Genomic DNA, 1,092,444 nt, shown 5'->3' with positions numbered 1-1,092,444 from the left:
TAAAAAATAAACATGGCTTTTGCGGTGTGAAAGCCCTCCCCCAGTATATGGATTTCAGGGCTTCCCTGGTGGAGAAACCAGATACATTTTATATAGTACGTAGCCTGTCGCTCAGCTTTGCTATTTTGCTCATAATGGAGGCCAACTGATGGTTATTCAAAGTGGCTCTGCAATATACTCTTTAATCTGTGAGGACCTATCCTATATGGAAACTGCCCTCCTTCCATTGAGTAACTAGGTCACTTATCAGAGGGGTAGCCGTGTTAGTCTGGATCTGTAAAAAGCAACAAAAAGTCCTGTGACACCTTATAGACTAACAGACGTATTGGAGCATAAGCTTCATCAGACGCATGTGGTGGAAATTTCCAGAGGCAGGTATAAATATGCAGGCCAGAATCAGTCTGGAGATAACGAGGTCAGTTCAATCAGGGAGGATGAGGCCCTCTTCTAGCAGTTGAGGTGTGAAAACCAAGGGAGGAGAAACTGCTTCTGTAGTTGGCTAGCCATTCACAGTCTTTGTTTAATCCTGAGCTAATGGTGTCAAATTTGCAAATGAACTGGAGCTCAGCAGTTTCTCTTTGGAGTCTGGTCCTGAAGTTTTTTTGCTGCAAGATGGCTACCTTTAAATCTGCTATCGCGTGCCCAGGGAGGTTGAAGTGTTCTCCTACAGGTTTTTGTATATTGCCATTCCTAATGTCTGACTTGTGTCCATTAATCCTTTTACGTAGGGATTGTCCGTTTGGCCAATGTACATAGCAGAGGGGCATTGTTGGCACATGATGGCGTATATTACATTGGTGGACGTGCAGGTGAATGAACCAGTGATGTTGTGGGTGATCTGGTTAGGTCCTGTGATGGTGTCGCTGGTGTAAATATGTGGGCAGAGTTGGCATCGAAGTTTGTTGCATGGATTGGTTCCTGAGTTAGTTACTATGGTGCGGTGTGTGGTTGCGGGTGAGAATATGCTTAAGGTTGGCGAGTTGTCTGTGGGCAAGAACTTGCCTGCATCCCAAGGCCTGTGGAAGCGACAGGTCGTTGTCCAGGATGGGTTGTAGATCACTGATGATGCGTTGGAGAGGTTTTAGCTGAGGACTGTAGGTGATGGTCAGTGGAGTTCTGTTGGTTTCTTTCTTGGGCTTGTCTTGCAGCAGGAGGCTTCTGGGTACATGTCTGGCTCTGTTAATTTGTTTCCTTATTTCCTCGTGCGGGTATTGTAGTTTTGAGAATGCTTGGTGAAGATCTTGTAGGTGTTGGTCTCTGTCTGAGGGGTTGGAGCAAATGCGGTTATACCTCAGCGCTTGGCTGTAGACAATGGATCATCTAGTGTGTCCGGGATGGAAGCTGGAGGCATGAAGGTAGGCATAGCGGTCGGTGGTGTTAACATGACCGTCACTTATTCGTACTGTGGTGTCTAGGAAGTGGACCTCCAGTATAGATTGGTCCAGGCTGAGGTTGATGGTGGGGTGGAAGCTGTTGAAATCATGGTGGAATTCTTCAAGCGTCTCCTTCCCATGGGTCCAGATGATAAAGCTGTCATCAATGTAGCGTAGGTAGAGAAGGGGCGTGAATGGATGAGAGCTGAGGAAGCGTTGTTCCAGGTCAGCCATAAAAATGTTGCATATTGTGGGGCCATGTGGGTGCCCATAGCAGTGCCACTGGTCTGGAGGTATATATTGTCACCAAATTTGAAATAATTGTGCGTGAGAATAAAGTCACAGAGCTCAGCAACCAGTTGTGCTGTGGCATCATCAGGGATACTGTTCCTGACAGCTTGGATTCCATCTGTGTGTGGGATGTTTGTGTAGAGAGCCTCCACATCCATGGTGGCTAGGATCGTGTTTTCTGGAAGATCACCAATGCATTGTAGTTTTCTCAGGAAATCAGTGGTGTCACGGAGATAGCTGGGAGTGCTGGTGGCGTAGGGTCTGAGTAGAGAGTCCACATATCCGGACAGTCCTTCAGTGAGAGTGCCAATTCCAGAGATGATGGGGCATCCAAGGTTTCCAGGTTTGTGGATCTTGGGTAGTAGATAGAATAACCCTGGTTGGGGCTCTAAGGATATGTTGATTTGTTCCTGTGTTAGTGTAGGGAGTGTCCTGAGTAGACAGTGCAGTTTCTTAGTATAATCCTCAGTGGGATCTAAGGAAAGTGGCCTGTAGAATTTGTTATTGGAGAGTTGTCTGGCAGCCTCCTTTTGGTAGTCAGACCTGTTCATGATGACAACAGCACCTCCTTTATCAGCCTCTTTGATTATAATGTCAGGGTTGTTTCTGAGGCTGTGGATGGCATTGCGTTCTGCACGACTGAGGTTATGAGGCAAGCGATGTTGCTTTTCCACAATTTCTGCCTGTGCACGTCGGCAGAAGCATTCTATGTATAGGTCCAGACTGTAATTTCGACCCTCAAGAGGAGTCCATGTGGAGTTCTTCTTCTTGTGTTGTTGGTGGGAAGGTATCTGTGTACCAGTGCACTGTTCAGTGTTATCTTGAAAGTATTCTTTGAGTCAGAGACAGCCAAAGTAGGCTTCCAGATCACCGCAGAACTGTATCATGTTTGTGGGGTTGGTGGGGGAAAAAAAAAAAAAAAAGAGTCCCCGAGATTTTTCACCTTCAGTCCATTTGGTATGATGGACATCCATTTGCATTTGGAGAGGAAGATGATATCTATCTGTACTTGTGCAAGTTTCTTCATAAGGTTGATGGATTTCCACTCCATACGGCTAAATGCAGTGCCTTGCATAGTGTCAAGTATCAGAGGGGTAGCCGTGTTAGTCTAGATCTGTAAAAAGCGACAAAGAGTCCTGTGGCACCTTATAGACTAACAGACATATTGGAGCATAAGCTTTTGTGGGTGAATACCCACTTGCGTCTGACGCATGTGGTGGAAATTTCCAGAGGCAGGTATAAATATGCAGGCTAGGATCAGCCTGGAGATAACGAGGTCAGTTCAATCAGGGAGGATGAGGCCCTCTTCTAGCAGTTGAGGTGTGAAAACTGAGGGAGGAGGAACTTCTTTTGTAGTTGGCTAGCCATTCACAGTCTTTGTTTAATCCTGAGCTGATGGTGTCAAATTTGCAAATGAACTGAAGTTCAGCAAAAAGAAGAACAGGAGTACTTGTGGCACCTTAGAGACTAACAAATTTATTAGAGCATAAGCTTTCGTGGACTACAGCCCACTTCTTCGGATGCATATAGAATGGAACATATAATGAGGAGATATATATACACACATACAGAGAGCATAAACAGGTGGGAGTTGTCTTACTAACTCTGAGAGGCCAATTAATTAAGAGAAAAAGAAAAAAAACTTTTGAAGTGATAATCAAGCTAGCCGAGTACAGACAGTGTGATAAGAAGTGTGAGAGTACTTACAAGGGGAGATAGTCAACGTTTGTAATGGCTCAGCCATTCCCAGTCCTTATCTGGGTTGACTATCTCCCCTTGTAAGTACTCTCACACTTCTTATCACACTGTCTGTACTCGGCTAGCTTGATTATCACTTCAAAAGTTTTTTTTCTTTTTCTCTTAATTAATTGGCCTCTCAGAGTTAGTAAGACAACTCCCACCTGTTTATGCTCTCTGTATGTGTGTATATATATCTCCTCATTATATGTTCCATTCTATATGCATCCGAAGAAGTGGGCTGTAGTCCACGAAAGCTTATGCTCTAATAAATTTGTTAGTCTCTAAGGTGCCACAAGTACTCCTGTTCTTCTTTTTGCGGATACAGACTAACACGGCTGTTACTCTGAAACTTGAAGTTCAGCAGTTTCTCTTTGGAGTCTGGTCCTGAAGTTTTTTTGCTGCAAGATGGCTACCTTTAAATCTGCTATTGTGTGTCCAGGGAGGTTGAAGTGTTCTCCTACAGGTTTTTGTATATTGCCATTAAGTCACTTATGACCTTGGAAGTTACACTTTAGTGCTTAATCCACCCAGAATGGCTATGAGACCCTGGGAAACTGGACACTGCTTACAAAAAGCTTCACTTCAAAAGCAGCGGTCCTCAACCTGACAGAGCTAGGAGCTGCTTCATCAGGGAACTAGACTCCCAGAAAGACAGTCTCACATGTTGATGCAACACCAACACCCCAATAGTGTATTGCTTGTTTTAAGGTGCTGATGATCCATTTGAGCGGATACAAACCACATTCTCTCCCCGAAGGAATGAGAGGGCGGATGTTTCTCCTCTCTTCTCAGCTACTTGGACAAATGAGAGCTGCAAGCCAGCATTACACTACATGGCAGCCACATTTGCTGCCTACAAGAGCCACTATTAATTATTTTTAGTTTATTTCTATTGCAGTAGAACCCAGAGGCCCCAGATGAGATTGGGGCTTTCTGCACCATGCACAGTACACACATGCGTTCAGACAGAGTCCTTGCCTCCAGTGACCTGAGGCTGCTGACAGCGGTTGCTTGCGCATGCTATCGAGATAATGAATTTCCCCTCCAGCACTCCTGTGAGATAGGGAAGCGTTAGCTCCATTTTACAGATGGAAAAACTGAAGAAGGAAGTTTTCAGAGTTTGAGTACCGAAGCTCAGAATGATTGCAGCTGAAACTCTGAGTATTTATCCCTTCTTAAGCATTCAATCCTTAAGTGGATTTGTGCCAGATCACCGTAGATGATGGAGGCAAGGCTAGGAACTGAACCCTGGTTTCCTATATTCCATTCTAGGGCCTTAACCACAAGACCATCCTTCTTCTGAGGAAGAGATTGATATGAATAAGTGGTAATAATTTGCGCATGCAAACCCACCACTCAACCTCACAAGTCTGAAAAATTGCTTGGTAGCAGATCTAAAGTGATAGCACAAGAATCAGTAATGCAGCCGCAGGATTGCTGGAGCTGTAGTGATAAAGGCTTCTTGCTTGACATGATATACCATCCTTTCATAGAGGGTCAACTAAATGCCAGCTTACATTATAGACCTCACAAAGCATTTCAACTCCGCTAGGAGCAACCACTCCCCACCTACTAAAGGGTTAAAGGTCACAGTATTAAAGTGAACAAGGTCAGTGTTAATTACCAATTTAACTAATCACAGGGTAAGCGCTTCCAGCCTCATTGCTGGAAGCGCTTACCCTGTGATTAGTTAAATTGGTAATTAACCATCTTAATTGCCCAAAGATACAGCTCACAGTTATTGTTACAGTAATTTACAATTATATACATGGGAACTAAAGGTTAAACTTCCAGAAAAGCCAAAGTTTTCACAAGTGGCGGCTGGTTTTGGGTGCCTCAGTTTAACTGGATTGAAACAGGCTTGGGTCTGGTTTTTACTAGAGAGGAGCCTCTGCATCTCTGATTGACTGCAGCTGCAGTTTCAGTGTGTGGCCCCTGTGAAAGTCTGGCTCAAGCGGGGCACCCAGAAATCAGTGACCGCCTGTGAAAGTGTTTGGCGCACAGTGTTAGGAATATGGTCTACCCATAATGCCCATTCTTATCCTTCCAGCGTTCTGACACACAGCTGGCAGGACCAGCACAGATCTAGGAGTTGTAGAAGCTTGTTGGGCTAAAAACCCAAGGAGAATCCACAACCTGGGGGCGAGGAGGGGGGCAAGAGAAGAGATCTTCAACCTCCAAACAGCAAGTAGCTCCTTTGATCTCTGTATCTCCTGCTTGTGATCTGACAAGTATTAAAAATGCCAGCTCACCCCCCCCCCCCCCCAATCAGTGATTAATGTGCTATGGTCTTTCTGAAAGCTTAGAGAGCTCTCCCTCCAGGCCACAACATTTGATAAAGAAATGAATCTTTGCGATTAATAATTCCCTGGGCTGAGTTTTTGTTTAATAACTATTCTGTCAGTGATCGATCTGAAGGGCTAGGATGTGTGTATGCATGTACATATGGGGGAAGGGGGGGAGAAAAGAGTAATTTGATTGTGGCCAGGAGATTTGGCAGGCTGGCATTACAAAGCAGCTCTTTAGCAATGGCTGGAAAACCAGCGTGACAAATCGCTCCCTTCTTTACTTCCCGCATCCCCTCTTCACAACTGAACTATCTGATTAGGCTCAAACCAGCCAATCAGAGAATATGATTTGGGAAATATTTCCTCCTTGACATTCAAGAGAACAATTCCTTACCCGGGGAAAATTACATTTAAAAATAAATGGAAAAGCATCAATCAGCTAGGAAAATATATTCAGGTTTTTGGATCTCTTGAGGCAAAGTGATTTTTTTTATTATTTTTATTTAAATAAGATTGAAGGCTGTGGTTTGATTTTTTTTTCCCTGAGATACTCAAAAGATAGCACTGTAACATTTGCATATAAACCATTACCTTTCCTCTCTATAGATACAGTATTTTTCATTAAAGCCAAACCTTGAATATTTACAGACACATTGAGATGCACTGGCAGATATCTGTTAGTGGAGACAGATACACCACATAGTAACAGAAATTACAAGAATTACAAGGTCTATTCTGGGGTAATGTGTATTTATATATATATATATATATGTCAGTTTAATTTCCAGTTGAGATTTTTTGTAAAGCTGTGAAGCTTCCTCAAATGTTAAGAAAGTTACACATTTAAAAAAAGATAGTTTAAAGTTCTCTCTCTTGCACTGCATCATATTCACTCCCCTGCTTGCTTGGTCCAGATTTAGAAGGAGAATTAGCAGCCATAGGGTAATTTTCTCCCACAAGATAGTTGTAAACATGCCCGTATGCAGAGGTGGTGCTAGCCCATTGATGACCCTTAACAGGGATATTTTTGCTCCCCTTTGGTACCCCTCACCCACTCCCTAAAATACTTGCATTATTTCCACAAACCAAAACATATACCAACACAACACATATTTATACCCGTGTTAAAAAGCCCATGTTAAATATGGTTAACAGTAGTTGGGAGGCAATACTAAAATGGGCCCCCTGAGTAGGGTGACCTGATGTCCCGTTTTTAAAGGGACAGTCCCATTTTTTGGGACTTTCTTATATAGGCGCCTATTACCCCCCACCCCCCGTCCTGTTTTTTCACAGTTACTATCTGGTAACTCTACCCCTGAGCCTCTTGGGGCCATAAGCAATTGCTTTGTCTGCTCATGCCTAGCACCATCAGACCTATAGGACTTGCCCTGTTTGCAAACTACTGAACAACATGCAGAGAGATAAGGAAGTGACCCCATTAGAAGCAGTTGTGTTACTGTAGCATCTACAGGCCACCATTAAGATCAGGACCCCATTTTGCTGGGTTCTGTACATCTATAGTAAGAGACAATCCCTACCCCAAAGCACTTAAACAAGGGTGGGGGAAAAAAGACTTGCTCAAACTCACACAGCAGAACCAGGAATAGACCCAGGTTTTCTGACTCCTAGTCCTGCACCCTGTCCACTACATCACACTGCCTTTGCAGATCTGAAATACTGGGACAAAGACACATTCAGCAAACCATTTAAATGAGATCCCAGAAATGGATTTCAAAGATGCTTTCATATTCTTCAGCAGACCATGAATCTAAAGCAGGGGTAAATAACCTACTGAATGAAATGTGCCATTTCTAGATTATCACAGAATTCCTTATAGCACTTTTTCCTAATGGGACATCATATCCCCTAGTATTTTATTTCTGCACAAAGCCTGCTGCAGTCCTACAAGCTCTACCCTGCCCCATAATTCACTGCAGAGTGCTGGAATACAGGCTTTGCCATATCATTATATGAAGACAAAGTACAGGAGCTGCTCTGAATTACATTTCCTTTTACTGATTTTTTTTTTAAGTATTTACTTCCCATACAGAAATTATTGCTATTGTATAAAGATTCACTAAGGCACCTCGCTGACAATTTTCCCTTTTCCCCCCATTTCTCTGAATTAATAACAAAATGCAAATCAGCCACAGTGTTTTTTCCTCCACTTAACACAATACTTAACTAGCAGAACAGTTAAAGATATGCAGTACATATTAATGGAACTTAAGCGCCCTTTTGAGCAAATAGGTTTTTGCTTTCCTGCTACCCACACCCTAGATAGGCCTTTTCCTGCATTGTTCCCACATGACCCACCTCACACTTTAAAGGCGGCCATCTGATCACAATATTTTCCTAGGGTTACCATATTTCAACAAGCAAAAGAGAGGACGGGAGGAGCCCCGCCCTAGCCCCGCCCCTGCCCCTCCCACTTCCCGCCCCCCCAGAACCCCCAACCCTCCCCCCGTTCCTTGTCCCCTGACTGCCCCCTCCTGGGACCCCTGCCCCTAACTGCCCCCCGGGACTCCACTCCCTATCTAAGCCTCCTTGCCTCTTGTCCCCTGACTGCCCCAACCCTTATCCACACCCCCACCCCCAGACAGACCCCTGGGACTCCCACACCCCATCCAACCACTCCCCACCCCCTGACAGCCCCCCCCAGAACTCCCAACCCATCTAAACCCCTCTGCTCCCTGTCCCCTGACTGCTCCGATCCCTCTCCACACCCCTGCCCCCTGACAGCCCCCCCAGAACTCCCAACCCATCTAAACCCCTCTGCTCCCTGTCCCCTGACTGCTCCGATCCCTCTCCCCACTCCTGCCCCCTGACAGCTCCCCCCCAGAACTCCCAGCCCCCTACCCCCCGCTCCTTGTCCCCTGACTGCCCCCTCCTGGGACCCCTGCTCCTAACTGCCCTCCAGAACCCCACCCCCTACCTAAGACTCCCTGTTCCTTGTCCCCTAACTGCCCCCTCCTAAGACCCCCCCCAACTGCCCCCCAGGACCCTACCCCCTACCTGTACCCTGACTGCCCAAAACTTTCTCCACTCCCCTCCAAAAGCCCCCACCCGTTTCTTGACTGCCCCATCCAGAACCTCCCTGTCCCTTCTCCTGCCCCCCCTTACCCTGCTGCTCAGAACAGGGTGTTGGGCTCTGTGCCAGCCGGACACATGGCTGAGCTCCCCAGCACAACACAAAACCCGGTCCCTGGCCCTGCACAGGGTTGCCGGAGCGGGCTGCAGGAGGAGGAGCTGCCGGCCGGCTCAGAATGCAGGGAGGGGGGGGTGGGAGGAGGAAGCTGCTCCAGAGTCCAGCCCGGGACTTTCCTGCAGCCCTCCCAGCCGCTCGCTCTGCTCTGCCAGGGGAGGGGGAAATCCGGACACTGTGAGTGCTTTACAAATTCCCCCCGGACGCTATTTTTAGCACACAAAAGGAGGACATGTCCGGGTAAATCCGGACGAATGGTAACCCTATATTTTCCCCCTCTTCCCTTTGTCTTTGGCAGGCAACAACAAAACCTGTTCCACAGCATGAAGAAAAAATGACCAGCCATCTCTTTCCTTATCACTTGTTAAAGATCCACAACTCAATGTATCTGATTGCCTAGATAAATCCAGGTGCTATTGTCAAGGCTGAATGTCAAGCCTCTCAGTAACAAAGGCTATGGGTCTATTAAATTCTCCAGCCAACAAGACACCAGCTTTAGCCCATATGTAGTTGCTACCAACTAGTGACCATTGCTTATTATTTAGTCAGGACTAAATGTGATTTTCAAGAGCATGCTAATTTTTCCTAGTTTGCCTAATTAAAAACAATCTACAACTGGATTTCTTGTTTGTCTGTTGAACTACTCAATTAGCCCTTTTTCTCTTTGGTTAAATGACAGTTAAGTTGTGTTTAAAAAAAGCCAAAGTTCTCTTTGGCACTTTTAATCTTGCTGCAGGGAGGGTGGTTTTTTGGAAAAGGAAGCTCTGGGGTCCTGGGAAGAAAAGTATTATGTGAGCCACTGAAACGTTCCTGCTGCTCCCAGGGATATCTGAAACCTACAGGCGCACTACTCCAAAAGTTGCTTTCCCCAAGCAAAATGCTCCTACTTGCCCCTCACCTTTTGGATCCAAGCATATTTGTGATAACTGGTAGCTACAAGGGGCGGGGTGGTGGTGGTGGAGAAGAGCTCTGAAATCTCTCCATTGATATCTTCCTGCCCCTGGGGAAGACTGATGTTTTCTCCCAAACATGTTGTTGGAGGTTTATCATCATCATCTCTGGCTGGCCTCAGAAGCATCTCTCACTGTAGGACATTCAGATCCTCTAGTTCTTTCGTTTGAGAACTGTGGTCAAATTTCAGCAGCACTTTGTGACTGTCCTTGATTTGGCTCCATTGCAAAGTTCCTCCAGCTGAGAGACTGGGGAAAGTCTGATGGTTGCTGGAGTGTCCCAGCAAGACCAGACAAGTAGTCATAGCTTTCCTTGCTCGCTCGGGATATGCAAAAACTAGAAGCCAGTGTAGAAGCTTCAGGACTGACTACTCAATAGCTGGTTTCCTGTTGAGTCCAAAGTGCCCAGCAAGAAAGAAATAGCAACAGAGCAAGACATTCTTCCCCAATACACCCCATTTTAAAACATGTTTACTTTAGGCAGGGTCTGAATCCTTTTTCCAGTAATTAGGGAAGGAATACGGCAACAAGCTCCAGGAAATTCAGCCTTGCCAAGTAGTAGCTGCCAAGATACATCATACTAGCACCTGCGAGTGCCAAAAGCCAACACTGGGTGGCAGGCGAGTACAGTTCAAGAAGTGGCTTGCATCCCCGGCTCCTAACTTGCTCCTACCTCCTCTCACAACTGTCCATTTACTAGCAAGCGAACACCATGGAAACTTTAGGCTTTCCCCTCACATTTGGTGGGGCAGAAGAGCAAGCTCAAAGATCCCATTGGGTGTCACCTTGCAGCCTCAAGGGAAAATTTAAAAAAAAAAAAAGAAAAAAACACAAACACACACACCATGCATGGTCTGGTCAAGTCTCTGTGGCAGCACACAGGAGAGATGCCTGGTCACTTTAAATTTTGGGGGGTTTAAAACTAAAGTAAAAACAAAAACCCCTTGAAGAGAGTCTGAATGGACTATTTCCAGGCAGCTAATCTTGTGTGTAATTTTAGAGCACAGCAGACTGTTATGCACACACATTGGCAGGCACATCTTGCACAGTGTCTCCCTACTGCAACATGAAAACAACCGGGGAGTTAGGAGTCCTTCTACCCTTGAAAAACAACAGCAAAGCTCCCATCAGGGATCAGCCCACAGCCTTAAGTGGGGAGCACCCCCCAGCCCTCCATCCGCAATGAAAAAATTAGCCTTTCCATCCTATGTGTATGTGTTTGTGACACAAAGGAGGCTGATGGGGAAGGGGCTGTCCCTCTCCTCTGATTCTGCCAATATTCCCGCGCAGCAGAGCAGGGCTGCCCTTCTGTGCCCAGATGCAGTGCCGCGGTCTGGTCACCTCATTCCCTTCCCAGCCCACAGTGATTCAGAGCAAGTGCCGGCAGACCATTCAAACGCCTGTCTGAATGCATGAAATCCTAATCTCATTAGATTTCTCATTTGCAGGGTAATACTGTCACAGGGCTATGCACCACTGCCACAGATTAGCAGGTTTGCCAGAACGCTGCTCCACTAATGAGTTAATCCAAATAACGCTCAAATCCCAAATCAGATTTAAAGCAATCCAGACAGAGGACCCACCGAGGATGGGGGCAGAGGGGACTAGGACTGTTCTGACTAAAGTAGCTCTCAATTAAGTGTGGGGGCTGGGGTATTAAGAAGGCTCAAGCATTCATTTCCTTTGTTTCTCAACAAGACAGGCTCAGTTGAACTCTGAGTTTTTCCTGTTTCCATGTGTGGCCCATCTCTCTCATGGCACATTTGGGAATAATATGCAACAACATATACATCTGTTTATAGCGTCAGCCTTTGCCTTATGAGAAAACCATTTCTGTAGCTATAATCAGCAGCTATTACTGCTTCTGTCTTCATCATTTAATCTTCAGTACTCAGAGGGTCTCAGCACTTTGGAGTTCTGATGTGGATTCCACTGAGGAAGCTGGAGATGATAGGATGATTGTGGTTTGTTTGTTTGCCACCAATCCAACATGCTAAAAAGAGGCGTGAACGCTTGGTATACTGGGGCAAGGGGGCAGGAGAGCCAAGGGTTTAATGATTAGGACTACAGAGCCAGCATCCCAGAAGAGTGAGCTGTATTTTATTCCACCTCATGCATAGTCAACAAATTTGCCAGTCAGCTAAGTTTAAATTCCTAAATATTTCCTCTTGCTGTTGATGGATGCAGCAGAAAGAACAGTTTGATTTTCAGATACTGGATTCAGCTAAGCAGCACTGCTGCCAAAATCTGATTGCAACTTGCACACACAGCCAATCTGATACAGAAGTCATCATGGGGGAAAACGTCTATGGAGTAAGAAGGGTCCTGTTTACAGAAGCATTTCTGATACTCTGTCTTGGCTTCTCACTCACTCCTTGGCCTTCCAACTGCGACCAAGTGTGGTATCGGCTGAATATCTGATCCTGTAGGTCTGTCAGGGGACTAAAGGCCTGAGCCAAAGCTGAGCAAAAAGTCACTGGGGTGGTCTTTCCATAGATTTGAATCAGGCCCTAAATACCGTCCCTGCACAGAGATGGATTAGGTCTTTCTCCAGCTCTACGGTCCAAAGCAAACCTCTTAACTAACCGTAATAAGCAAAATGCAGAACATCAGAAGCTTCACATTTGTTTACTGCATATTTGACTCCGTTAACTTGTCTTGCTGCAATTTTTCTTTAAAGGAAATGAATATGCTGTCACTTTTTGCACACTGAATAATCCTATCAGTACACTCACTCTTTTCTACAGATAACAAATGGATCCCAACCTAGGGAGAGCAAAACATTAAACTTCCCTCCCTTACCAACTTTCTAAACCGGCGTTTGCCAGCCAGCCTGCAATGTGTTTTTGTACAACCTCCCACCCTCTCTCGGAGACCGCCACCAACAGTACTCTCCCTCCTCTGTGCTAATAAGGCACTAATCACAATAGTAATCGCAGACTGCCTGCTCAGCCCACTCCAGGAGCATGGCGGCAAAGGGATGATCATTTCTCATTGTGAATTACGACAGAGGCCCATCACCTCACCCCTGGAATAAAGCAGCACCTGCCAATCCTGCTAAAATGGCAAGAAGAGAAATGAAAGCCGTGCCGTAGCTGATCCAATTCCCTGCTGACTCTAATTACCCAGACAGGGAATTTTACAATTGCTCCCCCCACCAACTCCTGTCTAAGGACCACTCCTGCAGGCTGCAGACTTTGGCTGGTTCTTTCTTTGTGTGCCTACTACCACTGAGTGGATTGACTTCCTAATGAGTCCTGACACTAATGGTACAGTGAGACCGTGCAATTACATATCCCCTCCCATTGAGAACAAACCTGGCAGGAAGTGACCCCAGACCTCACACTCTTCCACCCCAAAGAATTCAGTTATAGTGCTGCACCAGCAGGGCCAGCTGGTGCACGCTTCCCCCTCCCACCCCCTCTTCACTTCCCCTTCCCATTGCACAGGTGGCTGGAAATAAAGCTTTCTGGCCTGACCCATGACTGGTTGGTTGAGGATATTCCCGTTCCTCTTGAATCCAGAGAAGCCCAGGCATGCCACGCAGGTTTGGAAATGTGCACTGGCACCCATCAAAAAAGACATTTTAATTCCTGCGTTTGAGGGTTCTAACGCACAGTTGTTTTCTATTAGGTGCTTAACAATGTGTGTAACAAGCTGCTTTCAGGGGGGAGAAGCATGCGCTTCTGTAATTTCCACATTGATTGTAGTACAGGTGTAAGATACCAGAGCTACCTATTGAACTGTGAGCTAATTGTCGTAAGAAACAGATGTAGCCTGTTAATGAGGAGGCAACATCTATGAGAAACAGTTAGTGAGGAGTAATTGGGCTCTTTATTTCCTGAGATAGATGGCTTACAAAAGATGTGCTCGCAGCCAGGACCCCCACTGCTGCAGCATCTGAGCATTCGTCAGTTTGCCTTTACAAGAGCCCTGTGAAATAAAGAAGATTAGCCCCATTTTATAGATGGGAAATTGAGGCACAGGCAGATGAAGTGGCCTGCCCAAGGGAATTGGTAGCAGAGCTGGGAAATTGACCTAGATCCCCTGATGGCCAATCCAGGGCCTCAACCACAAGGCTATTCTTCAGCCCATGCTGGTGGCTCAAAATCCAGCCTCTCACATATCAATTAATCTCTCACTCCTTTACTATAGCACAACAGGTAGAATCTCCTGGTTCTATTAACCTTAACTGTTCCTTCTGTTTCCCTGCAGGAGTCTTTGAGTCTCCTACCTCACAGCTGTTTGTCATCAGGCCAGCAGTTTCCTCCCCAACCCTTCCCTCTCTCCAGAAAAGAAGACATGCCTGTTGCTCTCAGCCATTTATCAGGTGGAGTACCCCCTGCCTTCTGCCCACATTCTGCGATTCTCTCCAGGACAGGATTGTCCGTGTGCTACTCTGGGGGTGCCGGGTGCATGAGTGAGCTCTCTAATTGGAATGTTTATGAATTATAAAGTTAAGGGCTGTTCACACTTAAGAAGAAAAAAAAAGGCAAGTTTCTCTCAGGTGTCACCCCCTGGTGTGAGTAGTGGAGTTACAATAAAGGTCATTTCAGTCCATTGTGTCCTATTTTCTTGCGAAATATGGTTAAAAAACCCATAAAGGGTTTAAACTGAAAACAAGCGTTTTTTAAAATGAAATTAATCATTCTTTTACTTGTTTACTAAAGAGCTCAGATGCACATTACACATCTCCTGGCATTTTTAGAGACAAAGAAGCATCATAACAAAATAAACAGGTGTTCCCATTCTATGCCCAACAGCACAAAATGTACAATTCTGGCAAAAAAAAAATAGTAATTTAAAGTGGCTCAGGGCACTTTTAGCTGGTGTTCTAGCCATTTTTTCCCCAAGCTTATAAAGTATTATTTACTGTGGCATTCAATTAAGAACAAGAGCTTGCTATAGCAACCGTAGCAATAAGAGGTACCATTCACACACTGCTTCTGAGATGCAGGCTTTTAAGCACCTGTTCAAAAACACTTGTTGATAAGCCTGTGGCACGTGAGCATTTTATCTGGATTATAAAGGAGGAAGTTGTGCACAAAATGAATTGCCTATCACTTGATTGCTTGGTATCTTTTCCCTGGCTTTAATTTTTCAAAATGAGCACATTTTTATTGGAAAGCACAAAAACCAAGGCAATTTCTTTGGCTAAGGACTGCAAGGGAGAACATAAAATTTGCAAGTTCTCTTCTCTGCCACCATGTGGCAGCAAAAGTTCCTCTCCTCACTGCATCAATGTCTTCATAGAAATTCCAGCTGTGATTTGGTAATTAGTCATTCTGGGGACCCTCTCTCATTCCACATCTGCCAGCTGTCAATAAGGGACTCGAGGGAGAATTACAGATGATTTCTGTAAAATTACAAGGGGCAGCAGAAGGGAGGATTTGATTTGTTTCTTTTCCTTTTTCTAGAGGAGTTATGGGTGCCTACTCTTTGCCTGCTCCCCAACTCTTCTTTCTCCAATCTCCTTTGGTCTCCCAAACATCATTAGTCCCCTTGTCTTCATAAAAAGAACAGGAGTACTTGTGGCACCTTAGGCCTTGTCTACACTACGAGAGTAGTTCGATTTTACTTAAATCGAATTTTTGGAATCGATATTGCAAAGTCGAACGTGTGTGTCCACACTAAGGACAGTAATTCGACTTTGTGAGTCCACACTAACGGGGAAAGCGTCGACATTGGAAGTGGTGCACTGTGGTCAGCTATCCCACAGTTCCCGGAGTCCCCGCTGCCCATTGGAATTCTGGGTGGAGCCGCAAATGCCTTCTGGGTAAAAAAAATGTGTCCAGGGTGCTTTTGGGTAACTGTCGTCATCCGTCCATCACTCCCGCCCTCCCTCCCTGAAAGCGCCGGCGGGAAATCAGTTCGCGCACTTTTCTAGTCAGTGACAGCGCGGACGCCACAGCACTGCGAGCATGGAGCCTGCTGCAACCATCACTGCAGTTGTGGCCGCTCTCAACGCCTCGCAACTTATCATACACCTTTCCCTGAGGCAGATGCAGATAAGTCAGGCGAGGAGGCTACGTCAACGCGGTGATGGCCTGAAGTCTGAGAGTAGCACAGACCTCTCAGAAAGCAGGGGACCCAGCGCCGAGAACATCACGGTGGCAATGGGTCATGTTGATGCCGTGGAACGGCGATTCTGGGCACGGGAAACAAGCACTGAGTGGTGGGACCGCATAGTGCTGCAGGTCTGGGATGAATCCCAGTGGCTGCGAAACTTTCGCATGCGGAAGGGAACTTTCCTGGAACTTTGTGAGTTGCTGTCCCCTGCCCTGAAGCGCAATGACACCCGGATGCGAGCAGCCCTGACTGTCCAGAAGCGAGTGGCCATAGCCCTGTGGAAGCTTGCAACGCCAGACAGCTACCGGTCAGTCGCGAACCAGTTTGGGGTGGGCAAATCTACCGTGGGGGTTGTTGTGATGCAAGTAGCCAAGGCAATCGTTGATGTACTGCTGCCAAAGGTAGTGACCCTGGGAAACGTGGAGGCGATCATAGATGGCTTCGCAGCGATGGGATTCCCAAACTGCGGTGGGGCCATAGATGGAACTCACATCCTTATCCTGGCACCGGAACACCAGGCCAGCCAGTACATTAACAGAAAGGGCTACTTTTCCATGGTGCTGCAAGCACTGGTGGACCACAGGGGACGTTTTACCAACATCTACGTGGGATGGCCGGGCAAGGTTCATGACGCTCGTGTTTTCAGGAACTCTGGTCTGTTTAGACGGCTGCAGCAAGGTATTTACTTCCCGGACCACAAAATAACTCTTGGGGATGTGGAGATGCCTATAGTCATCCTCGGGGACCCAGCCTACCCGCTAATGCCCTGGCTCATGAAGCCCTATACTGGCGCCCTGGACACTGAAAAAGAACTCTTCAACTACCGGCTGAGCAAGTGCAGAATGGTGGTGGAGTGTGCTTTTGGCCGTCTCAAGGGGAGATGGAGAAGCTTACTGACTCGCTGTGATCTCAGCGAAACCAATATCCCCATTGTTATTGCAGCTTGCTGTGTGCTCCACAATCTCTGTGAGAGCAAGGGGGAGACCTTTATGGCAGGGTGGGAGGTTGAGGAAAATAGCCTGGCTGCTGATTACTCACAGCCAGACAGCCGGGCGATTAGAAGAGACCAGCGGGAAGCGCTGTGCATCCGGAAGGCTTTGAAAGCAAAGTTCCTGAGTGAGCAGGGTAACCTGTGACTTTAAAGTTTGTGTATTGAGAAGCTAAACCTGCCCCCGTTTCTTTGCCCAGTTAATGTTGACTATCCTATCCAGTTACATACCCCCTTCACCCCACTTCCAACACACGTTTCAAAATAAAAATAGTTCTACTTTGTTAAAGCACACCGTTTTCTTTAATACTGTATTCGCGGGAATTTTTTAAAACTGGGACGCAGACTGTGGTGCGGAGCGGGTGTACTGTAGTGGCGCGAATGCAGCTTCTAAACTCAAGGATTGACAGGCTCCGCTGCGGTGGGATGGTTGTTTCAACGGAGCCTGTCACCCCTCCTGATAGGGACTGTGTGTATGGGGGGGTCTATGTGACTTTGTGGCAGGGGGAGGACGGTTACAGATCCCCTGCTGTGTGGCTCTGTGATCCTGCCTAAGGACCGCCGCTTAAGATCTGTAACTGCCCTCCCCTGCCACAAAGTCACAGAGCAACCCACCCCCCACCACATAACATGAAAACAACCTCCCAGACTAACCAGGGTAACTAGTCACTGCATCACTGCACTATGTATGTGCCCTGCTGCTGTGCCTGCCCCCGACTATATACCCTGCCAAAGGTGACTGTCCTGTCGAATTACCAACCCCCTATCCCCCCCTCCTCCAAAAGAACATGATGGAAACAGTAGTTAACAGAAACGTATTTTTTATTATCAACCAAACATGGAACTGGGAAAGTGAAACTTGGACGGGGGCTTGTGTCAGGCGGGAAGGAAAGAACTTGTCAAATTTTGGGGAATGAGAGCCTTCTGCTGCTCGAGCTCTCTGCAGGGGTGGAGTGAGAGTTAGCAGGGACTCTGCCGCCTCTCCTTCTGTGCACTTTGGGTGAGGGGAGTATGGGACTTGGTGGCGGGGGAGGGCGGTTAGAGATGGACTGCAGCGGGGCTCTGTCCTCCTGCCTCCGTTCCTGCAGAACATCCACAAGGCGCCGGAGCGTGTCCGTTTGCTCCCTCATTAGTCCAAGCAGGGTTTGAGTCGCCTGCTGGTCTTCCTGACGCCACCTCTCCTCCCGATCCATGTTGGCTTGGTGCATTCGGGTCAAGTTCTCCCGCCACTGGGTCTGCTGTGCTGCCTGGGCTCTGGAGCAGGCTATAAGCTCCGAGAACATGTCCTCCCGTGTCCTCTTCTTCTTATGCCTAATCCGCGCTAGCCTCTGGGAGTGTGATGACAGGCTAGGTTGTGAGACAGTCGCAGATGGGGCTGTGGGAATGGGAAAAAGGGAGTGAATTCCTCAGAAAGATAAATGTAGTTGTGAACAAAGAACATAGTCTTTCTCTGTTAACAAGACCATGCACAGCACCTATCACATGCGCACTCAGCACAAGGTCGAATTCTCGGCCTTCGCATTCAGTGCCTGGGGTCTTCTACAGCACATTTGAGAAGCCTCTCAGGAGAACGGAATTTCTGTTGCAGGCAGACATGGTAAGCCGTAGACTTGTGGCAGCTTAAAACTTTAATATTAGCAATGGCCTCATTTCACATTGAAATCAATGTCGGTCCCTGCTGCCAGCAATTCGGCAAGCAGGAAGTCTGCTCCTGTCCCACACCCTCGCGGCTGTCCCCGGGAACGATCCCTTTCGGCTGCCCCTCTCCCGCCTCCACCGCGTGGCTGCAAACCAGCGGTTACAGTTCTGTAAAGGAACGGCAAAGCAGTCCCAACACTAACATTCCCCTACCTCATTCAAAGCAAGTCATCATGAGCGACATCACCCTCATGAGGATCTCTGACAGCGAGAAAGAGCGAATGCTCCGGGAAAGCCTGCAAAGACCAGGGCCGTATGCCGCCATGCTGTGCAGAGCAATGATTCCAGAGTACTTGCTTGTCTCGTGGCGTGGCAACGTGTCCTACTACGGAGGACCCAATAAGGCCGCTCTCCCCAAGAACCTAATGCAGCGGATTTCCAATTACCTCCAGGAGAGCTTCCTCGAGATGTCACAGGAGGATTTCTGCTCCATCCCCGGACATATAGACCGCATTTTACTGTAGCTGCTGTAGCAGTGACTAACCAGTAGAGCGGCTTGGGCAGGACAATCATGCAAAACCGGACATTGCTAGATTTTTTTTCAATAGTTGCACTGCCCATGACTGAACCGTTAAGCTAATCAAACTAATCATGAGAAACCCATTTTTTAAATTGTTAATATTCCTGTTCTGTTACAAATAAATGTTTAGATTTTTACAACACTTACTGGCTGATCCTTCCCCAGATTCTGTGTCCGGGGTAACGGCTGGGGAGGGTTGGTAGGGGATCTCTGTAAGGGTGATGAAGAGATCCTGGCTGTCGGGGAAATCAGCGTTGTGAGCGCTGTCGACTGCCTCGTCCTCCTCATCTCCTTCCTCATCTTCCCCGTCCGCTAACATGTCCGAGGATCCAGCCGTGGACACTATCCCATCCTCAGAGTCCACGGTCACTGGTGGGGTAGTGGTGGCGGCCGCACCGAGGATGGAATGCAGTGCCTCGTAGAAACGGGATGTCTGGGGATGGGATCCGGAGCGTCCGTTTGCCTCTTTGGTCTTCTGGTAGCCTTGTCTCAGCTCCTTGATTTTCACGCGGCACTGCGTTACATCCCGGCTGTATCCTCTCTCTGCCATGTCTTTAGAGATCTTCTCGTAGATCTTTGCATTCCGTCTTTTGGATCGCAGCTCGGAAAGCACGGACTCATCGCCCCACACAGTGATGAGATCCAAGACTTCCCGATCAGTCCATGCTGGGGCCCTCTTTCTATTCTGAGATTGCACGGCCATCACTGCTGGAGAGCTCTGCATCGTTGCCAGTGCTGCTGAGCTCGCCACGATGTCCAGACAGGAAATAAGATTCAAACTGGCCAGACAGGAAAAGGAATTCAAATTCAAATTTTCCCGGGGCTTTTCCTGTGTGGCAGTTCAGAGCATCCGAGCTCGTACTGCTGTCCAGAGCGTCAACAGAGTGGTGCACTGTGGGATAGCTCCCGGAGCTATTAGCGTCGATTTCCATCCACACCTAGCCTAATTCGACATGGCCATGTCGAATTTAGCGCTACTCCCCTCGTCGGGGAGGAGTACAGAAGTCGAATTAAAGAGACCTCTATGTCGAACTAAATACCTTCGCGGTGTGGACGGGTGCAGGGTTAATTCGATGTAACGGCGCTAACTTCGACATAAACGCCTAGTGTAGACCAGGCCTTAGAGACTAACAATTTTGAGCATAAGCTTTCGTGGGCTAAAACCCACTTCATCGGATGTATTTTCCACTGCATGCATCCGATGAAGTGGGTTTTAGCCCACGAAAGCTTATGCTCAAATAAATTTGTTAGTTTCTAAGGTGCCACAAGTACTCCTTTTCTTTTTGTGGATACAGACTAACACGACTGCTACTCTGAAACTTGTCTTCATACTTAACTCTTTCACTCCCTTCCCTCTCTCCTGCACCCCGCATCATAGCTACCGAACAATGTCATTTTTCAGAAGGAAAAATTTTTCTTCTTGTTGTTGCTCCAGAACCAGAACTCTTGAGCCTGTTTCACAGACATGGGCAAGAGGAGAAAGGTAAAGAAAATCTTTTCCATCTTGAGGCAGACGGGTGTCATCGGACCCCATGTGGGAGAGTCTCCTGCATCTTTTTGATACAGGCCAACAGTTTTCCTCCACACATTCCAACTTCTCTTCCCCATGCAACTTCCACAGCTATGTTACAATAATCTCATGGTGGACAGAATCTTCTAGGACTGTGCTGCTCTGAATGGATGTTTCCAAACTAGGAAAACCCTGGAACTAGCAGCTAGGATTAACCACAATCAGTTAACAGATTTAAGCTAGTGCTGTCAAGCCATTAAAAAAGTTAATCGTGATTAATCGCACAGTTAAGCAATAATAGAATCCCATTTAAATATTTTTGGCTGATTTCTACATTTTCAAATATATTGATTTCAATTACAACACAGAATACAAAGTGTACAGTGCTCACTTTATATTATTTTTATTACAAATATTTGCACTGTAAAATGATAAACAGAAATAGTATTTTTCAATTCACCTAACACAAGTACTGTAGTGCAATCTCTTTATCATTAAAGTTGAACTTATTTTCTACTTTAATGGAGAATTATGTAAAAAAAAAACTGCATTCAAAAATAAAAATGTAAAACTTTAGCGCCTACACATCCACTCAGTCCTACTTCAGCCAATCACTCAAACAAGTTTGGTTACAATTTGCAGGAGATAATGCTGCCTGCTTCTTATTTACAATGTCACCTGAAAGTGAGAACAGACATTTGCATGGCATTGTTGTAGCCAACATTGCAAGGTATTTATGTGCTAGATATGTTAAACATTGGTATGCCCCTTCATGCTTCAACCACCATTAGAACATGCATCCATGCTGATGACAGGTTCTGCTCGATAACGATCCAAAGCAGAGCGGACCAAGACATGTTCATTTTCATAATCTGAGTCACATACCACCAGCAGAAGAAGGTTGATTTTATTTTTTGGTGGTTCGGGTTCTGTAGTTTCCCCATCGGAGTGTTGCTCTTTTAAGACTTCTGAAAGCATGCTCCATACTTTCATCAACATGGAAGCATGTCCTCTGGAATGGCTGACGCATGAAGGGGCATAAGAATGTTTAACATATCTGGCACATAAATACCTTGCAATGAATGCCTGTTCTCACTTTCAGGTGACGTAAATAAGAAGCAGGCAGCAGTATCGCCTGTAAATACAAACAAACTTGTTTGTCTGAGTGATTGACTGAACAAGAAGTAGGACTGAGTGGACTTGTAGGCTCTAAAGTTTTACAGTGTTCCGTTTTTGAGTTCAGTTATACAACAACAAAAATCTACACATGTAAGTTACACTTTCATGATAAAGCGATTGCACTACAGTACTTGTATGAGGTGAATTGAAAAATACCATTTGTTTATCATTTTACAGTGCAAATATTTGTAATCAAAAATATAAAGTGAGTACAGTACACTTTGTATTCTGTATTGTAATAGAAATTAATATGTTTGAAAATGTATAAAAACATCCAAAAATATTTAATAAACAATAGAATACCAATTGAAATTTAACAGTGTGATTAATGTTTGAGTTAATAGTGTGAGTTAACTGTGATTAATCGACAGCCCTAATTTAAACATTCTTGTCTTTGGTTAGACTAGAGGCTAAATGGTGCTAAAACTTGTATTAAAACATTTTACCTAACATTTTCAAATGCTCATTTTAGACAAACCCACTATAAGGTTTATGAGTGGTCATTTCCCCACCTACTTCCCCTATTGGTTGAGTGCATCGCCTCAATGTACATTTGGCCCCTGCTAATCCAATATTCAAGTTCCTCAGTCTTTCATCTACTGTGTAGTCACTGAATTCAGGTTGGCAGAGTTCAAAGAAGGATTAGAAATGGTGGTTATTGCATCCTAATTACTTATATCCTTCACTTGCAATGTTCTTCACTTCCTGGGTCAAATTGTGTTGCTGTCAGAAAACTGCAGCATTGCACTGCAAAGGGGTCTTCCAACCCTAATCTTCTATGATTGAAATGTAGAGAAGCCCAGGAGGTCATCTAGTCCAACCCCCTGCTCAAAGCAGGACCAACCCCAACTAAATCATCCCAGCCAGGGCTTTGTCAAGACAGGCCTTAAAAACCTCTAAGGATGGAGATTCCACCACCTCCCTGGTAACCCATTCCAATGCTGGGTGTCCTTTGTATAGGCAGTTTGTATAGCAGCATTAATTCCAAAGCAATTTACAAGCCTATGACATCATTGTTGTCTCCTTAAGGCTGCCAGAAGACAAACTAAATTCCACGTAAGTTTAGTAAGGTGGACTCAAAGCAATGCTTTAGTTTTAGATCTGTGCAAGATATGCTTTTTGCTAGGAGATCTAGTTCTTATCAACACCTTCTGCAGTCATGGCCCATGTTATCTTTAACAACAAGAGAGTTTGTTCTGTTGGGGTGTTGTCATTTTGAGCTATTGTTTAGGAAACACCAGCACACCTACCCACCGCCTTCTCTAAATGAGATACAATAGACTGGCCAGTCTCACCCCTGTCCAGTCATTGACTTCAGCAACCAGTAGTTATACCCACAAAAAGCAAATTTCAGGCCCTCATCCCCACTTAGTGCTCCCACTAACCCCAGACCTCTCTCATTGTGCCTGGAGAGCTCAAACAACAGTCCTGATTGGACTGATTTCAATCTTCTTTAAAAAGCCCTGGATGACTAAGTGAAATGATGTGGCACCAATTGTTTTAATTAAAAGAACCCCATTTTCTCCTCAAATAGAATTACACCCCAGGTAGCCACAACACCAGCTCTCAATGCTGACAAGTAAACCAACAGGTAGCCTGTTTGCCAATTACTTGAGTATTACATCCAGCTTCTTCAGCACATTTTCAGCTGGAGTCTGTTGCATTCACCCAGGCATTTATAGCCCAATTTATTAATGATTCTCCTAATGCAACAGCTACAAATGTCAATGTATCACTTCAAAAGATGTGAAGCTTATACATTTTGGCAGAACAACACTCTTCCCCTCCCTCCCCCACCCCCCACCCCAAAATGTAGCATAGGGCTCATCAATTAGAAGGAAAAGCGGTTTCGCTCAGCTCCAAGATGTGCATTGGTTTCCTATGAGGGTGACTCCTGCAGCTTTGCACTGCATATTTTAAAGCTTACGTTTTAAAAAAATCCCACATTGCTACATATTTTAAATACTTTGTCCCTATATGGTCTGATTATTGTTAAGTATGGAGTTGTTGCCAATAAAGTTTCTACACACCGTATTTCATAAAGATCTGGAGGATGAACAGAGGAAAAGCCTCCTGCTGTTCCAACTCACAGCTAAGAAACCACAAAGCCGCAAGCATAGCCCAGTGTCAGCATAGGTGCTGGAACTAGGGGGGCGGGGGGGCTGCAGCACCCTCTGGCTTGAAGTGGTTTCCATTATATCCGGGGTTTACAGTTTGGGTCAATGCCTGTCAGCATCCCCACTATACAAATTGTTCCAGGGCCCCCCGAGTGTCAGTGCACTAAGCTTCCTTCTAGTCATCTATCTAAAAGGGCCCTATTCAGCAGAGATTTAGGGCCTTATTTCTGAGCAGGAGAACCTGCAGCTCCCATTCACTTCAATGACTAGTGAATTCTCAGTCCCTGTGAAAGATAGGCCCTGAATTTCTGCAGGAGCTGGCTATTAAAGTTTGCAGGATTCTCCAAGTTAGGAACCAATGGTGAGAAACACTAATTCCCTTTTGTTCCTCAATCAGATCTTTTTTTCTGTACCGTGAAGTGCTATGGCATATGAAGGCACCTCCCACGCACATGCTCAAGCCTGGAAGGTAGTTTTAGTAGGGGGTGGGCTAATATCTGGGCTGCGTATTCCTGGATATATGTATACTCTCAAAAGTGACTGACAACTGCCCATCCTGACTCCTCTGCCTATCAGTTCTCAGCTGTCTGAGAACTGAGAACAAAAAATCCCAGGCTCCTTTTAATATTCTAACACTGACTGAGCTGAGACACAAACATGCCCTGGGCAGGTATTTGAACTTTCCTCATCTCCAATATCTATTCCCACCCTTACCTACCCACTAACACTGCTCAGATCGGCTCTCTAGGGCTGAGAGCAAGGTAGGGGGAAGCCCTATAAAAACAACAGGGCCAAGAGAGATGTGACACTGAAGGCTACCTATAAGGAAAATGAAATCGAGTGGCCTCTCTGGACACCAAAATGAGTGGGGAAGACCACAATCTTTTGAGTCCTGAGCACTTTTGCTCAATATTTTAACCTTTATCAGAAGCCCATAGCAGACTCCACAGCAAGCCAAGCGTGAATGAAACGAAGTTCACGACTGATTTTGGAGGCTAGCTGTATAAATCTCAGAGATGGACACTATCTAGCCAGAGGCAGCAGCAAGCAGAGCCGAGTGCCCCCCCTTTAAAGCACGTGAGCTCAGACCAGAGCAGGCCCACCAGAGGCAGTAACTATTGGCTGGCTGGAGGAAACTTAAGGTACACAAGCTGCTCCCTCAAAGAAGTTCTGTTTGAAATTTTCTACCAGGCTCAGCCTGGGTTTGTTAGAGGCAGCAGGTCTCACCCAGTGATCCTCTGGCTTTGGGAAGACATTTTTGTGGTAAAGTGTCTGGATAAGAGGCAAGATATCAATGTCACCAGTTTAACTTTGCCCATCTCTAACTATGATAGCGTCACAAGCATTCGTTTTTGGGGTGCAAAGATCAGTCCAGTAATTCTGATGCTTATCCCCCCCATGGCAGTGGTGTTTTGTGCCATAGCTTCTCCTCTTGGAAGTCTTCCTGCGGAAAGCCAGCTCTAATGCTGGGTTTAGAGACAATGCTACGCCTCTCTGGATTGTCATGTTCTGCAGCAAACTTTGCCTTCAAACAGCCACAACAAAACAACAAATCCACCCCTTAATTTTCTACTCTCTATTTTCCTAATTAGGTGGGTGGGAGAACAAATGTCCACATGCAGAAAGTAGGTGGGCACATGCTAGATAAATCCTATACTCCCAATACTTGGCATGGAAACATGCAGCCATTATGCCTTCTAAATGTCAGGGAACTAGCTCCAACTCTGAGAGGTGCCAGACACCTGCTCCCATTACTCCCAGCTTTGCCTTCTGCTGTTGTATCTTTCACTCACAGGCCTTGCTGTAATTCCACTCTGCACAATCTGAGCCTTAAAATTAGGGTTCTGAGTGGTGTTCAGAACCCTACCCCCTATCTTCTGTGCATTATGAAATGCAAACGCAAACCTGGAATGGCAGAACCCAAAATAGGAATCACACCGCTGGTATGCTTGTGCCATCCTGGGCACTAACACCCCTCAGTACTGGCTCTGCATACCAGCAAGCAGCATGGTTTAAATTCTGGAGGCATTTGAAAAGCCTTAGCATTAGCTCACAGAGTAAGCAACTAACGCTTAAATGGAAGTATGACACTGGTAAACCAAGTGCCAGCTCTGGCCAAGGTGTAAGGTATTAGCTAAGAACTGACAAACTCGTAGCGTAAACCAAACCAGCTCACCTAAATATTACCTATTTTGAACAAAGCTATCAGTCTTGTAAGAAAGTATGTCGTGTTTAGACTCTATGGAATGCTTGTAAGTTGATGGATGCATTAATCTTGCTTGTAATGTCTGTAGTCTGTGCTACAGATCTCCTTATAAGTTTTGCTTTATAACTTTGAAAATGTTTGCTCTGAACTTGTGAACCCAGACACAGGAATGGTTTCCCCCTGCCCATCCAGGAGGACTATCAAAAATGAAGTGTGCCATCATAAGGCAAAAGCTTTATTAATTGCCCCATCCACCCACGGAGAAGTACGTGCAGAAGGCCTCATCCCATTGGTTTGAATTCTAGAGAGGGAAATAAAAATAGTGGACATGAATATTTATTCTCTCTTTGCTGTTTAAATTCTCCCAGGGCAAGAAATACTAAACTAAAGTAGAGATCCTCAGGGTCGACTTGGTTTGCTCTGAAAGACATTTTGAATGGACAGATCATGACAACTCTATCACTCTTAAGATTTAGATTGTAACTCATTTGTATGTACATGCTTGCTTGAACTTATAAATAACTCATTTCTTTTCTCTAGCCAATCCTATAATCAACTATTAAGTTGCTTTAACTACAGGCACTCTCTTTGGTGTAAGATCTAGGGTACCAATTGACCTGGGGTAAGTGACAGATCTCTTGGAAGGAAGCAACCTGAATATTGTGTGATTTTTGGTGTAAGTGACCATTTATCAAAGTCCAGCTTGCCTAGGTGCCAAGATAGACTGGAGAGTCTATGTGGGCTGTGTAGGACTCCATGGTAAGACTGTTCTAATGATTCAGGAGTTCACATTTGTTACTGAGTTGGTGAAATCTAATTATAGAACATACCACCAGTTTGGGGTGTCCGCCTTGTTATTGGCTCTAGTTTTCAAGATATGCTATTGGGTGAGTATATACGACCCTTGACTTGGGAATGGCGGAGGATAAGTGAGTTATAAAGGGAAGGGATCTCAATTTAAACCAGAAATGACTAAAATACATCTTTGACTGGATCCATGAATAAATCTATGACCGGGTTTGGACAGTACTTGCTTTTTAGGCAAAACAATGAATGATGCAATCTGAAGCCGGTATTGCGTCATACATTATATGAATTGCATCATGTTATTCCTAGAAGTCATGGATGATGCAATCATAATGAAGCTTACATCACTCTGCTGAACAAATTGCCCTATGTCAGCTCTAGAAATCATACAGTGTCGTGCTCTCTTATTTGTCAGTGTTTGATTTTGCAAAGGGACACATTTCTGTTTAGCCAAAGTGAGCAGAGATGCCTCGTACTTGTGTGAACAGTGCAGATAACTTCTGCTATGTTTGTGGTGAAGTGACTTTTGCATCACAAAAGCGCAGTATAACCACTATGGTTAAGAAAGCCTATCACCTTTATTTTGGCTGCAAAATTGGAGCTCAGGAAAAGAGGTGGGCCCCACACATATGCTGCAACACTTGTGCAACAAATCTTCGCCAGTGGTTGAACAGGAAATCTATGCCTTTTGCAGTGCCAATGATTTGGAGAGAGCCAACAGTTCATACCAGCAATTGTTACTTCTGCATGGTGCCTCCAGTTGGGAAAGGTGTGTCAAAGAAGAAAAAGTGGGCTGTGCATTATCCAAACATTCCATCAGCTATACGCCCAGTACCCCACGGAGAAGGACTGCCGGTTCCTGATGCACCAGAATCATTCTCACTTGAGTCAGACGAGGAAGAGGAAAAGGATGAAACTTCTGGTCCTGAACCATCAATGTCACAGGACCCACATTTTCTCCCATCCTCCTCCTCTGAACCACACTTCATAACACAAGGTGAACGGAATGACCTTGTCAGGGATTTGGAACTACCCAAGAGTAAGGCAGAGCTGTTGGGCTCCAGACTACAGCAGTGGAATCTCCTAGCAGGTGATGTTAGGGTTTCCATGTTCCGTGACCGTCAAAAGGATCTTGTCCCATTCTTCTTCATGGAAGGTGATCTTGTAGCCTGCAACAACATAGATGGTGTGATGGCAGCCCTCAACATTGTTCACAATCCAGATGAGTGGAGACTGTTCATTGATTCATCAAAGACGAGTCTTAAAGCTGTTTTACTGCATAATGGCAATGTTTTGCCATCAATTCCAGTTGGTCATGCAGTCCATATGAAGGAAACCTGTGACAACATGAAACAACTTTTGAGGTGCATAACCTATGACCAACATCAGTGGCAGCTTTGTGGCGATTTGAAGGTTGTTGCTCTCTTGCTTGGTCTGCAGACTGGATACACAAAGTACTGCTGTTTTCTCTGCGAATGGGATAGTCGTGCAAGAGATTCCCACTACATCAAGAAAGATTGGCCACTCCGACAGTCATTGGAGCCTGGGAGGAAAAGTGTTCAGCATCCACCACTTGTTGAATCAAGGAAGATTTTGTTACCACCCTTACACATCAAGCTGGGTCTGATGAAGAACTTTGTCAAGGCCATTGACAAAACACAAGCAGCTTTCAAGTACCTCCGTGGAAAATTTCCAAGGTTAAGTGAAGCTAAGATAAAGGAAGGTGTCTTTGTTGGTCCTCAGATTCGTGAACTTCTTCGAGATGATGCATTTGACCATGTACTGCGTGGCAAGGAAAAGACGGCATGGAAAGCCTTCCAGTTAGTGGCAATACATTTTCTCGGATACAACAAGGCAGACAACTACAGGTTGTTGGTGGAAAACCTCCTCAAGGCATACAAAAGCCTTGGTTGCAGCATGTCACTAAAGATACATTTTTTTGCACTCTCATCTAGATTTTTTTCCACCGAACTGCGGAGCAGTGAGCGACGAGCACGGCGAGCGATTTCACCAGGACATTGCAACAATGGAGAAACACTATCAGAGCAAATGGAGCCCATCAATGCTTGCAGACTATTGCTGGACAGTGACAAGAGATGCTCCATTTAATGAATACAAGAGACAAGCCAAGAAGCGCCGAGTAGACACTGAATAGGACTAAACTATGTACATAATAGTTTTTTGCCTTTTGTTTCATAATAAATTTTATTTATATAACCCTTTTGCTGATTTTTAAAGTGTTACATAAACAGGACAAGTGAAATATTATCATGTAAAGCAACCATAAACACATGAAAAGACCTAGGTTTACAATTTATGATTAAAACTTTACTATCTACACAATATACATAGACATAAAATGTAAAAACTTAACTATCTTAGAAACAGTAGCCAATCAGTTGTTTTAATTGTCATATTTGAATTCAGCACATCAAAATACATAATAAATAGCACATTTTATCTCTGAAGCAGACGACTTCTCAAAAATTGTAGACCAGTGTTATCTGGTGCACTGATTATCTTGGGCACTGGTGCACCTTGGTCCCTGCTATCCTCTGCCCGTGGCACATAACAGTCTAGTCTCCTATGGGCTGTACCACCTTGGTCTCATTTCATATACTGGGTTTAGCGTGCGGGTGCTGGGTGGCGTTGAAGGGCTGTGATATACAGGAAGTCAGACTACATGATCTGGTGGTCCCTTCTGACTTTAAATTCCATGGCTCCATGCTTTGCCTTCACGCTGAAAACTCACATTACTTCTTCCAGGCTGCCTGTAAGTTTCAGGTCCCTTAGCAACCTCAGCTGGTCACTTTTCTGTGGGCTGATCTCTCGAACATCTGATTCTGTCACTTACTTTTAAGCTGTTATATAGGAACTTAGTTTCCTTCTGGGAACCACAAAAATTGATCAAACCACCCATTGTTCCATTATTTTTTTATCTCTATCACATATAGAGCACCCAGGGTGCTAGGGACTGTACAAACATAGCAAAGACGTGATCCCTGCCCTCTTGGATTTATAAGACGAGAGACAACAGGTGGATATGCATCCGAAGAAGTGGGCTGTAGTCCACGAAAGCTTATGCTCTAATAAATTTGTTAGTCTCTAAGGTGCCACAAGTACTCCTGTTCTTTTTGCGGATACAGACTAACACGGCTGCTACTCTGAAACAGGTGGATAGCGTCAGACAGACAAGGGGGCAAAAGGACACAGTGAGACAACACCAGTCTTATTGAGAACCATGCTAGGTTGACATTAATAAATAGTCATTTTATATAAAAAGATGTGAGATTATTATCAGCTTCAGAGCACATCCCAGCCACATCTCTTTCTAGCTGACTTGCCTAGTACAACCCTTTAGTACATGCTGCAGCTGCTATGGGGTAGTATCACTGAAAGACAAACTCTTTCATACATTCACTTCCAAGTACATTATGATTTTTATTCAGTATCTAGAAACACAAAAATATTAAGTAATAATAGATGGAAAAGAGGAGAGAAAGAGAGAGAGAGACCTTAGTAGTCAGATCGGTATAGGCCAGACTTAATCTCTGCTACCAGTATAAGTCAGGAATAAATTGCTGACACGTCTACAAACACCAAATGGTTTTCAGAATCTTTTAGTCTGGCTGCTAGGACGCTCAGACCTTTGTATTCTCAGGAGCCATGTGGATTTCCACTTCTGGAGTATTAGCTTCTTTTCAACCAGTGCAATCCACAGGATCTGTTTGTCTTGGAATCAGAAAAAGCTGGCTGTCTATTTCACCCAGTGTGAATAAGGGCAGATTTATATTTTCAAACAGAACTGTAAAGAATAGCTGTTGCCTGATGCCAGAAACAACCTGCCTCCCCTTGATATCGCCAGGCAGTCTACAGATTTACTTTTTTTTTTTTTTTTTTTTGAAGATACCGGCAGTCTAAAACTTGAGGGCCCTTTAGAGATCAACTGTCACAAAGGAAGCAAAAGGGATTCTGGTAGGGACTTGCAAAAAGATTCAAGATTATGACTGCATAACGTATGGTCTTGGAGAGCTGCCCAATCTCAGCTTATACAGGAAACATTAGCACAGCCAATTGTGCTATAAGCAACAGAAACAAAACAGGATCCTTCCTGAGTATGTTGAACAATATCTAGTTTCAGGGGGAGGGGAAGAAAAGGGAAGTCAGGATAATGGAGAAGGAAGGGGCCAATCCAGTGAGTAATAATGGAAGGAAAGGAGATGAGTGTTTGGGATTCCAGGGATGATGTAAAACTGAAATGAGAGCATCTAGATTCCACTAATCTTATCTATTTCCTCTTCCCACAGCTGCAGCCAGTCCAGCACCCTGAAATTCATGTGACTAGCAGGTCCATCTCATGTGGAGTGTAAGCATAAAAGCAACACCTGCTTTTGTTATAGTAAAAGAAAACAAATATATGATGGCAGGGGAGGAAGAATGCCGCATATTTAGATGGCTTTACCCTGTGCCTGAATGCAATCCAAAGCTTCAAGAGACTGGCAGCATAGGTTCATCTAAAATACAGACAGGCCAACAGTATAGGCACAAACCCCAACCCCTTTAAATGTCACGAAGGGAGAAAAGATTGGTGGGGGGAAAATGTGTTTGGATTTGAGTCCCTGGATATGAATACAACTTTGGATCTGGGTTGGATACACAACTGGAAAGGATCTAGTTTTCTGGTCCCAACAGAGAGAGCCAGAATCTTTTAACAGACTTTCATGGGAGATTTCAGATAAAGATTTCCACCATTCAGAATGGCAGAAGGGTCATGAAATTAGCAGATCATGACATTGCCATGAAATCTTCATGTGACTTTGGTGCTGTCAGATGCAAACCCAAACCACAGCCCTGATTTGACTTTGAACCCACACCCCAGAAAATATGGATCCACACCCAAATACAAATGCTACTTCCTTGTCTCACTCTATGGATGGGCCACTGATGAGTCCCTGTAGATGATGAGACTCCATGTTTTCAATCCCAGTTTTCAAAGGATTGAAACTAGTCTATCAGGTCACACAATTTTTTCCCCACTCCCTTTGATACATGTGTAGCATTTCTGTAATATTAATTTCACTGTCAAAGATGCTGTCTCTCTTCATTATCAGACTTTTATAGAATAGCTTCTCTTCTCTCTAACTTCTGTATCTTAATACTTTACTCAACCAGCACGTACTCACTCATTTTCCTTTCAACCTGCAGCGCAGCCATGCAAGTGTAATTCACCAGATGAGACATCTATGAAAAACAGCTTAATTGTGAATTTAGGTGATCCAACAGAAGTTTTCCTCTACTTTGTCTGTAGTATGTTGTGCACAGCATTTACTCTGTACTCTTTTGGCAGTATTTTCTCATAGGAGAGCGAGCTGAAATCATTCACGTTTCAAAACTGCAGCAAAATTTAAAGTTTACAAAATAAATGGGAAAAATCTTGACAAAGTTTTCATGAATTTTCAAGATGCCATACATGTGAGTTACACCTCTGGAGGGGACGGGGGCGGGGGGGGAAACTGGTTATATTTTATTGGGATATTTTAGAAAACATGTAATCTATGTGGTTATCATAAGGCAGGTCTCTGGCAGATAACTTGTCTCTCACATGAGACACCTCACCCTACTTCACATTGCTAATTAAAGAGTTCCTAAAGTGAGTACAGAAAGGTAACCCTTTCATATGGCAGCACCATCCCTTCCTCATCCTATACTACAAAAAACAACACATGTATTCTGAGAGAGAACAAACAAGTTCATTGAATTCCAATGCTGGAAAGACAGGTGCAATCAGAGGGCCCCAGAGCCTATCCAGCAGCCTGGGGAAAAAACAGTCAGCCATGCCTAATTCCATTTGAGCCTTCTACACAGGCTCTTGTAGTCTTCTGCCACATAAACAGCAAAACATATGGAAAAGTAACAAAAGTGATAGTCCTGACCTGATACTCCAGGGTCCTCTATCCCACCACTTCCTCAGTGGTCATAGCGCACACTTGCTCGCTCGCTTTCCCCACCCCCTCAGTGGGGACTACAGGGCCAGCCAGTGCTGAGGCAAGCATTTATCTTTACACAGCTACTATCTCACAGAGCTGGGGCCACTTATATCTTCCAGCTGTGGTTCAGAGCCAGTCATTAGCGGCTGCTTAGTTGAATCAGCGGGCTCCCAATGCCTCCTTGGGCTGAGACTTGTTCCTCCCTGGCGCCACAGGCCCTTAAAAGGGCAGACTGCCCTGCTACAGGCCCAATTCTGTCCCCATGCAAGTCTATTGGAGCCATGTTATGCTGAAGTCATTGGAGTTATATCTACTTACGCCAAGACTAAATTTGGCTCCATAGGTATATTTTAGCTCCTGAGCCTTCATCTAAACTAGTGGACATCATCATGTGCATAAGAAAGGTCCCTGACTGCTATATTGCCTGGAATGACACTGCAGTGGTGGACAATGTTGGTAATTCCAGGAAGACCAAATCATAGAGATGACATATGTTCAGGAACAATATAACCATGGCGATTTGGAGGGCAGGGGTCTGTACTTGGAGGACAACCAATATTCACCTGAGACGGGGATGCAAGATTGTGAAATGAGGGAGAAGAACTTCAAAAGCAAGGAGAGACATGATTGTGGGGATATTCTGCATGGACCTAACTTTTCCTTTTCCTTTTCCTTGGCAGCATGGAAGAAGATTGAAAAAGAGACAGACTAAAACCATGCCATAGACATGACACACAAAGTTCTGAAGCATTGAAGGGGAGCCTCTCAGCTCAGGTACCCTGCATTAGAAGGGCTTATTTGCAGTGTTGGTGAAGCTGTGTTGGTCCCAGGATATCAGAGAGACCAGAGAGGTGAGAGAGTATCTTTTATTAGACCAGCTTCTGTTGGTGAAAAGGACAAGCCTTCAAGCTACACAGAGGTCCTCTTCAGGTCCCAGAAAGGTACTGAGAGAATCTCAGCTAAATACAAGGGTGAACAGAAAACAATTTGATCCCCCTTATATTTAGCTGAGACAATTTGAGTCCCTTTCCCAGACCTGAAGAAGAGCTCTGTGTAGCTTGAAAACTTGTCTCTCTCCCCATCAGAAGTTGGTCCAATAAAAGATATTCCCTCACCCAATTTGTCTCATTAGAAGAGTGATTTCTCCCCTTAAATCCTTTTACTTGACATGTATAACGCTTTAGGCACGCCAATCTCTAGTAAGAGAGCATGTGGTCCAATCTGGCACTTTGTCCACCAGCAGGAGGCTCTGCTGCCGGCTATTCTCAATCCAATTTAGGTTGGCATCTATGCCGGGTTGCAACTGACATACTGTGCCACATTATGAGTGGGAACATTACCACACTAACAGATTAGCAGGAAAGCTGGTATGCCGGAATACCAATATCTGGATAAAGTTTAAGTGTTAAGATTGGGATCCCTGTCCAAAAATGTTGAAATGACAGCCTGGCTCCAGCTTGCCCATCTACAGAAATTACGTCATACATGTGCCAGCTGGGCTTTGTAAACCCCGAAGTCACTTCCAGAGCCATATGGAAGTGGAGTTTTGCTCCAGTGAATCAGGTTCCACAAAGAATAGGAGAAGTATAAGCAGATCTCCATGGGAAACCCTCATGAACCTCAGCTAATTGGGTTTGTGTCTCTGCTGTTTTTCTTGATGAATGCCTTGTTTAGCTGGGAAGCCAAATCTGAGCTCTTTTGTGGCTTCTATGCCACAGAAAATGTTGACTGCTTACTGTATATCAATTTTGTAATGGAAAAAGATTAGGATCCAATTGTGACTGACCCTGTGCAGAGGCACAAAGGGATGGGAGAAGAGGCCCCACCCCTAGTCCACATCAGCTACTGGAGTTGGCCTGGCTTGGGAGGATAATGCACGGCACAGTGCACACTGCATTGTGTTAAAGGGTGTGCCAGCCACCCCACACAGACACTAGTGCTGGATCGCCAGAATGCATTCATGGATTCCACAGGCTGCAGAGCTCCTCTGCTCACACATCCTCAACAAAGGCTGCAACTTGACCACCGCAGTATAGACCAGACCATCCTGAAGACCATGTGTCTAGTCCTGAGAGGTGCTGAGTGCCCTCCGCTCTCACAGAATAGGGCTCTCTGGTTCCAGTGAGAATCAACAGAAGCTCCTGCATCGTTTGCACGATGCTCATTGCACACAATAAAGCGCTAATATTTGTCATGCAGCAGGGGTCACACTTTGTGATCAGTGCCAGAGCAATTTGATTGGCATCCCATTTAGATCTAATTCTCACTAAATTAGGCTTTTCTCCTTAATTGAAAGATATACCTGACATCTGGCTTGTGCAGATGACTTGTGATAAAGGAGTATATTTTTAGCATCCTTTCAAATACTGTTAGTATCCCTAATGAATTAATACTGTTTTTTTGGGAGGGTGGGGGCAAGGTTTAGTCTAAATTTGCAGAGTCCATCTGAAGTGTTTTGAGAAATTCTTCAAAGGTACATGTTACACTTTAAAACTTGGAAATATTTTCAAGACAAGATAATATCTCAAGGAAATGTTTAATGGGCCTTTGAAAAAATGTAAATTAAAACTGCAAAAAGTGTGTCAGTCATTTTCGTTACAGTTAACGTATTTGATCCGAAAGAGAAAGCAAGCACAGATCTGCAAGAGTTTGTATTTCTGTAGTTTAGGTTAGTTTCTATGTGTATATTTATATTATATATTTATAGTGTTTGGGGGATGACAGATGCAACTTGCTGAATTCCAAGTGTCCTTCAGTAGCTGGAACATTGCACTCTAATGCATTCTGATTAGTCAGATTACTTATTTGTCACATATGTTGGTAATGCAAGGAAATGTATTCAGTCCAAAATTAATCCAGGCAGCCAGCCATGGACAGATGAATGAAAGTGACCAAAAGCAGATTGGAACAGAAAGCAATGGGTGGGAAGGACCTTTAAGGCGGTTTAGGCTCCAAATATATCAGATAAAAGGCTTAAGGGGGCAAACATTAACATTTCCCAATAAAGAATGCAGAAATCCTTCTCCTTCTGGTCTTGTGCAGCGATCCTGGCTTGAGAGACCACTGCATAAGTTCTCTTTCTCTAGGTTTGTATGTTTCACTTCCGTGACCCATCCATCCACCACTGATCCAAGGATGGAGGAGAAAAAGCAGCTGGAGTGCTGGGAAGCTGTTCACCAGAGATTTGGAGAGTATATGGACTCTCTGGCATGGCCTGTTGAGGATGCTTGTTTTGGGAGGAACAGGAAGGCTGAAAGCATTGCCAACCTTGTGCTGAGCTGCTGGTCTCTGGAGCTCAGCAAGGTTGTGAATGCAGAGAACTACACCTGGGCCACTAGCCACCAGCCCCGCCCCTTCCCGCCGAGGCCCCACCCCTTCCATGCCCCTCCCACCCTGCTGCAGCCCAGAGCCCTCCCTCCACTGCGGCCACCAGCACCTGCCCCAGGCTAGCAGCCCCAGACCCGCCCCAGACCCGGAGTGCCAGGCAGGCAGGTGGCACAGCCCAGCCCCGGAGCGCCAGGAGGGCAGGCGGCATGCACGGCCCCAGTGAGCCGGGGCTACTGCATGGGGGAACTGGGAAGAGTGGGCCAAAATGGGAAGTAGGAGGGGGCCTGGCTGTTTGGAAAGGCGCAGCCTTCCCCAGCCTATGATACCTATCGTCCATGTCCAACACTGTCTGGACCAATGTGCGAAGTGAAAGGAGGGGGAGCAGTACTTGTTCCATTGTCTAGTGGTGGTGGGTGGTTGCAGTAAACTGCTTGGAAGGGGGTGGTTCTTCAGTTTGATAGGGGAGGGTTCAGAGCTGTCAATCAGATGGCATTTTTAGCATAGGCAGCTCATTCAGACTGTCCCCATCCAGAGAAGACATTCACCTGCTGGGACATCAGGGAAGCTGCAGAATCCCCGGCACTGCTCCAGTAGAAGCGAGTAAGCGGGACTGGGTCTTTAAATATTTTCTGGAATACATGTGTCCTTAGGAGCAAACTTTTCCCAAGCCATCCCCATCCTGGCTGGGTGTGGATATCTCACTGTAACCTGGGAGATGCCTTCAGGCCACACAACTGACTCAGACTCTCCCTTTTCTGGGATTTAGCCAGGGAGGTGAGGCCTCACCATGTTGGGATAACCATGTTGGACTCTGCATTAAGTTTCATTGTTTTGCCTCAAGGAAATGGTGTATTCCCCCTCAGAATCAACGTAGCCATCCCTAGCTGTGCAACACAGCCACAGCTGAGGCCTAGACTGGCTCTTGTAAGGTATATTTGGGGCCATTACTATAGAACAGGGCGGGCAAACTTTTTGGCCGGAAGGCCACATCGGGTTTCCAAAATTGTATGGAGGGCTAGCCCCACCCCCATCTGACCCCCCCTGCTTCTCGCCCCCTGACGCCCCCCCCAGGTCCCCTTCCCCATCCAACCCCACCTGTTCCCTGACCCCTGACCACCCCCGGATCCCCTGCCACCCCATCCAACCCCTCCTCTCATTCCTGACTGCCCCCCCAGGATCCCTGCCCCATCCAACCATCCCTTCTCCCTGACTGCCCCCCACCCCCGGGATCCCTGCCCCTGACTGCCCCCTGCTGCCCCATTCAACCCCCCTGTTCCCCACCCTCTGACAGCCCCAACCCCTATCCACACCACCGCTCCCTGACCACCACCCGGAACTCCCCAGCCCTCTATCCAACCCCCCCTGCTCCCTGCCCCCTTACCGCACTGCCTGGAGCACCAGTGGCTGGTGGTGCTACAGCTGCGCTGCCCTGAGCACCAGGACAGGCAGCTGTGCCGCCCGGCTGGAACCAGCCACGCCACCGCGCAGCACAGAGCACGGGGTCAGGCCGCGTCTCTGCAGCAGCGCTGCCCGGCAAGAGCTCACAGCCTCACTGCCCAGAGCATTGCGCTGGTGGCGCAGTGAGCTGAGGCTGCGGGGGAGGGGGAAGATCAGGGGAGGGGCCGGGGGCAAGCCTCCCCGGCCGGGAGCTCAGGGGCCAGGCAGGAGGGTCCCGCGGGCCAGATGTCTGTAGACCCCCAAACCACCTATACCCGCAGGCCGTAGTTTGCCCACTCCTCTGCTATAGAGTGTGGTGGTGTTTTTTAAATAAGGGAAATCAAATATTTCATTATTTGATCACTTTTGCTGATTTTATTTCTTTCCTCTGAGAAAGGAAGCTGAAATCCTTGAGGCCAGGAAGGCGTCAAAGGAATTTCAAATCCTAGACTAATACATTTTGGTCTTACTTGTACCGTAGTAAATCCAAAATAACTCCATTGACTTCATTGGATTTACTCTTACGTTTGCACTGGTGTTTCAGAGCTCAGAATTGGAACATAATATTGTCTGAGACATCCAGCTGTTCCTGTAGAAAGGGTTTTACGTAACGCAGTCTTTCCTCTCTCTCCCCTTATGGCCTCACATACACTTTGAATAGGAAGGGTAACAGAATAGAACCCCATACGAGAGGCCCCTCACAATCCCAAGAGATTTAATTGTCCCAGCTTGCTTTCCAACTCTTCTTTACAAAACTTGAGTAAAAAATTATATATCCCTCTCCCCCATTTGTGGTTTGAGCATTGGTCCCCTGAACCTAGGGTTGTGAGTTCAGTCCTTAAGAGGGCCATTTAGAGAACTGGGGTAAAAAAAATCTGTCTGGGGATTGGCCCTGCTTTGAGCAGGGGGTTGGACTAGATGACCTCCTGAGGTTCCTTCCAACCCTGATATTCTATGATTCTATGATTCCTTGCTACAGAAATACTGTCAGCTCATAAGACAGAGGTGGGCAAACTATGGCCCACGGGCCACATCCAGCCGCGGGACCCTCCTGCCCAGCCCCTGAGCTCCTGGCCCGGGAGGCTATGCCCCTCCCCCGCAGCCTCAGCTCACTGCGCCGCTGGCGCAATGCTCTGGGCGGCAGGGCTGCGAGGTCTTGCTGGGCAGCACCCCTGCAGAGCTGCGGCCTGACCCAGTGCTCTGTGCTGCACGGTGGTGTGGCTGGCTCCCTAACCGGCCCGCCATACAATTTTGGAAACCCAATGTGGCCTTCAGGCCAAAAAGTTTGCCCTGTCATAAGAGTTCTCTGGGCTGAAATATTGTAAGTTTAACTTACGGACTCTAGTAAAACTCATTTGTATTAATTTAAGTGACTCCTAGACAATGCTGCTGTTCACTTCCCAGGGCTTTAAAAAGGCAGCATGATGATTCCCCACTTTAAACTTACTCCATCAAAGCCTTTCATCACATCCACGACCTTTTCAGAGGACTGGATAGAACCCATTTCAGAGTATATCAATCACCTTCCTTGATTGCCCAGATGGGATTGTTCTGACCATGTGTGTCACTCTACTGATTGCCTTGTCTCCACAGCTCTCCCAGACCCTCCTGACCCAGGGACCATAATCCATATCCAGAATCACAACCTCCTTTCACACAGACCCGTGCACACCACTATTGCAACCCCGCCAGCGTGCACACTGAAGTTCTTACTTACTTGTACGAGTGACCATTTGTCTGTAGACCCCCAAACCACCTATACCCCAGAAAATCGGTTTGTATAAATTCAGTATACAGGCTTATCTCCCCGATCTCTGTGTTGTCATAGCAACCTGTTTCACAGGCAGTCACATTGGACCTTTCTCCACCTACCATTCTATAGAGTTACAAACGGCAGACACAAAGCTGGGAAAGGGTTAGTCAAACTAGCTTTGTCTTAGGTTTGACATAAAACTCCAGGCTAAGCATGCAGAAGAAACCTAGGGATTTTACACAATCAAACACATTTTAAAGAGACAGGCAGTTACTTTAGAAATAACTTTCATAACAATCTCCGGTCAATCCTTCCTGATACCTATTCCGCTTCTCGACGGTAGCCGCTCCCTGAGGCACACTGCACCCAGGAGACAGCCTCTGGAAAGCTGTGTGCACTTTAGAGGGTTTCCATCTTGTGGTCTCTTAGGTCTTCTGACGCTGGAGCGGATCAGCCAAGTACTCCAACCTTGGATTAAGCTGTTTAGGAACCTTCAAATTTTGTCTCCTCTTACCAGCCACCACACAAATGGGCCAATTTCGCTCTTGGCCTAAGCAGGCTCAGCGGTACTGTCTTCAGTGGATTTGCAACCACTCCTGCCAGCAGAGACTGTGGTTCAATATGTCTTAGCAACCACAACCCTTTCAATGTGACTCCCAACTCTAGACTTCCAACTAATTACCCACTTTTCCTTTGTGGTTTCCAGCTCCAGAATTCTCTCCAAGCCATTCAGCTCCAAACAAAGAGGCCTACCACATGCATTCCTAGGGTGCCTTAGAGATAGACAGCCAAAGTCAGCTCTGACTGCAGCCGCCAACTCCCTAGCAAGTCAACGGAAATTATTTCTGCTTAAACCAGAGCTGAGTTTGGTTCCCCAGGATAGAGATCTCTTCCCGTTTCAGTGCTACTAGCAGAACATTCTTACATTCCAGCCTCATTCTGCCCATTTATTTCATAGTTCAAAAACTAATATTCCCCATTTGTAAGCATTTCACAATGAGTTATTTGTTTAGTGGCAAAGGAAAGTGATTAAAATACATAACACAGCTAAAATCATATTCTCCTCTTCAGCACTTCTATATAATTCACCATGAAGAACAATGAGATTACAGTTCTGGGACTGTATCCAGAGTAAGTTACATTTGTCCTCTTTCCCATTCTTGTTATGCTCTTAGTCAAGACAGTTGAATGATATGTCCCATTTGCACCCCCTCTCACAACATTTGTCAGGTTGGTGCATTAATAGAATTGCCTGACACCATATACATGATATGAATTATTTTTTAATGTTAGGGAAGGTTGTTTGCATAGAAAGCATTCTGTTTGACTAATTCAGCCCTTCCCATTAAAGCTGTAAGCAGGTACAGGTCACCATTATTCCTTTTTACTGCTGTTAAGATCACATTTTCTGTTCAGAGTCTTTTCTTTAGCGGGGCAAGGGGTGGAATGACAGATGCAGTGTATCATTTTGCTAATTGCAAAGAGAGATGCAGGTGTTAATGAAAACCAGAAAGACTAATATAATATCAGCAGCCCTGAAGGACAAATAATTACAGCACATAAACAGCACCGTGTTCAATAAACTTGCCATTAAAACAGCCGCCTATCCCCAAGCAAACAGCTTTGAGAAAACTTATCTTCTTATGCAAGCACTTGTGTAGGATTGATAGTCATCAACTAACAGCATTTATTTAAGCTTACTTCAAAAGTGGATAAGCTCTGGTAGCTCCTGAGTAAATGCAAATAGGGAAAGCAATGGAAATAAATGAAAAATGCTGGTGAGGCTTCAAAATATATTGTAGAGTGGTGGGGGGGAGTAGTTATTTACCTACCTTGCTCTCACCAAGAGGAATGTCTCACATGAATACTAAGATGGACCAGTTTAGCTGGCCATACCACCGGTTTCCGATTTCTTATGAGTCTTCTTTTGAGAATGTCCTTATTGCCATGTCATCGTAGCTTCTCACCTTTTCCCATTGAGATCTTCCCCGTGACACAGGCTATCACCATGATCAACAGCCACAGACTTAGGGCTAACATTGGTGCAGTCTAACTTTCACTTCAAAGGGACTTGTTCCAAAACATGTTCAGATCACTGCTGTAGGTGATTTCCGTAGGGCAGTACCATAGCTATTAAATCCTCAGACACTTATTTCCATAGCGGTTATGTTTGTGAAAAACAAAAAAAGAAAGAACCTCAAGAACCAGGGGGGTTCCCAATGTACCGCACCTTGCTTCAGGAAAGCAAGCAGATGGTATAATTATTCCAGCATGACATATGTGTGCATAAAATTAGGCCGCTCTAAATACCGGCAGTCAATAAAAGAGCTTTTCAGAACACATTCAATTTTACCTATTGGGATGATGTCAAATAACTTGGGAAAGGAGGAAAGACTTTAATGCCACATTCAGACATGATCTTTAAGTACTGGCAAATGCTGAGCAGTTACTGGCAGTGCAAAATCTGAACACGTATGTTTTCCTTTGTACACCATTTTAGCTTTTTATGCAAATCAAGAAGCCTTTTTTAAAATGTCCATTATCACATCTCTTGGTGACTGGGAGGAAATTTTAGACCACTACGGAGTCCTAACCTTCACTCCTGCCCTCAGCACCATGCAGCATTTGTTCCTTCAGCGGGGACCAGAGACATCAGCTCCCTGCCCCCCGATGTCACATACACAAGCATTCAAGTTACTCAAAAAATAAGTCACCCATCACCATGCCTCATGGTAAGAAAATTTCAGTGACTAATTTCAGAAACTTGCCAAAACTCTCTCCTCCGCACCCACCTGCTAGCAGGGTGTGCTCTCATCAGAGCAGCTCTCACTGAAATACCTCTTGCCATCTCTTTGGGAAGAGGAGAGAGCTGCTCTGCAGCTCATGTGTGTCTGGCAGGGGCAGAGCAGGAAGAAGGTTGTTTGCCAGGGTCTCTTCGCCTCTCTCCTCTCCCAAGTCTTTTGGTCATATAAATTCTGAATAATAAGAGGGGAGATGCAAGAGCTGCCAGTCACCCAGTCCGCAGGATCCTGGCAAGAGGGAAGTAGGACTGCAGCAGCTCCAGGGTAAGGAAACTCTCCCCTGCTGCTCACCCAGCAACCCTGGCTCACTGCCAGCCCTGATGACAGGAGGAGAGGACCCAAGAAGGGAGCCAAACCTGTTGGGGGTAATGTGTGAGAAGGGAGTGGAAACTTGAAGCAGTGGAAGTTATTGATGAGGGTTAACCAATGTAATCATGAGTGGACCTTCAGAGCTTCCATTTTGAGAGGCAGTACATGGGGGAGAGAGCTTCCCTCTGAACGAGTAGAAACTGTCAAAGAGGAGGAAACCTTTTAACTGTGCTCTTTGTATAAAGAGATACCAAACAGAGAAAGTACTGCAGGCACGTAGGTAACCTGATCTAAGGCAAAAACTAGAAGATTTTTAAAAGTGCAACCACTGTGTTATGTGGGAGGACATATATGGGCATGAGGGACGTTTAAAATGTTCCATAGCCTTAAAAAATAAAACTGTCATACCATTCAATCTAAAGAGAAGTCGTAGAAATCATAGACTCATAGAAATGAAAGGGATCTTGAGAGGTCATCTAGTCCAGTCCCCTGCACTCAAGGAAGGACTAAGTATTATCTAGGCCATCCCTGACAGGTGTTTGTCCAACCTGCTCTTAAAAATCCCCAGTGATGGAGATTCCGCCACCTCCCTAGGCAATTTATTCCAGTGCTTAACCACTCTGACAGTTAGGAAGTTTTTCCTAATGTCCAACCTAAACTGCCCTTGCTGCAATTTAAGCCCACTGCTTCTTGTCCTATCCTCAGAGGTTAAGAAGAATAATTTTTCTCCCTCCTCCTTGTAACAACCTTTTATGTTCTTGAAAACTGTTATCATGTCCCCTCTCAGTCTTCTCTTTTCCAGACTAAACAAAGCCAATTTTTTCAATCTTCCCTCATAGGTCATGTTTTCTAGACCTTTAATAATTTTTGTTGCTCTTCTCTGGACTTTCTCCAATTTGTCCACATCTTTCCTGAAATGTGATGCCCAGAACAGGACACAATACTCCAGCTGAGGGCTAATCAGCGCGGAGTAGAGCGGAAAAATTACTTCTTGTGTCTTGCTTATAATACTACTGCTAATACATCCCAGAATAATGTTTGCTTTTTTTGCAACAGCGTTATACTGTTGACTCATATTTAGCTTGTGATCCACTATGACCCCCAGATCCCTTTCCGCAGCACTCCTTCCTAGGCAGTCATTTCCCATTTTGTATGTGTGCAACTGATTGTTCCTTCCTAAGTAGAGTACTTTGCATTTGTCCTTACTGAATATCATCCTATTTACTTCAGACCATTTCTCTAGTTTGTCCAGATCATTTTGAATTTTAATCCTATCCTCCAAAGCACTTGCAACCCCTGCCAGGTTGGTATCGTCGGCAAACTTTATAAGTGTACTTTCTATGCCATTATCTAAATCATTGATGAAGATATTAAACAGAACCTGACCCAGAACTGACCCCTGCGGGACCACACTCATTATGCCCTTGCAGCATGCCTGTGAACCACTGATAACTACTCTCGGGGAACACTTTTCCAACCAGTTATGCACCCACCTTATAGTAGCTCCATCTAGTTTGTATTTCACTAGTTTGTTTATGAGAAGGTCATGTGAGACAGTATCAAAAGCCTTACTAAAGTCAAGATAAACCACATCTACCACTTCCCTCCATCCACAAAGCTTGTTATCCTGTCAAAGAAAGCTATCAGCTTGGTTTGACATGATTTGTTCTTGATATATGCATGCTGACTGCTACTTATCACCTTATTATCTTCTAAGTGTTTGCAAATTGATTGCTTAATTATTTGCTCCAGTATCTTTCCGGGTACAGATGTTAAACTGATTGGTCTGTAATTCCCCGCATTGTCCTTATTTCCCTTTTTATAGATGGGCACTCTATTTGCCCTTTTCCAGTCTTCTGGAATGTCTCCCATCTTCCGTGACTTTTCAGAGATAATTGCTAAGTGGGGCCTAATGCAATGTTGTATGTATTAAAAAAGTTGCCTTCACATAAATCATTGATTTGGTTAGTGAAATAAGATACTGTTACTTTCCTCTGTGTAACTTGTGCAGTCAGCAGTTCGGGCTTCTTATACCTGGGAAGCTGTTGTGGCCTTTGACCTGAACTCTATGGCCTCTTGAGAAATGTAGTTTAATAACTGTGTGGCCATTTTGTTTTGTGAAAACGGGTCATTGTTATTTATATTTCAATGATCTGATTTTGCTATTGGTTCTTTGTTATTGGAGTGTGTGGTGATGAGTTAGCTGGTCTGTTCACATATGTGTGATTTAACTGGAAGGTTTGGGTTGTTGTTTTTTTAAAGCAACAGGAAGATTTTAATGAATTGAGTGATGGAACCATAAGCAATTTACTGGTAGCAGGGTAGCAGTATTTGCCTGAAAACCTCACCTTGTTAGCAGATTATAAGTAATCTTGAAAGCATTACATAGGTTTTGCTGAATCACTGGCCTAGCTGGCTCATTACTCTACCCGGCTATATGGGAAGGGGAAGCAGTGTTCACCCAGAGAGTGAGTGTGGATTTAGAGAGCCCCACTTCTGAGAGATGATAAAATTCAGCCAAGTTTAGGCTGAGATACAGTAACTCTAGAGACAGACTAGCCTGGGGAAGCTCAGGCTGGGTTTTCACATGTTGTTGTTTTAGAAGTGCCTTTTCATTAATAAATCATAACCCAGACAGAATGACTCTAGAAGGGTATAGTTCTGTTCGGAGGAGGATGTTTACACTGACAGGCCCCGATAAGAGGCTGTGTGGTCAGTAGACACGTGGTTGGGAATTGGAACATTTTGGTTCAGTTCCCAGCTCTCTACTGCTCATTTACAATGTGGCGTTGGACAAATTACTTCACCTCTTATTGCCTCCTTTTCCCCTATCTGTAAAATGGGCAGAAAGATACCCCACCCACCTTTGTGAAGTGCTGCGAGAGCTGGGAATCAGACATGTTTATACAACATACTGTGAGGGGAAGCTTCTCTTAGTAGAGATTTAGGATCTGCTAGAGGCAACATGGGAAGAGGCAGAAACGGGATGGGGGGGACAGGTGTTGAGTTAAAATGTTTCTCTGCACTGCTAATTATCAAACTTGGGCAATAACAGTGTTTGTATATGGGCTGTCTTTTACTTTTTAAAACAAAAGAAACTTTCATGTAATCCCTCCTGATTCTTCCATGAAATTTCCCTGCCTCGCACAGTCAAAAGAGATGCATCAAAACTTGAGCTATAGGCTGAATTTCGGGGGGGGAAGGAAAGTCCATTTTAACCCTCAGATTGATACCTGCCCCCATGTGTTTTGGTTCCAGGTTAACTCTAAAACCAGAAGGGGCTTATTTTATGTTTGTGAATTTGAATGGGGCTTAAATCTCCTGGGACCAACTGTTCTCTTGGCCCAAGAGAATGAAAATATCAGAGCAACAGCTAAGCTGGTGAGGTTTCCGTCTTCATAACGTTGATTTTCAGAGAGGAATCTTGTGGCAATAGGGAGTGGGAAGCTGAATCCCCACTGTACCCTTAACAGAGCAAAATGGATCCTGACTTAGGACCTGCTCTAGTTCAAGTCACTGGGAGCTGGAGCAGGATCTCAGTATCCAAAACTCAGCTCCATCTTGAGGGATGGTTTTGTTGATGATGCAGAATCAATAACACAGCATGAACCTCCGCCTTAGCTTCCTGGCTGAGCTTGGGTGATTTGAGGCTCTCTCCAGTCCATGTCTGTCCTAATTTTCTCTGGCCCAAAGAAACAATCCCATTCCCTTTATTTACATCCTGATTGGAACTAAGGATCCAACAGCAATTTCTCTAAATCTTAATGGAGGATTTTCGCACCTAAAAAACGAAGTAGTCTCAGGAGAAGAACTAGAATGCAGCATTCTTTGGCCATGTCCCATCACCTGTGCAGAGTATTAAGAGTCTGCCACCCTGGGGCAAACAATGTGAGATTTCAATACCATCAAAAATGCACCCAAACTTTAGCCCTGATCAGCCTTGAACCTAAACCCCAAATCTGGGATTAACCTAATCCATATAAAACACTGCCTCCTTGGCCTAAATCTAGTCCTATTTTGAAAGAGAGGCTCTTTTTCTATTGATGATAGTTGTGTGTGAGAAATAAAAATTCAAGGAGAAGTCTAATGGCCCATCCCTGCCCTCAGTCTCTGTGACCAATAGTCATTAGTGGTGAAAAGATTTTTCATGGACATTACAAGCTGGATCCTCTCGTTTAGCCAAGCTACACTGTGGCTCAGGACTAGGGATGAGGCAAAGACAAGAAGAAGCTCTGTCACATTTGTGGGTCCCCAAACCTGAGTCAATTCAGCACCTGGTGCAAATCATAGCAGCCAAGGGGGTTGTTGCAGCACTGGGGACACACTGGACTGCAGCATTCTTTGGTCATGTCCCATTTCCCTGGTGAAGCCCCTTACACCAAGGCTCTCTGGTATCCTACATAGAATCATAGAATATCAGGATTGGAAGGGACCTCAGGGGGTCATCTAGTCCAACCCCCTGCTCAAAGCAGGACCAATCCCCAACTAAATCCCCAAATGGCCCCCTCAAGGATTGAACTCACAACCCTGGGTTTAGCAGGCCACTGCTCAAACCACTGAGCTATCCCTCCCCCCCATGGTGGGGGGGGGAGGGAGGGTCTTCAGGTAGCCAGTCAAAATGAGGCTCTAGCCCTAGGGGTGAATCAGCTTTCATGAAAAGTTCAGTCAGTGTCACCATTCGCCCGCATCATCTCTTCAGCCCTGCTGCAGGAAACCAGTAGACATTAGGGCTGAGATTTTTCAGAGCCCTGAGGGAGTCAAGCCAGTGGGAACTGAGTAGCTAATGCCCTTAGGCAGCTTTGAAAATCCCCACCTAGATCATTTTAGTAGCACACTTTTCAGCGGTGCGTATGTACGCTGTAAGTTCCCTTTTTGAAGCTCATCCTTGTGTCATCTAAACAGTGAAGAATTAAAAAGTAAGAGGATCCTTTTCTTACCCATTGGCAATATTTCTTCCTCTGCTTGGGCTAGGAAGGAAGTGTCTTTGAATCAGCTGGATTTCAATGCGCTGACTCGCCAAAGCTGAATGCATCAGTGATCACTGACCTGGGCCGGAGAGGGTTCTTGATCCTCTGGTCTCTGTTTTCAAGCATAAATTGTTAGCGCTTTGAGGCATGGTCTGTCTCTTCTCTCTGTTTCTACCATGCTTAGTACAGTGGTCTGTGGGCACCACAACAATATCAATAATAAATCAGTTAAGATGATTGTTGTGATTGCCTTCATAAGAAGTACAACTTCCACTTGGACATTCATGTTGGCAGCTAAATACATACAACGGCATGTACTATGTGGGTACATACATGATCTGAGCACCCAAACAGAGCGTTTGGATCTCCTGGTAAGAGGCCTAGGTTGAAAATTCAGCCCCTACTAGCATCTAGCTGGAGAGGTTCAGCATCTGATGAATGTGGATTTTAGGTCCTAAAGCATGGAGCACTCGCACACCAATGGCAGGGACTGACAGCTTTTGACTAGGAATGGCCTAAAAAAAAGGGCACAACCAGAACCTGCAATTTTTCAGTGATGTTCCTACAGCAAACAGACAACTGACTTGCTGAGCTGCTGTCATATGGCAATTGTAAAATTAGGGTGGAAGAGGGAGAACGACTCAACCATGCACGGTTTTTATCATCAGGAGAACTGGATTTGAGGAAAGGATGTGCAGGTCACTGTTCATTGAACTTAATCTGATGTGGGCTTGGTGAATGGAAGGGAGAGAATGGAAAGACCCCATTGTGTACTGTAACTGGAATATCCTCTGTGACATTCTACACCCTGGAGGAGCTCCCTGTAACCCCCATAGTCATCATTTGTATATAGTTGTGATAGTTCATATAAAGCAGGCCATGTGAGGTATCATGGGAAAGGCTATGATCTGCTGAAACCCACTGTTCCATCTAAATATGTATATCATTACTGCATATGAAGTTATGAGATTGTGTTGTATGGTTGTCACTAAAATATGCTGTTAGTTAGGGAACAGACCAGATATTAGATCCCCAGAGACAAGTGTAACTCCGACAGACCCCGGTCGTTGGCAGGCGGGATCAAACCTGAGACCTCTGGAGCTAAATGCATGAGCCTCTACTGCATGAGCTATAAGCCCCATGCCTCTTAGCTAAAGCTATAGCAGACTCATTCATCTCTAAGTGGTCTCGGTGCCACTACATGGGACAGAGCACCACACCCAGGAGGTGTGTGGGTTACACAAGGACAAGTGAGCTAACCAATGCCAGGGCAGATGTCAAACAACAATCAACAGCCATTATCCAGCAAGGGAGTTACAATTCAATGACTCACTTGCACAAGGCCACACCAGGGGAATTGTTCAATCTTGCCTGGTGACTCAACAATGCCTACAAGATGTGCCTGGACTTACGTTCTCCAACCATGTGGATTACAGGTATAAAACAGAACACCGTGGCCCCATACTTTGCCTTTTCTCCTCCCCCACCTATGCTGCAAGCAACAAAAAGATGCTCAGAAGACTGATGACTCCAACAGAAGAGACTGGCCCAGGTTTCAAGGGTGAAACCTGTGTTTTATGAACTGCAACATCCAGTGGGCTGAGAAAACTCCTTGATGTAAATAGTGCCTAGTATCTTACAGATTTAAGATTTAGATTGTGCGCTTATTTTGTTTTCTTTGATAACTGTCTCTGACCTTTTGCCAATCACTTAAAACTATCTTTTATAATCAATAAACTTGTTTTAACTGTTTATCTTTACCAGTGAGTTTGCCTGAAGTGTTTGGTAAATCTGCTCAGGTTTACAAAGGCTGGTGTATATCCACTTTCCATTGACAAAGAAAGGGTCTTGAGCAGTGCAAGATGGTATATTCCTAGGGTACAAGGCTGGGAGCTGTAGGGGATTTGGCTGGTGCCTCTCTCTGTGATTCATGAGAGGCTCTGGGAGCATTCATGCAATCCAGCTGGGTGTGGGGCTCCACATACAGTTGTACAGAGTGGTAACAGCACCGGAGGGGTGTGCTGCTTGCCACCGGTAAGGCATTGTGAGAGACAACCCAGAATAGTGAGTAAAAGGGGCACAGTCCCAGGCTGCACCTGCGGAGCCTGTCACACCCTCTTTGTTCTATAATGAGGCTGAAGAGTGCCTTAGACTAGGCATGATTCATGTTTACAGTGTTAGACAACTGGGAGGTTTCATGATAGAATTATTTGCATTTCTACTGTAAATCTTAGGCTGAGTTGTTGTTGTTTTATTTCTCATTAGCACAAGAGCTGGGCAAATCCACCAGACAGCCCTCTGAAGAACAGCTTTCTTCATTTTCTCCTCCCTAAAATGAAACAAACTAACTAAATACCAAATCCCTCAATGTTTTGCATTACCCCTCACCCAAGGCCCACTTTCTCCTGTAATCATCTCAGTGGTAGTGCCCAACCGATGAATATTATCACCCTGACTACTTAAATGTTTCTAAGCACTCAAACTTGTGCCACAGCATTAAATTAAAAAAAGCCAAACCAACAAGCAAGGAAACTACAGGCGGTCTTTGTTCTATCACCGCATCATGGCGTTAGTCCAGAGTCAATTATGTAAAACAACAGCACCTCAACACCATTACCAACAGTCTCGTCAAGGGAAGAGTTGCACCTATTCAGAGCTGGAAACATCTTGAAGAAATTGAATTATTTTTTTTAGTTTATTGCTTTGAGCGTTCTTCTTCCCTTATTTCACTGTAAAGTGACTGCGGGGATTATTCAGGTAGAACATATGGAGTGCTATATAAATCCAAGTTGTTGCTGATTTTACTTAAAAGTCAGTTTTTATTTTCTGTTTTACTCCTGCCTGTTTACGCTTCCTTGAAACATCTTTTGCATTGCCACAGATGTCGTCTTCTCAGAGTGCTTTATCTTTTGAACACATTAATCTTGCTTCCTCAGTATATGTGACTCTGCCTTGCATCGTGATGGAAAGAAATGCAATGCCAAAAACTAATTTTCAAAGAAAATGGCAAAATGATTTAAGTTCATTTCTTTTAATTCAGTATCAATTAAGTTTAACGGTCAAAATTCCTTCATCGATTTATGGAACTAGGCAGATCATGATTTTTAAAGGAAGGACAGGTTTCAGAGTAACAGCCGTGTTAGTCTGTATCCGCAAAAAGAAGAACAGGAGTACTTGTGGCACCTTAGAGACTAACAAATAAATAAATATTTATTGTCCTGTTCTTCTTTTTAAAGGAAGGAGTAACTCCAGGACGGCTCTTTTTAATTGAGAAAAGCTTTTTTTAACAGCCTAATGTCTTAACTTTATTATACTAGGGAGATAATTTGTAGCCTTTTGTTCTTGTGTGGGGTTTTCAATGATCCTGGTCCAGGATTCCAAGTAGACACCAGGTTTCTACCGGTTCCTATAGCAGCTGTAGACAAAGTATTTTCCCTGTACAGCAGTTGGTTATAAGAGAGACCAGTTTGAGAAAGATTTACTCTCAGACCCTCCAGTGATGGACACTGTAGAATATCTGAAGATAGCTAGTCATTTGCTTTATGTCCTGGGGACATAGCAAGTCACCAAATAATGACCAAAGCTGTAGCGCTCTTCTGTACTGAGACTACAGTGGTTCCTGATTTCTTACCTGGCACCCGCACAGCAGGAATATCTTGCAGATTGTGGCCATCTCTGGAAGAAGGTCCTGTGATCACCTCTTGGTGTGGTCTTTCTGGGGTCTCAGCTTCTCCTGATTGCAAACAAATGGAGGAGGGCCAGTTAGATCAGATCATAGCTCCGCACTTTAAATTGAGTCTGTCAGCCCTTCAACTGTAGGGCTTGCAGTCCCCTTCAGTCTCTTGGTTGCTTTCTCAGATGCAGCCTAGTATGGGGCTGTAGCCCCTTTACTATCTCTGGCCTTTCTATCTCCCTCTCCCCCTCAGTTCTCTCCCCTCTATAGAGGTTTCTGTTTTCTCTGTTGGTCACAGCTGTGGGCAGCTGTATCCATGGGCACATCCATGGGCACATCTACATTGGAATAAACAGGGTCAGCAGGTTTGTATCATTTGTGGTGGTGCCCAGAATGGGTCCAAGTCCCGCCCCCGCCCTCCTCACCTGCCGAAGGCTCTGGGATGGAGTTTCGGTGCTGGGTGCGGGCTCTGGGCTGGGACAGGGGGTTGGGGTGCAGGAGGGAGTGCGGGAGGGGGTTTGGGGAGCTCGGTGCAGGAGTGGGTTTGGGGAGCTGGGTGTGGGCTCTGGGAGGGGACAGAGGGTTGGGCTGGGGCTGGGCCAGGGATGAGGAGTTTGGGGTGCAGCAGGCAGGCTGCCTCAGGGCTGGGGCAGAGGGCCAGAGAAGAGGACTCCCCCAAGCCCTCTCCCCACCGGCAGCAGCGACCTCCAGGGCAGGAGGCCTTCCTGGCCCCCCCTGGCACGACACTCACCCAAGTCCCCCCAGGCTGCTGCTCAGGAGGTCCAGCCAGGATAACCCCCCTCCCTGGGAGTCGACTCGGAGTCGCCTGGTGGGGGAGGGTGGACTGCTATGCTTCTCCTCCCCTCCTCAGGCGCAGCAGCTGCCTCAGCCTGCCCCCAGTGCCGCTCCCTTGTAGGAGGCGTGCGGGGGCGGCAGGCAGGGCCTGGGGACACTCCTGGAGAGGCGCGCGGGATGGCAGATGGGGTCAGGAGAGAAACCCGGCCCCGAACATTGGTGGAGCTGGGCCGGCCCCGAACATTGGTGGAGCTGGGCCCTCCCCGGGCCCTGAATTTGCTGGAGCCCAGGCACCACGGGCCCATACAGCTCACTGCCCCTGGGAATAAAACCCCGCAGCTGGCCTGGGTCAGCTGACTGGGGCTCAGGCTCTGGGGCTGAAAAGTTGCTGTGTAGACATTCGGGCTCGGGCTCCAGCTCCAGCCTGAACCCAAATGTCTACATAACAATTTTTAGCCCCACAAGCCCCTTGCAGCTGACCCCGGCCAGCTGTGGCCGTGCTGCAGGCGTTTAGCTCCATGTAGACATACCCCATGATTGGAAGTTCTAGCAGCTGTGTGGGGGTGTGATCAAGCAGTTTGCCTTTAAGCAGGAGTGGCTTTCCTCTCCCTTCTGCCTGTGCTCAGTAAGGGGTTTGTAAGCCCCACTTTGAGGCCCTTTTGTGGTTATAGTCTTGACTGACTGTCATAACTATAAAGGGAAGGGTAACAGCTGTCCTGTGTACAGTACTATAAAATCCCTCCTGGCCAGAGACTCCAAAATCCTTTTCCCTGTAAAGGGTTAAGAAGCTCAGGTAACCTGGCTGGCATCTGACCCAAAGGACCAATAAGGGGACAAGATATTTTCAAATCTTGGTGGGGGGGGAGGCTTTTGTTTGTGTTCTTTGTTTGTGAGTGTGTTCGCTCTCGGGACTGAGAGGGACCAGACATCAATCCAGGTTCTCCACATCTTTCTAAACAAGTCTCTCCTATTTCAAACTTGTAAGTAAATAGCCAGGCAAGGCGTGTTAGTTTTCCTGTTTTCTCAACTTTAACTTTTACTAGAGTGTTTATCTTTGTTTGCTGTACTTTGAACCTAAGACTAGAGGGGAGTCCTCTGAGCTCTTTAAGTTTGATTACCTGTAAGGTTAATTTCCATACTGATTTTACAGAGATGATTTTTACTTTTTTTCTTCAATTAAAAGCCTTCTTTTTAAGAACCTGATTGATTTTTCCTTGTTTTAAGATCCAAGGGGTTTGGATCTTGATTCACCAGGAGTTGGTGGGAGGAAGGAGGGGGGATGGTTAATTTCTCCTTGTTTTAGATCCCAGGGGGGTTGGAACTGTATTCACCAGGAGTTGGTGGGAGGAAGGAGGGGGAATGGTTAATTTCTCCTTGTTTTAAGATCCAAGGGGTTTGGATCTGTATTCACCAGGGAATTGGTGAAGGTTTTTCAAGGCTTCCCAGGGAGGGAATCCATTGAAATGGTGGCAGCGGAACCAGAGCTAAGCTGGTAGTTAAGCTTAGAAGTTTTCATGCAGGCCCCTACATTTGTACCCTAAAGTTCAAAGTGGGGATACAGCCTTGACACTGACAGAGGGTCATCTCTGTTTATCACTGCATAATAGTTCACTGCCCAAAAAAAGCAACACATTTCTTTGTGTAACCATTAGCGTTGCATTTTTGATGAATATGTGGCTTGCTTATACTTCCTAAATAAACAGTTCTGAAAAAGGAAAGGGCCGGATAATTGTATCTCCATTGTAAAAGGGTAATCCAGTGTTAAGGGTCTTCACAGCCCCTGCTTCGTGGTATGAAATGACTACATGCCAGGGGGAGGGGAAATATTTTTCCTTCATGTACAGCACTACACGACTGGCTAGGTTGATGCATTACCAGCCTCTTTTCCACCTGGTTCTCAATTGTCTTGGATATTGGGCATTCCTGGAAGCAGGATACCAAGCTGTTTGGTGTTGATCCAACATGCAAATCTTATTACTTTAGCTTTTTAAGACAGTGGCTACAGGTCATCTTATTCCAACTAACATTATTTTATGCACAGCCCTTCTCTGATATGAACTGGTATCCTGGATCCTGAGAATAAAAGCCCCCATTTGAATACATTCTGGATATGCTTAGTTACTCATGCGACCATATAGCCATAAAACCTGTGTCATTTCAAATGTCCGTGGCCTGCGTAGGGGAAACTAGATTGCATGCTCAGGGAACCTGAAAGTTGAGGTAGTACATACTCGCAATTAATATACAGTACCAGCCGACAGCCAGGGTATCTCTTAGTATTGTAGACGAGGAAGAAGTAATAAAAGTATGAAAAATTGGAAGGAGGAAATGTGGATTCCATACTTAGATAAACACATTTCTGGTAACGTTATCAAACTTTTTTAGGGGGGGGGGGTAAATGGGAGGGGTCTTATATGGCAGACTTTCATCTTGGTCCTCACTGGAAGACTCCACCCTCAGCCAGCTATGGTGGCCCTGCATCTCTGAAACCTTCCTCGGTCATTAAAGGCATTCTTCTGCTTCCACTTAAGTCAATGGGAATATTGACTTAATTTCTTACACAATCAGGCCATAGAAAGCCTATTTGCACTGGGCCGGATCCTCAGCTGGCCTCAGTCTGCATAGACATCAATAGAGCCCTGCTGATTCATACCGACTGAGGATGAGGCCCATGGTCTGTAGGTCAGGCACAGGGATTGCTGCAAGGGATTTTTAGCCCTTGTTAGCCTGGGGAACAAGAGATTGGGCCTGGGAACTGATGGGTTTCTCACACAGTGGCACGTTAACAATAGCACCACAGCCTTTTGCCATTTCACTTTCGGTAACGAAGAAGTGTGCTGTGACTCTGGCAGGAACCACTGCAGGCTCTCTCACTACATTATTAAATCCACTGTTCCTAGGTACTGCAGCTGATATATTGTTCCTTCCCCGTCCCCACTTCGAGATCTACTGTTCACATTGTTATAAGGGTGCCCCTGAGAGCTCCATCAAAGGAAGGAGTTGTTTAACTGCTCGGTGAATGGGTTTCCTGAAGCCAGTGAATTGCACTAACAGACATTAAGAAAGCTGTGTTGGTTCTGCACAACTGTAGAAGCATTTCACTGGGATCACTGGTAGGGTTACCATTCGTCCGGATTTACCCGGACATGTCCTCCTTTTGTGTGCTAAAAATAGCGTCCGGGGGGAATTTGTAAAACACTCAAAATGTCCGGGATTCCCCCCCTCCCCCGGCAGAGCAGAGCGAGCAGCTGGGAGGGCTGCAGGAAAGTCCCGGGCTGGACTTTGGAGCAGCTGGAGAGGAGCCGGATCCGCCCTGCATTCTGAGCCGGCAGCTCTCCCCTGCAGCCCGGTCCAGCAGCACTGTGCAGGGCAAGGGACCGGGTTTTGTTGTGCAGGGCCAGGGACCGGGTTTTGTTGTGCTGGGGAGCGCAGCCATGTGTCCGGCTCGGCTCGCACAGAGCCCAACACCCTGTTCTGAGCAGCAGGGTAAGGGGGCCAGGGAGGTTCTGGAGGGGGCAGTCAAGAAACGGGGGGGGGGCTTTTTGGGGGGAGTGGAAAAAGTTTTGGGCAGTCAGGGTACAGGTAGGGGGTAGGGTCCTGGGGGGCAGTTGGGGGGGGTCTTAGGAGGGGGCAGTTAGGGGACAAGGAACAGGGAGTCTTAGGTAGGGGGTGGGGTTCTGGAGGGCAGTTAGGAGCAGGGGTCCCAGGAGGGGGCAGTCAGGGGACAAGGAGCGGGGGGGGTGGGGAGCTGGGAGTTCTGGGGGGGGGCTGTCAGGGGGCAGGAGTGGGGAGAGGGATCGGAGCAGTCAGGGGACAGGGAGCAGAGGGGTTTAGATGGGTTGGGAGTTCTGGCGGGGGCTGTCAGGGGGCAGGAGTGCGGAGAGGGATCGGAGCAGTCAGGGGACAGGGAGCAGAGGGGTTTAGATGGGTTGGGAGTTCTGGGGGGGGGCTGTCAGGGGGTGGGGAGTGGTTGGATGGGCGTGGGAGTCCCAGGGGTCTGTCTGGGGGTGGGGGTGTGGATAAGGGTTGGGGCAGTCAGGGGACAAGAGGCAGGGAGGCTTAGATAGGGAGTGGAGTCCTGGGGGGCAGTTAGGGGCAGGGGTCCCAGGAGGGGGCAGTCAGGGGACAAGGAACGGGGGGAGGGTTGGGGGTTCTGGGGGGGCGGGAAGTGGGAGAGGCAGGGGCGGGGCTAGGGCGGGGCTCCTCCCGTCCTCTTTTTTGCTTGCTGAAATATGGTAACCCTAATCACTGGAGTTCAGCAAATACAAACTGGAGACTACCGAAGGATTTGCTTTCCAAACAGCTAGGGGAGGCATTGCTTTCACTAAAGTAAACAAACATCAGCCTGCTTCCAGTAGTAACAGTTTGTTGGACACCCTAAGTCAGATTGTGCCACTGATTGAGCTACTGCCTGCATTTGCGGCAGTTCAGAGCAGCACCACCCAAGGGGGAACTGCGGGAGGCACAGTGTCTCCAGGTGATCCCCTGCATGCAGCATGCTCTCCACTGACAATCTGGCCTGCGCACACAGCATCTTCTCCCCACACTCATTTGGGTGATGTTTGCACCACAGGGGATGCTAGCAGAGAGTAGTACCTGCACGTAGGAGAATGAAGGGACTGCACAAAGGGAGAGGGAAGCGCACAGGAAGGGAAAGTTTCTTGTACTCTCCTTCCAACGCCATCTTGAACACATACCCCCAGAGGGGCCAGCCGCCGGGTAAGCTATAGTGATGTTACTCTCCTGTTTGTCCACTGACAAATCCAATATGTTCTGTCTGATGTTTAAAATGGTCTGAATTTAGATGCCTAGTTCCAAACTACTAATTCAGGACTCCTGAATACAGGGATTATAATCCTCGGCACTAACAGACATCCAGAAGGCAGTCCAGCATTAGGACCCAATCCAGCTCCATCTAACATCAGTGGAACGATTCCCATTGACTTAATCTGGGGGGAAATCCTGGCCCCACTGAAGTCCATGGGAAAACTCCCATTGATTTCAATGGGGCCAGGATTTCACGGGCTTGTATTCTGGAAAAGTCCATTGGGCACTACAGAGCTAGAGCCTGCATTTTGCATAATCTAGAGCTTTCATTTAAAAAAAAAGGGGGGGGGGAGGGTCTAACATCTGAAAGTGAAGCCAGCATTGAAAACCCAAACCACCGCATGCCTCTCTTGTTAAGTCTCCAGCCAGGCAAGACTGAAGCAACAGTGTCAAGAACATTATAAACTTCCCCGTTCACTTTAAAGCAGTGGTGGGCAACCTGCGGCCGGTCAGGGTAATCTGCTGGCGGGCCGTGAGACAGTTTGTTTACATTGTCCGTCCGCAGGCACAGCCTCCCGCAGCTCCCAGTGCCTACAGACGGTCAATGTAAATAAACTGTCTTGCAGCCCGCCAGAGGATTACCCTGATGGGCTGCGTGCGGCCCATGGGCCGCAGGTTGCCCACCACTGCTTTAAAGGAAAGGGCAGTATAGCGTGCTGTGATGCACCACTACGATAAGTGGGGTGCAGAACCCATACAGACCTCAATGAGTCTTGCACAATTTGCGTAAAGTCAGGCACCTGCTTAAGCACTTTGCTTAATCGTGGCATAAGTGACTTGCCCACCTTCACATAAGTCTGTAGCAGAGTCAAGAATTGACTACAGCTCTCATGGCCCTGTCCGGTCCATTAACCACAAAACCTACATTTTGTCCTCAATGGCAACAGTCTAATGTAGTCGTCGTGAGAGAAGCCTGCAGAAAAGGAAGGGAACTGGACAGCATCAAGCAAGAGCCATTGTCTACTGTTAAATTAACCAACCTGCCCCCCCCCCAATCTTTTATTAAAAGATAACATATAATAGAACTTACCTAACAATAACTTAGAAAATCTGATTTCCCATCCTTTCCACTAGCGAGAGCCATTTCCTTTGTCTCAATCTACTTCTCAGCAGGAGAGCCATGCTGATGAAGTATCATCAAATTGTCAGCTCCCACTGAGACAGTCCCAAGCACTGCTCACTGATTGGAGAGATGGAAGCAGTGACAGGTGTTGCTAAAAACTGTTGGGTTTTAAAATTAAAAAACAACTTTTTTTCCTCTCTCCAAGGATATTTCAGAAATAGAAAAGGTCCCCCAGAAGGGCAAAGAAAATGATATCAGAAGAGATTAAAGCAAAAATAGGACTATTTAGCAAAGCAAGGAGCTGAATTACAAGGGACACGATAGAAGTATAGGGGAATAACAATTGCTATAGAAAAAGTCCATCAGGTGCTGCTAGTCATTATGCTACTGATAATGCTGGAACAAGAGGGTCACACAATAAAATTTAGAGGTTTCAGATTTAAACCGGGTGTTTCTGGGGCAAGCCGAGCTTTGCACTGTGTCAGGGTTGGGTGCAGCCTCACCACTGAGTCCGTGTCCCAGGTGGGAGCTGCAGAGTGATCTCCCACCTCTGTGCAGCCAGTGGCCTGTGCTACCCAATGCCATGCTGGAGTCTTCACATTTATCTGACAAATTTTTCAGAATTTTGCAGAATCTTAAAATATTGTGTGCAGAATTTTAAATTTTTTGGTGCAGAATGCCCTCAGGAGTATTGTTAAGTAAGCACCATGTAATGGTGCATATCCTGGCCACTCTCCTGTTCCACCTCTGTCTTTGCCCCCTGCCAACCCTCTTCTGATAGGCCTACCCCTCCCCCCACTCACTTACACCCCTGTATGATGGAGCTGCAGTGGTCTCACTATACTCTGGGTTCTCAGAAAAGGGGACTGCAGTTGGGGCTAAATTCAGGTCAGAAATTATTTTCCCTCTTTAATGTGATTTTTTTCCTCCCCCCTTTTTTCTTCTCATATCCAGCCCCTTCTTATCGGGAAAGTCTCATAGAATTTAATAGGGATGAAATTGGTAGGGTTCTATACAAAGTAACCGAGTTCTATAGAAATCACATTAGAATTTAAATAGAGAATAGTATCCTTTCTCTTGTCTTTTTGAACCATCCCACAGGATTCTGTTCTACAGCAGAGATTTTAATTCTCTCATTTCTATAGGCTGGTTCAAAAATGTATAGACAGGTTATTATTTCCTATTAAATCCTATGGAGCTTTATAATAGGAGACAACATCACAGAACATGTAAAGCGGGCTCCACATGAAGTATGTCATCGTCTCTTTTGTTAGATGTTTTTTATTTTTGTATGAATTATTTTTTAATCATTAATACCGTTATATACACGGGGGGCGGGATGGTGGTGGTAGTAAATTGTGCTCATGAATGTGACCAATAGGTGATAGAGGCCATGCGGTGATAATTACTGGAGTTTATGAAAACAACAAAGAGTCTGGTGGCACCTTAAAGACTAACAGATTTATTTGGGCATAAGCTTTCGTGAGTAAAAACCTCACTTCTTCGGATGCATAGAGTGAAAGCTACAGATGCAGGCATTATATACAGACACATGGAGAGCAGGGAGTTACTTCACAAGTGGCGAACCAGTGTTGACAAGGCCAATTCAATCAGGGTGGATGTAGTCCACTCCCAATAATAGATGAGGAGGTGTCAATTCCAGGAGAGGAAAAGCTGCTTCTGTAGTGAGCCAGCCACTCCCAATCCCTATTCAAGCCCAGATTAATGGTGTTGAATTTGCAAATGAATTTTAGTTCTGCTGTTTCTCTTTGAAGTCTGTTTCTGAAGTTTTTTTGTTCAATGACAGTGACTTTTAAATCTGTGATAGAATGACCAGGGAGATTGAAGTGTTCACTTACTGGCTTGTGTATGTTACCATTCCTGATGTCCGATTTGTGTCCATTTATTCTTTTGCGGAGGGACTGTCCGGTTTGGCCAATGTACATGGCAGAGGGGCATTGCTGGCACATGATGGCATATATGACATTAGTGGATGTGCAGGTGAATGAGCCCCTGATGGTGTTGGGCCTGTTGGGCCAACAAGGACAATAACAGAACACCACTGGCCATCACATACAGCCCCCAGCTAAAACCTCTCCAGCGCATTATCCACGACCTACAACCTATCCTGGAAAATGATCCCTCACTCTCACAGACCTTGGGAGGCAGGCCAGTCCTTGCTTACAGACAACCCCCCAACCTGAAGCAAATACTCACCAGCAACTACACACCACACCACAGAAACACCAACCCAGGAACCTATCCCTGTAGCAAACCTCGTTGCCTACTCTGTCCCCATATCTACTCTGGCAACAGCATCAGAGGACCCAACCACATCAGCCACACCATCAGGGGCTCATTCACCTGCACATCCACTAATGTCATATATGCCATCATGTGCCAGCAATGCCCCTCTGCCATGTACATTGGCCAAACCGGACAGTCCCTCCGCAAAAGAATAAATGGACACAAATCGGACATCAGGAATGGTAACATACACAAGCCAGTAAGTGAACACTTCAATCTCCCTGGTCATTCTATCACAGATTTAAAAGTCACTGTCATTGAACAAAAAAACTTCAGAAACAGACTTCAAAGAGAAACAGCAGAACTAAAATTCATTTGCAAATTCAACACCATTAATCTGGGCTTGAATAGGGATTGGGAGTGGCTGGCTCACTACAGAAGCAGCTTTTCCTCTCCTGGAATTGACACCTCCTCATCTATTATTGGGAGTGGACTACATCCACCCTGATTGAATTGGCCTTGTCAACACTGGTTCGCCACTTGTGAAGTAACTCCCTGCTCTCCATGTGTCTGTATATAATGCCTGCATCTGTAGCTTTCACTCTATGCATCCGAAGAAGTGAGGTTTTTACTCACGAAAGCTTATGCCCAAATAAATCTGTTAGTCTTTAAGGTGCCACCAGACTCTTTGTTGTTTTTGTAGATACAGACTAACACGGCTACCCCCTGATACTTGGAGTTTATGAGCTCTCTCAAGCCTATACAGGTTAAAGAAACATACCTTTGTCAATAGGCGAGGGGAAAACATAAGATTGTCTGGAATATTTAATATTTAATTTTGTAAGATGCTCAGATACCGTGGTGATGAGTGCAATATAAATACCTAGATAGACGGATGTCGTCCATTTATTCACCTGTAATTCTCATCCCATACACTCGTCACAGTGAAAGACAATACTAAAACACAGTACCAATAACATCCTGCCCTTATATAGAAGTTCCCAGCCCCCCCGCACCACCACCACCACTGAGCTTAGAGCACTTTACAAAGGTGGGAAAATAGAATCATCCCTTTTTACAAATGGGGAAACTGAGGCACAGAGAGCAGTGACGTGACAAGCTAATAGCCACTCAGTAAATCTGCTACAGAGTCAGGAACAGAGCTCAACCATGAACAGAACACTTTGCTGCTTCCATCATTCTTATGTTATACAGAGCCACATATTCGCTTCTGTTGTTACGGTCTACACAGTGCTGCTAGTCATCTGTTTTAATATGTCTAAGCCACTACTAAAATACCTCTGATATAACTGATCCGGAGGCCACCTTGGAATGAACACATTAGGGATACAGTACAATCATTACACCCGTCCCCTCATAATTGCATTTTGACCTTCTCAGGCAAGTTACCCCTGTGGCTGATCACCAATGCATTTAGCTGTAGACTCTCCTGCTCAAACACAGCCTTGTGCCTTGGTTCCCCTTATGAAAGCTACTTACATTTTTGGCCCACTCTCTGCATGGCTGTTAGATAATTAGTTGCTAAAATAAGTACTTAATATAAATGCAGGAGCAAAACAACACAGCTCTACAAAATAGGTGCGTTTTATGGAGCTGTCATTTAGGGCAGTATTTGGCTGATGATTTGAGCGATGCTTGCATACAGATGTTATTGGGGCGGGAGGGGTTCCATAGTCGAAGAGCAAATGTACTCTCTGCCTAGGTGGCTTGTTTTAGATTAAATGAAACAGAGAAATTTAACTAAAAAAAGGCTTTAATCCTACAATCAGATCTCACCAGGTGCACATGCATGGAGAGTCCCACTGACTTTATTGGGGCTACGTGCAGGGGTCCTCGCATGTGGATTGTGTTGTCTGTTTGGGGATAGCAAGATTTGTCAATGGAAATATACCAATGTAAAACTGGAGTAATGTGTATGACTTGCTCTGTGACAGCAGCTACCTTGGGACTCACAGGGAGCACCCCCTGTAGACAGACTACAGGGTCGCCTCAGCCTTAAAGGTACAGTTCAGAGAAAATAACCTTACAGTCACTTAGCTGCATACGCCACAAGAAGCTATTTTCTTGTGCCAGTAAACATGGCTACCATCCTTTTAGAAGAGGGGGACTAATTGGGCATTAAACCTCCAAAGAAATTATAGTCAAACGGTACCAAGATCTTGCTCCTCAAACCCCACCCATGTTCAGCCTCAAGCCCACTGAGGGTTGACCGATCTCCTTGATTTATTTTTAACTTCTTATTTTATTTAATGTGTAAGCACATTATCAGATTTGATTATGCAACCTCAGCAAAAAAAAAATTAACAGAAAAAAATCAAGTACAATAAATTCTCTGAACCACTAGTAAAAACTCCAACCTCTTTGAGGTTTAAAAAAATCTGGTTGATATTTTTCATTTCCGGACTCCTTTCACAGTCCAGCCAGCATTCACAGATGCATAGAGTCTAAGGCCAGAAGGGATCATTGTAATCTAGTCTGACATCCTGCATAGCAGTGGCCACAAACCTTCCCCAAAATAATTCCTAGAGCAAATCTTTTAGAAAAACATCCAATCTTGATTCAAGATTTGCCAGTGATGGAGAATCTACCAGGACTCTGGTAAATTGTTCCAATAGTTAATTACTATCACCATTAAAAATGTATGCTTCATTGCCAGTCTGTATTTGTCTCACTTCATCTTCCAGCCATTGAATTGCGTTGTACCTTTCTCTGCTAGATTGAAGAGCCCATTATTAAATATTTATTCCCCAGATAGGGACTTATAGACTGTAATCAACGTACCCCTTAACCTTCTCTTTGTTAAGCTAATTAGATGAGCTTCTGGAGTCGATCACTGTAAGGCAGGTTTTCTAATCCTTTAATTATTCTCAGGGCTCTTCTCTGAACCCTCTCCAATTTATCCGCATCCTTCTTGAATTGTGGATCCCAGAACTGGACACAGTATTCCTGCAGCAGTTTCACCAGAGCCAAATACAAAGATGCAATAATTTATTTCTACTTGAGAGTCCCCTGTTTATACCTCCTAAGATCACATTAGCCATTTTGGCCACAGCATTGCAATGAGAGCTCATGTTCAAATGATTTTCCAAGTCTTTTTCAGAGTCACTGGTTCCCCATATAGAGTCCCCCATCCGGTAAGTATGGCCTGTGTTCTTTGTTCCCCCAAAAAACAGAAGTGTACTTTATACCATTTTTGTTGCCCATAAGCCAGTAAAGCATCCCTATTCAGGAAACTGCTAAAACATGTGCTTAACTTCAAGCATGTACGTATGTTGCAATGGGACTTTAATTTAAGCATGTTTGTAAGTCTGTGCTTAAGTATTTTAGGCACGTGCTTAAGTATTTTCCTGAACAGGAATGGACTCAAATGCCTGTTCTTAAGTGCTTTCCTGAATTGTGTCCTTGGTATTTTAGGCCAACTGGAAGCAGGAAACATAGGAAGTCTCATAAGAAAGCTTACTTTTATATCAGCTGCAATCTAATTCTTCAGCCGTAAGAAGACTGAAACATTTTTTTGAGAGCTTAGCTCAACCCAAACTACAAACATCACCAGCATTACCAGCCCCAAACATTCAAAAATCGTTAGTCAGGCAACAACAAATAATGAGATTTGCTTAAAAATAAAAAATGTATTAAAAGATAAAAATTTACGGTTCCTTTTATTTTCCTTCTGGGTTTCTTGAGCCTTTTGGGTTCAGGTTTTCAAGCTTTTCTCCACAATCTCTAGGGCCAGAATTTTTTGTTTTGTTTTGTTTTGTTAAATGAAAAGCTGAGATTCTCACAGCTCCAGGAGCTGGGGATTTAAGAAAATAATTCACCAAATATAACAAGACCCATGATAAAATCATGATTAGGCAACCTGCAATCAATACGATCATCTCCTCTTGTCACAGCTTTCCCCACGGGCTTGGGCTTCGTATCAAACAAAGAACACACAGCACGTTCTCACCTACTGGAGTGTGACTCCATGCCTTACAGTCTGGCTTTATTTTCAAAGGTTTAACACTCACAGCTCCGCTGATGTCATTGGGAGATGCAGGTGCTCAGCCCCTCTGAAAATCAGACACTGTGTTCAAATCTTATTTCATTCCATTCTTACTGCTGACCGGACAGTTTGCCCGTTTCTGATGGACACGTTCTATGAGCTTGTCTGTGCGATGAGCAGAAGAGTGGCTAAGCGGTGAGGGTGCTGGCCGGGGTGGGCATGAATTCAACTCCCTCCTCTGCCACAGACTTCCTGTGGGATCTTGGGCAAGTCACTTAGTCTCTCTATGCCTCCATTTCTCAGCTGTAAAATGAGGATAATAGCCCTGCCTCACAGGGGCATTGTGACTATAAAGCCCTTAAAGACTGAAATGTTCAAATGCTAGATAATAGGGGGCCTATAAATACAGGCACCGACTTTTCAAACTGCCGGGGGGTGTGCTCGACCCCCAGCTCTGCCCCAGGCCCCACCCCGACTCCATCCTTCCCCCAAGGCCCTACCTCCTGTTCGCGGCGGGAGGGAGGTGCTGGGAGGGAGAGGGAGAGGCTGATCCGTGGGGCCGCCAGCGGGCGGGAGGCATGGGGGGGGCAGAAGCTGATAGGGGGGTTGCTGGTGGGTGCAGAGCACCCACCGTTTTTTCCCCATGGATGCTCCATCCCCGGAACACCCACAGAGTCAGCGCCTATGCATATAAATACCCTAAATAGATGTCAGAGCAATATATCACCTAATCAGTGTGTTAGTAAAGGAATTTTTACTTCCAAATTACTCTTATTCCACTCGGGATGTTTTGTTTTGTTTTGTTTTGTTTTCAATATGCCATTCCCTTTCCCCTAAAGATCCTGTTGATAATAGAACTGTTTGGTTTGGTGATAGGCAAAGACAGAGGCCAACAACTACAGTAAGTGAATACGTACCGAGCAGGTGTTTGAATTGCACCCCCTCTAGAATTTGCAAATGCTTCAATTCTTATATCCTGCCTCTTCTCTTGATCTCAAATGTCCAGCCTAGCTTGGCTTCTTGACAGAAGTTTATTGGCTGCAATGAAGCCAACAGGAGCTGAGTTTGGCCAACATTGAGCGCTGGTGACCCTTCCACCCTATGTAACCTGGCCAGGGTCCTAAAGTGACTTGGTGAAAAGTGAGAGACCAGAGGTCAAGAGCCTTGTTTGCTGCTCTCTTGCCATAATTGCCTGACCACCCCACCTGACATGGACATAAATATTTCCAATGAAAATAAGAAAACAGTAATAAAGAGAGTGGAAACCCAGAAATCATTCTTGAGGATAACACAGCTACTCCCCCATGTGTGATGAGTGAAAAGCAGCCTTCAACCATTAGATATGATGCCACCTTACCTAACCTGGCAAACATCTACATTTGAGTGGTAAAAGACACATCCTAATAAATACAGACTTGAAAAACAAAGTGGCTGGAATGTATCACAAGTATCAAAGCAATAGAAACTTCACAGTACTGCAAGAGCGGTGTGCCTTTACAGTGGCTACCTCGCACAAGCACAGAGTCAGGCGAACAAAACCTGTCTCTTTTCAAAAGCCGCCCTCCTAATATGTATTCAGTACTTTCCTAAGTTGCAAACACCTGGGAACTAGCACAAGCTGGAGGGAAACATGGATTTCTCTCCCTGCTGGTTCCGCGTTGATTACAATTAAAAAAAGAGGAATTGAAAGGAAAGCGTATTTGAGTGCCTATCCCCCAACCAAGATGAGCTCTCGTTATTTGACTCTTTTCGGTATTTTTTCTCTGTTCGTTAAAAGTGCGAATTCTATAACTTTGCACAATGATGTGAGAGCACCGTTCACACATGGTAACAAATGTTACAATTCATTGGGATGCACAGCTTTTAATTTCAAGTTAATACAGTATAGAGGTTTTTATGTCCAACATTTCAAATGCCACAACATGTTGATGAAAAGAAATTACATTGATGAAACAGTCTGGCAGTGATTAATATCATCCATAACTCCTAGTGATGTAACAGCTTCACTATTCTCTCTTCCACAAAGTGATGTCCAATTACTTGCTATTGATCAGATATTGCATTGCACCAAATGGAATGCCAGCATCAATTCATTCCAATCATATCAATGGATAGTTGGCACATGTTTCCCTGGAACATTTGTCTGCCATCAGGGAGTTGATTAACAGGTTGGCAGTTTTTGTTTGTGAAAGGGGTGAGGGGAAGAAAAGAAATGTGCAAATTCTGTTTGTGAATTTGTTCTTATAACTGTCACTGAGATAATGGGAATGTTTTTCCCCGCGTCTAAATTTGTTTTATGCAAGCAGCTGCGTGCGCCTTGCAGACATGTTAACATTCTAGGCCGCTCTTCACTTATTTTTTATTGATAATCAGGTGAAAAATTAAAGTCCAATAGCTACCTGAAAACCACACAAATCATCTTCTGTATCCAGTCATATGCTCAGTCATAACTCACATTCGAAATGAAGCCCCAGAAATCCATGATTCATACCAGCGTGTATCGCTTCCTCATGCAAAGCTCATCAGAGCAAGCTTGTGTGCCAGCCAAAGCTCATTCCCACGAAAGGAAATGGAGACGAAGTGCATGGGTTGTCTTAGGACACCAGTTTTGACTTCCCACCGCATAGAATGGTGCTTTGGGCTTTACATCTCTTCAGCTCAGCTGTCAATGTGTTACGTGGCCAGCTGATGTGTCATTAACTCTGATGTTCCCCTCCCTTCATTTTTATGGATTGATTTATTTTTTCATCCTGCTGTTATTGGTATACTTGTAGCATTATTTTCATACTCACTTGACAAAAAAAAAAATCCTCACAAGTAGTGTCCGTGCCCATTAACCTCTCTTGGGAATGTCATCAGCCATGTGACTGACACGGGGGGGATTACTAGACAAAATGTAACAACATCTGCCATGCATGCTACAACTTCCCTTAGATTCCTCACACCTTATTTTCACTTTCAGCTCTGAACAGGAGTGAGATTTGTTCTGCTGTCTCTCGGCTGCCAGGCTGCTGGTAGTATGCCAATCTCCTACAGCGAATTGAGAAGATTAAGAAAACAGCCTCGTTAAAACTGGGCATTAAAATAAGGGTTGTCATGAGCTGTCCACAATGCTTTGCTGCTGATCTCTGAGGGCCTATGCTTGGCACATGTTGCCCAAGAGCATGCTTGCACTTCCTTGAATAATAAATATTGCAGCTGAGAAATTACAAATTTAGGAGTTGCAGTCCTGCAAATACGTACACCCGCTTAACTTTGTGCACTTGAGTCATCCCATACGAGTAGTCAGGGGTGCAAAATTAAAGACATGTGCAAGTCTTTGTGGGATCAGGCCCTATGCCTTAGAGACCAGATGGTATGTCTTGGAAAGCTTTGCAAAATATTTTGTATAGAAACAATTCTGCTTATTATTCTATTTGTGCATTTATTTAGTGATCAACGACGGTGTCCTTGGCACAATGCACACGCTGAGAAACAGTCCCTTCCCCGAGGAGCTTGCAATGTAACTAAGTATAATCACATGGATAAAGGGCCGGCTCTGGGCACCACCGTTCCGAGCATGTGCTTGGGGCAGCCCTTTTTTTTGTTTGTTTGTTTGTTTTTTGCTTTGGCTGTGGCACTCCGGCTTTTATTTATTTATTTTTTGCTTGGGACGGCAAAAAACCTGGAGCCAGCTCTACATGGATAGAAGGTGACTAGTTACCTGATCTTTGTTTCTTAAGAGTTCATCTGCCTCCAGCTGAAACCATAATTTTCTGTTTGTGACAGCCCAACCGTTTCTACAATAGCCAACTGCAACGTCAGTGGTTCTTTAAATGGTAAAAAAACAACAACAACGAGAAAGGCAGAGAAATATTCACACTTTGTATATTGTAGTATATATATTAACCTCATCCTGAGTTTGCTAACCTTCGGCTCAGATCATGCCCCCTCCAGCCTCACACATGGCTTTCCTCCACTCTGTGCAGAAGGAAGGGAACAGTTCTGTCTCACACACCCCTCCAGGCCCTGCAGAGGACTCTCTGTGGGCCTCAGTGCCCAGTCAGGAGGAAGGGGTGGAGATTGTGTAGATCCAGAGAACCCATCACAGTATTAGCAACCCCAAGCCTTTAAAAGTCATGAGTCAGGTCCCAGAAAAAAATCACGTGGCTAAAATAAATAAGATTTTCAAAGAAAATAATAATTTGGGGTTTTTTTTTAATGTTTAGGGTCTGTGCCATTCATATTTTCAAGCTTTTGTCTGCAGCCGTGAGGCCTAGATAGATATGTACTCTCATTCCCCCCAGTCTTTTTAAGTGAGCTGAGATCTCGTCGTCTCCAAGGGCTGGGGATTTAAGAAAAAACAGAAATATCACAAGACTTGTGATAACATCATGAGCATTGTCACCGCTGACATGGTCTTAGGTTGCATTACATCTTCCATGGAGACCTCACTGAGATTTCTGGGGAAGCTGCATCCCAAATACCTTGGGGCCTAGCATTTCTCCTTCCCAATCTGTACTCCAAGCTCTCCATCATACCAGAGGAAATCCAGAGTCACTTCCTTGGATGTTCTGGTACTTAACTCCATTGCAGTTACTCTAGATTTACACTGGAGGATCTGAGAAGAGATTCTGGTCTTAAATTGTAAGTATGAGCGGCAGGGCGGGGTGGGGGCGGGGGTGGGGGGGGCGACTTCTCATTCCCACTGAGATCATACACATTCTGCAAAATTAGGGTTCGGATACAGTATTATTGCAGTATTCAGGTGAATAAAGAGAGGTGGTGTGGGGGAGAGAATTGAGGAGACAACATGATTTAGCCAACACTCCATCCATGGCAAGAAGCTTCACAATTCTAGAAAGCCCTCAAATATTTAATAAAAAATACAGTAATAGGCTTAAGTGAAGAAAGCAGTGGGATAGGCATCATCTGATGCCCATGATAAGAGAGCCCTGTAATTGAGCTGGAATGAAGGAGCAGTCCCATCCCTCCCCCCACATACAGTGATATTACATTTTTTCCACTTGGATGCCCTCTCCAAGCCCACTAATCTATAGGTCTCAGAAAGGATAATCCACTGACATCCAATTTTCTGGGAAGGTTTTTTTTTCCCCCTTGAATGAAGCAATTTGTTCACTGAGTGGTGAAAGTGTTAACTCTTTCCCAGCTAAATGGTCTTCACAAAGCAAAGATTAGCATGTTCACAGGAGATTGGCAAACCAGTGCATCCAGTTGCCTCTCTGATGTCCTGAATGTGATGGGCAGCCACATCTTTGGTCTGAAAGTACATCCAAAGGGAAAACTCTGGATCACCCCTCTGCGAGTAAAATACAGGCAAAGCCACCAGCCCAATTTCAGGATCTCAAAAATTACAGACACCTAGATTAAGAGATGGGTTCAAACGGCACAGTTTTGGATCCATGCTCAGATTTAGATCACTCCATAGTTTTCTGGTGGTTGGATATGAGTCAAGCCCATTTCTAAGGCCTGGTCTACACTGGGGGGGCGGGGTCAATGTAAGATACGCAACTTCAGCTACGGGAATAGCGTAGCTGAAGTCGACATATCTTATTTCAACTTACCTCCCGTCCTCACGACACGGGATCGACAGCCGCAGCTCCCCCGTCGACTCCACTTCCGCCGCTCACCCTGGTGGAGTTCCGGAGTCGACGGGAGCGCATTCAGGGATCGATATATCGTGTCTAGATGAGATGCGATATATCGATCCCCGATAGATCAATCGCTACCCACCGATCCAGCGGGTAGTCTGGACATACCCTAAGATTGATATTCCTCTTTATTACAGCACTAATGTGTTTCTTTTCCCAATCATGAAGGCTTTGAAGATGGGATAAAGACGCTATTGAATCAGGATAGCACTTGATCCTTCTCCTGTTGAGGAAACTCCCCTTGACTTCACTGGAAGAATGATAAGAAGGAACCAGTATAGAGCACTTCCAGACCAGGGTGTGATGATCAGATACTAGCCAAACACTATGAAAGTGCTTTGGATCAAGACACTGCCCTGGGATATAACTGGGACATCATACACAGCAACTGGGAAACTGAAAAGATATCCACAATTAATATACTTTGATCATATTATAGCTAAAGGAGGATGAATGTGGTTAATGCATCCGTACACACACTGTGCCCAGAGGAAAACACTCTGGGACTCTTTCCTTTGAGGTAAAAATACTGCTAGAAGACCTCACAATCTATTTATTGGAGGGCTCGCACACGCAGGCACAATCCATAATGTCAAATGAGAGCCTGGTGTTCTCTTTGATGAGAGGTCACTGGATGCAAATAACCTGTCCTCCAGCCAAAAGATCTGTGCTGTTCATAGGCGCAGCTAGGGGTATAAGTCAGGAAGCATCCCCACTGCTCTGCCCAGTTTGAGGAACGATTTCTCTGACTCAAAATGCGGAAGCCTGGGGTGTTTCACATGACATCAGTCTCCTTACCTCCATCGGATGACTCAAATCCTGGCTGCAAGGAAGTGCAAGTGTGTGTGTGTGACATTGGGGAGGTGGGAGGGGGAGACAGTTCCTAATGCTATAAATTAATCCCTTCACAGGAAGAAAGCAAGTAAAAATAAAAAAAGGCAGAGGAAGCGAAAAAAAGGACCTGTCAGAGACTTTCACTACCAATACAGAGGGCGTCGTTCTGGAAAAAGTTGGCCTGCAGTGCTCCAGCCTCAGGAAATCCTGAGCAAAACTGCAGTCTGCTCCCTGCACGGTATAAATTCCTTCCTCAGTGGGGCAGGACTCTTGTGGGGATGATCTCTAGGCTGACCTCGGTGGCTCTCAAGGGTTAATTGAGAGAAGAGCTACAATCTCCCACAACCTATTGCTAATTAAAATCTTATCTAATAAGTGGGCTCCCTAAGGGATAAGTAGCATTTTACAACTAAGTCTCCTTGTTTCTTTTACAAACACACACACCCCCACAGGCCCCTCATGTTTCATTAACTTCTCCCACGGCCTGTTACCCCTGTACCCTGACACTGGCCAGTAGCTGGAAGATTAGATGGCCAGGACTTCTCGGCACCTAGCTGTTCCCTGGCTGCTAATTCAGCACACCCTCCTCAAGTTGCACTGTACTCTCCTCAGCCAGAGCTGGGGATCTGGGCCAATGTTATTTAGTAGCCACTAAGCTGTTAGAACCTATCTTTCACTCTATGATTTGCTGGTGTGATTGCTTTCCTAGCAGAGAGATCTCCCATTTTCCTTCAGACTACTTCCACCCATTGGCTTCACCCTATGCCACCTTCTGGCATGAGGAGCTTGCGGCACTGCTCCTGAATTGGCAAGAGGGAGGCTGCAGTGGGAGCAGCCCCCTCCTTCCCCTCTGTCTACACTTACTCCCAGAGCAGAGCTGGGCAGATAGTGCAGAAACATTTCCATGCATATTAATTCACATTTTTACATTATACACAGAAATTATTTGGCCAATAATTTGGAATGACTAATAGAGAGTCAAGAGAACTGGGGCTGGAAAAGAGCAAAAAAAATAGTTGAATAATGTAATCACTGCAAATTATGGACTCAGATCCTCTTATTCTACAGCACTCCCAGTCTCTGTTGGCATGAGAGCAAAAGGCCAAGACAGGATCTCAGAGTCTATCATATGACTTAATGTTACACTAGTTCTAGATGGATGAGCAGCTCACAATTCTTTTGAATCCAGGCGCTCCTCTGTGCTCCTACCTCTTCTCTCTTTAAATGAAATGTCTCAGTTCCAGAGGTGTTTACATGACGGCTTTGCCTCTCATACAGCTTCCTGCTCGTTCCCCACTTGGAAATGCGCACGTTGGTTTGTTTAATGTAAAGCCTTAGCCAGGGAAATTGTCAGATAAGACAGACTGGATGTGAGAAAGTTTTTTCTAGTCCTCGATTACTCGCTCCCTCTGTCTGCCTGTTACTGCTTCTAGCTGGTGAGGTCTGAGACAGCTGGCTGATGAAAAGAATGAGATGGGGGTGGGGGCTTATATTCCATCAGGGCATGAGACAGAGTCTAGCTTGACATGAGCTCACCTCCCTTGGGGTGGCTGAGGCCTGGCTGGGCTGTCATTGTCTTACGGTCTGCGAGGATGCCCATGGTTTTGCAGAGGCAGAGTCCCCAGTGAGTAGCAAAGCAGAGTAGTAATGGGCTAGTTGGATGTTATAGCAGTTGATGAAGTAATAGCGTTAGCCTGCTGTTTCCTCTCTCATCATTTCCATACTCGTTTGTTACAGGGGATGGCCACATGTCAATTCGACTCAAGTCGACATGGGAGTTCTTGTATTCCAACTGTGGTGATGTCCAGCGGCACCTGGAAGTCTGTTGCAGTTATAGCTGTGATTCTTAAAGCTTTACGTGACAGCATTTTCAGGAAACAAACCTAAGGCAAGATTCTCACAACTGTAAACATGGACTACCTCTATTGAAATCAGTAGTGTTACCCCATATTTACACTGGTATATCTGAGATCAGAATAGTACCCTAGTACAGAATAGACCCTAGTTCTAATAAACCACCCAGATGGTCAAAATGGCATGAACCCATTGTAATCAAAGTATATATCTTAATAGCTCTGATTTTTCCAGCGGTCATGGCAGGATGTCACCTCTAAGGGGCAGTATGCGTGTGTGTTACAAGAAAGGTAGCAGAGCTAACGTTCAGTTGAGATAACTCTGCAACTTGTTTTCCTGGCTGAGAAATAAGACACAATATATAAAGTTGCTTTAAGGACAAGTATAATAAACACGTCCCATAAATAATGTAAGGCATGAGGAAAGTCCCGCATTGTTTAGAATATTTTATGAGAAATTTATTGCAGTTAATTGAAGGGGAGAGATTGATCACCGAGGAATCTAGCTCATTACTTTACAAAACCTGGATAAATGGCATGTCACTTCTCCGTCTGCTTAGCGTTCTCCTTTTAAAACCTCTCTCTTTAAAAAATGTATTCCAAACCACATCCAGCATGATGTCCCAAACCAGAGTTTCCCCTTCCCCCCGCCACTTAAATACGCAGGAAAATAAAAGGAGACAGGCAGTATCATAATTCCAGTTCATTTCCTTTTTCTCTTCCCCGACATTTTGAAATGTATTTTAATCCTAGCACAGTGTTGTAAGAGGGGAGGCCAGGAAAAATGTCCCTTCATCTTGCTCCTTCTTCCCCTCCCTCGGTGGTTCCTTCAGTTGTGCTCACACAGTGAACTGGTGATGTCGAGCGCTAACAGTAGTGGCCTGCAATGCTGCTATAAGCTTCTTTGCAGTGGAACCCTGCCAGCCATTGATCCAACAGTGGGAGTTATCTCAGCAGTGCAACTGCACTCAGGGCCGGAGTCTCGCTTGTGGAATATTTCTGATAATAAGAGTGCCTAAATGAAGCATCCTTTAAAAGGTCTTCACTGTTAATTTGGCAGGGGGGAAAAGCCAGAACATTATGCTCGATTTTTCCAACTGCTTTGGCTGTACATGCCAGCCTCTGAATAGATGTCTGTAATTAGATGGCTCAAAACAGAAATATTACCTGACGTAGAATTAGACTAGGCTAACTAGACGTGTGTAGGGATGATGATTAGACCCAATCCTCTGCTACCACCCTCCGCTGACTGCATGAGTATTATTCACTTCACAATTATAAGCCATGGGAAGGGAAATTGAAGGGTTCTAGAAAGCTTCTAGAAATTGAAGGGTTCAAGACCCTGGCTATTTCGCACTGAAGACTGAGAATCACAGAACCTTGCAGGTTGGTGAGTGAGTGGTAAGAAAGCAAGGGAACTCCAGCACAAAATGGACTGTCCCTACTTGCCTTGCCTATAACCCTGGACCATAGCAGCCAGGAGGGAGCCACCCACCTAGTGCACAAGGGGCTGAGGGCTAGAGAAGCAGCACCTGATAGAGGCTGTGGGGGTTAGCTCTGCCCATGTGGCAACATCACGGCTCTAGCCTGCAGGGATATCGGAGGGTACGCTGCCATGAGTAATCAATGACCTCTCTGATCTCCTACCCCTGACAGTAGCACAGAAAACCTCCGAGGAGCCTGTAGACCTTTAGGCAGGTACCCCAGTGGGAAGGGTCCATGGTCCACCACCTAGTAACTGTGGGGATGATCTCTGTGCAGTTCTCGGTGGTCACCGGGCCAAGTGGGTACAGTAGGAGGGATTGGGGAACCAGGGCTCATCCGCTCCACTGAGTTCCAAACCCAGGGCCCATCCAGCATCTTCCACCCGGGCACCTCAAGTAAGCCTCCCTGGGTCCCTTCTTATCCCCCCTTTCCTACAGCCTGCTGCAGTTTGTCCCTGTAAGTGCTATCTCACGGGCTGCCTACCTGGCTCTGGCCCGCAAGGACTGCTGCTCACCAACTTTCCTTCTTCCACTCTAGATCCGGCTATGTCCTCCTCCAGAACTCTCAGAGCAGGTCCTTCTCCTTGTCCTGTCCACCTGCAACTGAGCCAACGGGCTCCCTTTTAAACCCCACCTCCAATTGGAGCATGCTCAGCAAGGGCAGAGAAGTGGGGCCTCCTGAGCCCAGACTTGCTTTTTAACCCTTTGCTGTCCAGTGAGGGGTTTGAACACCCTGTCACAGGTCTAGCAATATGGCCCTTCTTTATCCTCTTACAGTTGCATACAGTGACATGAAGCAAAGACATTCCCTTCATCCACCTGGTGAACACTGAAAATGAGAGACTGATGTACATAGTGGTTTCCAGCTGGGAACTGGGAGTCAAACTGTGCTGTGTCTCATGAGCAATAGACTACACACACACTCACGTGTACTCACACACACACACAGAGTATCGCTGTCAAGGATTCATCACGGACACTATATAAAACAATAAATAGAATTGTTCTGCACTTGCTGTGAGCATGGGCGGTAACCGGGGTGCAGGTCCCTGGAGTAACAGTGCCTAGAGGGGGGGGCAAGTGGGGCAATTTGCCCCAGGCCCCCATGAGAATATAGTATTCTATAGTATTGCAACTTTTTTTTATGAATGGGGCCCCCAAAATTGCTTTGCCCCAGACCCCCTGAATCTCTGGGTGGCCCTGTAACAGTGGGACACAGACACAGACACCTGACCCCCCTCCAATCAGATGTTAGACCAAAGCACAACCTTGATCTAGGTCAGTGAATAGTCTCAGTGTACCATGAACTGTGATCCTATACTGCATGTAGTTGCTCCTTCCGTATAAATGGAGGGCCTGATTCTCCAGGACTTACTCACTATAAATAGCAGTTATAGGGGCAATTGCTGAAACCAATCTCCTATATTGCCTTGTTGTCCTGAACTGCCATTGATCAAAGGGTCCATGATGGGGACTGAAAGGAAAACACGGATGGCCACTTGTGCACATGCCCTGAAGGAAGGTCAGAGATTTGAAAAATGTTCAGATTTCTTTTTTAAAACTGCTGCCCTCTGGTCGTTACACTACTGCCACCCTCAGGGTCTTAGGCCTGGCCTAGACCTGCTACCTGGAAGTTCTTCTAGAACAATGTAGGGTGTGACTTTAAAGCAGATTAACTATTCCTGATTAACTCCATGTGTAGACAAGCACTTAGGCCTTGGCTACACTGGCGCTGTGCAGCGTTGCAACTTGCTGCACTCAGGGATGTGAAAACGCCCCCCCCCGAGCGCAGCGAGTGCAGTGCTGTAGAGCGCCAGTGTAATCAGCGCCTGCAGCACTGCACGCTCGCTCGCAGCGCTGCAAGCTACTCCCCTCAGAGAGGTGGAGTACTTACAGCGCTGCGAGAGAGCTCTCGCAGCGCTGGCGGCGCGACTACACTCGCTGTGAATTGCCAAGTGTAGCCAAGGCCTTAGGTTTTGTCTATCTACGCTATGAACCCTTTGGCAGGAGAGCTAGCCCAGCAGAGCCCCCTGGTGTAGGCGTGGTGTACACCGACACAAGGAGAAGTTCTGCCGGTGCAGGAATACCATGTCTCCTAATGACGTTAGCTATGCTAACAAAAGTGTTCTTCTGTCGCCACAGCTGCATCTATACCAGGAGTTTTGCCTGTGCCAGCCGGGGGCGGGAAGGGGGGGAGGGTAGGTTTTTTTCACAATGTGACCGACATAGCTTTGTAGTGTACACGTGGCCTTATTCTCATTGACACGAAAGCCCTTTTGCACCATTCTGGCAGTGTGAAGGAGTCTCAAAGGGTCATTTACCAGTGCAGGGTAAAGGAGAAGCTTTCCCTCAGTGCCTCAGGAGCTATTGGCTGGGAACCTGATCTTGTGGACCCTTACTCGTGCAAGTAGCCCATTGACCGTAACGGGGTTGCTTCCATCTGTGGGAGTACGTGTGTCATCGGGGCTACTTGCAGGAGTATTAATCCCAGGAGTGAGGATTTTCAGGAGCAGCTCCTGCTTTTGAGGAGCCAATCATTTTTCAAGTGGGCTGGCCCTCTCCTGCCTTTCCCTGTTATTTTTATTCTTGGGCGTTATCTGATTTGGTAGAATTATTGTGCTAAGGGTAACCAGCTCTCATGCAGCAGGCTGTAAACCAGTCATTCCCAACCATTGCTGGCCACGCTACCCTAGTGAACATTTAGCAACCCCTACACTCTGTCCTCCATGCTATGCCCTGTGTAGCCATCCATTTCCCCCCTCACCTCACCCTTTTTAGTCTCTCTGTGAAGGTACTAGGCATACAATTCCCCTGAGGTGAGAGGCCAGCCGCTAGCTGGATGGTTGATTAGCTCCACCTATAGGCACCGACTTCGTGGGTGCTCCAGGGCTCAAGCATCCAAGGAAAAAAAATAGGGGGTGCTCAGCACCCACCGGCCACAGTTGTTCGGCGGGGCTGCCAATCAGCTGTTTGGCAGCTGGCGGGAGGTGCTCGGGGGAGGGCGGAGAGCAGTGAGCGGTGAGGGGCCACAGGGAAGGGGGGTGAAGTGGGGGCAGGGCCTCGGGGGAGAGGGCGGAGCAGGGGCGGAAGAGGCAGAGTGAGGGCCGGGCCTCGGGCAAGGGGTAGAATGGGGGAGGGGCTGCAGGGCGCAGCAGGGGTGGAGCACCCACAGGGAAAAATAAAAGTCAGCGCCTGTGGCCCCACTTGCTGCACTTGGGAAAAGGACCCAACTTAATTGGCTGATCCTCGTAAAAGAAGGTAGCTGGAAATGGAGGGCAGTCCCACAATACCAGCCAGAAAGCTGAGGGGCCAATGGCTCTGTGCCTGATGGACTGCAGCTGGAGCAGCCGCAGAGGGGTACTGCTCCCAAGCAACAAATGGCCAGAAAGGTGTCTGTGGGAAGTCCTGTTATCACTAAGGCTCTGAGGTAAGAGCCAGGAAAGTCTGGGTTGATGGATTTAGGGGTGGGAGGGACAGATTGGGGACGGGACTACGTAACTCGTACAAACTCTGAGGGCAGAGTCTGTGAAATTTTTGATCTTGTTTTGTTAAGGAGGCTTGAAATAAAAGAGAACAACCCACAACGACTAATCCTGCTGGAAACTGCATTCCCTGGGTTCTGGGAGAGGGCTCCAGGCAGAATTTCCCTGGCGGGGAGGTGGCTCAGCACGAGCTAACGTGGGTCCAGCAGAAGGAGGATGCTATAAGATAGGCCCCAATCCTTTAACACTCTCCTTTACTTTCTCCCCTTGTTTCATTGCTCCTTCTCCCCTGGGGCTCTTCTTTGGAGCTGGGCAAATTCTGGCAAAAAGTGCAGTTTTGGGGCAACAAACTTTACAACTTTGGGTACAATTCGGTGAATAGTTTGGGATGAATAAAAACAAGGAGGGGGACACTGAAAAGAGTCAAAAGAGTTCATTTCCACATCAATTAAAAGTGAACTGCTTTGACATTTTGCTTCAAACGGAGCAGTTTCATTTCAAAATGCTACTTCAAAATGCCACTCAAAACATGTCAATGGACCCCACATGAAATTTTCTCAGTTGTTTCAGTAAGAAAAATAGAAAAAAATTCAGTTTGGGTTTGAAACAAACCAATTTTTTTCCTTCAGATTTTTTTGGTTTGACCACCAACCTGAAAAATCAATTATTCACTCAGCTCTCCTCTCCCTCTCCAACCCGCTGCTCACTGTAAACTTGTCTCTTGTTCTGGCTACTTCTGTGTGGGACACCTCTGCTGGCCGCTCCCTGGGGCCAGGCCGCAGGTGCTCCAGCAGCAGAGCTGACTGCAGTGGGAACAGAAACGGCTTTGCCTGAGGCTCCCTACGGGTGAGCTGCTTTCACAGCCAGGCCATCGTGAAGAAAGACAGGGAATGCGGACAAGGAGCCACCCGCTACCTCACCTGGAGCCATGGGAATGTGTTCACAGAGTGGGAATATGGGGTGATCATTGCAGGGACGCTTCCCACTTAAACCCTAATCCAACTCTCGCTGAAGTCGATGACAAGACACCTGTTGACCTGGGAGTTGGATTAGGCCCTTGCGTCTTTATTTATTCGGGCCCTGCTTTAGTGCATGCTGAATCAGGGCCTCGCCTAGTGCACTATAAGGGAGTTGCACCTTCTGAAGCATGAGCTATTGGCTCTCCTGAAGGAAACATAATGGAGTTGCTGGGACAGTGATGTGGTTTAGCATATCCTCCATCTCACGTCCTACTTGTCATTTCAAATTGTTGATGGCATCTTTTTACGAGTCTCAAATGAAATCTATATGTTAATTTACCGACCTTCTGTTCTCTCGCTATGCCCAGGAGAGGCGCAGCTGTGTTGCCTCCAGCACTCAGTGAAGTTTGGTTCCTGATGCTCAGTCAGGAACATCTGGAACGTCATGATGTTGACTCGTCATTTCAAGAGTCCTTTTCATTTCCAACGTGTACCCACTTAACCATGAACAATAATATTTATGGAGAGAGCTGTCCATTCATACATGAATATTGTTGGTCATGCTGTCTGTGACAACCGCTACCTAGGCAGCCAGCTATTTCTCTGACAATGTAGGCAATGGATTAAAGCCCACCCAAGGTAATTAATCTCCTGACTGTACTGCTAACCCTGCAACAGATGTTGCCACCCTGATTAGCACTGAGTCAGTGCTGACCGCCTATTTGAGGAGTCTCCTCAATCCGAGCAAGGATGGCAGAACCGGGAGAGCAGGAGGGAGGAGGGGAACAACAGCAAGCAAATATGAGAGTCAAGACACTATGGACTGTGTCTGATTGGGACTTGGACAAAACACTGGTGCATGGAAGTAAAAGCCCCATCACACCTCTGCATCCAGACCTTGGGTCCAGGTACATGCTGTGTGCTGGCTTACTCACCCCTTCTAGAGCACGTGGGCTGGGAAGAGTGAGGAATGATCAGAGATTAGCTCCACCATCCTCCACTCTCCAACCAATGCATCTGAACCACCGTGTGCTGGTTGTCATTTGGGGCTGGTGTAGGAGAGCAGCAAATCACAAACCAAAGCAAGGGGGAAAGAATTGTGACGCAGAGGGGTGTGTTTGTGAGTCACAAGGCCTCTCAGGGCTCCCACTGGGGAGTGACACACAGTAGGAGTTGTTCCGGCTTCTGGGCCATGCTTAGAGTTAGAATCCAGCTTCCGTTGACTGCCCAGAGAGTTTGGGGTGAATAAGCAATGCAAGGCTGGGCTCTGAAACATTTTACATGGTTAAGTTAAGATTTTAAACAAAAATTACTTTAAAATTAAACCAACTTGAAATTTTCAAATAAAAATGTTGACAAAACTAAAAAATTTCAATTAAACTTTTTCACAGGGGAAAATCACTTCCCCTCCAGATCTCATTCCTTAGAATAAAACAATACAGGGGAAAAGAAAAAACAGAGAACTTGGATTGTAAGCTCTTTGGGGACAGGAACTGTCTTTTTGTTCTGTTTGTACAGCGCCCTGCACAATAGGGTCCTGGTCCATGACTAGAGCTCCTAGGCACTCCAGTAGTACAAATAATGAATCATGATAATAAATGAAAGCAAGTGATTGTATTGGATGGTGATCTACCTTTCAGCTTATTAGTTTATAAGGCCCTCTGTCAGCTAGGTATATAGCCACTGTGTTGTGATAAGAAAATATGTAAATATCTGATATCTAATCTCGTCTTTTAAAAGGACGATTGCATGGTATTACATGAAGCCTAATTTAAATTCATCTCACCGCACTGTATTTATTGACTGTTGTACTGTTCCATGTTACTGTTTAATGGGTTGGAGACAAATGTTTTATATTAATTCTAATTTCCCTTAAATTGCCTTATTTCATGCTTTATAACAAATTAACACAAGGGCACCTTTTTTTGCTGGGTAGCTTATAGTTCATCATAAGAAATGAAAATGCTTTTTTAACTTCATGGTTCTCTCATGCATGCTTGCTGGACACACTGTGTAAGTACAGAGAGATTTTTCCTTAGGGCATCATCGACAGTAATGTTGGGATTAGAGATGGTCATAAAAATTCAGACAAAAATATTGTTTGGTCAACATTTGCTGATTTGGCAAAATTGAAGTGTTCCATGGAGACAATTCAATGTTGCTGATGTTCCGACAGAATCCAGGGTCCACAGCTTCTGGGGTCTGTGACTCTGGGGCAGAGCCAGCTCCAGGGTTTTGGCCGCCCCAAGCAGCCAAACGGAAAAAAAAAAAAAAAAAAAAAAAAAAAGCCACGATCGCCATCTGTGGTGGCAATTTGGCGGGAGGTCCTTCGCTCCCAGCAGGAGTGAGGGACCGTCCACTGAATTGCCGCCGAATAGGTGGACGTGCCGCCCCTCTCCGAAGTGGCCACCCCAAGCACCTGCTTGGTAAGCTGGTGCCTGGAGCTGGCCCTGTTCTGGGGCAACCAGCCACGTGGACTGCCCGGCAGATAGGAACCCAAGAATTCCAGCATCCGTGGCCCTGGGGTAGACCACGAGGTGGACCACCTCAGAATTGGGGAGCCCAGGGCTTCCAAAGCCGGTAGCTCCAGAACTCCATTCCCTTTTCTGGAGAGTTGAGATGTTTGGTTTTCATTCCTAATCGGAATGAAACCAAGTTTCACAATATTAAAATCCTCCATGAAACAGAATTGGCTTTCTCCACCCAGTGCTAGCTGGGCTGTCCAGAAGCGCTCATCATTGGCCTAACTGCTCCCACTGAAATTTGGAAGCTGAGTAAGGCCAGTTGTTGATAATTCCAGCCTACCTTTCTAATACCCAAAAGCTGCCTAGAATAATGTGAACTGCAAAAAAGGTTGATTCAAAGAATTATCGTTCTGTATTACAGAAGTTTCTAGAAACCAAGCCCTTTTGGTGCTATGCACTGTACAGACATACGATGTAATTCTTAGTTCCCCAGAGCTACCTCCCTTCCCAGTGTAATTTCAAATGTCTTCTCCCACCACACATGCTCAGGAGATAGGTACAATTCACACCTCATCTTGGGTGACAGACTATTGTGCCATGGAGAGTGTACACCACAAGCCTCAAGAGGAAATGTAGCGTAGCCAGGTTGTGGGAGAGCATGGCCAGTCCTCCCCCGCCTGCATTCCTGTTGAACAGCTGGCACTGGAAAAAGAGCACAAGGCTCCACTCTAAGGTTGGCATAAGGAGCATTCAGCAACACGCGTCCATGAGCGCTCCAGGGGGCAGGATATTCCAAAGCACTACCAATGAGTGCGGCAGCCGCACAGTCACTCCAGAGAGGAAGGTGGCAAGCAGTGGGCCACAGATGTCTAATATGAAAGCTATGTTTTGCTACTGGTGAGGGACGTGTCAACCTGTAGCGAATGTGTGTGCTGGGACCTAAATGGGAAGGGAGTTCTCTCTCTCAGAGACAACGTAAATTAATCCCTGACACTGCTCCTGGAGCGAAGGGCATCTTTCTAGACCTAATTTAATTTCTCACATTTTCTAACTAGTGCAGGGCTTGCTTTTGTACCATTTTAGACTCTCTGATTCTGCTCATTCAAAATTTGTTTTATTTTCTGTTGAACAAACACCCCCAGAGCTATCACATATCCACATTCACTTACTTGGAAAGAAAGACTTTCAGAGGCAGAAGATAAATAGCATGTCAAACGTGGTTTGGAGGGGCGGCAGCTGAGTAATTCCTGGCTTCCTAGGACTTTCTCCAGCTGTTGTGTCCCACTGTAATTCGGCAGCTGTGCACGGCCTCAGTATAGCTCCTATTTAGTCAGATCAGATCAATACTTCTAAGCACTTGTCTGGTGTAATAATCTCTGGTTAGTCCAGGAATTCGCACTTCTCCTCACATGGATTGGACAGACTGGCTGATAATGATCTGTCCATCCACCCATGATCAATCACTTACTAATCTGTAATTAGAAGATCCCTTAGCAAGGAAACACAGAAAAAGAAATGATATGCTGGGAAAGAAATAGGCCCCAATTCAGCAAAGCCCTTAAGCACTGAAGTCCCACACTAGATGAAAGTTTGTCAGTTCCTTATGTGTAAGATCATATGCTTCCATGGATAGTGCTCCACAGAGGGAAGAAAATATATCAGTTTACTACCAATCCAGTCTCTAAAGTTCAAGAATTCTGGTTTATGGGGATGATTTATATTATGATAGCACCTAAGGGTCTCAACCAGGCCAGGACCCCATTGTGGTAGGCATTGCACAAACACATGGTGTGCATCAGAGGGTCACTGCTCCAAGAACTCAGAGTCTAAAAGAACTGGTCAAGCTCTCCTGCCTGATATGATGATTGGTAGGGCTGGTCAAAATTTTTCCATTTAAGCTGTTTTTTTGATTAAACAATATTTTTTTGAAACGCCTCTGCTTTCCATGGCAAATTTTGATTCTTCGTCAAAAAATGAATAAAAAATCAAAATATATTTATTCTAAAATACTGTTGGGATGCCTCATAGGCGTTTGAGTCTGTGTGCTTCATACTGACATTCTCTTCTGGAGGCCAAGATTCCCAGCCAAACTACATCTTCCATGATGCACTATGGCCAGAGGACAGCCATGACATATCACCTCTCCTCTCCAAAAAAGGAGACTGTGGTGCATCAGAGGATATGTAGTCCAACCAAGGAGTCCAGGGTAGAGAGAAGAATGGGAACATGAGGCACCTGAACTGTATGTCCCATGAGGCCCTGCGGAGCATTTCAGAATTGAAATATTTTGTTTTACTTAAACACCCTGATAAAAACAGGACAGTGAATGTTGGTTTTGGCACTAGTTTCTTCAGGACAAAAACCCCATTTTACAACCAGTTTTAATGACTATATTGAATGACCAAAGCACCGAGTATGATACCCTGTAAACAAATACAGTGACTACAGACAATGGCTTGCAAGTTCTCATCAGTTGCTGTACTGTCTGCACCTCGACAGTGAAATGTGAAAACATGGCAGCAGATTTCCAAACAAATATCCTCCAACAACAGTGAGTGGGGATATGTATCTGGTACTGTGCATCTTCCCGGACTTCAGTTCCGTATGATAATGTTTTGTGGCTGTTTTCCCTTCAGTTGATACATGTTTTTCCCCACAACTCCAGTAACTAAAGATTTTGAGGTTGATCATTTTGAAGGAACAGCACAGGAGATGTGGCTATTACATAAGCTCCATGACTACAGTAAATAATAGGTTGGCAAGTAAATGTTCAGCACTGTGGGCAAAATTCTCCTCTGAGAGCCACTCAGCTGATCTCATCAAGTGAACTGTAATATTCTGCTCTCCATACAGGCAGGGAACCTCCCATTAACTTCAACTGAACATTGCACAAGTAGGGAAAGCAAAATATCAGAGCCAAGTTCTGCTTGGGAGGGGAGAGGAGAATGTTGCCAAAAGTTGGGAAATCTGTTCCTGTGGAGCAGTGAATGAAATATCGGTTTGAGTGGGAGAGCTAAAATGGACAATTACAACAAGTCAAATCGTGAAACACAAACAAGCATTTAAAGGGAAGATTTAAAAAAAAAACCATATAAACTAAAGTAAAAGCTGCTGCTCTCTGGCTGGCAACTCCGATTTAAAAAAAAACCCATAGACTGAATTAAAAGCTTAATTTGTGAAGCAGCACTTGAAGCAGCGCTTGAAGTGGAACCACTTGTGCTCAGAGAAGACTCCATTTCATTACAACACAAAAACGCTCCCTTCCACAATTGGTTTATGGCGCTAGTACAGTATATCTAGAGAGGAAAATAGATTAGTTGAGCTATATCTGTGAATGACTGTGCTTATACATTCCCACACACGCTGTATGTGCATTTGTCATTGTAATGATTGTTATTAATTTGCTTATTGTATGAACAGTGTGCTGGAAGCTTTACAGATAAGGCATCTTCCCCCCAAAACTTCCAGTCTAACTGGGCCAGGCACAAATGGGGGCTGGGGAATGGGATATATTGAAAAGCAGGATGCCTGAATGGGGCAGTTTTGCATGCCTCTTGCTAGCAAGACTTTTTTTTTTTAAACACGGATTTTCATGTGACTTAATACTTCTCGGCAGGACAAACTAGGTGCCTTAGGAAAGAAATGAATGTTTGACCTTGAGGACAAAGGAGTTGAAGCATGAACAGGGAAGGGGGCCAGGAGTAAGTGGGGGTAGTCACGGAAGAAGATTTGGAGGCAAAAGTGAAAGGAAAATCATGACTGGGTGAAGGAGGGAACATTGCTGATAAAGTTTGCAGATGACTCAAATTGATGGAGCGGTAAATAATAATGACCGATCAATTCTGCGGAGTGACCTGGATTGCTGGGTAACCTGGGTTTTTCTGAAAAACATGTGCTTTTAATACATCTACAAACCAAGAATGGTCACACTTTCCAGATAGAGGCTGAATTGTAGAAGGCAATGATTTTGAAAAGGACTTAGAGGGTCATGGTGGATAACCAACTGAACATGAGCTCTCAGCGTGATACTATGACTAACAAAGCTAATGCAATCCTTGGAAGTATAAGAGGAATATAGTAGGAATAGTGAGGGCATATTACCTCTGTATACTGTATTAGTGAGACTCTTACTGGAATACTGCATCCAGACTTCAAAGAGGATGCTGAAAACTTTGAAGGGACTCAGAAAAAATCTCGAAGAATTATTCAGGTTCTGGAAAACCTGCCTTGCAGTGAGAGACTTAAAAAGCTCAGGCCATTTGGCTTATCCAAAAGAAAGTTGAGTTGATCATTATATGTAAGTACTGATGTGGGGAGAGGATTTCTGATGATAGAGAGCTTATTAATCTAGCAAAGAAAAGCATAGTGTGATCCAATGGCTGGCGGCTGGAGCTAGACAAATTCAGAATAGAAATAAGACACAATTTTTTTAACAGTGCAGGTAATCAACCATTGGGTCAAGGTGAATTCTCTGTCACTTGACTTCTTTAAATCAGGACTGGATGTCTTTGTAAAAGAAATGTTACCACTCAAACAGAAGTTATGAGCTTGATGCAGAAATTCCTGGGGGAAATTCTATGGTCTGTATTATGCGGAGGTCAGACTAGACGATTGAAATGGTCCCTTCTGGCCTTAAGTTCTACGAATCTGTGAAAACTGAAGAGAGAACTGAGACATAAAGAGGAGCTGGATAGAGCAAGGCCTGGAAAGCAAGGACAAGATACTGAAATTAGATGCAGAAGGTGCGAGGAAGCTCTTGAAAGGGATTTGAAGAGGAGCTGGATGTACCAAGGGACATGATTTTTGTTTCAGCATGTGGGACAGATTGAAGATGATACTAAACTGCTCAAGATAGTTAAGACCAAAGCAGACTGTGAAGAACTTCAAAAAGATCTCGCAAAACTAAGTAATTGGGCAACAAAATGGCAAATGAAATTTAATGTGGATAAATGTAAAGTAATGCACATTGGAAAAAATAACCCCAACTATACATACAATATGATGGGGGCTAATTTAGCTACAACTAATCAGGAAAAAGATCTTGGAGTCATCGTGGATAGTTCTCTGAAGACGTCCACACAGTGTGCAGCGGCAGTCAAAAAAGCAAACAGGATGTTAGGAATCATTAAGAAAGGGACAGAGAATAAGACAAAGAATATCTTATTGCCCTTATATAAATCCATGGTATGCCCACATCTTGAATACTGCGTACAGATGTGGTCTCCTTATCTCAAAAAAGATATACTGGCATTAGAAAAGGTTCAGAGAAGGGCAACTAAAATGATTAGGGGTTTGGAATGGGTCCCATATGAGGAGAGATTAAAGAGGCTAGGACTTTTCAGCTTGGAAAAGAGGAGACTACGGGGGGGATATGATAGAGGTATATAAAATCATGAGTGATGTGGAGAAAGTGAATAAGGAAAAGTTACTTACTTGTTCCCATAATATAAGAACTAGGAGCCACCAAATGAAATTAATGGGCAGGAGGTTTAAAACAAATAAAAGGAAGTTCTTCACATAGCGCACAGTCAACCTGTGGAACTCCTTGCCTGAGGAGCTTGTGAAGGCTAGTACTATAACAGGGTTTAAAAGAGAACTAGATAAATTCATGGAGGTTAAGTCCATTAATGGCTATTAGCCAGGATGGGTAAGGAATGGTGTCCCTAGCCTCTGTTTGTCAGAGGGTGAAGATGGATGGCAAGAGAGAAATCACTTATGAAGAGGACAAGGTGAGAGTCTAGGAGGTCCAGAAAGAAGGAGGATGCTGTAGTTGAGGCAAAGAAATAACCAATGCCTGTACAAGCGCTCTTTGCAGTAGAAGTAGAGAGAAATGTACAGATCTTGGGAGAGACAAATACATCCCCATTATGAGGACATGTCACTACCTGTATAAGGGACAGGGAGGATAGCGGGATTGCCACTGATGACAGAGAAGGGAGGAAGAGTGGAAGTTCTTGCCATGTTAATTTTGACCTGGGGCTGGAATATCCAGGAAGAGATGGCACAGAGGGTACATCTACACTTCAAGGTGGCAGTGTGATTTCCAACTCGAGGAGATATACTCACGCTAGCCATGATCAAGCTACTACACATGGCATGGCCTGGCAGAGTAATGGTGGGAGCCATGGCAGCATGAGCTAGCTACCTGCATGTACCTGTCTGAGACCCTAGGCACATATTTGGGACAGCTAGCCCCTCCCACTGCTCAGGCAGCCATGCCTACGCTCTACTTTTAGCGTGCTACCTTGATCAGAGCTAGTACAGGTATTTCCTCTCAAGCTGGGAATCACACCCCCAGCTCAAAGTATAGGCATACCCACAGACAGAGAGATGGATCAGGCCTGCGGAGTGATCTGAGTGTAATTTGCATTGAAGCGACAGTAGAACCATAGCAACATGAGATCTGATTCTGAGCTACACGGATGTAACTAAAGTTATCTTCAGTGGTGCTACCTGTGGCTTACACTAGCGTCAGCAAGATTAGAACCGGGCCTCCAAGGTAGAAACACAACAAACTACATTTCAGCTGCTCCATGCTCAAAAATAAATCATTCCTTTCCAAAATACCAGACTGATGGCAAAATAGTTAGAACTCAGTAAGTTAGATAATATTGCACTGAATATAAATGAGAGTTATAAGATAAATGACATTTAGTGACATTAATTAACTGATTAAATTAAACCTGATATTTTAATCAGAATTTGTTTATGCAAAGCTCTGGATAAAAAATATAGTTTAACCTAGTTACTTTTAAAATTCTGGTTACCATAACAACTTCTCATGATATCAATTAAAGGTGGTCTTTTCTTTGCATTATTTTTAGAACTTTAGTTACCATAACAACAGGATGCCAGTTCATTTGCAAAGAGTTAAAATATGTTGAGAGACAATCAAAATATGATAAGTGGGGTGCCAGGAATTAATACCCCAAAATGGTTACATGAACACATTTTTCAAACTCCTCATATGTGGAATAAGAGACTTGAGAGATTTCTTGGTGGCTGAAATAAAGAAGTTGGGAAGGAATGGGGCCGTCAGACCCCAGGGGTATCATGGACTATCAGAACTACAAGGAGGAACGACGCAAATGACAAATCCTTTCATGCTAGGTCTCTTGCACTATCAAAGGGGAGAGCGTATCCCAGAAGTGAGACAATGACCGGGATTGGCCCCTCCTACAGCAGTTCCCTTCAGCAGAAGGAAAACTCTGAAAGGAGCCCCTCATGATGTTCTCCAACCCAGATCTTTCTGGTCCTTGGTCTATGAATACAGTCCTGGTAACACAGTCCTGGCAGACAGCCCTGCTGAGCAAGCAGGCCACATCAGCTGAAGCTTCCAGATACTTCTTGGAGGAAGCTAGGATGTAGGTGCATTCAAGTAACCCAATCCGAACATCACAGTGGCTTGGGTGATCAAGGCAAGATCCACAAATGAAAGAAAAACACATCGTCAGTGCACCAATCACATACAGAAAGGCTACTGCTACCACCTGGCATTTTAGGGGTAACCAGCAATGCCAAGGCCCCACCTGAATTCCATACCTGGCTCACAAAGGATGGGCAAGGTGTGTGAGCCAAAACCATCCTTGCCCCATTCTCTCGGTGTTACCTCCAGCATCACTTGCATCCTATTGGGACTGAGCCTCAGCAAGGTCATTCTCAGACAAGTCCTTATCACAGCCAGATACTAGGAATAGGGGGTCATCACATTGCCCTAGGGTGAAGAAGAGAGACACTGATCTAAACGTCCTTCACTTGCCCAGGGCACTGCAGCCAACACGACCTCACTAGATTGGAATGCCTAGAACAGCGGAGTGGATGGAGCCCATCACAGGAGAGAGTACTCTGAGTGGATGAACCATTGTCCAATGCAGGGACCTCTTAGAAAAGAAGGAATAAAGTTACATAAATGTGATCCCATTCATCTCTGTTACGGTTCACAGTAATGTCAACAAATCCTTGTGGTTGATGGTATCAAAGGCTGCTGTCAAATCTCAAAGCAAATCAGGCTGGGAGTCTGAATGTATAAACTGCTATGAGATGCATCTGTCGATCCGAAGGAAAGAACAAACAGCAGCTTTCACTCCTGCCTAGTGAATGCAGCGAAAAGAAAGATCCATATTAGATCTCTCTGTTACTGCCCTTTGACCACAGGACAGGGCCGCCCAGAGGATTTAGGAGACCTGGGGCAAAGCGGGGGAGCGGACATAAAAAAAGGCGCCACCCACTGCGGCGCTTGTACTCACCGGGCGGCACGCTGAGTCTTCGGCGGCGGGTCCTTCACTGGCTCCGGGTCTTCCGCGGCACTGAAGGACCTGCCACCGAAGTGCCACCAAAGTCCTGGAGCGAGGTGAAAGACCCCCCGCCGCCGAAGTGCCTCCAAAGACCTGGAGCGCCGCCGGGTGAGTAAAAATTAAAAAGGCGCCTCTAGCCAGGAAAGGGATTCTCGGCCAGAGCTCTCGGGGCCCCTGCGGGGCCTGCGGCAAATTGCCCCACTTGCCCCCCGCCTCTGGGCAGCCCTGCCACAGGATGAGAAGACAGTGTGCTCCAGATTGCATTACTCTGTGCTGTCCTTGGTCCATACAAAGAAAGGCAGGCAACTGCCTGAAAGAAGGAGGGCCAACCCTGCATTCTTGGTTTAATGCGGATCCCTTTTCTTAATGAGGAAGAGAAGGCGGTGGCTGTGGGGGGTTTGTGTGTGCTCGAGTGGCTGGGGGTTATTTAATTAAAAAACAATAAAAATGTCAGCTGCTGCCAGTTAACAGGCTGCATTCCTCCTCCCTTCTTGGTTCTTCCTCAAAAGCAAACAAATAAAAGTGAGGGGAGGGGCAGGGAGGGAGCTGTTGTAAAATGCCAGTTTGTATAGCTTCCTCCTGTGCTTTCTGGTAGATCTCTTACGCCAAACACCCCCTTTCCCCACCAGAAAGTCAGTGCTGGTTGTTCTGTTGCAGCAAATGTCACTAAAAGACAGGATCGGATGTGTCAAACATTCCCCTCTCCCTGACAGCCTTATTCTCCTCCCAGGGAGAAACAAATAGGCTGCCTTGTATCTGATCTAGGAATTAGTGATGATGAAATAATAATATTCTCCTTCCCCAGCCCCAAGAGGAGACCTTTGAGTCTTTTTCAGATTCCTGGAGATTTCCCCTACTTTAACCCCTCACCTCTGGGCTTTGGCACTCATTGTCACCACCTACAATTTTAATTTCGTAGGAGAAACTTTAAAAATCTCACATGGCCTTTTATAACAGCTGAGTGGCTGTAGCTCTCTGCATCCGCTGGGTGTGCCAGCATTGTGGGTGCTGCTATCAGCTACCTTGGGGCAGAACAGATTTACCAGGGACAAGTGGGCAGGCCAGCGGATAGAGTTTGTCAGTGTTCCAGATTCTTAACTACAAGCCTTCCCTCATGCTGAGATGAGACTCCTTTTGAGACCAAGCAACATCTCTGTTTCACCACTTTTCTGTTAAGTTCTGCAGGAGCTTCCGAATGCAGCAGCCTTTGTCTGAAGTGCCCCCCTCCCCAGCAACGCCAGTGCACACGTGTGGTGGCAATTTGAATACGCTTTGCCTATGTGTTGGATAGGTGTGGCTGGCTGGGGCACTCCTTGATTAATCAGTCAAGGAGGGTCAATACTGAGCAACACCAGGCATTCTCTCCTAAGCACTTGGCCTGCAGCTTCAGCAATGCTCCCATGCAGTGGATACACGGGGCCTGATTTTCAAATATGCAGAGCACCCACAACGCTGGGTCAAGTCAGTGGGATTTTCAAAGGCTCAACGCCTCTGAAAAATCAGACCCTAAATGTACTCAGTGAATGCTAAATATCTAATTATTTATCATAACCGCTGGAAGAAAGCTACAGTACTGATGAGGTTATAGATGTCCCATGAGTTTTATGGCCAGTCACTGGGGTAGCCACTTCTTTGGAAGGTAGGGTGGTTTTACTATTAAAAAAAGGAGGAGAGAGAGAAAAATGTATTGACAAGTGAGAAGAATCAGTGTTCTGCATCCTCCATCCTATAGATGTGTCTGACGTACCAAATTATGATGTAACTGGAGGAGTGATGGCTGCAGCTGTTGCCCCTGTAAAGTGGTCTACAATACCACATGATAATAAGTAAGACAACATGTCTAAGTCACTTTATACAATACCAGCAAACTAATCCCATGCCACACACGCACAATGCCAAGAGTGGTCATAACACAGCAGTAGGATCAGTCCTGGAATAATCACATCCTTAGGAAAAAATCCTCTGTGTAATACAGTGAAATCCCACTTAAACAAGTCAACCTTGTGAATCGATTACAGCAGCATCCCCAGAGATCTGCTACCACAGCTTCCCTTTAACACAAAACGGAACATTCATGTGTAAAAATGAATACAGGAGTAGAATATTTACTAGTGCGAAAACAGGCTTTTCGTGGGAATAACAATGAGTAAGCTGATATGATTTCCATGAAGGGGATGATGAAACTTACAAGCACGTGGCTAAAACTAGCTTAGCTTCAGCCCTGCTCTGCGCTCCTCACTTGTGAAAAATTCCCATTGCCTTCAGTCAGAGTTTTGTTTGAGTAAAGAATGCAGGATCACCCGCCTAATCGAAATAAATGGAGACTTTTGTTGAGATCTTCTATTATAAATTTGAACAGGAGCTTGGTGTCCCCGTTCCTGCAGCAGTTTTGAAAATCGAATCCTTCATACCTATAAAAGCTGAATTGATTTTTTCATTTATTTTGTTTTAGTTCCAACACCGCCTTTGCGGTGTGTGTGTGTGGGGGGGATGTGAGAACTGCTTACTTATAAGATAATGAACCCAGCCTGGCTAATTTGGCTGTGCGCTGTGGACCAACCTGATTTGCCTAACACCGGGGGGTTACCACTTAAGTTACTAACGGCTCTTTCCTTCTGTGCCCCAGAAGTGGACAGGAGCATGTGGTCCTTAAATAAGCAAGGCGATGGTTGACAGCACCTAAAGCAACAATCACTTTTATGAAGCATTAGTGATAACACTGATGAGGCCACAACCAACTATAATAGCCTCTGTCTTCATCTTATCATCACTCCTACACTAACCAAAAAGGAAAGAAGGGTCCTTAGACAGAAGCAACTGATTTGCTCACTGACTCACCTTCATCCTTTTCACCAAGCAACTCTCAAAACTATCACTACAGCTGCACGAAGGGTCTGGTGGAGCTCTCAAAGCTCTTCCTACACAAAGAAATTCTGCTCTGTATGTGATACTGCATATTCCGGGAGTTCCCCAAAATGGCTGGCCTCTCCAGACCAGAAGTCCTACAACTGTATTGTAAATATTTTGATCAGTTTCCCATGCAGCCAATAAAATTTACTCAGGATGGAACATTTTGTGGCTTAGCCATTGAAAGCAGCTTTAAATTATTTACTGAAGAAGAATGTTGTTTGGGGGTGAGAACATTGTCTGAAAAAGATCAGATAATTTTCAAAGTGTAAATAAAACAACTCTGCTCTTAAGCATTTTCTTTCCTCCTTTCTTCTTCTACCCCGTTCCCTCATTACTTATTTTCCTGTCAGTTTGGCAGGGTGTCTTGATTTACAATGGTGCTCTCTTAGAAAATTTGCTTTGGGAATGTCAGCTAATTAATTATTGTTTCAACATCATTTTTAGTCTCGACCTTTGACCGCTTGGCAGCTCTGCAAAACACTCTGATGCATTCCACATTTGCTCAGTAAATATTTCTTTCAAACCATTAATTGAGAAACCAGGGAAAGAATTCATTGTCTTGAAAGAGAGCGAGGGAGAAAAAGAGAGGGAGAGAAAACACAGACTTAGCTAACTGATCAGACACTAAACACAGATCAATGCAGATGACATTAGGTCCTGTATAAAAACGTAGTAGCTGACTGTGTACTTATTTGATGGTGGAAATGAACTTGCCAAGCACTATTACTCTTCTACAATTTTTTATAATCCACTTTCTCTCATTGTTTTGATTCCTCAGTTCCCTACATAAATACACACACTATCTCTTGAATGAACCATTTATCTTTACCCAGGCGGGTAGGTGATCATTCTTTTCAGAGACTGACACCAATACCACAATGTGAATTAGTGGCAACTGTTGTTCTCCAAGTGATCCATCTGACACTTTCCCTCTCAGACCCTATCAGTATTTATTCCACCTTCATCCCCCTCTGCCAGCCTCCAAGACCTGTCCAGAGAACATGAACTGTCTACGACTGCATTCTCTTCCTACAGGTGTAAGCCAGCAATCATTCTACGGAAGTCAGCGGACTAACACCACTGTAAAATGGGTACAAATGAGGAGATTCTGTTCCTGAGGCTTCTCTGCTCCCTCCTCTGTTACCAAATGGTACCCCACCCCCATCCCCATTTCTCTTTTAGACTCTGATCCTGCAAGGAGCTCAGCGCAGGCTGACCCTGCGTTTTAGCAAAGTCAGTGGAGTTCCATATGAGTCCAAGGATCAGTCCATGCTGAGCTCCTTGCAGGATCAAGGCCTAAGGAGGGAAATGGAATTGACAAAATGTTCAGTCTGGATCTCCGTCATGGCCAAGCCTGTACATTTATGATAGGCACCATCATTAAAACAACAGCAAATCAGTCGGATGTGGTGAGATCCACAGTTTAGCCTGGCTATTTTTTTTTTTATTATTATTTTTATTTCAAACACGTTTATTTCTAAAAATCAGTACTTTTTCAATACAGTTAAAACTAGAGATGGCCCAAAGCTGGGTCCTGATTTCAGATCAGAATTTCCCCACACTCAGGTGAGATCTGGATCTTTGCCCATTTCTGGCTGAAATAGGTACTTAGTTCAAATTAATCTGCTGAAGTGCATTCAACGCTTTTTTTTTTGATAAATTGGAGGCTCTTATTTGTTACAGGAGGAAAAAATTATCACAAAAAGGCAAAAAAGTGGTCTTTTGGTTAAAGCCCAAGACTCAGAGTTTTGTGAACTCTGCTACACACTGCCTACGTGACTTTGGGCAAGTCATTTAAGCCCAGTTAGGTGTCTGCATCCCTAATAGCGTGAAAATAATGTGCCTGATTTTCAAAGATGATGAGAACCCACAGCTCTCATAAAAATAAAAAAAGGTTTGGTATTTAAATATGGATTTAGGTGCTTAACTTTAAGGTACACAACTTGGAAAATTTTGGCATTTGGCTTTAATCTCTCTGTGTCTCAATTTTCACATCTGTATAATAGGTATAGTATTAGTTCACTACCTTGTAGGGGCATTGAGAAGGTTAATTCAGTAATGTTTGCAAAGTGTTCGGAGAGCTCAGATGGAAGGCATTATATAAATGCAAAGTATTATTTTATAAAGATCGGCTAGTAGTACTTCATCATTTCAAATGGCACCAATTATACACAACGTACATTGATATATACTCTCTATTTTCATAAAGTGCTGCTGCATTTGGTTCGGACTTATTTGCAGTCTGATAACTATACAGATATGAATAATGCCAGGAAGAAGAGCATTTTACATAGTTTATCATTCATAAAACTATCTTTCCAAGAATTATTTTGTATGCACTATGGGCCAGACCCACGTGCTCCGGCTGTTCAAACTGCTCTGGTAATGCAAAGCAGCCATAAACCTTAACTCTGTTTGTGTCACCAGAGTGGTGCGAAGTGGTTGAAAGAAATAGACTAATGAAACTCACCCTGTTTTACACACTGACTTATGGTAGGTGCAGACTTTGTGATGGCCTTTAAAATAGACTATATTTTACTCCCTAAAAAACTACTAAAAATGTTCTGTAGATACATCAAATTAAGGTCATACTTGTAATTCCAAATTCCTTTTCAACGCACAAAAGCATTACTCCTTCTCCAATGTCAAATTTGCAGGGGTCCCCTAAAAACTACTTATTTTTGGAGGTCTGTGAGCACTATCTTATCTGGGCCAGACACACAGTATTGCTTTCAAAAGTTACAACATCATACTTTGTAAGGTTTAGAAAACTGGAGAACTCATGCAAATGAAATAGTGCCCTAATCTGCATGTTCAGTACATATACATGACCTCATTAACGTAACCCAATCCTTGAATTCTTTGCTCCCTCTCCCCGTCACACTTTTTATTTCCCCCCTCAGGTTTTCCTTCTCTTTCCAACCCAGTTACTTGGCTCCCCTCCTCGAATTTCCCCTCCATTCTACCTGGCCTAGTTCTCCAAGCTGCCAGCTCTTGTGATTTTATTGAGAGTCTTGTGACATTTGGTGTTTTTCTTAAACACAAGCTCCAGGAGTGGAGCAATTAGATGAGGATCTCAGCTTTCATTATATGTGTTTCCAGCCTTCCAGCCACTATTGCGATGGAGAAAAAGCTTGAAAACATGAGACTTAAAGGCTCAAAAACCAGACCGTGAATACAAATAACCCCACATTTATTACTGTTATGTCTCATGTTTTTTAAGCCAAGATTTTTGGGGGCCTCACTCATGATTTTTGGATGGTTGGAGTTAGCAGCCCAGGGCTTCCCCACTTCTTTCTCTAGCTTTCCACATTCCTCGCTTTGATGTTTATCTTCTGGCTTCCTCCTCATGAGTGTGGCCTCCAACATACCCACAACCCTTAATAATGTTTACACTAGCACCCTATGGGACAGCCGTCTTTGCATTGCACTCAGGATCCTCCTATGGGGTTGCACTAAGGCGGTAGGGAAGGGGCGCCAGAACCCAATTCACCCACACAGGGACTGCTGCAATTCGGCACAGCATGTTCGTGCTGGTAGGGGGAGAAGCGGTAAGATTATTTTCACAGATGTATCTCCGCTGGAAGTCCTTCTCTCTGTGTTCATAAGGACACAGACAGGTAGGCCAAAGGGCAGAACAAGGCGCTTGTGTTTTGAATTTGTTGTTCACTTCAACTCTGTTTTTAAAAAGCCTTTCATTTGAATACATAACATATTAGCTCCCCAACTACTTCACATGTCATTTGAAAAAAAATCATTCAGAGCTCTGCAACCTCTCCCAGTGGTCCAGACAGTCTGGGGGTGAAAAAAATCCAGCAACTACAAAGAAATTATATTTTCAAATGAATATATTTTCATCAAGTCTTCTGACAGCTGCACTGTTAGTGAGTCTGAGCAATTTGAAGACAGCTGCATAATTTTAGTTATTGATAAAAATACCTGTAAGATAAAGATTTTGTTTTTCCCATTTTTTTTAACAATATCTTATTTCCTTTATGTCCACCCCAGCAGAGTGGGTTTAAATTATGGATGTCAAACAATTAATAAAATTAATCGCGATTAATTGCGTGATTAATCGTGTAATTAATCGCACTGTTCAACAATAATAGAATCCCATTTATTTAAATATTTTGGGATGTTTTCTACATTTTCAAATATATTGATTTCAATTACAGCACAGAATACAAAGTGTACAGTGCTCACTTTATATATATTTTTGATTACAAAATATTTGCAACTCTAAAAAAAACAAAAGAAACAGTATTTTTCAATTCACCTAATACAAGTACTGTGGTGCTCTCTTTATCATAAAAGTTGAACTTACAAATGTAGAATTATGTACAAAAAATAACTGCATTCAAAAATAAAACAATGTAAAATTTTAGAGCCTACAAGTCCACTCATTCCTATTTCTTGTTCAATCAATCGCTTAGACCAGGGCCGGCTCTAGGATTTTTGCCACCCAAAGCAAAAACAATTTTGGCCGCCCCCCCCTTATTTAATTACCCCACCCCCAGCCCCGCCTCAACTCCGCCCCTTCCCCAAATCCCCAGCCCTTCCTCCTCCCCCCAGGCTCTCAAGCCTAGGAGGGAGGGAGGGAGGGGGAGAAGCGGCGCCACGCCACGGCCACTCGGCGTCTCCCCCTCCCTCCCAGGTTTGAGAGCCTGGGAGGGAGGGGGAGACTCCGAGTGGCTGCGGCGCGGGCGCCGCTTCTCCCCCTCCTTCCCAGGCTCTCAAGCCTGGGAGGGAGGGGGAGCAGCGGCGCGCGAATCAGCTGTTTCGCGCGCCGTGGCAGCAGCAGCGGAGGTGAGCAAGGGCGGCCAGGGCACATTTTTAGGGGCGGTATTCTGGTGCCGGCCATGCCGCCCCTAAAAATGTGCTGCCCCAAGCACCAGCTTGTTTTGCTGGTGCCTAGAGCCGGCCCTGGCTTAGACAAACAAGTTTGTTTACATTTGCAGGAGATAATGCTGCCTGCTTCTTGTTCACAACGTCACCTGAAAGGCATTCACATGGCACTGTTCTAGCCGGCATCGCAAGATATTTATGTGTCAGATGTGCTAAAGATTCAGATGTCTCTTCATGCTTCACCATTCCAGGGGACATGCATCCAGGCTGATGCCAGGTTCTGCTTGATAACAATCCAAAGCAGTGTGGACTGACGCAGGTTCATTTTCATAATCTGAGTCAGATGCCACCAGCAGAAGGTTGATTTTCTTTTTTGGTGGTTCGGGTTCTATAGTTTCCGCATCAGCATGTTGCTCTTTTAAGACTTCTGAAAGCATGCTGTACACCTCGTCCCTCTCAGATTTTGGAAGGCACTTCAGATTCTTAAACCTTGGGCTGAGTGCTGTAGCTATCTTTAGAAATCTGATATTGGAACCTTCTTTATGTTTTGTCAAATCTGCAGCAAAAGTGCTGAGTCATCATCCGAGACTGCTATAACATGAAATATATAAGGCGGTTAAAACAGAGCAGGGGACATACAATTCTCCCCTAAGGAGTTCAGTGACAAATTTAATTAATCCATTATTTTTTTAACAAGCGTCATCAGCATGGAAGCATGTCCTCTGGAATGGCGGCTGAAGCATGAAGGGGCATACAAATGTTTAGAATATCTGGCACGTAAATACCTTGCAACGTCAGCTACAAAAGTGCCATGCGAATGCCTGTTCTCACTTTCTGGTGACATTGTAAATAAGAAGCAGGCAGCATTATCTCCTGTAAATGTAAACAAACGTGTTTGTCTTAGCAATTGGCTGAACAAGAAGTAGGACTGAGTGGACTTGTAGGCTCTAAAGTTTTACATTGTTTTGTTTTTGAGTGCAGTTATGTAATAAAAAAAAATCTACATTTGTAAGTTGCATTTTCACGATAAAGAGATTGCACTACTGAAAAATATTATTTCTTTTGTTTATCATTTTTACAGTGCAAATATTTGTAATCAAAAATAATAATATAAAGTGAGCAGTGTACACTTCGTATTCTGTGTTGTAACTGAAATCAATATATTTGAAAATGTAGAAAAACATCCAAAAATATTGAATACATTTCAATTGGTATTCTATTGTTTAACAGTGTGATTAAAACTGCGATTAATAGCAATTAATTTTTTTAATCACGATTAATTTTTTGAATTAATCAAGTGAGTTAACTGCGATTAACTGACAGCCCTAGTTTAAATATTTTATGGTAAGAAAATGGTTTTGTTGAGCTTACAGGCGACATGAAGAATTTTCTGGGACTTTAGCTACAAATAAAATCTCAGTGAAGGATTCAGAGCAGAAATAACCTTCAGAATGTGGATTGCACATTCAAGCAAAAGGTTTTCACCTTAAGGCCAAAATTTTCAAACCTCAGTGCCTAAAATCAGACTCTCAAATTCATACTTGGGCACCTTAAATAGAATAGCCTGATTTTCAAAGATGCTGAGTGACTTCAGTGGATTTTGCAGATGCACAGCACTTCTGAAAATCAGACCAGGAAACACCCATGTGTGAACTATCCGGAATATTACAATAAATAAGTAGAGCTCTGTAACAAAGCTTAACTCAGTGCTTGCCTATCCTATGCCAGGGGCTCCCAAACTTTTTGCCAGCATGACCCCATTTTAAGGAAGTATTTCCTGCTGGGACCCCAGACAGCATGGAAGACACCATATTGAAGAGCAAAATGGCATCCTCCACACAGCATGACCTCGGATGCATTTTGCTCAACAAAATGGCATCCTCTGCACAATGTGTCTTGTACATATGGTGCACATATGGTGCATGCGAGGTTACGTTGTTGTGCAGAGGATGCCTTTTATAGAGCAAAATGGCATCCTTCATGCATCATGACCTCACACGCGCCGTACATATGAGGTCAGGCTGTGAGGAGCAAAATAAAGATAAAGGAGTTTGAGGCGCAAGTGATGTTCTTGTCCATCCTCCCTGTGCAAGGAAAAGGCCTGGGTAGAGACCATCGAATCATGGAAGTCAATGAATGGCTACGCAGGTGGTGTCGGAGAGAAGGTTTTGGATTCTTCGACCATGGGATGGTGTTCCAAGAAGGAGGAGTGCTAGGCAGAGACGGGCTCCACCTAACGAAGAGAGGGAAGAGCATCTTCGCCAGCAGGCTGGCTAACCTAGTGAGGAGGGCTTTAAACTAGGTTCACTGCGGGAAGGAGACCAAAGCCCTGAGGTAAGTGCGGAAATGGGATCCTGGGAGGAAACACGAGCAGGAGAGCGCAAGAGGGGAGGACTCCTGTCTCATGCTGAGAAAGAGAGATGATCAATGAGTTATTTTAAGTGCCTATACACAAATGCAAGAAGCCTGGGAAACAAGCAGGGAGAACTGGAAGTCCTGGCACAGTCGGGGAACTATGATGCGATTGGAATAACAGAGACTTGGTGGGATAACTCACATGACTGGAGTACTGTCATGGATGGATATAAACTGTTCAGGAAGGACAGGCAGGGCAGAAAAGGTGGGGGAGTTGCATTGTATGTAAGAGAGGAGTATGACAGCTCAGAGCTCCGGTATGAAACTGCAGAAAAACCTGAGAGTCTCTGGATTAAGTTTAGAAGTGTGAGCAACAAGGGTGATGTCGTGGTTGGAGTCTGCTATAGACCACCAGACCAGAGGCATGAGGTGAATGAGGCTTTCTTCTGGCAACTAGCAGAAGTTACTAGATTGCAGGCCCTGGTTCTCATGGGAGACTTTAATCACCCTGATATCTGCTGGGAGAGCAATACAGCGGTGCACAGACAATCCAGGAAGTTTTTGGAAAGTGTAGGGGACAATTTCCTGGTGCAAGTGCTGGAGGAACCAACTAGGGGCAGAGCTTTTCTTGACCTGCTGCTCACAAACAGGAAAGAATTAGTAGGGGAAGCAAAAGTGGATGGGAACCTGGGAGGCAGTGACCATGAGATGGTCGAGTTCAGGATCCTGACACAAGGAAGAAAGGAAAGCAGCAGAATACGGACCCTGGTCTTCAGAAAAGCAGACTTTGACTCCCTCAGGGAACAGATGGGCAGGATCCCCTGGGAGAATAACATGAAGGGCAAAAGGGTCCAGGAGAGCTGGCTGTATTTTAAAGAATCCTTATTGCGGTTGCAGGAACAAACCATCCCGATGTGTAGAAAGAATAGTAAATATGGCAGGCGACCAGCTTGGCTAAACAGTGAAATCCTTGCTGATCTTAAATGCAAAAAAGAAGCTTACAAGAAGTGGAAGATTGGACAAATGACCAGGGAGGAATATAAAAATATTCCTCAGGCAGGCAGGAGTGAAATCAGGAGGGCCAAATCACACTTGGAGTTGCAGCTAGCAAGAGATGTTAAGAGTAACAAGAAGGGTTTCTTCAGGTATGTTAGCAACAAGAAGAAAGTCAAGGAAAGTGTGGGCCCCTTACTGAATGAGGGAGGCAACCTAGTGACCGAGAATGTGGAAAAAGCTAATGTACTCAATGCTTTTTTTGCCTCTGTCTTCACAAACAAGGTCAGCTCCCAGACTGCTGCACTGGGCACCACAATATGGGGAGAAGGTAACCAGCCCTCTGTGGAGAAAGAAGTGGTTCGGGACTATTTAGAAAAACTGGACGTGCACAAGTCCATGGGGCCAGATGCACTGCATCCGAGGGTGCTAAAGGAGTTGGCGGATGAGATTGCAGAGCCATTAGCCATTATTTTTGAAAACTCATGGCGATCGGGGGAGGTCCCAGATGACTGGAAAAAGGCTAATGTAGTGCCCATCTTTAAAAAAGGGAAGAAGGAGGATCCGGGGAACTACAGGCCAGTCAGCCTCACCTCAGTCCCTGGAAAAATCATGGAGCAGGTCCTCAAGGAATCAATTATGAAACACTTAGAGGAGAGGAAAGTGATCAGGAACAGTCAGCATGGATTCACCAAGGGGAAGTCGTGCCTGACTAACCTAATTGCCTTCTATGATGAGATAACTGGCTCTGTGGATGAGGGGAAAGCAGTTTCAAGCGGAGTGCCCCAAGGGTCGGTCCTGGGGCCGGTTTTGTTTAATATCTTTATTAATGATCTGGAGGATGGTGTGGACTGCACTCTCAGCAAGTTTGCAGATGACACTAAACTAGGAGGCGTGGTAGATACACTAGAAGGTAGGGATCGGATACAGAGGGACCTAGACAAATTAGAGGATTGGGCCAAAAAAAACCTGATGAGGTTCAACAAGGACAAATGCAGAGTCCTGCACTTAGGATGGAAGAATGCCATGCACTGATACAGACTAGGGACCGAATGGCTAGGTAGCAGTTCTGCAGAAAAGGACCTAGGGGTCACAGTGGACAAGAAGCTGGATATGAGTCAACAGTGTGCTCTTGTTGCCAAGAAGGCTAACGGCATTTTGGGCTGTATAAGTAGGGGCATTGTCAGCAGATCGAGGAACGTGATCGTTCCCCTTTATTCGACATTGGTGAGGCCTCATCTGGAATACTGTGTCCAGTTTTGGGCCCCACACCACAAGAAGGATGTGGAAAAATTGGAAAGAGTCCAGCAGAGGGCAACAAAAATGATTAGGGGTCTGGAGCACATGACTTATGAGGAGAGGCTGAGGGAACTGGGATTGTTTAGTCTCCAGAAGAGAAGAATGATGGGGGATTTGATAGCAGCCTTCAACTACCTGAAGGGGGGTTCCAAAGAGGATGGAGCTCGACTGTTCTCAGTGGTGGCAGATGACAGAACAAGGAGCAATGGTCTCAAATTGCAGTGGGGGAGGTCCAGGTTGGATATTAGGAAACACTATTTCACTAGGAGGGTGGTGAAACACTGGAATGCGTTACCTAGGGAGGTGGTGGAGTCTCCTTCCTTGGAGGTTTTTAAGGCCCGGCTTGACAAAGCCCTGGCTGGGATGATTTAGTCGGGAATTGGTCCTGCTTTGAGCAGGGGGTTGGACTAGATGACCTCTTGAGGTCCCTTCCATCACTGATATTCTATGATTCTATGATTCTATGAAAATGGTGTCCTCCACACAAAAGAGATCACCATGACCCTATCTGCTGATGGCATGACTCCATTTGGGGGCCTGACCCACAGTTTGGAAACCACTGCCCGATGTTTTGATCAAGCCAGTGCTATTTGTCTGTCTCCCTTCTTTTAATGCAGCTATCTAATGCACTATTTGCATAGTGTTCCAAATCAAGGGAAAAGCTGGTGCTATGTTCTCTGAGGAGTTATTAGTATTACCAACATTTTAAGAAGTTGACTTATTTAGTGGGGTAGCACTCAGAAGGTTTTGTTACACAAATTTAAGGCAATAATCCCCATAGGAAATGTAACAGCCATTAGTTATAAAATCCCTCTCCCTGTTGTCATCTCAGGATTGGCCAGTATAATTAAGGAATTAATTACAACAGGAGCCGGAGTAGGTCTGGCTCAATAGATGTTGATGGATATAAGATGAAGAATGTAAATGCAGTGTTTCCCAAACCTAACCTCAGAGTGGGCAAGTATGGCAGCATACTTAAAATAACTGGGGTTGGACTATGCACAATGAGGAACACCCTAAATGGGTTGATGTACTCAATGAAGGAAATGCCAAAAGACTTATCAGATACCTAGACCAGGAAACCAGAATCATCAAATACTGACCACTGATGAAGCCAGGTTACCAGACAAGATGGGCTGGGCCGGCATGGCAAATTGTACATTCCGATGACTAGCATATGCAGCATCTTTATCAACAATACCCCCAAACTGACCAATGATCTTGACTCCTCAACTCAAACTGAAGCTCCTCCTTGCCAAACTTGATGATTGTGACAATAGAAGGCAGAGGGAACAATCTTCTTATAATATTCAAAGATATCTTAAAACCAGACCTAGCAATGGGATGAATCCTGGAACAGGCCTGGGATTTGATGGACTCAAATGAATCAGTTTATGAACATGACCAAGTATTTTAGGCTTTTACTTCTTTTGATAATCGTACCTCTTGTGGTTTCATTTTATTTGAACTCAGGTTTTGAGATGTATTTGGTTTCATTGTGTTGTGGAAAAACACTGTGAGATATTCCCGGTGTTTGGATATAAATATGGGGTTCTCACAGGTGTTTTCAGTTGAATTTTAATGGCAAAGCTGACATAGGTTCTTATATAAAGGCAAAATGTCCAGGCTAACTTTTATCCACAGTTGCACAAATCCCCTGGATTGACTAATCCTAGCCCTGTCATGCTAAATAAAAAGCTAGACAGATCTGGAATGTGGAGACAAGCCTACAGGTTGCTGTCAGTCCAGTTATGATAGCAGCAACTATCTTAACCAACACAACATGGGAAATTTGCATGGGTAATGAGCGTGGTTTGAACAATCTCCCAGAAAAGTACTTGATAAATAATGCCTTTTGAAGATAGCTAATAAAGTGCAATTTGGGTCTAGACTGTCTGAACTCTTGGATGAAATGGAGTGATCATGCTCTCTTCTCTCATATAAGAGCACAGGGACAGGCTCAATACACCAATTACTGCAGGAGATGATGCAGCAGCTATCAAATTAATGAAATTAAACAAATCCCCAGAGCCAGCTGGCATACTCTGGGATTTTGCTGCTTAATTAGTGGGCTTTGTTCTGATCCTGCTTCAGTGGTTCCATGGGATTCTGAACTCAAGAGAGGAGCTGTGCTCCATGAATCTTGTTTCTATATTTTTTAGTCCATTAGAAAGCTAAGGAGGGCCCCAAGAAGTGGCCTGGACATTAACATTTTGGCAAAGGTACTGAAGGGGTCAGGCCAAGAATTCTATGACCAAAATCCACTGCAGCTGATCAGTCAGGATACTAGACTTGATCCTGCACAGTGTTGTGTATATAAATCCAAATTATAAGGTGATGAGCAGGGCAGGGAATGCAGAGAACCGAGATCCTATGCTAGCGAAGCCACTGCTGTGCAGATGTCAAGTAACTCTTCCTTAGCAGCGGGAGGAAAGCCAAAGATGGAAATACACAGCTAAGGAACTCACTTGCATGCTGGTGTCTCTTCAGACGTGTGCATTTTTGACTCACACCCCACTACTTTATTAGCATGTGCTCCTATGTGTGAAGGAGGAGGGCGAAATTTACCCTGTGCAGAGGGCCAGCACAAGGTCTGCTTGCCACTGGAGTCCCTGAAAGCTGAAATAGGACTTCAGTGATTTTAATACACATTGTTGTGTGGGCTTCTTTAAAGGGTGCACAGGGATATGGAGACTTACTGCATGTCAGTGTTTGAAACTATGCCTATTGCGTAACAATACCTGCACCCATAGCTGGGTTCTGTTCACATTGTTGTCTCCGTATTCAGATACGTATGTAGGTCACCAACTCCAGGCAGTAGTGGAACACAACGGGGGACGGGAGGCATGAATTCCAAAGCCAAGGACTCTACCAAGAACACCCTGTCACCAGCCTCCTCCCATTTAACCTGAGAGCATAGCTCGAACACTTCCAATGACACATCAAAACCGTCACGGTAATGCATGGAGACAGAGGCATCGCTCTAATAGTCAAGAGCCAAGCCATTTAGGACTTTATAGGACAAAAAACAATCAATTTAGAGTCAATATGGTCTAGTGGATACGGCCCTGGATTAGCAGTCACCTGCTGTCAGGGCCGGCTCCAGGCACCAGCCCACCAATCATGTGCTTGGGGCGGCGCCTGGAGGGGGGCGGCGTGGTGGGGCCCCAGCCGGGCTCGCCGCCGGGGAGAGCAGAGAGCCCCGGCCAAGCTCTCTGCCCTGCTCCCAGCGCTCTGGCCACCGGGGAGAGTGGAGAGCCCCAGCTGGGCTCTCCGCCCTCCTCCCGGCGCTCTGGCCGGTCGGGGATTGCGGGCCCGAGGCCGGGCTCTGCGCCCTCCCCTGACGCGCTGGGGGGGGGGGGGGGGGCACAGTGGGTGGCTTTTTTGCCTAGGGCGGCAAAAAAGCCAGAGCCAGCCCTGCCTGCTGTGGCAAATCATTGCCACCCTTTATGCCTTTTTTCCCCTCCCACCTTTCCTTTGTATTGTCTATTTACATTGCAAGGTCCTTAGGACAAGGACGCTCTCTTACTAAGTGTGTGCATAGTGTCTAGAGCAGTGGTCACCAACCGGTCGATTGCGATCGACTGGTCGATCCTGGAGACTCTCCCCAGGGCCGGCTCCAGCTTTTTTGTCACCCCAAGAGGTGAAGAGAAAAGTCCGAGAGGGCCTGAGGGACCAGTCGCCGAATTGCCGCTGAAGACCTGGACGTGCCGCCCCCTTCCCAGGGCCACCCAGAGGATTCAGGGGGCCTGGGGTCTTCGGCGGCGGAGGTCCTTCCGCTCTGGGTCTTCGGGCACTTCGGCGGCAGGTCCTGGAGTGAGTGAAGGACCCACCACTGGATTGCCGCCGAAGACCTGGAGCAGAATAAGCCCTCACCGCCGAATTGCCACCAAAAACTCTCGTGTGGGCCCCTGCGGGGCCTGGGGCACATTGCCCCACTTGACCCACCCCTCTGGGCAGCCCTGCCCCTTCCATGGGCCGCCCAAGCACCAGCTTGCTGCGCTGGTGCCTGGAGCCGGCCGTGACTCTCCCAGGCGATCACAATCTCTGGCTGCTAAAAGTCTGGCAGTGCAGTGGGACTATTGCTAAGGCGGGCTCCCTGCCTGCCCCGGCCCCATGCCGTTCCCGGAAGCAGCCAGCACGGCCCCGCAGCCCCAGGGGAGGGGGGGGCAGGGGTCTCTGTGCGCTGCTCCTGCCTGCAAGCACCATCCCCACAGCTCCCATTGGCCGGGAATGGACCAGTGGGAGCTGCGGGGGTGGTGACAGCAGAGTGGGGCAGTGCGCGGAGCCACGTGCCACCCCGAAAGGGGCTGCAGTGCATTGGCCCCTTCTGGGAGCAGGGTGGGGCCAGGGCTGGCCTGCCTTAGCCCTGCTGTGCTGCCAAAGAGAGCCACCCAAGGTAAATGCCGCCTGGCGGGAGCCCACACCCCAACCCTCAGCCCTGAGCCCCCTCCTGGAGCCAGCACCCCAAACCCCTCCAGCACCCCAAGCCCCTGACCCAACCCTGAGCCCCCTCCCAGAGCCAGCATCCCATACCCCCTCCTGCACCCCAACCCTCTACCCCAGGCTCAGCCCAGAGCCCCCTCCCACACTCTGAACCCCTCGGCCCCAGCCCAGAGTCCGCACCCCCTCCCAAACCCCAGCACCGTGAAAATGCGTGAGGGTGGGGGACAGCGAGTGACGGAGAGAGGGGGGATGGAGTGAGCAGGGCGGGGCTTTGGGGAAGGGGTGGGACCTTGGGGAATGGGAGGGGTAGATCTTGGGTTGCACTTAAATTCAAAAAGTAATCTTGTGCGTAAAAAGGTTGGAGACCACTGGTCTAGAACAACAGGGCCCTGATCTCATTTCAGTCCTACAGGTGTTACCATAATATTAATAATAATCAATAAAATGTGAACAAGGGTGATCCAGTGGATATAGTGTACTTGGACTTTCAAAAAGCCTTTGATAAGGTCCCTCACCAAATGCTCTTAAGCAAAGTAAGCTGTCATAGGATAAGAGGAAAGGTCTTCTCATGGATCAGTAACTGGTATAAAGACAGGAAACAAAGAGTAGGAATAAATGGTCAGTTTTCACAGTGGAGAGAGGTAAATAGAGCATCCCCCAAGGATCTGTAATAGGACCAGTGATGTTCAACATATTCATAAATGATCTGGAAAGAGAGGTAAACAGTGAGGTGCCAAAATTTGCAGACAACACAAAATTTGTCAAGATAGTAAAAGCCAAAGCTGACTGCAAAGAGCTATAAAGGGATCTCACAAAACTGGGTAACTGGGTAACAAAATGACAGATGAAATTCAATGTTCATAAATGCAAAGTAATGCACATTGGGAAACATAATTAAGGCTATGTTTTAGTCACGGGTATTTTTAGTAAAAGTCATGGATAGATCACGGGCAGTCCATGACTTGTACTATATACCCCAGACTAAATCTTGGGGAAGGGGGAATGGCCCAGGGATGCCACGGGTGCTCAGGGGGGCCTGGGACTGCCTCAAGTCCTGGGGGGTCAACCTGAGACCCCTGCTGGTGCTGGGGGGAGCAGGCGGCGGCATGCAGCCTGGGACCCCTGTTGGTGCCGGGAAAAGGGGGGGTTGGGCAGGCTCCCTACCTGGCTCCGCGCCTCCCCAGAAGCAGTGACATCCCCCTCACTCAACTCCTAGGCAGAGGTATGGCCAGGCAACTCTGCACGCTGTCTCCGCCCTGAGCTATGGCTCCGCAGCTCCCATTGGCCGGGGACCATGCATGCGGTGCCTGCGGACAGAAGCAGCGCACAGAGCTGCCTGGCCATGCCTCCGCCTAGGAGCTGAAGTAGGGTGATGTCGCTGCTTCCGGGGAACCTCCCTCCCAGGTAAGTTCCGCCCACAGCCCTCACCTCCTCCTGTGCCCCAACCTCCTGCCCCCTTCCACACACAAACTCCTGCTGCTGCTGAGGGAGGGGAGCGTGGTGGCCCAAAACTGCCACAGCAGCGGCCGGTGCAACTGGCCCAGGGGCTGCTTGAGCTGCTCAGGTGGCCCCCGGGCCAGGCATACCAACTGCTGCAGAAGTCATGGAGTCACGGAAAGTCACAGAATCTGTGAATTCCATGACCTTTGTGACAAACCTTAAATATAATCCCAAGACCACATACAAAATGATGGGGTCTAAATTAGCTGTTACCTGTCAAGAAAGAGATCTTGGAGTCATTGTGGATAGTTCTCTGAAAACATCTTTTCAATGTGCAGCAGCAGTCAAAAAAATAAACCTAACAGAATGTTAGGAAACATTAGGAAATAGATAGCTAATAAGACAGAAAGTATCACTATATAAATCCATGGTACGCCCACACCTTGAATACTGCATGCAGATCTAGTTTCCCCGTTTAAAAAAAGATATATTAGAATTGTAAAAAGTACAGAGAAGGACAGCAAAAACAATTAGGGGTATGGAAGAGTTTCCATCTGAGGCAAGATTACAAAGACTGGGACTGTTCAGTTTAGAAAAGAGATGACTAAGGGGGGGACATAATAGAGGTCCATAAATTCAAGATTGGTGTGGAGAAAGTGAATAAGCCAGTGTTTATTTACTCCTTCATGTAGCACAAGAACCACAGGATCTCACAATGAAATTAATAGGTGGCAGGTTTAAAACAAACAAAAGGAAGTATTTCTTCACACACCACAGTCAACCTGTGGAACTCCTCGCCAGCGGATGTTGTGAAGGCCAAAAATATAATAGGGTTAAAAAAAGAATTAGATGAGTGCATAGAGGATAGGTCCATCAATGGCTATTAGCCAAGATGGCCAGGGACACAACCCCATGCACTGGGTTTCCCTAAACCCAGAAGCTGGGCCTGGATGACAGGGGATGGATCACTCAATAAATTGCCCTGTTCTGCTCATTCCCTCTAAAGTATCTGGGACCAGCCACTGTTGGATGACAGAATACAGAGCTAGATTGGCCATTGGTCTGACCACGTATGGCCGTTCTTGTGTTTAAAACTGGGAGCCAGTGCAGAGCACAGGTGTAACATGCTCGCTACATAAGACTTTATTTAATAAACAGGCTGCCTCATTCTGTCCTGCGTAAAGTGGTCTGAAAGCATAGCCCCGTGTAGAGTGCCTTGAAGTAATTCTCTCTGAAGGTGACAAAGACATAGACAAATGTGGTAAAAGTCTACCTTTGACAGGAAAAGACACAACCTTTTTGCCCAGCGTAAATGGTTAAAAGCATTCTTGGCTGCCGCTGCTCCCTGGGTACCCACAAGCCAGCTGGGGACCTAGCAAGATGCACAAGGTGCATAGCTTAGCTACAAATAACAGACAAGCTCCCCCAACCAGAGGCACTGCTATAATTGTCACCCGTTCTTGTTGGTTCCCGCAGTCAACAGCATTCCCATCCTAGCTGGGTAGAGTCCCACAATAGCAGGAGTGAAAGGGGTGGAAATAGTAAGACCCAGTCCTTGCCATGAAGGTATCCTGAGTCCAAGTCCAACACCTTAACCACAAGACCAGCCTTCCTCTCTGCCCGCTTCTTTCTCACATAGACCACGAGTAGGGTTACCAGATAGCAACTGTGAAACAACAGGACAGGGGGTGGGGGATAATAGGCGCCTATATAAGAAAAAGTCTCAAAAAACGGAACTGTCCCTTTAAAAACGGGACAGATGGTCACCCTAACATGAGTCATTAACACCTTACCTCCGCCACGCTGATTGAAAAGGATACCCACCCTACACTGAGTTGAATTGGGCTATCCCAAGGTGACTATTATTAACAGGCAGATACTGGTGTGTTACTCTTGCAATGGCATTCTCTCAAAAGAATGGTCAAAATTTTAACCAATAAAGCTACAGCGGGATTTAATTCACAGCCTTGGTTCCTTATTGCTCCAGACGCAGGGGGTGCTATAGGACAATGAAAATGCTCTGATGTCTACTGCAAAAACTATACATGGTTATTAGAAAATCCATCGGGTTGGCAACAAAGAGGGCACTTTGGGGTATAAGCCATGGATCTCTCAAGCCATAAAAACAGCTTGGGCTGTCTCTTTCTAAACACATTTCTGAAAGGCACTTCCATTCCTCTGTATCCTATTTCACTGGCTAGAGAAGAGTCATCTCTGTACTCATCTGCTGTCAGAAAAGATTTGTTACACTGCTGATTATTCATTGCTCAGCAAGTCATTCTAAGGAACTGGAGGAGAAATAATCCACCCAAAAGTGCTGTTGACTGTTGAAACTGGCAGAACTGAAACAAAGGCCCTTTGCTCAAATCTACTGCTTCAGGATCATGGGGAAGTCTGGGGCTTTTCAAAGACACTGCTGTTTGATGGGATGATGACCATCAGGGAGGCCGGGAATTTCGAAGGATCTTAAGGGAGTTAGGAGTCCAACACCGACTGGACTGGGAAACGGATTCCTAACTCTGTTAGACCCTTTGTAAAGCCCAGCCAGTGTCTGTGCTTATGTGATTTGTCAGAATTGAATAAATAGTTTATTTGTTGCTGCTCTTGACAGGCTTAGGTGTAGCCTGTAGACTAAATCTCCCCTCATCTAAACCCCATCCAGCCCCACTGAAGCCAATGAACACATGGATCAAGATGGGTGGAAGACAGCACACGACAATCAATAAGTAATACACGCTATGCTTCCTGCACCTGGACATCACTAGGTCAAAAATAAACGTCTTGCTTTGTGGAACTGCTCTGCTTCATTCTGCAGGTTTAATGTAAAGTATTCTGTAGGGATAACACTGCTCTACAATTTTTGAGAAGTCGTCTGCTTCAGAGATAAAATGTGCTATTTATTATGTATTTTGATGTGCTGAATTCAAATATGACAATTGAAACAACTGATTGGCTACTGTTTCTAAGATAGTTAAGTTTTTACATTTTACGTCTATGTATATTGTGTAGATAGTAGAGTTTTAATCATAAATTGTAAACCTAGGTCTTTTCATGTGTTTATGGTTGCTTTACATGATAATATTTCACCTGTCCTGTTTATGTAACACTTTAAAAATCAGCAAAAGGGTTATATAAATAAAATTTATTATGAAACAAAAGGCAAAAAACTATTATGTACATAGTTTAGTCCTATTCAGTGTCTACTCGGCGCTTCTTGGCTTGTCTCTTGTATTCATTAAATGGAGCATCTCTTGTCACTGTCCAGCAATAGTCTGCAAGCATTGATGGGCTCCATTTGCCCTGATAGCGTTTCTCCATTGTTGCAATGTCCTGGTGAAATCGCTCGCCGTGCTCGTCGCTCACTGCTCTGCAGTTCGGTGGAAAAAAATCTAGATGAGAGTGCAAAAAATGTATCTTTAGTGACATGTTGCAACCAAGGCTTTTGTATGCCTTGAGGAGGTTTTCCACCAACAACCTGTAGTTGTCTGCCTTGTTGTTTCCGAGAAAATTTATTGCCACTAACTGGAAGGCTTTCCATGCCATCTTTTCCTTGCCACGCAGTGCATGGTCCAATGCATCATCTCGAAGAAGTTCACGAATCTGAGGACCAACAAAGACACCTTCCTTTATCTTAGCTTCACTTAACCTTGGAAATTTTCCACGGAGGTACTTGAAAGCTGCTTGTGATTTGTCAATGGCCTTGACAAAGTTCTTCATCAGACCCAGCTTGATGTGTAAGGGTGGTAACAAAATCTTCCTTGATTCAACAAGTGGTGGATGCTGAACACTTTTCCTCCCAGGCTCCAATGATGGTCGGAGTGGCCAATCTTTCTTGATGTAGTGGGAATCTCTTGCACGACTATCCCATTCGCAGAGAAAACAGCAGTACTTTGTGTATCCAGTCTGCAGACCAAGCAAGAGAGCAACAACCTTCAAATCGCCACAAAGCTGCCACTGATGTTGGTCATAGTTTATGCACCTCAAAAGTTGTTTCATGTTGTCATAGGTTTCATAGAATCATAGAATATCAGGATTGGAAGGGACCTCAGGAGGTCATCTAGTCCAACCCCCTGCTCAAAGCAGGGCCAGTCCCCAGACAGATTTTTACCCCAGTTCCCTAAATGGCCCCCTCAAGGATTGAACTCACAACCCTGGGTTTAGCAGGCCAATGCTCAAACCACTGAGCTATCCCTCCCCCCCACTATTTATTTCCTTCATATGGACTGCATGACCAACTGGTAAAACAGCTTTAAGACTCGTCTTTGATGAATCAATGAACAGTCTCCACTCATCTGGATCGTGAACGATGTTGAGGCCTGCCATCACACCATTGATGTTGTTGCAGGCTACAAGATTACCTTCCATGAAGAAGAATGGGACAAGATCCTTTTGACGGTCACGGAACATGGAAACCCTAACATCACCTGCCAGGAGATTCCACTGCTGTAGTCTGGAGTCCAACAGCTCTGCCTTACTCTTGGGTAGTTCCAAATCCCTGACAAGGTCATTCAGTTCACCTTGTGTTATGAGGTTCAGAGGAGGAGGATGGGAGAAAATGTGGGTCCTGTGACATTGATGGTTCAGGACCAGAAGTTTCATCCTCTTCCTCTTCCTCGTCTGACTCAAGTGAGAATGATTCTGGTGCATCAGGAACCGGCAGTCCTTCTCCGTGGGGTACTGGGTGTATAGCTGATGGAATGTTTGGATAATGCACAGTCTACTTTTTCTTCTTTGACACACCTTTTCCAACTGGAGGCACCATGCTGAAGTAACAATTGCTGGTATGATCTTTTGGCTCTCTCTAAATCATTGGCACTGCAAAAGGCATAGATTTCCTTTTCCTGTTCAACCACTGGCGAAGATTTGTTGCACAAGTGTTGCAGCATATGTGTGGGGCCCACCTCTTGTCCTGAGCTCCAATTTTGCAGCCAAAATAAAGGTGATAGGCTTTCTTAACCATAGTGGTTATACTGCACTTTTGTGATGCAAAAGTCACTTCACCACAAACATAGCAGAAGTTATCTGCACTGTTCACACAAGTACGAGGCATCTCTGCTCACTTTGGCTAAACAGAAATGTGTCCCTTTGCAAAATCAAACACTGACAAATAAGAGAGCACGACACTGTATGATTTCTAGAGCTGATATAGGGCAATTTGTTCAGCAGAGGGATGTAAGCTTCATCCATGGCTTCTAGGAATAACATGATGCAATTCATATCATGTATGACGCAATACCGGCTTCAGATTGCATCATTCATTGTTTTGCCTAAAAAGCAAGTACTGTCCAAACCCAGTCATAGATTTATTCATAGATCCAGTCAAAGATGTATTTTAGTCATTTCTGGTTTAAATTGAGATCCCTTCCCTTTATAACTCACTTATCCTCCACCATTCCCAAGTCAAGGGTCGTATATACTGACCCAATAGCATATCTTGAAAACTAGAGCCAATCAACAATTTTAAGCATCATTTTCGTTCTCAGTGACCCAGAATTAGTAAAGTTTGACTACATTTATTTCAGAAGCATTTTGGCTGTAGAGCAGTGTAATCAGTTGAATGAAATGGGACCAGGATGACACTCTAATGGGGTGGTTGGAGGGCTCTAACAGAAATTAGCTTTCTTAGTACAGTATAGTGGTTTTATCATTTTGTTTTTAACATAAGACTTGAGAGTTCTTTCAAAGCCCATTCCAAGGAGGGCAAACACAAGGGAAATCTGAAAGGCGACAGCAAGCAGTCAGTCTCTGACCCAAAGACTGCCAAAATGGGTGGGTTTGCATTCCCAAAACACACAGCAGAAAGAACATCCAACACGATTACATGCATGGCAACTTGGAGAGCAACTAACCCCAGGCTGTGTATAATATTGAAGACTCTCGCATACGCTGTAGAGCATAAACGCCTTCTTTAAAGCTGTCCTCATTTCCTCTGGTGTAGCTATATGTGCTGAATTTGGTTGGGAAGTTAGTAGAACAGACATGGACTTTATATGTTTATTTTGGTATCATATTAATGGGGTCAATTTTTTGCACAGAGTTTGTGCTTATATATATATATGGCTTGATTTTTCAGAGGTGTTGCAAACCAAGAACTCTCACTGACTTCAAGTGGCAAGATGGGCACTCATCCTTTCTAAAATCAGGCCCATCTTGTGTGTATAATAAATTTATCTTTTTTATTTACCTCAAAACTAAAAAGAGGTTTTCATATGAAGTCTGCTTTACATCTATTTCATACAGATAACATGTAGAATATCCTCTAGGGTTTTACATTTACATCCTTTCGCAATTAACCCTACTGGGACAAATGTAGCATTTTTCCAAGCAGATATACTCAAAGCTGAAAAATACACCGTGTTTAAATAGATCTTATTAGATCAGCTACCCCAAATCTCTCCTCTTTATATACAGAGGATTAGGCTTCTTTTCACTGTCATGCAACATTAAAATAGGAAGGCATACACACGGCTGACACGGATTTGACAAAAAATTAATGATTTGTACATCACTTTAATGCTTTAAATCTGCAATTCATGTATGCTAATTAGGTCATAATGGGGCTGTCTGAGAACAGAACTGTCATCAGGCTTCTCTGTAGGTTTCTGGAAAGAGAGATACAGCGCTGCCTGCCCCTGGTTGGCTCCTGGAATCTGCGCTGTAACCTGGCAGATCTCTGATACCATTTTTTTCTTACACAATTGTTTCCTGGCTGTGGTGCTTTAATCTATCAGAGTGATGATGGCATATCTCAAATAGCTAGCTCCTGGATTCTGTGATACATCCTAGTGGAAACTGTGTACAGTCACTATATCTCAGTGATTGATTCGTGGATTTTAAGCTGTCATACTGTATCTCCGAGGGCAGCTGTCAGCTTCCTGGATGCATGAGGATGTATTTATGCAGCACGCTATGAAAAAAAAAATATAACTCTTTTATTTACAGATAAGTATGGTTGTAAAACTTAGGAAAAAAACAAAGGGGAATTCAAAGCAGGGCTGTATTTTATTCTCCTGATAAAAAGCCTTGCATATCTTTCTGTGACAGGAAAATAAAACTGCTCCCTTATTCAGAGATCTCTTCTTTAGTCTTACACCAGTGATGCAAAGACACAGGCTGTCACAGCAGAAAGAGAAAGCCACTTCACCAATCGAACAACAGGAATCAGCGTGTCTTGCTAAATGGTAACACTGCAGAATATCTTGCTCTATGATAGCACAAGGTTCTGGTTCTGTTGACTCTTTTTTTTAAATGAGTTGTAGCAAAACTCAAGTTTCTTGACAGCCTGCATGAGGGCATAAAGCAATAGAGAAGGAAGTTTTGCTTTCCTAGGGGACTGCTGCCCGGGAATAATCCCATACAGCTATCACAGACCTCCCTGATCCAAAGCCCATTGAAGTCAGTGAGATTCTTCAATGGCCCTTTGATTAGGCCCTAAATGAGCAGTTTAGGCAGTGGACATATGATACTGCCATGTGCAGAAGGACAGGGAGAGGCTAATTAACATTACAGACAAACATGTAAGTGACGTTGGTTTTATGGCATGTGGAGATGATGTGTCTATAAAAACAAACAAAAAGCAATATGGAACCAACAAGACCACATGGTATTTGTCAAGAAGATGACTTGTCAAGACTACACGGCATATGTCAACAAGATGACCAGTTTTGTTCAACATCTTTATCAATGATCTGGATGACGGGATTAATTGGACCCTCAGCAAGTTCGCAGATGACACTAAACTGAGGGGAGAGGTACATACACTGGAGGGTAGGGATAGGGTCCAGAGAGACCTTGACAAATTGGAGGATTGGGCCAAAAGAAATCTGATGAGGTTCAACAAGGACAAATGCAGAGTCCTGCACTTAGGAAGGAAGAATCCCATGCACTGCTTCAGGCTGGGGACCGACTGGCTAAGCAGCAGTTCTGCAGAAAAGGACCTGGGGATTACAGTAGATGAGAAGCTGGATACGAGTCAGCAGTGAGCCCTCGTTGCCAAGAAGGCCAACAGCATATTGGGCTGTATTAGTAGCAGCACTGCCAGCAGATCGAGGAAGTGATTATTCCCCCCTATTCGACACTGGAGAGGCCACACCTGGAGTACTGCATCCAGTTTTGGTCCCCCCACTACAGAAGGGACGTGAACAAATTGGAGAGAGTCCAGCGGAGGGCAACGAAAATTATTAGGGGGCTGGGGCACATGACTTACAAGGAGAGGCTGAGGTAACTGGGGTTATTTAGTCTGCAGAAGAGAAGAGTGAGGGGGGATTTGATAGCAGCCTTCAACTACCTGAAGGGGGGGTTCCAAAGAGGATGGAGCTAGGCTGTTCTCAGTGGTGGCAGATGACCGAACAAGAAGCAATGGTCTCAAGTTGCAGTGGGGGAGGTCTAGTTTGGATATTAGGAAACACTATTTCACTAGGAAGGTGGTGAAGCACTGGAATGGGTTACCTAGGGAGGTGGTGGAATCTCCATCCTTAGAGATTTTTAAGGCCCGGCTTGACAAAGCCTTGGCTGGGATGATTTAGTTGGGGATTGGTCCTGCTTTGAGCAGGGGGTTGGACTAGACGACCTCCTGAGGTCTCTTCCAACCCCAATATTCTATGACTTTAGTTGTTGAATCTCTTCCCCATTAGCTTCTCTTTTAGGACAGTGAGCTGTTTAGCACAGGGACTATATAAGGCCAGAACTTGAGGACTGTAAATCATTGTGAAATCCAGTGATGTCAATGGTGCTAGGCCCACTTACACCAGAGGAGGATCTGGCCCTCGATCTTCCTATGTGTCTGTACATCACCTGGCACATTTTGGGCATTGTCACAGTATAAATAATAATGTCCACCAGCAGGCATTTATGAGGGTGTAATCATCACAGGTCATTTTTTTCCCCTCATGCCATGGTTATTCCTACAAAAGTGAGCCTTCTTATAATTCCACATGTTCACTGTGCAATGCAGATATATTCAAGGACTGAGCAAAGTGATCTCTCATGTATCCTTTTGGACATAGCCCCATGAAAAGTGGCATTGTAGTCCACATAAGCGATCACTATTAATTGTATTACAGGAGTGCCTGGAAGTCCCAGCTGAGAGCAGGGCTCCATTGTGCTAGGCACTGTACGAACACATGGTGAGAGTCAGTCCCAATCCAAAAGTTCTCACAGGCTAAGTAGCCAGGACAGACGGGCGGGGGGGGAGGGCGAAAGAAAGGGAGGGGGAGGGAAACTGAGGCACAGAGAGGTAAAGTGACTTGCCCTGAGTCACACAGCAGGTCAGCGGCAAAGCCAGGAGCATAGCCCAGGTTTCCTGAGTTCCAATATAGCATCCTTTTAACTAGGCTATACGTCAGGAGTGGACAAACTTTTTGGCCTGAGGGCCACATCGGGGTTCCAAAACAGTATGGAGGGCAAGGTAGAGAAGGCGGTCTTCTTCAGGTATAGTGAGGAGTTTGGGAATATCATACAACATCCCAAATATACTGCTGTGTTCCTTGAGCTGCATGAAACGTTCAACTGACTGTATTGCACAATCTAGCACCTGGTTAAAGAATTCAACTTTGAATTGTTGTTTGGGGTCTCTTATGGGATTATCCCATGCCTCGTAATCAAAATGTCTTCTTCTTCAGTGGCTCTTGTATTTTGAATGGGTGGGAAAATAGCTTCAGTGTGAAGTTCCTCTGCCAACTTCTGTGCACTCTTCAGAACATTTTGAAATCCCTCATCTGACTGGTAAGACTGTAGGTATGACTTTGCTTTGTCCAGTTGTTCCATTGCTCCAGATATATCAAGGTCAACACCTTGGAGTCTCTTGCTTACAACATTTATTTCAAACAGTATGTCATGCAACAACACTAAGCCACACCGAAATCTGAAGTTATGTATGTTTCTGGTGATTCCATTTCCTTCTGCCATTGTTCTCCCATGAACAGTTCCTGTCATAGCATTATCCTCCATAATGGCAACTATGGCATCATCTATCTTCCCAATTTGGTGTTTGATAGGCTTTATCGCCTCCACTCGACTTTCCCATCGTGTGGCACTCAGTGGTTTCAGTGTTAGAGAGGATGTTCCCAGATTTTGCTTCAAAAATTGCCATCGATGAGTTGATGCAGAGAAAAACACACAGATGCTTTGAATTACATTAAAAAATTCAGCAGCCTCACTAGAAGCTGATGCTGCATCACTGACCACCAAGTTCAATGAATGAGAACTGCATGGGACAAAAGCAGCTCAAGGGTTTAACTCTCAGATCCTCTGTTCTTTCCTCTCATGTTGGCACCATTATCATAGCCCTGACCTCTCATGTCAGCTATCACAATTCCCGTATCTTCCAGCTTTTTAAGAAGCACATTTGTCATACCAGCTCCTGTAGTATCATCAATGTCAATAAATTCTAGAAAATGCTCTCTGACAGTCACCATTGCAGGGACATTTTTACCAGGTTCTGTTGTTGTTACAAAGGCACCATTAAAGTCATTTGTTCCGTATGGTTGATGTCAGGTGTGCAGTCCAGAATAACAGAGTAATATCTTGCCGACTTCAGATCTGCCACAATCTTCTGTTTGTTGCCAGTAACTGTATGATCTCATTTTGAATTGTTTTTCCAAGGTAGTGGGTGGTGACTCTTCTCAGATGCTTCTGGAGTACAGCATCAAACTCAGCCATCAGCTCCACAATTTTAAGGAAGTTTCCATTGTTTGGCACATACAGCTGATCTGAAGTGCCACGCAGTGCTAGGTTTTAGGTAGCCAGCATTCTCACAATGGCAATGAGCCTTTTCAGAACATTTTGCCGGTAAAGAGAGACTGATGCAATCTTCTCTTGATGCTGATCATCTATGGTGGCCTTTAACCTTAGTCTCATCTCAAGCTCTTTCCACCTATGGAATGCTCTCTGGTGATTTGCTGCCTTCTCATGGCATGCCAGATTTATAGTCAGATTTTTCCAGTCCTTTGTTCCTGTAGAACCCAATGTGGCTGGAACAGTAGACTGGAAGAGTTTGCTACAAAAACAGTATGCAGCATTCTGGGTTTTTGAGTACATAAGCCATGGCCTCTCCACTTTGTCACCATTGGGGATTTCACACCAGTAATGTGTGGGAGGAAACTTCTATTTTCATTGTCTTTGGGGAACATGAAGTTTTTCACTTGCTGTGGCCCATGCAGTACAAGGAAGTCCCTCAGGCTACTGCTCAAGTGGGTCCACAGTCCTGGGTCATCTAGACTTAAGGAACTAAACTCAGCAGCAGCTGTTTCTTGCACCTCCACCACACTCTTCTCTGATCTACACTTTTCTTCAGGAATGTGCATGGTTACATACGTTAGAGATGGAGATGTAGACGCTGCAGTAGCTGCCAGGTCACCTGCACTCTGACTAACTGGAAGATCAGGCATCTCCTCACCACTCACATCACTGGGGCCGGAAGGCTCACCGTGAACATTTGTGTCTATGTATCTCAGGAGAGCTCCTTCCTGCTTAGATAGAAAAGTTTCCTTTGCTTTCTTTCTTTTTCTGAATGCTGCCCCAGAGGGACATTTTCTTCTTTCACTCATGACTGCTGTTCTGTCCAGCTATAGTGGCTCTCAACACTCAATTGAAGGGGACAAATAAGCAGGCTGCTAGCAGGGCCTGAGTGAGGGAAGATATCAGCGTCTTAAGGGCCTAACTGGCTCCTACTACTTCAGTTGACTGCCTGTTCTCCTCAAGTGGATTCAGAGAAGCAGCAAGAAACACGAAGCTCCCTGAGAAGCTGGTGTTAATCAGTCCAGGCTCCTGGGGGTACTAGAGACAGGGTCAGCTCCAGGAACCAGCTGAGCAAGCTGGTGCTTGGGGCAGCAGATTGTTGGAGGCAGCATTCCGCCCAATCCTAGGGCGGCACGGCCGTTTTGTTGTTGTTGTTGTTGTTCTTGTTCTTGTTCCGCTCCGGCCGCCCTGTAGGGGGTGGCAGCGCAGAGAACCAGAGTGCCCTGCAGGGCAGTCCTCTTCCTTCCCTCCCCGCCAACCGGAGCGGAGCCCTCGCAGCAGGCGGCAGGAGGCGGCGCAGCGGGAGGGGCCGCGTGGCAGCGCCCCTGCTGTAGCCCTGGCCGCCCCCTTCCCGCCCACTCCCTCCTCTTTCCCCCCCCCAGCCGGTCCCCCTGCACCCGCGCTCTGGCCACACCGCAGGTTTTGTGGTTTTGGTTTTTTGGGGTTTTTTTGCTTTGTCGTTCTGGCCGCCCCGTTTTTTGGGGTTTTTTTTTTTTTTGCTTGGGGCGGCCAAAAAGCCAGAGCCGGCCCTGGCTAGAGAGGTACATAAGAGGCTCCTCCTCCTCTCTCTCCTGCAGCTCTTGCTGCTTTCTCTTATTCCCTCTCACTTTTTCTCCTGCCTGTCTGTTATGTCTCTTGTGCCCTCCTTCCTCCAGTACAGCACTCCACCATCTCTGTGCATCTAGAGCAGAGAGAATACATATGCACCAGCAGCAGACACAATTTTGTACACTTTGGGTTCTAGTGGCACCTCCCCCCCCCAGTCTGACACCTGAGGCGGCCTCTCAGTTCGCCTCATGGTAAGGCCAGCCCTGCACACGAGTGGTCTTCATGGGTTTTGAAGGTATGCACTGCAGTATAAACAGTGTGAGCCTTTATGAATGCCCCGGCTTTGTCCCTTTGCTGTTCAGGTATTCTTGTTCCAGTATTGAGCAGGATGTGTAGACAGGTAAATAACACTGGCCTTCACACAGAAGGGGGCCTTGCTACAGAACAGATATCATTTGAAGCATTAGAGTCATCTACATTAAAAACTCAGCCTTTGCCAACAGTTGCTACATAGAGATATCCTTTTTTCCTCTAGACTCCAAGGACAGTCGAACAGCTGTAGCCCCTGTGTGTTATTGGTTGGTAAATGTTTGTCTAATGACTGCATACTTATTCATTATGCACAGGCTGTAGCTTCTGTAAGCGTAGGTAGGCTAGAGACCACATATGAGCATGAAATATGTTTGTTTAGAGCAATATTTCCAGCACCTTTGTAAGGTGTTATGCCAACGCTAATCCAGCTCTAAACTGGCTTTGGGCTGAATACAAACTGATGCTTCTGCAGCCCTGCAAGATCATACAAAGGCAGAGACAGCTATTCTTATGAACTTTCCACCCTCTGGGTATGTCTACACTACGGGATTAATCCGAATTTAGATAATTCGGATTTGAGAAACAGGTTGTATAAAGTCGAAATGAGTGCGGCCACACTAGCACAGTAATTCGGTGGTGTGCGTCCAAGTACCGGGGCTAGCGTCGATTTCTGCACCGTTGCACTGTGGGTAGCAATTCCATAGCTATCCCATAGTTCCCGCAGTCTCCCGCGCCCATTGGGATTGTGGGTTAAAATCCCAGTGCCTGATGGGACAAAAAACATCGTCGCAGGTGGTTCTGGGTACAGCCTCACTTCCTCCCTCCCTTCCTCCCTGCATGAAAGCAACGGACGGCAGACAACCATTTTCGCGCCTTTTTTCCTGGGTGGGTGAACACTGCAGACTCCATACCACGGCAAGCATGGAGCCCGCTGAGGTCAAGACAGCACTCATGAATATTGCAAACACCTCGCGCGTTCTCGTGGAGTTTATGCTCAGCCAGGACCAGAGAAACGAGGCGAGGAGGCAGCGGCGGCGGCAGCGCAGCGACAAGCATGATGAGGACATGGACATGGACACGGACACAGAATTCAGTGAAACCACAGGCCCCGGTGCTTTGGAGATCATGTTGTTAATGGGGCAGATTCTATCCATGGAACGCCGATTCTGGGCAAGGGAAACAAGCACAGACTGGTGGGACCGCATAGTGTTGCAGGTCTGGGACGATTCCCAGTGGCTGCGGAACTTTCGCATGCGTAAGGGCACTTTCATGGAACTTTGTGACTTGCTGTCTCCTGCCCTGAAACGCCAGAATACCAAGATGAGAGCAGCCCTCACAGTTGAGAAGCGCGTGGCGATAGCCCTGTGGAAGCTTGCAACGCCAGACAGCTACCGGTCAGTCGGGAATCAATTTGGAGTGGGCAAATCTACTGTGGGGGCTGCTGTGATGCAAGTAGCCAAAGCAATCACTCAGGTGCTGCTACGAAAGTTAGTGACTCTGGGAAATGTGCAGGCTATAGTGGATGGTTTTGCTGCAATGGGATTCCCTAACTGTGGTGGGGCAATAGACGGAACCCATATCCCTATCTTGGCACCGGAGCACCAAGCCACCGAGTACATAAACCGCAAGGGGTACTTTTCAATGGTGCTGCAAGCACTTGTGGATCACAAGGGACGTTTCACCAACATCAACGCGGGCTGGGCGGGAAGGGTTCATGACGCTCGCATCTTCAGGAACACTACTCTGTTTAAAGGGCTGCAGCAAGGGACTTACTTTCCGGACCAGAAAATAACCGTTGGGGATGTTGAAATGCCCATAGTTATTCTTGGGGACCCAGCCTACCCCTTAATGCCATGGCTTATGAAGCCATACACAGGCAGCCTGGACAGGAGTCAGGAGCTGTTTAACTACAGGCTAAGCAAGTGCAGAATGGTGGTAGAATGTGCATTTGGCCGTTTAAAAGGTCGCTGGAGATCATTATTGACTCGCTCTGACCTCAGCCAAAGAAATCTCCCCATTGTTATTTCTGCTTGCTGTGTGCTCCACAATCTCTGTGAAAGTAAGGGGGAGACCTTTATGGCGGGGTGGGAGGCTGAGGCAAATCGCCTGGCTGCTGATTACGCGCAGCCAGACACCAGGGCGATTAGAAGATCACACCATGAAGCGCTGTGCATCAGAGAAGCTTTGAAAACCAGTTTCATGGCTGGCCAGGCTACCGTGTGAAATATCTGTTTGTTTCTCCTTCATGAAAACCCTCCCCCTTTACTGACTGATTTTCTGTAAGGAACCCACCCTGCCCCTTCCCCCATCTTTCTTTCAAACCAAATAAAGTCACTATCATTTAAAAATCATTTATTCTTTATTAATAGATTAGAAAAAGAGGGAGGGAACCCGGGTGGTATTTGGGAGGAGGATTGCTGGGAAGGAAAAAGCCACAAAGAAAAGGTTAAAAAAATGACAGCCTTTTGCTTGGGCTGTCTACTGGGGTGGAATGGGAAGGTGTACGGAGCCTCCCCCCCCGCGTTCTTACATGTCTGGGTGAGGAGGATACGGAACATGGGGAGGGGGGAGGGTGGAACAGGGGCTGAAGCGGCAGTCTGTTTTCCAGCAGCCGTTCCTGAACCTCCACCAGACGCCGGAGCAGCCCCAGCGTTGCATCCTTCATCCTCTGGTCTTCCTGCCGCCATCTCTCATCTCGATCGTCTCTCCTCTCCTCACGTTGGTCCCTCCTCTCCTCACGTTGGTCCCTCCTCTCCTCACGTTCACTGACTTCTTTCCTATACTTTGAAACTGTTTCCTTCCACTCATTCAGATGAGCTCTGTCACTCCTGCTGGATTGCATAATTTCAGAAAACATGTCCTCCCGCGTCTTCTTCTTACGACGCCTTATCTGTGATAACCTTCGGGATGGAGGAGGGAGGCTTGAGGAATTTGCAGCTGCTGTAGGGAGGGGAAAAAAGAGAGAATTGTTTTAAAAGCTACATTTTGCAGAACAATGCTTATACTCTTTCACGGTGACCAACACTGTTCACATTACATAGCACATGTGATTTCTGTGCAAGGTCGCATTTTGCCTCTTAATGCTGAGTGCTTGTGGCTTTGCTGCTAGAGATCACAGGTCTGGGCAACAGAATTCGGCTTGCATGCGGCCATGGTAAGCCATTGTTTTACAGCTTCTGCACCCTCCTTTCCCACATACCAAGCATAGCCTGTAGAGTGCTGCAGAAGCCTGGCCAATCTCAGCCAGTTGGGGGGGGGGGCAGTGTGGGGGGGCTTGTCTGGGCCCCTTCAGGCAAGTAGAGTGCTGCGGTTTTTCTGTTAACATTCAGCAGCACCAGAAAACAAACTAACCTCCCCCCCCCCCCGCCATGAATTCTCTGGGATGATCACGGTACCCCTCCCCCCACCGCGTGGCTGGTATCAGGGAAGATCCCTGCAGGCACCAAACTCCCCCCCCCCCCCCCGCCGCCGACCCCCCCCCCTCGCCATGAATTCTCTGGGATGATCACGGTACCCTCCCCCCACCGCGTGGCTGGTAACAGGGAAGATCCCTGCTAGCCAAACGCGGAAAACTTCAGGGCCAATTTCCCATCTGCGCTTGGCTAACTGCAGGGAAGGATTTATTTTCCGCCACAGGCAAACAGCCCAGTAGGAACGGCCACCTCTGTCCCCTTAATTAAGTTCCCGTATTTCAACCAGGTTACCAGGAGTGATATCACTCTCCTGAGGATTACACAACAAGATAAAGAACGGATGTTGCTTGAATGCCAGCAAACACCGGGACCATACGCTGCCAGGCTTTGTCAGGCAATGATACCAGATTACTTGCTGCAAGCATGGCATGGTCAAGTGTCCTACCATGGAGGAGGGAATAAGGATGCACTGCCCAGAAACCTTCTGGCAAGGCTTTCGGAGTACCTCCAGGAGAGCTTCATTGAGATGTCCCTGGAGGATTTCCGCTCCATCCCCATACACGTTAACAGACTTTTCCAGTAGCTACAGACTTTTCCAGTAGCTGAACTGACCGCGAATGCAAAGTCAGGCAAAGTAATCATTAAAAACCGTTTGCTTTTAAAACAAGTTTTATATTTTAAAAGGTAAACTCACCTGAGGTCCCTTCCATGGGGTCAGAGTCTTGGGTACTGGCTTGGGAGGCTTGGGAGGGTACTTCAGTCAGGGTGATAAAAAGATCCTGGCTGTTGGGGAGAATGGAGTGCTGTGTGCTCTCCGCAAGCTCATCCTCATCCTCCTCCTCCTCTACCCCATCGGCAGAATCCTCAGGCGTCGAGACTATCCCCGACCCAGAATCCACGAACAAAGGTGGGGTAGTGGTGGCAGCCCCCCCTAGAATTGCATGCAGCTCGGCGTAGTAGCGGCATGTCCGCGGCTCTGACCCGGAGCGACCGTTTGCCTCCTTTGTTTTTTGATAGGCTTGTCTGAGCTCCTTGACCTTCACGCGGCACTGCTCAGAGTCCCTATTGTGGCCTCTCTCCATCATGCCCTTGGAAATTTTTTCAAAAGTTTTTGCATTTCGTCTTTTAGAACGAAGTTCTGCAAGCACTGAATCCTCTCCCCATACAGCGATCAGATCCAGTACCTCCCTCACGGTCCATGCTGGTGCTCTTTTTCGATTATCAGCCTGCATGGTTACCTGTGCTGATGAGGTATCTGTGGTCACCTGTGCTCTCCACGCTGGGCAAACAGGAAATGAAGTTCAAATGTTCGCGGGGCTTTTCCTGTCTACCTGGCCAGTGCATCCGAGTTCGGATTGCTGTCCAGAGCGGTCACAATGATGCACTGTGGGATAGCTCCCGGAGGCCAATACCATCGAATTGCGGCCACACTAACCCTAATTCGAATTGCTAAAATCGATTTTGGCGCTACTCCGCTCGTTGGGGTGGAGTACAGAAATCGATTTAAAGGGCCCTTTACATCGAATTAAATGGCGTCGTTGTGTGGACGGTTACAGGGTTAATTCGAATTAAAGCTGATAAATCCGAATTAAAGTCGTAGTGTAGACCAGGCCTAAGTTTGCTTTTCAGCTAAGGCCCATATACAGCAAGCCAACCCGCACTTTTGTGGCAGGGCCAAGTGAAGCAAGAGGAAGTCCAGATACAAAGCCCTTGTTATAAAAAGAGAGTCCCTATGCATTTCAAGTGTTTGGCTAATATTCAGGTGTGCGAGTGTGCATGCGTGGGAGTGAGAGAATGAATTGTTTTAGGCCCCGGTCCTACGAGTCCTTACATAGAGGTAGCCTAAGGGTATGGTGCTCTGGTTCAGAACAAAAGTGGGTGGAAGCTACCAGTAAGTTTAACCACTAGGTGTAAGTATCAGGGGGTAGCCGTGTTAGTCAGTATCTACAAAAACAACAAGGAGTCTGGTGGCACCTTAAAGACTAACCGATTTATTTGGGCATAAGCTTTCGTGGGTAAAAACCTCACTTCTTCAGATGCATCTTTGTCCTTACTCTTGCTATTACTCAGGAGGAACTTATCAGCCAAACCGCAGTGTGTTAATGCAGCACTGAATTGCACTGTACTCTGTCCAACCCACCGGTCTTCATGTTGTGATGCTTCCCAGTGGTACCCATGGTTGAGAGGCACCTCACGACCACCTGCCCTTAGCAGGCAGAAGCCTTGTCTGTGCCTGCTGTGGGTCTGCTCCCTAACTGCTCTGGCCATGGGCAACACAAACATCCCCCACGGCCTCACAGATCCCCCGTCACTCTACAAGTTAGCAATAGCCTCACCCCAACCTGCAAGCCCTATGAGAATCTCCATGGTGCTGACAGCCCCATATACACTGGACTCTTGCAGTAGTCACAGATTTGCTGCTTCCACAGAAAACAGTACATCCCAGCTTACCAATTCTACCTCAGGGCACTGCTCCACTTCACGCAGAACTGTTTATAGTGAAATTAAGTATAAATTTATTTAACAAAGCATGGGGGGTTCAAGTAGTAGCAAATAGAAGTATTGGAAACAAATGGTCACATATAAAATATCATCATAACATACATTCTAGAGCTTAGACTTTTTTCAGAAGATACTTGTGTCTTGTAGACTATTGCTCACCTAAAATCCTTGCAGTGCTTTACAGCTTCCTTTCATGACAAGTAAGCAGAGCCATCTTGCCCCTCAGGTGAAAGATTCCCCAAGATATACCAGTCCCATCCTTTGTTGTTATTCACGACCAGGACATTCCCTGCTTTTAGTTTCATCTTGTAGATTTCACCACTAGCTTAGTATGCACATTGGTGGAAGCCAGGATGAGCCTTTTATGCTTGTGGGGCAGTAGCGTAGCAGCCGCTTCCCCTGCCTTTCCAAAAGCGAGGAGGAGCAAGGTGGGGGGCGCAGGCTGGCAGCCCGCAGCGTGGCCGGCAGCTATGGGGGGTGGCGGGCGCGGCCGGAGGAGCGGGGGGGAGCAGCATGGCAGCCGGCAGCCACAGCAGGAGGAGCGAGGGGGGGGCCACGGGGGTGGCACGGCAGGGCCGGAGGAGCCATGGGGGGGAGGGGCGGTACGGCCGGAGGAGGAGCCAAGGGGGGCGCCTTTTTTATGTTTGCTCTGCCACTGTTGTGGGGTGGCTATTTGTATCAGGGCTCCGATTCATAGTAGCATAAGATTAACCCCAGGTTACAGGGCAGGCAGCGACTGAACTCCTTACTGGTTTGGATAGTCCCCAAAACATCACAGGGAGGCAGTCATTAGTCAACGGAATTCATCTTGCAGGGCAGGAAATTCCTCACAGAAAAGGAGGCGTGTTAAGGCTCTGGGACAATATCTGTACAAACACTCCTCTAAGTCACCAATATTACCCAACCCAAGACACCGAGGACCTGATTTGCCTAGGTGCCGAGTTCCCAGAACCAAATCATTGGAAGCTGTCGGTACTTAGAACCTCTGAAACTTAGGACCAAGGTATAGTCAAGTTGGATACACAACAGTTCGGCCGCCCTGAATCAGAAGCCAGCTTTACAAAACATTGACCTAAATGCCTGAAATATCTACGGGTCAGCTTTGATACCCTTATCATTGCACCTTACTGCTTGAGTGAGCCCACTGATTTTTCAAGTTCCCCTATCACTTTGCTTTCTTCTTTATTTTAGCTGCTTCCCCGTTTCTGCACCTCTGTCAGCCAGCCTCCTCCATATGCATGTTGCTCGTCATTTTACTTGGAAAATACAACTGCAAAGCATAATTAGTATTAATGATGCGAGAGATTGAGTTTCTTATTTGTATTAATTACTGATTAATGCTTTAAATATCTCTAGCACTTACAAGTATTTGGAATTAGATGTATTCCTTTCTGTAGTGTCTTCTCTGAGGGGAGGCTCTTACCGACAGGCATTGACTCAACTGGAGCGCGCAGTGAAGTTGTTTATATGCTCAGCGTCTGTTACTACAAAAACAGGGAAAACACTGAAGGAGCTTCCTTTAGGGGGAAGAATTATTTCACAGCTAGCGCTGAACAAAGATGTGTGTTGAGCTGGAGGGGCCTTACAGGGCTCATGTGAGAGCGCTCCTTGTTAGCACTGAGAAACCTGGGGCCCAGTGGGGGAGGACCTCAGCTTTCAGATAAAGAAACACACACGCACAGAAGTCTCTAGCCCTTTTCTTTGCAAAGATAGCCTGGAAAATAGATGCAAATTGATCGTTAGGGCTCAAAGGAATAGGCATAGGGCTCCATTCGTTCAGGGGAGGTCTGGGCAATCCCCTAGACACAATTTTGATGTAGTCTGAGTCAAATCCTCAGTCCGGCCCTATACATAGCAGTTCCATTACAGTGGACAGGAGTCAGTGACATGCTGGGGCAGGGCAGGGAAGGGGAAATTGCTACACAGGCTGTCTCAAAAAGGCCAGCTCCGCTTGTTAAAAGCTTTCAAGTCTTCTGAGGCCTTGTCCGTACACCCAAGTTGTGGGATGGGGAAATAAGCTACACCAGTATCAGGCACCTGTCCAGGGACATAACCGTGTTCAAGCTTGGGGTTGTACTGGTATAACTATTGCATTTAAAATAAATCATTCCCCCCAAACTGACAGTTACACTGGTTCAAATTCTGTGGGTAGAGCAGGTCTGAGGCATCCATATTAGGAGAGAGGAGAGGAAAGGAGGTTACAGTGGAAAGGCGTGATTGGAAGAAGTTAGCCTGGAGAAGGGTTGTAAATCAAGAGAATATTCTTGGGGCTCAGGATACAGTGAGTCTCCTCCTGTCCACATAGTGCCAAACACAAGAATTACTGTTTACCAAATGCATCCCAAAGAAATGGTTAGAGCCTGCAGTAGGGAGCAAATACTGTCTCTTTCCAACCTGAGCAGGTGACTGAGGCCTGGTGGGCAATGGACCCCAGTGGACGGGACGGCTGAATGTAGGGTGCCTACCAAGCGGGCTGATAAGCCAGGCACTTTGCAAGTTTCACCTTCCCCCATGAACAGAGGGGCTTACAAGGACTCAGTGGCCTTCCCCATCTCTATACAGGGGGTAACAGGCCCTACTGCAGCCCTGTGGCTGGAGTTGCTGTTGTGGAGGTGCTAAGCTCCAACCCAGAGCTCTTCCGGAGAGCTGGGGGAAGGCAGAGGAATCACTTACTGTCAGTCCATGCATAGTTTCCCTGCATAAATCCTGTTTACTCAGGTTCGGAGCAGCCAGGGGATGCATTTCACTCCAGGGATGTTCAGATGATAATCTAGTCTAATGGCAGCGTCACCTGCTTGCTGTCTAGAAGAGCTACCTACCCTCGCTGGCAGCAAGGGGCCTTGTGAGCTTTCACGTTTAAAAGACTACATTTAAAACTAAAACTCTGGAGGTAGATATTTTAAGTATGAAATGGCCATTGACCCAACACCTGGAGATGTCTCAGTCTCCATATCAGAGACATGGCTTTCAGGGAAGGTACCAAACTCTGGATTCAATTTATCCAAAGAGGAACCCATTCACTTCTGTCTGATTGATGCCGCTTATGCTCCTGGAGGCACGCTTACTACTGGAGAGGGCTGTGAAGCTGATTGCAGGGACCCACATCTGGAGAGGTCTAATTCTGGTTGGGCCACAGTGGAGTCAAAGTCACCTTTGTCCTGAACTCGTTCTTGGAATTCAGTTCGTCCCACCTCTTTGCTAGTGCTGTCTAGAATCACTTGATGGGCTACCTAGCACCAAAGTGACCTGTGTCTCCTGCAACTGTCCAGTCTGCACCCCTTTGACACATGACTGTCCTCTGGATATTTTAGAGTTACGACATTCCCACCTCCTTCTTAGTGTTGTGACTCTTAGGCAGGAAGGAAGTGACACATTTTCCAGCCCATGTAACTTTCCTGCTTGATTGAATTTTTCTACATGTGTATGAGCCTCACAAGTTCAAACATCAATATATATTTTTAATTTTTTTTAATGTTTTCTGGTCACCCTGAAGAGAGGCTGATGAACAGGCCAGAACCAGGTAATACAAATGGGCATAAAACACAGCATGGGTGTGACATTCACTACAGGATAATAGACAGGGTTCTAAAACAAAACTAAGAGCCCAGGGTTCCTTAGCTCAGGCCAAAGAGATGTGCTAGTGCATTGTGGGAAAATCTGGGCACAAGTTAAGTCTTCTCCTCCCTGATTTACAGCAATGCTGGTACAGAATAGCTACTGAATTCTGCACCAGAGATGGCTGCATTTAAGTGGTAGAAGAGTAAGGAGAGTATATAAAACACTTAAGAACTTTCAGGGTGACAAGTTTATTATATTTATATTCCATATATAAATCTATATTATGGTGTCTTCTATAAACATGCTCTAGTTTCTTTTTGCTAGCCTTGAGGTACAGAATCCTGGATACCTCTCTTCTCAATTTAAACCACTTTGTGTACTTAAACCACAGCCCTGTGTAGGAAAGTGTTAAAAAAAAAAAAAAAAGTGCCAGCCCCTCCCATCCTTTTAAGAGGGTCCAGTATGAACTGTCAGTCAAGTTGGCCAGCACCACTGGATGGGTGGGTTATGGTCTCACTTCATCCCCTTTGTTTTTGAAGAGTTTAGCAGGAGTGGGGCACTAGCCCTAAGTAGACTTCACACTTGGAGGAGTGCAAAGTCTGTAATTGTGGCCTCTCAGAAGGGGATAGGCAACTACTTCTGTGCACACCTGGCTGCCATCTCATCTTTAATCTTTGACAGCCCCATTCCATCCTTGGTTTGAAAATCCTATTTTCACTTTCATTTCTCTTCACTACTTAACTCTACTCTCTTTGCAGCCTAACTGCACTAGTCTTCGCCCTGCTTAAATTGACACTTAATTACTCAGCAGACTGGAATGTGGTCTAGTCCCCACTTCTTCCTACACCTTCTCCCATTAAGATATTATTAGAGATAATTCCAGAGTACCCAGCAGCCAGGATATGATAGGAGGTCCTCACACGCTGGTTCTGGACCCAAATATATTTGTCTAAAGGGTCCATCTATGCCCATTAGCCTGCTAGCTTTTTATTTTTTCCCAGCTAACTTTTAGTCCCTTCTCTGGCTTAGGCTGTTCCAACCTAAGGCTGGTTCAAAGAGACACTTATCTTTCTGGCCTGACTACTTTGTCTCCTCTCCCTTGCCTCTTTCTTGGTAAATGAGAGTCCAGGTTTCTCAGGCCTAGTTCTGGAGACAAGCAGGGGAAATGAGATTAAGGGCTTGTCTATAATTGGAAATTAAGCCAAATTAAGTTGTGTTAATTTAAACTCATTAAACGCCTGTGTGGAGGTTCCAGTGGAGAAGTAAACTAGCCTTAAGGTTTGTCTACACAAACAATTAGACCACACCAATGTGAGGGGTGAATCTACCCTCACTAGCCTGCCCAGGTCTAACTGTCTGCATAGACCTTGCTGACGTGTATTAAATTTGTTAGAACACTTTTGGTCTAGTTCCTTTTGAAACTGGATTAGCTCAAAGTGCAGTAACAAACTATTAACACATGTCAGCAGGGTCCACACGGACAGATAGACCAAGGCAGGCTAGTGTGTGGTAGATTCACCCCTCATCTTGCTGTGGGGTAATTGCTTATGTAGACGAGCCCTTAGTTAATGGAGTCCCTTAGTGAATTCACTAATGCTAATTAAGATAAGCAAACTGAGGCATTGAAGAGACCATCTACACAGGGATTTAATGTACTTTAGCTAATACCCTTTAAATTGTGCCTTTAGTTAACCAAGATAATTTTCCTCAGTCACCTCTCTCCCCCTACTCCTCCTCCTCCTCCCCCAGAACAAAATAAAAGTCACACATCCCCTCCCTTTCTCTTCACAGGCAGGAGAGTGCTTGAGTTGCTGCCGCTCTGGGTGGACCTTCACTGGTTGCCTGAGGAACTTTCCCTGTATGTATCTAGCTCATGTAGTTAGGTGTATGCATTGTTCTGAGATACTACTGTTGTGTTCCCCTTCCCCCACAGTAGCCATTAAAATGCCTACATTCCATGACCCAAAGAAAATCTCTGCATAAGCTCAAAAGCTTCTCGCTCTCACCAACAGAAGATGGTCCAATAAAAGATATTTCCTCACCCACCTTGGCTCTCTGGGACCAACATGGCTACAACAACACTGCATATGTTCCAGGCTGTGAGCCCTTAACAAGAGACTGTTTCATAAGGGATCAACAGCATACATCAGTTTAGATTCCCTCTAAATGCATCTCTGTACACAACCTTAGGAGGGCTAGAGGATTGTAGTGTTGTAGCAAAGGTGAGGAAGAAATTCCCATAGCTATAGTGAAGTTAGATAAATGGAGTTGGGACATGAAAGGGTTAGCAGCTGTAGTTACTGCAGCCACACCTATCCCAGCATCATTAGCAAGTGATCCTCAGGGTGTTCCCAAGCTGCCCTTGAAAGCTATTGTCATTAAGAATGGGTGCTTTTTCCCTTCCCAGATCCAGGGATTCCTAAACTGAGTTGGTTTGGGTGGTGATAGGCCACATGGTCAAGGTGATTTGAATTTTAAACACAAGGGATTATTCCTGTGCTTTCAGGAAGATTTAAAAAAAAGACTCAGTAGTATAGTCAGAGAAGTACAGACCATTGCTGGCTGCAGTCGTTCAAGCACAGCAGCTTTTGTCAAAATTCTCAAAGCAGAGCTGGGCCTGTGACAATGTGAACTGGGCTGATGCCTTTACTATCATATTCCCTGGGGAAGAGAAAGAAAACCTGTGAACAAAATACAGGCACACAGTATTGTGTGTCCACTCATCCAGTGAGTGAGTAGCCTAGGCCTGGAGCTCAATCACAGCTGCTGAGAAACCATGACAGAAGTCTTCAAGGTAAGGTGACTATTTTCCAATATCAAAAGCCAGGATGTTTTTGTGGTAACATTTTTAGGGCTGTGTGCAGTGTGGGGTGATGGGTTTTTTTTGTATTTATTATTGCAATGGTTTCAGATCTTTATGAAATCTCACCATGCAACCATGCACAATTTGCACACAAAGTCCACATGGCTCTGGCACTCTTACAGAAAAAGGAAGTGAGGGTCAAAGGCAGCAGCACCCACCCTCTCCACCACCCCACCTGAATGGCCAGATCAGTTTTGCACTGACTAGACTTGATTTTGATTGAGTTAAAAAAAAAAAAAAAAAAAAAAAAGTGAGGGGGAATGTTTCTGGCATCCCAGAAGTTCTTGAGATGCCAGGTCACTGTATAATAACTATCTAGTATATTTTGACTATACTAGGGAAACCGGGATGTTTACTTAAAGATACACTACAAGGCTTACTATAAATCAACTGTCCAGGCTCCTCAGAACGTAACCCAATGCACATAAAGGTCAGATTGTGCCTGTTAAGTACAGGTAATGTAGAACCTTGTTCCCTCACAATGAGGGGCTACCAGCAGGGGCTACACAGACCAACTAATGTGCAACACATTTGTGTCCTTTAGAAATCACGTCTCTGTACATTGCCCCACCATGTAGACCAGCCCAGCTTAGGAAGGGGAATGTAAGCGAAGTTGCTTTTAAAATTTATTTATCAAACCTGGGTCAGAGGTGGGGGAGTCGTTAAGTGTAGGCAGATATTTTTTAGCTTGAACATAGTTTGGATTTTTGGATCTTCATTTTTGCTGTTTTAGTATTTTCACCTATCGCAATTCACCTGTAGCATAGTAATGAGAGAGGTGTTAGATGGTACCCATTCTCAGGCTTCTCATACCTTGACATAAGAATTTTAATGATGCAATAAATTCTGTGAAAGATGGGAGGGACTGTACTATGGTGACCTTTTCACTATTCTGCAGTCTCTTTGGCTGCCCATTCCAGCCCTTCTAACAGGTTCAGTGTGGTGGCTGCAGGTCTGGGAGGAGTGGAAATACCAGCCAATCAAAACCTAGAATATTGAAAAGGTCAACATAGTAGAGCTGCTGCTATAATTCACAGAGACATTAAAAGTCTAATATTTAATCTGATGACAAAGATTGTAATGAGAGTCGAAAATGGCATAACGTTAATTCATCTTTTTGACAAACACTGTAATGAGAATGGAAGTGTACAAGCTTCTCATATCCTTGTTACAGATTTTAGATTGTGGTCTGTGCCCCTTCTACTGTAATGGGGACACAATCCTCTGTCGCTTCGGAAAGGTACAAAGCCCAAACCAGCCTGGACAGCCATGTTATCATATGTTCACATTCTAAAATAGACAAATGGGTAGTGACGTGGCCATTTTAAACAAAACCTGGGAGGAATGTATAATCATGACCACTGGATTGTATGCATGGCACTTTCATTTTAGCTGTGTGTGTGCATGTGGTTCTGTGATTGAGCAGTGGACAATTTGAATTAGTCTCCTATCCGTGATACTTTCACTTGGGAAGTCAGTACCAGTACCGCTTTGAGTTGGGTTGTTTTGTTTGTTTGGAGTGCAGTATGTGAGGGAAATAACTGGTTTGCAGATGTCCCAGGCATTAGCAGTAGGTGTTCAGACATGCTTTATTTTCTGGGCACATTTACTCTTAATGCAAATGATGCGTGTGTTTGTATTGGTCAGATATTGTAGATAAGGCATTTTCACCTACTTTATCATTTTCACCAACTTCTTCTAAGTTTTATCCTAATCCCCTGGCAATGCTACTCAAAGATGCATTGCAAAGTCAAATATTTCTTTTTGTAAGAGTCACTGCACGTTATAGGAGATGTGCCGTGATGCTTCTAGGAACTGGCATGTGGAAATTCTGGGATTTGTGCAATAAACAGAGAATGTAAAGTAAACAATGTTCTAAAACCTCTGCTTCTCCACTATGCATCATTGTACCTTTGGCTCCAGTCCAGCAAGGCAATCCACACAGGTGAGCCTTTAAACCTATGCGAAGTCCCACAGACATTTCTAAGATTTTCCAAAGTGACAGATGATTTGGGCATCCAAATGCTGAGGTATCCAAAAAAAAAGTGGTGTAATTTAACTTTAACATCTTATTTCAAGGATTCTCAAGCTTTGTCAGAGAATGGACCACATCTTAGTAGAGAGAGAGTCTGGTTGCTCAGCCCCCTCCTGCTTGCAATTGCAGAACATCCCTGAGGCAATGAAAGCCATTTACTTAGGAAAGTAATGTTAGGAAGTTATTTAGTGTGTATTTAACAGTGTCATAATACAATTTAGCAGCTGGAGACAAGGAGCAGAGCCTGCACCATGTGACCTGCCAGCTCTCAGTGGGCCACCCCCAAGTGCTCCATGGAGCACACTTTAAAAGCTATCGTCTTACTTCATTTCTTTTTAAAAACCCTTATATGAATAGAGTACCTTTCAAACTCCTCCCCCCTGTGACATTACAAGCTACATATACCAAAGTCAAGTCATCCAGCACCAAAGTGCAGCTCTGGGAAGGACTACAGGAGATGTTTAAGAGCACACAGTCATACTACATACCAGATTAGGCTAGGAAATGAAGAAGACTATTGTACTCCAGGGGGTTGTAACTCCAGGGGGAATTTAGGTAAATAAGAATGAGATGGGCACCTAAAGTGGAACTTGATCAGAGCACCTCTGCCAACAGACACCCTCCTACAAAAATAGTGTCACGGGATCATTAGTGAGCATGAGTGGCCCCATTATTACTGTACGTTATACTTGGCAATTTACAAACACACAAGAAGCTATGATCCCTGTCCTGCAGAGTCTATAATCTGAGGCCCCAGTGCTGCGAATACTTCATTTTTAAAGTACCAGGCGTAATCCCGTTGGCTTCAATGAGACTACCCACAGTGCACAAAGTTAAGCCTGTGTATAAGTTTTTGCAGGATCAGGGCTTAGTTTAAGAAAAGACTCAACAAATCATGTGAGACAAATAGTAGAAGAGAAGGGGTGGGAGGCAGACAAAAGTAAGTGTAGACATATATATATATATATATATATATAGGTAGTTTTTATAGGGTGACCAGATGTCCCGATTTTATAGGGACAGTCCTGATATTTGGGGCTTTTTCTTATATAGGCTCCTATTACCCCCAACCCCCTGTCCCGATTTATCACACTTGCTGTCTGGTCACCCTCTAGATTTGGTACTGTCCAACTTCATGGTTCCTAGTCATTTGAAAAGGTGTTATCCTTTTATAAATAAATGAATACATATATAGCAGCTGTCCACAACCACCAAGAATAGCTTTGATTTGATTCATTCATAACTCATTTTAAAGGCAGCACCTTCAGCGTGTTACACTGAATAGCTAATGCAGCCTGAGGTTTTCTCCTTCGAGATCCGCTAACAAAGTCCTGGACAAGCCTGGCCCTCCCCAGCTTAGCTTGTGAGATATGATGGTATTATAGGTCGATGTGATATTGTTTCAAAACACTTGGGTGGAATCCTGGCCTTATTGAAGTCAATGGCAAAACTCCAGTTGGGCCAGGATTTTCCCTCTTGATACTTCCATGAAGGGGAAAAAAAAAAGGTTAGAAATTCCATTACATTTTAACTGATTATAGCAGTGTTCTGAGCACTCCTCTCATGCTGGAATGTCACTTTAATTGGTTTTTAATCGAGCCTGTGCTTCCAATTTTCTAAGTCCAAAAAAAGTCTAAAACTGGAGAAGTCTCTGCTTTTAAAGCTTATTGGCAGAGATACGGTCTCTAAGGCTTAAATTTTCACAGAAGGAGGAAGCTGTAGTTTTTGCTAAGCTCAACTGAAGGGGGATATTTCTTGAGTTGACTTTTTTTTTTTTTTTTTTTTTCCCTCTCAAAGACAGTTCTTTAACTCTGGTTGTTTTCAGTGCATTTGATCCCAAGGGATAAGAAAACGATTGGACTGCCATGGTTACTTGAATTCTGCATACAGTATTTGGCCACCTGAATATAGTTGCGGGACTATTCCAGGGCAGAAAAAGGACCATAATATGTGAGGAATGTCCTGATGATAATCTGGACTATGGTCATGCTGATTAAGAATATTCAAGCTACTGCTGGAAGGGAAATCTTTAAACTGTAAGTCTTATTTTCTCATTTGAAATTGTTTAGTGTAAAATTATCAGGCTTACTTAAATCAAGACTGTCTTTCCTGTCTGTGGCTTCAGAACTGTAACAATCTGTAGATAGACTTGACTTCTCTTTCTGGGGAAATACTGCTAGAAATGTACAGAGTATTATGAATTTATAGAATTTGAAAGAATAAGCTCATGGCTTCTTTTGTGTCAGAAAAGAGAAAAAATTGCTTCTCATACTTCCATTTGGCATTTATTTTGTATCTTCTGCAATTAAAGTAGGGTTATAGTCTAAGTGACTCTAAAAATGACACATTTATCCTCTCTCAGTGACTTCTGTATCAAATTTGCTAAGATGATAAATCGAGAGTAGATTTTTCTACTGTCAACACTGCAAATTCATACTGGGATCTCAAACTCTAAGCTGTATTCTTTATGCTTATTACAATATCACTTGTAACAAAGATCTAGCAATAAGAACTTAATTGATGATGTATGATTCAAAATAGAATCCAGCTCACTTTTCCATAGCTTTACTGAGGGCTTATCTACGTGGAGACATTGACCGGCATAGCTGTAAGCAGAATGTCACTTTTATTCCAGAATAGGAAATCCACACTGGGGAGTTGTATTGGAATAGGTATAGTGGAATAGTTATTCCACTGTAACTATTGTCACTCAGTTTCTCTGTGTAAGAAATCCCTGACTCTTCAGTACTAAAACTCATTTCATTAGGAAAATAAGCCATAATGACCCAGACACATAGGCAGCAAATATGTTGATTTGTGTTTTAATAGAGAAAAGCTTGACCTACTAAATACAAGATCTGGAGCCAATTCCTCAGAAACTGGGTGTGTTCAGGTCCATATCCTTCATTTGGGTCTATCTCTCTAACTTTTACATACATCAAAAAGTGACTATTACTATGTTTTAAATGTCTACTGCTTATTTTTATGAATACAGTTCTTTTAGAGGAAATCCCTTTAAGCTGTCTTTAAGTCTGACAACTAGGGGGTGGTTATCCAATGTTTTTTCTGGAAATACTGTCATCACCAAGGTGAAGTTCAAACAAAGATGTTCTAAGAGACCAACAATCACCTTGCTTCAGGCTTATTTATCACCAGCCCGAGGTGTGGGAGTCCTTTGACATCAAATCCTACGTAACAATTAAGTATACTGCCACCACATCTTCAAGCTAATTACACTCATTCTCTAAGTACCTATCCCTCTTGCTAGAACAAGAATAATGCAAGGCTAGCTAGGGAACAAATACAGAAGAAGAGATTACATCAGTGTGATGCTGGGAGAGAAGAGAGATGTTAGCCTCCATACAGATGCAATAATAAAAGAAACATTTGAGAGAAGAATGTATTGGCACATTGTTCCATCTTTTAAAGAAACAGACACTCTATTCTACAGCCAGGGGGGCGTGGCTACAAAGAGGTTTTGTGAACAAACTAATATGTCAGCCTGCCATTAATGTCTATATTCTCTTTTCTGGACAGTCTGTAAAAAGAAAAAAATCACATCAATAATAGGGCATTTTTCACAATTATATGGAAATAGTCAATCTAACTGTGCTTTCTAAAGTAATAAATTGAGAAGCCTGACAGTGCAAGGTGAGAGCTGCATAACCGTCTCTTCAGCTGGCTCCTGCAGGAATTTGGGGTGGGACTGGGGGGAGAATATCTTCCTTTGCTTCTCATGAGCACAGATTCTCCCCTGGATATCATATCCCCATGGGAAATCTGACTCTCCAGTTCCATTCCTTTGGAAACTGGAGACTCCAGATTCAATCCCCGCCCCCCAGCCCCCAAATAGCTTAAAGACCATCCAAAAATAAATAGTTCTCGGGTTGTCTCTATTGTGTGGCAAGTTCTGGGCATCTTCAGAGGGGCTGGTTCATCCTTGAGCTGCCTCTTGCACCTTCCCTGATCATTTGTATTTGTACACATAATGATGTAGTGCCATAAAGGAAAGCAGAATTAGACAGCGGGCCTACCCAGAAGCGCTTACGCTCTAAGTCAGACAAAAGTAAAAAGAGGGCAGTACTTTAAATGCAGGACTAGGTGTAGAAAGGACAGCAGTCTCCTCTTTGATGTCAGAAGGCTTTATGAAACAGGCATCCTATGAAAAAGGGAGCTGAAGGGGAAAGAAGGTGCCTGTTGGAGCTGGGAGGCTGTTCCAAACATGGGTCCTAATTCAGGAAAGCATCCCTCTTAAGATTAACACTTAAGCATGTGTTTAAGACCCATGGAAGTCAATGGGACATAGTGAACCAGGGTCCTAGATTGTAGGTAGAAGCATAGAAAAAGATGTGAAGATGAATATGGGTAAAGAAGAAAAAAAGTGAGGAGAGGATTGGTAGGCATACAGGGAAAGAACAAGAGGAAAGGGACCAGACCTTAAACTTGGAGTCAGAGACGTATCCCAACAAAGTGATACAAGGATGGAGTTAAACATGGTTGGACTAAAACTCCATGAAAGGAAGATTGCTTAGTGACATTTGGAGTCCTTGCCTAGATGAGAAACAAGAAATGCTTTTCTTTACTTCTTGGTTTTATCTATTTTTTTTCTCTCTTAAATAAGGCAGGAGGGGTGTCTCGTTTAATTTCATTCGTGATTTGGATTTGACTGTTAGTCTTCAGGAGAACAACACTGACTAACTTTCCCCATAGTCCATGTTTTTCAGGGGTGAAATGGCTCACAAGATCATAAAAAGGAAGATCAGGACAGGCTCCAGTTCCTACCTATGGCAGTTCCACAGACAGCTGAACAGGGCTGTGGGCTGGTGCACAGTTAGCCTTCAGATGACAGAGGAATACAGGCTCTTGTGACACACTATTACAGAGAAGAGAGAATAACCTACAAAAGAGGAGGAATTCAGCATGGAACTTTCTCCAAAGTACCCAGCACAGCAGCTGCAGAAACAGAAGGAAAGACTTGCGGGGAGGGAGGGGAGAACCAAGACTGGGTGTTCAGGTGGAAAGAGCCGTGAGAGTAGGAGTAGGAGCAAAGGGGTCAAGGGCAGAAAAGATCATCTGATTTTCATACAGCCAGTTTCAGAAAAAGGAGTTAAGAGCAGTTTCTCTCCTTCAGTATAACAGTTCAACTGGTTTTATTGAGTCATCAACATCTGTTTTACCAGCATTAGCTATTATATTTTGACCTGTATTTTTTTTCTTATGCTTGGGGTGTTAGTGTGGGAAAACACTAGCGTGAGTTGTACACTGAATAGAAGTAAGTGCCCTGCTCAAGGGGATATAGTCTAAAAATCAAGTCTAACTCTTGGGGAAATTTTTCTTTACATAAAAACACCTTTTAAAGAATTTCTCCTGAAAAATGGAAGTTGACCCAGCAACAGTGGGAGGCAAAACACAATGCAACAAAAAGAAAAATCCAAAACGTTAGAGATGGGAGTTATCATGTCTTTGTCTGCACTCTTTGAAGCATTCAGCTTGCTACAGATAAGATGGCTATTTATTTCAGGCTGCAGCTTAGAGCTACCTTAGCTGTCAGAAGTCATACATAAAACCATCCTTTCTTCAAGAGTGCCATTCATCATTCAACCAGTAAATATTACTCACTCCATTGATTATACTGTGATTATATTTTCTCTTTAAATGGCTGTTAGAATTGGGTATAAAAGACTTATTTTATTCTAGTATAAGTAGTCTCTAAGTCTTTAAATACTTCAATGTTTGAATTAGTTAGTGCAGCTGCAATGCAAAGTGGGACATCTTTTTTGGTGAAGTCCTGGTGTTGTATCCATCAGCCTTTCTCTTCCTCCTTTTTACAGCCTATAACTGAGTTTCCACATTTGCTAAATATGCATAACTGTCTCTACTCATAGTCCTAGCACCTATTTGCCTCAAGAGTCAGCACTGCACCTCTATCATCCCCTTTGGCTGCTTCTTCTGCACTACAGTATAGTCCTACCTCCTTTATAGTCTTTCTCTTACTGAGCTCCCTCAGCCTAGTTATAAGGACCAAGCGTCTAATGGAGCATCACCTGCCTCTGCCCTGGAGGCAATTTGTCACCCCACAGGTGTGAAGCGTGTCTCTAATGGAAGTTTTTGATTTGATTTCCCCACACACACACTTCTCTAGCAGATGATGAGGAACCACATCACAACATGTTTGATATCTCCTTTTTTTTTTTATTGCCAAGATATGCTGATTGGCCTTCCAAGTGCATCAGAAGCTACCCCAAACCTCTCAAATAATAGAAAATGGTGCTGCTGAAACAACATGATCTAGCAATTTGATCAAGGGACTGAGAGCACGGAGACTTGAGTTCTAAACCCAACTCTCCGCCCTGGCTCAGTATGTGGCATTGGCCACAGCACTTCTCACTGCCTCTGTTTCCCTATCAGTAATTTGAGGATAATGATGCCCTGTGAAGTGTTTTTTTAAATCTTTAGTGAACACTGGTATAAAAGCACATTGTAGTCTCACTATATTTCACTGAGTACCCACATATATTGATGGTATATAACAGGGGTCGGCAACCTTTCAGAAGTGGTGTGCCGAGTCTTCATTTAATCATTCTAATTTAAAGTTTTGCATGCCAGTAATACATTTTAATGTTTTTAGAAGGTCTCTTTCTATAAGTCTATAATATATAACTAAACTATTGTTGTATGTAAAGTAAATAAGGTTTTTAAAATGTTTAAGAAGCTTCATTTAAACTTAAATTAAAATGCAGAGCCCCCCGGACCGGTGGCCAGGACCCGGGCAATGTGAGTGCCACTGAAAATCAGCTTGCGTGCTGCCTTTGGCATGCATACCATAGGTTGCCTATCCCATAGGTATATAATAAGAATACTTCCTGCTTTCAGAGAGTAGTGCAATATACTATATATGCCCAATGTCCAATATATATTTTTGCTACAACCAAGCATAGGTAATATGTTGCTTTTTGTTCTGTGGTCATCACTGTTCTTTCATAATTCCTTCATCCTGTTCCCTGCAGTTCACCACTGCAGCTCTCATAATCCAATACACAATCTCCATTGAGGCTACTGTCAATCTGTGAACAGGCCAGCAGGTGATTCTCTGAGTGCCACTCACCCGTCACAAGAGCTGCGTGCAATACTCACCGAACATCAAGCCCCGACATACTCGCCTTAGATTTGAGGAGTTTAAGAACCTGCAAAAGCCCAGTAAACATGGGAGGAGGTTATTCACACCACAAGAGAGCTGGAAAACCTCCCTTCCCACTGCCCAGCTTCTCTCTTCCCCTCCCCCCCCCCCCCCCCCACAACATTTCCTTCTTTCCTGAGGTCCCCAGGTAAGGTAGAGAAGGAAGTTGCGGTGTGAAAGGACAGCTATAGAGGAACTTGAACCTTAATGGGTGGGGTTGCTTCCAGCCCCTGCAGCCTCAATGGCAGGGTTCTCCCATGCTTCACCCAAGGCCACTCCAGCAATGCAACATGTTGTACCTTTGCTAACGAGCCACTCTAAACTAGTGTTTTTTAGTAGTTTTTCATTGTGGAAAATAATCTGCAACATTAAGTAAATTTAATGTGCAGTAGAGTCTGGTAGAAATGCTAAATTTTGTAGCCCTTATGAGAAAAGCAAAGCTAGCTTAACAAAAAAAATTCAAGGGTACAAGCAAGATAATCTCACTGCGGGCCATGACGTTATATCAAGATCCATCTATCCATTATCTTCAAATTAGGAACCACCTGCTCTTCATAACTGTCTGTTTGTATGAATGAGGAACTCTGAGTTTAATTAAATAGCACGTGTGGGTGGAACAGGCTTTCCAACAGCCGTGAGGTTATTAATGGACGTCTATATTGAAGTTCTTCACGTTTCTGAAAGGCTAATTACAATGTAAATTTAGTTTTAAATTATTGCTTTGCTGTGGGATGGGAGTTGTCATTTATTATTAAGTATTTTTTAGATCCCAGAGAAAACATTGGTTTGGCTGAATAAACATTCTATATTCCTTTATTTTGCTCTAATTTAAACTGCTCACTCATGGCTCAATGAATTATAAAATATGCCTACATCTTTTACCTTCATTATTTTTACAGCTCTTCCTGGACTGTTTCAGGGCAGAAACAAAACCCATGTTCTGAATGAACGGAGGCCAAGATTTTTTAAAATGGCTCTAAATGTGTGACCTGACCTTCAATAGCCACTCCCATCGACTTCCCAAGTGAGGGGGTGACCGTTATTATAAAACATTATATGTGGTGCATCATTTTAGCACTATAAGCGCAATGCACTGGATATTAAATCTTACACTGTAATATTAACCTGCAATAATCAAAATCGTCCCTCAAATCCTTTAGTCCTTGTTAGTCCACGCCGAGGTCTTGTCTATATTACCACTGGATCAATCGACAGGCAGCGATCGATCCAGCAGGGGTCAATTTATTGTGTCTAGTCTAGATGGGATAAATTGACCACCGAGCGCTCTCTCCTGTCGACTCCGGTACTCCACCAGGGCGAGAGGCGCAGGCAGTCGATGGGGGAGCATCAGCTGTCGACTTACTACCGTGAAGACCAGGGCCGGCTCCAGGGTTTTGGCCACCCCAAGCAGCCACAAAAAAAAAAAAAAAAAAAAAAGCCGCGATCGCCATCTGCGGCAGCAATTCGGCAGAAGGTCCTTTGCTCCTAGCAGGAGTGAGGGACCATCCGCCGAATTGCCGCCGAATAGCTGGACCTGCCGCCCCTGTCCGGAGTGGCCGCCCCAAGCACCAGCTTGCCAAGCTGGTGCCTGGAGCCGGCCCTGGTGAAGACACCACGGTACGTAGATCTAAGTACGTCGAGTTCAGCTACATTATTCACGTAACTGAAGTTGCGTAACTTAGATCCATTTACACACACACACACACACACACACACACCCAGTGTAGACCAGGCCCTGGTCAGGCAACACTCCCATTAAGGACTGTATGAGTATGATGGGGTGCACAAACTCCACATTGGGCCTGGAGGGGTTGAAGGACAGTACTGGACCCCGGGAGCCCCGCACCTTTAACCTTGCAGCGCATGCTCCAGTTGGAGATAGGGTTGGAAAGGGAGCAATTCAGCCCAGTCTATAATTACTTGTAAATGGGAAAGCAGTAACAATACAATGGAGGCAGGGGTAAAGTAGACATTTGTAAACAAAGGGGCAAACACTACATTCCTTTAGTTCTCACCAAAGCAAAACTCTCTGTGAAAAGTGGGGGAGGGGACATCTCAGAGAACCATGAGGGCAGAGGTTGGGTCTGCCTTATCTTGCACTAGAAAAACCCTCTCTGGCTGGCACTGAGAGTAGGGCATGTGGGGAAATGATTTTCCCATCCCATTAAATTTTTCAAGATGTCAGGCATGTTCTCATGAAACCGGAGCCTTTAGAAATTTTTTGTGGAGAGAGACCCCACCTCACCCCAGAATAGCCAATAGCCCAGTGATTAGAGCATTCACCTGTGTGGAAGCAGAGAAAAAACTGACAGGAAGGGGATGCAATGCATGACAGTTCTTTCTCTGCTTCCACACCTGTATGCTAAAGACCCAGCTTTAAGAGAGAGAGAGAGAGAGAGTGTGTGTGTATGGTGTGTGTCTCACACACACACGGAGGGGGGGAGGGATGTTTCAACACCCCTACTTCACCCCAATCCCTGCGGATTTTGAACAGACATTCCATCCTGAACCTGATTAATCTTCCTAAAAAGTTTCATTGAAACCAAACTTTTCCCATAAAAAATTTCATGAAAAAACATTTTGTTGACAATTTCTCAGGCAGCTCTAACTAAGAGCTGCGTTGCTGGGCTTTGGCAAGAGATACAATCAGCCCGCCGTGGCTGGAGGAAGGGTTGCCACAAACCATACCTCAAAGGTGAGGGAAGAGGAGTAAAGGAGACAGCTCCTGTTGTTTCCCCTCTCCCTCCAACTGAAAATCAATTGTTGATGGACTGATTAATTGATAGTTGTACATGTCATTTCATCTCCTCTCCAATGCCATCACACCTTTAATGCAGTAGAGTTTCTTTATGCTATTATTATATTCTATTTAAAAACTGGTTCCTATCATGGATTTTTTTTCTTATCCTATGTTTGAAGCATGAAGTAGAATCAATGTATCGTTCCAGAACTCAGAGGTCAGTAATAGTTGCTTTGGTGGCTTCTTTTGGCTTGTCATTTAAGTCATGGGCTGAAAAGAAAGGATAGGTCTTGGGTGGAACAGACCCGTTTAGGCATGGTGAAAAAGCAGTACTTAAATAGAATTTTGTCATCCTAGTGCAGTGTTTCCCAAACTTGGGATGCCGCTTGTGTAGGGAAAGCCCCTGGCAGGCCAGGCTGGTTTGTTTACCTGCCCCGTCTGCAGATCCAGCCGATTGTGGCTCCCACTGGCCGCAGTTCGCCGCTCCAGGCCAATGGGAGCTGCTGGAAGCGGTGCGGGCCGAGGAACATGCTGGCTGCCGCTTCCAGCAGCCCCCATTGGCCTGGAGCAGTGAACCGCGGCCAGTAGGAGCCGCGATCAGCCGAACCTGTGAACGCGGCAAGTAAACAAACCGGCGCGGCCCGCCGGGGGCTTTCCCTGAACAAGCGGCATCCCAAGTTTGGGAAACACTGTCCAAGTGTATTGAGAAATGTACTGGGACTTGGAAGACTAGGTTCTATTCCTAGTTCTGCTACTAGCCTCTTGGGTGACCTGGGGCAACTTACTTCACCTCTGTGCTTTGAGATCTACTGGTAAAAATCACTATGTTACAGCTAGGTACTGTTATCATTAATAAGCAAAATTGTGGCACCAAAAGCCCAACCATTGACACAAATATGCCTGACACCAACTTTTTTATTTTAACTAAACATGTGGATTTCACAAATTTCACAAAACTGCTGACCAGGAGAGAAGGTTCATTTCCAATTGAGGCCCTGGATTGAGAGGATGGGAGCTGCATTGTATTGCCGACCCTGCCCCAGGCTCCCTGTATGACTTTGGCCAAGTCTCCTTATCTCGCTGTGTCTCCTGAGGATAGTCACACTTCCCAATCTCACAGTGTGACCAATTAACTGTCTCTAAAGTACTTTGATTTCCTCCGATGAAAACTACTATAAAAATACAAAATATGATTTTCTGTTTCTTTACTCCTTAGTCCAGCTGCAATGGGGGGAAGAGAGAGCTCAGTGGTTTGAGCACTGGCCTACTAAACCCACGGTTGTGAGTTCAATACTTGAGGGGGCCACTTAAGGATCTGGGGCAAAAATCTGTCTGGGGATTGGTCCTGCTTTGAGTAGGGGGCTGGATTAGATACCTCCTGAGGTCCCTTCCAACCCTGATACTCTATGCAGGGCCAGCTCCAGGCACCAGCTTACCAAGCAGGTGCTTGGGGCAGCCACTTTGGAGAGGGGCGGCACATCCAACTGTTTAGTGGCAATTCAGCAGATGTCCCTCAGTCCTGCTTGGACCGAAGGACCTCCTGCTGAATTGCCATCACGATTGTGGCTTTTTGTTTGTTTGTTTGTTTTGGCTGCTTGGGGCAGCCAAAACCCTGGAGCCGGCCCTGACTCTATGATGTTAAGTGTCACAACACGGTGTTAGCTTTTCATTTTGACCATTCCCCTTTTCACCCACCTCCACCTTTAAGGATCTCCTTCTATTTTTTATGTACTATAAAGTTTCACTCCTTTCTTCGTGGCCACATCGTCATTCGTTTTAATGTTATTAACTCTAGGAAGAATGCCTCCAGGTGAAAGGAGACTAATAAGTCTGTTAGATCTTTAATTTCAGGAATGGAGCCTGATTTATGTGTTACAATTTGGGAATGATAGTAACTCAAATTTCCTTGATAAAATGCGAAAATGCATGTACATTATAGCAAAATGGCTAGGCTTTTTAAAAATCCTACTGCTTTATTTTATCTACACTCGCTTTAAAAGTGAAATGACAGTAATATTATTAAAATATCCCAACCCATAAATTAATCATTCTTTCTAAATCCTATGAGAGTGGAGTCTGTATATCTTCCTCTAATCCTACACCAGCGAGACAGTGGGTTCACTGTCCACATGCTTACATTGGTGTCCCACTGGTGTAACTAATCTGATTTTGGTGACACTGCTGCTCAGGAGCAACTCAATAGTTAAGTTTGCAAGTTCTGTTTCTAACTGTGCCAGCTACACTTACGCTTGCTCCAGTCAAGAACTATGTATGTTATGACCCTGAGGGTCCTGAACCTGGGTCCACACAGTTCCCCACTGGCACACCACCCTGCTCCCAACCAACTGAATGGAGAGACCATGAAACCTGAAGCTACATCAGGGAGGGCTTCCCTGGGTCCTGATCTGAGGAAAACCTGGAACTCTGGTCAGGGCTTTCTTTTTACACCCAACGAGAGGCACAGGAAGTAATCTGCACAACTGGGCTCTGCTTCTATGCTACTTTGGACTCTGTTTCCCTGCCTTGCTCCTGCTTTCCTGGCTGTTCCTGGTTCCTGCCTTGTTTCTGACCCTTGCCCCTGGTCTCCAACTCCAGTTCCAACCCTTGGCTCAACTCCTGACCCTGACTCCAGCTCCGTCCCTTGGCTTGACTCCTGCTCGAATCACTGCACCTGGCCATAACAATGTAACATTATTTCAGAGCTGGTACAGTAAGAGGTGTAATATCACACTTCACAACATTCTGCACACCCCTTTCATTCTTTGTATACACCATTTTCTCCAGTTATCTAATGGGGGGTGGAGGGAAATGTTTTGTAACAACTAATTAAATGAAGCATCGGTAACAGATTTTAATAGCCCTGCATATATGGATAAAAGGAACTCATTGGATTATGGGTTCAGAATTTCCCAAGGCCTGATTGTGGCTTCACATTAGTTCCAATGTTCTGGATATTGCATTTGCATCTCTGTTTGCTGAATAGCATATCGGAAAATGGCTTCCTGTTGAATATGTATCCAAAGAGGCTGTGCATGTGCATGGCTTATTCCTACAGGTCAACAATTTCAAACGTGAGTTCCTGAAGTTAGGCACTTAAATCCATATTCAGGCACCAAAATATGTGACCCAACATTTTTGAAGATGTTGTAGGTGCTCGGTGACTCTGTAGCCAAGGTGAAAATCAAGGCACGCACTTAGGTGCCTAAATTTGCACATCCTTGTTTGAAAATTTTAGCTTTTGGAGGCAGCCTGTGGATTACATTGTGCTCAGAAAATGTGCTCAACATATAATTCTTTCCTTCCATCCTGCCCATGGTTAATACATGTTGTTGTTTTTTAATCAAAACACACCCCTTTTCTCAACTATCATTTGGATTTACATACAATTATTTGTCTTCAAGCACCTTTTGGAAGATGAGCAACAACTGCAGCAACATTGTGATACTGAGGCTGCTTTTAGTAGCTCGCATCACACACACACACACACGTTGTTTCACTTTTGGACCTATATTGGAGATCAGCATCAAGCCTTAAAATACTAACATGACAATTGGCACCAGGCCATAAAGGAAGTGTAAGTGAGATGTAATAAGACAGGGAAAAACAACAAGAAGTCTGGTGGCACCTTAAAGACTAACAGATTTATTTGGGCATAAGCTTTCGTGAGTAAAAACCTCACTTCTTCGGATGCAAGGGAAGAATTAGAATCCAGTGATATCACTAATAATATAATGCACCCTTCTAAAGTTGAAGGCTGTCAGAAATAAGAGGCAGAAAATAAGAATCAGAGCAATTTAGCTGAAAGAGTAAATAGAATGCAAAATGTACAGATGTGAATTTGCATTTATCGTAAGTGACATGGTTAATAGTGGGTTTTCCTCATGTTTGTATCTGATTCTTCAGACAACCCTTTACTATGCTCTGATTGGAGAAAAGGGATATGTGGACCTGAAAACTTCATGACTGTAAGGAGTGCATAGGCATGAAAGGGGAAAACGTGCTGTCGCTCCATTATGCAGGTGTTGAGGTGCATGATAATCGTGTGACGTTCTCTGAGAATGTGACTGACGATTCTGAAGGATGCCAGCCTGCTATTGCTGAAAGTTTTAATCCAAAAGAAAACATTGAATATGTAAATTCCAAAACACCAAAAAAAATCCATAGATGCACTCACAACTTACCGACCAAAAATATGTGGCATGTACAAATACCTAATAAAGGCAAAGAAAATAAAACACACCAGTAGATTATCCTGATGTCATTTGTCCTCATTCAGAAAATTAACTATTAAATGTGGCCATAACTCTAGAAAGCACTTAAGCTTTATGTATGAGCTTAAGTCCCTTTGACGTCAGTTGGCCTTAAGCATCTGCTTAAACTTAAGCATCCTGATTAGGGATGTTTTACTGACTCTAGGTCCATTGCAGGGATGGGTTGAACTGGAGCTATTGAATAGGGCACAGAAGGCAACATTTTAAAATATAGGAGCCTACATTTAGGATGCTAAATAATGAGCCAAGATGCTCAGTGTTCTGTCCTTTTGAAAATCTAGCCAATTATTTAGGCACCTACATCCGTACTTAGGCTCCTAACTTTAGAAACATTTAAAAACAAAACCTTGAGCCAAGTATTCCACTAGGAAGCCTTCAAGGAAAGAGAAAAAGCAAAGCACAGCCCACTGTCAGAAATGTACTAGGTAATACAAGTATGGCCAGGAATGTCTTCCTCACAGAGATGGTTGCCCTCTAAAAGGTCACCTATCATATAAGTGGTCCAAACCCAGTCACTTTGTGCTGCTCTTCGTGCTGTTCATTTCACTCAGATATTTTCTCCTTGAATAAGCCGGATGAAAAAGAATGCGATGCGCTGAAGCATTTAGAAAAAAATCATCATGTAAAGAGAGCTATCATCAGTTAAACCAAGGCTCCAGAGATCAAAAGTTCAGCCACTGAAACATGTATGCTGAATACCAATGTTCTTATTATACTGGTGAATGCAGGGCCCACGCTGAACGTTAGCCACATTAAAGAAAACATGAAATCAAAGTTACAACAAACGTGGAATTTACCCAAATGATTCCACACATCACCCTTGAAAGTGCCAGGTGTCCAAGACAGTCTGACTCTTTAATAGGGAGACACGAAAAAAATGCCCTGCAACTTTCTTTGTAATTGAAGGCAATGGAGGATGCAGGCTGGGTCACTCAGCTGCTAAAACGTTGACACAGACCAACATTGGATGTGAGAAATGTAAACCTCCTACAGCAATGTTCACTCTGGCATGTGAGAGGCAATAGATAGATAGATGTTCCACAGGTGGGGGTCATTCTTTCACGCGTGCTATCCATTTATCTGACATGCCCCTTCTCCCCTTGGTTCACCCTCCTCGCTTCAAATATCACCTTGAAAGCTACCTGTTCACTTTAGCCTATGATTGATTCTAAGCATTACCTGGCATTAGAGAATTACCAAGGAGGCAATATCTGGTAAAGATTAGGTTCAGAATTTGGATACGTGGATGAAACTGCGCTAGGATTCAGGTATGAATCCGGCGCTTTCAAAATCTTATGGGCCATTCTCATGAGATTTTTATCCCACCAGTGCCACCACAGTGCTGCTTCCACAAGATTTCTTCACAGGCCAACTGCTCAAAAATCTCGAGTCAACCCATTTGGATCCTGAATTGTAACAGTCTAGAAGAATTAGGATCCAGGGATATGAAACTGTCAGGAGAAATGTGAAGGAGTTTGAAGATGAGGTTCTAGTTTGTGCCCCTGGCCCCACCCAAATTAAAAAACAACATCAACGACAACCATGGAAAGTGCTTTAACATTCCATTCCTCACTGATTGCAGCTATGCCTCTACACTCCCTGCTTCTATCCCTGTTGCTCTTACCTATCAGGTGCTTTTTGTAAGGAGTTATCCCTCTCTTCTGCCTTTTTCCGTCAAGCATTTTTCTGATCGTTCATGTGAAAGTTGCTTTGTAGAAAGGTGCTCTAGTTTGGAACCTTTAAATGTGTTAACATGTAGCCTAATCAGAGTATCCCACTGCACAGCCATGTATGTGAAATCTCATCTAAGAAAACAAGGGGACGATGAATCATGGAACTCCGAAGAATAAGGATGGCCAAAATCCTGTATTCAAGTTGTGCTCCACTTTGCATGGGTGTGGAAGAAGCTCTATGACATTCTGATGTGACAAAGTGGGGATTTTCCCTTGTTATGTTGTATGTGAGTCTTACTGTTGAGCCTATGTGAGTTTTACTGTTTTGCATGAATACTGTGTGTGCCTCAGTTTCCCTGGGTGCTGCACCAATACCTTGTGGAGGGAATAGGGGTGTGTGACTTTGGCTGAGACCTCTGGGGCAGATGAGGCTGCTCCAGCTGCCTGTACAAATGCTATGACTGGTGCCCTTCGTAACCTGAGACCCAGGAGGGGGGACGCAACCAAGTGACTCTTTGCCCAGGAAGTGAGACAAAGACAAGGAGGAGGGCAACGGGGTGTCTGAGGTCGGGTCACTGGGAGCTGGCTGGCAGTCTGCTTGGGGGCAATGGAAGAGGGAGAGTCCAGGGCATCTGGCCCAGGACTCCCCAAGATGGACTTGGCTGAAAGTCACTGATTTCTGTGCTAACAAGTTCTGGTCTATGCTGTGTTCCTGTCAAATAATAAACCTTCTGTTTTACTGGCTGTCTGAGAGTCACGCCTGACTGCGGAGCTGGGGTGCAGGGCTCTCCGGGCAGACTCGCTGCAGGAAGTGCATGGTGTGGAAGGGGATGCTGAATGCTCCGAGGTCAGATCCAGGAAGGTCAAAGCTGTGTAAGCTTCTTGCCCTGGTGACAGTATGCTCAGAGAGAGGAGGCTCCCCCAGAGTCCTGACCGGCCTCATATGGAGTAGTTCCAGAGCATCGCCCGGGGACGCCGTGACAACACTCCCTTACTCTTTTGCACCAGCTCCCTGGATCATGGGTAGCAGCACTGTGGGGAAAGCAGCCTCAGTGGAACTGCTGTGTTCCCTTCCCCCTGGGAGAGTGGGCAGGGAGCAAGCTAACATACCCTGGGCTGTGTCTACACAGCGGCACGGCTGTCCCCCTTGCAGCAAGGGGAACCTGGAGGGTAGCCTGTGACTCTCAAAATCACAATCTGCCTTCCTGTCTGCCCTACGGGAAGCACACTGCTCAGAACTCATGGCAATACCATGTCTGAGTCCTCAGTTAAAAATTCTATTGCCTGCAACAGGAGCATTAATAGGGTATCGACAAAGGACTGTAAGCTGCATCTCATTATTGTAAAGGCTGCCATTGAACCAGTGGGTAAGCTAACTGTCTCTGACAAGCCAGCTTTCTTTTTTCCTTTTTTTTAAAGTGACCCTCTGAATTTGTACCAACCTCTTATTTGAAAAAGCATTTTCTGCCTGCATTGTCTCAGACAGCACAAAAGATTAATGTGTGGAATATTCTCAGCTGTTGACAATTTTAAAAATCATATCAGGAAAGTAATTCAACATGTTCCCAACACACTTAACCACAGTGACGAAATTCTAATCTCTGGCAAAATTCAGGAAGAACATTGTCACCCTTTCAGAGCAATTTGAGTGTCTAGCAGCTTACAATAAGCAGTCAAATGGGAACCCAGTAAAGCATCACCTACATTCGGTGGCCATGTTTTCCACCCAGAAGAGGGAAACCAGGCAGTGTGCTGAGGAAGTCAGACCTTGTGGTTAAGGTGCTAGACTGTGATTTTAAGGCTGGGGTCTGTTTCTGGCTCTGCCATAGACTTCCTGTGTAACCTTGGGCAAGTCAGTTCTGTTCTCACATCTGTAAAACAGGGAAATATTGATATTTCCTTTGTAGGGCTTGGGTATTTAGTTAGTCAGAGATTGCCCTGAAGAGGTTACAATGTGTGTGTACGGTATCTAGTACAATGGGGCCCTCATCTCAGCTGGGGCCTCTAGGCACTGCTGTAAAACAAACAATAAAAATAATAATGGACTGAAAAAAGAGAATCAAGCAAACAGACAACATTACTTAAAGGACCCGTCTACACTGCTATGTGAATAGCAAGTACGCACCAAAATAGTGCGCTGTAACTCCTGGGAGTGGATAGTGTGGGTGAAAACGAGTTTGCAAACTAGTTTGTGCCTTTTAGTTTGCAAACTAGGAACCTTTTAGTTTGTGCCCCCAGCATCCACAAGGAGGAATTACAGTGCAGCACTTGGGTGCGCATTTCTGTTCATGTTCCTGTAGTCCAAAAGGCAGGACAATTTAGACATAGTCATAGTATGTTCCTTTGTAGGTGTAACCCATGCTTGCTCAGTGTGGTACTCTGTCCCCCTCTAGTGGTGGCCAGAGATTGGTGAGCCTGCTACCACTGTGGCTAAGAGGAAGGTGTTTTTAAGCTCAGGCAGTCGAGACTAACATATTAAGTTCAAGAGGTTCCTGGTTTGATCCCCGCTGACAGCAACCGGTGTCTGTTGGCATTACTTAGGGAAAGGCATGTTGCATATCAGCTTCTTCAAACCGGAAGTGCACCATGGGGAGGAAATATCGAATTTCACTGATGAGCTTCACACCAACTTCTATGTAGTGACCCCAGTTGAAGAGCCAGAAAAGAATTACCTGTATGACAAATCAGACATAACAAAGGTGCCTGCTGATCCCAAACATGGATGTAGCAAAGCCAGGTGAAAGTACATTGGTGGGATGTATACACTGGAAGCAGATCTAACAAAGTACTTTGCAGCCTAGCACCCATCTAGGCATGTAAATGATATCGCATCTGTTTATGAACCTCCATTTACAATCGTAATAGATCACCGGGCATCTCTGACAACTTTATGTACTGCCAGCCCCAAATGTTAAAAATCATGAGTCAGGCCCTCAGAGATCATGATATTTCTTAAAATTGCCTTCTGGGTTTAGAGCATTTATGCATTTGTGTCACAATTTCAAACCTTTCTCAGCAAGTCTAAGAGCCAGAAACAGCTTCTCCCCTCCCCCACCCCCCAAGCTGCAATTTTCTTGTAATCTCTTGACTCCAAGACCTGGAATTTTAAGTAAAACACCAAATACACGAGACTCTCAATAAAATTGTGAGCGCTGGCAACACTGCGCAGTGCACACTGAAATGTAGGATTTGCAATAGCTATAAGTTATGATTATAAAATTGTATGGTCCAGGGAAAGAAAATAACCCAACAGACTATATTTCAAGGTACCCATTAGTGCAATAACACTATATACGCTATTGGTAGCAGAACAATACTTCATCTTCATAGCTACCCCTGCAGTTTTATAAGCTTTAACTTTACCAGAAATGCAAGAAGTAATAAAAGAAAAGACTCTAATGCTGTAATAGACCTAATGGGAGCACAGATATGGCAGAAGATTACAGCACTGAATTCCCAGATATGGAAATTGATGTGTCAGAATGGAAATTTTCCTCAAAGTTTGAAATTAGGTTACCGTTCTTGATATTGTTTAATGCTAATAGATACTAGAATCCTGGTATGGTTCTCCTTAAGAAATAAAATATAATAATATTTTTGCATGTGTATTGCAGTGGTTTTCATCTGAGGATCTCTGAGCATTTATGCCTGATTTTCAAAAGCTTATCCAAGTGCAAGCGACGTCTTTGCATGCTTCAAATTGATCTCAGCCCATGTATTCCGAGGCAAATTCTTAGTTGCACCCATTTTCCCTGGGTGCTGAGCTCTCCAAGGGGAAAAGTTTGGAGCTTTGTTAATAGGCTCTTCCCTCTTAAAGTGTTCCAGCTGTCATATTGGGAATACTATACAAACAAGGCCAACCCAATTCACAACCTATAAATAGTTTGTTTTAATAAATATTTCAAAAGTTGGCATTATGCTCTCAAACTCACAATGGGAACGTAATAATTTGTTAACTAAGGATTGATATGTAAACAAAAATGAATCCCACTGGAAATATTTTGTAGGCATCATAATTACAGCAAGAACCTTAATGGCAAAAAAAAAAAGGGGGGGGGAATCTTCTTTTTTTCACTTTGAGCTCATTTAATATAAACAAGAAAGGGGGGGAAAAGCCCGTAGGTGTTTCATTTTCTGTAGCAAGCATTCAAATCTACAATAAATACCACAGAGGAACTTTCATCTCAGGCATTTTCCAGCTCCCAAAATGTAAAATATCACTTGTTTTTTTTTATAGCATTTCTAAATCTCTAATCACTACATTTTCCCCACTTGTGTGTTTAATCACTGCTCATCAACACTCTTCCTTATAATCTTGCTAAATATGTCTGTTTGCAATTGACCCTTCTGTTCTGTACTGTTCAGTTTCTCATGCATATCTACCTATGCAGAGTATTAATACCCTATTCAGGTAATACAGAGAACACTGTGATACATCAGCATAATTAAATAATGTCATCAGGCTCTGAAGTATACTCCCTACTGTGGCGCACTGCATGAGAAACCTCCCATTACAACACCTCGGGGTCTCTCACACAAAACTGACTTAACTGTAATGTACTCCATTAGCAGAGCTGAAGTTTAATAGAGAAATCATTGTTTTATTATACGGGGTAATGTTGCATAATGCTTCCAACCGCTGGATCTTGTTATGCCTTTTTCTGGTAAGGAACTCTCTACTTCAGAAATCTTGTCCCCATGTAGGTACTAATAGGTCATGATCAAGTCACCTCTTAACATTCTCTTGGATAAACTAAAGAGATCAGACTTCTTTAGTCTCTCACTATAAGGCATGTTTTAGGCATAATTCTTGTAGCTGGTTTCTAAACCCTTTACAATCTTTCAACATCCTTTTTGAAATCTTGACACCAGAAGTGAACACTGTGTTCCAGTAGTGATCTCCCTGAAGTTAAATTTAACCCCCCTCTGCTAGAACAGTCTGAGAAAATCTGAGCAGGGCTGCTGCCTTCTCTGCCTCCCATCTTAGCCCCTCCCGCTCTTATATTCCTGCTTTCTCTTTTTCACTGGTACTATTTACTGTCACTTTCGCTCTGCTCTGTTTTTTCAACTCCCTCCATTTCTGGCATCTTCTTTACTATCTATCTTTTTATACTATGCTCAAGACTATAGTATTGGAGCACAAAACTACTTAAAAAACTGTCTAGGCTTGGCTCGATCTGTTTGTGTTTATGTTGGTTGCCTGGTAGCAACTGCTATAATCAAAGTTGCAAAACTGTTTCTGTGAAAGCCCCTTGTTTTCAAACAGTCATAATTTTAAAAATAAAATCACCAATTGGGTTGAAGTTTTCCATATTTCAGCCCTGTCCAAAGGTAATTTTTATGTAGTTAGTTATTTAATTTATAAAGTACAAGCATCCTTTTTAAAGTTCTTCAGGGGTGAATAAAGAAAAAAAAAACACTTTTGCCCAATATAACTTCTTAAAATCTTAACATGCATCCTTAATGTTGCATTAACATGGCTGCAAAAAAAATCCCAAATAAACTTTATTTATTGTACAGCATCCTGTTGGAAGGTGGTGGGTTGACTGAATGGTGCTTCAAGTATCTATGAAAATGGCAACAGAAGCATTTCATGTTTATTGTCTCTCGGGTTTCAGAGTGGTAGCCGTGTTAGTCTGTATCAGCAAAAACAACGAGGAGTCCTTGTGGCACCTTAAGAGACTAACAAATGTATTTGGGCATAAGCTTTCATGGGCTAGAACCCACTACATCAGATGCATGAAGTGAAAAATACAGGAGCAGGTATAAATACATGAAAGGATGGGGGTTGCTTTACCAAGTGTGAGGTCAATGTAACAAGATAAATCGATTAACAGCAGGCTACCAAGGGATGAAAAATAACTTTTGAAGTGGTAAGAGAGTGGCCCATTACAGACAGTTGACAAGAAGGCCTAATCTAATGTACGTTGGCCAAACCGGACAGTCTCTACACAAAAGAACAAATGGACACAAATCTCACATCAAGAATCATAACATTCAAAAACCAGTAGGAGAACACTTCGACCTCTCTGGTCACTCAATAACAGACCTAAAAGTGGCAATTCTTCAACAAAAAAACTTCAAAAACAGACTCCAACGTGAAGCTGGAGAACTGGAATTAATTTGCAAACTGGATACCATCAGATTAGGCCTGAATAAAGACTGGGAGTGGTTGGATCATTACAAAACCTAAACTTAATTTCCCCAATACTAATTTCTCCCTACTGTTACTCACACTTTCTTGTCAACTGTCCCATGAAAGCTTATGCCCAAATAAATGTGATAGTGTCTAAGATGCCACAAGAACTCCTCGTTGTTTTTATTATTTCTCAGTGATTTACACCCTACGGTGATCAGTTTTGAAGCCACAAAGATGTTGTTTCCAGCTGCCAGCCCTGCAGACTCTGCCTAGGAGCTGACAGTCCAGCTGAGTTCTTTCCATTTCACTTATTATCACTGGGGCTGGGAGGTGGGGAAGAGGGAATGCACGCAAGAATGTAGCCACATCATCATCAAATTCTGCCTTCAGGGACACCTGTGCAATCTTAGAGCCATGAATGAGATTTGCACAGATGCACCTGATTTGACTTAGCACACACTTCTGTTGATGATAAATAAGAAGGAACAGAATCCAGCTCACTTCATCTTAGCTATGTTGGAGCTGCAAGGCTAACAGGAATAGATGGCAGCAAAAATGCATTTTGCTACAATTTCAGAAGCACTCCCACCACAAGAGAAGTTTGTAGAAAGTGTGGAGGTGCTGGGAAGAGAAGTGCAAAAAGTAGGTCAGCTTCTAATGAAAACCAACCTTGTAATCTCCTGTTGACCCTACTTTGCTTTTATTTAGGGTTAGAATAAAATAGATCTAAACACATCCACACATATTGTACAAAAACTTTAAACACCTCATGAAGGCCTGGTCCGCCTGCAGAGGACCGAGTGAACTGCACTCCCACTGATATCAGTAGGCATTGATGGTGCTCAGAACCTTGTAGAAAGCATTCCATGCCATGCAGGAATGCGCCCTTAAGTGACCATAAAATTAACTTCAGTTCAGTCTACAAATTATAGCTTCTGCACTCCATAGCACCACAATAATTTGTGTGGAAACAGATGAAAAACTAATTATTAACCTTACAATGGAAAATCCACACTATGTAAATCACGGGGAAAGAGAGAGATTTCATGGGTTAGTTATCATGAAAATGGCAAATTTCACACTTTGTCAAATTAACTGAAAAGCATCTAAAAACACCAATAAAATTACTTCATAATATTTTAAAAAATAGTTATTCAATGCTCAAAGTTATTGAATAATGAATCCAAATATAAACAAAATTAGCACGACAGAATCAAATTCTGTATTTTAAAATAAGGAACGTGACGTGAAACAACCAGCAAAACAAGTAAAAAAATGTTTTTTTCTCATGTAATCAGCGGGTGCTTTTTACTCGGGAATGCTGATGAAGAGAGAAAGGAGCATTCTAAAATCCATTTAATGCAGGTTCTGGACAGGGTGGCAATCTGTTCTCGCTGCCAACGTGAAAGCTTCCTTTTTGTGATTCGAGCAGAGGACTGAAAATGTGAACTTCTGGGTCCTGTACGTGGCTTTATTTCTGACTCGCTGTATGACTGTGGACAAACCACTTTGGACCACGTTTCCAAGAGTCTACAACAATTTGGGGTGCTTCTGTTTAGGTTAGATACCTGGAGGCTGGTTTTCAGGGGTGTTGAGCACCGAAACTTCATTTAGAGTTGCTGGGGCTCAGCATGTCTGAAAATCAGGGCCCTTAACATCTGACACTGAGCATCCAGAAATTGAGACACTTGATATTGGTGGATAACTTCTAAAAATGTTGGCTATAATCTCTGGGTGCCTTAATTTACTGATTTCTAAAATGGGAATAATACTGAGATACCACCTAGGGCTCTTGTAAGCCTAAACGTGTTAATTGCTGCAGTATGTTTTAGCATCCTGGGATAAGAGACTCTGAACTACAATTGCAAAATATTATTGTATATTGTATATTCACCATAGGATTTACTTACAAACTAAAGATTACAACCATGTGTACTTTTTGCTCTTAATAGACTGCACCAGGTACTCTTGGGACTGCTTACCATTTCTGTTTATACAGATATAGTCTTGACTTATTTTATGCAAATCCCTTTAGTTTTTCTTTCAGAGACGCATGACCTATACTCTTTTCCCCAATTCTAGATTCCACCTTCTCAGCCTGACATCAGATGTTACATCCACCTTTGCCTTGACCCTAATATTCAATAAAATAGCCAGTGGTTTTTTGGGACGATGATGGGGGAAGGGGTGTTTTTTGTTTTGTTTTTCCCAGTTGTCCCTCCTCTCAATATTGTGTAAAGGAGCCTTACATTGTCTAGTGTTCTAAGGTTATAGGTTTTAGAAGCTAAGAGAACTGATGCTAAATTGCTCTAGGAGAGACTGACAGTGAGTCAGCAATGTCTCAACGGTTTTGAGAAGAAACGGTTTTGGAAGAGTCTATGATATCCCTGTTCAACTCCTAGTGTAGTCAATGACTTCACTTGGAAAGGGTTCGGACCCCTAGTGAAGGCAAAAAGAATTGGCCATTGGAGCAGATTGAGAAGTGAGGGAAGCTGTTGTCAGAAACTCTTTGGTGTGTTCAGCGCACACGGAAGAAAGCAAGAACATGTGGGATGGGTTTTAACCAGCCCACAACTTTATTGGTCAATTTACACCCAAAGTTCCCATCAGGGGACAGCCCAGTGCAGTCACTTACACTGATACTCTGCCAATTTTGGGGTTGCTTCCCACCACAGGGGGAACCAATTATCCCAGCACCTCCGCCTGCCCTTTCAGGGATTGAGATGAGAAGGGACCAGCGTAAAGAGCATTGGTGGGATGATCTGGCCAGAGTAGCATCCTGACCCATGGTTTGCATTTGCTCCTGGGGGTTAGACGTGTTTCACCCGTCTCATAAGGAGATGCCCTCTGCATGCCCACTATTGTTATCTTTTTGGATCTGGTGCCTAAATCAGTGAGTTCATGCACTGGACATCCGCCACAAGGAGGTGCCAGCATCAGCTGCCTCGAACCCACCCCTGCTGGACTACCGAGGAGTTTGACCAACTGTGACGGGGAATACAAACCCCACACTGTGCAACAAAGGATTAAGGAGCTGCTCTGGGTTCATCCAGCCCTTCCCTGCGACACCTGCAAGAGATGCACCAACTGGAGGAGGAGTTAAAAGGGAGCAGAACAGCTCACTTGTAGCCAGGACCAGGATCTTGGAAAGGCAGGATCTCTCCCATCAACAACTGCCTGAAGGTCAATCTCTGATGGAAGGGAGGACCTGCATCTGATAGACCCTGAGTGGGAGGCATTTCCCCCACTCACATACTAACCCAGTTTATTTGTGCTGCTTCCTTGTGTTTTGTTTATGGACAACAAGGGCTGGAGGGCCAAGGCACAAGAGGAGGCAGCTGCCGCCCCAGGAAGGAGAGAGCTGCTATGCCAGGCCTGGCTGTAAAGATGAGCTGCCCCCCTTCCCGTTACAGACTGGGAACTGTGGACAATAGCGGAGTGATAGGAAGTGGCCCAGGGATGGCAGCTTTAAGGCACTCCTGAGCCTCAGACCCTTTTGTCGCCCTCACAGGACCCTGGCTGGAACCCAGAGGAGTGGGAAGGCCTGGGTTCCCCTACCAAACCCCCTCTCTGCATGTTGAAGGGCCTAAACCCCTGACCACTAGGCAATGCTCCCCACAAGTGAAAACCATCACGCCAACCCGACACCAAGCTCATTCAGGAACAAATCAGCACCTATTTCAGAGAAGTGCAAGGCTATGCGGCCATGTTGGATAACCAAGTCACCTCCATTTCAATACTTGCTGGTTGGTCTTCCTCTCAGCCCTATCCACCTTTCGTGGGTGGACTGCAGTCCACCAAAGCCTGCAGGTTAGTATCTCCAACCATATTATCCCCATGCCAGGAAATGTGCCCACTAGCAGTCCAATCAGCCTTCCAAATCAGCTGGAGTCCAGAACACGTTCCAAGGTCGTTCCCCCATAGCAGCGGCGTATTATCACCTAGGCCGACAAGGCCTAGGCCTAGGGCAGCAAATTTGCAGGGGTGGCATATTTATAATAGCAGCATTTTTGTAATCGCAGCATCAGTGATGCCGTGATTCTACCAATCATAGCGCATACGGAAACCACCAATGACGGCACGACGCCATTTAGTAAACATACTCGCAAGAATCCTAAACTGCACCAGACCCCCGCCTGAACGCGGGGTTTTGGATCCATGTGCGGTCCTGCGCTATAAGCGAAATCGCGCTATACAGACACGTGTTCAAGCGAGGGTCCACTGTACTTGTAATTTTATTTATAATAAAACTTGTAAATGTTCAATTATTTTAATGATATTTAGATTCATTTTAGTTCCAACAAATTTGTAAAAAAACTAAAACAAGTTCATATGGGGCCGGGGGCGGCAATTATTTCAGGGCCTAGGGGCGGCAAAATCATTAATCCGCCACTGCCCACTAGGTGTATAACAATGATGTTCCCCATTCCCCATACCTGCAGACAACTGGTGTGTTCTGTGACCCCCTTATTCATGTTGCCCTTGTGCTCCCCTGCAGGCCTGACCCTGAAGCCACTCAGAGCCCCACCCATCTCTCCCCCCAGAACTGCCCACCTGAGACTATGCAGCCCACTAGTGGAAGTGTGGGGTCGGCTTATGAACGGATCTACACCAAAATTTGATGATTTTAAACTCTATGGAACCATTGAATTGAATATCTAATACATTGTCATTTTGTTTACCTGGAGCATCTGCAGGCATGGAGCCCCTCAGCTCCCTGTAGCCATGGTTTGCCGTTCCCAGCCAATGGGAGCTGCGGGAAGTGGTGCGCCACTTCCCACAGCTCCCATTGGCTGGGAACGGCAAACTGCGGACAGGGGGAGCTGAGAGGCTCCGTGCCTGCAGACGCTCCAAGTAAACAAAACGTCTGACCTGCCAGCAGCTTACCCTGACGGGCTGGGAGCCAAAGTTTGCCGACCTTTGAAATGTAGGGTCGGCTTATGAAAGGGTCATACAGTTTTTGCTATTTTTACCTAACCATCTTGGGGGGTCGGCTTATAAATGAACAGGCTAATGAACGTGTATATACGGTAGCTATGCATTCTCCTCTCAGGCCTCAGTTCAGAAAAGAATATGAATATTCACATCCCTGAACGACATAAGTTTTTCCGACATAGGCTGTAGTGTAGACATAGCCTAAGAGGAGTTTGGAAAATCTTTTCCTGACATCCACATGTTCAAGCTTCGCAGGTATGAGTGCCGTTGCTGCAGTTGGCAGAGAAAACACTGATTAATGAACATGGAGAGATGCCAAAGTAGCAAGGATGTGATAAAATGACTGAGCAGACAAGGATAGCACAAAGGCTGGTTAGGTGTGACCAGAAAGCATATGTTAATGAGAAACAAGCCAAATTCTCCTCTCACTTACACCTGTGAAACCCCATTGAAGTAAAGAAAGGGAGAGCTTGAGTGACAACAATATCTGCAAAACTCTTGTAGCTTGTTAACTGTTGTCAGAAAGCTTCCAAAAGATTTCAGGGTGCGTGATGCGATACCCAGCATGAATAAATATCATCAGAGTAAAATCCTGATAGAAATACATGAAAATAAACCAAGGTGGTGAAGGGAGTAAAACTTTCTTAAAGTCTGATGTAATGTATTTTTTCACTGCAGGGAAGATGTGAAGCGTTTAGCTATTGTTAAAAAAGAACCTCCAACCCTGAGGGCTGCAATAGAAAAGACACTAAAAAAGAAAAAACTCTTGTACATTTTGATGTCTGTTGATGCAAGATGCTATTCATTCTGTTACCAAAGAGAAAAGATCTGAAAGCCTGTGCAATTACTAGCAACTCACTTGCAATAATGTGCGATTACTAACAATGCAATCACAAGGCAGTGCAATAACTAAGCAATTACACACTTATTAGTAACGCACTGCTATTGGCCACCTTTGAATGAATTAAGAGAAAAGGAGAATTAGATGTGGTGCCACAAGGTAAGAACAAAGTCAAATACCTTTTCTCACAGCCATCACAGAAATGGCAAAACAATCATTCAGCAACAAGAATCAGGGCCGGCTCTAGGCACCAACAAAGCAAACACGTGCTTGGGGCGGCACATTTTCAGGGACAGCATTCCGGCCTTTTTTTTTTTTTTGCTTCCAGCGGCAAAAGCCTAGAGCCGGCCCTGGCAGCAGCAGCACCTCATGAGCAGGGGCACCCTGGGGCCGCTGCAGTTTGCGCCGCGGGGGAGCAGCACCCGCACCTCGTGGCTGGGCCAGGCAGACTCCGAGCGGGGGACACTCGGGCTGGGGGCCGCCCTGCGGGGCACACTGAGCCACCTGCAGGTGCCGCAGGGCAGCCGCCCCCCAGCGCCGCAGCCGGGGCTGGGCGAAGCAGCAGGGCAGCCAGAAGCAGCAGCAGTGGAGCCATAGAGGGCGGGGCGCTGCCGTGCGGGGCCCACGTCCCGCTCTCTGGGGCTCTGCTCCCTCTGGGGCTGCCCTGCCCCAGCTCCTCAGCCCCCTGCCGGGGCGGTTCCCTGGCTCTGCCCTCCTGAGTCCCGGCCGGTCCTGGAGGCGGGAGCCCTGGCTTGAGGGACCCTGGGCTGAGGCACGTCCGGGAGCCTCGCTGCTTACCCCAACCCTGCCAGTGCCGGACTGGCTGGAGGCAAGGGGGGAGCGGGCAGAGTCAGCACTGGTGGGGGAGAGCCCAGGGCTGGGGCGACAAGGGGGGGGGGAACAGCCAAATTTTTTTTTTGCTTGGGGCGGCAAAAGACCTAGAGCTGGCCCTGACAAGAATTCATGTTTATGTGATCTAGACCAAATAATGGCCATAGTACGGATAATGGAAGTTTAACATTCTCTTTAATGGGATGAGGATTTTGCCTTCTAAGACTTAATTCGTCATTCAAAGCCCTGGATATCTCTGTTGGAAATGAGCTTTCCTGCATACTTGTTAAATTACGGTACTGTTTCAACTGTGTCCAGAAACAGCACTCAGAATACCAAATATCTCCATGCTATGATTTTATTTTTCACAGTGATACCAAGAGGGTTCCCACTTAGAGCGGTGGCCCTGTTGTGTTCTCTCTCGAAGACTGGTACATCATCAAGAAATTCAATCTGTACTGAAACAGTAATGCATGCCACTGCTGGTGACACTGGTGACATTTGAATTGGCAAGAGCAAATTCTACGAGTTCATTATACTAATATCCTTGTTATTGAATCTGAGCAAGATTTTCAATATGCAGTAATGACAGGTTCTGAAGTGGGGTGTGGAATATGAGTTTCATGTTGTTATGCGGAGGGTGGGGCAATCACACTACTTCACTGAAGCTGTTGGGTGTGACAGCCACCTTCCATTCATGCTGACTGAGGGGACAATTAAATGATCGAATGTTTAGTGTCCCCGAAACAATGGAAAACCACTGCCTGAGGACTAGACCTCATGCTAGCCTGAACAATGGAGGACTTGTAGTGTAACCCTGAGGAAGAAGCTCAGAGAGCGAGCTTTTTGGGTAGAGTGCTGGTTGGAAAGAGGCTTGACACTGTGAGTACAGAAACTTCCCTGTTTGGTTCCTACCATGTTCAGTGAAACAGAATATTGTGTACATTCTTTGTAAATAAACAGGATTGCATTGAAAAAAATACTTTTTTTCATCTTATCATCAGTTTCTCCTAACAACCCTAAAGACCCCAAAAATTGTCTAATCACTCTGGCAAAAAGGAGTAACAATATGGACATAAAAAGGACAAAAATGCATAGCTCATGAGAAGTCATAGATTTCACCAATACAAACTGGCTGAGAAAAAGTATTTCTGTTGGCCAGGTTCCATACTATATGAATTCGTGGATTATTCCAGAAAAATGTTCAGTGTTCGTGCGAATGACTATCTCTTCAAAGGAAAAGGGAGGAGGGATAGCTCAGTGGTTTGAGCATTGGCCTGCTAAACCCAGGGTTGTGAGTTCAATCCTTGAGGGGGCCACTTGGGAATCTGGGGCAAAATCAGTACTTGGTCCTGCTAGTGAAGGCAGGGGGTTGGACTCAATGACCTTTCAAGGTCCCTTCCAGTTCTAGGAGATGGGATATCTCCATTATTTTATTTTTTTTTATTTTATTTAAACTGTGCATCAGTTACTATAAAAGTCAGACTGATGCACCATTGGCTATCAAGGTACAGCGTACTGTACAGGTGTCAAAACTGGATTCTGATGGCAGTATATGGAAAAGAAAGAAGCTTTTGAAATGGTGTTAGGAAATACTGAGAATGTCATGGAAACAGAACAATATGTACTGTATACACTATGTCAGTGGTTTTCAACCTGTGGTTCACGGACCCCTTGGGGTCCACAGACTATGTCTAAGATTTCCAAAGGGGTCGGCACCTCCATTTGAAATTTTGTAGGGGCCCGCAAATGAAAAAAGGTTGAAAATCATTGCACTATGCCATATACACTATCAGCGGCGGATTATGATTTTGTGAGGCCTTGGACCAGAGCAAGTGGGGGTCCCTCTCCACCCCTTCCACCTGCAGTCCCCCCTTTCCAGCTTGCTCCCCCCCAGTGCTCTTGCCAGGGAGTGAGGTCTGGGCACAGGGGGTTTGTCCTACTCTCCAGCAGGAGCACTGGGTGGGCGGAGAGGGGTAAGCCCCCGCGCCCTGACCCCCCTTCCCAGCAGGAGCAGTCGGCGGGTGGGTAGAGCAGGTCAGGGTGCAGGGGCGCCCATTTTTCCAGGGCCCCCACTTGGCCCAGTGGCTAATCCGCCACTGCAAACTATTGTAATAATTTTTGTGCAAGGTATGCCTTATGAGGTATCTTTTGAAAACTCGTAACTTGCTGAATGGTAATATCATGGTAAAGTGCATATAGCAACATTATATGTAACATTACAAATATAAGCTGAAAGCATGACTGAAGTAGGAAGTAGGTTTCCCAAATAAGTCTGGGGAGTGATTAAACCAGTTTCCCAAAGACAAAGGGCAAGCTGACGCCCCAGCCAGGTATCAACAAAGCTAATAGGCCAGCACCTATCAAGTAGGGAGTCTTTGGCAAAGAAGTGGGGCAGGGACAAAGAGATCAGCATTTTAGCAAGAAACAGCATGGTCCTTCCTCCAACAGTCTGCATGTCTCCTTGTTCTCAGCTGTAAATGCTTTTTAAAGGACTAAAAAACTCTAAAAAGGAGGGGCAAACACCCCAAGACACCCTTCTCTCTCTCTTCCTGCCCATCTCAGTCTCTACACCTGAGAAGACAAAGAAAATACCCTTTGGATTCTGAGGAAGGGGTCCTGACCTGAAGAGTTTGGTCAGTAATGCTGCTGGAAGCATGTGGTGAGAAACTTTTCTTGAATCTAATATAGATTAAGTTAGGCACTGGAGAGCATTTTATCTTTATTTTTCTTGTAACCATTTCTGATTTTTATGCCTCATTATTTGTACTCACTTAAAATCTGTCTCTTTGTAGCTAACAAGCTTGTTTTATTTAATCCAGTGTGTTTAAGTTACAGTGCCTGGATAGCTCTATTTAAGGTAATAAACTGTAGTGTATATTATTCCCTTAAAGGAATAACTGACTTAATATATTTGTACTGTCCAGGAGAGGGCTGGGCAGTACAAGACATACATTTCTGGGGGGAAATCCAGGACTGGGAGTGTGTTGGGGTCTCCCTGCAGTATAATCCAGGCTGGTGAGAGCCAGCTGTGACTGGCAGGCTGCAGTTACACACAGACACATCTGGGAGCGACCTGCATGCTGGCAAGCTGTTTGTGAGAGGTCCATGTTGGGAGATACAACAATAGGCATTGCAAGGAACCCCAGGTTACATGGCAGGTCTAGATTGTTTGTCACAGGAGGCCTAGAAATTATAGCTGGAATATTTTGGATATGTACAAGAAATGGAGACCATGTGGGAAAAGGATAATGCTTGGGGGTGTACCTGGTAAAAGGATGAAGGAAAGACAGATTGTTTAGCTGGTCTGTTCCAGATGGCTTTGTTAATAGGCAGTGCTGCTCCTTAGAATGCTCTAAATCCCAATTCCATTTTTAGTGTATGTATGAATTCTGGAATGAGCTGAACTTGTGTGATGTTACAAAACTTCCCTTCCCGTGGGCTGCATTTAAACCCCCATTTAACTGTATTTTTTAAAGGTGTAGCTGATTGGGTTTGGTTTCTTAAATGGCTGGAGTTGGATTGGGCTGGATTGATCAGAGTAAGAGTTGTAGCAGATTCTGTCTTAAACTGCAAAGGACAGTGTAACATTTGTCTGAGATTCTAGGAGGAAAAAAAATGAAATTCAAGAAAACATTTTAAGGGAAGGCAAAAGAGCGCCGAGCTAGACAACCTTTGGGAATGGCTGAGCAACAGGGCAGAGCAAGTGAAATGAACAAATAATCAGGGGCCTCATGCTCTTTTCCATTGGGAGGCGTGGAGGTGAGCAAACCACTGTAAAAAAGAAGGGAGTGAAGGCAATGCAGCACGCTAACTCTTTTCCTTTCGGACCCCCCCTTAAGCCAACCCTTTATAGCCAGGATTCTGTGGGTCAGGGGTTGGGAATAGTCGCTCTATGCCACGTTGCTCCTTTTAGACACTGATGGTATTCCCACCAGAAACAGCAGGAGCAACTTTCATTTCTACTGTGCACTTTCCACTCCCTGCAGAGACTGAAGTAGTTTACATTCAGGAGATGCTGATAGATGAGGGGTGGAGCTGTGTCTTCAGTACTAGAACCTCCTCTCTCTTTAGTCCCTCCACTAACATTAGTTTTGGAGCCTATGTTCCTTCCACACTCTGTACAAATCCTTCCCCCTTGAGGAATGCAGCTGGAAGAAACTCTTGTTTTATCATCTCTAGATTTTATCATCAGATGGTATCATAGAGCCATGAGAAAAAGGGACAAAGGAAAATAAACAATTATTTACAAAGAAATAAGATTAGATAAAAACAGCCTATTCAAAAACCGCTATTTGGCAACTCTCACTTTAAAAATAAATATTATTCATTAAAACAAGTACATGGATATACACTGGCCAAGTCACAGCAAATATAAGTGTGGATGGTACCAGCCAAAAATATGTCTGTAAACTGAACAATTAATGAAACATGTAAAGTATAAAATAACAAAGAAAAACAGTGGTAGAAAACTGTAAGTAGGTAAATATAATCTGGAAATGACATGTAGCTAGTAGGCACAATACAGGGGTGGCCTCCTAAAAACTAGCACTTTCCTGTATTTAAAAGGCCAGAGTGTGCTTTTAGGCACAGCTTTGAGCAAGGGGGCGAGAGGAATGCATAAATCGCACCACCACAGCAATAGCCCCAGGTTGTAAAGAACAGAGGGTGGGTGTGACATCACAGCTGCTCACATCAGTGAAGAAATATACCATTCTATTCTGCACAAGCTGCAAGCTCTGCTGAAGAGCTCTGCTGAGAGCCCTGCTGAGGGAGAATTACATTTGTCCAGCCTCATGGTCATGAAGGCATATTACTGTTGCAAAGCTCTCGTGTGACATAGAGGCATCCCTGTGGAAATTTTGCAGCTGAAACCCTTCTCCTCCTCCATGCATGGACTTTTTAACACTACATTCAACGGATTGCTTTCAATATCAAGCACGGAGATGAGAGACACACCAAGATAGATCTTAACCTGACTCCCTACCTCTTCATTAATCTCCTCACTAAATGGGAATGGGAAAGAGCAGCACCGGCAATCCCTATTCTGCAACAAGGTTTCTGGGCTGAGAATAGGATACTTCCAACATAACCTGCTGACATTTTTGGCCAAACATTCCAACAGGGCAAAGATCGAATTTGTGCTGTTGGCAGTACAGCATATATACTGGTGTATATCTTCAGTTTACTATACACCTTACTTGGAAATAATCCCTCCTGCTGGCCTCTGTTACACTATGGCCTTGGCTACACTTGGCAATTCACAGCGCTGCCGCGGCACTGCTGTGAAGCGTGAGTGTAGTCACGCTGCCAGTGCTGCGAGAGCTCTCTCGCAGCGCTGTAAGTACTCCACCTCTCTGAGGGGAATAGCATGCAGCGCAGCGAGCGTGCAGTGCTGCAGGCGCTGATTACACTGGCGCTTTACAGAGCTGCACTCGCTGCGCTCGGGGGGGGGGCGTTTTCACACCCCTGAGTGCAGCAAGTTGCAGCACTGTACAGCACCAGTGTAGCCAAGGCCTGAACTACATGGAGATGAGAGAGATCCCTGAGGGACAGCTGGTATGAAATCCTTTGGGATGACACATAGTTGCCATTAATACAAAATGTTGGAAATTTGTATTTTATTCCTTATTGTTTGAATGTTTGTGTTGAATAAGATTAAAACACTGACAAAAATAGACAAAAAAGGGGCAAATTTTAATCTATAATCAGGGCTGAATTAAGACATAGGCCTGTGCCTAAGGGCCCAGGTTCTGAGGTCGTGATTATAATAGAATCTCAGTGTTTATTTAAGAAACAAAAACAAAACAACCCCCTCCCCAATGGCTGGGGGAGAAAAATTTTCAAATGTGACTCAGGGACTCGGCTATAGCTGATGCAGTGATATCTGCCTGAGTCTGCAGAGAGCCTGAAATAACAGCTCTGAGAAGTTTGAATTGCCTCATGCACCTCACTGAGGTGTTAACTCAAATACCCACTGCTTTGGGAGGCCCTGCCAACTCTACTCCAGCAAGTGTGGCAGGAGAAAAGCGATGTGAGCTCAGCCCACTCACCCAAGCAGCCAAACCTTGCATGCTGGCCAAAGTACTGGGGACCACCTGGCTGCCACCCTGAGGGAAAGGGGTGCTGCTCCTGATAGGTGAGGGAAGGGGCAAAAGAAGGGAACTCTGTTCCTTTGCTTTTGTCTCACTGAAGTGGGACAGGGGCTGCCTTCAACTACCATCCAAGAGGGGGAGGAAGGGCCATGGAGGAGCTCTGTGTTACATAGAGCCTGGAGGTCCTATATTACCTTAGTCTGGCTCAGACTATTCTCCCTTGGTATTGCCATTCATATAGTACTGTTTATTTCAATCACAGACATTTTTCAGGTTCTTGAACTGTTAGATATAAAAGGCCAGATTCTCTACTGTCCTAATTCCATTGACATCAGTAGAATTAGATCAGCAGAGAATTTGGTCACAACTGTTATAAGGATTGTATCACAACTATTAACTTGCTTTTTGCCAGTACATAGCAAATTATTATTTTAAAGGGACACCGTCCACTTTAAATTTGACCCAAGTTTAAATTTTGTAAAACATTAGCCTTATACAATGCAGCAACAACAGAATGTTTCCCCAATTATTTTTGAATTCCCCTGAAACACTTTTGCAAAAACAAAAAACACTGCAGAAGAATGTTTATTTGTTAAAATGCAAACATTGCGGCACTGGGAACCTGCAAGTGAAACTGACTTCATTGACTTTTATTGTCCAAGCTAAGAGAAACCATTCCAGTCTAATGATTTCCGCGTTGTCTACACTGGCAAGCTCTGCGCAGTAAAGCAGCTTTTTGCAGTGTAACTCCCAAGTTGTACACACTGCCAAGCCACTTAGTGCACAGAAACTGCGCAGTTGCAGTGCAGTAAAAAAACCACCCTGGTGAAAGGTGCACAGCTTTCTGTGCCGAGGCTACAGCACTGTGGTGGCAGTGTAGACACCCTGGTTGATTACAGCACTGCAATTGACCTCCAGGAGCTGTCCCACAATGCCTGTTCTCGCCTCTCTGGTCATCAGTTTGAACTCTACTGCCCTGCCCACAGGTGACCAACCGTGAGCCCCACTCCTTAAATTCCTTGGGAATTCTGAAAGTCCCCTTCCTGTTTGCTCGGTGACGTGTGCAGTGGTTGCAGCACATCTTTCCAGGTGACCATGCTTGCTCCACGCAGCAGGCGATCCCCCGCTTGGAGCAATGCCAAGCTGCTGGACCTCATCGGTATTTGGGGAGTGGAGGCTGTCCAGTCCCAGCTGCGCTCCAGCCGTAGGAATTGATACCTACGGACAGATTTCACGATGCATGACAGAAAGGTGCAATGACCAGGACACACTGCAGTGCAGGGTCAAAGTGAAGGAGCTGCGGAACGCCTACCACAAGGTGCGGGAGGCAAACCGCCGTTCCAGTGCTGCGCCCATGAGCTGCCGGTTCTACAAAGAGCTGGACGCAATACTCGGTGGTGACCCCACCTCCACTGCGAAGGCCACTGTGATACTTTGGTGGCTCATGTGCCAGTCGAGAGTGGACCGAGCCAGGAGGAGGAAATCTTGGATGAGGATGTGAAGGGGGACCCAGAGGCAGAGGACCCGGAGGTCAGAGTTGTATGCAGCCAGGAGCACTTCTCTACCCCGGGGGAGGCTAGCCAGCCACTGCAGTCGGAGCTTGGTGAAGCACAAACAGGAGAGGAGGCCCCTGGTAAGTTGCTTTGATTTTGGGAATCACTTTGGCAAGTTGTTGGGGGCAGGAGAGTTGCAGAAAGCAGGCTTGTGTCTGTATGGTGCGCGTACCACCACATGCCTTGTCTGAGCGGTGGAACAGGGTGTTGATTGAATCCCGCACTTCACAGGAATCTGCCTCAAAGATCTACATGCAACTCTCATGGAGATACTGGGCAATCTGCTGCTGTAGGTTCTTTGATAGAGCTGCTTTGTTTCTTGCCCCACTAAGTGGCCCCGCGCCACTCTGCTGTCACTCGGGGAACCATTGCTGCACACAGGCGAGATGCATAAGGGCCAGGGTGGAAGCCGCAGTCTTGGAGAAGATTCTCCCTTGATTCCCTGCTCACCCTCAGCAGCGAGATATCTTCCATAATGAACACAACTTGTGGAAAATATGGGGACAGGAATGATTATAAGGCCCCTCCTCAATGCTGGCTGTCCCCAAGAGCCACATGCCGAGTGTACACTAAGGTCCTGGAACACTGATTTCCCCTGCCCCTGCGATTACTCACCATTTTCGGGATCTTATGGCTCATGTGTGCTTGCCTGGGGTCAGCCAGTTAGTGACAGGTATGTGAATAGTGGCTGTTTTAAGTCAGTGGTCTGTGTGTTGCAAACAACACTGCTTCTGTAAAATGTTGCATTTTGGCTTCACAGATATGATCTTGGGAGCCCAGCTTCCCTCTTTGTTATCGCTGGCTGAACGGCTGAGCAGAATGAGAAAGCGGCCACGAAGAATGAAAGAGGACTTTCTGCGTGATGTCACGATGCACTCCCCGGCCAAAAAACAAGAATTGAAGGAGTGGCAGGACAGCGAGAAGAGGAACTGAAAAAAGAACACGGCACGCCAGAACAAAGCCACAGCGGACAGTGTGAACACACAACAGCGGTTTCCCTGCAGCACTCTCTGAGTGGTGTTGTAACTGCTGGCGATGTAACTCTGCCAGTGTAGACATACCCTAAATTAAAACTTCATCTAGTTTAGCTTTTTAAAAAACCTAAACAAACGGCAAAAGGTTAACAGTGACTCCCTGGGCCATCATTACCACCCAGGCCCCTTCTACAGATTTTTAAGCTCTGGGTGTCAAACGTGTATCTGATCCATAGGTGCTGGATGGTTTGGAATCCTTAGGTGCAGCTTGGATGAATAACTTTTTCCAGATAATCAATTTCCCCAATGAGAGGACTTTGATCATTCCTATAACAATTATCATTCCGGTAAATATTGGGCCTGATTGTTCATGCTCACACATTTACAAAGCTTGCAACATCAGTACTACTATTTTTTCAGTGGTGGTTTTAAATGATTTGTCTTTGTTTTCAAGTTCTAAAATGCCACTGTCTTGTGGCAGACACTTCCAGATTTCATAAAGAGAGTTTTGCAAAACCCCGGTAGTTTCAGTTCACAAGGAATTTGTGTGATTCTTTTGTTTGTTATATGCAGTGTTGTAGTCGTGTTGGTCCCAGGATATTAGGAATATATTTTATTGGACCAACTTCTGTTGGTGAAAAGAGACAAAAGTTGGTCCAATAAAAGATATTACCTCACCCACTTTGTCTGTCTTTTCTTTGTGTCTGTTGCCTGAGTTCATGCGGCTTTACCACCATCACCTCATACCAAAGTTTCACTTTGAGTTTCTTTGAATCTCAAAATCAAATAGTTTTGGCCTGGTTTCATTGTGATTTCCACCTGATACTGTAATTTGGTTCAGGATAGATTAAACAAATTTTGAGCAATCTGAGAACATGGATTGCATTTTGAGACTGTAATTTGAGTTGATAAGGGGTTTAATTTTGCATAGCTGTGCTTATAGTCCCTGTGTGTTGTATTGTGTGTGTTTAATGTGTATGATGCATATTTTGGTGCTGTGGTATGTACAATGTTTTATGTATTGTGGTGTTTCCTGGTATCTGTGTTATGGTTTGCTAAGCTATGTGGTGTGTTATGGTGTGCTGTAAGTAGTATGATGTTTCTGGTGTATGCTGTGGAGTTAGACTGGCAGACTTCATTTTTGCAAAAAATAATGTCAGTGGAAAATATCTGTTTATTTTTAAGCATTTATTATTTTACATTTTCACAGATATGCAACATAATGGGTTTTAAAAACAACAAGGAGTCTGGTGGCACCTTAAAGACTAACAGATTTATTTGGGCATAAGCTTTCGTGAGTAAAAACCTCACTTCTTCGGATGCATAGAGTGAAAGTTACAGATGCAGGCATTATATACTTACACATGGAGAGCAGGGAGTTACTTCACAAGTGGAGAACCAGTGTTGACAGAGCCAATTCAATCAGGGTGGATGTAGTCCACTCCCAATAATAGATGAGGAGGTGTCAATTCCAGGAGAGGAAAAGCTGCTTCTGTAGTGAGCCAGCCACTCCCAGTCCCTATTCAAGCCCAGATTAATGGTGTTGAATTTGCAAATGAATTTTAGTTCTGCTGTTTCTCTTTGAAGTCTGTTTCTGAAGTTTTTTTGTTCAATGATAGTGACTTTTAAATCTGTAATAGAATGACCAGGGAGATTGAAGTGTTCACTTACTGGCTTATGTATGTTACCATTCCTGATGTCCGATTTGTGTCCATTTATTCTTTTGCGGAGGGACTGTCCGGTTTGGCCAATGTACATGGCAGAGGGGCATTGCTGGCACATGATGGCATATATGACATTAGTGGATGTGCAGGTGAATGAGCCCCTGATGGTGTGGCTGATGTGGTTGGGTCCTGTGATGCTGTTTCCAGAGTAGATATGGGGACAGAGTAGGCAACGAGGTTTGCTACAGGGATAGGTTCCTGGGTTGATGTTTCTGTGGTGTGGTGTGTAGTTGCTGGTGAGTATTTGCTTCAGGTTGGGGGGTTGTCTGTAAGCGAGGACTGGCCTGCCTCCCAAGGTCTGTGAGAGTGACGGATCATTTTCTAGGATAGGTTGTAGATCGTGGATAATGCGCTGGAGAGGTTTTAGCTGGGGGCTGTATGTGATGGCCAGTGGTGTTCTGTTATTGTCCTTGTTGGGCCTGTCCTGCAATAGGTGATTTCTGGGTACCCGTCTTGCTCTGTCAATCTGTTTCCTCACTTCCCCAGGTGGGTATTGTAGTTTTACGAATGCTTGATAAAGATCTTGTAGGTGTTTGTCTCTGTCTGAGGGGTTGGAGCAAATTCGGTTGTATCTTAGGGCTTGGCTGTAGACAATGGATCGTGTGATGTGTCTTGGATGGAAGCTGGAGGCATGTAGGTACGTATAGCGGTCAGTAGGTTTCCGGTATAGGGTGGTGTTTATGTGACCATCAATTATTTGTATTGTAGTGTCCAGGAAGTGGATCTCTTGTGTGGACTGGTCCAGGCTGAGGTTGATGGTGGGGTGGAAATTGTTGAAGTCCAGGTGGAATTCTTCAAGGGCCTCCTTTCCGTGGGTCCATATGATGAAGATGTCATCAATATAGCGCAAGTAGAGGAGGGGCATTAGGGGACGAGAGCTGAGGAAGCGTTGTTCTAAGTCAGCCATAAAAATGTTGGCATACTGTGGGGCCATGCGAGTACCCATAGCAGTGCCACTGACTTGAAGGTATAAGTTGTCCCCAAATCTGAAGTGGTTGTGGGTGAGGACAAAGTCACAAAGCTCAGCCACCAGGCTACAATACCCACCTGGGGAAGTGAGGAAACAGATTGACAGAGCAAGACGGGTACCCAGAAATCACCTATTGCAGGACAGGCCCAACAAGGACAATAACAGAACACCACTGGCCATCACATACAGCCCCCAGCTAAAACCTCTCCAGCGCATTATCCATGATCTACAATCTATCCTAGAAAATGATCCCTCACTCTCACAGACCTTGGGAGGCAGGCCAGTCCTCGCTTACAGACAACCCCCCAACCTGAAGCAAATACTCACCAGCAACTACACACCACACCACAGAAACATCAACCCAGGAACCTATCCCTGTAGCAAACCTCGTTGCCTACTCTGTCCCCATATCTACTCTGGAAACAGCATCACAGGACCCAACCACATCAGCCACACCATCAGGGGCTCATTCACCTGCACATCCACTAATGTCATATATGCCATCATGTGCCAGCAATGCCCCTCTGCCATGTACATTGGCCAAACCGGACAGTCCCTCCGCAAAAGAATAAATGGACACAAATCGGACATCAGGAATGGTAACATACATAAGCCAGTAAGTGAACACTTCAATCTCCCTGGTCATTCTATTACAGATTTAAAAGTCACTATCATTGAACAAAAAAACTTCAGAAACAGACTTCAAAGAGAAACAGCAGAACTAAAATTCATTTGCAAATTCAACACCATTAATCTGGGCTTGAATAGGGACTGGGAGTGGCTGGCTCACTACAGAAGCAGCTTTTCCTCTCCTGGAATTGACACCTCCTCATCTATTATTGGGAGTGGACTACATCCACCCTGATTGAATTGGCCCTGTCAACACTGGTTCTCCACTTGCTAAGTAACTCCCTGCTCTCCATGTGTCAGTATATAATGCCTGCATCTGTAACTTTCACTCTATGCATCCGAAGAAGTGAGGTTTTTACTCACGAAAGCTTATGCCCAAATAAATCTGTTAGTCTTTAAGGTGCCACCAGACTCCTTGTTGTTTTTGTAGTTACAGACTAACACGGCTACCCCCTGATACTTGACATAATGGGTTTTAAATATTTTAATTTTTTTATAGAGCTAAATTTTCATAGTTATGGAAAATGATGGGGCGTGGATCATTATTTTATGACAGTAGACACTGAGATTCACAAAGTTAAATTTTATAACCATTAAAACAATAATGCCTGGTCTACACTACTGAGTCAGGTTGACATAACCTGCCTTAAGTCAACCTAACTCTGTCAGTTTCTACCCTGCAATGGTGCTCCCGCTGATGTAAGTCACCCACTATCTTGACTTAGGCTATGTCTACACTGGCAACTGAACGACAAAACTTTTGTCTTTCAGAGGTGTTAAAAAAACACCCCCCTGGAAAGACAAAAGTTTTGCCAATGACAAGTGCCAGTATGAACAGCTCTTTGTTGGTGTGAGGTGTAGCTGTGCAGGTTTGATGTGTAGCTGTGTGTGATCTGTTAGGTGGGGTGAAGCTGTGCGGGGTGTAACTGTGCAGAATGTGGGGTGTGGCTGTGTGGGGTGTGAGGTGTAGCTGTGTGTGATCTGTGCGGTAGGGAGTAGCTGTGCAGGGTTTAGCTCTGTGGCGTGTAGCTGTGTGTGATCTGTGCGGGGTGAGAAGTATAGCTGTGGGGTGTGAGGTGTAAGTGTATGTGATCTGTGCTACGGGGTGTAGCTGTGCGGGGTGTGAGGTGTAGCTGTGTGTGATCTGTGCTGCGGGGTGTAGCTGTGTCAGGTGTAGCTGTGCAGGGTGTGAGGTGTGCGGAGTGTGATCTGTGCTGCGGGGTGTAGCGGTGTGAGGTGTAGCTGTGTGAGGTGTGCGGAGTGTGATCTGTGTGGGGTGCGGGATGTAGCTGTGTGAGGTGTAGCTGTGTGAGGTGTACTGTGTGTGATCTGTGTGGGGTGCGGGATGTAGCTGTGTGAGGTGTAGCTGTGTGGGGAGGTGTACGGTGTGTGGGGTGTGAGGTGCGGGATGTAGCTGTGTGAGGTGTAGCTGTGTGGGGAGGTGTACGGTGTGTGACCCGCGCTGGGGGCTCGGTTGCCGTGGTGCCGCAGGCCCTATAGCCAGTGGCTCAGGGCGCTGCGGCCCCTTTAAGAGCCGGAGCCAGGCGAGCAGGCCAGGCCCGGCTGTGAGCGGAGGAGCCGGCACAAAGTTTTCCCCTCACGGCTCCGGGAGCAGCGGCCCGGGCGGGCGGCACCGAGCGCGGGGGGAGCCAGGGCCCGGGGGAACCGGTGGCTGCAACTAGGAGCCGCGCGGAGCCGTCCCGGCATGAGGAAGAGCCGCGGCCGCTGCATCCCCGAGCTCGGCCCGGGCTTCCCTTGAGAGCCAAGCGGGCGCCCCGCCGCAGCCGCTTCCCCTGCCCCTTCGGAGAGAGCCGCCTGGCAGGGCCCTTCCCAGCCCCCGGGGAGAGACTCGGCGCCTGGGGCCTCCGTGACTCCCTCCCCCCGGTGCGAGTGGTGCCCTTGTCCTGAGCGCCCCAGTGAAGGTCGGGGGTGGGGTTAGTGGCCCTCTCCTAGCCCTGCCCCCCCCCGAGCCTGGGACAGACACCTGCTCCTGACAGCAGGGCTCAGCCCCCCCCGCCCGCGCCCAGGGGGCTGGGTTTGTCTGGAGGTGTGTTGTGACTTCCTGCCCCACGGTTTCAGGGAAGCAGCTCCCTCCTCTGCTCCTAGGCCTGCTCTTTGTCACCCTTGTTTTAATGACTGGTTGGGGTGATTGACTGAGATGAAAGTGACTGTTTCTTTTGGGAAGACGGGGATTGTGGTTCCCTGTAAGGATGGGCGGCTCCGTGTCAGAGACTTAACCCAGCAGGCTCTTCAGAGATACCTCAAAACTAAAGAAAAGGTAAGACAAAAACACCCCACATTACCACATCCACTTCACACCAAGATCACTTAAGAACACTGCACCTTTATACCAGTCTGCTTATAGAGGAGACTGTATGTACCTGCAATATATTATTAGTTAGCCCAAGTATACGGTGGATTTTTTCATTTAAAGGTGTGCATTTTGCAATTGGTGACTTTTCAGTTGAAATAGTAGATGGCTATGAGAGGAATGCTGAATCTGCGGGTTCAGAATGAGATGCAGCAGAGACACCGAAGACCAGAACTACTCAGCTTTGAAACAGAAGTTGGGTTTCAGTAGTTACTGTAATAAATAAGGACTAGAAGTCAGAGCTTGGTGGACTAGTGTTGTGAACAACACTGTCAAATAGTTGCGTGAACAGTTGATAATAGACCAGCTAAAAATGTGTTCCATTAGTCTAAATGTGTAAAGTTTCTTGTATTTTAGATTGTATGTTGTGCCACAGACGCTGTGCCACAGAGATAACTTATTTATCTACAATAAAGTCTACGTAGTATGGTAGGACTTAGGCTCAGACCTTATGATCCTAGGGATACTGCATGAATAGAGGTGCCACTCTTCAGATGAATGTTGATCAAGGCTTCTTTTACCTGGGTCTGGTTGAGATTAAAAATAGTAGGACTGGCCAGTGAATAATTTCAGTATGGTACTGATCAATAGTTTCTGTTCAAAGACCTGATTTTGCAACACTTGTTCAGATGAATAGTTTGTGACTTCATTGAGACTGCTCCAATGAGTAAGGGCTTGCAGGATTGGGTCTTCAGAGAGTGAGGGAGATGTGAGTGCAAAAGGGCAATCAAAAACCCATGAGACTTGATTCCTTCTCTGTTGCTGACTCATTCTGTGACTTCGGGCAAATCATCTGACTTCTCTGCCTTTGTTTTTCTCATGTGTAAAACTGGGATTATAATATTTACCATCCCTTCATAAGTGTTTTGAATATTAATATATGAAAACTTCTACTGAAGTGCTAAATTTATTATTGTACAAATCTGTATTAACTGTGGTAGTTACAGTGACTTCCATGTTTGCCTACACAAGCACCTGTAGTTCTTTGGCTATCATTGGCTATCTTTGGCATATTATACAGTATCTCCCTATGTGAGATACTGTATAAAACAGGACTACTGTATTTCTTTTCTATCCATACTGGTACACCGTGTGTATCTAGATAATCACTACTGTGTATTGAATCAGCTGAGGATTAAATATTGTCATAATAGTGTTATGGAAATTAGCAAATATTATTTAGGCTTTGGGCCATCAGGATGGCTCAAACTGTACAAATATGCATGAACTTTGCATTAATGCTGAGGATTTATAAGAAGCAAAAGGACTTTTGGCCTAGGTAAACTTCTTTTAAAAAAATATTGATTTCAGCTCTCTTATGGTGGTGAAGTTTTGGACTCAAGTGCTGAGCCATCTGAACAACTAATGAGGAAAGTTTCAAGGTGACCTGAAAAATTTGGCTTGTGCTCTCTCTGCGGTGTGTGAAGAAGGACCAAAAGAAACAAGCAGGAAAAAAACGTATTCTAGATGGGCAGATCCTGCCTAGTCTAGAATTCTTTCTTTGATGGCTGGAAAATTAATGAAATTATTAACAAGTGTCCAGAATGAAGGCTGAACAATTGAGTGGATTTTTTTTAGACAGACTGTCAAACTTTTTGTTTGTTTGTTTTTTGTTAATACCTACCTAGTTAATCAAGTGAGACAAGGTGGATGAGGTGATATCTTTTATTGGACCAACTTCTGTTGGTGAGAGAGACAAGCTTTCGAGCTTATACAGAACTCTGTATCTCTCTAGTATCCTGGGACCAACCTGGTTATAACAACAGTATATATGGTTAAATAATGTTTCAAGAAAAGATTATTTTTTTTTGTTAAAGATTCAACACCTCTGCCCCCTTAAGTTAAAGTGTGAGAACTGACCCTATATACCTCTGAAACATTCAGTAGGTTCTTCGGCCAATCTTGGGGGAAAACAGATGTTGCATTCTTGATATTTCTAAGATAAAATGAAGCAAAATCCATTCTCACATTTCTCATCCCTTCTCAAACTTTTCAGGCTCTCTTTATACATCATAAGGAAACCAAAAAAGTTTATTTTAAAACTCTGGTCAGCTTTAATGTTGGTAATTTGAAACTACAATAAATGCACATAATAGGAAAAATCAAAAGAAAACAACGTAAGAGGCTCAAACAGTACTGACCAGATTTGGATTTAAATCTCTAATTCAGTGGCTGAGATTTTGGTGTGTTCCTTTTCTATTTCACCGTGAGTTGCACAGTTAAATTTCTATGCACTTCTTTGAATAGCTGGTTTCTGGCAAATCTTATTGGCTGTCTTAGACCTTAATGCAAAATATTAAGTAACTTCAGTTTATTTAGCTAAGTATCATTGGAGGTTGTACTATTAGAAGAATTCCAAAGAATTATTACTGTTGTATTTTGGGTTGTTTAATTATACACTATATAGAATTCACTAACCATTCTAGTGGGCCTGTGATTTTTTTTTCTTTTTTTTTTCATTGTCTAACATGGATGGATTAGGCCTGTTATCACTTTATTCCCAATTTTAAAAATATAATTAATACACTTACAGATGTTAATATTAGTAAAAATATGAATACAGACTTGGGACTCTGTAGCACTAGTCACTACCTGAAATCTGCTGTAAAGTATGGGCATATAATACGTGTGAATTTCTAAAAGGCTTGTTATTAAAGACATTTACTGACTTAAGTTTAAAAAATATGTATTTAGAATGTCTGGATCACTTTATTTGGATTGAAGTTAGAGTACAGAATAATAGTGATAACACTCTAAAACTGTTTCTCATATGATTATTGGAGTGTAAATAACTTAAAATGTATCAGGTTGGAAAATTGGGTTAAGAAAAGGGCCAGAAGTATGTAGCGATGGGATAGGGGAGGAGGAAAGTAGACACAGAAGGGGAATGTACCAAAGTTTGAGAATGAGAGGTTTGGGAAGGAAGAGAGTTGGAGAAGACCGATTTAGAGAAGACACTACTTTTTTTTTTTTTAATATTAAATAAAACAACTATAGCACCACATTTTACAATACTCATAATGTGTACGTAAGGTTTTAATTCTGTCTTGGGGATTCTACTGATATAAACAGACAACTTGAACTTTGCATTTATTTCTTATCTTGCCATATTCATTTGATGGAATTCCAGCCTTTGATAAAGCTGAGGGTGTGGGGGAAGTATTCTTTTTATGTATGTTGTACAAGTACTTTTACTATTATTTTTTATATTAGTCATATCATATTTGTGATAGGGACAAAAATGTACAGTAAATTAATAGCTATTCCACTTTAAAATGATTTTGCAAATAAATAACTGAAAGTCTTGGAGGCACTTTATGTGCTATTTTATTAACAAACTTGGACTGATCTCATGGCAAGATTTGACCATAAAGGCTCATTAACAATTACTGTTAATAAGTCAGAATTATTTTATTTATCAGCTGAAAAGTCATGCAATAAGACAATTTTTCATTGTTGTGCATGAAGGTCAACTATTGGGACAGAATTCCCAATAAATAGGTGCAATTTTGAATGGTCAAACCTCTTGCTCTACATCCCAATTGACTCAACAGAGATTAAAAAGAACTTTACTGGACACTTAAATTCCCCATAAAACATAGAGGTAAATTCTCCCCATGAAAATATCAGTTAAAAAAGGTTGTTATACTTAGGAATTTTATGTTCAGAAAGAAGAGAATTCCAGATATTTTTGAAAAACAACAAAGTGTGTGTGTGTGTGTGTGTGTGTGTGAGAGAGAGAGAGAGAGAGATGCGGAGAGAGAGAAATTTATAAGAATTCTAGTACTTGTTTTCTTGAGAATCAAGATGTATTGTTCTGAGAAGGCAATGTCTACTTTTGCTTCATCTCAGTCAATATTTACCTCTCAAGTAAACAAATCTTCAGTACAAGTCAATATCTACTTTTGTTGTTGTTTTTGTTTTGTAGTGTGTAAATTAAGGTTTCCTATGTCTAGTTATACCCAGTAGGACTAATAGGCAGGGCTTTGGAGTGGAGCCCGGAGCTGGAGTGCGGATCAGCTCTGGAGCAGTGTGAAGCTGCAGGTTTTTGCCTGGAGCTGGAGCGGAGCCGGAGCACAGCTCCAAAGCCCTGTAAATAGGTTCACATAATCTTTCTGAATGCCTCCATACCATCTCTTACTTAACTACTCTCTTTATTTAGATATTTCTACTATCTTAGGATATGTCTTCATTGCATAGCTAACTTGAGTTACCTCTCTTGAGTTAGTCAGGTTTCAGTGAGAGAGGCCACACTGCAAAATAACGCTTGAGTTGCTGTGTTTGCTTGTGTGCAGTGCTAAGACTTATAAGGGTAAATATCATGGGAAGTAAAAGTGAGTGAAATTCTTTTGGACTTTTTTTATTTTTTTCCATGCCAAAGTGTATATCTGCCTCTGAAACATTTTGCAAATTTGACACAAATTTGCAAAATAAGTTTTTTTTTTTTTTTTAAACTAAAACAGACAGAAAACAGCACCTTTAAAAAAAAAAAATCTAAACACTTTTAAAATACGTTTTTAATTCTGTTGCAAAGTGAATTTTTTTGCTTCAGGGTTTTCATGTTTTGGATAAAATTACTCTAACACTTAAAATGGTCAAAATCTAAATAATATGTTTAGTTTGACCCTAAATGATTATCTCTTCCCTTCCCCCCCACCTGAATTGCCAGCAAATGGAAAATCTGTTATTTGCCCAGCTCTAACAGTAAACCAAGTCACTTTCTGAATTCTTTCCCAGTGAATTGTGGGAGAATTTGTCTATCTTTTCAGGGTACGGAGGGAATTCTAGGAAGGTACCCAAGAATTCCAAATGCTTGAGTGCTATTAGCTTGTGTCTGAACTGCAGAGTGTTTGTGTTAGCAGCTGTTGCACTGTGCTCACTTGAGTTTTAGCCAGTTCCCGCTTTGGTGCCAGCCTACTTCAGTTAAAAACCCAGTGCACTTGAATTAGAGGTTTTTGCACATGGAAGGAAGGAACTGAAGTTCGGGGCAATGCTTGAATTATAACGAGTTAATTTTGCAGTGACGGCAATCCCTTAATTAAGGCTGGACATTGAAACTTTAACTATATATTGTTTTTGTCTTGTTAACTTTGTCAGACTTTCAGTGGTATTTTATTAACTTAAAAAATGAGCTTTTGTTCTCCTGGATGTTCAGTAGAAAGGAACAGCAGTGAGCCTGGAGAATGAAATATACAACATCCCTTCTTCTAGATAAAGTGACATTTACTTTATTTCCTTTTGAAACAAAATTTACAGCATTCCTGTAAACTTTCATAAAAGAACAAAGTATACAATAGGGAAGAGCCTTACATGTAGATATGATCATATTCTGTTTGAATGCACATCAGTCCTCCTAAGGTAGAAACATTTATGTTCTGTCATCAAAACAAAGATGGTCTGTGTCCATAATCCCCTTCTCAAATCTGGGATCTGTTTTTAACCATTAGATAGTTCACTTGGTGGGACCACTTCAGACGGTGACTAAATTGCTGTGCCAACTGAATGCTTGGCTTCCCCCATTTGAAAAGCCAACTAGACTACTAGAGTGTCAGTTATGGTTTTGTGATGTAGGTACCCACTGATTAGAAACTATACCGAAAACACTAATTTGTTCCACAGAGGTAGTGGTAAACTCCTTGACTACCAAACTGGATATTGGTGACATAGTGGTGAAGGCAATACAGTGGTCACACATCTCTGATTGGATAGGAAATAGTGTTTATTGACTTATTTGTGTATCGGCAGCACTGTGCTGAAAGGTATTTAGCGGGTTAATGTTATAGGCTGACTATCTCTGTCACCTTCAATTTTTTGCTAATAAAATATTTCTCTCTGTTGTAACTTCATAAACCTCTCTGTTCTCATGCCTGCCTCCTAACGTGACAATCTTAGCTTTTGGAACGGTCTCTAGCTGCTGCTAAGCAGCCAGCAGAAGGAGTACTAAATGTTCTTTTGCAGTTTCTTTAAAAACAGAAGCTTTTTTAAAAAAAAAAAAATATTTTGAACCAAAACTCAGTATCTGACTTGCAAAAACAGTCCAAGTTTCCACAGATATTGTGGAAGATGTCAAAATGTAGAAAATGAACAGTGTTTTGCCCACTCTTCTGTTTGTTCAAGGGTTGTGTTTTAATTTATGAGCAAAGTAGAAGGTGGGTAATATTAATAGAGGCAGAATATTAATACATTTGTACTGCTTGTTTCCTCTTCCAGAAGTAGGTTTTAGCTTTTGTGGGCTCTTCCATGACCAGGTAGATTGTGGCTTAAAATTGTGCATTCTTTTTATATTTTAATACCATTTGTATTTATCCACAATCTGCTTTCTACATCAGGAATAATTTACGTATTTCCAAGCTCTGCTTTTAAACACTCTTACTCAGATTTTTTTTTTTAAATTTCTCATCCCCATATCTATATTAACATTCTCTTGTCCTCTTATTAACTGCAGTTTGTTATCAAGTTTCTAATTTGTCTTTGGGGCTTTGATATATATTTTTGTATGTGAAAATCATAATTAAGCTTTCAAGTTTGCTCATTATGATAGCGCACTAATAAACTGGAGTCTAATTTGGTATATTCGATTTCCCACATTATTATGAGTGACTGCTTGAGAAGTCCTCTTCCAGATAAGTAAGGGGGGGGGGGGAACCAAATTACTCCACTAACCTCAGTATTAAACAGGAGTTCATACAGGAGTAACTTGACAATGGTATTGCTATTTCCAGTAATAGTGGGGAATATAACCTTCTATGGCCTCCTTTTTGAGTCTTTTTAACATACATGTACTATTGGCTAATTTGTGCCTCACTTCAACCTTTTGGAAGATATATCACGTTGACATTAGCTTTTTCTGTGACAATGGTTTTATTCTTCCATTTTTTTTGTTTGAGTGCTGGTAAAGATGAACCCATTGATAAGCACAATAGCTGGAACTTCTTCAATGCTTTGTATTTAAACTAGCATCATAGTTAAGATAGTAAATCTTTCTTGGCTGTTGAAAAACACTGGCTTTGGTATTTAAACAACACATTTAACATGTTTGTGTGGGAATTTCTTTAGATGATGGTTTCATGGGAACAAAGACGCTTTTTGATCTAGGGCTAACAGTATATTTTTTAATACAATTTTAAAATTGCTTCCATATCCTAGTGTATTCCTTTAATTTCCCATAATTAAATTAAATTATCTCTTTGATAAGAAGCTACCATAACTACCGGTATTCTTTCTAATTGCTTTTGGACATCATTCCAGTGCATAATTTTTTGGGGGGAGAGGTGGAGGCAGAGGAGACATTTTAGCCATTAATATCAAAGGTATTCTGTCCTCAATTTTTCATGAAGTCTTAATTTTGATTAGTCTGATAACTCTATTAGTTTGCAAAGTTATAGTTAAAACTTAAACATTTTTCTGTGCAACATAGTTTATGGAATAGCAATAATGGTTACTGATGCACTTCCATCATTCCCATTAATGCTGATATACTGTTAAGGCTTTTTTCCCATTCTTTTCCTGCCTATCATAGGTGTTTATAAATTGGCTAGCAAAACTGTCTTTGGGCTGAAAATCAAACTTGTCAAACAAGACATTGTCCTGTGGGGTTTTCTTTACTTTAACTTAAAAAATAAAATGTCATGCCACTTTTCAGGTTTGATCAGTAAAAAGAGAGAATAGGTTATTGGCTTCAGTTAATATTGAGTGCCTTGCTTAAAACACACAGGCATCAGGTAATCTATCAAATAAGTAGAAATGGATGAAATTGGTGAAAATGCAGTATGTCCATTCAGAATGACCCACGCTGGAAATACTGTAAATGTGTATGCTACATACATGATCATTCTGGGGTCTATAAATTTTAAATCTTTGATCTTGTTTATCAAGTTCAAAGTGTGAAGAGTTGTCTGAAGTGTTTGAGAGCTAGACTAGTATACTCAGATATTGAAAATGGAGTTCTAGAAGGAAGCTATTAGAGGGCTTCATAAAGTAGTACATACTGATAGGTTGCAATTCACCCTTCATTTGGGCAAACAGCAGTAGAAACCAATCTAGTCTGAATTGATTTACAGAAGATAGAGAGAGACAATTAGCAGGCAAAATTTCTATTATCCATTCACTTCTTCCAAATCAATATGCACACACTCTCCTTCCCTGATTACTTGCTTTATCATCTTCAAAAAAGCTTCTGGCAAAGGATGAAATTGAAATAAATTGATCTAAACACTTATTTCCCACAAAGGGAAAATGTTTTTGCTTGTATAGAATGTCGGTTTAACATGATTTCTAACAAGCAGTTGACAATGACAGGCAGTATGTATCCTATTGATATTGTATAAAATGCCAAACAACTCTTGAAATAGGGACTAAAGTTACTTGCCAATAATAGTTGTACTTTCTGTGAAATATACTTTCCCCCATATTTGTTCTGTATGGTGCATCAATTGAATTGCACCATGTTGTGCTGAACCTTGCATCCTGCTGTTGAACCAGCAGACTTCCTCCCACATGGAGCACAGCATTTTTCAGCCTTTCTTAATCAGTCGGATGCCATAAGAACTGCAGGTTTCACTATAAACACCTGTCTTATCTAAAATATCCTCCAGGATTAATTAAAATATCAGTCTTTTAGCCTTAAAATAATGGTGCCAAAAGGCTATAGCAATTGATACAATGCAAAAGCTGTTTTCAGTTGTGATTTGTCTTTATAAATAGGCTCAATAATATTTTCCTATTTCAAGACAGTTTTTTAAAAATAAAACAAGTATGGTTAGACTTGACCATCTGGATGATCAGAAACAAATTTTTGAATGCTAGTGAACACTCAGATCCATAAATTCACTAAAGAAAGGAAATTCCTTCAGGGAGCAAATCTTTGAAAGTCAGTGTGTACAGTACTTATTACCCAGGTATCATGTCCAAATTCTCAGTGTATCATTCTTTCCTCTTCTTGGGCATGCACACTTTTCTGGTTGCTCTCTGTGGAACCTATTTACCAGTGGTCAGTGATGCTGGAGCAGTTTTGTATGGGGTGTGTGTATGGGATATCAAGTGGAGTGCCCCAAGGGTCGGTCCTGGGGCTGGTTTTGTTCAATATCTTCATTAATGATCTGGAGGATGGCATGGACTGCACTCTCAGCAAGTTTGCAGGTGACACTAAACTGGGAGGAGTGGTAGATACGCTGGAGGGTAGGGATAGGCTACAGAGGGACCTAAATGAATTAGAGGATTGGGCCAAAAGAAACCTGATGAGTTTCAACAAGGACAAGTGCAGAGTCCTGCACTTAGGACAGAAAAATCCCATGCACTGCTACAGACTAGGAACCGAATGGCTAGGCAGCAGTTCTGCAGAAAACTACTTAGGGGTTACAGTGGACGAGAAGCTGGATGAGAGTCAGCAGTGTGCCCTTGTTGCCAAGAAGACTAATGGCATTTTGGTCTGTATAGGGGCATTGCCAGCAGATCGAGGGATGTGATCATTCCCCTCTATTTGACATTGGTGAGGCCTCATCTGGAATACTGTGTCCAGTTTTGGGCCCCACACTACAAGAAGGATGTGGAAAAATTGGAAAGAGTCCAGCAGAGGGCAACAAAAATGATTAGGGGGCTGGAGCACATGCCTTATGAGGAGAGGCTGAGGGAACTGGGATTGTTTAGTCTGCAGAAGAGAAGAATGAGGGGGGATTTGATAGCTGCTTTCAACTACCTGAAAGGGGGTTCCAAAGAGGATGGATCTAGACTGTTTTCAGTGGCACCAGATAACAGAACAAAGAGTAATGGTCTCAAGTTGCAGTGAGGGAGGTTTAGGTTGGATATTAGGAAAAACTTTTTCACTAGGAGGGTGGTGAAGCACTGGAATGGGTTACCTAGGGAGGTGGTGGAATCTCCTTCCTTAGAGGTTTTTAAGGTCAGGCTTGACAAAGCCCTGGCTGGGATGATTTAGTTGGGAATTGGTCCTGCTTTGAGCAGGGGGTTGGACTAGATGACCTCTTGACGTCCCTTCCATACTCTATAATTCTATGAACTGACCTGTAAACCCTGTATATGATAGAAATAACCTCAAGCCAGGGGGTGCAGCAGCAGCACCCCTAGTTCCAGCACCTAAGCCGGTGGTTAACTTTTCATACAGAGTTACTTTTTTAACTGTGAGGAAAGGAGAATTTACAATATTAAAATCCAGTGATTGGATTCGAAGGGACTTCTGGATCATGCTTCCTACTTTAGGCAAAAAAAAAAAAAAAAAAAAAGGCTAAGACTCTTTCTTCCCCCCCCCCCCCCTAAATGTATATAATTTTTCCTTAGATGTCTAGTGATTGTGCCATAAATACCTCCAATAGGTAAACTGCTGCAAAGTCTGATCTTATTATCAGTCTTTGCAATTATCTAAGATAAAACTATCATTTCTGCGCCATCATCAGTACTTGCATTCAGAAGTGATGTCTGTTCATGCTGTGGCACTACCTCACAAGACCCTGTGATACTCCTGTGCTTTGAAGTCTAAACCAGTTGTTCTTTGGCTTCCCAAGGATAATGGTAGCAGCTGTTGCTGAATAGAGACCTTTATTTTTAATTAATAAAGCAAAATGTCATCAAATTTTTAAGACACAAAAATGCAATCTACTTGAGTGCAAATCATATTTACAAGCAACAACAGACTGGCACCTAGGTTTCTTCTCCCTTTACCCCTTTATGAAAGGTTGTCTTTGTAGGTTACTATGATTTTAAATGGCTGACTGTGGTTGTCTGGAGGTGAGTCAGAACTTGAGTGGTGGAATTCTTGCTCCAAGTCTGTTGGGTTGCAGCCTAAAGGACTTGTTTGTATGTGTTTGTTTTTTGAGTAGCTATGCCACTGCTCTTTGGAGGGTAACAAATCATTTGTTTTTCTATATGAGGTGTTGACTAATGGAACTCTTCAGAGTGGTGGGTGTACTGACCAATTCAGAATGTTTACTCTGAAAAAGTTACTTCCAATAAAGAATTTATCTTTCGGAAACCGATCAAAATCTATATTAATGAAGATGTTTGACATCATGGCTACAGAATTGCAGGTAGGAAATGCACCACTTATTTTCATTCCCCCTCACCACCCTCAGTGATGTGGAGGATGTGCTGAGAGCTATGCCTGCCCACCTGGAGGTTGGACCCATACTTCTCGTGGCTCGCTAATTCTGTAGTAAGGCTTTGGATTTTCTATTATAGTGAAATTTAATATTTCCTTTTGGGGAAGGTAAAGATTTAGCTGCTCTTAAACTGGTGGTTAGACACATACTGAAGATATGTTGCTTGACACTCCAACTTTATTCAAGTTTTGTACCTTCTTTTGGGGGGGGTGGGGCAGGGAAAGGTGGTGGTATGGCAGCTCCAATCTCAGTGCTTTCTTGATCTCTATCAGAAAGGTCTAAAAATGAAACCTGATGAATGACATGAAGTGATGGATGCGGGAAAGATGTCCATGCTGATTTATGTTAAGTCTTTCACCAGCCTCTGATGCCATGGCTTGCTCTGAGGCAATATTGACTCATCTAGGGTAGAAGGGGTATCCCTGGGGTGGTTCTGGTGCTTACTTGTTAATCCTTTGTAAAAAGGATGATGCAGAGTAGTCCTCCTCTCAGAATTCTCATGTGTGAGTTACTGCAGTTTGTTCTTATTGTGCATGTCTCCTGTTCAGTGTGAGAGAGAGGGGGGAGATTGTGAGGTAGCTTATGGATTCCAGTGCTACTGTTGTGTAAATGACGCTCTGTTTCTCTTTGCATCAAATTTGGATTCATCTTGGTTTTGTGAGGGTGCTGTGCCCCACTTTTACTCACCCCTTTAGACCCTATAAAGATTTGGACCTGCATGGATGAGACAAAGGGTCCAGCAAGAGCAGTGGTTCTCAAACTCTGGGGCAGGCCTCCCAAGGGAGGTGCAAAATGTGTTAAGGGAGGCGCAAACTGTGTGTGTGTGTGTGTGTGTGTGAGAGAGAGAGAGAGAGAGAGAAGAGAGAGAGAGAGTGGCTCTGGCTGTCCGCCATGGTGGCTGGGGCCTTTTGCAGAAGGGCTGTATACACCCAGGAGGCAGGGATAAAAGCGACAGCCGGAACCCTGCCACCCTCGTGCTGACAGCCAGAGCCCTGCCATCCAGTCTCAGGCTCTCCTCTCAACCCCTTCCCCGATCCCTCACCAAGAGGTAGTGGGGCTCTGGCTGTCAGCCCCAGGGAGTGGGGGGCTAAGTCTGCTGTGAAAAGTGATATTCTGAATATCACTTTTCACATTGCCACCCCTACTTCTGTGCTGGTGCAGCGCTGCTTTCAGAGCTGGGCGCCCAGCAAGCAGCTGCTGCTCTCTGCTCTTCCTTCAGAACTGGGTGGAATATGTTTACACCTCCCCCAACCCCAAGTATGGAAGGGCGCGGCCAATAAATGTTTGAGAATCCCTGAACTAGAGGAATGGAAGGAGGATTGTGCCTTCATTGCTGACTGGGGTGTAGTGCTTCTCTTTTTCAAATGCCCAAAGATCTGCACTCAACACCAGCAAGGCTGTTCATTTCTGCAAATCAGGACCCCAAACAAAGCCCCAGGGTGGTGGTGGTGGGTTGTTTTTTTATTCTGCCAGTTGCAGAAGTGGTAGCTGCGAAAAGATGTTGATCCCAGGGTTTTGGCTGTTTCATCTCTGAAATGGAAAGTGATAAATTATGCCTCAGACCACATACAGTTTTGGTCAAGAAATCATCTCCGTTGTATTTGGAATTTGCTTGGGGTGTCTATGCCTGGAACTCCTGCTCTGAGGTCAGTTGCAGTAAGTTTACTTGAAGACCTGTACCTTTTTAGATATTGTTTACCTGACTGCCTAGCTGTTGTAGCTTGAATTTAGGGAGCGTCAAATCTTTCTGCAAGGTGCTGCTTTTTTTTTTATTCAGTCAGGATTTTGACTGAGGGTTTTTTGTGATTTGATAACTACTGTGTATCATGTACGTAACTTTTTGTTATATGTACTATGTCAAACAATAAATAACTCTAGTTCCAGCAAGTCAGCAGTACTCTTAAAAGTAATGTGGTGCTCTAGGGATTCTGTAGATGTGTGCTAGAACTAGGAATACTGGTTCTAAGACAGTCTAAGGCAGTGGTGGGCAAACGTTTTGCCCTGAGGGCAACATGTGGGTATGGAAATTGTATGGTGGGCCATGAATGGTCAAGAAAGTGGGGGTTGGGGTACGGAAGGGAGTGAGGGCTCCGGCTGGTGGTACAGGCTCTGGGGTGGGGCCAGAAATGAGGAGTTCAGGTGTGGGAGGAGGCTTCAGGCTGAGGCAGGGGGTTGGGGTGAGGGCTCTGGGGTGCAGGAGGGTGGGACCAAGGGGTTCGGATAGGGTGACCAGATGTCCCGATTTTATAGGGACAGTCCCGATTTTTGGGTCTTTTTCCTACATAAGCTCCTATAACTCCCCCCCCCACCCCGTCCTGATTTTTCACATTTGCTGTCTGGTCACCCTAGGTTTGGAGGGTGGGTGGGGATCAGGGCAGGGGGTTGGGGTGGGGGAGGGGGTCTGGGGTGAAGGCTCTGGGCGGCGCTTACCTCAAGCAGCTCCCTGAAGCAGCGTCATGTCCCCCTTCAGTTCCTATGCGAAGGCGCGGCCAGGCAACTCTGTGCACTGCCCTGTCCACAGGTGCCGCCCCTGCAGCTCCCATTGGCCCCATTTGCCGGCCAATGGGAGACGCAGGGGCGGTGCTTGGGGTGGGGGCAGCGTGCAGAGCCCCCCTGGCTGTCCCTACGCGTAGGAGCAGGAGGGGGATGTGCCACTCCTTCTAGGAGCCGTGCAGAGCAAGCCCCTGACCCCGTTCCCCAGCAGGGGCTCTAGGACCAGATTAAAATGTCTGAAGGGCTGGATGTGGCCCCCGGGTTGTAGTTTGTCTACCCTGGTCAAAGGGAAGCTATTGAGGTATTGCCAGGTTAAATCATGAGGATGCCACTCTGGCAGTTGCTATTCTTGGGCTTATAGAATCTAACCTCAAATATGCTAGAGTAAAGAAATCTAGCTGAATTCTATGAGGCTTGGTGGTAGGTAGTGGCTGTCTACAACTAGAGAGGGGGAGAAGCAGTGGAATGTGGGACAGAGCTTGTGTGTGCTGGGGGAACATCAAACTGCTCCTGCTTGGCTGAGACTACTATCCCCAAAGTGGTGAAAACTGAAGCAGTATAAACACCTTTGAGAGCCAGGGGGAGAAGATCCTTGATAGAGGAGTATTTGCTGTAGATTCAGAATGAAAGATGTGTGTATTCATTCATTCATTCTCTCTCTCTCTCATACTAGGGAGGGAAGGTATTTGTTAGTGTTAGCTAAGTTATCCACTCTCTCTGACTGTTTTTATCTGCATAATATGGAATAGCCACTCTACCTATAAGTGTCCTGCATTCTAGGTGTGTGCCCTAATGCCATTGGGCTATAGAGTCAGTCTCTCTCTCTCATCCAATGAATATTTAGTTAATTGATACAAAGTGAAACAGTTCCAGTAGCGTAGACTTAGAAACGGAGACAGAGACTGACTCTGTAGTCCAGTGGTTAGGGCAGTCACTTAGGATGCGGGAGACATGGACTCAAATCTCTGCTTCAAATGATGTACAGTAGGGGTTTGAACATGGGTCTCCCATATCCCAAATGAGTACCCTTCCCACCAGGCTACTAGCTATGTGGGAGTGAGTCTGTCTTCCTTAGTTTGACCAGAAACTCTATCCTGGATTTGAGAACGCTTTCCTGGTGAAAATTTGAAATTGATACATATCCACAAAAAACTTTTAGTTTCAACACACTGATGTTTTCTGACAGTTGTCAAAAAATTCCTTATCAGCTCTAATGTAAATTACAGTGTTTGCTACATTTGTAGACTGAAAATAATGACTTAATGAAGTACATGCCATTGTGACATATTTGTAAAGTTTGAGTTGACCTCAGAAGTTAGATGTTTTTCTCCCTGATTTAAAAAAAAAAAAAATGTAATTACAAACAGAATTAGGACCCTTTAACTTACTGAAATTTGGAGACTCATTGATGAAGCCAATTTTTTTATTTACTTAAATGGTTTTAATATTATAATTTTAGGTGTTCATTTCAAATTTAATTTTAATCGGTTATGACAAACATGTATTTAAAAAATGTATTTAAAGAAAATATTTTATTTTTATATATATAATTTTTTTTTTTTTTTTAAATCCACCCACCAAAGAACACTTTACATTCTGCCTTGAGGACTCATCACCTGTGGTAATATATTCCTTTTCCTTTAGGTTAGTCACCACATTTGGGTATTTTTTTGGGATAGATATAGCAATATTCTGATATCTGGTTGACCTGCTCATCAGTATATTTTTCAAAAGGCAGATACTTCATATGTCCATCTGGTATTCTAATTCTTCCCTCCCCCCCCTCCCCCCCTCCAATAATTGTCCCTTGTAAGCAAGAGGACCTTATCACTGACTATTGTAAAACATTCAGCAATGTTCTTAAACATCAGCCTAAAGAATTTTTTACCCCTGCTGTCCTACCCAAAACACAGAAAATCAGAAACCAGATAAGCTACTTTCCGGAAATGGTCCCTTTCAAAAAGGTTACTTCCCATTGCTCTCCTTGTATCTCATGTAAAGGTAGAAAGAGTGGCTGGGATTTCTTGAAGTAGCCTAAAGGAGATAGGTGTGCAACTCCCATTTAATTATGGCCTTTTGAGAAGTCCAAGTTGCTGCTAATTTAATTTTTTTTTTCTTGATCCTAATAAGTTTCTGGAGAAGTTGCTCAGAATGTGCTCAAATCTCGGATATACAAAAGGAAAATTTCCTAAGAGTTGCAGGATTTATGAAACTAGAATAGAAAAGTCGCAAGCCAGTCAATACATGTTACAGGCAGCTCACGGTTCTCAGTACAGGCTGGATTCCCTTCCCAGCCTGGGACTGAACTCCCTAGTTCAAAGTCTTTGTCTTCCAGATGATCTTCCAGGTATTGAGATGGAGGAGGAGAGAGGCCAAGTGAAGTCACTGTCCCTCTTTTATACTTTCTACCAACTGCTAGAATGATTCTTGCTGTGACATGGGGGCCTAAGCAGCCCTCATTGCATACGTGCCCTCTCCAGGGAGTCTCTGAGATATTGAATTCTTCTTGATGGGCCATCAAAGCCTGTCTGGCCAGTGATAGTTGCTCCTTTGTCACTATTGAAAGGCCAGCTGTGGGCATCTCCCAATCTCACAACATATTTTAGTAACTCGTATAGCAATACTTCATAACTTCACATACAAAGATAGTATATAGAATTCAAGAGGCTATTAAGGTTCAACCGATAAAGACTTTAAAAATGATAACTCACGAGGCATGCATTGTGCAAAGCATATCATATGACAGTGGTGAATATGGGGGTTTTAGGGTGTTACTTTGAGGTACAGAATGTTCACCTGCATCAGTGATTTTCAATCTTTTTTTCATTTGTGGACTCCTAAAAAATTGAAAAGGGCGGGGGCAGACCCCTTTAGAAATCTTAAACATAGCCTGCGGACCCCTGGGGTCTGCGAACCACAGTTTGAAAACCACTACTCTAACCGTTGTTCGAGAGAAACCAACCTTTGCATAAATATCCCAGAAATAAAATCAGTCGCGTTTTCTAAATTTTATTCCCAACTTCGATTTAAAATTGGCTTTTCTTATCAGGACTGTCCACTCTGTCCAACGTTGCCTTTGCTAAATAGGCAACAAGAGATGAGAGCAGAACCTGTGCTTGTAAGTTCTAGAAAAATTTGAACTCTGCTGGAAATATTCTATTGATAGACAGTGAAAATGATTCCATATTGGGTACACAAAGCTGGAAAAAGGATTATTTGATTGCAATCCACTTTAAAGTTGTTCTCATATGTAATTTTTGGAAAAACATCCTTCAACTTTAGGGATCTCTCATTTACTGATTTTTCTCAGTTAAAACAAGCAGGTCCCTTAGATTCTTCCACCTTCTTTGAATTCTGATAGCTTATTATCCTTTTTATTGCAGGTTTGACAATGTTTATTAATGACAATGGATTTGAAATGAGCATCTTACTAAATGCAAGTCTTGGGCCAGCCTCTGTCCCTTTGTCTTAAAGGTTTGAGAACAGATAATGTGAAAGAATACGTTTGTTTCCAGATGGCTGAATGCTTGATGCTCCTTTATGTTTAGCTGTCATTCAGATGTGAATGCTGTGGTGATTATAAGTGTCTTCCATTTTGCTGGGTTGAAATGAAACCTTTTATGCATTGTGTATTAAGAAATTAACTGTTTGGCTGATCAATAGGGAAACTAGAACAATAGGAAGCAACTAGATGTTGTTGTAGTAGAAGAATATTCTGCTAGCTGAGAGGTTGGGGTTCATGAGGAAACTTAAGAGCTCTCTTCTCAGGTTTGGGAAGTTAGCTCTATTGGCGAAATGAGATTGGTTTGTATCTTTTTATTTAAAAAAAAAACCACACTGTCTTACTGCGTCACTGCCATCCTGTAAAATTTTGCCATATTCAGTCATGGTGATGATATCTCATGCTTAACAAAAAATTATCCTAGTGCCCTGTCTGGGTGAAAATGTGATTGTTTCTAGTTAACAATAGGTGGGAAAAGAGAGTATAGGAGGTTTGATGTTAGAATGAAGCTTGGGATTCTTTTATGCATGTGTGAGAAACTTTAGGTTTATACTAAGGTGCCACAAGTACTCCTGTTCTTCTTTTTAGGTTTATACTGACTTCACTAGTGCTTTTTATGTAACCTGTTGTAAAACTAGGCATATATTTAGATGAGTTGATGTAATCCCTGGAAGACCTCTGCGTGCGACCAGGGGCACTCGTACCCTTGGATGAGAACAACTACTCTAGCAAGTGTGGTGTTCTTGGTAAAATCAGTGCAAGGAGATTCAAGCAAAGGAACATGTATAGCCATGTGAGACGGGGTGGCAGACTAAGGACTTCTCTACACTTGTTGGCCTCTGTTTCAGTTGTTAGTGTAGCTGTACCAGCGCAAACCACTAGCGTGGGCAAGAAAAGCTGCTTGTGGAGTTTACCTGTTAGGGGGAGCATGACTGGGGTCATGGGGGAAGTGATCTGCCAAGAAACTGAATTTCATCTGAGGCAGCAGTCATCTTAAAAGACAAGCTTCTTAAAACTTAATCTGTGCAAAAATGGGTGTAAAGTATTTGATAATTATGGGTGTTCATGCACATGACATTTTTTACACCACTATAAATGTCGTCACAATATTGATTGCCTCTCATCTTGTATTCTGTCTGTAGTAACAATGAGTTCTTAGTATTTTTATATGTATGTACGTTTTGGAAAGGTTAATGTGGTCGAAAACTTGTATAGGTTAAAATTGGGACAGTCATTAAGACAAGTAGATTTAAAGAAGTGAAGCAGCAACCTAGATGGAAATCTTGTTGTTCAAATATAGAAACCAACTTGAGAATTGGATTATTATTGCTGCATCTTGTACTTTTAAAAAAAATAATTAAAAACCTAGTTCTCCAAAGTAGTGTTCACTTTTTGGTTAATTTGAAATACTTGGTATCTGATGTTAATATTGTGTTTCCAAAGGTTAGTGTAATATTGCTCAACAATAACTTTACTGTTGAGAGATCCCTTCTGGCTAGGCTTTTCTGTGTACATGATTACAGGGTGATCCATGGAAAAAGCCAGTGGATGCGAATATTCCACATACCTCTCCCATAATTGCTTCTCATTATTCTTATTAAACTTTCAGGGCCAGCTCTTGACCTTCAAAACATCATCATAGCATCAGAAAGTGGAATTTTGTGTTTTGAGCATATAGCAACTTTTGTCAGAGGGTCGTCATCTTGAAATCCTGACTTCCTGTTTTTTGTTTTGTTTTTTTAAAGTACACCTCTACCCCAATATCACGCTGTCCTTGGGAGCCAAAAAAAATCTTAGCGCATTATATCGAACTTACTTTGATACGCCGGAGTGCGCAGCCCCCCCACCCCCAGAGCACTGCTTTACCGCGTTATATCCGAATTTGTGTTCTATTGGGGTAGAGGTGTACATGACAATAGCTGCATGTCTGTATTAAAAGGTCCCTAAAGTTGTCCACAGTTGATCCAGAGGTAGGAATCTTTATATCCTGCCATGCAAACATCCGTGCCGGAATACACTTCATTTTATTTCATGAACCAGTTCATACATGTTCTCTGGTTCAGTGGTGGCTTCTTCAAAACTTTTAATGTTACTAGGAGGCTGTCAGGTTTCATACAACTTTCTCCTCCATATCCCCCTACTCTCCACCCCCCACCCTTTACCCCCGCCTCCAGAGATTTAAATGCAAAAATGCAGCTCTTAGTTGACATGGATTTTTGTTCTTCTTTTTGGGAATGTAAAGCATTAAATATGAACTTATTTTCAGACTTATTTTTCTGTCAGAGACTACTTTATACAGATGAGGTGTATAAATGGCAATGCATAAGTTAAAGTTAAAATTAATGTTTTCTATTAAAATATCATATGTAAAAGACTGGAGATGATGTCTACAAATGTGAGTGGGGAAAGGTCCAGCATGGAGATAAAAGGTATTTATCTTCATTGACATGCGGGGCCGGGCCGGCGGCGCGCGGGGCCGGGCCGGCGGCGCGCGGGGCCGGGCCGGCGGCGCGGGGCCGGGGGCTCGGGGGGCCGGGCCGGCGGTGCGGGGGCCCGGGGCCGGGGGTGCTCGGCCGGGGGCCGGCACCCCAGGGCCCGAGCCGACCCAGGCTGGAGACGCCAGGGGGGCCAGACTGGGCCGTGCCTCCTCCCCCCACACCTCCCTTACCTGCTTCAGGCTTCCCGCAAATCAAATGTTCGCGGGAAGCAGGGGAGGGAGCGGAGCCTTTGGGGAAGGGGCGGAGTTGGGGCGGGGCCGGGGGCGGGGCCAGGGCCCTGTGGAGCGTCCTCCTTTTGGAGGCACAAAATATGGTAACCCTAATATAGGGGAAGACTTCCAACACCTGTTTATGGGTTTTTACTATTAAGCTCTTGTTTCTGCTCGAGTATGAGCCTGACATAATTGGTAATGTATAAGCTTTTGTGGAGGGTGCACAGTCCAAAAAAATGAATGATTTGGGAGTGATTCAGAGGATAAATTTGTGTGGGATTCAGAGTAAGGAGATGGTTATCTGGAGTGTGTCAGACATAGGGAATAAGGTGGTGTGTGTGTGTGTGTGTGTGTGTGTGTGTCCTGACTGAAATGTTGTGGACTTAATCTGTGTGGAAAAGTCCTGTTGAGTCCATTTTGATATGTTTACAGATTTGTCACCCCATTTCATTAATAAGTGTAGTAAAATAATTGCCTTTCATATGTAACATGGATAGAATACAAGGTGGATTTGATTTAAATCATGATTTTAATCACTAGTCAGGAAGACTCAATTTAATCATGGATTTCTACATAAAAGTGCATTCTTGTTGGTTGTTATAACCTTAATACATATTCTTCACAACTCAGAGATAGATGTAGGTTTCATTTTTAAAGTGATTAATCTGAAAAGTTTTCAAAATAAGTTTTACAGCTATACCAGAAAATGAATGATTGTTTGGTCATTTAATTTACCAAAGGTAACTGAAGCAGATATGTATGAAGTCATTGAGAGGTGAACTATCTCCAATTCAACAGGTTAATCATTAATATTTGGAGGATTTTTTTGCCATGCTGTATTAGGAGGAGACCATCACCAGACAGACATTTAAATTATTTTATTTAACTAAAACAACAATGTTATGTATTCTGGATTTTTTTTCTTCAACAGCAAACATACAATATTTTAACAAAACAGGTATATGAATTTCTGACTTTAGTTAAACATTCAAGTTTTTTAAAATCAGGCTTGTTTTTGTTAAAATTGTTTTAAACTAAAATAGTTAAATGAAATATTAAAACCAAAAATTAAATCGACTATGTCAGCCAGGTCTCATGTTCTTATGTAATAATGGAGGGTAGGTCTATCAATAGCTATTAGCCAGGATTGGCAGGAATGGTGTCCCTAACCTCTGTTTTGCCAGAAGCTGGGAATGAGTGACAGGGGATGGGTCACTTGATGATTACCTGTTCTGTTCATTCCCCTGGGGCACCTGGCACTGGCCACTGTCGGAAGACAGGATACTGGGCTGGATGGACCTTTGGTCTGACCCAGTGGAGCCATTCTTATGCTCTTACGTCAACATGAGAAACTTAAAATATTGGCTTCTGCAGCTAACTCAGTCGTCTTCACCTTCATTTTCCTGTTCGTTCATAATCTGGAAAAGAAAAACAAGCTTTCCTGCTTTTTCAGGTCCCAAACAATTTCTCAATTTGGAATGAATTTGTCCAAAGGAAGAAAATATTCTTTCTACGCTGGCAGAAGAAGCTACTGCTGTTAAAAGTGAGATTATCACTTCAACAGTTTCTGAATCCAAGTGCTTAAGTGACTTCCACCAGTTCACTGGTGTGACTTTCTTTAAAACATTATCAGCAAACATCTATTTCTTGAATGGTTCACCCTTAGCTCTGAAGTTTATTATAGTTGGCATTATGGAGAGATGATAGCTATGACATGGACGTCCAGCAAACTCCTCTTCTTCAGCAGTTAAGGTTTGACCCTGATACCTAGTATTGAATATTTGCAGGAAAATGAGCTGGAGATAGTGCTTGTCCCATTCGTTTTTTTTTTAATGATTGTAATTTAACTCTGTCATTGCCTATTTCTCTTTTTAAGATCTCACTCAGTTTCTTCCAAATTTGAACAGCGTCAGCAATAAAACAGCTATTTCCCTGCGTTTTGGTCAAGGCTACAGAAGCAGGCTTCAGGGTACTCAGCATGTGTTCAGCATTTCTCTTAAGCTCAGTGTTGAGAACTTTGGCTGTGACAGTGCTATCTATTTTTTCACTATTTTGTTCACAAACTGTCATCAGATTAGGCCAGTTCTTGATATAGTGCTCAAAATAGTCCACTACTGAATTCCATCACACATCTTGTGGGAGGGTTAGCTTGGTTCCTCCCACTTTTTTTTCAGAGCAGCTGCTGCAAAATGGTTGTTACGGAAGGATTTTGCAATTTCAACAACATTAGCCTTTATTTCTGGAACACTGAAGTCTTTGGCTAGGAGGTGCATCAAATGAGCACTGCAACAGTGTTATTAGCTTGGGACTCTCTTCGCTCCTAAATTTCTTCTCATTTTTGATACATTTGCAGCATTGTCCATGACCAAGCTGTGTACTAGACATTTCAATTTTTTTTTCACAGTTTGTTGTAGCTTTTACTGCTACTTCTTGTAAGTATTCTGCTGTGTGTGCATTTCTTGATATATCAGTTGTTTCTATAAGGAAGACATTCCCTTCTTTGTTGTCACAAAAGCACATACAACAGGATCATTGCCGGACCTGTGGACGTGGCAGGTAAACAAACTGGCCTGGTTCACCAGGGGCTTTCCCTACACAAGCGGCGTCCCAAGTTTGGGAAACACTAGTCTAGACCTTTTGCACACTGCTCAATTTCTCTTTCATGCACTTCACCCAGCAATTTGCCTGCGACATCTGCTCTGTTGGGTGGACTGTATCCTGGTCTTAATGACTGAACCATGTTAATGAAGTTTGGGTTCTCAATCATACGGAAAGGAGAGTTTTTTGTTGCATAAACAAACCAAGCAATTTTTTCATCAGTTACCTTTCTCTGTAATCTGCTGGTTCTTATCATGAACTTATCTATGGTTGTTTCTGGATGATGGAGGGTTTTTTTCTTTTTGCTACAGGTGATGTACTCCATTCAGTCACATGGTGTGACTGAAACACTATCATTGGCAGATAACTGTGAAACTATAGAAAATGATGGTGATATTGAAGGTGGATAGTTTCAGAATCCTGTATGTTGAGGATCGATTCTCCTAAACAAAATAAGTCAATGCAGTTATTTAATGATTATTACCATACTGCTCATTTAGTCTTGCTCATTGCATTCACTGACACTCAGTATTACTTTAAAGGTGAAATTGTAAAAGGAAGATCTGCCTATTTCAGTTATTTATTTTTTATCACAACTGCATCTAAGATGATAGTACCATCGAGTAACAACTATATTTTTTTGATCAAACATCAGAATTCAAGAATAGTCCAGAAGGAAGACAGGAAGTCCTTAAGAAAGAAGTATGAAATAAAAAAGTTTACCAACCTGAAGATCCTGCATGTTCATCCTTTCATCATCGTCTTTAGTGCAGCTTCCTCCTGAGAAGGAACACTTCTCATGATGTTGTTTCATATGGGCAACCAGGCCTTGCATTTCTTTGTTGCACTGTTTGCATTTTGCATGCATGCCTGTCTTACCCACAGGTAGAGGAACTTCATTAAAATATTCCCAAACTGGGTCTCTTTCATAGCCTGCTGCCATTATAGGTTTTCCCTTCTAGTAAGCGAATGCTATGATAGATATCAAATCAAAGAAGGCTACACTCGGAAAGACCTCAAGACTTCTGGAATATGCTGTTCAAACAGTTTCACCTTTGTTTCTACTACTTGTTCTCTCCCACCCCCCACATTTATCTCTTCTTCTCCTTGTCCAGATCAATTCCGCCCTCAACAATCTTTTATTCATTTAACTTTTTGAAACTTTGCACTTTTAGAGAGAGGTAAGAGATTGACTCTGTGTACACAAATTTGCAGAGGGACAGTAGGGTTGAGATCTGTTATTTCTCACATCTATATATTATTAATTTATTTAAAACATTTTTTTTTGCTGTTATTAAGCATGTTATCTCAAAAGCTTTAGCAAAGCTTTGGATACGGTCTCCCACAGTATTCTTGCCGGCAAGTTAAATAAGTATGGGCTGGATGAATGTACTGTAAGTTGGATAGAAAGCTGGCTAGATCGTCGGGCTCAACGGTTAGTGATCAATGGCTCTATGTTTAGTTGGCAGCCAGTTTCAAGCAGAGTGCCCCAAGGGTTGGTCCTGGAGCCGGTTTTGTTCCAGATCTTCATTAACGATCTGGAGGATGGCGTGGACTGCACTCTCAGCAAGTTTGCAGATGACACTAAACTGGGAGGAGTGGTAGATACGCTGGAAGGTAGGGATAGGATACAGAGGGACCTAGGCATATTAGAGGATTGGGCCAAAAGAAACCTGATAAGGTTCAACAAGGATAAGTGCGGAGTCCTGCACTTAGGACGGAAGAATCCCATTCACTGTTACAGACTAGGGACTGAATGGCTAGGAAGCAGTTCCGCAGAAAAGGACCTAGGGGTTACAGTGGACGAGAAGCTGAATATGAGTGAACAGTGTTCCCTTGTTGCCAAGAAGGCTAACGGCATTTTGGGCTGTATAAGTAGGGGCATTGCCAGCAGATCGAGGGATGTGATCATTCCCCTCTATTCAACATTGGTGAGGCCTCATCTGGAATACTGTGTCCAGTTTTGGGCCCCACTCTACAAGAAGGATGTGGAAAAATTGGAAAGAGTCCAGCGGAGGGCAACAAAAATGATTAGGGGTCTGGAGCACATGACTTATGAGGAGAGGCTGAGGGAACTGGGATTGTTTAGTCTGCAGAAGAGAAGAATGAGGGGGGATTTGATAGCTGCTTTCAACTACCTGAAAGGGGGTTCCAAAGAAGATGGAGCTCGGCTGTTCTCAGTGGTACCAGATGACAGAACAAGAAGTAATGGTCTCAAGTTGCAGTGGGGGAGGTTTAGGATGGATATTAGGAAAAACTTTTTCACTAGGAGGGTGGTGAAGCACTGGAATGGGTTACGTAGGGAGGTGGTGGAATCTCCTTCCTTAGAGGTTTTTAAGGACAGGCTTGACAAAGCACTGGCTGGGATGATTTAGTTGGGGATTAGGTCCTGCTTTGAGCAGGGGGTTGGAGTAGATGACCTCCTGAGGTCCCTTCCAACCCTGATATTCTATGATCTCTGGAGACACAAATCCACAGTTTGATAACTGCAAAACTAAGCATCTCTGATGGTATCTTCTAGGCTAAGAACTGAGTCCCATTGGATAGATAGAAAGATTAACCTAAATCTACGCAGAAGCCCCTGGAACCCCATATAATGGTGTCCCTAATCCAAGAACTATTGGAACTCCTTTACAAAACTTTTCTTAAACATTACATGAATATATTGTCTCATACTATAGAATTAGAATTTATAATCCCTATTCCATGATGAGATATCTTTGAGCTATAATGTATCTTAATTAAAACTATCTTTTAGATAGGCTTTTTCCTCAAGAAACATTTTATTTAAAAAATCTGTTTTTTTTTTTTAATGCATTGATTTTTAGCCACCCTGATAGAATATTAAACTTGATCTGACACAGAAGTGAAGTGTCTGAAGCGTTTAAACTTCATTTTCTTCCTTGCCACCTTCCATTTAACCTAAGTATTGGAAGGGGGTAGGTGCACAGTGGTGGTTGTGTGGAATGACTGCATCTGTAAGATCTGGAACATTCTGTATTCCAATAACTCTTCTAGTCTGCTTCTAGAACAGGCCATCTAAGAGCCATCTAGCTGAGCTTACTTAGCTTAGTTTGTCTTGTTTTAAGCCAAGTAAAGTCACTGTAGTTAAACTGAAAGGTATGATTGGCTGATTAGATTTTTTTGGGACACATAAAACAGTAGGGTGGAAAGAAAAGTCAAGTTCCAAGAAAGTCATCATGGAGAACCTAGTCCCAGATATTCCATAACCTGCATAAGCAACATCAGTACAAGTAGGATTTTTGGTATTTTGACAAAGTTTCTGCTACATATTTGTTAGAAAGAACTGAAGCAACACCGTGTTCTATTTCATCTTGTTTTAAAAATACATCCTTTTACATTACTCAGTATGAAATAGGTCAGTTTGAGGTATTAAAAAAAATTATATAAAAGATGTCTTTGTTTTGATTAACTTCTTAATCTCCATTCTCTCAAATGGTGGGCAGAAACAAACTTTCCAATTTTTGTGGACACTAGATAAATCTCACTTATCTATGTTCTGAAGATATGAACTGATTTACCTTTCTAGACAAAAAAAGTTTGATATTTGCCTGTCAAATAAAATTGTAGTGAAAATGTAATGGTTTACCAACCCAGGCAAAAACTTTCTTGTCCACACTTAGCAGAAATACCTTCGCACCAATTCTTTGCTATGCCCTATCCTCTCCTAAACACCATTTGTGTGTTTCCTTGCTCACTTCTCCTTTCCCTCCCATTCATCAATTTTTTTTCTTTACCTTTCTCTCAATTCCATAATTCTTTTTCTCACCTTCTTGCCTGCCCTCCCTCACACAGTTGCAAAGTTGTCCATTTTCCTCTCCATTACATCTCAGAAATGTCTGGTCAAAGCTGCAGTAGCTGCCTCAGCACCTTTCCCATAGTTGAGCCTGAAATCTTCTTCTTATGACTCTTTCTTCACTTGGTCCCCCCAACTTGAAACACTATGACCCTAGTTACTGCAAGAATCCATGTCCTTTCCTTGTTTTGGGGGACAAGGGAGAGATACCAAAGCTATTCTTGGACCTTACTTAGAAGGGGAATAAGGAATTGAGTAATTGCCTGTAGTGTGCCAGAGTAGGAATACTTTAGGCCTGGTCTTGGCCTGTTGGGGATTGAGAAGAGAAACAGGCCTGATCAGGGTTAGGAGAGTTTGTGGGAGCAAGAGTAACTGCTGAATACACTCACCTCAGAATCTGGAATAAATCAAAAAATTCCTGAGTCTCTGCTGTCAATCCGACTTGCAAACTGTGTCCTCACCTCCTTCTTTGACTGACTGATATTATGGATGGGCCCATCTACTGCTGCTATCAGTCACTCTGTTAGCTGAAGTGACCAGAGTTATGTACTCTGTATCTGAAGGTTCCAGTCCTGCTCATAAAGCGATGAAAAAATATTTCCATAGAGAAGAATCGAAACCTAGAGTAAGAAAAATGTTGCTTGAGAAATTATTAATTTGTTTTAATATTTGTCAATATCCTGTCAAAATGTACAATGTGTTTTAACAATTATAAAGCTTTAACTTCTTGAATCTGTGTCTACTGTTATTAAATTGTTTTCCCTTGTAACTTCCTGTAACTGTGAAAATTTAACTTGATAAAAATTAAGAAGTTTTTCAAACTATAATTTTTCACAACTCTGAATATTTATAAAGTAAAAATCCATTTTTAAATGAAAAATGCTTAAAGCATTGATATCTGTTGAAATTCTCAGATTAAAAAATCTAATTCTGTCAAACCTGATTATGGCATAGTCTTTGGGCAGATGCATTGCGATCATGTCATTAATGTGGCCAACCTTAATTCTGGACCTTCCTAAATTCTGAGTGCTTGACTTTGCAACTTTAACTTATTTTTAGGTAATGTATAAAAGAGGGTGGGGGGGAACCACAAAGGCCTAAAGAGAGCTTTGTCCAGACTGCAGATGTTTCTCTCTTTTGATTTCCCCTTGACAGCAATGGAGAATGTGGGTAGTGGTGATGTAAAATATTAATTCCAAAAGTGATGACTAAATTCTTACCGTGGTTCAGGGTTAAAATATTTTAAAAAAAAAAAAAAAAAAATTGCCCAGGACGACTTGAGGGATTCACAAGAGAATGATTTATGCTGCTCAAGAAATTACTGCTGGCATTATTGTACATCGGATAAAGAACAGAATGTTGAGAGGACTCGGTGAAGACCTGAACATGGCTTTTGTGAATCCAGTTGAGATCTAGTTCCAGAAATTGTGGAATCCAGATCAAACAATAGATCCTGTGCATGTGAATGGGAGTTCCCAATATTTTTTTTTCTTGCTGAAAGCCACATTTGTTATGTAATGAATGCAGTGCAGCCTGCTTTCTCCCCTCCTCCTCTCCTCCAAGTTTATCTGGCCAAAGTGAAGGCAATAGCTTTGAATATTATGACTAAAATGCTTTGGGACTCCTCATTCTGCTGAGAACCTGCTGGGAGACTAGAACAAATATATATTTTTTTTTTCTCCGTGAACGGAAAAATGGTCCATCATTGTTTTTGATTGTTGAGATGTTCAGAACGGGTGTAGGAAAAGATTATGACAATCTATGGCATAAAATTAAGAGCTTTAGTAGATGTATTGTACATGGGGTAGAGAACATATAGTTAGAGAGTAGAAATATGTGGAGAACCTTGACCACGTTGGGCCCTGATGGGCAACAGTGGACTGGAAAGATGTTCTCTACCCGTAATATCTGTAGTAAGGAAAATAGTGTAGCTAATATTCCATACAAGCTTTTTATCCATACATACTGAGTCACTTTTCAAATTAAGGTAAGTATCCTTATCCTAAAGAGCTTTAGATCATACCAGTTTTGATTTGTTTTTAATTAGCCTGGTGGCATCTGAATTGTATCTTAAAGGAGGATGGAATCAGCTACTGCAGTTGCATATTTAAAAGTCCAACTGTGCTGATAAGTGATTGACTGAAGGCAAATCCAAAGAGTTAACCTCAAGCTGCTTCTGAATCTAGGAGTGAAGCGTTGAGTACACGGCTTTTCTTTCTTTCAGAACTGTAAACTTGTAGCCATGTGTCCTTTTTTCTTTTTTAATATCTCAGTTGCTGTAAATCAGCATAGCTCTATTAACTTGAGTAGAGCTGTATGGATTCACTCCAGCTGAGATAATACTAGCTCTCCATTCTGATTAACTGTAGTGGGATTAGATAATCTGGGTGCATAGTATTTTTAAAATTAGCTGGTACTATACACTTGCTGATCATATTTAATCTCAACTGACTCATAAAACCTTCCCAATAAAGTAGAGTTTAGGAAGTGGTAACTTTCTTCATCACTTCACAGTATAGTAATTAAGTATTGGCAGATTTAAGGAACAGATCAAGTTTACAATCCCATATGATATTGTCATTATATTAATTTGGAATTTTGGAACTGTGTCCTAACTGTTTTTCAGTAGAACTGCCTGCTTTTAATTTTTTTTATTGTTGTAAAAACTAATAAATAAATTTTTTCCCCCACAAGGTATTTACAGATGCTTCACAAGTTGGCCAATATAGTGTTCACAGTACCATTAGTGAACATTTATTTAAAAAAACAAAACAAAAAAACCCTTGTTTGGCATACAAATCTTAAAATGCAAAAGCAACAAAATATTTGTAATGCTTTGGAAACGTGCAGAAGGAGTTTTTGTGGAGTTGTGGCTATGTTCACTTGAAAAATAAAAGTTATGTAAGACGTGCATCTTTGGAATATTTGCCTTTATATTAATGCTACCGTAATATAGTTAAACATAAATACTAGATATGTATGTTGGTCATCTGGTCTGAATTTTTTTTCTTATATACAGCAAGGTTTTTAGTTTTTTGTTAGCATCTTATGAATTTTTCTCTATAAAATGAATACCAAAAACTGGTATGCAGCTCAACCTTTTAAACCTTTTTAAAAAAGGTTCTGTTAAAAGAGAGTTTTGTGTTCCCATGGTGAGAATTGCATGCCCAAGTCTATCTGAACCTGTGTTTGAATAGCCAATCTCTCTCAAATATTTGATGATTTCTTGTAAAACCTCATGTGTTTGGAAAAAGAGCAGAAAGACTGGTTATATGATTACTTGGGGTAGGATGCTGTTTGTCAGCTACTGTCAGGAAAGTGTGTTTCTCCATTGCTTATCCTCTAGAGAGGATTACATTTTATTCCTCAATGTCAAGATATATACTTGCTTATTGTATGATTTGGTAGAGCATCTGTCTTTCTTTCAGAAGGATCTCAAAGCTGCAGACTGAATAGCAACTTGCAATCGGTTCGTATTGGATCCACAAATCCATAGTTTGGACACTTACCTCTTTTTAAAAACCTAGTGCTGGGGAGTTACCTGGCCACCTAATTCTTTTACCCCAACTAAGTGGTCAGTTCCCTGGGCAAGCAGAGTCTGGAGTGACCCACAATCTTATTACGTGGGGCTTGCCACAGGAGAACACTGCTTCTTTTCCAAAGAGCTCCCCATGTATTGAATGGAGGCATGTAAGGAAGGATTTATAGTTAGAGGTAAGGAACAGTAGAGGAGAAAGGGGAGGGAAAAAAATTGTCCTCAGCTGAAATACTGTGTAGTAGTCGTTTTTTCGTTTGTTTTTGTATTGCAGGGGTCGGCAACCTTTCAGAAGTGGTGTGCCGAATCTTCATTTAGTCATTCTAATTAAGATTTCGCGTGCCTGTAATACATTTGAATGTTTTTAGAAGGTCTCTTTCTATAAGTCTATAATATATAACTAAACTATTGTTGTATGCAAAGTAAATAAGGTTTTTAGAATGTTTAAGAAGCTTCATTTAAAATTAAATTAAAATGCAGAGCCCCCTGGACCGGTGGCCAGGACCTGGGCAGTGTGAGTGCCACTGAAAATCAGCCATAGGTTGCCTACCCCTGTTGTATTGTTTGGGTGTGGTTTTTTTTTTTTTTTTAAAGCAAAGGTATGGATATCATGCAATGGTGTGGGGAGAGGCAGGAATAATTATTAATCCCTGTTGTTTTGCCCCATTGTTCATTTCCATCTGATGCTGCTACTATTTGTCCTTCTTCTGTCTTTTGCTTTCCTTTTAAAGGTAATGGAGTTATGGCTTTTGACACTGGGCGGAAAACTTGTCCAGGTCTTCCTGACCACGTATAGATACAAAGTATGTTAAATAGTGAAGAAATCATTAGATATGAGGCCTGATTAGAATGAACCGTATTGTGCTGTGTTTATTGAAGTGCAAAGATTATCAAAGAGAACGTTGAGATGGAGTGTTCCAGGTTTGTGTCTAGGCACTTTCTTATACATTTTAGAATATCTAGCAAGCTGTTGGGTTATCCATCCTCTCTTTGCAGACATTGAGAGCAGGTCAAACCTGTTAATTGATGGTTGTTGCTTAGTCCCTTCTCTGCTGACGAACTGCCAGAATTGCCCTGCTTTCTCAAGAGGTACAATTTCCTTGATCTCTTCTGGAGCATGAGAGGATAGGACTATTCTTCCCTTTCCTTTTAAATGGGCTAAAAATTAATCATTTGAATTGGATTGACATTGTAAATGTATGAAACTTTTTCCTTTACTCTATGTGGATGAGTTACATAAATAAGAGCCTTTTTGACACCCCTTGTAAAGCACCACAGACCTAGCTCCTTTCACTGGCTGAGCCCATCTTTAATGCACCTGACAGAAGTAAGAAAATTAAGCAGTGCTCTACATAGTGTGTTACTTATTTTACTCCCCTCCTGCTGTGCATCAGTAGCCCATTCTGCCTTTCTGTCTTGGTACTTATATGCTCTTCATCATCATCATCATCATCAGTCTCTCAATCATTGAATGAATTTTTCCTCGAACATCTATTTGAGGTTGGGAAATAGTGCTATCCCCATTTTCACACATAAGAAGTCAGTGCAACTGGAGTTACAGCCCTGGTCTACACTACAGGATTACTTCAGTATAACTACGTTGCTCAGGGCATGAATAATCCATGCCCCAGAGTGACGTAGTTATACCGACAGAGTGCTATCTCGGCAAGAGAGCTTCTCCTGCCAACCTAGCTACCGCCTCTTGCAGAGGTGGAGTTATTAATCTGATGGGTTTACCTTAATTATACTACCTTAAGGGCCTGCTATAACAAATTACTGAGGTTCAATACTGCTGTTTCGGTGGGGCGGCGCTGGGGAAGGAGGGTTTGTTTCCACGGGGCAGGTGGTGCTGGAGGGGTGGGGGGTGTTTTGGCGGCGCTGGGGGGGGGGTTGTTTCTGTGGGGCGGGCGGCGCTGGGGGGGTTGTTTCGGGGGGGTTGGGTGGCGCTGGGGAGGAGGGGTTGGCGGCGCTCGGGGGGGTTTCGGCCCTCAGCTGTTTTCTTTGGCGTAATATGGCCCTCGCCGCTTTACGAGTTGGGCAGGCCTGGTTTAGAGCATCTTCACCAGAGGGGCTACAGCAGCACAGCTGCATCATTGCAAGTTTCTAGTGTAGACAAACCCTAAGACTCTGGTCCAGCAAACATTTAAGTGTGTGCTCGACTTTATTCACCTGAGTAGTCCCATTGATTTCAGAGGGAAAACCTGGTAGCTTTAGCGAAGAAATATGGTCTTGTGGTTAAGGGCCCATCTTCATTAGCAACGTTAAAGCGCTGTCGCGGCAGCGCTGCCCTTTAACGTGGCTGTGTAGTCACAGCATAGCGCTGGGAGAGAGCTGTCCCAGCACTATTTAAAAAACAAAAATCTCCCACCTCCACGAGTGGAATAGCTCCCAGCGCTGGTGCAGTGTCTACATTGGCACTTTACAGCACTACAACTTGCAACGCTCAGGGAGTGTTTTTTCACACCCCTGGGTGAGAAAGTTGCAGCTCTGTAAAGTGCCAGTGTAAACAAGCCCCAAGTCACTAAACTGGGGCTCAGGAGACGTGAGTTCAGTTAGCCATGATCTTCCAGTGTGACCTTGGGCAAACTGTAGGTTATGATTCTGCAGATATCTTTTGCTCTTTCCAATTTGACCCCTGCAGCTAACAAGCCAAAAGGGAGGTGCAGAGCTCAAGTGCTTCAGAGCCCCAGTGCGTTGGAACCGAGTTTGTCAACCCTAAATCCTAGCAAATTGAGATTAATGAGCAGGTTTTAAAAATATTATCAGAATCTTCTCTGAGGATTTAATTTAGCATCTCCAGTAGGAAGAGTGTTCTATGGTTGGAACTTTCAAGAGGACTGCTATTCTTTTTACTCCTTCATTTTGACTTCTGAGTTTGCTGACAACTGTGATGGTAAAGCCTTTTAAAAAAAACAAAAACAAATAAAATGATGTGTGACTCACTGGTATTCTTAAGAGATCAATGCGGTCAATCTTGTATGAATTCCTAGAGCGCCCATTGCTAGTTTAAGTGTTCTGTTGAGCTTGAGTATGAGTTCTGCTGCGTTAACTCAATGACTATGTTAAAGTGGCCTTGTAAAAATTCTACTCTCCCAGGCCGGCTTTATTTATTTTTGATAAATGAGGGATTTTTTTTTCTCCATTCCCTCTCCTGTGTCTTTTTTTTTTTTTTTTTTTTTTTTTTATCATGGTAAAAATCAGGTGAGTAGAATGTTTTGGGGTGATAATTTTTCATGACAATTTTGTAGTCATGGTAATACCTGTGATTGCATAAAAGTTTGGCTTCTATGAAATACATGGTGTAGAAAAACTGGTATTCAGACATATTTTGCTTGCTTCAAATGTCTCTTGAGTGTATTATGAAAACCAATCTGCTAAAATGGTAGAAAAAACCTGATGCGTGTCCTTCTATTGCATTGTACCGTTTTACTTTTGCTTCAAATCATATTTGTTTATGTAGTTTTTGTACTAGTTATTGTGGGGATTTCTATCTTCTGATTGTCATCTTGCTGAACAAATGAAGCCATTTAATTGTTTCTCTAAGAATCAATATCCATATTTTGGCAGCAAACCAAGTAGCAGACACACATTATCCTGAGAGGTCTTATTTCCCATAACTTTGCGTATTTCCTAGATTTGATTCCAGACCTTGCTTATGTATCGTAGGCATGAGCAGATCATTTCCCAATGTACTCTTTGTAGCTACAAACACCCCAGCATAAATGGCAGGGTGACCGGTGTTACAGGAGTCCCAGGGGCCACGCTGAAATTGCCCAATCAGGGCAAACTGCAAAAAATGGGGCAGATGATCCCCAAAACTGGAGGTTATTTCTAATAATTAGATTCACCAATCTAGCAACAAAACAGCTTCTACAACACATTACTGGTTACCCAGAAGCCAAAAACAGTTTCTTGAAAACAATCCAGCCTTGGGCTCCCACCCAGACAGCCAAGTCACATATGATTAGGATTACTGAAAATCTTGTTCATCATATAAAAAGGTCTACCAATCCCAAAAGATCGGACACACTACCCACCAGGTCAATGAATATTTCAGATCTTACCCAATTATACACTTAGCCAATTCTCGTTAACTAAACTTAGATTTATTAAAAGAGAATATTGGTTAAAAATCATTATACATACCGATATGAATAAAGTTCTTAGGTTAGTTTCATAGTAGAGATGGTGAGCTGTATGTCTGGGGAGGCACAAAGGGGGAGCCAGAGCACCGGTTGGCTGCAGAGCCACTTAAGCAGTGGTCGGTGTAGCTGTCCTCATGGCCGCCTCTGCACCTGGCGTCAGCCACACTGTCCACTGCAGAAGTCACAGAGGTTGCAGGAAGTCACGGAATCCGTGACCTCCGTGGAAAAAGACGAAGCCATAGTGATAATCAATGGGACACGGTAATACCAGGTTACAAACTATATAGGAATGACAGAGTCGGTTGTGCTGGTGAGGGAATGGCACTGTATGTGAAAGAAAGCATAGAGTCAAATATAATAAAAATCTTAAATGACTCAAACTTTACTATAGAATCTCTATTGATAGAAATTCCATGCTTGAATAATACGAATATAGCAGAAGGGATAACTACCAAGCACCTGATCAGGATGGTGACTGTGAAATTCTCCAGGAGATTAGAATGGCTATAAAAATAGAAAACTTAATAATAATAATAATTAATAATAACAATGGGGGATTTCAATTAGCTCAGGACGGGATGCAGAAATAAAGCTTCTAGATACCATAAATGGCTGCTTGCTTCTACAAGAGGAGAGGCAATCCTTGATTTAGTCCTAAGTGGAGCACAGTATCTGGTGCAAGAGGTGAATATAGCTGAACCACTTAGTAATAATGACCATAATATATATAAACTTTAACAGTAATAAGACACCAGGACCAGATGGTATTTACCCAAGAGTTTTGAAGGAACTCGGGTATGAAATTGTTGAACTACTAACTGGGGTATGTAAGCTATCATTTAAATCCGCTTCTGTACCAGATGACTGGAGGATAGCTAATGTGACATCAATTTTTAAAAAAGGTGCCAGAGGATATCCTGGCAATTACAGGCCGGTAAGCCTAACTTCACTATCAGGCAAACTGGTTGAAACTATAGTAAAGAACAGAATTATCAGACACCTAGATGAACACAGTTTGTTGGGGAAGAGTCAACATGGCTTTTGAGAAGGGAAATCGTGTCTCTCCAATTTACTATAATTCTTTGAGCGTGTCCACAACCATGTGGACAAAGGTGATCCAGTGGATATAGTGTATTTAGACTTTCAGAAAGCCTTTGATAAGGTCTCTGACCAAAAGCTCTTAAGGAAAGTAAGCAGTTATGGGATAAGAGGGAAGGTCCTCTTCTGGATCACTAACTGGTTAAAAGACAGAAAAGAAAGGGTAGGAATAAATGGTCAGTTTTCAGAATGTAGAGCGGTAAATAGTGGTGTCCCCTAGAAGTCTGTACTGGGACCAGTGCTGTTCAACATAGTCACAAATGATCTGGAAAAAGGGGTGAACAGTGAAGTGGCAAAAATTTGCAGATGATTCAAAATTACTGAAGATAATTAAATCCAAAGTAGACTGTGAAGAGTCGCAAAGGGATCTCACGAAACTGGGTGAGTGGGCAACAAAATGATGGATGAAATTCAATGTTGATGATAAATGCAAAGTAATTCACATTGGAAAACATAATCCCAACTATGCATACAAAATGATGGGGTCTAAATTAGCTGTTACCACTCAAGAAAGAGATCTTGGAGTTATCAAGGATAGTTTGCTGAAAACATCTGCTCAATTGCAGTGACAGTCAAAAAGCTAACAATGTTAGGAACAATTAGGACAGGGATAGATAATAAGATAGAAAATATCATAATTCCACTATATAAATTCATGGTATGCCCATATCTTGAATACTGCATGCAGTTCTGGACACCTCATCTCAAAACAGCTCTATTCTGTACTTTCTCCAATTCTAAAAGGACAACAAAAATGATTAGGGGTATGGAATAGCTTCTGTATGAGGAGAGAGTAAAAAGACTGGGACAGTTCTGCTTGGAAAAGAAACAACTAAGGGGGGGGGGGGATATGATAGAGGTCTATAAAATCATGAATGGCATGGAGAAGGTGAATAAGGAAATGTTATTTACTCCTTCATATAATGCAAGATCCAGGGCTCATGAAATTAATAGGTGGCAGGTTTAAAAGAAACACAAGGAAGTACTTCACACAATGCACGGTCAACCCATGGAACTCCTTGGTGGGGGTGTTGTGAAGGCCAAAAATATAATTGGGTTCAAAAAAGAATTTGATAAGTTGATGGAGCCAAGATGGTCAGAGATCTGGGTGTCCCTAGTCCGTTTGCCAAAAGCTTTTAGTGGATGATGGAATGGATCACTTGATAGTTGCCTGTTCTGTTCATTCCCTCTGAAGTATCTGGCATTGGCCACTATCGGAAGACAGGATATTGGGCTAGATAGACCATTGGTCTGACCCAGTATGACCTTTTTTATGTGAGGCCTGTCATGGTGCAGTTTAAATACGAGAGGTGGTTGTTAGTATTTTTATCACGACTCTTACACTACACAGCCACAATGTAATCGGGACTAACGTAAATTTATTTTATTGGTTTACGTGGCAAAGTGCAGAGGGCTCTCGGCTTATTTTTGAAAATGCACAATATCCCATCTACTTGTCACAGTTTATACTGTCTCTCCTTCATACCACTGTTGGCTATCTTGGCTTGGAGAAAAGCCTGTAGCCAAGTCCTATAGCCTGATGGAAATTGCAATGCTCATGTAACTTTTGTATGGTAAAGCTGTTAGGCATATGATTAAGTCCCATTGTCTGCAATAGACTTAAGCATGTGCTTGAGTACTTTGCTGAACTGGTGCCATAAGTAATGCCCACCTCTTATGATGGGGAAATTGAGGTTGCGAGAAGTTCTGGCTTGCCCAAGGCAGCAAGGAGAGTAAATGCAGGAACTGCAACTAGAACTTTGTTTTGATCTCCAGTCCTGTACTGAGCCATGGTGTATTTTAATAAGATTTTAAAGATTCTTGCCCATGTACACAGAGATTTAACTATAGAGAAGAAATTCCCACCCCTCAAAACCAAAACACACATACAGGAAAGGACCTTCTGTTGGAACTAAGTCCTCTAGACTAGAGGGTTGAGTGGGGAGCATTCATTAGGATTAGGAGGCACACTTCACACAGCCGTCTTCTGCCCACTGAAGTCACAGGGCCTTAATCTTTTCCATTATTTTGTTGAAGAGGCTGACACTGCATGCTTGAGTGCATTGTCACATCCTTCTGAATAGATTTTGGTATTTTTTGGTCTGATTTTAAATTCTAAGCAAGCTTTGGATTTGGGCCTGGACTTGGACCTCTGTCTAGTAAAGTTCTGATAAATGTGAAGTTACATCCACTCACTGCTAGAAGGGAGAAGCAGCTTTGTCTCCTTCTTCCTCTCTGTAGTCCAGAGCCTCCTCGCTGCTTTGAATGGAGGGGCGGAGGGAAATAATTACTCTTTATTTCTTCATGCAGTGTTGTTGTAGCCATCTAGGTCCCAGGATATTAGAGAAAGGAAAAAGTGGGTGAGGTAATGTCTTTTATTGGACTAATTTCTATTTGTGAGAGAGACAAGCTTTTGAGCTTACAAGAGCTCTTCTGCAGGTCTGGGAAACTAAGACCTTGTCTACACTGCCACTTACAGCGCTGAAACTTTCTTCACTCAGGGGTGTGAAAAAACACACCCCTTGAGCGATGCAAGTTTCAGCACTGTAAAGTGGCAGTGTAGACAGTGCTACAGCGCTGGGAGCTAGTCCCCTCGTGGAGGTGGTTTTATTACAGCGTTGGGAGAGCTCTCTCCCAGCGCTGAAGCTGCAACTACACAGCCACGTTAACATCGGCTGTGTAGACATACCCTTAGAGTGTCAACTAAATATAAGGTGGAACAGATGGTTTGTTGGTTTTAAGTTTCAAGGGCTCATTCAAGGTCGGGGGGGGGGAAGGAGAAAGGAATGGAACTGGGGAAACTAAAATGAGAGTGGGGGTATTACATTTCCCAGACCTGAAGAAGGGCTCTGGGTAAGCTTGTCTCTCACCAATTGAAGTTGGTCCAGTAAAAGATATTACTTCACCCATTGGTTTCAGAGTGGTAGCCGTGTTAGTCTGTATCAGCAAAAACAATGAGGAGTCCTTGTGGCACCTTAGAGACTGACAAATTTATTTGGGCATAAGCTTTCGTGGGCTAAAACCCACTTCATCAGATGCATGGAGTGGAAAATACAGTAGGGAGATATAAATACAGAGCATATGAAAAGATGAGAGTTGCCTTACCAAGTGCTAAGAGTGCTTACCAAGTGCTGAGATCAGTGCTAATGAGCCAATTCAATTAAGGTTGACGTGGGCTATTCTCAACAGTTGACAAGAAGGTGTGAGTATCAGCAGGAGGAAATTAGTTTTTGTAGTGACCCATCCACTCCCAGTCTTTATTTAAGCCTAATTTGATGGTGTCCAGTTGGCAAATTAATTCCAGTTCTGCAGTTTCTCATTGGAGTCTGTTTTTTGAATTTTGCTGTTGTTGAAGAATTGCCACTTTTAAGTCTGTTGTTGAGTGTCCAGGGAGATTGAAGTGCTCTCCTACTGGTTTTTGAATGTTATAATTCTTGATAACAGATTTGTGTCCATTTATTCTTTTGCGTAAAGACTGTCCGGTTTGGCCAGTGTATATGGCAGAGGGGCATTGCTGGCACACGATGGCATATCACATTGGTAGATGTGCAGGTAAACGAGCCCCTGATGGTGTGGCTGATGTGGTTAGATCCTATGATGGTGTCCCTGTGGACAGAGTTGGCACCACGGTTTGTTGCAGGGTTTGGTTCCTGGGTTAGTGTTTTTGTTGTGTGGTGTGTATTTGCTGGTGAGTATTTGCTGCAGGTTGGGGGGCTGTCTGTAAGTGAGGACTGGCCTGTCTCCCAGGGTCTGTGAGAGTGAGGGATTGTCCTTCAGGATAGTTTATAGATCCTTGATGATGCGCTGGAGAGGTTTTAGTTGGGGGCTGTAGGTGACGGCTTGTGGTGTTCTGTTATTTAATTTGTTGGGCCTGTCCTGTAGTAGGTGACTTCTGGGTACCCTTCTGGCTCTGTCAATCTGTTTCTTCATTTCACCAGGTGGGTTCTGGAGTTTTAAGAAAGCTTGATAGGAGATCCTGTAGTTGTTTGTCTGTGTCTGAGGGATTGGAGCAAATGCGGTTGTATCTTAGATCTTGGCTGTAGACAATGGATCATGTGATGTGGTCTGGATGAAAGCTGGAGGGATGTAGGTAAATATAGCGGTCAGTAGTTTTCTGATATAGGGTGGTGTTTGTGACCATCACTTATTTGCACTGTATTTTCACCCACCTTATCTTTTATGACTTCCTCAGGAGGGTGGTGAGGGCTTCTGTGTGTGACTAAGGCCTGATCTACACTAAAATGTTAAGGTCAACTGTTACCTTGCTCAAAGGTGTGAAAAATTCACACCCTTGAGCAATGTAGTTAAGCTGACCTAACCTCCGGTGTAGACAGCAGTAGATTGACAGACATAGCTATCATCTCTCTCTGGATGGGAGACTCCCTCCCTTTGGTGTAAGTAGTGTCTACACTGAAGCATTACAGTAGCACGGCTGCAGTGCCACTGTAGTAGTATTTCAAGTGTAGACATACCCCAACTCCAATACCTGTCTGCCAAAAAGCTATAAGCATAATTCTTGATGGTGGCAGCAGTGCAACTAAGGTTCTGAATGATCAGTTTTGCTGCTGCCAATCTTGTTAATTTCATGATGCTGCTGCTGCTCTGCAAAGCTATGGGGAGGAATAAAATGCTGTATCGATTTAAATTTGGTTCCAGTTTGGAAAGTATCTTCAACAATGAGAGCTAGAAACTTAGGTTTGTAATAGCTCTTTTTAAAAAATGAAAGCCTAATTTTTGCAGAAATTGAGGCTGAGCAGGGAAAAATTGCTACTGACCAATGGTTTTTCAAGTCTTAGTCTATAACCAGTCAGACTTCATAAACTGATCATGGTTTGGTTTGGTCAGCATCTGGATAAGAAACATCTGTCTTTTGTGGAATAAACTGCAGCTGCTACATCTCCTTTGCTGCAGAAAGGGGTCTCTGCAATTAGTTTCTCTTATTAAAATATATTAGAATTATATTATTTTAAAAAAGAAATATAATCAAAAATTTAATATTGAATGTCACAACAATCAGATTTAAGATTCCTACAGCAGATTCTGTACTCCCTTGGGTGCAGGCATTACAGTTTGTTCTTTGATATGTGATCACTCCACAGTGGACAATTTTAATATAGGCAGGCCAGGATTCAGGTATACTATCCTGTTATTGACCCAGAGCGGTGACGTTAGATCTGGCTGAGGGGCTCTAACAATCAGCAGAGTTGCTAAGTGATTATTTATCAGCTGCATAGTATGCAAATCCCCTGCTCTGATTGCCTGCTCATTTCAGAACTCCTTGTCCATATGCCCCTAACAAAAATCTTCTGATAGCAATGGAGTAGTCTGCTGGCATTTGTACCTTTTTTGTGTTTTCTAGATCTGCTTTAAGCTGCTTTAGGTAACATGGTGGGTTTAAAAAAAAAACGTTAAATACAAAACTCCATGCAGACGCAGCCAAAGTTGGCTGCCTGAGTTTCTCATTTCCCCCTATGCAATTACTTTTCTCAATACTGCTTCTGGGTTTTGAAGAAGGCGATCACATTCTCTTTTTCTCCAACTAAATTTATTTTTTAATGTGTCTTTATAGACTACATAGACTTCCCCTCTGTAACCTCTTCACCTTTCCCTCCAGTCTCTCACCTTTGCAGGCTGTGGTTTGTAAGTGTAATGCTTTAAAATGTTGTGTGGTCTGATAGATAAGATAGCCTGAGGATGTCATATTATCTCCTGACATATATCACATTTTTGAAAAACGTCACCACAAGAAGATTGTGACATTGATTTAGGAGAGACATGATTGAAACATTTACAAGAAGAAATCTCTTACAAGCTGCGTTAGTTTGTTTATATGAACATATTTAGTGTATGTGTGTTTAAATTGGATAAAAAAATTTAAAATGTATCTATAATGCACATAGAAAATTGAATAAATAGAATTTAATACAGGAATCTTTAACTCATGATTTTCTTTTTCACCTTTATTTATGACTGAGGACAAAAATAAATAAACTACATAAACACTTTTTTTTTGGTCTTTTTTCAAAAAGTTTCTTTTAAACCTATTAAATATCAGACATCCAAATAACCAGGTTCCAAATGCTCCCTAAGCCATAAAGCAGTAAGATACGTGTTTTTTTACATCTGTGACAAGATGACCCTGCTGGACACTTACTAACTAGGCTAATCCCAACACTGTATTTGTGTGCTATTAGTGCCCCTGTGGTCTGGGTAGGCTGTAGGAACTTCTAGGCACACTCCCTGGGCATAGACTTCGTCTGGTATCGCTTTCAGAAGTGGGACCCTGCAGTCCAGCTGCCCAATCCAAGACTCCCCAGTAGCTTAAGCACACCCTTCCCAGAGCTCCATTCTTGTGGTTACTCTGGTGTACAGTTTACCCTTTCAGGGACACTGGATGATTGAAGCAAATAATTAGGGTTACCATATTTCCACAATCAAAAAAGAGGACACTGGGGGGAGGGGAGGAAGCCCCACCCCCATCCACTCTCTCCCACTTCCCACCCCCTGACTGCCCCCCTCAGAACCCCAACCCCCCCTGCTTCTTGTCTCCTGACTGCCCCCTGCTGAGAACCCCCCCACCCTAACTGCCCCCCCCCCCCCAGGACCCTACCTGTCTCCTGACTGCCCTGACCCTTATCCACTCGCATGGGTGGCAGGGTTGTAGAAATTTTGGTGATGCCCAGAACCCCCTCCCTCTCCCCACCTGCCTAAGGCTCTGGGAGGGGGGTTGGAGGTCTGGGGTACAGGTCCTGGGCTGGGGATTAGGGTGCAGGAGGGGTGCAGGGTGCAGGCTCTGGGATAGAGTTTGGGGGTGGGAGGCAGAGCAAAGGGAGGGGGTGCAGGCTTTGGGAGGGAGTTTGAAGGCAGGAGGGGGTGTGTGGGAAGGGGGAGGGGGTTTGGGAGGGAGTTTGGGGATAGGAGGGAATGCAGGGGTGAGGGCTGTGGGTCTGTGGATGAGGGGTTCATGATGCAGGAGGGGGCTCAGGGCTGGGGCAGAGGATTAGAGTGCGGGGGGATGAGGGCTGGGGATGAGGGGTTTGGGGTGTTGGAGAGGCTTGGGACTAGGGTGGAAGGGCAGGGTAAGGGCAGCCTGTCTTCCCATTAGTGGATGGGGGACGCTAGGACCTGGGGGCAGCAGACAGCAGTTGCTGCTGGCTCTGGCAGTACAAGCAGGCAAGGGAGAAGCAGGCAGGGAAGGGGAGCCCCACGAGGGGGGGACGCGTAGAAGGGGGGTGGCAGGTAGAGGCCGGGGACCCATCCAATACTCCCCTGCTGCCGGACTCCCCTTACCATTCTGGCTCCACGTGTTTGCAAAACAGGCTGCCTGGTGGTCGGTTTGTGTGTTACACAGGGTTGCAGACAGAGGGGCGGGGGAGCAGGGTAGGGCTCTGGCTGCTGGAGGCCAATGGGAGCAGCTCAATTGGCCCAGCCGCTCAATCATTAGCCGCACTCTGCATGGAAGGGAGGGAGAGAGGCGAGGGAGGAAAAAAAACCCAGACATTTTAACCTTGTTAGCAATTCCTCCCGGACGGCTGTTTAGAGATGCAAAAGCCAGACACGTCCGGGGAAATATGGATGGATGGTAACCCTAAAATAATACATAGATTTTGCAGAAGAACCTGCTAAGTCACCCCCACTTCTGAATTTCTCAGTGTGTCTTGTCTTCTATGTATCTTCCAATGTACTGTACATTCATAAAGACAGACTGTTTATTTTTGTGTGCTGTATAGTGCAAAGCATGGCACTAAACAAATAGTAATCCCAGACTACCAAAAGAGTAAACAGCACTGTACATTGTACAAGAGGACCGGTTTCTCTCACCTATTTAACATTTAGTAAGGTTCTCCTTACTCATAATGTTAAACTTAATAGTCCTTACTACATAGCTCACTTTGGGTGATGTTATAGGTGGCAGTGTAGCCAAGTATTTAAAAAAAAAAAAAGTGATAAGCTACTTCTGTCTGAATATATTATTGGAAGAAATGAGGATCAGGGTGGTGTGGCATGATTTTTTTCCCCCTTTATTTGGTTCAAAACCGTGTCCATCAGTAGATCCCAGGCATTTCAAGCTGTAGAACTCCTACAATGAATGAGTAAACTAACCTGGTACACACAATGCAAATTTAATTAAAAAGACACACCATGTACTCTTTCGCTATGTGCAGGCTTTTGCTTTTGACCAAAATAAATAATCTTGTACTAGATTGTTACATTTTATGTGCAAATCTTTGCTATTGAAGTTGGCTGTTGCCATATAGGTATATTTTAATTTTAGCAAAAGCCTAAACGTATTGGTTGAGTGAAGCAAGGTCTTATGCTCAATCGAAGGGTATTTCTGTGCCTACTTGGCATTTGTGCATTCATGTGACCTGGCTTTAATTTAGCATTTGGTAAATATTTGCATAGTAATGCCTAAAATGCTGTCCCTCGCATAAAGGAATAGATGATAAACAGCCTTTAAATGGTTTGATGTTAAACATAAACATGACTTGCAGCCCTAAGGCAGAATGAATATTGAACAGTTGTATTAATGTGCATGTGTATTTGAGAAATGCCGAGGTGAATTAGACCAGGTAATGTCTCAACATTTTTTTCTTTAAATTTAGGATAATGCCTTGATAAAGGTATAGATAGACTGTATAACATATGTAGCGTTCCAGGGAATACACACCCCCATTCATGTAATTAGGATTTCAGGAGCTATTCAGAAGAGGCGGCTACAAATGTTTTTCTTAAATGACCCCATTAACACAAGAGTGCATTGAGTGACACAAGCATACTGTATGCATTCTTCAGCAGTTGGCTACAATTTCTCTGTAGCTATTAACGTTTTATGTTTTCAGGATACTAGTTTTCTTGCTCTACTTAAAAAGGAAACTATTTGGACTTGCAAACTTCCTGTCAGGAGGGCTTAGAAGGAATCATTCTAGCAGCAGATGCACCTTAGAAGATAGTTACCAACAAGAGCTGTGAGAAGTAAACAAAAAGAAAAAAACCCTCCACGTTTCCCCAAACATCTTTGCTTTTTATGTGTGAATGTTTTTGGGGTCTTGAGATTTTTCTGAGTAGCCTTAGCAGTGGTCAACTTTTCCTCCATTTTAACTTAGTGAAAAACGTTTATCCTTTTGTCAGTGTTACAATAGTTGAAATTTTCCAACTAGCTCTATCAACCTAGATAAATTCATAACAAATTTATAATTATTATAGTTGATTCTGTATCCAAGAAACAAATTGACCTCATTTGACTTGTTTTGATTTCAGCGAAACTCATTGAAGTGATGCTGGTATGTGCATTGAATACTGGAAATCATACCACTTAACAATTACAACCCCTATGCGATTGAAAGTATGCAGCTCTGATAAATCTTGAGTTTGGTTTTGGTGTTGTATTTTGATGATTTCCAGACTGTATTTAAGCTCCTGAAGGTGTTCCTGGCTTTATTGATTTTGTTTTGGCTCTCCTGGCTTGTTCCTTTAACCTGTGCGTAAACACTTTTCACAAGCAATCACTCTATATCTGCTCTCTGTCCTCATCCTCAAAGGAAACCTGCACAACACCTTCAAAAGATGAGCCTCAAAGCTTAAACTCATAATTTTGCTAGGCACTAAAAATCATGGACTGAACAGACACTGGATTTATGGATTATTACAACAATCAATATCCCCCTCCCCTCCCCAGGACTAATGTGAGGGGTGTTAACTGTTCACTTCACCTTGAATGGTCCATTTAAAATATATTTTAACTACTTACGCTAAACCAGAGGTGGGCAAATCACGGCAGCCTGCGGGACCGTTCTTCCTGGCCCCTGAGCTCCTGGCCTGGGAGGCTAGCCTCTGGCCCCGCCCCCACTGTCCTCCCTCCCCCGCAGCCTCAGCTCACTGCGCTGCGGGCACAATGTTCTTGGCAGCGGTGCTGCAAGGTCCTGGGGCAGCGCAGCTGCAGAGCCTGGCCTGACCCGGTGCTCTGTGCTGCATGGTGCGTGGCTGGCTCCAGCTGGGTGGCGTGGCTGCCTGTCCTGGTGCAGCCGCGCCACCAGGCAGCGCAGTAAGGGGGCAGGGAGCAGGGGAGGGAGGTTGGATAGAGGGCACAGGAATTCGGGGGTGGGCAGAGACCAGGGGGTTGAATGGGGGTGGGGCTTCCGGGGGCGGTCAGGGAGAAGGGGTGGTTGTATGGGGCAGGGGTGCTGGGAGGGGGGGAGGAGGGGTTGGATGGGGCAGTTAGGGGCAGGGAGTCTGGGGGCAGTCAGGGAGTAGAGGTGGTTGGATGGGGAAGGAGTCCCGGGGGGCAGTGGTGAGCTGGAGTCGGTTCACAAGAACTGGTTGTTACATTTAAAAGCCGGTGTAGAATCTGTTCCTAAAGGGGCGGGCGGGTGAGCAAACTCTGGTCCGCGGGCCACATCCGGCCCGCGGGACCGTCCTGCCCGGCCTGCCTGAGCTCGCAGCTGGGGAGGCTCCCCTGCCCCCCTTGTCCCCTTCTCCTCACAGAGCCCCAGCGCGCGCCGCGCTGCCGGCGCCAGCGCTCTGGGCAGCTCTACAGCTCTGCCTCTTTGAGCGGCATGGTAAGGGGGTGGGGCTGCGAGCTCCAGCGGCTGCGCGGCACCCTTACACAGCAGCATGGTAAGGGGGGCCAGTGCGGAGCTGGGAGGAGGGGTTGGATAAAGGGCAGGGAGCAGTTGGAGGGGGCAGAGGCTCTGCGGGGGCGGTCAGGGGACGGGGAACAGGGGGAGGGGTTGGGTAGGCATGGGAATTCCGGGCGTCTGTCGGGGTGGAGGTGGATGGGGTCGGGGCAGTCAGGGGACAGGGAGCGGGGCAAGTTGGCTAGGGGGTGGGGTCCTGGGAGGCAGTTAGGGTGGGGGGTCTCAAGAGGGGGTGGCCAGGAGACAAGGAGCAGGGGGCGGTTTGATGAGTTGCAGGTTCTGAGGGGGGCAGTCGGGGGCAGGATGTGGGTTGGGGTTGGATGCGGGGAGAGGGAGACAGGCACATGGGGCTTGTACTCACTGCGCGGTTCCCTACCAGGTCTTCGGCGGCACTGCGGTGGGGCGGGAGGGGAGGTCTTCACTCGCTCCGGGTGAAGTACCTGCTGCCGAAAACCTGGAGCGAGTGAAGACCACCTGCCGCTGCCGCCGAAGTGCCACCGAGGACCCGGTAAGGAACCAATTCTTAGGATTTTGGAAGCTCATCACTGCCGGGGTGCGTGTGTGTGTGTGTGTGTGTGTGTGTGTTGGATAGTGGGCGGGGGCTGGGCCACGCCTGGCTGTTTGGGGAGGCACAGTCTCCCCTAACTAGCCCTCCATACAATTTCTGAAACCTGATGCGGCCCTCAGGCCAAAAAGTTTGCCCGCCCCACCTTGTATTTCCCTGTGGCATTCTGAATAGTACATTTCCCAGACCTGAAGAAGAGTTCCGTGTAAGTTCAAAAGCTTGTCTCTCACCAACAAAAGTTGGTCCAGTAAAAGATATCTGTAAATATGGTAAAGGGACTTGATCTGGTATGGGGGTATATTATTTAGGCTGTGTTCAGGGGGAATGCATTTTCCTATGGAGAGCAGGTGGCCCTTCCACCCCGGGGGAGAAGAAGTGATAGTTGGGGAAGATGGTTGAGGGACTGAGGCAGCCAGGAAGAAGCCCAAGGCCAGGTCTACAATATAAACTTACATCAGTATAATTGCGTCACTTGGGGTGTGAAAAATCCACCCTCCTGAGTGACATAACTATACTGATCTAACCCCCAGTGTAGACAGCACTGTGTCGACAGGAGAGCTATTCTGTCAGTTTAGCTATTGCCTCTCACAGAAGTGAAGTGCTACAGCGGCGCAGCTGCACCATTTTAAGTGTAGACCTACCCTAATTTTGTGTGTGAGAGAGAGAGAGAGAGAGATGGAAAGAAACAGTCTGTGAGTAAACGGAGAGATACAGGGGGAGGGGAGAGAGCAGCCAGAGGGACGAAGGGAAACCAGGACTGAGAGAAACTGAGAGTAAGTGGAGAGACTGAGGTTGAACTGGAAAGACAAATGTGCAGCAGATGGTCCCTTTAGTTTAGGGCAGGGGTCGGCAACCTTTCAGAAGCGGTGTGCTGAGTTTTCATTTATTCACTCTAAGGTTTCGCGTGCCAGTAATACATTTTAACTTTTTTAGAAGGTCTCTTTCTATAAGTCTATAATATATAACTAAACTATTGTTGTGTGTAAGTAAATAACATTTTTAAAATGTTTAAGAAGCTTCATTTAAAATTAAATTAAAATGCAGAGCCCCCTGGACCGGTGGCCAGGACCCGGGCAGTGTGAGTGCCACTGAAAATCAGCTCGCGTCCCACCTTCAACACACGTGCCATAGGTTGCCTACCCCTGGTTTAGGGCTTGTCAAATCAGTTCATGTTTGATGGTGCGTTCCTGTTTGTTCTTGATCATTGGTTCTGGTCATCTCTTATTGATCCATGTGGTCCTGAAGATGTGGAACAGGAGAACCAAAGGTACTTTAGATCCTGTGGGTCTGGTCTAATGTCCCCCACACCAGCGAGCACCATTGGAGTCGAGTCCATGACTTCAGGAAGTCACAAGAGGCACGTAAAGCTCAAAGACTGCCTTGAGCATTTGACAGTACCTAGCAAGATATCTGGGGAAAAGGGAACCTTGAAGAGAATACAGTGATAATAATCTATAATATAATAGCCTGTGCATATAGAGGTATAGATATTTCTTTATTTAGACGGTTATATTTAGTTAAGTACCCTTCAGTAAGTTGTGTGTATTTGAATTATTCTGAATTTTTATTACATATATTCTTCGTCAATTTAATGAATCCAAGTGGAATCCAGTTCCATTGGTTCCAATTTAAATGAAATATTTGTTTGTCTTTGTGGGTTTTTTGGACACCAGTTGTATGATCTTGGCTACCATTAAATAACCTTTTATTGTGGTGTAGCCTCTGTTTTCCCGCCTCCCCCCAGCTCTCACCTGCCTGGTAAATTATATTACCACTGGGGCAGACCATTACTAAATCTTAGTGAGCGGTTTTGGAACGGGGTAACCCTCGGCTATATTTCAAATTATAACACAATAACTCTATTCTGAGAGGTCTGTTTACCTATTACCTCTTCACCTGGTCTCTCATCTCCTCAGACCAACAAACCTTTGCATCCCTAGATGAAGTTTCACTTCCACTTTTGTACCACAACTACCTCTTCTGTAGACTCCAATTCGGTACATTAAAAAATAAAGCAATTGTGCTGGACATGCAGCCAGAAATACAAGAGGCAAGGGACGTGGATTAACTAGGCCACAATTGCATTGACTCGTTTGGAATAACACAAACAATGAAAAGGTCCTCTATCATTTACTAACTTGTTCAGTCTTGTAGAAGGGCTGCTTAGCAGCCCATTGTGGTGAGGGTGAAAGGGTTGGGGAAAAGGGGACTGGGTCCTTGCTGTATCAGACATTAGGAGCCTGAACCCCATCCATCAGCTTCTTTAGGAGATGCCTTCACCTAATTCTGGTTTATCAAGGAATGGGAGCCCCACTGCCTTGTACAGCTGCCAACAGAAGGTGCCAGCAATTAGCCTGTCTGCCTGCCCTTCACCTCCAGCTCAGTTTACAAATAGTTAACTCCCTTTCTGATGTCAGCCAACATATATATCCACTCCCTAATCAAAGAAGTGTTCCCCATCTTCTCTGCAAACTTGGGCACCAAATATATAATTTTTTTTTTATTTGTAATCACCAATCCTCCCTGCTTGCATATGAATGTAGCCACCTTTCAATTCACACATACTGTGGCTTGCTCAACTTGTAAAGGCCTGCCAGGTCCCTCACATATTGTCTGCGACAGCATTTTGTGCCAGTTTACAATTACCCCTGGGAAAAGGTCTCGCATCTACACCTACCCTAAATCTCTTTGCTCTAATGATTAAGGCTGTGTCTATAGTGCTTTACAATTTGGACCATGGTGGTGTGAATAGCAGTTTGTACCAAACTGTTGTGCTGTAACCTTCCCTGTGTGGACACTAGGCACGAGTTAAAAGGTTCCTAGGTTGCATTAATGTAGTCCTGCTGGAAGAGGACTATGTTAATTGGAGTGCTGGAACAATTTGTATAGTGTGGGTGCTGAGAGCCATTGAACCAAACATGGGCATCAGGTTTGTATAATTTTTGGTGGTGCCTAGAACGGGTCCAAGCAGAGCCGTCCGGTCCTTAGGACGGAGCAGGGAAACCATCCTGGGCCCCGCGCTTTGGGGGACCCTGTGCTTCAGGGGGATGTGGGGTCCAAGACGGCCTGGGGGATTAACAGGGGGCCTGGTGCGGACTCCTGGTGTCACTCGGGGGAGGGGATGGAAACCAGAAAGAGGCAGGGCAGAGGCTTGGGGGAAGGGGTGGAATGGGGGCGAAGAGGGTGCGGAGCAGGAGCGGGCTGGGATTGGGTTGCTTGCTACGGCCAGCAGCAAGCTCCCCGCTAACCTCCCAGGCCGTCCTGGACCCCACATCCCCCCGAAGCCTGGTAAGCCCAAACATTCGTGGAACTGGGTCCACGTTCCTAAATATTGGTGGAGCACGGGCACAACGGGCCCATATAACTCACTGCTTATGGAACCAAACTGTAAACCCTGTATATAATGGAAGACAGGCGGTGCTGCAGCCCCCCACACCTCTAGTTCCAGCACCCATGATGTTAATGCAAACAAGGTATCTTTTAGTTCGTGCTTGCAGTGTTCACATGCGGGTTACAGCGCAGCAGTTTAGTACAAACCTCTTGGTCCAGACCGGAGGACAGTGTGGATGAGCCATTATTCAACCCCTTTACAAAATCCAGAACTGCTTTCACACATGTGTACAATAATTTCAGATAGCTGCTTTATGGCTGCTGAAGAGGGGCATCTGCTGGTTCCATAGCATGTGCCTCTTTTTCCATGCCAACTCAGAATGACCTTACCACTGAGACCCGGTTGTGAACCTTTGGGGAACTGGCTTTCAGCCTATAGACCCAGTGCACAAATCTGTCACCAGCTGTTGTGCCCCATTTACTTGCTCCTGAAAATAGGGTAAATAGCAAAAAGTTAACACACATTCATCTTAATATGTTGTTTTCATTAAGGATACAGTTATTGCCTTTAGAAGAAGACATGGTTACTGATTTTGGGTACAAACCTCAATTTTCTAGCATTTGAGTCTGTCAATAAATATTTTGTATATTAATTCATTCCAATCCTAAGCAAAAATGGGGAGATGTATGTACCCTGATTTTTATTTTTATATCCAAATTAAGCCAGGATGTGGCAAAATGTTAAATTATTAGTTGATAGGATATAGTTTTGTTTTTGAGTGTGGGAAGCAAGGTGCTACTTCAGCTAACAAACTTTACAAATTGTTACAGTCAACTCTTCCTTATGTATATAAACTGTTTTCCTTTGGTAAAAGTCTGTAACTTTACAACTTAAACTCTAACTTCCCTACTGCAGTCAGGGAATGGTGCCTATTAAGTCTGAATGAAAATACTCCTCTTCTAGTTGTAGTGCATCCTTAAAAAATGGTCTGTAACTCCAATGGTACTCTTTTTTTTTTTTATTTTTTTTATTTTTTTTTTTTTATTAAAGAATTATCTCATGACATCAGAAAGACCAAGACCTTTAAAGTCCAGGGAGACCCAAAGTCTTCTTGATGCTCATAATAGAGAAGATCATATGGAACCTGTCAAATCAAAAAGTTTTTAAATAAAATTAACTTTATAGATCTTATGGTTTCTATTTTCCTTTACAGAAAGTTTAGATTCTTCAGATGTTGATGATACCATCAGAGAAGTGCTGGAACTGCTTTCAGGCCTGTTCCTACTCACTTTGTACCTTAGCTGTGAATTTTTTTGTTAGTTGATTAGACTTGTAGTCCTTCTCTTTCCTTAAAATAAAGGTGGTGTTTTGGCTTTTTTAATCTTAAGGGATGGGGGAGGGGAGATAGTTGTTCTCATGGCATTTGACTTCACATCAACTGGAGGTGAATGGCTTTTGCCTAATTTGCAACTCTAGAGGTTGGAGTCAGGGAGGGTGTTATATTTATTGCAGCGATTTAGACTTTGAGTGGGAAACAGTTTTTTCCTTCTTGTGCATAAGAATGTTTGGAGTCTGCTGAGAGAGTAAAATATTCTTCAGACTTGAGATGTATGTGGAATGGATGGGTGATCTTGCAAATCTGACTATTTGTGCTTTTGGAGGTGAACAAAAATAATTTTCTGCAATTAGGCTGTCCATAACAAGTTGATATTGTTATTTTGTAAACATCAAGTATGAACAAATCTTCTCTCTTCTTATGAGATAGCTGTTTACAAGGCTTAAAAGTCATTAAAAACATCCATATGAAATTTGGTCTCTTAAAATTGAATGTTTAATGCAGTCTTCTTTGGAGGTTACGTTCATAAGTTTATGATGCTTCACCAAGTGCTGGTCTTCTACTATATAGAAATGGCCAGAAATGTTAAGCAAAGGAGGAAAGTAGCACACACACAAAAATTCTTATTTTTTCTGCTAATGTTGTTTAGTTGCTCATCTTTGTATTTTCGTGTAAATCTTAACAATTCCTTATGCTCACACATGTGAATACTGAAGAGTCTGTTAAAGTTCCTCTTGAATGTCTTGGGTTTTTTTTTTTTTTTTTTTTAATCTTATTTATGAGAATGAGAAGCTAAATTTTATATTGGCAGTGTTTGTCTTAGGATGCTTGTGAGGAAAGTTAAACTCTGCTGCTTCAGACTCATGCAGGAATTTGTTTTCTCTTACTTATGCCCACCCACACAAGCATTCTGTTGCTGGATTCTTTTTGTGGTCCCAGGTTACAGAAAAGTTAAGACTTTATTATCGCATGTGGGGGTGGCTTTTAGTTGTTGAGCTTTTTGGTCTTGTATTTTGGGCAGCATGTTGCATTCTTTAAGACCACACAGCTTTTCTTCCTAAAACATTGGCATCTTGGATTATAGAAGCTATAAAATGTCAAGTAGACACAAACAGTGGAAAACAAAAATATTTTCACCAGCTGTTTTTTCTTTAAAAGCATCTTAAAGCCTTGTACAGCAGACTTACGAAATAGCATAAAATTTATAACTTGTTTTAATATAGTTTGATATAAACACACTACCCCACAGAAATTTGTGTAATTTGCAAGTATAATATTTAAATCAAAGGTAGGGGATAAGCATCTATTGTTAATGATGCAGTTTGAGTCATATTTTATGTTTATTTTTTTTACAAGGTTTCTGCATTAAATAAATTGTTTTGTTCATGAGATCACGTTTGTCTATGATAGATACATTTCTTTGATTTTTTTTTTTTATTTTATTTTTTAAATCTCAGAATTTGGTAAGCACATTGAAAATGCTCAAAACAGTTGAATTCTTGGCTTTAAAAAGTAATGTTTTGAGGTGTAATAGTGGTCTGAAATTCAGATTAAGGTAATTAATAGACTGAATTTCATCATTATAAATACTGGTTTTGTCTTTGCATATTTTTAGTAGATTTTTGTCATTCAAGCCTTTTGATATTTAAGATGAACAATTTTGGTGGGTGGTTTCAATGCAACATTGGAGGGTGAAAACGCTGCCAAATTCCCAGAATATATAGGAGTATTTCAAATAAAGATACTTTTTTTGAATTTTATGCTTGTTAAGTCACACTGCACCTTACAAATACCGAATCAAGGAAGAACAAGACACAAAATATTGGGTATATGGCTAGTGGTCCAACATGTGGGACTCTCTGGACTGAGAGAGAGGATACCTTGACAGTAGTGCATGCGAATGTCTTGTATAATATTACCCTGCAACTGAAGATGGGAGAGTGACTGCACGATCCTGGAACTAAGATTGGGCGAAATATATGTGAAAATTATGATGTGTATAATTTAAAAACATATAGATTGAGGTGTGATGTTGCACTCCATGTGATTTTATGAAAGTATACTCATGAGTGTGAATATAATGTAATTAAAATATGCTTCATGCAAAAGGTCTCGTGTAAGGTATCATTACAAAGCTTTTAATTTACTGAGTGTGGTCATCCTATTTGTATAAATGTATAACTCTTGTATCTGAAACTAGAAATGTGAAATATAACTCTGAGGGCCTATTGTAATTATGCAAAGTGTGGGCCATTAATGGTGGTTTGGAATCTTGATGGCTCCCATCAACCAGGACAATTGACTGTGGATGGCTCTGTTTGCAGGCAGGCCTTCGTGTGAGTCAGGCTGGGAGGTCTTACAGTGACATGTGATACTGTCACCTGAACTGGAATCCATCTTTAACCTGGTGCTTTTCCATTGAGAAGGAGGAGTGGGAACCCAGAGGGACAAAGGATTCCCACCTTATGCAAAAGCTATATAAGTGGGTGGAACAGAGCAAAGGGAGTGGCCATGGGAAATCCCCTAGCTACCACCTGAGCTGGAACAAGGGCTGTACCAGGGGAAAGGATTGTGCCCAGACTAGGAAGGCGTCCAGTCTGTGAAAGAAACTTATTGAAACATCGCTGAGGGTGAGATTTTATCTGTATTCAGTTTTATTACTGTACTAGGCTTAGACTTGCATGTTTTATTTTATTTTGCTTGGTAATTCACTTTGTTCTGTCTGTCACTACGTGGAACCACTTAAATCCTACTTTCTGTATTTAATAAAATCACTTTTTACTTATTAATTAACCCAGAGTATGTATTAATACCTGTGTGGGTGGGTGGGGGGGTAAACAGCTGTGCATATCTCTCTATCAGTGTTAGAGGGTGAACAACTTATGGATAAGCTGTATACAGGGTAAAATGGATTTATTTGGGGTTTGGACACCATTGGAAGTGGAGCATCTGAGTGTTAAAGTCAGGAACACTTCTTAAGTTGCTTTCAGTTAAGTCTGCAGCTTTGGGGCACGTGGTTCAGACCCTGGGTCGGTACTGGAGCAGACTGGCGTGTCCAGCTCAACAAGACACGGTGCGGAGTCCCAAGCTGGCAGGGAAAGCAGGGGCAGAAGTAGTCTTGGCACATCAGTTGGCAGCACCAAGGGGGTTTCTGTGATCCAACCCATCACATGAGGTTTAAGCACAGGAAAAAGGTGAAATGAATTTTTGCTCATGCAATCAGATATTAATATATATGAAAATTCTCTGAGAGCTGTATCAAATATTCAATTTCAATTAAAATAGCATGTGGTAGTAAAGATGCTGTTAATTAGCTATTGAAACTATATAATGGGAAGTAAACTTGCCCTTTAAGTGCTCTTATGGAACCCCCTTTTCCTGGTTTATAAACTTCCCTTTATCAGTATAAAATTAGTTCAGTTTACAACTTGTAGGTAAAGGGAAGATAGATAAAGGTTGCTATGGAAAAATGACTTGTTTAAACATTACCTATGTCAGGGTGGAATTGGCTGGCTTCCCAGTAGATGTGTGGGTTTTATCAGAGTTTCTGTGGAGGGGTGTGTGTGTGTGTGTGTGTGTGTGTGTGTGTGACTTGCTGTGTGAGGGAACACTGACTCACTTGGAAACTTTGACAAGGTAAGGTGGTAGCATGTAATGGACTGATTCTGATTTTTTTTTTTGAGGCACTTAGCACTTCTTGGCTTTGGTACAGATGATAAGAATAGGCTTAGTCAAAATTGGTCCATAACGTGCATATATAGTCAGCCAACATGTCATTAATGTCTCTTGCTCATCTGCTGTAGGGTTTCTTCAGGTGGTCAGAATCTGCAGGTTTTTATGAAAACTCTGACAAAATATCACTTTATATAAATATGGTGAGGAACAATCTTAATTTTCAGGGGGTTATTTTGTTGCCTGTATCATAAGAGCACCCCAACCAAGATTGAGTTTTCATTGTGCTAGATATTCTACAAACCTATGCAAATGTTCCCTGCTTCAAAAAACTTAAAATCTAAATAGACATGACAGAGACAAGGGGGTGGGAGAAATAGTTACATTGCAGAAGAATCAGGATGGTGGCTGACAAACCTCTGGTTAGTTCAGTGTAGTTTTTTCCCCTCATGTAGCTTTTGTCAGTTTTGTGATTTATTTTGTGTGTGTGTGTGTGTGGGGGGGACTTTTAAAGAGTCTAGGAAATGGGATGGAGAGGGAAGGCTGGAAGGGAAGAATTAATAGGAGCAAAAGCGAAGGGGAAAATGAAAGCAGCAGAGAGGATGGGAACAATGGTGATGAGTGTGGAAGGCAAGGAGAGTCAGGCTGGGCACGTAGGTCCTGTGTGGGAGAGAGTGGGAGGAAATCGGTGATGACGTGAGTCTAGTCGGGAAGTCAGGCCATGTCTACACTACAGGAACTAAACCAGGATAGTTACAGCACCGTAGCTATGCCTGCATAACCCTGTAGTGTACATGCAGTCTACATTGACAGAAGAGGGTTTTACTGCAGTGTAGGGATACTACCTCCCTGAGCTATGGTACCCATGTCGACAGAAGCATTCTTCCATCCACCTATCTGCATCTACACTGGGAGTTAGGTTGGTATTGCTACGGCACTTGGGTGTGTTTGCCTTTCCCCCCCCAATATTTCAAAATTTTCAATGCAGATCAGGCCTCAGTCTGATATTACCAACATTCAAGAGTTTATAGAGGTACAAGGGAAGCCCTAGCTGGACTGCTTCTCTCTCAGCCTGTGACTTCGCTGTTTCTAACTTTATTGTTAGAGGGTAGCTCTCAGTGCTGGTTCCACCCTTAAAGTAGGTGCTTTTGCTTTTAACTTCCCCATGGATTTAAAATTGCTCAATCTTTTAAGGTGTGGATTTAATTATTAACTACTTTATTCAAATTCAGTGGGGTAACTTAAGGGTAGAATGGCATAATTTTTTCTAAATTTGTTTTTAATTTGTAAGGCACAATATGCTTTCTTTGAGTTCTTTTATTTAACTAAGCAGGGTGTCCTTTTTTTAGCCTGCTACAGAGAGGAGATCCAAGCCAGCACTATGTTTGCCAATATTATTGATGATTAACTCTGGTTCAGTGCTTAACCTCAGGAATGACACTTGAAATTCTCTAGTAAGCAATTCATTTAGAAACAAAACCTTTTTCCACTGAAGTTGATAATTGTGCCATTGGCTTCAGGGGAAGCATCGTGTAGCGTTCTGGTAAAGTTGGGGAGGGGGGAGTGTGCTGTCTTCAGAGGACTGAAACTTGGTTCCTGTTGTGCCGTGTCAAATTACATGAGTAAGCCTACCCGTTCACAAACATTGTCTTCTCATTTTGCCTCAGTGAATCCCATACTCAGTTGTCTCTGTTGGGGGAGCGACTTTCATAAGCAGGGACTTCTTGGTGGATGGTGTAGGTGAGATGGGGTATGGTATGAGTGTGTGATTTGCAAAACTCTATAAATTTTTCCCCAACTTGTCAGGTAGTAAATTTTCTTTAAATTACAGTGGTTTACAGTGAAATAGCATGGTTTCTTTAAATTTCTTTCTTGTAATGTGTAAAATCCATCTAACCTCATTTACATTTGGTAAAGGATTAAAATGTACAGTAAATCAATGCAGATACACATCTTAAGATCATATTGGACATTATTCCATTGGTAGTAACCGGACATAAAAATTCACACTGTTTGTATCAGTAGATGTTTCTTTGAACTCTTCAACCAGAAATAGTCTGTCTAAAATGGAATATTTTGTAAACGTCTTTAACAAAGGAGAGAGAAGTAAAAATGGAATACAAAAATCTTATTGGCTTGATAGAACTAAAAAGCTGAAGTTTGGTTTGATAAAATACCTTGTTTTTGTTGTTGTTCCGCAGGACCCTGCTTACTGGGTGAACATTCACCACCTCGAGTATACAGATGGGGGGATCCTGGACCCAGATGATGTGCTGGCAGATGTTGTGGAGGACAAAGATAAGGTAGATAAAAAGAGAGAGTTGGTGGTGGTGGTTGCAGAGTTTGAATTACAATATTGTACTTTCCTGTGTACCTTCAATAACCTTATGTACTTGATTGGTACTTGAGTACCAAGAGTGTGGTGCAGTATTCAGTACCCTTAAATCAAATACATCTGCCTAGACATGTTGCAGCTATGTTCTTCATTCAGCACTACTGCAAAAGCAAAATGTATGACCAAAACAGCTGATATATTCACATAAGATTAGTATTTGATTTAAAACTTAATTCTTTAATTCAAGACATTTAATGGTTCTCTTGTAGTTTTATGAAACGGGGGTGGTTTTTGATGAGGAGAGGATGTGGAGTTGGATGGGATATTAATTTTATCCCAGTAATATTTCTAACTTTTTTTTTTTTTTTAAATATCTCTAGAGGAAAGTTTGAGAACCACTCATGATAAGTCATGGATTAATGTGAAGAACTGCAGCAATTCTATTTTGTAATTCACATAGAATCAACGTGCTTCAGAACGGAACTGAAAGTCTGGGCAGGTCACACCCACTCCAGTACACTTGAGTGTGTGTTTTATATATATTCCCAAAGGCTATGGGTGTCCAGCTTGAGAATTCCTGACCCAAGGTATCCTATATGTACATAGAAATAGCTCACCTAAAAATACCTAGTATTGCTGCTTAATTACCCTGGCAGAATAGTGTAGTTTAAGTGAATTCATCAATAAATTACTTGCAGTATGTAGTCTGAAGAGTGTAGTTCAGCTCTGATTAACATTTCATTATTGTATTTGAATTATAATCTAATCCATAAGAGTATTCATGCCAAGAAAAATATATTAAAGCAGATGTCCAAAAAACTGGTTTCTGTTTATATATTTTTGAAAATGTGAAATTTGTTTTCCTCTCCTGCAGAAAAAGCCTTTTCAATGTATGACTCTTTGTCTCATAGAGTAATCTTTTTCCTGACATGAGTAGCACCGATAATTACAGATTGATTCATAGCTTGCTAAACTAATTTATATCCTGGAGCTGTGTGAGAGAGAGAGAAAAATGAGATTGGTGCTTATTGAAAGAAAAGTGCTTAACTGTTAGAGTTGACTTGCTGCTTGGAATAATTCCGACTTCAAAACAGTAGGTTGCTGTGTAACACTACAGAACATACTGTAATGTAGGATGACTAAAACTACATAATTTTAAAGCTCAGTGTATACAGAGTAGCAGCAGCAAGGTCTTTGAAGGATTTCATGTCACATTAGCTGTATTTCACTCAATTAACAAATGCAAGAAAAAACAGTTCCACTATGTGTAATTAAAGTTGACATTTCTAATACATTTTATAATCTAGCAGTGATCTCCCTTGAATTGTACATTGTGGTGAGGTCTCATGAGGTTACCACTGAGATCATGATGGGCCATCTTACTATGAAACCTTGTTCCAAAAAAAAAAAAAAAAAACCAACAAAAACCAATAGCTCACATTGGAAAGAGTTTCATTTAGATATAAGGGTAGGTGTTTGGATAACTCAGGAAATGGTTATGGAATTTAGACCTTTCACCTCTGTCACTTTGTTCTTTCCTAAAAAGAACAAGGAATACTTGTGGCACCTTAGAGACTAACTAACATTTATTTGGGCATAAGCTTTCGTGGGCTAAAAGCCACTGCAGTTTTAGCCCACGAAAGCTTATGCCCAAATACATTTGTTAGGCATGGTCTACACTAACTCCCCAATTCGAACTAAGGTACGCAACTTCAGCTACGTTTAGCTGAAGTCGACGTACCTTAGTTCGAACTTGCCATGGTCTAGACGCGGCAGGCAGGCTCCCCCGTCGACTCCGCGTACTCCTCTTGCCGAGCAGGATTACCCGAGTCGACGGCAAGCACTTCTGGGTTCGATTTATCGCGTCCAGACAAGACGTGATAAATCGAACCCAGAAGTTCGATTGCCTGCCGCCGAATCAGCGCGTAAGTATAGACAAGCCCTAAGTCTCTAAGGTGCCATGAGTACTCCTTGTTCTTTTTGCTGATACAGACTAACATGGCTACCGCTCTGAAACCTGTCATCTTTGTTCTTTCTGTATCTGTGGCAGAAATAAGATTCAGAACAGAAAGTGTTCCAGGACTTTTTAAAACATTTCAAAGAATGACGGGAGAATTATTGTATCTTACGCAAATGCTTGGAAACAGTTATTTGAGCATATCATACTTGTCCTGGTTTTATGCACACACAAATACAAAGAGCAATGCAGCACCTAAATCCTTCAGTTTGTCTTTCGGACTAATCATTGGTAACTTAGTTTGAAATCTGATATTGCTCAGAAGCAACCAGCAGTGCTATTGAGCCCTGCTTCACAAAATTCCCAGGAACATTTTTGTATCAAACCAGGAACAACAGCTGGATGATGGTGGCATACATAAATTGCCAAGGAAAAACACAGCAATAATCTGAAGCACAAGGCCACTGGAATCCTTTATACTTGGAGAAACAGAACCTCTCTACCACAGCTTACATGGATGCCAGGCAAAGCAAGAGTAAAGGTCAAATGGCTTAATTTTCAAATACTACCAGCAGGGAAGTGGCGAGCTAAAATACGACATGTTTGATCTTTTGTCTCTTTGTGGCTTTCTCGCTCATCTAGACTCATTTGTAACTTAAAACAGCAGGCTGGTATTTTGCTCTCAATTAATGGACTACATGAACATAAAAGATGGACATCTTCACTTTTTCCATATATGTACTGGTATATACATTCTCGGAAATAACTTGAAAAAAAAAGACTAGATAAAGTGTGTGTAATTCTAATTACAGTGTATTGGCTTCACAGACTAATATTAACTAGATTCTTAAAGATGGAAACTGCAAAACCAGGAAGCATCCAGTTTTTCAAAAGCTAGTTTTTTATCCGTACCCCCTTATTCACCTTAAACGTCATAACATTTGAGTGTTACATGGATGCTCCTGTTAACTAACATCCTATTTCAAAATCCCAGAAATTTCCTACAGTTGGAGCACACAAGGATTTGTGGGGTGGGGGTCTTAGTCACCTAGTACGTAGACTGAGGTCTGTCCAAACGTCTGTCACAGATTCAGTTTCTTATGTGAGGCCTTAAGGGATTAAACCTCAGTTCTTTGTTGAGTAACGGTTCCTTTGTATCCCACTGTGGGTTTATGCGTATGCCCAGTGCAAGAGAATTTGAAAGTAGTGTTTGTTGGTCCATGCCTTTGCCCTGGCTCTCCTCATACTTCTGGCTGAGGGGATAAAGGGTAGGGTGAATTGACCATTTCTCCAGTTACTTCTCACCACTGCATGGTCCAGGTTGGAACCGCCAATGTCAGTAGCTCTGTCTTCATCCTACAAAATAAGGTTTAGATTTTTGCTTTGTAAATAGTTTTAACAGCTTATATAGTTATTATAGTTGAGTGTTTGGATTGTCTCTTTGGCAGACACCCTCCACTCTATCTCCCTGTATCACGTTCAGGTACCCGACTATGCCCAGGACTCCAAGCTTCAAACTCTGTGTTTCTTGCTAACGATCCTTCTTGGTCAGTGATGACCATCAGTGCTGCCTGTACTGGCTTGGGGAAGCCCACATAGCGATGAGGTGCAGTATCTGCTGATCGTTCTCCAGCTGTACCTGAGAAGACTGAGAACTTTGTCTCTGGAAACACTTCATGGAGAAGGCCATGAAGTCTCAATCAGACCCTGGCCAGGGAACCCTCCCTCTACATCTGCCTGATGCAGCAAGGAGAATGCCTCCTGCTGCGAAGTCGAACTCTGGTGTGGGAGTGTCTACCCTCAGAGGCCCACCAGTAGAATTTATTTTCTCACCCTGCTCCCAACTCTACTGCTGGTCCAGGCCACTTTTGAAAGGGCTAGACTGCAACATCCCCAGTCTACTCCTATGGATAAAGAGGGCAAATTTCTGGACCTGTTTGGGAGAAAGTTTTGTCATTTAGCCTCCAGTTTAGGGTAGCCAATTAAGACTTCCTGAACTATGCCAAGTTTGCAAAGATTACTGACAGGCATCTGCAACAGGACAGAGCTCCTTTCTAAGCTTTGATAGATGAAGGCAGGGCTGGCTCTAGGATTTTTGCTGCCCTAAGCAAAAACAATTTTGGCTGCCCCCCTCCCCCCACCCCGTTTTTTCTTACCTGGCCCCGCCTCAACTCCGCCCCTTCCCCAAATCCCCACCCCTGCCTTTTCCCCCCCCAGGCTCTCAAGCCTAGGAGGGAGGGAGGGAAGGTGAGGGAGAAGCAGCGCGCACGCTGCAGCCACTCGGGATCTCCCCCTCCCTCCCAGGTTTGAGAGCCCGGGAGGGAGGGCGAGCAGTGGCACGCGAGCGGCAGCAGTGGAGGTGAGCTAGGGCGGCTGGGGCACATTTTTAGGGGAGGTATGGCTGGCGCCAGAATGCCGCCCCTAGAAATGTGCCACCCCAAGCACCAGCTTGTTTTGCTGGTGCCTAGAGCCGGCCCCTGGATGAAGGCAAAGTAATAACCAAGACCACGCTCCAATCCGCAGTTGACAACTGATACCTCCTCTAGAGCTATGGCTACTGCTGCTGTTATGTGCAGGGAATCATGGCTCCATGCATCAGGGTTCCCTAGTGAGGCCCAGAATACCGTTGAGGTCCTTCCCTTTGGTGAATTGTAGCTCTTCAACCAAAAGATGGATGAGTCCCTCCATACCCCAAATTGACACTACTTCCAAATTTTCCAGCTCTGGGTGTATAGTGCGCATGCGTGCAACACACAGAGGAATACAAATGGGGACTACACCTCTCGAAGAATGTTCAGTTGCAGATCAGTAACTTCCTCTTATCTACAGGTTCAATTTTTCTACCCTCTGGTTTATTATTCAAGAATTTTTTTGTACTCTTCCCACATCTTTTTTTTCTCTTAGCTGTTGCATAGTTGAGACTTCCAGTGGGTCTCCTGCACTTCATCCTGGTTCTGCAGATCTTCAAAACACCTCTGTGTAATCTTCAAGAGGGTGCTTTGCCATGTTTGTTTGTTTGTTCCCTTCCTTATAGAAATGATATAAGGGGAGAGTGTTGGGAGTTCTGTCTGTTAAGGAAGCCTATATTGAGCTTTCCTTAAAGTTTGGCCCAGGTTCTAACGGTACACAGCCAACATGTAGGTTTCAGAGTAGCAGCCGTGTTAGTCTGTATCCGCAAAAAGAACAGGAGTACTTGTGGCACCTTAGAGATTAACAAAGTTATTAGAGCATAAGCTTTCTTGCCCAATTCTGGGCTGTAGTCCATGAAAACTTATGCTCTAATAAATTTGTTAGTCTCTAAGGTGCCACAAGTACTCCTGTTCTTTTAGCCAACATACAGTTTCACACTTTGGATTTGGAATCAGCTTGTAATGTCTTTCTACGCTTGAGTGTAGAGAATTGGCTATCTTACTGATTGTTCATGGGGATCTTAAATGCTTAAAGGCTCAGTCTCTCTAAATGGACCAGTTCATATATATCAAGCATGTAGAATGGGTCGGCAACCTTTCAGAAGCGGTGTGCCGAGTCTTCATTTATTCACTTAAATTTAAGGTTTCAAGTGCCGGTAATACATTTTAATGTTTTTTTTTTTTTTTTTTAGAAGGTCTCTCTCTATAAGTCTATATATTATATAACTAAGCTATTGTTTTATTTGTAAAATAAACAAGGTTTTCAAAATGTTTAAGAAGCTTCATTTAAAATTAAATTAAAATGTTGAACTTACACCGCTGGCCCGCTCAGCCTGCTGCTGGTCTGGGGTTCTGTTCACCTTGGCCAGCAGTGGGCTGAGCGGGGCCTGCGGCCGGAACCCCGGCCAGCCAGGGTCTGGCAGCCAGAACCCCAGACTGGCAGCGGGCTGTGTGGGGCTGGCGGCCGGGACCCCAAACCGGCAGTGGGCTGAGCGGGTCAGCCTGCTGCCGCTCAGGGGTTCCATCCGCTGGCTCCTGCCAGCCGGGATCCCAGCTGCTGGACCCGCTCAGCCTGCTGTCGGTCTGGGGTCCTGGCCCTGCCCACATACAGTGGGTACCTACCTTCTCCCTGGTTCTGGCCCATTCTATTCCTCTCGCTCTCTGCACTGAGCTGAGGGTGGGAGTGCACTGAGCACAGGGCTGGGGGTGAAGGAGCAGGCTGGGGGTTGGGGTGTAGGGTCTGGCCAGCAGCTAGAATGAGGGAGAGGGCTCAGGGTTGGGGCAGAAGGTTTGGGTGTGGAGTGCTTACCTGGGCAGCTCCCATTTGGTGTGAGGGGTGCAGGTAGGAATGTTGGGTGGGTAGGTGTGTGTGTGTGTGTGTGTGTGTGTGTGTGTGCAGGAACTCCCATTTGGTGCTCGGGGTGGGGGGGTCCAAGAGTCAGGATGTGGGGGTGCATGAGGTGGGGGGCTGGGTATGTGGGGGGGGGTGCAAGAGTCAGGGCAGAGGGCTGGGGGCATGTGAGGTGGGTGCAGGTATCAGGGCATAGGGTGTGGAGGGCCTGGGTATGTGGGGGGTGCCAGAGTCAGGGCTGGAGTCATAGGTGGGGGTGAAGGAGTCAAGCAGAGGGCTGGGTGTGTGTGAGGGGGGTACAGGGCTCAGGGCAGAGGGGGGTGTGTGTGTGTGGCTGCAGGGCTCAGGGCATGGGCCTGTGGTGTGTGTGTGTGTGTGGGGGGGGGCTCAGGGCACGGGCCTGGAGGGTGTGGGGGGGTGCTGGGCTCAGGGCACGGGCCTGGGGTGTGTGTGTGGGGGGGGGGGGGGGAGGGTGCTGGGCTCAGGGCACGGTCCTGGGGTGTGTGTGGGGGTACAGGGCTCAGGGCAGAGGACTGGGGGTGTGGGCTAGGGTCAGGGGGTGCTCACCGCAGGGGGCTGGAGGGGATATGCCCCTATTCCACCCCACCCCCCTTCCCCAAGGCCCTGCCTCCACTTCTTCTCTGCCTCCACCGGGAGCAGCGAGCACGCTGACTCCACTCCTCTCCCACCCCCTCCCTCGCAAGGGCCATCAACTGATCGGCAGGGAGGGAGGGACGGAGAGGCAGGAACCCAGCACACTGCAGGGAGAGGCAGGGGAGCCAGCAGGACCAAGCTTCTGCCCCTTTCCCCCGCGGGAGGGGGTGGGGGCGGGGAGGGGGGCAGAGAAGAGCGGGCCGGGCCAGGCTGGGCAGGATTTTTAGTGGCACGCTGCCGCCTGCCGGGACCCTGATGTAGAACATCTAGTAAGGCTTACGGATACATCAAAGTGCATTTCAGGAGGTGCTCTTCAAAGGCTGTGAAATCTAGAGCTTCATACAAGGAGACTTGCCATTCATCTACTGGAAGTTTGCAATTACTTCACCAAATGCTACAATACTGACATTCTGTCCTTGAGTGATGCAGCAGTTGGTCATTCCATCTTCCCTCAATCTAAATTAAGGCAGGAAGGAAATTAGCATTAATTTTAATTTCCATTTTTATATCTCCTATGGGGATTTTTGGCTTAGGATGTGAAGTTTTTTTTCCCTTTCTAGGAATTGTTCGGAAGCTATTTCCTATCAGTAATATCCAGACAAATGTACAAGAGGGAGAAAACTAGTTCCCTGGACTGTACTTTCTATTTCTCAAAATGAAGGGGCAGGAAAAGGGTGAAGGAATATGGAGCAGTCTAAGTGGCATTGATTTTTGGTTGCACGAGCAAGTCTCCTCCTTGAGTAATATCTAGGGCAGGGAATGTCCTCAATGATAGAAAATAGTTTTCTCAGATAAATATTTCCTATGTAAGGAAACACATTCTGTGTGTCTGTCTCTTTCTCTCTCAATCTGAAGACAATGAAGTTCAGATATAGCCACCACCACAGAGATTTCCTAATACAAGATGCAATAACTGTACTAAAGAATGAATAATAATCAGCAGAGGGCAAACTGGTGTGAATTATGTAGAGTGTTCCTGTGTATGTATGAAGACAATGGTGTGACGTGTACAAAATATAAGGTGGCTTCTATGCTGAAAGAAAATATGGAGGGCTTGAATGGTAACTGAAGTCTTGCAAACAAACCAGGGAGAGACCAAAGGGAATAATTATCACGAGAGACAAAGCAGATTGAGACCTTCAAAAGGGAGAATACGTATGTGGGGAAAAAATGAAGGCATGTTGAATCAAGAAAACAAGCAGTGAAGGCATGTTATATGTTAGAAGAGCAGAGGAAAAATGTACGAGTGCAGCCAATTGATCTTCATATCTATAGTAGGAGTGCTGACTTTGGCAAAATTGTGGCTTGGCAGAGAGTCCAAGTGAGTTCAGTAGCCCAACCAGTGATCAAAATGTACTAAAAGGCAGCCATCAGAAAGAAAGGGAAGACAACAGTCCTAATTAGTAACTGGGAGGAATGGTAAAAGTAACATCCCTTTTGTGATAAACTTAACATAGGCCTTATCTTAGTACCAACTCACTGGTAGAGCTGCTGCCTTTGGACCCCAGGTTCCCAACCAAACTTCCTATTTGCAGTAATAGGCATGTCACACAACTTTTGGTTAGTCTAATTCAGTTTTAGTGTCTGGCAACTGCCAGTGTCAGAACTGGCTATATAATGCGTTTCTAAGAGGATAGATTGGATTTTTAATTGGATAAGAAACATAGTTCTAAAATGTTCTTGAAGTCTGTCTTGCACTATATGTATTCGTTGTTTTTTATTTGCTTACCTCGCTTCCTAAGATTCATAGGTCTTTAAGGTCAGAAGGGATCTAGTCTGACTTCCTGTATAACAGAGGCCATAAAATTTCACCCGTTTACTCCTTTACTGCGCTTGATAATTAAGTGTTTGTATAGGAGAGAAAATGTATTTTAGTTTGAAAATGAAGACCTAAATGTAGGGTATACCTCTAAATTCAGACAAATAACTTCTGTCTACAAGCAAAATCATGTATTCAATAATAATTTTATAAAAAGGAAAGTTTGCTATATTACATGGAGTAATGCCAGGGTTTTCCAGGCTGATGAGCAGAGTGATTTTAATATAGTTATTAAATGGAAAGTGGATTACAAAGTTAAAACCTCTAGAAAGGGCTTCTCTATTCCAGTGCACCAACATTGAATGTCTACACTAAAGCATATTCTGCGTACCTCTAGTAGGATCCATATGGACGTGCTTACAGACAAGGAGACTGTGCTTCGCATGGATTCATTTGCTTTCTGACACATTTCTTTACTTACTGCAGAATATTTGTAGGCTGTTAAACACATTTATAGAATCTAGGGAGATTTAGCACTGGAATCCAAAGATGAATGTTTACACGTATTAAGCATGTAGACAGATTTTTGTGAGCAAATTCTATTGTGGAATGTTAAATAATCAAAGCAAAGGAAACTATTTTTTCATAGTATCCCCTGAAAAAGGAAAATCTGTTTGTAACCAATTTAAAAGATGCATAAAAGTCCTGATACAGGAGCTCTTCAACTTACACCAATCATTTGTTTAACAAGTCTTATTTCACATTTTTTCTAACTTTAATATAAGGGAGAATTATTGTGGGTTTTAAAAAGTGTAGAATAAAAGCTTTAAAAATAACAAGCATTAAAATTAGCCCTTTTTAAAATGTGGAAATTTTTTTTCAGATACTTGTAATGTGAAAATAGAAGGTATTACTGAACTTCAAGATTCGGACAAAAAGAACGAGGAGTACTTGTGGCACCTTAGAGACTAACACATTTATTTAAGCATAAGCTTTCGTGGGCTAAACCCCATTTCATCGGATGCATGCAGTGGAAAATACAGTCGGAAGATATATATACACAGAGGACATGAAAAAATGGGTGTTGCCATACTAACTGTAACAAGAGTAATCAGTTAAGGTGGGCTATTATCAGCAGGAGAAAAAAAACTTTTGTAGTGATAATCAGGATGGCCCGTTTCCAAGTTGACAAGAAGGGGTGGGTAACAGGAGGGGAAAAAATTAGCATGAGGAAATAGGTTTTACTTTGTGTAATGACCCATCCACTCCCTGTCTTTATTCAAGCCTAATTTAATGGTGTCCAGTTTACAAATTAATTCCAATTCTGCAGTTTCTCGTTGGAGTCTGTTTTTTGAAGTTTTTTTTTGTTGGAGTATTGTATTTTTTTTTTTTTTTCTCCTGCTGATAATAGCCTCACCTTCTGGCGAGGAAGATGCTGAGACCGAGACCTTAAGAAAGGCACAGTCCAATAAAGAGGATAGAAAGACCCCAGTATTTCCTTACGTTTCCTATCTTTTAAGTCTGCACTTGTAGAGCCCTTATGGGGGGAGGGGAAGGCCTGCTTCTAACAGGATTGAGGGGATGAGCAGTGAGAATTACCAGGTGCAATTACATTCCCTCTAGAAGGTATTCTACAAGTAGACTAGGCCCCATTCTTTCTCTCTGGCCTTGTGCATGAGCGGTCAGGATGGGACCTTCCCACAAGGAAAAGGGTATTGTGGTCTCGTCTCAGTTTCTTGACTCCTATCTTCCCTCCTGTGTCCTCCAAGAGGGAAGCCTCTGCTCCCTCACCCCCGAGTGAGAGAGCAAGCCAGAGCTAGGGTTGCCAACTTTCTAATCCCACAAAACTGAACACTCTAGCCCTGTCCCTTCCCCGAGGTCCTGCTCGCTGTTCTCTATATTCCCCCTCCCTTGGTGACTCGCTCTGCCCCACCCTCACTCACTTTCACTGGGCTGGTCAGGGGACTGGAGTGTGGGAAGGGGTGAGGGCTCTAAATGGGGGGTGTGGGCTCCAGGGTGGGGCCAGAAATGAGGGGTTCAGGGTGCAGGTTGGGGCAGAGGGTTGGGGTGTGGGAGGGGGTGAGGGCTCTGGGATGTGGCCAGGGATGAGGGTTTTGGGTTCAGGTGGGAGCTCTAGGCTGGGGGGTGGGGGGAGCAGAGGGATTCAGGATGTGGGAGGGAGCTGTGGGCTGGGGCAGAGGGGACGGCTCCGTGTGGGTATGCAGGCTCTGGGTTGGGGCCCGGGGTGATGTGTTTCTGGTGCAGGAGAGGGCTCCAGGTTGGGGGAGGGGGGCTCAAGGCTGTGGCAGGGGATTGGGGCTCGGGGTTGGGGCATGGGCTTATCTCTGGTGGCTCCCGGTCAGTGGCGCAGTGGAGAGGGGCAAGGCGGGCTTCCTGTCTGTCCTGGCACTGCGCACCGCGCTGCACCCCGGAAGCAGCCAGCAAGTCCAGCTCCTAGGCAGAGGCATGGCAGGCGGCTCTGTGCACTGCTCTTGCCAGCAGGCACATCCCCTGAAGCTCCCATTGGCTGTGGTTCCTAGCCAGTGGGAGTGTGGAGCTGGTGCTTGGGATGGGGGCAGCGTGTGGAGCTCCATGGCCCCATCGCCTAGGAGTTGGACCTGCTGGCCTCTTCTGGCGCTGCACTGCACCCAGGAACGGGTAGGGACTAGCCTGCCTTAGTTCTGCAGTACTGCCAACCGGACATTTAATGGCCTGATTGGCGGTGCTGACCAGAGCTGTCAGAGTCACTTTTTGACCAGGTGTTCCTGTTGAAAACGGGACACCCTGGCATCCTAGCCAGAGCACTGGCAACTGAAGGCCTCGAATATATTTTGGAGGCAGTGTCCAAAGTTCATGATTTGTCTGAGGAAGATTCCCACAACGGAGAGTCATGATGCAGGGGTCTTTTATGACTCAGGAGTTGCACCAGACCTAATCATTTCTGGTTATAAATATGAGGAGGTGCTGGAACAAATTGCCACATTTAAAGAACAGGTGGACCACCAAAGCTTTATGGTACAAGTCTGTCTCATCTTACGCTGGGGTTACGTTCCGCGATCAGCGCATAAAGCGAAAACCACGTATAGTCAACATTACATTAAGTGTAATGGCGGGCGGAATCGCCCGCACTACAGGAACAGTATTTAAATTGTTGTTTTTCTATTTTTTTTGTTTTTGTTTTTGTTTTTTGTTTTTGCCGACCGTGTAAAGCTGAATTTGCGCATGTTAAATGCGCGTAAGATGCGACAGACCTATATTCCTTTAAGTGTTCTGAAGAATTTAAGAATGCAGTGGCTGGGGGACAGATTTTTAAATCCGTGGCAGTTAGGCATGTAAATACCTTTTAAAATCTGGCCCTTAGCGCCTAGCAAAATAATGTAGTCTCGTTAAAATCGTTACACTCCAGTCCTTTTATAGAGTATCAGAGATTGTCTTTTAGAAAAGACATTACGGTTATTCTTGGAATTACCAACCAGTAAATTTTGCTTCAGTAGCAGGTAGCCTAGTTGAAGTGATGATTTTAAAAAAATAAATGCCCCTAGATCATTGCATGATGGCAATAAATGAGCACAGCTTCTGAAAAAAGAAAATATGATCACCAACCTATTAAGTCTTGTAGTGTGTGAACAAAATAGCAAACAAGAGAATCAGCAGCTATAACTTATTTGGACTTTCAAAAATCCTTTCTCAGAGTCCTTCACAATAGATTATTAAGGAGACAAAGTACTCTTGGAGGTGAGAGGCAAAGTACTGTCATAGATCAGAAATTAGTTTAGAGACAGAAAACAAAAAGAAATTTGTTTAGAGATGGGATTAAATGGTTAATTTTCAGGATTGCAGACTGTTGACCGTAGAACTTCTAATATATATAATGGTGGTTAGTATATTTAAGAATGCTTTGAGTCAGGGCCGGCTCCAGGCACCAGCTGAGGAAGCTGGTGCTTGGGGCGGCAGATTGTTGGAGGTGGCATTCTGCCCAATCCTAGGGCGGCACGGCCGCTTTTTTTTGTTTTTGTTTTTGTTTTTGCTCCAGCCACCCTGTAGGGGGCGGCAGCGTGGAGAACCAGAGCCTCTTCCTTCCCTCCCTGCTGACCGGAGCGGAGCCCTCGCAGCAGGCGGCAGCGCAGCAGGAGGGGCCGCGTGGCAGCGCCCCTGCTGTAGCCCTGGCAGCCCCCTTCTCTCCTGCCCACTCCCCCCTCCCACCCACCCCCAGCCGGTCCTGGTGCACCTGCGCTCCGGCCGCGCCGCAATTTTTTTTTCTTTGCTTTGCCGTTCTGGCCGCCCCGTGTTTTTGTTGTTGTTGTTGTTGTTGCTTGGGGCAACCAAAAAGCCAGAGCCGGCCCTGCTTTGAGTAATGAAGTGACACAAAATTATTTAGGTTGTGTTAAGATTGTAGAATGCTATAGGGATGTTGAGGTATGTAAGAAAGCTAGCTGAATAAATGAGCAGCACAGTGGAAGATGGAAATTAATTTTTGACAACTATGAAGTTATTCACATTGGAAGAGCTATCTTTAACTACTCAGATACATTGCAAGACCCTAAATTAACCAGATGCACGAGATAAAAAACAGTGTCACTGTGGATAGCTCAGTGAAACATCTTCTCAATGAGAATTTTTCTGTTCTCAGTGTCTGTAGCGATGAATTTGATGTCAAGGCTGGAGTCAATTGTTTAAAAGCTATTGGAATCTCAAGCTAGTTTATATAGTATCTGATGGGGATTTGTTACTGTTTTAACAGTAAGGCTTTTCTGTTTTTGAATTGTACATAACTTTAATAGACCATAACAAAGGTTTTTATTTTGTCTTTGGAAATATTCTGATATCTCTTTCACATGCTAATTTTGCAAAATCTCATTTAGTTCACTGGTTTTCTCCTTTTACTTGTGGGGAAATAGCTTAAAATAACTTAGTTTCTTTATTGAGGGCCACATTCAAGGGTAGAGAATTTGTCTGCAGTTAAAATATGGTGAAAATGCATTTTTTTCATAGGGCTGTGTCTATTTTGACTCTGTAGACATTTGCATGTACTGTCCAGATTTCCATTATGTTTTTAAAAAATGTAAATCTGTGTAAATATTTAAGATACAATCCTGCTCCCATTATTTCAATTGCAAAACTCATATTAACTTAAATGGAAATAGGAATGGGTACTTAATGTCCATTATATGCCATAATTCTATTAGGAATTTTGAAGTTATGTTATTTGTTAACATTGCGGGAATAAGAAAAAGGAACACGAGCCTATCTTCATGATGTTCTATTTTGTAAATTTAGAATCTCCTAAATGCTTGCAGATTTTAAAAATGGCCCCATGCACACACTTGAATCTAGGAACAAACATTTAATTCTCCCTATGAACTGTCTCTGATTTTATAGGGTTTTTCTTTGAGGGTTATTTTTTGTTGAACACTTGAACATTTAATTATTCACTGTATTTAGAAGTCTAAAGTTCCAAGGATGGAACAAAGGGCTGCACCAGCAAAATGAGCATGAATCTGATGACTCCACAAAGTGGTCATTTCCATGAGCAACTGGCACTCAAGATGCAGTGACCAGTTTTTAAAATGCAAATGACTGTCATGCACAAATGTTGTGGTTTTTTTTTTCCCTACCAGTTGCAGTTTCCACCTTTTGAAATGTTTTTAACTTCTTGTTAAACCTGTTGCATGTTTAATCTTACGAACATTTCCCTCCCTCCTTTCCCCCCCACCAGCCTGAATGTTATTTACAGTGTTTCTGTTGTATACATGGCTTGGTTTTCCTTTGTGCAGGTAGAGTGAGTACTTTAAAATGAGAAAGTACATTAGGGTTTCCTGATGAGAAAATATAATCTCCATTTATACACTTACCAAGTGGTGATTTTAAACTGAAAATATGCATTCACTGAAAATTTGTCTACGTAAAATTGTCATCTCCTTATTCAGTAGATCTGGTTTCTGTGTTTGTTTAAAACCATGTCGTCATGCCAAAGAGAGAAGTTTTTCAGTCCTCCCAGTCACCTCCCATTTTCATTGCATTCTCATGCAATTGAGAGAGTGAGCAAAATCACTGTCTGTCTTGTTCATGAGCAGAATTGTTTTTTAAGTTTCAGGTATGACCAAATTCAGAATGGTTAGGTGTGCACAGGTGAAACGGGTAGGCAGAATTTGGGTTCTGGTTATTACTACTGATGATGCACAAGCCAGAAGAACATGGCTTGACTTGAAGCTTCCAAGGTGGGCTTGCAGGCTGGTAGTTAAAAAAAAAAAAAAAAAAAAAAATCTTGTAAACTAAGCATATTTCAATTTTAAAGTTTTAACATAATTCATATAGATTCCCTGGTACTATTTTTAGTCTGTTTCAGAGAGAATTTCACTTTGAGAAAATCTTATCGTATTAATGATTTAACATTAACAAACATTAGTGTAAATTCTTGTCAAACTGTAACAGTTGCTTTTTAAATCAATTAAATAATTTTAATCATTTTGAGCACATAAGAATATTTTTCTGTAAGGATTCTATCTATCCCTTCTTATACAGTAGTGATGTACAGTTTTGCCATCAAACTTGACCAACATTTTAAAAAAGTGCCAATATCTATAACTAACGTAGCCCCCCATTTTTCTGTCATAATGGAGCTTGTTTCTCACGCTCACTTTCTTCCTAATATGTATGGTTTTCTCTTTCCTTCATCCACCTGCCTCTTATGTACTCGTCATATCTCTGTATGTGAGAGAGGTATAATAATTTTTTTAAATTGTTTTGCATGAGCGTGAGCCAAAGCCTTCACAAAAGATTATGTACATACATACCTGTTAGCCACATGTAATACACCAACTTCTTTCTCCAGTGCAAGTAACAGCCTCCTAGTTTTTATGGAGGTGAGAAAAGGAGTATGACTACTGATTAGCACTCCAGGCAGAACTGCCATGGGCAAGCTTTCATAGTGTGGGGTGTGAAGGCGTGTATGTGAGTTTGACAAGACAGTATTCGGATTTTCACAGGATCTCCTTAGGAGGTGGCATGAAAGGTGGCAATTGGGATTTGTTTGTAGATGGGATTTGTTTGTAGATGGTAAAGGATTTTTGGTAGTTGCTAGGATGGGGCTAGGGAGAAAGCAGTTGCAGAGGAGTTGCAATCTGCCCCTGTGAATGCAAAGAAGAGTGTTGGGGAAGAAGTTAAGCATGTTGAGTTGAAATGAAAACAGTGTAAACATACACACTTGCAATATTCATGCCCATTTAATAACATTACTTGATTGTACATTCACTTTGCTGAAGCTATACCAACAGTGCAACTGCATTACGTGTAGTTCTTTAAGAAGTAGAAAGAAAAGGCTGCATGATTATAATTGTCACTATACTGATTCACAAGAACCAAGATTTTAATACTGTCTTAAATGTAAACAACAAAATAAAAAGCTTTTTAGGTTGACATTTGACATAAAATTTCAGTTTTAAGTTCTAATTTTAATAGCAACATGTTTTCAAATTGAGTCACAGAAAAGAGACAGCATACAATTATAGAGTTACCCTTAAAGAATCTCATAAGAGCAGTAGCCATTAAGATGGTTACTCTGAGTAGATCAGATGAATGCAATAAACAGGGCATGGTACAAAGGATGTCAAAACGAATGTTTTAATTGCTTTTATATTAATAATTAAATATACAAAATAGCAAAACAATGAATTGCTTCCTATTAAATTCTTCAACAACAAAAAATATTATGGATTGTCTGTTTTATGGTGTTTAGAAACATACTCTGCCATCTGGATAATGCCCAAATGCTACAGGAATCCTCAGCTGATCAATGAAACTGACTTTATGGCCCATGTGTGCCACTGTTGTAGGGCTGAGTATGTCTCAAGTTGTTGAGGGGTTTTGTTTTGCCCTTTTTTTTGGGGTAGGCTTTTAAAAGAATACTTCTGAGGGTTCACATAGAAGTGAATTGAGTTTTGATGAGGAATTTAAAGGAGGAAAGTGTGCTAGATGTGCAAATGGGCTTGGGGAGGGTGTTCCAGATCTAGATGCTATCATGGAAAATGGCACAGAGGTAGGAATGAAAGAAGGAATCAAATAAGGTGTCAAGGTTGGTGTTGCTTGCAAAACGGTAGGGGAAAGGAGTGCAGTTAGAAGGCAAGGTCAGGTGCAGACTTGGAATAAAACTGTCAGCTCCGTTCTGGACAAATACAAAACCTCTTTTAGGGTGATATAAGGTTCTTGTATTCTTAAAACAGCCTTCACTCTTAGGGCTTGTCTACATCATGGTGTTGCTCCTAACCCAGTTCCTGTCCACACTAATCTCGAGCTCACATAAGTGGTGCTCAAAATTCAAGCTAGCTGGCCCGTCAGGGGATATGGGTTGAAGCTTGAGTTTTGAACTAGTATCGCAGCTAGGGATGCAACTACTTTGGGCTGCTGATCCATTTGCTTGTGTGGGTGGAGTGCACGTTTGTTTTACGGTATGACCTCTCGAACTTGAGCTAGGCTAATGTGAGAGAAAGTAAGTTGAATATAGATAACTTGAGGCAACACTGAAGTGAAGGTTTCAGAGTAACAGCCGTGTTAGTCTGTATCCGCAAAAAGAAGAACAGGAGTACTTGTGGCACCTTAGAGACTAACAAATTTATTAGAGCATAAGCTTTCGTGAAGTGGGCTGTAGTCCACGAAAGCTTATGCTCTAATAAATTTGTTAGTCTCTAAGGTGCCACAAGTACTCCTGTTCTTCTTTTTACTGAAGTGAAGATAAGCCCTTAGAGATCTCTGTGACATAAAAACCTTAATAACCCATCTGAGGTGTTGCATTCTTATAACCTTTAAGTGTACTATGGGCTTATACCTGGAGAACACATAACTGCTGCTGTGCAGCTTATTCTCATGAGATTGCTCAGATCTCTCACAACCCAAATGAAAAAGGGTCTTTTTAAGAGGTTCCAGAGCACTATTCAGCCCAACTCAGCAATGAGAAAAGCCCACCATAAAAGCAGGGCTGGCTCCAGGGTTTTGGCTGCCCCAAGCAGTCCGTCTCCCCACCCCCCGCGCGCAAAAAAAACCCCAAAAAGTCGCGATCTGCAGCGGCAATTCGACGGGAGGTCCGTCGCTCCGAGCCAGAGTGAGGGACTGTCCGCCGGACGTGCTGCCCCCTCCGGAGTGGCCGCCTCAAGCACCTGCTTGACAAGCTGGTGCCTGGAGCCGGCCCTGCCTAAAAGACTAAGTGCATCTGATCTGATGCTGAGCCCCTGTGTCCATGTCAAATGTGCAGTTTGACAGGCAGACAAAGTTAGCAGCAGTTTTCTCTTACTGCTCACTTTGAGGGGTAAAACTATTAACCACATAGCTTCACGGGCTCCCTGACATGGAATATAAACAAAGATGTGGTTCCCTCTGAGAAACTCAGGATGATGGACCATAATCCGGGTATGGTAATCGGACTGGGGTTCTCTTTAGTCCCATCTACAAGTCCTGATGCAGAGAAGGCTGCAGTTCTGACTAGTCAGAGAACTATGAGGAGCAGGCCAATAGTAAATGAAGCGCTGTTGTCTGGTTCTTTATTTTAAAAAAGGTCTTTGCTATCCAGTATACATTGTTTTTGATTAGCCCCTCAGCCCAGCATGTCTCAGGCTGAACACTGTGTATTCTGCTTAGCTTATTAGGCCAGTGTACTGGTGACCCCTTTCACATAGCAAGCTTCTGAGTGCGCCCCCCCCCCCCATAAATTAAAAACACTTTTTGATATATTTAACACCATTATAAATGCTGGATGCAAAGCGGGGTCTGGGGTTGGGGGCTGACAGCTCACGACCCCCCAGGTAGTAACCTCACGACCCCCTGAGGGGTCCTGACCTCCAGTTTGAGAACCCTTGTGTTAGACTCTTTATTCATCACAGGGGTATTTCTCTTCAAATAGCCTTGAGGCATGCCTTTTATTTTAGCAGATGCCCTAATCTTTCCATTACTCACAGTTAGGAGTAGTTAGGAATGATTGGGAAGATGTGCTGGTATTATACAGTGGTTCTCTACAATTCTATTTGCCTTTGGGTCTTCTGAGTTGAGTACCCCTGCCATAGATAAAGGTGACAAGCACAATTGTCCATGCATTGTAGTGCATATTTATTAATATAGATTGTCTAGTATTCCCCAGTTTTTCCTCACTGTTCTTCCTTGTATTCAGTTGTGCATTTCCCCCGCCCCCATAAAATATTTCTAGAGAGGGAATGTAGCTAAAGGCTTTCTGAGGACACGGATGGCGAAGAAATAGATAACCTGCATGTTAGTGTTGGACCAATTGAAGTGTGGCAAGGATCTACTTTAATACTATCAATATAACAAGGCAAATAGAGAAGAGTAATCCGAACAATAAAATGATGTGGAAAAGGTATGATGAAACTGAGGAAACTTTTTTTCTTAATATGAAATGAAATATTAACTTTGCTATTTTAGAACAATCCTACTCAGTGATTCACTTGGGGAGACACAGACCTTTAGACTGTTCAGGCTTTCTCTCTTTCTCAAACTGAAAGTTCCGTTTAAAGAAGGTAAGTGTTTAACGACATTCACTGAACATAATGATGTTACAGTTTCTACTTGACAGAATTTTTTTTGCCTGAAATGAACCTCATGCTCATATATAATACATACAAGTATAGAAAACCTTTCTGCTTGGCTAAATGTGATTTAAAGTCTAGTTTTGTGTAGGTGGCGGGGTGTGGGTGGGTGCTGGGTTCCTTGTAAACCCTTCTAGTAACTAAAAGTCAGGTAGAAATTAGGTTTTTTTTTTTTTAAGTTATATTGTGCTAATCATATGCATTTTGAAAGTTCTGTTAAAATATTAAAGCTAGATATGTAGGGATTTTTTTTTGAGATTCTATGAATTTTTTTCAACAATGGAAGTGTAAACTGTAGACTTTCTGTTTATCCTGTTTTATGAGATTATTTTCAAGTTACCTAAATCTTTCCTTTGGAAGGTACAACATTTTTTTTTCTTTCTCTCTGAAAGGCACTGATGGTGTAAAGGACAGCGTGACACATGTCATGCTGTTGGGAGTGGCTCAAGAGCATGGGTACCAACCTTTGACCAGACTGTTAAAAAGCAGGGCACAAACCCCAAACTATTTGTGAATTCTGTATTTAGATTTCACCAGCTAAGTATCAAGTGTAAGCTCCTCTGGCACTATAACATCCTAACCATGGAGTCAGAGTCCTCTTGGGTATTCTATCTTGCCACCTCAGCAAGCTTGTCGTTGTGATAGATGGTTCCTTATACCAAAAATGAAATGATACCCAAAGAACCAGTCACCCACCCCAGGTCAATTGCACTTCAGATCTTACACCGAAGATAGTGCTTGTAGTCAGTGCTACAATAAACTAACTAAAGATTTATTAGCTGAGAAAAAGAAATGTTGTTTTACAAGATTGGGGGTCTGTTGCTTATGCTTGCTTGGAAATCATGCTCTCTCAAAGTCCAAGCAGCATAGAGGTCTTCCAGTTTCTTTCTGTCGGGGATTTTTATTCCAGTCTTCCCAGAGTTCAGGCTGATGGGATGAGTTCACACACAGGTCTCCTCTTCATGGGCGGGGGGACAAATGCAGTTAACAAAGCCTTTGTTCTTTGATGTTTCACAATGGCTCAGTTGATTTCAGTGGGCCTTCTTGGTGGGCAAAACCTACCACTTTCTGTAGGAAGCCAACAGAGGTTTACAATGCAAACATTCAATATAACTTTTGTAACATGAAGTTATAGATGTTAAAAGTGAAATTAATGCATGCAGTATCCTACAAGCATTTGATAAAGTCTAAACACATTCTTATAAATGTAACCTCTATTTTTAACTGCTAACCCATGGTTGAGCCAGACTGGTTTCCAGCTGTGTATCGGTCAGTGTTCAGTTGACACATAGGGGCCTTGGCCTGAGCTGGCATCAGGTCTGCCAGCATCACAACACAGATAAAATCATTTTTATTATTATTATTATTAATTTTTTAAAAACATTATAGTAACTGATAAAATGGGTCTAAATCCTTTACTGTGAAATGTATGTATAATAATACAGGCCATTGTATTGTAAAACAAACTCTTGACTTTAATGAAACTTACCAAACAAGACGTTTTTGGGTTTTGTTTTTTTGTCTGTTAAAGAAAATGAGTGCTTTTCCTTATAAGGTATGGAATGCTGTTCTGGACTGAATTTTTGACACACAATCTTTTATTATGACTTCCAATTAATTAATACCATAGCAAAATCATTGTTTTAACATATCTGTTTTCCCTGGCCATTAAATCTGTTGCTGCAAGCATGCATAGAAAACTGACATGTGCGTCAAACTTTTTTTAGTTTACTTTGGGCTTCTGCCAGTATCTTAGTTGTAGTCTTGAAAGTTTGAATGCCTTGTTTCAGAAAACTATTCTTCCAAGGGCAGTCAGTTCTTGTATTTTAAGTTTCTTGGTGCTAAAGAGATGATACAGGGATTGCCAGTTCTAAAGTTAGGGATTTTCAGGATGGAAAAGGGGGAATGTAGTAGATACGTAAAAAGAACCCATAAAAATCTTTCAAACCAGTTTTAAGTGTCCTCTTGAGGCAACAGTTAATATCCCTGTCAAAATATGCTTAGATATCAGCCAAAGTGACACCCTGCTACTCAGTTCTTTGGAGTTTTCACTCATATTTTGTGTTGCTTCAGTAATGATCGAATGTATGTAGGGGGAAAGTACATTCTAACATTTGTGTGGCAGAGATTGGTAACTAAAAAGGTCATTTTTGTCAGCTTTGTTTTTTATATAGACTTTCAATTTTAAAAAAGTGTTTGATTATTCCTAGTAATACAACTGTAGCTTCTAAAAGCTATCATTCAGTATTCCCATTTTTAGCTTTGCTACATTCAGGATACGGGTCTATGGTTCTCCATTCTGTATCTATATACTGTATGTCTGAGGATATACTTAATTTAACAGCAATAATATGTAAGATGACGTAACGTTGTTTGCCCTTGAGTTTAAATACTCCCTCATGTTTTGCCATTTACTTAAATTTCTTGGGATGAAAATCTTTTACCCATGTTAGGAAAATGTTGATAAATGGTATTTACGTGTTCTTAACTAATTCTCAGCAATCAAAATGTAAAAATAAAAATGTTTTTGAGAATCATTTGCATATTTTAAAAAGTAGCAGTTATATTCAAAACATCCTTCAGTAGGAATAAATATTATACAGTATATAGTTACTAATCTTGTTTTAAAGCAGAAATACATTTGCAGGAGCTGTTCTAATAGCTCTTCCCAATATTTCATAAGTGATTTTAAATTTGATCTGGAAAAAGATTCTGACTTGTTGAAAAATAGTAGAGCTGTGTGAATCTCCACACTCTTCCCTTATAGGGACTCTGAGGACCTTTTTTCTCTCATCTCGATTTGTGTTGGATTGCACATTCTGAGTTTCTCTCTAAGTGTTTGGATTTGTTTTAAAAACACAAAGCAAAACTCTGCTAAAACTAGTGATTTTTTTTCCACTGGATTTTTTTATTGAAACCATGTAAAAAGCATGTGAGTTCTGCATGATTTTGTTGTGAAAAAATCTTTAGGTCCTGGTTTGTTAATTTTTTGATGAACTAAGACAGAAGGTTGTTGTTTTTTAAAAATTAAATAATAACACCATGCCTTGTTTTGTATTTGTCCCCTCCACCAAACCACACCATTTTTAAGGGGGGAGGAGGGAAGAGGTGATGCTATTGGGTCAATTCAGCGCATTTAGAGAACAGACTGTCTAGTTTAGCCTCTCTCTGAAAGGGTTGTGCCATGGATATAACTGTATTTCAAATGTAGTTAGTCAGTTCACCTGAGATGGGATCTGACTGATGAGTGCTAGAGAGGAAAAAATCAGCAACATCGAGTGCTTACTGGACTAAATGTTGCTTAGTGGCTCATTGTTTCTTGCAGAATATAGATTATGAATCTCTGCATTTTTATGAAATTTGTTTTAATTTCTTGCTGCAGAGGTGCCATGCATTATTCAAGGTTATAAAATGATTTGGATTTCAGGAGCAGTTGGATTTGCTGATGAGGATTTCAAGCTGTGTAATTATGAAACTGTATCCACATAGGCTGGAAGTTCAGAACTCATTAGCCTAATCATTAAAATAAGTGTAGTATTACATTCCAGGCTATGCAATTATGGTATCGTATACTTACTACTTGGATACTGGAGGCACTCTTGTGTTTGACTTCATGTTTCATAACGTGCTTCATAGTGTTCATGGCCACATAACTTTACAACTGGTCATATATTACTGCTTAGCACATTAAAGAAAAATCACTTTTATAAATTTAAAGCCATATTGCAATTCCTTTTTGAGTAAATGAACCTCTTCTTCATCCATTGAAGCTTTTAAACCTGAAGAAGTTTATGCTGTAAGTTCAGGTGACATGGTATTTTGTTAAAATAGATATTCTTGGGGCATGCTGCAAAGAAGACTAGTTTATTTCAACTAAACTACTATAAGCAAATGTGATAAAAAGGACACTTACTTATGAACTCCAACATTTTAATTTTTTTCTAAAGTTAATGTAATATTTTTGTATCATAAAAGTCTTTTATCCCAAATTTTCTATGAACTGTGGGTGTGTTTTTTAAGGATCAGTTCAGACTGAGAAGGATCAAGCATGTATCTTTAATAAATAACAGCAAATATTTCAAAGCTCATAAGTAGCAATTTGTACAATTAAAAGCTTTGATTAGTAAGTATGTCTGGTAAAAATGTGACTACCATGGATCTTTGACCATCCCTAACCATCTAATATCAGCCTGCTTTATTAGTCAACATAATTGGAGTTTCATTGCCAGTTTAAATGTGAAGAATGGGATTTTACATCTAGCATTTTTTCCATTTAAAATTACACACAAGCCTTAATGGACTCTGAGAAGGTAAAAATATTTTCCTCAAGTAATGCTTTGCTAAGTTGATTTTTAAAAGAAATTAAACAAAAAAAGTACTGACAGATGACACACAGGGTTCTGGGTCTGAGTCATTTCATTCTTGGAAAGATTCTAAATGTCAAAATATTATAAAATCTTAAGCCTAAAGACAGGAACACCAAGAACTGCAGAGAGATTGAGCAAGTCTTCATGTATTAGTGTTCGTTAGCATTTCCCAGTTTTAATGTTTTTTTCAACTATTTATGTATTAAAGTGGGTGGGGAAAGGGAGGAGGAGGAGAAAAATGCATCGTGAACACAACAGTGTTGAGCACTAGTCGTGGGATCAATTGAAAAGTATTGTACCATAGAAACAGAACCTAAAATTTTGCTTGTGGGATATGCAACACTTCATTTGTAAACATTGTGCTTAAAGTCAAACGACATACACATTTGGTAGTAAGTACTTTCCAAACATTTAAATAGGGGTGTGGTTTGTGAAAATATATACATTGATTCTGAGGGAAAAGGCTTTTGAAAGATTAGATTTCAAATTCTCACTTTTAAATAAATTCAATAGTAAAACATATTTTTGCAAAGATGTAATAAATTCTTTTATATGCATTTGAGTATTTATAATGTGTACTACTACTACTACTATAGTATTTCTTTTGGTGAGTGGATTTCAGTGGTGATGTGATCTCAGTGGGAATACTTGTGTGTTAAGTTATGTCTGTGCTTAAGTGTTTGCAATGGTACTTAATATAACAAGACTAATATACTTTGGCATAGCAACTGCTGCAGTATTCTTAATTAGATATAAGGAGATATGCTATGTTTTAAGCAATTAAAACATAATTCTGTGATTTTTGGGCAGCTGTTTCACTGCCTACACTGTTTTGTATTAGTTATGACATTCATGTGGCTAAAAATGTATAGAACATTTGCTCTATTAATTTCCATGGGCCTTTTTGTAGTAAGCAAATACGGTGCTAATGAATCTTATGTGGCATTTGAAGTGGGAATACAAATCACTTTTACACCTGCAGCAGGTGTGAAGAGTTAAGGACATGTGCTTTGTGACTTTCCTCTTTTAATGGAAGTATACTACCAATGGGCTCATGCGTAAGCATTATGACAAGGCAGATGCTTCATGAGAGAAAGCAAAGAACATCAGTGCTTGAGTTCAGGCTGAGATTACTTAGACTTGAAGAATAATGGACTTAGACCGTGTCAAGTTTTGAAGTAGATTAAGGCAGCATCGCTTCTCTCTTATAACATTTACACAATCTTTTTCATAGTAACTCCCACATCTTATGTGATACTGATTCTTACAGATTGCTCCCTTCAACTTAAATTGGTGAGTACAAATGAGGGGGCAGTAGTTCCACTCTTATATAGTTGAAGATTGTCACACAGAGGCCCAGTAAAAAGCATTTGGTGCAGAGTGAGCAGTTCTCTCACCATGTACATTCCTCCTAACCTGGTGGAATTCCATTAGGAAAGTTCTATAGCCCTCTTGGGGATGGGATAGAGATAGGAAGTGGTGGAGACATGGGAAGAGACCTGATGACAGTGTGGTTCCTGCCAAGGCAGAAGGCTTGGCCACTGTGCAGAGGGGACAGCTAAGGACACTATTGCCTCTTGAGCTGTGGAAAGGCAGAGGGGTGCTAGTCATGCTTCATCATCCATTGTGAGTTCAGAAACCCTTTCTTCTGCAGGGGAAATAAATTTCTCCTCATCCTCTAACTCCAGTCTCCTGCAATAGGTTTTTTCTTGTTCCCTCTTGTAATGAACTCTTTCAATGTTAGTATTCACTAATGGTTAAGAGACCAATGTAGGTAAAGCCTGGGATATTCCTCAAAGTATCTTACTTATTTCACATAATAGTTTGAGTTGCAAATGGAAATATAAAATTAGAAATTAAATATTAAACTTAATGATTGAAGCAAAATAGTTTATTAACTAGATTACTAGTATTTTATGCTATCTGCATATTCAAAATGTACAGAGGAATGGAGGTGGTTGTCTATAGCTATGGCTCTTCCCTCCCACCATGGCTCTCTCTGATACCATTAAAGTTGTAAAATGATTGATTAACTTGCACTATGGCAAAAAAAAAAAAAAATTGGATATGAGATTGGATAGCTCTAGCCTGTTGAGACCGTAGTCTTGCATTGGTTTGCACTCTTCAAATCCTAAATTGAATTGTTATGAGCCTGGTCTGTTTGTTTGTTTGTTTTCAAAATATGCAAGACAACATAAATTGCATTGCTTTTAATGGCTGAATGTGCTGAAAATTAGTTTCTTAACAATTAATAATGGCATATTGCAGAAGATAAAGAACATTTATATCTGTGTAGCCTTAATGAAAAGAAGACTGAAGGGCCTGCCTTCACAAAAATAAGGTAATTCATAGTTAACCTATACTTTTAAATTATGTTTTTGTGTAGTATCATCTTTGTGCTAGACACTGAGTTATAGTATCCAGGAACAGTGGATGGGTCAGAAATGGGTAGAAAGCCTCAGCCTTTTTTCCTTGCTTTTCTGTTGTAAAAGACGGGGCCTTAATGTTAATGTAAATCTTTTTGCTTTGGTTGAAGTGGTTAACTTTGTGCGAATTGTGCTGCATATTAAAATAAATAAATAAATATTTTTTATTTTTTATTTTTCTTGAACTGAAACAAGTTTTAGGTGGCTAGACTGGTTTTCCTTTCAATCCTCCATTTCTAGAAAGTTGTGCTGAAGTCTTGATTTTAACTGTGTTTCACTTCACAGGTTTTCTGAAGCAGATGCTGTTTTTCTTACCGTTGCCACTGTTGAGGAACAAAAAATATTGGTATTGCCACTGTTGACAGCACTTGATCAATTAAGTAACTAAGCTTGTACCCTATAAACTTCCTTGTTGTGTAGCTTATACTTTCATCACATGACTTCTTTGCAGTATAAACACTTTATTTATTTCACATTTTAATTTGGAATATTCTGCTAAAAAGGCATTAGGAAAAAAATTAACTTGAGATGATAATTTGAAAATTCAGGTCTTTCTCCATTTTGATTCCCTTCTCCTCCTCCCCCCCCCCCCCACACTTAGTGTATAACTTCAACAGTAGCTCCACAATCTGTCTATAGTTTCCCATTAACAAACAAATGAACATAATTGCTGTTTTGAGGACCAGTGTTTAATGCTTCTTTTCTCTTGTCAAAGTTCAACTAATTAGCTATAAAAAGTGAAATAAAAATCTCTATTACATTTAAAACATTATATCTCTCTTCATACAAGTAATCTGATATCCAGGAATAAAACACTTCAGCTGCAAAACAAAATCAAAAAGGTTAAAACATTCATAACTCCATGGCATGATAATAGCATAACACATGCATTACAATTCAAGAAACCTTGATTAGGCCTGTTTCTGTCTCTTCTGTTTTGTTTCTCTGATGTAGCTCTGTACTAGGGGTGTAATCTCAATGTAATAAACATAGCCAGCACTTTCGGATTTTTTTTTTTTTTTTTAATAAAAAAGATATCCCCTTCAGACAGTTGAATTGGAATCTGGTTTATAGGAAGCTATTAGTCCCCTCTCAGACGAAATTGAGATAATCAAGATGCTATCCAAAAAGGTAGGGGTTGCAGCCAAGGCAAAATAATAGACCATGTAAACAAGATGAGTGGGACAGCTGTGATAGGAACATAGGAATGGCTGCGTCAGACCACTGGTTGATTTAGTCTGTTATCCAGTCTCTGACAATAGCCAGTCCCAGATGCTTCAGAGCAGTAGTTCTCAAACTTCTGTACTGGTGACCCCATTCACATAGCAAGCCTCTGAGTGTGACCTCCCCCGCTTATAAATTAAAAACACTTTAAAATATATTTAACACCATTATAAATGCTGGAAGCAAAGCAGGGTTTGGAGTGGAGGCTGACAGTTCGCGACCCCCAACGTAATAACCTCGCGACCCTCTGAGGGGTCCTGACCCCCAGTTTGAGAACCACAGCTTCAGAGGAAGGTGGGTTTTTTGTTCTGTTTTTGTTTTTTAATCCCATCCTTTTTTTTTTTTTTTTTTTTTTTTAACAGATATAATGTGTAACTATAGGTATTTTCATTTACTCACTGTAAGGTGGCTTCTTACTACCACACACACCTGTGTCTTTCTCTGTGGAATCTAATGTCCACACTTGTGTCTGTGTCTCTGTACGAAGTTTCACTTTCCCTGAGTGTCGGTGTATGTCAGAAAGGTTGATTCCAGGCCAGAACTCTCACCTTGACCAGCCTGGAAGCAACACTGGCAGGAGCCAAAGTACAAGCATGCTCTAGCCTCCTTCCCCATGCTCCCATTAGACCAGGGCTGAACTGCACCAGGGGCACTGCAGACCTCCCTCCATTCATATGGAGCCTCGCTTACTTGGCCAAGGACTGTTTCAAAGTGGTTCTCAATGGCTTGTGACCCTCCCAGGAATGTTTTAGAGCCCCTTTTCAGTAGGCAGCCAGAATGGGTGACACTGTGGTGTTGAGTGCTGTTATCTAAGGTGTGGGTGTGGGAGGGTTGATTCATAGGAGGGGAGGTAGAGGGTTTTCCTTGATTGGGATGGGGCCTGTGTCTGGTAAATAGGGTTTGGGGGAGCATGATTGCAGTTATTTTCTGTATCTCAAATGAAAAGATAGATAATTATAATTCTCTCAAATTTAAAAGGAGGAGTGGATGGGAGGAGGGAGACCAGAGCCTGGAGATTAAATGTTGAGACTACAGGGCCTGAGGCCACATGGGAAGAGAGGAAGGGGAAATGTTGAAGGGTCTGAGGAGGCCATGGGCTAGGTGAGGGGAAAATCCTTGGCCTGAATGGAAGGTGTGGGGGTCTGTACTAGGGACAGAAACAACCTGCCATTGTAGCTGTCTGAGTGGATTTGATGGTCAGGCCACTTTTTCCTGGTAGGAGAAGCCTTTCAATTACTTGTTTGGTTTGGGAGATGGTGGTATTGGAATGTCCATTGAAAGTAGAATTCTAAACGGAACTACTGTCTGAGTAAAGTCTGCAGGGATTGTGGATAAAGGTGAGCTGGCAGATTGCACACAAGTGCTGTGTAGTACACCGTTGCTGGAGCAGGGAAAAGACCGCTATTTCTGAGTTGCTATCCTGTTGCTGCCATCTGATTTGGAGGAGTGCTAGGCTTGGAGACTATATCCAGGTTGTTCAGTCCGAGCCTTGATCTAAACTACAAATTTATGTCGGTATAATTACATCACTCGGGTGTGAAAAATCTTCACTGTTGGGTGACCCAGTTATATCAACCCAGCTTCCTGTGTAGACAGCACTACGTCAATGGGAGGGCTTCTCCTGTCGACATAGCTATATGGTTCTCCTGTCGGCATAGGTAGCATCTTCAGTAAGGGTGGAAGACGCCTGGATGCCTTCTTCACCACCCAGACCTTTGATTTGCTGTCCCAAGGGAAAAGTTAGGGCAAAAAGTTTGAAAAGTCTCTTATAAAGCGTGTAGAAGATGGCGACACTCTAGGATGATCAGAGAGCGGAAAAGAGACTTCACTGGAGCATGCTCCATGTGTCGGACAAGAAGCATGTTTTTAAACATGTTACTGCTAAATTTGTTTCATCAAATGTATTAGCAGTTTAGCAGTGGGTAGGCTGCCTTTTCTGGTGTGTGTGGGTGTGTGTGGTGGGCCGAGGGGGACTAAAGGGAGGAAGATGCAACACGGCGTGCCAAATCAACTTCTGTTGCGGCAGTTGGGCAGCTAATGCATAACATCATTATATATATGTACATCTTTGTAACAAATGTACCATATTCAACATGAACAATTAAAGTATCTACTTGGGGAACAGAAATTTGATAGAGGGCTATTCAATCTATCAGATGAAGAGACAACAAGATACAGTGTCTAAAAGTTGAAGCTAGACAAATTCAGAATAGAAACAAGGTACAAATTTTTAACTATGAAGGTAATTAATCATTGGAACAATCTACCAAGGACTGTGGTGGATTCTCCATTACTGGAAAGTTTTTAATCAAGAGTGGATATTTTTCTAAGACATGCTAGTTCAGAGAGGTAAGGTGGGGGAGGTAATCACCTTCTGCAGGTAAGAGACACGCGCTTTTGAGCGCGTCTCTCACCTGCAGAAATTTGTCCAATAAAAGAGATTACTTCACCCAACTTGTCTTTCTAATAACCTGGGGCTGACACGGCTACAACTACACTGCACACAACATGTGCTAGTTCAAGCACAGCTTGTTGGACTTGAAGCAGAAATTAATACAGGATGGTCCTATAGCTGTGTTGAGGTCAGAAGGGACTAACTTAGTCCTAAAATCAATGAATCTATGAACGTCTTACAGTCATTCACAAGACTTTAACTTGAGAGCAGTGCAGAGTAGTTCAAGTATACAGTAAAGTCGTTGCTGTTGATAACACTTCTCTGCATTAATTTTCACTGAATTTTAAAGTTCTAATTTTACAAGTTCCTGTTATTCTAAGTTTTTTGTCAAATCTTCTAGCATTTTATTATGAGTTGTCATTTATGGGTTTTTTAGAATATAGTTTTTTTTCCCCACACAATTGGAATTTACATTTGTTTCGTATCCATGCTTAAGTCTGTATTGTAAAGATGTACATAGCAAATTGGGTTCCCTTAAACTATAAAGGTAGACACCATGTTGGTAAAACAAAGAACAGAAAAATGGTAAAGGGTAGTTTCTAAACTAAAATTACATATTTCATTTATTGTAGGGCCTAAAATCCCCAACTAGGTTTTGAAGCTTTATTTTGCAGGTGCCGTTCCTGCCCCATAGAGTTTACAATCAAACTTAAGACAAAGTAGCAAAGTTTATTTTAGTCAGAGTCAGGAGATGTGATTTGTAAATGCACAGATGGAGTCAGTTAGTTGAGAAGGAAGGTGCCATTTTCTACAGTCTCTTCTTCTCCAATAGAGTAGTGGAGTAAAGCCAGCTAACTTTCATGCGTTAGCTTTGCAAACACAAATATTTTTTCATATTGTTGCTTACTTGACTTCATGCTGCTTTGTTAGAAAATAGTTTTGTTTTTGCTTGTGTTGATAAAATAGAAGAATCATTATTATAAAATGAGATGGCCCGCATAAAAAGGGACATGAAAAAGGATATTACCTGCTGAACTAAAGCTCTTCTCTACATAAAACTATTTCCGTAGGTTACAGTGCTTATTTTTCTTTTAAAACACTAATTACTATTTTTTTCTAGTACATTATGTATACCTTGTATCACTAAATTATAACTTGCAAGTGGATAATAAAGTGCTTTCTGGTAGAACATTGGTGCAATCCAGTTGATACTCACTTTCTTGGAAGACATTTCGTTACAGAAGGTGAAGACTTGATCCTCTTTCGCAGAAGAAATTGTCCTCATTTACTACTGGTTTGAGGTCCCAGGCTTAAGAAACTGCTGGGGTTAGTTTGACCTAGGTTATTGGCAGACCTACTTTAAAGTTATGAATGCTTGGTGTCCTGGGACTACACAGAGATTAGTGACTGTCCAGGAATCAAAAAAAGGGTATTTCACAGTCCTGAGGTTTTCCGATCTCAGTGTTTTACATGTTAAAATCTATGGAGTCTTTCATTTGATGCAAGTGTATTTTGTATTAAAAACTTTTCAAAAGTGTTTTTTAGATTGGTATGTATGTTCCTTTTTGTTTTTTGAATTTAAAGATGTTTCCAGAATTTCCATTTATATCTAATGTTGTTCCATGGCAACCACTGTAAGTATGGAAAGGCTTGTATGGCCAGGAAGTCCCTGTAGCCTAATATAGCATTATGGTAATTGGATCAACAAACGATGAGGCAGAAGGGACCAGGTGTCTTAAGATATATTGCAGTGCCTTTTATGACATTTAAGTTAAACTGCTGGAATAGGTAGTATGTGAGCAGTTTTGATCACCATGTATAGGGCACTGAGTTTCAAGATAGCAGATCTATATGAAATTAAAATTGCCTTTTGATTTTACTTGTAACCCTTGTGTAAATATATGTAGTTTTGTTCTTTCAAAACTGACTACAGTCATTGTGATAATAGTGAATAGATCTAAGCAATCCCCCCCCCCCTTTTTTTTTTTAAGATGAGTGTCATGCTTCTATTTTACCTTTTCTTGTCCTAGAGAAGGTACCTTTCTCAGCTAAAGTGATCTAAGATGAAAACCTGTCTTGGTATAATTATTTTGATAAGAGTGATTATTATTTGGAGACAGTCTATAGCCTTTTTGCCTCCCTCTGCCCCAGGAACGTACTGTAGCTTTAATACTATTTTTCTCAGCTGTGTAGCATTCTGTATTTGCCAGTGGTACAAGCAAGTTGAGCTATCTTGTGACCAAGTTTTTTGTTTTATTTTTCTTTAAACCACTATTTATTAGTTGAAGAATTTATGCTATTGAAGACTTGACGAATGTTATGGGGGGTGGGGAGGGGACAACAAGGGGAGCTTTCCAGTCCAAAAATATCAAATTGTTTGGTCCTGATCTCTGCAGTATGATTTACTCAAACTAATTTTACCACCAATTGCAGCATATTGTGAGCAGTGCTAGTGACAAACTGCCATAAATCATGCAAATTATCCTGTTGGCATAGCACACTTATGCCACTGTTTTATATCAGTAAGCAGAAGAAAACATAAAACATTTACTTTTGATTTTCATGATAAGTATTTCTTTGTTACTTTTTTAAAAAATTTTGCTTGAGAGCAATTGGAATCTCTCTTCATATAGTATAGTAGATTAGCCAACGCCTTTACATATCAAATCTGAGTTGTTTGAAAAATCTTAAAACTTAAGTCTTTCCTGTAATATAAGATGATAATACTGGGCAAACTGGTTGAAACTATAGTAAAGAACAAAATTGTCAGACACCATAGATGAACATAATTTACTGGGGAAGAGTCAACATGGTTTTTGTAAAGGGAAATCCTGCTTTACCAATCTACTAGAATTCTTTGAGTGAGTCAACAAGCATGTGAACAAGGGGGATCCAGTGGATTTAGCGTACTTAGATTTTCAAAAAGCCTTTGACAAGGTCCCTCACCAAAGGCTTTTATGCAAAGTAAGCTGTGATGGGTTAAGAGGGAAGGTCCTCTCATGGACTGGTAACTGGTTAAAAGATAGGAAACAAAGGGTAGGAATAAATGTTCCGTTTTCAGAATGGAGAGTGGTTAATAGTGATGTCCCCCAGGGGTCTGTACTGGGACCAGTCCTATTCAGCATATTCATAAATGATCTGGAAAAATGGATAAACAGTGAGGTGGCAAAATTTGCAGATGATACAAAACTACTCAAGATAGTTAAGTCCCAAGCAGACTGCGAAGAGCTACAAAAGGACTCTCAAAACGGAGTGACTGGTCAAAAAAATGGCAGATGAAAATCAGTGTTGATAAATGAAAAGTAATGCATATTGGAAAACATAATCCCAACTATACATATAAAATGATGGGGTCTAAATTAACTGTTACCACTCAAGAAAGGGATCTTGGAGTCGTGGATAGTTCTCTGAAAACATCCATTCAATGTGAAGCGGCAATCAAAAAAGTGAACAGAATGTTGGGAATCCTTAAGGGATAGATAATAAGACAGAAAATATCATTGCCTCTATATAAATCCATGGTACACCCACATCTAGAATACTGTGTGCAGATGTGGTCATACCATCTCAAAAAAGATGCATTGGAATTGGAAAAGGTTCAGAAAAGGGCAACAATTATTAGGGGTATGGAACAGCTTCCATATGAGATATGATTAATAAGACTGGGGCTTTTCATCTTGGAAAAGAGACGACTAAGGAGGGATATGATAGAGGTCTATAAAATCATAACGTGGGGAGAAAGTAAATAAGGAAGTGTTATTTACTTCTCATAAACACAAGAACTAGGGGAGACCAAATGAAATTAATAGACAGCAGGATTAAAACAAACAAAATGAAGTATTTTTTCACACAACGTACAGTCAACCTATCATTGACAGAGGGTGTTGTGAAGGCCAAGACTATAACAGGATTCAAAAAAGAACTAGATAAATTCATGGAGGATAGATCCATCAATGGCTATTAGCCAGGATGGGCAGGGATGGTGTCCTGAACCTCTGTTTGCCAGAAGTTGAGAATGGGTGAGAAGGGATGGGTCACTTGATGATTATCTGTTCTGTTCATTCCCTCTGGGGCCCTTGGCATTGAGGACAGGATACTGGGTTAGATGGACCTTTGGTCTAACCCAGTGTTGCCGTTCTTATGTTCCTAAACTAATACTTTTATAATGAAGGCTTTTCTCCGTAATAGCTTCTAGTTGCCATAGTAGTATTCACAGTGGTTTCTTAGGGTTGAAGATAACACCATCAATCTCTCGGTTTCCCTAGTAGAAAGGTGAGCATTATAAAGGGATTATTTATCACTTAGACAGTGGCTTAAAATGGGTGCCTTCTCTTTCCTTTTTATTTTGTGTTCTTAAAGGGTACCGCTTGGAATATTTTTAACTTTGTGTGTTAGCTTTGTACCATGTTCCTTAACAATAGCAGGAACAGTCTCACTTTATTTCTTAATGAGTTAGCACTGAACCATGCAATTTATATACCTTTGGATAACTTCAAATACTTGACCAGTTTTTATAATGTAAGAAGGTGTCACTATTAGACGTTGGCCAAAGAATTTTTAAGCAAACGGTCCTGTTCCAAATGGGAACTTTTAGTCCCTATTCAGCAAGGAGTTTAAGTTGATTGATTGATTTTAAATGGGATTACTCATATGCCTGAAATTAGGCACATACTTGACCCTGATGTAGCAAGATATTTAGTGCCAAAAGTCTACATGAGAGTTGTTTCAATGATATCTGGCAGCCTTGATACTGTTACCAGTTAGGATATTGGGCCAGGTTCTTGGCTGGTGTAGTTCGGCCTTGCTCTGTGGACATTAGCAGAACTGTGCCAATGTATACCAGATGAGGATCTGGTTCACTATATTGCTAATAAGATACTGGCCAATAATTACAGAAGGGAAGACGTTGGTCTTCAGTTATCCACGTGCCATTTCCACTGGAATCTGAGAGTTGCTTGTGTTTAAGGACAGAATTTGGCCCTTAGATTTTTTGGTTCAGTAGCACCATGGATTATTTCTTTTGATTTCCAGATCACTTCTATCCTCTCTCTATCTAGTGAAACCTTTACTTGGGATACACTGAAATAAGACAGAAGGAGAACCCCTCCTGTTAGTGTAGGTAGTGTCTATATTGAAGCATTACAACAGCATATCAGGATCATTCTAGCTATTCTGCTGTGACATTATGTACTTCAAAGTAGCACCCAGGAACCTCCATATCCACCCTGGTTATATTATTATATGTTTCGTGCAAAGTCCATCTTGTGAGGTATCATTTTAAATCTTGTTCTGTTGAACATTAATAATCTATTGGATTGTATGTACTATCATTGTATTTGAAATTATGAAGTATTGCTATATGTGTTACTGAAATATTTTAACACCCAGAACCAGCCTTTCAGTTCCAACAAAGAAGTAGCCTTCAATGATAATGGCTCATCAACATATAGTTCACTATTCTCGAGACTTCTCGGAGGAGGCACGTGCGCCATGGGGGTGGACTAACCTACATCACAGTAAATATCTTTTCAACAAGCTGAAAAAAAATATTAGAGAGAGTGACATCATCAGCTGGCCTCTATCATCCCCCCAGTTGAACAGCTGGAAGAATGTGTGGGGGATGACTTTGAACTAGAGAATGGTGGTCCTAGGCTGGAAGGTAGTCCCAGCCTGTGTATTGAGGAACTGCAAGCTGCTTTGTTACCAGATTTGCCCGTTACTTTAGGGTACGTTCATTTATTCGGGTTACTCTCCTGGTGTGTGTGTGGGATTTCTGTAATTCTATCAATGTACTGCTTGTGTCACGTTTTGTGTTTTCATATGGAGCTCTACTCCTCCCTTATGCAAGTCCCTCCCAATGGAGCTATCCTGCAGGACCTAGGTTCCCTAGGGCTGGGTTCCTCCAGCCCCAGAACCGGATGAACGAAAACGCCCACACCCTCACACTGAGTGGACTGGGTCAATCAGCACTTTCAAGTTGACCTCTTACATGTCTCTGGACTCAATGGGCTGAATTGAGCAATACTTTCAAGCTGCCCCCCTTATGCTTCCCAGATTCAGCACGTCCCTATCCCCAATCTGACATCACAATTGTACTCGTAGTCACCTACTTGATGAGCAAACCCCACAGTATTTTGGGTGCTGCAGGGATCTTTAGCTTAGGTAAAAGAAGCGTTGCTGTAGAGTAAATGGGGGAAGCTAAAAACACAAGAGTAAAGCTCAGCGATAGAGAGAGAGAGAAGCAACCAGCTTACCCAAACAAGTTATTTATTGAATAATAGCGATAACTATACAAGGAGGGCTAAACCAACATAACCTACATTATTAAAGGTTAATACCTAAGGTAGAAAGGAAAATGGAGCGAGAATCTCACTGCTCCCTGAAGCTTGAACTCGTTGGGGTTCCCAGGTGATGGTGGTAGCTCAGGGCACTGAGGGCAGGAGACAGGCAAAGCCCCCAGCACGATCAGTCAGGAGATGGAGTCCCAGTGGAACTGATGCAGAGCTTGGGTCTATGCATCAGAACACTGACTGGAGGGTGAGTAGGGATTTGTGTAGGGAGAGCACTAGATTTGTTTATAGGTAAACTGATGACTTAAGGGTTTTCATTAGGCTAGACCAGGGGTGGCAAACTTTTTGGCCTGAGGGCCACATTGCAGTTGTAAAACGGTAGGGAAGGCTGTGCCTCCCCAAACAGCCTGCCCCCCCGCCCCCTCCCACTTCCCAACCCCCTCTGCTCCTTGTCTCCTGACTGCCCCCTCCCGGGACCACACCCCCTATCCGACCCCCCCTGCTCCCAGTCCCCTGACTCCTCTGATCCCATCCACACCCCTGTGCCTTGACAGGCCCCCCAGGACACCAACCCCTATCCAAACCTCCCCCATTCCCTGACCGGGACCCCTGCCCCCCCCCCCCCCCCGGAACTCCACCCCCCCAACCTCTTTTGGAATGTGGCCCTGCGAACATGGATAAAGGACTCAGGAGGAGCAGGGACAGCTGCGCAGCCGGAGAGAAGCGGCGGTTTCCCCTTTAAAGCGCAGCTTCTCTCCGGCCGGCTGCATGCTTGCCCGGTGCTCCCCCTGATTCCTCCGGCCGCGTTTGCCATGCTCCTGCTGCCTGCACCTCCCCTGAGGCTGTGGGTGAGCCTCCCTCCCTGCTTTCCCCTGCCCCCCTGCAGGGGGTGCGCTGGTGCTGAGCTACCTGGCAACGCAGTTAGCCGAGGCTGCAGCGGAAGGGAAAGGGAGGGGCCGGGGGTGAGCCTCCCCAGCTGGGAGCTCAGGGGCTGGGCAGGATGGTCCCGCGGGCTGGATGTGGCCCGTGGGCTATACTTTGCCCACCTCTGGGCTAGAGGTTTATAGAATTTAGTTTGTAAATTTATTTTTATTTCTTAAGTAACCAACTTTGATCTCTATGCTTGCTACTTATAATCACTTAAAATCTATCTTTCTGTGGTTAATAAACCAGTGTGTTTTGGTTGAAGTGCTTCGGAAATCTCAGCTCAGGTTAACAAGAGCTGTTGCCTGTCCACTACACTTTTGTCAGAGTGGTGAACTTGCTAATGAACTTACACTGGCCAGTATAGTTCTGGGGTGCAAGGCTCCGGAGCTGGGGGGAATTGGCTGGAGCCTCCCTATTGATGGTTCATGAATGGCTGGGAGATCATTCATGTAACAAATGGGCGTGTCTCTGCCTGTGGATGTCTGTGTAAGTGCAGTGCCTATCCGAGGCTTGTAGCCTGACATCAGTGTGGGGTCATACCCCAGGCTTGTGTATTTTGGAGGGCTCCGTGGTCCCACAGTCTAGGTTGTACCCTAGGGCCCCATCATAGCTGCTGTGGCATTTTAAGTGTAGACATTTCCTGTATTTCAAGATTAGTGCCCTCTCCTATAGTACAGCTGACAAAAGGTGTAAAAGCTTAATTTCAAATATTTTAATGTCAGTTTTCAGTAGACATACTTTATTACTGGAAAGGTGACCTGCAAAGGGGGAGTAGGGATTTGAGCTTGCGCATATTTTATGATGTATAATGGAAAAAAACAAGATTGAGTGTATTCTTCCCCCTCCCACTCTACTTTTTTTTTTTTTTTTTTTTTTAATTCTGCTCTTGAGGGAGCTTGTCTGAGACAGCATGGCTTTGCTGGTCTCATATGCCCTACTCATTGCTTTACTTAACCACTCCCCTTTCCTCCTATCCCTTAACATCTATGGATGTCTGTATTTGAACAATGACAAGGAGAGGAGATTACATTGACTAGGGGGTTAGAAACGCGACTGACTATACAGCAATATGTTGATAGAATCTGCTTTAATTTCTAAAGGAGGGGCCCTCACTTTAACCTATTATGTTCTGATTCAAAGGTCTTCTTGGAAGTGGACGTGGTATGTCTATCTCAGGTTCAGTTTAGTTGCTAAGAAGTTAGGTCCCTAACTCATTTTGCCGGTGGGACCCAAGCAAGAGTATAATGGAATCAGACAAAAATAAGTTAATGTGGCTAAATAAGGTCAGAATTCTCCTTTAGAGATTAGGGTAGATTCTATCAGGGTACTGCTGAGTAGAAATGTCCATCTCCCCGTCCTCCCTTCAGATTCCACCAACCTACTTTCTAGTCAGGTTTGTTAAGATCTGCTATGAGATTTATCTGATAAGTGAAGCAGCAATAAAAACTGGTAGCCAGCAAACCCTTCTCTACAGGGGCAATGATATTGCAAAAAAAAGTTCATGTCTCCATTGCTGGAAAAAAGGAAGTTTTATACTCTTGTCTGGTATAGCATAAAGGGACTCACTGAAAACGAATGAACCATTCCACTGCAGAGTTTAGGAAATTGAACAGTTGGCCATGTACGGAAAATTTGCGCTGAAGTCAAACCATCTAGAACCCTGGCATTCTTACTTGAAAACAACTGATGGGAGTACAAATGATTCCACAATATTACAGGGTAAAACCTATTAAAAATATGAGAGATACCTGGGGGTAGAGACTGTAGGATCTGGCTGGAAAAAAAATCAGATTCTGAAAATCATCTTGCCTGCTTAATAACTAATATCTGAGCACCTAAAAACCAAGAGGTTCCCAGACTGAGCAAAGTTCATCTGTATTTGAAAACGGTATCTTCCCCCATCCGCTCCCTTATTTGTGCAATATTATGGCCCTAGATGTCTCTTGTGATAAAGAACTCTTGAAAATTTCAAACAAAAATCCTTCTTCTGTCTATTTTCTACTCTTTCTCCCCCCGCCCCCAATGGAATTCAGTTTTTTTTTTTTAAACTGTCCCTATAAACACTTTCCACTGTTCACGGTTTACAAGCCATTTGATTAGTAACAGTGGCCGCTCTGTGGAGGATGGCTGAGAATATAAACAAACTTTACATCTCTTCTAGTTATAAAAGGTAACAATATTGAAAATATCACAAAGTATAAGAAATATTTTTTAAATTCCTAAGATTTGACTGTATTGCAAACAGTAGGTGTTACTGTGAATTATAATACTTTGAATTTTCCCCAGTGTGCTCCTTTCTCCAGATTTTTTTTATTGAACATTGACTTGATAGCATTCTCATAATACAATGTTAAAGCATTATCATAGTCACTTGGTAAACCTCTTGTACAGCACAGTTTCAAATAGTGTAAAATAACTATCCATTTTCTGGATTGTACAAATTGTTTACTACACTCTACGACAGAGAAAATGAAAATATTTATTAAAGATAATGAACTATTGATTTCTAATCTGTTTTGAATGTTCAGGAGGAGAAGGGTAAAATAAAATTATTTCACTATGGAAAACTAACAAATGTCTCTAATAGTCCTGTGCCATCTTTATTTGGGACATAGGCATCCTTCCTTGTAGTGATCCACTAGTTTTCAGAATGGCATGGTTTTTGTGTCACCCTCTTCCATGTAACCTAACCATCATTTATCATTCTTTCAAAGCCTTTTCTTTTGTGCATTAACTTAAATAAGATATTCTTGGTATGTTCCCATTTCCCCTCCCCCCCCCCCAACACTAACCATCTTCCCAAGAGAAGATCTTTCCCACACAATTATAATACTTAGCAGTTTTTATAGCTTTTTACACCTTCAGACCACTATTAACGTTATCTAATCCTTAATGTACAGATTACGATATGGATGCAGTCAGGTTTTTTGGACTTCAGTGTAGAATATTCCAAAGTATCTTTTCACTTATTAAGGATGTTAACATTAGTAGGTTCTTAATATTTTTGGCAAAATAGTCATCTGTAATTGACAAAGATATTGTTGCTTTTGAATGTGTAGATACAGATGGATAACCCTAAACATTCCCTCAGGGTGAGTGAATGCAGCACTTGAAACAAAGGGCTGGTCCACACTAACCCCCGAGTTCGAACTAAGATACGCAACTTCAGCTATGTGAATAACATAGCTGAAGTACCTTAGTTCGAACTTAAAGGTACTTACCAAAGATCCACATGCGGCAGGCAGGCTCCCCCATCGACTCCGCCTACTCCTCTCGCGGAGCAGGAGTACCAGCGTCGACGACGAGCGCTTCCGGGATCGATTTATCGCGTCTAGACAAGACGCGATAAATCGATCCCAGAAGATCGATTGGGTACGTCTATACTTGCCTCCAGGTTTGGCAGTAAGCAAAGTTACAAGATACCAGTGTGCTAATGAAGAGATTTTTAACAACTAAATAAATAAACTCAAAAATTTTTTGGTTGCCTGGTATATTGTCTTTAAAATTACATTAGTTCCCCAAATAGATCGTTTAAACAGTAATAAACTAAGTGTAATTGTGTAGATTTGTATTATGCAAAAAAAGTCATATAAGGGCTTGGTGTTTGTGGCTGCATCTGTGCTGGTTATTGTGTCTGGTGATTAAGAGTTTTGAAAAATAAAAAGGAGAAAGCGAATGTAAAAAACCCTATATCAGTGTACAGCTACAATGACTAAATTCTGTTTTAGTAATTGAAAAGAATATTTAAAACTGTATTAGCTAATCGGTGTCACTTCAATCGTAAACTCGTCATCCATTACTTTTGGCACATTAAAATATAGTGCCTATAAAATTGTCTTTTTATTTTATTTTTTTAATGGGATTCATTGTTCCCTTTTTGGTTAGTTTCCATGTTTAAAGCCAGAGATACGGACTAAATTAAGTGCCTAGCACATTGTTGGTTATACACAAATATTTAAAACATTACGCTTTTGTTTAGGAGTTCTGATAAACTAAGTCTAGTCACGTTGAGGCCTATGGGAATGTCTCAAGTTAGTGTAGTATGAGTACTCATTAATATTAATTCATTTCAATAAATGTGAAATGTGTTAATTTTAAGGTCTAACACTTGTCCGGGTTTATAATGTTTACTTTAAGGATACCATCAATCTAATAAATTTTAAGTTATCACTTAAACTAACTCTTTCATCCCCAGTTTAATTACAGTACATTGTAATTAAACTGTGTACATGTGTAATGTATTATGTCACAGCCCACATATACCAGTTTCTCCACCCTAGTCCAGGAGCACCACTTCTATGGACTCACTGAAAACAAAATACCTTTCACATCTGTTGATAAGCATGCCAATAATGATTGGTCAACAGTTAATATGAAGTTTGAGGTACATTTAACTCTTCTCCTTTATAACTTGGCAATTTGAAAGTGTAATTAGGGAAGGAGAATGTACCCGTTCATGTACTGAGACTATAACTCTTTTTGTTTTTAAGTTAACATGCTTTAAGGAGTATTTAGTGTGCAAATATATACAGGGAATTATAATCCATTTGTAAAACCTGGGAAATGTCAAGAAACAAAGACTGGAACACTTTTCAAACTGTTACACTAGTGATTATGCTGCATTTTAAAAATAGACATCAATTTGAATAACTTTTTTTTTTCTTTTAAATTTTAAGAATTACAGCATAATTTAAACATGGCAGTTTTCACGTTTGCAGTGTCGCACTGCTAATTAACTGACTAACAGCTGTTTGACATAATAGAAGTAGAAAGTATGTTTTAGGTGATTGAGGTGTGTGTGTGTGTGTGTGTGTGTGTGTGTGTGAGAGAGAGAGAAAATAAGTGAAAGACTAAATAAAGTTTTGTAAAACTCTTCAAATGTTGTTTTTCTCCCATCCTACAAAGAAACCGTCCTTTTACGGAGGGCTGTATGTCTTCATTTGCCTCAAAGATGTGAAAAACTGTCAGTGATGGCTCATGTAACTAGTAATTTGTTTATTTAGCTGGTCTTAGTGTGGAATGGTGTACATCTTTTTTTTTTTTTTGGAAGAAGGGAGAGAGAGAGAAAAAGAGGGACTGAATTACATACATGGCTTTGCCATTTTTGGATGGCCATTGTATTTTGTATTTCTGTATTAACTTTCATCAAATAATTACAAAATGCTTTACGAAGTTGTAATTGACTTCCAGCCTTTCTGTGAGGTAGCAAGTTTTATCACTCCTGATTTGCATATGGGGCGAAAAAGTGAGTCTCAACGAGGTTGACTTGTCCAACGCCATGCAACACGTGAGCATCAGACCTAGGATTAGCACCCAGGTCACTTAGTCCTATATGTAACTAACTGTGAAGAAATACATTGTTTTCATGAACAGCATTTAACATCCCTGTGCCTCTTTCTCCATCTTCAACATGTATCTATATGCACACACAATGAGTTTTTGTTTCTTTAGAAATTTGAAGATGTGTACATAAATGTTGTTTGTTGAAATATTCTGTATATATTGAGAGATCAGAGAACAGCACCGCATCCAGGATAGCAAACATCTCCTGGTTCTGCTGTCTTCAAAAGACTAGCCCCTGAGTCAGAGATGTTAGGGGCAAATTTTACTTCAGTTTTTGCCTGTCATCAGTGTGCACCCTACTTAGAGTTTGATGCATGACTGACAAGTATCACAGCGAGTTGACATGCTAAGTCCATGTATAGTGGCTTCATGTTAAACTCAGGACTTGAGAAAAATACATAATGTTATCTCAGTATTTGCTGCATATTAATGAAGCAAAATTCCTTTTGTGTTCTCTATAGTAAGTATAGGAAATTACAAGGTAGTAAATCCCAAACTATTTATCTCTGCTAAAATATAGTCCAAACTAAGAAGTGTGAGAACCTATGTTCAAAGAGATGCAATGAACAAACTACTTACCTAATGCAAAACACTGACAAATTTTTAAGGGTTACTTGTGTATCCTGGTAGTTTAGCCAGTTACTAAGGAGCCCTGGGACATCTTAAATGTCAGATATTTTGGCACTTCACGTACAACTGTGGATTTATTAAACCACATCAATTGCTGTTTATGCAGTAGACTGTATGTGGTGAATTGCAAGGAGTAGACAGTGTTTGAAAATGTCACAACTACAAGATGTGTCAAACTAGTGTAGGCAGTTGAGGATTTTAAATGGTAACTAGTAATTTGTTTATTTAGTTGGTTTTAGAGTAAGGGGAATATATTTGGAAAGTGGGTTCTTTTCTTTTTTTCCTCTCCTTTTTCCCTCTTTTCCTTATTCCATTTTTCTTCAATATCCTATGTCTTTTTCAGTGTTGCTCATGCCCTCTTTTCTCCATTTATCTATCTTGAGGTTTTTTATCATGAAATCTCTCCTCTCTTTGGATATGTCTACACTGCCTACGTTACAGCGCGGTCGCTGTAGTCGCACTTCATTCCCGGGGTAGAGCTCTCCTGGCAATAAAAAATAACCACCCCAAACGAAGGGTGGTAGCTTTATCGCTGGGATGATGTGCTTTCAACTATCTTGACCTTGAATGGCTGACTAGCAGAAATCCAAAAATGTTTTTACTAGTGCTACTGCTAATATATCTAATTTAGGAGTTTGAAACAAATGTTTCACAGTTTTGTTTTATTTAATTGGAAAATAAGTACAGTACTATGGGACCAATTTCAAAGAGCCTTCCAAGCTGTGCCTACAAACATTGTTCATGCATCTGGTTGCTTGTGAAAAATGGCTAATTGTGCAGATAAGTGCCCATAACTGTGTGCACAAATTTGGCCCCTCTGGAAAATTTGGACTTCTAAAACAGTAAGCTAATAGCCTGGAGGGTTGTACCTTTTTAAAGAGTTCATTTTTTTCAGGATTAAGAGGTCTTCTGCATTAACTCTTTTCTTGAAGAAATTTAGCTTTGTACCTGATCACAGTAAACTGCGAGGGCTTCTAGGTGCTATGGTAATACAAATAATCAGAAATAAACATGTATCTTACATTGGTTGCTGTGAGTGTCCCTTATCTACTTTGTCAGATATTTTGTAAATGTAAATTAACTGTAGATCGAGTCGGATGCTATCAAAAGATTATAGAGAGAAAAGCAGACTAAAATAAAAAGTCTGAACATTTTAACAATGTGATACTTCTTGGCCTGTTTTATGCCCTCTTGGGTTGCTGGAGTGGGAGGAGGGACCAGGCCTGTACATCTTTTTTTCATCACTTATCCCCACTCTTCACACCTGCCCTCATGCTCCTTCTGTCCCCTTCTTCCACTCCATTTCCATTCAGTTCTTTAGGCATGGAACACCCCTTCCCAAGCTTCTATCCACTCCAAGCAAGCTGTGAACTGCAGATAACTTGAAGTTTTTTCTTTTGTTGGTGGTTTTTAATGTTCTTTCCCTGTACCTTGTATCTTCTCTATTCCATTTTGAAATTTTTGTGCGGTGGGGAAACTCTTTATTTTGTATCTTATACAGTGCCCAGCACACTCTTTGGCTAAAAATAAATAAGAAACCCTTCAGGACTTAACTACGTTTGTGAAATAAAACCACATGAACTAACAACATTGAGAATCCTGTGATTTTTGTAGTTGCCTTTACAAACTAATGAAAATTGGATTAGAAGTGAACTGTTAATTTGATTTCCAGTTGATAGCTCTACACTGGACTGCTGCTGACTCTGATTTCACTTTTTTTAAACACCGTTTTACAGCCTAGTTAAAAATAATTCTCCTACACGTGGGAAATATTGAAGTAATTAAACACATTTGGGTTTTATGCATAAATTTTCTAAAATTAACTGTCTTTTTCACACTAATCTTTCTTGTCTCTAATTGGGTTGAAATGTGTGAAAGGGAAAAAACTTTGATATGGAACTATTTTTCAAAGAGTAGCTTAACTACAGTATACATACAGGTGTTATTAGATATGGTTTGAAAAACTTCTCTGTTAACAGGAGCAGTAGCTTTTGTATTAATATCTGTTGCATAAGTTTGAGTAAAAACCTGTTATTTCCAGATTGCTGTAGCTTTCATTCATGTGAAAAACTTAGACATGTCTCATTTGAGGACTGCATCATTTCAGGAATGAAGGGAAAAATTCAGGTTCTGTAATCACCATGTCAATCACAGTAGATTTTTCCTTCTCATATCTTCAGAAAGTTACATCACATTGTTAGATGGATTTATATTGGATTTTGTTAGTTTTTGCCATTTTTTGATTGCATAGCAAAGAAAAGTCTATAGCAGTATTCCCCAGCCTTTTCAGTCCTTTAACCTGTCTCTAACAAATATAACCAATGAATGCCCCAGTTGCATGATAAACCATACTGTAACACGTCTAATATTAGGAATAGAAACATTGATTATTTTGTATCACAATATTGCTGTAGTTGAGTTATTGCAATATAATGAAACCAGTGGTTAAAATCTTTAGACCAGCGGTTCTCAACTGGGGGGGCACCGAGCAGGTTTCAGGGAGTCTATCAAGCATGCCGGCCCTGGCTTTTATATACAGAAAAACAGCTGTTATGGAGTTTTTATAACATGTTGGTGGGGGGCTCAGAAAGAAAAAGGTTGAGAACCCCCGCTTTAGACTATATCATCAGTTCTTTTGATTACCAGGTTATTTAAGTGGTGCACATGTTTGTTTATGGCAGAAACCCTAAGCATTTCCCTACGTAAGGCAATAGCAACAACTTTTCTCTAGCAGTAAGAGACTTTTTTACATTTTTAAATTTTGGGTTGCACAGAGTAGGAAGCTTCCACAGTTTGCACACTTTGCCTGGTTAACTTTTGTAATATGGGCCTAATTAGAGGTGGCTTTTCTAGTCTCAAGTCTCAGAGAGAATTCCTGACCCTTGTTGGCATTTTGGCCCAAAATGTGATTATGCTGAAATGCTGACAAGCTGCTTGAAATTTACTTCCCCATCCTCTGCAGAGGAGCCAAAGGTATTTCATAAAAACCGAAAGGAGAATAAGTCAGATGATTCCCACTGTGCAAATGCTAACTGATAACATTTGATCTGCACATAACTAATTGCATCCTTCCAGCCAATTCATCTAATCTTTAGAAGTTACCCATTGAAAAGAAAAGGTCTGTGAATTACTGCTCCTAATAGAGATTTGATTTTAGCTGTAGATCTGTAATAGAGGTCAACACCACATCTTCAGATACTTTGGCTCAAACAGCTGGGTAGCTCTCTAAAGGACTTATAAAGGAGTTGGTCTTGCGTGGTGCTGTCTACCAACTATGCCTCACTATTGTTTTTATTGAACGAATTGCTGTGCTCCTCTCTCTTCCACACAAGTCTCCCAATGAGGCAAGAAGTTCTCTGGCTTACTAGACGTGGTATCCACACACATGCTTTCTGAGATGCTCATAAGTCGAAAAAAGAACTGAAACTTTAGCTTATTTAAGCATATATTGGATTATGTTATAAACAAATTAGCTTTCAACCTCAAAAGCAATTTTTGCCTAAGGATGGATAAAAGCTCTATGAGATCCTATTTCATTTTCCTTTTTTATTTTTGCCGTTTATATTGTACTATTGACACATGAATCAAATTAAAGAACCATAAGTTATAAATCACCAGTTTGTACTATGATTTACAGTTCACAGAAGCAATTTGTAAGTATTCTGTATTTACTTTTTGTGAGCTTAATAAAATCCACAACAAATATCAAATGGTGCAGGAGAGTACTGTTTTAAATAGCAAAGCAGAAAGAATTTGGAAAAATCTTGTTTTGTTGTTTTCTCATTAAGCCTTCTTCTGGCCTCAAGTCCATGTCTTAGCACTTTGTGCAAAATTACTTTGATGTTTTAGCTGTCTCTAAAGTGTCTCTTTCATGTATCTTTAGGAAAGTCCTTCTTTACATTCTCTCCCTAAAGTAGTTGGCCTATGAATTGCTCTTTGTGTGTGCCCCACCAAAATTTGTTACATGAAACTTCATACATAACTTGTGATAAATGCATCTGTCACAGTTCAGCGTAACTGTCTTGTATTCTTTCTCTATAGTCCAGCAAGGGCACTCACTCTAGGCTTCTGGCTCCCCAGCCATTGCCTATCTTTGGTGGAGACATATGTTTCTCTCCCTTCCCAGGCTGCACAGTACCCTGACTGTGATATCCTCAGCAAAAGATCGGCTGCCAATGCAGGCTTCTTTGAGACAGTACACTGTCGTCTTCTTCTGAGACAGTACACTGTGTAATTGCCACAAGTGTAAGTCACCATGCAGATCGTTCGAAGCAAGACCACTTTATTCTCAAGGAAAAAGCATTACAGAAAAAATATATTAAAAACAATAAAAGAACCTAAACACATGCTAATAAGTTTACCAGAGATTTCTCTGACTCCAACATGGACTCTGGCAGGTGAGGAGAAGTCCTTCAAAATTCATCCCAGGATTTCCTGTAGTTTCAAGTTCATAACACCCTTTACTCAGAAGAACAACACCGGTGACTGAGGACTTGTCTACACTACCAAGTTTTGTCGCCAAAACTGCCGTTTGCTGACCCAAATAATGAGTGAGTACACACTGTGAGGTGACTTTTGTTGGGGAAAATGCCCGGTTTGGGCGACAAAATACGTCCACCCTCATGAAAGATTTGTCTTTGTCGACAAAAACATAGAGGAAAAAGTGGCAAGTGCAGAAACCACACTTCATTTCGTCGCTTTAATTGGCCTCCAGGAGGTGTCCCACAATGCCCATCTTGACCACTCTGGTCAGCAGTTTGAACTCCACTGTCCTGCAGCCAACTAAACAACCATCTGCTCCTCCCCCTTAGAAGCCCTGGGAATTTTTGAAATTCCATTTCCTGTTTGCTCTGCGTGGAAAGGCCTCATTGCCTCTTTCTAGGTGACCATGGCAGGTTATTGCAGCAAACGCTCTCCTGCTTGGACCACTGCAGAGCTCCTGAATCTGCTCAGTATAGTGGCAGAGGAAGATTGTGCAGTCCCAGCTGCGCTTGAGCCATAGGAATTGGGATACCTATGGGCAGATTTCTTGAGGCTTGTGCGAAAAGGGCTATGATTGGGACACACTGCGGTGCAGAGTGAAGATTAAGGAGCTGAGGCAGGCGTACCATAAAGCGAGATGCTTCACCTAAGACCTGCCGGTTCTATAAGGAGCTGGATGTTATCCTCAGTGGTGACCCCACCTCCGTCACCAAGAGCCCTGTGGATACTTTGGAGGGCACGGAGGAAGCAGAAAGAGGACCTAACCCGGAAGATGAAGTTATTGATGAAGAGGTGGAGTTAGATGAGATGTGCAGTTCCTGGTGGGGTCGCCCAGTGGGGCAGGCAGCCAGGAACTGCTCTTCACTCCAGAGGTGTCTAGCCAGTCCCAGCAGTTGCTCTCCAGCAAGCAAGAAGCAGGAGAGGCGACTCCTGGTAAGTGGCTGTGGCTTGTATAGTGCGGAGGTGGGTTCAGGGCAAAGAAATGTGGGAGGCTGGCTGTGTTTCTATGAGCTGGACATTTCCCTGTGTAGCTAATCAATACGGCAGAACAGGGTGTTGCTGCACGCCGAGATCTCACGGGAATCCTCCAGAGAGATCTCCAGGAAAGTTTAATAACTTTTTTACAAGAATATAAGGCCCCAAATGTCACCACTGCCCCCTAGGACAACTACATGGAATGTAACATTAAAGCGACTCAGACAGAATGTATGTTACTGTTGGTCATTGTCAAAGTGCTGCCTCAAAGCCTCCCTGATTTGTATAGCTCCCCTCTGGGCTCTCTGACCACTTCACAGAGATTATGCAACGTGGAACATGCGGCTATGACCATAGGAATATTATCTCCAGTGAGGTCCAACCTGCCATAAAGGCATCGCCAGCGCACCTTTAATCTGCCAAAGGCACATTCAACTGTCATCCGGCACCTACTGAGCCTGATATTGAACTGCTCCTTACTGCTGTCCAGGTGTCCGGTGTAAGGTTTCATAAGCCACGGCTGTAAGAAGTATGCTGGGGCGAACTCCGTGCACAATTCCAGGAAGGTGGCTTTCCGGAAGTTCTGTAGCCACTGCTCGTCATCCCATACCTGCACGATGATACGATCCCACCATTCAGTGCTTGTTTCACGAGCCCAACAGCAACTGTCTACCCTATGCACCTGCTCTGTGAATGCCAAAAGCAATCTAAAGTTGCTCCTATCCATATCACGCAGAATGTCGGGCACCTGCGAGTCTCAGTTAGGAACTTCACGATTAACTGCATTGCCATCTGTGATGTCTTCATGACTGTTAACGAGCATAGAAGAGCCATGCAGGATCCATTCCTTCTCACAAAAATGCTGGGGTGCATAGCAAAGAAGGGCCATTGCAAAAATGCCACGAAAGAAAGCCGGAAGCCCATGGAGTGCTGGGACAGAAAGCAATGCATCACGGGACATTTAGCACTTTCCCAAGACGTGTCGCCATCCGCTCCGTCGTCCCACAATACCTAGCGACCCAAGGACTGTGGATAGGTACCCACAGTACATTGCTCACAATGTTGATGATGGTGCCCCCACTGTGGACGTGATCTGCTGACAGGGGGGGCAAGTGTGAACACGAAATTGTGATTTTTATTATGTAGACTTTTGGGTGTCCACATCACTTTGACACAAATTGGTAGTGTAGATGCGGTCTGAGTCATTTTTCCTATTTGGGCTGTTGAAGAGACCTTGAATAGGTAATCATCCAGACAGTGGTTTTCTGCTCAAGGGGCAGCTTCAAAAAGGTGGATTTGGAGGGGAGTCATTTGCATTCCCTCACCAAGTATTTCGTAGGAAATCCACTTCACACATTGTCCCGAAAGGTCTGCTGAAGTCCCTAATACTAATACAGAGATTGCATTAATAGTGTCTTCCACCTAAAAAATATTTGATACAATCCCACAAGAGTATATAACCATTTGTATTTTTAACATAGTGCACTCCTAACATACTTTAATTTAGTAAGGTTTCACTTAATTCCATAAGGTTTGTCCAGTTATTGCAGGATATTGTCTCATCTGTCACATCTACTTCTAAAGGGAAAAACGGAGTATGAACTTGTTCCATACCAATCCTCTTGCAGTGTTGTTAACTAGAAAGAATTTCCCTAACCAAGGTTTATAAATATTTTATTTCAATAGGTTCATTTGTTTAGTTATAGCACTATTCATAATATTGTATATGCCTTCCATCTTCTAATGGGATTGCTTCGTTGTTGGTTTAAAAATCCACTGAGCTTGCTCTGAAGCCTGGAGATATTTTCCATATTTGCACCAATTTTAGGAATTCTTAAACTAGGAAAAAGGCTTGCCTTGTAGCTAAATGTCATCAAACTCGCTGATGTATTTAGACTGACTTTATGGGCAGTCTGTGTAGTGGGCTCATTAGTGTATGTATCTACTTTATTCCCCAGTTGTACGGAAAGTGAATATAGATAGTTTCTTGCTTCAAATGTATTTTGTTGGCCAGTAATATTTCAACTTTCACTTGGAAATATTGTGCCAATGTTGTATATATAGTAGGGTTTTGGAGTACAATATCTGTACATGGGAAAAATAGGGGAGGAGGGGACATTATCTCTGCCTCCTCTAGGTTCCCCGTCACAAGTGAATCTTTTCTATCAGTGAGAAGTCAGGAGGCCATGCTGCAAGCAATCTTTTCTCTTTTCCCCCCTTCCTGGGCCCGAGCTGTTGGGCTGCAAAACACTGGTAATTTCAAAATTACAGCAATGTCAACTGATCTTTTCCTTTTTGCCTCCCATTGCTGTTGAAAATAAAAGGAACAGCCCTGAAGAAATAATGTGTGGTATTTACTTGTCCAAGAGGGAGTGGGAGGTGGAAGGAACACTGTTGGCAGTCGTCCTCGGGCAGTAAACTAATAATGGAAGATATAGCTCAGTGTCTATAAAAACCTGGTCAAGGATGAATACATCTCTGTGCCTGCACAATAGGTATGTTAGTTAGACTATGTTTCACCAGGCCATTGAAAATCTGTTGCGGTATCTGTTGAAACTAGATGTAATTTAAACAATTTAAAGATGACTGAATGGTGCTACTGTAGTTATAGCTTGTATAGGCAATAAATGATGAATTAGGAAGATGTGATTATTTGCATAACTGCGAACTTACATATCAAATACAAAAAATAGAAAAGTACATAATTTATAGAGTACTGCATTGTAGATCTACCCAGAGCTTTGTAGAACACTTAAGGATTTGACGTCTCCATTCAGAAGGAGTTTTAGTATAGCTTGTACAAATATAAAAGACCAACAGTTCAGATATAAGATTGGAGAGACAAAGATGGTGAGAATAAACATTACTGGAATCTTAGAATTTTTTCCATATTACTTTAGGTAGTAATTGTAGACTTTATTTCTTCTTCTTCTAGACTAGCAAAATAGAAATACTGTATTGAATTGCATTTGAATACTTAATATTTGCTTTATATATTTCTGTAGACCATAATAAAGGAACAGGCAGGCTTATCTACAAAATGAGCAACTTAACATTAGAAATAGAATACTATCTAGATCTGTGTAATGTGTTCTTAATATAACCAGACAATAAAATGTCGTCTTGGTGTCTAGGTTTCAGAGCCTCTGTATTTCATGTTTCATAATTTATACTTCATTGTCATTGCCTTATTTTGCTTTGCAAACTAACAAAGACTAATGATACTGATACATTTCTGTGGCCAAATTCCGGCCTTCGCAGGCTTTGAGATGCTGGTAGGTATACGTTAATGATACAAACCCAACATTAATATGGGCAAGGAGGGAGGGTAACAGCTTTCCATGAGATACACAAGTTTTCAAACCACACAGAGCTCTTCTTCAGGTCTGGGAAAGGAACTCCCAACCGCATCACAGCAAAATGCAAGGTGGAACAGAATTGTTTAGCATAAGTTGTTAGTGCATAATGTAAGTGACAGAGTGGCCCATTAACACCTCTGCCCTCAGAAGAGAAAGAGGGGGTTAGTGGATTACAGATTGTTTATAATAAACTGTAAATCCAGTATCACTACTTCAATCCATGAGTTTTGTTGTCTAGTAGATCCCATGCTCACCTTTTGAAAGTGTTGTGCAAGTTTCTTTGAGGATGAGGACAGATAGGTCAGATACAGAGTGATCGCTTTGCGAAATGGGCATGCATTTGGTTCCATGTGCAGATTATTTTTACCAGGGGCAAGAAAAAATCTGGGTGAGAGATTGGTCTTGGGTTTGAACTAAAGCTGCTCCTGGGCTGTGCCCAGAATGCACTCTGCAGCTCTAACCGCAGAAGACCAAAGAGGCAAACGGTGGGGAAACCCAGAGAGGGGATGTAACAGCTATGTCCCACTTTATGTGTACACGGAAGAGCAGCTTGTATATAAAGAAAAACTGGTGGCTAAATTTAAAATATGAATTCTCTGAAACCTAGTTTAAATTCTTTGTTTTCTGTTGGGAAGTTTGTTTTAATATCCATAAAATGTTCATGTAACTTCCAGTAAGATGCCCCAGAATTTTGGAAAATGGCAGGTAAATTTGTGTTGGCGAAGCATAGTATTGTTGGGGGGGGAAAAAAAATCTTTACAGTGCTCCTGCTGAGGTGTGTGGTTGCTTTTGTGTCTCTTTTTTATTACACGAATCTGTATGACGGTTTTGTCTCATATTAACACACTTAATCTGCTATTGAAAAGCATCAGTAATGATTTTCCACTTTTTGCACCAGGCTATTTTTAAAAACAGTTCCTTTAAAAAAAAAAAAAATCTGCTGTACAATTTTGGCAAACAGCATGAGCCCTGCATTTGATAACAAAGAAGTAGCAGATTGTAATGTTTTTGTTGGGGGAAGAAAAAAGTGCAATCAAAAAAAGAATTGAAATGATATAAATTAGCTTTATTGTTCGGCAAATTGCAAGAGTTAGGTAGGAATTGTAGATAAGAATAGCCCTTAGCCCTCTTAAGGATCACCAGAGACGTATGTGCATGCATGAGAAAACCAAGCCTTTGTTAGTGTCCTTTCTGAAATGGCTATTAAAATAATTACAGTAATTTATACATTTTTTTTCCCCCAATTTAAAATGAGTTCCATTTTCCTCATCCTTTGTCTTGATTTCCTGTTTTTGTGGTAGCAGTTGGGTAGCCTTTGAATTATCTGTACCCATTGCGAATTAGGTGTGGTATGTAAAGAACTATAATGTTTTGTGGAGATTGGAGAGGTAGTTTTGTCCGCTTTACTATCAGGAAGACTTGATAATAAGAATTTTTATGTACAATGCTGTGGCTTAATGTTTAATTATAGTTTGTCATGGGACCATTTAAAATAGCTGTTTTGATTTTAAAAGACATTTTAAGATGCCTTTTAAAAAAAATTACTGTTCACAGCTTAAAAACAGATTTTGCTATTATCCTTTGTTGCTTTTTATCATTTTAATGTTGTATGGATATCAGAGCAGTATTACTTAATGTGCAAGGCTTTTAGGTGGTCTTTCTTTCTTTCTTTCTTTCTTTCTTTTAGTATAACTTTAATATTTTTTAATATAGAAAATGCTCTTAAGGCAGGTTCTGTTAATATAATTTTTTAACTAGCATGCAAATCTGAGAACATTCTGATTTTTTTTTTTTCATTAGACAAACTCAAGCCTTTTAGATTGACATTTTGTTAAATGGACAGCTTACCAAGCATTTGGACTAGGGAGAAATACTTTTTCCAAACATAATATAAAACATCTTAAAAGAGATGATAGCATGTAGGGGTGTGTGATGGTTGGTTGATCAGCCATTTGCATTACTGATTAGTATGTTTAATGTATTGGACATAGGGTTGTTTTCTCCTAACCTTAGGGTCATATATGTTGCCTTCTAAAATTTCATGAAATATTATCGGTATTTTAACTTGCATTTTAATTTTGCAAAAGAGACAATGGCATCACTGATTTACAGTAAGCTTTTAGTTTTATACTGAGGAGATTAAGGTAAAGTAACTTCGGTTGTTGTCTTTGGATCATTGCAACCACAGTGTAAAAGGGTGGCTTGCCCTTAAGGTGGAGTGGACAAACTTTTTGGCCCGAGGGCCATATCGGGGTATGGAAATTGTATGGTGGGCCATGAATGCTCAAGAAATTGTAGGTTGGGGGTGCGGGCTTTGGGGTGCAGGAGGGTGGAAGAGAGGGGTTTGGAGGGCGGAAGGGGGATCAGGGCTGGGGCAGGGGGTTGGGGCACGGGAGGGGTCAGGGGTGCAGGCTCCAAGCGGTGCTTACCTCAAGCAGCTCCCAGAAGCAGCGCCATGTCCCCCCTCTGGCTCCAACGCGGAAACGTGGCCAGGCAGCTCTGCGCGCTGCGCTGTCCACAGGCGCCGCCCCTGCAGCTCCCATTGGCCCCATTTGCTGGCCAATGGGAGCTGCGGGGGCGGCACTTGCACAGGGGCAGTGTGCGGAGCCCCTGGGCTGTCCCTACACATAGGAGCCAGAGAGGTGATGTGCTGCTTCTTCCGGGAGCTGCGTGAAGGAAGCCCCTGACCCTGCTCCCTGGCAGGAGCTTGAGGGCTGGATGTGGCCCCCGGGTTGTAATTTGTCCACCCCTGCCTTAAGGGATGTAGGGCTGAGGCTAGCCAATCTGATTACAGAATGAGGCATACCTTCCTTGAATATGGTAATTCCCTGTACAGGGCAGCAGTGGCTGGAGTGAAGGGGAAAGCGTAGGCAGCAGTGGCAGAGTCTTCAAGGAGTGAGGAAGGGCTGCTGCAGGAAAGACCCAGAGACTAGGGTAGTTGCTCTAGGCAGGGAGACCTGGGACCAAGTAGGGGAAGGACTGCAAACATAGGTGCCACCGACTCGTGGGTGATCTGGGGCTGGAGCACCCACAGGGGAAAAAATCGTGGGTGCTGAGCACCCCCCGGCAGCGCCCCTATCAGCCCCTCTTCGTCTTGCCCGCTGGCAGGCCCTGCCAATCAGCGTTTCCCCCTCCCTCCCCATGCCTCCTGCCTGTCACAATCAGCTGTTTTGCTACATGCAGGAGGAGGATGGGCGGGGGAGCGGGGATGCAGCATGCTTGGGGGAGGGGGTGAAACGGGGCAGGAAGAGGTGGAGCGGGGGTGTGGCCTTGAGGGAAGGGGTGGAGTGGGGGCGGGGTCTGGGGCAGAGCCAGAAGCTGAGCACCCGCCAGCACAATGGAAAGTCGGCACCTGTGACTGCAAAGCTCTCCAGGCAGGGAGGCCTTGAAAAGACCTTGCTTCCTAAGGGGAGGAGGAAGAGAAAACTTGTGTGGAATTAGGAATGGACTTTGTTTTGAGATTTTGAGTTTTATTTGCAGTTTATTTTATATTAATAAACCTAGTCACAAAGGCGGGTTATTTTTGACCAGGACAATGCTTGAAGGAATAGTTTTATTTGAACAGTCCAAGAGGGGAAACTGAGGCAGGTTGCCTGTCTCATGACCCCAGGCCACAAGGAGGTGCACAAGAGACAGCTAGCCCTGTTACAGCGAGCATAGCTGGCAGGATCCTGCAGACCTCCTCCCATCAAGGAGGGAAATTGAAAGTGTGGGACTTGTCAGATGCACAGAATGGAGGAAGTTGGTCATTTGTTGGCTGACCAGCAGCAATAGACATCGGCAGTTCTTCTGGAAGATGCAGTTGGCCATGCAGCAAAAAGTACAGATGGCAGGGATATGGAAACCTGTCTACAAGAAACCTATTTCACACAATGGCACCAACAGGCATCAAATGGTAATTACAATACTTTTGGTCACTATAAACCAGGTTTGGATTTGAATTGATGGCTTAGAGGTGAAAGACTCCCTATATTGTATTGCATTACCAACCACTTGAACCATTCAGATAATCTAAAACAGTGGCTTTCAACCAGGAGTCCGGGGCTCCCTGGGGGCCCGCAAGCAGGTCTCAGGGGGTCCATCAAGCAGGGCCAGTGTTAGACTTGCTGGGGCCCAGGGCAAAAAGCTGAAGCCCCACCACATGGGGCTGAAGCCCAGGGCCCTGAGCAACATACTTTCGTTGGCCTTGTAGCAGAGGCACCAGGCAATTGCCCTGCTTGCTACCCCCTAACACCAACCCTGGCTTTTATAGACCAAAAACCAGTTATTGTGGCAGAGGTGGACCAGGGAATTTTCGTAGCGTGTTGGAGGGGGGGCTCGGAAAGAAAAAGGTTGAGGCCCCCTGATCTAGAATGCATTTTAAATACAACCCCCTATCCAATTGAAGGATTTCTACCCAGCAAAGCTTCCTCCAAATTATATTTAGTGTTTGGAGAGAGGGAACAAAAATCCAGGCTCGAGTAGGAGTTAAAGAAAACATTTCATGTAACCCCAGCCTAATCTCAAATTAAATATATTGACTACAGTATCACAATGCTGGCTACATTGCCACAAAGCAGGATAGTGAGAGTAAAGGTTGGTAATCTAGTTGACAAAAGGTACTGTAGAAGCTGTTCTGTTGCTAGTTTGGTGGATCTAAGTATTAGAATAACCACCAGCTTTGGAGATTGTCTGCCCCATTCTTCGCAGTTTTTCCTAATTGAGGAACCACAGCATCCTCGTCCTCCTCCCTCAAAACCCCGGTCACAGGGTAAGGGAATGAAAGCTTCCCCAGCTGCTCACTAATGTGCCTCACCCTGAAGCAGGACAGTGGATTGGCCTGGATGCATGTCAGTTCAACCCTTGCCTTCTCTACAAATCCTACCAAAACAAAAAAAACTTTACAAGAAAAAAATATGCCAGAGTTTCTTCCAGAGGCTGTGTGCAGTACATTTGGAGCACTTTTAGATCCCCCTGAGAAAGAGACGTCTCTTCTGTCCCTTTTGAGTCTCCACCTGGAAGTGCATTTATAGCCTCAGACCAGCTCTCTTTGCTGGTAAGAACCTCTGGCTGAACCCAGAGCCTTTGATTGTAGAGTTAGGGTAGGAAGGTTAAGAGTAATTTAAGGCATTTTGGGGGGCCCTGGGAAGGTGCAGATTGTGTGCCTACGTAATACGTGTTTGGGAAGATCGAGGCAGTCAGATATTTCTGAAATGTGTTTTACAACTCTTAAGAATTACAGCCCATTTTTTTCCCTTTTGCCAGAGCTTCATTGCTTACTTTTCACTTTGCATGTTTTTTCCCCCTCCTTGGCGAATATCTGGCACAGCTGATGTAGGAATGTAGTAATATTAATATTTTCAAGTGCTGTGCTTCCTTTTGTGAAGTTATATGCATGTTGTGCAAAATGGAGAATGTTTTGTTGAAAATATTGAATGTAGACTAGAAAAATAATAAGACACTGAATTAAATGGCATGTGGTATAAAAAGCAACATTCTTAAAGCCTCAGTAAAGAAAATAATCAATTAGGATATATTAATTTTTTTAGCACTATGTGGATAAAACACTAGTGTTTACTCCCAAAATCTTTGATTCATGTCCACATTTGGAGTATATCTGATCTTAAATTTTATATTTTCCATTAGTCAGGTGGGTTTGGTCAGAAAGTGTCATGTGTTCAGCACATTTGCTATTTTTTGTTTGGAAGTGCCATGAAGAGATGGCATGGCATGGAGACGAAAACATCCTTTTATGCTATGTTTTGAGGATGGGGGAGGAAAGGGAAAGAGGACAGGGCTGAGGTGCCTTTTCAGAACAGGATTATGGTAATTGGTTGGGCAGTGTTGTGGGGGAAAAGGATGTACTGGGGCTGCCTGATGCATACTCTAGTTGGCTTGTGCATAAGTAGAGACTTTAAATTCCCTGTGTTGCCAGAACCTAAAGATACATTTATATTTGTATTTGACTAGCTTATTTGAGGACCTGTGCTTAAAAATTTAGATCTATTTGTGTTCTCTGCCACTCCAACAAGTGTTCTGTGTATTGTGAGATTCAGTGCTTTACTGCCTGCTAAGAATTTGAGGTCTTAGCCTAATTAATCATTAAATGTTGTCAGTCTATCATGATGTGGTTAATTATGAGCGACACTGTATGCATTTCAGATAGTCATGACCCTTTCATGAGTAACTATAGAAACCTAAGCAACCATAGTTATTTGCTAAAATTATGGAATTTAAAAGCATTTCAGCCTGTCAGTGACTAAAAATTTGCGAGTCTGAAATAATGAAGAAAAGCTTTTTAAAAACTCCATAATTTTGGCTCATTTATATTTGAAACAGTGAAGTTATCAAGAGAGATGTTTTTGTTGTAGTTTATAGATTTAGCTTTATAAGGCCTCCCGGTCCTGTCTTTCTGAGGAGTTACAAAATACTTGTGTGAACTGTTGGGGAGAACCAAACAGCGCAAGCTTCAGGCTCAGCAGCAGATTCCCAGTTCCTGGAATTACCCAAATAGTAACTGAAAGCCTTTTATAAGTTCCTGAAACGTATAGGGTAGGAGGAAGAGTTTCTTTACTAGCAGGCCTGGTGGCCAACAAAAACTCTAAGGAAGATCCTAGTCTACGAAAAGTGAGGCGTAAGAAGAACGGGAGCTATAGAGTAACCCTTGTTTGCATAGCAGCATTTCATAGTCAGAGCATAAATGTTTCAGAAAATAGGTGCTTACATTATTGGTGTTCCCTCAGCAGATTGGTGGCATTGGGTTTAAGGAATTTATTTTTGCAATAATAGATTCTCTCTAGTTCTTCATAGGCCAGAAACTGTATATTTGATGTGCAACTTAAGCCAAGTATTTTCTTTAGTTTTTCTTTCCTTTTGCATGTCCACTTACATTCAGGTGAAACATGAAGTGAGGAGAAGTGGAGCATTCTTCTATGTTTTAGGTACAATAGCATAATACTAGATTATTGATGGGTGTTAGTTCTAGTCCCATGGCTTTTATTTTCAATTGATTGTAATGAAACCATAGTAATATACTTACTGTAGGGGTACGATAAAGAAAAGAGAACCGATGTAATTTTTATTTTAAGGTATTGTTATAGTCAAAATGATTGTAAATAACAATGTGGAATTGTCTGTAAATTACAGTTATTCTTTTTCAATGTTCTTGATATATAAACTTTTTGTTCAGATTATAAACAAAAACTTTATTTTTTAACTGCCAGTGCCGGGCTCTAATATTAAGCCATGTTCTTTCTGCTTCTTACATCATCACGAGTAGTAAAGATTCTGGAATCAGAATCCCACTGACAGTTCGATTGAGGCAGAATGGAAATCTGCTCCCTTTATTAAAAAATAAAAATAAAAAAATAAAAAATAGATTGTAGATCTGCAGTGTAAACATGTTGAGTACTAGGTTTCTGTATGAAGTTATTTCCTGTATGTAAATATACATTTAAAAAAAAAAGTAATTTGCTTCAGTAAGAGGAATGTCTGTGAACTTAGTTTCGCTAGTCACCATGTTAAACAAATATGCTCAACATTTTTTGTTAAACAAAAGCTTGATTTTTAGAAGTCAAAATTTATAGTGATTGTGGACATCAGAAACTGATATTTTTAGGGATATCTTAAAAGTGTTTTTGGGGGGGCTTTTTGTTACTTACATACAATAACTCTATTTTCATTACATTATACAGTAACTTGCTTTGTAATTCTTTCTTTTAATTCTTCAGTAATAAGTGATATTATTTAAGATAACTAGACGTATGGTAACTTTTTAAAAATTCACTTAAATCACAAATATTACAAATACACAGCGTTCGTGTTTAAATTGTAATATGTAGAATGTAATGTGATGCTGGAATAGTGATCAACCTAATTATCTGACAATCTTATTGTTCTGTAGCATGCTGTAGCTGTAACTCTTTCTTTGTGCCTTATTCTGAATTTCATTTACATTGTTATAAACCTAATATAACAGCATTGAGGTCAATGAAATTCCCCCTTTTAAAGTGAGTGTAGCAGTGAATTTACACATTGCTTATGAACTTGAGAACATTTTATCTGATCGCTAAATTACTTATGAGTTTAACTTCTAATTAATGGATGAACTGATGGATAATTATAAGCTTTTTTTTTTCTCAATTATCATACCTGTAATGCAGGTTATGGAGTAGCTTTAACCTAAAAATGGTTTCCTTATAGGGGGAAAGAGGGAGAAATTTCAGGATTTGGACATGGCCTATAAATATATAATTAAACTGTGGAACTTATTGCCACAGGATGTTGGTAAGGCCAAAAATTGAACAAGATTGGGGGGGGAAAAGGGGATTGGACATTAATATGGAAAACAAGTTACAATAACAGGTTTCAGAGTAACAGCCGTGTTAGTCTGTATCCGCAAAAAGAAGAACAGGAGTACGTGTGGCACCTTAGAGACTAACAAATTTATTTGGGCTGTAGTCCACGAAAGCTTATGCTCTAATAAATTTGTTAGTCTCTAAGGTGCCACACGTACTCCTGTTCTTCAAGTTACAATAATTAATGATAACCAATGTTAGAAGAAATAGTAAACATCATACTTCATGGTTTAAATGAATTTTTGGGGGATTAGGAGAAGCCTTAATGTGGGGAGAGGCGAACATTATCTCTCTGTTTCATGTGGTACTGACCACTGTTGGAGACAAGATACTGGACTAGATGTAGTCCAGTATCTTGTTCTGATACAGTTCTGATACCGTATGGTAATTCCTGAGTGTCGCTATAGCAGTTAAAAGCTTTAAACTAGGGTCATTCTAACCCAGATTTGTGTACAGTGGTGTGGGTTAGGAAATGGGAATATATTGTAACTGCTTTCTTCAGAGAACAAGAATTACACGTTATTTTCAATATTGGCTGTTATTTTAAGTAGTTTTAATCTTGTCACTATGGACATTTTGTGAGATCAGATTTATTTCCTTTATTTTTTTTAAAAAAGGTAAATTTTATTAAAAACAAAAAGGAAAAAAGATACAACTGGAATTTAGGCTTTTGCTAGATTTTAAAAGAGCAATTCCAAAAATTAAGCACCCAAAATAGCTTTCTTGGGGGTTCAGCTTAAAGGTTACATGCAAACAAAAGCATCTGGGGTTAGCACAGAGAAGATCCACAAGCCAAAATAAATAGAAGAAATCAACCTGATTGCATCTATCTAAACATTTCTAATTTACTTGCATATTTGGGGGTTTCAAATAAGTAATTCTAGGTATAATCAGATGATTTCTCATACCTGGCTTAAAGCTTTACACAGCATTCCTGCTGCGTGACGGAGAATAACCACTGACAACAAAGGGGAGTCTTGTTTTCCAGTTTTAAAAAGTTCTAGCCTTCCCATTGGCTCTTTTGGTCAGGTGCCCACTCCTTTTCTTTTACCTGTGGACTTGTTAACCCTTTACAGATAAAGCAAGAAGAGAACAGACACAAGAGGGATTTTACAGCTAACTGGCTGGGTGGGTGTCCCTAAAAGGGAGCTACCCCCACTGCATTTATCACAAACACACTTAGTACACACTATTTATTATTACATTATTATTTATCGTTATTAATTTTACTACATTATGAAAATGGCAACACTCTTCCAATATTTCACTTTTGTAGCTCATATCACTTCAATTAAGCCTCCTACATGTTTCATCAAGGAGTACCAGATGTGAAACATCATGAAGGTATTTAAGAAGCCAACTCAAATAAAGAGTTCCTCCCACAAGCATTCGGGTCTTGAGTAGTCCAGGCAAACAACGCAGGACTACGAGACAGCTTAAACTTGTTCTTCATAATAATTTTAAAAACAACACTTGCAGCCTATTTAATTTTAGAAACAGCAAAAAATATCCACGTCCCTTTCCATTTCTTGTAAGGAGTGTTGAAGTTTAAATCTCCTCAGTGTGATGGATTCACTTGCTTTGATCTGCATAGCTCTTGGAAGTCCGGAGTCAGGTCTGGTTCAGCATTGAGTCTGCTTCTGTATTTGGTTTTGGCTTTTGCTGGGGACTTCTGTGTTTGATTTTCAGATATGCGTACGAGGAAAATGCTTTCTCGCATAAGTATGTTGTTGAAAATCGTAATAAAACTATAGTAGCTTTTTCTGCTAGCAGGGGGTACTCGTTTCTTAAACTCAGCCAAAAGTTGATCAATAACTAGTCTGACCAGATAGTAAGTGTCAAAAATCAGGACAGGAGGTGGGGGAATAATAGGTGCCCATGTGAACTAAGCATCAAAAATTGTGACTGTCCCTATAAAATTGGGACATCTGATCACCCTATCAATGACAGACTTCTGAAACTCCTTTTCCGTTCGTAATCACAGGTGATCTCAATCAATTTCTCTTTTTCCTCAGTGCTCAATATCTGCGTTGAGAAAATGGTATCATCAAAGGGGTTGCGAAGCCAGTCATTATCACCTGACGTAGCTGGAAACTATTGTCTGAACGTTGTGCAAAGACCTTTTAGGTGTGCAGTTATATTGGTTTTAGTGCACTGATCCAACTGAAGTTTATGTTCTGCCAGGAAGTCATGGTCACGGGGCAGAGGCTGCCGGCCCCCGCGTGCAGAGTCCCTAGGGACTGCTCTGTCCGCCATTACAGATTTTTTTTCTGAGAACCCCCTGATAGATTTCGCAAACCCCCAAGGGTTCATGAACCCCATTTTGGGAACCACAGCTGTACAGAGACAAAATACAGCACAATCCAGTTTCCCTATCTATATATTGTGGCTAATTACTCCTGAGGGAATTATGCAGCCAACTGGCTGCATTGAGGTGGGAGATCATCCTGAAGCCCCCACCTCCCCCAGTACAGGGACTCGGCAGTGAGGATGCACCTGACCCTGACACAGTGCAAAGGCTGGACCTGCCCCAGAAACACCCCAGGGCCCTGACCCTCTGTGCCAGGTGTGGGTAGGCAGGCTCAGCCAAGCAGGATCCAAGTGTGGAGGTGCTTAGTGTGGGGGGATCCACGTGTGGGGTGAAAGGTTTCTGTGTGGGGCGAGAGGTTTCTGTGTGGGGCAATCTGGTTGTGGGCATCTCAGTGGGAGATCTAGATGCACAGGGGCTCGTTGGGGGGTTCTGGGTACAGGGGCAATGAGACTCTGCAGGGGAGCCAGGTGATCGTGGTTGGGCTCAGCGAGGGGGTCTGGGTGTGGGGAGATGGGGCTTAATGGGGGAGTTTGGAGGGTCCAGGGGTAGGGCTTGTCAGAGTGAGGGTTCGATGCCCCTCTCCCTCCTGATGGTGATCACGCAGGCATGCACATCCGGCCCCCTTCTCTGAGGTTGTTCCAGGCATGCTGGAACAAGCGCGCTGCCTGGGCTGCTGGGGTAAAAGCATGTGTCCCCCAGTAGATTTTTTTTGTATGCATTTTTCTGCGCAGGGAGCACAGAAAAATGCGGGCCATATGAATTCTGTTTCCCCGCCTCGGCACAGAATCCTCCCAGGAGTAGATAATGATAGTTGACCTCCTTTGTAAAGCATTTTGCGATCTACTGATGAAAAATGCTGTGTAAGAACTAGATGTTGTTTATTGATGTGTCTCAGTAGATGACTTTTTGCAATAATAAATGGGAATCTGATTTAACAGAAGCCATTATTCTGAAGGGAAATCCTGTTACAGGACAGACTTGTGGAGTTGAGAGAGAACATTATCTGCAGTGGGATAGGACCGAATTGGCTGCCTACAGAGTCTGAGGGGTAGCTGCAAGGTGCCTAGCATGAATGAATGGCATGGAAGGAACAAGCTAGCAGACAGGAGTGCAACGTTTCATAGGCAGTCAGCATCTATCACTGCAATGGGGAATATGGAGATTAAAAGATGCTGTTAGAGGAGCAGATTCATAGAACCAGCATTTGTTTGAGATGCATCTAAATATTTAAGTTCCAATAAAATTGCTTATATCTTATTCTAGTTAATTATCACTCCCAGCCCCATAGTCTTTTGACTGTCAGTTAGGGCCAGATTGTGACCCCTTCAGCCACACTGGAGACCTGTTACACATGTAGGTCCATTGAAGTCAGTGGTGCTACTTGTGTGAGTAAGGGTTCTCAGTCTGGCCCTGAGTAGCATTGATTAAGTAGATCGTGAGTAGTAGTGCACTATACTGCATTACATGCTCATCAGAGAGAAACAGTTGTCCATACTATTGTGCCGGGGAGAGCTGGTTTTCTTTTGTTTTTTGTTTTGTTTGTTTCTATTTCTCCTAACAATGTAGTTTATTATTATAACATGGGTTGTTCAATGCACAGGGAATGGATCACTTGATGATTACCTTCTCTGCCCCTTCCCTCTGGGGCACCTGGCATTGGCTGCTTTCAGAAGACAGGATACTGGGCTAGATGGACCTTTGATCTGACCCAGTATGGCAGTTCTTATGTTAACAGGAGCTTTTCTGGCAGAATGCCATTGGTTCACAGGGGAGGAGCTGCCCTCTAACATAAAAAATTAAATCTCTCTAGGTGAAAAAGTCTCTCTGAATAACATACAGTACTTCTCTAGAGTAGGAACAGTTCACAACTAACTCCTAGTTTAATAATTACTGTTTTGCCCTCTGTCACTAGTGGTGAGAGAATCTAACTTCATTCTTGTGTGTCCAATCAAAAATAGTGTATGTATGCATGTAATATAATTATGTATTTAAAAATACATAACCTGTCTGTGTGCATCCTCTGTATTTGCAGGTGTTATCCGGGTGGGTGGTGAATGCATTTCTGATGCACTTTTGAATGCTTCACTTGTCTTCCCCAGAAAATCTATCCACCTTCTTCCCTGGAACTTATTTCAGCATTCCAAGAAACTGAGAATTGTCAAATAGCCACCAGCTTTTTATAAACAACGTTTCAGAGAAACATGTCTGTCTTTTCCCCTCATAAATATACCTGCCTGGTCCAAGTCAATTACAATTCAAGGTCTGATATTTTGTGACCCTTAAGTTGCATTTTATGCCTTTGGAATGTAGTAGATCTTCCCTTTTTTTTAAAATGAAAACAAGCCCCTGCCTTTAGCACCACTGTCTTTTGATTTTTAGGTTTGAAAATGAAACAAGATTTTTATATACGTAAAAGCCATATTAGGTCATTCTTAAGAGGATTTTATGGCTATCCCTATGCAGTTGGCTTTATAGGTTGAGGTATACGGATTATAAAATTTCTTTGCAACATGTGCCATATTCAAAAATATATTATTAGCATGATGTTAATCACTTACGGCTTTGCTGCTTGTGATGAACGAGACCATGCCAAGTGCATGCAGATAAAACCTTTATATACAGCGTATATTTAGCACGCGTGCTTACACACACACACACACACACACACACACACACACACACACACACACACACACACACACACAATTTAAGATTCTCTGAGTGTATATGTTTCTGTGATTTAGCTTGGAAGGATTCGATTTTTATCAGTAAATCTAGATAAACAATTTCACCGTACACACACAAACCGACAAAAAAAACAAAAACAAAAAAAAAACCTAAACTTTTCATTGATCAAAATGTTCAGATAGGCCCAACAACAAAAACCCACATCGTTTTGAGAACTTATTAGAATTTGGTGTAAGGATGTTTACTTTATGTATTTTGATGTGATGACAATTTTGTGATTATAAAGATTGAACTTTTTTTAATCTCAATGTCCAGTCATTACATAATTGTATGACCCTTCATAATTTCCTGCAACTGTGAAAATTTAAATTGAGGGTGTGTGTGTGTGTGTGTGTGTGTGTGGAAATCAATATTATCCATCAAAATTAGAAAAAATTAATTTGACCAAGTCTATATATTGCATAGACTCAAATGTCTTGTATAGAAACATATTTTCTAAGATGTGGGCAATTTAACACTTATTAAAATTGCACAGTTTTTCTAAAGCTGAGACCCAGCCTGAGCACCCAGAATAAAATAAATGGACTTGGCAGAATTCAATTTTTATTTTATTTTTATTTTGATGGATAATATGGATGTTTATTTTTAAGCATTTTTTTTTTCATTTTGTATCTATTTAAATTTCCATAGTTATGAGAAATGGGATTGTGGTGGTGGGGAAATCAGACAATTATTTAATGACCGTAGTCGTTCACATTCAAAAAACTAAAGCTTTATAGTGTTAAAACACAAGTTGTCAACATCACATGTCAAAATACACAAAGTAAATATCCTTAAATCAAACTCTTAAGTGCTCAAGCAGCATTTTTTTTTTAAATTTAGCTTTTGTGTAAATTTTGATTATTCTCAATGGAAATATTTTTTTCACCGGTTTGTGCATATACCAATAAAAAAAATCGAATCCTGTCAAGTCTTAAAAGAATAAACCAGCCAGCAATCAAATAATGGTATGTAGAAATACTAAAAATCTATAACCGGTAACTTCTTAGTCTACTCATGCTATATTTTGCAGACCCTTTCATATGTTTGGACAGTGTTCTAGGAGGGTTTTTGGGGGGAGGGGTCTTATTGGAAACATTCCTGATGATTTCTTCCCGTTCAGGTAGAGTTGTGGGAGATGGATCCTATTTCTCATTTATACTCAGAACTACTTCGTTGTTTTTTTACAAATGATTCCTTTTGGTAATTTGGCAGAAAATGTTCAGTTCCTTTAGATTTTCCAGCTTGTATTTTGCAGAGTCTAATAATTTATTGTTGTTACTATTCCCTTTAGCATTTCTGGGGCTGAAGGTTGCACTGGAGTTCACGGTGGTATTTGTTTTCCTGACTCTTCGTATATGTTAAATTTGGTCATTGCTCTAACCCTAGTGTCTAATTTTCTGTAGCGCTCTTTACGTAATTTTATAAATTGAGCAATTTTGACTGTCCAATCACCTGTTTTTCAGTGACACTATACGGTAAAGCTTGCTTCATTTCACATTCACAAGTTAGTTTTTCTTTGAAGTTATTCCATACAATATGTTTTTATTGTATGACCAGATACAGTGATATTTGAGCCTAGGAAGCCATCTAGTTTACTGATATGAAGTGGTAATGTCCTTGCTCTTGCTAACAGAATTGAAACAAAGGTATATTTAATGTAGAACATGGAATTACAAATAGATTTTTCCCTCAATCAAAATAGAAACAAAAGGAGTAAAAATATAAGGCAGATTCCACTGATTAACGTGTTTAAAGTATCTTGGAGAGCCAAATTTAAGTGCAAAAAACAAAACAAACAAACAAAAAATTGGGGGGTTCTGTAACTTTTGTGTGGCTGCAATACAGAAATGGGAGGTAGTTGTGTAGTTGAGGTGGGCTCATGTTTCTGGTTACTGCTAATATTTGAAATTTTATCATTGATTAGGTCTTGGCAGTGATGGCAGAATTTATCTCTAAAAGGTAAAGGAGGGTGATGCTTTTTTTAAAAAAAAAAATTAATTTTATTTTTAAGTAAAAAGGTAGAAAATGGTGGGGGTGTCTAAGTTCAATATAAATCAGTCTCTTGAGATTTGTTTTTATGTACTATTTAAAGGGAAGTTTGAGAGTAATTACTGTATTATGTGATATTCTTGAAAATAATTTCACCAGTGCATATGTTAATCCTGTTTAAAATACAGTGCTGAGGGGAAAAAATGAGAATATTACTAAAGAATAATTAGCAGAATGACATTGAGTTAATAGGTGCGACATCCAATTATTTTCTGCCCTGGAGATAAATATCAAGTGAAGGTTGAATATTACAACCTTAGTTTGGCACCCCTGCTTGTTCAAAGTCAGACTGAAAGGATAGTAGCCATATTGTGTAAGGAAAGAGATTCACTGTCTACCATTACTGCTATTGTGTGATTTAGACAGCTGCTGCTATCAGGAGTTCCTGCTCTTATTTGTTTTGAAGCTGGCATCATGGCAAGTTAATTTAAGTGTGTTTCTATGCTATGCAAGAAAACTATTCCAGGGACAATACTTCTACAAAAGGGTTGAAAATCTTCCTTATCTGGGTAACAGTTTAGTACATTTACACAGCAGATGTGCTTTTGACAGAACTGGTGAATCCCCATGCATCATCTGTCGCAACTGAGGTTGTATCCCTGCATTACTGATGTACGCAGTCCATAATTCCTACCATTATTATTAGGAGTGCTGGCTTTTGGCAATTGGTAAATACAATTGCATTGCATTGTGTAGTGGAGGATTGGACTGAGCCAGTGCACCTTCAATACTTTGGCTTCCTGATCCATATTGAGGGGGAAAACACCATAGCTTGAACCAGGTTAGGCAGAACTAAGTTATAGGCCTCTCCTTCATCGCAACCAAATTGTACAACCATTGCTTGTAAACTACCGTAGATAGCTGTGTGAAATTTATTTCAAGTTTCTCTGAAATATTAAATAGACCTTAACTCTCTGAAGTAAGATGCATTGAATTTTATACATTTTGCGTTTGCTGTTGGTGTGTTTGTATATTTTCGTCCGTTTTCTGGCATTGTGACTAGATCCAAGAGTTAGTGTATGTGTTCCCTAATATAGCTCTATCAGTGGACCTCAGTTCTGACTTCTGATACACTGCTAATGCAGTCTTCCACCTCCTCCTCATAGACCAGTGGTTCTCAAACTTTTGTATTGATGACCCCTTTCAGACAGGAAGCCTCTGAGTGTGACCCCCTTATAAATTGAAAACATTTTTTTTTATATTTAACACTACTATAAATGCTGGAGGCAGAGGCTAACAGCTCGCGACCCCCCACATAATAACCTCGTGACCATTTGAGGGGTCACGACCCCCAGTTTGAGAACCCCTGGACTGTCAGATGTCAGACTGCCATGTTTTATGGATGTTTTGTAATGCAGACAAGTGTCTACTGGGGACTAGATTTGAGAACGTCATACTCATTTTACTTGATTTGAGTATAACACAGGCATTCAGATGTGAAGAATAAGTTTATGAACTTCTAACACCATACAATTTAAACTCTTATGTAAAAGGAAGATGCACTGAGACATTAGTAAGGAGACTGACATCCATCACTCAAATGAAAAAAAAAGTTGCAGGAATAATGGAAAGAATAACCTTGCCTTTCAAGTGCTACCTGGAAAATATGTAAATACTTTTGTAAAAATTAACAGAATTAATTTCATTTTCACTTTGCTTGGATGAAACTTCAATTCCCATACCTTTCAGTTTTTCGTGTTGTATTTGTGTGGATCATTAACTTTTCTAGTAACTGGCAATAAGTGTTTGTTTGTTTCCTAGGAATAAACACAAGCTAAAAAAATCAGCGGTACTTTGTATACAAATTTGAATAAAGCAATGATCCATACTCACTGTTGTTGAAATATTATTGTGTGTAGAACTAATGTAAGCAATCCAACATTAGCTGTGTCTTGCTGCATTTTTTTCAGATTTTGTCACATTGATGGAATAGGCAGAAAACCCCAGAGTGTTCTAGGGGAATTTACTAAATGTATCCTCTGTTGCACAGGAAACCATAATGGTAGTGAAGACCTGTTCATTTGTGGTAATGAAATTCCAATTCCAGTGCTTTCAAAATCAGTTCAGAAATGTATATAGAGTTCCATATAGAATATAAAAGCTGGAGAGAATTGACTATTGAGTTGTAATTTTTGGGAAACAAACCATCCCCTACGTTATAGGGTTGCCAGGTGTCCAGTTTTCGACTGGAACGCCTGGTCGAAAAGGGACCCTGGCAACTCCAGTCAGCAGTGCTGACCGGGCCATTAAAAGTCTGGTTGGTGTGGCTGGCAGGCTCCCTATCTAGCTCCACGTAGCTCCCCAGAAGCAGCAACATGTCCCTTGGCTCCTAGGCCGCGTGCTGCCCCCACCCTAAGTGCTGTTTCCGCAGCTCCCATTGGCTGGGAACCGCAGCCAATGGGAGCTGCAGGGGCGGAGCCTGCAGGCAGAGGCAGCGTGCACAGCACAGAGCCGCCTGGCTGCGCCTCTGTCTAGGAACATGTTGCCGCTTCTGGGGAGCCCCTCGAGGTAAGTGCCATTCGGAGTCCACACCCCTTACCCCCTGCCCCACCCCGCACCCCTTCCTGCACCCAAACTCCCTCCCAGAGCCTGCACCCCCCCTGAGCCCCTCCAGAGCCCCCTCCCGCACCCAAACACTCTGAGGAGCCCACTCCTGCACCCTGAATGTCTCTTTTCTGGCCCCACCTGACAGCCCGTACCCCCAGTCCAGAACCGTTACTCCCTCCCACACCCCAACCCCCTGCCTCAGCCCGGAACCCCCTCCCACACTCTGTACCTCTTGGCTCCATCCCCCCCAGCCTCGAGCCCCCTCCTGCACCCAAAGCCCTCATCCCTGGCCCCACCCCAGAGCCTGCACCCTGCCCAGTAGCCTAGCCTGGAGCTCCCCCCTCCCCCTGCACCCTAAACCCCTGTGAGAATGCATGAGTGAGGGTGGGGGAGAGTGAGCAACAGAGGAAGGGGGGATGGAGTGGGAGGGGCAGAGCCTCGGAGAAGGGCCAGAGAAGGGGGCAGGGCAAGGGTGTTCAGTTTTGTGCGATTAGAAAGTTGGCAACCCTACCTACGTAATGTGAAGCTTTACAACTAGTGTTTCTCTTGTGAAGTCCATATGTATCCCTGAGCTCTTCGTAATAGCAGTTACATACTGTAATGGTAGACACCTTAATTATACAGTCATACCGCTCAGAAACTGAAGAACGAAACACAAAGACTCAGCAGAATAGAGGGGGAGTAAATATAAAACTCAAAAACAAATTGAAATCTATTTTGAACAAATTTGAGTTTTATTCAGTAAGTAGTGAACTATGGACTTGTTTTCTTGGATTTTTTGGTAATTGTTAATACACCATTGATTTGAGAATGTACAGCTTCCCCCCTTTTAAAAAAAAAAAAATCTTTGAGATTATTGCTGTAAGATTCAGAAATAAGGCCTGGTGCTTCAATTCAAATTATAAAATGAGTTTGAAAGCCAAATTCTGCTCTCCGTTATAACAGTGAATCTGGAGTATTTACATTTGCTGCCAACATGCAGGATACTAGAATGGCTGTTTCATTGATCATTTTAGCCTCAGCAGCTGAGAAACTCTTGGCTGTTTCAGCTACAAGGACAATTGATCAGATTGTTGCAGGTGATCATCTTCAGCGTAAACTCCCTCACTATGTGAATGTACTGACCCTGGAGGGTGTTAATATGAATATTGTTCTGCTTTGAGATATCAAATACACTGATGACATTTCCTGGTTTGGTGAAACACTGCAGCTGATTGCTGATCTGTTTGGACAAGAAACAGCACATATTGGTCCAATGATGAATCCAGATAAAACTAAGTCCCTGGCCATTACCATCAAGCAGCCTCCAGATTGCAACCAGCTCAGTGTTAACCTGTCTGGTTGGGACATAAAGCTGGTGACAACTGTCAAATACTTGGGCAGCATCATAGACAGCATTGGAGGCATCTTGAAAGATTTGGATGTTTGTATAGCAGAGCTGCTGTCACATTTCAGTCCTTTTAGTGGTCTCTTTGGCGATGTCGTGATTTGAAGCTTGCTAGGAAGTGGATGATCTATAGAACCAGGGTTTTACCAACTTTATTGTATAGTAGTGAAACGAGGGCACTAAGGAAGTCTGAAGAGCAGCAGATTAATAGTTTGTTATCATTGTCTTTGTCAGCTCTCCATATTAAGGACAAGATCAGAAATGAGGATATTCATAGTGGATACCAGCAGTTGCCTCTGTCAGCACTGGTTTGGTTTCAGCGGCTTTCTTGGTACAGACATATGATTAGGACTGAAGATCAATGAATTATGAAACATGTTTATCAAGGAATGCTGCTACATGGCTGGTGATCATATGGTCGCCAAAAGCTTTGATGGTTCAATAAAATGGCCAGTGATGACATATAAACTGAATAAGGTGGGCTGGATATACAAGAACCTATCTAGAGATCAGTCCAGGTTGCATTCTGTCTCCAAGGATGCTATGTCCCTTTGGTATTTTTGGTGATGTAGATGAAGAAGAATAGACTGGAGTATTCTGGATTAACTCTAGTGTATGTGAACAGGATTTGGTCCTGACTGTTAATGCAATGTTCTAATTGCCTGGCTTGATCTTTATAGTTGTGTTGCAACTGTTTACTGAATCTCACTTAATATACCACTGAGACTTCATTCCTTACAACACTTGTAAGTCTATTCATCCATTATCTAAAGGCAGTGGTAAGAAAAAAGAAATGTTGACATTCTTCCCTACTGCACTTCAATGAAGAGAAGGGAGTTACCTTACAAATGGAGAACCAGTGTTGACAGGATTTTCCTTGTTGGGCCTGTCCTGTTGTAGGTGACTTCTGGGTACCTGTCTCGCTTTGTCAATCTGTTTCCTTACTTCCCCAGGTGGGTATTTTAGTTTTAGGAATGCGTGATAAAGATCTTGTAAATGGACACAAATCAGACATCAGGAATGGTAACATACAAAAGCCAGTGGGAGAACACTTAAATCTTCCTGGACATTCTATAGCCGATTTAAAAGTAGCCATACTTGAACAAAAAAACTTCAGAAACAGACTTCAAAGAGAAACTGCAGAACTAAAATTCATTTGCAAAATTTAACACCATTAATTTAGGCTTGAATAGGAACTGGGAGTGGCTGGCTCACTACAAAAGCAGCTTTGCCTCTCCTGGAATTGACACCTCCTCATCTATTATTGGGAGTGGACTACATCCACCCTGATTGAACTGGCCCTGTCAACACTGGTTCTCCACTTATGAGGTAACTCCTTTCTCTTCATTTGTCAGTATATAATGCCTGCATCTGTAATTTTCAGTCCATGCATCTCAAGAAGTGTCTTTTTAACCCACGAAAGCTTATGCCCAAATAAATCTGTTAGTCTTTAAGGTGCCACCGCACTCCTTAAAATCCCTAAAAACATTGTAACGACTGAAGAGCTAAGTCCGTAATCATTCGTGTAATGAATCATCCAATATTGTATTATTAAGGTATCAGAAACAGAGCTTTGATAAGAACTTGTCAGTTTAATTACAATACATTTAACTGTTCAGTTAATAGGACTATTTAGAATTTTGTTCTGAATATTGTTTTTAAAGTATTTTTTGTACAGAGATATGAAAGGAGAGATTGAAAACTAGCATCCTGAGTCTAGTTTTGACTATTTTTTTTGTCAATCAACTTTACTAGGAGTGGATGAAGACTCAGGTTGTTGCGTCACCCTTTCTATTGAAGTTGCCAATTACTCTGTATAATGTGTTCATATATAATTTTAAATATTTACAAGGAGATAGGTGGATGTCATCAAGATCTAGAGAACCTTTGCTAAACAAAAGGGACTTCTTTCTTAGTTTTGAGTTGATTCTGAGATCTGGGAATGTTAACATTTTTTTTAAACCACAAAACAACTTGTCACTTTGTAAAACTAACCCTAATTAACAAGCGTTCAGCATAAGAGAAAAAGAAAATTGTATGTTTCTTATAAGATTTGTTGGAACCTTCTAATTTGAATCCCATCGTTAATGATTTCTCAGGTTCTTCCTTGGCAGCCATTTCCATGTGCTGTAACACTTCGCTTATAGGGGGAAAGCATGTCTTCCTAAAGGGGAGGAACTTCCTTTTTTATGAAAAGTTTTATAAAACTTAATTGCTAAATGTTCCATGGTGATCCTCATCACTATATTTTGAAAACTTGGGATTTCCAGTAAAGTCTTTTTTTTTCAAAATTTCCTTTTTAATCAAATGCTTACATTGTCAGTGTGTCTCAGCCATTTTTAAGAAGGTTCCAAAAAAATTGTTTGTGGGGACATCACAAGGTTCTGATGCTGGCAAATTCAAAGGCAACTAATTACCCCGTCTGCTTTCTCCACTTTGCCATCTTGCTCCCCCCCCCGTAGCAGTGCAGGAAAAATCTGTTAAAGCCAATGTTTCTTTTTGAGAGGAAGGAAGTAAAATACCACTCTACTAAAAAAGAGCTAAAAACACAATTTAGAGGAGTTGAGCAACACATTTGTTCAGTTATTTATTGATGTTTTAAAAGTGTATTAATTCTTGCTTTGCTTGTATTTACTAAATTCACATCTGAAGTTTTTAATGGGGTACTTCAAGCAGGCAGAGATTAAGACAAATATGTATATATTTTTAATTCTTGAAGCAGTATCGCTTCACATCAGTATGTTAATATACACCATACATCACATATAGTTATATATGTCATTGAAAACATTCTCATTTGCCTTTTTTAATTAACTTGGAGCAATAATAAAATCCACATAAATATTTTATAAGTGCATTACGTTTGCGATAATGAAATGATAACCGGTTTACAACTTAACTGGAAAATCCAAAATGGTATAGGATTGCAAGAAGAAGAATACTTGAAGCTCCTGTTAATCAGAGATTTGTTTGTTAAATTATGTTTTCACTCATCTTTAGAGGGGAAGTTTAAAGAACTGTGTTGATTGCCAATTTGTACTTAAGTCTACATTACCTTGGCTTCTCACTACACTGGATTCATTATTATAACATGCACAGCTATTAAGATTGATCTGAGAGATATCTTGTCTTTTGCGGATGAAGGGACCCTGCTGTTCCCTGGGGAATTAGTATATCAACTCACTTTTTAAAAATCTTTTGTTTGTAGCTCTCTTTTGAAAAGATTTTCTTTTGTGTGTTATCAGTCACCAGGCTCACCTTGCTCGTGTTGAAAATGCTATAGGCTCTCGAATGCAGGCCTGCTTGATAATAGGCTCAGTCTGTAGCAGGGTTTACAGACACCGTTTATAGTGTGTTAGTTTACAGATACGGTTCGTTCTTGTGCAGCTTTATCTTTTTTTACTGAGGTCACCATTAAGAAAGCAAGTTGCCATACATCTGAAAAAAGTTATTTCCAATACTTAGTTTCTCAGATACAAAGGTGTGGTAACTATTCATTACAGCAGTAGTTCTCAAACTTTTGTATTAGTGACCCCTTTCACATAGCAAGCCTCTGAATGCGACCCCCCCCCATACATTAAAAACACTTTTTTATATATTTAACACCATTATAAATGCTGGATGCAAAGCAGGGTTTGGGGAGGAGACTGACAGCTCACGACCCCCCCAGGTAATAAACTCACAACTCCCTGAGGGGTCCCGACTCCCAGTTTGAGAACCCCTGCATTACAGCTTTCATGAACATAAACAGTCCTTCTGGAAAAGTCCTACAGAACTTTTCAAATTACTTTTCAGTAAGGTATTTTTACCATTTCTTTAATGTAATAATTAACATTTGCTATTAAATTGTATTGCTTTAAACTCTCTGGGCAGGGACCATCTTCTATGCAGTGCCTACCATGACCCTAATCCTTGTATGAGCTGTCTAGGCTATCACATAATACAAACAATAATAGTTTGTAGAGTCATTTCCATGGATTTTCTGACTTTATCCCTGTTAAATTCTATAATATTTTTACATATGCGTACAATTACAGTTCCAGCTAGTCAGCGCAAATTTGCATTCACCTTGAGACTGGAGGATTTGGTATCTTCACTGAGTAACGCTGTGTAGCTGCAAATGTAACTGATTGTATGTGAAAGGACACTGTAAGATGGTACTTTTTTGGCAGCTGGGAGCATCACTAAGATTTGTACCAGCTTGAGAAGAGTCCTAAAACTTCTCATCAACCTGCATCTTCCATAGGACAGTGCATAACACTGCCACTTAAGGACAATCTAACCACTCTAAAGTGGAGGAGAGTGCAAGGAGCCCTGTTATGTGGTGCTTGCACACCCAGAACTGTGAGCCATTGTGTTACCACTCTGGCTTAGCAAGAATGAGAGCTTTGCTGCTGCCAAGTTGTCAGTTCCCTGATATACCAGTCTACTGCCTTGCCAGCTAAATTGTTCAAGGCTCTGCCAGTCTAAATCTTCCCTTGCAGGTAACAATCAGTTCCTGAGTTCCCCAGAGGAATCTACGTGCAGTGTCTAGGCCCTATTGTTGGACACTCAGAAATTAAGTTCGCTACTCCAAAGAGACAGAGCACATGTCAGCCTGTTTGGTTAGCTGAAAATTCACCTTTCTTTTTAATACACAGCACTGAGATGGCTTTGTAATAAAACAAGAATCAGTTTAACAACAAAGACTAAAGATTTGTGATGCTAAGCAGGAATAAAAGAGGTGGGTATGAATACAAGCAAAACAAAATATGCCCTCTAATGACTAAAACTTTTATTTCAGCAACTTATAATCTGTATCTAAGTAGGTCTCGCGCTTACATCAAGTTTCCAGAAGCACTTGGCTTTCAGACCTAGAGGTAGGTTCCAGCTTTCGTAGGCGCAAAGAGTGCTGTACCCTATTGTCCCCTCAGTGATTGATAACTCTGTCTTTTTGCTCCCCTTACATTACCCAAAATTCATTTTCTCTGCCTCAACAGCCAGGAAGGATTTCTGGGGTGCAGACTCTGTCCCTTGGTGTGCTCACAAAGCTGCCATTCGTTAGCTTGATTGTTTTGTTTGTTATATGTAAATATACTTTCATTGCAGACTTGTGACAATCAGGGTGCAGACACTCTCTGAACTCCTCACGCAGGGGCCACCTGGAGGAAAGAACTGCATGGGACTAGACCTACTGTTGGCAGTAATGATCCTAATGGGGTATCACTGCCCATTCGGCCTTTGACTAGTGAACAGATTTGCCCATTTATCCATGATTCCCCTCTGCACCTGGAAACTCGAGGAGACAAACCTCCCGGAAACACAGTGACTTACAGGCATAAGAGTTCTCAACCACTTGACCCTGGAATGTTTTCCTATTTGGTATTAAAAATAGAATGTAGTCAGTTCAGAGTCGATTGACCGCTCCTGTGATTTATGCAGTTGATGGCTACTTAACAATATTAGATTTATATATAGCTGTGTGTTGAGAATATGCTACAGAACTAAATTGTTCATTATTTTAATCGTAATATATCACAGTCACAGCTATATGCATCACCTGTACAGCCATAACATTTGCTGTGCTAGCATTGTTGTAAATAGGACACAAACGAAGAAATCACAAATTCAGGTATCAATGGGTTGATGACACTTTTAAAATTAATTTTAAACTTAAATAAATATTTCAATTTTTTTTTTATTTTTATTTCAAAATTCATAATGTTTGAAGCAACTGGATTTGCCCTATTTCCAACTACTGTTGCTTTATTTATGTTTTTGGAAGAGCAAAACGTCAAAGATCCTTACTTGTTGATGTCACATGGATATTTATGATTTAGCAAGAGTATGAGCTCTTTTATTTAGCCAAGATTTGCCAGAACAATAGCTGGAAAATGCATCTAGCAACCTGTCCACGTGCTTCCAAATAGATTATCATTTTTAGCTTATTCGCTGTTAAGCATTGTATTTTTTCTTTCCTAAAACTGACAAGTAATTAAAAGAAGGTTAACAAGAAATATTTGATTAATAATGATACTTTATATTTATGAATGTTTTGTCTCCTGATCTTTAATGTCATGTGTGTCTGGTAGCATCCATAGTAAACTAACACTTTCCACTAACAACTTCCCCAAACTTGAGGACCAGATAGTGAGTTATCTATTGCCAACAGCATGGCTCAGCAGTCAAAGCTCATTCTTTTCTAATGTCAGAGGACAGTATCTGTGAACACAGTTGCTAGATTTTCTGTGTCTGACAAATTTATTCAATAAATGCAGAATTAGTGTGTTTTTAAAAGGCTCCTCTCTAGAAATCTTACAACTAATTTTTTTCTTCAAGAATTCCAGATAGCATATTTTATATTTGATTTTAACTCGGTGCAGCATTAAAATGATCCTGGATATTAATTGTTGAGTACAGTTTCTCTACTGTACATATTTTGTATATTGTCATCTCAGATGAAGTTCCATGTGATGACATTGACTCAAAAATTGGTTTTAGAAGATTAACTGAAAAATGAATCTGACAAGGCAAAAAATTGTAAAGTAACAGTCAATTTGGTATTGAAGGAAGCCATGCAGTCCAACTAGATCTGTCTCAAACCTGTCTGGTTTGTAGTGTTCATGGTGTGTGTGTGTGTGTGTGTGTGTAACTGCATGTTGATGAAAACACCTTTGCAGAATATTAACTAAACATTCTCTAGTACTGTTAACAAATGGCTTCTCTATGTATTATTTTTAATAATAAATAATTTTGACATTTCACCACTGATACGATTTCTTTTTTCCTTTTAGATCAGAGTTAGCACTTGCATTGAATTAACTGCCTCAGTGCAAAAGCATGAGTCTAAGACTCAATCAGTGATGAAATTGATTTAGAAAGCAGTACAGTGGTGCTGCAGATAACTAAGGCAATTGGATTGGAGTGCTGGGGGGTAAGTCCTTTAGTGTTACGTGAAGGGAGTAAATAAAATGTAATCACAGACAAACTGGTTTGATTCTTGCTTTAGGTCTGTGCTGTGCCCATCAGCTGAACAGAGTACTGGGTTTCCTTGCAATATAAAAAAGAACAGATGATTGTATTTGGTATCATTTGGTTAGAACTCATTTCATATCGGTTAAGTTTGGGGGGGGGGGGGGGAAGAGAGGGAGAGAAAACCAGACTGAAAAAGTAGTGATCGGTTATTAACCAAGAATTACAAAGGGCAGAAAGCCATTTCTCTCAATCAATACGAGTTTTCTGATGGTAGGAGCCTTTCAGAATGTGTCTTGAGTACTGCAGCCTGCTCCTCAGTCTTGAGTGCAGCAATATTGTTCATTTTTAATTCAGAATGCTGCAGCTACAGATGGCATGCTTGATAAAAAAGAACAGGAGTACTTGTGGCACCTTAGAGACTAATAAATTTATTAGAGCATAAGCTTTCGTGGACTACAGCCCACTTCTTTGGATGCAGAAGTGGGCTGTAGTCCCCGAAAGCTTATGCTCTAATAAATTTGTTAGTCTCTAAGGTGCCACAAGTACTCCTGTTCTTCTTTTTGCGGATACAGACTAACACGGCTGTTACTCTGAAACTTGATAAAAAAGATAGAGCAAAGCTAAATTGTGAAGGTCTTTAAAGGTAAGAGCAAGAAACCTCTATTGACTATAACTACATTAGCAACTCCAGACACTTCATTCTTAAGGCCTGAATCAGGAAAGCACTTGCATAATAACTAAGCATGTGAATAGCCACACTGACTTCATTGAGACTTCTGAGGACAAAATTCTAATTGCTCTTTAATTTATAAACTTGTTCCAACATTTCCTCCTTTGATACCTCAGTCTTTGACAATGCTCCCCCCTTCATTACTTGGAAAAAGTAGTATTAGAGAAGAAAATAAATATTTTTAGTATTGGTAACTCTGAAAGTTGGTGTGTCTACTATTTTCTAGAAAATGAAGCAGATTATATTTTGCTATACCCCTCATGGTAGTACAATATTTAGAAGTAGCATCATGGTTCAACTGCACATGTACCTGAACACTCAACCATAGTATCAGCACTGAGTTTTGGTAACGCAGAGCCATAGTCCTGTAGATACCAATATTATAGCTCAGATCCTGCATCAAGGCACCCCATATGTCCAACTAACTTTGTGCACAAGGATAGTGAATTTCCTGCTCTTCCTCTAATCACAGGAGGCCAACTGTGGACAACAGGGGAAAGGAGTGTGTGTGGATGTATGTGTACACACCCACTAATACCAATATTCACATGTATGGAATTCTTGCAGGGCATTTAAGGTTGCTGTTCAGAGATACTGAGCCCTCACAATGTTAGGCGGATATCTATGAGATCTGCAAGTGTTTTGCACCTCAGAAAACCAGGCCCTTAATTGTTGGACAGACAAAGTGGCTGGGATACTAGTGTAACCTACACACCTCCTGGGTGCGGTGCTCTGTCACCGTCTAGTGGCACTGAGACCACTTAGAGATTAATGAATCTGCTTCAGCTAAGAGCCACATGGCTTTTAGTTCATACAGTAGAGGCTCATGCATTAAGCTTCATACGTCTCAGGTTCGATTCCACCTGCTGACGACCGGGTTCTGTCGGTGTTACACTAGCACTACTGTTAGTGTCTATAGAGGGGGTTCTCAAACTTCATTGCACCGTGACTCCCTTCTGACAACAAAAATTACTACATGACCCCAAGAGTGGGGACTGAAGCTTGAGCCCACCAGAGCCTTTCCACCTGGGAAGGGGGAAGAGGCACTAATCAAAGCCTAAGGGCTTTAGCCCCAAGTAGGGGGCCTGTAACTTGAGCCCTGCTGCCCAGGCACCGGACGATGGTTCTCAGGTTTCAGCTTCGGCCTGAGGCCCCAGCAAGTCTAACGCCAGCCCTGGCGACCCCATTAAAATGGGGTTGCAACCTAAGTTCCTTCTAAGATGTGTGGCCATGCAGCTGCGCAGCTCCCATTAAGTCCCGCACAGGAGCTCAGGGCTGCAGTGGGGAGAGATGCCTCTCCCCCAGCACGAACCTGCCGCAGCGACCGGGAGATGCGCCCCTCCCTGCCGGCCCCAGCACGGACCTGCCATGGCGGCCAGGAGAGGCACCTATCCCCACCGGCCCCAGCGCGGACCTGCCGCAGCAGCTGGGAGAGGTGCCCCTCCCCAGCGCAGACCTGCCGGGGCGGCAGGGAGGGGTGCTTCTCTCTGCCGTCCCCAGCGAGGACCTGCCACGGCAGCCGGCAGAGGCACCCTCCCCACCGGCCCCAGAGCCCGCATCCCCTGCACCTCAACCCTCTGTCCCAGCCCTGAGCCTTCTCCCGCACCCCAATCTTCTCATCTCTGACCCCACCCCAGGGCCTTCACCCCTAGCCAGAGCCCTCACCCGCTGCACCCAACCCTCTGCCTCGGCTTTGAGCCCCCTCCCACACCCCGAGTCCCTCAGCCCCACCACATGGCACATAACAAAATTCATTCTGCATGTGGATCTAAAAAAATAGAGGGAACACCGGTTGTGACCCACTTTGGGGGCCCGACCCATAGATTGAAAACTGCTGCTTTGGAGAATCATCCCTGACTGCTGTATTGCAGTCATGCAGAAATGTTACCTGCTCTCACTTCTCCGGCTCAGGCCCAGTAGCACTCGGATACTGATTGTTACTTTCAAGTAGTTACCAGGACCAAACTTAGTGTGACCCTATAAATGTGACTCTGTAAATACTGAGTTGGGATGTTGCAGAAAGAAACTTCTTTTCACTTAAATGTGTTTGGTTTCAGTGGAGAACTGTTAATAATACAATTAGGTAATCTTAGAAATTAATTTCCTAACATTGTCAAAGGTTGTAGGAATAATGTATGAAGCATAGTGGTGTATGTGGAATTCAGATAAGTGAGGTAATAAAACTTAAGTTGGTATTTTTCCAGTGGTCATGTTAACGTCATAGAAAATTTACTATCAGAATAATTTATTGTTGAAGACTGAAAATAACTTGAAATATTATGTTTTCATGGTTTCTAAGGGATTCTTTGGGATCATGAAAATAATTCAGAAATGTAAATATTGCATTTTATTTTTCTCATGTTCTTTTTAATCAAGCCAATCTCTGGTGTCATAAAGTAGGCAGTATAGAACACCCAGGCAGCTACTAAATTTTACATATGTTAGTAATGTCAGAAGAGAAAGAAGACGACTGAAGGATCGTATTGGGTTTATGTGCTATGGAATTAAAAGTAGACCAGGTTGTTTGCTTGTTTTTAAAAAAGAAAGTAAATCTTCTCTCAAATGTACAGAATGAAATAATAGATGTGAGTAGTTTACTCACATTTTGTGTGGAGAGTTGTAAATCATACTATGGATTAACAATAGAGGAAAATTAAAAACAAACCCAAAACCCAGCGAACAAAAAACACCCAAAGAAGTTTTGGAAAATAAATACTTGTGATGAGTAAGGGAGTGGAATATGTTAAATTGTCTTCTGTTCATCAAGTTCCTAAATCGTTATTTTCTGTATTAACAGTTTTTATTCTTGTGTATTGAATGATGATGTGAACATATGTTGGTGGAATTTACAAAGGCTTCTTATGAGTATAATGAATGAATTGCGCTTGGTTTAGTATTGAATTTAGTAGGTGTGTCCTGCAATTTTAGAATTATAAAAAGAATATAAGGTACTAAAAGTAGCCTAAGTAGTTCTGGAGTTAGGCAAAAACACATCCTGACAACCATAATGTCAGAAAATAAAATAATTAAAACACAGAAACCCTTTCATCTGAAGCTTTCAAAGCACTTTACAGGGGTGAATAAATATTATTCCTCTTATTTTACAGGTGGGGAAAATGAGGCAGGGAGGTTGAATGATGTGCCTAAGGCCAAACAATGGAGACAGTGGGTGAAGTGCAGTTAGAACCCATTCGTTCCTGGCTTCCATTGCTGTATTTAGACTGCTAGACAATGCTGTCTTTCTAGTTTGGCTTACATTTTAGAACCGTATAAATATACTGATGCCTTCTTATTGTAAATGTGAAGAAATGCATACATTTGATACATGTGAAACTCATACTTCAAATTAAATTTATGATCAAATGAAGCCTGGTTATCTAGAAGACTTTTTATAACAGATCGTAGACCAATATCATTGATGCTCTCTCTCATACCCAGGAGGATAAGTCCGTGTTAACGTACCTAATTTGACAGACAAATCTCAAAGGCAACACGTAGGAATAACCTGCTTCTGAATGGAATTTTAAAATCAAGTTAGTATCTGATTAGTATTTTAAGATTTTACTGGTCTCCTTAAACTTGTATTTATTTATATATTATACAAATATAAACATAAATAATTTGGAATACAAGGAGATTCTTGTATTCCTAGGCACTTTCTGAAACTGTATCTGTTAAATATTAATTATAGAGGTGGGCAGAGAAAGGTATCCTGTTTCATGGAGAAACTTTGTCATAATTGAACTACCTCAGTGAACCTTTGATTTTGAGAAATCAGCAATTTTTAACGAAGAAATGTTTTGTCCAAATTTTTCCTATCAGCTTTAAGTACGTTTAGTCTTTTAGACATGATATATTCACCATGCAGGACCTAAAATATGTTTTTAACATGAGGTAAATTAACATCTATGTAGCTACAAAATAGGAAAGAAAGCTTCAATTTGAAAACATTTGTCAATTTTTTGTTAAAATATTTTAAAGCAGTTATTAAAAGCCCTTTATTTTAAGATTCACAGTGTTCCTTTTAATTTGTTCAAAATTCTTTTAATTACAAAAGGAAAGGCTGTGGCCAAATCGCCCCCTCAAATATATTAACTAGTAAATTTTAGCCTATATATTTATCTTAACATATAAGGTACATGTCTGCTGTTTCAACGCAAAAGTTTCTTCTGCCAGTTAAAACCATCTATTACCTTGAGGATGGAAAAACCTTATTTATGGAAAAGCTTCAGGTCATGAAGGAAAAATCTCCACATAGTTACTAATACCAGTTAAGGTCAATCACTGATCAAATACAAGTTGTTCCTATAAACAGCACAATTACCCAATAAGTCATTTGAAGCCATGGTGTTTCTAAAAACCAAACAGTAAAATGCATAATTTAATTAAAGCACAATTTGAATCAATTAATCTTGAACTCAATATTTATGAAATGTGTTAGTAATTTCAGTTCACTTGCACTTATACAAATATTTACATTTTGGAGAGTCCAGGCAGAGAGACATGGAGCCTGAATTATTTTTCCTTAACCTGAGATGTGGTCCTTTTGCTGTCCATTCATGGGGCACTCTGCTTATGAAGTTAACATACCTAATGGTAAATAAGGCCAGAGAGTAGAAAATAGCAAAATTCTTACAGATTTTTGAATTTAATTGTTCTATTGAAATAGCTTTTTTTCTCTTATGGCATCTTTCAGTTGATATCATTGCAGCTAAAGTTTTGTATCTACAGTTGCTGTTCTTAAATTTCACTAAAATTGGGTGAATAATTTTATTATTTGGATTTTGGATCCCAGCAGTTCACCTACTATATCATGGAAAGTACTACTAACCATTTTTAATATAAAATTGCTGGTACCGTAACAAATTGCTGTAGTACTTGCTTCATGTTCATTTTTTTGGTGTGTGTGTGTGTGTGTGTGTGTGTGTGTGTGTGTGTGTGTGTGTGTGTAAATATGAGAGAATTAGCTTGTCATTCCCTCCTTCACCCTGATGCCTTAATACAAGGATTATGTATGTGCAGGTGTAGTTAAACAAAACAAATACTTTTCAAGCATAAGAGATTCAAGTACAATGGCAGTTGACTTGACCTCAGCAGAGAATTTCTGTGGATTATTGTATTTCCCAAGAGACTAAGTAAATTTGCCTTTGGCTTGTGCCTTAATGTACCAGACTAGACAAGTAGTAAATCTGCAGAAATGTAGTGCCCTAGAGTGCCTTATGTCTTAATTGTATAAGAGTTCTAATTATTCTCCTCTAAGTGCTGACTTATTTGAAGTTCTGCATATAACTTAGTTGGAATGTGAACCAGGTGAATCAAATGAGGCTCTCAAAAGATGATTCTAGAAAATGGACTTAAAGATATTTTAGAAAGTATTAGTGATGAAAGGAGCCATCATTGATTGGATTAAGGATATTATTTAGAGAATCTAAGACTTTTAAATTATCTAAATCTGTACCACTTGTTTCTATGATGGCACCAACTCTCCCTGCTTAAGCAGTCGGACCAAACTTCTATTTAGATTGGAAAATTGCAAGGAACTGCTAGATCTAGATGCATGCATCAGGAAGCAGTTATGTTGATTCATTAAGTATGCAGCATAGCTGTATCTCTGATAGGGTGACCAGACATTCCGATTTTATCGGGACTGTCCCGATTTTTGCTGCTTTGTCCCGCGTCCCGACCGATGTTTGGTCTCGACACTGGACAAAAAAGAAATGTTGCGCTCCTCCTTCCCCCATTGGCTCCCGCCCCAAATCCCCGCCCTGGCCCCGCCTCTTCCCCAACCACGCAGCATTCCTCCTCCTCCCTCCCAGGCTTGCAGCATGGCGGCGCAAGCCTGGGAGGGAGGGGGTGGCGGCGGTGCCTGGATCCTGGAGCTGGTGAGTCAAAGGGGGGCTGGCAAGGGAGGGAGACGGGGGGCTCAGCTTTAAGACCCCCGCCCCGACAGAGGGCTCCTGCCCAGGCCGCTGCACCCGGGAGCGGAGCCTGGAGCCTGCTTCAGCCCTGCAGCCCGCGGGGTAGCGCGGTGGGTCCGGGCGGGGGCAGCGTGGAGCGGGCAGGGGCCGGTTGGGCGGTGTGGGCCGAATCCCTGCTGCTGCCAGGGAGCCCTGCGCCTCTCCCTCCTGCTCGCGGCTGCGGCTCCTTCCCGGCGGGACGCGCCCCCCGGCCTGCCCCGGCCACATGCGTCCAGCTGCTCCTTCCCGGCGGGAGGGAGAGTAGGCACGGGGGACACATGCCGCATGTGGCCGGGGCGGCGGGAGGCGCGTCCCGCCGGGAAGGAGCCGCAGCCGCGAGCGGGTGGGAGAGGCGCGGGGCTCCCTGGCAGCAGCGGGGATTCGGCACCTGCCGCCTGCCCGCTCCGCGTTGCCCCCGCCCGGATCCACCGCGTGTCGCATATGCCCGTGGCGGGTCGGGGGGTGGGAGGCTCCGCGGGGAGGGCAGCGCGCGGGGCTGGGCCTGCTAATGCCCCCGGCCCCTTTTAAACGCCTCTTTTTTTTTTTTTTTTTTTTTTTTCCCCTCCATCCCTCCACCGTCTCGATATTTTGGACTGCTGATCTGGTCACCCTACTGATAGTCCCAGGAGAGACAAGGAAGCTTCTTGGCTCTCTATGAGCTGAGGGGTGAAAACATTATCTAGAGGAGGGAGAGAGATGCTTTTGAGCCACACAGAGCTCTTCTTCAGGTCTGGGAAGGATTCCAGGGTTACAGCAAAATGCAAGGTGGAACAGATTGTTTAGCATAAGTAGTTAGCATGTATTGTAAGGGACCATTCAAGGTAGAGTGGCCTGTTAACACCTCTCCAGTCATAGGACTAAAAGAGGGAGGCTAGGGTTACAGTGTGTGGACCTTTTCCTTTGAAAACAATGCTCGAGTATGGTGTTTGGAGACATTACACTGCTGGAGTTGACATCCTTTAGATGAAACCTATAATCATTTTTACTGATTGTGATTTGAAGAGTCAAAGGCCTGTTTTTTGTAACAGGGTTGCTACTTTGACGTCCAATTTCAGTAGCTTCTCCTTGCAGTGTTAGGTGGGTACATGTTATCTTCATTTCTTCTTCTGTAGTGTTGCTCTGTGCTGTTAAAGCTACTTTATGTTCTATTCTAGTGGTGGCTGTGTTTATGGTGGCCGGTGAAGTGAACCTGATTATGCCGCTAACAGGTTGCCAGAAAATTACATAGGGTCCAGGACTCACTTTTAAATGACAGGTCAGATGGTGAGATTTATTATGTCAAATCCAAGAGATAGAAGAGGAGTTGGAGCTTCTCTGAGGTAGAGGGAAACTAGGGGCACAGACAGGGAGGGATCCCATAAGGAAAACCCTTGGAACAGCCAACCTGAGGAGAAAACCTCCGCCTAGGACTGGTGGTGGTTGTTTAAGTTAACAATAAATTCAAATCCCAGAAAGAACGTGCGCACTAAAAATGTGCGGAACTCTTTGTATGAATTCCACTTAATTACAGTGCTTTACCTACTGAACCTCAGAAAGGATGGCAGGTTACTTAAATGTTAGTTAACTGTAAAACAGTTTGAAATCCTCCAATAAAAGGCGCCATTTATAAGATACTTTATATTATTTTATTGCTAAGTTTTATAAGAAATAGGCCACTGTTTCTGATCATCTTGTGGTATTTTGTTTACTCCACCTACCCTTAACTAATTCAATGAACAGAAAGGTAATTAAAAATAATAATGGCAGAGATTTTGGGCCTTCGTGTTCTATGGCTTGAGGGTGCAGTTCCATGGGGGGAAAAAAGAAATGTTTGGTAGAGAGAATAATAATAATTTATTTATTAAGCTTTGTTGTTGCTATGCAAATTAATTGTTTCTTCAATGCTGGTCTAGGAATTCTCACTTGGAAAGTATTCATTGTTTTACATTCTTCGAAACCGTGTCCTGAGATTGTGTAATGCAGCAAGGCAGTGTGCGCATTCATGGGAGAGCTCTCAGCGGAATTCTTTAAGATAGTCATTTCAAGTCCACAATTTTTGGTTCCCTAACCATTTAAATCACAGAACTAGCTTTCCTTACCTCTATGGAATGCTTTCTTGATTATAAGAAAGACAGTATAAGTCCATATTCTTGTCTGCTCACTTTCTCAGTGCCTCTAACTCTGTCTGGGGCTAATGATTGTAAGTTTTCAGAAATCAAAATATCTCTGAACCACAGGCACCGGCTTTCCAAAGTGCTGGGGTTGCTCAAACCTGGCTCTGTCCCAGGCCCCACTCCCGCTCCACCCCCACCCTGCCTCTTCCCATCCAGTTCCGACCCCTCCCCCCTTTCGTGCCGCATCCTTGCTCCTCCCTCCTGCCTGCACCCCGCGAAACAGCTGATTGGGGGAGGCGCTGATCCATGGGGCCTCCCGGCGGGTGGAAGGTGCTGGGGAGGTGGGGAGAGCTGATAGGAGGCAGCTGGTGAACACTCAGGACCCACCATTTTTTCTCCTTGGGTGCTCCAGCCCTGGAGCACCCAGGGAGTCGGCGCCTGTGCTCTGCATTCTTACTTAAACCGACTAATGGAAAGGATGGGTGGGTGGATAGATAGATTCCAAAATCATCTCCCAGCAGCAGAAGAGACAGTAGCAGGGTCTGCATCAGCCTATCTGCAGCTCCTGGAAAATAGTCAACTAATTAGATGACTAAACTTAAGATACTGAAAATGAAAAGTGTTGACTCAATATACTGCTCCTGGGTCTGCCTGAATGGTTGGATCAGGGTTTTCCACTAAGCTTTTTCGGAATGGGTCCCAGAACGCTTAGATTCACAGGCAGAAGTGGTGTAAGTTTTTTTTTTTTTTTTTTTAAGTGCCAAGTATAGCTATGAGCTGTAGCCCCAAACTGTAATTATTCTCCTATATTAATTTAGAGAAGACTCATCCATGAAAAAGAGATCTTGCTCAAAAAGGAGAGAACCACTTTTATAGAGTTGGGGAATTGTGTTCAATCCAACAAGAAAACTACAGATTGGTTCCTGGATGGATTATTTCATACCCAATAGCACCGAAGAGTCTTAAAAGAACATAAACCATTCTCATTAATACCTTGGTGAAACTCTGAAATATGCAAAGACTCAAGAGCAGAAACTTAACAAGAATCTTAAGGCACTTTTTTGTTTTAATGCTGGTGTGATATTAAATTGGCAGCAATATTTGTTATATGAAAGATATTTAAATTTTTTTTATTAGTTATAAGTATGCACTTAGCTTCAGTGATTTATAGGGGACATTTCCTGTAATAATTTTTATGACAGTCTATACTTTTGATGGTTTGGAATGAGCATAGTCTTTGCATTCCATATACTATATTCAGTGTATAATTAATTATATTGGTTCTGTGTTAACTTTAATAACTTGGGCCCTACCAAATTCACAACCATGAAAAACGTGTCATGGATTGTGAAATCTGCTCTCCCTCATGAAATCTGGTCTCCCCCGTGAAATCTGGCTTGTGTGTGTGTGTGGTGGGAGGGAGCGTGGTATTGCCACCCTTACTTCCAGGGCCACCCAGAGTATTCAGGGAGCCTGGGGCAAAGCAATTTCAGGGGAGCGGACATAAAAAAAGGTACCACATGCTGCGGCGCTTGCACTCATCAGGCGGAGCTCCGAGTCTTCGGTGGCGGGTCCATCACTCACTCTGGGTCTTCCGTGGCACTGAAGGACCCGCCGCCAAAGACACAGAGCGAGTGAAGAACCTGCCGCCGAAGACCTGGAGCGCCGCCGGGTGAGTAAAAATTAAAAAGACGCCTCTAGCCAGGAAACGGATTCTCGGCCAGGGCTCACGGGGCCCCTGTGGGGCCTGGGGCAAATTGCCCCACTTGGCCGCCCCCCCTCCTCTGGGCGGCCCTGCTTACTTCTGCGCTGCTTTCAGAGCTGGGTGGCTGGATAGTGGTGGCTGCTGGCAAGGCACCCAACCCCCCTACAATAGCCTTGTGACCCCTCCATCCCTGTGACCCTCTTTTGGTTTGGGGCCTCCATGGTTACAGCATTGTGAAATTTAAGATTTAACTATCTGAAACCGTTAAATTCAAGATTTTTTTTTTAAAATGCTATGACTGTGAAATGTACTAAAATAAACCATGAATTTGGTAGGGCTATGTTCTATATTAAATCATGGCCATTTGTAAAGACTTTTTGTTTACAAACTGATATTTCATTGTGTATTCATGAAATAAAATACTATAAAAACCCAATAATATAACAATAAAAATATAAAACTAATGTATACAGAGTCTAAATGGAAACAAAACTAGATCCAATGTAAGTTTTTTAGAAGTATTATTTTATGGGAAACAGAAATTTCAACATTTTTCTGAGATTCAGAATGAATTTTTTTAACATGTCGGCATTTCCCATGGAACGGAAATGCCAACTTTCAACCACCTTGAGTATTGAGTCTGTTTGTTTATTTTGCCCTCAGCAGGGTAATCTATGTAGTTTTAGTTTCAGAGTAGCAGCCGTGTTAGTCTTTATCCGCAAAAAGAACAGGAGGACTTGTGGCACATTAGAGACTAACAAATTTATTAGAGCATATGCATATGCATCCAAAGAAGTGGGCTGTAGTCCACGAAAGCTTATGCTCTAATAAATTTGTTAGTCTCTAAGGTGCCACAAGTACTCCTGTTCTTTATGTAGTTTGAGTGTGTAAGAATATTTTAAAATTTTGAAGGTTTTTTTGGTGTAATTATTCAGTTTTCATCAGACTGAGACCCAATAGTTTCCCTGTGAGAGGGTGTTTCTGGAAGGCAAAATTACATTGAGAACTGCCTGTTTAGACCAAAATTGCTTGGACAGACATTAAGAAATGCAGCCTCCCACGACTTGTGTCCCTGCCAGCAGGTATATGGGATCTTGGGGAGCAATTACCACACAGGTGGGGTGCCAATTAATTTCTTTATTAAAGGAAAAAGGAAGTGGTGGGAATTTAACAATGAAATACGATGGGATGGGGTGTATAGGATGTTTACAATAGACAATGATGGGGGGGGTTCTTCTAGTAAATGGGATGGGGATTTCAATAGTGGGGTACAATACAGTGGGGTACAATACAGTTGGTAACCAATTAACACTGAAGTATAAATGTAACGGGTAGCTAACAATTTCTATGTAAAGAGTGTGTCACAGCAGCAGATAACCAACTAACAGTATGGGTAAAATGGGTTAAATAACCAACAACTTTAGGTAAAAATGTGTCACAGTGGTGTAAATGTAAAATGTGAGGTGTGTTAGAGAGAAAAGGGGTAACCAATGGGGTTTTATGCTAGAAAGAGAGCAGACAGGCTGTAAGTTTAAACAGCAGAGAGGAAGAGAGAGAGAGAGAGAGAGGTAGAGAAGTGAGGTTGGGGGATGGGAGAAGAGGAGCACGGGGTGGAGGGAGATTTAAACTCAGGGAGACACAGAACAGACAGGCTGCAAGTTTAAACAGCAGAGAGACAATTATACAAAACACAGCAAAATCTTATCTATGATTTAACTTAACCAAAACTACACAAATTGGCAAGTAACAAAACACAATGCAACAATTCTTTAAGCCTAACTTACAGGGTACAATGCAAGCAATTTTCTAAACCTAACTTAACTACAGCTATGCAAAATGAAATTACAACTTATCTAGACTAAAGGACAAAATCTAACTAATGGGTGCACCTTATACTAGGGGTAGTTCCAGAGGGCAGAGTGATGTGTGCCCAGGATACTGCTCCAAGGGGGGAGGGGGATTTAACTAGTGGTGGCTGCAAGCGAGGGGGGGCGGGGGGGGCTGCAAGCTGGCAGCCCAGGATACAGTCCAGGGAGGCACAGGCTTATTTCTAGCAGCAAAGGTGCTGCAAAGCAAGAAACAGATTATAGATACAGACCAAGGAGTTTGAGAGGTTTTAAGACACAGACCAAGGTTTAGCTTGAGTCTGTGTGCTGGGGAAACAGAGCCAGCAGCTAAAGTAATAAAAGTATAGAAAGTTTCACAGAGGGATTCTTACCAGTCCCCAAGACAGCAGCAAAGGCAGAAGCAGCAACAACATCAGAAGAAGCAAGGAGGGCTCGGTACGGTCTTGATAATCAGGAGGTCTCTCAGGCAGCAATTCGTTCTTCGTGGGGGGGGTTTAAAAACGGGGGTACGCTCAAAAATAAAACGACAGCGGAGAAAGGACCCCCCAGAACCCCTGGCTGATCAGACCAGGTAGCAATGCAGGAACCTTTCTGATGTTTGTTTCAAAAATACCTGTTCTTAAAGGCAATCTCAGGCAGTTTCCCCACCTGTCCCTGATAGGCTCCTTCTGTCACAGGGGAGGAGATACAGGGGAAAACTGCAGGTGAGCATAGAGACGTGCCTGGGCAGAGTCCTGGACCATAGGCGTGAGTTCACACCTCAGGACTCAAAAGCACATGAGGTCTATGTGCCTCCTAGATCATGCCTAGGATCTCAAAAACACATTAGGTCTTGCAGCTCTGGACATTGCCTACTCTACACCGAGCCTAGGTTTAATAAGGTGATAACAGGACCAACCCTTTGAACAGGGCAGTGGTCCCACTTAGCATGCAGCACAAGTGGCCATCCATCCCTTTGAGAAGGGCAGTGGCCCTGGTAAACAACTTAACAGCCAGGGAGGGGCGGCCACAGGAAGAGAACAAAAACAAAATGGAGTAAGGGGACAGCTGTAAGAAACAAAATGGAATGGGGGAAAGCTGTAACAGACAACTTGTACTTCATTATTTAGAGTTCTGTACATAGACGATTAAGGAAGTAATCACCCAATAAAATGTCAGGAAGTCCTCTTCTTTCATAAGAAATAAATCTGAATATTGCCTAATTCAGGAAACACCTCTAAATTATTGAATATAACAAATTAGGTGGGACAAGTAGTAGCTGCATTCCGTGCTACCTAGGAAGGAAAGAAACTATATTAATACAAAAGAACGTAAGTTTTGTATTACTTTGTAATTCCTGCAGATGAGAGAGGATGTTATCTCTTGTTTTCTAGCATACTGGCAATAATGTCTGCTGAGGGTATAGATCTCCTGATAAATCTGATAGAAAACTGAGAGATTTATGTACCAGTTATTCCTGTCTAACAAATGAGTTCTTATTGGGAAAGACTTTAGTGCTGTGAAAACACAAATTCTATACTAGCTCCCTCCCCTCCAATTTTTAGATAAACAGAAAATCAAACCCTCAGTTCTGTCTTTGTGGAACAAGATGTATTGAATATCTGAAGGCGGCTAAACCCAAGTGGTAAAGATTTCATTTTTTTATGCCGAAGTATGTGATTCCTCAACTAGAATACAATTTTTCAGTAAAAGTGAAAAAGCTTTAAAATACTTAGTTTCTATGATAAGTGTGGTACCTGTTTCAGATCATGCACCAGTATATGCAGTGATAGATTCACAATTATTTTAAAATAAATGATCTATCTTGGGGGTTTATACTGCTGCCCATTATCACTGTATCTGAGCACCTGCCATATAAAATTAATAACAATAGTGAAGTCCTTTTGGGATTTTATGGAGTCTCTGGCCCCTCTCCATTTTCAGGTTAGAGTTTATTTATACATTTTATTTGATTGTTTTTTCATTGATTTCTCCCCCCCCTTGGTAGAATGGAGTGTCAGCATTGTCATAGAATCATAGACTCTCAGGGTTGGAAGGGACCTCAGGAGAACATCTAGTCCAACCCCCTGCTTAAAGCAGGACCAATCCCCAGATCGATTTTTGCCCCAGATCCCTAAATGGTCCCCTCAAGGATTGAACTCACAACCCTGGGTTTAGCAGGCCAATGCTCAAACCACTGAGCTATCCTTCCCCCTGATATGACTGTCATTATGTTGAAAAGGCCTGTTCAGAGAGGAAGGTTTGGCACCTGATGTTCTCATGCTAGTCTAGAGCATGGAAGACATGAGCGGCTGCTTCCTGTAGCAGCTGGAGCCTGTGCATTATTTTCACATTAAGGGCTAGTCTCCACTATCAGGGGGATCGACGCTGCTGCAATCAGTGCAGTGGGGATCATTTTAGTGGGTCTAGTGAAGACCCACTAAATCGACAGCAGAGCGCTCTCTGGGTATGTCTATACTTACGCGCTGGTTCGGCGGCAGGCAATAGAATTTCTGGGTTCGCCATGGACTCCGGAAATCCTGCTCGGTGAGAGGAGAACGCGGAGTCGACGGGGGAGCCTGCCTGCTGTGTCTGGACTGCGGTAAGTTTGAACTAAGGTACGTCGACTTCAGCTACGTTATTCACGTAGCTGAAGTTGCGTACCTTAGTTCGAATTGGGGGGTTAGTGTAGACCAGGCCTCTGATCGACGCTGGTATTCCAGCTCTCAGAGAAGAGTAAGGTGTGTTTTTTTTTTTTTTTTTTTTTTTTTTAAATTAAACTTTTTTTAAGTGCCAAGTATAGCTATGAGTCGACCAGAGAGCATCCCCTGTTGTTGCAGTGCAATGAAGACACCGGGATAAGTCTACCAAAGCTGTGTCGACTCCAGCTGGAGTAACGTGACTTAGATTGACTTACCCCAGTAGTGAAGGCAAGCCCTAAGCTTCAGATACAGTGAATTACAGCAATCCAGCCTAGAGATCACAGATTCGGGGATCACCGTGGCCAAGTTCTCATCTGGGAGGAAGGGACAAAGTTTCCTAGTGAGCTAGAGATGAAAGGCAGAATTTTTAGAAATGGATGCTATCTTTTATCCAAGCTTTGCGAGGAGTCAGCAGCTTCTCAACACTTTGAATGGAGGCTACATGCCTTCATTGGAAGGTAGAGACACTGTCTCTGCTAGCTATCCAAAATATTTGCATTTACCTATGAGCATCACTTTGTTCCTGCCCAGGTTGATTTTGAGCCAGCTGCTCTTCATCCAGTACCTGATTTCTTGTGGATTTTTTGACATCTTTGTTTGCAGTGTTGTTGTGGCCATGTTGTCCCAGAGTATTAGAGAGACAGGGTGGGTGAGGGTAATATATTTTGTTGGACCAACTTCTGTTGATGAAAAATACAAGCTTTCAAGCTAGACAGAGCTCTTCTTCTGGTCTGGGAGAGGTACTCAGAGGGTCACAGCTAAATACAAGGTGGAACAGATTGTTTAGCATAAGTAGTTAAGTAATATAAGTAGTTAAAACATATCCTAAGGGACAAACACACTATGAAACCAATGATATACCTGAGATACATCAATGATACTTTTATCCTCTGAAGAGAGGGTTAAACTCCTTCACAGATTTCGGCCACAACTTCAACAACCACCACCTGTCCATTAAACTCTCTGGAACATTCCTGCACTATCATCAACTTCATGAGCACCAGAATCAGTTTCACCAATAGAACCCTAGAGACAACTATATACAGGAAACCCATGGATCACCACAGCTACCTTCATCGATCCAGTAACCACCCCAAACACACCAGGAAATCTGGTATCTACAGCCAGGCACTCAGATACCACAGAATATGCTCGGAGTAAAAAGTACAGGATACACTCGTTAACACACTTGAAACCACCTTCACCAAACAAGGACACTCCAACAGATAAGTAGATCACATCATGGAATGGGCCACCCAAATACTGTGAGAGAACCTGCTTCAATTTAGAAATAATAAAACCCCTGCTACTGCACACTCCTAGTTGTTATCTACCACTCCACCCTGGAACCCATATGGGGTATCATTAAACAAATACATCCCATATTTGATGGAGACCCCATTCTGAAATCTTTCCTGAACCCCCTCTTCTGGCCTTCAGTCAAAAATTGGAACTACTGTATACTGGGCTATTTACTAAATTGCAGTCATTCTGTAGGTTTTGTGGAAAGATTTAAGGAAATACCTTATAGGAATAACCATTATTATATACATGGTGCAAACCATAAGACCCCCTTTTAGCAGAGCAGTTGAACTTGGAAAGGAAATTGTAACAACATTGCTGCTTCCTAAGAAAAACTCAAGCCAAATAAATTCAGTTACAATTTTAAAACTGTCACAGACAATTCTCTTGCATGGCCCATAAGAGACTGGAAATACTGTATTGTTTAAAATTGTTAATAACCCAAATGTCTAACTCTCAGTTGTAATGGAAGAAAACAAAAAATGATTTAAAAAAATAAAGCACTACAAAATTTTTCATTAATTCTTGGAACCTCTTACTGCAACACCAACATGGGTGTGCGTTGTCTGTATATTTGGGTGCGGTGTGTGTGTGGAGAGTTGAACCTAAAAATCCGACAGGTTACCAAATAACAAAATACTACTAATTACTGAAAAACGAAAAGTACAATTTTGAAACAGATGTAGTAGATGTAGAGGAAGTTCACAATTCTTCTCAGGACCTTCCAAAAAGTTAATGTGTAGGGGCCATAGGTCTTTAGCAGCAAGGTTTATAAATCCTTACAGAAATTCTAATACGTCAAACACTTCAAAGATTTTATCACTCCTTTTGAACAAGGAAAATTGCCCCAAATCCTGTTTAGAGTGCCAGTGTAACTGTACTTCTGAAAAAGGCTGAAAATTCCTTTAAAAAAAGACACATCAGATTAATCCATATAATTAATTTAGACAATAAAATTTAGCAGAAGTCTTAATAAATGTGCTGTCACTTGCCCTACCATTATAATTCACACAGACCCATCTTGTTTTATTCCATGGGAAGCCACAAATCCTAATATTCAACAAGCAGTGAATCGTTCATCACATTAAATGAGTAGATTAAAACTGTCTTTTGCCATCATTAGATGCAGAGAAAACATTCAATAGGGGTTTTCTTAGGACTATCATTTTGTAGTAGAGAAGAAATTTAACTTTAAACATCGATTTATGTCCGTCATACTGTTCTAGAATTTTTCATGTCCATTCTTTAATTTGAGCTGGTTCCAGACAGACTTTCTCCTTGGAGAGCAGCACCAGGCAAGGGCATCCTTTATCACCATTCCTCTTTTGCTCCATAAGTTGAAACACTTGCAATAGCTATCAAAGTGCCCACTACAATGTCTCCACAATCCAGTGCTGGCTGAAATGACACCTTAAACAAAGATTTGTAGCTATTTGTCTTATTTTCAAGCGGCACAGACATTTCTCAAGTTATTCCTAACATCGCCAGTAACTCTAATGGAAGATATAATTTTCCATGGTGACCTTCTACAGTAAGTTTCAGAAGTTCAAAATGTGACCTCTAACAATTCAACGAAATCTACTTAACCTTTATAAAAATAGCCCAGTGGACTAATGTGTGAAACAAATTTGATTCTAGATCAAGTCACTTTGGATTTATGCTTTTATAATTTTTTTTCTAAAAAACAAGCTTTTTTTGCAAGGTCGAGTCCCTTGTTTTTTTGATTAACCTCAAACTTTAAAGAGCTTTGACCCTATAAAAGAAATTTTGGGAAATAAGGAAAGAAAGTTCAGTGATTATGGATACAAAGGGAAAGGCTGTGTTTAAAAAACAAACAATAAAATCCCACAAAGCCTCCTTTTGCCCCCTTTCCCACAGTTGGGAAACTGAGTCATAACTGTGGATCCATTGTGATAGACTATAGCTTGTTTTAAAGGCTTCAGTTCTGCTTCTAAATACAGTATCTGAAACTTAGATATAGAACTGCATCGTTTCTCACAAATGAGCCGGATAATCAGTTGAAACTTTATTTTTGTGACAGGGAGAGCAAACTTTGCAGTTTTCCAGATTTTACTGTTGCTGTGTTATTCTGGGACATCTGATGAGCATCTCAGAAAACAATCCCTGAAAGGAGGTTAGCCACTGATATAGACATTAGATAAACTCATTGTAGTAACAGACCTAGAAAGAAATACCCTGGAGTATAATCCACAGCAAAACCTAAACGCTCTTGCTTTAAGGAATTTCCTAGTAGCCCGAGGGAGGATATTAATGGAACTCCTAAGGTTTAACCTTGTTTTAAGACTATTATGCAGCCCTTGCTTTAAAGTGAGGAATTTTAACTAGATTAACATGACGAACAACATGGTACAGCATAAGGCTAGCATGACACTGTTGTTACTGTCCAACTGACTTATTCATTATAAGCATACTTGCTCCTTTAAAATCATGCAGATCAGTTCCTGGAGTTTTATTCTTTTTGGTTTAAGGGAAATATTTGACCTTCATTTAAAGGAATATTTTTCTTAATCTAAAAGAAAGATAAAACAATATGTATTTATGATAAATTGTTTGGCATTTTTACTTTAATGATTTTAAGAATGAAAGAGGGAGATCAAAATATATGTAACTTAAAGCATAATGTATTTGATTCTAATAGTAAATTAATAATTTACAGAGAACATTTCAAAGCACTGTTTAAAGTTTACCAGAAAGTGCATCAAACATTTCTTTGATACCTACGAATGGGGCAGCTAATTTCTTGGGGATACTATGTTAAAACCATTAAACATACAAGTGGGATAGTTCACAAGCACTCTGACTTTTGCTGGGATTTTCAAAGGAGTCCAGGGGAGTTAGGTGTTCAGTACCATTACAGGTCAATGGAAGTTGGGTGCCTAACTCCTTAAGGCTTCTTTGAAAATCCCAATCCAAATCCAGAAATGCATATTTTATTTGTATTGGTGAAATAAAGGATAAGGAAAAATACTAGTACCAGTAAATCATGCTATTGTGGTTTAAATCTTTCCACACATCATTAGTTCTTGGTTTTGTTAGCCATGTAGTCATAACAAGTTACTTAAAAATTTGCTTCTAACCCTTGTTGTTCTTCTAAACCCTTAATCTTTTTCAGTAAGGAGTGTACTTGCATATACTTTACATCACATCCTTTTTTACTTACTGAAAGTATATGGTGACTTTTTCAGTAAGTACTAATTTATGGGTAATTGTGATGTCTACACATCTGTATGAGTATTCAAATTCAAAACTGTTTTGTATCAACTGAATGCTTTGCTGGGTGGGCCTAATTTAACTAAAGGAACTGGCGGAAAGTCGTTTTTATGCCTATCGTTTGATCTATTCTGTACTTCTAGTATATAAAGCAAGACCAGATAGAAGGTGTGTTGAAACAAAACAGGAAGAATTACAGCACAATTTCACTACTCAAACACGAAGAGCATTGAGGTCAAGCAAGAAGAACTGGAAGTGAAGTGATACTAAATGATGGAGGATCTAGAGAACATAATAGAAATTTGGTTGGGAGGATTCTCATAACAAGTATGTCACTATAGAGTAAGTAATATGAGCTATAAAGAAGAGATTAAATGAAGAAGAGGGAAAAGGGAGGATGTCAAAATTATGTACAATGCTATTGAGCTACAATCTGCCAATGACTAAATTCTTTCAGGAAAATTTAAAGAATGAAAATAAAGAAGTGACTGAGCATCTGCTACAGACTATCAGGACAGAAAGAAAAAAGGGACGAATTCTCAGACCTACAGTCAATGTACTCTAAGGTACAGAGCACCATTTTATTTTCGGATTTCAACAATTGGACATGTGGTAGACAACAAACAGTCTAACAGTTTTCATCAAAGAAGTTTCTAAGTTACAAAGAAGGGAAGTTTGAGTTGGAAAAGTAAAGATTCCAACCAGTATCCTCTACTTACTGATAGGGGAATTTAGGAATCAGTGACCATGAGTTTCTTGAATTCAGCACATTAAGGAATGCGTTCATAGTACACTGCGGCCTGGTCTACACTACGGGGTTAGAACGAATTTAGCCCCTTTTGGTCGATTTAAAAATGAATGTGTCCACACAACCAACCCCGTTCAGTCGACCTAAAGGGCTCTTAAAATCGACTTCTGTACTCCTCCCCGGCAAGGGGAGTAGCGCTAAAATCGACCTTGCTGGGTTGAATTTGGGGTAGTGTGGACGCAAATCGACGGTATTGGCCTCTGGGAGCTATTCCAGAATGCTCCATTGTGACCGCTCTGGACAGCACTTTGAACTCCGATGCACTAGCCAGGTACACAGGAAAAGCCCCGGGAACTTTTGAATTTCATTTCCTGTTTGGTCAGCATGGCAAACTCAGCAGCACAGGTGACTATGCAGTCCTCCCAGAATTGTAGCGCGTAGAATGTTTCTATTCTCCCCCTATCATCTCCGTCCCTGAGGTTATCACAGATTAGAAGGTGAAAAAACTGCACTCGCGATGACATGATTTCCGAGCTCATGCAGTCCTCCCGCACTGATAGGGCACAGCTTAATGCATGGAGGCATTCAGTGGCAGAGGCCAGGAAAGAATTAAGTGAGCATGAAGAGCGGAGGCAGGACGCGATGCTGAGGCTAGTGGGGGAGCAAACGGACATGATGAAGCGTCTGTTGGAGCTGCAGGAAAGCCAAAAAGAGCACAGACCCCTGCTGCATCCACTGTATAACCGCCTCCCCTCCTCCCAATGTTCCATAGCCTCCTCTCCCAGATGGCCAAGAACGCGGGGGAGACGGGGCTCCGGGCACCCAGCCACTCCAGAGGATGGCCCAAGCAACAGAAGGCTGTCATTCAAACAGTTTGATTTTTAGTGTGGCTACAATAAGCAATGTAGCCTTGTCCTTCCCCCCACCCGCTCCCCCATCCCACCCGGGCTACTTTGTCCGTTTTCATTTTTTTTTTTAAATTAATAAAGAAGGAATGCATTGTTTCAAAACAATAGTTACTTTATCTCGAAGCGGGGAGGGTGGTTGGCTTACAGGGAATTAAAATAAAAAAAGGGGGCGGGTTTGAATCAAGGAGAAAAACACACAACTGTCACACCGAAGCCTGGCCAGTCATGAAACTGGTTTTCAAAGCCTCTCTGACGCGCATCGTGCCTTGCAGTGCTCTTCTAATCACCTTGGTGTCTGGCTGCTCAAAATCGAACGCCAGGTGATTTGCTTCAACCTCCCACCCTGCCATAAAGGTCTCCCCCTTACTCTCACAGATATTATGGAGCACACAGCAAACAGCAATAACAATGGGAATGTTGGTTGTGTTGAGGTCTGACCAACAGTGCCAGCGAGCTTTTAAACTCCAAAGGCACATTCTGCCACCATTCTGCACTTGCTCAGCCTATAGTTGAATTGCTTCTTACTACTGTCCAGGCTTCATGAACGAATCCCCTGAGCTTGTCGCTGGGGAGCAGGAGAGCAGAGTTGCAAGGGAAGTGATGGAGCCATACACCATGCCCTGGAGGTTGCTAGGAGCTGGGCAAGGAAGACGTTCCCAGAATCCCCAGCCAAGCTACATGGCTGATGAGGATGGTTACCAGTCCTACTGCACCGTCTGCTGCCAGCAGCACCCAGGGGGACCAGTACGGATCCCCCGAGCTCGTTGCTGGGAAGCAGGAGAGCAGAGTTGCAGTGGAAGTGATGGATGATGACGGTTAGCAGACCTACTGTACCGTCTGCTGTGAAGGTAAGGAGTTGCTTCTGTTTAGCAATGCCAGCCGCTGCAGGTGCTTCTGTGTCGAATGCTTGGAGGTCCGGGTAGGGCAAGGTACCTCGTCCAAGGCAAAAGAGCAAGAGCCCTGGAGCTGTTACATGTATCAACCACAGAAGTGCAATGGGGTGTTACAGCGCCGACCGGACTGGAATGTACGGCTGCAAGACTTTTTCACTAGCGACAAAGGACAGGAATACGATGCACCTAAAATCTAAAAAGGCCCGCACATTTCCCAGAGTCACTACCCTTGATAACAGAACGTCAATGATTGCATTGGCTACTTGTATCACAGCAGCCCCCACAGTAGACTTGCCCACAACAGCAGCGGTGACAGCGAGCTGCGCTTAATATGGACATACGCAATAGCCTGTATAAAATCTATTTCTAAAAATCAACTTCTATAAAATCGACCTCATTTCGTAGTGTAGACATACCCTACTATTATAGTTCAAGGAAACAAATTCTGAGGAATTAAGAAAGCTATTGAATAAGGTGTGTTGTCAGATGCTACCAGTGTGGTGCTCTGCTTTCTCCTATGTTGATATCACTCGTCTGCGTGCGTGTATTCCCTCTGTGTGCTGTTCCAACTCTGCAGATAGCTGACACAGCAAACCCGACGAGAACCCCCAATAACCACAGAGTCTAGTAAGATGCAAAATCACGTCATAGAATCATAGAATCATAGAATATCAGAGTTGGAAGGGACCTCAAGAGGTCATCTAGTCCAACCCCCTGCTCAAAGCAGGACCAATTCCCAGCTAAATCATCCCAGCCAGGGCTTTGTCAAGCCGGGCCTTAAAAACCTCCAAGGAAGGAGACTCCACCACCTCCCTAGGTAACGCATTCCAGTGTTTCACCACCCTCCTAGCGAAATAGTTTTTCCTGATATCCAACCTGGACCTCCCCCACTGCAACTTGAGACCATTGGTCCTTGTTCTGTCGTCTGCCACCACTGAGAACAGCCGAGCTCCATCCTCTTTGGAACCCCCCTTCAGGTAGTTGAAGGCTGCTATCAAATCCCCCCTCATTCTTCTCTTCTGGAGACTAAACAATCCCAGTTCCCTCAGCCTCTCCTCATAAGTCATGTGCTCCAGACCCCTAATCATTTTTGTTGCCCTCCGCTGGACTCTTTCCAATTTTTCCACATCCTTCTTGTAGTGTGGGGCCCAAAACTGGACACAGTATTCCAGATGAGGCCTCACCAATGTCGAATAAAGGGGAACGATCACGTCCCTCGATCTGCTGGCAATGCCCCTACTTATACAGCCCAAAATGCTGTTAGCCTTCTTGGCAACAAGAGCACACTGTTGACTCATATCCAGCTTCTCGTCCACTGTGACCCCTAGGTCCTTTTCTGCAGAACTGCTACCTAGCCATTCGGTCCCTAGTCTGTAGCAGTGCATGGGATTCTTCCGTCCTAAGTGCAGGACTCTGCACTTGTCCTTGTTGAACCTCATCAGGTTTTTTTCGGCCCAATCTTCTAATTTGTCTAGGTCCCTCTGTATCCGATCCCTACCCTCTAGTGTATCTACCACGCCTCCTAGTTTAGTGTCATCTGCAAACTTGCTGAGAGTGCAGTCCACACCATCCTCCAGATCATTAATAAAGATATTAAACAAAACCGGCCCCAGGACCGACCCTTGGGGCACTCCACTTGAAACCGGCTGCCAACTAGACATGGAGCCATTGATCACTACCCGTTGAGCCCGATGATCTAGCCAGCTTTCTATCCACCTTACAGTCCATTCATCCAGCCCATACTTCTTTAACTTGGCGGCAAGAATACTGTGGGAGACCGTATCAAAAGCTTTGCTAAAGTCAAGGAATAACATATCCACTGCTTTCCCCTCATCCACAGAGCCAGTTATCTCATCATAGAAGGCAATTAGGTTAGTCAGGCACGACTTCCCCTTCGTGAATCCATGCTGACTGTTCCTGATCACTTTCCTCTCCTCTAAATGTTTCATAATTGATTCCTTGAGGACCTGCTCCATGATTTTTCCAGGGACTGAGGTGAGGCTGACTGGCCTGTAGTTCCCCGGATCCTCCTTCTTCCCTTTTTTAAAGATGGGCACTACATTAGCCTTTTTCCAGTCATCTGGGACCTCCCCCAATCGCCATGAGTTTTCAAAAATAATGGCTAATGGCTCTGCAATCTAACCCGCCAACTCCTTTAGCACCCTCGGATGCAGCGCATCCGGCCCCATGGACTTGTGCACGTCCAGTTTTTCTAAATAGTCCCGAACCACTTCTTTCTCCACAGAGGGTTGGTCACCTTCTCCCCATGCTGTACTGCCCAGTGCAGCAGTCTGGGAGCTGACCTTGTTCGTGAAGACAGAGGCAAAAAAATCATTGAGTACATTAGCTTTTTCCACATCCTCGGTCACTAGGTTGCCTCCCTCATTCAGTAAGGGGCCCACACTTTCCTTGATTTTCTTCTTGTTGCTAACATACCTGAAGAAACCCTTCTTGTTACTCTTAACATCTCTTGCTAGCTGCAACTCCAACTGTGATTTGGCCTTCCTGATTTCACTCCTGCACGCCTGAGCAATATTTTTATACTCCTCCCTGGTCATTTGTCCAATCTTCCACTTCTTGTAAGCTTCTTTTTTGCGTTTAAGATCAGCAAGGATTTCGCTGTTTAGCCAAGCTGGTCGCCTGCCATATTTACTATTCTTTCTACACATCGGGATGGTTTGTTCCTGCAACCTCAATAAGGATTCTTTAAAATACAGCCAGCTCTCCTGGACCCCTTTGCCCTTCATGTTATTCTCCCAGGGGATCCTGCCCATCTGTTCCCTGAGGGAGTCAAAGTCTGCTTTTCTGAAGTCCAGGGTCCGTATTCTGCTGCTCTCCTTTCTTCCTTGTGTCAGGATCCTGAACTCGACCATCTCATGGTCACTGCCTCCCAGATTCCCATCCACTTTTGCTTCCCCTACTAGTTCTTCTCTGTTTGTGAGTAGCAGGTCAAGAAAAGCTTTGCCCCTAGTTGGTTCCTCCAGCACTTGCACCAGGAAATTGTCCCCTACACTATCCAAAAATTTCCTGGATTGCCTGTGCACCGCTATATTGCTCTCCCAGCAGATATCAGGGTGATTAAAGTCTCCCATGAGAACCAGGGCCTGCGATCTAGCAACTTCTGCTAGTTGCCAGAAGAAAGCCTCGTCCACCTCATCCCCCTCGTCTGGTGGTCTATAGCAGACTCCAACCACGACATCACCCTTGTTGCTCACACTTCTCAACTTTATCCAGAGACTCTCAGGTTTTTCTGCAGTTTCATACCGGAGCTCTGAGCAGTCATACTCCTCTCTTACATACAACGCAACTCCCCCACCTTTTCTGCCCTGCCTGTCCTTCCTGAACAGTTTATATCCATCCATGACAGTACTCCAGTCATGTGAGTTATCCCACCAAGTCTCTGTTATTCCAATCACATCATAGTTCCCTGACTGTGCCAGGACTTCCAGTTCTCCCTGCTTGTTTCCCAGGCTTCTTGCATTTGTGTATAGGCACTTTAGATAACTCCTCGATCGTCCCTCTTTCTCAGCATGAGACAGGAGTCTTCCCCTCTTGCACTCTCCTGCTTGTGCTTCCTCCCAGGATCCCATTTCCCCACTTACCTCAGGGCTTTGGTCTCCTTCCCCCGGTGAACCTAGTTTAAAGCCCTCCTCACTAGGTTGGCCAGCCTGCTGGCGAAGATGCTCTTCCCTCTCTTCGTTAGGTGGAGCCCGTCTCTGCCTAGCACTCCTTCTTCTTGGAACACCATCCCATGGTCGAAGAATCCAAAGCCTTCTCTCCGACACCACCTGCGTAGCCATTCGTTGACTTCCACGATTCGACGGTCTCTACCCCGGCCTTTTCCTTGCACAGGGAGGATGGACGAGAACACCACTTGCGCCTCAAACTCCTTTATCCTTCTTCCAAGAGCCACGTAGTCTACAGTGATCCGCTCAAGGTCATTCTTGGCAGTATCATTGGTGCCCACGTGGAGAAGCAGGAAGGGGTAGCGATCCGAGGGCTTGATGAGTCTCGGCAGTCTCTCAGTCACATCGTGTATCCTAGCTCCTGGCAAGCAGCAGACCTCTCGGTTTTCCCGGTCGGGGCGGCAGATAGATGACTCAGTCCCCCTGAGGAGGGAGTCCCCGACCACCACCACCCTCCTCCTCCTCTTGGGAGTGGTGGTCATGGAACCCCCATCCTTAGGACAGTGCATCTTTTGCCTTCCAATCGGTGGAGTCTCCTTCTGCTCCCTTCCCTCAGATGGGTCATCTAGTCCATTCTCCGCATTAGTACCTGTAGAGAGAACATGGAAACGATTGCTCACCTGTATTTCCATTGCTGGTACATGGACGCTCCTCTTTCTCCTTCTGAAGGTCACATGCTGCCAAACCTCCTCACAATCCTTCTGTCCCTGCTGCGCCTGCTCTGAATCTTCAGAACATTGTGGCCGTAGAAGCATCTCCTGACGTCTGTCCGGGAAATCTTCATTTTCCCTTATGCAACTCAGAGTCGATACTCGTTTCTCCAGCCCTCGAACCTTCTCTTCCAATATGGCGACCAGTTTGCACTTTGTACAGACAAAGTCGCTTCTGTCCTGTGGCAGAAAGACAAACATAGCACAACCTGTGCAGGTTACAACAGCTGATCGCTCACCTTCCATATCACCGTCCTCTTAAGAGCTTCCTCAACTGTTGCAGAAACTACTCAGAGAAACCTGGAGATGAAAGCCTCAGTGCGCTCTCCCCACGCGAACTCCCGCTGTTAGCCTCTGCTGTTCGCCGCCGTCGAACTAGGTTTATTGCATTCTCGGACACAATTGCAGTTCCCTGTAGATTACTTAGTCTACCGGGCATACTACTAATAGATGCCTCTTGGCAATGGACCTGGCTCAGTCAGTGGCAGGACTTTTCACTGCCCCCTCGGCTGGACAAAGACACCACCCCAGGGATACATTCTTATACACAGGTACAAACCAGTTACACATCACTCCTGACGTGTTGAGGTGCAACCCCTCTACGTAGCAAGGTACAACCCCTGTACATAGTAAGGTGCCGCCTCTCACCTTGTACATGTTGGTTCGATCAAAACAACTCTATCCATCATTTTACCCTTTTGCCCCTGTCATTAGGATGGGTCGGCCTGTTCCATGTTATCTGTGGAATGTTCCAGTATAGTGTATGTTCTGATATCTGGTGTCCAGTACCTTTTAGGTATGTCTCTCTTTGCAGCATCAGCCCTTTCCTTGCCAGCTTCTGGGAGCAGGGCCTGCCTCTGGCTCACAGCTTAACTTTGCTTTTTGTTAGCAAAGTCTTGACCATTACTTTAGTTCAGGCCTTAGGCCTCATACCAGGCCTCTGATACCAAGGTTTATCTCTCAGGGCCTCCTCTTACTACATTCCCCCACTTTTTGTCTTTTTACGGGGAGGATGTTTACCTATCGTCCCAGAAAAGCATAATGCATGGACTAAAGATAATCCAGTGGGCTAAACACTGTTATGTGGTTATCTTATTTTACCATTCATACACCCATGCCCCATCTGTCTTTTTAGTTTGCACATTCCCACATACGACTGATAGGCAGATTTTATTATCCAATTATTTTTTAATCCCATATGGTGGGCCTGGGAATGTTAGGCCCGGGACCATGACTGAGGAATGTAGTATTATGATTGAGCCTTAGAGGCACTCCCAAATAATTAATATATATGAATTATATGGATATGGCATATATATTTGTAGTGTGTATGGGCATATATATATAGTATGTATGTGTACATATGACACCACCTTATATCCAAGTATAACCCATCTTTTTCCAGTCTGGTGGTGTACTCTGGTCCTTTTACTTTGGTAACACAGATAGAAACACATTCCTATTAGGGCAATTCCAGTTATCACCTGTCTCATTATTAGTAGTAGGCTGAGTGTTTTGAAATACTGGGATAGGGATTGTGATGGTGTTTTCCAGAGTGCTATGTATATGAGAAGAAAAACAGAAATTTGGAGTAGTGACACTACCACTGAGGCCTTTATATATAAATATATTGTAATTAGTTACTACACAGTACTGTCCATTCATGTTATAGGTTACCCTTACTGCTAGTTGTCACCCTCTGGTTAGCTTTCTTGCGCAGGAAATAGAAGTGGCTAGCTTCTCTGTTCCACTGGATGGGCGGCTCTGCGATACACCAGTAGTTGTCATAGATCCAGTTGGTTCTTATGGATGCTGTCTTCCAGATAACCCACTGAATGGACAGTAACCAATTTATTAAATATTGCTGTGTCAGGATTTAGTATTGGTACCCAGACACTGAACAAGATTGTTTTGAATAACGTGTGCCTTAGTTAGGATGCAGTGTCACTGACCCAAATTATGACTGGTACTAACAGGCAATTTGTTTACCCAATTTGTAGTTACTATGTAACTTTTTGTTTGTTGTACAGCAATAAGACAGTACAGCAATAAGACAACAGTACAACAATACAGTGGTACAGCAATAATACAGTTGTTTTTACATAGTAACCAAGTTGAAATTAAATGATGGCTTATTCTGGTCCAGCTAGTGTTTTTTAGCTGATTGTTCACTTAATTGTTTATATATGGTAGATAGAGGTGTATTTAGTTTCTTATTTATAAAGCACTTTATTTTTCTTTTCTTGATGCTTGGGTTTTTTTTCACTGTATACTGATATTATTTGGTATTTTTGTGGCGTGATGTCTTTTGGTGCTTTTAGTTTGTGGAATGCAACTTAAACAACTTTTGTTAGTTAACAGAGTAAAGTTTGTTTTTTGTTTTAGTAACCCAAACTTAATACACAGTTTAACTTAGTTTGTTTACAATGTAATAAGAACAAGGTAATAGGGACCGAGCCTTTTATAACACAAGCTATAATTTTGCAATTGTTGTATAGACATTCTTTTTCATTTGAAGTGCATTACTAATATTTTTATACGAAATGTAATGCTTAACGGCTAAAATAAATGCTTACAATCTTCCATGAGAAGGTGTATTGCTTTCCCTTGCTGAACAATTTGTTTCAGCAAAGGAGTTAACAGAATTTTTACCAAGCTTTTTAGTTAATTTGCTTGTGATACCAATTTCAGTCTTGTCAACTGTTTAGAAGCACAGCTTTAACAACCACTGCTTCCCATTAACATAACATAACAAAAGAAAAGCATAAAAAATTAAACCAACTATAAAATTAAACCAAAATAAATTTTAAATACTTACGTTTTGTTGGTGGATTTTCATAATTAGATCATAATATAGTTGGAGGGTGGCAGTCTGAAAGTGTTCAAATAGGAATTAAAGGATTTAAACCAAAGATTAGAGTCTCTTTTTATCCAATAAATGCATAGACAAGATCAGTGGGACAGGTATGGTATCTACTACCTGGCCTGAGTGATCCATAGTACTAAAAGCATATTCCATATAGACAACCCATACCATTCCTGATAGGGATTGGTAAATTCCACTTGGAATAAGTCACTCTTGACTTTCTAGATCCCCTGCAACTGACTATAGGAATTTCCACTGGAGTGAGTATGGAGATTTTTATGTATTTACTTAATTTTTTGTCATGCTGAAGAAAACTTTATATAAACTGCAGTGGATTTGGTTTTCTTTTGGCATTTCTATTGTTAAATACATATACCACAGAGCCTCCCAAATTTTCACTTTGCTCATCTCTAAATAACCACAGTAATTATCACAAAGAGCATCGTTTCTACCCTCTAACTGGTGCAGTCAGAACTTGTTACTAAAACTTTCACTTATGAAAAATACGCAGCGCATGCTATGATTTAAAAATACTGTAGACTACAAGTGTCAAAAATAATGTGGTAAATTTTGTACTACAGTGCAAAACCCTAAGGTTTTTAATATTGTTTGTTCGCTTATTGGGCAGTTTGCAAAAGTCTGTAACCCACAAAGCGTCTCCTAGTCGTACATACAAATCGATGAAATACTACTCTGTTGTTCATAGTGAGCTCATCCTGTCTCACTATTTTATCTGAAATTATATCAGGAATCTGAATTTATAACAGTTCAATCATTTCCGTTGCAAGAAAATGATGTAAAAACACAGGATTTTGCTTAACTGAAGAATCTATCAGACAAAACTCTCTATCAGTCCAGCTTAAAGTTCTAATTAAATGAGTATTGTCACAAATTGAAATTGAGGAAAATACAGATAAGAACATTTTTTAAATGTTCTCTTTAACTGCTTAAGTTTTGCATACATTTTTACTGACCCTTCCACTTTCAGATACAACATAGAAGTAGTGGATGGTTAAGCCAGTAAGATAGATGTTTCATTTTAAAAGTTAGTAACTAATGACAGAGTCTGTATCTTAGCTGGTGATGTTTAACCCTTACGATAAACTTGCATGCTAAATGTATCCTTAAAATAACATGTTCAACTGGAAACTAACTCATGTGTTTAGGAGAACTAGAAGTCTGCTCATAGTGTTTTGCAGGCTGTGTATTTCTCTGAGGCCTCTATTGACCTGTTGAGCAGTACTCATCCTGTAGCTCAGTGCATCTAATGCGCCTGCTAGGTCAATGAACGTTAACTTTGGAAAGGGTTTGATCCTTTGTCTTCTTGAATTAGAGAATAGGTACGATGCATGTGAAACTAAGTGAGGTACGGCCGAGCATTTATAGGTTAAAAGCAGGAGAGTCCTAATTCCCCTCCCTTTGTTTTGGCAAATGAAGGATGAATTTTTATACAATAAGACTGCTACCTAAATGGAAAAAGATCAGAATGGAGAATAATCATATACATAAAAGAAATGGTTAGAACCAATTGTTTCATTTAAAAAAAAGTAATTTCACACCTATGCCAGTTATACAGTCAGTTTTTATATTACATTATTGTGTGCAAATCATGCTGAAATTTCCTGCTTCTGTATTTAGTTATTGCATAGAGTTCTGTTGTACAGAGCTAGATGGAGCTATAAGATCTTTTGTGGATAGATACAAGGCGAGGGACTTTTCTTCAAGTTCATTTGTAGCACCTACCAAATTTCCCATTTTAAGAGGTTTCGTACCACCTTTCTCCTAAAAAGGGTGTCAGAAAGTGATTCCTGAGAGTTGCAGGTGCATAGTTCAAGTAGAAATATGATTCTGAATTTTATTATGGATTATTTGTCTGTGAGAAGCTTCTGAAAAGTAAAAACGTGCTAGCCCATAAATGTTCTCTAACTGAAGAGACATTGTCTAACTCACATTTTTTTAATCTGAAAAATGTGCTCCATTGATGAATGCAGACATTATTGAAACTGACAGGAGAGTGAATGTGATGGTAGCATATATAGGACCTGTCTGAAAAGTATGAGAGTCGAGGAGGCTGGAAGTGCAGACAACTTGGAGAAGCTGATAAACAGCTTTTTCTTTTCTAAAAGCATTTGGCTGGTATAGATAATTAACTACTCCATTCTTCATAAGTGTAGGGGCATGAGGAGTAGTAGCAGAATATCATTTGTCAGAACTGTTACAGTAAACAAGTGCTTTCAGGCTCATCCTCTTCCCTACATTGAGAGAGCCATAATTTTGCCTTGTGCCTCAGAAAGCACCTGAGGCATATGAGCATTTAGCATGATGCACTGACTTTGTCTTATTACTTAAATAGGATTCCTGTGTATTTGTTAAGATGGTAGTTTATTAAAGGTCACCTTCTTCCTCTGATAAATTAATTGTAACAAATTACTGTGTTGGATGCTATAACTGGATTAGTTATGTCTTTACACTGTTTATGTATTTGGATAGTCATGCTAGTGAGTTACTGCCATTTGTTAATTTTTCAAGCCCTATTGGAATAAATTATCTCTCTTACTCTGTGCTTTAGCTCTCTAAATGTTGGTACATTTCTTATCTTGAATCTTCCTTTTTATCTGTCAACTTGCCTTCAGCCTGGTGAATACCACTAGGCTATAGATCAGGGGTGGGCAAACAAAGGCCCTCAGGCCACATCTGGCCTGCCAGCTGTTTTAATCTGCCCTCGAGCTCCCGCAGGGGTCTGGAGCTTGCCTTGCTCCGGCGCTCCAGTTGGGGAGCAGGGTTGGGGGTCGCTCCATGTGGCTCCCGGAAGCAGCAGCATGTCCCCTCCCTCCGGCTCCTACGCCATGGGGCAGCCAGGGGGCTTAGCTGCCCCCGCCCCAAGCGCCACCCCCGCAGCTCCCATTGGTCGGGAACCATGGCCGATGGGCGTTGCAGGGGTGGTGCCTGCGGACAGGGCGGTGCGCAGCAGAGCTGCCTGGCCATGTAGGAGCCAGTGGGGGGACATGGGATAGCTCAGTGGTTTGAGCATTGGCCTGCTAAACCCAGGGTTATGAGTTTAATCCTTGAGGGGGCATTCAGGGATTTAGTTGGGGATTGGTCCTGCTTTGAGCAGGGTGTTGGACTTGATGACCTCCTGAGGTCCCTTCCAACCCTGATGATCTATGATGCTTCCAGGAGCTGCTTGAGGTAAGCACTGCCTGGAGCTTGCACCTTGACCTTCTCCTGCACCCCTGCCCCAGCCCTGTTTGAGCATTCATGGCCTGCCATATAATTTCTATACCCAGATGTGGCCCTTGGGCCAAAAAGTTTGTCCACCCCACTATAGATTCTGTGCAAGGTAACAGGGAAAAGGCCATAGAATTTTTACAGAAATATTATTGTGATGGTTTGGATGTTGTAATGAACGTATTTAATTCTGACTCTGCTATGCTGACAGTCATGGTGACAAAAGTCCTCTATGTACAGAACATACAGTGACTGTGCGAAGTTCCCTAGTTAAAAGATATGCTGTTGTGCCTCAACCCTGGAAGGGCAACTTCCAAGACTATGTGTGTAGTCCAGTCTCCAATCCTCTGCTGGATTGCCAACAAGCGTTTCAGTATTGGTGTTTGTTTTCTGATGTGCATGCATGTCCACTGGGTATTCGACTGAGGCTTCTCTTTATGTAGGAACATAATTGCCACTGTGGATCAGATCCTTTTTGTTTTTGTATTTTTAATTTGTTTATAGGGTTTTTGATGGCACTTACAATCTTAGCATGTGATTACCATATGTGTTTCAGTGAATTTGTTCCCATAAGTCTCCCGAGGAGCTAGGGAAGTATTATTCATATTTTACAGATGGGGTACTTGGGTACGTACAGACTTTGTGTGTAACATTAAGCAACAGACCTTGGAACAAAACATAAACTTTCCTGAATTCCATCCTTAACCATAAGAGCATTCTCCTTTTTCAGCAATGGATCAGTGGTCCAGCTAGTCTGATAGCCGGTCTCTGACTATGGCTACTATGAAAGGTATAAAATCCACGTAGTAACAAATATGAAATAGCTTGCCCATGGTTGAAATTTCTTTCTAATCCCCTGCAGTTAGTGATTGGCTTCTGCCTTGAAGTATATGGGTTTATATCTTTATCCATTTTCATCCTTTCTAATGTTACTGTGGATGTTCTCATTATCCATATAGACAGCTAATCCTTTTTTAAAATTCTATTAAGCGCTTGGTTTCGGTATTTTAGGCTAGTGAATTTCATAGGGTCATTATGTATTGTGTTTTTAAAAATGTTTTCTTTGATCATTTTTATTTTAACAGTTTAATTTCATTGAATGTCCTTTTTTTGCTTTCTGGTCCTAAATGACCCTTTCTGTGCTACCCATAATTTTTCATAACATAGACCATCAGTTGACCATTAGATGGTGACAGGTTCTGGTCACTCTGATCTTGGGCTGTATTTGAACTGATAACCTAGAAAAAGATTTCAAATCCCATTACCAATCTCCTGATCCATCTAATTCCCTTGTTTGCGTAACTCTTATCCAAATATTACTGTATTACATAATAACATTCTGAGCACTGAACTGTTCCTATACTGTCGCTGCCCTTTGTTTTAATTGCTGTAGAATACTGCAGTATTTTAAGTGGTGGTGTAGCCCTCTTGGTTCTTGGATATGAGACTAGGGTGACCAGATGTCCCGATTTTTGGGTCTCTTTCTTGTATAGACTCCTATTACCCCTCACCCCCCGTCCTGATTTTTCACATTTGCTGTCTGGTTACTGTATGAGACAGACAAGGTGGGTGAGGTAATACCTTCTATTGGACCAATATCTGTTGGTGAAAGAGACAAGCTTTCGAGCTACACAATGCTCTTCTTCAGATCTATGAAGCTTTTGAGCCACATAGATGTGAAGAAGAGAATTGTGTAGCTCGAAAGCTTGTTTCTTTCACCAACAGAAATTGGTCCAATAAAAGAGATTACCTCATCCATCTTGTTTCTCACAGTATTGTAAGGCAGTAATCCTTTAATGTATTCATAAACTTAAGTCTCTTCTTGGTTGTTAGCTCATAACTACTTGTTACTGGACCACCACCCAACTACAATTTAATGAATGTAATTTAATACACTAAATTTTGCAACAAACACATGTAAAACCCTTTTTAGATTTTTGATAGTGTGTTAATATATGATAACAAAGGCTGTTTAGCTGTAAAATATTGGAATGTGACACAGTGTGTTTGTTTTGGAATATCCTATTTATGTGATAACTGAATATGCAGACATAGCTAAAATTGTCTGAAGCTTCTCCATTTAAGTATTTGTCATATTTCTGTTGCTGGACAAAATTACTGTAATGCCTACCTTGAACTGATTCCATTTTCTCTTATTTATAGACTATACGTTTATCAGAATACGTTTACAATGGTTCTCACAGGAACAAAAGATTGAACAAACATTTTAGCAGGAATGTTGTACTGTACTGTTGTACAGGGGTACTGTGTCCTGTTCTGGCTGCCACATTTCAGGAAAGATATGGACAAATTGGAGAAGTCTAGAGAAGAATAACAATGATTAAAGGTCTAGAAAACATGACCTATGAGGATTTTTTTTTTTTTTTTAAATTGGGTTTGTTTGGTCTGGAGAAGAGAAGACTGAGAGGGAACATAATAACAGCCTTCAATTACATACAAGGTTGTTACAAGAAGAAGGGAGAAAAATTGTTCTCCTTAATCTCTGAGGATAGGACAAGATGCAATGGGCTTAAATTGCAGCAAGGGCGGTTTAGGTTGGACATTAGGAAAAACTTCCCAACTGTCAGAGTGGTTAAGCACTGGAATAAATTGCCTACGGAGGTTGTGGAATCTCCATCATTGGAGATTTTTAAGAGCAGGTTGGTCAAACACCTGTCAGGGATGGTCTAGATAATTCTTCATCCTGCCATGAATGCAGGGGACTGGACTAGATGACCTCTTGAGGTCCATTATAGTCCTATGATTCTATGATTTATCAGGGAAATTCTGGTTTTGTTACCCCGTTTTATTTATAACTGAAAGCATGTTAATATCTAGCTCCTGTATAGTTTAGCTCACAGTTTTAAATGTTTTTTGGTTTTGAAGTACTCAGAAAAATGGCTCTACTTTACAAAAGTAGATATTTTGCCAAAACTTTCAAACCTGGTTCCCTAGAATTGGGCACCTGAATCTATATTTAAGCACCTAAATAAGTAGCCTGACTTTTCAAAGATGAGCACCCACAAATCTCATCTTCAGGCATCTCTATCCCGTGTGATCAACCAGGTCTCTCACATAGGTGTCTACATGCACACTTAAGTAGCTACCTTTAGCCACTCAGGTTTGAAAATGTTGACAATAGGCCTTAAATAGGACAGATGATTGATAGTTTGCCTCGTGTTTTCTTTCTTCTTGGGTGGAGTCATGTAACACGATGTAATGGTGCTCTGTTTGTAGGATTGCGGGGGGGGGGGGGCGGAAACTTGACAAACTGAACTAATCACAATCTTTAGCTTTTTTTTAAAAAAAGTGAAAATTATAGCAATACCAATAATACACGCACAGTACATCTGCAGTACTTGTTTAGGTTTACAAGAATAACTTTTAAAAAAAGAAGATTCTGCATTCTAAACTAACCTGGAGGTTGTAATTGTTGGGTGCTGTAGTTGCCCTCTGTTATTTGTGCCTCATCTACATCAGCCTACAAGAGTGCTGCTATAAATGTTCTACTACTATAATTTTCATTGCTGCAGAACATTTCATTTTCAGTTAGTTGCCAGGAAAGGAGGTAAGCAAATGGTATATGGTAGCCTAATAAAATGATGGCCTTTCAATTTCAAAAACTGCAAAACTTAGCACATTTCTATATGACTTGATCATTAGGTTATTAAAAGAAATTAAGATGTAGTACAGATATTTTCAGTTTTAGAGTTTTTCATTAGAGTTGGCAGCAATGAAATTACTGTGTAGAAGTTGTGACAAGCTTATTGCTCAATAGGGGTAATGGGTGTCTGTCTGTGGGTCTTTTACATTTTTTTCTTAGAATCACAATCTTTTTATTGTTTTAAAGGCTTTTATATAAAGGGCAGGGGAAGAAAAAGGGCAAATTGATAAAATTGATGCAATTTGCCATTTCCCCCCCGGGCCTCTTTCTCTCTCCTCGTCCCCCCTCTCTTTAGTTCCTGTGCTGAGCAGGAACCAGGACCCACAAGACTCCATTCATGGAGGATAGGACCTTTAGTGGCAGTCAAGGACGCAACCCCATGCTCTGTGTCCCCCTAAACTTCCAACTGCCAGAAGCACCTGACACTGGCCACTGTCAGAGACAGGATACTGGGCTAGATGGACCATTGATCTGACCCACTATGGCCATTCTTAGGTTCTGAAATTCAAATTGCTGTTCCAACTCAGGCAGAAGGGAGATTTGAACCCCAGTCTCATGCTCTAATCTCTGGGTGTGGGTTTAGGTGTGCGCTCAGCATGCCTATGGATCAGACCCCAAAGACATTATAGGCAGGGAAATGCCTAGTTTGTGAGTCCTGCTGGAGTGTAGATGTGTTAAGTGCAGAGCTGCTGGGCTGCTACTTAAGCAGCTGTGTGCATGTCCTGCCCCTGCAATTTAGGCACCTCAGGGACTGTAAGTGTGGAAACGTAAGTGTGTAGGGACTTTAGGCACCTGCAGGGATAGTGGCGGCTGAGGAGAGCATTTTGTGAATGCTAGCGGCACCAAAATGTTGAACTTTGGCAACTAAGTCCCTCTTGTGAACCTTACTTTTTTCATCACCTCATATGTCTCTAGCATAGACGCGGACTCCGTGGGTGCTCCGGGGCTGGAGTACCCACGGGGGAAAAAATAATGGGTGCTAAGCACCCACTGACAGCCCCCCATCACTGCCTCCCACCCCCGCCAGCACCTTCCTCCTATCGGCGGGCCCTGTGGATCAGAACCTCCCCCTCTCTCCCTGCACCTCGCGCTCGCCTCAACCAGCTGTTTCGTGGTGTGCAGGCAGAAGGCTTGGGGGACAGGGAGGAGGAGTGAGGATGCGGTGCGCACGGGGGAGGGGGTGGAACTGGGGAGGAAGAGGCGGGGTACGGGTGGAACAGGGATGGGAAGAGGTGGGGCAGGGGTGGGGCCTTGGGGGAAAGGGTGGAGTGGGGGCGGGACCTGGGGCAGAGCCAGGGGTCGAGCACCCTCCCTCCCCAGCACTTTGAAAAGTCGGCGCCTGTGGCCTCGAGTAAGAAATATATCATGAGATTTGTGTTAAAATGTTGAGAGTTGTCAAAATGAACTGCATCTTGGGCTGTTTTGTGTGTGTGTGTGTGTGTGTGTGTGTGTGCGCGCACACTAGAAGAATTCCATCTTTGGTGGCAACAGCTTTCAGTATCCTGTGGCTTCTTTTGCTCTACCCTTCCATAGTCTTCTGAATCCAGTGAGTCTTTTAGGTATCTATGCTTTGACACCACATGATAATAGATTCGTGGTTATTCCCTAAATTGGCATGGGACTAAACTTTGTCCACCTCAATCCGTCATAACCTGCTTATCAAATTACAAATCAAAAAATAAAATAATAAATTCAGCTTCCTTAGGTGTGTTCTTACTTTTAATTTCTGTTAATCCCTGTGTGGTGTTAACGCATGGTTTTATACCAGGTCTCACAATATTTGGTGTTTTTCTTACAGTTCTGGGTACTGGAATCAGATGATTATGTGAAACTCTCAGCATACTTTTTTTTTTTTTTTTAAATGAGTTTCTATCGTTTATGGTTGTGTAATTAAGATTTAAAATGTAGCCTCCAAAGGCCAAAAAAAAATAAAATAAAATAAAATAAAAAGTACCCAGAATTTATTTTTGTTTAAATCTCATGACTTTTAAAATCAGATTAGGATTTTTGAATGCTTGACAATACCAGATCCCTTTTTAATGGCACTGAATTATTTGAACATTTAACTATTGTCTCTAGCTTTTAGATGTACTTAAATATATTTTAATTGTTACTGGGGAGGTATCTCTTCCAGCATCTTGCCAGAAAACGCCTTCTGCTTGAGTGGTGAAGTGGGTTGTCCTCCAGGAGAACTTGTCAGAGAATGCAGATGGATGGAAGGAAGGGCGGAGAAAGATGGGGGCGGGGGTGAAAGGTGGGAGGGAAGAGTATTCTGGGTCTGTGAACGGGAAGGAGAAAATCTGTGTGGGGAATGCGAATGCCAGTGCTGTGTTGGTGGCAAATTTATTTAAGGTTTAGGTAGTGTGACAAAGTTCCTCCTCTATCTTGGTGGGTCCTGCGCTTATTGGTGGATGTTCTTGCCTGAGAGATTCACCATGTGGGTTAGGGAACAGCCCAGAGACCTTCCCCTTTGGAAGAACCCACAGTCCAGGTCAATTGGGAGGTTTGGGGGGAACCCGGGCCCGCCCTCTACTCTGGGTTCCAGCCCAGGGCCCTGTGGACTGCAGCTGTCTATAGTCCTTCCTGTAACAACTGCATGACAGCTACAACTCCCTGGGCTACTTCCCCATGGCCTCCTCCAAACACCTTCCTTATTCTCACCACAGGACCTTCCTCCTGGTGTCTGATAACACTTGTGCTCCTCAGTCCTCCCAGCAGCACACCCTCTCCCTCTCCCTCTCCCTCTCAGCTCCTCTCACACTCACCACAAACTGAAGTGAGCTCCTTTTAAAACCCAGGTGCCCTGATTAGCCTGCCTTAATTGATTCTAGCAGCTTCTTCTTAATTGGCTCCAGGTGTCCTAATTAGCCTGCCTGCCTTAACTGGTTCTAGCAGGTTCCTGATTACTCTAGTGCAGCCCCTTCTCTGGTCACTCAGGGAACAGAAAACTACTCATCCAGTGTACTGTACCCCACTGGTCTGGGTCTGTCACAGTAGACTTCACATGTTTAAACCTTTGTATGACTAGGAAGTTCCGAGCAATCTGAGGTTTGACCATTACAATTTTTAAAAGACTAAAGAATAGAAATTTGTATCTGGTGATTCTGCCAGTAGAGTGCTATGCATGTTGTGATTTTGGAACTCACACTGCTGATCATCTTGCTGGAACTCTTGTTGCTAGTACCAGATTAATTTTGGATGGGAGTTTGCCAACAATATCCAGGGGCCAGGTGCTATAGAGTCTTAACTGGACATGTACTGATGTCTTTCAGGAATGTTAGTTTGGAGAAGAGAGACATCGTGCCTATGTGTTTGAAATAATTGGTGAGATTGTGGAATGTTTTCTTAGGCTTAAAAGGAAAAAATATTGTGATCGTATGGCTGTTGGATGAGTTCCATTTCTTATGTGCAATAGAAATTCCCAGCTGGAGATAAATTGTATTCCCTGGGAAGAGAGAGGGTGTGGACCATTACCTTTCTTTACCAAACCACTAGCTGCTAACTGGCTTTTTCTGCTCTGAATCACTCATTTCTAGACAAGAGTTTGCCTGGTTTTAATATCATTTCTTGCTATTTTAATACAGGGTATGGGAGACTGAAAGCAAGTAAATGAAGGCTGGTGGTGACATCCTGAGGGAAAGAGTCTAGAAGAGGAGCTAAAGATTTAATGTAACTGTAGGCCTTCAAAGTCATCAGCTCCTCTATATCTCCATCTCCTTTGGCTAGTTGCCTGAATGTTCCACACAGCATTTTGAAAATACTGGGGAGTGTGTAAAAAGCCTCGTTATCTCACAGAAACTTACAGCTGATGTGTAGCTGCACACAAATTACTTTCCCATGGACAGGATAACTAGTTCTTCTTTTTTTTTTTTAATTTGCATAACCCTATAGGGAACAGGGGCTAACTAATGTAATAATTACTTAGGAGCAGAGCCAGCATCCTGCAATTATTTTAGAGAAAATATGCTGCAGTGTTTCTGTTTATTGATGTACTTCCCCTGACTTCTTGAATCAATGTTTTATAATCTTTCATAAGGAAAATACCTAGTGATAGAGACTTGGGAGTGAAGTGAGCAGTTCCCTTATGTAGCAAGAATGGGAAATGATTCTTTGAGCCAAATCTGAGATGTCTTCGCACAAAATAAATTTTACTCCATTATATCATTTAGGACACTTGATACATACATTTGTGTGCTGAGCTGAGACCAAACAGGTTCTATCAGGTCTGTGAATGAGGGCAGAATAGAATTGGATGGACATTTTGGTTAGAATTTTGATGGGTTACACCCCCACTCTGGCGTGCCCCCTGATGTACTGGGGTACGATTGAGCCGACCTATTCCACTAGCCTCGGCTCCCTTACAGTGTCAGGCTGAGCCAGGCCCTTCAAGTCTCCTCCAGCCTGCACACAGGTAAGGTAGGGACACACCCAGCTGCAGAAAGACAGACACTGAAATCAGCTCTGCCTGGGAAGACTCAGCTAGGGAATTGCCCAGGACTCAAGTGCACACCCCCGGATTCTGGGGAGTTCCAAGTTGGCGTAGAGCCAGCACTTCCAGCTTCTCTTGCAGCCGCAATGCTGGGGGTGGCGTATGACTGGAATACTACTGGTCCAACTATTTTTAGGTGGTATACTGGCCCTTCAGGTCCATAGCTAGAGGGCACGGCTAGTGTCAGTGTAGAAATGACCTCAGGAGCCACAGCCAGCTCCTTCACATGCAAAAACCTTCCGGTGCCTGTACTCAGCAGGGAATCTAGATCGATCGATCTAATCTATCTATCTTTATATGAGACGTACTGAGAGGTATATACAACTACAGATAACCCATGGTGATGTTGCTTGTTAGGTCATGGTATGTGTGTCTAGACCTAGTAAGTGTTCGTTATTTGTTTAGTACTTAGAAGTTTTTTGACTTGTTAGACAAAGAGGAGTCTATAATGAGAGTATGCTGACAACTTCAGTACTGTGTAGTAGTAGTAATTAATATTTAGTGTGGTATATGGTAATTTTCAGCTTCAGTGCACTTCACAAACATTAATTAATAGTCACAACACCCCTGTGCAGTAGGTAAATGCCTCTTTTTCTGCCATTTTATACAGCTGGCTGGCAGCCCTAAGATTTACAGATTTGCTGGGTTTGACTTATTGAGCTGCCTTTTTTTTTTTAAGAAAAATTCTTCTGTTAAATTAGGATAATTTGTTATTGATGCTGGGTAAAATCAGTGATGATTGTATTATCATAGCATCAGATTCTGTAGTGTTGTCTTTCTGTGTTAGAGCCCACAGATTACCAAAAGAAGGCAAAATACAGCTTTAAAGACCATGATTGTTTTGTTTGCATTTAGATGTCTTGTGGATGCTGAGTAACCCCCTTCTGAGCTTTTCTTTGTTTATTTGAAAAATATTGAGTGAACACTGCTGAAACTGATATCTTTATTATGATTTTCAGTGGCATTTATACCCTGGCGTGTTGGTATCCCAAAAGTATTCCTCATCTCTTTTAAGAACATAAAAACGGCTATACCAGGTCAGACTAATGGTCCATCTAGCCCAGTATTCTGCCTTCCGACAGTGGCCAATGCCAGGTACCCCAGAGGGAATGAACAGAATAGGCAATCAAGTGATGCATCCCCTGTCGTCCACTGCCAGCTTCTGGCAAACGGAGGGTAGGATGGTGCTGCATCCCTGTCCATCCTGGCTAATAGCCATTGATGGACCTACCCTCCAGGAGGTTATCTACTTCTTTTTTTAACCTTGCTATAGTTTTGGCCTTCACAAAATCCCCTGGCAAGGAGTTCCACATGTTGACTGTGCATTGTGTGAGTATGCAAGTACGTCTTTTGTTTCGTTTAAACCTGTTGCCTATTAATTTCATTGGGTGACCCCTACTTCTTCTGTTCTGTGAAGGAATCAATAACATTTCCTTATTCATTTTCTCTGCATCAGTCAAGATTTTATAGACTTCTATCATATTCCCCCCCCTTAGTCGTCTCTTTTCCAAAAGTCCTGGACTTTTTAATCTCATATGGAAGCTGTTCCATACTGCTCATCATTTTTGTTGCCCTTCTTTGTACCTTTTCCAGTTCAGGGGGTGGGGAGTGGTTGGATGGGACGTGGGAGTCCCAAGGGTCTGTCTGGGGGTGTGGATAAGGGTTGGGGCAGTCAAGGGACAGGTAGGGGGTAGGGTCCTAGGGGGCCAGTTAGGATGGGGGGAGGGTCTCAGGAGGGGGCAGTCAGGGGACAAGAGGCAGGGAGGCTTAGGGAGGGGGTGGAGTCCTTGGGGGCAGTTAGGGGCAGGGGTCTCAGGAGGGGTCAGTCAGGGGACAAGGAGCAGAGGGAGGGTTGGAAGTGGGAGGGGCAGGGGCGGGGCTAGGGCAGGACGGGGGCAGGGCTAGGGCGGGGCTCCTCCTGTTCTCTTTTTTGCTTGCTGAAATATGGTAACCCTAATGAAGTCCTTTGTACATATGTGTCTGGCTATTGTCTGCGGTCTTCTGTTTGCTCACTTCTGTATAAATCTCAAGCATAACAGCTCTGACTGAAGACTTCCTGCTACTGTATTGCTTCACTCTAGAATCCAATTCTAATTAGAGCTGCTGACACCTCATGAAAGCATTTGAAAAACATTTTGCTTACAGGAACAATTCTACTGACATTTTCTTTCCTATCTTTTTATTACAAGTAGCATTTGCATGAAAACAGGGTCTCTGTTTATTGAGAATTCACAATCCTCAGTTTGACAACATAATCAGATCAGTGTTCAACTTTCATAATGGAAGTAGATGAAACTCCCCTGATTTTTCTCACTAACCTGAAACTCAGGCCCAATTTAATGAGTTAGAAGCAAGATTGGCTCAAGTCATAGTTCTGAGTGGAAACCAGGCAAGATTAAGAATGAAGCTTGAGGGGTTCACAGGAGAACCCCCTGCTATAATTCCATCTCTGATCAGTGTGATCCATCTCCACAGCAACTAATTGTGATGTCTTTGTAGGCTAGGATTTTAGGTGAGGAATAAGCAGCAGAAGCAGATGAACTCCTGAGCAGCAAATATCCTGTTATCCAGATATGACTCGTATAGTTTGTTTTTTTTTTTTTTTTTAAAAAAAAGGCTGGCTGTGAGGAGTCAGGGAAGGATTTACACGAAATCTGATCCATGTAAACAAAATTGTCTCTAAATAGAATTTTCATGTAAAAAGTGGCTCTTTAGCAGTGAACAAAACAGCTGCCCTGACCGTGCCTAAATCTGTTGCCTCTGCCTCCTCTTAACACAGAAATCCCTAGTTGTTTATGCAGAACACAGATACGTAGATGTGCAGGGTTCTGTATTTTATGGTGAATGTTTTTTAGGAATTGTCTAATCCACCCATGACACAGATATTTGATAGTGTGCAAATGTTTCTTCATTTGCTCTTTACTAAAATAATGTGTTTATTAATTCACTCATGCATATTTTCCTCTCCTTCCCCTTTTCTAAACTGTATCTGGTGTTAATACTTTCTGAGGTTTGGAGTGTTCAGTGCAGATTTTTGCACTGCTCCGGTTCAAATGAATACCAGCTGGGTTCTACTGCTTCAACAGTTTGGAGTATTTTTTTATTTTTATGTTGTTTGTTTGGAGTACCATCTGTTTTTTCTTGCAGGTAACTTTTTAAAAGAAACATAGATTAGTTACTGAGTTTCGCAATCTTTTTCCATGATTATTTTTAAGGTGTACAGTAGCAGAAAATAGAAAAGTTTTTTTTTTTTTTTTTTTTTTATGGTGCTCTGTTTAGAGAGCTTTCTGGAAAGTAGATTTTGGATGGGGGATAAGTTAAGTATTCTGAAGGAGACAGTAATAGTATTGGAATGGCAGTAATATATTATTTTAGAAGTGTATGTTCTTCCATTGTTTCAGATTGCAAAACAATTTCAATACTTATAACTTCCTATGTCTATTTTTGAAATTGTAGAGTGGTATCATATTTTTTGCTGTGTTCTAGAATATTCTACCCAGTGTGCTTCCATTTTTTTCTATGTTTTTTCATTTCAAGAAACAGCTATCAGAATGTAAACACATCTGCTGCCTTGTTACATAGCTTTGCAGTAGATTGTCTGCAGTCAAGCTATGGTCTTGATCCTATAGACTCTTACTCATGTGAGTAATGGTTTTCAGAATTGGACCCTACGACAGTAGCAAAAATGTAAACTCTAACCCTTTATCATCTTTTATCTTAATGAAGTGTAAATTTCTTCTAAATGTAATTGACACTACATAAATGCTAATTTTAATAAATATTAACATTTTCTAGCTTTTTGCCTTTCTTTTAAAAAAATAAACAGGGAGAACGATGTGCAAAGAGCAGCTCTTTTGGCCATTAAAAGGTTTCATGTAGTATTTTGTGAAGTACTTTGCGATGTTGAGATGAAATGTGCCGTATAAAAGTAAAGTGTTACTATAAATTCATCCTATAATTAACATAAAATCTTTTTTCACAAATGTACCACTTGATTTTTCATGAAAGGAAGAAAAATCTAAATTAATTGTCTAAAAGTAGTTTTAAAACAATTTTATCTGTTAATTTTTATATTTTCCAGTGTTGTAATAGTCCATTTTGGAACTATTGAAAATAAATTGCCCTAACAGTTTTGTTATCTTGTATTAAGACAAGATACATTTTTTGCTTATTTTCTATTATTTTTTTAAATAATGGCACTATAAATGCATGGGAATGATTTTAAAAGCTTTATTTTATATACATACACTAAAATGTTTTGTTATTTTCATTATATACCAGCAGAAATGAGATTGAGAGTCCTGAAATGGTTTAGTTGCTGCTACAGACCAGAGGAAAGTCGAAGATAGTGACTACTTAATGTTAAATTTCTTAACAATGGAGTGGTACAATAGATAATTATTAGTGGGGGGGGGGAACCCTAGTCTATAAAAATTTGAATATTCAGTGTTCACATAAAACTTTGCAATTATAAATGTTGTTTATCCTTTTGATGCATAGTTTAAAAAATAATGGGTCAGTGTCTGAAGTATTATCCAGGGTCATGACATTCCCCTGTAATTATGTTGGGATATTCTGAAGTACTATATATTCTGACTGCCTCTTGCAAGTGAAGCAGAATGAATAACCGTATTTCCTTTTCATGTCTGTCTTATCACACCAAATTGGATTATATTCCTACTTGGTGGCTGCTGACAAAATTGCTGCAGGACCACTTGTAATATCCATGACTCGCTGGCAGCTCTGTTAATTCCTATGACACAGCTGCACAGTGGCTTTTCTTTTCTTTCTTTTTTTTTTTTTTTTTTTTTTTTTGTTTATTTTTTGGAAGCAGTATGCTATTAAATACCTATATATCCAATTCATCTTCCTGCAGCTCCATTTGTTTGATTAGTATTACGATGGCATGACAAGGCAATATATCAGTAGTAATCGATCTGATTAGTATGGAGACGATATAAACACAGATTGTATTGATGTTTAATAGCACAGGCACCCAGGTGCTGTAAATATTATAGATGTTTTATATGCTGCACGAAAGGTCTCTATAATGAAGAAGCAACCACAGCAGATTTTTGAGCCAGACTTTTTTCTGCCAAATTCCACAGTAGGTCTTGGATAGAATATGACTCAGCTATGTTGGATATGGTGGTCAGATGAGCTTGCACTAAATGTTTTTAATTGGTTCTCAAAATATGCACACATTTTCACAAAGCAGATATTAATCTTTACTACTTAAATTTATTTACATTATTAACAGTTTATCGCAGCACCGTATTCAATATTGCACTGCAGATTTACATGAAAACAAATGCCCTTTTTCATTATTTGTTATCTTCATGTTATATTTCCATTTCCTATTTTCACTTCTAAATCTTGATCTGTAGAACAAGATTTTTCATATGGGGGAAACATTCTCTCTCCCCTCTCTTCTTCTGTTCCTCTTCCTGCCCCCACCCCAGGAAAAAAAAAGACTGGTAAGAAAATAAGATAAGATGTAGATAAATAGGGTGAAGTCCATTAATAGTACAAAATATATATGGTAGCCTATTTTATTCAGTGAATAAATAGAAATTAACAAGAGGTGTGGAAATAGAACTATATGGTAAAATTATGGAATGAAGCAGATATAATTATTTACTTTGAAGAGGAGGAGGATTAATTCAATATTCTATTTAGTTCCGAGTACTTCATTGGAATAATTATTTTAAAAGAGAAAATGGAGATACAATTTAAGTAATGTAGAGTAGTCCGAATGCATTACAGAAACAGCATCCTTAACTATTGTGTACTGGCATCCGCTAATAGCACATTATAATTCTTATGGTTCAAAGTGAGGGGGGAAAAATCAGTGGTACTTTTTCAAGCTCCTCTCTCTCACCAGTCTCTACCCATCTGAGACACAGTCTAAGATGCCTCGCTCAGTGCAGATGAAAAGATTATGTTAATATGTGTCCTGCTGAGCTCCTCAAAGTTTGCACCCTTTAGGAGGGCTCATATGCCCAGTTGGGCCACTCAGGCTTCATTCTGGCTTGGTGGGGAATCACTCAGATGCTATCCCTGGACTTGCCTCAGTGGAGGTGCCCTGCTGGTCTCTGTTGGGATGCTTGATCTTGGCTCTGCTTTGGTGGGCTCAGATGCCCTTCTGTGCTGTGTCAATCCCTTCTGGCTTGTCTCCTTCATGAGTCAGAGGGGGGAAAGTGTGTGTGGGTTAGGTTTCTTTGTAACCATTAGGGCTAGAGAGACTTGCATTCTCGTTTAAATGAAAGATGAAATTCTGAAGCTCAGAGTGGCAGCCTTTTAAAAAAAAAAAAATTCCACAGAGCTGCCACAAGCTGGCTCAATTTGAGCCCTGATTATGCTGCAACTGACAGACTCCAAAAAGCCATCTTCCTGTAGTAGTTCAGCCCTCCCTCCTTCCTCCCCTCCCCCCACTACCTGACTGAAAGACATAATATATCCATGCTGCCATTTGTATTCTCTGCACTTGAAATATTTTCTCATTTCTTCCTATCAAGCTGGATCCTTGAGAGGAATTGGAAGGGGTGATTTTCCCCTTAGTTCTGACAGTGCCTTGGCATGGTTCCTGAAAACCCCAAACAAGAAAATCCAGATGAAAATATTACTCTTAAAATGTTAGTGCAGTTCAGATCTTCCGGCTAGGAGGGGAGAAAGGAGCAGGCCCCAAGCTGCAGACTCCAGAAACAGGATTGGTTTGTAAAATGGAAAGTTGTGTGGGAGATGGAAGTGGAAATGAAAACAACACTTCAGGTCTGACTTTTATTAAGGTCTACATCTATGTAAAATTGTTCAAAGTTCAATATTTTTTCCTACTAATACAATGTTCCTTTTACATTCAGGGGACATAGCCAGTGCTGCCTAGTAGTTACTTTAACACCTGTAAAATCTCTTATTTTTAATAAACAAAGAATGTGCAAACAGTGGAAGAAAAAACACTTACATTTCAAAGGTATTGCTTTCAGATCCTATATTACCTTGTGTAGCTTGACCATTTTAAATGGAAAGCCTTTTTCTTACCTGTTTATTTTTATAGCTATTTCTTATTTATGTAACTTAACCATTCTCTTTCTAACTTCGCTTTTAAAAAAAAAAAGTGAAATGTTTTGGATCAGATGATACCTAATTTGAACCAGCCGTCTGGTTAAAAATTCAGTTGGGGGGAAAAGAAGGTTGATTTACCCAACTGCCTTAATATCATTGAATATATGTCCTAATCTGTATTCAGCTACAAAATTGTTTGGAAACAGCTGCAGATCACTGTATGTTTTCTATTTGTATAATTACAAACAAAAATAGTGACTGAGGTTTGTAGACATTGATAGGAACAGACAATTCTTTGGGTAGAGCTTTGGTGAATTCCTTAGCTAAAGGAATTTAAGGATAGATGGAATACAAATACTAGTGTGGGAAAGAAGTGCGTAAATCCATGTTTATTAATGAAAAGTTTTGGTTTATAAAATGTAGGAGAGACTTGTTTGGGAAAACGATTCTTTTAAATAGCTGTTTTCCAGTGGCTTTTTTCCTAGATGAAAGGAATAATATAATCCAAGATATTTTGGGGTCTGAATGGTCACATTTTTTAAAATTTATTGGATACAGTTCCTAATACTGGATTCAGCTTCCAATATTGTACCTTTGCCATTTAAGGAAGATAAACATATCACTGTATGTGAGGGGAAAAGAGTACTCTTCAGGTTCTTATAGCCATCCTTGGCATGACATTTTTTGGGTCCCTTCTTCAACTTCTAGAAAACTGTGCACAGTAAAGCTTTAAAATATTCATTTTGGTGGAGGGGTAGCAATGCTATAGTTAAGGACATGGCAGTGTTCATTTGGCAGTGTTCATTTTAATGGCACAGTTTAAGCCTTCATTTTTAAGTGTTTTTGTAAAGGTGTTTTATTTTGTGATAAATAAAACAAATTAGAATGTACATTATATTTGAATTTTCTGTTTTGCTTTCGTGTGGTTCAGGTTCATACACAAAGAACAACAAGACTTCAAAAATTGTCACTTTACAAATTTTTTAGTGGGGTGCCTCACCATTTTTGTATCCTTCCTGCAAAACATCTGTGGGACTCACTTTTACATTATACTCTCTGTTTATGTAGAATATTGAGAGAGAGAGAACACAAGTGCTAGCTAGAACAAGAACAATTAGAAGTAATGTTTTTTATTTATTTTTTCAATTTTAAAAATTACTGTTGTTAAATATCTTGATATCCCCTTATTAGAGTGGTGATAATATTTTCAGCAGGTACTACAACAAAGTGTTTTCAGCATAGATTTTAAGTCAACATTAGATGATACAATGGCAGTCATTTACTTAAAATTTACATATTGGAGATGATTTCTCTCCACCACCTGATTTCAAGGATTTCAGTTATTAGCATCCCTTAATGGGGGTAGGGATGCATCAAGGAACCCCTCTGCTCCCCTATTCTGAAAAATAAGGAATGTTGGAAACTCACTGTGACTCAGGTGCTTACTTGGCTGTTGGTCTTATGCACAGGAGTCCCTCATCCATGTGCATCTGTAGCCTACTGACCCTCAAACCCTGATTTTTTGACTCCTTTCTCCATGATCCTTGCTGCGCTGACAGATTGACCAGCCTTATTTAGGCTGAAGCTGAAATGTTGTCTTCAGTGTGTGCGTGCGTGTGTTTGTGCGCGCTTGCATGTGTTTTAAGTCTCAAGGATAAATGCTGCTTAATCCACAAACAATTGTGCGGGAAAATGTTTGAATACACACGTTTTGGTCCCTTCTCACACACCTAGGATGCTAGTCATGTACTGGCAGATTTGAAAGCTTGAGAGATACATTTCACACTGGTACAGATGGTGGACCCAGAAGGAGAGGAAGTAGAATATGCAGAGCTGCTGCTGGAGTGCCTGTCTGTACACTCTGGGGCTGCAGTCACTCTTGTCCAATTTCCAGATATGCATGAGAGTCAGCAGCATGTTCTGGGAAGTGAGTGAGGATGCAGATTCCTTTGCAGAGGTTCTCTTTCCTGCTAAGTATGGTGGGTTGCTCCTGGTGTACATACTTTCAATAACTTTTAAGTAGTTATTTTAAACAAGGATAAAATGTTATAGATACAAAGACCTTCCTGATGCACATTGCAGCCTTTCATGTCCTTCAGAAGGATCAACATATTCAGGAGCAACTTCAGAAGTACAGTTTATCCCTCTGATTCCCAGGCAGGTGCAACTTCCTTACCACTTTCACCTCCCGGTGTCTGGAGGGAGAGCCACTGAAGCACACCAGCCTCGTGTGTGTATTATATTAATCTGTCCATTCATCTACGTGCCAAGGAAATTAACACAAACCACTAAGATTGCATCTGGGCACACCCCACGCATCCAAAATCTTATAAGATATTGAAGGGAAAGTCTCTGACATTCATTGCCACCATCATGTTGTCCATGAAGCTATCACTAGTGAATTCCATAAGCCATTCATTTTCATCTCAAATGGATACCAAAAAGCAATGTGTACCCCCCAAAAGCTTAACAGAGACTTCATCAATATTAAGGCAGAATAACTTTTCAATGTATGGATTGTGTGACAGTCAGATGTGTCGATCTGGTGGTACAGTAGCAGATGAGGTGGCTGTTCATGTTTTGTGAGAGAGCATAAGTATGTCCTGACTCAACCTTAACTGTCTCTCTAAACAAGGGTGGTGTGGTTGAGCGAGAGAGAGAATGAATGAATTCTCAGCAGGCATCCTTCCTGAGAAATTGTTTAGAATTAATGACAGGTTTCAGAGTAGCAGCCGTGTTAGTCTGTATCCGCAAAAAGAACAGGAGTACTTGTGGCACCTTAGAGACTAACATTTATTTGAGCATAAGCTTTCGTGGGCTACAGCCCACTTCATCGGATGCATGTAGTGGAAAATACAGTAGGAAGATATAGATAGATAGATATACACACAGAGAACATGAAACAATGGGTGTTACCATACACACTTTAAGGAGAGTGATCAGTTAAGGTGAACTTTTATCAGCAGGAGAGAAAAAGAACTGTTTGTAGTGGTAATGAAAATGGCCCATTTCCAGCAATTGACAAGGAGATATGAGGAACTGGGGGGGGGGGGGGGGAGAGAATAAATGGACACAAATCAGACGTCAAGAATTATAACATTCAAAAACCAATTGGAGAACACTTCAATCTCCCTGGCCACTCGATTACAGACCTAAAAGTCGCAATATTACAACAAAAAAAACTTCAAAAACAGACTCCAGCGAGAGACCGCTGAATTGGAATTAATTTGCAAATTGGACACCACTAAATTAGGCTTAAATAAAGACTGGGAGTGGATGGGCCATTACACAAAGTAAAACTATTTCCCTATGCTTATTTCCCCACCCCCCAGTCTTTTGGTTAAGGCACTGGACTGGGAATGAGGAGACCTGGGTTCGATTCCTGACTGCCACAGGCTTCCTGAGAACCTTGAGCAGTCTCTTAATCTCTGTGCTTCAGTTTCCTATCTGTAAAATGGGGATGGAAATTCGTCCTTTCTACTGTTCTTTCCTATTTGGATTATGAACTCGTCTGTCACCGTACAGTATATATCACAATGGGGCCCCTGATTTTAGCTGGAACCAGGATTTAATCCCAGATATCTGATGCAGTTCTGAACATGAATTGGCCAGATCTGAATTGGCTGCACAATCATAGTCAGCATCATGTCATATCACTCAGTGTTTCATACCCATCTTCAAATGTCTCTGGTCACCCATCTTGAGTAACATTGCCTTCCCAAAATGGGTGAATACTTTGTAGTTTTAGAAGTATAGGGGGAAAAATACTAGGAACTTTTATCATATGCTAAATTATGATACTGTCAATGAGTAAATTTATCAAAAATGATTTTTGTATAGAAATAGATATTTATAGAAAACAAGTACTTTAGTGGATCATGTCACAATTCAGTATTTATGATGTTACATTTTACTCAAAGTATAGAAAATTAAAAATTGACATTGGAACTTCTTGTTTAAAATGTAGCTGTAGAAAAATGATCGGGAATGTCATTGTTGTTAATATTATGCAATTGAAAAGTACCTATTTTCAGTTTTTTTCATAAATCAGTCCCATTATGGTAGCATTTTCCCAAAGAATTCATTTCAAAATGCAGTTGCAGTAAAGAAAGCAAATATACAGTGGGGATATATTGTTGGAAGGCTGAAGTGTGAATAAAAGGTAATTCTATGAATCAAAAATAACTGCCTGCCATTCAGCTCATGACTTCAGGTCAGTAACTCCCAAAGCTACTTCATTCTCAGCATGCTGCTGCTTTCCATTTAACAACATTCTCCATGTTTATTCTTTCTTTTAAAACTTTTTCTAAATTTAGCTGCAACTTTTCAGAGTGAAAATACCCATTGACTACACGGTTTTCACAAATCCTTTCAGTTGCCTAATCTGCGAACATGAAAAATCCCTCTTCTGCCCTGAGATATATGTACACAATCCTCATTGTCTTTATTGAGTTCCATAAGTTCATATGAGAGCAAAAGTCTCAATATCTTTATCTAATTCTCATGCATAATAATTGAATGTGGAGATCCGTCATTCATTCTCTTTATTAGTAATCATTTTCTAAGTTGGAAAGGTTCCATATATGCTTAAACCTTTTGTTTCCTTACCTCAGTAACGTTTGATATCTGCTTATTTCAAGATTCCGTCCCCCATGTGGAATTCAGTCAACCATTTTGTTGCAAATCTATATCCAGAATTTTTCTTATTTACGCTGGCAGTAGTGTCCTCAAATAATTCCAACATTAGTGAGGCATGATCTTCTCATAAAATTGTCAGTGATTTTAAATTAAGTGTAAACGTGCCCATGACTGCTATAATGAACAGGGCCGGCTCCAGGCACCAGCTTGCCAAGCAGGTGCTTGGGGCGGCCACTCCGGAGAGGGGCGGCACGTCCAGGTATTCAGCGGCAATTCGGTGGACGGTCCCTCACTCCCGCTCGGAGCGAAGGACCTCCCGCCGAATTGCTGCCGCTTGGGGTGGCAAAAACCCTGGAGCCGGCTCTGATAATGAAATAGTTCTTAAGATAGTCTACTACAACTGAAGTCCATAGAACAGGCCCATTATAAGCTGGATCCTGCAATGGGGCTGGTTTTCTGTCCCCAGAACAGTAAAGTAGTTAAGCAAGTGCTTAACTTTAAGAATATGTGTAGACCTATTGACTTCAGTGGGATTGTTCATGTGTTTAAAATTAAGCATGCATGTAAGTGCTATGCTGGAATAGGGGCAGAGTGCTCAGCACCATGGAGGATGGAGCCCCCTATTGCTTGGTTTATTAAATCACCCAGTGTCTGATGTAGCCAATCTCAAAAGTGGAAACCTGTAATTACCAGCTTTCTGAATGTCTCCCTCTTGTCTCTTATTGAAGCATATACCTATGGTAAAGCCTTCCTGATTAAAAATTTAAAATGCTGTCTGTATGCTATGCACACTTGGGAGAATGGCTACAACACATTGTATGGTACTGAAGCAACACTGGGACTCCACTTTACCCTAGTTAGGCTATTAAGCAGAAGTTACTAAAAGACACATTCAATTCCAAAGTAGTTGGATTGTTTTAAATTTTTATGGGTTGCCTTAAATAGAGTTGGTTATGATTCAAGCTTGTTTGGTGTGTGATGGAATGTTGTTTAATGAATTCTCTGCTAACAGCTCTAGTGTTTGGCCATATGCTGATTCATGAAGAGCTGTACAAACATAAGATCTTAACCAGGGAAAGTGTGAGGGTGGATTGTTTTCCACAATTTCCTTCTCGGACTTGTTGTAATTTACATTTTGGAATATAAGGCTGTGATGGATTTTATTAATTTTATTTATTGTAATTTTACTTTGTAATCAGAAGTTATTAATGTTCTATTGTGATCTTCCAAGATGCCTCCTGTGAAGTGCAGATCACCGTTAACTCCCATTACTGTTACTGGGAATTAAGATCAATCAACACTTCATTGGATCACACCCAGAAATTGGGCTGCAGTTATTGCTCTTTTTGAAAAATCTAGGACAGATGTGTATCTAGTATAATCGTACACAAGATATCGTTACTCAAATAAAAGTTGTTATATTTTTAAATTGTTGATTTTTAAAAATGCTTCAGTGTAAGGAGACATAAAATGAAAATATATATTTTATCATCAGTTTAACATTTGAAACACTATAGTCTTTGGGAGCTTGCTTTTTTACGTAGGAAGCTCAAGTGGCACCCTCAGCTCAAACCGACAAGAACTTGAACAGTTTTGCTATTGGTGGCCACATTCCTTCCGCTCCAGCTTCCGTGGCAACTGACCTCAGATTGGCAGAACCAGAATGACTAACTTAAAATAAACACCTGAAAGGGTAAATGTTTTGAGGACCCTTGTCTCATTTTTGCAGATCCCACATTTGTTTCTGTGAAAACAGCATCCAGAATTGTTAAAACTCTTCCACATTTCCTCTAGGGTTCCCCAATGAACTCAGAGTACTATATGTCAGACATCCATTGTCTACAATCGTTAAGATACAGTAGATTGCTAAAGAATGCAGATTTGAACTTTACAAAAAGAAAGAACTGACTTGAGGGATGGTTAATTAGCTGACTAAGAAGTGATACTGGGTGAGGAGCTGGGGCTAGAGCTGGAACTGGCCAGGCGGCGGAGAGGGAATGAGGACAGAGCTGGGTTGAGGATGGAGCAGGGGACGGAGTGGAGCTGTGTCTGGTGCTGGAGCTGGGTTTGGGGTGGAGTGGAGCTGTGGTTGGGGCCGTCACTGGGCTGGAGGCAGAGCAGGGCTGGGCGGTGCTCCCTTCTCCTCCCCCCCCCTTATGAGGGCTGGCCCAGTTCCTGCCGCGCCTCTCCAAATGTCCTCTGTGCCCCTCCTAGGTGTGTGGGGACTGCTGCATTAAGAATTGTTCGAGGTTTTTGTATTTTTCAAACCTGGAGAAGAGACCAGCAGCTGCAGAGGACAGAGAGAACAAAATAAGAAAAAGACAAGCTTTGGGCTTCTTCCTGTATTATGATCCCTGTTCGAACCACCGTCCTCTGCTTCTTTCATGGCTACAGGGAATCTTTGTAGAACTGGGTACAACCAATTGCAGATTATAGCCACATTTGCGTACCTGGGACCTTGTGCTGCAAAAATTCCCCAGAGGAATTCACATAATCTGTCCCAGCTCATTCATTAATATATCTCTGGTTACTACTGGCCAAGGTAACTATTGATTCCTTCTCTTCTTTGTTGAATAATAGTATTTTGGGGGTGGTGGTGGGTTCTGTGCATTATGGAAAGAAGCATTTTTAGTGGAACGACCCCTGCTTGTGAATTAACTATTGTGTGGTGCTAAGTGTTTCATGCTACCTTATGTGATATCTGTATAAAGTGCTTTTTAAAAAATATGTACTGTTCAGTGCTGTGGCCATTTTTAAAAGTTATGTTTTATCAACTGAATATTTTGTGGAAAATATTAATAAATATATTTTTGATTTATGCTGATGAAATTGTTGGTAAATGAATCCTTGAGATTAGATTAGATATGGTTTATGGGAAGACGTACACACTTTGTCCACTTTTTTCCTCTCTTCCTATGTGCTCAATTCTGTCAAGCAGATATTGAAACAATGATTAGTTCTGCTTTCTATAAAAGTTTGGGATTGTTTGTTTATTTTTTGGTTTGTTATTTTCTGGAAAATACGGTAATATTGTTTGTTTAATCCTGATTTTGGAGTACTAAAAACGTATAGCTTTTTAATCATGAGGATGATTTATCTATATTTAACTAACATTGCTCCCTTCACCCCTCTGTTGAAGAAATGTTGTTTTCAGTCCTTTTAATTGCTTCTCAGGAGACAGACATTTTCTTCTTGACTCATGAAGAAACCAAGGGAAGGTGCTCTCCCATGATATAATGAGATTGGAAAGCACAAACGTAGCCAATTAACACACACAAAATATGTTTAAGTAACATTGAGGTTTTGACACAACATGACAGATGCAAGGAAATTAAAAGGTATGGCTGACGGTTCTTAATTCAACACATTTTGCCTAGATCCTGAGCATATATGGTACACTGCAACATCATTCATTGCTTGAAGCTCCATGCAGTACCTCATGAATGTTGGGCATAACAGGACAGGTAGCTTGAACTTGGAATTTCCTTGCTTTTGTCTGTTTACATCATATCTTCATTAAATATTCTTGAGTAAAATTTGTAAAGCTTTCAATGTTTGTTTGTTTGTTTGTAAAGCTTTCAGTGAGAAAAACCCATAGAACTATGAGAGTCTTTGTACTAAACTAAATCAACTTAATACCATTTATTGTCTAAGAAAATTAAAATTTAAGAAAATGTTTACAAACTAGATAAAGCTGGAGGAAGCTACTTGTACTGAATTCTGTTACAGTGAAGCTCCAGTTAAAGAGAAACTGTTAAATTGACTGACTTTAACTAATTTCCAAAAATTCCAGTTTCCATTTAAATAGTTGACACTGCACCCCATATTTATCATAGTAATATTATTATGATACGATTATGGCATAATTATGATGCATTTTGTACAAGATGGGTCATGTACGGTGTCATTGGAAAAGTTATGATTTGCTGAGTCTGATTATCCTATTTGTATGCATGTATCATTTTTGTATCTTAAGTTATGATTATTGAGTATGGAGCTATATTTCAAATGGGCTTACTCTGGAAAACACCCACCACCAGCCTTTCAGGTATAACAATGAAGAAGCCAGACAGTGCTAATGGCTCATTGTCAAAGACAATGGGCTGTGGAATAGCTTAGTCTTCCTGAGAACCCTCCAGACAGCCTTTAAGTAATGGCTGCTATGACTCTGCAAGGGCATGTGACCAGACCACATGTCTCTGGACTCCATTTTGGGTACCTGTATTTTTCCACAAACTGGGCTGGGAACTATTTTTGGAACAAAAGGTTCCTGCCATATGCTAAAGCTGTTGTTTTTCACTCCCCCACAACTGAGCACCTGAGAGAAGCTCCGAAAGAGAAGGACTTGGAATGGGGGCGGGGATCCCACGCTGCAAAGCAAGTGCAGCTTGTGCCTTGAGAATCTGCAAGCCTGCTTGTGTGATTGTGGTGAGAAATTGCTAATTCATATCCAGTCATTGTGCTCCTGCCTGTGTGAATGCTGGAGGAAGTGTAGAACTGGGAGTGGTCTATAGCTTGTCACAGCAGCACAGTGTGAGAGGGAGCCCAGGCTGGTGAGTCAGAGCTCTTAGTGGTACCCCAGTTCCAGGAGGCACCTGGGGGGAACCCATCACAAGTCCTGGATTCTCCGCCCACCCCCCCAAAAAAAAAAAATTGTAAGGGCTTTCTGTTCCCCTGTAGGTGTTGTTAAGGGACAAATTGACTGACTGCTTCTACTGGGGAAACACTAAATACTAGCCCAGTAATGGTGGATGCACAGTTAACAAACAGGAAAAAAGTCATTTGTGGTGGTGAGACAAGGAGCTCATTTTAAAACCGCTTTCTGTGTCCTCAATGACCAACTTTCTGCACAGCCTATCTGTCCCTCTCTTCTTGTAAAGGGTTTACTACAGTCATCCTGGTGTAGTTTTGGGGGAAGGGAGAAGGAATTGGGCCTGCTGTGTGGAAAAATATGTATAATACAGGTTTGGAAAAGCTCAAATTATTTGGGATGGGGCAGCTTTGCCTTCAGTCCATTCAAGCCCATCTTTCATCCATAAATGACAGCTGTGTCTTGGATCCGAGGGACATTCTGTAAATTATTGGACCTAGTCATTCTCTGCTCTCACTGTGCTGAGGAAAAACAGCCTCCTTGCCCCAAAGGTACTGTGGATGTGCTGTCTACTTTGATCCTCAGCTGTCATGGACTGTGTTTCTGGGGAGGGAGGATGGATTGATTACCATGCTTGAGGGAGTGTCCTCTACACATAATTCAGTTTTCTCTATATGGAGCATAGGCAGACTGCCTTCTCTGAGAGCTATGCCATGGAGGAGTCACTCCTTCAGAGTCATCAAGTTTCCACTTGCTATTCTTATTGGAAGCAGCAGGTTCCACTGTACTATTTCCCATGGAATTCAGCGATCACATGCCAGATAGGTGTCAAAGGGTGATTCTACTCTGAAAAGTGTCTTTGTAAAAATTACATTGTTTGGCTCCAGAGTCATTGTATCCCACTGATTCCGCATGTAATTCGATCAGGTTTAAAATAAATAGGTGCTTAGTATCCTGCAAACTTGCCTTAGGGCTTGGCTACATTTGCAGCTGTAGAGCGCTTTGGGTTAAACCAGCCTTCGGAGAGCGCACTAGGGAAAGCGCTGCAGTCTGTCCACACTTGACAGCTGCAAGCGCCCTGATGTGGCCACCTTTGCAGCACTTGCAGTGGCATTGGGAGCGGTGGATTATGAGCAGCTATCCCAGTGTTCAAGTGGCTGCAAAGTGCTTTTCAAATGAGGGGGGTGGGGTGGCGTGGGTTGTGTGTATGTGGGTGGGGAGAGAGAGAGTGAGTTTTTGGAGTGCTGAGAGTGTGTCAGCACGCTAAGTTCAGATCCCACTAGCCCCCCTACCTCTCTCTCACTCACTCAGTAAACTTGCTTTGCCCCGTTGCAGATAAGCAGCCACTGTCTGAAATGGAGCTCTGAAAAGGCACTTCCGCATTCCTCAGCCAATTTCACAACAAAGAGAAGAGAGGCCACTTGACTTAAGGGGATTATGGAACATTTCCGGAGGTCAATCAGAGTGCTGTAATGTAACTCCTCGTTCACACAGGCCCTGCGGTGTCTCAGCCAATACTCAATAGCCGTTATCCCTCTCATGGAGGTGGAGTACCAGGAGCGCTCTAGCCAGGGAGTCAGAGCGCTCTACGTGCCTTGCCAGTGTGGACGGGGGGAGTAAGGTAGAACGCTCTGGGAGGCCTTATTGCGGTATAAAGTGCCAGTGTAGCCAAGCCCTTAGGCTCTGACACTGAAGCTGGATTCTTTTAATCTCACATCATCACCAGTAATGCAAGTATCAGAGGGGTAGCCGTGTTAGTTTGGATCTGTAAAAAGCGATAGAGTCCTGTGGCACCTTATAGACTAACAGATGTAACATAAGCTTTCGTGGGTGAATACCCACTTTGTCAGATGCAGATTCTGCAGGCAAAATTGGGCCCTCATTGACACCTGTTCAATTTCATTGGGCCTTGAGTCATTGAAGGAAGGATCAGAAGACAATAGGGTTGTTAAAGGTGTAGGTGAGGACCTATTTTGGCTTGGCTTCCTGAGGCTGTACTGGTGGTGCATGAGGTTGGAAAAAACCCAGGGTGAATTTGCAGGTCTATCAAAATATATATCACTGATCTATAGACCTCTACCCTGATATAACGCTGTCCTCAGGAGCCAAAAAATCTTACCGCGTTATAGGTGAAACAGCATTATATTGAACTTGCTTTGATCCGCCCGAGTGCGCAGCCCCGCCCCCCCAGAGCACTGCTTTACTGTGTTATATCCGAATTCATGTTATATCGGGTCACAGTATATCGGGGTAGAGGTGTACATAAATTGTAGAGTTTACAAAGGTGTGTGCATGTCCGTATAATTTCTTGCAAACTTCATAATTTCAATATTAAATCAGTGAGATACCATCTACTGTATATCAGTGTTTTTTAACCCACAGCCCGCAGGGCCACTTGCGGCCCAATCAGCACGTAGCCGCAGCCCATGTGACATCCACAGGGCCGTACAGGTGGTATATATATTTTATGGATGCAGCCCACATACCACACAGAGAGCTGCCTATGTGGCTCTGTCACGGAGTATTGGGGGACTCAGGGCCCTGCACCCCCGGCTTCCTGCGATTCACCATGACTCTCAGCCAGCCAGTAAAGCAGAAGGTTTATTTGGATGACAGGAATACAGTCCAAGACAGGTCTTGCAGGCACAGACAACAGGGCCCCCCCTCAGTTAGGTCCAGCTTGGGGTCCCAGGGCATCCCAGCCCACCCCCCTTTGGGGGGTCAGAGCCATCTCTCCAGCCCGCTTCCAGCACTCTGCCTTCAGCGACCCCTCCCACCGCCTTTGTTCAGTTTCCCGGGCCAAGGTGTCACCTGGCCTCCAACCCCCTCCTGGGTTCTCATGTTACACGCTCAGGTATTCGCCTTCGGGCAGACTTCCATCCTCCAATGCAGACTATCCTAGCCACACTCCCCTGTCAGCATTCACAGACCACAGTAAGAACAGGCCCAGTTCGTCACAGGCTCACAGTGGAAAATAGGTTGAGAACCACTTATCTATATAAAGCACTATAGTACTGTTTTCTTTTAGACTATCATGTTTTTAAGGTATTCCTACATTAAATGCTGCATTTGAAGGCAATGGTCACCTTCTGTTTATCTTCAGCTATAGTAGAAGAGGAGAGAGAGAGAGAAAAGAAGTTGTATTTATCACAGGAATCCCTGACTCCTGGTCTTGATCCTGCTATTCTCAGCCATTGGTGAAGACAGGCTGATCTGGTCTTGTAGTGGGTGTGATGGTTTGGGTGAGTTAACGATAAGGGCTTCCACAGCATCCTCACATCTATTGCTGCCAAAGTTCTCCGCAGCAATAGATGTTAGGCAGGCCCATATTGACTAAATGCAAAGCCTTAGGAGCACTTATGGGACTACCCATGGCTCCTCTCTTAACTCCATCTCTGTGCCATAGCCCTGACCCCACTTGGGAGCATTGGTGGCAGAGGAGCAAGAGCATTGGCATGTGCCCCCCCCCTTTCCTTCCTGGAGTAGCAAAAGGGTTCTGTTCTCCCTTCTAGACAGAGATGGTTGGCTGCCAAAGGGACCTCTGGTATTTACTTTAGCAGGTGGGGTGGTATAGCTGTTTGGATGAATGGGCCAGGCTTGCTGCCAAGCACAGAATTTTCTCCTGGGGTGGTGGTGGGGAAAATGAAAACACATGCACACACTGTTTTTCTTTCTTGCTCTTTGCTGACTCAGATGTCCCAACATCACCCACACTTAATGTTTTCAAGCTTTTGTTCACAACCATGATGCCTAGAACCTAATTTTTCTTTTAAATGAGAGTTGAGATTCTGGTATAATCACATGATTCCAGGAGCTGTGGCCCGAACCACAGACCTTCAGTGCCTATCCCTTAATCTAGCCTTTGCTGACCCTTTTCTTGTTACGGTGACATTTCACCTGTAATGAAGTGTTTTTTGATTTTTAAATGCTTTATGAAATGCAGAATATTGAATCACTTACTGTAGCAACTATTTTAGTGTAGAAATCAATATTGAAAATGATCAGGCTCTTCCACAAACAGAGCTTCAACACTTGTTTTGCAGCAGATACGTACACCAGGGCCTCTCTTGAAAATTTAAAAGAGAATAAAAAAGTTCCTCATTTTTTTTTTTAAACAAGAAACCTACTGGAATTAAATAGAAGATTAAAGGAATAGAAAGAAGAAAGGAGTAAAGAATGGTTAATTCAAGTCTTATCTTATCTGTTAAGTGCTTGCTCCAGCATTACCATATTGCCTATGATCTACTCCTCAGCTCAGCCCTGTGCTGTAACGTTACAGGACTTTCTCTCATGCAGTAGTGGAGATGAAAAGGTATTATGAAAATGTTTTAAAATATAGAATTTTTAAATGAGTATCACGTCTTCAAATAAGCCAATACCAACTGGTCATGTTTTTGTATTTAGACCAATTGTGAAATGCTAACTGGGCTATCTGTATAATAATAATTCACCTTTTCAAAAGTGTAACCACAACCATTGTAAATATAGATTTTGTTCACAATCTATAAAACCTATGAGTTATCTGTTCAGTGTTTTGTTTTCTTTAATACAATAATAATACGTGTAGTTAAAAAAATATAACCAAAATTGTGCTGTTAAAAGATATTGTACAGCATGTTTGATCCTAGAAGAAATTTTGATGGTGCAGTTGTGAGGAATAATATAATCTTAACTTTAACATTGCAGGTAATATCAAAACAAACTCTCTTATACCACAGGATATGCTCCTAATGTGTTTTTAAATGACTGTTTAGCCATGTGAGGTAGGGTATCGTTAACAGGACCTGTATAGCTAAATCTCTGTACCAATACATTAAGAATTTGCCTCTAACTCTTACTGGCCACATTTTCAGTGAGTTCTATTTTGTGCTTTTGGTGTGTTTTCATATGAACAGATACCAGTCGGGGCATGTAAATGATTGTGTGCACAAATATTGTATTCACACAAGGGAGTGGTCAGATAAAAATTTGGTACTAAATGTTAAGATTTTTGGGAGATGTCATCTTTAAAGATTCTGATCTATGCTGTGATTTTGTTTTCACTGATGCATATTAACATAATCAGACAAATGAAGTGCCTTTCATAATTGCCCATTTCAAAGCATTGTAAAAATCCAATATGAAACAATTAAAAAATCATTTGAAGTTTACGGTTGTTAATTTGACTGATTAAAGGTTGAGAGATCAGTTCATAAATGTTCTTTAATAGACTGAGTTGTGGCTTCCTAAGGATATCACTTCTTCCCTCCATTGGTCATTCACTGTTGATATTAAAATGTCATATGAAGATGTGCCCTTTTCTTGTTATCCAAAAAAATTAAACAAAATATTGAGATACATTCAGTGAGATGGAGTTCAAAAAACTAAAACCGGTCTAGACTTGATTGCCAATCTGGGGTACAGCCCAGGCAACATCTACCATTAAAACTTTATTCTTTGTACTTTTGTACAGACCTGTTACACTCCAACAAAAGAGGTGAAGAAGACATTTAATACAGATTGTATAGCATATGCTGTCGGAGAAGAAATCCCTTCTATAGAAATATTTCAGGATTTTTGCTTATTAATGTATTTATTTAGAAGAAGCAAAATGCACAGTTACTCATGAAAAGTAAGTCACCAGTGCAGTATATTTTGGCAAGCTGTAACATATCATCATCATCCAGTTGGTCACTAGGCTACACTGCCACTAGGAAGCATGGGAAAAGGAGGTCATCCAGTATTCCTAATGTTTCCCCCAAAGAAGCTCCCTTGTACATACCTGGCTGCTGGTGCTGTACTGTGGCTAGGATTTGGACCTTGGGCAGTTCCCTTCCCTTGGTTTCTTGCTAGCTATCTGCAAGATAACCTTCCTAATATGAAAGGATATATCTTCATAACCGTAAGGGCTAGAAGCTTAACCTGGGGAGACGGAAAATTTAGGTTCTGCAGAAACTCCTGGGTAAAACCCCTGCTAGCCTTTCTTCATGGGCAAGTGGATTTGTCAAGCCCTATTTTTATGTAAATGTTAATATGTTTGATTGCCTGGTTAGATAATGAATAATTAAACTGTGACAGAATAAAAATGGCTGGATTAAAAGAGAGTTCATGGTTTATGGCCTCAATCTTGCATTGTGACATATGCAGTCACCTTACCATGCCCATGTGGAAATCTAGTAAAGTCTATCTCCCAAATCACGCTGAATTCAGTGGGTCTCTATCTGGGTACTACAGCGCACCTGTATGCTATCAGTTGCAGAATTGTAGCCTAAATAGCAGCTATAAATGATTCAATCCAAGGTACTTTGTTTCTGGAGTTGCACAAAACTTTAATTTAGGAGCAGTGAATTGGTAAGACTGGACCAAGTTTGCCATAGTTGTTTAACTAAGTTGGCCAGCATCTGTTGTTTTTGCATACCTATAAGTGTGCATATAGATATAGCCACATAAAGATATTATATTTTAACTTAGTATGTTTTTATACTTTTTTTAGTTAATCTGTATCAAGAAGATTCATTTCACATTAATTTTTAAATGTATGTAGGGTTCTTTAAACTGACAGTGACACTCCTGTAGCGCAGTTCTGCTAGATATTTTAAGATGTGAAGAGATAACAGCCAATTAGTTTTTCCACTAATGGTTATCTTTTTTTCTTTAAACATGTAGGTGTTCTCAAGATTTTCTAAGACTAAAGCTGATCTTTTTAGGATTGGAGGATAATGAAGATTTTAATATTTAATAGAATATTAAAGTTCACTATCGTATATAATATTTTAATGTTAGATAGTGTTGGTGACTTGAAACAATGTACAACAGAAGTACAGAATGGTATATGTCAGGTGAAATACTAACAAATGTTTCACTGTCTTTTCTCCTTTTAGGAGAGGCAGAAGGTAGTGTAATTATCAAGAATCCTGACTAAAGATGAGTTCAATAATACTTTTTATGCAACTTTTTAACAACAATGTTTTCTACTTTGGCCTTTTTTCTTGGTTGTCTGTTTGTGAACAGTGGTTGCATGTGCACAGATGCATCAACTCTGATATTAGCTCAGAGTGATGAGACTTGCCATTGCTAGCTGTCTAGATCTGGAGAAGAATGGTTTTATAGTTAATGCACTGGCTGAGACTCAGGACCTCTGGTTTAGTGACTGGCTTTGCCAAAGACTTCCTGTATGGCTTTGAGCACGTCACTTAATCTGCCTCTACCGGAGTTCCTTTTCTATATAATGGGGATAATAATAATCCTTTTCTCCATCCTTTGTCTGTCTTGTCAGACTTAAACTGGATGGGCAGGGACAGTGTCCCTAGCTTCTGTTTGCCAGAAGCTGGGAATGGGCAACAGGGGATGGATCACTTGATGATTACCCGTTCTGTTCATTCCCCCTGCATTGGCCACTGTCAGAAGCCAGGATACTGGGCTAGATGGATCTGTGGTCTGACCCAGTATGGCCGTTCTTATGTTTTTACGGAAGGTCTTTGAGTCAGCATCAGTCTCTTAGTACATGTTTGTGTTTATAAAGCACCTAACACGGTTGGTCCCGAATCTTGGTTGGCGCTTCTAGTACAAATATCTAATAATAGTAATTAATAATGACATAATATCCTGCCAGTTTTTAAGTGTGGGGACCATTCTTCCAGTGTCTCTGCACCATATGTGAAAGAAGTGAACTCCAAATATTTATGGCCCTCAAGATATCTAGGAAGGGAGGACCATGGTGGATCTGATGTAGTTGAACCAGTACATGAAATACCAAAGCCAAGTCTCTCTGATGTTGACAGCCATTCACAAATGAACTTCTTTGCTTCCATTGTGTGTATTTGCATCCTGATTGTGTAGTCCCATCAGATTCCTTAGGTATGTGTCAGGTTATATTTTATCTTTCAGCAAGTAAAGGTTCCTCTTCTTTGGTTTGGCCTCACTCCTTGCCCCCCACAGGCAGTTACCAGACTTGTTAGTCATTGCAGCATCCCTCTAAACGGACAGAGTCTTTGTGATCCCATGCTCAAACAACACTTCCATTTGGGCAAAATCACGTAGAGAAGCAAACAATGCAGTTGCCACATAAATCCTGATGTTCCAGGCCATGGTCCCCTAGTGGCCAAGAATAGAGTTCTTTGGAACCTTCAAAGACTGACATATCTCTGGTCAGAAGGATGCAGGAAAACTTGCCCTTCCCAGAAGGGGATTTCCATGCTCCAGTCCATTATCAGGCACACTAGGACAGCCACTTCATCAGCATGTCCTTGATCCAGATCCTGCTCTTGTGTCAGGATTTAATCCTATGGACACAGTTCCGTTCTTATCCTCTCCAATAGCTCCCTTAGATAGCCCTTCAGTAGACATTTTAATAGCATCTACTGTTTTCTTTATTTGGCTTTTGAGTTCTTCATCTCACAACCTTAACATTACTTTAATACTAACAGAATATGTCTCTAGTGAGCACAATAACAGTTATAATGCATCCTTGCATTAGCCACTCCTATTAAAGGCTCAATCCAGTGTGGTTTAAAGCAAGACATTATTTGATTTGATTAAATGCAAAAATCTTCTCTTATAAGCTTGCTTGCTTTTTTCCAGTGTGTGTATTGTATAGGCTTTTTATTTACACTGCCAGATTGACAAGATTATAAATGAGAGCTGTGTGTGGAAGCCTCTAATTTTTCATAAGTAAATGAATTAATTTATCATAGCTGTTGTGTTTTATTGCTGTCTCCATGCCAGGCTGGCCAGCTCCTTTATTCCCTTTTACCTTCTAAATACTGAATCCATGTCATTGTGTTTGACAGCTTTCTGATTCCCCTGTCAGATGCAATTTGGCGCTAATCACATTTCCTTTGCTTAGTGTCAGTGCTACAGGCCATGCATAATATTCCTGTATGTCCACTTACTTACTTGCCACAAAGCTGAAATGTCTTGGACATTAATCTGATAGAGCTGCTACATTGAAATGCAAAAATGATGCTTGAGTAGTAAGATAATGTGGTATGGCAGATGTGCAATAGATAAGTGGGGCTAAACTGGTGATCTTCACCAAGCTCTGGTGCATTTTATTTATCAGTTTTGAATACCTTTTGCAAAATGGAGACTCTAATCAGTACTGGTTCAATAGAGCCACATAATTTATAACAGAATTTCTTCTGTGTGGTCAATGTCTGAAATAATTAATTTTTATTTCCCCTCCCCCCTTTAAGCAGGTTATAGAATTTTTAAAATGTAGGGCAAAGTGTTATAGATTGCTAACTAGTCACTACTAGCTATTTGGTTTTTTTGGGGTTTGGAAATGAATTTTGACTTTAAAATTCAGTATCCTGCATTTAAAATTATTTTTTTCAAGTTTTAAGCTTAGTTCTTGCATTATTTGACAGCTTTCTCTTCACAGCTGTTGTTTTTAAGTGACTGCTGTACTTTAAATATTTAAGTTTTTTATAAATATTGGTAGCATGCAATAGCTGGTGACAGAGGTAGGTACTGTGGGTGCTCTTAGTCTGTTGAACTCCTGTCAAAGTTAGTTTGCAGCACTTAGCCAAAGCTATGTTTTATATAATATATTTTCTCCAGTATACTATTTACATTTTTGCTTTATGGGTAATTTTTTAATGTCTTTAACACTTCAAAAGGAAATGGACATTCCTATGGGATGTGAAGCAATAGAATCCTTTGAAACTTGGTTCCTTGTGGGGTATATAAAAATTTAGGTAACTACTAATGAAAATGTAAAATTATTTTAATTATGCAATTTCTTTACTTTCAGCATAATTTACATCTGCCCTGAAATACTGGTGCCTAATATCGTATTTCCTTTTAACAGCAGTGACTCCAAATGATGGGGCAACTCAGTAAGGTTATAGCTGCTTTGTGTGATTACTGAAGATTTTCTCTCTTCTTTCTAAAAATGTATCCTTAATGGTAAAATTGGAGAATGAGGATTTTTTTTTTTTTTTTGTGCTTGTGGCTCTGTCACCTAAATTGACTTTTTAAAGATACATATATTTTTTTTACCATGTTTTGCACTTGTCAACTGTGCAGTTAGTTGCTTATTTAAGAAGTTTTCCTCTAATATTTGGTCTTTTTCCTTTTTCCATTCTATGACGAGCCTCAGTGAAAGGATTTATTTCTTTGAGGATCTATACTGCTGCCAAAGTGAGTACTTCAGCAGTATAGTTCATCACATTTAAATCTCCTGTGCATGTCGACTCCTTGCTCGGAAATTCCAGGCTGAAATAGTGCCCGATGGAGAACAACCCAGTCATCCATGAAGAGTAAAACTTGAATAATATGAAGTAAATCTCAAGTTCCCAGTATTTTAATCAAGTGGTAAGGGGATTACACAGCTAGAAGTTCCACAACAGTTCAGTCCCATGCGAAAACTCCCGGAAAGTCTCATAGCAACTCATGAGCAATATTCATGAAAACTGGTGGTTCACGTTGAAATATTCAATTAATCCCATTTGCTGTTTCTTCAGTCTGTGCAGAAATTGCCCTTCAGAACTTGGAACAAAAATGCTTGGATCCTAGACCAGTAAAGTTACAATTAAAGAAAGTGGATTAAAATCTCTAATCTCTATCTGTAGCAGTAGTGTGTATATACACTTTGCTAACCTCTAGCCACTGAGGGTGCGTGACCATTGCAGTTTGTTGCTGACATGTTTAATATGAGCTGTACGTTTTTAATCTACCACAAGTCTAAGACCTGCGTATCTATTCCCAGCAGAACACCAGTTTTAGGAAGCTCACTGTTGTGTCTCAAATTGGCAGGTGAGCAAGCCTTTTCTGTAGTGGGCACTCAGGTCTGGATATCACTCCCGTGTGATTTCTGCCTCAGTCTGTTTCTGCCTACTTGTAAGAGACCCCTTTTAAAACTATGTATTTCTTAGTATAACCCTATGTTTGTTTGTTTGTTTTTGGCATGGGAGTGTGTTCCACACTGAGACTGTAAGATCTGAAAGGGAGTGTTGGTATTTGGGTGAATAAAAGCTGAGATGTGGAAAGAATAGTTGCTGCCCATAATGTTACATGTATTGGTGAAGTGTGGGTCAGTTGAAGAGTTTTTTTTCTTAACAGTTGGGTTGGGTTGAAATTCTTGATAAGATACTGTTTTATGGTTCATGATAGTATTCAGGCAACAATGCTGAGATTATTTCTCTTCGTTAAAAATTTGCTTGGTCCAGCTTCAGGAAGATAAAATGTGAACATTCATGTGTAGTATTGTCATTGTGTTCTTAAGTGTTGCAAAGGGCAAATACGAAAGTCCTGCTTTTTTGCTCATAAAAATTAGTTGCAAAATGTCATGGATCATTAGATTAGCTGAAGCCCCAATTCCAGTGGGAGGAAGGTCAAAGCACTCCAGGCAGTAAAAGCTTTTTAAGAGTCCTCCATCTCAAATCTTACATTTCTGGTGTGAAGGCACGCTTTCTTTGAGATTTCAGTAAGTAGTGTACTTGCAATAATTTCCTAACAATAACTGTTCTCATCATTAGAATTAATAAAAAACATAGCGCTCTGTGCACATATCTGCCTTGGGTAAAATTATCCCTAGCCGTCGATAAATAAAATTTACAAGAAACTAGTGCAGATGAGTAAAGTACTGGATTGCATAGTTACAGAGCCGCAATTAATGTACAGTGGATTTTAATTGATGGGACCCTGCATTATCGGAGGGGTTTTAAATTAAGGAACTAGAATGTAGGCGTTTTGAAATATTGGTAAATGGAAATAGAGGAGGTTTAACTAATGAAGTGTGGGTTTATTAAACATTTCATCCATTAAGGGAAAAATCTGAGGAATTTCTATAGATGGTCTTCTCTTTGTAGGCTTAAAAAAGTAAAGTATTTAGACAACCTTGCAGGTAGACTATTATTTTTGTTATAGTTTGTATAAAAATTTACACTATTTGTTCTACTAGAAACCTACATTCAGTGGAAAATCAGGAATATTTTTGTTGTTCCTGTTAATTTAATATTTAGTTATATTTATTTGCAATTTATATTTACTTATCTTTTTTTAGATTATTATCAGTAGTGTAGCTACTTAGTTACAAACACACGGATGAGTCCTCATACGTCAGTAGTAGAAAGACTTAAGCTCAATTGTGAATTGTATTATTAGAACCAAATATACTTTTTGTAGAGTTTAATAAAGTGAGCTCAGATTTATAGGACAATACATAGAGCTACAAAATTTGAGTGCTAACACTCTGTCCCCTTCATTGTTTAAGGAACCATACTTCTGATATATAATAGGTGTTTTTTATTTTATGTATTTGGAGTAAATTTTATCATCCCGAAAGTGTCAGATCGACATAACTGTAGACCAGTCTTCTGTTTGGGAACCCTTTTTAGAGAGATATGCTTCAGCATCCATGCCCATTCAGTTCTTGTTCTTTCTGATGAAACTCCCAGTAGTAGTGGTACATTTTGTAATGTGCATACTTGTCCATGAGAAATTGGACTGAGACTCCCAAATTTTTCGTTTAGGTCATCATCCATCAAGAGACTTCACATCCTTACTAATGTGGATCAGGTTGGACAAGTGACTTAGATAAGGCTCCTTAGGTACTAACAAATTCATGAACCGGTTATACCCCTGGCCCCACTCATGGTCCTGCTCCTCAAGGATAATGTACATTTGTGTTATTTAATGTCAGAAAATTATTAGTAGAAGGGTGACCAGTAGGGTACTGTGCTACAAACTGTTGTTCAGATGCATATGTGTACACTACAGGAAATGCTAATCTATATTCAGTGTCATTTAATAATATCTGGGAGAATCCAGTTTTAAGGAATGTTGTAGACTAAGCAAGATGATCTCTGGAGATCAAAGATGAAATGATATTTCTCTAGAACCCTGGAGAGAGAATAAGAGACTGGCATACATATATAAACTGGGAAGTTAGGTGAATTGAATGTATGCAATGCTGATTAGGAAATCTTGGACTTGCAGGATTGCGTCTGAGAGAGAACATGTAATGAATACTGAAAGGGATTCAGATACCAGAGAAGAGCCACTCACTTACTAAAAGTTCAACCTTCTTCTAAAAGTAAAGTGTTGTTCTCCCCCAAAATTTCCTATTTGTCCATTCTAAAGAGTGGAATTTTAGATAGCATCTTCCGTGTTGTGTGTACTGGTGAAATTGTTTGATGGTAACTGATTGATTGATTTTAGCCTCTTTGTACACAAAATAAGTCTTTAGAATATAATGTTTAGTCTTTTAAAGGCAATCTAGAAAGTACATTTTGTGCTGAAGGATATTTGGTATAACAACCCAGTGTTTTGGAAGAATATCATGATCAGGTTTAAAAAGAATTTAAAGAAAACCTTCTAGAGGTATGGTCATGAAAGCCTCTTTGGAAGGCAAATACAAACAGGGATGTTGAAGAAACTGATTGTACAACTGAGTTGGTGCCTTCATTAGCAAATTCTTGTATATCACATTCATGACAATGAGTTCATCCTGTTTTTGCTGGTGCTTTTATAGGGGAAAACTTTCTGAGACAGTTAGCTGCATAATCAAAATGGCAATAGTCACCTTTTTGTTGTCATCGTTCACTTAGCCATAGTGTCTGCAATATCTTCATTTTTTGCAAACACGACTTACTATTAGAATTAATGTCTGATGTTGGGTCTGAAGAACGGCTTTGAATGTTAATGCTATTATGCATGCTTTATCTACCCCTTTCTGCTTGCATTTTAATAGGGTTAGCAAGAATTTTTTAGTTTTAATGGCATTTGAGAAGTTCTGTCAAGAGAGTAAATGTGTGGGTATCCCATCAGTGATGCACACTTTTGTGAGAAGCCCAGGTCTCCTCCATTCTCACTTTGCATGCACACACATACATGCACCTGATGCTCTTATTTACTGCAAAAATGGAAGGTCCTGAGATTTGTTAGGATTCTGTCCCAGGACCCTGGTTGGTGACAGCAGCTTTTGTAATGAGCTAGTAGGATGTGTGATAAATTTGAACTTACACTTTCCTCTGCCTCTTTGCTGCTCCAGGAGAGGAGTTCCCACACTAGCATTTCCCTAGCCTGTAAGGAGGAGAGAGAAAAATGATCTGTTTCTCCATCATTCCTGTAGCCTTTATTTCTGTGACCTCCTCAGTGAGCAACACCAGTGTTTGCCTCTGCTAATGTCCAGATTTTCAATGGTAGCATTGTGAAAATGGCATGATTCTTACAAGTTTCACTGCTGCCCACCTGGTTCTGATAACAGCAGACAAAACTGACTCAACTTCAGAATGCTGCTAATTGGCAGGGCTGTGAGCAGCAGCTGAGTCACTTCGCGTGTCAGTCTGCAGTCTAAGAAAAACACTGTTTCGGTTTTACATTGGATTCCCTTTTGGAGAATTCTTTGTGACCATAAAGGGTAGAATGTGTGGTTTCTTTTTTTTTTTTTTAATAAAAGTTTTTTATTTTTATTTTTTTAAATTTTGTAGAGATTGATGGTGAATGTCCCCCATGCTTTTGATGTAAGCGTCCCATTCACCATTGTTGAGTGGATTTTTGAAGCCGTCTGCCTCTGTAAATCAGAAATGATCTTATTCTGGAGATTTTACCAAACACCATTATGTATGGCTACTGAGTTACTGATGGGAATGTTTGTTACAGATTAGATCTCTCTCTCCCCATCATGTGCACCCACTGAATCAGGAGACTACATCCGCTACTGTGCCCATTTCTTCCATCAACTTGAACATTCATAGATCTCAGTGTACTAGAAGAATGCCAATTTAGAAGACTTTAAAAACAGCGTAGTAACACTGTGATCTTAGTCAGGGACAGGGCAGCATAAATGCCTGATTGTCAAAGATTTCCTGTTGTTTATCCTGCTCCATTTGTATGTATGTATTTATTTTAGGTTATGTTGAAGCCACAGGATCAATTTTACCCCAGTTATAAGTGTATACAGCTCTTGTAGTTAATGGGTCTGCACTGTCTTATGTCAGTGTGACCGGAGTCCCAGGAGAGCCAGCTGAGGTCACTCAATTAGGGTGAACTGCAAAGAGTGAGGCAGACAATCCCCAAAGCTGGTGGATATTCCAGTACTTAGATTTACTAAGCCGGCATGAAACAGCTTCTATAATACCTTACTGGTTACCCAGAAGCCAACAACTCGGTTCTCTTAAAGCAACCCAGCCTCAGGCTTCTACCCAGACACCCAAGTCAAATATGATGAGGATTACTGAAAATCTTATTCATCATATAAAAAAGTTCTACCAATCCCAAAGGATCAGACACATTACCTCCCAGGTTAATGAAGATTACAGATCTTACCCAAATGCATGCTTACAGCCAATTCTTATTAACTATCTTTTCTTTTTTAATACATTTTATTTTAGAGAGCATTGGTTAAAAGATCAATATACATACAGACATGAGTACAGTTCTTGAGATTCAGATTCATAACAGAGATGGTGAGCTTTGTAGTTGCAAAGAGTTCTTTCAGAAATAGTTCATAGGTTATAGTCCAATGTTTATATTCAGGATGGTCCAGTCAGGACTGGGATCTGTCCTTATGGTTTAGGCTTCCCCTGCATGAAGCCTCAAGCAGATCTGAGATAAAAAAAGGATTGGGACCAAAAGTCTTTTATACACTTTCAGGCCCCCTTGTGACAGCTTGGAGTCCTTCGGCAAACAATAGGCACTCATGGGGACTTTGACATGGACCCATTTTCTAAGCATCACTGGTAATTATCCAGACAGAGTAACATAAGGGAATTGCCTGTTTTTCTACCATGCACAGATGATTTGCTGTACATTTCAAAGAGAGATGAATACAGCGATATCCTATGTGTACAGTTCATTTAAATGTTAAGATGTCCCTTTGGTCTCTGAATTAACAGAATACAGCATAGACGGGGACTGTTTGATTACATTGTTGACCTCTACCAATATATATGTATATACACAAAAACACAAACATTATCTACCCCTGTGCCTTTAAGGGTTGAATATGAGTCCTTTATCCTGCAGGATGGGATGCTTAACCCTTTCTGGCTATGCGTCACAGTCAGGTTCTTACACCTGGTCTACACTACAAAGTTAGATCAATGTAAGCAGTCTTGCATCAATTAAGTTGTGCATGTGTCTACACTTAAAATTTGTCTCCCACTGATGTAAGCACTCCAATATGCCGACATAGTCATACCGCCAACATAGTCATACCACCTCCATAAGCAGCAGTGAGCCTTGGTTGATCTGTTGAGGTTGATGCAGTGTGAATGTAGACACTGTTACCTGTGTCAGCCCTAATAGTCTTACAACAGCTGTCCCACGATGCCTGATATTGACTGCTCTGGTCACAATTGTGAACTCCATTGCCCAGGGATTATGGCAACTGGAAGGCCTCTCCACCCTTTAAAGCCCCGAGAATTTTTGAAATGCATTTTTTTCCTAATTGTCCACCTACGAGGTCTCCACTGTTGTGCACAACTGCCCAGGTGACCATTCGGGCTACATACCCCCGACATGCTCCAGTTTGTTGTAGACAGGAGATATTGGATCTCCTGGGCCTGTAGGGAGAAGAGGCTGTGCAAGCATAGCTATGGACCAGCTGTAGAAACATGGCCATCTCCAAGCAGATTGCATGGAGGATGCAGGAGAAGATGAGAGGGATCAGCAGCAGTGCCGCGTGAAAGCAAAGGAACTGCGGCAGGCGTACCAGAAGGCCAGGGAGTCCAGTAGTAGGGTTACCATACGTCCGGTTTTTCCCGGACATGTCCGGCTTTTCAGCAATCAAACCCCCGTCCGGGGGGAATTGCCGAAAAGCCACACATGTCCGGGAAAATGGCCGGCACTTCCTCTCCCCTGCGGCTCTGCTCCACTCCCCCTCTCTCAGATTTACAGAGCCAAGCTGCCCGAGCCAGCGCTACTGGCTTCGGGCAGCCCCCCCCTTGCCTCTGGACCCCGAGCCCCCAGCCAGGCACTTCTTCTACCTGGCTCCAGCTGAGCTGCTCCCCAGGTGCAAGGTCCGGAGGCAGGGGGGGAGGCTGCCTGAAGCCGGTAACCCTGGCTTCTGCAGCTCTGCTCTGTAAGTCTGAGGGGGAGGAGCCAAGCAGCTCGGCTGGAGCTGGGGAAGGGACGTGCCCAGCCAGCTCTGGGTCCTGAGGTAGGGGAGGGCTGCAGCTCGGCTCTTACATTCTGAGAGGGGGGGAGCAGCTCAGCTGGAGCCCAGGTAGGAGAAGTGGGATCCGGAGGCAGGGCTGGGGGGTGCTGAGCGGGCCGGGGGGGCCAGGGAGTGCTCAGCCGGAGTCCGGGCCGGGGGGTGCTGAGCGGGCTGGGGGGCCGGCGGGGCTGGGGGGTGCTGAGCAGGCTGGGGGATGCTTGGCCGGGGGTCCAGGGGCTGGCGGGGCCAGGGGGTGCTCGGCCGGGGATCGGGGGCCAGGCCGGGGGGTGCTGAGCGGGCCGGGGGGCCAGCGGGGCTGGGGGGTGCTGAGCGGGCCGGGGGATGCTTGGCCGGGGGGCCAGGGGCTGGCGGGGCCAGGGGGTGCTCGGCCGGGGATCGGGGGCCAGGCCGGGGGGTGCTGAGCGGGCCGGGGGGCAGCGGGGCTGGGGGGTGCTGAGTGGGCCGGGGGATGCTCGGCTGGGGGTCCGGGGGCCGGCGGGGCAAGGGGGTGCTCGGCCAGGGCCGGCCCAGGCTGGAAACGCCGGGGGGGGGGCAGCCTGGGCCGCTCCTCCTCCCCCCACACCCCCCCTTACCTGCTTCAGGCTTCCCGCGAATCAAATGTTCGCGGGAAGCAGGGGAGGGGGCGGAGTTGGGGCGTGGGCGGGGCTGGGGGTGGGGCCGGGGTCCGGTGGAGTGTCCTCCTTTTGGAGGCTCGAAATATGGTAACCCTATCCAGTAGTCTATCCAGTGCCGAGCCACAGACCTCTGCTTTTACAAAGAGATGTATGCCATACTTGGCGGGAACACCAGCACCACCCCATGCACCGCTGTGGATACCTCGGAGAAGCCCAAGTCACTGACCCCTGGTGTGAGGAAGGATGAGGAACATGCGACCGGGGAGAAGGCGGGTGCAGCAATGCCATGAGCCAGAACCTATTTGAGACTCCACTGCAGTCCAGTCAGTCTCAGCAGGCGAGCATAGGCAAGCCTGATGCAGGGACAGCAACCTTGGGTGAGTGTGTATATTTATTTCTCATTCTGGTGGTGGCACCCCCAATGTCGCAGGACACAGCTATTGCCTTTTCGTTAATTTACTCATAGTAGAAGAGAGAGCAGTACAACAAAGAGAGGCAGAGTTATCTGTTTTTCATTCCTGTGTTCAGTTAGGTGGGGAGGGCATGCAGGGTAATTTGTTCATCTACACAGGAATATCGCTTGAATCTTCCTGAGAGAGCTCAGTGAAACTTTCATGGAGGTACTCTGCAATCCTCTCCTGAAGGTTTCTAGGGATGGCAGCCTTATTTCTTCCTCCATGGGAGGACGCTTTCCTATACCAGTTGACGATAACTTGGGCAGGCACCATTGCAGTAACAGCAGCGTGCGGGCCTGGGACGGCTTAGGGACGTCTGTAGCAGCTGTGCTTTCTCTGCCTTTGTTACCCTCAGGAGTGAGAGATCTAAAATCACCACCACCTGTCAAAAATCATGCCATTATTCACTGCTATTGCCCTATACTCATAGTTTCATGCAACTGAGCAATTCCCTCCTCATCCTGGTGGGCTATATTCACCATGGCTGGAGCCGTGAGTGGCACTGTGCAGAAGCACTCTAAAGCAGAAGTTTCAACATGTCATCTGTAAAACATCAGGGGAGCAAGAGAAGGGAGTTCTGAAACTTAACTTCCGCTTTCTGTTGTGACTGTACTGACAACGGTACCTCTGTGCGTTATCTGTAATTGCTGCTGTTGTGGCCTTGAGGGGTTTCTCCTCTCCCCCTCCCCCATTCCTTTCCCCCCACCCATGGAACACCTGAGCCAGATAAGGATGAGAATGGAGATGACTCGGGGTGATGTGTTCAGTGAGATCCTGCCAGCTTGTGCTGCATCAGACCATGAACAGAGGGCCTGGAGAATGAACATTACAGATTTTATGGAGAAGGAAAGAGGCCAAGGAGTCAGAGAAGATGTACCAGGACATAATGGGGCTTCTACGGCAGCAGAAACAGATGCTGCAGACTTGTATACCTACAGGTTCAAAAATCCCAGACTCACCTACCTATGCAGTGCATGCAGAATTCCAGTATAGTACGTCCCTCCGCCCCTCCCCCCTCCCCCAAGTGGCATCAGGTACTGTCCCTACCACTCCACTCCAGGGGACATGAAAAACAACCACAGCTTCACATTTACATACACATCTGACCTGTGAGAGCCATGGTTGCTGTATGTGTAGCTAAAATGCACATGAATGTTCCTTCTCTTTCTTTAAGCTCTGTTTCATATATTTATTAAGGTTTTAATGTATTTGCTTTTAACTTGCACAGAATTTTTGGAGTGTTTTTGTTGCTCAGTAATACTCTGTTGTTTGGAAATCAATTCCTCTTTAATAGTTCCCCACGTATGCTGCAGAATGGCTGGTGTTATAGAAAGCATCCTCTTAATTGTGACACTTTAACACAACTCATAAGATCAGTGACAAACACAGTGTAATAATCATACGTGTACAAGAAGCACCACAGAAGGAATAGGTGCATTGTCACTTTTATTCGTAGATGTGCACCAAGCACCACCCAACTCCAAACTGCCCCCCACCCCCAAAGTGCAGGAGCAGGTAGAGCACAGTATACCACATGTTACTTAATCTCACTGTGAAAAGTCTCCCTGAGCCCTATAACTCCTCATTGAGCTCTTCTGATCGCCCTTATATCTGGCTGTTCAAACACAGCAGACAGCCATTCCACCTCCAACCTGGCAGCAACTTTTCCCTCTTTGTCTCACAGATACTATGCAGGACACACCAGCACCCTTTCAGTCTACCAAAAACACATTCAACTGCCATTCTGCACCTACTGAGATGGTAGTTGAGTCTTTTCTTGGTGCTGTTGAGGTGGCCAGCGTACAGCTTCATGAGCCCAGGGGAGTAAGGGAGATGCTGCATCCTCTTGGATCGCTATTGGCATTTCAACATTGCCAATGGTCATCTGCCGGTTGGGGGAGAGAGGCCCTGCTTGCAGCTTTCTGAAAAGTCCTGTGTTCTTAGAGAGTCCCCAGTGATCCACCAGGGTTTGTTTAACTATAGAAATATAGCTTTTTCTGTTGATGTACTCTGGCAAGGTGTCTGGTGCCAAAATAGGGATATGCTTGCTGTCTCTTGCTCCCCTGCAGTTCAGGAACCCCATTGCTGAAAATCCATTATTATGTCCTTCACGTTGCTGAGAGTCGCAGTCCTGTGCTTCGGGAAATGATTAAAGGCCCTGCACACTTGCATGACAATGGCTCTCACTGTGGAATTTCGAATTCCAGAATGATTTCCTACTGACTAGTAGCAATCTGGTGTTGCAAGTTTCCACAATATGATCACCACTCTCTTCGCCACTGTCAGAGCAGTCCTCATTTTGGTGTCCATGCACTGGAGGGCTGGGGTGAACTCGGCACACTGATCCAGGAATGTGACCTTGCACATCTGAAAGTTCTGCAGCTACTGCTCATCACCCCAAACCTGCATTATGATGCAATCTTAAGTCAGTGCTCGTTTCTCGGTCCCAGGAGTGGCGCTTTACCAGTTGCAGCTGCTTCATAAACGACACCAACAACTTTGAATTAGTTTTCACTGTGTCCCATGGCACTCTGTCCTTTACAAAATCGTGATTTTCTGCACAGCTCTTCTTGTGTCTCTGCAGATACCGGAGTATCATGTCTTGTGCTTTCAATGCTTATGACAACAGTGCAGAACTGTGCAGGGTCCATGCTTCTGTCACAGATGGCAGATAGTGACAAGTCCTGTGCAGGTTCATGGGATTTTCAAAATAGGTGCACATATTATAGAGAAGGCATTGTGGGGTGGAGAAAGTTGCATGATGGGAATTTGACCACTTGTTCCCAGTCACCTCTGTGCGACTTGTTTCTGCCCCACCATGCCTTGCCAAAACTTCCCAAAAGACACTGTGCGTGGATGGTTACAAGTTGCACACTGGGACACCTATCATGGTGCATTACACTGTGCATGGAAACAAGCACTCCTGGTGAATATGCGCATTGCTGATGCGAGACACCAAGTATGCATGTGCACAAACCTAACTGCGGTGGCTTTATGCTGATGTAACTTGTGTTGGCAAAAGTTTGTGGTGTAGACATGCCCTTAATGCACTGTTTTGTTAATCATAGAATTTGATAATTTGAAGCCTTTCTACGTAATGTGCTGGAATATAGTTTTTAAGATGCACCTCTACCCCGATATAACATGAATTCGGATATAACACGGTAAAGCAGCGCTCCAGAGGGGTGGGGCTGCGCACTCTGGCAGATCAAAGCAAGTTCAATATAACACAGTTTCACCTATAACACGGTAAGATTTTTTTGTCTCCCGAGGACAGCGTTATATTGGGGTACAGGTGTATGTTCTTTTATCCTTTAAAAACATCATTAGTTCTATGGCTGAATCTCTACCACTGTAATATTTTGATCCACTAGAGGTGCTGTATTGCTGACAGAACTATAGTAGGTGAACTTATCATACTAGGTATCTCCATTGACTTCTTATACTTGGAATAGGAGATAATGTAGTACAATGCACTGTGAAGTAGCAGATCAGTTTTTATTGGTGCCCTCTTGTACTATGATTAAGGCTACGATTTAGTCATGGGTATTTATAGTAAAAGGCATGGAGAGGTCACGGGCAATAAACAAAAAGTCATGGCCAGTGACCTGTCCATGACTTTTACTAAAAATACCCCTAACTAATCTTATGTGCTGGGGAAGGCAGATGCTGCTGCTCTGGGCAGTGGGGGGTGGCCCAAGGCCCCACCACTGCTCCTGGGAGGGGCAGCTGCCTGGGGCTGCCTGAGCAGTGGCCGGTGCAGCTGGCCCCGGGGCTGCCAGAGCAGTGGCTGGCCCCAGGGCCATGCCCGGCTGCTCAGGCAGCCCTGGGGTCAGCTGCTGCTGCAGTGGAAGTCACAGAGGTCCCGGAAAGTCACGGAATCTGAGACTTCCATGACCTCCATGAAAGACTCGCAGGCTTAACTATAATGAATACATCTGCAACCACTGAAATCTCCTGTCTTGTCTATTATTAATATTTATTTTTCGGAATATGATATCTGTTGTCTTAAATGAAATAAAGATTTTGTAACATGTTGAAGTAATTAGGGATCTGATTGTGCAACCGTTACTCGCCTTGAGCGACACTTACGTGAGAAGACCCATTGACTTGAATGGTTTACAGTAGAGCTATTTACATGCATAAATGCTTCTCAACATGAAGAATGTAGACAAACTAGAAAGTGGGAGCACTACTCTTAAGTTATAGTGACAATTTTAAAATATTATCAAATCCATATAATTTCAGGAGCCAGAAAATTCTTCTTTGGCCAAAAGTGTTTATCACCCTCGAGGAACATGGTAGAGTTTGTTTAACTTTGGAACCATAGAATATTGGAGTCTAGTTCATAATTCATTTTTGTGCATGGGAATGCTAAAAGTTCTGTCTATGTTTTATGAATAAGTTCTTAAAATAAATGGCTAGCAATTATCCCTTGAAGAAAACTACATTTTAAATTTATTATATGTGCACTGACCAGTCAAATGTGATTGTTCCCAAGGTGAATCCTTGTTTTGCAGAGAACTTGAGCTAATTTGATCAAAAGTAAACTATTTCCTAAACATGCAAAAGTTTTACAATGGTCTGAGGTCTTACTAGTCAGTCAGACTGATATTTTATCAAATAATATTAATCTGGAATTTGGATTTTTTTGCGAAATGTACTTTTGAACAATTTTATTGCCTAAATATTAGGCATTTTAGCTTGATTTAATTAGTAGGTGTTCCTAGGGTTACCATATCTAATAAATAAAAAAAAGGACCCTCCACGGGCCCTAGCCCCGCCCCAACTCCGCCCCTTCCCTGCCCTAACTCTGCCCCCTCCTCTCTCCCACTCCCAGCCACGGGGAAAGGGCTGCCTGAGCGCTACCGGCTTCACGGTTTGCCGGGCAGCCCCCAGACCCTGCGCCCCCGGCCGGCGCTTCCCCAGCGCAGCTGGAGCCCGGGAGGGGAAGCGCCCAGCCAGGGGCGCAGGGTCTGGAGGCTGCCCGGCAAACCGTGAAGCCAGTAGCGCTCGGGCTTTGGGCAGCCTCTATGCCTCCGGACCCTGCGCCCCCAGCCGGGCACTTCCCCTCCCGGGCTCCGGCGGCGCAGGGTCCGGAGGCACGGGGGCTGCCCGAAGCTGGTCGCGCTCGGGCAGCCCGGCTCTTAAACAGAGCCGAAGAGTCAGGGAGGAGCAGAGCCATCATTTTCCTGGACATGTTCGTTTTTTTGGCAATTCCCCCTGGACGGGGGTTTGACTGCCGAAAAGCCGGACATGTCCGGGAAAAAGAGGACATATGGTAACCCTAGGTGTTCTGTATGTTCAGTTCACTGGTAAAAGTGTGCATCCAACAGGATTGTTTCCCTTTGTTTTGCTGCCTTCCTAGTTTTAACTGAGGAAGATGTTCTCTAACTTTTTCATGTAGATTTACAGTAAGAATAGTTTTAACCTTTGTTCATACTGGAGATATACAGAATTACAATGCTCTACTTTTTATAACTAAGTGAAACAAAAAATGGGTATGAGTCTGAAGTATTCTGCAAAACACTTGAAGTAAAGGTACTCTGAAACACAGCCTGACATTTAGGGCAATTCAAGAATCTAGGGAAGAAGGGCAATTACAGCACAATTTAAGGAAGAAATTCTAGTGTTATGTTTTGAATCCTGCATTTCATTTGGGATAAAAGTATTCCTAATACAGCAGTCTTCTGAATATTCATTATTCATCATATGTATTCTGTTTGGAAAGGAGATGTGCACGCTCTGAATATGAAATGCAAGTGCTATATAACTTGCAGTAAACAGAGGAAGTGGTGCATTCTTGAAGCCCTGCTCATTCACAAATCTAACCGCATGTATGTGTGCATATGCACGTACAATATGTATGCACATGCACACCTCTCTCTAACTTTACATATAGTACTCCATCAGCAGTAGTAGTCTGAATTCACTGTGAATTATAGCAGCTAAAAATATTGTACTTAATATCCTTATGAGTTTTGGGTGTGATGTCAGCGTTCTAGTTGTTTACTAAGAAACTGTGAAATTTAACTATGAAATTATACTGTAGGAAGCTAATGCTAGGGAAGAAAACGGACTGAAATTTGCAGCATGTAGACCATTCTTTTAAGGACTATAATAAGCAAAGCAGCAGTAGGATGTCTGCTACGAACTGATTGCTGAAGTGAGTAATTGTCACTGAAGGGTTTTTTTTTTTATTATTGCTAGAGCTGTGACTTTATCTCTGGAAATGTTACTTTTAGTTTCATTGTTTTCACAGTAACGCTGCATTAAGATGTTGAGTCAAAATAGTTTTTCAAGTCTCTCCTTTTGATAGTTTGAGAACTAATATTTCTAAAAATGTAATGTTGAGGATCACAATTCTTCTAAATAAAGTTACTAAACGTTGCATGATTTTGCATTTTATTGATCTTCTCCTAAGAAGAGCATAGCTTGATACAAATCTTCTTTTTCACCCATTCTAGACATATGCATATCTCTTTTTTTTAAATCTTTGCCTTTAGAAAGAAAATAGATTATATATAAACACAAGTCAGCTGTGTGGGTCAGTAATTGAATATGCAGTCAATTATTAATTTATGTGGTAATATGAATCTTACTAACTAGGGTTACCATATTTTGTGCCTCCAAATGGAGGACACTCCCCGGGGCCCCGGCCCCGCCCCCAGCCCCGCCCACGCCCCTGCCCCAACTCCGCCCCCTCCCAAAGTCTCCGCCCCCTCCCCTGCTTCCCGCAAACATTTAATTCGCGGGAAGCCTGAAGCAGGTAAGGGGGGGGGAGGAGGCGCGGCCCAGGCTGGCCCCCCCGGCCGCTCCAGCCTGGGTCGGCTCGGGCCCTGGGGTGCCGGCCCCGACCGACCACCCCCTGCGGGCCCGGCTCCCGGCCCGGCGCACCCCCCTGCTCCCCGACCCCGGCTCCCCGGCCCGGCGTACCCCCCGGCTCCCCGACCCCGGCTCACTCCCCGACCCCGGCTCCCGGCCCGGCGCACCCCCCGGCTCACTCCCCGACCCCGGCTCCCCGGCCCGGCGCACCCCCCGGCTCACTCCCCGACCCCGGCCCGGCGCACTCCCCGACCCTGGCTCCCGGCCCGGCGCACCCCCCGGCTCACTCCCCGACCCCGGCCCCGCGGGCCCGGCCCCGCACCCAGCCCGGCCCGGCACCATGCCCCCGGCCCCGGACAAAGAGGCCCCGGCCGAGCCTCCCGATTTTCCTGGACATGCCCGGCTTTTGGGGATTTCCCCCCGGACGGGGATTTGAGCCCCCAAAAGCCGGACATGTCCGGGAAAATCCGGACGTATGGTAACCCTATATTAACAGACCAATTACTTAAACCAGTTCTGAAGATTTCTGTGCAATTCCTGTTCACTTTTTTCCTCTTATGAATTTCATCTTTCATGAAGAATGTATTCAAGGAATTATTAGAGGGTTTCTTTAGGGTCATGCCTGCCTGAGACAAGGTCACATTTAGTGTGCTCATAAGGGATAAGACTTTAGGGTTATTCCTGGTATGAGACTAGGTCACTCACAGTGCACGTAAGACCATAGGAAGTGTTTTCTTGTTTCAAAAGTGTGTATAGTTTTTATAATAGACCAGGAGCCCCCCAGAATATCTTTTAGTGTTGGAGGGCCCTCAAAGATTTGTAACATCATCTTACTATTGGATACAACCTTGTCCACGTCATAATGACTCTGTTATGTATAAACTGTTGTAAGCTGGGCAAATGGTACAGACTTGCTAAACCAACCATCAGTAAGACTAATAGTTGTGGCAGCTGTAAATAACTAATGTTTTTCTGCATGAACAGGAATAGTGCTAGAGCTCCGTGATGAGTTGGCAGCATCCCAAGATTTATCAAGTCTGCATGTACTAATGAAAGTTGTCATGCACGTTGTGCTGTACAGATGGTTTTACATTTTCTCCTAGGCTTGGCCAGTTTAAGTATTGTTTGCATTTCTTTTTCTTTGCTTTCTACCTCTCAAGCCTCCTTATCTCCATTTCCACCCCCTTACCCCCACCCCCACACACTAAACCCTGGCATCAGCTAACAAAAAAACACCACCACCAAAATCTTATTTCAGTCAACCTTGAAAATAAAATTAACATCTATATTACATACCAAGGACGACAAATGTGGCTTAAGGACAGACCATATTGTCACACCTGGTGTATACTTGAAGATTCATATGGTGCAGGGGGGAGAGAATAGACTGCTAGAAGTTCCTCCAGGCCACGTCAGTCCCTCTTTATTTTAATAGCATCTAGCTTCTATTTAAAGAGATTTTTGCTCTGGTTTTATGAAAATAACCAACCAAAATTAATGACTTTTACAAAAATGGGGTTGGAATCTGTAAAGGAAATTAAACAGTAAAATTATAAAAGCTTAATTGATTAGTTTACAGAGAAGCATGGCAATTTTTTGCTGTTCTATATCATAAATATTTTATGAACTAAGAAGGCCAAGTAAATAGCTGTGTAAAACCTGCACAGGCTTGGAGGAAGCAAAGAGAGAGGGTCATATGTAGGATGAAAAAACGGGTATTTCAGTTACAGAAAAATAACTAGCACTGTACATAAGGCCAAATTTGGATTTGATATGCAGATTTACTATATCTGAGAGCAACCAGGTGCTTACAGTTAGCTTGCTGTGGTTTGAAAAATCAGAACACATGCTGTAAAAGGCACATACAGTTCATATTCTCTCTCTGATGTATTAAATGGAATTATGCTCTCTCCAAATACCATTCAGTCCACTTCCTTTAGAATGTTCACTTTTGTGTTTCTACTACTTTGAAATTCTTTAGAGAATTGAGAGTTGGCAATCCCAATAAAGATATAGTGATGTATCTCAGACATCATAGTGCAATAAAAGTTGCATATTTTATGGCAACCATTTGACAATCATACGTATTATATCTAATAAAGATCTTACAATCTGATTTTTATGGTGTATCTCAGTGTGACTTTAAAAGGTGTTCTCCAAAACCAGCCAGTCGTCTATAAAGTCCTTATATGTGACAGTAATCAGTTTGAAGGTAAATCAGAAAGCAAACAATCCATCTTGAATTTAATAGTGTTTCCTCTGTTTGTTTTTACTGGGACAGATGAAAAATGAAAACAAAGGGCATTTCTTATCGAGCAAAACTCAGAAGCAGTATCACATGAAAACATAATGAGTATGACAGCCTACAAATAACATTGAATGTGAATTTTCTTACACAAGAAAGGAAAAAGGTTCTTTGGGATATTTACTTCAATCAACACTAATAAGTCTTGCTTTATGTATTTTATGCATCTGCCATCATAATTATAAATCCTTGACATTTTAGCATGAGCATTTATATATGTCAGGAAAGCAGCCTACAGTCAGCCTTAAAGGAATGGCTGTATTGTTATTCTAGATCTGCATAACTGTATTAAAATACTTGTTAAGTGGCTTAAGAAAATTATAATTCAGTCACGCGTGAAGAGTTCATCAGCTAAATTTTGCCCCAAATCTCAGTGTTAACTACTCAATCTACTGTCACCCATGCTAACCACAGCCAGAATTGGACTGAAATGAATAAATGCAGTCTCATCAATCAATTAGATATGCACACCTGGCACATAAATACGATGGGTCAGAAGATGAAAACTTTTTGGCCAGATTTGAAGCGAAATTGCTCAGATGATTTGAGAGATGAGAATTAGAAACATTGAGTATTTTGCCTGTTTTACAAATTAACACTTTATCACATTGTGACAAACTTTAAACTTGGTTTGTTGAGAAGATTTGAAGATTCTGCAACACACTGCCTTTGCCATTTTCAAAAAATGGTGGTATGTATTTAGGAAGTTAATGGGGTTAATTATAAATGTCAGAGTGTACTGTCAATACATGAAGCCCACCAATGTTCCACAGATCCTGTATGTAACTAAGATGTCCACAAACACGAGGACAAGGGTGATCCAGTGGATATAGTGTAATTGGACTTTCAGAAAGTCATTGACAAGGTCCCTCACCGAATGCTTTTAAGCAAAGTAGGTAGTCATGAGATGAGAGAAGGTCCTCTCGAGGATCAGTGACTGACTGAAATATAGGAAACAAAGTGTAGCCATAAATGGTCAGTTTTTACAGTGTAGAGAGGTAAATAGAGGGGTCTCCCAAGGATTTGTACTGGGACCAGTGCAGTTCAACATAGTCATAAATGATCTGGAAAGAGGGGTAAACAGTGAGGTGGCAAAGTTTGCTGATGATGCAAAATTAGTCAAGATACTTAAATCCAAAGCAGACAGCAAAGAGTCTTAAAGGAATTTCACAAAACTGGGTAACTGGGCAACAAAATGACAGATGAAATTCAGTGTTGGTAAATGCAAAGTAATGCCCAGTGGAAAAAATAATCCACATTATATATACAAAATGATGGGGTCTAAATTAGCTGTTACCATTCATGAAACAGCTCTTGAAATTATTGTGGATAGTTCTCTGAAAACATCTGCTCAGTGTGTTGTGGCAGTCAAAAAAGCTAGCAGAATGTTAAGAACCATTAGGAAAGTGATAGATAAGACAGAAAAAATTGTAATGCCACTGTATACGTCCATGGTATGCCCACGTCTTGAATACTATGTTGCAGTTCTGGTTGCCCCATCTCAAAAAAGATATATTGGAACTGGAAAAAGTACAGAGAAGGTGAACAAAAATAATTAGAGGTATGGAACAGCTTCCACATGAGAGATTAAAAAAACCTGGGACTGTCCAGCTTGGACAAGAGACGACAAAGAAAGAATATGGGAGAAATCTTAAAATCATGAATGGTATGGAAAAAATGAATAAGGAGGTGTTATTTACCCCTACAAATAACATATGAACCAGGAGTCACTAAATGAAATTAATAGGTTTAAAACAAACAAAGAATTCCTTCACACAATGTACAGTTAACCTGTGGAACTTATTGCCAGAGGATGTAATGGCCAAAAGTATAACTGAGTTAAAAATAGAATTAGCTAAGTTAATGGAGGATAGAGCCATCAATGGCTATTTGTTTAGATGGTCAGGGACACAATCCTGTGTTCCTGAACTTCTGAGTGCCAGAAGCTGGGACTGGACGACAAGTGATGGATCACTCAATAAATTTCCTTTTTCTTTTCACTTTCTCTGAAGTATCTGGCACTGGCTGGGTTAGATAGACCATTGGTCTGACCCAGTGTGGCCAATTTTACGTTATGTTCAAACTTGCAAAGGATCTGATGGATTGGCAACTTGGCCAAACAAATGCGTATCAGACTTCAGCAGAATTGCTAAGCCTCCGAAAGGGTGTAGCAGGCACTGGAAACATAAATACACTACATGGAGCATCCTAATCACTGCAGAACTCTTGAGGTCTTTAGAGTCTGATACAGAGGTTCTGAATGGAATTCAGAATTTAAGAAATTTTCAGGTGCTCCTTGGAAGATACTTTGGTGCAGATATAACAAGAAGGCAAAGAAGTTATGATGAGTAACATGGCTTTCACCTAAAAGAGGGTGTAAATCTGTTTACACACTTGGATGTAACTGAATGCTTCCATATGGCATGCATTTTTGTGTTTTACCTAGGCAGCTTTCACAAAAAGCTAAAGACATTGCAAAAGAAAACATCATTAAACAAGATTTAACATTGCAAATACATGTCAATAACTTAGGGTAAAATATCTTAACTCTAAAGAAAGACGTTAAAAAGCCAGGAAAGTTTAAATTTAAAAATTAAATAAAAATGATGTGTGATCACTGAAGCCATGATATATTCTAGATCTGCAAACTTTCTTGTAGTGGACAGGTTCCTTACTGGTGCAGTTACATGATAGCTTGACTATCAGGCTGTGTCTAAGGTCTCAGCCGAGCCATTTATGATTCTATCACCTTTTCTTGACACTAGGCACACCTGAGCCACAATGTCTTGGTACTTCCCAGATGCCTTATTTCATAAGATGGGGAAGAACATGTCCTCCAGGGAGTTTCCTTTTTATCTTCTGCAATCTGCACTAGTAGATCTAGAAGGTAGAAAGGGTTTTTCTCCTTGATCTCCATTCCCAGATTTGTGATCTTGGTAGGAGATGTGGCACCGTGTAGAAGTACTGGAGCTAAGAGCTATTTATCTAACCAGCAAGGCTTTCTCCTCTTCATAAAATCCAAATCTATGTAAATTGTGAAGGAATGCACTACACAGACCACCAAAGGGGTTCGTTCTAGCCAGCTGAGTCGAGAAATTTCTTAATAAATTCAGTATCCTCATTGATCGGGTTAAGATTTTGCCACGGTTATTTTTAGTAAAAGTCATGGACAGGTCGCGGACAATAAACAAAAATTCACGGAAGCCCATGATCTGTCTGTGAATTTTACTAAAAATAATGGGAGGGAGGGCGGGTTTGACATGGGGGCTGACTGAAGCCCGAGTCCCGCCACGGGGGTGGTGGTGGTGGTGGTGGTGGTATGTATTTGAGGAGAAAGATCCTGAGCCTTGTTGCGGGGGGGGACGGCATCTAGCACCCATCGCAGCCCCAGCCGCTCAGAGCTCTGGTGCCCCTGTCACAGTTCCAGGGGCTCAGAGCTCAGGCCTCCACTATCCACAGCAGCTGACTTCTCCAGGATCCTTGTGTTACTTTGGACCTCCAGCATTCCTGCCATCCGCGGTGGCTTACGGCTCCGTGGCTTCCACCACGTGCACTGCCTTGGAGCTCTAAGGCCTACTACTATCCGTGACGGCTGACAGGTGCACATTCCTGCGCTGCACCAGGCTGAAGTAGAAAATGTCACGTATGTCACAGAATCCATTACTTCGGTGACCTCCATGACACAATCTTATCCTTATTTACAACAAAGTTCTCTGACTGTGAAACGTATGACACCTGCCTCCTTAAATGTAAATGAGGCTAAGGGACAAACCGATATTGTAGTGGTCTGAAAGAGATGGAGATACCAGGTATCTTACATAGTTAGGAAGGAGATGCAGGCAGGATCACCTGTTCAGTAAGAATGCAACTTATATCGCAATAAAGCTCTAAAAAGTCAAGAATGGCTTTATAGAAATACAGTACAAAGAACAATCTGACCAGTGTTTAAATGGAAGACTATTAGTTTTATAAACAAAAAAAATTACAATATCTGAGTTTATGCTAGAAGGGGACACCCTTAGGATGAGACAAATGAACCTATTCTTCAGTATTTGCAGTACATCCCAAGAATAACAATGCCAAGTTTAGTCCTCATTTCTGTAGCTCTCACAGCAAAATACTATCCCAAGCAGCTTTAGGTATATACTGAGCAACTCTGTCATAGATAAGGTTATTTCAAAGTGAGGAAAGACTCTCTATCTGCAGCAGTGGTTGTAATAGAAAAATAACTAAATGTCTCTTGGCAGAAATCCAAAAAGGTGGGTTTTTTGGGTCTCTTTTGGGTGGGTTTGTTTTTGTTTTTTGTTTTTTAAACTATCCGAAGTATAATAATCTAGAACAGTCAAGGAGGATCTTATCAGATCCACTCACTCAGATGCTGCATAGATGAAGAATCTGTTTCAATTCATGGAGTATGTTTGACTGATCAAAGACACCGCCTTTTTAATAGGATCTTTTAGACCTCAGAATAACACTCAGAATCAAGAATCCCAGAAATCTGGAATCAAGATGCCAAATATAGTCTGCTGGGTCTCCTTCCCCTGAAATGAGCCTCCCCCCATCATTTCAAAGGCTGGAGACCCAGCAGTTTGCAAAGCAAAAATTTATGGCAGTTAATATCTTACCCATGATATTGAATGACAGAATCACCAATCTTTAATGATGTCATGGAGGTCACAGAATCTGTGACTTTCAGAGACCTTCATGACATTTTCTGCTTCAGTGCAGGGGCAGAGCGGGCAGCGGGGGGGGGGGACCCCAGAGCTCCGAGCCGCGGCGGGAGGGACCCCAGAGCCATCAGCTGCCAAGGGTGGCGGGGGGTGGGGGGCCTGGAGCTCTCTGCTGCTGCAGGCAGTGGTGGGCCCTGGAGCTCCAATGTACCATGGGCAGTGGGGGCCATAGAGCAGTAAGCAACGGCGGGTGGTGGGGACCTTCGAGGGGGCCCTGGAGCTGTCAGCTGCTGTGGGCAGGGGGCCCAGAGTTCTGAGCCACAGGGGCTGTGGTGGGGTCCTCGGAGCACTGAGCCACTGGATGCCCACCCTCCTGCTGCTGGGCTTGGGCTTCAGACCCTTCCCCACCCCTCGTTATATCCTTGGAATACTCCGGGATGTAAGGGGGAGGAAGGGGTAAGTGGCCCCAATGGACACTGCATTTCAGAATGTTCTGGAAATTCACAGTGTAGGCGCCCTGATCCCACAAGTATTAATATACAGAACATCATCTTGAAGAAGTCCGGTTACAGTTAAGTAACCTTCATTTATTTTTGTGAAGTAGGAAAGTGACAAAGTTGTATGAGACTGTACTAAACCTCAGCTTTTACTTCCATCATTTCTACGTAGGTCACAGAGTTCAATGGCAAGCCCATTGAACCATTCCTTTACCATGTACCCACAATTTTTTGTTGAAACATGAGTGATTCTTGACTGAACATTCTTTGGTGAATTAGGAAATGTGTTTATTATGAGGCTTAAGATGTTGAGAAATACTGTTCATGAAGGAGCCCTGTCAAGCAGGAATTGGAAATTTATAGTTTGTTTAAAAATTAAGTTTTTTTAAACACTTTTTTTCCTGCAGTGTTTGCAGTCACAAGCCTGTATCATCAGAACTGAAACAAAGCTGATTGTAAATAAAGCAGGACCCTGTCTAGTCTGCGTTCACAGTCCAAACTGAGTGAAGGGCATTTAAAAAACCCAAACCAAACTATGACTGGTGAAAACTATTTGAGGGGGGGAGAGGAGGTTGTTATCAAAGGCACAAAGTGCAGTTAGTCACCCATCTCCAACTGAAAGTTAATGGAAGTTGGTCACCTAACTCCTATTTGTGACTGAAAAGTATCCCCCTGCTTCTTAAAAAATCCTTCCTTTTTAATCTTCTAATGTGTTATTAACATAGGTAAAAACATTTACTTTTTAAATGATTTTTAATCTGTCAGTACTTGAAAGCTGATGAATTTAATTGCATGCAAGTTTTGTTATTTTCCTTTGAGGTTTACACCAAAGTGGCACTATGTAGATGAAGAATGTTTTGGGTTGGAGAGGAAATAGAAGTATCTCTTTAGTTCCACTTATGTTGGCTGAAATTAGTGAAGTCATATTTTTATGCCTGTTCTTGTACCCATGAAGACTCTTATTAAAAAAAAAAAAGATTAACAACACTAATCTAGTTGTCAAAAGCATTTTTTTAAAAAGAGAAATCATTTATGAAGTCTTTGTTTAAAACGGTATACAAAAAGCCAGTTGCTGTTGAGGTACAGATAGACAAATGCTTTCAAATAAGTCTACAACGTTCCACCATTCATTCAAAGGTGATAATTTGTTTTTCTCTCCTTGTGAAATTGTGAAACTTCACGGTATTATTTAGATTTAATTGTGCTTGGTTAAAACTTGAAACTAATCAGATTTTTCATTGGAACATATTATGTAGTTTGCTTCTTTTTATATTGTTGCATGCTAATAAATACAGTGTATATGATTAAACAATGTACTGTATATGTATGTATATGTTTATATATGCATGCACACTCTGGAAGTGGGGAGAACATGCAGTTGCTAAAGGTTATTAAGGTAGAATGTAGCCAGTTTTGAAAAGACTGATAGCCCTTGGAAAACATGCCATTTCTTATGGGGAGAAGGGATGAGGGAACATTTTATCTTTGGGTGACTCTTAAATGAAACATTCCATCAATTTTCTGCATCTTAGTGGGCCACTGATTCCCTCAGGTGCAACACTTTACTGATTTGTATTCAGTCCCTCTCATTCAATAGCATTATTTTCCTCCTATTGTCGTTTACCCTTCTTCTCGTATATGAGATTATATCTGTGTTTGTTGAATGCATGTTTGTAGCTCTGTGTTCGGGTATATTCTCTAAACTTGTACACACATTTTTTCTGTAAATCATGTAATTGGAATAATTATAAAATGTTGATTGTTTTAGTACCTCTTGATATGCCTTTAACATAGGACACCCTTACAAAATCAAAATTTGACTTTACTAAATTGCTTTACAAAAAGCTTTCCACATTTACTGGCAACTGTAGTGGTAATAAAATATCTGTTCCATGTTGCTACCTTATGGTGGGTTTTTGCATACTTAAAATCCTTTGTGTACAAAATAACAAGTAAGTGCAATAGATCTGATAATTTATTATTTGTCTTGGTGACTGATAGATTATTAAAAGGTGCTAGATTTAAATGGAGATTACAATGATGTGTGGAGTTGAAGTCCTAATTATACAAAAATGCCTTTTAAAGATACTCCATAATGACAAATACTTGTATATTCTTTCCTCAAGTCACTTTTTTTTAAAAATGGAATATTTTTAACAAATATACCAAGTGGACAATTTTTATCAATAGAATAATGGGATCACATTTTGCAGATTGTTTGTATATATTGATAGAATAATCTTTTGATACACTGATGTATTTAAAATAATTAGTATGCTTATCCACATAGCTTAACTTAACAGAGTGACCATTTGAAAACATGAGGATATTTGGTAATATATATTAATGTACGATTTTTTTTAAATCTTGCTTGTTAGACCATCATGTCTTTCCTGATGTGAGAGGATAGTAGTCTTCTTCAATTAAAGAATTTTCAATACTGGAAATGAGCAGTCAATTACTAACATTATTTTTGAATAGCTAATTTGCATATCCTTAATTGTATTCATTCCTTTTTGAGAGGCTGAAGTTGATATTTATAATGTTTTGATTGATTAGTAATGCATTTGTAATGTTAATATGGTTACAAGCTAGGTGCTGTTGTAAATGGAGTCCTAAGTAGCTCTTCTGAATAAATGTTTTTAATAAATAAATTAGTTTTTATTTCATTGATGAAGGAAGATCTTAAATTTTTTAGCTACTAGTATCCTCAGTGCATGAAATATCACCTCTTTTACACGGTGTAAAAGATGGAAGTTTAAGTCCAGTTCAAATAACGTAATTGGTGGTGACTGTTATAGAAATGCCTATAAATAATTACTGTAATAAGAATCTGACAAAAAGATGCACAGCTAAGAAGACTTCTAGACTCTTCATTGTTGCTGGTTTCTCAAATAATGACAGCAGTAGAAAATACTTTTACTAATTTAGGCTGGCTAGGGGACCACATCCCACTTTGGCATATAGATTTGGTCAAAATTATCCGCTCATCTGTAATCTCCGCATTTGATTAGTGAGTTAAGACCTGGGTTCTCTTTACAGCTTTGCCATTGACTAATTGTGTGACTTTGTATCTGGGAAGAGGCAGTTTCAAAGACAGCCAGGGCCTGGCTCATAGATAACTTCAACAATCAAGATTAGTATCTTAAAATGATTTGATAATTGTTGGGTAGCCAGTGAGGTGAATGGAGCATGGTAGTGATGTGTTTTTGTCACCCTGTGTTGGTCAGTGGGTGGTGTATTGCATGTTATACCATGTGGAATTTCTTCACTACCTGTTTCAGAGTAGCAGCCGTGTTAGTCTGTATCCGCAAAAAGAACAGGAGTACTTGTGGCACCTTAGAGACTAACAAATTTATTAGAGCATAAGCTTTCGTGGACTACAGCCCACTTCTTCGGATTCATATAGAATGGAACATATATTGAGGAGATATATATACACACATACAGAGAGCATGAACAGGTGGGAGTTGTCTTACCAACTCTGAGAGGCCAATTAAGTAAGAGAAAAAAAACTTCTGAAGTGATAATCAAGCTAGCCCAGTACAGACAGGTTGATAAGAAGTGTGAGAATACTTACAAGGTGAGATAGATTCAATGTTTGTAATGGCTCAGCCATTCCCAGTCCTTATTCAATCCTTTGTTGATTGTGTCTAGTTTGCATATCAATTCCAGCTCAGCAGTCTCTCCTTGGAGTCTGTTTTTGAAGTTTTTCTGTTGTAATATAGCCACCGGCAGGTCTGTCACTGAATGAGCTTATGCTCTAATAAATTTGTTAGTCTCTAAGGTGCCACAAGTACTCCTGTTCTTTTTGCGGATACAGACTAACACGGCTGCTACTCTGAAACAGGTAGTGAAGAAATTCCACATGGTATAACTAGAATTAGTCTTTTCTAATAAGTTTAGGTTAAATACAAAACAAATTATGTGTAATAAGAATATAAGCGTGGTCATGGAAAGAAAGCAGTCTTCGTCTAAAAAGGAAAGCAAGTTTTCTTCCTAATTATTCAGGGTGTTTTGTGTGTTGCTGGAATATGTATTGGTAAACATGAACTGACACATTTCTAGCAACCAAATTATAAATGAGTGGGAGACCTAAAAATGTCAGTTTCTTCTTTAGAAGCACTTCAGTTTTTTTCCTCCTCTTATTCCCTCCTTTATTTTGTCTCTCATTCCTTTATCTTGTATACTTCTTTATTCCCTTAGGCAAACGAGTGTCTTTAAATGTTTGTCTCTTTGCTTCAATATTTTACTTATCTCAGTGTATCTTTTTGATACAAATCTTCAAGGTATATCTATATACGTGATTCTCTCTCTCTCACTCACACACACACACACACACACACACACACACACACACTCTGTATCTTTGTATTGTGTATATATAAAATACAAAGATATATATTATATAGTGTGTGTGTGTGTGTATGTATATGTGTATATATAGTATGTGTGTATATATATGTGTGTGAGTGTATGTGTGTATATATATATATATAAAAAAACCCAAACCTTAATGCTTGGTTTTTGGAATGATCTAGAAAGTGCTCTTTTCAAATTTAGTATAGACTAAATCAATCTCTTAATAAATCCTAAGTATTAAAACAAAATATGTACACCCTAAACTGCAGAAACCATTTCAGATGATATTCAGTGGACAACATATGTCCATTTAAAGCACAGAATGAGATAACTTCCTCAATGAAATACACTGATTATGAAGTTGTTAATATTGTTGCAATCACATCCTCTGCCCTTGATGCCAGTGGATACTCTGAGAATGGATCAAAAGACACATGTGCCTTAAATTTAATCTCCAAAAGCTCTCTGATGTAAATGACACTGGGATTTTAAAACTGGAAAAACAAAAGAGGTTATTCAATGATATTTTGTATTCTTGAACATGCTGTCTTATAAATAGCTTAGGATATTGTAAGATCACAGTATTCATCTATTGTCCCATTTTTATTTACCAGAAGATAAACCGAAAACAACAAAAAGTCTTGTATACCTCACTTATATGTACCTGCGTTGTACTCTGGGACCCCCTCCCCCCCCACAAGTGTTTAAACTTGGCCAACTGGATTTCTCCCCCCCCCCCGACCCCCCCCACAATTTTGGTCTCTGAAAGTTAGCCTAGAAGAGTATGGAAGCAGTGCTTCAGTTAAGAGTTATTTTTTGTGGCTGAAATATGGATTTCTCTAAATAGAGGTTTGTAATGAAAATCCTAAGAGAAATTTTCCATTACACTAAGGTGCTAACTAATAATGACACCACATTGTGGCCCTGATTCAAAAAAGCCTCTCTTTTCGGGTCACCACTTAAGAACGTGCTTAAGTCCCATTGAAGTCAGTGGATTTAAGCACACATTTAAGTACTTTCCTGAATCTGTGCCTCTATCATCTGTCATTTTAAAATCTGTTTGATACTTTTATCCTATCGTCAAGGCAATATTTGTACTGAAAAACAGTGTCAGACATATTTTAAGTATAAACTGTAATATCTTTTGTTTTACAGCTGATTGCCGTGTATGAGGAACAAGAATTGCACAATAAGATTGACAGCATCAGTGGCAGTTTGACAGACAGACCCAGCCCAGAATCTTTTGAGATGGAGGTGGCTGCCCAGCTGGCTGCCTTTCAGCCAATTGGTGGTGAGATTGAGGTGACTCCTTCTGCACTGAAATTGGGTACGTGCGCGTTGTCTTCCAATTTTTAAAATGATTACTGGTCATCATCTAGGAGGGTTGTGTGCCATAGCCTCTCTACATTGCTGGTCTCTTGCCTCTTTATTTTCATCCTTCCTGTTGGTGTGTGTTTGTTGCATCTGTCTTCACTGGTGATAATGCGGTGGTGAGGCCACACAGAATTTTTCAGAAACAGATTGAAGGTGACTCCCATTCTGATGTGCCCTCAAAGCAGCAGCACTGCCTGACAGGTATCCAGAAAGTTAATGACACTAAGGGATGTTTTCCTGTTTTCTACGAGATCTCTCTTCAAAATTTTAATAGTGATCTCCCTAATAAACCAAGTATGTGGCTTAGAACACAAAACGTAAGAAGTAAGGCTACTACCCTGCCTTACTTTACCCTAATGTGACTATGTATTATAGGGGTCTCTGAACAGTGTGTGATAAAATTCCTGAGCACATGTGGGTGGGTTAAGGATGGAATTTCAGTCTTGGGTCTGAAATGTTTGTGCCTTTGTTGGTTTAAAGTTAGACCACTTATGACTTTTGAAATTGAATGTTTTAATTTCATTTTTTTTAAAAGGAAAAGACTGATAAAAAGAACATTCCACCAACATTTTATTGAAAAGGAAGTTAATACTGTGAACAGAACCTTTACTGTTCTAGTTTGTGCCTGTCAGGGAAAGCATTCAATTTAACTGAAGTCAATGAAACCTTCCAGACTAAGGTTTACATTATAATAGGTCATTCAGAGTGTTTGTAATTTCAACCTTCTGCAGGATTTCTTCGGGCCTGTAGTCTTGGGAAATAATGTATTCTTGCTGTAACTTCCATATATTTCAGAATGTTATGAACTGTATTCTTGATATGTATGGAAAGGCTTCATCTATCTGAAGGACCTCTAATTGAATGTGTTAACATTCTATGTTACACACACAAGATCTTGCATGAAATGTAAAAGATATCTTAACTTGTTTTGAAAAATAAATACTGTTCACACAATCCCCCTGAAGCATATTTTAATGGACCAGTACACATGCCCTGTCTTAGCTCAATACTGTAGTCACATCTTGGGAGAGGGAAGGAATTATATTTCATATTTTAGCCTCCATGCAAACTTATGTAAAGCAACTAAATTGAATTTTTGTTCAGAATGGCAATGCCAATAGACCTTTAATTTTAGCAGTGCTGGAGGTCACCACTATGTCATTTACCAGACAGTTTCATTTTCATAACAGAAATGATGCTAGGATGTTCTGGAGTATTAAGAAGAATGAAGATAGTGTAAAAAGATCAGCCAATTATGGTCCCAGTTAATTTCCAATCTATACACATGTTTCTCTGGAAATAAAAGTGAATGTCTCCTCTAAAAAGGGACTAGGTAAAAATGAGGATGTTGGGCTTCCATATTTGTCTCAATGATTGCATTTCAAATTGGTTTCATTTAAATGAAGGGTTTTCTGACTGTCTGCCCTACAAACTCAATATGAGTTCTGAAAGTCCACCTGTTTTCTTTCTGGCTATTGCATCTCATTGATGACAAAAATTCTGCAAAGCTAATTTTGCCCTTATTGTCGTCTATGCAAGTCTATTGTCTTTTGTCCTCCGTTATACTAGACCCAAATGCAAACTGAATTAAAAATGCAAATAAAACATAGTTATCAATACTATTGAGGTATGAGCTAGATTAGAATATGGTGCATCCTCTTGATTCTGCATTGGGTACCAGCAGCAAAAAGTAGTAAAGTGTTTTCACTGAAGAAAGATATGACTGTGAATATACATAGTGAGCAAATCCCTGGAGTAAGAAGATAACCATTTTTATGTAGTCACTTTTCAGGATAGGCATGTACTTTAAGCATGTGCCAGAGTTCTCAGACTTTTAAGGAGTCTCTAAATGTACAAAAGATCTCTGAATTTACTTAAATAGGGATTATAGCTATGTGGTTCAAATGGACAAAATATATAGTTATACACTTCTACCTCGATATAACGCTGTCCTCGGGAGCCAAAAAATCTTGCCGCGTTATAGGTGAAATCGCTTTATATCGGGTTGTGTTATATAGGGGTAGCGGTGTAGTCTGCTTTTAATATTCATTGAAGAATCTATACTTTAGAAGTCTGGGTCCACCATATTGTCCATATGATGGACAAGGTTTTAATGATGTCCCCAGAAGAATACCTAGAATTTGGGGCTGAATAAACAGAAGATTACTAAATTATTTCTTTTACAACCATGAGGGAATCCATATAAAATTTAAGAAACTATATCGTAAGTGTTGGCTAATCAGTCTTTATTTATACTAGATATGTTACTAGATATCTCTTTTGTTATTTTTTCCTCTTTACTTTGTCTTAGAATTACTTATTTCATATCCTTTGTGCTCAGTGCTTTCCAGATAGTAACCAGTCCTACTAAGACTACGATTTTAGTTTTCCCTTTACCAAGTTAGTTATTCTTGGTTTTCTGTTAGCAAATCACTTGAACTTTGAAAATGATCCAATTCTTATTTCAAAAACAACCCTTTTTGACTTTGAAGCTAAAAGTATGCCAGACGCTATATTGTTTCCATATGTGTGTTAACAAAATTTTTTCAAAAAAGTATATGAACCTTGGTTTTTATCTAATTGTTTTCATAATATTTAGCATTTATCTCTTTTCAGAAGTTTACAGATAATTATATAACTTGATTATTGTCAAATTTTATATAGTTTTCTGTTAAGTCAAATCAAAATTATTGCATGGAGAAACACATGGAAGTATTTGCATGCACTGTTATAAAAAGCTAAAACCCTCTTCTGGTGTTGCCTTTAAGAAAATGAAGGGGAATGTGATGCCTTTAATTAGGCCACAGTGTCTAAGTATCTGCCATGCCCATAATATGAGGTTAAATATTGGCATCTGATCCTAGACAAACATACTTGCACCACACACACAGCAGAACTGAAGCAGGGTATCTGGTATTGCTGCTGACAGTGTCTGAATTCAGACTACAAAGCAAGTAAGTATGTAATGGTTTCTTATTGCTAGAAGGGCTTTGCTAAAGTCTTTAGAATTGAGGAATGAAATTTACTGCAGGAACTGGAGTTGTTTGCTTCAGTTAGCTCCATAAGTCACAATTTGGTCATGGACTTTAATCTTACCGGTTTCTTGTTAGGCCTGATTACCAAACAATTAACACTGAGGAGAAGGCCTTTTTCTTAGTCTAATGTCTTATCTATGCAATAGAGGAATGATCTAGTAATTAGCTATGGTAACTTTCTACTTTTCATTCAGGTACAGATACATATATATTTATATCTATATATAGATATATGAAGATCTTGCATACTTTCACATGACCAATTTCCTTGTTTCTTCAAGAAGAGTAGCAATGTTATTTTCATTCTGTTGGGCGGGAAGAGGACAGTAACAGAAAAGTTGGGTGGGACTGAGTTCATTCTCCCTATTTCTTGCCTTTCTTTGTTTTGTGAAATGGAAAGCACTCCAGTATACTGTGTACACTACAGGGCACTTGCCCCTTCAATTCATAACTCAGATATACTTCATGAGACTGTCAAGGCTGCCAAGAATCACTGGCTACACTGAGTTGCCCTAAAACAAAACCTGCCTTTTTAAACTCATATTGAAAATATTAATTGCAAAGGTAATGTCAAAAGTTAAATAAATTTAAATCAGATTTTCAGATATAAGTTTCATACCCATTTTTCTGTAATTATTCAGGAGGTGGGAGTGGGAGAGTGAAGAATTTTATCTCCTCCTCCTCCCTCCCCCACAAACTCACTTCCTGACCCCTCTTCAGGGACCACTGTCCTGAGGAAATCCTCCATCAGGAGGTGGACTCTTTCCTCTAGTGAGGGCTATAGAGCAGAGGTCCCCAAACTGTTGGGCGCGGAGGGACATTTTGGGGGGCCCAGTTGCCTGGTCCAGCCCCCACGGGGGGTGGGGAAGATGTGCCACCCAGTTCCACTCCTGACCCTGGCTCCAGCTGCCCACCCTGCCCCCAGCTGTGGCCCCAGCCTTGGCTTCCCTTACTCCTGTTCACATCTCCCTGCTCCAGCTGAGCGGGGGCTGCGGACAGGAACAAAGAACGGGATGTGACCCTAAAACATTTGGGGACCACTGCTCTATAGCAAGTGCAACCTCAGCATCAAGGGAATAGGGGTTTTTCTCCCCATATTTCATAGCTTCGAAGAGAAGAGGAGAATGGAGACCCATTCTTCATCTACACCAGATGAATCTTTATTCACAAATCTAAATTTCACTTGGTAACATGGGCATCAATAATTTCCTCCCTGGAGAAGGACAGATGGTTCGCGACTCTTGACACGAAAGTTGCTTACTTTCATGTGCATGTTTATCCATCCCACAGAATGTTCATCAGATTCATAGTGGGACAAGACCACCACTAGTGTACTTCTAGAGTACTTCTTGTTCAAGCTGGCAACAGCACCCAGGGCCTTCAGGAAGGTTCTCTCAGTGATGGTGGCCCAGATGAGACAAAAGGGCTTGACTGTCCTCCCATAACTTGGATGATTGTCTCCTAAAGGGCAGATCCAACCAAGAAGTTCAGTCAGCAACACTATCCTTGCTCCATCTTCCGTCATCATTAGGAATCTGTGTAAACCGGAAAAAAGTCTCCTTTGACTCCCACAAATATTGTAGACTGTATAGGATGAGCCCTAGACTCAACCTCAGCAAAGGTCTACCTCCCCATGAACAGATTCCAGGCCATGAGAAGCCTGATTAAACAAGGCATCCTCTGACCTCCAATCACAGTCAAGATCTCCTTCTCCTCTTTTAGGTCACGTGTCCTCATGTACTTGCATAACACTGTTCAGCAGGCTTCACCTCCATTGCTTACAGGTCTGGTTCTAGTCTGTTTACTCTACAGATAGAGACAACATGAATACCAAGGTAACAACTCCTGCCAAGGTCATGGCTTCTCTTGTATGGTGGATGAACCCAGAACAAGTGCGTGCAGGAGTCCCTTTCTTTCCACCCACACCTGATGCAACCATAATCACACGTGCATCCCTTGTAGTCTAGGGAGCACACATGGGCAGTCATGCTGCGCAGGACACATGGACGCCTATCAGTCTCCTAGATTTAAGGGCAGTCTGCATAGCCTGCAATGCATTCCTCCCATTGAGAGTCCTGTCGCATCCAGATAATGTCGGACAACATGGCAACCGCCTTTTATATAAACAAACACGGTGGGGCAAAATTTCTTCCTCTATATATAGAGGCAGTCAATTTATGAAACTGGTGCATCAGAAACGACATCACACTTTTGGAAGCATAGCTACCAGGTATTCAGAGCTCTCTAGCAGACAGTCTCTGTAGTCGCTTCCTTACAGGCCAGTGGTAGATACACAGTTCCACCCTAAACAAAATCCCCACCACCACCTCCCCCAGTGGGAAACACCATCCTGGGACCTTTTCGACTCCCAGATGAACAAGAAGTTCAGTTTATACTGCCACAGCACTGGGCTGGGACTCCAGGGGCAATGCCCTTCTGTTATCCTGGACAGAGCACTTGAGATACGCCTTTTCTCCAATGACACGGCTACCACAGATCCTGCAAAATATTCATCACACCAAAGCTTAGGCCATTCTCATTGCACCAGCTGGCCCAGACAGTTTTGGTTTCCTGACGTTTTACGAATGTCAACCTGTCCTCCCATCAAAATTCGTCCCTTCCTGGATCTATTAATTTTGGAGCTTGACAAGATCAAGCATCTCAGCCCAGATGGTTGCCACCTCACAGTTAAGTATTCGGAGGGGCATGAGACCTAGAGTGTTCATATTCAGACACCATTCAATCAAAGCAGAAAATACTCCACTAGAAAATGCTGTCTGGTTAAAATGAGGCATTTATCTATCTGGACGCAACAGAACCAATTATCCCCAGAAACTGTGGGTACTTCTGCTATTTTAGACTACTTCCTCATCCTCAAGATATCAGGGCTTTCCATTTGCTTCCTGTATGTCCATCGAGCAGCAATCAGTGCCTTCCATACTCTGGTTGAAGGCTATTTTATTTTTAAATACCCCACAACAGTCACATTCCTGAAAGGTCTTATTTGGACTTTTCCACCGTGATAAAATGAACACTGCAATTGGACCTTGTTCTTGAACTCTAACTATTTACAAGCCCACCCTTTGAACCACTGGCCAATTTCCCACCTGTCCATGAAGGTTGCCTACCTAGTTGCCATCATGTCAGCCAGAAAGGTGAGCAAATTTGGAGCATTCATAGCTGCCTTCAATGTACTATATTTCATAAGAAGAAGGTTATGCTATTTCATTCATTGAATGGAGAATGTCTCGAAGAAAATACTGGTAAAACCCTGGACAAATTCAACAGGTTTAACAAATTTATTCTACAAAAATTAGCACCATTTTCATTTTGAAAGGGCACTTCATTTCCTGTAGAAACTTCCTCTTCAAAACTAAGAGAGAATATTGATGCAGAACCACAAAATGTCTGTGAAACTTCCCCCCTCCCACTTTCACCAGAGATGAACATTTTCTCACAGATCTTTACTAAAGACTGCTGAAAGTTTGTAAAGCACTCTCAAAATGCTTGTCTAAAGGAGTCCTTTTAGAATGAAATTAACTACCATATAACAGCTCTATGTACCCAGGTGCAAGAGAAGCACAATTTGAAAAATCTCTCACAAAGGCAACAAAGTTTTTTTTTTAAGATTGTTTGTTTGAAACCTGTGACATTATTATTTTATACTTCAGCCAAATTTTTTTGCTGGTCAGTCACAGGGGGAAAAATGTGTTTGGATCTGAAGCTAGAATGTATTTATAATAAATGTATGCACTTGTGCCCAATAGGTCTCCAACTTTTAGACTAAATGACACATTTTGCAATAGTATGGGTGTCAGTTTCAGGGCAAGCTGTGCTTTTGACCCCTTTTAGTCCTTCTCGAGTGCATCCATCAGGTAACAGGCTTAGCCTCTTTCACCTCTCTCAGAGGGTAGAACCCCATGAACCAACTACTGTTGGACTAGATCTGTGGGTGGTGAACCTCCTGTTTCTCAACCATGTAAACACAAGAGGCCTAACTGTGTTTGGCAACTGTAAGCCCCTTCACTCCAGGGACCAGCAAGCTGATTAAAGTGACTCAAAAGCAACTTCTTCAAAACAAAACATTCTTTATTTTTCCACTCACAGGTATATAGCATTCAGAGGGAAGGGTTAAAACAATAAAAACCATACTTCCCTTACGTGATCCCTGATCTTTCCTTGCAAATTTTGGTAAATTCCATTCAGCCCAGTTACCTCGATCTCTGGATTTAGAAACGCAGACTGCTGCTGTAGAATGCTATTTCTCTCTATCAGAGACTAACCTCCAGTTGATGGCTGATGATCCTCCTTCCTGCGTAGGCTAGGATCTTTTCTAGTATCCCCTTGGATCCTAAGTTCAGCATGGGAAGAATAAACCTTTCCGGATTAGTTGGAGCCAAGTTGTAGCTACCCTGTTTGTTTCCCCAATGCTCCAAAAATAGTACCTCATCTTTGCCATTGCTGTTGGTTTCCCTCTCACAGCCTCCTTTGATTTAACTCTGTGCAGTCAGTCAGGATAATGTCAACAGGTAAACTGAGGTACACGTATTTACAAAACATAATACAGATATTACCCTCATTTTCCACAACAGGTATTAATTTTGGTGTCCTGGCCAAATTTCTATTTGGCTGATTGAAAATAACAGTAGATAGGCATAATGTTGTGTGTGTATGTGTGTGTGTACATACATACATATAATATAAAAAAATTATATTGCACCAAAACATAGTATGTATAATGCTTTGCAGGGAGATGCATGTTATCTGCCTAATTTATAATACAAGTATCCAACATACTAACAAACATTCATAATTGATAAACATAGGGGGAATCAGAAACAACCTATACAAAGCATTGTAAATGAGCAGTGGAATTAGTTATGAGTTTTATTAGCTCTCTGAATTTTTACATTATTTTTTTTCTATTTATTGAGTTAATGTTTGATTTTTTCAGTTGTATATTTAGTGATGCTTCTTTTTGGCTAGTGGTGGTTTACCAACAGGCTTTATAGAAAAGGAACTAAATTCCTTTTGTAGATTTAATTGACTGGTACTCTTCATTACTTGTTGTAAACTATTGTTGTAGTGATATTAGACACAGCGTTGTCATGTTTCCCCTTAGAGGTACGTTCTATTAGCAAACGATATACATGCTTTTCATCCATTACCTAAATGCTTTTCTATAGCTCAGGATCTAAAGGGTTACATAAATGTAATAGATACTAAAAATAAGTAATCTACAGTACTAGCTGAGTATTTTTTATTCTAATAGATTGAGATGTTAATGCAGATAAGCACTTAATCTCAGGACTGTTAAAAAAATGAACCAGTGACACAGGAGAGGTAAGACGTGCTTTGTTAGTAAAGAGAGGTCTAATGTGTTATGTATCAATTGATTGCAGGTCCCCTAAAATATTGTCAACTCTTCTTCTCTGAGCTGCTTACCAGTATTGGACCCATATTGAGTCACTCTCTATAAATCTCTTCCACATGAAAGGCCACCCACATACAATACTGTGCTCATAATAGTTCAGAGTGCCCATGATTTTTTTAAATCTCTATTGCATGTTGCTGCTAATCTAATATCTAGTGAAAATATGCTTGCTAAACACCCATCTATAAGTATAGGGAATACTTTCAGTGTGATCATCAGCTTCATCCACACTGATAAGTTGTGTTACTAGAAACCACTCAGCACCTAATATTTCACTATATTTGCAATTGTCCTCTGCTTTCTAAATATTGTTACATATTATTTAGAGTATAGCAAGGTTTAGCATTTCCATTTCTGCCTTTGGTGATTTGAGGAAACACTTTTTACTCTTTCTTTAAGAAAATATTATTTCAATCTCTTTCTCCGCCTCTGGAAGCTGCTGTCTTAATAGTGGTATCATTCCTGTGCACTGTTTGGTCAGAGGTTTTATGTGGATGACAGCATGCTTGATAGCTCTTCTCCTCTGCAGCATTGTTTAATTTGATTTTAAATAATTGTGATGATCAATTAAAGCCTACTAGTGCTTTTTAAAACAAATGGTGCCTGTTTCTGGAGATCTGAAGGTTTGAAGATAACTTCTCTTTTCAGTCAGTGTGTAGGCATGATGTACTTTGAGTTTGTGACTTAAGGTTGAGCTTGAATCATGGAGTTAAGGTTTGCACTAGTTCCTCTTGATGGAACTGGAATAGTATTTCAGTGCTTTTGTAAAGAGACATAGGAACAAGAATCATAGAATATCAGGGTTGGAAGGGACCTCAGGAGGTCATCTAGTCCACCCCCCTGCTCAAAGCAGGACCAATCCCCAACTAAATCATCCCAGCCAGGGCTTTGTTAAGCCTGACCTTAAAAAAAGGAAGGAGATTCCACGACCTCCCTAGGTAACTCATTCTGGTGCTTCACCACCCTCCTAGTGAAAAAGTTTTTCCTAATATCCAACCTAAACCTCCCACACTACAACTTGAGACCATTACTCCTTGTTCTGTCATCTGCTACCACTGAGAACAGCCTAGATCCATCCTCTTTGGAACCCCATTTCAGGTAGTTGAAAGCAGCTATCAAATCCCCCCTCATTCTTCTCTTCTGCAGACTAAACAATACAATAATATGTATGTCTTCCAGCACATTAAGTAAGGAGTAAATGACTTTCTGGCTTGACTTCTATCTCCTATCCGAAAGTGACGCCGTGCCTGAAATGTCCAGGCTTTCAGAGCTTGTAGGTTTTTTTTTTTAAAGATAGGATTGTTTTTCTGTGGAAACTATGATGCATTTTCTGGGTATTAGACTCCTTTTAAACGTATGTTTTCTGTGCGGATTTTAACCTCACACAAATTGTTTCTTGATTCCCTCTTTTACTGAGTATTATTGCATCTCTTGCTATGAAAATTGACATCTGTTTGTTTTTAAGAAATACGAAGAAAAACTATATTTTAGATTAAGAAGCGTAAAAGTATTAAGTTATATTAATATTAATTTTTTCAGCAGTTATAGTCAAATTAAGACTGTTAGCAAAATAAAAACCCCTAAAGAAGGCCAAAAAATAATAATCCTGGCCTCATAGTAGCAACCACCTTTTTTTTCTTTTTTAAATCTAGGAGTCCAATTATATAATTTTTCATGTATATATTTAATTTGTATTAACCTATGTCTGTTTGCTATAGACATCAACATACCCATTGTACAGTTTGACCAAAATAAAATACAGTTAAGGATTCAGACAGCTTGCCCACTGCCATATACTCCTTACTCATTTTCTATCACCCACCGTAACTTTAGCACTTTCAGGCCCTCACGTTGTGTTTAATTTTTGTTAGCCATTGGCTTTGGGAGAAGCATCCCTTCATATCTTGTTGGTTTTCAGGACAGAAATTTAGCGTCTTAGCCAGAACTGGAGAAAGAATCATTAATTTATTCTATTTTAAAGTACCTGGATTTCTTTTTCCTTGATTCAGTCCATGGTTTCCTCCTAGATGCACTGTTAGCTGCCCTTTATTTTGTTTTCTTCATAACTCTGTTACCCTAGTACCAAGAACTCTGTTTTCAGTAGACATTAAGCAAATGAAGAATGCAACTGCAGGCAAATGTGTCTCGTTTTCATGCCAAGGAGCTCTCTGCATATGCTTAATGAGATCTGTGACCAGATGAAACCACACAGAATATTTGGATGGGAAGAATAAGTGCTCTTATTACGCTTTGAGACTTGTTTGAAAGGCAGTAATGAATCTCTTCCCACACACTCCTTCACAAAGCCCATTGATATTGCCAGGAGAAGTTCTGAAGCTATTGGGTCTGTTACCATTGCTGTACTACATCCAGGCCTAAAACCAGTCCATAGGGTCCAAGTATGCCTATGAGATTATGAAGTAATTAGAGCTGCTCCAATACCAATTTAACCTTCCCTGAGAAATGGGAAATTAGACAAAGTGTAGCAACAGGTGAGGTTAAAAACGAGATTGGTTCAGGCAGGTGTTTGACCTGATTAAGGGTAACTGGTACCCTGCCTTCACAAAAGGAAGTGGTAATTCTTGTAATTCTCCAGAACCTCCCTCGCCATGAGGAGGCAAGGGTCTAGTTCAAGCTATGTGGAGCAAAACAGGATAAAATCCATCTAGAGACAACAATTTGTTTGATCTGACACTCATGGTTTCATCCAAATAATCTTGGATACAATCTGTGTCTTCAGAAACATCGATGGAAAATTCCTTATAGTAAGAAGCTTGATATCCTAATAAAGTTAAGGCAATCTGTTGGTGACATAAATGCAGATAAAAAAATGATTTCACTTCTCTCCCCATCACACACAAATGTGTAAATTTTCTATACCCAATTAATAGCACTTGGAGTGAGGTTTTTCACAACTAGCACTCTAGCCTCTTTCCTTGCCACTTCATTGCCCATAGGTGTTCTATAAGTGCTTGTCTATACATGAAATTTGTTGTAGGGTAACTTGAATTATGTAATGTTTAAGTGCCTTATGTGCACAACCACATTGTTTTTGTTACAAATCATCTGGCTTTTCAATATGGGTTATTAAAGTGGGGTTATGAGATGCAGGATGAGTTTATCTGCAGTAGAGTAGAGGTGGATGCACCCCTACCCCAAAACAACTATTGCACATCTGCCAAGACCTCCCACAGTTATCCCACACAGTGTTTCTGGCTACCTGGGTTGGCCTGTCTGTTTACTTGTGTGGGCTGTACTGTTCCAGGGTCATTCTGACCAGATGTTACCTCTCTGTTTAAATGCTTGTGTGTAGCCAGGTGTTGTCCTTTGCAATTCCAGCCTGAGAGTTTAGATACCTGAGTTATACTCCTATTTATTGATCAGTCATGCCTCATGTTTCATCATGGTCTGATGCAGAGGTCCTTGACTTCATTGCCCTTTGGCAAGAGTAGTATGTACAGGCCCATCTAAATTCTAGCCACTGGAATGCACAACTATAAAGCAGCTGTCTGAGTAAATGAAGGAAAGGGGGTACAACTGGGACCCAAACCAGTGGCTCATTATGACAGCCTGTATCCCTATCTTCACCTTTTTTTACAAAACAATTAGTGGATTTTGGAACAAAGTATGCCTCGTGAGGTATCATTTGAAAAATCATAATTCGCTGATCATTATTGTCCTGGTACAATATGTGTGGCAACATTGTATGTAAAGTTATAAGATTCTACTGTATGACATTAGTGAGAGATTACAAGTCTGCAAAAATAACAACAAACCAGTTCCTCAGAAACAAAAGGCAAACCGACACCTCAGCCAGGTGTCAACAAGATCAAATAGATTATCACCTGGTCAAGTGACCATTCTTTGGCAGGAAAAGGGGTGTGAATGAGAAATATACATCTTGGCACAGAAACAACTTAGAGGTTCCTGTCTCCACTGACCGTCTGTTTCCTGAACCTCAAGTGGAGATGATTTTCAAAGAAAGAGAAGTATAAGAATGGGGAACAGACACCCCAAAATATTTCTCCCTTCATCTCTACCCTCGGCATCGGCAACACTTGAAGGACAAAGGAAGCATCATGGGACTTGGGAGGAATCCTGGCTGAAAAATTCAGCTAGTAACACTGCTAGAATAGGAGGTGAGAGAGACCTTTTGCTTTGAATTAATTTAGCTTGTTAAATTAGATATTAATTGCATTTTATCTTTTATTTTCTTGTAACCCGTTCTGACTTTTTATGCATCATTTTCTGTAATCACTTAAAATCTATCTTTCTGTAGATAATAAACTTGTTTTATCAAAAACAGTGTGCTTGGATTGAAGTGTTTGGGAAACTTCATTTGTGATAAGATCTGTGCAAATCATTTTCTGTTAATGAAATGACAGACTTTATATGAGCTTGTATTGTCCAGGAAGGTGCTGGGGAGTACAAGATGCACATTTCTGGGGGAAAGTCTGGGGCTGGGTGTTTGCTGGTGTTGCCTTGCAGTGTAATTAATGAGTAGCTGGTTATAACACTCATATAGTATAGCTGTGAGTAATTTACATGCTGAAGGCTGTGTGTGGGCAGGCCAGGAGTGGTTGCTCTCACAGCGAAGCAGTGTAAAAAGTCAGCCCCAGCTGGAGAATTGAGGGGACACAGCTGTTTAACAGTCCAGATTGTACCCTGGGTAATGTCACACTCAGTAAGGGAAAGCCGCTCTGTCTGGGTTATAAGAATGTGAAGGATAATGATAGGGAGAGCTGTAAGGATTTCACTCCGCTTTGTGCTATGCAGAATGTCTGTTTTACAGTGCACTTTGTGCTGATCTAAGGGTGTTCAGAAAAGAGAATTTAAGCCAAAGGAAGTGTTCTGATTTGACATGAAGATTGCACAGCAGTGCAACTCTGTTGGCAGTACTCGTATGGGTTGTGGTTCCCTTCCACTTCTGCACCAGCTATGGGGACACCATCCTGGCACAACAGCAGCACACTATATTTTCCCAGTTTGCCCATTGCCTTTTTAATAGAACCCTTCTCTGTCTTTTTGGGGACATGCTTCAGGATAATATCTACCAAAGGAAGGAGAGTCTGCAGAAGTGCACGTACAGTTATTGACCTGTGTCTACTGTTAGCTCCTGAACTGCTATCCTATTGGCGATCTGCAGAAGTGCATAGGCAATTACTAATCTGCCTCTACTGCACTGTCTTTACCTAGTGCCACCCCTTGATGCTCACAGTCCACCTTGTATTCATTACTCCTTCTCCCAAGTTGGCAGAACCATCCCACAGCCACTCCCCCTCACTCCACAGGCCCAGGGGACATGCATGAGTATTGAAAACATATTACAATCTGCAGGCTCACCCAAAGGACGGGGTGCTAACATTAAGTGAACTCCTGTCTGTGTAGGAAGAAGAGAAGCTCCAGGGTTGAGATGTTCAAAGAACTCTTGTGCGCATCCCAGGGGAGGGATAAAAAGACAGAGGAGTAGAGGCAGGGGTTCCTGGAACAAGACAAAGAGGAAAGAGAAAAGGACAGAAAAATGGCTAGATCCTCACCGGCACATCTGCTGAGGATGGTATTGAGGCAGACACTCCTCTGGGCTGTTTTCTGATCAAGGACTGCACCACAGCTGAGGCATGCCATGTAGCCCTCTACCTCTGAAATCTCCACATTCTAGGACACACCATTCGCTGCAACAGTGCCCAGAAAAAGGGCCTTTTGGAGGCATTCTACACCACAGAACAACAAAGGAAAACAGGAGACAATGGGAGTTCTCACCTACAAGAGGCTCTTTTATTGCCATCCCACATCCCAGGATGCAGAGAGCAGTTTTGAGTGCCCCGTGTGCATACATTTGTGACCTCAGAAGTGTAAAATTGTTTTCACGCTACTCTTTACAATTTCTTAAGGTTGTTTGCTTTTCAATTTGCACATTACGTATGTGTAATAATATTTTTGTAGTGCTCTCAATGTTTAAAATGTTGTATTTATTATTTATTAAAATTCATTGAAAATGTCTTTGCAGTTATGGTTCTGCATCTAGAACAATTCATTAGTGTCTAACTCCACTGCACTAATTCAGTAAACAATTCATGAAAATGTTCACCTGCACGTGCAATATAATAAAATCCACAAGTATACTCTGAAAATTCGTGCATATTTGAGAATCCTCACCTGTTGCATAACCAAAGCTTTGCAGCACTGCATATACAGTACACATTGATATGTGTGCAGTAATCCTGATTTATTCTTTATCTGAAAGCATGTACATTGTTCACAAGTGAGCTGCTAGCTTCAAATTTAGAGCACAGTGCATCCCTGACTGTGCCCCTCAGTTAGTTGCAGCATGCTGTAGAGCAGAGGTAGGCAACCTATGGCATGTGCGCCGAAGGCGGCACGTGAGCCGATTTTCAGTGGCACTCACACTGCTGGGTCTTGGCCACCGGTCCAGGGGGCTCTGCATTTTAATTTAATTTTAAATGAAGCTTCTTAAAACATTTTAAAAACCTTATTTACTTTACATACAGTAATAGTTTAGTTATATATTATAGACTTAGAGAAAGAGACCTTCTAAAAATGTTAAAATGTATTACTGGCACACGAAACCTTAAATTAGAGTGAATAGATGAAGAATCGGCACACCACTTCTGAAAGGTTGCCGACCCCTGCTGTAGAGGCATTGTCTCTGGCTGATGAAAACATTTAGCAAGCTTGCCACCCTTTTCCTCCCATCCATTTCAAGGCTCTCCCCTTTTCTCAAAATGGTTGTGTAAAACACAACAAGTAGCTATCATAAGAGGCAGATAGTTCTCATCAGCCTCCAGCCTGGGCATTCTACCTTTGAATGAATGTTCCAAATGAACATTCCACTGTCTTGATACTCAGGGTTTAGTTCTTCCCTCATCCAACTGTCCGGTAAAAGGCTTTTTTAAGACAGGAAAGAAGAGGGTAAGATGAGTCTCCCAGAATGACTACAGGAATGGCAATGCCATGAATGTCTATAGAGACCATGGGAGAAGTCCAACTTGTAGTGACAGCAAACAGTCCAGAGTTTCTAAAGGTCCTGGTATCCTGTACCCTTACAGACCACCCTGCATTAATAGTGGTGAACCTTCTGCAGTGATCAACCAGGTCTTGCTGCATCATGGAGAAATAGCCTTTTCTGTTTCTGAACTCTGAGGCATGGTGTGGGGTGCAAAGAATAGCCGTGCTCTTCTCCCCCCCCCCCCCATGACCCCAACAATGCCAAACCATTAATAAACTCCTGTGCATTGTCCAGTCTTATGACCTTTATTGGATAGCATCTTCTTGACAGGAGTGCACTCTTACTGGACAACAGCCTTGATGGTTGATCTGCTAACACCAAACTGGTTAGCTACTGACTGGTAGTGTTCAGCTGTGGCAAGCTTCCAAATGACGAAGGACACTTGCTTCTCCATGCTGAGGAGAGCTCTCACATAGGCATTCTGCTGCTGCAGCTCCCGGACAAGCGCAGCATAGATTTCCGGGAAAGTGTCTTTTGATACCTTGCAGAACTGCCATCACTGCTGGTCATCCCAGGTCTGCATCGTTATCCCATCCGACTAGTCAAGCCCCAGAACAGCAGTCTATCAGGTGAAACTGCTCCAGGAAAAAATGTAGGAGATGTGTCTGCTCAACTTCAGCCTCCTCCCCAGGTGCCATCATTGCCCTGGTTCTGATTTCATCACACAACTTTAGATATGCTTGCAACAGCCTGTTGATATTCATCACCATGGGGTTTGCAGATCTTGCCAGTGTTTCCTCCATGCTGCCGGACAGTGCTTTAAAAATTGTGCTGGCTTGCAAACTCCAGATGGATGATGGGAGGAAAGGAGAGTAATCAGGGGAATTATTTAGTTTGAGCTGAAGCCATCGAATTCCATTGCCTTCTGGGAGGAATACCACAATGTGCAGTGAGAAAAGTCCCAACATTTATGAAGCGCAATGACAGTGCAGTGCACTATGGGATGTCTGACCAGAATGCTAAGTGCTGATTTTGAACCATCGCTGTGCTGTGTGGCTGCAGTGATATGAGGCAAATGTACTTCACTTGCGAAATGATGTGGTGTGCGTGCATGGCTTGTGCAACAGGTGTTGCAGATCACATGACATAACATGGGTACACCAAAAAATAAGTTACAAGTTTAGACAACTGCCTACAATCAGTAGTGATTCAGTGAAGAAGAATTGTCCCTCAGAGGCACCTTGAGCTCAATTCAATCTATACACTTCCTCAGTGGAGCATTAAAAACCGCTGCTCCACGATGACAGAGGTGATTGTAGGCCTTGATATCAATCTGCATCTGGCAGATGTAGTGATTTAACCAGGATCTATTCAAACTCCAAATTTCAGTCCTGAAGATAAGATCTCTTTTAAGCATGGTACATTAGGGAGGAAAAAAAATGTCTACAAGCAGCACAGTTACTGGTAATTCTTCTGTAAATGTGTAATGCCGTAAGATAAGGAGGCATTAACTTCGTTTCATGCTGATATTTCAGTTCTGAAGTTTAAGGGTCTGGATTAAATGTACTACTGAAAATTTAACATCCAAGATTCTCGTTCTAGTAGGTAAATGTGTGAACCCAAGATGATCTATTTTAAAATGTTCAATCCCTTAATAGTTCTATGATGTGACTCTAAACACCACGGTACGAATAAGTGACGGTCACGTTAACACCACCCTATATCGAAAACTCACTGACCGCTATGCCTACCTTCATGCCTCCAGCCTCCATCCCGGACACACCACACGATCCATTGTCTACAACCAAGCGCTGAGGTATAACCGCTTTTGCTCCAACCCCTCAGACAGAAACCAACACCTACAAGATCTTCACCAAGCATTCTCAAAACTACAATACCCACACGAGGAAATAAGGAAACAAATCAACAGAGCCAGACATGTACCCAGAAGCCTCCTACTCCAAGACAAGCCCAAGAAAGAAACCAACAGAACTCCACTGGCCATCACCTACAGTCCTCAGCTAAAACCTCTCCAAAACCTCATCAGTGATCTACAACCCATCCTGGACAACGACCCCTCGCTTTCACAGGCCTTGGGAGGCAGGCCAGTCCTCGCCCACAGGCAACCCGCCAACCTTAAGCATATTCTCACCAACAACCACACACCGCACCATAGTAACTCTAACTCAGGAACCAATCCCTGCAACAAACCTCGATGCCAACTCTGCCCACATATTTACACCAGTGACACCATCACAGGACCTAACCAGATCAGCCACATAATCACTGGTTCATTCACCTGCACGTCCACCAATGTAATATACGCCATCATGTGCCAGCAATGCCCCTCTGCTATGTACATCGGCCAAACTGGACAATCCCTACATAAAAGGACAAATGGACACAAGTCAGACATTAGGAATGGCAATATACAAAAACCTGTAGGAGAACACTTCAACCTCCCTGGACACACAATAGCAGATTTAAAGGTAGCCATCTTGCAGCAAAAAAACTTCAGGACCAGACTCCAAAGAGAAACTGCAAATTTGACACCATCAGCTCAGGATTAAACAAAGACTGTGAATGGCTATCCAACTACAGAAGCAGTTTCTCCTCCCTTGGTGTTCACACCTCAACTGCTAGCAGAGCACCTCACCCTCCCTGATTGAACTGACCTCGTTATCTCCAGACTGATTCTGACCTGCATGTTTATACCTGCCCCTGGAAGTTTCCACCACACGCATCTGACGAAGTGGGTATTCACCCACGAAAGCTCATGCTCCAATACGTCGGTTAGTCTATAAGGTGCCACAGGACTCTCTGTTGCTTTCTAAACAGTGAGAACCCCAAAGACGTTTGGCTGTGAATGTATAAAGCATAGGCGCAATTACTGTGTTTTATAAAACGTAATGAATGAAAATAAGTAAGTGTTTTATAATGTGTGCGACAGGAACCTTCTTCCGGCACCATTAAAAACAAATATATAAATAAAAGGCCGTGTTTTTGTTAAAGCCTCTTTAAGATTTTACTTGCACTTGCTTTTTCCTAATATGAGAAAAACCGTTTCACTTTATGGGGTAGGGTTGCTTTATGAATTAATTCAAACGGGAGCATACAAAAGGGTTCATACTTTAGAAATGGATTTACTTCCATTTGGAGGATTGGATTGAGTCAATTGCCTGATTGTTTGCCTAGTCCCAGTCTGTTAATCTAATCCTTGTACCATGAGAATTTAAATATCACGGTGATAGGCACTCTAAAAATACCTAAGACAGATAGTCAAACATCTTAAATTATATAGATAGCTGCTATTATGAGTAATTAAAATTGGCTTTAACCTAAAAAGTAGATGCGCATTACATAAGAGAAAGTGGCATAGCTTTGTAATGAGGCTAGCATGGACTGCCTACTGAGAGTTACATTTTAAGTACATGTTAGGACAAATGCACATTGCCTCAGGTGATATTAAGTGACGAGACTGAAGGCTGAGTGAATTTTACTATCCTAGTTAATATGCACTGTCTTAAAATGCACTGACTGGCTGGAGTATCTCTTTGATTGTAACATGAAATTTCTGTAGAAAACTAAGGAAAACAGACCTATTTACTGGATACTAAGGGTATAATATGTTACTGACAACCAAACTGGAGTTCTAATTGTATCTCGGGTTCTTATGATATTAAATAAATTGTAGCAATGCGCTTTCCTGGATTAAAAAAAAATCTTATTTTGTAATGCTTGCTTTATTTTCAGTGCCTGGGTTGATTCATTATAGAACCAGTTTAAAAGCCAGTGTGAGTCCTGGTTTGTATGGTTGTTACTGTCTGTTTAGTATGTCAGATATTTTTCAATCAATAATTATCCAACTACACTGAGACTGCAATTTCAGACTTAGATGGTGGTTTGTATTTTTGTGTACGTTCAACACTGGATAAAAGTTTTGAGATTTGAGCAAAGGCAGTTGTTCTAAAATTTCTAGGGGTGGGTGTGAGAGAGAATTTTTATTGTCTGCTGTAGAATATGTAATGCATAGCCAGTCAAAAGAGTAATTGTCATTGGAATGACTTCTCCAATTGACAATTTGATACACACTTGATGGGCAGCTTTTTCCCATCACAGTCAGCCTTTTAGTGTGCAGGAACAACATTTGAAATTATGACTTTAATTTTGTAGATGGTTTATTACAAATCTCCTTCCATCCAGTTTATGGTACTCAATCCAAGCATGTATGCTCACTTCTATAGTCGTTCTTCCTTTTTATTTGAACAAACCAAGACAGAGGTGCCGACTCCATGGGTGTGCTCCGGAGCTCAAGCTCCCATGGAAAAAAAAGAGGGTGCTCAGCTCTCACCAGCCACAGCTGTTTGGCGGGTCTGCTGATCAGCTGTTTGGCAGCTGGCTGGAGGTGCTTGGGGGAGGATGGAGAGCTGCGGGGGTGGGGCTTTGGGGCAGGAGACGGAGTGGGATGGGAGGGGGGTGAGGACGGGACCTGGGGGAAAGGGCGGAGTGGGGGTGGAGAACCCACTGGGAAAAATAAGTCAGCACCTGTGAACCAAGATACAAAGTATTAGAGGGTTAACACTTGCTAACATGATTTAACCATAGTATTAGTATTTTGTACATTAACATTACTTCTCTGGGCTGTTTCATCCCAAACTAGTGGTGTAGCCACTTGGTTGTATTCCCAATAACCAATGACAATAAAACTCACTTTCAAATTCACCGTATGTGATTTGATATTCACCTATCCAGCACTGTGTTAATGTGGTGGAGGTGGACAAATGCCACAGTGGACCAGTACAGGAAGTGGCCAATGATCTCCGAGGACAAGGGCTGAAGCTGGCCCCACGACACCTACGTGCAACATCAAGCCTGGAGGAATCAGGTTTCAGAGCTGATGCAGAGAGAAGCTAGACATTCGGCTGAGCAATCGAGAGCAAAGAACTCTAAGGGTATGTCTACACTGGCAGAGTTACAGCACCGCTAAGAGCGCCGAAGGGAAACCGCTGTTGTGTGTTCACACTGTCAGCTGCCTGTGCAATAGCGTGTTCACACTTGTGGCACTTGCATCAGTATTTGGAGTGGTGCACTCTGGGTAGCTATCCCACAGAGCATCTCTTCCCTTTCTGCCGCTAAGAGTTGTGGGAAGGCAGAGGGGATCATGGGGCATCCTGGGTCCTGTCCCAAAGATGCATTGCTTCACATCTCAGCTATCCCTGTGCTTCCATCTGCATTTGGCACTGTCTTCCAACAGTTTGTGTACTGTGTGCTCTGCCTCTTGGGTCTGTAGGAATGGATCCTGTACTGTCGACAAATATGCTGCTTGCTCTCAATAAAGCGTCATGAGTGGCAGTGGAGTTATTCCTTCAACTACAAAGGCAAGAGGAGTTCTACATTGATCTTGCCACACGTAGTAGCTACGACACGAGATTGCTTTTGGGCTTGGGAAACGAACACTGACTGGTGGGATTACATTGTCATGCATGTCTGGGATGGCGAGCAGTGGCTGCAGAACTTTCGGATGAGGAAAGCCACATTCATGGGACTGTGTGATGAGCTTGCCCCAGCCCTGGGGCACAAGGACACAAGAATGAGAGCTTCCCTGTCGCTGGAGAAGCACGTGGCGATTGCACTGTGGAAGCTGCTACTCCAGACTGCTACCGATCAGTTGCTAACCAGTTGGGAGTGGGAAAGTCGACCGTTGGACTCGTGTTGACTGAAGTCTGCAGGGCCGTTAATCACATCCTGCTCTGAAAGACTGTGACTCTGAGCAACGTGCATGACATTGTGGCTGGCTTTGCACAAATGGGCTTCCCTAACTGCTGAGGGGTGATAGATGACACGCATATTCCAATTCTGGGACCAGACCACCTAGCCACCGAGTACATTAATTGGAAGGTATTTCTCTATGGTTCTCCAGGCGCTTGTGAATCACCATAGGCATTTCACAGACATTAACGCAGGCTGGTCCAGAAAAGTGCATGATGCACACATCTTTCGGAACACTGGTCTGTTTAGGAAGCTGCCAGCAGGGACTTTCTTCCCAGACCAGAAGATCACCGTAGGAGAAGTCGAAATGCCCATCCTGGGAGACCTTGCCTACCCCTTAATGTCATGGCTTATGAAGCCATATACTGGGCACCTTGACAGCAGCAAGTAGTTCAACAACAGGCTGAGCAAGTGCAGAATGACTGTTGAGTGCTTTTGGCCGATTAAAGACCTGCTGGCGCTCTGTGGCTTCGTTCTGGTGCACTGCATTCTTCTTTTGGTTCCTCTTCTCACTGTCCCGCCACTCCCTCAATTCTTGTTTTTCATCTGGCGAGTGCATCATGACCTCATGCAGAAAGTCCTCTTTAGTTCTTCGTGGCTGCTTTCTGATTCTGCGCAGCCGTTCAGCTGGCAATAACAGAGGGAGGCTGGGCTCCCAAGGTCCTATCTGTGAATGCAAAATGCACCATTTTATGGAAGCAGTATTGTTTGCAACACAGAGACCACTGATTCAGTGATTTAAAACACAGCCACTATTCACATACATGTCACTAGCTGGCTGACCTCAGGCAAGCACACATAAGCCACAAGACCCCCAAAATGGTGAGTAACCACAAGGGCAGGGGAAATCCAGTGTCCCAGGACCGTACTGTACACTGGGCATGTGGCTTTTGGGGACAGCCAGTGCTGTAGGGCGGGCTGTGTTCATTATGGAAGATATCTCGCTGCTGAGGATGAGCAGGGAATCAAGGGAAGGTCTTCTCCAAGACGACAGCTTCTGCCCTGGCCCTTATGCATCTCATCTGTGTGCAGCAATGGTCACCCTCTCCCTCCCCCCGAGTGACGACACAGTGGTGCGGGAAAGTTACCCTTAATGGGGCAAGACACAAAGCAGCTCTGCCAAACAACCCGCAGCAGCGGATTGCCCAGTATCTCCATGAGAGTTACATGGAGATCTCTGGGGCAGATTCCAGAAGTGAGGGAATCAATCAACACCCTGTTCCACTGCTCAGACTAGGGCATGTGGTGGTAGGCACATCATACAGACACAAGCCTGCTTTCTGTAACCCTCCTGCCCCCCAACAACTCGCTTCTGTGATTCCCAAAATCAAAGGCACTTACCAGGGGCCTCCTCTCCTGTTTGCGCTTCAGAAAGCTCCGACAGCTGTGACTGGCTAGCCTCCGCCGGGGTAGAGAAGCGCTCCTGACTGCACACATCTCTGACCTCAGAGTTGTCCTCTGCCTCTGGGTCCCCCTCCACATCCTCATCCAAGATTTCCTCCTCCTGGCTCGGTCCACTCTCGACTGGCATGTGAGCCACCGAGGTATCCACAGTGACCTTCGCAGTGGAGGTGGGGTCTCTTTGTAGAACCAGCAGCTCGTGGGCACAGCACCAGAGCAGCAGTTTGCCTCCCGCGCCTTGTGGTAGGCGTTCTGTAACTCCTTCACTTTGACCCTGCACTGCAGAGTGTCCTGGTAATGACCCCTTCCTGTCATGCATCATGAAATCTGTCCATAGGTGGTATAATTCCTACAGCTGAAGCGCAGCTGGGACTGGACAGCCTCCTCTCCCCAAATGCTGATGAGGTCCAGCAGCTTGGCATTGCTCCAAGCGGGGGATCGCCTGGTGCATGGAGCAGCCATGGCCATCTGGAAAGATGTGCTGAGACCACTGCACGCATCACCGAGCAAACAGGAAGGGGACTTTCAATATTACTAAGGAATTTAAGGGGTGGGGCTCATGGTTGGTCACCTGAGGGCAGGGCAGTAGAGTTCAAACCGATGACTAGAAAGGTGAGAACAGGCATTGTGGGACACCTCCCAGAGGCCAATCGCAGTGCTATAATAGATCAGGGTGTCTACACTGGCACCGTGGTGCTTTAGCCCTGGCGCAGAAAGTATACACCTCTCATCAGGGTGTGTTGTGGTGGTGGTGTTTTTTAACAGCGCTGCAACTGCGCCATTTCTGCGCACTAAGTGGCTCGGCAGTGTGTACGCCTCGGGAGTTACGCCGCAGAAAGCTGTTTTAGTGCGCAGGAACTTGCCAGTGTAGACAAGGCCTCAGAACAGGCAACTTTGAGCTTAAGGCTTGGAACACTGTTGTGTTATTGCTCACTTAGTTTCCCTAAAGTCAATCACTGGGAAAAGTGGTGAGTTTGAGCCTACACAGGGCATGTGAACTGTGCCTTAGAATGGAGGGGAAAGTAACCTCGTTAGTGTATGCATTCATATCTCATAAATACATTTGATGAACTTTTTCTAAAATAAAAATAAAGCAGTGCTTAAATGTATTCTGTATGGAGATATTTCCTCTGACATTGTATTTATCCAAATGTTTCAGTTATTAATTGGGCTCAAATAGCAGAACTGCTCTCCTCTACTTTCCCTAATGTAATTAATTTAAAATCTACATGTAAAAAAGGCTGTGGTTTATACCATATGCTTGTTTCAACTATTATTTCAGTTTAAAAAAAATTCTTTCCAAAACATAAGGATTAGTGGAAAATGTATTGTTAACAGTGAATCTCTGTAGATACTAATCCTTTGGCAAGGTTAAATGGAAAATGATTGATCTACATTGCTTGAAACTAGATAATACACAGTTTACTTTAAGGGAAAGATCGCAGGGCATTTTCTTATCAGCCTTGTCAAAGTTTAAATATATAACAATAACGTTGACACAGCCATATGCACATTAGAGCCTTTAACATGCAATAGGATGCTGAATTTTTGGTTCTACATTAAAATTATAGAGTGGGGGAAACTCCCTGCATTGAGGTTATAAAATACGGTCACAAGGAGGCATTTACAATTTTAGAGGTGCATTTGAATTTGTCATCTGGAATTTATGAATTTCACAAAAGATGAGATAATACTTTCAGTTCTTGAACATAAATTTGGGGGTTTTACAATATCACCAAATACTTTACCTGCAAACAATAGTGTTTCTAGATAATCTGATTACTTGCCCTACCGAGAAAAGGATGTTATGTGTTTTGGCATTCAAAGAAAGAACTGCATTGTCTATCTGATCTTATATGGATTATTATAAATATTCAAAGCCAATGCCACAGCATAAGTAGAATAATATAGAAATACAAGGTAATAAAAGGAGAGCGGAACCCTCCGCCCCCTTTAATAAGACCCAATAAACTAACAAAAACACTTTGTTCCCTAACTGAGGTAAGGAAAAAGATGATAGAACTGTCTATATTTATTTTAAAAAAAAAGTGTCCAGTTATCTAAAATAGATCGGCACTGGATGGAAAAAAAATGATGGTGCTCAGTATGTTTTATCAGTGTTCGGAGGGGAGATAGTAGTGAATACGCTTAAGATATGTATGTGTAATGGGCACACACCATGCTTTTACTGTATGTATTATCAAGGTACCATTATCTATATACAGAGTTTCCTAATTATTCCTTAGTACTAACACTGGTTAGAGAGTATATTTGTATCACTATCAGAAGGTCCATATTTTTTTCACAAGTATTGACAGCTGGTTTGCACTGGAGTTTCGTGAGTACTGTACAGCTAGGTTTGGAAAGATTCAATTTTTATTGGTAACTGTCGGTAAACATCGATTTCACCACACACGCACACAAACCTATGAGAAAATATTTCCATCAGTAGTAATCAAAATTTACAGATAGGCAAAGTAAGAAAAATGCTGCTTGAGAATTTATTAAAATTGTATTTAAAGATATTTATTTTGTATATGTTAACAATTTGTTTTAACAGTTATAAAGCTTTAACTTTTTGAATCTCAACATTTACTGTCATTAAATAATTGTTTAACCTTCCCCCCATAGTTTTGTGGAACGGTGAAAATTTAAATAGATGGAAATCTAAAAATAGCTTTAAAATAAACATGGATATTACCCATTGAATTATTCCAAGCCTATGTACATCCTTATTACAGTTCTTTAATTCTTGTTAGCTTTCTCAAACAGATTTTTTTTGTTAAGTTTATCGTGTAAAGGTGACAATAGACCCTTGATTTCCACACTATTTGTCTCTTTCACAGGGTAGTAGCCAGTGACTTAGTAGGAATGTATTTTTATGAAATACCCAAAACAATAAATGACATACCAAAATAGTATCTGGTTTTCCCATGGCTGGCCTTTAATTGCAGAAAACAAATGGCCTTGGCTTTATTTATTGCAATAAGATGAGATTAAATAAATGCCACTCATTGGGTTCTGATTACTTTCTGTGGCTTTGTTTGCATGCTGCTTAGCTGGGAAATAGTTTTTCAGATACAACTGATCCTGGCATATGACAGAGGTCCCCAGACTGTGGGGCGTGCTTCTCTAGGGAGGTGCAGAGGAATGTCCAGGGGGGCGTGGCGGGGCCTGGGTCAGCCCCAATGGGGGGTGGGTGGGAGCACCACTCAGCCCCTCCCCACCCCCAGCTCTGCTCTGGCCCAGCCCTGCCCCCAGCCACATACCTAGCCCTGGGCCCCTCCCCATCCCCAGCCTCGGCGCAGCTCATTCCTGGCCCAGGGCCGGGAGCAGCCCACACCTGGCCACAGGCCCAGCTTCCAGCCCCAGTCTCCCCCGTCATCCCCCAGCCACGGCCCCTCCCCCCCCAGCCCCCTCTCCAGGGCTGTGTGGGGGCAAACACAGGGTAAGGAGAGGCGCCACCTTCAAAAGTATGGGGATCACTGGCGTATGATGCAAGTACAGTGTGGCACTGAACTGTTAAGACTATAATTATCTCACACAATATATATATATTTCAGATTCTTTACCACTTACGTGTACTGTAGCTTTTCTTGATCTTTAACCTCTTATTCCGTGAAATGAAGAAGAAAATGGAACACAGCCAGTGTAACCATCAGTTTTTGACTGTTTTTTCTTAGGTTCATAATCAAGGCTAAAACTGTACACTTTTATGGGAGCTATTCTTATTACTGGACCAGATGACCCAGGCCATAGAAGCAGCAACAGTATAAATGATGTATCTTCTTCTAGTGTAAGCATGGTTTGTGAACCATGAGAAAATGCAGTTTGAGAGAGTGGCAACTACAGGATTGACTGGGTTTATTTCTCTGTTGCAATTTTCCTTTCCTATTTTGTTGGATTCAGTTTGAGGTTGATGTTGTTTACCAACCTTTATAACGTTGGGACTGGTTTATGAGAGTTCCGTGGGAAATTTGCCCGTGTAAGTAGAAATATAAGCTAAATGTTGAGTTGATGCAAATTGGTGATATGTTCAGCGTACGAAGGGAAGAAAACAAAGTAATAACTGCAGTAGTAATGGAGTATAGCTAGACCTGGGTGGGATGTTCTGCCAAAAAACACTGGAGTTGCAACATGCTGATTCATCAAACTGAAACTGTTTGCAGGAAATGGTTGGCTTTAACACATCTCCCAATTTGAAATAAAAAAAAAAAAAAAATTGTTGAAATGTCCCGTTGTGATGTTTTGAAGCGAAGTGTTGTTTTTGGGTTCAAAATTACTTTTTGTTTTGGAATTTCATGCCAAGAAAGCTAAACATTTTTAAAAGGTCAAAATATAAATGAAATGGTTCAGAATTATCAAAACAAAATGTTTTAATTCACACAATCCAAAAAATGTATGGATTATCAGTTTGTGAAAAATTTTGAGATTTTTTTTTTTTTTTTTACTTTTTTGTCCCGATTCAGGACTGGAAAATTTTTAGAAATCTTGAAAATTTTTGCAGGATGGGAAAACCATTTCCCTCCCACCTCTTAAGCTATTATACTGTTATGACGTGAGTCATGCACCAGATGGCACTGTTACAAAGTATTTTTACTTAAGATGGGAGCACATATGTGAGCACCACTCAACCTTTTGAAGGAATCCTTGTACTGTATTGTTAGTTTTTTGATTGGGTTTCTTTTGGGGATTAGCTGTTGCAAGCAGCAGGAACATTTGCCATGTGCCTTAATATCATCAAGAGTGTGTCTATACTACCCGCTGGATTGGTGGGCAGCGATCAATCCAGTGGGGGTCGATTTATCGTGTCTAGTCTAGACACCATAAATCGACCCCCGAGCGCTTTCCCATCGACTCCTGTACTCCACCACCGCGAGAGGTGCAGGCAGAGTTGACGGGGGAGCGGCAGCAGTTGACTCACCGTAGTAAAGACACCGCGGTGAGTAGATCTAAGTACGTCAACTTCAGCTACGTTATTCACATAGCTGAAGTTGCGTAACTTCGATCAATTTTCCCCCTCTCCCCCACCCCCCCAGTGTAGACCAGGCCTAATTCTTGGGGGCAAAGCTGTTCCCGGAGTACCTAGCACTGGTGTCTGAGTTGAGATTTCTGAAGTATTTTAATGGGAAGAGGTCTCCAAAACAGAGGCTGTGGGTTGAGTAGAGTAGGGGAGATCACCTTGCAGCAGCCAAAAAATTAAGGGAAAGGTAGAATAACAAACACACACTGATTCATCCTATTAGCCAAGAAGCTGTTGGATGAAAGACAGAATGTCCCTTCTCTCACCAGTCTTGGGAGATTAGAGACTTCAAATATGTTAGTTACTAGCCGGAGACTGATATGGAAGATGGGGAGACCCTGAGCAGGGGTCCAGGTACAGCAACTTGGTAGGGACACTAGCACCTTCTACTTTCACAGCACTTAAGTTTAAAGGGGGTGGTGTTGGCCCCTTTATATGGGCATTGTTTTTGGACAGTAGGCCAGCCCATCTTTTGTGCATGTCTTTTGGTTGATAGGTTATCTAGCTATTAATTTTCAGATAAACTTTCGAAGGCTTGTGAGTGATTAGGTAAGTGGGAGGGATGGGATGACAAGGAAAAGATGAAGCAGTCACAGAAGCCAATCCTAAAAAAGGAAACCTTTTTAAATGGCAGGGGGTGTGGTTTTGGAAGGGGGCATGATCTAGGGGGTTGGGGCTGTTGTTTTTCTCCCCCACTAACAGGTGTTGGGTAAATTCTTCCCTCCCTGCAAATCTTGATTTGTGACCCTGAGAGGAGGGAGTCATGAGGTTTGGATAGTGGCCTTTAAATAGGGTAACCAGATGACACAACTGAAATATTGGGACGCAGGGGGGAGGGAAAAAAAAAAGGCGAAGCGAAAAAAAAAAAAAAAAAAAAAAGCCTGAGCGCTCCCCCCCCCCGGCACGCCGTGTCTCCACCTCCCCCCATGCAATCCTGTCAGAGTGGCGGCCCCGGAGTTGGGGGAGTGGGGGCTTTCACAGTCAGGGTCCGAGGCAAGGCTTTCGCAGCCCTGCTCACACCTGACTATCCCTCCGCGCGGGTTCAAGTTCCAGCTATGCACTGGGGAATGGAGCGCAGCGGCAGCAGAGGCTCTGCACGATTTTACAGCGCACGCTGTGCGGGGCCCGAGAGCCTGCGTGCACTGAGCTGGCTTATGCCTGCTCGGGTCCCGGCTGCTTCCGCCCCAGGGCCGGGGCACACATGGTGGAAGTGAAACCCCGAGGAACCGGCATCCCCACGCGGGCAGCTACTGCACCCCCACCCCCACTCCCACCCACACCCATTGGCACGTAGGGAGCCAGTTCCCCTGGCCGGACCTGGCGCTGCCCCCCCTGCAGGTACCGCCCCGCCCTCCTGCCTGTGCTCGGGCTGGGGCCAGGCCGGACTCACCCCACCGTGCCCGGGCCTCCTCCCTCCAGCGCTTGCCTGGGAGAGAGGAGGAATGCGGCGTGCTTGGGGAAGCAGTGGGGATTTGGGGAGGGATCCAATGGGGCAGTGAGGGGGCGGAGTCGGGCTGGGGGGTGGGGCGCGAGCCAGAGTGGAGGGCAGAAATTGCTTGTTTGTCCAGTGTCCCGACCAAACATTGGTCGGGACGCGGGACAAACAAGCAAATATTGGGACAGTCCTGATAAACATCTGGTCACCCTACCTTTAAAGTATAGTTGTGTTTTTAGCTTTCCTTTTAAAAAAGTGTATTGGGTGGAGTTGAAGTAAGAATCACAGAGTTTTGGAAGATACTAACAAAAATACCAATCTGACATTAGCCTTGGTAGCTTAGAGAGAGAGCGATCTTTCTTCTATGGTGTTTGCATTACATGAAAAGAGAATGGGCTATTAGAAGACACCAACTGATTCAAATTGTAATGTCTCAGGAGTTGTTTTGAAATCATTACGGAAGAGGAGAGAAAAAGGAAATTGTAGACAGCTCTTTTGAAACTGCCTGTTCCTACAAGGAAAAATTTTCTTTTAAAGAATAGGTAGCTTATCTGAGCAATCAAGGAGTGGCTTGTTTTTTCAAGTCTGAGTGCTTTGAAGCTGTTGGCTTGGCTATAAAATAAATGTTTTACACACAATTTTATCAAGACAGTTAGTTAATCTACAGTTAGGTTTCAGCTGGCATTTCCATTATGAATCCCAAGTTTCAGGTTTAATATTTGACTACCATCTGACAAACTATCAATATACAAATGATCAGCCACCATATTTTTATAATTCAGATAATTATCTAGTTAACTACTGTTGTGGTTCTTGAGGTTTAATATATTTTATTATTTTATTGAGTGAGAGTCCTATGTCCTGCAGGATTCCAGAACGTTGACTGGCAGAGCTCGCTCACAATAGTTTCACTTTGAATAGCCCGACATAAAAGTTATTGCTGCACAGCTGAATAATACTTGTAGAGAGAGTAAGAGAGAAATTGAGACATAGGCAAAGGAGGAAGATAATTTCAGCTGAGATTTGAAATAAATTGAATCAGTGGGGCAAAGTGACATAGTAAGGTTAGTCTCGACATCCAAAGCTTGTGAGGAGAGTGCGGTATGCTCACGATGGTGAGACTGAATGAAGAGGTTAACGCTGGGTCACCAAGAAAGGGTATGGACAGAGTCTGGGTCAGTGAGAGAACCTGAAGTATATCTGTGGAGGGATTTTTAAAAAAAGAGGGCCAGTTTGACTTGGCAGTGAGGTTGTTTGAAGATGGGAGTGATGTGGATGTACATACTTCTCTGCACGTGGGAGGAGGCAGGCAACTGCATTCGGCACATGCTACAGGTTAGCTGTCATTTGGAGAGGCCACAGAAAAGGTACTGCTGTAGTTGAAGTGAGAGGAAATTAAGACATGAGAGATGTGGGCAATTGAGAGACTATCAGAGTCCAGGATGATGCCAGGGTTACGGACCCTGCAGTTAAATGGAAGGTTAAAATCAAGGGAGATAAGAGTTTTATGTAAGATTGAGGATGTTTCTTATGCCCAACACAAGCTCTTTTATTTTGAGATATCTAGCTAAAGGAAGTTGAGATGAAGATGTAGTTTGATTTAATTTGTAGAAGATGTAGTTTGTAGCTTGAAGGCTGGCAGAGAAAGTGGATGGATTAGAGTTGGAGGTAAAAATTTGTACATGTAATATCGTTAGTATTAAAATATTAGTTAAGGGGAAAAGTAAAGACAGGATAACCAAAAAGGCAAATGTGCCTATGGATAAAATAGAGCAGAGTTCTGAAATTTATGGAGTGCAATAGAAGAGGGGTCTTGAAACATACATAGCGTTGTCACCGAAGGTAGGTAGGAATGAAACCTTCACAGGAAAGAAACAAACATGGAGTCTGTCCAAAAGGTCTGAATTGGCTAATTGCAGTAACTATGCTTAGGTCAAGGTTAGATTAGGAAGGAAAAGTAACTTTCATAAGCAGAAAGGTGTGTGACTAATTTTGTGGAATTGAGCAGATTCTGTGCTATTGGTAGACCTGAAATTGGTCCAGAATATTAGTGTCAAAGGTGTCTAGAGAGAGGAGGAAAGCCTACTGTCTCAAGCACTTTGCTAAGGATGGTAAGATTTGCGATATGACAGGTTAAAGAAAAGTGATAAAGTTACAGGACAAATGTGAACAGGATGTTTGGAATAAACACCAAACCGGATGGAATGGAATGTCACAAAAATATGTGTACTGATATCATCTTGGTCTTCTGGGGTAACCCCAGATAGAGTGCACTGGAAGTCATAAAGGCATGAATAACTTCGGTGAGATCCAAATCAGAGAGAAATGGCTGCAATAGGTGAGCCAAGTGCATGCATGCAGATAGATAGATATAGATATAAACTGCATTTGGCCACAGATGCTACCTTAGAATCCAGGCACAAGTCGGGGATCAAGAAGAACTGCCAAGGTTGTGAAACCTGTTGATGGAAGGTCTAGGCATGCTCAGTAATGTGGAACAGATACTGCTACTACTACAATAGATGTAGATGCTTGCTTCTGCCTAACACCACCACCACCTCTGTTTTGTCTGGACTGTGTCTGTCAGCTTCAGGCCCTTCCTGAGTCAGGCATTGGGAAAGCAGAGAGATGTACCATTTAAGTCTTGTGGAAAAGAGACTTAGAAAGGTATATTATTTCTCTGCTTGTGGCATTGCAGCCCAAATGGCCTCAGATGTATGTTGAATAGGGGACTATAATCTTTCAGAGCATTGCATAAAAGGCTTGAGACAGATGAGTAATTGCCCATACTGCTTTGGGATACCTTTGATGAAAGGAGAGAACTACTGAAATGTGTTCCTGAGATCCAATTCTACCAAGCTAGTGTCTGTAGTAAAACAATAAAGTAAAAGTTGGCCTGAGACATGAAAGGCTGTTGGTACATCTGAAAATGTCAGCCTGGACACCTAACCTCTATTTATCACTGGAAACTAACAAAACTAGCAGTCTTTGTACCCTATGGGGTCATTCCTTAAAGTGGGCATATGGTTTCCATATTGGAATGTGATTCTACATATGGCCATAAAGCCCTGCAGTGGTTATTTTATTGGTTTTGAAAGAAGGTCACTTCCCCCCCTGCTTGTCAGCATTTTTTTATTTTAGCGTCCGTGTGGTCAATTTAGCGTTGCCATCATGGAGGATTGTGCAGTTGGGTCTATGGCTTTTGTGATGTCTGTAGGTCAGTGGATAATAAGTGACAGAATACGATCAGATCGAATAATTTACAGGCACCTATTGAAATAATAAGCTTGTGTGAAAAAGGAAGCTGCAAGTCTTTTGAATTAAATTGCACACAGCTTTACCCTGAAGCTCTTTTGACTCAACCTTTTATTTTGTCTTTTAGGCACACCGCTGCTAGTGAGGAGGAGCAGTGACCCAGCGCTGGGCCCACCTGCTGGCTTCCACCCAGGTGTTGCACACCCCACCGACAATAGTCTGAAATCCGTTGTGGCTGTAAGTATCACGTCATTTATGTTTTTAAGAGGGGTGAAATTTGTTTTTACAGTACTTGCATATATAACTTTGTTTTGTGAACTAAATTAATAGGTCCTTGAAACAGGGTGTCAAGCTCATTCTATGGAGAGGGCTGAATTCTATTTACGCTCTGTCAGAGTATAATTTTTGGATTATATAATATCCTTAATTCACAGTGAGTCTCTTCTCTTATTAATGGAAGATTTAAGTAAAGAGTGAGAGTAGACTATGACTTTTGTGCAGTAGCTGAACTTTTAGTAATTCTCCTCATTCATTATTTGTTCAATACCATATAGTCCAATTCAGCATCACTCAGTGGCAAAATTCTCTCTTTTAGGACCACCACAGTTTGTATCCTTTGTTTATTTTTTCTTCATCCTCCTTTCTTTCTGTGCTTTCTTTCCTCTTTTCTTCACTCTGCATTTCTTTCCTCCTGCATCATCCAGTCACCATTCTCCGAGGCCTTCACTTCACCCACTTCCTGATTTTACAGACTATTTAATTGCTGATCACTTTAATGTTGATATAGCTGTTCTCATTAGGCATTAGTGCTAACATACAAATAAGATTAATGGGATGGCCAGGGAGTTTATACCTCACTGGACCATTGTTTCAGGCTGTGTGCAGATTCATGAAAGCAATACAGTTCGGTTACAGTTGGGTCACATTTGGAAGGTTTTATTTGCAAATATAAGGTAAAAACCTTTTTTTTAAACATAAGACTAGATTCTGCAGATCTGACTATGTCCAATGGGTCACACAAATCTATCATGCAGGAGAGAGTCAGTCTGTGGGCCTGGTTTTTGCTCACAAAGCTCAATGGGCCTGATTCTGCACTTCTTTACCTTCGTTATACGCTGGTGTAACTAATGAGTCACAGCATTCTAGAACTGAAATAACATAGGAGAGAATCAAGCTACATATGTAGTAATGCTATGTGTGCTACTCTTAATTTTGCAAATGCTGCAGACTCACACTGTATATTATCTCTCTTACTGGATATTATTTACCTGTCCATCGATCCTGTTCATATGACTAACTCTTTTTTTACATCCTATTTTCTCATACGCATCCTAGTTTATAGAGTTGCTGTGTTGGTTATTTGCAAAGTAGTATGGTTCGAGTGTGCCAGAGATCCTCATGTATATAATATCCTACTTCAACACTCTACAAGGTCAATGTACTAATTCAGTTGTCAGTTCTTTTTAAGCTGAGAGGTAGATTTTCCTTGTCAGATGCCCATTGCCAACAACAATGAATTTAAAAAGGGTCAACTTAGTTGACACACTAGAATTCTCAGCGCTTTAAAACACCTTTTTTTGTTTGAGTCCTTGAGTGGCCTGCAAAATAGGCACAGTGGTACATAGTACCATCGGCACCATAGATGGTTGTCAGGGCAAGCTGGTAGTTTGGGCTGCTGAGTAGGGGCAGTCATCGCTTTTGGCACATGGGGCACCATCAATGAAATAGTTGACAATATTAGAATTCAAATGATCATCTTTTGGGTTGAAGATTTAACACCCAATTGAGGTGAATGGGGCAGCTCACACCTCTCAGCTATTCTATAGACTCATAAAGGGTTTAACTGTACCAGACCTAGCTACATCGCTCAGGGCTGTGAAAAATCTCTGGTACGTAGTTAGGTTGATCTACCTCCCACTGTAGATGTAGCTAGGTCAATGGAAGTATTCTTCTGTTGACTTAGCTACTGCTTCTTGGTGAATTTACTGCAGTGACAGAAAACCCCATTCTGTTGCTGTAGTAAGTGTCTAGGCTACAATGGTATAGCTGGAGCTGTGCTGCTGATGTGCTTGTAGTGTAGCCATAGCTGTGTCCGTTCATATTTTCAGGGTTTTCTTTGCAACCATGAGGGCTAGAAAGATTATTTTTTTTAAAACGTAAAGATGAGATTCTGGGGTAAAAGCTTTGTAGCAAATGTGAATTTCGTGGCATTAAAGAATACATGGGACTCCTATTTCCCCACTTTTTATAGATGGGAGACACAGAATGACTTGAATCAGATCACACACAAGATGCCTCTGTGCCTCAAACACAGGACAATCACTTCCATTATGGGTGCAACAAGAAAAACCAAACACCTAATAATAGTGGGGAAAGGCATCAGATTTTTAAATATCATCTAATTATTGCCTTAAAATCACTTAAGAAGACAGAGAGGATAATGGTAATGTTTTGTGATATAAAAACATGTCCGGTATAGTACTTAGAGAAGCCTCTTTTTGTTGCAGCAGCACTAACAAACCCCATTCCTAGAACTTGCACAGTTAATAGTGCTGATGCTTTGTCAAAAAAGTTATTGAATTAAAAATCGTTATTAGCTAAAGATTGTTTTAGATCACAGGGAGAAAAAAAAATCAATCTCTGGCAAACTGAAAAATGCAGTATCAAAAACTTACTTTGAACATCTGTAAGATCTTCCAAATGTATGCTAAAAAATTATTTTAACGAAAATTACATTGGATTTCCAATAGCAGAAGACAGAACAAATTATCCTTCCCCCCCCCCCCATAACATTAATTTAATTTAAATTACCTTCATGAATGCAGAGCCAAAGGTAAATTACATCTGGTTATCCCTAACAGATGATGCCAATTTAGAACAGTGTGTGTAATACAAATAAGTATACATGTTCATGGCGCAGCTGACTTTCCTTAAAGCTTTACATTTATAATTGTGGTTAACTTTTATAATTAGATTGGTTTATGCTGACATTTGAACTAAGAGTAGAGAGAAATAAAAAGTTAGTGTAGAATATATAGTTCAAAAAGTTGTATTCATTTGCTATATGGATATGTATTTACTAACACAACATTCTCTCTGTACTGTTACATTGGCTTACAAATATATTTCCAGGTCTTGAGAGGTGTATTATCATCTGAGTCCCAATGGAAGTGAACACTGATTTGGCTTACAAAGAATACACTACAAACAGATATGAGAGGATATTATAGAAAATAAAATAACTAGGGTTGTCGATTAATCTCCGTTAACTCACACGATTAACTCAAAAAATTAATTGCGATTAAAAAAATTAATAGTGATTAATTGCAGTTTTAATCACACAGTTAAACAATAGAATACTAATTCGAATTTATTAAATATTTTGGATGTTTTTCTACTTTTTCAAATATATTGATATAAATTACAATACAGAATACAAAGTGTACAGTGCTTACTTTATATTATTTTTTATTACAAATATTTGCATTGTAAAAATGATAAACAGAAATAGTATTTTTCAGTTCACCTCATACAAGTGCTGTAGTGCAATCTATTGTGCAAGTGCAACTTACAAATGTAGGGTTTTTTTTGTTACATACTGCACTCAAAAACAAAACAATGTAAAACTTTAGCGCCTACAAGTCCACTCGGTCCTACTTCTTGTTCAGCCAATCACTAAGACAAAGAAGTTTGTTTACATTTACAGGAGATAATGCTGCCTGCTTCTTATTTACAATGTCATGAGAAAGTGAGAACAGGCATTTACATGGCACTTTTGTAGCAAGCATTACGAGGTATTTACGTGCCAGATATGCTAAACCAGGGGTCGGCAACCTACGGCACGCGTTCCAAACATGGCACGCAAGCCGATTTTGAGTGGCACACTGCTGCCTGCCGCGGTCTCAGCCCCACCCCACCCCGCTCCCCCCGCTCTCCCCTGCAGGGGCAGGAGGCAGAAGCTTGGTCCTGCGGCAGGCAAGCTTCCACCCACCCCCACTTCTTCCCCCAGCGTGGTGCTTTCCTGCCCCATCTCCTCTCCTTCCCTGTGCCGATCAGCTGGTGGCCCTTGCAAGGGGGCGGGGAAGGAGTGGCAGCGTGCTCGCTGTTCCGTAGAGGAGGCAGAGAAGAGGTAGGGTCGGGGCCTTGGGGAAGGGGGTGTAACAGGGCATATCCCTTCCAGCCCCCTGCCATGAGCCGCTCAGGGCAGGGAGCTGGGAGCATCCCCACCAGCCAAGCACCCCAGCCCTCTGCCCTGCACCTCCACACACCCCCAGCCCTCTGCCCTGACCCCTGAACTCCCCCCCCACACACCCAGCCTTCTGCCCTGCACCCTCCACACACCCAGCCTTCTGCCTTGAACCCACCCACACCCCCATGCCCTCTGCCCTGAACCTCCCCCCACACCCAGCCTTCTCCCCTGCACCCCCCCACACGCCCCAGCCCTCTGCCCTGACCCCTGAACCCCCCCACCTCCAGTCTTCTGCCCTGCATCCTCCCATACCCCCAGCCCTCTGCCCTGAACCCCCCACACACCCAGCTTCTGCCTTTCCCCCCCCCTGCCCTCAGTCCTCTGCCCTGACCCCTGAACCCCCCACACACCCAGACTTCTGCCCTACACCCCCACACACCCCAGCCCTCTGCCCTGAACCCCCCCACCCCCACCGTCCTCTGTTCTGACCTCTGAACCTCCCCACACTCAGCCTTCTGCCCTGCACCCCCACACCCCCCAGCCCTCTGCCCTGACCCTGAACCCCCCCACACACCCAGCCTTCTGCCCTGCACCTCCCGCACCCCGCAGCCCTCTGCCCTGACCCCGAACCCCCCCCACACCCAGCCTTCTGCCCTGCACCCCCCGCACCTCCCAGCCCTCTGGCCTAACCCCTGAACCCCCCCACACCCAGCCTTCTGCCCCGCACCCCCCAGCCCTCTGGCCTGACCCCTGAACCGCCCCCCAGGTCTGGGGTCCCGACTGCCGGCCCCTTTCCAGCCGGCGTCCCAGCCGCAGGCCCTGCTCAGCCCGCTGCCGGCCCAGGTGAACAGAACCCCAGACTGACAGCGAGCTGAGCAGGCTGGCAGCGTAAGATCAGCATTTTCATTTAATTTTAAATGAAGCTTCTTAAACATTTTGAAAACCTTATTTACTTTCCATACAACAATAGTTTAGTTATATATTATAGACTTATAGAGAGAGACCTTCTAAAAAAACATTCAAATGTATTATTGGCACGCGAAACCTTAAATTAAAGTGAATAAATGAAGACTCGGCACCCCACTGCTGAAAGGTTGCCTACCCCTGTGCTAAACATTCGTATGCCCCTTCGTGCTTCAGCCACCATTCCAGAGGACTTATATTAGGTGAATTGAAAAATACTATTTCTTTTGTTTTTTATAGTGCAAATATTTGTAATAAAAAATAAATGTAAAGTAAGCACTGTACACTTTTTATTGTGTTTTGTAACTGAAAACAATATATTTGAAGATGTAGAAAACATCCAAAAATATTTAAAGGTATTCTCCAGTATAATTTTTTAACATCTCTATTAATCACGATTAATTTTTTTAATCGCGTGACAGCCCTAAAAATAACACATATTCAGCAATTTAATAAAAGGAGGTTCTATCTTGGAGTTCTGGTGACAAATCACATGACCAGCTGCATGTCTGCTGTTTATAATGCCCGCAGGACCCAAATGGAAGTATTTGTATTACATGGTTGTTTATCTGGAACACATATATACAAATGAATAAATCACAATATGTGATAACTGAAAGAACATTACAACTAATGTATAAGCAAGAAGTAATCATATAGGTTACAATAACCTAATCTAAAATATATTTTTCTTGAAATTCACAAGCTGCAGGTCAGAAGCGTCTGTGGTATCACATAAGTATTACTGTTATAATGATGTTAAGTGTCATAACTTTCAAAGAGATGCCAACAGATATGTCGATATACGTAGTTGGAAGTGGTGGTAAAGGAATATTGAATACATGTGAGTTTGCAATAGAATGCCTTAATGTGGGTATGGATTACATTTGGTGCAGCCAGTAGGCTTCACAGCAGAGATGGACAATCTGCTGGCAGGCTGCCAGACAGTTTGTTTACATTTGCCCGGTTTCCGCAGCTCCCAGTGGCTACGGTTTGCCATTCCAGCTAATCTGAATCTGAAATCATTCTAAATATTGATGGATGAAATGTTCCAACCAAAATCTGAATCCAAAATCATAACCCCATTGTATCTGTCACAAGATATCATAGTTTGATAAATTCACAAACAAGGTTCACTTTGAGAAATCCTGGCCCCAATGAAATGAATGGGAGTTTTTCCATTTACTTCAGTGAGGCCAGGATTCCACCCGCAGTGAACTCTCTGGCCTAATTTGGGGAAACATTATGACTTCCTTTATGTTGTCTTGGTCCCTGAGAAGATGTTTAGCTGACCTCTGAGTTAATCAATGGGCTGTTTAAATTGCATTTAGTCCATATTTTAAAGATTAAGAGCTGCTCCCATGGCTCAACCCACTCTCAATTTTTTGCTAAACATGTCAAAACTGGTTTCATTTTCTGTATTGTGGACATGTAATTTGCAATTTTGGATAAGGTTCATATTTAATCAGAACCTTTTCATGTTTCAAGTCCTTGTTAAAAAGGGTCAGAACCTCCTCCAGTTCTTCCAACATTAATTGTGATTTTAAAGTATCAGCCTTTGTGATTAAGTGTCTGAAGATTAGCATAAAGTGTGTATGTGTATGCACCAGCCCAACTCAATTGTTTGTTCCCTTTACATATGCTTCTATATAAATGTGTAAACACAGATGTAAATTAATGCTGCAATTCAAAGCTTTCATTTGGGGTAAAGATTTATCAATAGTTTTTTCCAAAATAAAAAAGACATAAATATTGTAAGAAAAAAATGGGCAAATACTATGTTGTTTAATCTCATTATTTAAAAGCACTGCAGGGCAGAAAAGGTCTTTTTGACGCAGTGATTTTAATAATAGCTGTAGACTTTGTAAATCCAGCAGTTCAAGCTGGATTCTGGTAAGACTAGAGCTAGGAGACTGCATTGCAATGAGGCTTTTTCATATAGCTTCGTTTTTAAAAGATGAAATCTATCTCATAGAGCTGGAAGGGACCCTGAAAGATCGAGTCCAGCCTCCTGCCTTCACTAGCAGGACCAAGTACTGATTTTGCCCCAGATCCCTAAGTGCCCCTCTCAAGGATTGAACTCACAACCTTGGATTTAGCAGGCCAAGGCTCAAACCACTAAGCTATCCCTCCCCCAAAAAACCTCTGTCCCATATGCTTAGCAGGGCCAAACGTTCACTCACGCTGGTCAGTTCAGGCAGTTTTAATTTCTGGTGTCTTTGTACATGATAGAATTTAAAGCTGAAATTCTTCCACAACTCCAGGAGCTGGGGCTTTAGGAAAGACACTAAACATGATGAGACTTGCGATAGAATTGCAAGAGTTGGCAACACTGGAACAGTCGTACGCTTGATTTATTTCATGAAAGAAGGGAGAGGGAGGATCATATTTTGAGGATTTGCGCAATCAACTATGAGTGACACCTCACTTTGCGATTATGAATGAGGTGGGACAAGGACATACTGCCATCCACTTCGGTGTTCTTCCCTGGGTCAAGAAGGAGCCTAGAAGGGCCCAGTGGAGTATCTGAGATTCCCTTTGCCTTGCACCCCCAATAGGGAAACCAAGGTTAAAAAGGACAGTGGGGCATATGAGCCTCACTGGGGGAAAGCCAAGCACAGGCAGCCCAATAGAGCCTGGGTGTCCATGGACCCCACTGAGCAACAAACCCAAGGAGTTCAGAGACCTTGTGTAATTGTAATTTCAACCTCTGCAAATTCTACTGTAAGTGACATCTCGGTAGGCTGAGACTATAGCATGGACAGAGTTTGAAAGCATATCACTAAGGCCTTGTCTACACTACGAGAGTAGTTCGATTTTACTTAAATCGAATTTTTGGAATCGATATTGCAAAGTCGAACGTGTGTGTCCACACTAAGGACAGTAATTCGACTTTGTGAGTCCACACTAACGGGGAAAGCGTCGACATTGGAAGTGGTGCACTGTGGTCAGCTATCCCACAGTTCCCGGAGTCCCCGCTGCCCATTGGAATTCTGGGTGGAGCCGCAAATGCCTTCTGGGTAAAAAAAATGTGTCCAGGGTGCTTTTGGGTAACTGTCGTCATCCGTCCATCACTCCCGCCCTCCCTCCCTGAAAGCGCCGGCGGGAAATCAGTTCGCGCACTTTTCTAGTCAGTGACAGCGCGGACGCCACAGCACTGCGAGCATGGAGCCTGCTGCAACCATCACTGCAGTTGTGGCCGCTCTCAACACCTCGCAACTTATCATACACCTTTCCCTGAGGCAGATGCAGAAAAGTCAGGCGAGGAGGCTACGTCAACGCGGTGATGGCCTGAAGTCTGAGAGTAGCACAGACCTCTCAGAAAGCAGGGGACCCAGCGCCGAGAACATCACGGTGGCAATGGGTCATGTTGATGCCGTGGAAAGGAGATTCTGGGCACGGGAAACAAGCACTGAGTGGTGGGACCGCATAGTGCTGCAGGTCTGGGATGAATCCCAGTGGCTGCGAAACTTTCGCATGCGGAAGGGAACTTTCCTGGAACTTTGTGAGTTGCTGTCCCCTGCCCTGAAGCGCAATGACACCCGGATGCGAGCAGCCCTGACTGTCCAGAAGCGAGTGGCCATAGCCCTGTGGAAGCTTGCAACGCCAGACAGCTACCGGTCAGTCGCGAACCAGTTTGGGGTGGGCAAATCTACCGTGGGGGTTGTTGTGATGCAAGTAGCCAAGGCAATCGTTGATGTACTGCTGCCAAAGGTAGTGACCCTGGGAAACGTGGAGGCGATCATAGATGGCTTCGCAGCGATGGGATTCCCAAACTGCGGTGGGGCCATAGATGGAACTCACATCCCTATCCTGGCACCGGAACACCAGGCCAGCCAGTACATTAACAGAAAGGGCTACTTTTCCATGGTGCTGCAAGCACTGGTGGACCACAGGGGACGTTTTACCAACATCTACGTGGGATGGCCGGGCAAGGTTCATGACGCTCGTGTTTTCAGGAACTCTGGTCTGTTTAGACGGCTGCAGCAAGGTATTTACTTCCCGGACCACAAAATAACTCTTGGGGATGTGGAGATGCCTATAGTCATCCTCGGGGACCCAGCCTACCCGCTAATGCCCTGGCTCATGAAGCCCTATACTGGCGCCCTGGACACTGAAAAAGAACTCTTCAACTACCGGCTGAGCAAGTGCAGAATGGTGGTGGAGTGTGCTTTTGGACGTCTCAAGGGGAGATGGAGAAGCTTACTGACTCGCTGTGATCTCAGCGAAACCAATATCCCCATTGTTATTGCAGCTTGCTGTGTGCTCCACAATCTCTGTGAGAGCAAGGGGGAGACCTTTATGGCGGGGTGGGAGGTTGAGGAAAATAGCCTGGCTGCTGATTACTCACAGCCAGACAGCCGGGCGATTAGAAGAGACCAGCGGGAAGCGCTGTGCATCCGGAAGGCTTTGAAAGCAAAGTTCCTGAGTGAGCAGGGTAACCTGTGACTTTAAAGTTTGTGTATTGAGAAGCTAAACCTGCCCCCGTTTCTTTACCCAGTTAATGTTGACTATCCTATCCAGTTACATACCCCCTTCACCCCACTTCCAACACACGTTTCAAAATAAAAATAGTTCTACTTTGTTAAAGCACACCGTTTTCTTTAATACTGTATTCGCGGGAATTTTTTAAAACTGGGACGCAGACTGTGGTGCGGAGCGGGTGTACTGTAGTGGCGCGAATGCAGCTTCTAAACTCAAGGATTGACAGGCTCCGCTGCGGTGGGATGGTTGTTTCAACGGAGCCTGTCACCCCTCCTGATAGGGACTGTGTGTATGGGGGGGTCTATGTGACTTTGTGGCAGGGGGAGGACGGTTACAGATCCCCTGCTGTGTGGCTCTGTGATCCTGCCTAAGGACCGCCGCTTAAGATCTGTAACTGCCCTCCCCTGCCACAAAGTCACAGAGCAACCCACCCCCCACCACATAACATGAAAACAACCTCCCAGACTAACCAGGGTAACTAGTCACTGCATCACTGCACTATGTATGTGCCCTGCTGCTGTGCCTGCCCCCGACTATATACCCTGCCAAAGGTGACTGTCCTGTCGAATTACCAACCCCCTATCCCCCCCTCCTCCAAAAGAACATGATGGAAACAGTAGTTAACAGAAACGTATTTTTTATTATCAACCAAACATGGAACTGGGAAAGTGAAACTTGGATGGGGGCTTGTGTCAGGCGGGAAGGAAAGAACTTGTCAAATTTTGGGGAATGAGAGCCTTCTGCTGCTCGAGCTCTCTGCAGGGGTGGAGTGAGAGTTAGCAGGGACTCTGCCGCCTCTCCTTCTGTGCACTTTGGGTGAGGGGAGTATGGGACTTGGTGGCGGGGGAGGGCGGTTAGAGATGGACTGCAGCGGGGCTCTGTCCTCCTGCCTCCGTTCCTGCAGAACATCCACAAGGCGCCGGAGCGTGTCCGTTTGCTCCCTCATTAGTCCAAGCAGGGTTTGAGTCGCCTGCTGGTCTTCCTGACGCCACCTCTCCTCCCGATCCATGTTGGCTTGGTGCATTCGGGTCAAGTTCTCCCGCCACTGGGTCTGCTGTGCTGCCTGGGCTCTGGAGCAGGCTATAAGCTCCGAGAACATGTCCTCCCGTGTCCTCTTCTTCTTATGCCTAATCCGCGCTAGCCTCTGGCAGTGTGATGACAGGCTAGGTTGTGAGACAGTCGCAGATGGGGCTGTGGGAATGGGAAAAAGGGAGTGAATTCCTCAGAAAGATAAATGTAGTTGTGAACAAAGAACATAGTCTTTCTCTGTGAACAAGACTATGCACAGCACCTATCACATGCGCACTCAGCACAAGGTCGAATTCTCGGCCTTCGCATTCAGTGCCTGGGGTCTTCTACAGCACATTTGAGAAGCCTCTCAGGAGAACGGAATTTCTGTTGCAGGCAGACATGGTAAGCCGTAGACTTGTGGCAGCTTAAAACTTTAATATTAGCAATGGCCTCATTTCACATTGAAATCAATGTCGGTCCCTGCTGCCAGCAATTCGGCAAGCAGGAAGTCTGCTCCTGTCCCACACCCTCGCGGCTGTCCCCGGGAACGATCCCTTTCGGCTGCCCCTCTCCCGCCTCCACCGCGTGGCTGCAAACCAGCGGTTACAGTTCTGTAAAGGAACGGCAAAGCAGTCCCAACACTAACATTCCCCTACCTCATTCAAAGCAAGTCATCATGAGCGACATCACCCTCATGAGGATCTCTGACAGCGAGAAAGAGCGAATGCTCCGGGAAAGCCTGCAAAGACCAGGGCCGTATGCCGCCATGCTGTGCAGAGCAATGATTCCAGAGTACTTGCTTGTCTCGTGGCGTGGCAACGTGTCCTACTACGGAGGACCCAATAAGGCCGCTCTCCCCAAGAACCTAATGCAGCGGATTTCCAATTACCTCCAGGAGAGCTTCCTCGAGATGTCACAGGAGGATTTCTGCTCCATCCCCGGACATATAGACCGCATTTTACTGTAGCTGCTGTAGCAGTGACTAACCAGTAGAGCGGCTTGGGCAGGACAATCATGCAAAACCGGACATTGCTAGATTTTTTTTCAATAGTTGCACTGCCCATGACTGAACCGTTAAGCTAATCAAACTAATCATGAGAAACCCATTTTTTAAATTGTTAATATTCCTGTTCTGTTACAAATAAATGTTTAGATTTTTACAACACTTACTGGCTGATCCTTCCCCAGATTCTGTGTCCGGGGTAACGGCTGGGGAGGGTTGGTAGGGGATCTCTGTAAGGGTGATGAAGAGATCCTGGCTGTCGGGGAAATCAGCGTTGTGAGCGCTGTCGACTGCCTCGTCCTCCTCATCTCCTTCCTCATCTTCCCCGTCCGCTAACATGTCCGAGGATCCAGCCGTGGACACTATCCCATCCTCAGAGTCCACGGTCACTGGTGGGGTAGTGGTGGCGGCCGCATCGAGGATGGAATGCAGTGCCTCGTAGAAACGGGATGTCTGGGGATGGGATCCGGAGCGTCCGTTTGCCTCTTTGGTCTTCTGGTAGCCTTGTCTCAGCTCCTTGATTTTCACGCGGCACTGCGTTACATCCCGGCTGTATCCTCTCTCTGCCATGTCTTTAGAGATCTTCTCGTAGATCTTTGCATTCTGTCTTTTGGATCGCAGCTCGGAAAGCACGGACTCATCGCCCCACACAGCGATGAGATCCAAGACTTCCCGATCAGTCCATGCTGGGGCCCTCTTTCTATTCTGAGATTGCACGGCCATCACTGCTGGAGAGCTCTGCATCGTTGCCAGTGCTGCTGAGCTCGCCACGATGTCCAGACAGGAAATGAGATTCAAACTGGCCAGACAGGAAAAGGAATTCAAATTCAAATTTTCCCGGGGCTTTTCCTGTGTGGCAGTTCAGAGCATCCGAGCTCGTACTGCTGTCCAGAGCGTCAACAGAGTGGTGCACTGTGGGATAGCTCCCGGAGCTATTAGCGTCGATTTCCATCCACACCTAGCCTAATTCGACATGGCCATGTCGAATTTAGCGCTACTCCCCTCGTCGGGGAGGAGTACAGAAGTCGAATTAAAGAGACCTCTATGTCGAACTAAATACCTTCGCGGTGTGGACGGGTGCAGGGTTAATTCGATGTAACGGCGCTAACTTCGACATAAACGCCTAGTGTAGACCAGGCCTAAGTTCACCCCCTCCCCCAAATCTGCCTTCTGATCAGATATGACCGTATTAGAGACATAGATGGAAAGTAAGCAAAAGCGGGGGATATCTTTTGTGTAAACTGTGTTTTGAATGCCACTTTTCTGCCAGGGAATCTAATGGGGTGCTTCTACTGATGTATGAAAGAAATACAGCCAAGAACATTTCTTATTTCTTAGATCCCACCTTCCCTGGGACAACAACAAACAAAAAACTAAGTGGAACAATTGAATTGGAACAATCTGACACACAAAGCCTGGATCTTTGTGATCCAGGTCTGCAAACTGGTGTTTCCAAGGCCGTGCTTGAGCGTCCAGACTGTGTTGGAAACCTGAGCCTCACAACCATTTTGACACATCCACACAGGCCCAGGTCAGAGCTTCAGCGTCCATGAGTGTATACTATTGTATCGCAGGATTTCTAGTACCCTCGCCAGATGAAGCTGCTCTAGGGCTTGTTTCATAGTGGATTCTGAGAGAACTTGCCTGTGGATCCAGACTCAGTCGTATTTTGGGAAACAGGCAGAGCATCTGTGAGATGTTGATGACACTTTGGAGGCAATTTTTGAAGTGGCAGAAGGACCTCTCAGGGGCATGCTGACATGCTGGCTGTGACCCAGCTGATGCCGCTCATGCTTGTTGTCTTAGCGGCAGATTCCCCGCTGTGTAGAGCAGCACTTCTGGAGCACGGCCACAGACACAGACTGGTGAGATCACATTGCTATGAGGACCTAGGATGATCAGCAGCATGTCCAGAACTTTTGCAAGAAGAAGCAGGTGTTTCTGCCATTGTGTGATCGGTTTGCCCCCCAGCATCAGGACATAGGCATGACGGAGGCCATGATGGTCCAGAAGAGGGTCGCTATAGCCATCTGGAAGCTGGTTACCCCAGCCTGCTATGGGTCTGTGGCTAACTAGTTTGGAGTTAGCGAATCAACTGTGGGGTTGTTGTGGCAGAGGTCTGTGAGTTGATCAGAACTGTGATGCACCCAAACGGTTGGACATTACAAATGTTCCTGAAATAATTGCTGGCTTTGAGAGAATGGGCTTTCCAAACTGCACAGGGGCCATTGATGGGACTCATGTGCCTGTAGTTCGCCCACTACAAGGAGCACATAAACCGCAGAGGGTACTACTCCGTTGTTATGGTTAGCCCGGTTGACTATGGGGCAGATTCATGGACACTGATGTGGACATGCACTGGCAGGATGCGTGATGCCAGGGTCTTCTGGAGAATGGGACTTTACCTTCATGGACAAAGTGGGTCATTATTCCCACTGAGTGATGTTATAAATGGAGTCAAGTATCAGAGGGGTAGCCGTGTTAGTCTGAATCTGTAAAAAGTAACAGAGGGTCCTGTGGCACCTTTAAGACTAACAGAAGTATAGGGAGCATAAGCTTTCGTGGGTAAGAACCTCACTTTTTCAGATGCACTTGCTAAGACTAACTTCTGTTAGTCTTAAAGGTGCCACAGGACCCTCTGTTACTTGTTATAAATGGAGTCACTGTCCCTACTGTTATACTAGGGGACCTGATTTCAGAGGACCTGACCAAAAAAGGTTCAGCTACACACTCAGTAGCTGTAGGATGGTGGTGGAATGTGCATTTGGCAGATTGAAATCCCATTGGTGCTGCCTTTAAAACTGCTTTAATGTCATCAGTGTAGTCCATGTTATTGTGGCGTGCTATGTTCTGCAAAATGTCAGCAAGGAGAAGGGGCCGTTCTGGGCACCACCAAAAATTATACAAACCTGACGCCCCTGCTGGGGGGTCGCCTCTGTTTTCCTGGGTTTTTCTGGTACATTTTCCACACATGGGCTATGGCTGGACAGATGTGGATGAATGCACAGAGTACATTTGTCTGTTCCATGTGTTACTGTTCATTACCTGATACATTGTCCAGCCATCCCCTGTATTCTCCAAAGCACACACAGTCTGCAGGATATGCTAGCATGGAGGAGACTCGGTGTGGGGCAAGTGCAGGAGCTGAAGGTGGCAGTGGAGCTTGCAATGTGGTAACCAAGAGTGCAAGTAATCTCTCGAGCAGCTCCTTCTGCTGTTCTCAGTCTTCCTCCCTCAATCTGCAGTCATGCTCCATGAGTCTGTCCACCAGTTTCCTCTTGTGTTGTGCAGCCTCTGTGTCTCTTCCACTCTTCATGCATCCTTATCCTTGTGGAACCCTATCTGCCAATTTGTTTTATCTAGCAGCTTTCCCATCAATTCACCTTGGACTCTTACTCTTCCCCAGGCTCCTGGTGCCATGTGTTTGCACTGTGGAGATGGAAAGACCTTGAAAGGAGAGAAAAGAGCACGTTATCTGACCATGATGAAAAATTATATTTCCCACTCCGTCAATGGGCTGTATTTTATTCTCACATATAACACTGCTCCCTTCAGACATCCCTGGAGCAGCACTGAAAACCATCACACATCGTAGCAAGTCACACATACAAAATTCAGTTAAAATTATTGCTGTATCCCCCACTTAGGAGTGGTCTGGTCATTAGCTGTGTGTTTTCAGTCATGTCAGGTGGGACAAGCTCTAGAGAACATTGATATTCTGGAGTCCCCCAAGTGGCAGCATGGGAACTTCTGGTTCAGGCCAGCAGAGGACAGATATCAGTGCATGCTAAGGAGATACTTAGGCATCTAGTGACCAAACAGCCCATCATGGAATGACGGGAACTTGTGAGTTACAGTGGGGCCCTAAGTATGCTGTGCCGCACAACGTCATCAACCAAATGAAGTGCCTGCTGTTTGAGAAGTTCGCTTTCATCACAGTCAGCAATGGGTGAAGAATCATAATAAAAGCAAAAAGATGCTGATTTGGCAGAACACCCGTGTTCATGAACATGCCCAACTCACTGCCAGCCATGGGGATTGCTAAAACAGAGACACTGCCACCCTCTGCTGTAATTTGGACTTGTATATTAAAGCCAGCAATGGACCAAATACACACTCCAGTTTTCTTTGGACTTGTTACAGCCAGTTTTTTGGGGACTCAGTTTATAGGAAGGTTGACGTAGTGCAGGCGTGGCCGATGTATAAGGTGTGCTGTATTACTCGGGAGGGGTATGTGGAGTCACAACCCATACTTAAAACAATCAGTGAGTAACTAGTACAAGTTTAATGATAACTGCTTTAACTTTTTTCCTCCTTTTGTGTGGTCCATTTTGAATCCCATGTGGCGTGCGGGAAAAGTAGGGGGACTGTGCTAGGGGAATGGCATGGATTCTGCCCTGAATACCAAAACCACAGCTTGTAGTAATAACTTAATAGGCCCATATTCCAGAAATAGCTCCCATCCCATCCATCTATCAATAAAAACAAACATGGCAGCAGAAACTTACCAGGCTCTGTCTCTGGCTCCAGCTTCAGCATCTTTTGTTTTGATGCCAGTTCTGCAGCGCGCTGCTGCCAAGGCCCGTCTGCAAATAACTCTTCTGAGTACAGATCCAGGAGGTGCTGTAGCTGCTCCAGCAGCATATTCTGTTTCCACCCTCAACTCTAGGGTCACTTCTTGCCTTTCGGCTGGCGGCTGGCTCTCTTCCAGTGGTGCCTGTGACCGTGGAGGCATTATAAGGGTGCCGTCCCAATCAGCAAATTGTCATGCACCACTGGGTTCAGTGCTTGCTACAGTTCCCATATGTGGTCACATTCCTCAGAAGGCAGGCAGACGGTGTTCCCAGGGGTGCCATTAGCATCCCTGACTTTGTGGTACTCTGTCTTCAGCCACTTGATTTGCTCACTTCAGTGTTCTGCTGTCTGATCGCCAGTGCCTCCAGCTGCTTGGATATAGTTTTGTAGTCCTGATCACTTCTTGCGCTCTTACTGAAGTTGAGTGTCTTGCTTTCCTCTTGTCAGAAGTTAACCAGAATCTGTCTGTTTCTCTCTGGCCCGCTACCAGTGTGCTTGATGCAGGATTTTTTTACTGCTGGCCATAGATACTGCATCAGCTGACATGTAATAAATGAGCACTGACCTTGTTTCCAGTTGAGCAGTATGCATAGAAATGAAGGGTTAAATGCTGTGAAGCTGCATTTAAATCAGGAGATTGCTTTGCTTTCCTGGCACAGAAAGTTTTGGGATTGAAGGACTGTGGGATAGCATTGGTAGAGTCTTCATATCTGAGTCTGGCGACCTGGACTTGAGCTCTGTCCACAGTGAAAAATGTCTGGGCTTTGACCTGTGTCACAGCAGGGTTCAGGCTGTGACCCACCTCTCAGCAGGGCCTGAGCCCAGAGGGGTTCTTGACACCAGTCAGACTAATTTCTGTGTGGATGGAATGAGGGCGTGGGCTTAAAGCTGAGTCAAACCCCAGATTTAGTGTGAGGTGTAGACATAACACGAGAATACTTTATATAGGTTCTAAACCACATACTTACAACTATGTAGTGCTGTTTTTTATATTCATTATGTGCTCCTATCCTTGACTCTTATGCACTTCAAATTTTATTTATCTTTGTAGTAATAATGTTAAAGAAAGAGATTATAGCAGTCTGATATTCTGAGGTTTATCTAGTAATAGCCAGTTTGATCAAACTTACTTTTACATAGGACTAAAAGGGGCTGTTACTGTATTGTAGGTATTCTCAAACTAAGCTTAGAAAAAACAATTGCCCCTTCCCATAATTTACTAAGACAACACAAAGAATTGAAAATGCTGTGCTTTGCAAGAATACGAGTAATAAAGTAGAAGGCTTTGATCTATATACAGTAGAACCTCAGAGTTATGAACACCTCGGGAATGGAAGTTGTTCGTAACTCTGAACAAAATGTTATGGTTCTTTCAGAATTTTACAACAGTACACTTACTTAATACGGCTTTGAAACTTTATTATGCAGAAGAAAAATGCTGCTTTTAACCATCTTAATTTAAATGAAACAAGCACAGAAGCAGTTTCCTACCTTGTCAAATCTTTTTTTAAACTTTCCTTTTATTTTTTTAGTAGTAGTACTGTACTGTATTTGCTTTCTGTCTGTCTGTCTTGCCTCTGCTGCCTGATTGCGTACATCCAGTTCCAAATGAGGTGTGGGGTTGACTGTTCAGTTTTAACTCTGGTGTTCCTAACTCTGAGGTTCTACTGTAGTTATAAAGACAGTATTAGTGTCATAAATACTAATTTCATTTCATAAAGCACCCTTTTGCGTTATCACACAGTTCTGTTCAAAAAGAGTACCAATCGCAGCAGCTAAAATAATGCTGCACAAACATTTTAGGAAATCATAACACCCACTGATTGTGTGACACCTCCTGCTCTTACCAATTTGCATGGGCTCCAGGATGAAGAGAACAGGGTTCGTGGGTGCTGGGCTCACAGGAAGGGAGCAGGGCCTCTTTTAAGTGCAGGCGGAGCCCCCAGGCAGGTGGCAGACCAGGGGGTTCAGTGTGAGGCACTCACCAGTCCACCAGCACTTTGAGGTCTGTGTCAGTATGGTGCAGCAGGAAGTCAATGCCGATGCTGGGTAACCTCCTCCAGGGATGGGGAAGGCCAGGTCGAGGCGAGGTCACCCCAGACAGGACCAGCTGCTTTACTTAGACTCCAGATGTACATTCTGCCATGGGGGAAGCAGCACATCACTCAGGGCAGGAACTATGTGGGACCCAGCTCCTTGACCCAGGAGGAGCTCTGGTTGCATCTGCCCCATCCCCATGCTGAGTGGAGTTCTGGATATTCTCCAGCATCTCTACGTCCCTGGCCAAAAGACAGGGCTACTGGCCCTTCCCTGGCGTACTCCCATGCCTCATAGTTTGAGAACCCCTGCTGTATTGTATATCTCCTCTTCGTAACAGGTACCCAAGGAGCATGGTAGAACACTTTCTTAGGCAGGACAGTAACGTTGGTATGAGTATAGAAGAGAGGCAAGATTCTGGTACACTGAAGTACTGCAGCACCCAGTCCTCTCCACAGAGAATGGCAAGGTTATTAGATGTTTATAAGACATGAAAAAATTTCAGTATCAGGTTCTCCTATTAATAATCCAGTTTAACTGCTACTCTTGAAACATTTGCCATTGCAGTGTACAGAAAATTTTGGGGAGGTTTAAAAGATTTTTCTATCACTCAAAAGGTAGAGAATTTCTTCTCTGAACTGCTCATGTGTTTTAAAATAGAATTCTGATTTAGATGAATCCCATTTTTAAAGTAGCAACTGTGTGTGTGCATGTGTGTGTGCGGGTGTGTGTGTATGTGTTTATGCTGTGGAAACATATATAGAATACTTATAATCAGTGTGAGAGCTTGTCAGTGTACTGTTTTTGATGTCTGATTAGATGATCATAGGGACATCTGGAGTGAGTTAGTTTTGAAGTTGTTGGCGTGAGGCACTGCAGAAGCTGTCTGGCAGTTTTAAACCACAAAAAATGCTACTTTTTAAAGAATCTTTTATAAAGCATAGCATGCAACTAGCTGAGGACTGTCAAGTTAACAAATGCTGCTCTTTCGTCCTGATTTTTCTCTTGTTTCTCAATCCTGTACTAGTTTTCCTTCTACCTTTATTGTGAAGGGTGCTATGGTATATGTGCCAAAAGGAAACCGTATGTACTTCAGAAGAAAGGCGAGGGCATTACAAAAATTATGTTCAAACATTCAACAAGATTTCAGTACAATAAATTGATTAACTGGAAGAGGAGGTGAAAGTGTCCTGTGCTACGCGATGCTTTTAGTTCTTTGTGATTGCTTGCTCTATTGGAACATCAGATTTTACTGTTTTTTCTAAGCTTTTGAGAACCAACTAGGGATTAGTGGAAATAAAAAGGCAAAAATAAATACATATAAATATTTGAAATGGGCAGCTAGGCCTTTTTGTGGTATTTAATAAGAGCTAGAAATTAACAGCTGCTATTTTAGTAAAATTGTTTCAAAGATGGATGTTTGCTTGGTGCTGGAGCTGTACTTATTGTTAATTTTGTTTTTCTGTTGTAAAATACTCAGTCGGCCTTCGCTTTTACTTCAAAGAATCCTAGGGCCTGATTTGTCACCACCTTCTACCTTGTGCAGTTGTTTGATTGTACAAATAGAAGGCAGTGGAGAATCAGGCAAAAAAGAAGAGAGAATGTTTTGGAGAGAAAGGAATAAAAACACAGGTGAGGGAGGTGACACATGGCTGACCAAAAGCATGACTGGCTTTCAATGCCGTTTACACATTCCATCTCTCCCCACATCTTATAGGTCCTACCAAATATTATTCTATCTGGGAAAAGTTTTTATAGCCAGCTTAGTTAATTATGAGTTTCATAAACTCCACCATCACTGGCTTATTGCACAGATGTTGGAGTAAAACTTTAGTAAGTTACTTCACTGACAAGCTTGACAGTGAAATTTAAAAACTGAAGTGGAGAACAACAGTCAACATGTATCATGCAGTTCTCTCATGTACAAGCTCTAGAAACATTTTGTTAAAATAAAGTGGAATCTTACATGAGTCTGACCTAATAAAATGTATATTTGTCCATCTGCTAGTCCACTCTGAGAGTAGTGGCAGAGATCTTACTGAGTGATGCATTGGTAACCTCTAAGAACTATATGGAATTTAAGAAAAACTGTGCTCAAACGTTTTAATATAACATATCTTAAAGTATTGAAATATGATGCTTATCTCTCAGATTCTAGGTCATTTCTGTATGCCATTGCAAATGGGTTCAGTGGCTTTTTTCAGTCTCTAATTGACAAAGTGTACAGATACTCAGTGTTTAATTTGGGTCAATTAGCTGTGTGTGTTTGGATGAGTGAGCATGGATCCTTTACCTGTCCCTAGAGATTTTTCAAGTCTGGGGTTCAGTCATCGTGGGTACCCAATGTCTCCCCTGACCTGTAGTTACATGTCTTGAAATTATCATGTTGGCCTGCCACTGTTAAGCACATACATGAGCACTGGAAAAATCTTGATTGTTGGCAATCATAACTTACTTTAAGTTCATAGAGCAATTTAGTAAAAACTGAAATTAGAATATTCCTCTGGAGATTCCAGTTTTTACATACCCTTTATAGTTTTGATGTCACTTGTATTTATTTATATTTTATTGTATTTATACTAGTGACGTACCAAAGCTGGAACTAATAATCTTAGACACCTTTACATTTGGAAGGCAGGTGGTGAGGGAGAATCAGCAATCAGGATTTTGAGCCAAATATATGGCTTTGCTTGCATGTCAGATCCAAAACAAGGAGGGGCCTATTTTTCAATTCCAGTTTCACTGCAGTTGAAATGTCACAGGAGAATACAAATTTTGGCCCAAAGTAGGAGAATCTTGCAGAAATCTGATGATTATATCAGCTGTTATTGCAACTTTGGTTGAAAAATCAACTGGGAATAGCTATGAGATGTTGGTGGTACTGACTCAGCCCATAAATCTCAACTTAATCTAGATCTGAATCCAGACACCTCGATCCCCATCTCTGATTTTCATTAGTAAAGTATACAGATATGTACGATCTTTTTCCTACTTGAATTGATCATACAATCGTTTGTGAGTAATATTTTAAATGCATAAATTGCAAAACATAAGAGAATTTGTTGAAGGAGTATTGTGAGACCTAAAATAGTTCCATATTACTCTCCCGTCTAGTCAATAATTGTTTGCATCCAGACTATTGTCTATTAAGCAATTGGTTGAGACAGGGTAACATGACCCTGTAACCTACAATAAAAGAGCCTCTGCACAAGGTAGGTCTGCTACAGCTCATCGAAGGCTAAATAACCCCATATTTGAGGCAATCACACTTATTCTACATTTAATACTCTTAGAGGTAAATTGGGCTCTTTTTCTTCCTCTCCTGCTGCTTTTTTAGTCGTATTAACCACAGTCTGTGAAATAGACTGTGAAAAAATTAAATAAAAATGGCATGAAAGTAGCATACACGTTAGCTTTTCTGAAAGAAAGAAGGTCCTCCATTTCTGCTGGCCTAATGTAAGGCTAGGAAATATGATGACTGCTCTTCCAATTTGGAGTTGGGGGGTGGGTGGGGCGGGGGGGGGGAAGACTGTGCAAGATCTGCTGTTCTTTAGACAGCAGAATAGACATCAAACGGAAAATGCTGCCTTGGGGTGAGTGCGTTTCTGTGAGCAGCAATGCTGAGCAAGGGCCAGCTGTTCTCCATCCTCCTCATCTTTTGACATTTTCCACGGGAGCCAAAATTAATTATCTGCTTCTGACCCAGGAGAGGCGTATTCCAAGGGGGATTTTATGAAACACTTTTTAGAAAAGTTGCAAGGACATTGGGGAAAGAGGAAGGTCAAGGAACAAGACAAAAGATTAAATAGTTTCTAAAACCATGAAGGAGAAATATTTCCATTTAACAGTAAAAGAAATGATGTTATTCCCTTCTACTTGGTCTGAAAGTCGAACCAAAACTTGAATGTGCCAACAACAAAGATGCCAGACAGCCAGTATTCTTAGTAACAAATTTTATTATAGTGGTCTGTCAAAAATTCATATTCCCCTTTGTGACGGGTTGGATCACAGAGACCCCCTTGGGACTGCCACCTGATGTGCTGAGACTACCCCTGAGGCTGTTTTCCCTGCCAGCTTGGGACTTAAGTACCCTGTCTTGTTGAGCCAGACACACTAGCCTGCTGCAAACACGGACCCAGGTCTGACCCATGTCCCCCCAAAGCTGCAGACTTAACTGAAAATGGCTTAGAAAGTGCTCCTGTCTCTAGCACCCAGATACCCAGTTCCCAGTGGGATCCAAACCCCAAATAAATCTGTTTTACTCTATATAAAGCTCATACAGAGTAAACTCATAAATTGTCTGCCCTCTATATCACTGATAGAGAGATATGTACAGCTGTTTGCTCCCCCAGGTATTAGTCACTAACTCTGGGTTCAATAATAAGCAACAGTGATTTTATTAAATATAAAAAGTAGGATTTAAGTGGTTCTAAGTAATAACAGAACAAAGTAAGTTACCAAGCAAAATAAAAAAACAACACCACGCAAGTCTAAGCCTAATACATTAAAAAACTGATTACAGATGAAATCTCACCCCCAGAGATGTTCCAATAAGCTTCTTTCACAGACTGGACTCTTTCCTAGTCTGGGTCCAGCAATCACACACATCCCTGTAGTTACTGTCCTTTGTTCCAATTTCTTTCAGTCCTCTCTTTGGGGTGGAGAGGCCATCTCATAAGCCAGCTGAAGACAAAATGGATCAGGGCTTTTTATATTTTCTCTCTTGTGAGCAGAAACCCCTTTGTTCTTCTGTGCAAAGTCACAGCAACAAGATGGAGTTTGTAGCCACCGGGGCAAGTCACATGTCTATGAATGATTCAGCTTTTTGCAGGCCAACACCATTGTTTACACATTAATTTGAACGTTCCCAGGAAAGCTCAGATGTGGAATGAGGTCTCCCAAAGTCCGTTGTCAGTTAAGTGTTTCTTGATTGGCCACTTACTGAGGATAAGAACAGGAGTACTTGTGGCACCTTAGAGACTAACATATTTATTTGAGCATAAGCTTTCGTGGGCTACAGCCCGCTTCTTCAGATGCATAGAAGGGAATATATATTGAGGATATATATATACACACACACATACAGAGAGCATGAAAAGGTGGGAGTTGTCTTACCAACTCTGAGAGGCCAATTAAGTAAGAGAAAAAACTTTTGAAGTGATAATCAAGATAGCCCAGTACAGACAGTTTGATAAGAAGTGTGAGAATACTTATATGGGGAGATAGATTCAATGTTTGTAATGGTTCAATCATTCCCAGTCTCTATTCAAGACTAAGTTGATTGTATCTAGCTTGCATATCAATTCAAGTTCAGCAGTTTCTCATTGGAGTCTATTTTTGAAGCTTTTCTGTTGCAAAATTGCCACCCTCAGGTCTGTTATTGAGTGACCAGACAGGTTAAAGTGTTCTCCTACTGGTTTTTGAATGTTATGATTCCTGATGTTAGATTTGAGTCCATTTATTCTTTTGCGTAGAGACTGTCGGTTTTGGCCAATGTACAAGGAATAATCCTTTCTCAAGAAGCTGACCAAATGCTTCACTGAGGCTACTTAGAATCAAACACATTGAGATAGATATATAGCCAATATTCATAACTTCAAATACAAAAATGATGCATACACACAGCATAATCATATCCAGCAAAAACCTTTCCATAGACGCCCCACTTGACGTCCTCTGTACAAGACCTGGTGCAACCATAGAACTCTCGTTCAACAATGATCTATACAGTCACAGTTCATGTCAATAATGTTACACCCTTCTCCAAAGAATTTTCTGCTCTTCTCATAGATGAGGTGTTTTTGTTTGTTTCTTTTGTTTTAAATTCCTGTGTTCACCACACAGGAACATGGAATCTTCACTCAAAGGCATCAACAGTTTCCACATGCTTTCACAGGAGCATCCTTTTTTGGCTTAATGATCTTAGTGAAAATACAGAAGCACAAAACACAAGTATCAAGGCTAAGATAATAATTTGAGGGATTACCATATTACTTCACAAGTGGCAGAGCCAAAGCTGGGATCTGAAGGTGACTTCAGTGATCAGAAATCTTTGCCTAATGCCCCACCATTATCTTAACAACTTTCCCCTTGTCTTGTAGTTGAAGCAAGAAACTTAATGATATAGAGGTTTTTATAGAATTGATTTTGCTCTGTCAGTGTCCAGTTCATTTGTGTGCAATTGCCATTTTAAAAAAAAACAATAGTTTGAGAGACAAATTAACTGCAGTATTCCATTAAATAAACCAAAAAGGCATTTGTTATTGACAAGTAAAGTAAGATACATTTCTAATACTAATAAACCTTTGCAAACAAAAGAAATTGTGCTGTTGCTTAATGCTCCCTTTGGTTTTTACTGAGGTGCCATGTACATAGAGTACTGCAATTTTTGAGCTTTTACTCTGACTAGAATATGTATTTAAAAATACGATGGTAAATATACAAAATATTATCAAATTATAGGTCTCCGGCCTTTTAACACTTATAACTCTGTATAGTGCTTACTGCCACAAGTGGTCTTATTTACCTATTTTTATGAGTTTCCCAAATATAAGTTTCACACACAGGGTTTTATCAGTAAATGGTTTGTTTTATTAATACCTTGTTGGTGGCGGCATTATACCCCTGACCATGGAAACACTTTGTGGTTATTTCTTTAATTTATTAATTATTCATACTGAGTTTGAATCTGATCTTTCTTGCTATGAGCTCAGCCAGAAGGCTCTATATTTGGGGCTAGTTTGCAACTTTGAGGAATTGTAGGGATAATACCCAAAGACACATGGTTAGTAAGTGAAAATTAAACCTCAGAAACTATATTTGTTGTTTTGATATGTACAGTTTGCTACTGACTTATTTTGCAGTTTGAATAAGATGAAATTTCGGTTTTTGGCTGGTATATATTAACTATCTCAAACATTTTTTGCAAGAGGAACATTTTTAAGTATTACAGTATAGATTAACCAGGAATACAAGTCCTACTTATTGGCTTCTGGAAACAAATCAGAGTATAATAAAAATTAAGAGAGGACACCAGGAGCTCTGTTTATTGGTGAAGACATGCTACATCATTGGGAAATAATTCTAAGCAATGCTGTCTGGTGACTTGTATCTATCAAGTGTGCATTCACCTAATACATTGTATTGCCAAGATATATTGTAAATTCAGTTCTTTTCTTATCTCAGATATTTTGTTGTTTGACAAGAGTGGACTAAATGTATGTATTTAGTTAGATTTAAAAATATTAGATGATGGTAGTCAACACTGTATGCACCCCAGTGCCTTCATTAGTTATAAAATATAATTGTATTATATCAGCACTGAAATGATCATTCCAGCAGGACACTGACCAAAACTATTTCCCACCCCTTCCTCATCTAGGAAGCATTCCCTCAGCCCTCTCCAAACACTGTTTCAAACAGGGGCCATTTGCAGCGTGTCTGAAGATCACCAAAAATGGGCTATTTTGGGACAATGGTGGGGGGACAAGTTCCAGAGTCCTGGAGCCCTCACAGAGATCAGTTGAACAGCCGCCCTCTCTTAGAGAGAGGAGGATCCAGTTCAGGTGTCCCTGCTGACCCGCAGGTATGATGGTGCGAGAGGCAATCCCTCAGGCAGACCTGTCCCAGGCCATCTAGCACTTTTTATATTCTAGTCAACACTTTGAACTCCACCCAGACACCATCAAAGACATTTAAAAACTGTAAAGGCTTTTTCTGATGTGGAATCACTTTGGTCCTGATGCAACAAGGTATTTTTGCATAACTTTGAGCATGTTAGTGGTCTAACTGGCACATGCTTAAGTACCTTGCTGAATTGAGACCTTAATCATTTTTGGGGGGGTGGGGATGGGGTTCAGTTAATTCAAGTAAACAAGAGGGATTAAAACTTGGGTCTAAACTTTTTTGAGCTCTCCCTGTTGGTAATTCTAACTGGAATGAGTGTGAGAAAAGCTTGCTGTATTCTACACATAACTGGCATAGGGGAACAGAAGACAAAATAAGACAAATGGAACTGAAAGTGTTTAGCTTCTATTCCAGGGGTCGGCAACGTTCGGCACGCGGCTTGCCAGGGCAAGCACCCTAGCGGGCCGGGCCAGTTTATTTACTTGCTGACGCGGCAGGTTCGGCCGATCGTGGCCCCCACTGGCCAGCACATCCCTCGGCCCGCGCCGCTTCCCGCCGCCCCCATTGGCCCGGGACGGTGAACCGCGGTGAGTGGGGGCCGTGATTGGCCGAACCTGCCACGTCAGCAGGTAAATAAACTGGCCCAGCCTGCTAGGGTGCTTACCCTGGCAAGCCGCGTGCCCAACGTTGCCGACCCCTGTTCTATTCTAATATGTTTTTCACACTGCAAATGGCACTCCTGGGTTCATTATGGTGTGTGCTCTTGTAAATAGTCTTTTCTGACTCAAGGCTGTTGTGCCTTGCAATTTAAAGCAGATAGAAGCTGGCACATTTTTTCTGTTTTAATTTTACAAACATGTCAGATACTGAAACTGTTCCTTATACTGGAAGTGCTTTGAAGTGGGGAGATAAACAAAGAGCTAAAATAAAATTAAAAGGAACACAAACAACTTTTCATCTTAGTGCTTTTTGAATTAATCTGAATGGATGTAGTAGCCTTGTGCCACTGTAGTAAGTCTGCAGACGTTATCCGATCAATCTAAATTGAGTTAGTGTATATGCAGTAAGCAGAAACAGGTGGAAATTAGTTTATCTGCGCCAGACTCTTTCTATTTACTTTGAACAGCGCAACATAAACTAGTTTTTAGACCTGATTAGTTTTGTTTATTTTCAGAGATGGGTGGAGGCAGAGCATGTGCTAGATCTATACTAGCTTTTAGGGCAGGAAACCATTGTAAAGTCATAGCTGCAAGTGCGACATCTGTAGATAAGAGAAAGGTCTTTCTATAGCTAAGTTTGAAATGAAGCTATGACCTTGGTCGTCTTAAGTCTCATTTTTATAAACAACTGGATTTATCTGCTCATTCCTTCATGGTTTACTAACAAGGGGAAGAGAACCTTCTTCCTCCCCCTCCTTCCCACCCTCCCCCCCCGCTTTTCTCCCCACGATCCAGAAACACTAAGCAACTGCAGCCTGGAAAAAGGTTAAAATCACCTCTGCCAGTTCTGCAGGTTTGCTTTTCTCCTCCATCCTCCACAGGAAAGAACATGTTCAGCATAAGCAAATGGTGTTTTAGCATCAACTCTTATGTATATTTGTATACATACATATATTTGTAGGTATAGCACTAATTTTTCAGTTTAATGGGATTTAGGGATCCAAATCCCTTAGACATCTTAGAAAATCTTAGCCATCCATATATAACCTCTCTCCAGTAATGAGAAGTATTCACCAGGCAGAGGAACACAGACTTCTCAGAAACAGTGGAGTGGGTCACCTCTGTGCTACCAGGAACCAATTTCACTTCCTGGGTCTGATAGTGTCACTGCCCTGACTCTGAAAGTAGTAACTCGCACTTCCCCTTCACAGCAGGCAGCAGAGCACCTTCTCCAGCTCAGGCAATATTCAGCACCACCATGGGACATAGGCTAAGTCCCCTACTACTCTGAACCCAAGGCTGCCTCTACACTGCCACTTTCAGCTCTAGAACTTTAGTCGTTCAGGGGCGTGAAAAAACACCTCCCCACCCACCCCCGAGCGACAAAAGTTTTAGTGCTGAAAAGCACCAGTATAGACAGCACTTTATTGCCGGGAGAGGTTTATCATTCAGGGTGGTTATTTTTTATCACCGGAAGAGCTGTCCATCTAAAATCTCCATAATATCCACCTATCCAAACCTAAAATCTCCAAACTATCCACCTTAGGTTGCTCATAGGTAAACTTCAGACTCTCACGCATTGCCATCTATACCCTGGTCTGCATGTGTTCATAAGAAATTCAAGAATTTTGTGTCCCCCTATCTGATTAGACCAATTCCTCCTTCAGGTGGAAATAAGGATTCCATTGCAAGACAAGAAGAAATCACCACCGTGTTCTTCCCCTGAAATGTCTTGGGCTATGTCTACGCTGCACTGCGGACTACGCGAGTATGAATTGCAGAGCGCACCAGAGTGTGTCACTCTGACTGCCCCATGTGGACACTGCTGGCACAAACTAAAAGATACCTAGTTCGCATTAATGTAGTCCTGTTTTATTTTGCACCAGTGGTATTCACGCAGGGCAGTTTGAGCACAGCGATTTGATGCGCTCTGCAGTTCACACCCATGTAGTTTACGCTGTGGCGTGGTGTAGACAAGCCCTAGGACTCTTAAATTACAAAACTTTGCCCAACGTAGAGGCGGAGGAGTGAGCAAGCAGTACAATTTCCAGACTGCCTCCACTCAGCCCCTGAACTCAACATTTCTTAGAGTGAAGAATTATTTTATTCCGCACAGATTAGATTTGTCAGATCCAGGATGGTTTCATGGGCCACCAAGAACAACAAGCTGAACATAGGACAAGAAGCACTATGTCCTTCTTTCAGGAATTCAGCTCACTCTCACAAGTAGTAGTCTTGAAGCATTGATGGCATTTGGGCTCTCCACTGATGACCTGAACACCTGTTTATCCTGGATAGCAAAAGCAAATAATCTTACTAGCTGAGAGAGTCAATGCTTCCTTTGAGAAAGACGATCCATCACCACCCTAAAATGTGCAATAGACTGAAAAGTATTAATTGCTTGGCACTAATTACTTCCCAAACTACTACTTGCTACCAGCCTCCCTTTTAGAAGCAAGCTAATTGCAGACTGGTTTTTGCTAGCTTCTCAACAACAGGAGTCAATATACTGACTCCTATTTAATCAGGCTTCCAACGAGACTATGGTACAGATGCAGTCCATGTTGTTCTTGTGGATGATCTCCTTCTATCTACAGAGAAGGGAGGGACATTCATTGTGTGTGTTCTCTGACATTTGATACCATTGATAATCAAATACTCCTGCCCTGCCTTCAAGTGGTTCGGAAGGTGAACAGGAAATAACTTGAGGTGGCTCAGGTCCTTCCCATCAGACTGAATCTAGAGGTGCATTATGGGCAACTGTTCCTCCACCTCCAAAGCCCTCATCTGCAGTCCCACAAGGCTCAGTTCTTTCCTCCTTTATATTATTCAACATCTGTATGAAGCCAATGGGAGGGCTGTTCCTCCACCGCCTTTGGAGGTGGAGGAACAGTTGTCCATAATACACCTCTAGGTTCAGTCAGACGGGAAGGACCTGTGCCACTTCAGGTTATTGGGCTGAAGTTGCAGGTGACACTGAGGTCAACATCTTTATGTCCAATGTAAGCAATATTATCTCCCAACTTTCTAATTGCCCAGACAAAATCAGGCAAGATTGAAGTGTTACAGGTAGGCAGAGGGAAGAACTTAAAGAATTTGGCTGCCTCTTTATTATCCCTCACTTTCAACAGCATCTGGGTTCAGGCTTTTAAGTGGGTCTGCTGTATTGGGGTCTTATTGGTTGTTGCTGTTGATGTGTGAATAGCCATGATGACACAAACATCCACTTAAGTCTGATTGGCTAGAAGATTGTGCCCCTTGATATGGGGCTCAGACAGAACCATGGTAATCCATGCATACATGACATCAAGGCAATTTATATCTAGGAGTGAAACCACCTACCCTCAAAAAGCTCCAGTTGATACAAAATGCAGCAGTCTATCTACTTAGCCACACAGGTCAGCATGATCACATTGCCTTAGTTCTCTGTTCCCTGTATTCGCTATTCCCCATTGAATATAGAGTTCCATACAAGGTTTCTGTGCTGAATTTCAAAGCATTCAATGGGATTATACCCAACTACTTGAGATTAGTGCCTTTCCCTTCGTGACTGTGACTTCCACTGGACGTTACATTGCCCTAGAAATATGAAACTCTTGCACTCGCAAACCATGATTGAGAGAGAGAACTTTGACAGGATCCTAGACTAGGGACCTGGGCTGTGGAGTGAGTGACTACTATCCCTTGCCCCATTCAGAAGTAAAAATGCAAAACGAAATCCTTTGACTTGGCTTTTGTTCAATAAGGTGTGTGTATGTATACACACACACACAGAGCTATTTCTCCTACGCTCTGGGAAGAAAGCATGAGCTGTATTTTTACTTATAGTTTTTAAATACATGGAAGACATTCACATACTACAGTCACTTTTGTAGGCTATTAAGTATGCAGATAAATAGAAACTATAGTGTTCACTATAAGCTAAACTGCAAGCAAAGTACAATAACCTGAAATCAATTGTTCATACTATTAAAAAGATCTGTGGGAAATGCCTTACAATTCCATGAGGCAAAGTGGGGAAGCTTTAACGTGTGACCTCAGTACACAAAACATTCTACTAGCTAATTTATTTTTACCAGGTGTTTGTTTCAATTAGTTTAGCATAGATCTTCCTGTTTTCCAATAGGTGCATAGACATGTTGTTGTTCTTTCAGCAGTTCTGCCTGTGAAGTATTTCTAATTATAATCAGACCTGGATAATTCATGTTTGGTTTATCCGTAAGGAATAATATTTGAAATAATCAAGTGGTAAACAAAACTGCACTATTTGCTGTGTATAAGCTTATTAAACTGAAGTTTTAAAACCTAAATAATATATATACATACATACATACATACACACACACTCTCTCTCTCTCTCTTTAACTTATATTTAAGGTTGTCCAAGTAAATTTCCTATCAACATAGTCATTACAAATCAAGGAAATCACCAATTAAGGCAACTTTAATATTTAGGATGAACTTCAATCCACATTCTAAGCATCATAAGTACTCAGTCTCAGACTCCTTGTCACTTCCAACATCCATCCATCATATTCCTCCAACTCAATCACACGCAAAACTTTAACTCTGACTCTGGAACTTTTTAAGGTGGTACTAGATTATGGCTTCTGAATTAAAAGTTTAGCAATAAGATTTTGAGGAACTGGAAGGGTGTGCATTACGTTTGGGTTACTTGTGGCACCTTAGAGACTAACAAATTTATTAGTCTCTAAGGTGCCACAAGTACTCCTGTTCTTCTTTTTGCGGATACAGACTAACACGGCTGTTACTCTGAAACCTACGTTTGGGTTGTATGTTGAACATGAGGGGAGGTTTTTTTTTTTCTTTGGATGGATTTTAATTTCTGTGTGAAGATGTGCTCGTTCTATCATGTTATGACTCATTACTGCCTCTGTGCAAAACAAATCTTTCAATCAACCCTACCTTTTCCTGGCACACTTGCACTAATTCAACCTTCCTGTCTGGAGTGCCATGCAATGAGTGCTGCACTTCCGGCTGGCTAAAATGCATGGTGATGGGGGTTGAGTGTAATGGGTAAGGGTCACAGTTTGCAGGGCTGGGTGGTGAAGCTACAGGTATTGAAGGCAGCTGGTGGCGATGATAAACTGGATATTGGGGGAAGTGGGTTGGCGGTGACATAGGGGCAGAAGGGAAAGAGTTTTGGGGCAGGGGCTAGGGCTGCGGGGTTGGGGTGCGGATCTGCTCCATCTGCAGTGCTATGAGCATCTGCATCGAGTCCGCTTGGCGCTCCATGATGCTTAGGCGCCGCTCTGTGTTTTGGTGCTGGCGATCCGCATTCTGCTGGCAGAGCCTGCTTTCAGTCTCCCACCACTCCTGTACTTGTTGATTTTCAGTAAGGGACTGCTGCATGACTTCATGAAGTCATGCAGCAGGTCCTCTTTGGTTCTTCACGGACGCTTCCTGATTCTTTGGAGTCTTTCGGCCGTTGATAACAAGGATGGCTGGCATCTCAAGGTTGCACCTGTAAAGCCAAAATGCAACACTTAACAGAGGCAGCATTGTTCACACCAGACAGCGCAATGATTCAGCTGTACTTAAAGACAAGTACAGTGTTCAAAGTAGCAGAAAGTGCCGGTCCCAAAACGAGCGCACATAACCCACAGGAGCCCCAAAATGGTGAGTAAGCACAGGGGCAAAGGGGACTGATTGTTTCAGGGCCATACTGTCCTCTGGGGTTCTGTGCCTTGGGGAGAGCCAACAGCTGCAAGGGGCCCCTATACTGAACACTGTCCCCACATTTTCCACAGGATGAGTTTGTCCTGGAAGATATCTTGCAGCTGAGGGTGACCTGGGAAGCAAGGGAGGGTCTTCTTCTACAATGCAGCTTCCGCCCTGGCCCATATGCCCCTTGCCTGTGTGCAGCAATTGTTCCCCCACCACAGTGGGGCGGACATGTTAGCCTTACTGGGACAAGGAGTACAGTAGCTCTGCCAAGGAACCTGTGCAAGCGGATTACCCTTCTTCTGCATGAGACCTCTGAAGAGATCACTGAGGCCGATTACCACGATGTGAGAGAGCACATGAACGCCCTATTCCGCATCGAGGCATGCACACAGCCTTCTTTCTGTAACCCTCCTCGCCCCAAGAGCCCACACCGAACAACTACCTTCCCAAAATAAAAGCCAGTTACCAGGCACCTCCTTTGGTGTTTGTTCTTCCCCAAGCACCGTCCGCTGCAACTGGCTACCTTCCTCCTGGCTTGAAAACAGCTCCTGGCAGCATGCATCTAGGGATGCCGGGCCGTCCTCTGGCTCTGGTCCCCCCTCCTCCTCAGCACCCTCGCTCCGCTTTCCTCCTCCTGCCTCGTTGAACTCTGGGCTGCTACGGCCTCTGAAGTGTCCAGGGTGCTCTTCGGAGTGGATGTGGGGTCGCCTCCAAGTATCTCATCCAGCTGTTTGTAGAAACGGCAGGTCATGGGGGCAGCACTGAAGCAGCGGTTTGCCTCTCGCACTTTGCGGTAGGCATTCCGCAGCTCCTTCACTTTAACCCTGAACTGCACTGCGTCCCAGTCATGGCCCCTTTCTATCATAGCCCTTGATATCTGCCCATAGGTATCATAATTCCTATGGCTGGAGTGCAGCTGGGACTGGACAGCTTCCTCCCCACAAACACTGAGGAGATCCAGCACCTCGCCATTGCTCCATACTGGGGATCACCTGGTGCGTGGAGGCATGGTCACCTGGAAAGATGCGCTGAGAGCACTCCACACCTTGCTGAGCAAACAGGAAGGGGATTTTCAAAATTCCCAGAGAATTTAAAGGGCGGGTCTGACGATTGGTCACCTGAGGGCAGGGCAGTAGAGTTCAAAGTGATGACCAGAGTGGCTAGAACAGGCATTGTGGGACACTTCTGGAAGCCGATCAGAGCGCATTAACAGACCCGGGCGTCCACACTGGCACCGCGACGCTCCAGCCAGGGCGCAGCAAGCTTTGTTCTCGTGGAGGTGGATTATCAGGGGTGCTCCAGCCATAGAGTCCAGGTGCTCTAAGTGCCTTCTCAGTGTGGACACCTCAGGAGTTAGGGCGCCCGGGGCTGATTTAATGCGCTCTGACTTGCAAGTGTAGCCAAGGCCTAAGAAGCTGACCAAAATATAGCTACCCGCATCTAGTTTAAAAAAAAAAAATGTCAAAGCACTTCATGGAAACCTGAACAGAAAATCACAAGCATGTTAACACGAGCAGCAGTCTTATATGCTACTCAGATATAAGGTTTTTTATTATTATACATTCCGTGCATTAGTTAAAGTGATCCTAACATGGAATTTGACTGATTGTCATGAAGTCACTTGTTTTGATTGAGATTTAAGTGTGGAAAGACCAAGCTGATAGAATGACAATTTAGTCAACACCTACTAACAACAGATTAGGAATGTTGTTTGATTTTGTTATATGGAGCCAGAATGTTGGTAACGGAGGTTACACTGTGAAGTTTATTGCGTCTCTGAGATATGACTATCCCTTATTTGAAGGAAGCAAAGAAAAAAGAGTTATTCTGTCACAGTGGATGTGTTTCCATTGAAATTGAAACTAGCTTGAAGATCTCCTACAGAGGCATGGGGAGATGATGGAACTAGTTAATGGCACTAGCAGAGATAGATTAGATGTCGCCTTTCACTTTGTATCACAGACATCTGTACTAAACATGCTTCTGGGGATATCTTGTTTACAGGAAACCACCGTATAAGTGATAACATTTACTTAAAAAACAGTTACTGCTGCTAGAAGCCCATTTTATTGCTAACTACCCTTACAGCTCACTTATTTCCCTGTCTGAACAATGGGAGACCAGTGGGCCAGAGAACTTTGCATGTTTGTGTAGGGAGGTACACAAGAAACAGGAGATCTAATAACCTGTTCTATTCTCTTATTGAGTAGTACTCATTTGCTCATGTTACTTGTCATGCTTACCTAAGCAGCAACAATCTACTCCCTGACCCTTGCTCTTGCAATTAAGGATGCAGCTCTATTAGTTTACAGCTATAGTTCAATTAAACCCTTCTATAATCCCAAAGAAGTGATTTCAGTCAATAAACATACCTGTATGATATGAAAATGAAGTTAGCGATGGGTATCGTGTTGTTATTTTCCTAGAATTAATTAGAAATCAGGCGCATTAGTAGCAGGTCTTACAGTACTTGTGATTGGTCCCTTTGTATTTATAATCTTTACCAGTAGGAGATATTATGCAAGACTCTGTTTGTTATAGTATTTCAACCCTAATTAATCTTATATGGCTTTATTATTGCTGTGCTGGTTTGTACCCAGTGAATTTCCATCTGATGAACTGTCTTTGCTTAAAAAATTTCAGTGCACCTTAGCTTCTCTCAATCATTTTTTTAATAAAATAATTATTTTGCCTTTTCCATAGCAATTTATACCACCATGCTGTCAAATTATTTACTCACCCAGGCTGTTACTTCAAAAAGCAGTTAATAATTAACATAAAACCAAAAGCATTTTACAAAAGGTTATTTTCTAGTGTATTTTTAAACCCTGAGAGAGGTTGAAAATACCTTCATGGATTCAAAAGGATTTGTTAGAAATTTTCTCTCAGGTGATCACTCTTTGTGTTTTAAATTACGTTGTGGATTTAAGATAAGCCAGTGGTATTAATGTCTTAGTCGTGTGAGTCAACTCCTATGGATTTATTATAAGTATCCACTCATAAATATAGGGTTATACTAAAGCTGCAATTTCAGATCCTAAAATGAAGTTTACAATATTGCACGTTTTTGTATATAGAATTGTACAAAATTAAAATGCTAAAATTTAATTGTAGAGAATTAAAATAATACAGAGTTGCCTTAGTTCCCTTTGAGGATTAGGATCAAGATCAAGAGCTCTATCTAGGGCAATATATTTTCTTACGTTTAAATGGCAATCCTTAATTCTTCAAAGAGATTCAGGCTTTCATTTAACCCTTATTATGCCTGTATTGTGTTGGCTGTCTTAAACTCCCCTCCTCCCTCCCCTCCAACCAAGGAGAATGTTTGATTGGACTTGCAGGGGGGAGAGACCTACAGGAGTTTTGAAAGGAGGGGCAGGACTGTCTACTCTAGGGCTCCCCCCTCTCCCTGAGTAGCTATAGATGGATATCCTGCCTAGGTGGTGGTAAGAGGGGGAGGCGAGTATTCTCTACCTCTCCCCACTGCCATTGTTTAGGTTGGGGGTAGCTGATTGTCTCCCATATCTTTCCCCTTCCTGTATATGAAGCCCATAAAGCGTGCAGCATGCATTCTGCTGCGGCTGCTTGTTGCTGCCCCACCCTCACACTCTTATGATGGAGGAGTAGCTTGAACTGGTGCTGCAGATCTGACTGCCAGCTTTTGGGATCAGGAAGGAAGTTTTCTCTCAGTGCAGGATTGGCAAGGTGTCCGGCCAGTGGACTTTTTTGCCTTCCTCGCCACATTCTGGAGGCTAATAAAGAGTAAGAACAGGATTTAAAAGTTGTAAGTTTGTAAGTGAGTTAATAATTAAAACATGGCTCACAACTGGGGTCTTATGCGGGTGAGAGGCTCAAACCTCCCAGAGGTAAATGTGAGACCCAGGAGATCAACTGGTGGACACTATTAGACTGGAGGAAGAGCATAAGTCTTTGCAGACTGATGTACCCTCATTCCACCCCGTAAAATGGGCTGAATGCTATGGGTTAGGTTGAAGAGGGCTAACCTTGAATTTGTGATTTGATATGGAGGCTATTTAACACGGCTCTGGACTTAAATAATGGTTTTATTTGTTTGTTTATTTAGCACCAGTAAGGCTAAAAGTGAATTGTGTCCTTCCACTTCAAAATTTATCCCTATGTTTATGTCCCATTCTCCTGCAAGTTTTGCTCAATACCCAGTTATCCGTGTGCACAGTAGGCCAGGAAGATCACATGTGGTAAATTTATTATCTTTGAGGATAGATTCTGCAAATACAAACGTGTTCAGTATATTGGCATTTAACAGGAAATACTTTATTTTAACAACCTATGTACATCCACAAAGTTAAGAGGTATTGGCTGGCTTTATATTTCCCGTATCCTGGTGCAGAATAAAGAAAAACGGGACCCTGGGGATTTGTGCACTGTACTGGGAAATGTTATGAAGCTTTTTATTGTCCTTATGTCCAGATATAACTTTGGGGGGCTTTTTTAGCTCTAGTTTTTTTAATTTCTTATGAGACTGAAGCTTCATCTATAATTGGGCAGTAAAGGCTAAACTATAAATGTCTGAGGGGATCATGCTTAGTGTTAGGGTTACCATATTTCCACAAGCGAAAAAGAGGACACTGAGGGGGAGGAGCCCCCCTCTAGCCCCCCCCTGCCCCGCCCCATCCACCCCCTCCCACTTCCCACCCCCTGATTGCCCCCCCTCAGAACTCTCAACCCCCCCCTGCTCCTTGTCCCCTGACTGCCCCCTCCTGGGACCCCGCCACTAACTGCCCCCTAGGACCTCACCCCCTATCTAAGCCACCCTGCTTCTTGTCCCCTGACTGTCCCCTCCTGAGAACCCCCTACGACCCTACCTGTCCCCTGACTGCCCCGACCCCTTATCCACACCCCCACCCCATATTCACACCCCCACCCCCAGACAGACCCCCGGGGACTCCCATGCCCTATACAACTGCTCCCCACCCCTTGACAGGACCCCCAGAACTCCTGACCCATCCAACCCCCTCTGCTGCCTGTCTGCCTCGACCCCTCTCCACACCCCTGCCGCCCTGACAGCCCCCCCTGAACCCCAGACCCATCTAACCCCCCCGCTCCCTGTCCCTGAATGTCCCAACCCCTCTCCACACCCCTGCCCCCCTGACTGCCCCCCTGACACTCCCCCCCCAAACTCCCGACCCATACAACCCCCCTCCCTGTCCCCTGACCAGGACCAGCTTTAAAGAGCCCAGGAATCAGGCTGCACTCCGGCCGGGGTTGCGGGGCTTGGGGCTGGGCCGGAGGTGCTTGGCTGGGGCTGGCCCGGCGCGCTCGGCCAGAACCAGGGCTGGCACTGCTGGGGCCCGAGCCGGACCGGGCCGGTGCCGCTGGGGCCCGAGCCGGGCCGGGCCCGAGCTGGGCCAGAGCCGCTGGGGCCGCCGGGCACTGCTCAGCCCGGGCTGCGCCTCCCCAGAGCTCTCCTCTTCGCGCCCCCCCCCCGCCCCAGTTTACCTGCTGCTGCCTCCTCCCGCTTGCCCCTGCTTCTTTTCAGACTTCCCGGGAAGATCTGATTCGCGGGAAGCAGGGGAGGGGGAGGAGCAGGTGGGCGGAGCGTTCAGGGGAGTGGAGGAGGGGGAAGACAGCTGCGGGGTAGGACAGCATGGTAAGGCTGCAGGGGATGGGGGGAGCCGGGAAGGGGCTTTGGGTGCCCAGCGGCGCTTGGCCGCCGCTTTTCTGTCTATAAATAGCCAACCGGGGGGGAAATCCCGGACATTTTTAGATTTTTAAAGATCACCCCCGGACGGCCATTTATAGATCGAAAAGCCGTACATGTCCGGGGAAATCCGGACATATGGTAGCCCTACTTAGTGTGTTACAAATAAGCTACTTGCATTGAAGTGAGCTGATAAGTCTTTCATTAACTCAGTGCCTGAATCTATTGAAGAGCAAATAAATGTGCAGTCTACCCTCACCCCGTACACACACACAAAAGCGAATACTTTACTCTCACCAGGAACAAAAATTCCTTTTATCTAACTAAGTGATGTCACATTGGTGCACGGTGTTCAAGGGGCGGGGTTTAAGATGGGAAAGTTCTAAAGTAACCAGAAAGCCTGATTGCAGGCTTGTTCTGGAACTTTCTTGGGAGAGTGTTGGGTAAGTGGGTCTCAATCAAGTTGCTCCCTTTCCCTCTCAGTGTCCTGATCTTGAGTTACATAAAGATTTAGATAGTCATGGAGAATGATACTGTAAGTTTCAGGAAGTGGATATGTACTTTTACCAAATAACTATTTTTCAGCAAGGCATTCCTGTATAAATCCTGTTTTTAATTTCATGCTTCCTCAGTTGGTGTTCGACCTTGTAAATAGTGTCAAATAAATACTATATCCAGAATACCTTTTGACTGCCCTGTATTTCCAGCGAGTTCATTCTTGTCCTACATCTTGACAGCATGTCCATTGGTGGCAGATCTGTAAGTCCTTGTTAGCCACCAAAAAGGGAAGAGGGCTTAAATTAAAGCCCTAATATCTAAATTGTGTGTGTGTACACACACCCTTTTTAAATGCAAGACATGAGAGTTTGCACCCCTGTGCACTGAAGGGATGTGGGCCTTGCTCATCTGGGAAAGATATTTTTTAGTTGCTCTCTTTTCTCTTGTTACATTTTATAGAGGGCTGCATAATAAGAAAAATGTAGAGCCTGATATTCTGCTACTTGCAAGGGCTTGGGTAGCATTGGTTTCTTTAAGTCATTCATTGTTGTTGTCCTCCCCCCCCCCCCCCCCTTCAGAGGTTAACTGGAGGCTAGAATATCCCGAATGGGATGTATTTCCACTTGTCCCTTTCGGAGTGAGACTAGTGAGTATTTTTCCTGGTTTGCCCTGCATCTTGCCCTGTGCCTTGTTCCCTAGTAGGCCACAATTCCTACATTGGTGGCAGGGAAGAACAGTTGGTGTAGGAACTATGGCATCGGAGGATCCCTGTACACTGAGTTTATCCTTCCATGGCCAGGTGTAGGACCATAATCTGCTAGTGATATAATGTAAAATAGCCTCTCTATACTGGAAGGTCAGGGCCATGTGATCTGCTTCTTATCATTTCCAAGTTTTATCTGTTGAGTTTATTGACAATTGGCCAAGTCACTTCCTTACCAACTGAACCTAAATCAATATAAGGGACCTTTAAAACAAAATAAAGGCATCCCCACACCAGGAGATTGCATTGATTTAACTAAGTTTCTAAACCAATTTAGCTAAATCAGCACAATTTTTTCATGTAGACAGGGCCTAACTTTTGCCCTCCCTCGCTATAGGATATTAGGTGTTGAAGACATGATGTGCCTGAAAGACAAGACATTCTTCTTCTCAGCAGTGCAGAATGAACAGAACAGTGGAAAAGCAAGCCACACTATTTTGTGCATCACAAGCGTTAAGCTGTCTCTGATTTTAGAGTTAAAATCATTGGTGGTGAAGTGCAAACAAAAAAAATACATACCTTGAAATTTTAATAATGGGCAAAACTGGAAGCTGGTTTGGATTTTAACATTTGGAAACCAAGCTCACTGCAGTTTATGGTGAGGGGGTGGTTTCAGATAAATGCTTTTTGCACCATCACTGTTGATTTTCAGATACCAGCATAAGCTTGTGTGTGTGTCATTTAAAAAAAAAAAAAAGGAATTGTTTGTTTGTCTATGAAACTCAGCTAAATTTGATAATGGGTTAACTGAAGGGAATAAAGATATAACACTAAGCTGTCATTTGTACAATCAGTTTTCAGAATATAAGTGTACTTTCAGGTGTTTCAGATAGCACTGAATACACATTGGTTGCTGTTAAAGAAAGGGTTTAGGTTTTAATTGGTTACTACTAACTAAATTTGTAAAGATTTTTCCATGTAACTGTATGTAATTTTGAAAATATTCCTTCTTGTCTCATATGCTGGTACTAAAATTTGGATTCCATTTTTCAGTGATTGGAGATGTGCAATAGCATGCATGACTGCACAGGATACAATTTAGAACATTAACTAGATGAAATAAAACAGTGCTTTTAGTGATTATTTTTAAAAGGGATGTGACCTATTACTCTTTGCACAACTGACAAAGAAACCAAACTGTAGATTTGTAGTCTTCAAATCTTGTCTACACATAACAGCGGTGCAGCTGCATGGCACCATGACTGGTAAAGACGCTCTATGCCAACAGGAGAGAGCTCTCCCGTTAGCATAATAAAACCACCTCTGTGAGTGGCGGTAGCTTCTCCTGTCAACATAGCACTGTTTGCCCCGGCGCTTATGTTGGTGTAACTCATATCCCTGAGCTACATAAGTTATGCTGACATAAGCTGTAGTGTAGACATAGCCCAGGAATCAACTCTTCCCCATCCTCCAAATACTATTGATCCAAAGAAAAGTACCATTCCCAAATAGTGCCATTTAGTGGTGTTTTCTGCTGCTTGTGGCAGAAATACAAAGAGAAAAGTATATCTGAAGTGCAGGAAAAAAATAAACTTATTGTTTTTTGTTAAATCATGTTGTATGCATACATACTGTTAACGTAAACCATTCAGTATCCAATATACACCTCTACCTCGATATAACGCGACTCGATATAACACGAATTCGGATATAACGCAGTAAAGCAGTGATCCGGGGGGGCGGGGCTGCGCACTCCGGTGGATCAAAGCAAGTTCGATATATCGCGGTAAGATTCTTTGGCTCCCGAGGACAGCATTATATTGAGGTAGAGATGTACTAGTTGTAAATATACTAGATAGATTAAAATATAGATTTCCAGTGTGAATATTCTGAGCAACCTTCCACTAGTTTTCATTGCTAGTGTCTTACAAGAAAATTTATTTGCAGTTAATGCAAATGCCGAAAATGAACTAAGGTTGTCCTAGTGCCAAGGTGCAAATAATAATAAAAGTGGAGTATAAAAACTGCTAAGTTTAGTTCTGTTGTTTAATGGACAGATGTTACACTGGAAATAGACTATCCACCCTCTCTAATTGATATGTCTCTAGAGGTATTATACATATGTTTTTTCTCAAATAATATGCTTCATTCTATGCCTTTAAATTCAAAGGCACTGCTTTATATTACAGTGGGGAGCAAAGGAAAATGAGCACAAAGTACCCAAAACTAATACAAGTGCAGAGTGGGCAGCATGACAGAATAATTTCCTGTTTCTCCTCCCCCTTGTGGGAAAGTCCTTCATGTAAACCATGTTTTGGGCTCTGGATTTTGAGGGGCTGGAGGTGGCATGTCAGGCTGGAAGGCGATGACATTAAGTTTTGTTCATTTGCTCTGAGACCAATTGGTAGATTTCCTGGCAGAAATATATGTGAAATTAAATGCTACTTTTTGCATTTATTTATTGCCCCAAGGAATTCCCACCCAGCTGGGAAAGAGGTAAGTGTTTTTTGGAGCCAAAGTAGTTTCTCAGTGATCTTTGTTCCCATGTGAATGCTCCAAAACAACTCTGGTGGGAACTCAAATGTCCAAAGGTTATGCACCATACTTGAATACAAACCTCTCATGTCCAAGAGCGGGAAGCAGTGGGAACGGTAAATTTCAGCTCATAATACCTGGTTCTTCACTGTCTTGCACTGATGTTTAGTGTTGGTATATATTTTCCATAAATAAAGTAAGTCATGGATTTGCAGGACTGTTAATCTAGCACGTTTCTACTAAATTCACATCAAATTAATTAAAAGACCAAAAGGTAAATAAGGTATTAAAATTAAAAAGTACATTTGCACAGCTGGAACCATCCACAGTGCCTGCCCATGCGATATCTGGCTCTTAGCAGTGCTTTCAGTGCTTTATTTACACAAGCTCGAAAATCTGCAAAGTAGAATCTATGTTGCTCAAAGACAGAGCAGTTTTTATTATCAATAAGACTTCTGCCTTCTGTCTTAGGTCTTATTTTTATTCTTTCTTGAAGCACTTAGGGTAAGTGATTGATTATAGATTTATACATTTTGAATAATTACTTAATTTTTCTGCTACTTTCTCTGTTAGCATGCATTCCATTTAAAAAAACAAAACAAACACAATTCTTTCTGCAGTTAGTTAGCTGATCTTTAGTATGTGATATAGTGCAGGCTTCTAATTGTGGAAAGATAGTCTTATTTAAAAAAATTCTGAAGGTCTAATTAAAGACTCTTACATGTATATAGCTTCTTTCATCATGACGGTTCTCAAAGGATTTTAAAAACGCATGCATCTATGTAGGTGTATACATACACTAGACTGTGAAGTTGATATCTATGTGATGGGTGATAAATGTAGTCATCACACACCTCTGCTTATTAGATTCATATAATCACATGACTGGCCCATTCTATCTTCCTGGGATTTATTTTAATATTCCAAATCCCTGAGCAACTTCAAACAGCCGCTATGTTTTTTTCTTTCCAGAAATGTTTCCTTTTCTTCATCCCAAATGCTGAATTTCCTTTGCAAAAGTTTATTGCCACCTGAAGTCTAAGACAGGCAAAATTCAGTTTTAGGGCTTGTCTGAATTTAAAATGCTATAGCAGGAAACTGCAACTGTGCTGCTGTAGAATTTCAGTGTAGACACTGCCTATGCCAACGGGAGGGGATCTCCTGCCTGCTCCACTCAGGGCTGTGGATTTTTCACACTGCTGAGTGATGTAGTTATGCTAGGGTTGCCAACTTTCTAATCACACAAAACCTAACACCCCTACCCCGCTCCTTCCCTGAGGCCCTGCCATGGCAAGCTCCATCCCCCCTCCCTCCATTGCTCGCCCTCCCCATCCTCACTCACTTTCACCGGGCTGTGGCAGGGGGTTGAGGTGTGGGAAGGGGATGAGGGCTCTGGCTGGGGGTGCAGACTGGGGCAGGAGGTTGGGGTAAGGGGGGGTATGGGCTCTGGGCTGGGGGTGCGGGCTGCAGGTGGGGCCAGAAATGAGGGGTTCAGGGTGTGGGAGAGGGCTTTGGGCTGGGGCAGGGGGTTAAGGGTGCAGGGGGGGGTGAGGGCTCTGGGGCGGGGGCTGGGGATGAGGGGTTTTGGGTGCAGGAGGGGGCGGGGGGTTGGAGTGAGGGGGGGTATGGGCACTGGGTTGGCGGTACGGATTCTGGGGTGGGGCTGGGGATGAGGATTTGGGGTGCCGGAGGGGGCAAAAGGTTGAGGGGGGGGCTCTGGGAGGACGTAGATGCATGGGCAGCTAGGGAAGCGCCAGGCGCCGCCCCCATGCCTGCAGGCGCCGCCCTTGCAGCTCCTATTAGTCGCGGTTTCCGGCCAATGTTAGTTGTGGAGCAGGCCTTTGGGGCCGGGGCAGCGCACAGAGTCTCCCTGACTGCTCATGCATCTAGGGGCTGCAGGGACCTGGCGTCCGCTTCCGGGATCCATGTGGAACTAGGGCAGACAGGGAGCCTGCCTTAGCCCTGGACCCCTGCTGTGCTGCCGACCGGACTTTTAATGGTCCGGTTGGCAGTGCCAGCTGGAGCTGCCAGGGTTCCTTTTCGACCAGGTGTTCCGGTCGAAAACTGGACACCTGGCAACTCTAAGCTATGCTGACCTAATTTTCTAGTGTAGACATGGCCTTAGACCAGTAATGGCTTTAAATCCCAATATCTTGTATCCTTTGCAAGGCTTACAAAAGGCAGCTTTTATACCACGCTGGAGAAGAGACTGCTCATGTGTAGCCCTGGAAGCTCTCAAGTCTCAAGCCCTGGACTTAAGTCCTGACAGGTTTTGTGTGCAGAGGAGTGATGTGACATCACTTCTGAAGACGTTTACCAATATTAGCATTAATTTTTCTCTTCCTTTGAGCCCTGCGCTTAGTTACACTAGGATTTGCTCTGTCTGTTCTTCCTAGCCCCCGTCACAAAGCAACTGACTAAAAAAGGGGTAAATGCTAATACTATTACAGCTAATAGAGAATTTCCTTTACCTTAAGTGTTAAGAGGACTTTGATTTTGGTGCTGAGGCCTTGTGTTTCATTGCCCTGGCAGCTTTTATACAGTTTGTTGGCTAGGGTTACCATATTTCAGCAAGCAAAAAAGAAGACGTGAGGAGCCCCATCCCTGTCCTGCCCTAGCCCTGCCCCTGCCCCTCCCACTTCCCGCCCCCCTTAGAACCCCCAACCCTCCCCCCGCTCCTTGTCCCCTGACTGCCCCCTCCTGGGACCCCTGCCCCTAACTGCCCCCCCAGGACTCCACCCCCTACCTAAGCCTCCCTGCCTCTTGTCCCCTGACTGCCCCCTCCTGAGACCCTCCCCCCCCTCCTAACTCGCTCCCTAGGACCTTACCCCCTACCTGTACCCTGACTGCTCCAACCCTTATCCACACCCCCACCCCCTGACAGACTCCTGGGACTCCCACGCCCCATCCAACCACTCCCCACCCCCTGATAGCCCCCCCCCAAAACTCCCAACCCATCTAAACCCCTCTGCTCCCTGTCCCCTGACTGCTCCGATCTCTCTCTCCACTCCTGCCCCCTGACAGCACCCCCACAACTCCCAACCCCCCCCTCGCTCCTTGTCCCCTGACTGCCCCCTCCTGGGACCCCTGCTCCTAACTGCCCTCCAGAACCCCACCCCCTACCTAACCCTCCCTGTTCCTTGTCCCCTAACTGCCCCCCAGGACCCTACCCCCTACCTGTACCCTGACTGCCCAAAACTTTATCCACACCCCCCTAGAAAGCCACCCCCCGTCTCTTGACTGCCCCCTCCAGAACCTCCCTGCCCCTTCTCCGACCCCCTGGCCCCCTTACCCTGCTGTTCATCCCGGCACGCTGGGCAGCAGTGGAGGAGGAGCGGGGGAGGAGCTCCAGACTGCTGGTGGCGATCTGCGAATGCAGGGAGAGAGGGAGGGAGGGAGTGATCTCTGCTGCAGGGGAAGCGGAGGAGGGGCTCTCTCTGGCAGTCGAAGCCCCATGTAAGTGGCACCATCCAGCCGGCTGTCCTGTTAGCCACGCGCGCTCTGCATGGGGAGGGGGTGAGAAGTCCGGACATTTACAAATTCCCCCCAGATGCTATTTTTAGCTCAAAAAGCCGGACATGTCCGGGGGAATCCGGATGAATGGTAACCCTATTGTTGGCAGACCAATACTGTGTGTACTAGTTACAATTCCCCAGGCCTGAAATGATCCCTGCTCTACTTAAATCTATTAAAATGCATAATTTACTCTTCACTTGCATCATAATCCCTTTACTCTGAAGGAGCACAAATATTACTATTTCTACACCATCTCAGATTTTGTATAGCTCTGTACAAAATTCTTTAAGATACACATTGTTATACTACATTCAAATGTACACACAACAGTATTTTCCTGGCCCTCAGTTTTACTTTAGGGTGAGATACAAGACAGCCTCTATCCAGCTTTTCATGTTATGATTATTTCTGCATGTATCATGATGCAATGCCTGAATTTTCAAATATTTACATTGGCCCTTGTGCAGTATATCTGTGTAGAGTTTTTACTGTAGCAGAAACTTTCCAAGGACAGCATGGTTTAGTTTTAAAAGATATTTAACATACTGTGTATATATATAATTTTATTAATATAGAATTTAAAATTACTGACCATAGTGATTAATGCTCATAATAGAGAAAACTCACAAAGAATGTGTGCAAACCCAAACAAATAACTGAAAACTAAACCCAGATTAAGATGTTTAAAATAAATAAGGGCAGGATTCCCCCCCCCCCTTTTTTTTTGCAGTCAGTAAGTTTTTTCATTTGAACTTTTGTTTCCTCTCCCCGTACCCCCTTTTGTCAAATTTTCCAGTGTTATTTTGATGATGGTACCATAACAGGTGTTCCTAACCACTAGCTCTTTCCTTCCTTGTCCCAATTCTCATCCTGGCACCAATTCAGCAAGATACTAAAGCATGTGCTCAACTTTAAGCACATGCGTAGTCCCATTGATTACCTAAGCACATGCTTAGGAACTATTTTATTGAATTGGAGCCTCTAGTGGCACATGCAGTCATCCAGGAAATCCCCATGTAGTCATGGGGGGTGGGAGGGGGAGGGAAATGTTTCTGCCATTTCTCGACTTATCACATGTTGGAAGTCAAAATATATGTGGCCTAAACGTAGTTACTAAACATCAGATCACTTGAATATTGTGTTAAGAACATCTGAAGAAGTCGAATTTTTTTCTATTGTTTTTTTTTTTTAAATGAGCCCTTTGCTTAATCAGTCTATCAACTGGTCTCATACTACTTTCCCAAATCATATCAAGGAGTCCAGTGGAATACATTTCAATTGACAAAACTGAAAGAAGGTTTAAGATTCATGTTTTCATATTTGTTGCCTATGCCTGCCCTAAAATCATCTTCAGCAAGGGATTAATTGCATTTGTAGACACTGCACAATTCCATCAATTATCTATTTCAAATGCATTTTATTCTGAATGGTTAAGAGGATGATGTAGTTTAATCAGTACGTGAAATGGAAGTATTGCAGACTGTTTAAGAATACATATCACGTTTTATGGTGGCAGAGTGATCTACATTAAGCACACTTCTGGAAAGATTGGAAAAGTCTGGTAGAAAATATTGCAATCTTTTCCTTCAGTTTAGCAGTATTTTATTGGCTGGCATGTACATTAGTTTGGCTTATTTAAAAAGAGTCTGGTTGATGTTTTGATGGTAGTTATGCTATGGGGATCCTAGACGAATGGATGTTATACAATTAGGAATGTTTCATTCTTTTTAAAATATATATTTACAGTTATAAAAATATTGGTTAAAATATGGCAGTTTAGATGTCCATCAGTCAGCATCTTCATCTTTGAGATGGACTTTGCAATTAAGAGCATGCTCAGAAATGCATTTTTCTCTGACTGGCTGTTTTTCAAGGGACTAGTTTCATGTTTGAATTTAGTGGAGGAAATAAATAGCAAGGTGTTAAAATGAAGCCAGAATTCTCTTGAAGCATCTTTTAGCTCTACATATGCAGTACTAAACATTCTGCTTGCAAACATCTATTTCAGACAGCTTTTTTCTCCTTTTATTTGTTACTGTGTGGGTAGAGACAGACAGGGTGGTGATAGCCTAATGTTGAAAGATTTGCTGAACAGATGAAATGCTGATCTTGACATCAATAGTTTTTGTTTCTGATACCTAAATGAGTTTAATCTTTTGTGTAGTCCACCAAAAGTATTTAATACACAGCAGGCTTGTGTTTTTTCTTTGCTGTTTAAAAAGTCTTTTTTGTATTGATCCATCCTTTCTTCTACAAAGATGGCAAAGAACAGATTGCTGATAACTGACTGCTTATTTTGTAAGATACATCACAGTCAATATATTGTCTAGCTTTAAAATACCCTTGCTCTGTAGAAGAAGAAATAGCTAATGGTTACTTTTATTTAAAGTAAATGTCTGTTTAATGTTCACAGATATTAGCTTTCCCTGTGGTGCTTTCTTAATAACCAGTTAAAATTTACTTGGAGTTAGGCAACTGGTAATATTTAACTGCAAGCTACTTCATACAGACTTTTATGTTAAACTATTTGCCTAAAGGCTACTAGATTAGGGCTGGACCTATAAACCCAAAATACCACTGGAAGTTTTGTAATAATAGTGCAGTAGTTAGAAATGAGCCTGAGATCAGTTATTTAGATTGGAATCCAGAGTCTGAATACCTCCTCCCAACTATCTTTCACACCCTAAAACTGAGAAGTGTTTGCATCCAAGGTTTAGATTAGGCCCATAGTAGACTTAGGGACACTAAATGTGCAGCAGGACAATGCAGATAAGGTTTGGATTCTGAACCCTTTACAATATTTCTAGGGTTTTTGGATTTGATACCTGTAGTAATACTGTAATAATAAAAGACACTGATTATTGTAATTCAACAAACAGTGCTTCATTTGGTTTTTACACACACACACACACACACACACACACACACTGTTTATGTGTATATGTATGTGTTTATATATCAGTAATCTTTGCTTTGTTCTAACAGAGCAAGGTGAAAAAAATACGAAGTTTTTCTGAGGAAATGCATTAAGATGTGGAATCATTCTATCAAAATCTTAAAAGCTGTACAACAGGTGTTTTTGAACATTTTGAACAGTTCTCAGTTAGTCGCACTGTGTCTGTGAGATTCAACTGATTTACATTAAGGTTAAGTTAAAATATGTTAAAATTAAACAGGGTAAATTTGTATATTTGTAAACCTTGATAGTCGATTGGGCTTGCGCTCTTTTGTCTCTTATGTGGAGTCTGTAAATTGTTGGGTCTAGTCCTAACTAAATGTAAACACCTTTACTTTCTAGCTGCTGCTAATTGGTTTGGGAATATTTATGGAAGTGTTTATTTTTAAAGCTAAAAATAGTGCTGCGGTGTTTAAACTCATTCTGGCTGTCAGAAATGCTCCCGTGATCCTGAAAGTGTTGCTAAAAATGTTCACTTTTTAAATGTGGTAATTAAACTTGTCTGTGAGAACAACAGATGATACATTTCCTGCATTTGTAAACTAAGTATTCCTTTAAGCCCACAAGTTTCCTTGCATGGTTCTTTCTCCGTTAGGTTGGTAAGATCTGAACTCCTGCTGAACTTTCTTGAAAGGAGGGCTGCTATTGGCCAAATAAGGAAATAAAGAGCTGTAACCTGCTGCTGCTGCTTTATGACCTTTTACTTTTAGGATTAGGATTTTCTGGTACTGCGTTTCCTTTGTTAATAAAAGCCTGTGTCCTCAAGGGATGCGGCACTGTAAGCTTGAACTTCAAATAACTATTTTCACTTTTAACTCTTTCAATTAAAATAAAGTTCCAAATCAAGATATTTCACTTTTGGGCTTCGTCTATATGTACATAAACTCCCCTAGCTGATGCATTCTTCAAAATGATAAAAGATAGTGTTAAGTGCACATCTTATGCACTAGGTGCAAGGTGTTCCTCCTGCAGGGCTGCCACCTGGGGTTTTCTTCAGGCATTTACACAGCACTACTCTCTCAACTCAGCATCTGATTCTGAGACTTGCTTTGAGAACCATCATCATCATGGCACATCCCAAAGGAACATGGTCTCCTAGCAGACTGAGCACCTCCCAGATTGATCTCTAGATGGGTTCTTAAGGTAGTCTGGCTGAATACTCAGTTTGTCCATCCCTGGAAATCTTATCGCACCTCTGAAGCTTTTGGCAACCACCTGATCGCCAGCTGTGTAGCGGCATTCTTTGGGAAAGATGCTTCAGAATTTGTTGGACTTTCATCCTAATAACATGTCCATGCCAAGAAAGCTGCCTAAGCCGAACTAGTGCTGATGGAGGCAATTGCTGTGTTTGGCTTAGAATATCCTCATTTCTGATCTTGTCCTGACACTTAATGTGGAGCAGCTGGCAAACACAATAAGAATTGAAAATGTCAGTCCAGTGCTCTTCAGACTTGGTCAGTGCCATGTTTTGCTGCTATGCAACAAAGTTGATATAACCAAGGGTTCTATTGATATGCAGCTTTGAAGCAAGCTTTGATGTTGTGGCATCTCCACAGAGGCTGCCGAAGGGCCCAAAATATGGCAGCAGCTGCTGCTATACAGGTGTCTACATCTCTTGAGCATCCTCCATTACTCTCTATGATGCTGTCCAAGTCTTCAACAGTTGCCACTTTCCCAATGTCCTGCCCGGACAGGTTAATACTGAGCTGGTTATAATCTGGAGCTAGAGGCTGCATCATAGTGATGGTCAGGGTCTTTGTTTTAGCCTGTTTAATAACCAGACCAATGTGTGCTACTTCTTGCCTGACAAGATTGACCTGTGAGTGCAGCGATTCACCAAACTGAGCCAACAAGAAATGTCATTGGCTTATTCAAGATCTCAAAACAGAATAGTGCTCAGCTCAGCAGCATCGACAGCTGCCTCCTCAAGCTTATCCATCACCCAGTCGATGCTAATATTGAAAACAATGGTGGCAGAACTCCTGTGGAGGTAGGAAACCACGCTGTGTATCTGCCATTGACTGGACCACAAGAAGAAAATTATGGTTACTTGTCATAACTGTACTCTTCAAGAGTTTTGTATCAGCATTTTCACACTGCCTGCCCATCTTCCCCATTGCCTATAAGTACTAATCTCACAACATTCTTGGTTTACCAGGAGGAATTGAGGTAGTTGGGGGTCCCTTTATAACCTGAGCTCTGAATATTTATGAAGCTGAGCATTGCTGAGTTGGGGACACATTTCTCTCTAGTGTGACTATGCAGACATAGTGCTGTTGAAGAATCACAATAAAAGGTAAGTAGCCATTTTATCATCCTAGCTTTGTAATGGAACATTTTTACACCTGTTTGCCTGGTTATCTCTAACATCTTCTCGGTGTTGTGTTTAATGTACAGCAAATCTAAACAGTATTTTTTGTTGAGAAGGAATGATAGTACATCTTCTCAAGGTGGGAGGTTTTTAATATATCTCAATCAATGGTTTGCACACACTCTCAGGCGCATGCAGGCGTGCGCAATTTGAGAGCTGTAACAAAAGGAATACAAGAAATTTTCAAGCACTTGGGTGATATGTGTTTGTACAGGACTGGCCAAGAGAATAGATTTCAAAGTTGACTTTATTACAGAAGGCTTGTTTTCTCCCTTCTGATTCTAATTTGAAAGACATGTTTTTAACAGCACTTTCTTTAAATTTCTTAAATAAGCTGAAAGTAAAAATATTTTCTCTATTTTTAGATATGTGCAATTTCATGACTTTCCTTTCACCACATGATTTAGCATGTTATACTCTTTATTTGCAAAATACAAACTGTAGTGCTTTTGTATTATGCTGTCAGTTGACTTTGAGTAAATTATGTGGTGACACAGTTATTACTTCTGCTGCTGTTGAAAAATCTAAAATCCGCCCTGGAAGCATTGTTGTGGGATTATTTGTTGGTTTTTTTTAATGGTTCTTGTGTTGCCATAAGCTTACGTGCTAGCATTCTCACATTTGGGCCAGAAGGTGATGGTCTTAAACCTAGTACACTTCTACAGGTTAGCTACGGTATTACATGGAATTCCCTTCTGTCCATTTCTGGCGATTATCGCACTGAAACAAGAGAGTCCATTCCACTTCTCCGATGGTAAACTCAGTGTTCTGGTCCACCTTCCCTCTGTCAATAAGAGGTTTTAATATGTAAGGCTGTGTGAATACTATTTGTCAGCTCCTAATAATGACTATTGTGATTGAGTGCCTTATGTCTTTGAGTCGAGAGTACAGCTCGAACAGAAGTTCTGGGTTTGATGCAGAAATTACGGGGTGAGTTTCTAAGGTCTTTGTTATGCTGGAGATCAGGTGATCAAAAAGGTCCTTTATGTCTTAAAATCTAGGAATACTTGTGAGTAAAAGGCGCAGTATGAGATCAAATTCTGATATTTCTATTCCTGTTACTATTGCCAAAAGCCTCTTCGGCACCAGTATTACCATGTTGTTATAGGGTTTGCTTTGCTAGTGAGTTGCTAGATCTCGTACATTCTTGTTAATGAAGTTTGTCTGCTTGTGGACCTTATTGTCATCAAGGCTGGATTTGCTAGGAAGTGGAAGTCATCACTTGGAGACTGTGTGTCAGATTTGCATCACTTACCCTTTGTTTGAGATTGCATTGTTCATTTAGGAGATAATACTGAGTAGGGAATTCTTACAGTTTATCAGAGAATTGTCCCTTGAAGAGTGGTTCCACTATGAAAATGTCTGCAAAATATCTGCCTCCTCTGTGTACTCAGTCTTATTTACTTACTTTAATGACAAAAAAATAGCTTTTGTTCTTATTAGCTGTATTGGTTTTACTGTTCTACATTGGAGTGAGCTGGCTTCTATTCAGATTAGGTAACAATTCTGTTGATATGTTAGATTCCACTTACAAAATAGTTTGTGAACAAGATAAAACCCAGCTTGATCTACCGATTCCAAACTTAGTTTGCAAGAAAAATCTATCTTTTTTCCACCTTGTTACTTATAAACTGAACAACTTGTCATAGAAATCATCGAGACACCATATGTATTGCTCCCACCAATGCCAGTCTTACAAAATCATATTTCTCTGAGAAATGGAAAGTTATAATATAGTTTCTTCTTAGGCCATAAGCTCTTATTATTGAGAAATAGAATAACCAATCCAGCTGGTATTTTTAGATTTGATATACAACCTTGCCACTCTGGTTATCTGAAGACAACTTGGTAACAGCAAGAATATACACTGGAAGAATGTGTGCCATTGCACCAAAAAAAAAAAAAAAATTAACTTTATTTTTTATCTGGTTAAGATCAAACAATGAATTGAATTCTCTTTGTGTGTTGACATCTGAAGATTTATATCTTCCAGCTATATTCCTGTTACAGAGCTGGCAGAAGTGACCTCTCCAGAGAAGGTCTTTGTTATGGATTTTGCTCTGTTTACATTATTGCCATGAGGGTCACAGTGAAGTACAGTACATTAAAGCTAATACATCACAAGCTGACAGTTGTCTTATCTCTTTGGTACCTCTTCCATTTCCCAAATAAAGAAAAAAGCAAACACAAAGAACATGAGGTTCTGGAACAGAAAGTTAAATAATAGTTTCCAAAGTGCTTTGGTGTTAATGTCCGGTCCCTGTGTGCAACAAATTTTGTGTCTGGTCAAATGGCTGTGTCATGTCCTTTTCTGTGAGGTTGTTGCAAAAAAACTGCTTTTACCCCATAAATATTCTCCCTGGTATAGCACGATTGCCAAAGCAGATAATGAAGAAGAGGCAAAGCTATTGGGTTTCTTCAAAGCCAGCCAGTTCATCATGGGCTGAGGAGGTGGCTCTGGATCAGAAAAAGTGAGAGTTTCAGGACAGCTCTGCATAAGAGAGAGTACCTCTACTATACCTCCATGGAGCTCAGAAGCTCCAGAAAAATTCAGGTTTCAGAGTAGCAGCCGTGTTAGTCTGTATCTGCAAAAAGAAGAACAGGAGTACTTGTGGCACCTTAGAGACTAACAAATTTATTAGAGCATAAGCTTTCGGGGACTACAGCCCACTTCTTCGGATGCATAGAAGATATGCATCCGAAGAAGTGGGCTGTAGTCCACGAAAGCTTATGCTCTAATGAATTTGTTAGTCTCTAAGGTGCCACAAGTACTCCTGTTCTTCTTTTTGAGAAAAATTCAGCTTCAAGTACTTTCTTGCAGAGTTTCGGTGATTCTTCACAACACTTTCCCTCCAGCTATTCCCCCTCATCCTCTGGCAAATGGCATTGGGGAAGCCAGAAGGCTTTTTCTGTTTCCAAGCAGGTTTTTGGGTATGTAAGCTCTAGTCTGCAGCGTCTGCACTGTCCCTTCAATTTGGAGAGTGCTGTGGGGGCCACATGAGTATGTCATGCCTCTCTCTCTGACTCATGAGGGGAGAGGAGATCTAGACTTGTGGGGCAAGATGGCCAAGTGAGCCAGGCTCCAGCAGAATCAGTTTTCCTCCTCTCTGATCCCCTTCCACCCTGACCTGACAGACACTGAGCATATCGGAGTCACCAGTGGACCATGTAAATTTGGGGAGGGAATGAACTGCTCAGGGAAGGCGAAGAAAATGAGGAATTAGGCACAACCACGAGATAAAAGGGGAGGTGCCTCACCAAATCCCTCAACAAGCCAAATAAATTTGGGCAGGGGAGATTGCTGCTATATAATATAGACCTAATGTACCGTATAATACACGTGGCCTTAATTGCTGTACAGTATGTTAGCATTTGAGTTCTGAAAGATCCTTTCTGAAAGCAAATAATGATCATGGACTTCCCAGAGTATTAAACCAGAAAGTCATTGTAAACACGAAGGACGCTGTTCAGTAAGGAAAACACCTCAGATACAAAGTACTCAGAGAAACAGCAGAGTGCCTCACATTCTATATATAGAACAGAATCTCTCCTTTCAACTGCCAATTGGAATGCTGAGAATACTTCTTGTTCTTGTTTTCCATTTCAAGCAGAGACTCAAATATCATACAACTATTGTTTCAAATCCATAAAAATATATTTTGTTTCAAAATGTGACTCTCTCAATAGGGTGCAACACAATTATCTTTTGAAGATGGAGAAATGGATCTCACTGGGCACACTGAACAGCTGACATCTATGAAGGCCAAGTTCACTTTCAGGTATGAGTACCTTCTGTTTAATATTGATTCATGAATACGTTTGCCAGCATGCAGGACAAGAAGATTATTACATTTTTATTTTAAGTACATGTGCTCATCATCATAGTGCCTCCCTCCTTTTTTCCTTTTCCACCCTGAAAATTCACTTCACTCGCATACTTAAGCGCTTTTATGTTTGTGAGTACCGTTTACCTTGGATGATGAACGTTTATGACTTGTATTGTATGTTCTGACTGGTTGTGGGATATGGGGGAAGGAAGAAATATGCTGCTCTTTTATATGTTTGTATTTTGCTTTTTAAACAATTTCACAAGCAGCTTAAAGACTTAAGATAGGTGGAGTGCATGTATCTAAACAAATAAGCACTCCTCTGAGCCACAATATCCCACAAAAAGTAGATAATTTTCTTGGTTAAAATGTCATCTCTCTTTTTATTATTAAGGTTATTCCTTCAGTTGCTTTTTAAATTTTTATTATATTTGTAGATACACTCTTATAACCTGTAAAATGCTATATCCAGAGCATCCACTATACAGGATGGGCAAATTTGCATAGGCACCTTTTGTGAGACCTGTTCCTCTGGGACAATCGGATGAGTAACTCCTCTTTCTCCCTCAGTTATGCTAGGCAGGAGATAACTGGTGCAGAAGTCTAACACTGTTGTTGTGATCTAAATTGTTGGTTAGTTATTCTGACTGCTTGGGAAAGACTGCTGAAAGGATAAACCTAGGCCAAGTTTTGAGTGAAATAAAGATGATTTCCAATTTGGATTGGAAACCATGGAAGATTTGGTATAAACTAGGTGTTTCACTTTGAGTTTTTGGGTTTCTTCCAATCTGAAATTCTAAGCAAAACTCAGAATGTGAACCAAAACAAAAAATAACCTTTGGGTAAACCCAGTGAACCAAAGTCATCAAGTTTCAAGGTGGGTCAGATCCTCCACTGGTATAATTGGTGCCATGCTGAATTTCATTAAGGACTTAGTCTAGTGAGTTCAGAGCAAAATGATTCCATGCTAGTGTTCACCTGTCCTTATGCCAAGTTAAATCTTAATCTTGGGAAGTTATTCACATGAATCACATTGCTATGAAGTCACTTTTTAGAATGTGAAATAATCTGGTGTCCGTTAATATGCTTTGTCGTAGAAAATTAGTTATGACAATACATTGCCTAACTGTGAAGTAAAAGGTGTAATTTGGAAAACTAAACATGACAGCTAAGATATCATAATCAAACTAACAACTCAATTTTGGTGAAGGCAAATAATCCTTTCCTATAATTTTGCATTTTCTAGTCAGTTGTCAAAACTGTGTGAACTAAAAGCCCTGAGCAGTATGTGTAAAACTCCATCCCCACATACAGCTTTGCTTTCATTTTGTTCTTCTCTTTTGCTCACTCCACTCCGTGCCATCTCACTCATCTTTGCCTTCCTTTAGTCTGCTCCTATGCTTGGAATCACCTACTATTTCTGTGTACTAAGCACCTTCCATTTCCTACTTTTAAATACCTCCTTAAAATCCACTTCTTTAATGTAAGCTTATTACACTGATTCGCTCTGAAATTGTCTCCAACTTCTTGGGACTAAATTGTTGTCCCGTGTTTCACACTTTAGCAGAGTTGGATAATAAGCTATTAGAAACAGTAAACTTGTTTTTTCTCCACGTTTGTTTTGTACATCTTCTGTACCATCTTATGGTGCTCTAAATCTAAATAAAGATTTCCCCATCCCTATCCTTCCTACAGCGTAGATGTATATTCATGTAGAAGACACAGGATGCCACAAGGATATTTAACCACTGTTTCACACTCTTTTTAGGACCCCTCTGGACATATGACAGTCTGTTCATGGAATACTTTTTCTTCCTTATTGAGCAGTCTTTGTTTTGAAATCTATTTTCTAATCACAGTATTGCTAACTTCTGTGATTTTTATCATGTCTAGCAATTTCGGGGTGTTTTTTAACCTCTCTCATGAAAACGTGATAAAAGGCTTCCAGTTCACAAATTTTCCCTTATTCAGAATGGCCACCATCTCCTATTACTGTCAATGGGGCTGAACTTGCAAGATAGCCACCAATCTCTCATGATTTTTGATCTCTTGAAATTTGGCTTACTGTAATCAGCACTGTCATGAGGATTTCTTATCTAATTTATCTGTCACACTTATATGGTCCCCATCACTCCAGTACCTGAGCCCGTCGCAATATTTAATGTGTTATTCGTACAATTCCCATGTGAAGTAAGGAAGCACTATTATCCCCATTTTACAGATGGGGAACTGAGACAGAGATGGTAAGGACTTGCTGAGATCACACAGGAAGTCTGTTGCCTCTCACAAGACCCAGGCTACAGCTCTTAACTACCAGATCATCTTTCCTTTTTGGGCACATCACCAATTCCTTTTGCCCTATCAATAAAGATGCTTCTTTGTTTGTTTCTTTCTCCTTCTTTCTCTGTTGTTGTCATTTCACTTTGTGTCTGGCTTTCTCCTCTTTTAAGGAACAGTGGAGAAGGCCATGGTCTTCAACCCATCTGTCTGATTTGTTTTGTTTGTTTAGCCTCCCTCTTTGGGACCCTGGTCATCATCTGGATGGTATGGCAATTTCCAGTTTCTTTTTAAATCCTTTCTGACATCGGTCTGTTTGTAGAATGGTAACGTTGTTGTGAAGAGGTATCAAAGTTTTTTTTTTTTTTCCAGCTTGCTATGCACCTGCCAGGTCTCCAAGCTATATGCTTGCTGATTAGCGTTCATCAGACATGTATTGAACCTAGTCAGCTTGGTTGCCAATGTTTTTTATAAAATTTAGTGAAAGGCTGCTACAGCCTGTTTCACCTGATGTAATTATTATGCATCGCCAAATCTGTGCATTCATTTGTTTCTTTCATGTCTCTTGATCCCATTAATTTGTAATTGGGATTAATCAAGCCCTGCTCACGATATACTCATGATTATTGTTGTCCTTATCTTATGCTTGTACCCAGTGTGTTTTTGATAATGTCACTTCTTCCCTGATTCATATTGTTCTTGTTATTTGACATGTTTATCAAGATAACTAAGACCTTGCCTCTACTCAGGATTCTTCATAATTGTGTGCATCTCCAGCTATCAATCACTTGTCTTTTTGTATTATTGAGGTGCCTCCCAAGTAAATTAGACTTACAAGGTGAGGTCTCTAGTTCATGAAGTCTTCTGCACTTCTCTCTCACCCTAGTACAGAAGGCTATATTGTCTGTTTGCATTTAATCTCTGTATCCTGCACCTCATTCTGGTTGTGGTATGAAGACTTTCACACAAATAGCAGGGTTTTATAGCATGCCCATAAACTGATCAAACTCTGAACTAGTCTGATTTTGTCTGGAAGCTCATTTCACAGCCATTGAATGAGAATAGTTGATCTCCAGATCTTATATGATTCATCTTGAGTTTTGTAAACTCTCTGGCAGTTCATGGCTGGAGATATGCCATAGGAGATGTAATTGGCTCTTGATCCATTGAAGACTTTGAACATTGAAATCAAAGCTTGAACAGGCCGGGGAAGCACATCAGGAGACAATGGAGGGGCCAGAACAAAGCGATGATATGTTTTGTAGCAAACTCTGTCTGTGTTCCTTCTACCTGCAGTCACAGATACAGGGAGCTACCATATCCAGTCTGGGACTGATGAATTCAAGGATAATGGTGGCCAAATTTGAAAGTGGGGAGTAGGAAATGGATCCTAATGAATCCTAATCAGATAAAAAGCCGCACTAAATTAATTTTCTGGCAGAAAATACCTTGTTCATGCATATCACAATTTTAAACTTGTTTAAATGCGAGAGATTTGATGTATTTAAAAACAATACTTTTCCCCTCCCCAAAACATAAAGTGAGGCGTCTGAAACTCTTCTCCCCATAGTTTGGAAATATGTACTGGGGTAATTTCTTGCATTTTAGAGGATTTAAAGTAAATTCAAGACAAAGATTTCATCCTGAAAAAACAAAGGTGACCTGCGATTTCTGTGGAATTCAGCCAGCAGTGGCTATAATCTATTAAAAACTCGGAGCAAAATTTCAGTTCTTAAATTTCAAGGGCTTTGCTTTGTTGTCATGCATGCTTTCCCTTAGTAAAGAAGGGGAAGACTACCTTAAAAAAATTGCAGGAGTACTTGTGGCACCTTAGAGACTAACAAATTTATTAGAGCATAAGCTTTCGTGGACTACAGCCCACTTCTTCGGATGCATATAGAATATACGAAAGCTTATGCTCTAATAAATTTATTAGTCTCTAAGGTGCCACAAGAGTTGTCCTGTTCTTTTTGCGGATACAGACTAACACGGCTGCTACTCTGAAACCTTAAAAAAATTGACAGTCTTTGCTCTCTAAACAACTGACTTCTAAAGAAAATAGTGAGATGAGTACTGAAGAGAAACTATCCACCTTACTAATACCTCAATTTGACTGCCTGAAAATATTAAAAATATTAGCAATATTTGTAATAATAACAGTTCTTGCCAGAAATTAGCAAAATAGTTTTGTCTTTTATTAAGTTTCAAATTAGATCCTTTTGCTATGCTATTTCTGGAACAATTATTTTCCTGTATATGCAAGTATTATTTCTTTTTATATTTTGCTGTCTTCTCTTTTTTTCCTCTTTAATTGTCTAAATGTATCTCATGTTTTTCTTGAGGCCTTTTTAAATGTTTAAGACTCTAAATTGTTACTGTCAGATGAGAATGATGTATCTTGAAATAACATGTTCAAAACAAACTCCACAAACAGTTGCCAAAACCACCAGAACCCAAACCTTGTTGAATACTGTTCACCATATTCACAAACTTTTTTTTTTTCCAACTGTGGCAAAATTGTTTCAGTGATTTTGAGTCATGCAAATGTAAAAATAAATAAATTGAAAATCTTTATGCATATGTTATGATTGAAATTTTATGACTTTATAATTCAGTCAGGTGAAGTTAAAAGCTTCAGACAACTTGTTTTATACTCTTCATTAAGGTAGGAAAAACTATTCCATTTGGAGAAAAACAGTTCATTTACTGAAAGCTCTGAACATTTATATGTGGCGTCTCATAAAAATAGAAATGGAAGGTGCTAAGCACTTTCAGAAGGTGCTAAGAACCTCATAGGATGAGCCCTTATCTGCCTAGACTGTCCAAGCACTTTCCCTGTAAAGGTGCTTTGGTACCCTGTGGACCTTACTTATCCTGTAGGGTTCTGAGACTCTTGAGAACTGAAGGTATTCAACACCTTGCAGGCAGAGAACCTGTGTTCTATAACTGACCCTCCCTAGGTTTTCTGTTTGTTTGGGTGGCAGGGGGGTGTTTGGTTTTTTTAACATACGGTATGAAGGCTGGAGTTTGTTACAATCCACTGTAGGTCTATTTTTTGCAATTTTTGAAGGTGTCATTTTTATTTTGGATCTGCTACCAGGATGAAGATATTCAGGGGAAGAAGGGGGTGTTTTGTTTGTATAGCAGGTGGGGGAAATAATGGTCAAAGGGGAAGGAACAAATTGCATTGTTCAGTAATAAATGCTCCAATAAACATGTATAAAATAAAAGAAACACTTATTAAAATCAAATCCATATTTTTCTACTTAGCATGCAGATCACAATTTTATGGACTGTTATACAAGAACAGTAAAACATTTGTGCAGAATAAATACTGTATTTCTCCTCACTACCATTCCCCTTTCCTGACTGGATTACTTGAGTGAAGGGGTTTACAGCTAGCAGAAGGATCTCTGGACTCTACAGTAGTTCAGTAGGAATTTATCGCCAGCCCTGAAATTCCACCCCTTGGCACACCATGTGGAAACAGAAGTGTTGTTTTTGCAGATCTCATTTTAAAAAGTTTTTCCATAGCAAAAATAACCCTGTTAACAAAAAATAAACCTAATCTATTTGAAAGTAGATATTTAGTTTATTAACATTGGATTACTTGGAATTCAGAGAATATTTCATGCATGGATAATTCATTAAGTGTTTAATTACACTTGTCCCCTCTTGCCTTCCATTTCTTTTCAGCAGAGGCGAGGGTCACAGTTCCTTGACCCACTTGATTTAAACGCTGCGAATATATAAATAAAGCATATCTGTAGCACCTTCCTTCTCCTCCTCTCCTCACTTTGCTTATGTTCTTCTTTGTCTTGCTGTATCATGACAGCCTGAAAAGCAGAGGTGGAGCATATTGTTAAAACCTGGTACCTGCAAGCTGCGTGATTTTTTTCTGCATTTTTAGGCAGTTGATCTAATGTGAATTAAGCAAAAAAACAGGTTTTTAGTGGACAGATTCTTGATTTTGGTGCTCAGTATTTTGAGTCTCTCCTAGATAAATACATTTAAGTTACATACATGAGGTGGTGAAGGTGAGGCTTCTTTTTAAAACTGATTTTGGAGGCTTCTTAAATTCTTTCACATTTAATGTGTTTATTTTTCCTTTTTTTTTGGTGGCAATTCATTTGTAGGGTAGGGAGAATCTGTGGTTCTCCTCCTCTCTCTGACTGCAACTCCCACACCATCCTCTGAATGTTCAGCTGCCTTCTTCATCTCATGACAGTGTATTCTCCACTACCTTTTACTGTTGTTAAGATCTTTCCCTTTATCTTCCACAGCACTCATCCCACCTAGCATCGCCATCCACAGACTCTCCTTTTAGATCCTACATCATTTTGGTTTGATTCTGACCATCTCTGTTTTTTTTTTTTTAAATCAATTTGTCTTCTGACTGAGTCTGTTGGAATCACTACTAGGGGGGCAGTTTACTCTCTCACCCAGTGAGTGTCCGCTGGCAGCTTTTAAAAATTCCAGGTTTGGTGTAGAAATTGAATTAGCATATGCAAATACATTAGTATAATATGTAAATAAAATATTGGGTCAAAACCATGTACATTCCCTATATGGATAAAAATATTTATGCTGCTTCTGAAATTCCCATTAGTAATTGGGCACAGAGCATATTTTTGCCCCTGAAAAAGCACAACCCTGTGCTTGCCAAACAAACAGCACAGCCTGTGTTTGCGGGTGCTTTACCTTGTGGATGTTTTCCCTTATGGCAGGGCAGGCTCTGGCTTTTTTGCCGCCCCAGGCAAAAAAGCCTCCCGCTGCCCCCAACCCCCCAGCGCGGCAGGGGAGGGCGCCGAGCCCGGCCGTGCGCCGCTCTCCCCAACCGGCCGGAGCGCAGGGGGGAGGGCGGCGAGCCCGCCGCGGCTCCGCTGGTGGCCGGAGCCCCGGGAGGAGGGCGGAGAGCCCGGCCGGGGCTCCGCTGTCCCCGGCGGCCAGAGCCGGAGCACTGCGCCATGCCACCCCTCTCCAGGTGCTGCCCCAAGCACAAGCTTGGTGGGCTGGTGCCTGGAGCCGGCCCTGCCTTATGGAATGCCCACAGCCGTTGATATGGCTGGATATGTTTGTGTAATACAAGCAAGGGATGAAAAGCACAGTTCAGTAAGTACATTTAACCTCCCTGTATTTGGGAGTAAACATTTCCTTTGCTTCTCATTTATCTATGGTCACTGTAGATTCCACAGGGTGTGCTCAGGGTTGCAACTCTGCATTCCTACTTGTTCTGGAGAATTCAATTCCAAAGGCAGCAATTTCATAATCTTCATTTTTTTCCTCTTACAAATTTCCATGGAATTTATAGTTTTCAGCCCAAGAAATGCTGCCTCACCAAGTTCAGCCTGTGCTAAGGATTATTTGGCACACCGCCTGGACAAGGCTGTAACAGTACTGGAGCTAAAGGAATAAGTAAATAGCATGTTGGGTATTTGACCTTTACTTTATTTATTCAGTTTGTTGCTGCTTGTTGGGTTACACACAATCTCACATACAGTTGAATAAGATGATTTTTCTCCTGTCCTCAGTCTGGAGGGAGGCTTCTTTCAGCGGAGATTGGGGGTACTTCCCCATCATGTCCTGAGGCCAACAGCCCAATATGGGTCCAATCCAGGGAATTCCATCAAGGCACAGGTCCTCACGTTAACTTTATGAAAGTCAAAAAGAACAGGCTTCATTAGTTGTCTCTGAACAAATCCCATACAGCAGTCCAGATCTGTTGTCTGTGTTTTTCTGAAAAGTTTGTGTAGAATGCCTTAGTTTAAGAACTCATCAGATTAATTTTCCCATTTTAAATTTCACAAAACATTAATTCCTAATATAGTATTTTTTGGCGGTTGATGGGGGGAAAGATTCAGGTATCTGGCTACAAAGGCACTGTAGGTACACAGCAACTCTAAAGATCAGGCTATGCACTTAGGGCACCTAAGATTAGGCCTTAACTTAGAAAATTTTGCCCTTGGTGTTTCAAATGAACTATTGAGTATGCATGCTACTACATTTTTTTTTTTAAACCATACTCATCAGCATTTTTAACAGTGTGCTTGGAAGCCCATCCTGACCAATGTGATGGACTGTAAAGGATCCTGGCAGAGATCAATAAACATTGAGCAATGAAGAATTTAAATGGTAAATGATAATAGCACCTTTGGTCGATGGTATGCCAGACTGTGGTCTCAGCTACCACAGTATGGTATCATCAGGCAGATATTCTCTTTTTAATATAGACCACTGTAGTAGATTTAGCACAATAGACTTGGAGGCACACAAGCACATACTTAGATTATCCTAAATATGCTAGTGAGGGGCGAACCTTGAAAGGCTGGCAAGTTTGATTCAAATAAAAGTGCTTGTTAAATTCTCATAGGATGCAAAATAATCTGTACTTTTTTTGTATAGAAATTATGTTGAAAGTCTGATAAGGACAGTCATAGGCCTTACTGGTGCTATGGAACCTAGAAAGGCAGCACGCAGATGCACATTCCATGCACCAAAGTTCCCCTTTGTTGCTGTTTTGACTTACTGGGCCAGACCTGCTTTTTCCATTACAAATGTATTAAAATGCTTAAGATATGTAGGATGAGTTTAAAACGTGGTTAAGGCAAAACAAACAAACATCACAAACATTTTGTGAGGGTGTGTTCCCCCTGGCTCCACTGAGATGGTAGTGCTTGCTTACCCGTTTTCCAAGCCTTCACCCTTCTGTGTACGCTGGGTGGAACAGAGTCTATAAAGACCCTCTCCTGTGGGTCCACTCCTGGGTTTTTGTTTTGTGGGGAAACTTTTTTTCCTCTCTGAATTTTTAAACTTCAGCTGTCAAGAATTTATAAGGCCTGTGAGCACATTGTCAGCAGAGCTTGTAATTGCTGTGAGCACCACAGTCTACTAGATGTAGCTGTGCCTGTGGAATTCATTAATTTCTGAGGCCTGAAATTTGGGGCTCATTCATGTGATCATAAGCTCAGAAATTTTGCTGAAATAGCTTTTGAACTACTGCTCTCTACCTTCCCTCCGGTTATTCACCAAGTGATATGACATAATCTGCAGGGGCAGAGATACATCTATTGCATCTTTTTTTCCCTCCTCAGTATCAGCTTGTATACTGCTTGTTGACAAAATTGTGATCCCTTTTCAATCAAGGGCCTGGATGTGAAGGCTGTAAGCACCCGTCTTTAAAGTACCCAAATATCCCTTCTATCCACCGTGGGCTGACTGGACGTGTGGAAGAGTACATTGTTGTAATTCATATACTCTAAGGCAGTGGTTTTCAAACTTTTTTTTCTGGGAACCCGGTTGAAGAAAATTGTTGATGCCCGTGACCCAGTAGAGCTGGGGATGTGGGGGTTGGGGTATGGAAGGGGCTCAGGGATGGGGCAGAAGGTTGGGGGGTGAGGGGTCGGACCGGGAATGAGGGGTTCAGGGTGTGGGAGGGGGCTCTGGGCTGGGGGTTAGGAGGCAGTAGGGGCTCTAGGCAGGTGGTGTAGGCTCTGGGGTGGGGTCGGAGATGAGCGGTTTGGGGTGCAGGAGGGGTTCTGGGTTTGGGGCAGGGGCTCAGGACTGGGACAGGGGATTGGGGCGTGGAGTAGGGGTGCACACTTACCTCCGTTGGCTCCCGGTCAGCGGCGCAGCCGGGGTGCAGAGGCAGGCTTCCTGCCTGTCCTGGCACCATGGACCGCGCTGCGCCCCGGAAGCGGCCAGCAACGGCAACCTAGGCGGAGATGTGCAAGCGGTTTCACGCAACTTTCACCCGCAGGCACCGGCCCCGCCCCCAACTCCCATTGGCCGGTGCTCGGGGCAGGGACAGTGTGCGGAGCCCCGTGGCCCCCCTGTCTAGAAGCCGGATCTGCCTTAGCTGGGCAGCACCGCCAACGGGACTTTTAACGTCCTGGTCAGCAGTGCTGACCAGAGCAAGGCAACTCAGTGCCTTCCATGCCGCGACCGAGTACTGCGACCCATACCGCGACCCATGGTTTGAAAAACACTGCTCTAAGGGACAGACTAAAGTGACAGCTAGCTACTCCAGATTGTGGGTACAGGGTGCACATGTATATAGGGAAGATGTTGGAAGTTTAATTGCAAATGTCTTGAGTGTCTGCTCTTCAGGATTTTTAAACCTATAAAGAACTATTTTCTGTTCTTGCACTGTGGCATTTTCATAGGTCTAACGAAAAGCAGAATTTGCTCCTAATAGTCTATTAATGTTGTTCTAAAGAGCAATATCTTCTCATCTTAAACAGTTTGGTTAAGAGAAAGTTAATCTGGGAGTAAAAATTCATTTAGATAAGGACTAGTGATCATTTTTTGGTTTAAAAAAAGTTTAAAGTATTTTTTCCTAGTGCATATATGAAATGTGCTCTTCCTATTTTAGGCCTCAATATTGCAAATACTCTGCATATGTGTAACTGTTAAGCACATGCTTAAGTGTTTGTGGAATGAGGACATTAATATATAAGTTGTCCATCTCCTGTTTTAAAAACCTTGTATTTCTGTTCATTTGTTTTTATGTTCGACTTAAAAATAAACGTGTATGTTTTCATTGGCTTTGAGCCTAAGTTTTTACCGGTAAATATATTAATTTAAGGTGACAGACCCTATCTGTCATGATTATCCTTACAATATTCCTCTATAATACACAGAACAGGAAGACAACCCCTAGCCCATAGAACTTAAACAAAATAGTAGTTACTTGGAGAAAGCTGTAATTCTTGCTAATTTTCCCTCTACAAATCAAACACCAAATTCACTTCTTGTGGTTGTCTTTTTTGGGTCTGTAGGAGTCAGCAGTTTAATTTCTTGGTATTCTTCGGTTCTGAACAGGTCTACAATATCAGAAAAGTAGTCTTCTTGTTTTTTGGTGATTCCACTTCTATCTGAAAGCAGGAATTGGAGGAAAGACTGAAAAAAATTAATCAAACTTTTTCTCACACACAAGATTTTTACAGAGTTTTTGACAGTAGTTCTGATCAGACCTTAATTTTTCTGAACAATTTCATCAGTTAAATTTAGTCTATTAATTACCTAGAAATTCTACATGAATTTATACTAATACTTTGACAATCCATCCCTCCCCTTCTAAATCTTGAAGGTGAAGTAAAGAAAAAGAAGGAAAATATGTAGCAAAATAAAGCAGAGATTTTGAAAGTCTATTGCTTGCGACTGCTATAGGAATAAAATTCCACACAAGATAAAGTATTTCATAGAAGACATTTATTTTGGGATTGATTTCTTTAAGTGCTCTCCATTCCATTTTTAGAGAGTATGCATTTTTTAAAAACAGAATGTATTTTAGCAGTAGCTGTGTTGAAAAACAAAGTTGCAAAAGATCATGTGACAAGGCTACTTTAATTAGCTTTTCATTTCCACATTATCTTTAGCAAACCAGCCTAATTTCTAAATCAAGTTGCTTCCAAGTCATCATTATGCAATTGAATAAAGAATCTTAACCTGGAAATTTACTTCATTAAGGGAAAAGAAATGCCTAAATCTGTCAACATGCACTTGCAATCAGTGTCCTCTTCCTGGTCAAAGAAGGTGGATGACTCACTCTTGGCAATATGTGGAGTGGCCCCCTTGGTTTAGCTTCACACTTTCTCTAAACAGGGAATTAACATCCGTTGTTTAATGTAACTTCTTGTAGTCTGATTCAATTTGGATCTGCTTAAGATTGAAGAAACATCCAGCAGACTTTTGTTAGATGGTGAGTCTTCCCTTCTGCTCTTTTCAACACTGGTTTTGGAGGTTCCAACACTCTAGATGGCATAAGGAAATGGAAATCAGACTGACAAAGAGAGTGGGAAATTTTTTCTACCTGATGATTTTTCTTGAGATTTTATGTCAATCCAAATGCCTTCTTTTTTCATATTAGCAACTGCTGATGTATAGTTTACATTTTAATGCCTATGGAGAAGCCATGTGTTTCAAGATATTGTGTAAGCGAGTTTCATGTGACCTTCATTGAGCCAACAAGCAGCAAAAAAATATTAGCGTCATCTCCAGCAGCTAGCAGGGAGGTACTATATCCCACATCTGAACCATCATAGAGGATCTCAAAAATTTTCAGGATGGAAATATTTCCCATTTAAGTGGGCCAAATTGTGTCTTCAGAGGTGCTCATTCTAAGTCAGTAGGGTTGCATGCATGTAATTGAGGGCACAGTGTATGGACCACTTTGTTGTAATTACATGTTGACTGCTTTTCATATTGGTTTGATATCCTTAAAATATAGTATGCATATTTAGGGATTGTCTGCATAGGGAAACTGACTGAAATAGCTATTTCAGTCAAGCTATTTTGCAGTAGTTCCCTGTGTGGCTATTCTGTTCTGGAACAAGTCACTTTATTCTGGAACAACAATTATTCTGCAATAAAACAACTTTTATTCCAGAATAGAGTGCTCACACGGGGAGCTATAGCTCATTCTGCAATAGCTGCTCCAGTCAATTTCCCCATGTAAACAACTAATGTAATGTCTTCCTTTCTCATTCAAAACATATAAAATCAAAGAGATGTCAGCCATTTCCAGTTGCAACATCTCTTATGTACATTGAATTCTGCACTTAAATTCCTTTGACTGCCTTTCTTGTCTGTCTTAATGTGGTTTTTTTATAGATATTTCTCATGTATTCCTTAGTACAGCTTCATGTGTGTTTTTGCTCCCTCTTTCTTAGTGATATGACAAGAACAGTAGAGATTTCTGGGGAAGGTGGCCCTCTGGGGATCCATGTAGTACCCTTCTTTTCATCTCTGAGTGGAAGGTAAGATGTTTTCCATATTTTAGAGAAGCATGTTAATGAAAAAGGTGTCAGCTATGTTTATTTCTCTTAAAATATCTCTACTGTGAAAGCATGAGGGGGAGCTAAAACTGTTTTTTCACAGCGGATAACCAAGCCCAATATACTGTATTCCTTCACTGACATCTATTTTGTTCTGTGTGTATATTCGGAGAACAGAACTCACTTCTGTTGTATGTTCATAATGTTTGTACTTTCAAGGATCTCTGAATTTTTTTTTCTGAATGAAAACATGGTAACATGGTCTCTAGTTAAGATTATTGTACTTCTTGAAAGGTGGTTTTTTATCCAGTTGGATTTTTCTCCCCGACCCCTTATTGCTAAATAGCAGAGCAGACATAGAAAAGTCAAAATGACTTGCTTGTCAGTTCTTCGTTCATTTTTTTTTTTCAAGTCCCCTTTCGAATTAGGTTCTTTAGCATTTACAAAAAGTGTACTATACCATGGACTTTTCTTTGGCATGGTAAGATTATTTTAATTGTAAATTATTAAATATAGCTTATTGAGATCACAAAAGACTACCATAGTGGAAAGTTCATATTGATGTATTGTAGTTGAGTATATGTCAGCATTTTCATTATAACTCCCTATTTTCCAAGTTATGTAACTCAGATGTAAAATTTTTCTCTAGACTGAAATTTGACATATGAGGTTTCTGCCAAAGAGCTAATTTGTAGTGCTGTCAGTATGAGAGCCTGTGACAGGGATCGAAAATTGCTAGTGTCATAAATGGCATCACTTTATAGTAAAATGGCTGCTTCTAGTATTAGGCCAATTATAATTATAAACTTTAAAAAAGGTCATAGTCTAATAAGGAAAAGAAATGTTTCTTAATTTATTGATTTCACTACTCTACAGCCAAAATACTTCTGAAATAAATGTAGTCAAACTTTACTAATTCTGGGTTACTGACAATGAAAATGATGCTTAAAATTGTTGATTGGCTCTAGTTTTAAAGATATGCTATTGGGTCAGTATATACGACCCTTGACTTGGGAATGGCGGAGGATAAGTGAGTTATAAAGGGAAGGGATCTCAATTTAAACCAGAAATGACTAAAATACATCTTTGACTGGATCTATGAATAAATCTATGACTGGGTTTGGACAGTACTTGCTTTTTAGGCAAAACAGTGAATGATGCAATCTGAAGCGGGTATTGCATCATATGTGATATGAATTGCATCATGTTATTCCTAGAAGTCCTGGATGATGCAATCATAACGAAGCTTACATCACTCTGCTGAACAAATTGCCCTATATCAGCTCTAGAAATCATACAGTGTCGTGATCTCTTATTTGTCAGTGTTTGATTTTGCAAAGGGACACATTTCTGTTTAGCCAAAGTGAGCAGAGATGCCTCGTACTTGTGTGAACAGTGCAGATAACTTCAGCTATGTTTGTGGTGAAGTGACTTTTGCATCACAAAAGCGCAGTATAACCACTATGGTTAAGAAAGCCTATCACCTTTATTTTGGCTGCAAAATTGGAGATCAGGACAAGAGGTTGGCCCCACACATATGCTGCAACATTTGTGCAACAAATCTTCGCCAGTGGTTGAACAGGAAAAGGAAATCTATGCCTTCTGCAGTGCCGATGATTTGGAGAGAGCCAACAGATCATACCAGCAATTGTTACTTCTGCATGGTGCCTCCAGTTGGGAAAGGTGTGTCAAAGAAGAAAAAGTGGACTGTACATTATCCAAACATTCCATCAGCTATATGCCCAATATCCCACAGAGAAGGACTGCTGGTTCCTGATGTACCAGAATCATTCTCACTTGAGTCAGATGAGGAAGAGGATGAAACTTCTGGTCCTGAAGCATCAATGTCACAGGACCCACATTTTCTCCCATCCTCCTCCTCTGAACCACACCTCATAACACAAGGTGAACTGAATGACCTTGTCAGGGATTTGGAACTACCCAAGAGTAAGGCAGAACTGTTGGGCTCCAGACTACAGCAGTGGAATCTCCTGGCAGGTGATGTTAAGGTTTCCATGTTCCATGACTGTCAAAAGGATCTTGTCCCATTCTTCTTCATGGAAGGTGATCTTGTAGCCTGCAACAACATAGATGGTGTGATGGCAGCCCTCAACATCGTTCACGATCCAGATGAGTGGAGACTGTTCATTGATTCATCAAAGACGAGTCTTAAAGCTGTTTTACTGCATAATGGCAATGTTTTGCCATCAATTCCAGTTGGTCATGCAGTCCATATGAAGGAAACCTGTGACAACATGAAACAACTTTTGAGGTGCATAAACTATGACCAACATCAGTGGCAGCTTTGTGGCGATTTGAAGGTTGTTGCTCTCTTGCTTGGTCTGCAGACTGGATACACAAAGTACTGCTGCTTTCTCTGCAAATGGGATAGTCGTGCAAGAGATTCCTGCTACATCAAGAAAGATTGGCCACTCCGACAGTCATTGGAGCTTGGGAGGAAAAGTGTTCAGCATCCACCACTCGTTGAATCAAGGAAGATTTTGTTACCACCCTTACACATCAAGCTGGGTCTGATGAAGAACTTTGTCAAGGCCATTGACAAAACACAAGCAGCTTTCAAGTACCTCCGTGGAAAATTTCCAAGGTTAAGTGAAGCTAAGATAAAGGAAGGTGTCTTTGTTGGTCCTCAGATTCGTGAACTTCTTCAAGATGATGCATTTGACCATGCACTGCGTGGCAAGGAAAAGACGGCATGGAAAGCCTTCCAGTTAGTGGCAATAAATTTTCTCGGAAACAACAAGGCAGACAACTACAGGTGGCTGGTGGAAAACCTCCTCAAGGCATACAAAAGCCTTGGTTGCAACATGTCACTAACGATACATGTTTTGCACTCTCGTCTAGCTTTTTTTCCACCGAACTGCGGAGCAGTGAGCAACGAGCACGGCGAGCGATTTCACCAGGACATTGCAACAATGGAGAAACGCTATCAGGGCAAATGGAGCCCATCAATGCTTGCAGACTATTGCTGGACAGTGACAAGAGATGCTCCATTTAATGAATACAAGAGACAAGCCAAGAAGCGCCGAGTAGACACTGAATAGGACTAAACTATGTACATAATAGTTTTTTGCCTTTTGTTTCATAATAAATTTTATTTATATAATCCTTTTGCTGATTTTTAAAGTGTTCCATAAACAGAACAGGTGACATATTATCATGTAAAGCAACCATAAACACATGAAAAGACCTAGGTTTACAATTTATGATTAAAACTGTACTATCTACACAATATACATAGACATAAAATGTAAAAACTTAACTATCTTAGAAACAGTAGCCAATCAGTTGTTTTAATTGTCATATTTGAATTCAGCACATCAAAATACATAATAAATAGCACATTTTATCTCTGAAACAGACGACTTCTCAAAAATTGTAGACCAGTGTTTTCAGAATGTTACGGTGAGGAGAAAAAAGTGGTATGTGTTTCTTTTCAAGTAGTATATTGTTTGTGAATATTTCCTCAGCAGGATCTGAGACTTTAGATGGACTCATTCAACTGGGGTATTTTAACCAAATCAAAAAGCAGGTTGACCATTTGCTGCTTGAAAAAAATGTCATCACCTTATTTCAGGAGGAAGGATTGGAAGTCAGGAGTTCTGAGTTCTATCATTGGCTCCATCTCAGACTTCCTGTTTTACCTTGGGCAAGCCATTCTGTTTCCCCATCTCTAAAACATAGGCAATGCTTCCTTATATTATAGGGGCATAGTGAGGCTTAATTTGCTAATTCTTCTTTGAGATCCTCAGGTGGAAGGCACTATAAAATTGCAAAATATCAGTAATTTAATATTACTGCAATACTTGTGATGCTGAATTCTAACTGCTTAGGGTTCATCTTTAAAAGAATTCACTGAATAACCAGCAGAGCTCCTTGGCCTACTTTCTGTGCATGTTAATATTCTTGTTTACAAATGCTGTGGAGCATGGCTTACAGCAAGCTATTTTTTGACAGACAGGCTGAGTGTTTACCCAGTTGTCTTGAGAAATTCTAATGACACTTGGCAGAATTGTACTGGTGCCTTTTGTAAAATACCAGAATGGTTTAACCACTTGTTCCTGTTATTTAATCAAACAGGGACTAGTGCATACATTTCATAATTCATCAAAACACAAGAAAGAACAGAAGTGTTTTCCATTTCTGTTGATAACAGGGCAGGTTTTATCAAGCATGTTGGCCATCCACCTTGACTGGTATTTTTGTTGTAACAGTTTGTAGAAAACTGGTATTTTCTAATAAGAATAGTATTGATATTACACTAATAACAGGTATTCATCTTCAGTGAATAACATTTAGGAATAATATTTCATTGTAATCCTGTTCTGTTTGGTTTTTTTTCAGAATGAGTTTAAGCAAAATGCTTGGCACTTAGGCTTTAGTATACAAATGAGCAACAATAACTAGTTGAAATAATGTTTCATTTTCTTTGCACTTTAGACTTACCATAAAAGAAAGGAAATGAAATTTAAAAATCACATTAAGGTAATGTTAAAGTTGAGACTTCAAACAATAAAATTAATGAAGTAACGAGGTTAGGCTGTCACAGCATATTTAACTCAACCCATGTGTCCAGATAATGCAGCACATATGGGGAATATCAGGCCAGTCAGTGATCTTATAGTTCTATGTGGCTGTTGAGTCTGGGCACAGTGGGATTAGTTAAGATCATAGCAACAGACTTAATTTTCAATTTCTTTAATTTCCTTATTTTTACTAGATTGAATCTTAATGTAATTATTTGAAATTAAATTGTAATATTTAACTCCTTGGTTGCAGCTAATTGGCTGTTTCTATTGGTATTCATGGAAATTGTCAAATTTTGCCTGCCCCAAAATAAAAAGTTTTCTTTATTACACTACAATGTTATTAGGGGTTCATCTACATGACAAATTTATTACAATGCAAAATTCCAGTCTACTAATGCTCCTTAGTGGAAAACACACACTTAAAAAAAAAAATTTTTTTTGTAGATAAACAAAACTCATATCTTTTTGCCGTTCTGTTACTTAGTAGATTTAAATACTAATCAGATGAATAGTACTGGTGTAAAGGAACTGTGAAGTTGAAAATTACATATTGGTGCTTTACTGAGTGAAACCAATGAAAAGGGCCTCTAAGGCAATGTCTACACTATAATGTAAGCCTAGGGTTAGTGGATCTCAAGTCAGTAGGTCCTGGGTTAGAGAACCCAGGTCTTGAGCATCTACATTGATTGTCAACCATAGATTCGGAATTTTCTAACCCAGGCCTAACTCGAGGCTCCGACGTTCATGTTGCAATACGCAGACTCAGATCCAACCAACCATATCCCAGACTTCCTAGCGCCCTCCCGAAATGTGGCCGCTCTAGCCCTTGGTTTGTGGTGCAGCGTGGAAAAACTTGACTGTCCACCAAACTTGATTGTCCAAAGGAAGAGAGAGTTGTTTCATAGGATTGTGGGATCCTTTTAGGGATCTCCCAGTACACAAGTCTACTAAGACTGCATATATACTGCAGAGCAATAGGACTTGGACCCAGGGACTGACTTGACTCAGGTTTGGACCCACCACCCCTGTAGGGTCCTATGACCCTGGGTCCAGGCCCTGGATTAGCACGATTTTGTGTGTAGATGGAGGTCAAAGGTAGGCTTGAGCCTGAGTTCGAACCCTGAGTTTACATTGCAGTGTAGACATATCCTAAATGTCATCTATGTTATGGCATGTGTAGGTTAATACATAAAAATGAGATTATAAGGGCTCTGTGTACACACAGTCTTCAATTACATGGAATGTCTCGGTGACACCCCAGGTTTTTAATCCAGTCTCAAGCAAGTACAGTTTTTTACCTGAAATCATTCCCATTTGCAGATTTAGTGCTTAGCATAGTGCTTAGCATGCTATGAGAAGGACATCATCCTCTCTAAGGCAGAAGTCTGACTCTTCTTTATGTAATTTACTTTGCACTTGTACAACAACACTTTCTGTTTGAGCTTCTGAAAGCACTTTACAAATATGAATGTAGTAAACTTCACAATACACCTGTGAGGTAGGAAATTAATATTGATCTCATTTGTCATGGAAATGAGGAAACTGTGAGTCAGTGGGGATTTAATTGACTTGAGAAACGATGTATAGGAAGTCCATAGGAATACAACGCAGATCTCCTTGCAAGGGCTTTTCAAAATGTTAATAACAAATTCACACTGCCCCTCCACCTGGATCACTGTGGTTTGCAGTGGTTCAAGAAACCCTAGGCCTCAATACAGGCAAGATTAGCCTAATTTCTCGGTTTCTTCGGATTTGACTAGAAAGAGATTGTTCCTTGTGCACGTCATCCTTTCCTCAGCAGAAACAGGCTTCCAATTCCTTGTAGCAATGCCTCTGTATTTTGATCTAGTATAATTAGAACCACTGTTTTGCACTTAACTTTAACCTTTTCCTTGTAATTGATTCCATCGTATTTGTTAACATGTATCTATCCTGCATAAATTCTATCCTAACATTTTGTCTGGAAGGATGGGGCTGGTTTCCCCCTCCCTTTCTCCAACCCCTGATTAATGCGGTTAACACTTTCTGAAGTGTTAGGAAGGGTTACCAACAGTGTCAGCAGACTACAATTATACTGGCTGGTTTCATATTCTTTTTGGAGTCCTGGTTCATTAATGGAAAACAAATTTTGGAAATCTCTCCTTTAAACTAAAGACTTAATATGGTGTGATTAGTAGACCACAAGAAGAACTTTGTTCCTTCCTTAGTAGAGACCAATATCTATTTGTAATTATTATAAATGTCTTGTATACAAATCTAATACAGAATAATCATCAGCTTTATTATTGCTTTTCAGGATTCTAGGTCTCTTTATTCGTGGTATTGAGGAGAACAGCAGGTCTAGGCGTGATGGTCTTTTCCATGAAAACGAGTGTATTGTGAAAATTAACAATGTGGACCTCGTAGATAAAACCTTTCCACAGTGAGTGCTACTTAATTACTTAATTGATTCTGTTAACCACCAGAATTTTATATAATGCTGTACTTATTGAGGTGATTAATGTAGCATGTTGCAAGTAAAATACCATAAAATATGTATATAACTAAAGCATCATAATTCTCTTTCATGAAACTTCCAAATGCAGTAATATATAGTTCCCATCATAGACTCAAATTATAGAAATTATAATATTGGAAAAACCTTCACCTGCCAGTGAAGCAGAACTTTCTACAATGTATTCTAAATTGTTTTGTCCACTCCAGTTTTAAAGAATTCAAACAATGGAACACTACTTCTGATGAGATACTATTCAGCATTAGGAAATTTTTCCTTACATCAGTGCTTTTGTATTTCATTACTCCTTATTGCATGCCTTTGGAACATCCTAAATAAATCCTCTCCCTCCTTTGTGTTTACACTTCAGAAAGGTATTGGCTTTACATTATCTCCTACTAGTAATTGTTTAGCCAAACAATACTGTGCAGATTTAGTTTGCATAACTTTTAAATATAAGTCAATCCCTTCACCCCCACTTACTTTTTCTACTCGTCATAGAATCATAGAATATCAGGGTTGGAAGGGACCTCAAGAGGTCATCTAGTCCAACCCCCTGCTCAAAGTAGGACCAATTCCCAACTAAATCATCCCAGCCAGGGCTTTGTCAAGCCGGGCCTTAAAAACCTCCAAGGAAGGAGACTCCACCACCTCCCTAGGTAACGCATTCCAGTGCTTCACCACCCTCCTAGTGAAATGGTGTTTCCTAATATCCAACCTGGACCTTCCCCACTGCAACTTGAGACCATTGCTCCTTGTTCTGTCATCTGCCACCACTGAGAACAGCCGAGCTCCATCCTCTTTGGAACCCCCCTTCAGGTAGTTGAAGGCTGCTATCAAATTCTTCTCTTCTGGAGACTAAACAATCCCAGTTCCCTCAGCCTCTCCTCATAAGTTATGTGCTCCAGACCCCTAATCATTTTTGTTGCCCTCTGCTGGACTCTTTCCAATTTTTCCACATCCTTCTTGTAGTGTGGGGCCCAAAACTGGACACAGTATTCCAGATGAGGCCTCACCAATGTCGAATAAAGGGGAATGATCACGTTCCTCGATCTGCTGGCAATGCCCCTACTTATACAGCCCAAAATGCCATTAGCCTTCTTGGCAACAAGAGCACACTGTTGACTCATATCCAGCTTCTCGTCCACTGTGACCCCTAGGTCTTTTTCTGCAGAACTGCTACCTAGCCATTCGGTCCCTAGTCTGTAACAGTGCATGGGATTCTTCCGTCCTAAGTGCAGGACTCTGCACTTGTCCTTGTTGAACCTCATCAGGTTTTTTTTGGCCCAATCCTCTAATTTGTCTAGGTCCCTCTGCATCTTTTGCCTTCCAATCGGTGGAGTCTCCTTCTGCTCCCTTCCCTCAGATGGGTCATCTAGTCCACTCTCCGCATTTGTACCTGTAGAGAGAACATGGAAATGATTGCTCACCTGTATCTCCATTGCTGGTGCATGGACGCTCTTCTTTCTCCTTCTGGAGGTCACATGCTGCCAAACCTCTTCACAATCCTTCTGTCCCTGCTGCACCTGCTTTGAATCTTCAGAACATTGTAGCTGTAGAAGCATCTCCTCACGTCTGTCCAGGAAATCTTCATTTTCCCGTATGCAACGCAGAGTCGATACTCGTTTCTCCAGCCCTCGAACCTTCTCTTCCAATATGGCGACCAGCTTGCACTTTGTACAGACAAAGTCGCTTCTGTCCTGTGGAAGAAAGACAAACATGGCACAACCTGTGCAGGTTACAACAGCTGATCGCTCACCTTCCATATCACCGTCCTCTTAAGAGCTTCCTCAACTGTTGCAGGAACTACTCAGAGAAACCTGCAGATGAAAGCCTCAGTGAGCTCTCCCCAGGCGAGCTCCCGGGCAAACTCCCTCTGTTAGCCTCTGCTGTTCGCCGCTCTGCTAGTTCGCTGCTGACTGCCCTTATATACCAGTCAGGCCTACTCAAGGCCCACCTGGAACAAAGCACTCCCAATTCACACTTTTCAGACAAGCAAGCAATCAAGCACACGGTCAAACTGACCAACTGTCCCAGCAGCAGACACTCAGGTACTCACCAACACAGCCTTTTTAGTCTTTTATTTCCTTCCAATTTTTTGAGAAATTTCTAGTATTAAGGTATCCAAAACTGAACATATAGTATTTTTGGTGGTGCCCACAACTTCTGAGAATGTGGTGTTTCTTTAAATAGTTAAGAAGAAAGAGAGACTCTCTTGTGCTACAACTCTTTTCAGGTGTCTAAAAATGGTTAAAGATTAATGATTTCCAACACAAAGTATAAAGCAGTTGAACTAAGTTGCAAGGCTAACTTTAGGTTAAAAGCATAGAGTAATAAGTTTTGTAGTTTTGACTTAAAATCTGTTGACGTTATTGTTCATCCCTAATTGGTTTATGTAACAGAGAATACTTTGGATAATCTATGCATTCAAGACGACTTTTTTTTTGCTGGAATGAATAGCCTCTTAAATTTCACAGTCACAAATATTTGCTTAAAATTAAATAGTAATTTATTTTTATTTTTAATCCCTATATTACAAGACACGAGTGATATTCATCAGACAACAAAATCTGTTGAGGGCTCAAGGGAGTTGATGCTTAACATTTTAAACCATAAGCCAAATGCTCAATGTTTTTGCTCAATGCAAAATTTCAGTGTTACATATGAATATGTGCAGTTCTACAGTAGTTTGATTAAAAACAGTGCTGATCTTATGCTTTAGTGGCTAAGGTTTTTGTGGATTCCCTCCCCCCTTTTTCCCTGGTTGTACATGTTCAAAATATCTGATAATAAGCCTATTCCATGGTACATTTTCGTTTTGGTGATTGATAAGTGTCAGAACCTAACCAATCTTTTCCCCCCTGCAGTGGAAAATAGTTTCCACATCATAACAGAGACCACTAGGGAGTTCCATGACCCCATGAATTCCCTGCTCCCACCTGCCAAATGTTCACAGATGATGCTAGGAAAACCTGGTGACTTCAGCTTCAAATTAGCAAAGTGTATGCTTAAGTAAAATCCTTATTCAACATGTTTAAGCACATGCTTCGCTAGAAGTATCTACTCAGGTGCTATTGCAGTTAACAGAAATTGGGCATGTGCTTAATTTTAAGGACCTTCTTAAGTGCTTTGCTGAATAGCTATGGACTGCTAAATCAAGGCATTTGTCCCATAAAACTGAAATGCTGAAAAAAGTTTTAATGCTACATTTGAGTGCCTTCTGCATTTCTAGTCCATGCCAGAAAAGGGAAATTTTAAGAAAAGGGAAATTTAGACAAGAAAAACAATAGATTTAAATGTGATGTGTAAGGTAAACATAACAAAACCCCATCAACCTATATTGTTTGTATTTTCATATGGATATTTTTAGCCTACTACACAGGTAGATATATTTGGTGTGGTATTATACAGGTAAGAATGCAAGTATACAAATGTGTTGCAGTATGAATGTAGATGTGGTCCAGCACGGTTGTACACAGGTAGACATACTGGTATTTGGTGCAGTATTGTTATATGCTAGTAATAAGTCAATAAGTAATTGATGTAAAGCTTTTATACATAAATAACGTAGATGTTTGTTGCAGACTAGTTTTTGCAAAATCAATCCCTTTTACTTATTTAGTTATCAATTATACCACAAAATAATTTGATCCCTAAATTGTCAAATGAATTTTAAGTTATGGGGTTGTAACGTAAAGGCCAATGGTCTTACCTAGCAGCTAGTGTTTTATTAAGAAAATAAAATACATCTTTCTCAAATGATTTTTTGCATTGATCAAATTATTTTTTGAAATTTTGAATGACTGAGTAGAAGTTTGCAGTCCCCTTCCTGCCTCCTCTGGAACACACTATAGATTTTGAATGCCTCTGGCCTGTAGCAATGTGGAGAATTTCACCCTCTGATTTCTCTGCAATACTGCTAGCTTTCTGGAATACTTGGAAGCACTACAGTAACTGCCAGTTCTCTATCAGTTTCCCTTTTAAACTGAGAGATTAAGGAGACTTCACTTGCTCAGTTTTTGCCAAAGATTTAATTTTCTTCTGACACCATGTAACCTACAAGAGTAACATAATAGTTTTTACTTCCTGGCCCCATCACCTGAAATGAATCGGAGGTACAAAAGTTTGATGCCTCTGTCAAATGACAGGGGTTTATAGTCACTTGTTGCATTGGCTACTGATACAGAAAGAGCAATCAGTTTGACTGTATTAGTGGTAAGGTCATGGTTTCTCCTGCTGATTGCAAAGGGTCCTTTAATGGTTAGCAAAGACTGTAGTGATTACATGTTCTTTTTCAGTTTGTCTATTTTAGATGGAAGTTTTTGAATACTGCTCTGAAAGGTTGCTTTTCCTCACTAGAAGGCAATTTGTTGTAGTTTCGTGTTCATAATGGTTTTATATCTCTCTACTGTGAGTCTCCTTTTTCATTTTGTGTTAATAAATTCAATGATATTCTGCTGTGTTCTGGAGATCTTAGCACCTCTTTTGGTTGAGTCTTTGCCTTTTATTTCTTTAAGTATGCATTTGGGGGCTCAAAGAATTTGACTTCCACTGCCCATTACATTTTTCTAAAAAAAAAAAAAAAAAAAAAAAAAAAAAAAAAAAAAAAGTCCTGGCAATTATTTCCCCCTCAGGTACTGCTTCTAGGTTTCCTACAGATTTACTGGTGTTCTCACCATTATTTTTAGTTTGTGAGAGATCTCCTATTTCTATCTCTCTGATATGTTTAAAATGTGCATGTCCTAAAAATGAGCTTTTAAGCCACCATATAGTGTATTGTCACGTGGCTGCTTGCAATGATATGAGAATGGGGAGTGGTCTGAGATAAATTAAGTGAGGATTTTACATTCTTAAATATCTATTAGCTGGTGGTTTAGGGATGAGAAATAAGTTTGTTTTGAAATAAACAGTATATGGTACAGAAGCAGGCATAACCTACAACTCTAATGTCTGTGGAGAATATGGACTGAGGAGCATAGTTCTTTCACTACTGTAGTTAAAGCATTTTTGAGCTTTATCTTGTGTGTATAATAGAGTTGGGGCGCTTTTAAACTCTTCTGCTCAGATTAATCTAGAGAGAGTTTATTCCAGAGATCCCTTTCAACTAGGATTACCATATTTAAAAAAAAAAAAAAAAAGAGGACACTCCATGGGGCCCCAGCCCTGTCCCAACTCCGCCCCTTCCCCACCCCAGCTCCGCCCCTTCCCCAAAGTCCCCACCCCCTGCTCTTCCCCCTCCCCTGCACACTCCGCCCCCCTGCTCCTCCCCCTCCCCTGCTTCCCGCAAATCAAATGTTCACGGAAAGCCTGAAACAGGCAGGTAGCAGGTAAGCTGGTGCGGGGGAGGGGGGGCGCGGCCCAGTCCGGCCCCCCCCAGCCGAGCGGCTCTGGCCCGGCTTGGCTCGGGCCCTGGGGCGCTGGCCCCGGTTCCGCCCGAGTGGCTCCAGCCCGCCCCGGCCCGGCCACTTCAGCTCAGCTCGGGCCCCGATCATTAATATTCTTGTGTGATGTATGCACATGGTGTGTATTAAGAGTTTTGACTATACTCTGGAATTAAAGTGTGTTTAAACTGTGCAACACAAGTATGTAGGGACAGAATTAAAAAGGCCAAGGCAGAAAATGAGATTAAACTAACTAGAGACATAAAAGGTAAAAAGAAAACATTCTACAAATACATTAGCAGCAAGAGGGAAGACCAAGAACAGGGTAGGCCCATTACTCAGTGAAGGGGGTAGCAGGGGGATGGAAACAATAACAAAAAACGTGGAAATGGCAGAAGTGTTTAAATTTTTTTTTTGGTCAGTTTTCACCAAAAAGTTTAGTAGCAATTGGACATTAATGAATGCCAATGAAAATGAGGTAGTATTATAGACTAAAATAAAGAAAGAACAAGTTAAAAATTACTTAGACAATTTAGATGTTTTCAAGTCACCAGTGCCTGATGAAATATATGCTAGAATATTCAAGGAGCTGACTGAGGAGATATCTGAACCATTAGTGATTATCTTCTAAAAGTCATGGAAGATGGGTCAGATTCCAGAGGACTGGAAAAGGGCAAATGTAGTGCCAATCTATAAAAAGGGGAGTAAGAACAACCCAGGAAATTACAGACCAGTCAGTTTAAGTTCAGTACCGGGAAAGATAATAGAGAAATAATTAAGCAATCAGTTTGCAGAAACATAGAAGATAATAAGTAACAGCACGGATTTGTCAAGAACAAATAGTGTCAAACCAACCTAATAGCTTTCTTTGACAGAATAACAAGCCTCGGGGATGGGGGGAAGCAGTAGATGTGGTATATCTTGACTTTTGTAAGGCTTTTGATACTCTCTGACATGACCATCTGATAAACAAACTAGGGAAATACAACCTAGATGGAGCTACTATAAGGTGGATGCATAACTGATTGGAAAACCATTCCCAGAGGGTAGTTATCAGTGGTTCACAGTTGAGCTGGAAGGGTGTATCAAGTGGGGTTCCACAGGGATCACTTCTGGGTCTGGTTCTATTCAATATCTTCATCAATGATTTAGATAATGGCATAGAGGACAATACCAAGCTGGGAGGAGTTGCAAGTGCTTTGGAGGATAAGATTAAAATTCAAAATGGAATGGACAAACTGGAGAAATGGTTTGAAATAAATAGGATGAAATTCAATAAGGACAAATGCAATATATTCCTGTAGCAGGGTGAATGCCCGCTCCAGCCCTGAAGGGGTTGGAAAAGTCCTGCAGAGGGCTGGGCTGTGGAAAGGGGCAAAACCCCGGCTGATTGGGGAAGTGGCTACAGCTGGAGCCATGCCCCAAACTGAGCCACTCAGCCTTATAAGAAGGCCAGGTTAGCCAGAGCTGAGGAGTCTCCCTCTGACAGGAGAGAGAGAGAGAGACAGACCTGGCTGCAGGGAACTCACCAGGGACCTAGAGTGAGGCAGGGCTGGGGAAAGGCCTTGGGGGCTGGGAAGCCATAGGCCAGCAACTCCCCAGGCTGCAGGGCCTGGTCCTAGGCCCACATAGGTATTGAGGTTACAGAGGGGCAACCTGAGGATGGTTAAAGGCAAATGTATGGATCAACACTATATGAGGAAATATGGATACTTAATGATATTATGCTTTAAAGTCTGTGGCCAAAAAGGGAGAAACAGGTTCCCTCTCAGACAGGAGAGAAAGCAGCTATTTACCTGTCTCCTATGTATATTAAGCATGGTGGAATGAAAATAGTGGAAACCCCATTAATGTACAGGGGAATGGGAAATCCAAAGGAAGGGAAAAACAACATGAGTTCATCATGCCCCTTGAAACAAAGGCATTGAACTTTAGAAGACGTAAGCAAAAATAGAAGCCGTCTTTGTCATCCCTCACTAGACGGAGACCAGAGGCCAGAGCTCTTGCAAGATGAGAAATATGGGTTCTTCAACCATGGAGGGGTTGAAGTCTCTGGAAACTGAATATAGTTGACACTTAGGAAGACAAGGGAAGCCAGAGCTTTGTCTTCTGTGGAAGGTCCTGACTGAGGGAAAGTCAACCATGGTTGGAAAGGAGGAAGACTGATGAGGGAAACCATCTAGAACAAAACATATAACTTGCTAGATTAAGTTTTAGACTTTTATGTTCATGTTTTCACTTTTGTTTGTATGTAGCCCTGTCTAACTTTATTCCTTTAAATTGGTATCACTTAACCTATGTCTAATTGTTAATAAACTTGGTTCATTTTCCCTATAAACCAGCTCAGTTCTATGTTTGTAGGGAAGGGTGTATTAACCCCAGTTAAGTTACTAAGTTGTGATGTACCTTATTGTTTCTCTAAACTGTCCTGGAGAGGGCTGGACATTGCAGAACACATGGTTTTGGAAAATTTGGGACTGAGGGTGTATGGGGGTCACCCTGCAAGTAGTAACTGAGGCTGGTAGAAGTCGATGTGGGGCAGCAGACAGGCAGCTAAAGTCAGAGCTGCTGAACCATGGTGTGACTTGCATGCTGGTAGGCTGGCTGTGAGTGGCCCAGCATGGAAGCTGCAGCAGCAAAGCATTGTAAGGCACTCAAGCTTGCTGGCAGGTCTTACTGGTCTGCATTGCACCCCAAACCCCATAACATACAGATTTTCTGGTTTTGATTAATCTGTTTTCATGCTTTTCTTTAAAGGGCTCAGGATATCTTCCGTCAGGCAATGAAATCTCCAAGTGTCTTCTTGGAAGTGGTTCCTCCATATAATCGTGAACAATATGAAAAGTCTGTCATTGCTCCCCTTTGTTTGCTCGATAATGATGAAGGAGTTCCAAAAACAAAGGTTTCACCTCCTGTTCTTACGAAACCAACTGTGAAAACAGTAGATCTCTCTGGAATGAACAGCCTGGAGGCGGATCTGCAGGCAACACTACAACACGCTAAGAGCCCCAATCTCCCAAGGTTGGGTAAGAAACCATCTTCGCCATCACTGTCTCCTCTGATGGGCTTCGGCAACAAGAAAAATGCAAAGAGAATAAAGATAGACCTTAAGAAAGGTAAAGGTTCAACAATCAGCAGTGATGTACTGTAACAACTCCATGTTCTCTGTATTGGTACCTTAACTTTTAACGGAACTAGTGACACGGGGCCATCTGAGTGTTTAAACAGTTTAGTTATTGATACTTTAGTAAAAGATAAACACAATATTCTGAATATGTCACCGGGGACTCTTGCCACGTTTTTCCTGCCCTGTTTTGTTTTTACATGCTGGTGTGACATCGTTGGGGGAGGAAGTTCATATAAGGTGATGTTGTTGCATTCTGCACTTAGGAAAAAATGAGCAGAACAGGAAAAACAAATACAAAATTTCCATGGCTTTGTAGTTAGAAGAGCCAGAGGCCACATAATCTGAAGTGAAGAAGAAGCTGTGTAGAGTGTGCAAGGGGGATAGTTTAAAAGAACAATAAAGTAGAGTAAGTACATGGGATGCAGCAATTAAATTTGAGAATGTGCGGTGGAGCCCCACAGATTAATTGGAGTGGAGCTTTCAGGCACATCCCTGTAATTCATGGATTTTGAAGCCAGAAAGGACCATTATGATCATTTGGTCTGACCTGATATGTGGTTCATGATATGTAACACAGGCCAGAGGAGTTCCTGTTATGAATGCCTGCATCATGTCCAGTAGTTAGAGCACATCTTTTATAAAAACATCCAGTCTTGATTTTAAAATTTCCAGTGATCGAGAATCTTCTACAACCTTTGATAAATGGTTTCAATGTTTAATTGCTCTCACTGTTACAATCAGCACCTTATTTCTAGTCTGAATTTGTCTAGCTCCATCTCCCAGCCATTGGCTCTTGTTATACTTTTGTTTGTTTAACTGAATAATTCTTTATTCTCCGCATGTAGATGCTTAATTTTCTCTTTGATAAGCTTGAGTCTATCACTGTAAGGCATGTTTTACAGTCCCTTCATCAGTGTTTTGACTTTTCTCTGAATTTCTTCCGATTGAATATTCTTTTTGAAATGTGGATACCAGAACAGGACAGAGTGTTCCCATAGGGGTTGCACTGGTGCCCAATACAGAGATATTGCCTCCCTATTCCTACTTGATATTCCTCGGTTTATATGTCATGACTCCCTAAGTCCTTTTCAGAGTCACTGCTTCGCAGGATAGAGTCCCACATCCTGTAAGTATGGGCTCCATTCTTTGTTCCTAGATGGTATGACCTTATATTTGGCTATATTGAAATTTGCCTGCACTCACCTTGCTAAGCAATCCAGATCTATCACCTTAATTATTTACCACTTCCACAATCTCTGTGTCATCTGCAAACTTTATCAGTAGTGATTTTGTTTTCTTCCAGAGCATTGATAAAAATATTAAATAGCTTAGAGACCAGAACCAGTCTCTGCAGGACCTTACTGGAAACACACCCTTTAATGATGATTCCCTATTTACAATTATATTTCGCTATCAGTATGCTAGTTTTTAATCCATTTAATATGTGCCATGTTATTTTTTTTTAGAATTCTAGTTTTTTAATCAAAATGTCATGCTACCAAGCCAAATGCCTTACCGAAGTCTAAGTGTATTTATCAACCAAACCTATTCTCTCATCAAAAAATGATGCTAACTTAGTTTGACAAGATATATTTTCCATAAACCCATGTTAGTTGGCATTATAAAAACATTAATTCTTTATTAATCAAGTCAGTTACTCAGGTCATCCTATTTACTCTTTTTAAATATTGGTAAAATGTTATCTTTTTCTAGAACATCCATGGTGTTCCAAGTCTTACTAAACATAAGCAGTTAACGCTCAAGAGAGTTCTTTGGTCAGCTCTTTTAAAACTACTGATTTAAAGATGTGTAACTTTAGCTGCTGTTTAATATTCTGTGTAGTTATTGTTGGAATGGAAAGTGTATGATAGGAATATATCATCTGGCTTTTTCCTAAGTACAGAACAGAAATATTTATTTAACATTTCTGTCTTTTTGTTATTATTACTGACAATTCTACCATTTCCATCTAGTAATGGGCCAATATCATTGTTAAGGTTTTTTTTATTTGTGATGTTTTTAAAAAAACGCAAAACCCTCTTTCTTACTGTGCGGTCTCTTCTGGCCATATATTTCTGCTTGTGTCCTTTTGCGTCCCTTATTAATTTTCCACAATTCCTAGCATCTGACTTCTATTTATTGTTATCAGTGCCCCTTTTTTCCATTTATTATAAATGGGGTTGTTTTTGTTCTGTTTATATTGCTGTTTTTTTGCTTCCCTTTTGAACCAGGCTGAGGTTTATTTTTTGTTTTTAAACTATCATAGCCTGCTTTCTCGATTTTGTGGCTTTTTGGGTGTCGGAGAAAAATGTTCTTAAACAGTTCCCAATTATCATTCATATTTTTATTTAAAATTTTTCTCCCAGCTGATTTGGTTCATAATTGTTTTCTGCTTTGCAATATAGGCTCTTTTAAATTCTGTTTACACATAACAAATGTAAGATAGTCATGATCACTTGCACTAAGCAACCACTAATTTTTAGTTCTGTGATATATTCTTCTTTAGCTGTCAAACAGAGGTTCAATATAGAATTCCCCTGTTATAGCTGCCACACTTTTTGTGTTAGGAAATAGTCATATATGACTTTTAGAAATTACAAGGATGTTCTAATACTGGCAACATGCTAACTCTAGTATATGTCACCCAAATTGAAATCGCTCATGATGAGTTTTCACTATACATTACAGATGGGTGCTTAAGAAGACACTCGTCGTCTTCTCTCTTGATTTGGTGGTCTAGAGCAGACACGCATTGGCACCAGTCTTGAGCTGTAACTGTTAAAACATTGATCCATAAGCATTCAAGATTGTTTGCGTCCAAAGTTGTCGGTGACTTGGACATAGGCAATGCCATCATGACACAGAGTCTACTCCTCATCTCCTTTTGCACACTTGATCCTTCCTGGAATAGGTTATAACCAGAGATGTTGACATTCCAATCATGCAAATTTTCCCACCATGTTTCAATAATATCAACAAGGTTGAATTTATCCTCATAACTGAGCAATTCTAATTGCTCGTTTATTACCCACTCTCCTAGCGTTGGTGTACAGGCAATTAAAAATTTTCTTCTCTTGGTGCCTTGATTAATTTGGTTCATGGCATCTTGATTTTGCACTAAATAAATGCTCATTTGTCCGTCCTCCCCTCGCTTCACTCACTCCTTTTGTTGTTAAACATCCTGCTGTTCCCTAGAAGCTTGGTTCGCCTTCCGCTAAAATGGAAGCTATCCCATCTATACAACCACTCTCTCCATAAGAGGTAGGTCAATGTTCCTCACAATTAAAACCTATTACCTTACGCTACTTACTCAGCAGTTCTCTACCAGAATCTCCTTCTTTCTGTCTTCCTTCACTCTTGGGACAGAAAGGATCTCAAGAAGAATCATTTGGACATGGCTCCTTCAGCACTCTTCCAAGTTCTCTGAAGTTGTCTGTAACATGTGAGATATCATGTGAAGCAGTATCTTTAATGCCAATATGCAGGGCTGGCTTGGATAACCTCAATCTCCCAGACCCTTGCCAGACCGATGAAAACCTAAGTGTGCATAGATTTCTACTTAAGATAATACTGAGTCATTCTGCATTACTAAGACTTAAGTAGAATTTTCCATACCCTTTGAATGGTATAAAGTTTTTGTGCTCTTCATCACTGTCACCATATTTCTGCCTTTAAATTAATTTTGGCATATTTTGGGTAACAATCATGCCATTGATTATAGGCACATAATATGGTGTCAGTCAGTCCCCCTTCCTGTATTTGTGCTGCTTTGCCTAATTTTTTTTACCATAATTTTTTTTTGCTTTACCCCACTATACGCAAAATATTTTATGAGATGATTTGACTCTAAAGAATTAATATCTAAAGCAGTCCCAAAACTACCTGGGAAAGAGGCATTATATTTAGAGTGTGAGCCCTCCATTTAGTTTCTGATTGGAACATGGGTAATTCAAAACTATTTTAGTTTATGCATATTAACAGCAGGGTCTGAACCTGTCTCTTCTGACAGTGGCATAATATTTACTCTTCTGGTCTTCCGTGAAATCATGATCAATGGCTGAAGCAGCTTTCGTTGAAAGCTCATCTAAATGCTTGCTCTTGATACTTACACTTTTAAATTTTACTGTTCCGTTATTTTAATTAATATCATTTTCTTGTTGAAATTTACAATGAGCCTTTTCTGTCTGCACTCTAGGTCCTGAAGGACTTGGTTTCACTGTGGTTACCAGAGACTCTTCAGTTCATGGTCCTGGTCCTATTTTTGTGAAGAATATTTTGCCAAAGGGGGCAGCAGTCAAAGATGGTCGTTTGCAGTCAGGAGACCGAATACTGGAGGTTAGCAGAACTGGGAATATCAAACATCCCTTCCTTTTTCACCACTAAATATTTTTTTATTGACTTTTAAAATATATATTTTAGATATATTTGTATTTTCTGTAATTACTAGTGACTAACATAGCATGGCATGTTCCTAATTTAAACCCCATATTTCCCCATTTTGCAGGTTGTTGGGTTGTTGTTTTTTAAAGTACAGTGCTTTCATACTGCTTGTTGACTTAAATATACAGTTCAGAATCAGGTGCCTATGAAAATAGTCTTGCAAGGCATTCAAACAAGGGAGAGCTGATAAAATGGCTGCCTGATTTTTGAAAGTAGATGCATCAATTGAAATAATATCCAAGAATCTGTGTATTCACTGTGAATGTTTTTCTAATGCACATTTTAAATCAGTTGCATTGTATTTTCTCGGTTTTAAATGTTCATACTTGTATGACTTATGAACTCATTATCTATGGGGCTATTTTTACTTGCTAACCTCAAAGAGCGCTAATGTAAACAACATTAATACGTACCTCTTGTTTAGTGGTTTTCATTTTCAAAGAGCTTTACAAACTGATTAATCTTTACAAAACCCCTGCCAGGTAGGTATTATAAATCCCCATTAACAGATGGTGAAAACTAGCAAAGAGGATAAGTGATTTGTGCAGGCCTGAGAGGAAACTCACTGTGGCAACCAAATTAAGAGCTTGGGTGCATGGCTCTGAAGCACAGATTACGGGGGTGTGAATTTCAGCATGCACTGAAGTGTTGCTCTGTAACTGCCCCATATAAATCTTGCTAGTATGAAGTCACAGGTTTGCAGTAATGTAGTCCCAGAAGACTATGTCAATGCAAGCTAGGTACTTTGTAGTTCCCGCTAGTAGGGTCTACACGGGGCAATCACAGCTCAACACTTCAATGTGGGCTGCAACTCACGGTCCCGTGGTCTGTGCTACAGGACCTTAAAACTCAATATTTCTTGGTTCTCAGACCACTGAACCACACCTCTCCCAGTTTAGAAAGTCAAAGACCGCACTCGTTAGTCAGAATTATTGTTTGTTTGTTTCCTAATTATGTCCATTAGGTGAATGGCAGAGATGTCACTGGCAGGACCCAGGAAGAACTAGTGGCTATGTTGAGAAGCACTAAGCAAGGGGAGACTGTCTCTCTGATCGTGGCTCGGCAGGAGGAAGCCTTTCTGCCTCGAGAGCTGGTAATGTTTTTTTCCGCTATGCCGAATCAGACTAGTTCTCTGTGTTTAAAAATTGACCTAAGAAATACAAGTAAACTGTCGCTGGATGAGAAGCCAGTGAAGGGCAATTATTTAAGGCTGGTCTTGGAGAAGTATTTATATTTAATTTTATCCATTATTTAATATAATTCTTTGAAATTTGATTTTCATCCCAGAAGTGACATCATAGGCATAATTCACAAGGGAATACTGTAAATGAATTATGTAATGATGAGATTGAGCATGTCTGAAAATAAAGTACTCTTTTTTTAGGCTTCGGGTTTTGTTTTAAGTTTGAGTGTATCTAGTGAATTTCATTGCTTGTGAAAGTAATGGACTAATGACACTGGTTGCTGACAGGCTCTGAAGCTTCCCTACACAATACTGACAGTGCCTCTAAAACATGCGTTGTTCAGAACTGGGCATCTCCTAAATTGGGAATGCCAGTTGTGTGGCGGTTATATGTGCTGAAGGGAAAATTCCATAGTAGTTCTCAGGGCTAATAGGGGAGAACCTTGCTTTCTTGGCAAACATTCTAATATGTGTGAGCTATTCTTAAGCTGTTTAACAGATTTCACATTCATTTACTAAGCCAGTGTACTACTGTCAAATAGAGCAGTGCTTTGGGAAACCTTGAATGTAAAACCATATTCCTTTCCACCCTAAATATACATAGGAGTCCATTAATATAGAAATACATACTTGTTTCCTCTCAAAGAAGGCCATCTCTTTTCCCTTATCTTGACCGATGCATATACTTGTCTTTTCAGTGAGAGCTCTGCAGGATAAAGGAAGGACAGCACTTCCTGCCTTTGTCTCATTCTATTTTCTTTGAAGAAAACAAATGGCCTTTCTTGTTTTCTTACTTGAAGAACTTGCCTTCTCCCTTTTGTCAGGACTTCGCTTTTCCTTTTGCTTTACCCCCTGTTAGCACCATCTCCTTTTGCAATCCACTTTGGTATGTTTTCTCATACTTTTCCTCTTGTTTCCTTGTTATCACTTAGTCCTTGTTGAGCAAAGTGTGTGTGTTGCCCGCACTCCTATCGGAAGCCCTGGAGTAGGTTAGTTGCTGTGATGTGACCCTCTGTCTTTCTGCAGCTGCTAGCCACTGCTTCCTGTACATGTACTACTGATCCAGAGCCAAAATGAAGTGTGCTGAGCTAATCTATTTTTGTTTTAATTTTCCTTTTTGCTTGAGCAATTATGTAAGGGGGAAAATTAGTGATGGAATGCTATCAAAACCATCCCAGGTTTATTAAAGAGATAACATTGCTAATTAGTGGTTCCCAGAGCTGCCAACCATGCTGACCTTTGTGAGGCCCTATTTAGAAAGATCCTGAGCTCTAAATTCACTGTGTGTATGGGCATGAAGGAGAGAATTTCTAAGTAAATGTACAAACCTGTCCATCATATTTAGGATCAAAACTCAAATGCAATTCTCCTTCTTCCTCTCCCCAATTTTTTTAAACAATAAAGATAAAGGGAGAAAAAAGCAAACAGTGTTGTTATGTAAGTTAGAAAATACCATTGCTTGAGAAGTGTATGGGTTTTTTTAAGTGTGCCATACTTTTTTTTTTTAACCATTTCCGTGTCTATATCTTTCCCACCTAGCGTTATGTTTTCTGCTTTGCTGCCAGATTATGCTGGAAATCACAGCAATCCCTGGTGGGTAAAAGAGGCTGTAGAGATTTCTATCTGCCAAGCTTGCTTTCTATTCAATTCTAGACCCTACAGCAAGGATTAGCTATATTTCACAAGTTACTTCTGACTGGCAAGATTGAGACCCAAAAGGTAGCCACATTTATCCTGCTGGTTTGGCCTTCACTTAAATTGCTTTCTCTATGAGAGTGATGCACAGATGGCCCTCAGAGCAACAGTGATGGCATGTGAATTCTAATATAGTACTATAGTCCTTGTAAACCCGTTGATTTACCATATAACATATTTTAGTAACTGAAATTTATATTGGATGCTTTTAAGGAACATGTCCTTCTAATTTAGAAGCCTTTCAGTAATATCTACTTGGTAGCTTGCTATAGAAATATGGCTTACAATACTGCTTGGCTACCAGATGTTCAGATTAATGCGATGTTTGATGGAAGTCATGTGGCATCTGAAAATAGTCTCAGCAGAGATTTAAAAGGAATCAAAACTACTTGATGTGCCTTTTTTGTTGTTTTTAATTTTAAGATTGAATAAGAGTAATCCTCTGCCACCAACAATACATTTTTGGTGGCAGAGGATTAGAAGAGAAGAAAGAATTAGAGGATTAGAAGAGGAGGAGAAGAAACCACAAACAAACAAAATAACTTAGAATGTTTGTTTGTAGGAGGAAAGTAGATGGTTAATCCAATATTTGCTAAGGATGATTTTAGCTACCGGTTGAAACCCTGTGTACTGCATGTAGAATATGACCCAAAAGTTTGTTGTGGTGGTGGTTTTAACAATAGGGTAAATGCTGCTACAGCAAACCTGTTCCTCATTTGAGCAGTGCTCTGAATATATGAGTTCACTTCAGGTTGTTGGTAATCTCAAAAGATCTGAATGGTTTGGCAACTTTGCTGTTGAAAGGTCCAATTCAAATACTCCGTGTCCTCATGGCAGACTCTGTCTTTCACAGTCTCCAAGGCATGGTGCAAAACACCTTTATTTTGTTTATCATTCCATTATTTAAATAAACATATTGGCTGCTTCAAGCACCTGTCCCAACAGAAATGAGTAAAATAACACAGGGTGACATTCTGGTACCTGCCCCCTAACAGTATGTTATAAGGTAAAGTAATAGGGAGGGTAAAACAAAGCCCCTTTTTATGAAGGCTTGCCCTCAGTAACATTTCAACTGTATTAGATTGCACAGGAGCACTATTTGAGGGTATTGCCATTCTGATCTTATGCTGATAATTTGCTATCAAATATAAAAATTAGATATTGAGAGCAGTAAACCTTTATCCTGAGTGTCTCTTGCTGCTGGTGTAGGTGAGGGGATGTTGTAAAAAGAAGATATTATTGGATTGCAGAGGATTGGGATTTAGTTATACTAACCCTGTCAAAGTTAACATCTGAGAGCTGTATGACTACATTGTTCATACATTATAAACATTAAATAAAACCTAAAGCACGCTCTTTGAGTTATTGTCATTACTCAAAAAGAGAATAAGGGGCTCTTATGAGATTTTCTTATTGAAGCAGATGAGCAAAGTGGAATTTGGACCAACCACAGACTGTCCAGTTAGCCAAAAGGCACTAGGAATTCCTGCTGCTTGTTAACCATGTAATAGCTGAGTAAGGAGGTGGTTACAAACTCAGGATGAGCTTGAATTGCTTAATTATCCCCGACTACAGACTAGCCTGTGACTAGTGCATACTATAGGTGCATTTTGTATTTAAGTTATGCAGTATTGTGTACGTTTTCTAAAGTGTTTAAAGATTAGAGAAAAAATGACTCACTGATCAGGGTTGGATTATCCAGCTATTACAAAATAAATAAAACATACATCAAACTGAGGCTACTGTTCCATCCTATTCTGAAAATATACACAGAGTTTTGATCATGTATTTATCTGTCTCTCTCTCTTCTCTCATTTTCCCCATGAAAAAATGTGTGATCTTAAGGTGGCATTCTCTTTTTTTAAATGATTTAAAGATCATTTTTCTTTTTCTCCAAGTTGGTAAAATACAAAGCCACTTAAATTAGAATCAGCTAAAACTTAACCCTTCTTTGGCATGGCACTGTTCATTCTCTGGGCAGTGGCTTTTAAAAACGTTCTTATTATTTTTAATGAGTGTTCAAGCTACAGGATGTGTATGCACAGAGGCAGAGAAGTGCCCTTCCACCAAACTTGTCACAAATAATAAAGCATTGAAAAGGTTAATATGTATTTTTATGTATTTTAAGCCTTGGCATGCACATTACTGTAAGCTTTGTATCTCTATTGTTTTAAAGATGGTTTTAAATAATCAAGTCTAGTTGTGATCATTATTTGTCTTGTTACCGCACACATTTTTCCCCCGAGGGAGGAAGTAAACAAAGCAAAACAACAAACAAACAAAAAACCCTCACACTGGTGTTTTTATAACAAATGCTATAGGAGAAGAACCTGTATAATGTAACTGTTGATCTTTAAATCTAGAATTCTCTCTTTTTACATATTTATTACACAGTATGGAAGGAAGCACGGTTAGTGGCAAGTTCAGTTATGCTTTTTCTTCCACTCACTCAGTTGTGATTAACTTTTACGTTTTAGCTTTTTTCTAATTAATTCTTTGCACTACCTGGAATTCTTCACCTAAAGGAAGATTTCTTGCTTGTCTGAAATGTTGTCCTTTTTATTTTAAGTATTCAAAGCTTGATTTCTTTATTGTTTCTTACCTGTTAATCTGCAGGAAAGACTGCACCAAATTTCAGTGCAGCCTTAACCATTATTGTACCTCCTATTGTTTGTACTCCCAATTTCAATAACTTTTATGTTTAAAATCCCTGATTTGGAACTCCTCTCATATACAAGTATCCTAAATTATGGTTCAAATAAATTCAGTCACCTCAGCAATTAACTGTTCTCTCTCAAAAATGAAGTCTAGTTTTTGAAAATCTGGCCCATGATACACATCACATGTTAATGCTTTTAAAGACTATATAATACAATTTCTATATGAATATTTTTGTACCTTATATAGATACAGGGGAGAAAATCTTAAATGTATATAGAACCTTTCATTCCAAGGTATATACATATCAAAATCACATCTCCCTCAAGAATTTCTTGTGCAGAGAGTCGGGGTTGTGGGCACCACTAATCTGGAACAATCTAAAAAGTATTGACAGAGGGGACCATGCACATGCATCTTTGTACATCAGAACATTTTGCACAAGGGTATAGTAGTCAGCCTTTAAACTCTGCAGTTTACATGAACTAAATGTATACAGTAACCTCAGTATTTGCAGGATTAGCTATACTTACTGTAGATAACATCTAGAGTACTAGAAATATTGTACTGAGGTAGTGTTATTTAGTTATCTTGTTCATTATCTAAAATAACTATCACGTTTTTTATGCAGGGGATCATAGCATGAAGTATGGCGAGCTGGTCTTGATATCATCTACCTGTTTATTTCTGCTGCTTAGAATAATTTGTTTGAGTTTAGCTTTTTGTTAAGATTTTTTTTTATTGAGTAGGTGTTATTTTTGCACCATTTTGGCAGTGCTGTTGTGCATCAGTCTAGCTCCCATTAAAACAAAGAATTTTAGTTGGTTCCCAACCTTTCTCAAGGAGGGTCAGCAATATCTGTGTTGAGAGCTGCAGGGGAGCTGACTTCATTTGGAACTGGCGTTGCTTTGGACCCAAATCCTTTGAAGGTGTTTAAGGGTGGCTGTCTTGGATTTTGAATCAGGATTGTCTGTTTCCAAAGACTTATGAAAAACGCCTTGAAGATCTGCAGATAAGATCAGTGTATTTGGCATCATATACACCAGAGAGCTCAGAAGTCTTAGTTGGCATCACACTTGAATCCATGAAATTAGAAACCAGAAAGACTTATGAATAGGAGTGGAGACACTATAACATATGGCTCTCAACAGAAACTTAGGCTTTGTATGCCTCAACTCCCAGCTATCTGGGCTACAATATTTATTTGCTGTAAAATCAAGATTTGCTTTGGCCATTACTTAAATCCACTTGGCAGCTAGAGTGGGTTACCATCTGAAAGCATCATCAGATCTGATTTATCTACCCATCAGCAATGATGATCATGGTCCCTTCTGGCCCCAAGATCTATGAATGTATCTATGAAAAAGTTCTTCCAGGACAGTGGTTTTCAAACTTTTTTTCTGGTGACCCAGTTGATGAAAATTGTTGATGCCTGCAACCCAACGGAGCTGGGGATGAGAGGTTTGGGGTGTGGGAGTGGCTGAGGGCTGGGGCAGAAGGTTGGGGTGCAGGGGTGAGGGCTGTGGGGTGGTGCCGAGAATGAGGGGTTCAGTGTATGGGAGGTGCCTCCGGTTTGGGGTGTGGGAGGGGGTCAGGGCTCTGAGCTGGGGGTGAAGGCTCAGGGGTGGGGCATGGGATGAGGGGCTTGGGGTGCAGGGCGGGGCTCTGGGTTTGGGGGGGGGCTCAGGGCTGGGGCATGGGGTTGGGGCGTGAGCTTACCTCGGGCGGCTCCCGGTCAGCGGCGCAGCAGGGCTGCTAAGGCAGGCTTCCTGCCTGTCCTGGCACCGCGGACTGCGCTGCGCCATGGAAGCAGCCAGCAGCAGGTCAGCAGGTCCGGCTCTTAGGCGGAAGTGCACAAGTGGCTCTGCGTGGCTCTTGCCCGCAGGCCCCCCGCCCCAGCTCCCATTGGTCGGTTCTGGTCAATGGAGTGCAGAGCCGAGTTTGGGGTGGGGGCAGCACGCGGAGCCCCGTGGCCCCTCTGCCTAGGAGCTGGACCTGCTGCTGGCTGCTTCCGGGGTGCAACGCGGTGTCAGAACAGGTAGGGACTAGCCTGCCTTAGCCAGGCAGCACCGACGATGGGACTTTTAACGGCGCAGTCGTTGGTGCTGACCAGAGCCGCTGTGACTTAGTGCCTAGACCTAGTCCTGGGTCGCAACCTGCAGTTTGAAAACCACTGTTCTAGGATATGACTTCTTATTGTGAACCTCTCTGGGATTTGAAGTGGGTAGACAAAACTATCCAAAGGGTGTTCTCTTTACCATCCCTACTTTAAAACTGTAGCTATTAAGTCAGTTAGAAAAATTAATAAGATTTGTATGTGGCTGACCATCTACTAACAGTATTCCATAGAGCCTGGGTAATATCTCAGTGCTGTGCTAAACTCTTCTTTAAGGTAGTGTGCAAATTTAGGTCCTGATTCAGCAAGGTCTTCAACCATATGCCTGCCTTCAAGTATGTTAGATGTTAGTGGGATTACTTGCATGATTAAATGTCTGGCTGAAATGTGTCTTTGGTCTTAACTAGTTAATGTGCCTCCCGGTCTACTTCCCAGAGTCTCATAACTTACAAAAGGAAGCGAGGCTGGATAGTTAGGTGTTAAGAGTGCAGTAAGGCACTGAGCTATTACTTATGATAAAACCCTTTCACAAAGGGAGACCATTTTCTCTCATAAAAATCACCATGAGATTTTGAATAATTATACAAAGGAAGTTGGAGGATCTTGTTTTTGAAGTCTCTGACGGAGTCTCACATGGTAAAATGTGAAATGCAATTTATCATCCTTGGAGGATTGAAGTGCTGAATCTGATTCTGTCAGTATTCAAAGCTGTGGTTCCAAGGCGTCTAGGTATTTCAAACTAAAGCCTTTCTATCCAATGTGACATGAACTTGCAGTGCACTTCATTAATGTGCAAAATACCCAAGCACAATAGAACATTCACCTCTGTCCTTTTAACAGGAGTTACCATTAGTGACTATTTTTATCACAATATAGTAGATAGATTAATGCAGATAAAAAGCTTCTGTAAAAGTGTGGTAAGGGATATATGCAACAGTGACGTCAGTTATTTACCTCATTGTGACATTACATCAGACCATTACCTTGGAGCATTGTTTTCAGAAGCGTCACAGTATATCTACCACAACATATAATATGGTAACTCACTAAATAATTGGCCACCAAAGTGTGTGTATGTGTTTTTAAACTGTGTCTACGTTCTTATTGGAAAGAAGGTAACGAACGGTGTAAACAATTCGGCATGTTTTTTCAGACCTTTCTGTCAAATCATAGTCAATGTTCAGAGACTGCTCTTTAACCTGTAGGGTTTCTTGCAGAAAATAGTAGTGAAAGCATGTAAATGTCTTATTTCCTTCATAAGCCTTTGAAAATAATCCTCCTGGGTACATTGCCTCTCACTCTGAGCTCTAAATGGCACTCAAGGGAGTTGGCATCTCTTATCAGAACTGAGCAGCTAGGCAAGGGGCAGCCAGCACATTGAGAGGCCATGATAGTGTGCTGGTCAAGGGCATCAGTCAGGTAGTGAAAGGCCTCTTGTTGTGTTAAACAAATGCTATTTCCTTCCTGGCTTCAGTGAGAACTGTTTTTTGTAAGCTTCTCTTTTGGCAAAAGAACAATGGGGATAAATAAGGCAGCCCTTCCAGTCAGGGAGATGTGCATTAGATTATCATAAATCCACAGATAAAAAGTGCAGTGGTCAATGAGAACAGGCGTTCTGAGATTAAATAAGAGGTTTAATTGAAAGTGGTGTCTCAGGAGATGGAGGATTGAGCATAATATTTAGTAGATACCATGGACCGTATTGAGAAGAAATAACACAATGAAAAGTGCTTATTTTTAAAACCTTCCAGTTCTGTTTCTGTTGTAGGTAGAAGACAGTTTCTACTGTAGACAGTGGGGAAGATTGAAGATGCATTTTGACTGTGCCCTGTAGGTGTGGAAAGATATTAGGAGTATATAAGTAGATATTACACTGTTTGAAGCATTACATATAGTTTTTTAATTAACAAGTCAGAGATCTGTAACACAGATGTACTTGTTAAAGCTAAGTAAAAACCAGTGGTGACACTTACTTGCGTACACTGCTAGCTAACGAAGTCTCCTGAAACTCTCAATTCAAGATTTTCTATCTATTGCATTGACCATTGGTTTGCTATAGTTGTAAGTTTTTCTGCTAATATGTCTAACAGGTTTACACAGTCCTCTCACCTTTTTTTGAAGTGTAGTCCTTTATGAACTTTGTTGGCCATTTTCTGACTAATTTGACTAATGAGTAAGAGTTTGTAGGAGAGAGGGCTTTGGGGTGTTTTTGTTTTGTTATGTTATCAAACTCCAGTCATCAATCCCAGGTTTGGGAGCAAAACTTCTCAAACAAGAGCCTTGGTTTTACTGATATAACAGTGAAGTCATTTGCATTTTGAGACAATTGATTCTATTGTTCAGTCATATCAAACAAATTATGAAATTGCTGCAGATTGCCTATATCCAATATACATTGAATTTTCAGAGGTCTGCCATAAGATTTAAGAGAGATTTGATTACAGCAAGTGTTTAATTTTTGGAAAATTACTGTTTTCACTTATTTCAAATCTTGTAGTTGCCAAGTAATACCAGCTGTCATAATAATCTATGTATGAATATCAGTGCATGCCTACCCCCACTGGAAAACTTTTCAGAAGGATGCTGCAGTTAGAGCTTACTGGAGATCCCAGAGACACTTTCCAGTTCTTTGCCTACACAACCTAAAAATTAAAAATTGATGAATTTATAGATGGAGCGACAGTGATACATGCATTAAGGATGTCTGTCATTTTCCATAATACACCCCTAGTTGCTTATGTCTCAATACCCACAATTTTGGAACTGTCTTTTTTCTTATTGGGGAGTCTATAACCAGATGAGCTCAGACCAGTGAGACCTGGAAATAGTGGACAAAGGTTGTTTATCCAATTCCAACCCCTCCCTACTCTTTTCCTTTCCTCTTCTGGGACTGTTTCACAAGATATTGCTCAGAAACAAAGTGGACTCCCTTCCGCAACTCAGAGACATGGAAGAAATGTCCATGAAAGTCGAGGGCAGGGGAGTTATTCTCATTATTTCCTAGCCCTAAATAAGAAAAAAGGTTGAAATCACATTTTGGATCTCTGACAACTCAACAGATTCATCCATTGTTTCAAATTCATGGATGATAAATTCAGATTCCTACCTGAGATCCTGAAGACAGTTCACAGCTCCTGACTTGCAAGATGCCTAGTTCCATATCGTAATTCATATCACTCACAGGAAATACTTCTAGTTTCTTGTGGGAAAGTCTCATTACTGATTCACAATGGTTCCCTTTGGCATCTCCACAGCCCTAAGAGGCCTCACCAAGTGCTAGCAGTCATGGCTGCACATCCAAGAAGGCAATGGAGTCAAGTACCATAGTTGATGACTGGCTCACAGAGGATCAATCATCACATGAGAAGCTCAGCCAGACAGTCCTGGATCTTTTTGCTGCTCTCGGCCTCAAAGACAAGATAGCAGAGTCCACTCTCACTGCTGTTCAGTTCATCGACCTACCATTCCCCCCCTGTGTCCCCCCCCAAATCTCACCACTCGGCAGCAGGGAGGCCAAACTTCACACCTTAGATGTTATCAGATCTGTCAGTTGCTATCTGGACTGAGTGAAACTATTCAGGAATTCTGCCAGACTGTTTCTAGTGTTCACCAACAGAATGAAGGGTCAACTAGTCTTCACCCAAAGACTGTTGAAATGGACTGTATCAGAACATGTTATACAGTAGCGTGCTTTATACAGCATCCACCTGGAGTTCAACTCACTCCTTTACTCAGCATTACTCCTTAGTAAAGGGCTCCATATCCAGTGTCTGCTTTGGCAAAGCTGCCCTACAGTCATTGTTTCAGTAGGTTCTAAGTACCCACCTCCAGGACATGAGTTACTGCTTCAGTCACCAGAAGTGGAATACATGGGGACAATCACTCAAAGAAAGGATGGTTAATTTACCCTACGGTAACTTTGGTCTTCAAGATGTTCATGTGTATTCCATAATCTCCATTCCTTTTCTGTTACTATGGAGTCGTTGGCAATCTGGATTCTGTTTTAGTTAAGGAACTGGAGAGTGATTGTGGTTGCACTGTCCTTTATACCCTCAGCTACAGGGTGCTGGAGGGCCTGCAAGGTGCAGGTGTAGCCCCACAGATTCTACTATTCAAAAGATTCCAGTTTCATAATCATGGAGCACATGTGCACCAGAAGAGGAATATCTATGGACAATAGATCTCGAAGAACCACAATTACTGTAGGCTAAGTAACTATTCTTTACTCAAGCATAACCCTGAAGTTTATTTATTTCCTTTAGGTTCATGAATATATCTAGGCAGAATTAAAATTCAGCGCCTTTTGATTTCCAATACTTGTAATTTAATATATATAAAGGGTTTCTAGGGATCATCTTGTGATGGATGCATGATCTCGGGAGCATGAAAACTTCAAAAGACTATTATATTGAGATGTGCCAAATGCCATAGGCCTTGGGAGTAGTAATACATTTTTTGAATCTATAAATGTTATATATCCTTGTGAACTAAGGATCGTATGACTAACTCTATGGGGGAGGGTTACTGAGTTTCTCCCGAGAAGTAAAATCAGTGGGGGATAATTACTGCAGACCCTAGGACTGCTAAACAACTCCAGAAAAGTACCACCTCTTGAGGTGACTTACATTAACTGGTTCATACTGTGTTCAAGAGGCCCACAGACAATGAGCTTGTGGTATAAAGGGCCAGACTGAACTGGCTGAGAAGGGCTCTCATTTTGATCCAAAAACAACATAAGATTTTATCGAAGAAGGAAAAACCCTGCTGGAAGGGTTTCAGGGACTGGAAACCTAGTAGTGTCTCCATGTGGAAGACGAGTGACGCTGCTAAGCTTAGCATGCATATAGACTGTTTTTTCTTCGTAATACTTTTGTCCTAAAATAAATAGACTCTACTTTGTGAAAGCTGGCTGGCCACTGGTAACCCTGGCATTGTTCCCAAGAGAGCAATCTGCAGATGCTGGACTGACGTCAAACCTGCTGGGATAGTCACAGTGAATTGCAGGGGACTGCACCTAAATCCCCGGTCTGAAGGGAGAGACGCAGGTCCTTTCCCATAGAGAGGTGAGGCCTAATACCTAAAGGGCACCCTTGAGGATACTGTGGAGGGAGCAGAGGTGCTGTTAAACACAGAACTGTGACCCACCGTACCCCTGAATTGCTTACCTGACTCTGTAGTGGAATGCAACTTCAACAGTACACTACACTTTAAGAGATGTGGGTGTATAGTCTATATACTGTGGAGAAAAATTCATCTTAATTACTGCCTGGAGTAATTCTAAAATATTGGTTGTGTTGAAAGAGAAACCCTGAGGTGATCCAGCAGAAACCCAAGTTTGTGTCACTTTGGACAGTCACTGTGTTCTTTCTGGAACAGAAACTAATTAGTGTTGCAGCTCATTGCATTCACACCATCCTCAAGTGAACTAGGATTATAGGATGATATCAGTTTTGAAGTAAAGAACTGAGAGCAAAGGTATTTCTAATAGAATTGAAGACTTAGTGCATCAGAGTAGAGGTTGCTTTACCAGACCATAAGTCTTTCAGTCAAAGATTGCTGCTCTGCTGTAAAATATTGATGTATTGGGATAGTGTTCTGGCAATATAAGGGAAATTTAGGATTGGGGAAAGTTGCTACTAACAAATGAATATTCATGAGACTGGTTGCTCAAAAAAGGCAGTTAACTGGACAGATTCCCTTACTTTTAGGAAGTTGCAGCTGTTTACGGTCACCGGTGAAGGGACATCTATTATAAAGAACAGAAGGAGTTATGAGGATGAGAATTTAAAGTTACTGGTGTACTGAAGGAAACCAAACTTTTAGGAACTATATTTGTATTTCTTCCTCTGCCAACAGAAATTTTCAGTAGGTTTTTCATTGCTGTAGTTGTCTGTGATGAAGTAATTGCTACTTGCTATGCTGAGCATCCAAGCATTTGCGGTTAGATTCCACAGAATAGGTAAGGAATGGTATGTCTTAAGTGAAGAGATAAGGACAGGGCTACTGTAGTTTCACACTGAGCTGTGGAATTGGCTTTTACGTATGATGCAGCTTTCCTCTCACCTATCCTCTAAAGAGTTGTAGTCAGTGGGATTTCATCCAGTTTCATTTCATGGCTAGCTAGTGTGTGACATTACAGTTAAAACAAACCAGGCTTAGTTTGATTTTAAGTCACAGTTATCTGGATCTTAGGATAAACTTCACTTCATTTTTTGACTCCTTTTCCCATTTACACTGGATCAGAGGTGCCCACAATTCTTCGCCATCCTTCCAGTCCATAGCATGGGTTCATATGTCTTGGAGTTCCGTTCCTTTTCTCTTCAAACTTCTCTTAACACAGTCTTTCCACTGTATCCTTGGTCTTCCTTATCCTTTTTTGCTGTCCTCTTCCGCCCACACTTTCTTTGCTGATCATTATCACATGTGCCGCCTACCTCAAACATGTGCTTCCCAGGCTTTCTATAACTAAGGGTATGTCTACACTGCAGTTAGACCCCTCTGGCTGGCCTGTGTCAGCTGACTCAGACTCGTGGGGCTCGGGCTAAGGAACTGTTTGATTGTGGTGTAAACATTTGGACTTGGGCTCCGGTCCCTCTCTTCTCGTGAGGTCCCAGAGCTCACTCTCCAGCCCAAGCCCAAACATCTACACCGCAGTTAAACAGCCCCATTGCCCAAGTCAGCTGACATGGGCCAGCTGTGGGTTTTTAATTGCAGTGTAGACATACCCAAAGAGTTCCAAGTTCATCTTTCCCCTGATTTCTTCCATGTGCCCTCTAAGCTCTGCTTGTTTTCCTTTCTCCTCAGTATATTGTTGTTTACTACCTATATAGTTTTTTCTTCCCTTTCCATCAGATCCTCCCTTTCCAAACTGTAGGCAGGCAGGGACAAACACATGCCTTGTACACTTTTCCTTTCAGTTTGTTCCTTGATTGCTGGTCCCACAGTGCTCCTGCCACCTTTTTCACAGCTGCCCATGCATACTGGGTGGTTCTTTTCAATTCTCCAGAATTCTCTCCATTGGCAGTAAGTGTATTTTCCAATACAAAATTCTTTCTTCTGATTCAGCTTCTCTCCTGAAACTCCTATCAACAGTTCTTTCTCCACCTTCGTTGCTTGCATAACTTCAGTTTGCTTTGCATTTACTTTCAAACACAGATGTCCACTCTGATACCATGTTTACCACTTCCTTTTTGCTATCAGCCAAAAGGGCCAGATTGTCAGCATTCATTAGCTGGATCTTAGGGTAAAGCTGAATGTAAATATGCACCCAAGAAGGGGCAGTTTTTAAACCAATTTAGCTCTACTGCATAAGGAGCAGTTGTGAAAGGTATTAGGGGGATTGTCTGGAGAGTTCTTTGAGTAATAGGTACAAGCAGCTGTTGTTTTAAATTGAACTTTAATTTACTGAGGTTTTCTTATAATAAAATTACACAATACTTAGAGCGCTGCAGTGAAAGGGTTGTGAAACTATAAGGATTCCAAACTGGGTATTGAAGGAGAGCTGAAAGAAACCTAATACTGAAAAAAAAAAAAATAGTATTTGTCTCACTGAACACATTTTAAAATCTCATTTGATACAAATAGCATGTCTAGGCACTCAGATGATAACCCAATGGATTAGTGAAAAGCACTAATTCACAGAATACCTTTATTAAATAAATGTAAAAATGTTGTCCAAAACTTGAAGAGTTTGGTTAGCTTTTCACATGTTTTAGCAGTCTACTTATATAGGAATCTAGTTTAAAACTGAACTCACTTATATTTAGAAACAATGTTATAAAGCACATGTTTGTAGTTATTATTTATAGCATACAAATATAAAGTAATTGCCTAGTTATTGTAATGTTGTCCACTAGAATTAACAGCATTTTGCAGCTTCTGTTATAAAATATTCTGTCCTTTGTAGGGACATGGCAAAAAAGAAGAAAAGACACAGACACACACACACACACAGACACACACACACACACACACACAGACACACACACACACACACACACACAGACACACACACACACCCCTTGACAGAGCTGTTCACGAGTGAACAGTCTGTTTTATCTATGCTGTCTCTCCTGTCATCATTTAAGGACATGAGCAATTTTCCAACTTCTTCACTATAAAGATCTGTCTTACAGCCAGACTTCCTTGCACTGTGCTGAGGGGGCACAAAGGTTTCAGTTGTACTGGCCTGGTATGATGATAGGGAGTTGTTTTATGTTTTGTGTTGTTTCAGCAGCCGTTTATTTTGTGATCCAAAAGGATACTGACAGAAAATCCCAGAGACTATATAAGTGAATGATGTCAGCAAGTGCACCCAATATTCATGATGTGAAATGATATGATTATATGAGGTATCATGGATGTTACCTGTCCATTTCCTATGCTGTTAGTTGAAAATAAAGCTCATATTTGGTGCAGCAAGCAAGTAGCAGGCAGAAATGTAGGTGATCCAGTTTATATAAGGCATTTGGGGTGCTATCATTGCATTAGGAGATACTTGAGATGTTTGGTGTGGTTGTGGTATATATTTCAGTGAGAAGCCAGAATTTTTTTGTTGTTGGTATTTTACTTTGGGTCCAAAATTTAGTGCCACGCCTCCCTCCCTCCCCACCCTCCTCCCGCATTTCAAATGTGCGCTCGCGCTCTCTCTCTCTCTCTCAGTATTTATTTAGAGCCTCATCTCCATAATATCTGAGTGTTGATGCTAAAACTCATCTTCCCTCACACTGATCCTGGGATTGTCAGATTTGGGCTTCAGTTCGCTCCACATCTAAGATTTCTTGTGGCTGGACAAAATACATCTTAGATCAAGGATTCCCTCTTTTGAGCCACGTTGTGGGATACGTATCTTAGCATTAGATTCCTAGCAGCCCTATTGTGGTAATATATTTCATAACTACAAATCATTAATCAGTAAGATCCAGTCTAATTAACTTCAGCTAGAGGTGAGGCTGAGGCGCTGCTCATGGGCCATGTGATTAAGTGACTTGACAGAACTCATATGATGAGTCATTGTCACAGGCGACAATACAAATCCACAAAAAGAACAGGAGTACTTGTGGCACCTTAGAGACTAACAAATTTATTAGAGCATAAGCTTTCGTGGACTACCCGAAGAAGTGGGCTGTAGTCCACGAAAGCTTATGCTCTAATAAATGTGTTAGTCTCTAAGGTGCCACAAGTACTCCTGTTCTTTTTGCGGATACAGACTAACACGGCTGCTACTCTGAAAGCAATACAAATCCAGACATCCAACCATATTCTCTAATCACTCTAGCCCAGTTTCCCTTATTTATTTTTATTCATTGGCTTTGGGAACTTTTACAGGACTGTTGCCTCCATATGTTATAATTTTGTTAATTACTTATGTAAGAAAAAATGCCACAGAAAGTTGTGTACTTCAGGTGAACAAAGGCAAGAGCACAGAAGTGGAGCAAGAGTACTGGAGATAAGCTAAAGTCATCAAGACAGTAATTATCAGTGTCAACACCGTGCCATTTTTGTATTTTCCAATTAAATTAAATGAACTGACTTTCATGCAATTAATTTTTAATAAATATTTGTATATGGTACATATTAGAATCAAGGTTTATAGTTCTAGCTCACTGAATAGTATGACCCCTCCCTCAGACAGTAGTTACTCTCCATCAGCAATAGTGGTACCTTAGATACATGTAAGTGAGTCATGTATTCAATTGATACTATTTCAATGGTTGACATTCACTTACATTTAGTTTTTACCCTTATCTTTTTTTATCACACCTCTTGCTGCCCATGTAGGGTGTTAAATGTATTGTCTAGTGGCCTCAGTCCACTGCCAGTTGGACCAAATAATAAACTTTAAGGTCATAAAGGAATCATTATGATTATCCAGAAACCAGCCCCACGACTGCCACACATTGATACTGTGTGGACAATCTCAGCAGAGATGGCAAGGGGGTGGGGCGTGAACTTCCTTGTACCCATTGAGGTGGTACAGTAGAACCTCTGAGTTACAAACACGTCGGGAATGGTTCGTAACTCTGAACAAAACGTTATGGTTGTTCATTCAAAAGTTTACAATTGAACATTGACTTAATACAACTTTGAAACTTTACTGTGCAGAAGAAAAATGCAGCTTGTAGGCTATCTTAATTTAAATTAAACAAGCATAGAAACATTTTCCTTATCTTGCCAAATATTTTTTTTAAACTTTCCCTTTATTTTTTTTTACTAGTGTGTGTTTAACACAGTACTGTGCTGTATTTGCTTTTTTTGGTCTCTGCTGCTGCCCGATTGTGTACTTCCGGTTCCAAATGGCTGATTGGTCAGTTCCTAATTCTGGTGTTTGTAACTCTGAGGTTCTACTATACCTCCAAGTTAGGTTTGAGGAACATTGGCAAGACAGTGTTGAGAAGTTTCCACTCCCACTTCCAGTATGGTGCCCACTTCCTGCGTGGATTAACAGAGGACTTCAGTCCAGCACCTTTGAGAAATGCTAACTTCATGTTCTGCTTTTTAAAATGGTATTTTTCTCCATATACCATTTTTCTATTAATTTTGTTTCTTACCCTGCTGCTCCAAACTTTAAAAGATATCCAAAGCATGCACCAATTCATCCACTAAGGGTGCAATAATTTTTTAAGGATTTTACTTAGAGCGGTATGAAATCTAACCACACAACTCCTATTAAAATCAGTGAGCGCTACATGTAAGGGCAGTGGGAATTATATGAGTACATTTTTAATGTAGCTGTTTGTATATGTTTGAAATGCAGAGTCCTTCGCCTTAAATGTCTTGCAGCATCAAACTTGTAGTACCTTGAACTGAAGTGTTTCCATATTCTATGTAATCATATTTATAAATATTTTTAATCATATATATTAGGTCACAAAATCATGTGACCAAATCATAGGCAATAGCCCAAAAGCTATTGACTAGATAAAGGAACTATGGCGTAAAACTATTTTTAGTTACGTGAACCTGTCCAAAGGTTTAGATCTGGGAAACCTAGAATGCACTGTGTTAATATTCTCTTTTTTTTTTTTTTTCTTCCACTGGTTTCATCTTTCAATTTCTCCAACAGAAAGGAGAGCCCAACTGCAGTATTCTTTCACTGGAGACCACAGAACAGCTGACCTTTGAGATACCCCTGAATGATTCAGGTTCTGCTGGACTTGGTGTCAGCTTGAAAGGCAACAAATCTCGGGAGACTGGGGCTGACCTTGGGATTTTCATCAAATCCATTATCCATGGAGGTGCAGCTTTTAAGGTATGGAAGAATTCTATTAGCTCTTGTCTCTGGTAGCATTCAGATGTTCACATGCTCTTCTAGGAGTTTTTATTAAGAGAGTTCTTATCTTCTAACTTCCAGAAAATTACTGGAATGCTCTTCTAAATAGTGCTAATTCCAACACATCACATAATATCCCATGTACATTAACATATATAAATATATATATATTTAGCTCACACACCAATATTTACCTCATAGTTAAGATTGCTCAAGTGTTTCTTTACTCTATAAAAAGATCTTACAAAGATGCATACTTGTATTGAAAAAAAATGTATATTTTTCTACTTTTTTTTACAGTGATGTCAGAATTAAGGCTGTGCATTTGAGTGAACTTTTGCGGAATTGACTGTGAGCTTTGTGGTTAGTGTATTTTGGAGTGAAATGGGATTTGGGTAGAATTTCCAAAAGTGCCCTACGTGAAGAGGACTTAGGCCTCCTTCATCACATAGGCATTTTTGAAAAGTCCACTCTTTGTCTCAGGCTACGTCTACACTACGGGGGGGATCGATTTTAGATACGCAAATTCAGCTACAGGAATAGCGTAGCTGAATTCGACGTATCTGATCCGATTTACCCCGCTGTGAGGACGACGGCAAATCGACCGCTGCGGCTCCCCCGTCGACGGCGCTTACTCCTACCTGGGCTGGTTCGATTCGGGGATCGATTATCGCATCCCGACGAGACGCGATAAATCGATCCCCAAGAGATCGATTTCTATCCGCCGATCCGGGCGGGTGGTGAAGACAAGCCCTTAGAGTTGAGGAGTCTGTGATTGTATTTGGTGGGGGTAAAAGATGTGAATTGAGGTTTGTTTGGATGTTAATATTGCCTAAACTGGTGATTTCCTTGATTTTTAATTTGTGCTGATAGGAAATACACTCGAGCAACTTTAACTGTACGTTAATGGCATTTTTGGTGTGAGAATTTCCTTGGTGTGTGGTGGTTTTGTTTTAACAACAAAAGTTTTAAGTAGTCCTGGTGGGTAAGTACTGAAGGGGGAAAACTAAGCTCTGGTAGATGTCATGAGGCACACCATAGCAATGGTGGGTACTGCAGTGGCCTCTTCTGCTTGTAGATTTTTATATATGGGGTGTGTGTGTTGAGGGGGGATTTATAGCTTCATGGAATGTGAAGGAAGGAAGATAGTTCAGGCAAGCTCTTTTTCCAAGTTGAAAGTGCTAAACTTTGCATGCTTAAAATGTCTAACAGGGAGAAAGGTGTTTCTCTGTCCCTGTGCCCCCTATGCTGCCTTCTCATTCCACCTTTGTCCCCGACCTTTATAGGTGCCTTCTGTACCCTCTGAAGTTGCGGCTTCCTTGTTATCTGTCATCCTCTAAATCACCCATTCCCCTTAATTTTTTGTAGACTTGCTAGAGTTTGAGACCGAAAGCCCTGAATTCGCATACCTAGCAAGGTCTGTCAGAATGAATGCCGATCTGGTAAGGTGCTCTGGAAGGTGTTTAGACTCCACAGTGCAGTGCGGTGTAAGAACCTGGATAGGATTGTCAGATGGGGAGGTGGCCTTCCTCATGACCTGGGAAGCAACCGAAGCTGGCTGTGAACATTCAGTACTCTGCCAGCCTCCATGGCGCAAGAAAACAAACCAAAACAAAGTTATAACAGAAAAACCAAATCACATTTTATATTTTTATTTTTCCTCACAAATAACTCCAGGTTGGGCTTTAATGCAAGTTGAAACCCTTGTGAAATTGTACATTTGTGACTTGAGATTGTGATGTTATGTGACCTTGGGGGAAAAAAAATCGGTGGAAACCTGAAAAAAGCGATTTTAAACCTTTTTGAATTGTACCACAGTGGCACTTAAAAGTGTGAAGTGCCATAGAAGATTACAGTTCTTGCAAAAGCCCATTTTTGAGAGTGATTTCTGTGAATGTTCCTGTTTTAATTAAGGGATTCATACCTTGCTTTAAGTGAAGAACTCAAAACAGCCTTAACTACTGAGCCATTAGGGCAGTGATGTCCAAATTGTGGTGCATGCCCCGCTAGAGGGGTGCGTAGGAACTTTTTTTGGGGGGGTGGAGGAGTGGCGAGGCCTGGACGAGTGGCGAGGCCTGGGCAGCCCCTACGGGGGAGGGGGGGCAAGGGCTGCCACCCAGCCCCACTCTGCCCCCAGCCATAACTCCACTCTGCCCCCACTCCACTGCCAGGCCATCTCCGCCTCTAGCCCCAGCTCCTCCCCCATCCCGAGTTCAGCCCCCAGCTGCACCTTCAGCCCAAACTCCTCTGCTGAGCCAACTGTGCCGTAATGGAGGGGATTCCATTACTGGTAGGGGGGCGGGGAGGGCATGACAGGAAAAGTTTGGACACCGCTGCATTAGGGCATTTCTGTAATAGCGTATTGCATGTAGACTTGCTAGAGTTTGAGACCGAAAGCCCTGAATTCGCATACCTAGCAAGGTCTGTCAGAATGAATGCCGATCTGGTAAGGTGCTCTGGAAGGTGTTTAGACTCCACAGTGCAGTGCGGTGTAAGAACCTGGATAGTTCAGCCCCCAGCTGCACCTTCAGCCCAAACTCCTCTGTTGAGCCAACTGTGCCGTAATGGAGGGGATTCCATTACTGGTAGGGGGGCGGGGAGGGCATGACAGGAAAAGTTTGGACACCGCTGCATTAGGGCATTTCTGTAATAGCGTATTGCATGTAGCATTCTCTCTGGGCTGCTTTTAGTCTTTCCAGAGTTCCAAGGGTGACACCGCTGGACCCATAAAGCAGTGTAAAGACAATGAAATTACAAACTTATTTAGTGTTTACAAGAATAAAAATTCAGCAAGCCTGTGAGATAGAGAATAATGTATTCAATCTGAACTGTCAGTGGAAACCTAGTTTGTCATATTCTTATTCCTTGCCAATCAAAATATTGTTAGTATTATGGACAAAGCATGCCTTAGTTGAGGTTAACAACAGTTGCATAGAACTGATGTCTGAGCTGAACACAAACTGATAAATCACAACATTATGACTTGTTCATCTCTCTCATGGAAGTAAGGACTCTTGTTCACTTTTTTGATTAAAAAGCACTTGAATAACTTGCTAATGTTTAGGAAATTTATTGGCAGCAAATTCACCAAATAAAATTTGAATAGAGATAGCTTTAGTGAAATTAAAAACAAGAGTCTTAATCATCTTGTCATGTAATACGTTTAGCTCTTTTGGATCTATAATGTAATATTTTCTTTTGTGTTATCTCAGCAGATCCGAACAATTCTATTTTCTGTAGAAACACCTTTAATTCAGTTTGTGTAAATTCCTCTCCTGACACTAGCCTGCTGAGTAAGACAATTCACAACATTAAAAACTACACAACCACATATTTACAGCTGGTATTAAATGCCAGATGGCATCAATCAAGGCTTTAGCCTTTATATGATTGTTTAATACTTAGTTGCCTTTATTTACCTTTCCAAAAAGGAAGGGGGTTGTTTTTGTGACAGCAAGAAAATTGATTAACCAAGAAACAAAGTTTGTTTTTCTTTGCTGGGGTTTCAAGCATCAGAATTTTACCCACATGACCTACTCCCCTTTTACCAACAATGGGATGAGCATTTTTCCCTGTTCTCCAGTTCTAGAATTGAGAGAGGGTTTTAAACTTTGTTTATTGTAGTATTGTGAATCCATGTATAGTTAGAAACATATATAACAGATTTAAACTAAAATATTAACAATTAACACGTCTGCCAAATTCCTCCCATCATCTCCCCAACTCTTTCCGTTGCTGTTGTTTATAACAGTACATTTCCCTTTGTAGAGAGTGAAATTATAAAGAACATAAGGGAAAGAATACATATAATTTCTTTCATTCTAAGGTCACTGCTTGTTTCTTTTCCCACCTGTATAGTTGCTAGCGCAGTACTTTGGGATAGATAGCTGTATCAGAAATGGATCTATGGAGGTGGTACTAAATTGTATGTTAAAGATTTTAATAGATTTTAATCTATGATAATGCAGCCTGACCACAGTGCTATTATCCTCATTTTATAGATGGGTCACTGAGAGACACAGTAACTTGGCCAAAGTCACAAAGGGTAGGGAATTGAATCCTGGTCTCCCAAGTCCCAGGCTAATCACTGGACCATCCTTCCTCTCACTGTACTTATATATGAATGCACTATTAACTACTGGGCAAAATCTGCTTACAATGCTCTAGGCATGAACCACCCAAATGACCTGTTAACAAAAGTTCCATTTCACAAGTTGTTACATTAGGGCCAGTACAACCCTTAAAACCAGACTGGATACAAAACGTCCTTTCACAAGGAGGAATAACATGCAGCAATGGAAGGGGGCAATCCAAAAAGAGGTTGCTCATTGTCCACACCTGCTTGGAACAGAATGATAAATGAGTTAGACAAAGCAAACGTGGAAAGATAATGTAAAGAGTATCAGAACTCGTATAGCTGTTGATATAAGGAACATAACTTTTGGAGGAACAAAGAAGCCAGGTATTCCTATAAAGCCGAGGGACTTCCTCAGACAGACAGACACACTCATGCTGTTGCTGGACATACAACCCAAAGCTATTCTCTGACTACCAACTGGCTAGCTCCTCCCTCCTGTTTAGAGCAAAGGTAGTGGGAACTTTCTATGCACTATGAAAACAGCCTTCTACTGACACAGATAGCAAGTCCCACAGTCACTCCCAAGTCTGGATCTTCTTCAGAGTAGCCCAGTATGATACAGCCAAGTCACCACACCAACCTTAATTGTATTATGTAAATAAAGCTACTCTTTCTGAGTTTCCAATTCTCTATGTTCCTGTGGTTGGATATCTTGCACAGAACAGTCGACACCCAACTGTGAACAACTATAAATTTCCTTGCATCAATTTAAAAAGAGTGTGTGTGTGTGTGTGTGTGTGTGTGTGTGTGTGTGTGTGTGTGTGTAAATCAGGACTTCTAACATTTATGTTAAAAGCTTTATGTATTGGGAATTTTAAATTCAAATTTGCACTTATTCTGAGCATTTCCCCCTGCAGTTTATTGTACTAGATTCTAGAACCAAAAACACTTGGATTTAAGCACATGTATTGCTTTTCAGTAAACCAAGGTTCTTTTGTGAAATTGTGACTACTGCAAAATCAAGATGTTCATAACCCTTTAGGCATGAGGATGATCTCAGTATCTCACTTTTGTGGCTGGAATGTAAAAACGAATCTGGTCTTTGTTATATTGTTAGATGTTACAGTTTTGAAAAACAACCTCCTCCCACACAATCACAATTGGTCTTCAGAAGAGCATGGATTCAGGATTTGCAGATCAGCTTGAAGTCATCAGATTATTTCTTACCCTTTTATAGATCACACATACCAGCAAGAGACCAACAAATTTGTCTCAGCATTGCAATAGATGTAGTGCTACAAATTGGATATTTATTCATGGAAAGTGCCTTTTTATGCTGTCCAAATGTCTTTAAAGTGTCAGAGTTTGAGACTTCTTTCACTGATGTCTATTTTCCAGAATGAAAAGAATGTATTAGGTTATGTACAAAATGCAAACAATTTGGTTGGTTAGTATTATCTCTTATCAGTCTGGACAGAAGGTCTGAAGATGGGCCAACATTTTTCAATGACTTCTGAAATTTTAGCACAGTGATTTAACTCACTTGTTTGAGCAGGCAGTGAAGAAACCCAGTAAATAAATTGTGGAAAATGTAGGGGGAAATTGAAATCTTTAGGCTAATTTTTATATATCTTATAGATTTTTAGAGAATCCCAACTCATGCAGTTTACCCACAGAGACCACCAGAATACCTAGTGATCATTGGATAACTTAAGTCCTCCAGCCGTTAGTGTCTTAAAAAAAAATTAGTGACATGGAAAAACTTAATAATCCTAATAAGAATCCTGATGCATTTAAAGAACCGTACAAGATTAAACCACTGTTCTACTTGATGATTGCTCTTTAATGGCCCACATCAACATCCTTTTGTGATTTTTGCAAAGAATGTACTCTTTGGCTTCAATAGCTATAAGTGAGGTATTACCAATGTACATGACATTTGCAGTTATATAGGACAGGATGCTAAAGATGCTTTCATCTGAGGACAAGATGCTAAGATGCTATTGAGATGAATGTGCTTAGATGCATCCTATCCCTCTTTAATTGTATTGTTTTCAATTTCCTGTCTTGTACATATTGGCAGGGCACTTGGTATGGAATCCTGCTCCTCCTACACACATCCTCCTCTGTAGCGGAAATGCAGTAGAACTACTACTGTAAGCTTTTCAGGGCAGAGATTGTTTCTTCCTGTATGTTTGTACCACATCCAACACAATGGAGTCCAAGTCTCTTCAGAGGCTCTAGATGCAATAGTAATGTAAATATTAGTAGTTAATTGTATGGGGTGGGTCAGGGAACAGAATGGCTGCACTGAATGCCAGGAACAGTTCACTCAGAGGGAAGAAGGTCAAAGGTGGTCCCAGGGAGTGGCCAGAGTGTGATTTAAGGGGGCAAACTCCACATAGGAGAATACAGTGCCATGGCCACTATTTCAGTCAAAATGCTAAGTGTCCTGTGGCCTGCCTACAAATAGAGGTGGCCATAAATTTCCCTTTTGCTTTGATTACCCACATAAATCACATTTACTCAGACTATGCCAGGGGACATTAATTTCATTCTTAATGACTGTGGCCCACTTGCAGGTTCAAAGATAGAATGAAAAAATACCTGATTTGTTCAGACTCTAAAAGTTGTTTTCCTAATCAAAAGGCAGAAAGAAATCTTTTAGAGATAAAAGGAAAAGTACAAATACTGTACAGCAGCACAAACATGTAGCTTGTCTTGAGCCAAGTGGATTATCGTGCAGTACAGTGTACTAACACTAGACCATAACACCAGTAATGTGCAAATCTGAGTTTGAGGGTTGTTCAAACATTTTCCCCACTTCTCAAAATCACAGAAAGTCTCTGTGCTAAATAACTTTCTCCTGATCCCCTGCAAAAACAGTATTCAGCTGCCTTCCAACTGTTTATTATCTTTGGTGGAATGGTTTAGTAGTTCTAAATGCACTGCATTGTAAAACATGTAGGACTACTTTGCTTTTATTCAGTCCATCATGTCATGAGCTTTGCATTTAAGCCTACCACATTTAAAGAGGTCAAAAGAGCTTTTAAGAACTGACTTTATAAAAGACAGCCAACATTTGCAGAAATACTAAATCTCACATGAAAGAATTGCAAAGCAAAAACCTGACAGTACAGGAGTTTCTAAGACTGTACTGATTAATTAAAAATAATTTATTGGCATATTCCTGTATGTAGGCTAAAATTTGAAAATGTCGAGTGTGTACTTGTACATATTTGTGAAAGCAGCTTCAACAGATTTTTAAGCAAGAGGGCTTACTCACAGATATATGCACAGAACAGGAAAGAGAGTATGGGATTGTACGAGAAGTATATGAATCTGTTTAAAAAAAAAAAATCAAAATCTTTAGAGGCTTACAAAAAGGCGGCTTTTTTCCCCTCATGCTCCCCTTGAAATCAAGGGAATCATTATTTTCAGTGAATTTTATTAGGGTACAAAGGAATTATAACTGATGTGCAAGTAATCAAGGGCCCTGTCCCAAAGTGTTAATTCTTTTCACCTTCACATATCCTAAGGCACCATTTTTTGTATGGGGTGGAAGGGTGGAGCTAGCATATTCCTTTGGCTATATGTAAATTTATGTTGGCATCAAACACAAACAATGGAGTGTTTTCCATTATATTCCTCCCAAATGGTACTACTGCTTCCTGTGCTCTTTTCCTGGTCCCTCTCTACAAAGGTCAAAATCATCCTTATTTTCTTCTGTCCTTTCACCCTCCCTCATTGTTTCACTCATCTTTCAGTCCTCTCCTTCCTCCTAGTCCCTTCCTGTTTATTTTCCTTTTCTGGCCTCTATTGTTCCGTTTAGTACTATGACAGTGCTTTCTCATCGTACCCTGCTCTGGTAACAATGATTGATTCCCAGTTCCAGCTAAAATAATACTTAAGAAAACTGGGTTTAACATGGCTACTGTCGCTCACACAAAAATCATTTAGTTAGACCTGGCAGCAATGCTACAAGAGTTAACTGAACATCCATGTGATAGAAAAATAAAAATGGAAAAGTATACACATTTTGGACTGCACAGCTATGAGATGTATAAACAGTTCTGATGAGGGCATTATGAAGAACACATAAGTGAACCAAGTTTCAGAGTAACAGCCGTGTTAGTCTGTATCCGCAAAAAGAAGAACAGGAGTACTTGTGGCACCTTAGAGACTAACAAATTTATTAGAGCATAAGCTTTCGTGGACTACAGCCCACTTCTTCGGATGCATATAGAATGGAACATATAATGAGGAGATATATATACACACATACAGAGAGCATAAACAGGTGGGAGTTGTCTTACCAACTCTGAGAGGCCAATTAATTAAGAGAAAAAAAACTTTTGAAGTGATAATCAAGCTAGCCGAGTACAGACAGTGTGATAAGAAGTGTGAGAGTACTTACAAGGGGAGATAGAGTCAACGTTCACCTGCACATCTACCAATGTGATATATGCCATCATGTGCCAGCAATGCCCCTCTGCCATGTACATTGGCCAAACCGGACAGTCTCTACGCAAAAGAATTAATGGACACAAATCTGACATCAGGAATCAAAATACTCAAAAACCAGTGGGAGAACACTTTAACCTGTCTGGTCATTCAGTGACAGACCTGCGGGTGGCTATATTACAACAGAAAAACTTCAAAAACAGACTCCAAAGAGAGACTGCAGAGCTAGAATTGATCTGCAAACTAGACACAATCAACTCCGGTTTGAATAAGGACTGGGAATGGCTGAGCCATTACAAACGTTGACTCTATCTCCCCTTGTAAGTACTCTCACACTTCTTATCACACTGTCTGTACTCGGCTAGCTTGATTATCACTTCAAAAGTTTTTTTTCTCTTAATTAATTGGCCTCTCAGAGTTGGTAAGACAACTCCCACCTGTTTATGCTCTCTGTATGTGTGTATATATATCTCCTCATTATATGTTCCATTCTATATGCATCCGAAGAAGTGGGCTGTAGTCCACGAAAGCTTATGCTCTAATAAATTTGTTAGTGTATAAGTGAACCAAATTCATTTTAAGCCAGCTAATGATTTTTTGGTCCCACTTCCTTTCCTGCTATTCTTTCAGCCCTTCTTCCCATTCATGATAGATTTCTTCAGTCTCACCCCTTTCTTTTTCTTCTTTCAGAGTTCTGACACCAACTTGATAGTTGTGAACTGACTGAACTCTATGGGTATGTCTTCACTACCAACGTAGCGCTTTAACATGGCTTTGTAGTCACGGCACCAGTGCTGGGAGAGCTCTCCCAACGCTATAAAAAAAACCCACCCCCATGAGGGGAGTAGTTACCAGTGCTGGGGGCGCGGCTCCCAGCGCTGGTGCACTGTCTACACTGCCACTTTACAGCTATGAAACTTGCATCGCTCAGGGGGGTGTTTTTTTTACACCCCTGAGCACGAAAGTTTCAGCGCTGTAAAGTGGCAGTGTAGACAAAGCCTAAGAGAAACCTTCAATTCTTGATCAGCAGAATTTCTCTGTATTTTTATTTCTCTGTATTCTCTGCATACAGAAACAAAAAAATCATTCACAGATATTAATAAAAGTACCAATATGCCTAGTAAAGGCAGAAAATAAGTGTCCATACGTTTATTATGCCTACAGCTGTCAGCAAACTCTGGCAATGAAAGTGAATGGATTTCTTCAAAAACACAAACCACTCTAGATGGCACAACTTCAATTTTGTTATTGGCAGCACGGTTAGCTGTTAAAATACATGAAGAGCTTTTCATTAAAATGTGGATGCTTTCGTCTTAGTGACCATTCTGTATGAGAACACTTCCTTATATGGTGGCATATTAACTATGGCATGATGAGCACTATAGGACAGAGTAATTTGTGGAGCTGTATCATTTCTTAGCAGATTCTGACAACAGATGCACAGAATTTAAAAATATGCTGCAATGTTCATTCTTGGTTGTACAACTGATACTAACAGATGTGGTATAAGTTCTCTATCCCAGAGTCCATATTCCCATTTTCTTCTCTTTAGGACTGGCACAAAGTGCCTATGCTTTTGTAATTGTCTCGTGAACTGTACTTCTCAAATACTGGGAATTGGCCAGCTAGCGCTACCTAGACTTTTTACATAGACTTGGTGATATTTACAACTGGATTGTATGTAGCTTCTAAGAAAGAAACATGACTGTATCTTGCTCTCCTATATATGTTGCCCCTACATGGTATTACTTTAATATTTTTGGTTGCCTTCTAGGATGGCCGCCTGCGAATAAATGACCAGCTGATTGCAGTGAATGGAGAGTCTCTTCTGGGGAAATCCAACCATGAAGCCATGGAGACACTGAGACGTTCCATGTCTATGGAAGGGAACATTCGCGGGATGATTCAGTTGGTGGTTCTCAGGAGACTGGAGAGACAAATGCAGGTGATGCAAAAAACTTGTTCATGAGTTAGACCTCCTTGTGGTAAGCAAAGTATTGTATTCACAGTTCCATTAATAATAGCTATTGGGGCAATTCTCCATCCACCATTTTGAAAATATCTTCCTATTTCTATGTGCGTCTTAAAGATACTGGGTGAAAAATCTTGGCCTCATTGAAGTCAATGGCAAACCCCCTAATTGGTTTCAATGGGGTTACAATTTCACTCACCGTATGGCTTTAACTAACACTTAAAAAATAAACTCATTTAAATTATAGTTCTGACTTCCTAAACCTGGCACATCCCTGCACTGATTCAAAAGAGCGCATTAGTACTTGCATTAAGCAAAGCCACTTTTTAAAAAAGTTACTACAGTTTTGAGTTCTTGAATTTTTTGAACTCAGCTCTAGGAAATGAGGTAAACGATCAGTCTGTGTGCCTTTACTATTCTTGTAAAGAAATATGCTGTCTGCCCTTGGCTTCTGGAGGTGCTTATCCACCCGTCACACTAATTTTAACGTTCACTTTTAAATAACAATTTTTTTAGTGGATTTTCAATATATATACTGTTCACAAGAAACAGATACAACTGTGATTAAGATCAAAAAGAAAAAAGGGCCTTTAGAAATCACGTGATAGTACTCTGGGTGAATGTTTGAGAATAATATTTTGTGTATGTATTTATATATAAAAGATAAGAGAGAATGGTGGTTCTGGGGAAGGGAAGCTGTCTTCCCTTAAGCTGTGAACAGTTAACTCTATATGGTAGATTCCACTTCACTAGTTATATTTAAACTTGCTTTACCTCCCACCTGGATTGACATTAAAAAAAAAAATTGCTAAATTTTATACTGTTACTGCACTGGGAAGTTGCTTTTCACAAAGGCTGTCTCATGTGGATACACTGTGACACAGCAGAGGGGAGACAAGGAAAGCAAGTGTGTACTTTACCTGGGGCATTTTCTGAGATTACTGGCTAATATTTTCAAATCTTTTCCTGTAGGAGACATAGACCCTTTATAGTCTTATTACCACAATTAGACAATCAATGGTGACACCACTCTAGACAGGTTGAAAGCATATTCTAGGGTTATTATACTTAAATTTAAGAAAGCAAATTGATTCAACTGCAGTTATCTTTCATGGTCTGTACCTTATGTAAAACTAGTATTATGCATTTATATTTATTCTGTGTTCTGATGAAGTATGAATGATAATCCACCGACTGAGAAAACTAGAAAGAAAGCTTATCATTGCTACCTTCTATTTTTAAAAAGTCAACTTTGGCAAAAATACTACAACTGAATTATTGATGTAATAAAAATACAAGAAGCTGCTTTTCATAGTCAGAGTATATAGTTTTATACATTACCCAGATGTATGAAACACATAAACAATTCTGACACATGCCCTGTGAAGAATACATAATGAGCTCTTGATTGAATCAAATTCATTTTAAACAGAAATTAATTTTTATAGAATGTGCTCGAGGTTCAATTGTAATTCCATTTGAGGCTGGAGACTATAGCAAAATGGGCCATGACCCATTCTTTCCCTTCCCCAAAACTGTTTCCTGCCTGCTACATTCCAGCTTCGTATAAGCAGAATATGTTTTAAAATCCATTATTTGTTTTATTGGTCAGGACACTAATGGAGGCCTTCCATGACAGCTCTGTTTTACAAGCTGAATACTCTAATTAAGCTGGTTACTGATCAGTTGTTGGGATATCGATTGTGTCATTTATCAAAGAGCTGGAAAAGCAGATTTTTTTGGGGGGGTGGTTTTTGTTAATTTAAGGCTGCCTCTCCCAGTGGGTCCCCATCTTTAATTTAGTAGTAGTAGTTTGTATCAGTGCAGGGGTTGATTTTAGCCGGCATTATACTTGCAAAAGGTAATAGATGTGGATCACTTGGCATAAGGAATAAGTGTTAAATCTTCCCAATGTAACTTAAAGAATTCTGGTACACCGGAGGCATGTACAATTGTTAACCATGGGTGTTCCCCATAATAAAGAGACTCTGAATATACTATTTAACTGTCTGTGAATGGAACATTCTAATGAGGTGGAGGGGAAAACAGTCAACATGTTATTTGGCCAGTGGCTACTGAAAGAAAAGAAGAAGCTTATGAGACTAGGTCTGTAGCTGTCTCTGTGTTGTCACCAGTAGGCTCTCAAAATTGATGAAGTGGTCTTAGTAAAGGTGGCCTTATGGCCAGCCTGTCTTTCTCTGGAAAATCACTAGTCTTATCAGGCAAAACAAGAACCATGTAATGATCAATGGCAAATGGCAACGCTCACTGACAGATGCGAAAGTGAGAAGGGGGGCAGATGTTGGCAGCCATCACCACCTTGTGACAGCTTCCATCAAGCTAAAACTGAGAAGTGTGGGTCCACCAAACAAGGGACAGAGACATTATGATATTGACAAGCTAAAGTCCCTTGAAATACAGAGAGCCTTTGGTCTGCAGTTAAAGAACAGGTTTGAAGCACTTGATGAAGAGAAGGGGAATGCAGATGAGGAGATCAACAAGAAGTTGGACAAAGTAACAGCAATTTATAAACAGAGCAGTGAAGCCTGTCTAGGCTACAGGCAGAAGAGAAGGAAGTAGTGGGTTACACCCAGCACATGGAACACCATACTAACCCTGAAGAAAAAAGTTTTAGACACAAAATCCCCGAAGCAAAAGGACAAATACCATGAGCAGTATAGCAAGGCACACTGGGAGGTCAAACGCCTTGTGAGAGCAGACAAACTGCATTATATTGATAATCTGGCAACACAAGCAGAGGATGCAGCTGCTTGTGGTGAACAAGGAACCGTCTACAAAATGATGGGGCTTATCAGTGGTAAATGGCAGACACCAACAAACACTCTCATCAGGGACAAACAAGGACACCTGCTAACAATCGAAAAAGAACAAGAAATGCACTGGACAGAGCATTTCAAAGAATTGCTGAACAGGGAGCCACCTAAAGAGAAAGCAAACATCCAGGAGGCAGAAGAAGATCTTGATATCAACACAGATACCCCAACTAAGGAAGAGATCATTCAAGCCATCAAATCCTTAAAAAATGGGAAAGCTTCTGGCAAGGATAACTTGAATGCAGAATTTTTGAAGGTAAATCCTAAATTAGCTGCATCTATCCCGACCCCTCTATTTACATCAGTCTGAGAAAGGGGAAAAGTGCCAGATGAGTGGACCAGTGGGGTTATAGTGAAGATACCGAAGAAATGAACTCTCAGTGATTGTAATAACTGGCGTGGTATCACACGTTTATCTGTGCCAAGCAAAGTATTGTGTAAGATCATAGTCCAGTGTATATCAAAGACAGCTGATAGTGTTCTGAGAAAAGAGCAAGCTGGTTTTTGGAAAGGGCGTGAATGCACAGATCAGATCTTCACGCTACGAAACATAATAGAACAGTGCTTAGAATGCAACGGCAACTCTACATACATTTCATAGACTTTAAGAAGGCTTTTGGTAGCATCCACGGGACCAGCTTATGGTGCATTCTGTGGGCATATGGAATTCCTTTCTATATAATCAACGTCATCAAAAGCTTCTATTTCAACTTTACATGCAGTGTTGATCACAGTGAGCTCAGTTTTGAAGTCAAAACAGAAATACGTCGGGGTGTGTCATGTCTGCAATCCTCTTCAACATTGCCATCGACTGGGTAATGCGACGTAAAACAGAAGACATGTCAAGAGGCATTAAATGGACACTCTTCTCATCCCTAGAAGACCTGGACTTCGCAGATGATGTCGCTCTCCTATCACATATGCAACACCATATACAAGAAAAAACAACCCGACGCAATGCATTCAGCCAGCATATTGGACTGAAAATCAACTGCAATAAGACAACTATCATGACCTTTAATGTTGCCTCACCATCACCAGTACAGATAGAGGATTATGTTCTCACCAATGTAGAAACATTTACATATTTGGGCAGCACCATCAGCCAGAACGGAGGAACAAGCCAGGACAATCCGGAACAAAATCAGTAAAGCCAGGAACACCTTCAGGAGTTTAAATACAGTCTGGAAATTATCAAAATATAATACCAAAACCAAACTGAAGATTTATCAGAGCTGTGTACTTTCAACACTACTTTATAGTGCAGAATGCTGGGGAATGAGAAAGTATGACATGTCCAAACCGTCTTCATTCCATACAACCTGCCTCAGCAAAATCCTCCGTATCTTTTGGCCCAGAACAATCTCAAACCAAGATCTATTGACACAGTGCAGCCAAGAAGATCTGAGCACCATCATTGCCAGGAGGTGTTGGAGATGGATCGGTCATGTGCTTCCGATGGAAACTGATTCCATTGCCAGAATAGCAATAAGATGGACACCTAAAGGCAAGCGGAAACGAGGCTGCCCGAAAACAACATGGCGATGAGCTGTGGAAGCTGAGCTGAAAAACCTGGGGCATAGCTGGGGAACCGTTGAAAGACTTGCCAGAAACAGACTGGAGTGGTGGAGCTTCGTCACTGCACTAAACTCCAGAGGCGTAATAGGAACATCATGATGATGATGATGATGAAAAGTTTCAAAGGCAATTTAACCCAGTCTCTATTGCTTTGAGCATAACTTTGCAGACATGCCCCCTTGCATGCATTTTTCAGTACCATCAGTTATGCGCATAGAAGATAAAAGTTATACACACAAAACGCATAATCTGTGTGCACAAGTGATAGTACCCGAAAAGGGATGCATAAGTGTTGGTGCCTGTGTTGCACTCTCAGGACCAGGCGTGCTGTTTAAAACTGGAACATTTTATTAAAACCGTAATCAGAATCAGGCAAACACAGAGTGTGCAAAAGCCCACTGCAATAGAGGCCTTGGGTACACTTGCAAGTTACAGCGCTGTAAAGTCTCCCCCAACGCTGTAACTCACTCCCCGTCCACACTGGCAGGGCACTTACAGCGCTGTATCTCCCTGGGTACTCCACATCTCCGAGAGGAATAACAGCTGCAGCGGAGTGGCTATGACTCTCAGGTGTGAGTGTAAACGCTTGCAGCGTTGTACTAATCACCTTGTCAAGTGGCCAATCCTCTCCATTGTTGTGACTGGCTGCAGGAATGCGGAAGTGCTGGTTTCAAAGCTCGTACCACAGAGAAAAGCAAACAGTTTGCAGCTTGCTTTGAGTGAGTGAATGAATGAGCAGGGGGCTGGGAGTTCGGAACTTGCAAAATAGAGAGCTGACATGCTCCAAAAAGCACTCTCTCTCCCCCCACACTCCCTGTCACAATCCACCCCACCCCCCCATTTTGAAAAGCACGTTGCAGCCATATGAATGCTGGGATAGCTGCCCATAATGCACTGCTCCCAGCACAGCTGCAAATGTTACAAGTGTGGCCACACCACTGTGCTGGCAGCTATCAGTGTGGACAGACTGCAGCGCTCTTTCCTACTCAGCTGTACGAAGACAGGTTTACCTCACAGCGCTGTACAGCTGCAAGTGTAGCCAAGGCCAGAGTCTTCCAGGAGTGCTAGACTCTTCTTTCACCACACCCTGCTCCCTTTGACCTCTTCAGCACAGTTCCTTGCCTTAAAGTAGGGGTCTCAAACTCCTGGCCTACATCTGTGGCCCGAGACCCTCTCCAATGTGGGGCTCCAGCAATTTTGGGACCGGGTCTCTCCCTTGGCCCCGTCTGCCACCCCCACATGTGCTACCCCCTGCGCATCCCCTGGGCGATTTAAAATGGCCCTGGGGCCCTGCCCACCACTGGCATCACAGTGGAGCTGAGTGGCTTCCAGCTTGCTCGCTCCACGTGGCTGCTGGTCCCTCCCTGCGGCCCCGGGACAGGGCTGTGCCTCTACACACTGCCCCCACCCCAAGCATCCCTGCAGCCAATGGGAAGCTGCAGGGGCGGTGCCTGGGGGCAGCAGCGCCCGGAGGCTCCCCGGCCCGCCCTGCCTTGGAGCCCCAGGTAAGTGCTGCACCCCCTGATCCCCTCCCAGAGCCTGCACCCACACCCCCTCCAAACATACTCCCTCCTGCCTCCAAACTCCCTCCCAGAGCCTGCAGCCCCTCCCTACACCCCATCCTGTCCCCAATCTCCCTCCCAGAGCCTGCACCCCCTTCCCACACATCTCCTCCTACCCCCAAACTCCCTCCCAGAGCCTGCAACCCCACCCCCTCCTCCTGCACCTCCACTCCCTGCACCAGTCCAGAGCCTGCATCCAGCACCCAAACTCCCCAGAGCCTTCGGCAGGTGGGGGCGGAGTTTTGGGGGGTGGGTTCTGGGCAGCATGAGTGACATTATTGGCCCATTTGGAGGATTTGAGGACTGGTGCTGGCCCTAAGGTAAATTGAGTTTGAGACCCTGCCTTAAAGGGACAGGATGTAGGTAAATATAGCCTTGGCATTCCATCTACTTCTTACTAAAAGATTCTAACATACATGTTCTAAAATGTTTAAGTGCTACAACTGCAATATGAAATCCGCTGGCCCAGGTGAAGTCAACTTTGTAAAATGAAGGCCAAGTGGAGGCTCCTTTCTGGTTATGTATCAGCTTTTCAAAGTGTGACGAACTGGGACTGTTCTTACTGTGGTCTGTGAATGCTGACAGGGGAATGTGGCTAGGATAGTCTGCATTGGGGGATGGGAGACTGACCGGAGAATACCTGAGCATGTAACATGAGAACCCAGGAAGGGGTTGGAGGCCAGGCGACACCTTGGCCCGGGAAACTGAACAAAGGCTGTGGGAGGGGTCGCTGAAGGCAGAGTCTTGGAAGCTGGGTGGTGAGATGGTGGGGAGGCAGAGATTGCTCTGACCTCCCAAGGGGGGCTGGGATGCCCTGGGACCCCAAGATGGACCTAACTGAGGGGGTCCCTGTTGTCTGTGCCTGCAAGACCTGTCTTGGACTGTATTCCTGTCATCCAAATAAACCTTCTGCTTTACTGGCTGGCTGAGAGTCATGGTGAATCGCAGGAGGCCGGGGGTGCAGGGCCCTGAGTTCCCCAATACTCCGTGACAACTGGTGGCAGCGGCGGGATCTACTGCACCCCGTGGACGGCGCTTCCTGCAGTAAGTGACTGGGGAGCAGTAAAACGAAGGGGGATTGACGGGGACCAGGCGTGCTGGAGAGTGAGAGAGAGACGGTTATTACCCCTGGGAGTGTGTGACCAGCGAGAAGGACTTTTGCAGTAACAGGGTCCCCCGGGGGGATCGCAGCGAGTGGTCCCAGGGGCGGAGGAGTCTGCAGCTCGACCCTGGCAGAGAGGTGGTGACCTCGAGAAGGGCTGGCACACTAGGGGTCCCCCTGGGAACTGTGGGGAGCTGTGAGCACACAGGCCGGTGAGTGGCCAGCAGGAAGATGTATGCCAAGCGGCTTAAGAGCGACCTGGTGGAGCTGTGCAAGCAGAGGGGGCTGCGCATTGGGAGGCTCACCAAAGAACAGCTCATTGCCCGGCTGGAGGCGGAAGATCGCGCGAATGAACTGATCCCTGTGTCTCAGGGAAGCAGCCTGGCAAATACAGCGCAGGCACCAGAGTCTGTCCCAGCTGGGAGTGGTCAGCCAGCTGCTGAGGGCTTCCCGAGACCCCTCCTTCCTATGCCTAGGGGAAGGGTGGGGAGGAACCCAGCAAATACCGAAGGCGCCGTGACCCCCCGGGCCAGCAGGGAATCCTCCCGGCGAAGCTCGCCGGCCAGCAGAGGATCCTCCCGGCGACGTTCGGCATCCGTGGAGCGGAATTGGCTGGAATGGGAGAAAGAGCTAAAACTGAGAGAGCTGGAGGATCGTGAACAACAGAGACAGCGTCAGCATGAACGGGAGGAGAAAGAGAGACAGAGACAGCATGAACGGGAGGAGAAAGAGAGACAGAGACAGCATGAAGAGAGACAGCGTCAGCATGAACGGGAGGAGAAAGAGAGACAGAGACCGCATGAAGAGAGACAGCGTCAGCATGAACGGGAGGAGAAAGAGAGACAGAGACAGCATGAAGAGAGACAGCGTCAGCATGAACTGGAACTGGCGAGATTGAAGGGCAGCGAACCCCCGGCTGCGGTGAGTGAGGGGGGACCCGGGACTGCACGGAGCTTTGATAAGTGCATCCTGGCCCCACGCAAGGAGGGGGAGGACATGGATGACTTCCTGGAGGCCTTTGAGACGGCCTGCGAGCTGCACCGGGTTGATCCCGCGGACAGACTCCGGGTCCTTACCCCCTTACTGGACCCCAAAGCCGTGGCATTGTACCGCCAACTGGAAGAGGCAGAGAAAGGGGACTACAAACTATTCAAAAAGGCCCTGCTACGTGAGTTTGGGCTGACTCCTGAGATGTACTGGGAAAGGTTCCGGAGTCAGGAAAAAACCCCTGAGATCTCCTATCTGCAACTAGCCGTCCGCATGGAAGGATACGCCAGCAAGTGGGCTGATGGGGCCCAGACGAAGGAGGACCTGGTCAAACTGCTGGTACTGGAGCAACTGTATGAGCGGTGCCCATCTGACCTGAGGCTGTGGTTGGTGGACAGAAAGCCAGAGAACCCGCGACATGCAGGCCGGCTGGCCGATGAGTTTGTAAAGAGCCGGTCAGGAGATAACAGGGAGGAGTCCCAAAGGAACAGTCCCACCACAACGCAGAGAGAGAGTCACCATGGGACCTCCCCGTGGGAAAATACAGAAAAACCCCATCAAAGGGGAACATCCGGCGTCAGGACCATCCGACCCACTCGGGGGGACCCATGGGACATGGGCTGCTACCACTGCAGCCAAAAAGGCCACATACGGGCCCAGTGCCCCAGGCTCGGGGACAGACTGAGCAGACCGAACCCACAGAGGGTTGACTGGGTAGAGACCCAGCCCGGCGAGAGGCAGCATTCCCAGGGAAGGGGGGCTGGCAGAGTACCACCTGCTAAGGAGGGAGGAGAGCACCAGGCCAGCTCCTCTAGGGGGCTGGATGCTCCAGACTCAGGGTTTTTGGTTTATACGGTGGGCGCGGGGCTGTCCCTCCGGAGAGAGTACCTTGTTCCCCTGGAGGTGGATGGGAGGAAGGTCAATGGATACTGGGATACGGGCGCAGAGGTGACGCTGGCCCGGCCCGAGGTGGTGGCCCCAGATCAGGTGGTGCCCAACACCTACCTGACCCTGACGGGGGTGGGCGGAACACCAGTCAAAGTGCCCGTGGCAAGGGTACACCTGAAGTGGGGGGCCAAGGAGGGCCCCAAGGATGTGGGGGTACACCCGTATTTGCCCACCGAGGTATTGATGGGGGGGGACCTGGAGAACTGGCCAAGCAACCCCCAAAGGGCACTGGTTGTGACCCGCAGTCAGAGCCGGTGAGGGGCACTGCGCCCTGGCCTTGGGGGGGGTGCCTTGCCTGAGGCGCAGGACCCTAACCCGGTGGGGAGGGAACGCCCAGGGACACGGCTCAGGGAGGCTGCAGCTTCAGACCCAGCCGGCGAGAAAGAGCAGGTGGCCATCCCTGTCCCAGCTGCTGAGTTCCAGGCCGAGTTGCAGAGAGATCCCTCCTTGCGGAAGATAAGGGACCTGGCCGACCTCAATGCGGTACAGACCATGGGACGAGGTGGCCGGAAAAGGTTCCTGTGGGAGAAGGGATTCCTGTACCGAGAATGGGCTCCCCCAGGGAAAATGGAGTCAGGGGGGATCAGGAGGCAGCTGGTGGTACCCCAGAAGTATCGCCGCCAGCTGCTGTGCCGGGCCCATGACATTCCCCTCTCAGGGCACCAGGGAACCTGGCGTACCCAGCAGAGGCTGCTACGGAGCTTTTACTGGCCTGGGGTCTTTGTTACTGTCCGACAGTACTGCAGATCCTGTGACCCCTGTCAGAGGGGGAGGAAGGCCTGGGACAAGGGGAAAACAGCTTTGGGACCCTTGCCCAGCATAAAGGATCCTTTCCGGAGGGTGGCCAAGGTTAAAAGGGCGGCTCTAAACCAAGAGAGCCCAAAGCACAGACCTCCAGACTGGAGCGCTGGGAGAAGACCACAGCCCAGTTGGAACCCCAGAGGTATAGGGGTGGGAAAAGGGCACAGGCCGCATAAACCTTCCCACATGCGAACTGCGAGTGCCATCAAGCACCCCCGACCTAAGGGGGGGCGTGAAACTGGAGGGGCCTGGTGTAATTCTCACCAAGGAATGGGAGGGATGCGGGGGCATCCATGGGAACGGGGGTAGGTTCGAACTTCCCCGGGTCACTGGTTAAAGTGACCCTGCTCAGTTCGGTCTCGAAGGGGGGAGATGTGACGAACTGGAACTGTTCTTACTGTGGTCTGTGAATGCTGACAGGGGAATGTGGCTAGGATAGTCTGCATTGGGGGATGGGAGACTGACCGGAGAATACCTGAGCATGTAACATGAGAACCCAGGAAGGGGTTGGAGGCCAGGCGACACCTTGGCCCGGGAAACTGAACAAAGGCTGTGGGAGGGGTCGCTGAAGGCAGAGTCTTGGAAGCTGGGTGGTGAGATGGTGGGGAGGCAGAGATTGCTCTGACCTCCCAAGGGGGGCTGGGATGCCCTGGGACCCCAAGATGGACCTAACTGAGGGGGTCCCTGTTGTCTGTGCCTGCAAGACCTGTCTTGGACTGTATTCCTGTCATCCAAATAAACCTTCTGCTTTACTGGCTGGCTGAGAGTCATGGTGAATCGCAGGAGGCCGGGGGTGCAGGGCCCTGAGTTCCCCAATACTCCGTGACACAAAGAAACTACAATATTGAGAATATCATTCTACCTGGTAATAATGAGCCAAAGCATTTTACTGTCTATATTAATAATTTCCCCTGTACAACAACTACAGAAGTGCCTTTTTGAGTTTGTCCCAGTTTGATAAATTGTGCATTTTTTAACTGCAACTGTCAGGAGAATAAATGAGGAGCTGCAATATGGATATGGGGTTGGGGGGGGGGAAATATCTCAAAAGAAAAACAGACAAGAGGTGTGGCAAAAGTTTGTTCAGCTGCCAGCCAGAAGACCTAGGTTTAGGGGTTACAAGGCTGCTTTAGTGTGTGATCATCAGAGCATACACACTCAGTCTCTGAGCGAAGGGAACCAGCTGGCTGGCCAAGAAATATCACTGGCATTGCCTGTGCCCTTATGTTGACAATACCACAAGCTGCCCTCGCAGATGGAGGAATAACATGAAGCCAGTTGTGGGTCAGAAAAGAAGTCCTTTTCTCTGTTTATCATCCTTAATGATCGTTTCTCATGTAAGGATAATCTCTTTTTTCATGGTCAGCAATGGTCTGAAGACATCTTTCATGTTTCTCTTTGCAGAGTTAATAATGTACAATAAACGCCTGACAAATAATGCACAAACCCCAGTGTGATTTAGTGATTACTGTTCCTTGGCTCTGTTGGACATTTATTTTTTACATTAAAATATGTGATTCTGTTTCTTCTTAGGAACACTCAGATCATGGTTTTTTTCCAAAACGAGCACTTGAGGGCAGTCAGACCTTTACCACTATCTCCAGGCGCAATGATGCTGTCCTGCAGCAATTTGTAACTTACAGTCCTCAGGAAAGACTAAAAGGTATGTACTGTACGGCCTTCTTCATGCCAAAAAAAAAAAAAAGTGCTCTTTTTGTTTTCAGAAATCCATATCAACTAGAAAAACAGTTAATTAGAGTAAGTGCAGGCTCTGTTACTTTGAAGCTTGAAGATCCAGGGAGGGTGGGAGAGCTGACTCAGAAGTTGTGAATTAAATTCCTGGCACACGTTCCAGTTTAAGTAACAGTTTCTAGCTCACTGCCCAACACGTAAGTTTGGATAAAAAACAAATGATGATTGCAAAATATATATTGTCAAAATGTTTATTTTCTATACATCCTTGATGGGTACAGTGATTATTTTTAAAAGCAAATTGTCTAGTTTGTGTCACATTTTATAATCCAGTAGGAATTTATACTATACCATAATATTCATAAGATTTGCTATTTTAGTTTATTAAGATTTAAAATATTTTTAAGGTTCGAAACAGACCCTTAATGTACAATAGAATTAGGACAACATATTTACATACCCCATTCCAGACTTTGAAACTAGTAACTATAATTTTCTTAGTCTGTAAATAACTGAGTACAACACCCAGCTTTAACACTGACACTTTGTTCCTACCTCCTCCCCGTACCAGCAGAAAAACCCCACTGGCGGCCATGTATAGCCTTGACGCCACAAGGTATTTAAGCATATGCCTAATTTTAAGCATTTGAGAAGTCTCATTAGGTGTTCTCACCCATTCAGTGGGACTCCTCATGTTCCTAATCAGGCACTTTTTAAAGTACCTAGATAAGGATCAGAATAAGTCCTGTTTGGAAGAGCTATACTTTCTGAGGGATCCTAGCAGCAGAGGTTGCTAGTGTGTGTCTTTTTGTTTTGCTCGTTCTTTGTGTTACATTTTTGAGGGGCTAAAGGAAAGAGACAACCCACCACGATGTGAGAGGTGAATGGATGTTAGATGTTGAGAGGACACCACAGACATAGGGCAAAGAGAGACCCCTTTATGAGGGAGGAAAGAGAGAGAGAGAGAGAAACCAAGGCCTGGGAAGATATGCGTGATGTCAGTCAAAGGGCTAAGGAGAGAGAATTTTAAATATTACTGAGAAACTAAGTGAAGTATCTTTGTATTGTGACTTACATTTAAAAAAAGATTTATTTAGTGAAATCAAATAGAATTGGGGGGGTGGGGACGGGGAGAATGGGACACGCATTTGCCTAGAGTAGCAAAATACCTAGTAGAGGGTTCTGTATATCAGAGCTGAAATCCTTCAGGTAGATGTGAGCAGAGGATATGGCCCTAAAATAATACAGTGCACATACATGTGACGTGTATTTTACTGTAGAAATAGTTGTTTAATTTTGAACATTTAACCTACTTTAACCCACATTCCTCTCAGTGTTACCCTTTTCTCCATGCCCACCCCCATATCATTTGTTACAAAAAGTTTTTGCATTTTCTTTTATAATAGGCTCCGATCCTACAATGGTATCTGCACACGTGAAACCATGCAACCCCACAGGGCCCCAGTGAACCCAAATGTGCTTGTGTGTCTTCCCACACTGAACAAGTTGCAGGATTACAGTCTTATATCGGATACAGGGATTGTCTCTTGCTATATGTTTTCATGGTGCCTTGCCCATTGAAGTTCCAGTCCTGATCTGAAACTTTGGGTGCTACCATAATGTAAATAGTAATAAAAGATAGCAGAGATGTCAATACAATACCCAGTGTGCCCAATGCAAAAAAAAATTTGTGGCAGAAGTTGAATTGTGTTTAATAAATATACTCTCCGTTAATGTTTTCAAATAAGTTACTTCTAATACTAGTCACTACTCTACACATAAGACTGTTCTAGAAGCTCAATAAAAATAGATTGAAGCTTGGCTTATTAATACTAGATTTTTTTTTAAAAGGATCTTTTTTGTTATACACGAGCAAGATCAAATGTAATGTCTGAGGAAAAGCTGTTATAGCCAAAACATTACATTTTGTCTTGCCTGTGGATATTTCAATAAAGGAGGGTTTTTAATCCAATATTGAAATGCCAATGTTCAGTCTATTTTTGCATGCATAATGCTTGCCACCCACAGGTCCCTACTTTTTTTTCTTGCCAAGCTGTTGTTCAGAAATAGCAGTTTTAGAACAACCTCTTCGAGAAGCAATACTTCAGTGCCAGCAACTTCACATTTCTGGTGCTGAAAGATTACTGGAATCTGCCTCATCAGAAGCTCTTTTACATCCAAAAAATGATCAGAGTTGCAAGGGAATTGATGTCATCTCTCTAGTTAAGAAATATTGTAAAGATAAAGTATCTACCCTACAATAGCTTCGCATGCTGAATCTTCATGGTTGTACAAGTATCTACATTTAAAAGTGGCATGTGTGCATGAAAAGATTAATTGATATAGAAAATAACTATTACTATTTTATTTTTAAAAATTTGCATGCTATAAAAACAATACCAGAAACATTCCCTACTCCAAATGGCATAAAACCTAAGGCCCAACTGTCACAGTTAGTGAGCTACTTGCACTGTTGACCCACTTGGTCTCTTAGACACATGAGGGAAGTGCGCTCTGTCTCAAGCCATATCTTTTCTCCTGGATTGGAATCATGCAATTCTCCTATTCTCAGATCAGGCCTTGGGCCACAACCTCCTGTAATTTAACCATGCTTATCTTAGCAGATCTGATTTATCTTCAGTACCTGCAGCTTTGTCCCCTCCAGGTGCTATGATAGTGGTAACCAGTGACCAGACAGCCATCTTAAAGCAAAGTGTTATTTATTTAGAACCAAAACATTTAAGAGAACATTTTAAAATAATAAGCCAGTCTGTATGCAGACCTGTCTACTGAGAGCTTACCATCTCTCTGATGTTACTGTGGCAGGCCCATGCCCAGCTCCCTCAGACTCCCTGTGAAGAGCCTCTCTTTATGCCACCCTGTCCCCCGGGACAGCCCTTGACAGCTGACCCCTCCTTCTCTCCTGAGAGGGGCTTTTTAACTGTTTGGTGCCTTTTTTGGTTTCTAGGCCCTGAGCCTGGCAAAACAAACCATATATCTTCATGGGAGACAGGATATAGGATCCTCAAAGCTAACAGCTGTCTTCATTGTCTCTCAAGTGTGTGCTGTGGTGATCTTCTCTGGAAGCCATGGTGTTGCCTTCCTGCTTGTTTTTTTCCAACAGCCTCTACTAAACTAGATGAATATATTCATTCAGGAAAGTCTAATAGCCCAATATATTGTAACTTCACCTCATTGATCAGTTCACATGTATCGTAATTTTATGAATACTGTATCAGTATTAATAGATTATTACATGGCAGCTCTGCATCTACCACACCAACCCTCAGATGTACTGAGTACACCATTCCCACTGAATTTCAGTGGAGTAAAGTCAGTGGGAATTTAAGGGCACGCACTATATTGCAAAATGCACTTGGTAACTCACAGGATCAGGGCCTTTAGGGAGGGAACTGATGTAATAGATTAGCTTGTGGTATAGGTCAATTTGGGACAGTAGGAGTAATGCTGTCTAGAAAGGAAAAAGGGCAGGTTGGAAGGATGAGGGAGTGAGAACACGCAGTGGAAGAAGTCAATATAGTCACTAGTTGTTCTCCAGAGATACTCAGTAATGTGAGACCAGAATGGAGGTAGCATATAATGGGGAAGTCAAGGGTGGGGCTTACAGGAGCATTCAGAATGGCATGAGAGGAAATGAGGAGTTACGGGGAGAGGGACAGAGTTGAAAGTGGCAATCATGATGCTGATGGCCGTTAGTGACGACAAGGAGAAAAGGTGAAGACTAGGAGAAAGAAAAGTCAGAGATGTTCATAGACTGGTGATCACAAAGGGAGTAAGTGATAGGAAAGTACAGAGTAGAAGGAAGGAATGATGGTGAAGAGGAACTTTTCATGTTCGTAGTCGTAGACGGGTATTACAGGAGGAATTTAGACAATGATCCGGGGCTTCGGGCTTATCCATCCTGTCATGGGATAGTAGCAACTTTTCTTTTCTCCTATTAAGAACAGAGAAGGAGAAGGAGATATCTGCAGGGAAGGCACCTTACTACCTATCTCGGAGTTAATAAATGTTGCAAACCAAAAAACTTAAAACAGTTGAACTTACTATTATTTAGTTAGTTTAGGTATTTGTATAATTTGTGGATCACTTCAGGCCTTCCAGTCCAGTTATGGATCAGTGAACTGGTGTAATATAATTGCTCCTCCTACTTTGTTTAACCCTTTTTAGTTTCAGAGCTGACTATGTCTGATCGTGGTAGTGCCGAGAATGAAGTTCCACCTCCCCTGCCCCCACATCCCAGTGAGGAGCTGCTTTCTGAAGATTATAATCATAGGTTTGGATTTACTTTTTATTGCAGTTATTTTTATTATTTATAGCTAGAATGTCTCCGTTCTCACTGATAATTATGATGTTATTTCTCATTGATTAAAAGCACTATTATTGTGTGTGTGTGTGTGTGTGTGTGTGTGTGTGTAAGTAGATGTGGAATCTGCACCATAATAGTTATGGTCAAGTTGACATTTCTGCAATATAAATCATGCTTGGTTATTTTGGAATGTAATATCCTGTCTATTTCAGTAGTTTTCAAATTATGGTACATCTATCACTCTTCATTGGTACACAGATTTTTAAAAAATAAATTATTTTCATAATCATGCACTATTTTGCAAAGAAAACAGTATATCATACAGTTTTTTTCTATAACTTTAAACCAGTGGTGGGCAACCTGTAGCCCTTCAGGGTAATCTGCTGGCAGGTCGCGAGACAGTTTGTTTACATTGACCGTCCGCAGGCATGGCCGCCCGTTGTTCCCATTGGCAGGGAATGGCGAACTGCAGCCACGGGGAGCTGCGGATGGTCGTGCCTGCGGACAATCAATGTAAACAAACTGTCTCATGACCTGCCAGCAGATTACCCTGATGAGCCGCAGATTGCCCACCACTGCCTTAAACACTTCATACCCAGGTAGATTCTTATAATTTTTTTCATTCTGTTTTACTTAATGTACATGAATTTCATTGGTGTCAATTTTGTTTTTTTAATATGATATTCTCTTGTCTCTAAGGTGTATAACACACTCACACATACAAACTAACATAAACACGCAAACAAAATCCTTTGTAAATTAATCAAATGATGGGCCAGATTCTCAGTTGCTTTACCCTCAGTGAGGATTTGGCTATATACCTCCTGCAGACTGGGAAGGAAGGAAGGAAGAGAGAGATTGTTGTTCTTATTTCTCTTTTTAAATATTTCGGATATGCTCATCTGACATGGATTGAAACTGAGAGTAGAGCTAGTCAAAAAAAACTTGGAACCATTTTCTGTCAGAAAATGCAGTTGCAACTAAATTGAAATGCTTTGCAAAATTGTGTCTGTCTTGCTGAAATTCCCTTTGGGGGAAAAATGGGCAGTGGGGAGGAATCAAATTCTTGAAACATCCTTTTTCAACATTCTTTGAATGAAATTTTCCAGTCTTTCGTTTTGAAATTACTTTTGTTTGAAATTATCTTAAATTTTGAATTATATGTTTAAATATAAAATCAAAATGAAAACAAAAAGTTTTCATTGAGCCAAAATTGCTTTTTGGGGGGCAGGCAGGGAGAATTTTCCTTCATAGAGAATTTTGAAATTTTCAGGTTTCATTCCAATTCTAAACTGAACCAAATTTCAAATCTCAGTCCTTTGTGAAACAGAATTTTGCTCCTCCATGCAGGTTTATTTCTGGTGAGCTTCTGTGAAATGGCGATGGGTGGTGGTGTTTTTAAATGCCATCATTCACATAGATTGTTGACATGTCAGAGAGAGTGAACCAGGTGCAGGGGCTGCATTTTGTGCAACCTCTTTGGTAAACAATTCAGACAGGAGGTAGTTAAATAGGAGCTCAGCAGAAGAGAAAACAAGACTGTTGGCACTGGATATTTCCCCTTCTGTTCTGTTAAATAAAATCATATTTAAATATTAAGCATGTAAAATCAGCAGTTATCTTCACGAAGAATCTGTATTCAAATATATATAATTAAATACATGTGAGTAGAGGTGTTAAATCTCACAAAAGAAACGTGACAATCAGAGATTGATTTAAGATGCATGATTGCAAACAACTGGAGGGGAAAATACATTTATATTGTGAAAGTTTTAATTACTTCACTTGGTTTTGTATTAGTGCCTAAATGTTTTGCATGGCTTTTTCCACAGCTCTGTAGTGGATTCAGCAGCATATTTAACAGATCAGAACATCAACTTCAGATCTTTGACAACAGCCAAGCAGCCTGAATCAATTAATCTGAAAACCTCCAAAAGCATGGATCTTGGTAAGATGGAGGGGGGTGGGGGTCATCAGGTCATCGTTTTAGCCATAGCACATCTGCAGTATCTTCTTATTTTCCGCTTTTGTTACTTAAACACATAGATCAGTGAGCATATTCTTCAGCAGAGCTGCTGTGGTAGGGACAATAGTCTGCCTCCTATAACATCTAATCACAATTACCATTTTTATCGAATTAAGCATATTTTTTCCCCAAATATCATTTTGTTGTCATGCAGTGTATAGAAATTTCAGCTGAGGGAAAGAGAGCTTTTGTGAAAATAAGGTAGAAGAATTGCCAGAGTTATGTCTTTAAACAATCCATGCATGTCTAAGTTTATAACAAAACAATAAACATATTATTTTCTGATAGAATTTAGACGATTGTAAAACTGAATTAGACAACCGCTGACTTTCTTAGGACAAGATCATTGACAATAACAAAGTTGAACAATCAAAACATCGCAGTAGATTTTCATAGAGGCTTGAAAGGAGTATGGTTATGGTACAATACCCATCAGAGCTGTGCAGAAAATTTTGCAGTGTGGGTGACACTGAGGGAAAATTGTTTTTACAATATTAGCAAACTGTTTGTGGAAGGGTTGATTTTTTGTTTTGTTTTGTTTTGTTTTTACCCAATACTTTTCTGTGGGGAAAACTGAGTTGTATTTTAGCAGTAGCAAGAAGAAAAGTCTCCAAGCCTTTTAAAATTCAAAGGATCAGGAACCAAGTAAAACCTTTTGTATTTCTTCTGCATGGCACATCTCACTTTTTCTGGGTATTTCATATTTAGGCACTGATCCAGTAGGTTTGAGTAGTTCCACTGGTGTGGCGCTAAACATGTGCTTAGGTGTTCTGCTGGATGGGCCTTAAATATATCATGAGTGGTTTATTTATACACACACAGAGCCAACAGATTAAAGCTTCTTAAATGGTGGTCGCACTGTATTTCCTTCTGACATAGTGCATGTTTATCTTAGTATTTTGTGTTCTGATTTTTTTTTTTATCCAGAAAATATGTGCATTTTCATAGTAGGCAGGAAGTGAACAACAGGGGCAGGGCCTTGGAGGGGTGGGGGCAAGAAGTGAAGAAGGGGTGTGGCCTGGGGGGAAGAGGTAGAGCAGGGGTGGGCCTTTGAGGGAAGAGGTGGGGCACTGGGCGGAGTCTTGGGGGTCTGGTTACTAGCATTTAGAAAGGTGGCAACCCCAATAGACCTGTGGAATGAGATTAGACATACTGAAATCTCTGAGGAACCTTTACAATCATGCCTTTTATGCAGCTTTTTCCCTTTTAAACCAGGGAACTCTAATTTGAGTCCCTACATGGATACAATTGCCACAGTATCACATGGTAGAGAGAACCAGTCTCTTCAGTTGCAAGGTCCAAAACCATTTAAGGCTTTCAGTGTCAACATTTTGAACTCTATATACAGACAGTACAGAACATGGAGCACTAGTGAAACAGTTTCTGAGTAGTCCCTAGGGTAGTCAAATGTACGATAGGTTACAATAGCCTAATCTCAAGATGACAAAGGCACAGATAACTGCAACAAGATCTGCATCAGAAAGATCACCCAGCCCAGAGGACATAACTATGTTGGGCACATCCTTCTGCCTGGCATCCAGGAGCAACCTCAAACAGTGAACTTGTCTGACACACTCCCTAAATCCAGGGTTCCAATCAGCACTTCTTCTAGTTGCTTCTCCCATCGCACCAATATTGTATTGCATTCTTCCTGCATTAAACCGGAACCAGCTTTCTTATCCATGCTCCCATCTTTTAAGAGACTGGGTCATTTGCTTCATTGCACAAGCCAGGCCAAGCATGGAGAACAGTGAGTTGGATGTTGGCATTATTCAAACACACCACGGCCCATGTCCCTTCACTGTCCCTCTCAACTAACGTGCATATCTGTTGAACGGGAGGGTGACAAAATCTATTTCTGAGGTATCCCTCATGACAGAGCCCTTAGAGCACAAGACCAGTTGTCCAAAACTATCCACTGGGGTCTCTCTCACAAAGACAATAGCAGTTCTACTTGCCCTGTTGGGTACCACAGATGAGCCCATATCATCTGTTGATCAGAGGCATCAAAAACTGCTGACAAACAAAAGAACTGTCATGAATACTTGACCTTCATCCATTGTTAGCAGGTCATCAGCCAGGCCATTTTCCATCTTGTTCTCAGGCCTGAAACCTGTGTGACTTAAAGTCAAGGAAACCTGATTGAAAAAGGATCATAGTTTCCCTCAGAAAAGGCAGATTAGATCCAGATGGATAGCTCTCAAGATTGTCAGTGTCAACAATTGGTTTTCTGAATTAGCTGTCTTACAAGAACTTGGTTAAAAATAAGTCACACCCTACTCCCTCTTCCATGTTTCTTCATCCCATAGAGAACAATCTTAGCCAGTACTGAGCCCAGTACTTCCCTACTTGCCTTCCTTTGCCACCAAGACGGGTGAGGGTCCAAATTACAGGTTGTAATCTGGAGCACCTCCCAGAATCAAGGTGAGCAACCCTGGCTGAAACTGCAGAAGAAACAGTATTTGTAATCTCAAAAAAACCTCTGCCTCATCTCCATAGAGGCAGACAGCTCAGTTGTGATCTGACTAATTTTGTTTACAAAGTATAATGAAAATTCTTCAGTGAAAAATATTCAGCTCTGATAGCGAATACTATGCAGTTTAACTAGGTTAATCACCATTCAAAAAGATCTGTTATCTGAGAGTTTGCAGACACTATGGGGGTAGAGACAAAGACAATCTTCTTTGCCTCCTGTACGGCAGTGACAAAGACTTCAAAAATGCTTTGTCACTATCAGTCTGACTCGTCATGGGATTTCTGCCATTGGTATTCTAGCATCTTCTAACTCATTTCATTTGTTGCAGATCATTAAAAAAGCATAGCAGCCTATGGCTACGGACCCAGCAAATGGTCATTTAGAAGCCACAATATCAAAAGTCAAGGACATATGGTTATTATAAAATTCTAGTAGTGGTTAGTGTGATCTGTCGGCAAAATAGTATTCTTCAAAGCCATCTGGAATATGATATGCTCCATTAGTCTAGAAGGACAGACCCTCGGGTCCATCACATTGATAAAAGAGGAGTCTTACCATTTATTAAATCACGACCCTCCCAGGGCAGCCTTTTACACAAGTTGGAGTTGAAGTGGGTATTTAGTTTTTATGTCCCAAGAAAATCAGACCTTGGTAAATCACACTCTCTCGCTTGCATATGGAGTATAGTCCAAAGTGAAATTTGTTTCTGTCCTAAGGCTGTGTAAACTGACACCTTCTGTGAAGAGACTCATGTTACAGCAAAAGCTCTCAAGACTCATTTTGCCAATGTTACGATAGCACAGCTACTGGGAGTTTTGTGCAGTTCTCCACATCATTGCTATTGAGCTGCTGAGGCTAGGTCAAATGCTTGCTTGTAGAATATGATTACGTTTATTCCTCTGCCCCCCTTTGAGAGTTTACACCTCTCTAGTCATCGAGGCTGGAGATCTTAGATGCAAATATTCTGATGCTTTCAAAAGTTTACTAGTATATGCTTTTAAATGATGCTGTATCATATCTTTGTTATGTACCAGCGTTCTCGTTGTGCAGTTTACTTACAGCAAAAGCCAGGTACTAGTTAATTGAAATACCAAAGAAACTCGGACACTGACATTAGTCATCCACAGAAAGTTGCAGACACTTACTAAAATGTGAAAATCAGTAATAATAGTTTGGATTTCTGTGCTTTCATTCTATTAAAGTATGTTGTGTACCCACCATTAGCTTTTATTGCACACACAGAAGTATCTCTGCAAGATAGGCTATATGTAGAAAACTGCATCTCAGTTGCACAAGGGAGACATCTTCCAGGCATCAACAATAGTCTACTTCAGCTGTTTTTTGTTGTTTTTCACTTGCCCATTCCAGCTACATAGTCTTCACTGCAGTTGACCAGGTGTCACTGATTAGACCTGTAATTGGAAATTAGTAAACGCGTCTATTGGTGACACAAGAAAGAGCAGAGCCCAACTCACTACCTCTTATCTGGTTTGCACTGTGGAGCTAACAAGTTTATGAAATAGTAAAAACCTTTTTGTCTCTAAAATGAGCTGATATATACACAAGGAGCAATTCTGTTGAGTAAGAATATGCTGCTGTTATATTCTCACTTTTCCGAGTAGAATCATGCTTAAAACTATCGTTATTTTCCCTTCAATTCTACTTTTTTTTGTAGGTCTGAAAACCTTTGTGGAAGACCAATCTGTTTTCCAATTGTGGCAATACAAATTAAGTTAAATCATTACTAATACCTTTAATGACTGACACTTAATAGCAGGAAATAAGAGGGAGAGATCAAATAGTATAGGGGACTTAATATACAGCATCACTTTGTCATTTTAAATCTCCTCTGTACAGTTGAGGGAGCTGCACGTATGAAGATAAAGCTAGAGATTACTTAGCAGTAGCTACTCCTCTTTTACAGTATTGCCGTCTCCTAATTTCTGTCTCCATCACTGATTGTACACAGGGGCAGCAACTAAGGGGGTTGGACCCTGGCACCTGTTTTTGTAGATGCAGTCTCTGTAATGCATATGTGATGAATCATATGGTCTGGCTCAAGGTTAATAATGACTCGAAGGTGCATGTGGTATAGCATTTGACTTCAAAAATGAGACTCTATGGAGCCTATATATTTGGAGAAACCCCCAGTTACTTGTAGGGTACCTAGTTTCTACTGGAATACACTAGCAGTGATTAAAGTGTTTATTGTTGGAAATACTAATTAAATTTTACATCCTTTGAAGTCTGAGAAAAATCTACATAGCAAGTGTGCTGATACTGTTTTTCAGGGAGGGGAGTGAAAGCATACCTTTTCTGTGTTGGTACAAAACATCCATGTGTGAGGATACTTGTAGATTGTTCTGCTGTGTGTCTGGCTCAAGGCCCTAGCCTTCATTATTGTAGAGTAAAAGTCAAGGGATCTCTCAAACCTTTTATTGCCACCACTATAGCGGCAGGATACAGAGGGGTTCTAAGTCACCAGCAGATCCTAATGACATTCTGCCTGATTCTGAGGTAAAGGAGCCAGAATACCTCCAGGAGCATAGGGGGAGCTTACGTGAGAGCAACACTACCATTTGAAAGGTGTGGTATATGTTTCCTTCCCTCCCCTGCTCTGATTTGAGTCCAACAGTTAGTGCAGGAGGAGGGTGACAGCATGACCTTTCCCCTTTTGTGGAGTCTATTGCTCCTTGTGGAACTCAACCCGCCGCTCCTTGTGCTGCAGGTGCGCACACATTCGGTATGAGCGATGCCCCTTGCTCTGTTGTGCAAGGAGGAGGAGGGCTCCTTATACCTTGCTGCCAGACACCGCTGCAAGGCCAGCCAAAATCCGATCCTGACGCTTGCACAATTAGATTGAGATTACTGGCCAAATTTAGACCTGTGCATTATGTACCCTTATAAACCCCAGCACAACAAATTCAAAACTGGAGAAATGAGAATGTGTTGTATCTTCCTCTTCACAAATAAGTCAGACACTTATCTCAAAAGATAATGGCACATGAGAAAGGAGAGGCAGCAATCAATTCATCGAAAGAATGATTTTTCCCTCTCCTTTAACCACCTTCTATACATGCACATGTCCCCACACAGTTGTCTAGAAAATAACTACCATAATAACTCACCAACATCCATTTACATTAGCTTTCTTCCCCCTCAACTGTTTTTTCCCCCAAAAAAGTAATACTATATGGCAAGATGGATTTTTTTGTTGCTGTTGTTGACCTGGAGGGTGAAAATTAGTGTGTGTTAAAAGAAAAAGGAGTGTTTTATTGTTTGCTTATAAACCCCTTTGATTTCCATAAATTGTTACGCACAGGAATAACTTGGGCTTTGCATAAATATACTATAAAAACTACATCCATGAGAACTGTATGCAAAACATGAAAGTGCTGCTTGCTTTAACCTGCAGCCACATGAAATTGAAGGATATTAGTGTATAGCAATTTTGTTGTATATCAGTTCAAGCAAAATACTCTGTAGACTAGCTATTTAAAGATATCATTTTTATGTGCAACACAACACCCATGACCAGTACCCTATGGTGCTTTTCAGAACATCTTTCTACAACAAGCAGACCTCAGTTGGTTAGGCTGCATGATCTGGAAAAACAGGGAGGTTTTTCACCTGTTTTTAAATGTGGATGAAGAATTAGCTGTTATAACATCATTAGACATATTCATAGAGTTCCTTAACCTTGTGGCATGATTAGTGGAGACACCAGCCAACTCCATTTATGTATTTAGGGGTAATTATTAAATGATATGCTAAAACACAGGGTATGGGATGTTCTGCAAGGAGGCAAACATTTAGCATTTTTCTGACAATGAAGGATTTTGTAGGTTGCATGTCAGACTTTTCAAGTCATCTCAAAATTGTGAGAAGTCAGTGTTTTAGAGAAGGGTATGGGAGATAGGATCTTTATCAGTTACCTTATTGGATTGCTCTGAGCCGGATGATGCTTTGGGAGACTGAGATAGAAGTCCGAGATCCCAGGAAGTAACTAAGCTAGGGGCAGACAGAATGGTAGTGGAGATAATTATTTCTCAAATAGAGGAATGTCTTGATTGGATGAAAAGCTACTTAGGGGAAGATCTGTGCTGACTGTTGCAGAGACCAAATAGAAGAAAGTGACTCTGTCTGTGTTGGTGAGTAAGTTACTTCAGAATATAAATCAGACGTGTTTGGGTTGTGAACAAGTTTAAAACCCAGTCAAGTTCTTGAGAGAATGAATGAAGAGACTGAAGACATGCTGGAGGATCACCACTTTCTAATATACTTTCTTAATAAGAATTTGGGTACAACTTTAATTTGCCAAATCATCCATTGGAGGGCAGGACTTTTTTAAAAATAAAAGTCAGACTCTCCTTTCAGCTAATATGGGGCTAAGCAAAATTATAATACACAAGCCCTTGGCTGTCTGGGGGACAAAGTATTAACCAACATCTCAAAACCTTTCTATCTCACATCACAAGTAACTTTCTAATACTGTAAAATTTTCTGAGGGCAGATTACAAGGTGAAGTATTAGAAATGGATGCTATTGTGTTCTCAAAAATTAGTGAAACATTTGAACGCCTTAGTAGATTTCTAATTGGAGAACAAACCCCAATCTGTTGTAAAATTTGGGGTTACTTGATTTAGACAATTAAAATATTAGAACAAATTAATTATATGCATGTATTGATGTTGTGAACATGAAGAGACTAGTGGTAATCAAGTTTAAATTTTAGATCAGTTTTAAGATAATTACATTATAAACCTTATTCCCCACCCAGTGGCTCTAACTTATAAATGACAGATTTGATTATGAACTTTTGGATTAACTCTGGGAGCCTAGGAGAAGTGATAATGACATAGTGTAGGTTTATAGTCAAGCTAGATCAGTATTAATGTTGTACTGTGTTTCATTAGAAAGATTCATCTGCTTTGGTAGTGGTCCGAGAGAATTAGAAAAGGCAACTGTAGCCTTCATAATGTTGATGGGTTGATATTGCCAATGGTATGTCAAACTATAGTAGCTTGTGCCAAAGGTTCGAGCTCCCTAAGGGCTGCAATATCTGAATTAGCAGGGTGACAACCACTAATAGAAATATCATTAGTTCGGGAGACTGTAGGAGCACACAGGGAGCAATAGCAGTGACCACAAAAACATTCACAAGTTATCAATCGTCCCTTTATTAAAAACCATAATACACAGATAATGTTTTAGATACATAAATGAAAATGGAGGATTACCATAAAATGTCCAGCATCAATGTTTTCAGACTCACATCCCCAATGATACCACTGAGATGGGTGGATCTCTCATCAGGTGGCCATCTGTGGAAGGTGGAGGTGGATTTTTCCTCCCTATTGATGCTGAGGAAACCCTTTTATTCTGTGTTACACTCTCACACCCATAATCCTTATGCAGATGCATGATAGTTCCAACCCTTTCCCTTTTCAGGACTTCCACGCCCCATAAATCCCAAACCCCACTTTCCATCGCCTATATTCTGAGTTCCCCATATCATCATTTACATCAATAAGTTCCCATGGTAATTTGCAGTTATTGCAGAATTTCCCATGATGTTACCATCGGGCAACTTGCGGTAATGACGGGCACATGGTCGCATATTTTCCTGAACATCACCCATTAACACATCTTTTATGATAATCTTGCAACTTTGCTGGTACAGGGTTACCCTTGGGTCAACTAGTCATGTCAACTTCTTTCAGGCCTAAGGCCTTATGTGGCTAAGCTGAAATTTGACGGGTCTCATTTTACAGTCTTACCTTACTTGTATACCTAACACACTCTTACCAATAATATATGCATATCAATCCTATACCCCTATAATATTATCCTACATGTTCCTACACTATTACCTACAACATAAATTTATTCATCACACATTGATTACATATGAATTAACCCCAACAATAGAAAACAATGAAATGATTATATAAGGTATTTAGCTACACAACAAAGGTGTAAAATAAGGGGGATGGCCTCAATTGACAGTGTAAGACTGAAGAATGAAGTTGATGTGCCACTAAAAGAAAAGGAAGAATTTGGCGACTGTGATGGTACAATGAGGCGGTATGCTGCCAAATAAAAAGCTTTAATTTAAAAATAGAAATGTGGTCCCTGTGTACTGTCCAGCACTGAGTATATATAGTCGGTTCTTTAGCAGTAATAGTTGGTGCAAGTAGAGGCTTGTGCCAAAGTATGGGTTGTATTGAATCTACAATGTCAGGGAAGCTCTTGGAACATAACTGAATTAAGCTGTCAAGTTAATTACAATCTTTCTTAAAAGAACAGTTTAGAGCAAAGAAGTACAGATGAGAAAAAGAATCTGAGAAGTCTTTCAGCTCCTTAATGCTTCAGGCTCTAAGTAGCTCACGTTGGACACCCAAATATTAAGGCACTTTGGAAAATGTTGCCCTTTGTTACTACTTAAAAGCCATACTTTATCCTCAGTCTTTGTGCAAACCTCCCATTAGGCTTCATGCTGGGAATGTTGAGTATCTGTAACTCCCATTAAAGTGAGCAGAGCTAGCCAGTGCTCAGCATCTCTCAGGATCAGGCCCATTGTTATCAGTAGGGGAGAGTGGTTATGGACTGCGGATAATTTATGTCTCTCACTTTGTAGACCTGGCCCATGATCACAATTTAAAATGTAAGATGGCCCTTGCGTGCTTTAGAGCATCACTAGAAACCGTAAATTCTAGAGGAAAAGAGGTATGAAATATGACTGCTTAGGGAACTGATCTGAGTTTTCAGCTTGTATCCTACCATGTAACAGTAAACCATCCTCCCCAGTACAGAGGGATAAAAGTCCACCGCACTTCTAAAATGTAGTAGGGAGATTCCAAAAAATAAATGAAACGGCTAGCAAACATTCACAGGGATGGGTGAGAGCCAAAATTTGACACCATCCCTGTGAGTAATTTACTCCCACGTCTAGATTGGGAGCCACTGCACCAAAAAAATAAAAGCTGCAAGAGAGTCATGTCATTGGCACGATCATTGACTACAATTAATTGATAGTGCTATGTCTTGATTATGTTGAAAGGGCTGTGTAAGGATAACATCCATCTGGAAAGCCAGTGACCGATTTGTTGCCTTGTTTTACTGTAATATGTTTAGATCAGAAAAAGTAATTTATTTAGATTCTAAAAAGCAGCGTTTGTGTATGTAGCTAGGGAGTAAAGTCCTTGCTAATGAATTTGCTTATTATAAAAAGTTTTTTGTTAGGCTTTTTCAAACAGAGAACGTTGTTTGAGGAATTAGTTTTCCAGGAAATTCCTTGATGTTTTATTGGTTTAGGTTTGCTTTTTTTATTTTTATAATCAGAAACGCAAAACTGTATCATTTTGTTGACAAGAAGTATGGTACTATAGCCTTCACACGCTTTTAAAAGTTTTTTTAAATAGGTATCAGTCAGTGTGTAAAAACTGTGATGTAAAGAGGCACTGCAAGTTAAAATAGTAATACCCTGCTTTTGGTAAAAAAGAGCAACTTGATTTTTTGTACAGAACAGCTTTATGTTAGCTTGAGAAAAGAAAGCTATGGTGCTAAAACTGATCTGCAAAAAAGGAGGAACATTGCATCTGCCAATAGTGATAATCATTGATTTTGATTTTCTAAATAACTGTTTGGAATTAATTTACTGACCATTAAGGAAAGTGTTATTGTATCTAGAGAGGCAAAACTCTTATGACCCTATTTAGAATATGCACTGCATGCTACTCCACTGAAAAGAAAAACATTGATGTAAAACACATAACTTGGTTGTCTTGAGCGTGGCATGGAGATGCCAATCAAAGGGTATGTCTACACTACGGGATTAATCCGAATTTACAGAATTTGAATTTTGGAAACAGATTGTATAAAGTCGAATGTATGCGGCCACACTAAGCATATTAATTCGGCAGTGTGTGTCCATGTACCGGGGCTAGCGTCGATTTCCGGAGCGTTGCACTGTGGGTAAAAAGCAACAGAGGGTCCTGTGGCACCTTTGAGACTAACAGAAGTACTGGGAGCATAAGCTTTCGTGGGTAAGAACCTCACTTCTTCAGATGCAAGTAATGGAAATCTCCAGAGGCAGGTATATATCAGTGTGGAGATAACGAGGTTAGTTCAATCAGGGAGGGTGAGGTGCTCTGCTAGCAGTTGAGGTGTGAACACCAAGGGAGGAGAAACTGTTTCTGTAGTTGGATAGCCATTCACAGTCTTTGTTTAATCCTGATCTGATGGTGTCAAATTTGCAAATGTACTGGAGCTCAGCAGTTTCTCTTTGGAGTCTGGTCCTGAAGTTTTTTTGCTGTAAGATGGCAACCTTTACATCTGCTATTGTGTGGCCAGGGAGGTTGAAGTGTTCTCCTACAGGTTTTTGTATATTGCCATTCCTGATATCTGACTTGTGTCCATTTATCCTCTTGCGTAGTGACTGTCCAGAAAAACATCAAGAAAGAGCTCTCCAACCTGGGGACTCTCATAAATAATCAACCCTCCACACAAACGGACTTTACTAAAATAAGACAGGAGATCTACATTACACACTTCACCTCTCTACAAAGGAAAAAGGACCGTAAGCTGTCTAAAATCCTACCTGCCACATGGGGCCACAACAGGGGTACCCCTAACTCACCCAGCAATATCGTCAATTTATCCAGCTACACACTCAACCCAGCAGAAGAGTCTGTCCTATCTCGGGGACTCTCCTTTTGCCCCAGCACCCCCACGAACATGATACAGTTCTGTGGTGATCTGGAAGCCTACTTTCGCCGCCTCCGACTCAAAGAATACTTTCATGATAACACTGAACAGCGCACTGATACACAGATACCCTCCCACCAACAACACAGGAAGAAGAACTCCACATGGACTCCTCCTGAGGGTCGAAATGACAGTCTGGACCTATACATAGAATGCTTCCGCCGACGTGCACAGGCAGAAATTGTGGAAAAACAACATCGCTTGCCTCATAACCTAAGTCGTGCAGAACGCAATGCCATCCACAGCCTCAGAAACCACCCTGACATTATCATCAAAGAGGCTGATAAAGGAGGTGCTGTTGTCATCATGAACAGGTCTGACTACCAGAAGGAGGCTGCCAGACAACTCTCCAATATCCAATTCTACAGGCCGCTTTCCTCAGATCCCACTGAGGAATACACTAAGAAACTACACCATCTACTCAGGACACTCCCTACACTAACACAGGAACAAATCAACATACCCTTAGAGCCCCGACCGGGGTTATTCTATCTACTACCTAAGATCCACAAACCTGGAAATCCTGGACGCCCCATCATCTCGGGCATTGGCACTCTCACTGAAGGACTGTCTGGATAGGACTCCCTACTCAGACCCTACGCCACCAGCACTCCCAGCTATCTCCGTGACACCACAGATTTCCTGAGGAAACTACAGTGCATTGGTGACCTCCCAGAAAACACCATCCTAGCCACCATGGATGTAGAGGCTCTCTACACAAACATTCCACATACAGATGGAATACAAGCTGTCAGGAACAGTATCCCTGATGATGACACAGCACAACTTATTGCTGAGCTCTGTGACTTTATCCTCACGCACAATTATTTCAAATTTGGTGACAATATATACCTCCAGACCAGTGGCACCGCTGTGGGCACCCGCATGGCCCCACAATATGCCAACATTTTTATGGCTGACCTGGAACAACGCTTCCTCAGCTCCCGTCCACTCATGCCCCTTCTTTACCAACGCTATATTGATGACATCTTCATCATCTGGACCCATGGGAAGGAGGCCCTGGAAGAATTCCACCATGCTTTCAACAGCTTCCACCCCACCATCAACCTCAGCCTGGACCAATCTACACGGGAGGTCCACTTCCTGGACACCACCGTACAAATAAGCGATGGCCACATTAACACCACCCTATACCGAAAACCCACCGACCGCTACGCCTACCTTCATGCCTCCAGCTTCCACCCCGGTCACACCACACGATCCATCGTCTACAGCCAAGCACTGAGGTACAATCGCATCTGCTCCAACCCCTCAGACAGAGACCAACACCTTCAAGGTCTTCACCAAGCATTCTCAAAACTACGATACCCACACAAGGAAATAAAGAAACAAATCAACAGAGCCAGACGTGTACCCAGAAGCCTCCTGCTACAAGACAGGCCCAGAAGAGAAACCAACAGAACTCCACTGGCCATCACCTACAGTCCTCAGCTTAAACCTCTCCAACGCATCATCAGTGATCTACAACCCATCCTGGACAATGATCCCTCACTTTCACAGACCTTGGGAGGCAGGCCAGTCCTCGCCCACAGACAACCTGCCAACCTTAAGCATATTCTCACTAGCAACCACGCACCGCACCATAACAACTCTAACTCAGGAACCAACCCATGCAACAAACCTCGATGCCAACTCTGCCCACATATCTACACCAGCAACACCATCACTGGACCTAACCAGATCAGCTACAACATCACCGGCTCATTCACCTGCACGTCCACCAATGTTATATATGCCATCATATGCCAGCAATGCCCCTCTGCTATGTACATTGGCCAAACTGGACAGTCACTGGGGGGGGGGGAGGGATAGCTCAGTGGTTTGAGCATTGGCCTGCTAAACCCAGGGTTGTGAGTTGTGAGTTCAATCCTTGAGGGGGCCACTTGGGGATCTGGGGCAAAATCAGTACTTGGTCCTGCTAGTGAAGGCAGGGGGCTGGACTCGATGACCTTTCAAGGTCCCTTCCAGTTCTAGGAGATGGGATATCTCCATTAATTTAATTTAATTTAATTTAATCACAGTTGAGAAGCGAGTGGCGATAGCCCTGTGGAAGCTTGCAACGCCAGACAGCTACCGGTCAGTCAGGAATCAATTTGGAGTGGGCAAATCTACTATGGGGGCTGCTGTGATGCAAGTAGCCAAAGCAATCACTGAGCTGCTGCTATGAAAGGTAGTGACTCTGGGAAATGTGCAAGTCATAGTGGATGGCTTTGCTGCAATGGGATTCCCCTAACTGTGGTGGGGCGATAGATGGAACCCATATCCCTATCTTGGCACCGGAGCACCAGGGTACCCAGTACATAAACCGCAAGGGGTACTTTTCAATGGTGCTGCAAGCACTTGTGGATCACAAGGGACGTTTCACCAACATCAACGTGGGCTGGCCGGGAGGGGTTCATGACGCTCGCGTCTTCAGGAACACTAATCTGTTTAAATGGCTGCAGCAAGGAACTTACTTCCCGGACCAGAAAATAACCGTTGGGGATGTTGAAATGCTAATAGTTATTCTTAGGGACCCAGCCTACCCCTTAATGCCATGGCTCATGAAGCCATACACAGGAAGCCTGGACAGGAGTCAGGAGCTGTTCAACTACAGGCTAAGCAAGTGCAGAATGGTGGTAGATGTGCATTTGGCCGTTTAAAAGGTTGCTGGCAATCGTTACTGACTCGGTCAGACCTCAGCCAAACCAATATCCCCATTGTTATTGCTGCTTGCTGTGTGCTCCACAATCTCTGTGAAAGTAAGGGGGAGACCTTTATGGCGGGGTGGGAGGCTAAGGCAAATCACCTGGCTGCTGATTACGCGCAGCCAGACACCAGGGCGATTAGAAGATCACACCAGGAAGCGCTGTGCATCAGAGAAGCTTTGAAAACCAGTTTCATGACTGGCCAGGCTACAGTGTGAAATTTGTTTGTTTCTCCTTCATGAAAACCCGCCCCCTTTATTGACTCATTCTCTGTAAGGAACCCACCCGCCTCCTTCCCCCAGCGTGCTTTCAAAGGAAATAAAGTCACTATAGTTTAACAATCATTTATTCTTTATTAATTGATTATAAAAAGAGGGAGAGAACCCGGGTGGGGTTTGGGAGGAGGATTGGCGGGAAGGAAAAGGCCACTAAAAAAAGGTTTAAAAAATGACATCTTTTTGCTTGGGCTGTCCACTGGGGTGGAATGGGAGTGTGTACAGAGCCTCACACCCACCCCCCCCCCCCCCGCGTTCTTACACGTCTGGGTGAGGAGGCTATGGAACATGGTGAGTGGGGAGGGGGGTTATACAGGGACTGTAGCGGCACTCTGTTATCCTGCTGCCATTCCTGAAGCTCCACCAGATGCTGGAGCATGTCTGTTTGCTCACGCAGCAACCCTAGCGTTGCATCCTGCCTCCTCTGATCTTCATGCCGCCACCTCTCATCTCAAGCATCTCTCCTGTCCTCACGTTGGTCCCTCCTGTCCTCACATTCACTGGCATCTTTCTTATACTTTGAAACCGTGTCCTTCCACTCGTTCAGATGAGCTCTTTCACTGCGAGTGGATTCCATGATTTCTGCGAACATCTCGTCTCGCGTCTTCTTTTTCCAACGCCTTATCTGAGATAGCCTTCGGGACGGAGGAGGGAGGCTTGAAAAATTTGCAGCTGCTGGAGGGAGGGGAAAAAAGGAGAGAATTTTTTTAAAAGATACATTTTACAGAACAATGCTTATACTCTTTCACTGTGAGCAACACTATTCACATTACATAGCACATGTGATTTCTGTGCAAGGTCGCATTTTGCCTCTTAATATTGAGTGCCTGTGGCTTGCTGCTAGAGATCACAGACACAGGTCCGGGCACCAGAATTTGGCTTGCATGCGGCCATGGTAAGCCATTGTCTTTCGGCTTCTGCGCCTTCCTTTCCCACATACCAAGCAAAGCCCATTGAGTGCTGCAGTTTTCCTGTTAACCTTCAGCAGCAGAAAACAAACTAACCCCCTCCCCATCCAATTCTCTGGATAATCGCTTTACCCCTCCCCCCACCGCGTGGCTGGTTTCAGGGAAGATCCCTGCTAGCCAAACGCGAAAAGCTCAGGGCCAATCCTCCCCCGCGCGCTTGATTAACTGCAGGGAAGGATTTCTTTTCAGCCACAGGCAAACAGCCCAGTAGGAACGGCCACCTCTGTCCCCTTAATTAAATTCCCGTATTTCAACCAGGTTACCATGAGAGATATCGCTCTCCTGAGGATTACACAGCGAGATAAAAAACGGATGTTGCTTGAATGCCAGCAAACACCGGGACCATACGCTGCCAGGCTTTGTCATGCAATGATACCAGATTACTTGCTGCAAGCATGGCGTGGTCAAGTGTCCTACCATGGAGGACGGAATAAGGCTGCACTGCCCAGAAACCTTGTGGCAAGGCTTTTGGAGTACCTCCAGGAGAGCTTCATGGAGATGTCCCTGGAGGATTTCCGCTCCATCCCCAGACACGTTAACAGACTTTTCCAGTAGCTGTACTGGCCGCGAATGCATCCCAAGTCCTCAGGGCAAAGTAATCATTAAAAAACGCTTGCTTTTAAAACAAGTTTTATATTTTAAAAGGTAAACTCACCTGAGGTCCCTTCCATGGGGTCATGGTGTTGGATAGTGGGTTGGGAGGGTACTTCAGTCAGGCTGAGAAAAAGATCCTGGCTGTTGGGGAGAATGGAGTGCTTGGTGCTCTACGCAAGCTCGTCCTCCTCCTCCTCCTCTTCCCCGTCCGCAGAATCCTCAGGTGTAGCTGATGAGATTATCCCGCCTCGGAATCCACGGTCAGAGGTGGGGTAGTGGTGGCGGCCCCCACAGAACTGCATGCAGCTCGGCGTAGAAGCGGCATGTCCGCGGCTCTGACCCGGAGCGACCGTTTGCCTCCTTTGTTTTTTGATAGGCTTGTCTGAGCTCCTTGACTTTCACGCGGCACTGATGTGAGTCCCTATTGTGGCCTCTCTCCATCATGCCCTTGGAGATTTTTTCAAAAGTTTTGGCATTTCATCTTTTCGAACGAAGTTCTGCTAGCACTGAATCCTCTCCCCATATAGCGATCAGATTCAGTACCTCCTGTATGGTCCATGCTGGTGCTCTTTTTCGATTATCGGCCTGCATGGTTACCTGTGCTGATGAGCTAGCTGTTGTCAAACAGGAAATAAAATTCCACGCTGGGCAAACAGGAAATAAAATTCAAATGTTCGCGGGGCTTTTTCTGTCTACCTGCCCAGTGCATCCGAGTTCAGATTGCTGTCCAGAGCGGTCACAATGGTGCACTGTGGGGTAGCTCCCGGAGGCCAATACCATCGAATTGCAGCCACACTAACCCTAATTCAAAATGACAATATCGATTTTGGCGCTACTCCGCTCGTCGGGGTGGAGTACAGAAATCGATTTTAAGAGCCCTTTATTTAGAAATAAATGGCTTCGTTGTGTGGACTGGTGCAGGGTTAATTCGATTTAACGCTGCTAAATCCGAATTAAAGTCATAGTGTAGACCAGGCCAAAGACTGAGTAGAAGGGAGTAGACAAGCATTTTTACCATCATGCTACTTCTACTGATATTAAGCATTACATCATGTTCTAGAGTGCTGCTTTACTTCAAGCATTTCAACATGAAATATTGGAAATCTTAACATAATTGCATATTCATGTTATAGAGTTTTTCCACCTCTTGACATAGTGTTGGCATTGTAAAAAGAGTAATGCTAGCTGTGAGTGTTTAACTGGAGAGATTTCTGCTTATTAGCAATATGCCATCTTCTGTCATCAGAGGATGATCATGTGGGTTTTGCAAACTCCCCAGATCTGTACACTTGTATTAAGTGGTTGTAGTCCTTACTAGTCACTTACATTTCAATGAGCATTGCAGGTGCTGGCTGCAAACAAGTGGCTGGTTTCACCAGTTATAATTAGGGCTAGGATTTTGTCATGAAGGTCACGGAATCCGTGACTTCCAGAAACGTCCATGACTTGAGCCCATGGTGCCTGGGAGCTGCAGCGTCCCCCCACAGCAGGTGGTGGCTGGGGACTGTGGTGGCCCCAAGCTCTCAGCCACCGCAGGAGGAAGGGGTGCCCTGGAGCTCAGAGCCACCGCAGGCGGTTGGTATGCCCCACAGCTCCCAGGTGCTGTGGGCGGTGGGGGTTCCCCGAGAGCTCCCAGTCCCCATGGGCAGAAGGGTCCCTGGGAGCTCCCAGCTGCCACAGGCGGCGTTAGTGCCTCGAAACTCAGAGCCGCCACGGGCAGCCAGGGTGCCCCAGAGCTTGGAGCCACAGGCAGTGGGGAGACCCTGCAGCTCTGAGCTGGGGCCCTGGAGTGGTGTGGGGACTGCAGAGCTTCCCAGTTTGTCATGCATATTTTTAGTAAAAGTCGCCAAGAGGTCACTGGCTTCCGTGAATTTTTCTTTATTGCCCATGACCTGTCGGTGACTTTTACTAAAAATATGCGTGACAAAACCTTATCCATAATTATAATGTATTTCTTGAGATGTGCGGATAACTGACAAACAAATAATGCATATTATGAAAATAATCATTTCATTATATAGATGTATTCTACAATGATCCAAATGTATGTCTCATTTTTTTTTAATTCAGCAACAGAAAGTATCTTTAATGTGCATACATTTACTCCTGGATTTTGCGCCAAAAAATTAAAAATTCTGCACACAATATTTTAAAATTCTGCAAATTTTAATTGTCAAAATAACACTACATAATCACACCAGTTTCAATTATTTTGGCAATTTATTTCAAAATACCTGTCAGCAAGTATGTCTGTAACAACACAGACACACACAAATTCCCCAAGGAGTAGAGAGTTAAAGAAACTCCTATGACAACCCAGTCTCTGTTTCTCTGCCCCCTTCCCCTCCCCCAAGAGCCCAGTTTGGGGGTGGGGGTAGGGCAGACACCCACAATCCCTCCTCCCTTAAGAGCCCAGCCATGATCTTCCCTCCCCCCCCCCAGCCAATACACCCAAACCCCCTCTTCCCCCAGAGCCCAGACGCAGGGCCCCCCTTGCCCAGATACCCACATCCACTCCCCCCAAAGCCCAGCTGTGGCCTCCCCCAGCCCAGACACCTGCCCCCCTTCCCCACCCAGAGCCCAGGGATCTAGAGGGAGAAACAGAATGTTCTGAGCATCTCAAGATAGCAGTGCATACAGAAAAACTTCTGGGTCCAGGGCTTGTGTGGAGTTTCCTGTGCGCCGCCGTCTCCTTCCCTCAGGGCGTGCTGGGAACTGCAGCTGCCATGAACCCTCTAGTTCCCTATCCTTCCCTCTGGCAGTGTCTTCTAGGTGCAAGCTGGGCTCTGCTGGGTCCAGAGGTCTTTAGTGGCTGCCAGGAGAACTGCAGCAGATTTCTGTGGGGGAAAGAAAATTCTGCGTGCACAATGTTAATTTCTGCAAAATTCTGCATTGCGCAGTGGCGCAGAATTCCTCCAGAAGTAATACATCTTTATACTGCTCATTTTCATTTGTTTGTTTGCTCCCCATTCCTTACTTCCTGGTCCCAGAAATAAATAGATTTTTTTTGTAGTTTATCACATTTAACTTTCTTACATTAAAAACATATATATGTATATATAGCATTCTCATTAGGTAAAGTTATAGTTGAATTTTTGTTCTGTGAAGTTTTTCCGTATGCACTGCTATCCTGAGATGCTCAGAACATTCTCAGGCATTTTTCTCTTGGGCTGAAACTTTCCATGGTTAGTCTTTTGTTATGATTTCAGAGGTAATTTCTTCTCTAAATGTTTCTTCAAAAACAATCCAGCCATTATTGAGTTAGTAGTGATTTGGAGAGAGGGTTTTCCCTCCCCCAACTTAAAAAAAAAAATCAGATGCCTTTCTGCAGAGATACTCCAACAGTGGCTGAAATTTAAAAATAAAACTTTCCATGTGGCTAGGCCTTGCTGAAGAAAAAAGAACACAAATGAAAAATGAATGTTGTCATTATTGTGCAGTACTCAGCTTATTAATGTGTTTTTATATTACTTAGATGTGAGGCATTATGATGGAATACATCCCTTTATTCACACCCTGCACATTTTTGTAATAATCCTTATACAATATATGCCTTGTGAGATCTCATTTGGAAAGTCATAACTTGCTGATCAGTAATATCATGGTAAAGTGCCTGTTTACAACAGTATATGTAAAGTTATAAACATAAGCTGAAATCATGACTGAAGTGTGTTTTCCAGTTAAGTCTGGGGAATGTTTAAACGAGTTTCTCAAAGACAAAGGGCAAGCTGACGTATTTTTTGTAAGATTTTTCAGTTTATAATCATTTCACTCTTCTACTTTCCCTCCAATATTAAAATCTAATTTTTATATGTGAAGCCAGTATGTAGGTATGCTTGAGTTAAATGGGTTTATCCCTTTTAATAATATAAACCTGCCTCAGGCAAATACAATCATCAACAGAGTTTTTAAAAAAAAATCTATGAATCTTGGTATCTTGTTTTTTTTATAGTTACCATGTACTGTAATACAACCTGCTTCAGGTAATTACCATATATTATAGCGGTTGCCATTAGTGACTGCTATAATTAAGGTTGCAAATCAGTTTCCATTATAATCCCTTGTTTTCACACAATCATAACTTGTCAAAACATTAACCTTTGGGACTGAAGTTTTCCATGCTTACTTTCAGCTTGAAGATAGATATTTTCGGGGGCACAGTTTGAAATATCATGCAGGAAACTCATTTCCAGTCTTTTTGAGTTCTGAGGGCTGTTTAACTGGGTAGTGAAATGTGTGTCTGACTGTCATCTCCTCCAGAGACGATATGCCCTAAAGAATGAGTATAGGCCCTGGAGCCCATACCTCTTTTTGTGTTCCCTTCCCACTTTGGCCTGGCCTCAACAATACTTTGCGCTTATACAGAAATTTACAAAGATTACTTGGGCCTGGCTACACTACCACTTATTTCAGCAAAATGTATGTTGCTCACTCAGGGGTGTGAAAAAACACACCTCTGAGCAATCTAAATTACACCGACAAAAGCGCTGATGCGTACAGCACTTTGTCGATGGGAGAGTTTCTCCCGCTGACATGGCTACCGCTGCTCATTGGGGGTGGTTAAATTATGTCGATGGGAGAGCTCTCTCCCGTCCACATAAAGGGGTTACATCATGAGCGATCTTACAGCTGCATCGGTACAGCTGTGCTGCTGTAAGCTCTCTAGTGTAGATATAGTCTCAGTCATTTTTCACAAGAGTCTCTCCCCATAAAGTAGTCCAAATTAAATTGTCTGTTTTACTGATGAGGAATGTGGGCTTTGTGTATTGAGAGTGTGGGGGACATAGTGGTCTAGTGACTTGATCATGGTCCTGTGCATCAGGCGACCTGGACTCTAATGCTGAATATGACGCTGCCGTTCAGGTTGACTTTGGGCAAGACTCTTTACCAGACTGTTCCTCTGTTTCCCATTTGTAAAACTGGGATGATATTTACCTACCTTTTAGATCTCCATTGAGACTTAAACATCGAGCCAGGTCTGATGGCTACATACAATACTGTAAATTATTGTACAGTAGTTGCTGTTCAATTTTGTCATTTACCTACATTTACCACACAGGGGTATCTAAGATTCTACAGTTTTTCCACATAGCGAGAATAGGAAGTTTCCCTTGTAATACAAGTCTTACTGTGGTCTTTCCTGCAACTGTGGGTAAACATTGACTTTTTAATGGTGGTCACTACAGGGAAGGTTGTATAATAAATTCCAGTTTGTATTATATTTTGTATGACTTGACAATCTGTTATGCTGTAAAGGCATGCATAAGTCCAAAGAGGTGGCTAGGCAGGTAGAGTTAAGGATAAGCGATCAGCCTTAATGCTCATTTCTCTGCTTGATTCATGAGCCTTAACATTACATTAGCACTTGTTCTTTTGCATAAATTTCTTTTTAAGAAAAGGTGATTGGTTTTTCCACACAAGCTTCTAAGAGAATGTTTTAATTAGTTTCATGAGATATATGATAATAAACTGAAGTATACTTACTATGCAAAATTACAGTTTTTTGTTAAGTTTAGAAATAGTTCTCCATGATTTATTCTGTATGCAGACTGATATGACTATATAGATCCATGCTTTGCAAGATGATGTAGACTGTAAAGGTATGAGTTATAAACCAGTTTTTTTCATAACTATAAGAAAGCACAAATCCTACAAAGGGATCTGCTTCCAGGAGACCTGATGCCTGCACAGAATCTATTGACTTCAGTGGGACTTCATGCAGATGTGAGGGTCCCCGCTTGTGGATTCTTTCCCAGGATTGTGGCCTCCGACCTGAAAATGTTACAATTCTCCAAAGTCCTATGATTTTTCTGGCAAAATATGGTATTTACAAAATCAGTTACCCTGGCCACACCTGAATTTCAAATGTAGAAATGCTATGGGACTGTTCCATTGAATTTAACAGGCGTTGGATCAGCTGCTAGATCTCTGAGGTATCCCAGGTGGATCAGAGGAAAAAAAGCCTTTATGCAAATCATTACAAACTAAAAAATTAATATAACATGTGTCTGAAATGATTTGACATTATTTCAAAGACTACTCGTTTTAAATGAATTTCTGATCTCTGTCTCTCTCTCTTTCTTTGTCTCCTCCAGTGGCAGATGAAAGCCAGGTTAGTTCGTTGGCTGGACACAAACAAGGTAAGAACTTTCTTGTAGGTTATTTCACCTGCCCTTCCCTCAAAAAAGAGCCAATCTGTGAGCAACAGCTGGATCTAACTTATAGCAACTGTGGTGGCTGAAAGGTTTGCAAATTAATGCATAACTTCACTTCCACAGTGATAAATTAAGGCTTACTTATTGCTTGGCAGTGTATGTAGTTCCATACATAGGCTGGGCTCATTTTCAGGAAAAGCAATAACGGTTTCTTTAAAAATATATCTATTGAACATTGAGCAGAGTGTGAGTTAAAATAAGTAAAGGACAAAACCTGTAATCTTTTCATGTGCCAATGTAGGCACTTAAACAGTGTAAATTGTGAACAATATAAATGTCTTATTCTCTTTGTCCTCCTGGAAGAATTTCAGTTTTCCACTCTCACAATCTGAAATATTGAAGATAGACAGCCCTACCGAAGCTTTCACTATTGTTTTTTTATTCCCATTTATTCATCTGCAGAAGTTGTTCTTTCAGTGTGACTATACTAATGAAAGGATCCACTTTTTCTTAAACTGCTTAAGATCTATATTTGTTAGCAATGAAGGTTTATATCCAGCAGTATTACCATAAAGTCTTGTAATGACAATTCTGTGAAACAAGTTGCAGTACTGTACAAGGTGCAGTTGCTTTATTACAGTAACAAGCCTTGTGGATAAGGGGGGAAGTGATAGATGTGGTGTATCTTGACTTTAGTAAGGCTTTTGATATTGTTTCGCATGAACTTCTCATAAACAAGCTAGGGAAATGCAACCTAGATGGAGCTACTATAAGGTGGGTTTATAACTGGTTGGAAAATCATTCCCAGAGTAGTTATCAGTGGTTCACAGTCAAGCTGGAAGGGCGTATCAAGTGGGGCCCTGCAGGGATCAGTTTAGGGTCCAGTTCTGTTAAATATCTTCATCAGTGATTTAGATAATGGCATAGAGAGTACACTTATAAAGTTTGCGGATAATACCAAGCTGGGAGGGGTTGCAAATGCTTTAGAGGATACGATTAAAATTCGAAATGATCTGGACAAACTGGAGATATGGTCTGAAGTAAATAAGATGAAATACAATAAGGACAAATGCAAAGTACTCCATTTAGGAAGGAAAAATCAGTTTCACACATAGAAAATGGGAAATGACTGCATAGGAAGGAGTACTGCAGAAAGGGATTTGGGAGTCATAGTGGATCACAAGCTAAATATGAGTCAACAGTGTAACCCTGTTGCAAAAAAAAGCAAACATCATTCTGGGATGTATTAGCAGGAGTATTGTAAGCAAGACACGAGAAGTAATTCTTCTGCTCTACTCTGTGCTGATTAGGCCTCAACTAGAGTATTGTGTTCAGTTCTAGGCACCACATTTCAGGAAAGATGTGGACAAATTGGAGAAAGTCCAGAGAAGAGCAACAAAATTATTAAAAGTCTAGAAAACATGACCTATGAGGGAAAATTGAAAAAATTGGGTGTGTTTAGTCTGGAGAAGAGAAGACTGAGAGGGGACATAACAGTTTTCAGGTACATAAAAGGTTGTTACAAGGAGGAGGGAGAAAAATTGTTCTTCTTTCTTAACCTCTGAGGATACGACAAGAAGCAATAGGCTTAAATTGCAGCAAGGGCGGTTTAGGTTGAACATTAGGAAAAACTTCCTAACTGTCAGAGTGATTAAGCACTGGAATAAATTGCCTACAGAGGTTGTGGAATCTCCATCATTGGGGATTTTTAAGAGCAGGTTAGACATACACCTGTCAGGGATGGTCTAGATAATACTTAGTCCTGCCATGAGTGCAGGGGACTGGACTAGAAGACCTCTTGCGATCCCTTCCAGTCCTACGATTCTAAGATAAATTTTCAAGTATGCATCCCAAAGGATTGTTATTTTTAGGGTAACCATTAAACAATGATGCAAAAACTCATGTGACTTAAGAGACATGGAAACAGGGTTTCTAGAAATTTCAGGTTATCCACTGATGAACTTTTACCTATAATAGATAACCACGAAATTCAGTGCTGTTCCTTATTACATGTTTTATATATGCTATATTTTTACATCAGTTTGTAAGATCTGAAACAAGTTCACCTTTCTATTTCATTCGACAAAGTTTAATTTTTTCATAAGTCTGTTGTTTTCCTAGTACAAGTATATATCTATTCATTTTTGACCATTAGAGCAGTGGTTCTAGTAAAAAAACAAACAAACAAAAAAAAAACCAACAGAATTTCTTTAGTGTCAATAAAATTCTTTCAACATCTAACCCTGAGAAAAGTAGCAAATGAAAATTCAAGACTCTCGGGGGAAATGTTTTTATGAAATGTCCATCACAGACCAGCATTTGCTCTACTTATTAGGTACAGTGACAGTCCCTATGAAGTCATGAGCCTGGTTTGTCACTTATTGTCTTTCTCTGATCTGGCACAAGAAATGCCTGTGCCTGTGTTCCAGATCTTCTCACATGTGTGGACAGCTCCAGCTTTGCTTTCTGATAGTTGTTTTCTTTGTTTAGCTCTTCCGTTTTTCTCATGACATGCCTTTCTCTGCATGGAACATCCACTGATTTCCTGATTCAGTTCTCAAAGAGTTACTGTACAGATTTCCTTACAGCCACTTTTGTTTCAAAAACCTGGATTTAAAGACCAGTCAATAACGAGATTTCTTCATATGTAAGGCTGTATAGGCCAGGTACACCATAAATGTCAGCTGTAGCTTTGTTGTTATACAGCTCTCTGATTTAGGCATTCCATACTTGAAGACCATTTCCTTGTTGAGGTCAGACAAATCCAAAGGATAGCAGTTGCTCTTGTCTCCCTAAAATTGGCCCTTTAAATTCTTTCTCTGGCTTCCTCCTCTTGTCTGTGTACCTCAAATATTCTTTCTGAAACTGGAGGATCAGCTCATATGTCCTGTTCCTACAGCTGAGGAGGAACATTTTGTTTCAGCTGCCTCTCCTTTGGTTATGAAAAAGCTTCTAAAAATGACTCATCAGATAGAAAGGTCTTTGGGTGTGCCCCTTTTCTCCAGTCAGGAGAAGGTTCACAAATATTGCAACATCATTCAATTTGCCAAGGATAAACAGAGGGTCTTCCGATCAACGAACACTGGAACAGAGCCTGTTGAGATCATAAATTGTTGGCAGTCAGTTGCTAAAAGGTGCTAATAACCTAAATATCAGGTTCTTAAGCAGCACTTCCAATTTTCTTTACACACCCTTCTCCAGCTTCTCTATAGATGACCTAATGAAAGATGCAGCAGTCCCAAGTCTTTTATTGTTTGGGGGTATTTTTAGATATTTTGGCCAATTTTAGGGAGACAAGAGCAACTGCTATCCTTTGGATTTGTCTGACCTCAACATGGAAAGCAACTCTGTCAGCAGAGGATTGAAAAGCACTTTTTTCCCCATGGATACCAGCATCTAGTATTGCCTAAACCACTTTTCAAAAAACCAAACCAACCAAACAAAAAGCAACGGACTCCTCCTTTCAGCTTCTCAAGCACCTTCCTGCATTGGCCCCTGCAAATAGTCATATTTAAAATTCACTCAAGAGCATGGAGTTATTTTCCTACTGTTCCTGTTTGCCTGACATATTCTGTCACTTTATACTATTGGGTCTTAAAGGTTGAAAGACCAGGGCTATCCTTTCCTGTTTCATCTTCCATCACATAGCGTTCCTAGGTTTCCCATTTCTGCTGCAGGAAGCAAAACAGCCTATTATTTTCTCATTGCAAAAAGGAGAGATTCCACCTCATCCTAGACTTCAGGAAATTAAACATATATTTCTCTAGTGAATTAATTATCACATACTGACAATCAATGCAATTATCCCTTCTCTCCTTCAGCATGACTATTCTATGAGATGTGTGGTTCAATAACTCTCGAAGGAAAAATCCTTCTGGTATGTAGTGGATGGAAAACGCTTCCATCCTTTAGTCTCACCCTTTGGTCTAGTTACAGTTTGGAGGGTATTTACTAGTTACTGGGCAGAAGTGATAGCACATTTTGGTCTACCTCTGCCTAGGCAAATGTTTTTTCAGAGCTATGTCCCAAGGCAAGGCATTAGAAGCATGTGTAGCTATAGCCTCCTATTTCTATTTCCTGGTATATTTCACCCACAAAAAGTAGTCTTTTTTTATTCTCTAATGAAAATATGTGCTTTTAGAAACATCCCTGGATTTCCCCAGGACTGAAGCATTCCTATTGGAAGATGTGTCCCTGCAGGTACTTCTATTTTACTCACATGCACCACAAACAACAAGAGTATGACTATATGTTCAGGTTATTGTGACATTATGCACCTTGATTGTGCGCGTGGCCTGTCTGAGAATGAGGCTACTGCAAAACCTATTTTAAGTTCTTAGAACTGCAGATGTTTTCTGCAGAAACTTCTGCTCATTGCAGTGGAAAGAGAAGAATCCCTGAATTAGTGTGTTGATATGTCCCATTTAGCCTGCCCTGGAAAGAACCTAGAAACTCAAAATTCCTTCAGGAAGGCAGGAGTGTTTTCTTATCTCCACCTCCCCTTGCATTTAGCATAGTAAACTTTTTCATTCCCTAAATCTCAGTGATAACAAAGTTGAGAGGGAGAGACAAACAGTGCCTCTTTAAAAATGTGAATGACCCAAAAATATCCAAGAGATCAAAATCTAGAGAATATTAGTTCAGTTTTGTATGAGCTCTTCCTTAAACTTGTCTTTCATTTTCCTTCACTAGAAGAACAATAACAGGAGGAGGAGGAAGATATTATTTACAAGATCCTTGTGATGTAGAAAAAATACTGCCATTTTTTTATTTTATTAAAAGACCCAAATCATGTACTGGTAGCTTATAGCTATTTGTGTTTTATTTTCTTTTTTTCCCCCACTTTCCTTTTCTATTTTGATTTACTGCTTGAAATTTTTTTAATATGTATTGACTGTCTGCTGAGGTCCTTGCTGACACAGCTCTTTAAGATGATGCAGTACTGGAGAAAAGCTGATGAGTTCTTCTTTATGAGCTTTGACATATTAATTAGTAAAATGGGCTAAAAAAGCTTTCCTATATCTGTTTTAATGTCTCATTTTCCAAAACACCCTTCTGTATAGATGTAAAACAGAAAGGCACCATAAAAGCACCAGTGAGTGAAAGGGGTAAAGATACTTGTTAGCAAGTTTATGATCTGTGTTTTACTTTCGATAGTCCAGATCACAAGATCAGGTGGATGGGGAAGCTGCACTGTCTTCTCATAAAGGGTCTCGCTGTTTTACAAAGCAAGTGCTCCCTGTGCTCCCTGTGACACAGATATCATTGTGGCTGGAAATTTCAAAGGGGCCTAAGGGCACCAGGCACTCAGCGCCCAGGGAATTTCAATGGGAGATAGATCCCAAAATGCCAGCCAAAGAAAATAGTTTAGTAGTTTAAATCACTGCTGACCTAGTTGACACTTGCAATTGGAAGCCCTGCTCTAAAACGGACCTTACCACCATCTGACTGGAGGGGGGCAGTATATAAAGTCCTGCCATTTCCTTTGAATTGTGGGGGCTTTATTTATTTGTTTATTCATTTTGGATAATGTTCCCAGATGGGCCTCTCATTCTTGTTAGTGTTATTGGCTCTCTTGTGGTTTGAATCTTTGGATTGTGGGGTGATGTTGGATGACTTCTTATTGTGCACATTTTGGCAGATAATCTTGATATCTTTTTTTCTTTATTCATGATGGATTTGCCTCTTTGATCCATTTTTTAAGTTCTGTTAAACCTTGGTTTGGCTTCTCTAGGTATATTGGCGCAAAGAAGTTGTCACCTGAAAATTCACACCATCACATGCAACTGGGAAACCTGAAATAATGGTAGCAGGGCACGAGGAGGCCTCTCTTTCAGAAGTTTGCTTTATGGTTTTCTACCTCCCAGTTATGTAGATTGTGTCTTCTGTGGGATTAGAATCAATACGTAGGCTGAGAAATAATCTGCAGCAAGGGAGATTTAGTTTAGATAAAATTTAGGAACACTTTCTAACTAGAAGGATAGTTAACATCTGGAGGATAGGGATAATTTCTTCTTGACAGGGATTTTGATTCTCTTCCCCCAGAGCTCAAGCTGTGCTGGAATGAATCTTTGTGCAAGTCTCCTCTTCATGAGTAAAAAGAAGAACAGGAGTACTTGTGGCACCTTAGAGACTAACAAATTTATTAGAGCATAAGCTTTCGTGGACTACAGCCCACTTCTTCGGATGCATAAAGCTTATGCTCTAATAAATTTGTTAGTCTCTAAGGTGCCACAAGTACTCCTGTTCTTCTTTTTGCGGATACAGACTAACACGGCTGTTACTCTGAAACTCTTCATGAGTGTGGGGGAAGCAATCAACAAAGTCTTTTGTCCACTGATGTTCCATATTGACTCATCTGGTGTCTATGGGCCTTCTTTTGTGGGGCAGGCGATGACACTTCTTGTGGTAAACTAGTATTTCACACTTGGTAATGCTTCTCTCCTGACTGTGAGGGTTTACAGTAGTAGAGCAAACACTTTTATAGTCACAAAGCAAACACTTAAATATTACCCTATAGCATAAAAACAATGAGGAGTCTGGTGGCACCTTAAAGACTAACAGATTTATTTGGGCATAAGCTTTTGTGGGTAAAAAACTCACTTCAGATGCATGGAGTGAAAATTACAGATAAAGGTTTAAATACATATTGGCACATGAAGGGAAGGGAGTTACATTACGAAGTGGAGAACCAATGTTGAAGGCCAGATTAGTCAGGGTGGATGTAGTCCACTCCCAATAATCGATGAGGAGGTGTCAATACCAAGAAAGGGAAAATTGCTTTTGTAGTGAGCCAGCCACTCCCAGTCCCTATTCAAGCCCAAATTGATGGTGTTAAGTTTGCAAATGAATTGTAGCTCAGCAGTTTCTCTTTTAAATCTGTTTTTGAATTTTTTGTTGTTGAAGAATGGCTACTTTTAAATCTGTTATTGGATCTCCAGGGAGATTAAAGTGTTCTCCTTCTGGCTTTTGTATGTTACCATTCCTGGTATCTGATTTGTGTCCATTTATCCGTTTACGTAGAGACAGTCCGGTTTGGCCAATGTACGTGGCAGAGGGCATTGCTGGCTCATAATGGCATATATCACATTAGTAGATGTGCAAGTGAATGAGTCTCTGATGGTATGGCTGGGTCCTATGATGGTGTCGCTAGAGTAGATATGGGGCAGAGAAGGCAACGGGGTTTGTTACAGGGATTGGTTCCTGGGTTAGTGTTTCTGTGGTGTGGTGTGTAGTTGCTGGTGAGTATTTGCTTCAGGTTGGGTGGCTGTCTGTAAGCAAGGCCTGCCTCCCAAGGCTTGTGAGAGTGGGGGATCGTTTTCCAGGATAGGTTGTAGATTGTCAATCTGTTTCCTCACTTCTCCAGGTGGGTATTGTAGTTTTAAGAATGCTTGATAGAGATCTTGTAGGTGTTTGTCTCTGTCTGAGGGACTGGAGCAAATTCGGTTGTATCTTAAGGCTTGGCTGTAGACAATGGATCGTGTGATGTGTCCTGGATGGAAGCTGAAGGCATATAGGTAAGAATAGCAGTCAGTAGGTTTCCGGTATAGGGTCATGTTTATGTGATCATCACTTATGTGCACTGTAGTGCCCAGGAAGTGGATTTCTTGTGAGGACTGGTCCAGGCTGAGGTTGATGGTGGGGTGAAAATAGTTGAAATCCCGGTGAAATTCTTCAAGGGCCTCCTTCCCATGGGTCCATATGATGAAGATGTCATCAATGTAGCGTAAGAAGAGGAAGGGCGCTAGGGGATGAGAGCTGAGGAAGCGTTGTTCTAAGTCAGCCGTAAAAATGTTAACATACTGTGGGGCCATGCAGGTACCCCTAGCAGTGCTGTTGACTTGAAGTTATAGATTGTCCCCAAATCTGAAGTGGTTGTGGATGAGGACAAAGTCACAAAGCTCAGCCACCAAGTGTGCCGTGGCTACATCAGGGATACTGTTCCTGACAGCTTGTAGTCCATCCTCTTGTGGAATGTTGGTGTAAAGAGCTTCTACATCCATGGTGGCCAGGATGGTGTTTTCAGGAAGATCACCAATGCATTGTAGTTTCCTCAGGAAGTCAGTGGTGTCTCGAAGACAGCTAGGAGGTACCTCCCTTCTCTTCATGTGCCAATATATATTTATGCCTGTATCTGTAATTTTCACTCCATGCATCTGAAGAAGTGAACTTTTTACCCACGAAGGCTTATGCCCAAATAAATCTGCTAGTCTTTAAGGTGCCACTGGGCTCCTCGTTGTTTTTGTGGATACAGACTAACATGGCTACCCATCTGATATCTGGTACCCTATAGAATGGCACACAGATGTTATAAGTGAGATTAACGCATGCAGCAACTCACAAACATTTCATTAAATCTAAACACTCAACACATTTTTATAAATCTAATACCTGTGTTAACAATATGAACACATAGGTGAGCCGGACTGGTTTCCAGCTCTGCATTTGTCAGTGTTCAGTGAGGCCTACGGGCCTTGGATGAGCTGGGACTTGGTCTGCCTGCATCACAGTATAATTACACTGATACAAAAAAAAAAATCACACCCCTAACCCACGTAGTTATACTAGTACAAAAACTGTGCGTACACCATGCATAAGGGACAGGAACAGAACACAACTTCCACCAATTTAAAATGGGCCAGTATTTCACTCTCTGTAAGTAACCTCCCCAGTGGCAGGGAAAGGGGGTGACAAAATGATGGACAAGCCTCGGCAAGAAAGAAATGTTTCCTCATTGTCTGGTTGCTAGAGCAAGGTGCCTGAGAAGGTTTTTAGGTGTCAAGAGTCCCACTAACAGTCTTCTTCTCCTGCCCTTATGAATCAACTGGTATAGGGCAGGACAATAAGGATAGTCCAGCCTCAACAGAATAAGCCCTGAGTTTGGGCTGTGTCTGAACTGTGCTCAGCAAAACTAGAGAATGGAGGCAAAGGGAGCTTTACAATACCTTTATGTACCTTTCTTCCCTCTACAGATGAGTCTCTGATGTAGATTAGAGAAGCTTCGGGTCTGCTCCAATTTACATAAATCTGCAAAGGGGTTGTTCTGGCATCCAGGGATTACTGGGGCAATGTCCCCTTTCTCCAGATACATCCCTATTCAGGGGGCTGGTAAGAGATGTTGGAGCCACTACAGCAGAATTACATTACGCCGGGAATCCTCCACCAGCCTGTTAATCCAACTTTATAGCTTCCATGTGTTCCTGGAGCAGAAAAAGCAGCTGTAGACCTTGCTGTCTCCTGCCCCATGCTTCCTCTTCCTGTTTGGCCCCCTCTATTTCTGTGTTTTTCTTTATTTAAACCCCTTCTGCTCACCTGGTCTCTCTTGTTCTACTCCTGGTAAGTTTCCACTGCTCCTATTTTCCCTGTTCGAGGAATCTGCTAAAATGGTTTTCTAAGGAGACAGCTCACCCACGTTTCCAGATGTTTGCACCTGAATAGGGTCTTTACGCCATAAGCACCTTCTATTGTATCTGTCTGATGCGTACTTTCTACAGGGCTTGTCAGCGATGGTGGATCCACGCATGTACAGGCACTCATAATACAGCTGTGTTTCATAATACAATTTCACAATATCAATCGCAATTCATAAGTTGTACAGACATAGCCCCAGTTCATCACAGGGTTTTTCTTTTATCTTCCCATTACATAAACTTTGCTAACCAGAGTTTTATGTTGCTGGAATTTCTTCCTGTTGCTAGGCATTACTAGATGTTGCTCTGTATTTAATTCAGTGAAGCCAATCCAATTGGGGTGTGGCAAAATACCACAAGCGTGTTAAAAACAGGAAAATGTATGGTTTTATTGAATGCTACACTAATAAAACAGATTTTTAAGAGCTGTAATTAATATTTCCTTTTTGCATATGGTCTTTTAGTGTCTAAAATGAACACACACACCCTCTTTTGAGACTGAATATGTTGGCTGTCAGATTACAGTGGACTAAAAGGAGGCACACACGCAGAGGTCTCAATCTGTTGCAGGCTGAAATACTCATCCTGGGAATGGTGCAATGTCAGCATGAGTGATTGGAGGGTGTTCACCGCTTGCATGTTCCAGCTGAAAATCACAGTCTCTTTTCTTATGCCAGCCTGCACTTGTTCCTAACCTGCCACATTTCATGTCCCCACTGCAGAGTTCTGCTTTGAGTCAGAGCTTTCTGCTGCAGGTGCTCTTCTATCATTTTCAGGCTTGAGGGCAGGAAAACTCTTAAACACCATGTCTCCGCTTCTCCCTTATTTGTCTTGCACCTTGTTGTTGCGATTTATACTTGTGCCGTGTGGATGCAAAATGCTGCCATTCTGATTTGGAAGCATTTATACCCACTTCGCACTGACGTAAATGAGAACCCAGTCTGACCTGCCACCCAGTCTGCTGGCGATGTGAAGAGGTCAGAGATTTCTCAAAGAGAGCTGTTAATTGAAACTGTCTTGGGGATGTAATGGTCCACCTACCTCTGCGAAGTGAAAGGGACAAGGAACTTTCTGATCTGCCTTCAAAGCTTCCTGCATGCTGTGAAGGCTGTGGGGAGGTCTGCACTATTATGCCACATACATACACCCCCCACTAGAGCCTACTGGCTGATGGGGGGAGGAGGGGAGAGAACGCCTCAATTTTGGGATCTTCCTTGTCCATGAATATCTCCAGGCCCACCACTTGCTGCTACCCTCTAGCTTTGTCAAGCAGCTGCTTAATTCTTGTCAGTTTCACCTCTGCCCACGAGGTTCTGAATAGCAACTATCATGACTAGAAACAATTATTTTTAAATGAAACTTTTAACTTCTGCAGTAATGAATAGTTTATGGCCCCTGTAGCCTGCCAGAGAAAGTGTCCCACGTGCTGTGAATTAGGTTTGGGCTCAGTTTGTTGAATAAACTGGTCATAAACTGATATGTTTTCACGTGCATAGGATGTGCAACTAAGGCAGTGGTTGGAACTACATCAAATCAAAATAACTATAGATTAGATTGCTGACATTGCACGCACATTTACAGGAATACACGCATACACACATCTAATCAAATTCTAAAATGATTTACATCCGGTGCAATCACACTGGAAAGGGGATGTAAATCCGCATAGAATACATAAGTACTTAAGACAGCTCTTTATGATACTCCAAACCCCTCAATCTCTGCTCCTAGCAGCAATGCTGTGAGTGAATGTGTGACGTTTCACTCCATATTCTTTATGAAAATATGCTTATTATATGAATGACATAACTGAGATATGCTTTATGCGAGATGGCTCATGTGAGAGGTCATTGGGAAGGTTATGATTTACTGAATGTGATTATCCCACGTATATGCCTGTATCTTTTCTGTATGTTAAATTAGGAATATTAACTACATATCTGTATTTCAAATGTGTTACTTTGGGTGTCACCCCCAACCAGTCCTTCAGGTACAATAATGGAAAAGCCAGAAAGGGCTCAGGGGCCCTTAGCAGAGACAATGGACTATGAAAGGGCTTAGTCTTCCTGTGGAGGCTGGCGACAGCTTATGAGCAATGGCTGCCACAGCCTTGCAGAGACATGGGTCCAAGTCACCTGCTACTGGATACCCCTCCTCCTCTTTTGGAATGCCAGTGGTTTTCCACTAGAAGACAAAGGGTTCCTGCCTTACACTAAAGCTATATAAGGCAGGGGAGTGACATTTTCATGGTTCTCCTCTGCCTCCCCACCAAAAGAGACACCAGGAAGCAAAAAACTGGTGGGGGAGAAGGGTTGAGTCCAAGCTGGGAGGGCGTCTAGCTTGTCAGTAACAATACCTGAGGTCTCAAGAGGGAGACCAGTGCAGCTGCCTTTCAAGACTTTCTGTAATCTGCCTGCAACAATATCTAGGGTGAGAAATACTGTTTGTAACCAATTTCTTTAGTGAAACTAGCTTAGTTTGCATGTCTGGTTTCATTTGCTTAGTAATCTGCTTTGTTCTGTTTGCTACCCCTTTTACCACTTAAAATCTGCCTTATATAGTTCATTAAATTTGTTTTGTTTATTAGTAAACCCAGTTTCTGTCATTTCTAATGTGGGGGGGAGAGGAGAAGTTGCACATACCTTCCTCCACATTGAGGGAGGAGGCGGATTTCATAATATATCTGTGGGTCTGCACTCCAAGGGAGGTGGACACTTGTGTGCTGGGGCAAGTCCCTTAAACTGAGCCTTCCCAGAACTGATCTCAGTGTCTGTTTCGTTCTGCAGTTGGGTGTGGCCCTGCCTGTGTGTGTGTTGGAAGAGGCTTAATAGCCCGGATCAACAAGACAGGTAAAAAGGGTGCCCAAACTGGCATAACAGGCGGGCTCAGCGGTATCTCTGCACGTCGGGTGGCATCCTAAGGGCGGCAACCTGTCCAATAAGATTAAGAAATAATACCTAGAGTTTTTCTTAAATGAGCAGTGATGGTAAAATCTTAATATAACGGAGTCTGCAATAGATGTAGCCAGAAGAAAAGGCCTGATATTTAGAAGTACTGAGGTCTTCCAACTCCCATTCACTTCTGTTGGAACCATGGATGCTCAGGACTCTTTCAAGTTAAGCGTCACCTTGGGAGCAGTCAGTAAGGTGAATTTAACATTTAGAATCTTGGGAATTTTGCCATTGTTAATCTCTAAATCAAGGATCGCTTGCCTGCTCGTTGCATCTGAGCGTAAAGCAAAATGCTCAAAGGACTTGTATTTGGCTGATAAAACTTCAGTTTCTACATGGAAATTCTCTGATCTAAAGAAAACTCTTGAATCCTGCAAATGGGTCAGGCAGTTTCCATTCATGTATAGGGCCTTCTAAGCAAAGGGCTCTTCAAGAAGTAATGTTGATCAGATATGGTGACTGATTACAGCAGGCAGACTGAGTCCATTGCAGAAAGCACCAGGAGTGGCTTGAGAACCTGTGTCAGCCACTAGTGAGAAGAAACTGCTCATGTGATTCTAAAACCATTGGGCTACATATTTACAAATGTACAAATTCAGATCTTACTGTGTACCCTCATCACCAGTCTTTCTTATCTGCATCTCACTGCTATGTTTAGTCCCCCAGCTGGTGTGTGTACATTTCTCAAGCCCTGTTCATGACAATGGTCTGCAGATGTTTGGGAAAACCCTTGAGTGTATTAGGGACTGAAAAGCATTGGCAGTTACTATGGTTCCTTTAGTTGTTCATTGTGACTGAAGAAACCTGCAGCCACTGTTGAGTGCCTCATTTCTTAATCCTTTCCCTCCAGGAGTTAAGTTTTTATGGGCATAACAGCCAGTGCTGGCAATGGGCACACTGAAATCACTGGCGCCAAGGAGTTGATGAATTTGGAAAACTTCCCAGATGACACATCTGCCCCTCTAACTTACAGTTCAGCGGATGAGGCAGTGAAGGAGGATTAGTGAACAACTGTATGCCCCCTTTTTCTAGCTATGCAACAGAATTGGGGGGAAGCAAGAATAGGTTATTGGTGACTCACTGGAAAATACAAAATGAAATAACTCATAGATTTACCTGGGTTTTTTTTCTGCTCCAACTCCACTGCTTACCACATGCATCTTGTTCTACTTTCTGGGGTTTGGGTCTGTGGGAGAGAGGGGATCTATAATCCTCAGCAGAGTTGAGAATTTTTTATTATTATTATTTAAATCCTCTCATCTTTCTTTGCTAAGATGTAGGTTTTTAAGGGTAGCAGCGGGTAATTGATATTCCAACTCCAGTTTATTTCTCAAACATTGTCTTATGTAGTATTTACTTTTCATAACATTGTAAATAAGGTTTTATTGTAAGAAATAGGTTGCCAGCACTATTAATATACGTCTTTGCATAGTAAAAACTGTACACAGTAATATTATGCAGGGGGAAAAAACTTTGAAGAAAGAATTGTGTAGTTACTCATGGAACAGCATCAATCATTTTTAGCAGTTCTTGCAATAATAATAATAACAATACCACCTAGCACTTTTCATACAAATTGCTTCCAAAAGGTTACTAAAATACTTTTTATTGTACATAGACAGCATGCTTAGGACAGTCAGTTTTAATTGTATTCCTGTTTCTGCTTTGCATTTGTTTGATCTTTACTGTTAATTATGAAGGGTGGCACTGACTGGATTAAGCAGTAATCCCTTAAATTTAGTTATCACTAGCAGTTCAGTTGTTAGTTAACCAGCAGAACTGAAGATTAAGCCAATGGCAGTTACTGCAGTTAACAATCAATTCTGGTTTCACTGTAATAGTGAACAGTCTGTGTGTGCTTGCAATAAGCTGTTAAGGAGAAAGCCAGTTGTAGGTTGTTTTGATGATATTTGATTCTGTTAGAGACCAAGAAATAGGCTTGAAACAAGTTAGAAAACACCAGCCAGGGAAGGTGAAATCACACTCTGAAGGCACAGCTCCAATTCTCTTTTCAGGGTTTTTCATTATTAACAAAAGGTTCAAAACAAACCCATGCACCTCAAAGCAGCCTCACAGCCCTGCAGGGTCTTACCTTTGCTCACATCTCCAGGACTTCCTAGCCCTTCCCAATAGCCAACCCCTTCCTGTAGGGCACCTTACTAGGAGCTAGCAAGTAACCTGCAATGACAACTCTCCGTTTTAAAGGCTGTAAAAGGTGTATTGAGACGTAACAGGCCCAGTGCCCTGTTACAATGAGTATGTGTGCATATGTCTATATGTATACAGATAAAAACATCATATGGTAATACATGCATAATTGTAAAATAGATCATTGGAGCCAAATTCTTTGGTTGGCCCTAAATTTAGCCCACGTCTGAGGATAAGAGGTGAAAAGGCAACTTTAAGCCACCTTTGCTTTGAATTTATCCTGTAGCCCTTCTAGTTCTAGTCAACTCCCTGATGCTACTTCAATGCTGCTCCTGTATAGGCTGCCCATAGCCCCAAGGGGCCATCAGCTGGGCCCAGGGATTATTGACTATGGTCTTGGGGAAGGGATAGCTCAGTAGGGGGAAGGGATAGCTCAGTGGTTTGAGTATTGGCTTGCTAAACCCAGGGTTGTGAGTTCAGTCCTTGAGGGGGCCACTTGGGGATCTGGGGCAAAATCAGTACTTGGTCCTGCTAGTGAAGGCAGGGGGCTGGACTCGATGACCTTTCAGGGTCCCTTCCAGCTCTAGGAGATAGGTATATCTCCATATATATATATTGATGCTTGCACAGAATTTTTGTTGAGACTATTAATACTGTATTGCCTTCCTGTGGATGATCTCATGCGTTCTTATTCATACTAACGGCATAAAATGTGTTACTTTAAGTTTGAAAACTCGACAGACAGAGAATATGAGGGAGATATATTGTGTTCATTTTTGAAGGGCTCATTAGGGACAAAGCACCTTGAGAGGAGAAGTTATTACAGAGACATAGAGTCTAATCCTGCAAAGCACTGAATTTCCTCATCACCCACTGACTTCACGGAGGTTGAGGCTGCTCAGTGTCTTGTAGGCAGAAGGCCAAAATTGTGATGCCACAATGAAGGTTTTCTTCATGAGGTCCAGTTCCTCCAGTTCAGCCAAGCTACACTCTATTTTTAGGACCTGGATGGGTCGGGAGAGAAATGTGTCTTGTTTGTCCCATGGTGGAAGTCTGCTCTGACGTTCATTAGCTTATAGCAGCCCTTTAGGGACCATTACACTAGCGAGGATTGCAAAAAAAAAAAATCCCCAGGTAACCTGCTAGGGCAGTTTTCCTGCCTCTTTGTACTGTGGGAGTAGTGCGTAGGGGCCAGAAGAGGACCTGAACATCTAGCATGGATTTGTTTGGGATTTTGATGTAATTACAGTATATGTGATTATATGCTAGATGTCAAGCAACAAATATCAAAAGAAGCAAACAACTTCCAAAACCTTGAAAAGATTTGGAAAAGGTGGCATGTTTGGCACTGACAAAAAACATGAATCTTTAATACCGTTGTTATGTCTGTCGTCCTTTTTGGAGCAGAGTAAAGGAAACCTACACAAGAAATTGATAAAATCAATTCATTCCAAAATAAATGCCTGTAGATCTTCTGAGTCCATTGGAAAGAGTTTCTTGCAACTTCAGAAATTCTAAGTAAAAGCAAACCAATTTAAAGTGTCAAATAGGGATAAGAATACAATGATGAACATGTTTAGGAACATGCTTAAAGAAGCCACTAACATAGCAAGTATATGGAGACCACCTGGAAAGAGAAAAAGAGGATCATAGAATCATATCCTAGAATATCAGGGTTGGAAGGGACCCCAGGAGGTCATCTAGTCCAACCCTCTGCTCAAAGCAGGACCAATCCCCAACTAAATCATCCCAGTCAGGGCTTTGTCAAGCCTGACCTTAGAAACCTCTAAGGAAGGAGATTCCACCACCTCCCTAGGTAACCCATTCTAGTGCTTCACCACCCTCCTAGTGAAAAAGTTTTTCCTAATATCCAACCTAAACCTCCCCCATTGCAACTTGAGACCATTACTCCTTTGTCTAGGTCCCTCTGTATCCTATCCCTACCCTCCAGCGTATCTACCACTCCTCCCAGGTTAGTGTAATCTGCAAACTTGCTATGGGTGCAATCCACGTCATTCTCCAGATCATTAATGAAGATATTGAACTAAACCGGCCCCAGGACCGACCCTTGGGGCACTCCGCTTGATACCAGCTGCCAACTAGACATGGAGCATTGATCACTACATGTTTAGCCCGATGATCTAGCCAGCTTTCTGTCCACCTTATAGTCCATTCATCCAGCCCATACTTCTTTAACTTGCCAGCAAGAATACTGTGGGAGACCATATCAAAAGCTTTACTAAAGTCAAGGAATAACACGTCCACTGCTTTCTTCTCGTCCACAGAGCCAGTTATCACATTATAGAAGGCAATTAGGTTAGTCAGGCATGACTTGCCCTTGGTGAATCCATGCTCACTGTTCCTGATCACTTTTCTCTCCTCAAAGTGCTTCAAAATTCATTTCATGAGGACATGCTCCATGATTTTTCCAGGTGGGGTTGATTGGCCTGTAATTCCCCGGATCCTTTTTTAAAGATGGGCACTACATTAGCCTTTTTCCAGTCATCCGGGACTTTCCCCGATCACCATGAGTTTTCTAAGATAATGGCCAATGGTTCTGCAATCACATCCACCAGCTCCTTTAGCACCCTCGGATGCAGTGCATCCGTCCCCATGGACTTGTGGTCGTTCAGCTTTTCTAAATAGTCCGAACCAGTTCTAGAGAAGTAATATACAGAACAATAGAGAAAGAATCCATCAATATGATCATGAAATGGTAGAGTTCATGATCTAAGGAATGATAAGAGGGAGAAAAGCACAATAAAGACAATGGATTTCAAGAAGGCAACTTTAGCAAACTCAGGGAGTTGGTAGGTAAAATCCCATGGGAAGCAAATCTAAGGGGAAAAACAATTGAAGACAGTTGGCAATTTTTTAAAGAGACATTATTAAGGGCACAAGAGCAAACTGTCCCACTGCATAGGAAAGATAGGCAGTATGGCCAGAGACCATCCTGGCTTAACCAGGAGATCTTCAAACTCAAACTCAAAAAACTCAGAGTCCTACAAAAAGTGGAAACTTTGTCAAATTACAAAGGATAAATATAAACAAATAACACAAGTATGTAGGGACAAAATTAGAAAAGCCAAGGCACAAAACGAGATCAAACTAGCTAGGGACATAAAAGGAAACAAGAAAACATTCTACAAATACATTAGAAGCAAGAGGAAGACCGAGGACAGAGTAGGCCCATTACTCAATGAGCGGGGGAAAGACAATAACAGAAAATGTGGAAATGGCAGAGTTGATTAATGACTTCTTTGTTTCGGTTTTCACCAAGAAGGTTGGTGGCGATTGGACGTCTAACATAGGCCTGATCTACAGTGCGGGTGGTCAATCTAAGATACGCAACTTCAGCTACGAGAATAGCATAGCTGAAGTCGACGTATCTTACATGGACTTAGATTGACTTACTTGCGTCCTCGTGGCGCGGGATCGACGGCCGCCGCTCCCCCATCGACTCTGCTTCCGCCTCTCACCCTGGTGGAGTTCCGGAGTCGACGGGGAGCATGTTCAGGGATCGATTTATCGCATCGAGATGAGACACAATACATCAATCCCCAATAGATCGATCACTACCCGCCAAGACAAGTTAAAAGTCTTCAAATCACCAGGGCCTGATGAAATGCATCCTAGAATACTCAAGAAGCTGACTTAGGAGATATCTGAACCATTAGTGATTATCTTCTAAAAGTCATGGAAGATGGGTGGGATTCCAGAAGACTGGAAAAGGGCAATTATAGTGCCAATCTATAAAAAGGGGAATAAGGACAATCCGGGAAATTACAGACAAGTCAGTTTAAGTTCAGTACCGGGAAAGATAATGGAGCACTCGGAAGCCTGAACAGACATGACTGAAAGAAATGGTGGAAACTGGTGGAGGCTGAATGTACCGCATTGTGCAGGAGGATAAAGAAGAAAGTTAGTATTTGTTGCCTGTCTGCAGTTGGCATGATTTCCTATATTCACAAAAGGTTTATTTTTTAGTTTTAGATAAGAGAAATTAAATAAAATATGGCTATTCAGATGCCTCTTTTTTCATTGCTTTATAATCTGTTCAAATGTTTAAATTCTGAAAATAAAATGATGAAATTCTTTGACTGAAGCCCTCTGGAATTGATACATTATTTTAAAATAAAACACTTCCTATTCATTTTACAGATACAGAAAATAGAAAAAAATTACATGTAGAGCTAAGTGTTTTCAACTATTATATTATATAAAATAACTTGCTGCTTATTTTTGAAACCTACAGCACGATAAAAATTAATGCAAATAGTAGTCAAAATATCATCCTAATCCTATTCCTCCAAATTATATTAAATATTGAATACACCAATAATAGATCACGCATAAGGCTATTTATTAGAGTATTTCTTATCTTTCTATCTATCCTTTAGACAATAAAGGCAAACTACTAAAGTTATTAAATATCAATTAATCCCTGTTCTCAAACCTATCATAACTAAAAAAAGTATTAGTACAGTGTCTAATATACAGATTAGTGTATTCTTTTTAACTACTAATTAAAATTTCATGAGCCCTTTTAGCAAATGAGTAAGAAAATGGAAATAAATTATGCACTTTATTTTTCATATGGTAGATACAGTATTATAGGGTTGGTAAACAAATTAGAATGTAGAAAGTGCAGTGCAGTCTATAAACAATATCTAGTTTTAAAAAATATTTGCCGCTACTGAAATGAACGATAGCTAACAGTGAGGGTAAATGCACCAGCTTTTGAACAGTGTAGTGCAACAGAAGATAATTATAGAATACCTCATGCCATTGAAATAAATTTGTGAGATCATTACAAAATCAAGGGCCATGGTTTTCAGAAGTGACTAGTGATTTTTGATGTACAACTTGACACATTAAAGTGCATGTTTTTGAGAGGGCAGTATCACACTTAACTGCACCTATGTGGTCTCCTCAAGGGTTCCCCTTTTGGTCTCAGACCTCCAGCTGTCACCTCTCTATGATGGGGGCCCATATTCCTCTCCCTTCAGACTGGAGAGTTAGATTTGCAGTCTCCCTGCAATTCACTGTGACTATCCCAGCAGTCTGACCTTATTCCAGTACCTGTGGTTCTGCTTTTTTTTCAGATATGATGACAGGGTTACCAGTGACCCTTTCACAAAGTGCCATACATTGATTTTAGGATAAAAATGCTATAAAGAAACAACAGTCTACACGCATGCATACACGCATAGGCAACCCGTCTTCCACATGGAGCCCCTAGGAGGTTTCCCATGCTGCAAACAATTTCAGCTGGGTTTTACTTTCTTGGTTATGATCTCATGTCAGTTTCTCCAACCAAGGTTGGAGAAATTTCAACAGAACCATACTCCATTGGTATATGTGGTTCCATCGAAATTGAGTTGATTTTCACTGAATTTTGTTTTGGAAGCAAACTGGAGAAAAAAGTTCTGCCAATGTTGAAGAATCCTGTTCTGACATTTTTGGAATAAAACATTTTGATTTTGAAATGACTTTTTGTTTAGAATTTGTTAAAAATTTAGTGTGTAACGTACTACAAAATAGTAAAAATCTAAATGGAACTTATCGATCAACCCAAACAAAACAATATGGGGATTTTCAGTCATAGAGTATTTTTCAGTTTTATTCCAGTTCAGAATGAAGCAATTTCAAAATTTCTAAATCCTCTCTGAAATGGAACTTCCATCCTCTACACAGGTCTATTGAGCACTCTGAAAATCTCATCCATTTAAGGGGTTTAAAGTTAGGAACCCAACAAAATAAAGCACCCAAAATCACGAGCCACTTTTGAAAATCCTGGCTTGAGCATTTATCTACTAAAGAAGTTAAACACACCAGAAGAAAATACTGCTTTGTTTTATGCCTCTATTTTTCCAAAGGCATCTGTGGAACAGAGGAAATTTAGGTAGGCCCAATGCATTTACCCAAAGACGGCCAATTTAGATACACATTTAAGAGCTCAGTGCCAAAACAAAATAATAAAAGAACTCTTAAGTGACTTTTATTCTTCAGAGTCATGAAACAACTTTCCTAGTAGCATGTATGCAGACCCTCAAAAGATTAATACCTTCTTCTGACTGGAATTTCAAGATAAAGCCAGATTCTGACATCCTTTCTCATGTTTAGTACTTTGTTTTCACTAGGAGAACAAGGAATTCCTAGTATCTAACATCAATGGTAAAATTGCCAGATATGGCGCAAACTCTGCTCCCTATGTTCATGTTGAATAGTTACTTACGTGAAAATAGTCTGATTCGTTTCAATATAATTCTTCAAATGTTACAATTATAGTAAACGTGTATATAGTAAGTATTTGTTGTCATATATGATTTTATCTGATTTGAAATAAAAACTGTACCTTCTTTCTCTTGTATTCTTTTGTTAGAGCAAATTTTCTGCAACTCCGGGTAAAAGATGAGAACTTGAACATCCATAAAGCAATTCTTTATAGTAAAAGAAGTAGAAGCAAGATTTCTCTCTCCAATCTAATGATGAGTTACACTTACAATATATGAAGTGACTCCACTTACACTCTAATTTACATTAGTAGGAAAGACACTCCCATTTTGTGTGTTTTTAGAAAATGGAAACCATGAGTGGATTCTTGAGTAAATAGAATCAATAAACAATGAAATTAAGAACAATACTAGAATCACTACTGTTGAGAAGTGCTTTAACAATTTTGATTGTGCCCACCTGTGTGTTCTCTTTGATAGGGAATTATTTTTAATTTCAAATAGAATTTCTCAGTGTCTTTATATAAATCAATAGCCTGAAGTTTTCAAGATAACCAGTTTAATTTCTAAACCAAATTAAGAAAATCTAGTGATTGAAATGCAGCAGTCATACATTATATGGCAACATCAATGTTGGTTATTAATCAAACTAGCTATTTTCGATTAAACTGCCAAAATACTATCCTTCCAATTTCTTCAGTGTGCTCCACTGAATTTGAACATCATTCAAACCGACTACAGCAGGCAAGAATGCTGACATTGAAGACTTATATAGTTAACTATACAAATGTATTAATGCTGTGTCAAAATGTGAGCTACTGATGACTAGGTGGTCAGTGCTAAAGTAGATTACAGGCTTTTGATTAGAATGTACAGTATTAGGAAAATTTACCTTTTTTTGTAAAAATGGAAGGGCAGGGCTATTAACATTGACTCAGAATAATTGATTCTCAAAAACAGTTTACATACCAACAGCAGAAAATTCTGTGCTTGACTTCAGGAGCCAAGTTGATTGTATTATTTTTCAGAAGAGATGAACCACTTGTGTCTTCATCTAAAAGATACTATGAGGAGTTGACACTGACTCAATTACAGGCTGACACTCACAACATTCATCTGAAATACTATACTTAACTAAACAACAATTCAGGTTCAATCTCAACATAAATCTGAGAGAATTAATTTTACATCAAAACAGTTGCTTATTTCCACCTTAAAGTGGAAAACATCTGAGTGGGCTGGAGAGAGAGAGACATAGGGGCATGTTGAGGTGACATGCTCATAAAGAGGAGGAATGTACTGTATACTACCCTTTTGCAGCTCATACAATGCTGAACAATCATCTGCAAGGAAAGTAGAACACTGCAAAGACAAGGAGTCTACAGCCTAGCCACTCAAAAGGAATACTGTGCATTGAAATTAGCCAGGGCTGCAGAAGGGCAACAAAACACTCTTAGGCTGTAAACCCTTTGGGGAAGTACCATCTTTTTTGTTCTGTGTTTTCACAGCACCTATCCCAAGGCGTTACTGCAATACAAATAATAATAATATAATTGAATGAAAAGTGTGAAGTGATGTTAGAAACAGCAGCCCCCTTTGTTGGTCGATTTTAGTCAGAAATTTCACAGAAGACGTTAAAGCAAGAAAATATTCCACCAAGCCAAGAAGCAATAAAATCATAATAGGAGGCAACGAAATTGAGAAAAAGTTAATGAATAATTGGTTATTTTTACTAATATCCTTGATTGCTGGTTTACCCCCTTATTGAGAGATCAGTCTGCTCTATAGAATCTCTAGCACTGGGAAATTGTGTTATTCACTGAAATTTCTATTTCAAGTGGGAATTATCCAGGCAATACTGGATTTACTGTGCCAGCACTTTTAGGGGAAAATATCAGGCCCTACAATTGGAGCAAAAATGTTCAGTGTTACTACTGCGTGGAATGTCCACTGTTCCATCATATTTGGGTTGCTTCTCCTTACTTTAGAGATGCAGGAAACTAGAGTTCTCAAAGTGAGTGAATTAAGGGTTCCCTACTACCAACTTCCATTCAAAAGTCTTTCTCTGCTAAGCTGCAGCTGACAGTAGTAGCTCCAATTTCCTCTTCTTACCAAGCTGCAGGAAGACATCAGTGACTGACTTTCTGCTGCTTTATTGGCTGAACTATTGCTTCATATTTTTTTCTTTTTTCACTTGCTCTCCCCTACAGCACAGAGTTTGGCAAATTCGGGCAGCCAGTATGTTAAAGATGGTAGATTTCCAAGAGACTTTCTGTTTTTCCCACCGTGGGGAGTACATCCAGACATAGTTCCAAGTGTCTCCCCTTGCTCACAGGCACCTGAGACTGACCTGGAACTCCTCAATTTGAAGAAAGTGAGTCTAGAAGTGACCTGGATTCTAGGAGTGCTTCCCTGTCAAGGTCCATGTGCATAAAGACGTCAGCTCTACCCCAATCTATAACTACATTAAATAAGCTTAGAGAGCTAATGGGATGGTAGCGTCAAAGGGGCTTAGAGCTTACTCAACCAAATCCGCTGGGGCTTGTTGGACAGAGAAGTCCTGTTCATCAGAAGAAGAAATCTGTGAAGCAGCAACCTGGTCTGTCTTACACACATTCATATACAATTATATACTGGATCTCCAGACTTCTGCCAATGCATCCTTTGGCTTCTTTATGCTTTGGTATCTCTGTAATCTTGTGCCAGTATTTTTTCCTTGCCTCAGTTTTCTTTCACTCTGGACACATCCCATGTGTGATGGATCAATGGCCATGTAACTAGGAAGAGAGACTACTTTTGTCTTGCCTGTTAAGTTCTTTTATTTTATTTTAGAGAGACATGCCCTGCCTCTTATCCCATGTCCACCATGCATGCAGACACCTTTTCTTGACAGGGATATGATTCAGCATGCTATAGGTCACATATAAAATTAATCTTTATGTTCCAAATATTTGAGTTTAGCTTCCTGGTCTGAGGTAAACTCCTTAATATGTATATGTATCAGTTGGGAGTTACCAGAGTATTTGTTGAAATGGATCTTTAATGGCCCACAGCGGGGCAAATTGTTACCGGTACCAATGAAAATTCAGATTCAATTTGCTCAGTGCACAGCAATTTATTTGAGAGAGAATCACACAAGCAGTAAAAGGTTATATAATACCTCTCCCTAGTAAGATTCAATTCTCCAAGCATAAACCCTCAGTAACTATGTTGGCCTTACACAGTAGCCTAATTGGCAAACAAAGCAGGTACAGCAACCAGTCCTAGATGGAGACTTCTTTTCCCCTCTCAAGTACTTGGTCTGTCAAATGTCCCCCGAAGCAGGGTCTTGGTTATCTTGAGGCTCTCTGTCTTACAGCGTCACAGACCTCTTCAGATGTTAATTGGGGAACTACTAACTAACTTCCTCTGCTTAGCATTTATACCTCTTGTTCTCAAAGGAGTCCCATGTCCCATAAATGTGCCTTGTGGGCGTTTCATTACAGGTTTTTCTAATTAATATTTTAAAAGAGACTGTAAAACAGACAGAAACAAAAGATCAGTTGGCGTTTACCCTCTCATCAATCATTCACTTGAGCTCCTAGTGCAGTGTCATCCAAAAGGGGTTATTTTGACCTGGGTCAACCTGTACCAAGCCCACTGATCGGGTGTTTTTGCATTTTCTTTACTTTGTGAGCTGGTCAATCGGCTGACATGTTTCAAAGTCTCATGTTAAAACACGCACAGATAGAGATTCAATTAAACATTTAAGTGCAATTTAAGCACCCTCAATAAATTTCCACACCACCTGTCTGATGCTAAGAGAATCCTGCTCCCAAAATCCTCTAGCACATTCAGATGTACCAAGCCATACAAACTTCATGTTCACCACATTCATTCATATCAGTCACAGTAATTTATAATAATAGTTTGTTAAGCATAAGGAGAAAAAGCTATTGAGTAATACTAGTTAGCCATGCCATGGTAATCATAAAGTTTTGAAATTTTTATAAATATTGAAGTAATTGATCATGAGTCAGTCCCTAATCATAATACAGGTTGCTATTCATTACCTTCCCAAAGAATTAGAATAGAATGACTTTTATAGATTAGCAAAGAAAATCCTCTTATTTTTAGTACAAATAATATATTTTATTGGTCTATAGCTGGGGTCGGCAACCTTTCAGAAGTGGTGTACCGAGTCTTCATTTATTCACTCTAATTTAAGGTTTTGTGCGCCAGTAATACATTGTAATGTTTTTAGAAGGTCTCTTTCTTCAAGTTTATAATATATAACTAAACTATTGTTATATGTAAAGTAAATAAGGTTTTTAAAATGTTTAAGAAGCTTCCTTTAAAATGCAGAGCCCCCCGGACCGGTGGCCAGGACTCGGGCAGTGTGAGTGCCGCTGAAAATCAGCTCGCGTGCTGCCTTTGGCACACGTGCCATGGGTTGCCTACCCCTGGTCTATAGAGAGAGATTGCAGGTAAAGAAAGAAAAATAGGATGTGTGCCAAATAATGGAATACAGGTTCAGGTATTCAGTCTTCAAATACTTACAGAAGAAACAAAAGCATAAAATAAAAGAGTTGATATAATTGTATGGGTTACAAAAAGGTTTGATTAAGCAGATCATGGAACACTCTAGAGAAGCTATTTTCCTCCACATTTGGTCAACTTAAAGTGTAATTTAAATTGTAGCGGTAGTCACAGTAACAAAAGGTACAATAAGATGTTCTGACATTGGAAAAGAAGTGTAGCAGAGCTGTTTAATATCTTTGCAATTGTTCAAAATGCTAATGTACATTGTTCTTAATGGTTATGAGGGAGGTGTTAACTTTAGTTGAAGCAGAAGCTATAATCTCTGGTATGTTAGCGATATTGTCATTATTTAGTCTTAAGACTCTATTAAAGAGCTAGTAACACAAGTAATGATATCTAATGTGTATTTCTGACTCTTCTAACATTTAGAAATAAAATTGATGCATCCGAGAGGCAGCATATTACCACAAGAAGTGAAAGTTTGTACTTTTAGGTTGTAAATAAAAGTGTTTGACGATGGAGATAATTCAGATAAACAAGGCAGAAAATATTTTAGCAAAAGCCTGTTAAGAGTTTGGAAAGGGAAAGCTTTATCAGGGGAAAGGAACATGTTGAGGAGCTTGAAGATCAGGGCAGTGCAAGGTCCCTCATTTTCTGGGTGTCCAACTTAATACCCCGTGACCTGATTTACAGAAGTGCTGAGCATTCAGGTCTGCAACTGGACTCAACGGGAGCCATGTTTTGAACCTATAAAGTGCTGTATAATGGTAAGTACTCTGAAAAAACAGGTCCTAGATGTCAATTGGGCACCCAAAATTAGTGGAAGTTTTGACCTTAATCTATCTCTCTGTGCCTCAGTTCCCCACCTATAAAATAGTGATAATATCACCCTTTCTTCTCAAAGGTGTTATGAAGATAAATTAATTGTTTGTAAGCCACTGGGATACTATAGTGATGAGCACCATAGAAAAGCTCAGGAGGAAATTAATTACTCTGTCTTGAAAGCATGGGGTGAACAGTGTGCACTAAATAAGGCATGCGGGTCACAAATTGAACAATGAGGAGAAAACAAAATATTCACCACCTTCTCACGCTGTGTGTCTCTGTCTGTGTGTGTGTAGGGGGTGGGTGAGTGGGAGGGCAGCAGCTAGAGTGAGACCTGGAAGCCAACTGATAGAGAATGTTGTGCTGTCACGCAAGCACTAAGTAATCAGAATGTAACACACAAAGAGAGATTACTGGAAGGGGGAGCATTTATTTCTGAGAACGCTTGAGGATCTAAAAAGGACATTGTAAACTAAAATATCACACTTGTATCTCAAAATTTTATATCTACTAACACTGAAAATTACCAGAGCAGAAAGAGATGGAAGAAAAATATTTTTCCTCCCTTGATTCCTGCCATCAGTATTAGAACAATAACTTTGTTCTCATAAAAGTGTTGTGGTTAGAGATCATGTCCACAACCCTTCCTGAGGCTCAGCAAGAGGATGGTCACTGGGAATGGCAGCAGTGAAACTGAAGAGTCTATAAATAGGCGTTTGGACGGAGAATGCGTGACCCAATATATGTCTGAAGATGTTATCAGGCCCAAAAATGGCCATCTGGACATCAGCAGAAGAGTCGGGAACCCTATATATATTCACACACACACACACACACTCTCACACTATTTAAAAGGTGTTCTTATCAAAAATATATTTCACTAATTTAAAAAAAAATTCAAAATGGCAGTGTTCTTTTTAATACATATTGGAAATATCTTTATAGCTAAAAGAAAATGAAAACTAGAAGAAGAAAAGAATATGCAGGGAAGAACTTGCAGTAAATAGACTCAAAGAAATGAGTAGTTTGGCAAAGTCAGGTAGCTGGACCTCACAAGAGAATGGAGGAAGCAGTAATCAAGCCTGCTTTCATGGAGTGTAGTTTGCAGGAGTGCCCTCACAGATGATGGTTGCACATAGTTATGTACTTTGAGGTGTAGGATAATATTTCATGACCCACTGATAATCTGAGAAGGGGTAATTTTATACAGTTTTTTAAAATCTTTATGATCTTATTTCTTTCCTCATGGTGTGAATTTCTTGAATAAATGAAAACAGAATTTACAGAACAGTAAAAATATTTTTGTGGTGTTGGAAAAAGAAAAGCCTTGGATTCATGGTTATGGGAATTACCATAGCCTGACTGAAAATATTTTTTCTGGGGAACTAATATAGAGGGCTTAGTGGATTGTGAAAGCAATGAAAAGCTTTTCACATACACGGTAGAACCTCAGAGTTACGAACAGACAGTCAACCACACACTTGATTTGGAACTGGAAGTATGCAATCATGCAGCAGCTGGGGAGGGGGGGCAGAAAATACAGTACAGTACTGTTAAACATAAACTACTAAAAATATAAATGGAAAGGTTAGAAAAAAGATTTGGCAAGGTAGGAAACTGTTTCCGTGCTTGCTTCATTTAAATTCAGATGGTTAAAAGCAGCATTTTTATTCTGCATAGTAAAGTTTCAAAGCTGTATTAAGTCAGTGTTCATTTGTAAAGAACAACTGTAATGTTTGTTCAGAGTTACGAATATTTCAGAGTTATGAACAACCTCCATTCCCGAAGTGTTCGTAACTCTCAGGTTCTACCATAAGTCATTAGTATGAATTCAACGCAGGCTATAGTTGTTAACATCTGATCTTTGTGCTGTAATTTATATGAAATGGGTTATACTCTGACTGACTCCTTGTGGGCAGGTGTCTCCTGGCAAAAAGTAACACCAAAATTTGGTGCCTGTATTCCAAATGTAAGCAGCGAGACCAAGGGTCAGATCCTCAGCTAGTGTAAATTGTTGTCCATTGCCGCAAGTGGATATTTGATTATTTACACCAACTGAGGATCTGGCCCTTGGTCTCCAGCCCTAAATATGGTCCCTGATGGTCTGGGTGAAGGTCTATTAGGATAGTATTTGTAGAATGGCCATCATCCACCCTTAGGTACCTGAATTAAGCAAAGGTTTCAGTGTTCTCTGCTATTAATCTTTCATATGTGTCAGCTCACTTTAATGGGAGCAACAAACATTTCTGTGAACTGAAAATTATTTTTTTTAAGACCAGAAAGGATCATTATGATCATTTAGATCAGGGGTGGCCAACCTGTGACTCCGGAGCCACATGCGGCTCTTCAGAAGTTAATATGCGGCTCCGTGTATAGGCACCGACTCTGGAGCTGGAGATACAGGCGCCAACTTTCCAATGTGCCGGGGGCTGCTCACTGCTCAACCCCTGGCTCTGCCACAGGCCCTGCCCTCACTCCACCCCTTCCCTCCTCCGAGCCTGCTGTGCCCTCGCTCCTTCCCCTCCCCCCCCCATCCCCTTCTCCTGAGCCACCTGCACAACATGAAACAGCTAATCAGGAGGGGAGGGGAGGGAAGGGAGAGGGAGGCACAGATTGGCAGGGCTGCCAGTGGGCGGGAGGTGCTGGGAGCGGAGGCGGGGAGGGGGCACGGTGTGAGCTGATGCGGGGGGGGATGCTGACTTATTACTGTGGCTCTTTGGCAATGTACATTGGTAAATTCTGGCTCCTTCTCAACCTCAGGTTGGCCACCCCTGATTTAAATTTGCCTTCTGTATTGCCTTAAAATTGCAGCTCTATTTATCCATCCCAACAACTTGTGGCTGAACTAGAGCCTACCTTTCAAAAAGACATTCAACCTTAATATAAAGATTTCAACTGAAGGAGAATTTATCACATCCCTCGATTAGTTTTAACTGTGACCTGTCCTCAATGTTATTTATCATCCCACCAATATTAGCGTCACCTGCAAACTTTGGCCCTGAGTCAGGAAAACACTTTGAGTGCATGGTTAAGTCCATTCCTTTTTGGTATTTAAGCACGTGTTTTACCAAATGAGGATGCTTTTCTAAATTTGGGGCCTTTATCAGTAATTATTTTATATTTTCTTCCAGATCATGGATAAAATTATTAAATAGTGTTGGGCCAAAAACTAGGTCCTATGTGGCCTGACTAGAAATACACTAATTTGTTGATCATTCTCTATAAACAGTTACATTTAAAGATCACCCTTTGTCTTCCTCTGACCCTGTATCTCCTGTAGTCTGGTCCAGTGTTACTGCTAGGAAGAATCTTTGCACCCATTCTCCATCTACTGGGCAGATGGATGGAAACCTAGCACTCTCATACACACACAGAACCAAATGTTCTAAACTTTGCACAGGTGACGTGAAGTGGAAGACCAGGGCGAGTGACTACATATGTTATATTTAGGCATTCATTTGCTTGAAGTAGTAATCTAGCCCGCTGTATTTAAACCATGTGCATAGGTGTGAACCATGCAAAAAAGGGAGGCGATGGAGGAGGAGATTCACTCTTTTGGAGCAACAATCCTACCCACATATTTATAATTTGCAATTAAAACAAGTCTTAGCAATACAGAACAGTGTATGTATTTGTCAACTGTTTAAACACACAAGTAATTAGTAGTATGGTAAGGCTTATTTAAGGGTTTTTAAAGACAGACGTCAAAATCCTCCGAATAATATTGGGAAAAGGCTGTAATGGTAATGGAGACAGAGGAGACTAACAAGAAGAGATTTAGGAAGACTTAGTCTTTTAAGATGATATTTAGGGTTAGAGCATATTTTGTAAATGTCTGAGTGGAGTGGGTTTTACAAAAATACAGATTTGAGGAAACTAGCTTTATTTGGTCTCTCATTCACTCTTGCCAATTTCTTTTTAAAAATAACTTTTGTACTGAAGGAACACATCATGACATAAAAATCCCATGGGGGAGCTACAAAACTCTTTTAAGAAGGATAGCACCATGTACCCAAACAGATTTAAAATACAAAGTAATACATGATAGAATTAAGCCTCAACCTTAATCAACATAGGTAGCTAAGGAGGTATTTTTTGTCGTATTTTTAGCTGAGGCTGGGTTTCTAAGCCAGTTGCGGATGCCAGCTAATCCCAACAAGGCTGCCAAATGTCATATTAGTCCATGTCTTTGCATATTGTATAATACTTTGTAAGACCTTCTGTTGTAGCTGCTTAGAAGAACATTTGTTTTTGCCACTTTCTGCATGAATTGGACATGTTTTTATAACGATTTACTTTCATGGAAAAAGCCATAAAATCAGTCTGCTCGGTACTAAAGTTTTTCTTAATTTACTTATTTTTCCCCCACATCCATTTTGCCTTCCAGAGTTTATCACTTGTATCTTCCAAAGTTGTCGGTTGAGGAGCATTTGCAAGTATCCCTTTATAGCTGCGGGTGGGTGGATGGACAGATAATTGCTTGTTAATTGCTCATCTAAGTATTGCTAACAATGAATCTGAAATATGTCTGCATATTCTCTTGCCTGTGGGAAATGTTCTGTAGGTGCAAGATTATTGCCAAAATTAAACAGATCCAAATAAAGTTAGAGGAAATAAACCAGACGTGGAAATTAAACTTCCCTTCTCCCCAAATCCTAGAAAGGAATCTAGTTCTCAGGCTATTTACATGGAAAGTTTGGAAGATTTTCTGAGTTTTTGGTGAATGGGAAAAGAGTATTATACTTATGTAAAAATGTTCTTTTTCCCCTACTCAGTAACTCAAACATAGTTGAAGGGAGTTTTATTTATCCCCCCCCCCCCATTTTCCAAAAAAAAAATCCCACCAAAACCAAAAGAAAACAACAAGACTTCATCTCTGGGCTGGGACCATGCATGGAAAGTTTCAGGATAATTTCAAGAAAGAAAGTCCTAATGTAACTTCAGCTGTAGCTCCAGCTATTAAGAAAGCTATAATAAAAAACTTTTTAAAAATTCTGATAATCTTTTTAGAACACAGAAGGGGATAAAAAGGACCTTTTGATGAGGGCACTTTTGTAGAAAACCTACATAATCCTTTCCCAGATCTTTTGGACTTTTTGAGAGCGAGATGTACTATAAAACCCCTTTTCTTGATTAATAATAGGTCTGATAAAATTCTGTATTTGCCAGTTTGAGAGCTGTGTTTTTGTTTTAGTTTAGATACAATGGCTTTTTTTAACCCTTTTCTAAGAAAAAAATTATTTAAGTTTATAACCTGTAATTTCAAATGCATCAATGTTTTTGTGAAGTAACCTGTGTGCATGGGCCTCAACTGAATCTGCATCTTTTATGTAGGTAATTTAAAGGCATCTTCTGGCAAAAAGTGTGATAATTTCCCAGGCTGAAACTTAACCAGCACATTTCCTCATAAACACATGTAGATAAGTACAAAAAAATGGGTTTGCATGATGACTCTTGAAAATCTAGTCACAAATTGAGCCAAATTTAGGTTTAGGATTAAGAGACCTGAAAGCAGTTCTGTTCTTTGATTCTGTTTTGTTTTCAAGTGCAATGAAGACTAATCTGTCAGGTTTCTGTACTACTGGACATACTAATTATTGCTATAGGTGATTTTGTTTGCACTCAGGGATTACAGTTATGGGGGTAGGTGGCTGAAATGTACTAGGGGAAGCACATCTCAATGTCCACTGGAGCTTTTGTGCATAAGTGTTGCATAGGGTTACCATATCTAATAAATAAAAAAAGAGGACCCTCCACGGGCCCTGGCCTCGCCCATTTCCCCACCCCTAGCCCCGCCCCAACTCCGCCCCCTCCTCCCTCCTACTCCCAGCCACGGGGAAAGGGCTGACCCAGCGCTACCGGCTTCACGGTTTGCCGGGCAGCCCCCAGACCCTGCGCCCCCGGCCGCCGCTTCCCCAGCGCCGCTGGAGCCCGGGAGGGGAAGCGCCCAGCTGGGGGCGCAGGGTCTGGAGGCTGCCCGGCAAACCATGAAGCCGGTAGCGCTCAGGCTTTGGGCAGCTCCTATGCCTCCGGACCCTGCGCTCCCAGCCAGGCACTTCCCCTCCTGGGCTCTGGCGGCGCAGGGTCCGGAGGCACTGGGGCTGCCTGAAGCCGGTAGCGCTCGGGCAGCCCGGCTCTTAAACAGAGCCGAGCTGCCCGAGCGCTACCGGCTTCGGGCAGCCCCCCCTGCCTCCGGACCCCGAGCTGCGGGCCAGGCACTTCCCTTCCCGGGCTCCAGCTGAGCTGCTCCGTTCCTCCCCTCTCAGACTTTAAAAGCCGAGCTGCCTGAGCCAGCGCTACCGACTTCGGGCAGCCCCCCCTGCCTCCGGTCCCTGAGCCGCCGGCCAGGCACTTCCCTTCCCGGGCTCCAGCTGAGCTGCTCCGTTCCTCCCCTCTCAGACTTTAAAAGCCGAGCTGCCTGAGCCAGCGCTACTGGCTTCGGGCAGCCCCCCCTGCCTCCGGACCCCAAGCCGCCAGAGCAGAGCAGCTGGAGCCCGGGAAGGGAAGTGCCTGGCCCGCGGCTCAGGGTCCGGAGGCAGGGGGCGCTGCCCGAAGCCAGTAGTGCTGGCTCAGGCAGCTCGGCTCTTAAAGTCCCTGAGAGGGGAGAAGCGGAGCAGAGCAGCCGCGGGAGGGGAAGTGCCCGGCCGGCATTTTCCCGGACATGTTTGGCTTTTTGGCAATTCCCCCCGGACAGGGGTTTGATTGCCGAAAAGCCGGACATGTCCGGGAAAAAACGGACGTATGGTAACCCTAGTGTTGCAGGATCTTCACAGAGGGAGATGCATTTGTGTTTGTAGTCTGCTAATCTAAAAGTGGTTTTCTGATAAGGTTAATGCCCACATAATTCCTCAGGGCCTTGACATAGGGTTTAATTGCCACTTGGCCAACAAATGTTTGTTTCTTTTCCTGTGTGGAATTTGAGGGGACCCAGCAATGCAAACTATTGACTGATGGAGGGCAAACAAAGAAAATACAGTATTTTATGTTCTTTTAATTCAGGTCCAAGTGGATTTGGATTAAGTGTTTATTCAGTTTGCTGGCTGCTTCAGATGCTGTGGCATATTGATTCCTTTTATTACTAGCAGCCATTTAACCTGACCTCTCCCAGATCCAGTATTTTAAAAGCCATAAATTTTAACTTTACTTATGAGCAAAGGCTGAAATGCTGTGAAAAGCCTTTTTATTAGCTGAGCTTTCCCTTGCTCCGTGTTCATGTGTCACCCATGGCAACAATATTTAGAGCTTCTTAAATGAGAGTGGCTGTTGGGCAGTTACAGGAGTGGGGGGGAACGGCAATAAAATGAACTCATAAACATCTCCAGTATGCAGGACTCACTGAGCAGAGAGCAGGCAGGTGTACAGAAGAAATATTTTTTAAGCAAAGGATTTTCCCCCATTTATTTTGTTAGAGATTTAGTTTTCTGCTAGTCTTCTAATTTCTGCAGAAGGAAAAAAAAAAGGATTATTTTATGCAATGATTTTTTTTTTTAATTGCAGGTTAAATCAGTAACATTGAAATGTTTTTCTTCGCTCTCCTAACCCTGGCTTTTCTTTTATAATAATGATAATCTTCCCATGTTGCTATAATACCCTTGATTAATCCCCAAAATGATTCTTGAAAAAATTTTCACCGTGGAGCCCCATATGGGTGTGTGTGTGTTTGTAAAAATGTGTCCAGACTGAAACTTGCTGTAAAAAATTGGCTTGGCACTTCTTAATTTAATCAATTGTAAATAAGATGACTGATTTTAAAAGGATTTTTTTCATTCACATGCAAATAACTCAGAAACCGCTTCAATTAGAAAACACTGAAAAGCTAGAAGTTCATAATAAGATTTTTTTATTTTCTGTTTTTAATTTCAATATAGATATTTATATAAGGTATGTTTCTAAAAAATCTGATTGCAAGATCGGAGCCTAAGATGATTAAGTGGTTACTCTGGCCCTCATTCAACAAACAGTTTAAATACATGCCTAAATCCCACTGAAGTCAGTGGAATTTAAGAATAGGCTTAACTTAAAGCATATGCTTAATTACTTGGCTAAATATAGATGGATTTAAATATGTGTCTAAAGTTAAGCATTTGCTGGAGTGCTTTACCAAATCAAAGCTATAAGTATAATTTCCATTGACTTGAAGTCAATGGGGTTTTTACCTTTGATTCTAATGAAATGGCATCAGGCTCCATATTTCCAGTCCCTGGGGCAACAGTGCTTTGTGTCACTCACCAGATCTCTGTCCTGTTCTACACTGTGGACCTACTGTGCTCTACCATGATTAACATTTTGAAAAGATGTTCCACTTCCTTTCTTTCTTTGGCATTTATCCACATCTAATACAGAAAATTAAGGCAAGCTTTTTACATTGAAGTCATTGCAAAAGGGGCAGTATTTCCCAATGTATAGATAGCCCAAATTTAAAGGAACAACAAAATGTCACACTGGGAAAATACGCCTGTTTTAAAACAAATCCATGTACCTTGTATCTTTTATTTATTTATTTATTAAGAAAAACTGCCTATTTTGCTGATTATCAGAGCTTTTATTGTTTAAACGAGCGTTTTCTTCCTCAGCCTATCAGCCCTTATTATGTTGCACATGGGTAGTTCCCTGTGCCCACACGGAGCCATGTTGAAGCAGATGCAGGGGTTCTCCTGTGCATAATACAGTGCAGAATCAGGGTCTGAATTTGTTTCTGAGACAAGTCATTATTGTGGATTTGAGATATCTGTCATTTCCTTAGCAACAGACTGATGTAATAAAAACAAGGTTATTACTTCACTGCAGTATCAAGCAAGAACAGAAGCTGAGTGAGAAGGCTCAAATGAAAATATTTGCAACTAAAAAAAGGGAAACGGAAACTAGCAAAGTAAATGGCATTTTGTATAAATGTCCACTTTTTTCATATTTCTCAGTAAAAAGAAGTCGTCTCTCTCAATTAAATGTTGTCTAATTGATTTGCCTTATTTTCCCCCATATCATCCTTCCTCCTACAGTCTATGAAGAATCATGCTACTGTGCTCAGAAGTAAAATTTAACGTTGTAGATAGCCTCATAGTCACACACACAGAAGTGAAGTTGCGTGGATATTAGCATTGGGCCCCTCATTTATTGTGCAGCTTTGGATTGGATTGTTTTATGTCTGTGCCTTTGTAATCTAGATCGATTTATCGAAAGTATCACGTCCCTTGGTCATCTGTAGCATGGAAAAGATCTGTGATTTTTGTCAGAGAGAGGGGGAATCGAAGTAAACAGGGCACTGGAACTCTTACTACTTTTCAGTTTTGGACTGATCAATTTACAAATTGCCTGAACTCACTCGGAATCATATTTTCTGAAACCTGGAGATTTTCCAGTCTGTTTGGCCTTTCCCATATGCATTCTCCACTAGTAGCTTGTAACAGCTAAATCCTAGAATGCATTTAATAGACATAAATCATCCTTAGGAGAAATCTCCTGTTTTGAAGACGGTAAAGTAGCTTAATTTATTCCTAGAGTCACACTAACTGCAGGCCCCTCAATTTGCACCAAATGGGAAAAAACTACAAGCTATCTTGGGGTAGAGACTCAAATTTCCTATGAAAACATTTTGCTGCATGTAGTGCTGTGGTATAAAGTAAAAGGTTGTGTCAGAGGTTAAACTGTGCCATCAAATAAAGAAAGCTAATTATTCTAATGGGGGCATCAAATTTTGTGAAGAGACTAACTTAGTTTGTATTTTGTCTAAAATGTTCATCACAAAGCTGAACATGCCTTTGCTTGAAACTAACTTTCTTTTTAATTCGTACTCTTATTTCTGTGACTCTGTGAAGCTCATTACCATTTTGCTGAGATGTATAGAAAAACTCATGTTTAGTGACAGGCAGTTTTTCTTCTTGAAATATTAACACATTGCCTCACAACTGCAATATCTGTTAGTGGTAGACTGTCAAGAGTGGCTACACCAGTGTTCGTTCCCAGCACAGCATAGTCCTGCATTTCTGACTAATATCTAGTGACTGCATTAGTCCATGCATTTCCTCCTCAGCTAACGAACGGCATCCTTTCCTGGCCTTCAAGATGTAAACCGCCATTATTCATAGTTGAAATTGTAGATCATACAAGTATGAACTAATTTGCAATCATGATGTACAGTAAAATAGATTGAAATGTCAGTAAATCTTAAGTCTGTAGCAAACTTTTTCAATCAGAGAACTTGTTAAATTCCCCGATGCGTTGATTTTTCTTTCTTAGATGTATCTGTCAGGTGTAACATTATTCAGCACTTGGTATTTCTGCTTCTAATTTAGGATACTTGGCTTGAAGTATAAACCAACTAGAAGATGCACGTTATCTCTTATTTGTGAGTGCAGGAAATTTAGCACATTTTCCTTGCTTTTATCTAGTTTTTCATAATGTCTTCCATGCTAAATTAACTAGTGCTGAAAGGGCCATAGCATCATTAAGGTCTCTCTACAGAAATCGCCTCTGATAGCTGCTTGCTTGAAAAGCACAAACTAAACAGTGCAATGACTTTGAAATCCGTCCTTTCCAAATCATTCTGAGCATCTGAGCAGTTGATGTTTCGGGAAGTTTGAGTGAGAGAGAGAGAGAGAGAGAGAGAGAAGTCCTTTTCAACTGTATACATTGTGATGCCTACCAGAAATACATGTAATCATGTTAAACTAAGACTGTTTGCAAAAAAGTGAATATGAATTAACTGAGTCACTGTATAATCTTACGAGACCCTTGTGGGCAGGGACCATGACTATCTTTCTGTTTTCTGAGGTGCCTAGCGCACCAGGTTGTTAATAATGACAACTACTTTCTCTTGTGACCTAGTGCTTATTAGAAGGGAAACTTACACTTTTTCTTTTATACATCAATTTATTTAGAGGAGGATTTTCAAAGGCATACAGGAGAATTAGGCAATCTACTTTCATTATTTACCTATTTACCAGTCTTTTAGGTGGCTGAACAAGGGGTAGCATGCCTCAACCTGGTCTGTTCCCATCCGGCATAAGAGATTAAGGTGTAGGTTTGTTTGCGTGTTGGAGAGAGAGAGATGGATGTGAATGGAAATGTATGACCCCTACAAAGACGGAAAGGTAGAAACAGGAAGAAAACTTGTCCTCTATTTGTATATCAAAGAAGAACATAGTTTTCGTATTGGTGTCAAAGAATGAATCAGGCAAACAATACACCATTTTCCTGTTAAAGATAATCACTTCTAGGTTGCTTCTTTGACCAGGGTCAGTAAGAGGGAAATTGCCCACCTAACATATGGTCCAAAATAAATGTTGGTCTCCAAGGAAAGAAATCACTGAGATCAGAAAGACATGACCTCCAATACTTTGGAAGTTAGCCTAGGAGATAATTATTCGAGCCATCATGGAAAGAAAGAAAGATCTGCATAGCATAAGCTAAATTTAGATCTTGGAATATTGCACATAAACACTGTCAGAATTATTCATTTTGAATTGGTCCTGTTTCTGTTTATGAACTATTCCTGATTTTATTAATGTATTCTTTGTTCATAAGTATTCACTGAATCATCTAGACAAGCAGTTTTCAACATAGGACTTTACACAGCTGATTCACCTACAACCTTCATTATTTGCTGTTTTTGTTTTTGTTTGTTTGTGATTTTTAATTGGTCACCTAAGTCCCAGGGTATTGTTTCTGGAAAAATAATGAATGAAGAACCCTCTTGTTTGAACACAAATATCCTGGTTTACATGTGAGTTCAGGTATTCAAAAGAACAACAACCAGTACCCAAAGAACCATATGAAAAAAAACTGCTTATGAATACTGTATAAATAGTATGGACATTGTCAAATCAAACAGCCATTCATAACTCAGAGGATTTTTCACATATGCTGCTTATGCTCTACTAGCAGACCGTTTTTAAACTTAGTGGATTAGGAGCAAAACAGATTTGTCAAGGGATATAAGAGAACTGATTCATCAGTAAGAGAAATCTAATAATAAACTGACAATTTCAGTAAAGTTGATCTACAAAGGATAATAGAGAAGGATTCACCCACTTTTTGGACACTGCGGTTAAGTTCAGATCAGTCTATCACAAAAGGGTTGTGGCATCATCAGAAAGGGTCCCGAGAAAGCCAAAATTGTCAGAAGAAAGGAAATATACATAGGGGAGGAGATTTTAAAAATTAGGAATACGTATTTTAGAAGTAAAGGTATATAAAATAATGAACAGCTATCAAAAAGTAAATCAGGTGCTCCTATTTACACTTCATTATAAAACTATAACAAGGGGACATCCAATAAAATGAAAACACAACAGATTTAAAACTGATGATAGGAAATATTTTGTACACGGTGAATTAACCTGTGAAACTCATTGCTTCACTATTTGTGCCCAAAATCTTGTTAGGAATCAGTAAAGGAATAGATGTTTACATGAACAGTAAGAATATCTACAGTTATTGCATAGGATGGATTTTGTACAAGGGATATAAATTCTCATGCTTCACCGTATAAGCCAATCATAAATTGCTGGTGGGGAGGGGGTAAGGGGAACACTTCCACAAAGAGCAGTCTATTCCATAATTGTTCATTATGGGGTTTTGTGCATCTTAAAGCATCTGGTAATGGCCACTGTCTGTGAAAGGATAGTAAAGTAGAGGGGTCCTTGGTCTGCCTATTTGTGGCAGTTCCTACATCTCTTAACAAGTAGATTGACTAGCACGATTGTCACGGCCTCACGGAGAAAGATGAAGGAAATAAAAACTGAAATGGAAAAGGTGTTAACTGTAAAACTGTCTGAGAGTTAGACCTAACTCTCCTCTTAAAGTAAACACCTTCACTAAATATTCCCATTTTAATAAGGGAATAATTTAATAATTGATAGCACTGACATCAATAATGAAAAATTTAATCAATGTTCATCTGGATTCAGGTAGTCTTTCATTGGCAGATTTTAGTGCTAGAGCGGGAAGTTCCAGTGTTGCCAATGAAATTTCAGACTAAATGATTATAGCCTGAGGAAAAGGGGAACTAAATGCTCAACTATTAATCTGTTAGAGAAGGGCCTTGATAAGCTTTTGAATAAATGAAGATACCTTTTAAAATGACAGAAAATGGGGAGCTCACAGATGAAATTTCACTTTCATTTCTAGTGAGTGGGAAGTGTAGTTAATCTTTAGTATTTCAGCACATCTTTTGAAGGTAACACAATATTTTATAATGTGAATGGAAATGATCACAAGCTATTGAACTTTTGCTTTAATTTTAGGGACATTAGCAAGGATTTCAATTATTTAATGAAGCATTTGACTGAATTTACTAGATAAATAAATAGTGCTCCTTTTTTTCTCTCTTTTTGAACAGCAAACCTAAAACATTACATGAAAGTGACTAAGTGTTCTTAGGGGAAAAAAACAGGAAGTTCCTAGTTACTGCTAAAATTAATTCCTCAGAGGGACTTTCACGGTAGGACAAGCTGGCAAAATAAAGAATGCTTATACAAAAAGTTGAATACTTTGCCAATAACTTTGTGTTTCCCATGCAATTGTTGAAGATTTAAGAGTCTTCTCTCACAACCCAGATTGTACTGGATAATATGGTATCATGTAACGAAAGACTGCATCTTAGGTTATGTCTACACCCAGCCGCTAATTCGGCGGCTGGCAATCGAAGTTCTGGGTTCGACTTATCGCGTCTTGTCTGGACGCGATAAGTCGAACCAGGAAGTGCTCGCCGTCGACTGCGGTACTCCAGCTAGACGAGAGGAGTACCGCGGAGTCGACGGGGGAGCCTGCCTGCCGCGTGTGGACCGAGGTAAGTTCGAACTAAGGTACTTTGAACTTCAGCTACGTTATTCACGTAGCTGAAGTTGCGTACCTTAGTTCGATTTGGGGGTTTAGTGTAGACCAAGCCTTAATATCTACACACAAACTGACTGAGGGGTTGGTGGGATGGGGAAGAGGTGTTGGGTAGAGTGATGGGCAGGAGCTCAATAAGGTGGCGTATAGAAACATGAGCAGATGAGGGGACAGGGTTTAAAGCTTGGTGCCAGGACAAATTAAGGTTGTGCAAGTAACTTTAATTCTGGCATTTCCTAAGTCCTGAGTGCTTGACTTTGCAACAGGAACAATGCTCTCTCTCTATGTAAGCGACTGCATTTAAAAAATAAAAACACTTACAATTTAAAAAATAACCCTTGTTTCTTTATGTGGAATTATATTGACCCCCACATGGGTCATCTGTAGCGCTGCAATCTTTAGCTCAAGCGATAGAAGACTGTTCTATGGATATAATGGAGCAGATGGTAGCAGTAGAAGGTGGTTACCTTCTATATGGATGGGGATGGAGACATGCACTTTGCCGGTTGGCTTCACAGCTATTTGCTACACAGTAAGGGAGTGTAGAGACTCCGGAATAGTGGGTTCAATTCCAAATTCTGTAAGGGTTTGCTCTCAAGGGGTTACAGAGTCATCTTCCTGTGTCCCCTTCTGCTTCGATCCCACCACTTCCTACCTCTTTCCCCTCCTCTGCTGCACACCCCTCTTGCCCTATTCTTGTTCCTGTCCTCCCCTATCTTCCTCCTGCTTCTGCCTCTATCCTTTTTCTTGTTCCTATCCCCCATCTGCTCCTGTTTTTAACACAGCTCCCTCCTGAGTTCCTGCCTGTCATCCCACCCTCTACTGTTCCCCCTCCCAGACCCCATTCCCTACCCCTCTGCATTCGAGTCAGACTGTTTCCTCATCATCATCATTAGTGCGTAGGCTCCGGGCTGTAGGGTGAATCCTCCAGGGAGTGTAGAGATGTCACACTTGGACACTTTTCATGCAGTCTTTGATGCCTCGGCACACTTCCTGCTGGTGCAGAAACTAGGCAGCCTGACTTGGAGCAGTTGCAGGCTGCAGCGACACAGAGCAGGAGGGAGTTTGTTATTTCACTGCTGTCCATAGTCCCTGTTCATAATAAAGAGTGTATCTTGATGCCACGCTGCTCAGCAGTGAGATACACTGTGGTGCCAGGAATGGGGCACAGCATGCTGGAAAACCTAGTGAGAGATAACATTGAACTGGCTATTAAAGAGCCTGTGGAACTGCAAGTGACTCCTCCACCAGCCATGAGAATCAGTGGAAAAGCTGAATATGCCTAGAAACAATTCAAACAGCAGTATGAGCTGTGTGTGAAAGCCACTGGGGCAAATAAACTGGAGGTTGAGCGAAAGATTGATCTGCTGTTAACAGTGGCAGACACAGAAGCCTTAGATGTATACAGTGTGTTCCATACAGATGGTGGTGGGGAAGGAGAGAAAAGCTTTGCAGAAATAATGAAAATGTTTAAGGATCATTTTGTTCGTAGAAAAAATGTACCGATGAAAGAGATGTCCAGGATGAGACCACAGAATGAAGGGGAAACAATAGAGGAGTTTGTCAGACTTAAAACTAAGTCCTGTGACTAAGTCAGTCCTGTGAATATGGAATATTAAAAGACTCTCTTTAAAGACCACATTGTTCTGTGGTTTAACAATAACAAAGTCTATGAACAGTTACTAAGGGAGATGGCTCTGACACTAGAAAGAGCAATATGTGTATGCCAAGCATCTTAAACAACAACAAAGCCTAGAGAAAGACACACACCACATAACTGTGAGTATCAGAACTTAACCAGCAAGGGAAAGTTCACAAAAAATAAATTGGCCAAGGATGGAAACCAGGAAGTAATGCCAGTGATGAGGCAACCAGCATGTGTATAGGAAATGCCCAGCATTCAGGCAAATATGTAGAAACTGTAATAAACCCAACCCTTGTGCTAAAATGTGCAGAGAAAGTACATGTATTGGGTGCAGAAAGGAGTTCCTGAAGTGAAGAGAAAAAGCTGTTCTTAAGCACAATGTTGGAGGAGGCTGAAAACTCAAAAGATTGGCTAATTAAAATGTGCACAAATGGCACTTATGTGAGATACGAGATAGACACTGGGGCACGAGTAAATGTGATAACAGAAAATGAAATTGAGATGTAAGGAGCACAGGAAAGTGGGAGTTTAAAAAGTGTCTATGAAAGTCTATAATGGAGGAACAATTCCAGTGTTGGGAGAGTACACACTGATGCTTCAATACAAAGGGAAATCATAAAACAAGAGTTTGTGATAATACACGGAGACAAGCAACCAAACTTGTGCCTACACACGAGAGACGCTTGGTCTTGTTAAGAGGATGTATGCTATAGAGAGTCATAAAGATAACACAGAACTGGATATTCAAGTATTGCTATGATCACGTAAAGCTGTATTCACAGGAAATGGATGTTTCCCAGTAAAATACAAGATACGGTTAAGAGAAGATGCAGACCCCGTGGTGCATGCTACATGAAAAGCTCAAAAACCTTAAAAGAGAGGCTAGAAGAGGAGTTGCAAAACATGACGTCAAATACTATCATTTGGAGAAGAGAAGAGTCAACCGGTTGGATTCGCTCTTTAATAATTGTAGAGAAAAACGGGTTGTGTTCAGACCCTAGGGAGCTGAACAAAAACATAAAAAGAGAACACTTCCAGTTGCCCACAAAGACGTGAACTGTTGTCTGAAACAGCAGGAGCCAAATTCTTCAGCAAATTAGACGCATCGAGGGGATTTTGGCAGATCATCTTTTGAACATGGAGAGCTCCAAGATCTGCACTTTCAAAACAGACCTTGGCAGATACTGTTTCCTAGGACTGTTTTTGGCGTATGTTTGGCTCAAGAAGTATTTCACCGTCCAATGAGCCATTTGCTAGAGGGTCTGGCAGGCGTAAAAGTGCACATCGATGACGTAATAATTTGGGCCAGTTCTGTGATTGAGCATCAGGAATGAGGAGAGTACAGTAAACTGTAAGAGCTAATAACCAATTGAATAAGACCAAATGTCAATTTCAAACAACAGAAATTACATACTTGGGAGAGATTGACCTCCGAGGGTAGCTTTTCTAATCAATCAAAGATTCAAGTAAACCTGAACATGACTTTCATGACTTTCCCTATAGTCGGAGTGCCAAAGCAGAAACTCTCACAAACCACTGACTGCACTACACAAAAAGGGGCTTAGTGAAGCACCACCAATGATACAGTGACTGCTTTTGAAAAAGAAAAAGTATGATGTAACCCTGAAGTGCCAGCTGATGCCACCACAGGTGCCAGCTTTTTCCTTTCCCTGGAGGTGCCCAACCCCTGCTCAGCCCCAGACCCCACCCACACTCCACTCCTTCCCCCAAGGCACCACCCCTGCTCTGCCCCACCCACACCTTCCCCCAAGACGCTGCCCCAGGCCCTCGCCCCACCCATCCCTTTCCCCAAGGTGCCGCCCCGCCTCTTCCTTTTCTGCCCAATTCCGCCCCCTCCACCGAGCATGCCCCATCCCCGCTCCTCCCCATGCCTGCTATTGCCTCCTGCATGCCGCAGAACAGCTGATCGTGGTGGGCGAGAGGCACTGGGCAGGGAGGGGGAGGAGTTGATCGGTGGGGCCACCGGTGGGCAGAGGGCACTGAGGAGGGGGCAGGGAGGAGCTGGCTGCCAGTGGGTGCTAAGCACCTGCTAATTTTTTTCCGTGGGTGCTCTAGTCCTGGAGCACCCACGGAGTTGGCGCCTATTGATGCCACATAGTAAAGGCAGACACTCTCCCAAGAGCACAAGCTCCATCTTACAATACGTAGCCTGGAACAGACAGTAAACATATACAGAAACAGCTAAAAATGAAATGCTGCAAGGAGTGATACAAGCAATAAGCAAAGGAGTCAAAAATCAACCCTTCCCACTGGCATACCCCTGCTGTAAAAAGGAGGTTTCAGTGATCTCAGGAGTGCTCTTGAAGGGAACACACATTGTGGTTCTCCAAGTGATGAGAAGGAAAATATTGGAGTGAATACATGAAGGGTACCTGGGAATGACCAAATCAAAAAGGAGAGCTAGAGAAGTTGTTTTCTGGCTGCAGATGAATAGTGACATCAAAGTAATGGCAAGCAGCTGTGGAACATGTCAGAAGTACAGAACTCCTCTACAACTTATGTATAAATACTCAATTACCAGATAAAAACAAAGGATGACCAAGGCTATGGCTACGCTACAGCATAAGTCGACATAAGTTATATCACTCGGGGCGTGAATTAGCCACCCCCCTGAGCAATATAACTTATGCCAACTTAAGTGCCGGTGTTGACAGATGATGTCAGCGGGAGAAGCTCTGACATAGATTTCGCCACTCGTTGGGGGTGGATTAATTAAATCAACGGGAGAGGTCTCTCCCATTGGCTTAGAGCAGCTCCACTAGCAGCTCTCTAGTGTAGCCATAGCCAAAGAAGTCTGTTGATAGTGAGGAAAGGACTGGGAAAGTACAATCAGACACAATTTTACAATAAAAAAGCAAGACCTCCCACAGTTAAGAAAACAAAGAGTCAGTGAGAATTGGGCAAGAGGGGTACTGGCCAAGTCAAAGTTAAAGTGATGGAAGAGTCAACTCACTCATACTCAGTGATCACAGATGAAGGCAAAATCTTACTAAGGAATCGTAAGTGTCTGCTCAAAGATACTTGACAACTTGACATGGTTATGTGTCTGCTCTCACTTCAGTTAAGATTAAAGCAATTAATAAACTGACCCTGTTATTGACCATGAGACTGACCAGTCTCTTACAAATGAGGATTTGACAAAAGAAGGTTTGCAATGCAGCAGATTGGGAAGACTGCTGAAATGCCCTAAGAGATTGAATGAGGCAGGTCGAATCTCCTTCCTTAGAGGTTTTTAAGGTCAGGCTTGACAAAGTCCTGGCTGGGATGATTTAGTTGGGGTTGGTCCTGCTTTGAGCAGGGGGTTGGACTAGATGACCCCTTGAGGTCCCTTCCAACCCTAATCTTCTATGATTCTATGTTAGGGTTGTGTTTAAGTGACCTGAACAGTTGAGTCAGAGTTACTGTATTTGTAATAGTTTGGTAGTGTTTTAGTTCCATCAGGAAATTTTTAAAAGGATCTAAAAAAAGGAAGTTGTGTTTTGAAGTAAATCCTCCAGGAAGTGTACAGATGCTACGTTTCCTGTACACTCCAGATACAGTCTTTGTTTTCTTAGACACACTGTATGGCTGGGGGCAGAAACAAAGAACACCAGCACAAGGCAGTCGCAGGCTGCAACTACATAGAATAGTAGGAAGTTTCTTGCCTCTTTGTATACATAGGTCAATTCATAATAAAAAGTTTAGTACTTGAAACAGGACTGCTCATCAGTGAAATACAACAGGCACTAGCAATAGTGGTCATTCACAGCATAGGATACATGGTCACTCTGTTCTCAGTTCCAGCACCGACAGCCCTGGGTAACAGGAGGCTAGAACATGCCCAATACAATTGGAATCTTCAGAGAATTTAGCTGCCAAACTTTAACAAGTCTGTATTGAGCATAGGCTAACCAAGATTTTTCAGAGGCTCGTAACTTGACCAAATTGGATCAAATTTTCATGAACGTGGTAAAACACAATTCTGACAGCAGGGCTATTCCCCTGCCAAATTTCAAGTCCCTGCTCCAAACCATGGAGACACTAGAGCATCTCAGTTAAACATCTGTAAGAATATTTGAGAACACTTCAATCTCCCTGGACACTCAATAACAGACTTAAAAGTGGCAATTCTTCAACAAAAAAACTTCAAAAACAGATTCCAATGAGAAACTGCAGTATTGGAATTAATTTGCAAACTGACACCATCAAATTAGGCCTGAATAAAGACTGGGAGTGGATGGGTCACTATAAAAACTAATTTTTCCCTGCTGATACTTACACCTCCTTGTCAACTGTTTGAAATGAGCCACCTTGGTTACATTGGCCACATTAGAATTCACCCCTTCTTGTCAACTGTTGAGAATAGCCCACTTCCACCTTAATTGAATTGGTTCGTTAGCACTGCTCCCCCGCCCCCGGTAAGGCATCTTTTTGTGTGCTGTGTATTTATACCTGCCTCTGTATTTTTCACTCCATGCATCTGGTGAAGTAGGTTTTAGCCCACGGAAGCTTATGCCCAAATACATTTCTTAGTCTCTAAGGTGCCACAAGGACTCCTCGTTTTTGCTGATACATACTAACACGGCTACCACTTTGGGGAAAAAAACCATGTTTCCCTAACCTTGTTCTCAAAAAGAGCTGAACCATTTTAGCTGAAACTTAAAAAAAAAACCAGCATGAGGCAGACACAATGTGAGAAATTTTACCCCAAATGGTTATATTTAGTGTGATATAGTTTTAAATTCAACATTTTCTCTAACCTCTCTCACAGTGCCTTAGTATAAGTGCAAATGCTGTGTAAAATGTCCTACTTATTTGGAAATCGATATGGATTTCATTGATGAGTTAAGGATAGTCTTCCAGCCTGAATTGCTGGCTTATTTCTATTTAAGGTACCTAGTTTTTTATATATTACTTGTTTCTTGTGGAGGTGGGAACTCTGTGCATGACCTTCTCCAAACCTGCTGTTAACGATGCTCTATTAATTATTTGCCAGTGATGCAGGAAGCAGCTGCTCCCCATGGAAGTCAAAGGCATCACCTCTGTAATAACCTTGCCTACATTTGTCCAGACAGAAGTCCTAACCCTAGGTCTGCTTCATGGTTCAGTCCAGTTCCAGGGTTGTATTTAGTTTAGCTGATGCAATGTACCATGCTCTAATTTATTGAGAGCTGTGTAGTGGCTTCCTGTCCAAACCTAGCAATCAGAGCTGTTTTCTGACTGAAAAGCTCTTTCTGTGCTGATCAGAGAGGTTTTCACTTTGCCCTTTCTTTTGCAGTGATTATGCTTCCCTTGTCTCTTGTTCCTCACTCTCCGCCTGAGACAGACACCACAGTGCCTTTTACTGATGCACACGTTTTGAGTGATTTTAAGCACCTTTATGTTGTATGCAAGTCAATGCTCTAAATCCATTTTAGCACTCGCTAATTTGGCAATAATGGTAGTCTCCAGAATGGCAATTAATGAACAAAAGAAGGTTGCACTTCGTGACCTAGCAACCAGGTTTCCCTTAAACTGGGTTTCTGTCTTTTCATTTTTTTTTAACCTCATGTCAAAGTCCCAGGAAATGGCAGTGTAAATTGCTTTGTGTAGACTCTTATGATGATTCGACATTTGGTGCCAATGCTTAGCTTTTCCCATTTCTTTTTAAGATTTCACTAATTGCATTTTTTTTATTTCTCAGCTCTTATTTTTTACAAAAAAAATGGACATTTAAAATGACTGAGACTTTTTCGAGAATTGCTGAAATAACAGCATAGTATCAATATTTCTGGTTTTCTTGTGATCCTAGAATCTCTTCAATAGGGACAGTCAGTGAAATTGTATGTGATAGTCTCTTGTTCAGATGTCATCCAGCTACTTGTGGTGGTAACACCTATCGACACGGTTTTATATATTGTGCCTTTTAATATGACTTACTCTGAAGCCTTGGCGTACATAAACTGCTTTTATTTTCTACCTTTATTGGTTCTATTTCCTGGCTTGTCATATACAAATTAAGTAAAACCCAAAATACTATTTCAAATTGAGTCATATCTATGCATTTCCCTCCGGATTAGTGTATCTCAGAACTCTCACTTTCTTTTTAGCTTTCCCGCCTCTTGAAACCTGTTTTTGTAAGTGACAAATCTTGGTGAATTGCAGTGTGGCACAGCAATTATATTAACAGTAGCCTCCCCCAAAAATTCAGTCACCCATGAGATGGATGTGTTCATAGACAGAAGATATCTACTAGGAATCTACTTGCTTTCTCCTGAAAAGGAAAGAGGCAGCATCCCTGGGCAAATAAGTTTATATTTTGTTTGTTTTGCTAGAAATGTTTATGCTTTGTTCCTGAAAACCATTATGAGTGTATTGATAGCATAGCACAGCGTTCAGCTTATGTGACTTGAAGTGAAGGCTTTGGATAAAGACCTTGTAGGAGATCTGGAGATCTATTCTCACAAGAAATTTGTTTGCAAATATCTACCGCCCATGCAATCTGAGCCATTCCAAAAGCCAAAAGTTTGTTTTTCATAAATATTTCTGTGAGCTCTAAGGATACGTCATCTCTAACAGCAATGTCCTGAATTGGGGTGTTTGCTGTCGGCAGGGCCGGCTCCAGGCACCAGCACAGGAAGCAGGTGCTTGGGGCGGCCAATGGAAAGGGGTGGCATGTCCGGGTCTTCAGTGGCAATTCGGCGGCAGGTCCCTCGGTCCCTCTCGGAGGGAAGGACCGGCCACCGAATTGCCGCCAAAGAATGAAGCGGCACGGTAGAGCTGCCGCCGATCGCGGGTTTTGTTTTTTTTTCTTCTTCTTCTTCGCCTCTTGGGGCGTCAAAAAAGCTGGAGCCGGGCCTGGCTGTCGGTACAGGAATCATTGCAAACCTCACCTTAAGTTTGGTCAGAGGGGAGCTCCAGAACAGCACTAGTAAAATGTCTCCTCTGTAAAGACACAAATCTTAGCTGGAATCTCTATAGAACTTTGTTTATCTTGATGTTGTTAAAATTAATTCCATTGATTGCATTGTATTTTAAAGCCACTGAGTAATGGATGTGTACAGTTAAACATGTATAATTGTTAGGGCAGTCGATTAAACACAGTTAACTCATGCGATTAACTCAAAAAAATTAATCACGATTAATCGCAGTTTTAATCGCACTGTTAGATAATAGAATCCCAATTGAAATTTATTAAATATTTTTGGATGTTTTTCAACATTTTCAAATATATTGACTTCAGTTACAACACAGAATACGAAGTATACAGTGTTCACTTCATTTTTTATTACAAATATATGCACTGTAAAAATGATAGACAAAAGAAATAGTATTTTTCAATTCACCTCATACAAGTACCATAGTGCAATCTATTTATTGTGGAAGTGTAACTTACAAATGTAGATATTTCTTTTGTTACATAACTGCACTCAAAAACAAAACAGTGTAAAACTTTAGAGCCTACAAGTCCACTCAGTCCTACTTCTTGTTCAGCCAATTGCTAAGACAAACAAGTTCATTTACATTTACAGGAGATAATGCTGCCCTCTTCTTATTTACAGTGACACCTGAAAGTGAGAACAGATGTTCACATGGCACTGTTGTAGCTGGCATTGGATGGTATTTACATGCCAGATATGCTAAACATTCGTATGCCCCTTCATGCTTTGGCCACCATTCTAGAGGACATGCTTCCATGCGGATGTCGCTCGTTAAAAAAAAGAATGCTTTAATTCAATTTGTGACTGATCTCCTTGTGGGAGAATTGTATACCTCCTTCTCTGTTTTACCCGTATTCTGCCATATATTTCATGTTATAGCAGTCTCGGATGATGATCCAGCACGTTGTTCATTTTAAGAACACTTTCACTGCAGATTTGACAAAACGCAAAGAAGGTACCAATGTGAGATTTCTAAGGATAGATACGGTACTTGACCCAAGGTTTAAGAATCTGAAGTGCCTTCCAAAATCTGAGAGCGACGAGATGTGGAGCATGCTTTCAGATATCTTAAAAGAGCAAGACTCGGATGCAGAAACTACAGAACCCGAACCACCAAAAAGGAAAATCAGTCTTCTGCTGGTGGCATCTGACTCAGATGATGAAAATAAACATGAATTGGTCTGCACTGTTTTGAATCGTTATTGAGCAGAACCTATCATCAGCATGAACGAATGTCCTCTAGAATGGTGGTTGCAGCATGAAGAGACTTATGAATCTTTAGCGCATACGGCATGTAACTATCTTGTGAACACTGGCTATGACAGTCCCATGCGACACCTATTCTCACTTTCAGGTGACATTGTAAACAAGAAGCAGGCAGTATTATCTCCTGAAAATGTAAACAAACTTCTTTGTCTGAGCAATTGGCTGAACAAGAAGTAGGACTGAGTGGACTTGTAGGCTCTAAAGTTTTACAGTGTTTAATTTTTGAATTAAGGCTTTTTGTACATAATTGTACATTAGTAAGTTCAACTTTCATGATAGAGATTGCAGTACAGTACTTGTAATGGGGGAATTGAAAAATACTGTTTCTTTTGTTTTCAAAAATAAATATAAAGTGAGCACTGTACATTTTGTATTGTGTTGTAATTAAAATCAATATATTTAAAAATATAGAAAACGTCCAAAAATATTTAAATAAATGGTATTCTATTATTGTTTAACAGTGCGATTAATTAATGTTTTAATCGCACAATTAATTGATTAAATTTTTAATTGCTTGACTGCCCTAATTGTATTGCTTTTATTTCTATGTACTTTAAATGTAAACATTAAGTTTTCCTTCCCCAGAATCTCCTGGCAAAGATTTTGGTCCCACTCTGGGCTTAAAAAAGTCCAGCTCCCTGGAGAGCTTGCAGACGGCTGTGGCTGAAGTCAGGAAGAATGAACTTCCTTTCCACAGACCCAGGCCTCACATGGTCCGTGGTCGGGGCTGTAACGAGAGCTTCAGAGCTGCCATTGACAAATCTTATGATGGACCTGAAGATGCAGAAGAGGGTATGCTGTTTCATGTACTTATTTGGGAAGCTTTCACCACTTAGTACAGACTAAGGCTCCATTCAGCAAAGCATTCAAAGGAGGTGCTTAAATCCAGTTGAAGGCATTGTGCATAAGTGTTCTGCTGAATTAGGGCCAAATTACTGTGTATGCTGTCCTAGGGCCTGAGCCAACTTCCACTGAAGTCTCGGCAGTGAGTCTCAGCCTTTTCCTTTGCAGCTCCCTTTTCCATACGGAGACCATACCGGAACCCCCTCCCGTCTAGCAGGAGCCCTGTTTAGCAATACAGGAAGGACAGAGTAGCCACAACACCTTGACCCCACTTGTTCATGACACCTATGGGGGTCACAATCCCCAGACTGGGAACCCCCTGCTTTACAGCATGAACTGCATCATTATGTTCAGTTCTTGAGTTCCTAAAGTGAAACTACCCTAGCTCTCCTCTAAACAGGCAGAGAAATTGTCTTGCTGTTCCTTTTAGAGACATCAGAAATAGCCTGAGAGCAAGGAGTGACTGCATTAGTTTTGTACAGTAGTTAGGATATGCAGGTTCTTAGAACCTCTTGTTGAAATAAGCTCTCGCTGTTTGTGTCCCAGCTTGTGGGCTTTCTTGACTTGATGGAAGTTAACAAGCCAGATTTCAAAAAGAAGAATGTTTTACCACATGTCAAGATTTTCATACCAGAAATAATAACTAGAAAACAAGTAACTATAATAATTCTGTGCTTAATTGACAATAGAGCCCTGCTTGAATTAACTAGATATATGTTTAGTCTGCTTTTTTAAATGATACGATTAAATGAACATGCATTGTGAACTATTGCAGCACTTTATTCTACACTGATTCCATATTGCTCGTTTGCATTTTCCTGATCAGAAATGGCCCATAACCATATTTACTGATTCTCTTTCTGTCTCTGCAGATGGTCTGTCTGATAAGAGCTCTCTCTCTGCTCAAGAAACTCAGAACTTTGAATCAGCCCCGCAAGGGAATCCTGAACTAGAAGATGTAGAAACCAAGGCAAAGAAAGACAAAAAAAATAAAGAGAAGGAGAAGAAAAAAGGAAAGAGCAAAGCTAAAGTCAAAGAGAAGAAAAGGAAGGAAGAAAATGAAGATCCAGAGAAGAAAACGAAGAAGAAGGGTTTTGGTGCCATGTTGAGGTATGGTTCTTGTGCTTAAAACATATGCACGCACACGCGCGCACACACACACGCATACATATTTTCCTGAAGAAGCTCATGAAAATATTCTGTGAAATCACTGATGATCTCAACAAGCAGACAAAAATGTTTGTCAGTTAAAAAGAAAGCACTATCGATTTTTATACCAAACCATTAGCTATTGTTTAGCTGGCAAAACTTTTTGTGCCCTTGGAATTCATGTGCATTTGGTAGGAAAACTGTATGAGGCTTGAGCATAAAGAAAATATAAGGGAAAAATGCATTTGGGGGGAATGTTTGCTATTTCCAGGTATTACATTAAACTTTTGGACACTACTGGTATATTCTGGCCTGTAGGCCAACCTAGTATGGAACAAAACCTTGGTGCATAGTTTAAATGGAAGAAGTGTTTTGCTGTAACTTCAGAAATTCTACTACAAAGATGCCCCACAGATCATGCTTTTCAAAATATAGAGGTTGGAACATACAAACTAGGCTTGTTTCCTCTTGATGTCCTTGATACACCGCATATGGAGTTTGTTTCCAAAGTGTTATGTGCAAGGACTTCACTGTTTTTCTTCCACATAATGTCAATACAACCCTATTAAATTTGTGCACACCATTTAGAAATTTTCCACGTGTTTATGGACTGCCAGGGTATGATTGTCCAAACTATATGTGCACAAATGTATACTTAATTTGCACATACAGTTACCACAAGGATTAATGAGAATACGATAGTTGTCCATAAATGCACAGATATGCATACTATTTGAATAATTATACATGCTAACTAAGTGTGCAATTTGCACACACATTTGTGTTCATAGAGTTTAAAGAAATCTGTCTTAAAATGAATGTCAGGTTTTTTTTAATTAATTATAATAGTGAGTTCTTCAACAGCTCTTCTCTTTGTGTATCTTTAGTCTCATATCTGCTTTTGTGCTCCCGTTAACCCTGGAGAGCTAATAAAGCTGTGAGAATGGAAACTGGATTGCACGCTAATTTGGCAAAAATGTAATTATTCTGGCTCATGCATCACCAACAGATCTGTTGACTAAGATCCACATTCAAAATCTTTATTACTGGTGAAGATGTATGCTTGATTTCAGATCCAAGATCGAGTTTGTTCGGTTGGCAGTGTTATTGATAAACAAGAAACATGGAACCAAAGGACTCCAGTACTACTGATTCACTTTTTAGAGTATAACTTCACTTCAAGCAAAAGTAATACTGTTTTTCTAGAGAGAGATAACAACATGAAGTCTACATGTTTCATATTTTGACTACATGCATATATTATTCATCTGAACTTTTCCCACAGTTAGATTTAATTTTGATAGGGAGTCTTATCAACTGATATTTTTCATTATTACTGTTTATTATATATCCATCAAGCATGACAAAGGGACAGGACAAAGATGGAATTCCTGCCTCAAATTGTTTACAGTCTAAATTAAGACACATGGAAAATGGAGGTGACAAGATTAGATGGAACAGAAGGAGGGAAGTTTGTAGGCAAGGACAATATAATTGTGTACTCACTTGGGAAGTTTGTAGATCTTCTAAAGAGTAACTAAGGGTTTTCTTTTTGTTTTTCATTTGTTTGTATTTTTAAAACATGATTATAATTTATATCTCTTTTAATGTTAGGGGGCTATCACTTAAAAGCTTTCTTGAAGAGTGGATTTTGAGAAGGGACTTGGAGGAGGAACAGGTGGAGGCATGATGGGTGGGGTCAGGAAGGATGTCCCAGTCATAGAGGGGAGCATGAAACAAGGAATGGAGATGAGCAATTTGGGCTGAGCAACGAGGGCATTTGAGGAAATAAGAGTAGGATTTAGCAAAGCACCTAAGTGACTCAGAACACGTCTTATTGACTCTCAAATCAAACCTAAATGGGGGAGGGGCAAATGCAGACAGGTATTGGGGGGGGGGAGGCAATTGTGGATGGCCTTAAAAGCATGAACAAGGAGCTTTGGGGCACAAGTGAAAGAATTTTAGAAGGAGACTGATTTTGTGATAGCATTAGGTATCAGAGGTGATATTCACAGCAAAGTTTTGGATTGATTAGAGTGAGGAGAGTGTCAGAAGGGTCAGAAAGAAGGGGATTGAAGTAATAAAGGTTCAGGATGATCAAGGATTTTAGCAGCAGGAATGTAAAGAAAGGCAGATTTTTAAGATGTTACAGAAGTGAAACTGGCATGATTTAGTGGTAGAACATCTGTAGGGTAGAGAGAGAAGATGAAGATGACACAAAGGTGGTGAGTGCTACATGGAGGATGGCGGATAATAGTTAATATTTATAGCGAAAGAAGTGGTGGGAAGTTTTTTTTTTTTTTTTTAATAAAGAAAGTCGAGTTCGGTTTTTGACATGTTGAATTCCAGCTGGCAGAAGGAAATGTCATAGGAGTTATCAGAAATACGAGTGCAAACAAGGAAGAGAAAGTTTGGATGGAGAAAGAAACCTGGGAGTCTGCGTTATAGAGATGGTAGTTCTAGTTACAAGGCTGCCCCGAAAAAGTGTAGAGTGAGAGGAGAATGAGGGCAAAGGACGTAACCCTGTGATAGACTGATAGAGGAAGGGAGGAAGTGCCAACAGAGGAGACACTGAAGCAGCAGCTAGAAGAAGTAGTAGGAGAACTGGCAAAGCAGAATTGTTGAAACCAAGCAAGGAAGAGGTTTTAAGAAGGGTGGTTCTGCCATGTTGACGGTCCCAGATCTAGGAAGATAACAATGGAGAAGCAGCCTTGAGATTTGATCAGGAAGAGATCATTGTTAACCATGACACAGGTCATTTCAGTGGAATAGGAGGAAGCTAGACTGTAAAGAGAGAGATAATGACGAGCTGTTCAAGGCACAAATTAATCCATTACCTACTAGGAAAGTTACACTAGGCCGGAGTGGGCCAACTTTTGGCCCAAGGACTACATCGGGGTTGTGAAACAGTATGGAGGGCCGGGTAAGGAAGGCTGTGCCTCCCCAAACAGACTGGCCTCCGCCTCCTCCCACTTCCCGCCCCCTGACTGCCCCCCTCAGAGCCTCCAACCCATCCAACCATCCCTTCCCAGGACCCCAACCCTATCCGCCCCCCGGAACCCTCCCCATCCAACCCCTGTGCTCCTTGTCCCCTGACCACCTCCTCCCAGGACCGCCCCCTATCTAACCCCTCCCCCCTGTTCCCTGACTGCCCTGACCCCTATCCACACCCCCGCCCCCTGACAGGCCTCCCCCCCAGGAGTCCCACGCCTATCCAACCCCCCTGTTCTCCGTCCCCTGACTGCCCCCCCCCCAGAACCTCCAACCCATCCAACTGCACCCTGTCACCTGACCGCCCGCCGGGACTCCCCGCCCCCCCCCCCCAGGACCCCTTATCCCACCCCACTGCTCCCTGCCCCCTTACCATGCCTCTCAGAATGGCAGGACTGGCTTATTAGAAAGCCTGGGAGGTAGGCGGGCGCAAGCTGTGCAGCCTGACAGGAGCGACAGGCCAGAGCGCTCCCCATGCGGCAGCGCGGCTGCGGGGGAGGAGGGGCAGCAGGGGAGGGGCCAGGGACTAGCCTCCCCCGCTGGGAGCTCAGGGGCCGGGTAGGACCGTCTCGCCGGCCGGATGTGGCCCGCGGGCCGTAGTTTGCCCACCCCTGCACTAGACTGTGGTGGATATTTTTATGCACTACATGCATACTTACTATGCAGTATATAGCGATTGCACATTTTTCATATCTGTAATATGTCTATGTGAGCTTGCTTGTTTCGCTTGTCAACACCAATGCAGTTTAATGTATTAAAACCACCCCTAACCTTTGTCTTTAGTACGAAAAAAGTAACTGCTGCTATAGCCTTTCTCAGATGAGATTTCTGAACATATTGGAATCGCTGCTGAACACTTTCCCCTCCCCTCCCCCCCTTTTAACAACAGAAAATATCAAAGCTGTTACCAGTTGCTAACAGATTTCACTTAGTTCCTCATCTGTTGCTCAGCTGCTATTTACTTGTGGATTGTGAATTTTTTTTTTTTAATTAAAAAAATAATTGCTTTCCTGCTAAATTTCTCATGGATTGAAGTTTTATTTAGGTGGATATGATTCAGAGAGACCATCAAGCACGAATGCTTGTATTGTTCTAATCACTGTTTAAAAACTCAGTGTTATATTTTAAACAGTTAAACATGGACTGTCAGCTTCCACATTTTCTGGGTTTACCCCTTTTGGCCAGGTGTGAGATTTTTAAACATAGCTGAAGCTGGTTCTCAACTTGACAGTTTTTTAAAATCCATAATAGTGTTTGATAGTGTTTAGTTGCAGGACACTTCATTGTACGATGTTTGATGTTCTACTTCTTGGTAGTAAGGGCTAGGTATTGTGAGTAGTGATGTATTTATGACCTCCCTCAATATTGGCCCATATATGAACTATCCAAAGAATAACAGACATCTACTTGAGTAAGATGTTTGCATTTAGCATTAGCTCACATAGCGTCATTATGTATTTTACCGTACCCTGTTACATTGGCTCATAATGACTTATAAAGTGACCCAACACAAGACAACATAATTAAAGTTATTTGATGTTGTATATCAGGTAATAATTACTGTATATTAAATATTGTCATTAATGGAGCTGTGATTGAATTTATGCCATAATGTCAGGAAAAGCCAATGTCTAGCACCAAGCAATTACTCTTTTTGAATATATCAAAATATTCTCATTCAGTTACACTCTAAACTTTTATGTATTTCATAGAAACCCGAAACAGCAGTGAGACTAGACAGTATCCCATTAAGTTCTCAGTTCAGCCCTTTCTTCCTGCACTAATCATTGTTTCAGGCCATGGCAAGGTTTGGGGAGGCGTGCTCTTCCTCAAGTCAACTCTCTTCATCTTGAAGGATTCTTCATTTGCATGAGAAACTGTGTGCTGTAATGACATACTTTATGCTTTAAATAAGGCCATTGTGTCATTCATTGTTTCAGAATTGCATCTAAGCCCTTTCTAAATTACTCTTTTGGCTATTTTGAAGGGTTAATTAACCCCTTGGTGCAGGGCATTGGAATTTCCTGATGTTGAACACTAATGTAAAATGCATTAGCACTTAGCATTGGGAGCTCTGGACAGATCTAACCAAGAGGTTAATCTGAGGAAAATATCTTTTTCCAGAGTTTGCTAGGTGAGGGACTCTAGATTCTTAATTTGTGGTCTATAGTTATTTAATTGTCCTGCCTGTCATTATATACTTTCCCCACAAAGCTGGGCTTTAACTCAGGTTTCAAATTAAGTTAAAGACTGAACCTTTAAATCACCAAGGGAATGTGACATCTGTCCTACTCTGTCCCTGATCCCACCACAGCTGCTACGGGCCTAGTGTATAATAAATGTAACATGTCTATGGCCCTGTTATTACCTTTTCCAGATAGGGTTGTAAAATTTCTGGATAGCCATTCAGCTTTATGGGTAAGAAGGTAAGTTAGCTAATGGACTGCAGCCATGCCAGTGAAATTTTAATAGCTAGTTCCCTGCAGGCAGAGGCCAACAGGCTGCAGTCATGATGTTTTGCTGTAGTACCAGACCAACTGTGTACTTGATGATTCAGAGGCAAAAGGACAGCCAAACTGGTGCGCACAGGGAAGAAGCTTCTCATTCTTTCTTCAGTTTGGGTTCAGAAGCCCACTGAAAAGAAGAACTCTTGTCTTAATGTAACATAACTCCATTTGTACAATTAGCTTTACTGGATTGGTATCAGTAAAAAAAAACACTAGATTTGCATGTCAATGGCCACTGCCGTTCACATAAGTGGTTCAAGAAATAGAGAAGAGAATATTAGTTACAGTCACTTTTTTCCTCTTTGGAAATGCTACTTTTCCTCACATAACAATTCATCTTAAATTATTTACTTTCCTTTTCACAATATGAGCCATGAATATTTTATTTTTTGTACTCTTAATTTGCCAATTTTCCTTTGAGCTAAGTGCCCTAGTGATTTTAATTTTTCATTTTAGTTGGAAGAGAGAAATGACCCTCGTTCCCTCTATTCCCACCCCCTGTTATTACCATTACAGGCCTTGTACTCAGAATGATACTTTTTATGACTGGCGGTGTTGATCCTGTAATGGTATTGCAGAGTAGATAGCATAATATTCAGGTATTGACTTCCATTAAGTGTAGTGGTGTGATACCTTCTAGTATCATTTTTTTCTAGCCTGTGTTGCTCTGCAAAATTAAGCGTTTGTGAGAAAAGTTAGCAATATAACGTAGACAGATTGGGCAAATAATAGCTATCTGCTGCCTGGAGAGAAATTTAATATGTATAGAGAGAGTGATGGAAATAAATAGGTAGACATGGGTAAACAAAAAAGAGACAACTAGATTAAATTATAATCAGATTAATTTAAGGTGATTTTAGAGTCATTTGTATCTCAACTAACAGAGAAATCTGAGACAGATTGTCCTTTTGTATTTGGTGGAGAGGACCAGTTGAGGTGGCCAGTGTTCTGGGAAGCTGTTAAGCTATTATGAGACTTTAATTTCCTTTCATCTGTTAAGCACATCTACTGTACAAATATCTCAGTAAAATAAAACTGTTTATTTTAGTGTGTACAGAAGGGGGGGGAGGTTGCAGCTAATGAATTTAAAAATGTATTGGTGGTTTGTCAAATCATTTTTTTTTTAAACTGAATGATGTATGACACGTTCTTCCTCCTCCTCCATAGTATTGATGACTACTTAGTTATGTTTATAGTTTGTCCAAAGCAGAGACAAGAGGATTTTTCTGTACTAAAAATGATCATGCAGACTGCCTACTAAAGACTTATTTGTTTAATTAGGGGTCTGTTCTCCTCTTAATATGCATGCATAAATCTCATTAATGTTAATGAGACTTGTACAAGTGCATTGAAGAAGAATAGACCCCTTATTCTCATTCCTTCACATGGATAATGAGATATTTGCTTAACAGATCAGAGCACAAAGTCCAGCTTGATTACTTTTAAAGACTAGAAATCACAAACTTGTATTTTGAGAAGCAAAGTATACTTTTATAAAATAGCTGCATCTCTACTTCAAGTTAAAATACCATTATTTAATATGTAATTAAATGAATACAATTGAGAGCTGTATCTTTAAAGGACAATTTGCATACTCATTTACTTAAATATACACACACACACTTAATTTTCATGTCTGTGTATGTAGTGCTTGTTAAAACAAATGGGAACTCCAATGCTGCTTAAAATATGAGTTCTAATTTAATAAGCAGGACTTTCCTGGGGATGACAAGCTTCTCACAGGCTTTTCTGGGCTTCTGTGTTTGAATTAGTGCATGACTCAATCTACAGGGCACTAGCTTGTTGTGCACTAACTCGCCGTGTTGCTCCTGCTACTGAATTCACTATGGAACTTAGTGTGCAGTAGCAAGGTCCACGCGATGTGTTAATGCAGTGGTGCCCAAACTTTTCCTGTCATGCCCGCCCCCTTAACAGTAATAGAATCTGTCTGCGTCCCCCCTACATTACGGCACAGTTGGCTCAGCGGAGAAGCTTGGGCTGAAGATGGAGTTGGTGGCTAAACTGGGGATAGGGGAGGAGGTGGGGCTAGAGATGGAGCTGGCCTGGGGGGTGGAGAGGGAATGAGGGCAGAGCTGGGCTGGAGGCGGAACAGGGGGAGAGTGGAGCTGTGGATGGGGGCAGAGTGGAGCTGGGCTGGGGGCGGAGTGGAGTTGTGGCTGAGGACAGAGCCGGGCTGGGGGCAGAGCAGTGGGTGGCACTCCCTCCCCACTCCCCGTGGGGGCTGGCCCAGGTCCCACCTCATGCCCCCATGCAAAAATTCCTCCACGTTTCCCTAATTGGGCATGCCTCACAGTTTGGAGACCACTGTGTTAATGCACGGCAGGCTAGCATGCTGCACATTCACACCCTGGTTTGCAACATATAAACCCACTATATAGACCAGACCTCAGACTCCAATTTACTTGTCTCCCAGAGTACTCCTCTGCGGAAGTGGCCTAACACAAACTGCAAGATGAGTCCTTGAAGTGTTTCCTCAGTGGGTACACTTTAGTGTTGTGTTTATTCTTCATTCAATAGACTTTTCCATTACTCATTTTAACAACCTTTATCAACAAGAAATAAATACAGTGCAAGTACCAGACATTAATTCTACCTTTAAAGAACAGTATTTTTTCTTTGGCTCGTGTACTTCAATAATTCTTGCTACATAAATAAAGAAAAAATACTTAACAGCAAATTTATAGAAATAGGGACATATAATAGGAATACTAACAGATTCCTTAACTACAAAGTTTTGGCAGGTGCCAGTTTAACAGGTATTGCCATTAACAGCCATCTGTACAGAAAGTGAAATGTACTTATCTCACTGAATTATGATTTATGCCAGACAAAGCAGTCAAACTAAAGTAATATTTATTTTATAATACAGAGACATTGATTAAATGCACATGGCATCTCAAATCCAATTGACATTTTAAATCGCAATGATTAAAGACATGCAGCCATTTATTTAACTATTGCTTTAAAAAATATGTCTTACTGTTACTAGACGAAAGTCAGGCCTTGCCAGTATTTTTTTAGCAGGCTGACCTTTTGTTTTGCTGACATGTAAAAGGGAGCAAAGCTGATTTCTGGGTAATCATAATTTTAGAGCATGTGGAGTTACAGTCACTTAAGAATACCAGACCCCTTTGAGCCACTCTTCCCCACACTCCTGCTCCTTTTTCTCAGTGCAGGATGTTAGAGGAGGATAGTCCAGAGAGGAAGAATAGTCCAGTGGATACAGTATTAGTGTGGGACTTGAGAATTCTAGATTCAATTCCTTAGTCTGTGGCACCTTGGGAAAGTCCTGTGGGACCAGATTTTTAAAGGTATTTAGACACCTAACTCCCATTGATTTTGATGCCTCAGTTCTCTACTTGTACAGTGGGGATAATATCACTTCCCTACCTCACAAGGTAGCTGTGAGGATAAATACATTAAAGATTGTGAGATGCTCAGATACTACATTAATAGATGTCATATAAGTACTTAAGATTGTTTTCTTTCTTAAAAATATAAGATGATCTGGCATGACTTCCCCCAGCCCTTTTTCCTCCAGCTCCCTAGTATACCCTCCTCCTCTTCTCCTGTCACTGAGACTTTCTGCCTGCTTTCTTCCAGCCTTTCAACTCTTTACCTCCATGGTATCTACTCTCACCTCCCCTCTCAATTCTCTCATCAACTTCTCATTCTCAGTAGGTTCTTTTCTCCCCAAGTATTAGCATGCTTTAAACTCCCCTATCTTAAAAAATGACCCACCCTCAAGCCATTACCCTATCTTTCTCCTCCTCTTTGTCTCCACCTCCTTGAACATGCTGTCTACAATCATCACCTGAATCTCCTTTCTTGCAATTTCTTGACCTTACCTAATCAAGCTTCAACCCTCGACACTCCACTAAAACTGTTCTTGCCAGAGTCTCTAATGACTTCTTCTTAGCCAGTCTCTGGGCCTGTGTTCTGTTATCCTCCTTGACATGTCAGAATCTTTTAGCACTCTTAGCTTTTAGAATGTTGAGTTCTGACCTTCATTAGCTTCTGCTGTCTGTTCGCTCAGCTTCTCCTATTCCTCTGATTGTTCCAGCTAAGTCTTGTTTCTTAATTGTCCTCTTCACTTTCCCCCCTTTCTCTGGGTATCTCGCAAGGCTCCATTTGTGGTCCCTTCCTCTCCCTCTACTCCCTATCTATAATGAGGAAACTAAGGCACAGAGAAATTAAGGCAAGGTCACAGAGGACATCTGGCAGCCATTGCTATGTGGAATTCTAGGTAAATGATGACTATGCTGTATAATTTGTGGTGAGATATATATTGCTGCCTATTGCCAGTAGTCTAGGAACTTTAAAAAATGTGTTTTGAGTCTTGAAAATTGACTCACAAGTTGAATAGTAGTCTGTGTATATGTATAGTATCTGTTATACAAAGTTCTGAGACTGTACTGTAGCTCTTCACTATTTAACTTCAGCGTTAGGTTTGAAGTAATATACCATAGTCTTGTGCCCTTTATTGTTCTGTATTTGAAGGTAGTGGAGACCTGGCCTTGCACTAACCCCGGATTATCAGATTTATAGGTAATAAAGTGAAAATAGAGTTGTAAAAATTATTTTCCAGTGACAGATGGCCAGTAGAGTTATATAGAGACTTTTTTTTCTGGTAAGAAAATAACAAGGTAAAAGGCAAGCTGTACTTCTTTGTATTCTTTCTGCTCCACAACCATGTTTTGTTGTTTTTTTTGTTTTGTTTTTCATCGTCTGGAAACCTGGATGCTTTTGCTGTTGGAGTTGTTTAATATAAGTGACATACTAATGTTCTGCATTGAATTAAAAACTAGATTGATGAGTAAACTATTCAAAGAAATCCACTTTCCTTTATTCTCTTGTTGTGGAAGGGTGTGTCCCTTAAAGTGCCGCTCAGCCTCCCTGACAACCAACAAAAGGTGACTGAAAGAGTTCACTGGGTTAAAATATATTTAGTCTTGTTAGAGATACATGATAACATGATTGATTTTTTTTTTAATGTGACTGACACTATAAAATAACAATCTAAATGTGAGAGCTTTGTGACAAAAGGTGGAGATTTTGCAGTACGGTACTTCCCATTACATTTCTGTAAAGCAATAATTCATGCTCCATAAAAGGACCAGGAAATGTGATATTTCCTTGAGGCTGGAAGTAACCTGCTTGACCTAAATTACTCTAAAATAAATTAGTAATTATTTCTTTCCCGTAAAAAAGTTAAGAGCAATAGATTAATTCACTAGCCTTTCTCCTCTGGACACAATTTTTTCTTAATGTCTACCTGTTTAGTCTTTTTCTGCTTCCTACTGGATATTTGTCTCTTCATAAAGCCACTCTTCACCTGGAACACTTCAGCCTGCTTAACAAAGGGTCAGGACTGCAATGGTAGATCCAGACTGAAATGCTTTGGAAAGTTACGTGGAGAAATTTTCAAGCATGGTACTCTGTGTCTGCCTATAGCCACTAGTGTTAACCACTTCCATCATGTATAGTAAATATTTGCTGAATTCATTTAAATTTAAAATAGCAGTTTAAAATCCTTCAAACAATAGATAAAACTGTATCTGTGGCATCCTTAATATGAACACCGATGGCGTTTTATGAAATCTCCCCATTATGATGTTTGTAATTCTTGCAGACTGGTTCTGTGTGAAACTGCCTAATTTGTTGATTTGCATGTGATGTATGTTGTACCCAGTGAGTAGTGAAAACCCATCTGGCATGCCTCTTCCTAGTTCTGAATGGATAACTGGCTTTAGTCCTTACTAAAGTCCCATACTTCAACGTTCTAGAAAGACCTTTCTGGATTTTTGGCAGGGAGAGAGAGGAAGCTGTGCTATGATGTAATATGTGATCTATCATCCCAGTTAGAAACACATCACATTTTAGACAGTCTGAAATACACTAAAAATATTTCTGTGTGTGTGTATAATCCTTCACATTTATTTTAGTTGAAATACTGGCTTCCTCTTATCTTGTGAAAGTATTCAAACTGGAGTGAATGGGTTTTAATCATTTCTGGGTTTAGCGCGGAGTTAAAAAAAATTGTAAGTGGATGATCCTGTCATAGTGGGGGAAAAAATCACTACAGACTAGGGCCTACTGTGGAAATCTTATGTCATACTATAAACTGCTGTCCACACACTTGCTCCATTTTCAGTTGGGTACACAGACAAGTTAATCTTTGACTGGAGGAAGTTTTTTTTTTTTAAACTACCAAAAGTAAAAAATAAAATCTTCGTGGACTGAAGTTTGAATAGTTAAAAGTTCAGGACTTACCTCTGAAGTTAATTAACTTACAGATATCTCAGTCCAACACCAAGCAAAGGAACATGCAATAAATACAACTCTACTATCAATACATTATCTTTTTTTGGTCTAGATTTTTATTAAAACACTGTATGTACACACATAGTAAAAGTCTACAGCAAAGCTAAAATTAGAGCATTTAACCATCTCTTCTGAGATGTGTGTATGTATATAATGTATAATATATAGTGAAGGCCCATAACATTACTGTTTTAAATTCCTAGCTATATTCACACACAGACCCTGTGAATCGATATGAGTCACCTGAAATGTTATTAATTTAGTTTTCAGAAGAACACTACACATCTTTTTCGGAAAAATTAGGTATTATTATTCTGTCTCTTAACTCTTATATAATGCTTTGCATCAGTTGATCCCAAAATGCCTCACAACCATTCATGTGTCTATCCTCACCGCACCCTTGTGAGAAAGGGAAATGTTATTAGCTCCATTTTACAGATATGTAACTTGAGGCACAGAGAAGCTAAGGGACTTGCCCAAGATCCCACACAAAGTCTTTGGCAGAACAGGGAATTGAACCAGGATCTCCCAAGTCCTAGTAGGTGCCCTAACCATTGGCCAGCCTTCATATCAGTGTTTGTAAGCAGGCATAACACATTTGAGTCATGGGATGTCAGTGTTTTTTGTTTTTTGGTGTGGGAAGGATGCCTGTTACAGAGAGGGAAAATTAAGGAATAAAGAAACCAAGAATAATCTTGTGGAGAAAACTCATTATGAAGTGTTTCATTAGTCTGCCCACAGAGGCTGATGGACCCAAATTTGTGGATGACATCTCTAAGGGAAGACATCAAATGGCTAATGGATCTTAATATTAGTGGCCTTGGGGGATATTGTAGCTGTTAATACAGTGACTCTTAATTGTCCTTCTCAGATATTTATTTATTGTAAATTGTCATCTCATCAGTCACCTGGGTGACCACATGACCTGTCAGAAGTTATTGGGAAGAGATTAGATCACTCATGATGGTCCTCTCACTGTGAGGCTCTTTGTGGCAGCCATGTGTTGCTTTTTGTTTTGTTTTGTTTTTGACATCTGCAGAGCACTTATCACAGTCGTATCCAAGCATACAGGAATTAAAATACAGTGCAGTTGTTCCAGGTGGTGGACAGCTTGGTGAATTTGGGCTGTCATCATTTGGAAACAGTCAAAAAAATTCATCGTGAAGAGTTTTCTATCTTCTTTTTGCAGATCAGATTTAGACTGGATCACTCACTTCTATAAAGGTGGGTCCATGCCTAGAAGGGGCAAACATTACATCATCTCTGCTTCAGCTAAGACCAGTTTCATTCATAGGTTTCCATAAAACTTAATGGGAAAATTACTTAAACAGTTCAAAGCTTTAAGCTTAATGAAGCAAGGGAGGCAGAATATAGACACAAAACAAGCCTTGTAAAGGTGTAGCAGAGATCTGTGCCTTAAATATCAGAAAGAATTCTAAACCTTAATCTTTAAAATCTAGAAATGACCAGTGCCTGAAATGAGTAGTTTAGAAGAAAGAGGGAACAATGAAAATGAAATGGACTGTGTAATGCTCTACCGATTTATAATCCCAAAGGAGAACGTTTGTGACATTTAGCAAGAAGATCTTGCTTGTGATAAAGCAGAGAAACACTCGAGCTTAGTCACAAAATCTATCAGCTAGTCTCCAATTTGGGAAATATTTAGCAAATGCAATCTGAAGTTTCCAATTATTTACTTGAAATTTGAGTTTAAAAAGTCAGAGTATAAAAAATACTCCCAAATGTCACAGTCTACAAACCAGTTAATCGGAAGGAAGTGTTTTTCTCAAAGCAAAAAGACCAAAAGTAGAAAACGAAAACTTATTGTATAGCTACAGTTACCTCATATTCTTGTTCAAATAAGAAGCTCATGCACTCAGTTGCAAAGATCAGCCAAAGAGAGAAACATTCTAAGGTAGAAGCCTTCAGAAAAAGATCCTCAGGAGGAAACAGACAGATACCTAACACCTAGAAAGAAATGTCAATTGACACATCATCTACATACAGATAATTGAAGCAATGAGATTTAATTAACCACACCAAGTGACTATTACTATTAAGAATAAAGCAGTGGGCCCAGAAAAGAATCCCACTGACTATCCACAGGAAATTTAAAAACGCAAGATAAGAAGAAGAATTTTACCATAGACTACACAGAAAAAGACATTACGTGAGGAAGGACTCAAACCATAAGAGTGCAAAACCACTGGATACCAAATTTAGATGACACTGTATAAACCTCTTACGATCAATTGTATTGAATGGTGCAGACAAGTTACATAGAATCAACACAAATGACAATCCTCATAACTGAGCAATAGTAAGATCATTATAGACCTTTAATAAGGCAGTGTCAGTTCAGTATCTATTCAGTCATAAAATCCAGTTTTTAAATAATCATGTTGGTCTTTTGAAGAAACAGCAAAATTTGATTCAGGTCAATACACTTTTGCAATTTTGAGATATAGAACAAAGAAGTTGGGCAAAAATTACTGACAACGTGCAGTTTTATATTAGACTTCTTTAGAACCGAGGCTAGCAATCTTAGGGCTGGTCCACACTAACCCCCCAGTTCGAACGAAGATACGCAACTTCAGCTACAAGTACCTTAGTTCGAACTACAAGGTACATACCGCAGATCCACACGCAGCAGGCAGGCTCCCCCGTCGACTCCGCGTACTCCTCTCGCAGAGCAGGAGTACCGGGGTCGACGGCGAGCACTTCCGGGATCGATTTATCGCGTCGTCTAGACTCGATAAATCAATCCCAGAAGATCAATTGCTTACTGCCGAACCCGGAGGTAAGTGTAGACGTGCCCTTAGATGCTGATGGAAAAATCCCAGAAACAAGGAACAAATTAGTATCACCAGTGATAGGACTGACAATAAAATAAGTTAATTGCTTCAGGGAAAAAATAAAGAATAGGGATACGCTGAACAAGTACTCATACTCAGCTTGACTACAGAACTCAAAAAACAGCAGTGTCAACTGAAGCTGAGTAAAATGGTCAGAATGAAGCAAAAGGTGCTAAAGGAAGCCATCGGGAAGCTGGATGCTAAATAATACCCCTAATCAAGCAGAGGACAACCTGAAGCATTCTGATCTTATTAGAGAAGAAATTAGGAAACTTGTCAAGCTAATATATATTGGTGTGAAACCATAAAACTAAGAAGACATTGCCTTAAGCAGTGTCAAAATCATCCAGAGCCAGATTCAAAGCTCACTGAAGTCAATGGGTGTCTCAGTTCACTTCAGTGGGCATTGGATCAGGCCCCCAAAATTGCCATGGATTATGCCTTTGTGATTCAACTGAACCAATATAAAACTGTTGTTTAGGACTAATGCATTTTCTTTTGGGTTAAAAGGTTACAGTGGAATTTACTCTGAGTTCTACCGAGACTTCAGAGTGAAGCTTTTCCCAAACTTCCTAGAAAGAGCTTAGCTTGAGATAGAGGACTCTTTAAGTGCACTTCTTCCCTGAATAGTGACTCTAAAAGTGGCATGGCCAAGTTCTGTGTTTCACTCATTAACTCCATATCAGATTTTCTCAGTTCACAAGTAAGTTTTAACTGCTAGCCCTGCAAACTCTCCCTGGGATGGGAAAATCAAGACATTTCTTCCTGCTCAGTCATTATCCCCAAATACAAAGTTTTTGAGGCCAGGTGGCTATTCCCTTTGTTAAATCTGTGCAATCCCATTCTCTTGAGTGGCATTTCACAGGTATAATTCAGAGCAGAATTTAGCCTGTTAATTGGAATGGAGTTTACAATTCTGTTGATCATTCAAAATGGGAATAAAATCCTGTTCTCCCTCTTTTAGCTGTGTTGGGTCTGCTAGATTAACAGAATAAAAAGTAGTAAAAACTTGTTATTTCTAATGTAAACTAATATAACTGAATTTGAGGGAAGCAGTCTGTTATGTAAGAAGGTAACATGTCTCTTTTGTAGAGCTGGGCAAGAAACATTTCCCTCCCTGCAAGAGTTTGAGATTTCAAAAATTTCCCCATCTTGAAATGGGACAAAAAGTCAATCTCAAAAGTTTTCACAAACCAGTACTGGGGAGGTGGGGGAAGGGGCGGAGATTCAGATTGGGTAAATTGAAATTTTATTTTTGATAATTCAGAATGTTTTGTTTCCATTTTGACCTTTTAAAAAAATGTACCCTTTTTTTTAGGGTAAGTTAACTAAAATTTCAAATCAAAAAGGCGTTTTGAAATGAAAATGAAACTTTTTGTTTTGAAAATGTCCAAACAGGGCATTTCAATAATTTTGGGGGATGGGGGGGAATAAAAAAGAATTCAAATTGGGAGCATCTTAGAAACCAAACTTTTTCCCTCAAACAGTTTCTGTTTTGACAACTTAACATTTCTCATGAAAAACGTTTCACCTGAAAATTCCCATCCAGCTCTACTCTTGTGTTACTTTTAGAGTACAATTTACTAGCTAGGAAACCACAGGATTATTAATATGTTAGGAAAATAGCTGTTTTAATGTTGAACCCAGAGTTTAAATAATAAAATATGCGCAAGATGTGGGGGGAGCAGGGAAAGGATACAGAGGAAAAGCGAAGGATGGTGACTAACAGCTGTTCTCAGAATATGGAAAGAGACTACTAAACTTGAAACTCGATGCATCTATTTGTCTTCTTTGCTTCCTCTCACTTTATTAAAAGATGGGTTCAGGAAGAGAGTAATCTTGATCTTTTTTTTTCTTCCTCTCGAAAAGGAAAAAAAAGGATGATGATTTGGGGGCTTCCCAGTAACGAGTCTCATCTTTCTGTCACTTGGAGAAGGTCCCCTGAGCAAACCCACTGCATAGGACGAGCTCTGCTGCGGTGCGGGGGGACACAGAGCTCTGCCATTCCCCTTCTCTAGGGCACCAAATGCCATTGGGCTTGGTTCCTGCACACATGTGTAAGGGGATTAAAGCTCCTTGCACCTGCTTTCTTTCTGCTGCCTCCATCCCATGCAGGTATGGACACAAGTCCCAAGATTGGATTTGCACAACTGATCCCTCACTGTATGAAGGGAAAACAAGGTTACAGTTGGTTGCATTAGCCAATGTAAAGTGCCCATGTTAGCCTGTGAAAAATATCTAAACCTTTAGCTAAAGAAAAGGTGTAAGTCAACTTCACTGCCTTTGCCCCTTTACATAAGGGACTCTAAGATAATACATTGGGGGGGTAGAGGGGCAGGGATGGCAAAGTCCTCTTAACATAACCATGGCTAGTCAATACAAAAGTCTACAAGAAAACACCAATATAATACATATGAATAAGTGAAATAAATATAATTGAAGACAAAATTCGAGGTAAATTAAGGACAGAATGGTCATTAAAACTGTGATTGCCCTTCATTATTTAACACTATTTTTTTTCTTAATTTTAACTTTCTGGCATGTTTTTCTCTTAGTCCAGGAAAGCATTCTCTTTATACTGTAGCTCCCAGAATCCCCGATATGGGATTTTCCTTTGTGTTAATCACTCATGGGTTTGTGTCAAGATATCCTCCTCAGCTTGTTTCTAAAATGAAAGTGGGCGTTATGCTTGTTATTGTTCAGTTAGACACAAAGTGAAACAGCCTTTGAAAAATCATTTACAGAAGAATTGCTATGACTATTGATGTTTTTTGACAGTCTAATTTCCTCCTACAGGCCCTCTTGCCGTCCCTGTCACTGAACAGCAGAAATATATGTGGGGCAGGGAAAAGCATATGAATCCAACTTCTAAATATCCTCTAACTGACCTTAGGCAGACACTTAGATGGAGCTAAGGTTGCAGATGGTCCATATTGACAAGTCTGTTTATATTAGATGATGATGTGCTCCGAGCCTGGTGTTTGAGTATTCTTTTACAACACATAAGGAACAGGCTCAGTCCCATTCATTCTTAAAACCGACACCATATTCTTTTTCTTAACATGACCCAGTCCTTTTGATAAGGGGGACGTTTGTCGCTGGTTTAACAGAAGACCGTTTTTTGGGGAAACGATGCTTAAAATCATAGGTTCTGAAGCAGATCCTATCTTTGTCCTTTAGGATACTGATATAAATGCCTAATGCTTTCAGAAAGAAAAGAGCAAGAAAGTCTGGAGAGTCATGTAAAAATTGGATGTTTGTGGCTTTTGGAGTAGACAGTATAACATGGGATTGTGATTCAAACTAACTTTAAACGTAATTTAATCTGAGAATTTAGCCACAAACTAACCCATGGAATGTAGCAGGATATCAATAATACTGTGAGCTTTATTGCTCACATTATGTCAACACATAATCATTTACCTCCAAAAACCTTCATTTTTACTGGGGTAATCTTTTAATAGTGATTAGCCGAATTGTCTATGTAATTCATTACCCCCTGAGCTGTAGTATGAATGGGATATGTTATGGGTTGTCATTATTCTCCATGGTGGCATGGAGAATAGACTGGAGATTTAAATTGCCTTCCACTGCATGAGCTAGATACATTCTGATGACTTGCTGTGAAATTGCATTTAGTTTTGGGGTCTCTGATGCTTCAGAATATAGTACAGTCAGTTGTACTGATGAACGAAGGTATGCGATTTATATAGATAGACGAGGTAAAATGAAAGAGGACTAGGGGAAAATACAATTAAAATGTTAGTTGATGTTATTTTTAAGTGTGACTTGTTGAATACATGGAAAGAGTAAAAAATTGCTATCAAGAGGAACATAAGTGTAATAGCAGAAATATTATATAACTATGGATATCTATCTATATATATGTAAAGATATAAAATGTGAGACATAGTATAATCTTAACATTGACATTGTACTCTTATGACTGCACTGGCTCATTACCCATTGCATCAAGGATCCTAAAGTGTTTATTATGCCATTTACCAAATGATAGTTATTTCCAGAACAACTGGCCTCTACTGACTGTACTTGTATTCTGTCCATCTTTAATAATGAAGCCTGCACTTTTCAGCAGAGAAATGATCAGCAGGAAATAAGAGAGAATTGGTAATCTCTTTAGCTCTGCTATTTTACATTGTTTCATTTGCTTCTCCAAGTATTCATTTAGAGAACTTGGGTATTGTGGACCGGGCAGATGGATCTCTTAGTGGATATTTGAAAGCAGGCTAGAAAACAAATAATTCTCAAGTCAATTGTATACAGCATTTTTCTCGATCAGATCTAAGATTTATCCTGTCCATCTTGGTCTTGTTATAATAATAATAATTAATAAACTACAACTGTATAGCACTTTACAAGCATAAATTAATCACTACAAGATCCCAGCCAGTAAATAATCATTGTTATCACCATTTGATAAATAAGTTAGGCAGGGCCAGTAGAGGTCAAGTGAGTTGTCAAAAGTTCAGGCAGTAACTTAAGAGCACAACCAATTTAAGAACTCGTAAATTCCTGGCTATATACTGAGTCATAGATTATGTTAACCAAACGGTCATGGTCCTGTTATAGTAAGCAAATTTCAGAAATTAGATGGAGAATGTTAAACAATTTTTATTGTCATATCTCTTAAAAGTAGCATTGATGTTTAAAAAAATAGACTTTAAAAAATAAATCTGTGTATTTTGGTTTTTAACCATACCTTTGATTAACACTGAAAGAACTTTAAAAATTCTGTCCGCTGTGTACCTTCTATGATGTGTTTCATTTTTTCCATTTCACTCATTTGGGACATTGAGAATAGATGAGTCAATTTCACTTCCTATTCCTTATGCTTTAGCACAATGCCACAATAGCTAAGCCTCGGCAAGGCTGTTTGGATCTAATTATAAAAACAGTTTTTATTTTATTTTAACATTCAGAAAAATGTTTCTCATAAGTTTTGAAAAATTGCTCTAAATAAAACCTTCACCTTGGGACACTGTCCCTTAAATTATATATACAAAACAGCTGCAAAATACCTTCAAATGATGGGGAGTGCATTACAGTGTGATAAATGAATATTTTGATTTTAATTTAGGATCTTTTGTTTTTAACATTTTTTTTCAGAGAAACAAAAGGAGAAATGTGATTAAATTATCCAATGAGAATTTTGGATAAATTTAGTGCACCAAATTGCTATGCGTTACATTTTTCAAATAATTCAAAATTAAATGCTGCTTACGATATGGTTTAGTCAGGAAAAAAATGTAGGGTTTTTTTCTTTTTAAAAGGAAAGGTAAAAGGACTGCTTTTCGTCATAAAGAGTTAAACATGGTGCCTTTTGAGTCCTTTAAACATACTGAGTAATTACACAAAACTAGTATTCTAAAGGTACCAGCAGTCAGCTCTCAAAGTTGGTTGTTTCTGTGTAGTTGGAATACAGCTGCATCCTCTTTAGGTTCTAAATGTTTTTTCTCTTCTCAATACTGTGTACTCATTGCTGTTGTAATAGAGAGCAGTGGTCTGGTTTGGTTTATTAAAAACTTGGGTTTAAGTTAAAAGTACATCAGAGACAGACATGTGTTGAACATTATTCTGTGTCTGGACTTTAAGAGCACTCAGGTATATTTAGAATTTTGTATGATGAGGAGCTGAATTAGGTTTTAAGGTACTTGAATCCACCCTAATTTTATTGCCAATCTTTTTCTTTACAAGAGATGCTCTCCAGCCCCTAAGTCCATGCATCTGCATTTGATAAGGCTGACAAATGTCTTTGATTAGACTTTTTGGAGTAGCCATTCAGAAGCAATCTTCTCCTGTATTCTGTTGTATCTCATAAAGAAAGATTTTTCACATTAAAGCACTTGATTACACTGAAGCAACGTAGCTCTGTGTTATAAACTTGTTTGGATTTAAAAAACAAAACAAATGTTGCCATATTTTGTTCTGATCTGGTTTTCTTTAGTTCCTTCCGTGTTGTTTCATCCATTCTGTCCTCTTAGAAATTTTGTCATGATACTTAAAGCACCTAGTAACGTCAAAGCAAGAAGCAAGAGATCAACTTTTTCCCAGATAAGATTCCACACTTGTACTGTGAATTTAGAATTGCTACAAAGGTTAGCTAGAGCTCTAACAGCACTTTTTTTCTCCTGAAAAGAGAACTTAACACATCTATCATGTCTGGAAATTTCTGCCTTCATAGAGGAAAATGTGTCACTACTGTGCATGTACTCTGACCTGACTATCCTAGAGATTTGTATTCCTTTTATCTCTTACACTCGTATATAATGAAGGAAGTCCTCGTAGGCATGATCAGCCACAGTGAGTGAGTGAAACATAATGGTTTCAATCAAGGCTTCTGCTAACCCAAGTTAGTTGTTACTCCTTTAGTCAAAGGTGCTGGCATTCACCTTGGAAACTGAAGATAACGATTCTATTCTCAGACGTGTTCCTCAGATATTTTACTAGTATGTACTAAGGAGCCACTGGTCACATCCTTACATTTAAACTTGCAAGATATTTTTCATTCTAAATCCTGTTCTTTCCCCTTTCTTAAAATAACCTACTTGTGATCTAAATTTGTTCTTCATTTAGGGAATTTCATGATGGCATCCACTTTGCATACATAGCTAGGGAGGAAAGATTTCCAAATACTTTGTGTCAATCTGCCTACGTTCCAGATGTGTATGTGGTTGTTCAAGGAGGCACAATCATAGTTAACTGAGAGAAAACAGACTCTTTATACAGCAGATATCTTTCTACAACACTGAAATAGCTGAAGAAAGATTTACAGTGAAAAGTCTTAAAGCTGCTATATGCAGCACTGTTTATTATTACCAAGTTATCCCTAGGATCCTTGGAGAGAGAGTGTGTGTGTGTTATAAAAAGATGGTATTTTTATAAAAATGGAAAAAAATAATTTCCATTTCGCAGAAGATTTTGATATTTCAGAATTTGGTTTTGTTCTGATTAGGAACAAACCCCCACAATTTTGAAATTGTCAGCCAAAGGAAATAGAGCCACAGCTGCAGGATAGTCCAAGTGGTGAGCTGCCCCTGAAAGCCCTGGGGTCCCCGGCCATGTGGACTGCTGCAGACCAAGGCAGGCTGCTGAGGGGGTGAGCTGGCCTGAAACCAGGCAGTTTTTCATCTGTCTGTGTTCCATTGGAACACTGGCAAAATCAGGCTATCTCCAGGAAAGGTTTTCATGCTGCCAAATCAGCAAATTCAGACAAAACTGTATTTCATCAAAATTTTTCCGACCAGCTCCACTTTGTAGTGGCTGCAAATCATAGATTCCCTTATAATGACAGCAGAATGCAACAGCAAGCACAAACCAAGGACTGAATATTTAAACTTTGTGTGTGTACAGAAAATCACAGCAACACTTTTCTTTGCATTGCACAGTTATGGATTATCTTTTATGGCTGGAAATTCATTGCAGACCTTTGTGGTTTCTTGTGTCCTGGATTACAGGGAGTTCTGTAAATAGGTTTCATATGGTTAATGCATGACTCTAGAAGTCTCTCTTAAAGGTAATTATTTTCACAGTTTTCGTTTGATCCTTTCTACCCAGAGAATGACTTATCTGAGCATTTGTTAGTGGCCTAAAAGTTTAACTTATATAAAATAAAATAGATTCTTCTCAATACTTTTTCCCTGGTTTTGGTGTAAATTATTTGACTATTAGAATGGCGATCTAGAAGCTGAAAATGTGGTGAGTGAAATGGCCCTTATTTCTCTTTAGATTGAGTCTGCAAGAGGAAAGTCCAGTTTTCTCGGTTTGGAATACCATTGCAGTAAGCTTTGTGTGTGTGTGTGTGTATATATTGACTAAAGGTAATAGCATTGATATAATATACTTCTGGTAAGGCATTTGACTTGATAAATTAGAAGGACACAAAATCAACATAGCACACATTAAATGGATTAAGGAGTACTTGTGTTACCTTAGAGACTAACAAATTTATTTGGCCATAAGCTTTTGTGGGCTAAAACCCACTTCATCGGATGCATGAAGTGGAAAATACAGTAGGAAGATATATATATATATATATATAGAGAGAGAGAGAGAGAGAACATGAAAAATGGGTGTTGCTATACCAATTATAATAAGACTAATCAATTAAGGTGGGCTATTGTCAGCAGGAGAAAAAAAAACTTTTCTGTAATAATCAGGATGGCCCATTTCCAGCAGTTTATAAGAAGGTGTGAGTAACAGTAGGGGGAAAAAATAGCATGGGGAAATAGTTTTTACTTTGTGTAATGATCCATCCACTCCCAGTCTTTATTCAAGCCTAATTTAATGGTGTCCTGTTAGCAAATTAATTTCAATTCTGCAGTTTCTCATTGGAGTCTGTGTTTGAAGTTTTTTTGTTGGAGTATTGCAACTTTTAGGTATGTAATTGAGTGACCAGGGAGGTTGAAGTGTTCTCTGACTGGCTTTTGAATGTTATAATTCTTGATGTCTGATTTGTGTCCATTTATTCTTTTGCATAGAATTAACTCAAAACATAATTGTAATTGCGGAGTCATCATTGATGGGGTGTGTTTTTAGTGGAGTCCTGAAGGGATCGGTTCCTGGCCCTATGCTATTTTAACATTTTAGCAGTGATCTGGAAGAAATATAAAATTATTATTAATAAACTTTGCAGATGATACAAAAATGGGGAAGTGGGGCATAATGATTATAGGCCACTGATACAGAGTGAGCTGAATTGTTTGGTAAGCTGAATGCTGGCAAAAAAATGTGTGTTTGAACATCGTCAGATATAAAGTCATACTTCTAGGAATAAAGAATATAGGCCATACTCTCAGGTTGTGAGACTCTATCCTGGGAAGCAGTGAATCTGAAAAGGATAGTGTAATGTTATGGCCAAATGGGCTAATGCTAGCCTGGGGTGTAAAAATGGGAATATTCAGTAGGAGTAGGGATGTTATATTACCTTTGTATTTGGCTCTGGTGCAACCATTACTGGAATGCTGTGTCCATATCGGTGTTCACAATTCAAGTAGGATGTTGATAAATTGAAGATTGTTCAGAGAAGGGCTACAAGAATGATTCAAGGAATGGAAAACCTGCCTTATAGTAACAGATTCAAGGAGCTCAGTCTGTTTAGTTCCACAAAGAGAAGGTTAAGGAGAGACTTGATCAGTCTATAAGTACCTACTTGGGAAACATAAATTTGATAATAAAGGGCTCTTCAGTCTAGTAGGCAAAGGTACACCAAGATCCAATGGCTGGAAGTTGAAGCTAGACAAATTCAGACTGGAAATAAGGCGCAAACTTTTAACAGTGAGGATAATTTGCTATTGGAACAATTTTTGTGGTGGATTCTCCATCAATTAAAAATTCTAAATTAAAATTAGATATTTTTCTAAAAAATATACTCCAGTTCAAATGAGAAGTCATTCAAGAAAATCTGATGATCTGTGATATACAGGAATTTGAATTAAATGATCACAATGGTCCCTTCTGGTTATAATCTATGAATCATCAATTATTATTAACAGACCCGTTTTAACCCTAACTATATGTGATACAGGATGTTATTCTTAAGTAAGAAAGTGAATAGTGCTCCCTTACTGCTTTTTAAAAAAGATGCACTGAAGCCTGTAGCACTGATTTGGCCAAAGACCCTTTTTGCATTTGTATTTTTGAAACTTGAATCTCTTCCATGAAATTAGAAACTCCTTTCACATCTGCATGTGCCACTGAACTTGCAAAAATCCTCCTTTCTTGTCTGAAGACTGTTAATTTCTTTGCTCATTCTGTGATTAAAAAAAGGACTTGAAGTTAAACAGTGTCACTTAGGTTAAAAAAATATTCAGTGTAGAGTAGTTATTGCATTAGAAGGGAAAAGATGTTTGGATGAGAGGGCAGAATTGGTAACAATAATAACTTAAATTTATGTACTTAAGAAAAAAAGTTTAAATCCTCCACTTTAACTTTTAATATGAAAATATCAGCAAATGAATAATGAAAATGCAAGTATGTGCCAGATACCGATAAGACTCAGTACCCCTGTCAATTGTCTAGAGATGGACTGCAAACCCTTCTAACCCTTGATACATCAAACACAGTTTTGTCCCCTTATGCATAGGTATTACAATACTTTTCTGAAATGAGCTTTTGCTATGACTCAAGCTCATTCCCCCTAGTTCAAAGAGAGTAGGCAGGCAGTGACATCTTGGGATAACTTTTTGTTTTAGGAAGTGGAGCAAGTAACCAGGGAGACAGCCATTTTAGACTTGATTCTGACTAACAAGAAGGAAATGGTTGTGAATATGAAGGTTGAAGGCAATTTGGGTGAAAGTGATCCTGAAATGATAAAGTTTATGATTTTAAGAACAGGAAGGAGGAGTGAGAACAGCAGACTAAGGATAGTGGATTTAAAAAAAAAAAGATTTTAACAAATGCAGAGAACTGGTAGGTAAGGTCTCATGAGAAGGAAGAATCAAGGAGTTCAGGAGAGCTAGCAGTTTCTCAAGGAGACAGTATTTAAGGCACAACTGCCAACTATCCCAATGCAAAGGAAAGATAGGAAAAATAGTAAGAGGCCAATATGGCTCCATCAGGATTTCTTTAATGCCCTGAAACCCAAAAAGGAATCCTACAAAAAGTGGAAACAGGTGAATTTCTAAGGAGGTGTACAAAAGAATAACACAAGTATGTAGGGACAAAATCAGAAAAGCTAAGGCACAAAATGAGTTACACCTATCAAGGGACATAAAAGGCAATTAGAAGAGGTTCATTAAATACATTAGGAGCAAGAAAAAGACAAAGTAAAGTGTAGGACCTGTATCTAGTGGGGATGGAGAGCTAATAACTGATGACATCAGAAGGCTGAAGTGTTAAATGCCTGCTTTGCTTCAGGTCTTCACTAAAAGGTTTAATGGTGACCAGATATTCAAAACAATTAATATTAATAACAAGGGGGAAGGAATGCAAGCCAAAATAGGGAAAGAATAGGTTAAAGAATATTTAGATAAGTTAAATTAATTCCAGGCTTGATGAAATTCATCCTAGAATACTTAAGAAACTACCTGAAGCAATCTCAAAATCATTAGCGGTTATCAAGAAATCATGAAGGATAAGTGACGTCCCCGAGTATTGGAAATGGGCAAACATAGTACCAATTTTTTAAAAGGGGAGCAGAGAGGACCCAGAGAGTTGTAGACCTGTCAGTCTAACTTGGATTCCTGTAAAGATACTGGAAGAAATTGTTAAACAATCAATTTGGAAGCACAAAGAGGGCAATAGGGTTATAAGATACTGCTAGCATGGATTTGTCAAGAACAAATCATGCCAAACCAACCTAATTTCCTTCTTTGATGAGGTTACTGGCCCAGTGGATGGGGGAAGCAGTAGATGTGATATATCTTAATTTTAGTAAGGCTTTTGACACCGTCCCACATTACATTCTTGTAAGCAAACTAGGAAAATGTGGTCTAGATAAAATTACTATAAAATGGGTGCACAATTATTAGAGGTTTGCTATCAAACTGGGAGCATGCATTTAGTGGAGTCATGCAAGGGTCTTTCCTGGTTCCAGTACTAGTCAATATTTCCATTAATGACTCCAAACTGGGAGGGGTTTCAAGTACATTTGAGGACAGGTTTAGAATTCAAAATGACCTTGACAAATTAGAGAATTGGTCTGAAATCAGCAAAATGAAATTCAATAAAGATAAATGTGAAGTACTACAATTAGCAAGGAAAAATCAAATGAACAGCTGCAAAATGGAGAATAACTGGCTAAGTAGTAATACTACTGAAAAAGATCTGGGAGTTATAGTGGATCAAAATTGAATAGCAGTCAACAATGTGATGCAGTTGTGAAAAAGGCTAATATAATCCTGGGGTGGATTAACAGGAGTGTCGTATGTAAGACATGGGAGGTAATTGTCCTGTTCTACTTGGCACTGGTGAGGCTTCAGCTGAAATATTGTGTCCAGTTCTGGGCACCACACTTTAGGAAATCTGTGGATAAATTAGAGAGAGTCCAGAAGAGAGCAAGAACTATGATAAAAGGTTTAGAAAACCTGACCTATGAGGAAAGGTTAAAAAAAACAGGCATGTTTAATCTTGAGCAAAGAAGACTGAGTCGGAACCTGATAAAACCCTTCAAATATGTTAAGGGCTGTTTTAAAGAAGATAGTGCTCAATTGTTCTTCATGTCCACTAAAGGTAGGACAAGACGTAATGGGCTAAATCTGCAGCAAAGGAAATTCAGGTTATATGTTAGGGAAAACTTTCTAACTATAGGGTAGTAAGTTTTGGAATAGGCTTCCAAGGATGGTTGTGGAATCTCCATTCTTGCAGGGTTTTAAGAACAGGTTGGAAAAACACATGTCGGGAATGGTCTAGGTTTACTTTGTCCTTGCTCAGTGCAAGGTCCCTTCCAGCCCTACGTTTCTATGATTCTGTGATTGGTATCTCTGATCATGTTAAGATGGTGAACTGGGTGATAAATTTATAGGATGAGAATATACGTGCAATGAATTGTAGGCTTAATTGGTAACATTTAAACATCTAACTGCAGATAAGCAGCCCAAACAGTTAATTAGTGTTACCAATTGTATGTCTAAAATTAGAAGCCATTGCTGAAAATTAGGACCATTGAAGCAATACATCTGTAACCTAGACTAACCAACTGCATAAGGAAGTGTTATGGTTCTTTGTATTTATCTATTCTAGAAATATGTATGTGCTTAAAGGGTGGGGGAGATCCCCATAGATACATGCTCATTTTAAGCCCCAGATCTCCCTTTTTGCAGCTGTACAAGGCCTCCATGTCCCTACAATCCTAATCCAAGTGTCATATACTGTGTATTGTAATGTGTGACTGCAGGAAGGAAGACTTGAGTTTTGGGAGGATTTTGGCAGTGGTGGGGAGTGGCATTGTGGGTTAGGATGGCCCGATCTAACACCCTTTGAAGTCATTGGGCAACTTTCCACTCATTTCAGTGAGAACTGGATCGAGCCTGTAATGAGGCTAGAGAGAGGGAAATTAGTCTCCTGCCTGGGATTCCTATTTAAATATGCACATATTTAAATAAGGGAGGATTGCAGAATTTGGCTATGTACATATGAGTATAATAATATGCATATTCAAATATGTTCATGGCCAAGACAACAAATACTTACATACATACCCAAGCAGTGTGCCGCCTCCATCCCAGCCAGGGGGAAATGGTCCCAAGTGGTTATCTTGTCTCCACCACTGCTAATGGAATCCTGCCTGAAGTGGGTGGGGAGAAGTGTTTTGTGCCTTTTCAGAGCCAGTGGGTGAGTTGCACCCATGGAGAGTGCCATTGTTCATCTCCAAGTACCTGCCTCTTCTGTTGCCTGTTGTTTTCTGCATTTGCTACTGTCATTGGAGGTTGTAATTTCTGTTGGTGCTAACTAACTCAGAACCTGGCAGTTAAGAATTCAAAAGTGAATAACGCTTTAATGTATAAATCCAGCCTCTTCCACTGTGCACTTGAATGTATAGAGGGCTATGTACATGAGATGTAAAGGTGATGATTTAAAAGGTAGCCATTATGTATGTTTGTTTGTGGGATATAGACTACAACTTTCTATGCATTATCCCCAAACCACATTTTTACACTTAAAAAAAATTGGAAAGGAGATTTTTTTTAAAGTGATTATATTCACAACAGGTACTATACGCTCATCACTGGCCTCAGGATGCCTACATAGGCTCCATGGCTGACTCCCCTACTGCTAATACCAGCGGTAATAGTTCATCGAGCCTGCACACATGCTTGCTTGCTCTCTGATAAGCTCACATGGAGGGTGGATTGATTTAAATCACCAATTTGAATGTGTTTTCGATTTGTACTATGCTACTTGCTAATTTGGTGCTTCTTTTTGCTAACCAGGAGGACACGCTTTATCTATACATATTTATTTAAGCAATTATGTAGCTTAATTTTTATTTATTCAGATTCTTAATTTTTCCATTTTTTACTATATTAGAAAATGGTGATGCATTTCTTATTTACTGGATGATTAATTTTTTACTTGTGATTTGTGTCAAGCTCTAGTTGGATGGAAATTCAAAATCAATTAAAAATGCACTAAAAGAGGTTTTTTTGTTTGTTTGTTTTTTTGTTTTTGTTTTTTTAACTAATAGTACCTTACATGTGCTGGATACATTAGAAAAACATTTATCAAAACATGTTTTGCATTCAAAACTAACTGCTTTATTAAACAAAGGAAGTATTATCTGTAGTTAGTGAATTGAACTGATTTATTTGGTCACTATATCCTTCAGAATTTTAGAACTAGTAGATCTCATCCTCTCAACCTGCTTTTTATTTATGGATTGAAAGAGGAAAATAAGCTTCCCTGCTTTTCCAACTCCCAATTCTTTACTTTGAATGAACTTGTCATTGAACTGAACTAAATTGAATAAACTGAAATGAAGAAAATATTTTCTCTGCATCTGCAGAAGAGGCTACTGCTGTCGAAAGCCAGTTTGGCACTTCAGCAAATTCTGCTTACAGGTGCTTAGCCAGTTCAGTCATCTGACTTTCTTTAAAACTTGGCAGCAAATGTGTACTGCTTAATAGTATTTTTGTATTTAATTTAAATTATTTGAATATATTATAAAAAGTTTAGTACTTAGCACTGCTTGTCAATTTCAAATTTAATTTTAAATCGTTTTTTTAAATATATTTAATTTAAATTAAAAAAAAAACAAAACTTTTTTTCCTGCCCACATGTATTCACCTTAATACCAGCACTGGTGCTTTCAGTATTCTTCTTCCTGCTCCATTAGCTCTGTATTAGCAGGAGCTCTGCAGTAGTAGATTTAAACATTTATCATTCAACTGTTTACCTAGATCCATAGGCGCTGGAACTAGGGGTGCTGCAGCACCCCCTGGCTTGAAGTGGTTTCCATTGTATACAGGGTTTACAGTTTGGTTCAGTGGCTCTCAGCACCCACTGTATAAAAATTGTTCCATCACACCTGCCTAGATCATTTGGGAGGTCAGTTTCTGCTTAAGGCAAACTTAACCCACTTGTTGTTACTTAACCAGCTATTGCTGTTGTCCCACTGCCAGGATATGAAATGTGAGAAGTTGGGGATTGTGGTGGGGGAGGGAATCTAAGTGCTGGGATCCTCCTGTGAATTGTGGTTCTGGGGAAGCTCTGTGAAACCAAGGCAACAAAGATGACTGAGTCCTAAGGGCAGTGCTTGGACAAGGACTCCCAATAATGGCCAGTGCTACTTCACCTTTGTCTGATTGCTGCTGGTTCTGTGGGAGCACCTGGTAATTCTACCCCTCCAACAGAGTTAACATGGAGGAGCAGGAAGAGCACTGTGATAGGTGCATCAATAGGGAAGCATGTAAGGGTGTTCTGGATATGTTTGCCCAGCTCCATTGTCCAAGCATAGTATCATGGCTGACTGTCAGGCTCATGTGCAAGGAAAGTCATTCTAGCATTTAGCAATGGCCTGATTCCACCTACCATGGTAACATGGAAACCAAAGAGAGACACAATAGAAGTCAACAGATGGTGCTCTTGCATCTACGTAAATCTGCAGGCAGCTCTCTTGCTATCTGCAGGAATCAGCTAAGCTACAGACTGGGTCCTGTGCGCATTATTTTATAGAAAAGTTCAGCTGAAAAGTCCCCAGGATTTAGGACAGTACAGGTAGCTGGCAATGTAAAAGCAGTAGTTGGAGATTTAAATATTTTCATGGTTTCAATCTTGGCATGCACAATTTGCTCTCAGTATGAAACAGAAGCTCTACTATACAATTAAAGTCAGAACAAAATAGCCTAGTTTTATTCTGATTTTGTTTTCCACTGTTCCAGGAGATATTTATTCTTGTTGGTACAGCTAAAAAAAGATTCAGCTTCTTGTTCAATATGTTATGCAGCACAGCTGATAGCTTGTTAAATAATTGTATATAGTCTCGTGAAATCCTATGTAAAATTTTGTAACTAAGTGAAAGGCTTGCTGTGAAGTTCACCTACTCAAATTACTCCAAGTATGTGTTCATGTTTGCCAGGTTTAGGACAGGATTTCGCAAAGATTTTGCAAGTGCCTTGAGGATCCAGGTTCCATCTTTCTTTTCCTCTTTGGCTTTACTAATGAATTTCACTTCAGTGTAGATGAATTGATTAATATATGCTAACAAATCAAAAGAGTCATTGCCTTATGAGGCAAAGTGCAGGCTTTTGTAGGATGCTGCGAGATCTATGAAATTTTGTCACCCTTTGCCAAGGAGGAGCAAATTCTCTCATCCGTTTGTAAAGCTTAAAGAGGGTGACTTTCAAAGGCAAAAAGAGGAAATGGATCCCCAACTTCCACCTATCCAGGGAGACCAAACTCCCTTTTGTGCCTTTGAATATCACACTATTTTAAAGCCAAATGTAGCATCAGTCATGGTGGGTGGACCATGTTCCATGCCTATGTGCAAAAAGTTTTTAAAAGTTTCATTTTTTCTATTTGTTTCACTTAAAGTCTTTAAAGCTTTAAAAGGTAAGAAAAGTAAAAACAGTGTCTTACTCAGAGGGATTGAAAATGAGAGTCACAAGATGGTGTTTGGAGAGATCACGCTGTTTCCCAGGATGGGAATTTTATGACATCTATAGGTCCAATTCTTTCAAAGTGGTGGCATTGTAGTAAAAGTTCAGCCTGCACCACTCTCCATCAGTCTTTAATGACTGGCTTTGCAGCTAAGGAGGAGGCTGCTTGCACTTATTTATTTAGTAATGCTTAAAAGCATTTACTATGATATGTACTTGCTTTTATAAAAAAGAAAGACATTCTTATATTGTGCTCTGAAGATCATCTAACTCTTGACCTGGCAAAGAGCAGCAGATTCCAGAGATGTGGGTCCTCAAGCAAGAAAGTCAGTCTCAGAAAGTAGAGCAGCCCAGCTGGTTTTAATTGCTGTGGTATGATCTAAGGTGGGATCTAAGGTGAAAAGCAGTTTCTTGGGTAGCCATGGCCCCGATCTGTCTAGGACTGTTACCACCACTTGAATGGCACCCAAAAGTGAACAGTGAGTCATCGCAGAGCCTGGAGCAGATTGCTATGTGCTCCTAGCAGATCCCTCCCAAACCCCGACAATTTGTGTCAGCTGACTTCTTAGGGTACGTCTACACTGAGGTAAAAAATCCGTGGCACAGAGTATCAAAGCCTGGGTCAGCTGGCTCAGGCTGCAGGGATATAAAATTGCAGTGTTGACATTTAGGCTTGGGCTAGAGCCCAGACTCCAGCCGAAGCCTGCATGTCTGTACTGGAATTTTATAGCCCTGCAAGCCCGAGTCAGCTGACTCAGGTCAGGTGCAGCCATACCATGGGTCTTTTATTGCAGTGTAGTCGTATCCTTATCCTCTTCAAGGATCCTAAAGCAGACAAGCCTGGAGATGACAAAGGTGTGAATGAGTTATGAGGCCTGTATTAGGCTTTGTCTACACTGCACTTTCATCAGTAAAACTTCTGTAGTTCAGTGGTGTGGGAAAAAACACACACACACACCCCGAACAACATAAGTTTTACTGACAAAAAGCACCATGTGAACAGCACTTTGTTGGCAGGACAGTTCTCCCAACAACAAAGCTACCATCTCTCATTGGAGGTGGATTAATTTTGTTGACGGGAGAGTTCTCTCCTGCCGACAAAGAGCAGCTACACTGCGCGCCTTTTAGCGGCACAGCTGTCTCGCTAAAAGGTGTGTAGTGTAGACATAGTCTTAGAGAGGAGATATCTCAATCTCTTGGCTAGTCACCTATGTACAGTGGCACTGTGGGCCACCTCTGTGCCTTGGCGATCAGAGAGTGGTAATGAATACATTAGTGCTATAAGGCTGTGAACCATCTTGACAAAATGCAGACAACCCCCCACTGCAGATAAGCAAACACTGCCTTTCCCCATTCATCTCAACACTTTCCCTGGCAGACAGTCATCACTTTTGACTTGTCGAGATTAAATTGCAGCCAGTTTCTTTCAACCAGATCCCTATCTTGGTCAGATACTGGGAAAGTAATGTGGCTGTGTGGTAAATCTACGTTCGATGACAGGAGAGACAGAATGAGTATTGTTGATATGATCACTTGATAACTGCAGGACAAGCATAATATTTGAATTAGTTCAGAGCAGCTGTTCTGTAAAATGGTAAATTCTAGCTGTACTAGGAAAAAAAGATGCACTAGGGTGAGAGACTTTTTGGTGTCATTTGTCTCTGCCTCAGGGAAACGAAATTCCTCTGAACATGCCATGGCTGGAGCCAAATAGACAGGAAAAGGCTTAAATGCCTACTCACTAACACAGGCACACGTGCGCATGCTCTCACACACAAAACAATGCAACTACTAGAACTAGAGGATGGGGAAGAGAATTCCCAGCAAGTTTGTTCAGATTTCATTACTCATTTATTTCTATTTAATTGTATTGATAAAAAATAAATTAGTATAAACTACCTAGAAAATAAAATAACATTTAAAATTAATGGTTAGAATATAAATAAATCTGACTTTACTCTGGGAGTCACTATTCTGGGAGTCAGGGGTTGGTGATTCCTGTGTCAGCTTCCTTGAGAATAGTTCAATGTAAGTATTTTCTCCTTCTGTGTTTTGTTTAAATTAAAGTGACGTAAATAAGAGACTTGTTCCTCCCTGGTGTACTATTTTCTTTGTCCCTTATTGTTTAAGCCTAGAAATTACATCTGAGTTCTTTTGTGTTCAGGTGACAAAAAGCATATTTTGCATTTCAATGCAGTTAAATCCTTAGGTTACTTCCTTTCTTAAACTGCCCAGGCATTTAAACTCTCAAACTCTCCATTCTGCCTCCTTGGTATTTCCGAGGCAGAGAAGAGCATTCAACTATCTCCACTGAAGAGGCTTCTGAGTGTCAATCTATTTCTAAATAATACTGATCATATTACACAAAGGATGATTTTTCATTGTCATATATTTCATATGAAGCTACAATGCTTAAAGTGAGGTTCTATCTGCCAGAAGTCAAGCAGAGCTGGATTTTTCAAAGGAAATTAAACCAATAGTGAAAGATTCTTTAGCCATATTAAAAAAAAAAAAACAAAGTAAGGAAAGAGTAAGTGGGGCCACTTAAGCACCGAGGATGGGGTGGAGATTAAAGATAATCTAGTTATGGCCCAACAGCTAAACGAATATTTTGCCTCAATTTTTAATGAGAGTAATGAGGCGCTTGGAGACAGGGTGGGTACTGGGAACGAAGATACGAAAGTAGAAATTACCACATCCAAGGTGGAAGCCAAACTCAAACAGCTTAATGGGACCAAATCGGGGGCCCAGATAATTTCCACCCAAGAATATTAAAGGAACTGGTACATGAAATTGCAAGCCCATTAGCAAGGATTTTTTATGAATCATAAACTCAGGGATGATACTCTCTGACTAGAGAATTGCAAAATCAGTACCTATATTTAAGAAAGGGGAAAGAAGTGATCCAGGAAAGTACAGGCCCTTTAGTTTGACCTCAGTTGTATGCAAGGTCTTAGAACAAATTTTGAGAGAGAGAGAGTAGTTAAGGACATATAGAGGTAAACAATAATTGGGATAAAATAAAACCTGGTTTTACAAAAGGTAGATCTTGCCAGACCAACCTGATTTCTTTCTTTGAGAAGATAGCTGACTTTCTAGACAAAAGAAATGCAGTAAATCTAGTCTACCTGGATTTCAGTAAAGCATTTGATACAGTTCCACATGGGAAATTATTAGCAAATTGGAGAAGATGTGGATTAATACAAGAATTGAAAGGTGGGTAAGAACCGGTTAAAGAGGAGGCTAGAACAGGTTATGCTGAAAGGTGATCTGTCCAGCAAGAGGGAGGTTACTAGTGGAGTTCCTCAGAGATTGGTCTTGGGACCGATCTTATTTAACATTTTCATTAATGACCTTGGCTCAAAAAGTGGGAGAATTTGTGGATGACACACATGAAGGAGGACTGGAATACCATACAAGAATATTTGGACAACCTTGAAAACTGGAGTAATAGAAATGGGATGAAATTTAATAATGCAGAGTGCAAGGCCATGCATTTAGGGACTAACAGCAAAAATTTTTGCTATAAGCTGGGGACTTACCAGTTGAAGGTGACAGAGGAAGAGAGAGACCGGGGTGTATTGGTTGTTGACAGGGTGACAATGAGTCACCAATGTGATGCAGCCATGAAAAAGGCTAATGCAACCCTAAAATGCATCAGGTGAGGTATTGCCAATAGAGATGGTGGAGTGTGATTACATTATACACTAGTGAGACCTCTTCTGGAATACTATGTGCAATTTTGATCTCCCATGTTTAAGAAAGATAAATTCAAACTGGAACAGGTGCAGAGGAGGGCTACTAGGATGATCAGAGAGATGGAGAACCTATCTTTAGAGAGGAAACTCAAGGAGTTTGGCTTGGTTAGCCTACCAAAATGAAGGCTGTGAGGGGAGACATGATTGCTCTTTAGATAGATAGATAAATTAGATCGATCACAGAGATAAACAACAAAGGAGGAGCAGCACAAGAACAAATGGATATAAAGTGGCCATCAATAAGTTTAGTCTTGAAATTAGATTAAAGTTTCTAATGATCAAAAGAGTGGAGCTGTGGAACAGCCTTCCCAGGAGAACAGTGGGGGCAAAAAACCTAACTTGTTTCAAGACTGGGCTTGATAAGTTTATGGAGGGGATGGTATGATGAGGTTGCCTTACAATGGGACATGGTCCATCTACAACTGCTATTAGCAAATATCTCCAATGACCAGAAATGGGACACTAGATGAGGAGGGCTCTGAGTTACTACAGAGAATTCTTTCCCGTGTGTGACTGGTGGGTCTCACTCACATGCTCAGGGTCTAACTGATCTCCATATTTGGGGCCAGGAATTTCTGCCCAGGTCAAATTGCAGAGATCCTGGGGGGGGGGGGGGTTGCCTTCCTCTGCAGCATGGGGCATGGGCCATTTGCTGCTTTGAACTAAAATAAATGGTGGATTCTCTGTAATTTGAAGTCTTTAAATCAAGATTTGAGGACTTCAATAACTCAGCCAGAGGTTTTGAGTCTATTAGTAGATAGGTGAGGTTCTGTGGCCTGCAATGTGCCAAAGGCCAGACTAGATAATTATGATGGCCCCTTCTGGCCGTAAAGTCTATGAGTCTATCTTTCCATAAAATTCACACAGGCTTCAACTGACCTGGTAAATAAAGTGTTCGTTACCGGCTTTGGTTAAAGCTTTCTGGCTGAAGATTGGAAATAACCCTTATAACGATGGAGAAGTTACTCAATTTTAATATTACCTTTATTTTAGAGAAATAAGTTAGGTATCTGTTATAGTAAGAATATCTAGCAGCACAAAAGAGACATTTGTTGAATTCAGCTGTTGTAACTAAACTCAGCAGATTTTATTTTCCAGGTATGCAACTTTCCAGAGACTGTAGTTCAGGACCTTGGATTTGACCCTGATTTTTTGCTTCACGCTCCTGTGTCTGTTACTCTTCTCCTCCAAAGATTATTGGGCTATGTTTCTAAGGCTAATCTCCCATCCAGAAGCAGCTGGGAAAAAGACACAGTGGTAGACTTCACCAGCGACTGTTGAAAGAGTAGAGCAGAAAGTGACAGGAAATTGTGTGACTGGAGAGAAAAGAATAGCAGTGACTTCATTCCCAACCACTGGACCCAAGCAAGGGGAAGAAAAAAATAATTGAGACCAGAGTGCTTTTGTTATATAATGCCGTTATATACATCAATAGTACATCCTCACCTGGAATTCATGTCTGGCCAGACTGTCTCAAACGATATAACAAAAATATAGGGGGTCAATAGGATGAAGGAAATTATTGGTAATGGGCAGAGGCGGCTCCAGGCAACAGCCAGCAAGCGCGTGCCTGGGATGGCAAGCCGCGTGGGGCGGCGTGCCGGTTGCTGTGAGGGCGGCAGTCAGGAGGCCTTCGGCAGCGTGCCTGCAGGAGGTCTGCCGGTCCCGTGGTTTCGGCGGAAATTCGGCAGCGGGTACGCCGAAGCTGCGGCACTGGCAGATCACCCGCAGAAACACCGCCGAATCCGCATGACCGTGGACCGCCCACAGCCATGCCACCGAAGGCTGCCTGACTGCCGTGCTTGTGGCGGCAAAAAACATAGAAAACTTCCAGATGAAGAAAGTTTGAAAAGGCTGAACTGTTAAGTTTAGAGTAGTAAAAGAGGAGGGGACATTATAGAGAGAGATCAAATAATGAATGAATGATATAGAGAAGGTAAATCTGCTTTTACCCTTTTCATAATACAAGATCAAGGAGACATCCAGTGAAATTGAAAGCAAGTGTTGAAGTCTTTTCAGGATCAGGGCTCTAGTTTGTTCTCCAGCCCAGATAAATTATATCTCACTGAAACTATCAACTGTGAATGGATGCATTACAGCTGGTCAAATAGTGTAAAAGCCTGTTCACAAACATTTGCATGGTTGAACCTTTCTTCATACAGTTGTTCTCATGCAGCAAACTTTGGGCCTATAGCCAAAATATGTTCAATCAAGAAATGAAGTGTTTAAGGAAATAGTTTCTAAATATTAGGTCATCCAGTCAGGGAGCAGAAACAATACTATGCTACCAATCACAGACAACAAATATCCAAAATGTTCAGTATGATGAATAACCCTAATGTGCAATTCATGGATAGCTAAAATTTGTTCACACAAGTAATTTGATGAACAAACACAGATAACTACAAATTCAGGAGAACCATGATTGATTTGTGGACAGTTTGGGACAAAAAAATTGCTAAGTTAATTGACTACGTTATTTACAAATAGTCTGGTATTTATCCATACAATTTCCTTGTCATTCTTACAGTAATAGTGAAATGGAATGAATTAATAAAATCTCAGATAATGCAAAGGGGAAAATTTTGAACAGAAATCAAAGGGAAACCCTGGTAGCAAGCATGGTGTCACTACACATAAATAGGAAAGTAGCAGAGAGTCATTAAAGTTTTTACTATATTTCATGGAAAATAATGGCAGGCTGTCACCATAAACTTGCTAACAAATGCAATAAAATGAGTTTAAACCGATCTGTTTCAAGTAACCAAAGCATAATGGACAAGAAAATGCAGGGAGAGAAAAGATTCTGGGAGCTGGCATAGCCTAGCCAAAATTAGAATGTTCATATTGTTTTAAGCTACCTTGTTAGAATGTAGATGGCAATACATAAGTACTTAAAGTTTTTAAGATCTGTTCTACAAATTCTCCATGCCCTTGTCTATCAAAATGAATTTATCTGACTGTTAGCTCAAAAAGCAGGGCTTCTTTGATATTAAAGAAATAGAAATGATCGTCAAGTTTTTATTGAAACCATATGTATTTGGTAAGCAATACCTGAAATATAATATTGAAAATATTGTGTCTAATGTATAGCAGAACTGGGTAGTTCATATAATAGTGGTCATAAAGTTTTCAGCTGTGATTGCAGCTTCCCATTGTTCTGAGATTTATTTTTGTACATAAAGCAGGCACTGAGAAAAGCGTGTAGTATGTGCGGCCTACTTTCTTCAGAGTTTGATGAGAGAATGTATTGTGTATCACAGATGGACAAGTCCTCCCGTGTCTTGAGCTCTGTCACTGAGGTGCCAGAGACATCTTGTGATTATGGTATAGTCCTCAGCTTTTACCTTTATTGATTGGTCACTCTACTGTCATGAAATTAGCAGCAGAGTGACCAAAATGTTCTAAGTCGTACTGACTTGTTTTTATACACCGTTTTTGATTATCTACAAGAGGAAATAACTAGTATCCAAAGCTACCATATCCTGAGTCCCTCCATTGAAGGTACGTTGTCATTCTCTCCAAAACTTAAACACAGCTGTAACTAACTATTTGATTTCTAATAACTACTTTCAAAATCCACATAAATTCAGTAGCGAAGTGTTAGGGCAAAGGGAAGTTGAAATGTATCTACTGTGCTTTTCCCTTAATGTCATCCTCTCAACAGGGAGCTCTCGCCATTCTTGACATTTGACAATTGGCTTTGTGTCAACCATGGCAAGAGCTCCCTCTTGAGATTGATAACTGAGGTTCTTGTTTAATTAACTAGCAGAGATGCTGCCTGAGAATGACAGCGTGTATCTCCCTCAGTCCCCAAAATGAGGTGCAGTTAATCTCCTGCAATATACAGTACATGGGAGCATGTTCTCCTCAGTATGTTTGTATAACTCTTAGTAATACTAATGAGACTTACGTGCTTGTATCAAAGGGCAAATAGCTAACTCTGCTCCAGAGTTCGGTCCTAAATTAGGTTCTTCTAGTGAACAGTGTAATTGCAGCCTTCAGCTAGCTGTTTTTTATGCATTCTATTTTTCAACCGTTCCATTATTTCCTCTCCGATTTAGTAACATTGTAACTGTCTAAATGTTTTGCTAAGAAGTCAGCTACAGAAATGAGCTGGAGCCATATTTGTCAAGTTGTCCCATTTAAACTCTTTAAAACAGGAATCTCTGTGTAAGGCTTTCTGGGGAAAATATCTCAAAGGGCGTTTGAGAAGACTAGACGCTACTTCTCCTGGACTCTGGGTTGAAAAATCATAGTGCATTTGTGTCATGTGGGCAGATGTTTCTCCCACAGCCCCTCTAGCTCAAGAGAAAATCACTCAGACCCATGCATCGCTTGAAATCTCTACTACCACCAAGATATTTAAAGGAATTGTATTTATAGTTATAATTGATAGCCACTGTTTTGACAGGCAGACAGATTTCTCCTCCCAGTGGCTTCTTGTTATTGGCCTCCAGTGGACCTTAACATTAACAGAATTCTACTGAAAAGAGTCTATAAGCTAACAATAAATCTCTAGGGAATGATGTTAACCACATTCTGCTATGTCTAATTAGAAATGTACAATAGTTCCATGGTTATGGCCACGGAGGAAAGGTATTTTTTATCATGCAGCCTGATTTTGACAGTTAAAAATGCAAAAACATCTATTATTTATTGTACTGAAACACATCTTTCAAATGATAACACAACAAATCTTTTGTTTGTTTGTTTGTTTGTTTTTTGCTTTGTTCTGCATTACACCTAAAAATGTCACACATACAAGAGACTGTGGGGTTGGAATTAGTAATGGCTAAACCATAAAAGTTCATTGTGGATCCTACTGTGAATCTTTTAATGTCTTCTCTTTGCCTGTACTCCCTTTCCTGCTCTTCCTAGCTATCTTTCCCCCTCTTCCAGACCAATCACTGGAAGGAGGCCCAGGAGCTCTGTTTTTCCTGCTTTCCAAGACTGATCCCTTCTTGTGGTGTCTCCAACAGAAATTTTCAAATATCAAGAACTTGTATTTCTATAGCATCCTTCACAGCCACATTTCAGGGCACTGTAGAATAAACCATGAAAGGGGAATGGAGGAAGTAGAAGATGGAGAGAGAGAGAGAGCAGGGAAAGGGGAAATGAAAGGCAGAAGAGATTTAGAAAATGGAAAAAATAATAGTAGGGAAAAGAGGCACTTAAACTGATAGAAATGAGGAAGGCAAACTAAACGTAGCCATTTCTATTGGATAGAACATGTAGTGGGAGCCCGGTATCTCTTCAATTCTTTTCCTGGCTATACCATTACATTTCTATGTGACCTTGGCCAAGTCACTTAACCTCTCCATCTCAATTTCTTCATTTGTAAAATGGGTATAATAAAATCCGCCTAATGGATGTTGTGAGGATTGATTGTTTCTGAAGCTTTTTGAAAGGTCTGAAGTGCTGTGGACATTAGGGTGAACGTGTCTCCCGAGAACAGGGGGGAATGTCCTTAGCGCCCATGTCAGTTTTACCCAAAACTGTTTTGTCCTGTTTTCCTTATAAGCCTACAGGCCCCAGGGGGCTTCCAGTGACCAGCCCCATTCTGCAGAATCCCCCAAGCCGGCTCACCCCGAGTGAAATCCACAAGGTGGCAGAGAAGGAGAAAGAAGCATGTGGCTTGGCCGAGGAGGGCAATATTGCCAACCCCAAGAATTGGAAAAATCATGAATCTGGAACCTCAAAAAATGATGAGATTAGCTTTAAAACTGAGATTTTTAAAAATAAATGTTGGGGTCTTTTAATTTGTCTTCTGGTTTCTGAGCCTTTAAGATACACCCACTTCACATTTTCAGGCTGTTCTCCACAACCATGAAGGCTAGAAACTAACTTTCCTTTCAGATCAGAGTGGTGATTCTTGTGCACTCTCTTGATTCTAGCAGCTGGAGCTTTAAGAAATACCATGAGACTTGTCAACACTGGGAGAAGTGTCTCCCTTAGCTGCAAATCCCCTTCTATGTACATCTCGCTGATTCCCACCAAAATTATCCACAGTGTACCTGTCATGACCTGTATCCCAGCTTTCTACTTAGAAATTCTGGTCAGCCCATAAGTTAAGTAGAAGCAGCATTACTAATAGTAGAAAAAAAGTGAAGTGGAATGAAGGAAGAGAGAGAGAGAAAAGAACCAAGGGAGATGTGGTAGATTTTTTTTAAAAATTGTTTTATAAAGTTTGGATCCCTAATGGCTGTCTGATTGCAGCATTCATGTGACAACTGATTCTTTTCCTTTCCACACCCTCCAAACTTCTCTGACCTGGACTGTTAGGAGGTGGAGGGAGTGAAGTAGAGCGCACCAAGGAACAATGTCCCGGTGTAGCCTATGTAAAGTAGAAATTAGGGTTTGTCCTAAGTTAGCCTAAGCGTAGAGAGGTATGAAAAATTGAGTTCCGGTGTGAGTAGAAGTTAGAGATAAGTTGGAGACATTAAGATGGGGAAAATGGAAGTTAGCAAGGTTATGTTGCTGTTAAGTTTCAGTTACAACTGGTTTGAGCAAGGTTTTTAATGAGTTCTTTGGAGAATTGTGAAATGGATTGAAATGGTATCTATACTGATAGTATTGGAAGGTCATTGGTGAAGGTGTTAATTTAAAGACTATGTAATTTAAAGAGCCAGTAAGGTAGCAGAAATGTGAATCTGGTAATGGGGAGGTTTGTTAATTAGTGTTATAATGGATTATAAAGGGGGTAGTTTTTGTTAATTTGGGGAGAGCGCCAGTTAACCTCAAAGTAGTACTGTTAAGTTCCAGGACTATGACACTGTGCTTCACTCTATTGCCAGTGGACTGATCACCCACTGATAAGCTATTTCATCTTTGAGTGTAAGTGTAATTGAACTGTTGTGTAAGTGGTGATTGCATGCCTGTTTGCTTAACTAATCATTTTTCTTTTAAGTAAAGTTTGCTGTTATCATTCAGAGTGTCACCCAGGGGTCGTCTACTAAATACATTTTCTGTAACTGACCCAGAGGCTCAAACCTGGAAAATGTTGGGTTTTATTGCACCCTTATCTTTAACAACTTAATATTAATTGGGAACATTTCAACATAAAGATTACAAAGGGTTACACCAATTCAGCAGAATCCCCAGCTGCACCCAGAGGGAGAAGCAAATTTAGCAGGGAGTGACAGAGACACACCTCAATTTGAAGCACCAGTTGATTGCTCTAGTATCAGGGGGTAGCCGTGTTAGTCTGTATCTACACAAACAACAAGGAGTCTGGTGGCACCTTAAAGACTAACAGATTTATTTGGGCATAAGCTTTCGTGAGTAAAAACCTCACTTCTTCGGATGCACTATGCATCCGAAGAAGTGAGGTTTTTACTCACGAAAGCTTATGCCCAAATAAATCTGTTAGTCTTTAAGGTGCCACCAGACTCCTTGTTGTTTGAGTTGATTGCTCTGTGAGTCTCTCTCTTCACCCTCTAGGCTTGGCCTTGCCTCCTTCAAAAGCTAACACTAAGAAGGATAGGCTCCAATCAAAACCTGCATTTGTTTTCTCCTCCCTGCATGAAACAGGGCCCCAGACTCCTCAGAAGGGGGAAAGGTAGGAGGCCATCCTGGCTACCAGTTCTTCCGGTCAGGATTGGGAATCCATTGTGCTGGGGTGCTGTACAAAGAGAATGGAAGGCCTGGGCCCTGCTCCTAAGATCTTTTTAAAATTGGACTCAATCCAAAAAATGTTAAGCTTTGGGTTTAGTTTGTGAATTGGGCTATTACGATTTTGCCAGTTGCCTCTCTGACACAGTGTGTTAGTGTATTTAGCTGTTAACCGCAAGATTGGTGGTTCGAGCTCACCCAAAGACAGTTTTTGAAATGGGACCTGATAACAGTCTTCACATATGTGAAGGGCTGTTATAAAGAGGACAGCAATCAATTATTTTCCTTGTCCACTGAAGGTAGGACGAGAAGTGATGGATTTAATCTGCAGCTGGGGAGATTTCAGTTAGATTTTAGGAAAAACTTTCCAACTAGAAGGATAGTTAAATTCTGCAATAGTCTTCCAGTGGAAGTGGTGGAATCCTCACTATTAGTTTTAAAGAAGAGGTTGGACAAACACCTGTCAGGGATGGTTAGGTTTACTTGCTCCTGCCCCAGAGCAGGGAGCTGGACTTATGACATCTTGAGGTCCCTTCCAGCCCTACCTTTCTATAATGCTATTATTCTGTTTTGATCAGAACTAACTTAACCATCTGTACTTTGAAAGAGCCTTGTTAGAACTCTGATTTCTGAGGATGACGCTTCATTGTTAAAAAGGACAGCTTAGTGCAGCACCGTGGGCAGAGGGTGAACCCTGGGCTCAGAGAGGCTAGCCCAAGGTCCCGCCCTTCCCACCCTCCTCCCCCTGCCTCCCACGGCCTCCAGCACACACACCCCAGCCCCAGAGTGCCAGGTGGGCAGTGTGTCCCCCAACCCCCAAACACCAGGCTGGCGGCGCAAGCACTAGGGTTGCCAACTTTCTAATTGCACAAAACTGAACACCCTAGCCCCACCACTTCCCAAAGGCCCCGCCATCCCGCTCACTACATTCCCCTTCCCTCAGTGGCTTTCTCTCCCCCACCCTCACTCACTTTCACTGGGCAGGAGCTTGAGGTGCAAGAAGGGGTGAGGGCTCTAACTGGGGGTCTGGGCTCCAGGGTGGGGCCAGAAATGAGGGGTTCAGGGTACAGGAGGGGGCTCCTGGCTGGGCAGGGAGTTGGGGTGCAGGAGGGGATGAGGGCTCCGGCTGGAGGTCCAGGCTCTGGGGTGGGGCTGGGGTTGAGGGATTTGGGGTATAGATAGGGCCTCCATGCTGGGTCCGAGGGATTCGGAAAGTGGGAGGGGGCTGCGGGTTGAGGCAGGGGGTTGAGGTGCAGGAAGGGGTGAGGGCTCTGGGGTGGGGGCAGCACGCGGATCCCCATGTCCTTAGGAGCTGGACCTGCTAGGTGCCAGGACAGGTAGGGACTAGCCTGCCTTAGCACTGCCAACTGGACTTTTAACAGCCCGGTCGGCAGTGCTGACCAGAGCCACCAGGGTCCTTTTCAAATGGATGTTCCAGTCAAAAACCGGACAGCTGGTCACCCTAGCAAGCACCAGTTCCAGCCACCTATAGTCCCTGGGCACGGGCCGGCCCTATCCCCAGCCTCAGCTCCAGCCACGGGGGGAAGAGTGGCAGAATGCCAGCGAGAAGCAGGAGAGGGAGCATCACTTACTGGACCATCCCACTGACTAAGAATAAATGAATTCAAGTTCTATTACTTTACTACAAAATTAGATATAAATATTTTAGTAGAAATAAATACAGTTGTTATGGGGGATAGATGTTAGTGCACATAAAAATAAGGGAATGACACCATTGAATGAGGCCAAGTAGATATGAGCAGATGCTTTGCAGGCCTTATTCTCCTTACTCTGCTAGCATGTTTCAGTCTTGACCCACAAGAAGTTTGTGATTCCATCTCTGAGTGTTCTGAGCAGAGGTCGCCAGTGGCGTTTAAATGTGTCAGATTATGTTAACGTTGATGTATAAGGGTATGTCTACACTACGAGAGTAGTTCGATTTTACTTAAAGCGAATTTGTGGAACCGATATTACAAAGTCGAACGTGTGTATCCACACTAAGGACAGTAATTCGACTTTGTGAGTCCACACTAATGGGGCAAGCGTTGACATTGGAAGCGGAGCACTGTGGGTAGCTATCCCATAGTTCCCGCAGTCCCCGCTGCCCATTGGAATTCTGGGTCGAGCCCCCAATGCCTGCTGGGGCAAAAAAATGTGTTGAGGGTGGTTTTGGGTAACAGTCGTCATTCAACCCTCATTCCCGCCCTCCCTCCGTGAAAGCGCCGGTGGGCAATCAGTTCACGCACTTTTCTGGTGATTGACAGCGCGGACGCCACAGCACCGCGAGCATGGAGCCCGCTGCAATCATCACTGCAGTTATGGCCATTGTCAACATCTCGCGCCTTATCATGCACCTTTTTCAGAGGCAGATGCTGAGAAATCGGGCGAGGAGGCTACGGCAGCGCGGTGAGGACATTAAGTCTGAGAGGGGCACAGACCTCTCACAAAGCACAGGACCCCACGCCGTGGACATCATGGTGGCAATGGGTCATGTTGATGTTCTGGAACGGCGATTCTGGGCCCAGGAAACAAGCACGGCCTGGTGGGACCGCATAGTGCTGCAGGTCTGGGATGAATCACAGTGACTGCGAAACTTTCGGATGCGTAAGGGAACTTTCCTGGAACTTTGTGAGTTGCTGTCCCCTGCCCTGAAGTGCAAGGACACCTGGATGCGAGCAGCCCTGACTGTCCAGAAGCAAGTGGCCATAGCCAGACAGCTACTGGTCAGTCGCCAATCAATTTGGAGTGGGCAGATCTACCGTGGGGGTTGCTGTGATGCAAGTAGCCAACGCAATCGTTGAGCTACTGCTCTCAAAGGTAGTGACCCTGGGAAACGTGCAGGTGATCATAGATGGCTTCGCTGCGATGGGATTCCCAAACTGCGGTGGGGCTATAGATGGAACTCACATCCCTATCCTGGGACTGGACCACCAGGCCAGCCAGTACATTAACTGAAAGGGCTACTTTTCAATGGTGCTGCAAGCACTGGTGGACCATAGGGGACGTTTTACCAACATCAACGTCGGATGGCCGGGCAAGGTTCATGATGCTCGCGTTTTCAGGAACTCTGGTCTGTTTAGACGGCTGCAGGAAGGTATTTACTTCCCGGACCACAAAATAACTGTTGGGGATGTGGAGATGCCTATAGTCATCCTCGGGGACCCAGCATACCCGCTAATGCCCTGGCTCATGAAGCCCTATATAGGTGCCCTGGACAGTGAAAAAGAACTCTTCAACTACCGGCTGAACAAGTGCAGAATGGTGGTGGAGTGTGCTTTTGGACGTCTGAAGGGGAGATGGAGAAGCTTACTGACTCGCTCTGATCTCAGCGAAACCAATATCCCCATTGTTATTGCAGCTTGCTGTGTGCTCCACAATCTCTGTGAGAGCAAGGGGGAGACGTTTATGACGGGGTGGGAGGTTGAGGCAAATCGCCTGGCTGCTGATTACGCCCAACCAGACACCCGGGCGATTAGAAGAGCCCAGCAGGACGCACTGTGCATCCGGGAAGCTTTGAAAGCTAGGTTCCAGAGTGAGCAGGATAACCTGGGACTATTACGTTTGTTTACAGAGAAGCTGAACCTGCCCCCGTTTCTTTACCCAATTAATGTTGACTATCCTCTCCAGTTACCAATCACCTCCCCCCCCCATCCAACACACCTTTAAAAATAAAATAAATGAAACTTTGTTCATTAACACTGTTTTCTTTATTAAGGATTTCGCAGTAAAGTGTTGAAACTGGGATGCAGACTGTGGTGGGGAGCGGGTGTAGTGATGGAAAGGACACTTCTGAACTCGAGGAATGACAGGCTCCTGCTCCTAGAGCAGTCTACAGTGGTGGACTGGCCTGCCACCCCTCCTTTTCGGGACTCTGTGTGTGGGGCTATGTGACTTTGTGGCGGGGGAGGGCGGTTACAGATCCCCTGCTGCGTGGCTCTGTCATCCAGGCTAAAGACTGCTGCATAAGATCTGTAATCGCCCTCCCCTGCCACAAACTCACATAGCCCCCCCACACAGAACATGAAAACCACCTCCCAGACTGACCAGGGTGCCTAGTGACTGCAGTGTGTGTGTGACCTGCTGCTGAACCTGCCCCCATGTCTGTACCCTAGTAAAGGTGACTGTGCTCTCCAATTACCAACCTCCTTCCCCCCCTTCAAATACACTGTCCTCTAAAAGAACATGAGGGAAACAGTAATTAACAGAAACGTATTTTTTATTAAGAACTACACAGTTAGGGGATGAAACTGGGACGGGGGCTTGGGTGAGGTGCATTTGGAGGGAAGGAAAGGATGTATCAAATCTTTGGGAATGAGAGCCTTCTACAATTTGAGCAGTCTGCAGGCGTGGAGTGACTGTTTTCACGGCCCCTGCCGCCCCTCCTTCTTGGGACTTTGGGTGAGGGGGGGATGGGACTTTGTGGCGGGGGAGGGCAGTTAGAGATAGAATGCAGGGGGGCTCTGTCCTCCTGCCTCCGGTCCTGCAGAACATCTACAAGGCTCCGGAGTGTGTCCGTTTGCTCCCTCATTAGTCCAAGCAGCATTTGAGTCGCCTGCTGGTCTTCCTGCCGCCACCTGTCCTCTCTTTTGCTGTGTGATCGCTGGTATTGCGACATGTTCTCCCCCCACTGGGTCTGCGGTGCCGCCTCGGCTCGGGAACGGACCATAAGTGCTGAGAACATCTCGTCCCATGTCCTCTTCTTTCGCCACCTGATCTGTGCCAGCCTCTGGGAGGGGGATGCCGGGGTAGCTCGGGAGACGCTTTCAGCTGTGGGATGGGAAAAAGGGAGTGAATTCCTCAAAAAGATACATTTTTGCAAACAATGAATATAGTCTTTCTCTGTGAACAAGACCATGCACAGTACCTATCACATGTGCACTCAGTACAAGGTTGAATTTTCTGTCTTCGCCTTGAGTGCCTGGGGTCTTGCTGTACAGATCACACAAGCGGGGCCGGACACCGGAATTCTGCTAGCAGGCGGCCATGGTAAGCCGTAGACTTTTGGCTGCTTAAAGCTTAATTTACAGCAGTGCCCTCCTTTCACGTTCCAAGCAATGCTCCTAGCGTTGGCCAGTTCCTGCTGCTGGCGATCCGGCTGGCATGAACTCTGCCCCTGTCCTACCCCCGTCGCGGCTGTCCCCGGGAAAGATCCCTGCATGCTACCGGCAAACTGCTTAGCAGGAATGGTTCGCCTCCCCGCCCTCACCACGTGGCTGGGCTCGGGAAAGATCCCTGCACGCTGCCGGCGAACCACTCAGCAAGAACGGTTCGCCTCCTCGCCCCCACCGCGTGGCTGTAAACCGCCGGTTACACTTATTTAAAGGAACAGGCAATCAGTCCCCATACTAAAATTCCCCTAATTCAAAGCAGGTCACCATGAGTGATATCACTCTGATGAGAATTACGGAGGCAGAGAGAGACCGCATGCTGCGTGAATGCCAGCAAACACCAGGGCCGTATGCCACCATGCTTTGCCAGGCAATGATACCGGAGTACCTACTGCTAGCCTGGCGCAGAAAAGTTTCCTACCATGGAGGAGTCAATAAGGCCACTCTCCCCAGGAACCTGATGCAAAGGCTTTCACATTACCTCCAGGAGAGCTTCGTGGAGATGTCCCTGGAGGATTTCTACTCTATCCCTGGACATGTTAACAGACTTTTCCAGTAGCTGCACTGGCAAGGACTAAAAAGTTAAGCGCCTATGGCAAACTAATCATTAAAAACCCATTGCTAACATACCATGCCTATTCTATTCAAAATAAATGTTTAAAACACTTACCTACTGATGTTTCCCCTGATTCACGGTCCAGCTTACCGCCTTGAGAGGGTTGGTAGGGGATCTCCGTGAGGGTGATGAAGAGATCCTGGCTATCAGGGAAATCAGCACTGAAAGCGCTGTCGACTGCCTCGTCCTCCTCATCCCCTTCCTCATCTTCCCCGTCCGCGAACAGCTCCGAGGAAGTGGCCGTCGATAATACCCCATCATCAGAGTCCACGGACAGTGGTGGGGTAGTGGTGGCGGACGCACCTAGAATGGAATGCAGTGCCTCGTAGAAATGGCATGTCTGGGGCTGGGATCCGGAGCGTCCGTTTGACTCTTTGGTCTTCTGGTATGCTTGTCTCAGCTCCTTGATTTTCACGCGGCACTGCGTTGCATCCCGGCTGTATCCTCTCTCCGTCATGGCTTTTGAGATCTTCTCGTAGATCTTTGCATTCCGTCTTTTCAATCGCAGCTCCGAAAGGACGGACTCATCGCCCCACACAGCGATCAGATCCAAGACTTCCCGATCAGTCCATGCTGGGGCCCTCTTTCTATTCTGAGATTGCACGGCCATCACTGCTGGAGAGCTCTGCATCGTTGCCAGTGCTGCTGAGCTCGCCACGATGTCCAAACAGGAAATGAGAATCAAACTAGCCAGACAGGAAAAGGAATTCAAATTTTCCCGGGGCTTTTCCTGTGTGGCTGGTCAGAGCATTTGAGCTCGGACTGCTGTCCAGAGTGTCAACAGAATGGTGCACTGTGGGATAGCTCCCGGAGTTATTAGCGTCGAATTCCGTCCACACTAACCCTAATTCGACATGGCCATGTCGAATTTAGCGCTACTCCCCTCGTCGAGGAGGAGTACAGAAATCGATTTAAAGAGACTTCTATGTCGAAATAAATAGCTTCGTTGTGTGGACGGGTGCAGGGTTAATTCGAATTAACGCTGCTAAATTCGACATAACCTTCTAGTGTAGACCAGGCCTAAGTAATTGTTCAGTGAGATCTAGACTTAAGACCTCCAACCTCATTCCTGTTTGTGACTTAATCCAGATTTACCCTAGGTGCCCAAAAAGGGGTTGGGGGGACAGGGCCGGCTCTGGCTTTTTTGCCGCCCCAGGCGACCAGGGGGAGGGCGCCCGGAGCCCTGGGAGGAGGGCGGCGGTCCGCTCTCCCCCCGGCGGCCGGGGGGAGGGCGGCCGGAGTCCTGGGAGGAAGGCGGCGAGCCCCGGTGGGGGCTCCGCTCTCCCCCCGGCGGCCGGGGGGCCGGAGCCCTGGGAGGAGGGTGGTGAGCCCCAGTGGGGGCTCCGCTCTCCCCCCGGCCGCCAGAGCGCAGGGGGCAGGATGGCGAGCCCCAGCCAGCCCCCTCCAGGTGCCGCCCCAAGCACAAGCTTGGTGGGCTGGTGCCTGGAGCCGGCCCTGGGGGGGGAAATAAACACAACAGCGTATTAACTCACTTTGTCACTCAGCCACTGACCCAATATTAGGCATCAGCAAGGTAGCAGCCGCTAGAGTGCCAAAATATTAGGGAGGGCTTTCTGTGAAATCTGCCTAGCTTTGTAGTGGCCTGGCACTGAAATCTTTCAGGAAGCTCTTGCTATGGGCTTTGTGATGGGAATAAGTAGGGGGCTTTAGTGATGCCTGATATGCAACCTAGTTGTCAGCGGTATCTATTCTGACTCTGCCTACCCCCACCACATTCTCACGGTCTTGTTAAAATGTACTAGGTATCACAGCTGGTACGTTTTTCTGACCACAGATTTCAGATTCATTATATGATGCATTTTAGGAGTTGACACTTAAATTTAACACCAAAACAATAAGGAACATTTTCAAAGTAACATAAGTGACCAAGGAGCCTAAATCCCTTTTCAAAAATGACTTTTAGGCATTTAAGAGCCAAAGATTTATTGAAAATCAGTGGAAAGTCCGTCATTTTTGACTATGGGATGTAGCTGCCTTTGAAAATTTCTGGGCTACCACAGGGATTACATTTGCAAACTCCATATAAACTAATATCTAGAACAGTATTTGCTTTCACTTTAGATGTAATTACTTGCCTGTGGTATTGAACAAAGGGGGAAAAATCAGCCACTGGTATGGGAAAGGAAGAAAATATAAGAATATATGGGAGTATGGTAGTTACACAGTCTAGTGGACAAGCAAATAGAACTTGGTGGATTGGACAGACTATAAATCAATTTCTGATTCCTCTGGTCAAGTTGTAAATCATAGCTATGCCACAGTACTGTAGGGTTGATATGCTTGATGTGGGCGTATACACTGCTTGGAATGGGTGCCCCTTGCAAGAAAGAAAGAAAGAAAATGTTAATTAGGAGATCTGAGCACTAGCTTGTGTGAACATGGAAATAGAAGCAAGGGCACCATTCGATGTCACAGATTTCCTACAGTTAGTTAATATCACAGGAAAACACCACTTAGTAAAGGCACAATTCCCGCTCCCCCCTCCCATTCCGTACAATGTGAATACTTTATCACTTGCTCCAAAAATAAATATCTTAAACTGTTGTTATCCTTAATAACCACCCTTTATCCCTAGTATTTACATAGCTCGAGAAGCTAATGAGAGTTATTCCATGCAACTGATTCAATAGATTGGCACAGTGCTTTTGCAGATGGCCTCTTCTAACACAGAAGACCTGAGTAGGAGAGTGGAGTGCTTTCAGATGTCTCTTCCTTTCTGGCTCTGGTGGAACTACTGTATTGCAGAGGTGTTGCTCGGCTTTTGGTGATGGGGGATAGAGCTGCCCTACTAGATAAGCATTTCCTACCAGCCAATTCACACAACGTGGTGCAGTGCTCACTGCTATTGAAGTTGAGGACAAATTCAGCATTTAAAAGGAGGGATTTGAGGCATATAGAAGTAAGGATAATGACAATTCTAGAGAGAAAATTGTAGGGACCTGTCTAGACCAGCTTTAGTCTGCAACATCTATGGAAAAGAGCTGACTCGCAGAAAACTAGATGGGGTGTATTTGTTTATCTGATATTGGAGCTTGTATTCTGTCCAAAACACCAAAATCAGGAGACATTTAATCCTAGATGACCATTTTTTATTGCTTTTCACATGGACGCTACAGTATTAAGCTTCACTGTGTAATGTAGGTCTTGCATTTGACATTTAGCTTCTGAATTTGGTACTCTGCATTTAATATAGATATTTATTTGTCAAGTACTACAGCAAAGAAACTCTTCAGAAGATGTGATACTAGGAGTTTCTGGACTGACCCTTAAAGGTAGTAACAATTTTGGGAGCCAAGCATGTATATAAATGCTATTGGACTCTGTTTGCTTCATTCTATTGATGCCTCTGAATTTACGTAATCAGCTGTATGTAAAAATAAACACTTCAAGATTTGCATGTTCCAATGGAAAAGTTCTCTGCTGTAGCAACTTTTGAGTCAAGAGTCTTTTTCTTTCTAGAAGAACTTGAGTAGAAAAATATTGCACTATTGGTTTATTTTGTCAGGGAATTCAGAAGGCGGATAGTATGGGATGTAGAAAGTTACATGGAATATGGAGGGTTAATGCTCTGTGTTCTTAATTTTAAATTCCAGTAAATATGGTTTCAGCTTTGATCCTATCAGGACTAATTCCTTTGTCACTCTACTAATTAATTCAGCATGCTGGAGGAAAGATGCTAATTTGAGCATCAAAGAAGTAGAGGGTGGGGGTTTTTTTTTTGTTTTTTTGTTTTTAATCAGAGTTGTTAAAAAGATACATTTTACTCCCATTAGACTGAATCTGAAAGCTCGGTCATTTTAGTCTTGTTCCCAACAGTTGAATATAATAAAAAATATGTCCTTGTTTCTCTCAAAATGGCATAAAAAACCAGCAGCAACCAATATTAGTGTTAATAATGTAGGCTTCTTTAATGAGACTGCTTCATCCTTAATAAAGAGAGAAATCTTCTGAATATCAACTTTTGTCTGCCTAACCTTTCCTTTTCCTGTTGCCTGGAATCAGCTAAACCCCATTGTTTTATTGCTGGAATTGAACTCTCTCCAAAATGGGTTTGAAGATGGTTAGCATGAGCATACTTTGATTTACCAAAATGTAGCTGAATTTAGAGCTTAATTTAAAAAATTCACATCAGATTTATAGTTACAGAAAATCTAATAAATTGACCTGGGCCGCACATAACTAAATTCATTAGCCTGTGGCCAGATCAGTTTTCTCTTTCCTCAGATTGTCTCAGCAGCCCTATGAATGCAGAGTTCGATTGTGTTTACTGCTTAGAACTACTTCCATCTGCAAATAATTCTGTGCTCAGTGCAGCTTTTGAAGTGATCCATAGCAGGTTGAGTGGATTTGAGAATCCCAAGATGTCTATGTAACCCACACCCTGCTGGCAAAAGAAACCAAATCTGCTTACAGATCCTATTGCTCCCTCATAGTTTGTGGAAAGGGTTGTGCCAGGCATGAAAGAAAAGGAAGGCGGGTACCTGCCTTTGCCGAGCAGAGGCAATTCTTCTCTATAGTGCTTTATTTTAAACTCTGACTGACTTGTGCGTTATATTTGTGTTGAGTGCACTTGTTCTCCAATCGTGAGCTACTTCTACTGAGACCTGCTGTATAGTCTCTGTAGTACGGTAACGTCAGTAAAATCTTTTCTTCCAATAATATTATACGGCTTGCTTAGCTTCTGTCCAATAAGTAAACATTTAATAACAACCCTTTTAGGTAGTTAGAAAAACACTAAAAATATAAAACAAATATTTAATTAACATTGCTGTTAAAATAAATATAAGCATAAAATGAGTCTGGAGCAGTAATCACAAGCAGTTAATCTGACTCACTAAAGATCTTTACAGCAATGTCTAATACCCTGTAAAAGTGTATGTATGAAACTAATTAATCAAAGCACAGCATTGCTTCTAGAGAGTATTTCTTCTGCTGTAAAGCTGAGTGATAAAATAACTTAAAACACACGGCAGTAGCAGCAGTTAATAAGCTTTTTATAGTCCCTGTGTGGACCTGAAAATCATACCTTATTAGTATCTTTATCTTTCTTGCTCACCCATCTTACTTGCATTCAGATTTAATTTTGAGGGTTATTTTTATATTTCTAGTCTTTCATAGTGGAGCTGCTTTAATAATCTCAGCATGGGTTTTTTTGTTCATTTGCTGTGAAATGGGTGTTTCTGTTATATACACTTTACAAATCACTCTGGGGTTTTTTCCCAAACTTCCAAATTTCTGGAGATGCCATGGCATTGTTGGGATATGTGTGTGTTTGGTTTTTTCATGTCTTGGACCAGTTGAATTATTTTTCTTTCACCACAGATGTTTGTAATTCCATTCTTTATTAGCTGCAGTGACACCTACCGATAGGGGGAACCTAATTAACTAAAGAATTCCCAATTGCTGAATTTAGCTAGCAAGCTGCTTGGGACTGTACCCAGCAGATGTTTCTCCTGCTTAGAAGTATGGGGACTTTATAGACCTCCCTGCTTTTTAATCCTTGAAGCAAACATCAACACATTTGAGATCTGGAAACTCACTGTTCAACACAGAAATGAAATGTTGCCATGACCACAGTTTTAGGTCTTGCATTTAAGACATTTTCCCCAGGAACAACAGGGAAGGACCATAGAACAGGAGGTTTGCTTTTGTCCTTGAAATCTTGAAATTTAAAAAGGAATGAAGGCATTGACAGAATGAACAGTCCAGTAGCATTTTTTCACAATCTTTTAACATTCACTGTAGAAATATAAACATTCCCTCTTTATATACCAGAACCAATAATATAGTCATAAATATTCCAGTAAGAAATCACACATTTGGTATTCAAAGAGTTGATTCACTCAGTGTTTCTAATGGAAAATACCTTAATTATTCTCAGGACGTTGGTGATTTCTTTCAATGGGTAAAGCTAATGCTAGCAAAGGGAAATCCATCTGAGTAGTACAACACGTTTGCAAGAATAGTACATGGGCTTTCACATGAGGATGACTCACTCATTTTCATCTTTCTGAGGGCAGATCACGTAAAGAAAATCCCTCGCTACTTCTGCATGCAGGCGTAGCGTGCTCAGAGCATTTGGAATATTGCCCTTGTATAGTGAAAAGCATACTAATGATTCTATGTCTACAACTTCCTTCACAGGCATTACACCAGGTAATCACTACATTGCGTAGGACACATAAATGCATAACTTTGCTACATGTTTTTTTCCCCTCTATTATTATTTTAAGTGGTTTCATTCCACACAAAACAATCTAAGCAGATGTATACAATCTATTCATTTTTCAGGTCTTCTAATTATATTCCTCCCTTTGCTATATACGTTTTTGAATAAGTAACAATTCTGTCAGATAGTACCTTAAGAGAATTTTGCTACATACAGTGTAGTGGAAAGAGCTTTTAAAGATTGGTGTGCAATAAATTTATTCACTAATGGTTTCGGTCTTATATCAATCATTTTAATATAAAAAGCAGGTTTTACTGTAATCCAGTTATTTGTTGTCTGTAGATTTTGTAAGCCTCGAGGCCAAAAGCCATTCACTTTTCACAAAATTTTCATCTTAACTTGATTAATACCCATAACACAGTTGTTACAACAGCCTTGTTCCCATACATTAAACTCAGTGGGAGTTTAGAATCAGGCCCAATGTGAGGTTAGCAAGAAAAGAATTTTGTCCCCCAAACGTTAGAGAAATAACAAAATTATGCAAAATTACAATAAGTAGAAGTTAATTTCATCAGCATATGTCTGTGGTAATTTAGAACACATCAGAGAACACAGACCTTTGCAAATACCATAACTTTCAGGGAATGATGTATACATGCAGTCAGAGAAGATGCTGGATATTTTGTGGTTTTATGCAGTACATATGGTTTTTTAAATTGGTGTTGTATTTTTGCAATTTATATATACACCCTCTCTCTCTCTCTCTCTTAATGTCCATGCTGGATTTTTGCTGTTCTGCAAAACATCATCATCATAATTAACAGTAATAATAATAAGGAATAGATTTTTAAGAGTTTAGTAATGAACGGAAGAGGCCAAAATCAGAACATTTCCCCAGCCTTAGGCAACATATTGCATATTTAGTATGGAAGGTAAATATTGTAAGTCCACACAGCTCTAGGGTGAAGTCAAAAATAGCAGAAAAACTTGTTTTCATCAAGACCAACCCACCATTGCTAGTTTATAATTATATTTGACCTTACCAATTTGTGGCAACAGCCGCTATACTAGCAGACAGCAGTGTTTGTGCAAAGAGATGTCAAACTGGCAGTTATTACAAACAAAATTATCATTTTATTAAAAAAATATTTCCTTTTGTAAGCAACAAATAATACCCAGACTTGAAAGTCAGAGGGGTTCAATCTTTTTTTTTTTTTTTTTTTGGTATGCTACATATCTAACTTTACCTCCCTACAGCAACACAAAATGCCCAAGAATAATGTTTTCAACGTCTATAAATACTCAAAACAAATACTAGACTCCACAAAGCCCTAACTGATACTGTGGGGGAACTGTAGGCAGGAAGAATATAAACAAATTGCCAGAGTCAGATCAGGGCCAGGACTCAAGAGCTAATACATTCTCTCTTGAGGATACTGCCATGAGAGAATATGCAGGTGCTGGAAAACAGATTCTTTTCCCATCCATCCTGCAGGTGTTGGACTAAGGTATGTAGGTGGGTTTGGTTTGGTTTGGTTTTTCCCTCCATTCCTATATGAAATAACATCTGTAAGGTCCCATGTAGCTTTTCTTTTATGCCTGTGTTTTCTCACCAGTCTCTGTGTCCATCTCTCTTGCTCAGTATTCTCTCACACACACATGTTCTCAATCTCTCTGTCACATATAGGTATACACACCCACATGCCTGCCCTTACCCATCTCTTCCTAGCTGCAACGTTCCCCCCTCAGATTGTGGAAAACTTCCCTTCACATGTATGCGGCTCCAGAGTCTCTGGAGACCACAGGAACCCAGAAGCTGATAATGGAGCCAGAGTGTAGACTTTCCGCTCGGAAAGAGCACAGTTATGAAATGTAATGATTCTGATAGCACCGTAGTGAGATGGGACTATAGAAGGAGAACCAAGAGTGGCTTGTGGGTCAGGTGTGTGTTTGGAACAGGGATCCCTAAAAAAGTGGCATGTATTTTCTGGAGCAGCAGGCCGTTACTGCTTTAAATAGGACTTGGGGTCTGGCTGCTACTGCAGAGATGTGGGGAAGAGTAAGACGAGGTATGTACAGACACATCCACCATACCGCCAATATACCCAGTCTCCTTCCTCATTCCATTGCAAAGAGCCACCCTGGAGCTCTTCTGTACCTTTACAAGGGAGGGTCAAGTCCTCTTGCCTGGCACCTCTGCTGCTTCCCCCTCCTCCTCCACCCTCACCATGTCTCTTTCTCTCACTCACCCACAAACATGCAGTGGCGCTGGAACATTTTTAGTAGTGGGGGTGCTGACAGCCAGCCCCCTGACCTCTGTCCATGCCCTCCTCCCCCAAGCTGAGGCTGGGAGCAGGGCTGTGTCTCTGTGAGGGGGGACCTGTAGAGGGGTAAGGGGGCGGAAGCTGTGGCCAGAGCTGGGAGTGGGCATGGGGCCAGGAGCAGAGCCCTGGGCAGGGGACAGCTGCTGGGACCCCACATGTACCGCCACTCCCCACTGCCTATGACACCATGGTTACACTACTATTTTTATGTGAGCACGTCTGCTTGAGCTGGGCCTCACACCTCTAGCTCCGCAGTCTGTCTGAACAGTCACAGTAATTCCGCTTTGGTCAAAGGAAGTCTGCGTTGTACAGCGTAAGTCTATGCAGTGTAGTTCAGCTATCGTACTGAAGACAGTTTGGACTAAAATGAAAAATAAAAAAGGATAAAGGAAAGATCACCGAGGAAATGTTACTGACTTCCATAGAACTATTCAAAAAGTTGTGAGGCGTAGTAATGAAGTTAAAATACTGCATGCTCCATGAAGAAATATTTTTTGTAAATCGCTAGCCTTAATTTGCATGTAAAGGCACTTGGAAGGTTGCAATATGATAAAAATGACTGATCATTTGTAACATATGAAATTCAGGAATTCAAATTTGGGGGGATGGGAGGGTTAGCCCATAATGCCGTGTGTGTCCAACCTCAAGATCTAACTCAATGAGAAATGAAATATAGCTCTGCCACTTAATATCCTCTTGCAAGCTCTGTGAAGAAAGGAATATAGTTTTGCATATCTTCGTATAGTGCCTAATACAATGGAACCCCAGGAGTGACTGGGATCTCTGGAGCACTCTCATAATATCAATATTAAATAATAATATATTATTAGATAGAAAGTAAAGCATTTAAGAGGGGACTTTTGTGAAGTTGCTCGCTCTCTCTCATCTTGCAATAGGGCAAGATTTATTTTTGATCCTGATTGCACCTTCCTGTGATTTTAAACAAAAATCAACCCTGTACCTTTAAATTAAAGTCATATGCGAACGAGTGACAATTTTTACCAATAGGAGTAGAACATGTGGTCAACTCTGTATGTTGGCACATATGATTGCTCTGAAGATCACTTTCAGAGAGCCTATTCTCTGGTAAGAAGAAACTTCAGCTACTTTGAAATGTATGCTAATAATAGCTTAGCATAGCAGCTGCTTTTGTTTCAGGTCTTGAGTGCGTTAGAGAAATGACCACCCCGCAAGGTTCAAATACATTCATGATCAAATACTGTGTAAATGGTCTATAGTCAGAATTATTGGTAATTAATTTTATTATTGCGATAGGTCCCTTACTCTAGGCAATCGCTCACTACGTTATCGTTGCGTAAATCTCCAGCTTTGTAGTCTACTCAGTAAATATTGCATTTTTCCTCTTCTCCTGACCCTTCCCTAATGTCTTAATCAGATTTGGAAAGAAGAAAGAGGAGAAAGGTGGGAAAGCTGACCAGAAGGGAAATCCAAAACACAGCACACTGAGAGAAGAAGAACTAGAAAAGATGAAAGATGAGCGTGAAAGGTGAGTAAATCATGTAAACATCTATGTTGATTAGAAGAACAGACGGCAAAGACCTCCTATGTAGGAGGGAAAACCAGGGCAGTTGTTCCAGGCCTAGGCCAGTGATATGCCATCCCAGCCTTCTGCCAGTCGGTCTCTGCAGTGCAACGTTGTTAGGCCAGACTTCTGGCTTTCCCTTCCTGAGGCTGCTGCCATGCTGGGCTACTGCATAACATCTATTCTGCTTCCTCTACTTCTCTGATAGTGCTTAATGCATTCTCTGCCCAGCCTGGTGCAGCAGCTTCTCTTCAGGGCCCACACTACCCAATGCCAGTAAGGGGACCTTCTCCTGAGGCCTAGCCTCATTTCTCCTCCCTTCCCTCCCAATGCTACGACCTGCTACTTCTGGAGCTCTGTGCACTGGGCTCCCCCTCTCCTCCATAAGGCAGTAGGAGCAGCTTCTTATGGGCCTCCAGGTTCCCTTTCTTCCGATAGCCCCCATAGTGGTTTGCAGCACTCCAGGCCTCTTCTGACTTTGACTGACTAAGGTGCCAATCAATAGGTTTTCTGTTTTAAGTGCAGCTTTGGTATATTCATCTTTATGTTGTTTCCTCCTTTTTTGTGTTGTGTTCACTCAAGGTTATAGAAGAAATTAATCTCTAGATTCATGTTGTAATAATATAAAGTACACAAATGCTGAATATGCCTAAGGACAATGGGAATAAAGTAGTGCCCAAAGGTTAGGACAGGTCCTGAGACTGAAGAACCATTGTAAACCAAGGAGGTTTTATTTTACTTCTGTTTTTTTTTTTTCTCTCTCATAAAATATACAGTGAAATCCCACTATACCGTGATGCTTGAGGTCCAAAAAATTACATCGCGCTAAATGCGGGGTCGCGGTATAGCGGGGTTTCAAGCCCGTCAGTGGTCCCCAAGGTGGTGCATTGATGTGCGCTGCCTAGTGCCCCTAGTGCCCAGCAGGGGAGAGAAGCCGCGGCCCCGCACCTGTCCAGGACAGAGAGCACCGGCGCCGGCAGCCCTGTTCTTCTCTATCCCCGGCAGGCGTGGGGCTGCGGCTTCTCTTGAAGCTGGAGAGGAGCCGCGGCCCCGCACCTGTCCGGGACAGAGAGCACCGGTGCCTGCAGCCCTGGAGCTCTCTGTCCCCGGCAGGCGCGGGGCCGCAGCTTCTTCCCCTGCCTGGCACTAGGCGGGGGCACATCAATGTCCCGGCAGCCATCATGGCGCTGCGGACCACTGGTACAGTACATACAGTACTGTATTACTGTGTGTCTTAAAGGGGGGCCAAATTGTGGTCGCGTTATATGCGATTTCGCGTTATGGCGGGGCGCCTTATTGCGGGGTTTGACTATATCTGTCCCATCCATTATCTCAACAACCTCGCTGCTTTTCCAGCCCAATAGAACTAATAGCTTTTACTTCTCCTGACTCCCACCCTCCTGAGTTCCCACTCTTGAAAAAGCCTGGAAAAATAGGTAATCCTTGCAGTGCTGCCCCGAAGGTGAGCAAACGCTTCTCTCCTGCTCCCCAATAAAGACTAGCCTTCTGGGTGCAACCACATTCCCACAAGGTGAGTCTTTGTTCCCCTCCAGTAGGTGGTGCACGTAGGGTGACCAGACAGCAAATGTGAAAAATCGGGACAGGGGGTGGGGAGCAATAGGAGCCTATATAAGAAAAAAGACCCAAAAATCGGGACTGTCCTTATAAAATCGGGACATCTGGTCATCCTAGGTGCACGTAAGAGGTTAATGAGACTGCTACAGTTGCCATCAAGGGGATGCAGTCTCTTAGCTCAAGCAATAGTGGCACGTGCTTTTCATATGAGACGACCCACAGTGTGGTAATGTGTGTTACCTGGGGAGGGAGGCACACTGCAGGGCCCTCCTACCCTCATTAGAGTATTCTGCTTGTTGGGAGATGGGGAGAAAACGGGCATCGCTGCTTTCTCAATGTACCCGGGCAGCTGCCTTCTCTCTCTTTGCAGGGATGTCATACACACAAGAGCTAAGGGGACAGCCCTACCTTTGCGTTGCTGGTGACAAGCCATTGAGACATCTAGCCTCCCTTCATGCACTGTTACCCAGTTGGGAGACTATTGCACAATGTATTTTAGTCATGTGACCTGGTGACTAATGGGATTTGATGGGAGAAAATATCCCAAAGGTCACTAATAATATTTATTCCACTCATTTCAGGAGATGGTGAGCTATCCAGTTACTGCAGTACTGATATTGAATATATTTACCCAATGTTTTAATAGGTAGTTTATCTAAATTAAATAATTTCAGGGTAGGATTTATACCATTTGCTTTAAAATTTCTGTAGCATGTCCCTGGTTTTGCCAGGCAGTTGAGTGCCACCTTTATTTTAAACTGCTGATTCCCAGTTTGGATGCTGGCAATTTGAGAGGTATGTGTCCTTCATTTTAAAGAAGCCAGTGTCTTTTATTAGGATACTGGCAAGCTAAGAAGTATGTATCCCATCTGTTAAAGGGCCAGTGTCATTTACTAAAATGTTGGCAGACTGAAAGGAATGAGCCCTTCTGTCTAAAGGGCTAATGTTCCAACTGGACATGAGATAATTGTTCTTAACATTTCTTTCGTGTTAACTGCTTTTTAAAAATCCATAGTCACTGACTGACAGTAAATCGGCACGGGTGTATTAGAAACAGGCAGACTAATGTCTTCATCATTCTGTTTTCTCTTCTCTAATAATGATTTAACTTTCTGCCCTGGAAGTGTTTGAACTGAAATGGAGAACAGCAGGTGTGTTGAGAAGTTGATGAACTTAACTGATATTTTTAACTCACTTATTTGATTCTTCTTCCACAATGCAGATGAATAGAAATATCACCCTCTCCCCATCAGATAATTCTGCTTACATAAAAAAAAATACTCGTATTATCCCCAAAGTGGTATAACATACATTGTATATACAAGCAGGTCATGACGCTTCTCTAACTAAAACAAGAACATAGTTCTCTATGTTTGGTAGTTCAAGACTATCTACTAGTTGACTCTTGAACCCTATCTTGTACTACTGCTCACAGGAGGGCAAAGATTTTAGCAATGATAAAGGAAAAGTGCATACTGTAGCTGGTTTTCTCACCACACGTTCCTGTGCAAGAATAATATGAGGGGTTGATTAAGATCAGCTCAAGATAAGTAACCCAGTTTAAATGAAATTGAGTACTTTATATTGTTGTTGACTATTCACCTAATGATGATGCTTATGAAGACAGTATAGATGAGTTTTATAACTGTGTCCCAAGATTCAGTAATCCTATAATGTATAATGTAATTCAAGCCTAAGATTTTAATGCACATATTGGCAAAGAAAACCATGCGGAGAGCCTACACCATAGATCTCGCTGCTAGTATGACTTCACTAACTGCAATTCTGCATACGTTGTCTCATCTTTAACAAACCAAGCTTCACTAAAGATTTACTAGAATGTAGGCATCATATTTTCAACTGCTCTCTTGTTTGGAGTGAAATGTATTTATGACAAAACTAACAAGTACTTGACTGTAGAGTGATTGTCTTGTTTACAGTTCTGTAGTCTATCTCCTAACTAACCTTGAGCAAAGTATTAATTACTTTTCTAATTTTGACTTTCATAAGTGATATTAATTACCTATCTAATTTTACCTTTCCATGAATAGTTACATGAGTAATTTTTATTGTGAAGTCTCAATTCCATCCCTAGAATAACAAACTTAGTTTGGCTGCTTGAGGTTGTATGTCAGTTAAATGCTGACTGCCTGGGTTTTTCAAAGGTCTACCACACTAACCAATACTCCTTCACCACACGTGTGTGTACATCGATCTGACACATTTTTTTTCAGACCCTGAGCTATCTATATCAGGTGTTAGTGGCAGAGGTCCAAGTCGTTGATTTTTGGGGTGGGTGGGATAGGATTAATGATCAAGTACATTTCAGCATCCTAGCAGCTGTGTGGACCTTGCATGATGTCGGGAGATTGGTTTTGCATGCACTGCACGTTTGGCATGCCTCCAAAGGCACAAGATCTCTGTGGGGTGTGTTTTCCAGTAGGAAGTGCATTCACAACTTAGAAGAGTAGGATTTCTTTGGAGTTTTGCAAAGTGCAAATATCCCCCCCACCCAATAAGATCATATTTCATAAAGTCCAGTGGGCATCAGGCTGCATATATGACTCTTACAAGGTGAAATGTTGTTGCTGTACCCATGTAAACATTATTGCCATTTCACGTCTTTCTTTTTTAATCCTTTCTTTTCTGTGTTTCCTTTCCTTGCTTCTCTGTACCAGTTTTGTACCAGCAACACACCCTACGCTAAAATGTGAAGGTAAAACATCATCATTATTATTTATAGTGCTGGCTGGAAAGCAAGAGTTCCATTCCGCAAAAGAAATTTGAGGTTTTGAAATTTGAAATGAAAACATGAGAAAGAACTAATTAAATGTTCACTGGGCCAGAGAGAGACTGACTCTGTAGCCTAGTCATTGGGGCATTTACCAGCAATGTAGGGGAACCAGGTTCAAGTCCCTGCTCCAATTCAGGCTGAGCAGGGACTTAAAACCTGGATCTTCCATAGCCCAGCCCTAACCACCAGGCTATTGGCTATTTTGGGGTGGGTTTCTCTGTGGTTTTGGCTAGAAATTGTTTCCTGGACCTGAAAAACCTTCCCAACGAAGATGATAAATTTCTGCAAAAAGTTTGTTTCAATAAATTGGCACGTTCCATTGAAAAACTCTCGACCAGCTCTCATGATTTACTGTTTATATTAGAAGTAGTTCCTAGCGGTCCCAACCAAGATCAGGTCTTCATTGTGTTAGATGCTGTAAAAACACATACTAAGCCTCAGACCTTGTCCCAAGAGCTTACAGGAGAGATATAAAAGACAAAGGTTGGGAGAAAGAAAATAGCATCATTATTCTAATTTTATGGATGCCAATTCAGTGATTTGTCCAGGATCACAAAAGAAAGTTTCTATCAGAGCTGGGAACTGGGCCCACATTTCCTGATTCACCATCTACCTCCTCAACCAAAAACCTACCCTTTCTTTCTGCAACCTGTATTATATTCTATGATTGATGCTACTATGGGCTTGAAGTGGTTAATGGGAATTTAGGATGTTAGTCTTACTTCCTCAGTAATAGCCTTATCTATATCTAATTGTATATGAACTCAGCACCTCCTCCAAATTTCACAGTTTATTCCTTTTTTCCACTCTCCTTCAGTCTTTCATTGCTTATAGTAGCATGTCTGACTAAATCCTCACAGAAGAATGTTAGAACTTCATGGCAATATTGTATTAGGAGGTTTTCCTTATCCGGCTACTTGATTCTCTGAGCTGATAGTTTGTCCTTTCTAATGCAAGTCAATGGTTCATTGGACTGAGGCCCAATTTTAAATAAACTCATCGTTTTGTTCGCGCTTCAGAGGCTTTGGCCATAATTAAACATCAGCTCCAAAGGGCTAGAATCTCCCCATAAAAGCAATAAAAGCAAATATTATGTATAAGGCTGATTTTTTAAAAAAAAAAAAAGTTGATCAACCTGAGTCAAATTTATATTTTTAGTGTGTTCAGAGTCAGTTACTACCAAATTGTCATTTTTTACATTTTAAAAACAAGCTGTTATTTTAGTAAATTATTAAGTACTGAAGAGGTGGTCATTTTATTTGTTTAATTTTTTCAACCCAGGCTTTTTCCCTTCCTTTTCTGTCTAGCTCATGTAGGGATGCCTTTTAATTTTTTAACATTTGAAAACTATTGTAAAACAAACAAGAAAAATATATTAGGTACTTGAGTTTTACATGTAGTAATTTATTCTCTTTTCAAATGCAAATAAAGTGAGTATCAGTTGAAAGAGAACTATTTTTTCCTGTTTGTTTAGGATGATTTTACTGGAGCATCCCTGCTGAGACCAAAGTCTCCTTTCCAGCAGTCGAACATCTTACAGACGTTAGAATAAAATTTCCCTAAATGAAGCTCCTCATTGACACCGGGGTGATTTTAATAAATAACATATGACTTAGTGAATATAAAGACACATTGTGTACAGACTAATGCCCTGCACTGCTTCCTTATGAGAGGTAGCTAGTTTATTTTGTTAATTAAACCTTAGTTTTGTGTTTCTCATTGAAATTAATTGAGGAGATTTCAAAAAGTAGCATTTAAGTTTTTGTGCAGAAAGGAAGGAAAGCAAAGGAAATGGTCCTTATTTTCAAAAACTGGCCTGAACTGAAGGTAGGTAAGAGCAAATCTCAAATTTGGAGAAAGTTAATTGGATTCAATTTCTACATTGAAGATTCTAAATTTTCATTCCAAAAGCTGTGAGACCTTCTCCCTTGTCTTATCGGCTGCTGCATTTGTTGCCCGTTCTCATAGTTTAAATCAATACATGTGTTTTTGATATTTGGCAAACTGAAATTTAATTTTGCAGCTGCGTGATTCCTGTAGAAACTAAATGCGTCTTACAGAAATAAAAACATTCAGAGAGAAAACATTTTGAGAGAATGCTAGTGAGGGAAAATCTATTCCTGTTCTATCAGCATTTATTTCATTTTATTTAATTACAGAGGATTTGTATGTTACTGGAAATGAAAATGAAAACCGGAATAGCCACATGAGCTGCAATCTGATAAAACAGCCAGCTATTGTTTGGAATGAAAAGTGAATGCTTGTGGTGTTCAAAAACAAAATTTTAAGAGTTTTAACTGTACAGTATATTTTAAAACCTATACACACAGATAGCTAACAAACCCATGTGGTTTTTGTGCGATAATCTGCTAAGTCTTGGAGTATTATTATTATTATTTTAATAAAAATAAAAACCTGGAGATGGTCATATTGAGTCTCTGATAAAATCTTGGTAATTGATTTCTTTCCCAGCTCAGTTCTGGGAAGACCATACCTGTTTGGGACGCCCATGTTTTTTGGTATCACTATTTATTAAGGGTTAATCCAACCTGGCATTACTGTTCATTGAATATTCCTGACTTTGCAGCACAGCTAGGTCCTGTGGTTTAGACAAAATAAAGTGTTGGATGGGATCCCAGTTTTAATAGTCCCAATTTATTATAACCATTGAACCCTGATCAGATCACAGATTGGATTAGATCCCAGTTTTTTAAATGTCCCAATTTATTGCTGCCTTGGAACCCTGATAAGAATACATATTTGATTAAGGCTTCGGTTTTCAAAAAATTCCAGTTAATTACTTGTAGATTCTTATTAGATCATAGCAGGGTAGCACGGTATGTAGGAGTTCTGAAAAAATTACTGGATGATGTTACACAGGTCAAGGTCAGCGCTTCATTTTGTGCTGACAGTATGAAGTTATCAGATTTCTGTTTATTACAGTGGCAGCACTTGCACTGGACAGGAGGACAGACGAATCCCATCCCATTGATTCTCAGTGATTCTCATTTTAGATCTGCTGCTGCTATATATATACCAGAAAGTGTAATAAAAGCCTACCAGTGAGCAGTGAGGGTCGGATATGTGGCTATGACTGACTGATGTCAGCAATCCTCTCCCACTTCCATAGGGGATGACATTGCATTTAAACCAAGTGGTGGGTTTTAAGCTTCCAGTTCCAATTTACATTGTTACTAAAACAGAATTTGCTCTGACAGCCTCAGCAAGCTGCATACTGCTAGTCCACAAAGAAGGACACCTCCAGTACAGAGCTGGTTTGGGGCTTGAACCCAGAATGTTCTGGCTCAGAGCTGAGTACTGTACTGGGTGTGGGAGCCAGACTGACGCACGGTGTAGATTATTTGACAGATGATCCTTTTGTCCAATCACCAGGTTTCTTTCCCAGATGCCGCAGTCCAGTTGGCACTTTCCAATACGTCATAGCGTGTCCCTCTAAAGAACCCCCGAGTCTCATTCCCATAGCATCGCTGGCTTGCCCTTCATTGAGACAATAATTTCACTATGATCCGGATGCTCTTTTTCAAAGACTGTGCTGTCTGGCCATCTAAAGAGTCAAAACATTTTGTTGGTAATGGCCTCGCTTTCTCTGGAGTACTATGCTAAGCTGTGACACTTTTTTGAAGATACATCTTTAAAATGATGCTGTCAAAGAGAATTATAACTGATTGCATTATTGACTGCCTACAAGCCAAAGGCATACTTCATAGGAAACATAGGATTAAAATGGAACTTGGAAAAGTAATAATCAAGTTGTTTTGTTATTGTTGCTGGAAAGTTTAGTTGCAGAGACAGAGATTGAGATCCTCCGCTAAGGGAAATTCTCTTTGGTACTGCTCAAGCAATGCAGAGGGCTTGATGTAGGGGAGCTTCCCAGTGCTATAAAGCTGGATCTATGCATTCTGCTGCACACAGGGGACATTCAAAGATGGGGCTCATGCATGCCACTGTTCTATGATCCTGGACTCACAGAATGGTTCCCAGGAGACTGTTTCATCTGACATAAGCGAGAGAAGTCTGGTGGCTGCTCTAACTTACCAGTGGAGCTAGTTCAGCTTCTTGCCAATGCCAGGGTCAGAGGAGGCAGAAAAATGGCTCGGAAAGCCCACCGCTGCTTCCCCACATAGAAATCTGTATGCCCTTCAGCACTTTGCATCAGCATGTGCTTGGGGAAATACCATAATTGCAGACTTCCTCTTCTCTCTCCCCCTCTCTGCCAGAGAGTCTAAGGCAAACGTTTGTAGGCATGGGCAGTTAGCAAAGGAGTTTTTCATAGAATCGTAGGACTGGAAGGGACTTCGAGTGGTTATCTAATCCAGTCCCCTGCATTTATGGCAGGACTAAGTATTATCTAGACCATTCCTGACAGGTGTTTGTCTAACCTGCTCTTAAAAATCTCTAGTGATGCAGTTTCCACAACCTCCCTGGGCAATTTAGTCCAGTGCTTAACCTGACAGGAAGTTTTTCCTAATGTCCAACCTAAACCGCTTTGCTGCAATTTAAGCCCATTGCTTCTTGTTCTATCCTCAGAAGTTAAGAACAACAATTTTTCTTCCGCTTCCTTGTAACCACCTTTTATGTATTTGAAAACTGTTATCATGTCCCCTCTGTCTTCTCTTCTCCAGATTAAACAAACCCAATTTTTTCAATCTTCCCTCATAGGTCATGTTTTGTAGACCTTTAATCGTTTTTTTTTTTTTTTTGTTGCTCTTCTCTGGACTTTCTCCAATTTGTCTACATCTTTCCTGAAATATGGCGCCCAGAACTAGACACAATATTCCAGCTGAAGCCTAATTAGCACAGGGTAGAGTGGAAGAATTACTTCTTGTGTCTTGCTTACAACACTCCTGCTAATAGATCCCAGAATTATGTTTGCTTTTTTTGCAACAATGTTACACTGTTGAGGCTTGTGATCCACTATGATCCCCATATCCCTTTCTGAAGTTCTCCTTCCTAGGCAGTCATTTCCCATTCCGTATGTGTACAGCAGATTGTTCCTTCCTAAGTGGAGTACTTGGCATTTGTCCTTATTGAATTTAATCTATTTACTTCAGACCATTTCTCCAGTTTGTCCAGATCATTTTGAATTTTAATCCTATTCTCCAAAGCACTTGCAACTCCTCCTAGCTTGGTATCATCCACAAACGTTATAAGTGTACTCCCTATGCCATTATCTAAATCATTGATGAAGATACTGAACAGAACCGGAACCAGAAATGATCCCTGCAAGACTCTACTTGATATGCTTTTCTAGCTTGACTGTGAACCACTGATAACTACTCTCTGGGAACAGTTTTTCAACCAGTTTTGCATCCACCTTATAATAGCTCCATCTAGGTTGTATTTCCCTAGTTTCTTTATGAGACGGTCATGCGAGACAGTATAAAAATATTCACTAAAGTCAAGCTGTACCACATCTACCGCTTCTTCCCATCCACAAGGCATGTTACTCTGTCAAAGAAAGCTATTACGATGGTTTAACATGATTTGATCTTGACGAATCCATGCCAACTGTTACTTATCACCTTATTATCTTCTAGATGTTTGCAATTTGTGTGTGAGTGTGTGTGCAGTGCACACATTTAATTCTCCACAACATATTTAGTACTGGAAAACTAAAAAGTCCCATCTCTTCATGTTCAGCTTAGTTTTAAATCAGGGACTATTAATTAAAAAGTAAACCTTTCATTCCCAAACTCAGGTGAATTTGTCTCTATTTCATGCAGGTAGACTCTGTATATGTGTCTATAAACATAAATTGAATATAATATATAATGAAGAAATTTTTAGGGAAAAATCATATCACAGGGATATCGTTTTAAATCTTCCACTCTTTGAATTTCTTTCAGATGGAGAAAAATAACATCATTTATGCACTCCAGTACTTTGTGCTGTAAGCTCATAAGATCTCACTAACCTAAGCAAAGTTGTGACAGCTTAGTGTTGGACAGGAGACTTTCCAAGGACACCTAGCGCTACAGGAAATGGTGTTGGTGATTGAGTAAATGTCAGTCTTCCCTTTGAGTTGGTCATGAACCAACATTGCAGCATAAAGTTTCAGATGCTGTCTTTTGAATGCAGTGTAAAATGAAAATCTTCACATCCTGGGATCAGTACAGGTCACATGGTATTTTTCTTAAGAACAGTGGTATTAATCTCTTTTTTTTTTTTGCCAGATTCCAAATCCGATACTCACTAGAGCTGAGCAAATAATGTGCAAGTAAATTACAATTTCCTCACATTGAGTCATCATTCAATTTATCTGGTTGTTTGTTTATGAAATGTTTACTTTATGGAAAGATCATAGATATTCAGAACTTGAGCTGTGTTGTATAGTTGTGATTGTTTGTTTCTTTTCCTTGATTGGTTAAGTTGCAAGGACTTTGGGGAGAATATTTTCATCAACAAATACGTGCCATTTGCAATTCTCTTTCTATGGCTATTTGCTCCAGTAAAAGTTGACCACTTTTAAATTGACTGAAACACACACACACGAGATAAAACCATGATCAAAACAAATTCACTGAAAAATATTGAAATTACATTAATGGAAAACCTTATATAGCCTTCACCCTGCTGTTCAAAAAGTAGCAAATGTTCTAGTATGTTTTGCCTACCTAAATTTCTCCTGTAATTTCAATTGGACAGTGTTGCTGTTCACTGTTAAACAGCCATGTGTCACCTCAAAGGTGGTTGCACTTCAGTGGTGGACAAAGTAATCTCTCTAGTATGTATCTCCTAGCTACCTTACAGGGATGTTGACGCTTACTAAATTAATGTTTGATCCTACATAGCACAGGTTTGGTGCGGGGTGGGAGTGTGAGCTCGGGGTAAAGAGTGATGAGCAGGAGAGGAGGTGCAGGGAATATGAATCTGCATTAAGCAGAGTGCTGCAAGCATTGCCGTGCATCTTGTTACAGTTGCCTACAATTATGCAAACTGGGTGTAATGTACTCGACCAGCTTAGAATAGTAGAGTTTTACACTTGTGTATATTACTATACGCAGTGCAAGGCAATTGAAAAGAAGCCCTGGTAGTCAAGCTGGGGTCTTTCCTTTTCATGCTTGATATATCTAGTAATAACAATACTGCAGTCACACTTATACTGGTCCAACCCAGCTGCCTTCAGATGATTCCTTCAGTTACCCATTGTTTTGGGGGTTGAAGACTAAAGCACTGAACTATGAGAAATACTTAACTTTTCTCTTTAAAATATTGGGCCTGACCAGAGAATAAAAGATTGACAAACACAAATGAGACTTTTAAAGGTAACACATTCAGGTTATGAATAAGATTTGTTAATACTTGTATGAAAAGTTCATGCATATTAATAATGATAAAATAAAAAATTTAAAGTATTTGACCAGATGCTGCCTCAGATAGTCACATGAAATACTCAATTCACTTTAGTGAGTGCTGCATATGAAGGTCTAAAGGCAGAATTTATTTGGTCCACTTTTATGTAGATGAATGAAAATCTGATGTTTTAACCATTGGAATATATTGTGCTACCAGATAGAAAAAAGTATTGAAACCTTAAACCCAACTGAAATCCAAATGACCTCCTGGGGCAGTAGGGTACTTTCTCCTAGATAACGCTTTTTTCAGTCTATGTATGAATTAGGGAAATGAGAGACAAAAGCAGAAATGTTATGTAAAATCACAGTTGAGATATTAAGACTCTAAATCAGATGTAAATTGAGTAATCATTGCGGTTTGGAGATCTCAGGCAGCATCACGTGAGTGGAAAAATGCAGCGGCTTTTATTCTGCTGCACACAAGGAAAGACCAAATGAATGGAAGAATGTGTATTACACCAATTAACCTGATTAAAAGACTCACAGGATTGGGCCTTTTTGTAAAAGTCCAGCTACATCTCAAGCCGCTTTCACAACCACTCCCTTTTCACTATATTAATTGCAAATCGAATATTAATTATTGTAAATGACCTATGCCTCCTATTGTACACTTCACCTTTGCTAGTTATTGTTCCTTCTCCTATTTTGCCTTTGGGAACTTCCTTCACTGATGCACTAATGCTTGGTCAAATCGCTGCTTAAAACATACATTTTCTGCAAAGCCTATCAATTTTAATCCTTTGTATCAAAATATATTGCTGTACTCTATTAAAAATGAAGCAATCCCTCCCCACCACCATTGTTTGGTCACCAGGTGTATTTTCTGTTTGACTGTATTGTCTACTTAGATTGGCACCTTGGAGCATGGATCATGGCATTCCATGTGCTCTACACAGCATCGGGCACACAATCTGTACTTGACGTATAATAAAACAGATTGTTGTACTTCTTGTTGTACATTTTCAGCAGAAAGTTTGTTCTTGCTGGCTAGAAGAAAATAGTACATTATCTGCCTTTTGGGATCCCTCAAGCAATTTCAGTGCTGTCAGTAGGAGCCTTTGAGCTGTGTCTACATGGCCACAATTGTAACTGCAGCCTTTCTGCAGTAGCTAGCAATTTTTGTTCATGTTTTCATTACAGATGGTAACTGGCAGCATTTGGTTTGCATGCTGCACATTGTGCTAACCAGTTGTTCTTCTCACCTGAGATATACAACAGAGAAGAACTTGAAGGCTGGAATGTTCTGCTCCTTCCCACTAAGAAAAGATGTGGTTATTGAATAGAAGTTCCTTACAGAGTTCATACTTGTGGTACACAAAAAAGGTGCCAGCTATGGAATTTGTGTTAATGGATCATATTTAGGGCCCTACCAAATTCACAGCCAAGAAAAACACGTCACGGACCATGAAATCTGGTCTCTCCCTGAGAAATCTGGTCTTTTGTGTGCTTTTACCCTCTGCTATACAGATTACATGGGTGAGACCAGCATTTCTCAAATTGGGGGGTCCTGACCCCAAAAGGGAGTTGCCGGAGGGGTTGCAAGATTATTTTAGGGGTGTTGCCTTATTGCCACCCTTCCTTCTGCGCTGCCTTCAGCGCTGGGTGGCCGGAGAGCGGCAGCTGTTCACTGGACCCCACCAGCAGCAACAGCGCAGAAGTAAGGGTGGTAATACCATACCATGCCATCCTTGCTTCTGCGCTGCGGCTGGCGGCGGCTCTGCCTTCAGAACTGGGCTCCTGGCCAGCAGCCGCCACTCTCCAGCTGCTCCGTTCTGAAGGCAGCAGTGCAGAAGTAAGGATGGCATGGTATGATATTGCCACCCTTCTGCGCTGCTGGTGGCGAGCTGCCTTCAGAGCTGTGTGCCCGGCCAACAGCTGCCGCTCTCCGGCCGCCCAGCTCTGAAGGCAGCGCAGAAGTAAGGGTAGCGGTACTGCAACCCCTCGCTACAACAGCCTTGGGACACCACCACTGCCAACTCCTTTTTGGGTCAGGACCCCTACCATTACAACACTGTGAAATTTCAGCTTTAAATAGCTGAAATCACAACATTTACGATTTTAAAAATCCTATGACCATGAAATGGACTGTGAATTTGGTAGGCTCCTAGTCATATTGGAAGGAGGTCTGAGGAATAAATGAACGTGTATACCATAAATTATTGTTCTTGTGCTGAGCAGCCCCAGATATGGGGTAAAAGTTTCAAATGCACATAAGTTCAATTTTTCAGAACTGAACTTTTCTAGACATTTAGAAGCCTAAGGCCCATTGACTTTCAATGAGATTTAGACTCCTTCAATGTCTTAAGCCAGTTTTGAAAATGGTACTTAAGTTATTTTGAAAACTTTACTCATATTCTTATCAGGGTTATATAAAAAATCTGCAATGTGAGCATTTGGCCTTTGCAGCCCAAAATTATTGGCTTATATGTGGCTAGGAAAAGTTATGCATGATAGATTCTGGGATTTGGAAGCTACGGAAAATCTTTAGGCAGGAACTATGTGTTTGGCTTTGGATGACAATTAAAAGAGAGGGGGAATCACAGGAGGTTAAGAGGGCAGGACATGCTACAGCATTTCTAAGATGCCTATGCTCTAGCTACCTAGGTGAGAGGGCTGTGTTTTCACAGATGCACAGCTAACGGAAGTTGATGCATTCGTCATGCAGTGATTTAACTGGATGCTTGGTTTCAGGTGGCAGAATAGAGTGAGCAGAATTGATATGGGATACAGAAGGGAAATGTGACTGGCTTCCTTCCATCCTATGTGGTTTATTTCCCATTCCCTCATCAGGAAGTTTGTATAAACTTAGTATTAGGCTAAACTGTTCAGATTGTGACCTGTGCCTCTCCTCTTTAGTTTCACTGCTGGTGTCAGGGTGGTGAGTGACATGTAATCTCTTGCTTCCACTTGTTTAACCAGACCCATCCTGTGATACATGTTGGTCTCTTCTGTAATTGTAGTTCTCTAGTTGTAGTTTCAAGGCTGTTTGCGGTGACAATTCTGTTGATTTGGCAGATTTCTGTGATGAGGGTAAGAGGTGGAACTAGTCTAAATTATAAGAAAAATCAACAAAAGAGAAGTAAGAGTAGGGGAACAGGGCAAAACACTGTACAAATGTGCAACACATAGCAGGTTGGGGAGGCAAGACAGAATGTTATATGGGAGAGGAAGGTAATAGGGTGAAGCAGGATAAAAGATTATTAGGCACTTATTGGTATGTTTTGTAGAAAACAAATGTTCTTAAGGATTGGGTCAGAACATGGTGATGTTATGCAATCAGGATATTTAAAACTTTAGAAAATGGAAAATGGAAAAACTTTAGAAAATAGAAACTACAATGGTAAGAGGAATAAAGGAAGGTTTAGTAAAATAGGTAGATACAAAATTGAAATTATACAGCCTGTGTAGTTCAATTCTCACATCAGGTAGAGCTTGGATTGAAATGAAAAACAGAAACAGTAAAAGAGAGATCATTGAGCAGATGTTATAGATTTCCATGGAAGAGTGAGAAAGAAACAAGAAATATTAATACAATTACAATGGCCCTATTGAAAAGATGAGGCATTGATCATCAAGAAATTCACATAAACTGGCATTGACTGGTCAGCATAATATAGAAAGTAAGTAATTTGTTCTTGAGCAGGTACAGATCATAGCAGTGAAAGTGACTGTAGGCTGCATTCATAAGGAAAATTTGAAGACGCTAGGCTTATTCACAGTAACAAAAGAAAATTGTGCTAACCTAATTCCAGCTTTTGTTGTGCAGAAGGTACCAGTATTGATGGCAGAACAAATTACTTTCACTGTCAAACATGAAAGCAAGTTACACATGATGCCACTGTGTTGTGCTACTCTGTTACCGTCAAGTCTGCAATCTCTAAGGGGTATCGTACGTATCGGTTCAGAGTCCATTTCCGTTCACCATTGCAATTCCCATGAGTTGCCCCAAGTCTTCTCCTCTAGAGAATGTTATGTGCTGCTGCTTTTGCCCTCCCTCACGAGACAATCCAAGGAGATACAACATCCCATCATTAAGGCTAATAGAAAACCTGTACGTTATCCCACCTGTAGAAATTCTCTGATGTGCAGCATAAAGGTATTGGGCTAGCTCCTCAGCTGATGTCAATAGGCGCACCCCCACTGAAGTCAATCGAGTTATGCCATTTTAGACCAGTTGAGGATCTGGTCTATTGTCTTCGGTTTCCTGGATATATTTGCAAATGCTCAGCATCTCTCAGGATTTGGCCCAATAGCAGAAATAATCTTAAATTGCTATAAAAGCATTTAATGGGCAAAAGGCAGAACTTTCAGAGACAGGGACTGTAGAACTGATAAATGTACTGGGTCCAATAGCTATAAGCTATTTGGGGTGTGTGGGTGGGGGTTAAACAAATAGAGTGCTTTCATCTTTCCATTTCTAAACAGAACACCATGTGGGGCATGTAAAATATTAATCTTTCTGCAAGATGATTTCTTGTGAAGGCACTTTATGGATAAAAGACAGAAACCAGTGATACAGCCCCGCTCCCTGCTGTATTGATGTCTGTAGCTGTATTGCAAATGGAAATCCATCCCTGTCATCATAGTACAGTAAGCACTCCCTGACAACAGGATCCATACTGCACTCGCCCTGGAAAGATTGTTTTGTTGCAAGAATTGATCGGATTAGAACTTTTTCCAAAATGACTTAACATAAAATGTGGTGAGTTTGTTCTGGCAGCTCTGACGCAGGCAGGCTGGGTCCCTCCTGCTGTGTAGTCTTTCTTTTATCGTTATTCAGGAACCCGTAGAGGATGAAGCCTTTTGCATATTTTCATCTACTCACTAATTATTCGTGCTAGGGCTGGTTTGAGGTTTGACGCTACAGTATAGAAAGGAAAACCAATCACTGCTTATTAGTGTTTGTTTTCATCTGTGGTAATTTCAGCATAGACTTCAGCTGTATATCCATACTTGCCTTTTTCTCCACCCCAGAGTACCCATGTGTCCCTGAGTAAAGGAATGTCCCTTTTCCTCAATATCTATCCCAGTGTCCCTGTGTGTTTTACAAAAAACAGACGTCTCCCCCACTTTATGTAAACCCCATCAAACTCTGGCCCTCCAAAGGAGTCAGAAGCTAGCTGAGCCAATGAAATTGACAGCAGGTTAGCTGAGAGCATGTGTGCCTCACTGACCAGGTCTGCTATATGTCAACCCCATGATATACCCTCCATGAGACGCCCAAACACACCCCACCCCAGTGAAATCTCCCATTCGCATAGTAACAGATCCATGTGGAATCAAAGACACTCTGAATCCTGGCAGTGCTATGAGTTGTGAGCCTACAGGCTGGTCAGCCTCCACCATCCACACAGGGCTACTGACCTGGCTGGGCCAGCATGTGAATTAGAGACAAAGAATGTGTGTGGTGGAATGAGAGAATGAGGGGAGTAGAAAAGCAGAGAAGACTGAAGGGTACAGAGAGAGCAGGATTGGGTAGAGGAGAGAAACAGGAAAAGGCCAAAAGAAAAAAAACAAAACATAGAAGGTATAAGAACAGAAAGCCCAAGTGGTTTGAGGAACTTAGTAGGAACAAAGAAATAAAAAAGGAAACAGAAGAAATACAGTAAGAGCCAGAATAAATAAATGTAGCCTTATCTGCAGAAAATGCAGTAAATGGATGGGGGCTAGAGGACTTGGAGAAAACAGTAGAGAGGACACAGAAAACTACTGTTCTTTCACCCGTTACTGACTGTACACGTTAGGTTTTATTCTGAAAGAGGAAGGGTGACCTGGGAGGAGGAGGAGAGAAGTGTTCCATGGCTGAGGAAGTAGGAGAGGAAAAATTGAACACACTTTCCTCTTTTCCATCCCTCCCTCCCGCCAGCTGCCAAAACCTTGGTGTGTGCACCTCATTGAGACCCATCAAAGCTGTCTGCTGCATCGTCCCTCCCCACCACAAGATGCATCTTGGTTTTTCATACTGAAATATATTTTCTAATGAAGCAAAATAAAAATCCTCAGGTACATATTCCAGTTGGTTGCACATATCTGGAAAGAATGGATCAACTGGATGTACAGCAATGCTTTAATATCTCAGTGTGATTTAGTCGTCTTATTTCCAGAGCTATATATCTTTCAGGGCCCTTCCAAATTTTCTCCAAAACCTCTTCTTTTCTCATCTCCAGGCTTCTGACTATTTGTCCTGCACACTCTGTGTGTTTTTGGCCACAGTCATCACCAATGTTTAACCACATTAAGTATTTTCCTACTTCTTGTTCTTTCTATAGACTCACTATATTTATCAAGTATCAGAGGGGTAGCCGTGTTAGTCTGTATCTGTAAAAAGCGACAAAGAGTCCTGTGGCAGATTATAGATTAACAGATGTATTGGAGCATAAGCTTTCGTGGCTGAATACATCTGACGAAGTGGATATTCACCCACGAAAGCTTATGCTCCAATACATCTTTTAGTCTATATGGTGCCACAGGACTCTGTCGCTATATTTATTAAATATGGGGAAATGCTACTATACTTCAGATACAGTGACAGTGGGTAAATGTTGACGTTTACAGGTGTGCTACATGCTTCTGCCTTGCATCTTTTCCTGCATCAAAAACTTCCATAAGTACAGTCTCCATACTACGGTCAGCACGCTGCTGTCATTCTTCTCTTTGTGTTTAATTATGCCATCTTAAAGAGGAACTGAACATTTAACAGAAGTTGCACATTCATGGAACTTTATTGTATTTTTTTGATTCAGGAGTAAATATTGAATCGTTGAAGTTTGGGTTTGAAATTTACCTGAATATGTTTTACCATTCCTATTCCCCACAGATTACACAATGGCACTGATTAGCAGAAGCGTTTTGTAATACCACTTAAGGCTTTATCACAGTGGAGCACTGCCAGTAATAGTCTTTAATTCACTTATATGTACCAATCCATCTCTGTCAGGTTTCTATTAATTTCTTCCCTGTTTTACTCTGTCCCTAGCCCCTATATAATGAGGCATTTATGGAAAAAGAATATATATATATATATTTTAAATCTCAAGCAAATTGCTTTTGCTCCTGCTTTGCAAACAACTGTGCCATCTTCACATTTATTTCACGTTTAATCCACTTTTCGCAAGTTAATTTATTTAGAAGAATATGTGTCGGTCAAGAGGCCAAAGAGGCAATAATATTTTTATTAGCTAATTTAGATGAAAAGTTTGAAGATTAGGTTAGATATTTAAGCCTGCGTTGTGGTTTTAACACAAACCTTTAGTAGAGATGTATTTCTAAAATATTAGATCTGTGTATGATTAAAACTGTGTTTGTGCACATATACACAAACAGCACTTACCAGGAATACTTGTGAAAAATTGCACCCTGTTCTGCAATAATCTGTTGTCAGAGTGCGGAATGATAACATGACTTGTTTACAAAGATGCATGCCAAAGGAATAGAACCTAGAGATTTCTGCTTGCATTGGAGTTCTACTGTCTTGAAATATACATATAGTTATAACAGCTGAGAGATGTTTTTAAAATTTTCCTTGATGCATCACTGGTTTGATGTCATTGCTGGAGTAAATCCAAATGTGTTGTCTTTCTTTGTTTCTTTCTAATGATTAGGATTGGTGCAAAACATCAGGAATTACGGCAAAAGCAGGCAAGAGGGCTTGCTGATTACTCCACAAGCCCTGTAAGTCCACCACCTGATGATGATGATGATGATGAGATGGACCCAAATTATGCCAGAGTGAATCACTTCAGAGAGGCTTACCCAGCAGCAAATGTCTACAGGCCATCGTCTCCACCTGTAACAGAAACCTTTGGATACCCACGGGATATCCCTTCAGTATCAGGAGAGAGGGAACATTTGGAAGGACTGTATGCAAAGATAAACAAGCAGCACCATCCCCAGACGTCTGCTGACAGGTAATACTTCCCAATGGCTGCAGATCACCTGATTTTTCAATTTCACGTGCACTTGTATTTACCGAATAGAAAAAAATGGTTTTACTCTTGATATACATTGTTTTAACCAAGAACAGCCTTTGCCCCAACAGCACCCCTGAAGAGGGTCTACATAAAGCAGCAGACAAATAAAAATCATTAGAGAAAGGTCCATATTTCACAAACAGAATGAATGAACTGCCTCCAATCCAATTCCTATGCTGCTGAGAAAGTATTTTTTTCTCTTTTAGACAGGAAAAGTTCTTCTTCTTCAGCAAAACTCTGACTTTTGGTCCTGATGATCACCCAGTGCCCATTCGTAACGGGTTTTTGTGTGATAGTGTGATATATTGCATATGTTTACAGTTTACATTTCCCCAGCTGTGAGATATTATGCACTTTCAATTAGGTTGGGGAGAGAACTGGGAATCATGGCATTTTATGCAGACTGTAAAGTGTAGCTTCACAAGACTGATTACCTTTCACAGCCTTTCCAATAACCAACTGAGAAAGAAGGAGCAATTTTTAATCCTTACTGTCAAGCTTCCGGGTTGATAACATTAAAGAAAGATGGTGAAGTTTTTCTTTGAATTAAAAAGAAAACCCTGTGACTCAGTGATGCAGCCATCACTGTGAGGTTTCTAAAGCTGGTTACTTCTGGAGGTAGGGGGTATGAAAAATATATGATTTCATTAGTGTCATGGTGTTAATAAATGTACATGGGATTTTTCTGGCCAGTATGTGACTGTGCAAGGAAGATGGGTGAATGGACATTAGAGGAATTGGGAATATGGGATGGGGGAACAGTTTAAATATTAGTGAATGAATCTTGTACTGTGGCTTGTAATGTGGTTCCTCACTGCCACATTCTATGCTGGATGTGTTTGAGAGGCTGTGTGAGCATAGACATGGGAGAGTTTTGAGTTTGTAGGGATACAATACTTTGGATATGTCTTAGGCAGGGCCAGGCCACAACATTTTGGCACCTGAGGCGGGGAGCTCAAATGACGCCCCCATGCCCCCTCGCTTGGGCCAAAACTTAGAAAGGTCTCAATTCTGCCTTCTTCCTGTTCTACTCCTCTAGTGGTACTGCTCTGCTACCTACCCCAATAAAGGAGAACTAACAACTTAAAATGCCTCATTCAAAAATTGTAAGTAACACTTAACTTTCAAATGCCTGAACAGCAAATGTAACTTTTCTTGTCTGCATAGTAAACACTGGCATTTTTATCTGTTTGAATAACCAAAGTGGTGCCTTTTTGGTCGCAAAGATTTGAACTGCTTCCTGAAGGTCCACAGTCTGGGCCAGCTCATGCTCTGTTGAGATGGTTGCAAGGCCGACCAGCCTCTCCTGTGTCATTATGGAGTATAGATGTGTTTTTATTAACTTCAGCTTGGAGAAGCTGCGTTCTCCACTGGCAACTGTTACAGGAAGTGTTAGAAGTATGCGCAGAGCAACAAAAGCATTTGGAAAGAGGGTGGTCATCTTATTTGTGCACATATATTCCAGAATAGCCTTTGGAGTTGATCCTGCTGAAATGTATCTTGAAAGGGCTTTCAGTTCATCGCCTAAATCACTCGCATCAATATCGTGCATGTCATCATGTGTCACCACTGTCTCTAGTGCCCTGCATTGCTGGTGTAGGTCTTCTTCAGGTATAGTGAGGAGTTTTGGAATATCATACAACAAATATACTGCTGCGTTCCTTGAGCTGCATGAAATATTCTTCAACTTACTGTATTGCACAATCTAGCATCTGGTTAAAGAATTCAACTTTGAATTGTTGTTTGGGATCTCTTATGGGATTATCCTGTGCCTCATAATCAAAATGTCGTCGTCTTCTTCGGTGACTCTTGCATTCTTGAATGGGTGGGAAAACAGCTTCAGTGTGAAGTTCCTCTGTGCACTCTTCAGAAATCCCTCATCTGACCGGTAAGACTGTAGGTATGACTTTGCTTTGTCCAGTTGTTCCATTGCTCCAGATATATCAAGGTCAACACCTTGGAGTCTCTTGCTTACAACATTTATTTCAAACAGTATGTCATGCAACAACACTAAGCCACACAGAAATTTGAAGTTATGTATTTTTCTGGTGATTCCATTTTCCTCTGCCACTGTTCTCCCACGAACAGTTCCTGTCATAGCATTATCCTCCATAATGGCAACTATGGCATCATCTATCTTCCCAGTTTGGTGTTTGATAGGCTTTATCGCCTCCACTTGACTTTCCCATCATGTGGCACTCAGTGGTTTCAGTGTCAGAGAGGATGTTGCTTCAAAATTTGCCATCGATGAGTTGATGGAGAGAAAAATACATAGATGCTTTGAATTACATTAAAAAATTCAGCAGCCTCACTAGAAGCTGATGCTGCATCACTGACCACCAAGTTCAATGAATGAGAACTGCATGGGACAAAAAAAGCTCAAGGGTTTAACTCTCAGATCCGTGTCTGCACTCCTCTGTTCTTTCCTCTCATGTTGGCACCATTATTGTAGCCCTGACCTCTCATGTCAGCTATCGCAATTCCTGTATCTTCCAGCTTTTTAAGAAGCACATTTGTCATACCAGCTCCTGTAGTATCATCAATGTCAATAAATTCTAGAAAATGCTCTCTGACAGTCACCATTGCAGGGACATTTTCACTAGGTTCTGTTGTTACAAACGCACCATTAAAGTCATTTGTTCCGTATGGCTGATGTCAGGTGTGCAGTCCAGAATAACAGAGTAATAAACAGATCTGCCACAAGCTTTTGTTTGACTTTTGTTGCCAGTAACTGTATGATCTCATTTTGAATTGTTTTTCCAAGGTAATGGTGTGTGTATATTTCTTGGGTGGTGACTCTTCTCAGATGCTTCTGGAGTACAGCATCAAACTCAGCCATCAGCTCCACAATTTTAAGGAAGTTTCCATTGTTTGGCACATACAGCTGATCTGAAGTGCCATGCAGTGCTATGTTTTGGGTAGCCAGCATTCTCACAATGGCAATGAGCCTTTTCAAAACGTTTTGCCAGTAGAGAGACACTGATGCAATCTTCTCTTGATGCTGATCATCTGTGGTGGCCTTTAACCTTAGTCTCATCTCAAGCTCTTTCCACCTATGGAATGCTCTCTGGTGATTTGCTGCCTTCTCATAGCATATCAGATTTCTAGCCAGATTTTTCCAGTCCTTTGTTCCTGTAGAACCCAATGTGGCTGGAACATTAGACTGGAAGAGTTTGCAACAAAACATTCTGGGTTTTTGAGTACATAAGCCATGGCCTCTCCACTTTGTCACCATTGGGGATTTCATGCCAGTAATGTGTGGGAGGAAACTTCTATTTTCATTGTCTTTGAGGAACATGAAGTTTTTCACTTGCTGTGGCCCATGCAGTACAAGGAAGTCCCTCAGGCTACTGCTCAAGTGGGTCCACAGTCCTGAGTCATCTAGACTTAAGGAACTAAACTCAGCAGCAGCTGTTTCTTGCGCCTCCACCACAATCTTCTCTGATCTACACTTTTCTTCAGGAATGTGCATGGTTACATACGTTTAAGATGGAGATATGGACGCTGCAGTTGCGGGTAGGTCACCTGCACTCTGACTAACTGGAAGATCAGGCATCTCCTCACCACTCTCATCCTCACTAGGGTGACCAGACAGCAAGTGTGAAAAATCAGGACTGGTGGGGGGGGGGGGGGGCAATAGGAGCCTATATAAGAAAAAAAAAAAAAAAATCAGGACTGTCCCTATAAAATCGGGACATCTGGTCACCCTAACCCTCCCTGGGGCCGGAAGGCTCACTGTGAACATTTGTGTCTACGGGAACATTTGTGTCTCCTGTGTCTCAGGAGAGCTCCTTCCTGCTTAGATAGAAAAGCTTCCTTTGCTTTCTTTCCTTTTCTGAATGCTGCCCCAGAGGGGCGTTTTCTTCTTTCACTCATGACTGCTGTTCTGTCCAGCTATAGTGGCTCTCAACACTCAATTGAAGGGGACAAATAAGCAGGCTGGTAGCAGGGCCTGAGTGAGGGAAGATATCAGCGTCTTAAGGGCCTAACTGGCTCCTAGTACTTCAGTTGACTGCCTGTTCTCCTCAAGTGGGTTCAGGGAAGAAGCAGGAAACAATAAGCTCCCTGAGAAGCTGGTGTTAATCAGTCCAGGCTCCTGGGGGTGCTGGAGAGGTACATAAGAGGCTGCTCCTCCTCTCTCTCCCTGCAGCTCCTGCTGCTTTCTGTTATTCCCTCTCACCTTTTCTCCTGGCTGCCTGTTATGTCTCTTGTGCCCTCCTTCCTCCAGCACAGCACTCCACCATCTCTGTGCATCTAGAGCAGAGAGAATACATATGCACCAGCAGCAGACACAATTTTCTACACTCTGGGTCCTAGTGGCGTCCCACACCTAGGGTTACCATATTTCAGCAAGCAAAAAAGAGGACGGGAGGAGCCCCGCCCTAGCCCCGCCCCTGCCCCTCCCACTTCCCGCCCCCCCCAGATCCCCCAACCCTCCCCCCGTTCCTTGTCCCCTGACTGCCCCCTCCTGGGACCCCTGCCCCTAACTGCCCTCCAGAACCCCACCCCCTACCTAAGACTCCCTGTTCCTTGTCCCCTAACTGCCCCCTCCTAAGACCCCCCCCCCAACTGCCCCCCAGGACCCTACCCCCTACTGCCCAAAACTTTCTCCACTCCCCCCAAAAAGCCCCCCCTGAACTCCCGACCCCCCCCCGTTTCTTGACTGCCCCCTCCAGAACCTCCCTGCCCCTTCTCCTGCCCCCTGGCCCCCTTACCCTGCTGCTCAGAACAGGGTGTTGGGCTCTGTGCGAGCCGGACACGTGGCTGCGCTCCCCAGCACAACACACAACCCGGTCCCTGGCCCTGCACAGTGCTGCTGGAGCGGGGCGCGGGGCTGCAGGGGAGGAGAAGCTGCCGGCTCAGAATGCAGGGAGGGATGGGGGGGGGGAGGAGGAGCTCCTCTACAGCTGCCCCGGAGTCCAGCCCGTGACTTTCCTGCAGCCCTCCCAGCCGCTCGCTCTGCTCTGCCGGGGGGGGAAATCCCGGACATTTTGAGTGATTTACAAATTCCCCCCGGATGCTATTTTTAGCACAAAAAGGAGGACATGTCCGGGTAAATCCGGACGAATGGTAACCCTATCCCCACCCCACCCACCCACACACACAGTCTTGCACCTGAGGCGGCTGCCTCAGTTCGCCTCATGGTAAGGCCAGCCCTGGTCTTAGGTCATTGAGATACAGATCATTGGAAATTTGTGACATGAACAGAAATGTAAATGTTTAGCAGGGAATATGCCAAATTCTCTTTCTCATTCATCTGAATACAGTATTGGAGAAAGCTCTCAATCAGATAGTCAAGAAGTGGATAGCTGCCATACAAAGGAGAGGCAGCTAATTGGCATCTCCCCTTCCATACCATCAACCCCCATGCATAGGAGCCAGTTATGTCAACTCAATGCTAAATGTAGAGGATTCGAAATCCAGATCCAAATCTGAAATTTCTCACATTCAAACATACTTAGATTAGACCCATTATTAGGTGTGGTGCTAATTAGGGGTCGAGTTCTGGTAGAGTTCCATTTTAACAGGACCATTTTGTACAATTCCCATTGAAACGGAAGTTGTGGTGTGTATTGCTTTCTTGTGAAGGTGAAAAGGACTGTACAAGTCTCTCCCATGAACATGTGGGTTTTGGCTGGATAGAATGTGTCTTGCCTCTAAATGTAGACTTTGTCTGCTATTGTGATAAGATTGAGCTGCAAACTCTGATACAGATCCAGGTCTGGTTGCATTTTTTGGAGCTGGGATTTTAGCATGAGCTCATCTCTAATTCCGAGCCACACAAGCAACATTTACTGGAAAACTAAAACCAAAACTTAAACAGGAAAACACCAACTTAAAAAAAAAAATTGATGATGAGGTGAGGCATGAGGCAGAGGTAGCCCTGGGTGAGCCTGGTCTCCCTGCGCTGGTCCATTACCAATCTGCTAGCAATAAAATCTAAGTTGAATCTGGGACTTGTAGAGCCTGTTTGACCATATTGGAGAAACTGGAATTCCTGTTAGGCTGCCTTTGCCAGTATTAAATCTATATTTCCTCTCTCTCAAAGACAAAAGTTTGTTTGTATTTGCCATTAGAGTTGTGCCCAACCTGAATAAACGGATATGAATTTATAGAATGGCTTGTGACATCTAAACCAACAGTTACTGAAAATACTGACAACTGGAGGCAAGGAAATCCTGCCAGTGTGGGCTACTGAGAGGAGATGGAGATGTGGAAAAAAAAACTACATTACCAAACAAATCTATCTTAGGTCAGGTGTGAAAACGACCTTGTCTGCATCAGAATAATGGGGAGGTGGATAATGGATGCTTATTAGCCAAACAAAAGTTATTTTGCTTTTATCAGCAGGTTGTTCATGGAATAGTTCATGTTTTGCTAGGTTTCCCTCTCTCTCTCTCTCTCTCTCTCTCTCTCTCTCTCTCATGATTTTTTGCTGTTAATTTTTCTTCAGAATACTGTCTTTTCCCTCCCACTTCTGAATCACAGCTGGTGATATAGTGTGTGGGGACTTGAGTAGTGACTAAAGTTTAAAAAAAAAATCTTTTTTGGTTTCAGCAAAGCGTAGATGATCTCATTTTAGTCTGGGAATTCCAGTTATGTGTCATTGCCAGAGAGAATTAAAACTCATCAGTTGAATCAAGCAATCAGATTTTTTTTTAAATGTATTATCATTTTTATGACTTTTATAAAATTATAAAGCCACTTATAATGAGAGAATCTCTGTGGCCAGATAAGTGCTACTAATCGCTGATATATAATTAACCGCCTTTCCCTTCCCCCACTAAAAAACACATAACGATCTGAATTTATTCTTTTACTATAGTGACCCACTCATGGGTTGTCCCATACCGACCTGGGAACCCTCTACAGTGCAAAATGCAGGCTGCAGTGCTCTATGCATGTGCTGAGATTATTACTCAGGTGATTAGGAAGTACATGATTAACCCCTGCTATATAAATGCATCCATTTGGGGCAGGTTCCTCTTGTATTTCCAACATGCATAGTTACATCCCTTCTACCTAAAACTCCATCTGTAATTTCAGTTTTGCATAGTTTTCTTTTCTTCTTGTTTTAAACTGCTATGTAGCATTCCTGTGCACTGTTAAACAGTTGGTGCATTTCTTCTCAGTGATGGCTGCATTGCAGTGAAGGTGAAGTAATCCTATGTATATTTTGCCAAGATCTTTGAGATGAGAGGTGCTATAGAAATTTGAGTGGTTCTTCTTCGTGAATGTAGCCAAAGCGTTAGTATGATCAGTGCACTCTGGGAATCCTAAGAACTGACATAAGTTAAAAATAGAAACACATTAACTTGAAAAAAAAATCACACTTATTTCTTTGTCAACCAGCATTTTTCTGTTTATTTCTAATCACCCTAAATTTTTGGTAATGCAGCCTCTTGTATGTATCCAGGGCTATGCCTTTTAATAGTGCAAACTTTCTATGAGAAGGTAGAGGAGGTAGGACTTCAGTATCAAAAAGCCATATAGTTGTCTCTTCAGAGGACATAGTCCATTCACAACCATGTAGTGTAAAATTTTCAGAAGTCGAAGGGCTTGTCTCCATAGGAAAAATCACCAGTGACCAGGAGGCGAACCCTTAAGTTATCCTTTACCTGATGAGAAAACGTCTTGGCCATTAGAAAGTTCACTCCTCTTTAAAGTCCAGTAAACCTTTGCAATGTATTCTTCTGAAATGTATCCCCACATAAAGCTTCTTTTCCCAGCTAGGTGTGGGTGCCGTGCTGGTTGTGATGGGTGCTCAACTCACCACTAGGCTGGCACTGGGAAATAGCTCATGAGGTCGATGCTCCTTTCTGCAGTGGCATGCTATCGCTCTGCCTCTCTCTCTCTCTCTCTGGGTCTGCAGCCCCTCTCACTCCATGAGCTGCTGCTGCCTCTTCACGACTCAGCCCTCCGGCCAGATCCCTGTACATGTTTTCCCCTTCTGGGATATCAAAATCTTCCTTCAGCAGTCCTAGGAAGTTGTCCCATTCAGTGCCTCATTGCCACTCCCTCAGTGGCTGGCAGGGGAATCTGGGCCCACCCTCAAGCACCCTCTAGACAGCAGTCAAGGTCTGTTTCCTTTTAGGCCTTTCCCTGAGCCCCTTTCCTTACCGTCTGGCACTCCGCCATCTCTGGGTTTGCTGGCTTCACCACTCCCTCCTCCCAGGGAGCAGCTGTAGCCTACATGTCTCTGCAGCCTCCGAAGGCTAGGACTATAACTGTGTTTAAAAAAGAACTAGATAAATTCATGGAGTTTAAGTCCATTAATGGCTGTTAGCCAGGATGGGTAAGGAATGGTGTCCCTAGCCTCTGTTTGTCAGAGGGTGGTGATGGACGGCAGGAGAGAGATCACTTGATCATTACCTGTTAGGGTCACTCCCTCTGGGACATCTGGCATTGGTCACTTTCGGTAGACAGGATACTGGGCTGGATGGACCTTTGGTCTGACCCAGTACGGCCATTCTTATGTTCTTATGAAACACTCCTCCCTTCTCCAGGCAGTGACTGCAGCATATTTCCCTACTGCCCCCTTCCACAACCAATTTCCTGGCTTTATAAATCCAGCACAGCTCTTTCCTCCTCAGCTGGGCTCCCTCCTTCAGTCACGGGATTACTTAAGCCACCTGATTCCTGTCAGCTATGGCCTGTCTGGTTAATTGGCCACCTTCTTAGCCTACATTAACCCTTTCCAGGCAAGTGTGGGGTATATACCCCATCAAACTGGTGCAGACTCCATGCTGTCTTTTCTGCTGTTGGTAATGTTTACAATACAAATTATCTCTTCCTGCAACTTCTGATACAAATGCCTAGCCCATTAACCAGGTATGGCCAAATTCAGAGGAGTTAACCTCTTTCCTTTGTCTGGAGAAAGCCTGTTTATCAACACCCCTTGACATACCTGGAGGAGTTTAAACATTTTTAGTCACAGACTGTAAAGCATAATAGCAGTGAGTATCCATAAATCCACATACAACATTGTCACACATGTTTATTATTGACCAGTGTGTTGTTAGTTTTCAGATGTACCTTATAAGGTACAAATATCATTGCAATCGTGTATAGAGTGTGAATACAGAGGTGCCTTGGGTCACACTCGCCCACTCGCCTCTTTCCTGTCAATACCATGGGATAGCTTGTATGGACCATGTATAGGTTGGGATGGAGACTGAGCAGAGAACTTCCAATCCCTCTTGTATGCCCTATATAAGGACCAGCCACAGTTATATTTATTGCATTGGGAGGACCACAAGGTCTTCTCACTTAATGTGTCCATGTGCCACTCATATCACCCTACCAACCTGTGGAATACCCTTACCCTACCAAGAGGAGAAAGCTATATGATCGCAAAGGGTGATGCAGTCTGTGCCATCACCGTGTGCACCTGGGGAACTAAGGAGGGACTGTACCTGAGACAAATGTGTATTGTCTCAATATGCAATAGTGGCTGCGGTATTTTGTGGTACATATGTTACTGAAAGGAATAGTGAGTCACATATCTCTTACAGTGCTTACTCATCTAGGCTGTCTCATAATATTGCTAACTTCTGCCATAGCACAACCTAGGTGTCACCGTGCCTCAGTGGGTTACAGCTGAGGATGCCAGATTTAGGACAAACTTCTGAGAAATAGAGCAGACTCACCCTAAATTGATGGTTAAACTCCCACCTGTTTATGCTCTCTGTATGTGTGTATATATATCTCCTCATTATATGTTCCATTCTATATGCATCCGAAGAAGTGGGCTGTAGTCCACGAAAGCTAATGCTCTAATAAATTTGTTAGTCTCTAAGGTGCCACAAGTACTCCTGTTCTTCTTTTTGCGGATACAGACTAACACGGCTGTTACTCTGAAACTTGTCCGGGGGGGATTTCTAATCAAGTAGAAATGTCCGGGATTTCCCCCTTCCCCTCGTGCGGCGCAGCTGATTGGACGCCTGGCCTGATTGAAAGCTGCTCGCAGCCACTAGGGCCTCTAGCAGCCAGAGTCCCTCACCCTCCCCCGCTCCCTCCTCCCCCACAGAGCAGCGGGGCTGTGTTTGATTCCACGTGGAGCCTGCATTTCTCCCTCTGCCGGGTGAGCGGGGGGGGGAGCAGGGCAGGCGGCGGGGGTGTGTGTGTGTGTGTGGAGGCTGCAGGGGCGGGGGGGTGCAGAGGCTGCAGGGCAAGTGGGGAGCAGGGGACACAGAGGCTGCAGGGGCGGGGGGGTGCAGAGGCTGCAGGGCGAGTGGGGAGCAGGGGGTACAGAGGCTGCAGGGCGAGGAGGAGCAGGGGGTGCAGAGGCTGCAGGGCGAGGAGGAGCAGGGCAGGCAGGGGTCGCAGAGGCTGCAGGGCGAGTGGGGAGCAGGGGGCACAGAGGCTGCAGGGGCGGGGGGGTGCAGAGGCTGCAGGGTGAGGAGGAGCAGGGCAGGCAAGGGCATAGGGGCTGCGGGTCGAGTGGGGAGCAGGGAAGCACTTAGCAACCCCCAACCAAGATCAGAGCGGGAGGGAGGAGGGGAAATGCAGGGTGCTCAGAGGAGGGGGCAGAGTTGGGGCAGGGACTTTGGGGAAGGAGTTGGAATGGGGGCGGAGAAGGGGTGGAGTTGGGGCGGGGCAGGGGCGTGGGCGGGGCGGGGAAGGGACGGAGTTGGGCCGGGGGCGGGGCCAGGGCCGGGGCCCTGTGGTGTGTCCTCTTTTTTAAATGTTTGAATATGGTAACTCTAATAATATCCAAAGGTTTATTTATAAGAGAAAAGAAAAAGGAGAGAGTTAAAATGGTCAAAGGAATCAAATACATACAATCATTGCAAAGTTCTTGGATCAGATTTGTAGCAGTGATGGAATAAACTGCTGGCTTATATGTTCCATTCTATATGCATCCGAAGAAGTGGGCTGTAGTCCACGAAAGCTTATGCTCTAATAAATTTGTTAGTCTCTAAGGTGCCACAAGTACTCCTGTTCTTCTTTTTGCGGATACAGACTAACACGGCTGTTACTCTGAAACTTGCTGGCTTATAATGTCTCTGGTAACATCCAAAAGATTAGAGGGTCCTCAGTCCATTGGCTGTAATACTGCTGCTAGTGTAAATCCAGAATCCAGAAATCAGAGCCGGAAAGAGGCAAAATGGAGATGCTTCCTCGGCCTTCTATACTTTCTCCCATGTGGAGGGAAAACTCTCAGTCTTAGTTTGTGGAAAAGTACATGCACAAGATGGAGTTCATGGTCACATGAGCAAGTCACATGTCCTTGCATGCTTCGATGACTCAGGAGCAGCCATTACCCGTATTGAGGCTGAAGTATTCCCATATTCAGGAAGGCCCATCGGGTGCGGATAAGCTTCTTCCATGGCCCATTGTGTTTGTTGATGGGCCATCAACTTGAATGGTCCATTCACAATGTGCTGGCTAGACTAGATGTAAACTAACCACCTTATGGGTGTTACCACAGGAGCAAATACATTTGAAACACAGGTATATAGTTAATATTCATAACTTTCAATACAAAAATGATATGCACATACAATAGTCATCAAATCATAACTTTTCCATTGACACCTTATGACATACTTTGTACAAGATTTGTTCCAATTGTATAACAATGGTAGCAACAATGATATAAATGGTCATACTTTAATCAGGTGTCACATCATAGTCAAAAAGTGATATAGTCCACATTCCTATCCCTTAGATGACATGCATGGTGCATGCTGCAACCCCATTTCATACTTTAAAAAAGCAATTTCCTCTTTTTCCTTTAAAACATAGTGATGTAAAAGATTTATGAAACACTTGATATATCTCAGGAACGGTGCTAAAGAAGAACAAATCGCTCAATGTGTTTGCTCAGCCCAGTAGTATGCATTTTAAAGTATGCCAAATTCATTGCCAAATATAGTTCTTAATTTATTTATGCTACTTATCTTTGGAAATTTCAAAGTGCTAGTCTGAGGAAAATGAGTACAGTTTTCCTTTACATAACATGAATAACTTTGAAGCTGCATCTGCCACAGATTAAAATTCACTATTTTATTTATATAGCAGTAAAGTCTCAAGCCATAGTCAGAACCAGTGTTCCTCTGTGGTAGGTACTAAGATGGTCACTGCCTGGAAGAGCTTACAATAATACATACATTCTTCCTGTAAGCTGTCCACTGGTTAGCAGACCTAATATCTCCTGGGACTGGTCACAAATCCAGCCAAGGACATCCTGAGTGCTAGGTTTGCATTTGGATCATTTTCCTTATTGACAGATGTGTAAAATCTTATATACTATAATCCAGCAACTCCCTAGGAACTGCTCTGCTACAGAGGCTGATGAGTCTGTTATTGCAGATGTGATAAGCATTCATGTATATCAGATTTTTTCCCCTCCAGATCCACCTTTTCTTATGTGATAATACTGCCTGGTATCATTCTGTGATAACTTTGCCTATTTACTGTTAACCCCACATCCTTTTTTTTGCAGTCCTTGGACACATATGCAAAAGGCATATATGTGTCTGAGCATCTGCCCTCACTTGTGTTGGAGGATGATGTTGCCAGCTTCTTAAATGTATAAATAAAAGCGAAAGTTGAGATCTTTCCATACAGCTTGAATGGTATTATATGGCCCTGCCTGTCTCTCTTCCATTGATGATTTTTCTGGCTGAGGGCAAAAGGTCCCAATTTCTGTCTTGTGCAGGAGGTTGTTTGACCAAAAGCTGGTTTTTGTACCTTTAACAAGCAGGAGAATAATCTGAGTATTAACTTTTCTCTGCACATTAAGTCTTTTTAAAAAACGGCCATTTAATTTTAAATGCTAATATGTATGTGATTAATTAAGAAGCCAAAATTGACTATAGGGTTGGTGAGCTCTAAGAAAGAGAGAGGGAGATCATTACGCTATTGCTCATAGATAGCTATTTGTGTACCAGCTGATAATGTGCAAAATTAAGATTTCGTAAGTGGCATTTTAAATGAATGGTTAATGGCTGAAGATTAATTAAACAGTCAGAGCTGTTCAAAAGAGAAGCTGTTAAAATCTTGTTTATAGGCCAGTCACTTGCATATTGAAAGTGCAAACCTCTAATAGCTTGTGGTATTTCCATTTAGCAGGCTAGCAATTTAACTAAACAGTTCTTCTTGAACAGGAAAATCTACCTTAGTAGATGTGCTGTAAGGAAATACGTTTTTTCTACATTTTTTTCATACTTAATAGCTGCACAATGGGAACATGAACAGAGAAATACATAACCTCTGGGATGTTGGTAATCCTAAATAAAAATACCAAATCTAATTCTAATTAAAAAGTGGAGAAAATTATTAAAACTCTCATGTAATTTTATTTTCCCGCTAGTTTCCAGTGGTCTGTAGCTCTCAGCTAGAGCTGGACAGAAAATGATTTTCCTGTCCCACAAGACATTTTCAGATTTCAGAAATGTTCCTGTTTCACATCAGGACAAAACCGAGACCTTTTGAAGCTTTTTGTGAAAAATAAGAGAAAATGAGATTCCCCCCGTACCAGCTCGGTAGTTCAGGGACACGCTTGGGATGTTCAAGACCAAGGCTCAGCTCCAGGCTGATTTGGAGCAAGAACTTTAATGGGGTCTCCTACAGCCCTGGGGAGTGCCCTAGCCACAGGCTATTGGCTAGTCTAGTATGGGTCTCTTTCAGTCTCTCTCCTGCTGGAGCTGTTCTGCTTTGTATAAAAAATTGGGCCAGAGAAAGAGAGAGGGGCTGATTCTATAACCCAGTGGTCTGGGTACTCGCCTGGGATGTTGGAGACTCCGATTTAAGTCCCTATTCCAGTGTATATTTAATTATTTATTTTTTAAAAATTGAACCACTCCAACAGGAATGTTCTCTACCCAGAATAGCCAGTAGTCTGGTAGATAGGGCGCTCTCCTGGCATGTGGGAGATCAAGATTCAAATCCTTGGTCTGAATCGGGCAGAGTCAGGAGCTGAACCTGGCTCTTCCACATTATTTGAGTTCCTGAACCACTGGACAGTTGGCTATTCTGAGGAGAGGAGGTGTCTCTCACTCTAGTTTTGTCCAGAAATTGCATCCTTAACCTTTCCCAATGAAAGTTTAATCAAAACTGAGAGACGCCTGCAAAAAATTTGATTTCAGTGAATTGAAAATTCACAGTCATCTCTATTCTCAACTAATACTGGAAGGGATTCTCACCCCTTTCCTCCTCTTGGAGTCAATGGGAATTGTTGTCTCATTGGCCCAATGAACTAGCCAATTTGCAGGACTTACAGGATTGTTTCCATTAGGGAGAGAAATTGATGATACAAGTTACCTATATTCTTTGGTACAATCCTGTTTGTTTACAAAGACTGTTCACAAAGTCCTGTTTCCCTGAAGACAGTAGATACAAACAGCAGATAGTGCCTTACTCAAAATTTCCATGTCTGTCTCTCCAGTCGGTTATGTGCCTAAGCAACCCTGGCTCTCTGCTCCCTCTAAAGGCCATGGCCACAATCGTTACTCTCGCTGTCTGGTTCCTTTTTTTGGTTGTGTGGAGGAGAGGGGGAAGTAGACACAACATTGTTTTGCTGGCCCACCTCAAAAGTCTAGCTGTGTTTAAGACAGCACAGAGCTCAAGGCCAATAAATATGGAGAAGTGGTTCCTAGACTTGGCAAGGAAGAGTGACATCAGTGGACGTGGATTGAATGGATTTGAATGAGAGAAAGTTGAGGTACCAGAAAAAGAGAACACAATAACTAAATTACATCTTTAAAGAAAAGAAAAAAAGTTTTACCTGCTTGCAGTTCTGGATGGGACATTGACTGCCAGGTATATCTTCACTTTGAGAGTTGACTCAGGCTCTTACTTGGGTCTCACTCCTAACTCTTCTGTCCACACATAAAAATCTCTGACCCATGTTTAGTGGTGCTTTCAATCTGAGCTAGCTAGCTTGACTGGGGGTATAGGCTTAAGCTTGAGTGAGGACACCCACTTTTTAGTGAGGACACATGCTAAATAACTCGAGTGCTGATAGTCCTCCAATGTTTTCGCACAATTCCCCCCTGTGTGCCCAGAATAACAGACAAATTCTCCCATGATTCATTGGGAAAGAATTATAGAGCAACTCACCTTACTGCAGCACAAAGAACCAAGGAATCTACACTCAAGTGAGCGAAGCACCAGTGTGGAACATAGTGACGGCTTTGCAGTGTGGCTGCTAACCTGGGTGCGCAGACCTGGATGCCAATCACTTGAGTTAACTCTGAAGTGGAGACATACCCCTAGGTGTCTATAAGTACAGTAGGTAGAGTTCTTGCTCTATTCTGAGCAGAATAGACAAATACTGGATTTACAGTAGTGCAAACTTACCCCTTCTTGGGGCTTGCATTTATTGTTAACTTAAATAATAACAGAACATAAACTTCAGCCTACGCTTTCTCCCCAGCTTGGCTGTTCTCTAGGATTTTCCCTGCAGGACCAATCAGTCCCAGCCCATAGTTTCCTCTGTCTCAGAGAATCAGTCAAATCCTTTTCTATCCTGGGCTAGAACTAATAGGATCCACCTGATCAGAACTCAGAGTGAGTCAACAAAAATAACACTACATCTTTATGCAGTGTCAAGTGTGTGACATTAGGAGAGATCAATGGAAAAGCCTTATTATTCCTAAACAGAGTCCAGGACCCTGATAGTGTCAAGATGTAATTGATGGAAAGACAAGCAAAGACTGAGTAACACTGCGGTAGTATTGATGGCAAATATAGACAGGAGGAAAAAAACTGGATCCTGTAGTCACTAGAAAAAACAAGAATCTATCTTGTTTTAAAAATGTAGTCATTACTATATGTTGCTAACAAAAATATTTGGATGACTGGAGAGAGGTGGAAGAACTGGGTAGAGGCAAGATTCACTATAAAAAGAGAAAAATTGTGATATTGCCTGGCAGTTGTGCAGGGCATGCAGTTGATGATAGACTTAGAAACGTTATTTTTCTACCAGTGATCATGATGTCATTGATACAGCCAGTAGTCCAAAGGGGTCACAGCAAACTTTGAGAGGCGGTGTGGTATCATTCTCTTTTCTTCATCAGCTCAGGCATACTATTGATGTTAGAAGTGATAAATGAGCAGCTACTCTGGTAAAGACTCTGAACTCTTTGACTGCTTACATCTACAAAGGGAAGCCTGGCACCATATGGCAACCAAAGTAAGTGCTGCTGAGGGGCTTGACTCACTAACAGATTCGCTGCCAGGTGTGACATTCTGCAGCAGATTTGTTGTTGACATTGGTAGTCCAATAGAATTTTGGCCATTGTACAGAGACTGACACTGGGACTGCTACAGAAAGAAAAATAACTTATTTGTAACCATAGTCTGGATTGTATCCCAGAGAAAGCAAGGCCTCTTGTGAGGACACAGGGACATGGGAAAGTCATATTGCTTCAGCTAACCCAGCGGCAAGTACCTTTATATCACTACACATCCTAGATGTCTGGAGTCCATTTTTAGAGACCAACAGAGAGCACTCATATGAAACATTTTGTGCTGTCCAGTTACCTACAAAACAGGTGGCTGCCTCTGTTTGTCACTCCTTCAAGAAGGAGAAAAACTCTCAAATTAATTTGAAAAAGATTTTTTTTTTTAATTTTTAAAAAGCAAAGCGAACCAACTTTAGAAACTTCTGGAATGGTTTGAATGCAACTGTGGGAACAAAAACAAGCTCATCAAGTCTTTGGCTCATTTCCTTCCTACCTCCCATCTCTCCCCTGATCATCTCTTCTTTGTCCCGCAGGCCATCAAGGCTCTTCTCCTCAGAATAGCAGTCAGATGTTGTGTTTGCATTGTTTGTTTGCATTGGAAGAATCCATACTCTTCCCTCCCAATTCAGGGTGGAGGGTGCATGACTTTTCTTGATTTGCAGGGAAGGTGTGGGCTGGGAGCAAGAGAATCATGAGGAGAGGAGGGCTAATGGAGCAAGAAAGGGCCAAACAAGTGTTTTAACTTTTTAAACACTCATTTGACAGCCCATTTTTATGGTTGATTTTCTTTGTTCATTTAAAATTTCAATTTTAAATTAAAATGTTCAGTGTAATAATAACTTGAGGGTGTTTCCTATCAATGTAGTATTAACTAAAGTATATCCTTCAGCCTCAGAGTTTATCTACCATAAACACGTCCGCCTTGGGCCTTAGAGTTGTATTCAGCCCATTATTACCTCATAAATGGGAATCAGCCTCAGATAATCATTATGGTATCTGCATAAAATCCATGAAAAACAAATAATGAGTCTGAGGACAGTCTAGAAGTTTATAGTCTAGGACACAAGTAGAGAGAGAGAGAGAGTGTGTGTGTGTGTGTGTGTGTGTGTAAAAACTTTAGGGGTTTAAAGAAAACCTTCAAAATAGAATAACCTGGTGATGCTCGTGCAGCTTTGTTATTGCCCAGCTAGAAAATGTACAGCTTTGATGGAGGGGTGAAAGCACATTCTGTTTTTTGGGGCTATTTTCTATGTCTGAGTTGCTGTAATGCTCAATAATTGTCTGAAAGGGCTGCTTTAATTGAGCACTTGTATGCAGTAAGTGTGCCGCTAACCAGGGAACCTGAAGTGCTTCTGCTCTGTTCTCAGGTAATGATAGAGGAAGCTTGTTGCAATGCAAGTCCTTGCTTTACAAATCAGCAGCTACTTCCATAATAATGTGACAGGGGTATGGGTTAGTGTAGGAAGGCTTGGGGAACAGCATTAAATCAGCAAAGCGCCTGTTCCTAATTGTTATTGATTGTTAAGTACACAAATTACAGGCAGATGGTCTGCAGTCCCTCACCTGAAGAAAGTGTTTTCTTTCTTTGAAATTTCCAGTTATTGCTATCCCTGGTTTGAAAAAATACAAAGGACAGTTGCTTTATGTTTTATACAGTGTTTATGCAGCTGCTTCAGAAAAGGGAGAATAAAGGGGGTGGGTTGATCTTTTCCTTCTTTTCTCTGTAAATGCCACCGTCTGCATCAGTGTTGATGCTTTGACCTCCTTGCTGCACAGCTTGAGAAGTCTTGTGCACCTTACCAACACATTCTGACTCCACAGCTGAACAGGCAGAAATCTAATGTTCATTCTGGAGCACCACTGCCAACTTGCCAGTTCTTTGCCAATGATGTACAGTATCTCAATCTATCTCCACCAAACCCAGTTCATCTGAACTAAATATTCCCATTTATACCACATGTGTCCATGTGACAAGCAATATTTATTTTGTATCTTTGATCATTTAACCTGCACTCTGCCCACTAATTCATCTCTGGTAGGTCTACTTCTAATATGGCAAACCTCTGTACAGCTTCTAACCGCTGTTTTTTTTTTTTTTAAATAACTTCACACAAACATGTATTTTCCTTTCTCCTTAGATGTGAAAATCTATCCCCTCCCATGGATCCAAGACTAACAGTATTCAATTTTTGGCTAGTGAAAGGATTGAGGTATCATATCTTCTGAATGCTTTATCCCACTGGAGAGTGTTTGCAGTGACAAAGCATTTTAATCTAGTCCTGTTTTTTTTCCATAATGAATTATAGCACATGGCAACACCACTATAGTTAAAGTTGTGTCAAGTTCTGTTTAAAGTTTGACCTTTCTAAGTCCTCTCAAATCAACATGCTTAGTTGGATTGCTTTGAAATTTGGTGTACCTCAGGAGAGTGCAGAATAGGATTTGTGACCCAGATTTGGGATCATTTGAGCTATAGGTTGCAGAGATATAAAAAAATAGACATTTTTCAGAATGTTTATTGTTGGGTTTTTTGTTTTTTTTTTCCCCTCAGAGCTAGGGATCAAACTATTGATGTTATGCAGGTAAAAACAGTTTTAGTCTGTTGAGTTTTCCCCAACAAAGTGCATGGCACCTACTAAATCTTTGGGGCACCCAAATTGAGACCGGCATTTAAGAGCATGTTCACTACTACACTTACATAGATGTGTAATCTGGAAGGATTACAGTGTGCATTCTCCAATAAAGGGAAAACAGAGAGAGGGTTTCTAGGCAGCCACTTTATGCTTGCCCGGGTAGTTCAAGGGAATGTGCTGATGCCATTGCCCCAGTGAACACCCCACCACTGATCTTTCTAGTCTGAACCTCTGCACTCCCGGTTACTAAAGATTTATTAAGTCATGTTGCTTGCTACAAATTGTCTCAGTTATAAAATAGAAGCCCATAATAGAGGCTCCGACTAAATATATATCCCAAATCAAAAAGACAGTAGAAGGGCCAAAAGAATACCACCGGGGCTAAACAGCACAGTAATGGAGGTCATTAGAAGCAAAAAGGCATCCTTTAACATTTGGAAATCAGATACTACTGAGGAAAATAGGAAGGTGCGCAAACCTGGCAAGTAAATTGAAAAGAAAGAGTTAGGGCTTGTCTACACTAGCAATTAACAGCGCTGCAACTTCTGGCTCAGGGGCATGAAAAAACACCCCCCTGAGCGCTGCAAGTTCCAGCGCTGTAAAGTGCCAGTGTAGACAGTGCACCAGCACTGGGAGCTCCGCCCCTCGTGGAGGTGGGTTTTTAGAGAGCTGCGACCACACAAGGCACGTTAAAGCGCTGCCAGTGTAGACGAGCCCTCAGAGAAGCAACTTGCCAGAGACTCAAAAACTAATCATAACTTTTTTTTAAGTAAATCATAAGCAGGAATCTAGCTGGGCCCCTAGACGCCAAAGGTGTTAAAGGAGCTCTCAAGGAAGACAAGGTCCTTGTAGAGAAGCTAAATGAATTGTTTTGCATTAGTCTTCACTGCCAAGGATGTGGGGGAGAGATCCCCATCAGAGCTATTCTTTTTGGGTGACATTCTGAGGTACTGTCCCAAATTGATGCGTCAGTAGAAGAAGTTTTAGAACAAATTGATAAATTAAACAGTAATCAGTCACCAGAAGCAAATGGTATTCACCCAAGAGTTCAGATGATACTCAAATAGGAAAGTGCAAAGCTGCTACCTGTAGTCTGTAACTTGTCATTGAAATCAGCCTCTGGGTGACTAGGCAGCACAATGGCAGATGAAATGCAACATTGATAAGTGCCCAGTAATGCACGCTGGAAGAAATAATCCGGACTATCCAGATACAATGATAGGTTCTAAATACGCTGTTACCACCCAAGAAAGGGATCTTGGAAACACCTTGGCTAAGTTCTCTGAGAAATTCTGCTCAGAGCACAGCAGCAGTCAAAAAGGCTAACAGAATATTAGCAACTATTAGGAAAGGGATAGAAGATAAGACCGAAAATATCATAATGACACTATACAAATCCATGGTATGCCCGCATAGATGAACACACTTTGTTGGGGACCAGTCAACATGGCTTTTGTAAAGGGAAACCATGCCTCCCCAATCTACTAGAATTCTTGGAGGAGGTCAACTACCGTGGATAAGGGTGATCCAGTGTTCTTAGATGTAGTGTTCTTTGATTTTCAGAGAGCTCTTAACAAGATCCCTCACGGAAGGCTCTTAAGCAAGATAAGAGGGAAGGTTCGCTCATGAATCAATAACTGGTTAAAAGACAGTAAACAAAGGGTAGGAATAAATGGCCAGTTTTCAGAATGGAAAGAAATAAATAGTGGTGTCCCCCAGGGGTCTGTCCTGGGACCAGTGCCATTCATAATGTTCAGAAATGATCTGGAAAAAGGGATCAGCAGTGAGATGGCAAAATTTGTAGACAATACAAAATTAATCAAGATAGTTAAGTCCAAAGCAGACTGCAAAAAGTTGCAAAGGGTCTCACAAAACTGGGTGAGTGGGCAACAAAATGGCAGATGAAATTCAGTATTGATAAATTCAAAGTAAAGCATATTGGAAAACAAAATCCCAGTTATACATACAAAATCATGTAAATAGTGCCAAGAAAAAATGTTTCTATTAACAAAATTTCAGAATACATTTTCTGTAAAGTGTGACATAACAAAATACATGACATAAGGTTTGTTGGCACTTGTTTGGGATGACCTAACTCACTTCTTGTTTCACCACTTGTTTGATACTAACACTTAGTGTTTATGTAGCACTTTACATCTTAAAAGCAATGTACAAAACATTAATTCCCCCACCAACTCTGCCGGGTAAGTGAGAAGACTGATTCAGCAATATGCACTGGTGTAAAACTGGAGTAATGCAGTAGTGAATCTGGACTGGTATAATTTGCTTTAATAGAGTAGTTCTTTAAAATGCTCAGAAAATCAACCTGTTGATTTAAATGTAATATATATGAATACATGTATACTGGGGAGAAATGTGATAATCCAGTGTCAGAATGCAGGTAGGCATCTTTATAAATGTAGTTAATAAATACTATAGACAGTAAACATGTAATCACAGCGGTATAGGGTATGGTAAAAGGAATTACCACACTACATAACCGCATACAGTAACATGTGAAATCATTATTGATTTCATTCTCTGTTCTCTTATTTCAGCTAAGATAGCATGCTGGTGCTTAAGGATGTGTATCTTTGAAAATCAGCAGGTATGATTTTCCAGAATACACAGAAATTTGTATCCAATATCAGAGGCAAAAATGATCCATTAGACCTGACATTTGAAAAAATTGCAAATTATGTCCTTGTTACCTTTATCTAGTCCAGATGTTGTAGGTTTCCTTTCTGCAGCCTGAAATGCAAATAATTGTTGCCTATGGACTCATGTTGTCTGTTGTGAAGGCTGAATTCTAAAATAAAATCCTGACCTCATTGAAGTAAATGACAAAACTCCTGTTGATTACGATGGAAGGATCAGGATTTCACCCCTAGTCCCTGGGATCTCCCTGTAAAGAATGATGAAGTGATGTTTTCTTTTCCATTTTATACTCATTAGTTTCACAGCCAGATTACTGTAACCTGAGCTCTTTTTTTGCCATATTCCTGCAGGGCTGTTTTTTGTTTTTGTAAACGGTATTTTTTACCTTTTGACCTGTTCTTTTAAAGTCATGCTATTGGGGAAAATGAGTTTTACATTGTTTTCAAAGTTTAGAACTAGTAATACAGAGAAAATTCGTAACAAATTGTCTGCAACATTAATTGGACTAGACTGTAGCATTTAAAGTAACCTGTTCTATCGTCCATTTACCTCCTATGTGAAATGAAAACTCTATTTTGATCTGAACTGTCACCGATAATTTCTGCATATAAAACACATCCAGGGACAGCTTTCAAATGGAGTTGTCACTTCTTGTTTAGCAGGCAAGGGACTCTCTATTGTTGTCAAACCCTCTTTGCAAAAGCATCACTAACATACTGATATGCACAGTTATGTGTAAGAGGGGAAATGGTTGCACAGCCCTGTGAAACAAGAACCTGTGTGTATTGGATTCTCCATCACTATTGTAGATGCTAGTATCCTCCGGTGTCGCACTCATCGACTCCTTAGGGACAAATGTTTTTAAAGTGTTTTACAAAAGCGATGGAGAGTAAGAAAATCTAGTTAAGTGTGAATAGATTAATAGGTCTTTATTAAAATATTTTTCCTTGGCAGTGATTTACAGTATGACCAGTATTGTATGCATTGGAGGATGTCAGAGTGAGGAATGCACTAATGAAAAATAAGAAAGTTTAAAAAAAACATACCTCGGGCAGAGTATGTTTGATTTCGTATGCATCCCTCTTTGTGAATTGTTTCCCTTTCATTAGATGTAATAATAATGAATAGTACTTTGTACTTCTGTAGAGAGAGTCTGCCATTTTAGGATCTGAACACAATTAACAAATGTTACAGTAGTCTCTCAACTCCCTTTTGAGGTAGGTAAATATAATTTTTCTGTCTCCTGACTTCTGTTCCAATCCATCATTCATGGGCTTTGCCTCCTCTCAACTGATCTGAGACAATCCATAGTCTAGGTGAAAATTCTCAATTTCATAGGAGTAAGGGTATAGTCTGTGCATAGCATTAATCTGGATTTGAGGGATTGTGATGTTGTCTCACGGGCTTTAGACAATGGCCAAGTGAAGGAAGCACATATGACTGATGCACTGTATCTTACACTGGCTGTCCGTACATTTCTGGATCTTTTTCAATGTGTCAGTCCTTGATGGGCTAGGTCCATGCTAGCTCAGAGACCACCTGTGTGCGTGTCTTTCTCTGTCTGCCTCTGTCCCTCTGTATGCCCCATCATAGCAGGTATGATTAAACAAGCTGACAATCTCCAAGCAAGTTATCCAAGAGTGTTCTAGACGAAAGGCCCTCCTTGGCTATGGAAGTACCCACAACTGGAGATCAGGATGAGTCTGCATATTAAGCATGCTATGAAATTCATCTCTTTTTGTAAGCTTTCCCGCAATAGCAGACTGAGATAACTTGTTGCGGATCTTTTGGAAAACGACTGACAGCATAAGAAACAAGGGAAAAGTTGAACTGGGTTTGTTCTGTTCCAGACACACAGTTCATTGTGAATCTCCGGGCTTGTCTTCACTGGAGTGTTAGCTTGAAGTATATCTCAAGTGTTGCCCCTACCCCGACTCTCGTACACGCACAAAAATCTCCAGCACAAGTGGTGCTTTCAACTCGAGCTAGCTGACCCATCCGGGAGTAGGGGTTGAAGCTCAAGGGCTGCTGATGCTCCAGCTAACAATGCAGTGAGAGCTCAGCTACTCTGTCATTGTCATTGACTTCCACAGGACCACTATGTCACCCATAACCTTGTTACAGATTTTTAAGAATTCCTAAGAAAGCACATTGAGCGCATATCTGAATTATAAAATCTACTATCCAAGCATATATTCCTGCCAAGAAACAATGAAGAGATGCGGATAAGAACTCTAGGAAGCTAGTTTCAAAACTGCTATTCTGATGCAGACCACCATCCTCTGGAACATCAGAGCTATGAAATACCCGAGTAAGTTAATACATTCTTTGGGATATTATTTCCCTTTTAATTAAATGAAAAGTTGAAATACCATTCTGCAAGGACTCTATTTTTATACCACTTGCAAAGCACTGGAATATGATCTGTTTTCTTAAAGGAAATTTGCCCACGGATCCAGATTGCACCCACATGAGTATATGTTGTTGGAATGCTCAGCTGAACTGCAGTAATATAGCGCCTTTTATTTTATTTTTCTCTGAAGGACAAAGAATTGACTGATTCTGCCCTAGGATTTAGGGGTGGAGGATTTAGTTAGTGTGATGAGTGAGCCATAGGCACTTCATCATTGTCTCCATGACTACCATAGGCAGTACTGAACTATTTTGTAATGTTCTGTTCGTCGTGGTAAGCTTGTAATTGGCACAATTCTCATAGGGCCTGATGTCAATGGAACCTTTGCCATTGTCTTTAGTGGGCACAGGATCCGGTCAATATTTTACAGGTGGTCACAATATTGCAATGCCAATGTGAACATATAGTCCCGTGTTTTCTTCATGGGTGTGAATTCTGTGGCTGTCTCCTTCATGTCAGTTGTTTTGTTTTGTTTCCTACATTAATAAAAAAGATACAGCAGAAATCTGGAATAGAAAACAAAACTGACAGTGCAAAGCAGCCTGAGGGATTAGGGAAAGCACATTTTGCAGCCAAACAGAAAACCCAGGACCAAGATCAGATTCTGATTTCCAGACTGCATGCCTGAAGATTCAGGGTATATTCAAGAAGCACATATTCAATATGTCACAGGCTCTCCACTGGAGAGGGGTAAGATGGTAAGAGTGTATCTCTGTTCTTGCTTTTGCCTGTAAATGGAGCTAATTCATGGAACAGCCTTAATGACTATTCCATAGGGAGCACTGTTCAGATGGAAAGAAAAGGAAGGGTAATTTTTTGCATATTAATAAGATCAGAAATCCATTTGATTATCGACAAATGGGTTTCAAGGGAAATGAGAAATTTTAAGGTGATTGTGCTTTAGACAGTAATAATCTACCTCCTTTGGGGTTTAGAATCACTGGTCATTACAAAATGCATCAGATGGAAACTTGATATCAATTTTTTTTTTCTAATCTGGATGTACGTTTTTTTTTATGACACAGCTTTATTTCTTCCCTACAATTAGTGCTCATGAAGGATGCTGGATAGACAGCACTAAATAATGACATTCTCTGTCCACTGAACAGATACAGTGCGGTCAGCAGTGCAAATTCCCTCAATCCAATCTGCCAAAGTGCATCATACCAGCCCCGCAGGAACATCCTTGATGGGTGATACTCTGGGGTTGGAAGCTCTGATCCATTTGTATGCTTATTTGGTCCTTGATTTTTCTGCTGAGATTGCCAATTGTGATATGGGCATCAGTCCATCATTACTACCTACGCTGGGAAACTGAAATGCCTGAGACTTTACTCTTGGCTGACCCTTACACACTTCCCTTCCACCAAAGTTGCTTTTTCCAGTTTGCCAAGAAAATATATCCAGTCATTTAAAAAAAAAATCAGGCAAATAATATACGGTAGACTTTAAAGAGAATCCAGACAACAGGGGGTCTCAGGCTCATGAACTGTCTTCTTTGCAGCCTGCCTAGGCAAGACACATCTTTCTTTCTCTTCTAATATATTCAGCATCACTGTCACACATACTGCTACCTTGTGTCCTCCCCCCGCCCCATCTTCCTGTTGTATCTGTCTACTCCCACATCTGCTGGTGTAAGCTTCTTATGTCATACTTAGATTGTAAACTCTTTGGGGCAGGGACGGCCTATTTTGTTCTGTGTTTGTACAGCACGTGCCACAATGGGGCTTTCTCCATGCCTGGGGCTCTTAGGTGCAACTGCAATACAAATAATAATAGTCTCTTTTATGTTTTGTACTACTGAAGATCCTAAGATTTTGTAGGCAGTTTCACAGGCCAGAGAAATTTCCAAAAGCCTGTGGGTAGGCAAGTATACTATCCATTAGAAACTGGAGTAAGACCCGCACTGCATTTCACATAAATGACACTGAAAAACCATCTGATGGTAAAAAGAAGAACAGGAGTACTTGTGGCACCTTAGAGACTAACAAATTTATTAGAGCATAAGCTTTCGTGGACTACAGCCCATCTGATGGTAATGAATTTTGGTCACAATTGATCAAAGCCAGATTCAAACTTGTGTCCAAGAGGGGAAAGGTTATGTATATCTTATTACCCTTGAACTATACATTTCCCAACATAAACAAGGGCTAGTTTTAGTTGATCAAACCAAATAGAACCAGAGGAGAAAAGAGAAGATAGGACTGGAGAGAATGAGTGTGAAGGAAGGGAGGAAGAGAATGGAAGGGGGGGCTGTGAAGTTTATGAGATAAATTGTAGAAAAACAGGTACAAAGATAGAAAACAGGAGAGAAATTAAGAAAGAGGAATGAAATGATTGAGAAAATGTGTATGGTGCACTTCTTGTCATTGACAGGGAGTTTAGCCTAAAGAAAAGTTAATTCAGGTATTGAAAATTGCATGAGCAGTCTGGAAGACCTGAATTACATGATTAAAGTGAAATCTTGGAACAGAAACAAATGTTTGAGGGAAAGAGAGAGAAAGTGGGTGTATATCTCTTGCACTTCCAAAATTATTACTCCTCCCCGTCAGAGCCCTTTAATAATATTGTAGCTACCTCAGACACTGTTAAACATTGTTTTTTTAAACGTTCATGGGTATTAATGTTAAATTGGATCACTCTATTGGCATCTGAAAATATTTTTTAAATTATAATTATATTTCAGCCTCTGCATTTTCACAGCAACTTCTGTGCTTATCGAACAGTGCCAATATCCATCACTGCAGTAAGAAATGTACCATTCAGTAGACATGCCAAGAGAATCCTCTGGTTAAGACCTGTTAAAGATGTCTTCCAGTAACAAAAAATCCCATTCAAATGGAGGAGGCTGCAGCATTATTCATTTCTACATGTATCACCTATTGCATAGCAATATACTGTGTTTCATATTATTGTTGTTTGTTTGTATCACTGTAATTCCTAGGAGCCCTAGTCATAGACCTGAACCCCATTGTGCAGGGTGCTGTACAAACAGAATGAAAAGACAGTCCCTTCCCCAATACCAAGTTACTTTCACTAGAAACAGTACTGAAACAAATATAAATGTAAATACAAAACTTCATACTGAGGGCCATATACGATGATAAAAGAAAGGCCATTCCCAACAGTAAGGCAGCATGGCATCTTTAACCCAACCCAAAGTGTGTCTAAATCTTTAAGGGCTACCTTCTGCCCTTGTGTGCACTCCTTGCAATCTCACTGCAATCAATTGCATCACAGTAAAATGGAGGCACAATTTGGCCCTTAACCTTTATTAAGCTCTATAAGTAGAGCCCTACCAAATTCACGGACTGTGAAATCTGGTTTCCCGCCCCCCATGAAATCTGGTCTTTTGTGTGCTTTTACCCTATACTATACCAATTTCACGTGGGAGACCAGCGTTTCTCAAATTGGGGGTCCTGATCCAAAAGGGAGTTGCTGGGGGGGTTGCAAGGTTATTTTAGAGGGATCGTGGAATTGCCACCCTTACTTCTGCGCTGCCTTCAGAGCTGGGTGGCCAGAGAATGTTGGCTGCTGACTGATGGCCCAGGTCTGCAGGCAGCAGCACAGAAGAAAGGGTAGCAGTACTGCAAACCCTCCTACAATAGCCACCCCCACACACACTGCTCCTTTTTTGGGCCAGACCCCCTACAATTACAACACTGTGAAATTTCATATTTAAATAGCTGAAATCATGAAATTTACAATAATAAAAAAACTATGACCGTGAAATTGATTAAAGTGGACCATTAAATTGGTAGGGCCCTCTCTATAAGGGGACTTCACAATGCTGTGGGATGATATGGCTCTGTATATGCTACATTGCCTGCTAACACTGGAGAAGTGATTGCCCATTGCCATTGGTGGCATATCCCATTACTGACCATAAATGAGCAATATCAGCTGCTTGTTTTAAGTGCTTATTTCAAAAATTACCTTGGAGTGCGTGTCCCCAATAACCCTTAACATTATCCAAATTTAGTTTTCAGTATTTCATTTTATGTGTGTTAGCTCAGCAGCAAGAGAAGAAGAGATTTCTTCGTTTTCTGATTCTTTGCCTGTGTAGTGGGGCGGCTGCCCCACTCCCTGAGATTATGGGCTGCGGCAGGCCAGGAGGCCTGTGCAGACGCACAGCCAATGAGAGAAGGGCTTACTGGGAGCCAATCAGGGCCCAGGTTGGAGACAGCCAATCAGGGCCAGGCTCAGCCCTATAAAAGGCTGCTCAGGGAAAGAGCAGTCGGTCTGTCCCAGGCCTTCGAGAGGGGAAGGTCTATCCCCAAGCTGGGAGGCTAGCACCGCGGACAGTGCAGTGCTGGGCAGGCCCGGGGGAGTAAAGGGAAACTCCAGCCTGGTGTCTGCCAGGCTGCAGGCCCTGAGTGGAAGGGCCTAGTGGGTGGAAGGGGCCGTAGGGGAAGCGGACAGACGAGGACAGCGAGGCTGCTGCCAGAGGGTCCCTGGGTTGGGACCCAGAGTAGAGGGCGGGCCTGGGTCCCCTTCTACCCCCCATGCAGTACAACCAGCCATTGGCCGTAGGGAGCGGCTATTACAGACCATGCCAGATCCCTGACGGGAGGGATTAGACTTTGGGGGTGTGTGGTTGACCGCAGTGACTGGAACATAGGGACTGCAGATTGACCCCTGCCCCGGAAGGGGGTGTGGAAGGACTAAGGGGCACTGCTGGAGGGCAGTGGTCCTGAAGAGGACGCCGCGAGTTGGTGAGCGACGTGGGCTCAGAAGCCAACCGAGGGCCAGATAACAGACGGGACACCACCAGGAGTGGGGCGCTGCGGTGGTGAGTCCCAACCCTGTTACAGCCTGGAATAAATGTATGAATTGAATTGAATGAATTAATGGAGACATCCTATCTCTTAGAATGGAAGGGACCTTGAAAGGTCATTGAGTCCAGCCCCCTGCCTTCACTAGCAGGACCAAGTACTGATATTTGCCCCAGATCCCTAAGTGGCCCCTTCAAGGATTGAACTCACAACCCTGGGTTTAGTAGACCAATGCTCAAACCACTGAGCTATTCCTCCCCCCTTCAACACTCCGTAACCCTTCTTTAACATTCACTATTCAGCTTCAGCTATGTTCCCAAAGGCTAAGGTTTCCATCACGGTATAATAAACAATGAGACTGCTAGGCTTTGTGTCACCACCAACACTTACATTTCAGATTGATCTGAGCAGCAAAGATCATGGTAATGTGTGATGATAAGCCTGCATAAGAATTAATCTAGACTTTTTTTTTGTCTATTCCACTCTGATTCTTATATCATCCCCATCATCGTGGTATCTAATTGATGAAGCAACTCTGGGATGTAGATAGCTAGAACCCCTCCAAATGTAAATTCATAAGGCAAATCACTGACCAATCGCTTGTCAAACTGTGCCAGATAATTTTTTTATCATGTTAATGTGATATTTCCTTTAGCAGCATTATCGGTTTGAATGGAGGGATTTTAGGAAGAATAATATTCTTATCAGTTAATGAAAAAAGGAATGTTACACTCAAGTGTGGATAGTCTTATGACAACACAACATCAATCTGTCATCATCATCATCATCAAGCCTTTTTGCATTTTGAAGAGCTGTTTCTGTTAAAGCGGTGTGTGTATATGCATGCACACACACAAACAGATATACACACAATTATATATATAAACACTTTGAAAGCCCACACCTGACTTGCTAGTTCCAGGTTCAGTTGATAGACAGCTAACTCAGCCTCTTTTTATAGTCCATTTCTAAAATGAAACCATAAATTTTAAAGCTGGGCTTCATCATTGCAGAGAAAAAAGCTTTTCCAGCCTATTGATGAAATATAACATTTGATAGGATTTATGAGGCCCAGATTCAGGAAGATCATTTGCAGAGCACTTAAAACTGATTTTCCTGCCCTTTGCCTTCCCTCCTCTCAAACGCACATACCAAAAAGAAGCCATTAGTAATGAAAAATTATGAGGAAGATTTTGCTTGATTCCACACAAATGTCAGTTTAAGGGGGGGGGGGGGGAGTCACAGGGATTTACAGTAAGGGGTCTGTCTAAAACCAGGCTGGCTCTTTGTGAGAGGAATACTAACTTTGCTGCAAAAACAAGCACCTGGTATGTTTATTTGTTATAATAAATTCATATATACAGCATAGTGCAGGGTTATGAATTTATATTGTGCTCCCACCTACAGACATTCGCAGAGTAGCTTCCTAAAGTTAAAAATAAAATAAAATAAAATTATGCCCTGCTTCTGTACCTTGATAATGTTTCCTTCTGGCTAGTTTTACTGGAATGATAATTTCACAGAGGAAAATACATTCTCTGTAACTTGTGATCACAGTATCTGTCAAATGGTAGGAAATGAAGAAAACTGCCAGACAGTGTCAGATTTATTAGCAGCTCTAAGAAGTCCAAAATTAATGCATTTTCTTGTCTTTGATGGGTGAGATATCCATGTGCTGTACTTATCCTAATGGACAAGTGAAGGAAGTAGCACTCGTCAATTAGCTATCTCATTAAGCTGACTGCAGCTTCATATGGAACACATGCAGGAGTGGTACCTACTCACCCAGCCAGCCCTCCAATTTGTTGTTGTTCTGTAATATTTATATTGCGGTTGTGCTGAAAGGTCAGAATCAGGTCTCCACGGTGACAGATGTTGTACAAAACATATGATGACTCTGTTCCTGGTCCAAGAAGCTTACAATTTCCGAAGACAGTTCACATATGAAGAGTGGAAGAAGTATCATACAGTCAAATATATTCCACTCTTCTTATGAGCAGAGCTGGTAGTGACACTTCCCATTATGAGATCCTGTTCTCCCTTGCTTATAACTTTGCTGAACTTTAACCATTCAGATTCAGTTTTCCCATGTTGGGTGTCTGCCTCAGGCTGAATTTTTTTGGAAAGCTAAAATAGTTTTTCTGTTTTCACTGATTCCAAGGCCAGAAGGAATCATTGCGATCATAATATAGTCTGACCTCCTCTAGAACAGAGGCCATAGAAGTTCCCCAAAATAATTCCTAGCATGTATCTTTATAGAAAAGCATCCAATCTTGATTTAAAAATTGTCAAAAGTGATGGAGAATCCACCACGGTCCCTGGTAAATTGTTCCAATGGTTAATTACCCTTACTGCCAAAAATTTCCACCTTATTTCCAGTTTAAATTTGTCTCGCTTCAACTTCCAGTTATTGGATTGTGTTATATCTGTCTCTGCCAGATTGAAGAGTCCATTATTAAATATTTGTTTCCCATGTAGGTAGTTAGACACTGTAATCGAGTCACCCCTTAACCTTCTCTTTGTTAAACTAAAGAGATTGAGCTCTTTCAGTCTCACTATTTTGACAGAGAGATTAGGGGGAAATATATTGTTTTACCCATATTTTAAAAAAATCTTGTTTCATTGTGTAAGCTGTAGTGCCTCTATGCTTTGGAACAGGGACTTGGAATTTGCGAGGGGAGTCAGTCTAGTCTCAGTGACGTGCCTTTTGCCCAGGAAAATCCACCCCAGTTTGGCCAAGTTATAAGCCTTAGAAAATTTGCAGTTCTCGCATACTCAATAGAGAGACAAGGGCAGAAGAGGAGAATTTCTTTTATTGGACCAATTTTTGTTGGTAAAAAAGAGAAACTTTACACAGAGCTCTTCTTCAGATCTTGAAGAACGTTTTCTAACTTTTAAGTGTTTGACTTGACAGTATTAATATTTTGATGAAGTTGTTGTTAATGAAGTATGCATTATAGCCATTAGCATTTTTAAATTGTTGAGAAAGATAAAGGATGTGTCTACTATCCCCATCTGCCCCACAATCTATCCATTATTAACCGACTGACTGCTTTATGAGTATCTCTGGAGAGATGCATCTCAAAGGTGGATTTGATGGCGGAGAGGTAGTCACTTCACCCACTAGAGAAGGCTTTATGTGTAAGGCCAGCCTAGGGGAAGGGAAAGAGTTGGTGGGAGAAGCTAACAAATGGGTGGATGAGGCTGGCATCCACTAGCCTGCAGGGCATTCAGGAGGAGATGTCAGAAAGACAGGCTGAGGTGCAAGAAGGAGGGGAGAAAGACAAGTCAAGTATGGAAAGATAGATTTCTAAGTCATATCCCTAAGGATGGTCACTGAAACAGTGGGAGCAGATGTAATTGGAGAAGAGGAGAGGGTTAAGGACGGAGCTCTGTGGAAGGGGGGAGGAAGACCCATTGAAAGATACAGGGAAATGCTGGCCATCACTTCCCGCAGCTCCCATTGGTTGGGAACGGCAAACCACGGTCACTGGGAGCTATGGGCGGTGGTCAATGTAAACAAAATGTCTCTCGGCCCGCCAGCAGATTACGCTGATGGGACGCATGCGGCCCGCGGGCTGAAGATTGCCCACCACAGCTTTGGAGTAAGTTCCAACTCAAAGCCAAAATGTTTTCTTGTTCCTTTCTCTACAGTGGGTCATACCAATGCAAACACCTTTAACTTTGGGGAAATTTGGAATGGGGTCTGAATCCAGAGCCAAACTCTGTGGTGGGGTCCAGTTGTAGTTTATACATTTTTGACCGCCTGATTTAATTTAACATTGTCATAATAACTATATATAAGAATGAAGCTAGAACATCTGTCAGGGCAGATGTGCCGTTGGGCAGGTAGAGGAACACATAAAAGGGGCCAGCTGAAAGAATCCATCCATCAAACAGTACTTTTAGAGAGGGAAAACTTTTGGGACTTAACAACATAAAGGACATGGAAAGAGTAGCCCAGACAGGAATGCCCAGGAATGGCAGAGCCTTGTTCGTGCCCTATATATAAATGAGGGGGAAAGGTAGAAGCCAAATTTGCAAACCTTCAGTGCACATCAAACATTAGGGCCTCCAGGTTTGAAATATTTGGCCAAAATGCAGTTCCAATCAAACCCTTTTTTAAATTACAGAATTTACCATAAAGTGCATTTTATCCCCTGAGATATGTCAGTCTTTGTTGATGTGAATTAAGATGCGTCTAGAAAACGTGCATGTGCAACTTTGCACGCTAGCTTTTGTGCACACAAGAGACAGTGTTTAGATCTGACATGTGTAAAATCTGTTTGTGCCTCAGTTGCAGACATGGCCCTTTGTCTATCATGTGCACACCTGTGAGAATGCATACATGTGAGCCATAGCTTGAAAATGTGACCATATCATTTTGACAGCTCAAATGAATTTGTCTTGCTGCACCACCCATGGCAGAGCTAATGTATTGCAATAGAGATTTTAGTCCCTTGAACTGCAGCTTCCCCAAGAAAGTAACTCTTTTAAGCCCACCCTATGTATTAAGTGTAATTTTGAACATCCATGTTGCATCTATATTAAAACCCTCTTGTATCATTTCAGTGATATATTTAAGATGAGTGAATTTTGGATCATTATATTAGACCTGGGATGTTCCAAAGATTTCCTGTAAATGCATCTCTAATAAGAAGCCCCATGTTTCGTAAGGGCTATTCTAGCATGTTTGGATACTACGTAGTATGGTTTTCTCTTGCCACACATTGCACTGACAGCTAATGAAATACATTAAAAGCTATTTCATTTGCTATTTACACTATTCCTCTTTGTTTTGTAGTTAGAATATTATATTCTTCCTTGTAAGGTTTACACTTTTCACCTTACACATGCTGGTGGCTTAAGAATATCTATTGTCTTTCTATAGAAAATGTGATTTTCGCTTTTCACGTGTTTGGTTGTACATAAAAGTAAGTAGAATTAGATGTATGTGAAGATGCACATCAAATTGGAAAGAGTAACAAGTAATATCAGCTCTTCTGTATTTCAGATTGTCAGGGTTCTGAATTGAAAACAAGGTCATGAAGTCTCCAAATAACATCTTTATTTACACAGTAAGGTGTATGAGAGTACATCCTAACCTAATTAGATCTCTGATTTCTTAGGAGTGGGCCGTATATCCACTACTGTCTCAATAGTCCAGATTTGTTCTTTCATTATATTTGGCTTGTTATACAGTGAAGCGTAGGAGAGCATTACTCCAGATGTCTTTATTTGTTGGCTCCCTTTACCATTTTCGTTGCTGTCAGCAGCAAAATTCAGTTTCAGCTCAACAGTGCAAATTCCCTTTAAATTTTTGGATGCCCTAACCAGGGCAATGTTGGACTATGTGTAAACGTCTGCACAGTATGGCAGTTGGAGTGGCTGATGTAAGAGAAGCTAGGAAATGGCTCCAGCTGGGGAACATTCTTGAGGGAAGCATAAAATTATTTCCAAATTGTCAGCATGCCGCTCAGTAAAAACATGAGAAATAGATCATTCTTCGCCTGCTTTGCTTTCGTTAATGCACATTCGATATCGCCAAAGGAGGCAACTTTAGTTTTCAACAGTTTATATAAAATAGTCCTTAGGTTTTACTTCCATTTTTCAGTATTTATGAATATATTTTTCCATCTGGTTGTGTGTGTAGTCTTAGTGTAGGTATATTTGTATAGATATTTAACACCAGGTGTGTTTTAATAAGTACTGTGTATTTGTCCATTAATAATATTTATATGGAACTGAGGGCTTTGGTTCTTATGATTTTTAATAAACATTGATGGTGTTACTAGTTTGTACTAAGCATTCAGTATGCTCCATCAAAATGGCAGCTCTAATTAGGTTCCTTGAATTAGCTAATGGATTTTGAGAAAGATAGCTTACAAAGCTCTTACAGCTGTCCAAGATATTCCTGCCATGGCAGAAAGACAAAAGGCCCCTGGAAGCTACAGACTTTAAAGCTCTAGAAATGCAGCTGACAGTTAAAGAGATAAATTACATTTGTATTTTTTTTCCCGTAAAAGTCCTAATACTAGATTAATGTTATCCCAGTAGTGATCATCCATTAAAAAAAACCACTTTATAATGAGGATGCATTTTGACCATATGATCTATCGTCCCCTCCCCACCCCTGACATTTTGGGCAGGGTATAAATAATTTTTTTTAAAGAAGAGAGGAGTCCATTATTTCTTCAACAGGGTTACAAACTCAGTGAATTGTAATTTTAAGTTTAGGGAACTTCACTGGTGACATTTAAAATGTTCAGTATTTTCTACTTAGGCCAGGTATTGTAGAAAGAATCCACACAGTGAATTAGTTCCCGCTGCTCTACAAGTAGCATGGGTTTGCATGTGTGTAACAGAGCGGAATGTAGTCCCTTGTGAAGAACTTGGAGAGGTGCTTTCTTTGACATAATAGATTAAGTCAACTCTGGGTTTGCTGTTTTCAGCAAAATATATTTTAGGATGTGGATTGCATTGCTCACTATGCTTGAGTTCTCAGATCCTCCATCTCGTACATCACATGGGAGCTCAGAAATGAATGCTGCAGTGTACTGTCACCCAGTATCTATCCTGCTTTTGTTTTTTGTAGTAAATGGCCTGCTGGGGGGCTCTTCCTAGAAGTCTTCAAGGTGTTTTATTTAATTTTTCTGCCTTTTTAAAAAAAAGGTTAGTAAACTCAAGTCCAGAAAAGCAGTAGTGTGCAAATAAAAAAAAACCTAGTTGCCAATTACATACAGGTGTGATAGCCATTAAGAAATGTAACTGTATTTCCTTGCAATGATTTAACATTCAGCATTTGCTTTGTTGAATTGTTAAAGCTGCTGTAAATGGTGTGGGAGGGTTGAAAACATGCACTCTGTGTTGGTGTGACCTATACATTGCAAATATGCCAGCTGCTTTTCTTCAGTAAAATAAAAGAACAAAACCCTGTTGTAATACAAAGTGCCAAAAAAGGCAATTTAAGTACTTTGCCTTATAAATCCAAAAGAAATTACCTCAGAGAGAAGGCCCTCAATTATGCCTAGCACGTGACTTTATCATGATGGATAAAATGCATAATTGATATAATCTTTACCGAAGAAACCAGAAACTGTTGCATTGTCTAGAGGCTACTGACAATACCAGGAAAATCTGTTTTTAATTATTTTTACTGTGTATTGTTTATGGAGAGTTCAGTTGTAGTCAGCACCCGAGTCCCTAATCTGTCTGCTCTTCCTAACCCTTCTGAGACACATTCACATCTCAGATCAACAAGACAGAAGTAAACTGTTCACATGCCAGAAACTCAGGCATTACCACTAACTAGACTGAACTGTAAGCCACCTTTTTTTTTATATTAATTAAAATCTGGTGATTGCTTCCCCCTAACCGGCATAATAAACTGAGCAGAACGAAACAATCACTTTCCATCACAAAGAATACATGCTTGTTATGCACAAGAAATGTTAAAAAAATTGTCTTTCCTTCCCATTTGATCACAAATAACCTGTTTTAATTGGAATTACATATGTCTCTCCCTTTTATACCTGCTCATGATGAGGTTAACCCTTTGGTATGCCAGCTTTGTTTTTCTAAGGCAAAAGGAGGCTGACTTCCCATTTTCATGTGACACGGTGATAGCCAGCTACAGGTTGTAAAAGGAACAGGAATGGAGACAAAATGTGGCCCTGAATGAAGAGATGGTCCTCGCCTGAGTGGCTGGGCCATCTGCCACCACAAATAAGAAACGGTGCTGCATGTCACGAGAAAGGGGGGACAATAAATAGATGCTTCATGTCCAGTCACAGAGAGATGCTTTATAAACAGTTTTGATAAAAGTTATCTATCAGTCTCAGTCTTCAAATAATTCTGCGAGGTTCTTGTGAATACATTGTCAGCTGGTTTGGGCAGGAAAAGGTTAATTATACAGCTAATTGCCCTGGTAAGGATAGGAAAGAGAGAAAACTTTAAAAAAAAATGAATCCACAGGAGCCTAAGAATATTATCTGCCTTCTATCCACTAAGCTCCTAATGTCAAAGGGTCAGCAATGATGTTATAAGGTCAGTCGGGCTCAATTTACATCCAGACAAATGATGGTCATGTGCTGCTTTAGGAGTCTTTGACCTTTTGGACATAAGTGGTTGTAGTGCTTTTATGTTGCTCTGCAGAGTTGAAAGGTGACAACATATGTGCAGCTGAGTAACTTTTATGACTTTTTCTTTAGGTATTGTAGAGCAAATTATGACTCAAGGATGCTCGTCAGAAATTTTAGTATGTAGACTTAAACTTATAAAGGAAGTTATCTCTAATTTGGTTTTTCTCTAATTATCTGTGTATGCATGCAGCTTGAGAGGTATTTGTGTACGTTTCTAGATATAGAAAGGTGTATGCTTCTCGGTATCTATCTGCTTCTTGTCTATCAACCTGTCTATGCACACACCTCTTAATATATCCCCATTCAAATGGTTAGGCGGAATCACAGACTCTGTTCCCAGGATCTGACAAGCATTTCACAGTTGCCAAATGAAGCATCCTGCTGTGGCCCCTTTTCCACAGGTGAAGTCTGTAATTACATACACACAAGGTACCTTCCTGGTCAGAGCAGAAAGGTAAGTGCTGCAAAGTCCATCAAGCTCAGGGAATTTCCATAGCTCAGAATGCTAAAGATTTATATTTCCCAGATTTGGTTGTCAGTGCCTGATGTATATTCCTAAAACTTGAGTTGTGTCTCTATGAACCTTTAAGACATTACTTTTATTATCTTGCAGGTTCTGGAATTGTCAATGAGAATTTTTCTGACAAGCCTTTTATTGGAATATCATTCATTTACTCAAGTGCAGATGTCAATAACAAAAGCTCATTGCTTCCTAAACTCTCTCTTTCTCGGTGGCTGACAAAGATGGACGTTGAAATACTGTAGAATTATGTTTGACTATGGATTTTCTTTGTCATTTTTTCAACCATTTTTTCCTCTTCCCCCCCTATTATTGAGGTTGCTAAAACACTTTGATAAACAACGTAACATTTCAGTGTAGGGAGATAAATGCTGGCACCATATTGTATCCTCTGAAATGCTTTGGTCTTGACTTCTTAAATGAGAGGTACCATAGATGAACAGTACTAATCTGCAGTGTGGTGTATTGTTTCTTTATATTCTATATGTATATTCAAGGCAATAAATTCTTTTCAGTAGCTTTGATATAATTAGTTTTGTGTTATAATAGGTAGTGAATGGAAGATTCAGCCCATTCTTTTGAATCAACATGAGATTCGTTTTGTATATTATTCATTTGTGAATGAAAGCTTCAGCAAGTATTCATTTTTCATAATTGTTGGGGGGGGAATTAAAATGTAATCACGAGTTGCTTATAGGCTGCCAGTCAACTGAGGAAAATTAGATCCTGAGGTAAGCGGCCGAAAAGAAGAGCTTTGCAATATTAATGCATTTAGGAAACCCACTGGAAACCAAATGTTCTTTGCCTTTTAGAAATATATGTATATGTCTTTAAAGGATTCAGCTGAGTCCTTACATGCTACATTTGTTTGTAATTTTGCAGTGTGCAGAGACACAAATCTAGTCAGGGCCAGCTCCAGGGTTTTGACCGCCCCAAGCAGCCAAAACAAAATAAAACAAAAGCCGCTATCGCAATCGCGATCTGCGGCAGCAATTCGGCGGGAGGTCCTTCGCTCCCAGGCGGAGTGAGGAACCGTCTGCCAAATTGCCGCCGAATACCTGGACGTGCCGCCCCTCTCCGGAGCGGCCGCCCCAAGCACCTGCTTGAGAAGCTGGTGCCTGGAGCTGGCCCTGAATCTAGTCAAGCACCTCCTCTTGGCCACTCAGACTGCTGTGAGCGGATCTAGCCACTGAATCCCCAGGTGTCTTAGGCCTCTGGAATCTGAACGGAGTCCATTCACTGTGCCTATCTTGGAGGCTCTAGGCACACCCTTGGGGTGCCGATCCTCTGTCTAGCACTCTCCCCTAAGAGTGTGGCCAGGGTTTACTGAGTCTCCCAGGGGGGTCATGTGGCTCAACTCTCCAGCTGGATGATTGTCACAGTATTCTTCCAGGGTAACAAAAGTCCAAATAACCCAAGTACTAGGAGAGGAAAGTCAAATGCACAACTACAACATGGGGAATAACTGGCGAGGTGATAGTACTGCTGAAAAGAATCTGGGGGTTATAGTGGATCAGAAATTGAATGAGAGGCAGCAATGTGATGCGATTGTGAAAAAGGCTAATATCATCCTGGGATGTGTGTGTAAGACACTGGAGGTAATTGTCCTGCTCTGCTCGACCATGGGAAGGCCTCATCTGGAGTACTGTGTTCAGTTTTGGGCACCACACTATAGAAAAGATATGGGCAAACTGGAGAGAGTCCAGAGGAGACCAGCAAAAATGTTAAAAGGTTTAGAAAACCTGACCTACGAGGAAAGGTTTAAACTGGGCCTGTTTAGTCTTAAGGAAAGATGACTGTGGGGGGAGCTAATAAGAGTCTTCAAAATGTTAAGGACGGTTATAAAGAGGACGGAGATCAATTGTTCTCCATTTCCACTGAAAGTTGGACAAGAAGTAATAGACTTAATCTGTGGCAAGGGAGATCTAGGTTAGATATTAGGAAAAATTTTCAAGCAGTTAAGTCTGGAATAAGCTTCCAAGGGAGGTTGTGGAAGCCCCATCATTGGAGGTATTTAAGAAGAGGTTGTCAGGGGTGGCCTAGGCTTAGCTTGTTCTGCCTCAGTGCAGGGGACTCCTTCTAGGCCTACATTTCAATGATTCTGATATTCATGCCAACCTCAGCCACTTCTAATTCAATCGCATTAAATTCATGAAAATCATTCTGAAATCTGCTACAAAGTCTTCTGGCTTTATATGGAGTGGGTGGTTCACTTGAAATCTTTTCTCAATAGGTGACAACTCCGTAGCCTTCTTAAATTTTTTGTGTGAATGTGTGTGATCAGGTGTATTGTGTAACTCTATGTGTGAAGAGCTTATTGTGTGAGAAGCTAAGTCAATTAAATTAGCTAGGCACTAAATTGTGTAAGTGGCAATGTCTGTGGTCATTTTTAGCTCTTTCAGGATGTGAGCACCAAATTGTAGGTTGGCCTCCTGCAATAGTTCTGTCTTCTGAACTCACAAGCCTAAATGAGTATTTCCAATGGGTTTATTTAATATAAATTGACTTTGATTGGGACATTGTTTTTATATTTCTTCTGTAAGGTCAGGCTTCTTTTCAGCATAAGCAGACATGCATTCTAAGCATTTGAATTGGTATTCTTCTACTGTTCTCCTACTTGAGAACTGCTATCTGATCAAACCCATATTTTTTAATTATGTATTTATAGGCAGATGGGAGAATAGTTTACAGGCAACATATGATCTTCCCTGCAAATGTCGGAAAATTGTGGATTTTTTTAATATTGCCTTATCGGTTTCTTTTTTTTATTACTGATGACTTCATTCTCTCTGAATTCAATGCTTCAGTTTCTTTGGGGGTAAACTAATAGATTATGTATGCGATATTTGCACAGCACTGATTGAATTCATCTGGTGAGTTTGAATGTGGTTCATATATTCACATAATTGTCAGGAGCCAAGTTGAAATTCAGAACTGTTGCATGAGCATTGGAGAAGGCATCATATTCATCTCACATTTCTCCAGAGTGAGTGAGACTGCTTTATGTTACACTAGCACAGCTCTAAGTTCTCTCCCAATATAAAGAGGGGGACTTGAGCCTTAAAAAGCAAGAATCTCTTTAAATGTTTTGCTAGAGAGAAAAATCAGGATTTTTTCACCCTCAAAAGCTATGCTTATTGTTTATATGTTATGGATAAAATAGGGCACATTGCTGAGGTCTGCCTTTATTAAATGAGTAACTTTTCTTTCAAAAGCATCTTTAGCTTATATTTGCCTGTTGAATCTTATCGCTGCAACCTGCAGGTGAATTTGGGTTGACTCTGGGGTTTGCTAAAGAAAAGGTACCAAATACAGTCTTTAACATATATCGAGGGTGAAGATTCCCTACACTGTGCCCTGGCACATCTATGCATGGTCCATGTGCTTATGTGATTAGCATCTTTATTGTTTTGCGTACACACAAAATGGAAGAGTTAAGGTTGCAGGATAAGAGAATATATGATTGTGCCTCAATATTAAGGTTTTGTTCGTATGAGTTTGGGGTGACCACATTACTGCAAAGCCATTAGGCACACATCTCAAATAAGTGCCAATAAAACCTTTATTCTACCATGTAGTCTGCATTTGCCGTATACGATACATTACAGAAAAACTATTTTAGAAGAGTTCCATAGACTCGGACTAGTGGGGCTTGTGCTAGTGCTCTAAAAATAGGTATGTAGACAGTGCTTCTAGTGTTCCAACCTTGGGAAATAGGGGAAGAAAAAAAAAGTCAAGCTATAAAATAGTGACATTATTATAAATGGGAACGTAGTATCTGATCATTTTAAATGTTTGTCAAATGTATTCAGCCCTAATCCTACAAAGACTTATGCATGTGCTGAACTCATGCGCTGTCAGTCGCTCCATTGACTTGATTATGACTATTCTCAGTGCATAAAGTTCAGCATGTATAAGTCTTCGCAGTATTAGGGTTGAATACATTTTACAAACATTTAAAAGTACCAGATGCTACTCTTCCATATGTAATAATGTCCCCATTTTATAGTTTGACTCCCCCACCATTTCTCAAGGCTGGAACCTTAGTTCTTTCTGTAATTGAGAGTGGGATTCCCGCCTTTTTTATGGTATAGAACTTTTTGTTCCTAGCCCTGATAGCTCATGAAATATCAGACCAGAAAGTGTATACTGCTCCAGGTCTGAGTGCTACTTACCTCAGTCATACGCAATTTCAGGGAAAATTCCGTAGTTAGAGTGACAAAGTAAATATTTCTGTGGCAGTTGATTATTATTATTTATTTAAATATGGTAGCCATTGGTCATTGTTCATAGAAATGCCTGTGCAGGGTACAGGTGAGAGGGTCAGAGTTCATCACATTGGTATCAGCATTATATGGAGGGTGGGAAGTGTACATATGTAATTTATTATTTTATTTTCCAGTGGCTGTCCAGCTGGTGTGAATGCAGACCGTATCCAGAAGCTACGGAAGGAATACCATCAGGCCAGGCGAGACGGTTTACCTTTCTACGAGGATGATGAGATGAGAACACGGTCATCTGATTATGATCAGCACTGGGTAGGTTGCTATCCAGCAAATCTTTTTGAAGTATGGAAAGCTTGCAGAAGACATTGGCTGGTTTGTTTTTGTTTTCCAGATACTGTGTCTCTGTATCAGTTTAACATGACTATTTGGGTTTTGTAAGTAACTTCAGCCCATCAAACAAATCATTTATATAATTTAAACTCTACTAAAGTGAGTCATTTCCAATGCTGTCATGTCCACCCAGTTAGATGTAAGCACTGGCCCAGATTTGCCCCATCCCCGGGGCAACTCGCTGCAGGTGGTCCCAGCCTGCATGATTCCTCCCAAAACATTTAGGCACACAAGGCGGCACTAGGTCTCTTAGCAGGATGCAGTACGGTCCCTCTGCTCATCAAGCTGTTTCCCTTTGGGGTGACGTGGGGATTAGGAGAACACAGACTCAAATTGTGCCTGGTTGCTGCATGGGAATGAGGAGACGCAAGTGTGGGGGGCAAGGTTACTCACACCCTCCCCTTGCACACCTGTGCCAGGGTCATTAACAGTCCGGGCCAAACACTCCCCTTGCCTCCCCTTGTTTCACATTTTAAGTGAAGAAACTAATACCTTACCCTTTTATAGAGCCTTCACTCAGAGGATCTCTAAGTGGTTTACCAATAGGATTGAATTAAGTTTAATAACACAGCTGTCTAGTAGGAAAATTCCGTTTTCCCCATATTACAGCTAGGGATGCTGGAGAACAAAGTGCTGTGACTGTCCCAAGGGCCTACCGTGCCAGTGTGGGATAGAGCCAGCAATAGAATCCAGTGCTCCTGACTCCTCTGATGCCTTAAATATATGGAATATCTTAATATCATAGGAGACCATTATGGGGGCCTGCAGCTCTCTGAGTTCTGCCTGGACAAGAATTTCAGGGTTGCGCTCGGTCTCTAAAAATAAATAAGGCCAATCAATGTTCAGACATGCAACTCTCTATCATGCTGCCATTCGTGGTGCAATTTAAACTAAATTCAAACTTTGTTTTAAAAAACAAATGTAACAATTTAAAACATGTTAAAACCCAAGTATAATTGAATTTTTATAAGTACTAACATCATCAATGTCTCCAGTATTCCCCAAACTTGCCAGACTATCAGTTTGAATGAAAAATTGAAATCTTCAGTTACTGTGCTTTGTGTTCCTAAAAAACAAAACGTGGCTTTATCACAATCACAAGTGTATATTACGCATGTGTGAATTTCAGAAATATCATTCCCAGCAAGATCCCTTAGAGCAATTAATTTTGTTCTGTGGGCTTGAAGGTTGTGAACCAAATTTGGGAATCTGTTAAATTTCCATTCTTGGTTTAAAAAAATCTTTTAACAAACCAAATTTATAATCTAAATAAAATATATCTATCTATCCAAGACAGATGTTAAAGAAATAATCAGTATCTTGGCAGATACTCCAGACCTGGCCAATGATGCACCTAAAGCAGACTGAGGATTTCCACTTCTTATCTGAAACTGATAAGGCTTTATTACCCCTCCAAAGAGGTTCAGATTTATGGTCCAATATAATTTCCAAAGTTTCACGAAGGTCCCTTATAGGTAATCCCTTTTAAGCCTTTTCTATTAAATGTAATGCCCAAAGATTACCGATTTCCAAAGCTTCCTTTTTCCTGTGAGGCAAGATGTCCTTAATCAAAGCACCCGAGAGAGCTTTAAAGCTCTCAATCTTAGATTGATTAATATTAGAGGCATCAAGATAGTTTCTGTTCCTCTTTCTAAGGCATGAATTTTTAACTGTTTTTGTTGAGAGGAAGAGCTGCTATATAGTGTCTGCTCTAAATTCTAACTTTACCTTGATGGCTGAAGTTTGTTGCAACACCTAAATAGTTCCACCAGTCGAAGTCACTTGTACAGTTTCAAAGGCCTTGAGTGCCTGACCTTCTCTAAAAAGTATCAACAACTGGGAAGATACAAGAGCGAAATCTCCTGCCTGCCACAATCTCTCCATCCCCAATTTGGTATTGCACCATATTCTGGACCAGGGAAAATGGTGGCCACTGCTCCATTTCTCCTCACACTTGTTGGTAGTTCAAGAGCAGCCCTCTGATTTGGGCCCTTCCACTGCTGGTTTTAACACTGATCCCTGGCAGTGTTATGGTAACACAGATTGAGCAACAGCCAATTTCCTCAACCTCTGTTCGCCAGTAAAAAGACAATCTGATGACTAATTCCATCACTGTAAATAAAGAAAAACTTACTTTAGTCTCCACTTGTCAGATCTCTCCCCTAAAGAGGCAGCAGGCGGCTGAGCAGGAGGAAATCCTGCTGTTATGGGCTTTATGGGCTTTTCTTCTCACAGCTGGAGAAGAGGAGAGGCCTCCTGATGTATTTTTAATACTAGATAAGTTTAATACTATGCTTTTGTCAGTCAGCATGATACCTAAGCCAGCTCTCCTTTAAGATGTCTTGCTAATGTACAGCAGCTACTGTAATCACTGTACACCAGCTAATGAAACATTCAGATAAATTGGAAAATAACATAAGATCATTTAAGAAGACACTATCCACAGCGAAGCAGGAGGTTCAGAGATGGACGTTAGGGCTTGTCCTCCAAAAAATAAGTCTGAGAGCTCACACCGCACATTTCTATCTTACAAAGCTGACATTGACAAGTGGCCTTTAGCTGACACTATAATGGGACAGAATTTCTGGTGGAAAGGGTATTTCTAACAATCTACTTTTTAAAAAATGGGATAAATCAAGTTAAAGTGCAGAGCCAGCTGAAAAGCCAGCATTGTAAGGGAACATAATCTCATGACAGGCAATTGGGATCCATAAATGTTTTAAAAATAAGGTCAAAAATTCATTTTAAATAAGCTTGCTAGTCGCTCTTCATTCCTTCCCCCACCTCCATGTTTTTTTCAATTCTCCTCTGTTCTTCTCATTTGTTGTTGTATATATTTTTGCTCCCTCGCTCTTTTTTCTGCTCTCCCTCTTTCTCAGCCTGCTTTTTCTTTTTCTAAGGAACAGCTGAATAATTCAGTTTTAGTATGTCTAAGTAAAGAGATACATTTATATGGCACGGTTTGTACTATCTAGCATAAAACTTCAAAATTATTTCCAGTTACTCTGTTTTTTTGGGTGGCTGTTTGGTTTCATGCTCTTTAGACTCTCTCTCTCCAGCTTCATTACTCTAGGGAAAAATGATAAGCCAGATTCACAAGGGTTAGATGGCTTAAAGTGAAACATCTTTATTTCTCTAGGGCCAATTAAGTAAAGGGAGATGTTGATTATAAAGTATAAATACTTTCCAGAAAAAAAATGGCTGTTTTATTTTCATTGAAAAAACTGAAGTCCACTGGTAACCATGTGGGTGTATTATTGGAGTGTACTGGTTCCCATGTCAGTGAGTGCGTGAGTGCACGTATGTATATGTCTGAATAGCCCACCCGTTAAATAATGCACATTTTCATGACAATAGCAAAGTCCATTAGAGAGTCCCATTGACTTAAAATGAGCTGTTGTTCAAATCCTAAGAGAACTTTGTTAGAGATGGGCCATAGGAACTTAGGACAGTCACTTTAGGAATTGGAGGGAATTACAGCAGGCACATTTTATGGGTGCTGCCCTTCCCATTGCTTCACAAACAAAAAAACAAAACAAAAAAATAAGGGGGGGAAACGAATGTTCAATCAAGGCAATAAAGTATGTGTATGGGAGGGAGAGAGAGAAAGTTTGAAAAACTCAGAATAAAAAACCTATTTGTGGATTTACTTGGATTGTGTCACAGATTTCATACCAATCCTGTTACTTAAAACCTCAGTCCTGTCTTCACTGGGACATTAAATTCTTCCTGCAGCCTTATTTTGTTCATGTTCTTCCAGGGACTGTGTATAATTCATTACAAATCGAGTGTGGTTCTTCACCTTTAGGAAACTGCAGCAGCCTGACAATATCCTATAGGATACCTTGTATATAGCAGATCTTACGACTTTTTATTCCTCATGTGCAAATTAGATTTATATGTTGACAAAAAATGAAAGGAAAAAAATCCTTTCTTCAGCTATCTGATCTCCACTCAGATCTGTGCACTAGGCCTTAATATATTATCTGTCAACGGGTTTTGATTGAAGCAATTTTGTAATGTAGTGAATTTTGTCAGTTCCCAATTGAGGTTACAAAAAGAAGAATCATACCCTTTTGTGTTAAAGGCCAAGCAGTTTATTGTGTATCTGGCAAAGGTCCATACCTAAAAATCAAACAGAGAAAAGGAAGGTTGAGAACTGCATTATTTTTCCATAATGTGTCAAAAGGTTCTATACTTACTTTGGAGTGAAAAAGGAGCTCTTTGTGTTTTAATGAGCAATTAATTCCAGCTTCAGGATGTTGAGTTTAAAGCAGGTTAGGTTCCAAAAAACCACAAACGTTTGTTTTGGATCATGGTTAAAAACCAAAATTCCAACTTCTAGAATAATAACATTCCTGTCTTCTAGTGCAATGGGAGAAATGACAATTTTATGTACTAAGGGAAACCATAGGAGAGCTCCTATGAATTCCAGATTTTCTGAAAGGCTGCTGACGACTACTCAGTTGAATACATTTAATTCTTTTTAGGGGAAAAGTAAACTCGTTTAGAGTAGAGCAACTTTGAAAACTAGCATTCAGAAATACTTGTGCTATTACAAAAGCATCTTATGACTAATGAAGATTAAAACCTCCTATTAAAATGTGTTTTTACCCATCAAGAACTCCTCTTTGGCCAAAGCTTCTATTCTGTCTGACCTGTGAAGAGTTTGGATTGGGATAATTCTGAAACAATGTCATCTGCTCTGACAAGCAATGAGATTCTGATTTTTTGTGGGATGCGGGAGGATTGTCGTGGTGAAATCTTAGCCAAACCTCATGTGAAAAATAAACTGTTCCAGAAAGGACAAACAAAGAGACCCAAATCTACCCATTATTAGTGGTAAGCATGAGTGACTCCATAATTTGGAGTCACTCCTCCTTATGCCAAAGTTGAAATAGGCACAAAATATCTAAACTAGAGCAGAACCTGAAATGCTGATGTCTCTTAGCTAACGTTGTCAAAGTACTCTCTTCTCTTTACCAAGGGAAGCAATACTATTACATACCATCTTAATAAACTCCACTGGGTAGCATGCATGCCTTAAAAATTATGTTGAATTCCAATAATATGTAGTGTCGCTTATTCTGAAAATCAAGATGTTGCTTTTCACAATATTTAAATGTAGAAGTTGGCGTCTGAGGGGAGCAAATATTAAAGCTTCTCTGTTACATCTCCAAGTGAATGATTTAAATAAACAGAAGCAAATAATATCCTGTTTCTTTCCTTTGCTTACTGCTGTAAAAGACTACTACTTTGATACATCAACAATGCCTCTCGTATATATGGATGAAGTCATCTTTAAACAGCTCCCAGCACACTCAGGAGAACTTTATATATTAACGCATGCTGCAGTGGTCACATCTCGTGCAGTTAGTGAATGATCATCTCGTCTCTCTCAAGCTGAGAATTTGAGCACAATATCACAAAAAACGTAACAGCTGCTGCCGCATGTGTTGATGTATTGTAAAGAACCCCAGAGGTTTTATTTTATAATTTTTAAGTACAAACTAACCCACTTAGCTGAAATATTTAAGGGACATCAGAAACAAACATCTAATTGGTGATTTAGACGATCAGTGGAGTTACTGAATAAGTGATTATGCCATGGGAGGTGTGAGCAATTACTGCCACTTGTGTGCTTAAACAGGCGTTTGCATGTCATTTGGTGCACAGTTTTCTGCATACAAAAATGGGCTTTTAAAAGCTTGGACCTATGTGTATTTATTTGTGGGTTTGTATTTGCTAGTGGGGCAATGTGGTTTATCTGAGTGGTAAGATAGCTGGCTCTTTGAGAATTATTTCCTTTTTTGGCAAACCATTTCTAGTCCAGCTTTTCCAATTTTCTAGCCACCTGCTGGCTTTTCTAAGAATCACTCCATACATGAGCATGTGTGCACACTCATAAACATGCCAGATCTCAGGCTTGCCTCATATGTGAGAGAGCGTGAATCATGGTGAAAGTGAAAGAGGATGGGGGTTTTAATGCTGAGCCTTCATGAGAAGTTGTCAGAGCTAGTATTTCTCTCTGTGAACCTTCCCTTTCCCTTGCAGAAATGTATTCCTGCATGACAGCTCAATTCCTGACCTCCAGCAAGTCAGTGCCCCCACATACCATAGGAACAAATACAGCTGCTCACAACTCTGACTACAGTGGGGACAAAAAGTAAAAAATGACCTCCCTCTTCCACTAGTAAGGGATTTTTCTGACTTCTGGAATGGGGCCTTGGTCAGCAGAGCACTTAACTTTAAGCACATGAAATCAGTGGGACTACTCAGATGCTTGAGTACTTTGTTGGGTTGGGGTCTGATAGACCAATATCAAGGCTCAAAGTCAGATCCCCATATGGAAGGAGTTGCAAAAGGTTTTATTTTTAATATTAAATATCTAGTGTATTTTAAAATAAATTGACATTTTTGGCTCCTAACTCTTGCAGTGTTATATACAAATCTCTCTATATTGTATGTCTTCATTTTTATGTGATACTGATCTGTCAAGTTCCCTAAAATAGCTTACAGAAGATCTACCTAGCTACTGTAGAATGAGAAGGTAAATGTTGCTCCATATCCCTGCAGTCCTTACTTAGGAAAACTTCCAGAAATCAATAGGCATTTTGAGTAAGGACTTTCAAAACTTTGTCCATTTAAGGTAATTGAAGGCAGCTTTCAGAATAACGTCGGTGCAGCAGCCCACAGTGGTTTATACAGAACTCATGGAATAACGTAGAGGCCAAAATGAGTTGGATCATGCAAAGCAACAATTTCATTGAGCGTATGCCGAAGTACAGCTCTCTCATTTGTAAAAATAACATAGCTATAGTTAAATATTATAGCCATTGAAGATATTTTAAAATATATTTTCAAAAACATGAATTTTTTGGACTGACCTTTTTATGATATATCTATATAGTTGGGAGGTTGTGGGTTTTTGTTGTTGTTGTTTTGTCTTTTGTGGTGTGGTTTGGTTTTTTTAATGTTACGGCATAAGCCAGTGGTTCTCAAACTTTTGTACTGGTGACCCCTTTCATGTAGCAAGCCTTTGAGTGCAACCCCCCCTTACAAATTAAAAAACTCTGGCATAAGCTGTAAGATATATTTCCTTAAAGTTTCTCTGAAGGAAATGCTCACTGCAAAATGCATTTAGCAGAACTGTTTGTTAAATTACATCATAGCCACAAGTCCAGTAGCACTGAGCTTTGAAAGTAGCGTGGGTATGTTGTTGTCAGGCAGTTGAGAACACTAGAGTTTTCAAGATTTCTTCACAGCAAAGATGTGAAAAGTAATTAGAATGTATCGCTGGATGTTGTGTATAAGCAATTATCTATGAATATAGAGAGGCTTGATTTTTCTCAGCAAACAGGCGACATTGTTATAATTATTTAGAATGAAAAATAAAGTCAGTGACTCAGACACCGAGAGATTGGGTGGATAACTTTATTAGTTCCTAGTATAAGGTCTGAAGTGCAGATGCTAATCTAATAACAAGACAGCATTAAAATACAGTACAAAAAATGGGAGAAGAAAACTCCATTTACCAGGTCAGGCTGATGCATTACATGACTTTGGCTCTTTTGTCCAAGACCTAGTCTCTTTTTCAATTTTCGGTCCACATTTTTGTGACCAACTCTAATTGTTAATGGGAGCTTGGAAAAAGGAGCACTGACCTCTTAATGCTAAAGATGTGATGTAATGAAAAGAGAGACAAGGTGGGTGAAGTAATATCTTTTATTGGACCAACTTCTGTTGATGAAAGGGACAAACTCCACAGAGCTCTTCTTCAGGTCCCCACAGAGCTCTGTGAAGCTCAAAAGTTTGTCTCTTTCACCAGTCCAATAAAAGGCATTACCTGACCCACTTTATCTCTCATAGCCTGAGTCCAATATGACAACCACAACACTGCAAACATCTAATTAAAAAGCATTCCATCTAGTGAATGTGCTGTGTTAAGGAGCTCTGCACAAATTCTTAGTTAATTCTTTTTGTGTTTGCATTTCTAATTTTAAAATCTGTTTTTTTAATGTTCATGTATACTTTAGTAAATTGGATTTTTTTTTAAAGTCTCTGTGCTTAGAAATTTACCAGTACAAAAAAGGACTCTGTCTGAGTCATGATAACAGACACTTGTTCAAAGTAAACTGATCTAAGGGATCAACCTTGATGTTAAGCTGGTTTTTGTCTTTTTATGGTACTTGCAGATCAGCCATTTATTTGTTTGGCAATTAGTGTGGCAAATGCCACAGTTTGTTTTGTTACCTTTTTCTATTGTAGTCATGTAAATAATAGTCTAGCTAATGTGTATGTGTCTCACAGCCACTGCATTGCTGCTGAGTTGCATGTCGTATGTCCCATACTGGCAATAGCTAACTAAATTCTCCTTTAAATCAAGTGGTAGAGGTTTGAATGCTTTTTGGAGCAGAAAGATATGGGTTCTATCCCTACCACCTCCACTAAGGCCCAGGTAGTCATGGTGCATAATCTGTTAATCCTGAAGTGCTAGGTCACCACAGATGTGTTACCAATAGTATATACCTCTACCCCGATAGAACACTGTCCTCGGGAGCCAAAAAATCTTACCACGTTAGAGGTGAAAGCGTTATATCGAACTTGCTTTGATCCGCCGGAGCGCACAGCCCCGTCCCGCCGGAGCGCTGCTTTACCGCGTTATATCCGAATTCGTGTTATATCGGGTCGCGTTATATCGGGGTAGAGGTGTATTAAATTCTGTATTAATACCATCAGTATCTGCTAGTCGTGTGAGACTGTGTAAAAGAGAGGCTATTCCAGGATTTCTTCTGACATTCTGTTTAGTCCAGTTTTGGTCGTGAGTACATTGTTCTACTCTTAAATGTTTATATTTGCTGTGCCAAAAGTAGTGATTGTCATAATTATTATACATCACATTATTGTGAACAATATAATCATATATTCAGCAGGCTATTAGATGTGCCCCTTTGTAGGTTATTGAAAGTACTGTATATGTAATTAATGTGAGAGTAGTTACTTTGGGACCTGGAGGCCGTTGGTATCTGAGAACAGAGTGGGTAAGTTTTTTTACACATTAAGGTATTCCCAAGAACAAATCATAGCAGCAGCAGATAAAGATCAGGATGAAATCTTGACCCTGGTGAAGTCAAGGTGGCAGAAGTCCCATTTCACCATAGGTCATTCAAAACAAGGTAAGCAGAGCCTGACCCCTGCAGACATCCCACACTCTTGCTTCTATTTAATATACCTCTACTTGAATTACATATAAGGCACAGTAATTTCACAACATATTTTCCAAAAAAAGTGGTACACATGTATCATTCAAAGTACATGACGGTGCCCTACATATCCGTCCTGTCATCAGCAAAACAGAAATTTTGACAATCTAAATTCTGCCTTTCCTGAGGAATTACATAGGGAATTAATAAAGTACTGTTTGGTGGCTACCAACTAGCAGATCCATATTAACATTTCTATTTGCATTAGAGGCTAATTTTCAAAGTATTTTCCATTAATTTGCCAGGGAGATACCTGTCAAGTTAGCAATTAAACTGTAATTGGTCACCCAGGTGCTTACAGGGATTAATAGATCTCTCCCTTCAACATATGTTCCCAAGTTTGAAATAATAGCTATACTGTATGGTAGCATGACCCCACTTGAGTCTAACAAAAAAAAAAATCAAATTCCATCATATTTTAATGCAAATTTTACCTTTGTAAATGATGGCCTGGAAAGAAAGAGTTTCCATGGTAACCTTGGGGAACACATAACCTGTTTATCATAACTTCTCTATGAAGCAAATTGGGGGGTGGGGAATATGCTTTGATGTCAGCTATATTTTCCATCAGACATCATTCTAGTGCTGAGTGTATAGATAATTTAACTAAGCACAACTGTATTTTCTTAAGTAAACTTTGAAAAAAACCTTACAGAATGGCATTGGAAGTAACTGTGGTATGCAGCATTTAAAACCACTAACTGACCTTTTTACTTCTGTCTCCAGTTCGACAATCAGGTCGACAACTTGAAAGACCCAAATCAAAAATTAATACTTATAACAGGTCTCTTCCACTGCTTTCTCTCTTTTTTCTTCTCTCTCCATGCTTTGTGCTCAGTATTAAGGTATCCCTGATACTGTTCAAAGGCACTTAAAGTTGTTGTTTTCTTGTTATTCCATTTTGCCACTAAAAATACTGTTTGAAAGCTGCCCTACTGTATCTCTGAACTTCTGTATTGTGGCACTATTACAGAAAAAGAATATATTGATTATACTTCACATTCAGTCCTGACCGTAGTAGTTGAGGTGGTAGCTTCTGGAGGTGCCATTAGCCAGGAGTGAGTATGATGTCTGCAAGCTGTTGGAAGGTTGTATTTTCCTGCAGATGTATTGTAACTCCTTGGGTAAAGGAAAGTATGACTATAACATTTTTTAAGGTCATTAGGAGTAAGGAACAGATGTTGAGATTTTTCAGAGTACTGCTTTGAAGTGCCATTTAGGAGTCAACTAACTGACCAGACTGACCCTCTCGGCAGTGAATTTGGGACTGGAACACAGGGAAGGCATTGCCCACAATACCCCATCTGGTATCCATCTGGTACCAGCAAACAACAGACAGTACCAGATCACAGAGAAACTATACCAACTGCTCAACTGGTATCAGCAAGCAAGGAAGGTCGCCACCCATCAGCAGTTGCAAGCATGAGAAACAATGTCTGTAGCATTTGCAGACTGGTACCACGGGATCCAAAAGAACCTGATGCCAGAGCATATGGAAAGCAACTGCTCTTGAAACCTGCTCATGCTGATGCAGTTTGCTCAGTATTAATCCAGGGATTTTTTTTTTCAGACAGATTGAATTGGCAGTGTGGAGAGCTTTTGTCATAATGCCATTGCAAGAGAGAGACTCTCTTTAGTCATATCTGTGTTTAACAGGATTAAGGTGGATTTAATACCCCGTGATACAGACTAACCATTGAAATTCTAAGAAGGTTGTTCCAGTGTGCTGTTAAATCACAATAGAAGGAATTGGGGTTAAATTTTAACAACTTGATGATAACTGTTTGCTGTTTTCTTTAACATGAGCTATTTGGGGGGCGGGATTGTGGAGGGGGTTTGTTTTCCACTTTTATCTGCTGGCTTGCTTGCTTTTTTCTTTGTTCTGTTTTTCCCCCTCTATCTCCTTTTCTTCCCTGAGGTAGTGCACTGGTTGGTACAGTAGCTAAGTGTTTAGAATGTAATAATACAAGTGAGAGATTTTCTGCCTCTAGGCTACCCCTTCCACTCTTGAGGACCTCCAGCAAGGCAAGATTTTATAGACAATGAAAGGCTTTCTCTCCCCTGTGAGTCTGCCTAACTGTAGGAAGCTTTTCACTGTCTATTTCCACCACTTGCTCTGCAATTTTGTTCCATGCCCTGCTATTTCCCTCCCTCTCCAACACACACACACACACACCACCCCCGCATCCAGCATCAACACCAGATGCAGGCAGATATGGCAGTATATCAGAGTCAGATTCTGAACATTAAATGCTACAAAAGCTGGCCTGGAGACTTTAGTCTGCCATCACCATAATGAATGTAAATCTTGAGATGCTCTCCTGTTTGCTCCCCAGGTTCTAACATTACAATCCCATTTTCCCTAGTAAAGTTAAATGATTGTGCCTGTGCTACAAAGAGTAACCATTGCACATTGGCATTGGGTGCTGAGAACTCTGCTGACTTAGCTGAAGAAAGATGCTGAAAGCCCCTGACTTTGAGAAAAAAAAAATTCAATTCAATTTACTCCATACAGTGTCTCTTATACAAAGTATTTCAAAATGCTTTATATTAAGAGATAACATAATGAGAAAATGCCTTCTAGAACTGGGTACACGGCTAGCAAGTCAAAATGATGCAAGATGATGAACTGGAGTAAAAGAAAAGAAGACTGTAATTTAAAAGCGGTAATCATGTGGATAAGTAGTCTTGTAAACTAATTACAGTGAAGGGAAAAGCAAAGAATGCAAGACTGGGGAGGAGCAAAAAGGGGCCTAGTCTCAATCATAGGCTAACACAAAGAGTTGGATTTAAGGTAGATTTTTGAAGCGATGGGAAGAACTGGCTCACAGCATTTTGTAACATACTTAAAAGGGAGATGGCCTATGCTGATTCCCCCCCACCAACCCCCCCAAAAAAAGTTAATCATAAGTTAAATGGCTCCTCCTCTTAGAGGTTTGGGATGAGACTATGTGAATTGATCTGGTTCCATGTTAAAGTAATTGAAATGCACCTACTGTCTGAGGAAGAAACGGCAGATATGATATAAGTCTCTCTACTGAAGTTTGGGGGTGGGGAGGAGGGTTAATGTTCTTCTATTATTAGTTGAAGGGTCTCTGTTTTAACCATGAGTAGTAAGTATTGTGAGTGAGGATCACCAGTCTGGTGTTCATTAAAGACAATTAAGAGGTAGAATTAACAAAAACACATTATAGGATTAATGGAAAGAAAAGCCACCCAGGGAGAAAGTCACGGGCCAGGAAATGATCTAATTTAGCCTGGGCAAAGGAAACTGATAGCCCTCAAGGATCTGGGACCAGGGGATCATTGAGCAGAGGTTCAGAAAACAGAATATCCACTCAGAGTGACTATGCTCAAAACCTTTTTTAGTTTTGCCTTAGATAACTTCATCTCCCCCTTTGCTGAATTCTCTATATTTAGTTATAGGGGATACGGCAAATGATGAGATCATGTTTTCTATTCATCTATGGCAATTGCCATGTTTTTAAACACAACCACTGTATAGGAACAGCCTGTTTCCCTTTTAAAGTTCCCATCTACGTTTGTAGTCCCTCAGTCTATTGTCTTTATAAAGATTTTTTCTCTGTATCTAAATCTAAGTCACAAGTTCACCTCAATGAGTAAGAGCTAGGGCCTTACTGAGGAGAAAAAATAAATACTAAGTTAATCAGCCCTACTAGTTTCAAGTTTGATGCACAGTTGTCATTGAAGTTTCCTGGTGGTTTTGGGATAAGGAAGAGGGATGCTGACAAACAAAATCATTGTATATCAGCAACACCACTATCTAAGCCCTATTGTTTATATCTCTTTTGTTTGTTTGTTTTCCAAAAGAAGAGGGCTCATGAGATTAAGAAACACTTAATTGTCTAGCAAGCTGATTGTCAAATTAATGTTCTGACTGCTTTGGCTGATCTTTTAAGCAAAACTGTTCAAAACCACTAACCAGGGAAACCAAGATCATCAGTAACTCTGATGTGCTTGTCTCTGTGCATTTTTTATGGGAAAGAGGAAGGATGGTGTGATTATCATCTTTTTTCTTTATACAAGAATGTTTTCTTCACCCAAGGGAAATGCATTCTAGCAGCATGAACATAACTATTAATCAACGCTTATAGCGATAATCAGTGAATGAAAAATGATGACCAGAAACTGAAAATGTGCAAGCATAGCTGCCTTGAAGATCTTCCTTTGAGATCATGCCCTTGCATTTTAACATGGATAATTCTTTAAAATGGATAATTCTTACAAAATTAATGTTGATGTATTCTGAAATGCAGTGATTTAGAAAACTAGTGCTTATTTTTCACCCTGTGTGGAAAAATATATACACACTAAGAGTGGGCGATAGATTAAGATAGTGAGAGGTAATGTTTTAAAGACATTCCAGTATATTACTTGCTGTCCTAAAAATGTTTGAGACAGATCATCAACAGGGGTAATCAGCATAGCATCTGTGAATTAATTTGGACATAGGGACACAGGGTTCTCCACTGTTAGAATGGTGGTGAAGTGTGTGCGAAAACATGTCTGGTTCCTGATTTAATTATATATTTTCACTGAGAAAAGGAAGTGACCCTGAGGAGAGATGCAGGTGTATCTCACTTCTCATGATTTTTCCAAGAAGAATTTGATGCTATTAACATGATGACAAACATTGTCAAAAATAGTAGGAGGGGCAAAGGAGGTATTCCTCTGAGTCTTTGATCCTGCAAAGTGCTGAGTACTCTGGCATGTAAACACACCCCTAACTTGTTAAGCATGTGAGTAGTCCTATTGAAATCAATGGGACTATACATGTGCTTAAAGTTAAGCACATGCTTAAGCACTTTGCTGGATCAGGTCCAGAATGCTCGGCACCTTATAAGCCTGAGCCCACAGAGCATTAATTTAAAAATCAGTGAGGCCTTGACCCTGCACCTGGGACTCTGTGCAGACACAGGGGTCAACCCACACAGGGCCATTGTTGGATCAGGTCCCTAAAATATTTGCTCCTCATTCTGAGCTGTCAAGGAGATGCTAAGGGTAAGAATTAGTTGCCTCCCCACCCAACGTAAGATATTCAGGGCATCATATAATAATTTAAGACATAAATATAAAATTACACACCCCAAACTTAAAATAGAAACAAAGGCAAGAAATTCCTCAGAAGCCATAGTGCAGTTCCATGAGCACATGGAAAACATTGATTCCTTCTTCATTCTCCAAAACTATCCTGTATGTAGGTTTAGCACGTACTAGGGAAGTCAAAGTGATCTCAGTCAAATAGAGGCGATTCTGAGGTTTTCCACTGAACGTCATTTGGGTTTGCCATCACAGCCACTTGAAAAAGAAAAGAGTATACAATGGAGAAGTATTGAAGGTGCTATCCTATGTCCAAACAATGGCAGAGCGGTATTGATGGGATCATATAACACTCGCCCCTTCTTTGAGGACTGCTTCTGTCATTAAAATCAATGCAACTTAATTAAAGCAAATTATAGATAGATACATCTATAAATAAGATATTAAAGTGTGCTGCTGAATATGATAATTGCCGCATATTTAGCAATCAGCGTGTGTGTTCTGCTTTTGCCAGGAGGGATTTCTTTCAGTGAAATCAATGGAGCTTTATTAAAAACCATCCAAATTAGAGGGAGAAATGATGAGTGTTATAATAACGCAAAATCACTGTTTCAACTTTCATTGCAAAACCAGGAAACCAAAATACATCCCTTTTTCTGTCTGTAAGGAAAACATCCGAAATATTCTTTTGAACTAGGGACACAGTTAGAATTTTTAAATTTAAATGTTTGCCTTTTGATTTAAAAATTAAACAGAGATGGATGAAGGTCTTGAAAGACGTAGTAATGAGAGTATCATAGAATCCAGGGGTGGAAAAGACCTGTTTGGCCAACTCCCTGAGTTCAGCAAATCCATCTCCCTGTATAACACCCTTTCTTCCACTTTGACTAGAAAAGAAAAATGTATCAAGTCAAATGGCTGTTTTTTAAAATGTCCAGTCGCTAGAGCTATGTGAATGGTAAAAATGGTGAGTTTTGAATTTTGACATGTGCACAAAACATTAAGAGGGAGATGGGGACAAATTCATTTTTACCTCCTTCGGTTTTTCTCAATTTTCACCTAATAGAAAACAAAAACCAAGTGTGTCTCAGCAGAGGGGAGACCTGCAGGTCAAAGAGCAAATTCCTCTTACCATGGCTCTTTCTCGCATGCTGAATGGCAACCTATGTGATTAGAAGTGCTCACAGACAAAAGGAGAGCCTTGAGAAGGGAGGTCAGACAAGCATCTGGAGCAAGCCCTTTAACAGATAATCACAAGAAATGTACTAAGCAGCAAAGCATATGGCATGCTATGCTTATTTTCAGCCTCCTGTCCAAAGATCTCAGGGTGCTGGGTAGATATTGGGTGGGCTTTTCAAAAAACCCGAACTGACTTAGACTTTCAATGAGACTTGTGCTCCTAAGGACTCATGCACTGGGTCCCACCCATTAAGTCTCACATCACCCCTGTGAGCTAGGTGAGTATAATTATTATTATTATTATTATGTCCTGTGTGTCCTACATGCGCCTGTCCTACCCCATCCCAGGCAGTGGCTTTGTATCATTGCCTTCTCTGGTGTAGTTCAGTGGAAGCTGGAGTTTTCAGTCAGCATGAGAGCTGTGTTACACTCCATATAACTCCATTCTAACAAACCACAAGCTGAAAGGATCATAGCAGGGAACTCCAGTAGCTCACCAGGGAATTCATGACCTATCAAATAGGCAAGGTAGAACCCAAAAGAGAAGTAGAATGCCATTCAGAGTGAGATCTCCCCCCAAAAAGGGAGCATGGGAGTTATGGGAAGAGAATTATTATTATTATTATTATTTATATTGTGGTAGCACCTTGGGACCCCAATCATAACCCAGGACCCCTTCATGTTAGGCAGTGTACAAACACATAGACAGTCCCTGCACTGAGACGTTTAATGGACTCCCTGTGTCAATATATAGATTTTTAGAGGTTTGTTTGTGTACAAAAAATACCCAACCAGCGCCAGGCGTGCTCACTGGCCCCTGTATTGAACGGCAAAGCCCAAATAGTTCCTGGCTAAGTAATTTCCTAGCCCTAAACTTATGTTGGATTCAGAGAACAGACCGTAAGACAAGTCAAGTGTGGACAAGGAGGAATGAAATGAAACCCTTCCTGAGCAAAAGAAGTGAGACTACCGTTTGCAAAGTAGTCTCATTCTCCGCATGAAAGAGAGCACTTCTCTGCTTGTGGCCATACTCTTTTTTTTGGTACCACCAATTATTTGTAGGTAAATCCAAGAAAGTATTTCCAAATACCCAATTAACAGTCAGTTCATGACAACACTCGCTGGCACATGACAACTCATGCCTTGTCATTCCAGCACAGGCCCTCTGCTGCTCTAAGATATTTGTTCACTGGGTTTAATCTTTATGTGCATATTCACATAATTTTTGGTTTGGGGGCAGTTTTCTTCGGAAGAATTGGCAGGTTTGGGAAATTATTTGCAACCAGCCTATCATTTTTTCTTCTTAGAAGTCTCAGATAAAGTACCATACAGCTATCATAGTTGGCAGGGCCATAGCTTACTGTGACGTTAGCTGATTTAAAAATATGACCATATAGATCATTTTGCAACCACTGTTACATATTTGCAGCAAATATTGTACAAAGGTTGTCGAGTAAGATGCTAACTCCCACGAAGTAATCAACCAGATATGCCACGTAAGATATCTGCAAAGATGTCCTAATTTGCCAGATATGATAATTGTGTTTATATATTTGTATCACCCTATATTATGAGTTATAGATATGTACGTATGTCTGTATTTCAAACTTGTGCTATGCTTCTGGGTGACACCCCCAGACAGTTTGGCATCAGCACTGCCTAGCCTGCGTGATGGCCCTTTAAGGACCATCAGCTATACAATTAATCCATTGAGAGAAGGCAGATACACCTTATGACTCAGCAAGGCATGCAGGGAAATGCCTATGGAGAGAACTCTAAGGCTTCCAAGCCATGTGCTGGGCAGCTTGTGTTTGAAACAAAGGATGCATCGGCCGCATGGCAAGAAACTATAAAAGGCAGCTGCATCTTCTCCATTTTGTCTTCAATCCTGCTTCTTACCTCTGGAGGAACCTTGCTACAAACTGAAGCTCTGAACAATGGACTGAATGACCCATCCAAGCTGTGGATGTACTCCAGAGACTTGACCTAAACCAGCAGTTTATTCCATTACTGCTACAAGCCTGAACCAAGAACTTTACCATTACTGTATGTAATTGATTCCTTTAACCAACTTTAACTCTCACCTTTCTTTTCTTTTCTTTTCTTTTCTTTTTACAAATAAACCTTTAGATTTTAGTTAATAAGAATTGGCTGTAGCACGTATTTGGGTAAGATCTGAAACATTCGTTAACCTGGGAGGTAATGTGTCCGATCCTTTGGGATTGGTAGAACCTGTTCTTTTATTTGATGAAATAAGATTTACAGAAATTTTCATTATATTTGACGTGGATGGAGGCCTGAGGCTGGATCACTTTAAGGGAATTGTGTTGTTTGGACTTCTGAGTAACCAGTAAGGTAATAAAGAAGCTTGTTTTGTGCCGGCTTGGTGAATCTAAGTATTGGAATATCCACCAGCTTTTTGGCTGCCCCATTCTTTGCAGTTCACCCTAACTGAATGACCACAGCTGGCTCCCCACTAGGACCCTGGGCACAGTGGCGTAGTCGGCAGGATACACATTACCACAGGTTAATTGGGGTTTTGGATCAGAACCACACGCTTGTCAAAATTTAATTTTGATATTGGAGAGTTTAAGGGTTAAAAATCAGTTACAATGAGTGACCCATGATCAAGATCCTGACAGAAAAAGTCTGGAAGAATTGTGCTTACAGAGAGGATTGTATTTTAAGCAAAAAGCCCCAGAGCAGGAACTGAAAAATCTGTTAATTGCCAGTGATAAGGAAGCAGACGCAGAGAAAATGCTTGCAGTGAGAAACCAGTACCTAGAACTTGAACAAAAGCAAAAAATAGCTGATATGGAAGGAGAAACTGCTGAAAGAGAATGTGCCTGTGTTTTGAACATGGACAAAAAATGGCATATATTTGATTGAGGAACTAGAAGCTAAGGCAAAACTGGACAGACTTAAGCTCCAACTCAAGAGAATAAAGGAACAACAGGAACTGTATCATACTGAAAAAACAGTTCCTTGCAATAACAAAGATGGGGATGGAATCTATCCAGTTTGTAACAATGTTGGTATGTTGTTTGACTCTGAGCAGTTGTCTGCGTATAACCAAATTTATCCCAACACTGCCACCTTTTATGTAAATGCTTTTACTGCGAGCTTGAGTGAAGGTAACCCCATAACTTGTGCAGAGAATGTAAAAGTCAATGGTAAACGCTGTTTAGGGCAAATTACAGCTTCTAATATCACTCTTGTTAAAGCAGATCTTGTCAAAGAGGAAGATTATTTACCAAATCAGAGTATGAATATTGTAATCCTCTATGAGTTTACTGGAAGTGTGCCTTTAGCCCCAGAATCCATCTTGAATGGAATGGTATTAAACATGAAGTTATAGCTGGTGTAAGGAAGTTATTGCCTAAGGATCTTTTGATTGGGGATGATATTAAAGCTTTGTTCAGTCAGGTTGACATAAACCAGTCACAAGAAAGAAATAATCCTGAACCTGTGTCTATTGAGGCAAGGATTTGCCTATGGAGGGTTTCTCCAAATGTTTGTCTGAGGAAGATGGCTGCTTGTCTGTGCAAAGAAGCAGTGCATATGTGGAAAAAAATTCTGAGTGTGTGTCTGGTATCTCAGAAGCGAATCTGGCATTAGATAAGGCTCAGGAAGATGTTTCTCTAGAACAAATTAAAATTTGTTAGGTTCTTATTAACTAAAATAGGTTAAAGCCCTAACTGAGGAAGGAAAGGGTACATTCTTGGTGAGTGATAAATTGTTGGCTAGTAAAGCTTGGGAAAGTAAGCCTGACCCAGGTAAAAGTGATGTGCTTAAAGTAGCTCAGTGTAATAAGGCACTGTTTGTGGAAAACAGCAGTTTATCTATTAAGGGAGGAGAAGGCAAAGAAAGTTTAGATGAGCATAGGCTGCCTTCTGGGCTGATGGCTTTGTCTAATCAGCAGTTTGGGAAGGCAAGGTTAGTGGAACATGAGTATCCCTACACCTTACCTGCTCCCCCGTCTCCCTCCTGGGGGAGCAGCCCCCTTGCCCGCCCGGTGCCGGAGCTCGTACTCACCAGCTCCAGGAAGTGGAAGCCATGCCACCACCTCCTCCCTCCGACTTGCACCGCCATTACAGCTGCAAGCCTGGGAGGGAGGAGGAATGCCGCTCAGCTGAGGATCCAGGATGAGGGGGGGGAGGGGGGAACTCGGCTTCTTACCTGGCCTGTGGCAGCCGGCGGGACGTGCTGGCGTGGGGCAGGGACGGTACCCCCCTACACAGGCGAGAGCCGGCCGGGGTCCCCCTCGAGCCGATAAACTTTACATGGCCTGCTCGTGGCCCGAGCCGCTCTCCCCCGCCACTGCCGGGGTCCGGAGCTCCCCCGTCTCCCTCCTGGGGGAGCAGCCCCCTTGCCCTCCCGGTGCCGGAGCTCGTACTCACCAGCTTCAGGAAGTGGAAGCTGCACCACCACCCTCTCCCTCCAGGCTTGCGCCGCCATTACAGCTTCAAGCCTGGGAGGGAGGAGGAATGTCACATGCTTGGGGAAGAGGCGGAGCCAGGCCGGGGATTTGGGGAGGGATCCAATGGGGGAAGGAAGGGACGGCATCGGGCGGGGGGGGTGAGAGTTCCTCCGGGAGGGCAAAATTGCTTGTTTGTCCAGTGTCCCGATCGCACATCAGTAGGGACGCGGGACAAACAAGCAAATATCGGGACGTCTGGTCACCCTAGAGCTACCCCAATCTCCAAGCAATTGTCCGTGAACAGCCATGTGTTCTGGGACAAAGGAAAGGATATAAGCTGTTTGTCTGTTAAAGGGGACTGTTTCTGTTTGCAGAGCAGACAGAAGAAGGTTGTCAGCCTATGATGGTTGAAAATTTATCAGCTGACCCAAAGTTGGTTCTGGATACAACTAAAGCCCAGGAAGGAAGTATTCCTAAATTTGTGTCTGCTAGGGAGGGTGACATTGTAATTAGGTTGCATCCAGTTAATGTCATAAATAGTTCTGTTTTGCCTGTTGCTATTGTGTTGCTGGGTAAAGGTACAACAGCTCTGTTTAGCCAGGACACAAGGAGAGCATGAAGGTGATTTAACTGTGTTACCCACTAACAGTGTGAAAACTTGTAACAAGGAGGAAATGATTCCCAAGCTTGTGTGTGGCAGAGGGAAAGAAAGTGCTTCTAACCTTTTGACTAGTGAATCTATCAGCTTGCCTGAAAGGGGGTTATGTAAAAATCCTCGTGATGGACCAGAGGTGATTCTGGATTTAAGTGAAACCCAGGAAGAGTCTGTTGTTGCTCAGGAAAATGTTCCTTTAGAGCAAGCCCTAGGTGAAAAGGGTAAAGGCAGAATTTCTGTGGAAAATGGGTTGTTGCTTAGAAAGATTCCTGAAGAGAAAAATCTTCAGGGTAGTTTTTGCAAGCAGTTTTCCACATCCATCAGTTGCGGAAGTGATTTGATTGAGTTAACTCAGGGTGAATCACTTTACAGATAAAGCAACAGTTTGTTTGGGAGGCTTGTTTCAGTTCCTAACTGCCAGAGTCTTTCTGAGGTGTAGAGCCACTGACTTTGCTTTGGAAAGACCCAGTGTGGATAGCTTTGAGGAGATTTCAGATGGAATAAACATTATTAGGGACTTTAAACAGCCCTATAAGCTTAACCAGCTTGTTGGGAAGACCGTGGTGTTGAAACTGTCTCCATGTTGATTCTTTGAGTAAACGATCTGTATCTCAGGTTCAGAGGGAAGACTGGACAGCTGAATCTGCAGAGTAGGAGGACAGCTGTGCAGTTAATCTCTCGAGAATACAGGGAATGGCAAGTAAACTCTTTTCTAGATACTTTGGAAATGTCTTGTAGTGTCTTAGTGGACTTGACATCTGAGTCCATGTGGAAGCAGAGGTTGGTAATGGAAGGACAAAAGAACCTTGAGTCTAACATGCTAGTGAAAATCTCTTTAAGACAGAGTCCAGCCTTGGAATTGGTAACAGTTAAGGATCTGAAAACTAATAAACAAGCTAGTGTCTGTGTTGATGCAAATTACCTGACTGACTGAGGGGGGAGAAAGACCTACCTGTAGCTGTAGCAAAAAGGACACACCCAGCCGGCCAATGAATTTGGTTAATCAAAAGAGCTCAGATTTTGACCCTCCAGATCAGGAAGTAAGGGGAAAAGTTTATCATGCTAATGAAAGCCACAGGTTATCCCTAAAATGCCAGGACCACATTGGTATTGAGCCAAAGGTGTGTCATGACAAAAATAAACATAAATGTACACCCGCAATGAATTTAATGTTAATAGTAATGCTAATGTTAACTTTTGTGACTAACATGTTGCTAATAACAAGAATTGTAAAAATGTACAATGTGCCTAATCTTTTGGAAAAACCCTTGAACATGGTAAGAGTAATACATAAAAGCACACTTTATGTTAAGACTTTGATACTAATATTTCACAGTTACTGCCTGTAACTAGGCAAATATAGTGCCCATCTTTTTAAAAAAGGGAAGGAGGAGAACCCGGCGAACTACAGACCGGTCAGGCTCACCTCAGTCCCTGGAAAAATCATGGAGCAGGTCCTCAAGGAAACCATTTTGAAGCACTTGGAGGAGAGGAAGGTGATCAGGAACAGTCAACATGGATTCACCAACCTGATTACCTTCTATGATGAGATAACTGGCTCTGTGGATATGGGAAAGCGGAGGAGTGATATATCTTGACTTTAGCAAAGCTTTTGATACCGTCTCCCACAGTATTCTTGCCAAAAAGTTAAAGTATGGATTGGATGAATGGACTATAAGGTGGATGGAAAGCTGGCTTGATTGTTGGGCTCAATGGGTAGTGATCAACCAGCTCGATGTCTAGTAGGCAGCCGGTATCAAGCGGAGTGTCCCAGGGGTCAGTCCTGGGACCGGTTTTGTTCAACATGTTTATTAACGATGGGATAGATTGCATCCTCAGCAAGTTCGCGGATGACACTAAGTTGCGGGGAGAGGTAAATACGCTGGAGGGTAGAGATAGGGTCCAGAGTGGCCTAGACAAATTGGAGGATTGGGCCAAAAAAATTTGATGAGGTTCAAGTGCAGAGTCCTGCACTTAGGATGGAAGAATCCCATGGGGACCGACTGGCTAAGTAGCAGTTCTGCAGAAAAGGACCTGGGGATTATGGATATGAGTCAGCAGTGTGCCCTTGTTGCTAAGAAGGCTAACAGCATATTGGGCTGCATTAGTAGGAGCTTTGCCAGCAGACCGAGGGAAGTGATTATTCCCCTCTATTCAGCACTGGGGAGGCAACATCTGGAGTAGTGTGTCCAGTTTTGGTCCCCTTGCTACAGAAAGGATGTGGACAAATTGGAAAGAGTCCAGTGGAGGGCAACAAAAATGATCAGGGGGCTGGGGCACATGACTTATGGGGAGAGGCTGTGGGAACTGGGCTTGTTTAGTCTGCAGAAAAGAAGAGTGAGGGGGGATTTGATAGCAACCGTCAACTACCTGAAGGGGGTGGGGAGAGGTTCCAAAGAGGATGGAGCTCAGCTGTTCTCAGTGGTGGCAGATGACAGAACAAGGAGCAATGATCTCAAGTTGCAGTGGGGGAGGTCTAGGTTGGATATTAGGAAACACTATTTCACTAGGAGGGTGGTAAAGCACTGGAATAGGTTACCTAGGGAGGTGGTGGAATCTCCATCCTTAGAGGTTTTTAAGGCCCGGGTTGACAAAGCCCAGGCTGGGATGATTTAGTTGGTGTTGGTCCTGCTTTGAGCAGGGGCTGGACTAGATGACCTCCTGAGGTCTCTTCCAACCCTAATCTTCTATGATTCTATGCTTCCAGTAATTTTTCACCATTTCTACTATATTCTATAGAATAATTGAAAGTGAGCACAGTATTCCAGCTAAAGCCATTGCGCTGATTATTTATTTAATTGTATTATAAAAGTTTCTGCATAATTCTCTATCCCATTCCTTTTGCATCCCAATATTTTGCTTGCGTTATTTGACCTCTTCTATAAATTGAGCAAAGATCTATAGCGAACTCTCATCACAACAGTGATGGCTAGGTCTTTTTTCTGAGTTAATACAGTTAATTATTTATAGTTAATACTAAGGCAAGTAAATACGGTGTTTAAAACTTATTGTGTACCAATGCTTAGACCTGAAGATCAACTTTGTTCTTACTGCTTGGTGCTTGATCTTTTAAGTTAGTCCTTCTAAAACAAATTATTAGCCTAACTAATCCCAAAGAGCATAGAGACTGATACAGAACCATCCTTTATACTGTTCCCAGAACATAGCGAACAATTTAAAGAGGTAGACATTTCTAGTGCAATAACTTTTTCCTTTGTCTTTTCGTCAGGTCAATATCTTCTTTCAGAAATCATTTTACTTGTGATTCAGTAATGTATCATCTTTACTGATGTGTAGACAGATGGGGAAAAGGAAATGAGAAGGGATGGCTAAGTCTTTAATTAAAGACACAGAATTTGCTCTTTAAGCTTATTGGACAGTTCTACATGGGGTGCAGAGAATCATCATAGAGCCCCATGTTTTTCACGAATGTGAAATAACATGAAATAAAACAAAAAAAAACCTAACCTCACAGCAGCAGCTCCTGTGCAGTGGGGCTGGGCTCTGCTCCAGGTGTTGTGACCTGGCGCACGGAGTCACTCTGCCGCTCTGGGTTGATCCAGCCACCCACCAAGATGGAAGGGTTGCCAGGCCAAACCTGAGGGCAGCACAGTGCCCGGAGCGGGCAGGCAGGCCCAGCACCAGGGCACAGGAGCCGCCACTGCTCAGTGAGTGTCAGGTAGGCTCATTCTGCAACTGCAGGGCATCCCGACCACCCCACCTGGCCCCCAAAATGAAATGGAAAAACTATAAAATGAAAAAGGGTTTCACAGGGGTCTACTCATCAGCTACGTGGAGCCAAATTTGTGAAATTGTATCCACAATTAGTTTCTATGGTAACTGTATCTCAGAGCACAAACACAAACAGAACTGGCAGGAGGCACCTGATTTTATTTTCTCTGTAAGAAACAATCAGAAGATTGATGCTTCAGGTTGTTACAATGCACACATCTAATGTAGATACTTTTTACTTGCATAGTGACTACATAAGTTTTCCTTGGTAAACACCCAGTAAATTTCATCATTTCATGTTGCTGTACGTTGATTGCTGTTACACTTAGTAGACTTAAAAGTAATCACCAGGAAACTTGCATTCCGGTTTAGAATTTGGAATTAACTACCCGTGTGTATCATTTATCCTGTATCCTCTATCATGAATCAAGCAGGTAGACCATATTTTACATGATTTTTGTGCTCAGTAAACAAAAGCTTAAATCTGTTTTCTTTCCTTTGCTTTTCCGCAAAAAATAGCAAAAAGTTCTGGGATTGTCTATCACCAGAGTACCCAGCTATTTAAGGAAAATTACCAAAGTGTGAGAACAGCTGAAGTGACTGTGAATTTTTGTATTCACTTTCTGTATAAAACGTGTCTCACTTTTACTGGTGGAAAAATGAACAAAACAATCTGTTTGGCCTTCTACCCACCTTATGAAATCTAGGACAGTGATTTTTTTTTTCCTCAGTGAGGCACTATTAAAGTAGGGTTATTTCAAATCAGAGATGATTATTTTCTGGTACTCATCAACCCCTTAACGTCCCCTTACCATTTTGATTCAAATCAAGAGGCATTAGCCAAGGGCCCCTCCAGAATAAATTGTTCACTTAGCAAAAGGCTGGATTATTACTAATATTAGCTCGGAATATTAGGCGGCAGACTTGGCATAATGCTACTAGTCTACAATAATTCCTGAAACTCTCTCTGCCTAGCAACTTAGCCTGATAACACTGCTCTACAGCCAAAACGCTTCTGAAATAAATGTAGTCAAACTTTACTAATTCTGGGTCACTGAGAACGAAAATGATGCTTAAAATTGTTGCTTGGCTCTAGTTTTCAAGATATGCTATTGGGTCAGTATATACGACCCTTGACTTGGGAATGGCGGAGGATAAGTGAGTTATAAAGGGAAGGGATCTCAATTTAAACCAGAAATGACTAAAATACATCTTTGACTGGATCTATGAATAAATCTATGACTGGGTTTGGACAGTACTTGCTTTTTAGGCAAAACAATGAATGATGCAATCTGAAGCTGGTATTGCATCATACATGATATGAATTGTATCATGTTATTCCTAGAAGTCATGGATGATGCAATCATAACGAAGCTTACATCACTCTGCTGAACAAATTGCCCTATATCAGCTCTAGAAATCATACAGTGTCGTGATCTCTTATTTGTCAGTGTTTGATTTTGCAAAGGGACACATTTCTGTTTAGCCAAAGTGAGCAGAGATGCCTCGTACTTGTGTGAACAGTGCAGATAACTTCAGCTATGTTTGTGGTGAAGTGACTTTTGCATCACAAAAGTGCAGTATAACCACTATGGTTAAGAAAGCCTATCACCTTTATTTTGGCTGCAAAATTGGAGATCAGGACAAGAGGTGGGCCCCACGCATATGCTGCAACACTTGTGCAACAAATCTTCGCCAGTGCTTGAACAGGAAAAGGAAATCTATGCCTTTTGCAGTGCCGATGATTTGGAGAGAGCCAACAGATCATACCAGCAATTGTCACTTCTGCATGGTGCCTCCAGTTGGGAAAGGTGTGTCAAAGAAGAAAAAGTGGACTGTGCATTATCCAAACATTCCATCAGCTATACGCCCAGTACCCCACGGAGAAGGACTGCCGGTTCCTGATGCATCAGAATCATTCTCACTTGAGTGAGACGAGGAAGAGGATGAAACTTCTGGTCCTGAACCATCAATGTCACAGGACCCACATTTTCTCCCATCCTCCTCCTCTGAACCATACCTCATAACACAAGGTGAACTGAATGACCTTGTCAGGGATTTGGAACTACCCAAGAGTAAGGCAGAGCTGTTGGGCTCCAGACTACAGCAGTGGAATCTCCTGGCAGGTGATGTTAGGGTTTCCATGTTCCATGACCGTCAAAAGGATCTTGTCCCATTCTTCTTCATGGAAGGTGATCTTGTAGCCTGCAACAACATCAATGGTGTGATGGCAGGCCTCAACATCGTTCACGATCCAGATGAGTGGAGACTGTTCATTGATTCATCAAAGACGAGTCTTAAAGCTGTTTTATTGCATAATGGCAAAATTTTGCCATCAATTCCAGTTGGTCATGCAGTCCATATGAAGGAAACCTATGACAACATGAAACAACTTTTGAGGTGCATAAACTATGACCAACATCAGTAGCAGCTTTGCGGCGATTTGAAGGTTGTTGCTCTCTTGCTTGGTCTGCAGACTGGATACACAAAGTACTGCTGTTTTCTCTGCGAATGGGATAGTCGTGCAAGAGATTCCCACTGCATCAAGAAAGATTGGCCACTCCGACAGTCATTGGAGCCTGGGAGGAAAAGTGTTCAGCATCCACCACTTGTTGAATCAAGGAAGATTTTGTTACCACCCTTACACATCAAGCTGGGTCTGATGAAGAACTTTGTCAAGGCCATTGACAAAACACAAGCAGCTTTCAAGTACCTCCGTGGAAAATTTCCAAGGTTAAGTGAAGCTAAAATAAAGGAAGGTGTCTTTGTTGGTCCTCAGATTCGTGAACTTCTTCGAGATGATGATGCATTTGACCATGCACTGCGTGGCAAGGAAAAGACGGCATGGAAAGCCTTCCAGTTAGTGGCAATAAATTTCTCGGAAACAACAAGGCAGACAACTACAGGTTGTTGGTGGAAAACCTCCTCAAGGCATACAAAAGCCTTGGTTGCAACATGTCACTAAAGATACATTTTTTGCACTCTCATCTAGATTTTTTTCCACCAAACTGCGGAGCAGTGAGCAACGAACACGGCGAGCGATTTCACCAGGACATTGCAACAATAGAGAAACGCTATCAGGGCAAATGGAGCCCATCAATGCTTGCAGACTATTGCTGGACAGTGACAAGAGATGCTCCATTTAATGAATACAAGAGACAAGCCAAGAAGCGCCAAGTAGACACTGAATAGGACTAAACTATGTACATAATAATTTTTTGCCTTTTGTTTCATAATAAATTTTATTTATATAATCCTTTTGCTGATTTTTAAAGTGTTACATAAACAGGACAGGTGACATATTATCATGTAAAGCAACCATAAACACATGAAAAGACCTAGCTTTACAATTTATGATTTAAACTCTACTATCTACACAATATACATAGACATAAAATGTAAAAACTTAACTGTCTTAGAAACAGTAGCCAATCAGTTGTTTTAATTGTCATATTTGAATTCAGCACATCAAAATGCATAATAAATAGCACATTTTATCTCTGAAGCAGACGACTTCTCAAAAATTGTAGACCAGTGTAATACATCTGTTTACACTGGACTTGGTTTTTGTTATGGATCTCTCTAAGAGATATTTTACATGAAAACATTATATACAGGTGAATAAGCCTAATTAACTCACTGCACAAACTTTCCATCACGACAGATTTTAAATCTCTTTAGTGAAACTGACGTATTGTGCATAAATGCCAAGATTGACAGAAGGGTGCTCTCTAACCTGTAGAATGTGAAAAACATGTTACTTTTAGTTTGTGTTTCCTCTTTTTATAATCAGACATTTACAGAAAGCCGAGTGTGATTTATTCTTTTCTTCTTAATGAATTGTTAAGAAGTGTTTGAAAAGGCATTAAATCTTCCCTTCTGCCATGAATCTGTAAAAGGGGAAGAGGATTTTAAATGGCCTCACGGTATATTGCTTTATAAAACTGCTGATTCTAGCAGTGCCAGAATAGGACTACATACTTTAATGTAGGAAACACTGAATGCAGTCAGTGAGCCTTCTGCATTTATGGAGGAAAAGACTAATAGCTACATTTGAACAAGGCTCTTAACACTTGGGCCATCAGCAGGCATTGAGTGAGTGAAATTGGGAAAACTCCTATGAGCTAAAAGCATCTAAGTTCAGCATTCTTCCCTCAGTTTGAGTCTTCCTGATAGGATTTCACACTCCAGCCAACTCGAGCTGCCATCTTGAAAACAAACCAAGTAGAGAACTGATGTTTTCACTGAGCGCATTAATGCTTCACTTCTGAAATGACACTAGAGCATGATAAATGCACCGACGTCCCTGTTGGATATTCAGCTTTACAACAGTGTTAGGGAAAGCTTCTAGATTTGTGTTGTGAGTGAAAGCAAAGGTTGTTTATATCACCTTTTTTACTGTAGAAAACTTAACAGATGATAAACAGATCTGGAACTAGTATGTAAACTCATTCTTTCCTTTGAATAATGTGTGCATTACTCAGCAATATTAAAATGCTTTTATTTAATCAGGTTTATCTCCTGATTTTACTGAATTACAGGTGGGAGACTAACCAAAAACGTTTACAGTATCCCTGCTGGCCTACTGCCAAGGGAACCGCACTGAGGAAGGTACCTGTTCTAAACAGTCCTTTGATATGGAACCCTTTCTTGTTAGCAGTGATAAGATTAAGTATGGGATTTGTGGATTCTCTGAGCCTCTGCCTTTCTTTTGTTGATTTTGGCACCCTGCAGCATCATTTGTTCTCTGATTATCATTTTGAGATGCATTGTCAGTAACCAGGGTGTATAATTGATCTTCATCTCTAATTACTCTTCTCTCCACAGGTGCCTGGAAAAGGTCCAGATGGGAGTTCACACAATCTCCACTTTGAAGGGATGGAAAGGCAATATGCATCCTTACCCAGGTACATCATTGAGGCTTCCTCATGCACTGATTTTATCTGCATAGAACAGCCGTCTGGCTCTGAAATGAGAGATTATGTTGCAGTTTTGTCTCGCTGCCTTCTGTTGATGATTTAGTGCCATCTTTATAACTGTATTAATAATTTAGACAGTTGATTTAAAAAAAAATAAAGTCGTTCTCATTGAACATGTCAGCAAGAGTCATGATCCACAGGGGAAGAACATGACATTGAGGAAGCTTAGTGTGCTAGAGTTATAGCAGGTCTTAGCAGGGCATAACTGTGACAAAGTTTATAGTGCTAAAATCATAGCTGGCAATGACAGAGCATTGCTGTGAGGCGTTTGCACTGCAGCCGTGACAGCTCCTACAGTCCCACCATTGCTGGAAGGAAAATTTGACTAGCAATCCTGTTCCAGTATGGTAACTATATACTGTAATTCAACCCTATTGGAAATGAGAGAGAATTCTTAGGGGTTTGGGGGGCTTTTTTATTAATAATTTTAGTCTGGAATCAGCAGGGCATGACAAAGAGGAAACCTTTCAAAGATTACAATCCAGATTCTGTGGGAGTTCTAATAGGAGAGTGTGAGAATTAGCAAGCTAGAAAAAGAAATGAAGAAAGGTTAGAGCAGTGGGGAGAAAATGAAAATAGAGAATATTTATCCTCCAAGCATGCTAAGCAAGAAAGTGGCTCTTAGGTAGAGATGTGGAGGAGCAAGTTTTCCTAAATGAGGGTGAGACAATCAACTAGTGCCACATTTCCTGGGGACCCCAAAGGGCATGGCACATCGGTGCTGGTATTTTTAGGAAATAAATGAATGTGCATTCTAGCTATATCTTTTCTTCTATTTTTTCCATTTGACTGTTTGTTTCTAAATGTGTTATTGCAAAGGCTGATTGACCTTAATGTAATATGACATACCACTATGAGCTAGAATATAGAGAATAGCTCAATGCTTGAAAATAATGAGATCTCTCTAAGAAAAGCTGTTTCACAAACTTCAGCATTGTTGGACTTAAGTAAGAACTTTTTAATGCATGATGTGTTGTTTAAACCACAGAATGCATCTGTGGTTCAATGACTGCCTTTTATCAACTTGTATTGGTGGTTGTTTGCAGTGGTGGTCTAGTGATGTTGGTCCCAGGATATTAGACAGACAAGGTGTGGGTGAGTTAATATCTTTTATTGGACCAACTTCTGTTGGTGGAGGAATATGCTTTCAAGCTTCACAAAGCCTCAAAGGACCTGATGAAAAGTTCTTTGAAACTTGAAACTGTGTCTCTTCCGTCAACAGAAGCTGGTCCAATAAAAGTCTCACCCACTTGTCTCTCATATACTGGGACCAACACTGCTGCAGCAACACAGCTTAACAGAGTGCTGTTTGATTCCCAGCAATGTTTTTTATATTTTTTCCTGTTCTCATTATCCATAATATATGTCCAATTCTTTTTTCTGAATCCTACTAAGTTCTTGTCCTCAGTTATCTTTTAGCAGCAAGTTCCACAGGTTAAATATATGTAGAGTTAAAAAAAATTGCCTTTTTATCAGTTTTAAAATTTACTGCCTTTCAGTTTTATTGATAATCCACTTGTTCTTGAATCACGAGAAAAACTTGAACAGTAATACCCAATATACCTTCTCTGCACCATTCATTGTTTTGCATTCCTCTTTCATGTCCTCTCTTATTCATCTGCTCTCCAAACTAAACAATCCTATTCTTTTCAATCTCTCTTAATATGGTAGTCTTCCTATGCCGCTAATCACTTTAATTACCCATCTCTGAATTCCCTCTTATTTCAGCTATATCTTTTTTTGAGATAGGATGACCAGAACTGATCACAGTGTTCCAGATATGAGCATACCATTCTTTTATATGACATTAGACTGGATCTCGCTCAGCTGCCCATCGCTGACTGCAGCCTGACTGATCTGCAATAGGCTAGCGTTTTCCCCAAGCTCGTCATGGGAAGTATGATCAAACTGAGCATCTTGAACATTGTGGGAAATTTGTAAAAAATGTGGGTGGTCTGATCTAACGGTAAATTATCAAAATCCTTCTCACCTTCCTTTTATCAGCCAATCAATGCAAAAAGGTGTAATTGAATGTAAACAACTGGCTTTTAGGACTAGACAGGGGTGGTGGAATTGGGTTGCAGAGACCATTTCCTAACAAATTAAGCACATTTCTAATCTTACACAGTTTTATAAAAGTAAGCCTCTGTCACCAGCACGTGGGACTTACCTAAATTTGCCAAGTTTCAAAAGTCCCAGGGAGGAAGGGAGAACACTTCTGCAACAGAAAGGAGAGCATCCGGGCTTGGGCTGTGGCTGATTTCTCTTGGGAAAAAAATCAGCACAATAGCTGGAATAATGAGATGCCCATGCAATAAAACTGTTACTGCTACCTGGCAACAAGAAGGAGCCATGTTGGAGGGCATGAGAGATTGGAATGAACGAATGAATAGGAGAGCTTTGGCATCCCTCTGAAATGGGCAAGCGAGAACTAGGGTTACCATCACATTATTTTGAAAAATATGCCGTACATTCCCAGGGCGCCCGTTCAGCTCTGAAGGTGTGCGAGGCTACCTACAAAGAAGGCATGATTGTCACTGGTAGCATACCCAAGCTCTCCTGCTATATCTTTCATTAAAGTTCAAATCCCAGCTTTAAAACACCGTGGCACTTCGCCCTATGGCCTTATGTTTTCATTTCCCTTCCCTGTGGGTGCTGAGAAGTTTAACCAAAGCACAATGGATCAGATTCTTAGCTGGTGTAAATCAATGTAGCTTCACTGGCTCATGACCTCTATTTTATAGCAGAATTAGAGAAAACGCGGTTCTGTACGTGTGCTTGCCTTGTCAACAAAAGAAGCAAAGAATTTAAAATATAGGGAGGTAATCCTGCTCCTATTGAACTCAGTGACAAAACCCTGCTGGCTTTGATGGGAGCAGGATCTGTTCTATCTAAGGTTATTTTTTAATTAAAAGTTGAAATACTTCTGTCTGTTTTAAAAAAAAAAAAAAAAAAAAATAGGCAACAGCCTTAAAGGAAGCTTTAATATGTGACTAGCTTAATCAGTAGCCAACTGAGTTACGTGGTCAAGTTTTTATCGAAGCTAGTATCAGATTATGGGCTTTATTTGAAAACATCTAGAGAGAGGCAAATGTTATCTACTGAGTTATTGGTGTGTTACTATGGCAGGCTAGTGACAGGTCCCCGTCTCAGACTGCACTGTGCTATATCATCTCCTGAAGGGAAGCAAAATGGTAAAGGCAGAACATAAAGCTTTGCAAGAAAGATACAGTTCTTGGCACTCAGTAGTTATGCAATGCCCCAGGGCTAAGGCTGAGTAGTGCTGAATGGTATTATTAAGCAATGTTAAATCCTCCCTCTTAGAAGGAAAAGGGCTTGATTCTTAGGCTCCTCGGGGTACTATTTGGGAAATAGGAGCATGGCTATAATATGAGGAGCTAGAAAAATATTTGTGGTCGTTTGTTTGTCTTCAGTAACCCACCTCTCTCTCTCACACACATTTGGTTAAACCAGTGGACAAATATGAACTTGAAGCTGGTTTATTTGCTCACAGGTTTGTTTTTTTTTGCACTTCAATTTCATTGCAGTCTGTCATAGTGTAAGCTATAATTTTGCTCATGGCAGCCCCAATTGGAGAAATATTGTGTCCTAAGCACAAAGAGTTATTCCTTTCTTCTAATGGATTCAATAGTAGGCTCTGACTAGTAACTGGGCTGACAGTCACTAAGACAGGCCCAGGGATTGGTGATGCTGTGATATATACCACAAATCTCAGTCCCCTTGCTAGTAAGAAATGCTGATGCCAAAAAAAGTCCATGTTTCAGTTCCTCTCATGATCCAAGAACAAGTGTTTGTGGCAAAAAGAGCATTAAAAAATAACTGTAAAGACTAAAAAATGAATTCAGATTGTATCGATCATTTCCATGGCCAAGGAGAAGAGGACTGAGCAGAATGGCACTTTACATTCACAAGAGTGTTTAAGTTCAATATAATATGTACCATAAAGATGGGAAATCTATTAATGTATTAATTAAAGAAGTGGCAGCACAATGCCTTTCCATTGTCAGGAGACTCATGTTCAGGATCCACTCTGCAGCTTGCACCTCCTAGGTCAGTAAATAAAAGGGGTATCGTAGATTCCAAGGCCAGACAGGACTATTGTGATCACCTAGTCTGACCTGCTTAATAACACAGGCCCCTAGAACCTTACCCAGTAGTTTCTGCATCAAGATCATAACTTCTGTTTGAGCTATGCATGGGTAGCCAAACTGTGGCTCACGAGCCACATGCAGCTCATTACCGTTAACGTGCGGCTCGCTGAGCCCCCTATGCCACCCACCCCATTCTCCACCCACCACACTTGGGGGGGAGCTCAGGACCTCTGCCTTGCAGTGGGGTGGTGTAGGGTAGGGTAGGGAATTCTGTCCAGTGGGGAGGTGAGCCTTGGGGCTTGAGCCCCACAGCGCACCAGCCGGGCCTCATGGCTTCAGCAGGAGTGGGGCTGAAGCCCCAAGCCCCAGCAGGCATCTCTTGTGGGGCTGAAGCCCCAAGCCCCAGCAGATGTGCCCCAGCTCTCGAACTTCTGAAGATTGTCGTATGAAGCTTAGAGGGTCAGTAAGTTTGGCCATCCCGGAGCTATGGAATGTCTTCTACAAAGATATCTAGTCTTGATTTTAAGACTTCACTGATGGAGAATCCACCACTTTTCTAGATAAATTGTTCCACAGGTTCTTCACCCTCAGGATTAAAAAATTGTGCCTTGTTTCTAATCTGAATTTATCTAGCTTCAGCTTCCATTCATTGGATCTTGTTGTGCCTTTTTTGGCTAGATTAAAGAGCTGCCTACTGTCAGAAATCTCTGCTCAAGTAGGTGCTTGTACTCTGTGATCACTTCATCTCTTAACCTTATCTTGGATAAATTAAAGAGGCTGAGCTGCTTACGTTTCTCACTAAAGGCATGAAGACAGCATTGTCAAAGGAGCTGAAGCCTTCCCTGCTGGACAGTTTGTGAGGCAGCATTGACAGTCATGTAGGCAAAAGCCATTTCCCACCATTCTGGGCAAAAGAAGAGTTTTCATAACAGCTGCCCTCATAAAGGAGGCTCTCAGAGAGACAAATAGGAGGCGTAGGCTCCTCACCAAGCTCTGGCATCCTCATCAAGTTCACGCTAGTTGCCATCATTTCGAGATTGTGAAGTCTGCTTTTGCCTACAAGTCTGCTCTCATTTTACAGCTTCATTGCTTTTCCCTTGTGCACTGCAAATAACTCCCCACCTCGCCTGGCCCTTCATAACCTTCAACTCTCATCTCATCTGCTCTTCCATGCTGCCTTCATCTTCTGGAAATGCCTCTCACTCCCACTGTACAAGGCAACAACCCTCTTTCCATGCGAATAATTCCTTAAAATTCTTTTTTGAAACCTGCATCTGTATTAACCTGCTTCAGTAAAAATGTCACCTGCCAATTAAAAATGGCTCCCTTCTTGGATAGAACCGCCATCTGGCTCATCCAGTGCATTCTGTGTTTGATTTGTATTGTCTGTCCCATTTAAACTGCTCTCCTTTGGTACACAGCTAACCAAAAAATAATCACTCTGTCCTATGATATTATTCCTGGGATGGTCTACCTAGTTATCTTCTGACACCTTTCCTAGTGCTTAAAACTTATCTGCCCTTCTGTTTTCCTTTGTTTGTCTCTTCAATTAATATCTGCATTATACACTGCCTTGGAATTTCCATTTGCTTACTGCAGCATTGTTTTTAGCACATGCAAGAGGATGGCAATGATATTACATTCAACAGATATGTATTCCAAGTAATGCCAGTACTGATCATTGGCGCCACTGCAACTTTAGTAGCAATAACCTGGGACAAAGGAGAGTGCACAGAATGACCCATATGTTGTATGTTTATAAATGTGTCCTTCTTGCCAAACTTTTATCAGCAATGAAATAATTTATTAATCCAAGTCCAGACAGATCTTGAGAATTATCAAAGGTCTGTTCCTTCATGGAAGCTGCGTTACTGAGTATATCTTACGCATTTGTACAAAGCTAATCCGTCAACTTTTGATGTTCAGTAGAATATACTTCCCTGTTACAGTCATCATAGAATTCGAAATGTTCACCTTGAGGTTGAAACAACTCCGATTTAGCTGCATTTATTTTTTTTCCTGCAAAATTCTGTAGAGAGGTAGGCAACTTTCTCATCTTGGGATAAGCAACAATTAATCTTTATCCCTCCCTCCTCCACTCCATCACTGACCACTCTATCCTATATCTATCTTAGTGATATCATACTAATGTATTTTGATATCCATTCTTGTCCTTAAGTCACTGCACTGTAAACTGTTGATTGTCACACAGATTATGTGGTCACACACATATCTAAACTGGTTAACTTGCCTCAAACCTTGCCTTCTACTTCCACACATGACAAATCTTGAAAAATCAATGAAGTTCATGGACAGTGGAGGATTAAACTTCCTCCTTTCCATCAGTTTTCCCAGATGGAAAATGCAGTCCCAAGCACCTCTCCCTATTGTGTCTCGAGCCTGTCTGAATGACATCTCTGACTCCACCTCACTCCTAGGGGCTACCTACACTACAGAAACGTCAGAGGACTGGTGTGACGAACTGGGACTGTTCTTAATGTGGTCTGTGAATGCTGACAGGGGAGTGTGGCTAGGATAGTCTGCATTGGGGGATGGGAGACTGACCGATGGAGAATACCTGAGCATGTAACATGAGAACCCAGGAAGGGGTTAGAGGCCAGGTGACACCTTTGCCCGGGAAACTGAACAAAGGCTGTGGGAGGGGTCGCTGAAGGCAGAGTCTGAGGAGCTGGTTTGTGAGGTGGCTGGGAGGCAGAGAGGGCTCTGACCTCCCAAGGGGGCTGGGGTGCCCGAGGACCCCAAGATGGACCTAACTGAGGGGTATCCTGTTGTATGTGCCTGCAAGACCTGTCTTGGACTGTGTCGCTGTCATCTAAATAAACCTTCTGCTTTACTGGCTGGCTGAGAGTCATGGTGAATCGCAGGAAGCCAGGGGTGCAGGGCCCTGAGTTCCCCCACACTCCGTGACAATTGGTTACAACATGATTGTCCATCACCTGGTTAAAGTTTGTAGTGTGCACTGGGACCTAATAATGGTATAACTGGGCAAAAGTGTGGGATGTATATGCACAATCAGGCAGGGAGATCAGTTTGAGAAGGTCAAGTCCACTATTCTCAGTTGGGGCCAGGATGTGGGGCTGCAGCTTCTCCATGCCACTTGTGCAATCTAGCTACTGGAACCATGTAAAACTTGATTCTCTGGCCCCTTTCTTGTGTGCAAAATAGTGAGGAATAAGGCACCACCATGTGGTCACTCCAGCTGCAGTCCAGCATAAGGGTTGAGTGATGCAGGAAAAACTCTGCTGGCCCCTCTACTCCAGTGTAAACTTCCTTAGGGAAGAAATAAATCTTTTGATACTGAAAAGATCTAAAATGATGGTTCTTCAGTATCTGGAGCCTTGAATCCTCCTGAGTTGGTACCAGCTACGTGTCAGTTTCCTGACTGTAATGTTTGTATGTACTTCCCCATTTGCTCCCAAAAGGGGGTTCTTTCATAGATAGGTTGATGCTTAGGAAAGTCCAGATCTCCCTCATTTCTTATATTATTCTCCGAGCTCTCAATGTTTTTCTTTTTTATTGTCACTCTCCCATCTGCCTCCTATTGCTTATTGCTGTGGGAATCATTGTTGTGCTGAGTTTCTTGACTGTGCTCAAATGTTTTGCTCAATACGCCACTCTCATTCTGCATACTTCTCTCTTCTGTCCTCATCTTGGCACACTGTCAACCATTGTTTCTCAATCAGGGAGCTTCTATTCATTGTATTCTATGTGGTGGTCTCATGAAGTCATCCTAATGTGATACTTGTCTGATCTCCACTCTGCCTAGCTCCTTCTCTGTTACTTTTGTTTTCTGCCACATCAAATAGCAGTTTTACAATACAAAAGGGGGAAAAAAAGATGATGATGATATGATGGAACTTCTTGTAAGAATTAAAATGCTTTCAATGTCAAGGAAAGGATACTTAACTGTGCTAATTAAATGTGAGTTTACAAAAATAACACTTAATTTTAGATTGGCATTTTAAATCTGCCTTTGGTAAAAAAAAAGTACCCAATGATTAGTGGTTCATGGCAATTACAAAACGTGGCCCTTTTATTGAAAATACAGCAAAATCTTAAAATCTGATATCTTCCCATGCAATGATCTCATTATAAGTGAAATATGTGTAGGGTTTTAGTTGGTTTTAGTTGGTTTTAAAGTCCTGACAGGTGTGTTTTGAATCCGTTTTAATGGGAATATTGGTCTTCCCAAGGACCTCCAGGAAAAAAGTGGTCATAAAACAGCCAAGATGAAATACACGCAGAGAAAAAAAAGAGATTGTTCCTCCCTGATAGAGCACTAGCTTGGGAACTGAGCTGATGTGCTCATTTAAAGATTAGCTTAAATCCAAAATCACAGTGGAGTCTAACTACCTAACTTACTGTACTTACCACTGCCAGGTAATAAAACTGATTACTACAAAAACTGCCTAAAAGCCAGAGCTATCAAGAAAGTCATTATGCTTCGAGGAGGACAGAGTCTAAATCCTGAATGGAATTTCTCATACCAATGATCGTTCCATACATGTCAGCCATTCAAAGCAGAAACGTGGAGATTCTCTCATTTCTGCATATTGGTACATGCAGCATTTTATGGTGAAACTGTGACCCAGTATCACACTGATAGCTTCAGTCTTATTTTGAAACACAGAGTCAAAATCTAATCCCCAGAAAGTGCGTGTAGAGATCATAAACAAGTGTATTTATTATCTTAAATAAATAAAGCAGGCAGCAAAGTGGGAAGGTTGGTGCTAATTTTAAACATATCTCACAAAATGGGCTTGCATCTAAGCAGACATGACTTCTCCAAAACTCTTGTCTAAAAGGAGGGGTTAAAGATTGTAAACAGGATCATAGTTACAAAAACCTTATCGTAGAATTTGAAAGTGAAGACGGTTTGTTTTTAGGAGTAATTTCAGCTTCCTTAAAAATAGAGTGGAACATTAGTTGAAATTAACAAGATGCTTCCTATCTAAGCCAAATTAGGTCTTTACTACTGAAAGGCATTCTTTAAGAAGTCAAGGGTCAAGACATCAAGTCACGAAGTGCAGCTGTCAGGCCACCTCTGCAATTTCCATGGGAGTAACTAAAGAAAATTTAGCAAAGAAAATATCTACAGCAGCAGGGATATTTCTTACAAAAAAACAAAAACTAAAAAACAGATCTCCCAGAAGAATACTTTGGAGGTGGACAGGGGGGCTGATAGAGGTGGGTTTTGTCAGTTTTTCTAATAAAGCCTCTCAACTCCTCATAGCGAAGAGCCAGTTGATGCAATATGGAATGGTTTAAAAGTCAATTAATTTTTTGAAACTAAACAGCTGGCCTAGGTTGTAAGTAGATATTAGTTGGGATAAATAAATATTCTTTAAAGTGTCACGTGAACAAAAAGCATGAGTCTTGTAGAGAATTTAATGTATGTTGAGGCATAAGGGCCTCCTACTAAATAAAAGGGTACTAAATTCTGCTTAAAAAAAACTAGAGATCTAGAAAAAAGGCTGTCTCCAAGGAGAAGCATTTGAGTTAATATTATATTACACATAGTGAAATTATGGAGACATGGCCTCATTAACAGAAAAAGAAGCACTATTAGCCAGCCCTCCAATGAGTACAACAAAACAGATTTTCAGCAACAAAACATTAATGAAAGAAATAAGTGTCAGTAAAAACGTTTTAGGTTGAGATGAAGGATCTGTGGAAAAAAGATAAGTGAATGCAAATTAAAAAGAGTAAGCTCAAATTAAAAAACAAAGAGTATGTCCCACAGAATACATCAACAGAGTGACATGCTGAGTGAAACCTGGGGAATGAGATGTGCTACGAAATGCAAATGTATCCTCTGCATTATCAACATTGATGTTGAAATCGCCCAGGAGACCAACAGATTGGGAAACTCAACTGGCTGGTTTATAAATAGAAGATCTGTATACATAGGGTGAAAACATAGCTGCTTAAGATGTATTATAAATGAAATCTGAAAAAGTGTAGACCTTGGATTTTTAAAGTGAGGAAATGGCACTTTGTTTTTCCTTGAGGTTCACTTAAAATAAGTTGAGGAAGAGACAACTCTTCCAGCCCAAGCTCTTGTGATTCACTTTCTCTATATAAATAGACCTGGAGGTAAGGTTGAGAGACAGGCCTTCACCAGTGAAAAGTGGCAGTAATACCCAATAGATACCGCCAGCAAAGGAGGAAGGAAAGAATCCATCAATACATAGCTCTGACACACAGAACGTAGTAGGTCCAGTTTTGTAGTTTGCTCCATCAATATTCTTCAGCAAGCTTCTAACAGCATAATCCATGAATGTCTTACCCCTTCTATCAAGTTTCAGCTAGACTCCAATAAACAAATAGCTGTTCAACCATTGTACTGTTGGTGTCCACTAGTAAGGCAAGCTGCTGTTGGTTTTTATAACCTCCGCCCATCTCCTAGCCTTTATCCAATCTTTACAGGACAGATGTGGTAGTTTAATTATAGTAAAGAAGGTTTTATCACAGAGTTATGCTGTCATAGTATCAAGATGCTGGCTCTCATAATAAACATATAAAGCGCCCTTAGCAACTATGCTATTATGGAACAGGAAAGAAGAAAATATGATAAGAAATAGAAAGGTAAGTTTTTTGTGGGCCATCTTAATTGGACAGCTTACGAAATTTACACGCCATGTAAACCTCAGCGACTGAAATATAGTTCTGGTTCATTAGCAAATATGCAGCACACATACTACAAGCACAAATGATACCACATACTAAGAAAGCAAAATAAAATGGAATGCCAGGAGGGATAAACCGAGCCATATAGAAGCAGTAGGGCCAGACTTCTTAACAAAAATGAAGTCAGTGGTCACTAGTGTTCTCAGTGAAACCATGGCCACCTTGTGTGGAGAGAGTTTCACAATATTAAAAAGCAACAGAGGGTCCTGTGGCACCTTTAAGGCCTGGTCCCCACTTAGTCCGGACTTCGGACTAAGGTACGCAAATTCAGCTACGTTAATAACGTAGCTGAATTCGAAGTACCTTAGTCCGAACTTACCGCGGTCCAGACGCGGCCGGAAGTCTCCCCCCGTCGACGCCGCGTACTCCTCTTGGCGAGCTGGAGTACCGGCGCCGACTGTGAGCACTTCCGGGATCGATCCCAGAACATCGATGGCGTGCCGCCGGACCAGCCGGTAAGTGAAGACTAGGCCTAAGACTAACAGAAGTATTGGAGCATAAGCTCCAATAAGCTTTCGTGGTGAATGCCCACTTCATCAGACCTAATTTGGGATTGAGAGAGATCACTGAAGAAGTTAATAGTAAAAGTTAATAGTAAAAGCAGTTGGTAGTGCAGCTGTTACCACACAGCTCATACAGGTGGCAGCCAGACTGCTTCCATTGCATGAGTGAGGGATGTATTTCTCTGAACAGTTTAGATATCGGCCTACTAAAAACATGTCAAGACAGTTTTCTAAATTTCATTTTTCATCCATCTTTCTCTTCTTCCATTTATCCATCCAAGGTTCTTTTATTGCACGCATCAGCATAGTATCCAAGTGTGATATTTTCTAAGGGCCTGATACTGTCATACATTGAGTAATAGCAAGAAGTGACATTCAGGTCAATATGGGCATGAATTAATGGCAGTTGAAATCACTGGAAATATCCCATTGACTTCAGCAGGTGTTGGGTCAGACCTAAATGCAATCATGGAACTCATGAATAAATTCCTTCATTTCTTCAACCACACGGTAAATTCCATAATAATGTGATTAAACTCTGGAGCTGTGGAATACACAGAATTTACTCATTTGATTTTCTTATCTATACTCTGCCCACCGACCCAGGACTGCTCCTAGCATTCCAACCTTTCAAATAGCAACTCTTTTGGTTTTTTAAACAAAAGAACCTTCCACAGCATGCTATTTATCTTCTCCCCAAATATGAATCAAGTAAAACCTGGACTGGAAAATTATTGTGGTCCAAGCTCCTATCTAGGATTGGTAGTGTTCAGACCAGTAACAGTATTGGAGGTTACGGTTAACATTAAGATCCCATATCTCCTGACAACTTGGAGCTAGTAACACCTGTTGTGTCCCATGATGCCATTAGAAAAATTTAAGTCCCTGCTTACCTGAAACGTGCAACATTCATTTCTAGCCCTGGAAAAATTTTGATTGTTTATATATATATATATATATATATTAAAAACTCAAGAAACAATCAAAATTTGTCAAGAGATATGGGATCTTAATGTTAACCTTAACCTCCAATACTGTTACTGGTCTGAACATTACCAATCCTAGATATATTTATATATATATTTGGATTCATTCTTATATCATTTGATGCCTGTACAAAATGTTCTGCTGTAGGTTTTCTTTGTGGCATAAACAAAATTCAACATGGTGTAAAATGGCACAAAGGTTTTATTCACCCTAATTTGGGAGGATTTGCATAACGCTTTTCTGGCTTCACCACAAGTAATGTTAATAAGTAATGTGCCCATGCCAATAAAAACTTTATACATGTGTGCATGTGAGTATATATAATACATATACCATTAGACTGGAGTTTTAAATAACTTTGGAAACAGTAAAGATATTAAAAGCTTAGCTGTGTCTTTAAGCCGTGTTAGTATCTTGTTGCACTTAAAATCTTTGTACCACAGAGCAAAGTTTAAAATACAACTGTATATGATTAAGTAGGTGTTAACAAAATTCATACTTGCTACTGACTTTAATCTATATTAATGTGGGCCTCACTTTGCTAGCATACTGCTCCTTTTTGGTGTGTTAAAAGCTGAGCAGGAAGTATCCCATTGTGGAAAATATTACTTTAAAAAGGGTTAATCCACTCTGATGAGACATTTAATGGAAAAAGGGAGAGAGAGCTCTGCTTCGAGAAGACTCAAATAGGCATTAATTTAAATGTTACAGCAATTGATAAGAGGTGAGAAGTAACGTGAGCTAGGAGCCGTTCCTCTGGTCAGCATCCTCTGTGCACGAAGTAATTGATATCCCATACTCTTGCAACAGCTGAAAAAACAAAGCAGAACATGGAAACATGTCCACTACATAATAGCCATAGGAAGTGAGAGAAGGCGAGTGTTACGCTTTATCGAAAGTGAATTACCTACCATTTTTGTTCCACTTCAGATGTAATTCGACAAAGAGAATGTGAAATGTGTCTTAGATTCTGTCAGACCAAGCTTTGGAAATTGGCATCCATGCATGGTGGAAGAGAGAAGAACTAGTGGTAGCAAGCCTGTGTAAAAATCCCCCATGTTAACAGTGGGCCTTGAGTCAGTGGGAGGTCCTCACATATTTAATAGTAGAAGCTTTTTTCCTTTCAAGAAGAAAAATAGCCTTTGTTGTTGAGGTCAAAAAAGGTATTTTACCGTGCAATCTACTGTAGGACGCAACAAAATCTGGCAAGCAAAAACAATCTCAGCGGGATTTCACAGCTGAAAATCCATGCGAATGACTTTTTACATGGATCAAGGTACCAGCACACTGTGTTCATATGACAGTATTTCACCCTTTTGTTGAGACGGATTTGGCATTTTCATTATGAATTTTGACTCCATTTATTGAAAAACGGAGAAGCAATATATACAAACAGAATGGTGTGTGCACGTTTACAGGACTGTATGAGTCTCAGTTAAAAAAAAAAAAAAAAAACTCAGCCAATCAGGAGCAAATGTACTGTTATGCTGTACAACCAACAGCAAGTAATAATTCATACTGCAGATACAGCGCAAAACCAAAATAAAACTGTAGAAAATTAACGCCAGAATGTTCTAATGTAAGAAAAATTGACATTTACATAGTGCCTTTCATCTAACAATCCCAAAACAGTCAACATACTTTACAACTACATGTAAAGAGAATAAAATGTTCAGCATCGCTTCTTTGCAGTATTGTTGTAACCATGTTGGTTCAGGATATTAGAGAAACCTGAAGAAGAGCTCCGTGTAAGCTCGAAAGCTTGTCTCTTTCATCAATAGAAGTTGATCCAATAAAAGATATCGCTTAACACACCTTGCCTCTCCATCACTTATGTTACTAAGGCATTTCTGAAAATTGTATCCAGGGATCACTTTACCTGTGGCTATAATGCAGCCACCTATGGAGTGAAATGTGAAAGTTGTTTAACAGTACATACTAATGCTACCCAATAGCTTGTGGCAGAAAGTGAAGAACAGTGGAGCTTATCCAATTGAAACTACAGGGAATTTTGAGTAGGTAGAATGTAATTACCCAATTGGAAATGAGCTAGAGCTAACAACTAGGATATTTAGGCCCAGCAAAGTAATTAAGCATCTGCTTAACTTTGATATTTGGTAGGAATTGGGTGCCTACTTCTCTTAGGCTCCTTTGAAAATCCCAGCCTAAATGCACGCTAAGGCCCTTCATTTTCAGTTTTTATTGATTTTTACTGAAAAATTCCTGGGTTCTACAATGCTATTATTTGCTTTGTATTGATTTTCACCCAAAATTTGGAACACTCAAATACATGAAAATATTAATTTTGTTAAGAAAATCCAAGACATTACATTAGGTAGATGTGTTCATGTTAATAATAAGTTAGTCTAAGTGCAAATGTGAGGCCGTCTGTTAAAGTAAGGCAACGTAAAGGAAGACGTGTACACATGCATATGTGTATGTACAGTTCATGAAATAAACCACATTATTGAACTTTTTATTTTCAATACTCTTATTTTTTTTTCTTTGTTGCTTTTTTTCTATCCCCCATCCTCCAATATTAACACAGTAAAATGTGATGTTAATTTTTTGCACTTTTTTTTTTTTACCATGTTTTAATTTTTGTAAGAAACACTGATAAATTCCCAGGAAATGTTAAAATAAAAACTGAAAAAAGGAGAGCCTGTGTGCGGACTATAAAACACACAGGAGGTGCAACGTGGCTGAATCAATGTTGCTTGCTGAAACTTAGCTTTTGCATCTCCTAGTTTTTTTGCAATTTGAACTGTGCCTCCTTAACATTGCATTAATGCAGTATTTTCCACTTAACATTGTAAACAATAATGAAACAAATTATTTGCTGAATTCTACAACTGTTTTTCTCAGCCACTTGTTAGCACTCTTAACACAGAATTTCTTTGATATTATTGGAGCGAGTATCAACCCTAATGTCATTTTAACGTAATTCTTTTGTGTGACGAGCTGGCTGCTCTCCCTTCTCTTTTGTTATCGAACATCTAAGGAAAGCTCTGTTAGTGAGAGATTACTCCAGTGGTTCCTTGGTCTTACAGAGATTTCATCAGAAATGTTTCTTCTTTTTTAATGGACAATGGAAAATGTTCGACTGTCCGTTATTACACTTCTTTGTACACAGTCTACAAATATAAATGGAAATTATAATTACATCTAGTGTTGGGTCACAATGGAAATCACTTTAATCCCAGTGTGGAGGTAGGAGGGGGAGAATCAATAAAAAACCCTTAACCCTGATCTTTTCTTCTTAGACATTTCATTTTGAGTTGCATCAGCTTGCACCAGTAGTGTTAAAAGTTTAAAGGACGACTTCTTCGGTACACAGAGAACCATTTTGCATCCTTAGAAAAGTAACGCTGTCTTGCCTTATTCCCATGTAGAAAACATCAAGAGGATTCTTTTTAAGCATTTATCAAGTGTTTCGTATTATGTAGAATGCTCCACATGTTCATCCTTCACTTATTTCAAAAAAAAAGGGGGGGCCATCAAACATTTAAACTTTTCTACTGGAAATAGCACTTACTATTTTTGTACTATAGAATCATAGAAGATTAGGGTTGGAAGAGACCTCATGAGGTCATTCTAGTCCAATCCCATGCTCAAAGCAGGACCAACACCAACTAGATCATCCCAGCCAGGACTTTGTCAAGCCGGGCCTTAAAAACCTCTTAGGATGGAGATTCCACCACCTCCATTCCAGTGCTTCACCACCCTCCTAGTGAAATAGTGTTTCCTAATATCCAACCTAGATCTCCCGCACTGCAATTTGAGCCCGTTGCTTCTTGTTCTGTCATCTGCCACCACTGAGAACAGCCGAGCTCCATCCTCTTTGGAACCCCCCTTCAAGTAGTTGAAGGCTGCTGTAGATGGGTGTGAGCCAAAACCTCAGATCGGAACAGTCCTGAACTTTGGAAAAGTACAGACCTGGGTGTAAACATCACAGCCGGCACTTATTTCTATGATGGGCTTTGCCAATTCCCAAAACTCAGACCTTTGAACTTTGGGGATGGATGCTCAATTCAGGATCTGAATTTTATCTTGGCTCATCTCAAGATCTTGCATTGAAAATCTTTAAAACTGAGTTTTGATAACTTCCAGAAGCATAGGCTCTGCACCAAGTGTTCTGTTGTTCTGCAGCTTTGGATCCACCTCTTACTGCAGAATTGTGTTCTAGAACCAATGGCTTCATTTTTTACAATTGTTTGTTTGGATTTTTAAAAATATTTTCTTTATGCTTTGAGGCATAAGCCAACAACTAACTGATGAGGTTGGGAAGAAGCTTCATTATTTGGTGGGTTATGCCATAATTGTCCACAATGGAATTTTGTGAAACTTTGTCAGAGAGGTCTGATTCTGGCCACTGTCAGAATCATAGAATATCAGAGTTGGAAGGGACCTCAAGAGGTCATCTAGTCCAACCCCCTGCTCAAAGCAGGACCAATTCCCAGCTAAATCATCCCAGCCAGGGCTTTGTCAAGCCGGGCCTTAAAAACCTCCAAGGAAGGAGACTCCACCACCTCCCTAGGTAACGCATTCCAGTGTTTCACCACCCTCCTAGTGAAATAGTTTTTCCTGATATCCAACCTGGACCTCTCCCACTGCAACTTGAGACCATTGCTCCTTGTTCTGTCATCTGCCACCACTGAGAACAGCCGAGCTCCATCCTCTTTGGAACCCCCCTTCAGGTAGTTGAAGGCTGCTATCAAATCCCCCCTCATTCTTCTCTTCTGGAGACTAAACAATCCCAGTTCCCTCAGCCTCTCCTCATAAGTCATGTGATCCAGACCCCTAATCATTTTTGTTGCCCTCCGCTGGACTCTTTCCAATTTTTCCACATCCTTCTTGTAGTGTGGGGCCCAAAACTGGACACAGTATTCCAGATGAGGCCTCACCAATGTCGAATAAAGGGGAACGATCACGTTCCTCGATCTGCTGGCAATGCCCCTACTTATACAGCCCAAAATGCCGTTAGCCTTCTTGGCAACAAGAGCACACTGTTGACTCATATCCAGCTTCTCGTCCACTGTGACCCCTAGGTCCTTTTCTGCAGAACTGCTACCTAGCCATTCGGTCCCTAGTCTGTAGCAGTGCATGGGATTCTTCCGTCCTAAGTGCAGGACTCTGCACTTGTCCTTGTTGAACCTCATCAGGTTTTTTTTGGCCCAATCCTCTAATTTGTCTAGGTCCCTCTGTATCCGATCCCTACCCTCTAGTGTATCTACCACGCCTCCTAGTTTAGTGTCATCTGCAAACTTGCTGAGAGTGCAGTCCACACCATCCTCCAGATCATTAATAAAGATATTAAACAAAACCGGCCCCAGGACCGACCCTTGGGGCACTCCGCTTGAAACCGGCTGTCAACTAGACATGGAGCCATTGATCACTACCCGGTGAGCCCGACGATCTAGCCAGCTTTCTATCCACCTTACAGTCCATTCATCCAGCCCAAACTTCTTTAACTTGGTGGCAAGAATACTGTGGGAGACCATGTCAAAAGCTTTGCTAAAGTCAAGGAATAACACATCCACTGCTTTCCCCTCATCCACAGAGCCAGTTATCTCATCATAGAAGGCAATTAGTTTAGTCAGACACGTCTTCCCCTTCGTGAATCCATGCTGACTGTTCCTGATCACTTTCCTCTCCTCTAAATGTTTCATAATTGATTCCTTGAGGACCTGCTCCATGATTTTTCCAGGGACTGAGGTGAGGCTGACTGGCCTGTAGTTCCCCGGATCCTCCTTCTTCCCTTTTTTAAAGATGGGCACTACATTAGCCGTTTTCCAGTCATCTGGGACCTCCCCCCGATCGCCATGAGTTTTCAAAAATAATGGCTAATGGCTCTGCAATCTCACCCGCCAACTCCTTTAGCACCCTCGGATGCAGCGCATCCGGCCCCATGGACTTGTGCACGTCCAGTTTTTCTAAATAGTCCCGAACCACTTCTTTCTCCACAGAGGGTTGGTCACCTTCTCCCCATGCTGTACTGCCCAGTGCAGCAATCTGGGAGCTGACCTTGTGCGTGAAGACAGAGGCAAAAAAATCATTGAGTACATTAGCTTTTTCCACATCCTCGGTCACTAGGTTGCCTCCCTCATTCAGTAAGGGGCCCACACTTTCCTTGATTTTCTTCTTGTTGCTAACATACCTGAAGAAACCCTTCTTGTTACTCTTAACATCTCTTGCTAACTGCAACTCCAAGTGCGATTTGGCCTTCCTGATTTCACTCCTGCATGCCTGAGCAATATTTTTATACTCCTCCCTGGTCATTTGTCCAATCTTCCACTTCTTGTAAGCTTCTTTTTTGCGTTTGAGATCAGCAAGGATTTCACTGTTTAGCCAAGCTGGTCGCCTGCCATATTTACTATTCTTTCTACACATCGGGATGGTTTGTTCCTGCAACCTCAATAAGGATTCTTTAAAATACAGCCAGCTCTCCTGGACCCCTTTGCCCTTCATGTTATTCTCCCAGGGGATCCTGCCCATCTGTTCCCTGAGGGAGTCAAAGTCTGCTTTTCTGAAGTCCAGGGTCCGTATTCTGCTGCTCTCCTTTCTTCCTTGTGTCAGGATCCTGAACTTGACCATCTCATGGTCACTGCCTCCCAGGTTCCCATCCACTTTTGCTTCCCCTACTAGTTCTTCCCTGTTTGTGAGTAGCAGGTCAAGAAAAGCTTTGCCCCTAGTTGGTTCCTCCAGCACTTGCACCAGGAAATTGTCCCCTACACTATCCAAAAATTTCCTGGATTGCCAGAGACAACATATTGAAATAGATAGCCCACTGGTCTGATACCTGTGTTCCTAATTAGATACAACATCTACAGAATGTAATTAAGATCCATTCTGTGCAATATCCTGTTCCTTCCTGATTGCATGCAGAATTCAGAGTTCTCTCTGGACAAGGAAAATTTATTTGAAAGTATGAAAATCATTTTATTCCGGTCTTTCTTTTCTTAGAAGAAAATAATCTAACAACTTTTCAATATGTACAATGGATTTTCTTAGCAATCCAAACCTAGTACTTTGGGGGGTTCACTTTCTCCATTAGGTTGTTGATTTTGAGCCTTAACTACAGTACTTGCTGGGGACTCCCTGGATACAGATATTTTGTGAATTTATTTTGTTCTTCTATTCTTAATGTAATTTCCCTTTAAAAAGGCCTAATCCAAAATTTATTGAAGTCTTTGGACGAAAACGCAATTAATTTATGCCACCATGTTTCTCATTTCATTGCATTGTTGCCCTTCCTGCCTCTGTTGTATTCAGCCATGGTAAAGCATTCTTTCTGTTTTACCTCCCTCTGGGAAGCATCCTGATTCTTTTTACAAACATCCTGCACAAAGATACATTGCACTATATGGTCTAAAAATACATTGCACTGTGTTGTATCGAAGTGACCTTTGTTATTCATTAGTGAATCAGCAGCCTGGGGAACTGTGGCTTTCAATGAGCTATTTTAATAGGTCTTTATTGTCAGTGATGATTTCCTTGATTTAAATATACTGGAGCAAGGATAATTCTTTGATTGATTCATTATGTAAAATATTTGTTTCAGTGTTAGAATTTAATTCTTTACATACTAGTTGGCCAAATTGAGAGATTCCTTCTTTAAACCACTCTGAAATATCTTCCAGATTCTCAACAGGTTCCACTAAGGAGGTACTGTTTCTTCTATTTCCCTCACTTCTGGGCAAATCCTACCACTCCTGTTGGCAGGAGGTTCCCTTATGCAGTGGTTCAGGGGGTGCACATCTTATACATGAAATATAGTTCTGTGAGGCTATCCAAGGTGGGCAAGGACTGGAGGATGTGTCTGGGACCAGTGCATTCATTCCTACACATATTCATTGGCTATTGCACCATGTGGACATGGCCCTCTGCAGTTCCCCTACACACACACACCCTGTGGAAATCCCCCTCTACCCCCCCCCCCCCCGCCCCCCCGCACGCAGCCTGATACCTAGGAATATGCACTAAATTGTTTATGTGCATTTTACTCTTTTAAACAAGGAAATTAAATGCAACAAAATGAAAAAAATACTTCCACAATGTTAATGTGGAGATTTTTAAGCACATAAAAGTCAGCAATTATGGTTTCCACATCTGTGAACAGGCCACATTGCTCATATATATCTAAAAGCATTAAAGTTAATGCCATGTATAGTAATAAAAATACTACATATGCACAAAGGGCTGAGTTACAGTTGCTTGTGGGAACTATATCTTGAATTTCCTGAATTTTGTGCAGTTAATGTCTCAACTTAACATCGCATTGATGTTTCTCTCTCTCACACACACACACACACACACACACACACACACACACACACACACACACACTCTGTATGTGTTGAGATGGCGTTTGAAGAATTAAATGGATTCACAGCAGTTTCTCACTTTTCAGTACAATATGCTTCCTGCTACTAGAATTGGGTTCATTAAACCTTCTTAATCTAATCAAATAAGCAGACCATCCCAGGCTGCCATTTTGGAGAATAGCAAGGACTTTGTAAACAAGTAAAACAATTGAATGGTAAGTTCACACTTCATCACACTGCTTAACAGCCTGATAACAGTTAATTACATACAGTATTTATAAAATGCATGCAAGAGACAGAGAATTTAGATAGAGATGGGGCACAAACACTCATTCCACAGACCCATGGGTTAACCTCTCAGTAGCCATCTACAACAGGATTACAGCCTTCTAGTTCTGAATCCTGCCAGTATTACACATTTACTTTTAGCTAACTTTTTACAATACCTGCGGCCATATCTTGGCTCTTCCTCAACTGCAGTTATGCTGTGGAAAGGAATGGGGCTGGACTGGGGAGACTGCTTAAGTACTCTACATCCTCAGTGATCTTCAGAACTCTGTTCTGTGGAGGTTTCCTGTTTCCCTAGAGGCATGGGGAAGGGTTGAGATGTGGAAGAGCTTGGATCCATGACTAGGCAGATCTATTGACTATTTCCCTTCCACAGAAGGTGGTGGTGTTTACACTGTCATTTTTCTTTAAATCATCTTGTGTACTGCACTGTCTCTAGTGTAAAAAGAGGGCTTCACCTGGTCTGATCTGAATTAGGCAAAATGGTGGTAAAAACCCCACGCCCTGCTCAGTTTTGAGCCAGAAAGGGGACAAATGGCAGAGACTCCCTGAAGTCCACTGCAGACTTTGCTATTGACTTTACATGGAAGATGCTAAGATACTACGGTGATGGGCAGCAATATAAAAAAAGGTAATTCTGTAGGCAATGTCAAACCTTTAGCTAGAGTATGTCCAATCTACAGTTGTTCCCCAGATGCAGCTGCACTTACGCTAGTGTAACAGTGGGAGATTTTAAGAATAAACCAGCATAAACACAGCTCAAATGTACCCCAGCTCCAAGGGTTATTGCAGCTATAATGTTGTTGTAGTAACCTCTAGGCAACGCTACAGCTACTCTATGCACCGTGTAGTATTCCTATGCACCATGCAGGATTCCTGTCCTCTCGGCCTGGGAGATTACCAGCTCACAAGTGTGCACGGGTTCCAGGATTTGACCCCTGTTATTTAGGGCCAAACTTGAGGAGCCCCACAACATTTGTAACCTTGCTTGTGGCTGCAAATTGAGTAGTTGTCAGGTATAATTACCTGATTTGCCTTCACAAATATGGAGATTTACACACTTTGTAAGTGCCTTAACTGCAGCTGTAAAATTATATGTTCAGTCACTTATCCTATTATAAACCTTTAGATTTATATTATATAAATTATTGCAGCTGATGTTTCCTGACTAGCTGAAGAGGGGGTGGTTAGTGGAGTATTAATGGAGCGCAGTATGTTGAGAAATCTATAGCCTACACCAGCAGTTCTCAAACTGTGGGTCAGGACCCCAAAGTTGCTACCCTGGTATAATGGGGTCACCAGGGCTCGTGTTAGACTTGCTGGGGTCCGGGGCTGAAGCTGACGCCTGAGCCGCACTGCCCAGGGTTGAAGCCCTAGGGCAGGGGTTGGCAACCTTTGAGAAGTGGTGTGCCAAGTCTTCATTAATTTATGGTTTTGCATGCTAGTAAAATGTTTCGCGTTCCAGACCGGCAGCGCAGACAGCAGATGGAACCCCAGACTGGCCGCGGGCTGAGCCGCTCAGCCCGTTGCCGGTCTGGGGCTCCTTCTGCCCCTGCCAGCCAGTGTCCATCCAGGCCGGCAGCGGGCTGAGCGGGGCCGGCCACTGGGACCCCGGTGGGCAATGGGCTGGCGGCCGGAACCCCAGACCAGCAGCGGGCTGAGCAGCTCATCCTGCTACTGGTCTGAGGTTCCATAATCCAGGTCGGCAGCGGGCTGAGGAGGGCCGGCGGCCGGGACCCCGGCTGGCAGCAGCGTGCCACTAAAAATCAGCCCACGTGCCACAGGTTGCCGACCCCTGCCCTAGGGCTTCAGGTTACAGGCTCCCTGCCTGGAGCTGAAGCCCTTGGGCTTCAGATTTGGCCACCCCACTCAGGGTGGTGGGGCTTGGGTGGGTTCAAGCTTTGGTCCTCCCTTCTGTGGTTGTGTAGAAATTTTTGTTGTCAGAAGGGGGTCAGGGCGCAAGGAAGATTGAGAACCCCGGTCTACCAGCATATGTAAATGTGTGTAGAAGTAAATGTCTAGATTCAAACAAAATACAAATAGGGAATAAAGAATGAATTTACAGTTTCTTTGAGTTGTTTAGGAACAAATCACTAAATCAGAGGCTTGGAGACAATGCAGGTTGAAATAGCATCTAAAGAAAGACGACAAAAGCTTTTATGCAAAAGCAACTGTCAGCTTCCTTAGGACTTTTAGCTTTGGTTTTACTGCAAGGAAGAAAAAACAAAACAGGACGTCTCAGTGAGTTTAACTGAATCCAGAAACAAAAAGAAATGAAGAGGAAAATAACCAGCTACCATTAATTCCAACTGTATATCTCCTTTATGTATTGAAGCATGATTTTACCACCCAGTTTGTACCCTGGGAGGTAGAGCTGACAGCCGTACTCCATCATGGCAATGGGGGGAAAACTGCTAGGAATACTTTAATTTAGATGAAGAATGATTTTTTTTAAAAAATAAAAGCTTGGTAATAACATTAATAACCCATTCTTACAGGTTTTTACTAGCCTGCTGAAGATCAGACAGTATGTTCAGATCCCAGTGGCTGAATAGTGAAAACCTCAGCTTGGGTTGTTATTACTTCGAAAGACTCTTTTAATGACTTCTATTATTTGTTGAAAATCATTTTAACAACACAGCTGAATAATCACTGTGCTTTAAATTCATTTCATGTGACGAATGGAATGGAATTTGGTTTTAGTGTCTTTCAAAGCGCTGTGCAAAATGAGTTGGATACTGTAGTTCAGCGAGTGTACAGGCAAAAGGAGGAACTATTATATGTTCAGCAATAGCTTTCATGTGGCCTGGACATTACACACAACCTGTGAGCTTTTTTTAAGAGAAGAAATTTTGGATGGGGCACTGGGATTAGGTTTCTTAGAACACCGTGGGACCTTTAATTTCCACTCGGAAGCACCCAGAAAAGTAGCAGTACTGGGTAGGACACTGGCGTAATCTGTGTTCTAGTCTTGGTTCTTCCACTGACTTGCTGGGCGACCTTGGTCAAGTTACTTTACCCCCTCTCTGCTTCTCTTTCCCCGTTACCCTTTGTCTGATTTGTCTAGCTAGATAGTAATCTTTTGGGGGCAGTCACTGTCTTACAGTGCCTAGTACAATGGGGTCCCAGTTTTAATTGGAAGCCTCTAGGAGCTCATGTAATACAAATAACATCAGCTAGAGAGACTTGGGTGTAACCTGGCTCACAGTAGTGGCAGTGTTGCACCTGTTCAGTATTTGTCATCCTTGGGTATGAGTCTAAATCTAAATGTAGTATTCAGCGGGATCCTGAACTTACTTTTCTTTTGCCGGGTTCAGATGTGTGAGCCTGATTTTTTTTTCTTCTAAATATTGAGTGACTTTTAGTGTATTGAGCTGATATTACTGAAAATAACCCTCTTACACAGGCTTCATTTGTTGAAAATACAAGATTCCTCATATAAAAATGGATTTTTCTACACTCAGAATGTAACTTGATTCCCCCTCCGCCTCCCCCCCAGCCCTCCCCAGACACAAAATCTTCCCTTGGTTCACACCTGCCCACAGGTCATAAGACCCCCGTGTTACAATAGTCAAGACAAGTTGGGTAGGATTCCCATTAGTGCATAACTCCCTTGATTGGTCAGAGAAGTTATTGCAGTGTGATGCAAGACAGTCTTACAAAAGGCTTTCGTCTCTATAGTGAGCTTTCAGCGCATGCTGATCTAGGAAACAAAAGGCCAAGGGGACCTGAAAATCTAATCCAGGCCTTTCGCATGATAGCACGTGGAGGTTCCCAGTGCAAGAGACACGACTGCCTAGTATTGAGACCGGGTTGCTTATGCTAAGAGGTTAATGACTCACAAGGCATTATGCAGTGTCGAATAATGAGTAACATTCGAAATGACATATGTGGTAACGACTCACCACTTAAGTTACCGATCTATTTAAGACCCCTGTAAGCTTGAAAAGATCACAGAATAGAAATGTCTTGCTCAACGGGCAATTCTTTATTCCATATACCCCACCAGAGGAGACGTTCCACGCTTGAGAGCATATGAACAAAATGAGAGGGAGCGACCTAGGGAAGATTACCAGAGCAGTTGTCTTGTATCCGTATCAGGTACTTATAAAATACCAACCACTGTGCTTGGAGTTTTTTAGGTTTTTAACCTAATTACTTAATTATCATGGCTCCTGATATTTGTAGGCAGGGTTTTTTGCATGGGGGGGGGAGGAGTAGCTTTTGCGTGGAGGGTGGGATTTTCAAAAGTTGGCCTAATTCCTTCCACTGAAATCAATTGGAGTTTCACACTTACTTTCAATAGGAGCAGAATTTAGCCAGTGCTGAGTGTTTTGTGAAAATCCCTCCCTAAATTCTGATGCTGGCCAGACTAGAGCACAGTTCATTCCTATTTTCTATAAGAGGCTCAGTACAGTTGCCATTACGGTGGTGCTCATATGTACAAAAGGAATCATTAAGCTCCCTAAGGAAAGCCTCACATCATGTGTTATTGTCATCTCATGGTAGATGTTTAAAACATTCTTTCAGGTTACTAAATTGCATTTTTTTAATTCTTTCTGTACCTCTTTTGACCTATGTGGAGAGTTGTCATCAGTAGCTAAATTCCCTGATTTGGTCCCAGTTTTGAGAGGCACTGAGCACCTGATAAATATCTTCAATTCCTAATAAGTTCAGGTGCCCAGCACCTCTCAAAATGAGCCCCTATGCTGCTGCTTCTGTGGCGTCTTCATTACAGAAAGTTTACAACCATGGCAGTCCATTCTGTATGATCCTTTGCTAGTCTATTTATGGATGAATAGTCCTTTTAATCCACCCAGGATACCACATTGTCCATCCAAGACTTTATTTTTCTGCCTCATATTCTTCTGCCATCAAGTTTCCCTTCCAGTGCCCATAAACATGCATCACCTGCTGAACCCCTTAAAATGTGTCCTGCAAACAGAAGCTATGTTTTCATAAGATCTCTGACTAGCATTTGCTGAGTTCGTCATCTCCAATACTTTTTATTGGCTAGAGGCTATCCATGATATGCTTTCAAAATGAAAAAGGCCTGATTTTCCAGTCACTTAAGGCTGGTCTACACACCATTTTTGTCCTGCTATAACCAGGGGTAGGCAACCTATGGCACGTGTGCCGAAGGCGGCATGCAAGCTGATTTTCAGTGGCACTCACACTGCCCGGGTCCTGGCCACCGGTCTGGGGAGCTCTGCACTTTAATTTAATTTTAAATGAAGCTTCTTAAACATTTTAAAAACTTTATTTACTTTACATACAACAATAGTTTAGTTATATATTATAGACTTATAGAAAGAGACCTTCTAAAAACGTTAAAATGTGTCCCTGACACGCGAAACCTTAAATTAGAGTGAATAAATGAAGACTCGGCACCCCACTTCTGAAAGGTTGCTGACCCCTGAACTATACCAATATGAAGAACAGGAGTACTTGTGGCACCTTATATACCAATATGAGCATCCTTATATGGTCTAACTGCACACATATTTGGGAATTGACTACTTTATACTGGTTTCTAAACTATATTCAAAACGTTAACTCTTTTGTTATAGTAGCACAAAAACTGTGCAGACAAGCTCTTACACTAGGATCAGTCAGGGGTAACTGTTGAAGTTAGAGGAGTTTCAACAGTGTAAAACTGCTGTGAACGGAGGATCAGGCCCTAGGTATCTGCTTCGTGTCTGTAATTTATCCCTGCTTGAATTCCCAGCAAACTGTGAGGGACCTCTCTGCCTTGCAATCCAAAGCAAACACAAGTAGCAAAAGTAGATGTTTTTCCATTTCCCCCCCAGTAATATAGGTCATGAAATGATCGTTATTTTTATGGGTCCGCAAATCCTATAGAAATCAAAGCTATGTAATATACATTGCAAAGTGTTCTGCTAATCCTGTCCAACCGCATTCGTGCCTTCACTGGGGATGAGGGGTCTGGTAACTGGAAACCTGACACTGAAGGAATTCCAAACAACAGTCCTCCAACTAAAAACAGCTCTCTCTGTATGGCATGTGCTACATGAGACACTAGGATTGTATTAGTTTACATTATCTGATTTTTTAGTTGTGCATTGTTGATAAAAGAACAGGAGGAGAAAGCACCTCCACCAGCTCTGCCCATAAATAATCTGTGTGGGGTGTGTTTGAGGTTAGTATGACATTGCTAGACATCTGCCTTCTGCTGAGAGGTACAACCATCTCTCACTGACAGCAGCAACAGAGCAATGCCTTGTGCTGCAGTTTCCTCCTTGTCATAGGATACAAAATTTGGTTTCATTCAGCTTTTTTAAATGCAAAAAACATGATCTTAATTGATAAAGGTTGGTTTGAAATGACACAGAAAATTTGTTTTAGGAGTAACCAGCCTGCAAATGAGAGACTTTAATGAAACTCAGAACCATGCAGTGACTTTTTTAAAAACCTGCAATTGACTTTTTAGGTATCGCACCCTGAATATTAAGCTGCTGACGTTTTTGGTGCTACTGCCTAGAACCAGCACTTCTTTCTCTATTAGGTGCCATGACTTTAAATATCAGAGAGCGAGACTACATAGCCACTGAGCCAGGATTTTTAAAAATATAAGTTAGAAACAGTTTTATAAGATCCGCTCTCAGAAGAAACACTTTGTATATTTGTTGTAAGATTGTTTGCCTCATTTAATTCCTAGATCTGTTCTTGGTTTTTATCTTCTTCTTTAAATGTAGTTAGGGCCCTTATCACAGAGAACAGGCAGCACTCCATTGTGATGCATATATAGAGAATGCTTTGCTGACATCCTAGGACACAGACAGGACTCTGTTCTCTTTGGCCCTCTAATCACCGCCTTTGTTGCCTCATGCCATCACCCAGGATCTCTCTAAGGCTACATCTACACTACAGGGGGGGGTCGATTTAAGATACGCAAATTCAGCTACGCGAATAGCGTAGCTGAATTCGACGTATCGCAGCCGACTTACCCCGCTGTAGGGACGGCGGCAAAATCGACCTCTGCGGCTTCCCGTCGACGGCGCTTACTCCCACCTCTGCTGGTGGAGTAAGAGCGTCGATTCGGGGATTGATTGTCGTGTCCCAACGGGACGCGATAAATCGATCCCCGAGAGGTCGATTTCTACCCGCCGATTCAGGCGGGTAGTGTAGACCCAGCCTAAGTCTTGCATAGACTAAACAGTCATGGAAGAGGATGCAAAAGAGGCTGCAGCCAAGTATGAGTTTCCATTAGCTACAAAGTATGTGACTTCTTTGGGTGTATTTCAACAAGTACTTCCCCTCAGAGTAGGAGAAATTCTTTTTTCTGATAACTGGAGAACTACTGAAATGGGGACATCACAAGACCCAAGAGAGCAGAAGTTGAGCAAGTGAGAAGAGAAACAATTTGTAATCCATTTTTTATTGACGCCCATTTAACGTCAATCACTAATTGGAAAGAGGAAGATCTTCCTTAAAGAGTCTGCTCCTTTCAGTTAGGTTGTAAACAACCCTGAAAGCTCTCTGAGCTTCGTGGCAAAACCAGGGAATATCAGACTTGACATTCTTGATATTTCTAAGGTAAAAACAAGCAGGAAAAGAAAAAATGTTCAGGCCGCCTTTATCCATCAGCAAGAAGTAAAAAAGGGCACAAGCATAATATTTTAATCATCCTTTGCAGGTCACCTTTAAAACAAGGGTTATATTGGGCAATTTGGGCTCCTAATTACAGAAATGGATCAGAGTTCCTAACTGATCAGTGTCTTGAAGATCAACCAGCACAGCTCCGAACCAGTAGGTTAAGGTGGAAACAAGTTGGCAGGAAGTGTGGGGAAGTTTGCATTACTTCTATCTGTGCCATACCTCCTCTGTGGGGATGGGTATTTCCCATCATCACAATTCAATACACAGGCTTTTGGAAGGCACCTACCTCAGGTCACTATTTGGGGAGAGAGTTTTCACGCGGCTCTAATGGCTTTGATTCCTTCCTTGAAGTCAGTGCTCCCGCCTTCTCTCTTTCCACAACTTCCTTAACAAGAAGTATGTTAACGTAGCTGGTCCTGCGTCTTCTGCTCCCAACTCCTGCACTGGGAAAAGGCACAAGTGAGCCAGTCAGTAAAAGGCTGAGCTACAAGATCAGCTCCTTCCTGTGCTGTTGTGTAAGTTCCCTATCTGCAGCCAGACATTGAGCCCACTGGCCCCCTAGGTCAAACAACTGACCAGAAAGCAAACAGCTGACGGTCAGAGCAGTTCATGCCCAGCGTGTCCTCTTAAAGGGCACGCTCCTAATCAGGCCCTTTGGAGTGGCTGGACCTGCTTGACCCAATTTGTGGGGTTTGGATGGGTCCCATGGGTCAGTGATTTTCCACTTCTAGTTGTTGGTCTGACCACAAGCTGTGGGTCACTGGGGAGGTGTGAGCCAGCCTTCTGAACTCTGAACCCACCAGGAGCTAACAAAAACAGAGCGGGAGGGGGAAAGAATTTCATTAGGGCCTCTGCCGAGAGAAAATGCAGAGTTGTTTTGCTTCTACTCAGAAATGAACACCGTGTCCAAGGGGCTGCAATTGAAAAGGTGTTTGGTTTGGCTTATGGGTTGTTTTTTTTTTTTTAAAGAAAAGTAATAACATACACAAGCAGACTGTATAAGGTCAGATGAAAATTGAGGTGCTTCAAAGTGGCAATGCATTCGCTCTCCGGAATCACCATTATTAGAAATTGCCCCCAAATCTCCCTTTATTCGTGTGAGTCCAGCTTTTCCTGGTGACGGCATTTCTGATGCTGCAGGTTGCCTTAGAAATACTGACTTTCTGTCCACTTAAAAAAATAATAAAAGGGACGTTCAGGGTTGGTCAAGCGCCAGCCATTCTTTCCTTTTCTTCATCTTACAAATTCTTAGCTGCTGGTTAATGTGATGTGGGGACTGGGGGCTTCGAACCACACTCTGACTCCCTTTTAAAATCACTAATGCCAGCAGGCCTGGATTTGGGAGGAAATCATCCATAATAAACCAACAAGCATGAGGCAGGGGAGGGGAGAGAGTAATAGAAACATAGAGCTTAAGGCCGGTAGGGATCATGAGATGATCTAGAATGAATCATCAGGGAATAGTTCAGTTTCAACATCCAGGGCTTATTATAAATAGGAACAATGGCCTGGGTCATCCCCTCCCCTCCTTTCAGAAATACCCTGGGGAAGTGAGCTGGGCAAGGGGGGCTGACACATCCACAAGGACCCTTTGTTGAGTTTCCCTCAGCTCGTTCTCCTCAGGGGTCGCCAGCGGAGCAGAATTGCCAGGGCTCCCCCAGCCTTCCCTGCCCACAGAGACTCCCTTGAAGTGTTCGTGGCTTTGTATCCGAAGGGTGGCGGAAGCTGCAGAAGTATTAACACGCTGACTTTTCCGAAGCCTCTGTGTGAAGTGGAACCATGCCCGGCTCTACCCACTCCTTCCTCAGCCTGACCATCCTCCAGCTGCCAATCCCGACCCCATAGGCATAGCTGAGCCATTTGTACTCCACCCCCAGAAGAGGTGAAGAGGGGCCTGGAGAGGGAACGCTCTGCATGGGTAAAATTGGCCATCATACCTGATCCCAATATTTTTTCAGTGGAACCTGGTTTCTTCCTTCCCAAGTGTTACTCTAAAGGGTTCCACATCCCCAGCACACTCAACTCTCCTGAAAAGAAGCCATTCCCTATAGGCGCCGACTCCGTGGGTGCGCCGGAGCACCCACCAGCAGCCCCGCCAATCAGCTCCTACCCCTCCTTCCGAGTGCCTCCTGCCTGCCTTGATCAGCTATTCAGCAGGGTGCAGGAGGCACTGGGGGGAGGAGGAGTGGGGGCGAGGGTGGAACGAGGCGGGGGCTTGTGGGAAGGGGTGGAGTGGGGGTAGAGCCCCCTCCCAGAAACAGAGAAAGTCAGCGCCTATGCTCTACAGCCTCCTGCCCCTCCTCCACGCTGTGCGGACACGTAATGCTGCTCCTTTGCCACATCCAGACCCCGAAGAGTGAGGGTCTGTTGAGGTGCCACTGGTGATCACAGCAGCTTGTTCCAAGAGCAACTGTAACTGCAGCTTTAACAGAATCTGTTTTCCACCAATTACATTTGAAATACTTTAAAATCATAAATTCAGCTTTCCATTAAGGGCTCAATTCAAAGCTGCCCAGATTCCCACTGGACTTTGCATCTGTCCTAAGCACGTTTGCATTATTTTGATTTTTTTAAAACACGATTAGCAAAAATTCTGTCTAATGATAACAGCTAAGAAAAATTACATTAAAACATATGACCATTATCTTGACAAATATCCTTTTAAGCATTGCACGTCTCTCGAGTCTTGAAAAAGGAAACTAAAGCCAAGTATGACACACTAACATTTGTTCCCTTTGTTTTATTCCTTGACACACAACTGCTTCCTCTTTTAATTTCTCTTGCACATAAACACAAGCTTCCAGTTGCAAGATATGGTGTGGATGGCTCGTCCACCAGTCTTGTCATCGTTCCGGCCACCTCTGATAGAAACACACGGCGCAACCCTTTGGCTTGCTGTGGAAGTTAGACTTTGTTGCAAGGCCTATGTGTGAGAGTAGAGATACCAGTTGTCTGAACACATGTGGGTTAAGAGTCCTTTTAGTATCTCAGAGGGTGGTTTGAACCCCTTCAGCACTTTGCCTGGACTGTCTCATGAACAAAACAGGAGGGCCTGTCTTTTATAATGTTCTGTTTTTAAAGCAAAATGTCTCTGGGGACCGTAGGGTCCTAAAAGTCCAAGGCCTGGAATTCTTCCTTTCTCTCTTTCCATTTTAAACAGGAAACATTTGCACTAAGCGATTCCAGGGGGAGTGTTGTAGGTTCATTTCAAGGCAGATAATGTTTGTTCATTGCCTATGTCTGTGATTTACCCCATGGGCTTAAACGAGTGCAGCAGAAAACCACATGTTGTGTTTCACTTCATGCAAAACAATTTTCGATGGCATCTGGGAGGGGAGCCCCGGTTAAGAAATGAGAAGCATGCTTATAAAATCCCTGTGTGAACAAAAGAGAGAGTTTGGTGGAGGAAGTGAAAGTCATCAGCAAATTGGACACCTGATATCTTTTACAATAGAGATTTTTTTTTTAATAAATCCACAAAAATGTATTTCAACAACAGCTGATGAATGTAGTCCTGTGCCCCTAGGGCAGGTGTGTCTAATTTACATTTTCAGTCTTCTCTTTGGGTCAAAATCCTGCAGTTCCTTCAGCTTGTCCTCGGGCAAAAAATTCAATGGGAGGTTTTGCCCTAGTGAAGTATAAGGACATTTGCAGTCACAACAGTAAAACTCCTAATTGTGCTGAACTGTTGTGGATGCTGCAGTGACATATCTATGCAGAACAATTATTTTTGCCATTTAGAAGTATCACATGTTAAACTATTTTAGGGAGAAATATCAATCCCTCATTAGTGTAAATCATGGCATTTAAGACACTGAAAGGTACAGAGGGGACTTTATAGCACATCCTCTGGGATTACATGTTCACATGTTGCTTTTCACATGCACCAGAGCTTGCCAAACCCTTATGGATGCAGACAAGTTACAGAGCAGACTTAACATCAGGCTCTCCAGCTCACAGGGGGGTTTTGAAACCTCACTGGCGGCTAGCCCATTAAACACAGATACTGTATCCTAACATCCCTGTTGTTTCTTCCAGGAGTTCCAAGATTTCCAACTATGGTGTTTTGAGAGTTTTACAGTCTGACATGTTAGAAGAAAAAAGTGGGCCAGGGCTGGGAGGTGTGATTATTTGTGCACATACGGCTTATGGGATTTGCAAAGCTGTAGCCCAAACTCATCTGTTTATCCTCAGGCTAGATAAGACACAGTCAAACACACACTGTTTGAAGGATCTTTGTTTCCATTATGACAAATGGATCAAAGGAGGCTGGCTTTGTGAGCTGCAGAGCTCTTCCTTTGTCAGTGGGCTGTGATGGGCGCAGGACCCTTGCGCCCAGTATCCTGTGAATTAGAAATACTGCATCATGTAGCTGGGAGGGTTTTTTTTACTCTCAAGTTCTGTTTTGACTCATCAGGTCAAGTTACTGCTGAGGTGGCATTTCCTGTCCCACATTAAATGTAGAATTTTAACGACCGTGTGTTGCTGGCTTGGAATACTGCTTTATTTATCTAGATGTATTTTCTTCCTTCCCAGGTGTGGCCCAGCAGAACCAATGGAGTATTTAACAGGGCCCCGAGTGATATACAAAGAGCGAGATCTTCCATACTACCAAGGAGGGCAGCCTGCTGTCCACCCCTCTAAAGGAAACTACTCTCGTGCACAAGACATGAGGGCAGCAGAATTGCGGTATCCCCAGTATTACCCCGGCCAACAACTAACCACCCAGCACAAGGGACCCCTCCGTCAGGATGTCCCACCTTCACCTCCCCAAGCACACAGAGTGCCAGCTTATAATGAAATGGGCCGAACAGGACAGCGTGGGAGCAGCCCGGATCAATACCAATATAGACATCAGGATTCCAGGCAGAAGAATCCCATGACTGCAGCTGTATAGCCTGAAACTGGACTTTGTCAACATGGGCTGGGATGGAGGATTCCTGACATTCCCTTTTTTTACAGTTGGTCCTGGCAAGCTTAACAGCATGTAGGAATGGCCCCTTCACTGGAATCATTCTTACTGAACCTGCCTCAGGATAGGTTCGTTTTCATAGGAATCTTGGGCCATATCAAATTAAGAGACTGTGTCTTTTAGGTACGTGCGTTGCCAGACAGTCAAGTGTTTTTAACACCAGTTAAAAATAGAAAGTGATGGCTGAAAAGTAAGTGTAACTGTTAGTACAGCTCAGGGCTATTTACCACATCTGGCTACACACACACACACACACACACACACACAGCGAGCCCTCTGTACAAGACCAGTCGTGATACCACCAGAGTCCATTTTGGATCCACACCACAGGAGTATTATATCACAGAAGCCTTCTGGTGACCTGACACTGTGTTCAGGGCAGTGCTGCTCTTCTTGGGGTCAGAGAGTCTTGTGTAATCTAGTGCCGTGTGCAGTGGTGACTTTACCAATGACTTCCCTGCTGTCCCACTCCCACTCGGACCAGCAGTTTTATATTTTGAGAATGCCGTAGTCATTGGTTTTTAATCTTGCCTGTATCTTCCTCTTTCTGCTTGTTTGCTGGAGCATGCATCTGGGAGCCCGCATTTTTGGAAGTTCTGCATCAAGCTTATCCTCTTTTCATATTGCAGATAACACAGTTGGGCTAAAATGAACTAAACTTCCTCAGCTGTACTTGGGCAGTTTAGAGAGTATTCATAGAACTGTCCTACAGGATCATTAGGGGATGAGGCAACCATCTGAAAAATGTCTCTGTCTGTCTGTTCCCATTTGTACGTATATTATGCAGTGCACAGCTCTTAAATGTAAGGCCTTGGGGTCAGGTGCGCAGCAGCTTTCAATGAGTGTAGCTTCCTTGACTTCAGTGGAGCTAATCCTATTTATACCTGCTGAGGATCTGGCCCGAGGTGTGAAGTACAGTAAGTGCTATTAAAGTTGTTACTCCATCACGTATTCAGATGGATCAAGGAGGGCAGAGCCTGTACTTGCCCCCCCTCTAGTCAGGTTTGCATAAAGGTGTCTGCTGGCGTATCAGTTAATGAATTCTGAGCCTGCAGTTGTAAGCTTCTATCCTATTCTTCTGCTGTCACTATGCATGGCTCCTGCCGTTCGAATTGTCACCTGTTAATGCAGGGCCCCGCTGCTGATCATGGCAAGGAAGCTCAGGCTCTGGCAGTGCTGGTACTGTGCGAAGTGCCAAACAATGCCAATTCGTCTGGCAATGCTCCGCACGGCAACTGGAAAAGGGAGGTGGGTGGGAGGCGTTAGACTTTTAAAAGCAACAGGGGATGGAGAAGAGAATGAGGATAACAGAGGAGAGATTGCTTTAGAAACGTTGGGGGCAAAAAGAAAAGGAATGAGGAGAATGGTTTAAACAATTAAGGTTTTTTAAAACAATTAGGCGAGGAGAGACGCTGAGGTTGATGGAGAAAGAGAAGAGAAGGGGAAGGACAAGTGGGGTGGGAGGGGGAGAAGGTAGGAGAAGGACCTAGCTTCTTTCCCCCAGCTCTCTGCAGACATTAGCTCAGGGCTGCTCTGGCCTTAAGGAGGTAAATGATGCTCTGAGGCAGTTTGAAATGTGCCTCCCAGCCATGCGACTTCCCAACTCCACAGACATTTGCTGCACCGTCTAACCGGGCTTCAGATGCTTGGATGCTTTGCTCAATGATTTGTCATGCTAAGCATTGCTTAGGGAACCACAGAGCCTGTAACTAGGAACACACTTTAAGTAGCTTCTGAGTGTCCGTAATTCTTCAAGCTCTGCCTTTGGAAGCAACAGAAGCTCGTTTGGGCCCCTCTCCTCTGAGGGAGAGGTCTGGGACCTGGCCTGGCTGACGCCCTTTGGTATGCAGCAAATGCATCAGGATTCATTGCACAGGTCACCTCCCAGTTATAGATCACACGAAGGGTCCATTCATCTGGTGCATATCCCTTTATCAGGACTGGTAAGGATTCATTTGATCTCTAGAGACTGGCGCATGGTGTATCTGAGTCTCACACAGGTTTGCGCAGCTGCATTCCAAAGGGCTCTTCCAACCACTAGCTGCATTCCCATTCCACTGTAAACACTGTGTAGGGTACATGCCACACACAGCCTTGTACTTCTTTGAACAAGCTTTCTGTACTGGGTGGTATACTCGGTTAATAAAGATTTGGCAGCCACAGGGTAGCTGCTAGTGACATGAACGTCCACCTAAAGCGAAGTGAAAACAAATTAAAATACTTTCCTTTCCTCTTTTGAAATACAGCCCCAGATACATTTGATCCAGCTGTAAAGAAACTAATATGTTTGTGACAGTGGCTTGATCAAGCCAGACCACAATTAAGAACAGCTCTGAATATAAGCTACTGCCTTATCATTCATTATCTACTAACCCTTCAAATGCTCCGCAGCACAGCTTACAGAACTCATTTAGAGTATTTCACGAGCCAGGGCCAAATAAAAACAGGATGAAAACAGCTTCTGGGTTATTTATGGCCTTTGAAGGGCTTGCTCAATTGTCTCTCTGTAACCTGAAACCTCCCGTGGAGGCTCACATTGACTGCACTGGCACCGCTTGGTTTGGGCCGACAGATCAAACGAGCACCTTCCAAGTTGTTAATCTTACCCAACAGGTTACACAGACGAGACTTAACAAAAAGTAGTGGAGACTATTATAATCTATGGACACATCGTACACTGCTGGAAGCTATGAAGGAGAAAACTTCTGACCTTGCTGGGGGACAGGAGCAAAAGGTATTACAGACCATCTCATTAATCTGTGGTGCCGGTCTAGGAGAAAATTGCAATTTGCTGGTTTAATATCTTGTAGAGGTACAGTATTTGCAAAGCATGATATATAACTACTGTATATATAGTCTGCTTCTGTGCAATGTAAAATGTATGATTTTAGCACCATATTGTGGAAAATATGTACCGTGCAAATTTCACGAGGTGCTACAACTGACAGTTGAAAATACACCACTTGCAAAATCCAAAAGAGCCGTTCAGTAACAGGTTGCTCTTTTCCCCATATGTCCATATGTTTTGGAGTGTTACGTGTCTGAAATGCTCTTGACACATAGTTGCCTCACACTCCTTCATCAGAAATGTGCCAATCCAGCAAAAACCTTCCTGCCGTGCTCTGGGTTTGCCAGGAGCGCCCAGGTTGCTGCTGGAGCCGGAACATGGTACATTTGCACGGTGGCATGAGTCAAGATTAAACAAGAGCAAGCTGCTTGCATGCCAGGAGGGCTGCTGTGACTCCCCAAGCTACTGTGCTGGCTGAGTTGCATCATCGGTTTCTGATTCTGGTAAAGGGGCAGGTGGGCAGTGAAGGATTTAGAGACACAAATAGAAACGGGTGACTTGCTGAGTGACCGAGCACTAGTGATCCACTGACATTGGCCCGTGAGGAACCATTACCACTGTGATAACTACTATTATAAGGAGGCTCTGTGGGCACTCCTGCAAAGATGTCTTTGTGAAAAACGGAAGGGACCCAAGAATAAAAACAACCACTGTCCCTAAATAATGCCTGCAGCCCTGAACACCAGCTCACACAAACGTCCTAAACTAGAAATAGCTTCACATGCTGCCTAATTTTTGTATAGAGTGAAAGTGCTACCTCCTCCACATCATCATCATCACAAGCAGCCTCAAAGATTTGCTTTTCAGACAGAGAGAGTTCTGCATAAATCCCATTACTCTTCTGGGGCCTGATCCTTTCCACCGAATTGAAGTTGTTTATCTCCTCCCAGGGTGAGGCCCTATCCTGCAGATTGCAGTTGTTTGTGAGAGTATTCTAACCTTACACGCACCGTCTGGAGAGCGCCGTTTACTATCAACATATAATAAACCAGGATGTTTTGTTTCTAAGTCACTTTTCTATTATTTCTTCGCTTTTTTATGATACTTGACTATGGTTGTGTGTGTTGAATAAAAAAATATAGTGAAATCAGTGGGGGGGGGAGGATTCAACACCAAATTTGAGAAAAAATTTTGGTACCATAAATGATTTTGCATTTTTTTGTTATATATAACTGTATAAATTTTACCTGTTTTATTTTGCATTAAAATAAAGGCTTTACGACTACAAACTACCATCTATTTGCATATTGATTCTCTCACTTCTTTGCATTTCTGAAGGCATCATCATCTTGGGTTGTGATCTGGCGTGGTCAGGATCAGTGGGAGAACTTCAAGGAAAACCCACCATTGCTGCAGAAAATGGTGACAATGACTAATTACACTTAAGTTGGATTCCCTCAGAGCCAGCTTTGAATCAGTGCTCCAGCTTTGTGGTACGTGATGCTCTGCTGTTGGACATTCCATGTTCCAGATGAGTTGTAAAACCAAGGTCCTGATTCCATGGCACCTTTCACAGAGATGTTAGCTTCTGTCACCTGCTGACTGACCCCTTTAAGAGGGGACAGGCTCCAGCGCACCTGTGACTGATTACTTGCTGCTCGGTTGGGCTTAAGAGAAGGCACCTGAGCCTTGTAGAGGAAGCTGTGGCAGAGGCTGCAGAAGAGTTGCAGCAAGCAGGAGGTGCCTGTAGGAGACCCTTGACTGGAGGAAGGGTTTTGAGGCTGGAAGCCAGACCTAGAAATCTGAGTTCCAGCTAGGAAGGGCTAGGAGTGGCTTCGTGAACAGCAGGCTGGGACAGAACAAGAGCTCTGGATGTGGTAGAAAACTCCAGAGAATGAACTTTGCAGATGTGGAGACAGCCTATATTTTGGAACCTTGAGTCTTGCTTTTGAACTGTTCCTGTAATTCAACCAGCCCCAGGCAGGGGTGATGTCAGCCATAAAAAAGTCTGTGTGGAGTTCCTAAGGGCCCAGAAGATGGGGAAACTCAGGCAGGGCTCGACAGGGGGCGCATAAGAGATGGTCAACTCTGTTACAGCCATGACCAAATTCCAGTTTCGGCAGCTACATTTGGCCTACCTAAATTCCCCCCACCATTTCAATTCAAAGCAGAATTCATCATTTCCTGTTCTCAACTGAAGCGTAGTGTTGCTGTGTGTTATGTAACAGCTACCCCATTCAACCCCAGCTGAGGTTGCATTTCAATGCGATGGGTGCAGTGCTTCCTTTACATACATTTCAGAACCCTTGAAACTCTGATGCAGGTGCTTAACTTGAAGTATGAGAATCGTCTTATTAAAGTCAATGGCAAACTACTTACATGCTCAACGTTATGCACACATGGAAGCATCAGGGCCATAGTTTGTATAGTACATTGGCATCTGTTCAGATGTAATAACGAAATTCTCCAAACCGAATATAAAGATGTTCAGTGTTTAGGAGGAAAGTCACTAGGCCAGGGAGCCACTAAAGATGTATCACTTCTATGAATAATGTTCTCTGTGTTGCTTCTAAGAAACATAGGAAATGGAGAAAGAGGACAATGAGACAGGGGAAATGAAGGACTGAAAATAGGAAAGGCTTACAAAATGGGGTATATCAAAAGTCATGACTGTTGTTTATTAAAAACATGTGCAACACTCAAGAAAATTCAGTACAAGTAAATGCAGATTGTCATGTATCTCCATATGGATGGAGTAAACACCCTACACAGGCCCTGAATGGGTTAATACAGGCCAGAGAGACCGGTTATGTTATCTGGCTGCACCTGGAGAGAGTGTCAGGCTTAATCATCCTGAAGCCCAGCTGGGCAGGAGCAGGCTCCTTAAAAGAGAAGAGGCCTGTAGCAGGACGGGTGCTGCAGTCACCCTCCAGGAATAGAGATGTGGTGAGAAGGAAGCCCGGGGGGAGAATAAGCCCTGGGATCCTAGCCTAACTCGCAAACAGCTGAGAAAGTGTAAAGCAGCCCCTGAGATGGAGCAGGCCCTGGTGGTGCGCCCTGAAAGAGGGGCAGAATTTGGACTGCTAGGGAGCGAGAGTCCTGGGAGGTGTTCTGTGGAGGAACAGAATAAGGGGAACTGACAAGGCTTAGTAGGAAGGAGCCCAGGGAAACAGCAGCAAGGAATGGGAGTGTGCAGTCCTTGGCTACTGATGATACGGTCCCTGGGTTTGAACCCAGTATAGTGGGAGGGCCTGGGTTCCTCTTCCTCCGTGGCAAGATGGCATGAGTCCGGAGATGGGAACAAGGACATTGGAAAGCCCTGAGGTAAGGGTGTGAGGACCAGGGACCTGGATTTGGGGCCAAAGACCCTCTGGTGAGGACATTGGCCTGTATCATGTTGGGCTTTCTGTTATCCTGGAGGTGACTGACTAAATTGTGAGGTGGCCAGAGGGCCGAGTTTCAGGAAGAGACACAGACCACCGCAGCACCAGAGTGACCATCAGCAGCGGGAGAGAGCTGCTTTGTCACACCTGGGCACAAAGAGATGCTCCTGTGGTGAGTGAACCTCTTCACACCAACACAGTCATCAAGCCACACTGAGTCAGCTTTAGCACATATTACATTCTAATCCATGCAGACACCAGGTTTGAAAGGGATCCTGCCAAAGAAGAGGGACCTTTCGCTAAAGCTGGACGAGTAGATAAAGTTTTGATGTCTTAATTCCTCCTTTGCTAATGATAACCAGAGAGCTCGCTAGAGATAGTTAGAAGGCAAGGTAAGAGCTGAAAACTCAGTAATCATGATTTCAAAATAGTTCTCTTGCTTCCCTGGCTATTTGTTTTCCAAGGCTTCCCAACTGCAGCACTCTCCTCACCTGGGAACTGTGCTCCCAGGATGTCGAACCGAGTGTCTGTCCTCCAATCACTGCTGCCCTTTGCATAAAGAGCTATGTGGCGTTTTAGTTAGGTGAGGCCCATCCATTTTAATGAGCCATGCAGCTAAAACCTAACACAGATCTTTATTCTAATAGTAATAACATTATTTTCTGTGAAGCCTTTCAGTGTAGAGGATCCCAAATGGGTGTGGGTGTGGGTGTGGACTACTCACACAGCACTGAAATGCAGTCACCTCCAGGGTGGAATGTGACAGCATTGTGGTGCAACACTGCATAACCTGCTTCAATGTACGAAGGACAACTTCAGCTGAGACTTGGGAGACTTTCAGGAAGCAAAGTGTAATTATCTAAGCTGGAATTTGGCAAGGGTTGATATAATGAATGATTACAAGTGGCCAGGAGCTCACCTTTCTGTCTCATCCAACACTCAGCAGTTCCAGAGCCTCGTGTTGAGGTTGCATGTGCTTTACGCTCCTTTGCAATGCTGTGATATAACGAAAGAGAGAATTCTGGGGCAGGAAGAATGTCTTGGACTGTGCTGGGGGAAGGGGAACGTTGCTAGAGACGGCAAATGTGGCAGAATGGATTTATCCAAACACAAATTACTTGTGGGCAGCCAAGAAGTAAGCTGGGGGCTCCCAGGTAATCTGATGTCGCTGCCCAGGTAATTTTTGCATTTGCCTCAGAAGTTGCCTAGTGCCCACTGGAGCCATTCAGGTTAGGTACCTTTTTAAAGTACAAAATAACCATTGCCACTTTAAGAGGTGGAGGGGGTATAGAATGGAGTGGCAGAGCCAAGCTAGCTACCAGCTAGCTCTAAGCAATGGGTAATAAAGGAATTTGGCTGGGAGGGATAGTTCCTCTTATGGAAACGAAGTGCTTCTCTTCACCACATAATTATGCTGAGTCAGAACACATGCTCGGGGATTGGTGGTAACTAACTCAACATGGACTCTCATTGAGTAGTCACTGTAGACAGAGAGAATGCTGAATATAACTTGTATCAGCTGGTTGTGGGTCAAATTGGAACCAAGCGGCTGATTGGTCTCTCATAAGATCCTTCTCTCTTAGATGTGAGTCTGTATGATTTAAAGTGAGTCAAAGCTTCATCATCTCCGACCTGTCTAAATATCCCCAAGCAGCTCCTGGGAACAATGGTGTGATCACAGTGTTTAAGAGGAAAATAACTTTTGAATGGGCCTGAAAAGGAACTTGACAAGCCATCCACCCAAAAAGCCAATGCTGGCAGCGCTCGCAGCAGAAAACCTCGCACAGAGGGGCTCTAAGTGGAAACTGCCTTGCATCACTTTTCCAGAAGAACATCTGCATCTGAAAGAAAATAATATCTTGGGAAACATGTACAGTGGAGTAAAACTGCAAAATAAGACATTCAATTGAGAATTCTATATAAAACCCATGCCCTTTGCCTCCAGCAAGTAATGAATAAAAATGCTATAAAGAAGCAATGAACATTCAATGTTTTATATTTAAAATATGTTTTGTGAGGAAAACAATGCGCCATAGAAATGGGACTGAAAGGTTCTCAGAGATAATGCCAGAAACTGCAAGATGTTAACTGCATTGTCATATAAGTTTCAAGGTAGGATTTTAATTTTCTCATATGAATCATAGACACACAGTGAAAGCTGCCATTAAAATTCATTAGAAGAAACGTAAACTTACATTAAAATCTACCCCATTCTTCTCTGAATTCTTGGTCCTATTAGTATGAGCTGTCTGCCAGTCTGCCAAACCTTACCTACGCCGTGTGATTTAATCTAAGAGGTTCTGCGAAATTGGAGTTTTTCATGCATCACATCCTTGAATCCAAGGTAAAACAAAAACAAAACAAAACAAAAATACCCCACAAAACACTGCTCTAAATTGCAGCCTATATTTTAAAAACAGCAAACTCATGTTTTAAGAGACTGGGTATGTCAGTGTTTTTCTGTGCATATGAAAGAACGGCAGGTTTGAAAAGGTGGCTTGAAAATAAAAGGGGAAACGTGTCTCTGCATATTTGTGCCTGTTCGCCCCAAATCTAATTGGCTTGTCCCAGCAATTTTCTCCACGACACAATGAACCCAGTTCAGGGATGTAAGATGCACATCTGGGGATCTGGCAAAATGGTGCCTAGTGCACTGATTTGGTATTGAGTGATGTGTAAATGAGTGTGATTACACACCCAGCGCATGGCGGGGGGCCGTTTAGCAGCAAGAGGTAAAGATGAAGCAGACTTTCCCCATGCTATGCGGACCCCTGCACTTCCACTGAGCACCGAATGGAGGTAAGGGACACGCATGCTCCACAAGCAGGGCCTGATTCTCTCTTGTGGGGTGGCTCGTGGACACTGCTTGAGTCATGTCAATGGGCCTCACAGGCAACATATCTTGCCACCATCCCTGCCTGGGGACATTCCCCTGGTAGCATAGGGCTGCTGCTCTGTGCTTGACTCTCTTGCCAGGTGCGGTGTGGATGAGGAGGAAGAGAGCAAGGATGGACTGCAGTGCAATCCAGCTACTCTCGCCTGGCAGATAGTGCCTGTGGGGCTATTATAGTCAGTGCAACCCTGAGGCTGCTCTACTATATAGCGGGGGTGGGAGGGAGCTGAACAGTTCCCTTACTGCCCTGGATAGGGCATATAAAGGCCTTTAAATGGAGGCACAGATCGCCATGACCCTGCTCAGTGCTAATCCAGCTGCCGTTTTGTATCTAAGGTGTAGAATATTAGAGAATGGGTCACTGTGAGCTTGCGCTCTCTCGTTCTGTAGGTCGCTGTGCACTTTCGTGCTCTCTCTCTTTCTGGATCGCTGTGCGCTTGCGCGCTCTCACTCTGCGGGTCACTGCTAGATCTAAAGATGAAGCCATAATTGCTGAGATCACAGCTGTTTTGATTACACGAGATGAGGGGGGAGGGAGTCAATCACCTGCTGCGTTTTTTTAACTATTTAGGAAGTTTTAGCAAGTTTACAAATCCTTCCCATGTAAATATCAGAAACAAAACAGCATCATTACAACTGTGAGCTTTTGTTCAAAGAGACATTACACAGGAGTATAGTCAGCGGATCTTTCTGCTTAACAGGGTGTCACCATATTACAGAGTAAGCATCATTGCAACACCTATAATAAGTTGTTTCTAGTGATTTTATTAAATTGACTGCAATTTCTGTATGCACATACTTAACAGACCAGGTATGTTGATCAAATGTTGTTAATCAAAAAAATTGGACAGGTTGCTGGCTTTCTTGCAGGTGAATATACTTTGTGTGAGTACTGAATAAAAGGTAACCAAAATATCTAAGTATTTATCTGTCCTCTATCTGTTTTGCTGGGTAATAATTGGTGTGTTAATTTTTCCATAACCACAACCTCCTCTATTTCTGTTGTGAACCATTCCTCAATGATAGGGCTATTTTTCTTTTTCCAGTGGGAGGCCACCAAAAGTCAAGCAGCTACTGGCCGATGAGAGATGAATTCTTCATTCCCTTTTATGTGACCATTTCCACTAGGATGTCCCAGGATGATTACCAACGGCTCATTTGGTAATAAAGATCCAACCATTTGTGATGTTTGGTGACAAATTGTATCCCCAAACTCTTGAATGACTGGACATGGCCACCATATATGCATAAAATCTTTCACACGATTTTTGCAACGTTTATACCCATTCAATCGTTCTATATTTTTCAACTTGACAGTTGTGAGGTACCATTAAACAGTATCTTAAAGAAATTTTCTTTTATTGTGCTACAGACTGAGGTTGCTGGTCCTTTTTTCCAGATCAAATCCCATTCCTCTGGGGTAATTTGTTTATCCAGTGTGTCACCTTTTTGTTAGAAAAGCTGCCTGCAAAGATTGATATAAATTAGTTGTAATTGTTTTGTTTCCTAATTGACCAAATGCCATCACTTCTATTAAGTTAGGTTTCTGTATAAAACAGGTTTTCTAGAAAGTCGAAAAACATAATGTCTAACTTGAACATACTTGTACCGGGGAGAGTGGGCCAGTTAAAGTTAGTTAGAAGTTTCTTTTGAGAATAGCTGGCCAACCGTGTGTACTGCATGACTCTCCCAATCTTTGAACCTCTCTGGTTTGCGATTTGGAGTAAGATCTGGGTGACATTGGCAAGGGAAAAGAACTGATCTTGTCTCTAGTTCTATCCCAGACTCAGAGAGTAGGCTTTGCTAAAGGATTTGTGTAAATTTCTGTGGGGGCGTGATTTTTTTTTTTTTAATTAATCCATGGTAGCCTAGTGATGCCACAATTTTCTTGTTCAATGAAGACCTGGCGTTTGGCTGAGTAATAGGGCCCCCAATCTGTTACTGCTTTGAGCTGGCTGGCTTGATAGACATGCTGCATTTTTAATTAATATAATTAGGAAGGCCTCTGAATAATGGACAGCTTGACATGGAGCCAGATCCTGCAGGCCAGTTATTAACCTGTGTGCTTTGCAGGTTCACTACTGTATATACCCTTGTAACTCCTGTCACTGATGTCCATGCGCAGCGGGGGTGAAATTCCACCGCTCTGATTTGGTACCATTTTACACCCAGAGGCACGTGGATAAATGACAACGCAAGATGCAGGGCAATGGAGTATCCAGCCCTATGTCTTCCAAGGAGGAATGATGGCAAGGTGCCGAGCTCCTCGGTTAATAAACCCGCCTTTTGTTCTCAGCGCTCCTGTACTTCTGTGTTGTTGTTTGTAAATCAGACCCGCTAAGTCGAAATAGAAAATGAAGGATTTGTGTTTTCACTGCACCTTTTGTCCTGGGATCTGAGTGGCTTTACAGCACTGATGAATTAGGCCCTGATCCAAAGCCCATGGAAGACAATGAGAGTCTTGCCACTGACTCTAGTGGGCTTTGTGTGACTCGCTGGCCAGTGGGTTACACTACGTCCCCACTCCATGCCCGGTCCCCAGGGATGTGAGTCACGTACAGCCCCCAGCTTCCATAGAAACTCTAGAGTTCCTGGTGTCAGCCGGCAGCCATCACCTCAATGGGGATCAGGCTTTTAAGCCTAAGAACAACCCTGTGAGGAGGAAGATGCCGTGTCCATTTTACAGACCGGGACATTGGTGGTGCTGAGAGATTAATGCCAATACATTGTCAGAGGTGCTGAGCCCCCACAGACTTCACCCAGCATTGTGGGTACTCAGCACTGCTGAAAAACCAGGCCCCAAGTGTCTCAGGTGGAGCACTCAGCATCAGAGACTCTCTTTGAAAGCCCGTCAGCACCACGCCTGGTCAGTGGCAAAGCCAACAATGGAGCTGAGGCTCCCTTTGGTGTGAGGCCACAAGGATCCCGGCTTCTGCCTCAGAACAGAGCCACGTCTATTACAAATCAAGCACATCTCTTTAAAGGAGACCAACCTCTGTCATGCAGCAGTTTTGCCGCCCTGTAATTGTTAGTATTAATTTCGTGCCAAAAATGTGCCCTGCGCTGTGCCGGCAGCAGGGAGAGAATGGGAAATCCTGCTGTATTTGGCTGGGGTGTTTATCCCTGACTCGTAATGACACTGCTCTGACAGGGATGGATGTGGGCTTTGCAGAGAGATGGGGGAGGAGGCAGGGGCTGAGGTTCTACGGCATTTGCCATGCTGGCGATTCTGATCCTGGGGGTGTCTGTATGGAGTGAGTCAAGCATATGTAAAGTGGGTGTGCCTTTGTTGTGGTGCACATGAGTCTTGCATGTGTTTTATGTCATGCACGTTTGTGACTGTATTGAGAGGACAGTGCTATGGTGGGTGTGGGCTCTGTTCACATCTACCCCCTTCTCGGAGCGCTCTCAAATGAAGATGTTTCAGCTTGTCCTCATGGTCTGATGACTAGTGTGACACTGTGGGAGTGTAAACACAGGAAAAGAACAAGACAAAAAAACACCCACAAAAATTTCAGGCTGGTGTTGTGCAGCCAGGATATTTCTCTTCCTAACAGGATATGGGATCTCAAGAAAATATATGTGCTTGTTCTGTGGGTTTTTTTTTTCTTTTCGGAAAGATGAGCTGGAAAATAAAACTCCAGAAAACAAATGAAACTAGACCATGCAGCATCAGACCCTTGCAGCTGTAGGCCTGTGGCTGACCCAGCTCAGATAAGTGAACATTTCTGGGGCTGAACAGTGATGCATGTATAAGGTTTCTGACAATCTCCCACCCTCACCTACACTGTTGGCACGCGGAGCCACTATGGGGCAGCACTGAGGGTGCACGGCTACTTGTGGTGATGGGTTCTTACCCCACCATGTCAGCTGACACAGTGATAAAAAATGTCAACAGCCTGGCCAGCGCTCTTACCATTGCTATCCCTGGTGGAGCTGCACCAGGTGACGGTGGGAAACTTCCGCAAGTTTACCAGTGTAGAGTGGGTCCTTGTTTACTACCGTAATCTCAGATTGTCCCAGAACAAAAAAAAAAACAAAACATCCCACCCCTCACCCCAGTGACCTGTTAAATCCCAGCAGGTAGGAGAAGGGAAAACAAGGAAGAGTTTGCAGAAAGGGTGTTTATTAAAATCAGAGCCAGTAGCTGACCATGGGAAATCTTGCTTCCTTGTTCTCATGCACACACGCCCTTCCCTAGGGCATCAGGGAAGTGTCACTGCCTTCACCCAGAGGGTAGGAGGACTGGAACTCAGCAAACATCCTGCCTTCCGTAGGGAGAAGAGCAAGAGATGGCAGGAAAAGCCTCACACCCTGCCACTGGGTTATGAATACTGACTGCCCTACAGAGAGGCCGTGCGCTGGCGGGGGGGAGAGAAGCCAAACTCGTGGTATTTCTGCCCTGGTTGGAAGGAAGGAGTCCTGGGACTCAGTTCCCAGGGGGGTTCCAGCCCAGTATTGATTTTGCAAAGAGGCTCAGGTAGTGTGGGTGAGCTCTGGATAAACCCCAAGTGTCTGATTCCTCACTGCTAGCTTGCATTGGAGTCTCACCAGTGTGACACTTGGGAGAATCAGGCCCTCAGCTTATTAACCAAACGCCTGAGCTGCAGCCACCACCAGTCTCTCGCTGGACAGTCTGGCTTCTGCTGAATGGGAGTTGCTAAAGAACTAACAGTGCTAGGGACTCTTTTAATAATTTTTTTTTTAAATTAATGGAGATATCCTATCTCCTAGAACTGTAAGGGACCCTGAAAGGTCATCGCGTCCAGCCCCCTGCCTTCACTAGGCTAGCAGGACCAAGTACTGATTTTGCCCCAGTTCCCTAAATGGCCCCTTCAAGGATTGAACTCACAACCTTGGGTTTAGCAGGCCAATGCTTATCCCTCCCCCCCAAACTTTTGAGTGAGTTCGTCCTTTTCCTTCATCTGGGATCAATTCCAGAAGCACATCACCTCCACCTAATACTAAACACTGCTTGAGCTCTGCGGCTTGTCCTTCTCGTGGAAGATGGTGATATATGGACCTTGTTACTGATGAACCTTCTTTCAACCAGCCTCGATCCCCAGTGAAATTCTCCCTGCATGTGCTAAAGCAAAGCACATCTGCTGATCAAGAATGACTGATGCCAGGTTCCCCAATCTCATCTAGAGGTACAAAAAGCCAATATGGTGGTGGGGGTCCAGAGATATATGGGGGAGACACAGCTGAAGGAGGGGTGGATTCCAGTCAGCTGAACCCAGACAAAGCCAGGAAGCTGATCCCACTCAGCCAGTTCAGGGAGAGCAAGATTTCCACAACAATAAACACATCTGATTACCAGGAAAACATGGTCTTTGAGCAGGGCCTTGCACACAAAGGGAGACTAGCTCCTGCGCCCTCTGAATGGGAAGTGGCCGCTGTGACAGAGCAGGAAAGAGAAGTGCGCTGTCTCTTAGAAACTTTGATCAGCCACTCTTAATTATGCAGGCTCCGAAAACTGATGGCAACAACAAGATTCCCACTGGGGAGAGTTGGAATGTCTCTCTCCCACCTACCAGGCTCTCCGCTCTGCCTCTTTGAAATCCCTCACTGCCACCGGCATGGGGTTCCAGCAGCTGGCCATTCAGCCTCCTGCGAAGTTCCTTCCTTCCAGCCCCTCGCCAGTCTCAGCGAGCTCCCTTCTAATCCGCTGCTGCAGGCAAACACCGTCAGGGTGGGACTCTGTTCCCCCCCACACACACACACACAGGGCATCACAGAGTGCCTTGTGTTTCTGAAGTGTACTCATCTGGGTCTCCCTGCAAACAAGCCTGAGCAAAAGAGGCCCTTTCATCCACTCATTATCCGTAGACCAGACCGTCAGACAGAGAGACTTCATAGTGCCAGGCGAAGTTTGATTCTAATTTGGTAACAGATTGCGGATGAGCAAAGGCGGCAAAGGGCAAGTAATGAGAGCATCTTCCAATTCCACCTCTCGCGGCGCTTCAGTCGTCTGTTCACAGTAACAGGCAGTCTGGTGTTTTCCTTCTTTTTTGGATCTCTCTGTTATTGTGTCTATTCGAAAAACAAGAGTCCCAGAGACGGGGTCCCCGCAGAGCTATAATATCGGCTCAGTCTGGTGAGAATCCTTTATTTAGCGGGACATTTCGAACGGCTCCTTCGCCTTGCGCGGCGGACTTGCCAATAGTTATGGAGAGGCCTCTGCTGCGGTGCCTGCATTTTGATGGATTAGTATAACCCTCCTCTTGGTTTGTATAAGGCTAATAATTATCCTGCGTGAGCACTTCACTGGGAAAGGATATCATTTGGCTGTTGTTGATAGATTTTGCATCTTTGCAACTTTCAGTGGTCTGCAGCCAGGGCCGGCTCCAGGCACCAGCTTGCCAAGCAGGTGCTTGCGGCGGTCACTCCGGAGAGGGGCGGCACGTCCAGGTATTCGGCGGCAATTCGGTGGACGGTCCCTCACTCCCGTTTGGAGCAAAGGACCTCCCGCCAAATTGCTGCCGAAGATCGCGATCGCGGATTTATTTATTTATTTTTTTTTTTGCGCCGCTTGGGGTGGCAAAAACCCTGGAACCGGCTCTGTCTGCAGCAGCTAACAACCAAAGCCTTCCTGCTGTAAATACCTATGCATGAGTAACTTTACACATGGGAGTAGTCATCTTACCCCAAGGGATTACTCTTGTGTGTAAAGATTTGCAGGATTAGGGCTCACATATATATTCCATCAGACTGCACTACAATAAACTGCAAAGGTGACCCTTCATGTAACTGTATTTGGCCCAGGGCATCATAGTATCTGAAAGTAATAACAATGCTTGACACTTAAAGTGCTGCTCATCTGAGGATTTCAAAGCACTTTACAAATGTAAATTAATGAATTAAACCTCACACACTTTTGTAAGAGAATTATACATTAGTGCACCTGGAATGGAAGTGGGCAAACAACATGGAAAAATGCACTGACGCTCCAAGGCAAATTCAGCTAAACCAAAAAAGATCACTGTTCTTCTGAGTAAGAGTGTTCACATGGGGAGTTATAGTGGTATAATTATATTGAGCTAGTAATGCCAGTAAGTTTTCCCATGTAGACAAACCTGAAGGTCTTGTCTAGGTTATGTTTCACAGTTTCGATAATTAAATCTGAAAACATATATTAAAAATCAACTCCAGTCTTCACTTCTTATTCTGGGTGTTTGCTTTCTGAAGAACTCTCAGCTTGGATGAATTGCAGAACAGATGCAGTAGCTACAGTTTAACTGAAATGCAGCTTTTTGCTCTTGGCTTGGATGAGATGCAGAATAAGTCATTACAAAGTCATTTTTATTTGCAATTGTTTTTTAGTCAGTTTCATTTTCTGGTCTCTGGTAGGAGCACAGAGCCGGTGAATGTTTGCAGCCATTGCTACTTGCACGATCCTGCTGACGCACATGCAGGGAAGAGAAATGGTAGACGTATTTGGTCTCCCCTCTGGTTGTCAGAAATAATCTGATCCGTTCAGTTGCTGGGGAATGATGCTGCTGCATGTGCGCACAAATGGAAAACAGAGCCTCACATCAGTGTAGGTAGGTAATCCACCTCCCCAAAAGCTGGTAGCAAGGTCAGTGGAAGAAAACGTGCATTAACCTAGCACTGTCTACATAGAGACTTAGGTTGGCTTAACTATGTCACTCAGGGGTGTGAATTTTTTCATACCCCTGAGTGACATAGTTAAGATAACTAGGGTTACCATACGTCCTCTTTTTCCCAGACACGTCCGGCTTTTTGGCACTCAAACCCCCGTCTGGGGGGAATTGCAAAAAAGCCGAACATGTCCGGGAAAATGGCAGCTCTGCTCCTCCCCTGACTCTTCGGCTCTGTTTAAGAGCCGAGCTGCCCGAGTGCTATGGGCTTCAGGCAGCCCCCTTGCCTCCAGACCCCAGCCGCCAGCCGGGCACTTCCCCTCCCGGGCTCCAGCTGCGCTGGGGAAGCACCGGCCAGGGGGGCAGGGTCTGGGGGCTGCCCGGCAAACCATGAAGCTGGTAGCGCTTGGGCAGCCCTTTCCGCGTGGCTGGGAGTGGGAGGGAGGAGGGGCGGAGTTAGGGCGGGGAAGGGACGGAGTTGGGGTGGGGGTGGGGGAAATGGGCGGGGCCAGGGCCCGTGGAGGGTCCTCTTTTTTTATTTATTAGATATGGTAACCCTAAGATAACCTACTTTTCTAGTGTAGACCAAGCCCTACTGCCATTTTCAGAGTACAGCAGAACCTCAGAGTTATGAACACCTCAGGAATGGAGGTGGTTCGTAACTCTGAAATGTTCGTAACTCTGAACAAAACGTGATGGTTCTTTCAAATGTTTACAACTGAACATTGATGTAATACTGCTTTGAAACTTTACTATGCAGAAGAAAAACGCTGCTTTCCTTTTACTTTTGTAGTAGTTTACATTTAACACTGTACTATACTGTATTTGTGTTGTTGTTGTTGTTTTTGTGTCTGCTGCTGCCTGGTTACATACTGCTGGTTCCAAATGCGGTGTGTGGTTGACTGCTCAGTTCGTAACTCTGGTGTTCATAACTCTGAGGTTCGACTGTACTTGGCACTGTACAGTCCCTGCCCAAAGGACTTCACATCCTAAAATGCTCTTTGGTGGGTCTCATGACTTTTCAAGCCGTTTCTTAACTGAGGGCGAGGGTGACCCAGGAGGTGGGTGATGGAACAGGGGATGTGGTGAAAACAGGTTTCCTGGGTAAAGATTGAATGAAAGGTAGGACCCTACCAAATTCATGGTCCATTTTGGTCAATTTCACGGTCATAGGATTTGAAAAATTGCAAATTTCATGATTTCAGCTATTTAAATCTGAAATGTCATGGTGTTGTCATTGTAGGGGTCAATGACCCAAAAAAGGGAGTTGAGGGGAGTTCACAAGGTTATTGTAGGGGGGGCTGCCACCCTTACTTCTGCGCTGCTGTTGGAGGCGGCGCTGCCTTCGGAGCTGGGCAACTGGAGAGCGTCAGCTGCTGGCCAGGCACCCAGCTCTGAAGGCAGCGCCGCTGCCAGCAGCAGCACAGAAGTAAGGGTGGCATGATAAGATATTGCCACCCCTTTCTTCTGAGCTGCTGCTGGCAGGGTGCTGCCTAGGGTGACCAGATGTCCCGTTTTTAAAGAGACAGTCCCATTTTGGGGGATTTTTTTCTTATATAGGCACCTATTACCCCCCACTCCCTGTCCTGTTTTTTCACAGTTGCTATCTGGGCACCACAGTGCTGCCGGCCAACAGCCGCCACTCTCCAGCCACCCAGCTCTGAAGGCAGCGCAGAAATAAGGGTGGCAATACTGTAACCCCCTAAAATAACCTTGTGACCCCTCCTGCAACTCCCTCTTGGGTCCAGGACCCCCAATTTGAGAAATGCTGGTCTCTCCCATGAAATCTGTTCTAGTATAGGGTAAAAGCACCCAAAAGACCAGATCTCACGGGTGGGACACCAGATCTCACGGTCCATGATGCATTTTTCAGGGCTGTGAATTTGGTAGGGCCCTAATGACAGAAGAACACAGGATTTTGGTGCTCTCCTGTCTCAGCTTTGAGATGTTAAATCAGACAGAGATCTACAGGGCTGTGGTTAATAGTGTGACTGAAAACCATTTCTCTAGCCTGATCCTAGTTAGAGGATACTCTGAACCTTGGACAATCCCAGAGGAATCCCTGGCTGGGGAGCTGTGTCTAGCCACAAAAAGGAAAAAGAGAGCGAAGATTTCCAGATACAGCCTGTCCCTGCTCAGTGTCATCTCTGTACGTAAAAAAATGGGGGGGGAAGAGGGGAGAGCCTACAGCAATGCCCATTTGGCCTAGACCAGCCTACTGCATTGCTTTCCTAGGTTACATTCAAGGAATTATATATTTTCAGTAGGGTTAGTCAGAATTGTCTAGCACAGCAACATCAGCAGCCATTAATCCTCAGCAGTGACTGCTGCATAGAGGCAGAGCAGGCACTAAAAACATGGTTTCTGCCCCAATTACAATATTTCTAATAGATCATGGGGGAATTGCTTACACGTCACGTGGCCCTTGTACGGCCTCTGTTGATTGTTTACTGTTTATAATAGCGTAACTCCAACAACCAGCCCTGGGAAATCTGCACTCTACATTCTCCAAGAACCAGAAAAAATTGAAGCGGGAGTTAAAAAGAAAGAGTGTGTTGTGTCATCTCCTCAGCAACTGTGAGCTCTGAAAAGAGGAAATTCAGAATGAATGGTTGTTTATCCGCAAAAGTAGAGGGCCCAATTCCCATCTGCTCTGCATCTCTGCTGTCATTTATATGAGTGCAAAGCAGGCAAAAAAACCCCACCACCTCCAAATTCTCCACTCACCCCAGTAGTAGTATTTTACATCCACTTGGCACAGTCTAACTGACTTCACTCGATACAAGGCAGTGGGGAGTCAGGCAAATAATGTGGAAGCGGCACGGGATTTAGATTTGGCAAAGGAAACTCTGATAGCTCAGATCTTATAAGAAGTTTGTGCCTCAAAGCAGCAAAATGTATCCCCAATTTGAGTCTTGAAAAATTGTGGTAGAGAAATCAGAATAACAGCATCTTACAGGTATATAGTCAGTGCATTTCATCTCAAAGTAATTAATAACTCTAACAGAACTCTACAGAAGGATTGCTTACTCCATTTCTTTACTTCGATTGTAAGATCTTTGGGGGCATGGATTGTCTCTTTGTTAGATGTTTACACAGTGCCTAGCACACTCGGGCTCTGATCCTGGATTGGAGCATCCAGGTACTACCACAATACAAATAATAAATGATGATAAGGTGCAGCTGCCTCTGGGGTGAAACATGGCAGATATTTAACAGTGCACAGCAACACACTATAACACTTCATGACAAGAAGTGAAAAAACACAGAATCCACTTAAAAGTGGTAGACAGAATGTAATGCGACCCAAGCTGGAATATGGCTAGCACACTGGAACTAACATCCCTGTTCCTATGAAAAGTGCCCTAAGATCCTTAATAACTACAAATAATCAGGAGCTTAATTGTGTGTCTCATTGGCCAGATGACATTTCCAGTAGCAAGAGCTCCCTAACACAATGCATTCATTCAGTACAACACCCCGTGAGGGGCATTAGCATTATCCCCTTTTTTCCAGCTAAGGAAAGCAGAGAGGCTTGCTTAAAGTCACACACAGGCAATCTGGCCACAGCGTATAGGACTAAGTTAATGTCTCTTTAAATAATTTGTGAGCCCTCTAGTGACTCTCAGCATGTTCTAGGTTTAGAAGCCACCAGAACCTGGTCCCAGCTGAATGTAGGTAGGCCTTGTATGTTGGTATATATTTTGTTAACATGGTTATTTGGGAACCAGCTCTTTCTGTGTTGCGTCTTCAAGTTGCTTTTGTTGAATAACGAGCAAAAGAAATCAGTGACTCACAAGCTTGTGCCTTTAGCTGCTCCTTTCCTTGGAGTGGGGGGATGTGGACATGGAGTTTACAGAGTGACAACGGACAAGTCTTTACTTCTCCTTTTTCTTTCTGGAAATCGCGATGGATGGATTTGTGTGGCGTTAGTTCCAGGACTCATGATTCTATAGAGAGGAAGGCATGAGAGCAGCAAAGTAAGGACAAATGGACTTCAAAAAAAGCAGACTTTAACAAACTCATGAAAAGTGGCACTGTAGGTAGGATCCCCTGGGAAGAAAATCTAAGGGATAATGGAGTTCAGGAGAGCTGGCAGTTTCTCACGGAGACAATATTTAAGGCACATCTGCAAGTTATTCAGATGTGAAGGAAAGAGAGGAAGACTAGTAAAGGCCAATGCAGCTGTATCAGGAGTTCTTTAATGATCTGAAAATCAAAAAAGAATCCTACAAAAAGTGAAAATATGGAGGAGTACAAAAGCACAAGCATACAGGACAAAATAAGAAAGAATAAGGCACCAAATGAGTTAAAAGGCAGTAAGAAGAGGTTCTATAACTACATTAGGAGCTAAGGGAAGATGACGGAAAGTGTGTCTGTTAACTACTTGGTGGGGAAGAAGAGCTAATAACAGAGGTGGTTTTTAATGCAAATTTTGTTTCAGTCTTCACTGAAAAGAGAAACTGTGACTAAATGCTTAACACAATTAATATAAACAACAAGGAGGAAGGAACACAAGCCAGAGTAGGGAAGGAACAGGTTAAATCATATTTAGATAAGTTGATGTATTCAAGTTGGCAAGGCCTGACAAAACTCACCCTAGGGTACTTAAGGAACGAGCTGAAGCAATATCAGAACCATTAGTGATTATCTTTGAGAACTCAGGGAGGATGGGTGAGGTCCCAAAGGACTGGAAAAGGGCATATGTAGTACTTTGTCTTTAAAAAGGGGAACAGAGAGAACCTGTGGAATTATAGACCTGTCAGCCTAACTTCAATACCTGGAAAGATACAGGAACAAATTATTAAACAATCAATTTGAAAGCACCTAGAGGATAATAGGGTGATAAGTAACAGCCAATATGGATTTGTCAAGAACAAATCATGCCAGACCAACCTAATTTCTTTCTTTAGCAGGCTACTGGCCTAGTGGATAGGGGGAAGCAATAGACATGATATATCTTGATTTTATTAAGACTTTTGATGCAGTTCCACATGACATTCTCATGAGCAAACTAGGGAAATGGAATCTAGATGAAATTACTAAAAGATGGATGCACAACTGGTTAAAAGACCATACTCAAAGAGTAGTTATCAATGGTTTGCTGTCAAAATGGGAGGGTGTACCTAGTGGGGTCCCTCGGCAGTCAGTCAGCAGCAGTCCCGGGTCCAATACTAGCCAAAATTTTCATTAATGACTTGTGTCATGAAGTGGAGAATTTGCTTATAAAATTTGCTGTGAGGGGTGACAAGCATTTAGGAGGCCTAGAATTCAAAACAACCTGGACAAACTGGAGAATTGGTCTGAAATCAACAAGATGAAATTCAATAAAGAGCAGTGCAAAGTACTACACTTAGGAAGAAAAATCAAATACAGCTACAAAATGGGGAATAACTGACTAGGTGGTAGTACTGTTGAAAAGGATCTGAAGGTTATAGTGGATCACAAATTGAACACGAGTCAATGATGTGTCAACGATGTAGTTGCTAAAAAGGCTAATATCATCCTAGGTCCTAGGATGTGTTTAGCAGGAGTACTGTACATAAGACGCAGGAGGTAATTGACCTGAGCTACTAAGCACTAGTGAGGCCTCAGCTGGAGTATTGTGTCAGTTCTGGGTGCTGTACTTTGACAGATGACAAACTGGAGACAGTCCAGAGGAGAGCAACAAGAATGATAAAAGGTTTAGAAAACTGGACCTATGAGAAAAGGTTAAAAAACTGGTTATGTTTAGTCTTGAGAAAAGAAGACTGAGTGGGGACTTGATAGGAGTCTTCTAATATGTTAAGGGGAGTTATAAAGAGGACAGTGATCAATAGTTTTCCATATCTACAGAAGGTAGGACAAGAAGTAATCAGCTTAATCTGCAGTAAGCGAGATTTAGGTTAGATATTAAGAAAAACGTTTTATCTCTAAGGATAGTTAAGTACCGGAATAGGTTACCAAGGGAGGTTGTAGAATCTCCATCCTTGGAGATGTTTATGAACAAGTTAGACAAATAGGGATGGCCTACGTTTATTTGACCCTGCCTCAGCATGGGCAGACGGACTAGATTAGAGGTTCTCAAACTGTGGTCCGCAGACCACCGGAGGTCCGTGAGCTCCATTCAGGTGGTCCGCAGATAGTTCCTGCTAAGGTGCACACTTGGATGGTCACACACCTAATTAGTGGACCACGCCTGGACCCTGGAGAAGATGCACATGTAAGGTGAGGTGGCGGCCTTGGGGGGGAGTAGGAGGTAGGTGGGAGGGGGCAGTGGGGTGAAGTATGGGGAATAGGGAGTGCTTGTCCCGGAGTGAGTGAAGGACCCACCGCCGAATTTCCGCCAAAGACCTGGAGTGGAAGGACCCACCGCCGCCGAATTTCCGCCGAGGGTACCAAAATGCCACCCTAGGCGACCGCCTAGGGTCGCCTAGTGGAAGCACCGGCCCTGCCTAATAGTCAACCTAGACCTCCCCCACTGCAACTTGAGCCCATTGCTCCTTGTTCTGTCATCTGCCACCACTGAGAACAGCCTCGCTCCATTCTCTCTGGAACCCCCTTCAGGTAGTTGAAGGCTGTTATCAAATCCCCCCTCACTCTTCTCTTCTGCAGACTAAATAACCCCCATTCCCTCAGCCTCTCCTTGTAAGTCATGTCCCCCAGCCCCCTAATTCTTTTTGTTGCCCTCTGCTGGACTCTCTCCAATGTATCCATATCCTTTCTGTAGATGATCCCTTCCAGCCCTACATTTCAAAGATTCTGTTCTCTCAGAAGTTCTCTGGAGTCATGCGTCAGCAGCTAGGCATACTGAAGCATTTCTCTGCCTTTAGGAGCCATTTTTCTTTTCTGGACCCTACTGGATTCCAAATAACAGACTCCTCTGTCTCCTCTCCTAGCCTCACTCCCACCACCTTCCCCCTCTCACCTTCAGCACACTGGTTTGGATCCAATACACAATACCCTGAAATTCTGACTTCCATTTACATGTTGCACAGAAGTTCCTCCTTCCTGGAATCTCATTTCCCAATAATTGATAGAGGAGGGGAGGAATCTAAAATATACATTAACAAAGCAGAGATCCAGGAAGCAACTGGTTACACTGATTTTTAAAGTGAAAGTCCAGGTGCAATCTCTCCAGTGTGGATACTATCTGCCTTTCAACCAGATGTCTTCATGTAAAGCTCCCGCTGGCGTCCCGTTCCCTTTGTGTATCGGTGCACAGAGAACTAGAATGAGAGACAATATAAATTAATATCCATTGGAATGACAGCTGCTTGTGCCTCGCGTAGCTCCGAACACGTGCCCTAGAAGTAGAGGGATTAGTAGTAGAGCTGGATATTTGTGCTTGATCAATTACAGAAAAACAACAAAGAGAACAGGAGTACTTGTGGCACCTTAGAGACTAACAAATTTATTAGAACATAAGCATATAGAGTGAGACTCTATATGCATCCGAAGAAGTGGGTTGTAGCCCACGAAAGCTTATGCTCTAATAAATTTGTTAGTCTCTAAGGTGCCACAAGTACTCCTGTTCTTTTTGAGGATACAGACTAACACGGCTGTTACCCTGAAAGAAAAACAACAGATTGTTTTTTCCCTACCTGGGCCGGGGTAATAGCATTTTCAATAGCCACAAACAATTTGGGACCGGACTTGCAGATGGGGTGGGAACCAGTGGCTCCCAGCAAAGTCAGTGATTGCTGGGAATCCACAGGACCTCTGAAAATTAGTCCTGGGTTTATTCTACAAGCATCCTAATGCAGTAGAGCTGTAGATGCAAACGCCCAAGGCTAGGCTTAGCTGATGCCTCATAATATCCAAGTAGATAACAATGCAAAACATTAGGCACTAGTACCTGTAGCCATAAGGAGTTGTTTCATTTTGTTTTGTCCCTAATTGTCTTTTTTCTCCCAGTTAAGCAATAAGGTGCTTGTCAGATGAGTGTCCAATTAGTAGCTATAATGAGTTACAGTAATATGACGATGACTTCAATTCCAATTCCTTAGCAACTGTAATTGCAGAAACAGATTGCGTTCCCCTTCCCCAAAGAAGTTGAGTTACATGTAGCAATATTTTTAATGGAAATACCAATGGGGTGAACAGTAATATTCAGCCAGTCAATGATCAAGCAATTGCATTTGTGCTGGCAACAGAGGACCCTCTAAACACTGCTCAGGTAATTCTTCCTCTCATTAGGAGCACAATAATTCATAGGCATAAATCTATAGGCATTTGCTTTATTGTTAAAACATCCATGGAAATAAAAAGAAATACATACAGCTTTCAAGTGGTACAGCATGTGCTAGTCATAAATCAATCCACAAGGGGGCTGGTTCAGCTCCCACTGAAGCCAGTGGGGATTTTGCCATTGACTTCAGTGGAAGCGGGCTGGGGTTTTAAGTCATTTTTTTGGACTTATTTTAAACTGGGACTTTGTTGCTGTGGGAAGCATTCAGTCCACAGATATATTTCAGTCCTAGGTTTGAACTCCGGTCTGTTCACCTTCCATGTGCTTACAATATGGGGCTTCTCACCGCTCCCCTGCTGTTTAACTCCACAATGCAGCCATCGGGCTGTAAGGGTGACGGCACCATTGTATCTATGCCATCAGACGCAGAACGGGGGCTGCAATGTGGAATCAATATGTGGAGGAGAATAAATAAGAATGTGGCGCCTTTACGGGATGCCTTCCACCTGAGAGCATCAGAGACTTCTGAAGGGAGAAAGCCCCCCCATTCAAACTCAAAGGGACCACAGGGAAGAAATGCTTTTAACGTGAAAAGGGATTAGTGTGGTCTACTAAGGGGAGGTCAGGAGATCTATGTTCTGACCAGACAGTGCTAATAACTGTCTGCGTGGTGCATATAAGGATTCCATGCCTCAGTTTCCCCATCTCTAAAATGGCAGTATTACTATGACTGGTCCACCCTCCCAAACCACTCTGAGCCCTGCAGATGAAAGGCGCAATGGATGTTCCCACTATCATTAATGAATGTCCTTGTACTGGTATTGGTTTTTGTTTGCCCCAGTGTGAAGGCCCCCTTCCCCACCCTTAGCCACTTTTTCTCCTCAGAGCGTTTACTCCCAGTCAGCTCCTTTCCACTGGGGCTCCTTCGTCCCGCCACCCCCACCTGCCTTTCTCTCCTTGCTGTTCCTGCTCCTGCCTCCCAACCTCGGCCTGCTGCTCCAGCTGCCCACTCCTGCCATAACTCTCGTACTGCAGCTCTCTGCGATACCTCCTTCCCCCAGCGCCTCTCTAAGTCCCCTCTTGCATTATTCACCCACGACACCCTGCTCTGCTCTCGCTACTCCCCAGTCCCCCTCCCAGCTGCTGCTGATTTACCACCACCACCCCCCAAACACACTTCCTAAATTTTCCACCACAACAAAAAACTCAGGATTGAGGCAATTAATATGTATTATTTCAATAGGAGAGTTAAAAACAAAGAGCTTATGCGACAACTTCCCAGTCAGAACTGCAGAGACTATTGTGAGGCAGAAAACCTATGAAATGGCAGCTGTAAAATATATTAAAAAGCCTTTATTCACTGCTATCACAATGGGGCTGTCATAACTATAAAGGGAAGGGTAATAGCTGTCCTGTGTACAGTACTATAAATCCCTCCTGGCCAGAGACTCCAAAATCCTTTTTCCTGTAAAGGGTTAAGAAGCTCAGGTAACCTGGCTGGCATCTGACCTAAAGGACCAATAAGGGGACAAGATACTTTCAAATCTTGGGGGGGGAAGGCTTTTGTTTGTGTTCTTTGTTTGGGAGTGTGTTCGTTCTCGGGGACTGAGAGGGACCAGACATCAATCCAGGTTCTCCACATCTTTCTAAGCAAGTCTCTCCTATTTCAAACTTGTAAGTAAATAGCCAGGCAAGGCGTGTTAGTTTTCCTTTGTTTTCTCAACTTGTAAATGTACCTTTTACTAGAGTGTTTCTCTTTGTTTGCTGTACTTTGAACCTGAGACTAGAGGGGAGTCCTCTGAGCTCTTTAAGTTTGATTACCCTGTAAGGTTGATTTCCATACTGATTTTACAGAGATGATTTTTACCTTTTTCTTTAATTAAAAACCTTCTTTTTAAGAACCTGATTGATTTTCCTTGTTTTAGATCCAAAGGGGTTTTGGATCTTGATTCACCAGGAGTTGGTGGGAGGAAGGAGGGGGGATGGTTAATTTCTCCCTGTTATAGATCCCAGGGGGGGGGGTTGGAACTGATTCACCAGGAGTTGGTGGGAGGAAGGAGGGGAATGGTTAATTTCCCCTTGTTTTAAATCCAAGGGGTTGGATTTGTTTTCACCAGGGATTTGGTGAAGGTTTTTCAAGGTTTCCCAGGGAGGGAATCCATTGAAAATGGTGGCAGCCGAACCAGAGCTAAGCTGGTAATTAAGCTTAGAAGTTTTTATGCAGGCCCCTACATTTGTACCCTAAAGTTCAAAGTGGGGATCTCAGTCCTGACATGGTGAATAGCGGTGGGATCATTTTATACCCAAAAAGCCAGTGAGATTTTTTTTCCTTCTAGCTGCTTGGAAAGCCGAGCTAGAAGTAGATAGATGCATATCTTATCTCTCCTTGCCTGAAGGCAGAGGTGTTAAGTTTTTTTTACAGGTCCTTTGTTAAGAGAAGGGTTCAATTAGCAAATGACTGGTAAAAGGTATTTACAAGCTGAATTGTTTTTTTTTCTTTTTACATCCTCCGGAGTAGCTAGTTAGAAAGTTACTGTTAACTCTGCAGCAGCCAGAGCTGAGAGCTTCCCAGTTTGTCAACTGCAAAGGGGGTGACCCAGCACAAGAAAACAGGAAAATGACTACCAAAGAAGTAGCTAACAAAATAGAACTGGCCAAACTAGAAGCAGAAGAAAATGAAAGAAAACATCAGAGACTGCTTCAATTAACAAAACTCGAGACAGAGCAGAGAGAAAGAGAAGAAAAAGCCAAAGAGGAGGCCCACAAGAGAGAGATGGAGCTGAAAGAAAAAGAGATGAAGATGAAAGAAAAAGAGATGGAGGAGAGAGAAAAAGAAAGGAAGCATGAACTGGAAGTAGCAAAGGCTAAGCAGGATGCACCAGCCAATGCTAACAACCCCCCTCCAGGTACCACTTCCCATCCCAGAAGATTCCCCACCTACAAGGCAGGCGATGATACTGAGGCCTTCTTAGAAAATTTTGAAAGGGCCTGCCTTGGATACAGCATCGCTACAGACCAGTACATGGTAGAGCTGAGGCCACAGCTCAGTGGACCCTTAGCAGAGGTGGCGGCTGAAATGCCTAAGGAACACATGAACAGTTATGAACTTTTTAAAAACAAGGCCAGAATCAGAATGGGGATAACACCCGAGCATGCCCGTCGGCGGTTCAGAGCCCTAAAGTGGAAACCGGATGTGTCATTTACCCGTCATGCCTACCACATTGACAAAAATTGTGATGCCTGGGTATCAGGAGCAAATGTTAAATCTCTGGAAGATCTGCTTTCCCTAGTAAAAATGGAGCAGTTTTTAGAGGGTGTTCCTGAGGAAATAGAAAGGTACATCCTAGATAGGAAGCCCAAAACTGTAACTGAGGCGGGGGAGATTGGAGCCCAATGGGTGGAGGTGGCAGAAAAGAAAAAAACTAGTAGCAGTTGGAGCGAATATCAGAAGGGGCGAGCCGAAACAAAACCTTACCACCGGGGACAACCCAAGGCCCCACCCACATCCCAAAGGAAACCCCAGACGCCTTCTCACCCCACCACACCAGTCTCCACCAACCAACCTCGTCCCGGTGATACCTTAGCAGGGCGATGTTTTAAATGTAATGGACTGGGACATATAAAGGCTCACTGCCCCAAGAACCCCAACCGATTACAGTTCATTACACCCCAATCACACCAAAGATCCCCAAACCCAGATGCCTCTCTCATACCCTCGGAGCGAAGGGAAACCTTGAGAGTGGGCGGAAGGAAGGTTACCGCTTGGAGGGACACTGGGGCTCAAGTGTCAACTATCCACCAATCCCTAGTGGACCCCAAACTCATCAACCCAGAGGCTACAGTGACAATTCAACCCTTCGTGTCACAATCTGTAACCTTGCCTACAGCCACGTTGCATGTCCAGTACAAGGGCTGGTCAGGAATGTGGACTTTTGCAGTCTATGACAATTATCCCATTCCCATGCTGCTGGGGGAAGATTTGGCCAACCATGTGAAGGTAGCCAAGAGGGTGGGAATAGTCACCCGCAGCCAGGCTAAGCAAGCTTTCACCCCCATCCCTGTTCCTGAGCCGTCCACCAGGGCCCCGTCTGTGTTACCGGAGACCCAGACAAAGGTGGTGGAACTGGATCCTCTGCCAACGACTGCAACAGCCGTAGTGGATCCAATCCCAGAGACCCAGCCAAAGCCAGTCCCAGAACCGGAACTGGCAACGCAACCAGCACCAGAACCATTGCCAGCCCTGAGTCCAGCGCTTGCAAACCCATCTACAACTCCAACGCCAGAGGGCACCAGCGAGCCTGAACTGGCAGAAGCAGCAGATAAGCCTACCCAAGAGGCTCAGCCAGAGCCTGAGATACCACATAGTGCACCAGCGGACAGCGGTTCACAGTCAATGGAAACAGCCCCAGCACCTGCATCGCTTCCAGAGGGACCAAGCCCCAGTCCACAGTCCAAGGAGGAACTGATGTCTCCAGCATCAAGGGAACAGTTCCAGGCCGAGCAGGAAGCAGATGACAGCCTTCAGAAAGCTTGGGCGGCGGCGCGGAGCACCCCACCGCCTCTCAGCTCTTCTAACCGATCCCGGTTTGTTGTAGAACAAGGACTTTTATACAAGGAGACTCTTTCTGGTGGGCACCAGGAAGACTGGCATCCTCAAAGACAGTTGGTAGTTCCCACTAAGTATCGGGTAAAGCTCTTGAGCTTAGCCCATGATCATCCCAGTGGCCATTCTGGGGTGAACAGAACCAAGGACCGGTTGGGGAAGTCCTTCCACTGGGAGGGAATGGGCAAGGACGTTGCTAATTATGTCCGGTCTTGTGAGGTGTGCCAACGAGTGGGAAAACCCCAAGACCAGGTTAAAGCCCCTCTCCAGCCACTACCCATAATTGAGGTCCCATTTCAGCGCGTAGCTGTGGATATTCTGGGTCCTTTCCCAAAGAAGACACCCAGAGGAAAGCAGTACGTACTGACTTTCATGGATTTTGCTACCCGATGGCCGGAAGCAGTACCCTTAAGCAACACCAGGGCTAAAAGTGTGTGCCAGGCATTAACAGACATTTTTGCCAGGGTAGGTTGGCCCTCCGACATCCTTACAGATTCGGGAACTAACTTCCTGGCAGGAACCATGGAAAACCTGTGGGAAGCTCATGGGGTGAATCACTTGGTTGCCACCCCTTACCACCATGAAACGAATGGCCTGGTGGAGAGGTTTAATGGAACTTTGGGGGCCATGATACGTAAATTTGTAAATGAACACTCCAATGATTGGGACCTCGTGTTGCAGCAGTTGCTTTTTGCCTACAGGGCTGTACCACATCCCAGTTTAGGGTTTTCACCATTTGAACTTGTGTATGGCCGTGAGGTTAAGGGGCCATTACAGTTGGTGAAGCAGCAATGGGAGGGGTTTACGCCTTCTCCAGGAACAAACATTCTAGACTTTGTAAGCAACCTACAAAACACCCTCCGACATTCTTTGGCCCTTGCTAAAGAAAACCTAAAGGATGCTCAGGAAGAGCAAAAGGCCTGGTATGATAAACATTCCAGAGAACGGTCCTTCAAAGTAGGAGACCAAGTCATGGTCTTAAAGGCAATCCAGGCCCATAAAATGGAAGCATCGTGGGAAGGACCATTCACGGTCCAGGAGCGCCTAGGAGCTGTTAACTATCTCATAGCCTCCCCCACCTCCAACATAAAGCCTAAAGTATACCATGTTAATTCTCTTAAGCCCTTTTATTCCAGAGAATTAAACGTTTGCCAGTTTACAGCCCAGGAAACAGATGACGCGGAGTGGCCTGAAGGTGTCTACTACGAAGGAAAAAAGGATGGTGGCGTGGAAGAGGTGAACCTCTCCATGACCCTTGGACGTCTGCAGCGACAGCAGATCAAGGAGCTGTGCACAAGCTTTGCACCAATTTTCTCAGCCACTCCAGGATGGACCGAACGGGCATACCACTCCATTGACACAGGTAATGCTCACCCTATTAGAACCCCACCCTACCGGGAGTCACCTCATGCCAAAACTGCTATACAAAGGGAGATCCAGGACATGCTACAGATGGGTATAATCCGCCCCTCTAAGAGTGCATGGGCATCTCCAGTGGTTCTAGTTCCCAAACCAGATGGGGAAATACGCTTTTGCGTGGACTACCGTAAGCTAAATGCTGTAACTCGTCCTGACAACTATCCAATGCCACGCACAGATGAGCTATTGGAGAAATTGGGACATGCCCAATTCATCTCTACTTTAGACTTAACCAAGGGGTACTGGCAAGTACCACTAGATGAACCCGCTAAGGAAAGGTCAGCCTTCGTCACCCAGGCAGGGGTGTATGAATTCAATGTACTCCCTTTCGGGTTGCGAAATGCACCCGCCACCTTCCAAAGACTTGTAGATGGTCTCCTAGCGGGATTGGGAGAATCTGCAGTTGCCTACCTCGATGATGTGGCCATTTTTTCTGATTCATGGGTAGAGCACATGGAGCACCTGGAAAAAGTTTTCGAGCGCATCCAGCAGGCAGGGCTAACTGTTAAGGCTAAAAAGTGTCAAATAGGCCAAAACAGAGTGACTTACCTGGGGCACCAGGTGGGTCAAGGAACTATAAATCCCATACAGGCCAAAGTGGATGCTATCCAAAAGTGGCCGGTTCCAAAGTCTAAGAAACAGGTCCAATCCTTCTTAGGCTTGGCTGGATATTATAGGCGATTTGTACCCCACTACAGCCAAATCGCCGCCCCGCTGACAGACCTAACCAGAAAGAAACAGCCAAATGCAGTTCAGTGGACTGATGAGTGTCAAAAGGCCTTTAACCAGCTTAAGGCAACACTCATGTCTGACCCTGTGCTAAGGGCCCCAGACTTTGACAAACCGTTCCAAGTAACCACAGATGCGTCCGAGCGAGGCGTGGGAGCAGTTTTAATGCAGGAAGGACCGGATCAAGAATTCCATCCTGTCGTATTTCTCAGTAAGAAACTGTCTGAGAGGGAAAGCCATTGGTCAATCAGCGAAAAGGAATGCTATGCCATTGTGTACGCGCTGGAAAAGCTACGCCCATATGTTTGGGGACGGCGTTTCCAACTACAAACAGACCATGCTGCGCTACAGTGGCTTCATACCGCCAAGGGAAATAACAAAAAACTTCTTCGGTGGAGTTTAGCTCTCCAAGATTTTGATTTTGAAATACAACACATTTCGGGAGCTTCTAACAAAGTGGCTGATGCACTCTCCCGGGAAAGTTTCCCAGAGTTAACTGGTTAACAATTGTTTTTGGAATGAAACATATTGTTAGTTTTTATATAATCAGTAGTATGTCTAAAGGTACATGTGTCTTATTAACTCTGTTTTCTCCTAGAACTCCAGGAAGAAATCACAGCCAGTGTGGAACCGAACATCCAACACTATCTGTGATTTGGGGGGCGTGTCATAACTATAAAGGGAAGGGTAATAGCTGTCCTGTGTACAGTACTATAAATCCCTCCTGGCCAGAGACTCCAAAATCCTTTTTCCTGTAAAGGGTTAAGAAGCTCAGGTAACCTGGCTGGCATCTGACCTAAAGGACCAATAAGGGGACAAGATACTTTCAAATCTTGGGGGGGGAAGGCTTTTGTTTGTGTTCTTTGTTTGGGAGTGTGTTCGTTCTCGGGGACTGAGAGGGACCAGACATCAATCCAGGTTCTCCACATCTTTCTAAGCAAGTCTCTCCTATTTCAAACTTGTAAGTAAATAGCCAGGCAAGGCGTGTTAGTTTTCCTTTGTTTTCTCAACTTGTAAATGTACCTTTTACTAGAGTGTTTCTCTTTGTTTGCTGTACTTTGAACCTGAGACTAGAGGGGAGTCCTCTGAGCTCTTTAAGTTTGATTACCCTGTAAGGTTGATTTCCATACTGATTTTACAGAGATGATTTTTACCTTTTTCTTTAATTAAAAACCTTCTTTTTAAGAACCTGATTGATTTTCCTTGTTTTAGATCCAAAGGGGTTTTGGATCTTGATTCACCAGGAGTTGGTGGGAGGAAGGAGGGGGGATGGTTAATTTCTCCCTGTTATAGATCCCAGGGGGGGGGGTTGGAACTGATTCACCAGGAGTTGGTGGGAGGAAGGAGGGGAATGGTTAATTTCCCCTTGTTTTAAATCCAAGGGGTTGGATTTGTTTTCACCAGGGATTTGGTGAAGGTTTTTCAAGGTTTCCCAGGGAGGGAATCCATTGAAAATGGTGGCAGCCGAACCAGAGCTAAGCTGGTAATTAAGCTTAGAAGTTTTTATGCAGGCCCCTACATTTGTACCCTAAAGTTCAAAGTGGGGATCTCAGTCCTGACATGTGTCCCCGGTGGTCCAGTCAGAACTGCAGAGACTATTGTGAGGCAGAAAACCTATGAAATGGCAGCTGTAAAATATATTAAAAAGCCTTTATTCACTGCTATCACAATGGGGCAAAAGAGACTAAATACAGCTTTTCATTTGTTTAACTAAAAGCTGCCATTCCTCAGTCTCTCTGATGATAATGATCCCCACGGTTACCATCAAACTCGCACTCACTCACAAGACACTGAGTTTCATACTAACTTTGCTCGGTATCTCCTTGTTAGCGAGGTTCACAGAACCGCCCGCTCCAGACGCGGTCAGAGCGACCGAGTTCTGAACGCATTACAGCTGTGGCTGATGCATGGAATGTCTCACACTGAGAGATGAGGCACGAAGAAGACACTACAATTGTTATTATCTGTCTTATGGTAGCACATGTGCTAGGCGCTGTACAGGCAATAGAATAAGAGACAGTCCCTGACAGGAGCCGCCCATCTAATAAAGACAGACAACAGGTGAGAGAGGAAGTAGTATTACCCCTAGTGTACAGATGGGGAACTGAGACACAGAGAGATTAAGGGTCCAATCCAGAGCTGATTGATTTCAATTGGATTGGGCCCCAGGTGACATGACCAAGTCACTCATGGAGTCTTGGCCATTAAACTCAGCTCTCCTGGTTCCCACCCCAGTGCCTTAGCTTTCTTCCTCTCAAGGTACCCTTTCTCCCTTAGTTGTAATTTTATTTTATTTTTGTTTACAAGTTCCAAGCGCTTACGGGCAACATTTTAAAATGTGGGCACCCAAAACTAGACCCCTACATCCGCATTAAGACACTTAAATAAATGGCCTGAATTTCAGAGGGGCCGAGTGCCTGCAGTTCCCCTTGGAGTCAGCTTTAGGGACTTGGATTGGAAAACATTGGGCCTATGATAAAATAACATTAAAGGGGTGGCCTGCTTGTTCTGTGCTATAAAGAGAGACAGGCATGGTTCCCAATCCCAGCGCCCCAGAATACTGTGCATTGAGTCCAGTATGACATAGCTCTCGATGCCAGGGAGCCATATCATGCTATTGAGGGTTAAGCAGGCTTCACCATTAATCTCAATGAGAAGTTCTTCTGACAAATCGATGACGTAACATGGGCCTAGGTTCGGCATGTTAAGAGATGGTGCACGTTCACCTCTGGGGGTGAAGGAACCACTCAGCAGTGATTAAGGAGCAGCACTGACTGGGAGCCACATAACATCCACCTTGACCAAATGGGGGGTGACGTCTCAGGGCCTTCGAGTTGGAAGGCAGGAAAGCAGGCAAAATGTGGGGCTGTGTCAGGGATGAAGTCTCTTTATGTGGGTGGGGCATAATATTCGGGGCCTGATTGAAGGGGCTTGCACTTGTCAGAGAAACTCTTACGAGGGGGACCTTTACTCTGAAACATCAGAGCTGTCTCATGTCAGACCCCAGCATGGAGTTGGTGTAACATGCAGGTTCAGGCTGCTGAGATCAGCCCCAAATGTGGGACCAAACTTTCCCAACACCAAATCCGTTTGCACCTCAGGGCCTCCTGTTCTCTGCCTGTGTCACACAGTAGCTGACTCTGCTGAGGGCAGTAATGCTTTGGTCTAACTCTGGTTGTTGGGTTTGGTGTGGGGGTGGCAGGGTGGTGTTTAGAGGCCTGTGCTATACAGGAGGTCAGATTAGATAATCTGATCATCCTATGATTTTGAAACTAACCGGTTCTTAGATTGTGAGGTTCTCAGGGCATGGGCCATCCCTCCTTGAGTAGCTGGAAAGTGCCTAGTGTGCTGTGGGTACCTCTACACAGGGGTAAAAGACCCACAGCAAAGCTGCATCTGGCCCGGATCAGCTGACTCACACTTGCAGGGCTCAGGCTTATCTACACAGCAATTTTTTTCAGCTCTAGAGCCTGACCCCTGTGAGCCCGAATCAGTTGAAAAGATCCTACCATCATGGACCTTTCCAGACCACTCTGCATTAATGTTTGTGAACCCGCCACAGTGATCAGCCAAGCCTTGCAACACTGTGGAGAAATATCCCTTTCTGTTTATAGACTTGAGGCCTGGTGGGGGGCAAATGGCAGGCACATAGATCCCATTAGTTGCCCCAGTACAATTTAGGAACCCCGTGCATGCAAAGCTATCAATAACCTGAGCATTGGCAAGCCAGCCACAGGTTTTTTTATCCCTGTGTAGACGTACCCTGTGACACAACTATCAGCTAATACAATTCTGTACTTCCCCCTATTGTTGTTGTTTGTATTGTGGCCTCAGCTGAGATTAAGGCCCCGTATGTACTAGGCACTGCACATACATAACAAAAAGACTGCAAACTCCTGGGGCAGGGGCTATCTATGTAAATGTTGCAAGTATAATCAATGCACATATCGCATAGTTTTTGGTTGGCTATTAGTTTCTATCTGGTCTATTTAGATTGTAAACTCTTTGGGATTGTCTTTTATTTGGTGTTGGTACGGTGCCTAGCGCAATGGAATCCCAATCTTTATTGAGGCGCTACTGTAATACAAATAATAATAATATAGGGAGCAAATGAAATATTTTTTTCAAAAATCATATAAAGAAACCCAAACCTTTTCCTAATGGTCCAGAAGAGGGCATTATCTTCTAGAGGGGTGTATATGAATCTATTTGTAGCTGTGAGAACTATGTGACTGCATCACAAAGAGAATACACTGCAGAATGTGCATGAATATTAGAGCAGAGGAGAGGTCAAAAGCTAAAACATGATAAGAAAAGAAAAAGCATCTTTAAATATACACATGCATTTTCTTGCCAGGATCTATCAAACCAAGTGCCAAAATAATGGTAATGACATTTTGTTTATAAGAAAGAAGAAATTGCTTCTGGCTGAGACTTTGTTTGCCAAGTTTCAGGCAGGAGACCCTGTGATAATGGGGTTTAGGAATGCATGTGTTTTAAAGAGGTGTGATAATGGGATTGCTTGCAAACCCCCTGTAACACTGTTAGGGACCAGTCCTGCACCAGCACTTACTACCCATGTATAGTGCTTATGTCCATGAACAGCCCTGCTGAAGTCAATGGCACGGCTTATAATTAGTATTATTTATTATTTGTATTATTGTAGTACCTAGAGACCCCAGTCATGGACCCAGACCCCATTGTGCTAGGCTCTATACAAACACGGAACAAAAAGACAGTCCCAACCCCAAGGGGTTTACCGTCTAAGTATAAGACAAGGGACAACAGATGGAGACAGGCAGATGAGGGAACACAAGGAAACAATGAGATAATATTGGTCAGCATGATAGCACTGGTCTCTGCACACCAGCAGCTGAACTATTATCAAGTTTTTAGTAGGCAACACAGCAAAGGAGAGTTTTGAGAAGGGATTTGGAGGTGATTAAAGAGGTAGCTTTGCTTACAGTGATCGGCTCTATGCTTTGTAGTGTTTCAGGTCTGACCCCTTTGAGTCTGACCCAAATCTCAATGACGTCAATGGACGACACCCACTCTCCCCCCCCCCACCCCACCCCGACATCAATGGCCCTCGGATAAGGCCCTTAGTTTGTGACTGTAGTTGACTGGGCGCCCAATCCGACTCCTGTTCAATTCACTATGTGGAAGTTTTGCCATTGACACTATTGGGAGCAGAGTCCGGCCCTAGTTGTTCACAGGCAGGAGGGGCTAAGGTGAGGCCCATTGAACACTGCAACGTGGCTACTGAACTTCATCATCATCATGTTCCTATTATGCCTCTGGCGTTTAGGGCAGTAACGAAGCTCCTCCACTCCTGTCTGTTTCTGGCAAGTCTTTCAACGGTTCCCCAGCTGTGCCCCAGGTTTTTCAGCTCGGCTTCCACAGCTCTTCGCCATGTTGTTTTCGGGCAGCCTAGTTTTCGCTTGCCTTCAGGTGTCCATCTTATTGCTACTCTGGTGATGGAATCAGTTTCCATCCGAAGCACGTGACCGATCCATCTCCAACCCCTCCTGGCCATGATGGTGCTCAGATCCTCTTGGCTGCACTGTGTCAATAGATCTTGGTTTGAGATTGTTCTGAGCCAAAAGATATGGAGGATTTTTCTGAGGCAGGTTGTATGTAGTGACCTTACTCATCATTAAAACAGAGGTGCTGTCTGTGGAGACCACAGGTCCCAGCAGGCAATGCACCATCTTGGATCCACTCAAAGGCTGGATATGTGGGGCCCAATTCTCCTTTCAATCATGCTGGGGTAATTCTGACTTTGAGGGAGTTAGCTGCACCTGAGTTACAGTGGCGTAAGAAAGTCAAGGCCATGTCAAAGCCACAACACTTGGCAATGGAACTACTTGGTTGAGAGTCAGAGAGGAATCAGCAGTTGAGTCTCTGTAAGTCACCCTTCCCCATTACTGAGGAAAATCTCTGCTACATACACCATTTCCTGTAAATGAGGGCCTGATCCAAAGTCTGGTGACATTATTGGGAGCCTTGCCATTGACCTCAGTAGGCTTTGGATTAGTCCCGTAATGTGGTCCTTGGGCTCCTGGCAAGTTGCCTCTGCAGCCCTTGGTTGGGCAAACTCAGATGTCCCCTCTTTAAGGGAATTGGGGAATTCAGAATCCAGAATGGAAACCCCACTCCCATCATCTGCAGAAAACAGTCCCCAGGGGATAAACATCACTTCCTGGCATCAGCTGCTGTACAGAGAAAGGGGAACTAAAGAAACCCTCTAACCACTTTAACTGTTCATCACAAAGAGATCAGGGGCAGCAGGAAAGTTCAGCTCCAGCCCCAAACTTCCCTATGGTTTGGTCTGGCCTGAGGTTTTGGTTCCGTGACCACCCTAACCATCAGTGTAGCGCCAGGTCCTTGCTTGCTATTACAGTAGCTGAGGAGGCAGCCCCTACATCCCAGGCTCTGTGTTCCCTCTTCATTCCACTTCCCATGCAAACCATCAACTTACAATCATCCCACTGGGGGTTGTTGCTGCCTAATGCACCCACCCAGTGGGGAGCCCATCAAACATTAAAGCAGTGGATGGAGCCTTTAATGAAGTTAACCTGCTGAAACCAGGAGAGTGCATTTGGCTGAAGTACACCCGAAAGCCCTGGATTATACTGCAGCTGCTTCAAAAGAAATCCATTCCCTCCTTTCACAGTGCTGCTGTATTGAGAAATAATACGGCACCTTTATATTCACAGCCTAATTTAGTCAGCTTGCTGAAGTCTGAAAGCTTTTTTATTAACTCTGAAGATGCAGCTTTTTTCCTCTAGTATCACAAACCCTTCCCATGCACACCAGCTCAGAGCAGGCTTTGAACAGCCGGGCTCAGAGTAGAACCTCAGGGTTTAAAGTCCTCTCAGAGAGAGAGAGAGACATCTCCTAGAGCAAGGATGAATCATTACCTCTGCTAATCCGATTATGTATTTTAACTCTATTAGTTCATTTTCTTTCTTCTCTTTCACATTTCTTTTTATTGGTTCATTTTCCTATTCCCTTGTTGTGGTTTTGACTATTCTCTTTTTCTTCATTTCCCTTTTCTGCTTTCTTCATGTTTTGCTCTCATTATATTTTTTCCCTGCTTTTTCCTCTTTCATGTCTTTCCTGACTTGCCTCCGTATTTCCTTAATTTCCTCCTTCGTCTCTTCTTTTCCTTTCCCCTTTGTTTTCTCTTGCTGTGTTCTTTTTTGGTCACAGCTGCCCCCTGATGGTTCCCAGGAACATTGCAGCTCAATGCTAGAAGGAAAAACAGAGCAATGCCTAATATGGGTAATAATGATGAATGTGAATAGGGGTGGGAAATGCGTGAATTCAGTTTTAGTTTAAACACAATAAAGGCAGAGAAGCAAAAAGTAAGACTGTCCTCTCCAGACAAGTAACTTTGTTAATTAAAAAGTGAGCAGAAGAGGAGGAGACTCAACCCCAACCCCACGGTCTAAAGTTTGACTGACATCTTAGTAAACTGTGTAGGAGTACATATTGGAAGGAAGACTGTGAACTAATGACTAAAGTGGGTGTGAGTTGACCCACCCTGAAGCATCTTCAGTAGCAAAAAGGTCAACGTCCCCAGCCCTATCCTTTCAATCACTATTTTCAGACTCAAATTAGCAGCAATTGCACTGGCAATGAAACAATAACCAGATTGCTAACTATAGTTTGAAAGGTTATCCGCTTAGAAAAACTAGTTCACAAATTGAATTGGAGTTGGTCTCTATATAACTAGGAGTACAACTTCCCAGATGAGATTTTGACCCTATTTAAGTTCATACTCATAGGACATTTGGTTAATTATTATTTGTGGCCATAAATTGAGACAGACACAGATCTGATAGACAAATAGTAGTAATTAATATTTTGCACTTGTATAGTGCTTTTCATCTGTGGACCTCAAAGTGCTTTACAAAGGTAGGGAAGCATTATTTTATAATGGGAGGATTGAGGCACAGACATCTTAAGTTCCAGGCCTAATGTCACAGTGCATCAGTAAGAGAACGCAGGTCTCCTGACCCAGTCCTGAGCTCTAACTGCTAGGTTATGTGGCCCCAGAATCTTTGAATCATCTCTCTTTTGCTATTGGCACAATCTCTGTTTATATTCTCATGCAGGCCCAGGTATCAGTTTTTAGTCTCAATTCTAACAGTGTTTCAGCCCTGCCATATTGTTTGTTTGCTTTGCAAAATTGTCAAGTGTCTGATGGAAATATGTCCTGATATAAAGGTGGAAAGAACCTGTTTTGTCTCACTGCTCTGGGGCCCTGAGAGTGGTATAAAAATACATGACACACCTCTGATTAATTATTTAACTAAGGGAGAGGTGTTAAGGTAAGGCTGAAGATTTTCTATCTTACTAGCACCTCCTGTTGGCCAGTTCACGGAGTAACATGGCATCAGTCAGGGTGAAAGCTGCTGCACCAATCAAAGAAAAAGTGATTGGATGGCTGCTATTGAAAAGATGGGTAATTAGGGGAAAGGGCAAAGCTAACGAGTGCCAGGGAAATCCTACCTATATTAGTCCTTAGGTCAGGAGCAGAAAAAACGAGGAAGAGTCAATATTTGAGGAAGCCAATGTTCTCGGCTACAGAGGAGTGGGAGGGAGAGAATTCCATTACATCTAAACTGTAACCAACACTTCGTCTGTGAAATTCTTTCAACCAAATCTAATGCAGCTGGTGCAATAAATGATATATTAAAGTACAATTAAATTACATATTGTCTCGTTTTCAGTGAGGTTTTGTGGCTGTTTCTTATAGTCAAATATGGAAAAAACGTTGCTATGCCCACTACGCCTGGTGAATACTTGCTGAGCCTTAAAACTCCAGGGAAATGGCATAACGAGCCTGATGCTAAGAAAGAACCTTCTATGAGCAGAGCTCCCGGTGAAGTAAAGGGAGGTTCTACATGTTGGAGAGCTTGCAAAATCCAGCCCTAAATTTTGCACTGAGCCATGCTCATTGTTGTGAACAACTATTGGCAAGTGATACACAGGAGGGCAGCCTAGATGGTCTGGGGTCCCTTCTAACCTTTAAATCCATGTTAGGACTAAACAGCTTCAGCTCAAAGTAGGTACCTTCAAAGGGCCTGGTCCCGTATTTTGCGGGAATCAATGGCAAAGCTCCCAGTGGCTTTTGGTCCAAAGCTAATATTTGACCCATCCCTGTCCTAACTCCAAACTGGTAGATGCCACCAACTTGGTTGTCTTCATCTCCTGAAGTCACATAAGAACGGCCATACTGGGTCAGACCAAAGGTCCATCCAGCCCAGTATCTTGTCTTCTGACAGTGGCCAATGCCGGGTGCCCCAGAGGGAATGAACAGACCAGGTAATCATCAAGTGACCCATCCCCTGTCACTCATTCCCAGCTTCTGGCAAACAGAAGCTGGGGACACCATCCCTGCCCATCCTGGCTAATAGCCATTGATGGACCTATCCTCCATGAATTTATCTAGTTCTTTTTTGCACCTTGTTGTAGTCTTGGCCTTCACAACATCCTCTGCCAAGGAGTTCCACAGGTTGACTGTGCATTGTGTGAAAAAATACTTCCTTTTGTTTGTTTTAAACCTGCTACCTATTAATTTCATTTGGTGACCCCTAATTCTTGTGTTATGAGAAAGAGTAAATAACACTTCCTTGTTTACTTTCTCCACACCAGTAATGATTTTATAGACCTCTATCACAGTTGTCTTTTTTCCAAGCTGAAAAGCCCCAGTCTTATTAATCTCTCCTCATATGGCAGCCATTCCTTACCCCTAATCATTTGTGTAGCCTTTTTCTGAACCTTTTTCAATTACAATTCCAATATATCTTTTTTGAGATGGGGTGACCACATTTGCACGCGATATTCCACATAGTGGAAAGTGGAGCTTAAAGGAATTACTACGTTGGGCAATGCTGATTGATATTCTAATTCTGCCTTTAGTAGAAATAGCACATTCTGGAGAGGATACTTCCAGGGATGATATTATTAAACCCTTGACAGCCCCCACTGGTGTGTAGTGTCCATAGAGAGGTACTGAAAAGTGATTGGGAGAAATCTCTAAGGAGCAGCAGGTAACTTCAGATTTGACCGCTGATATTTTTTTACTTAAGTTTATCGTCTTCTCTTACCCCGTGGCAGAAGAGTGCTGCAACAGCAAAAACTCATTTACAAATGTAGCTTTCCCTTAGACTGTAAAGAACCCAATCAGACAACAACCCCTAGCCAGATAAAACACCCAATGAAATCAGTGGGAATTTTGCTCACATACTGTAACTCTGCAAGATCAGAACCAAAGCAAAGTCAGCTTTCTCTCTGATTAGGACTTGGTAACCTTTCCTTTTTCTATGCTCTTTTGATACACATCTCAAGAGAGGAATGATTCATTCTGTGGATTTTTGTAACACTCTGATATCTGTGTTATGGTTTGTGACAACTATTTATATACTAAAAATCACACTTTCCTAGTTTGCTAGTCATCTAACCATTAGCAAGTAGTAAATAATAGTCATATATTTTCAAACTGGAAATGCAATAAATACGGGAGCTAGTTCTGCTCCCGCTGAAGTAAATGGGAATCTTTTCATTGACTTCAATGGGAATTTGATCAGGCCTAAGATGAAGTCTCAAAATGACGTATCAAAACACACAGATGAAACCAGCACTGCATAGCACTGAAGGTAACACTCATTATAGATCCCGTACCAAGTGGGCCCAATCCAGCACCCACTGGTGTCAATGGAAAGACTCTCAGGCCTGGACCCACAAAGGGACTTAGGCATCTCTCTCAGGCCTAATGACTATTTAAGTATTTATCCAAAATGTGCCAGAGAGAAAGCAAGAGAATGGCACTATCGGCCTGTGGTTAGGGCACCCCCCTGGGAGGTAGGAGACTGTGGGTCCAGTCCCCCTGCTCCAATCACTCTTCCATTGTTTATCCACAGTGGAACAGCTTCAACAGGAGCAACTGAGGGAGCCCCACATCAGACTATCCTCTAGCTCAGTGGTTAGAGCAGCCTCCTGAGAGGTGGGAGACCCCCTGTTTAAATTGCTTCTCCTGAACAGGCGGGGGTGGGGGTGGTGGAATTGAACATGAGTCTTCTACATCCAAGATGAGTGCTCTAACCACTGGGCGGTGACAACAGCTCTTCCTCTGGCTGGATTTCCAAGAGGACTCGACAGAGGGCAAGTCTACACTACAGTGCTACATTGGTACAACTGTGGTAGAGCGTCGCCTGCCAACATAGTGCCAGTGTGGACAGCACTTAAGCCAATGTAACTTACGTCGCTCAGGGGATCTCTTTCACACCCCTGAGTGCCATAAGTTGCATCGACTTAAGCAGTAGTGTACACCAGCCCTGAGTGGTCTTTGAGCATGTCTCCCAGATCGGGCCCCACAAGATAGGTGAGCAAACACCTATCTTCCCCAGGTTTGTGAATCGCTCTGGGGCTTAGGTGGCAGATAGGTGTCCGAACATCTAGTGAGAGGCAGCAGTGCACATACCCAGCGACAGGAACTTAGGCTCTGAGAGAACTTTCACGGCAAGAACATAGGCACTGAGTCAGTTTAGGCATGTATAGGGTTTGGCAGGAGTCTTGTGGATGGCATTGGAGCCTATAAGTGGGACTTTGGCGCCTAAACCTGAAAGTTAGGCACCTGTCATTTATGATCAGGGCCTCATTGATTTCCATGATAACGGAATCAGTCCCCATTTGTGTATGTGTGTTCACATTGTATTGTAAAGATTCTATTGGCACGAATTGATAAAATTACATATAAATTATAAGCGGTGGAACTCAAGTAAATTATGCCCATCACCCTAAACAAATTCTGATGAAACTTTTATACCCCCCCCCACACACGCACCCATTATGTATTTTGCAACAGAGGGTCCTGTGGCACCTTTAAAACTAACAGAAGTATTGGGAGCATAAGCTTTCGTGGGTAAGAACCTCACTTCTTCAGATGCAGTGAGGTTCTTATTCACGAAAGCTGATGCTCCCAATACTTCTGTTAGTCTTAAAGGTGCCACAGGACCCTCTGTTGCTTTTTACAGATTCAGACTAACACGGCTACCCCTCTGATACTTGACATTATGTATTTTGTTTCTGTTGCCTTTTAGTGACCAACTTTTTTATAATTGGAGCATTTTGGTATTTTTCAGTCCATCTGCCTCAGGTAAACCGAGGTTTACCTTAAATTACCATATAGAAACTTGTGAGTGTTAGGAAATATAGCCTAGACTGTTTAAACGACTCTATAAATAGCTTTTCTACATATCAGAGTGTCATGACTGTAGGGTTCACTCTAACTTTGTCCTCTTAGCCTGAAATTCCAGCTCTCAGGGCTTGTCTACACTTTCAGCACTGCAACTGCACTCATGCAGCTGCACCACTGTAGCACCTATTCTTCTTCTTCTGTAGGCATAGGTACCCCCCCTCCTCAAGAGGCAGTAGTTAAATTGACTTTTGTGGCATTCTTTTTTTTTTTTTAAGATGACTTTAAAAGTTGCTCTGAAGTTTGGAATGTTAAAGTCCTGCTGCAGAGCAGGGAGATGAATGCAGGTGAAACAGTCAAAGGTGTGAAATAACAGCAGTTTAATGGTTGTAGAATGAATGGGATTCTTCATGTAGCTATCATTGCCACCTACGTGATATAATGTATATGGGATGAGGAAGAGATTTTTTATTTTCTCGGTTTTATTTAATTTGTATTATATACGGATGGCCTTAAGCATAGGCGAAGGAAGCAGTCACTTGGATTCTTATGTTATGGAAGCACTGGATTTTCCCCTCCAGCAGCAGATGTAGAGAGGAAGCAATTTGCCCTCAGAATTGCCCAGGGGCATAAGAAATTCTTGTCCTGATGCTTCCCCATCTGACATTTTTTCCGTGTCCTACTTTTGCATGGAGTCACACCAAAAGCCAGGCTAGCCCTGGTGTTGTGTCATTATTTTAATCATTTTGGCTATTTACAGCCTTGGTGATAATGCAGTAATGAATGTTTACTGAAGTAAGACAACTTGGAACCCACAAGTTCATCCTAAAATACAAGGTGCAGCCGATGTGTTTCAGAAACTGTTAGCCTGGGGCTCTATGTAAACATTTTTTCCCCATCTTGCTTTAAAAATAGTTAGTTCGCATAAATTGTCTGCTTCTTGGAACATTTGTGACTGTGCTACCATCAGGATAAAAGTTTCTTCACTTCTTCCTGTCTTCGTTTCTCCTCTTTTCCAACTGGCTTCTTTCTGGTTTTTTGCTTGTTTGTTTTCCCTTGCACTGACCTAGCTAAAATCCCACAAAAAATTTTAATTCCAAAAAAGTATTTACACATCAGCATGTGTAGTTATTTAAAAAAAAAAATCTAACCATCAATTAATGCTTTCCTGATCATTATGAAAAATACGTATTTTAATTATGTGATTATTTAGCAGCCAGTGCAACATTTTTTTCTTTCATGGAATAAGGAAAAGTATAATTAACTTCTGAGTGTTTTGGTTTGATTTAATCAGAATGTCTGATGAATTCAAGGCTGCTGCACCGTTATCTTTCTTTGGACGTTGATCTAGCTTCATCTGTTCATCTGCTGCAGCATTGTATTGGGTGCCTGCTAACCTTGGGTATAGTTGAGGTTACATCAAAGCAGTCCCTGCATCTTCATATGCCCATATCTTTGTGAGGAATTCTCTTTTTGGGGACTAAAATTTGTCATGCTCGGTCTCAGCCTAGAGGCTCTGTATGTATTTATTTTGCTGGCGAGTTTGAGCAAAATCCTTTCAGCTATTTGAAGAATGGCGGTTAGGCCCTGATGGTCAGGGATGCAACCCCATGCTCTGGATGTCCCTAAGCCTCTCACTGCCAGGTGTTGGGACTGGAGGGCAGGGGACGGATCACTTGATAACTGCCCTGTTCGATTAATTCCCTCTGAAGCATCTAGCATTGGCCACTGGCGGGAGACTGGATGCTGGGCTAGATGGACCATTAGTCTGACCCAGTGTGGCTGTTATGTTGTAGCTAGTATGGCTCCAGCCTGTAGCTGCTATTGGGAGGGAGGGGCGCATTGGGAGCCCAGGGGGTTGCTGGAGGAAGCTGTGATGTCCACTAGCTCCCAGGGGCCAGGTCCTGGTTAGCTAGTTAGTAGCTAGTTAGTTACTAACCTGGTTAGTAACCTCCCCCTCCCCCCTTGAGTGGGGCTTGGGGTCAGTGAGGGGACCCAGGTGTGGCTCTTGGATGGGGCAAGTCTTAGGTCTGCTCCAGCCCTGTCGGGAGAGGAGGGGCGGTGCGGCTGGCGGCTGGCTGCGCGCTGGGTGCCCGCCGGGTGGCCGCTTTCCTGGGGAACACAGAAGGGGCGGGCCCTGGGCGAGCGTGTAATCGGATAGCTCTGCCTCTCCGCGCTGACATGCACGCGCGGCGGCCTGAAAAGGCTGCGAGGAGCCGGGAGGGAGGCACAGGCAGGCTCCCAGCGCTGCGCGCCTGAACCTCTCCAGAGAGGGACGCAGGCGGGAGCGGGGTGTGTGCGTGTGTGGGGCTAGGGAGACACGCGCGCACACCACTCGCGGCCCGGCCAGCGGCACGTGAACCCTCCGCCTCTCCCAGTGCCACTGCCCGGAGCCCCGGCCACAGCCACGCAGGGCAGGGAAACCACGCGCCGCGGCGCCACCCTGCAGCCTCCAGCCCCGGGGCGGTGCGATGCCCCGGGCGAGTCATTTCTGCCGCTGGCTCTCGGGAAGTGGGGGCGATGGTACGTTGAAGGAAATGACCCGCTGAGGGACTGTGGCGATCACACACACACGCGCGTTGCAGGCACGCGCGATTTGTAGACTAGATTTTGGGGGTGGAGGGGAAGCAGCAGCCGGCTTCCCTCGCTTCTGCATTAAAGGAGTTCCTGGGCTTCTGCTCCTGCTAGTGGGTTTGTACAAGGCAGCGGAGCGGGGGCAAGGCAGGACGCCAAGGCACGGAGGAGGAGGAGGAGAAGCGAAAGACAACTCGGAACATTTGCCGAGGAAATTCTAAGGTGCGGGGTGAAGACCAGCGTGACTTCCAGTTCCCGAGGAAAGCCCCTCGCAAACCCAGCGGGGGAGAAAACCACCCTGTCCCCGCTAAACATGGATACATTGCCTCTCGTTTGGGGATTTTTAGCTCTGTCCTTGGCTGGATCCGGAGTGCTAGGCGAAGCAGGTAAGACACACAAAAGTTAATTTCCTCAGCTGTACATGTTAATCATTTGCCTTTGAAAGCAGGCAGGGGATGAGGCGTCCTCTCTTCCCGTTACACAATTCCACAGCAGGTTTGCTTAGCTAGAGCCAGGACTCTCTCCCCTTGCTGGAAACACAACTTTTCTCTCCCTGGATGCAGTGTGCTGAGATCTGGGTGTCTATGTTTTGAAACACACTCACACGGAGACAGGCTTTGGCTGTGTTCAGATGTCACATATGGAATAAATCAAAAGGGTTTTTTTACAAAAAAAAAAAAAAAAAAAACTACAAAGTCTTTGCATTACAGTTTTCGGGAGATTTTTCTTTTAAATGTTTTGAAGCAGAACATATCTCCCTGGAGTTTTTTTCCCCAACCCAGCCAGAAAGGCATACATAATTTATAGCCACTCGGTTGTAGATACATTTACCAAGTCTAATTAAATAAGGTTTGAATGGGCAAGGGAGGAAAGCAACCTACTTTTGCATCTGAAAAAGTTCGTATGTTTTTAAGACGGGGTGGCGGTTTCAAAAAACACCCCCATGGCTCTTAGCAGATCATTTCGTGCCTACTGTCTAATAAAATACACCGCTCTGTAGCAGCTGGGGATGCCCCCCTCCTCCCTTCAGTGTCTGTGTTTCCAGGGAAAGAGAAGCTAGTGCATATACATTTTTATTAATAAAACAAACAGCGCGGACCTCAGAGGTCTAAGGAGCCCTCTGAAGTGGTTAGAAACTTTTCTTGATGGAATTCGGTCCTAAGCAGTGGCCAAAAGAGAGGGAAAAAATGAGGGGTGTGGGGGGAGCGGAGAGAGGAGTGGAGGGATGAGGACAAACTGTGTTGAGATAAGGGAAACAAAGAGACTCTGATCAAATTCCAAATCCCCGGTTTAATTCGGACAATCGGTAAATACATTTTGGGCTGCGCAGAACAGCCGTGGAGGGACTGGCGTGTGGCTGGCTAACTCCCTGCTCACTGGCGAAGGGCACACTAAACCCATTCTGCTTAATTACTCCGCCGGAGATCTGACAGAGCCCTTTCCAGCTCATTAACCGCTGGGCAGGGAGTGAAACCCTGATAAGACAGATCGGGGGGGAGGGAGAACCCGCAAGAATAAATATACAAACCTCACATGTCCTACTGTTTAGCGTCGTTCTTAAAAGATGTGCAAGTCCTGGAAGCCGCTAGCTAACAGCCGGGAGGCGGGGTGAGCCGAGGCGAAGCTAGCATCATGCTCCCCCATGGCTCCGCGTGGAGGCACTCGCTATATGTCAGTGAACATCATTATTTCATTGAGAGCGGAGCCTTCGTGCCACCACAGGCTGCGGATCCTGTCACTTCTGATTCCCCCGGGCGTGTGCCGAGGCGGAAGGAGCCTCTCTCATTCAGAACCAGTGCCTGGCGCTGGGAAGCCCGGACACCTCCTGGCACGTTATGTGGGGCGGTAAAGTCCGGCTAAGGTGACACCGGTGCCAGGGTTTTGCATTTGAAAGTGCAGCTCGGCGCCTGGTCGGGGCTGCAGGCCGGGGGGTGCCCCTGGCCTGTCACAGAGCTCAGCCGGGCAGAAATGCAGCGTGCAAGGGGCCCTGAGCGATGCACCTCACACAAACGCACCGAGGCCAGCTCGGACTGAGAAACCTCCGCGCCTGCCCCCGGGGGGCCGTGCACCGAAAGCAGCGGGGGCCCGGGGGCACCTCCCTCGGCTGGGGCCGGATCCTGCTGCCGGCGAAGCCAACGGGAAGCAGGATCGGGGCCGCAGCGGAGGGCGCCTGCCTCCCGTAGACGTGTTTGTGCTGCCACCTCCTAGACCCAGCGTCCGCCTGCTGCCATGTCCCCCCTTCACCTCTCCCTCCCCGATCCGGGGCCAGGCGCGCCGCGGGGGAAGATCTAACGCAATCGGCAGCGGGGGAGAAACTTTCAAGGGAAACCCTTTGAATGGGATTTACACTCAGACCAGCTCCGAAGGGTGGGTGTATGGAGGGGGGGGGTCCCGATAAAGCGTGTCCCGCACACACCCCAGCCTCTCCCATGCAGCGGCGGCGGTGCAGAAACAAGCGGGGATGGGAACTGAGCCACACACCCCGTCTCCTTCCTCCAGCGAGACAGGGCTTTCTGGTCGCTCCCTCCCCCGCCTCCAGCCGGCGGCGGCTGCGTCTCTCGTGTGCACGGGCAGCCTCGCTCCCACTTGGCATCGATCTGCTTGGGCCGGTGGAGCGGAGAGAAAGGCGGGGCGATCCGTACCAGTCCTGCCAGCACAGCGCTTCCCCCGCCTAAGCCGGAGGCGAGACCGCTCAGCCAGAGACGCCCATTGACTGGAGGGAAACCTCTGCTCGCTTCCACCGCGCCCTGCCACCAGCCCCTCCTGGTCCGGGCTCTCTGGAGGGGCTGCCTGCATTGGGGGTGCATATGTCTCTCCCCTCCCAGTCGGAGAGTGAGACTCTCTCATTCGCTCCACCAGAAGTGATTTCAGTTGCAAATGAGCCTGGGGGTGTTGTTGCTTTTCCCACGTGAGGAGGAAATGCTGCTGGCTAATGCTTCATTTCAGCTGCCTGATTCCTCCCTAAAACCAACAGCAGGTAATAGGGGAGATCAGAGCTGTGGTTAATTAAGCTCCCGTTTGCCGGAGCTGGGCTGAACTGCAGTTCTTCCCCTGGCACCAAAGAACCTGAACCTAGTTTGGATCAGCACAGCAGTGACTGGTCTGTGGATGCATTAGTGTTGCCCCCTTAAGGGGAAATGCCATGGTAGAGGAAACTAGATCATTTATACCAAAGGGATTGGACGCCGACAGTCCCGTTAGGTTTCTTTTGCTATTATTTAAGATTCTTTTTTTGGTGAATTTAGTGCTCATGAAAGGTAGGCGCCGGCTTTCACAGCCCTGGCCTGACCCAGGCAGAACACTTCTAAGGGAGAGTGTGGGAGTTCACAGTCCCTGCCCGTTCAGGCCTGGGCCTTTCTGAAGAGCTTGCCAATTAGCGCTGGTGATGATGTTTGATGTGGACATCTGTTCACTTAGGAGCTAGGCTGACACTGTAAAGAAAATATGTGCTGCAGGGAGCGGGCACAAGTACTGAATCACACACACTTGCAGCGGTAGGACTAGAACATGGCCCTTCAGCTCCAGCTTGTCCGCTGAAAGGAATCCATAGCTGATTGTAGTAGTAGGTTCTTTCCCCTACCTCTGGACAAGCCATGAGAGGGCAAAACCACACCCACCCACTACTAGAGGGCAAATGTATTCATTCTTTTGCAACCCTCCCTACTAGAGGGCCTCCTCCCTCCAACTATAGGACCATCTAACTCAGGGGTTCTCAAACTTCATTGCACCGCGACCCCTTTCTGACAACAAAAATTACTACACAACCCCAGGAGGGGGGACTGAAGCCTGAGCCCACCCAACCCCACCACCCCAGATGGAGGGTGGGGGGGTCCAAAGCCAAAGCCTGAGCCCCGCTGCCCCTGGTGGTGATGGTGGTGGGGTCAAAGCTGAAGCCAGAAGGCCTCAGCCCCAGACAGAGGGCCTGTAAACTGAGCCTCACTGCCCAGGACTTGGGCTTCGGAGCCAGGTGGTTGGGCTTGGGCTTTGGCCCCAGCAAGTCTAAGCCAACCCTGGCGACCCCATTAAAACAGGGTCCCAACCCACTTTTGGGTCCCAACCCACAGTTTGAGAATGCCAGGTCTAACTCATACAGCATATGCCACCAAGCAGCTCAAATGATGCCCTGGTGGGGATTTTAGCAGTCTGCCCCTGACTGACTGAGTTCATCCCTGTCCTGGACATCTCTGTCAGAGCAGATTTATCCCTGGAATTTCATAACGCTCCTAAAGAAGACATTTATTGCCTTTGTTATGGACCAGATGACAGTTGTTTTTCTTAAAAAAAGTCTCGTGAAGAAATCCACAGGCCCCTCCTGCACGTTCTCCTGCTTCGCCCCACCCTCTGCCCCACAAGACTTGCACTTCAAATTACAAAATGGGAAGACTTTGCTATCTGGGAGATTCAGTGGATGTTACTGGAATGATGCATACTTCACTCTCTCCTATGCCGGCACAGGCATGTGTGGGAAAAGGGTTTTTTCACAGTCTGAAAGGGGACATTGTGCGGGACACCCTTATTTGATGAAACAAGTCTCAGTACTTTCCCTAGGAACTGAAATTAGAGGGGTGTTCGAATTTACAGGGGCATTGGAAAACAGCTAAATTGGCAACAACACACACAACTCTGATTCTGTTAGGTGTTGTGTGCCCTCATGTCCTTGAGTAGATACAGAATCAGGTTCCTAGAGGTGAAGGGCTCTGTATCCATTCCCATTCCCTGGTGCCATGCAGTTCAATAAAAATATTTGGGTGAGTGCCTTCCTCCTCCCCGCAATCCAGCCTCCGGTGCTGTTTGCGTTTGCAATGAAGTTCTCATCCTGTTTGACATGAGACTTTTTGTTGTCAAGGAAGTGGTTGTGATATCACAAATACTGGAATATGACATCATTGTGTAATCCAATAAGAGACAATAAACTGTGACAGGGCGCACACTCTGATTTATATTCAAGTAGTTTTAGTAATTAGCAAACATGGTAAGAAAAACATGTCAGAGGTGGATGGATTTATATTGGAAGTCTGGTGTATTTGAAAGCTTTCCCCCATTATGAGAGTCCCTCTTTAAGCTCCCCCAAGGGATGTAAATAGAGAGGGGAGAGATTTTTTAATAGACAATAATATGATAATCCACACAGAAAAAAACCTCTTCCAGTCATTTTTACTGTAAGAGATAAACACTGCAGCTGCCAATTTATTTGTAGTCAAGCAAAGACTAAGATAACTATGTAGGGAGTGGGTTGGAGGCCCTGGAAAGATAAATCTGATGGTTGGACGTCTGTGTGTTTTTCATCTTCCCTCAGCTAGTTGCAAAACCAATCATATAAGAAAGTAAAGGTTTTGAGTGACCCAAGTACAGAGTGATTCAGATGATGTTTATGCAACTCTGAGCAATGCTCACTTGTAAAGACTTTCAAATATTTTCCTAAAAGCTGGTATTTTTAGAAATGACTTCTGTAATCTAGCAGAACCAACAACCCACTTGCATGCACACACGCGTGGGTGGCACACAAACTCTCATTGCTTTGCCTTTTAAATCCTGTTATGCTGTTAACTGAAAACTTACTGGGAGAGAGAGGATTTTTAGACTAGGAATCTGGCAGTTGCCAAGAGCTTCATTAAAACATACGAGTATGTGCTCAGTGAGGGACTATAACCCATGTCAAGGGGGTATTTGTTTTTCTAACTTTTTTCTGGCACAGAATTATCATTGTTTGTGGCGTCTGCTGTAGCAGGCAGACATGCTTTTCCCCAGAGGGCTCGAGGAGACACTTTCCATCTCCATCTCCCGGCTTTCCCTCCTCCCATTATTTACTCTTTGCTTTAGGTACATTGCGCCAGGCTAAGGGGGCTGAGATCAGAAAGCAAACTAGTTCCGTTCTGGGAAGCTGTGCTGGAGAAGAAGCTCTCCCCCACTTCAACAGTATGTCACTTTGCACAGGCCATTGGATTGGCTTCCTAACCGGATCTAGTGCAGTTGGGTTCCCGGACACAGTGGCCTTGTATCACGGATAGCCTTAGAGGAGAAAGCATCCTTCACAGGGTTTAGGAAGCTGTCAGGTTCAGATAAGGCTGGGATCCTATCCTGTGGGACCCCCAGTTGTATTAATAAGGAAAAATTAATTTTTAAGCTCTGGGACGGCTGCCAAATTATGTGACCTCTGACAGACCAGCTGTGCTGTATAAATACATCGTATGTATCTGAACACCGTGCTCCGATCTGAAGTTGAAATATTGAAGTAAGCATTTAGCAGTTTTGGTGGGGGCCATTTGCAGCAGTGTGAGAGAAAACTGCAAGCTGCTAAACTCTCTTCCATTGTGATATGAAGTCGCAGAGGCAAGCCTCACATCTTGGGGTCTCCCGCTTGGGGTCTCTAATCCAGAAAGCAGGGAAAGATGACAGAATTTACACACTGGAGAGTGAGGGGGAGGCGTGAACAGCTCCAGTTTTACCCTCATCATACAAGAGCCCTTTGACACATTTCTAATTGAAACAAAGGGATAACTAGGTTATTTTCAAAATCCCTCTTCACACACTCTGGTTTAAACTGTGGTAGCGGCATCCACACAGATCAGGGTTGTTGCTAGCACAGTTTTGCAGTGGTTTGGGCTACAGTGGCATGGTTTTAATCACAATCAGAATCAAATGGTCATCTCCCAGAAGTCAAAGTCACATCAAAGTCTCAAAGGGCCAAGTTGTTCTCCAGAGATAGACACAAGAACTGACTTCAGTGGGAGTTTTGTCTGAAGGAGTTCAGGAATTGGTCCAGATTGATCAACCTGTTCGGCTCCCCTCAAAAACAAGGACTCATCCCAGTAAGCCTTTATTCACACAAGTAGTCCAGCTGAATTCAATGGGACTGCTTACATAAGGGCATGTAGGACTGGGCCCCAATCCTGGCTGTTAAACAAAGACTTAGTGTTTAAAAAAAAATTCCAGGTGACCTTCTGTCATTTTGACTTCATCTACAAATTTTGTTTTGGGGAAAGGATTTTCCTTTGTGCCTTTAGTTTTTTTTTAAATAGTCTCTTAGAGCTGTTCCTTTTCCTAAGAGGGATGTAGAGGAAGTGATCCAAGTGTCGTGGGGAGGGATCGATCGTGATAAAGATTGCATTAGCTGGCATGCAAAGTGAACCCACATATTAATAGAAGAGGGTGGACAGCACTGGAACCTTTTATCTGAATTGCCCCTTTCCTCTCCAGACTTGATGGTTCAAGAAAAATTGGATCCAAAGCTTGAACCACCCATGTTTTGGGTCTTTTCTGATTTGCCCATTATGTAGGTAAGACAAAAGTGATAGCTCGTATACAGACACCCTGAGCTCTGAACCACTCTTGGTTTGGGTTTTGAAAACCTGGCCTTCTCTGGCCCACCTCTACATGATAGGACTAATAAGCCAATAGGCTTCCATGCCAATGCCATTCATTTTCAGTTTGCATGTGTTTCTTAGAGGGATCCCTCAGAACCTAGCCCTGGCCTGGAATTCTCTCTTCCAGAGTGGGGAGGGCGAGAGAGAGCTGTAAAGAAACATGTTCATGTGCAAGCCACACCCACCCTTCCTTTCCTCCCTGACCACTGAATGTTTGCTCAGCAGGAAACAATGTATTTAAGACATTTTCCAGAATGTGTAATAACTTCTGCTCTGGTATGAAGGCTTAGCAGTAGCTGCATTTGAGAGAGCCCTCAGAAAGACAAAATAGCTTTTGCCCAGCAAGGCTCTTAAATAATACCATCTCCTCCTGTGTCTTCATAAAAGAACCACGATCTAATCCAGAAGAGTGGGGGAAGACGACAGCAGGGGGATTGTGTCCAGTGTGGCGGTGGACATTAGCATGCTACTGACACGCCTGTTGGACAGCACAGTGCCAAATGCTCAGTGTAAAGCCGTTTAACTTGCTCTGTAGCTTCAGCAGGTCCTCTGATAAGGATCCTTCTTGGAGAGCCTGGCCCCGTGAAGGGGAGGAAGGGAACGAAGGGAACGGTAGTTGACTGGATGGGGATTGCAACAATAAGTGTTGGATACAGAAGGCGTTATGAGGTGGGGGTGAGGGGGTAAGATGCAGGATCTCCTTCTTGGCATTGTAGTAATAATAATAATAATTAATAATTTCAGATTTATATAACACCTGTCATCAAAAGAGATCAAAGCTCTTTACACATGTATCCTAGGTGAATGCACGGTCCCTTCCTTAATTCATGAAAGTCAATTGCCTCTTAATCTTCTTCCACTATCCCCCCACCTGCCTTTTTGCAGGGGGAAGATGATCACAGTATTTTGCTTATTATGTGTTCTGTGGCTAAGTGGATAGGGGACCTGGGTTCTACTCCCAGTGCTGCTGTGTGACCCTGGGCAAGTCATTTCACTACTCTGTGCCTCAGTTTCCCCATCTGTAAAGCAGAGGTTATGATACCTCCTGTGCAAAGTGCTTTGAGATCTACAGATGAAAAGCACTCTGCAGGCCCTAGATATCATTATGAAACAGTAGTAGTCCTTTCTGCAATTTCAGTTGCTCGGAATTATAATACAAAAGCAAGTGGAAACAGACGCTGTTCCTTGTTGACCTGAAAGTTCTAATGTTGTTTGTTCCTCCACTCAAATGACTATTGGAGTAGCCATGAATTGTAATTCCAGACCTATCACCAATGGCTCCAGAATTACATTTGCAGTAAGGCCTGGAGAAGAGTGGACATAAATATAAACTAACACTATTAGATCAGTTGCCCTATTGGAATTGCATTTGTTTATGATATCAGATGACAAATAATGAGGTTAGTGCAGGTGGCATTATGTGAAATGGCTATGATGTGAAATCTCATCAAAGTAACATTTTTTTAAAATGAAATGAGAATTTTTAAAGGCTAGGGGTCAGATCCTCAACTATTGTAAATCAATCTAGCTGCATTGATTTACACCAGCTGAGGTTCTGGCCCTGTGATTTTTCAGGGAAGAGTTTCTAGTTGTCCCAGTGTTAGGTTTCTATTTCAAGTTCCTCCCTGGATTAAGGTAGCAACGAAGGGTGCAAAGATTGGAAATCTTTTAATTTGTCACTTTTTAAAAAAGTTAATATGATTTTTCCTTGTAGAAGTTCACAGGGAACAATTCCATTTGATCAGTTACCAGGAGGTCACCGTTCACTGCTGTCCAGTGCTAGGAAGTAAATATATTGTATCCCTTCCAGTTGCCTTAGGAAGTGGTCAAACGGCTGCATTCCTAGCCTGATGGATTGGCTCGTTTCTTTTTTGCTTAAGCCCAGACAGAGTTTTTATGAGGCTGTCTCGTGACAGGCTGAAGTCACTCTGAATAAAACAAAATCCTAGTTCAGATCACAGATAGAGCCCTTACAATCGGCTTAGCTGTGGCTCTAGCATGAAATTTAGTTAAACTCTGAGTGCAGCTTGGAGGGACTCAGATGAGACGGGATGGCATCTGGGGCACTTCCCGTTTTATAAAATCCTGAAAAGTGTGTGCGTGTGCTTAATCACTTGGTGATCATCTTACAGAAGGCGCTGGATAGCTAAATAAGTGCATTTACATGTGTATATATCTGTATCTATTAAGTTGTTCAGGAAGCCTTTGAAACTTTATCCCACAACAGAAATCAAACCAATGTGACACCTCAGTTAAATATGACCTCCACTTTTGGGCTAAAATAGCTAACCTTATTAGCTCTCCCCTGTGCTATGTGTCTTTCCTTGACAGATCATTAAGCAATGTTTAAATCAGAGATACCACATTTGTGGTGTTTGATCCCTGTTCATATTCCTAGATTGGAAACTCCCTGGGGCAGGTTTCAGAGTAGCAGCCGTGTTAGTCTGTATCCGCAAAAAGAACAGGAGTCCTTGTGGCACCTTAGAGACTAACAAATTTATTTGAGCATAAGCTTTCGTGGGCTTTCGTGCATCTGAAGAAGTGAGCTGTAGCCCACAAAAGCTTATGCTCAAATAAATTTGTTAGTCTCTAAGGTGCCACAAGTACTCCTGTTCTTTTTCCCTGGGGCAAGGATTTTATCTTATGGTAGGGGCTCAGCTAGCACTGTGATGTGGAACCCTATAAAAACCTATATAGATACTTCAAAAGCACTGTGGATGGTGGTAATAATAATGAATCCATCAAGATGTTAGAACGCTAGTTTTTCTACCCAGGCAAAGGACTTAAGCACATGCTTAAGTGCTTTACTGAATGGGGATGGTTTGCTGAATTGGGGCTGAAGGTCTGATCCTGGGAGGCGCTGAGCACCCTCAACTCTCATTCACGTCCCTGGGAGCTGAGGGCACTCTGCTCTTCACAAGGGGCATTCAGCCTGTGGCAGGATCCCTTCGTTACTGAGCTATACGTGGATATGTGCTGGCATGAAAAGGAGCTGTTAGGGCAAGGATTCTCACAACACATTTTTTGGTGGTCTCAGAGTGCAGCCACCAACTCTTGCTGGTGGCCGCACTGACATTTTCCCCTATAATACATAATTAACTTTAGGAAAAACAAATAAATACACACAGATATACATCTAAATCATTGTCATTTATTTATGTGGGTGTTTTTTTGTGTGTGGCCTCAATAATAAAAATAATTATGTGAAAAGTGATATTTGTATGTTCATTAATATCGCTTTTCACAGCACACTTTTTCTCAGGAAGCCCCAGGACAAATTAAGCCCTAAATCGGGAGTCAGAGAGGGAGGTAGCAGGGACCAGGACGATGATGGAATGGATGTGGGGCCAGGAAGGCAGTGGGAGTCCAGGGGGATGGATGGGGAGCCTGGGGAGGCAGCAAGGGTCTGGGGCGATGGGGTGGGGGGAGCCTACATGGCCGGAGCCGAGGGTCAGCACTCGCTGCTGCATGGTCAGAGCCAGAGGCTGCACAGTTGAAGCCAGGGGTTGGAGCCCGCTGCCTCGTGGCTGGAGCCAGGGGTCAGTACCCAGGGCTGACTCCTGCTGCCACACAGCTGGAGCCCGGGACCTGAGCCAGGGGCCAGTGTCCAGAGCCAGGGGCTGGAGCCCAAAGCTGAGGTCACATGGCCAGAAAAGCCATGCAGCCAGGCTCCCAAAGTCCCGCCACTGGAGCCTGCCGCCTAACCACTGAGTGCCACCAAGGTGGGTCGAGAATTCACCTTGCTCCTGCAGTGTTGTGCCCCACGTGTCTCCAGAGGTGGTGCAAGGCAGCAACAGGAAGGGAGGGAGGGGAAGAAGCCAATAGTTTGCTTCCCTTCCCATCACCACCCAGGAGGCTGTCATGGCTGCAGGGTGGCCGCATTTGAGAAACACTGCTTTAGGGCATCTCTCCTTTGTGCTGAATTCCGAGGAGCAGAGATCTTTGGGCCTGTGAGGGAGGAGGGAGTGGAGCGCGGGCTGCAGTGTTCATGGCATTTAAAAAAAAGTACATAACGAATGCTGCTTGAGGGGATGGAGCCCTGACCACCAATAAGCAACCACTGCTCATCCTCCCCTCCTGTCTCTTTGCCCTCGGACAGAGATCTCACAGCCTGCTTCACGCATCCTTCTTTCTCCCTGGCTGTGGTTTCAGGGAATACTGGCTCTTTGATCTCATTTATTCCTAACTCAGATGTACTTGAGTGATACTCCTGACCCAGATAAAGCTCATTTGTTTTCTGTGGGCCAGATGACAGGCACAGTTTGTAGGGGCGGGCACCACGGAAACAGCCTACGGCTTTGTGCCTGGGCAGCCCTGATGTTTTGCAGATGCTCCCAATTTGGCTGCAAGGAGCTTTGACTCTCACTCTCCTTGGACTCTGACATACAACAAACGGACTCAAAGGGTCTGCATGTCACCCAGCTACTGGGAGCTCCTTAAATCAAGGCATTGGGACTTGGTAGGGAAGTACATAAACTTCATAGTTCATTCATGTCTGCTCAGAGTGTGTGTTGACATGGCTCTGGTTACGCCCCCAAAGTCCTGTCCCAGCATGCACTGGGCTCAGCCAAAGGATTCTCTGGGCAGCAGCCTCCTCTTCGGTGGTTCTAAAGTCCTGGCTGTGACTCTCCACAAAATGTTACCTAGTCTGGTCCTCACTCTTGGTGCAGGCAGAACTCCCACTACCTACCTGGTGCTGGAATGTCTCAGCTCTGTCTCCTTCCTTGAATGGGTATGAGAGCAGGAGCTGCTCCTATGTCATGTGCTATTTTTGCATGAATGCATCGTAACCAAATATGACCCTAGTGAATCAAAAAGATTTATTGGTGGTTTCTTGTTGGAAGCCACCAACTCTGAGCGGCTGCAGCATGTGTGTTTGTTTTGAAATGCACCTCTTTGGCCAGGGTAAGTTTAAGTTACACTTGGAGTTGGCCGTTGCTTTTTGCATCCAAGATCAGAGGATGCATTGAACCCTGCTCTTCTGATGTCAGCAAAATCTGGTGTGATTTAATTGGCAGAAAACTCACTCAGTGGGAGAACACCCTCTCTCTCAAGATTTCAGAGCGTTCGAAGGCGGCAGGGCACTCTCATATCATCTCTTAGGCAGATCCCTGGGCCCAACCATCTGCTTTGATCCACTTGTGTAATGCTTGCCAGGCCAACTTCAAAGGGAGTGGTGTGCACATGCACGTGAGGGGCTGATCTTGGCCAGTGAATTTCAGCAAGGAGAGGTTTCTCCTAATTTTCCCATGGGGAGATGAGGGGAAATATGTTCTGCACCACGGAGTGGGCAAGGATCTCGGCTCTCCAAACCCAGCTGCGTGGGGAAACCTTGCAGTTCTCAGAACACCTTTGGAGGGCTGGAGCCTTTGTGCTGTGTCCAATGTTTTTATGTGATGCCTCAGGCCTTTGGTTCCCCACCATTACATTGCACAGTACTCAGGGAGCTGTATTACCATGGGCTTCCCATCAACCTTCCAGGGTCAGTCCCAGACTCCCAGTGTGGCGGAGGAAGCAGTGTAAGGTCATGCTGGAAAGATCTTACTCCCCTGGGGATCTGAGGGCGGATGATGCCCAGGAGAGCAGCTGCCCCCGCCCCCACCAGAGCCATGGCAGCACTGTAGAGTTGGTTTAGAGAAGTTTCCCTGTGATTGAGGGCAGGGGAGGAGCAAGCCAGAGATCTGCTGCTTCCCCTGCTGACCCACCACCCTAGATCTAGCTCCCCTCCTCCAGCTAGCCTGGGAGGGAGCACAGGAGAGCGGTTTCCAAACAGCGCATTTAGCTACTGAGTGGCGGAACATACTGGGCCCCTAGCAGACCTGGCTAATATTTAACGTTTCATTTTAATTTTATTAAGTGAATTTAAGGCTGGTGAAAGCTTCCAGGGCATGCTGAAGACTGACGTCTTCTGTTTAATCCATACAACACACATAGCTTGTGCGGCAGCAGTTCCTGCTTCCTTCACCCTGCCCAGCCCACGTGGCTCAAGTCCTGACCTGTGTGGACAGACCTGGGCTGGAAATGTGGCTCAGGCCTTGTCCACACACAAACTTGCACCGGTTTAGTTAAACCAGCTTGAGTGGATTCTGTGATTTCGGTTTAAGAGTGTCTTATTTCTGTTTAGCTTAAGCCTGTGGGCTAGCTTGCCTTTATTATATTCACTGCTTTCCATTATATTCTGCTTTGCATTATATTCAGCAGTAATGCAAGAAACCCACAGGCCTGTATTCTGTAAGACATTAGCTTCAGCAAGTTAGCATAAGGCTTGAGGCCTCTGAACGTTGAACAGATAAACTTTGCACAGATAAATGGCCCAACAGAAAACCCAAAGTATTTGGGGAGCTGATAATAGAGTTAAAGGGGAAGTTCTGACCACAGATACATGAGTCACCACAGAAGTGTCCTGGCAATGAACTGACGTACATAACAGGTACATGAGATACATCTAAGGCTAACCTGCTTACTTGCCTAGACATCTTTTCTTCTAAGTTTCTTATTTTCTTATGGGGTTGATTATTTGTTTTATAGGTTTATATTACAGTATATTTTGGTTGTAACACAAGGGACCTACAGGCTACATCCTGTATGTTGAGCTAAGGCAAAGTTCACATACATGTTTGGACCTTTCACCTAGAGAGATGGTGATGAGCTAAAGCATAAGGTCCATATATGGCTGCGACCTTTAACATAGAGGATGCATTGAAATAGGTTGGTATGGGACACAGGCGCCAGCTTCTAATTTTCCCTGGGGTGCTCAACCCCCACTCAGTTCCAGGCCATCCCCACCACCCCACCCCTTTCCCTAAACCCCCCTCCTGCCCAGCCTCTTCCCACCCCCGCTCCACCCCTTTCCCCAAGGTCCCACCTCCGCCCAGCCTCTTCCCGCCTCTGCTCCAACTCCACCCCGCCTCTTTCCGCCCCCTCCCCCAAGCGCACCCCCTTCCTGCTCCTCCCCCTCCCTCCCAGCACCTCCTGCACTCTGCAAAACATCTGATCTGCAGCGTTCAGGAGGCGCTGGGAGGGAGGGAGAGGAGTTGATCGGCGGGGGCTACTGGTGGGGGGCAGGGAGGGGAGCTGGCTGCCAGTGGGTGCTAAGCACCAGCTAATTTTTCTCTGTGGGTGCTCCAGCCCTGGCGCCTATGCATAGGGGGCTTCCTAAGTTCATGATGGATCACAACTTGGAATTTGGAAAGAACCAAAAAACCTGGTTAGGACAGAAATAACAAATGTGATACCTACCCACAAAAGGGCCATGGTAACGAATTGACGTATACGATAATAAGTTGAGATCATTGATATACTAACCTATAGGAAAAAGCCGCTTCGATATTAGTAAAGTGAGGAAATACAAATAAGCAAATAGGGAAAAATCCCCTACAGAATATGCATCAAACATAACGGCAGCGTAACATATTATAAAAGTGGCATCGCAGCCGAGGGGCAGTAGGAGAAGGAGATGTAGTCCTTGGGAGGTGCCAGAATGATGGCCACTGGTGATGAAGGGAAGGTGATGGTGATGAGGAAGGTGATGGCTAACACTTCAGGGGATGATGTGAGTATATGGACGTGCAGATGTACATTCTGTAGTATCTCTATCTACCTTACTGAGTTGGGGTGTTGTCACTGTGCTAAATGTATTCATAAACTATATTTATAAATAGAGAAGAGTTCCTATAGTGTGAGTGTTGCAACTGTGCACATCGGGGTTCCCAACTATATCATAATTTGAATAATACTGGGCCTGATCTTGGGGCAAGGACCTGTCAATCCTCAAAGTTATAACTGGGGATTCTTAAGTAATCAATATAATTAATACATAATCTAAAGATCAGGCAACTTAATTGACTTAAGCTAAATTGAAACAAGCCTGATTTTTGCTGAAATGCAAACAGCCACACAGCCTTTTGCACCAATTAAGCTGAACTGGCTTAAAATGACACTGTTATTTCAACGCGGTATGTAAACTAGCCTTCAGTTTTCATGCACATCAGTACTTGGCCGCTCCGCTGGGGCTGCCAACAAGGGGTGACCATTCTGGTGGTGCATTTTTGTGGTGAGGGCATTTGTCCACTGGAAGCTGGACTGACACCAGCGCCAAATTGTCTAGCCCCCCTCCCACCCCCCCAAGGAGCCATTAGATCATTTGGTCAGACAGGGTTGCTTTATGAGGCCTCATCTAGCTGATGTAATATCCGCCGTCATAGTATCTAAGTGCTGATTATGGACCAGCTGCTGCTGTGGTGTATACCCTTTGCAACCCTGTTTATTTCAACGGGGCTGCTAAGGGAGGAATGCCACAGCAGCCTCTGGCCCTGTTAGAGTAGCAGGTGACATGTTCCTGCAGGTGAGGTGTTCTAACAGTAACAAAGAGAAACACAGTTGTTGATCTCCCTAGTATCTATGGAGCTGAGAAATGCAGCCCCCCCACCCCATCTGTTTGTTTGTTTCATTCAGTTCAATTACATTTTGTCTTTTAGACTGTAATCATAAAAGGAATTCGGGTGTAAAACCGTTGGGCCTGATTGTGATCTCACCTACCTGGTATAAATCAGGAGTATCTCCACTGAAGTCAGTGAAAATGCTCAGAGTCAAAACTGGTGGGAGATAAGAATCAAGCCCATGGGATCAGTCAGTCCCGCCCTGTCTACCTGGTATGGGTTTACACAGAAATGTGTGAACCCAAGATTTGGGGTGAAAGTAGATTTCTGCACCTCATTTTATCAGCCAAGAATGAAAGAAGAAAGGTCAGATTCTGATACCCATGTTCACATGGTGGATCTCCTTAATGCATGAGTTGTCTTATTGACTTTATTGGGACTGCCTCTGGAGTATTCATTCTGTTGTTCAGCATGAGTAAGGGTGCGAGAATCCTGTGACGAGTTGGTGATACCAGACTAGTGAGTAAGCATGTTGAAAAAGCTGGAGAGAGGATGATGATGTGTGGAAGGATTGAATTTGTTTTCATTGCTTCAAGACTTCACCCTTTCCAAGAAAAGCAGTCTGCAGCTTGAATATTTATCTTCATTAGCAGGGTGTACAAGTGTGCAAATGATGTGTGGATTTTTATGGGAGGGTGTGGAAGTGTGTACATGAGTGAAGTGTGAATCACACATATATATCTCGGCATCAACAGATAGGCAGACACATCGGCGCGCACTATCTGTCTAAAATCCACATAGCCACATGTAGGTGCATGTGCTTCAGAAGAGAGGGAAAGAGATCTGCGCAAGAATGTGCGTTTGTAAATATTTTTGTATTGAGCAAGCTCTCTGTGGAACAAAACCAGATGTTTTTATGAGTCCTCAGCTCTTAACTGTTTTGATGTGCTTTTTTTTTTTTAGGATTTTGTTTTATTTGGGGAAAGGGAAAGTCACAGCGATGCCCTTTAAGGTGCGAGGAGAAAGCTATTTTTAAGGAGGAATATGGTTTAGAACATCAACAAGTAGGAGGGGATAAAAATAGTCCTGTTTTGTGGCAAAGGAAGTGATTACTCCATTGTGGGAAGGACAGAGCACCCCTCCTCCTTTGAGGAGGCTTCCTGTCGCTATTGTTCACCGCTGGGTCTGCATGCAGCACAGGCTTTTTCTTTTTTCCAGGGAATTTGCAGGGAAGAGGCAGCGGGTTAAGTTGAAGTGATGTCTTAAGAACCATCCCACCTGGCTGCACGGTTCTCATTGCAGAAAGACTGGCACGGAGCAAGTCGATTGCTGGGCTGTGGTTTTCCTGCAAAGAGCTCTGGCAGAGGAGCATACAAATTGGAAAATCACACCCTCTGCAGCCTATAAGGCAGCTGCTGCTCCACGTTCAGACACCTTTAAGGCCAGATCCTCAGCTGGCGTAAATCAGAATAGTTCCATTGGCATCAATGGAGTTAGGCCGGTTTGCACCAGCTAAGGATCTTGGCCTTAAATCTTCCCAAAGGATAAGCCTATATTTCCAGTTGCACTGACTAACAAGATGTTACAAAACCTGTATGAGTGCTGTCCTGCAGTGTATGCAGTACACAGAGCACCCAGAGGAATGTAATTTAGTTTGCTTAAAGAGGCGAGGGAGTAACTTTCAGAAGTGGGCTCATTTGTGATGGGCTAATTATCTCTGCCTTTGTGTAAGACCTGGTGTAATTGTTCATCTGTGCTAGAGATCAGGCTCCCTCCTGTGCTTTGTCAGTGAGTACAAGATTGTGCATCCCCCTTAAAGGAAACGGCCTGGCTCTGTTTTGTGATCTAATGCAGATTAGCACATCAGAGCTGGAACAAGTGGAGGAGGCATGGCTTTAGTGCAGTGCTGCACGCGTGCCCTTTCTTTCCCCTGTGCATTTGAACTCTAGACAAGCTGTTTGTTTGTCTAAGATGGAAATGGCGCAGACAATAATATTGCCAGGCTGGGGAATGGCTGAACTGCACCTGTAGCGAAGAAGATCCGGTCCTGATGGGTGGCTGCTGAGAGGTAATCTATAATTCACAAGGCCTTGCTGCTTCATGCAGATGGTGATATTGAAGCATGACTGATGCCAGCGGCGCAAAATCTCGGAGGCATTTCCTTCCGCCACCCCACCCCCCTTTTGTCTTATTCTTTCCTCCTGGTTTGCTGTGGCTCTTAAATTAAAACCTTCCCAAGGCTAAGTGCGCCTGGTGCTGAGGAATTTCAGCCTTTGCTCACAAACATCCCACATTTTCAGTGGCGGGTGGTACACTTCCCACATATGGCTTCAGTGACAATTGAGGTCACTCAGTCTGTTAACAAGAGTGGGCTTGGGCTGGTTTATAGCTTGGGAATGAGTGGGGACACACATGCACTTGCGTCCACTAAGTCTATTTCATTGTTCTAGTCTAGGCTGGGTGTGGCAGGGAGGAGGAAGCCTGTCTCTGAACCAGGAATCAGGCTACAAGAGTGACTTAACTATTGTCTGAATAGTGTCTGCATCTGGGAAGGCGACACAAGCACTTTCCGTAGCCACTTGATGCTGTTGGCTTAGCATCATCTGGTTGGCAGCCCCCATTGGATTGCTATGGAGCAGCACGATTGGCTGAATGGAGCCAGCGGCGGCACACAGTGGTGGCAGTGATGGCCGCTCTGCTGGGATTGAGGGAATCAAGGAATGTAAACTATAGATGTCTATTGTAGAAAGATACTTTGTTAGGAATCTTAGTATGTTATCAATTGACTCTATGATGCAGATTTTCCTCCCAGCGAGTAATGAAATAATAAATCAGATTTGTGGTGTTCATAAGATTAAATGTTTTTTTGAAGATGAAATCGCCCTCTAGGGCCTGTTATAACCCAAAGCTGAAAGTGCTTCCTTTGCTCAACATGTAATTGTTACCAGGCTATTTCTGGGCCACAAAACCACCATTGTTGATTATTGGAGTCTGTAATTCCAACTGCTCCGTGGCTTGAAGTGTTTCAAGAGAAGAGAGACAAAACTGAGAGGAGAGGTACTTAGAAGAGGGGAAGGAAGAAGGGAGTGGAAAGACTGTCTTGTGGTTTAAAGCACGAGGCAGGGAGTCAGGCGATTGGGGATCTATTCCCATCTCTGTCACATACTTCCTGTATGAACTTGGGCAAGTCACTTAACCCTATGTGCCTCAGTTTCCTTACCTGCAATGTTAGGATGATGCTACTTCCCTAAGTTGCAGGGGTATTTTGTGCATTTTCATCCAGCAATGTTTGTACAGTGCCTTTGTGGTTTCTATGGAAGAGTGCCATAGGAAGCTTGTAAAAGAGCCAATAGAGGGAGAAAATAAAGGCTGCTCCAAATGATCTGATATCTCACTGCCTCTTTTTTAATAAATCTGTAATTGCATAGGGAGGAGCGTTTATGGCTCTTTTCTGGTCTGTCTAAAATGTGGTATGTGTGTGTGTATGGGGGGGGGATTGTGGTATATAATAATCGCCTTCACTGTAAGCACCCAGTGATTAGCTTTGTAGTTGCAGACCGCACTGCCGTAAAGGCCTGTTAAACATTCTTTATCAGACAACCAAAGGCATAAATGTGAATGTTTTGAAGTTCATAGCCAATTTCAGCCACTTGTTCTCTTGATTGTTTTTGCAGTTCAGTCATGCGGGGGTCGTTTGAATTCAAAGGATGCTGGTTACATCACTTCACCAGAATACCCACAGGACTACCCCTCCCACCAGAACTGCGAGTGGGTCATTTACGCCCCGGAAGCAAATCAGAAGATTATCCTCAACTTCAACCCTCATTTTGAAATTGAGAAACATGACTGCAAGTAAGAGCCTTCCTCTTCTTCTTTACTAGATAATCTGCTCCTCCTCCTCTTCCTCTCTTAATCTAGAAATGTCAGGACCAAGCACTCCCGGAAACAGGAAACTGGGTGGTGGCCCCAGTCTCCAAAGCATACCTCGTTATGTCACCCTCCTTCAGAGTAAGCAAAAATCTGGCTTACCTTGTAGCAGGCTGTCACACTCAAAAGGAAAGGCTCTGAATCCCAGCCTTGGGTAGCGATCCTTGGCACATAGACGGTGTTGGGTTCTGTTCCCTGCATCGCTGCTGATTCTGCCACACTTGGTGAATTGTGATTTTGAAGGAGAGACCAGGAAGCGGGATATCCAGGAAAATCAATTAGCAGCTAGTAAATAATTAACAGCATCAATGGGCACCATTAAAGGTTGAATTAATGATGTGGTCTCTGTGGATTTATAATCGGTATGTGCCCTCCGGAGTCCATGACTAACTATTGAGATGTCTGAAATGTGGAAAAGTTTAGGGTCTCCTAAAATGGGGCTGATTCTGCAATCTTTCCACACACAGTATTTCCTTTGATTTATGAAAGCATCCACATATGAGACTCTAGGATCAGGCCCACTGACACAAAACAATCAGCAAAATCTTAGGTGAAGATTAAAAATGATGGCGCCAGATCCTCAGCCGGTGTAAATCAGCGTAGCTCCATTGGTTTCAATGGAAGCACACTGCTTTACACCAGTTGAGGATGTGGCCCATTAGATACACATGGGCCTTGATCCAACCAGTGCTGAAGTCGGTGAGTGTTGAGGGAATTCAGCACTTTTGCAGGATCAGGCCCATGTACAGTGCGGGGAGTGGGGCTGAACATGGACATAAGGGACACAGGTGATCTAAGCAAAATTGTGAGGGAGTGATCCTGGTTTTATTGTTGTGCGTTTAGGCCGAGCTGCTTAACTTACTGGCGGTTAAATGCAGTCACCCAAAACTCATGGTAATAAAATATTATAGTTCCACTGGAGTGTGACTCAGGAGACTTGGAGTCTATTTCTGGCTCTGCAACTGGCGTATTGGGTGACCTTGGGCAAGTCATTTCCCCTCTCTGGGTGCCAGTTTCCCCTTTTGTAAAATGGGTAGTGATCTCCCTTGTAAAACTCTTCGAGTATATAGAGGGGAGTGTGCTATGGTAGTAGGAGTTAAGAGTCCAGGTTCTGACACTGGCTCGTTCTGTTGCCTTGGGCAAGTTAAGGCCAATATTGCAAAAGTGCTTCACTCCCACAGGCAGCCCCAGCTTTCAGAAGAACCGAGTATGTTGGAAGCTGAATGCTTTTGGAAATCTGGCCCTTTAGCAGTCTGTGGGAGCTGAGCTCTTTTTGAAAAGCTGTCCCCAGCTGCGGGTGTAAGCACTTGAAAATCTGACCCTGAAACTGTTGCCTCACGTCTTGCCTGTTTTCCCATCTATAAAATGGGGATAAGAATGCAGTTGTGGCAAGCACCACCAGCTGTCACTATTACAGCTAGTTATCCAAGTTCTTTTTCTTATTGTGTGTGAGCAATTTTGTTGCCTGAGAAGAAAGGTTGGTGTTGGTACTTTTGGTTGCATAAGGCTCTAGGTGGAGGGAGTTTTGTGAGCAGCAAGAGAATTTGCTGTCCGCAGTGGTCTCTGGTTAGAATCAATTCTTGAGGCAGAGTAGCTCCCTAGGAACTAGGGATCAGTGCTGGGCTGAGAGTGCTGAAGTTGGAGATTGCCTGCATCTCTGTTCTAGGACTAGTGCATGTGTGTAATTAATGCAAGTTACACTTTTGGAATATGCCCACACCACTGATTCCGCCTCCTCCTTCTTTGAGCTGCAAGGGCCTGGATGCCTACTTCAGCTCCACAAGGGTGCAAGGCTGGTGTTAGAATGGGATATTGGTGTTGGAAGGGGCACTAAATACGTGTTAATTCCTGAGTAAGGCTCAGTCAGTGAGCTTTCTGAGATCACTGCAAAGAAGAGTTTCTCCCACGGTGCTGATTATTTTAATTATTTTCTCTTTTGCCAGGTTTTTTTTTTTTTTTGGAGGCACATCTGTTCAGTCCCATATTTCTTTTTCTTTTTTTAAGCGTGTCCAGCCACATTGGGAAGTAACTGGGCCTTCCCCCTCACTCCCCCCATCATGAAAGGAATAATTTGGTGTAATTGAAGCCCTCGAAGGCCTTTCTCTCTCTCTGCTTCATCCCTGCTCCAAAGAAGCTCCTTAGTTTGGAAAGCACTTCAAAACAAAGAAAATTGGCCGTCTTCTGTTATTTTCTCCTCCTGTGTATTAGTCACAGCCAGGATCTTAATGCTTGTAGGGTGGGCGCTTTCTAAAATGAAGCTTGGAAAAAACAGGCCATTGTCTGTGCTGCCCTTCCAACACAATAATGCAGCAGTAAAGCCGGGAGCAAAAGGGGAAAGGGAAAGAGAGATGCTCTCGTTAAGACCAGCCAAACTATTCGGAAATAATTGTAATAGCCCGTCTGCTCGCCATTTCTTCCTCTCAGCACTGCGAGTGCAGCTGCCGTTTTCCTACTGCTGCTCTTCAGTCCCATGCAGTGGGATTGGGTGTCTGCTATCTGAACCGGGAAGCGGTATCCAGTTTGAAAAGAGCATGCTGCTTTTGTGAAAGGTTGCCATTCTGTCACATTGCATTGCGTAAGCCCTGCAGTCCTGCACATGCCAAGTTTTATTTTGATCTCAGGAGAGACTTGAACCAGCCTCCCATAGATGAGAAATGAAGATTTTCTCTATAAGTGGCTGTTCTACCCCATCCTTCGTAATTGCCATTTCTCTGTTCAGTCTGTGCTGTTTGCTTGGAAAATCCAACTCAGAAGCTTCAGTGTTGCGTGAATCACTGCATTCTATAGCCACCTTTTCCAGTCACGTGTCCCTTCTCCAGCTACGTTTCTCTTTGGACCATTAAAAGCCTCTTCCAGAGATTGTCTCCTGAAATCTACCATCCACTGCTCTGCTGAACTAATGGTGCTGAAGGATTAGACTGGGTAGAGCTGCCTTTGAATTCCAAGTCTTTTCTGTATAAACAAGGTGGAGGCAGATTCATTTCACATCATAGTGGAACAGTCTTGCTCCCACTACAAACAAAAGAACCTCTCATTCGAGTCATAACAGCTTAACCAGGAAAACATTATCTAAAAATATACATACATAAAAAACAGCCCAGCATGTTTTTTCTGTCGACTTTTTCTGAACATGAAATGCAGTTGAATTATGAATAACCCAATGGACATGCTGTCTCTGGCTGTGATGATTTCACATACAGTATTGGCTTCAACAAGAGTACTTGTAGCCCCCTCTGGTGGTATCATGCCAAACAAGGCATATATCTCAAGAGAGTTTGGACCTTGTGAGAGGTGGCTGTTCAGAGAGCTGGCAGAATGAAAACCAAAGATGAGCCTGAGCCACAGAGTTTGGACCTTCCGTCGAATTTGGATCCAAAGGAGTGGCCTCATCGTGAATGAAAACTGTTTTTAGAAAAAGGGTACGGTAGAAAGTACTATGGGAAATTCATGCACATTTACCCTGCTGTGAGGAGAACAGAACTTAAAGGGACAGTGCTCCCAGTCTTGTGCTGGCCTGCCCATAATTTAACTCATCTTACACATGTCTCATATTTTGTTTTAAAGCTACTCTGCTGATCTTGGAAAATATCAGTTTCCCCAAAGGGGGGTAGCAGCATTGACTGATAGCCAAATTCTCTGCTGCTGATTAATTATTTGTATTACAGTAGCACCTAGTGTTCCCAACTAAGATCGGGACACCATGGTGCTAGACTGTACCAACACAGAAGGGGAGACAGTCCCACCCCCAAAGAGTGGCTGCTCTAAATAGACAAGACACACAATGGGTGGGAGGGGAAAGAGAGGTGAAGTTTCTTGCCTAGGGTCATATAGTTCATCAGTCAGGAAGCCAAGAGTAGAACCCAGGGCTCATGACTCCTAGATCAACCAAAACACATCTCCTTTGCTACTAGACACCAATGATAACAACCATGCTGCTGTGTGTTCCATGGAAGCCGTGGGTGTTTGATGTGGGATGGGATCCCATTAGACACATCAAGCTAGAGTCCAGTTAGCCTGCAAGGTCTTGTTGTGGTTGCATGAACCTCTCAGTATTTCTAGCAACCTGGGCACTGAAACAAGCAAACAAAAATATTCTGCTTTCCGAGCTGAGTCCTGTAGATTTAATATTCTGTGTGCTCACAAGAAAAGAGCAGGGCAGAGTCAATGCAAAGAGGGGGTGAGTGCCCACAAACCAAACCACAGCTTGCAACTATAATTTTAGGCCCAGCACCCTTGACCAAATCCCTTCACACAAGAACATAACATTGCAAGAAATCTTCCTTCCATCAGCAGAGGTTAAAGAGCAGACAAGACAGCAATTATAGGTGACTAATTAGTAAATGTTTTGAAAAAATATGCAGAATTAGCTCAATAGTAAACATTTTAGAAACAATGCCATTTCTTTCTGAACTGGGAAAATCCCTAGAAAATAGAAATATATGAATAATGTTAGAGAGAGATGTGTTTTGAGGGGACGTAGTAAGCAACCATACTGTATCTTCTGTGAATGAAACAATGGGGAGAGTTCAACTTTAAGCATGAAGGGAAGGGAAATCATAGAGGAAACATTCGTGAAGGCATTTGGTTGCTTGTAGGTTTATGGGCTGGACAAGCAGAAACAGTGTTTTGAGCTGGAGCTGTTCGGACATCAGCACTGTCTGCAGTGGAATCTGTGGTTAAACTGGGGCATACTGTAACCTAACTCTGCCACCATCCCTATCTCCATTCATAATCCCTGGGTAGGTGGGCGCATTTGCCAGAACAATCAACAGCAAATGAGTCAACCATGTTGACATTTAAACATTGCATTAGTCTTCAGAGTTAACAGCCACTGAATTGAATGGAACAGCTCACGTGACTCTTTGAGTTATTGTGGCCCGTTGACTGTCAACAGAAGCATACAGCCAGCTCTGAATCAGTTTGTGCTTGTGTTCTCAGTCGTAAATCCTTAAAGGATAGTTTGAATTCTTCAGACACTGATGAGGCAGAAGAAGTGCTGCTATGTTTATCCCACCACACTATTTTACCCAGCCTGCTGGGCGCAGGAAGGTCAGGATTTGGTTCTGTACAGTGTATCCCTGTTGGAACTGTTAGAAATTAAGGGCCAAATTGTGGCTTTAGACACTGCCCCTGTGGGCCTCAGAGACATACTTCTGAGTCACCGTTCTGCCCCTGTTTCATCCTGGCACCTGGGGGGTAGTGGTTTACTGCTAGCCTATCTCCTCAATAAATTACTACTCACACTGCACTCGCTCAGCTTGTCTGGGTAGAGAGGAAGGGGACAGAGCCAAGGCACTGGTCACCTATTGCAAGGAGGGAGTAGGCAAATGAATAGCCCTGCTTATTCCTGTGTACCTGGACCCAAGATCCAGACAGCCCAATGGAAGAATAACGGGGATTCCTGCTGCCCGACACAGTCACTCTCTAGCCTGATGGTATTTCTTCTGTATTTCCTTCTGTATCCTGTATTGACCACACGTAATGAAAATCCAATGTAAAAGTAATGAAGCAGTCTAATTAAAACAAATGGACAATAACCACAAGGAGTGAAATACTAGTGGCTGTGGGTCAGCATGCTTGGGTTCTGTTGGTGGCAATGCTCCAGACTTGCTGTGTAGCTTTGAGAATATCACTTGTCTCTTCTTTTTGTGTCAGTTTCTCCTTCTACAAAATGGGGATAATAATGCTTACACATTTCAGAGGATTGTTATGAGGATTAGTGAATTATTATTTGTGGAGAACTTTGAGGCTGTATGAAAGGTGCCATATGTATAAAAATGTATTCTTTAAGTGCCTGATACAAAGCCTACTGCTATCAGTATAAGCCTTTCCACTGACTTTTAGGGGCATTGGAGCTGTCCTTTAATGAGATTCCAGCTACCTTTGCTGCATGTAGTTTCTTAATTTATGTTATTCAGATATTTATTTATGTATGGGAGAAAGGAGGGGCCTGAAGCTAATATCTAGGACTGGGAGTTAAGAGATCTGGATTCTATTCCTGCCTGCTGCCTCCATCTTTGGCTTACTGTGTGGCCTGGGGCAAATCACGTAGGGTGCTTTAGTTTCCCCATATGTAAAATGGGAGACACTATTTAACTCATAGCCCACTCCAAGCATAAGGAGAGGTGGAGTTCCTGCAATGGGGGAATTCTGTACAAAGGATACCATGTCATAACAACACACAGCATCAGGTCAGAGTGCTAAGCACCAGGCACATTGTTCATCTAAGAACAGAGGCCAAGAAGTCCTCTTCTGACCAGACATGAGTTTCACCATCAAGTGTGAAATCTGCAATAAACAAAGGCAGCAGAATGCAAAAGAGTCACTGGAACCACAGGAGATTTTTGATTTTCCAAGGTTGGCACTGATCTATTTGAATTAAAAGAGAGAGATTATCTCTTATTAGGAGACTAGCATTCAACATTTATTTGAAATGCAGCTGTTGCACAACACATCGAGTAGCAATGTAATAATACATTGAGTGTAAATCAGTTTGTTTGCTGTGCAATTCCTGATGGGCTAATAACAGGTATGGCCTACAGTTCATGACTAGCTCATTTTAGCCACACTGACATATCAGTTCGAGCACACTGTGTCAGACCCTCACTATGCTGATTAGTAGAAAAATCATTACAAATAGCAAAGAACTTGATTTTTTTTTTCTTTAAAGAAAGAAGCCCTGGGAGATTCGTGGGATCCACACAGAGCGTTGTTAGACTACTGCAACTCGGGGCTTTTATTTTTTAATAGTCAAAACAACTCAGAGATGAAGGTTGCCAGTATCTAATAAGCTTCTTGAGCCAAAGCCAATTAATCCTGGGGAAACTATCAGAGCAAGATCCTGTACCAAGGATGTCAGAGAGTGACCCCTCTTGCAAGTGGGACAGGATTACGTGCCACAGTTGCCACTGAGGGTCAGTCCTACAGGAGGAACAGAAGATCCCAAAATAAAAGCAAGGAAGAGAGTGACTCTTTCTTGAGGACATTCAGAATTCTCCTTTGCTGACACAAGGAGCACAGGCACTGATCATGAGAAACACCCCCCGCAACAAACACAGACTGCAGTTCACAGATCTTCCTTAGTTCCTCACATGAGGAACTTCCATGAGAACAAGAAGTGGCCAATGCATCAGAAATTCAGTGGGATTCAGAGCCAGTAGTTATTGACAGACATCCAATGAGAGCTAAAATGTTAGGGGGATCAGGGCATCTGCCCTGACTTCTTTCCTAGGACCGTTGTTTGATTTGTGCATGCTAAAGTAATATTTTAGTTCCATTTTTATTAAAATAAAAAGGGGAAGATATAACAGTAGCCCCAGGAGTTGGGATACTGACCCTGACATTTGACAAAGGTGTTAATCTTTGGTAGTCTTGACCTGTGGCAGGTGGCTATCAGCGGGAAATAAATACTGGTCCCTTATCAGCACGCCTGTGTGTCACATGATTATTACAGGGGCAAGAACCCACAGTATCCTGTGTTTGCTGTGGCTTGCTTAAAGTTATTTTGCTCCATTTGATTTCTTAAGATTTCCTTTGTGATCGTTTCCTGCCATGCGCCTTCCAGTTGCGGGCAGGTGGTCAAGGAGTGAGACATCTTTCTGTCTCTTTAATTATGGCAGCTTGGGGTACCCCGACCCTCCCATGCCCCCTCCTTCTTCTCCCTTTTCATCTGGAATCTGGAGATGTGAGGCTATAGTATAATAGAGTGTCAGAGGAAGTAATTGATTCCTCATATACACAGAGAATTCTCTTGCCTTTAGTGTCAATGGAGCTGAACCAAAGCCTTGGAGGGTGAGAAAGGCGTGTAAGGCTCCCTGGCTGAGTTGTCAGGGCAAAACAGACATGCTGGGGGAGACTGAGTGAGAGAGTGAAACAAAGGATTGTTTTAATAGTAAAGGAAATAAATATCTCTGAACAAAGAAGTAGCAGGGCATTGTTTGTGGGGGGAGCAGGGAGATTTCAGTTGCCTAGATTGATAGATTATAGTCACCCTACTTCCAAATTGTTCCTCAATAAGAGGAAATATATCGATCCACTTCACATTCCCACCCACTGCTCCTTCTGCTTTTCCCCAAGTTTGTTCCTCTCAGGCCTTGCTTCCATTAGACTGTGTTATCACTCATGCAGATGCTGTACTCACATGGTATGTGACTCGGCAGTAAAAATGCTTATCTCTAGTCTGCGCTAGTTCTTGGCCCAGTGCTAGAGTCTGTGGAGCACTAACCATTGGGAATAGTGGGCAAGAACATTTCTAGTGCAGACACAACCTTTGAGGAAGTTGCAGTTTCGGCTATTCTGCTAAGGGTGGATTTCAACTGGCACAGGAGATCTACTTTCTACTGTAGGACTATTGAGAAGGGACACGCTTTCTCCCCACTGCAGGTCCTATCCTCATCCAGCCTCTTCTCCTGTGATACAGGTCCCGGTGTTCTTGCCTGCTTTCTGTTGAATGGCCTGTATTTCTAGCTGGTGTGCAAAATTAACTTTTGAAAATTGTACTCTAGCCAGGCCAAACTGCAGGATATTTACCAGACAAGTCAGGATGCTTTTAGCATCTGAGTCACCCTGGCTTGATCCATCCCTTCATTGCACTGTATCTAATTGGCTGGGATGTGCAGGTTTATATGCAAATTATCAAATACATGATGGTGCTCTAGGGTATGGTGGAATACAGTAAGTAGCTTTCCTAATGTATAGACATTGTCAATTGCACAACCAGTCCAGCCCCTAAGAAGGAGGGAGAAAGAGTAGAACTTCAGTCCAGCCTTACTGTAACAGGGTTGCTTTTAAACTGAGCAATGTCTTCATAATTCCTCTGACAGAAAAGGAGCCAGAATATAAACTAGAGGAGAGTGAAAAACTACTGAGCAAAAGAAGTCAGCTTAGCAGACCAGCCATTGGAAGACCTTCCCATACCATCATTAAGGACAGGACTATTACAGGGAAGGTGGGAAACAAACTGCTAGGAGGATTAGGGTGAGCTGATCATTTTTGGGTTCTCATAGTTTTAGGTTAATGTGGCTGGTGCTATATTTATTCCAAGAGTGAAACAAACAAAAGGCTGCGCAGTAAGCAACAAAGTGTGAATGGGTTCGAGGTAGTAGTGGGCCTGAGCGACAAACTTCCCACCTGACTCTGATTGTGAACTAGGTGAGGAATCAGGCCCAGGTCTGTGGCTGTGATATGACACCAACTTGGTCTGTCGCTGAGCTTCTGCCTTGTACTTTCCTTCAGTGAACCTTCTGCTACTTATTATTATCTCTTATTTATTATATTTCTTCTGCTAGTGAGCAAGCGTCAGTGAGTGGTGACAGTAAAATGAAATAGAAAACAAAGTCCAATTTTCTCCACAAATGGATTGTAGCAGAAGCAGGGAGGTGCAAATGGAGTTTCTCAAGTGTCTGTGTGACAGGATGGGCTGTGAGTTGTTTCAATTCTATTACAATATTAACAAAGTAGAACAGTGTGGAAGCTGGGGGTGATCCTTGAAGTATTTAATCCATTTTATTCCTGTTTTCATTCTGATTTACTTTTTTTTTTGGAATACTAAAGACTTCTTGCAACAAAAGAGCCCCGAAGCTAAAGATAGAAAGGTGAAGAATGTATATAGAGATGGCTTTAGAGACAGAAATAAAATTAAACAGCCACGTGTAACTCCTGAATAACAGCCTGCAGAAAACCCCTAACGTGCACATTAGCACATCTTATTTTCTTCTATAATGAACAGTTTTCCAGATATGTCCCAGATGCAAGCTCTTCTCTCCTCCAACGCTCCTTTCGGCTGAGATCTGCCACAGGAATGCAGCCTGAAGAAGGGATGGTAACAAATGTGGGGGAAGTATTCAGAGTTCATTTTGGCGAGGGGCAGTGAATGGGAAGCTGGAACTAAATACTCATCTGAGTCTGAACTTGCCAAAGAAGCAGTTTTAAAAATCTTTGATTCTCCTTTCTGCAAGGTATATTTGGCTGGATTTCACGTAATGTACAGTAATTGCTGGAAGAATCTCTACATCGGCACTGCTATCATGGCAGTGAAAAAAAACAAAGATTATAAATAGATGTTATTTGTGGTTTCCATTTATTTATTTATTTTTGTCTCTGAGGCATTTTGGAAGCAGTCTTCCAATCTGTTTTGGGTTATTCTCTCTCTTTCTACTGCCTGAACTGGATGGCTAGTTTTTCTCTCTTCTCAGAAGTTCTGGTCATTTGGGTTAGGAAGAGTTGAGAGAATAACCCAAAACAGAGTGGAAGAATTGTTTGTTCATAAAACCCCATAATACCACGTACACACCACACAACTCTAGGCCTGAGTCTCCTCTCACTTACACCAGTTTTAAACCACTGTAACTTCATTGACTCCAGTGAAGTCACTTCTGATTTGCACATTAGATGAGGATCAGGCCCTTTGGGCTTTGCTACTCCACTGCCCTGCAATGAGAGCAAAGTGGGCATAAAACACTACCATTCTGAATTAGTAGCATTCTATGGCCATTGTGCACTGCATGAATGAGTATACAAGCGGCAGACTAGAATCACACCCTTTATGTCTACACACCAATTTATAGATACAAATACCGATATACATCAGGCCTGGTTCTGCTCTCACACCCATGTAAATTAGGAGTGACTTCACATAAATTGATGAATTACACCCATGTAAAACCAATGTAAGTCAAATCCATCTGCCATATTTATAATTAATGGCTATAGATAAAATCCCACTGGCAGCAAATATAAGTTCTTTGCTATGATGTCATCAGAAAGATTACTTTCATGCCTCTGACATCATGACCGTAAATATGCCATTTAAAAATCCCCTGCACCTTTTGCAACAGTTTGACTTGTGTTATTTGTATGCTGCTATTGCTTAAGATTCTATAATCCTCACGCTTCCAAAATCTTCTGTTTGATTTGAAAGCGGTTTATGGAAAAGCACAATGTTGGGTGGTGACATCAGAGCAACTGACAGAGCCAACCAGCATGCAGTTGACATTAATTCTGCCTGCTGCAAAACATCAGTGTTAGACTGAGTTGCTGGTTCACCTACCTCTTTCCCCACCTAATGCTGAACTGTTCCGTAACCATTTTTAATAAAACTATTGATTCTCAGCTCTGACATCATCACCATGAAATAGGATATTCTTAAAGCATGTTTAAAAACCACCCACAACTTTCGGAGGATTTTATAAAAGGGATATTGTGAACAGGACCGCCTAGAGGATTCAGGGAACCTGGGGTCTTCGGCGGCGGGGGACCCCGGGGCGGAAGGACCCCCCGCCGCTGAATTGCCACTGAAGACCCGGAGCAGAAGAAGCTCTGGGGGCCCGGAGCCCGCGAGAGTTTTCCGGGCCTCCCGGAGCGAATGAAGGACCCCACTCCAGGGCCCCCGAAAAACTCTCGTGGGGGCCCCTGTGGGGCCCGGGGCCTGGGGCAAATTGCCCCACTTGCCGCTCCCCCCCCCCCCCCCCCGGGCGGCCCTGATTGTGAAAGAGGCAATTAAATTGGCTGGCAAAAGTTCTGGCTAAGCAGTCTGCCAATATACCTGCACTAGCTGGCAGTATATTAGCCCTTTCGGGCGAGAATTTGCAATATAATAGTGATTCACACACACACCCTTCCAATTTTTTCCTATTATGAGCACTTACAGTAGGACATGCTGTGCTAAACAGGACAAAGGAGTGAGTGCAGGGCTGGGAGGCCTAAATCAACATTGACCATTCCCAAATTTGAGAATGTTTGGATTTAATCTAAGTATCTATTTGTCTGTCTTTCTGTTGGTCTGTCTGTGTAGCCTAGACTAGTCTAATATAATGTAATCTGTTTAATCAAGTCTGGATCCTATTCCTGGCTCCATTGCAAACTTCCTGTGTGACCTTGGGCAAGTCACCAATCCTCTCGACTTTCCTACCTCCCAGGGTCTTCTGAGGATACATTCATTAATGTTTGCCAGGTGCTGAGATATTGCAGTCACGAGCACCATGGAAATGCTTCTACTATAAATAAAACTAATAATAAAATGTGGGGAAAGTTGAGATTATAACTTTGCGGCTAGTTCTCATCTCTAGATCACAAGCGTGGTTTCATGAGATAAACGGCAAATAGGGTCGGTTTTATCTAATCTCTCTCCTTTTTAAAAAGGTGAAAGTAAAAAATGTAGAGAAAATACCATCCGAGCTAAAGTTTTGCATGTGACTATTGCAGTTGGGAAACTAACGGTTTGAGCATTGGCCTGCTAAACCCAGGGTTGTCAGTTCAATCCTAGAGGGGGCCACTTAGGGATCTGGGGCAAAATCAGTACTTGGTCCTGCTAGTGAAGGCAGGGGACTGGACTCGATGCTTTCAGGGTCCCTTCCAGTTCTATGATATAGCTATATCTCCATATATTATAATTCAGGCTTTTGTGGTAAGCACGGGGGTTACGCTGGGCAGTCATGAGGGTCTATAGACCCTCTGTTGCTTTTCATGAGGGTCTATGTGTTTTTCTTTGTCCTGCTTTAAGCTCTGCCTTCCATTCCCAGTGACTGCATCCCCTCCTCCTCCTGCTACCACTTGCTTACATGTCCCTGCAGTGTTATCTTACCATGTTTGAATGACTCTGGCCTCAGCAGCTAGGAGGATGTGGTTGACAGTAGGTTCGTTGATCTCTGCTTTTGCACTGAGCAGCATGAATTTAGGCTCTGCACTTTTGGCTGTGTTGCTCAGCATGGTAGCTGCAGGGTGAGTCTGCTGGAGAGCCCAGAGGTATCTGGTTACATTCTTGCTAGGTGTATACTGATGTTTCTGGACTTTGTCTCTTCCTGGGACCATGCAAGGGTGGAGGTGTATGTTGCCTCAGGTCGATTGTGAGGAGGAAGCACTGGTGTATCTACATCCCAAGGAGCAGCATAGCTCTTTGCCTGTCTGGGTGCCATTTTGGGGCCAAGCTGCAAGAAAGAACCGAGGTGCAAACCGGGGCAGCAGGACTTTGGTTGGTTTGTGATAGTCACACACTGATTCCACTTAGACTACTCCTGTGAGTGAGGCAAGCTAGATTCACTCCAGCATATGAACTGGTTGCCAGTGTAACCTTACAGTACTACAATACTAATGCCTGCAACCCCAAACCTGGCCTTCAGTTAGGGCTACCATATGTCCGGATTTCCCCGGACATGTCCGGCTTTTCGTTCTATAAATAGCCGTCCGGGGGGGATTTTTAAAAATCTAAAAATGTCCAGGATTTCCCCAGTCGGCTATTTATAGATCGAAAAGCAGCGGCCAAGTGCCGCTGGGCAGCCAAAGCCCCTTCCCGGCTCCCCCCATCCCCTGCAGCCTTACCACTCCGCTGGCCCCGCAGCTATCTTCCCCCTCCTCCCCTCCCCTGAACGCTCCGCCCCCTGCTCCCCTGATTCCCGCGAAGCTCGAAATGAAGCAGGGGCAGGCCGGCGGCAGCAGCAGGTAAGCTGGGGGGGAGGAGGAGGAGAGCTCCGGGGAGGCGCGGCCCTGGCCAAGCGGCGCCCGGCGGCCCCAGCAGCACCGGCCAGGACCCGGCCCGGGCCCCAGCACCCCCGGCCCCGGCCCGGCCCGGGCCCCAGCAGCGCCGGCCCCAGCACCCCCGGACCCGGCCCGGGCCCCAGCAGCGCCGGCCCCAGCACCCCCGGCCCGGGCCCCAGCAGCGCCGGCCCCAGCACGCCCGGCCCGGGCCCCAGCACCCCCGGCCCGGCTCGGGCCCCAGCACCCCCGGCCCGGACCCGGCCCAGGCCCCAGCAGCGCCGGCTGAGCACCTCCGGCCCGACCCCAAGCCCTGCAACCCCGGCCGGAGCGCAGCCCGATTCCTGGGCTCTTTAAAGCTGGCCCTGGTCAGGGGACAGGGAGGGGGGGTTGGATGGGTCGGGAGTTTTGGGGGGGGGGCTACCAGGGGGGCAAGGGTGTGGAGAGGGGTTGCGACAGTCATAGACAGGGAGTGGGGGGGTTAGATGGGTCTGGAGGGGCTGTCAGGGGGCCAGGGGTGTGGAGAGGGTTTGGGACAGTCAGGGACAGGGAGCAGGGGGGGTTAGATGGGTCTGGGGTTCTGGGAGGGCTGTCAGGGGGCAGGGGTGTGGAGAGTGGTCGAGGCAGGCAGGTAGCAGAGGGGGTTGGATGGGTCAGGAGTTCTGGGGGTCCTGTCGGGGGCAGGGAGCAGTTGGATAGGGCATGGGAGTCACCAGGGGTCTGTCTGGGGGCAGGGGTTTGAATATGGGGTGGGAGTGTGGATAAGGGTCGGGGCAGTCAGGGGACAGGTAGGGTAGTAGGGCATTTTCAGGAGGGGGCAGTCAGGGGACAAGAAGCAGGGGGGCTTAGATAAGCGGTGGGATCCTAGGGGGGCAGTTAGTGGCAGGGGTCCCAGGAGGGGGCAGTCAGGGGACAAGGAGCGGGGGGTTGGGGGTTCTGAGGGGGGCAATCAGGGGGTGGGAAGTGGGAGGGAGTGGATGGGGGTGGAGCTGGGGCGGGGCTAGAGCGGGGCTCCTCCCCCCCCAGTGTCCTCTTTTTTGCTTGTAGAAATATGGTAACCCTACTTCAGTGTTCTAAGGGCTAACACCAAAGCTGCTTACAAACCGGAGAAAACACAGAGTAGCAAGATACTGAGCAATAGACAGGGCTGGCAATAAGAAAAAAGAAAGTAGTAGAGACATTAAAAGGCCTTATACTGAATTATAAAAACTCTCTTAACACCGGTAAAGCAAGGTCACTTTCTGTTAAAAAAGAATCTTTAATAAATTGCAACACCATTTGTAAGTGATAGATGTTTTCTCAAAAAGAAGAACAGGAGTACTTGTGGCACCTTAGAGAAGAGTAGCTAAGCATGTATTCCCTGCTCTCTCTGCTCTCTCCCCCCATTGCCTAGGTAGGCAGAAGCACTTCGACTTTCACTCCCTGCATCACAAAACACCCAATGATGTGTGTACAATGCTGAGAATAAACAAAACCCTGTGTTTGAGACTGTTTCAAGCCCAGTAACCCCCCTTCCTCCTTTAGCTGCTGTTGCAAGTAGTTGTTCCATTGGTGTAGACTGTGGTCTGCATCCATGTAAAAAAAACATACTTAATCCCTTGACCACGTTTTCTTGTAATGGGTGTTGATTGCTGGGCCAACCGTTTGCATCGCTGTCTTGTTGGGGATTGGAATAGGAATTGGTTATGGTATTTGACAGTAGTTTTCTCTGTGCAGATATGACCTAGGAGTTCAGCTAACCAGTAAAATTGTGCCTTGTGTTGGGCTATGTTTACTTAACCAATGGAATTATAGTATTGCATATGAATGAAAACCAGCTGTTTTGTGATTGGCTGAGATAGTTCAGATGCCATCATGCCATTATGTTGCCCCACCCAACAATGAGCTGTTCCATAACCGTCTGGAAATGAAACTGTAAGTGCTGAAAAAGTCCAAAGGGTTCCACCCCCTCCAACCCCCAACACACTGGAAAAGGAACCAAGTTTGGAAATTGTGCTTAAACTTGATGTAAACAAAATTCTAGCAAAACCAGATTTTAACATGGTTTGGCCAGTGACCCCAGCATAACAGAAGTACATTTAACAACGTACTTGAGTTTGGGCCAGTGTGTGGGCAGAACCTAAGTGTGAAAGAAAATGAGCAGTCTCCATTGCGGAAGTTAGCCTAGATTCTCAATTTAGTATGTGAATTCTTGGAATGAACATATTTGCTCTTTCACTTTTAAGGAATCAAGCATGAAATCTAACTTGCTCTTATAGTGCATTCTGGCAGAAGTAATCTCCTGGTGTGAATACTGTCCCACTTTGCAGATCTGTTTATGAGTACTGTAAAAACATAATGAGAATTTTGCCTGAGTAAGGACTGCAGGGTTTGGGCCAAGATTTTTAACAACAACAACAAAAATCCCTTATGTGTTTATATTAATTCCCCATTTGGCAAAAACGATCTCTCGACCTCCCGCAGACTTATTTAGTTGGTTGTAAGATTTGATTTATTAAGGATTAGTTTCATGAGGAGAAAACTCCTCTTTAAATGCTTGGATGAGGCCAAATGTTTTAATGTAGAGAGGAGCAATTATTCCCCATTGAATAACTCATTAGATGAATTTAGACTTTTTTTTTTTCTATTTGCAAATTGTCTTTGAGCAGATTGCAAAATTCACGAGTTTTATTTGTTTTTTGAAATTATTCACTAATTCTTGGTCTACAGGATGTTATAGATCTTGTCATTTCATAATGTGTTGCTTGATTTCATAAGTCATGTATCTTTTCTTCTGGATACTGATTGGTTGATTTATGTCACGGAGACAGCATGAACTCACAATTCCTGCTGTGCTGTTGAGTTACATAAACGAGAGAACAGAAACGACGCGATTTGACTTACGGGGATGTAAACCAGCCTATTCAGCACAAATGGCAAATTTTATAATCAAATGTACAATTTGAAATTCACTTTTGATGAATTTTCAAGAATTCGTGCTAGTTAACTTGGGAGCACACAGATATTCACTGAATGTGAAAGGGCTGCAAAGGTGGTTAGAAAAAAAAAGTCTTTTGAATTTGAGTAGATATTCACTAGAAAAAAAAGGTCTCCTTTGATTGCTGGGCTCTGGTTGAAACAAACAGAGAAACAAAACCCTACCAAAACAAAGCATTGCTCGGCACATACAATTTTTCCCCTGGGGAGAGGATGAGAGAGAGAACAAACCACATGTGAGAGATGTTAATCATGTTGCTTAATGCGCTAATGGAAGCTGCTTAGATATCCCGTGTGAGGCCAGATCCTCGGCTGGTGTAAGTCAGTGTAGCTCCATACACCAGCTGAGGTTCTAGCCCCATGCACGTTCTTCTTTTGGTAGATCACTCTTTTTAAAGGAGGTTTAAAATGTGATTTGGTTTCTTTCACGCTGGCCAGCCAAATTGTGTTTGTCACCAAATTATAGGCTGGCTAGTTATTGCTAACTCAGTGCCTGGCCAAGTATAGATAGCACTTTAGCTTCAGGCGTTTTTCAGTTGGAGTCCAGCCTGATTAACTCCCTGAAAGGAGTGAGACCTGGCCTATCCGGACTGCGGTCCTTTCTGAGCAGCACATTTAGTTCTGGGGTTGTTGCTTAATGATGTATGTGTGTCTTGCAGAACAGGAATGAGTCACATGAGAATCCTTCTGTGTCCAACAAGCTACTTCTGTTTTCAACTCTCAGTTTCCAAATAGAGGATCTTGTGACGAAGTGGAAAGTAAGAAGCCTGGCAGTGTGTAACATTTCTGCGTTCTCCTGTCCCCCGGAGGAGAAGATGCATAGCATGTTGTTTTCACAGGTTGATGCTAAGCAAATAAACAGAGAAAGAAAGATGGGTAGTTTTCTGTAAATAATGGTAGGCTGGTCAGAGACTAAACACAGAAAGGAGAGAGAAAGTGTGTAAAGATTGCATGATGTTCATGTAAAAACTACTTATCTGCCACACAGAGATACCAATGCTACCCTGCCACAAGACATGCGGCAAGAGGAACACTCCAAGGGCTTTAGTGGGAGTTTTAGATTCAGATGAGAATTTCACAGTGGGCTTTTATCTCTAATGGGCCATACTAAAACCAGAATTATTATTTATTTGTAGCACCTAAGAGCCCTAGTCGTGGACCAGGACTCCATTGTGCCAGGCTCTGTACAAACACTGAACAGAGAGACAGTCCCTGCCCCCAAAAGCTTACAATGTAAGTGTAAGAGAAGAAAAACAGGTGGATACAGACAGACAGGGGAATGCAAAGAAACAATAAGATTAAATTGGTCATTATATAATAGACAGAGTGGTCTTGGCACACTGGTAAGGATCCAACACCATTAAGCTTTGGATGATTTGAAATCTGGCTGTAGATCTGAATTCTCAAAAACAACAAGGAGTCCGGTGGATAGTAGACTAACTATCTGGATACAGACTAACACGGCTATCCCCGATCTGAATTCTATGACTTGGGCCCATCTCTAATAGCCTTGAGGGTTTCATTTCTCTCTCTCTCTCTCTCTCTCTCTCTCTCTCTCTCTCTCTCTCTCTATATATATATACTTAGCATGGTGTCTGCCCAAGTGCTGATCACAGCAAGGTTCTGTATGTGATTAATTAGACCTCGTTATCAGCAGTCACTTTTATGTTGCTTCTCTCAGCAGTGTGTGCGCCTGATGATGATGATGTGAATTACAGAGTGCGGTTTCCAAACTTTGGCACCCACACTGAGCGCCCAAATGCCTCATCTGGGCTTACAAATGTCCAGTTAGGCATGTCAAATAGAATTTGGGCATCTATGTGCCAAACAGCACCAGGATACAGGCTGCAGGTGCTTAATTTAGGCATAAATTTGCAATTCGTTCCCCAATATTTGCATTTAGGGTTTCACCCAGTGCTTTAGGAGGAGTTGGTAGAGTAATGATAATAATACGGAGCTCTTATCTAGCACTTTTGATCCATAGTTCTCAAAGCGCTTTACAAAGATAAATATCATTATCCTGGATTTACAGATGGGGAAACTGAGGCACCGAGCAGTGACATCACCTGACAGGCCAGAGGCAGAGCCAGGAGTAGAACCCGAGTCCTAGGGCAGAGCTCTGATCACTAGGCCACACTACCTCTATTTGTTATAATGTCACATTTGGTATGATATATATGTTGAACTAAATGGTTACATGGCCATGTTGTTTGAGCATTTACTGCTTGTCTAACTTTTGTACGCCTACAGCCACATACTATTTGATGGGCGTGTAATAAATCAACATATAAATAAATATATATATATTTCCTTCCAGTTACTTCAATTACTGGTTAATTAGAGATTCTATTTAATTGGATCAAAACCTAAAGAAATAAATATTTGTGGTAAAAATAACCCAAATTCCACCCTTTATTCGGATCAGTTTAAAGAGGTAGCAGATTATTCAATCCGTATCCTTGGGATATTCTGTTTAATTAATACAGGAGGGTAAACATTCTGAATGAAATCAAAGAAGGAGCACCAGGAAGTCCCTTCTGATGACAAAAGATGGCTAAAATGAAAAGATGTGTTGTTCAGCCACTGTTATCCATGTTGTTACAGATGGCTTTCAACTACTAAATTTAGGGGGTCAGGTCCTAAATTGGTGTAAACTGACATACATCTGTTGATGGCAGTTGAGGATCTCCTTCCGGATATGAACCCAAATTGCCCAAGTTCTGAAGGTGTTTGGATCTGGAGTTTTGTCTTGGGCCCATCTCTGCCTTCTGTGGACTGAGCTGGTGGTGTGTGTGTGTGTGTGTGTGTTAACTAATCCTTAAATTGTTACATGAACTTCCTTTGAAGCCAATAGGGGATGCGTGTAAAGACTTCAGGGTTAGGCACAAGATTTCTCCACCCCTACTTGATGGTCATATGGATAATGCCATAACCCACTTAAGTCAATCAAAGTGAGAGGTATGGAAAACTGTGTATAGAGAGTGTTAAAATGGAAACTCTTACCAAGTAGGCTAGAGGAATAAGCATGGGTCTGGGGGTTAAGAGTGTTTTATTCCTGTCTTTGCCACTGCCCTCCTGTGTGCCCTTGGGCAAGTCATCTAGGGAGGGATTGTCAAATCCCTTGGGATTTATGCTCCTAAATCACTTATGTGCATTTGAAAATCCCATCGTTACCTCTCTGGCAAGTGTGAAATAGGGATAATGATAGTAACGTACCTACTGTGCAGGAGTGCTTGGAGAGTGAATGATCATTTGGACAGAGAGCGATATCTGAGAGCTGAATATAAATAACAAATAATACAACTTACTAGAGAGAACAAGGGAAGGAATTGAGGGAAAGGAAACACACAAGCTAGTTATGGAATGGGAGGTAGGTCTAGGAGCAAAGTTTCAGTAGAGGGAGGTGTTTGTTATAATTAAGATTGCTTATTATTTGTATCGTGGGTAGCACCTAGAGGCCTCAGTCCCATTGTGCCAGGGGCTGTTCAGACTATAACAAAGAGATGACCCAGGCCCCAATGTTTAAGATGAAAGACAACAGGTGGATACAGCAAACTGCTGGGAGACAAGGAAGCAGTGAGGCCATTATGAACAGTGGAATAAGCAGTGATCACCGCACACCAGCTGTCTAAGAATTGTCAAGTGTTTTGTAGGCATCATGGGACAGTGCCTTTTAAGAAGAGATGTAAAGGAGGATAATGGTCTGGAAGATTTTTATAGGGTGCTTCTCCTTCGCATAAGTGGTAGCACGGGAGACTGCATGATGACCGCTTGTCTGAAAATTTGGCAAATGGGCAATCAAGGGTGACATTGTGGGCAAAGTGGAGGTGAGAGTTTACACCTGTCTAGCGGATTAGAGATCCTAGGTAGGACAGGCATAAGCCATAAAGGGCCTAAAAGGTGAAGACAAGTAGCTTGTGCTTACTGCAGTGGAAATGGAGAGATGCAAGCAAGGGGGTGATATGGTCGAAGCACGCAGCCTGGCAGATGCTTCTGTTAAGTATGTAGGCACGTATAGGGTGGGAAGAAGGACGCATTGTGTTTGTGCTATACATTCTGTAACATGACCCTGTTTGTCATGTGTCTCTTCTGTCTCCCTTTTCACTCCTTGGACAGATATGACTTTATCGAGATACGGGACGGAGACAGCGAGTCGGCAGACCTGCTGGGCAAACACTGTGGGAACATCGCTCCTCCGACCATCATCTCCTCAGGCTCCTCTCTCTACATTAAGTTCACCTCGGACTACGCACGGCAAGGCGCTGGCTTCTCTTTGCGCTATGAGATCTACAAGACAGGTCAGTGTCAAAGGCAGACTTCGGACTGGCAGACCTACAGCACCTATCTTCCCAGCAGTTGACATTGGGATCATCACAGGGCAAATCCCATAAGCCACATTTTCAGTAGGGTTTTTAGCATGTGCTCAGTACAAAGGGTATTATTTTTTGGCAAGTCTGTTTCATCACATTTCCAAGAAGGTACAGATTTTAGTGGTGCGTTATAGTGCTTTTTGATTCGTATCTTGGCATGAAAAGCAGGTTTCCTCATTAAATTCTCTTGCATTCCAGAACTACAAACAGTCTATCTTTTCTTCATGGCATGTAAGCGCTTGTTAAGTCAGGGCTAAGTGAAGATTGTCCCTCCTTTAGAACTGTGTAGAGCTCCTGTGGATATACAACTTAAGCACTGATCAATGACTCTTGTTTTCTCTTTCTGGAAGGCAAGGGTTTTTGTAACGGGTGGACTTCTCGTTTAAAGGGGCTGCTGCCTGCAGTGTCAGCAGGGGAGTCAGACAGGCGGCTGTTGAATTCAGTATAACAGGAACTATTCATAATTCTGTTTTATACAAAACTATTCTGGAAGAAAGTAAAGGCTGCTCAAAAGGCCTTTTTATATTAGCTCTGTCTAAATATTTGTCAGAACTGTATGCATGAGAACAAGTAGTCTCAAGAAAATACGAAACTCTATGTTTGTGTGTGCACACGCATGAGTATGTGTGTGAGAGAGAGAGGAGAGATTGAGGGGTTGTACATACTTCTACTTATGTCGGTATAACTTATGTCGCTCAGGGGTGTGAATAATGTCTTCCCCTCCTGCTCCGCCCCCCGTGCAATATAGCCGGTGTGGACAGCGCTATGTCGGTAGGATTGCTTCTCCCACGGACATAGCTACCACCTCTCACGGAGATGGCTTACGTCGATGGGAGAGCGCTCTCCCATCGGCATAAAGCGTCTTCTCTAGACGCGCTACAGCGGCACAGCTGCATACAGTAGCCCTGAGAGAGAGAGAAAGAGAGAGCTTGTGTGCACATGAACGGCATAAGTATGTTTTGCACAAGGATACCCGAAGCTATCTGTCACAGGACCAGGCCCTCTGCCCACATTCCATTGCTAGAGTAGTGGAAGAAAACACACGACTGTCACATCATCAGCAGAATATGAAACAAATACATGAATATACTGGAGAATCAAAAATAGACGCAGCTTTGTTTGTTTCTTTTTCAGAATCTTAATACAAGCACATAAGTATTTAGTGTTTTTGAGCACAGTTATATATTATTTAGAGACAGATGCTTGTAAATACACAGAGACATACTCACATACAGACTCGGGTGCTGATGACGGGCTGCCTGGGGATGGGAATACAAATGAAATAGGACTTCCTGACTTTAATTTAGAAGGGGAGAGGGTGGATTAAAAAAATCTATCAGTGTATCTATCTATTCCTGGGGTGACTCGTTAAAATGGAGAATCGTTATGAGGGTGTGGCCATGTAAAGCCTCTGGCACACAGTTGAGCAGCTCTTTTTCCATCCAGTAGAGGGCAGTGGTGCACATACACACCAGCCAGTTCATGACATGATTGTCCCACTTAATGGTTGAACATTGATTAATCCTGAAGGGGTTAGTTAACCCATCAGGACTGGCAGTTTTCGTGGGATTTGCTGAGGGAATAGTGGACACTGAGGCAGGGATCAGGATGAGTCTTTGTACAGGTGGAAAGATAGTTGACTCAAACCAGGGCTGTCTTGCCTCTTCCTACCCATAACCCTTAATCCTATCCCAGTCCCTCCTGTGTGCCTTGTCCCACTTGCCCTTGCTGCCAGTCCCAGGCCCTGACTTTTATGTCATGAAGCAGGACTGGGAGTAGTCCAGGATGCAGCAGTGGCCAGGATGAGGCTGAGCTGACACAAAACCAGGCAGTGACGCTGTGCCGAGAGGCCGGCTGGCAGGGAGGTACAACGGGCAGAGAGTGAGAAGCACTCTGTCCATTGAGTACGAACCAGGAAGGGGCTAACGTCATGGGAAAAGACCATCGGAGGAAGAGGAAGTAAGGGCTGCGTCACAGAGGCAGAAGGAGTAGGAGGAAGGCAGGCGCTGAGTTTTCTCATTTCCTGTCCCTCAGCTTGGATTCCCTAGACAAATATACTTCCCTTCAGGTAGAAGACCTCGGGCTGGGGCTTCATCAAGTACAGGCCTCCTTGTTGGTACTGAGTGCTGTTAAAATGCTCACTGTACTCTCTGAAGAGGGCTTTTGGCTTGAAACCACTCTAGACAAAATTCAAAACATAAGCAAGGTTTCAGTTTCTGGAGGGTGGGAGGCACTGAAGCCAGTTGTTTACCCAATCTCAGAGTGCACACAGCCCACCTAGAGAGATCAGTGTCCCCTGAAACCATCTTTAGGGGTAGGAGGGTCTCTGGCCTCAGATCTGTGGGGTAAACAAATCCTGCCTTTTGTGTGTAGACAAATAAATAGGGCGGATGGATCAGCACTAAGGTTTAGTCGGAACTGGTGATTAGCCTGAAGTTCCACTGGCTTTAAAGGGCATCCAGTTAAGATACTCCATGTCAGTCACACACACACACACACACACAATTAAGAGAGGCACTTGGCATATAAACAGCTGCTTCCTAATGGTTAAGTCCCCTGGTTTTGTATTGGTCAGTTTTGCTGTGACACCCCAAAAGATGACATCCAGGTCACAATTTTCAAACATGTCTAATGAGTTTGAGCACCCTACTCAAGCAATACAGCTTAACAGAGCCTGAATTTCAGAAAATGCTGAGCACACCCGTCCTCTGAAAATCAGGCCTCATTAAGGGTGTCTCAAGTTTGGCCCCCAGAATCATTACGCTTTTGAAAAGTTTGGCCCCATGACACCCCCTCATACTAAGGAAACTCTGCTGCCAGGTACATCCCAGGTTAGTTCTTATTTCTTTTACTACCTGGTAGAGTTTTCAAAGCTCCTTTTTATTATTAAAAATGGAAGAAGAATAAATTAAGCACACTTTGAAAACTATTCCAAAAAAAGAAAAACAACCCACTCCCCTTTATGCAGGAGTTCATGTATATAGCCATGATATTGATGCCTTCCAGGAGAGATGAGTCCAAACCAACACCCTCTCGCCAAATGCCACTATACTTTGGGAGAGATCAGATCTGAACTTCATGGCTCCAGCCATCCCTACCTCTGGGGCGTGACAGTGAGAGCAGTTGGACAAGCCTGTTTTTAAGGGCATGTCTACACTGCCCACGTTACAGCGTGGCAACGCGGCCACACTGTGACGTGGGCAGTGTAGTCACACTTTATCGCCGGGGGAGAGCTCTCCTGGCGATAAAAAATAACTACCCCGAACAAGGGGTGGTAGCTTTATCACCGGGAGTGCGGCTCCTGGCGATAAAGCACTGTCTATACTGGCGCTTTTCAGCACTAAAACTTTTGTTGCTTCTGGGTGTGTTTTTTCACACCCTTGACCGAGAAAGTTGCAGCTCTGTAAAGTGCCAGTTAGACAAGCCCTAAGTGGTTTCCTTTTAGTTGTTTATGTGCTGAATTGTTCCCTCAGCCTGGTGAGTGGGAGCATTTAGCACATATTGCTGAAGTAAACATGATTTCCATTTATTATTTGCAGGTTACCTGTAAAGCCAGTCATTGTTTGCTGGTTACAGTCAAGCTATTGACAAAGATACTAACCACTACAAGCGACCCAAATGAGGAAATCGTTGCTATCTAACAGTATCACAGTTACATTTCTGTACAGTCCCTAGGGGACATTTCCTGACAGTCAACATCTGGTTTATTGAATATTTCTGTGCTTTCCTCCTTGGCTTGGAGTGTGTATTAGTCTCTTCATAAATCTGGCTGCCTTTTTATTTGATCAGGAGTAAATACATTCTTATTCTTGTTCATTGTGTTGTCTTGCGATTTGTGCTTGGCCTCTTCTATTTCCCTCTGCATTATCACACCAGAGAAGCTGGCTGCTCTCCTATAGTCAGTTAAGAAATTCCTCTCAATGTTACTCCACCTAGGGGTACTACAGTACCAGTGGTCCAGCTGTTATCTCAAGTTGCTCTCCTAACTTGCGTAGGCTAGTGCAGATCTTAATAACAAGGTCCAATTGGTCCCAAGAAGACTTGCACCGACTCGGTGAGTGGGAGCAGTGAGTTTATAGAGAAGTGCAGCATCCCTATAAAACAAAAGTCAAAGCCTTAGTGAATGTTAACCCTCTGTTACAGTCATGGAGATAAAGGCCTCTGTAACACCCTCTTTGCCCCTCCGATGGCCCACAGGCTGGAGATTTCCATTGTCAATTGTCCAGCCTCTAAAGAACAGTGGTTTTAAAGCAGCCATGGTATGAATAGGACACAACCTCCTCTTCTCCCCCACCACCCTGAGGCACCTTGAGCAGGCTGTGGTACGAGGGAGGCCAGCGTCAAGGTCAGCAATAAATAAGTGGCAACATTGTCTGCCCTGTTGGCAATCAGAAAGTCTTCCTCAAGAATAGAAATAACTAACATTTCTGGTGCAGACAGCTGAATAAGAGAGAAAGAGCACTCTGTTCCTCCTGTCAACAGAATCTCTCTCACACACGCATGTGCGCGCACACACACACACACCAGTCCTCCGACCCCCGAAATCTTTCAGCAGCCACTGTCTGGAGACATAGGCTGGACCAGCCATTCATACGCTCTACAGCTAAGGTCCGAGGCTTTGGGTGAAGTTGCGGAGAGGTTGCTCTGCTAATTGCCACTCCAATGGAAAATAAAATACATAATAGCGATAATGAATCATTGATCATTTATACTTCGCTAGCAATTGCCCATGTGAGGATTTCAGAATGCTTTATAAGCAGTACTGAAGTAAGCCTCACAGCAGCATTGTTTCTAGGTAAACATTAGTATCCCTATTTTGCTGATAGAGAAACTGAGGTACAGAAAGGCTAAGTGACTTGCCCAAGGCCTTGCAGGAAGTCTGTGCCACAGCTGAGAAAATAACCCAGATCTCATGACTCTCAAGAGGAAATTTTAGCTCAGATACCGCAGTGATGGGTGCTAGTGCTAAGTTCTAAGATAGATAAGCAGACAGACACAAAATCAGTAAGTCAGGGAGATCTCTTTTAAAAATTAGACAAATTCCTTGGCCCTGCCAGATTCCATTCCTTTCTCCTTCCTCCCTTTGTCAGTCACCCTCCCTGATTGTGGGTCATGATTCCCTCAATTAGTTCCCCAAATATAGCCCTAGAGAGCTAGATCTTTAGTCTGGCCATATATGTGTTTTACTCTTTATGCCCATTTCTCCCCCTGCCTCCCCACAATATACTGGGGGAACCGGTATATTATTTACACTAACCCAATTGCAGTCTGCTGAGTTGACCCCAAACATGCTGAGTCCAGGTCCATTTTTGGTGATGGTGTGTCACAAGAATGGTTGCATCTTGGTTGCATTCATGTCACAGTGCCAGCTAAGAAGACCCTGTGCTCCAAGAGCCCATCGGTAGACTGTAGGAATGGGGTGAAAAAGAACAGCAAACTCTTCCTCATGCCTGACCCACTACTGCTGATCGTGCTGTTGCCTCAGAGCATAACCCCTGTACTGCTGGCATGGTGACATTATAACATTGTGTTGCAACAGGTGTTGGCACATTGCAGTGCAGCTTGGGCTTCCAACCTTTTGGGCTTTCCTATTCCCTTAATACCATTTTCAGAGTATTTGCAGCGGGATTAGCTATCGATTCTGAGTGAGGTTTTCAAAGCAGTCTAGGCACACGTCTACAGTGAACGTGAGATGTTCAGTCCAAAGCCCGTCGGAATTATTTAAAAAGCTCACCCTCTGTCTTTATGAAATGTACAAAGCTCTTGTGTCCCAAGAAGTTGCTAGCAAAAATCCTGACAACGCTCTGGATACAGAGTGAATATTGCCAAGCGCACAAGGAGGCGAGAGCAGTCAATGTCAGCCATGTTGTTGTTAGTTACGTCCACTTTTTCTACCCCTGCAGGCTCTGAAGACTGTTCTAGAAACTTCACCAGCTCCAATGGCACTATTGAGTCCCCAGGATTCCCTGATAAGTATCCCCACAACTTGGACTGCACTTTCACCATCATGGCCAAGCCAAAGATGGAAATCATCCTTCAGTTTCTGACCTTTGACCTGGAGCATGACCCCTTGCAGGTCGGAGAGGGAGATTGCAAGTATGATTGGCTGGACATCTGGGATGGCATTCCTCAAGGTAAGCACTGGGGCGATGTATCACCAAGGCTTTTCTCTATGTCTGACTAGTCTCCCATTAACCAGCTGTAATGATGAGTCTGGAAAATTCCATAGCGGGGCATGACTTGTCGGTATTCTGCAGCACTAACAAATGCAAAATATTGTTGGCCTTTTCTCAGCTGTTAGGATTTGCATCATCACCATATTTATCTGTCCCCAATACTGGGTTTGTCAACATAGACTTCATATTACTGATGAACCTACACTTTTAATTTTCTAATTGTATCATTGGATCATTTGAGTTAGAGATGAAAAAGATCTATTGATCACTGAGTCCATCTCCCTGCAAGTACAGAATAACATCTGTCCTATAGAGGATGTATCAGATGTGTTATATAGTACATGCAGTAGAAATGCAGATAGATGGACACACAAATGTGCACTAGAAATTCGGAGAGGTGAACAAACTGATATTACACTTGATCTACCTCTGTTCTTGTAAAAATATAAGTGATAGAAATTAAACAATCAAAAATGCCTTCATTTCATCTGGATTGGTTCTGTAGGGTTGATTAGTACTCGCTTTCCACCACTAATGTATTCTTGCCAAGTAGTGCTGACTTGTCAGGTTAGATAAAGACTAACGAGTCCAACCAAAAGGCTGGAGCTACTTTGCTGCTCTTTCTTTTGCAGTTGGCCCTTTGATAGGCAGGTACTGTGGCACTAGGACACCTTCTGAGATCCGCTCAGCTACTGGTATTCTCTCGCTTACCTTCCATACTGATCTGGCAGTGGCTAAAGATGGCTTCTCTGCCCGCTACTACTTGGTCCAGCAGGAGATCCCGGAAAGTAAGTTGGAAATTTTACAGTCAGGCCTGTTGGTGGGACTCATGCAGTCATGTGGGATTTTTATTGAATTTCTGGGAGTGTTTCCATCATTCAGTGTGTCAGTGTATGCAAGCATTTGTATGAGTGAGCCAGGATGAGGGTTTTCAAGAGGTTGTTTTCCCAGACAGCCGTACAGAGAGAAAGGAAACTATGTATATTTTAGCTTCTGCGTGGAAACTATAGTTACTGATTGTGACGGGTTGGACCCCCATTCTGGGACGCCACTTGATATACAGGTATTTCACTGAGCCTTCCCTGCACAATCAGCCTGCGTTCCCTCTCCCTGCTTTGCTGAATTAGGCTGTCTGACCTCTTGCAGCACACACACAGGTAGGTCCACACCCCACTGCAGACACAGACTGAAGTCAGTTCTGTGTGAGAGGACTCCCCCAGCACTCACGTGCACACCCCTTTTGGGAGAGAAACCCAAAATAATACTGTCTTGCATTGTATAGAAAAATCTGTCCAGTGCAAGCTCATAAAAATCCGCCCTCTTCCTCAATCTGAAGAGAGATGTGCACACTTTTTGCCCCCCCCCCCCCCCAGTTAGAAATGGCATAAACTGGGTTTTATTATAAACAAGAAATAAGTTTATTAACTACCAAAGGTAGATTTTAAGTGAATATAAGAGATAACAGACAGAACAAAGCAGATTACTAAGCAAATGAAACCAAACACGCAAACTAAGCTAATTTCACTAAAGAAATTGGTTACAAACAGTATTTCTCACCCTAGATATTGTTGCAGGCAGATTACAGAAAGTCTTGAAAGGCAGCTGCACTGGTCTCCCTCTTGAGACCTCAGGTATTATTACTCACAAGCTAGACGCCCTCCCAGCTTGGGCTCAACCCTTCCCCCCCACAGTTCAGTTCTTGCTTCCAGGTCTTTTTACAGTGTCTCTTTTGGTGGGGAGGCAGAGGAGAACCCATGATAATGTCACTCCCCTGCCTTATATAGCTCTAGTGTAAGGCGGGAACCCTTTGTCTTCAGTGGAACCCACTGGCATTCCAAAAGAGGAGGAGGGGTATCCAGGGCCAGGTGACTTGGACTCATGTCTCTGCAAGGCTGTGGCAGCCATTGCTCGTAAGCTGTCGCCAGCCTCCACAGGAAGACTAAGCCCTTTCACAGTCCATTGTCTCTGCTAATGGCCCCTGAGCCCTGTCTGGCTTTTCCATTGTTGTACCTCAAGGGCTGGTTGGGGGTGACACCCAAAATAAGACATTTGAAATACAGATACATAGTTAATATTCTCAACTTCAGATACAGAAATGATACAGGCATACAAATTGGATAATCACATTCAGTAAATCATAACCTTCCCAATGATATCTCACATGAGCCATCTTGCATAAAGTGTATCTCAGTTATGTCAGATTCATATCATAAGCATATCTTTTTATTTTTCTTCATGGCATCCTCCACCTAAGACCCTGGTCAAAACCTTTCTGTAGTGTGATGCCATGTTACAACCGAAAATAGTTTCAGGACACCCCTCTCAGAAGTTTCAAGGCCCCCCCCCACCCCCCAAAAAAAGAAAGAAAGGGAGGCTGGCTGTTGAGAACCCATGACCTAGAGCAGTTTAGAAGTTTAGAATACTGGACATGCACAGTCAGGGTCTGCTCTGCTAAGGACATTTGCATTATGGTTGCCTTTGTGCAGTAGTCTTGCGTTCAATATATCTCAGTTAGGAATGCCTCAGCTAGGGTTGCATGAGTTAAGGATGCCTCAGTTAAGGACACTTCAGTTTTTCATTTTTTCCCCCTCCCCCCCTGTTTTTGTCCCCTTTTTATTCTCTTCTTTAAAAAAACAAGGACATTAAATGTACACGCTAAGGTCAAGTTTGAAAAATCAAAGGGACTAAAGTTAGAAAATGAAAAAGGTTAGCGTCAAATCCTGCTCTCACTCGCGCTGGTGTAAATTGAGACTTTAATGGCACCACTTAGAGCATAATTTGGCCCAGTTTCTAGTGCAGCGTTAACTCAGCCGTGTTCAACATATGGGACGTTAGTAGAGCTATATCAGTTTACACCAGCTTAGGGTCTGGCCCATGTAGTACTTGCTACTGATGTGTTCTTTGTGGAATGTATCTTACTGTTTCTTAGGAAACATATGCCGTAAAATATACAAGACATGACCCATGGCTGAGTTAATGTGGATTTAAAAGCCTTAAAAGTGAGGAAATTCAAAAAGTTGAATTCTAGATTTCTCACTCTTAATGGTAGCGACCTTTTAAGCCAGTCTACCCTATGCAGCCACCTATGGACCCACACTTTCCCATAGGGCAACACATACCTACACATAGACATCTTTCAAACCTGCGCACCATTCTTGATCACTCATGTATGTTCCCATCTGTCTCTGGCATCTGTGGGATATGGCAGAGAGTGCATTCCTTGGTGTATTCCTTTCCTGCTTTCCCAGCTTTGGCTAGAATTCACCTCTTGGCTTCAAGAGGTTATAAGTTGCCAAGCAGCTTCACAATCAGGTAGGGGGCGTGGCACACCTTGAAAAGAGACTGGGGGAGTCGTAAACAGGGTATGGCCAGGGGGAGAGTTGTGGGTCTGCAAAGGTGGAAGAACCCTATTATAGAGGGGAAAGGATTTGGACTGAGCCCCCCCACATGTGTTAATTTACAGAGGGTCTTGCAAACCTAAGGCCAGTCCTGTACTTAATGTTGAATAGTTTTTTGCATTGGATGTGTGCACCGATATTTCTGTGTAAATCCGATCATCATCGTGACAGACATATGGGTTTGATCTAGGATGCTGGGGAGTAATTCATGGCTTACTTCCAGTTGGGAGTGAAAGATACAGAATTTGTAATTGTCTGTGTGTTTGTGTGTGCGCGTCTGCTCCAGACTTCCAGTGCAACGTTCCTTTGGGGATGGAATCTGGCAGAATCTCCAATGAACAGATCAGTGCCTCCTCCACCTACTCGGATGGAAGGTGGACCCCACAGCAGAGCCGGCTCAACAGTGATGACAACGGATGGACCCCCAACCTGGATTCCAACAAGGAGTTCCTCCAGGTTCGTACAGGTCCCCGTGACAGGAAGAGGAAATCATCGAGGATAAATATTAGATCTTGATTTTATTAAGGCATTTGACACAGTCCCACATGACAAACTAAGCAAACTAGGGAAATGTGGACTAAACGAAAATACCATAAGGTGGGCACAAGTGCGTGAAGGATTGTATTCAAAGAGTAATTATCAATGGTTCACTCTCAAACTAGGAGGAAAGGTTTCAGAGGGGTAGCCGTGTTAGTCTATATCAGTAAAAACAACGAGGAGTCCTTGTGGCACCTTAGAGACTAACAAATTCATTTGGGCGTAAGCTTTTGTGGGCTATAAGTGGGTTATAGCCCATGAAAACTGGGAGGATGTATCTACTGGGGATGCACAAGGGTCTGTCCTGCATCCGGAACTAGTCAACATTTTCATTAATGACTTGAAACATGGAGTGGAGAGTACGCTTATAAAATTTTATGGGAGGGACAGCAAGCATTTTGGAGGACAGGATTAGAATTTAAAACTACCTTGACAAATTGGAGAATTGGTCTGAAATCAACAAGATGAAATTCAGTAAAGACAAGTGCAAAGTACTACACTTAAGAAGGCAAAATAAAATGCACAACTACAAAATGGGAAATAACTAGATAGGCAGTGGTATTGCTTAAAAGGATCTGGGGTTAATAGTGGATCATAAATTGAATGTGACCCAACAATGTGATACAGTTGTGAAAAAGTCTAATATCTTTCTGGGGTGTATTAACTGGAGTGTCGTATGTAGGATATGGGAGGTAATTGTCCTCCTCCACTGCAGTATTGTGTCCAGTTTTGGGCTCCACACTTTAAGAAAGATGTGGACAAATTGGAGAGAGTCCAGAGGAGAGCAACAAAATGATAAAAGGTTTAGAAACCTGACCTATGAGGAAAAATTTAACAAAAATGGATTTGTTTAGTCTTCAGAAAAGAAGACTGGGAGGGGACCTGATAAGAGCCTTCAAAAATGTTAAGGGCTTCTATAAAGAGGACAGTGATCAATAGTTTTCCATGCCTGCAGAAGGTAGGACAAGAAGTAATCAGCTTAATCTGCAGTAAGCGAGATTTAGGTTAGATATTAGGAAAAACGTTTTACCTCTAAGGATAGTTAAGTACTGGAATAGGTTACCAAATGAGGTTGTAGAACAGGGGTAGGCAACCTATGGCATGCGTGCCGAAGGCGGCACACGAGCTGATTTTCAGTGGCACTCACATTGCCAGGGTCCTGGCCACCAGTCCGGGGCGCTCTGCATTTTAATTTAATTTTAAATGAAGCTTCTTAAACATTTTAAAATCCTTATTTACTTTACATACAACAATAGTTTAGTTATATATTATAGACTTATAGAAAGAGACCTTCTAAAAATGTTACAATGTATTACTGGCATGCGAAACCCTAAATTAGAGTGAATAAATGAAGACTCGGCACCCCACTTCTGAAAGGTTGCCGACCCTGTTGTAGAATCTCCATCCTTGGAGGTTTTTAAGAACAGGTCAGACAAACATCTTGCTGGGATGGTCTGTGTTTACTTGGTTTTACCTGGCCCTGCTGCATCATGGGAGGGCTGGTCTAGATGACCTCTCAAGATCCCTTCCAGCCCTACATGTCTATGATTCTATGATTAATGTGCTGTGGAGATGGGGAATTGGGGCTATAATACTGGGCTTAGCAACAGTTTTGTGTTGCCAGGCAGCTGCTGCAGTGTGCAGTATTGAACTGACCTCTAGATCACTTTTGTCAAAAGCATGGTCTGCTAGAGGCCCAGCCAGCATTGTCCTCTGAGCAAGTGCTGAAAGGGCACGCTGGCACTGGCAGGCACTGCTGTGCGGGCCTGGTAGCCAGCACTGGCAGAGTGATGCTGTGAGAAAGCATCTCTGCTGGACGCCAAGCCAGCATTGGCAAAGCCCCACCATTGCACTCCAAACCTTCAGCTTTCCTCCCTCCCCCACTTTGAGCCACATTTGAGTGTCCTGCTGTTAAACTGACCCTTGAACATAATAAGGCTTGTGGGCTCTTTTATTGCCTTTGTGACATGCAGAGAGTCAGCGGTGGCTGAGCTGCTGTTTAGGGATGTCAGGATGACTCTGCCTTTGTGAAAGGAGCCAGCCCTGCTGCTGGCCCATTAACATTCCTGCACAAGTCCTGACTTGACCTTATGCCCCCTGAACCTCCATGGACTTTCGAGAGAGCTGAGAGAGAGAGAGAGAGAGAGAGAGAGTCTCCTGCTACTTACAAGGACCATTGACTCTGCAGCCACCCTGATGGCTGGAATCTTAAAAAAATGTTGTGAATGTGCAGCTAGAATAATATTGATTGTGCTGGAGATGTAGTGAGCATTGTCAGTGTGGATTTCAATTCGGGACTTCAGAGCAAAGGCTTTCCTTAGGCCCTTCGTTAGAAACACATTGTCTCTCCACAAAGGGTATCTGAGGGGCTATAGCGCAGATGGTGCTTGCTAATGGGCATTAAGAACTGTAGGTACGGAAGTGTCATTGCCTGAAGCAGATGTCCAAGGGCTTGTCTACACTACTGCGCGGGTTCGATCTAAGTTACGCAACTTCAGCTATGTGAATAGCGTAGCTGAAGTCGACGTACTTAGATCTACTTACCGCTGTGTCTGTAAATCGACAGCTGATGCTCTCCCATCTACTCCGCTTGAGTACCTCATTCTGGTGGAGTCGATGGGAGAGCGTTCAGCGATTGATTTATCTTGTCTATACTAGACGCGATAAATCGACACCCGCTGGATCGAACGCTGCCCGCCGAGCTAGCGGGTAGTGTAGACAAGCCCTAAGGCTACATTCGTGGCAGTGCTAGCAAGCCAGATTGCGTGATTTTTTTTAACCCACATAACTAAAATAAACATTAAAAACATTGAAAACTGCTGCTCTTGCTAATTGGCCATCATGACTTTATTTTACATGGGAAAGCTCTGTCCGGTGGCTTCTGTCCCATTTAAAAGGACACAAGCATTCAATTTTAGTGACGATCCTGTTGTCTGGTCTGAGGGGAGACTTTGTACTTTAATTTATGGCCAAACTTCAAAGTCCTTAATCAGTTTCACCCAGTCCTCACACTAGCTAAATTCCTGCTGAGGTCAAACCCTGCTTTTTTCCCATTAAAATCAATGGGAGTTTACTTAAAGACTGAGTACAAACTGCAAAAGGGCATCAAGATTTTGCCCCTTGTGATCAATCACACATTCGTACACAGTCACTTGGCCTGTTTCATACTTAAACAGACAGAGACACTTGCACCATACTTTCCCCTCGCTTTCCCCCGAAAGTATAAAATTGCTTGAAAACTGCAGAGCATGAAACATTTTTTCTCTGTGGCATGTTCTTCAGTTAAGTGGTCTGAAAATCAGCCCTGGGACAGTACTGCTGAGTTTCCAAACCAGTGTGACCCTTGTTGCACAGAACTCTCAAGCAATGCAGTGGCAAAACCCACAGCTGTGTCTACAGGCTCTAACAAAAGCAAATGGGATATTAGATCCGCTGCTGGTATAAATCAACAAAGCTCCAATCGAGCCATGCTGGTTTGCACCCTCTGAGCAACTGGCCCTTAGTTTTTAAAAATGAGGGGATGATCCCGTCCATCGTGGGACGGATGGTAGTCACCATTTTCTTCCTTGTCCTCCTTTCCCTTCTCTCCTCACCCCCCGATCAGGTGGACCTTCGTTTCCTGACCATGTTGACGGCCATTGCTACCCAGGGTGCCATCTCCAGAGAAACGCAGAATGGCTACTATGTCCGCTCCTACAAGCTGGAGATCAGCACCAATGGCGAGGACTGGATGATGTACCGGCATGGTAAAAACCATAAGGTAAATGCATTGTCCCTTAACAGCTGCACCCGTGGGAGCCTTGTCATCAGCGGAGGAGCGGGAGGGAAAAGGCGAGAATACATTTTACGGACTTAGGGATTTATTTTGCAAGGCCTGTTTTGCTGCCGCTGCTTGGTTGGGTCTGACAGGCTGCGTGGAGAGGCCTTCCCCAGAAATGATCTTTCTCATCGATAGAGCGATCACTGTTCCTTAGAAAACCTGGCTGCTGTTGAGTCTTGCTCAGTGGAGAGAGCCTGCAGTATGTTCTTTGACTGCAAATGAAGGAGAAAATGCTTTTCACAGCCCGTGTTTTGCCATACAAGATTCATTGAGAATTTATGGCTGCAGCCCCATCCCCATGCTGGGTTAACAATCACAAAACCACATGAAACTGCAATTCAGGAGTTATTGAGGCCTGGAAATGAAAGGGCAGAAATCCTAGGAGGGGATCACTATGTCCCGGAGAATAAAGCGAACAATAAATAACGAGGGACAATTCAGTTTGTCAGGCACACGGGATCTGCAGTAGCAATCACAGTTGGCAGTGCTGCTTGTGCCTGCTGTAGCTGCAGCTCCTGGAGGTGTGTAGTGGGGTGGGGAGGTGGATTGTGTGTAATATGGATGTTTGACCCTTGGAGATCTTTGAGCCTCCAGATGCACCATGAATGCACAATGAAGGGAACGCTCGTGTGGCGCTGTGTTTTTGAGAGTGGGTAGGGGAACAGCTGATGCACAGAGTGCAGCTGTATATAAAACAGACGTGGCTTTAGGAAGGTGCGGCACTGTAATTTGCCTGGGCTGTACAGGTGCCCTTTAATTAAAGGAACTTCTGAAATGCCCCTGAAAGCATTGGCACTGAAGTTGGCTGCTGTGTTGGCGTCCCCTAGTGGATCGTGTACATAGGCACTATACAGTGCGTGGAACAGGAGCAGTTATGCCACAAACAAGAATTTCGTCTGCACAATCTGTTCTGTTACATTAACTGCTGAGGGTTGGGCACAAAACTGAGATGAAGGTGAAGTGATTTCGCTGGGACTTTATTTATTTCTTTTTCATTTTCCTGAGTGAGGCTTTCAGCCCTCCATTGGCAGAGGGCGTGAAACCCTTTGGCTCAACTTTGCAGCCATTCGTCCAAACATTTTCTTTCCTCTGTGTCCTCGTGGTTTCACCTACCCCACAAGTGTCTTTCAGTGTGTGTCTCAGGTTCAAACTAACTGTCTAAGGTGCTTATTTGGTCCCCATTACCATTGTATTTGAGCACCTCACACTGACGTATTTGTCCCCAGAACACCCCTGGTGAGGCACGGAGGGGAAACTGAGGCAGAGAGCGGCTAAGTAACTTGCCCAGGTCACACAGAAAGTCTGTGGCAGAGCAGGGAATTGAATGCAGGTCTCCTGTGTCCTATGATAATGCCCTAACCATTGACCGACCCGTCCTCTCAAAGCTCACTGCAAATCAACTAGCACCCCTTGGATTCACACTGAAAGCATGAAACTCCACATTTCCTGAAGATGGGCCTGACCCAGACTCCCAGATCCAAACACCTTTGGGCAGATTGGCTCTGGAGCTGCACGTGGCGGCTAGGGCCCATCTCTTAAATGTCACATCATCAGGGCTGGTGCTACCATTAAGGCAAACTAGGTGGTTGCCTAGGGCGCCAAGATTTGGGGGCACCAAAAAGCGGTGCCCCCAATTTTTTTTAAAGCGTTCCTACGCCCCCTCCCCGAGCGCGCGGTCGCCACTCCACTTCTCCCACCTTCCAGGCTTGCAGCGCCAATCAGCTTTTTGGCACCGCAAGCCTGGGAGGGGTGGAGAATTAGAGCGGGAGTGGCATGCTCGGGAAGGAGGCGGAGCAGAGGTGAGCTGGGGTGGGGAGCTGCCGCATGGCTCCCCGGGGGGGAGCTGCCGTGGGGGGGACGCCTCAGGGCAGAAGTGGGGGAGCTGCCACGGGGGGGGGGGGGGGGGCGGGGAGCTGCCGCAGGGCTGGGGTGGGGGCGCAAGGTGGAAGTTTCGCCTAGGGCATGAAACTTCCTTGCACCGGCCCTGCACAGCATTCCAGTACAAAATTATCCGGCGTCTGTGGCTGCCTCCCAGCTGGGCCCAGGTTATCTCTGAAGGCTCCTAGGCCTTAGCAGACCTCTTGATGAGCGTTGGCTGAGTTTCCAGACTGCAACAAAACATACAATCAGAGGAGTTTGAAGTTTCATTGGGACCATTTTTGCGCAGCATACAGAGAATGGGCAAAACTATGGTTAGAAAGATGTGCTCTGAAAAACCAAGTTGGTCAGGCTGGTGTTTAAATTGCCATTTGCAGGAATTTGCAAGTCAGGGTCAGTTTCAGTGTGAAGCAGATTTAGACAGTGATTTTTGTCACCTCTGAATTTATCCTTCCCTGCCACAGGACTCTGTAGACATGAAACCAGATCCTCAGCTGGTGTCAATTAGGGCAGCTGGGTTGACTTCAATGGAGCTAAGTTGTTCTACACCGGCTGGAGATCTAGTCCACAAAGCGTGAGATCCGTCAGCCCAGATCCTCCGCTGGGGTCACTCGGTGCAGTTCACAGCAGTCAGTGGAGCTGTACTCATTGACACCAGCTGAAGATCTGGCCCCTTTGTATGTAGAAAGACCAGCTCAGCTACACAACCTCCTTCAAGCCCATTCTCTGCCTTAGTTTTTAAATATAAATCTCTCCCTCTTTACTCCTTTATGCTCATTCCAGTCTCTCTCCCTCTCCCTTGTGCTGGACTCAATTTAGCAGACACCTCCTGAGGCTGGTGGAGAAGTAATTGCTTTTTGGTGACCTGCCTAGCCTGAAATGAGGGGGACTGGTTTGTTCCCCTCCCCTTTAAACGTTCAGCCTCCAGCAGCTGAACAGTAGCAGGATGAGTGCGGAACCGTCTGATTGGACTGTACATCCCTGAGCCCTGTAGCACAGCTCTGTGCCTGGAGCACGAGCGAGCTGCCCGTGCTTCCCGTTTAACGTTAATCACTGCTGGTCTTTCATCAGGAAACCTCCCAGATGTCTGTATTTAATGTGCAGATTCCACACTGTTCCTGGTGCGTCAGTGCAGCTCTCCGCACGGTTCAAAGTGAAATAGTTGAGCGAACCGTGCCAAACAGATTTGTCAAGTCTGCCGCAGTTTGATTTGATGCCACGAGGAGTGGGGAGGGGCGGGGGACTTGATATTCCTGTGTATACACGTATAGATGGATCAGCCCATCTCCCTCTTGCCTGTGTAAGGTGGGCAGGGAGCCAAGTTTAACTGGCGCTACCCGCGAGTCGGCTAACATCTACATCTTCCTCCGAGAGAGATACAAAAGAGGAGAAGGAGTGAGCATAGGAGGGGTGGATGGCAGATAATGTTCTCTCCAGAAAGTGGAGGGCAGGTATGACCTCCCCTCCAGTGCTTATGGTGCCAAGGAAGAGGAAAGGGTGGGTAGATGTGGTGTTTACTGCAGAATTTGAAGGCTAGACTTCAATTCCCTGGCTGCTGTCAGCGTTGATACAGTGTACCAAAGGCAAGGGAACAGGAAAAAGGAGAATAAATTGGAGGAAAACAAGATTAATGAGAGCTCAAGGCAGTGGGGGACGACTGTTGTTGTCTTGCAGAGTGCTAATATATTTGGGGGGAGAGGGAAGGGAGGGTAGCCAAATTGCAGACATGCTGCTGGAATGAGATCAGGACTAATCAGAGTCTTTCTGTTTCCACTCCTGTCCACCAACCTGCCTCCTCAGCCCAGCTGCTCCCAGTCAACAGGTGAGGGAGGCTGTGCTGTGCAGAGGAAAGCGATTACAGCTTAGTCTGGGGCATTGCAGGCATGCTTCTCTCCAGATTTAGCCTAGAAAATTGTACACATAGGCAATACGTCCACAGTCATCTACATGAATATGGAACAGACGTGCCTGTTATACATTAGTCCATTAGTGTCTCTCTCTCGTACACACACACACACACGTATGAGACATGGGCCCAGGGAGGAAAATATGGATGCAAATTTCCAACGCTCCCAAATACGTGGTTTATCTCTGTAACAGAGAGAAGGGGCAGAGTTGGGGGCTTCCTCTCTGCCATGCACACACACTGTGTATAATTACACCACAGAACAGAGAATCAATGGACCCAATGGGCCATATTTCTAAGTGCAGTATAGTGTCCATTTACATCAGTCCCTTGTCAGGCATTTTTTTAAGATGTAACAAAAAGAACTTGAACTCTCACTTTGGACATCTGGGTGGAAGCTCAGTCTTGTGGCTTCTTTATCTAGAGAGCTGCAGGGAAGATCTAGCCCTCAGCCCACACTCTCCTCTGCACTAAGGTACCTGTCTCCCAAATCCTGACTTGCTTTCTCTGTTTGTGCAGACAAAACAAGGATCACTTCGGATTTGTCCATATTTGGAAAATTAGGACTTAGAATTTGCCCCTGGATCTGCACCTGTGGAGAACTACAGGTCCCAGCTCTCCTAGCATAGCTACAATCCTATGCTTATGGGGCCCAATTCATCCTTTGTAGCATACCAGTAGCTCCCATTGCCCTTGGGTACCAGCTGACTCGATCCAGGATTGGTGTAGTATATAGGATCCTATACACCTCTACCCCGATATAACACGGCCTGATACAACATGAATTCGGATATAACGCGGTAAAGCAGCGTTCCAGGGCGGGCGGGGCTGCGCACTCCGGCGGATCAAAGCTAGTTCGATATAACTCGGTTTCACCTCTAGCACGGTAAGATTTTTTGGCTCCCTAGGACAGCGTTATATCGGGGTAGAGGTGTATTATATCTTTAATGGGAATAACTTTTGATCCAGTAAAGGGCACACTCAAATGCAGAGATTCCGCCCCAGCGATGGCTCTCTGCCCAGTCTACACAGAGCCCAGTCTTGCATGCATTCCTCAGGCAATGCTCCCATGGCAGGCAATGGGAGTGAAGTGTAGAGGCTGAGGTGCACTGTCTGGCTGCAGGAGCATTTCTCTCCCCTCCCCCCCACTTCGCTGTTCCTGGATTTAATAAATGCAGAACTATCCATCTCCTCTTTTCCAGGATCCTCACGCCACCAAGCTGCCCTGCTCCTCATTTCAAGTCCTCCCTATCTGGCAAGAAAAATAATCTCCCCGACTTTTCTCCTTCATGCTTCTCTGTCTCAAATCCTGAAACCCTAATCCCGTTAACGCGCTCTGTTCCAGGCCTCTGTCTCCATGGGGTAACCTAATCCTGCCGTAAATCTAGTCCGTGCAGAGAGAGAGACACACGCAGCTGGGGGAGGAGCGGCTGCTATTCCCACCCCCACCCTAGAAAACACAAAACCTGTCTCTGGAATGTCCCAAGAAATTGCATGATGACAAATTTCAGAGTAACAGCCGTGTTAGTCTGTATCCGCAAAAAGAAGAACAGGAGTACTTGTGGCACCTTAGAGACTAACAAATTTATTAGAGCATAAGCTTTCGTGGACTACAGCCCACTTCTTCGGATGCATATCCGAAGAAGTGGGCTGTAGTCCACGAAAGCTTATGCTCTAATAAATTTGTTAGTCTCTAAGGTGCCACAAGTACTCCTGTTCTTCTTTTCATGATGACAAAAACAGCACTAAAAATAAATAAGGCAAGAGACTGTCCCCAGCCATAAACTGCTTTTTGGATTTAATGGTGCTTTTCTCACCTTTGCTTCACTTCTGACTTGGCAGCTGGCAGGATTCCCACACCCGCTGGAACTAATGCAGCTTAAAAAAATCCCCTAGCCGACAAGGGGAAGTTTTAAAGTGAAGAGTGTCCTGGGTATGATTTACAAGTGGAGGCAGGAGGTGGAAAACCCACCCTGGCATCCTCCAGCCCCGGCTTCTTCTCCCTTCCCTGTGTTTCTGCAGCAAATTAATTAAGCGAGTCAGCTCTCATTGATTATCAATTTAATTTTACATGTAGACCTGTTGGCTGGACTAAAACGGAAGTAAAAATAAAAGTGTAGGGAGGGGACAGGCAGGCCTTCGATGCTGCAGTGAAAGTGTGCCGCCTTGGTCGCTGCTTAGAAGATGCTTTTAATTTGTTAATGGTTTTTACATTTGTCTTCCAACTCTGCCACCCTTGTGTGTGTACTTTCATCGATCACAGCCAGCTCCTCGGATTGTGTAAATCATTGCAGATCCGTATAAGTCAATGGATCTACCTGGATTTACACCAGCTCTGGATCTGGCGCGTCATGTGTGTTGAGTGGCTTGCGATGTACAAAAGGTAGGGAGACAATGTGCTGTTCTCATTGTGTAACAAAACATATCTGCTTCCTTGGAGCGCTGGGTTTCACCAGTTCTCCTGCTGGTCCTTCCTGGGCTATGAAAGTGAACTCCGGGCATGATTCAAAGCTACTGAAATCAATGGGAATCTTTCCCTGGATCTCAAGGGGCTTTGGATCAGACTTTTAGTTAAAACAAATTCGATCAACAATAGATTTCTCACCAACAGGTCAGCATCCAGCAGCTCAAAAGAAGGAAGGGGGCCAAGGTTTCCAGAAGGGATCAGGGATGGTGGGTGTCTCAATTTGGGAAGGGGGCGTTCCAGTTGAGACACCTTAAGGGGCCTGATTTTCTGAAAGTGCTGAGCACCCACCCTCTGAAAATCTGGCCCCTTAAAGGTGTTCCACGCTGGACACCCAAACCCCCCAAATGCAGGCCATGTGCGGGTCTGAGGCTGATCCCGTCAATGCCGACGATAGGAAAATTAGAGGTAACGTGTAGCAATGCAATCAGCTTCAAAAGGGGTTGAGTGTTTAGGGGACTGGCAAAAAACATCTCCTGGAGTAACGCAAAGTAAGTAACCTTAGAGCAAATAGCCAAAGTTAAGGGATCTGATCAGGGCAAGGATCTGGGACTTAGGGCAGGTCTACACTAACCCCCCAATTCGAACTAAGGTACGCAACGTCAGCTACGTGAATAACGTAGCTGAAGTTCAAAGTACCTTAGTTCGAACTTACCTCAGTCCAGATGCGGCAGGCAGGCTCCCTCGTCGACTTCGCAGTACTCCTCTCGCTGAGCTGTCGACGGCGAGCACTTCCGGGTTCGACTTATCTCGTCCAGACAAGACGCGATAAGTCGAACCCAGAAGTTCGATTTGCTTGCCGCCGAACTACCGAGTAGTGTAGACCTACCCTTATTATGGAAAAAACATTAAAACTGTCAGCCCAGAGCAGAGGTACAGTAATAAAGGCGCAGGAGATGCTAGGGCCAGGTCTGCACTCCAGAGACTAGAGCAGCATAGCTCTGGTGCAGTAGCTGTGCCGGCATAACCACTTAACACAGACTCCGCCCACACCAACAGAAGGGATTTTTCCATCACTGTAGGGACACCACCTCCCCAAGCAATGAGAGCGAGGTTAACCAAGCTGCCTCTACACCTGGGGGTAGGTCACCCCCGGGTGCCATAGCTACGTCGACCTCAGTGTTCAGTGTAGACCAGGCCTCGGTCCTATAGTATATAAGAGGTGGTATTGTTACTGATTAAAGCGCTTAAAAGACATACCACAAGTGCTGCCTCCTGTCTGCTCTGTTTAGTATTAATCTCTGCACAGTACCAAAGGGAGGATGCAGCAAAGGCAACAAAGATGCCATCTGGCTTTAAAAAACAAATTGGGGTCACTTCGGGCCTGCACATCCTTACCAGCCGCTCCTATTGATGGGAGTTGCACGTAACTCATAACCAAGGCCCGGATTCAGCACAGTTCTTGCATGCGTGCCTAACTTGAAGCACATGCTGAAGTGCTTCCCTGAATCGGGTTCTGTCTGGGGAAGAAATGTGGCCCTAAGTTCTGAAGCCAAATGTAAGGGCAAGGGACTCGTCTCATTAGAAACAGGAGGAGGATTTCAGGCAACCTAAGAGATGTTTTCAGCATTACAAAAGAGATTGATAAAGGCCCAATACTGGAATTTATTTCATGGGTGTAAATCCAGAGTCACTCTGCTGAAGTCCATGGCACCCTATACTGAAGTAAATTCAGAATTAGGCCCATGTTTTTCATACTGCAAAGGGAGTTCAAAAATTAGGTAATATAAACCAGGAAACAAGCCAGAATGGGAGTAATCAGCAAATGGGCCAGAGTGGGGGTAATCCTCAAATGGAATAAATTATCAGGAAAGGTGCCTGAAACGAGGAGAATAAATACATCTAAAAGAGAGACGTAGATGTGTTTGGAGAAGGACGGGATTGATGCACAGGGTGAAAAAGCAAGAAACTGGGATTATATTTAAACCAAATAAAAGGTGGTTACATTAGAGCCGGATAAACATTTCCCGTTCTCCTGTCTTATGTTCTTAGGTGATTTGCTGCACATCAGCTTTTCAGGTGACATAAAGCTGGAGCCTTTGGTTTAGGGTGGAAATATATCCTCTCACTCAGAGTGTGGGCCTTCTCTCTCTCTCTCTCTCTGTCACACACACACTGAGCCTTCTCTCTCTCACACATACAGCCTTCTCTCTCTCACACACACACACACACAGCCTTCTCTCTCTCTCTCTCTGTCTCTCTCTCTCTCTCTCTCACACACACACACACACCCTTCTCTCTCTCTCTCACACACACACACACTCTCTCTCTTTCTCACACACACACACACTGAGCCTTCTCTCTCTCTCTCTCTCTCTCTCTCACACACACACACAGAGCCTTCTCTCTCTCACACACACACTTTCTCTCTCTCTCTCACACACACACACGCACACACACACACACACTGAGCCTTCTCTCTCTCTCTCTCTCTCTCTGTCTCTGTCTCTCACACACACACATACTTACTCACTCACAACAGCCACCATTTGTCTAGCCCTCCTGCTGGAAAAAGGGTGTTTGGTGACTGCTGAGCAAGGAAAGGATGGGACGTGGGGGTCGGACAGGGATAAAATAGGATATTAAAAACCCATAAACCATGCTGTGTTGCTAAACAGTACCAGCATGATCTATAGTCTCTGGATTAGCATTTCTGTTGAAGTTCATATCTACTCCAAATCCCAATTATCAACCAGATTTGCAGACAGAGCCTTGCACAGCCCCCATCTCCTCACCACCCCATAACTAACGCCGTAACTTCCTAGAGGCAGGATCCCAGCACTTTGCATGGAGCGCAGAGTTCAGGTTGCGGCGCTGTGAACACTGACAGCAGCCGTCACGGGTTTGGTGCTGAATTACTCTCTCCCTGCTGTAACAATCTCCATGCCCCAGTGTGTTGGATTCCAGGAGAGCTGCATTAATGTGTCCTGTCTGCAGGCTTTTAAAAAAATATGTCAGTGGGAGCCTTGCTCCTGTTCAAGGCAACGGGCCAGGTTACAGCCTCACTTGATTTTCTCCGAATTGCAGGGATCTATGGTTGAATTATTTAACTCTTGCCTCTAACAGAGGTGAGTCAGTGCCAGGCATTTTCTTTCTCCTCCCTCCTGGTTTACTCTCAGATAAACTTCATGGAAGCTCTTGTGCTTAGCAAAGCATATGCAGGGTAGGAGAGAGCATAAAGCATAGCCAGCGTTGCAGTGTCTATGCAGTTCCTGGCTTGCAACAGATGATGCACTAACCCCGAAAGCCTGGCATGCTCAGAAAGGAGAGCATCAGCTTCTCTCTGGAAGTAATGACTTCAGCGCCCCAGGGTGGGCAGTTGTAGGGCACAGAGAACCCGTTTAAAACTGCACTCAAGTTGGATGTTTCCTTTTTCACTTGTTCCACCCGATGGCATTGAAAACTAAGACAGACCCAAGAGTATACCGTATAATGGAAGAGCAAGCGAGCGAGAAAAAACGCCACATGGTAGTTATTGATTATGGCCATCTGGTAAGACAGTAGCTTGTTTGTACCATGCTGGATCACAGACTGCCCCTGAAAGCTTTCTTTTACGTGAGTGGCACGGGTGGTCATTGATTATAAAGAGGCAGCCACAGCGTGGTCCTAAATAACGATGCTTCGAACTTGCACACTGATGTTCTCTGTAGATCTCGGTACACGTCACAAAGATGGGAAAGGGCTATTATCTCCATTTTAGAAATGAGGAAACTCAGGCACAGAAAAGTTAAGGTCAAAATTGGCCTTTTATTTTATTTATTCAGGTTTTTAGGGCCAAACATCCACTGCTCCAGATGAAGCCAATGGGAAAGGAGGCCCAACTGGGCACCCAAATCAGAGGCCATTTTTGGCCTAAGCGACTTCCCCAAGGTCACACAATGAATCAATGGCAGCGCACCCTGCCCACTCCAGCCAGTCCAGCTCCCTGTGCACTGCTCCTCAAAGCTTCCTGCTGGTCGGGCACTAGCCCATCTTAGAAAGCTTTTGCTTTGGGTGATTATTTTGCTTAGTCAAGGACATCCTGATATTTTCTCCCCATTGCAGGTATTTCAAGCTAACACTGATGTCACTGAAGTGGTCCTGAACAAGATCCACGCTCCGGTGCTGACTCGGTTTGTCCGGATCCGTCCCCAAGTCTGGCACAATGGGATTGCTCTCAGACTTGAGCTCTATGGCTGCCGCATCACAGGTTAGGAGATTTCTAGTTCTTTCCCTTCTTCCTCCCCCCTCCTGTTCCTCTTGCCTGTGTGAGCCTCTCCTATGTAAAGCAGAGCAAAGGACATTAATTCTTCAATACTCCTTCGGAACAGATCACAGACACACCCTGCCCCTTATTCTGCCTGCCTTAGCCTCCTCAGGGGCAGTGCCGAAGTCCTGGCCTTGCAGGGGGAGGACACACCCAGGCTTTTTTGACAGGACATACATTTTGTAAAGAAAGCTGTGACCGTATGATCAGCAGCCAGGACTCTGCTATGAAAGAGATGTTTTTAACAGACTCAGAAGTAGATGTGGGTGAGAAGCCAGCAATTGGAGGCAGGGGATGATTTGCACAGAGCTTCCAAAAGTGAGGATGTTGTGAACGTCTGTTGAGAGGTTCCTGCAGCCTCTGAGGGCGGCAATAAAGGGAATTACAGCTGGTGTAAGTGTTTTGACATTTCAGTACCTAGCAGTTAAGCGCAGTGGGACGTTGCCCTGTTAGCATAACGCTGACACACTTCAATGTGTTATTGTATGGTTTCCCTCTCTCCCCTGCTCCTTTTCTCTCCGCGCAGATTCACCCTGCTCCAACATGCTGGGGATGCTTTCCGGCCTTATCTCAGACTCCCAGATCTCTGCCTCCTCAATCAGAGGGTACGACTGGTCCCCTAGCATGGCGCGGCTGGTCAGCAGCCGCTCTGGATGGTTCCCACGAATCCCCCAAGCCCAGCCAGGGGAAGAGTGGCTGCAGGTGGACCTGGGAGTCCCTAAGAATGTGAAAGGAGTGGTTATCCAAGGGGCCCGAGGAGGAGACAGCATCACCATGGTAGAGGCTCGATCCTTCGTGAAGAAGTTTAAAGTGGCCTACAGCATGAATGGCAAGGACTGGGAGTATATACAGGACACCAAAACCATGCAACCCAAGGTAGGGCCCGTCTATCGGAATAAGACCTTTGAGGACGATAATACTGGGTTGGATAGCTCCACATCCAGCTTTGCCCCACTCACTGTCCCTGCTGGCCTGTTTTTCTTCACAGTGGGGTTGGTTAGTCCTCAGAGCGAGCACAGCATGTAAGGGCTGTGGTGGTGTGGGGATTGGGCCATCAGCCCCAGGCTTTCACGACATTATCCCCATATTATTGCACTCCATACCTGCCCTGCCTGGGGAAGGTCTGATTCCCTTCATCTCCTGCACCAGCCACTGAGAATGGAGAGCTCTTTCTGGAGCTCCCATCCAGTGCCTGGTAGGAGCAGGCAGAGCTGCTGGTACATCAGGAAGAACCTTCCCCTCCAGGAGGTGTGACCATCACCCATGCGATCCTCCCAGCTCCTACAAGTAGGAGGATGAAGGAACCCATTGGACAGTGTGTTGTTTCCCTGCAGAGAGGCTAAATACACCTTTTAAAGGAAGATGCCTTCTAGGTGTTACTTAGGGTACGTCTTCACTACCCGCCGTATCGGCAGGTAGCAATCAATTTATCCAGGATCGATATATCGCGTCTCATGATATATCGATCCCCGAACGTGCTCCCCGTTGTCTCCGGAACTCCACCAGAGTGAGTGGCAGTAGCGCAGTCGACGGGGGAGCTGCAGCCATCGATCCCGCGTCATGTGGACCCCAGGTAATTCGATCTAAGATACTTCGACTTCAGCTACGCTATTCACGTAGCTGAAGTTGCGTATCTTAGATCGATTCCCACCTACCCCCCAGTGTAGACCAGCCCTTACCCTCTGAGACAAGAAGGTGATGTAGGACACATGATGTTCTCCACCTTTTCTATACCACAAATCTCTTTTTGCCTATGGGGACAATCCTGGAACCTCCCTTTCCCATCTACGTGGGACTCCCACTGCCCCCAGATGTAGCACTTACGGGACAGGCAGGATGATTGTGATCCCCCTGCTCTAAGGAATTAAGTCATTGGATTCTAGTGAACTTCTTCGTGCATGTGTATGTGAATGTTTCTCATCTTGAAGGCTTGAAAGAGTTGAACTTTTTGCAACACTGTAACAATCCCAATCCCACAAATGAGTTTTGCAGGACTAGCTGCGACAATAAACTTAAATTTGATCCCAATACACAGGCAACTGAAAGGGGAGATGTCTGCAATGCTTTTTCAGTAGCCACTGCTTAGACACGGGAAAAATGAGAATTCAAATGATCCCAGACAATAGCCTCTCTATAAAAGCCAGGGACAAAATGTGATGTCATTTATGCTGGAAGACAGTGGAGTAACGCCAGCCTTGCACCAGCGTGTAGCTTGGATGGGAATCTGGCATGGGCGATATAAAGTTTGGGCCGAGGCATGTGGTATGGTTTCATTAGAAACAGACTCTGTGGTTCTCTTGAGACTGAGTTGGGGACAGCATATGTTCACTCACAGAGCTACAAATTGGAAATAAGACCCAGAGTAGTACAGCCAAAACTGTCTGTTTCTGGTAACACAGGACATTGCCAGATCTGCGCTATCTAGGCTGAACCTGAGCTACCTTCTAATGCAAGAGTGTTTTAACCTCTTGTTTTCCTGCACTTCCTTCCCCATTTTCATACTTTGTCCCTGATCTGTCATACATGCATGGACTGTAGGATAGCCCCAAGTCTGGAAATCCTCCTCATGCTTTTGTAGCTTACTGCTACAGATACCTTGTTGTATCTACTGTGCTTCAAGTTCTTTTGCTTTATGACAATGGACAGTGATTTTGGACTGTGGAACAAAAGGTTCAAATGAACATGAACTAGTAATTGGTTTGCCAGAATGCTTCATGTTCCAGGTTTGTTGGTGGATAATATACATGATGCATAGAGTAGCTTCTCTCTTTTTGCAGCTTTTTGAAGGTAACATGCATTATGACATCCCTGAAGTCCGAAGGTTTGACCCTGTTCCTGCACAGTACATCCGGGTTCACCCAGAACGGTGGTCTCCAGCAGGGATTGGGATGCGTTTGGAGGTGTTGGGCTGCGATTGGACAGGTATGAACCTTGCTTTCATTTCTATACCTGGTCAGTAGGACATGGTGCTATTTCTTGAAATAATAAAGTAGGTGGGATATAGTTATTTCTGTCTCCCTACATTCCCACAGGAGGTGGTGTTCTAATTCTGCAACCTCAGCAGAGGTAAACCTGAGCTGTGAAGCTACAATTTAGAGCATGATCCAAATCCAAACTTTTCCATACTAAAATGTGGTCAGATTTGGTGCTCCGCTTGAGACCAGATCTCGTTGCAAAGTTTGGACCCAGATTCAAGCTATCCCAAAGTTTTGCAGGATTCAGATGTGGGGTTTGGGCGCAGGCCTGTCTCTGATTCTCATTTACTATCTAAAGGGCGATCATTTCCCATTTTTAATGTTAATAATTATACTACACACGTGTTTAGAGGCCCTAACCAAGATCAAGGCCTTGTGCTAGTCGTTGTACAGACATGTAGAAAGAAACAGTCTCTCTCCTGAAGATACAGGAGATACACAAGGTGCAGAGTGACTATACAAGGTCACAGAGCAGGTCATTGCCAGAGGCAGGAATAGAGCCATGGTGACTTGATTCCCAGCCCAGTGTCCTGTCTGCTAGATCTCTGCTAAGGAATTTTTTCTCTGCCATAGAGTACCACAGAAATCCTGATGCTGATGCATCTTGAGACAGTTCTAGAACTTGTAGGACAGAGGTGGGCAAACTACGGCCCGTAGGCCACATCCGGCCCGTGGGACTGTCTTGCCTGGCCCCTGAGCTCCTGGCCGGGGAAGTTAGCCCCTGCCCCCCGCCCCCCTGCAGCCTCACCTCGCTTCGCCGCGCCACCAGTGCTCTGGCCTGCCGCTCCTGCCGGGCAGCACGGGCGGCGGGGCTGGCTCCAGCTGGGTGGCGAGGCTGTGAGCTCCTGCTGCTCTGAGCAGCATGGTAAGGGGGCAGGGCAGGGGGGGGAATGGATAAGGGGCAGGGGGTCCCTGGGGGCAGTCAGGGGACAGGGAGCAGGGGGGGTTGGATAGGGGGTGAGGTCCCAGGGGGTGGTTAGGGGCGGAGGTCCCGGGAAGGGGCAGTCAGGGGACAAGGAGCAGGAGGGGTTGGATGGGTCAGGGGTTCTGAGGGGGGCAGGAAGTGGGAGGGGGCGGATAGGTGGCGGAGGCCAGGCTGTTTGGGGAGGCACAGCCTTCCCTACCCAGCCCTCCATACAGTTTTGCAACCCAATGTGGTCCTTGGGCCAAAAAGTTTGCCCACCCCTGTTCTAGGACCAGGGAACCAAAAGTTTATCCACCTCATTTTCATAACTGGAGCAGCTGCTCTTGCCTTGAATGCAGACGTATGGCCCATGAAAACTGCAGAACAAATTCACAGAGGTCATGGGGAGTTGTGCTTGATGCTGTCCCTTTGGGCTAGAGGAATATCCCTGTGTTTTTCGGGTTTTTCTAAATAATACAATGATCTGTTTAAATCTGGATCTGGTCTCCAGATGTCAGTGATAAAGAGGTATGATTTCCATGTAAAGCAACATCTGTATGAGGCATTTTCTTGTAAGAATTCCTGCTCCAAGAAGCTTAAATGACGTATAGCCCACTGCTAGCCTTTCGCTGGGTTTTTACTACCCCTTTCTTCTATTATGTATACAAAATATGTTACGATCATTTACCAGCAAATTATAAAACAAACAAAAAACAGTAAGGGTGAAATCTTGCCTCCATAGAAATCAATGGCAGAAGGTCCCATTGAGTTCAGTGGGGCCAGGGTCTCACCCTAAATTATTTAACTTTAAATCAAGACAGGATATCTTTCTAAAAGATAAGTAATAGGACAAACTGAAATTCCAGGCTTGATGCAGACACCTCATGCTGAAGTTTTATGGCCTGTGACATGCAGTGGTCAAACCACATAGTCATAATGGTCCCTTCTGGCCTTAAGATCTATGACATTTTGAAAACATTGATTCGTAGCCTGCGGCAGGTTTTCAGCAGAGCAACCTCCCTTTTGGCAGGTGTAAATTGCACCCTCAGTTGAATTGTGGAGGCAGATCTGAGTACTTTTGTCTTTGCCTGTTATATATTTAGTAAGGTGACCAGATGTCCCGAATTTACAGGGACAGTCCCGATATTCAGGGCTTTGTCTTATATAGGCGCCTGTTACCCCCCACTCCCTGTCCTGATTTTTCACATTTGCTGTCTGGTCACCCTAGTACTTAGACATCCACATACTCAGACGTGCTCTGGCGATTCATTTTGTGTGTACAAATTTTTTAGATGTAACCCCCAGGTCAGCATGTGTTGCGTGTCGCCCTCTGTGCCTGATCCACAGTGGATGTGAGTCTGTTACAGCATCCAGCTAGAGCCTGGCTCTTTGAGGCAAGCTGTAGAGATTCTTGCTTTTAACTAGGGAGATCCCTGCTCCAATCCCTGGTGTGTCTGTCAAGATAGCAGGCTCAGACAGCCACAGTTTATACCCAGAAAAGAGAGAACAGGCCTTAGAGTAGCTGAAGATGTACTCATTCTGGGCCAGATTTTCTCCTCTGCTCCATCACTTGTGTGCTGCTCTGGCAGTGCCAAGGGAACAGGGACTGGGTGCAATCCCCGTTGAGACCTCCCCTAGCACGGAGGAGTCAACAATGGGTGTAGAGTCAGCAGAGCAAGCTTCTATGCCTCCTTCCCTCTGCAGCTTTCTGCTATCCCCAGATGACAGACAGTCCCTTGGGGACCATTGCCAGCTAGTGTAGCTTAGAGCAGCCCCCAGGCTACTCTAACCCATGCTAAGCCAGGCAGACAATTGACTCCATGATGTATCTCCCACCTTCCCCCACAGCTCACTCTGTTGCAGCAAAGAATCCAGACCATACTCTACAGTGCAGCTGTCTCAATCCTTTCTGCTTTTTGTGTAAGTTCACCTGCATGGCTCTGTCCACAGTGAGCTTTGAACTTGTGCTAGCAACAACCTTGTTAAAAAAGGATCGTCAAGCACAATTTTTCCAAGTAATGTCCTTGACCATCATTTCCCAACATGACTGTGTAGTCCTTTGTAGTTTGCAACTTTTAAAAGGAAAAACTGCTGGCCACAAATGCGCTTAACTTAATTTATTTACAAGAATTCATCGCTATAACGGTAACATGGTTTGTAATTCTGGAAGTGTGGGAGCAAACCTTGTTACAATTGCTTTTTCAAGCAATCTGGGGAGCGGAAAGTACCTGGGGTTTCATGTAAACTACAAAACCCAACCGGTTACAATGAGGCAATCCCTCGGTGTGACTAACGGCTTGTCTACACAAACAATTAGAGTGTGAGAAGCTGGGGTGTGAATCCACGCTGCGCTACCCTGCCTCGGTCTGGCTATCCATGTGCACTCTGCTGATCCTTTGAGCTAGTCCTATTTCAAAGAGGACTAGATCAAAGCGCTCTAACAGCTGTCAGCAGGGTGCACATGGTTAGTCTGCAGCAAGGTAGCGTGGGGTAGATTCACCCCCCCAGCTTGCTGCAACCTACTCGTTCGTGTAGCTGAGCCTTAAGACATGGCTCTGTTCAGTAGGTGAGACCCAAACATGTTACCGAGCTGTGCTTAAGCCTGGCTGTGAAGCCCAAGGCTGTAGCACGTGCTTGGGAACAAGGTCAGGAGCGTGGTTAAAACACAACGAGTGAAAATGTTTTCAAATAGGGTTACACATTGTAGAGTGGATCCTGCCCAACTGCCACTGTTTCTATCAATATCTAGTGACTTTATCCGATTCAAACAGGTAACTAATAGCAACTAGGGTCAAAAATGGGTTGTTGGCAGGTAGCTAAAAAAAAGCTGAAGTGACCGGTCAGCAACTGGCTCATATCAAAGACGTGCTAACATTTTTCCTCTGAAGACTGGAGATTGATGAACATGAGCTTGTGATTGCTCTTCTCTCCTTTGAAGTTCCACACATCTGGTTTCAGTTGCCCAACAACTCTGCACCATGATCAGCAGGTACCTCTCGCCGCACGGACACTGCCCGGTGGAAGAGAGACCTTCTCCTTCTCACTACATTTCACACCCCACGTTGGCTCCATGATTTTCATTATCTCGTCTCACCATCTTGTCATGCTCCACCATAGTCACTGATTCTCAGGGTACACAGTGCTGGGCAGTGGAACGATACCAATTGACAGCAGCCGAGCATCTGGACTGCATATAGTACTTTGCCTTTCAAGGTCCTTTCCCATTGTCACATTCCTACTATAAATCTCAAAGCCCAAGAACAGCAACAACAAAAACACATACCGAGTGGAAGTAACTTGCAGCTTTTGACGTGTTGCCTTCAGCTGATGGTTTTTTTTTTTTTTTTTTTTAAATGACCGTTTTTGTGCCTTGCTGCTTGCAATTTGCTTCTCGGTAACATTTTGCAGTTTTATGGGGTAGTAACAAATTTGGACTTAAATATTAGGAGGCTTTGAGGTTGTTCAGTATTTTACCGTGAATAAAAGGCAGCTGAAAGGAAAAAAGGAACCCAAGAGTTTATGTGCAATATGTTCAATCACAGAAGCTGGGAAGCAGTGTATGGAAACTATTCAATGTATTTAGCCATTTCCTTCAGCTGCTGGCTTTATTAAATAATATCCTGAAGGGTGCCGATAAAGAATCCTAATCACATGTAATAGAGCAAAGAAACCTTTTTAAAACTGGGAAGAATGCTGGACTCTGCTGACTGCTCTACTCCCCATGTAAACGGAGAGGAAGATGGAACTTAATGTCATGTACCATTGATCTTAATATCTTCTTGCTTAAATTTCCTTGCCACCTGCTTTTAGGTAGGTTCCCAGAGTCTATATGGAGGAGAGGGAAATAGGACAGAGCCACTTTAAATTGTCAGGAAGATGGAGCATGAAACCAGATGCTTTCTGCTTTGAGCCAGAGCGTGCTAGGGATTCTCTGGGTCCATTTGTGGTTACATCATTTGTGGTGTCGAGTGACTTGTTTTTATAAAACTGGCACAATTGGTGGGAATATGTTTTTATGTAGTTAGGTCTTTATGAAAGAAAGGAATGTGCTGCCTGGGATCTCTGTTATCCAGCGTAACAACAAACCTGCTGGAGCTAGTATATACATACATAGTAAAAAAACAGCCTGTCGGTTTAAAGGCGATCCTTATCCTACAGGGTCCACAGCTCAGAGAATTCCGTATTTCCACTTCGGGTGTAAAAGAAGCCTCACAAGTGATTCAAGCCATGCTGATATTTCTTGCCATCTGGTGATAAGATTCAGAAAGAAGAGTTCTGTTTGGTTTCCTCTGTTGGGCTCTCTGAGGATGAGGCTCATTATCACCTGTTCTCCTTCATTGTCTTTATGCAGATGTAAAACCCACTTCAGAGACACTGAAGCCCACCTTGAAGAGTGAGGAGACCACGTCTCCATTCCCTACTGATGAGGAGACAACAGAGTGTGGTGATGGCTGTGGAGAAGGTGATGGTACGTACCAGACCCAGGCACCCTTAGCGCAGTAAATGATTGGTTAACAGTTAAGTGAACACTCTTGTCTTTCCATTGGCTCCTACCCAGTGGGACTCAGTCCTGGAAACCTGTAGAATGATAGTACTCACAAGACTCAGGGTCAAAGTCTGATCTGTTATACCAGGGAAGGATAATACAGTGAGGGAGAAAGGAAGGATAATACAGTGGTAAGGACACTAGCCTGGGACTTGGGCGATCTGGGTTCAATTCCCTGCTCTACCACAGATTCCCTGTGGTCTCTCCATGCCTCAGTTTCCCATCTGTAACATGGGGATAGTAGCACTGCCCTACCTCAAACACGTGTTGAGAGGATAAAAGCATTAAAGGTTGTGGGATGCTCATATACTATGTTAAAGGGACCACATAAGCACCATAAATATGTAGGGCACTGAATTCAATGGGCTTACTCCGTTGTAATTGGAAGCAGAGTTTGACCCTTAGAGTTGAGGGTTTGGATAAGTACCCTACAGCATGGACATTTATTCAGACCTCATGATTTGGCAAACTTTGACTAGAAATTGCATCAGAAGAGGCTTCCAGGTGAGATTTCTGCCAGTGTTTTGACCCATCAGCTTTAAGGCCTGGATGGAAACATAAAAGGGGAACCTAATGAGATCTTGAAAACAAGTTAACTATTTCACACCGTTCATAATGATTCAGTTCTAGAAATGTGAGCCGCAGCACAAAGGGCCTGATCCTCACTGCACCAGTGTTACACCTGTTGAACTCCTCTGACGTCAGTGGAGTGACTTTGGAATTCAGGATGCCATTTTTCGTTAAAGCCACAGAAATCAGGAGTGCCATGCAGTGCAGTGTGAGACGTACTTTCTACCCTGGTGATACGTTTTAACGTGTGGAGCCAGTACCCAAGATGGTCCCCTTCATATTTTGCTGTGATTTTCATCCTCCAACTTCACAAGCAGTGAGGCATATTTCTCTGGACCATCAGATTTATGAGACTTCAACAGAAAGAGTCCTTCTCCCTGGGGAGCTAGATTAGGTTGCAATAAAAGGAGCCAGGTCCACACTGCTTTATTCTAACCTGGGACTGGGTAGGGAATGGCTCTTTCCACCGCACAGCAGTGTTCACCTGATGGCTATTGCCTGGGTCACTGAGCTCTTGCTGACTGTCATTAACGTTGGGGGCGTGATGATGTGAAATTTCCTCTTTGTTCAGGAAAGATACAAACAAGCCTTTGCTATATTTGGCCCCTCCACCGGTGCTTCCCAGTCAGGAGCGTATCCTCTGACATTCTCAGCGTGCTGCTTTAGAACCTAAGTCCCTTCTTCTAGCCTTCATGCAGTGACTGACCTGCTCAGATGGCATTGCAGCCTCTTCTCTCCGAGACTAAGCCTCCTCCGGGACTTTCATTGTGCTATAGCAGTGTCCATACGGGATGTTGCTGCACAGCAAGCTGGCATGCTGTAGAGTCACACACTGGCTTGCCACACGGTGTTAGACATGGCCTGAGCTTCAAGCCTCCTCTGACACCCGCCCCTGTGGCCCAAGAGCTATCCCTGTCCAAAGTTCTGCTACTGAGGGCTCTGTTCACTTCATATAATAATGCTTTGAGCTGAGAATGAAATCTGTCCAGAGGTTTCAAAGCACTATGCAAAGGTAGGCAAGCATTGTCCTCATTTTATAGATGGGAAAACTGAGAGGTTAAGTGACTTGCTCAGGGTCACAAAGTGAGTCAGTGGTGGAGCTGGGAATAGAACCTAGTTCTCTTAACTCGGATTATTCCACTAGACCACTGCTGCCCCATAGCTGCATAGGTAGCATTTTCATTAGTGGATGGTGACCCAGGGGTGACCATTCATAATTCCAGGCATCCTGTTCTCTTCTGGCACAAATGCTTAGATCTGTCACTCGATAGCTGGGCTTTTGAGGCACTTGAGATTCTTCTTTTTTTGGAGCCAGAGTGGAACTACACTGCACCACAAGGGCACTTGGGAAACATTCGTCTCTGACATTTAAGAAGGAATTTAATATTTGGCCACTCCAGGGGATGAAGAGAAGGTGCTGATTAGAGCCTGGAAGCATTTGGTGCCTGCATTTATATTTGCTTAGTTTGGTGGATTAGCTGAAGGACTTGATGTGAGCATTTTGATGATGCAGAATTTAAGGCTGATCCTCAGAGCTGACGAAACATGAGATAGGTTGAAAGCATCCGTGAGAGAGAGATTTCATGCTTTCTTCAGTATTTATGACTTGCCAGCTATTTTAGTTTTTAAATAGCATCCCTCTATTGCAGGTTGTTCTTTAATCAAATTTTATTTTGTTATGTTCCTTTTATAAGATGCTCAGCTTCCTGTAGGATTCAATTGCAACTTTGACCTCCCTGAAGACCTGTGTGGTTGGTCTAATGACCCTGAAACAGATTATACGTGGTCTTTCCATTCTAGAAGCACCTGGTTCAGCAATTCAGGACCAAGCACTGGGTCCTTACCTGGTAAGCCATTTCATACATTATAAGGGGAAAGGGGGAAAGGCTATGGCATTTTCTCCATGGAAAAGATTATTGCAACGCTGCTTAACAGTGGTAGAGATTCTGGAGAAGTGGAGGTTTTCCTTTGTTAATTCTTTGGATATTCTGCTTTGTGGTCCGATAACCATGTCACTGAATTACACTAACTCTCCACTAGAGATGGGCTTGAACCAAGCAGCCTGGTGCTGAATCTCCTCCCCCACCCTATATAGGGAAGTTTGGACTTGCATCAAAATCCTGATCCAGTTTCCTCACGGGGGCCCATCAGTACTCCCCACCGTGTGTTTCCCTTCTTGCTATGGGCACACACATCATAATAAGTCCATGGCTGGACAGAGCTTGACTTCAGCTATTCTGCACCCTGTGGTTGCATGGGATAGACTTAAGTCATCTGTCGGGATTGAACTTGCCAGGACCTAAAGATACAAAAAATTCTGCTTAAGTTTTACTCTTGATCCGTTCCGGCATAGGCCTGTGTTGTGGGAACAGAGGATTTGGTGTTCTAACTAGAGTTGAGGGAGCCTTGCAGGGCTTAGCTGAAGAGAGTTTTGCTAAGATTTGTTTGCAGAGATTGGAATGAGACAACCCCTGCAAGTTTGCTTGGAGGCAGAAGTTCCCTATCCCTGTATCTTGGAACCAGCCCTGATTCCTGTATCTTGGAACCAGCCCTGGGACCTGTGCCATCTTCTTACCTGAGATGACGTTGGAGGAGTGTTGTTGGGGGTACAAAGCAGGTTCACCAGCTTCCAAATAACTTGAACCTATGTTCACTTAATTTTGATGAACATGGACTGAGTTTTGTGCAGGAAATTCAAAGGTCCCACTGAGTCAGCTTGAGGTTCAGATGAATATTTCACGCAGCTTTACTTCCGTTCCAGATGCCACATGGAGGCACAAGGACTTTAATGCCTGTATCTAAAGAGCATGAGGATTTGATGGATCGAGTTGACCCCTCCCATTAGCTCTTACCAATAGATTTGAGTGTTGAAACCAAAACATTCAACCTGTCAGCCACATGACAGAGGCACTGGCCAGAGTGACAGTTCTAACAGCCAACTAGAAGGCAGCATAGGGAGCACCTGGCAGGCAAAGCCAAAGAGGAATGCATATATATATATGAAATACATTGACCGATGAGAGTCCACTACACCTCTACAGACACCTCACTCTTAAACACACACATGCGTGCACACACACTTTTACTTATACACACACACGCACACTTTTTCCCATTGATCAATGGGGCGCCCAGATCTCTTACAACCCCCATTAGCGCTGTATTAAGCACAGGCTCTCTGGACATCTGACAGATTCTTTGGCTTGACACAGGTTACAGTGTGAAAAACGGAGAAACACATTTTCATATTTTGAGTGTTTATCTCTTCAGCCTTTGAGTGCTTGAGAAGATTAATATCTGAAGATCACTGGGGCCTCAGGCAACAGGAGAGAACACTTACCGCCAGTCCCAGGCTTAATAACCCTCCCCATCTCATTCGCTGTAATAATGTTTAATTAATGTAATAAGCCTCCTGCAAGTAGGAAAAAAAATTACTTATTTTTATAACTCAGACTCAATTTTTCATTTCATTTCCTCTCCCCCGAGTCTTCCTACAATTAATTGCCCTTTTTTTCCTTAAAAGACTCGTGTGTGTTTGTTTAGGGACAATCTGGGATGAGTGATGCTCCTGCAGAGGATATGGCCTTCTCTGTGTGTCTGCAACATTAGTGGAGTTTTCTTCCTCTGTCCTTCAGTTTCTTACCCTGCCTCTCTTTTTCTCTGGTACTTCTGAATTTCAGGTCCCTCTAGTCCTTAGGGCCTGTTCCCCAGCTCACTGAAGCCGGTGGGAGTCTTTCCGTTGATTTAGTGAGCTTTGCAGCTGGCCACCACAGAGAGATTTCTCTGAGTAGTTGTTGTTTGCATTACAGTGGCAGCTAGAGTGTAGCGGTGGCCAGGTTGGTCCCAGGATACTAGAGAGACGAGGTGGGTGTTGTCTCTCCAGTAGAGCCTAGAGTCCCCCACGCAGTTTGGAGCCCCATTGTGCTAGATCCTCTACAGACACATAGGACAAGAGAGTCCCTGCCCTGAAGAGCTTACAGTCTAAACAGACAGGACAGACAGGGAGGATACAGAGGCATCGAGGGAGGAAGTGATTTGCCCAAGATCACACAGCAGATCAGTGGCAGAGCTTCGAATAGAGCCTAGGTCTCTTTCTGAGCCTGGAATGCTTCATGACGACAAAGGCTGCTGAAAGGCGAGCTGGCTCCCCAAAGTGGTGCTGGCCCCTTCTCCTCCCTCTGCCGCCACTCTCACCTGAAGCACCGAGTCCGTGAGAAGAGCTAGTGGCTTTAGAATCACAGCTGGCCCTGCCACGTTGCTCAGTTACACCCTGTTGTTTTGAAAAGAAAGTCAGACACGATCATGTATGAGCCCGGCTGGCTGTGAGCGTGTCTAGCTTTTCACTGCATTGAAGAAATATAAAGGGATTTATACAAAAAAGGACCATTGGGTCTAACTTTGTTCCCACTTTAAGAAATTAGGAAGGAAAACACAACACAAAGGGAAACAACTATTTGCTTTTTCCAGCTTTAAAAAGAGACCTGTAATGTTAAAAAGAGCCTCTTGTAGCCTGCTGACTGGGAGCAGAATAGCTATATTGTTAGTTCACACTCCTTCATTCCTCTGATGGTTTTCTAGTCACCCCCTCCGGCATTTTGCTTCTACTTATAAAACTCATCATCAGATACCAGGCAAGAAAGGATGAAAAGTCCTTTCTGTTCAGGGTGGTCTTTCCTTCTGAACCCCTGCTCCTACAAAGGGTGAGCAGTTGGGTGAAGGAGAGCAGCTGTGCTTAGTTTAGGGGCAGGGCACATGCTAATGAGGGGTTCAGAGTTGTTGGAGATCCTTAAAATTTTAAGGTGCTGACCTGGAACGTTTGGCTCGCCCATGATAGAAAGAAATGCACTGTGCCTTTAAGAGGTATTTGGAATGTGTTTCTGTTTCTTCTTCAGATGGCAAAACAAAAAAATTAAATTAGAAGGAGGGGCCCTGGCTGAGTGAGCATGGGAAGGAGGAAGTGGCCGTGCCGAAATATCATCTGAAAGGCATTTAAAGTCTGTTGAAAAACAGGCTCAGATTCCTTAGATATCTTCCCATTTCATTGTGTGTGTGTGTGCTCACAATTATTTCTCTTCTTTAGCATGGGTAATGGCTCCTCGAGACTGCCAAGACATCCTCTGCTTTCATTCCACTAGTTTTATTTCCAAGATACTCTCACAGGCACCTTGGAGTTTCTTTTATCAGCACCATGTTCCTTGTGCTTTTAGCGACATGGATTGTCTCTATTTCATTCCTTAAAACCTCCTATGACAAATTCAGCTATCCCTACTGGTGAAAGTGGAGCCAAGCTGCTCAACTCAGCAGAAGCCTGTTCTTACTCCAGCTGCTATTTGCCTTTTTGTGGGGCAAAGGAACCCCGTTTCTTCCACAGTCGTGCCCCGAAGAGGGATTGCAGTTTTTTCTCTATGGATTTTCACATGCTTCCCAGATTTCCCCCGTTAGCTGCCTTGATGGAATTTATCACAATTTGCAACAAGATCAGGTTTCAATGAGGTTCTGGTCCTACTCCCCCGGAAGTCAATGGCAAAATGCCCATTGGTGTCAGCGGAGCAGGATCCAGGCCCTGAGAGACCTGAAGATAAACCCACTTATTCCAGTTGTTAAGCTGAGTGTCTTGAGACGGATAGGTGCCGACAAGCCCTGCCAAAGTCATCATCTTCACTGACTGCCAGGAGTCTGAAAAGACACTGGGCATCATATTTCCAACTGGTATAAATCGGTCTTGTTCCATTGCCATTAGCGGAATACACCAGCTGAGAATCTGGACCACGGATGTTTAGACTTTTTTACGGTTGTTAAGGAAATGATTAGAAGATGTTACAAGAACACTGTCAGTTTAGAAATCCTAGGGCTGCATCGTCCCTCCCTTATACGTCCACTCCTATCTAGCCAAGTGAGCAAAGGTTTTTCAGACCTACGTATGGGAAATAAGCACCTGTATGAATCCACCATTGCTAACCACACCTGTGACTCTACAAAACTAAAATTTTACAATGTATCTTTCCCCCTATTGTTGTACTTTCTCTGAGACTGAGCCATGAAATCAATGGAGAGAATTTCACTGTGTTTTTTGGTCTGTAGCCTGCTTCACTTTGGGGGGCAGAAGTGCTGCCGTACTTGGGTTGCAGACCCAGCAGGGGAAGGTTTATTTGTTTAAAAATGTTTCCAGTGGGGAAATGTTTGCATTGCTCTGAGGTTTTGCAAGAGCTCATTTTGTAAAAAGAACACAAATATTGGGCCATACTTAAGCTGCCAGTGACCCTTTTACCATCCTTGTGTTATTCCTCTGGAGTTTTTAAGGGCTAATTTTTTATCGCAGTCCATGAGAATTTAGGCACTCGGACCCCAATCCTGCCCCACTGAATCAATAAAAGCCAGGACGGGTCCCAGTGAGGTTCGGGGCAGTATTTGCAGTGTTACGTCCTGCTCAGTGTCACTAAGGGTAACACAGTTTAACCCTTTGAGGCCAAGCCCCATCACTTTAAAGTCAGTGGGAGTTTTGCCATTGATTCAGTTGGAGCCAAGTGAGCCGTCCAGTCCTAACTTCCGTGAATACACCTTGATCCTTGCGAGCTTTGCCAGCACCCCAGCTAAGAAGGAGGTAAGCTGCACCGCCCCAAGAACAGACCCCGAACCACATAGTGAGTTACAGTGTGATTGCTGATTCTTCCCTTGCCCCCAGGTCTACACCTGGTGCTGATCCCTTCACCTGGTGCACCAGCGAAGCTGCTCAAGCCACTCCCCACGCCCATGCACAAGAGGGAGAGCAGCAGCCCGGCAATGGTGGTTCTTCGGCCCCTCCCTTCCCCCTGTGATGCAGGTAGCCTGAGCCGGGGAGAAAGGGAGTCCTTATGTCCCTTACCCTCCTGCACTGCAGCACAGCCAGTGCTGTGTCCACACTCTGTCCTTGAAGGCCTGGCAGAACTCCCATTAACTTCAGTGACGGTAGTACTTGGCCCTAGGCTTATCCACAGAGGCCAGTCTTCCTTTTGTGGCGTATACATGGACGTTTGCATTCCTTTGCTGGTGTTTGGCTCCACGTACAAATACCCACATATTGCCTGTAAAACTGGGCGGGAGTATTCTTTGGAAAGCAAAGAGGATTTTTTAAAATGTTAGGTAGTGGACTGGCTCGCCCCATGGATTCATGAAAATGGCTCAACGGCGAGTGACTCCCAGGGCCAGGTTTTGAAACGTGTGCGTGCCCAACATGGGTCAACAAAAACGGATGCCCGGATTGTGCATGGCATGCCTTTATTTGTGGGTTGATGGCTTTCGTTGTGCATGCATAAAAGTGTGTAGGCACACAGATCGGTGTGTGGGAGCCTGGGCACACGCACATCCAATTCATACAAAAGTGCGCCGTTTCCATTGGTTTGTAGATGATCCTCATACAAATACTGAGAACATTTATCATAAACATCTGGCTCTAACTACTACTTGAGCGTCTGAGGGACTGAGCACCCACCACCAGAATTCATATGGCCCTCATCACCATATTGGAGAACCCCACAATCAGTATGAATTTTTAGCATACCAACACCCTGCGAGGTAGGGGAGGATTTCACAGATGGAGAGCTAAGTACAGGGTCACACAGCAGGTCAGTAGCATAGCTCGGAATTGAACCTCAGATCAGTGCCCCGTCCACTGGACCATTTACTGCAAGCTTGGAAGAGCAGGAGCTAGCTATAGATACATAGATACAGATGGACTTGGTAGTTGTGAATATGACCTAGTGATGGAAATCACAGACAACAAAGTTCTGCAGCTAGCAGCAGGACATGAAGACCTAAAGGAGTGGGAGAATGTATTTGCTTTAGCCAATATGAGGCAGGTGTTGGTGAGGTGCAGTGCTTTCACTGAAAGTCCCAGAGGAATTAGCTTGGTAATGATGATCAGTGCAGTGACTTGTGAAAGAGGTCTAGGTGAATGCAAAGATCCTGCATAAGAGTAGCAGTTGTAAGTCAACAATGTCCAGTGAAGAGGAAACTCTATGACCTTTGACTGAGAATTGTGGTAATTGATTGTCTATATCCGACCCAACGTGTTCTGTTGGAACACCTCCAGATGTGCTGCTGTGACCAGTCATTGTATCTGTTTTTCTTGGGAGCCAATTGTTGTGTATTCAGGAACCAAGTACAGATAGATTGACCTTGTGAGATAAACTGCTGTACCAACTCATGATTTAAGCATGACCTGAGCTGTGAGACTTCATCTCCTGCTGCACCTAATACTCTCTCAGATGGCTCACTAGTAGGAGGGGAAGGTGCTAGCCAAAAGAAGTGTGTGTTGGCCAGATGGTTTGTTTGGATTTCCAGATGGTTTGTTTGGAGGATCAGTCTTCTGATTGATCTGGGGCTCACTAAGGTGCACATATAATTGATTATGCTGTTGTCTGGTCGGTGACGGTTGCATGTTCACGCTGCTCTTGCTCTACTAAATCCAGATGCATCCATAAATCTCCATGGGAAGTGACAGAAGGACCGATTGCAGAAACAGCAGTAGGCTAACATGCCTGAACATATTTGTCCTGCGAGCTGGCCTTTTGAACCTCTGATCCCAGTTCTGTGGGAGCCTTATCGACTGTGTCATTAGCAAGAACAGATGCTTTGAATCAAAGATCCAGGGAAGTGGCTGAAATGCATTTTTTGATCCTGAAAGGATTGATCAAATCTTCTGTATAGTCTTTCTTCAAATGTTTTAGCAACACAAGAGATTTTCTTTCAGGTGTCTTCTCTGCGCTGCAAGCCTTCCATTAACTGTGTCAAAAATATCAACTACTGGAACAGCAAGGCTCAGACATGCTGAGTCAGCAATTAGCTCTGCGGTGGCCTTGTTTAGTTGGTCTCAGCATGTTCACAAGGCTTTTCATTAAGGTCCCTCCAGCCATTAGAATGACCCACTAGCTTCATGTTCAAATGGCATAGCAAGTAATGTCTGCCTTTGCTCAACTAGTCTCTCTAAACTGCATTATAAAGCACAAAAACACATCCCAACAAAACCCGCTGTCCGCTGCAGGGGAGCAGTTGGTGGAATTGCCCAAAGAATGAACACACCTGTGAATCATACTACTTGGTATTGTTCAAATAGGTCAAGGCAGCACTTTATCACTCCAAAAAGAGATCAGCCGAGAGTCCTTATAAACACAGGGAACTTAGAGTTTCAGCAGGCTGCTACATCTCTGAAAGAGGTTGTGTTGAGGCGATATTGGATTGTTTTTGGCAGCATTTCAGAAGATTCTTTGATTACACACACTGCTGGAAATGGGAAGAGTTAACAGGTCAGATCAGCCCTGCTATATAAGTAGACACAATTCTACTGAAGTCAACATATTTTCTCCAGGGCTGGATTTAGCCCAGGCGGTTTTCCTGGCCCAGCAGTGGCGTGATGCACAGCCAGATCAATGTGTGCATGTGCACAAAGCAAGGTGCCAGTGCCATGTTTTCTTCAACTGTGTAATTTGTGCAACCTCCTGTTTTTTTCAGAGCCTTTGACCATCTTCAAGACCTTCAGTGGGAGCTAGGGTTGCTCAGCACCTCACTCGATGAGGCCACTTTTATTTAGATGCCTAAATGAGGATTGACTCTAGCTTTGGGAAGCTAGGTATACAGAGGCCACATTTAGGATCGAGGCCCCATTGTGCTAGGTGCTGTACAAACGCATAGGAAGACATCCCTACCCCAAACAGCTTACAGTTCAAGGCACCAGTTCAGCAATTGGATCCACCAGACAGCCCCTGGTACCAGACAGCGCCCCGTTGACTTGACTGGATCTCTCCAGGGACACAAGGATCTCATGGCAGGATCAAAGTCTAAGAAGTCAAGCAACACATGGAGGATGATGATACAGTCAAATATACTCCATTTTCAGAAAGTGCTAAAAACTCAGAAATCCAAGTGGTGTTTTTTATTCATGACTGGGTGACTTGCCTGGGAAGCAGTTTTAACTTCAAGATAATTATACTGTTGCTGTTTGTTTTTTTCTTTTGAGGATATTTTTTTGGTTGGTTGGTTGGTTTTGTTTTTCTTTTGAAAAGACTGGTGGTGAATTACAGAAAGAGAATTTGAATTCTGGAGACCTTGGCGACTGATTACATCTTATCACTGCTTATGCGTGAAGTACAGCTTGTTCTCTTTGCTTCCTCCACTTGTTTATCTCTTGCATCTTCTCCTCCTCCACCACCACTCTGTAGTGAATCACTAGTCCCCTCCTCCATTAGAGAACAGCATGGTACTTTTTCAAATGATTTTCATTCAGCTGGGACTTGGCAAACACTCTTTGATCTTTTCTTTGCTGATGTTTGCATTAAAGTGGACAAAGTAGACAAATTCATGTGACGTCATTGGAATTTCTCAAGGAATGAATGTGTCTCTGTTACTTTTTGATCATATGTCCAGGAAGTACACAAAAGTTTGGTATTTTCGTCAGACAAAATTTGACTTTAACTTCATTTAGCTGTTGCAGCAACAGTAGAAATTTGATTGTATGGGTTTTTTTGGGTGGGAGGGGAGGGATCTGCCTTTTGGTGTTTTGAAACCTGAGTTCAGTCAATCTACAGGTCTCTGTTTTAAGTTCTGGAGATGCATTTGGTCTGATTTTCAAATTGCTCAGTGTTGAACTAATTCTTCTGTTGATATTGGTGGTAAAACTTCAATGGGAGCAGACTTAGGCCAATTAAGAGCTTTTCAAAATCCCACCCATCAAGGTCAAAGGAGCTAAGATAGCAGAAGTGCAGTAGGGAGAGGAAACTACACATCACTAAGCCTGGTGGTATCCGTGTCAGAGTGAAGGAAAGGAGAAAAGGGCTGCCACATGTATGCTAATGACAAATACCAGCTATAGAGTTCATTTTTGTATTGGATAGGCAGAAGAACTGGCACATAAAGTACAGTAATATCCGCAATAACTTTCCTTCTAAATTCAATGTATTTCAGAATTCCAGGGCTTCCTCATATTGTATTACAGGAGTAGCGCATAGAGGGGACCACATGGTCCTTTTGTGGAATTTATTTTAATGCCATGGGTTAGATAAAGATATCAAGTAGTCTAGATCAACCCAGCCAAGTGCCATGCTAAAGGCCTTTTGCTGCTACATGCATTTCCGAGTCCAGTTACATCTGTGGACTTCGTCTGTGTGATCAGATGTGGTTGGCCTTTATAAGTACTGCTATCTGTTCCTCCTCCCTAGGGATTGTTATATGGTTATAGTCTGAAAAGTGACTTGTGTGTTTTAAAAAAGCATCACTGTACTCAACACACCTGCTCCTGGTGTTTAATGCTGTCTGAGTCATATTTGCTTATTTTTCTTACAAAAACAAGTTTGATCTCTTATTTGCACTTCAGGGCCAATCCAGCTACAGCATGGAAAAACGGAGAGCTGGGTTTATTCTGCCTCACGTATCATCAACAAAATTGTCAGCTAGGTTTTGATTGCAAAGTACTTACCGCTGGTGATGAAAAGAGTCACAAAGAACACAGCTTGATAAGCTTGATATCCAGATAGTAAGATGCGTTTGCAATGCTGGCGGTTAGAAAAATCAACTTCAAGCTTGTAAGCTAAGCAAATTTCAGGCAGAATAAATATGAACCCCCCCCCCACAGTGTCATTATTATAGTCATTTTTTCTGACGATAACTGCACTGAAACTTGTCCTAATTACGTCAATCTTTGGCTTATGCTTTCCAGTGTCATTATTGGTATCCTACTGCACTATGGCTGCTGGTGAAAAAGACATCTCCTTTACTGCTCAGGCTTTTTATTTATACAGTGGGTATTTCTCTTTCAAACACTAAACTCCACAGAAGTACTGAGTGTATGCTTGGTACAGCCCAGGTTTTCTAACTCCCAGTAATATCTCTTGATTTATCTGGATTGTTTGCAATGTTGCCCTTGGCAGGGCTAGTTTTGTCTCAGTCCCTGTAAAATCCTGATCTTGTCACAGAATTCTTTTCTCTAGAATGTTTCTGTCACTATTGGTTTTCACTTCACAGACATACGTCTCAGATTTCCCAACAGCAGGAACAAAGTTTTCAGTTTATTTGTTATTCCAGTCTCTCCCTCCCAACAGCTACCACCCTGTGTATCTCCCCTCCATGAAACGGTGCTGAATGAATGTGCAGCAGTGTTTTTGTTTGTTTTTAAAATGAGAAACACCTCAGGATTGCCCTAAGTATTGCCCAGGGTATTTTGTTGGGATCCCTGTTGTGAATCCTCTGAGGCTATGTTCTGAGCTAGTTCATGCTGGACGTACAGCAAGAATGGACACATTTATTCTTTCTGCCCATTTTTTGATTCAGCACCAGTAGAAATTAAGCCCAGTATTCATGTTCCAAATAAAAAGGAAATCCCAGTTTGGGGATATGTTTGAATCTGAATATGAAGTTCACCTGGCTCTATACAGCAAATGACTCGCTAAACAATTGTGTGTGAGTTTCAATTACTATATGATACTCAAAAAGGGTGCCCCTTAATGTCCACAGTGTAGGTTCTAAGGACCAGCATACTCCATGAAGCAAAATATGAGTTGATGTCCTTTAGAAGAACCAAGACATGAAGCATCACACAAAGAATGTATTGTGGGCTCCGTTTTCAAACCTGAATACCTAAGTTAGAGCACCCAACTTTGCCCGTGGGTACTCAAATCAACATGGGCACCCAAAGACCCATTTAGGGCTCTTGTTCCCATTTGAGCATCCAGGTATAGATCCAAGTGCCGTAACTTAACTACCTGGGTTTGAAAATTGGTCCAACTAACAGGTGGAAAAGTAATCAACCCTCTGGGACAACAACGTTGGGTTCCTATTGGAGAACTTCTCCTCTGGATGAGAACTATGAAGTGCCCTCAGCTGTGCTTGCTATCCTCTCCAACTGAGAACTGGAAGGTGTAACATTCATTACAAATGCTAAGAGGTGATCTGATCAGGTTTTACTTCTTTTCTCCTTGAACAGAGAGTAAAAGCTACTTGCGGCCGCAGAGCAGTGGAGGGAGAGAGGAACAGCACACCCGGCTCCTCAGCCCCATGATCTACTTGCCCAGGAGTGCTGTCTGCATGGTGTTCCAGTACCAAGCATCGGGCGGGAGTGGGATAATGCTGCAGGTGTGGCGGGAAGCGAGCCAGGAGAAAAAGCTGTTGTGGATCATCTCGGAAGACCAAGGGGATGAGTGGAAAGAGGGACGGATCATTCTGCCAAGCTACGATATGGCCTATCGAGTAAGATGATAAAGGGCCATTTGTTCTGAGCTTCCAGTGGCTTTTAGTGATAGTTATGTCAATATTTCAAAGGGCTGTGCCCATTCATCATTAGGGAACGTTGTCGAGCGGAGCAGTTTTCATTGTATTTCTTATGTTGCTATAGTAACTAAATAACACTCTATTTGTTATTCAGAATGTGCCTGTCTTTATACACAGACTTAGGTCTTTGTTCATCCTGTTGCCTTTTATATTCCTGAAATCTCCCCTTTTACAAATATTTTCCTCCCTTTTCTTTTAGATGATTATCAGGTAATCTGACAAGAGACACAAAGCCCTAAGGAGCAAACACAAACAAATCCTGCCAGCAGAAAGGTGGGGAGGTGGGAGGGAGGGAGCCCACTTTGAAAAAGTGAATGAAAAAAAAGCAAACACCACTTTCCTGACATTGGCTCCAAGTCGGGGTGTTGCGGATGGGGGAGGGTGAAATAAGGTCTCTGTGCATCTTGAGACCAGAAGGCATTCAAGGCAAGCAAACTTAAGTGCCCGATCCTGCCTCCATTGTGTCAGTGGGAAGAGGATCGGGCCCACATAGATATGACCCATGTGCCCAGTCCTGCAAAATCTCTCCAAAACTGCCAGCACCCCATTGTGAAGTTAATGAAAGGGTTTGCAGAACAGCGTATCAATCTCTTCTCCAGCCAAAGAGCAGCTACGGTTGGCTGGTAAGGCAAGCCAAAACTCAGCCAGCTAGCCAGAGAACATGTGCTGCCTATTCTTACTTATTATTGAGTCACTGTGCTCAGCATTGTCCAAAACAGAAGGGAAAACATGGTCCCCGCCCTGTGGAACTTAGGGTCTGACCCTGCAGTCTCGACTCCTGCAAAACTCCCAGTTGAGGTCAGGAGGGGTTTTGCTTCTGTGAGGACTGCAGGATTGGGCTTCAAGTTATCAGTGAAAAGGAAGCAGTGGCTACAAACATGAAGCAAAGGTCTTTGCGCCGGTGTCCCTGGAGATGAGTTGCTGGTTTGTGTGCGTTCCTTTGGCTTTTTAATAAAATACCAGTGCACGCAATGTGCTTACAGATAGGGTACTTGGCATTTGGATAGTTAAAAATGATGTACAGCCATTAACTAACTGAATATTACTTAAATAATGCAGGTATTTTCACTCAGCATTTTTCACAACTAACTATTATCACTTTAAACTTACTCCAGGTATTAAACCTCTTTTTTATCATGTCCTGTGTCCAGTATTAACTCAATCAGCTAGCACCTCAGCTGGTATAAATCCATGTTGCTCCATTGACTTCACTGGAACTATGCTGATTCAGTCCTGCTGAGCCCAGGATAACCAATGAAACCCCAAGTCCATCGCCCTGTTTTGTAGTCCCTGAAAAATGCGTTTTATTCAAATAAACTGCGAGTTGGGAATCCAGCTGTCAATTGATGGGCCAAATGATGAACTCCCTGAATTTTTACTCAGTCCCTACTCAGACAGAACTCTCACTGCCAATGGAAGTTTTGCCGCAGTGAGGACTGGTAAAACCGGGTAAGGACGCCAACATTTGGCCCCTGGCCATTAGCTTCTCAGGTGTGACTGAAAAGTGGGGAGCACATTTTCAGCTCTTTCTCCCAGGGGAACGAGGACTGCGTGCACTGCTTGGGAGTGGAAGCCTAACGGTGACATTTCTGTTCTGATTTGCTCGTAGATTGTGTTCGACGGTGTTATACGCAAAGGAGATTCGGGAGAAATTGCCATTGATGACATCCGGATTGGCTCCGATATCTCCCTAGAGAATTGTATGGGTATGTAAACATCTGTCTCGCAGACTTATAGATTTTTAGGGCCAGAATGGATCTTTGTGACATCTAGTCTGACCTCCAGCATAACGCAGCTCATGGAATTACACCCGGTGATTCTGGTATCCTCTCGGCTGCACATAATGAGACAAGGAATCACTGTTGCATGCAGCAAAAGTAGTCCAGTTCATGAGAGCCTTTGTTTCTAGGATTCTGCCAAGGGACTGGAACTCTTCTCCTGCCTGAGCTATAGTGATTTTCTGGATTTCAATAAAGCTACTCTTTGCATCTGAAGGAAATCAGGGAAAATAAGTCCCTAGGGAACATAGGTACTGGTGTCAAAGGCATCAAGGGGAATATATATGTCTACAGAGGAGGGCTGAAACAATAGGTGGGGTTATTAAAGAATACTCTGTATAAAAAGGACATACACAAAATTTAAAAGGAAAGTGCTAGACACAGGAAACCAGCTGCCAGTCAGCATTACATGCTTGGAGGGGCTGATGGGTTCAATAGGAGCCTTTTCTAATGAGAAATAAATAGCAGAGGGGTTTTATAGCAGTGTTAACACAATAATGAAAGAGGAGCTTGTGCTAGAATTCATCATTTCCCAGTCCAGGGCAAAAGTCAGGTAGACAGGTTCATTAAACATGAAAGCTACATAAGCTTTAAAAACGTTTATTAGAGGAATGGTAATTCAACCGTTCATCCATCTAGCCTACCCATACCTCTATTGTATTTAGATAATGGCAGTCCCCAGATAATGAACATGGGATAGAGTCTGCCAAGATGTCCCGGCAGGGTCTGGCCCTAGAGGAGCAGTGGGTGGAGTTGGACTACGTAAAATATCTATTTAGCAGGGTCTGTGTTGGCAGATGTCCATGGGAGTGGGCCTCCTATTCTGTACAGCGGCAGGAGAAGAGCTTGGCTGTTACACACCTCCTAAAGGGCCACACCCAACCGGACTGAAATCAGAGTCTTTCCATTGGAGCTGGCCGTAGCCCAAGGTGGACTTAAAAAGGTTCACATCAGCAAGATGTCTCTGCACAGGTTGCCAGGGGCCTCCTAAATTCAGCAAGATAGGGCACTAGGACGAGCGAGAAAATGAACCACACATGACAGTTGTTAGTCACGTTGCTTAATGCACCGCTGGAAGGCTCAGATACTGCGGTGATGAGGGCAGTACAAGAACCTGAATAGAATAGAATAGAATAGAATAGAGGTCAACTGCTTGTCCTGGAGTGGTTCTGAGCTCCGTGGGTCCAAGTTTCTTTGAAGCTTTGAACTCTATTGACCGCTTGCCCTTGTGCCAGAAGAGCTAATGTTGCATGTGAAAAATTCTGTGCTGGCATTTGACAAACATGGCCTGGCGTCCATAGTATAAGAAAGAAACACGAATGATGAATAATGCTAATATCTTTTCTTTTCTAGCTTTTTTAAAATACTCAAACTTGCCTGATTAGCTAACATTTTGTTTTTATCTACATGTAAGAAAAGCTTTAAGTGTTAAAACAAAGCCCTTTGTAAGTCATAAAGGTCCAAAAAAATGTTAGACACTAGCTCTAAAAATTGCTTCAAACTGCTACATAGATTTACTTGTATCTTTTCAGGAACTTAAATCTGGACCTATGAACCTAATAGTAAATGGTGATATTTTGGTTTTGATCATGCCTGACAAAGGGATTTTTAAATGGTTTTAACTGAAAAATGTAACGCTATTTCAGCTGTAAGGTCACTTCTGAAGCCACCATAGTAATATGAAACAATATGCGCATACCACATTCCCTCTTTGTCAGCACCATAAAAATAACTGACAAGGGTAACAGGCTACTGTTTTTAAAATGTAATCCTGGGAAGTAATCGGATTCCTTTTTAGCCTGAAAAGAACTCTAACTCTCAATAATTTTTTCCTTTCGAAAACCTGTCACTAGTGTTCACTAGTGTTCTGAACTTGAGCGATGATTTCACAGTGCTCTATACAGCCACAGCCTGGTTCTGTGACTCACAGGCGTAATGCAGAAGTAATCTAAAAATACTCAGAAGTCTATTACTTTTGAGAGCAAGTAATCACTAATAAGCACTGATTATTGCTTTTCAGATCCAGTAATTTGTAACAGATCACTTCTTCAAAGTAACTGCAAAAATCACACTCCTTTGTTTATTGGTATTGTAAGACAGAGGGATGCATGGCTAGCCAGAAGTGACGTGGCCTGTGAAAATTGAAACTAGAGATGGGCTGGAACCCAGACCCCAGATCCAAACACCGCCCACCTTTCAGGGTGTTTTGGAATCTGAACACTGATTCAGATTGGGATTTGGTAGCAGGCTCCTATTTCTATGATGAGTGAATCCCTGAATTCAAACACTTCTGAACTTGGGGCATATTGTACCCTGAAGTCTGGATCTAAATCCAACTTTTTAGCTCAGGCCAATCTCAGACTGCCTATGATGGCATGTGGCCCATGGGTAATGGCCAGTAGCAAAAATTCCCAATGGCTGGAGACGGGACACTAGATGGGAGGGCTCTGAGTTACTACAGAGAATTCTTTCCCAGGTATCTGCCTGGTAGATCTTGCCTACATGCTTGGGGTCTAACTGATCACCATATTTGGGGTTGGGAAGGAATTTTGCTCCAGGTCAGATTGGCAGAGACCCTGAGGTTGGTTTTTTTTGCCTTCCCCTGCAGCATGACCAAGTCATTTGCAGGTTTAAACTACTGTAAATGGTGGATTCTCTGTAACTTGAAGTCTTTAAACCATGATTTGAGGACTTCAGTAACTCAGCCAGACATGAGGGGTTGATTTCAGGAGTGGGTGGGTGAGGTTCTGTGGCCTGCAATGTGCAGGAGGTGAGACGAGATGATCATGATGGTCTCTTCTGGCCTTAAAGTCTATAAGTCTATGGAAGAGGGGCCTCTGCAATATTGTGAAATCCACACCCCTGCTTCCATTGAGGGGTTCCTGTGAGTTATCGCAGTGTTTCCTAGATAGGGTTACCACCTTTTAAATGCAAAAAAACCCCTATCCCCCCCTGGCCCGCCAAGGCAAGCCTACCACAACCCCAACAACAAGGTAACTCCACAACACCCCCTTCAACAGCCACTTATAGTATCTAGATAGAGAGGTAATGATTGATAACGTCATTGATAACAAATGGGCATTTGTTTTATCAGCACATTTTGCAAGCCAATCTTTGTAGTCTGTTTAGTTTAGCCCATTGTCACTGAATGTGCAGTTTCTGATTCAAACTTTTTTTTTTCCGTGCGTGTAGTAGGATCACTTGCACCATTGCCTTGATCGTCCATATATCATCCATATGTCTCGCATATCTCATGACTCAAACCCTCTCTAACACACGCGCTTGCGTGTTGGTGGGCAGACAGCTGCTGTATTTTCAACAATTTTGATCTGTTATCACTTAAACTGCGGAAGTGGGAATACTGCAGCATCTTTAGCTGGACACAGAAACTTTTAACGTCAGCTATCCCAGTGTATTGTGATAATAATGCAAATCTTTAGACCCACATTAAAAAAAACCTGGCAGATTACATTATTTTTCTGGCAACTGGCAAATCCATAAAAAAACAGCCAGACCAGTCAAATTCTGGCCAGGTGGTAACCCTGTCCCAGACAGTGGCTTGTGGGGCCCAGTGTGGAGGAGGCCTGGACAAGTGGTTTGGAGAGCAAGCCCACCCGCACTCACCCCACAGCCTCAGCTCCTGTCCTGCTTCAGCAGGCCAAAACTGAGTGGCGCTGCGACCCAGCAGGCCAGGTCACAACACCCAGTATGGGGAGCTGGGCCCAATCCCGTGGGCAAGAGCTGCTACTGCCAGGTGGGTGCAGGGCAGGCTTGCTCTCCAAAACCTTCCTCCTCCACCCCACCCTGGGCCTCTCCTCGACCCCAGCCCAGGATTAGGGCTGCAGTGCCGGGGCAGTGTAGCTGCAGGTGGTGAGTGCCTCCTAACATGGCCAGAAGAACGCAGCGGAGGAGGAGAAGGACGCTGGTGTATGATTTTGGGCCCCACCCAGGAATTTATATACAGTTAAATTAAATTAATGGAGATATCCCATCTCCTAGAACTGGAAGGGACCTTGAAAGGTCATCAAGTCCAGCCCCCTGCCTTCACTAGCAGGACCAAGTACTGATTTTGCCCCAGATCCCTAAATGGCCCCCTCAAGGATTGAACTCACAACCCTGGGTTTAGCAGGCCAATGCTCAAACCACTGAGCTATAGTTTGGGAACCATTGGATTAGGGCTCGCCATTTAGTCACAGGGGTCACAGATACCAATGTCGGGCCTGAGGAGATGTCACTGATAAGTAACTAGGGACGCATCCGATGTGATCTTCTGTTTGTTTTAAACATTCTCCTTACTAAAATCAGAATATTATTTTCCCTTTGCAGAACCCATCACAGCTTTCCCAGGTGAGAACTTCTACATTCCAGGTAAAATGGCACTTATTTGAGTAATTTCTCTGATGGCATGATTTCATTTTTGGTTTTTATTTTTATTTTTAATCCGTGTGCGTGCATATGAAAATAATGTGTGCTGTTACGAGACAAGAGAAACTGTAAATGTGCAATATGCCTTCCCATCAGCAGATGGCACTAGCCTATGCACTCTTTGGGGAGGGGAGGGGAGGGGAAAGGATAGCAGAGCAGGCTTTGCTACCTCATGTCTAATTAAAGTTCAGAAACCCATAATCAAGACAAATAAGACCAGATAAAGTGCTCTGCTTTGCAATGCCCAGTGAGGCGCAATAAAGCTTAAATGTAGGACCCAGGAGCAAAGAGAAACCACCAACAGATTTAACCAAAAAAATTGGTAGTGAATTAAGAGTAAAAGGGGTGGCAGTGATTTATTTTAGCATGAAGATGGGTGCTTTCCAGCGTACAGATGCCAAAGCTATTAGTGAGGTACAGTGACAGCAGGCCTGCTTGCAAGGAGAAGGAAATTAGGCGGTAGAATTGGAAGAACAACTGCCACCAGGAGTTTGGAAGTTGACATTCAATAAAAGGGAAACAAGGTGAAATGGTGCATTTAATAGCGTAATGCTAGTCTAAAGAATAGCAAATGGGATTCTTCTCTTTGATAAAACCTACAGAGTAAAACAAAAGGAAGCGGAATTCAGATATAGTGCCTGCTCATTAAACATGTTTCTGGTTCAGCAGGGATGCTGTTTTCTACACTGAAAAAATGTGAGCTGTCCTCTTTTGGGGAAGATTTTTCATCTCTTTTTCAGTGTCTAAGGCTGACTACCTCTCCAGGAGTGAATGTGTAGGTTGTCAAACTCCAAAAAAGGAAAAGCAGGACTCCTTAGTTTTAAAAGGCATTCTGCCTATTTAAAAATGGCCCCTTTATTTTCAGCTGGTAGATTCTCCATCACCTGATGGTGGTAGATTCTCCATCATTAAAAATGGATGTCTGTCTAACTCTAGGTCAACCAGCAGGTATGGGCTTGATGCTGGAGTCATTTGGTTGAAATACTATGGCCAGTGTTATACAGGAGGTCAGACTAGATAGTCAGAATGGCCCTTTCTGGCCTTAGAATCTATGAAAAACACTGCCATGTTAATAGTCCATATTGGCATATTTTTCAGTGATTTCTAAGAGGATTGTGTATCTGTGACATGGTTGTGGCACAGGGCCACAGACTTAGGGGTTCTAGACATATTATTTTCTACTTTTGTCCTTTATGATTTTTGTTCTTACCTAACTAAATCTTTGGTTTTAATGTTAAATCCTGAAATTGCTGTGTGGCTGGGAGGGTGGGGTGGTAGTGCGTAGACAGCACAAGGGTGAACATCAGCACACGTTGCACACACACAAAATGTCCCAGAGCCTGTGGTCTGAATCAGACTTACAATGATATGCATCCCAAGTCATGCATAACACAAAGTGCACACAAACCTGACGGAAACAGAAAGGTGTTTTTTTTAGAACTAGGGCTCTAATGAATGAAAGAAAGGAGAGAGCGTGGGATATGTGGGAGAACGTAAGGGCGACCAGAAGAGTGATGCAGTTAAGAGGATGGGTTTTTTTAATCTTAGCAGAGCACTTTTCTATATATAAAATAAACTTCCAGAAAACAAAGAGCCAATAAAAACAGAGCAGATAACATCGGTGTACTGTATGCATGTACTGAATGACTGGCAGCTATTTTTAGCAGTCGACAGCATAAGGAAGAACTACATTTAATGCTAGAAGTTGGTTTTGTTAATGCTTAAAGACAAATGAGTGGGATTCCTTAACTAGCTGAGTTGCTAAATTGACTTTCCAGACCTCTGCTATCTCCTCAGCCTACCTTGGGCCAGTGTGATGTAGTAATTAAAGCAAGAGACCTGGTGCTAGATCCTTGGGATTGGGCTGGAGTAGAGCAGAGGTGGCTTGAAGCCATCTTTATGCCCTCCCAGTTCTGAGCTGGCCCTGGCCTGGCTCAGTTTCTGGAGCAAGTTAGAGTAGCGTACGGGTTGCTCTAAGTTGCACTGGGCCTTAGCCTCGAAGGAGCTAGGTATCTTTGGAGTCCAATGGTGCTCTAGTCACACTCTCTCTCGCCCCTTCCCCCAATCATGCCAGCTGCACCAGTGGGGCTGGGAAGGAGTGGTATAGAGTTGACTGCACAGGCCCTATACCATCCGGGATCCCCCTCTACTTGGGGGAATAAGAGCTAACCTAGTTTTGTGGCTGCTGGGGTCAGGACTTCTAGTTTCTCTTCACATTTCTGGCCCCACCTAATGTACAGCCCTGGGCGTTAACCTCTCTATGCCTCAGTGTGCTTCTCAAATAAATGCATAGGATAATGAATTCATGTCTGGTAGTCAGGGCCCCCTGGACTCCATTTCACAGGGAGACCAAACTCTGCAGCCACAACCCCTAAAATTCACTGTGACATTAACTGATCACCCTTTTGTTCCCCTCTCCTCAATCCCCACATATGCACTGGCTCAGACCTGAAGATGCTCACGACTGTGAAATTCATGGACAATAGTTTTCAAGGATGGGTTCTTTCTCTGTACTCTCCCAAGAGGTTTAGCTCCCACAGAATTCTTCAGCAGCCAGGCTCAGCACCTCCTTTCCCCCTCATGTGTGCCAGGGAAGGGGACGCTTATACCTATCTTCAGCAGCTCATTACCCTGGCTCCCAAGGTCCTGGTGGCTGTACTGTTTGTTCTCCAGGCCGCCTAGCTTGCCAGCCTACGCTTCTGGCTCCCCTTTGCCTGGCTATAAGATGGCCTCCCGCTCTGCTTCCCAACCCCCTGCTGCCCAGTTGCATGGTACAGTGCAGAACATGAATTCCAATAAATGCCCTCTTGTGGAGAAATCTGGAGAGCAAGAGGCAGGTTCCAGAAGGGTGGGGAGACAGACTCAAAATCAGGTGCGTGGCTGCAACAAAATGGCAAATTCTCCAGCAAAACTGCTGGACTTCAGAGGATCTTAGGAAAATGCCAAATTCCACAGATATGGAATTGCAGAGTCCACTGGGCCCTGACTGAGGTGAATGGTTCAGTTCACACCTCTCGACGCAATTGTTTCAGACTCTCTGCAGACTCAGGCAGGCATTGCTATCTTGGTTTACACTGTTCACATTTTAAGATTATGTCTGCAAGCATAAAGGGACAAAACTTTCTTTGAATGAACGTTGAGATTCTGGGCATGATTTCTGTGGCCAGGAGCAAATTCGATGGTAAATTCCATGATGTACCTGGGGTCGTAGCTCAGAGTAGCTATGTGAGGCGAAGTTAATTGTTTGTAAAGCTCTCTTCAATGGAAAGTGTTATGTAAGCACATCATATTGTTATCCAGGCTATGTACTACTGGCCTTTGCACCCAGAATTGAGCCTTCAGTGTTTGAGAGGCAGCTGTTGTATTGCTACTTCTCATGCCCCATCTAGCTGTCAGATTAAGAGTAGGTGTTTTTGAGCAAGCAAGGATGGTGATTAGACATACGTAAATTTGTTAGGGCTCAGCTAAGTGGATTTGCTTTTGGAAACAGTAACTGGTTATCTCTGAGACTCGCTGGTATATTATATACCCTCACAGAGCTCTGGCAAAGCCCCCGTCATTTAAAATTAAATAACTGTCCAGGTCCATTTGGCAGAGGGAAGGCAAGTTTCTTTCACACACTTCCGCAGCCTTCACCTAAATAAAGCGCAATCCTTGATTTTAAAGAGAAGAAAGCAGCAAGCCTTTGGGAACGGAGAAGAGACGACTACTCTCTTTTCCAGCCAGGGCATGAATTTAAGGTATTTGGGGCCAGATCCTCAGCTGGTGTGAGTAGGCCTCACTCCTCCCACTTCAATAGTGCTATGCTGGTACACACCAGCTGAGAATCTGGGCCTTGAAGTGCCAGTTAGCGCCAAACAGCCATAATTAAAACGTCTGTACGTTTCCATTCCTGTGCTGCCTGGGCGGCAAGCAGAGATCTAGTGGAGATATTTGCATCGTTTGTCATTTTGCAGGACAGTTTGTACTTTTACACCCTCCCCAAAGAGATCAGCAGTTTATTACTTGGGTATTGTTTTATGACCACATTGTAAACTCTCTTCTCAGCGCACCAGCCAGCTTGAAATAAGGCAGTTTTTCTACAAGAACATTAAATAAACATTCTCATTTGGAATTTTTTTCCGTCGGCACTTGTGTGCACTTCCGTTTAGCTCAGTGTAGTCAGTAATCTCCTCTTACGCATCCCCTCACACTTTGCACACCGCCTATCAACGACAACACACTGCCATCGGATAGCCACATGTGCCCACATGGGGCGCAGAACTGTGCTAGCTACAGCGGTGTGCAGAGCATCTGTGCCCCTACCTTTGCGTGTCAGAAATAACCTAATATGGGTCTATTTAAAGACAAAAAACTGGGGTGGGGGGATTTTAGGACCCCCCTCCAAATATTTGATAGGGAGCAAACCAGGCTCCCTCATGGTAGCAACTATGGGAAGGAGCAAGGAGCCCCTGCAGTGGCGTGAGGTGACAACAGCGCCCAGGGCCCCTTATAGCCAGGTATGTGGGGAGAAGGGGCAGATTGGCCAACCCCATCCAGGAGTCTTGGAGAGTCAAGACTGGCACCACCACCACTACTCACCCCTCAGGAACTGGCTCAGGGAGAGTGGCCAGGAGGACGATAGTCAAATGGTGTTTTATTATTTAGCATGTGTATTATTGTAGCTCCTAGTCATGTTGTGCTTTTCTTTCCTTGTCTTTCATGGCCCCCCACTATCATAGCATCTGAGCACATCACAATCTGTGATGTATTTATCCTCACTTAGGAGCTAGGGCAGTGCTGTTATCCCCATTGTACACAAGGCCGTCCTTACCCATATGCAAAGTACGCAGCTGTGTAGGGCACCAGGGGCACCAAATTTCCTGGTGCCCTGCGCAGCTGCGTGCTGCTCCAGCCCCTGCTCCGGCAATTCCCCGGGGCCCCCGCCCCTGCTCCGCCCCAGCCCCACCTCTTCCCACTCCTGCTCCGTCCCCACTCCCCTGAGGACTCCAGAAGCTGTCGGGCCTGCACTCACCGGTAAGTGGAGCGACCCGGCACCAGCCTGCTCTGGTTCCCTGGCTCCCAGCCGCGCCGCTGGTGAGTGCTGGGGGGCGGTTCCCCCTCCCCCCCGAGCCTGGGAGCCAGGGGAGCAGAACAGGCTGGGGCTGGGTCACTCCACTTCCCGCAGGAAGTGGCCATCCCCCATTCCCCACAGAGGCCTGGGGCCAGCCTCCCTCCTTCCCCCCGTTACTCCCCACGGAGGCCTAGGGCCCCACACAGCCCCCCCACGGGGGGGCTGCATGGGGCACCAAAATAGCTAGGGACAGCTCTGATTGTACAGATGGGGAACTGAGGCACAGAGAGGCTCAATGACTTGCCCAACGTCACGTAGGTCAGACATCCTTGGCATCTCTGCTTATGCCCAGAATAGGTGCAGCATGGGCAGCCACACTACAGGCTTCTCCCATGCTGTCCCCCCCGCCCCCCCATGTCCCTCCACTCTATTCTGGAGAGACTGCCTCTGGGGGAGGGTGAAAGGAGAGTTCATCCTTCTGTTACCATCCAGTAAATGGCCTCTCTGCTGAGACAGAGGCCAGTTAATGATGGTTGAGACAGTGTGTGTATCATGGGAGGAACGTACATTTCTTCTGAGAAAGGAGACTCTTTCTTGCCTGGAATTACAAACGTGTGGGTCGTTTCCAATCTCCTGCGCCGAAGAAGCAGGATGTACCCTATCAATCTTTACCAAGCTCTCTGAATGTAGTTTTGATCCCTGTTTTTCACTCCCATCACTTTTTGTGACTAAGAAGCAACTGATCTCCTATGTAGGCTACAGCAAAACAAAACTCTGCAGACCTACCACATAGATCACCACCTCCATCTCGTAGGACACCTGGGGGAGGTGGGGACTGTTATGGGAAACATCCTTGCTGTGTGCATAGCAGGACTCATCATTCAGTATTTCGTTTTCCCCTTGGAATCTTCTGCGCATGCACTGAAAACAGACACAGAACAGAGTTGGTTGCCAAGCAGCAGTTATTATCAGTGAGCTGAATAATAAGTTGACACCAATTCACAGAAGCCCACAAACTATCCACTTTAAGACGCTCCTGGCAACTCCGTCTGTGTGGGAAGAGTCCTTCTATTGCAGAAACGATAGCAAAATGAGAGGAGCGTCAGGCTGCCTCCAGAGAAATACTAAAATGTCTTTGTTCAACAACAGAACAAGTGATCTGGAAAGTTTCCTCAGAGACTCTCGCCCATGGACCAGCCAATCAATAAATTCCAAAAGTGCATCCCCAATTAGATAGGACTTGTCTCCAAAAGCAACATTTGAGCAGTCTGAGTAATAGTTGCGTGAGCATTAGTGCCGCCCTGCTTTAGTGAGATAGGTGGGTTTTAGTCTAAACATACCACTTAGCATCTTCTGAGTCTGTTGGAGGACGTATGTGCGCGGGGTCTGGCAGTAAAACAGAATTCGTATGTATGCCGTATTGTCTGGACATGACCTTTAAAACAAATAGCTCGGCCACAAAACGATACATGCCTCCCCCCACCTTCCTTTTTTGTGTGAGATATGTGCTGGCACAAAAAGGGTTAAACATGGCGGAACAGGGAGACACTTAACCAAGCCTGAATTCAGCGACACAGGTGGCTGACAGTAGTTTAGTTTTCATCAGCGTGGATTGTGCATCCCTGGCTTGCTAGACGATCATCATGGTCCCATCTCTGTATAGGTGTCTAAGGCACTCTGGGTGAGAGATCTTTTTCACGGTTTTTCCCTTAACAATGAAGAATATTTCTCCCTCTGATTTCTTTCCCGGCATTCTACTGCGACTTCCTTATTGCTTTGCTATAAAACTCTACCTCCAGTTAAAACGGTGACGTTTTGTCATTGCCTGACACAACTGTCATGTGGAGACAAGACCAAGCTGATTCGGGGAAGGTCTCCCCCTCCCCCCCCAAAAAATAAAAAAAAAATCCTGGATTTTGTTCATATCAAAAGTGCTGGAATTTGTATTTAAGTCCAGGTTGGCTAATTAATAATCTGCTTTAATATGTCTGCTCATCAAACACCCAAATTGTGTTTCTCCCAAAGAGGAAGTTTTGTATCTGGAGCTGGGTCACATAACCTCACTTAATGCTGCGCTGTACTCTTGAAAGCATGTGTGTTTCTTTTTATTAGTCTGCATGCATCCCACCTAGCAACACTCTTCTATGTCTCTCCACCAGGGGGCACCCTTCTGCCAGGGAGCGAGCCCACAGTGGACACGGTGTCAGTGCAGCCCATCCCAGCCTACTGGTATTACGTTATGGCCGCCGGAGGTGCTGTTCTGGTGCTGGTCTCCGTCGCGCTGGCCCTTGTGCTCCACTACCACCGGTTCCGCTATGCGGCCAAGAAGAGTGATTACGCCATCACCTACAAAACCTCCCACTATACCAACGGGGCCCCTTTGGCAGTGGAGCCCACCTTAACAATAAAACTAGAGCAAGACCACAGCTCGCGCTGCTGAGAGCCGAACAGGAGCAAGAACAAAACAAACAAAAACAAAAATTCAGATACGTTGCCTCGATTTTTGCACTTTTCTCCTCACCTAGCGTCTGTGTGACCTCTAGACATCTCTGTCCCTGTCCCCTACCTTCCCAGCCCTTCCTGTTCTTTTACAACCTCTAAACTAATGCTGCAGCTTGGAGCGCCAGACGAGAGATCCCGCCCATGTCACTTTGAGAGGGAACGCTCCTCTTTATTGTTTTCAAAGACTGATTCTCCCAGTAGGCAACCTGCAAGGAACCTTGATGGCAAGTCGAGAAGCTGGTGTGCGTGCGTGTGTCTGTATAAATATATGTATGTACGTGTGCATGGGAGTGCGTGAGGCTGACTGACTGAATGTATATTTACAAGAGGCCCCTTTTTAACTTGCTTGTATTGCTTCTGCTTACACAGGGAATGCGTTATCCCTCTGGAAGGCCTGGGATACCATTTGCGATAAATAGACTGATTTGTTTACTTGGGGAAGAAAACAATGCTTTTTGTTGCCTTATCTAGCTTTGGCTGGGTTTATATTTCATACCGTAATGTCAGCGGGTGCATAATGAAAAGAACAGGCCATGCTGGACAGTCCAAAAGACCCCCTTGGATGGTGGGAAGAATCCAGAGAGGTTCATAGCCATTCAAAATTAAGACCTGTCTTATTATTTCTTCAGCCAGCATGATAACACAGCCATTGTTTGGTAGCGGAAACCACCTCCCACCCCATCCCTGTCCAGAAGTGAAGCTATTTCAAGTTGCCTTATAACAGAGAAGCTCATAAAGAATGTTTAGTTTATATTTGTTAAACCCAGCCTTGGAGTAATGTGTAGACTTAAAGCAAATCTAAGGTGGATGTTAAATACTGTAGTTTCTTGAATCTGAGGTTTATTTATTTTTTAAGGAACCTCACTCCGGATGCTGATGTTTTTGTGTTTATCTTTTTGCAGGGGAAGTGGGAATCCTCTTCCTTGTCATTTTACTAGAAATTTACAAAAGACGAGTCTAATTTACCTTCTGTTTTCTCTGCCCAAGTTCGTAGCTGCTGGATCATAAAATGGCTAATTGACTTTCTAGAATGTCAATTAGTTTTGCATTTGCTAATGTTCTGCTTCTTAGAGCATCAGTAACATCTAGCAAACAAAGCACTAGCAGGCAGGCCTGGTGCAATCCAGATATTGCTGCATCTTTAACTAAGGAGAAATAATGGAAACCAAGATAAGCCTCCACCTATTGATTGGCTCTGAAGTAATGCAGTGAAAATGCCTTATATAAATTACCAAGCGATGACACGCAAAGGTGGTTTGAATCATTAAGTCTGATCTATTTGTGCAGAATGCACCTCCATGGAACAAAGTTCAGGCTTTTTCATGTTCGGTTGTGGCAAGTGATCAGATTCCCCCCATTAAGACCTCCAGCCACCCTTTCTGCCCCCTGCCCCCAGAAAAAAAGATAACAGTTCTACTAACTGTTTGCAGTCTTGCTCATTCTGTCAGATCAGGAAAGTATGTCCTACACATGCAGGCTTGGCACGTATCACGACAGAGACCAAGGCTGCTAGAGTCTTAGCCAATCCCCAATGGTGCACGTCCATGGGGATGTCACTCTTGTTCTCTCCTTCCCAGCCTTAGTCAGTAGCATGCTTCAGTGCACGCGGCAGTTTACTCTGCCGATTTCGGAGATGCCCGCTTAGCTGGTAACATCACACAGTGCTGCTTTGGTAGGGAGATAGTTTTTAAAGTGCACAACGTCTAAAACCGATTCTCCGCATTGAGCGCATGTGGTGGTGGATGCATCTAGAAAGAGAGAGATGTGCAGAGTAAACACATATCTGGGATTGCAAGCCTGGGGGCCAGAGGACTAAGTGCCTTCAACTCCCATTGAAGTCAGGAGGCACTCAGGGGCATCCATCACCTCTCAGGATACGTTCAGTACCACGTGAGCCCTAGGAGAGCTTCTTCCAGCATGGAAGTCATTTATTAGTGAGCATCTTCATTATGTAGCACTAGCAGGATCGAACATATCACTTCTGCTATGAAATCCCCAATGCTAAGTTATCAGAGATAATAATGGACATAAAATATTGAAAGACTGTTGCTGCGTTTTCAGATCAAACCTACAGTTTCAATCGGGTAGGGAAGCCTCTAGTAATATTTCCGAAGTTGGTACGACATCCCTGTGTAAAATTTTCCTCTCGGCTACAGCAAGGCAAGCCTGCTGACGTTAGGGAGGGTGCTTTGGTGTACGTGAGAGGAGGATTTGAGGGCCAATCTTAAAAATAAAAATCACCAAAGACGACAACAACAAAAATCACTTAAAAGATTTTTACTCCCGATTCTCCTCCTCCTAGAACTGTGACATCCCCAGCATCGCGCAGTTGCCTGTGTGTGAAAATAACTTGTGGAAATTTGAAACTCTTTAAAGATGTATTGTGTGGAATGTAATAAAAGGATAATATTTTTATACAAACATCTGGGAAGGGTTTCTTTGTTTGTTTATGAGAACAACATTGGGCAAACTGACGTTTCATTACACGTTCCCTTCAGAGTTGTAGGGCTCTTTCCTTTAGCAACTCAAAGCTTGATTATGCTTCCATTCAAGTCACTAACAAAAACCTCATGGCCAGATCCCCAGCTGGTGTACATGAAGTCACTGTAGGTGTGCCAAGATTATAATCAGCTGAGAATCTGACCCCCCTATCCTCAGGATCAGGTCCTTAACAGTGGCTTTTAGACTCTCTTGTACCATTCCTAGGATTAGGAGTTTGGGACAGCTGAGCCAACACATGATTGTTTGGGGATTTTGCTAAAGTTACTTAAGTGCTAAATTGCTACATGTGATTATATGGAATTTCTCGGGATGGTAATCCTGGGACCTATAATTTCATAGTGCCCCAGGGGAAGCTGGCTAGCTCAACTAAATTGTGCACTTAGTCCCTACATGAGATACACACAATATAAAATTTAAAAAAATTGCAACGGTTTTTTTTAAAAACCTTTCTGCTCCTCTGAATGTCAGCTGTACAGAAAAGTGGCAGCGGTTTGTTCACCGTTGCCAGGAGTTTGTCACATGGACTGGCACAGTGTTTAGAATTAAATGGTCAAGGCAGCGTGGGCCAGACCCTTGCTGGGGTCTGTGGGCACCACTCCAGTAACACCAGTTGAATTGCGCCATTTTACACCAACCGAGGACCTCGGCCCCCCTGCCTTTTGTGCTCAAAGCACCAAAAGAGGCCGATGGCTACTGTGCAGATGGCTCTGGGCGTGAGGGGTAAAGTTTTGTAGTTAAAGGACTCTGTCATGTAATGGTTATAAACCAAAGCTAAAATAGGAAGTGAGGGCCAGAGCCTCAGCTAGCGTTAGTCAACACAGCACAGTTGCTTTCAGTGCAGCTTATTGGAGCTGCAGGCAGGTGGGGCGGGAGGGGGAGTGAGTCTCAGCTCACAGAGATGTACCTCTGCTCGAGCTAGCTTGCTAAAAATAGCAATGTAGCCGGCATAGCAGGGTGATGGCTCAGGAGAGCCGCCCCAGTACAAAAGAAGAGGCGCTCAGCAGCCCTTGGGTTTAGGGTACATCTAGGCTGCAGCTGGGAGAAGGAATTTCCAGCTCAGGTAGCCGTAGATACTCTCACTCTGATTAAGCCAGCAGCTAAAAAATAGCATGACCAGGGCAGCTTGGGCTAATTACCCAAGCCCAGAGACCCTCGGTACGTATGTGGGTGACTAGCCTGAGCCGCTGAAGCCATTCTTCTGTTCTTAGCGCCAGGGCCGGCTCCAGGCACCAGCTGAGCAAGCACGTGCTTGGGGAGACCAAGGGGAAGGGGCGGCACGTCGGGCTCTTCGGCGGCGGGTCCCTCGGTCCCTCTCGGAGGGAATGACCTGCCGCCGAAGAAGAAAGCGGTGTGGTGGCGCTGCTGCGAATCGCGATCGCGGCTTTTTTTTTTTTTTTTCCGCCGCTTGGGGCGGCAAAAACCCTGGAGCCGGCCCTGCTTAGCGCTCTAGCTCCAGCCGAGCTAACGCGGGTCTGTCTACCCACATTGGGAAGCAGGGGCCCAGCTGCACTGGAGAAAGCCCTAGGATTAATACAGATGCCTCTGGTGTAGTATTTCTCCTTGTCCTGGGCTTTATGTTGGCCTGTGCATCTTACGCTGTCTCAGAAGAGCCAGCAACTAGGCCTCTGATTTTAAATCTATTTTGACGCCAGTTCTATTTTTTTCTAAAGAGAACATTTATGTATATATTTATTTTTCTTCGGCATTAAGCTTTAGTCTGACATTCATATAGCTTTGCAGTGGCACTTCCTGGATTTACTTGGATTTTAGGCCAAAATCAAAGAATTCAGAGTTCAAATTTTGTCCTCTTGCTGTGCTGTACAAATATAAGCATAGCCGAAGAGCTGTAGACCTTTTTTTTTTTTTTTTTTTTTTTGCTTTAATTGTGCAGCTCACTGGAGCTCCAACACTCGTAATTTGCATTTTGTACACTTCAGTGACCATCCAAGCAAAATGCAAAACAAACATGCACAAAACAGAGAGCGGGCGAGAAAATGTCTGATGGTCTCACTATGAGCAAAAATCTTTTAAGTAAACAAATGAAAAGGGAGGGGTAGTTCGGGGGTTAATTGCGCCTTATACACTTCACACACAAATCAACCAAGATTCAAACAGGAGCACATACAGGCTGGATGGGGAGCATGTCGTGCACAAACAGCCAAAATTAGCACATGATTGCAAAAAACAAAGCGTACGTGCAATTCCAGTAAACTCTCTTTAGCAATAAATACGAAGCACAGAGTTCATCCCTAGAAAGCAATCTCAAAACTGTAGAGCAGGGATGGTCAATAGGCAGCCAAATCCAGCCCGCCAGAGACTTCTGAATGGACTCTGCACTCTTTTTATTTACTTATCATTAGTGTTGGGGTTTTTTTTTATTATTTTCTCTGGAATCTAGACCTTTCCCACACCTTGACCAGGAAATTTGGCCCTTGACAAAAAATAATTGACTCCCTCTGTGGTAGAGCTTTCCTGGGCAGGGCCAGCTGACTAGTGAAGGATCAGCGTTCCAATATGCAGCATTCCCCTCCTTTAGAGCAAAGAATGGAAGCAGGTCATATCTATTGTGCAATAGGCAGAAGACCCAGCGGCAGCCTCCGCAGTTATATACACAAAGTGATTGTGAGTATCTTTGTCATCATAAGCACACCTTTGTGGATGTAACCCGGCGCTCTACCCATGGAGACGTACCCTGAGCATGCTGACAGATAAAGAAATACAGTCAGCCATTGTGTGATTGAAGGAAGACTTGAGGGGCTTGTGTTAGTGACGCAGGGCTTTGCTTACACTTTAAACACTACAGTAGTGCTTCAGTGTAGACACTACCTACGCCAAGGGGCGACTCCCATCAGTGCAGGTAATCCACTTCCCCCAGAGGTGGTAGCTACATCACCAGGCAAATTCTTCCATCAGCCTAGCGCTGTCTACTCAGGGACTTTGGTCGGCGTCACTACGGCACTCAGGGAGGTGGATTTTTTCAAACTCCAACCAACACAGTTAAACCAACCTAGTTCGCTAGTGTAGATCTGGCCGTTGGACAATAACTGCAATAGGTTCATGGCGTTCAGGTCTCAGCTTCAGTATCAGTCCTGTAGTATGAGTAGTATAGCGGCTGGTCACACAAGGCACCCGTGTATATGCTTGAGGAAAAGCATCTCACTCTCCTGTAGCATCAAAGAACACAGGTGATTTAAAGCAAGTGGTTAAGTTCTAATACATAAAACTATCTTAGGTCTGGTCTATACTACCCGCCTGAATCGGTGGGTAGAAATCGACCTCTCGGGGATCGATTTATCGCGTCCCATCGGGACGCGACAATCGATCCCCGAATCGGCGCTCTAACTCCACCAGCGGAGGTGGGAGTAAGCGCCGCCGACAAAAAGCGGCAGAAGTCGATTTTGCCGCCGTCCTCACAACGGGGTAAGTCGGCTGCGATACGTCGAATTCAGCTACGCTATTCACGTAGCTGAATTTGCGTATCTTAAATCGACTCCCCGCTGTAGTGTAGATGTACCCTTAGCTACAAAACTACTAGGTAGTTAACTTAGGTATCAGGGTCTGATTGGTTGGCTAAGCCAATTTATACCAGCTGAAGAGCTGGTCCTTAAAATCCCACTGGTCCTTCAGGAAAGGAAGGAGGGTTTTTTGGTTTGCTCGCTTTTTACAGGAACTCAAGGTTATTCAATGGAATTCACCCTGCAGGACAAATAGAATTTTAAAGTGCTAGGATTCCAAGTTGATCTAAATCTAAGTTAAGTGGAGTTGACAAGTGTAAGTGAGATCAGAAGCAGAACTACTGTCTGTACACGGCCCTCAAAAATATGCCAGAAAGGTTCATTTAAATGCTAGTATAGTGGTGGGGCTGTTTCAGTGTATATAATATATAAGTACTTATTTAGTTTTTACTCTAATTTAAAATAGCTCCATTTGTAGGGACATGGTGGGTGAGTTTCTTTGGTGCGTTTGTTGCCTGTGAAACATACCAGATTAACTGTCTTGGAGGCTGAAGCTGCCTGGGCATTTTCTGTCCTTGGCCTCTTTGCTGAGAGTGCCATTGTATGGCAATTCTGACAGTAGCTTTTGGTTGCTCTATGATTAATTGTGAAGGATCATATTTATGCCAGAAAAGTATGTTCACGGTAATCAGCCTTTATGGGTGACTCTGGACACCAAAGTGAAGCCAAGGCATCTGATGATTTTATTTGTATTATGGAAGCACTTATAGGCTGCAGCTCCATTGTACTAGGCACAATCAAAACAAACACCATGAATAGTAAGTGTGCATCTGCCTGAATATTCTACCCATTGTAGGACAGGACAAAAGAAGCAGCAACAAATCACAGCATTAAAGAAGAAAAAGATTGTGTGTTGTGCTGTGCTGTTGAAAGTTCTGGGCTGCTTCCTTCTTGGGCTACCCCTTCACATCGAGGGTGTGACTTAGATGAAGAATTGCTCAGAAGAGGTCCAGAAGGTGCAATAATTATTCAGTGAGCAGCATGACTGGACACACACTGGGCCACATGCCTTGCTGGGAGAATGCCATTGATTTCAGGGCAGCTCCCCCAGGAGTGCCTATGGCAGATAGCATCAATAATTGGATTTTGTTTCTCATTTGAAAGGGTGCATTTGCTTTTCCTGAGCTGTGAACTGAGGAGGCGAGAGTCTGCTCTCCTTGACACCGGTTTTACACTGCCAGACTTACAAGACTTCAGCACAGCTTTTCCTGATTTACACCAGAGTAAGTGGCAGCAGACTCAGGCTCAAAGATTCTAGGAAGGGACCAGAAGCTAGACAGCATCCTGGCTCTTGGCCACAGCACTTCCATTAGTGGCTTGAGACACCAATAGCAATCACAGGCGTGACTGCCGGTTTGAGGGATAGCGGCATTACCCATTATCCAAAAAAAAGGCAACAAGGAGGGAGATGAAAAGATCAAGAGGTAGTAGAGCAGCTCATTCCTTTTCTCCTCACCATTTTTAGTGTTCATGAAAGGTGGCGGCTTGGCAGCTCTAGCCACCAAACATGGCCGAGCTGTCTTCAGCCCTGTTCTGCAGGTAGCACCTGTCAGTGTGAGATGGTAGGTCAGTCTCCACGCGCATTCAACATTCGGCCTCTCGCCTGGAAATGACAACTGGCAGCACCAACTTAGAGAGTTCTGTTTTGTCACCTGGACAACTTATTCCACACCAGACATCAGATTGGAAACAACTTTCTCTGATCACCGCCCTTGGATGGCATCGAACAAGTGACCTGCAAGTGAAGGGCTCCATTATGAATCACTTCACTCAGCCAGTTGCCTAGATAGTGCAGCACAGCAGCACCACTGGCACACCAGCAGCGTAGTCTGTTGCTTACTCCGTACGTTAGAAGGAGTGAGAGCAAAATATCTGTTAGGTATCTGGTCGCCTCGACTCAGGAGACGAGGCAGTTTCCGATTATACTGTTTGTGTGTGAGCACACCAGGGCAGGAGACAGTCAAGCTATAGTCTAACACTGGGTAGCATAATACAGATGTTGGTACATCTGCTCATCATTAGACACATCTGCAATCTGCATCATTTCACCACAGCTTTCACTGGTGATATGCAAAAATCAGAAGCCTTCCAGGATCCTATGTGGAACGGCTTAAGGCTCTAATGATGGGGGTCTTCGTTTGCTACATACCTGCTAAAGTCAGCCCTGGCGTGACATCATCGCTGAATCTCTCACATCCACTTTGTTCTTATTGCTTCCTGTGCCAATCTGTTAGGTAAAATGTATGACCAACCCCCTGTCTAGAGGCCTGATCCCATACCATTGAAATGGTTGGGACTCTTGAGATTGACTTCAATAGGAGCAGGTTGAGGCCATAGGGGAGGAAGCTTTCTGAAGAAAGAGGGATATGACTATATGTCCCCCATGCTCTCGTCCCCTCCTGTTTATCCTTGCACCTTTTTTTCTGAATCGCCATTCTTTAGTTTTTCTTTTTTAGTGAAAATCCCTCTTTCTATATTTAACTGAAAATGCAAACTGACCCTGAGGTTCGCATGGATTCAGAATGTAGCATACAGCAAGAGCACGAGAATGTCCCTCTAGATCAGTGGTTTCCAAACTTTAACAACCTGTGAACCCCTTTCACTAAAATGTCAAGTCTCGCAAACCCCCTCCTAAAAATAAATATTTCCAGGGATTTTCTCCTTTACCTGAGTATAAATTATAAAAGCACTGATCTTGGAAATATAAAATTTGTTTTTATGACATGCTTATTACACACTATTAATTATTAATTATAATTACACTATTTTTATTACATTATGAAAATGGCAACACTCTTCCAAGATCTCACTTCCGTAGCTTGTATCACTTTGAATAAGCCTGTTATAAGACAAAGCTCCTATGTTTCATCAAGGAGTATCAGATTTGAAACAGTATGAAGGTATTTAAGAAGCCAACTCAAAGAGTTCCTCCTACATAAGCATTCAGGTCTTGAGTAGTCAAAGGCAAACAACGCACGTTACAACAAAGCTTAAACTTGTTCTTCATAATAATTTTAAAAACAATACTACCTGCCTATTTAATTTTAAAAACAGCAAAAAATATCCACCTCCCTTTTCCATTTCTTATAAGGAGTCTTGAAGTTTAAATCTCCTCAGTCTGATAGATATGCTTGCTTTGATCTGCTTAGCTCTTGGAAGTCCAGGGGCTCTGGGCTGCTGGCCCCGTGCTGTCTGGGGATCCTAGGGACAGCTCTGTCCGCCATTAGGGAATTTTTTCCTGAGAACCTCCTGTAACATTACACGAACCCCAGTTTGGGAACCACTGCTCTAGATACATCTGCACAGCAGCTAACGGGTGTAATTCCCAGCTTGGGTGACATACTGAAGCCAGCTCTGCTCGAGCTACCATGCAAACAACAGTAGTGTTGCTGGGCGGCACAGTTGGTGGCTAGGGCTAGCCACCCAAGTACCACCCCATCTGACATCCTATGTACAGACTTGGGCAGCTAGCCCAAGCCACCTCCCTGTGCCACCACGGCCACGTGGCTATTTTTAACATGCTAACTAGAGCAGAGCTAGTGCATGCATGTTGATCCAAGCTCGGAAGGACTCCTCCAGCTGCTGTATAGGTGTGTCCATAGTGACATACACTGTCACGTGCCCCACACCTTTCTGAGTTCTGAGGTTAGTCCCAAGCCAGGGCTTCCTGGGAGGTGGTTTAAATACAAAGTAGAGAAGTTACAATATCAAGCAGGACAGTCAAGCTGATACTAGGGGCTTTTTCCCTTTTACGTTAAGCTCTATCCAAAACATGGCTTTCCTTTAAAATTGGGCAGGGATTTAGTCTGTGTGTAAACTAAATGTGTTTAGTGTTCGGGGGTAAAAATTGTTTAGAAATGGTGAGGATATTTCATTTAGAAAAACAGCTACTAAGCGTATGAGATAGTAACCCTTCCTGCGGTGCGTGTGTTTAAGTGTTTTTCCATTCGCTCGCACTGGGACCTATCAACCTCACAACAACCGATCACATCTATAGAGACAACACTGCAGTGGGGAAGGGAAACAAAGCAATGGCAAGGAGGGTCCATACAGGCTGCTTCACGATGACAAAACAAAATGACGTCCATTTGAGTTGTTATTCCGTTATTTTAAAAAAAGAGCTAGAAATAAACAACTAAAGGAAGTAAAAGGCTAGTTAAAAGTATGTTAAAGTTGGAGCCCTTATTCCTTATGGCAGATAAGTTCTAGTTTCCGACACAGCATTTTTGATAGAGCATGCAAGTACCGGCGCACTGCTTTATATGCTGTATACGCTACACACTGTTACAGGCCTTTGGGGGACATATTTCTGCAGTGTGGTCTCCTTGTGTGCCTTGTACTAGTACTGCACTCTATGTGCAGGGCCGGCTCTGGCTTTTTTGCCACCCCAGGCAAAAAAGCCTCCGGCCGGCCAGCCGCCCACCCCCCCCCCCCCCCCGCCACCTTCAGCACAGCAGGGGAGGGCGCCCGGAGCCCTGGGAGGAGGGCAGAGTGCCCGGCCGGGGCTCCGCTCTCCCTGGCGGCCAGAGCACCACACCGCGCCGCCCCCCTCCAGGTGCCGCCCCAAGCACAAGCTTGGTGGGCTGGTGCCTGGAGCCGGCCCTGTCTATGTGTAAAGAACCATAGAGATTACATGATATCACCCAGTAACGTGCGACATTCAGAGTAGAGGACCAAAGGTGTTGCAATGTCTAGATACAATGGAGCTGAGCGTATGGGTGCATGGAAATGACAGATAGAAGAGTGCGCATTGTGATGACCTTTAAAAGCTTGCTATGTTAGCTTACCTCACACTGGTTCTGAGTCAGGAAAATACTTAAGCACACACTCTACCCCAACTCTAGTCAGCAAAACACATAAGGACTTATTTAACGTTAAGCTTTGCTGTCCTGGGCTGCTTTCCTGAATCAGGCCCTTAATTGATACCACTACTAACAATCCCTAGCTCATACATAGCACTGGGCATCCATAGATCCCAAAGCGCTTACAAAGGAAGTCAGTATCATTATCTCCATTTACAGGGAGGGAAGTGACTTGCATCCCTCGTAGGATGGTGGCAGAGCTGGGACTAGGACCGAGGTCTCCTGAGTTCCAGGCCAGTGCTCTGTCCACTAGGCCACACTACCTCCTTAATAATTGTAACACATACCTAGGAAATACCAAAAACACAAAGGCAATTGACAGATTCTAAAGATAATTGTTGTCGGTCAGTTAGTCCATTTCCGGCCAACGCAAGGATTACTCTCTGCAGTACATTTCCAGCCTTTCCTTTATGAAAATATTACAGTAGCCTATGATAGTCCATTTTTCTGCTAGCACAAGGCTGGTTCCTACCGTACATTGCCCAGTGCTCCCTTTTTTAAAATACTGGAGTGGTCCACGCTCCTACTAAGGCAAGAGTGAATTGGCCCAAAATACTTGTAAACTGTAGGGCTTCAGATCATTCCTCTAAATCTTTTTAAAAGAAATGGCTCGGTTTTAAATGGCTGAGGCAATAAAAGTTCCCAGGTGGGCAGGACAACTTTAACCCTGAGTGTCCATGCATGTCCGAGTTTAATATCAAGCTGTCCTGTGCATTATTGTTTGGTCACATGGTGGTACTCAGTCTCTCTGGTCACCAATACTCCATTATAATCACTCATTTACAATTGCACTCATGCTGCGCTGCCCACTCAATATGTTCTCTCTCCAGCGGATGGGGTAGTGATAAGTGTGTAAGTGGGAGTGATGAATATGTAGGTGGATTTCTTTCTTTGGGGAAATTCCCAGTGCACTATGTCAGCAAATAACCTGCTGTTATTTTAAGCGATCACTTTGGCACTCGGTCAGATTTCAAAGTACACCAAGCATGCAAAATAAACTAGAGTAATTCAGATACGTTCTAAAAAAAAGAAAGAAATAGATGTTTGCATACATCGCTGATGAGTGAAATGCAGTGAAAAACAGGAGTTATGTATGAGTCACCCTCATGGAGCTCTGACAGGTCACCTCAGTCCCGGCGTCTACAAAATCCCTACAAGGTTCTTCTAAGTAAAGTGTGTTATGTATACGGTAGCTGTAGTATTTGGGAGCAGACAACCCAAAGCAGCTCAGGTTCTGATTACGTGCAAACGTCAGTGAACCTGGAACCTTTCCTGCGTTGGAAAATAGTAGTGTTTGCATCATGACACTGCCACATTGTGAGCCCATGTTCTGGGAGCCCAGCCTCAGAGCACCAGCAGGGTTCCACAGGGAAAGCAGCCTGTCAAGATGAGCCCTGCAGACTAGGAGCCCGTCCTTAGACCTATCTAAGGTCTAACTGAATGTGAGCTCCCAAGGCAATGTTGTAGCTAAGAAAGCAAATGCAAACTTTGGATCCCTGAGCAGAGGGATATCAAATGGGAGGAGGGAGGTAATATTAACTCTGTATAGGGCATTAGTGAGACCATTACTGGAACACTGTGTTCAGTTCGGGGTCCACACTTCAAAAAGGATGTTGACAAATTGGAAAGAGTTCAGAAAATAACTACAAGAATGATTTGAGGTCTGGAAAACTGGCCTTCTAGACAGAGAAACAGGCCCCCTAGAGAGAAATATATGGGCATGATGCAAAATTTACGGTGCGTGGTTCTGTTGTGGCCCATGTTGTAGGTAGACTCTGCTAGGCACGCTGGTTTTGAGATGTCAATGTGGTTTGAACAAGTGTCGTTCCCTCAACAATGCCACTGCACTGAAACCAAACTTCATAGACCGAAGCGGAGCTGGTTGGGTGGGCTTAAAGCCATTTAGCCAGCACACTAACCGAAACATACACATGCATATCGGCTCCAGACTACTCTGAGATCTCTATGCTGTTTTCACTTACAACGTAAGCCCAATCTGAGTGAAAGCAGCAAAAAAGGTCAGCACATTACCTCCTATGTCACATCCCCTGCGATCATTATGTTCAGTCACTTTTTTAATGTAGCGTACATTAAACCTCCTAATGTCTCTGAAAATACCAACCTCTGTCCTGCTAGCCCCATGTCTTGAGCTTCTATGTTCATTCTATTTAAGATGTTTCAACTACATTGATTAAAACCTCCTCATCTTCCTTTTTCAGGATTCATAAATTAGCCTTTTAGCTTGCTGGCGGTGATCTCAGATACAATAGATAACAGGCTCTGCTAGGCATCCGGCCATTTCGAAAGCCATCACTTACGTTGGCTTCACCTTTACTGCTTTTCAGCGTGAATAGCTGGAGGTTTGTAGCCATAATTCAACACATTTTTCTTAAAAAGGGCCTTTCACACCGGGCAAAGCTTTCAAATGCATCATACTTAAATAGAGTTTCACTTAACTTTCTTGCATAACTTTCCTTAATGATTTTTTCATTTAACATTTTCAAGTAACTTTAGTACGTGAAAGATAGCAGATGGATAGCCCTTGAAGAATGAAAGCCCTCTGTTTATGCACAGGAGAGCTGCATTAAATCCTGTTTATGCACACGATGGGTGTGGCACAACACATGGGCAAGTCATGGTTCCACCAACGTGCCTGGAACCTGACTTAGAGGGAGTACGTCCAAGGGGTCAGTTTTCATGGCCCACCCAGGTCTTCACACCTGTGCTGAGACTTGTCAACAAAGGTGCTAATTAATGCCAAATGCAGGGCTGTTTTCTGCGATGGGAGCACATAGCTACTAGGAACTGGATGTGAGTCTGGTGGTCTCAGCGCCACAGGCCACCAAAAAGCCAAGGCTGATTTTGCTAATTACTTATGGAAAAAAGAAGGGGTTTTTTTTGGTTTCATCCATAGACAGCGCATTGGAGCAGATGCATGACATCACAAACAAGTCGATGGCAATAGCATGCTGTGTGATAAATAGAGGATCCTGGCTCTGCTACAGAACTAAGCTGAAAGAGGAAATGGATTGTGTAGGAGAAAGCTCTTAAAACACAAATATCAGCAATATTAGCAAAGGGAGTAGAGAAAATTGCTAGCAGAGTAAATAGCATTTTGTATAAATGTTCTCTTTATTCAAGTTTTCCCCAGTGCTCAGTCCTCCCTTTAAGGCTTGGAGAATTGATGTTCTTTTAAAAGCGTTGATTATCCGATACGCTTTTAGTTCCTTCCTGCTCACCAAAACTAACTGAGAAGAAACTAAAACAGAGTTGAGTTTCTCATGCGTTTTCGGACAAAATGAATAGCCTTTGGAATAGCCCAAGGCAGGCACCTACTCTGCTGTCTCAATGGAGTCCAGAGATTCCCTTTCCAGGCAGTTGGCCAAATTCTAGCTTAATTTATGCTCATGCTCTCTATGTTTTCAAAATGGTTGCATGGATGAAACTGACAGCAGAATTTGACCTCTTGTCTCCTGATTGATGATTAGCTTGAAGCACTTTCTGAGTGATTTTTGGACAGGAACAATTCCAAATACTTGCACGAGGCCCTCAGGCAGTTCTTCAGATCCTAAAAGGTTTCCATCTGGGTGGGTCAAGTCCTAGAAGTGCTCAGAAATCAGGTGAACTTGCTCCTTCTTTTTTGAAAAACTACTGATAGAAGAGCCTCAGCTTAATTAATTGGGTCTCTCATCGCTGATCATTATGAGGGACACAAACAATCCCTTCTGTGTTCATATTCCCATCTTCACTTGAAAATTAAAAGAAACATTTTTAACTACTTGAATAATGAGGGTGAAGGGAAATGCTGTGCTCATGACTATGTGGGAAAGTAATAGCATTAACACCAGTGTTAAGGATACTGCAGTCAGTCTCCAATCTTTCCTTGGGAGCTGAAGAAATGCCGAGACAAAGACCTAAGTTCAGCCTAGCCTGAGCCTATAGAGCTCAAACCTGCATTGACTCCATCTGAAAAACATTCGATCTGATCTTCCCCAACGTTTAGGGTGATTTGGACCTGGGGTTTTATATTGGGCTTATCTCTAGGTCTGGATTGAGAGACCTGTAGACGGTGAACCATTCCATTCTACATCCTTATGCTATGAAAGTTAAATTCCAAACTCACAGGCTTTTCCAAGTATCTGTGTTGTTGTTTCCTCTAATAAGGCACCTGATCCAAAACCCAGTTAAGTCAATGAAAAACTCTCGTTGACTTTAGTAGGTTCTGGGATCAGGCCCAAACGTCTGCTCCATCCAGGTCTCTCACTCTCCCTTTATGCCCGATTCAAACAGAGCATCTGAATTACCATCTAGAAGTGCCTCTCTGCATTCTGTGACCTCTCCAGGCAGGAGCTTTCTATTTAAAGCCATGATGCCCAATAAACGATACCATTTTGATGTGGAGATCATTGCACTGACGATCATGATGGTGGTACTGAACGTTCTTGGCAGGATTGCCACAGTGGCCTAGTGGTGGTGCTTTCCCATGTAAACACCCATTGTTAAATTCCCAGTTCTGGATTCATTTCTTCTGAAGAGGCCAAGAACTATGAGGAGAGACAGTGGAACAAACTGCTTACACCAGCAGTGAATTTGGTCCACCAGGCCCTTTAAGGAAGGCGTGTCTCATGCTGCTTAATGGCCCAGTGAGCTCCATTTACTCATATTGCCTTTAAAGAAGCCTGATTTACATAGGGTGAGTGCTCAGTAATTCTGGCCTCTTTAAGGCACCCCAACATTGAGGCATCTCAACATGTACTCATTTGGCCCGGTAGGAGCAACATTGATGTGTTCGGAAGGCGAATTGCACCCAGTCTCTCCTTAACCAGAACGATGGTGGGGCTTCAATGGCGTGGTGGGAATCTAGGGTTCGGGCGGGGACAGAGAGGCGCTCTTGAGGGGGACAGTGCTGCTGATATACACCCAGGCTTCTAGGGTAATGCACATGGAGGCAGTGATGGATAGACTATTGATTTTGTTTGCTAAGACACTGAAGTTCTTTCCCTCTTGATAAGTGTTGATGGGGTAACAGTTCAAACTACTCAATGGATGTGTGTATGTCTTTCCCCCTTCTTGTCAAGCTTAGTCATTCTGCAATATAAATTGCCCTAACTCAATAAATGAATAGTATTAAGCTGGAGGTCTTGAAAACAGTAGAGCCCTATACAAATTTCTGAACAGGGGCACCTGTGTAACAGTCTCATGGCAAACACATTAATTCAGGTTTAATCAGTAGCTTGCAATTTTTGGAAAGGCGAGATTTTGCTTTTTAGGCACATTACACTTCTTTGACCTTGTCATTTTTAGGTGATTTTTTTTTTAATTACATTGATCTCTTTCTTCTTTTGCAACTCGTGTAAGATACACAACAGTAGCTTATATTCTCAAAAGTGACTCTTTTTTGGAGTGCGTAACTTGAGATGCTTTCGAGGAGTCTGATTTTCAGATGGCTGGGTGCTCAGCAAGTTTGGTCTTCTTTAAGTGTCTCCAGGTGGGCACCCAAAAAAACATAGTTAGTTTTGAAAAATGTAGGCAGTGTAAATAGAAAGGCATTTATCCTAGAATAGAGCTAATACTGGAAAGATTACATGGAAAAGTAACTTAGCTCTACTCCGACTGCAGCAAGCACATTTGGTTAGTAGGGTTTGATCTATGCTGAACAATAAAAAGAAATGTCACCACTAAAAGGCGTTTGGATCAGAGAGATGTTAACATAAATGCCTGAATATGGACACCTAGTTACAAATCTCCCCGTCTCGCTCGGTCTCAACCAGCTTTTACATTAAAACTTGTAATGATGATACATGACTTCCTTAAATTACTATGAATTTATTTGAAACCAAAGAGAAAGTGGGTCATTGAGGCTTTGTGTCCACTAAGATGTATGTGGGATGATGAAATGTAGAGTGTGTTAAATGGATCTACCATTAATGGCAACTAATGATGGGCACTAAGATACTATTGAAAGTTATAAGTATAATACCCATGACCATGTTAATAATGAGTTATGGCCATTACGAAGACAGTAGTGACAATATTTCAATGGTATGCAGATTCTCCAGTTTCTTTCTTTTTCCTCTGTTTCGTTTTCTTAAAAGCTGGTCATTTAGTGGGGAAAAAATGTGATGCGAATGCCCATGAAGCACCTGTTCTGTTGTACACTCGAGATAATTCGTTGGCTTTGGCCATAGCTATGGAAAACTTTGCAATAGTTCAAACCTGGCAGGTCTCATAACAAAGTGACCGTTTTCAATACTCCAAAAACATGTTTTGTCTTTCTAGTGGACCTCCCAAGGTTAGAGGACGGCTTTGCAATCCCTGGGCGAGACACTGGAGATGACAATGAAGCTGGTAAGTATAAAACGGACAATTTAGGGGAAAACTTATGTTGCAGGTTCTGGTTCATGCCTATCTCTAATTATTACGTGGTTCCAATCCCCAAGGGGCCCATTCATCTCAGTTCCCCCTTCCTGATCCTAACAACCCTCCAGAAACCACCTTACCCCTCAACTCCTGTTCCCCAATCCCAAACCGACTCTCTATATTTGGTAATAAACCATCATTGGGAGGGTAGACAGACAGTGTCACACCTGACAATCACAGTGATTCTCAACCAGGAGTACATGTACCCCTGGGGGTACACTGAGGTCTTCCAGGGGGTACATCAACTCATCTAGATATTTGCCTAGTTTTACAACAGGCTACATAAAAAGCATTAATGAAGTCAGTACAAACTAAAATGTCATACAATGATTTGTTTATACTGTTCTATATACTATACACTGAAATGTAAGTACAATATTTATATTCCAGTTGATTTATTTTATAATGATATCATTAAAAATGAGATAGTAAGCAATTTTTCAGTAATACTGTGCTTTTGTTAGGTGAAACTTGGGGGTACACAAGACAAATCAGATTCCTTAAAGGGGTACAGTTGTCTGGAAAGATTGAGAGCCACTGGTCTATCGGGTGGGTTCTGAATGGCTGGTCTGTTAAAATCTCACATGCTCCAACTCTTCCCCCAGATCATAGCAGAATCCTCTGCTCTGAACTAGGAGCAGTGTACATTGTTTACAAAATTTGAAGAAGCAGTGTGGTCTAGTGGTCACAGCCAAGGACTTGGCATCAGGAGAGCGGAGTTTTAGTTCAACTCTGCTACTGGCTCTTTGTGTGGCCTTGGACCAGTCATCAATCTCTCTGTGTTTTGGTTTCCCCTTCTCCAAAGTGGGGGTAATAATACTCTTCTCTCCTTAGCAAAGTACTTTGAGATCTGCAGAGTATTACAATTGAGACAGCAGCCGGACGGTTTAAGAGACACTGGCTGATTTCAGCAAAGGAAGGAGACACCTCTTCAGGCAGAGAGAGCTGGGCCTTAAATATAATTGAACTTTACAAATCTTCAAAAATTCTTAGGGATTCATTTCAGGATTTGGGATGAGGTTTGGCCATTTTTTTTTTAATCAAAATAATGGGCCAGATCTTCAACTGGTGAATCAGCGTAGTTCCACTGAACCCAGCTCATGGCCCCTGAGAATCTACCTCTTATGTCTTTATGGAGCCTATGACTAAAGTTCACCTGAGCATAGGGTTTGAAGTCTGGGAGTCCTCACTAGGCAGCCTTGGGATGATAATACTTATCTCCCTGCCTCACAGGGGCTGTTGTGAGAATTAACAAATGTGTGTGCCTACAGGGTTTTGAACACGTCCCAGTTACTGATGGAAATGTACTACAATAGTAGTTACAAGTAACACTCTTGCCTTCAGTGAAACCCAACAATGATATTGCATAGGAAGTATGGGCCTGATCCTGTGCCCATTGTCATAAATAACAAAGCTCCGATTGACACCAGTGGTGCAGGATAAGGTCCTGTTGGATGAGTGCTTTCTATAGATGAAGCGTCCTTTCAGTCAAGACCGATGTACTTAGTATAGGAACGTTTATAGTGATGCTGCTTAACACCTTCTCTGTTTATTTCTCAAGGACTTAAAATGCGGTATGGTAAAAAAAAAATGGTTATATAAAAGCAGATACTAAATCTGTGCTGACCCTATTACTGTATATGTGCCATTCAAGTGGCATCTAAGTTTCTAAAAAATACAAATTTTCCCTTTTTTTACTACTATCAGCACTGCAAAGTCGACAAACTGTTTTTGTGGTGGCACCAACAGAACTGAACGTTCAAACATTAATTCGAGCTCACATTGCATCTTGTCTTGTAAATGGAGCAAATTAGGTATGGAAGCTTTGACAGGTCACAGAGACCCTGAGAGGTGATTCCCACAGAACCAGATTTCTGACTACAACTGCACTTGAAAAGTCAGATCCTCAGCTGGTTTAAACTGTTATAGCTCCATTGACTTAAAGCTCTGCTGATTTATGCCAGCCGAGGATCTGGGCCTAAATCTGACCATCGCAGATTCCATTATTTACAAATAAGTTTAAGGTGAATAAATGATCTCTGTCAATTATATTGCAGATTATTTTGATCTGGATAACAACACCACGCTGTTCTCTACTAACTCTCCAGTAGCCCCAAAGCTGGACAAAGACAAGAGCTGGCTCTACACTCTGGATCCAATCCTAGTCACCATCATAGCTATGAGTTCGCTTGGAGTTCTCCTAGGGGCCATTTGTGCTGGGTTATTGCTCTACTGTACATGCTCCTATACTGGTCTTTCCTCTCGAAGCTCCACTACTCTGGAGAACTACAACTTTGAGCTGTATGATGGCATCAAGCACAAAGTCAAAATGAACCACCAGAAGTGCTGTTCTGAGGCATGACTGATTGCACCGGAATCACATGTGACATTTCATTCCAGCGAGAGTAGCTGGTGAAGATTACTTGTTGTCTATGGGAATGGAATGCCATAATCTCAAACCAATCTGGAATACAGAAGGGGGCATGGGCATGAGGCCCCTGTCGTAAACTACAGTTGTAGACTCCAGTAAGCGGATTACAATCTGCAAGGACTATGGTAGCTGAATAATTATTTTAATGATGAGAACTTGTGTTGGAACAAGGAAAGGAGCTCAGATGCTCCCCTGCCCCTTTATGTGAATGATTGAGACGTGTCCAAGAAAATGTTGCTTTATCTTTTGGATGTGAGAAATAAAATGTTGATCATTATTTCCCACTTCCTTTCCCGAATACGTGGCTGAAAATTCCTCAGCAATTCTGTCTTTAGAAATAACACACACACAAAAGCCCATCCCGCTTCTCTCCCCATTCAGATATTCTTTTGAGTTAAGGGATTTGTTCTTGGTGCACGTTATACAAACCTGGCGATCTGCACTTTCTACACCTAAAATGAAAGCAGTTTGTTGCCTTTAACTTTCCATATCCAGGCGGCGTAGGGGGTGGAAAGAATTACACCAATTTTAGGGTCAATGGAAACAGCCGTGCTGTCTTAAGAGATTAAGAAGCAAAATGGAAAGGAAACCTTACATGTAGATGCACCCCTCAGAGAGAAGCTGAAGAGCCTTAAAGTGATTTATGAATAAGAGCCATTTATTAAATCCAGAACTTGGATTGAAACAGCAGTGACCTTCCTCAGAAGGGCTCTTTTTATTTCTTTTATCCTTTTTTAAAGTATATATATATATATATATAAGAAAATTGCAGCAAACAAAAGACACACAATTGTAAGGTTCCCAAGACTCTGGAGATGGTTTTTTTGAGAGAATGGTCTGCTATATATATAGCTATATATTTAAATTCTTTGATAATGTGATGGCCACTCAGAATAAGAAGGAAAAAATTAACTATTATCATGCACCATTCCGTGGAGTGGGATGCGGCGCGGGGTGAGACCCAACACACTTAGATTAATTGACTGCCCTACTAAGACAGTAACCATTCTTTCTCCTTTGGGTTATGGTAACTTCCTCTGCTTTCCACGGAGTCAGGTATGAGCTGCAAGACTCCAGTCTGGATATCAAGTAAACAGTTTAGACCAAAATGCGGTCATCTTCTCATCCCTTCAGAGCGAAGTGCTCTGCTTCTGACCTGTTGCCAACACCAACAACAAAATTATGTGGTGGTTTGTTTTGTTTGTTAATCAAGTGCCTTAGAAAAACATAGTGTTTCTATGTCTAGAGATCAGTGATGTATCAGACTACAAGCAAGGCGTTCATCCTTCCCCTCTTCGTAATATAGTCTTCATGGGCGCTCTACTGAGTAGAGCCTAATTGAAGAGTCTTGTCTTTGTACTTGCAAATGGTCTGGCTATATTTTCTCTCTGTGTCTGTGTGATCATGCCACACAAGAGATGTATGATGTCCATAGTGTAGTAAATGAAAAGGTTTAAAATCCCTGGTTTCACATCAATGATGTTATTTCAGTTTTAATACAGCTGGGTTATCTATATGAATGTTTCCATATTACTGCACATGGGTTATCCATATGCCAGCAAGAACCCAACACCCAATTTTATTCCTAAAGGGTCCATACATCCTGTTGTTTTCATATGATCTTCCAGGATCTTCTTGTGAGAACCTGACGTAGCTTCGCTTTTCATTTCAGATATCAACATTTTTGGTTTTTTTTTACACAGTCTCAGAGTTTTCTGGGCATAACGCTACATGGAGCAGCATTTGCTGTGTGTACTAGGAACAAGCCAGCCAATAGAACAAGTTCTCAGTGTGATGAGCAGCATTTGGAGTGAAGAAGTAGAATGACTGTGGGCACAATTCACGGGTTCTTTAGCTCACCATGAATGTTAATGGCTCTTGTTGAGAGTTTCATGAAAAGCTCACTTGGAAAAATCCGCCTGAAAAATAAGCATGAACCCTTGTTGAGTTGGAAGCTGGCAGGTGTGACACTTACACACACTTTTTGAAAAGTGCATTCTTATCTAGTATGTGACTATTTCATGTCCCTAACAAAAAAAAAAAAACATTGGCACAAAACCATCCCGTTTTTTTTATTTTGAAAAATTGGTCACTTTAGCGTGGTCATTCTCCATACACAAACTACCCATTACTCTGCCCCACCCAAAAAAACTAAACCCACCAACCATACACACAGTGATAGTAAAATATATCAGACCATTTCAAAGGTGGATTGCTGCTACTCATCAACTTTATCCCTCTTCTAAATCACACAAAAGGGGAAGGGTGAATGGAAAATGACCATAGTCACCCACCTGTAAAAGTCAACTTATAGAAACAATAGTCACTAATATATGGTAATGTTACAGTGTCTAGTAGGCAGCTAGAGGGGGAGAGGTCGTATATACATAGAGTCAGTTTGATGTGTGTTTATGCACACGTGAATTCTCTGTATGTATTGTGTATGTGAATGATTACGTGGGACTGAATAGTGTTACTGTAGCTCTGGTCTGGGGCAGGAGAGTACTGCTGTTCGTGGCACTAATTTGGGAGGGACCTAGCCAAGCTGTGCTTAATGGAAAAGCACACCCCATAAGAGTCCTGCGTTTCAAGTCCACGTGGGTTGGTACAGGGACCTGAATGTGCACACTTGCTGAGCAGAAACAGGCCAATAATGCTGCATAGCTGATACCTCACTTACCGCTGCTGTGTGCTTTACTGTTCTAATACAGTATAATAACTGTGTTTGCTTGTAACTTTAACAGGAAAAATAAAATTGGTGCAGTCTCATCTGCAAATACAAACTATTTGTTAACCCATGTTCTCAAGCAACGCCCTTTCCAAAATACACTAATAACGCAGTGTTAATAATGCCTGTGCTGATGTATGTTATCTCCACACCCTCCCAGTGTCAGGTAATCATTACTAACAGGCATGTTTGTCATGTTGCTGATTTCATTTTGCAGGGAGGTGAGCATGGGAATTAACCCTTAAGAAACTGTATGCAGAAGCTGAACTTCTCCAAGGTTTGCAGTGCAAGGTAGTCAACCATTCACTGGCTGAGCCAGGACATGTGAGCTTCAGCTCTTTTACTGTGATTCTTCAGTGTAAAAAGACAAATCAAACTGTGTTTATATGATTTGTATAAAAACCCTTTAAAAATGCCTATTTAATAAACATTACAGTAGAGAGGCTGTTCCAGTTTGTTTTGTAAAAGGAAAACTTAAAAGTAAGGGGTGGGGAGTATGCTGGCGTCTTTATGTGGGTGTGTTGTGAGCCCCCAGTTATTGGTGGCTTGGCCTGTTAACGCAAAGGAACCCAGGGAAATGTAGTTTTGAGGCAGGGCTGAGGAGTGATGTAACCCCAGATGGAAATCACATGCTTTCGGGAATGTCTACAAGGCAAGGCTATGGCTCACTCTAGTGAAGTTTGGGTAGCAGTAAAACCAAGATCTCCATCAGGGCCAGATAGCTGGCCTGAGGCATGGAGCTTGGGAGGGTTCTTAGAGCAGGCAGGAGAAAGACATTAAGGAGGTGGTAGAAGGAAAAGTCCTGAGGCAGTACGGTACAGCTTGGCTGGAGGCCCACTGATGGAACTAGCATTCATTTAGAGGCAGGAGGCATCCCAAGGAGGAAGGATATCCTGCTTTCCTGCCCTCTCAAATCCAGCCCTGCAGGAATCTTTACCCTGATTAGGCCTGGTAAGGACAAAAGACTATTGATTGACTCCACGAAGATCAAATCGTTACTAATGTGCTCTGGGGAGGGTGAAGCTGCTGGGTAAGGCTGAGAGGGTTCACCAGAGTGAAACACGCCTCCAGCTGAGGTGGGTTGAACGTCCAGCTTGTGTTTCCATTGGACTCTCCTTTAAACTCTGGAAAGAGGCAGGGGAAGGGGGGGAGTGGGACTTCTTGGGTTTTCAACAGAGGATCCAAAGTATCCCATCGACCCACATGCCTGAGGCAAACTGTCAGCAGCAGGGAAACAAAGGCAAAGCTGCAGGACTCATGCTGGAGTGGTAAATCGCTTGTCTCAAGGGAGACTGGATAGAGCAGGAGATTGGCTCTTCTGCCTCGATATTGCTAGTTTAAATTGCCCCAGGTCAGTAGTAACCAAAACTTCCTAGTATGGTGATATTTGTTGTAGGTGAAGTAAGCTGCTGGGCTCAGTTAACAGCTGTAGATGTCACCAGTGATCTTCACCACTGGCACTAATCCCACTCGAATTGTCACACCCAGTCCCTGAAGTCAGCAAGGAAATGGCCAGGAGGGTTTGACTGCCTCCTCAGCCCTCTAGACTCTAGCTCAGGGAGGAGGGAGGATGGTGAGGCATTGTAGGACAGCGTCCAATGCAGTTGCCCTAACTGCCCATTCCATGGATAGACCTGTGAAGCCTGATTTCATTGGTGATCCTGTTATAGACACAACCCCCAGTGTGAGCCTGCAGTCACCTTTTACACAATTCCACAAGCCTGGAAGCTGTCTGACTGTTGGCCTAGTTACTAATCTTCAGGACAAAAATAAGGTTCAGAAAAAGAAAACAAGTTACGAGTCTTGCATTTTTTGCAGCTCGGTGTCCTTGGGGCAGGAGCTTTGACATTTCCACTGAATTAAAAAAATGCCTCCTGGCATGCCGCACTCCATTGTTTACGGAGAACTTTTCCTTCTTATCTGCGTCCTGCTGAAGATGTTGACACAGGCAGGGTGGAAGGCTGAGCCAGCTTCAGGAATGGCAGAGGTCTGAAAGTGGACCCAGTGCAGACATGATTAGGCCAAAACATGTCCAGCTGCATTCTGGGGCCAGTCTGGGCCCTGGTGGCGGGGATGGTGATGAAGTGATGAAAGTGACACTTTGCCTTTCCATTCCCACATATTTCATGCGGTTATCTCAGCTGGTGCCAGAACAAATGGCTAGTTCTTGGGAGTGGAATGCTCAGCTATGCTGTTACCGCCTGCGTGTTTGACAGAGGTTGTTACAACCAGCCCCTTGCCAGGGAGGCCTATACTAATCACACACACCCCTTCATTAGAAATCTTCTCTCTTTTGTTATCCCTCCTCCGCCTCCCCCAACCACATACACTGTGGGTCCTTGGTGTGACTGAAAGATGGATCAAAACAAAAATTCTATGACCATTTCACAGCTTACGCCCCCCGCCCCCTCCCGAAAGAGTGTAGACAAACTCTGCTTATCAGCACAGAAGGAAGAACACTCTTGAAGGGGGTAAACTCAAGTCTTCCTCCATGCTCACCTCTGCTCAGAGCAATTATTCCCTGAGCCAGTTTTCTTGTGGTTTGCAATAGGAGCAGGGCCGGCTTAACCTTTTGTGGACCCGGCGCCAAACATTTGTGGGCCCCCATGGGGCAATGAAGCATGGCATGGGGGGAGGGGGAGGTGTCGGTCAGGGGCATGGCATAGCAGGGGTGGCCCAGCCCAGTGCAAGGGCACTATTTACAAACTGGCAGTTGCCAGACGCACAGTGACTGCCAGGCCCTGTGCTGTCAGCCTGCCCCTTCCCCTCGGGGGTGGGCCCACGCTGGGCCACACGGCCCCCGCCTCCCCCCCGCTCAACACCGGAACACACACACCCAATTTCCTATGGCCAGAGTCCCCTGAGACTCACTGTGCCCAGCATTCCCCTGCCACAAATGCACAGCGCCCTGCACAGCACCCCACAGCAACTGCCCAGGGCCAGCACCCCACACAGAACCCCCACTCCCTAGTGCCCCAGCACACACAGCTCTTCCCACCCCTCCCAGCCCAGCACCCCTCCCCCAGACCCACACCCCCAAGCTCTGCCTCCCGGCTGCACTCACCAGCCCCGCTGGGCGGCGACTGCGTCTGCCGGACTGAGCCAACAGTGCAGCCAGGGCTGGACCCGGGGTGGGGAAATCGCTCCGGCCCCTCAGGAGTGGTGCGATCAGCCAGCGCAGGGCCTGTTCCAGCTGGGCTCCCTGAGGCCCCACTTGCTTAGCAAGGCCCAGCCAAGCCTCCCACACTGCACCCCCCTCCCCAAACTGACCGAGACTGGCCAGGCTTCTGCACCGCCTGCTTACACAATGGAGCAGACTGCGGTGTACGCATTAACTGGTCACATGGCTGTCTGGCCTACATTTGCACCCGGGACAGATGGGGTGGGGGGTTTCAATGTAGCACAGTGAAGGACTTTTAGCTACCTAATCAACCAGGCTATGGTTAAAATAATTCATTGTTGCCCCTTCTTCTGCCGCTAATGTACCTTTGCCAAGTGGTAGCAGGCATCAGGGCCCTGGCAGGTTGGCTTCCTAGCAGAGGAGAAATTAGTGACATAAATGCTGCATCCATTCAAAGTAACTTACATGCACCCCAGTTCGGAAGCAGAGGCAGTCACAGACACAGGCAGTGCCCTCTTCCAGGCATACCAGCCCACACGCCAATACCCGCGGCCGAGGAAGCTGCTGTGTGCCCAAAGGGCTGCCAAATATAGAGAAGAAGAATGAGATTAAACTATCTACCACAGCATCTCTCAAGGATTTCTGTCTCACACCACAGCAAGACAACACTGCTTTAAAGACTATATTTGCTGGCATGCTAAGACTCCAACAGCACCATCTGGTGACACCTGGCAGAACATCTTGATTACATTCCGAGCCGGTGTAAACAGGTAACACATTACTCCCATGCTTACACCCTATCAGAGCACCTGCCTAGATCTGGCAAGTTTATGCCATAGTTTTTAATGTCAAGTCTCCCATTATGTTAATAGTACAAATATTAGATTCCACTCATTAATATTCCCCACCGACGATTGCTGCCCATATTAAAGGCTCATTTGCCTTATGTGGAAGGTCACCAAGGAGTCGGTCAACAATCTGCAGCTGGATCGAGCAAGAGTCACTCCTTAAAAGGGATTTTTCCCCTTCTCCGCTTCCCTAAATGTCATTCGTGTGTACATGGGCTGATAGCTAAACCTGGCGTCAAAGTCAAACGCAAAGGCAACCTTTGTTTTGTCAGAGCATGAGACAGATGAACTTTTACTGGTACATTCTCCAAGACTCCTGGTACTTGTCGCTGATTCTGCTAACCGCCACACTGTCTCTCGCCTTTGCAAATCAGCCCCTAGAGTGTTCCTGTTCCAAACTTCAGCCTAAGGTGCGGCTGAACAGACGAACTACTCACACTGTAAAATGTTCAGTGTTGAGGCTGTTATGACATGATCATGACCAACTACCCTGTAATATGGTTTGGCATTGTGTATGTACACAGGAGCCCAAGCTGCCATGACAATGCCAAGGAGCTTTGTTACAGGTGGGGGCGGTGGGGCCTGTTTACAAAGAAATTCTACGGACTTAAATGGAGTTACTCTGGATTTCCAGTGGCATAGCTGAGACTAGAATTTGTCCCTAGTTTTCAAAAGGAACATGTCATTTCTCCCCACCCTGGTTACTAGAACTACTTGCCTTATAGTGTTACCAAAGGCCAACCAACATCGAGGGATCCAGGACCTTTTTCACCAGGTGCTGGGCAAAACGCATTCCCCTGCCACAAGGAGCTTACAGTCTAAATAGACAGGAGTGACAATGGAATTATTCCTTTCCCACTTTAGAGTGGAAACGGAGATCCTGGCTTCCCCGGAGTCTGTGGCAGCTCTAGAAATTGAATCCCAAAGTGACTGTGTCCCAGTTTTGGGCTTTAATCACACCCACATAATACAGGAGGGGCCCAAGTGTGCTAGGACGTGGCTTGGTCTAACCTGTGTGGATAATACCACATCATATTCTAATTCTAGTACGGTCACTACACTGGTCCCAAACACTGCAGCCAAGACTAGCTCTTACACACAGTCCAATGATGTGCAATCAAACCACCTAGCAAAGTGCCCGTGCTGGACCTGACCATTCCATCATGCACTGGTCCTTGGGCATAAGGCGATTGTAGCTCTTGACGGGTAACGCCCCAGAGCCTTGCACTGCCTTTTCAGTGCTTTGGAAGCCTTCTACAATATGCAGATTGTCTAAAGCCCATCCAGCATTAGTGTCAGCGTGTTCATTTTTCAGTACAGTGAAAGAAAAGCGTCATTGCAGTTGGGCCTGAGCTGAAAGCCAGGCTCATGCACAGAGCGGATTCTTTCTTCCCCTCCCTTTACAGTGGGAGGACGTCCTGGCCGCTGCCTACTGGCATTTTAAATCGTCTTGCTGGCTCTGTTTGTTCCAAGACATTTGCATGTCTAGCCTCTCTTCAGCATCTCACAGCAGTAATGACATCACAATTGTTTCGGCTGCATCAGCCTGTCAATGACCGAGTTAGGGCGAAGATTGCAGCCATTACCATGACAGGGGGAAGCAGGGCTGAGGAAAATTCCTCTTTACTTATAGATGGCCTCACAAATTAAAGCCAATCAGGCCCAGCCACCTCCAAAGCAAATGAAATTTTGCAGAAGTTGTGACTCTCGCCATGTTCAAAGCGTTGGCCCTCTGGGCGTAAAAGACCCTCTTTAAGCAATGAAGGGCAGCTGGCAGTTTAGATGAAGATGACAGTCAGAATGCAACCCTGACAGCTCTTCCCTCACCTAGGAATAAAGAACTGATGCGCTGATTGATACCTGAGGGAGAGGCTGTCATCTAACGGGACACAGAAGGGAGATAAGCAACTCCATCAGTGTCAGACCTGTCCTGCCATAACACAGCCTGTAAATCACTGCTGTTCAAGAGTCCCCACTGCTAAAGTGGAGAGCAAAAAGCAGGTAATAGAAGAATGGGAGGCAAAGCAGTTGCATTTAAAATGTAATAGATGGGGATACAGCCCTGCCAATACTCCAGGGAGCATTAACCATTGACTCCAGAAAACCAAAATCCTCTCATTGTTACCAGAAGCTAGGCTCGGCCTGTTGTTGTTACGGTTTTGTTTTTTTAATGGAGGTTTGAAACCAGGTGATGCCCCTTTTCTGTTGTGTTTGCACTCTGGAGAACAATGATGATGTACCACAGCCTAATCCTGACACCATCTGCAAGTGACAGGGAAGTGGCGGGGAGGAGGCTTTTATTGTGATACAAGAGTAATCAAAGGCCTAATGCAATAGATTTCCCCATTTTCAGATTGCTGAGAGACTGGGCTCCAGCCACTCCAGAACACATGCAAGAGCCGATTCCAATCTAACATGCTTTTTTGTTTAAAAAAAAAAAATGCTCTGAGTTTTGTTTCAATGAGGAATTTTTAAATAAAACACATTCTCGAAGGAATGAGGGGGGACAGTGAGGAGACGGGGACCCAACTCCAGGTCTGAACTAATGAATGGATTAGTAATTAATTAATTACTGGCAGGAGCAGGTAGCGCAGCCTGTGGCTCTCCCCTGCTTATTCACTTTCTCTCCCCTAAGATCTTGTCTTTCTGATTTTTAATTAGTTTCTTGTCACCCGGGCACTTCTTCTATCAAATATTCAAATGAATTAAACAAATACATTATGGCTATACTGGCTTTTATGCCAAAAAATACCTACCATTAACACTACTGGTGAAGTCACAGTCCTGCCTATGAGACCAACAACAGGAACGCCAGAGGAGATGGGACAGAGGTGGGTGGAGGTTTTTTTTACCCCTATGTAATCTAAGGGTTTGTCTCCAATCAAGTTCCTTAACTCAAGTTAAGTGATTGCTAATGAACCGAGTTATCTAATATGTGGGTCTAGTCTGGACAACCCACAAATGTTTATTCTTAGGCACCTACATCTGTAGGCAAAGCCCCGAGTAATAGCTGCTGGCTGCCTTCATTGTGCTCTAGTAAACCACTTGAGTTAACTGGCACTCCATTAATTGGAGTTAAACTCAAGTGTAGACAGACTCTTGTAAGCAGGAGTTAGAATGTCGCACAGGCATGGAAGTCCTCCAAGGCTCTGCACCAATTAGCCATGACCTACCTTTGAGATCATGGGTCTTATAGCTACAGTAACACCCACCTTCACGATTCCCAGCTATCCCATACACACACATAGCTTGTGCTATGTCATGCCATCCCTGTGCTTGGGAAAGACTCCGAAAAATGGTGACTCAGACCACTGTAACTGCTAACTTAAGCCTTCACCTGGCTCTCCTGTTACAGTGTCTGTAACAATTTAGAACTACAGTATCTTGACTGGATCATTATGTTCTCTGTACGTATAGCGTGTGTTCATTCACTAGCTGATTTGCCAGGATTTGCACCCAGAAAGTGAGGATGGGTCCCAATATTCACATCCCTTCCTGGCAAACTTTTCAAGAGATAAGACACAATGCAGAGCCCTCAGCTTTGAAGTGTATCTCGATCACTCAGCTGGTATCACCAGGCACAGGACAGAACCAAGACCATTGGCTGGTTTAAAAAGGAAGTCCCTGAAGGGGACCTAGGGGTTACAGTGGATGAGAAGCTGGATATGAGTCAACAGTGTGCCCTTGTTGCCAAAAAGGATAATGGCATTTTGGGCTGTATAAGCAGGAGCATTGCCAGCAGATCGAGGGACGTGATCATTCCCCTCTATTTGACATTGGTGAGGCCTCATCTGGAGTATTGTGTCCAGTTTTGGGCCCCATGCTACAAGAAGGATGTGGAAAAATTGGAAAGAGTCCAACGGAGGGCAACAAAAATGATGAGGGGGCTGGAGCACATGAGTTATGAGGAGAGGCTGAGGGAACTGGGATTGTTTAGTCTGCAGAAGAGAAGAGTGAGGGGGGATTTAGGGTGACCAGATCACCCAAGTCAAATATCGGGACGCGGGGGGAGTGGGGGAGGGTGACGCCGGGGGGGGGGGGGCGTGGTGGGGGGGGCGAGGCAAAAAAAAACAACCACCCTTCCTCCACAAGTGCTGGAGGGGCCCAGGAGACGGAGGGGAAGCACGGGGCCAGGGTGAGTGAGAGTCCGGCCTGGCCCCGAGTGCAGGCAGGACTCAGTCGGGCGGTAGGGAGAGGAGGGGGGCGGCTCGCGGGGCCAGGCGGTGGCTGTTCTCACCCCCGGGCAGTGGGACTCGGGAGCAGCCGCTGCTGCAGCTCCCACTGCCCTGGGGGGAGGAAGCGGCCGATGGCCAAGCTCAGCGGCTGCGGCTCTGGCGCCCCTGAACCCCTCGAGCTGGGGCCTGCTGTGGGGACCCAGCAGTGCGCACGCTGTGCCCAGCCCCTGGCCAGTCGCGTCTGGGCTGCTGCCCAGCTGGTGCAATCCCGCGGCGGCCCCGGAGTGGGGGCAGCAGACCCCAGCCCCCCCCGTCCCGCTCGGGTCCCGCAGGGGAACGAACGGGGCTGGGCGGCCGATGCCTCTGCCCCGGGGCCGCCGCGGGATAGCACCACCTGGGCAGCAGCCCAGACGCGACTGGCCAGGGGCTGGTTGCAGCGTGCGCGCTGCTGGGTCCCCGCAACAGGCCCAGGCTCGGGGGAGTTCGGGGGCGCCAGAGCCGCAGCCGCGGAGCGCCATGGCCGCTTCCTCCCCCCACGGCAGTGGGAGCTGCAGCAGCGGCTGCTCCCGAGTGCCACTGCCCGGGGGGGGGGGGGGGGGAGAGAACAGCCCCGCGGGCCGCCCCCCTCCTCTCCCTACCACCCAACTGAGTCCTGCCTGCTCAGGGCCAGGCCGGACTCTTACTCACCCCGGCCCCGCGCTTCCTCTGAGTCTCCCAGGCCTCCCTCCAGCGCTTGCGGAGGGAGGAGGAATGGTGAGCCTGGGGAAGAGGCGGGGATTCGGGGAGGGAGCCAATCGGGGGAGGAGGGGGTGGAGTCGGGGCGGGGGGCGGGGGGGGTGCGAGCACTTCCGGGCTCCAGGCTCCGGCACATTTCCTTGTTTGTCCAGTGTCCCGACCGCACGTCGGTCGGGACGCGGGACAAACAAGGAAATATTGGGACAGTCCCGATAAAATCGGGATGTCTGGTCACCCTAGGGGGATTTGATAGCTGTTTTCAACTACCTGAAAGGGGGTTCCAAAGAGGATGGAGCTAGGCTGTTCTCAGTGGTACCAGATGGCAGAAAAAGGAGCAATGGTCTCAAGTTGCAGTGGGGGAGGTTTAGGATATTAGGAAAAACTTTTTCACTAGGAGGGTGGTGAAGCACTGGAATGGGTTACCTAGGGAGGTGGTGGAATCTCCTTCCTTAGAGGTTTTTAAGGCCCGGCTTGATAAAGCCCTGGCTGGGATGATTTAGTTGGGGGATTGGTCCTGCTTTGAGCAGGGGGTTGGACTAGATGACCTCCTAAAGTCCCTTCCAATCCTGATAGTCTATGATTCTAAGGACAGGAAGTAAGACTGAGGCAGAGGCTGTTGAGAGGCAGACTAGCAGCACCCAGACCGCAAGGCAGGTCAATAAGATAGACATATAGATTTTTTTATTTTTTTTTTAAACAAAACTCTTGACTTATGCTTTGCCTTTTTCCTATTGTTAAGAATAAAGAATACTTTGTTTTAAGAAGGCTATTTTAGGTCTCTGAATTCATTATTGGTTACAGCTCCCAAGGGGAAGAACCGTAGGTAGCGGCTCCAGTAGGACCTGCTGGGGGCAAGGTCTTTAGATGCTACCACGATAATAACAACAACTGTTGATGACTGTGACTCCTGTTCACACTAGTGCACCCACCATAGTTGCTCCCCGGCAGTTGTAGCTACCAGGGAAGTCTTACTGTTTCCCCCCCCCCCACTGTAGACCAGGCCATAGGGCATAGCAAAACCAAGTGACTTGCTATGATATTTAATTGGAATTTCAACCCCTTTTTTTTTTAAAGCAGGCATGAATCCCTGGGTTTGCTGAAGCTTTCATGTCTATCCTTGGAGTTTTCTTTTGCCACCTGGCTAATCACTCCCATATGCGTCAAGGGGAAGGGGGGGAGAGAGATTTCTTTTTTTATGCTGCCTGATTGGGTTAAGTCTCTGATCTTGTTGATTGCTTAACAGGCTGTGTCAGAAAACAAGCCTTGTACAACATCCAAGAACAAAGCAGGCTCCTTTACCCCCAGCAGCCTCTCATCCTATCACTCCTCACTGTAACTGAGACTCTCCCACCCCCAGGCCTCCCCCCAATGTTCTGGCTTCTTTATAGGCTGCCCATTTGTTTGCAGCCATCCCTTGATCTGCCAGGTTTTTTGTTTGTTTTTTCCTTGATCTCTGTAATAACCATTTTATCCCCTACATTAGTACAGCCAAGCAGCAGCAACAAAAAAGGAAGCAGACATTCGAAGAGAAGGAGATACACAGGAGATATGTTTTCTTAGGCTAACTCTAAACATCACTGCAGAATGAATTTTAGCCAAAAGGTTCACAATTAGCTGCCTAAAGCTGCCCCTGAAAGCCACATTTAAGCCCCTAAATAACTTGTCACGGTGCTGCAACAAACCGCTCCCATTGATTTCCAAGCCACTTACATAGGTGCTTAACATTCGGGCACCTACATCATTTTGGGCTCAGTGCGGAGACACTAATATTGTCCTCTGTTTTCTTTCCTATGGCACCTGTGGCAAGTGAAAGGCACCTGGAAAATGTGAACACCCATCTCAAGACACAAGCTGTTCACATCAAGCTGTTGTAAGGGCTTGTTTATACGGAGACTTAGCTCATAGCAAGCTGTGGTGTGACTTCAACGTGCTAGCTAGCCGCGCATTAGGTGGCCACGTGGACCCTGCTACCATGCACTAAATGTTCAGTAGCGTGCACAGATGCATAGGCATTTCAAATAACAGTAGGTCTTCCATGGGAAGCTCAATTTCATTTTTAATAATATCATAAAAATACCAAGGAACTAGACCATAAAAAAATACCGAGCGTCTGACCTTGACAATGCTTTGTTGAAAATTCTGAGCTGTCACTTCATCATTGACTTACCTGGTTGTAGCGAGGTATCATAATGCAGACGGTAAATTGGCCATGCCAAATTCACCACCAGCCAAAGGGGTCGGGTCTCAACCATTTCCTCCAGAGGTGAAATGAGCCCATTAGGTAACGCCGCGTAGGCACAGAGATGAACTTCATCCGTGTGCAGAGGGCCAGCACGAGATCTGTGCATCACACCCGTCCATCTTAAGCCCTATTTTGAGGTGTAAGTGGCACATAACAAGTGCATAGGCCTAGTGTCCCTCTTCCCCAGGGTGAATTTCCCCCACTGTCACTTAAGGACACTCAGGCCAGGCCCACACTGGGAAGGCTTTGCTGGTATAACTCTACGGGGATACTATGCCAGCAAAATGCCCCTAGTGTGGATATCCCATCTCCTAGAACTGGAAAGGACCTTGTTGAAAGGTCATCGAGTCCAGCCCCCTGCCTTCACTAGCAGGACCAAGTACTGATTTTGCCCCAAATCCCCCCCTCAAGGATTGAACTCACAACCCTGGGTTTAAGCAGGCCAATGCTCAAACCACTGAGCTATCCCTCCCCCCTTGAGGTTTGAGCATTGGCCTGCTAAACTTAGGGTTGTGAGTTCAATCCTTGAGGGGGCCACTTAGGGAGCTGGGGCAAAATCAGTACTTGGTCCTGCTAGTGAAGGCAGGGGGCTGGACTTGATGACCTTTCAAAGTCCCTTCCAGTTCTAGGAGATAGGATATCTCCATTAATTTATTTTGGGGAGGGATAGCTCAGTGGTTTGAGCATTGGCCTGCTAAACCAAGGGTTGTGAGTTCAATCCTTGAGGGGGCCATTTAGGGAACTGGGATAAAAATCTGTCTGGGGATTGGCCCTGCTTTGAGCAGGGGGTTGGACTAGATGACCTCCTGAGGTCCCTTCCAACCCTGATATTCTATGATTCTATGGATGCAGCTTATACTGGCCCAAACTGTGCTTTTGCTGGCATAGCTTATTACAGCCAGCCTCCTCCCCTTCCCCCTCCAAAGTAAAATAAACTACGCTGGTAAAAGTGCACTTTGGCCAGTATAACTTCATCTATGTGTCGGTCACAGATCACACCTCTTCAGCCCAGGCCGGCGAAGGTTTGTAGTGTACAGTTGGCTTTGGGCCAGAGAGCTACATTCTGCCTATAGGTCATGCCCAGTCGGCCTCCAAGCACTCTCCTGTTCCCAGTGAAAACAATAGTTAAACTTTCATAGGTTTGGACACATATGTTCTATTCTTGGTGCTACCACTTACCCGATGGGTGACTTGGAACAAGTCACATGAGTTCTCTGTGCCTAAGGTCCCCCATCTGTAGCGAGCTACTTTATACAGCACTGTGGTATCTACAGATGAAGAATGCCACTTAAGTACATTGTACCATGCACTCTTACTTACAGATTCTGCTTACAGACTTCAGTGGTGTTATAATAGCGTAACTGAGGACAGAAACTTTATTACTACATTTATGATCCAAACCACTACAACTCACAATAGTGATGTTACAGTGTTTTGGGACAGTCCTATTGATGATTGAGAGAAGTTACACTTGTCCTGTTCTTGCAAGAGCACATGAAACATGTCACGTGCTGGCTATGTTTGTCATCCCCCCTGCCCCTCATGTCTAGCAGCAGATTCAGATAAAGGATAAGAGCTTACTACTACTACTATCAGTTAGTGGGTTTTTTGTTTAGAGCCAGTGGCCTGTGCCTTTGTCCACTGCGCCAACGGCTGGAGATACTCCTTTAACTCTAGTGGAAGCAGCCAGTGCTCCAGGACCCATGCTGGAGTTCATTATGCTGATTTCAGTCCCATCTCCTTCTTGCTCCCCTAGACTCTTGGAGAGCATCCAGGAGACGGCCCACTGCAATCGTCGAGCAATACGGGACAGAGGTGGTGAGCCCTTTAGCCCCCTTCAAGGACAGCGATTGCCAATTGAATTTCAAAACCATGTTTTAGGAAGACATCCAGTGTGCTTAACAGCGCGGGGGAGCCCTTTATATGTCGGCAATAATCCGGCATTCTTCAACGAAATCCCAAGCACAATGGCGCTTCTATCCTTTTCAGTGGGGAAGCTTTATTAACTTCTGGTGTGGCAAGCTTCTAAAAGCCAAAGTCTTGCTACCTCAGAGAGAAATCAGGATGATTTAAGCAGAGTCTGTGTATAATTGAGGGGGAGAAAGAGTCCCCATCCCTCCCCCGCTGACACAGAGAGGAAAAAATGTAAGCATAAGATGCATTTCTTAAAGAAAGAAGTTAGGGATCTGCAAAGCCAACCATTTTAAGCACTCTCTGCTAGTATGTTAATAAAAAACACAACAATTCCACAGCAAATCATGGCTTTGAAGAAAAAAACGTCAATCCCTGTCAAGTTTTGAAGAATTGTCTGAGCCTATGGAAAACTAAATTCATCAGTAATGCTTTGCTTCCCCCCCCCCTTCTTTCTCCCCCAGTCATACGCAACGAACAAATCCACTGCAAAATAGTTCAAGAGAACAGCTGCAGATCACAGTGTACGTTGGGGGTGGGGGGAAATATTATCAAATACCTGAAAGTTCTACGGAAGGACCAAAGCCGAAAGAAAATAAAAGCTATAGTCTCAGTATTACAATATTAAAGGACCTGAAGAACGGCAGTGAATCTGATTGGGGGCAGGGGGGGGACGGGGGGAGGATCTGTCATCAGTCAGAGACATATGGCAGGAGTTCTTGACAACTCATAAATCTGACACAGGAGAAGAAATACAGCCCAATCAGACCCAAAATAAGAAAAGGGCAATAAAAAGATTTTAAGGCATTTGGGGGGGGGAGTGGAGATGGAAAAGGAGAGAGAGCAAAGGAGGATTAGAGCAGTGAAAGCAGCGATGAGATAAAAATAGGAGCAGCTATGGAGGGTGTGTGTGTAAAATTGTCAAGAGTGCCTAAATGTTTTCGGCACCTAAATCCCATTAGAAATCAATGAGAATTAGGCGCCTATCACTTAGGTACTTTTCACAAGTTTTCCCAACATGGCGTCTTCTTATTTTTATTACACTAGTGCCTAAAGGCCCCAAATGACTTAGGTACTGCATAAACACAGTCCCTGCCACAGAGAGTGTGCAATTTAAATAGACAAGACAGTCAGGGAGGAAATATTAACCCCATTTTACAGCTGGGGAACCAAGGCATGAGAAATTAAGTGACTTATTCAAGGTCACACAGAACGACTGTGGCAAAACTGGGAGTTGAACCTCATTTTCCTGAGTAGTGCTTAACTACAGGACCACCTGAGGCTACTGTACGTCTTAGAGAGACCCAGAATCAAATAGACTCAGCAAGGAGTGAATACAGGGAGAATAAACCTACCTAATATTCCTTTTTAATCACCGAATACTCGTAGTTTACTGGGGCTTTCATCTTGCGAAAGCAGCATTTCCATACACGGAAATACACTAATACATGATTCATAGATAGTGCTTTCCATTGATAGATCCCAAGGGCTAGACTCTGACTATGCATCCAAGGAAGAAGGGATAAGAACTCCCTTTATATCCTTCATGGACTACCTGGCTTTTGGTTCTGCACACATAGGGTTAAGTGGGGCAGCTTCCCCACTTCCTCCCTCCCTGGAGCCAGAGTCTTGGTTCCCTTAGGGTTACCATTCGTCCGGATTTACCCGGACATGTCCTCCTTTTTGTGCTAAAAATAGCATCGGGGGGAATTTGTAAAGCACTCAAAATGTCTGGGATTTCCCCCCTCCCCCGGCAGAGCAGAGCGAGCGGCTGGGAGGGCTGCAGGGAAGTCACGGGCTGGACTCCGGAGCAGCTGTAGAGGAGCTCCGCCCTGCATTCTGAGCCGGCAGCTCTCCCCTGCAGCCCGGCTCCGGCAGCACTGTGCAGGGCCAGGGACCGGGTTGTGTGTTGTGCTGGGGAGCGCAGCCACGTGTCCGGCTCGCACAGAGCCCAACACCCTGTTCTGAGCAGCAGGGTAAGGGGGCCAGGGGGCAGGAGAAGGGGCAGGGAGGTTCTGGAGGGGACAGTCAAGAAACGGGGGGGGGGTCGGGAGTTCAGGGGGGGGATTTTTGGGGGGAGTGGATAAGGTTTTGGGCAGTCAGGGTACAGGTAGGGGGTAGGGTCCTGGGGGGCAGTTGGGGGGGGTCTTAGGAGGGGGCAGTTAGGGGACAAGGAACAGGGAGGCTTAGGTAGGGGGTGGGGTTCTGGAGGGCAGTTAGGAGCAGGGGTCCCAGGAGGGGGCAGTCAGGGGACAAGGAACGGGGGGGGGTGTTTGGGAGTTCTGGGGGGGAGCTGTCAGGGGGCAGGAGTGGGGAGAGGGATCGGAGCAGTCAGGGGACAGGGAGCAGAGGGGTTTAGATGGGTTGGGAGTTCTGGGGGGAGCTGTCAGGGGGTGGGGAGTGGTTGGATGGGGCGTGGGAGTCCCAGGGGTCTGTCTGGGGGTGGGGGTGTGGATAAGGGTTGGGGCAGTCAGGGGACAAGAGGCAGGGAGGCTTAGATAGGGAGTGGAGTCCTGGGGGGCAGTTAGGGGCAGGGGTCCCAGGAGGGGGCAGTCAGGGGACAAGGAACGGGGGGAGGGTTGGGGTTTCTGGGGGGGCGGGAAGTGGGAGGGGCAGGGGCGGAGCTAGGGCAGGGCTCCTCCCGTCCTCTTTTTTGCTTGCTGAAATATGGTAACCCTAGGTTCTCTCCTTCTGCTTACTAGCCAGGGTGAGCCAAAGCAAACAATCTACTGCGATGGCTAGCACTAAAACACCATCTCCCGGGGACAAGCCAAAAGAAGGGGAGGGATTGTGACAAGGACGTGGATGTCTGTAGGCTAAATGCCTCCCAGGGCTATTCCGGGGGTAATAGTATTTACACACTACCCCTTGCTCAAGGCTATGCCTAGAGTCAGAGTCCAGCCCAAAGTGCTTCACAGAGGTGGGTAAATACTATCCCCATTTGACTGATGGGAAAATTGAACTGAATCCTGCACCACGCTGAGCACCCTCAACTCCCACTGAACCCAGGGCAAAACCTGTATTGTGCAAACTAGCACCCACACATGCAAATCTAGTAACTGAATGTGCAAATTGGTGCTCAAAAGTGCAATACTTAACGTGAGTACTCAGATGCTAGGGGCATGCATGCATTTTGCCTCATCTGTTGCATTAGGCTTTGAAAATAAATTGGTCCTTAGCACATTACAAAAGCTTTCACAAGGCCATTCGGCTAATTGCACAGCTTATTAACACTGCTGGAGACAAGGATTTTGCAGCAGTCCAGGCTCAATGTGCACGCCAACTCCTGCTGCAATTTTATGGCTTTCTCCCCTCATTGTCAGTGCTAGACACAAAATTAATGACTTTCAAGGAAGTTTCCTCATTGGCCAACGCCTGGCCGAGGTGCCTGAGAACAAAGCTGTCAAGTCAGCTCTGTTTGCTGCCCTTACCCTTTCACATGGAATGACTGATTCGGAATGAAAACTAAAGCAGGACACATGAGAGGAATTAAACGGCCTGCTTTCGCAGTGGGCTCATTTACATGAGGATGAGGAGAGATTTCAAATCACGATGGCAACTGCAGCCAAAACTATTAGTAAGTTGGGAAACAGGGCGCAGGGCAGACCATATTTATGAAATATTGTCTTTTAGCCAAACCCTCTGAAACACTAAACAAAAACAACGTTCAGATATATTTCAGAGGAAACAAGAAGCATCTGGTCCCCTTAGCTGGTGTACATAGCAAGGGAAGAGTTGGCAGTACATCTGATTACCATAAAAGAGAGAGCTATGCAGAAAAAGCCACATTAGAGTAGCGTCGACCAAAACAAAGTCAAATGTCTGAATTGTGAATACATTTATGGTAGACATTTGAATAAAGGTCAGCCCAAATTAACAAGAACTGCAAATGAATTGGCTCGGTGGTAGCTGGTTCCTTGCCATGACATTTCACCTTGTGATTTTTGTTGTTGTTGTTGGGTGATTAAATGACCGACAACATGCAGAAATACTTTATGGGGGTTTCCCCTATCAGCAATCTTAGCAGCTTCTGAAGCAGGGCTCAGGAATCACTTGTTCGCATATCTTCACCTATGGCCTGTGTTATACAGGAGAAGGAGATCAGACTAGATGACCATGATGGTCCCCTTCTGGCTTGAAGTCTCTTTCCCCTCTCCTGCTTTTCTCTTCCCAAGGAAGCACCATTTCCAAGGCAACTGCTTCTGCCAAATTGGTCCATGGCTAATAGCAGTAGACATTCATCTGCCTGCGATTTCATTGAGTCAGGGAAGCAGCACATGTAGGGGACTAAGAGACAAGGAGAACTTGACTCTTCCTGATTCTGCCACGGACACATTGCGTGAGGTTGAGCAAGTCACCCGACTGCCCAGTGCCTCAGTTTCTTCATCTGTAAAATGGAAAGCATCAGACGAAAAGCACGATAGCTACAGAGTGTTGGTATTATCGCGAGGCAACACGGTCTAGGGCCCTCAGCTGGCACCCAAGGACCTGGGGGTCCATTCCTTAATCTGCCACTGAGCTGCAGTGTGACTTGGAGCAAGTCACTTCACCTCTGTCCATCCCACACCCTTTTTCTGTCTTCTCTACTGAGAACGTTAGGGTAGGAACTGTCACCTACTATGTGTCTGGTCCCAGTATCCACTGGGATCGCTAGGTGCTAGTATCATACAAATAAAAATCATTATCACAAAAATAAACCACTGGATTTGACACCTCTTCTAAAGAAGTACAACAGGCTCCTCACTTTCAGAATAACACAGCCATTTTTAAGCCCCCTGTCCAGGTCGCTCTATACCGTAAAGGGTTTTCCTGTCTTTATTTCTGATCCTCTAGCAGGGATTGACAGCGAAAACTGTTGAAAACATTCTTTTAAAGAAAACAACCCTTGACAGCTGAGCCTCCTGCAAAGGAAATGCTAGCAAGTCAAACCTTGATTTTGCTGAACTTCAAATATACAAACACCTCCTCTGTCCAAATAGCTCCTTCCAACTTTGCATAGCAACACATGCTAAAAAGAGCTGAGTAAACAAGCCAAGGAGAAAATGATTAAAAGTCCAAAGAGAAAGGGGAAGGAGAGGAAAAGGTCTACTATTCTATTAACCCTTCTGGAATTGCAAATGGCACCAGTCTGGATGTTAATGTACCTTGGGATCTTCATAAGGGGGTGAGGAACTCAATAAATATTGTGGTTTTATATCATTACTAGGCAGTAAAGGGGATCATTCTGCCACTGAAGGCCAGCCAGTGATTCCTTTTACCTCCATCAGAAGGAGAATATTTTATGCACCCTTTATCCAAAAGGAGGGAAAATCTTGGGGTTAAGGCACTGGGACCCGGAAAGTCTGGCTCTGCCACAGCTATCTGAATGATTTTGGGCAAGTCACTTAGCAATGGCAGGATCTTTATTTAGAAGTGCCTAGGTAGGGAGGATGTATTCAGCCACTCAGCCTGGGTCTCCAAGAACAGGCGTTGCAAACAGACAGCTTCACCGGTTGTAAAGAGAACTGGAATGATAAAAACAGCAAGAGCAGAATGACACGGCGACAGATTTGCTGAAGAACTAAAAATGGAATGAACCGCCTACAAGTTACGCCAATATCAATCTGGAGTGACTCCATTCAGGAGAATCCAGGCCTGTGCTGTCCAGCTCAAAGGGGCTGCAGAGAGGCAGTTAGATCACCCGGGGGGAATATCCCTGGTGCCAGAGACCTTCTGCAGGAGCCGGAGTGAGCACTGACACAAGGGGCTTGTCTAGATGAGAAAACAGCCAGTTTAAATGTAAATCACGCTGACCCCACACGAGGGGTTACATTGAGTCAGTTATAGCCATTTCTAAACAGTTGTAATTTAACTAGCACAAAAACAAAAAAAACCCAGTGTTTAGACCAGCCCTAAATCATTAAAAAAACCCTACACCAATCGTTAAACGATTGCAACATGGTGTATAGCTCAGGCCTATGGAACCCCAGAGCAGGGGACCATTCCACAGCAGGATGGGCCAGCAAGGGGGTTTGCCCTCGTCTGTTCCAGAGGCTGAACCAGCTCCCTGCAACCCAGAGCACGGAAGGTGCAAATTGCCAGCGTTCTGTCCCTAGTGCCCCCATAAACCTGGCCCCACTGCAAATAAAGATCTAAGGGTATGTCTCTACCGCAACTGCTACAGCAACACACCTACCATGCTGCAGCTATGCCGCTGTAGTGTAGACGCTTCCTACATTAGTGGAAGGGGTTTTCTCATCAATGTAGTTAATCCATCTCTCCAAGAGGTGATAACCAGGTCGACAGACGAATTCTTCTGTTGACCTAGATGCATCAACACCAGGGGTATGTAATTACGGCACTCAGGACACTACATTTTTCACAGTCCTGAATCCACAGCTTTCCTGCTTGCTCAGAGGCCATGACAAATATCTACCTGGCCACATACGACACCTCGCTGCCGCACAAGGGGGCCTGATCTCAGCTGAGATCGAAAGGCAGTATGGCTCAGCTTCTTCACAGGGACTCAGATGTGCCTAACTCCCAGTTTAGGTGCCTAAATGCCTTTGAGGATCTGACCCCACCATACTACTACTGCTAATAACACCACACGTTTTCCGCCCTTTATACCATAGCCAAGCATAGTTAGAGTATTAATTTGTCCTGCTTTGCAGAAAGAAACACCTAGATGGATACAAAAGGGAACAAGAGAGATGGAGAAAGGAAAAGAAAATGAAGACCATTCGTTGCCATCTTAGGCCCATTAAACACTGAGATTTGAAATTGTGTTAGCACATAGCTAAAGAACCATGTTTAAACAGGTACTGACACTGTTGCCCATCTCTGTGCATCCAGGGGCTACCTGTGTTATAAAATGGATTTTTACAGACCCTCGCTATGGGCTCCCATCCCCTCTAACATTGTTTCATAAACAAGCTTTTTAAAAGCTAAGCCCTGTGGACTTTGAGATCTGAAACTGCGACAGCATCATTGTAGAGAGAAAGCCACATTTCAGGGAAAGAGTCACAATTCTCTAACATCATTTCAAATCTTGGCTGTAGCCAAAAAGTGCTATCAGTGTTAATCCAGCAGGGGCACCAAACAGCCAATACACTCTGTACACACAACAGATTAATTAGCCTCGCTGACCGCTTTAAAAAACCCAATTCCACATCATTGATCTAATCTAAAAAGCTCATTAAAACATGCCAATGTCATACCCAGCAAAGATCTGCCTTAAAGCTTTTGGGTGCCATGTTAAAAACATTAAAACAGAGAGCCATAATCCATGAAGGATGCTGCCGTCTACATATGCTGGAGCATGTGGTGGAAAGGATATAAAGCAACCTGCAACGGAGCTGGTATAAATTGTGATCTGTTTCGAGGGACAGAGATGATAATAATGCTGCCCAAATGGCAAAGAATTCTGCAGATGGCTCTAGGGGAGAAAAAGCTTGGTGTGCATGTGATATTTTTGGATGTGCACAGTATGATAAACAGGACATTGCTCAATGACTTAAGAAATGAACAACTCTGCCTTAGGTTATCATCTCCTGGATAACGACAAGGTTATGAATGCAGCCATGTTGCCGAAATTGAACAGATTCAGTATTCTGACTCTGGAATAAGTTCTGATGATTCCCCCAGATACTCAGGGTGAAGTAGAGATAATGCTGATAAAATGCATGGCGTGGAGTGAGCAATGTGAAAACAGTGACTCAATTGCAGCTGCCTCTGCCACCTGGCAACCTATAAAATATTTTAACTCACTTAAACGAGCCACCATCCATGTTTTCCTGATGCCTACAGGATATCCCTGTGAGTGCTGCTCTGATCTGGACAGGAACAAGAGAAAACTGGGGTTTCCCTGACTGTGAGGCCTGTTCAGGACTTCGATAGCTTTTTGTTTGTTTGTTTGTTTGTTTGTTTGTTTGTTTGTTTGCAGCATTCAATCCTTCATAGAGACAAAGGGTGATCTGGGGTTAAAGCACTAGACGGTGGCTCAGGAGATGTGGGTTCAGTTCTCACTCTGCCACTGCCTCCCCGTGCGACTTTCCCCAAGTCATTTAATCTCTGTGCCTCAGTTCCCTCCCCGTAGATCGGGCTAATCGTAATCATATCCCTTACTATGTGTCTGTACAACACCAGCCACAGTAGGGCCCAAGTTCCCTAGGCCTGGCTGTAATCCATGTAATAAATAATACATTTCCAGCTCTTTCCAGAGATAACCAACACAATTCAGGCTGTAAACCATGACATTCCTGCCCATGCCTGCACCAAAACTACATCCAGACAAAGAGCAGCACAGCTGTGAATTAATTCTCCCTCCCTGTTCACTTCAGGTAGGTGCTAGCATTTCCAATTAGGCTTTGAAATTAGCATTATTGATCAGGGCAGACTAATCACCAACACCCTGCATAGGCTGCAAGCAAGTTACCTGCGTGGCCCTAGTTCCTTCCATGACAGCTGCGCTCTCCGGGAACCAGGCTTGTGAGAGCTGGAAACTAAGCGGTTTCTCACTACTGGGAGCCACTCTTGAGCAGCTGATATGACCATTAACCTATCCGATCCCAACGCAGGGCTCACCTCTGTGTTCCAGCTTTCCCTGCTACTGAGCCAGACCCTCCGCTGGTACAAATCAGCATAAATGACTGCAACGGAGTGACACTGATTTACACCAACTGAGGATGTGGCCCACTCTATTTAATGTCTCCCCAGACCCTGGACCTCAGGTCTGACGAACACTCCTTACTTTTGGAAGCCAGTTGCTTTTAAATTAACTCAAGGGATTGGGTCAGATCCTCAGCTTGTGTGACTGGGAAGACTCCACTGGAAAGTGGTGTCACTCCATTGACCTCACCAGCTGAGTACCTGGCCCAGTCTCTTTAAAGCAAACATTCCACCATTGCTTCACAAAACGCAGGCTGACCTGACAAAGCGACATCCGGCTTCCATTATGGGTCCGTGATCGTTTAATTAATGAACATAATCACTGAGCCTGCTTTAACCCTTACTACCTTGTATACTCTAAATCCAGTTATAATAACCACCTTGGATCAAGCTAGCAGATAGAAACTCAGGATTAGCGTTCGTCAGTGCTCATTGTCCAAGGAAATAGGGGGGTCTCACCCTTCTGAACTGGAAACCCCTGTAACTATGCATCATGACTACTGGCAACACTTCAAATCTAGCATCAAACGATTCAACGGGATACGATTTCTTCTGTTAGAATGAGTTCTTTAGCCTCCTTTCTAAAATCAGAATGACCTAATATAGCTAAAACACAATCTGATTAGAACTCTACCCTGGCAATAACAACAACAAAAAGAAAGAAGTGAAGAGGCTTAAATATAAAATACCATTTTATGACTACCACACTTATTATAAGACTTATCAGCCTGCAAATGAAAACAACATTCCAAGCCCTGGGCTCTTTGCACTATTGTTACCCTAAATGAATGACTTCCCCACACCCCCACCCTGCCAGAATATACTCTGGCCTTCTTCAGTCCACTATAGAAACAAGTTCCCATGTCCATACAATTAAGGGACTGTATAACTAAAGACTGGATCCAGCTCATTACTGGTATTTCATGCAACAGACATAGAGGAGACACCTTCACTGTATGCCAGCTCTGAGCTTGTTGGGTGTCAGCACCGAGGATAATGTCAGTGAGTGCGAAACTGATGCTATCAACACGTTTTCACTGATAGCTGATCTAAACTGGCAGATGTCGAAAGCAAAACCCGTGTCTGACAACTGGAAATTTGAAATAATTAATTATCTTAAGCGTACATACTATCTACAAGGGCAACACAGCAAATCTGCTGGCATATGCTTCACTTATTCAGAGCATGCAAGCTTTGGCTAGATCAGTACTCATCCCACACAGCCAGGTTTCTCCCATGCCTTACTGTACCAGTGAATATGAAAACTGTCCCAAGTTGGGACAAGCCCTCCAGATCTACCATAGACTAATTCCCAATGTGAGCTTGACACCTGAATATCTTTAAAAATGTGGCCATCAGTGTCCAATATCTTACTAGGTGTGAGTATGTAACAACATGGAACTTGGCACGTAATGGGTTAATTATTTCATAAATACTTACCCTGCCTTCCTGATTCTTAAATAGTCTGTATTCCCTTCAAGGAAGTAAATTCTAATTAGTGCAAGTGGAAATTAAGGACCTTCTCCCCAATTCAGCATAGCATCTAGGTAGGTGCTTTGCTGAATCAGTGCCAAAATTGTTAAACCTAAACATTCATATGTTATCTTTGTTTAATTTACTTCTCCTTTATTCTTGTCTTTGTTGTTTTGTACAATAATTAGCATTCACACCCAGGAGTGCGTGTGCACTTAGTTAATCAGGAAACAGTAACAATACCATGTAACAGACCCGGCCAAGCACAACTAGCCAATTCAGCTCAAAATAAATTCAAGGTCAATCTAGAGAGTTTTAAATAGGTGACAATTGGGGCCTTTCCTAATCAGAAATATTGGAACCAGTGCGCTGACATAGTTTCACCAGTGCAAACCCCTAATGCTGATGTATTGGACTGGTTTATAAATGGGGTTTATACTGATGCAGCTTAATCCAGTAACTTTCTGGAGTCAACCACGCAGAGTAAACCCTGCCAGGCATTGATGTGGGCACATCTATGTGAGGGGTTTTCACTGCACCATCACTGCTCCATCAGTGCAACCATTTTGTCTAATGTGGACTGAGCCTTAATTTCCAATGCAGAGTACATCTGAGGGAACTGCAATCTGGTCATGGATATTCTGTGAGCAGGAAAAGATGCTAAATTCATTTGATAAATTATTCACTGTGAATTGTTCGCTCGTCTCTAAACGTGAGCCCCGCACACAAGTCTGGCTGACTGATCTGCTGGGAGAGGTTGCCTGCAACAGAGTTTGATCCTTGAAAAGATCTACAGTCTGCTCAGAAGAAAGAGACTAACAGCGACATCTGTGAGAGGAAAGCTCTGTGCAAAAGGGCGGCAGGGTTTTTTAGCTTCCATTTTAAGCGTCTTTAAAGCGTAGTCGAGAATAGCCCTCGGCTGTTTAGACTGAACTCTTCGAGCCTTTTCAACTGAATTTAGTGCCAGTGAGAAGGGCCCATTTGACAGCTGTGAATCAGAAGTTCTCTACACAGCAGTAGTGATGTGCTAGCCAGCACCAAACTGTACTAACCAATACACCAAAAAGAAATAAAATGGATCCCTAACTAGAATAAGAAACATTGGAGCAGATCTTCAGCTGGTGTAAATTGCTGATTTCAGTGGAGCTAAGCCAATTTCCACCAGCTGAGGGAGGATCTGGCTCACCATGCAGGAGCAGTATACTGACCATTCACATACAGGTTTGCCTCCAGGCATATTGGGAAGCAGACGAAGGGTGCTGAAGGAACCACAATCCAGCACTGGAGTGAGTGTAGATAGACACCATCCTCATGGGAGCCTGTGAAGGGGAACACTCACTGCCTGTGCTGCCTAGGGGCCAGGCAGGGGTGCAGCAGGTAGCCTTCCTCCCGGGCTTCCCTCACTATAGCTCCGCCCTGTGGTGATCCATCCCTTGTTTGTGACTCATCCCTCGGGCCAAGTCAAACGTTCCAGTCCACCCCTTTTGGGGTACACACACACACAAAAAGTCCAATAACGGGAAAATTTTCAGCTGCCTGCAAGGGCTTCCTCCTTAGGTCAGGGACTTTGGGCATGGACCCTTGTGTGTTCAGGGCCTTCCCCAGCTGGGTTCCCTGCTGAGGGAACTGGCTCCTATCATTGTCCCCTCTTTCAGGTTTGGTAGGGGAGCCTAGGCCCACCCTCTCCACTGGGTGCCAAGCCAGGCCCAATGGTGGGCAACTAAGTCCTGCACCTAGGGGCACTAAGAGTCTGCTTTCCTGGATCACTTCCTAGCAGAATCCCCTTTTTCCCACGGGATAAATTAGAGCATGGAACATGAGATGAAGTTTCTGACCTTCCAGAGCCATCACCAGTCCCTCCTTCACAGGCTTGCTTCAGTATTGCCAGCCAGGTCTCAGGCAACAACCACAGCTCATTCCCAAGCACACAGATCTGCTCCCTTCCACTGGCTGCCTGCCTCTGAGCTGCTTCTGCTTCCCTTTGTCAGCTACCCTCCAGCATGTGCAGACACAGCCGGACATGACCACCTGGGGCCAGAGCAGCTCATTAACTCCACGGCCTCCAGTGTGAGGTTTGTATGCCCCACCCCAGAGCCCCAAGAGGAGTTCTGCCTCAGGCAGCCCTGCGGGAGGCACGGTGTTCACAGGAGCCCCCGGGGGGAGAAGGGCACACACAAGAATTAGGCTGCCGGGGCGCAGGGGGATGAGGGTGAAGGCACAAAAGTCAGGCTTCCAGGGTAGCGAGGTGGGGGGCACAAGGGCTACTCGATTCCTGAGAAGAAGGAGGGAGCCCAAAGATTAGTCTCCTCCTACCCCCTCCCTGCTCACACACCAGGAGAGAGAACAAGACTCGTCTGGCTGGAAGTCAGCAAGCAATTCTTGTCTGTGCTTTCAATGTGTAAGAAAATGTTACTGAAGGCACCAACGTAGGAGTGGATGCATGGAAACAATGGCCACCAAAATCTAGTTATGTACGTCACGAGAACTAAACCGCCTCGAATGGACTCATTGCAATGGATAGGCCATGTTTCCAACACCACCCAGCACTCTGTTCCCCATGGCTTTCTGACTAGGGCTGAGCAGGAAAATGCAGTTTTCCCATCTCACAAAAATCTCATAAATTGTAAAAAAAAAAAAAATCCTGCCCAAATCAGGATGGAAAGTTGAAATTCTGAAAATTTTCATGAAGTGACAAATAAAAAAAAATAATGTGGTTCCACTCCATCAAAGCGTTTCATTTCCAGTTTTTCTTTTAAGGGGTTTTTTTTTTTTTTTTGGTCTAGAGATTTACTCAACTTTCAAAACCAAAAGTCATTTCAACTCAAAGACCCAAAACTGCTCATTTAGAAAAATGTCAAAACCGAATGTTTGAACAAATTAAAAAAAAAAAATCACCCCAAAAAAGTGTTTTTGAATTCAGAGATTCATCAAAACCAACGCTGCTTTACAAATAGTTTCGGTTTCAACAAGTTGGCATTTTTCAGCCCTCCTCCCTACCCCCTCAAAAAAACCAGTTTGTCAAAAAATTCCTCACCAGCTCTGTTTCTGAGCAACAAGGCTTGACCACTTGCTTTTCTTAATGGGAGAAGATGGCTTTCAGGCCTTGATCCAATGTCCACTGAAGTCAATGTGGAGGCTTAACAGAATAAGAAGAGTTATTAAGCGTTTTTAAAAGCAAAATCCCTGTTTATGTTGTCTTAGAAGAAGAAAACACACCTACGAATAAAAAATACATGGAAACAAATATATTAATTAATGAAATTCAATAAAAGAGTGGATAGGAACTGGACGAGTCATGATGCATATGCTCTTCTGAGTCGTGTTGCCTTTACTACCATTGGGACACATCCTGATGGCAGTATAATGGAGATTGAGATATTTACCTTCCTTTGCAAAATACTTTGCGATCTGCAGATGCAAAGCTTTACATAAGAGCTATTATTCCTCCATCATCACAGGCAAACTTCCCATGGAAGTCTATGGGAAGGCTTGTCTGCGCTAGAAATGCTTTGCTTGTATAGCTGCAATGCCAGAGCCCTCTAGTAGCGACGCAGCGTGAGCTGACAGGAGGAAGAGCTCCGCTGGCATACTTAAAAACCACCTGCTCAAAGGACACTAGCTAAAAGTTGCAACTACATCGGGGGTGTTGCCAGGCTAGCTATGTCAGCGAGGGGGTGTGGTTTCTTCACACTCCTAGGCGACTATGCCAGCAGAACTTTGTAGTGGAAACTAAGCTAGAGTTTTGCCTAGGGATTTGTTAGCATAATCAATAGATGACATATTTTTGGTGACCTTGAGAGGAAAAGCATTCATACAAGAAGAGTTGTGAGCCACGGAACCACGCCAAAGTCTCTCCCTTTGTACGGTATGTAAAGCAACATGTGGCACTCTGCCAGCTGTGCCTTCTTTCTAACCAGGGAGGTTTTGCATAATTAATCATGAAAACACATTCTGTGAGCTGAACAAAAAATCTGGCCTCTTCCCAGGTGCCGTATGTCAAGCGGTTATGTACAGTCTGTGACACTGTTCAAGATCCAGGACTCTGCCAGCACGAAGTGGGTGTGAGTCATCACGGCCACATTATGCAAAATCCAGGATTCTGCCAGTTTGTTGCACAGACCAATTGGAATGCCCATTAGGGAATCACGAAAACCCATCTGCAAGTGTTGAAAAGGATTCGGGACCCTGCTGGTGGTGCAGCGCCAGCTAATCAGAACATGCATAACCAATCAGGAAAACACATCCCGTGATCTGAGCAAACCTCTGGGCCCCTCCACTATGCTAACATGTCAACCAGTGACAGCGTGCATGACAAATCCTGAAACACATTCTGTGACAGGGTATGAAATGCTGGACACTGCCAGTGCCCCACGCGTACCATGCACAGCGAGCATGACTAATCGTGAAGCAGATGTTGTGACATTGCTGGGCTCTGCCAGAGTCCCGTGCAAGCCAACCGGGATGTGCCAGTGAATAATGAATCAAGGGGCTGCATTTGGTGAGTATCTTGCACTCTGCCAGCGGCCTGTGCCAGTCAATCAAAGGGGCATGACAAATCGTGATACACGGTCCATGACACGTTTTTAAAATATCCTGGATTCACAATCCAGAATTCGGCAGTTTTGCTTGTTCTTGTTCTTTTTTCCTTTCCTTTTTTTTTAAACTTGCCATGGAATGTGCTTTTTGATTCGTCACGCTCACTTTGCTACCACATCTGCTACCAAACTGAAAACGCACTGCTGGACAGCTATACAGGACAACAATATTCTAGTCCTATTCTCATCGGTTACCTTTCCCAAGTAATCTCAGCACTAACATCATAGACCTTAAGGCCAGAAAGGACCATCGTGACCATCTAGTCTCACCTCCTGCACATTGCAGGCCACAGAACCTCGCCCACCCACTCCTGAAATAGACCCCTAACCTCTGGCTGAGTGACTGAAGTCCTCAAATTATGATTTAAAGACTTCAAGTTACAGAGAATCCACATTTACACTCATTTAAACCTGTGAGTGACCCATGCTCCATGCTGCAAAGGAAAGTGAAAACCCCCAAGGTCTCTACCAATCTGACCCAAGGGAAAATACCTTCCTGACCCCAAATATGGCGATCAGTTAGACCCTGAGCATGTGGGCAAGACTCACCAGACAGATACCTGGGAAAGAATTCTCTGAAGTAACTCAGAGCCCTCCCATCTAGTGTCCCATCACCGGCCGTTGGAGATATTTGCTGCTAGCAGTCACAGATCGGGTATATGCCATGGTAGGCAGTCTCATCATACCATGCCCTCCATAAGCTTAGCAAGCTCAGACTTGAAGCCAGTTAGGTTTTTTGCCCCCACCGCTCCCCTTGAAAGACTGTTCCAGAACTTCACTCTTCTGATGGTTAGACACCATTCTGCTATAAGGGGCCAAATCTGGAGGTCCACACTCAGGCTTTCGTCAATCCTTCCTCAACTAAACTTCCTTTGAAGTCAAGGTCTGTTGGGTTTGGGCTGATATTTTCAAAGCTGGGTGCCCAAAACTAGGAACCTAAAGACTAATTAAAGAGGCCCTAAATTAAAGAGGCCCAATTTTCAGACGCACTAAGGGGAGAGTTTTGAAGGCACAAAGCAGACTTTCAATGGGAATTGAGGGCCAGATTTTTAAAGGTATTTAGGAACCTAACTCTCATTGATTTCAATGGGAGTTCGGCACCTACATAGCTTGAAAAAATCTAGCCCTGGGTGCCTTTGAAAAATCATCCCAAGCCCATTTGTCTCTTCTCTCTTTTATGGGCCAGCCTTTAAAGAAGCTATAAGCATCACAGCTGGGAACCTCTTAATTCCTAGTGCCTGCATTAACCCTTTCCTTACTTCTCCAGTGCATCTCAGAACGTCACAAAAGTAATTAATGGGGGTCATTGCCCATGAGAAGAGGGAATGTATCCCATCATATTGTGCAACTGCAGTCCCAGCATGACCTCGACAATGGTGAAAAGAAGTTGGGAGGATGGTCTGGGGCAGGCAGGTGGGGGGGAGAGAGCGGGAGGCTGTGGGTTATAGGTGGAGTAGGCCACCTTGGATTAGATAAGCAGGACCAGATTCTCTGTGCACCCAGTTTATGCTGGGTGGAGAGCGGGGCTGTCACGGGGCCAGTTACAACCCTTGTTTGCTGCCTCGCCCCTGGTCCTGAGAGCAGGTTAGAGCAGCCATGGGAGCTGCACCAGTTGGCAATGACTTGTAAAGGACCAGCCACTAGCTGGAGATTGCCAGAGCACATTGCTCTTCCCAGCCCCCGACACATGCATTCCCCAGTGCCTGGAGAACTGCCACCAAGAGACTTGCAGACAAGCCTCCACTCCCTTTGTGCTGCCTGAGCGAGCAGGGCAGGGAATGTGCCGCAACAGGGTTCAAACCACAGCCCTTTAAAAGCACTAAGCTAAGAAGGAGAAAAAGGAAGAGCACCCTGAGCAGTGCTCAGCGGTTACAGCAAAAATGATCACCTGCTAACAGCAGCCTGTGTGCGGACGGGAAAGCCGCAGGGGCACGCAGACACCAGCGTGGCACATTGTGCTTTGTTTGCAAGGGAGCAGATTTCAATTTCTTACACACCGCGGATCTACCACACGAGCACGAGAACAGCGAGTGCGTGACCCCCACGAGGGAGCACACAAGCATCTGTGGCCCGGCAGGCAGCAGAGCTAGTGGACTGGAAGGGCCCATGTGCCACATTGTTTGAAGGCAAAACATTCGAATAGAAGAATTTCTCCAGAAAACAGACCGACCCATTCCCAAAGCAGAAGGGAAGTGCAGTGTGGCCCTACACATCCCTCACACTAGCTGTGTGAGTAGCGCCCTCCCCTCCCCCCCCCCCCCGAAAGATACAACTCATTTTCACTCCACCATCACGTTCTTGTTTTGGGGGAGCCAGTGGATTTCATGCCACTTCCTTGGAGAGTCCTTCTATGTACCCACACACATTTGGCATTGCTCCAGCCTTTTAGCACCAAATTAGGCCTTCCTTTCTGCTCCCACACAATGTAGAGGTACAGGAATTGTGGATGTAGTCTTCCACTCACATCACAATTCTCTTCAGGCAATTACCATCCCTTGGACTTCTGTGGACTTGACTGAACTTGCGAACCAGGTTTTCGGACAATTCCATGCAACCAGTTTGCCAGCACAAATGGAGGTCAGCTTTTAAACACTTGGCAGGCGAGCCCAGATCTTCCAAGGTGTGTAGGCATCTCACTCCCACCTTTGCTGGAATTGTATTGATCCCAACTGGTGGCTTTTATTGGCTAGAACCTGAGCTGGGCCAAAGTTACACTCAGTGCAGCTGAGGTGAGAGAAGGGGGATGGTGACTCTAAACCACCTTTCTGCTCCCCTGACCCTACGCTGACAGGCGACCAAAATGGCCTCAGGGAGATTTAAATCGCACCTATTGTAGTGCTGTGCCAGCTGGGGAATGGGTCAAATGCCATGTGCTCTTCCCCATCTGCTCCGATCCCTGGCACACCCCTTATCCCACAGTTGACACAACCCCTGTACTGAGAGGCCAGCTGTGTCAGATCTCCAGCATCAGAGAATTGCTGCTCCGAGAGGAACCTTCCGGCAGCTTTCCTCAAAACTGGTGGTGTCAAGGCCAAGAACGGGGCCTATGTCTGATCTGCAGTACTAGTTCCTGTGTCATGACACATTAGGTTCCTTTATCTGTGAGTGGGTGTTTGCTTTATGTGAGAGTCACACGCTCAGTCCTCGGATGGCACGAGGGGAGGTAGGACCTTGCCCTTATTTTGTTCCGCTTTACCATGAAAATGACTTTTGAAAGAGTATTATTAAAAAATCCCACACTCTTATTTTTTTCCGCCAGCAGCAGCGATCCAGGATAATGAACTGCTGAGACTGTCATTCAAAGAGTTCTTAATGACAGTATTCACTGTCTGTGTGTGTGTGGAGCAACGGCGGCTCTCAAACCTCTCATTATGAATCGTTTTCAAGATGTTTTGACTATTATCCGCTACACAGAGAAACTCACTGTTAATTGCCTATTTCCAGAGCCCGAACTGTCCAATACAGGATATAGACTCTAGCTAGATTATGGGAACCAAGACCCAGCAGTGAGATCCTCAACATTACCCCCAGCCCTTTAAGGTCACATAAAAGGGCCGGAATGGTGTCAAAGCCCATGCTCCAGCCAGGGGAGGACTCTGCAGAGACAGCCATACTCTGTCTTCCACCACTCTCCTGGCATAGGGAGCGAGGGGGTGGGACGGGGGTGTCAGGGCAGGGCCATGGCACACAGCAACTGGAGATTGTGGACAGCATTGTGGTCCATAGGGCAGCGCCAGGGAGGCTGCAGTGATTTAGGCTCCTAGGGATGTCTATGTTATGCCCAGAGCCTTCCCAGCCTCTGAAGCAGCCCAGGATTGGGAGGGTGCAAAGGTGACTTAAAAAGACACCTTCTCCACCCTCCCCCCTGAGCTGCAGATCCTGGGTCACAGAAGCTCATGCCACAGTTTCAAACCTGCGTACATAGAGTTAGGCACCTATATCCATTTAGTCACCTAAAAATCAATGGCCCCATTTTTAGAAGTGCTGAGCACAGACAAATTCTGTTGAAGCCAATGAGCGCTATAGGTGCCAAGTACTTTTGAAAACCAGGCTATTTTATGTAATAAATCATGAAGAATAATAAATAAATATATAATATTTTATTCTTACATAGCACTTTCATCCAAAGATCTCAAAGCACTTGCCAAAGGAAGGTCAGTATCCTTATGCCCATTTTATAGATAGGGAAACTGAAGCATGGTTGACGTGACCGAGGTCACCCTGCGAGTCAGTGTGAGAGCCAGGAGTAGCATGTTGGCACCCTGACCGAGGTATCTTGGTGTGAGATTTTCAAGAGGGCTCAGAAGCGATCTTTTTGACTAGTAAGTGTTACAAATTGTTCCCACTGAATGCAATGATAAAACTTCCCTGGGGAGCAGAGTTAGATCAACACTGAGCACTTCTGAAAATCCTCCCTTAATGTGGATATAGGAACTTAACTATAGGCATCACTGTTTGGACATTTTGTCCTGTCTTCCTTGTTGTTCTTTTGTGGGGGATATGTCCTTTGAGCTGTCCTCCCCTAGTCATCCATCCTTTTCCTCTCCTTTGGGTCCTTGTTTCAGGATCACAGTCCTTTCATCTCAACATCGGTAATTGGTAGCCCAACAGTGCATCTTCTGAACCGCCAGCAAGTTCGCCTTCTCCTCTAGGGCCGAGGGAGGAACGATGCCTTTTATTTCATACTGAAGTATGTGACAATGTGATGTGGTTGGGAAAGTTCAGGATTCCAGTAGAAGGTAATTCTCTTGGTGGGGAATAAAGGACTGGGCTGCTCGGTCCTATTGTTTAGTCTATTTAGGGTATGGCCACAGTGCCACTTACCGTTTTCAGCCAGGACTGATATTAAATAGCAAAAGCAGCAGGACAGCTTGCCGAGCTCCAGAGAGTAGCCGCATTCAAACCTCCAGCCAACCAGCAAACTCTGGCCCAAACTGCTGTGTCACCCTCTTGCTCTTCCCCATGCACATTCAGATCCTGGGGACCCGAGCTGGCGAGGTTTAAAATCATACACTGTCCCCTCCCAGGGCTTGATCCCGTGGACTGCCAGGTGCCGATTAAGGCGGGGTGGTGAGGCAAAGCGCTAGCAATGAACACACGGCTTTGAGACATGCAGTGTGAGACACAACGTTCCGTCCCCATGTGCACCAGCTAGCAGAGAGGAGGGTGGCCTGCTGGGATGGAGGGAGAGAAATGGGGGGTAGGAGACAAGGTGTGGACAGGGCAAGGGGCCTGAAATGCTATCCTGGGCACAGGGCCACAAGTGCAAATGGCAGGTGCAGCAGCCAGGTTCATTATCCCAAGACCTGAGTGCCAGGAAGAGCTGACCTGGGGCCACGAAGCCTTGTTCCTCACCACTAGCCGCTCAGTGCTTCCCGGTGCATGCTGGGTAGTGGGTATACACCCAGTATCCCCCAGCTGCCAGTTCATCATCATCATTCTGAAGCATCCACTCGCCTCACCCCCGCTTTGCTTTAGTGCAGGGATTCTCAACCTAGGGCTTGCAAACAGGTTTTGGAGGGTGGGGGGCTTGATGTCCCTCAATACTTTATGGTTAGGTGGAAGGCAAGTCCCAAAGCTTTCTTCCTTTGTGTTATGGAACTGTGGTATGGAAAAAGTTGAGAACCTCGGCCTGGGCTATTTGGATTGCAAGTAACAAACCGTCATGCACAACAGCCCTACTGATGGGATAGCCTTATTCTAAAACACTCATCCACACCCCAAATCCATGAGCTGGATGTAGGTTCACATCCCATCCCAGAGATAACATAAATATATGTTCCACATCTTCTTCACTTTTGCTATGAGTGCCGGGGTCTCCTGGCCACTCTGACATCCAGGCTGTTAGTACCATGCTCTAAGCTGCTAAAAGTCTTCCAGATGAGGAGAGTGCATTCATGATTTGCACTGATTCTGGTCCAACTATCAGCTACAGAGTAAGTGATACCATCTAGCTACTGTTGTTTTCTTCCCCAGCCCCTAAGGACAGAGCGAGAAGCATGCCACCATGTCATCCACCGATTTTACTCAGAAAGTCACAGGATGCAGCTTCAGACCCCAAAAGATCCATACAGACTTGTTTGTTGTGTTTTGGCTTCTGGGGCCTGGGTCTAATGAACACTGTCAGGCATGTTAATGAGTCAGGAAGCGAGTCTGCCTAGAGGCCTGCTCATTTGGAAGTCACCTCAGATTGCTATTAAAAATTAGCAGCAAAAGCTACAAGGTATCTGTGACATGTTTCAAGATAGATCAGGAGGCCAGAAGTTGATATATTATTTTTTCTGCTTATTTGCTAATTTTGGATTTGCATCCAAACAGCTGTTGTAACAGCCTCAGATTACCCAGGAGAAAGCTCCCAGACAGCAGAACATATTTAACACGTAAGACTGAATAACCATTCCATAATATTTATTCCCACCACCTTTGATGGCTGGAGGTATCAGGGGCCACATGATGACATTTGTGACTGTAAAACCCGTGACTGTTGCATTGGTGGTAACACACAGCATGCAGGAAGTGAACTTTCATTTTTGGGAGCTGTATAACGATGCAAACACAGCAGAATTATTAATTAATGGGCAATTGTAGCAGCAGCCATGTTGGGGCAGTGGACACAGATATATTTCATATACCCACTTGGCAGAAGGAGCAACAGTGTGGTACCAGCACCTCCAATAGTAACAATGACTGGAGGAGTAGTGGTTATGCCACTTCCAACTAGAACTGTGGTGTATTCATTTCTCTCCACTACCAAGAGATATCTAGCACTGATAGCCTGCCAGGCTAATATCTTTACTTTGCATTTCTTTGGTTACCATTAGAGCTATGGAAATGTATTGACTTTGTCAACATTTTCAACAGAAAATTATCAAAAGGATTAGTTTAAATAAAGCTATTTCATTTCGACTATCGAAATGTTGCATTTCAACATTATCTTTTTGCCTTTTATGTCACATGATATTTTATCGTAGAACAGTCAAAATATTTCAACTTTTATATCATAAATTATATGATAATGTAAAAGTAAAGTCAAGTTGATAAAGTCAAAACCAACTGTCATTTTGATGTTTCTGAAACAATTTTGGAATTTTCATTCTGCAAGAAATTTGGAATTTTCATTTAGATTCAGAATGAGGAAAAAATTAAAATATCAGAATTTCCTACAGAACAAGAATTCTGGGTTCCAGCCAACTCTACCTATCATTTTCCTTTAGCTCTTACCTTGTTGCTCCTTCTCAAAACAGCTCTGCAGTCTTGAAAAGATCATGCATATATCACCCAGCTGGGGATATTTTCTTTCCAATTCGTATTTCCCCAAGCTACCTCTCAGCTTCACAGAGACCACAAAACACAGCAAGAACACCCATTCACAATTCTACCACAATCCATTAAAACCAATAGCTCGACTACAACTCCAATCAGCTTTCCAATGGACTATGAGAGACAACTCACATCTCTCTCACCACCAGTGGCATCATTGGTAGCGTAGCAAAGAGAGCAGATGGCTCTACTCAGCGTTTTTTGTGTTGTACCTAGGTTGTACCACTTAAATACAGTGGGCCAGAGCCTCAGCAGTGTGGTCTCCAACCCTTTTAAGCACAAGATCACTTTTTGAATTTAAGTGTAACCCAGGATCTACCCCGTCCCTTCCCTGAGGCCTTGCCCCCTCTCCAAGGCCCTGCCCCACTCCCTCCATCGCCCCTCCCTCCATCGCTCACTCTCCCCCACTCTCACTCACTTTCACCAGGCTGGGGCAGGGGGTTGGAGTGTGGGAGGGGATGCAGGAGGGGGTGCGGGGTGCAAGCTCTGGCAGGGAGTTTGGGTACAGGAGGGGGTTCCGGGCTGGGGCAGGGGGTTGGGGTGCAGGAGGGTGTTCAGGGTGTGGGAGGGAGTATGGGGTGCTGGTTCCGGGAGGGGGTTCAGGGCTGGGGCAGGCAGTTGGGAGAGGGGAGGGGTGTGGGCTCCTGCTGGGTGGCGCTTACCTCGGGCAGCGGCATGACAGGGGTAAGGCAGGCTCTCTGCCTGCCCCGGGCCCGCGCTGCTCCCAGAAACGGCCAGCAGCACATCACCGTGGCCCCTGGGCTGGGGGCACGTGGCTCCGCGTGCTGCCCCTCCCTGCAGGCACCGCCCCCACAGCTCCCATTGGCCGTAGTTCCCCGTTCCCGGCCAATGGGAGCTGTGGTGGTGGTACCTGCAGGCAGGAGCAGTGCACGGAGACCCCCTGCCACTCTCCCTTCCCAGGGGCCGCAGGGACATGCTGCTGGCCGCTTCTGGGAGCAGCGTGGGGTCAGGGCAGGTAGGGAGCCTGCCTTAGCTCCACTGCACCGCCAGACTTTTAGCAGCCAGAGACTGTGATCGACTAGCAGAAGCTCCACGATCAATCAATCGCAATCTTCCAGTTGGTGACCACCGGCCTAGCAGATAGAACATTGGACTCGGACTTAGGGGACCTGCGTTCTATTCCTGGCACTACAGCTGGCCTGTTGGGTGACCATAGCTTAATCCCTTCCCCAATTTGTGCCTTGATTTCCCTATCTGTGGCATGGGAATTATGATACTGATCTTCTTTGTAAAGCATTGTGTGGGAAGGAGGATAAAGGAGTTTGAGGTGTAAGTGGTGTTCTCATCCATCCTCCCTGTGGAAGGAAAAGGCCCGGGTAGAGACCTTCGAATCGTGGAAGTCAACGAATGGCTATGCAGGTGGTGTCGAAGAAAAGGTTTTGGATTCTTTGACCATGGAAAGGTGTTCCAAGAAGGAGGATTGCTAGGCAGAGATAGTCTCCACCTAAGGAAGAGAGGGAAGAGCATCTTCGCAAGCAAGCTGGCTAACCTAGTGAGGAGGGCTTTAAACTAGGTTCACCGGGGGAAGGAGACCAAAGCCCTGAGGTAAGTGGGGAAGTGGGATGCCGGGGGGAAGCATGAGCAGGAGAGCGCAAGAGGGGAGGACTCTTGCCTCATACTGAGAAAACAGGACAATCAGCGAGTTATCTTAAGTGCCTATACACAAATGCAAGAAGCCTGGGAAACAATCAAGGAGAACTGGAAGTCTTGGCACAGTCAAGGAATTATGATGTGATTGGAATAACAGAGACTTGGTGGGATAACTCACATGACTGGAGTACTGTCATGGATGGATATAAACTGTTCAGGAAGGACAGGCAGGGCAGAAAAGGTGGGGGAGTTGCACTGTATGTAAGAGAGCAGTATGACTGTTCAGAGCTCCGGTATGAAACTGCAGAAAAACCTGAGAGTCTCTGGATTAAGTTTAGAAGTGTGAGCAACAAGGGTGATGTCGTGGTGGGAGTCTGCTATAGACCACCAGACCAGGGAGATGAGGTGGATGAGGCTTTCTTCCAGCAACTAGCAGACGTTACTAGATCGCAGGCCCTGGTTCTCATGGGGGACTTCAATCACCCCGATATCTACTGGGAGAGCAATACAGTGGTATAGACAATCCAGGAAGTTTTTGGAAAGTGTAGGGGACAATTTCTTGGTGCAAGTTCTGGAGGAACCAACTAGGGGCAGAGCTCTTCTTGATCTGCTGCTCACAAACAGGGAAGAATTAGTAGGGGAAGCAAAAGTGGATGGGAACCTGGGAGGCAGTGACCATGAGATGGTCGAGTTCAGGATCCTGACACAAGGACGAAGGGAGAGCAGCAGAATACGGACCCTGGACTTCAGAAAAGCAGACTTTGACTCTCTCAGGGAACTAATAGGCAGGATCCCCTGGGAGAGTAACATGAGGGGAAAAGGAGTCCAGGAGACTAGCTGTATTTTAAAGAATCCTTATTGAGGTTGCATGAACAAACCATCCTGCTGTATAGAAAGAATAGTAAATATGGCAGGTGATCAGCTTGGTTTAACAGTGAAATCCTTGCTGATCTTAAACACAAAAAAGAAGCTTACAAGAAGTGGAAGATTGGACAAATGACCAGGGAGGAGTATAAAAATATTGCTCAGGCATGCAGGAGTGAAATCAGGAAGGCCAAATCACACTTGGAGTTACAGCTAGCAAGAGAGGTTAAGAGTAACAGGAAGGGTTTCTTCAGGTATGTTAGCAACAAAAAGAAGGTCAAGGAAAGTGTGGGCCCCTTACTGAATGAGGGAGGCAGCCTAGTGACAGAGGATGTGGAAAAAGCTAATGTACTCAATGTTTTTTTTGCCTCTGTCTTCACAAACGAGGTCAGCTCCCAGACTGCTGCACTGGGCAGCACAGTATGGGGAGGAGGTGACCAGCCCTCTGTGGAGAAAGAAGTGGTTCGGGACTATTTAGAAAAGCTGGACAAGCACAAGTCCATGGGGCCGGATGCGCTGCATCCGAGGATGCTAAAGGAGTTGGCGGATGTGATTGCAGAGCCATTGGCCATTATCTTTGAAAACTCATGGCGATCGGGGGAGGTCCCGGATGACTGGAAAAAGGCCAATGTAGTGCCCATCTTTAAAAAAGGGAAGGAGGAGAATCCGGAGAACTACAGGCCAGTCAGCCTCACCTCAATCCCTGGAAAAATCATGGAGCAGGTCCTCAAGGAATCAATTCTGAAGCACTTAGAGGAGAGGAAAGTGATCAGGAACAGTCAGCATGGATTCACCAAGGGTAAGTCACACCTGACTAACCTAATTGCCTTCTATGACAAGATAACTGGCTCTGCGGATGAAGGGAAAGCCGTGGACGTGTTATTCCTTGACTTAGCAAAGCTTTTGATACCATCTCCCATAGTATTCTTGCCGGCAAGTTAAAGAAGTATGGGCGGAATGAATGGACTATAAGGTGGATAGAAAGCTGGCTAGATCGTTGGGCTCAATGGATAGTGATCAATGGCTTCATGTCTATTTGGCAGCCAGTATCAAGCAGAGTGCCCCCAGGGTTGGTCCTGGGCCGGTTTGTTCAATATCTTCATTAATGATCTGGAGGATGGCGTGGACTGCACTCTCAGCAAGTTTGCAGATGACACTAAACTGGGAGGAGTGGTAGATACGCTGGAGGGTAGGGATAGGATACAGAGGGACCTAGACAAATTAGAGGATTGGGCCAAAAGAAATCTGATGAGGTTCAACAAGGACAAGTGCAGAGTCCTGCACTTAGGATGGAAGAATCCCATGCACTGCTACAGACTAGGGACCGAATGGCTATGCAGCAGTTCTGCAGAAAAGGACCTAGGGGTTACAGTGGACGAGAAGCTGGATATGAGTCGACAGTGTGCCCTTGTTGCCAAGAAGGCTAATGGCATTTTGGGCTGTATAAGTAGGGCATTGCCAGCAGATCGAGGGACGTGATCGTTCCCCTCTATTCAACATTGGTGAGGCCTCATCTGGAATACTGTGTCCAGTTTTGGGCCCCACACTACAAGAAGGATGTGGAAAAATTGGAAAGAGTCCAGTGCAGGGCAACAAAAACAATTAGGGGTCTGGAGCACATGATTTATGAGGAGAGGCTGAGGGAACTGGGATTGTTTAGTCTGCAGAAGAGAAGAATGAGGGGGGATTTGATAGCTGCTTTCAACTACCTGAAAGGGGGTTCCAAAGAGGATGGATCTAGAATGTTCTCAGTGGTAGCAGATGACAGAAAAAGGAGTAATGGTCTCAAGTTGCAGTGGGGGAGGTTTAGGTTGGATATTAGGAAAAACTATTTCACTAGGAGGGTGGTGAAGCACTGGAATGGGTTACCTAGGAGGAATCTCCTTCCTTAGAGGTTTTTAAGGTCAGGCATGACAAAGCCCTGGCTGGGATGATTTAGTTGAGGATTGGTCCTGCTTTGAGCAGGATTTTGAACTAGATGACCTCCTGAGTTCCCTTCCATCCCTGATATTCTATGATTCTATAATCTACGGATGAAAGGCGGTGTATAAGAGCTAGGTGTTATCATTAGCTTTTGTGAACTGGCATATCTCTATTGACGCCAGTGGAGTGGCACCAGTTCACACCAGCTGAAGATCTGGCTCATTATTCCTGCAATTCCACTGTTTCTGTTTTCGAGTGCCACCTGCCAGCTTGCAGTACCACTGTTGGCCCTACACACCCTGAACCTGTTTGTTTGTTTCCCACGCACTGGCAGGTTACCAGCAATAGTGTTAACACGCTGCGGAAAGCGTTGCTTGCGTTCACATACAGGGCAACTGGGAACGCACTCAAAGCACTCTACAGCCTGTCACCCCCCGCTGACTGCCGGCGGGCCAGTGATGCAGAGGGAATGAGAACATGAAGAGGCTCCAGAGCCTTGAGGACTCAGCTAGGAGAACTGGAGATGCTCCTGCTCCACATACCAAACCAACCGAGTTCAACAATGGCTATTAAACTGTATTGTGGCTGAATCGGGTTATAAACCAGTTTACCCAGTAAGTGTGAATGCGGCAAGCCTAAGTGCCTACCAGCCTCTCTCCCTGGCTTGGCTACTTTGGCTGTGTCTATACTAATCTTTTTTGGGCAGACCCACCAGTGATGGCAATGTAGTACTAGGGGAGACAGGTACTGCTACCTTCACCACCTTGTCATCTAACCCCTTTGGAGCAGCTCTAGATGACACAATAGTCACAACACAAGTGGCCTGCTGAGCCTTGTCTACACTAGCACCTCCACGGTTGTTAGCACTGGTGGAGCTGCACGCATGGGAGATTCCCCCCCAAAATCTAGTGTGAACAAAGCCAACACCATGCAGCTGGACCAAACCATGTTATACTCCAGTTCAGCCACAGTCAAACATCACTTGTTTTCATGGTGTAAATAAAACCATGGAGAGAGGTGGGTTGATACCTAGATGGGAAGGGCAGAGTCAATGCTAAGAAAGGGACATGAGGAGCAACATCTCAGGACTGAGCTAATCATTCCAGCTACTGGGACACTGAGACACTGTGTGTAGCCTGGCAGCTTCTGTTCTCATACTTTTATCTGCATTACCATCGTGTCCAGGAGCCTCAGGGCTGGACCAGGAACCCATTGTGCCAGGCACTGTGCACACGCAGAGCAAGGAGACGGTGCCTGCCCCAAAGAGCTTACAATCTCCGTAATCACGTCTTCGATGTTTATACTGGAGAGCAGTTCTGAGCACTATCGCCCTCTGGCAACATCATCATCTTCCTTGTGGGCATGTCCTTCCCCCCCAACCTTTACCTTTCCACCTCTACAATCTATTACCCCCTCCACAGAAGCCATGACCAACACACAAAGCTGCGTGGGCTCCAAAAAAGCACGTCACAGCCATGTTCCCTGACTAGGACAAGGAGGCCCCGTAGATTTGCTTCCAGACAGGCACAAAGTCTGTCATTCAAAATCAAATATTCCCCATCGTCTGGTCCTAATGCGCTGCTCTCCTGGAAATGCCACTGCACTGAAAGAGTTAACAGAGAAGAGAGAGGGAAAAAAACCCAAAAGCTCCTTGTCAGCCTGTCAGAGCACTTCACAGGGATAATGTAAAGTCTGGCATTTCCTTTAGATAGCAGAGTCTAAGGTAACAATTATAGAGACAGTCTGAAGGAAAAAAATACAGCTGGTGTTATCGCCACGTCGCCTACCACACAGCCCGTCGCACGCCTGCCTCTGAATAACCATGCCAGGGATTCTTAGCAATCAGTTCCATCGGGCAGGGCGAGGTTATGCAATCCAGGCCCTGAGGCACCCCAGCTGTGTGTCATGGCCCTGCCCCTGGTTGGGGAGGCAACGGAGTGGCCACTCACACAGGAGCAATTTATCATCACTCCTCTTTGGGCAAGCTAGGGCCTGGATACGCCTCTGGCCCCTACTCTCCATCTTCAAGGCTCCATTCCCGAGGAGGGAGAACTCACCCTATGTGTAAGTGGTACCAACACCACCCTACCAGGGCCATGACTGTGGTGACAGCAAGAGTCCCACACACAGGGCGTCCTCTGCTGGGGTTGTGTCAGAGCAGCAAGATACAGAGCTAGCAGCCCATGCCGATACTGGGGCTCTTCTGTAATATAGAGAACAATGCTACTAAATGTCCCCGCCCTTTCCTAATGTCCTTGCCAGGAGAGGTGAGCAGATTGCCAAGGGGGCAGTTTAAATCACTTCTTGGAGACTGATCAGTTCCAGGTTTTGCTGTGCTCTATGTCGTAGGCTGGTTTGCTCTTTGTTGTTGGGCAGCAAACATGTTTTGTGGCTTCCTTTTTGAAAACGCTGCTTTAAAAAAAGGAAAAGAAACAGATGTCAGCTTCCAACATCCAAGGGGGGGCATGAAAACTACAGCGACGGGGAGTAAATCATTATTTAAATATTACGAAAAACACCTTGAACAGCATCTTTTGACTAAGAGCCCTTTGAACACTTGTTGCTTTGCTGAACAAGACCAAATCTAAGGCTGCTATTCGCACAGCTCAATAAAAACCCCATGGGATAGTTTGTGGTTCATTTTGGCAACTTGCTCAATATTCATGCTGTTTTCTTCATGTTTTTAAACCAATTACAAAGGGATGTTGTTTGAATGAGAAAAATCCTCCGCTTTCTCTCCTTGTTCTCCACTCAGTGGGTTCCCTTTCCAGCCAGGTGAGAAAACGATGTCATTTGAATGTAGAGGTCTCTTTGAACGCCGCACAGGAGGTATAACGAACATGTCTAACTCAGACCTGGAACAGTTCCCAGACCCAAAACGAATGAACACCATGGTGTCTAAACAGAAGTCTGGCTTTCTTTCAGTCCAGGGACTTATTAGGTTTGATGCTTCCCTACGACGCTTTGTTCTGCCTCTCTAAATCCTCCTTCTGAAGTATTATGTAGCAAATACTGAGGAGCATCGTCCCTCTGTCGCCATAGTAACCTGAGTGCACTCTAGCAAGCACTATGCTCTGGATGAAATGTGCAAACAACCCACAGTACCCCCAGCTAATGCACAGAACCTCACCCCCTGAGCAATGGAACAGGGTAATTCTATTAAGCAAGAGTTGGCAAGAGCTGAAGAGTCTGCATCCAATTTAGGGAAATACCCTGCATCAAGATTAACCTTATGTTCCCTCTTCAGAGGTATGTAGCTCTGTTTCTCTGCACCTCACTTATCAGAACCCCCCAGCTACTCACATCAGGGTCAAGTCCATCGTCTTTAGCTGAGGCTGGGACCCTGTGTCAGAGAACAGAGGGGTTTCAGAGAAGTGATGCCTGGTTAATCAGGAAACCTAAGAGTCCGGATTGTGAGGGGAAGCATTTAGTTAAATCAATCTCACTGAAAATGTTGTGTTAAAGACCCTCTGCTAAAGCGTTTGTGTTGGACCGTGGCTTAAGCACTGCACATCAGTTTGCACATGCTCTTCGTCACATTTGGCCCTTAAACTGCCCACTGTTCCCTGGTTTCCTCTTCTTGGGCGTCTCCTGCCAGATAATTAGGAACACCTGGGTTTCCTATCATCGAGTTTGCCCTTCACTTTGGGCCAGATCCGCAGCTGGTGTTAACTAGCCTAGGCCCATGAAAGTCGAAGGAGTTGTGCTGGTTGATACCAGCTTTCAGGGTCTGGCCCATATGCACTAATCTTTAGGTTCAAATTGCCATCATCAGGAAGATACTCCACCCACTAAAATTTACACAGAGCCGATCTTGTGACTGGGGAGGTGAATGGGGACATAGGTACTTTCTGTCGAAATAATGTTTCGTTTTGATTACGTTAAACAACAAGGAAGTCAAGGCTCAGTGAGACAGCATGGCGTCTCCTCTGATACGCTGCACTAACTGTGAGGACAAAATGGCTGCTGAACTCTGACCACCAGTAAAGTTTTCAGACACTTAAACAGAGTACACACACACACAAACCCCCACCAGGCATCACAGTGTCATAGCTACGTACATCTCATGTACCTCTAGAACAGCCCATAAAACAGGAAAACAAAGTTCATGAACATTTCAGCATGTCCTAGATGTTTACACGTCTGAAATGGACCCATTTGTCCTGACATTTTTAAGACATCCTTTTTGAAATCATGATCAACATTTTGCCAAAACCACGTACTCATAACATTAGGACTCCATGGATCCAAATACCAATCCGCAGTTTTCAGAAGGCTTTCGGACAATTTCAGATGAAGTTTCACAATCTCTCTAGGTCCTTTTATGTCCCCCATCACCACAGAATCTGAGTGCCTCAAAATCCTGAAGTGACTTTACCCTCCCAAAACCTCTGTGGTGTAGGGATGTATGATCTCCATCTGACAGCTGGGGAATGGAAGTACAGGGTAGATTCAGAGAAGCATGGATTTTAAAGCCAGAAGGAACCATTATGATAATCTAAACTGACCTGCACAGCACAGGCCCCATGACTTGTCCAAGGTCATGGGAAGTTTCTGGCTGGGTTGAGAACTGAACCCAGGGCTTCTGAGCCCCAAACCAACCTTCTTCCACCACTCCAATGTGGCACAAAAGTTTCTAAAATTCATGACACAGCTTGACATATTCTTTGTAGTTTTAAATGGTGTCAGCTCATCCAAACACCCCACTTCTAGGAGGATAGTGTCAATGAATGCTGGTCACAGAATAATAAACAGACACTGAATTCTGCTGGAGTCAACACCTAGATTTATTGACTGAGACAAACTTAATCGACCTAGGCTTCACCTCGCTCAATATGTATCTGGAGAGACAATAAATCTTGACGCCGACCTAAACTGAAAGTTAATATATGTGCACTGTAACATACTTTCCATTCCCACAAGTGATATGGATTTCAATATAGTTTCATTCTAAATTATCAACTGGGCACAGCTTACTAATGCATGTGGGAAATGTAGAGCTGGGAACACGATGGCTGTGTTTGTTCACTGTAATCCCATTGTCAGTGCAGGCAGGGCCGGCTCCAGGCACCAGCCCACCAAGCTTGTGCTTTGGGCGGCACCTCGAGGGGGGCGGCGCGGTGCAGTGCTCCGGCTCCGGCCGCCGGGGAGAGCGGAGCCCCGGCCGGGCACTCCGCCCTCCTCCCAGGGCTCCAGCTGCCCTCCCCCCCGGCGCCCTCCCCCCGGCCGCCGGGGAGAGCGGAGCCCCGGCCAGGGCTCGCCGCCCTCCCCCGCAGCGCTCTAGCCGCCGGGGAGAACGGAGCCCCAGCCGGGCACAACGCCCTCCTCCCAGGGCTCCAGCTGCCCTCCCCCCCGGCGCCCTCCCCCCGGCCGCCGGGGAGAGCGGAGCCCCAGCCAGGGCTCGCCGCCCTCCCCCCAGCACTCTGGCCGCCGGGGAGAGCGGAGCCCCGGCCGGGCACTCTGCCCTCCTCCCAGGGCTCCAGCTGCCCTCCCCCCCCAGCGCCCTCCCCCCAGCCGCCAGGGAGAGTGGAGCCCCAGCCAGGGCTCGCCGCCCTCCCCCCAGCACTCTGGCCGCCGGGGAGAGCGGAGCCCCGGCCGGGCACTCTGCCCTCCTCCCAGGGCTCCAGCTGCCCTCCCCCCCCAGCGCCCTCCCCCCAGCCGCCAGGGAGAGTGGAGCCCCGGCCAGGCTCGCCGCCCTCCTCCCGGCGCTCTGGCTGCCGCGGAGAGCGGAGCCCCGGCTGGGCACTCTGCCCCTCCCCCCGGCACTCTGGCTGCCGGGGAGAGCGGAGCCCCGGCCGGGCACTCTGCCCCTCCCCCCGACGCTCTGGCCACCGGGAAGAGCGGAGCCCCGGCTGGGCACTCTGCCCTGCTCCCAGGGCTCCGGCTGCCCTCCCCCCCCGGCGCCCTCCCCCAGGCCGCCGGGGAGAGCGGATCCCCGGCAGGGGCTTGCCGCCCTCCTCCCCCCCCCTCGCCGTCCCCTGCCGCGCTCGGGGCGGGGTGGCAGGAGGCTTTTTTGCCTGGGGTGGCAAAAAAGCCAGAGCCGGCCCTGAGTGCAGGGTAGCTGTGTTTTGAACGATGCATTTTTACAGACAGCCGACTATCAGGCATTGGTCTGCAGCAGGACCATTTCATGCACAATGATGTCATTCTTGTTGGGAGAGTTTGTTGAGTCCCTTGTGAATACCCACTGGATATCTGTCCTTACAGAAAAGACAAATGGTGTATTATAATTGTCGCTCGGCATACATTTCAGTTGGGAGCAATGCTGTCCTGCTAAGCAACAACTGAAAGAAACCTCCAGGAGGTCACATTCCACTGGAGATTTTTTTTATTATGTGGGCAGTGACCATCTTGACAATGGTAACAACTAGTTGGCAGAAAATTGTAAACACTTTTCTCCAAAAGGGCCAGACCTACACAGGTTTCTTGGTCTCAGTTTCATCCCTGTAATATCTTGATGTGTTCCCAAGAACAGTCATTATAGCCAGGTGATAAAAAGACCAGTATTTGTGAAGAATGATTGCCTTCATAAAAGCTCCCAACAGAAGTTTCATTCTGCACAGTGGATAATAACTGTCTTGGGCTTGATTCCCAAAGCAGATGCATTTTCCAAGGCTACAAAAGTTACTAAGATCCCTGGCGCCACATTTTTCAAGTGTCACTTACTGGCAGTCACAAAGCTTCTGAATGTTGAAGTTAAGGCTCCTAGATGATTCTGAATATCATCAGGTTTTTCTACTTCTACAGACCAATTTTTTCTGGACTTCCTCGAGGCTTCTTCTGACATCTTGGCAATGGGGAGAGGTAGTTGCGTGACCTCAAACAAGAGACTTCTTTAGGCACCTAAGCTTTTTTTATATATATCTTTTTCTTTTCCCAGTTGCAACTAGGAGAGAGAACTTTTTAAGCCCTCTTCTCTGAGACAAAACCTTCCTGTCCATGACTAGCTGTTTGCATTATGACATCATGCGATACATCACCACATCATGAGGCATATATTGTCGCCACCTCAGTGCTACATGATATCACCACATGAGACCATATCACAGGGCCCAGCAACATTTTACAGTTTTACCATGTCCTGCAATCAACACAACAGTGTTGTCAATGCTTGGACTGTTGACAGGCTGACAGCCACAACTGTGCACCTTCCTTACCTTGACCTGATCATTTCTGAGGTCAGGGATAGGTTATGCCGGGCTAATCTACTCTGACCTTCCTGTATTTACTGGCAGAAAACGCACTTTTAAGGGCCCGTTCCCAACCAAGGACAGATACAAATCACACAGAAGTCAATGGGAATCTTTCCACTGACTTCAATGGGCCTCGGAGGTATTGCAGTTCTCCCATTGACTTCAACAGGAATAGGAGCCAGCCCACATTGGCTTTGTGATCAATGAAAAATCCCTTCTACACCAGTCTCCTGGAAATGAGACGTCAGCACAAACGTCTGACCATGTCACAATGTGCTGGCGATCTGGATATCATCATTTTGGGAGGGTGACTGTTTTCTCTCTTTAAAATTCTGTTTAAAGGTTTCCGAAAGAAGCCGTTACATCTCTCCATCTTGAGTGACTTCAGGCCTCAGAACACAGGGGTCAACATTTTAGAAAAACATCTCGGTGTTGGGAGTACTGGGTTAGAGATTCCCAGCCCCCTGAGAGTCAGTCTGGGCTTTCGATTCATGTGAATCACATAAGTAAACAGTGATCCAGGGAGAGCTCGATGACAGAAAATGTATGAAATGTGTGTCCCTGCATCATCCTTCTCTTCTATTTCCTTCTCTTCCTTGCCTATGCGAGGAGGCCTGATCCAAAACCTACTGAAATCAATAGGAGTCTTTCCCTAGACTTCAGTGGGCTCTGGATCAGGCCCTAACAGCAGCATGTCAGTGGTAGAGCAGAACACTTGAAAAACGGAGATTATATTCAATTTCGCTGACATTGCTGCTAAGCTGCAGTGAAATTCTCCCCTCTGCAAGAACCTGCTCAAGGGGCCACCAATTAAATCCCATTTAAACCCTTAAAATAGGATTTAAGTGGTGCCCTGGATGCAGAGGTGATCCTTATCCATGGAAAGAGACAGGATAGAAAAGGGGGGGTAGGGGGCAGCAGGAGTACTCTGTGTGTGTGGGGGGGGGGGAAACCAATGGAAGGTTGGGGAAGAGAGATCCAACAAGAAAATGGAAATGGGGGAGTGGAGGAGACATAATCAGTGTTGCCGTCTTTCGCAATCTCACTGGGAGTCTTGTGATATTTGGAGTTTTTTCTTAAATCCCCAGCTCCTGGAGTCTGGTGATTACATAAGAATCTCAGCTTTCATATATATATATATATATTTTTTTTTTTTAAAGGAAGTCTCTAGCACTTCAAAGTTGTGATCCCCCTCAGGGCTCAGAAACCAGAGGATAAATAAAAACACCGCAAATTTATTATTTTTTTTTAAATCTCATGATTTTTAAGCCAATTTCATGACTTTTGCAGACCTGATTCATGATTTTTGAACACTTGGGATCAGCAGCAATGGACAACACATGTCTTTCCCTCTGTAACCATGTAGTCATTCTTCTCCTGCACTGCTTCCCCTCCCAGCACTTGTTCCTGCCCCCTGCTCCTGTCCAGACCTCCTGATCCGCTCTCCTAGATCCCCCAACCCATGTATCCATCCCAGTCCCCTTTCCTGGCTGCAAACTCTTACTATCGGTTCTGGTGACAGTACCTGTAGCCTCGCACCATGCTCAATTCCATACGAAATTCAGAGTTGGGGTTTCTCAAGTATTAGCCACTCAAGACAATAACTTGCGGCACTTGCACTGCTCTATGCAGATGGGCGGTGTTTGCATTTGTCATTAGCACCCGGTGCATGTCTCGTAATTCATTTCAGGGAATGCACTTTGGCAGTGCAAAACCAGAATGAGACAGTACAGCACTGAAGGGCGCTGTGAATGTATTGTTCCTACATGATGGATAGGGATCTTATAGGTTTCAACTTATTTTTTATCGTATAAATCCCATATACCAGTGTCATTTCCACTCAGCCCTTCCATCTATTCACCCGATCCAAGCACTTTACCATGTTGTACGTTTCTGCCTTTTTTCCCCTGGTGCTAGGATTTTCTGAATATAGCAGCCTTTGCTTGCTTCCCTTTTTTACCTTTTGAAATTCCTCATTGAATGAAGTTCTCATCATCTCCTACATATTCAGATACCAGTCTCAGCAGCTTGATGACTGTGAAGATCTGGAGGGGGGTGGGGTTAGGAAGGGGAGCTTTTTTTAAAAAAAGATGGGCTTTGATGCTATTTACATGTTAAAAACTTCATTTGATCTTAAATTCATCTCAGTATAAAAGTTGCATTAGTAGAGAACACGCTTAATATCCTAGAAAACATGCTGCCTAGCGATGATGAATGCCAAGGTCAGAACACTGGGGCTGGTGTTTTCCAAAGGGCCCAAGGTAGATAGGCGCCCACCTGCCCCAGAATTTCAATGCACTTTAGGCTCTGTCGAAACTCCCAGCCAGGGCCAACGTCATCCCTTACTGAAGTTCATGGTGTTACATCAATGATGAATCTGAACCATTACCTATTGAATGAAGCCAGGTCTGCTTCTATTCAGAGTACAGTAGGTCTGGGTCCACTGAACATAGTTATTGCACTGGATCAGATGACTGCTCCAGCCTGCCCTTTAGCAGTGGCTAGTATCCTCCACTTCGGATACAGAAAAAAATCCTCCTTTTCTTATAGTTTCCTACATGCTGCTTCCAGCCCACTCCTATGCAGCACATCTTCAGCTAGGAACTCACTTTCTGCAGAGCACAGGAACGGACAGTCCCTCGCCCTATTCCCGTGCCTCTAAATATTGTTTTCCAAGCAGTTGGGGGTGACCGTTCTCAGCGGAACTACCATTTACCCCCTGGCTGTTGGGATTTGGGATTTCAGGACAGTAAGCACAGACGTTAAATGCCTGAGTGCTTAGTGGCAGAAGCTTCTGGCTGCTGGTGTCAAAAGAGGTTAAATAAGCATATTAACTAGATCCAGTCTGACATATCATGTTTACGGATAGGATGTTTGCCATGTTCTTTGATGACTTCAATAAGAGATTCTTTAAAGCTGAAGCCTCCACTTGGGAAATATATTTTCCAGCAGTTGTTCCAAACCGAAGAGTGCTTCATAGGCCTTTTGTCAATATGATTTTATGGTTTGTTTACAAATGGTTAAATGGCTATTGAATTTCTCTCACTGCCCTATCAAATCCCTCTTCAGCACCCACCCCTGCCACCAACTAAAAGTAATGACAAGGTAGACAGTAGTCGGGACTTCTGCTATTTCTCAGATGTGTTTACTTATAGCTCATCACTGATAAAGAAAAAAAATTGGTTTTTTTTTTAAGTAAAATGTAACGGACTCAAACACACGTGGACAGTCCCAGCGGCGTGCCTGGCACTTTGCACTCCAGGCTGAGCGAGGGGCTGCCTGGCGCTGTGCTGTCTGAGGAGCCGGGCCAGGACCAGACTGTGACTTCGGGTGTGTCGGCTCTGCAAGCAGAGGGGTGGCTGCAGCACACGGAGCCATTCCGAGCTAGCTTGGAGCTAGCTAGCTCAGGTACCAACAGCAGCCACGGCCACTCGGGTGGCAGCTCAGGCTGTACAAGCCCACCCAGGACAGTGGGTGTGCACTCAAGCAGCTACTGCACCTTCATTGCTATTGCTAGATCAAAGCTAGCTCCAGTAAGTCTCCACGTGCCACCATCAGACCTCTGACGGCAGTGCAGACTTGCCCTTAGGGTATGTCTGTGCTGCAACTAAAAACCTGCGGCTGGCCCGGAACAGCTGACTGCCAGTTGGCGGGGCTCGGCCTAAGGGATCATTGTATTGCAGTGTAGACGTCCAGGCTTGGTCTGGAGCCCAGGCCCTGTGAGGTGGGAGGGTCCCAGAGCTTGGGCTCCAGCCCAAGCCCCAATTAAACAGCCCCTTAGCCCGCACCCTGCGAGCCTGAGTCAGCTGGCACCGGCCAACTGCGGGTGTCCAACTGAAATGTAGTCATACCCCCAGACTCCAGAGTCAGCCTCTGCATCCCCTTTGCTCCTTGAGGGAAGGAAGCAGAGTCATTTCTATTGCTGGCACAGGTTACTTCCCCCTCTGCACTGGACCAGCCTGCTAGGGAATGGGCGGGGCCAATGGGAATGGAAGCTACCCTCTCCTTGTGCAGGGGCTGGAGGATGGGAGTAGCTCATACAGGGGGATAAGGGAATCCTTACTCCCCTGTGTGGGCATGCAGGGTGAGCCCATAGCTGGCCTACATACACACATGTTCTGATTACTGTTTCCCTCAACCTCCCGCCCCCATTGCCTCCAATGGCTTGTTACGCCCACCTGTTGTCTCTGGTCTCGGAAGTTCTCCGAGGCAGGGACTGTCTTTTGTGCAGCACCCAGCACAATGGGTCTCTGATCCCAACTAGAGCATCCAAGCGCTTCTGAAATACATATAGCGAATCATAGCCACCCTTAGACCCACCCTGCAACCGGGTTATTTTGCTGCAGAGATACACAACTATTGTTCATCATCCATCATATCCATCGCCTGCGACGTCCAAGGAGTTTAACTCTGGCTTACAAGCATTTTCTCTGCATTGAATTACAGTGCATAGCAACAGTGTGGAAATTCTCTCCTGCAAGATGCTCACGTACAGATCGCTTTGCCTGGTAATCCCATCCACATTCCGATCTATTTTATGTTGTGTTAGCAATAAATTGGGCAGCAGAGTTGTTAACCAAGTTTATTAGGACGTTCCCTTGCAGCTAAAGCTATAGTTAAGGCTCTGGTGAGACTTCCATTACTTCCTCTTTTCACATGGTTGTAACTTGCTGAAAAAATTGCTTCTGGCAGAAATGTTCCCTGCTTGGCTCCAAGTCCAAACATGGTGGTTGTTTATTTAACGTTTGAGAAAATCTATTTCCGAGTTGTGGGGAAGTGAATAAAATGGGCTCTTTTGGGCTGTGAAAGGGTTATGATCTTTTTGTTGGTGTTCACGCATAACTCAAAACCAGCTGAAGTGACCCGGATGGGCTCTGAGCCTCGCTGAGGACTAGTCTGCAGGCCAAGCTAAGAGATCAAACTTTTCAAACTGGCCATTTTAAAGCAGTTGGATAGCCCATTCTGCACATGAGCTGTGAGAGAAATCACAGTAGTGCTGTGAACATCTAGAAACTTGCTGGTCCGGAGCCCAAGCTGCAGCCAAAGAGGTACCTCAGGAGGAAAACTATTGTAAGCTCTTTGGGGCAAGGACTGTCTTTTTGTTCTGTGTTTGTCCAGCGCATGGCACAATGGGGTCTTGGTCCGTGTTTGGGGCTCCTAGATGTGGCCACAGTGCAAATAGTAAATAAATAAATCAACAACAGTCACCATGATGCAGAAGTTCAGGAGAGGGATGCTATCCTGAAACCTGGGTCTTCTGTGCACCAAGCCAGTCCCTCAGTGTCATTTAGAGCAGCCTGAAAGCTGCCCTAGATTATACTGGCTGCAAATGGCCTCAAGGGACATTCATGACAGTCAGGAATTACTGGGGAATAGGGAAGACCTGGCCACACCCCCTGCAGTAGCTGCAGGATAGCATAGGAGCCACTACGCCAGCTCTATACCACCAGAGGGTGCCCCTTCCCTGGGGTAGGTCTCCCATGGTCAGCTATGCCAGCTTTAGGGGCACTTTAGCCCTGTATCCTGGTAGAAAGTAGCCCTAGCCCAGGGGAGAATTTGGGCCATATTATGTATAATAATATCATGCTTATGTTAATAGTTATAGAGGTTGATTTTCAGCTTTTGTTTCATTATCAAGTCCTGGATTGGCGCATGCATTTGATTATAATGGAATATGTGCAGTAACACTGATTGCAGTTTGGTTATAGTGGATGTGGGCATTTAACATTAGGTGCATGTTTTATGGCTCCTCTGGGCCCTAATTCAGCAAAGCACATAAGTGTGGTATTGGGGACTCTGCCTTTAAGGGCTAAACTTCCTAGACTAAGACGCTGAGTGGGGCACTGTGAAACTCTTGTTGCTCCGCACGGGCAGCTGGAATCAGACACAGAATTAAGGAGGGCACTTGCAAACCCCTTAAGCACTGCGGGATCACTCAACAGCCCGTTAAGCACTCACTTACTTCAATGGAATTTAAGCACATGCTTAATTCTATCCCAAACAGAGGCCATAAAACATTTGGGTTTGGAAGAGAAGATGGATCACTGGCCAGGTCCACTATAATAATAATAATTAATGGAGATATCCCATCTCCTAGAACTGGAAGGGACTTTGAAAGGTCATCAAAGTCCAGCCCCCTACCTTCACTAGCAGGACCAAGTACTGATTTTGCCCCAGATCCCTAAGTGGCCCCCTCAAGGATTGAACTCACAACCCTGGGTTTAGCTGGCCAATGCTCAAACCACTAAGCTATCCCTCCTCCTATGGCAATCCCTCAGTTCTTATTTAACAGAGATGTTTCAGTAATACATGGGCTTAGCATGTATGGTCATGTGTCCCTCTAGTAGCTGGTTCAAACCATTGTAACAGCTTGCTACATCTTTGTAGCTAAATGAGTTTATCTTTAGCTCAAATGGTAGAGACCTAGGACAAACTCCTGGCCCCTTTAAAATCAATGGGGATTTTGCCATTGACTTCAATTTGTCATTGACTTCAATGGGGCCAGGATTTCTCCTTGCAGGTTTTGATGTCTGAGTTTATGTGCCCAGTTACTGTTCTAGTTAATTAATACTTTGTTACATTTTCAGAGTAAGTCGCTTGTAATTTCTGATCTTTGCAATTTTTCCCATTTATAGATATCCATGCAATTATACATATCTGTTCATAAAACAACACTGCTCAGAGCAAACAAAGCAGAAACCTGGTTTTGCTAATTTAAATGCTTTTCCTATTGACTAAGGAATTAACTAGGGGAAAAAAAACATGATTTTCAAAAAAGCATCCCTTTAAGCAAACAGAACTATTAAAGGCTTTTCCACTCTCTCTCAGCCGCACTTCTTACACTTCATCAGCAATTTAATTTAAAGGTGACTGTGATCTGAAGTTGAAGTTTCACAGTTTATTTGGAGGATAATCTACTTTTCTTTCAAAAACCATCATTCTTACAAGTCACCCCTGTCTGAGAAAGCAAAGCACGGACTCCCCATCCAAAAACATTTGCTCGTGATAGTAAATATTTTGTTTCAGAGTAGCAGCCGTGTTAGTCTGTATCCGCAAAAAGAACAGGAGTACTTGTGGCACCTTAGAGACTAACAAATTTATTAGAGCATAAGAAGTGGGCTGTAGTCCACGAAAGCTTATGCTCTAATAAATTTGTTAGTCTCTAAGGTGCCACAAGTACTCCTGTTCTTTTTGTAAATATTTTGTATCATGCTGATCTAATTTACAGTCTGCGTGCGAGCAGTTTAGGGAGTCAGTATGCACACAACACTAAATGAAGCCATATATGCTGTGAGAATTCTACCCTCTTCCTGAGTCAGCACTTTCCTGGTCATTTACATTCTGCCATTTTGGACTGCGGCCATCACCTCACCTTTACCACTTCGGTATGGTGGAGTGGATTCTCAGTCGGTGTAAAATGGAGTACTTCCATTTACCTCAATGGAGTGATGCCAGTTTCCACCAGCTCAGGATCTGGCCCTTCATATTGTCTTTTACCACTTAGGAACATTTTCTAAGCAGCTGGGAATATCACCCTCCAGTAACACAGTATCCATTCCCAGCCCCTTGGCACCTCCTTCTTCCCAGCATGGTCTGTTATGACATACAGCAAATGCCATTTCGGCATCGATCCCTGTGGACCAACTCCAGATCCCAACAACATCAAGGGAAGTTTTGGTCACTGACTTCAACAGAAGGAGGAAATGATCCTTTGTTCTTGGGGCCAGAGTGTTGGCTGGTGTAAAGGAGACACTCCAATTTACATCAGCTGAGGATCTGGCTCTTCAAATTTAGTTTTTTCTTAATTAGCTCTTGTGCCTAGAGATGGGCTCATACAAGATGTATTCCAAGATCTCCTGCAGCACATGGGCAAACGGAGTAAGTGGAAGACCTAGTGGCATTCTTACCCATTACTGGGGTTCATTTGACCTTTAATTGCTTCTTTATGTTTGCCCCAGAGACCCTCTAAATCCCTCATCATCCCGCTTTCCCCACTTTAAAAGTCTCTCTACCAAGGCCCAGCCAACACGGTGGCTTTCTTTCTCCTAACAGAGGACAAGTGGACAAGGGTCCCTTTGGAGCCCAACTGTGCAGTGGTAGGCCATTTGGAAATGTTGATTTTCATTTGTCTGGCAGCCCAGAAAGGACATGATCCCATAGAACAGAGAGCTCATAAAACCAGAATAGCTATACGTCCACTGCCTGCTGAAATACTCCTCTTCCAAGTGTTCCTTATCCGGGGTTTATAAGTTGGTTGAGTGCGGCAGGAAGGAGTGGGTGTTGATCTTCTGCCAGTGGCTTGTGGAGTCTGCAGTTTTATGGACTTTGGCACAACAGACATGTCTGCTTTCGACTGGATGAAAGCTGGTGTTTGCATGGTTGCACAGTGTCTTCTAAATATCTTTGGCATCACTCCTGCTTCTTAATCAGCTGTGGGAATGGCTGGCTTGCTAACAGCTGTGGGTGTTTGTGATGTTCCCCTCTGGTGTTGTCCGGACCGGTGATCTGCTAGGTCACTCCTATCCTTGACTCTGGGAGCCAGCCTTAGCCTGCTGTGCTGTGAGAACCCCCACTCCTGGGCTGTTCACACACAGCCTCTGGCATGTAAGCTGCTCCCAGCTACTTGCAACTGAATGACACTAGACAATATCTCCGGTCTCAGACACAACCCTAGGAACCTCCGTCTTGCAGTGTCCAGTTATGCCCGCTGGACGCTGCAAGCTTATATAAGTTTGTCAATTTAACAAAGAGATTTATATGTACCAGGCTTGTTATCCCAAGGGGAGCATCTGACACACTTCAAACCAAATGCACTGCTTCAGGTAGAATAAACAGATTTATTAACTATAAAGATAGATTTTAAGTGATTATAAGTCAAAGCATAACAAGTCAGATTTGGTCAAATGAAATAAAAGCAAAACACATTCTAAGCTGATCTTAACACTTTCAATGTCCATACAAACTTAGATGCTTCTCACCACAGGCTGGCTAATTGCTTTTCAGCCAGGCTCTCCCTTTTGATCAGCGCTTCAGTCACTTGGTGTGGTGTCTGTGGTGTAGATGGAGGAGAGAGGAAGAGCATGGCAAACATCTCTGCCTTTTATTATGTCCTTTCCTTCCTCTTGGCTTTGCCCCTCCCACCCTTTAGAGTCAGATGAGTATTCCTGAATCTCTCCAAGAAAGGTTGAGCAATTCCTCTGCTGTGGCCTCATACAGGCAGGGCCGGCTCAGGCACCAGCCGACCAAGCACGTGCTTGGGGCGGCACCTTAGAAGGGGCGGCCAATGTTGGGCGGTGTTTTTGTTTTTTTGTTCGGCGGGGCGGCGCTTGAGGGGTTTTCTTTGTTTGTTTTGGCCGGCAGCGCGGGGAGCGTTTTGGCGGTGCGGTGCTGGGGGGGGTTGAGCGGCCCGGTGCACCGGGGGTTTGGCCGGCCCGGCCCGGTGCTGGGGGGTTTGGGCGGCGTGGCACGGCGCTCAGGGGTGGGGGGTTTGAGCAGCACAGTGCTCCGGGGGTTTGGGCGGCCTGGCCCTGCACTCGGGGAGGGGCGGGGGGTTCCGCAGCCTGGCCCAGCGCAGTGCGGTGCTCGGAGGGGGGCGGGGGGAGTTGAGTGGCCCAGCGCTCTGGGGGTTTGGGCAGCCCGGCCCGGCCCGGCCCAGCACTGTGGGGGGGAGTTACGGCAGGGCGGCACTCTTCTTTTTTGCCTGGGGCGGCAAAAAAGTTAGAGCCGGCCCTGCATACAGATGAGTCATTGCATTGTAGTTCCCTTGCTGGACAATGGTTGTTGATGGGTTGTTTGACACCCTGCCCGGGCGTTGGTTACTTTCCTTGCTGTTGCCTTTGGGGAGCTAATATCTGGCTGATTTCCCCAACATACAGCATGTTTTAGTGACAACCATACTACACATTTCTTATAACTTCATATGCATTAATGATACACATATATGGATAGAGAAATGACTTTCAGCAGATCATAACTTTTCCCCTGATACCTTACAAGGCATGCTTTATATGTAAGATCACAAGTACGTGAAAATGAGGAATATGGAGGTTGCAGTACGTTCCCTCAAGGTATAGAACCTCACAGTGTTGCAGTCACAGGGCCCCCCATCCCCATCCTCTGTCTGGGGAGTAAGATGCTGGAGATGGAGAAGTCAGATGTTCTACTGCATTATGACAGTTCTATGCTGCTGTTATTCCATTTAAATCAATGGAGTTTCACCAGTTGAAGACTGGAGTAATGAGCAGTAGAGAACCTGGGTATTCTGTATGGCACTGCTGAATGCTATGACTAAGCCAGTGACCAACCTCTTAACTTGATTTTAAAGGACTGCAAGTGTATTCAGTGTGAAATAAGGCAGATTAGGGTATTTCAGCAAGGTTTTCAGTCAAAAGCAAAGTAAGTAGATACCAGAGCAAGGCACAGACCTCTGCCGTAAGGAAAAATTCAAAATTGGGAACAGATACAGGGTTGAAGTAAGAAAAGAAAACTATCCCGAGGTAAAGACACAAAGGATTATAGCTACATTCCATGGTCTTTGTTTGACAAAGAGTAATCTCACTCATTTAAATTCATTTGGCAATACACTTGATGAGCATGCACTTACCTTCATGGGAAGTGGTTGAAACATCTTGTGTTTATGCATTAGATCGAAATAACTCTCTTAGCGCAACAGAAGATGCAATGGACAGAATTCAGCACATAATGTCACTGGCAATGTGACTAAATGAAATCCCATCTCAAGCAGCAAAGCGGTAATCAGCCAGATGTATCGTTCTTTCATGTAATTTCTCCCTCCACATTTTCCTCCCAGACCACTTATAAATAAAGTGACTTCATTCTCAGCTAGTTGTGGCCAGCTCAGTTTTACGATACAATACCGGAACCAGCTTCTATTATCGTTTAAGTCAAGGCCTCAATCAGTACCAATGGACCACCATCTCCTCACCAATTTTGGATCCAGATCCAGACTACCCTTTGCAAAACCAAAAAGCCACCAAGAAAGTCTTGCTAAGCCAGAAAAGCCAGCTAGTCCTGCCTAGCTCCACTCATCAGCAGAGGGTGCATCGCAAACTAATGTGCTCAAATTTCCTTTACAGTTGATTTGAGGTTAACAGGCTTTTTCGGAGCACTGGACATTCCCACAGCCTGTCCCAGACTTCGCCACACTGATTAAGCACTCAACAAGGGACGATGAGGTGTTCAATAAAATCAGCCCCTTGACCCTCACAGATTTCAAAGCACCACTGAAGAATCTTTTCTTCCATAATTGGAAATACAGTGAGCCCTTCATTAAAAAATTATTGGCAAATATCGCTTCCCTTAGGTGAGGCTGCCACACCATGGCAAACCCTTCAGCCCATCAACAGAGTATAACCTACTGACCTGACAAAGACTGCATCAATCCCTTTCACATTAACCCTAGTAAATCTTTATCACTTCCTGTGCCTTTGCTTTGGACCACATTAATCACCAATATTGCAGAACTCCCCATATCCCATAATGCAGAAAATCATTTGTTTGGAGGATTAACCAGTATAAATGGCAATTTAGCCATTTCCAGCATCAGACTATTCGTATTATTATGTTTATTACAGTAACACACACCAAGATCAGGGCCCCATTATCCCAGGCACAATGCAAAGACTGAAAGATAATCCCTGTCCCAAAGAGTCTAAATCGACAAGAGAGTGATTTATTTGTCCAGCTCTGTAGTAGAAATGGGACTAGAACAAATGTCTTACTGCATGCTAGGCCAGTTCTCTAGCTCTGGACCACACTGCCTCCCAACGCAAATTGTAAAATATACAGCTATAGCGAGGTGAGGGTTTTTGTCTGTCTACTGTAGCCTAATCTCTAGATATCAAAGAGTATCATTCATCACATGATAAAAAACTAGCCGTCAACTCCGTTTGCAGCCATCCAAATTTCAGCAGGCTCGGAAAACTCATTGTGCCTCAAGATTTGCACAAGTTCGGTTATTTTTATTTTTAGTGTTCTGGTCTGTCATAAAAAAAATTACTGAGTGCAAATCCTTGTGTTTCTTTTCCGCCGGCATCATAACTTTCAAATGTATTATTGCTGAGAGATTCCACTCTCTCTGCCAGCAAGTCCCTGGAGAGACGCACTAGCAGAAGAAAAGAACTTTGTACAGCTTCTTCATAAGAGAAAGTCAGCAATCCACTGGACCTAATCAAGTTTTCCTAGACATGAGGGGGTGCGATCCTCAGCTAGTGTAAACTGGTGTAACCTCATTTAAATCAACTGCGTTCTGTCAATTTACAGCTGAGGATCTAGCCCTTGATCTCATAAGAGAAGGACAGAAGAAGGTTCCAGCTGTGTTCTTCCCCTTTGTTTTCTTTCTTCTTGGTAGAAATTTGTTACTTCTCCCACTGCAAACTGTGATGGGCGATAGTGATGGATTGATATTGCAGCCTAGGAAGCACTAATAGAAAAAGAGTAGTGTGTAAGTAAAAACACTTACCAGGACTATAGATCTACTTAACGGGTCAGCCTGATAATGTATCAGCACAGCTGGAAGATGTGAATAAAAGAACCCATGGTTGAACAGTCTGGTGGCTTTTAGACTGCTCTTCTTGCTCAATAGCAGAGCACTAGTGCTAGAAATTTCAGCTCTTGCCCCATTAGTGACTGATCTCTGCCTTTAGGAGCTGTGTGATGTACAGGAGCAGAGTTCCATTTAGAAAGTGCACCATGGCCTCTAGGGTCATTTCACTTACGTTTAGAGCTAAAGGCATCCGCGGATGTGGTTACAACTTAGAATGTCAAAAATCATTTGAGAATGTTTCTCAACAGAGAGGAACCTCTTGGAAATTGTTGGCTTATGTATATTCAATTTTGCTGGCAGGCTAAAAAAGGCCAGCGTACTAAGAGTTAATAATAGACAGAGTCATTGAATATGGTATAAAGCCAAGCTATTAGATAGAAAACTGTCACCCTTGTAAAACAAACACTGGTGCAGGCTGAAGGAATCACCAAAAAACTGCAAAAGCTCTATTATAAAATGTTCATTTTGATTCACCCCAGGGCTGCAGGCTGGATCGGGATGCCATGAATGAACCCAAGCAAAGATTCACCTCCAGGGAGGGGGTCGGCAGTAGTACAGCACCACTCTCCACCACAGTGGATAACTTTAAATTGGGGTCTGTTCCCACTCTGCCACTGCCCTTCTGGGCAGCCTTGGGCAAGTCCCTTCACCTCTGTTCCCCAGTTTTGCCATCTATAAAACAGGGACACTGATATTTATCTTCCTTTGTCAAGCACATTGAGATCTATGGACAAAGAGTGCTACATGGGCCCGATCCAGTGATCAATTATTTCACTGAAAGCTGGATCACGACTTCAGGAACTGAGTATTATCCTCAAACTGGAGCTGGAGCCCTGGACACTGTGCAGGAGACGGACTGAATCAACACTTCTTACCAGCCACTTGATGGGTGCCACGGGCCAGCTGCAGTGGAGCAGGGCCTGGGGCAGCTTGCACCTCCCACAGCAGGACATTCCCCTCCAGGCCCAGTTATGGATCTGGCATATGGTCTGTTGGTCTACAAGTTAAGATAGATTATGTAGCTCTCTCTCCTTCCTTGTGTGATGCCTACAACACCTTGATCGCTGCTAGTGGACAAGGTAAGCAGCAGGCGGGTATAGCTGATGTGTATTTACTTAGTATGAAAGCTCCCAAAACCGCCACAAAAATGGATTGCTTCCCTCGCCCTATATTTGGCTGGCAGTCTGTGTGCTGACTGGCCATGTATTATGCTTGTCTTCTTAGGGACACATTGCGGTACACTTACTAACACCGAAAGGCACCTTTTGCCCTGAGCAGTCCCACTGACATCTATTGGGTCACCTGCACAGGAAGGCGTTATTCAGGATGAGTAAGGGTGTCACCATCTGGCCTGTGGGACATATACCACTTTGGGGGCAGGGAATTTGTCTTCCTGGATGTAGCTCATTATAATGTGCAGGAGTTAGGAATCCAGAATGTGACAAATGGAACCCCGGAGAGCTAGTGAACGCAAAGGCTAAACAAACAGGGCAAGATCTCAGCTGGAGTAAACCAACAGCGCTTCGTTGACATCCATCTCCAAATTTCTCTTGCCCAAACAGATGCCTTTGGTGGTAGACATTGTCCATGCTTGGTGTCTGTCCAAAGGTGACTTTTGTGTCTGTGTGGAAAGGGAACCTGATGGAATACCAATGTCAATGGAACTACAGCCATTTACAACAGCTGAGGAGTTAGCCCAGAGCATAAATAACAAAGCCGAGTTATTCAAGGAAGGCATCTCAAATGCAAAAGTAACAGGAGTACTTGTGGCACCTTAGAGACTAACAAATTTATTAGAGCATAAGCTTTCGTGGGCTACAGCCAAATGCAAAAGTGAGTGTCAATACAACATGAAGGTTGCGAAATCAAGGACTTAGCAAGTTGAGGGTTTTCCAGTGTACCTAGAGGAGATCCAAAAATGGGGAGATTTTGCCACATAAACTTGGAGTTTTAATCTGAGAAACAAAAGTCAAATTTGCACTTCATCAACCAAATCTCCCCCGCCTGCCCCCCCTAAAAAAATTCAGTGGAAAACGGCATCTTTGTGGCTTTCTGATACAAAGATTGAACATTTTTAGGAATTCAGACACTTGCCATGAAAATTTTCATTTAATCTAAAACCCAATTTTCTAGCAAAAAAGTTTTGAAAGAAAAATTTTGACCAGCCCTAAATGCACCCTTAGATCAAGCCATACTGTAGGACTTATTTAGCTTCTGGCACACATTTAATTACCAGTCGTGCCCATGACAGCCGCACCCCTCACGACCTATGCGGTCTGTTCAAGCTCCATGACTCAAACTTTTCACATACGAAAAATTCATCTCTGGGTAAAACCAAACATGGAAAATTTCTGCTACAAAGGAATCTGTCCGTGAAAGTATGAGCCATCAAAAAATGAGGGTTCGAATGGAAACTACCCGTGTACAGTGTAACAAATGACATGACATACAGGATTGGTTTCTAGAGAGAGAAAGAGTTGTGGAGTGTGGAGCAAAAAACCCAGAATCTGGGATTATCTTCATCCAGAAACTGACAGCCAAATTGAGCAGTTCTGCAGCAACAGTCCACTATCAAGAATAAATCAAGAGTAGATGCAATAGATGTCACGTCCAGAAGGGACTATTACGCTGACCTCCTGTGTAACAGGCCACAGCAGCTCAAGCCCAGAGCATATCTTTTAGGAAGACGGCCAATCTTGATTTCAAGTCTTCAGGGGATGGAGAATCCACTGTGTTCCTAGATAAGTTGTTCTAATGTTCACTGTTAAAAATTTGTTCCTTATTTCTAGTCTGAATTTGTCTAGCTTCAGCTTCCAACCACTAAGTCTAGTTATGCCTTTATCTGCTAGATTAAAGAGCCCTGTGCTATCAGAAATATCTTCCCCAGGTATATATCTTCCCCAAGGCCCTACCTCTCCCCTCTGTCTGCTGGAGCCCCTAGCGCCCGCCCCCACCATTCACCAAAGCCCTGAGCAACCCCCATCCCAAGACAAGGGGATCCCCGGCTGAACCGCCCAGTGCCCCCAGCCAGCACCAGCACTGGGCCATTGGGCCATCCCAGCGCCGGTCCCCAGTGCCGGGCCGCCATCGCACCAGCTCCCAGTGCCAGGTTGGCCTCAGCGCCAGCCCCCAGCACCGGGCCACCAGCCAGTCTCAGCACTAGGTGGCCCCCAGCGCCGGCCACCCCCAGTGCTGACCCGCTAGCCTCTGGCCAGCAGTGGAGCTGAGCTCCTGCTGGCTTGGGCCCCGGCATGGGGGAGAGGGCAGAGCATAGGTGGAGCCAGGGCATGGCTTAGGGGAGGCTTATCCTCCCCTGGCCTATTATACCCACTGCCCATGCCAGGTAGTTACTTTTAGGGTCTAGCTACCCTGAGATAAGAGACCCACAGCACAGCCTGGGTCAGCTGACTTGGGTTCACGGGCCTATACAATTGCAATGCAGCTGTTCAGGCTCTGCCTGGAGCCCAGGCTTTGAGACGCCGTGAAGAGGGGAGGGCCTCAGAGCCTGGCCCCGAACATCTACACTGCAATATCTAGCCCTGCAGCCCGAGCCCAAGTCACCTGACCCAGCGTCTCAGACTCAGTGCCATGGGGTTTTATTGCAGTGTAGACATACCCTCTGGTGATCAAGCCACTTTTTCAGCTTCTCTTTCTTCTGCTAAAATTAATTTTCGCTTCCTCGCTGTAAGGCAGGTTTTCAAAACCTCAGAACATTCCCGCAGCTCTTTTCTGAGCCCTTTTCAATTTGTCAATATCCTTTGAACAGTGTGGGCACTGGAACTGGACCCAGTGTTGCAGTAAGGTCTCACTAATGCCATAAAGTGGTAATAATGGTATAAAAGATGTTGAGATTAAACAGGAAGTTGAGACTATAATTATCTGGTAGGCAAGTAAGGACATGTTCTTATCCTGTTCCCAACACTTTCCCCAAAGCTATTTACAAGAATATATTGGCTTCCAACCTGGACATACTAAGCGATCCATCTAAGAGGGGCAATGGAAAGGAAATGTCATTCATTCTCTACTTAACAAACATTGCATTTCTAATGCTGGAGGCATCAGCATGAGCAGCTGATCTTGGTCCGATTCTCTGCCTGAGCACCCTCGTCTCTCTTAAGGATGCCTGACAGCAAGTTGACAGCTCAAGCAATAATATCAGTTAGTTAACAGCAGGGAGAGCTCATGGGCGGTTTTTATATGTGGCTCACCAAAATTCTGAATGTTCGTTTCATTTGTTCACTGCTTCCTTGGCAACTGACTGATGGATTTCAACAACTATCTCCTGTTGCTGACTAGATAATACTTTGGGGGCCAAAAAAAATAGATAAGCGTCCCTTTATCCTCGCTTTGAAGAAAAGGTTCCAGCAAAAATCTTTGTGCTTTCTCCTATGCCTCCACTTACTTATGCATAGAAGGAGGTCCCATAAATATTCACAAAGCCACCTCACCATCCTCCTTCACACTCTCCTCTGCGGTGAGTATAAAGCACTCAGCATTGGTCAGGCAGCTGATGCACTGTTTTTCATATTAAATTAAATTAATGGAGATATCCTATCTCCTAGAACTGGAAGGGACCTTGAAATGTCATTGAGTCCAGCCCCCTGCCTTCACTAGGAGGACCAAGTACTGTTTTTGCCCCAGATCCCTAAGTGGCCCCCTCAAGGATTGAACTCACAACCCTGGGCTTAGGAGGCCAATGCTCAAACCACTGAGCTATCCCTGCCCTCCTCATGCTTTCCTTGTGCTGTGTCATCTCCATTTCTCACAGCTACCTGTTGTCTATTAGATTGTGAGCTCTTCAGGGCAAGGAGACTGTCTCTTTGTTTGTACAGTTCCTAACACAATGGGTGTTGCCTCTTGGCCCTAGTGTGATACATATATTAAATACTGTAAATAGGGCAGAATAAGGAAGGCAGAAGTCGACAAAATATCACTTACAATAAAGTTTCTCCCATTTACCCACAGGCTCCTATATTTTTATATCTCCTCCTCGGAAAAATATCATCATGACAACAGCTTGCACCAGATAATGCATTTTTTATCAGCATTACCTTACCCTGCTCCATGACTGCTGACACAAGCTGGTCAATATGCCCCATGGGCAAGTCAGTCTGTAGAAACCGGGGAAGGTGGCAACGAAGATCATCTTAGCCTTTAAACTCATTTGTAGGGTTGTCATAGCCGTGTCGGGCCCAGGATATTAGAGAGACAAGGTGGGTGAGGTAATATCTTTTATTGGACCAGCTTCTATTGGTGAGAGACAAGCTCTCGAGCTATACAGAGCTCTTCTTCAGGGCTGGGAACAGAGCGTCACAGTGAAATACCTGGTGGAACAGATTGTTTAGCATAAGCGGATAACACTTATTCTAAGGGACCATTCAAGGTGAAGTTGCCCATTAACACCTCTGCAATGACCATAACAACCCTGTGATGACTGTGTCAATGAGAACAGGAGTACTTGTGGCACCTTAGAGACTAACAAATTGATTAGAGCATAAGCTTTCGTGGACTACAGCCCACTTCTTCGGATGCATATAGAGTGGAATAAATATTGAGGAGATATATATACACACATACAGAGAGCATAAACAGGTGGGAGTTGTCTTACCAACTCTGAGAGGCCAGTTAAGTAAGAGAAAAAAAACTTTTGAAGTGATAATCAAGATAGCCCAGTACAGACAGTTTGATAAGAAGTGTGAGCATACTTACAAGGGGAGATAGATTCAATGTTTGTAATGGCTCAGCCATTCCCAGTCCTTATTCAATCCTGAGTTGATTGTGTCTAGTTTGCATATCAATTCCAGCTCAGCAGTCTCTCGTTGGAGTCTGTTTTTGAAATTTTTCTGTTGTAATATAGCCACCCGCAGGTCTGTCATTGAATGACCAGACAGGTTAAAGTGTTCTCCCACTGGTTTTTGAGTATTATGATTCCTGATGTCAGATTTGTGTCCATTAATTCTTTTGCGTAGAGACTGTCCGGTTTGGCCAATGTACATGGCGGAGGGGCATTGCTAGCACATGATGGCATATATCACATTGGTAAATGTGCAGGTGAATGAGCCCCTGATGGTATGGCTGATGTGATTAGGTCCTATGATGATGTCACTTGAATAGATATGTGGACAGAGTTGGTATCGGGCTTTGTTACAAGGATAGGTTCCTGGGTCAGTGGTTTTGTTCAGTGATGTGTGGTTGCTGGTGAGTATTTGCTTTAGGTTGGGGGGTTGTCTGTAAGCGAGACATGTGTCAATGAGACCAACCGACAACTCTCCTATACCACCTGCTTTAAAAAGAACTCAAAGAAGACCTCACACCATAATTTATGCAGGAATTTAAGAATACTGTCAAATCCTTTCCCAAACAACTCCAAGAGAAACTCTACAACCTCATCCCTCACAAACCCCCTCCAGGGACCTTCTGCATGCTTCCCAAGATACACAAACAAGGGAACCCAGGCACACCCGTCATATCTGGCCACGACATTCTGACTGAAGGAATATCTTCAGGACTCATAGAAACCATCCTCAAACCACTCACCACACAAAGGGCCAGCTTCCTCCATGACACAACCAACTTTCTCCAGAAACTCCGCAACATTAACAACCTCCTTCAGAAGACCATCCTTGCCACCATGGATGTCACTTCCCTGTACACCAACATCCCTCACAATGATGACATTGCTGCCTGCCTCAAATATTTACAAGATAATGGACAGTCCTCAGATATCCACCCCAAACACATCGCCGAACTCATCCATTTCATCCTCGCCCATAGCAATTTTACATTCAACAACAAACACTTTGTCCAATGCATGGGTATTGCTGTGGGTACTAGGATGGTTCCTTATTATGCCAACCTCTTCATGGGCCACCTTGAGGGAGAGTTTCTGGACAATTGCACCATGAAATAAATGATATACGTGGGATACATCAATAATATTTTCATCCTCTGGACAGACAACCTAAATGCCATCATGGATTTCCACCACAGGTTCAACGATCACCACCCATCCATCAGATTCTCTCTAGAACATTCTCACACCAGCACCAACTTCCTAGACACTGTGATCAGATTCAACAATGCAACCTTACAGACCACTCTATACAAAAACCCACAGATCACCATGTCTACCTTCACAGATTCAGTAACCACCCCAAACACACCTAGAAATCTTAGATACCACAGCATAAGCTCTGAGGAGAAAGTCCAGGATATACACAGTAACACTCTTAAAACCACCTTCACCAAACAAGAACATTCCATTAGAGAAGTAGATTGCATCATGGAATGGGTCACCCAAATACCCCCAGGGAACCTGCTTCAATACAGAAAAAAAAAAAAAAAACCTCTCCAGCCATCCACACCTAGTTGTCACCTACCGCCCCACACTGGAACCCATTCAGGAGATCACTAAACAATTACAGCCCATACTCAATGGGGACTACTATCTGAAAGAAATCTTTCCTGAACCCCTTTTTCTTGCCTTCAAACAACCCTCCAACCTCACCAATCTCATCATCCAAAGCAAGCTTCCCTCAGATCAGGACACACCAACTCAAAATGGCACCAGACCCTGCCATAACAACAGATGCAAAACCTATAGACATATCTCCACTCTACAATGATCAATACCCTCTCAACACATCTTACCAGATCCCTGGGTCCTACACATGCCCATCACAACATGTGGTGTACCTCATCCAAAGCACTGAATGTCCCAGTAACAACTGTGTGGGTGAAGCCAGGCAATCACTGTGCTCTCAGATGGGAAAATGATAAGAGACAAAAACACCCTATCACCAATGGGCGAACACCTTTCACAGAATGATCCCTCTATATCTGACCTCTCAGTCCTCATCCTCAAATGAAACCTGCACAGCACTTTCAAAAGACATGCCTGGGAGCTTCAATTCATCACTTTGCTAGACACTGACCATCACGGTTTTCATAAAGGCACTGGATTTATGACTCATTGCAACAATCTGTAGCCCACTAACCTGTCCCCCTCGCCCCCACCCCCTTTTTTTTGTCCTACGATTAGGCCTTTCATTTCTGTCCACAGAGGGCTAGACAAGCCAACTGGAGTGTGCTGCATCCCACTTTAGCCCATTTAATGGCCACTTCACCTTGAATGGCTCCCTTAGAGTAGGTTTTAATTACTTATGCTAAATAATCTGTTCCACCTTGTGTTTAGTTGTGACTCTGGGTATGGCTACACAGCAATTAATCACCCATGGCTGGCCATGTCAGCTAACGCAGGCTCGCAGGGCTGTAAAATCACAGTGTAGACGTTCAGGCTCGGGCTGGAGCCCGAGCTCTGGGACCCCATGGGAGGCGGGGCGGGGGTCTCTTTCAAATGCAGTCAGTTCAATAACAAATATTATCTCACACACTTTGTCTCTTTAAACTGGTGACATTTCTCCAAAAGGTGAAGGAGAGCAGACAGGCCTAGTGAGGTCAGCGGCACTGTTCTTTCACCCCGGCCAAACCACCTGGGAAGAATGGTTCGTTAGGCCCTGCCTTTGCAGCTAGTCACAGCTTTACTTCCAGGGCTTCTCTTCACTGCAAGAGTTGGCTCAAATTAGTACTAACTCCGCTAGCTGGAGCGAGAGCAACCACCCTGGGAGACAAAACTCTGCACAGAGCGATTAGCAGCACAGTGTGACTGGATTAGCATGGGCATGAGTTGTTGTAGTAACTCAAGCTGCCGCTTCCCCACTCCATTGCTAGCTCTAGCAGCAGCAGCAGAGTTACACGCACACCCCCATCACACCTCTGATAGGCCATCTAGCTTCCGTTTAAAGCACTATTTAGCTCAAGCTAGAGATTTTTGGTGTGTGAAGGGGAGTCTGGTTAGTGGCAAAACTTGAGTGATACCATGAGCTAACACTGCAGGAAAGCCCTGTGGCTTTTAGGTACATGATCTCATCTCTGCATACTTCCCAACATTTCAAGTGGCTAAGCGGGAAGCAGCACCACTCCAGTTTGGCTTGTCTACCCCCCGTAGATGGAGACGGAAGCTGAGACAGGCCAAATTTGACTGGCATCATGACCTAATGCACATACAAATGCTAATTAAGTTTTGCCTGGTCACCCATCTGTAAATGGAGATAGGGCAAGCAGGCCAAACCTGAGTGGCGGTGCAGCCCTGTGCACCAGGTCGCAATGCCCCTCAAGTTGGGGTCCCTATCATATGGCGGGCCCCAGGAAATTACCCTTTTTCCTTTCCCCTCCTCTGGGCAGCCGTGAACGTGGGAAATGTTTTGCTTCAAGTGGGACAGGAGTCTTGGGGGTGGAAAACGGAACAATTGGGAGATCTGGCCCCTGGATGCAAATTAGCTGCCGTAATTAACTGCTGGGAAATGTTCCTTGTTCACTGTTAAACCTCCTGCCTAATGAAGTGATCAGGAGATCACTGCTTCTCTGGGATTTGGAATTAACACTAATATCTGTTAAAGAGCCACGGTGAGGGAGGTAATATCTTTTATTGGACCAACTTCTGTGAGAGAGAGACCAGCTTTCGAGCCACACAGAGCATTTCTCCAGGTCACCAATACCTGTTGAAATGCTTCACTCCAGCTTCCGCCAATGCTCATTCACTCCCCACTGTCAGGACTGATAGTGAAAAACAATGACGACCAGTTTCCCCCCACCACCACCACCTTGCATGTATCAAAAGGCATGAGCATGACTGGGGGAGCAGTCAGTCAGAGGATGAAAGCACCATCACCTGCTCTTTGGAGGCTGTGCTTCTCTTCAGTGCAATGGCAAAGGAAACAAGAGACGCAGCTGGCTAGTCAACTCAGCCTTCACCTGTTCATGAACTCAGAGCTCCATCTAGTGGAGTGATCAGAGAAAAACAAGAATATTAAAAAAAAAATTAATTAAGTTTTAGGCGCTGAATTAAAGTTTGCTGCATCCTGACGTGTTCCCTTCTGCGAGATGCTTCTGAGTCATGGCAAAAAACTCTTCCTAAAATGTGCAGTCAAACTCAGAGACTTTCCAGGGGCATGGTTCCTGCTCTGTTCAACGAGGCTGACGTATTTTGTGGATTTCTAGCAAGAAAATGGATGTGACAGAGAATGTGTTGCAGATTATTACAAAAGCCAACCCCTAAATGTTTTTGCTCAAAGCTGGCGATGCCATGACAAATGGCTCCTGATATACCGTATATCAGCAGTCTGCAGAAAACACAATCCAAGCTAGGAAGGAGTTTAGCTCCACAATTCCCATCTGCTCCAGGCATGTGCATGAGCATCTCATGTAGTGATGCCAGAAGGTTCTGGCAAAAGAAGCAATCGGACCTGATCCAGATCTTCCTGACACAGGTGTAAATCGTAGCAATGGCATTGAGTCAATGGAGTTAGAGTGGTGTGAAGCGAATCAGAATGAGATCAGAATCTGGCCAAGAGTTTGTGTTTCCCTCTTTAAAAAGACACCATAAAAATAGATCTCTCAGTATGGACTAGCACAAAGTGAAATGAAAAAAGCTTGATTGGGGAGATTCACTTGAGTTGGCAACGATGGAATTTTCCTACACATCAAATTTAATCACTTCTGAAATGTACCAGAGATGACAACAAACAAAACAGTATCTTCCACAGCATCTTTCGTGCCAAGTGTCCCAAAGAGGCCTTACAGAACAGAACTGAAGCGAGTGCTGAAATGAGAATCCATGCACCCTGGAAAAGAACCTTGTGCAGAGAAGCACTCCAGCCAAGATGGTTCATGCAGTCAGAGATATGTAAGTCCCATTATGTGAATGAGGTAAGAGTTCAGGGCGGGGGCAGCTACTGAAGGGTGACGAATGAATGGATTTCCCCTCCTTCCTAAATTCCAATTCTTTTAGCATTTGGCAGTGTTGTTGGATTTATACTACGGCTCTTGTAAATTGCACCTTGCTTCTTTCCCTCCACATACCCCCAATTCCACCTCCCTCAAAGGTTTCTCTCATTAAAACTATTTGGCGCTGCTTTTCATGTGTTTATAGGTTAGTTATGATCTGCTGCCTACAAAGGTACAGTTCCTTGAACATCTTTAGATTTTCTCTATTTGTTAGGGGCATGGAAACCCATGGATTCCTGGTCTAGGCCCAAGGGAGCTTGTTGAACAGTGCTCATCCCTGGAAAGTGCACAGCTTTTGTTCTGCAGTTGAATCCCTGTGTGGAATTACAAGGGCATGTCCCTACCACCAAATCCATTGGTTAGCCGGGGTGATAATTACCTAGGGGAATGTCCATTGCCTGAGGAACAGAGTGTTCTGACAGCCAGCTGGATTGCAGATTAATGTTTTTTCTAGAGATAAACCCAATTCAGGAGTAGGGCCTGGAGTCCAAGGTTTGCATTCAAGACCCCAGGGTCCTTTACCCTGATTTCTACAAAAAACTTGACAATGATTAGGCTGTGGTGTGCTGAGAGCACAGCCTGTCATGCTGACCAATATTGTCTCATTGTTTCCTTGTGCTCCCCCGTCTGTCTGTATCCACCTGTTGTGTCTTGTCTTACGCTTAGATTATTAAGCTTTTGGGGGCAGGGCCTGTCTTTCTGTTCTGTGTTTATCCAGCACCAATGGTCCCGGTCCATGACTAGGGCTCCTAGGTGTGACAATACTACAAATAATAAAATAATGATGAAATCCGCCATCACTGGCACTTCTCCAGTAGACTTGATGAAAAACAATTTGTAAGGAACTAAACATTAGCAGATTCTGCGAGGAGGGAGCACGGATTTCACAACATTGTCTACACGCTTAAGTATTTTCAGCAATTACTGACAGCTATACAGCTACCACATGACTTGTATTTTAGAGCTGATTGGCTAAGTCACTGTCTGCCCCTGAAACTGAAAGAAATGTAGTTGATGTTTCAGCTACCTGGATGGAATTGCTATTTTGGTTTCTTGACACCCCGTATTCACACACGCATTTCAGATTCTAGCCAACTCCCACCTGCTCCTCCCCCTTGTGAAACCAGTTTAAATCGCCTCTTGTTATTTCTGACAGATTACATATATTTACCTAGCATATATGTATATGCCAGGAGTGATGCAGCTAACCCAAATGAGTATCAGTAAAACCTTTTGCCACCCTACCACTCAGTATATCCACAGACAAACTCTTTTAATAACATTTTAGTGAGTGTACATTTTTTGATTGGTGCTATATTATGTATCCTTCCACCTATAATGCCCAAGTACTTTGAGCTTGATCCAGTCCTGTTAAAGTCAACTGGAAACTTTCCATTGTTTTTCATGGCTGCTAGATCAGAAAATTAGTTACCATGGGTAGGATTTCTAAAGCGGCTGAAAGGAATCAGGTCTCTAATTCCCAATGAATTTCAATGGGATTTGGCTACCTAACTTCTTTAAGCTCCTTTGAAAATCCTAGCTCCTGAGTCCAACTGGGCAGGATTCTGGGGAGCCAAATGACCTACAACAGCTGCTCTAGACCTAAATATGTCACAACTTTGAAGTCCTTTATCCAGGGTCATATTTAGGGGCAGGTGACCCACGCAACTGGCTAGGGTGCTGAGCCCAGGGGGCGCTGGGCTCTAGGTGCTGTTTTTGTTGTTAGCGACAAAAGGGAAAATAGAATGTTGGAAGTAATATGTTTCAGGTGTTCCGTATGTGGATTCATTTTTCACTAACTTCCTAGAATGTTCTGGACCTTTGCAGAATCTCATGGAACCTTCCAGACTTTCTGAGAACTACATTTTCCTCAAACCTCCTAGAATGTTTTCAGCCATGCCCCCCGCGGGTATATAAGGGGCAGGGCGTAGCCAGTCAGTCAGTGAGTTATAAGAATGAAGTGAAGTCAAGTAAGAGCCAAGCTGAGATACTGTGAACCTTGTTTTATTGTGTAATTGTGAAAGTATATTTGTGTTTTAAGACTTGAAGAGTGTAAGCACTGACTAATAAAGGACATATTTAGTGAGATGCCAGAGATATCTATCAAACCCCTATCTATGCAACAATATAAAGGAAATAGTTACTTCTTTTGCCATGCTTAACACATAACGTTTGATGAATTTCTAAGATTGCGGAACATACTTTTGCTCTCACTAATACTGTTTGTTTTCCCCTGCAGACAATAAAAGATACCCCCAAAGAATCCTTCAGGTGCTCAGTATAGGAAGTGAGATGCTCAGTTGCAATCTAGTTTGCAGCAAGGGCAAATTTGATGGGAAAATATCTGAAACAGAACAACATAGCCTGGACTTCAGGCAGTAGCGATTGACCCAGTGCAGAAGAAATTGAGGAGCAAAGCGTAAATGATGGAAGTCCTAACACCAAGGAATTAGCAGATTTACTTGAAGATAAGGAATGGAAAGGTGAGAAAAGTGATGGAGAATCATCCGGTTTTCCTGGTGGTATAAAGGAGAGTGATGATAAAGAAGAATGTGGCTCACATGAAAAGGAGAGAAATGACAAAGAAAAATCTAGTTACATGAAAAGGAGAGAAATGATAAAGAAGAATCAGCCTTGCATGATGACAGAAACAGCAGTGAGAAAAATGGCACTCCACAAATTGATACATCAGATCCTGCTTTATGGCTGGCGATCCTAAACTCTGCCAATATTGATTGGGCTGGGCAAAATCAAGGATATGACGTTTCCAGTAAATGAGCAGAAGGGACAACTCTCAAAGTCAAACTGCGGAAGAGTGCTCGAGAATGGTGAGAAACAGAACTGGCGCATTATTAATGTAGAAACCCAGCATTGGAGGAGCGTGATCGAGTGTCTGATCTCAATTACCCTCTTCCTTGGAAAGAATAATTCGGCTTTCCAGGGCTCGTCGGATAAATTGTTCACTGAACATAACGGTAATTTCCTCAGTTTGGTATTGCTGCTTGGGAAATACAATGATGTCATGCATGAGTACCTACTCCCAGTAGTTCCTAAAGAAGCTATGGACCATTACTGCAGCAAAACAATTCAAAACGAATTGATTGACCTTATGGAAAGGAAGGTGCTTGATAACATATTGACGCAACTTGGCAAATCGAAGTACTACACTGTAATAATGGACTGTACTCCCGATATTAGTCACAGTGAAAAGATGTCATTTACAGTAAGGTTTGTTGTCGACAAGGATGGCCGTATCCAAATAGAGGAACACTTTATCTGTTTCCGGTCTGTGGAGGACTCTACTGTGGAGGCCTAACAAAACTGTTCATGAATATTTTGAATGAGAAGAAAATAAAGTGTCAGGACTGCTGCGGCCAAGGCTATGACAACAGCATGAACATGAAGGGAAGAAACAGTGGCATCTAGGTCAGGGATCCTTGCGCTGAATCCAACAGCTATCTTCACGCCTTGTGGCTGCCATTCACTCAACCTGGTTGTGTCAGATGCAGTGTCATCTTCTTTAGATTCAGTATCTCTCTTCGGAGTGCTGCAAAACATACATGTCCTGTTTTCAGCATCGACTATCAGGTAGAAGATCCTCATGGACAACGTTACAAACCTGATCGTGAAGCCACTAAGTGACACTTGCTGGGAGAGCCGCATTGACAGCATAAGGCCAGTGAGGTGCCAAGTGACTGAGGTTTATGATGCCCTAATGGACCTGGCAGAGTCGAGTAAAGCCGAGGCTGGACTCAGACACAAGGCGCAAAGCCTGGCAAACCAGTCACTGACTTAAAATTTCTGGTCTCAGTTGTGGTTTGGCATGATAGCCTGTTCCAAGTAGAGGCTCAACTTAAATGTATTCCCCAAATTAAAAAACATAGTAAGAGAACCAAAAAAAGTTCCACTGTGACTAAACAACAAACTAAAAGAAGCAGTGAGATGCAAAAAGGCATCCTTTAAAAAGTGGAAGTTAAATCCTAGTGAGGAAATTAGAAAAGAGCATAAACTCTGGCAAATGAAGTACAAAAGTATAATTAGGAAGGCCAAAAAAGAATTTGAAGAACACCTAGCCAAAGACTCAAAAAGTAATAGCAAAAAAAATTATAAGTACATCAGAAGCAGGAAGCCTGCTAAACAACCAGTGGGGCCACTGGATGATCGAGATGTTAAAGCAGCACTCAAGGACAATAAGGCCATTGCAGAGAAACTAAATGAATTCTTTGCATCGGTCTTCACAGCTGAGGATGTGAGGGAGATTCCCAAACCTGAGCCAGTCTTTTTAAGTGACATATCTGAGGAATTGTCCCAGATTGAGGTGTCATTAGAGGAGGTTTTGGAACAAATTGATAAACTAAACAGTAATAAGTCACCAGGACCAGATGATATTCACCCAAGAATTCTGAAGGAACTCAAATGTGAAATTGCAGGACTACTAACTGTCGTCTGTAACCTATCACTTAAATCAGCTTCTGTACCAAATGACTGGAGGAGAGCTAATGTGACACCAATTTTTAAGAGGGACTCCAGAGGTGATCCCGGCAATTACAGGCTGGTAAGCCTGATTTCAGTACTGGGCAAACTGGTTGAAACTATAGTCAAGAACAAAATTGTCAGACACATAGATGAACATAATTTGTTTGGGATGAGTCAACATGTTTTTTGTAACCGGAAATCATGCCTCACCAATCTGCTAGAATTCTTTGAGGGGGTCAACAAGTATGTGGACAAGGAGGATCCAGTGGATATAGTGTACTTAGATTTTCAGAAAGCCTTTGACAAAGTCCCTCATCAAAGGCTCTTAAGAAAAGTAAGCTGTCGTGGGATAAGAGGGAAGGTCCTCTCATGGATTGGTAACTGGTTAAAAGATAGGAAACAAAGGATAGGAATAAATGGTCAGTTTTCAGAATGGAGAGAGGTAAACAGTGGTGTCCCCCAGGGTCTGTACTGGGACCAGTCCTATTCAACATGTTCATAAGTGATCTGGAAAAACGGGTAAACAGTGAGGTGGCAAAATTTGCAGATGATACAAAATTACTCCAGACAATTAAATCCCAGGCAGATTCCAAAGAGCTACAAAAGGATCTCTCAAAACTGGGTGACTGGGCAACAAAATGGCAGATGAAATTCAATGTTGATAAATGCAAAGTAATGCACATTGGAAAACATAATCCCAACCACACATAAATGATGGGGTCTAAATTAGCTGTTACCACTCAAGAAAGAGATCTTGGAGTCACTGTGGATAGTTCTCTGAAAACATCCACTCAATGTGCAGCAGCAGTCAACAAAGTGAGCAGAATGTTGAGAATCATTAAGAAAGGGATAGATAAGAAGACAGAAAATATATTGCCTCTCTATAAATCCACGGTATGCCCACATCTTCAATACTGTATGCAGATGTGGTCACGCCATCTCAAAAAAGATATATTGGAATTGGAAAAAGTTCAGAAAAGGGCAACGAAAAAGATTAGGAGTATGGAATGGTTTCCTTATGAGGGGAGATTAAGAAGACTGGGACTTTTCAGCTTGGAAAAGAGATGGCTAAGGGAGGATATGATTGAGGTCTATAAAATCATGACTGGCATGGAGAAAGTAAATAAGGAAGTGTTATTTACGCCTCATAACACAAGAACTAGGGGTCACCAAATGAAATTAATAGACAGAAGTTGTTAAAACAAACAAAAGGAAGTATTTCTTCACACAACGCACAGTCAACCTGTGGAACTCTTTGCCAAAGGATGCTGTGAAGACCAAGACTATAACAGGGTTCAAAAAAGAACTAGATAAATTCATGGAGGATAGATCCATCAGTGGCTATTAGCCAGGATGGCAGGGATGGTCTCCCTAACCTCTGTTTGCCAGAAGCTGGGAATGAGCAACGGAATGGATCACTTGATGATTACCTGTTCATTCCCTCTGGGGCACCTGGCACTGGCCACTGTTAGAAGACAGGATCCTGGGCTAGATGGACCTTTGGACTGACCCGGGATGGCTGTTCTTAAGTAAACATTGTAAGCAAGGCATTATAAATTCAGTCAGTAGACATCACAACCACTACTACTTTGATAAGAAGCTGACTTGATTTTGTTGTGGCCTACAGTGACAACATATTTGAAGATGCCATCACTGCTGTCAAAGAAATGGCAGAAAACTTAGGAGTTGAGCCAGTCTTCAAGGAAACTTGCATTCATCAGAAGAAGAGACAGTTTGGTCAAGACGACAAAGATGAGGTGATGGGATGCTCAGAAGAAAAATTCAAGACGGAGCTTTTTTGCTCACTCATTGACACTGCTCGAGTGTCCATTGAAGAAAGGTTTGGACAAATGAAGCACCACAAAAAGACCTGGGGGGTTTTGCATGAGCTTAGTAAGCTGCTGATGGACAGGAAAACGCTCTTGAACAATTGTACGGACCTTCGCTGGACACTGACATATGGGGAATGTTCAGACATCAATGATAAAGACCTCTATGTTGACCTGGACAATATCCATCACATTTTGCAACACGGGAAGCATTCTCCACTTCAAGTTCTCCAATTCATTCATGATGCCGAGCTGAAGGACACTTTTCCTAACGTGTGGATAGTTCTGAGGATTCTGCTCACGCTGCTGGTCACAGTCTCAAGTGGTGAGTGTAGCTTTTCGAAGCTCAGGATCATTAAAACATATCTTCAATCAACGATGGCCGACGAGAGACTGAAAATGCCATTGGCCAGCCTTCGGATCTCTCTGACACTGTGCTTCAGTTTGCGAGGGCATAAACTTAGAGGAAACAAATGTTTTTTATTTGCTTATATATGGCATGAATAAATACAGATTTACAGATCCTAGCGTGCAAATTTATTATCTTATATGACAGGGATAAATTATGCATGCAAATCATGCATCAAAGTTGTGAAATGGGCTACAAATGCAACAAAATATAAGGTATTCAAAAGCTTAACAAATGGAGGGGGGCACCGAAGATGCTCCTCGCCTGGGGCACCATTTGGTCTAGGGCCGGCCATGCCTTTATCTCAGACCTTTGAATGTTAGAGGCAAGCAGTGGGTTCTATCGGGAATCTGAAACGCCCCTTTCCAAGAGCATAAAACTGCCGTTTCTACCCCTGCAGGGTCACAAGATTTTGAACTTTAAAATCACACCATCGTTATGTGAAGAAAAATCTAGCATTGTCCTCAGACTGAATTTTGCCCATTCTGGGCCCTGGGTAGGTGTAATCTAGAAGGGAAAGTCCATATTTGAGAGGAGGAGGAAGAAACATTTCTGTGACAGGCTGGTTTTTGAGAAATGGCAGTGGTTTATTACTAGTATTGTCATACTACTTTCCCAGATGGTGCAGATTTACATTGACACGCCTGTGCACACACCTAACCAAATTCATCCCTGGTGTAACACCATTGGCTTTCACATCTAGGTCATCAAATTTAAACATTACATATGCCCACTAGACTACAATTTGCTCAGTTACATTTGAGCAGTCTCCCTGAAGTCGACATGGGCACCACCACGTAACTGAGCATCTGAGTGTGTGTATGTCTTGTCTAGGTAACCCACACCAATTTCAGTGTGGTGCTCTGTCGCCCTCTAGTGGTAGCTGGGATACAGAGGGTGATGAACTTGCTAACAGAACTGGGTCTTTTAGCTTAGGTAATAGAGGCTCATGTTGGTAGATGACCCACCCAGGGGCATGGCATTACATGTAGTTATTAGAAGTGATTGCTATTTCAGATAGAATTACACCTGCCACCTGCTTTGATATCATACCGCGTGCTTCCAAAGCTGTGCCTGGATGACAGGCATGGAAAGCACAGCTATTCTGCCTATGTCTCAAACGCGCTCTCAAGTGTTTTTCTTGATTAGCAATTTCCTGGGGCCTGTTAGTTCAATGCAGATTGTCACTGCATGGAATCTTCACTTTCATTTCTTCTGCTTCATACTTTAAAGCATCTACATTCCAGATGCCTGGGATCCAAAGGGTAAGAGTAAATGCGCCTATTTACCGGCTTGGTCACTGTGTGAAATTCAGCAAAACTCGGCAGGAATTAGGGTTCTGGTCTCTCTGGAGAGTCTGAAGTAGCTCTTTCCTCTCAAATAAAAACTGTACGCAGCTAAATCAACTAAAATGTACCTGCAGAATATCCCTGTCAATAGATCCCCTGTTCTAGGGGTAGAGATGGCACAATATCAAACAGTTGCTTGTCTGGGGTGAGCTGATGACCTCGGACTGGTGCCCTCATCCCCTCCCACACACCACTAACAAAATATTCCTCCAGCAGTGAACAAATCATTCATTTCACAGACAGTCACCAAAAAAAAATCAAAAGCTCAAGCCAGTTATTAATATCCTAGCGCTTCTTCCCCGGAGAAGGCTAATGTTGAGCTCTTTATCTCCTCTGCGTTCCTGCTTTCCCCAAGACTCTTTGATTTTTCTCAGTTGCAGGTAATTCCGCTCTGTTTGATCAGGACTCACTCAGGTGTCTAATGACTTCAAATTATCTATTTATTCCGCTAGCCAACCAGATTTCACCGCACCAGTTCCGCTAAGGACTCCCAGATGCCTGGCCTCGTCTCTTGTCAGCAATTTAGCCAGAGATACTTTCTGCCACTGGGGAGAATGGAAAAAAGAATGAATTCGAAAGCTGGGAAAGGCTTAATTCATTGTGCATCCCAAGTATCTCTCTGTCTAGTCATTTCTAAGAGTGTTTCCATAACTGTTACTTTCACCAACCCTAATCTTCAGCTGTATCAGCTTCCTGAACAGGGCAGTGGGACAGATTCTTAACACAGACACACCAGTCTACGTCCCATATCATCCCATTGAATCAAGTCCATTGAAGTTACATTGGGCTAAAAGTCAGATCAGAATCCAGTCTGGAGGGCCCTCTCCAGTCCCCAGTGAAACCAACTAAAGGGCTCCATCCCATTGATTTCTAGAGGCGCTGGCATGGGCACTTTGTATTTCTGAGGATCTGAGTAGTAGCACTGGCTGGAGCCTGCAGACAACATGCAAGTTTCCTTCCACAGATTTGTGAACATAAATATCTTGGCTTGTCCTGTTTTGATCTTTCATAATTAATGATTACCAAGTGGGCCTGCCCATGTAATAATTTGGTGATGTGCACATAAATTAATAATAATGCCTAGCTCTTGGATAGCATTTTCTTCAGTAGCTCTCAAAGCGCTTTACAAAGGCGGTCAGTATCATCAGCATTAAACAGATGGGGAAACTGAGGCCCAAATCAGGGAAGTGACTTGCACATGGTCAGCCAGCAAAGCAGTAGCAAAGCCAGGCATAGTAACCAGGTCTTCTGAGTCCCGTCCATGAACTCCTAGGCCATCCTGCCTCTCTAAAGGGGCTAGGATAAGACCACCAACCTGTTTCACTACAAACCACAGGCACGATTTTAATTCAAGTCTCCAGGGGTGAACGGCTAGTGGCGCTACCTAATGCACCATCATATACTTGTTAAGAAAGTAATCATTACTATTGTAAAGCACTATGTGCCTGAGTGCCACATATCACTAACATGTTCAAAATACTGAGAAAACAACAGTGACTCAGTCCCCACCACACCCCTGTGCAGGGCGCCCACTGAAGTCAATTGGAGTGGTGGACACCCAGCACCTGCAAAAAGCAAGCCCAGTGCCTCCATTTTACATATGGGGAAACTGAGGCAGACTAGCAGGGACGGTTGGACACAGTACAGATCTAGCCTAAGCATTTCTGACACTGGCCATTATGGATCTCTAAGGACTCCAATCAAATCTGGACAGATCACCTGTAGCTGTGAGTCTTCAGAATCAGGCCCATTCAGTCTTGTCTCCCAAGCGGGGTGCCAGCTATTATTGGTGCTTGTGACGCCCGTGTGACACTGCACCCCATATTCTTCATAGAGATGGGCTGAGCAAATCTGCACTATTCCATATGTTGGCGTCCTGTGGATTCATATAGAGACAATATGATATTTTTCTCTTATTATCTATTCCTTTCCTAATGATTCCCAATATTCTGTTGGCTTTTTAATTGCCACTGCACATTGAGCAGATGCTTTCGGAGAACTATCCACAAATGACTCCAAGTTCTCTTTATTGATGGGTTCAGCTAATTTAGACCCCCTCATTTTGTATGAATAGTTGGGATTATATTTTGCCAAGTGCATTACTTTGCATTTATCAACATTGAATTTCTTCTGCCATTGTGTTGCCCAGTCACCCAGTTTTGTGAGATCCCTTTGTAACTTTTCACAGTCTGTTTGGACTTAAGTATCAGAGGGGTAGCCGTGTTAGTCTGGATCTGTAAAAAGCCTTAATTATCTTGAGTAATTTTGTATCATCTGCAAATGTTGCCACCTCCCGCTTTACCCTTTTTCCAGATCATTTATGAATATGTTGAATAGAACTGGTCCCAGTACAGGCCCCTGCTGGACTATTTACCGCTCTCCATTCTCACCTTTTATTCCTACCCTTTGTTTCCTATCTTTTAACTGAAGTGCCTGGCAGTGCTTTCAGGATCGTCTAAGGATCCTTAATTTACTTTAATAATAAGCCTTTTGTTACCTTAATTACACTCAAGCTGTTGCAGTTAAGAGCTCTGTCTGGGGCTAGGGTGAGTAGATGCCCCATCGAAACCTCAGGGGAGGGGGGGACACTAAAGCCCTCCCCTGCCCCCTCCTAAATGGTGTCCCTGAAACACTGCAGCCCAGCTTATTAGGAATCCTTCAAAAGTGGATTTCTACAGCTTTGCAAAGAATTTTCAAACAAACTCCCATCCACCACCTTGCACAGTTGATGGATCACTGCTTTGTTTTTAAAACCATTTGTAACAAAGGGCCTGATGCAGCAGGAGACTTACTGAATGATGTCAGGCACATGCTTAATCTCAATGGGAGTACTCGTGTGCATAAAGCAAGGTGTGTGCTTATGTACCCGCAGAATCAGGTCTAAGAAGCTAATAATGAAATTGGTGGGGGGGGGAACAGTCACTTCATTGGCTCTGCCACTCTCTAAATAGTAGCTAGAAATGACCAACACTTCCATTTATTTTTAATCTGTTTGGTTCAAAGAGTCCTCTTGCAATGTTCCTCAAGGAAGTGTCCTATACATCTTCAATTGTATTTCCCATTAATGTGGGGAGTTGGAGAAGTGGCACTCTTTATTTATGCACTTCCTTGTATTTTCTCTCCAGTGATGTCTCATTGGACAGGCTTGAAAGAGATCTAGCTCCCTTACAGCAGTGAGCCGAAGAAAATGTCTGCAGCCTCAAATGCATTCTTTCTATTATTTACTACATCGGGTCCAAGACTGGAGAACGTCACCAAAGACATGCACTTTGCCCGTAAAAGCAGATGGGGTTTCCAACTTCCCACATGCTTCCAGGACAATGAGTTTAAACTTACATTTTCCATATGCAAAGAGCAAAACATGTACGTTCTCGATGACTTTAAGCTAGATTAAGGAAAAATAAAGAATGCGCAAATAGAGAATCCCTGTTATTAGTTGTTAGGACGATGGTAAACCCCGGCTGATGTCAGGGCCCCATTGTGCTGAGCTTTGTAAAACATAAGAGACACTCTCTGCCCTAAAATAGATGAGCCAGACAAAGGATGGGAGAAAGGAAAGATTATTGCCCCCATTGTCTATAGACAACTGAGATACAGAAGGACTGAGTGACTTGCCCAAAGACACACAGCAATGTCTATGGGTGGTGCTGTGATTAGAACCCAGAACCTCTTAAGTCCTATTCCAGTTCCTTAACCACCAGGCCTTTCTTTGTCTCCAAAGAACAAACATAAAATCCTGACATCAGAGCGAAAACAGAATCTCTCTCGAGAGCCTCCATCTTGGACTAACCACTAGGAAGAGAGTCTCCCAAAGTCACTCTAGGGGGCCCAACACACTCTTAGAGGTGCAGTACAGAGAAAGACCAGCTTTACATCCTTCCCCACCGTTTAGCCAGCTCCAAGAGTCACTCCTGCATTTCTGGGTCAGCAGTTTTTTAGCTGTGCAATGACCCCCTTACTCCCAACAGCACTTTTCTCCAGGCCTTATGCTGACAATCAGTTGTCTGAGGATTGTGCAAATTGATTTATTTCCTATTCTATACAATATTTTGGAAAAAAATTGAGTGGTGACTAAGATGTAAATAGCCTCTGCCAAAAGTCCTCAGCAGTTAGCTCTTGGTTCTCTGTATGGAATCCAGCTGGAGAAAGACTGGGCCAGTAGCAAGTTTTTCTAGTCTTGGCCCATTTTTTTTTTTTTTTTAAATAAGCAAATTTAAGATTGAACAAAGGAAATCCTTTTTCACAAAAAGCACAATGAGCCTGTGGAACTCATTGCCATATGAGATTGAAGCCAAGAGTTGAGCAGAATTCCAGAAAGGATCACACATTTATATGGAGAACCAGAACATTCGGAGTTACAACAGTAAGGTTGGGTTTTTTTTTAAGAAGGGACACAAACCCTCCTGCATCAAGGCATAAATCAGCCACTAACCGGTGGGATGAAGAAAAACTTCCCGATGGGCAAATGACTCCAAATCTGCCTACCCCTGTATTCTTCAGCCTTCCTCTGAAGTAGCTGGTGCTACTTTCTTTTGAGGCTGGATATTGGTCAGATCCAGTCTGTCAAATTTCTGTTGAGACTTTTGGATTAGCAGTATTCTGTCCAGTCTCCTGCCCTATAAATACTGGTGGCTGATTTCATGTGTACACTTGGAATGTTGGCCCTTGATATGAAAATCTGTGTTGTTGTATGTTCTTTGCTGGTTTAAATTATGACTGATCCAATTCTATTATTGCCTCAAGGGCAATCTTCACCATCCCCAGATGGGGGACATCTGCATTTTATGAGATTATTATTCTTATTTGTATTGAAGAACTTTTCTCTCTTGGAAAGTCTAGGGTGCACGGATTGTTGTCCTGATATCTTCTAGACAAGAAGCCCTGGTGTAAGTGGGTGTAGTTCCTACTGAGGCCAGCCGAGGCTGTGCTAGGCTCAGCTATGCACCACGGTAAATTAAAGGATCAGATTCTGACCTCATTCACACCAGGTGCAACTCCACTGCAGTCAACTGAGTTGTATTAGCATAAACCTGGAGTGAAATCAGAATCATGCCCCAAACAGGAAACGTGCTGCTTATTTATTTACACTAAAGCATGTCCAAGGAGTATATCAGAAACAGGAACATTTTTAGCAGTAGGGGTGCTGAAAGCCAGCCCCCTTACAGCTGTCCACCCTGCCAGCTGAGGCTGGGAGCAGGGCTGTGACTCCGGGAGAGGGGGAACCAGACAGGAGGAAGGGGGCTGAGGCCACAGCTGGGGGGGGGAGGGCACAAGCAGAGCCATGGGCAGGGGACGGCAGCCAGGACCCCATGTGCAGGGCCAAGAGCAGAGCTCCAGCTGTGGGGCTGGGTGTGGGACCCCGGGAGTGGAGCCCGGGAGCGGGGGCCTGGGGCCAGTAGCCAGGGAGCAGGGCCAGCCACCAGGGCCCCAGGATCAGAGCCCCGGGTGTAGGGGAGTGGAGGCCTGGGAGCAAGGGCTGGGTATGGGGCCCCAGGTACAGGGGCAGCGGCCAGGACCTGAGCCCCAGGTGAGGTGAGGGGTTGGGGAGTGGAGTGTGGGCAGGGGGCCGGGCCAAGGTATAGGTGTGGGAAGCACACCCAGGTTTTTGCTCGGAGTCAGCAGCTGGGGAGTGGGGCCAGTGTCCCCACATAAAACCTGGGGGTTCTGCAGAAACTCTGCCCCTCACTGCCTGCGCCTGGGATAATAAAACATCTCTGTCATATTCACGGGAGAGGAACATACAAAGAACAACATTTTCAAAAATAGCCTCTAACAGTGGAGGTACAATTTTGTGCCCACATGTGGACCCTGTTTGGCCCTTATGTTGGGCATACTTACGCATGGGCCTAAGCTCATGCGCAACCCCATTGAATGCACTGGGACTGTTTACATGCTGAAAGTTATGTAAATGCATAAAGGTTTGCAGGATTGGAATCCCTTAGATTCTAAACTACCTGACTCAACTTGCAAATGAAGTAGCTTGATACTTAAATGTGCATAATTCACAGGTGCAATTAATTGTACCCACAATTTGGTGCCTGCATTTAGCTGCAGGCAAAACATTTGCTGACATAAAAGAGCACCTGCAGTTCCGGAGTCTGGTTTGAGACCCACGTAAAAATCAGGACCAAAATAAGGTAACTAATGAAATATACAAAAGCTCCAAGTGACAAACACAATGGGCTTGATTCTGATCTCACAAATGCTTGTTTAAATCAGGTTCAATTCCACTGAAATGGTAGAGTTGCACATATAAAAATGGTGTGAAAGGAGAATCAGACACTCTCGTGCAAGAATCTTTTATGCTGAAAATCCTACCACTTTCCTCCACAAAATTCCCCCTCCCCCCAAATGCAAGCCCTGGTGTTGAATACAGAATAGGAGTTTCTGATGACAAAAGGAAAAAAAAAAATCCTGAAAACAGTACACTCATCTAACAATGCTTCCTTTTCCATCAGACTGTCATTTGAAATGCCCAAAAATGTTCCAAGCTGAAAATGAGAGGAGAGGAAGCTTAGAGAGGTTCATTACACCTGAAAATGAGAGATACGATCAGAACACAAGATAGCAAGGTGGTATCATCAACAGATGTTTGGAGGGCTCCAGCATACAAATGGACCCTGCAAGTCTCCCCTGATGGGGGCTGGTATCTAATAAGGGGCTTTTTTAACTTTGCCACACAACATGGAAGAACTTTTAGAGAGACATGATGAAAGAAAAACTGAATGGGACCGAGGCTTTATATTATTAAAGGAAGCACGGGGCTTAGTTTCATGCTGCCATTTAAAGCTTGCTCAAAAACGAGATGAGCAGAGCGGAGAAAGGCTCGTTATGCTTGAGACATGAGATTCCTAGAAATCTCAGATGACTTGAATGGCAAGACAGCCTTTCAGATAGGTGGGGCTAACACATACACGTGCAGAGGTGATCTCAGTCCTCTGGTGCTGAAAGTCACTTATAGAATAAAATAAGGGTTTACTACAGATCTGTAGTAAACCCTTATCACCCACATTACCACGAAATCTGAGCACCTCACAATCTTCCTCCTCACAACACCCTGTGAGGTCGGGAAGTGCTATTGGGGAATCGAGGCATGAAGATACTGGGTGACTTGGCCTAAGGGAGTCTTTGGCAGAGCAGCGAATTGATCCCAAGCTCAAGGCTTGCTCCCTAACCACTAGACCATCCTGCCTCAGAACGTGAAGCTTCTAAAGACAACTCCAGAGCATCATATAAATTACAGAAGAAGGGCCAATTCCTGCACAGGTGTAAATCAGTATAGCACCATCAAGTCAATATGGTTGAGGACCTGGCTGAAAATATACCCATCGGTCATATAGTCCATCCCCTTCCAATGCAGGCTTGTTCCCTACAGCGGTGCTTCTCAACGACTGGTCCATGGACCAGCACCAGTTTTTGAGATCTCCCTGGCACAGTTTAGCAAGGCAGCAAGCCGGTCCTGATATCAGAAAGTTGAGAAACACTGCCGTATAGTATATCTTTCTAATGCTTTGTCTAGTCTCCTGTCTTAAACAACTCCGGTGACAGCTTCTATAAAAGTTGTCCATAAAAATGATACTCAAAAGCAGACCTTAAGACAAAATAATCACAATGATCTTCGTGAGCCTCAAAAATAATTGGTATGTTGTTCTGAGATAGGCCAGTCAAATGGCATTTTTGATCAACTGGAGTTCAAGTGTCACATTATGCCCCATTGATATCAAAACTCCATTGACGTAAGTAAAAACAAAACCGCAAGCCTTGGAAATGGATCCAAACATATGGAAGACGGATGGCGGAAGGCTTGAGAAAAACGTTTGCAGGGCTGCTAGAAGAAGCTTTACGCAGCGAGTCTGGAGCTGTCAAAAATCTGAGTTGTCAGGATAATTGAAGAAAAGCAATTTCCTAAAGAGTAATGAGCCAAAGAGATGAAAATGTATTTCCTCAGCTCTGGAAACAGGATATACGGAATTATCACATAGCGAGGGGTCCCACTGAGACATTTTGACATACGTCACTCAGGCATTAAAGATTTGCATCCTCCTTACGATATTAAGTGATGATGGTGAATAAGAATAAAGGGAAATGATGAAATGGGAGGATGAAAGGTGTGAATGCTTAGTATTATTTGGGGCTTGCAGCCCAGAGAACATAACAGACAACTCTGACGAAATATATAAGCCTTCACTTGAACAGTATCGAGCAAGAATCAAACCCAACATAAAAGCACAAATACAGAAAAGGAAACACAAAAGGAAATGAGAACTGAATAAGAATCTTCCCTTTAAAACGTAATAAAGATATCCCACTTCCCTGCTCCTTCTCCCTTATCTCATTCTGTCTGGCCACCACCAGTTCTGTATGAATTAGTATATATGCATGCAGGAGTGAATATTACACAAAGTCATTTTTATTTCTGAAAAGGCCAAAGGATTATGAGAACTAAATGTATGGGCCAGCTCCTCCGCTGGTGGAAAGGAGCATAGCTGTTTAAATCCCCAGCGGAAGATCTGGACCCAGTTACTGCAGGGGTAAACCAGGAGTAACTCCCCTGGAGCAGTGGAATTACATCAGGGTAAAGCTGGTGCAAGTGAGAGGAGATTTCAGGCCCACAGCAAATATTACTGATAGCGTTTTATCACTCTGTATTCTAAAACACACCTGCTCGTTTTTGCAATAGGACGAGGGCGGCAAGTTAAGGAGAGGTGTAAAATCAAAGCTGACAGATGTACATAGCTCTGTCTATATATCCTGGAGGTAGAAGTTGGTGCAGCTCCATTATAGCCAAGAAAGTTGCATGAGAACCTGGCCCTGTGCCCTTTGTTTTTTCCATCCAAAGGTTAGTTCTTCATATATGGACTGATGCCACATTCGGCACTTACACATGCTTGCTGATGACTGTGCTGCTGAAGGAGGTTCTTTCATATATCCTGGGCCACGGCACATGGACTTGGGGGGAAATTCAGATGTGGGCCTGAATTTCAGAGCTTGGGCTCATTTTTAGTTCAAGAGGGAACAAACAAGCCAGCATACAAGAGGCTTGTTACTCTTCCAGAAAGTTTCAATGGAGTCAAAAAAAGTCTAAGGGTATGTCTACACTACGGGATTAATCAGAATTTAGATAATTCGGATTTGAGAAACAGGTTGTATAAAGTCGAAATGAGTGCGGCCACACTAGCACAGTAATTCGGTGGTGTGCGTCCAAGTACCAGGGCTAGCGTCGATTTCTGCACCGTTGCACTGTGGGTAGCAATTCCATAGCTATCCCATAGTTCCCGCAGTCTCCCGCGCCCATTGGGATTGTGGGTTAAGATCCCAGTGCCTGATGGGACAAAAAACATCGTCGCAGGTGGTTCTGGGTACAGCCTCACTTCCTCCCTCCCTCCCTCCCTCCATGAAAGCAACGGACGGCAGACAACCATTTTCACGCCTTTTTTCCTGGGTGGGTGAACACTGCAGACTCCATACCACGGCAAGCATGGAGCCCGCTGAGGTCAAGACAGCACTCATGAATATTGCAAACACCTCGCGCGTTCTCGTGGAGTTTATGCTCAGCCAGGACCAGAAAAACGAGGCGAGGAGGCAGCGGCGGCGGCAGCGCAGCGACAAGCATGATGAGGACATGGACACGGACACGGACACAGACACAGAATTCAGTGAAACCACAGGCCCCGGTGCTTTGGAGATCATGTTGTTAATGGGGCAGATTCTATCCATGGAACGCCGATTCTGGGCAAGGGAAACAAGCACAGACTGGTGGGACCGCATAGTGTTGCAGGTCTGGGACGATTCCCAGTGGCTGCGGAACTTTCGCATGCGTAAGGGCACTTTCATGGAACTTTGTGACTTGCTGTCTCCTGCCCTGAAACGCCAGAATACCAAGATGAGAGCAGCCCTCACAGTTGAGAAGCGCGTGGCGATAGCCCTGTGGAAGCTTGCAACGCCAGACAGCTACCGGTCAGTCGGGAATCAATTTGGAGTGGGCAAATCTACTGTGGGGGCTGCTGTGATGCAAGTAGCCAAAGCAATCACTCAGGTGCTGCTACGAAAGTTAGTGACTCTGGGAAATGTGCAGGCTATAGTGGATGGTTTTGCTGCAATGGGATTCCCTAACTGTGGTGGGGCAATAGACGGAACCCATATCCCTATCTTGGCACCGGAGCACCAAGCCACCGAGTACATAAACCGCAAGGGGTACTTTTCAATGGTGCTGCAAGCACTTGTGGATCACAAGGGACGTTTCACCAACATCAACGCGGGCTGGGCGGGAAGGGTTCATGACACTCGCATCTTCAGGAACACTACTCTGTTTAAAGGGCTGCAGCAAGGGACTTACTTTCCGGACCAGAAAATAACCGTTGGGGATGTTGAAATGCCCATAGTTATTCTTGGGGACCCAGCCTACCCCTTAATGCCATGGCTTATGAAGCCATACACAGGCAGCCTGGACAGGAGTCAGGAGCTGTTTAACTACAGGCTAAGCAAGTGCAGAATGGTGGTAGAATGTGCATTTGGCCGTTTAAAAGGTCGCTGGCGTTCATTATTGACTCGCTCTGACCTCAGCCAAAGAAATCTCCCCATTGTTATTTCTGCTTGCTGTGTGCTCCACAATCTCTGTGAAAGTAAGGGGGAGACCTTTATGGCGGGGTGGGAGGCTGAGGCAAATCGCCTGGCTGCTGATTACGCGCAGCCAGACACCAGGGCGATTAGAAGATCACACCATGAAGCGCTGTGCATCAGAGAAGCTTTGAAAACCAGTTTCATGGCTGGCCAGGCTACCGTGTGAAATATCTGTTTGTTTCTCCTTCATGAAAACCCTCCCCCTTTACTGACTGATTTTCTGTAAGGAACCCACCCTGCCCCTTCCCCCAGCTTTCTTTCAAACCAAATAAAGTCACTATCATTTAAAAATCATTTATTCTTTATTAATAGATTAGAAAAAGAGGGAGGGAACCCGGGTGGTATTTGGGAGGAGGATTGCTGGGAAGGAAAAAGCCACAAAGAAAAGGTTAAAAAAATGACAGCCTTTTGCTTGGGCTGTCTACTGGGGTGGAATGGGAAGGTGTACGGAGCCTCCCCCCCCCGCGTTCTTACACGTCTGGGTGAGGAGGATACGGAACATGGGGAGGGGGGAGGGTGGAACAGGGGCTGAAGCGGCAGTCTGTTTTCCAGCAGCCGTTCCTGAACCTCCACCAGACGCCGGAGCAGCCCCAGCGTTGCATCCTTCATCCTCTGGTCTTCCTGCCGCCATCTCTCATCTCGATCGTCTCTCCTCTCCTCACGTTGGTCCCTCCTCTCCTCACGTTGGTCCCTCCTCTCCTCACGTTCACTGACTTCTTTCCTATACTTTGAAACTGTTTCCTTCCACTCATTCAGATGAGCTCTGTCACTCCTGCTGGATTGCATAATTTCAGAAAACATGTCCTCCCGCGTCTTCTTCTTACGACGCCTTATCTGTGATAACCTTCGGGATGGAGGAGGGAGGCTTGAGGAATTTGCAGCTGCTGTAGGGAGGGGAAAAAAGAGAGAATTGTTTTAAAAGCTACATTTTGCAGAACAATGCTTATACTCTTTCACGATGACCAACACTGTTCACATTACATAGCACATGTGATTTCTGTGCAAGGTCTCATTTTGCCTCTTAATGCTGAGTGCCTGTGGCTTTGCTGCTAGAGATCACAGGTCTGGGCAACAGAATTTGGCTTGCATGCGGCCATGGTAAGCTTCTGCGCCGTGCTTTCCCACATACCAAGCATAGCTTGTAGAGTGCTGCAGAAGCCTGGCCAATCTCAGCCAGTTGGGGGGGGGGCAGTGTGGTGGGGCTTGTCTGGGCCCCTTCAGGCAAGTAGAGTGCTGCGGTTTTTCTGTTAACATTCAGCAGCACCAGAAAACAAACTAACCCCCCCCCCCCCCCGCCATGAATTCTCTGGGATGATCACGGTACCCCTCCCCCCACCGCGTGGCTGGTATCAGGGAAGATCCCTGCAGGCACCAAACTACCCCCCCCCCCGCCCCCGACCCCCCCCCTCGCCATGAATTCTCTGGGATGATCACGGTACCCTCCCCCCACCGCGTGGCTGGTAACAGGGAAGATCCCTGAAAAACTCAGGGCCAATTTCCCATCTGCGCTTGGCTAACTGCAGGGAAGGATTTATTTTCCGCCACAGGCAAACAGCCCAGTAGGAACGGCCACCTCTGTCCCCTTAATTAAGTTCCCGTATTTCAACCAGGTTACCAGGAGTGATATCACTCTCCTGAGGATTACACAACAAGATAAAGAACGGATGTTGCTTGAATGCCAGCAAACACCGGGACCATACGCTGCCAGGCTTTGTCAGGCAATGATACCAGATTACTTGCTGCAAGCATGGCGTGGTCAAGTGTCCTACCATGAAGGAGGGAATAAGGATGCACTGCCCAGAAACCTTCTGGCAAGGCTTTCGGAGTACCTCCAGGAGAGCTTCATGGAGATGTCCCTGGAGGATTTCCGCTCCATCCCCATACACGTTAACAGACTTTTCCAGTAGCTACAGACTTTTCCAGTAGCTGAACTGACCGCGAATGCAAAGTCAGGCAAAGTAATCATTAAAAACCGTTTGCTTTTAAAACAAGTTTTATATTTTAAAAGGTAAACTCACCTGAGGTCCCTTCCATGGGGTCAGAGTCTTGGGTACTGGCTTGGGAGGGTACTTCAGTCAGGGTGATAAAAAGATCCTGGCTGTTGGGGAGAATGGAGTGCTGTGTGCTCTCTGCAAGCTCATCCTCCTCCTCCTCCTCCTCTACCCCATCGGCAGAATCCTCAGGCGTCGAGACTATCCCCGACCCAGAATCCACGAACAAAGGTGGGGTAGTGGTGGCAGCCCCCCCTAGAATTGCATGCAGCTCAGCGTAGTAGCGGCATGTCCGCGGCTCTGACCCGGAGCGACCGTTTGCCTCCTTTGTTTTTTGATAGGCTTGTCTGAGCTCCTTGACCTTCACGCGGCACTGCTCAGAGTCCCTATTGTGGCCTCTCTCCATCATGCCCTTGGAAATTTTTTCAAAAGTTTTTGCATTTCGTCTTTTAGAACGAAGTTCTGCAAGCACTGAATCCTCTCCCCATACAGCGATCAGATCCAGTACCTCCCTCACGGTCCATGCTGGTGCTCTTTTTCGATTATCAGCCTGCATGGTTACCTGTGCTGATGAGGTATCTGTGGTCACCTGTGCTCTCCACGCTGGGCAAACAGGAAATGAAGTTCAAATGTTCGCGGGGCTTTTCCTGTCTACCTGGCCAGTGCATCCGAGTTCGGATTGCTGTCCAGAGCGGTCACAATGATGCACTGTGGGATAGCTCCTGGAGGCCAATACCATCGAATTGCGGCCACGCTAACCCTAATTCGAATTGCTAAAATCGATTTTGGCGCTACTCCGCTCGTTGGGGTGGAGTACAGAAATCGATTTAAAGGGCCCTTTACATCGAATTAAATGGCGTCGTTGTGTGGACGGTTACAGGGTTAATTCGAATTAAAGCTGATAAATCCGAATTAAAGTCGTAGTGTAGACCAGGCCTAAGTCATTTAATTTGAAGCTTTCAGATCCTGACAGACAGC

The 1,092,444-nt window shown here is 43.2% G+C and overlaps 3 protein-coding genes and 1 long non-coding RNA gene across 7 annotated transcripts; 2 read left to right on the top strand and 2 right to left on the bottom strand.

Annotated features, from left to right (window-relative positions):
* The first annotated feature begins 176,506 nt into the window (after positions 1 to 176,506).
* On the top strand, positions 176,507 to 835,023 carry PARD3B (par-3 family cell polarity regulator beta). Its single transcript, XM_054043471.1, has 23 exons — positions 176,507 to 177,242; positions 234,084 to 234,185; positions 407,182 to 407,353; positions 439,847 to 439,956; positions 493,902 to 493,993; positions 506,989 to 507,075; positions 513,937 to 514,062; positions 522,273 to 522,631; positions 526,838 to 526,977; positions 528,047 to 528,175; positions 545,800 to 545,985; positions 556,323 to 556,493; positions 567,866 to 567,995; positions 572,213 to 572,318; positions 574,184 to 574,299; positions 596,263 to 596,307; positions 646,660 to 646,866; positions 647,790 to 648,027; positions 706,324 to 706,434; positions 725,817 to 726,122; positions 767,924 to 768,059; positions 797,275 to 797,354; positions 830,508 to 835,023. The coding sequence occupies exons 1-23, from the start codon at positions 177,123 to 177,125 to the stop codon at positions 830,866 to 830,868; spliced, it is 3,630 nt and encodes a 1,209-aa protein (XP_053899446.1). The 5' UTR covers positions 176,507 to 177,122; the 3' UTR covers positions 830,869 to 835,023.
* LOC128845136 (uncharacterized) lies at positions 450,025 to 451,726 on the bottom strand. Its single transcript, XM_054043472.1, has 2 exons — positions 451,538 to 451,726; positions 450,025 to 450,547 (listed from the first exon to the last, which is right to left on the bottom strand). The coding sequence occupies exons 1-2, from the start codon at positions 451,707 to 451,709 to the stop codon at positions 450,072 to 450,074; spliced, it is 648 nt and encodes a 215-aa protein (XP_053899447.1). The 5' UTR covers positions 451,710 to 451,726; the 3' UTR covers positions 450,025 to 450,071.
* Positions 835,024 to 876,959: 41,936 nt separating the features above from the next.
* Positions 876,960 to 1,001,162, top strand: NRP2 (neuropilin 2). Of its 4 annotated transcripts, none has more exons than XM_054044749.1 (17): positions 876,960 to 877,697; positions 896,728 to 896,905; positions 917,540 to 917,721; positions 923,697 to 923,927; positions 924,602 to 924,757; positions 927,654 to 927,823; positions 931,509 to 931,664; positions 942,017 to 942,161; positions 942,745 to 943,094; positions 944,996 to 945,140; positions 950,449 to 950,565; positions 952,908 to 953,060; positions 964,163 to 964,425; positions 966,116 to 966,212; positions 970,611 to 970,631; positions 995,423 to 995,491; positions 997,621 to 1,001,162. In XM_054044749.1, exons 1-17 carry the CDS (start codon positions 877,625 to 877,627, stop codon positions 997,923 to 997,925), a joined length of 2,811 nt encoding a protein of 936 aa, XP_053900724.1. In that variant the 5' UTR covers positions 876,960 to 877,624; the 3' UTR covers positions 997,926 to 1,001,162. The 4 variants fall into 4 exon arrangements, with proteins under 4 accessions (XP_053900724.1, XP_053900723.1, XP_053900726.1 ...); XM_054044748.1 differs by having other exon boundaries at positions 970,611 to 970,652; XM_054044751.1 differs by lacking the exons at positions 995,423 to 995,491; positions 997,621 to 1,001,162 and adding an exon at positions 977,922 to 980,703.
* LOC128845762 (uncharacterized) lies at positions 942,155 to 1,004,478 on the bottom strand. The gene is made up of 3 exons (XR_008446719.1): positions 1,004,309 to 1,004,478; positions 976,549 to 976,683; positions 942,155 to 942,230 (listed from the first exon to the last, which is right to left on the bottom strand). It is a non-coding gene; the product is annotated as an uncharacterized LOC128845762 (long non-coding RNA).
* Between the last annotated feature and the right edge of the window lie 87,966 nt (positions 1,004,479 to 1,092,444).

This window comes from Malaclemys terrapin, chromosome 11 (assembly GCF_027887155.1).
Source record: "Malaclemys terrapin pileata isolate rMalTer1 chromosome 11, rMalTer1.hap1, whole genome shotgun sequence".
NCBI classification, from domain to species: domain Eukaryota; kingdom Metazoa; phylum Chordata; order Testudines; family Emydidae; genus Malaclemys; species Malaclemys terrapin.
This window is presented reverse-complemented; position numbering and strand designations above follow the sequence as displayed.

Coding starts and splice junctions, on each gene's coding strand:
- PARD3B (XM_054043471.1), top strand. CDS start 177,123: ATGAAAGTGACTGTTTCTTTTGGGAAGACGGGGATTGTGGTTCCCTGT. Junction 567,996..572,212: donor TCCTCAGGAAAGACTAAAAG/GTATGTACTGTA, acceptor AACCCTTTTTAG/TTTCAGAGCTGACTATGTCT. Junction 574,300..596,262: donor CTCCAAAAGCATGGATCTTG/GTAAGATGGAGG, acceptor TGTCTCCTCCAG/TGGCAGATGAAAGCCAGGTT.
- LOC128845136 (XM_054043472.1), bottom strand. CDS start 451,709: ATGTTAGCGGACGGGGAAGATGAGGAAGGAGATGAGGAGGACGAGGCA. Junction 450,548..451,537: donor ATCTGGGGAAGGATCAGCCA/GTAAGTGTTGTA, acceptor CCATTCCCACAG/CCCCATCTGCGACTGTCTCA.
- NRP2 (XM_054044748.1), top strand. CDS start 877,625: ATGGATACATTGCCTCTCGTTTGGGGATTTTTAGCTCTGTCCTTGGCT. Junction 896,906..917,539: donor ATTGAGAAACATGACTGCAA/GTAAGAGCCTTC, acceptor CTCCTTGGACAG/ATATGACTTTATCGAGATAC. Junction 950,566..952,907: donor TGGCTGTGGAGAAGGTGATG/GTACGTACCAGA, acceptor TCCTTTTATAAG/ATGCTCAGCTTCCTGTAGGA.